Source organism: Plectrocnemia conspersa, unplaced genomic scaffold (genome assembly GCF_051122295.1).
Source record: "Plectrocnemia conspersa isolate PC_06_02 unplaced genomic scaffold, ASM5112229v1 ptg000005l, whole genome shotgun sequence".
Taxonomy (NCBI): domain Eukaryota; kingdom Metazoa; phylum Arthropoda; class Insecta; order Trichoptera; family Polycentropodidae; genus Plectrocnemia; species Plectrocnemia conspersa.
The window spans coordinates 29834327-30953283 of record NW_028277169.1 but is presented as its reverse complement, the minus strand read 5'-3'; the positions used below and the strand labels follow the sequence as shown (position 1 = coordinate 30953283).

The 1118957-nt window shown below is 30.8% G+C and overlaps 13 protein-coding genes and 3 long non-coding RNA genes across 40 annotated transcripts; 8 read left to right on the top strand and 8 right to left on the bottom strand.

Annotated features, from left to right (window-relative positions):
• The first annotated feature begins 15653 nt into the window (after positions 1–15653).
• dpy (fibrillin-like protein dumpy) lies at positions 15654–234530 on the top strand. Of its 16 annotated transcripts, none has more exons than XM_088185546.1 (157): positions 15654–15750; positions 63266–63335; positions 105392–105447; positions 128165–128366; positions 128574–128678; positions 128757–128873; positions 129504–129635; positions 129707–129822; positions 129977–130232; positions 130432–130692; positions 134475–134728; positions 134790–135525; positions 137930–139105; positions 139165–139371; positions 139654–139947; positions 140016–143012; positions 143137–143805; positions 143879–144592; positions 144656–144850; positions 144922–145104; positions 145170–145301; positions 145368–146088; positions 146460–146635; positions 146703–147629; positions 148728–148865; positions 149687–150472; positions 152759–152902; positions 153242–153310; positions 153517–153597; positions 155274–160538; positions 161578–161796; positions 162113–162295; positions 164005–164205; positions 164277–164567; positions 164640–165782; positions 165855–166181; positions 166243–167523; positions 168093–168395; positions 168459–168776; positions 169278–169592; positions 169666–169986; positions 170065–170382; positions 171598–171924; positions 171991–172308; positions 172395–172712; positions 172801–173124; positions 173430–173738; positions 173808–174125; positions 174915–175250; positions 175317–175631; positions 175703–176035; positions 176102–177676; positions 177735–178058; positions 178136–178447; positions 178507–178809; positions 180105–180434; positions 182226–182546; positions 182738–183052; positions 183134–183469; positions 183550–183855; positions 183976–184281; positions 184366–185010; positions 185185–185499; positions 185581–185916; positions 185997–186302; positions 186423–186728; positions 186813–187457; positions 187632–187946; positions 188028–188363; positions 188444–188749; positions 188870–189175; positions 189260–189904; positions 190079–190393; positions 190475–190810; positions 190891–191196; positions 191317–191622; positions 191707–192351; positions 192526–192840; positions 192922–193257; positions 193338–193643; positions 193764–194069; positions 194154–194798; positions 194973–195287; positions 195369–195704; positions 195785–196090; positions 196211–196516; positions 196601–197245; positions 197420–197734; positions 197816–198151; positions 198232–198537; positions 198658–198963; positions 199048–199692; positions 199867–200181; positions 200263–200598; positions 200679–200984; positions 201105–201410; positions 201495–202139; positions 202314–202628; positions 202710–203045; positions 203126–203431; positions 203552–203857; positions 203942–204586; positions 204761–205075; positions 205157–205492; positions 205573–205878; positions 205999–206304; positions 206389–207033; positions 207208–207522; positions 207604–207939; positions 208020–208325; positions 208446–208751; positions 208836–209480; positions 209655–209969; positions 210051–210386; positions 210467–210772; positions 210893–211198; positions 211283–211600; positions 211667–211990; positions 212240–212548; positions 212625–212957; positions 213026–213331; positions 213403–213708; positions 213791–214438; positions 214770–215084; positions 215153–215485; positions 215556–215861; positions 215936–216241; positions 216347–216991; positions 217055–217369; positions 217556–217876; positions 217941–218243; positions 218307–218615; positions 218775–219089; positions 219158–219487; positions 219556–219867; positions 220031–220360; positions 220425–220730; positions 220796–221101; positions 221170–221496; positions 222557–223210; positions 223282–223472; positions 224193–224280; positions 224349–224537; positions 224604–224957; positions 225023–225235; positions 225631–225828; positions 226038–226235; positions 226304–227080; positions 227171–227383; positions 228060–228248; positions 228319–230436; positions 230502–230939; positions 231904–232142; positions 232215–232485; positions 232562–232800; positions 232871–233060; positions 234277–234530. In XM_088185546.1, the coding sequence occupies exons 2-157, from the start codon at positions 63320–63322 to the stop codon at positions 234516–234518; spliced, it is 65583 nt and encodes a 21860-aa protein (XP_088041672.1). In that variant the 5' UTR covers positions 15654–15750; positions 63266–63319; the 3' UTR covers positions 234519–234530. The 16 variants fall into 16 exon arrangements, with proteins under 16 accessions (XP_088041672.1, XP_088041671.1, XP_088041686.1 ...); XM_088185545.1 differs by having other exon boundaries at positions 173805–174125; XM_088185560.1 differs by lacking the exon at positions 130432–130692 and having other exon boundaries at positions 173805–174125.
• A 1333-nt stretch (positions 234531–235863) lies between these two features.
• Positions 235864–237693, bottom strand: Rrp42 (exosome complex component Rrp42). Its single transcript, XM_088185561.1, has 6 exons — positions 237565–237693; positions 237302–237498; positions 237068–237233; positions 236362–236541; positions 236074–236297; positions 235864–236011 (listed from the first exon to the last, which is right to left on the bottom strand). The coding sequence occupies exons 1-6, from the start codon at positions 237619–237621 to the stop codon at positions 235912–235914; spliced, it is 924 nt and encodes a 307-aa protein (XP_088041687.1). The 5' UTR covers positions 237622–237693; the 3' UTR covers positions 235864–235911.
• A 1278-nt stretch (positions 237694–238971) lies between these two features.
• On the top strand, positions 238972–244258 carry LOC148235415 (protein CNPPD1). The gene is made up of 5 exons (XM_088186006.1): positions 238972–239087; positions 240741–240837; positions 241014–241219; positions 241290–241418; positions 242782–244258. Exons 1-5 carry the CDS (start codon positions 239037–239039, stop codon positions 243457–243459), a joined length of 1161 nt encoding a protein of 386 aa, XP_088042132.1. The 5' UTR covers positions 238972–239036; the 3' UTR covers positions 243460–244258.
• On the top strand, positions 239767–240540 carry LOC148235416 (uncharacterized). Its single transcript, XR_015809598.1, has 2 exons — positions 239767–240056; positions 240131–240540. It is a non-coding gene; the product is annotated as an uncharacterized LOC148235416 (long non-coding RNA).
• Positions 244259–248484: 4226 nt separating the features above from the next.
• LOC148235414 (uncharacterized) lies at positions 248485–275050 on the top strand. The gene is made up of 5 exons (XM_088185812.1): positions 248485–248700; positions 260405–260608; positions 263290–263653; positions 271642–271827; positions 273938–275050. The coding sequence occupies exons 2-5, from the start codon at positions 260433–260435 to the stop codon at positions 274712–274714; spliced, it is 1503 nt and encodes a 500-aa protein (XP_088041938.1). The 5' UTR covers positions 248485–248700; positions 260405–260432; the 3' UTR covers positions 274715–275050.
• A 76204-nt stretch (positions 275051–351254) lies between these two features.
• Positions 351255–981442, top strand: LOC148235412 (nephrin-like). Of its 3 annotated transcripts, none has more exons than XM_088186958.1 (29): positions 351255–351386; positions 353261–353645; positions 796304–796456; positions 800015–800194; positions 877939–878091; positions 891083–891161; positions 906684–906799; positions 933734–933887; positions 962606–962742; positions 962826–962993; positions 964551–964682; positions 965797–965933; positions 972708–972861; positions 972935–973072; positions 973327–973413; positions 973486–973563; positions 973641–973799; positions 973875–974006; positions 974159–974525; positions 974599–974834; positions 975065–975173; positions 975888–976057; positions 976502–976672; positions 976753–976973; positions 977048–977210; positions 977265–977383; positions 977554–977773; positions 977843–977985; positions 980630–981442. In XM_088186958.1, the coding sequence occupies exons 2-29, from the start codon at positions 353591–353593 to the stop codon at positions 980942–980944; spliced, it is 4446 nt and encodes a 1481-aa protein (XP_088043084.1). In that variant the 5' UTR covers positions 351255–351386; positions 353261–353590; the 3' UTR covers positions 980945–981442. The 3 variants fall into 3 exon arrangements, with proteins under 3 accessions (XP_088043084.1, XP_088043085.1, XP_088043083.1); XM_088186959.1 differs by lacking the exons at positions 351255–351386; positions 353261–353645 and adding exons at positions 761896–761988; positions 765414–765467 and having other exon boundaries at positions 977277–977383; XM_088186957.1 differs by lacking the exons at positions 351255–351386; positions 353261–353645 and adding exons at positions 761896–761988; positions 765414–765467.
• LOC148235413 (uncharacterized) lies at positions 443869–450986 on the bottom strand. The gene is made up of 3 exons (XR_015809542.1): positions 450776–450986; positions 447589–450664; positions 443869–446946 (listed from the first exon to the last, which is right to left on the bottom strand). It is a non-coding gene; the product is annotated as an uncharacterized LOC148235413 (long non-coding RNA).
• An 8351-nt stretch (positions 981443–989793) lies between the features above and the next one.
• Positions 989794–991668, bottom strand: maf-S (MAF bZIP transcription factor K). 2 transcript variants are annotated; one of them, XM_088186608.1, is made up of 5 exons: positions 991595–991668; positions 991289–991346; positions 990991–991212; positions 990790–990924; positions 989794–990560 (listed from the first exon to the last, which is right to left on the bottom strand). In XM_088186608.1, the coding sequence occupies exons 2-5, from the start codon at positions 991340–991342 to the stop codon at positions 990543–990545; spliced, it is 429 nt and encodes a 142-aa protein (XP_088042734.1). In that variant the 5' UTR covers positions 991343–991346; positions 991595–991668; the 3' UTR covers positions 989794–990542. The 2 variants fall into 2 exon arrangements, with proteins under 2 accessions (XP_088042734.1, XP_088042735.1); XM_088186609.1 differs by lacking the exon at positions 989794–990560 and having other exon boundaries at positions 990625–990924.
• Positions 991669–993144: 1476 nt separating this feature from the next.
• LOC148235410 (uncharacterized) lies at positions 993145–996837 on the top strand. Its single transcript, XR_015809546.1, has 2 exons — positions 993145–993243; positions 993315–996837. It is a non-coding gene; the product is annotated as an uncharacterized LOC148235410 (long non-coding RNA).
• A 2237-nt stretch (positions 996838–999074) lies between these two features.
• Positions 999075–1011056, top strand: LOC148235409 (uncharacterized). 2 transcript variants are annotated; one of them, XM_088186606.1, is made up of 17 exons: positions 999075–999230; positions 1002693–1002789; positions 1002872–1003017; positions 1003085–1003430; positions 1003493–1003846; positions 1003912–1003975; positions 1004046–1004197; positions 1004262–1004493; positions 1004567–1004714; positions 1004778–1004901; positions 1008824–1008941; positions 1009007–1009283; positions 1009344–1009626; positions 1010094–1010213; positions 1010280–1010346; positions 1010591–1010706; positions 1010768–1011056. In XM_088186606.1, the coding sequence occupies exons 2-17, from the start codon at positions 1002700–1002702 to the stop codon at positions 1010849–1010851; spliced, it is 2721 nt and encodes a 906-aa protein (XP_088042732.1). In that variant the 5' UTR covers positions 999075–999230; positions 1002693–1002699; the 3' UTR covers positions 1010852–1011056. The 2 variants fall into 2 exon arrangements, with proteins under 2 accessions (XP_088042732.1, XP_088042731.1); XM_088186605.1 differs by having other exon boundaries at positions 1010588–1010706.
• A 254-nt stretch (positions 1011057–1011310) lies between these two features.
• On the bottom strand, positions 1011311–1013142 carry LOC148235408 (vacuolar protein sorting-associated protein 26C). The gene is made up of 6 exons (XM_088186607.1): positions 1013067–1013142; positions 1012613–1013005; positions 1012379–1012540; positions 1012223–1012319; positions 1011598–1011723; positions 1011311–1011534 (listed from the first exon to the last, which is right to left on the bottom strand). Exons 1-6 carry the CDS (start codon positions 1013121–1013123, stop codon positions 1011452–1011454), a joined length of 918 nt encoding a protein of 305 aa, XP_088042733.1. The 5' UTR covers positions 1013124–1013142; the 3' UTR covers positions 1011311–1011451.
• A 5514-nt stretch (positions 1013143–1018656) lies between these two features.
• On the bottom strand, positions 1018657–1024252 carry LOC148235407 (damage-control phosphatase 1-like). 3 transcript variants are annotated; one of them, XM_088186360.1, is made up of 7 exons: positions 1024051–1024252; positions 1021605–1021710; positions 1021293–1021513; positions 1020602–1021226; positions 1019144–1019321; positions 1018957–1019083; positions 1018657–1018896 (listed from the first exon to the last, which is right to left on the bottom strand). In XM_088186360.1, exons 1-7 carry the CDS (start codon positions 1024143–1024145, stop codon positions 1018845–1018847), a joined length of 1404 nt encoding a protein of 467 aa, XP_088042486.1. In that variant the 5' UTR covers positions 1024146–1024252; the 3' UTR covers positions 1018657–1018844. The 3 variants fall into 3 exon arrangements, with proteins under 3 accessions (XP_088042486.1, XP_088042485.1, XP_088042487.1); XM_088186359.1 differs by lacking the exon at positions 1024051–1024252 and adding an exon at positions 1021938–1022144; XM_088186361.1 differs by lacking the exon at positions 1024051–1024252 and adding an exon at positions 1021938–1021954 and having other exon boundaries at positions 1021610–1021710.
• A 6037-nt stretch (positions 1024253–1030289) lies between these two features.
• ImpL2 (Ecdysone-inducible gene L2) lies at positions 1030290–1049330 on the bottom strand. Of its 3 annotated transcripts, none has more exons than XM_088185677.1 (7): positions 1049272–1049330; positions 1032313–1032487; positions 1031564–1031730; positions 1031321–1031492; positions 1031038–1031261; positions 1030843–1030965; positions 1030290–1030764 (listed from the first exon to the last, which is right to left on the bottom strand). In XM_088185677.1, exons 2-7 carry the CDS (start codon positions 1032440–1032442, stop codon positions 1030753–1030755), a joined length of 828 nt encoding a protein of 275 aa, XP_088041803.1. In that variant the 5' UTR covers positions 1032443–1032487; positions 1049272–1049330; the 3' UTR covers positions 1030290–1030752. The 3 variants fall into 3 exon arrangements, with proteins under 3 accessions (XP_088041803.1, XP_088041801.1, XP_088041804.1); XM_088185675.1 differs by lacking the exon at positions 1049272–1049330 and adding an exon at positions 1040801–1041210; XM_088185678.1 differs by lacking the exon at positions 1049272–1049330 and adding an exon at positions 1032617–1032809.
• Positions 1049331–1067827: 18497 nt separating this feature from the next.
• Pu (GTP cyclohydrolase punch) lies at positions 1067828–1089630 on the bottom strand. 2 transcript variants are annotated; one of them, XM_088186296.1, is made up of 7 exons: positions 1078226–1078397; positions 1076717–1076981; positions 1073407–1073514; positions 1073039–1073140; positions 1069703–1069868; positions 1069525–1069641; positions 1067828–1069452 (listed from the first exon to the last, which is right to left on the bottom strand). In XM_088186296.1, exons 2-7 carry the CDS (start codon positions 1076970–1076972, stop codon positions 1069323–1069325), a joined length of 879 nt encoding a protein of 292 aa, XP_088042422.1. In that variant the 5' UTR covers positions 1076973–1076981; positions 1078226–1078397; the 3' UTR covers positions 1067828–1069322. The 2 variants fall into 2 exon arrangements, with proteins under 2 accessions (XP_088042422.1, XP_088042423.1); XM_088186297.1 differs by lacking the exons at positions 1076717–1076981; positions 1078226–1078397 and adding an exon at positions 1089483–1089630.
• Positions 1089631–1096436: 6806 nt separating this feature from the next.
• On the top strand, positions 1096437–1104222 carry LOC148235404 (uncharacterized). Its single transcript, XM_088186604.1, has 12 exons — positions 1096437–1096497; positions 1096690–1096776; positions 1100232–1100325; positions 1100397–1101941; positions 1102016–1102161; positions 1102223–1102382; positions 1102455–1102605; positions 1102682–1102894; positions 1102961–1103123; positions 1103193–1103334; positions 1103404–1103515; positions 1103590–1104222. The coding sequence occupies exons 1-12, from the start codon at positions 1096482–1096484 to the stop codon at positions 1103710–1103712; spliced, it is 2952 nt and encodes a 983-aa protein (XP_088042730.1). The 5' UTR covers positions 1096437–1096481; the 3' UTR covers positions 1103713–1104222.
• A 5427-nt stretch (positions 1104223–1109649) lies between these two features.
• Positions 1109650–1111870, bottom strand: LOC148235403 (uncharacterized). The gene is made up of 2 exons (XM_088186956.1): positions 1111154–1111870; positions 1109650–1111081 (listed from the first exon to the last, which is right to left on the bottom strand). The coding sequence occupies exons 1-2, from the start codon at positions 1111744–1111746 to the stop codon at positions 1110553–1110555; spliced, it is 1122 nt and encodes a 373-aa protein (XP_088043082.1). The 5' UTR covers positions 1111747–1111870; the 3' UTR covers positions 1109650–1110552.
• Positions 1111871–1118957: the final 7087 nt, after the last annotated feature.

The following is a 1118957-nucleotide window of genomic DNA, read 5'->3' as shown; positions in this document are numbered from 1 at the left end:
TTATTTTTGGCACGCCGACTATATTTGCATGTCTTCCTCGTTTTTTTACACCTTTCGAAGACAAGAAGGAGCCTCCGGGGCGCCGTTGATGCTTCGTGCGGTGTTAAATTACAAGAAGGAATTCGCCGACGTCTGATGACTTCCTCCTCTCGGAAGCCGAGGGTGATGAGATGATGGCGTTGCAGAAATTCCCGGTGCGCATTAGGCGTTTTAGGTATTTTCAGTTCACGTTCTACGATCAAATCTTGCAAATGGTATATTGTTAGATCGCGTGCAATAATTGCCATTAAGGTGTTCGGTCACGTATCGGGCGGAACGCGAGCCAACGGTTGAGTACCGCTTCGCTCAGCGCCAGCGCTGTGTTAGTAAATTGTGCACGATGAGCTTTGAGCAGGGACGCTTTAATAAATTAAACGAAGTAATAATAATAATCACGATAGACTTGACTGGAACTTCCATGATTTAAAAAAAATATTTCCTTTAAACATTGATGTTATGGAAAAAAGCAAATATCTACTTTTCTGAGAAGCTAATCCATTCATGGTAAAAAAATTACTTCTTGAATATAAAGATAATACCCGAAAAAGTACATAATAAATAATATTGTAAATGTCAAAAAAGTCACTACCAATACATAAAATCATAAAGTCATATTTGAGCGATAGATCTTTTATAGTAAAATATCAAGACAAAAAATCCTCCGTCTGACAAATTAATATATTAAGTATAGTACTAGGGTACAGTACTGTACTTAATACATACAGCAGACATGGCAACTAGAAACAGGACTACTACTCATAAATACAGCGTCTACGTATCCCCAAGAAAATTTCAAGAAAATACAAAAAAGGAAATAATTTAAGAATAAAGGCAAACATGTCTTTTCATCCGATTAAATAACAAAACACATTTACAATTAAATTGTGCAAAGTATATAGGAATGCACCATGAAAGAAGGCTTACTTGAAAACCCATATTTGGAGTAAAAGAAAACAACTAGGGTTCAGAAAATATTACTGGCTAATGGGCAATACTTTGCAAATAACAATGAAGAATAAGCTGCTCGTTTAAAAATTCTTTAGCTCAAGCAACTCCAGCATAAAAATAATTTAAAGGTTGCAAAATAAATTTTGCTCTGGATTCTCTGATGTATGTCAAAAACATCGTTATTTACAAAAACTTGAAATGAAAGTTGTCAAGGAAGAAGTGAAAATAAATACGATTTACTCACGTGAAACACGCCACAGATGCGATATTTAAAATGAAACATTCTTCGTTAGATTCTCTATTCTGTAAATCGTATCGCTTCGTATGAACGGTGTATAATACACGTAAACAAAGGAAATTAATTTAATTATAATAATAAATAATAATAAAAATAAAAATTTGCTTCGTTGCTTTCCATGGCACCGGTAATGCATTCTGTTGTTTCGACCAATGAAAAATAAGCATTCAAATATAAAACAAGATGGCCGACAGTACCGTGACAACAGTTTTAAATAATTATTATTTAATACAATAACAAAATTTTGCTACGCGACAATAATTTTCATTAATTCGTCATTTGACTGAATTTAAATAATCGGATTGCAAATTAACTAGGTGTGTTATAACCATCAAAATGAAATATATACATAATGTGTTGAGGATTAGAAGAATACATTGATTAAACTAGATAAACAATCATAAGACAATCTTCGTAATGAAATCTTCAAATTTTGAATTCCCGGCGACGGGCTCCGAGGCCGAGAAGTGAGTTTTTCCTTTTATAAATAATCAGATTGCAAATTAACTAGGTGTGTTATAACTATGAAAATTAAATATATACATAATGTGTTTAGGCTAAGAAGAATACATTGATTAAATTAGATAAACAATCTTCGTAATGAAATCTTCAAATTTTGAATTCCCGTCGCCGAGCTCCGAGGCCGAAAAGTGAGTTTTTCCTTTTATATTACATAAACATTATCATTGCTTCCGATTTAATGCATATATACGTTAGATTTTAAGAATTGCAAATAGACCAGATATGTTTTATATGTGAACGAGTAATATATCTTTAGTATGTATGAGGATTGAAAGTTAATGTCGATCAAATTGCCGCCATCGCAGTAGGAAAGCTATATATATCAGCCAATGGACAGCTTATAAATGTGTAGTTTCTTGAATGTTATCTAATAAACGACATTTTACAATGATTATAAATATGTGATTGCATCACTGGAATAATCAATAGCCAAAATATCTAAGAGTGGGTTATTTTTAATTCCGATGTGGCAAAATATGTACAATTTTTGTTCTGTGCCATCATTCCTCTTTCAGAATAGCCAAATTTAAGATATTCAGTTACATCAAACTTATGTAGTATGTTCTTTATAAAAAAATAATACTTGCTGACAGTGACTTCAACATGAGAAGATTCACTCTTTGTTTATATATACCAATTCTACGTTGTAGCCATATAGGTCATCAAATTGTTCCATCATTGCTTCTGAAAAATAATTAAAAAACAGTAAGAGTAAACATTGAACACATTATTACTACTAATATAATCCATAAATTAAATTTAAACGAAAACCGAAAAACAAAATTAACGAAAGTTACCGTAGAGGATTAAACACGTAGATTGGCATCACTTCTTAAACTGATAAGTTGTACGTCGTATTTTAATTGTTTGCCATACGTAAATGTTATTAGATCTCTCATTGACTCTGAAAATTGACTGTAAATGATACTATTATATATAGTGGGTAAAATGTAACTTTTTGTTTACACTAATATGAGATTTTTAATTATTACTACCATTGTAATATGTTTAATTAACTTTTGCATGTATATCTTTAATTGCCAAATCACTGCCGTTTGTCTTATAATATTAGATCCTAGAAAGTAAATAATAATTTTGTTAGAATAACCGTGATATATTTTTCATATAACCAAACACTTACTGGCACACTGATAATTTATAGTTTCGATTACATATATAGTCTATAATTCCAAATGCTAAATCACTTTGAATCATGTTCAATTGTAACTTTGTAAGAAAAGTACTGGGATTATAGCATATTTCACTGTTTATTTAATCGCACTAAGCTGTATCCCGGCACGCGCTTGACTGATGACAGGAGAACTGTCACATATAAGCAATTCCGGGGAAATACCGGTCATGGGCGCGCTTGAGAACGAACTACGAAATTGATTTTATCGATTTAAATTGTAAAACACTTATCAATATATGTATAAAAATCATCAAATTCTAAAGAAAAATATTTAAAAAAATATGTTCAGCTTATACGGGATTTAAAATATAATATAAATAATATGCATTTGTATTAGCTTCTCTATACAGAAAAAGGTGTACTTAAATTTTGGCGAACGTTGACAATTTAAAGTTATAGTTTTTAAAAAAAATCTAAAATTTCGCTAGAAAAAAAAACATTTTCAACAAAAAGGGGACAAGTTTCAAAATAAATACTATTCATTACCAAGCAACTACTAAACACATTGTGTTGCAAAAATCGCTCTTACTGACGCCTTTGAAAAGAAAGTACACAAAATTGTATGACAGTAATTTAAATATTTTTTTTAATTATATAAAATTTCAGAATAAAATTTTAGAATAAAATATCAGTAAAAATTTTGAGCGGATGTGTAACCGATGCTATTTATTATTATTATTTATTTAAATCGTAAACCTTCTTTTAAATTATACAAAATATTACGTTTTAATATTATTTTTTATGTTGAAAACATTTTGGTATTTTTTTGTTTTATTAATATTTAGTTAAGTCACAAACTTATTTTAAAAATTACTACAGTGAAATCTCTTTGTCACGAATACCGAAATAACGAAATATCCAGTATAACGAATCTTCAATTTGTCCCCGAAAAACTTTCATACAAAATGTTTTCATAACGAAGACTAATCTCAGTATAACAAAATATTGTGATCCGAATTTAAGAATGACGTTACAATTTGACACAATATTTCTTTGAATTCAGTTCGTTTTTGACTTGGCGTGTGCCAGATGTGTTCTAAAGCGACATTACAGGTGTTTCGCTGACCCTCAAACTTTTTTTATGAAACATTTTTTTTTTAATTTTATTGTGCTTCATACAGTATCCTAAAAAATGGACGAAAAACGATCTGTCAACTTTATAAGAGGTTATTTTGATGCTGTAGATTACTACAGCATCAAAATAACCTCGTATAAAGTTGATAGATCGTTTTTCGTTCATTTTTTTAGGATACTATAGTATTTACACTATAGTATTTAAAAATAAAATAAAAATATATCATCTTCCTTACATTCAGTATACCGAAATTTATTCATTGTTTCCGTGAGTTTCGCTTTATTGAGATTTTACTGTACAATGTTTAATTTATTATTATCTGTCAAAGTTTTAAACCTATTCATAAATGATATACAATATTTAGATTTATTATTAAATATATAAGTTTCAAATATAATGCTAAATAATATAAAATATTTTTTTCTGGAAATATTTAGTCAAGTTGTAAACCTATTTTTAAATGAATTGAAAATGTTAAGTAGTTTTTTATAGATCGAACCATTTTGAGTATCATTGAAAATCCTTAATAATAATGTCGAATTTGAACGATTAAATTAAAAAATATATTTAAAAAAATCAGAACGAAGCAAAAATAATATTTAAAACCCAAAAAGTTGAGGGTCCGGTATTCGCACACTCGCTAGCTTTCGGTTTAAACTGAACTAGCTGTCGGTACAGTCCGTTCAAGATATGAACGCTCATCGTCACATTATTGATGAGAAAATATAATAGGGTGACCCATGCAATTAAATTTTACTTTTTTAATTTAATTTGTTGAGAAAATAATAAAATATCACTTTCTTAGTTATTTTGTTTATTTATATACATATTTAACTTAAAAACATGAGAGCAGTTTTGGTATCATTCTCCAGGTTGAATATCTGTTCAATATATTATTTTTAAAAATACCAATAGAATATTACAGGAATTGTTTTATTGGTTACAAAATACCACAACATGACAATAATTTATATTAAAAAACACATAATTTTTAATTCAATTTTCAACGTATGGTCACTTTACCCTTAAAAAAGCCCTGATTTAGTTTTGGTAACGTTCTCCTATCGGCGTAAACAAATTCGCGGAAAACTGTGTATGTATGCATGCATGCGCACCCTTATTTCCAACACAATCTTGGATGGACTATACCTCACTATCGTGAGGTAACGACAGTTAGTTTAATTATAATGTGGAATCATTAAAACATTTTTTAAGTAGAATATAACCGTTTCGAATATATTAATTGTACGTTGTGCAAAGCTTTTTACAAAATAATCTTCAATCATTAATGAGCAAAAAATGGTTATACATATATTATGAATATATGTATCATGTCACTTAGTGACGAGATTAACATTAAAATATATGTACATACAAAATCAGATATAATTGATTTGGCTTTAGATGGTATCATTATTTAATAACAATTATTTTGTATTTAAAGCAATTTATCTTGTGATGATTTCATCAATTCGTATCTAGCAACTATCAACCTATTTTTTATTAATTAATCTGAGCGTGCAAAATGCTACAATGCTAATGTCGAAACAATCTATACAGATCATTTCGTTCGACATGAGATCATCAGTATTGCCTCACAATAATTGCGTTTTACCCATCATTATAATAAAATAAAATAAAACACCTACGGGGGAGGACTTGAAGGAAATTGCTCATTGTTCTTGACCATAAATTTTCGTTAAAAAATCTCTCGGACCCCAGCTATTGACCCTAAGTGACCGTTACGTAGGGCGTGATGGTAACAAAAAAAAACATATTCGTACACGCACAGCATCCTATTTTACGATCCCGATGCTATTTTCCCCGACAAATTGCACGCCTTCACCAAATTACATCCTGATCGTCTATGGTGGCAACGAGATCAATCACATCGATGCTCTCCGCTCGGAAGTCATCGAACTCTTTGAGCTTTTTTTAGGTGTCTCGTTTTATGACCGAAGCTCGAGGCGGCCTTGCTGTCGAAATAATAGCTAGGATCCGTCACGTTTTGGTTCTATTTTTCTTAATGAAGTGTTCTGGATTCGAACCGGGGTTATTTGGATGTATCAATCACAGCAGCGAGTATCATTAATGACCCAAATTATTGTAGTGGGATTATTATGTTAAGTGAAAGTGGTAAGACCTTTCTCTATGACTCGATATAGGATTGCACTAATACAATTTATTTATTACATAAACTAATTTAAAATGTATTATATTATTTTAAGAACATACTTTTTTTATTATGATAATTTTATTTTAAATAATATTATTATCTATATGATGCAATCTTATACTAACATATTTTTGTTTAGTGTCTTAGACTTTTAGATACCATCTCGTTTGTCATTAAAACTCATTTAAAAAATAGATGTGTCTCTTAAATGTGCAAATCCTGTATTTTTACATTATTATTTATTAAAACTAAAACTTGTTTGAGCTATAAAAAAATTAATTACATTATCAATAACTATTCATTCTGAATACTTACGAAAGTCAATCTTCTATAAGGAAGCAATAAACAAAGAATTATTCTAATTATACATAAGAATATTATTGCTAGATTTATTATAGGAGATGGGCGATATATTTTACTTTCTGCTTTAGAACCAGTTTCTCGATGCACTATTACGTAATCTCATCACTACAAACGTGGCCTCAATATTTTTTCGAATCACAATCTGATCAATGACATCAGATTATAGAGAAGATCCAAAATTGATACCGAGCATAAAAATTGTTTTGGCCTCGAATAATTTTAGCGCAAAACCTATGATTATTATCAACCCATAATATATATTTAAAGGTTTATGTTTAAAACGCAGATACGCCATTATTAATATTTTCAATATACGACGCGATTACATAAAACTTTTCACGGGCAGTTAATTTAATTATGGATCGGAGGTTTTTTAACCTCGAGAGCAGATAGAGTTTAACTAATCATAGATCTAAGATGAAATAGATATAGTGCGGAAACTGACGAAATTGCTTATGGATACGTTGGTGTTATTATTACCGGTTGTAAAAAATGTATCAAATATTAAATTTCCGCGCGGAAAAAAATCGATTTGCAATATAGATCGTGTTTATGGGTCGATTTATAAATTTAAGTGTTCATAAAAAATTAGAGTTTTTAATACTGTATATTGAAAAAATATCTTTAGATATGTAAAACGTAATCCAAGTAAAAATATTAGTGTCTAAAATATATACAATATCATAATAAATATAAAAAATTTCACTCGCAAAACTTTCAATTACCCACCTGTGAAATTGTTCTAAATTTGCATTCACTCAATATTACGTGCACCAAAATATGACCTCGATATTTTTGGGATCTTGAATGCGAAATTATGATTATGGCAGCCCGCGGTCAGAAACCAGTCCCTCAATTTCGAATTTGCTCAGGTTAGGGCTATTATGCAAATTTACAAAATTGGACCAAAACGCATCGTTATCTCAACAGTTGGCCACCGCTAATGCATAAAACATAATTTACATAGTACGTGCTTGAATTTTGAAATCAGGGATAACCCTAACAAGCAAAAAATATTATAAACACGGTACGTTATGAAATCAAGATTATTTTTATTTAGTTATATTTTACAAAGCCATTCAAAAAGAGCTTATCACATGCTCATCTCAAAAAAATGTTAAAGTAATATGTTCTTCACTATGAAACAAATAACAAAAGAGTGGGGGCCAATTTATTTGCAGCTAGAGAAACAAATTCTCTGGTCGATTACGATGGAAAGACGACGACCGGTGGCACCTCGTCCGTTAATTTTATTTTAAATTATCAATAACTATGGAACTATTACATATAAACTCCAAAAAATACTACTTTAGTGTCCCAATATGTACAATTTTTATAACACTACTATAACAGTATTTAGCTGCATAATATTATTTGAAGCATTAGTATCATTAACGCGACTAGTAAATTATCTGTACTTAAAAAAACGGATTATAAAACAAAAAAAATAAATGGCGCAGACCTATAGGTTCATATTAATTATTTTCTCAGATTTTAATGATTTTTTGTAGCCAGTGAGACCCTTGTTAGATATAGTAGGTAAATATTTTAAGTCTGATAGCTGTGTTTATTAGGATTTAATATTCCTGTTCTTGCTTGCGGTACTTCAAACTTTAAAAAAGTGAATGGTAGGGTTGAATTCTTGCAAACCCTTTTATATGTTTCCTGCAAACACCTACTTATACTAACAAATATCAATAATTATGGAACATTATGATCTTAAAATGAGAAAATTTAATTTAAAATTTTGCACAAATTTCCAAACACATATTGCATTTTAGGCATAAAATCAACATTTTCAGTTTCCGTTAATTGTTTTTATAATTTCTTCTTTTGTTTATTTTCATTATAATCAAATTGATTTTAGTTTTTTTTTTAATTGTATCAAGTAGCACAATTGTAAACATCAAAATGGCTATGAGCTACTTACATGTATAGAATCTTAAACTTTATATGTTAACATTAATTATTATATTGATATAAGCGTTCTACATAACAAAAAAATGTTTTCGCGAGCAGCTTTGACAAATGGTGAATGAGTTTATTTCGATAAATTTTGCCTTATATATCAATTCTTGCCTCATAATAACGCTTATGTCATCTAAACTGTAACAATATTTCTATATAGTAGCATTATAATTTATAATGTATATTTGTAAAATAATGTTTGTACTAAAATAATTCGAATTTTATTTTCAATATATATTTTATTATTATATTTTCCTTATTAAATTTTAAATTTACATTATATTTTTTTCGACAATAAAAAAAAAATCATGAAATTAAAAGTCTGTTGTCGTGGCTCGAGCCCACGACTTCTGGGTTACCAGTTTAGATCTACCCGACTACGCTATTCCGACCCTAAAATATAGTTTTATATATCAACGGGATATATATTCGTTATTAAGTGCAATCTTTTAACGTAAATGATAAGAATAAGCCATTTTCCTTGATTTGACAAGGCCATATAATTCTTAAGTACGCGTTTAAACAATATCACTTATATTGCAATACCGATTAATGTTTTTGGTGTAAAGGAAGTTCGTTGCTCTCATTGTTTACGTATTTAAAAGTCTGTGGAGATATATATTTCTAGGAGTTCTCAAACCACATTTTGTTTATATTGCAATATCTCTCGAAGGGTTAAATAATAAATTGTATTTGTTTAAATACTGCTCCACATTTGTATAGCAATATTATTACCATCGCCATTTTGATTATTTTGGCAAAGGATAGGATTTATATCTATATAACACAAAGATTATATTTATATCAAAATGTAGTGTTTCTCTATTTTTTTATATAAAAATAATCGATTTATTAACATTTTTAGGCAAAATTTTATTTTTTAGAAAGTACTTATACAATATTTTTAATTGCATTTTGTGTCCTATCAAAAATCAACAGAGTATATAAAAGCAGTAAAAATTTTCTGACCGTTGCATACATTTAATAATTTAAAATACTTTTATTTTTAATTCACTATTTTATATAAAAATAAACATTTTATCAAATTTATAATATTTATGTAATATAATAATATAAGTAAAATTGTTATATTTTACAAATTATGTGATCTTTTGTGTAAATTTACTATTAGTAAAGAATAATTATCCTAATTAAATTACTTGAATATTTTTACATATACAAATGTATATGTCTATAAATATAAATAAATTTTAAAATACGTATATTCATGATATTATTTTTATGATTGAATATGTAACACAAAGTACATATAATATTAAGTTAATTTATAGCTATTGTATTAAATTATTTAATTTTTTTAGTATTTTCTATAATGATAATTGTTATAACTGCAGTGACGTAAATAGTCTATTCCTTTAACTCTTACCATATTGTAAAGTTATAATTAACATAATAGCAAAAAATCGTTATTTTATCCTGCAATAAGTATATTTATTTTAGTTGAAAAATAATGGTATCATACAATTTATTTACACATAGTATATTATTTAAAAAATATAACACATTATGATATAATACTTATTATGATCGATAATATATGCACATTTACTAACTTATTCGGAACGAATTTATAATCTAACACCATGGCAATGCAACCTTTCAATTATGCGTCACACAAAGGACCGCCTTTGTACCTTTAGGCGTTTTTTGCTCATAAAGAGATCAACAGCACCTCGTTATAAATTGGAAACAATTTTAAACGTAATTAAAAACTATTTTTTCTCCCTCCCATATTAGAAATATCGTTATAAAACTTTAATTCACCGTCGAAAGTACACAAGCCAGCGTTTGAACCCTCAATTTGTATGGAATGCGAGAGGGTTAAGTGCCGGATGATTGAAGATTTGTACCTGAGAGATGAAACGTTTCATATCTGTCTTGGACGTGTGATGGTGGTTTTGATTTTTTTTAATGAAAATAAAAGCTCTCTCGAAAGTTGTCTTTCGGCGCCCGAAAGGTCAAAGCTCAAAGCTTTGTATGAGATAATGGCAAATGGCCATGACACCTCGGGGTTCATAGACGATGGAGTTTAAAGAAAATCGCTCTTGACATGCAGATTATGCGATATCCATAACTTGATTATGTTGGATACAAAAAGCTTTATCGAACATCACTGTCGATGCTTGCGTGTCAGTAATTTATAGTTGGTTTAACGCCGCTTAAATTATTAAAGGAAAAAATCTTGTACTTAACAAAATATGGTACGGTTAAAAAATCAAGATAACAAGATGAGGCTTAATCGGTTATGTAAGCTTATAATATGTTTTGTTGTGTTAGTACTATTATTTTATAATAATAAAATTCATTATTTTTAAACCACAAAGTTTTGAAATATGTGCATTAATAAATATTATATAAAAGTACATATCTCTTCTCGCCGAATTAATGTGTCATAAAATCTCCGAGTGATATCAAATAGCAAATTGAGCTCTTAGATGACTGCTGTAAATAGACCAGATCAAATGAAAGCATCTGCTTTTCTCAGGAAATTATGAAAATACGTCTTAAATGAACAATACTGACTTTGCAATCATTTAAAATAAAATTGGAAATCCAATCAAACACAGAAGAGCACATTGTCTTCAACTTTTTACAGCCGTATTTTAGATCTGAATGATCATTTTATTATAACTGTATTCGAATATATCTTTATAATATGGCAATACCGTGTATATAAAGTAAACAGGGCAATAATGTAAAATTTAAATCTGGCGTTAAATGCCTAGTCTTTAAAACTAGCTTTGCTCTAAAAGACTTTCTGCAATTGCGGCCCTTAGACCTTTATTTAATATATTTAACATGCTTAATACATACAATTAAATCTTAATATACAAACAATTGATCAGATTCATTAAAATTAATGGTAAAACATATGCTTGCTCGGGGTGGAGTAACACCAGTAATACTATTTTTTACTTACAAATGCTAATAAATATAATCTTGTATATTTTTTTAAAGAAAAATTTTAAAAAAACAATAAAGAATTCTGGAAACTTTTATTGATGACGTTCTAAAAAAAACTTATTATATATTAGAAGCCGAAAAAATATTAAAATAAATATATTATAATTGTGCATTTTATGCATTATTTTTAATAACAACCAAGTAGTATATTTTTAAAAGTTTGAAATTAATTTAACTTTTTTGTATGTTCTTATGCAAAAATTCTCAGTTTACATTGCCTACATAAAAAAAGAGTTCATCATTAGTTTTTTTTATATTCAAATATATTCCTATATGTCTTAGATAAGAAAATCTTATCTAAATGAATTTAAAATATATGTCTCTAGTAAACGCTAAATATTACTATTATTGTATCAAGTTCAATTAAAAATAAAGAAAATGTTATTAATATCACTCATCAGAAAAACACATTTTTAATACATTATAATATTTCATTTATGAATACAATAAATCAGAACCCTAAAAAATCATGTTTTGATTTATTCATAATTATGGTACATGATCATATAAGAAACATAAAATATTAAAAAAAATAATTGCAACCAATTAACTGCTGCTATAATAATTGACTTTTGACTACACGGTTCCCATAGTTTCCGAAAATCTGAATGAAAAAAATAACAACAGCAAAAAAACGGCAAACGCCTTTGTTTTTCGCGAATAAAGGATGTACTGTAATTTTATTGAAGTATCTTTTCTCACACATATACTACGTATGTACATATGCAGAAAAGTACTGTAATTAACAAGCGATAAATTAAGACTTTTTTAACGAACGATGAGTGAAAACTTTCCGAATACAATAAAAATGCACCGTTATGACTTCTCATGCATTTTTCACATGAACAATGTTTTATTACCCATCAATTGCATTTGATGCATCTGAAATAAATTTCGACATGCGTTACTCAAATCAAGGACGTTTTCACTAAGCCATTAATCCATTAAAGCTTCTATCGTAACTATCGAATTTATCACTTTAGAAAGTGAAAAGAACGGTGAGCATCTGTATCTGATTCTAAAAAGACTATTGTTTCTGGGTCACACACGAGAAAACAACGAGATCACAACGAAAGAGCATTGTTTGAAAAAAAACTATTTACTAACACCACACAGCATAATGTAATTCGACATGGTGTTGTTTTCCAATGATCCTGTATAATAATCAAGCAGTGGCTAACGTTTGATTATGGAGCCATCTTTCCGTATTAATAATCGTAATTTAATACTTGCAACCGAATGAATCGGTCACGATTCTTCTCCTTCATCATTCTAACGTCGATGATTGTTTAATTTAACTATTACGTTAACCTCTGAGAGACTTTTTTCTTTGTTGTATGAAAAAATTAAGACGGTAGTTAGACGAACGATGTGCGATTTCGATTTACTATAAAACGTAATTGCAAAATTGATTTTATTTTTTATACGTGATGTATTGATTTGTAATTATCTAATAAAAAACTTTAATCAGACTCTGTGTATCATAATGTTTACGTAAGTCGAGTAATTGATATTGGAAACTTCAAAGGAAGATGACCGATTGGTTAATTATTTTATAATCTATATTACAACTAGCATGATTTCCTATGCATTATTTTTTTAGGCAATGGTAAAGGTGTAAGCCATGTTCTTGAAATCATGACTAAGCTAGGAATATTACTGACTGTTAAAGATTTATTAAGAAAATAAAATGCTCATAAAAAATAAAACACTTTATAATTACCAATTTTACAAGAAGAACAATGTGAAGAATAAAAAACTGCGCGATTTATTTTAAGACTTAATATTTGTAAGCGTTTATTTTGGGATTGGCTTAAAAATGTAACATTGTCATCATTATTATAATTGTAATTGTTAGCATGGGAACTAGTTTCTTGATTTTAACATCAATTGAGAGGCATACGTATTTGTTTTTTGCTCCATCTCTAAATCGTCCTCTTTAGTGAAAACTGGTTTTAAAATGGCAGTACGATAATAATTCAGGATAATTAAAACAATGCTTTTTAATTTAATAAAAAATTTGGTAGTGTCTGATATAGGCACCCAATACAGCCGCTCCCTTCGCTTGTTAAGAGGCGCTGACATCTTGCAACAGCTCCCTCTGTTTTTTTTATATAATACAAGCTACATGAATATTGCATCTTTTATTAAAACTTTTACTACCTGATTTAAAAGCTACGTTGCTACTTAAACTTGTTACTTACGTTCTAACTTTTATCAGTGCATACATCTATACTTTATTTGTTGACAGGTCCGAAAATAAAATATTTAGGATATTTTTTTCTACATTCGACAGATGTTTATTTGTAAAAAAAAAATCAGGCATTTAATTATTTTGGCACGTGCTCGATTCGAACAATGAGGAACGTCTTTCGTGCCTTTTTTGCATTTTTTGACCAGCCGCAGGGTATTTGCTCGATCTGGGCGGCCAAAATTATTTCTCTACTTAAGTTGATTCCATAAGTGCTCTTAGTCAAATAATTATATTATAAGTGTTAAAAAATACATTATAAAAAAAAAACTTTTTTTGCAAAAAAAATTGAATAAAAAAAATATTTTTTTATTTTTCATGAAATAATTCATGCAATTTTATTTTAATAAGTATTTAAAGTATTTCTTAAGTTTTAGGCCCGAGGAAGAGGAATTCCGTTTTGAACGGTCGTGCGAATTTCGCCGCGTCAAGTGTTAAAAATAAAAAATAAATTGTATATGTCACAAAGTTTGATATTTGCTGTTTTTTTTAACAAGAAAAAGTATTTGACTAGTATTTTATCATAATCGATATCGTTTTCATTTTTAAATATGTGTATATTTGGTGATTCTAAACAATTTTTTTTTATTTTATTAGTACGCGATTTGTCCACAATTTGAGGTTTACTGATTTTACCATGTTGATCATAATATTAAAAAATAACAATCATTATAAATCTGTATTTAAAATTTGACGTTAACAAGTCACTTAATTAAAAAGTTATAATAGTTTAAAACGTTTAGGTCCTAACTTTCGCGACTAAGTCCCGTCCCATTTTTAAGAATAATGGTATGCAATGTGTTAAAAACCGCAAAAATCTGCAGCCAATTTTACATGTATCATAAAGAGAAAGACCTAAGCTTTATATTGTATATAAAATTTACCTTAAAAATGGTGGAAAATATAACTAATGAACTCAAAATTAGAAAAAAAAATAGGAAAAAGTACTAAAATATGGTATTTATTCAAAACAATATTGTGTGTTTAATACGGCAGCAACTGCAACAAAGAGCTATGAAACGTAGAAACACTTACTTGCTTTATCACAATCAATGGCTTGGATTTTTACCTGTACTCAAATAAAATAAAAATAAAATAATAATAATAATTGTCCAATCGACGCCGATAAAACGATGCGTGCACTCGAAGGGATGACTGACTTCCAACTGATCGTGGGGGCGCTAGCGCTATGCAAGGAGTGGGGGAATTGTTGATTATTATGCCCAAAATTATCTGCTTTTCAGAGCAACTTTTTTTTTACAAGCAAATACCCCACCGTAAGCCGGGTCATAAAATTAGTATTTGATAAAATTTTTTTTATTGTTTTTACATATTCAATTTAGCTTTTAGCTATTCGTGAATATATTTTTAGCGCATTCAGTTTATGAACCACACTACACAAATGGTCCTTCCATCGAAAAAATGCCGCCCCAGGCATGTGCCGCCCGGGGCGGTCCGCTCCATTTGCCCCTACAAGGACTTTTGCCTAATAAATTCTCACAATATTGTGTTGCTCGATAATGAAACACTCATTGAGAGGCGATGCTTTTGCAAGAGCTGCTTCTCAGTTTTGCTTTTACATTTTTATTAAATAGTTTTGGCTTCAAAAGTACTCTTTATCATTTAAATTTTAAAGTCATTGATTATAGATAAGCATTTAAACGGAGTGCAACACGTATTCTCACACATCCCGCCGTGTCAATCCATAAACCTTCCTTTCCAAATCCAAGACAACAAAACGTCGGCAATAAAACCCGCGAGTGGGGGCACTCGATGACCCGAGGGGAACTTAACTTAACGGCGGGGAGGGGAGGGCCGATCGCACTGTTAAGCCTCAGTCCGTGTTAAGACGTTGAATGAGCGACAACTCTTCGCGAGTTATTGTGGAGAAACGCGGGCCACCGGTTGTGGCGGCGAACGCCGATGGCGACCGGTAAGTTCTACGACTATCCCAAGACCCCAAGACCAAAAAACACCTGCCACAAAAAATAAGCCCCCAATAACCACATATCCGGAGAGTGCAACAAACGACATATGAAAGTGCTACAAAAAAACACAAAAATAATAGTGAGTGTGCTAAAAAAGTGACAGTGAACATATCCAGTGGCCCGAAAGCCGCTCTGATACCCCTTTCGTTTCTTATCTGATCCAAGCTGGAAAAGTGATTGTGTTTGGGATTGTTATATTATATATATACATATAAGAAGTTGTGTCTCTATCTATATCTAGGCGTTTGAACACGTTACGTGTTGAGTTGCGTTCGTTTGGCTTTCCTCTCTAGCCATTGCTCAGAACGAGAGGTCACAAGCGCGAAACCTAGGCCAGATACTACCAATATGACTAACGCGAAAGTAGTGTTTTGCAACGCTTAATCCAATCACCGGCTGTTCTTTGCTTATAAATATATTTTACATTTATGTACAATGACCCAAAAACGTACAAAATTGAATAAACCAATGGAATTGGAAACAGACCTTGTCACAATATACACTAATAAGTGTCGATTGTTAAAATACATAATCTTTCATATGTAAGTGGTGTAGTAAACATCGGAAAATTTTCAATTTCACTATGAAAAAATTTAAAATTTATAACCAAAATAGTTATAACAGTAAAAGTTATCATTAAACAACAATTGTAATGAACTAAGACACATTTACTATATTAATATATAAATGTATCATTTTTTGATGTACTTTTTTATTAGCTGTGTATATTCTCAAATAGTTATAGAGCTACTTTTAAGTGCGCTGTATGTATTATATATATATAGTAAATGTATCGAACCTAAACAATATGCATTCTCTTTAGAAATAAAAAATGCATTAATTCATTCTATTTTTATTGATAGTAAAAAACTAGTTTTTTATTAGTATTCATCGGAAGAATAATTTTAGGGATTAGGCTACTTTTAAATGCGCCATATGCTATATTTTCAGTCGAAATTATTTTATATTTTAATGTCACAAATTACTAGACTTTCAGTCTGGTGGTTGATACTTAATTGTAGGTATTCATTATATCTGATTTACCCCGTTGTAACGCATTGGGCGTAGATTTACTAATATAATAAAAATAAAAATATTTTGTGGATAGCACTAAGCATATTTTTTAAAAAGGTTGAATTTTATGTCAAATTACGTTCTGAACTACTTTTATCTATATTTTTTAATATCAAATCATAAATTAAATAAATTTTAACCCAAGTACATTTGTGGTTTTTAATACGCCATATTTTTATGTTGTATTTATGTTATCTATATATTTTAATTTTAATGTATTAATTTACTATCATTAATTAGGCATTGGGCTACTTATAAATATGTTGCTATATTTATAAACTATTTTTTTTTCATTTTGCACAATATTGTAAATTTACCTTAGTGTTCTATATTATTTACTATGTGTATGCTATGCTTAAAGCATTAATTAGACAATGGGCTACTTTTAAATGCACCACATAAATACTTTGATACATTTATAAATACATATTCGTGTATTTATTATTTCAAAAACTGATTATTTTAATTATATTAATTTTTGACAATATTGTAAATTGACTTTATTGTTTTTATTTACTAGTTTCATAATTTATTTTTTATAGCATTAATTTTGCACTAGGCTACTTTTACATGCGCCACTTTTTAAATATTACTTATTTGATTTTTAATTATTTTAGTAACTATTTTTTACATATTGCACAATTGTGTAAATTAAACCTAATGTTTTATAATATTCACTAGTTTCAAGATTTATTTTTTATATCATTAACTAGGCAATGGGCTACTTTTTAATGCGCAAAATGAATGTTCTGCTATATTAAAAAATATATATCTGATTTTTTCACTTTAAATTTTTTTGTGTATAATTTGCAAAATAAAAATTAGTTTAATAACTATTTTTAATTTCGCCCAATATTTTAAATATATCTTATTTTTTATATTATTAATTAAGCACTGGGCTACGTTTAAATGCACCACATGAATATTTTGCTATATATATAAATAAATATTTGCTTTTTAAATATTTCAATAACTATTTCATATTATTTTAGGCAAGATTGGAATTTATCTTATTGTTGTATTATATATTATATATTAATTTCAAAATTTACTTTTTATGTCATTAATTGTGCTCATAATTTATTTTAAAAATGCTTATAAATATGTTTTAGATTATATACTAATTGCAAGTTTTATTTTTTATATAATTAATTAGGAACTGGGCTACTTTTAAGTGTGATACATAAATATTTTGTTATATGTATAAAAACTTTTCTGTTTTTTATTTTGCACAATTTTGTAAATGTACCTTAATGTTTTATTTTAATTACTAGTTTCAAGATTTTTTTATATCATTAATTAAGAACTAGGCTACTTTTAAATGCGCCATATAAATATTATACTATATTTATAAATGCTTTTCTGTTTTTGATATATTTAAATAACCGTTTTCTTCTTATTTTTGAAGCAATAATATGAAGTTTTCTCTATGCTTTAAATGTTTAAATTATACGCTGGGCTACATTTAAATGCGCCACATAAAAATTCTGTTTTATTTTAAAATACATTTTTGTTTTTTTAAATTATTTAAGCAACTGTTTTTTTAATTTTGCACAATATTTTTAATGTACCTAAATGTTTTATTTTAAATACTAATTCAAGATTTTTTTATATCATTAATTACGCACTAGGCTACTTTTAAATGCGCCATATAAATATTCTGATATATTTGTATAAATATATGTATAAGATACATATTTGTTTTTTCCATTTTTCAAGTTTTTTAATTTCAGACAATATTATAAATTAACCTAAATATTTATTTTTCCCTTCATTCATTAAGAAATATGTTACTTTTAAATGCGCCCAAAATATTCTGTTATATTTATTAATAGGTACATATTTGTTTTCTATATTTTAAAATATTTTTATTTCGTTTTTTTTAAATTTGCTCAAATTATAAATTTACCTCTATATTTAATACTATTTACTAGTATAAATATTTATTTTGTATATCATAAATAAGGCACTTTTGAATGCACCATATGAATATCCTGCTTTATTTATAAATACATATTGATTTTTTATATATTGAAATAACTGTTTTTATTATTTTTGGAGAATATTGTAAATTTATCATTTACCAGTTTCAAGATTTTTAAAGAATAACCATGACGCTTTTTAATAATTTGCTCCTATGTTTATATGTTATGTTTTATTTTATAAGTTTGTATATTTAATATTAATACTATATTTATTATACTGATGTGCGATTGACGACTAAAAATCAATAGTCATGAAAACATAAGTTTATAGTTATGTATATAAATTATTGCAACTGGTTCTCAATACATTCAAGAGTGTTTTTATGCTTATGAATTAATTATGTAGATAGCGACTCACTAATGAGTTAATAAATTCATCGGAACAGCTTTAGCTAATAAAAAATATGTAATAATTATAAAAAGCATTTGTATTAAAATAAGTGTTTAAAATTATAAAATACTTTTGTTGTATTTTGTATAGACACACATAAATTGCATAATGCATTCACACAACGTCAAACATACACAAGCGCAAAACACAGAAAATATATAGCTTTTCCCATATATGTTCAAAGTCGCAAGTGGGTTGTTCGAAGGACTTAAACGAGATTTTCGATTTCGCACCCACAAAGCATTCCCACTCGCCGCTCTCAAATTACACCACGAAACCAATGACGTGAATTATTAAAATATAATAAATAAAATAAAAGCAAATTATTATAAAAATAATCTGTTTAGCGGATATTGCTCATCCATTAATATTCTTGAAACTCGTCAATCTGGATATCTGAGTTGAAACACTCGAGGCGACTCAAATCATTATTAAACTGCTAAATACAATATATAAAACTGACGTATGAACTTGATTATGATGAATTGAACTCGCAATAATGTGATTCTGTATTGTGTATATCGCGTGTGAATCTGCACGACATAATATAATATAATGTGCATTGATTTTTATATAGTGAACAAGAGTTTCACCTTTTAAATCTAAAATAATCAATAAATAAAGTTGTTTTAATAATGTAATACAAAAAATTGTGCAAACAACTCTTGGAAATGTCAAAGAGGCCAATACTACGTAATCGTTCGTTAAAGAAAAACCTTGATCGGCCAAATACGAACCGCTATTGTGAAAGTGTTTCATATTTTTACATCCTTCTTGAATTAACGTTAAAAACTGTGTGATTTATATAAATCAGTTATTTTAACAATAAATAAATTATAGAATCGTCCGAAACCTTGACATAGAAAATTAATTGTTTTAATGCCAATTAAAATGCAATAAATAGTTAATTGAATTAAGTAAATGGCGTTATTAGACGTTGCTCATCGTTAAATTGTATTCGTTTTCTATTAAATGTCGATTTGCGTTAAAAAGATATAAACGAACGGTACGGAAAAAAACCGTCGCGGAACCAGTTCAGAATCAAATACGTTCTCTTAACATTTATCCACTCCCACTTTGAGACACACGTTTATTTTTTGACCTTTCGGATTATAAATGACCACAATATTGTTGTAAATTATTTTATGTATTGAAGCATATATGTAAAATAAGTTTTTTTATGCTTTATTGCGAATAAAATACAATTTTGTCACGTCTATATAAAGATTGTTTACGTGCATTTACTAAAAATGGTTTGAAAAATATGTAAATTTTAATGTACTTGTGTTACAAGTGAAAATACATTTTTACTGGCATTTCAGTGAATTCATTTTACCGGTATATATTTATTTCTATCAGTGAAAATATAATTTATCTGAAGTACTATGATATTTATAAAATCTAGCTTTTTATATTTCGACTATTATTATTGTTATTTTTGTAGAATATTTTAATACAATGTAATGAATTAAAATATATATGAATTTTTAAATATAGAAAATTTATGGTACATAGTACATATTAAAATTAGTTTTGATGGTTAGGTTTTAGTGATGATATATTTATGCGTGCACTACATTGATATAACATCAAAATACATTTTCATCGGTAGATATATATTTATACTAGTAAAAATATAATTTATCTAACATGTGATTTTATAAAATCTAGTTTATTAAATTTCAACTATTATTTTTTAATTGTTTTGTTAAAATCATTTTTATACAATATTTTAACACAATGGTCTGAATAAAATAATATTTTTAATATCGAATATGTATAACTAAAAAAATCATTTTTTAGGTAAACCACATCGAAATATATTTTCACTGGTAGATATATATATTTTTACTATCTCACAGTTGAAGTTACATTAAATACATATTTATTTAAATAAATACATGCTTATGGCAAAATAATATCAGTAATTAATAAGTATAATCTATTTAATTATATTTTATATATAGCAATAGATTAAAGTTAAGTTTTTAAATTTATATTTGCAATAATGCTATATTTTATCAGATTATTACTTAGTAAATACAGAATTGAGTTATGTGGATTTTGTATATCAACGTATTATTTAAAAAAAATTATATAATATATATATATGTATTTACCAATTCATTCACACCTCTTCTAATTAACCCAATTCTTAAACGAATTCTTCGCCGCCGAAACACTTGCACAAATAGCGCCGCTAAAATTGAAATAGTATGTAACTGGTACAATTGTCTAACGCTTTATCCATGCACACACACATTACATGCATCTTATACTTATATAACATAAAAAAAATAGTGTACCTTTAATTTCTTCTCTCTCTGTATCAAAACAATTCAAGCGCTTTTGTGCATGAATCAATTTTCACAAAGAAAACTGTGCGTTCGAGTGTTTTTACATCTCATGTGGTCCATTATTTTTGGTTGCCATTACTGAATATGCTGTTCGAATTTATTCAAGTGGAGGTCTTCGTTCGTGTGTGTTTGTAACTGCTGTGTGTCGTAAACGTGTTCACGTGGACCTACTTTCCTTTTGACGAACGGCCCAAGAATTTGCTCGTCGATTGAGCGTTTCGTATTGTGTAAACACTGGTGAAATATTAAAAATTAAAAAAAAAGTATGTATTGAGTATTATGAGAAAAAATATGTACATTGATCACTAAATTTAAATAAATTTAAGAACCTAAATTTTAATTAATTATTATTGTCAGTTTATTTTAAACCGCAAACAAATTTAAATGATCTAATTTAAAATTTAGAAAATAGTTTAATACAATGTAAAGTATAAAATCTTACATGGTTCGGACCAGTTCTTTATTGGTTTTTTGAAGAACTTTATGACAAATAAAATATATTTAGAAAAAATGTAAATAGCGTACTTAAGAACATACGTAATTTAATATTTGTAGCAAAAAATATAGATTAATGTTTGATACATTCAACGAAAATACGTATTTTTTTATGGGTTATAATATTTATGTACTTTTTATTTTATTGAAACTTTAAACATTATTGACTGCGGGTAATTTTGAATACATATTGCAAATAATTTAGTATGTTTTTTTGTGATTTGCTAAATTATTTGCAATTTTTAAAATAAATTAAAAAAATTATACATAATTATTAAATTTTTATAGAAAAAAAGAATCAATTTTAAATCACCGAAATATTTTAAAAAGTAAAGTTAAACATCATTTTGTAAAAATGTGTTTTTAGAAATCGATTAAGATATATAGCTAAGAACTTACTAGTAGTTACTTACTTAGCAAAAAATTGTAATACTAAAATATTTTTTGTTATTATTAATATTTGGTTAATAAAATATTACTATATTTGATATTGTAATTCAATTATTATATCAATGGGCTACTCCTAAATGTTCCATATATATTTTATTATATTATTATATTTTCCGGTATTGATTTTTTAAGCATTAATCTAAAGTTTTATTAAAGACATGCAAATGCAATATATAGAACACTATTAACAGATTTAAAATCCGTAATAAATAAAATCTTTGGGGCAAAAAAAACAATAAATTTGACTTACTGAACTAAGCCGTTGCTTCTGCTTAAACTTCCGGACTCACTGACTTAAAAATGAAATATTTTATGCTCAATTTTCTATTATGTAAATCGTATCGTTTTGAAAGAACGGTGTATATAATAATAAACATTAACAAAGGAAATTTATTTAATTATAATAATAAAAATAAATTTAATATATTGATTTTCAAATCTCCATTAATGAATTCCGTTGTTTCGACCAATGAAAAATAAGCATTCAAATATAAAACAAAATGGCCGATAGTAACGTGAAAACGGTTTTAAATAATTTTGCTATGCGACAGTACTTTTCATTATTTTGTTATGTGCGTTGTTCGATTTAACTAAATATAAATATTCGGTTTGCAAATTAATTAAGTGTGTTATAATTATGAAAATTAAATACATTTATGTGTGTGTGTGTGTGTGTGTGTGTGTGTGTGTGTGTGTGTGTGTGTGTGTGTGTGTGTGTGTGTGTGTGTGTGTGTGTGTGTGTGTGTGTGTGTGTGTGTGTGTGTGTGTGTGTGTGTGTGTGTGTGTGTGTGTGTGTGTGTGTGTGTGTGTGTGTGTGAGGATTAGAAGAATACATTTATTAAACTATACAGTCTTCCTGTTGAATCTTCAAATTTTGAGTTCCGAGGCCGAAAAGTGAGTTTTTTCCTTTTACAATACATAAACATTATCATTGCTTCCGATTTAATAAACATACTCGTTAGATTTGACTAAATATAATTACTCGAATTGCAAATATATACTTATATGAGGATTGAGGTTAATGTCTATCGAACCATATCAATGCTAATAAAACATATTTTTTATCTATTGATATTTGGGGATACTATCTTTCACGACGATCGTGTGATAATGATTTAGTTCCATTTTAGAGTAGTCATTTTATGGCTTCTAAAAATTTAAACAATAAAAATTATGTATAATATAATAATTTGGTATGGCATAATAAATTGGCGAAAATGTAAATATTTGCATTTTTAAATTAATTTAATAATTAGTGATATTATTTAGGATAGTGAGTGAGTTGTTGTTTACATAAAGGTATATAAACAAAATAAATTAGAAGCATTATTGCATCAAAAAAAAATCACCTAAATCGTTCCGTTCCAAGCGACGACTCGAAATATGTATATCAGCCAATGGCCAATTTATAAATGTGTAGTTTCTTTAATAATTGATCTTAGAAAGTGGATAGTAATTTTGTTAGAATAAGGGTGATATATTATTCATATAACCTAACATGCTTATTTAATTGCATTGAGCGCGGCGTTCACTTGACAGATGACAGAATAGTTGTCATATGTGAGCAAATTTGACAGTTAACGAAAATCCCAGTTTTGGCGCGTTTGACAACGAACTACGCAATTGATTTTATCGATTCAAATTGTAAAATTATTACGTTCTAAAAAAATATTTTTTCAACTTTAAAAAAATATATTTAGTTTATAAGGGATTTTAAATATAAATAATGTGGATTTGTATTAGCTTCTCTATACAGAAAAAAAGTGTCACTAAATTTTAGCGAACGTTGGCAATTTTAAATCATATTTTTTAGAGAATTTTTAAAATTTCGCTTAAAAAAACATTTTTGGAAATGTTTTTTTAACCCTTTACGTGTGAAATTTTTTTTTTTAAAAAGTCACGAAATGAGTCAATCATCCAATAAAAATGAAGTTGAAGATTTAATTACGTTTTTTCTTATTTGTATATAGTTATTCCTTTATGCATTTATATTTTTTTTCTTACAAATTAAAAATCTGCCTCCTGCAAATTTCTTTCCTCTTTTTCTTGCATGATAGGGCATGATACTGCACACTTGACAATTGCGTTGGTATTTTTGTCCTCATACTCGTCTATCAATATTCGTCTTTTCGTTGGGTCCTTTATCTTTCTTCATCTTCTCGTAATTGTTTTTTTTTTATAAATTCTAAAATTGTAAACAGTGAAATTCGAGGCACATCATTCGACTTCAGAATTAAACTGAATGCAAACTATATAATATATTATATATATTCAAACATATATGCACATGTGGAATTCATTGGAATGACAGATCTTTGACTAAAAAAAATGTGTCACTCCCCCCAGAGCTCTTGTGATATACAAAAACATAACATGTGTTCTGGTTCTTTGTAATAAATTCTTAGAAGTAATTAAATGAGGGTAGAAAGCCACTGAAACATAACATCTTAAAAACATCATTAATATTATACATCGTAGAAATAAAAAATATGTGGTAAATTTGAGACAAAGACCTGCTTTATAATATTCCGATATATACGCTCTTCGCACGTAAAGAGTTAAGCGAAATTTTTAAATTCTCTAAAAAATATGATTAAAAATTGCCAACGTTCGCTAAAATTTAGTTACACTTTTTTTAATTTAATAAATCTTTTAAAATATTTCTTACAAACTGTAACAGAAAAAAATTATAAACTAAATACCGGAAAAAGTTCCATGTATTTTGAAATCGACGCTTAGGTTACTTCTATTTGTGGCAGAAATTTTGATGTGCATATTTTGTTATAAAACAATCGTTGTTATTTTATTATCTTTGCAAAAAATTTTTTTTAATAATTTGACAAAAACGTTTACTATATTTTATTATTTTAAATAATATATAATGGTTCAAGTTCAAAGCAATAAAATGTCTAAACGTATTTCGATTGTATCTATTGATATATCAACAAACTACATGATAATTAGAAAATATACTTATCTAAGTAAGACCTAATCTCAGTATAATAATAACATTAAGAATACTCCATTCTTATTTATTTATAAAAAAATAACTATTAGTACTCACAACAATAAAATACGCTTATCATTTTTGTGCTAGCAAGTGTTTATTTACACATCGAAATAAATGTCGATAAAGAAGCATGGGGGTCTAGTAGACCCTTGAGCTTCAAACACCTGTCGTTTGCACGCTCCGTTGAACCTTGAGAATCATTGAAATTTAATTTCCATTCTGTCGCCGCTGTATAGTTGACACCGATTCAACTGATTTATAAATAATTCTCGGATAAACGTCTATATTACTAGAATATTGCGTCACATTATATAAATACAAGGATCGTTCGAATAAAGAGAGTAAAAACGCAGGTTATGTTCCAAGTGTTGTCTAAACACAGAGCAAACTGAACCATTGTCTTATGTTTGTGTTACACTTTAAGTTTGAGTTTTATTTGAGTTATCCAAGAAGCCGACAAAGCGAGTACCTTTCGATTATTTGCGCTGGACCCTCAAAAAAATGTTTACTCCCAACAGAACCGAAAGAAAGCTTCTCAAACGTTACAAAATGTGCGTTTTCATTTTAATAAATACCTTTCGAATCATCACTTCAATAAATTCGCACATTAAACGATCGTCGAGTCATCTCCGCTATTTCCTGACGTATAAATACGCACATGTGCAATCTTCGACTTATAAGGTATCGTGAATTACCATTAAACTTTCTCTGTAAACGCCCACAAGATTACGGTCAAACTGCGACGTAATATATGTTTATAATGTAACGGGAATTTGTGATACTATCTACAATTTTTGCGTATAGTTTACAATTCAATTTTTATTTGACATACGCATTGCCCTTTTCTATAAAATACAACATCATACAAGCTACGTATATATTCCAATTATTATTCTTAGCTAATAATTTTATATTTATGAGGTGTCGAACCAAATGAAGATGTACTCATATCGTCCATCGTTTTTTTTGTGAGCTCTTCCATATCAGGATCTTCACTTTCTTTCACTTTCTCCACCGCCGTCGTAAACCGGCGCACAAATCAAACTCACAAAAGACTCGGTAAAATGTTGTTCTTCCACAGCAGCTGCTGTTGTTAAATGATAATGCTTCTCCACGCTTTGTGATTTTCGCCTGCATTCATTTGCATTTGAATGGTGTTTAGTGCACACGCGTTTCAACGCCATTAGTACATCGTTCTATGATGCAACACTTTATTATAATAAAAATAATCAGGCATAGCAATCTATTAATTCACTGTGTCAATATAACAAATAATAACATTAAAGGCGTTTTCAAACATTAAGTTTACTCAATAACTCATAGCAGATGCTATAAAAATATTTATGATAATTCAGGCATACCATTGAAGTTGAATCATCTGAATTCCGAAAATTCTGACCGAAATGCAAATATTTGATCAGTTATACAACCACTGCTACCGTTCTACTACTGATAGGCGTTGTTAATGTTACACTTACTGGGAAAAAAATATCGTGGCGCAGAATTAACTGTTTGTGTGAAAATTTTAGATCTGATTTTCTTGCCCAGTTTCCATAGTAATCATGGGAAAAAAAGACAATGTTAACATGGTGTGTTCGGAGAGTTCTATATCGTCGTGCGTAGACTTGATACCGTTATAGGTTTATATTATATTAAAAAAAACACACACACTATAATAATAAAGATAAAACTACATTGTATTAAAGGAATGGCAAATATTTATATAGAGTAGGTCAGAGGGACGTAGAATATATATTTCAAAGAATCAGAGCGAATCAATTTACTATGATTAAAAGATATTTTTTTGATGAAATGCATTGGTTTATTGTAGTATAATATAGGGTCAAAGATAAATTTAAATCTGCATCTTAAAACTAGTATATCTTTGAACTAATAAATTAGTTGAAAGTCTATGATCAAACTATGTATTATATATTATACAATTATTTAGAAAATTCAATAACTAAATATGGAAATATTTATATATTTCCTCATATATATGTATACATATTTATAAAGCTAATAAATATTCATATTACTATTCTTTAAAAATCAGATAAATTTCATATTTCGTTTTATAAAACATATCCTAAAATCGTATATGGTAAAAAAATAGATTTTTATGCAACTTTAATTCCATATAATTATTAAATATTTTGACTTTCAGTGAGTTGTTTCTTAATAAAATTTAACACATCTATAAATGTATTATAATAAAAAAATATAAATATAAGATGAGCAATTGTATGTTAAAGTAGTTAAATGTGGCATTACTTATATTGTTCTTACACAAATAAAAATCTATAAATATTGATTTAAACTAACCTTGACTTTTAATATAAATACTTGTCTATACATTACTTTTTAATTTATTATTACTTTTTATTTACATACAGGATTAAGAGTCAGTGAGTATAAAATTATTTTTGGTACAAAGTATAATTACAATTATCTGTGAATATCATATATTTAATTTACAATAAAATATTTTTTAGTCACTTAAAAGCAAGTCAAAATGGTAATACGATACATGCTAAAAGTGATCAATACTAAAGGTAATAGTAAAGACGCGCCCCATTAAAGACCTGTGCCCCCGGATAATGTGCTCCGTAAACCATGTCCCCAGTGACTTTTTTTATCTGTGATAAATCTATGTTTACATAGGTTAAACACAGTATATTAACCCTTTAAGTAGTGAGTTACTTTATAAATATTTGTTAGTATACACTTAAGAGTGAGTTAATTTCACATATGTTTTCATAATTATTTTTGTTGTTATTTATATATTTATTTTATGTTGCATTTATTTTAGAGCACATAAGTGATTTTCAATTTGCTTTAATTTATTTTGCTACATTTTTGTATTAGCATGTTTTATTAATATATTTTTAGTATAATTTTCGTAAATTTATTTTACATATTCATTATATATTATTCGTTTTTTTTTGATTTTTTTTATACCAATACAAAGGCTTTCTATATTTTTTATAAAATTTATATAAAATATGCTTCGTTATGTTAATTCATTTTGTATATTTTAATTTATTAGTATTATTTTCTATAGAAATTATTTAATCAAATTAAAAAAAATGTTTTTTATTTATTATTTCTTCAGTTATATATGTAAATATATAACTATTTAGGGTACCTCAAAACAATGAAAGATCGACCGCCGTTCATGTACGGCGATATACATTTTAGATTTACATTATAATACTCAAAAGCACACAAAGATAAGCACTGGTACACGATTTAATGAGCATATTATTAGGGGGCATATACCTTCAGAGAAGCGCGTGGATCAAGTTGTCGTCCTCAGAGGAATAAAATAGATTTTTGGCTGATTCTTTAAAAAGGTTATTACTCTTTGAAGACAGACATGTAGGCGCTGCTAGGGGCTATGTATCGAAAGGTCCCAATTATAATCCTTTAAAAAAAGGCCTGACAAGCCATGACTTAGCGTTAGGTCATCTGCGGTAGAGTCTGCAATGGAGGTGGTCGGCACAGGCAATTATTATGAGATGGGGAAAAATCTTAGCGTCAGGTCAAAAAATAATTAGCTCTTCCTTCTTTATATTAAAAGATTGGAATTCCATGTCACATGGATAGGGTTTATTGAAAGTATTTAAAAACGCGTTTAAAGTCAGATATTTTTATATATCTTAGAAATCTCTTAGCATATTTATTTTATAACTTAAGTGGTTTAAAGAATCGTAAGAAAGGTGTTCTCTATAGTCGTATATTATTAATTTGAAAATATATTTTTGAGTAGTTTAAAGAAACGTTGAAAAGCATTTTAAAATTTAGTTTCAAGAAATGTTTTGGCGAACGGTCGCCATTCATTTATTAACTGATTGAATTAATCATAATAATACTGTCGATTTTTATGGGGCCTTGATCTTAAAAGTAAATTCAACAAATATGTTTCAAGGTTTAGACTTACAGAGTTAATTTAGTCTTAAAATATTTAGGGCCAATTTAAATCATCATAGGTCAAAATCGGGTTTTTTAATTGTTTTATATTAAATAAGCATTTATTATTTTACTATATAACTATGTTATATAGGTGTAAAATAATATTATGAAATAATAAATACACCTTGTTGTGTAAATAATACACTTTCGAACCATATTAAGCTTTATTTTTCTTATTTACATATACAAAAGCATAATGTTATATATTATACAATACTATGCTACTGGCTTATATTCATGTTCATGTTTACAATTTTGTAATTTGCTACATTTTAAAATAAAACATTAGTTACAAGTTGAGAGAATTAGTAGAAAAATAAACATATATTATTTTATTCGCAATTAACTTAACTTTGATGTTTGCATCCATGTAAAGTTAAATTTTACATTTTTATATGGAAGTTAATTTAAAATATCATGAAATTATATGTTATTATTTAATAAATAATATTATGATGCAGGCTTATAACCATATTTATGTTTACAATCTTATGAATAACAATTTAATGAAAACAAGAAATAAACCTTTATATTTTTTTATATAAATAACTACTAATAAAAACTTTGAACCAATAAAAAAAAATATTTAACTTGCAATTTCTTTACAGAAAAATCTGGCTTTTGCTTAAAATATGAAATATTTCAAAAGAGTGTAATTTATTTATTGTTTTAAATCGAAAAAAATAAATTCTCTTCTATACTATAAAAAATAGTTCTTAATAATTCTAAGGCCATTCAGCTTCAAGTTTTTTAAACAGTTGAAAAGCAAAGGTAATGAAGCAATAAAATATTTTTTTCGACTAATTACACCACGATCGACTACTGCTCAAACTCAAAAATCACGATCGTTACAACGAGATGAGTTACATTTTTTGTCTCAATTCACGATAAGTGTATCGTCATTTTTTTTCTCTTTAAGAAATCAGTTGATTCAACCTTCTGCGTTTTTGCGACCGAATACTTTGATAATAATTGTTCGCGCGAACTCCACTTAATACATAAACAAAGTTCGTTCAACTCGATTCAGCAATTTGCTCATTTGCATGTCGGACAAATAACGCCTAATCGAATTTCATATCCATCCTGTGGGAATTTGCATTATTTATGCGTCAATTTGACTACTGTGGAGCTGGTCAGGCTTTCTCACGCATATAATTACCGGTGTGGTAGCGGTTTTCTATAGTGCCGCGAAATTGAATTGCATAACAGTTCTTGGGTCGGTTCAGGCGCCAACAAGTGCGTAGCCAATTCTGTGGGCTATTTTAAATGCTATTGTCAAGATGGCACGATGCGATTTCATTCCAAGATGTGAACGATGATTACAAAGGAGATCGAATTCCGATTGTAAAGTAGCGGTATATTTTTTGGTGCTGTACACGCATAGCTGAAAGTCTATGGAATTCGACTTAAATTGAATCCTAAAAATATCATTCACTAAGTTTAAAAATACTAATTAAATTAAATCTAAATTATGACGAACTTCATTAAATTAAATGTTAATACATTTAACTTTTCAATGACAATATAAACCCATTTTATATTTACAAACGATTATTTATTATATGTGTCGCCTTCAGTTGTAGTCATTTTAAACGGCGTGTGCCAAAATAATATTTGTTTATGAATATATTTATTTATGCATAGGTCAAAAATATATTTTACAGCTTCGTATTAAAATCTGCATTTTTCAAGATTTTATATAATTTATTAATATATAAATTTTATAACAAAATTAAGAAAAATGCAGTATTGATAAAAAAATAAGTATTATTTGTGAATTAAAATAGCATATAATTTCACTTTAATCTGTTTAACTATATTTTCACTAAAATCAGTAATGAAATTATCTTTATACTAGTGAAAATATTTTTTTTATTGTTTTATTTAGAGTGATTTAATCTTTAAACATGTTTCAATATATCTAGCGTAATATAAAATTCGAAAAAATATAAAAAAAAAATGTTAATTACTTTGCATAAATATTTATTTAATTAAATTTATTTAAATATATGCAGATATGTTTAATGGGATAGTTTTAAATGCGCCACATAATATTTTAATACATATTTAAAAAGTTTAGTGCTTCACCGCGCGTCGACTTCTTTTCAAACCCGCGCGTAATTTTATTCGCATGTGGGACAAAACCTTGACATTTGCTCACGCGCGTGTTATAAACGTTACTTTTTTTACATATCAACAATTGCACTTTTTTAATCTTTTCCTACGCAGCCACTATTATCGTTATTAATTACCTAACCTTGTTCGGCGTCTGCGACACGCTCCTCCATTCAACCTCACACAATGGAGGATTTTCCCAAACGCACATGCTGGAATGTTTTTACCATTTCTTTTTTTCCCTCGACTCGCAATTATTCAATTATTGCTGTATGTGTATGTGTGTGTTGTGAACGAAACGAACCCAAAGAAAACGCTTTGTACCTAATTTTAAAATTGATGAATTTTAGAAACAAGGGCAAGACTAATGTGTGATATGACCTTAATAAAATATTTTATTTAAATTAAATCAATTAAATTTTGGGTACATTCTGTATATGTTTATGCATCGACCTTCATTGCATTTGATGTAGTAACATTACAAAGGAATTTGTATCGTTGGATCAACACAGAAACACCGGTAAACTGCACTTGTCTAAATCGATCAACCCATCCTGTATGTAAATCGAAACACTCATAGGCATTGCAAATTATGACTAATAGATCTATTATTTTAAGAAATAATAAAATTTAGCTTGTCATAAAAGTATATATTTAATTTAAATTATAAAGTACTGCATAATATCAAACATTAAGTAATTTAAGATTGGGGTCAATTGTATAATATTTATAAAGCTATAAAAAAATATTTTTTACTGCCACATATATTATATTTAATTACCGAATATAAAATTATAATAAATTAAATACTAGGTTTATATGCAAAATAAAAAAAAAATAGATTTTTATTAAAAAATATATATTTATATTGTACTTCTCAAAGTAGTGTTTATTAGATATAATACACTTATGTAAATTATGCAGTATTTTTTACTACTGACTTATGAAAATCTTAGACTATGGGAAGAATTTATTATTGGAAATAATTTTTAGATATTATTAAAAGAATTGCTGTTTATTACTTAAAAATAATTAAATTAGTATTGTTCATTTCTGGATTACTTACTTACTAAGGCATTACATATTTTTTTGTAATATGTTCATTAAACCTTTCTTATTTTACATTACGTTATCAAAGAGCTCATTAAGGAGCGTAAACGCAACACTATTATTATCACGTCATTCACAAACTGTTATGCTAATCCTATGCACACATATGGCCGCGCAATTAGGACAAATCATTGTCATACCATACAAACAGTATAGAAACAGTTTTCAGTGCCGTTGCGCAGAGGTGTGTCAAACATTATCAATTATTCTCACTAGTCCTAGTAGTTGTGAAAAGGATGTGCCTTATACATCCAACGCCCACGCGTCGAATACCACGAATCAAAAGATTCGCAACTGTACTTTAATTTCTTCAATTGTAGGCTTTTGCGGAAGCTTGTAGAAAATTAATCTACAATTGTGCATTAGATGCATTTAATGCAGCGTGTATTACGATTTAAACTGAGATTGTTTAGAGTCATTTATGTATTGTAGAAGTTGCGGTGCTTTTATTGTAAGATTTTTATAATTGATTTTTAATACTGGTTCATCAATTCTTAGGTCATGTACCGTATTTATTAATAAAAATAACTAATTCATTAAAAATCTTGTTAGAGTGCTATTAACCTTATGTTTTACGACACTTTTATGATCTCAGTAAACGGTATTATTTTTAAAGCGCACCCATCCGGGGTCATCAGAGTACCCCGAAGGCGCATTACCATATCATTCTCTTTTGAACAAGAGCGCCTCTCATATCATAATAACAGATTTTTTCCTCCCGTGTCGCTGAATGCTAACGGATTTGGCAAGACAATGGCAATTCGCACGGTGAGCTTATTAATTCAGACTCGCCTACCAGTTAACGAACTACTGCTGAGCTAAACTTAAAAGTGTATATTGTTAACCGAGACACAGAGTAAACGGATCTTTATTATCCGCATACGATCTACTATGCAGATAGCGATGAAAAAGAATGAACCGTTCCTTTATGTAATCTATTTATAATACGTAATGTTACTCTTACGTGATGAAATACACGAATGCATAAATCGAGTTTAATAAGAAAAATTTTGATTCTGTAAATTTCTGGAGGATCAATCAATCTATCGTTAATGTTTTGGAGGACCATAATAGTAGTTTCTCATGGCACACTATTTTTTTTACAGCGTATTTAAAATATTATTGTTTTTAAAAAAAATATAAATTAGTCTTTGTTATGTGCTGCAAAATATGTGCTGCAGCTTATGAAACCATAAAATTTTACGTCACATCTAAGAAGAGTAGTATATTTTTTTATTTTGCTCTCATGGTCTAAGATTCTACTTCATACTATAAATCTAGATTACTAGATTTATCTGTATATCAAAATGCCTTTACCTTAAAAAGGCTCTTGCTCTTTGACAAAACATTTTTCTGAAATTATTAATATATTTTTTTTTGTGTTGATTAATATATTTTTATGCTACTAAGATAATTAAAAATGTATATAATACCATCTCTTGCTCTTTGACAAAATATTAAAGATTAATTTTTTTAAATTATTCAATAAAAATATATTTAATGTCGATCTTACATACACATTGCGATGCATTATTTTTATTAAACTTTTAATGTATATTTTTTTATTTTGACTAAATGTGACATATGTTTACGCTACTAAAATATTTAAAATGTACATATTACCATCACTTGGTAACAATAAAAAATATTCATTAATTTTGCACAATATTATTGCAAGCATAAGTTACATCATCACTCGAAAACGCGTGATCGGACCGTAATGTATTTTTGTTAGCTTTTTTATTTATATAATAAATTTTTTTATAAAATTCAATTTTTCGTTTTTTATGAAATTTATATATATAATATTTTTAAATTAAATAAGGTGGCACAAAATTCACTTGACTAAAAACTGAATAACTTTTGAGAAAAAACATGTAAATTTTACTTTTAATTATTTTTATTTATACTCTTAGATATAACTATGAACTAATTGTTAAATACAATATCCTGAAAAATTCCTTGATTTTCAGTTAAACAAAACAGAACTTTTTATTGGTTTTGTTAAATGACAATTTTATGTTTCTGGCTCTAATGATCTAATTTCTTCTCAAATAATATTCTTTACCCCAAAAGAAAAAATCTGGAGTTGTCAGATTAGGCGATTGTTGTTGCAAGTTAATTTCTGTTTCACGTGAAATTAGTCTGATATTAAATATTTAAAGAAAAAGATTTATTAGTGCTTTTGCAGTTTATCTCTGGACGAAGAAAACTTTTAACCATCCCATAGCATTTCTCTCCTGTTACCCTCAATGTATTACAATCACAATCTTCAAATAAAAGGGTTTAATAATTCGTTCTGATGTGATTTCTCATTAGACTGAATTTAAGCTGATGTTGCTGTATAGCTCTTGGTTTTTCACAAATTCTGCAGTTTTATCTATTGATAATACCATTTAGGTTAACATAGGCTTCATGTGACATAATTAGTCTGGGAACAAATCCATTTTCAGTTCTTATTAATTATTGTAAATTCGTTCTGGAAAGTCTCTTGATTTTAATTTTTGAACAAGCTGAATCTAATGAAGAGATGTAATTCCAATGGCCAATTTCTCTCAGATCATTATCGCGATCGTGCAGGTTGGTAATAGCTCATTTCTCTTAAAAACATAAAGTAACACTTCCGATGGTTGGTCTTAATGTACTATTTCTGGCATTAAAATGTCGACAATAAACTGTTTGTGTAAGTTTGATTAAATGATTGTTTTCAAAGTAAAATTACATGATTTATAATTCACTCTAATGAATCTCTCAAATATTCATTATGTTTTTTTAAAAAAATGTATAAAATAGATATAAAATAAAAAAATATTTAGTTTTTAAAATGAGATGTAACTTTTGCGCCACCGTGTATAAATATTCTAACCTTTAAATATAACTTTAAATTTGATATATACCCTCAGAATAAAAATGATTGAAAATATATTTTGATATGTAAATATATTTTTTTTACATTCTTATAATGCGTAGTACATTTTTTCAACATTTAAAGCTGAATTTTTGACTCCACACACACTATTTTTGATTTGTTAATTATAAAAAATACTTATAACGTTATATATTAATCATAATTATATGCTTTAAAAAAATGTCGATTTTAAATCATTAGCATTCTATAATCAGATTTTTTAATAACAGTTAAAAACTGCTTCAATATAAATATTTTATTATGCATTTAACTATTTTTACCTCATGATACAACTGAAAAATTAATATATACCCCAAAGTTACGACTAAATAGCACAATATTTATTTTACTCATTTACATTTAGATGTGAAAAAATATTCAAATAATTATTTTTATTAGATTTTTATAATTGTTTATAAAAAATTGTAAATTAAAAAAAAACACTACTTAAGTAATTTAATATTATTAGTAATTTTATATACTTCGAGTCAATTTTTAACCTTCATTATATTTTAAAAGATGAAAAATTATGTTTTAATTTTTTATTGATTTTATTGATTAATTCTTATATTTATGTTCTATAAAAAGCTCAGCTTTTTCATATTCATAATTTTATAAAAAGCTCGGCTTTTACATGTTCTATAAATAATTTTTTATACTGATGCTTAGATATTAATGTACTATCTGCAAAACATACATATGAATATCCTCATTTATATTTTAAATAAAATATCTCTTCTTAACAATTTACTCAAAAATATTTTTATGCTAACTTCTAATATACTGTATAATATATAGTACATTAAAAAGGCATTTAAAGATAAATTTTGTGCTTTCCATAATGGTTTAAAATTTAAAATTGTAATTTTTTTATAAAAAAATTGGTTAATAAATTATTTTATATAGATTAAGAGATAGTATTCAAGTCTGTCTTAAACCATTTAAAATTCTATGTGTATCTTCATTTTTCAAGTATATGCAAATACAGAAGTGGATTTATTATTTGTTTTAGTAACCAAAATCACATAAATATATTAATATTTTTATAATAAAATTAAAATTTCTATTCTGCCTCTTAGTATTTTTCTGAGAAATAAAATTTTTATTTTTCTCAAATATAGTAATATTGTACGACAAAATATACATTTATTTATTCATTCAAGAAATCTTGATTGCTATAAGAACGATCTTGAAATTTATGGTCCATCAAACAGTAGTAGAACAACTTTTAACGAACGTAATATTGAGACCGACTTGATCGACGATAGTATTTTATGTTTATTAACGACCTCGTACATTTATTAAATGTTACTTGTCCAGTGATATATTAAAAATATGAGTATAAGGTCACATTTAAAGTTATGAAATATTACATCGATATGTATAGTTCAAACACAATAGGAATTAATATAATATATCTAATTAAATTTCAATAGTTTTCAACGCATGTCGATGACCTTTAACTGATTCGAAAACCAATTCTTTAACGGACTATTAATTTTCCGTTTTTTTTTTTAGATAACACGTTGATCAATTCTTAGTGAACGTGTAATTAATGTAAATTTCGAAGCGTATATCCTAAGTCGATAAAGAAGTTTTGTAATGTTTTGCATACGATCCAGTTGTTCACTGATTTCACGATTTATTTAATTTAAAATCGTTTAGCAACAACATCTTTAAGCATTGAACTCAAAATTAATATTTTTTCGACACTTGTGTGTATTGTAGATAATTGTTTAAATACATATAAGTAAATAATAAATTTGCATCATAATTAAAATAATAATAAGAGTGACTATTTGGCGTAACATTCTCATTATGTCACTTTAAATAGGCCATGTGTTAAATTATAGCTATTGATGTTAAAAATATTTATTTTGCGAATTTTTGGTTAGATCATATTTATACGTTTCTAATATACAATTAGCGTTTTTATGTCGTAAAATACACAAGTGTTTGATCTATATGTATCATATTTATATATCTGTTTATTTGAATGATATCATCAATGACCTTTAAACATCTTTGCAACAATATTTTTTTTATTCACATATTATTCAGTATATTTTATAGCATTTATACGACAGTATTAAAAAAACTTTATCATGAAAATCATTATTAAAATGCAACAAAGATTTTTAAATGCATTGATCGTTCCTTAATAACATAATAGAATTAAAATCTATGCTAATCTGGACGTCTTTATTGTTATTTTTTATTACTAAATACCATTGAGCGTCTGTCGTTTAACAATATGAGCAATTTAGAAGCCACAAAGAGAAAACGCAACTAAAAGGCTTGAATCGTGATTCGACTTTTTGAAGGTTGCGTCTAACCGGACATCGTTGACCGGTTTGAATAAATTTATTATAATGTAATAAGCTTCAAAAATCTCATATGTTTATCATATATAAATTAAGTCATACACGATTTTTCCATTCACACTCATCTCCCATATTAATTATTACGGAATCGTACTTTACTCACAACTCATTTCCTGTCTGCTAAATAGCCTGAATGTTGATTATAAGAACAAACAACTACCACTTTGGATTCCATTAGGTAAGTATTTTACTTTTTGGTCTAAAGAGGAAACGTTGCATCAGTTCAGACAAACTCAGACAATAGTCAATCGCCAGTTTTTTTCGATGACGACACCTTCCGTCCAAGGTCTGTCGGGTTGATTGATCAGCTGTGACCCAAAACGATACAGACTCTTCCGAGACACACATTTTCAGTCACAGTTATGTAATAATGCTGTTTTTCGATATATGAAAAAATATCGTATAAAGAAAATTCCATTGCTAAATTTTGATTATATTCAGTGTATTGATATTTAAATATGCACAGTTTCATTGAAATCATATCCTAATATATATTTAGTAAAATATAATATAACCGAGAAGCAGTAGTGAAATTACATGATACTCTAAAATATCGATGAAACTAAATGTTACAGTTGCGAAATATCCATTTTCTGTTTAAAACTGAACCTAAACGCATTAAACAAACCCAAGATAACCTAAAAAAAGTTTTGCAACTGACTACAGATTTTTAAATGTGATTTGCTTAGATTTGGGTTTGGTTTAATTTATTTTAAAATTTGTAGTATTTTGAGGAATAATGTCACATTTCTGTGAATCTTTGAACATGCAAAAATACGAGTGCCAATCATCAGGTTGTGCATAAATACAGATTTATGCACAATTATTAAAATTAATAATATTATATTTATACTAGTAAAAATATAATATTATACGCTGTAGCATGTATGTATATATAAATATTTTATTTGCGGTATTATTTTATTTACCTATTAATATATTATTTTTCTTGAATTTTCCGATATAAAAATTAAAAAGCTAATCACGATTCTATTACTGTTTTCTGATATTAAATTTATTAAACATTTACTAATAAATATATTTTATACATATATGTGATTATGATATCAAATAATAAATAGTACATAATAAATTTAATTTAAGTTGATTAAAATAAAATATTTTGATTTTTAAAATAGATCAAACCAATTTTTTCATATATAAATAGCTATAAATATTTTTTTATATTGTAGTTACTACAATATAAATTATTTAACGTAGTTAACTTTATGTTTATACAATGTAATGGTATAATTGTAGATCCCTTGTAGTGTTTTTCTAGTTTATGTAGATTTTTTATTGTAGACGACTTTATAAAAAAAATGAAATAGTATATTTTATAGTAGCAAATTTTTATTATTCTTAGGTACTATTTTTAAGCCCTATATTCTATATGTATTATTTTTTATACATGTCATACATTATTTATTATTTGATTTATTTTATCTTAAGGACAGAAATTTTATTTTATTTTTAATTTTAACTTCAATGTATAATTTTTAGATAATTGCTGTTTTTTTTTATTATTAAGACACTTTTTATATATAAAATAAAGGTTTTTTCTATTATTATTTTTTGATAATAAAACATCTTTGCGTTTCTTTAAATATATCAGAAAAAATCTTAGATTGAATTTTATTATTTCTTTTATTAAAAAACATTTAGTTGATTTTTATAAATATTTAAAGAAATTCTTAAAAACTTTGGATAAAATTTAATTAAATTTTGAGGATATACAAAATATTTATAAGTTCTTGAATTAAATGGAATAGTTTTTTTTAAGATTTCTAATTTTTTTATAAATAAAATAAAGAGCTTTTTCTAAAATTATTTTTTAATAATGAAATTTTTGCATTTTTTTAATGTATCAGAAATAATCTTAAAGTGTCTTAAAATATATTTTTGGATTATAAAACATTTAGATTTTTCTTATAATATATAAAAATTTGATGTCTTTTTTTCATAAATATTTAAAAAAATTCTGCAATTATGAATAAAAATTAATTGATTTTTCAGGAAATGCAAAATATTTATAAATACTTGATTTAAATAGAACTTTGCAAAATTTTTTTTCAACTTTGCAAAATTTTGTAAAACTATTAGATATAATTTAAATTTATTTAAAGTTCTAATATCAAATTGAAAAATACTACAAAAATTTAATATTCAAAACATTTTAGTTAGAACACAAAATTAGACTTAAACAATATTGAGATCTACGCATTAATTATATTTCATCTTATTGTTAAGATTTTTTTTAAGTTTAAACTAAATGATAAAAATAAGCTTATTTTATCAAAATAAATTACATAAAAAAATCATGCATTAGACTATATACTATATTTTAAATTAAAATTTTATTTTGTGTGTTTTTAAAAGATTTTTAAATATAAAATGTGTCAACATTAAATTTTAAACAATATTTTTGTATCTAAAAATTAAATAATTTTAATAATGATACTGTAGATTTTATTTTTAATCTAATATATACAGTATTTATTTTTAACAATATATACAGTAATTTTAATAATCCTAATAATATTCCTCCTTAAACAATTTATGTATTTGTCAAAAATATCTGTAAAATTGCTCATTTAGTTAACACTATACGCACAGCTGCTTTGGATTACCTCGCAATCTAGGCGTTTATTTGTCATGTTGTATTATTTTACGTATTATTCAACAGTGTAACTCCGTGTTTAACAACTTTTAATTGATCCAAAAAACGACGGGAAATTACACAAACCTTTTTTTATATATACCGATAAGAGATCGTTTTTGTAACATCCATCTTGCGTGCCATTGTTGTACCTATAGGATGTTACGTCTAAAAGAAAAATCGCCCATTTATGAGGCAATCGCGAATTAACTTAACTGACTCACCGAGCAAAAATCAATTAGCGATAACATAGTTTTTTTAGTTCTAATAAACATTGTCAATCAGTTTGATTTTTTACATTACCAATTCGACCCTGATGGTGAGTCGACTTCCTTTTTACACAATTCGACGACATCCGGCGTTGTGTCTTGAGGACCTGTCTTCTTGTCTTCATGTGGACAATGGAGGAAACGACGGTGCTATTGTACTTGTTCGTGAACTTCCAGAACCAGGCCTAGTGGTAGACAATGAGGCATGACGTAATTTATTTGGATAGGCGACAAACGATTCGTGTCGGGTGGGAATTAATTTGTTGTAGATGTAAAAATGTTCGTGTTAATATTATATGAAAACAATAATGGTTGAAAGGGTCATAAGATCACGAAAAGAGATGCTGTTGTTTGAACACGTCTTGATTTTATGCGCTCATGATACACGAGCGTTTTGAGATTTTTTCATACAAAATATAGCAGTTAAATAAAGCTTAAGCTGTATATATTTTTATTTAAATTCTTTAAAGCTGGCAATATTTATTTAATTGCTTTTATTGATTTATTAGAAAGTGGTATTAAAGGGTATGAAAACATCATAAAATATTAATGGTCAATGAAACTTTGATGTAGAATCGACTAACCGTTAGTCACTAACGAGTATGTTTTACTATTATTTAATGCTCAATTATTTGCTCTAAAATGTATTTAATTGCTAAACACTAGTAACAGGAATCTTTTCATCAACAAATGGTATAAAATTAACAGTTTAGATTCGTGTACGCACGATCGCATGCGTTCTTGAACTTGAACATTATTTTTTTTATATATATTATATATATGTGTATATGTATATAAATCTGACGCGCTGCAACATTGAATTAGATTACACATATTATCCAACTGTCATAAGCATGATTTAATAACGAGCAATTCAAAAAAAATATGAACATCACAGTTTAACATGTCAGAGTTAAATTTATCAATTGTAAAAAAATCAGCGAAACATATTATTAAATAAATTAGATCCGTAGCTCTTTGTTAGATTTTAAGAAACTTACATCGTGCGATGATGATTAGTGTAATTAATATTTTTTGAGTCGCAATCTAAGCTTTGGTTATTGTTTAAATTGTTTAAGTTCTCACGGATGAATTTTCGGTAGTTAAAATGCTCACTTATGCGTTTCATATTATTGAATATCAATTTAAAGATGACAATGAGTTAACAACTCATTCAAAACAATGCTTAAATTATTCATTATAAAATAGTTACTAAAATCTGATCCATAGTTAATTGAAAAAATAAATAGGTGCTTTAAATGCATCAATGGCAATAGCATATTTTTTTCTGGACTTTGTATCTTTACGTTCTGAATATCCCTCATACATATTTGGACTCTTGCTGTGCTACCTAAGATTAGGTCAGTATTTTTTCGATCCCAAAAGTAATTACCCGCTCCACATTTTGATTCAATTATCCCACGTATTATACGGCGTTGATCAGCGGCTTCCTCAAAGTTGGCTATGACATCAGCACTTCTTGCTCGATTGCACCGAGAAATTTCTCGATGGCTGGCGCCTGTTCTCGGTCCGGCTGTGGGCGAAAATGGCATTCCCTAAGTCCACAAACCGCCCACGGCTCTCGCATGAGCTGATCATGACGCCTTTTTATCGTATGCACGAAGGTCAGGACACTCTAGAAGAGACTAGTACAATGTAATTCCATTAACGGCCGCGGGTTTCGTTTTCTCGCGCGTTCATCTCCTTTATATGGTAGCCGGGGTCGTTGCACAACACGGGAATGATTACATGCGAGATAACGTGTGACATGTCATTTAAAATGTTTGCATGTCATTCTCGTTCGATTCGGTTTGTTTGTGTGGTGTGAAATTCGTCGTAGTAATGTGATATTGCGTTATTTGTATCGAGATGTTTTCCAGCTGTATTTTTATATAATACAATTAAATGATTTAAAACTGAGTTTTAAGCTATAGATTTTAATTAATACTTAATTAAAATACATAACATAAAATTAAAATAAAAAATAAGACGTTTTTTCTTGAAACTCCCTAAAAATATTTAAATACAGTTGTATTAAGTCTATCGTTTTATTAAGTTTTTTTAATAGTATGTATGTATAGTTTTTTTCTATAGTTTTTACGACAAAGTGGGACACGTAGATGTATATTTTTATTTAATACTAATATTCTTGATTCAATTTTCAATCCAAACAGATTAAAAGTTATAATAATGACTTTATTTTAGATTCTGTACTAGTTTTTATTTTTTTGCGTACTTTAAACTATAAATTCTGCAAAAAAATCTTATTGGGAGAAACTTACAACTTATATTTTAACATTTATTTATTAATAATGTGTGTCTATAAAAAATATATTAAAATAAATGTGTAATATATGTAATTAAAAATATAAAATCTATAACACATATATAAAAATATTGTGTTATTTTTAGAGAAAAATATATGTTATTATCGATTGTATCTCAATACGCATAGAAACTTTTTTTATACATTGCTACAATTTTAAAAAACAAGTAGTATTTAAAATCTGTTAAATTCACAGCTGCACGGGTACAGAGATCTCTAATTAATATTGAAAAATCATATTTTTACAATATAGGTTTTAAAACCGACTAGCAAACGATTTATTTTCAGCAAAAATATATTTCATATTATAAGTATTGAAAATATTTAAATTAAAGTCTCTAATTGTGATTGACATAAGTTGAGCAGTATTAAAAAAAGTCCTATGTTGATTAATTGATAGAGAAACTTATTTAATTTGGTTGTAATGTAACCGCATGCATTGCCAATTTCATTGATATACGTTGTGTGTCACACACAGTATTTATTTATGCAAAATGATGTTTTATCACTTCACAAAAATTTTTACATTTTTTTGCTAATTTTTATAATTTTTTTTTTAGTAAAATTAAATTAATAAAATATATTTTTAATTTACTGTTATATTGAAAAATGTAGTATCTGTAAAATTCACAGCTACATTCAGTGCAGGTAGCTAAAAAAAGAACAGGGATTTATTATTATTACCCCAAAAACATTTTTTGACAATATAAGTTTTATAATCGATTTTTCGATAAACAAAAAAATAATTCTATGACTTTATTCGTTGATTAAATAAAACAAGTCAGACGAGTTTTTCTTTCATATTTTTACACAAAATATGAAAGAAAAGTCATCTGATGATAAATAATTTTGTCAGAATTATTGTAATATTTCAATTAGGAATTTGATTTATAATGATATACCAAGGTTTTATATGTTTTATTTAAAAAATGTCTTACTATTTTTCAATTATTTAATAATATTTTATTTATATGCCTAAATATTGACCTAAATTATTGTTATTAAAATCAGTAAAAATATACTGCAGTAATATAAATATTTAAATACAATATGTTGCATATTTTTTATGTCCAAATTACTTTTGAGATTTCTTGGAAATTTACTAAACATTTAAAAAAATTGAAAGCTTGAAATGAACTGAACTAGTGATAAATAAGTTTCATGTGTGTGAACTTAATTTATTTTATTGTTAACTTAAATAAAAAAAAGTACAAAATAGTATTCCAAAATTATTTTTTTGGACATGTTATAAGCAACTATGTTTGATTTATAATATTTGCCAAGACACGTCACTAAATTAAATCAAATTAGTCCAGGTATTTTATCAATATTAACATACCTGAATATTAAGTTACGTTTAACATAAGAAATATTCTTTATAAAAAAATTGTGTTTTTTTAATATGACACATTTAAAAATCTCAATTATTTTATGAATTGTAATCAAATACGTTATTAATCGATTAACAACAATCTCCTTATTAAATTCACTGCATTATTTATAAAACAGATATATAAAAAAATTAAGTGTTATTATATACATATATGAAGCTTGTTTTTAACTCTTTTGCGTTCATTATGCGCATAAAAAAATGTTATTTTTAATCTTTCCATTTATATTAATATTTACACCTGTGGAATGTATTTTATTTTTTTTTATTTAATTAAAGATATGGTTAGTTAAAACTATGACGGTCGATCACGAACAGCTCATAATTAGTTGTACGCTTTATAACGAGGGGTAGATTCTCGTTAAGATTGTTTCGCATCAGACGCGGCTCTTTCAGGTCAGATTAGTTTGAACCAGCCTGTAGTTGTTGAAAGAAATATTCATATTGTGCCACGCATGACCTTTAGAGACCTCTAAGATAATCTTATATTAAAAATATGGTTATTTTTCGTTTACGGTAAAGATATCTAACGATTTTATAAATGCGATGAAATTTGAATGTGACCTGTGACCTATAAGTGTATTATCAAAATAAGGTGATTTTTATGGGATATGTGCAATGTCGCGTGCTTGGAATCGATCGAGATGCAGTCTCTGACTATAGAATTTCATTAATCTCGCGTTGTAAACAATCTTTATTTCTGTTGTAAATTACAGGCGAGACCTTAACGAGCGCTTGAGCAAAAAGGCTTGGGAGATATAGAAGACCAAGTGTTGTTGGTGTCGGCGGGAAAATAAAAGATGTGTATAAATTCACTGCGGCGAACGTTTGACACGATAAGGCGTTCGTTGTACACAGAGAGAATTATTCACGAAAGTCGTGCAAGTAATTGGGAGAAAATCAAGGGCTTTTAGATTTAAAAAAGGGATCAATTTGTAACGTTGATGGGTGACGTTGGAGTGACGCGTGTGAGAATTTTCGGTAGTTTGATTGAAGTAAAAATTGCAGTAATTGAGTATTTTTTTTTCGGATAATTTAGAATAAATATTTTATTTTTTATTTAAAATTATTTACATTAACTTATGATTTAAATATTAAATCTTAAGTATAAAAAAATATTATTTGCATATAATAGTTATTTAATTCGCCATTCACACGTTTTTATTGTAGTTTATTTTAATTTAGCACTTTCAGGCTAATTTTGCTTGCTTTTAACTATGGCTATACATATTTATTATTCATCTCAGTCTACTAGCCTTTGCAACGATCATTAATTAGATAGAACAGGCGCCAACGTTTCCAACACTTCCTTGTATAATCATTCGAATCAGATTTTCATACAGCAATTTAACTGAACGTAGGCGATTTGATGTAAAATGTAGTTGAATACTGAACAAATATTATTTCTGTAACACTATGAATACTTTCAATATTCAAACATCGGCATAATAAACATATACAAAATAAAATGATTATATTATAGAATCAATCTATCTGTCATTCCCAGATTATGATAGGACAGTTAAAATTGCAAAAAAATCACTTTTATGGGGATGAGGCTAAGCTCACAATATAGGGGATGAGGCAAATTCGTTTAATTTGTTCATGAACCAAAATGTTTTAATGTTATTTTTTATGCAGAGTTCAAATTTATTTACATTTTATATGGTCATAGAATACCATAATATTTTTTGGGTACAAACATGATTTTAAAGTATTTTTTTCAGCCTCATTTCTGTCTAACAAATGTTTTTATATCACAGTTTTTAAATATTTTTAATAATGATTTGTTTCTAAAAATTAATAGAGAACGAACTACGAATTCTCATAGTATCCAGACGTCATTCAATGGTTTCTAGAGAAAGCTCAAAGTCTGCTGTATAACCCATGTCTGGATTTCTTATAGTTATCGCAAAGAATACATTTTTCATCACAGGTAAATCTTTTATTAACACCATAATGCACAGAAGTAGACTTGCGATTTTTGTATTGTTTTAATGACTAAAAATTGAATTTTTGTTATTATATAGAATTCATAAGCACCCCCATAATATTTGCTAAAAAAAATATGTTTTTTTTACAAAATGATGGCAAATTTAAAAATTAAAAATATCATAACTTTGGATAAAAACTTAAAAAATAGTTTGTTTTGTAAAAAAACGTTTAGAAACTAAACCTGCATCGAAATAGAATATGAAAAAAAATAGTTTTTTGCTTCAAAACAAGCTATATATTAGATCGATCGGACCCCATACGAGCCTTTTTGCGACTTGCAATAAAGTTAATGCTCTTAATTCATTTGTTTTAATGACTAAGATTTTAATTTTTGCTATCGTATAGAATTCTTAAGCACGCCCTATATATTTGGTATGAAAAAAAATATTTTTTTTAAATTGCAGCAAATTTAAATACTTAAAATATCTTAACTTCGTTGAATAAAATCCTATAAAAAAGTGTATTATACAAAAAAAGTTCAGGAGCTAAATTTGCATCAAAATAATATATAAAAAAAATAGGTTTTTGCTCTAAAACAAGTTTTATACTAATAAATTGATCGACCCCCATACAAGTTTTTATGAGACCTGAAATTTACTTAAGGCTAATATTTTTTTGTTTTAATGACTAAGAATTGAATTTTTGTTATTATATAGAATTCATAAGCACCCCCATAATATTTTCTAAAAAAAAAATTGTAATTTTTTTGCAAAATGATGGCAAATTTAAAAACTAAAAATATCATAACTCCGTTGGATAAAATCTTAAAAAATGGTTAGTTTTGTAAAAAACGTTTAGAAACTAAACCTGCATTGAAATAGAATATGAAAAAAAATAGTTTTTTGCTTCAAAACAAGCTATGTATTAGATCGATCGGATCCCATACGAGCCTTTTTGAGACTTACAATAAAGTTAACGCTTTTAACTCCTTTGTTTTAATGACTTAGAATTTAATTTTTGTTATCGTATAGAATTCTTAAGCACCCCCTATATATTTGGTATGAAAAATTTTTTTTTTTTAAAATGGCGGAAATTTAAAAACTTAAAATACCATAACTTCATGGAATAAAATCTTACAAAAAAGTGTATTACATAAAAAATGTTCAAAAGCTAAATTTGCATCACAATAAAATATAAAAAAAATAGGTTTTTGCTCTAAAACAAGTTTTATACTAAATTGATCGGACCCCCATACAAGTTTTCATGAGACTTGCAATTTATTCAAGGCTGGTAATTTCTTTGTTTTAATGACTAATAATTGAATTTTTGTTATAATATAGAATTCTTAAGCACCCCCATAACATTTTCTAAGAAAATAAAATATGTATTTTTTTTGCAAAATGGTGGCAAAATTTTAAACATTATTAAAAAAAGTGTGCTTTATAAAAAATGTTTACCGAAAAAAAAAAATATAAAAATATTTTTTTGCTTTAAAACAAGTTTTACGTTAAATTGATCGGACCCCATATGAGGAGCTGATAAAAATATATATTTTTCCAGCTTCTCATAGCTATCGCTGTTTGGTAAGCTCGTTGAGAAGCTAGAAGGCGCAATAAACAGGAATATGGGACGCGATCGCGACTCTCCAGGGCATTTTAAAGCTTGCAGCCGAAAGCCAAGCATTGCTACATTGTCAAAATTCCCACTTAGCGAATTGCAAATGTTTTTCATTATGTATACGCTACACTGAGAATTCAATGAATTGTATCCCAACGCTCTTAGGGAAAAAGCACTATGATTCAATCCTTCATAGTAGATATATGTATCCCAGAAATCCTTCTATAATAAAGAGTACCTCACTTCACTCAGATTTCAGACAATTAAGCCATATTCAACGACGCTACGAACTAGCTTATAAATAAATCTGATTAGGTATGAATCTAAATCAGCCGATTATATATTGATTTTGAGACAGTGAGTGATTCAATAAATGCTAATAAAATATAATAATAGTTATAGATTGAAATTTTGAGGCAAATATGATAAAAAGTATCCATATTTTTACGATACATTACAAAAAATACTATAATTATTCATAATTTAATCATGACACATGTCCTTCAGATGGGTAGTTTTAATTGGTTTATTAATGTACACTTTGTTTTTGAGATAACCTTACAAAAAAGTCTGACATCATCGTTGTGAAACCACTATGTATACATTTATAGCTAAGTGATTTTTTTATTTACTATTGTATGTATTATATATACAAATTAGTAACAATACATTATCTACCCTTCATTGAATTTGACAGATCTTGACATATTGTGGTGCGTATGTGCAAAATACAGTATTTCATGTTTGAGAAAAACACTTTTTACTATCAATATGAAGTATTTAAATTCATGACTATTATATGTTATAAAAAATATAGCGCATTATAAATGATACTGTTTTAGTTTCACTATGCAATATAATTTAATTTTAGCATCCTTATTGTTCTTTCATTTTAATTGGTTTATCCTTATAATATTTTAATGTATACAAAGTTTAGTTATTCTATAAAATTACTGTGGGATATAATGCTCATTGCCACCGATCCCTTTCAAAGGACCTCAGGGGTCACGCGGCTGTTCTCTCAACGAAAACGAGAGTTGCACTCTCGGCCGTCGAACGGTACTCGGCTGTAATCCGTTGCATAATATAAGAAGTGCATCAGAGACCGCGGTTTCTTGTCCGTTAACCCCAGGGCGACAAGGGCCCCTTATTGCCAAGGGACCGTTGAACGACTAAGGCCCCGTGTGGGAACACCGAGAGGGACCATTATCTGCCGTTACGCTCCGTCTGTCTGTCTTTCAGCAATTTCGTGGCACTCTCGCCGGCCGTGCCGATTTGACATGGTCATCGATTGCATTTCAACCTCATAAACCACTCTGACTTGGGAACATACCATCGGACACTGTGGTGGTTGATGGTGTTTCGTGATTTGCCGCGTAAGTTTCCAATTATTCGCTTCGAAGCGATTACCACGACTCGGCTGGAATAAAATCTCATTAAAATGCATAGACAAGTTTAGAATTAAATATGTTACTAATAACTTCTATAAATATATATTTGATGGTTTTAATGTTTAATGTTTTGTTTATAGAGTAATTAAAAGTCGTAAGAAAGATTAAAAAAAAATTCTATTCAGTTTTGTTATAAACACATTTATAAAAATGTTACAAAATAAACTGTATTTCATTAAGGTTTTTAACAATTGTCTTTCAAATATATCATATTATCAGCTATAGATTAGGTAATCAGTTTAAAAAAATGCTCATTAACTTTGTCTTAAAACAGTCAGTTTTAGTGCTATTACTATTATCATAGCGATGATATTATTTTTTCTATATTTAATACATAAACATACTTTATTAAATATCTGATTCTCAAGACATCATCATTTCCTGATCTATGGAAATGCACAAAAGTCACCCCTATTCATAAAAAGGGTGACAAATTATATATAAAGAATTATAGACCAGTAGCAGTGTTGTCAGCTCCTGCTAAATTATTTGAAATAATTATTCATAAATATCTCTTCAATCACTTTCGGCAAGTTTTGTTAGACCAACAGCACGGTTTTCGTCCTGCCCGTTCCACTGTTACTAACCTTCTGTCGTTCACCAAAACGGTGACAACTTCTCTCGATGCGGGAATTCGAGTAGACATCGTGTATACAGATTTTGAGAAAGCCTTTGACAAAGTTTGTCATAGGTTATTATAAAAAAATTGTCGAACCTCGGTTGCTCAGATAATTTAACTCGGTTATTCTCGAGTTATTTAAGTGATCGTAGACAGTTTGTAACCTATGGTGGACGATTGTCAAAAGAATATTTTACCTCTTCGGGGGTTCCTCAAGGATCCAATCTGGGACCTCTGCTTTTTGTGTTATTTATTAATGACATAAATGCAGCAATTAAAAATTCAGGTTTTCTTCTGTACGCAGATGATTTAAAATTATATAAATGCATTCGATCTGTTGTGGACTCCTTCTCTCTACAAAGTGATTTAGACTCTCTGTGAAGATGGGCTTCCATTAACCGTCTGCCCTTTAGTGTCGGAAAGTGCCATACTGTGTCATTTTCTCGATCTCGGTGGTAACATTTTGACTAGAGAAGCTTCCACTAAAGATCTCGGAATCACTTTCGAGAGCAAATGGAGGTTCTCTCTACACATACACGACGTCTGTGATAAATCTTCCAAGATGCTCGGCTTTGTTTTGAGGAATGCCTTTCACTTTGACGATCCGTCAGTTATTCGCATCCTCTATGACACCTTAGCTCGTAGCATTCTTGAATCGGGATCTATAATTTGGAATCCTCGAATAGCCAAATATTCCCTTTTAGTGGAAAAAATTCAAAAAAGGTATTTAAGATACCTTTACAAAAGGACATTTGGTTATTATCCGTACTTATATCCCAGCGCCTTTCTTTTAGGAGCGTTGGGATATGATTCGCTGAGTTCTCGCAGAAAGCTGTATGTCGCTAAGCATTTTTTCAAATTACTAAAAGGCGCTGTCGACAATCCAGCTATTCTCGAGGAATTCCAGTTTTGGGTTCCGGAACATTTTCGAGAATCACGATCGAGACCTCTTTTGATGGCCGTTAGGGCTAGGACATCCGCACTTGCCGACTCGCCTATAGCTGTGGCCATCCGGCTCCTTAATACGCTGGCATTACATATTGACTTATTTAATGTTAGCTACGAGGATCTGATCCAGTTTGTATCATTTCATTTTGATATTTTATATTATTTTTTTATGAATATATACGTTTTTTATGTTTTATAAATTTAAAATTTGTTTTCGACCATCGTGGCGCATTGGGGTAGCCTGTTAGGCCACGATGGTCTTAATTTAATCTAAAAAATAAAATAATAAAAAATAATTTGAAGGATTATATCTGAATTTTGTTTATACATAATTCAGATTCGATTTTTATTGAGCCATTTTGTTTGATAAAAAAAATATCTGTTAACCTTTACGCCGCCACACTTTTTTCAGCGGACTAGATTTCCAGTGCTAAATCTCTTTAACTTATATAATAGTCATTAACTTAAGGCTGCATTAAAAATAATTTAAAAATAATTGCATTAAAAATAATTTAAAAAAAATGTAGATTCAACGTATTTTAAATACTTATTTATTATGCTCAAGTTGCAACTTAAAAACTTTTCAATCAAAACGATCTCAGTTATACAAAATTAACTTTTAAATATTTTTTAGCAATCTTTTTCTGAAACAAATTTACTTTTTCTGCATTAAATTAAAACAATATATTTTATGATAATCGATATTAAAGGTTAAAAAATAATTTTAATTCAATTTTTAGTAATTTATATCAATGATATAAAAAATAGTACGATTTAATAATAATAAATATATTTTATATTGACAAAAAAATCATTAACTTATTGACCAATATGGTTCTGCAATTTTATATTTGATTCATGAATATCAAATTTATTGTATTCTTAAATATTTGAGAAGCCATAAAATAATTTATGTAAGCTATCAAGTACTCCTCCAAAGTCCTAATCACAGTTAAGCGTCCGTGACGCCTTCAATAACTGGATCGATTACCATAAAATAACGAGGTGGAACACCATCGGAATCTCTGTATAAATGTTATTAACGCATTACCGCCTAGGGTTCTAAATTTATATAAAAAATCTAGTTACATCTATAAAAAAATATCTAATGTATGTAACTAAAAAAATGTCTAATGTTCCTGCGCTGTATCAACGTAACCGAGTGATCTATGAGAGACAGTTAAATTTTATTGAGTCACTAAGTATGCGTTAAAAGCTTCCTAAAATAAAAACAGAACTTTGTTTTAAATCTATTTTGCTGTATATTATATATCAAGGATCTATAATCATTATCATTTAATTCACATAGCAGAATCTAACAAGATTCTTGTAAGTAAACATTTCTCGGCAATGTTTGAATAACGCGATACCTTTACGCCGCATACTTAATCTTTATATCAACGAGGATAGAACTTTTTTGGCCTCTATATCAACAGTAGAAAGGACGCGGCGAACGGCTTATTGTTTGTAAGGATACCTGTTTCAAAATCGTTTACAATGAGCGTAAAGGGTGAGAACACGTCCCTTGACTCGTAAAAAAATGTATATACTAAAAAAATCTCGTACGGCATACGCTATGCAACAAAGCGTTTTTTAAGTATTATGAAGTCGGATCGTTATCATAATATTTTTGTATGGTGGCATCCGAGAGGGGCAGATTTTTTACTCACTACCTGAGAGGGCTGTCAAGTCACAACATGTGTATTTTGTGATTCAGGTACTTCCCATTGAAATCGGCATTCGATACACACCGTTTCCATCCGGCTGTCTGGGTCTAGAAGCCAAGGACGATTCGGTTTTTTGGGAAGGAATCCACCGCTTCATCAGTCACTGTGGGTCAAAGATTGATAGTTGTTTTGGGTGTTTATTTTTTTTGATCGGTCAATACCCATTGTGATTGAACAAGGACGATTGAGACGTTGTTGTTGATTGATTCCAATGAGAACCCGACGCTTAGATTCTCACAAGAAGAGGGGTCTGATTACAATGACTTTATCTGACGTGAAAAAATCAATTCAATCTTTATCTGACGTAAATTAAGTGCTTGATTATATTAAATGATCTGAGCTTAAAATATTGTTATACATACAATAGTATGCATCGTTATTGATTTATTAAAAAATAATAATTATATACATTAACTTTATTTATATTTTTACTGTACAATAGTCATTCAGAAAATATAATACATCTAACGTTTAGGTTGCCTTTTGAGTTTTTTTGTAATGAAATCATTAGGAATTGAAAAGTTGTGTAGACAACACATCCATAAGTTGTGTCACAAATTTTAAAAGATTGTATATATTTGTTATGTATTTTAGCTACTTCTAAAGTTTACTTATTTTCATTTATATACTAAAGGAAGTTTTGCTTATTTATTAATAATATTTTCTAATGCAAAAAATTATTTGTTAAATTTACAACATTGTTTTTCATTATTAAATTTAGTATTAGTAATTGTTTCTTTATTTATTTTACTGTTTCTTAAATTACACATATGTGATTTCTATATTTAAATTCGAATCTGTTTTTTAAGAAAAAAAATCTTCGATCTGAATCACTAATATATGCATATGCAACAAGTGTTATAATCAAATACATATGTAAATATTATATCTATATACATCGAATCCCATCAATGGATCCCTTCGAACCAATTACACACGCAATTAAGTCAAAGTGTTAAAATACGTGTTCAACATATTTTTTATTTTCATCTCCAATCTAAGGTATCCTTTTAATAATGGCCTCGTGGTTTGAAATAGGTCTGCGGTTGGGTTTCGCTCTGGACTTTATGATTTATGGCTTCAGGATTGTGATAAGTTTAAATTATTCCTTTGAACTTCCCATTCGCTTGGCAAATTAGGATTCCGAGAAGAGCGTGACCTTAGGAACAAAGGAACCAGTTCTGTAGACTTCTGTAATCTGATATGTGACCTCTTAATGTCAAGTTCTTGACATTGGAATAAGAAAATTTATTATTCGGTTATATTGTTTTACTTAAAATAGTTGATGACACATTAAATTGACCATGGCACAGAGACAAATATGATAATAATTATTCACGCATCAACAAGTCGTTGCACAATGCTTGAGACCGGACGCAGTCGTTTAAGAAGCACTGGTATTTTTTACGCGTTTAAAAAAATCTGTGAGTTACAGTAATGCGATTTACCATCGTAAGATCCCTCAGGCATGATCGAATACAGATGAAATTACAATTATTAACATTTGACGTAGAAGTTGGATATCAAATTAATTGAGTCATTATTTTTTAAATTAAATTTAATGTATTGTGCTGAAATCTGTGTTTCTTAATTATGACATTAGAGTATTGTTTTTACTAAAAATATTTTTGCTGCAATTAAAATTAAATATCTCCATTACAAGTAGTTTAAGATTTTTATATTGAAATTCTTTGCCAATAGCAACGAGACCCTGTAACACCATTCCAGTTAAGCCTCAGCCTCCGGGGGTCGAGTCCCTCCTATACACAGCGTAAGAGGGTTCGATTGTTCCATTAAATTCGTTTATACTGCGGCCGCAAGGTAAAAATCTTATTTGCCGGTAAATAAATTAGAATTTCATAGAGGGAGGAGAGGACCCATTATTCACAACGGAAACCGGTCAAATCCCTTACGGTACATAATAGTTACATTAGAGTAGAGGAAGGGCGTTTTGTACCACAGAACGAGAAACTGCCTCTCTTTCTCTCTCTCAATCTCTAAATGTATGGGTGTGTGTGTGTGGAATGCTGTGAGAGATACATCTTGTTAACCGCGGGTCGTTATTGTCGCAACGAGTGTTGCCCGGTACAAATAACAACTAGCCCTACGCCCTATGCGCACTGTAAAATGTATTATAAATACACAGTGTAAAGTTTGAAATAGCCATAAATCTTAACTGACACTGGCGAGATAAATCTATGTGTTTTAAGCGATAAATAAATATTGCATTTGTGTGAAAGGATGATATTTTATTGTTGAATTAGTGTTTATGCATAATAAAAATTGACGTTAAATAGTTGTAAGGATAAAAGCTCTTTGCAAAGGTTCAATCATTATGTAGTAAAATTATTTAACTTAATTAAAATGGCAATTTATATGTATAATAAAACTACATATTATAATTTTTTATATCATTAATTCATTGTCATAAAAAAATATTTTTAGTACTAGATTATTAGTTGTTAAAGTATAAACTTCTCTTATTTTTGTTGTAAAATTAACTATTGAATTTCTGTAAGATTTTTTATACTAAACTATGTTCAGAGTTAGCAGTCAGAAAAACCTGTCATATACTTTTTAACTATATCATTGTTTTTCTAAAAAGATTGATTTTTAAGAATGCATTGTTTTCAGTTGTATTTTTATTGCCTCCGGTCCAATTTTTTGACAAATATTAAAATGTAATTTATTATATTTTACATTATTATATTTTTTATAAAACTAGATTTGAAACATACATTGTTTAGCCATTAAGAACTACAAATATTGTGTGAATTGATGAATTTCAAATTCAGTTTCAGATTTTCTTTGAGTCACACCAAAATTGTTAATAAAATACGGTCTGTCTATATATTTACAGAAATATTAGGAGTATTCTGTCGGCATCGAGGACCTCAATAATAAAACTGTGTGACATTTCTTAACATTAAAAGGCAATTGGTTATCCATAGTCTTGAGATTTTCACTGCATACAAAATGAACTGCACTCTCTTGAATATTTTCAATTCGACTGCATATTATAAAAAAAATTAATGAGCAATAAAATAAGCAGTGTAGAGATCTTGTTTCAATCAAAATATGAGTTTCCATACTTGATGAATCATTAATAAATCGGTCAAGTAATTTTAAAATTGCTTCATGAGAACTTAATAAAACCTACAAATAAATATTTTTTTCACAAGTAAATTGTAATTTACTTTATCAAACGCCTTTTCAAAATCTGTTTATGTATCGTTCACTTGTAAACTAGAGTTCAATGATCTCGAAACAAAGTTAGAAAAAAACATTAAGTTAGTTATATTTAAATAACAACTAGTTTTATTATATTATATACTTATTTTTTATTTAAGCTTTAGATAAATACTCTTGTACCAAAAAAAAATAAACTGAAAAAATACTAAATTTTATAATTTAAAATATTATTTTGAACTTTAAAATCCATTATTATAATATAGATCTCAAATTTTTTTTTAATGTTTTAAGCTCTATACAACATAGCAAATAAATGTTTTTTAACACTTTACTTACCGGTCACATCAGTTGGCGTCCTGAGCGTGCCGAACATTAAATACCGTGGACGCAAATTGGCGTCTTTTATATATGGTTTCCATGTAAAATTAAACATTTTTGTTAAGTGTTCTATTTAATTTTTTTTACAACATGATTAAATATATGTATGTATGAATTTTAATTTTATTTTGATAAAAAATTATATTTAGACGTATAAAGGGCAATTTTAAAAAATAATAATTTACGAATATTTTGTATTTCTTTAATTTAAATTTAAATAACACGTCTTTAAAAAATCGAGCCGTATCAAAAGATAGGTATAATATTTGCGCAGATATGCGAAAAAGTGCGGGTATTTAGCGTTAATTTAATAGTGAAACTGCCGGTCGGTAAAGTGTTAAAAATAACAATTATTGATTTTGGCAATAAATTAATGTTTTGGTGAAAAGATTCCTGTACCTAAATTTTATTTAAAAATAACACATTTTTGATAAAAAAAATCCATAAATTTAATCCAGAGCTTAAAACTTAGATTCAAATAAAAAAAAAATCTGTTTGAGAAGCATTATAGGAGTGAAACCCTAACATTTATATTTATTTTCTCTATTTTAAAATGATGCCTAATAATTATTGACGAAAGAGAGAGACAGCTTTATGATTAAAGCATATGCACATTTTTATTTTGGGCAGTTATAAAAAATATGATTTATAATGTGACTGTAACAATTGTTTTGCTTAATGAAAATTTTCTGCCACAAATATTTCATAAATTAATTTATAAATTAAATTAAGGGTTGATTTAAAATCTTTTCTTTTCCATCTAATCTATTGGCTCTCTTATTGATTGATTCGGTGGCATCTACAGATTATTATAATCTGATAAATAATTGTAGTTTCATATGATCAATGGTTGAATAATCTTATTTCATAAACTGTATTTTTTTATAATTTATTGAATAACACGTTTGTAAACATAAACATTAGCATGTTTTATATAAAAAAGTATGACTAATTTTAATTATTTCATAAACATTGTTCTACAATATATAAAAATAATAAGCAGTGTTCAGTATTAAAAAACAACATATATATGCTTAATGTCATATTTTTTGTTTAAAAGCAGTTTTTACAGTTAGTTTTAATACAAAACATTTCGCAAATCATCTCTTGAGCTTATAATAAATGTGCTTGATCGTTCAAAAACACGTACTATTTCAAGTATCATAAAAAGTCAAAGAGCAGCAAATCTGAAGAACTAAAATGTCGATGGAAATTTGCATGTCTGCCAAAATATTTAAATAGAAATTTATCTGCCAAATTTGAAAAGCAAATAAGATAAAAAATATATAATAAAAGTACTAAAACCCAAGACAAATAAAGCATAGGCAATTACTCAGTTAAATCAATATTTGTATTATTTGATCATAACCGACAAAGAATTCTTATAAAAGAATAAATATTACGAATGAGATTTCATTATTTTATTATTGACATTTATTTTTATTAAGCTAGACAATATCTAGCATTATAAATATATTATAAATTTAATTTAATTTAATTTAATTACTGGTTATTATTTAATTTTATGTATCCCATACAATATATTAAATACGAATGTATTACATTTATCATTTCATTGTATACGTCTAAACGCACAGAATCGTGATAGCCCTTAATCAAAGGGTTGTTTTTAATGCTGCATTGTTCCATAGCAGAAGCCTCTAAGCTACTATCAAGATTCGGTACTGTTGCGCTTCTGGCCACTCTGTAATTACACGCCCGGTACTGTTCGTACTGTTATGCTTTTACCGTTTTTCGATCGGCAATGCTGTGTTGCGCAATCAACGGCGATCGGAAAAGTGAACTAGTCTTAGGCAAAAGCGAAAAATGAACCAATGCAAAGTTCACTGTCGCTAATTGGCCGACTAAAGTACTGTTATAGCCAAGAGTAATTATGACAAGTGTGTCGTTATAGTGCAAATATCGGATGATGGTATCGTAGGAAATGGATTGTCATTATGCTACTACTGTTATAAGTATTTTGCGAGAGATAAGCTTAATGACTAAAGAATTTTATAACAAATCATATATAATCGCATCTAAAACGAAATTATTTCCAGTCATGATTTGTGTACTTGACTCTCGGAGACCGCCGACAGAGCTTTTAAAATCGTTGCCCTTATCTCCCTAGAAAGCCTTGCATTCGTTGGCAACATCAAAAGCGGCGGTGCCCTTTTTCAATTTGCCGATGTTTTTCTCATCTTCGGTCTCAATTATGATCGTGTCTCCTTTCGACAATTGTATACGAATTACGTCGCCTCACGCACATTTCCGAGAAGCGAACGAGCTTATAATGACTTGGGAATACGATGAAAATAAATGAAATAAAATCCCAAGACCGTTTCGATTTCCTTCTCGAGGTACTTACTTCTCTCTCGGACACAATATGCGTTTGTCGGTGTTCAGCTTTTATTGCTGAAGGCTGTAAGTCTCTGCTTCCGAAGAAAGATTTATTTGCATTTTAATATGTTTATTGTCCTTCGTTTTTATCTTTCACCATTCCAAATAGACAATATTTTTATAGTCTGTCAGAAATTTTATAACGCATAAATATACACAATAAGTACATCATAAAATTAGACAGTTAATATATTTTATATATGTATATAAATACGAAAAGAAGAACATAATCAAGTCGATATATTTATGAATAATGTAAATGTCAGTATTCATCATAATAAGGCCACATTTTCATCTCATGATTTCATTGTTAAACTGAATTTAATATTTTTGTCTTCATATTTATGTGTGCAAAAAATATTTTTAATAAAACATATTTTAGTATTATTACAAATATTTCCTTTTTAAAAATCATTTTTAATTTTGGCAGTGGATAAACGGGTTTGTTAAAATAAATTATTTTTTACTTAAAACCCAATATAATATATATAATTTAAAGCGCAAAAATACATTTAATATATAACATTTTTTATTATAGTAGTGTATACAATTTTTTTTATATTAGTTAAAAAACGACGGTTTCTATACGAAATTTCAATATCGAATAATACAGAACTTCATTTAATACTTTGTATCTTAAACCATTTAATTAAACTAAAAAAAAGTTGCTTTCAGAAATGAATTTTAGCAGTAAATTAATTATTTTGTTAAAAATACTAAGGAACGTTTCTGTACTGAATTTTGATTGTATTGAATTTTTTTAAATCCATACAAATAATCTAGAGTCTGAAATTAGGCTCTAACTGAATCAATTACTTTCGATCGTATTTAATTAAAGTTAATTTACAAATAAAAAAAAACTTTATAACCTATTTTTAATTTTAACTGTAGATAAATGGATTGTTCACTTAATTCTTATATAGAAAATATGACTTTCTTACTTTAAAAGATCTTGAAATTAAGCTTAAATTAAATTCAACACATCATGATTTATTAAAATAAATATATATGTATATATTTTTTTTTAAATATTTTTTTTAATTAGTAGATAAATCTGTACTAAATTTTAATATAGGAAAGTACATTTTTTACTTTTAAATCCAAAAATATAATCTAGAGCTCAAAATTGAGCTTTAACTAAATTTAATACTATTAACGAATATTATTTATTTATTCTATTAACAGTTATTTAAAAAAAATACTGTTTTTGATTATGGCACTGAATAAATGTTTCTGTATTAAATTTTAATAGTGAAACTTACTTTAAAATTCATAAATATGATCTTATTTATCACCTAATTAATATAACTTATATATTGCCAAATTAATATTATTTATCCTAATTTATAATATTCAAGAAAATATGATTTTAATAACTAATTATTTTTAAATCTAGAACGACGGTTTTGTTAAAAAAAAACAAGAAATTTTTGCATATCTGAAATATATTTTTTTTACTTATATATAATTTAATCTAGAGCGCAAAATTTAGCTTGAATATTATGTGTCATAATTAGGGATTCCAATCCCGGACGATTTTCAATACCCGATGATTCCCGGGATTATAAAACATAATCCCGAATTTTTCGGATTGGTTGATTTATCAAACACAATCGAATTATTATTGACAACATCGTTATATTTCGTGTACAAACTTGCGCGAGTTGCACGTGTCATCTGTGAACCTTTGAGGTTGTGAGTCTGAACGTGCTTTTTCAGCAGCAGGCTGCTTAGGAACCAAAATCAGATCAAGGCTAAATGATAAAACACTTGATGCTTTGATGTTACTTCGTGAGTTTTATTCAAAATAATGTTTTCAATTAATTGTGTCTATGAATGTACATAGTATGTACACACATTGTCAAAAGTTCATTTTTTTCTTCTCAAATAAATATATAAGACCTTCCCTTTTTTATTTTTATTATATTATTTTCTATTTTAAGTCCAAGACTAAAATTATACGTACTTTATACATTGTACGTTATAAAAAACAGATGTAAAAATATATTGTATTATTCATTTTAAATTATTTTTATCGATAAATAACATGAAAATTATCCCGGGACTAGTCCCGGGATCCCGGGATCGACTAATTGCAATACCGAAATCCCGGGATCAAAATTTTGGCCCGGGATTGGAATCCCTAGTCATAATCTATTATATTTTATTTACAATTTTTTTTTTAAAAAGTGCTATTTTTAATTTTAAAATTAAATGAGTGCTTTTATTAAAAATACTAAGGACAGTTTCCGTACCGAATTTAAATAGCGAAAATTACACTTTTTTACTTTTGTAATCATAAATTTAATCTAGAACTCAAAACTTAGTTTAAGCCTATGGATCATAATTTATTATATTCGAAGTACATATATGGTTTTTAAAGTTACTGATTTTGTAATTGCATTGGATAAATGGCTTTGTTAAAAAAAAATTGTGTACTGAATTTTTTATAGATATCACAATTTTCTATTTAAAAATATTTTTAATTTAAAAAAAAATACTATTTTTGATTCTGGTAGTAGTTTAATAATTAAAAAAATAAAGAACGTTTTGTACTGAATTTTAAATAGCAAAAATATAACATTTTTTATTTAAAAAATCATAAAAACTTAATCTATGCATTCTAAGCTATTATATTTAATTTATAAATATATTAAACGATTTTGTTAAAAATAAATTATTAACGTTGTCTGTACTGAATTTTTTTATATTGAATATATCACATTTTTTATATTAAAATCCATAAATATTATCTACTACACAAAATTTAACTTTAATTTAATTTTATACTATGCATCATTTTCTATTATATTTAAATTGAAAATATTTGCTTTTCAAAAATAACTGTTTTTAATATTTTTAAATACTACGATAATCACTGAATTGTAATATCTAAGATATTATTTTGCACTTTAAAATCCATAATTATAACGTAAAGCTCAAAACTTAATTTTGGCATTAAATGAATGCTTTGGTTAAAACAAAACTAAGAAAGATTTCTATAGCAAAAGTTTATTAAAAAAATAACTCATTTTTCATAAAAAAAATCATGAATTTTATTAGAGTTGAAAATTGAGCTTCAAATAAATGTACTATGAAACATATTTTTTTTAAATTTATTTATTTATATTATTTTTTGCTTGTATTTAAAATCAAAGTGTTTTTTTTATTCTACTATATTTATGCAATATTATGTTTTATTTATTATTTTAATCAGAAAAAAGTAAGCTTTTTTAAACAAATAAATTAGATCTTAAATTCAGTTATAAATATATTTAAATCTTATATTATTTTAATATAAAACAGAAATATTGCACAATATTATTTTAATATAAATACCTAATAAAAAAATTGTATTTTTAATCAATATGAATTTGTATAGAGCACCTAATTCGGTTTTTAAAAGAATGTCTTGCTACTGGAGCTCAATTGAAAAATATTTTTTTTCACAACAGTATAAAAGTTAATTTTTACTTTGCTGACCTAAAAGGTATAAACCAATTTTAAAATATAATAGTGGTGCATTAAAATTAAAAGTGTACATTATAAATATTTGATGCCACGTGATAAAATTAAATTGATAGCATCAAAAATTTTTCTTTGAACCACGCACTGTAAATATTTCACAGATGATTATCTCAAACTGTTAAACGCAGACGTTATGTAATAGTCAAGATAAAATAAATACTTTTCTACTTTCTCTTAAGGTTTCAATGCCAACGTTGACTGTCGAAACAGTCGACGCCTTGAAGAACATCAAACGACACATTGTTGAAAAAATATAATGCAACACATTCCTAATTGCGATAATTATTCTTACGAACGCGTCAGATTTCAATAGAAACTATTTAGATTTTGCTCCGTTTAAAATCTCGTGTGAAAGAGAGCGAAGCGGGCGCACCCATGAAATCGTCATTGGTAACTTTTATATTATAATTATCAATTTTTTGACGAAAATAAATATATTTGTATAATGCTTGAGAAATACATACAAAAATTTTTTACATACAAAAATACATATAATTTTTTTTTGTATTTAATTCTTATTTTAATCTATCTATATTTTTTTTAAACTAAATATATCACACGCTTCATTCATTACAATTATTCTTCAACAAATGTATTTATTTAGCAATAAAATGATTAAGCACCGCTATAAAAATGTTTTATGGTCAATATCAATCTAATGTACGCTTTTCGATTTACAGCTTAATCTCGTTGTATCGTATGCACTTACGCAATATCAATTTTGTGGTTAAAATATTTTTGACGTATGTTTTTCTTTTTGTTTGCAGGTAATTTGCTGCTTATGTAAATCAGTGAAAAATAGTGATGATATGCTATAGAAGATGCAGATGAATAACGGTAACAAATTAACATTTTCTCATGCACGTGTGAATATTTACAATTATTAATTTAATTAAAAACATTATTTACTTGCAATGAAATAATTAAAATATTGATACGTGCATCTATTGCTGATAGCTTTAATCACTATTATTAATATTTAATAAAGTATTGACGTATTTTTGGTATTAAGTTAATTAAATAGATAATTCGCGCAACATTAAGTTTGGACATTCAATAATTAAATTTGTCCTGAAACATCTATATTTATTTATTTTAATTAGTAGGGGAACCTTTTATATATAGTTTTAATTGTTCAGTTAAATTAAAAAATATGATATTAAATACCTAATACTATTTTATATATTATCAAGAAAAAATAAGCGGTTTTGTTGATTTACATTTTTTTTGTGCATCAATCAATTCAGTCGTTAATTATTACAAAAAGTGCTTGTACTTTTATCCAATTAAAAATTACGTAAATATTTATTTAGTTTAATATAAGTTGTACCATATTTTATTTTTTTAAAGGCTCTATATTTAGATCAAATATTCTTTTTATAATAAATTACGTTGTGCTTAAGAAATACGTCAAAACTTATGCTTCAACCTATTATTAATATGTATATCTGACAATTCATATTCAACAAACTTATTTTTGATATACTATACAAACGATATTATTTAACATACTACTTATTATCGCACTCATGGTATTCGAATTCAATTTACGGTCCATTATCGTCGACCCAAATTAACCAAAAAGGTTGATAACCCCTCGCGATCGTTTTCGGACAGCTCCGTATCGATTGCAACAGTCGTAGCGATTTATCATCCCGTTTGAGCGATGAATAACAAATATTGTACTAAAACGTACCATCGATCGGTAAAAGTTCCTCGAACTTCCGACACACACATACACACACACACACTAAGTACCATTGATATAAATTTGCTTCCATAGAAGTTGACCAAAGTACCCGTAGATGGTTTGCGGTACCGCAACGGTCGTGATTCGCTTAAACGCCACAATACTTCAACTGGTGACTCTCTCTGCGGGTAAAATGGAGTAATGATTATAAGCTTATAAACATAAAACATTCGGTCGACGTGCACTCGTAGTTCATGCAAATAATTTTACGGTATCGCAATATATATTATTAATAGATGGACGTAGATGGAGATCGATGCTATCATAAACGTGCTGATATAAAATAATGACTAGTTACTTTAATTTAATATTATTAAATAACTATCTAAACATATACAAGCATGACTAATACTTGAAAGAACTAGGTTCGAATTCCATATGAGTCCAAATGTTTTTTTAATTTTTATCGTGGCTGTGAAATCGGATTTTGTGATTTTTCATATTTATAATCAGTAGTATGTCAAAATAGCGTTGTCCGTAGGATCTAGACTGGTAACCCAGATGTTTCGGGTTCAAACCGCGACAGTTAACTTGATTTTTTTTATAAAAAAGCGCTTTTATGAAACACTGGTCCCAGCTGAAAAATAAAATACACTTATTATGTATATAGATATTACATATTCTAGGTCTGAAAAATCTGATGGTTAATATTTAATTGTAGGTATTAATTATGTCTGATTGACTTATATGGATTTACCCCGTTATAACGCATTAGGCTTGCGCCATTAGATATATAATGAAAGATTAAAATAAATATACGAATTAATTTTAAATTTCTTGTGTTTGAATCGCATCTGTAAAATTGAAAATAGTGATTTGGTTTTCTTAGATTTTTCTAAGCTCACATATGAATATCGTGATAAATAATTAAAATAAAATAGTGACATGTTTGTTTTCGATATTGAAATCCATTTAGCATATGCATATTTTTTCAACGGAAGATTCACAGTATATAAATAAATAATAAAAAAAATGTTTCATTTTTAAACGCAAGTTTAAAATATATGATTTTATATTATTTGAATTTCCACTGCGCTGTATTTTTAATTCACGACGTTTCGCTAAAATGTCTTTAAGCATTATCTGGTGGTGTTTTTTTATGGGCACTACTTTTTTAACATTAAATATTTATTTTTATAGCTTATTACAAAACTAAGCATCATAATTTTTTATACACTTGAATGCTCAATTGCATTTTTATAATTTTAAATACACCAGTTAATATTTATTCGTACATTTTTATTGATACTTTCTTGGAACATATAATTCTACAATAGATTTATATTTATCAAATAAGAGGAACATGAAATTATTTTATATATACTTACCAAATCAATGGTCTATAAAATATACATTTTATAAATCGATTAAGCACATAGAGATAGCTCAATTAATTTACATATTCGTCCATAAAAAATCAAGTTCAAGCGCATAAAACACGATAATTATTATTTATCTATTTTTTTCTATCTTATCATCCGCATAATACCAGTATACCTGTACCGTATTATACGTAATATATCACAATCAAACCATAAACACGTACCATCAAATCGGATCGCCGCCGAATCAGTGGTTCGAAACATTTTTTTACCTACGTCTATCACGGTCATCCCGACACAGCAATCATCATAATCACAGTCATTACCAAGAGTCACTTGAAACGACGTTACGCAACGTACCGTATTTTTTTTTCATTATAAACTGTTTCTTGGTGCATTTGCAACTCTTGCCGCCTTAAGCCCTTGCACTTGACCCTAAAATAACAATGTCATAGAATCATACAACAAAAGGTTAATTCGTGACTTGAAATAAACAATAATCTAATAATCGCATGACTGATTATTTTTTTTATTGTTTTACAGTATAAATTATTTTTATATTTTAATGAATATATATTTAGTTATAAATGATTTTAAAACAGCTATAAGTACAAATTTATAGGCTATAAATTTATTTTAAGCCTAATAAATTTGTAGATTACGCTCGGGATAAGGATGCCGGTTTGTTATTGTGTGCGTGTTCATGTATATGAGAGGGAGAAGCGATGTAGCGTGTACTTCGTTGTCTCGCTTTCTCTTTTAAGGACAGTCGCTGATTCGTCAACGCTGGTATTCGTCATTAAAGGGCAGTGTGGCACAGAAGTTCGATCTTCCCTAGTGATTTATTTTAAATAATTTTGTGTTGATATTGGTTTAACCCAGATATGCCCACTGTCCCATGGGTAGGTCACTAAGCACGTGCCACTGTTTTTTATCTCTAAATGAAATTTGAACAAAATATCTGGGTTAATTGATATCAAGGCTTCAAATATACACTGTAAGTTATTCGTTCTCTTACCCATGGATTAAAATATTTTAATTATTTTTCCATTAATCCGTATGTTGTTGGTTTTTTTTACACTATTCTCTATAAAGCTTAAAAAAGTTATTATTCTTATCGTTGCGCCAATGATATTTTTTTAATTTATTCAATGGATTCTAATGATTTAATAGAGTCGTCGAGCCATTAAACAATCTACGAATAATTTCTTTCCCCATTTTATATCTTTTTGCTTTTGAAGAATAGCTAAAGTCTTCATTATTTTTTTGACTAGTGAAAAATTTTGAATTTTGCAAATATTTAATTAATGACAACAATGTCTGGTTTCTTCGATTATATAATATATTTTTAATTGTCCGTTGAAATTTCCTACTTAGCTTAGATGTATGTATGTTAAATAAACATATATTTTCTTTTAAAATAAAGAAATTAAATATTCTGAGCGAAATTGCTTTGAGCCACACAGTTCACACACACAATAACAAACCGGAATCCTTATCCCGAGCTTCCTCTATCATATTTGAAAATTGCATATAGTGCATTTTAAAGTACCCCCTACAATATATTTGGGCTAATTTTGAATGCTCTGTTTACAGTTTTGCATGAAGTAAAAGTTTATCTGCTAATAAAAAAATTATATGTTTTTAATTATTTATAATAATAAGGTGTCAGATTTTAAAGAATTACTTAACTATTTAAATAAGCAACATAATATTTATTACTAAATAAACGATCACTTTATATAAAAAAAAATCATAACTATTCGGTATTGATTTTTAATATGAATATTTTAATTTTTCTCTAGCATACCTTTTTTATGATTTGAAGTGTGTTTACGTTATTAAAAAGGGCACATTATACTGTATTTTTTTTTTGTTACTGTAAAGGTTATAAAATATATGGAAAGTAAATTTTAATGTAGTAGTCTTTTTTTAAACCACTGCAACATTGATATGACCTTTATCGATAGAAAGGCATTTTTAGCTTCTCAGTATATGTGTGTTAATGCAGCTTATATAGTTAGAAATACATACGTATTAATGTAAATTGAGGCTTAGATTCAATAAAAATCGATTTATATCATGATATTGTTATTCGAAACTGTTTTTATGATAATTATGTTAAAACAGTTCTTGAGACAAGTCAATCTAGCAGAAAATAGCATACCTTGTCAATATTAAATTGGGCTTAAAATATACAATTCACACGTCTAATATTAATAGTTTTTTGTTTGATACTTTTTAGACAAAACGCATTAACTCTGGTTCGCACAATGAAGCAATTTTATTATGCAAATTAATGGGTTGTCTCAATTTTTTATACAAAAGAGAATCGACAGTTATATTTTAGCTTTATTTTTATACCGGGGTGGGATTCAGATGTACCGAAAAGATTCCGTAACGGTTTAACCTCTTATCTGACGGTTTGATCGACTCTCATGCCATCCCAGAGCATTTTCAATTGTTCTCCAAAAACCCATAGTACACGTTCTTTTTTTTTAAAGCTAATATAGTATACAGGATGTCTAAGAATAATAAATTAAAATTATTTATAATAATTTTATCTATAAAGTGCGTGCTATAAGCAATTATATTATTGGCAGATCTTCGTATTAATCTATTATTCAAAATATATATTCATGGATATAAAATTTATTGCATATCAGATGCCATTTCTGCATATAGAAGCGGCCTCTCCAAACGTGCTTTATCTTTTAGTACCAATATAATTGCATCTCCTCTTATATTTTAATTTGATTATGCGGAACGATCGAGCTGTATTGCTCTGTCGAATTCCTTGATATAACGGTTTGAGTTTTTTGTTTTCAATTAATAAAAAAAATAAGTGTTAAAATGGTAAATTTGGATTAATATAAAAATAATGGCTCAATTGAGACAAGACGTGACAACGCGACAAAGCTCTATATAACTGTTATAAAGTCGTTAACGTAGAAAAAATGCAGAGAAAAAGTATTTTATTTTCTTCAATCATAAAAACTGTATATTTATTTTTATATACTATATAAAAATGCAATGTTTTTATAATGTTAAATAAATATTTTGTGTACAAAAATATATATTAGGATTTGTATTATTTATTTAAAGCAGTCGCTACAAAAGTTTTATTAATTTAATATATTTTTTGCTCAAACTTAATTTAGTAATAAATCAACTTTAATATATAAGTTTTGAAATATTTTTTTTGTCCCTAATTAGCTATACCAAATTTATATTTATTATATAAAAACATTACTTTTGATTTATTCTAGGATTTTTTAATGGAATATATGCTTATAAATTATAAAAAAATAATGTAAAAATAGTATATATATTATTGGAATCTCGGGATTAATCGCGATTTTCACTTATTTTATTTCCATATTTCGGCTGTGATGCTCAAGCCATGGTCACGAATTTTCTGTTAATCGTGACCATGCTTGGAGCATCACAGCCGAAATATATTCTATATTTTTTTGCTATAGACTAATAATATTTAGTTTGATATAATTTTTGTCTCAAGATAAAATTGAAAAAATAACTAAATAATTATACTTTAATTTAAACATTTCATTTAAATTTTTTTTTGAGTAAATTTAATTCCGATCAATAAATACAGACTTTTCCTATAGTTCTATAATTTAATGCAATAAGCAATTAAAATAAATAAAATATATCACATTGATTTCAGTCTGGTGTCATTTATCATATTAACGATTAAATGAGGCACTACAAAAATATAGAACGCATTTTTATTAATACTCTTAGCTTCTATCGTGTGTTATTTTTACTAATAAAAATATGACGGAAACGCTGGCATGAAAAAATTCAATGGCGTATAATTTGAACCACATACGCCACTTATTTGTAACGTGTGAATGGTGCTTCATATTATATATTATAAAATAACAAGCCAGAGATATAGAGAGTCATATCTATAAATTGATTTCGTATCATTCTAAGCGCTAGCTTTTATTGCTTTTTATACCTTTTCTATCGATAATTGAGCATAGGATGATAAATTCATAAGACTGTATATGGCCTTATCGCACATACTGAGGATTCGTCATCGCAATAATTATGCTATTTTCCACTATCGCATTTATAAAGGCAAAAAGTCATCAATCAATCCATTACGTCGGCGGCACATAGTGTCTTCCATATTGAGTTTTTATCCTATCTATTTTTTAATGAACCATCGCGATATCTTGGTAGTAGAATTTGTGGATTTTATGAAGCATTAAGTTCATTCCCTTATAAACCAGTGAGTCGTCCAGTGCCTGTGAAGGTAGTCGAGTTTTTATTTGGATCATATTTTTTTATTACATTCGAACTGACAGATGTGAAAAAAGTAGACTTGCATCCATGATCGATGATTCGAATTCCTTCTGTCTAATATCAATAAAAAAAATTGCGTGAAAGGTGATCAACCTCAAGTTGAGAATCACCGATCTGTAAAGTGCGAGAGAATCGATCGTGCGTATTAGATACGTCTCGGTTATTCGCGTGATTTGAATTGCGCGCGTTATGCGATACCTCGTGATTAATTGTGTTAAGGTTAAGGTAACAGGATGGTCACAAACGAGTTTCGATTAACAAAAGGGTAATAAAATTCAGTTAATCGCGCAACTACGCACGTCGATTAATGCGATTTTGTCACGCAAATCGTTTGGTTAGAATTTTTTTTTATAGTGACGCATCATAATATTAAAATTTAGGAACTATAGAATACATTTATTAGAGAATTAAACATAATAACTTCATGTTTTAATTAATCTACGAAAATTAAAAGAACTATTGATAATGAAAAGTCGTGCTTTGTTTAATTTTAATTGTTATAAAAATAACTTATATTTGTTATTTATTTCAAACGTTACTTTATGTTATCTATGATATTTTATCTTATTTATAATTATTATATTAACAATTGTTTTAAGCTGCTATATAATAAATAAAATTATCAACTATCATATTTTATTTTTTATGTTCATAGATATCAACAAAAATTAAATGAATTAATGGATTAGATTTTTTTTTATAAAAAAGTCAGTCAAAAGTTAAAAAATTAAATTTTTTTTTATAAAAAAGTCTAATAATTTACCAAATATTGTAGAATTAATTCTACAGTAAAAATATATGTTATTTTATTTTTTATACAAATATTATAGGAAATTAATAGTCTTACATTTTTTATTTCTTATTGTTGACTTTATCATCAGGTTGAGTTGTATTGTTGATTTTTATTGTAAATGTTATTTTTTTATCTACTTAATTTTAATATTAATTGCTCGTTTAATAAAAAAATAATATACTAATAATGGTTTTAATGATATATTTTTTACCAAATGGCATATTTTTTTATATGTATAGATGTTAAACAACACTTTTCTTGAATATTTGCCATTTTGTAATAATAATATCAAAAAATAATCTAATATAATACTTGAAAAAACTTCAAAAAATTGATTTTAAAAATATATTATATAGAGAAATTATAACCTAATTTATTATACAATTAAAAATAAGAGTCTTATGTTCTTTACTTCTCATATTTCATGTACATATATTATGTATCATGTTATAAGTCGATGTTTTTTTGGTCATTGCTCATTTTTATAGTATTTGAATAATAAATACATCGCTATATTATTATTGATTAAATAAAATAGTAATGTTGTATTTTTAAAAATAGGATGTATTTTATTGTATGTGAATTAATCATTTTTTAAACACAACATTCTCATTCACTAAAAAGTAAATACTCTCAATTGACATTTTTTGTATTAGTTATTTTGAACTAATACTTAGAAAATATCTATTTATTACACAAAACACCCAAATTCGCAATTATAACTCAAGTGAAATGACGTATATTTAAAAAATGTCGATACAACAATATACATTATTTTATTAAACATTAATACGATAGCTGTTTATATAAATGAAATAAATTAGTATAAATAATAATACAATTTAATTTAATTATGATATGGCCTTATTTAGCAAATACAACAATATTATTTTCATGTAATTTTCAAGCGAATTTTCATAAAACAACAATACAATAGCAATTTATAAAAAAATATATGTATAATAAAATCAAATAAATAATAATGCAATTGCACAAATTTAATAAGTTACCTAATTTTATAAAATACAACAATATTATTCTCGTGCAGCATAATTGATTAACGGAATTTAAATAAATCAGCAATATAAATAGTTGTTTAAAAAAATATAATTATTTATGTTTAATTTTATTTAATAAAATTATTTAAAAATAATTTATTAAATACAACAATATTATTATTATTTTTTAAGCAACAATATAATAGCTGTTTAAAAATCAGATATATTATTATTTTATGGGTAATTAATTAAATTATTGAAAATATTAATGCAATTTAAATATATTATTATTTTACCTAATTTTATTAAATACAACAATATTATTCTTATGCATTATAATCGATTGAGCACATTTTCATAAAATAACAATGCAATAGCTGTTAAAAAAATATGCAATATTAATATTTATTTATAATAATTACTACAACTCTAATTTTTATACATTATTTTTTATTTTCACCCAAATTTTTTTAGATACATTATTTTATTACGAACCCTATTATTTATTTAATGTTTTTAGTGGAAATCTTTATAATATTTCAATGTATATTTTTTATTCACCACAAATTAGAGTGTTAGTGATAATTGAAATACTCACAGTTTTTTATGCTATTTTTAAATGAATGATCTTTATTATTAAATAGGATTATTGATGAATGTCATTTGAGTGTATTTACTCTCATTGGCTTTAGTTTTTCGCATTTTATCATTATGCTCTCCTGCAGATATTTTTCCGATCTATATACATTTAATAACTATATATTAGAGTCGTCACAAAATAACGTAATACATTGTATTTTTAAATAGTAAAGAAAGTTTTTGTACGATAAACAGAATTCCTATCCATTTTACTATTTAAGATTCCTAACCTATACATATTTTATTTTTAGCGGTTTTTGATTTTATGTTTCTAGAATATATTTTTACAATAAAAAATATATATATATCTAATCAATTTCACACTTTGTAATTCAGAAATTTAAAAGTGAAGGCATACTTTATTTTTATATAAAAAAAAAATTTAGCAGTATATATTCTAATAGTTTTTATTTTATATATATATGTACATACCGTTCTATTAATTTGTCTCGTTATGAATAACATATATAATATAAATTATTCACACTCAATACAAGTTGCCATAAACCACAGCATAAAAATGAGATGTTTTACATAAAAAATATATATAATTATAAAACTATAAATATACCTAAAGATGCCGCGTTGCATCCTGCAGGAAGTGCATTGTCTGTACAAGTCCTACTCGCTTCCTTCACACCTACGATTTCCGTCACCCAAGGATATAATCAGACATTCCCTCTCTCTTTAAAATATGCTTCTCTTTTCGCCATTAAAATTCCTTATACGTAAAATGGTATGATACGTAACGGGTGAGGTCATTTCGCACGTAGAAAAGCGGATATACGAGACGGGCCATAATTTTCAGCGTTGCCATTCGAAACTGCATGCGAGCGAAAACAATACCAACTAAATTATATTATTTCACAATGGATAATAAGTCAAAATTATTGTTGAATTAAGACATACTATTAATGAAACCATATGCAAATTCAAGAAAATCCATTGGCAGACGCATCCACACAAGCATTCATGTAGTTAGTTTCAAAGAATATATGTATACACATATTATATATAAAAACCAGTCTCTGTAAAAATGTCGATGCCATTATATTATATTCAATACGTACTCGAGAGATCGTTATACATTTTTATTTAAAATAAAAATTTATGACGTGATGTTTTATTTACATATTCAATAATTTTATAAATAATTATCACACATACAATTTTAACTTGGCATAATTTACTTTAAAATTGCGTGGGTGTATTATTACAGTATTTTTCAATTTATCCTTAAGCAATCGATGACTCATAAATTCATAGCTTAATATTGAATTTAAATTATACATACATAGAAGTACAATATCCTAAATATCCATTATTGATCATATCTAATTTTTTTATACCATAAATAAATAAAATATTAAATAATATGTACGTAGAAGACAAAAAGACATCGACGCTCGGGTGCATACAAAACCCGCAACGATATAATATACATATTATTGGATGCTATTCGTTAACTTAATATTATTTAACGACTTTTTTATATTATTCGACACTTATGTGTCGTATAATAAAGAACTTTTATAGCATGAGCTTAGTGCATAATTTTAAACGTATTCTGCGGGGCATTTTTACGATCGTTTATTTTATGTTCTCGCCAAAAAAAAACAATTTTCCCTTCGCCATTGTTGCCATGGCCCTTGTGACCTTCGAAAACTCGCATGCAGTCTAGATACGTATATATTATTATATGGACGATTCTTAAAACCGACCGACATACCTGTGTTTGTGTATATCGATCGCCTCACCGTTCTAAATTTAGCAATGATCAGAGAGAGAGACGCTCACGCAACATGCAGTTGGCATAATCGTAAAAAAACGAAGATGTGCCTTTGCAAAACATACATATTTATACGCTGTAAAACAACGTATATGCGTTACGCTGAAATGGAGACCTCCCTTCCAAATGTAAATCGTAAAGATAGGGAGTCGTCTCGATTCGTGCATAAATTGTCTTGTAACATGCTGTATGAGATTTTACAACATAATTGATGGAATAGATTATTTGAGTTTTCACTGAAAGGTTCTTATTATAAATAAATGTATTTAACTACAGCTTTTTTTAACATCGTATAATTCTGTTTGATTTATTTGTTAGTATTTCACAAGCGAGTGGAAAAACCAACAAATTATACCCATGCAAATATATATATATATATACATACATGTGTCAGTTATATATACAACACCTAAAATATTATGTATATATAATGCTATTATGAAGAGACAGCTTCAGAAAATTTGACTAGTTTATTGCATCTTCGTGAATATGTTTAACTTAATTTTAAAATATTTAAAAAAAGCTGTTTGTTAAATTAAATTAAATTGAATTAAGTTTACTTATAAATTGCATTATTAAGATTATTAAAACACGTATTGTTTTATTTATTCGTATTAGATTTTTTAATGTAGTTACCTCATTAAACTTCTGAACTTTGATAAGTGATTTGTAAATCTGTGAATTAACTGTTTTTTCATTTTAAATTATTCACCATTAAAATCAACTTGTTTTATTTGACTACATTATATTTTATCAGCTTATTTTTGTTTAGCATTATAATTTAGTTAAAATATATTTTATTTATTTATATTTTTAATGCGATTTAATAAGAAAATTACATCATCAAACCAATCAAATAACATCTTAGAACCCGTCCCATTTTTTGCCACCTTTAAATAATTTTTATATTCACGCGATTTTTAGACACGCGTGGATCACCACTGATCTTAAAAAATTACTATTGACTTTATACTAAAAAAATACTATATCAAATAAATGACAGATTGTATTGAATCATCTCTATATTTTTAGAAAGCTAATTTATTTTTATATTTTATGCTACATTATTAAAAATTCAATCACACGCCGAATGATCTAACGATTCGTTATCAGGCGTAACGTTGTCTCGATGTATCGTCACTGCTTTATTCGGAACGGTTACATAACTAGCAGACGAAATAACACCGATTTGCTTAACAATGGTTCGACTTTCGCAATGCGACTATTTGGCAAGATTTTTGGGTTCATATTTAAGAGTCATATGCGTAGTGTGTTCACATATGTTTCATGCATCAAAAACATATATGTATATTACAGACATTAAAATTATATACTGTAATATTAGTATATCTTATAATTGATTATAAAGTATACTATTTCTACATTCAACTTTTATTTAATTGGCGTACCTTATCTCATTATCTATTAAATAACATTAAGTCGTGTAACTCTTATGATATCATAAGAAAATAATTGATCAATAAATATTTTAATTGCATCATAAAAGTATTAGTAAATATGTTTAATAGATTTTTTCAATATATGTAGTATATAATATTTATTTTACTTTACTAGCAAACAAGTCTCTAAATATTTATATATTTTATAAATAAGTAAACTTTTTAGTATACTCTAAAATGCATCATATGATTTATTAATGAAAGCATAAATAAATTAGAAAGTGTCGCTATTTCAAATATTTTTTAAAGATCAACATTCCAATGTGACTTTAAAAACGATAAGTTCAACGTTTCACATCATATTATGTATTACAATAAATCACACCACATCAAAAATATCAGATTTACAGTTGAGTGCATAGTCATCATCGATCATCTTCATTCTAAATAATATTGAGTATACATTAAAGACTACTGAAGTTATTTTTTATCATATATCCATAATGGATCCAGTTCAGAGTGTAGTTAATAATTAAGCTAAGAACAAATAAAAAATTGTATTCTGCGAACTTAGCCGAGCATAACTGTATGTAATGCGTTAATTGGGGTCCGTAGAGTGAACTTTTTTATTATTTTTTTTTCTACCACCTTGTCATTCCTTCCGCTCCTTATCACGGAACAATTCGCTCCACAAGTCACTCGAGCAGAATCCACCTGGCAACGCCATAGTAAGATTCTGCGTTACCTTTTAGTAGCCGCGGCTCGGTAATTACACCAATTACCGTCTGACTCCTCCGCAATTACATTCTAATGCGGTCTGCCCGATGTAATTGGTGAAAAATAATAAAAATAAAAACAATAACAACGAGTAAAAATAAATACATGGAAACGAGGTGCAAAGAACGAGAAATGTGAATGTAAAAAATGTAATGCAGTTGATGTCAACATTACTATTTTTTACTGACAATAAGTTATAATACATATTATAATTATAATGACGTACTATCGAGATAAGTAACTTATATAGTTATTTTATCTTGAAGCACTTTTTGTACTTTATAAAAAAATGTTTTAGTGTCAATATCTACACAGTAATTTAGATTATCTGTGACGATGAGCTTTCGTCATTCGACATTTAGTCTCGATTATTCCAATGATATTAGTGGAAACATTTTGGCCAGAGAAACTTCCTCTAGAGATCTTGAAATCACTTTTAAGAGCAAGTAGAGTTTTTCTCTATACATAGACTACGTCTGCAATAAATCTTGCAAGATGTTCATCATTCAAAATCATAGTTTTTTGTTGAATTGATATAGTACACATAAGTTTAATGTTAACGTCATATTTACTTAGAAAGGTTTTTGAACATTATATATGATTCTATATTTGTTTTAATTTTGTGCTTACTATAAAAAATAAGCTTTCATATATAAAAAATATTATTATAGTGTGAAAATATGTATTTATTTATCATTAATATTAGTAAAAATCATACAGACATATTTTTATTTTGCACTGTACTTTAAGTATGATTTTGTAATTTTAAGTATAATTTTGGTTTTACTTTTAGGGTAATATGTCTTTATAAATGTTTAAATTTAAGGTTAAAATATTAATTTTTTATATAAATCGATTGTAGGTTTGTGTTTTTAGGCAGTATCGCATATATGTTTTAATGCAGTGATTAGTAAATTAGATATTGTTTTCTTAGTTATTTTATTCATCTCAAAGCAATTAATAAAATTAATATCTTTATATCAAATTTATTAATAGTTTTTGCATGTTTGAAGTGATTAAATTAAAGTCGTTTTTTGTTTACTTTGTGTGTACATCACAAAATAAGCTTTTATATAAAAAGCTTTAATTAAACTTTTGTAAAAAAAGAACTTGTGGTGAAAATATGTATTATTTATCATTGTGAATCATTGGTATTAATGAACACCACACATATAAGTATCTTTATATAATAAATTTAAGGATTGTATTTTTTTTAACTTAGGTTGTGGATTCATAATGTGTAAAAATTTAGGTTTTATTTTAGTGTAATATCTCTATATAAATTGGGTGCTTAAAATCGTATGGTACATATTTTGATTGTATGGTTGTTTTTTTTTAGTATTGGTTTCAATGTAGTGATTAATAGCAATATTTTTTTAATATTCCTAGATATTTTCTATTCATTCTAATGCAATTGATAAAACGAAAATTTATCATTATATTTTTTATAAATATGTTATATATATATTTATAATTTTTTATACATATTTTAAGTATGTATTTATATTTTTTTATAAATAATTTATACATATTAATAATTTTTTATTAATATTTTATATATATTTTGAATTTTTTATAAATATTTTATATATGTATATTTTTACATTTTTTTTCAAAAAGTTTATCATTTAATCTTCATATAATAAATCGGGGGGCTATAATGAAAGCATCTTTACTCAAGTGTTTTTTTAAATATATTATTTATTTAATTTTAACTCACATTTTACTTTCTTTGTGCTAACATAAATAAAAAGCTAAACCTAATATTATAAAATATGCTTTTATATAAAAGCTTTATTCAATTTTTACAAATACTATAATACTATACAAAATAAACTTTTAATTTATGGTTTATATATGTTTAAATGTGAGGTTTTTATAGATTAAATTGTAATATTACAACTGTGGTTTTACTGCTGTTTTTAATTTTCCATATAATAATTACGAGTATATTTAAAAATTCCACTTATTTCTGTGAATCAATCATATTAAATTGTACACATCGGTTTAATCGTGAATTTTACTTTAAGTATTGCAATTAATATTTGTTTTAGTATATTTTAAATATTTTTAACTATAACTTATTATTTTAAAATGTCAATGACTTATTGTACATTGATAATATTTAGATAAAAAATACTATCCGATTTTAATGCATATTTCAAACATCACATGGTAAATGTACTAAATAATACATTTTTATTTTAAATCAATAAATTTTACTCAGTTGGGATTAGATATTTTAAAAAACTATAAAATGCCTTTTTATAAAATTGTGTATTTTTTATTTAAAAATAAGTTTGAACACATTTTACGTAATAAAGACTAAGAATTTTCACAAATCATCAGTTAGACTTTGCATATAATTTCTCTTGAAGAACATAATTTTATTGTTAATAATTGTGAGTCAATTTAAAAAAAAAATTCCCATAAATAATACTTGAAAGATTTGAGTTCGAATCCCATATTTAACTCTAGTCTTTAATAATAAATAATAAAATTAATGGCATTGATTTACATACTTTAATTTGAGTTGAAAGTTTTACTACTGACTCAGTATTTTTTAGTTTGATTGTTTTAACGCATTGAGCTTATATAATAATTATACTTTATATGAAAATGTATTAGGAAAATATTTGTGATAATTTAGATTGTACGTATAGTGTAATATATTACATGTTGCAATCCAAAGCAATTATTAACACTTTTAGTGCCAGCGACCAATTTATTGCCTCTACATGCATGTGCGAAACTTGCACTTTCTAATAAAACTCTTTTCTTTGTGTTAAACTTCATGAAGCACAAGCTATATATATATACTATACCTTACCTGTAAATAACCTAAGAATAGAATAATCGATTTGGAAAGCCAAAGGTGTGATTTGTTGGACTTGTGTTAGCAAAAAAAAAGTTTGCAAGCTAATAAGCGAAAAGGCATTTCTTTGCCAGTTTTACTAATGATAAAAATGTTTTAAAAATATTTTGTCATCTAAAAGTTTTAATTAAATTTTTTTTTAATATAAAATATAAAAGATGTAATATATTTTGGTATAACAATTTATTGTTCACATTAAAAAAATATATTGCTATTTTTTTATTTTTTTATAAAATTATATATATTTGTCAAAAAATTTGCATTACCTGAATGCTCTAGCAGCAATAGAGTTAAGTTGAACAAGCAAGTTATTTTTTTTTAAAATTGGTTTTAACTTTATATATATATAAATATTTTGTATTATTCCTTAAATGAAGCACAAGTTTTTCAATTTTTATTATCTACGTGAATCTATAAGTGCAGTAACTTTAGAGTTATAGGTTCTATTTAAAAATTATGTTTGATTTAGTTTAATATTTTTGTGATTTGTATAATTTGAACGATACATCTTTTTTTATTTTACGCTTCTATTGATTAATGTGCTAATTAAAATTGACAGATTTTAATAAAATAATGCTCACCCAATCATCCATTATATAAATATGATTTAGTACTATTTATTTTTTATTTTTCTTAAGAAAATGTATCAATTGGAGTGTCGTATGTGTATATTTACAATTCATATATATATTTTTAAATCAAACATTACTTTAAAACGTTTGCTTAAATGCAATTCGCTCTATTTGGTTAGCGCCTACGTGAAAATTAAACGGCCTTGCATACACCCGGACTTCTGCTTCTAAAAAATCTAAATCAATATTGTTTTTCTGGTAAAATACACAAAAGAAGGTCGCATTTCCATTGCAGTTAGTCTACAACATTTTTTTTCCATAACTTTAAACAAATATTTGTATGAAGAGTAGCCTTGATTTGTTTAACCAACAATATCGTATTAATAGATGAATTCATTTTTTTCTTGTGAATTATATTAAAATTAAATAAATCAATAAAATTCAATATTAATTCATAATAGATCAATTTTTATTTGACAAGATATTAAAATGTTTTATTAACTATTGTTAGCTTAAATAATCGATCATAAAATTGTATTTAAAAATTATTACTCTACATTTTTTTCAATAAAACTTAGGATACCTAAAAAAAATGTATCGATTAAAAAAAATGTTCTTATTATCATATATTTTAGAATAATTATTATATTTAAAAATTAAATTAATTAGCCACTTTCACGTCGCGCTTCGCCTCTTTATTGTATTTCTATGCTGATTTTGGGCTATTCTAATGCGTTTTTCTTGCAAATTTGTTACGCTCTAATCTATGTGTAATCGAACGGTATCGAAATAGCAAAATTCTCACGTGATCTAACAGAAGAGGGAAGACTGTGATTATCGAAAGTACGGGCATCACGACACGGCCGACGGTCGCGACCATTAACGTTTTCATTACGCGGTCATGTCAATTTTCCATTGACTTTTCCGCTTATTGATTATATATTGAAACGACCGCATAAATCACGATGTGATGCCGTTATACGAAGCGACATGGAAATGCACGCCTCGTAGGGCTTACGGTCAAAGACAATGCCCTTTTTAGTACTTATGAATCGAATACTTGAACTAATTAATTCGTATGATTTTATGATCATACAAATAAAATTTACATAAATTATTAATAATTTTTAAATAAAAACACGAGTTATAAAGCATTAAGTCGAAATCTTATGTGTCTGAAATTTAACTTAATAATCAAATAATATATTTTTATTAAGGACCGTTATAGACATAAGTAAAATTTATTAGTATAAATATGTTAATTAATTTAACAGGATGTTGCTTTATATTTAACTTTTCAATTATGTGAACTATAAATATTCGTCATAAATTAACGGCTTATAAAGAAGTAATAAATTTTGCGAATAAATTTAAATCGCATAAAAATAGATATTAAAAAAATAATTTCGTCATGTTTTATTTATGTGACACATTTAACTGTTAGTATTAGGTAATCTCGAAATAAATGACGATTTTTTAATAAAGTAAAAAGTCACTTTTAATGTTTAGTTACTCGAACATCTGTTCAAGTAGAATTTGCTTCCATTTCTCTAAGGATTATACATAATTTTGGAATATCCCGTTTTATTTTTCTTAAACCACCTATGCCATTTGCAAATATCTAATTTTGTTTAAAATGTTTACTTCTGACATTAAAATTTTGCAATTGTAAATGTTAAGGTCCATTTTTTTTATTATCGGAATATGGAGTCCAGATTTGCATTAACATTTAAAGCTTAAATCTAAAAAAAAAAAACGATATTTAATTTGGGATTACCTAATAAAATATAACATAAAAAATTACGTAAAACCTTAATTCAGTAATTTTTATTAAAATAATAAGTAAAATTAAATTGAAATTTAATGTTCTATATATAGATTGCTTTCTAAGAATTATGTACTTTTGGGGTATATTTTTGTTTAGTAGTTTTAATTCAAAGTCATTCTCTAATTAATAAAACTGCTTATGTTATATTGAAAAAACTAATATATACAACTTTTTGACAGCATTATATTTATAAATACATATCTCAACTTTATATATAAAATAAATTGCTAGTTGACTTTTTATTTATATAAATATGATTAATTGTGTACAATATAAATAAAAAATACATCTTATATTAAATTTAAAGAAATTTGAGACCAATTAAAATATTTTTAATATTTTTTTGTTACAAATTATAATCTTACTAGTTAATTTTTATAACCATAAGTAATCAGTATTTAATGTATTAATTCTTAAATTATTTCACTGTTTCATATAGTAAATATATTATTTTAAAAAGGTCAATAGTAATGAATATGTAAAAATATTTTCCAGCTAAAAGCAAAAATTAAAATATCCTAAATATATCTTTTTATTTCAAAATAGATTTTTTCCTATACATTTTTTCAATTTTTTTGTGTATTTTTAATTATTTCAAAATAAAATATTGTCACTATTTTTATTTATGTTAATTGCCTTATTTGGTTTTTTCTTTAGGCGCGTTTAAAAGTAGTCCAGAATTTATACTTTTTTATATTAAAAATGATTTAATTAGTTGAAAGCTCTTTTATCAACTAAACTTTATATTATTTATATAGTATATAATGATTTCACTATTTTTAGTACGTTATTTTAACTCTTCTCCCTGATTATTTTTTGCAAAAACTAAAGTTTATTTTATAAAATGTTGTTTATTTTATAAATTGCTGTATATTTTTACATAAAAATTGCTTTCATCTGTTAAATATTTTTAGTCAAATAAACTTTATATCAAAAAAATTGTAATTTTAGAAGCAAATAAAATTTACAATTTTTAATCCACTATTTTTATTGCTAAATATGATTTCTTTTAAAAACGCATTTAAAAGTTAACCGAATTTTTTTGTACAGAAGAATTTAAAAAATAGTACATTTTAATATAAAAATTTCGTTTATTGTTTATTTATCTATATATCTGTGTACCCAGAAGTAACGTAATTTATAAAAATAACACCCAAATAGCATTTTTATTATTTTCAACTTTTAGTTGATTAAATATTTTTCTTTAAAAAAATGTTTCATCAAAAGAAACAAGTAGAAGTCAGAAGCGGCAAAGTCTGGTAAATAAATGAGCTACAATAAAACTTCTCAACCAAGGTTGCAGATTTTATCCCGAGTCAATCTAGCAGTGTGATGTTATTATTTTTATGCCTTATTAATCGAGTCTTTTCATTCACTGCAATACTCAATCAATATAAAAGCTTACTATGCATTTCTGAATTTTACTGCCTATCCTCTTTTAACACTGCAATAAAATAAAATCAATTCTTTAGAATCGCACCATATACAAAAAAGGAACAATTCAGATAGACTTGAACTCTTCCTTTCTGCCTGAAATAGCCATTGTTTTAATTTTTTTTCTTTTTTTCTCAGTGATCTGATTTTAGAGAAATAATTGCTATTTTTTTCCGCAATCACAATTCACATCCGTTGATCCTCATTGTTCTGTAGTAATAAAACAATTTATAAAAAACCCTAATACACTTTTTTCAGCTCTTGCCAATATTTTTTAAACGTCAAAGAATCGAACTTGTTTGATAATTATTTGATAGATGTAAGTCTCATTTATAAAATAAAAAAAAAACAGATTTTCTTAAACCATCATGGGCATTTTCTGACATTTAATATGTCATCATAAATTGCACAAATATTTTTTGTGGCAGTTGTTGCTTTTTTTTTATACGAAATTCATACAATATGCAGCTCCGTATATATTGTTCTACATAAATGACAATGTTTCCAATTATTCCCAAATCAAGTAAAAGTATAGTTTTTCATCATTAAACAAAGGTTAACTAAGACCACAATATAAAAACTTAAAAATGCGTGTCTTAAAGTATGAATGACATTAATTCATTGTACCCCATAATTATATTTTTATTAAAAAACATTGTATTTATCGTTTGAATTGAAATTGTTTTTATATTATATAAATAATGTCAACTAAATTTTATAGAAATGAATAATCATTTTACGAAGTAAAATTATAATTTTAATATTTTTAATATGTTATGATTTATTTTTAAAGAATCTAGAAAAATCTATTTATTTTATTTTTTATTGAGTCAATTTTAAAATTATCTTTGAGACACATTAAAAAAAACTATTTATTTCTAAAATATATTAAAATATTAATATGTATTTTTTTATCTTGTAAATTGTATGTCAAAAAATGCAATTTTACGTAATTATTTTTATAGCTTTACTTGATTTTTTCTGAAAACAAATTTTAAAATAATCTAAATATTATCAAAAAATGCATTTTATAGAATAAAATAACAGTTTCACTATTTTATTTTTATTAAATCTTCCACTGTCACCTGACAGGCGTGAGCCCAATGCTTTACAACTGAATAAGTTAATCAGATATAATGAATACCAACAAGTAAATATTAACTACTAGACTGAAAGTTTAGGAATCAGTCACATCTATATTAATAATTATAAATTATTATGTGCTATTTAATTTATAGCCAATAGATGTCACTGCAGCTGGGGTCGGTTTTTTTTATTTTAATAAAAATTCGATTGCCGCTGCCGGGGTTCGAACCCACGCTATTCTGTCATTAATATGTAATGTTTATTGCCTTACTTAATTTCTTCTAGAGAAACTAATTTAAAAATAGCTCGAGTATTTAGTTTATATATAAAAAAATAAATCATTAAAAAAGGTATTTTTGGAGACGCATTAGAAAGTAGTATATATATTTTTTACATAAAAATTGCATTTATTGTGTAATTTAATATATTTTTAAAAAAAATTGCCATTTTACGGAATAAAATTGTGATTTTATTACTGGTTATAGGTCATGGAATTTTGCTATATTTTAAAGGCGTGATATATATTTTTTAAATATATAAAATAAATCAATTATATTTTTTTTGTTGACGCATTTAAAAGCAGACTGTATTTTATCTATACATTATTTTAAATCCTATGTAATTTCATAGGTATTTATATAAATAATATATTTAGATAATATTTTTTATAGTAAATAATTTGTTGTCAGAAAATCTAGAATATTAAAAAAAAATTGTTACTTACACGACGATACAAACAAGGTCAAAGTATTATATTTTAAATGCGCGTTTAAAAGTAGCCCATGTATATTTTTGCAAGATTTGAATTAGTCATAGTGATATTTTTATAATTTTGTTATATAAATACGTATTCGTCATCGAGCAAACCTTTTTTAATTCGCTCTAACCGGATTCTTACCTCTGGGCATATAAGGAACTGCCGCAAAGCCGCAGGTTCTTGGGAAAGAGTATTTTCGCACTAGATATTACGAAGAAATTTTTACATCAGTATGTGTGTGTGTCAGTGTAACCGCCGTATCAAAATGTGCAATCTCTTGTGTTCAAAGTGGTTGTGCAACGTTTTTATGCCTACACACAATTCCACAAAAGGACACGCACTCGTTATAAATGAAATGAAAATGTGGGCGAAGATGTGTTGTGATATTTTTTCTTTCGTTAGATGTCTCTGGCGACACTTAATCATATCAATATCATTAGCGTTACACACAATTACCGCTAAATGTGAGATGAAAGAAAAAGCCCGCATGGATAGAATGTGAGTTTGCAACCGACGGTTATTATGTTATTAAATCTAAGGCGATTTTTTTAATTCGTGTAAGGCGCAAGGTCGCAAATGCAATTTATCATTTCGCGAATTGACCTAATTTTCACATAAAGTTATTCAAATACCGTCACCGTTCATGGATTTGAAGACCTATTTAACAGTTGATAGCAATCTGAAATTTTAATTGTATATTTGCATCATTTTGCAATGACAATAATACATCATACTTTATATAATATAATATAATTTAATAAATTCAACTGACAAAATGAAGTGCTTTAAACAGACTTAAGAGAAATTTATAAGCACTACAATTTTTAACGTAGCCCAAATAAATTATTACATATATTTATCTGTAGTTTACAAATGCATAGGTTTTTTTTTCTACTTCAAAATCAGAACCACTGCAAGTTGTTTATTACAAAATTACTTTGAAGTGAATTTTATTTTCGTTTTTTCACGTACGTCCACTCAACGAATGCTTCTCAATCCTCGCTTCGTTTCGAACATCCATAACTTTGAAAGTCAAACAACTTAACTCTACTTTATTCGTTTGTGTATGCGTGTATGCGCGTACTAGTACGTGCTCCTCGTTAACCATTCCAATAAATCTGACCATGCAGATTGTGTATGTTGGACAAGCTTCAATACAGCCTGTAGCTTCTTGCAGTGTTAATTGACGACCGCAAGCTCAGGATCTGCATTTGAATGCGGTTTTTCATAGAACACGCTTCATTGACGACGATGAAGACTGTGATGAGGGATGTGGAATACAACCAGTTTTATTGTACGTTTATTGTACCACATTTTTACCACAGATCGACACCTGATTACACCATAATACATATTGTAAAGCGTAAAAGTGAGATTATAAATACACAATTTTCTATTAATAATTCTAAAAAAATAGACCTCAATATAATAATAAATTTTAGCATGGCTCTATTTACTTTTCTGTTAGTAATAGGTCTTTGACATCTTCTACGCTAAATATAAATATATTTACATATATAACCAGAGTGCATATGAAAAAAGAGATTGGCGAATTTAAACCAGTAACTTATTTTAAATATATATCAATATTCATACTAATTTTTAATAAATAATCTTTAGCATCAATTTCAATGCCTTCTATGCCTTCTTACTGAACTAAAGTCTGAACAGCTTAATATGCTCTTTGGAAATTTAATAGTTCTGAATGTTAAAACTATGAATGTTTATGTTTCATGAATGCCGTTAGCTACTTTTATTTTATGATGGTTTTTTATTATTTTGTGCAGATGTGTGCATATAATATACTGATATTTTTACAGACACGTTTGTCTATCTTCAAACACATTGCCTGATGTTTCTCGCTTATCTCATTTGAAATGCTATTATATTCATATAAAGCTGGTGTGTAAGGTGAAGGGCCTTTGTTAAGTGTTACATTCAAGGGCGTAAATTTGCAAAATTGAGCTTTATCGTCTCGCGAAATGTTACCTGTATCTGGTTTCAGTTATAATATTTCGGTCGAATCGCTTTTACTTTCGTTTGAGTGTTTTACGGTTCGGCGCTTTCGTGCGTTTAAAAATTCAACCAGTTTTCGACGCGTGCTATATATATATATATATATATATATATATATATATATATATATATATATATATATATATGTATACTTAAAATTACAATATGCTAAAAAATATAATAAAAATATATGTAATATTATTCTTACCTCACTTTCATTTTTTATTTAATAGCTTTTAAATCATAATATTTTATTTACCTATAACAGTTTTAAACAAACCATATAATTCATTTAATTTATGAATTAAAACCATTATATGATATCTCACTTAATAGATGCGACTTTTCAGTAATGTGTCATTTTAACTATGTTTCTTATTATAAAATAGTATTTTTATAAAACGTATGAAATAAACTTTAATTAAAAAAAAGTTTTGTAGAATATTTTAGGGAAAATGAAAGTTTTAATGAAATCATATTAAAAGAATTTTTGTAGATAAAGCTTTAACAAAAATAATTTTATAATTATAATAAACTAATATATTTTATATGTTCATCCTTAGTAAAAACTATTATTTGGCAATTTATCGCATTGATTTATTCTTTATAAAAACTATTTTTTATAAAAAATAATGTGTCATTTAAATCATATGTACATTTTCAACAATTTTTTTATCAAAATTAGGAAACTACTATAATTAGAATAAAAAAAATATTGACGTATTTGGGGTTAAATTCTAACAAAAAAAAATTTAAGATAATTTGCAATATAGTTTTAAAACTAAATATATTTTTTAAGTCAAAATTACTTTATGGTAATTTTCTGAATCAATTCAATCTTTATATGAACCTAATTTTTGAGTGAATGATTTAACCATTAATATATTTAATTCTACATTTTGGTAAAAAAATATTAAATGGACTATAATAAAAACAAATAGTTAAATGACATATTTAATATTAAAGCCAAAATAAATTTATAAAATAAATATTAAAAAATATTTTTTTTTATCTAATCTATATATAGAGCTTTTAGAAAAATATTTTTTTAATTAATGGATAGGGCATATTATTACACTAAAAAAATAATTAAGTTAACAATATACGTGTTTACCCCAAGTTTATCGTAATTTTCCGAATCTATTCAACCTTTAAAATAACCTAAATTTTGAATAAGTAATATGTTATTTTTATAAAAGGTGTGAAAATAACTATAATAAAAAAAATAGGTAAACGACATATTATTAGTTAAAGTCAAACCAAAGTTATAAAATAAATATTTTAAAAGCATTAAAGTATAATATTTTTTGATTAAATAGTTAGAAATATTTTTAATGTGAGTCAACTTTAAATATGGTTTTAAAACTAAGGCAACAATCTTTTTTTTTATTCAAGTTGACAAAACTTGGGAAAAAAAATTACTTTATTTTTTTGTGAAAAATATTCTCATTTTAACTTAAAAAACATTTTTTAATATTTTTTAATACTATATAGTATATTTAAATAACATATTATATTTTAATTAGAAGTCAAACTATAGGTATAAAATTAACAAATTTTTAATGAAAATCATGTTATTTAACCAATAAGCCAAATATATTTAATTAAAGGATGTCTAATTGTTAAAATAAAAATTGTATAACAATTTAAAATATTTCTTCAAAACTAAGCCAACAATATTGATGTTTACCTTTAAGTTAAAAATTCTCAGTGCTAATTTAACCTATAAATTTAATCTTCCATTTTATTTTTTTTATAAAAAAATATATATATATTTATATAAATATATAAATATAGTATTTTTATATAAAATATAATTTTATATAAAAATACATTAATAGTATTTTTATGAAAAGTATGAAATTAACAATTATTAATTAAAAATATATTTAGAGTTAAAGCCAAACCTAAGTTTTATTATAAATATTTTAAAGGCATCTTTTTTCATTTGAAGGTAGGACTTAAATTTAAACAATTGTCAATAAAAAGTAAGAATAATTTAAAAAATATGCCAAAAATATCCCTAGTTAGTTATAATTCTCTCGTTGTTGCTACTGGTGTATTTTTTTCTAAGAACATTTATTTTCAATTAAATATAATAAATCATTTAAACTTTAGATAAAACTTTAACAATTTTAAAATTAGTACAATATTGAAAAAATATTACTATTCTTCATTTAAAAGAACATTGAAAAAATTAGCGTTAAAGTAAAACCGATGTGTTAATATTAATTAAATATTGTATTTTATAATATTTATTAAAAAATATTTTAAGTAAAGGACTTAAAATTAACTAATTGTATCACTTTATTTTTCTCACGTAATTCACTCTCATAATTTAATATTAATATAATTTTGGATAATAAATTTTGTACGATTTAATAATGGATTTCAATGTTTTCAAAATATAATGCAATATAAATCTTCAGTTAAAAATGCATATACATTATGCATGTTAACGTTGTATCGCACGTAAAAATCAATTCAGACTCGGTTGAAAAAATCTAATAAAATCCATTCGCCAAGAAAGGGACGCCCTTGGGTCATCCTTGCGAATATCCTTCGCCTGCAGTTACATCCAGGTAGAATTCCTGACGTCGGAGCCGGTGGAAAAAGTTGGCCAACCAGACGGACATTCTGCTGTCCCATTGTTTCAGTGGATAAAAACGAGCTTTGGCGAGCTTTTGCTCGCAGCTTGAATAGAGCGGAACGTCCAAAGGCATCCTTTGTTAAAGAAAAACCTGAATAAAGCCGAGAGACACTTTTACTTTTATTCAGTTGATACAAGACGAGTTTGCACTGTTGCTGCTGAGAATCACTACAATCCAAGAAAAGCAGATTTGTAATGCACGTCTATAAATATAATTTGTATTTCTTGGAATGATGTATTATATAAAATGTATAGAATAGTATTTGCACATATAAATATGTTTATATTATAGTGTAAATATATTTTACATGAATTACAATTTTTCTTGGGTTTAACATGAACTCTTAATGGAATGCTATTTTTTATGTAGCATAGTGTTAGTTGCGGAAGAGTTTTGTGCTCCAGTTAACAACGGCAAGGATATCGACCCTGAAGCATGATACAATTTCGCATTAAAAGATCCCATTATCTGGGTAATAGATTATCTTAAATGTTCGATCGTTAGCCGCAAATGCAACATAATCTCTTCTGTGCACTCGTAATATTTTATTTTTTCGTATGAAATTATACAGTCGCTTTATGCACTTGTATATAGAGAGGGAAACACGGTGTTTACTTCGCTTGGAAATCTTGGGATAAGGATGATAATTATTTCGCTGTATTATTTATAGAACATAATTACATACTTAATATACGATAAGTATTTTTTAAATTAATTATCATATAAAAACAATTATTATGATATTATATTGTAACACATTTTAAGGCTAGATGATTGATATGAATATAAGGTCATATGTTAATGTCATATAAATAATTTTATATATTCGCAATAAGCTTGAAAATTTAATGACTTAATTACGTCAATAGCGTATTGCTATTCAGTAGTCCATTAGCAAATTTTCAGAAGGTAAAAAAAGTAGTTTAACGATGCACAATGACGCAAAAGATTCTCAGACTATTAGCTCATCTACCCTGAGTCATTTTACCACATATCTGTACTAAATTTAATATGGATACATAATCTATGTCATCTTTAACAATTGATCTAAAGTGGCTAAATCATTAATATAGTGATTTGTAAACCATTAACGGTTTCAAGTAGCGAACGGTTAATTTAGAACACAGCCTTGCTAACTTGCTTAATCAATCAACAAAATTAATTACTGCATCGTCTTCCAACGCAAGCAACACTTAACCATGTAAGATCTTAATCGGATTCGTTTCATCAGCTTCCTTTCTAGATGCTCGATATGCGCTAACTGCCAATTTGATACTGTGTATAAAAATTTACTTTCTTGGACTCGGTAGGGGTTTTCCGGGCATCCTTGACGTCCTTGGATCTATTTCATCAGCTTCCTTTCTAGATTATTTTAAAATTATAAATATATAATGTATACAAATGGCGCTCTTAAGCTCAGTAGGAGTTTTCCAGACGTCCTTGGCGATTAATGGAGAAAAAATTATACCGAATCGGATTGCGCAATCGCGAACGGTAACAACCGAAAAGCAGTTGTTAACTACCGTTAATGTAATTTCAATGTACGATTGTGGTCATAACCATGAAGCATATCAAGTGTGTATACACCTAGCTTCGCGTAGTCACCCTTCCGTGCATTTTTTTGACATATGAAATGCTCTTCAAGAGCTGAGGAGTTAATGCCTTTTGAATGTCATTAGAATGAATAAAAAAAACGTACATGATTTTGTTGAGAATTGCGTTGGGTGACATCATACATTAGTTCATGAAAAAAATGTTTAATTATTATTAAAGCAACATTCACTCTATCAGATGTACATCATGCATGTTGCTCAGCGGATAATTTTTTTTCTTAAAATTGATACGCGCATTTAAAAGTAGCTATAGATAATTTTTAATAGCATAAAATGCGTGTGATTTCTGTCTCTTTGTATATGACCATAATGAAGTCATTATTTTTTTCATCCAAGGTCACGCATCTGAAAACGTACTTTTCTGTTTATGGCTTCTTCAATTGATTGCAAATGTTGGAAGACCTTGGCAGTGGTCATCATCTTTGAGTCCATGTTTGGACCCGGGGATGATTTTTCTCAAGGAAAACGGCAATTATTTCATCGAACAATGGCATAATGGCTTATGGCTGACCGCATCACTGTCATGACACGCGAGTGACCACACACGAGTTGCATTATTCAACGGGCAACATGCTCGTCGGCAGCCTAAGCATCATAATCGACCATGTGCATGACGGAGATTGCTGATTTGCGAGGCAATGAGAAATATGTGGAAAGCTGCTGCGAAACAACCAATTTTTTTTATTTATTTTGCAATTTGTTATGCGGCAGGATCTTAACGCGGAATATTCTTGGAATAATAAAAATAATATTTACCAGCTCCTTTTAAATTATTATTTTTACTGCTTCAGCAGCTTGAATATAGTTGACACAGATTGCCCTTTCATTCATTTTGATATACCACAAGTCTTTATAATATTTTAGATCTCCGCTTTGTGCCACAGCATAAAAAATACTGCATTTTATTGATAAAAATACATCAATTTGCATTTTATCCATTATGTACTACCTTGCTTGTTTTGGTGCTAGTTTTGACATCTTCTTCTTGACATGCTATTCTTTGATTGTTCTGAAATCGCGTGTGTTCAAATATAAAAATCACAACGGTCTTAAGACTAACAATATACATATGCTTTAACTTATATGCTTAACAGATAAAATAATAATAAATATAGCTAAATATTTTTTTCCTTCTTTAGAAAAATTATAATACCATTCATATAAAATTGTCATACAGTGTGTATTGTATTTATATAAAAAAAAAATATTTTTCCAAAAGAAAAGTAACTAATTTGACACAAATTTAATTCCCTCCACATTTTTATTATAAAAAAATTTATCCACTGTATTTTTAGTAGCATTAAGTAGTAAATTTACTCAAGAGTAATATTAAATATACTCAATTTAATCGACGTTTTTACTATGAAATATATTTACTGTATTTTATTCTGATATGCAACGTATTGAAAAAAATCTTTTTGAAATGTTGTTCTTATTACAATGCATTAACTGTGTCAAATATATTTTGTATCCAGTAATAATTTTATATTTTTAATGTGGGAAATTAGCTTGAAATGATTTTTTTATTGTACTAATAATTATGTCATAATGGATTTAATCCATTTACATTATTGAGCAAAAAAAATCTATTCCAAATTTTCTGACATATGATTTTTTAAAGTGCTATTTTTTTAACGATGTATTAACTGTGTATAATGCAATTTATATTCAGCCATAATTTTCTATATTAAGAAAAAGAAAGTTACTACTTACGAGAGTAATAAATGCTCTATCACAGCGTTTTCCAACCTTTTTTGGCTCGCGTACCACTTGGTAGTACATCAAGCTTAATTGTACCACTTCGTAAAAATGTATTTCGAGAAATTTGTTATTCTATTTGCATTATAAATTTTATATGATGAGTATATTTCCCAGAACTCAATTTATTTAAGTTTAAAAAAAATATCAAAGGTTTTATTTCTTCTGATAACAATGAGATAATTGAACTTTACATATCACAATGTTTTTTTTTAAATAAAAGGTGCTGAAGCTCATTTCTTGTCGAAATTCAAAACCAGGACATTTAAAGAAGTATTTTTTTACAACTAATTTTTATTAAAAAAAATTACATAGAATTAAATCAAACTATTTGTATTAAAAAAAATGAAATGCGCCGCAGGCAATTTTTTTCAAAAATTACCCATATTAATAGAAAATATATGTATATAAAATTAATTAAATACGGTAAATGTAAAAATGCTTCTGATGCAAACGAGACAATTTACCTTTTCATTTTTACAAATTTACAGTAGCGCAAATTTTTGTTTTAAATATAATAATATTAATGAAATTGTATTTAAAAATATTTTTATTACCGAAATTTTCTATTTATTATCGAAAATAATAGTTATGAAATTGTTGCTTAAGATTATAATACATTGTTATCAAGTTATAAGTTTAATTTTTAAACAAATTTTACGAAAATATTAACACAATAATATAAGCAAAATAAATTTAATGAGGTCCTTATGCTTGTTTCGAAGAACAAAATTTTTTGAAATTTGGTTCAAAAGATGTGAGATATACCCTTAAATCTACACCTGTCCAATTTGTTTCGATACTTATTTTTTAAAAAAACACGAAGAAAAAGTTCTTTCTATTAATTCCGTACTAGTGAACGGTAATAAGAATTTAAGAGCTTTTTCAGAAAGTTGTTCATATTCTTTATCAATGTTTAACCCAAAATTAATTAGATTGTTTCGTTAAAATTTTACTTGTATAGTTTTGTCACTTGATAAGTCTATTAAATTTTCTTTATCTTTTACTGATAATGATGAAGCTTTTTCTAAATTTTCTGCATAGAAGGGGTTTGAAATCCAATTATTATGTTTATTTTCCGGTTTTGAAAAATGCTCCACGAAAGACGATTTTAATCCTGTTAAATGAACTATTATATATTCTCGTAAATCTTGAGACAAACTAACCTTATTTTCAACCAAAAAAATATGTAAAGTTTCGAATACTTCCGGTTGATTGTTTTCGATACACTGTTTCCAAAAATATAATTTTTTAATCATACTTTCAATTTTATCATTAGCATTAAAGATCGTCATCGAGCTTTTCTGAAAAATTACATTTAGGAAAAATACAATAGTTTAAATGATATTTTTATGACTGATTTTTTTTTACTTTTTATGTTCGCCATTACTGATTATTTTTTGCGTACCACAGGTTGGGAACCGCTGCTCTATCATAAAAAATTTAATTCCTTCTATATTTTTATTATGAAACAATGAAAGTATATCTACTGTATTATTTCTAATATGCGATTTTTCAAACTTATTTTTATAAAATGCTACATTTCTAACGTGTAAAATAAATTTTTATTTGATATAAATACAGTTAATTTAATGATATTAAATATTTAGTTGACACTATCACAGATTAAGTTCTTCCTGAGACACATTTTTCTGAAATGTTGTTCTTGTATCAATGTATTAATTGTTTTAAATGAATTTTATATCTAGTCATAATTTTCTATATTAAAGTGAAAAATACTTTAATTTTAATTTTTTTTCAATAGTGTTTAAACTTTTTATATCAGATACACATATACTATATACTTTTATGATTCGCTATGTTTCTAGAAATATTGCTAGTGGATGTTATTTTTGGATATTTCATGCTTCTTAAGAAAATTCACTAAATATTATTTTCATGATACAAATATACAATTAAACGTTTTTTAAGCTTTTTCTCTAGCTATTTACCATCATAAAGCAAAAACAACTTAAATACGCAGCTACTATAATTTAAAACTTTGTATTTTTAATAGTTAAAATATTTTTTAGGAATTTAATAGTTCCGACTCTAAAAATAAAATTAAGCATTACATCTGGATACATATAATTTTCACAGTATTTTATAAGAAACATTATTTTACGATAATAATAACACTTTCAATAACATACAAAAAATAATTTATTTCGAGCATTTCATCGACGGTTGTTTCAGAATATTTTGCTTTACTTTTTTTTTCAAAAGATACCGCATTTCCAATGAAACGCAGTATACTTTAAATACTATAGACTGTTTTAAGTAGAAGCAATGTTCTTAGTTTTTAATATTTTTATAACCTCAGTTTTTTTTATTATAAAGACTAGATTGCTTTTATAGACAACGTATCTTTCAGAGACAAAACAGAACATATTATTTTACTGAAATATTTTAATTATTATTTTTTAGCTATCAAGCATATTTAATGCACCATTTGTAATGTATTATTATCTAGAGACAAAGCAGAAGTATGAAATATATAAAAATTAAATACAGCACTCAGCACATATCTTTCACTCATTCGCCTTGTAGATATAACTGTCTATTTTTTAGTCAGCTATTACAAATCCATCACGCTCTAGCTTGTATAACATACATTATGCACGTTTTTTGCTGCAAGCATATCGAATCCCAATTTTGCACTACGATAATCTCCTGCAGCGATACTATACAAGTAACAGGTCGCAAGCTTATTGTAATCAGAAGTGAAAGTAAGGCAGCGACTTATGCGTGTATACAAACTATCTGTGTACATGTACAGTGTCGTTTTCCTTTTTATGGATTGGCCGGCTTTTCTGCGCCAACACCACATTGACTTTTGAGTTTGTCAAATATATGAAAGAAAACGTACGTCCGCTTTGCTAAGAATGTAAATTCGCGGACCTTTCACTTTCGGATGGGGCCTTCTTAAGATTTCACCGAAGATCGTGTGTATGTGTGTTAAGCTGCTCGCGTGTGTGAATAAGGCTGCTTCGATTTGTTAAAAAAATAACACACTTGCAAGCATCGAGATAAAATATTTTCAATAAAAAAAAACATAGTGTGTTTTTGCGGTTTTAAAATTAATCCTAATTGAGAAAGGCGGAGCTTTCTTCTTATAATTCAAACGTTGACCAATTGACCTCAAAATATATTTATTATGTTTATAAATGCATTTCCTTTTATTCGTTTATTAAGCAGAACTACTTGTATGAGAATAGCTCTCTACTGTCTCTCTATTTTTATTTATATATAGTTTTTCATTTACATTTCTATCATTTTCATCGTCCATGCAAGATACAAGTCGTTGTATTTTGAGAAAACCATAGCATAGGAATAAGACAATTGTGTTTTTATATTATGATTAAATCCTCATCTTATATATATTGTCCTATTTCTTTATGATTTGACTCAATAAAATTTAATCGCGGCAATTTAAGTGCATTCCTTCATCCAGTCGTGACCCTCGGTCATCCTTGGTCCTATGATCGTGAAAATGGTAATATGGACAGGAATTTAATGGACAAATAACACTATGACCACGTGTCCGACACGACAATTCGTGATTTTGGTTACTCAACGTTGATTACGAAATAAACGATCTCGTTAAGTGGCCGTAATAAATATTTTCACCTTTACTATATCATAATAAATAATATTTACTTATACATACAGCTTCCCAGTATATCACCGACAGCTAAAATATATCCTCATAAACATTTTATTTAATTTTTTTATTTGACATACATGTCTGCGTCTGTACACAGATGATTATATAACAGCATCAATACGCAACTGTGTCATGATCTCTGACTGCACCAGAACAATCGCTCGCCATAAATTGCATACATAGAACGATAGCTCGGAGCTACATCAAATTAGTATATTTTTGACTTGGATATGTATTAAAAAAATAGTTTATTATATGCGTTGTTTTTTTCTTTCATATCCATATATATAGTTAGTAGAGAAAACGCTGAAACAATACGCGGGCGAGATTGTATTACAACACTTTCTTTTTTCGTGTCGGTGAGAGTTCGAACAGATGAAGAAGAGTTAAGAGTTGAACTATCGCTGAAGAATCACTTGTTAATTTGCACGGTCTGACAATTAATCCAATTAAGGCGTGTTACGTGACTCGAGGTTAGTTAACGTAGAATTGAATCAATCTGTATTTGTTGTGGGAATGCAATTTAATTAATTAGTACATATAAATATATTATTAAGTATTAAAATAAAATTTTTGGAGTGGGTAAAATCGAAACATATTTTATTTAATAAAAAAAATGTGTAAAGTATATTATAAAAATATAAAAAGCTCAAAATAAATAGAAATCATTTATATAATGGCAATATATAAAATATATTTATGCAAAGATTAAGCAAATTTAATACACTTTATTTTTATAAAAAAATATATTTATTGTAATAAAATAAATACAGACCCTCACTAATTAATTTAGAAAACAATTTGCTGGAATAGTAGTTGTTACACAAATTAAATGTTTCGAAATATATTAATAGTAAGTTGAAAGTCACAATTTATTATTTAAAGAACAAGTTTTTTCCTGTAAAAAATAAGAGGAAAAAACACGTACTTTGATAAGAAGCTTCGTGATGTATTTTGAGATTTATTTTATGGACCTCTAAATACACATTAAGCTATCAGTTAGTATCGACATAAACAAGACTTTCAAAGCACCATGATCCAATCATAAAATTGTCTTACTTTATATCTAATTTGTTGGCAAATTTTCCTACACAATTAATACATAAATAGCTCACTTTTTCAATGTATTTTAACGATCAATTTGCTCATTCAAGCAAGTACTAGACAACTAGACGTTCGCTTCTCCAGCCTCTTTCCATCACCTCCGAACATGGTACAGGGCAATTGTCTCCGATATTATCCGCTCTTGATTCGCTTGTAATTATGGGTATTCGCCCACGTGATTATTTGCACAGGTCCGGCCCTGTGCGGGCACCGACATTTACGGGGTGCTCTTTGATTATACACTTGTTACTGCGATCGGCCTCTAGTCTAGAGAGGCCTTCATAATGATCCGTTACGTGGAATAACCTTGCACTTAAATTGCATATTTCTATGCACAATAACTAACTAGTTATAAACATTTATTTATTTTTTTAAGAAACCGTTTCTCTACTTTATATATATTTATAAAACAGTATTTTTAATAACCTTTACCAGTTATAAATTTTAATGATACGTTACAATCGTTACTCAACAAAAAGTAACATATAAGTGAAATAGCGGACTACAAATATCAAGTCGATTAATAATTCACCATGAACTTAAGTGAGTTTATTTTGCACGTTAATATATATATATATATATATATATATATATATATATATATATATATATATATATATATATATATATATATATATATATATATATATATATATATATATATATATATATATATATATATATATATATATATATATATATATATATATATATATATATATATATATATATATATATATATATATATATATATATATATATATATATATATATATATATATATATATATATATATATATATATATATATATATATATATATATATAATATTAATATTATTTAAATTTCAGGATTCATCACGATTAGAATTTACTGTTAAATATTTCGGCAGTGATATTCCTGCTATGGTCACGAATTTTCATCAAAAAAAATTGTTGGTAATTCATGAACATGGAAGGAGGAGTATCACAAAATATCGAACAATAAGTTCTAATCGCGATGAATCCAGATGATTTCAATAATATTAATACTGTGAATAATTTTATTCACACTGTTTTTTATTTTATTAATAATTAATAATTATCTACTTAAAAGTGGCTTAGGTAAACAATTTATATTTATATATAATCTTATGCTTATACAATCTAAATAATTTATAATAGATGTATATAAAACTATTTATATATATCTACCCTTTGTTTTAAATTGACATATCTTTACTAAAATTACCGTGTGTTGAAAAAATATCATTTATTATATGATCGACTACTGTATAACTATAAAATGAGCTTTTAAGATTTTTTTTGCTATGTTACTAATTTTTTAAAAGCAACATATCGTAAAGCTTACTACAGAACATATTAAATATATTTCCAAAAAAATAACATTGAACTTTAATAAGAACTTTTTATTTGTTAACATATATGTATACATATTTTATTCATACTCTACTTAGATAACATTCCATTCTAGATTTATATTTATTTAAATTAACTGTATAATATACTAATCAACTTAATTATAACACTATGATTTCTACATGTTTTTGCCAATCCAATTTATTATTAATCGAATCAAAATTCTAAAATCGAAAGCGCATTTTAAGTACTTTAAACATACATTTTTATGTGTCTGGGCTACTTTTAAATGCGCCAAAGATGTTTTTACTACTTAATAAAAAAATATAGAAAAAGCTCGCATATATAATATTCAATTTCCATCATTTTTTATCTGCGCTACTTTTAGATGCTTCATTACATTATTATTTATAATTTCATTCTTATAAAAATATTATTTATTTACATTATTATAAAAATATGTCTTGTAAACTATAATTTAGCCCTATTTTATTGTGCTGGTGATTTTAATTTGATTAAATGTTTAATAGTATTAATATAGTAACTTAGTTTTTAAATAAATCTATTGTGGTTATATTTTTAATTTTGCTTGTGATAAATTAAAATGCATATAGAATTTTATTTTAATTAAGATTAAAATAATTTATTGATAAAATATATAGTAAAAAAAAATTCTCATTTAACATACGAAAAATAAAAAAAATTGTAGCTACATTTAATAAAATGTGTCTTTCTGAATCAAATAAAAATCATAAAAAATTTGGACTACTTTTAAATGCGCTAATAAATAATGTTTAACTTATTTATTATTTTAAAACAATGAAACTATTGGATCAGATTTTGGTTTGACTGTTAGTAATTTAAATAAATAGTTCATAATTTAAATTATTGGTCAGTAGTTAAATAGTTATTTGGGCAACTTTTAAATTATGTTTGTTTGACTTATTTATTTTTTAAAAACCCTGTAATTTTTGGATAAGTTTCTAGTTGATTTTTATTAGTTATTTGAATAGAATGGGCAATTATTTAAATTATAAGTCAGTCGATAAATATTTAGTTCCTAAGTCGTAAATAATTAAAATAAAATCTAATTTATTAATTAAAAAATATCTACTATTTGGTTTATTTTTTTTAAATTAAATTAAATGATCAATAATATAAATGAATTGTTGGTTTTGCTTAGTGGTTTAAAATTATATGAATTTAACAGGAAGTTATAATATACGTTACTAGATTTTTTTATTAAAAAATCGTGGCATCACTGGCGTAAGCCCAATGTGTTACAACGCCTACTAAGTACGTTGTAAAATTAGCTAAAAAATATTAATACTACTGACATTCAATATATGCCTCTATGAAAGATCGATTTTATTTTAATTAATCAGTGAGATTCAGAAAATTTAAAAAACTTAATCTGTATTGATCGATCGAAACTAAAATTATTTAATAATCACAAATTTCATTCTCTCAGCCACTAAAAAAATTTTAATAAAAAATATTTATAAAATATATGATTTTAACCCAGAAATTAGTCACTTGAGGATCATGCTAGTTTTCTAGGTAGATTTTCGTTGGAACACAATCACTAATTATTTGATTAAAATAATAAAAACTATTAGATTTCATATGGGATTTAAATTAATCTGTTCTTATATATCAGGAATATATAATGGAGTATATCAGGAATATGTAATGGTTCCATACTATATAACATACTTAAATAGATCATTTTTCATATCAAAAATAACATAAAAGTATTTATTTAAAATAAGCTATGATTAGAATTGTTGCTATTATGTTTTATGACAATGTTAGTAACAATAACCCTTTATAACAAAAAAATATTTCCATACAATTATAAAGAATCGCATTACAGCTTCTATTTTTATCTACTGAAAGATGATCGTATTTTTATTTAATTTTGCTAAAATTTACTAGATATTTTTATTAATATATAAATGATTTTTTTACATTTATTTAATATTAAAAAATTAATCTGCCATTAAACCAGTAATAACGTAAGTTCAAGAGCACCGTGATTGTTGCATGATGCAACAAAACAATTAATGTTCATCCTACCAATAAATTGATGCATACACATGTTATAAAGCATGCACACACGCGCTCATTAAAATATTATGTAACGTAAAGGTTATTTTTATTTTGTTGCTTTATTATTGAAATGAAACGCCTTAAATTATTAATTAAAATTTAATAGCGTTCCCTTTCATTATTTTGCATATTTGATTAGAAGAAAATCAATAAACCCTTTTAGTGTAATATTACCATGGTTTATTACTATTATTAAAATCATAGAATTAGCACATTTGTGGAATAACGTTAAATCTGAGTCATATAGCATATGATATCAGCATACATAAAAAAGCGAGTACGTGAAAATATTCTTGAGATGTTTATCTTGGGATCATAAAAATATTTTTCATTTTATTTTCAGAGGTTTAAATTTCTCTGTATATTCTGAGAAGCTGTAATTTATTTTTTATATAAATACTTTTTATATGTAATTATTAGATGTATCTGTTGTCCAAAATCTGATTCAGGGAGACCTTGAATGCAGTTTTAGAAAGGACTTATTAATAAGCGACCGTGACATATTAGAATGCCAAAAAAAATTGCGATGTATATCAGAAAAGACTTCCTGTGGTCATCTTGATAATAACAGTGCTTTTAATTAATTATAAGGTGCAAAAATGAGTTATGTTTTATTTATTTTGGTAAAAAAAAACAGTGATTATAAAGTAATATATATTTTTAAATACGTATAAAATATATTATTTCATTATTTGTAATAAATTCTAATAATATAAATGAGAATATCAACAATAGATTTATAGTATGATTTGCTAACGATTTTCATGCTAATAATTTTTTATATTGATATTTATGAACAAATCTTTGTTCATAGATAATAAATATAAACATAGAATTTAAATTAGTAAATAATAAATCAATTTTTAATTACTGTAAGTAATATTATAAAATTCACAACCTAAGAAATCCATTTTAAAATAGTTTTTCCTTGAAAGTAGAAGTCATACAATAAATTAGATTTATCTGAGAAAATTTAATTACTATATTTACTTACACTAACCATGTGCTAGTTTTAAATGTGTCATCTAAAAAAGTTTTTATTTTACTACTAAAGTTTTTAGCTAATTTTTTAAACAACGGCATAAGATATATAAAATATTAAATTGCACTAAATATTATTTATTATTCATAGAACAGATGTGATTTGCTCTAATACAATTTTTATAATGTAAAATGGATATGGGCTACTTTTAAATGCGGCATAAAATATTCATATTAAAGATTTAATCTGATCAAATCCATATCCAATCTAAATGTCACATGACTAACGCCGATCAATTTTCGCCGCCCGCCCATGCGTTGACCATAAAGCCTCGAGATTGTGGGCGACCTATGGGGTCTGAAATACCAATAGCCCACGTCCGATGGTCTTCTGCCAATCCAAGAACGGCCAAGAACAGTTCTTGTTCTTGCGCAAAGAAGCGGAGCCAGTCGCGTTGCTGACACCGACCGGGCAACATTGGCCGCGGCGACCGGTTGCTCGCGCTTACATTATACACAGTCGGGCCTAGTGACTAGTGACTAGTGACCAGTGACAAGTGCGAGTATATTCTGTGTGCACAAGAAAAATATATAAAAAAATAATAGTGATCGTGGGGTATTGTTGTGAGACCGGGAGGTGTAGCGGGCGACCAAATGCGGTGCCAAAGTGGGGTGCCTTTTTCAAAAATAAAATTTTGCTAGTGACGAGGTAATTTTATAATAAAATATATTTTTAAATGATAGTACAAAGTGTCTAATAAAATATAAAAATTATAGAAGTGATTATTTATTTTTACAAATATTTATTAAATAATTTTAAAAACAATAAAAAATATATATATATCAATTCATGAATTTTTGCATAATTTTAAATCAATTAATGTATAGATTTATAATTATATTAAATTGATAATAATACAATAAGACCAAATAATTTGATATAGAATTTAATATTTTAAAGTAATATTTATTTGCTGTATAATATTTTAGTTTTATGCATTATTTATTTAACATAGCTTCAATGTATTTCTTACCGTTTTAAATATAAAAATGATCTTTAAAACTGTTAAGCCAATTCATAATATATCTCAAACCATTTTAATAATAAAATAGCGATGTACCGTATCATAAATTCGCGAAAAATATTTTACCAAGACAAAAAATCGTAACGGTACTGCGATTTTTTACGCACATAAATCAATACATATTATACATGCAAGTGATGTAATATTTCTGTCAGATGGTCAGATATTCATAAGTTAAACCGGTCACATCTTCCATGCTTATTTTTTTTATAAATAATACGTTTTTATGAGATTTCTCGTGCGAATCTTTTCGCAATAGAGAACGGTTTTTGATGAATCTTTATCGGTTTCATAGAGTTGCTTATGTAATTTTATCTCACACATATACGAATATAAAATTTTATCGTCGTTTCTGTGATTTAATATATTGTTATTAGCCATAAAAGATGTGCTATACCATAATGAGATAGTTGGAATGACAATTCTTGAGAACTTTCTCGTTTCTCGCGAAGGATAAGATGATATCATTTCTGAGATATTTTCTACAAAAATTTCCTCATACTGTTGTATAGAATTTGGTGTGAATTGAAAGAAAAAATATTTTATCACTTTTCCATCACGTGCAATATACACGTATAAAATTTACTGGAATCTTAAAATTTTAAACACAATTTATTATTGTAATAAATATTAAATATATTACAATATATGACGCTAAAAGTACATAAATATATATGCTTTTCTTCACGTATTATAATTGCATTTTTATCTTCATTATTAAAGTATATGTATTACAATTTCTAAAATTACAAATTAAACCTTTAATAATTTAATAAATATGTTAAAAATAACACCATACTTTATTTCTGTAGTATAATATCTGGCTCTTATGATATATATATAAATAAGGGATAGACTTTATTTTTCTATGAAAAATATAGTTATATGTTCTACATATTTATATATGTATATTATGTGATCCCTTGATAAATGCCGTTTTTTTAAAGCAGCATAAAATATTTTTTTTATATTTATTTTTAATTTAATAATTTAAAGTACGTATTTTTTCTAAAGATATAACCTTTTCCCACTTTTGGTCACTTTATAAATTACATTAGCATAAAATATTGGTGGTTTTAATGCAAAATATTTTGAGATCCTGTTTTTCACATCGTCTGCATTTTGATTTTTTTCGAACGAAATAAATTATATTTTTTAAGAGCAATATTTAGAGAATAAAGTGATTAAGATAGAACCTTCCAGCCAGTTTCCATAATTTTATTGAAAGTTAATTTCACCATATGTAAATGTGCATTGTCATGTTTTAATTAAAACTATTCGATTTCGGTTGATAAGTGCAGATTTTTTAATCTCTCGTGTATTTAATACAATTGTTTGGTCAGATTTTTGTAATGCACAATCCCACCTAATATACAAAATAACTTTTTTTATATTGATCTCGGGATGCGAGGTAGGTTTTGCTACTTAACCTTTAGATAACTACTGTATTCTTTAACGATTGTTGCCGTAGAACACCCATTTCTCATTTCCGGATAATAAATGATCGAGGAAAAGCGACTCAACTTCAAGCTTTAGAAGCTCAACAGATTTGTTTTCTACGCTCAATTCGCGTGGAAAGCATACACGTTGTTTCCAAGCCTTCCTATTTTTTTAATGTTGAATTAGACTGATTAGACAACTGATGGATGGTTTCCATTTCTGAAGTCAAGATATCATCGTCTTTGCTGGACTCACAAAACCCGGAATATTTTTGATGTCGTAATTTCTCGTTTTTAATTTTAAAATAATCTTTGTCATTTACAGATAACAAATAAATCACATACTACTTTACAAATGTTAAACATAGCCGTAGTTGACATTTTTTTTATATAAAAAAAAAATTTTTATTATTTTTTTACTTGGTAAAAATGAGATAATGTACTAATCAGTGACATATATTTTATTAATTAAAAACTATTATTACAGCTAAAATACTATGCATTACCTAGCTCGATTTTTATATTAATATTTTATTACAATACTCATCCGTGAGATCAGGAAAATCTAGGAAAACCTATTCTGTGATTATTAAAAACAAACATAGAATTAATATGGGATTCAAACTCAGTTCTTTACGGTATTGTATCATTGATTTATCGTGTTGGTTGATTATAAATAACTTATTTATATGTTCCTTTGTATAACATTTATGTATTCGATACACTAACTAATTTTTATATTTTTTTGTTACAGCAAAAATGAGAATAATATTGCCGCTCGTCGTGTGGCTTGCGTCAACGACATCATACGTAAGTGTTATCTCATCTTGTTCAATATACTTTTTTCATCTCCGATATAAATCACACAAATGGAGTGGCACTCAACCGGTCGCATCTGACATGACCTTACTTGCCACTGCGTTATTTTTTGCGCCGTTTTCCACTCTTTAGAAAGCATCGAAACTGTGAGAAAACGCGATGCATTGTTAGTTTGTAAAGTCAGTGTGAAAATTCGACAGAACAGATAACAGGACGCCCCGGCGAATAACGTTTCACTTTCTAAACCAACGCTATTTGCATGTAAAATTTTCAGCGAGCTCCATTGCTAATGCATATGTAGAAAACAAATTGCTTAGAAAAATAAATTTCGAACGGTCATCGCGTTTTCTGATTTCATTCGCTCTGTTAATTCTGGACCCAGTTATATATCGATAATATTATCAAAATTATATGATATGAATAATAACAGTTGTCGTGCGTAAATCAGTTTTGAATCACGACCGCGATAAAACAGAATCGTAGTACCACAGTATGTCTGGTTATTTATGATGATAAGATTTTATGCCATTGAAACGCATGATATAAATAATTACACTGTGAACTTTCATCTCTCATAAAAGGTTCGGCTTATAAATAAAGTCTACAAAATAATCTTTAATGTTTATACGAGATCGTTGACTCGAGCGGTCCGTTGGTGAATTTCCTGGCATTAATTAGCTCATTGTGTTATTGTATTTGGGAATATGACCTTCTGACTAAAAAAGAATATGACTATGACTGTAAATTACCATATGATTTGAACTATTTTTATGGCGTGTAGGAAGGCAAATTGTAAATTGTACCAAAACAATGTTGAGTCCGATTTCTTGTAATTCATAGTTTGCATACATTTAATAAAATCTTTAGAAGTGATAAGAATTATATGAAGACATTTTTACTCTTAATATAATACTTACTAAAGTAATTTTTCTCTTCAGTTTCTAAATTTTTTTTGATGTCAATTGTATTTTTTTTTTATGTTATATATAAAAAATATTATAATTTATTCTTACGTATAATAGATTCATTACGAAATCTTAAAAGATAGAATCGTATTTTTATTAAAAAAAAATATAATTTACATTGTGAATAATTGCTGTTAAAAATGTTTTCATAACTTAATCTGTATTTTAATAATTTTAATTAAAATAAATAACAGATATTCACATTTAATTTAAAGTAATATTATTCTTAATACAATGCATCAATTTCTTCAAATTAGGTCTATTTAAAAATGCCCCATCTACAAATTAAATACGACTTAGAAATATGTATACATTTTAAAACGAGTGTTGTGATGTTCTGTTTATTAAAACTAATATGCAATATTTTTTTTAATGTCCTAAGTATATGTTTACTCTCTTCTCCTACAAATATATATACGATAAAATATTCCATATTATGAAAGTGGTATTTTGTAACGAGCTACAAATTACTGTGCTAAAAACTATTTAGTTAGCGGATCGCAAACAGTGCGCCTTATTCGTCGCGTCTAATTAGACAAACTCTCGCCATTTCTTAGCTTTTCCATCCATCGCCTAATTGGGCACAGCATCCGCAGCTGGTCTTCTTCTCATTGTCTCCTCCGTGTGTCACCGGACCACAATGTGCAGCGTATTTTCATGTAATTGAGCCGACATAGTCCAAAGAGAGACATTCGCGATCATTAGCCGCAGAAAAGACTCTTTTGTCGTTTGGATTTTGCGGCTTTGCACGAAAGTATCACAATCCATAAAACGGTAAAAACAATATTAAAAAAAATTAAAAAACACTTGCCTACCTAGTTTTGTTTTATACTGTTACAGACATAATCAATGTGCTTCTTTATTGGTATTTTAAGTAATGAAAACATATTTAAAACTTCTAAATCGTTCAGCGCCCTTTTGATTTCATTATTATAATATATTTTATTTTTATTTATTTTTGAGATAATAAACTATTTATAAAAAATCAAAGAACGCAGATTTAGTAAGCTATGTAATCCAAAAATCTGCTTTTTAGGTAAAAAATGTTAATGACCCTGAACTTCTAATTATTTGTACTCATAGTACTGAGAAATAACTTATCGAGGCTTAATTATGTAGCAATTAAAAATGCTTACAAAATTGTTTTTATATAATGAAAGGCTATTTTCTTGTTCTTTATCATTTACATTTATATTTAATAATATCTGTAAGACTTCTAAATTTTATTTAAATTTATTAAAAATCATTAAAATGTAATGTGATGTGTTTTATAAAATAAATTTGATAAATTATTATCAAAATCTATTCATTTTTTTGTGGAGAGATAATAAATTTAGCTAAGCATCTATGTTTTAGTTCATTATTTATTAGAATAACTTCTTAATTTATTACTGTAATATTCTGTTACCAGTTTATTTTTATTTGCTTAAGTTTTTTTAATTTAATGTATTTTATTTTATAAAATACATATAATAAACTACAATCAAAGTCTATAATGTTATTTTTTGGGTGTAATAGTAAATTAAAATCAGCTTCTGTCACTTATTTTAATTATTAATATACAGAATAAACACAATTTATTCCTATAAAAATCTGTTAATCTTTGTTTTGATTTGATCTATCTAATCATTTTTTGGAAACAGCATGGAATAACCTCACATTTTATTATTATAAAATGGTGTTAATTTAAGAATATTAATAAATTAATATTCTTGAAATATCTATATATTTTCTGTTACTAATTATTTATTTTTGTTTGAGTTCATCCAAATTTTATGCCGAGAAAATTATAAAATAAACTTGTAACTGTAAACATATGATGACTTTCTTTATGGGGAGATAAAAAAAATTAACCAAAAGTGTATACTTTGGTTAAAATATAATTTTATTATTATTATCAAATGCTGGTACTCTAAGAATATTACTTAAATAAAATCTCAATTTATTGCTTTGACCTTTTAATTACATCATTTCTACATTAATCCTTTGACTATAAAAAAATGATAGTCATTAAAGTATTTGCCTTTCCATTTAGTCAATCTTTTTAGCTTTGTCTTAAAAGGTTAGATCATCGTTAAATAAAAATATTATATATTACTGCGCATTACGCTTATATTCTATTTATATTAAATTATGATCATAGTTTATATATATAAATGAACACTAAGTTTTCATAAATACAATAATAAAGGGTTAAAAATTATTTTATTTACGTCAATGCATCCCAAAAAAAATGTGTACAAATATTTATATTATAGCGTTATTGCTGAAAATAAATCAATAGCTTTGTCCAATACTATGCTGTTATATGTGACATTATATACTTCAAACTATACTCGAAAACACAAGCGCTGGTAATTAATTTAATTATTTATTGTGTAAATTCTTTACAAGCAGTTGTCGACGCGACTCGAGAGAATCATATTCCAAGAATTTGGGAAATATAAATTGATAATGAAAAACCTTTTTTAGATTTTTTTTTAACAAATCCTAATATTGCATATGTAATTTAAATGAAAATGAAAGCTTTAGTCCATTTGAAATAATACATATTTATAATCAAAATTAAGTAGTGTTCTTGTTCTAGAATAAGTCATAAAATAAATGGTTTTTATGCTAAATGGTAATAGCACTTAGATTTTCAACATTAATATATTATAAATAATACCTTAAAGTTTCATACATTTATTAAAATTATTTTATAGGAGATTTTTTTTTTCATTGACTTCCTATAATGATATTCTTTATAACTCGAGCATCATTATTCTTTACGCCTCATATTGTCTACGAGAAAATCTACTAAAAAGCTATATGAGTATTATTAATGGCTACAGATATCTTTCATTATACTATATGCACGTTTTTTATGCAAAACTATCCACATTTCATCTCATCTCACTCTAAACTTTCTCGATGTAAAATACGCGGTCAGAATGCTAATGCCGGTGCCTTTTATAATGCCCATGTTGGAATAAGACTCCACGGCCATATCTCATCAGCCACGCAAGGATGTCGAGGCAACATCCTCAAACGGAGAACGATCCTGGTTGTCGAATCCTGCGTTGTTAGCATACGCAATCAGCTAACTAGCCGACTCGACGATTCGAAATCGAAACCTTCAAACCCACGCGGAAAAATTGGCACCCGACATTTGCGTTTTTTATTCATTGTCTCTGTATATGCAAATATGACATGTGGGCGCTCGAGACACTGAGTCACCCGGAACAAGCCTTAATAAAAATTTACATAGACTAAATCTATAAATTTTGTAATTATAAACATTGTCACCGCTTGCCATATTAAGACAAATATTTTTTTAATTAATATCACATTTATTACAAACTGTGTTATATTACACCATTTTTAATTTTAATTAATATATAATAAAACAGCTTCGTAAACGATTAAGATCTAAAATAGAACGCCGACGCCATATATGCATATAATGGGTTCGTTGCTTTACCACCCGTCGATGTCTTTTCACTTTCATGTGTACAAATATATTACTTTTTGTGTTGTACATTTTTATGAAACACTAAAAAATTATCTTACACAAATTATTCATGTATTTTTTTAACGTAAACAACATATTTTAATGATTTGCTATTAAGAAATCTTTATATACTACATTACGTGTAATATATACATAGCTCATTTATTAAATTAATTATACAAGATCATTATATAATAAAATGTGATGTATATCATAAAATATAAGTTTCTATACAGCAAACTTAAAAGTTGCCATTAAAAGCATTGAGTGCTCAAGTGCATTTTTCTACTAATTAAATTTCATATTAAGCAATTAAAAAACTGGTTTATGAATTGATTGCAGTTTTTCAGTGTAAATAAAAGTATATTTACAACATATTTTTAATTGAATGTTATGAATTAAATTTAATGATTTATTTTAGTATCTTTTAATAATTATATTTGTCCAAATAAAATTAAATAAATTAATAAAACATTTATACATAAAGATAAATTAGATTGTGTCAGAATGTAAAGTATTAGTATTAAAAATTTAGTTCATATTAAAAAAAATGTTTTATGTGAAATTAAAAAAAAATACAATTAAAATATATTTATATTTACGTTCTTATAATATTCATATACTAAAAAAAAGGATAAAAAATATTTTTTTATTTATTTTTAATTAGCAAAACTAGACATTAAATTTTATTTTTCCTACAATATGTTTCACTGTATTTTTATGTTTACTATTGAAATAATTAAATGTTTATCATTTTAATAATGCGTTAATTATTCATTAAATAATATTTTTTTAATTCTGCGTTTACATTTTAGTATTAAAATAATTTTAGAATAAAACTTTGATTTACTACAAATATATTTATAATATTTTCACATTTAATTAATATTTTATCTAAAAATGTTTTATTATTTTATAAAAAAAAAAAAATAAACTTAGGTACTAAACTTTGAATTGAGCAGCAATTTTAATGTTTATTTTAATTCGTATATTTTTTTATTATTTTTACATTACAATTTCACACAAATAAATGTGATATTAGTTGAAAATCTGTTTATATTTTATTAATTAATATTATTTAGAGCTTTATTTATAAATATAACTAGAAGTAAAAATTCATTGGTTAAATTAATTTAAAATATATTTTACGTCAAAGTGTATTGAAAATATTTTTACTGTAAAATGTAACACAATTAAATGTTTATTTTTTTGATTGATTTTCCTATGACTTGAGATATAAATTTTATTTTTTAACTTAAAAACATGTTTTTATACTATAAACTATATTTATTATAATCTTACAGTACAGTATGAGACAATTACTTCTTTAGTGCTGAATACGTTAATATTTCCTTAAATGCGTTTTATAGACTTTACGTAAAAATATAAGTACTCAAAGGTATTAGGGTTGAAATTTTATGGTTTATTCTAATTTAGAACATTTTTTTTATTACAAACTATATTAATACTATAATATTTTTACAATCAATTGTGATTTACATTAAATACATTATTATTTTATTAAATGATTTTTACAAAACTTTGAGTAAGCATATAGGTATATGTTTTACGGATTATTGCTCAAATAGGAATTGCGCAGAGCAAATATTTATAACAGCTAAAACTTTGATCATATATGAGCAATATCACATATATGTATATTTAAGAATACGTCAATATATATGTATATATAAATATAATTTAAAAGATGGTATGATTTACGTATATTTTTTCTAATTACACAATTTTTTACTTGAAAATAAAGAGTAGTTAAATATATTTGACAATCAAACAATCACTTCAAAATTATCGTTGTGTGGAATTTACGTATACGCAATTTTTATTTGCGCAATAATCCTGATGTTAATTTCAATTTAAAACATGTTTTTCACTACAAACTATAAATTTATAATATGAAACAATTAAATGTTTTTTTCTGTAAAACTGCGTTGATATTTTATTAAATGATCTTCTTATGGTAGAAATAAAAATATTAAAAGATTCAGAAACTGGTTTTTTATTGTTCTTTTTAATTAATCATAAAATGTGGCATAATTAAATGTTATTTTTCGTAAAACTATACTATTATTTCATTGAATGCTTTATTTGAGATGTCAGGTTTGGGCTCGGAATTTTATTTGAATTATAATTATATAAAATATTGAAATAAATTACAATGTTTTACTATATGTATATAAATAAACTACATTATAAATTAAAAAAACGCTTAGATCTATATAGGATTCTAACTTAGGGTTTTCTAGTTTTTTTTTATGCTACATTTTTTTTTCTATGCTAAAAATTAATATAAAAATTATTTTCTTAAGACATATTTTAGTCGTGTTTTTTTTGCTGCTCAGTGTTGCCATATAGTGCATTTTCAGTCTAGGTCAAAAGCAATAAAATCGTGCCATTGCAGTGAAAACGCGTTTATATTTAGACTTTTTATAACATTACTATGAGTTAGAACCGAATAAAGAACATCTAAATCAAATTTTGACCAATAGGAGATCGCAAAAAACAATTATCCCTTCTCAGAAGTCAAAAATCCACGTCAAAAGCAATAAAATCGTGTCGGCGCCGTTGCAGTGGGAACGCTCGTTACCGAGCGTTCCCACTGCAACGGCGCCGACACGATTTTATTGCTTTTGACGTGAATTTTTGCCTTCTGAGAAGTGATAATTGTTTTTGCGCTCTCCTATTGTCCAAAATTTGGTTTGAATATATTTTAATCAGCCTTCTTATATTAATAGTCCATAGTAATATCGGTAAGAATAGCTATCATATTTTCAAAACATAGTTTAATTTTTAAAATGCAGATAAACTATGGAGCAATGTGTGAGTTACAATGTCTGTCTGTACTTATTCTACCCCTGAGAGATGAGTTGGCTTTTTATTTTGGACTTGACCTAATGAAAGTTCTAAAACTATAATTTGTTTTAGAAATTTTATATGGTTTGGGTTTGCACAGCAAATAGACGTTTCGCAACTGTCAAATTGAGCTTAATGGGCATTTTAGAGCAGCATATTATTAGTTAAATCATATTTTCGCTAGTAGTAATATGAATCTACTGGTGAAAATGTATTTAGATTTCACTTGTGAAAGTGTAACTTCGCTAAAATTGTATGGCACATAAAAAAATATTAATACTACAAACTGGTAAAATATTTTTCTCTTAAAAAAATTATGTTGATGTTTACCATATATTTTTTAACCCATTATCATTCTTCTTAAGATGTGAAGATATTCAAGAAAGGATTACGTTTTAATGTATATTTATTGTTAACAATAAGTAATCTTTTACCCATAACATCTTAATTTATTCTTAAGATATTTATTTAAAATATTTTCATGGGATTTATGTGCATATGATTCACAGAATCGAAAGCTTTACATATGAAGTTAAGTCAGGAAGTTCCCACGTTATTATCCTAGCATGGGCAGATGCGCTGAGCGCAAATCATTCGCGATGGGCGTCTATTAAGCGTTATAAATTATTGGTCAGTCCAGCTTTGATGTGCGCAATTAACCGTGAAATAATGATGAGACGTGCGCAAATATCCCGTCGTTTCTGATTCGTAATGAAATTGTTCTTTTGCGAAACGTCGGCGAAACGCCCACTGTTAGAATTAGTTAAAACAATGCCGTTCACTTTTGCAACGTTAAAGCACCCACGACGTGTGATTGATTTAATTAAATCTAGACTATGCTTATCATAGGTGTAATTAAAAAGCTTTAAAAAATCTCATCATTTGTTATAAAGTGAAGCTTCACAAGAATTGAAAGGTTGCTTATTGAGGACGCTTATGATTTTCCTTTTCATGACGTCAACTTTGATACGGACTTTCGATCTTAGACTCAGACTTTCGAATATGACTCAAAAATGTGCGAATTAAACACCACCACCGCATCGGTAGGTGTCACCCAAGAGGAGAAACGAGTTGGCATTGAAGAGGTTGCGCAACAGTGACGTCACTGTCGTCTCTCAACCGTCTGCCCACGCGAGAAAACAGCTGCTGCTGATCTTTCGAACACAAATATGAATACGAAAAAAAACATATGCGTTGGCCTTATTAGCCTTTGAGCAGCAAGGCCATACAGCCTTAATGGGTCACGTCGGTAACAATGAAACGGAAAATTTGAAGGGTGTGGCGCTCGAGAGGTTAAATCGCGGCGCATGATTGATACAGTTTTATATATTGAACTTTTTTCCATATACATACACTCAAAATTTTTATAATAAAATTTAATATTAAACAAACATTAATCACAATAAAAACAGCAACTATTTTGAGGGTAGACTGCGAAGAAAAAAATGCTGAAAAGTAAGCAATTTTTTACTTGATTAAAATAAAAATCCATGCAAGCGTGAAACGTTTCTTACTAGCTGCATTTAAAACATTTATTACGCTTTCAAGTCCAAGTTCGATCCGCCTTCCACATGTATTATAAAAGGCTTCGATCTTATTATATACCGTCTAGGTACAAGCTGCCAGAGTCGGTAGGCTCAATAGGTGTGGTCTAGAGATTTGCACTTCCGCAATAACCGGTCCAATAATTAAATCTCGATACGTGAATTCGGTGCACACTGATTTTTTTTATTTTATTATTATTTAACATACAGCTTTGAGAATACGTGTAAGATGGGTGATCGAACCCGTGACCTTCCATGGTCTTAATGGACTATCCCACTGCCATCGGCTAGATTTGTGCGTGCATGCAACCCATTGCTCCCATCGAAAGACCATAATTAACGTTTATCTCGCCCATAACCCATATTCACGGATGCTAGCTTGGTGCCTATCTATTCTAAAGATCTGTATCTGTAGTACGTGAACGGTGAGTGCACTTCCTAGCAGATGCGAAGTACTAATGAATTTCTATTCGATCATATCGGAGGTTGCACACAATTTAATTTCTTATAGCAAAGAAAAGCTTAAAAATATCAATATCCACTTCCATTCATTATTATGAAATTAAAAAAATCCAAATATTTGCAGAAATTTTTTCTTCAGTAGCATATATTATTTATTTATGCATATAAAATCGATTAGTTATTAAATTTATATATTAAACTTTTTATTTAACAACATATATGGTTAGTTAGACAATGTGTAAATTATATTTTATCTAAGATACAAAGCTAAAAATTTTATTAAGCTATTTACTATTATTTTTATTAATGTCAATATTAACATATTCAAACAAAAACACGTTCTGTAAAATATGTGGCGAAAGCAAATAGAATAAAAAACTTGGTTCATTTTGAAAGTTGCTCATCTCTTTGCAGATGTAAACTGCTAATTAATGCTGAGTGCATTTTTTAGCATATGCCAATAACAATAAATTTTTCAACTATGTCTTGTATTCAATATATAATAACAATGCGAAGCTATCAGATTCCCAGTGATTTTTATTAAATATAGATATTTGGCTTAAAAATCTCATTTTAAAGCTGTAAAAATTTGTTCTTAATTTCTATACATAAAATTAACAGAATATTCCCAATAAATTAAGCCATTAAAAACAGACTTTAAATTATGGTTTAGTTTTAAATTCGACTTTGTCTTAATATACATAAGTTTGTTCTAATTAACAACATATTCTATTTTCAAAATAGCCTTAGGACATATACAAAATTGTTTATGTTGCTCATGATGTAAAATAATTTAGATATGCCTGCTTCAATGTTGTTTATTAATAGATCTACAGTGTGTTTTTTAATAATATTTTTTTAATTATCGATAAGTAACGCCAAATAATGCTATGATAAATATTTGCTAAAACGTAGTCTTATAAATTAAGTAGCGCTTGGAAAATTCAGAAAAAAAAATTGCATCTTAAAGCTGCTTTAAAATTAAAAATACATATATTCAAATGTACTACAAAAAATATTTCCTGCAAATATATATGAACCAATTAACGATCATGCAATTTGAAACATATGTATAATAAACTATACTTTGCTTCAATTTTTATAAATTCATAATACCTGCACTACACTCTCTAGAAGTTGGCCAAGGTTAGCCAAGGATGGAGAATATAGTGGGTTACTTCGGTCGAGTTCGGTTCTGTCCGCTCTAAAATCTCTCGGAAGTTGTCCGAGGTTACCGAAAACGAAAGGTAAAGTCAAGGTAATTCATTGACATTGTCGGCAAACGGACCGAAGTCAAAGGAACCGAAGTCGGAGCTGCTCTTTCGAGTACGAGCGGTGAGATACTTCACCTTTCGCTCTCTCGCGCAGTGAGAGAGATAATGATATGGTTTTTCGCAAACTGAGATAGATCGAGTAACTCCGTTCAATATCAGTATGCGCGTAGGCGTCTTATGGTCAATACGCATGTCAAGCGCTGCATCGTAGTCACGTGGTCAAGTTATAATACCACATGCTTATCGGGTACTTCAACAGACTCTTACTGACATCTTTGAATATTTTAGGGCACCAAAAGGGATTAATTATATTTTTGATAGTATATTCTTCTAACAGATATTTTTTTTCATATAAAATTAAATAATTAAAAATAATTAGTGGTACTTGATTTTGTTAAAAAAAATCGTTTTGAATATCCTTATGTATTTTCCTAGATCGGTTTATATAAATGTCACACCATAACGAATTCTTATTTAGAATCTATGATAGTCACAGATGTGGTGTTCGTATTCTGAAGTATAATTTTTATGCCTTATGGCATTTTGAAAAAGTCGACACAGATTTTGCGTAAATTTAATATTTACGTCCGAAAAGTTTTCACTGATATTGTATTGGTGAGTGCCCACACAAACTTTTATAATTATCAGTAGCGTAATTTGAATAATATGACAATTTAAAAATTGCGATTATTTGGAACATTTTTCGATCGCGCGCAAATATGCCAGCTTTACATAACAGTAGCCGCCGTGCGGACGTCATTCACGCCCGCCGTCCGGACGGCATATGAAATTTGTGGCAGTGTAGCCGCTAGCTTAACTTTAGTTGAACTTCAATTAGTGCAAGCATAAAACGAAACAATTCGATATGTATCTTATTATTACTAAAATTTAATAGTGATGCTCAAAAAATACACAGCTATTATTTGCTTAACGATATTTTTGGCAAAACTTTGTGATTTTAAATAACACTAAAGCAGATCAAATTAAAAAAATATATAATTAAATATAAAAAAATCATGCTTTAGAAGAACTAAAATTAAATATAACTGTGCGAGCTTTGAAAAGTTAAACCTACAACAATATTTGCAAATAAATACATTTACATTATTCAAAATGATGTTAGATAAATATATATTTCATCAAACGCTGTGCGATGTTTGAAATTTGTTGCTCAACAAAAAGTAGCACTAAATAACGCTACATGATTTTTTTGGCGAAACGTCGTGGTCTTTAAAAACATATAAAAAAAATCATTTATTTGCATCTTAATGCATATTTTTAAAAGAACATTTCAAAACATATATATTATATACTATAATAGTGAAATCAATATGCTGCAATTTATCAAACGTATTTGCGATGCTTATAAATTTCTGCTCAAAAAAAGTTGCACCAAATTATGCTGTAAGACATTTTTGGCGAAACGTCGCGGTATTAAAAAGCATCATTTAAAAGCAAATTTAATATTTTGTTATCTTAAACTGTGTTATTATTATAAAATATATTTTTAAAAGAAGCAAAAAGTTTTATATTTGCTGTGCTAGCATTATAACGTGAAATCTATAATAATAATAAATGTTATGCTACGCATATATATATTTACCAATTACCGATCATTATTTATGCATTTGTATTGCACACTATATTTAATCAATAGCATGCTTATATTCGCAAAACAAAACAGGTTATTTAGTAATACGCGTTAATTTAACAGATTTTATGTGATTTTAAAAAGCGCTTCTCAAGATAAAATACTTAAGATGTTGAAATACATTTTTGACTACGCGTTGTAATCTTAAAGAATATGAGAAGAAATTCTCTGGTCAACAATAAATACTGCATAAACTAAAAATCAGTAGATTTTCAGATTAAATTGTTTTCATCTTTAACATTTGTATAGAAAATGTCGAGATACCCACGCAGCCTCAAAGAAACTAATATTTTATTATTTCATATTTATTTTAATAAAATGACAATTTATTTAAAAATATTTCTTTCTATAAAAAGTATAAATAAATCAATTTAATTTCGACATTTTCCTTATAGAAACAGTTTATTAGTAAAACGCTGTATGGCCTAGTAGGCTTCGGTAGTTACTTTAAGGAAAATATAGGTTTAATTATCAATCTAAAAAAAAATAGTTGCATCGTAAAAATTTGGGATGTTATATTGCCTTAAATGTTTTACCAATAAAATGTATTGAGATTTTATTTATTAAAATATTTGCTATTAATTAATAATTCGAGCAGTACGTTTTATTTATATATTAAATAGTAATATATAAATCGGCAAAATAAGCTATGCATTGCCTCAATTATTCACTACCATTTATTTAATATAATTGTTAAAATTTATGCGATACTTCAGCAGTAATAATTTACTAACTTACTGCTTGCCTTAAAATGTTCATCTAGATGCCATTTATATTGGCATTTTGATTTATTTGACAGTCTTACATCCACGGTCTACATAAATTCAACGGCTTCTCTAAGAGTTCAGAATGAAATGGTATGAAGGTTGACAATGCCAATTTCATGCAAATATTTTTAACCGTCAACACAAAGATCGTTAACCTAGCTAGAGCAATAAAAAATGCACGCTTCCAACTCTTTAATAACAGGTGGAGGTTGAAGCAAAACTGTCGCGAGTTAATTAGGCGTTTCGCGGTTACGGTAATAGATAGCACCATCGGAGCATTGTGTAATATCGCATAATAGACCTCGGATAGAACCGCCATCTCTCTCTCGCTGTGTATCTATCTTTCTCTCCTCTACATCGACGCCGACTCGACTTCTCTTCTTCTACATAACTGTGAATGTAATAACGCCATGATGTTGGTTATTTCGCTGGAGCGTTGCTCGTCTTCTGGAGGTAATTGCGAGACACTCTTGCACACCATGGGAAGCGACCGTGAACTGTAGTAGGTACCTAGATAAGTTACTTAGACAACTTCTTCCGGCTGTCTTCCCTGATGGCTGTACATATTGTACGTGTGCAATGTGTGACAGGTTGGAATGCAGAAAAAAATTTGATGGGAGTATTTCATGGTATCTGAGGAGAATGCTTGCTGAAGCATAACCTAATAGATTTGCATAATATTTTCTTATATAAGTAGGTATGGGTAACAAACGTTACTATTTTATGAATCATAAAAGTATTTTAAGTGATGTTTGGAATTATTTTAAAATGTACTAATATTGAGATTTAAAAAATACACGAAAATATACTCTCAAACTTTTTATATAAATTTTCTTTTTGGATGTATCATCACTTGTTATTCTTATTTTCTGTTAAATACATATTAGATATTCTCTATGAGGTGAAGTAACTCATTATTAAAGAACTATCAATACCTAGTATGTACAACCTAGTTCGATTTTAATCAATCATCGCGATATTCATCCGTGGAATAAAAAAATCTTGGTATACCTAATCGAAATTGATTATATAATATTCACTACATAAAAATTGTAAAACACTTAGATCTATATGGGATTCTAACTTAGGGTTTTTTATGCTACAATTTTTTTTTCTATGCAACAAATATAAAAATTATTTTCTAAAATGCGAATTATTTTAATTTGGCATCAAAATTTAATAAAATATTTACCTGATAATTAGTCGTGTTTTCTTTACTGCTCAGTGTTGCCATAAAGTAAATTTTCAGTCTAGGTCAAAAGCAATCAAATCGTGCCATCGCGGTGAAAACACTCGATTATCAAGCGTTTACGTAGGAGAATCAAATAAAGCACATCTAAACCAAATTTTGACCAATAGGATAGCGCAAAAAACAATTATCCCTTCTCAGAAGTCAAAAATCCACGTCAAAAGCAATAAAATCGTGCCGTCGCCGTCGCAGTGGGAACGCTCGTTACCGAGCGTTCCCACTGCGACGGCACCAACACGATTTTATTGCTTTTGACGTGAATTTTTGCCTTCTGAGAAGTGATAATTGTTTTTTCGCTCTCCTATTGACCAAAATTCGGTTTGAATTTACTTTAATCAGCCCTCTTATGGAAGTCCATAGTAATATCAGTAAGGATAGCTATCATATTTTTAAAACATGGTTCAATATCGAAATGCAGACGAACTATAGAGCAATATCTGAGATGCGATGTCTATCTGTACTTATTCTTTTGCTTGTTTTGCGCTGAGAGATGTGTTGGCTTAGTGTTTATTTTGGATTTGACCTTATGAATGTTCTAAAACTATCATTTGTTTTAGAATATTAATAAGGTTTGGGTTTGAACAGCAAATGGACGTTTCGCAACTGTCAAATTGAACTTCATAAACATTTTAGAGCAGCATATTAGCGCTTCTCAGTTAAATTATATTTTCTCTAGTAAAAATATATATCTACTAGTGAATATATATTTGGGCTTTACTAGAGAAAATATAACTTTAGCAAAAAATACACATTTATACATCAGATGTAAATAAATAATGATAAGTATGTAAATATATATATTAATATATAGATAAGTATGTAAATTAATATATTACTATATACAATCATATAATTTTACTAGCACCTGCTAGATAATTATTATTTTCACAGATAAATATATATATCTACTAGTGAAAATGTACTATGATATGATTTTACTGAAATGACATATTTTAAAAAATATTTCTAGATTTTCTTTTAGCATTAACCACATTAAATTGAATGTATTATTTATTTATTTTGCTGCTTATACATCAGTTAGAATATGAAGGCTAGAATAAATATTAAATGGTCAGCATTTTAGAAATGAAAGAAATTTAAAATGGCCTTGTCAAAAAGAAATATTTTGACAGATGGTCAGAATATTTTTTTAGTTAGTAATAATAAAGAATAGCGAAAATTTATATTATATTATCTGTATTTCAACCCAAGTACAGATTTATGTTGACAGATGATCACCATAATAAAATATGGTAATTGTCAAAGTGTTATAAAGCCACTTTTTTTTAGTGGAACATTGTAAAATAGCAACACAAGTCAAGTGTGCTCTCCGCCGCCGCTTTGTCGTTATTCCCGTTTCGTTCGTCGCTCTGAATACTTTCAAGTCATTGAGTATTCAACGTTCTGACAAATGCTCGCTTGTTCCTAGCTTATTTCAGTTTAGGTGCAAGTGAAATATTTTATAAGATATTTCTGAAATAAATAATTTATTGCCCATTTAAATATGCATCCTATAAATGTAAAAATATTTTTTTTTAATCCATATACTCGTCATATATTTTTATTCTGACTATATACTATTTTTATTCTAACCATTTTACATTTATATCGGCTTTGAATAAAATAATTGTTTTAATTCTCAACATCCTATATTTTTATTCTAATAATTTGATATTTATTCTAACCCAGAATACTATAATTATGAGCATTCATTATTTTAACTTTGATCGTCCTGTATGATATTGTTCCTGAATAATATAATTATAATCAGGCTGTTAATAAAATTCTGACCGAGATTTGATTTTTATTTTGACCCAATGTTGATTTAAATTCAGACTATTTAATTAATTTTTTGACCAGGCCCCCGAACGAGCTTTTATGCGACTTGGCATATAGTTAACGCTCGTATTTGGTTCCTTTTAAATATATAGATCTGAATTTTTTAAACGAAATAGAGCTATTGAAATAATTGCGATACCGTTAAAAAAAATAACAAATAAAAAAAAAGTTTTTTTTTCCAAAACACGTTTAGTGTTATGAGTCGATCGACCCACCATACATACGCTCATAAGACTTACAATATAGTTAAGGCCAGTATGAGTTTATTTATACATATTTAAAGTTGAATTTTAGTCACAGTATAGAATTCTTGAGCATTCTGTATATGTTTGTTAGCAAAATCCAATGTGGCAATTTTTCGCAAAATGGCGACAAGTATAAAATTTTAAACACTCGTTACTCAGTAGGTTTAAATTTTAACGAAAAGATCGCTATACATGAAACGTTTTAAAGCCTAAACTACATCCAAATAAAATATAAAAAAAATAGTTTTTTGCTTCAAAACAAGCGATGTATCAGTTCGATCGGACCCCCATACGAGCCATTTTGAGACTTTCAGAAGAGCTATTAACTAATATCCTGATGAATAACTAAAATCAAGCTACATAAATTTAACTATCTCTCCATTGATCAATAGATTGACATATGGTACAAATATTTATTTATATTAAGATTGAGATTATGTGTATTAATATTATTATGTTAAGATTGAGATAGATAGATAGATTGAGAAACGCTATGTTGTGCCGTTATCATATTGAAAAACACAATAAGCGACATCTCATTAGAAAACAGCGTTGCATATTGCATTATAATAAGCATAACGAGCTAATTACAAAGAACCGTAACAGTAAGAACTGTACTGTTAATTTTTTCGTGCAAAAATGCCATTATTTCATATGTATGATACATACATACTTGTGTGGAAATAATTTATATATTTTTTATTAAAGTCTAACATCAAATGACCTTGGCTTAAGATAAATTTCAGATACCTCAAACTGTCAATTGACACACTATGCCTATAAATTTCATACCCATCCGGTTTTTTATATATTTTTTCTTCATCGAATTTATCAGTGATTCATTAACGTATTGTCCCGCATCTGTTTCTCAATTCTGTAAGTTGAGTAATAATACCGAGAAATGTCCACAAGACTCTTTAGAAAGTACATGGTCGAAGGTCACAGTTGTCAGATGAAAAATATTATATTAAATCCTTTATATGCAGATCATATTATATATTTTAAAATATATATTATCTAATCCAAAGTTCAACAAACGCTAACGAGTGATGCGCGCATTTTCGTGACCGCGAAAATTACACGAACATGCAAAACACAGACGGAAAATCCATTTACGGTACGTCCTGTATGTATGTATGTATATGTACATATACCTTTTCTAACGTTTCTCTCATTGCAATAAAGCACAGCAGGCCGCGGCACGACTTTAGATGGGTCGCCATTATGTAACCCCTTTGCCATTGACAATATAGAGATGGTAGCTAAAATTGGACATGGCACACAAACGAAAACATGGTTTACGACCATATGATGATAAGATCGCATAGAATTAATGTATTGAGAGATTAATCGTAAGATACTAATATGTAATTGATCTAAAAAAAATTCATAAAATATATTAACACCATCTCATATAAATATTTCCAGCTCCCAAAAACTATCGCTTGTATTTAGCAAGCTGTAACTAAAATCACTTCCACAGCAACTCCATGTATTTTTGTTATCAGCATATAATAAATATTCCGAGTTATTAATTTCCGTCAATAAAGAGCAGAGGACCTAGATTGCATCCCTGTGGTACTCCAAATGAGCAATATACTTATCAGAACGACATATTGACCGCGAGGAGAAATATATAATTTGTAGTTTTAGGATCGCTAAAACCATAAATAACCCAAAAATGCATACGCTGTATATTCCAGCTTGTTTATAGCTCCTGAAAATAATGGAGTAATATTTAAACATATTTTAAATAAAAAAACATATTTTAAACCTATCTATATAAAATAGTTGTATATTTACTGCATAATTTTGTAACATAAAGCTGTGAAAAAAATGTTAATGGTATGTGTGATTTCTTGAACCATAAAAGTGTTAAGTTACTTTGAAAGTCAATGCTTTGCTCAAGTGTTTATTTTTAAAGTGTTAAAAGGTGATGTAACTTAGTTGTTTCAAAAATTCTAAGATACATGTTCATTCAAATATTGATTACATTAATGAATGCCGACAATTCTTGTTAAATAAGTACTGAAATAAATCAATGCGAGCGTGATCTTGAAACATCTTCAAAGCAATTTCTTAATGCAGCCATAAGAAGAAGAACGAAATAAAAAATGGTTACATGAATAATGGTTCTCGGGCGTACGCGATTTTAATAAATTGTTGCCAGCACAGCCACACCTAATCGCAGTCGACCATTAATTTATCGCCACAGATAATGCTGTGCGAATTCCTTCTAAAATTAGATACAACATTTTCTGCGAATTTTATTAGCAGTAAAGAAGTTATGTGTGCATATGCGCAGACATCCATCATCGTTGGCTACCTGAATACTCCCAGAGGTCCAGACGGACCTCATTAAACGTTTAATGCAATCCCCACGATGCCCCGTAGGGTAAATGGAATTAAGATTAATGTGTGCTGAATAAAACCTGAAAGAATTGGTGCGGAGCAGGGTGGCCTCTTTCTGATATGGGTTAACTTTCTGTCTCGTTATCTGATTTATTTGTTGATATATCATCGAATTAATAAAATCATACGCACTTAGATAGTAATCACTATAATTAGCAAATGAAACTATTAGTATTATACGGAAGGCTGTGTTAGGATCATTATAATAATTGATCATCGTGACTATTGACCTTGCATAACGTAGCTGATGATAATATCTTATTCTATCGCTTATTCCGGATGTAACATCAGTATTTACAATATAAAAAACGTTTCTTAACTTAATATCATCTTGTCGCATTATTATTTTAATACCAGAGAAGGCATTGTTAGTAAATTACACTCCTACAACTTTATTGTACAGAAAAAATAAAGTTTCGTAGTATATTATCAGAAATATGTAGTACTTTATTGCATATATTATATGATTAAATCTACTACGTTCCAAAATTACTATTTAAATATTAATATTTAAAAATAAAAAAATTTACAACCTTCGTTCAAGTTTTATATAGCAGGCTTCGATACAATCTATCGACATATTCACAATTGGTTTTGTAGCTGAAAAAGTGTGACTTTGCAGCGAAATAGACTCCAGAAAAGCTAGTAATAGTTAAAAATATATATAGGAAAATGTAGAAGCCGCTATGAAGCGATTAAGTTAAAATAATTGATCCTTAAACTCTGAGAGTCTGTTGGCGTGTCGAGTTGTATTATTGTCAGCTGTGATTTTAGTAATGCAGTTGGAATTTTTCGAATGTGTTCTCTTGATGCTTTCTGGACGATATGTCTATGTTGTGGGCTCTCTTAAACCATTCTAGGTCATATCCAAATTAACTCGAAAATTTGTATTTTGTGAATTTGTGAATTCTTGAGCCTTTTTTGTTAAGAAACTAATTTGTACGAGTATTTTTTAATATTTTACAACAGCTGCATATTTTTATATCGCTGCATATGAAAGGGTGGCTCCATGCAATTTTTTTTAAAGTTATTTTTACAAAATTACTGTAACCAGGAAAAGGTTCAGTCTCTATACTGCGTCTCTCCCCTCTTTTACCAAGTAATATATTTTATAATGGTAGTTCAAGACAGCTCTAGAAATCACAGATGAGGATGTTTGCGCGCCAATTGCGTCGCTTCTTAAGCACATATTAAATTTAATTTGCATTTCAGCACCATATTTTTAATATATCTATTCTTTAAGCTATAACAAATATGGTAATTTATTTTAACTATAATATATTTATATGAATAAAATGACAATATTTGGGTTACGCCCATATAATATGATCGTCAATACTTCTTAAGCTATATATATTAATTTATTACAATTTGTGCCATACATACAATAAAATATATGTAGTATTTAGTATTCAGTATTAAAATATAAGTCTCTAAGTTAGTTATTAAAACCAAGTCATAAGTATGACAATTAAGGCCAAGAAAGTATGTTAACGACCAAAAAGCGCGCGGTCAGGATCAGCACTATTTATTATAACATATAATAAATATTTGAACGACGCTTTTGACTTGGATTTGAATAAATATTATAAATATTACGCCATCTGGCTTCTTAATACGCTGTCATTACACATTTATCTGTTTAATGTCAGCTACGATGAGCTGGTCCGGTTCGTATCATATAATTTTAATATTTTATTTTTCTGTTTTCTATGTATTATTTTTTGTATAGTGAAATAATTCAATATATTATTTTCAACCATCGTGACACATTGGGGTAAACTGTTAGTTTATGATGGTTTTAATTTAATTTAAATAAATAATAAAAAAAACATTATATATAAAATCATATTAAAAATAGCAAAACCACGCGATAAACAACGCACTGATCTAAAGAAGCTGAATTCTTAAATATTTATATATTGTATAAGACATACGGGGTTTGTTTCAGTCAAGCAATGCAATAGTTGATAAGCGTGTTGTGTTTATTTGGCAAAATAACAATAGAATGTTTTTGTTTAAATTGCCTACTAACTGTGATTTCTGAATATAAAATTTTAATTTCAAACTTTTTACTATTACACAATAATTTAAATATTGTCGCTTTCTCGAAAAGCTTTTTTTTATTATATAATTAAAACACTGGTTATCTCTTCTTTATAAAAAAATATTAAACAAATCTCTTCCAGAAAAAAAATATAAAATGCACCTATTACAATTTTTTAATCCAGAAGAAAAATAAAAAAATATTAAAATAAAAATTAAGACTGACTACAGTAGTGCATAAATATTATTTATATTTTGTTAATTAGCCCAACGTAAGAATCCATGGAAAGTTCTTAACATTTGTGGTACATCCGCTTCACCTTGAAACAACCGATAAAAGCAAATGCAAACAATAACACACACGCAAGTGCCGTGATCTATATATACGTTTCTAAGCTTCTCTTTATCTTTCGTTTTCTCTAAAAGTCGACCTTCGCCTACGCCTCTAAACAGTCCATACCGTACGAGTATAATATGTATAGCAACACTACGTGCCTCGCATCGCAGAACGAACGGCACAAAATCGAAAGTGATGTTGTGTGTCCACTAAAGTGAAATGGGACCGCGACGAAAGTCAATCAACGAAAGTGTGAAATTATGCAAACCCTGAATTCTTAACTGGGGTATACCTTGATACACATGCCGTTACCCAAAATCGAAGCAGAGGGCCCCCGGGGGCCGCTTCGGTCGTAATACCGTTACACTTTGCGAAATGCAGCGAAGCCGAAGCGCGGCACGCGGGCGGCCAACCAGAAAATCCACTTCCAGCCGCTCTATTAATTAACCGCAAATTGCGCAAAACTTGTCCTCCCAGCTTCTTCTATTCATGCCTCTCGGCCACCCTTCCTGTGAGCCGAAAAAACGCGCACGAAACGCATAGAGTGTAAAGAATCGATGGAGCGTAGTTTTGATTGGATATTTACACCATGAGAGGTCATGGATATTCAATGTTTGATATATAATCATATACTTTGCGATCATTTAGTGATGCTTATAGTGATCGTGGGGCATATCGGTGATAATATTAATTCAACTTGAAAAATTAAAAAAAATAGGATTGGAGTATAATTTAAATGTAATGTTTATGAAACGGTTTTAAAATCTTAAATTATTAAAGCAACGTTTTTTTATGTTGTGAGTGAGATGCTTTAATACATATATCTTACATATTTAATTTTAAAATATTTGATTTTTTTTTTATAGTTGCATTTTTATAATGCATAAACTATACAACTAAGATCAAATGCAATATTCTTTAAGATCGAGTAGAATAATTCTAGTGCTGAAAACTGGATCATGTCTATTAGATTATCTCACAATCAAGTTTTACCCGTTTCCTCGATTGTTGAAAGCAAACGCTGAGTTAATTCAGCGAAGACTGTAAATTACCTGTAAATCATCCCATCAATCCAATCCCACGCATCATTGACCTTATATTACAGTATATAGAAAAATATCTATTGCATGATAAAGAATCAAAATATTCAGTTTTAATTTGATTTTCAATTTCTGATGTATTTTAAATAGTTGAGCTATAGTTACTTTTTACGATAATCCCTTTTATTTAACATCGTTCGTTAACACCTAAGTACTTGCCGATATCCGATTGGTCGGTTATGGCATTTTACGATTCTCCGATGATATGACGTAACGGTATACTAAAAAATCTTACGAACGGGTCCGTTATGAAATCGAGAACTGTTTGTGATTTTGTCCGCGGCGCCTAGTTGGCGCCACTGAGCGGATTATTATTAACCATTCAAGTGCCGTAAGAGTTGAACTTTGCGAGCCTTGCACTTTCTGAGCAAGGTTATGGATGTGTGCTATATCGGAGTATGAAAACAAATTATGTTTTATTGTATTTTTTAATATTATTGTTTATTTTTACAGGTCGCGACACAATCCCAACACGGGATCGGACTAGGAATAAAACGAGAAGTATTCTTTTTAAATTTAGAAGACGGATATTTCGGATGCCAGGTAAACGACTCAACGGAAGTGCTTCAGCTGTACGAACTATCGAAATTATGCGATGGCATCCAAGACTGTTACAAAGGCTCGGACGAGCTTAGAAAAGAGCTGAAGTGTACAGGTGAATATCATTATTTATTATAAGATTTAAAAAATGAAAATGAAAATCTTTCAAGTAGACAGACTTGTTCTTTTTATAAAATATTTCTATCATAGTTTTATATCTTAAGCAGGGCTTATATTTTTTTATGTGAAGTGTGAAAATGTTATCTTAATAAACAGTATATAAATCTTGGTATATCTTGTCTATAAATCTTGATTTTTTTAGACGACTGCACCAAAGACGATGGCACTGAATGCACAAACGGCGTTTGCCTCAACGGCGTCTGTCACTGTAACGATGGATATGGTGGATGCAATTGTCAAGAGCTAGGTAATTCCAGGCTTTTTGTAACATACAATTTATAGAAATTTCCCCGCATTATCTTATCTTATCTCATCTTGATCGCAGACGTGAACGAGTGCAAGACGCGTCCTTGCGACGTGTTTGCCCACTGCACGAACACCGTCGGCAGCTTTCAGTGCACATGCTTTCCAGGATACATAGGCAACGGCTTCAGATGCGAAGGTAAGCGATAAAATTATACGCACTATAAACAGGTTGTTCGAAAAGTTACCGAACCATCAAAATAATCGCTGCATCGTTAAACAGTACTGAAGAAAAATCGTAAATAAATATCTTCTAGAGGAAAGAAAACCAATGCCGGGTATCATGATACAGCTTCTAATAACATATATAAAATGTCATCTTTAAAATAGACAGATTAAATAAAAAAACTACATAAGCATGCGAATTATCAAAAGCATTGAAAAATAATCAAAAATAAATGCAGAAAATATTTTTAGGGCCACGTTCCGTTTCAATAAAGAAATGTATCAATTTTTAATCTTTATATAATATATCAATACATATAAGAGAAGTGAGTTAATTGTTGTTCTATAATTGCATCTTTTTTAAATATTAGAAAAGAACTAGTATATTCTCTATTGAACGCATCTTAAGAAAGCCAAAGCGGAATATAATTTGACTATCACCTATCAGTGGAAATGTATTTCAATATGAATTCACTGAAATGCCAATGAAAATATATTTTAACTCTAAATTTGTAATAAATAAAATAAATGAAAAAGGTTTGGAAACATTTCGAACAGCCGACAAATATAACATAAATCCATTCTAATAATAAAATATGTTTAGACATCAACGAGTGCGCCGATACGGCGATCGCAACCCGATGCGTGAAAAACGCAGAGTGCTGCAATCTGCCGGCTCATTTCATATGCAAATGCAATCAAGGCTATGAAGGAGACGGCGAAGTCGAATGCAGAGGTATGTCATATCACTATTTTGTATCATAATTTGTATCATATACGTGGAATAACATCTGCCGTCTTACATAGATATAAACGAATGCGAACATCCTGATGTGTGCGGCGAGAACGCGATATGCAACAATTATCCTGGAAATTACACGTGTACGTGCGGCGAAGGATTCAGTGGAAACCCTTACGATGCTGTAAGTGTATCATGCTCACATCATTATGTTTAATATACAGTCTTAAACTTTGTATTGATTGAATTGTAAATGCAAAATATTTGCATGATATAAGGTTATTGGTAGCTTAAATTTAATTTATTCGACGGATCATTTATTTTTATTTTTAACACAGTGCGTAGATGTGGATGAGTGTGCGTCTGGGAAAGGATGCGGCCCTGGTGCCATTTGTACCAACGTACTCGGAGGAAGACAGTGCGACTGCCCTGCTGGATTTGAAGGAGAGCCCTACACTACCGGATGCTCAGACACGAACGAATGCCTATCCAGAAACACTTGCGGAAGAGACGCCTTGTGCTCCAACACCCCAGGCAGCTTCAAGTGCGCCTGCCAACCCGGATTCAGAGGAGACCCAATGACTGGCTGCACAGGTACAGTTTTAACACGGTTAAAAGTATAAAGTACACGGTAAGGTATTTATGATTGAAGTGTGTGTTTTTGATTGATGGTAAACATAACCCCATTAACCGGTAATCCTAGCCCAAACACACCCAGATGATATAACATCCAAACACATTGCACCCGCTTAACATGCTTGGAATAAAACATAATGCAGTAAACATTTGTTAGATATTAACGAATGCGACTCTCCGTCTGGGAGTCCGTGTAGTGGGGTGTCTGAATGCGTCAACACCGAAGGGAGCTACAACTGCGTCTGTCCTGATGGATATACGACAGCACCGGCTGGTGCACTGTTGGAGTGCATAGATGTCAACGAATGCGGAAGAGCGAATTCTTGCGGAGTCAATGCCAAGTGCATCAACGTGCCGGGCTCCTACAAGTGCATATGTCCGCAGGGATTCACGGGACAAGGCCATCAATCTTGCGAAAGTGTGTCTTTTTTCTATTACTATTGTCCTAATACAGCGAGACTTGTGAAAGACGGAATATGATACAGATAACACCCCCTTAAAGTCTGTAATTTTAGATCGCTAAAAAAACTCTTGACACATATTAAACATACATTAATAAATAGGATGGTTCAAAAGTAGCTTTATTATATAAAATATCTTATCATTAGGTAGACGAAGAACTATATTTTAAACACTCATATCTCGCAAACCTTAAATAATATATTTAATGAACGAATTTAAGAATTGCATATAAATCAATTTAGCAAAAAGTAGATATAAATGACACAATAGCCAGGATGAATGATCGTCTCTGGTGGCTGTAATGGACCTAAGTTAAGCTCTGAGACAGTCTGTCAATCAGAAGGAATACATTGGACTAGAAATACATACGAGTATGTATATAGAAATGAAAATAAGGAGGTTTTTAAGTTTTAGACCGTTTGGCTATTAGCTTTAATAATAAAGTTTCCTGAGATAACTGCCTTTCAAGAAAATTATTTAAGGACCTCAACTTCTATGAAGCATAGGCTCGTCTCACAATTTTCTAGGTTTGGTGTTAAAAAAATTTTATAACCATTTTTTATCTTGAGTAAAACAAAAAACGTAATCTTTTAAGATCAGAATAATGAAGCGTGTTAGATTTTTGCATATTCAAATTTTTTGCAATCAAATTTTTATTGATCAAAAATTAACTTTTATTTTAAAAAATCATCTACAAAGTGACATTTATTAATAATTATTTTAATATAACTAGCATAAAATACGAATCTAGGAAAATTTATGACCCAAAATTCACCGCCAGCAATTAATCGCTAGCAGCTTACTGCCGCGTCGATTCTTCGCATAAATAATTTATAGCCTACAAATAATCGCCGGGCAATACATATGTATGTATAATTTAATATATTTTTTGATCACTTTAAATTAAAAATTTAATTTTTAATAAATACATTTTAACTAGCCTGGTTAGTAAAATTATATTCATACTATTAAAAATTTACCTTCACTGTAAAATTGCGAAACTTCCATTTGCAGTTCATACCCGAACCTAACCAAATAGTTTCTTAGCTTCCATTAGATATAACTCACTTAGGTTTGGGTTTGAACAGAAAATAGACGTTTCGCAACTGTCAAATTTTAAGTCAGCATATATTTTAAACCTTTCAAAATACATATTGATTTCAAAAATTAATTGTATAGACTTGCCACACCAACCAATGATTAAGCGAGTTTGCACTTAATTAATAAATAATAAAAGTCAATGCAAAATTACAAACAAATTTATATAAATTATATGTTAGCGGTTATTTGTAGGCTGTAAATTGTATATGCGATCATTTGATGCGCCAATAAACTGCTAGCGATTAATTGCTGGCAGTGAAAAGCGGGCGATAAATTTTCCGGACCAAATAAAATACACAGTTAACCAGTACTACCATGTCTGGAAGATAAAAATTAGTAATAATTTCAACGATTAACAAAGATTAGGTTTTCCCAGAATTTCCTGATCTCACAGATAAATATCGGAATTGAAAAATAATTTTAATTAATCGGATTTAGTGATTATTTTATAAATTATTTAAACTGATCATCGCAGAATAAGTTTTCCTAGATTTTCCTAATGATATTCACAATAAATTAAATAAAATTGAGTATATTGATTATAAGCTATACTAATTTTTTAATTAAAAAAATATATCTCACTAATTTACGTCGTTGTAACGCATTGTTTTAACTCCTATTTTGTTGTAAATTAAGATCTACAATAAACAAACGAATATTTAATTTATTTTTTAAATTTAAAATAAAAATGTTTTTATATATTCGGAATTTAAACTACGTTGAGCGATGTTTCGCCAAAATGTCTTTCAGCATTATCTGGTGATATATTTTTTGAGCAACACATTAAACAAAGTTTGCTTTTTATCTAATTCTATTGAATTAGTAAATATTTCGTGGCAGCAAATTCACCGCGTTTGATGATGTATTAACACATTTTGCATTAAATGTGCGTAATATTATTTAGGCAATATTTCATTATCTGATTTACGCGTAACTTGTGCAAGGCGGTATTTCACGTATCACCAAATATTAGATGGATTTGTTAAATGTTGACTTTAACAAAATAATCAAATATACTAAATTCAATCTTTGCCAATCTATTTCTTTCTAAATTTGCTTCGTTGATAAATGGTAAAACAAAAAATAAAAAAAACAAATTTTTCAAGCTACATTATATTTTTGGAAAAATATATTACCTAATTAATAATAAAAGTAATATCTCGTGAACTATTGATGGTACAAATAAAATAAAACTATTTTAAGCAGATTAAAAAAAATATTTTCACTAATATTCTTTTTCATTTAACGCTTATTCTTTTCAGTAATGTAGTTTTTCTACTTTTCTGCTTCATGCTTAATCACATCAATTAAAATGACTCGTAACGTTAATAGTTCACTAGTTATCCAAGTTTTTTTATTATTTTTTGCGATATACTTTTTAAAACCAGTTTTTGTTAATGTGTAATACAACGAGTATTTTAAATGCATGTTCTTGTAATATTTTATTTTAATTTTTTTAATAGAACATTGATATAATAAAATTAAACTGCGTTATTTGGTATTTTAATATTTCAAAATTAAATTATAATTGATTACATATGCGCTATAATTTTATATAATACATTTTTTTAAATCTGGTTAATGTATATTAAATCAATGAAAAGTATGAGATTTTATTTTATTGAACAAGTTAAAGCGATGCCATCTATTTTGCGTTAAACGATTAATAAAGGTGGGCCTTTCCAAAATTTTGTTTCTTTTAAAGAACGAATTCTGCGAATTCAGTCATAGTAGACACCGCCACAAATATTTTTTGAAAGCATTTAAAAGCATTTTCTTGTTGAGAAGGATCGTCTCATTTTCGCGAATTTTGTAGCAAAATAAAGGCGAAAAAAGATCATGGATTTTAGAGCGGCACTAGTCACTCAGGTATATTAAAAAAGAAAAACTACTACCTATGCTGCTCAAGTATGCAAATTTTATTTGAGAACGAATATTCAGTAAATTATTATAATATTTGTGTATTTGAAAATCGAGAAAAATTTGATTGAGCCCTATTATAGTTTCATTTAAAAAAAAATCACTATTAATAAAAACCGGCTCCAATCGCAAAATGGCGTCTTTTCCCAGACATTTTGATTTACTTATCTAGTTGTTACAAATCTACCCCGTTGTAACGCATTAGGCTAATGCCTATCAGGTTACAGGAGAAAATTAAAAAAATAAAATAAAAATTAGTCATAGACAATTCAGAAATGAGAGCTAAAAATTAGAGCGGTTATGAAATATGCCGCATTTTTTCTACACCCTTCAAACATTATATTATAAATTAAAATAGTAAAGCGACTAATGGACCATACTGTAGCATAAATATCTGTTTTCCGTTCTTCACAATCTCATATGAATAAACAATATAACAACTGCCTTTCATGTCTATACAATTTCAAAGATTTAGATTACAAGTTATTGACTGAAGTTTTACATTACAGAACAGTTGTACAGTAAATGTCAAATTCTAAATCACTAATCGGTTAATAGTTTTCGTTGTATATATATATGTAGTAGATTCTGTAGCGAGCAACTCATCGATTTACATAACAAAAAGCTACATTTAACGATTTAAAACCCCCGATAAATTATACTTTAGGACTTAAAATATGGCAGCGGTTGGTAAGTATTGTCTTGCGTGGTTTTCAGATGTTAACGAATGCGTGGACAACCCTTGCGGAGAGAACGCAATATGTAGCGATACCATCGGTAGTTTTACTTGTACATGCAAAGAAGAGTACACTGGCGATCCGTTTAGGGGTTGCGTGGACATTGACGAGTGCGTTGCCCTAGAAAGACCATGCGGCCCGCACGCAACTTGCGAGAATGCGGCCCCAGGATACAACTGCGTCTGTCCGCGAGGATACGCCGCTAAACCTGATGCTCAAGTCGCCTGCGAACAGGTATTTACTATATAAACAATGTCAATGTTTTCTGATAGTTTTAACGAAAAAATATTCTTAGGTGGATGTCAACATATTATGCAACTCAAACTTCGACTGTACCAACAACGCGGAATGTATCGAAAATCAATGCTTCTGTAAAGACGGATTTGTGGCAAGAGGATCGGTTTGCGCCGATGTCAACGAATGTGTCGATAAACCTCAGCTATGCGGCGAATACTCTGTCTGTACCAACACACCTGGAAGTTTCAAGTGCGAATGCTTATCCGGATATGTAGGATCTCCGCCAAGGATAGCCTGTAAAGCTCCGTGCGATGATGTCAAATGCAGCCCTCACGCGTTCTGCAAACCAGATGGACAAGAAGCTTATTGCATATGCGAAGATGGCTGGACTTTCAATCCCAGCGATATAGCAGCAGGATGCATCGATATAAACGAATGCGATAAAGTGAACGGACCATCGGGAAGATGCGGACAAAATGCCATCTGTTCGAACTCTCCCGGAAATTTTTTATGCCAATGTCCAGCAGGATTCACAGGAGATCCGTTTAAGAACTGCGCTGATGTCAATGAATGCTTAAGATCGGACGCTTGCGGAATCGGAGCTGAATGTATCAACACGCCAGGATCTTATTCTTGTAAATGTCCTGAAGGATTTTTAGCCGATCCTGATCCTACAGTGAAGTGCGTCGGAATTGTGACGTGCAAAGAGAACCACGATTGCCCAGGAAATGCCATTTGTGACCAATACAAGAGATGCTTGTGCCCTGAACCTAACATCGGAAACGACTGCAGACGTAAGATAAATTCAATTTAATATAATATATTTAAGTATAGAATTAGAAGCTGATTTTATCTGAATATTACCTGATTTTTCAAAAATATTACAATTTTTTTTATTTAAATTTTGAGATCAGTAGTATAATCACATATTTGCGCTGATTGCTAATTTTAATTTTTACTGCTAATTTCCTAAATTAAACAATTCAGTCGAATAATAAAACCGTTGATTACTAATGACAAATTTGCGCTTAATTTTACGTAATAATGAATAAATTAGATCAATAATATAATTATATCTTCTTACATATAATTGTTCCAATCTGCTTCTGGACACGCTCGCCCAAATTTTTCCTTAATGAGCGGTTTATAATAATACACGTGAAATAAAAATAAAAATTAACCATATTGATTAATTTTCGAAGACCTGTGTATTGTATTCTTTTGTTTTGGATTTGAGGCTCTAGCTGTTAACCAATAAAAATTCAGCATTTAAATATATAACAAGATTGTTGGTAGCAACGTAACAGTTAATATTTATAAAATATTTTTTTATGTGTGTTAGAAAAATTTGACTGAATATAAATATTTGTATTAAAAATTAACTAAGCATATTTTAACTATTAAAATATATTATAAACATCATGTGAGAGGATTAAAAGTATAAATTGCTTCGTAATAAAATCTTCAAGTTTTAATTTTTTGCCAACGGGTTCTGAGACAAAGATTTGCAATACTATCAGTGCTTCTGAAAAATAATTAAAAACAGTAAGATATATACAATTAATAATATTACGAAACATACTAACGTCATATGTGCCAATAGTGATAAAGCATCGTAAACAAATAATATACATAAAGTGTAAAAGTCATAAGAAAATAGTATACAATTGCATACTTAATTTAAATTAATAAATATCATGTCAAAAAAAAAAATATTTCAGTCGTTTCCTCCCGAGTGTGTTAAAATAGCAAATACAAGTTATTCACTTAGTATGTTCAATACAAAACAAAATACCTGTTGATGATATGATAAATAAAGTAAAAAGTTAGTAGATATCATCTATTGGCATAAGATAAATATTTGTATTACGGCAAAAAACAAAACTTACATACTCAATTGAGAAACCTGAATTGCTATAATCAACTTTATTTTTTTATTGTATAAAATATTTTTTTTATCGTATTTACATTAAATATTTTTATGATTTTATTTATAGTCAGTCATTTATCTTATAGAATTATCAAAATCTCAATTAGCAGTAAACTTACATATATGTTTTTTATAAAACGAAATACTTACAGGTAATATGATAAATAATGTTATGAAAAAAATATTGCTTTTATAATTATTACTTTTGATTTTACATGATACTCAAAAATCTGATTCGTAAAATAATATTTTTTGGAAGAAATATTTTTAATGCCGTTTTTATATCCGTTTCTGTAAAACACCTTTTCCACCTAAAAACTGGTTTAGGGATCTAAATAGATAAGAATTTTTTTAATGCAATTTGTAGAATACGGTGGGTGAGAAAGAAGTTGATTTTTTCTATCGTCTTCTAGGATACACGAGGACGAGCGCTTTCTTGGTGTAAAATTATCCTTATTTTTAATAGTCTGTCGCTTTTAAAACAAATTAGCTAAGCACACTATATGTGCCGCATATAATTCAATAATTAGGTAGTGTGCTCTTCATATCCCAGCAAATGCATAACATTATCTTATTGCGGCGTGTTTCTGTTATTGAAGTTTGGAATTGGGAGTATAATTAAAGTAAAAGATCCACTACTTATCTACAGTAAAAATTCTACTCAAAAATAAATGTTCCTGTTTTAAAATCATTAATTATTGGCATATTAAGATTCGCTGTTCGAGGTTTTCCTCAAACAATTTATGAGATACCCATAAACTGCAAACTAACACCTTTCTGAATTAATGTAGGCGACACGTTGAGCTTTTGTGCTTTGATGGCAGCCCTAATATCCTCACTAACAACCCTTAAAGAGATATTCAATGTCAAAATTTCCAAAATTAAATTTTTAGCACCACATTTGCCATTTTCTAACTTTAATTGTATAATACAACATAATATAGCTTAACTGAGATTATTTTATCTCCACTGCTATTGTTGATTTAAGGTTAAAAATATCGAAAAAAAATATTAAATAATTTAAAAGGAAAGTGGAGCTGTAATTTAAAAAATCTGTTATTGCGAAAATATATTTAAGGAGAAGGCGTATAACTCGTATGATTATACTATAATTATATAGTAAAAAGTGTTTTGCAACAGATTTTAAAAAATAAATTTGCTGATAACTGAAATCAGTGGTAGTTTACATACTTTTCTATATATGAGAAAAAAATATATATGGTTATTATTATGGCACACTGTATATAAATACTATATTTCTGTTACAGATCCTTGCGAAAGCATTCACTGTGGACCAAATTCCCATTGTATGCTAATCAACAACGAGGCAAAGTGCTTATGCAGCAATGGATACACCGGCACACCGGGAATCACCGGTGGATGCACTGATTTGGACGAGTGTGCGGCGAACCCTTGTCCACCCGGTGCCATCTGCAACAATCTGCCTGGGAGCTATTCTTGCGAATGTGCAAGCGGCGCAAAGGGCGATCCTTACAGAGAAGGCTGCGCGAAATCAGAAAAGATATCTCGCTGCGACACGGACTCTCCGTGTCCGTTTGGAGAGCAGTGCGTAAACGACGACGGCCTGAGTGTCTGCATATGCTTGCAGGGCTACATAAGAAACCAAGAATCCGGAAAGTGTAGAGATGTCAACGAGTGCACAGAACATAGGGACAAGATGGTATGCGGAATAAACGCAGCTTGCAAGAACCTTCCGGGAAGCTACGAATGCAAATGCCCTCCAGGTTTCAGCGGTAATCCATACTCCGTTTGCGAGGAATGCAACAACACCGAATGCCACTGTCAATCGCCTTATAAAATGGTTAGCGGTAACTGCATTTTATCGGGATGCTCGAATGGCGAAAAGTGTCCGATGGGAGCAGAATGCATACAAATTTCTGGGGGCGTGAATTACTGCGCTTGTCCTAAAGGCTTTCACACCCTTGATGATGGTTCTTGCGACGAAATAAACGAATGCGCGCTCGGTCAACAGATTTGCGGATACGGAGCAGAGTGCGTCAATAAACCAGGATCTTACGAGTGTCGCTGTCCATCTGGATACAGCGGCGATCCCCACAATGGATTATGCGCTCCAGCTCAAAAGAAATGCGTCCACGATGGTGATTGTACAGCGAATGAAAAATGCGTTCAACCCGGTGAATGTGTGTGCCCTCCGCCTTTCTTCTTAGACGTGTCAGACGGCCAAAGATGCAAGAGCCCATGTGAAAGATTCCCATGTGGCATCAATGCTAAATGTATTCCAAGCGATCCACCAAAATGTTTGTGCGCTTCTGGCTATGAAGGCGATCCTCTATTAGGATGTGTCGATAAAGATGAATGTGCTGATGCTCCGTGTGCCTATGGTGCTCACTGCATAAACACCAAGGGTGGATATCAATGCGTCTGTCCGAAAGGAATGATGGGAGATCCTTACAAAACCGAATGTAAGTATTTTATAGTTTATAATATTAACAAGATTATAAATAAAAACATATTTTTATAGGTGTTCTATTGAGCGGCTCACCGAAAGCAGAGTGCCTATCAAACAATGACTGCGCTCCAACTCTAGCATGCGTTGATGGAGCTTGCATAAGTCCTTGTGGAAGCTTGTCATGCGGACCTAATGCTTACTGTGAACCAGATGAACATGCTGCGTGGTGTAGATGCACTGTAGGTTTCACAGAATCTCCAAGCGGTGAATGCTTATCATGTAAGTATTACAAAAACATTTTCAAATATAGCTCTTTTGAGTTTTGTGATCATGTCGGTTCACCATCAATGTGTCTCTCTAAGACACGAGTTATCAATATATAAACGCGATGTATAAATGTTACAGTGAACGTGTATTTTTTAGTAAAGTTATGTTTGCACTAGTGAAATTTCACCAAATACATTTTCCTCAATAGATATACATACATATATTTCTACTAGCGAAAATATAATTTAATTGATAGGCGCTAGTGAAATTATATGCAACGATTATTTGTTTTAGTGTGTGACGAACGCATATGCGCAGAAGATGCAACATGTATAGTGACCAACGAAGGACCAACCTGCAAATGCCTCAACGGATTCTCAGGAAACCCATTCCCTGGAGGATCTTGCGAACCAGACGTATGCTCAGCTGTAACTCTTTGCAAATCACCTAAAGTGTGCATAGGCGGCAGATGTAAAGAACGATGCGAAGGCGTGATTTGCGGCATCGGAGCCGTGTGCGACATCAATAGCAATAAATGTGTGTGCAACCCATTCTTTGAAGGAAACCCTGATCTACTTTGCATGCCCAGTAAGTGTTGAATACTAAAATAAATATGAATTGCTATCACAGCTACTTATTCCTTATTTATTTTACAGCTACACAATATCCAGAATGTTTTCCAACCTGTGGTAAAAACGCACATTGCGAATATGGCAATGTCAATCAATGCGTTTGTAATTCTGGCACTAGAGGAAATCCTTATGAAGGATGCGTCAGCACGGCGATCATCAAATGCTCTCCAACTTCTTGCGGACAGGGCGCACTATGCCAAAATGGACCGAAGAGCATCGAATGCGCTTGTCCTCCTGGCTATCACGGAAATCCTTACGTACAGTGCCAAGACATCAACGAATGTAATGGAAATGCTTGCGGGCAAAATGCTGTCTGCATCAACACCTTAGGAGGATATGACTGTAGATGTAAACGCGGACATGCTGGAAATCCATTTGCCATCTGCATGCCAATACCAAAACCTCAGTGCGACGATCCGACAACTTGCAAGTGTAGTAAAGACGTTCTGTGTCCCAATGGACTATCTTGTGATGGTGGAAAGTGTAAAAATGTCTGTGAAAATGTATCATGTGGTCCAAGAGCAATGTGCGATTCAGGAAAATGCGTTTGCCCTCCTGGATACGTAGGAAATCCTAGTGACTTGATAAACGGATGTTCAATCAAAGAACAATGCTATTACGACGGCGATTGTAATGATAATGAAATATGCTTCCAAATAACGAAAAACTTCAGGAAGTGCGTCGATGCTTGTAGTAAAATACAATGTGGACCAAATGCACTTTGCGTGGGACATAACCACAGGTCCGTGTGCATCTGTACTAACGATTTCAAAGGTAATCCATTCGACTTGAGCGTTGGTTGTCAACCGGAACAAAAGCTTATACCATTAGAAGGATCATGTACCAAAAATAGCGATTGCAATAAAGAATATTCGTGTGTGATTCTCGAAGACGGATCAAGAACGTGCGCAAACTTGTGCGCAAACGTAGTCTGTAGTCAGAACGAAGCTTGCAGAGTAGAAAACGAACGAGCTGTTTGCAGCTGCCAAGATGGTTACATCTGGAACCCCATCGCCTCAATCTGTGATAAGCCATCTACTCCCGACTGTAAAACTGATAACGACTGTTCTCAATCTGCACAATGCAGAGCCGATCCTCTGGGAGTGCTGAAATGTTTCTACATTTGCTCAGATTTCACTTGTCCAGAAAATTCAGAATGCGTCACAAATAACCATGCAGGAAAATGTCAATGCTTGTCTGGATATACAGGAAATCCTGAAGATAGAAACGGTTGTAGTCAAATTCAAAAGAACCAATGCTCTACTGATGCGCAGTGTCCCGAATCGGAAATATGTAGAAACAACAATAATATATTCAAATGTCAGCCTGCTTGTAATTTTGTAACTTGCGGTCCGCAAGCTATTTGTGTTACCAATAATCATGTGGCAAGATGTCAGTGCCCACCGGGATCATACGCTGGAGATCCTAATGATATGACCGATGGATGTAAATTAGTACCTTGCGTATACAATATAGATTGTCCACCTAATCAACTCTGCAATAGATTATCCCACACTTGCTATGACGTTTGCGATGAAGACTCATGCGGAGATAATGCCGTATGCATTGCAGAGAATCACAGAGCAGTGTGTCAGTGTCCTCCCGGATTCAAAGCTAATCCAATACCTGATGTAGAATGTGTAGCTACAGAATTATGCAATCCAAATCCTTGTCATCCGTCAGCTGTGTGCGAAGCTCTATCTACTGGATACACTTGCAAATGTCCCCAAGGGCAACTTGGAGATCCAGTGACTGAGGGATGTAGACCAGAAGGAAACTGTCCGAACGGCGATAAAGACTGTCCATCTCAATCTATCTGTGAAAATAACAAATGCGTCAATCCGTGCATAGGTGCATGCAATGGAAATTCCATATGCACTGTGCAGAATAGACGACCTTTGTGCAGCTGTCCGGCAAAATTCAGATTGAACCAAGATAGTCAAGGTTGCGTCAGAATCATTCAAGGGTGTAAATCCGATGTAGATTGCTCGTCTGATATCTGCGTTAATGGACAATGTCAACCAGTTTGCAGAAGCAATAGCGATTGTTCTAATGGAGAGAAGTGTAGTCAGAATGTATGCATAACGTCTTGTGTGAGCAATTCTCAATGCATGGAAGAGCAAGCTTGTATCAACGGAGTCTGCTTGATAGGCTGCAGAAACAATAAAAACTGTCAATCGAACGAAGCTTGCATCAACAATAGATGTATGAATCCTTGCGAAAATGAAGCCGTGTGCGGCCCCAACGCTATTTGTAAATGCCAGAATCATGCCACTCTCTGCGAATGCCCAGAAGGCTTTGAAGGCAATCCTTCTCCCGAACAAGGCTGTATCAGAATGCCACACGGATGCAAAACTACCAATCAATGTCCAAATGGACACATGTGCATCGCCAATAAGTGCAATTTACCATGCTCGGAAAACGGCGCGTGCGCCATCGGCGAAAGATGCTACAACAACATGTGCTCGAAGGTTTGCTACGGAAATAGCAACTGTCTGCCTGGAGAGATATGCAACGATGGAATCTGTGCATCCGGATGCAATGCTGATGTAGATTGTCAACCAAATCAAGTGTGCCTCAACTCGCAATGTAAATGCGCCAGTGGATTCATTGAAGTGCTGAATTCGTGTCAAGATCATAACGAATGTTTGGACAATCCATGCCATAAGAGCGCTATATGCTTAAATACACCCGGTTCTTATCAATGCGTATGTCCTGAAGGAACAGTTGGAGAACCGTTTGTCAAAGGATGCTTATCACCCGGACAGTGCAAGAATAATCAAGACTGCGCTGAAAATCTATCGTGCGTCAAAGGAAAGTGCACAGACCCTTGCGGAGTGTTGCAGTGCGGCAAAAATGCTATATGTAGTATAGAACGACACGCAGCTTCGTGTGCTTGTATTCCTGGACATTTGGGAGATGCGTTTGATCCGAGTATTGGATGCTTTAAAGTAGAATGCCTGAGAGACGATGACTGTCCTGCTACAAAGTACTGCAATACACACTCAAATAAATGCACAGGTAATTTAATTTTTTTTTTAAATATTATTAATCTGGTCTGAGTATTTTTGCCTAAACCTGGACCCAAAAACCCTAGTAGTTATTGATAATGCATGATATATTAATTAATGCTTATTTTTTACAGAACCATGCGAACGAATGTCTTGTGGGAAAGGCACATGTCAAGTGGTGAATCACAGAGCCACTTGCATCTGCGATCAAGGTTTTGTCTTTGTGCAAAATCGTTGCAGAGATATCGACGAATGTGCTTCTAGTCCATGCCACAGTACAGCCGTTTGTAAAAACTCAATCGGAAGCTATTCATGCCAATGCTCCACCGGAATGGTCGGCGACCCAATAACAGGAGGTTGCAGAAAACCAGGAGACTGCTTCGTAGATTCTGATTGCGCCGATTCAGCCGTATGCGAAAATAGCAGATGTAAGAACCCTTGCGAAAAAAGTAGAGCATGCGGCAAAAACGCTTTCTGCACACCAGAAGGACACAGGGCAGTCTGCGACTGTCCTTTGAGAACAAACGGAGATCCCAATCAAGAATGCTTCTCGTTGGAATGTGTCGAAAACGCTGACTGTTCCTCTCAAACTGCTTGCATTAACAACAAGTGTGCCAATCCGTGTCAAGTCAATAAAGTCTGCGGTGAAAGGGCAAATTGTATTGTCGAAAATCATTCTGCGACTTGTTCATGTCAACCTGGAACATCTGGTGATCCATTATTGGGCTGCATATCTTTACAATACTGCTCCTCTAACACGCAATGTCCGGCTGGTACCCAATGCGCTAATGGATTATGCACCTGTGAGTATTAAATCATGTCTAATCAACTCAATATTGACTTTATATGTATATTAATGTTTGTATGATATTTTAGCATTGTGTACAAGCACTAGAGAGTGTATCGGCGATCAATTATGTATTCAAAATCTTTGTCAAGCCACCTGCCACTCGAACTCGAGCTGTCCTGACTTCCAATATTGCCTCAATAGTATTTGCTCAAGAGAAGCTCAGTGCCAATCGGACGATGAATGCTTAGGCACTCATAAGTGTATCATTAACGGTATCGGACAAAGTCAATGTCAACGAATATGCGATGATGCTTCAGCTTGCGGTAGGAACGCAGAATGCAGCGCGGTCAGTCACGAAGCGATTTGTCACTGTAAGACTGGTTTCTTTGGAAATCCACTCATCGGATGCCAAAAATCTGAGTGCACCTCAGACAACGATTGCTCTAGCGATAAGTTTTGCGAAAACAACAAGTGTAAGATAGTGTGTCTGGCCAAGAACAACTGCGGACCAAACTCCTTGTGTTCAGCGCAAAACCACGCCGCTGTGTGCCAATGCCAACCTGGATACACAGGAGATCCTAAAGGTAGCTGTAAACTCATCGATTTCTGCGCTGAAAGTCCATGTGCACCAGGAGCATCTTGTCAGAACTCAAGGGGATCGTATAAATGCATATGCCTTCAAGACACAATAGGGGATCCTTATAAAGAAGGCTGCAGAATCCCAGTAGAATGTGAGAATAGTCAAGATTGTCCAAATGGCGCTGAGTGTATAATGAACGATGGAGTACCAAAATGCAGAGGTTTGTTTCATTTATAAAATAATAATCTAATTTGTTTTACTATTATTCACATTTTTTTGATAGATGTGTGTGAAAGCATTGTTTGCGGACGCAACGCTGACTGCAAAAGCTTTAATCATGCTGCAAAATGCGAATGCCGTGCAGGCTACGATGGAAATCCCAATGATATACCTAATGGATGTGATCCAAAACCAACACCTTGTACATCTAATAAAGATTGTCCCAATGCGAAATATTGCTATGAAAACACATGTAGACGTGAGTTTATTTATTTTAATTTAATGTTTCTAAATGTATAATTTTAAAACATTGCTTATTTAAAATTATAGCCTTCTGTCTGATGGACGAAGAGTGTAACTTATCAGAAAAATGCGTTCAAGGACAATGCTTTAACCCTTGCCAACAAAATCCACCTTGCGGATTGAACGCTGCATGCTCCTGCACAAATCATGTAGTTCAGTGTAGCTGTCCAGCCGGATTTACAGGAAATCAAGAAGTTGAATGTGTTAGAAGTATGTATAAATCATAATAAAATACATAAAAAATAAAATATGTTCTAAATAATATTATTTTTTAGTTCCAATCTCATGCGAACATAACTCTGAATGTATCGAAGGATATTCGTGCCGAAACAGTATGTGTTTACCAGTGTGCCAGAATGATAATCAATGCGCTTTGAATGAAAGATGCTTACGCGAAAATTGTATTTGTAAGTATCCTTAAATCTTAAATTTTGCTCCTTGAACGTATTTTATATAAATAAAAATGTTTTCAGTAACGTGTCGTGTTGATAATGATTGCTTCTTGGGACACATATGTTTACAAAACACGTGTCAGTTTGGATGCCATTCGGACGATGATTGCAGTGCAAGTGAATCTTGCAGAAACAATAAATGTATAAACCCTTGCTTGACCAATAATCCATGCGGTCCAAACGCTTTGTGCTCTGTATCCAATCAAAGGGCTAGTTGTTCATGTCCGGACGGAATGGTTCCAAATCCTACGGCAAATATTGGTTGTGTAAGAACTCCAGCTCTTGCGTGTCACGAGAATAGAGGATGCAATAATGGATGGAGCTGCATCCAAGGACTGTGCCGACCAATTTGCTCTTCTGATTCAGGATGCTTGGTTAACGAACGTTGCGATTTAACATCCGGAACTTGCAAACCAGTGTGTAGAAGAAATTCAGACTGTCAATTGGGAGAAGTTTGCAATAATTTGGTTTGCCAAATCGGATGCCATTCCAACACCGGCTGTCCGAGTGATAGAATGTGCATCGAGAACCAATGTGTAGATGTCTGCGAATCACCCACTGCTTGCGGAACTAACGCGGTTTGTCAAGTAGAAAACCATGCCAAGATATGCTCTTGTCCATCTCCGCTCAAAGGCGATCCAGTGTTTGGATGTAAACAGAAATCAATCACTTGCAGCAACAATAGAGACTGTCCCGATTCTTTCGTCTGCTACGGAGGCGCCTGTCAATCATCCTGTAGAAGGTATTTATTAAGCCATAGAATAATTTTACCAAAAATATAAGATTATTTGAATATGTTTTTATGGCAATTTTATGTTTTGGTCATGCTTTGAAAAATTCCTTAATTTTTTTCACAATTTTTTTCATATACTACTTATTCATATTTATTTCTACATGTTGATAATGATATTTTTAGTTTAAATATCAATATTCAGCTTTAAGCTAACTAAAAATGTACAGATCAAAATCGATCACACCAATACTAACAAAACATTTGTTGAAAAAAAATCAACTATGCTTATCCTTACAGAAATCACTTCATCTTATCTTATATTTATTAAATAAAAATATTATGTTGTAAAATGGACATTATAATTATTATTGACTTTGTAGTGATCAAAACTGCTTATCAAATGAGAAATGCATTCGTGGAATATGTAGAGAAGTATGCAACAGTGACTCTTCTTGTGCTTCCGGCCAAATATGCGAAAGCAGAATTTGTAAATCAGGATGCCGTAGTGATGTATCATGTGAATCAACTGAAGCTTGCATCAATGGAAAGTGTACAGGTAAATACAGAGTGATTTTAAATGTTATAAATAAGATGTATATAATTTAACCAATTATTTTTTATAGACCCTTGCACTCTTAGCAATCAATGCGGTAAATGCTCTGAATGCACAGTAATCAATCATGGTATACAATGCAGCTGTCCGTCGTCGTTCTTAGGCAATCCTTTGGTAGAATGCACAATGCCACCTGTAAGATGCAACGCTAATTGCCAATGCGATGCAGCTGGATACTGCATCAAGAGTTGTTCGAGTGATACCCAATGCTCTTGCGGCGAAAGATGCGACAGTGGTGAATGCAAAATGGAGTGCAAATCCAATAACAAATGCCCCAAAGGACAGATCTGCCTCAACGATGTATGCTCGTCTGGTTGTGTGACCGATAACGACTGCCCCAACGAAAAGACTTGCTCCAACAGTCAATGCATAAGTCCATGCGATAAGGGCGTTTCTCCATGTGGCAGAAACGCTCTTTGTCACGTATCTCAACATCAAACGATCTGCTTATGTCCAAATGGTCACAGTGGAGATCCATTAAACGCTTGTATTCCATACGAATGCAACTCTGACGTGGATTGCGCCGCCGATAAGCAATGCAGCTCGGATAAGACTTGCAGGAATCCCTGCCTTGAACCGGGAACGTGCGGAATCAACGCTCAATGCCGCATTGTGAACAGACAAGCTCAATGCCAATGCGTTCCAGGATACTTTGGAAATCCTTCCGTGGAATGCAAATTGGGCGGCGATGCCGCGTGTCTAAAAAATCCGTGCGGAATCAACGCACGCTGTCGAGATATGCCTGATGCAACTTACGAGTGTAGTTGTCCACCGAACTGCATAGGAGATGCTAATAAGAATTGTGTGTGTGAAATTAAATTGATAAATCTTTGCAAAGAGAAGCACTGCGGTATAAATGCGGTGTGTCGCATAGCCCAAGATAGAGCCGAATGCTACTGTCCTAACAATTATCCATCTGGAAATCCGATAGTTGAATGTAAGTACATATTTTTTTTTGTTTTTTATGTTTTTGCAAGTTGTGACCAATTTCCGAGTCATTATATTTTTTTTTGCTCGGAACACTACCCTGTTGTGCAATACACAAGTGGATATAGCATACAATGAATCATATTACTGATTAAACAGTATTGATGCATAAACTACCATATTGATAAAATCTAGACAATTCTGATCAGAATGTATCTCACAACAAAGTCGCGATCTTCCAAACGTTCTTTTATAACATCGCCAGATAAATCAAAATTAATCGAGTTTTGACTAATTTTCTTGTGAATATCATTGTATAAGTCTTACACTACGTTGGCTATACTTTATTTATATAAAACAGCAAAAAATATCTTGCTATGCAACAAGTTTTCAGTATTTTAAGGATATGGGATGAAGGTTCTTATTTTTTGTGGATCATAAATATATAGATTTTGAAAAAAATATCACAAAAATATCGTTATTGGCTTAAGAAAATAAAAAAAAGCTGGAAAAATTTTCTGTTAGCAAAAGTATTTTTTTATTAATTTTTCTGGTGATATAAGTTTTATACGAATTTTGTTGCACTTTTGTCATATAAAATACACAAAAATTTCTCGCTATGCAAAAAAAAATATTTTTGATTTTAGGGTGTGAGAGAAAGATTCTTAAATATTTACGTTGTAAATAGCAAATATCTTATCAAAAAAATATATTAGGGTCAACCAAAAAAAACCTATATGCCAAAGCCATCTGGATAAGTTTTGATATATCAGTTCGTTCCAATGTTTTTGAAACATTTTGCTCTAAAAATATGCTATGATAATTTTCAATAGCATTTTCATTGCGCGTTTAGTAAAAAAAATAAGTAACTTATATAGATAGGAATTGCTCGGGACAACTACCCGGTTGTGCAATACTCAAGCAGGTATAGCATACGATGATTAATATCACTGTTTAAATATAATTGGTGCTTAGCTACTATTTAAATAAGATTAAGGCAATATGCCTTCCAAGCGTTATTTTTAAACAAAATTTCTTATTTTTAAATGGTAATTAATAGGTAATTCCAGCTTAGTGATTATCATAAACTTAAATATATATGTAATAGGTTCTGTCGATCGAACGCCTATTGACTGTCGTACGACCGGCTGTGGCAAAAACGGTGAATGTCTAAGAGAAGGCGCCCAGTTTGTGTGCCGTTGCCCTCCAGGAACAAAGGGAAGACCAGACGTAGAATGCTACTCCCGTAAGTTTGTAAAAATGATGTACATTTATAAAATATACACGTGTAAATTGTGCACGACTATTGATAATATGTAAAATACCTTTTATATATATAATTTCATACATTTACTTTTTTGTGAAAATAACACCGATTTTTATAGAATAACATTTGTATAGTGGTGCATATTATTTTTAGTAAAATGTGATTGTAAGAGTTTACAGAAGTCATTATATTGGATGAGGTTATAGAGAAACTCTTTCCTGTACTGTGATTTTTTTTATATATACTTATATATACGTATATTTATATTATATATTATACCTATAATTTTTCTTCACATTTAACTCATTTGATGAAGAATAAGGTCTAATCTGTCTTATCATAAAAATGTTCAATTCACATTATTTATAGAAAGTACATGGCATACAATATTCGATTGCATCTTTTTTTAAGGCAATTTCTATTTCATGCATTATTTAACATCCATCATCATATCGTCTAATGGAACAATATCGTTTTATGAATGATATGATATTGTTTGTCATTGCTTATTTTATCGAGTGAATGATAAGTCAGGTTGGGACTGTGCAGGAAGCATTCTCACCTGTTCATGCTTTAAATGTAAGTCAGTACCTATTATGGATGGTAAAACAGGCTTCTTGTAAATATCTATGCTTGTACATTATTTGCGAGTGCCTTCATTTTTCTTTAGCGAGCTATACGGTCAGGCTATCGTCAAACGCGAAAAGCATGCAATATTTCGTGAGAAAGTTTCCTTTCACAGTTCTTAAGTATGCTTTTTCTTTTCTCCTGTCCTTCCCTCGATCCTTGACTGCTGATAGATATCGAATGCACCGGAGACTTTGACTGTCCGCGCGAGAAAGCTTGCGTCAATTTGGAATGCATCGACCCGTGCAAACTGCGCGGAGCCTGCGGAGAAGGAGCCATTTGTAGAGCAGCTCTCCATCGTCCCAGATGCTCGTGCCCTCAATGCTATGTCGGATCTCCGAAGGTCGCTTGTAATCCAGATCCGCAATGCTTGGCATCTCAACCCAGACCGAACCTTTCGACGTACAGCTGCAGAAACAACAACCAATGTCCATCGCACTTGGAATGCGATATACCTACAAACGAATGTAGAGATCCTTGTAAAAATATAGCAGCTACATGCCGAGGAAACAAAAAATGCTCAGTCAGACAACACAAGCCGGTGTGCGTATGCAAATCTGGATTCATCTTAAACGAACTAGGAGAACTCACATGCGCACCGAGCAACGCCGAATGCCTAAGAGACGAACAGTGCGCCTCGAATATGGCATGCATCAAAGGAGAATGCCGCAATCCTTGCAACGAAGTAGAATCTCCATGTCCAGAAGGAAAAACGTGCGAAGTCTTAGATCATAAGCGAATATGTATATGCGTAGAAGACTGCTATCCTTCCGTATCAATATGCTTAAGAGACACCGGATGTCCGGCAAACTCAGCTTGCCGTAACTTCAAATGTATAGATCCTTGCGCTAACGTAACCTGTACCACAGACGCGCCTTGTTACGTCGAAGAGCACAAACCAATCTGCAAATTCTGTCCCAACGGGTTTATGCCAGACGCGAAATATGGATGTCTCAAAGGTAAAATCACTACATTCGGATATCCGTATAAATGGTGGCTTGTGCGATAATTATTGTATACTCCGTAATAATTAGATCTATTTACTATTTTTTTCATTCTAATGATTTAATATTATCTTCAATTTCCAGGTTATTAAATGTCTCGTAGAACTACGCATAACGTCTTCAAATGGAAGCGCATTGAATTTTTCAGATATCTGCCCCACTTCCTTTATAGAAACTCTTTCTTTTTTTCTTCGTTCACGTTGTTGTTGTACTTCTATGCTTACACACATGTAATAATACGCTGCACACTAACCATATAATAGTTGAGCTTATCACGGTGATGGGGTTTAATCGAATCCTCGTGATTAATACCAAAGACTGTGTGACAGGGAAGAGGATTTTTTTAATGTATATTTATATATAATGTTTATACAATCACCACGCAATTTATAAATATATATAATACACAATATAAAAATATTAATATAATGGTTATTTTAATAAGACAAAGCAAGAAAAAAATGATACACAAAAGGTGGTTGGTTTTTTTTATGTTGTTGATGTACTAAATGGCTTTATAGTAATGAAATAAATGTGTTCTATTTATGCACTTTTTTATAAATATTGTTTATATTTTTATGCTTATTTGATGTATTTTTAATAGTCAATGTCATATTTGAATATATTTTTATTTTTTACTAGTCTGATTTTAGCCAGATTTTTTAAATTACTTGTATTAAATTTTAATAATGATTATGTTACATTATAGTATTTTACGTGTATTATAAATTTTAAAGCAAAATACATATTCGTAATTGAAGGGCAGTATAAAAATATAGATATTTTTTATCTTAAAAAAATTAAAAATTAATATAAAAAAAAGCAAAAACTATAAATTTCAATAAAATATTTTTTTTTACTAAGTTCGTTAGCCAGTTTTATTTATATCTTAAATAGTGACTATTTAAGTTATAAAATTTGTTTTTTTAAAAAACTAAGAAAATAAAAAACGTTTTAAAATAACAATTCAAATAGTACCAAAAATGTAAAAAAATATTTTATTTGTCGTGAAACTGATTCTTGTCAATATATTGGCAAGAATCAGATTGATTTACCATATTTATAATAGCAACTATTTACAACATATTTTTAACTGTTAAAAAAATTAAAAACTTAAACATTATTTACACATTTTTTTTAAATTTAAATGTATTTTTAAAGATACAATAACTGCCGCGGTTTTAAAGGTTACTTTTGATAGCCAGTCTGATTCCCCAACTTTTATAAAAATAGTGGATATATGAAACATAAAAAACTCCTTAAAAAAATTTGAAAAAAAATAAGAATATATTTTCTTGTCATTTACAGGGTATATAACAAGATTTATGGACACCATAACTACCGTAGTTTAATTAATATTGATTCAACTTGCTCTAAAAGGGCTTTTTGTATATAACTCGGCTAAGTTTGTTAGTCAAACTGATTCGCTTTCTTGTTTTAGAATGATTTTAATCTGCTGTCTTGTTGCAAAGTGGCGTCTATTATAAAATTTATGAAAAAGTTTGTAATTCAACTTAAAAAAAAATTAGAGATCAAAAATGTTCTAGATTAGATAATAAAATAATATAAAATACAAAAAAATTAGCTAAAATATAATCTGTTTTTATATTTTATATATTTTGTTATGGTCGATTTGATTATTTATGCAAATATACTGTAGTTTTATCATTTAAACTATTGAATGAAAGTTACAATATTGAAAAATACAGCATATACTAAAAAACTATTGGTAAAATTACACATATTCATAAAAAATAATACAATCTAAACCTTCCATATAACGAAAACATTGATATTACATAAAATAAAAAATATATTTTTGTAGTTTTTATGACAAAATTTTCACTTTTTTACTTTAAAAAATTATAAATATTACGTATAATCACCAGGGTTAAATTTTCAATAAAATACATGTATATTAGATACTATGTAGTTAGTCAAAGAAAATATTTTACATAAATCGTCAATATTAAAAAAAAGATTACGGCTAAAAAAAATAAAAAATTGTTGTACAGTTTTATTTAAACAAATATGATATTGACTATGTTTTTAATAATATGTATATAGAAGTTGAAATATATACTATGACATAAATATTTGAGTAACAATAAACTATAAATTTCTAGTCATCATAGTATTTGACTTCTATATACATGATCTCATTTATAAATATGTATATTTGTATATATTTAATTTTTAAGTAAACAACAATAATCCATATTCTCAAATTGCACCGTTCAGATTCTGAATGCACAACGCACGATGAATGTGGAATTCAACAAGCATGTATCCAAGGAAAGTGTCAGAATCCTTGCACAGTTGCGAGTCCGTGTTCTTCGAAGCAAGACTGTCAAGTGCGGGACCATCAACCGATATGCATCAAAGGTTGATAACTAAAACTATTTTGGTTTTAGCGCTATGCATTCACATATGAAACTTAAATTTTAGATCTATTGTACACACTAGAAATGTCTACAATCCTTATCAGACATATTATTCTATTCTAAAATCATTCATATAATATCCAAATTTTATTTTTACATACATATGTCTTTTGCTAAAATTAATATAAAACAACCACATTAAGATGATTAAGCTGATTGCTAGTTTAATACTTGATCTATTATATATATTTACATATATATTAAATAAACATGTCTGATATTGATTTTAGACATCATATTTGATATGTTGATTAATTCATATCTCTAATTCATATTTCAGTGTGTCAATGTCAGACTGCGTTGGATTGTAGAGGAAACGCTCACTGCGATGGCTGCCACTGTATTCAAAGTATATAATTGGCTATCTTTTTTCTTTTATTGAATGTAATGCGTACAGATTGGGTTAAATTTATAGGATAATTCAATGCTGTGTCAAAAAAAAGCTCTTAGATTTGCATTCCCTTTCACTTCAAATTTTTCACCCAAATCTGTATTTTGTTTACTTTACATCAAATGATAGAACTTCTTATTAATTTTTATTATTTTTAACCATAGGTAAAGATCCAACGCCTTCCAATTGTGAACACTGCCCTCCGGGAATTCCATGTGATCCGTTCTCTGGAGCTTGCATGCAAGGTAAGATTAAAAGTTATCCACATTTTCATGATAATATCATTTATAATGATTTTGTAATTGATTATAAATTAATTAGATTATGTACCCAATAGATATTTTATCTATTTATTTATTAATACAAATCAATCATAATCTAATTAAATTAAATCAACTTAATAAAAGTAAAATGCAAGTCAATTTTTTTTATTATTATATTCAATCAGCTAGTTAATACCATAAATTATTTTATAAATACATGATGAGCATTTTACTTCATGACTATTAAATCTGAGATGTTTTTAAACCCATACCGAAAGAAAAATATCTCAAACATTTATTAATTATTCATTAATGAAGTGTGTTGCTGTTTTTTTAAAACCATACTACTAAATTCCATAATAACCTGAAAAAAAACATGCTATATATGACGCCAGTGCTGCGTGTTCGACAATCGAGAGGCACTGGTCGATAACTAACACAACCGTTCCCGAGTCTAGGATCATCATGCTTGCAGTCTTTCAGTGACTCCTTAAAACGAATGATTTTTGCTGGTTTGGAATCATCTTCCAGTGTGACGGAAAGCCAGTTTTGATCATCCAACATTGTACAGAAAACAATCAATGTGTAATTTTATACAAGTACTCTAACTCGCTTCTCCGCTTCAAACGCAGTCTTTAATACTTTTTTTATAAATATGTATATATTTTATACGATAAATACATACACATATACATTCTCACATTACACACACGCATACGAATATCATTGAAATTTATTGATACATGTTTAACTGTTAATATTGATACTGAAGCTAGGATTATGTGAATATCACCAGTCATCTTATATAATTATTTACAGTATAGATTCTCTGTATAAAAGAAGCTTTCATTTCTTAAGATAGAGACGTTCTTTAACTTATTTATTGTAATTTCTAAGGTATTAAAAATATAATTTGTTAATGATCGATCCGTTGCCTTCTGTAGATCCAAATTTCTTAATGGCATAATATGATACAACCATTGATCCAAAGTATCTAAAAATGTAACAAAAAGTAGTTGCTTCTTCTTTGTCGTGTTTTTTTTTGCAATCAATTTATTTTATCGATCTTTACATTGATTACTGTATTTTTTTTTTTTATCAAAAATTTTTGATAAAAAAATATATTTTTTATTATCCAAATATACTTATGAATTCTAATTTAAAATAATATGTATTACTTATTATTGTTAAGAGATAGCAAATTATATCTAGATACGAAGATATTCACGTGTCATTCATATTCAGCAAGATTCACAAATCATTAAACAAATCAAATTAAAACATGAATTGATTTTTTGACGTGTTAAAAGTGTGTGAAGATCTTTTTTTATTTATTTACTATTAGTATGTGTAAATATGAACTGTAATATATGCACATAATCTAACCCTGCATGATACATTAACACTGCTTTTAATTTAAGTTAGATTTAATATATGGTTTGCTGTATTGATTACTAAGTTGAATTATGGTAAAAATGCATGTATGCTCTGTTATTTATTTTTATGTACATACACATCTGTATATGTATATATAAAAATCTTCATCTAAATCTGAATAAATCTTTTATAACATTTGCATGCATTTTCTTCATGTATGTACGATAATTATAGCCACTGATTAACTTGTATATGTTATTCTTCTTTGACGATTCTAACAGATCAACAAACCACGCAAACTCCATTAACCCACACAATAATTGGCACTGCCAGCGACACAGATGTTACTGACGTAGTTGTAGACGAACACACAGTTACAGACATTCTTACGTTGACTACAGAAAAAATGAAAGATACAACCGCAAAACCGTATCGAACCACAGTATTTGATGATAAAATACCGACTATTGTGACGATTGTTAACTTGGGTAAAGATAAAAACGTTATCGAATTGGACGATTCGACGAGTACATCTACTGAGATTTACTTTGATGAAACGACATATGAAACTAAATACAATGAGTTTTTGTCGACAAATATTTATAATCAAATCATTAACGCTACTACTGAAAGAACTACAAAGGTATCAATCAAACATGTGTCTAAAAATGATACTAAAACAGAATCAGACATTGAAATGACTGCGCCTACTTTGGCTCCAAAAAGTACAGTAACAAAAACTAAAAATGACGTATCAACAGTTGAAATAACAACACCTGCAAGTAATACAAAGAGAACACATAGTACGGTTGAAAATGAATCAACTTCTGAAACTGCTGCTGATAACTCACATAAAAGTACAACTGAATATATATTAAAAAGCACGCAAAGTGCAGTTGAAGATGAATCCATTTCATCAACGGATGATTATGAAACTGATGAAAACTCATCTAAAACCACAAAAGCAATGAACATTGATATTGGGGATAAAACAACAACTACATCAGGCAAAGATATTGACGTTGATGTGACAACACCTACAATTACTATCACTAATGATGATGGAATCTTATCTAAAACTACAATGAAAAATGTAAAAGATGTTGAATATGAAACAACAACATTAGATAGTATAACTACAATTAAAGATAAAAGCACTTCATCTATTGAAATGCTCGAAACTGTTTTACCTGATGACAATTTAACTAAAACAACAACGGAAAATATTATTGAGAATAAAACTACTTCTATAAATAATGATCTTTTAACATCAACTATAAAATACATTGAAGATGAAAGTACAACATCTACTGTTACACCAAATGTAGAAACCTCAACTTCTGATGATCCAGATCGCATTATTTTTAATAATGATGAGCAGACAACTCAAAGCATATTTGATTCAACGAGACCATATTACGATTCTACTACTCACAATAAATCTACCGTTGAAGATGATGACTTTTTTTATGGTGTTCAAAGCATGCAAGGAACATTAGGTATAGGTAAGGGACCTAATATAAAACCAAACGACAATAAAACTCATATAGCAAACTCGACTGAATATCCTAGTATCGATACGTCAGATACTATTGATGCTGCAACAAAGAATCAGTTTTTCACTGAAGTGTACAACACGACAATAAGTGGCGATTTCACTACAAACACGCCACCAAGCGAAGACGTGTATATTCACACGAGTGATACAAACGATACAACTGAAAGCTCTGACGTGATCAACATATTAACAACTGTTGATGATGAAACGACAGCTCGCATCGAAACAACATCATCACATCCTTTAACTATAATAGGAACAACGACAGAAGGATTGTCTTTCAATAAATATTCTACAGAATCGCCTGCAAATATGGACAATCATTCTACACTTCACGTTACAGAAAAAGCAATGGATAACATACCAACATTAAAACCTTCAAATTTAGAAACAATTCTTACAAATGTGTTGGAAAATGATACATCGAGCACAGTAGATCCTAATGGACCTCTCAATATGATCAAGACGACAGAATCTAACAATTTTGAAACAAGTTCAGGGAAAATTCATGAACATATTGCAATCACAACAACAAAGCCAAAATCGACAACTAATAAATATATTTCTAGCATTGACGTAAATAATAATTTAACAACACTAATGCCACTTAACTTGGGAAATATTAATGATTCTAATCCTTTACAATACGATACAACAACAATGCTTCCAAAAAATATAACTGTAACTTCAGAATCAACTACGGATGAACTAGAGACAACTACTCGATTCAATGAAATTGCTACTGGAAGTGATAGTTCTGAAGTTTTAATCCATTTCAATGAAACATATCTTAATAATGATACGTTTATTACATATCTGAATAGCACTGATTATGTTAAAGATGGAAAGAAGAACGATGTTAATGATTCTTTAATTGATACTCGAGGATCGACTGTCTCACCTAAGATTGAATTGACGACTTTAGTTTATACAACGGATGACCCGATTAAAGAGTTTATATTTCCGACTGAAGGTAATGTTGAATTTAATGTAACTACTAGTAAAGAAACAACAACAATTGAAACTCATACAACTAAAATCTATGAAGACGAGCACTTTATTGATGAATCAAATACGACTACAATTCAAATTCCTACGACTGAAAGCGCAGAAACTATTGAACTGAATGTTGCAACTAGTAAGGAAATACTGAGAAAAACAACAACTGAAACTCCTACGACTAGAATTGATGGTGATGATGAATCTAGTATTACAACTACCAAAGAAATACTGAGAGAAACAACAACTGATAGTTCTGCTACTAAAATCATAGATGATGATGAACTAAATGTTACAACTAGTAAAGAAATAATAAGAGAAACAACAATAGTTGGAACTCCTACAACTAAAATTGACGACGACGATTATTTGGACGAACACTTTATTGATGAATCAAATACGAGTGACGATGAACTGAATTCTACAAATAATAAAGATATTCTGAGAGAAACAACAACAGTTGAAATTCCTACGACTAAAATTGAACTGAATGCTGCAACTAGTAAAGAAATACTCAGAGAAACAACTACTGATAGTTCCGCTACCAAGATCACTGATGATGATAAACTGAATGTCGCAACTAGTAAAGAAATACTGAGAGAAACAACAACAGTTAAAACATCTACAATTAAAATCGACGGTGAATACTTTATTGATGAATCAAATACGACTGATTCTGGACTGAATATTGCAACTAATAAAGATATTTCGAGGGAAACAACAACAATTGAAATTCCTACGACTAAAATTGAACTGAATGTTGCAACTAGTAAAGAAATACTGAGAGAAACAACAACAGTTGAGACTCCTACAAATAAAATCGATGATGAATACTTTATTGATGAATCAAATACGACTGAATCTGGACTGAACGTTGCGACTAATAAAGATAGTCTGATTGAAACAACGACAATTATAATTCCTACGACTAAAATTGAACTGAATGTTGCAACTAGTAAAGAAGTACTGAGAGAAACGACAACTGAAACTCCTACGACTAACATTGAAGGTGGCGTTGAATCAAGTATTGCAACTACCAAAGAAATACTAAGAGAAACAACAACTGATACTTCTACTATTACTAAGAGCATAGATTATGATAAACTGAATGTCGCAACTACTAAAGAAATACTTGGAGAAACAACAACCGTTGAAACTCATACAATTAAAATCGATGATGAATACTTTATTAGTGAATCAAATACGTCTGATTCTGGACTGAATGTTGGTACTAATAAAGATATTCTGAATGAAACAACGACAATTGTAATCCCTACGACTAAAATTGAACTGAATGTTGCAACTAGTAAAGAAGTACTGAGAGAAACAACAACTGAAACTCCTACGACTAACATTGAAGGTGGCGTTGAATCAAGTATTGCAACTACCAAAGAAATACTAAGAGAAACAACAACTGATACTTCTACTATCACTAAGAGCATAGATTATGATAAACTGAATGTCGCAACTACTAAAGAAATACTTGGAGAAACAACAACCGTTGAAACTCCTACAATTAAAATCGATGATGAATACTTTACTGATGAAGCAAATACAACTGATTCTGGACTCAATGTTGGGATTAATAGAGATATTCTGAATGAAACAACGACAATTGTAATTCCTACCACTAAAATTGAGCTGAATGTTGCAACTAGTAAAGAAGTACTGAGAGAAACAACAACTGAAACTCTTATGACTAAAATCAAAGGTGATATTGAATTGAGTATTGCAACTACCAAGGAAATACTGAGAGAAACAACAACGGTAAAAACTCCTATGACTAAAATCGATCAAGATGATTTTACAGATGAATCATATACCACTGATTCTGGACTGAATGTTGCGACTAATACAAATATTCCGAGGGAAACAACAACTATTGAAATTCCTACGACTAAAATTGAACTGAATGTTGCAACTAGTAATGAAATACTGAGAGAATCAACAACTGATACTTCTGCTACTAAGATCATAGATAATGTTGAATTAAATGTCACAACTAGTAAAGAAATACTGAGAGGAACAACAACAGTTGAAACTCCTACAACTAAAATCGATGAAGACGAATACGTAGATGAATACTTTATTGATGAATCAAATACGTCTGATTCTGGACTGAATGTTGCGACTAATACAAATATTCTGAGGGAAACAACAACGATTGAAATTCCTACGACTAAAATTGGACTGAATGTTGCAACTAGTAAGGAAATACTGAGAGAAACAACAACTGAAACTCCTGCGACTGAAATCGAAGGGGGCGTTGAATCGAGTACTGCAACTACCAAAGAAATACTGAGAGAAACAACATCGGTTAAAACTCCTACAACTAAAATCGACGAAGACGATTTTGTTGATGAATCAAATACAAATGATTCTGGACTGAATGTTGCGACTACTAAAGATATTCTGAATGAAACAACAACAATTGTAATCCCTACAACTAAAATCGAAGGTGATGTTGAATCGAGTATTGCAACTACCAAAACAATACTGAGAGAAACAACAACAATTGAAACTCCTACGACTAAAATCGAAGAAGACGATATTGTGAATGAATACTTTATTGATGAGTCTAATATGAGTCACATGACTGAAAGACCTAAGGTTGATGCAGATGGTTTTACAACCGATCAAACCGAGACGAATGTTGAAACTACATTGTCTACGATTAGTAAGAAAAATGTCACAGAAATAAATCTCACAATTAACAATGTAGGAAACGTAACATTAGCGACAAACGTTACTAACTATACGATAGTAATAGCACCGACTCAAAATACTAATTCACCGACTAACAAAAAATGTGTGGCTGATGCCGATTGTCCACCATCTGAGGCCTGCTACTCAGGGGTTTGCGAAAATCCTTGCATGAAGCAGACAGAAGAGTGTGGGAGCAATGCCATTTGTACGGTGTCTTATCACATATTGGTATGCAAGTGTCCTAACGGTGTAATCGGGAATGCCCGGACGGATTGCAAAAGAGGTATAACAGCTAATACTTTATTTGTAATATATATTTATTTATTTATTTAAAATTGCCTGATAATATAATGTTATGATAATCTAGCTTTATGTATTGTAAATATAATATCAATGTGCTTGAGATTGTTTCTAAATCTTTTTTTTGTTTACGCATTGTTATTAGGTACCAAATTATACACATACAATTTATAACACACGTTGAGGATTGTTAAGTTATTGCGTTTGAGTAAATAAGAAATATTTTATGAATGACTCTACGAACGAGTATCTACGTTTAGCGCCGTCACATTATGGAATATCAATTTAACAAATGTCATTAATAATTATGATTCAATTTTGAACTTTAGGTCTGTTTCGCATGATTTAATCGATATAGTCAAAATATTATTCATATAGTTTAATATTATCTTCGGAGTTATATCATGTTGAACAATCTAATATGTACTAAGTGCACAAATGAATTTTAATCTCTTTTTTGCTTTGAGTTTCATTGTTATTATTATATATTAAATATAACGATTGGATATTTTGCTAGTTAGATAAATATTATGTCCAACAACGCTTAGATTTGAAAGCAATCATTGCTTATCAATTTAAAGCTGTGTTCAAATCGGTTTTTTAAAGTGTAAATTGTACTGTAGAATCAAAATTAAAGAATAAAATTTCATTATGGAAACCATATTTTCTCTACTGAACAATTTCCATTAGAGTATATCATGCTTTGGATGTGCTGTTGCGGTGTTCTGATAGTTCCCAGTGCTGCCACACCACCGCTCAACTTGAGAAGCGGGTGTTCTTAAGAACTGGCAATACATGCGCTACAGCAACATTCTTAGATCTAAGAAAAAAGATTAAAACTCATTTGTACATCTATTGTTATCGCATGAGGTATGATTCATTAAACTCTCATTATCTTGAGTAACTGCACTTAACTTTTAATAAATAAAACCTTAACAATAAATGATGCCTCATGCGTTCTTGTCCTTGCATTATAATACTGATCATATCACGATTAACGCAATTAAAATCTTATAACATAGAACCGCCAGGAAGCTCTAAATCCCCAGAGCCATGTCAGTCAGATTCTGACTGCATCGATACCGAAGCATGTTACATGGGACTTTGTCACTACCCGTGTGACTTTGCTAACGTTTGCGGTATCGGTGCTAAATGTCACGCAAAGATGCATCGTCCAATTTGCACATGCCCCAAAGACTATGACGGAAATCCAGCAGTCAAATGCTTCCCATTTAAGAAACGTAAGACCTATTAAACTATTAAACAAATAATATTTTCTCAAACTCAAGATAGTATGAAAATTATATTGTTTATTATTAAGTGTAAAAGGTAGGAGTGCGTATATGTATATAATGTAAATATAATTTTAATATTATCTTGAAACATTAACTGTTCACATCATTTAACGTAACGTTAACGTAAACATAAACATAAAATACTTTTGTATATATTATAATGGTAATGTAAATATCACTTTTTGTAATATAAACAATATTTATATGTCACTGAATAACTTTGTAAATACAACGTGTTTGTGTTTTGGATTTTTTTGTATAGTGAGTTGCGACGGCAACGAAGAATGTCAACTTACTGAAGCGTGTATAAATAATGCATGCCAAAGACCGTGCGATATACATAACCCGTGTGCACATAACGCCGTTTGTATAAACACGAATCACGGTTCAGACTGCAGTTGTGCGGAAGATTTCCAAGGAAATGGATACGTCGGTTGTGTACCAGGTATTAATGCACTTCAGTAATAATATATTTTCTGGATAGCCAAATCAGCGGCAGTTCGTTTAAAAAAATGTCTTGATATATAATATATTAGCGTCTCGCCAGTCTTGCATCGGGACCGCCCCGGGCGGCTCATGCTTGGGGGCGGCATTTTCGCGATGGAAGGACCGTTCGTGTAGTGGTTCGTATCCACAAATAGCTAAGAGCTAAATTTAATATGTGAAAACAATAAACAGTTTAACAAATACTGATTTTGCCGATTTTTTTTTGAAATGTCGCCCCTATAGATAAAAATAATATTGGCCGGCCCGAAAATTTTCCCAGTTTCTTAGTATTGGTAAAAGCTAAAGTTACACTAAATGTTTCCTATTGTATGTTCGAGTGCTAAAATTAATAAAATGCCTGATATGTGAAAGATATATAGCGTAGCTGAAGGGGGAGTCAAAATGGGCCGCTTGTCCTCGATTTTTTTGCATATTAGAGACATTTATTAAGTCAGATTTCGTATTAGATAATTTTATTGAGGGGGGTGGGGTAAAGCAAGGATCGATCTGGGCGGTACAAACCCTAGCTACGCCACTACGTTAAACACACAAAGTGGTAGTTCCAGATAAACTGCCTGAATGATTCAGTAACAGTAAAAGCTTTTTAAAACAGTTATTAATAAGTAAGTTGCTGATATGCACCACATTGCATTAACTTTAAAAAAAATTGTAATGGCCGCATCCTTCGCAAAATTAAAAAGTCACTATTATAATATTTAGAAACCATTGAATTAATACATATTTTATTAGACTGTACGGTGATTAAAAATCAGTTAATGGAATGTGAACCTGGGAGGTCACAGTACCTGTTCAGTGAATATATTAAACGATCTTTTAGTGTTTTTATTCAGTGCTTTTGAAACTGTTAATGGATACCGTTTATTAGTTGTCCACTTAAACTCGCAATCATTTTCACTGAAAAAATGTTGTTTTTAGAAAATCAATAAATATAAATATAAGACACAAATAAATCAATTTAAGATTCTTTTAGTAAGTCCTTTGTTATTTATTTCATCGGAACGTCTACAGCTGATCATGATACTTTAATCATGCAGTGCGTATTTTTCGTGCCTGAATTTTATCATTTTAAGATTTATGTTTAGAAATTATTTTAAAAGTAATTCACAGTTAATAAAAATAGTTATTTTTAATTGCACAGCTTTAATTGTATATCTGAAGTATTGACATACATTGAAACGCTTTGTGTTAAATATACATAGGTTACAGTGAATGTGTATTACTTGTGAAAATGTAACTTCACTAGTATTTTAGTGAAGTCATATTGGAACACATTTTCACTTATAGTCTTGACTTTATATTTCTGACTTGCCTCTTCTGAAGGATAATTTAAAAATAGAAATCTCACTGTTGCGTCATTCCTTATTTTTTATTTGAATTCCGTTATGTTTTTCATGTTCGTGTGTCACACGTTGGCCGTCACAGTTTTTACAAAAAAAATTAGTCACTAATAAAAGTCGTTAATTTAATACATATTATTGCACATATTCTAGAAAATATTAGAATCGAATAAATAGTACAGAATAAACTATATAAACAATAATATATATTGCCAATATCAATCCAAAGAAACGAGCCGCCACTATGTAACGATACTAAAATATATTTATATAAAACATTATTTACTTATAAATATTTCTGCTTATCTAGTGATAAATAACAAACAAATTTGCCAATACAATGAAGACTGTCCTCCGCACCTTCTGTGCGATAGATTGAATAGACTATGTAAAAATCCATGCCAGGAAGATTCTTGCGGTGATAATGCCGAATGTATACCAGCGCATCATGGAATCGAATGTAAATGTTTTGCTGGTTTTTCTGGTAATCCTTACATTGAATGTTCACTAGGTATATATTAGTTTAATATTGATATTGAATATAATAACATTGTATAAAACTTACTATAATAAATGCATTAGTTCAAGGTTGTAAGTCGAATAGCGAATGCCAAACATCAGAAGCTTGCATCAACGGGCAATGCACATCACCTTGCCAGTGTGGACTCAACGCAATTTGTGAAGTTGTCAATCATGTACATCATTGTAGATGTTTAGACGGTTATTCGGGAGATCCAAATATCGGATGTAAGAGTTCCAATAATCCATGCTTCCCGAATCCATGCGGTATTAACGCATTGTGTGAAATCGATGATGGAAATCCGATATGCTTCTGTCCCAAAGGATTAACCGGCAATCCGTTCAAGAATTGCAGTGAGTGATTTAGACTTATTATTGCTTAAATTGTATTTAACTTAATGATCATTTTATATTTTATTTCATCAGTACCTGAAGGAGATGAGTGCATTCCGAATAAATGTGGACCAAATTCTGGATGTCGCGTCGTTAAGAAAAAAGCCACGTGCTTCTGCTTACCTGAATTCGAAGGCAATCCACCGTTAACGCCGTGCTTGTTACCAGACAATCCATGCAATCCTTCACCATGTGGACCCAACACCCAGTGCTCTCTTCTCAGCAACGGATTCGCAAAATGCACATGTCTATCTGGGTATTTAGAAAGTCCAAACACGATTCGCGGATGCGTCGAACCGAGAAATCCGTGTGAGCCGAATCCCTGCGGAATCGGAGCAAGCTGTGATCCTTCGAGATCGCCAGTATGCTTTTGCCAAGAGCCAACTGTGGGCAACCCTTACAAAATATGCGAAAAACCAGTCAAGATTGATGTATTGTGCCAACCTGGACCATGTGGACCTAACGCTGATTGCTACGTAGCCGATAATAGAGAGACTTGCTTCTGTAGACCAGGATATATTGGCGATCCGTATACAGTTTGTAAATTACAACCTACAAACTTATGCAATCCAAATCCTTGCGGTCCTAATGCAATTTGCAAACTGGATGAGCAAGGACGACCATTGTGCGCTTGCTCGGAAGGAACTACAGGGGATCCAACTGGTACCGAAGGCTGTTTGAACTATGAATGCAAAATCGACGATGATTGTCCATTGAACAAAGCTTGCCTTGGTTACAAATGCAGAGATCCGTGTCCAGGCTCTTGCGGATTGAATACGATATGCCAAGTGGAGAAACATCATCCAGTGTGTTCCTGCGCTCACGGTTACATCGGAAATCCGATTATCAATTGTTATAAAATGCCTGTGGAGAGAAACCCATGTCTACCATCGCCATGTGGAATAAATACACTATGCCACGTAACTGCAAACAAAGCTGTGTGCTCTTGTCTTTATGATTTCATCGGAAATCCTAAGACTGGATGTAAACCGGAATGTACGATCAACTCAGATTGCGAATCAGATCAAGCTTGTATGGATAGGAAGTGCGTCAATCCATGCCATGATGAATATTTGTGCGGAAGAAATGCGATTTGTCAAGTATACGATCACACCGCTTCGTGTATTTGTCCAGAAGGATACTTCGGAGATCCCTTGTTCATGTGCATAAGAATACGTAAGTCTTACTATTTATATCAAAAAAATAATACATGTGTAATTTTTGTTTATATTTCATTTCTTTTTATAGCAATTGTAACGCCTATCCTCAACAATACCCAACCTTGCTCTTCATCACCATGCAACTCTGATATAAGCTGTAACAACTTTGGCAATCAAGTGGCGATATGTGACGCCTGCTATGACAATACGATCAATCCAAATTGCAATCCGGAATGTTTAGTCAATGCCGATTGTCCATTTGATAAGTCATGCTCTAATGGAAAATGCGTCGATCCTTGCCCTGGATCTTGCGGCATCAACGCTTTATGCGGAGTATATAACCATAATCCTATTTGTAGCTGCCAGCAAGGATTAGAAGGAAATCCCTACGAACATTGTTCATATCCATTATCATGTATGTATCATATTTACTTTATTAACATATTGATGTGAGCTAATACTAATGCTTGTTTTAGATCCCATTGAGCATAAGATCACGTGTGATAATATTCCGTGCGGTATCAATACGGAGTGTAGAGAAAACAATGGCGTTTTAAGTTGCACATGCAAGAACGGATTTTACGGAGATCCTTTGGTGACTTGCCGACCAGAATGCGTCCTTAATACAGATTGTCCAACTACTATGGCTTGCATTAACAACAAATGCGATGATCCTTGCAACAATGCGTGCGGAATTGACGCTCAATGCGACACTATCAATCACCATCCAGTATGCTACTGTCCGGAGCGATTCACAGGAGATCCTTTCATCATCTGTCAACCGTTAAAACCAACGTATCTACCAGTAGGAAATAGAACGGGCAATCCTTGCGATCCATCACCATGCGGACCTTTCAGCAGATGCATTGTTTCTAAGCAAGGCTTTGCGACATGCTCGTGCTTACCAGATTATCAAGGAGTTCCACCAGTGTGCCAGCCTGAATGTATTGTCAGCTCGGAATGCGAACAAACAAAATCTTGCATAAACCAAAAATGCCAGAATCCTTGCCCTGGAAGCTGTGGATCTAATGCAATATGCAACGTGATTAATCACAATCCGATATGCAGCTGTCCTCCGGGACAAGAAGGCGATCCGTTCATCAAGTGCTCTCCACCCAATGAAGAAAAATCGAACGGTCCATGCTCTCCTGCATTGTGCGGACCTAGCTCAATATGTACGGTTAAACAAGGGCATCCAGTATGTTCGTGCTTAGACAACTATCTGGGCACTCCGCCGTACTGTCGACCCGAATGTATAATAAGCCAAGAATGTCCCAGAGATAAAGCTTGTATTCAAGAAAAGTGCCAAAACCCATGCACGCACAACTGCGGACACAATGCCAAATGTGACGTTGTCAACCATACGCCGTTCTGCAGCTGCTTGCCAGGTTTTCAAGGAGACGCTTTTGTCGGATGCACCAGAACACCCATTGGTCCACCGCTTGCAGAAGATCCGTGCAATCCATCTCCATGTGGAGAAAATGCTCAATGCAGCAACTTAAACGGAATGACTAGATGCGACTGTATACCTCCAAACATCGGCAATCCATATGCGGGAGGATGTCGTCCGGAATGTACCATAAATCCAGACTGTCCCAATCACCTTGCTTGTATTTCAAAGCATTGCAGAAATCCTTGCAGCGGTCTTTGCGGCGTCAACGCTGAATGCTCAGTGACGAATCACATACCAACTTGCACTTGCGTCGCCGGATACTCTGGAGATGCATTCAAGATCTGTAAATTAGACCCATTGACAAGTAAGTTTTTTAAGACTCTTATTATTTTTTTCCAAAAATATAACGTAAAATTACATGCTGGTTGAAAATGAATGAATAGTTTCCTTATTAAGTCTCGAGCTTTATTGTAGATTTTATATTTGCGATTAAAATTTGCGCCTTGTACGAATCCGATGTTGCATCAAACACGGCGTCAGGACGCGCCCGGTAGCGTCGACGTATCAATACTTCATCTTCACCCTGAAGTCGGCGAACTGATTGGCACATCAAACTGTGTTTCTGTGTTGACCATTATCAATAAATGTCTTCGTTGCTTATGAATTAAATTTTAAATGTTTTTGGAGCATATTATACTTGCATACATTGCATTCGGATACAATTCATTGCATTCTTGGCCTAACTTCTACTCAGTAAAGCACTTTTTAATCCCTCGATGCTCGGCGAGTTTCAGCTGTGAGCTTTAGTGTTATAGAGTCGTATTTTTGCCCGAATATTGGCAAACCAAAAGTTTTTAAATATAATGAATCTCTTAAAATTTATTATTTTATTGTATTTTTATACTTGAACATTAATTTAATTTTATAATTTAGTTCTACCGCCGCAAAATCCATGTCAACCAAATACATGCGGACCATACAGCAACTGTAAAATATCCAATGGTCACGCTGTTTGTTCTTGTCAACCAAAATACGTCGGAAGTCCTCCTTCTTGTCGTCCTGAATGCGTCATGAGCTCAGAGTGCCGTCAAAACGAAGCTTGCATCAATCAAAAGTGTCAAGATCCATGCCCAGGAACATGCGGGTTCAACGCTAAGTGTCAAGTCATAAACCACAATCCAATATGCAGCTGTTCCTTGGGAAAGACCGGAGATCCATTCATAGAGTGCAAAAACGGTATATGCATACATATTGTTTCTGTAAGATCCACTGAATACTAACATCAAACTTATTGTTTAGATAACCCACCAATAATATCTGAAAACCCATGTTTGTCATCGCTGTGTGGCGCTAACGCCGAATGCCACCTCGTCGATGGAAGACCTGTTTGTTCTTGTGAAAGTGAAATGTTAGGAGCTCCACCGAACTGCAGACCAGAGTGTGTCATACATCAAGATTGCCCTACGACTCTCGCGTGCATAAACAGGAAATGCAAAGATCCTTGCACTGGATCCTGCGGATTCAACGCTGTATGCTACGTGCAAAACCATAAGCCTATGTGTACCTGCATGGAAGGCTATGGAGGCGATCCGTTTTATGGCTGTAATCCTGTTCTAGGTAAGACAACTATGAATATGTATCGACTGATAAAGGTAAGTGCGTAGTGCTGCATTTGAATAAAATGGTTAAGGAGTACAGAGCTGGCTCGGAAGCGATTCAGTAATATAAAGTCATAGGTATGACTTCCAATAAGATTAAACTAAAGTTCATATTTTGCATTTATTACCTTAACAATGCTGTGTGAAAATAATATTGTTGTATTTATTACTATAATATATAGATATAATGGCAATCTATTACATAATATTAATGTGTCTGTGTGTTCTTGTGTTGATTATGAATTTTAAAATTAAGCAACAACACGATGCTAGATATGCTAATGAATTATTTGCAAAGTAAAGGGTATCATGCTTTAGGACTCCCAATTCTCCGAGCCAGTTCTATAAGGGTATTTTTAAGTCTGTACAGTAGTCACTATATTTGCTCAATCATTCTAAATTCTTGTATCTTTTCTTGTAGCTTCTATTTGTGTTTTCATTCTATCAACTTTCTTTTCAGCAATCGATCTACCGAAAAATCCTTGCAATCCATCACCATGCGGTACAAACGCAATTTGTAGAGAAAGTAATGGTGCTGGTTCATGTTCATGTGTCGATCAATATTACGGCAATCCATACGTTAGCTGTAGACCAGAGTGTACTCTAAACTCTGACTGTGACAGAACTAAAGCATGCATAAACAACAAATGTAAAACTCCTTGCGAAGGATCGTGCGGAATGAACGCCGAGTGTCACATTATAAATCACACGCCGATTTGCACTTGCATCTCTGGCTATATAGGAAACCCTATGCATGCTTGTCATCGACAACCTAGTAAGCTTTAAACTATTTCATCTCATTATTGTATACTATTTTCTATATCTATGTATTTTTTTCTATACTATAGTCGTAATTGACGAACCAAAACATACAAATCCTTGCTCACCGTCGCCCTGCGGACCGTATTCCATCTGCCGCGTGATTAAAGAACACCCTGTATGCTCTTGCATTGATAATTATATCGGTTCACCACCATCGTGTAGACCTGAATGTGTAATAAGCGCAGATTGTCCTGCCGATCAGGCTTGCTTGAACCAAAAATGTAAAGATCCTTGCCCACATCCGTGTGGCTCAAATGCGAGGTGTACAGTAGTGAATCACAATCCAGTATGCAGCTGTCCCTTAGGTTATATTGGAAGTCCGTTTGATAAATGTTACAAAGAAGAAAGTAAGTTAATAATAATAATAACAAATAATAACTAACCCTAGTAACCCATTATAAATAAAAACAATATATTTTACTCAGATATAGAACCAAGACCGAGCGGAAACCCCTGCGTTCCGTCCCCCTGTGGACCTAATTCACAGTGTAGATCAGTTGGAAATATACCAGCGTGTTCATGTCTTCCAGGCTATGTTGGTAGATCACCTAATTGTAAACCAGAATGTATAATAAACGAGGAATGTCCAGGAAATCTGGCATGCATCTCAGAAAAATGCAAAGATCCATGCGCAGGATCTTGCGGGGTCAATGCTAATTGTAGAGTAGTACAACACTCGCCATTGTGTTATTGCATAGAAGGATATACTGGTGATCCATTTTCAGGCTGTTCAAGAATACCAAGTATGATTACTAATTTTAAAATAACAAGATTTATGCTGCAAAGTTAAAATAACTTGATTAAGATGTAAAATTTTATATAAATATCATCCCTTTTGCATTGACAAAATTCTTAACTATTCATTTTTTAGTGTGATTTTTATAATTGATTATAATAGATCACAATATATTTATCATTTAATTTCATTTCTCAAATCTGAAAAATGTCTTGCCAGAACGCAAATAAAATTGACTTCCCGAGAATAATCATTGTTTTAAAACATAATAAATAGGAAAACTTGTCATGAAATACAAAAAAAGTAATACGAACCGTTTCGTGTTTATATACAATAATACCCTTTTAAAAATTCAGGCAGAAATGTTTCGTTCTATTCATAACGTTCGCAGCACTTCATGCCGCTATTTAAAATATAAAACGTGATATTTTCAGACGAAAGTGGCGTTCCAGAAAATTCTATTTTATTTTCATTCCTATAAAATGAGCAATTGTGTACTCTTTTCACATTTTAATAGCATATTTAGTTTTTTATATCCACAGTAATATTTAAAAATAATAAAAATGCTATAAAATAATGATTAGATTATTACATAAATTTACATATAAATCAAATAACTTAATCTTTGTGTAATTCTTAATATTACTACAAATACAACAGTAGATTTAACTTAATGCTTTCACTGCAGATAGCATGTATATATACCATCAAGAAAATCGACAATACACATTGGGCACCTAATATGGTTATTCTATATAATTTAAAGCTACAAATTACTTTAATTTATTGAACTATAACATGTAATGAATTTATGGCATGAATAGGTGCACACTACATATTATCAAAGTGTGAAATGGGGCACAAAAATACCAACCGCTGTGAAAGTGTTTAATAAGCAATTTCTAAGAGCTATCGTTATACAAAATATTTCACTTTTTCTACATTAAAAATTACTAAATTAAGTTCAAAGGGTAAACTGTTTGAATTAAATGCATTCAATATGTACTATAAATCATAATATATTATAATCAATAATAGAAATTCATCTTAAAAGTAATAATGAGTATTTTATCAAATCAAAAATGCTAAACTGCTATCAACATATAATTTTACATTTATGACCAGTAATCTTATCTTTGCTGCAAAAACCTTGTTGTACAGTGTAATTGAAGATATTCTAACAATCATTAACCCCATTGATTATTTATTGTATCAATTTTAGTTACCCAACCTGTAGAAGCCCCTAAAGACCCTTGTCACCCTTCACCTTGCGGAGCCAATGCTATCTGTAAAGAATATAACGGTGCCGGTTCATGCACATGCTTACCAGATTATTTTGGCGATCCAAACTTTGGCTGTAAGCCCGAATGCGTCACAAACAGTGATTGTAATTGGGATAAAGCCTGTATTAATAATAAATGTAAAAATCCGTGCGTTGGCACATGTGGTGAAAACGCTGAATGCAAGGTCTTGAATCATGCTCCGAGTTGTTATTGCTTACGAGGATATGAAGGAAACCCTACAATCTCCTGTTATCTTCCTACACCTAGTAAGATCGTCATCCTTTACATGTATACTTGATCTATTAAATCTAATTCTTCTATTTCTTACTTAGTTTATAAAGAAGAAGAACCTAAAAACCCATGCCAACTGTCGCCTTGTGGTCCGTATAGTCAATGTAGAGTAGTAAACGAACACGCTGTGTGTTCGTGCTTGGAATGGTGCATCGGATCTCCGCCGTCTTGTAGACCTGAATGTTTGATAAGTGCCGATTGTCCTCAAAACAAAGCTTGCGTACAACAAAGATGCCAAGATCCATGCGCGGACGTCTGCGGACTGAACGCTCAATGTCATGTCATTAATCACAACCCCATCTGTAATTGCTTATATGGTTATTCCGGTGATCCTTTCACCAGATGCATTAAAGAAGACAGTGAGAACTATTACTATTTCTTTGCCTATCTATTATGAACTATTCTACCTTATTTTCTTATTTCTTGATTTTCTTATTTTATTTAGAGCCTATCAAGGATATTCCATCTGGAAATCCTTGTGTACCATCGCCGTGCGGGCCTAATTCCGTGTGTCGCGATATCGGAAATCTACCCGCATGCTCTTGCTTGCCTGGCTATATAGGACGTGCACCAAATTGTAGACCTGAATGTACAATAAACGCCGAATGTCATGGAAATTTAGCATGTGTTAATGAAAAATGTATAGATCCTTGTCCCGGTTCTTGTGGATTGCATGCTTACTGTAATGTAGCAAATCATGTACCGCTTTGTACTTGCTTTGAAGGTTATACTGGGGATCCGTTCAGAGGATGCGATTATGCAAGTAGGTCTTAGATATAGTATTATGTGTATACCGAAAATCATGTTTAATTTTATAGATATCATATACAATAAACTTAATATTTTAACAGTTAATCCATCGACTGAACCTCCAAGAAACCCGTGTCAACCATCACCGTGTGGTGCTAACGCCGTATGTAAAGAGAGAAATGGTGCTGGATCTTGCACATGCTTACCAGAATATACAGGTGATCCGTATACTGGATGCAGGCCTCAATGTGTCACAAACTCAGATTGCGATCGTTCAAAGGCTTGTTTCAATAACAAATGCAAAGATCCTTGTCCAGGAGCTTGTGGTATAAACGCAGAATGTAGAGTGATCAACCACGCACCATCTTGTTACTGTCTTCCTGGACATTCAGGAAACGCTTTGAGGAGCTGCGAACCAGAAGAAGGTAAAATAAAAATTGAATAGAACAGCTACAGCATTGTTTTTCCATTTTAAAGTTTAAAATAAAAAAATTAATACACAATTTAAGTAACTGAAGAACTATTATACAAGAGTACGTTGTTATTCTGCCATCAAGCTCCTTAATCAATAGATGAAAATATCTAAGAACAAATCAGTTTTATTTTAAACTAGATCATTTAACACTATCGTATTTAATTCACAATGTATTTCAAGCTCAAGTTTTAGTCTAATCTTCTTAAAAGACCTACTCATAAATAATAAAAAAAACTAATAAGAGCATAATTTTAGGTAAAGAAATTTATCCGATAAATCCTTGTCTACCATCACCTTGTGGGCCAAACAGTCTATGTAGAGTCCTAAACGAACATGGTATATGCACGTGTCAACCCGGCTACATTGGCGCACCACCACTGTGTAGACCAGAATGTATAGTTAGCACGGAGTGCTCGCAAAACAAAGCTTGCATCAATGAAAAATGCTCAGATCCTTGCCCTGGAACGTGCGGATTAAATGCGAGATGCCAAGTCGTGAACCACAACCCGATTTGCAGTTGCACACCAGGATTTACCGGTGATCCATTTACAAAATGTGATAAGGGTAAGTCGTACTAAAACAATTAAGTATCTAAAAATAAAAAAATCATAATACTATTATATAATTTAGAAGTAATGCCTACCAAAGATGAAAATCTTTGCGCTCCATCGCCATGCGGTCCAAACTCTGAATGCAGAGTGATTGACTCAAGAGCGGCGTGCTCCTGTCTTCCTGATTACGTGGGAAGGGTTCCAAATTGTCGACCTGAATGTACATCCGATTCTGAATGCACTAGTAACATGGGTTGCGTGCAACAAAAATGTAAGGATCCTTGTCCTGGAAAATGCGGTGTGAACGCACTCTGTACGACCATCAACCATAAGGCAGTGTGTAGTTGTCAGCAAGGGTTCACAGGAGACGCTGACTTCCAATGCACGTATATAGTAATGGGTAAGTCTAATTTTATATATTATATATAACTATTCTGGATACGTTTTCCCTGTCGGTTTCTCCAATAATGTATCCTATATGAAAGCAACTTATAAATAACGTTGATCTTTTGCATCGACCGCATGTTCAGTGACTCAAAACTTGTTTTTGCTATAATTGCAAAGTATTTGGTTCTTTAGCTAAGTAAATTGGCATCATATTTGCTAAAGAGGAATAATTACTTTTCTTAATGGTGGCATGGAAATATTCCTGAGTTATAGATTTTTTCGAATCACCAAATAAGTCGCTCTCTCATTGCTTCTGAAAAATAATCATGAACAATAAGAACTATGTACATATAAAGTTATAAGCTGTGCACAATATTCCTTCTTATAATTCATAAATGAGATTTTAAAGTGATAACTGAAGAAAAAATTGACTTTTATATGAAATTTTACATAAATAATTTGGTACGTTACACATGAAAATGTATATATAAGGGAATATAAATATTATCTATTTTTATTTTTCATAAAATTACTATAAGCTATGCTAGAATATGATTTCTTCGAGGCACATCGATAAAAGCACTTGGTAAATCACGTCTAAGCTCCTGGTAGGGAATATACACAATCTTAAGTTACCTGCACCTAATTACCTGCGATTACGTTCTCGAGTATTGTTCAAAGTACATACAAGACCAGAAATAAATGTATTTTAAATGTTCCCACCCGCTCTTTATGGCTGAGCATAGGCCCTTAAATAAGACAGATACAATACGATTGTTTATATATAATTCTATATTCACAGAAACTCCACCAACAATTCTGTCAACACCATGCAAGCCATCGCCGTGTGGCCCAAATGCAGAATGTTGGGAACAGAATGGTGCTGCTGCGTGTAAATGTAATAGCGGATTTGAAGGCGATCCTTATGATCAATCAAGAGGTTGCCGACGAGAGTGTGAAAATAATGACGACTGTATTAGTAACATGGCTTGTCTGATATTCAAATGCATCGATCCATGCCCCGGAGCTTGCGGAACATACGCCGAATGTGACGTTATCAACCATGTCCCTAGGTGTACGTGCGTACAAGGTTATACAGGAGATCCATTCTTCCAATGCCATCTAATTCCAGCAACATGTAAGTCATTACTTAATTATCCAAGATTTTTAATTTCAGAAATATTTATACCAAATTTAATTTCAGCTCCTGCACCTAAAACGCCAGAGAATCCATGCGATTCATCACCGTGCGGACCAAATAGTCAATGTAGACACTTGAACGGTCAAGCTGTATGCTCTTGCTTACAAAACTACGTTGGAATACCACCAAACTGCAGACCAGAATGTATCGTCAATTCAGAATGTGACCTTTCCAAGGCTTGTGTTTCAAATAGATGCGAAAATCCATGTCCCAATACATGCGGCTTGAGAGCACAATGCGCCGTTCGCAACCATAATCCAATATGTTCATGTCCAGTGGGTATGACTGGAGATCCATTCTCACAATGCTATCCTTTGCGTAAGTCAATTTTAATTTATTTACTCTGTATATTGATTTGTTTTTTTTTTAATAATATCATTGAATTGCAGCTCCAGTGACTGAAGAGCCGAATACAGAAAGACCTCCATCGTGTGAACCATCACCGTGTGGTCCGAATTCAAGATGCCAGTTGATAGCTGGAAATCCAGCTTGCTCTTGCTTACCAAGCTTCATCGGTTCTCCGCCAAACTGCAGGCCAGAATGCTCCATCAGCTCTGAATGTCCAAGTGAATTAGCCTGCATTGTTCAGCAATGTAAAGACCCTTGTCCTGGATCTTGCGGAATTGAAGCTAAATGTCATGTGTTAAATCATGTTGCAGTGTGCACTTGCAACGACGGATACATGGGTGATCCGTTTATACAGTGCACAAGAATTCCTGAAAGTAAATATATCTGTTAACTAATTTTATCCACCTCAATAAATATATTAATATAATTAAATTTTATAGCAACGCCACCAGCAAGATCAGATCCGTGCAATCCATCACCGTGTGGTCCGAACGCAGAGTGCTACGAAGGTAAATGTACTTGTATACCCGAATACACCGGTAATGCGTATGAATCGTGCCGACCTGAATGCATTGCTAGTCAAGAGTGCTCAAGAGACAAAGCCTGTTTAAGAAATAAATGCGTCGATCCTTGCATAGGCACCTGTGGGCAAAATGCTGAATGCAGCGTAATAAATCACATTCCAGTATGCTCATGCCGACAGGACTACACTGGTGATCCATTCACACATTGTCGCTTTTTAGAGAAAGTGATTATACCAAGTCAAAACCCTTGCTCTCCATCACCCTGCGGTCTAAATAGTCAATGCCGCAATGTAGACAATCATGCTACGTGTTCTTGCTTAGACGGCTTCCACGGATCTCCACCGAATTGTCGACCAGAATGTGTCGTCAGCTCTGAATGTCCACCAACAAGAGCTTGCGTGAATCAGAAATGCATAGATCCTTGCGTTGGCACTTGCGGCTATTCATCTAGGTGTGAAGTAATTAACCATAGTCCGATATGCAGTTGTAAACCTGGACAAACGGGAGACCCATTCAGAGGCTGTTCTGATATTGTTGTTGATAAGGAAGAAGGAAAACATAGCAACCCTTGCGTTCCATCACCATGTGGACCCAACTCAATATGTAGAGAAGTTAACGGAAATCCATCTTGCAGTTGTGCAAATGATTATATCGGACAACCACCAAATTGTAGACCTGAATGTGTAATCAATCAAGACTGCCCTAGTGTTAAAGCATGTATAAATAACAAATGCCAAGATCCGTGCTTAGGTTCGTGTGGAACTAACGCAGAGTGTAATGTCATCAGTCACACTGCTTCTTGTACGTGCCTATCTGGTTTTACTGGAAACGCTTTCATACAATGCTTCCCACAAAAAGATGAAATATTAAATCCATGTGAGCCTTCTCCATGTGGACCTAATGCTATATGCATTCAGAAGAACGGAGCCGGTTCCTGTTCGTGCGTAGATGATTATCAAGGAAATCCTTATGAAGGTTGCAGACCAGAATGTGTCTTGAGCTCTGACTGTCCCACAAACAAAGCTTGTATGGGAAACAAATGTCAAGATCCATGCCCAGGAGTTTGCGGAAATAATGCCGAATGCTTTGTCGTTAATCATCTTCCAACGTGTAGCTGTCTGAGAGGATATATAGGAGAACCTTTCTCTAACTGCAAAAGAGAACCAATCGCACCACTCACTGAATCTCCACGAAAAAATCAATGCAGTCCAAGTCCTTGCGGACCAAACAGCAGATGTAAGGAATCTAACGGCGTAGCAGTGTGCTCTTGCATTGAAGACTATCAAGGATCTCCCCCTAACTGTAGACCAGAATGTGTTGTAAACACAGAATGTCCGTCAAATCAAGCCTGCCACAAATATAAGTGTGCTGACCCTTGCAGAGGAACTTGCGGTCAGGGAGCGAAATGTTCTGTAATCAATCATAATCCAATATGTAGCTGCCCAGCTAGCTACACCGGGGATCCGTTTACAAGATGCTATCCGCGGCCAGGTAAAAACCACTAAAACATACCATAAGATTCTTTTACTTAAATTCGATTGTATTTTAGTTATAGAAGTTCCACAAAAAGCACCCGAAGATCCTTGCTATCCATCGCCGTGTGGATTGTATTCAGAATGTAGAAATATCAACGATCGAGCTTCTTGCACATGTTTACCGCAATACATCGGCTCACCGCCAAATTGTCGACCAGAATGTTTAGTAAACACTGACTGTCCAGCTGATAGAGCTTGCATTGCAGAAAAGTGCAGAGATCCATGTCCAGGATCATGCGGCTTTAACGCAGAATGTAAAGTTTACAATCGCGTACCTTCGTGCTTCTGTCCAGCCGGATTCACTGGAAATGCGTTCTCACAATGTTCACCAGTAGAAGGTAAAATATCTTACTTTTACTATACTTATTCTTACTGTATTTATTATTACCTATATACTAATTTGTTTAATTATTAGTCAAAGCACCTGAGAAATCCGATCCGTGCAATCCATCTCCGTGCGGACCAAATGCACAATGCAGAAATGGAGAGTGCGAATGCTTGCCTGAGTTCCACGGTGATCCTTATGTATCGTGTAGGCCTGAATGTACATCAAATACTGATTGCTCACCTAGCAAGGCTTGTAAGAATAATAAATGCATTGACCCATGCCCCGGAACTTGTGGACAAGGCGCAGACTGTAATGTCTATAATCATATACCGATGTGCACTTGTCCATATGGAACGACTGGCGATCCATTTTCGCATTGTCGAATAGTAAAACCAATCGGTAGGTTCATTACTTATATATAATTGTGATCATAAATTTATTGTATTAAATCGTTTCAGAATCGACAAATCCATGCAGTCCTTCGCCATGCGGTCCAAACAGCAATTGCAAAGTATCAAACGGTGTAGCAGTTTGCTCTTGTCAACAAGGACAAACCGGCTCACCTCCCAATTGCCGACCGGAATGCGTAGTCAGCTCCGATTGTCCATTGACTCAAGCTTGCGTCAGTAACAAATGCAGAGATCCGTGCCCTGGCACTTGCGGACAAAACGCAAGATGCCAAGTCATCAATCACAATCCGATCTGCAGCTGTAATCAAGGATACACCGGAGATCCGTTCTCAAGATGTTACACAATGCCAGGTAAATACTATATAAATTTGTCATACTGTCTAGAATTGAAAACGTACACCTGGCGGTTTTTTGATGGCTTCTCTTGTGCCGGTTTGCTTGATTGTAAAATCAGAGGTTGGCGAGAAGATGCCGGGAGTGTGACCTTGACATGAAAGGTTGGGAGTAAATATGGTTCGGTTCGTACCTCGTCATGTTGTTGTAGCTTTGCAATGTTCGGTTGGTTAGATTAAAAGCCTTCAAATTTCTTATCTCTGATTCATGTTTTCATCTCTGACAGTTTTTTTATACACGGCTTTGTTAAGCTTTCGGTCAAATATTTCTAGTATGTGTAGGGTCCGATTGATACGCAATTTACCTGCCTGTTATAAAATTTGTTTATTTTAAAATTGCGTTTACACGTACTGTATTTCTGGACGTCTTATTGTCCACCAGCTTGCTGCGAGGAGCTCGGATGTTACCGAAGGTCAGTAGAATGACAAGCCATCCATGATAGGGCTCAGCCACCATCCTGGAGGCTATTAATCGCTCTCGTTGAGGGGTGGAAACTGCGTGCGTCTGACCGTTTAGGCGCCCTGCTTTCAACTTAGGCGTGATGCTGGTGATGTGTTTCTAGACGATCGGCGGAATCTCTGTGACTTTTGGTTTTAACCGTTTGGCCAAAACAGTCCTCCAGCCACGTCCACAAATGATTGCTTCAAACTCATCGCCTGCATCTGGCTCATAATCGAGCTATCGTCCTGAAAGTTGCTGCTCGGTTCTGACTGGGCCCGATATGCATATAGCTTATAGTTGGCCCTGGGTATGATACGCCTTTGCCCACCGTAGTGTGAGACCAGTCCTTGACTATTCTCCTTGATAACTTGTGGGCTCGTGTTTCGCAATGAGGAAGAATAAGTGCTTCCGGCATTTCTGCAGACCACTTTAATGTGCGACTGACTTTCTAAAAAGCTTTTGAGATAAGAATTTGTAAACTTGATCGCATTCCATTCTGCGACTGGCTGGGAGAAATAGCCCCTACAATCACATTTCTAATGTTTTTTGATTAATAGCATTTATAAGAATACACTTCTTTTTTATTGCTAACTTCCTAGTTGTATAAAAATTCTATGTGTACATGTTTTGTGACGACTCATATTAAATTGTGGTAATTATTTTTAAGGCATTACTTAGACACAATGATATACGGTATCTTTGGGTTCATCAATTTTCATTTCATGGAACTTGCATTACAATATCATATTAATGTACATGTTATTGCTTCTACATTCATATTATATGCCATATATTAAACATATTGTAAATAGTTTCAGAAGACAAATCAAGACCGCCTATCTCATCAGATCCCTGCAATCCATCTCCTTGTGGACCGAACGCAAAGTGTACATCTCGCGAAGGTTCACCAGCTTGCACATGTTTACCTGGATACACCTCATATCCGCCTAATTGCCGTCCAGAGTGCACCATCAACTCCGAGTGTCCTGGAAATCTGGCTTGCATCAATCAAAAGTGCTTGGACCCTTGCCCCGGTTCTTGTGGTTATAATGCTCAGTGCTCAGTGGTAAATCATAATGCAGTGTGTGTTTGCAATCGAGGATACACCGGAGATCCGTTCTCAGGCTGCATGGAGATTCCTGGTGAGTCAATTTTATCGATTATATACATTTTAACACAATTTATAAACATGTATTTATTCACCGCATCATGAATAAGATGAATGAGTGTGATTTTTTTATTTAATTCAGTGATTACAAACTGGAACATATTGTCTTCATCTTATGCACGATATTGCAATTTATGGTTGTCTAACATTAAATATATACATACTTAGCAATAAAATACGCAGCCATAAGTTACAATTGAACTATATTAATATAGTAGTTAGTTTGGGCACATATACTTACAAATAATGGGCATATTTTTAGATTTAATCATACTTTTAAAAAAATTTTAGTCAATTTTATTATAGAAGATAAATTAAAACTGAATCTAAAAGTATTTTTATGCCCAAGCTTTATTTATTTAGTTAGTGTAGGATACTAATAATAACATGACAAGTTAAATTATTTGTAAGCTTAAACCTTTATCACGTTTTTAATGACGACAATGCAAATAATAAAAAAATACAGTATTAAAAAAATCGATAAAAACATGGCTTTGTCAATTTTGTACTATAGATTAAATCGCAGTTAAAAGTAAAACAAGAGTAACGTTAGTAAGCATACTTAATTTATCAATCTATAGTTTTGTGCACATTTAAAGAAAACTTAACCAATACATGTATATATAAACTATGGGGGAAAATATTAAAACATTTTTCTTAAAAAATAAATAAAAATATGGATTGTTTTATAGTGGAACAAATATTTAGATGAATAATATCAGTAAATAAATTACATTTTTAAATTTTTCGTGTAATTTATGCCTTACTTATAATATTAACTAGCCATCACTGTTGAAATATTTACGTTCTATAAAAACCGTGGGTACTCTTTTTTGCAATATATTAAATATTTTTTTAGAATGTATCAATATTAAAGCATATTATAGGTAGAAGTTTAACTTGTCAGATTATAAACGATGTTTTCAAATAGTCGATTAATGACCTAAAACGATGAGTTATATGTAAGCTATTAAGTAAAATAAAAAAAATTAAAAAATTAGAATAGGTTTAACGTTTATTCGACTACATCGATTATGATTTATTGGTTTTCATTTTGTTAGGTTTATTGTAGTTTTGTGCTTGCATGGTTTAGCTTTATGCTGAAAAGGAGACAATCCAGGTAGGTTAATGTCTCCCAACGATTTGCTGCCTGCGAAGAAGGATTACGTATTAAGTGCTTGGTTGCGCCTAATCATACTCATCGATATTAAATTGCGATTAATCGTATTATGAAAGTCCTCAGCCACTAATACGAAATAACATCAAAATAAGTTATGAAGTTTTAATCGCGCGCTAAACCAGAAATAGTATTATCATGCCAATACTATGTCTTAAAAAAGTGCGCAATTAAAATATTTATTTCTTATTTATAATACATAACCATTGATTAATATGCAGTCATATCACTCATCATACCAAACCCTACAATTGAAATGTCTTGAATGAATGCCTTTGATAAACAGTGCTTTACTACGGATATAATTTTTGGGAAAATACGCTTGCTCCTCTCGTGTTGTTATGCTAAGGAGAGAAATAAGCTTTTAAATTGTACGCTGAAATAATCAAACTAATACGGTAAAAGACTAATATAATAGATAAGGTTGAATACATAGTGCGATAAATCTAAAAGTATTTGCCTGAAGGAAAAATATATCGATGCAGCTTTGATAACAGCTTTATATGCCTATTTGGAGGCAGGGTCTTAACAAATAATCTTTGATAAAACAAAATACGATAGAATATTATTATTCTGAAACTTTTACAGCACCGCAAAACTCAGAAATACTCACCCCATGCAGCCCATCCCCCTGCGGTGCCAATGCTATATGTCGTGAACAAAACGAAGCAGGGTCATGTACATGTCTCCCAGAATACAGAGGAAACCCTTATGAAAATTGTCGCCCTGAATGCATAATGAATTCAGAATGCCCCTCAAACAGAGCATGCATACAAAACAAATGTACTGATCCATGTCCAGGAACATGCGGAACAAACGCAGATTGTTCAGTTTTAAACCATGTCCCTAGATGTATTTGTACACCAGGTTATGAAGGAGATCCGTATCGTTATTGCAATATGCAAAAGGGTAAGATAACAAAATACTTTTAAATACGTTTAGATTTTTTAAGCCTAACAAACATTAACAAAAGTAAATGATCATAAATAGTTATATGTGATTTAAATGATAAAAACAAAATAAAAACAACAAGATCGATACATTAATAATAACTTAAAAACACATGTTGATTGCTATAAACACAACTACGTTTTTGTTAGCCGTTCAAGCGGACCCAGTCGATCCTTGCAACCCATCGCCTTGCGGTCCCAACAGTCAGTGCAGAGTAGTGAACGGACAGGGAGTCTGTTCGTGCTTACCTTCGTACGTCGGGTCGCCGCCCGCGTGTAGGCCCGAGTGCGTAGTCAGTTCCGAATGTTCGCAAGACAAGGCTTGTTTCAATCAGAAATGTACCAACCCTTGCCCAGGCCCTTGCGGTACTAACGCCCGATGCACCGTCAACAACCACAGTCCCATATGCTCGTGCAACCAGGGATACACAGGAGACCCCTTCTCTAGATGTTACCCGATTCCTCGTGAGTTTAAATATAATTGCCACGGTTGGCACCGAATCGCTTTTTCGTCTCATTAAATTCACGGCACACGTTCGATTTCAGCCCCGACAGCGCTCGTACAGAACGACCCTTACAGAGATCCTTGCGTACCGTCACCGTGCGGTCTTAACTCTCAATGCAGAGACATTGGCGGCGTGCCGTCGTGCTCTTGCCTACCCAATTACGCAGGAAGCCCACCGAACTGTAGACCCGAGTGCACAATTAATCCGGAATGCCCAAGCAACAGGGCTTGCATGACAGAAAAATGTCGCGATCCCTGTCCGGGATCGTGCGGTGTCGGAGCTCAATGCAACGTCATCAATCATACTCCGGCGTGCACTTGTCCCGACGGATACACAGGAGATCCGTTTTCGAACTGCTATCCGAAACCGCCACCACGTAAGAATCAGTTACCCCTAGTTTGATATAACTTTAGCCAATGAACCCGTGACTTCACTTACGTTGATGTATAATTCTAGCTGTTGAACCCCAAGCGGCAGACCCTTGCAATCCGTCTCCGTGCGGATCAAACGCAAATTGCAATGACGGCGTTTGCACTTGCATTCCCGAATACCAAGGAGACCCTTACTATGGATGTAGACCTGAATGCGTCGTTAGCGCAGACTGTCCTAGAGACAGGGCTTGCATGCGAAACAAATGCCAAGACCCGTGCCCCGGCACTTGCGGTCAAAACGCAGTTTGCGACGTTATCAATCACATACCAATGTGCAATTGCCCGCCGGGAATGTCTGGAAACGCGTTCGTCGACTGCAGACCAATGCAGGGTACGTTCAATGACAATGCCTATTGCGACTAACACCTTGAATTATGACCGCTTCGTCGCTATTTCATTCTCACTCGTTACTAGCGTGACGCTTATTTCTGAACACTTTGCCCCCGAACAGCTCCAGTCGTGACGAACCCTTGTAGTCCGTCGCCCTGCGGTCCCAACAGTCAATGCAGAGAAATCAACGGACAAGCCGTGTGCTCTTGCGTACCAGGATTTATAGGAAGCCCGCCCTCCTGCAGACCCGAATGCGTTGTCAGTTCAGAGTGTCCCCAAAACGAGGCCTGTAGCAATCAGAAATGTAGAGACCCGTGCCCAGGAACTTGCGGAGTAGGCGCCAGATGCGAAGTGATAAACCATAATCCCATATGCTCGTGCCCGGCCAGATACACTGGCGATCCGTTCGTCAGATGTCAACCCATACGTAAGATTCAGCTACGCTATTTTTGTGAACAAAGCGCTTTTTCACTACTATGGACCTAAAACTCGAACGTTTTAAACTCCACAGCGGAATCACTCCCCGTGCCCGTGAACCCATGCCAACCCTCGCCGTGCGGTCCCAATTCCCAATGTAGGGAAGTGGGCGATTCTCCATCTTGCACGTGCCTGCCAGAATTCATAGGATCCCCACCAAACTGTAGGCCGGAGTGCGTAAGCAACTCCGAATGCTCGAGTCACCTTGCGTGCATAAACCAGAAGTGCAGAGACCCGTGTCCTGGATCTTGCGGTGCCAACGCCGAATGTCGCGTTGTCAGTCATACTCCGATGTGCGTATGCGCGGTAGGATTCACGGGTGATCCGTTCTCGCAATGTTTCACGCAACAATCTGATCCTCCGCGCGAAGAGCGCCCGGCTCCTTGCTCGCCATCTCCTTGTGGAGCTAACGCCGTTTGCAGAGAACAAAACGGCGCAGGATCATGCACATGTCAGCCCGAATACTTTGGAAACCCGTACGAGGGATGTAGACCGGAATGTGTCATAAACACTGACTGTCAATCAAACAGAGCGTGCCTCAGAAACAAATGTCAAGACCCATGTCCAGGAACGTGCGGTCCCAACGCGGACTGTCAAGTAGTAAACCATCTTCCTTCTTGCACGTGCAGGCCAGGATACACGGGAGATCCGTTCCGTTACTGCAACGTATACCAACCACGTAAGCTATCATCGTTAGATTTAATCGACCGTGCGTTTTTCTCTCGCCTATCTAGATCGATATTTAAAACAAGTTTGTTCGCGATCGTTTTTTTGCCGCGTATTTAATTTCCCGAAAACAGGTGGGGTAGGAACGCGTTTAAATCGTTATAAACATGTTTTGTGTTTTCGCCAGCCGTTCAAGCGGACCCAGTCGATCCTTGCAACCCATCGCCTTGCGGTCCCAACAGTCAGTGCAGAGTAGTGAACGGACAGGGAGTCTGTTCGTGCTTACCTTCGTACGTCGGGTCGCCGCCCGCGTGTAGGCCCGAGTGCGTAGTCAGTTCCGAATGTTCGCAAGACAAGGCTTGTTTCAATCAGAAATGTACCAACCCTTGCCCAGGCCCTTGCGGTACTAACGCCCGATGCACCGTCAACAACCACAGTCCCATATGCTCGTGCAACCAGGGATACACAGGAGACCCCTTCTCTAGATGTTACCCGATTCCTCGTGAGTTTAAATATAATTGCCACGGTTGGCACCGAATCGCTTTTTCGTCTCATTAAATTCACGGCACACGTTCGATTTCAGCCCCGACAGCGCTCGTACAGAACGACCCTTACAGAGATCCTTGCGTACCGTCACCGTGCGGTCTTAACTCTCAATGCAGAGACATTGGCGGCGTGCCGTCGTGCTCTTGCCTACCCAATTACGCAGGAAGCCCACCGAACTGTAGACCCGAGTGCACAATTAATCCGGAATGCCCAAGCAACAGGGCTTGCATGACAGAAAAATGTCGCGATCCCTGTCCGGGATCGTGCGGTGTCGGAGCTCAATGCAACGTCATCAATCATACTCCGGCGTGCACTTGTCCCGACGGATACACAGGAGATCCGTTTTCGAACTGCTATCCGAAACCGCCACCACGTAAGAATCAGTTACCCCTAGTTTGATATAACTTTAGCCAATGAACCCGTGACTTCACTTACGTTGATGTATAATTCTAGCTGTTGAACCCCAAGCGGCAGACCCTTGCAATCCGTCTCCGTGCGGATCAAACGCAAATTGCAATGACGGCGTTTGCACTTGCATTCCCGAATACCAAGGAGACCCTTACTATGGATGTAGACCTGAATGCGTCGTTAGCGCAGACTGTCCTAGAGACAGGGCTTGCATGCGAAACAAATGCCAAGACCCGTGCCCCGGCACTTGCGGTCAAAACGCAGTTTGCGACGTTATCAATCACATACCAATGTGCAATTGCCCGCCGGGAATGTCTGGAAACGCGTTCGTCGACTGCAGACCAATGCAGGGTACGTTCAATGACAATGCCTATTGCGACTAACACCTTGAATTATGACCGCTTCGTCGCTATTTCATTCTCACTCGTTACTAGCGTGACGCTTATTTCTGAACACTTTGCCCCCGAACAGCTCCAGTCGTGACGAACCCTTGTAGTCCGTCGCCCTGCGGTCCCAACAGTCAATGCAGAGAAATCAACGGACAAGCCGTGTGCTCTTGCGTACCAGGATTTATAGGAAGCCCGCCCTCCTGCAGACCCGAATGCGTTGTCAGTTCAGAGTGTCCCCAAAACGAGGCCTGTAGCAATCAGAAATGTAGAGACCCGTGCCCAGGAACTTGCGGAGTAGGCGCCAGATGCGAAGTGATAAACCATAATCCCATATGCTCGTGCCCGGCCAGATACACTGGCGATCCGTTCGTCAGATGTCAACCCATACGTAAGATTCAGCTACGCTATTTTTGTGAACAAAGCGCTTTTTCACTACTATGGACCTAAAACTCGAACGTTTTAAACTCCACAGCGGAATCACTCCCCGTGCCCGTGAACCCATGCCAACCCTCGCCGTGCGGTCCCAATTCCCAATGTAGGGAAGTGGGCGATTCTCCATCTTGCACGTGCCTGCCAGAATTCATAGGATCCCCACCAAACTGTAGGCCGGAGTGCGTAAGCAACTCCGAATGCTCGAGTCACCTTGCGTGCATAAACCAGAAGTGCAGAGACCCGTGTCCTGGATCTTGCGGTGCCAACGCCGAATGTCGCGTTGTCAGTCATACTCCGATGTGCGTATGCGCGGTAGGATTCACGGGTGATCCGTTCTCGCAATGTTTCACGCAACAATCTGATCCTCCGCGCGAAGAGCGCCCGGCTCCTTGCTCGCCATCTCCTTGTGGAGCTAACGCCGTTTGCAGAGAACAAAACGGCGCAGGATCATGCACATGTCAGCCCGAATACTTTGGAAACCCGTACGAGGGATGTAGACCGGAATGTGTCATAAACACTGACTGTCAATCAAACAGAGCGTGCCTCAGAAACAAATGTCAAGACCCATGTCCAGGAACGTGCGGTCCCAACGCGGACTGTCAAGTAGTAAACCATCTTCCTTCTTGCACGTGCAGGCCAGGATACACGGGAGATCCGTTCCGTTACTGCAACGTATACCAACCACGTAAGCTATCATCGTTAGATTTAATCGACCGTGCGTTTTTCTCTCGCCTATCTAGATCGATATTTAAAACAAGTTTGTTCGCGATCGTTTTTTTGCCGCGTATTTAATTTCCCGAAAACAGGTGGGGTAGGAACGCGTTTAAATCGTTATAAACATGTTTTGTGTTTTCGCCAGCCGTTCAAGCGGACCCAGTCGATCCTTGCAACCCATCGCCTTGCGGTCCCAACAGTCAGTGCAGAGTAGTGAACGGACAGGGAGTCTGTTCGTGCTTACCTTCGTACGTCGGGTCGCCGCCCGCGTGTAGGCCCGAGTGCGTAGTCAGTTCCGAATGTTCGCAAGACAAGGCTTGTTTCAATCAGAAATGTACCAACCCTTGCCCAGGCCCTTGCGGTACTAACGCCCGATGCACCGTCAACAACCACAGTCCCATATGCTCGTGCAACCAGGGATACACAGGAGACCCCTTCTCTAGATGTTACCCGATTCCTCGTGAGTTTAAATATAATTGCCACGGTTGGCACCGAATCGCTTTTTCGTCTCATTAAATTCACGGCACACGTTCGATTTCAGCCCCGACAGCGCTCGTACAGAACGACCCTTACAGAGATCCTTGCGTACCGTCACCGTGCGGTCTTAACTCTCAATGCAGAGACATTGGCGGCGTGCCGTCGTGCTCTTGCCTACCCAATTACGCAGGAAGCCCACCGAACTGTAGACCCGAGTGCACAATTAATCCGGAATGCCCAAGCAACAGGGCTTGCATGACAGAAAAATGTCGCGATCCCTGTCCGGGATCGTGCGGTGTCGGAGCTCAATGCAACGTCATCAATCATACTCCGGCGTGCACTTGTCCCGACGGATACACAGGAGATCCGTTTTCGAACTGCTATCCGAAACCGCCACCACGTAAGAATCAGTTACCCCTAGTTTGATATAACTTTAGCCAATGAACCCGTGACTTCACTTACGTTGATGTATAATTCTAGCTGTTGAACCCCAAGCGGCAGACCCTTGCAATCCGTCTCCGTGCGGATCAAACGCAAATTGCAATGACGGCGTTTGCACTTGCATTCCCGAATACCAAGGAGACCCTTACTATGGATGTAGACCTGAATGCGTCGTTAGCGCAGACTGTCCTAGAGACAGGGCTTGCATGCGAAACAAATGCCAAGACCCGTGCCCCGGCACTTGCGGTCAAAACGCAGTTTGCGACGTTATCAATCACATACCAATGTGCAATTGCCCGCCGGGAATGTCTGGAAACGCGTTCGTCGACTGCAGACCAATGCAGGGTACGTTCAATGACAATGCCTATTGCGACTAACACCTTGAATTATGACCGCTTCGTCGCTATTTCATTCTCACTCGTTACTAGCGTGACGCTTATTTCTGAACACTTTGCCCCCGAACAGCTCCAGTCGTGACGAACCCTTGTAGTCCGTCGCCCTGCGGTCCCAACAGTCAATGCAGAGAAATCAACGGACAAGCCGTGTGCTCTTGCGTACCAGGATTTATAGGAAGCCCGCCCTCCTGCAGACCCGAATGCGTTGTCAGTTCAGAGTGTCCCCAAAACGAGGCCTGTAGCAATCAGAAATGTAGAGACCCGTGCCCAGGAACTTGCGGAGTAGGCGCCAGATGCGAAGTGATAAACCATAATCCCATATGCTCGTGCCCGGCCAGATACACTGGCGATCCGTTCGTCAGATGTCAACCCATACGTAAGATTCAGCTACGCTATTTTTGTGAACAAAGCGCTTTTTCACTACTATGGACCTAAAACTCGAACGTTTTAAACTCCACAGCGGAATCACTCCCCGTGCCCGTGAACCCATGCCAACCCTCGCCGTGCGGTCCCAATTCCCAATGTAGGGAAGTGGGCGATTCTCCATCTTGCACGTGCCTGCCAGAATTCATAGGATCCCCACCAAACTGTAGGCCGGAGTGCGTAAGCAACTCCGAATGCTCGAGTCACCTTGCGTGCATAAACCAGAAGTGCAGAGACCCGTGTCCTGGATCTTGCGGTGCCAACGCCGAATGTCGCGTTGTCAGTCATACTCCGATGTGCGTATGCGCGGTAGGATTCACGGGTGATCCGTTCTCGCAATGTTTCACGCAACAATCTGATCCTCCGCGCGAAGAGCGCCCGGCTCCTTGCTCGCCATCTCCTTGTGGAGCTAACGCCGTTTGCAGAGAACAAAACGGCGCAGGATCATGCACATGTCAGCCCGAATACTTTGGAAACCCGTACGAGGGATGTAGACCGGAATGTGTCATAAACACTGACTGTCAATCAAACAGAGCGTGCCTCAGAAACAAATGTCAAGACCCATGTCCAGGAACGTGCGGTCCCAACGCGGACTGTCAAGTAGTAAACCATCTTCCTTCTTGCACGTGCAGGCCAGGATACACGGGAGATCCGTTCCGTTACTGCAACGTATACCAACCACGTAAGCTATCATCGTTAGATTTAATCGACCGTGCGTTTTTCTCTCGCCTATCTAGATCGATATTTAAAACAAGTTTGTTCGCGATCGTTTTTTTGCCGCGTATTTAATTTCCCGAAAACAGGTGGGGTAGGAACGCGTTTAAATCGTTATAAACATGTTTTGTGTTTTCGCCAGCCGTTCAAGCGGACCCAGTCGATCCTTGCAACCCATCGCCTTGCGGTCCCAACAGTCAGTGCAGAGTAGTGAACGGACAGGGAGTCTGTTCGTGCTTACCTTCGTACGTCGGGTCGCCGCCCGCGTGTAGGCCCGAGTGCGTAGTCAGTTCCGAATGTTCGCAAGACAAGGCTTGTTTCAATCAGAAATGTACCAACCCTTGCCCAGGCCCTTGCGGTACTAACGCCCGATGCACCGTCAACAACCACAGTCCCATATGCTCGTGCAACCAGGGATACACAGGAGACCCCTTCTCTAGATGTTACCCGATTCCTCGTGAGTTTAAATATAATTGCCACGGTTGGCACCGAATCGCTTTTTCGTCTCATTAAATTCACGGCACACGTTCGATTTCAGCCCCGACAGCGCTCGTACAGAACGACCCTTACAGAGATCCTTGCGTACCGTCACCGTGCGGTCTTAACTCTCAATGCAGAGACATTGGCGGCGTGCCGTCGTGCTCTTGCCTACCCAATTACGCAGGAAGCCCACCGAACTGTAGACCCGAGTGCACAATTAATCCGGAATGCCCAAGCAACAGGGCTTGCATGACAGAAAAATGTCGCGATCCCTGTCCGGGATCGTGCGGTGTCGGAGCTCAATGCAACGTCATCAATCATACTCCGGCGTGCACTTGTCCCGACGGATACACAGGAGATCCGTTTTCGAACTGCTATCCGAAACCGCCACCACGTAAGAATCAGTTACCCCTAGTTTGATATAACTTTAGCCAATGAACCCGTGACTTCACTTACGTTGATGTATAATTCTAGCTGTTGAACCCCAAGCGGCAGACCCTTGCAATCCGTCTCCGTGCGGATCAAACGCAAATTGCAATGACGGCGTTTGCACTTGCATTCCCGAATACCAAGGAGACCCTTACTATGGATGTAGACCTGAATGCGTCGTTAGCGCAGACTGTCCTAGAGACAGGGCTTGCATGCGAAACAAATGCCAAGACCCGTGCCCCGGCACTTGCGGTCAAAACGCAGTTTGCGACGTTATCAATCACATACCAATGTGCAATTGCCCGCCGGGAATGTCTGGAAACGCGTTCGTCGACTGCAGACCAATGCAGGGTACGTTCAATGACAATGCCTATTGCGACTAACACCTTGAATTATGACCGCTTCGTCGCTATTTCATTCTCACTCGTTACTAGCGTGACGCTTATTTCTGAACACTTTGCCCCCGAACAGCTCCAGTCGTGACGAACCCTTGTAGTCCGTCGCCCTGCGGTCCCAACAGTCAATGCAGAGAAATCAACGGACAAGCCGTGTGCTCTTGCGTACCAGGATTTATAGGAAGCCCGCCCTCCTGCAGACCCGAATGCGTTGTCAGTTCAGAGTGTCCCCAAAACGAGGCCTGTAGCAATCAGAAATGTAGAGACCCGTGCCCAGGAACTTGCGGAGTAGGCGCCAGATGCGAAGTGATAAACCATAATCCCATATGCTCGTGCCCGGCCAGATACACTGGCGATCCGTTCGTCAGATGTCAACCCATACGTAAGATTCAGCTACGCTATTTTTGTGAACAAAGCGCTTTTTCACTACTATGGACCTAAAACTCGAACGTTTTAAACTCCACAGCGGAATCACTCCCCGTGCCCGTGAACCCATGCCAACCCTCGCCGTGCGGTCCCAATTCCCAATGTAGGGAAGTGGGCGATTCTCCATCTTGCACGTGCCTGCCAGAATTCATAGGATCCCCACCAAACTGTAGGCCGGAGTGCGTAAGCAACTCCGAATGCTCGAGTCACCTTGCGTGCATAAACCAGAAGTGCAGAGACCCGTGTCCTGGATCTTGCGGTGCCAACGCCGAATGTCGCGTTGTCAGTCATACTCCGATGTGCGTATGCGCGGTAGGATTCACGGGTGATCCGTTCTCGCAATGTTTCACGCAACAATCTGATCCTCCGCGCGAAGAGCGCCCGGCTCCTTGCTCGCCATCTCCTTGTGGAGCTAACGCCGTTTGCAGAGAACAAAACGGCGCAGGATCATGCACATGTCAGCCCGAATACTTTGGAAACCCGTACGAGGGATGTAGACCGGAATGTGTCATAAACACTGACTGTCAATCAAACAGAGCGTGCCTCAGAAACAAATGTCAAGACCCATGTCCAGGAACGTGCGGTCCCAACGCGGACTGTCAAGTAGTAAACCATCTTCCTTCTTGCACGTGCAGGCCAGGATACACGGGAGATCCGTTCCGTTACTGCAACGTATACCAACCACGTAAGCTATCATCGTTAGATTTAATCGACCGTGCGTTTTTCTCTCGCCTATCTAGATCGATATTTAAAACAAGTTTGTTCGCGATCGTTTTTTTGCCGCGTATTTAATTTCCCGAAAACAGGTGGGGTAGGAACGCGTTTAAATCGTTATAAACATGTTTTGTGTTTTCGCCAGCCGTTCAAGCGGACCCAGTCGATCCTTGCAACCCATCGCCTTGCGGTCCCAACAGTCAGTGCAGAGTAGTGAACGGACAGGGAGTCTGTTCGTGCTTACCTTCGTACGTCGGGTCGCCGCCCGCGTGTAGGCCCGAGTGCGTAGTCAGTTCCGAATGTTCGCAAGACAAGGCTTGTTTCAATCAGAAATGTACCAACCCTTGCCCAGGCCCTTGCGGTACTAACGCCCGATGCACCGTCAACAACCACAGTCCCATATGCTCGTGCAACCAGGGATACACAGGAGACCCCTTCTCTAGATGTTACCCGATTCCTCGTGAGTTTAAATATAATTGCCACGGTTGGCACCGAATCGCTTTTTCGTCTCATTAAATTCACGGCACACGTTCGATTTCAGCCCCGACAGCGCTCGTACAGAACGACCCTTACAGAGATCCTTGCGTACCGTCACCGTGCGGTCTTAACTCTCAATGCAGAGACATTGGCGGCGTGCCGTCGTGCTCTTGCCTACCCAATTACGCAGGAAGCCCACCGAACTGTAGACCCGAGTGCACAATTAATCCGGAATGCCCAAGCAACAGGGCTTGCATGACAGAAAAATGTCGCGATCCCTGTCCGGGATCGTGCGGTGTCGGAGCTCAATGCAACGTCATCAATCATACTCCGGCGTGCACTTGTCCCGACGGATACACAGGAGATCCGTTTTCGAACTGCTATCCGAAACCGCCACCACGTAAGAATCAGTTACCCCTAGTTTGATATAACTTTAGCCAATGAACCCGTGACTTCACTTACGTTGATGTATAATTCTAGCTGTTGAACCCCAAGCGGCAGACCCTTGCAATCCGTCTCCGTGCGGATCAAACGCAAATTGCAATGACGGCGTTTGCACTTGCATTCCCGAATACCAAGGAGACCCTTACTATGGATGTAGACCTGAATGCGTCGTTAGCGCAGACTGTCCTAGAGACAGGGCTTGCATGCGAAACAAATGCCAAGACCCGTGCCCCGGCACTTGCGGTCAAAACGCAGTTTGCGACGTTATCAATCACATACCAATGTGCAATTGCCCGCCGGGAATGTCTGGAAACGCGTTCGTCGACTGCAGACCAATGCAGGGTACGTTCAATGACAATGCCTATTGCGACTAACACCTTGAATTATGACCGCTTCGTCGCTATTTCATTCTCACTCGTTACTAGCGTGACGCTTATTTCTGAACACTTTGCCCCCGAACAGCTCCAGTCGTGACGAACCCTTGTAGTCCGTCGCCCTGCGGTCCCAACAGTCAATGCAGAGAAATCAACGGACAAGCCGTGTGCTCTTGCGTACCAGGATTTATAGGAAGCCCGCCCTCCTGCAGACCCGAATGCGTTGTCAGTTCAGAGTGTCCCCAAAACGAGGCCTGTAGCAATCAGAAATGTAGAGACCCGTGCCCAGGAACTTGCGGAGTAGGCGCCAGATGCGAAGTGATAAACCATAATCCCATATGCTCGTGCCCGGCCAGATACACTGGCGATCCGTTCGTCAGATGTCAACCCATACGTAAGATTCAGCTACGCTATTTTTGTGAACAAAGCGCTTTTTCACTACTATGGACCTAAAACTCGAACGTTTTAAACTCCACAGCGGAATCACTCCCCGTGCCCGTGAACCCATGCCAACCCTCGCCGTGCGGTCCCAATTCCCAATGTAGGGAAGTGGGCGATTCTCCATCTTGCACGTGCCTGCCAGAATTCATAGGATCCCCACCAAACTGTAGGCCGGAGTGCGTAAGCAACTCCGAATGCTCGAGTCACCTTGCGTGCATAAACCAGAAGTGCAGAGACCCGTGTCCTGGATCTTGCGGTGCCAACGCCGAATGTCGCGTTGTCAGTCATACTCCGATGTGCGTATGCGCGGTAGGATTCACGGGTGATCCGTTCTCGCAATGTTTCACGCAACAATCTGATCCTCCGCGCGAAGAGCGCCCGGCTCCTTGCTCGCCATCTCCTTGTGGAGCTAACGCCGTTTGCAGAGAACAAAACGGCGCAGGATCATGCACATGTCAGCCCGAATACTTTGGAAACCCGTACGAGGGATGTAGACCGGAATGTGTCATAAACACTGACTGTCAATCAAACAGAGCGTGCCTCAGAAACAAATGTCAAGACCCATGTCCAGGAACGTGCGGTCCCAACGCGGACTGTCAAGTAGTAAACCATCTTCCTTCTTGCACGTGCAGGCCAGGATACACGGGAGATCCGTTCCGTTACTGCAACGTATACCAACCACGTAAGCTATCATCGTTAGATTTAATCGACCGTGCGTTTTTCTCTCGCCTATCTAGATCGATATTTAAAACAAGTTTGTTCGCGATCGTTTTTTTGCCGCGTATTTAATTTCCCGAAAACAGGTGGGGTAGGAACGCGTTTAAATCGTTATAAACATGTTTTGTGTTTTCGCCAGCCGTTCAAGCGGACCCAGTCGATCCTTGCAACCCATCGCCTTGCGGTCCCAACAGTCAGTGCAGAGTAGTGAACGGACAGGGAGTCTGTTCGTGCTTACCTTCGTACGTCGGGTCGCCGCCCGCGTGTAGGCCCGAGTGCGTAGTCAGTTCCGAATGTTCGCAAGACAAGGCTTGTTTCAATCAGAAATGTACCAACCCTTGCCCAGGCCCTTGCGGTACTAACGCCCGATGCACCGTCAACAACCACAGTCCCATATGCTCGTGCAACCAGGGATACACAGGAGACCCCTTCTCTAGATGTTACCCGATTCCTCGTGAGTTTAAATATAATTGCCACGGTTGGCACCGAATCGCTTTTTCGTCTCATTAAATTCACGGCACACGTTCGATTTCAGCCCCGACAGCGCTCGTACAGAACGACCCTTACAGAGATCCTTGCGTACCGTCACCGTGCGGTCTTAACTCTCAATGCAGAGACATTGGCGGCGTGCCGTCGTGCTCTTGCCTACCCAATTACGCAGGAAGCCCACCGAACTGTAGACCCGAGTGCACAATTAATCCGGAATGCCCAAGCAACAGGGCTTGCATGACAGAAAAATGTCGCGATCCCTGTCCGGGATCGTGCGGTGTCGGAGCTCAATGCAACGTCATCAATCATACTCCGGCGTGCACTTGTCCCGACGGATACACAGGAGATCCGTTTTCGAACTGCTATCCGAAACCGCCACCACGTAAGAATCAGTTACCCCAAGTTTGATATAACTTTAGCCAATGAACCCGTGACTTCACTTACGTTGATGTATAATTCTAGCTGTTGAACCCCAAGCGGCAGACCCTTGCAATCCGTCTCCGTGCGGATCAAACGCAAATTGCAATGACGGCGTTTGCACTTGCATTCCCGAATACCAAGGAGACCCTTACTATGGATGTAGACCTGAATGCGTCGTTAGCGCAGACTGTCCTAGAGACAGGGCTTGCATGCGAAACAAATGCCAAGACCCGTGCCCCGGCACTTGCGGTCAAAACGCAGTTTGCGACGTTATCAATCACATACCAATGTGCAATTGCCCGCCGGGAATGTCTGGAAACGCGTTCGTCGACTGCAGACCAATGCAGGGTACGTTCAATGACAATGCCTATTGCGACTAACACCTTGAATTATGACCGCTTCGTCGCTATTTCATTCTCACTCGTTACTAGCGTGACGCTTATTTCTGAACACTTTGCCCCCGAACAGCTCCAGTCGTGACGAACCCTTGTAGTCCGTCGCCCTGCGGTCCCAACAGTCAATGCAGAGAAATCAACGGACAAGCCGTGTGCTCTTGCGTACCAGGATTTATAGGAAGCCCGCCCTCCTGCAGACCCGAATGCGTTGTCAGTTCAGAGTGTCCCCAAAACGAGGCCTGTAGCAATCAGAAATGTAGAGACCCGTGCCCAGGAACTTGCGGAGTAGGCGCCAGATGCGAAGTGATAAACCATAATCCCATATGCTCGTGCCCGGCCAGATACACTGGCGATCCGTTCGTCAGATGTCAACCCATACGTAAGATTCAGCTACGCTATTTTTGTGAACAAAGCGCTTTTTCACTACTATGGACCTAAAACTCGAACGTTTTAAACTCCACAGCGGAATCACTCCCCGTGCCCGTGAACCCATGCCAACCCTCGCCGTGCGGTCCCAATTCCCAATGTAGGGAAGTGGGCGATTCTCCATCTTGCACGTGCCTGCCAGAATTCATAGGATCCCCACCAAACTGTAGGCCGGAGTGCGTAAGCAACTCCGAATGCTCGAGTCACCTTGCGTGCATAAACCAGAAGTGCAGAGACCCGTGTCCTGGATCTTGCGGTGCCAACGCCGAATGTCGCGTTGTCAGTCATACTCCGATGTGCGTATGCGCGGTAGGATTCACGGGTGATCCGTTCTCGCAATGTTTCACGCAACAATCTGATCCTCCGCGTGAAGAGCGCCCGGCTCCTTGCTCGCCATCTCCTTGTGGAGCTAACGCCGTTTGCAGAGAACAAAACGGCGCAGGATCATGCACATGTCAGCCCGAATACTTTGGAAACCCGTACGAGGGATGTAGACCGGAATGTGTCATAAACACTGACTGTCAATCAAACAGAGCGTGCCTCAGAAACAAATGTCAAGACCCATGTCCAGGAACGTGCGGTCCCAACGCGGACTGTCAAGTAGTAAACCATCTTCCTTCTTGCACGTGCAGGCCAGGATACACGGGAGATCCGTTCCGTTACTGCAACGTATACCAACCACGTAAGCTATCATCGTTAGATTTAATCGACCGTGCGTTTTTCTCTCGCCTATCTAGATCGATATTTAAAACAAGTTTGTTCGCGATCGTTTTTTTGCCGCGTATTTAATTTCCCGAAAACAGGTGGGGTAGGAACGCGTTTAAATCGTTATAAACATGTTTTGTGTTTTCGCCAGCCGTTCAAGCGGACCCAGTCGATCCTTGCAACCCATCGCCTTGCGGTCCCAACAGTCAGTGCAGAGTAGTGAACGGACAGGGAGTCTGTTCGTGCTTACCTTCGTACGTCGGGTCGCCGCCCGCGTGTAGGCCCGAGTGCGTAGTCAGTTCCGAATGTTCGCAAGACAAGGCTTGTTTCAATCAGAAATGTACCAACCCTTGCCCAGGCCCTTGCGGTACTAACGCCCGATGCACCGTCAACAACCACAGTCCCATATGCTCGTGCAACCAGGGATACACAGGAGACCCCTTCTCTAGATGTTACCCGATTCCTCGTGAGTTTAAATATAATTGCCACGGTTGGCACCGAATCGCTTTTTCGTCTCATTAAATTCACGGCACACGTTCGATTTCAGCCCCGACAGCGCTCGTACAGAACGACCCTTACAGAGATCCTTGCGTACCGTCACCGTGCGGTCTTAACTCTCAATGCAGAGACATTGGCGGCGTGCCGTCGTGCTCTTGCCTACCCAATTACGCAGGAAGCCCACCGAACTGTAGACCCGAGTGCACAATTAATCCGGAATGCCCAAGCAACAGGGCTTGCATGACAGAAAAATGTCGCGATCCCTGTCCGGGATCGTGCGGTGTCGGAGCTCAATGCAACGTCATCAATCATACTCCGGCGTGCACTTGTCCCGACGGATACACAGGAGATCCGTTTTCGAACTGCTATCCGAAACCGCCACCACGTAAGAATCAGTTACCCCTAGTTTGATATAACTTTAGCCAATGAACCCGTGACTTCACTTACGTTGATGTATAATTCTAGCTGTTGAACCCCAAGCGGCAGACCCTTGCAATCCGTCTCCGTGCGGATCAAACGCAAATTGCAATGACGGCGTTTGCACTTGCATTCCCGAATACCAAGGAGACCCTTACTATGGATGTAGACCTGAATGCGTCGTTAGCGCAGACTGTCCTAGAGACAGGGCTTGCATGCGAAACAAATGCCAAGACCCGTGCCCCGGCACTTGCGGTCAAAACGCAGTTTGCGACGTTATCAATCACATACCAATGTGCAATTGCCCGCCGGGAATGTCTGGAAACGCGTTCGTCGACTGCAGACCAATGCAGGGTACGTTCAATGACAATGCCTATTGCGACTAACACCTTGAATTATGACCGCTTCGTCGCTATTTCATTCTCACTCGTTACTAGCGTGACGCTTATTTCTGAACACTTTGCCCCCGAACAGCTCCAGTCGTGACGAACCCTTGTAGTCCGTCGCCCTGCGGTCCCAACAGTCAATGCAGAGAAATCAACGGACAAGCCGTGTGCTCTTGCGTACCAGGATTTATAGGAAGCCCGCCCTCCTGCAGACCCGAATGCGTTGTCAGTTCAGAGTGTCCCCAAAACGAGGCCTGTAGCAATCAGAAATGTAGAGACCCGTGCCCAGGAACTTGCGGAGTAGGCGCCAGATGCGAAGTGATAAACCATAATCCCATATGCTCGTGCCCGGCCAGATACACTGGCGATCCGTTCGTCAGATGTCAACCCATACGTAAGATTCAGCTACGCTATTTTTGTGAACAAAGCGCTTTTTCACTACTATGGACCTAAAACTCGAACGTTTTAAACTCCACAGCGGAATCACTCCCCGTGCCCGTGAACCCATGCCAACCCTCGCCGTGCGGTCCCAATTCCCAATGTAGGGAAGTGGGCGATTCTCCATCTTGCACGTGCCTGCCAGAATTCATAGGATCCCCACCAAACTGTAGGCCGGAGTGCGTAAGCAACTCCGAATGCTCGAGTCACCTTGCGTGCATAAACCAGAAGTGCAGAGACCCGTGTCCTGGATCTTGCGGTGCCAACGCCGAATGTCGCGTTGTCAGTCATACTCCGATGTGCGTATGCGCGGTAGGATTCACGGGTGATCCGTTCTCGCAATGTTTCACGCAACAATCTGATCCTCCGCGCGAAGAGCGCCCGGCTCCTTGCTCGCCATCTCCTTGTGGAGCTAACGCCGTTTGCAGAGAACAAAACGGCGCAGGATCATGCACATGTCAGCCCGAATACTTTGGAAACCCGTACGAGGGATGTAGACCGGAATGTGTCATAAACACTGACTGTCAATCAAACAGAGCGTGCCTCAGAAACAAATGTCAAGACCCATGTCCAGGAACGTGCGGTCCCAACGCGGACTGTCAAGTAGTAAACCATCTTCCTTCTTGCACGTGCAGGCCAGGATACACGGGAGATCCGTTCCGTTACTGCAACGTATACCAACCACGTAAGCTATCATCGTTAGATTTAATCGACCGTGCGTTTTTCTCTCGCCTATCTAGATCGATATTTAAAACAAGTTTGTTCGCGATCGTTTTTTTGCCGCGTATTTAATTTCCCGAAAACAGGTGGGGTAGGAACGCGTTTAAATCGTTATAAACATGTTTTGTGTTTTCGCCAGCCGTTCAAGCGGACCCAGTCGATCCTTGCAACCCATCGCCTTGCGGTCCCAACAGTCAGTGCAGAGTAGTGAACGGACAGGGAGTCTGTTCGTGCTTACCTTCGTACGTCGGGTCGCCGCCCGCGTGTAGGCCCGAGTGCGTAGTCAGTTCCGAATGTTCGCAAGACAAGGCTTGTTTCAATCAGAAATGTACCAACCCTTGCCCAGGCCCTTGCGGTACTAACGCCCGATGCACCGTCAACAACCACAGTCCCATATGCTCGTGCAACCAGGGATACACAGGAGACCCCTTCTCTAGATGTTACCCGATTCCTCGTGAGTTTAAATATAATTGCCACGGTTGGCACCGAATCGCTTTTTCGTCTCATTAAATTCACGGCACACGTTCGATTTCAGCCCCGACAGCGCTCGTACAGAACGACCCTTACAGAGATCCTTGCGTACCGTCACCGTGCGGTCTTAACTCTCAATGCAGAGACATTGGCGGCGTGCCGTCGTGCTCTTGCCTACCCAATTACGCAGGAAGCCCACCGAACTGTAGACCCGAGTGCACAATTAATCCGGAATGCCCAAGCAACAGGGCTTGCATGACAGAAAAATGTCGCGATCCCTGTCCGGGATCGTGCGGTGTCGGAGCTCAATGCAACGTCATCAATCATACTCCGGCGTGCACTTGTCCCGACGGATACACAGGAGATCCGTTTTCGAACTGCTATCCGAAACCGCCACCACGTAAGAATCAGTTACCCCTAGTTTGATATAACTTTAGCCAATGAACCCGTGACTTCACTTACGTTGATGTATAATTCTAGCTGTTGAACCCCAAGCGGCAGACCCTTGCAATCCGTCTCCGTGCGGATCAAACGCAAATTGCAATGACGGCGTTTGCACTTGCATTCCCGAATACCAAGGAGACCCTTACTATGGATGTAGACCTGAATGCGTCGTTAGCGCAGACTGTCCTAGAGACAGGGCTTGCATGCGAAACAAATGCCAAGACCCGTGCCCCGGCACTTGCGGTCAAAACGCAGTTTGCGACGTTATCAATCACATACCAATGTGCAATTGCCCGCCGGGAATGTCTGGAAACGCGTTCGTCGACTGCAGACCAATGCAGGGTACGTTCAATGACAATGCCTATTGCGACTAACACCTTGAATTATGACCGCTTCGTCGCTATTTCATTCTCACTCGTTACTAGCGTGACGCTTATTTCTGAACACTTTGCCCCCGAACAGCTCCAGTCGTGACGAACCCTTGTAGTCCGTCGCCCTGCGGTCCCAACAGTCAATGCAGAGAAATCAACGGACAAGCCGTGTGCTCTTGCGTACCAGGATTTATAGGAAGCCCGCCCTCCTGCAGACCCGAATGCGTTGTCAGTTCAGAGTGTCCCCAAAACGAGGCCTGTAGCAATCAGAAATGTAGAGACCCGTGCCCAGGAACTTGCGGAGTAGGCGCCAGATGCGAAGTGATAAACCATAATCCCATATGCTCGTGCCCGGCCAGATACACTGGCGATCCGTTCGTCAGATGTCAACCCATACGTAAGATTCAGCTACGCTATTTTTGTGAACAAAGCGCTTTTTCACTACTATGGACCTAAAACTCGAACGTTTTAAACTCCACAGCGGAATCACTCCCCGTGCCCGTGAACCCATGCCAACCCTCGCCGTGCGGTCCCAATTCCCAATGTAGGGAAGTGGGCGATTCTCCATCTTGCACGTGCCTGCCAGAATTCATAGGATCCCCACCAAACTGTAGGCCGGAGTGCGTAAGCAACTCCGAATGCTCGAGTCACCTTGCGTGCATAAACCAGAAGTGCAGAGACCCGTGTCCTGGATCTTGCGGTGCCAACGCCGAATGTCGCGTTGTCAGTCATACTCCGATGTGCGTATGCGCGGTAGGATTCACGGGTGATCCGTTCTCGCAATGTTTCACGCAACAATCTGATCCTCCGCGCGAAGAGCGCCCGGCTCCTTGCTCGCCATCTCCTTGTGGAGCTAACGCCGTTTGCAGAGAACAAAACGGCGCAGGATCATGCACATGTCAGCCCGAATACTTTGGAAACCCGTACGAGGGATGTAGACCGGAATGTGTCATAAACACTGACTGTCAATCAAACAGAGCGTGCCTCAGAAACAAATGTCAAGACCCATGTCCAGGAACGTGCGGTCCCAACGCGGACTGTCAAGTAGTAAACCATCTTCCTTCTTGCACGTGCAGGCCAGGATACACGGGAGATCCGTTCCGTTACTGCAACGTATACCAACCACGTAAGCTATCATCGTTAGATTTAATCGACCGTGCGTTTTTCTCTCGCCTATCTAGATCGATATTTAAAACAAGTTTGTTCGCGATCGTTTTTTTGCCGCGTATTTAATTTCCCGAAAACAGGTGGGGTAGGAACGCGTTTAAATCGTTATAAACATGTTTTGTGTTTTCGCCAGCCGTTCAAGCGGACCCAGTCGATCCTTGCAACCCATCGCCTTGCGGTCCCAACAGTCAGTGCAGAGTAGTGAACGGACAGGGAGTCTGTTCGTGCTTACCTTCGTACGTCGGGTCGCCGCCCGCGTGTAGGCCCGAGTGCGTAGTCAGTTCCGAATGTTCGCAAGACAAGGCTTGTTTCAATCAGAAATGTACCAACCCTTGCCCAGGCCCTTGCGGTACTAACGCCCGATGCACCGTCAACAACCACAGTCCCATATGCTCGTGCAACCAGGGATACACAGGAGACCCCTTCTCTAGATGTTACCCGATTCCTCGTGAGTTTAAATATAATTGCCACGGTTGGCACCGAATCGCTTTTTCGTCTCATTAAATTCACGGCACACGTTCGATTTCAGCCCCGACAGCGCTCGTACAGAACGACCCTTACAGAGATCCTTGCGTACCGTCACCGTGCGGTCTTAACTCTCAATGCAGAGACATTGGCGGCGTGCCGTCGTGCTCTTGCCTACCCAATTACGCAGGAAGCCCACCGAACTGTAGACCCGAGTGCACAATTAATCCGGAATGCCCAAGCAACAGGGCTTGCATGACAGAAAAATGTCGCGATCCCTGTCCGGGATCGTGCGGTGTCGGAGCTCAATGCAACGTCATCAATCATACTCCGGCGTGCACTTGTCCCGACGGATACACAGGAGATCCGTTTTCGAACTGCTATCCGAAACCGCCACCACGTAAGAATCAGTTACCCCTAGTTTGATATAACTTTAGCCAATGAACCCGTGACTTCACTTACGTTGATGTATAATTCTAGCTGTTGAACCCCAAGCGGCAGACCCTTGCAATCCGTCTCCGTGCGGATCAAACGCAAATTGCAATGACGGCGTTTGCACTTGCATTCCCGAATACCAAGGAGACCCTTACTATGGATGTAGACCTGAATGCGTCGTTAGCGCAGACTGTCCTAGAGACAGGGCTTGCATGCGAAACAAATGCCAAGACCCGTGCCCCGGCACTTGCGGTCAAAACGCAGTTTGCGACGTTATCAATCACATACCAATGTGCAATTGCCCGCCGGGAATGTCTGGAAACGCGTTCGTCGACTGCAGACCAATGCAGGGTACGTTCAATGACAATGCCTATTGCGACTAACACCTTGAATTATGACCGCTTCGTCGCTATTTCATTCTCACTCGTTACTAGCGTGACGCTTATTTCTGAACACTTTGCCCCCGAACAGCTCCAGTCGTGACGAACCCTTGTAGTCCGTCGCCCTGCGGTCCCAACAGTCAATGCAGAGAAATCAACGGACAAGCCGTGTGCTCTTGCGTACCAGGATTTATAGGAAGCCCGCCCTCCTGCAGACCCGAATGCGTTGTCAGTTCAGAGTGTCCCCAAAACGAGGCCTGTAGCAATCAGAAATGTAGAGACCCGTGCCCAGGAACTTGCGGAGTAGGCGCCAGATGCGAAGTGATAAACCATAATCCCATATGCTCGTGCCCGGCCAGATACACTGGCGATCCGTTCGTCAGATGTCAACCCATACGTAAGATTCAGCTACGCTATTTTTGTGAACAAAGCGCTTTTTCACTACTATGGACCTAAAACTCGAACGTTTTAAACTCCACAGCGGAATCACTCCCCGTGCCCGTGAACCCATGCCAACCCTCGCCGTGCGGTCCCAATTCCCAATGTAGGGAAGTGGGCGATTCTCCATCTTGCACGTGCCTGCCAGAATTCATAGGATCCCCACCAAACTGTAGGCCGGAGTGCGTAAGCAACTCCGAATGCTCGAGTCACCTTGCGTGCATAAACCAGAAGTGCAGAGACCCGTGTCCTGGATCTTGCGGTGCCAACGCCGAATGTCGCGTTGTCAGTCATACTCCGATGTGCGTATGCGCGGTAGGATTCACGGGTGATCCGTTCTCGCAATGTTTCACGCAACAATCTGATCCTCCGCGCGAAGAGCGCCCGGCTCCTTGCTCGCCATCTCCTTGTGGAGCTAACGCCGTTTGCAGAGAACAAAACGGCGCAGGATCATGCACATGTCAGCCCGAATACTTTGGAAACCCGTACGAGGGATGTAGACCGGAATGTGTCATAAACACTGACTGTCAATCAAACAGAGCGTGCCTCAGAAACAAATGTCAAGACCCATGTCCAGGAACGTGCGGTCCCAACGCGGACTGTCAAGTAGTAAACCATCTTCCTTCTTGCACGTGCAGGCCAGGATACACGGGAGATCCGTTCCGTTACTGCAACGTATACCAACCACGTAAGCTATCATCGTTAGATTTAATCGACCGTGCGTTTTTCTCTCGCCTATCTAGATCGATATTTAAAACAAGTTTGTTCGCGATCGTTTTTTTGCCGCGTATTTAATTTCCCGAAAACAGGTGGGGTAGGAACGCGTTTAAATCGTTATAAACATGTTTTGTGTTTTCGCCAGCCGTTCAAGCGGACCCAGTCGATCCTTGCAACCCATCGCCTTGCGGTCCCAACAGTCAGTGCAGAGTAGTGAACGGACAGGGAGTCTGTTCGTGCTTACCTTCGTACGTCGGGTCGCCGCCCGCGTGTAGGCCCGAGTGCGTAGTCAGTTCCGAATGTTCGCAAGACAAGGCTTGTTTCAATCAGAAATGTACCAACCCTTGCCCAGGCCCTTGCGGTACTAACGCCCGATGCACCGTCAACAACCACAGTCCCATATGCTCGTGCAACCAGGGATACACAGGAGACCCCTTCTCTAGATGTTACCCGATTCCTCGTGAGTTTAAATATAATTGCCACGGTTGGCACCGAATCGCTTTTTCGTCTCATTAAATTCACGGCACACGTTCGATTTCAGCCCCGACAGCGCTCGTACAGAACGACCCTTACAGAGATCCTTGCGTACCGTCACCGTGCGGTCTTAACTCTCAATGCAGAGACATTGGCGGCGTGCCGTCGTGCTCTTGCCTACCCAATTACGCAGGAAGCCCACCGAACTGTAGACCCGAGTGCACAATTAATCCGGAATGCCCAAGCAACAGGGCTTGCATGACAGAAAAATGTCGCGATCCCTGTCCGGGATCGTGCGGTGTCGGAGCTCAATGCAACGTCATCAATCATACTCCGGCGTGCACTTGTCCCGACGGATACACAGGAGATCCGTTTTCGAACTGCTATCCGAAACCGCCACCACGTAAGAATCAGTTACCCCTAGTTTGATATAACTTTAGCCAATGAACCCGTGACTTCACTTACGTTGATGTATAATTCTAGCTGTTGAACCCCAAGCGGCAGACCCTTGCAATCCGTCTCCGTGCGGATCAAACGCAAATTGCAATGACGGCGTTTGCACTTGCATTCCCGAATACCAAGGAGACCCTTACTATGGATGTAGACCTGAATGCGTCGTTAGCGCAGACTGTCCTAGAGACAGGGCTTGCATGCGAAACAAATGCCAAGACCCGTGCCCCGGCACTTGCGGTCAAAACGCAGTTTGCGACGTTATCAATCACATACCAATGTGCAATTGCCCGCCGGGAATGTCTGGAAACGCGTTCGTCGACTGCAGACCAATGCAGGGTACGTTCAATGACAATGCCTATTGCGACTAACACCTTGAATTATGACCGCTTCGTCGCTATTTCATTCTCACTCGTTACTAGCGTGACGCTTATTTCTGAACACTTTGCCCCCGAACAGCTCCAGTCGTGACGAACCCTTGTAGTCCGTCGCCCTGCGGTCCCAACAGTCAATGCAGAGAAATCAACGGACAAGCCGTGTGCTCTTGCGTACCAGGATTTATAGGAAGCCCGCCCTCCTGCAGACCCGAATGCGTTGTCAGTTCAGAGTGTCCCCAAAACGAGGCCTGTAGCAATCAGAAATGTAGAGACCCGTGCCCAGGAACTTGCGGAGTAGGCGCCAGATGCGAAGTGATAAACCATAATCCCATATGCTCGTGCCCGGCCAGATACACTGGCGATCCGTTCGTCAGATGTCAACCCATACGTAAGATTCAGCTACGCTATTTTTGTGAACAAAGCGCTTTTTCACTACTATGGACCTAAAACTCGAACGTTTTAAACTCCACAGCGGAATCACTCCCCGTGCCCGTGAACCCATGCCAACCCTCGCCGTGCGGTCCCAATTCCCAATGTAGGGAAGTGGGCGATTCTCCATCTTGCACGTGCCTGCCAGAATTCATAGGATCCCCACCAAACTGTAGGCCGGAGTGCGTAAGCAACTCCGAATGCTCGAGTCACCTTGCGTGCATAAACCAGAAGTGCAGAGACCCGTGTCCTGGATCTTGCGGTGCCAACGCCGAATGTCGCGTTGTCAGTCATACTCCGATGTGCGTATGCGCGGTAGGATTCACGGGTGATCCGTTCTCGCAATGTTTCACGCAACAATCTGATCCTCCGCGCGAAGAGCGCCCGGCTCCTTGCTCGCCATCTCCTTGTGGAGCTAACGCCGTTTGCAGAGAACAAAACGGCGCAGGATCATGCACATGTCAGCCCGAATACTTTGGAAACCCGTACGAGGGATGTAGACCGGAATGTGTCATAAACACTGACTGTCAATCAAACAGAGCGTGCCTCAGAAACAAATGTCAAGACCCATGTCCAGGAACGTGCGGTCCCAACGCGGACTGTCAAGTAGTAAACCATCTTCCTTCTTGCACGTGCAGGCCAGGATACACGGGAGATCCGTTCCGTTACTGCAACGTATACCAACCACGTAAGCTATCATCGTTAGATTTAATCGACCGTGCGTTTTTCTCTCGCCTATCTAGATCGATATTTAAAACAAGTTTGTTCGCGATCGTTTTTTTGCCGCGTATTTAATTTCCCGAAAACAGGTGGGGTAGGAACGCGTTTAAATCGTTATAAACATGTTTTGTGTTTTCGCCAGCCGTTCAAGCGGACCCAGTCGATCCTTGCAACCCATCGCCTTGCGGTCCCAACAGTCAGTGCAGAGTAGTGAACGGACAGGGAGTCTGTTCGTGCTTACCTTCGTACGTCGGGTCGCCGCCCGCGTGTAGGCCCGAGTGCGTAGTCAGTTCCGAATGTTCGCAAGACAAGGCTTGTTTCAATCAGAAATGTACCAACCCTTGCCCAGGCCCTTGCGGTACTAACGCCCGATGCACCGTCAACAACCACAGTCCCATATGCTCGTGCAACCAGGGATACACAGGAGACCCCTTCTCTAGATGTTACCCGATTCCTCGTGAGTTTAAATATAATTGCCACGGTTGGCACCGAATCGCTTTTTCGTCTCATTAAATTCACGGCACACGTTCGATTTCAGCCCCGACAGCGCTCGTACAGAACGACCCTTACAGAGATCCTTGCGTACCGTCACCGTGCGGTCTTAACTCTCAATGCAGAGACATTGGCGGCGTGCCGTCGTGCTCTTGCCTACCCAATTACGCAGGAAGCCCACCGAACTGTAGACCCGAGTGCACAATTAATCCGGAATGCCCAAGCAACAGGGCTTGCATGACAGAAAAATGTCGCGATCCCTGTCCGGGATCGTGCGGTGTCGGAGCTCAATGCAACGTCATCAATCATACTCCGGCGTGCACTTGTCCCGACGGATACACAGGAGATCCGTTTTCGAACTGCTATCCGAAACCGCCACCACGTAAGAATCAGTTACCCCTAGTTTGATATAACTTTAGCCAATGAACCCGTGACTTCACTTACGTTGATGTATAATTCTAGCTGTTGAACCCCAAGCGGCAGACCCTTGCAATCCGTCTCCGTGCGGATCAAACGCAAATTGCAATGACGGCGTTTGCACTTGCATTCCCGAATACCAAGGAGACCCTTACTATGGATGTAGACCTGAATGCGTCGTTAGCGCAGACTGTCCTAGAGACAGGGCTTGCATGCGAAACAAATGCCAAGACCCGTGCCCCGGCACTTGCGGTCAAAACGCAGTTTGCGACGTTATCAATCACATACCAATGTGCAATTGCCCGCCGGGAATGTCTGGAAACGCGTTCGTCGACTGCAGACCAATGCAGGGTACGTTCAATGACAATGCCTATTGCGACTAACACCTTGAATTATGACCGCTTCGTCGCTATTTCATTCTCACTCGTTACTAGCGTGACGCTTATTTCTGAACACTTTGCCCCCGAACAGCTCCAGTCGTGACGAACCCTTGTAGTCCGTCGCCCTGCGGTCCCAACAGTCAATGCAGAGAAATCAACGGACAAGCCGTGTGCTCTTGCGTACCAGGATTTATAGGAAGCCCGCCCTCCTGCAGACCCGAATGCGTTGTCAGTTCAGAGTGTCCCCAAAACGAGGCCTGTAGCAATCAGAAATGTAGAGACCCGTGCCCAGGAACTTGCGGAGTAGGCGCCAGATGCGAAGTGATAAACCATAATCCCATATGCTCGTGCCCGGCCAGATACACTGGCGATCCGTTCGTCAGATGTCAACCCATACGTAAGATTCAGCTACGCTATTTTTGTGAACAAAGCGCTTTTTCACTACTATGGACCTAAAACTCGAACGTTTTAAACTCCACAGCGGAATCACTCCCCGTGCCCGTGAACCCATGCCAACCCTCGCCGTGCGGTCCCAATTCCCAATGTAGGGAAGTGGGCGATTCTCCATCTTGCACGTGCCTGCCAGAATTCATAGGATCCCCACCAAACTGTAGGCCGGAGTGCGTAAGCAACTCCGAATGCTCGAGTCACCTTGCGTGCATAAACCAGAAGTGCAGAGACCCGTGTCCTGGATCTTGCGGTGCCAACGCCGAATGTCGCGTTGTCAGTCATACTCCGATGTGCGTATGCGCGGTAGGATTCACGGGTGATCCGTTCTCGCAATGTTTCACGCAACAATCTGATCCTCCGCGCGAAGAGCGCCCGGCTCCTTGCTCGCCATCTCCTTGTGGAGCTAACGCCGTTTGCAGAGAACAAAACGGCGCAGGATCATGCACATGTCAGCCCGAATACTTTGGAAACCCGTACGAGGGATGTAGACCGGAATGTGTCATAAACACTGACTGTCAATCAAACAGAGCGTGCCTCAGAAACAAATGTCAAGACCCATGTCCAGGAACGTGCGGTCCCAACGCGGACTGTCAAGTAGTAAACCATCTTCCTTCTTGCACGTGCAGGCCAGGATACACGGGAGATCCGTTCCGTTACTGCAACGTATACCAACCACGTAAGCTATCATCGTTAGATTTAATCGACCGTGCGTTTTTCTCTCGCCTATCTAGATCGATATTTAAAACAAGTTTGTTCGCGATCGTTTTTTTGCCGCGTATTTAATTTCCCGAAAACAGGTGGGGTAGGAACGCGTTTAAATCGTTATAAACATGTTTTGTGTTTTCGCCAGCCGTTCAAGCGGACCCAGTCGATCCTTGCAACCCATCGCCTTGCGGTCCCAACAGTCAGTGCAGAGTAGTGAACGGACAGGGAGTCTGTTCGTGCTTACCTTCGTACGTCGGGTCGCCGCCCGCGTGTAGGCCCGAGTGCGTAGTCAGTTCCGAATGTTCGCAAGACAAGGCTTGTTTCAATCAGAAATGTACCAACCCTTGCCCAGGCCCTTGCGGTACTAACGCCCGATGCACCGTCAACAACCACAGTCCCATATGCTCGTGCAACCAGGGATACACAGGAGACCCCTTCTCTAGATGTTACCCGATTCCTCGTGAGCTTAAATATAATTGCCACGGTTGGCACCGAATCGCTTTTTCGTCTCATTAAATTCACGGCACACGTTCGATTTCAGCCCCGACAGCGCTCGTACAGAACGACCCTTACAGAGATCCTTGCGTACCGTCACCGTGCGGTCTTAACTCTCAATGCAGAGACATTGGCGGCGTGCCGTCGTGCTCTTGCCTACCCAATTACGCAGGAAGCCCACCGAACTGTAGACCCGAGTGCACAATTAATCCGGAATGCCCAAGCAACAGGGCTTGCATGACAGAAAAATGTCGCGATCCCTGTCCGGGATCGTGCGGTGTCGGAGCTCAATGCAACGTCATCAATCATACTCCGGCGTGCACTTGTCCCGACGGATACACAGGAGATCCGTTTTCGAACTGCTATCCGAAACCGCCACCACGTAAGAATCAGTTACCCCTAGTTTGATATAACTTTAGCCAATGAACCCGTGACTTCACTTACGTTGATGTATAATTCTAGCTGTTGAACCCCAAGCGGCAGACCCTTGCAATCCGTCTCCGTGCGGATCAAACGCAAATTGCAATGACGGCGTTTGCACTTGCATTCCCGAATACCAAGGAGACCCTTACTATGGATGTAGACCTGAATGCGTCGTTAGCGCAGACTGTCCTAGAGACAGGGCTTGCATGCGAAACAAATGCCAAGACCCGTGCCCCGGCACTTGCGGTCAAAACGCAGTTTGCGACGTTATCAATCACATACCAATGTGCAATTGCCCGCCGGGAATGTCTGGAAACGCGTTCGTCGACTGCAGACCAATGCAGGGTACGTTCAATGACAATGCCTATTGCGACTAACACCTTGAATTATGACCGCTTCGTCGCTATTTCATTCTCACTCGTTACTAGCGTGACGCTTATTTCTGAACACTTTGCCCCCGAACAGCTCCAGTCGTGACGAACCCTTGTAGTCCGTCGCCCTGCGGTCCCAACAGTCAATGCAGAGAAATCAACGGACAAGCCGTGTGCTCTTGCGTACCAGGATTTATAGGAAGCCCGCCCTCCTGCAGACCCGAATGCGTTGTCAGTTCAGAGTGTCCCCAAAACGAGGCCTGTAGCAATCAGAAATGTAGAGACCCGTGCCCAGGAACTTGCGGAGTAGGCGCCAGATGCGAAGTGATAAACCATAATCCCATATGCTCGTGCCCGGCCAGATACACTGGCGATCCGTTCGTCAGATGTCAACCCATACGTAAGATTCAGCTACGCTATTTTTGTGAACAAAGCGCTTTTTCACTACTATGGACCTAAAACTCGAACGTTTTAAACTCCACAGCGGAATCACTCCCCGTGCCCGTGAACCCATGCCAACCCTCGCCGTGCGGTCCCAATTCCCAATGTAGGGAAGTGGGCGATTCTCCATCTTGCACGTGCCTGCCAGAATTCATAGGATCCCCACCAAACTGTAGGCCGGAGTGCGTAAGCAACTCCGAATGCTCGAGTCATCTTGCGTGCATTAACCAGAAGTGCAAAGATCCTTGCCCAGGATCTTGTGGATTTAATGCCCATTGTAGAGTTGTCAGCCATTCACCACAATGTGTTTGTGCACAGCAACTCACAGGCGATCCCTTTATTAGATGCTATGAACTTCAAGGTTTTATTACACAAGCTTGCAATATATTTAACAATTGATTCGAATTAATTAATTTCAAATTTGTAGCAGCTGTCATACATGATGTGTCTACTCCTTGTACTCCATCACCTTGTGGAATTAACGCAATTTGTATTGAGAGGCAAAAATCAGGATCGTGTACTTGTAGGGCTGGATATTTTGGAAACCCTTACGAGGGCTGCCGACCCGAATGTGTTGTTAATTCTGATTGTCCTTCTAATCGTGCGTGTGTTCGCGAAAAATGCCAAGATCCTTGCCCTGGAACTTGTTCTACGAATGCTGACTGTCAAGTTATAAACCATCTTCCAACATGTTATTGTCGCGTCGGTTATACGGGCGATCCTTTCCGATATTGTAATTTGCAAACTACGCGTAAGTTTACTGTTGTTTTAGCTTTTTTTTAATTTTTGTACAGATTGAAACATAAACTAGAAATAATATTGAGTTATATGTTGAATGTATCGGCACTTTTTTTTTGTTTTGCGATAAGCTTAAAACATTTTAAATTGAATTAAGGTAGTTATTATGTAAATTTTTTAAAGGTTTTGTAGGAATAACGTGTAACCATATTAACTCAACAATCATACTAAAATAATTTAATATTTTCATATTACTTTTTAGCGAAAGATCCAATAGCAACAGACCCTTGTAATCCATCACCTTGTGGACCAAATAGCCAATGCAGACAATCAAATGGTCAAGCAACATGTAGTTGCTTGCCTGGATATATAGGCACACCACCTTCTTGTCGACCAGAATGTACCTTAAGTTCTGAATGTTCTTTGAATATGGCGTGCATTAATAACAAATGTGCCGATCCTTGTCCAAAACACTGTGGAAGAAATACAAATTGCCAAACAATAAGCCATAGTCCAATATGTTCTTGCATCAATGGCTACACTGGAGATCCATTCACCTTGTGTACACCATGTAAGAAATAATGCTTTTCATTACAAAAATATAACTCGTTCTGTACATATGTATATTTACAACAAAAAAATTTCAGTGCCACCTCCAGAACCACCTAAACAAGACTATGTAAACCCTTGTGTACCATCACCATGTGGTCCAAATTCTCAATGTAGAGATATTGGAGGAGTGCCTTCTTGTAGCTGCTTACAAAACTATATGGGAAGTCCTCCGAATTGTAGATCAGAATGCACAATCAATCCTGAGTGTCCAAGTAATAAAGCATGCATGAATGAAAAATGTAGAGATCCATGCCCAGGCTCATGTGGTTTGAACGCGCAGTGTGCGGTTGTAAATCACACTCCAATTTGTACATGTATAGATGGATACACAGGTGATCCATTTACAAATTGTTATCCCAAGCCACTGCGTAAGTTTAACACAAATAAAATATTTTGTTTTAGTTGTACAAAGCATTAAAATATTATTTTACTTTAGCTGTTGAACCTCAAGCTTCAGACCCTTGCAATCCATCACCTTGTGGGCCTAATGCTAATTGTAACGATGGAGTTTGCACTTGTATTCCCGAATATCAAGGAGATCCTTACGCAGGTTGTAGACCAGAATGCGTCGTGAGTGCAGATTGTCCATGGAACAAGGCTTGTATGAGAAACAAATGCTTAGACCCTTGTCCAGGAACATGCGGCCAAAATGCAAATTGTGATGTAATAAATCATATTCCTATGTGTACTTGTCCTCAAGGAATGAGTGGTAACGCTTTCGTTGAATGTAGACCAATGCGAGGTATATATATTTTGTTTATAAAGTTCATATTATATTATAAGTTCTATAATATAAACTTTAAAACACCTTAGATCCGGTTGTTACAAATCCTTGTAACCCATCTCCGTGCGGACCAAACAGCCAATGTAGAGAAATTAATGGGCAAGCCGTCTGCTCATGTGTACCAGGATATATTGGAAGTCCACCGACTTGTAGGCCTGAATGCATCGTTAGCTCTGAATGTCCTCAAAATGAGGCTTGTAGCAATCAAAAATGTATAAATCCTTGTCCTGGTACATGCGGAATAGGTGCAAGATGCGAAGTAGTAAACCATAATCCGATTTGCACATGCCAAAACAGATACACCGGCGATCCATTTGTAAGATGTTCTCCTATATGTAAGTTCAACATTTGATAATACGCTTAATGATGTAGAATTAATTGTAAAGTGCAGATGTATATTTATGTTTATTATTTTAGTGGATACGCCACCAATTTTTGTAAACCCTTGTCAGCCCTCACCATGTGGACCTAATTCGCAATGTAAGCAAGCTGGCGATTCGCCATCTTGCTCATGCTTACCAGAATTTATAGGCTCTCCACCAAATTGTAGACCAGAATGCGCTAGCAATTCAGAATGCTCTAGCCATTTAGCATGTATTAATAACAAATGCAAAGATCCATGTCCAGGATCTTGCGGTGCAAATGCTGAATGTAGAGTAGTTAGTCATACACCGATGTGCATTTGCACTGTAGGATACACGGGCGATCCGTTCGTACAATGCTTTGTGCAACAGGCAGATCCTCCAACGGAAAAAGAAAGACCCACGCCTTGTACGCCGTCACCATGCGGTGCTAACGCTATTTGCAAAGAGCAATTCGGCGCCGGGTCATGCTCATGTCTACCAGAATATTTTGGAAATCCATACGAAGGATGTAGACCTGAATGCGTCATAAATTCTGACTGTCCATCGAACAGAGCTTGTATAAGAAACAAATGCCAAGACCCTTGCCCTGGAACTTGCGGCCAAAACTCCGATTGCCAAGTGATAAACCATCTGCCGTCTTGCACTTGCAGAATCGGTTATACTGGAGATCCATTCCGTTACTGCAACGTGTACCGTGAACGTAAGATTTTATATTTATAACAAATTATCTATACCGTATTATCATTTTTAACTTAAATACTCCTACAGCGGCTTGTGTTAGTATATGTGCCACCAATATTTACTTAAATAAATGGATGCAGTAGACTCATTATTGTAGATTTTTCAAGTAGAAAAAGTATCTTTTTTAGAATCATGATTTTGTTATTGTATCACTATGATTAAACTTACCATAATCTTTTATAAGCATCATTTTTATACAGTTAAGAATAAATCTTTTTAACATTTTACCAAAAAAAATAATCAATATTGACGAGAGCCTCTTGTTAATTACATATATTTTTTTACAACAGCTGCTCTTACTCTTCCTGTTAACCCGTGCAACCCAACACCTTGCGGACCCAACAGTCAATGTAGAGAAATAAACATGCAAGCAGTTTGTTCATGTTTACCGTCGTATATTGGATCACCGCCTGCTTGCCGACCTGAATGTGTAGTCAGTTCTGAATGTCCGCAAGACAAAGCTTGTTTCAATCAGAAATGTACAGACCCATGTCCTGGCCCTTGCGGAACTAATGCCCGATGCAGTGTCAACAATCATAGTCCCATATGCTCATGCAATCAAGGATATACGGGAGATCCTTTCTCTAGATGTTATTCAATACCTCGTGAGTTTTTTTATTTATTAATATGCTAAAAGTTTATGGGAAAAATCATTATCACTATTAAATTTCAGCTCCAATTGAACCACCAAAAAGAGATCCGTATAGAGATCCATGTGTACCAACTCCTTGCGGACTTAACTCTCAATGCAGAGATATAGGAGGAGTACCATCTTGCACATGTCTATCTAATTACATCGGAAGTCCACCTAATTGTAGATCTGAGTGTACCATTAATCCGGAATGTCCAAGTAATAAAGCTTGCATGAATGAAAAGTGCCGCGACCCATGCCCTGGTTCATGCGGTCTCCAAGCTCAGTGCTCAGTAATCAACCACACACCAATATGCACATGTCCTGATGGATACACTGGAGATCCATTTACAAACTGTTATCCGAAACCTCCACGTAAGATTAATTTACAAATTTATTCTTATATAGAATTTACATTATACAGACGGATTATATTAAATTTTAGCTGTCGTACCTCAAGCGTCCGATCCTTGCAATCCATCACCATGCGGACCTAACGCCAATTGCAACAATGGTATTTGTACTTGTATTCCTGAATATCAAGGAGATCCTTACTCAGGATGTAGACCAGAATGTGTCGTTAGTGCTGATTGTGCTAGAAATAAAGCATGCATACGAAATAAATGCTCAGATCCATGTCCTGGAACTTGCGGCCAAAATGCAATTTGTGAAGTAATCAATCATATACCAATGTGTAACTGCCCTCAAGGAATGATTGGAAACGCATTTATTGAATGCAGACCTATTCAAGGTATATAACAATACAAAGCACTCAGAAGAATTGCCTCATTTTCTTATTAAAACATTTTATTATTATAAATATAGCTCCGGTAAAAACAAATCCCTGTTCTCCATCACCGTGCGGTCCAAACAGTCAATGTCGGGAAATAAATGGACAAGGAGTATGTTCTTGTTTAATGGGATTCATCGGAAGCCCACCTACTTGTAGACCAGAATGCGTCGTTAGCTCGGAATGCCCTCAAGATAAGGCGTGCTCGAATCAAAAATGTATAGACCCTTGCCCTGGAACTTGTGGAATCAATACAAAGTGTAACGTCATTCATCATAATCCCATCTGTTCTTGTATATCTGGTTACACTGGAGATCCGTTCACCAGATGTTACACTATTCGTAAGTGAACATCGTCTTTTTATATATATATATTTTATTTTAACATATATAATGATACTTTTAGTATATATATTTTTTATATTCACATATATATTAATATTTTAGCACCTCAAAGAGATCCTATTCCAAGCGATCCGTGTAACCCGTCACCATGCGGGCCAAACAGTGAATGTAAACAAATCGGGGATACACACTCTTGTAGATGCTTACCTACATTCATAGGATCGCCTCCAAATTGTCGCCCAGAATGTATATCAAATAACGATTGTTCATCGAATATGGCATGCATTTCTCAGAAATGTAAAGATCCTTGCCCCGGCTCGTGCGGAGTTAACGCTCAATGTTATGTAGTGAATCATAGTCCGACATGCACGTGTATATCTGGATATACAGGCAATCCGTTCACGCAATGCTTGCCGATAGAAGTACAACCCAGCAAAGATTCTCTCACTCCATGCTATCCATCGCCGTGTGGAGCGAACGCCGAATGCAGAGAATTGAACAATGCCGGATCTTGCACTTGCATACTTGGATATTTTGGAAATCCATATGAAGTTTGCAAACCAGAATGTGTTGTGAGCACCGATTGTTCTTCTAATAGAGCTTGTATTGGAAATAAATGTGTAGATCCTTGTATCGGAGCGTGTGGAACAAACGCTTACTGTCAAGCAGTTAATCACTTACCGACTTGTACATGCATTGAGGGATATACAGGAAATGCGTACCAATACTGCAACGTTATTCAAAGACGTTAGTACATTTATATCGAATATTAATATAAATTAAAAATATTTAACATTAATTTATTTATAGCACTAGAAATTCTATCTTCACCGTGTGAACCAAACCCTTGTGGACCCAATTCTGTATGTAGAATAAACAACAATCAAGCCACTTGCGCTTGCATAGACATGATGATTGGAAACCCTCCAAATTGTAGACCTGAATGTGTCAGTAACTCAGAATGCTCGTCAGATAAGAGTTGCAGTAATAAAAAATGTATCGATCCATGTCCGGGAACGTGCGGAGCTGGAGCCACATGTATTGTAGTAAACCACAGTCCAATTTGTTCTTGTAAAGTCGGATATACAGGAGATCCGTTTAGTAGATGCACATTGGTTCCTCCCTGTAAGTTAAAACAATTATTAATCTTTGCATATATACGTTACTAGTTAATAAAATAATTATTTTGAAACAATCTGTCCCTATCTATTTAATTTATTTAATTTGAATTTAAATAGAACATTACTGTGTATATGTACAATATACATATATAAACAAGCTGGAATATTAATGTAACAATGTTTTTTATAGCTAAAATTGAACCTATTGAAACCAATCCTTGTGTGCCGTCACCGTGCGGACCTAATTCAATATGCCAAAGAGTCGGAGATGTACCATCTTGCACATGCTTATCAAACTTCATAGGAACTCCTCCAAATTGTAGACCTGAATGTACAATCAATTCAGATTGCAGTAGCAATTTGGCTTGCATTAACACTAAATGTCAAGATCCATGTCCAGGATCGTGCGGATTGAACGCTAGGTGTAATGTCATCAATCACACTCCCATATGTACATGCATAGAAAGATACACAGGAGATCCATTTACAAGCTGTCAACCAATACCGCAAGGTAGCATTATAAAACAATAATATAACATATAGTGTTGAATGAATCTCATGAATTTAATTTATAGATACTCCCGTACCTGTGCCGAGTGATCCGTGCAGATTGTGCGGATCAAACACCAAATGTGAAAATGGTGTCTGTTCATGTTTGACCAATTATTATGGCGATCCGTATAGCGGTTGTCGTCCGGAGTGTATCCTAAACGAAGATTGCTCCAGAGATAAAGCTTGTATTAGAAATAAATGCAATAATCCATGCTTGAATGCCTGTGGACAGAATGCTTTATGTGATGTCATCAACCATGTTCCGATGTGCTCTTGTCCATTGGATACTACTGGAAATGCTTTTGTCAATTGTTATGCTTATAAAGGTATTGATCTTTTCATTCATAATATCTTTATATAAAAAAAATATTAACACTTGTTTATGATAGCTCCAGTATTGCCATCAAATCCTTGCCAACCATCACCTTGTGGTCCAAATAGTGTTTGCCGCGAGATAAACAACCAAGCTGTTTGCTCTTGCATCACTGGTTATATAGGCTCACCGCCAACTTGTCGTCCAGAATGTGTAACAAGCGGAGACTGCCGTCTCAGTGAAGCTTGTTCGAACCAGAAATGCATAGATCCTTGTCCGGGATCGTGCGGATACAATGCCAAATGTCAAGTTTTGAATCATAATCCTATCTGTACATGTAACGCCGGTTACACTGGCGATCCATTTGTACGCTGCCTCATAATACGTAAGAACCTTTATATACATATATAATATATATATTTTTATATAATATATATACTACATATATAAATATTGAGTAACAGTACCAACTATTTTGATGAATTCTATATATATTATAATGCTAATTGAAACATTCGCTGATTCTTGAATTTTTGTACTATAGAAAACACTCCAGAGATTAGAGATCCTTGTCAGCCGTCACCTTGTGGGCAATTCGGTGAATGTAAAGTGAACGGCGATTCGTACACTTGTCGTTGCTTAGCGAACACAATAGGCGCACCACCGAACTGCAGATATGAATGTACAAGCAACTCTGAATGTGCTTATCACTTAGCTTGTATTGATAACAGATGTAAAGATCCGTGTCCTGGAGTTTGTGGACAGAACGCCGAATGCCGAGTTGTGAGTCACTCGCCGAATTGCGCATGCATTAATGGTTATTATGGAGATCCGTTCAGAAGTTGTATATTGAAAGAAGGTTGGTTAAATCTATATATAAAATATTATGATCCATGAACATATTTATAATTTAAACATACACGATAGAAACTAGTCCCCGTCCGGCCGATTTGATTTATCCATGTCTTCCAAATCCATGCGGAGCAAACGCAATGTGCCGAGAGCAAAATAACGCCGGATCTTGCACATGCTTACCAAATTACTTCGGTAATCCTTATGAAGGATGCCGTCCGGAATGTGTGCTCAATACTGATTGTCCTTCAAACAAGGCTTGCACTCAAAACAGATGCGTCGATCCATGTGTCGGTGTATGCGGTCAAAATGCAATCTGTCAAGTCATAAATCATTCACCATCTTGTACATGTTTGAGTGGATATACAGGAGATCCGTTTATCGTTTGTAGTATTCAATATAAACGTAAGTTATAGCTGGATAATAAATTATTTATTATATTTTTTTTGTTAATCGTATAATTATGATGATAGCTATTAAAGTACCAAAGAACCCGTGTCAACCATCACCATGTGGACCAAATAGTGTTTGCCGAGAGATAAACAATCAAGCTGTATGCACTTGTGAACCCAACTTTATCGGATCACCACCAAATTGCCGACCAGAATGTGTAGTCAGTTCTGAATGTCTTCAAGACAAAGCTTGCGTAAATCAAAAATGTGTCAATCCATGTCCACAACCGTGCGGACAAAACACAAACTGCAATGTTTACTATCATAGCCCCGTTTGCACTTGTATCAATGGGTATACTGGCGATCCATTCTCAAGATGTTATCGCATTCCTCGTAAGTTCAATGAGTAATCATCAGAGTCCGGATCTTGAATGCTACTAAATAACAAAACACTGCTTTTTTATTAAAAATAATGCAATAAGCACCCATGATCCAAACTCTGGCTACTATCAATAAAAACCTAATAAATGTATGAATAACTAATCATTAATTTTAGAACAAGAACCCGTTAAAGACGTTGTGTATCAAAACCCCTGCGTTCCTAGCCCATGTGGTCCATATTCTGAATGTAGAGATGTTAATGGATCACCGTCTTGTGCATGTTTACCATCATACATTGGTTCACCTACAAATTGTAGACCTGAATGCTCTGTAAACACAGACTGCTTGAGTGACAAGGCTTGCATCAATGAAAAATGTAGAGATCCATGTCCAGGATCGTGTGGTGTAAATGCACAATGCAACGTCTTGAATCATATGCCGATATGTACATGCATACCGCAGTACACTGGCGATCCATTCAGATATTGTACTCTAAAACAAGAAGGTATATACTTACTTATATATACATACACTTAGTAAAAACAAGAAATAACACATTATATTTTCAGCGCCAGAAATTGTAAAACAAGACCCTTGCAATCCATCACCATGTGGTGCAAACGCTCAATGTAACAACGGTATATGTACTTGTTTGAACGAATATCAAGGAAATCCTTATTTGGGTTGCCGGCCAGAATGCATCCAAAACTATGACTGCTTAGGGAATAAAGCTTGCATTTTAAACAAATGTATAGATCCTTGTCCTGGAACTTGCGGAAGAGAAGCGCAATGTACTGTTATAAACCACGTACCGATTTGTTCTTGTCCTGCTCATCTAACAGGCGATCCATTCGTATTCTGTCGTACAATTCCAAGTAAGATTATTGCACTATAACTAAAAAGTGTACTGAATATGTTAACTAATTTATATAATTTATAGCACCAGTTAAAACTGAGCCATGCCAACCATCCCCATGCGGACCCAATAGTCAATGTAGAGTCATAAACGAACAAGCCGTATGCTCATGTCTTTTGGGTTACGTTGGATCACCACCAAGCTGTAGACCTGAATGCGTAATAAGCTCCGATTGCACAAGCGATAAAGCATGTTTGAATCAAAAGTGCATAGATCCATGCCCAGGAACGTGCGGATTCGCAGCTATCTGTAACGTAATCAATCACAATCCTGTATGCAGTTGTCCGATAGGACAAACGGGAGATCCGTTCACAAGATGTTATCCAAAACGTGAGATTCATAATCATCATTGATTGTCCAATACAAAACTTTATTCTAATCGTTCATATCATTTACAGCGGCTCCACCTCCACCGCGCGACGAGCCATACGACCCGTGTCGACCATCACCATGCGGACCAAATTCACAATGTGTAGCAGTGAATGGTTCACCGGCTTGTACATGCTTACCCAACTTTATAAGCAGTCCTCCCAATTGCCGGCCCGAATGCGTCATTAATTCAGAGTGTTCTAGAGAATTGGCTTGCGTTAATCAAAAGTGCCAGAATCCATGCATTGGAACTTGTGCGTCCAACGCACAGTGTCATGTGATCCTTCACGCACCAACTTGTTCGTGTCCTCCTGGATTAACCGGGGATCCATTCAGATACTGCTCACCCATACCTCGTAAGTGTTATTTGACAATGCAATTTTATATGGAATCAGGCATGAGTTTCACATAATTTTGCATTGCGTATTAGTGGCTGAATTATAATAAATGTGTATTACCTTTATATTTATTACCCTTCAGCTGTCATTCTATGATATTTATCTATGTATTATTTAGATTTTAATAATAGGAAAATATTTAGATTTTTTTATAGATTTACATTATAAATTAAAACTGGACTGTATTAAATTGAATTGTTGCTATTTATATCATAGTTCAAAATATGAAAGTAATGATGACAAAAACATTATTTTTTATATACGACATTCAATATAAGTTTTTCAGCGCTTTAAAAGTGAATTGCTGAACAGTATGTTGCACCTCTTTGTCGGACCTAAACCACTTTTTTCCCCATCCCATAGTTGAGCAGTCAAATAACGTTAAGAACATTATGTAGTTGTTTCAGAATTTTATAGACTACTCGCATTTCGTACACTTGCATTTACCATACGAAATTTTCATTTGTTGATGAATTTCAATCGGTTTCATTTCTTCTTTACTTAAAAAACGAATGACAGCGCTGTTTCACTTTGCTGCATGTTGCATGCCTGATTCGTACTGCCACCTGCCAGTTACTATTCGAACTATATGTATTATTTTTAATAATCATTTGTACTATCTTAATACAAAAACAATCCATTTAAACCCTTTTTACAAAATTTATTATATTATCTTTGTATAAAAAATACAAACGGCACCAATATGTATTTTTTACAATAAGAATCAACGTTATTATTGGATACTTATTTCATACAATAACAATATATTTTGGCGTGGCAGCCATATGGAAATATCACTACGCATTAGAAGCATTACCATATATGTGATTCTTAAAATTTGTCAAGATTTTATGTGTAATAAATGGAACTGTCTAACCTAATGTTGCACTGAACAAAACTACCCAAGTCTGTTAGACAGTTCCGGACTTACTTTTATATTTAATTTCATTTTGGTGTTGGTGTATGCAAAAATATAAAATTACTTAACAGTAAACTTATTCTTATTTAATTTTTACAGAGAGACCGTTGCCACCACCAGAAGCAAGAGATCCGTGCTATCCAAATCCTTGCGGATCAAACGCAAGATGCCGTGTCGAGAACCAATACTCAATATGCGAATGTCTACCAGAATACCACGGCAATCCTTACGAAGGCTGTCGACCCGAATGTCTTGTTAGCTCGGACTGTCCAATGTCAGTTGCTTGCATTGCAAACAAATGCAGAGATCCTTGCCCCGGCACTTGCGGAATTGGAGCCAAATGTCAAGTCACCAACCACATACCAATTTGTTCGTGTCCACCGGGAACGACCGGAGACGCCTTTAGACAGTGTCTCATAGTTCCTGTTCAAGATAAACCATTAGAAACCTCAGACCCCTGCAATCCGTCACCTTGCGGTGCCAACACCAGATGCAACAGAGTCAGAAATAGCGCTGTCTGTGAATGCCTACCAGGATTTTTCGGATCTCCGTTCGGCAGTGGATGCAAACCTGAATGTACCATCAGCTCGGATTGTCCAAGAGACAAAGCTTGCGCTAATACCAAATGCATTGATCCTTGTCCTGGTGTTTGCGGATATAGAGCTCAATGTCAAGTCATCAATCACAGTCCGATTTGCAGTTGTCCGGCACCGTTAATAGGAAATCCATTCGTAGAGTGTAACGACATGCCAGGTAATCTATTTAATCTATAAATTATGATTTGATCAGTCAGGGTGATACTTATTTATAAATTTATTTCATAGCTCCACCATCAGATCCATGCAATCCGTCACCTTGCGGACCTAACGGACAGTGTCGCGTTATTAACGGAGTTGCTTCCTGTATTTATCCGGAATGTATCATCAATCAAGATTGTGCTAGAGACAAAGCATGCTATTCGCAGAAATGTGGCGATCCCTGTATCAACGCTTGCGGCATTAATGCCTTATGCCAAGTAAGTCTATATTTATTTTGTAAATCTACTGATATAATATGACAAACGATAGTCCAATGTATCAGCTGGATTTTATAGATGTCTTTGAATATTTAGAAACTTCTAATACCTATTTTTTTACTTAAATTTTATTCCATGTTAAATAAAATAAAATATTGTTCTTTCTCTGCTCTCTCATTGAGCATTTGCTAATTATTAAACCATTAGAATGATCAGAATTAAAATAATGAACAATCATAATTATATTATTCAGGCTCAGAATAAATATCAAATGGTTAGAATAAAAATAGATCATGTAAATTTTAAAAAATACTTATAAAATATCTTGCTCGCACCAAAACTGTTGGTCAGAACTTAAACAACCCATGATTAACTTTCAACGAATCTATTTAGGACTATTATAATCTATTTTTTAATATAAATTCTGACCCATGTAATATATAACAACCGTATTAAAATTCTGACCCAAAAAATACAAGCCATTAAGAACTCTGAAATCGCAAAAAATTTCAGCATTACCTCTAATACGTATGTATCATTGTATTTTGAAAGATCTTTGTGGATACTTTCTGATTCAGTGCAGTTATGCATTTAAATATTTTAAATCAATTTCATAGAAATGAATAATATATCCACTTTTAAACATTATAGTTATTAATATATGTATGTATGTTTATGTGTGTATTTTGTTGCGATATTAATAAATATAAATATTTTTAGGTTGTAAATCATAATGCGGTTTGCATATGTCCATCAGGATATACAGGATCACCGCAAATCAAATGTGATGTAATATATCAAGAACCTGGTAAGTAAATTAATTATTGCGTTTTTTTTCACAACGATCCGAATATTCATTTTTATATTTATCTTCAGTGCCGAAACCAGAATGTGTACAAGACAGTGAATGTCCAAGTGATAAAACTTGCATGAACACTCAATGTAAGAATCCTTGCGTGTACAATACCTGCGGACAAAATGCCCTTTGCAGAGTACAATCGCATAGACCGTTCTGTACATGCCACGACGGATACACTGGAAATGCAAACTCCATCTGTTATGAAAGTAAGAGATTCATCATTCATCATTTGTCAGTAAATTTAATGATATTAATATAATTTAAAAATACAGTTGGCTGCCGAACCGATTCCGAATGTCCTCCGACTCAAGCTTGCATCAATAAGAACTGTGTAGATCCTTGCCAGTATACTCAATGTGGGTTGAACGCAATGTGTATCTCAGACGCTAACCATAAAGCTAGATGCTACTGTCCAGAATCATTCAAGGGAGATCCGCTCGTCAGATGTCAACGGCCAGAATGCGTAACCGATTCCGACTGTCCATACAACTTAGCTTGCAGAGATGAAAGATGTAGAAGTCCATGTAATTGCGCATCAAATGCTGAATGCGTAGTCTTGAATCATTACGCAACGTGTAGATGCCCACCAGGCTTTACAGGAAATCCGAATGCTTTGTGTCAAAGAAGTAAGTATCAAATATATTGTGAATCATGTGTTAAGTTTGCTTCTAAACCAATGATTTGGTTATAGTTGAATCTAAAATACCACCGCAATGCATGTCTGACGCCGATTGCGCTAGTAAGCTAGCTTGCTTCAGCGGAATTTGTAAAAATCCATGCTTGGAGACGAAACCGTGTGGTAAGAATGCAGAATGTACAGTGGTGGACACTTTGCCTTTAAGAACTATGGCATGTCTTTGTCCTTCTGGATATTCTGGAGACGCCGACGTTGAGTGCAAACTAGGTATGTATCATGAGATATATTTTTTAATGATTTTACAATACAATAACTAATTTGCTAGGTCGATTTAGCTATTTTAAAAACAACAGATAATAGGTATGTTATAAACATTGGTTAAAAGATTTTTTGTTTAAATTTAATTGCACTTGTAAAATTAAATGTATATATCACAATGAAGATTTCAAACCAATGTATATAATAAATGTAATGTATATACAATAGATATAGAGCAGTATAAGTCACAATGTATTATATATACACATTAAAAATTATTATTTTCAGATTTTTAAGAATTATATAATAGTAATAAAAAACAGCAACACACTAATTAATGAACGCTTTTCTTTCAGTTTATATTGTGTATTATGTAGTCTATAATAAAATAATGCCATTTTCAGCCCCACAATCGACGCCAGGTTGTAGAAACAATGATGAATGTGGTCAATCAGAAGTGTGCCTGAACAGAATTTGTGTAAATCCATGCGTGGTTGGAAACCCGTGCGCTCACAACGCAGAATGCCAAGCCGTGAATCACAAAGCAACTTGCAAATGTGCCTCAAATTTGATTGGAAATCCATTTATCAATTGTTATCCAGGTGAATATTCAGTGCTTTCTCAGATATTCTATTAAAATTGACAATGATAAAAGCATTATTTTCTTGTATCACTGGTTTCAACTGTCTTTGTGACTAATTTATTGTAGTAGTGAATGAATTTACTTAATCATAGTCAGAATATTAGGAAAATAAATAATATTCAATTTTTTAAGTCTCCATTAAAATTAATATATTTTTGCGTATTTCAGTACCTTCTTCACTACCTGAATGTAGTCATGATTCAGACTGTGCTTTGGACAAAGCTTGCTTCAACTCTCGTTGTCAAGATCCATGTGCAGCTGCAAATCCTTGCGGAATGAACGCAGAATGCAGAACTCAAGAGCATAGACCTGTTTGCTTCTGTCCCGTTGGTTGGGCTGGTAATCCACAAGCACAGTGTTACAAACGTAAGGATCACAATCAAAATAGTAGTGATTATAAATTATATATTACTTATATTGTGATATATTTTCAGCTGAATGTAACTCGGACAGCGACTGTCCATTCGACAAAGCTTGCATCAACGAACATTGCCTCAATCCTTGCAATAACGCCGGAAACAAACTATGCGGCCGCGATGCCGAATGCACAATTAAACTACATAGAGCTCAATGCATATGTCCAGCCGGTACTCAAGGCAATCCTTACGTATCTTGCATATCGGTCATTTGCCAATACAATGAGGACTGCGCCGATCACGAAGCTTGCGATAGATTAAATAGGGTCTGCAGACCTGTGTGCGAAGATGACACATGTGCAGATACAGCTACGTGCATTGGAAGAGGTCACCAAGCTAAATGCTCGTGCCCGCCGAGAACAACAGGCAATCCATACACACAATGCCTTGCTGACAAACAGCCGTCTCCGGAATGCACAGTCGACGCTGATTGTCCATCGATGCATGCATGTATCAACTCTCGTTGTCAAAATCCATGCACCTTACCAAACATTTGCACGCGAGATCAAGAATGTAGGGTTTTGGACTCGCTACCATTGAGAACAGTCATATGCGAATGTCCTTCCGATTCATACATCAGCAACGGTAGATGCATCCCCATAATGAAACCATCACAACAATGCCGCAGCGACTCAAACTGTCCAGATACTGATAAATGCATTAGAGGATCATGCGTGGAAGCTTGCAAGATTGATTTGTGTGGTGTCAACGCTCAATGCATATCTAAGAATCACAGAGGAACTTGCTCTTGTGCACCAGGCTATGTGGGAAATCCGCACATTGAATGTACAAACAGTGAGTATATTTGTTCTCTCCCCTAATATTTCATCGGCATTTCTTCAGTGGTATCTAAGAGTTATATTTAACAAATCTTATTTTTAATAGTGCCGAAAGTACCAGGAGATATACCTCAACCAGACTGTTACAAAAACGACGATTGCAGCTGGGATAGATCGTGTGTTAATGAACTGTGTGTTAATCCATGCATGGTCGGTGATCCGTGTGCAAGAGGATCTTTCTGCTACGTGGAAAATCATCATCCGGTCTGCAAATGTCCACCAGATTACACAGGCGATCCGAGAGTGGAATGTATACCACGTAAGTACATAGCCCTGTATTTTTTGTTAAATTAATACTTTTCTGTCTTACAATATGGCAAAATCTGTAATTAGTCCTTCTATGTTCAATTCCTTTAAAACATCACGCTTAATTGATAACAAAGTAAGTCCGCTTAATCTTTCCTGAACCATAGAGTTTAAATTAGTTTTTATTAACTTTAATTTTGAAAAACTTTTTCCGATGCTAGCCACAGATATAAGCAAAGCTTAAGAAATGCGTATAGCAATTACGTCCCTGAAATAACAGTGATATGTTTCACTATTTACAAGTATTCTACGATAAGAACGTGGAGTAAACTTTCTATTTCCAAACAAGTGGTAAATAAATAATTTTCCACTTGTTTGGGTCCAATCTTTACAATGTCTTTAAAAGAGAGTTAATATTTACTGGCCATATATTGTAAATTGTGCTCTTGAATAGAATTTTGCCTAGAAATGTTTAAAATACTTTCATTGTTTGATTAGTTTAAGTCTGATAAAAGTTTATCTCAATAGCTTATTGATACAAAGTTAGACCGCCTCCAAATGTTCAATAGGTATAAAGCAAATGTATAGTTTCAGATAACATTGCATCGATATTTAAAAAATGTATTTATAGAGCCGGCCCTGATGCTGAATATACATAAAACGTACTAATCATTACCTTTAAATTATAGCATCTGGACCTACCACCTTGGGTTGCACATCAAACTCAGACTGTCCTCTATCAGAATCCTGCATCAACGCTCAATGTATAAACCCATGTAATTGCGGACAAAACTCGGAATGCCAAGTCAAAAACCATTATCCAGTTTGCTTCTGCAAACCAGGTTATACGGGAAATCCTCAAGCTGGATGTATTAAAAGTAAGCTATAATAATGATTAACTTGGTTGTACATCTAAAATATCTTTATTAATATTTTTTATTATTACAGCTGGATGTCAATCTGATAACGAATGTAACGACAATGCTCAATGCTATAATGGAGATTGTATCAATCCATGCTTGTTGGATAATGCATGCTCAATATCATCCGAATGTTATGGAAAGAATCACAGATCGGCTTGTAGATGTCCTGCTGGATTCGTCGGAAATCCATACGATCACTGCTTGAGAGAAGAATGCAGAACAGACAGTGACTGTCCGAGCAGTAAAGCGTGCTTATATCATAAATGTGAAGATCCATGCACAAACGCCGATATCTCCCCTTGTGCTTCAAACGCTTTATGCTTCGTCCAAAATCATGCAGCTTCATGTAGATGTCCAGATCACTTACCAAACGGAAATCCATTATCATATTGCGAACGCTCACCAGTCAGTTCTACTTCTGAACCAGAATGTAAGATGGATTATGAATGTCCCAGTAAGATGGCTTGCATCAAGAACGAATGTGTCGATCCATGTCTGACTCTAGCACCTTGTGCAGCTAACGCCAAATGTAGCGTTTTAGATAGCATGCCAGTTAGAACGATGGTATGTACTTGTCCGGAAGGATGGGTACCAGACAATCAAGGAAAATGTCACGCAATTGTGTTACCAGTACCGCCAGGATGCACAGTGGATGACGATTGTCCATCTCATGAAGCGTGCGTGAACAGAATTTGTAGAAATCCATGCGACTGCGGCCTTCATTCGGCTTGCTTTGTACAAAATCACAGACCGATATGTTCTTGCGAAGAAGGATACGAAGGCAATCCTAATGTAGCATGTCGAACAGTCGGATGTCGAATTAATTCAGAATGCGATTCTGGTAAAGCTTGCATTAATGGAAACTGTGTTAATCCTTGCTTAGTAAACGATCCTTGTGGAGCAAACGCTGAATGTTACGTAGAAGATAATAGAGCTGCTTGTAAATGCTTGAGTGGTTATAGAGGAAATCCGCAGGATAGATGTTACGTTGTCGGATGTCAAAGCAACAATGAATGCCCTCAAGATAAGCAATGCATAAACGCTCAATGTATCAATCCTTGCTTATATGAAAACCCTTGTTCAAAACGTGCTGAATGTAGAGTACAAAACCATAACACGATATGTAAATGTCCCGATACGATGATCGGAAATCCGTATATTGAATGTAGAATAGCTCCCACTCCAGAGTGCATCGAAGACGGCGATTGTCCATCTAAGCAAGCTTGTCTCAATAACAAATGTCAAAATCCTTGTACTGCTTTAGAACCATGCTCAAGACCGTCTAATTGTGAAGTTATATCATCATTACCGGTAAGAACGATGATTTGCGTATGTCCAAGCGGATACGTATCGAGCGGAAGTGGAATGTGCAAACCGACACCACCCATCAAATCCATCGGAGGATGTATCACAGATGACGATTGCCCAACTTCCACGTCTTGCATCAATAGTATCTGTAGAAATCCTTGCAACTGTGGACCGAACGCAGAATGCCGAATCATAAACCATAAACCGGTATGCTCATGTAAACAAGGCTTTGATGGAAATCCAGACATTGAATGTATACAAATAGGATGCCGCCATGATTCTGACTGCTCAGGACAACACGCTTGCGTCAACAGACAATGCATCATGGTCTGCGCTACTGACGGATCATCGTGCGGCACTAAAGCCAACTGCTATGGATTAAACCACAGAGCCATCTGCGAATGTCCACCGGGACTAATGGGAAATCCGAACATAGCATGCGTGTTAGTCGGCTGTAGATCTGACGGCGAATGTCCATCTCACCGAGCTTGCATCAACAGCAAATGTGAAAATCCGTGCACAATAGGAAACCCTTGCGATTCGTCACTGGAGTGCAAGGTTTACAATCATATACCGGAATGCTCGTGTCCAATCGGATACTCTGGAGACGTCACTATCGGATGCAGTAAGAGTGACGAACCGAGATGCAGAGGAGACTATGAATGTCCGTCCGGTACTGCTTGCTTTAGTGGAGAATGTATTGATCCGTGCTTAGAGACCAAACCCTGCGGAGTTAACGCTGTATGCAAAGTACTGGATACGTTACCTGTAAGAACTATGATCTGTGAATGCTTACCAGGCTTCCAAGGAAACGCTGCAGTGCAATGTGATAAGAGTAAGTGTTTTATTCATAGTTTTAATAATACTTTAATATGATTCTAAATCTAATATATTTTATAGCTCTAATGTGTCGCGTTGATAAAGGATTCTTCCAAGACGACTTTGGCAATTGCGTCTGTCCTCCAACCACGGCTCTGAACGATAACGGCGATTGCGCTCCTTGTCTGACAGAACGAGGATTGAAGATAGACGAGAGAGGTTACTGTGTATGCGATTTAGAGAGAGGTTTCATCATTGACGAGAGAGGCAATTGCGTATGCCCGACCGAATATGGATACCAAGTGGACATTCACGGAAACTGTGCCAGAACACTGGAGCCGGAGTGTCATGAAGACAGTGACTGTCCTGATCAGAGTTACTGCAATAAAGAGACCGAGATCTGTGACGATCCTTGCAATATTAAGAGATGCGGAGTGAACGCTCTCTGTAACGTTACGAACCATGTTGCGGTGTGCCAATGTATCACCGGATATACCGGAAATGCGGACGTCTATTGCAGTAAGAATCAAAATCATATTATGTATATAAAAATATATCCAACTTCAGTTTCCGAACATTTTTTTTTAAAAAAACACAAATTTATGGATCTTATTTTTTTATTAATCGAACATTTGAGGTATTGTAGATGTTGGTTTTTAGGTGCTCCAATGTTTCGGGTTTGTTGGCGTAGACACGATATTAGCGTAACTTCACAAAAAAATCGTCTGTAACGCCTATAGCATTTACCATTGACTTACAGTCCGACCTCCATCGTTTTTTTTTTAAAGTAAGGCCCAACGCCATCTGATTATAATGTGCACCAAGCCATCACTTTTTGGGCATGTAATGGTCTCTCGTAAATCACATGAACATTTTCCTTGCCCTTGATATGCGCCAATTTCGCTTATTAACATACCCAGAGATGTAAAAATGTACCTCATCAAAAAAGATTTTCTTTGAAAAATCAGCATCAACTTCCTGTAGCTCTAACACTCAATCTGCGTAAATTTTTCTCTGTCCATAGTATCTGGACTTTAGTTATTGTGTTATCTAAATTTTATACGGGTGCAAGTGCAAAATGTGTCAAAGGGAGCCATAAGAAAAGCCCGAAAGCTACGAACGCCGACAAATTCACAATTCCAGAGCTTTGGCTATATACTTTCATTTACAGCAGCAGTATTCTCGGCTGAACGGACGCCACGATGATTTACATCCCTTACCCTATCTCCAACGCTTCCAGTTTTTTCAAAGTTTTTCACTACATTGCGAGTTTTTCGCTCAGTAGGATGATGAAATTGACCATAATCTTCCCGCAAATTTCGATACACAGTTCGTAGAGAATTGTTATTTCTGTAGAACAATTGAACAATTTTAATGCATTGAGAGGTAACAGCTGTCTAATTTACAGTGCTGCCAACATAGGAAACTCGAATTGGATCAACCTGTATTATAAAATAATGACTTATTGGTGATATATTTTCAGATCATACATCATCGTTCCGTACTGACTTCCCAAGGCCTGACATGGTCGTTGGATGTTTAGCCGATGGTGTCAGTGTCGATATACACATAGCGGAGAGTGGCTTCAATGGCGTATTGTACGTGAAGGGTCACAGTAAAGAAGCAAGATGCCGCCGCGTTGTAACACTGCCGCCAGATTCACCACCTCGTTTGGAAACGTTCAAGGTTCATTTCGGAGAGTGCGGCTTAGTACACGTCAATGTAAGACAATTAAATATATTATATAGCTATAAAAAAAATGGGTATAATCATTTTATTTTATTTTATTCATAGGGACAAGCTAGCTTCGTATTAGTCATTCAGAAGCATCCCAAACTAGTCACTTATAAAGCGCAAGCTTATCACATCAAATGCGTATATCAAACTGGCGAACAGAACGTCACGCTAGGTTTTAACGTATCAATGTTGACGACCGCCGGAACTATAGCGAATACAGGACCACCTCCTACTTGCTCGATGAGAATAGTTACTCATTCGGGACAAGAGATCAGCTCGGCGGAGATCGGCGATAATTTGATGCTGCAAGTGGACGTTCAGCCTTCAAGTGAGTGATAATATATATAAAAAGATCATCTTCATAGAATATATAATATGTTAATAATCATATAAATTTATTTCAGCCATCTACGGCGGATTCGCTAGGAGTTGCGTAGCCAAAACGATGGAAGATAACGTGGAGAATGAATATATAGTCACCGATGAAAACGGTTGTGCTACCGATCCAACAATATTTGGAGAATGGGAGAGAAGCGAAGACGCACAGTCTTTACTGGCCAGTTTTAACGCATTCAAGTTCCCTAGTAGTGACAACATCAGATTCCAATGCAACATAAGAGTCTGCTTTGGAAAATGCCAACCGGTACGATTCAACATATTATATTGATCGTATTGAATGATTGTAATATATTTATAATATTTTGTGATTGTAGGTTAATTGTAGAGGATATGACGCGTTCGGTCGTAAGAAGCGTGCTATTACCCAACCGGCCAACAAGACCGACTTGGCCTTACTCGACTCACCGCTGGATGGACAGCTTCGCGAAGAAATAACCATACAATCTAACGCAATCTTGACCATTGAAAGGCGAGATCCGGCCAGAATATCAGATCCAACTGAAGGTTTGTTTTAAACTCCATGCTCATAACCCAAACCTTATATTTATATCGAAATCCAACAAATCAAACTTTGATTAGTTTTAGAGAGCAATTATTGTATTTACATATATAGATCTAAAAGCGGTTTTTCAGAAAGAGTATCCGGAAATAACCTTACTCAACCGCAAATCAATTAAATTTTGTTCAACATTATAACTAGGGTTCTTAATTATTCGTAGTTTTCAACTATTCGAATATTAAATCAAAAATGGATGTAGTATTCGAATACTCGAATATATTCGTATTTTTTTCTTAATTTTTACCAATATTAATTTATTTAACCAATTAGTGCAAACAATCAATTAATTGCCTGTAAAATAATATTCAATTAAAAATAATTATTTTAATTAATCATTAATTACCTTTATGACTTTTTGGATTTTATAAAATATGCAAAACAAAGTGCTGTACAAATTACTGTGAGGGCGTCAAAAAGAATATGCTAAATTAATTTTTTTACATACTTTTTGATCAGACGTTATTTCAGCTTTTTCCAGGGTGGAACAAAACTTAGTCGAATTAAAAATTTATATATAAAATTACAGCGACGCACACGTGTTTTTTAGATAAGCTTTAAACAATAATAAAGAATGAGCCTTTTCAAGATTTTCTTTCTTTTAAAAAATGAATTCTACGAATTCGGTCATAGCAAACACGCACAAACATTATATTTACAAATGTTTTTCGATAGCATTTAAAAGCATTTTTGCTAAAAAGGAGCGTCTCGTTTCGAATTTCGAAACAAAATAAATGCGCATAAAGGGTCATAGATTTTAGAGCGGTACTAGTCACTCGGGTATATTGAGAGAAAAAACGATGTGATGCTCAAGTATACAAATTGCTTGTTTTTGAGATTTTTTTCAAATTTTATTTGAGATACTGTAAACGAATATTCGATTCACTATTTAAATATTCGTATAGTTGAAAAACGGGCGAATAATTATAATATTCGATTGAGAATCTTAATTACAATACTCCATTTGAAGTCACTCTCATAAAGAGGAAATATACATTCAATTACATACATATATATTTAGATTATAGTTTGATTGAAGAAAACCATTAATCATATAAATATTTTTCATGTAAGCCTTGACTGAAACCAACCCTGTATCAACTCGGTTTATGATCTATTTAGAAAAGACAATGAATGATTTTTATATTATTATTTTACTTTCAGCTCCGTCCAGCGAACGCAACGCCGATATTTGTGTATCATTGGTCTGGTTAGTGGTGGCGTTGGCTTTAACAGCCCTGCTAGCATTAGTCGCAGTCGCCGCTGCCGTCTCATGCTGGCTCTTGGGATGGAGAAGGACGAGAATACCACCAGCTCCACTTCCACATCCGCCAGAATTCCCCAACCCGCTATTCGTACAACCAGGCCCGAGTTCAGACTATCGTACCTTAACTCCCGACAATTGAGTATAAAGAAAACGAAATTAATAAAATAAGTCACTATTTATATATACCTAGCATATGTACGATGACTGCCTTTAATACTTCACTGCCTATATATAAAAAGAAAAGCGTGATTTGAATAATTTGTAATTATTAGAAAGAAGACGTTTCATTCCTGTCTGTTTCGATTGTAAACGAATTTTGAGATCATATTTATTGCACAATCCAAACGAAAGCAATAATTTTTTATAATGAATATTTGTGCAATATTGGTGCTCTTGTTATATTATAGATATTGTAGAAAAAAATATTGTTTAAAAACACATCTGAAACCACCACATAGTCAAGATTGTAGATAGATCACGGTTTCAGATGTGTTTTTGAGATGACATCTCCTCCGTTGACTGAAATTTAAATAATCATCGCTAGGGGCTCAACGAAAAAGCATTCAGGTCACAAATTATAGTGGCGCGAAAGGGACGTACGAATGAGAGGTATGAGTAATTTTTCTACGGGACATTTGGGCCGACTATCTTGTTGTTAATATTTCTTTATGGATATGAAATGATTTGCCGGCGTATAGAAAATTGTGTGATCTTTGTGCCTTTATAAACGTGCCCCAAAAAAAAAACATCGTAAATAACATGGGTAATCTTTCAAAGGTGGCGGGTCTTCTTTAAATATCTTCATTGAATCATATCCATCGCTTTTTTATATATGAATACTAAAAGTCGTTTAATTTTAAGTAAACTTTCAAGTCAACGGAAGACATCGTCATATAATGTTTTATAGAGATGATTATAATAATGTATTTTTATATAATAATAATTGTATAAAGACGATGTGTAATATTTATAGTAGTTTTAGCTCTCTGAATATATATACTTGGTGCTATACTCGAGGATTGCTCGTATTTTTTTCCGAAAGTTCGAATTAAAACTAACTCGATCCTCGGTATCATCAATGATTGTTGAATTTTATTCATTTATATTGTAACACATTGTGCCGTAAGTCTCCACGAGACGACAATATAACGACGACATAGCTTCAAAGAATCAAAACGAACTATATTTCTAATTTTATAAGACTGTTTTTGTAATTGTATAATAAATAAGTATTGACACATCTTAAAAATATATATAAAAAATAACTAATACGAATAACTTTCAACGCAGTCAATATTAATAATTCTTATTAAAAGTCATTAAATATTTTTTTTGTATCATCATAATTCTTCTAATTTATGAACAATGTAACATGCACTGTTTACATCTTTTGTGATACTCTTTGTAAAATAAAAAAAATATACATATATAAAAATTAATAATGTGTTTCTATTTTTATTTTTAAGATGTAAATAAAAAATATATTATTAAAATATAATTTATTGTATAAAAATAAATATTATAAAATGTGATTATTTCAAAAAGCCATGCCGAATGTTGCTCGTACCACGTAATGATTCTTCTTTCAACAAAGCTTCACCGAGGGCTTTATCTAGTGCTTGTCCGGCAGAGCTGAAAAAAAGGTTCATAAATATCTACGCCCTGAATTTACTGAGAGGATTTAAAACTATTACCAAGCATCCTTAATTATATCCGGAAGAAACGACTTGTGAAAACTCCCCGATCCTGGAGTCATAATCGTCGTGATTTTGCCCACGTATTCGCCATTGTCAGATTTCAATCCATAATTCTTAGGATCGCCAGTTATGCCGACGACGACCGAAACAGCTGTGCAATTTTCTTCCTCTGCTGACGGATCTACCACTGAACCGTTCAAACCTATCCTTGAAATAGTGACCTAAAATATAAATAAAAATTAAAAATATATCAAAATTATTATGTTAAAATAATGATTAATTTACGAGTAACGGAGCGTTTCCCATATTTAATCGAATACAGTCAAACATATCGTCGGATAATTTTAAATCCACTGCCCCACCATCCATGATTGCGCCTTCTATTCGAGGAATCCTGGTATTGTATAAAGCAGCTTTTACAGTTAACGATACTGCGTCGAATAAGTTACCGCCACATTCTAATATCTGCAATTTATTATATTATATCATTATTTATTATCAATGCATTATTGTAAGAGATCTTACGGATCTTTGGCATTAATCATTATTTATGCTCCAGATACATATTAACACACTTATTATTAAAAAGCTCGGGGACGGAACATAATCAGTTGTGCAAGTGATAGCAAGGCCTGCCAGTGACTGTTTGTTTGCTTTTGAATGTGTTAAAATATGCAAATTATGGAAATACAATATATATACATGATAGCAGAAAAAATGAATAATACATACTATCACAGTGAGAGTAAAGAAGAGATTGTGAATTCAATACCTTAGTTCAATAAATTAGTACAATACAATAATTGAAGAATAGTTAGGCATAAGAAAATGAGTACTGCCAGGGGAATATTGTACAGAGATGTGAATTTGTATATTAATATTTCGAGGACAATCTGAAAAAATATAAATGTAGCGGGTTTCCTCAATGGAATACAGAAACACCTTGGTGCATTGAGAAATACTAAATAAATGAATAAAATCAATCATTTACCAATATGTCGACATAAATTTTCCAGCAGTGTTTCTCTGGTACTATGCACAATTGATTAAGTTCAAGTGCTTGCGGTGATTCGTAACATCTCGTGAGACAATTTGATATAAGAGAAGCGAGTTGGGCACCACCTCGACCTTCAAATTCAGGCGTCGCGTTTGCAGAACTAAATTAATACAAATAAAATATAATTTAATGAGAAAAAAATCGTATCATAAATAGCACATGCATTACCAATCGACGAAAAACTCGATCTTTCCTTGTTTGCTTTTGTTTAACGTTGGAACATCAACTTCAGCTTTAATTCCGACAAGTATATCAGTATTTGCCAATCTGATCCTTGCTGATCCACTGGCGTTGCTCACAAGATCTGTTTCAAGCTCCATAGGTCTGTAATCGAGTCTCTTTCGACCGTCAGAACGAAAGTTGTCCTAAAATAAAAATGGAATACATGAAGAAACACGAATTTGCTTGACAGTTATGTTAAGATTATTTACTTGAACTCCATGGACGATATACATCTGCTCGGAAACGCTTAGCAATATCTCAGCCATATTAGCGGTTTATTAAACTTGTTTGACAGCGGCAGGAAAATTTTAGGTTAGATTGCGTGCGCAACATGTTTTGTTAGGGCCTAAATATACACGAAAATATTTAAAAAAAAGCAATTATTCTAATAGCTCCCTTCTTTATATAAATAGTATAATTTGAAAATAACCTTTTTAAACATTTGGAAAAATACTGCTTAAAAATTTATTTTATATATGGAATTCTTTAAATTCAAGAGAAACAGAAACATATATTTGTATATCAATGAAATTACACAACTCAATGAATTATTTCTACATTATTTGTGATAATCGAAAATTTTATTGATGAAATAATTCACATAAATATATTATTCTTAATCCCAATGCTGTGTAGAATATTAAAACACTGTACTTTTGATTAAAAAGTCTGTGATTTAGTGATAAAAAAATAAGTTCCGGAACGCTACATCCCTTTTAGGTGACCATTGAGATCAGTTTATCCGAACCCAATTGAAGACGATTACCCTGGTAATTTTGTTGTTGTTTTGTTTAGTTCTACAGCGAGTCTCTCTTTTCCTATATACATTTGTAATTAATAATAAATAAAAAGCATGTTATAAAATGAATTTTGTTCTATTTTAGAATGTTACACTTTGGTTATCATTTACCGTAGTGGTGGTCGTAGCGAAGGTCTAAAAGTTTGTGTTGACAAGAGCTGTTGATTCAGCGTTGGCGCGTCACAACTGTCAAGACGTAAACGACAGACGCCGTCGAACAGTTGTAACAATCTTAAACGATAACACTATTGCCAACTAAAAAAATCGAATCTGACCATGTGTCATCATAAATTTTAGCATGTAATATTAATTCTGACCGATTCGATTTCAATTCTGACCGATTAATATAAATTATGACAATCTAATATTTATTCTGACCGATGTATTCTGACCATTTACTATAAATTCTGAACCATGCAATATAAATTCTGACCAAAACCATGTTAAAATTCTGACCCAAAAAATACGAGCCAATAAATACATATAAATAAACTCTCTACAAAACTTTAAAATACAAAAATATTTGGCCATTTACTGTATACTCAATGTGCACTAAGGCCAAGTTTTTCGGGGCCGGACCTCCTTTTAGCAATAAGTACGGATATTTGAGTTGTCGATTGTATCGGTCCCTACAAAAGTATTTTTATAAAAAATATAAATATATCTTCTTCTAGTACTAATTAAAATATTTTATTAAAATTAGCATTTTGCAAGGTCTAAGGTTAATATAATCAACATGTAGATATTTTGTCATTTTAGTGGCAGGCGAAAAGGGCGTTTATGTCGCCATGTTTGAGTTCGGGCAGCGAGCTCTGGCAGCATTATCCGGGTTTTCAGTGTCGTGCGGTCGCCGTGTGTTCGTACGAATTTGACTCCCGCCGAATGGTGAACATGTCTCCAAGGCGCAGGGCTTCGCACAAGAACCGCTTGAAGGTTAGACTGACGCACTATAACCGCTAAAAGTTGATCGCGTGAATCAGCATGTACGTTTCCGTGACGTGACGTAGATGGCGCATAAGCTCACACGTTACGGTATTATTGTACACCTGTTGGACCATAACCAAATTTAGATGATTTTTTCAAAATATTGCGCAATCATCTCATTCAACAATTGATAAATGCCTTTGACTATCTGACTTTCTAAATACGTCCTACTTTTTTTGACATTTTAAACGTGTTGACGTTTTGCTTTAAAAGCTGTTTAGATTAGTGCTAATTGACATTCACACTGTCAGATTGTCATAATATTTGACCAAAATTGTTACTAAATCAAATCTTCGACCAAGAATCACATGACAACTGACATTCTAAAACCTCTTCACTCAGCTTCCTTACGATTTCTATCTATATAATATTTATTTTTAACTGTATATAATATTGTTACACAGTAATACTATTGTAGGTTATTTTTTTCTATTTATACTTGGTTGAAGTACATTCATTTTTAACCATTTTTCATATATGCCAAAAAATATGTTAACGATTGATTCTCAGAAGAGAAAAGGAATTAACGCAATTATAAAATACTTGCATTGTTGAGTTTTATTTTGTTATGAAGAAAGAAAATTATGTCATTATATAATTGCATGTATACATTTTTTTGTGCCAACAGATAAAGAAGGGAACTAAAATATAATTTGCCCAAAATTGTACACTTTTGAATTTTTTCATCAAATGCTTGCAAGTTAGGTTGAGATTGTAACTCAAATCTTCCTCGGTAACTTGAGGCGACCAGCAAAGCCCACAAACTCTATGCCATTTTACATAACATCTGTCGGGTCTTATTCTTAAAACTCACGTTAATTTACTGTGACCAAAATAATCATCCATCAACAAGGAAACAAGACAATAGCGTAAAGGATGGGATCACACACAAAGCCCTCGTTACGAGCACAAAATCACGTAAATAACACGAGTTTTGTCCTTACTGTAAATATTCTCCTCCATTGAGAGAGTATTTCTTTGTTGCAAAACAGATTCCCGTTGCAATGCAATATGACCCTGAACAATGCCCATCAAGCGAATTTCGCTTTCTAAAGGCGTATACCTATTTCGCCGTTCTAAGAAACAATTGCAGCGATTGGCTGGACGATACTTAAACCTGGACTTCGATGAGGAGAGGGCAGTCACAAGCAGTCACTCAAAGAGACCAGTAGATGCCCGTCTGCTCGCGGACAACATACCGTCATGGACAACATGCTCGCATCCTGAGAGGGACTTCACCATACAAGCACCTTAGCAGAGAAGGATCTACAAGACCTCTGAGGACCTCCCACCAACATCATCCCTCTGCCAGCTTCTCCACCACTGCTCGGAGAAAACATTCCGTCGCTTATTGTTTATTGCCATATGTAATATAATCTAATAAAATTCTAACTAGTTTCCACCTGCGTCTCACTGGTTACAAAGTCACACCCCTTAAGATACAAAACCTTAAACTTCTTTAAAAAAACAGTCATCACACATAAATGGCTGATCTTATGCATCGACACTGTGCTGTTTTTTGACTTGCCTTTAAGTTTTTATCATTGAATAAAATAAATTTGTTTTAATCAATTATTAATTACATACTCATTTATGTTTCAGACCGTCGATAACCATGATGACTTTCTTAGAAGGATTACCAAGTCTTTGTACTATGGAAAATTGCCGACTATCTCCTGCTTGAGTCTTCCCGTTATGGGTAAATTAAAAATAATTTATACATAATCGCTAATTTTACTTTATAATAATAATACAATTTTTGCTACTAAGTTTAAATAGCTCGATTTATATATGGAATTAATTGTATTTTTTTTTATTTTACATATCTCTTTAGAAAAAAATCTTGTAGTGTTTTTAAATCATAACATGTTACAGAATTGTCCGCTGACATTTTTTCCGAGGCTCAAAAAGGAAAGTCGCTAAAACGACTCTATTTAGAAGACGCTGCCGAATTTAGCAGAAACGCTTGCATTTCTCCGTGCTCATTGGTCCTGGCTTTGGTTTATCTCGATCGATTGAAAACGTACAATCCTGAATATGTTGCAAACATGGCTCCCGCGGAACTCTTCTTGGTCTCACTGGTAATTAGTTTTATCTACTATATTATATTCTATTATGTAACGTATTTTATTTCTATTTATGTTTTTGTAGTTGGTGTCGAATAAATTTTTACAAGACAGTGGCGAAGATGATGAAGTTTTTCCGGACGAATGGGCTACTTCCGCAGGCATGACATCCGAAGCTTTGAATCAGATTGAGCGAGACTTCTTACATGCTATAGTCAGTATAAATAATAATTATATTTTTAAGAGATATGTGAAGGGCAAAGATCATCATTGTTTTGCAATGGTATGACGAAGATGTTGTTTTATAATTTCCATGCAAATTATTTTACCAAACAATTTGTCATTAAATTATAAAATCATTTAATATGCATAAAATAACCTTGTACAATCTTTGTAGAACTATATGTTTATTGAAATATACTTTATATCGGTAGTGCCATAAATACGTGCCATTTTTACACCAGTTTTAAAACGCATAGCAAAAAGACTAGAGGTGCAAATTTCATGATTGTTTTGCTATGCATTTTGAAGTTAAAAAATATATTTATAATTAATTTTATAATGTTAACTTATTATTTGATAAGTAAATAATTCCATAAATGATCAGTTAAAAAAATAAAAGTGATCAGTTATTAACCCTTTGAACTCCTATGTCTAGGTGGGCCGACATTTTTTAAAAATAATTGAAATCTATTTTGATATTTTTTTATTGGAAACATCAGTCTATATTTTAGTTGATAATTGACACATTTCCTGATTTTTTATGAAATTTAATTCCGCACATAAAGGGTTAACTGATAGGCACTAGTAAATTTATAAATTTTAAAATGTCTGATTGTTGCGAAACTTCCATTTACTGTTCAAATCTAAACTTAACCTAAACAAATCGACTTAATAAAAGTTGAAAAACTATAGCTAGTTTTTAAACTTTTATTAGGTAGGTCAAGTTTGGTTTGTTTAGTTAATCGTTTCGGTTAAACACTAGGTTTATGAGGATAAATCCGTCAATTTTATGTCATTAAAAATAGATATAAAATAAGAAATTTTCAAAAATAAAAAGTGGTAATATACAGTCGACCTCCTTATAGCGTAGAGATTGGTACTTCGTTATAGGAATACTACGTTATAAGGGACAAGGCACCCATACAAAATTGAAGGTTAGGTTTGTTCAACTGTATTTTGTGAATTTAACGAAATCAGTAAACTATACATTTTTTCCCAATTTTTTTTGTATTAAATGACCTTGTAATTAGTTTGTAAACAAGAGCACGTGCCCTGTGTTCTTATTGTGACACACGCGCGAAGAATGTCCATGATTTTGCGAGTACCAGGGGAGTCAAATGCTATCTGATACAAATCAGACCAGAATTCTGATTGATACTTTTTGCTAGTATAAATATAATTTCATTAACAAGAGTAGTTTAAATGTATAATATCAAACAATTTATTTATAATTTCACTAATCAATATCAGTGAAACTATTTATTCACTGTGGGGATAATTCAGTACGCGTACGTTCGGAACGTCATTGAGTATTACTTGTTATATCTGTGATACTAATGTTTTTATCTTTACAGGATTGGCGAGTGTTTGTGAGCGAAGCTCAATTTGACACGTCTCTGGAATGGCTCGAGCATCAAATATCAATGCGGCAGGCAAAATCGCGAGGATGGTTTACCTACACTGACCTGGCAAACATCAGCAACACTTGTGATAACGGAGCGTTGATGAAGTGCTTAGCGACCGTCTACGCCGCCCTATCCATAAGTTATTTAGCTAGCGTTTATACAATTGTTGCTTCGTCTCTAATAGTCTCCCACAGTCTGATGGTCTTGTCCACTTCGAACGCTCTCTTGAACAACCTGCTCGACAGCACCGGAAGCTACTTATACCACGAGACGACCAACTCCTCCGTACCTGCTAAGATTGTAGACGATAATATTTTAAATTACGATACGACCGCTTTGGACAATTTAGATAGTTTAAATTATGAAGAAGAACGAATCGATAACGAGACTGTTTATCCCATTAATAGTTACACCCCAGACTTTGCACCAATTTATGTATCTTTTCTGAAAGAAATGTTGCAATTTTCCTTTCTAAGTAACCACTTGAGCAATCCAAAGGTTGATCTTTACATTGACAAGGAATTGTCCAAGGATTTAGGCAGTTGGGATTACTACAATAGAAACAATTGCAAGGATTTGCACTCGCCATTGCAAGTCATGGTGTGGACTCCGATCATCTCTTGTTGATAAAAAAACGGTATTAAAAATATCCAGGGTATAAACTTTGTAAATGTATTTATACAAAATCTCTAAAGTATTTTCTTAATGTGATGGAAATTTTATATTTTTCGACTAATTAGAGAACGTTTCATTTTTACTTTGTTGACTATTAACTATTGTGAGATATTCGATTTTAGTTGCTTTGTTGAGATTTGTTATCTAAAAAAAGTACAAGTGCGTGATTTCATCAATTTATATAATTTTGGTATTTGGCTGTCGCTTTATATTGGGCGGGCTCACACATATTATTAATGAGCCCATTGCACAACCTTTTAATTTGGTTATAATTTTGAATTTCAAGCTTTAATCTAATTATCATTTCGTAAATAGCGGTCACTATTATTTCATAATGAAATTGATTTGATGTAATTTTATATGGTTAATAATCGATACTGTAATGTGGTTTTCTCACGCGTTACTTTCTATTATACCTGGTTTCCACGGATATTTTAATTATTGTATTTGTGGCATATTATCAAATCAAACACCTGTTGATAATGCTATTGTGCGGTTTTATTTATTTATGTATAAGTTTCAAAAGCGAAAAAAATACATAATCTATTACTTGTATTTATTCCTATAAATACTCGATTAAAAATTGATTTTTGTAATTTTTAATAAAAATTCCGAAAAATAAGTACAAATTTTTATTATATAAATCAGGCACTGTATTTATATAAATTATTAAAAATAATTATTGTAACAACATAAAATTTGATGATCATTGTTGATTTTTTAAATTGTTGAAATAAAAAAAAATTAAAAATATTTCTTTTAATTAAATTCCTACCACCTTAAATTTTATTTCATTCATTATTTACATATTTAACCTTTGTCACTCGTTATGTTTTCCTGATGAATTCATTATTACTAGAATTTAATTCAATAAAAATGTATAATTTTAATTTATTTTATCATACAATACTCCTTTCTCCTTTTTTGAACTTTTTCAGAAAAAATGACAAGATGACAAGGTTCATTTTACCGAATAACATTTTATAACTAAAACTGTTGTTCAATTTTGAGCCCAGTTTGAAAAATACTTATATAAATAATAAGAGAATTAATTTTTAGCCCTTTTGTATCGTATTGCCATATTATTACCACCGTCTTTTATCCATCCCTCGTACGACATTGCTGTCTGTCGCATCTCTTCTCTTCTGTCTGTATATCTTTGATTATTTCGAGAACAAATTGCTTAATATATATGCAGATTTTATAAATGGTTTATCTTTTACACCAGCAGTTTCCAAATTAGGGAGTGCGCCTGCCTGTGAAAAGCATATTTTTCAGTTTTTGAAGGAAAATTTATTTTTATTATTATAAAATGTGCCTGAATTACTTTATCAAATAAGGGGATGAATATGGGGTAACATAACGTTTGAAATTCACTGCCTTCAACAGTTTATAGCTAAGTAAATAATCTTATATATAATTGTTCTAAGCTGCTTCAGGACGCGCATATTTTAATATTTTAAAATTAATCATTCTTTGCTCAATTTGTAAATCGTATCTCTTTGAATGAACGGTGTATTATTAATACTCGTAAACAAATGAAATATATTTTATTATAATTAATAAAAATATAAACGGAGTTGGCTCGATGATTTCTGAGCTAATAAATTCTTTTGTTGTCGACCAATGAAAAATAAGCATTCAAATATAAAACAAGATGGCCGACAGTTTTAAATAATTTTGCTACGCGACAGTAATTTTCATTATTTTGTCATCTGTCTTGTTTGATTTGACACAATATAAATATTCGTATTGCAAATTAACTAGGTGTGTTATAACTATGAAAATGAAGTATATACATGTGTGTGAGGGTTAGAAGAATACGCTGATTAAACTATACAAACAATCTTCCTGTTGAAATCTTGAGTCCTGAGGCCGAAAAGTGAGTTTTTCCTTTTAAATTACATAAACATTATAAATGCTTCTGATTTAATGCACATATTCGTTAGATTTGACAGAATATAATTACTCGAATTGCAAATGTATACTTAGTACGTATGAGGATTGAGGTTAATGTCGATCAAACTATATAAATGCTAATAAATGTATTTTTTTATCTATTGATATTTGGGGATACTATCTTTCACGATGATCGCGTGACAATGATTGTGATGCAGTCGGTTATTTCGCTGAAAAAATTTGGTTACAGCAAAATAAATTAAAACTAATATTGCAGCAAAAAAAATCACCTAGATTGTTCCGTTCCAAGAGACGACTCGCAATATACATTAGTGTAGTTTCTTGGATGTTATCTAATAGATGACATTTTACAATGATTATAAATATGTGATTGCATACCTGGAATAATCGATAGCCAAAATATTTAAGTTTATATATACCAATTCTACGTTGTCGCCATTTAGGTCATCAAATTGTTCCATCATTGCTTCTGAAAAATAATTTAAAACAATAACACCCTTATCACATTATTACTACTAATATAATCCATAAATTAAATTTAAACAACAAGATTATATTGTTCACAAATATATGTACTCTAGTTGTTTCGAAAATGTGTTACTAGAAGCACAAAATCACATTGCATATACATATATCCAGGCCTGCCGAGAGGTGACAAATTACCGGGGCACGTTCTTCTTAAGGGGCCCGGCTCTAGAAAAATCATAGGATATATGTATAAAAAAAGTAAAAAATAAACTCAAATAATGAATCTGATCTAAACTACAGTTGTTTGAGATGTATGTGTTTCAGTTATAAGTTCCTTCAGCCCTTTTTGTACATATTATACGATAAATAAAAGAAGCGGAACATTGCCTTCAAAAGCACCCACTTTCTATGTAGTACTTTCACAATAAACATTATTATTCAAAGAGACAGATTGAAGTCGTTTGCCACGGCTCCGTTTGTGTTACAATTTAACTGAAAATTATTGTTGACTTTATTGCTTTTGGAACGTTTAAAAAAGATTAGACATGAGAGGAAATATTCAACGAATATAAATTAGTAGCAGTAAATTTAGGTGTTTGATCTGAATTTTTAGTTCGAATACCTAAGTAAAAAGCAAATAAATAACGAAAAATCAACATCAGCACCAGCTGAATAATATAAATTTAGTGTTTTTATAGATTGCAAAATAAATAAATAATACATTTAGTTTCATGTGGTTATTCCTAAAAAAATAGTCTCGAATCTATCCCGAATATATTTTTAAAACATGTCATTTCTATAAAATCATATCGGAATACATTTTCACCAGTAGATATATATTTTTACCAGTGAAAATATAAATTATCTAGCAGATGTTAGTAAAATTATATGCTTTTAACTTTTCTATATGTAGTAATATATATATTTACATACTGTATTTTTTGGTAAAGTTATATTTTCACTAGTAAAGTCCAAATACATTTTCACCAGTAGATACATATATATTTCTACTAGCGAATATTCTCCTAATGTTCTACAATTGGTCTATGAATTCTCCTAATGTTTTACATATAATTAAATAGATTCGTTGAGAGTTATTCATAGGGTATTCACTGTTTTGACTAACGCTAGTTTTTTTATTGACTCTACGATTAGTCGTTCGCGATTAGATTGGTTGTTTAATAAATCGTTGGCGATGTAACTAGCTTACGTCATAGTTAAAGCATTAAGCTCAATAGTCAAAGCATACATTAGCTAGTGAAAGTTTGTTAAACACGCTCGTCTAATAAATCGTTGGCGATGTAACTAGCTCAGGTTGTAGTTAAAGCATTAAGCTCAATAGTTAAAGCATACATATACTAGTGAAAGTATACACGAAATGTAACATTGTGAGCCTTAACTAAAACCCATAGTCAGTGTATACTTTATCAAAATTTATCATTTTAACCCTAGCATATACTATATAAAAAATAGTAATAATTCTATGATCTGTTTCTTTTAGTCTTAAATTGAATTGTAATTATATCTGAAAAATAATGGATTTTTAAGATTGTATTTAATTTGACCACCTGAAAATTTGCTGAAAACATCGAAAATTAACTATCTGTTGAAATAAGGGTGAAGTTTAAAAGTAAATGCGCAAATAGTTTTATCACAAATGCAAATATCCTAGCTGTATAAATTCATTCGATAAGTATTTCTTACAAGTATTATACATATATCAGTTTTTCATATATATTTCTATGGTTGATCCGCTACTGATGAGCTGCTGTTTCTGGTGGCAGCGATGGGAGTTTTAGTCTTCTGGGGGGAAGAAATGGAACTATTCCTATGCCTATATTTGAGAATAAAACAACTGTGACTGTTCTTAAATTGTCTATTTACATTGATGAGTCATCCTTTATCTCTCCGGCTCGCCGTATCATTGAAATTCAGTTTTTTCGCCTGTATCACATATTGGGCGCCACAGTTTCAAATTACCATTTACAAATGGCGATTGTGTTGATGTAATATATCGACATACATTATAATTTAATGGGTAATACATATTGAAAACTTATAGTTAATTTATATCAGTTTAAAATGCCATCAATTTGTTTGTATGGTTTTTTACAGAAATATTTTAAAGGTTTTCAATAAATCACCTGTGTATTAAAGACACTAGTTTATGGGCGCGTATGTACTATTAAAATATAAGTGTAATTTATAATAATTTCAATACACGTCTAATTTATTTTAATTAATGCTAGGTATTTCTAGCTGGTCCAGCTAAAATAATGTAGTATTGTCATGCTATTGTACAACGACGAGATGTAATCCATTCACTTAGTTTGTTAACTATTTCACTTAATAGAATAATCCACTTATTCACGTCAAATTTCCTAAGTAATTATGTGTACCGGAAAAAACGGCAGCAATTAAATTGCCAAAAAATCATCTCATTATCAATGCGGATGAGTGCGTTGCTTACAAATTCAATTGATTTTGAAAACTTTCTGCCACTCATTTTGGTGAGTTTTCACAACAATCTAAAACGAGCTGAGGTGGGGGCGCTCTCAGTGTGTTGTTGCACAATGATCTTCCCATAAACAATACCTGTTCATTTCTTGTGCTGTCGTGCTTCAGTGAACACATTCCGAGAATCGCGAGAGATATCAATCAAGTGTCAATTCGATTCATTGAAAATAAAAGTGAAGAATAGATAGTCAATAAAAAATAAAATTATTTCTTTAAACCTATGAAATAATTTTATTGTTTTGTATTTCTCTCTGTGCGTATGAGTCTTCAAAAGACGAATAAAATTAGGTGAGTGACGAAATAATCATAATAATAATTTGTATTTCATGAATTGTCACTGTAAATATGTTATTTGTATGTATCGAAAATAGGAAAAAATATGTTAAAATTATATTAAAAATTTGTGTTTCACCTTAGTATTTGACACAAACGTAGAAAGTGTACTTTTCTATAATAATAGGTGATTTGCTTCTTCCTGATTTCGAACGTATTACAAAATCGATGAGAAATAGAAAAGAAGAAAATTATATGTTTGACATAGTGATAGTGAATTCTTACGTCTATTTATTATTATATGTCATCGACACCGTAATTAATTGTAATAACTGAGCAAATATAAAAACAACAGTGCTATTTTTTTATAATAGGTATTTACAATTTAGTTCCGATAGATTTTCCAATAACATAATTATTGGTGTAATTTATTTTATAGTATTATACAATGAGTCTATTCCATACAGGCGTATAATGATACTATTTTTATTTGATATTTAAAATACGGTAATTTCATACAAGATTTAATAAGAGTAAGTCTTATTAAGATTTAATAATAGTATTGTTGCGTTACAACGGTGTAAACACAATCTAAAACTACTAAGCAAGTAGCGAGACACCAGACTGAAATCAGTGATATATTTTATATTAATTATAAACTATTATTACAGCTAATAATTAATATATGTAACTATGCATAACTCGATTTTATTTAATTTATTTATAGCGATATTCACCTGTGAGATTAGGAAAATCATGGAAAGCCTTATCTGTATTGCTCTTTAAGAATTATAATTATATATTAATCACCATTTGCTATCTTCCAGATACGATAAACATTGCATAAAGGATTCAAACCCAGTTCTTTCAGTTATAATTTATCGATTCATACCACTGGTCTGTCGTACTGGTATCAGAAAAGCCTTGAATTAGAATTGATTCCTCTCGAATATAACAGTATTATTTGTACCTAGTAAGTGACATATGTAGTGAGTTGTATAATTATATAATTTATAGTACTTTTACAGTATTTCAGTATTTATTAGGGTTATTTTTGTTTTTTAAACAGCGAAGTGAAAAATTTTATTTTTTTAAAATTATGACTTTATATAAAGAAATTATCATTAATAATTAATATCACAAACAGATCGCAATTTCATTGTAAGTTTTCCGTTAAAAAAACGTTGAGACAACAACATAAAAAGTCCCAGCGTGAAAATTTGGGTTGTTTTGCTAATAAACTATTATTTTCCTCAAATAAAACTTATATTATTTGCTTGTAATATTTTTATTACATTTAATAGTGAAATATCTAAATGTTTTCTTAATGGAAAGTGACAGCTTAAAGTAAAATATTTGACGTGAAATATCAATTTATAAGTAAAAATATTCCGTTCGGTAAAAGTATTGAATACAACATTCTTAGACCACTTAATATTTTTTCTAGAATTAAAAATCCTAGAAAAAATATTGCAGTGTTCCCACTGCGACGGCGCCGACACGATTTTATTGCTTTTGACGTAAATTTTTGACTTCTGAGAAGTGATAATTGTTTTTGCGTTCTTCTGTTGATCAAAATTCGGTTTTAATATACTTTGATCAGCCCTTTTGTATTAGAAGTCTATAGTAATACCGATAAGGATAGATATCATATTTTTAAAACATAGTGTAATATCGAAATGCAGACAAACTATGGAGCAATATGTGTGTTGCGATGTCTGTCTGTGCTTATTCTTCAGCTTATGTTCCCCTGAGAGATGTTTGTATTTTGGACTTGACCTAATGAAAGTTCAAAAACCAGTCTTAGAACTTTCATTACGTTAGGTTAGGGTTTGAACAGAAAATGGACGTATCGCAACTGTTAAATTGAGTTTCATAGACATCTTAGAGCAGCGTATTAACGCTTATCAGTTAAATTATATTTTCGATAGTAGAAATATATATCTACTGGTGAAAAGGTCTGTGGAATTTACTAGTGAAAATATAACTTTACCATAAAATATACATTCACTGTAACATTTATACATCGGATGTAAATAAATAATGATATGTATGTAAATATATATATTACTATATATAGAAAAGTTGAAATCATATAATTTACCTGCCAGATAATTTATATTTTCACTGGCAAAAATATATATCTACTGGTGAAAATGTATTCCGATATAATTTTATTGAAATGACATATTTTAAAAAATATTTTCAGGATAGATTCGAGACTATTTTTTTAGATTTACTGATTATACAATTTATAATAATTAAATTTATATAATTCAGTGGGTGCTAATGTTGATTTTTCGTTATTTCTTTGCTTATTTCTAGGTATTCGATCTGAATTTTCAGATCAAATACCTAAATTTACTGCTACTAATTTACATTTGTTGAATATTTTCTCTCATGTCTAATATTTTTTAAGCATTTAAAAAGCAATAAAGTCGACAATAATCTGCAAATAAATTGTAGCACGAACAGAGCCGTGTCAAACTACTTTAATCTGTCCCTTTGAATAATAATATTTATTGTGATAATGGGTGCTTTTGAAGGCAATGTTCAGCTCATTTTATTTATTGTATAATATGTATAAAAAAGGGCTAAAGTAACTTGTACCTTAAATACATCAGTATATATGTACATTTCAAATAACTGTAGTTTATGTCAGATTATTTGAGGTCGGTTTTTGCTTTTTTTGTACATATATTCTTGCTATGATTTTTTCCAGAGTCGGACCCCTCAAGAAGAACAGGTCCCGGGAATTTGTCCCCTTTCCCTCCCTCTTGGCAGACTGTGATTTTGAATTGAATATATCTTTTTACAAATTAGTATTTTTTGTTTATCTGATATAGTACATATGTTAAAATAATTTTATTTTATTTTGCTATTAGATTTATATAACTTTATAATATACTGTATTATTTTTTAAAATACGACGGTATTTAAACAGCTCAGAGATATTTAGGATTGATTATTTATTACTCTTTAATTTAGATTATCCCTATTGAGAAAACTATTGCCTGATTTTTATTGCTTTTATGTAATCTTCAGTAATATAATAGTTTGAAGCTCTACTTCAGGTTACTTTTAGAAGCGCTACTACTAATCATATTACATAAAACTGTCCGCCCTTTAACCTAAGCTCGTCGTATTCTCCGGCTATTAACTTTCCCTATATATATACCTAATTTATTACCTAACATTCGCCGACATTTGAAACTAAATCAAACCGCGAGAACATATGTATGTATAATACATAGTACGCACGTCAAGACTTTTGGAAACGTGTTGAACTTTAGCTACTATTCTAAATGGCCACCGTTGTCAGTGAATAGAAACCGTTCACCAGAAGATGTGTATGTGTGAGAGTGTTTGCTATGATGCTGTAGGATGCAGCACACGTATGCTTAATTGCATTCTGCGCTTTTTAGAGTGTTGCTGACTCTCCAACGTGTGCTTATCCGACGCCGACGTGTAAATCGGGGAATAAAAAGTTTTATGATGCTAACACGTGAATTAGGTTGGTGTAAATCAAGCGAATTTAGTTGAATAATTTAATATAATCAAATATTTTTTAGGATCATAAAATCAGTTTTTGATAAGATTATTCCAATATACTAGAAATTTATTTATCAAAAAAATAAATATTTTATCAAATAAATATTGAGGAAAATTTTAAATGATCTTTCAAATCGACTACAATAATTTTGAAAAGATCATTAACAAATCATGTGAAATTTTTTTCATCCTATTCCATTCATGGCATTGCAATCTTTCAGTCATACTTTTACAACCAGTATTTTTTTATTTATTATTACTCTCATTGCCTTATTCTGTATTTTTTCAACATCATATTGTATGTTTTATTAAACATAAATAATATAATTGCACAACTATTAAAATGAGGCTATTGTATTTTTTTTACATAACATATTTCTCATCTTATACAATATATATATATTTATTATTATTATATAATTACAGTGCTCTTTAATTAAAATTATTTTTTCTTTAAATATATGATACACGTATACAGTAATTTAAATGCATTTAATTCATAAGACCGCACTATCACCGATACAATAAATGAATTATTGTCTCTAAAAAAATAATGGTCCCAATTTTAATCCCTGTAACACACCGTAAAAGATTAGTCTCTCTTATTATCAATATTAATTTAGAAGGCATTAATTCTCTTAGTAGCATTATTTTAGAAGTCATTCAAAGGACCATTTCGAGCAAATGAAATGAAATATAAACTCATCTTAAAGTTTAAAAAGTGATCTTTAAGCTAAACAATTGCGTTAATAAATGTTAACATATCGCGGACAACCTATTAGCACATCCCGAGAAGTTAATCGTACCGGAAATACTACCCTTTTGTGTAAAAAGGATACGCGATAGACAATGCGTTCTACCCCGCGCAAAATAATAATGATTTTCTACCTCTTTGTTAATAATCGCCAAAGATTTTAATCGTTTCTTAACACTTATACAGTACACATTAGATTATTTTTTAAATTTTTAATTTACATTATTATTTTTAAAATATATACATATATTCTTAAAATAGCTACAAAAAATGTTTTTTGTGCATAGTTGATTTTATCATTTTTTTATTGCTACGTGTCACATGTATCTCTATTTAATGCAGTTATCACTCTTTATTTGCGGGCGTGCGCTAACGGGCAATTTTGCTAGATTTGTAAGAAACGTGTGTTATGCTGTCGTATAGTAGATAATTATTTTTGTTAATTTTAAATTATGTAACACACATTATTTAATTAAAGATAAGAGAAATATACAATTACACTATGTTTCCATGTAGATTTAAAAATATAATCTTAAATCTATCCTCCACACATTGTATGCAACGCTCGAGAATAATTACTCCTCTTTTAGAATCTGACAGGGTTAAACGCACGCATTGTATAATGAAAACAGCAATCTAACCCTGATCTGCATATCTAAATCTTTGTTCGCTGTTTTCAAAGCGAATTTTCAGCATAATGGGTTCTATCTCTTTAGTGACACACCATTCAACATTTTCTCTCACGTACTTATAATGTTATGGTTTGTTTAAAATTTTCCCATAAATGAATTGCGACACGCAAGCATATGAATAGTATTTACAAGCTTAATAAATTAATTCACTTATAATTATTTTGTCACTAGACACTGCATATTATTACGAATGAAATATATATTATTACTGAAACGAATAAAATATATATTATTACTGAAACTGCAAAATATTTATTTAGGGGCTGAAAATATCGAAGCTAACCAAATAAGTACTAAAACCAAATCTCCAAACATCCCTTCAATTGCTTAATATTTCCAAAGAATTTTAAATATTATTTTGAGAAGTTTAATACGTCATAGAAATTGTAACAGTCTAACATTTTTTAAATGGTGAAATTGTCTGAAGATACCACAAAATTTTCTCGTAAATAGTAATGAAGTCCAACATATTTAATGACTAGCATATAGAAAGACATAGGGTCGAATCCTATATTAACATGGGACTAACAATTTGCGTCGGATGGATTAAAAGCCATTTTTTAATTAAAATTAAAATGCATTATTAACATATGCCAGCTTTTGCTTTAATTTAGTAAAAATAGTTAAACTGTAATTGCACATTTAATTATGAATTATTTATAAATCTTTTATATAATTAAGATGATCTTTTTGTCACGTCTTATAATTGTAAAAGTTGAAAATTGAAGGTTAATTAAATATATTACAAATTGATATAATGTTGAAATATATTTATATATATATTTTTCTGAAATGTACAATTTTAGGATATATTTTATATTTTAAAATCTATAGATAAATTTCTCAGAGTAGGTGTTTCTAGATATATTCCTGCCGGGCGTGAATAAGTTGACAACTCGAGATGCGTGACATTTGCAATTATTCGGTTTTATAACAGATAAAATTCTAGTGTAATGTTATATATACATATTGTTATAAAATATCAGTGTCAAAAAAATTAATTGGTAGTTTATGTAATAATTTAAATGAAAGTACATATTAAATATTGCAATTTTTAATTCAGATAGGTGACGAAATATTAGTATCTTCTAGATACTTGTCACTTTCGGGCGCAACCAAGAGACGGCCTGCGGTCCATTTGCGTGAGAGTTTCAATTTATTTAAATGGCATCTTGACCTTCACTTTCGAAAAGCTGTCTGACCTTAAAGCTCGAGATGCGTAGTGTTCCATTATCGCAATAGCGTGCGAATCTATGAATTTGGATAAACGGATTAATTTTAAACGGAAGACAATGGACCAATAACCGAATCGCTGCACTCAATCCGATGATTTACCACAGTCAAGACAATGGTCTTCAAAACAGTTGAGAAATAGTCGATTTTGGAATCTGTTATGATTGAACGTTGCGAAACGCAAAGTGGATCTCGATTTGGGCGTTTTATTTTTATATCGCAATTCATAATGCGCCATAAAAATGTTGCTTCAACGTGCATTATAAATTTGAGTACCTTATAAAAATGTTAACATACTAAGGTAATGTGTGAGTAAAAAAATGGATCAATGTTCCGTCGTATAAAAAATATATTGCACGACTCCTTGATTATGATGTCACTAGTAATAAAATTAAATCAGTTAAAAAAATCAATGAAGAGTATCTATAAAATTTTATGTTTATTACTACAATAATAATAAATATAATTTACTGATCGATTAATAAGTAAAAATATTTTTAATGAAATCTGAACAAGATATATTAAAATAATTGGTAAATAAGTTTATCTTAATTGTAACCACTTCAAATATGTATTATTTCACTCACGACTATCTTCATGATTTATTTAACTAAAGAACGACGTATTATTATTTTTTAGAAATTTTAAATATGGCAAGGAGGGCCGGGCCCTACATAGTGTACTACATATTATTTATACAAGTCCTAGAAATTCGTGAAAATCGTAGAAATATTTATACCAACTAAAAAAATCTATTATACAGTAAGCAAAAATACATATTTTATTTTTGCTGGACAAAATAATTTTAATAAGGACCAAAACATTTAGGGACAAATCAGATAGTCTATTTATAATTTTCGTAGTGAATATTACTGCCGTTAAGAATACTTGCTCGCTTTTATGTTTAAAATATAAATATATTATTGATAAATTTGGACAGAGGATTTTCGTCTTGATTTTTCCGATTTTATATTTTAATCCGTCGAAAGCCTGGCTCTTATTCAGATAAGCAGTAGTGTAATATTTCATCTCTAGTATTTTTTTATTGATCTTTTTTGCCATTTAGTGTATTTGTTCTATTGTGCTATGCTCTTGCAGAAAGACGAATTGATGCTTAGAGATTATCTCTCGTTCTAATAGTATTGCAGTTAATTCTCAAACATTTTTTTGATAAAATAGACAAGACTAATTCGACTGTAAGATTTTACGTCTTCTGTGTTCTTTCTTGGTTTTAGAATTAGGATAACTTGTGCCATCTTTCATTGGGTTACAACATATTGGAGTCTATTATTGCTTTGATTATTGTAATTATTTTGATACTCTTTTCCAGTAGTTCTTCAAGCAGCTTTAATATTATTAAATCATACCCGGGAGCTTTTTTTAATGTTAAGGTCTTTTTTATTTATAAAATTAATTATCGTTAAAATTTTACAATTTTATAAATATGCTGTGCTAAATTACTGATCAATAAGGGCGTCAAAAGAATATGCTAAATTTATTAATACATATTTTTTGAGCAGAGACGTCATTTCAGCTTTTTTGAATCAGCATAATTAATATTAGCTGTGATTGAATTAATTCAGAATAAGTTATGGAAACACTTCAAATACATCATTTTTAAACGAATTTGATATACATAAAGATTAGATTTGTATCGGTATTTTTTTGTGTGGATTTGCATAACAATAATATATATAGAAATAAATTAACCACGACCAATTTATTAAACTAAATGAAAAAATTAGCACAAAAACGTAACACGTAATTAATAATTTTAGTTTTTAAAATAGGTGCTAAACAATAATAAAAGGTGGGCCTTCCCAACATTTTGTTGTGTTCAACTAAAAAAATCTGGGAGTTTCGGTCATAGTAGATACGGCTGATAAACATTTTATTCAAAATGTTTTTCGAATGCCTAGAAGCATTTTTTTGTTGAGAAGAAGCGTCTCATCGTCTTGCATTTCGAAAAAAAATTAAGGCGCGCAAAGAATATGGATCTTGGAGCTGCACTAGTGACCACCTGTGTTTCTCAAGTATAATTTATTTATAAAATTATGTTATACTAGTGAAAATATAAATTCACTGTTATATAAATATATAATTAAATACAGTTTTTCTTAGTGTTGTATTTGTGACAAACGTTCAGATTACCACGGTTATTAGTCTTTACAAGTATAGTCTTTCACCTAAAATTTTTTGAAACAATGTACTAAAAATGTCATAGTTTTCAACGTCGCGTCGGTATTACTTCACTAGAACTAATCTAAACAACGGTGATGAAAAACACATTTCCGTCCCTTTCAACATTCTCTCAGCAAATACGCCATCATAACACGTACACCGAACATACATAAACACGTGAAAATTTTTCAAAAAGTGTCTATGTATAATACATATGCATGTATGTACACACTATGCACAAAACAAACCGTCACACAATAACAGTCAAAGCAAATTGTTACGTGCGCCTTTTTCGCACGGCAATACAAGTGGCACAATGGCCACAAGAAGATTTTGCCAGCGATATTTTCCCATGATGAAAGATTGCGATTCACACACGCCCAGGTATAGAAAATAATAATAACGATAGGGCGAAGACATACACAGATTGCTTGTGTAGGCCGCAAACGTAGCAATAACCGACACGCGCTTTTTCCTCTCCTTTGGAGACACAAACCGTTTGTGGGAGACAAATTTTACCTTCACACCTGAACGGACACACGGGCACTAGGTATGATACAAGGTGTACCATAAAACATTCTTATTGTTTCAGTTGTTTTTTTAAGGATTTTTTGGCATATAAATTATAAGGATATGGCTACTAAAAAGCAACGGTTATGACCTTCACTTTTTTAACCTTAAAAGTTCAGTATAAATTTGTTTAAGTACAAGGTATATAATACAATTACACGATCCTATTTATTTTTATTTGTAGTATATTTTTGGCAATTCACCTTCTGTACGATATGCTAGCTCGTAGCGTTTCCGAATATGAGTCCATTGTTGTTAAAAATAATTAAAAAAAACTTTCTCTACAAAAGAGGGATCCGTATTTGTATCCTAGTGCCTTTTTTTATCGGAACGTTTGGATATAATTCATTGCATTTTTGGCATAGCGTTCAATCAATGAAGCACTATATAAAGTGTCGATGCCCTGACATGCTTTGGGACTTTCGGCTACAAGCTTTAGAGTGCCCAAAAGTATTGCGATTGCATCCCTTATTCTTGTCCGTCGCGGTCAGATTTGAGAACGAGCACTTGAGAACGAGCTTGTCAAGCAGAAGGATGTTTTCGGCGATAGCATTAAAGAGCTAAAAACAATATATGGAATGGTGCTCATCATATATTTTAAGTGTGTAGCGTAATCATTTTTAAATATTTATTGTTTGTATAATAACCATCATGACGCATTGGGGAAACCTGTTAAACCAAGATGGTCAAATTTGTAATAAAAAAATAAATAAAATAGATAATAATTAGTAATTTTCTTAATATTACATAATCGTTTTTACGAATAATTTTTTTTTATGGGACGCACAGTATATAAAGGGTACGGGCGTACATACCTTGCGACCTTAACAATTGAACCCGAAGCGATCCCGTGAAATTGCGCACGGATGAAAACGCGGCCAAAGCGATCCTTTGAGATTAATCATTTTTGGGAAAAACGTATTAAAGACACACGCTTGGAATTTTGATGCATTGTGTACTGGAAAAACGCTTAAAATTATTCAGTTTGAAAAATGGCTTGCAGTGGATCAGATCAAATCGGAATGCAGCGCCGTTTTATGAAATCTAAAAAGGTAAACCTCTGGTTTTTGAAACACAAAAACTTATTATTTTGTACATTTTTAGTGTTACATATAGTTATTTTGAATTAGCCTTCTTTACTTTTATTATAAGAAATAATAAATCAAATAAACGCATCAATGTCACTCTTTACAAAAATGAAAATATATGGAAATCATCATATTATATATGGACATGAGGGGCGGGTGGTGTCGTACTTTCCCTCCCGATCGGTCGCGTGTTAAGTGACGAGAGTGAATGAGAGATGAGGGCATGCGGACCGCATGCTCTTATCTCACCGCCCGCACCTGATGTACACTTGGGGGATTTGGCTTGGTACACGCATTTATTTTCGATTATAAATTATTTTTAAGTCATAATAGCTTAAATATGGCTGTACAATTTGTGCAAGAAATTTATGTTATTACATTTAAATTTATTATGAAATACATAATATGGATAAAATATTAAAAAAAAAATCTACTACAATAACTATATATTTTTTTTAAAACTATTCTCACTGACTTATATTGTAAATTTTGTAACGTTGCATTACCTGATTCATTAAGCAAACAATATCGTGCATACTAATTTAAATGAGGAAATATATTACTATTGCAGATTGTTCTTTTTAATGAATTTACACATAACATATTTCCCATCCTAGACAATACACCTATTTTTTATTAATGAATAATTATAGTGTTCTTTAAAATTTAATAAGGATTTCTGGTTACAGATGCAAATGATGTCATGCTAGAATTTAAAAACACATCCGATTTTTTTGCTAAGGCGTTTCTAGACTGAAGGCTTTATTGTGGAAGCACAGTCTCTTCATTGTTTAGATTTGCAACTTAGTATGCATAAAAATATTTAAAAACAAATCACTGTAACTGCCGAAATTCCAGAAATAACTCATATATACGAATTCATATTATAGTGCTGTGGACTTTTTCAATAGCTGGTTTTGTTTTTTATGTATATTTTAAAGTAATATAAATTAAGTCTGTCTTAAGAGATTTATTATGGTAATATTTTTTGATCATACTCAGTTGTAGTTAATGCAATATACTGCTGACAATCAAACTCACTTTAACTGCAACTAAATTAAAAATAAAATCTATCATAATATAATAAAATATGTGTTAAACGATGAGTTAAAAACAATTTACCATTGATTGAGATATAAAGTATATTATAACTTTTTCTGAGCTTAACCTTGATCTTAAATACTATTAAGAATATCTAAAAAACATGACAATAAAATTCTTGATCCGCCTCATGTTTACAAACATTGTTTTATTTATTACATTATTAAAAAACACTAACTAAATATCCGATCCTCATTCAGATAGACTAGTTTATTATTAATTTAGTTCGTGATAAAAACACATGTAGTTATACGGAAATGTTAGCGAAGTCTCAAATAAAAAAAAACTTGATTTATACGTGTCAGATAACGCTCGAATCTGCCGAGATTTACATGATGCAATTTCGTGTAATTGATGTGAGAATTCAATTATGAAAATATCAAGTCACGAAAGCGCAATTAACGATGTCGCATATGTACACGTTGCGAAATACCTTAATGTGCCATATTAAATTGAATATCAGATTTAATCGAATGGTATCAAATGTCATCTTAGATTTATGTGGCTTATATGAGATTAGTGAGTAATATGTGTGTATATTTTTTCAGATAAGGAAGAGAAACAAACAGGAAGGAGATGAGATTTACGACATGGAAGTTTTACCCTTTGGTGCTCGTGCAAATTCTCTTGCAAGAATCGAGGGTTGTTAACTCGCAGCAACAAAAGTTCTTGGCAGAATACGTACCGCAGAATCCCAGGAGTTCTGCGGCGGTACAATTCGTTAATCAGTTCAGAAATAGTAATGTTCAGAGGTAAGCAATGATTCGAAAATACACATGATTCAGGCCGCACATCCTTTCATATTAACATATAGCAGATGCTATGGCGATGTTCAAGGATTTTGATAGAGGTGATCGTGAGGTTGCCATTGGGCTACTGTTATTATATATAATTATAACAGTTTCACTCGATTATATCGAGATAATAATGGGTTTGAAACTAGCTTAGACATGCATGCATCTTTATTTGGTAAAATAAGAAATACGTCTAATGGGATGTAATATTATATATATATTTGTACCATTTTCTTCGTTTGATGGGGAAACATCGTTTTTTGTACCGTTACTGATTTTACCCACGTAAAAATGTTTTTTTTTATTATTAGTAAATAAGTAACAATTTTGTTGTCATTTCAATATAATTGTGATCAGTGATTCTTAGTGTTTTTTGTGAAATTTTTAATATATCAAGGGAGTGAATGAAGTTTAAGATCCTATACAATTATAAAATTAAAAACGTGTCGCAAACTTGAGATTTTTTTACTGTAAATAAAAATATAAGCTAGCAATAATGTGACAAATATAAGCTAGGAATTTTCAATAGGTTTTCAAATAAGAGCAATTCAATTAAATATTTTTATAACAAACCGATTTTTTAAATACTTATTACTCATGAACTGACAACCCTTTTGTTGCTGAGCCTTTTATGATTACTATTTATATATTGATAAAAATAATTAGATGTTAGAGTACGCTCGGGATAAGGATTCCGGTTTGTTATTGTGTGCGTGAACTGTGTGGCTCAACACAATTACGTCCGAATATTTAATTTTTTTATTTTAAAAGAAAATATATGTTTATTTAACATACATACATCTGAGCTAAGTTGGAAATTTCAACAGACAATTAAAAATATATTATATAATCGAAGAAACCAGACATTGATGTCATTATTTAAATATTTGCAAAATTCAAAATCTTTCACTAGTCAAAAAAATAATGAAGTCTTTAGCTATTCTTCAAAAGCAAAAAGATATAAAATGGGAAAAGAAATTATTCGCAGATTGTTTAATGGCTCGACGACTCTATTAAATCATTAGAATCCATTGAATAAATTAAAAAATTATCATTGGCGCAACGATAAGAATAATAACTTTTTTAAGCCTTACAGATAATAGTGTAAAAAAACCAACAACGTACGGATTAATGGAAAAATAATTAAAATATTTTAATCCACGGGTAAGAGAACAAATAACTTGCGGTGTATATTTGAAGCCTTGATATCAATTAACCCAGATATGCCCAAGAATTTTTGTTCTCTTAAAATTTCATTTATAAATAAAAAACAGTGGCACGAGTTTAGTGACCTACCCATGGGACAGTGGGCATATCTGGGTTAAACCAATATCAACACAAAATTATTTAAAATAAACCACTAGGAAAGATCGAGCTTCTGTGCCACACTGCCCTTTAATGACGAATACCAGCGTTGACGAATCAGTGACTGTCCTTAAAAGAGAAAGCGAGACAACGAAGTACACGCTACATCGCTTCTCCCTCTCATATACATGTACACGCACACAATAACAAACCGGCATCCTTATCCCGAGCGTACTCTAGTTATCCTTAAATCAATTAGCAAAAGTCGATATATTGGATTTCAGCAAATAATAGGTTAAACTAGATATTTTTTCAAGCATTATATTGTTGTTTTTTTTAATTGTTTTGTATTGTATTTTTCTTTGTTTTAATAAAAACAAGTACTCATTTTTTATTAACATTTCATACAAGTCAATCTCGTAAATAAAAAGTTTTTAACTGAAGATTTATGATATATTAATAAAAGTGGTATTTTCTATATCTTATATAAAATGTATTTTATTAGGTTGTGTAACTTAATTTAATTTTAAATGCGTCTGCCTGGTTTTGGTTAAATTTTATAGGTCGAGGTCATATACCTTGTTCAGTGTGACGTAAATGGTATTGTATTATAAAGCTTTTATAGCTATGTTAATTTAATAAATTATTATTTAATAGTATAAAAATGAAATGAAATTTAAAAATCTCTAAAATTAAATAATCATACATTTATTACTAAATTTTGTATAACATAAAACTAAGCACTAATCCATTATTATAAAAAAATTTGTCCACTAATAATATTTTTTGTATTCATTGATATCATATTTCACTGTCGGTATTTTTGTATTTCATATGTCGACATCGCTTATAAAACATTGTTCTAATGATTCTTTATTGTTGTTTTTCTACGTTTTCATATCAAATTGTAAACGTTTCCTATGTCGAAACAAGCGATTCGCATTATTTACGACTATATACCTAATGCCACTAGTACGGACCAATAAGTCAATGCTAACGCCCAAGCACGCCTCACAGTGCTAAAGGTCACAAGTTAACACCCACAATTTGACCACAATATAATCTGACGTTTATTTACCTCTCTCTAATACACAATAAGTGTTTACATTTAGCAGTATCAGACAATGTTCAAAAGAGATTCTGATCTGATGATTCTACTCTTATTAATTTCTTTATAGCAATTCCACGACCATCGCTAAATAAATGATTTCTTTTTTAAACACTGATTCATCGCAACAATGCACCGGCTAACACCACAGCATCAAGTTCTAACTACTTATTTTTGTCACTTTGAATTATATTTACGAATATTTTATTTGATGTTTATTTTTTAGAAATGGTCCAGTGCTATTTCCAAGCGATTCCGGACCCCCTCCCAGGACTCCTTTGATAGTCACGTCGAGACCTTTGGCCCAGAGAGTGGACAGTGCTAGCGACAATGGACAGAATCATAATCAGAAAGGTCAGAGTGTCGATTATGGTCGAACCAGTCCCGATTACGTGGATTACAGTTCGAATGCGGCCATTCGAAACTTAGGCCAGTCGATCAGCGCTCTGCATTTAGTTAATCTAGGCCTGGTGGCGACGAACGATAGCGCCAGAGCAAATTTTTTGGACAAACACCCCTATGCGGCTGTTGCCAAAAAGCTAAAGCCTCTAACGCCAAATCATGCCAGGAAGGCGTACACTTCGATTGAGGTATGTGATTTTTATTTTTAAAATTCGTTTGAGTCAAAAACATGTAGGATTATATGAGGATCACTTTGGCACTGGTTGAGGTTGCATTTGAAATAATATAATATTAGATTATTTGATTTATAATTTACCAACAGTTAAATACAGACCATATGAGGCAACACAATATAACAGATCAATACGCAAAATCTATAAGGTTAAGTTTTTAATGTTCAACGTCAAAAGGTTAACCAGAGATTGGGCAAGTACTATAAGAGCAAAAATTTAATAATCGTAGAAGGTGTAGAGTAGTGCTACTCAAACTAAAGGGCGCAGTTCTTGCACGTAGCCTCAAAATATTTGATATTTTAAAAATATACTAATTTATTAAGTGTCTGTATAGTTGTGCTACAAACACAAAATTATTACACAGGTCTGCGAAAATTGTTCTGATTTTTATGATTTTTTTAGTGTTGATTCTAAAAATGAAATCTATCGTTTTCTATTACGTAAGGTTATTTTACAAACATATTAAAAAAACGACACAAATTGCATTTTTAAGATATTTGTATTTTAATGTTATATACTTAATATATACCAGAAGAAATACATATACAAATATGAAAACCAAAATTATTAAGAAAGTTTTCAATGGATAAAAAAATATTTTTTCCTTTTGTAAAATTGCTGGAGATCATCACTTTTTAACATCCAGCAATAGTCCGCCAGCATGTTCACATTCCATCTTCTTTGGTATCGCATTTCCATTGTCTTTATGTCCTTGCTCCTTGTTTATAGCACTCAATATTTTAGAAAAGTAGTTGTGATTGAAAGAATTGTATTTTTAAACTCATGTTATTATATATTTTCAACAATTAACTTTTAGTATGCCTCTTTTTTATTTTAAGAAAGCTGGTTAAAACAAAATTAAATGGTTTCTGCGCCTCTTTCTCATTTTGTTTCGAAATTTTAATAAAAATATTATGTGACAAACAAGGTGCAAAATTGCTGAATCAATAAAAACACAATTTCATTATAATTTATTTTATAGAATTCAGGTTGCATGAATGTTTCATTTAATTCTAACAATTAAATTGCTGTCGGTAATTTTAAATAACGCCCGGATTGTTCATATTGTCCAAAGTATTATCGTTTAAATTGGATTTCTGTTAATTTTCAAAATCAAGATAAAATGAATAATAAACAATATAGTAAAAAGCACGGATTCGTCATAATCGTTTAATCCTTTTCTGGCGAAAGACAAATTTAAAATATAAATATTCGGCTTTCGGCCATAATTCCGATCGGCCATAGAAATTCCAAACCGGTGGCAGGCGGTTCTGTATTTATCACCCCATACCCTGTGCAGAAAAACACCGAACCACCCTCACTTTTCGGGTGCTTTTTTTTAATTAAAATTTCGCAGACAGCTCGAATAAATAGGAGTTATCCAGTCGTTTATCTTGACCGGTAAGCGTGGTTAAATGATGTGAAAAAACTGAAAAATAAGATAATTAACAATATTTTTTGATCGTTTCTCACGAGTTTCGAATCTTAGTGTGGGTTTTAAAAGACTTTTTTTAATTTTTTCCTACATGGTAGATCGCTATTGTGGGTAAAGTGAATAAATGAGATCGATTGTGTAATAAATAATACGCTTAGGCAATTCGGTCGCTTTCGTTTATTTAATTAAACGAGAAACGCTTTTTAATTAATTAATTTTAATCGTGTTGTATACAAAGTAGTGATTGATCGACTTGATTTGTTAATTGGATGGGTTATTAAAATTAAATTTGATAATAAGATGAGCTGTAGGAAATAGATTGTAATCTACTTGAGAGATTTGCTTTTATTGATTAAATAGACTAAGGAGAGTTTAAATGAGAATAATAGTTATTAAAAAAATATTATAATTTCAAAGTTCTTCAAAGGTCCGCTGTTCTTCTCGTTATTTATTAATGACACAATATGCCGATAATTTAAAATTGTTTTGTTGCGTACTTTTTCTTGCTACTTAGTTATTAAGATTATCTGTGGAGATATCCGTATTTGATGTTACTGAATGGCGCGAAAAAATCATTTGAAAACGATAATAACATTTTTATTTAACAAAATAGTTCAAATATATGAAACAAAAACCATTATTATTATTTTAACAAAAGAATATAATCAGTAAATATATTTTTAATAAAAAAAATTAAATAAATGTTAAATAAATAATTACTAGGTTTGATTGAATTTCATTTTAACTTAATTTAGCATTTTACATACTACCCAAGTATACCGCCCCCACTCGTGCGTCAAGGATTAAATTCTCGTTCATTATGCTATTTTGCTCGTTTTGTATTTTAAGCGTGAATCGACTGAGAATTCGGCAATTTTAACGTCTAATGCCGCTCATAATTAAACTCTCAACTGAAAGTGAGTTCGAGAAAATGGCAAGAATATTCATGACTAATTACAGTAGGAAGGTTTCAACGGAAAATTTATAGAAACGCTTGCCAACAGCATTGTATCGATCTGGCAAAACTTTGACAGATTTGGGCATTGTTCCGAGATGTGCCAAAATATAGGATAAATGTTGCTTATATTTAACAGTAATTTAAACCTTATTTTTTTATTGAATGTATTAAATATAATATTTTATATACCTTTAATATAATATTAAATATGAAAATATGTGGGGTCAATTTATGCGACCTAGATACCTATTATCATACAAACAAGAAAATATTCCAGCAATTATAATACACGACTTTCATATTACGTTCATTCGGTAAATTTTCCCAGTAGGGTTTTTCGTTAAATAAACAAAACGAGCATACTTTTTCCCGAAAACCTCTTTTATTACTTTTGTTTCAAATGAAATTTCTTCAAACAAAACTTTTTAATATGAAACAAATTGCATTTCACTCAATTTTACGGTCGCAACAATACGCCATAACTGTCACAGATCATTATAAAAAATATTTTTGTAATTAAATTTAATAATAAATTAATAAAAAATGTTATTATTAATTAAATCAACTTTTAATATCATTTACTATTTTCATTTCTCACTTGTTTGATCACTGATTTTTTAGTGTTTCATATACTTGTAGATCGTAGTGAAAGCTAATCTATTAATGCTGTGTGTAGGATCTTTCTGTTTTGGACTATCAGGATGGGGCATTATTTCTGGCAACATACTCAATCAAAAACACTTAAAAAATACATAAAGCAGTATACGATGGAACACTATTTAAAAAAATATTTTTACTATCCCTCTCCGTTGTTTTTCAAAGGGTTTCTTTCATCGCGCGTTCACATCGCCCGTCAGCGCAATTTTCCTAAAGCCCGACACACACGCGCGGCCGATAAACGTGGACAAAAGACAAATTTAATTACATCACGCCCATTTTCCGTTCACGTGGCGCGCCCTCTAACGTTAACCAGTTGGACACTTTGCATGCATGTTTTTGGCCGACTAAGTTATTTACATGTGGAATTGCGTTAGGACTGTGGCGACTGCGAAATTCAATTTGGCAAACAATTTGGTCTCCCGGCGGAGTTTTGCAGACACAAATTCGCCCGCAGCAAACCGCCACCACTACCCCTGAACGAACCACCCCCGAGCCGTCCTAGGGCCATTACTCCCTTATACGTCATATTGCCAACGATGCCATCACGCTCGGTCGCCATCGGTTTACGAGCGCTGGCGACGCCGCTCCTGTTGACTGACCGGCCGGCGACGTCCTCGAAAAAATGGCTGAAATGTGTATAATTTGATGAAAAAAATGAGCCATCATAACGACCGGCATATAGATGTGTATGTAGATCTCTGAAGGCTAAACTGCGAAATAAAAATATTAAAAAAGTGGCGCGATGTTTATCGCGAACCGTAAAAACAAAACGTTAGTCGTTAAGTGACGCGAGAAGAATATAGGTTAATGCGACTCGCTTGTTGCTCATGTGCTTTGTTATGAAAATGTTTGTATAATGTAAAAATATGATATCACTACTTATACTAGTAGTGGCGTAGTTCAAAATAAATATTAAAAGTCCAAAGGCATGTATTTATTGCCCAAAATTGTTTTACTAAAAAAAATCGAAAAAATCTATCAAAAAAATATTTTTTTAAATATGTCATTTCAGTAAAATTCACCGGTAGATATATATTTTTACTAGTGTTTACTTATTCACATGCAATGTATAAATGTTACAATGAATGTGTATTTTTCATTCAAGTTATATTTCCACTAGTGAAGTCCAAATATGTTTTCACTAGTAGATATATATTTCTACTGGCAAAAATATAATTTAAATGATTATATGCTGTTCTAAAATATCTTTGAAATTTTTTGTTCAAAAACCAGACCTAACCTAATGTAAGTTTTAAAACTAATTATAGTTTTACAACTTTCATTAGGTCAAGTCCAAAATATTTATCTGAAGGGAGATTAAGCGCAAAAATAAAAAAGGTACAGACAGATCGCATCGCACAATTGCTCCATAGTTGATCTGCATCTCGATATTATACTGTTTTAAAAATATGATACCTATCCTTACCGATATCACTATGAATTACTAATATTTGAGGGCTGATTAAAGTATATTCAAACCAAATTTTGGTCAATAGGAGGGAGCAAAAACAATTATCACTTCTCAGAAGTCAAAAATTCACGTCAAAAGCAATAAAATCGTGTCGGCGCCGTAGCAGTGGAAACGCTCGGTAACGAGCGTTCCCACTGCGACGGCGTCGGCACGATTTTATTGCTTTTGACGTGGATTTTTGACTTCTGAGAAGTGATAATTGTTTTTTGCAATCTCCTATTGGTATTTATATTATTGTATTACTATGTGTCATATTTTTCAGTTGTAACATTGACATTGTTCTTTATGTATCAATCATATAACATATCTTACAACGAGCAAACACCTAATTCGGAAGCATGTTCTGGTAAAATGAATCGTTTTTTAATTTTTAATATATTTTAGTAGCACTGTCTTAAATGCTTCATTTTAATGTTGCTTTTATACGACAGCTTAGAAATTTTTAGATTATATGACTATATGTCAGATTTTTTATTTTAGATTAAAACATATTGAAAAATAAATTTTCAGTTGATGTAAAATTCTGACGTAGTTTTCTTGTCGAATATGACGGTAACTTTTAGCGAATTCGTAGATAGTGTAGGTTTTACGTCATTGTATTCTTTGTGTGTGCGTAATTTTATTCTGTTTTATATATTTTCATATATTTTAGCAGCATTAAATGTTTATTAAGCTTAGTATTTAATTAGAAGTTTACGTTACAGAAACAGTTAAATCTTTATTAAAATATATAACCATGAGATAGTATAACACTTAAAACTGAATAACTGCTACACATGTAAAATATTGTTATAACCCAGACTTTTCCGTTTTTATTTAAGCTTTAAATGTATGGTTATGTCTAGAAAAATACATACACCTGTAATTATATAAGATTGCTTTGATATTTTAAATGCATTTCATGGTATACCTTAATATAGTTTCGCTCTTTGGACAATATACTTAACATTATTTTGTCAATTCTTTATCAATACTTATTGCAGCACTAACGCTCTTGATGGTACATAAAACGATACTCTATGCGAAAATAGTTATTGTGTCACTATATAAGTGTGACTAGATCAGAAGTGTGCTAAAAGACATATAGTATATTTGTGAATTTAATAATATTTTTTTGCAAATAGGTGTTCATTGTCTTTAAAATAAAAATTTAAAAAATTGGTGAAATAATGAGATAAAAAAATAGAAAAAATGTTATATGTAAAAAGATATGGTTATCATGCCAAGTTATTTGTTTGCAGTTTATAATTCAACGTGTCAACCAAATCTACCAAAGCCATTTCTTCTTTATTAGGAGTATTTAATAAAATTTAACAACTCAGCTGTAACGAAGCTATTATTTTCATATAGTTTCCCAATATTTCCTGAATTTTCTAATTTAAAAAAAAAATTGATGTACTAGAAGAGAATTAATTTAATATTTGGGTTTAAAAAATATTTTTTAAAAAAGTTTTCTTTAATTTTTTATTTAACATCAAATAAAAAAATGATTGTTTGTCGCGGAATAATATTTTTTATACATTTTGCCTGTAACTGCTATTTTATTTATTATAAAAATATTAAAGAGTTTTTAATTAGTTAATTAGTTAAAAGATTGAATCATTTTCAAATCTCTTCAACTAGACATTATCAGATGTTTTTAAAAAGCCGGCAGACTAATATTGGTCCTTATGTGAAATACAAATATTATTTTTCCGTGGAATACGATCAAATCAATCTCAACATTTTCCTAAAATATTTTTTAGCAAAATGAAGTAAATTGCTTTTTTAATAAATTGGTTTAATCTTCAACCTCCTCCCGAGACGGTGTTTGTATTTGAATTCCTGAAATTGTGTTAAGCCTAGTTGAAACGGTCGTCTGGTCTCATTATATTTATTATTCCATTCATTAATGTGAGAAATACAAAATCTGGGAAAAATATAAGCCGTTTAGACTCGGGTACTGTCTATTGAAAATGGAACAAATGATTACTTAGGTACATTCTTAAAGTAAAATTCATTAAAAATTTTAATATATAAAAAGTTAAGCATTTATTAATTTGATAAATGTAGTAAAAAAAACTTTGTGTGTTACTAAGCTAAAAACTATATTACTTTAATATTACATATAAATATATAATATAAATGTAAGCTTTTTGATGGTCTGATACTTTAATCTATTGGTTCTAAAACGGTATAATAAATCGTAAAAATGTATTCTAAAAAAATAAAAATATATATTGCAATAATATTAGAAGAGAGCTTTAAGATTGGATTGTGTAAAATTCGGTTCTTTAAAATATGATTAAACCAAATTAAGCAAATGACTATATAGTTATTGTTTTCTGAATTTAAAATTATCTTAAATATATAATTAGTCAAGAAGATTTTTATTAAAAATTTACACAGTTTTGCCTAATAATTGTAATTAATTTAAATCTATGCAAGTTATACTCCTAACAAATTAAGCAAAAATCTTCAGAACAAATTTCGCTAATCTCGTGAAACTTTACAAAATTGCAGCACCGCCACCCACACCGCCCCTCGCTAATGTAAATTCGTAATCCATCTCAGAAATCCTCGTGGACGTCTTCGACGACACAGCAACAAGAAAAAGCTCGTTAATATTGATAATGGGAGGGGACACGAAAGCTTGAGGAGTTGACACAAGCGGGCTAATTGTCCAACGTGCTTCCTTCCCGTCTCGGTAGCAAATTGCCAATTCCCTGAGTGGCGTGACGATTAATCCTATGCTGCAAAATCCCACTGAAATAACAACACACCTTTTTAGTATGGCGAGAAATTTAATTCTCCAATAATTTTTAAGGGCCTGACTGTCATACGCCCACAACCATAGCTATCCTTAAAAATACCGCTCTTCTTTTTTTGACCAGTTGAGTTTGATTATTTTAAATTAAATATACTGAAATAAAATATGTACCTGAGCTTCTGAGATTAATACAGCGTAGCTCTGCTTTGTGCGAGTTTAACTTAGCTATCGTTATTCCAAGTCGGAAGCGAAGTGGTAGTTCTGTGGTCAATTTTAGTCCTCGATCAATCGATCAAAACATTTTTTTTGTCTAAGACATATATTATCAATCTCAAAAGCATGCGTAGCGTTGTAATGGTATATTTTAAATCATATATCTATATATGTTTGGCTATATAATTATCCTCTTGAATGTGCAATTTGGGTGCTGTATATAAAAAATATAAAAATAATGACTAGATTTGAAGTAAAAGTTCAGTACAATTATATTTTTTCCGCAGCTTTCCTCTACAACTACGTGTAGATAATTACTTATAAGATGCAATATTGTTACAATATGATTTATTATAATTTGTAAAAAAAATAATGCATGATTGAAAAACATTATAAATTAGTTACGTGTGTTTTTATGTTTTGGTATTTTAAATTAAACTTTGTGTATTAATTTCAGAAGCAGACAGTTTTACCGCCGATCTATTCAGCTTTGGATAACTACGCAAGGACGAAAGTGTTTAACGACAAGCAAAAGGTCAATCAGCAAAAGCAAAATCAGAGATTGTCAAAGTATTACAAGAGTGAAAATTCAGTGACGGCAGATGGAGCAGATGACGAATATTACAGCGACAATTCTGGAAATGTGAGTTATGCATAAAAGTGTCAATGAATACTATGTATATATGCAATTATTTAATTATGAGTTCATTTGGATTTAACTTATGTTACTTTAATTCACATGGTTTAAAAATTATCTGCTTAATACAATTTTAAACATATTTTATCTTCTCTAAACTATTATTATAATGCCTGCCTATTTTTGTTGAAACTTATATTAGTAAGACAGTAAGATATCATATGCAAAGCTGCCTTCAAATGTCTAAAAAATGTTACTCAGTTGCTACGTACAAATTGCACTATATTGACTACAGTAAAAATCTACGGTAGTCGTAGTTAGTAGTGCGTAAACTTATGCTGTAACGCTGGAATCGTTAAAATTTATTCTAGAATCAACTGCATATGTATAAAAAATTTACTAGTAGAGTAGAGAGAAAAAAGATTTATTTCATTAAAAAAAATAAGAAATGGTATCTATAATAATTTATAAATCATATAAAATTTTATCGAGCTCTGATTATGCAAAATTGTAAATAAATTTGTAAGGTTCTTAAAATAAATAAATATAAGCTGAACGAAACTAACCAGTAAATAATTGAACATATGATTTCAATAATTAAATACTAAAACTGAAAATAAAAAATCAGAGTGAATCAAAAATAATATTTAAAACCCAAAAAGTTGAGCGTCCGGTATTCACACATTTAATAGCTGCGGTACCTCACGATAGTAAAGAACCGACAGCTATTCTTATAGTTAATTTAAAATGTATTAAAATATTATGATAAAAATACATTGCACAATATATTTGTCACAATGATAAGATAGCTCATTTAGTATGTTTAAATTTGCTAAAATAAAATCTGTAATAATTATTTTATAAATATAGTTTTATATATAATAAAATTTATTTATGCTTTTTTTTGGAAAAAAATATTGTATTTTAACAAAGCTTTGAAAATAATTAGGAGTTGCATTTTAATGGTTTGTTACGTTGACATATGATTTATACTATACATAGTTTATTTATTACATATTTGAGTTTCAGGCTCTAAATCATGAATATGGATAAAAATACAAAAAGTTGAGCTCCAGCAATTAAAAACGCTACAAATATCAAATCTCAACATTTCTTTGAAAAAATAAATAGTCTTTTACCGCATTGCTTAAATTCATATTTTTTTCACATACAAAGTTATTTTCCTAAATTTTTAAAATCTTTACAAATATTCAATATTTCGCTAATATAATTTTAAATTATTTAAAAAAAACTGTCAATTCTAAAAAAGTTGTTTAAAATGCGCCGCTATATAACTTATTTTTTTTTAATTGTAGCTATTTTTACATTAGCTTGATTAGAGATTTGTATTTTTTTATAGTTAAAGCAATTTTTATTTGGCTATGTTTGAAAAAAAACTGTAAAACTTTGTATCAATAATGGTTAAAAAGAAATCCTACAACAATTTAAAACTGATAAGTGGTTTTGGGTTACTATACAAATTATATAGAAAAAATTGACGTTTTAATTATTATGTTGTATATGTAATTAACGTCAGCGACACAATATAATATTTACTACCTCTCAATTTCTCGCATTAATTTACATACAGGTGCGGAAAAAATCTTCTTTACTTTGTATGCACTGTAATTGCATATAATTTTCTCATCGTGCGAAATATAATATGGTTTCAATTAAATGGGTCAACCTCTAGAACGTTCACACGATTATTAACATTTTTATGTTTCAAAGTAAAATTATACATAAATTGAATCAAAATTATCATAAAACATATTTTGTAAGATCTTACCTATGTATATTTTGTATAATATGCTATAAGGAATGAGTATGAAAGTTTTTCTCAGGTAACTATAATATAATATACTCCCGAGTTTCAGAATGAGTTATTAAACGTCTGATACTACACAACATATTTTTCATACATTTTAGATATTAAATTAAAGGCAAACATTGAGCGCTCGAAGTTTTTGCATTATTCAAAATTTTTCGCAAACGAACGCTATTTTAAATTTATCAAAAGGGACAAACTCAAAACACGGCATAATTGAAAAAGTTCGATTCTCTCTCTCGATTTATTTCCTTTAAAATTAAATAACAATATAATGAATCATTCCAGGAAGCCAAGCACTACGCCTTCTCTTACGCAGTCAGAGACCAACACACCGGTGACGATTTTTCACATTCACAAAGAAACACTGGATCCTCCACCAATGGAGAATATAGAGTCAAACTTCCGGATGGAAGACTGCAAATTGTTTCTTACACTGCCGATAATGGTGGATATAAAGCTGAAGTTAGATACGAAGATGAACATCAAGTACAAGCTGGACATCAAATACAAGAAGAACAGAAAGTTCCAGATTACCGGAATGAAGAAGAAGAGCAAAGTAAATTAGGTAGGATTGTTGTGCCAAGTCAGGAGTATCATGATTATGAAGATTTCAATTATTATGACGATGCATCTAGAGAGCCTCCCAAAGAAGTATTGATCACTAGCAAGCCTAGCTATATAACTCACTCTTCTACTACAGATTCTAATCTTCTGTATAAACAACTAGTCTATCACGATAAAGAGGGGTTGAAATCTACCGTCTATTTGATATCTACACCTCAACCTAACAGCAATCAATATTATGAGCAATTTGTGAGTACCACCCCTAAATATGAATTGGTCGACAATTATTTGAGCACTCCAGCGCCGAACACCGTTGACATATACGACCACTTGGAAAGCCCCGACGTCAGTTTAAAGTCCAAAGGCGGTCAGGTCAAATACACGAGCATAGCTCCGGTCCTGTACAACAGGGCCGGTCAAAGCACCACTCCACAGCCGTCTAGGGATTTTCACGAAAACATCGATCTGAGGAAGTATTTCGCTTTTGCCAAGCGGTGAATGAGTATGTGTGTGATAATAATAATGTATGTACATATATATCAGAAATTACCAACCTTTTTACGCGGCCGACTCGAGAGCGCCTTTGTCGCGTAGCGGAAGCAATGCATGTTTTTAAAGCGAGAGATTTTTGCGCGAATCGCTTTTCTGTACATAAAATATGAGTCGACGTTAAAAGTAAGCTATTGAAAAATCAGGAAAATTCTAAAAGATTTTAGGAAATGTGATTTATTATTTAGTTCAAAGTAAGCACATACATATAAATATTTCACGGTTACCAACTTTTTACATTTATAATAAGTATAATGTATATATTATAATAAATAATTGAACATGTGTTTGTTTTATTTATTTTATGATGAAAAGTCGTAGAGGTGCATATTTAAACATATAAATTATTTTATCAAAGATATAAAGATTAAGTTAACTAATTAAATGATATTAAGTAACAATCTAAGTATATAATTTTGGTGTACATGTATTAATTAACTGTTTAAAACCTAATCAAATAAGTTATATGTATAAATATTGTACACAAAAAAGACAATTTATTTATGAACTAGCACTAAGTTATTTATTAACAATTAGCTTTAATGGCTATTATCTATAATATATTAATCTCTTAAAATTATTTTTATGCATAAAGCGACATCTATGGTAAATAATCTAAATATATTTAAATAATAAAATTATAAATAGCATATAATTATAATAACATATAAAAATGAAATAAATAAATACTATATTACTAAAAAAAAATGTAATATCGTTATTGTCATTAGAAAGAATAAAGCAACGCTTTCTACAATGTAAGTTAATGAATTTGGTTTAAGATCAAATCAATGCATTAAAAAGTAGTTCAAATCATAATATTAAGTCTTTCAAATATATTATAATTCATAAAAATTATTAAATTATATATTGAAAGCAACAGTTAAATTAAGACAATAATATCATATGTATTTGATATTCATCATTATCTTAATTTAACTGTTATTATTGTCTTAATTTAATTATTTAAGAAATATATTTATTTTATTAAATAATTTTAAATTGATAAAATATTTATATTATATTACATATATAGTGTCTGATTTTATTGACTTTTAAATTATACTCAGGCGTATGAATTAATTAAAAATTATTGATAATTATATTAATATTGCCCTGGCCTTCAGAGGTGCTTATTTTTGTTATGACAAAGACATTTGTGGTACAACAATTAAGAAATGTTTTCCGTGGGTGTTTTCGAAGCTTTGGATTCTGTACGTAGAGCCAGTGGACGCGAAGAGAGAAGCGGCGGTGACTCATCTTGATTAAAGTTCAAGCTGGAGAGCTCGCAAAGTTCGGATGTCTTGAACCCCTTGAACTTGAATATGGAAGTTGAAGTATTGGCAGGTTTTTTGAGGATTAATCATTTTTTAAACATTAATATTTGTAATAAAAATTAAAAAAATGTTTTTTTCAGGCAATGTAAGAAAAAACCAATTTAAAAACACGATAGTTAATGTAGCTTAGATTATAATGACATAAGACTTGTTTTAAAAATAGCTTTAAATAAGCTTGATAGTCAACCTAACCCATAAAGCTGGTTAACTTAATTTTATTTCAAAATAATGTTTTTTGAAAAAAAATTAAAAATCGTATTTTCAATAAAATAAATATTAGAAATAATCTATGGAAGTAAAAAACATAATGATTAAATAAAAATATATATTTAAAAAAAATAATAAATTCCAAAGAAAAATGTCTTAAAAGGCAAAAAAATTATAATCAACATTAAAATAGCATAAAAAACTTTTTTTTACACATTTTTATGTATAAAAATTATATTACTTAAAATATAATTATTTATTAAAGAATATTTTATATTTAATTTAATAATGGGTTAAAAAAATATTCTGATAATAAATATAAAGTATTTTTTTAAATCCAACTTAAATGACAAATTTTACTATAAGATAGTTTTGTAAACTTAGCAAGAGAATAAGTTTAATTAGTTAAATTTTAATTGAAAGGCAAATGAAAAGTTTCTTTCGAATGAATCTTGATAATATGTAAAGGTATAAATGAAAATTGTGCAGATTTTCCTTCTACAGGACGGCGACGACATTCTTCATTGTGAGCGTGGAAGGTATTGGGAAATTAAACAAGTTTTTCCGGACCGAAGGAAAAGTCCCAGGAAAATGTATGTCTGGTTTAAATGGAAAACTGGGTGTCTTCGTCAAACGTCACCGACAGAAATTGGAAATGAAATCTTTCCTACACACACAGATACGAACACATATATATGTACACACGTGAAAAATCGCACTAGAGGTGATTGGGAAAATAGAATACGGGAAATTCAATTAACCTAATATAAGGTAAACTGAAAATCAATTTTAACTATTTCAGGGATTTTCTGATTAACATTTTGCGATTAATAAAATAAAATAAAAAATAAAAATTAACAATATTTAGTCACTACATTGTTTTGAAGCAAACAGGAATTATTATATTACCAAGCTCTTAATAGATCATCTTATACAACCTCTATTGTTCATAAATATAATTTATTACTTTAATAAAATCGAGCGCGTGCAATATAAATATTGTGTAAACTTCCAGACTCTCGATACACACACATAAAACTTATTTAATTATGTAATGCTCCCGTAAACTTGAGTACTTTACTTCTGGAATTTTATCAGAAAGTTTTCGTTTTGTGTATGCGCTTGGCGAAAATTAAACTCAATATTTACACGAGGCGCGTGTGTGTGTTGGATTAAGCGTGACGAAGGACCGAGCGTGACCCGCGGGTCATAACTTGAACACCCCTGATCTGGGTATTGTCTTCTAGAGCGGGGAGGAATGAACCGAGGACCAAGATAACTCTTGTTAAATTAAAGTTTGCTTCTTACGTACGCCATCTGGTGTGAAATTAAATTTATTTTATCTCTAATAATTCATAGTTTGGCGGGCGAAAACTACGCTCTGCTATGCATAGATAAAGTTTTTTCATGTTTCGTTAAAGTCAAGAAGGATGTTTTACATAAAAACATTTACTGTGTTAACTCAGCATATTTAATAGCTGAATAATTAGATTTTACAAAATATCTTTCACAATGCAACCAAAAAATAAAAAGCTGTCTACATTATTTTTTTATCTGAACCCAGTGTAATTGTTACGCAAGTTATCATTGACACATATTTTAGCCTTTCTGGTTTTTAGGCCTTACTTGAGATTCTATCGTTTTTGTGAAAGAAAGATTTCATACCAAAAAAATCTTAGTCCCGAGCGGCTCAGGTTTTGGGGGGTAAGCTCTCTGGGAGGCGCTAGGAGCAGGTCTTCGTGGGTGCAATTATTTTTAGGAGGCGTAGTTTTTTCAGGTCGATAATATAATAATTATTTTTACAATAATGGTCAACCACATTTTTATAGCCAATTTTGTGTCATATTATAAACACTTCACTATAATAGTACATAGTACGAAGGCAAGGAATAATAATATCGCTCCAGGGATTATTTGCATTACGCCAAGAAGCGATCGTTTATCTTAATTAATACGTGGCTAACGCCGCTAATCTCGAAAGGAATTAATGGTGATCAAAACCAATATTGGGATATATAGGAAGGCCATAAATCGGCAATTAAAAATGTAACCGGATTGCCGAAAAGCTTCGTTATCGGCGACGGTCACGATTTCGAGCTTTATTGCTTCTAGATAAGATAACTATATTAATGAAATGTGTATGAAAAATCGCCTAATAAATATTTTAATTAAAGCTATTTTTTATTGATTGTAACTACGAGTATCTAGTCAAATAAAAAAAATCGAATTCAATATTACGAATTAAAAATAAAAAAATGACATAAGCAGGCACTTCTCTAAATATTTAATTGTTAGCATAAATATTGTAATGGTCGATATAATTTTGTGGGTTTCGCTACCTGCCCAACTAATATTGACATTATTTTTTTGATTATCTCTGATATTTTTCATCGTGTTGTCTATTCAAAAAATAGTATCATTCTTCTTCTTTACTGACATTTACTCTTGAAAAGTCAAAGCTGTAGAACTTTAAGAACATTAAAGTCAAACCGTCTTCAGACTTGCGCGAAGCCTACGGACGCACCCACATATATAGATATTAAATAACAAAAAATGTCCTTAATACAAAAATAAGCAAAATAATATGCATAGACATAGCAAAATAATGTAGGTAGAAGATTTAAAAAATATATAATAGAATACATACATTAAAAAAAATCACTCTAAAAACTTTTAAAACAGCCCTAGTACATACGTGTACATTCATAAATATTCGTCAGGAGCCTCTTTTCTTGCCGTACACCACTTACTGCAATATGTAAACGTTTGGTGGAAAGGCAAGAGACTACGGGCCAATAAATGAAATTCTCCCCTGACAGCTGTAAATTTTATTGTTTCCTCGCACGTAGCTGCATTTCATATTTTCGCAAGCTACTGTCCCGCTCTTATTTACCTCATAGGCAGGCACTGAGACCTTTTGTGTTACGGGCGGACTGTCATATTGCCTACCTTTGCTCGTTGCTGCTATATAGTAGAGCATGGTTTCCCAAACTATGTTCCGCGGAACACTGGTGTTCCGCGGATCCAAAATAGGTGTTCCGCGGAGCCTAAATAGATATTTCACAAAAAATTAGAGTAGATTAAAAATATCGTTAGTCTCGCTAATACATAAAAATTGTTCATAAATCTGATAAAGAAACTTAAAAATATGTGTTAAATATTTAACATTGATGTGTATAAATTCTGGAGGGAAAAGTTTCATATGTCAGTGTTGTTTTTTTTTTAACTTTAAAATTTGACCGAATTTAAACAATATTTTTTTGTTAATTAATCACACAATATTAGTGCTTGTTATGAGAATTTTATTTATGTGATGTCACTTAGTGCTTTGATTAGTGCTTGTTATGAGAATTTTATTTATGTGATGTCACTTTTATGCAATTTTTTGGTGCTACGAATGCCACTTTTTACACGATTAATTTACGCAAATTCACTTATGTGATACGTGATTTTTATACAAGATTTTTCAATCTTGGGATCCAATCTGTCAAATTTACAAAAAGTTATTGCGGATAATTTTTTACGCGTTTTAATTCTACGTGTTAATTCCTGAAACTAATTTATTGCGTTAAAACAAGATTTGGTGTACACTTTTGGAAATGTAAATGAATTAAATAAAGTTTGCATAAAAATAAATCGATTTTCTTATACATTAATTTAGTCTGATTGCTACAGATTTTTTTACATTTTGACAAAAAAAAATATTACAGAATTTACATATTATTCAAAAACTACCCATGGATCTTTGATTGAAAACAGGAAATTTGACGAAAGAAAGGCCAAATACTTTTACTGATACGTCTACATCGAAGAAGAAAATAATCCAAAAACTGTGATTTCTTCAAAATCGAATATTAAAGAACAAGTGTCATCTATGAACAGACCAAAACGGAAGTACGATAAAAGTTATGTAAATTTTGGATTTACGTATATTGGCAATTCAGATGCTCCTGATGCAATGTGTGTTTTGTGTCAAAAAATACTCGCAAACAGTTCTTTGGCTCCAGCTAAACTTCGCAGGCACTTCGAAACGACACACTCTGATTACAAAGGAAAGACATGCATTTTTTTAAGAGACAACGTGACTCATTAGAAAAGTCCAAATATCAAATGATTACAATGGCTAAAACTGAAAATGAAATGGTTTACGACGCATTAAGATATTTCTACTAGAGGTAATTCGTCGACTTGGACTTTGCAGTGAATATGCATTGCAAATGGATGAATCTACAGATGTCGCAGGACTAGCTGTGCTATTGGTATTTGTTCGTCACACATATGATAAAAGTATTGAAGAATACTTACTCACGTGTGCATATCTACATGGAAAAACTATAGGAGAAGATATATTCAACTGTATTAATGATTACATTACAAAACAAGAGATATGCTGGAAAAAGTGTATTGATATTTGTACAGATGGTGCTCGTGTAATTGTAGGAAAAATGAAAGGTGTTGTATCACGTATCCTGAAAGTAGCTACAAGAGCTACTAGCAGTCACTGTATTTTGCATAGGCATTCACTATTGACTAAAAAAATTTTCACAAATTTAAAAAATGTTACGAAGAAGCCGTGAAAATGATAAGCTATGTAAAATCTAGACCACAACAATCCAGATTATTTAAAATTTTGTGCGATGAAATGGGTAGTGAACATAAAGCACTTTTATTACATACTGAAGTGAGATGGCTATCCAGAGGAAAAGCACTATTAAGACTTTATGAACTTCGAAATTAATTATTAGTCTTCTTGAAGGCACAAAATAATTTGCAACATCATTTTATCAAATTTTTAACAAATCCTTCCTAGTTGATACATCTTGCATATCTGGCGGATATTTTTTACAAAGTGCAATGATGTAAACTTATCATTACAAGGAAAAAGTATTATGCTTCCTCCACACTCTCTGGAAGTAGGCCATGGTTGGGCAAGGACGGAAAATATAATGTGTTAATTCGGGGCTACTTCGGTCGAGCTCGGGTCTGCCCGCTCTAATGTCTCGGCGACCTCGACCATATTCGGTAGACCTTTGGTTCGGTAACTTCCAGAGAGTGTAGAGGAAGCATTACAATTTTTAATATGAGGGATAAAATTGAATCTTTTGATTAAAAATTACAATTTTGGATTTTATCGGTTGAATCTAATAATTTTAATTGTTTTCCTGTCTTGTATGAATATTTAAATGAATTGAATTTTCAAGTTGATATAAAAGTTTCACAAGTATTCTTAGAACACCTATATAACTTGAAAATAACTCTTTCAGAATATTTTCCGAAAACTAGTAAGGACGATCTGGGTTCGGAATCCATTTTCCGTGACAGTTAAATCAGTGGGCTTAAGTGCAAGGGATAATGAGAATTTAGTTAATTTAATTTATGACTCTGGTTTGAAATAAAAATATAAAGATCAGCCATTAAATGATTCTGGGCGAGTCTGGCTGAAGACTTTCACAATGTGTCAAAATAAGCTCTGGTTTGTTTACTTACATTTTTCACAACGTATTTATGCGAAGTGGGATTTTTTAAATATATTGCAACAAAAACACAAAATACAAAATATACTCGAGGCCACGGCAGATATAACTGCATATATTGTGCCTGATATAAAAAAATTGTAATTTAAGAACCCAAAATCATCAAAGTCATTAAGAGTTTTATTTATTTGTATTTTTATGTTTATTAAATAAATTTAATAACACTTCTTAAATTTTTATTTATACTATTATGAATTACCCAACCTAAAAAATAAGCTAAGTGTTCCGCCAAAATTTTCGGATTTGCCAAGTGTTCCGTCGCTGAAAAAGTTTGGGAAACCCTGTAGTAGAGCATGAATTTTGAAAAAGCTCAAATGATGTATGGCACTATCCGCATTTGACCCCTGCGCATACACTTTTACAATCCTTTTTATATTTTGTCCGATACTTTTACACGCAACGTAAAACATACCAAAGAGTGGCTCAAACCTTGATATGGTTGACACAAGGGAATATGATATGCGTATTACAGATTTACCTTAGTTTTTATTTTAAATATTTGCATCAAAGTTTTAAAGATGAAATATTTATAAATAATTTTTTAATAAATTCTCATATATAAAATAACATCTTCTGCTTCACAAAAACAATGCACTGGCTCGCACCACAGCACGCGCAATTGTTTATCAAAAATGTTGAAGCAACGCTTTTTGACAAAATGTCTTCTAACAATAAAAAAATACCAAATAACATAATTATCGAAGATTATACCTTCATGTCAGTTTTAAGCACCATAAAAATAACATTTTTGTGCTTAAATAAAGCAATGGACGACGCGTCTACTGGCGTAATAACAGCGCTTTTTACGACTTGCATTAACGACTTTCGAAGTATGTTCATCCTGCAGGTTTACTTATTCAAGGCGTGAACATATTTCATTGGACGAATATGTAAGCGATGCAATTGGACAACCAACATCAGTTTCTGTGATTCATAAGACACGACTCAAAAACAAGACGACAAAGACAAGGCAGACAATTAGATCATGACAAAAAATAAACACGAGAGACATCAGCGGATCATCTAGAGGACATCACTCAGTCTACGACATAATACTCGACAATATTTCGCTGTGGTACATTGTAGAACTTAACTAAATAAACTGTTGCCAGCTTTCTGGCGTTTATTTTGACTGCAAAATTACCCCTCTCGGCCGCAAAACCCAAAATTGTATTCTCTAAAATTAAAATAGCAGAACATAAACACTATGTTTTCATTACCACCTGTTTTAGAATATTTTATAATTAAAACATGATATTGTAGAGTCAAGGTATAATGTGTACAAAAAAAATATTTTTAAATATGTTATAATTCTTTTTTGTTATGTTTGATTTACCTAGCAACTAGAACATAATAAAAATAAAATTAGATTTATCCTATAATTTGGTGATTGTATTAATCCGGGTTTAATGGAGTCGCATCACTTTACGCATTATTGGATTTATGGAGCTAATGCCACATATAATATTTTATATGCTCTGGATAAAGGAGGCTTCATTAAGGTTTGATAAATCATATTTCTGACTTTTTAGCTTAGTCAAGACTTAATTTAATAAAATGAAGTATGATGCATTAGTATAAATTGATAATTTTAGTATATAAGTTTTTAACTTCAATTCAATTTATGTAGTATTATAATTACAACTTAATTAAAAATATTCACTAAATAGTAATATATCTTTATTGGCAAAAATAGCTTGAAATAATTCAACTTAAAAAATTAAAACAAATATAAAAAAAAAATTAAATTAATATTTTATAACTTGATCTCCGTATATTTAACAAATTGTAGCTGGGTTTTTATTTTCTATTTATGATTTTTTCTGAAGGGATAGGTAAAATATAGTAATTTTCAAAGGAGCTGTATTTTTAATATAGGTTTTTTATGATAATAAAACACTTAAAGGGCATTTGTTGGAAAATTATAATCTCACAATCAATTAAATTAATTAAAGTTCAAAAATACAATAAGTTTTTTATTCTAATTTAAATTAATTATTTAAAATAAATTGTTTAGCACTTTTTTACATTATTATCTAAATCATTAATTTATAATATAAATAACAATGGTCCCAATTTAGATCCCTGTGGTACACCGTGAGATATTAATTGCTCTTTGGAATATGCATAATTTATTTTACCCTTTTCATTTTTAAATAATTATTAAACCCCCTTAAAACCATTTCATTAGCATCTCGGCATTATTCCAAGTGCAAGAAAACTGCTCCAATGATTTTCTTCATATCCTTTGCCAACAACTGATCATTTATTACTACTTGTAATGCAGTCTCAGTGGAATGTTTTTTTGTTATTGTTCACACTGAATGTTTAAGCTTCTGTAGTGCGATTAATTTAAAGCTCATGATTACGAGATTGGATGGATATTTCTGGTAATTCATGAACCTTATACTGAATTTTTGATTGCTGAACCAATGCAAAAATGGTTATTTTAAACACGTTAAAAGGCATTAAATTAACATCATATTTCTCAACATTTCTATAAGAAAACGTCACTTACGATACAATATTACCACATTAAATAAGTAAACTCTCAAAATATGAATATGTAAGTGCAAAAAATAAACTAAACAAAGTGAAAAATTATGCGAATAGTCCTTGTTTTTTTGTATCATATCTTGTATCCTTTCTAGTTCCGACTACGTTATTATTTATTACGTACAATGTCTATATATCGTAGACAAAACGTACGCAAAGTTCGCATAAAGCTCGCTTTTCTCGGACGCACTTTACGTCAAAATCGGCGAAACTTTCATCTCTCACGTGCGGGAAGCGCCCTTGCATAATTTATGTTACGATTTTTTTGTTAGCCATGAAGAATTTGTGTATACACAATTGTGTGCGAGTGCTTTCTAAGTGTTCGAATGTTTATACAGCGCTCGTCTTATTGTGCGTGAAAAGATTTTATTTTGAGCGTCATGATGGTGTGCAAAAAAGGCGAAATATATTATAGATATAATGTAGTTGACGTAGGGTTCGACGGTAAAAATCAAAACCTTCAGAGAAATTTTTATTGAAAACAATTTGAATCGATAGTCATTTTGACACAGGGTTGGACTAAAACAATCTAAGCTCACGCTCTTTTTAATAGTATGCAAGCAGCAAGCACGTCTCGCTTAACTAATAATTTAATCGAATGTACATAGGCCAGAAGTAAGTATAAAATAATATATATTTGAGCAAAAGTCAGGACTGTTACAAAAAAAAAGTTTAAAATTAAGTGAAAATGTCTCAATATATCGTGAATTCCGCCTGACGATAACATGTTCTTAATCTATAGTTTGATCTTGAGTTAGATAACGCATTACAATCTACTATGGTTTAACTTACATCAAGATGTGAAATCTGTTTGATTGTTTGACACACTACAGGAGAGGTACAAAAGGTCTCGCGACACAGTTAAATTAACAAGCCGAAGACAATTTGCCATTGTGGTTGGGTGTATCGTGAAACTTTGCCAAAACAACGGAGCTTCGAAGGCCTTCGACCAGCCAGCTTTATGCCACTATTGCTGTAAACTAAACTAAGGTTGAAACACGAGGGAGGAAACGTATGGACAAGTTTGGCAACAAAAGTTGGCCAGTCATTGTAGAAGTAATTCAACCGCGGGCGTATAGTAGCCATTGTTGTTCCGGTTTTCAAGAAAGCGAAATTGAGCAGTGCATAGAACTTTATATAAAAGGTGTGATAGGAAAGTTCATGGACAATGTTTCAGTTAAATCGGTTTTTCATTGCTTTTATTAAAACAGCCTCAAACTTATATTATTCTTCGAGGCAAGGGATAATATATATTTTTTTTATAAGAGTAATGTTATAATGTAAAAATATATAAAATTGTTTTGATAAGTAATTATTATATATGGTATTATTACAGACGTCAAGAAGCTTAGTGCTCGCCCAGCATGAGAGAAGTCACTTTCCCAGCATGAGAGAAGCTTAGTGCTCGCCCATTTTTTGCCGTTATGCCTTGAATACAAGATTGCCTCTTCAAAAATAATTCGTAAATTGGAAATTTCGTTATTAACGTGCCGTTATTGGCCAAGGAATTCCAGAATGATGCTTTTAATTTTAATCATTTGCTTTAAATCATTTATTAACTGTTTTGTTTTGAATTTGCCGATAGTTTATATGGACTTGCAGATGGTTATAAACTAATAAATTACTCCGAACTAGTTTTGATTTCTGTTTATTATTGATATTTGTACATGATTATGTACATAAATAGATATTTTTATTTAATTCTTAATATTTTTTAATGCATACATTCATGCCCCTGTTAATTCGTATCTATTAACCACTTAAATGCCAGCGACACACCGATGCGTCTTTTATTCTTTTTTTAAAACAAATTAACGAATTATTTATAAATTATATTTTTTTAATTATTACAGATTATTGTACCAGCTTTATTTATCAGTAAACCAAGTATTTTATATATATTTTTGGAAACTGAAGACAAATAACAGGCGACTCATTAAAAAGTCGCTGGAGTTTAAAGGGTTAATATTTACGTTAAGATGTTAAAATATATATAAAATGCCTTTTTTGTCATGGGGCCCAGAATTATTATTTTCTCAGAGCCCTGTTCTATAATATATTGGATGAAGTAAATTATTTTAATAAATATATAAATTAAGAATATTTAAAAAAAATTACAAACTTATTTATTGAGAAAAATTGTAATAATTTTTAAGTGGCAGATAAACATAAAACGAAAAAAATCTTTTTGGACTACACATAGCAATTGCAACTTGAAAATTTCTAGGAGATTTTGATATTGATTCATTGTCAAATGATAGATTTTTCCAATTAAGGAGTTATTTACATATAGTAAATAATTTAGAAATACCTGCAAAAATGAACTTTATAATATTCGCACGATATATAATTAAATTAAAAGACGTTGTCTTCGATTACAAAAGAAAGAAAACTTATGTGTTGATGTGCAGGTTGTACCTTTTAGAGGGCAGTTGTTAATAAAGCAGTATGTAAAGGGAAAACCTTCACCAAGGGGAATAACAAATTTTGTTCTCTGTGGAAATCAGGACAGATGTATGATTTTATTATTTATCAAGGTAATACAACCGAAAATAAAATTGTCTAGGAGCATCGATTGTTCTTCATCTGACAAAAAGTATTTATTATTCAATAAATAAATTATTTTATGATAATTATTTATCTTCGTTTAATTTTTAAAGAACATTTTACCGCCGCAAAATATACAATTAGGGCATTCGAACCGGTTAGAACCGAAACCGGGTACCCGGGTACCCGCCATGTTTTTTCATGGAACCGAAAACCGGGTAATTTTCGACGGGTATCCGGTTGATTTCATTTAAATATTTTTTTCCATTATTTCAAATTAAATGGAAGAGCCGAATCGGCGTTCTTAAGCGACTAACGTCTTTGAACGACAAAAAAAAGGGATAGCACTTAAATACATTTACTCCATATTTAACGTGAGCTTACCTAACCTAGCCTACCGATGGAATGTAAAAATATTTCGATTGAGTAAAGTATTAATAATAACATAATATATTGATTTTATTTCAATACCCTATTTTTTTTTAAATTATAATAATTATTAAAATAAAATTAATCGAAGATTCAAATATAATAAAAATTGGACTCTTAACGGCTTACAAAAGTAGTTTATTTAATAGCTTACAAAATACCCAGAACCCGGAACCGAGCAGGGTACCCGGTTCTTCGTCGCAAAATACCCGTAGAACCGGGTAACGAATTAGGCCGGGTATATGGATGCCCTATATACAATGCAGGAACAGTACGGATAAACAGATTTGCAAATCTTGAAAAAAATGAAGAAAGTAAAAAGAGGCTGTGTTGATGAAGTTATAAGTGTGCGGAGTGGTTAAGTCAAATAACTAAATAACCGCTCATTTACACTTACATCAAATTTTGTTTGAACAGGTACAATTGATGAAATGGAACGTTGGGATAAAATAGAAAAAGAATATATGACAGTAAAGCGGCAATTTGATCTATTACATTTTCGGACGAGTCTTTCAGAAAGTCTTGTGAAGGTGGGAAATTTTAATAATTTATCTAAAAGAAGGAGACCAATTAAAATTTCGCCAACACAGTGAAACATTTAAAATTAAATTTATAAATAAGACCACTTGCCGTTCCTTGACAAAAGCAAAAAGTAACAAAAATAGCTGCAAAAGACACATTTTATTTGTAACAAATGTAAGGTGCGTTTATGCCTTACAAAACACAAAAAAATGTATTATTGAAAAATAAGTTTTCATTCATTTTTATTGTATTGTAAAAATAATTTTTAAGCATATTTCATTTAATAATATAATAAACTTTTAATTGTAAATATATTTATATAATTTAAATTTGAATATTTTTGTTTACCTTTCACTTAAATTAACGCAAATATATTAAAAAAATTATCTCATGTAAAAACCAGTCAGGTCAGTTACTATCTTTAGTCGCATAAACCGCCGGGGCTTTGCCCTTGACCTGTCTTTGCTCTTACGCTTGCATCACCAGAGCGCCCCTAGAAACTGTAGCTCAGATAGGACCCATAGGCATAGAAATAAAAAAGCTTCAAGAAAGATCTTTATTAGACAATAAATTACATATATTATTAGTAATAAAATAAAAACAATACCATTGTATAATATGTTGTGAAAATAATATAGTGACTAAAATATGAGTTTTGGCGAAACCCCTTTTATGACCCAATACTATAATTGTGATTAAATATATAAATAATATATATATTTACAGAGAATTAAATTTATTTTAAATAAAAAGTTTTTTAATTCTCGAACTGTCAAAGTCACCGTTCGCTCTCTCGCAATTTTTAAACTTTCAGACTGCATTGAACCTCTTTTAAAGGCAAGTCAACTTTTAACACCAACAGTTGTGCTAAATATTGCTGTTATAATATGCAAAAAAATATTATATGTTGTTTTCATAAATCATAAAATAGTTTTTATTTCAATGTTCAACGACTTTTATAAATATATAATACAAACTAAGATGATATCATTGAAAATAAAATGCAGTATAGCATAAGCAATATTTTTTAACAGTTAAAACACTTAATCGTTTTATTAAAAATGTACTATCAAATTTTCATAGCAATGTCAATTTTATTATTACCATCCTTTTGGTCCTTATAGAGCAAATCCATTAACTTTTATGTCCCACCCCTTACGCCTAATACAATATTTGTATCGACGGGTATTCATTTTGTAATTTGCATCGGGAATGGGTATACACGATCGAGTTAATATGTGTATATTGTTTTCTGAATACGAATGCACATATTTCACGAATGCGGAATCAGCTGAATAGGTTATTCTGGGAAATTGGTTTCATCAAGCGAAGAATAGGGGTTTTGATGGATTTTCTCAATAAAATACATTTATATTTACTTATTCGTTTGATTTAATTTTAAAATATAAGGATGTTTAGATATAAATTAGTTTATTTCGTGAAAAATGTAACATACTACATTTAGTAAATACCGCGTCATCATGTTGTTACGACAAAAGCAATGTCCACATTTCTTCTTTCCACACGCTGCTAAAATAGTTGTTTGCTGAGAAAAACACAGGGACACTTCGCGGTATAGTCACATGTCTTTTGAGCGAACGATAAGGACAGTGGGTAATATTTTTACTAATAAAAAAATTATTATTATCTAAGATTGATAGGTCAAGATAGATTATCAACCTTACTTAAACTTAATAATTTTACATATTTTAAAATAATATTTACTCATGCTCAATAAAATAAATATAATATTAATTTATAAATATTTATTGTAAAATAAATTATTAAAACCAATATTAAATATTACTTAAATCAGCAGATTTTTAACCACTGGATTTCGCCTACTGGACCCCTAGGTGGCTAAGCTATTGCGAACCTTGCGTTTATATTGTATATCGCACACAACTTATTCAGCAAAAAGGTGTTTATTATTTTTTAAACAAACATTTTTCGATATGTAATATTTATTTATTTATATACTAACGGCTATATAGCCTCAAAGCAAAATATATGTATACAATATTGTATATATGTATATAAATAAAATAATTACAAATAGGTATATAAATTGAGATTTCTATTACATATTTTGAGTACAATGGATATGGATTTTGTATTTTCATGAAAGCTTATAAAATTAATTGAAGTGAAGTATTGAACGAATGAGTTTACCAAAGAACTATTTTGACTAAAATTCACAGCATTTAAAACATTATTATCTCAAATAGATTGATGGTATAAGTAATTGAGAACTGTCTTTAATGAGTTTATTTATTACTGTTGTAGAAAAAATAGCTGTAGATTTACATATTTTACGAGTGAAATTTGAAACTATTCTACAATATATACATAATTTTACATTAATTGAGTATGTCTAAATTTTAATATTTCATATTCTTTTTCTTCGAATGAGAAGAGTTTTAGTAAGTTAAAATTGATTTGGAATTAGTTTAGATAGATTATTTGGAAAAAAACTATTTTATAATATATTACTGTTAATGATTTGTAAGCAATGAATTTGCTTAAATGAAGGTGACAGTTATTGTATACACAAAAAATATATAAAATAATATCAACTAGGTCACATATGAAATATAAATTCCTAATTTAAAACATAAATTTTTAATCATATTTAAAAAATAATAAATAATTTTAAAATCCATTTAATAAATGATAATTTTAGATTTCGAACGATGCGTAAGCAATAGATGGCAGTAACACCATAGATTTCAACAATTAATATCAACTCATGTATCCGCTATAAGCATTTGAGGTATTAAAAATTTTCAGTGACGTTTTTATATTTATTTTAATATCCAGAAATAATTAAAAAATAAAGCGCTACAGAAAAATAATAAAAGAATATTTCTATACTTTGTAATATTATTATAAAACCATTACAATGGAGATATTAGTCTTTAAAAATAAAGCCTTTGAGAATACATCATATACTGTTTATGGTAAGCAAAATACTGACTATAAAAGAGAGTGGATAAAAATACGTTTTTAGTATGTGTTAAATATTTATCTATATGCTTCGTTGTGTCAGTTATTTCTTTATTCTTGGAAAATACTTTTATTTTATTTATTTTATGGTTAAATTTGAGGCTTGATACTGCGTTTGTTTATTTTGTACATTGTAAGCTGAATTAAATAAATTATTAGTGGTTTTTCGGAATAATACCATCAATTGAAATACTAGGAATTGACTCTATGTCTTAAATAAATTCACAAATATAATAAATAAATAGCATACGGCATTGTAGGTGGGGTTGGCTATTTATTTGGCCACGAGCTAAGCAGCGCACTGGCAGCACTGATGTGGCGGCGAGAGCAATATGACAGGCAATGCATCGTACTCCGATCTCTATGTAACTATTAGAACTAAATTTTACTGCATTGGCCCAGTCTGTATCTAATTGCCTGTAACTATTCGTCCACCAAAGTATGTACATTTATGAAATCAAAAATATTAAAAGCATATGTATAACAGGTCTTAGGATATGAGGTGAGATTTTTTTATAGGCCTGATATATTTTATTATATTTTGTATATATATTATTAAACTATTTCTCGTATACCAAAAATAAATCATAAAAAAATCAAAAAATAAATATCTGCTGTACCTTAATTTTGTAATATCTAAATAAAGTTATTTCAATTATATAATTTTTATATATGAACTTTTATTTTTATATGAAAATATTGAAGAAAAGCGAAGAATTTCGTGCTTACAAATACTTTTAAATATATTAGCGGTATCTCTGCAAGTTTTTTTAAAGTGCTGTTATATTTAAAAAAAATACTTAGCATTGTAAGATATAAAGTTTTTTTATAACTCAAATATATGCATTTAAGAATTATTTTTACATTATTTCTACGATCTATATTTTTCGATATTTTTAATAACTTTTATAGATTAAAGTTTTTAAAAATATCGAATATTCTAATAGGAACTATAAAAATAATTTTATTAAATTATTTAACTATAATAAATTCATGTATAAAATGTCAGGTGCATTATGTATTTTTTAAATATACGCATGGATAATAAATTCGAATTGTTATATTAAATCATATTCAATTGTTCAAATTGATTCGTTAAATTTTAACGTATTCAAAATTTGACCATCATAATTCGATTCACAGAAAGATCCCGCGACGGTTATTGCACTTGCTAAGGGTTAAACGCACATCTTTACTTTTGTAAAATTGTTAACAACAAATTTTAACCAATCACAGCACTGCCTCTCGCTGCACCTGTTCAAAAACAAACCAATCAAAAACAAAACCCAACCGGACTAACCCGCTCTGAGAGCACCAGATATGACGCGACGATCAAGTAATTTCAGACCACATTACAAGTGCGCCGAAACTGATTGGTCGCTCGGCAATGCGAGCCAAGAACAAAAACGATCACTGATATCCGACCGGAGATTTAAAATATCTAACCTGTTTTCGTAGAGCTGCGCGTATAAAAGTGACCAGCCACTTAACGTCCGCCACACGTCGAGAGCGTTCCTTATATAACCGACCGATTTTTCATACAAGTTAGGTATTATTATGATCAGTACATATTGTCCAGTGCGGTCGGAAACTCTATAGCCGATCGTATATGCGATCGCCACGCGAAACTGAACACGTACTTAAATCCAAACATTTGTTCATTAAAAATCCTACCGTTTTTTATCGTTCTTCAAAGTACGCGTAAGAAAAAGAATAATAAAAAATAACACAGTTAAAAAAATAAAAACTGGGCCTGTTTATTTTTACATTTAGGTATGTACCCATGTATTTTTTGTTCGATCATTCGCTCTAGTAGGTGGAATATCAATGTTCTTGTGATAAGGTTTTTTATATATCATGTAATCAAGCGTAAGATAGTTAAAAGTTAATTTGAAATTCAAGTGAATTCGGTGGTTTCTTTTGTTACGCAATTATGTAAAAATTAGTTTTATATGTATTTTATTGTATATGTACAGTGATTGTGAATTTTTGAGTAGTTATATTTTTATTGTTTTATTGAAATCATATTTGAATACATTTTCCCCAGTGTATATATTTATATTTTTACAAGCAAAAATATAGTTTAACTGATCAGTGCTAGTGAAATTGGTGATTGGTGAAAGAGATATATATTATTTCATTGCGTTTTTAATTACTTTGTAAAGCATATATTAACAGAATCCATACACATTGCTCACTATGTTACACTTGAAAATCGACATTTGAAAGATGTGTGCCACACAATCCATAACAGTGAAATCAGTAACGCATAACGCATTTATGCGGTTCTAGATATTTTTTCTAATAAGACAATGCCTCATATTAGATGATTGGAATTTGATAGATAGCTCAATAAAAATAAATTACATTTGTCAAGTGTCAGATCTTATCTACTGACGGTATATCGTATTATAAAAAAGTTTTTAACGTCAGTTGTCAAGATTTTGTATTTATGTATAATATAAAGGTTAAGGCAAAGCTACTTTTAGAATATTCACATCGTCTTCTTGGAGTTTATTCGATTATGGACACGAAGGCGCTTTAAACATTTATGTTTCGGCAAATGAGACACCTTAATTGGTGAATGCTTAACTACAGAGTGGCCATGACAAATTTCAGACACACGAAACACCCCCGAGTTAAATATTCATTCCTTTCCCCCCGCCAGGTGTGTAAGGTTGTAAATTCAAAAAGCGATATTTAAATCATGCCTTGAGCGTAAATTTTTAACTACCGGATAATTGCCTCGAGCATTCGGATACCTAAAACAATTAAAAATATACCTACGTACGCACTGCAATGTAATCTATGGTGTATATAAGTTATAAAGTTATCCTGATATTAAATTGCTCTGGGCTCTAAAATATGTTAAACTGAACGTATCTCTTCATTGTGTTTATTTACATTCGAGATTGCTTCAATTAACAGCTAGAAACCGCTGCTAGCCATGATAATTTTATTATAAAATAAATAGGAGATAGGTTAAATTATAAATTAAATTGGCCATACACTAAATTGGATATTTAGTCTTATGTTCTCATCTTAGTACGTACTGTTACTGCTTGAGAAATTACACAATTTTCAAAGATAATAATTTTGGTATTTAATTGTAAATTTTATAATACAATCTAAAGCAGCTAAAATACGAATAGTACAGTGATAATTACAAAAAATAATTACAAAAATAACTTGATTTAGGATTGACAATGATTAAATAAATTAGGAACTGAATTAATTGATTTTAATATTGATAATATGAAGACTAATTTATTAAAATCGCTGTATAGTATTAGTTACATAAAATATTATTAAATCATATAAAAATAATTGCTAATTTTTTAGCACAGTAGATTTAACTATATTGTTTGGAATTTATTTCAACAAGCAACAGATCAAATTACTATAAGCTTTATATTTTATTTCAACTGCTTTTAGTATTATTTTTTTTTTATCATTAATCGTAGTTATTATATTTTAAGTCACGATTGAAAATAAAATAAATCAAACTTGGAAAAAATATCATATTAGTGAATAATAAATCATATAATTCAGAATCAAACATATTATTTTTGAACAATGTTAAACCCGTTTCAAAATTGTAGAACAGCAAAATTCCTTCATCCGTTAATTATTACTGAAAGAAAATAAATTTTATCTTCGAAATTTTCGGTATATAATCCATTGAGAACGCTGAATACAATGGCACACATCCATAAATCAGCTTTTTGCGGATAAGTTATATTTCGCCTAATTATAATACGTACAATAAAATTCTCATTACAATCAAATCAATATTATTCATTTTGATAAAGGTTATGGTGTAATAAATTTTATTGCGGATCCTAATCTTGTAAATACCATATCATATAATACATATAAATTCTTCAGATTTATATAATTGCAGAGGATTACATTAATTAATCCTTTACAAACGCGATTTTATATTTTTATTTGTTTTAAAAATAAAATTCTGACTAAAAACCTACGAATCTTAATGATTTATTTATTGATTAATAGCTATTGATCGTATTTGCTCTTCTTTATTAGTAATAAGTTACTTATACTAAGGTAAAAGTTTGCGTTATAAACATAATTGTAGGTTAGTAACACTGAATCTGTAAGATGTCGTAGCGGAGTGTCATCAAATGTAATTAAAGTCAATTTTAGCTAATAGCGCTTAATATATAAGGTAAAATAAAATCATTTATTTGTATTTCATAAAAATATAAATATAAATAAGAAATTAAGAGGTATTTAAATTTAATACTATTATGATACTATAATATAAATATTATTTTCTAATTTAGATATAAATACTGAACAATTCATCAACATTTAACCATTCCAATCTAGCAATCATATTTCCACAACTAGTAAATCTATTTTTATTTAAGACTACTCTCATTGTCAAATTTTGTAATTTTTGCAACATTTGTTTATCTAATTTAAGTTAAAACAGAACACCACTGTGAGAAAACTTTTAACAGCTCAAGTCTCAAGGTACGCGCTATTAATTAAAAATGATTAAAATATCTGGCGCCTTGAGAAAAGATATCGGCAGAATTGTTTCAAAAAACTCGGATCATCAAATCACTTCGTTTATTCGCTTCTCTTCAGAAACTTTGCCTTAGGACTTCTTGTCACACTTTATCTGAGAGACACTTATGAGAGAGGCATTCAATCTTTATAGGTTATTCAGCTTGGAATACAACCAAAAGGAGGCCGAAGATCGCAGAAGCTGCCGCTTCTCTCTTCGCATCCAAAATTCAGAGCTCAACACGCATTGATTCTGGGAAGAATGTAATGATCTCGTTGTCTAGCGGTTGGCCGCCACATTAACATGTTCAATGACCTAATTTAACATATGATGTTCCTATACAGTCCTTATTAATCCGATCAAATTATATTCGCGCTCAAAGGTTTCCGGTATTCTGCGTTCAATAAATGTATGTACATACACTGAGTAAACATTAATTTAAATTAGGTAATAAATACTTATACATATATTAAATATATTACACACATATTAAAATATCAGTTAAAGCAAATACTATATTATGCAGAAATGTCAAAGGCTATAAGATTAAACTTTAGTGAACTTTTTTTAGTATATTATATTATGTTAAATAATATATTAGACTTTCAAGTAGTTATCCATATATCTGTCTTATCATAAAATCTCAAATGTTACCATTATATCATATATATCCAGTTTATTTTAGGGCTAGAATGTCCCCATATAATCTAATAAGCTTTCCAAAGTCCAGAGTCGTATTTCGCGAAAGTCCCCGTGCTCACTTTACGGAATATTTTCAGTTTACGTACGACCCCCCGCGTCAGAAAACGTTCCTCATCTTCAGAGAGATTTAAACTTGTTCCTGCCCCTCTTCTCGCCAATTCCGGGATTCTCGGGGATCGAACTTTCGCACGGCACCTTAAAACTTTTAAAAGTCGTCCCGGGCGAAAAATACGCTTTTCAGTTAAAAAACGAGCGACCCCGTTCTCGTATATTTGGAAAATTTGTACACTTACGTGTTATTACACCCCCACGAGAACGGAACCAATCAATTCTGGTTGAGTACCAAGTATTAGGCAATAAATCAATTGAATTCATGTGTCATATTTATAAGGATTCATTGAACTTCAATAGTAGTGTTTCAAAAGCTAGAGGGCGCAACCCCTTAGAAATCCTGCTTGGTATTCAATATCTACTAATATATGTACATATGTACATCAAATGTTTATAATACTAAAATACTCTTGTTGAAAAATTAATGTTTTTGGTGAATTTTGCAGCAAAGTAAACCCAAAATAAACACGTTTTAATGTTTGTATGAGTTTCTTACCATAAATTAAATATACAACTTGATTTTAATGTGATAACATATTTATGCTAAGCTTTATCAGTAATAAAATAATAAACACAGGTCGTGTTTTTAACACATAGCATAACAAACATTGATTTGTAAAAATGAAATTTAAATTTTCTCCACTTTTATCCTATTTAAAATATATTACCATTACTAACGGATTGATTAAGTTTGTTCTCTTTCATCTCCATAAAGAGTAAAACCGTAAACTCAAAAGTGTTAACCGGTCGTCAACATTTGAACTAGGTCGCCGTAATCCTGACACACGTGACATTTTTAACACTTTACCGACCGGCAGTTTCACTACCAGACTTACGCTAAATACCGGCACCTTTTCGCAAAACTTCGCGAATTTTACCTTTTTTATTTAAATTTATGTATCTTTTGATACGGTCCGAATATTTCGTTGAATTTTTCTAGACATGTTATAAATGTATCAATGCATCAATTTAAGTTATTATTAGATGGTTTTCAACATGTGGTTCGCCGAAAATAAAAAATAATTATTACTTTTCCTTATTATTAGATTTTTAAAATGATTATCTTGATTTTAAAATTATAAAAACGAATAACCTAGAAATTTTAATAAAAATAATTTAAATTTAGTTAACCAGCGGTTCTCAAACTTTTTTAAATTTGTAAAAACTTTTTTCAAGCAAACTTTTCTTTTGTATTGTGACATTTTTACTAATACGAGTTTACTGATGTATAATTCATTTGCAATAAAATATTCACTAACCGTTGTAATTCACTCCATCGTAATGTGAAATTTTCCAGGCACATACACACATAATTTACATTGTCTTTCACGTGTAAATCACTTTTCACAATAACTAGTTATATAATGAAAGTTTAAAGTGTCTCGATTTTTTACTGTTTTTCACAATTGCAACAATATTACCCCATATCGTTTATATTTGGTTTCAAATATTCGTAATTTTGCATTTTTTAGATATTCTGGTAAAACCCGATTCTTCCTTATGGTACCACAGATGCTATTTTTTTTCATATATATTTTTTTTTTTGCTATTTCAGCACTTATAATAATCGTCCATATAAAGATGATGCCATTTGTATTTATTGTCTGATGTTAGATGTGATATTGAATCTTGTAACGAAATTCTAGATCCTTAATATATATTTAAAATTTTGATATGTATCCTGACACTAATTCACATACCATTCTTATCACTATACCGTACTTTGTGAGCTTACTGGGGTTGTATACGTAAAAATTTAATCTTCCACACCATGGGATCATACCCTCATCCAGAGATGTGTTTTGGCTTGGTTTGTACATCTTTTTTAATCTTTCGGAGAAATAATCAATTATTTTTTGTACTTTGAACAGTAATCCTACATTATCAGGAACATTTTCATTATTGGAAAAACGCAGGTAACGTAATATTTGATAAAACCTATTTCTACTCATGGTTTTTGTAAATATCAAGGTTCCTATTAGTGGACTTATTGTCTAATACAGGTGTAATGAGCCTTTTTTTACCAGGCCCATTAGCAATATCAACTCAAACCAATTTTTTAATTCTGGTACCGTTACATCCACCCATTTTTTAGATTTTATTTGCAGTTTGTATCTGTTGATGTGTTGATTATGGTGTCTATTCGTTTATTCTGCAATAACGGGAAATAAGTCATCTTCAATAAAGTTTTGTGTCTTGTAAAGTGTCTTCTAAGTATTTTTCTTGTTCATCTTCCTCATTGCTCATGAGCATCATAGCATGTGGACGATTTCTTTCATGAACAGAGGAGTCTGAATCACTATCACTATTATTTTTATTGTCACTTGGAATATCTATATATATTTAACACTATATTAAATAACATAAACTGTAATTATTTTCACGTAGATTCTACACTCGTATCTAACTAAAAAACTATGTTTTATAAACAGTTCGTAATATTTTTCGAATATTCACTCGAGCACACGAAAACCAGATGCACTTCACACGATAGTATAACTTAAACTTAATTCTTATCCATAAGTTTTTATGTGTATCGTGCTAATAATTCAAAAATAATTACTCGAAAAAATTCCCACTTTCTAAAATAATGTGTCACTGAGATTCGGTATTTCCAGTAAGCCAGTATTATCTGAAGGGAGATAATATTTACTCACAAAAAATATGTTGGAATTTCCTTATAGCAGGATAGAAAAAAATACAATAGAATCTTACTAATCTGACAATCTTGAGATTCTCAGTAATCCAATACTATCTAATGGTTAATGATATGATAAATTTTTAGTGTCTTGTACTTTTTATATATGTACATCGTATTTTTTAATTTTATGTAATTTGACTTTATTTCTAAATAAACCCATTTACCCAATAAATTATTTTTAAATATACACATTTATATGTTTGTGTATAAAATATCATATTTTTTCTTTTTTTACACCGTCCGAAAAAAAAGTGTGCTGGATAAAAGTTTTTAGAAATTTGAAAAAGTTTGAGAACCGCTGGTTACCTCAATTTTAATTATATTTATTTAAATTCCTAGATTACTTGCTTTTATAATTTTAAAATCATCAATCAATTTTAAAATCTAATAATAAGGAAATGTAATAATTAATTTCTATTTCCGGCGAACCACATGTTGAGAACCACTTAATAATGGCTTGAATTGATGCATTGTTACATTTATAACATGTCTAGAAAAATTTGTTGAAATATTCGGACCACATCAAAAGATACATAAGTTTGTCTGGTAGTGAAACTGCCTGATGAAAGAAATATAAAATATATTTATAAAACCTTCGCATTTGTCTAAATATAATTAAAAAAAAAAAAAAATTAAAATAAAATGAAAATTCATACATTTATTTAGTCATCTCTTAAAAGAAAAGCAAATAAAACACTAAACATATATTTTTAATTTGACATGGAAACGAAAACATACACAGGACGCCAATTGGCGTCTGCGGTGTTTAACTTTCGGCACACTCAGGACGCCAATTGGCGTGAGCGGTAGATAAAGTGTTAAGGGACACAGGGTCGATAAAATCTTGAAATTAATTCCTCGTTTACGATTCAGCCCTGTGTTTATTCACAACCCTTATTGCGTTAATTTTAAACGGATCTTACCCTGCAAAGCCCACCGTAATGCTACCGTATAAATTTTACGACGTCAGCGCGACACTTTTATATTATATAATATGAAAAACATTTATTGCTTATATTTATATTTTTATGCATATAATTTAATATTCTAAATATATTTTAGGGGACTTCATTTGCTATAAATATATTTATAGACGTTAAAATTCCGGTTTCACATAAAATGCTAGTTATGTTGCGCTTGATATTCTTATTCTTTCATTTTATAAAACAGTTTCGTGTTAGCGTTATGAAATATCATATTTATGGTTAATATTATTTATTATCGCAGTACCGCTTAATCATCTAATATTGTACTATTAATAATATATGAGAAAATGTCTGAACACACGTAGCAATATAATAATTATATTTTCGAATATGACGCGTCTTCTTGTTTAATATCAAATAATTGTATAATTTTTATTTACTAAATTATTTAAACATATTTATATGTATTTTGAGAATATGTTTATATAATCAATGTACAAAGAGCTATACAATGTAAGAACAATATGAACGGATAACCATTAAAATCCGTTTGTGTGCCACGCATGCGCCAACAGTTAAAGTCCGGTGGCACAGGCCGTGTGCCACGTTTTTAGATGAATATTATGTGGATATTAGTTTGTTTTACGTACAACCAAAAGGTCCTAAATTTAGAGTGATTATTTAAAAAAATGTAGCGATTTTACAAAAAAGAAAAAAAATATATTATTGTAAAAATCGTTTTACGTACAACCCAAAAAAGTTCTAAATTTAGAGTGATTATTTCAAAAATGTGTCGATTTTACAAAAAAGAGAAAAATATACATTTTTGTAAAAATCGCGTTTTATAGTATTCAAACATTTCTCTATTTAAGAAATATTTTTTTTATTATCAAATGTATATATTGATTTTAAACGCTGCTTTAATTATACTGCTTGACTAAGTAAAATGATTGAGAATCAAGTGTCATTATTATTATTACTAACATACCTAAAATACATGGAATCGAATTATAAATGCAACCTAGTAGTCTGGGGGAGCAAAATTAGTGATTATTATTATATATAATTATAATTTCGATCGATCAAAAATATTTAATTTTAGATTTTCCTAATCTCAGATGTATAATTAGGGCATCCAAATACCCGGCCAAATTCATGACCATTTTGACTGACATAGAGGTATAATTTATATTATATACGTGTATTATGAATTAAAATATTTCATTTTCGTTTTTTGCTCGTATTTTATTTGATTAAAAAAAACTTTAAATAGAAAATTAAAACCTATGTTTAATTGCTATTATTCAATTAAATCAAAATAATATTGTACACACAATATATAATGATAGATATAAAAAAGGCATAAACATTATGAATTAATATTTTACTACGTACCAGGCGCGAACGGTGAGATACTTTCCCTTTCGCTCGCTCCCTTGTTAAGTGACGAGAGTGAGTGAGAGATAAGGGCGTGCGAAACGCACGCCACAGTAAAATTTATTAAAACGGTAATATATCGTTGCTGTTATTTTTTCTATAAAAAATATTTTAAAAATTGCAATGCATCTAGTGTTTAATATTTCAAAGAATATGAAACACTAAATGCATAAACTTCAAATTTTTGATGAAAAATTTTTGGACCAAAAAAATTATTATTTAATTTAATATATAATTAATTATGTGTTATTGTTATCAATATGATTTAATCATTAAAACAATAATATATTTTATGAAATTTAATAATGACTGTAGAGTCTACTTCTAAAAAATTTATTATCTACAGTGTAGACAATAATTTTTTTATAAATATGATTTTATGATTTTAATTAAAGCCTATTAAATATTTTTTCTTTAAATAAAATATTTAAAAGTGTATACTTATTTAAACAAAATTTTTAAATTCACTTTAATAGAATGATTTCTAATAAATAATGAAGAAATTGTTTACAATATTTTTTTATATTATAATTATTTATATTATTTCCTGATTCTTGATTTAAATGAATTTTATTTACAGAATACAGATAAAATAAGAATTTCATATGGGAAGCCAAAAGCGGAGGTTTATTAAAATATATAAGTAAGAAGGGGGGGAGAGGGTTATGAATTTCAACCGTCAAATTAAAATTTTGATTAAAATTAGTACTTCAAAATTAATTACAACGGCGGCTAAAAATATTGTTTGTTACAAAATTTTAACGATTGATCAATTTATTAGTTTTAAAATATTTGTAGAATAACGTATAAACAATTTGATTACTTATATTAAACCGCATATTAAATTTATATATTTTTTATAAAGTTGTATCTCGGAAAAATTTAATTTTAGTCATAATATATAAATTTTTAAATCCACAGATAAGATTCAATTTTGTGATGTAACCAAAGTAAGACTTTAGAAAAAATATTTTGGAACAAATCTGTAAACGTGGGAAAATATTAAAATATGAATTTGTTTATCGTAAAAACACGTGAAAGGGCTTACCCGTCACAACATATTATTGACAGCAAACATGTGTTTCTAATATGGGTCAAATGATTAATATAAACCTTATGTAGTGCTGACCATTGTCAACTCTCGCGGATTATATACTTGAAAGCATCATAAAATTTTCAATAATTTTTTATAATCTTCTATTTATGAATCACCTAATTGTACAAGCAGAATTTGTTTTTTTCCTATTTCTAAAAGTTAAGAATAAATATTTTTTGTTACTTATAAATCGATATTAAATATTAGATAGCTAATCAAATGATTTATTCTGTGTAATTGATATAAAAATTGCATTGGAGTATTAAAAAAAAATCTGTTCACATATCTTGCTCTCTTGAGAGCTATCCATCAACCGATGGATAATACGCGATCAAGACTCTAATGATCATAAATCATTGTTTGTAAAAAATAACAATAGACATAAATGCCGTTTTTTTGTGTACGATAGTTAAACAATACCGATAGCAACTTATTTGCATTTTAATCAAAAATTCATCGAGCTTTATGTTTACAAAAATTTAACATTCTTATTCGTCCGCTTTAATGAGACTAATTTGTTGCCTAGTGCATAAAACTCCTTACTGAGTAATAAAAGAAATGAACTACGCTTTTTACGTTTCGCTGTTGATAATAAAAGCTCATGTAAGAAAATCCTCATTTTAATTGAAAGCCACTGAAAAGAAACATTTTGATTTTCTCACGTGTATAAAACAATTCATTAAATATGCGATTATATTTATTTATCCAGCATAAGTAAATTGTTATATAATAACAGTTATTACAGAAAAAATAATTGTATTTCCGTCCTCCTTATCGCAAGTGTGCTATCCGAAGTGATACTTCGTCGGCCAGAAAGAAAATATATAGAAAAATGACATTTTCCCCTTATGATTAATGATCGAGCGCATACTAGAAGGGTTGCTAGACGCTATCGCAATTTTGTGCCACAATATCATAGGGAGATAGCGAAAGTACGACGATAGAGAAAAAAGTAAAGGATGGTAAGAAAAAATAAAAAATATTGCGGTTCGAAGACAAGAGAGACGCTTGATCGATAATGGGATTTGTGGCAATGTCGTAGCTTTATCCCGCTATAATAATGGCTGAGATAAAATTGTTTTATATGAACAAAACGTTGCTTGCCCTATATAGTTTTAATTATCAATAAACTTTTTCTTATTTAATGACGTGACTCAAAATCATTATATTAATGTTTCCTATACTTTAAAAAATCCCATATTCTCCATTTTTTTTAAAATAAGTACCATCTATAATGATACAAGGGTTTCAATCGATCTTTGTGACACTCATTGTAAAGTTGTATAAATAAATATAAGAACATCTGTTACGCATGTTGTAGCTAGTATAAAATATATATTTTTATTACTTTACCTGGGGTGAAACGGTGTTTCGCCTCAGCACAGCATTTTTCACAATTCGCACCCCCTAATGCAAAAATCAGTTTGTAAATTATATACGGCGATAAAACGGGTGAGGATGGTGGAGATTGGAAATTTCTAGCGTTATCAAAGGGGCCGATATTAAATTTTGAATAAATCTTTCTTGCTCGATATTGCATATTGCACGACGGGGTGCAGCGCGGTAATCAAATGATGGAAAAAATAATATATTGTTCACGGGGATCACGGGGTGAACTTTGGTAGACGAAAGCTCGCAAAAGCTTCTTGGAAACTGTAAAATCTATATGGGGTGGTTAAAAAATACACGTTAGCTCATTTAAAATATTTACATATATATTTGATGGGTTTATTCATATTGTTTGCTTTTTTAATAATACAATGCGAATAAGAATTAGCTCAAAAAATGGTACATGGACAGAATAATGAGAACTTCATGCAGCCATCTAAAGAACACGTTTTAATCACTCTCAAGACAGCTAATGAAAATATAGCTCAAATAGACAATGAAGATAAAAGTCCACTGACTCATGTTACATCAAAATAAGTGAATAACGGAATATAAAAAGCGTCTGGATATCATTTTTTTACCTGACATTTTTTCTTAGAATATTTTGTCTTTAGCTTTCGTTAAACTTATTCATATAATATGTTAAAGGTAGCTAAAGATATATTAAAAAAAATCACTTCACATTAAGTATTTGAAAACTGTTTTTAGGTGCAACTAGTTTGGCTTCCAAGAAGAGCACTAAAATACTAGTTCATCGCATCATAGGTCTAAATGATAAGGAATTGAAGAATAAAATACTTGTTCTATAATGTTTCTGGACGTTGCTTAAGCTTTTGATTAGTATGGCATACAACTTAAATTAAAAAAAGAATTTATATAAAACTATATAACTTGCTAAAATTAAAATATTAGTCCTCTCCTCTAGCCTTATTGGACAATGAAAGACCTTCCTTCTCTATATGAAGATATGAGAATATGAAAGGCGAACTCAAAAAATATATGCGTAGGAACAAATATAGGTATAAAATGATTTTGCGTTGACTGTGATACGCGTTAAAAGCGCAATAAGCAAATTGCCATTATTATCGCGACAAATTAATTTCGTATATGACTATCAGAAATACGAAGCATAAGCTAAAAGTCTTTACAAATATAAATTCAAAATGCAGGGTTGCTAAATCTTTACTTGTTTTAACTACTACGGTCATGTAAATAAAATATTCTAATAGAAAAGCAGACGAAAATAAACAAATTGTCTTATTCGATTAGAGGGATTAAATTATACTATTATTCGTAAAAAAATACCACTTTGACTCGTGATAAAGCGATTTAACTGTTCAAGAAAAAGTCTCTTCGTTAAAATGAAACACCGTGGTAAACCATTAACGGCTTAAGATACGCGCATATAAATCAAAATAAATTATTATATATACCGTCCTAGAAAGAGAGCCCGTGCATTTAAGTTTATCTTCAGAACAACCACTTTTGACCTGCCTTATCAGCCAACAGCAATTCAACAGTTTCAAAAAAAAAAAAATGAATGTGTATTTTTTTGTGAAGTTATATTTTTTTAGCTTTTAATGTAATTTTATTTATGTCATTTGAATTCTCATTACCTACAAAACTTAAATTTTTACCACATTTGGGGTAATTTACCCCAGTTCACCGACCCCTGTTCTAAATGGAACCCAAACATGAAAAAACAGTGACGCGTTAAGTTGTGTAATCAGTTTTTGAACCTTTGTTACGTAAATGAAAACTAAATTATAGCTGTAATAATTAATAAATATAAGAAAATATTTAATGATATTTTGTATAAAAAATTAGTAAAAGTAAAAGAGTATCACACATTTTTAAATCAGAACTATGTGGAAAGATATTTATTTTTAATAATAATAATTATAAGTAGGTCGCTTAGAACTGTTTTAGTAAAAAAAAACTGTATAAAAATTGCGTTTATAATATTATTATAATATTTTCGTAACAAATCTCTATTACGCTTGAGTTAAATATTTTTGAACCTACTTCCGTAGGTCTTTTTGGAAATTATTTTAATAAAAATGTACGCGAATATTTCACAAATAATCGCCTTAAAATCGCTTTTCTTAATTAATAACTTTAATTTTTACCAGGACGGGTAAAAAATAAGAACGATAAAAATATAAAAAAATTCTAACGCGCCAAAGGGTGGCGGAGGAGAAGTGAAAAATGGACAGGAAGTGTCGTCAGATTGACGCGTAAATATCATCCCGGGGCCAAAAGGGGACCTCTAGATAAGCAAATCAAGCCGAGGGCTCAAAATGGAGTAGAATAAACTTTTGATAATTATACGGAAATGGTTACGAGCTGTGCCAAGACGTTGTTGTCCCTATATCGGTCGCGAAAGGGTTAAGCGAGGCTAATTAGCGCGAATTGATATTGTAATTTTACTCGCGGGAGTCGTTTGACACGCGTGACAATTAACACTCGCATGTATAAACACGAGTTTAAAATAATAATAAAATTTAACGACTGTGTGTTATTAATTTTAGAATAGACTTCAGACCCTCCCGTTATTACTAAATATGATGAATAAATGTGCAACTTACACAATGATGATAATCAGTTAATTTAATATAACGTAAAAACATCAGATATCAAGATTTATATTATTATTATAAATTAAATTTACAAGAGGGCTTAAAAAGTTCTTAGAATTAATTTATAAATGGTGTTGTAGAGTGTTAACATTCTTCAACGTTCGAGCACGAATCATTATTAATCGTGTCATTACGTTTTAAGATCATACAGTCGTATTATTCACGGAGCATCCTTACTCCCACACTGTTTCATAACATTCGTCCATCGGAGACTCGGTGCTACACATTTCTCTTGAATGTGTCAAGCGGTCATTCGACGGCCTTATTAATTGTCGACAGGTCTAATCAATGTTTTGTACATGAGTATCTTCGTGAGACAAGATAAGTGTCTTATGTGATTTATTAGACCAAAATAACATTTATTTTCTGACACTTCATATGCATTAGTTTTTATTTCCTAATTACAACATTTGAGATTGCACGTACAGATGCCGAGCTTAATTTTTCTTTGTTATTTAAAAACTTCTACTAATAACTGCAGCAGACATTTTCATTGTCTTATTCGCTTACATCTTAGTTATTTTAATTATGCACTTGGAGGTGAACTCGGCCAATTACTTTTTTTTTGTTATACTCAGCATTGTTAAATGCACAAAGATGTTCCACATAACAAAAGCTTTCGTTGAGAGAGTACATAAATATTTTTACTCTCGACTCTTTCTCAAACTTGTTCCGAAGTCATATTTGTCTCCTAACGACCAATCTTGCATTCTCTTCAGCCACATTATACAAGTATATCGTTGATGCAAGCAGACTTGACAAATAGAGGCTTCTTATGAAGTGTTGTTGCAGGAATCTAAATTTCCGCGTCCTATTTCTCATTATGTAGCCCATTACATTTGGCGAGGTTCGGGTAATGGGCCTCGAGAAATTTATCTTCTCAGACGTGAAAGGGTAATTCGCCGGAGGTTCTCATTCGTTACAACAAGGAGTGCATACGAAAAATGGGCACAAAAAACCACATAGAAACGATGGAACAAATTAGCAAAGACTTTTTATTTGAAGTGGAGAGCACGCGATAGAGAATTGATGTGTTTTGCTTTAATAATATCTAAAAATATATAATACTATAAATAAACAACATTAAAAATAACATTTTTATGGTACATATTATGGTTTATGTTTGCACAGAGGTTTTGTACTAAAGATTTACATTCTGACTTCTCTCGGCAATTGGCTATATAAATTAACACCTATCGTTAATTTAATTATAATATATCATACATTTATATGTACATAGCTATTTTAATTATATATTTCCAATCATAGATATAAATAACAACTCATGAATAACCATAAATAAATTAAATTCAGAATTATTAAGGACGTAATTTTAAATGAAATTCATCATACCAACGATAGTAATCGATTTTTAAAATAGTCTTATTAAATATTTTATTATACTAAACTTAGCAAAACATATTTTTCATTCTATATAGTATATATCTTCAAAAAAAAAAGCAGAATAACCTCCTCTATATTTTATTTCTATTCAGAATTTATTTCCGACAAAAACTATTTCATTTAGTAAAAACTATTTTTTAAAGGTATTCTTTTATAAAAATAACCATTTTTTATATGGTTTACAAATTATTAAAACATTTTTTTTTATATAATATCTATTTTTATTATAAATATTAGGCAGGATAAGACATTGTATGATACATTGCATAATGTTAACCCTCTGTAATTAAATTGTAAATTTATGATGAATTTTTTTTAACGTTGCTTACATTATACTGAAATAATGGTTATCCTATAAATACAATATTTACCGACGTATCATTTTCAGAAATAAAATTTATGATATTATACGCCCAACTTAACTTGACTAAAAAATACGCCAACGTAGGCGTCTGTTTTTTTGTGATATTTTATTTTACCAATAAAGTCTCTGCAAATTCATTTAGGAAACGTAAGCGTCCAAATCAGCGCAATAAAAGTCAATACTTATGAACTTTACATTTATCAATTGAAAAGGTTTTATTGCTCGGGACGCATCGGGCATCAAAAAGGTATGTTTGATTCTTTATAACAAAATTGGTTCGAGAATTTTGAAGATAAAAGTTTAACGACCCACAGTTTAATTATATTAAACTAACTGTATTGCAGATTAGTATCAATCGGTTTATATATATATAATTTCATATATCAAAAAAAGGACTTTTAAAAGCAAAAATATGTTTAAAATTATACAGAAATTATTTTTTAATTTTAATAAATAATTTTTCATTGTATATGTTATAGGGAATGTATATTGCCAGTGAAGTTATATTTTCACTAGTATACATATTATTTCTCTAGCTCAGCTAGTTAAAATTTATCAAACAACTGACTCACAAATGGATAATCAGAGATTCACAGAATTGTCACGTCATATCGTTTGATAAAATACTACATAATCTAATATAAGTTAAAATAAACCAAAACGAATAAAAACAATAAAAGTAAGTTCTAGAAAAACTATAGCTAGTTCTAGAATTTTTTAATAGAACAAGTAGGGTTTAGTTAATTCGTTTAGGATAAGTTTGGGTTTGAACATCACATATATTAGGTAATCCCAAAAAGAAATTCGTTTTTCTAAATTTAAGTTTTAACAGTCAGTCGTTATTTAACTGTTGATATATGAGTACATTTTTGTAATATGTATACGTTAGTGCATAGCCAAAAAAAATTGAACCCTAAAATTTACGATGAAAAATTCTTACAAAATGAAACAATTTTTACAAAATCGCATGTTCAATGATTTTACAAAAAAATGTCAACTATGGTTACTAAAAACATTTGTAAAGTGGTAGGTGGTTCATACTTCTCGGACTAGTAACTCTGAGGTTGCGGGTTCGAGCCCCGGTAGTGATACTCAAATTTTTATTTATAAAAAATGCGCTATTATCAAAAAACCGGGTCCAGCTGCAGTAGCAAATTATATTTCACATAATAATTTATAATTATCTGGTGGTTAATACTTACTTGTAAGTATTCATTATATCTGATTGACTTATTCAGTTGCTACAGATTTATTCCATTGTAACGCATTAGGCTTACGCCTGTCAGGTTACAACGGAAGATTTAATAAAAATATAAAAAATCTGGGAGACCAGTAAAGATGTTGACAATGTTGTCCTAGCTACAGAAATGTAAGCAAATTTTATTCAAACTATCAATCAGCTGGCTGAGATAGTATAAACTAGTTTGATTGAATCGTACATAGATACATTAAAAAGCTTTGGAAGGTTTGGAGACATTGTGTATAGATTCCACACGAATTGAGTGAAGAAAACAGGTTGGCACGTATCCGCATATTCCAAGTGCTTCTGGATATTGAAGCTGCTCGCCTTTTTTTGATCGTATAATTACCATGGAGGAGAAATGGGTATTGTACGATTATAATCGTCGTATAAAACAGTGGTTATCTAATGGTCAAGTCAAGTAGCAAAACTTACATCAAAGCTCGGGGTCATTATAAAAAGAGTTTTTTGTATGTATGGTGGGATTGCAAAGGAATAGTGCAATTATGAAACTCTCGAATATGGCTAAACAATAATATTAAGCTTCTATTATTATCATCTGTATCGTTTGTACTAAAAAATAGACTCTCGATAAAATCAAGGAACTTGACTGGAAAGTTTAATTTCATACACCTCATTATTCAGAGTTTGTTCCTTCAAACTATATATATATATATTTAACCATCAGTTAAATTATATTTTTGTAGAAAAAAAATTTATCTACTAATGAAAATGTATATCGATATGATTTCACTGAAACGCCTGAGAAATTATTTCTTCACTGGTAATACAAATTCACTGTAACATATATATTGGTTAAAAATAATCTAGTAGACCAAATTTTTTCACATTAACAATATCAATTTTTCCAGCACTTTATAAACACCCCGTATAAGAAAGCGATAAAAATCTGTAGCGACTTTTACCATTCCATTTCATCCTCGGACCTCCAAAAAGCTCTTGTATCGAAATTGAACCGGAGAATCGTAAAGATAAAAGTTAAACGGCCACAGATGAGGGAGAGGGTCCATAAAATCGTAATTAGATTAAAAGAAGCGTGTTGCAGCGGCAAACGGTGCTATTACTGAGCTTTCGCGGAGTTCAATTCGCATTAATTACCCTTTTAGAGCGTCTTCCACCGGTTTTCTTTCTCATTAGGCGGGATTAAGGCAAACACCGAGGGGAATTCGGCGGCGAAAAGGGAAAAACTCTCTCCGGATCTGAGAGCCATATGTCGTCTTGGCCAACCAGATAACACTAACGAAAATCGGTCGTTTGGTTAACGGTTACATCGTTTTCCCTGGTCATTTATATATAATTCATATTTACAAATTAATATATTTAGATGATAAATAATTTATACAGAAGGTACCTGTTATTTATTTGAGTTCTTGAATAAGTACACCCATAAAAAATGCATTAATTTATTCTACAGAATTTGGATTAAAAAATAATTTTTAATGGATTATAAAGAATATGATTCAATCAACTGTCATATTTTAAGGCCAGTTTAAAGACACTTGTTTTGGCTTTGATAATTAAGCAGAAAGGCTTAAGAGATAGTGATATATTTTATGCATCTGTTGGACTCATTGATTAAACATATTTTCTATCTACAATTTAGGGATTAACTTATACAATTATCCATTAAAAAGACCGAGTATGTGATAAAGAGTTTTAACCGTCTAAGAAGATTTTTTCTTTGATAAAATGGAACACCACCGTGAAAAACGTTTATGAGCTTGAGTCACAAAGTACACGCTATAAATCAGAAAGTATTAAAATATCCGTCACCTTGAGACAAGACATCGTGCACATTCAAGGACATGTTTTTTCGGAACAATTCGTTCTGTAATTGGTCGTCTTAACGATAGGGGAGTGGACAACAAAATCTTCCATGGGGGGGCGATGGATATAAATACAGGAAGTGGACCACAAATAATTACTTCCCTCAGAGCTTCTTAGACACTCAAAGGTGCCGGAGCTTTAGGAGCTCTTCAACTTGGACTACAACCAAGAATAGGCCGACTCAACTTCAGACCAGCAAAAATCGCAAAAACCGCTTCTCTCTTCGCATAACAAAAACAAACTTCCTGACACCAAGATCAAAATATCGCAATGTTACAAACGGAATATTTGTGTTGATAGATGAAAATAATCAAACATAAACATCATCCTGGCGGATACATATACTGTCAATAGAATATTTTAAATGCTAACCATATTATTGATAAATTGCGTTAAATGAAACTGAAGATGTTAATAGTCTTTAGCATCAAAAGTGATTATATTTAATTTTGTCATAAATATACATTTACAAGTTTTATATTTAATTTTTTATGTATTTTTGCACAATTCCCACGGGTACGGAAACGCAGGTAATAAACGCGTCACATAAATCGCTCTCTGGGCTGTATTATAATGTCGACGATCGCGATACCGATACCGGTCCATTGGCCCAGCATCCGATCTGGCCGTGTCACCGGGTGAGCATAGTCCGATCCACGGTGGGGTTAGCGCCGAGGTGACCGAACATCAGGTTTTTTATTTTACTTCATCGCCATCCAGAACCGGTCCGAGATATAGGCCCGAATCTTATCTAAGACATCTCGAGTTACGACCTCATCAACGCAGCCTCCGAATGAAGACGTAATGAGGTAACGTGTGAATCACGAGCTCGATTAATTGTTGTCGAGAGACCGATTGTTAGATCTAAATTAGGATTTCCGCGCGTAAGACAAATCTAGGGCAATTGGACAGACACTGTTTTTTTTAATCTGTGGAAGACTTGTTATTTTACGAGAAACTATTTTTTATGTATTTTAAAATATATGTTAAACATTAAATTTAATTAATTAATGTAAAAATGTAAAATGCTTATAGGAAATAAATATAAAATGTTTTGAAGCAAAAGATTTTCAGAAATTACGATATCAAGTATTGTCCTGGCCGTGGGAGACCAGCAAATATAGACGATGATATCCTGGCTGCAGAAATGGAAGCAAATCCTACTTAAACTATTCATCTGCTGTCTGACACGTATGACAGTCAGATAATAGCAAGACACTGGAAGGTTTTATCTCATCTACCTAATTAAAAAAATGCTTTTAAACAATTAGTTTTAATAAAATATAAGCAATAACTTTTATAGATTTAATATTATATGTAGTGTAATAAAAGCGTTGGGATGCAATTAATTGTATTTTCAGCGTAGCATTAACACAGTAAAGCACTTTAAAATTGTTTAGGGGCGGTGTCGACAATCTGCTATTCCTCGGTGACTTTCAGTAGTGTCTGACTTCCGAGTAGCGGCCACACTGCCACAAATTGCATATGCCATCCGGGCGGCGGCCGTGAATGACGTTAGAACGGCGGCTGCTCTCACGTACAGCTGGCATATTTGTGAGCGATCAAAAAATGTGCCAAATAATCGCAATTTTTAAATTGTCATATTATTCAAATTACGCTACTGATAATTATAAAAGTTTGTGTGGGCTCACCAATACAATATCAGTGAAAACTTTTCGGTCGTAAATATTCAATTTACGCAAAATCTTTGTCGGCTTTTGCAAAATGCTATAAGGCATAAAAATGATACTTCAGAATACGAACACCACATCTGTGACTATCCTAGAATTTGTCGCCATCGATTCTAAATAAGAATTCGTTATAGTGTGACATTTATATAAACCGATCTAGGAAAATACATAAGGATATTCGAAACGATTTTTTTTAACAAAATCAAGTACTACTAATTATTTAATTAATATGAAAAAAAAATATTATAACGATATCTGTTAGAAGAATATACTATCAAAAATATAATTAATCCTTTTTGGTGCCCTAAAATATTTAAAGATGTCAGTAAGAGTCTGTTGAAGTCCCCGATAAGCATATGGTATTATAACTTGACCACGTGACCACGATGCAGCGCTCAACATGCGTGTTAACCATAGGACGCCTACGCGTATACTGAAATTGAACCGAGTTAGTCGTTCTATCTCAGTTTTCGAAACACCATATCATTATCTCTCTCACTCTCGTCACTAAACACGCGAGGGAGCGAAAGAAGAAGTATCTCACCACTCGCGCTCGAAAGAGCAGCTCTGACTTCGGTCCGTTTGCCGACAATGTTCAGAAGCGTTCGAAGCTGGCCAAGTCGACTGAATTATCTCCACTTTACCTCCCATTCTCGGTAACCTCGGACAACTTCCGAGAGATTTTAGAGCGGGCAGAACCGAACTCGACCGAAGTAACCCACTTTATTCTCCGTCCTTGGCCAACCTTGGCCAACTTTCAGAGAGTGTAGTGCAGGCATTATTCTTGCCCATCGCGCCCATCAGAACTTAAGGACGCTCCTCTGGCACGAGTCATTGAGCTATTCAAAGATATTGCCAAACACAAGGATTTTTAGATGTTGAAAAAAATATTGTGGAATGATTCTCGTATATCTTAGGTGTGCACCCTAATTGCTTTTTGGTATATTTAAAAATATTTTATAATATAATTATTGGCATGATTTGCAGGTTTCTAACAAAGCATTCAGATTTGTAATAAAAATTATCATTGAGCTTTCAATAGCACGAATGAATTTTTATCTGCGACGTCTCTTTGCTTTAGAAAGCTAGTACAAAGCCCTCGTTATATTATACATATGTTTGTTTGCATACTTATTGCACGCGTGGAAAAATTAAATTTGTCGTAGACGCCTCGTTATTACCATGTCGGCTTTTATTCTCTCGCCATTTTCAGCGAAACTAAACATTTGACGCCCGCGTTTCAGGGTGTTTTAAACAGGATCTCATACATATTTGAACGAACCCATTCCGGCAGCGTTAGCCAAAGTTTCTTATTCCATACTTAAAATGTATATAAATATATACACTCACATACAATCATTAGATGTATGTGTGTTTGTGTGCCTAAGTGCAAGCGAGACAGTAAGTACTAATACTAAGGGAGCTTTTCTGCGCGAGCTTTCTCTCTTCCGTTTCAACTTCAAAAGATATTTTCTATTATAATGATCGCAAAGGAGACTCAATATGCAGATTCCTGCTTAATTAGCATAGAAAGCGAATTCTCGGTGGCGAAAGAGCGCGATTGATAATTAAAATCTCGTTTAATATAGCACTCGAGGGCCGCGGCCGTAAAATTATATTTTTACGATATAATATGCGTATAAAACTATTTATGGAATTTCCATAATAAGTATTATATTTACTAAAAAATGCCATTGAAATCAATTGAATATATATGCAGAAGCAAGATTTTATTTAATTTATTTAAAAGCATTCATTGATCAAACAAACATTGTTAAAAATCAACTAATAATCCAATGTTGTTTCAAGATGTTTATTTAACCTGAGGGTTTCGCTTAAAATTTTATATTCACTCAGAGCTGAAAAACCCTCGTCTTAGTTTATTTTACGATGGGTATTTGTAAAAAATAAGTATCGATAAGAAATAAGATACTTTCGAGTGCTTAAGTATCGGCGAACGATGAAAAAATGTTTCAAGACTCGACAGTACCATATTGATATTGTCTGCGTGTATTTTGTACTGCTTTTTATATTATTTCCGTTAAAGTCGATGTAATGACGATAAACATTTTTCACAGTACCTTCTGGCTATATCTCACCATGTTAAAAAATCACTCATAAATTAAAATAGATTAATTAAAAAAAATAATAACTAATTTATAATAATCAAAATGCAGTAAAATTTTACCAAAAATAATATAGTGCATATATTAGAATAAAATATTTTTAAGATTTTTTACAGTTTAAAGTAATTTCTGAGATGCTTAAAATTTTTTTAAATATTTTTAATCGTCACTCTATTATATTTAAGCATAAGTGTAAAAGACATGTCAATAGATTGAATCAAATAATTTAAAAACAAATGGATTCAGTCAAACATCCGCTATATAATGCTACATGATTTTTAACAATGGTTCACCTTCTTTAAGTGTGAAATTTTTTTTTTTATAAACGACTTCCGAACCACCCTGCGCTCTTCACTCTATACGTCGTTTCTGAATTGCGCGTAATCTATAATTCTTATCGCGAATCATCGTCGTCGCGAAAGGGACACGGCTCGTTTCTGTCGTCCTGTAAATATAAAAAAGAAGCTGCGCTTCCTCGGTACGAAGGCAGGACACAAAGATCCTCGTCCGTTGTAATAAGTCCTTTTGTCATGTTAAAACGGCAGACGGGGTGGAAGCACACGCACAATGGCGCCCGAGATAAAGACACAGTAACTTTATTAGCGGAATAAACTGGTCGCGTTCGAAAGGACGAATTTGAATTTTATCGTTTGAACACTGCCGGATGAATAGATTAATACCCAAGTACAGAGGGGCTCAAAAATATACATTAATTTTGAAATTTCAAAAGGAAAGCGACTAGGGGATGCCATGTCGTTAATATATTTCTGAAAATTTTAATATGAAAGAAAAGCACAGGATTATTAACGCTCGATAGCTACAATACAAGAGTAAAATATATAAATTATTCAAGTATAAATCACCAGATTAACAAGCTATAATGTCTCGCTAAATTATGAACCTCCGATTTCAATATAAATTATAAATCCCGCAGAGCAGTTTTCTCGGGCCATTGTTCTTAATTTTATACACTATTGTTATTCCTATTTCAATACAGTTATTATACATAATTGGTATTGTCGGTTAAAAACAATTTTAATTCAATATAGTTAATAATTTTCTTATGCAACATTACATAAGTTGGCTCAGAACTTAATCAATAACTACTAAGTAAAAAGTTAGAAATCATAATATGTCAATCAATAATATATTAGATTTATTATAAACTATTTTACAGCTTATTTAGTTGGTGAAATTAAGATCACCATAATCTGACAGAATAACTTAATACGTCACGATGGCCAGAAGCATAAAACATATGTATTTATAATTGAATATACGAAAAAAGAACAGATACAAACCACCTCACCAGGTGTGATGATCGATTAAAATTATAATTATATAATCACTAATTCAGATCTACCTGACAAAATAAAAATTGAAAAATACTAGGGTCCATATATAATTCAAACTCAGGTCTTTCAGGTATTTTTTTCATTATTATATTATAACACATACTTTAAAATAACTATTAAAATAATAAAGGCTTACATATTTTTTTCAAAGTCAGAAAGTCTTGGTTAAAAATAAATATATATTTAATAATTTAAATATTAAAAAAGTCGTCTCTCAAATCGAGGTAAAATCTTAGCGCATCAAAGTGACTGCTTGGATGGGCCAAATCCGAGAATCGAAGTAAAAGTGGTCGATTTTCTGAATTTTTAATCCGTTTCGATGATAAACTCGAACTCGAAATTATTTTTTTATTGCAGTATTTTGGTTATATATAATACAATCTAAAAAAAAAGAGGCACTAATGACACTCCTCTTCCTCTCTACTCATTGACTAATTCACATGGTGAATAGGATAAATTTTTGTTTTTATTTTTAAAATATTGCATTATATAGCAAATAATTGTTTTATTACTATGTTATCAAAATTAAATATTGCCATCTTTCGTTAGTATTTGAGTAATAATCAGTTATCTGTAAAAGCGCTAATATTCTTTCATTATTTGTGCCATTACCAATAGATCTAGTTTTAATGTTTATTACGAAAAAAATAATAGTCCAATATTTCTTTGAGCCATATCGCTAAAACGCTGTTTTTTTTTGACATTCACAGGACAAAAAATATCTTGTTTTTAACTGTTTAAAATATTTAAGGACTCAGTTTTGAAGGGCACGCTGTTATTGTATCCTATGACTCAAATCACAAGTACATAAGTATAATTATCTCAAGAATCGGTGATGACGAAAAAATATAAGTATATTTTTTTAAGAAGCAAAAAATAACATATTTAACTTCTAGTAAAGTATTGTAAAACAATATTTAAAAAATAAGTATTGATTATGAGAAAGCGCATACCGAAAATATGCGCTAAAAGCGCAATAAATTTTAATAATAAATATTAGTCTTTACGACTTTTTTACGACCAACAATTGGATTAGCATCTCTCAAAAGGACCATGAACAACGACCATTTGCTACCTAAATGCAAAATAATAGTATTGCATTGAATTGGAAATATAAGCTTATAAAGCAATCAGTTGGAATGCAAAATGATAAGTGCAGTGTTGCCAAATCGTTAACTATTCAAATTGCTTTGTACAAGTTCTTAAAAAATAACAAAAAATCTATTTTTATTTAATTGCTGCACTCTTCGAGAGCTGATAAAATAAACTATTCCAATCATTAATAGCGAAGTTAAATGCATCATTTACACGAGAATTCATCTGAATTTGCACCACCTTGCACGCCTAGCAAGACCGATACAATAGCCGCTTCCCTCTTCATTTACGAGTTCAAAATTCAGAGTTTAACCCGGATCTTTGGAGATTTAAAATAATTACATTGATTATAACATTATAATTAAATAATATTAAGACCTAATGGTAAGCTATATTATTAATTTAAATATTTATTCACATATAAATGATATTTTAATTATTTTATTTCATAATCACGATCATTCTAATGTAGTATAAAATAAATTTATAACCTTTAAACAGCTTTATGCACATCTCATGAGTCACTCTGTACAACTACTAATGTATGTACTTTGAAAAAATGCGACTGGTATGGCAAGATGTAATTCTGCCGTGGAACGTGTGAACGATACTAATAAGCCGCCTACCTCTCAGGGACGAATTAGGGAAAGGGGATATTTTATCCATCTACTATTAAAATCGAATCACGCCAGCGAGTTTGTGATAATATTTTGGACAAAATGCTTCCCTGTACGCGTGAATCTTAAAGCATGAATGTTGTTGTATGAATTCACGATTTTAATTATAAAGTACATATATTAACTTGATATAAATAAAATTATTATTTAATACACACTATGCAATAAATAATTTTAATTATTAAAGTATTTTAAATATAATATTCAGTGAATGAGTAAATAAATTATAATAGTCGTGCGCAAAACATTCAAAGCAGTATATAAAATCAATTAATTATTAACATCGGGCCTGACCTACGTCAGATAAAATAAATTCAACGCCCAATCAGAAAGGTCGAAATCAGAACTAAAACACTAGCTTGTTGTTATTTTTCCTTAAATATTAGATTCGTAGGAAATGTGAAAGCATGTAGATTCAATGAAAATCTGTTGGTGACAATATTACAAAAGTCTGTATGTCACAAAACGTTTCAATTAAACTATTGTAATATTGTTAATGAAATAAATTGATATTTATTAATAATCACTTAGTATTTTTTTAATATATATAAATAATATAACACTTTTATTTCGTACGATTATCTTTAACGATTTATTTTATAGTTTAAAAATGTATGAAATTACTAAATCAGAAATTTTATTTTCTCACGTTTTTTAAACACTATTTTAAAAATAATTTAATTCAATATTTTAAATCGTTCCTTCACTTTAAAATTTATTATAAAGTAAAATCTGGGCTTTGCTATTAGCCCTTGAGATAAAAACCATCTTTAAAAATACAGGTTGATCCATTTGAAATGCTTACAATAAAAATATATATTTAAAAGGAATTTTCAATCCTATTTGATAATAAACTTAAGTGAATATTACAAAATATAATTGAAATATAAACAGTTTAAACAAATTTTGCATATTTAAAAAATAAATGTCAACTTCTTGAAAATATGTTATTTTATAATATTAATCCAACTAAAACTAATCAGTGTATAGACAATTTTTTTGTAGAAATTTTGCGAAATCAACACTATTGGTTTGTGCTAGAAAGTCATTTTTTTTGGTGACCGTTCGCTAAACAAGATAACTACGTTTCTTGAAACTAAATTTTAAAATACTTTTCAACGATTTTTGGAACCACTAAAAACTGTTTTTATATAAAAATAAAAATAAAGCGTTAGCTTATTTTAAGAAATTTTGCCACAAGTTTATGAGTGCTTTTGAAAAACTCTCTACATTTGTCAGGTGCCAGAGAAACTAAAACTTTTGAGTCACGACTGACTTTGAGTAGAGCTCGAGTCGTCGACTAGAGCAAAAAGGAAAGCATACTTTTTTCTAGAGTTTTTACACTTGTAGTGCCAACGATTCAGCAATAGGCTGCCACTCGTCAAGCTTTTGTCCTTAGCCGTCGATCCCCATTAAAAACTGGAGAGGGCCTCCTAAAGCAATGACGCAATAAAGCACCCCAACAGCTTATAGATGTCGCGTCGCTGAGGGTCTGCGTTCCTTTAAATTATGCTCCATTACTCATGTCCTCGGTGGCGTATTTTATTAGTGTTTTTAATATATTATTCAAATGTAATTTTGTCGTTATATAAAGAGTCTAATATATGTATATATTTAATAAAATTAAGATAGAAAAAGCTTTTTAATATTGATTTTAAAAAGCTTAATTTTTTCAAAGGATCATCCTATACATTTTTTAATAAGAAATCAACTTCAACGCAACGAAATAAGCAATTTGATGGCTTCGCAGAAATTGCGATCATCTGATATAAACTTTAGCGAAATAGTTAAATTTGTTTGGGTTATGTATATACTTTTTGACACTTGGCCGACAACTCAATGAAGGACACTTTGATTGATTGACTACAAAAGAGCTGACTGATGCGAAAAAAGCAGTTTGCGAGACAAACGAGTGCCGAAGAAGATTTGTTCGCAGATGGGAATGTATAAAAAGCTGTGCTGCGATTCGTAAGTCCTTCAAGTGCAACGATTGGATAAGATATCCTGCTGCATCCATATTTATATTTTATCTTTAATGAAAGAATCTCGTAACAAATTTGTAGCACTTATACGATACAATAAAATAAATAATTAATTGCCCAATTTTTAGTGACGTAAATATTTTTTTAAAGATCGCAACGTTAAACAAGTACGTAATTTATTTTAAATTAACGCTAAGCAATTCCAACCACGAGAAAGTTTATTAAATCGTTTTCACTCGCAAACCAACTAATTTCGCGTAATGTAAGCATTATAATTACTAAACTAGAGCCCAAACTCAAGCTCCAACTAAAGTTTTTGTCATGTAAGACATTTGCTAAAAGGAAAGTTTCGTAAGAATGTTCCGACAGACGATATTTTTAATAGGATTGTTTACTAAGCACAGTTTAATATTTAGTAATAAAATATTTTTAACGGTTGATTTTTCTTTTATAGTATTTAAATTAATGTGCTATATAGCTATGCTGAAAATCGTGCATTAATAGCTAATTTATTCAGTATTAAATACACGGTTTTAAGATTTTGTCACCGTTTTAGTGAAAGACAAAAGGTTAGTACAGTGGAACAAGCGGAACAAATCCTTGCTGCTGGTTTAACAAAACTAGTATTTAAGATAATTATTTCGAACAATTAAGCAGGAGTTGATAATACTGTAACTGGTCTATATTTAATGATGCACAATATGTCACCCTTTTAATAAATAGGGTTGACTTTTGTGCATTGCTTAAGATAGATAAATGATAACGTCTTGAGAATCAGATATATTTATATTATTAATTCTTATCTGGTTGCAAAGTCAAACTAATTGACTGAATCAATAATAAAACTTAATATATAATTAATTGTAAATAGCATTAAAAAAATAATAATTTTGAGGGAATATCATTTATAATTAAAATGTTAAGTCAATAATTAAGCCGATGAAGTAAATACTTTTAATATTAATAATGTGTCGAATCAAAACAGTGAAATTTTTCAGATAAATATTATTAAAAAACAACAATTTATATAAAAACATAAATAATACGACTGAAATCTGCGTGAACACGTGGCAAAAGTTCGCAAATTGCTATTGTGTCTTAAATAATATTTATTTATTTTAGATTAAATTAAGACCATCGTGGCCTAACAGGTTACCCCAATGCGCCACGATGGTCGAAAACAAATATGTTAATGAAATTACATTTTTTTACACATCCTGTGAAGACAATGGAAAACAAGTACACCAATCTGTTTTTTTTCTATGAAAAGATGTGTATCCTTAAACAATAAATAAATAATGTGAGACTAATACCGAAGTTGGCAAATATTTGTAGCGCTTAAATTAAACTAATGATTACAGAAACTTGTTTTTATACCATTATTTATATAAACAATAAAGAACGTAGAACGTCGTCAATAATCCTAGCCTCTAGTATTTTTTTTATAAACTTATATTATTCTGGAACATGATTGTACACTTTGCTCAGAATTGCGTAAAAGACAAAATTTATTAAAAAAATATAAAATTATAATTTTCCCAGAATCCCTGATTTCATTAACGTTATCTCAAAAATGTATTATTTTTTGTATTTAATATTTCTTACATTGGCAAAAAAGTGAGCCAGTACAGTGCGATTAAAGGTAACATAAAATAATTTGAGGTAATGAACACCGTCGGATGCATTGGGCAAACAGCATTCCTGTTTCGATCCCTGGCATTTTAAGACCCTGACTCCATTCACACAGCCAATAAATGAGAATAGCGAGAAAAAACCGCGGATATCCTGCGCGCACTCGGTTGCGGAGGCTGCCGAGAGTTAATTTGCGGGGTCTCGCGAAACCGGTTTCACTATTAAAAGTCAATATAGACGAGAATGTAACACTGTTAAAGAAATAATGGGATTAGGGTTGAGCTGTGGCGGAACGAAGCAGAGCGCATCTCGCAAATGGAGAAAATTGAAGTCGAACTACAGAAGGAATGCTATAAGGAGCTGTACATAGAACGAGGCGATTGTCGTTGGAAGCGAACACACATAATAGAGATAATAACTGATTGAAAACGAGCTTGTATTGTGTTTGTTGTTTTATAGGAAAACTATTTATTCAAAACGATTTTCTATTTATATAATATATATGTATATAGTGTGTTATACTTTAGTTAACAAATCACAGTTTTACTAAAACAGTGTATACATAAATAGTGCGTTATGCTTTTGTCAAGCAAATATAAATCATAATGGACAATATAAATTTAGAACCAGTTGATAGTATTAAGTTGTGAGGTGTTGTGAGGAGTCGAGAGCGAACCTGGGCCCTGGGAAAACAATGATTCCGGGCCTCATGACAAAAATGACAGTTTATATATTTTTTTTAACATCGTAATATTATTTTTTGATAAAATAAAAAAATTAGCCACCGTTGCGACATATTTATGCAAAATATTTAGCATTAAAAATTATTAAAAATATTTACTCATAATATTTATTTGATAATGAGTCATATTTTATTTGCTGCTCAGTGTTGCCATATAATTAATTTCTAGTCCAAGTCAAAAGCAATAAAATCGTGACATCGCGGTGAAAACGCTCGATTATCAAGCGTTTAAAACTTTTAGTGTGAGAATGTATTAAAGCTCATTTAAACCAAATTTTGCCCAATAGAAGAGCGCAAAAAACAATTATCCCTTCTCAGAAGGCAAAAATTCACGTCAAAAGCAATAAAATCGTGCCGTCGCCGTCGCAGTGGGAACGCTCGGTAACGAGCGTTCCCACTGCGACGGCGCCGACACGATTTTATTGCTTTTGACGTGAATTTTTGCCTTCTGAGAAGTGATAATTGTTTTTGCGCTCTCCTATTGATCAAAATTTGGTTTGAATATACATTAATCAGAATATACATTTTTTAATTTAATAAAATATGCATAATACAATTCTGTGTGGATTACTGATCAGAAATAAAACATCTAAATTATTTATTCATATTTTTTGATCAAAGAAGTGTTTTTAAAATCACCAAAATTAAGATCAGCTGCGATTGAATTATTTCAGCAAAATTCATGTAACATATTTACTTCACAATTTTATCGAATTTATTGTATATAAAATAGTTAATATTGATATGCATAAAGATTTGTTTTTGTGCGGATTTTTATACAAATTATATAACTAGAAATTCATAACCGCGATCTAATTATTGAATTGATTAAATCTTTGCGTCTTAAAATCACAAATTCAAAAAAGCAATACGAATTTCGCAAAAATTGCGACGCAAACCTGTTTTTGAGGTAAGCGTTTAACGATAATAAATATTGAGCCTTTCGAATATTTTGTTCTGTGTAACGAATTTGGTGAATTTCGGTAATAGGTAGTAGTTAGAGTACGCTCAGGATAAGGATTCCGGTTTGTTATTGTGTGCGTGAACTGTGTGGCTCAAAACAATTTCGCTCAGAATATTTAATTTTTCTATTTTAAAAGAAAATATATGTTTATTTAACATACATAGATCTGAGCTAAGTTAGAAATTTCAACGGACAATTAAAAATATATCATATAATCGAAGAAACCGGACACTGAAGTCATTAATTAAATATTTGCAAAATTTAAAATCTTTCACTAGTCAAAAAAATAATGAAGTCTTTAGCTATTCTTCAAAAGCAAAAAGATATAAAATGGGGAAAGAAATTATTCGCAGATTGTTTAATGGCTCGACGACTCTATTAAATCATTAGAATACATTGAATACATTAAAAAATTATCATTGGCGCAACGATAAGAATAATAATTTTTTAAGCCTTACAAAGAATAGTGTAAAAAAACCAACAACGTACGGATTAATGGAAAAATAATTAAAATATTTCAATCCACGGGTAAAAGAACGAATAACTTACAGTGTATATTTGAAGCCTTTATATCAATTAACCCAGATATGCCTAAGAAATTTTGTTCTCTTAAAATTTCATTTATAAATAAAAAACAGTGGCACGAGTTTAGTGACCTACCCATGGGACAGTGGGCATATCTGGATTAAACTAATATCAACACAAAATTATTTAAAATAAATCACTAGAGAAGATCGAACTTCTATGCCACACTGCACTTTAATGACGAATACCAGCGTTGACGAATCAGCGACTGTCCTTAAAAGAGAAAGCGAGACAACGAAGTACACGCTACATCGCTTCTCCCTCTCATATACATGTACACGCACACAATAACAAACCCGCATCCTTATCCCGAGCGTACTCTACCGCTGATAAACATTATATTCACAAATATTTTTTGAAGGCGTAATCACATTTTTTATATTGATAAAAAGCGTCTCATTATCTTGCATTTCAAAACAAAAAGGCGCATAAAGTACTATGAATTGAAAAAATCAATATAGAAATTAAAAAATAAAATGTTAATCATCTGCTAAGGTATTATGTTGATAAAATTATATAAAAAAAAATAAAAATATTATTGATATCAATTCCGTAACGAGTTGCTAAAAAATATGTTTAAAAAAACATTATTTGCACAATTAAAATCAGTTGAGATATTTTTACGTCCCCCCAACCCTTTAAACAGTCGAAACGAGTCGCGTAACGATCGCGTTCGCGAAAGCTTCGCCGTTTCCCGTTATTATCACAATTTAATTTATGAATCGCCCAAATTCGTATCGCTAAGCATCCGAAAATTCAATTTGTTACTGAAAACAGGTGATTATTACCGCGTGGCCCCCTCTTTCTGCTCCGACCCCAGCGCCAACTTCAAGTATACATTGTTGCTCCAAATAAATTTGTATTAATCCCTCCAACACAATAAATACATAATAACACTCCCCCGAAGGGAATTATCTTTGAAACTTTTCGGGCGAACTCAGAAAATTGATTCATTTCGCTAGGCTCGCAAAGGATTCGATAAGTTACCGGCCTCTTGGGGTTCAAGGAACTGTTTAATACGTATTTTAAAAAATAACATTCTAAAGCGAATATTAGTAATATTTATACTATAAAATAATAAGAAATGTTATTTATTACGTACATATATAGGTGAGTAAGGTAAAGGACGGAATGGCGTAGTCCTTAACGACGCAGACTAGTAACTATGAGGTTGTGGGTTCAAGCCCCGGCAGCGCCACTCAAATTTTTATTTATAAAAAATGCGATATTATTAATAAAAAAAAAATCGGCCCCAGCTGCAGTGATATCTATTGCTTATAAAATTGTACAGAAGATATTAATTTATAATTAATAATATAGGCTTACTCAGTTGCATTGGGCTTACGCCTGTTAAAAATTAAAAAATACAAACCGAAACAGATTTTTTTTATTAAAGATTGAAACCGATACTTCAGGATAGTAATATGATAAAATATGTTTTGTATTTTGTTCAGTTAACTTTAACGACTCATAAATTATTTTAAGTTACATCATTAATGCAATAAATGAGTATTAAGTGATATACATATGCTGTGTCTTTTGTGCTTTGCCGTAGTCTCGAAACTAAGGTTTAATTTTTTGTAATCATGGTGACTGGTACAAGTCACAATGATTACACGGTGACTGGTAGATAAAACGAATGTATTGGAATCGACTGCTTTTATCTAAATTTTTGAGATTTTAAAGTCTGTAACGATTCAATGTGAGCTCCACAGGATTCGAGTTCAGTGCTGAATTCTCAGCACTTCATTCCAAGTGCTAGAAATAAAGATAATTTAAAGATTGGTAGGTATAAGAAAACGAGTTCGACCAGAGGAATATTGCACAAAGGTGTGAAGTTGTATAATATTATGTCTAAGATAATCTGCAAAATAAAATAAAGCGGTTTTCCTCAATGGAATAAAGAAAAAAAATTCGCGCGTAAAGAAATAAATTATATTATTAATCTTTTTAGTGTACAAAACAATTATTTATATTAGCTGAATTATTAAATCCTTTCCACACAAAAGGTACTCTTTCCGGTATTTACATTTTTTTAAACTAGGAGCTCTTATGTTTCAAATAAAAGTTCTATTGGATCAAGTGGGTAATCTTAATTAAATGAATATGTCATTACTACAGTATATGGATAAAATCATAAAACATGAAAGCATATTTTTATAATCTCAACCTTATAGCGACGATCATTATGATACGATCGTATTTTTTAAAAACATCAATGGCGGCAATTTCTTGCGTAATTACTCAACCTATGCCGCCGGTTGGTCGCCGCTGTCTCGCTCGAGTAATGGCGCTCACTATTTCGCCCGATATGAATTTATGAATGAAACCAACCTCCGCTCTTGTGAAAATGTGAATACGTTATTACCGGCGGCTTGTTCGAGTAACTTACCGCTATTTTTCTTGTCCGATAACCAGTTATGATGTTGCCACCTTGCGTGGGATTCGACCACTGCGCAGCATCCGAATCAATCATATCGAGTTTTTGGTCGGCTTCATTAAGTCCGTTTCCTCCTCATGAGTAGAAAAAAATGATAATTTTTAATTCTATTTGTGAATTATTATTGATTGATGACAATACTTTAACGTTGTTTAAAAGTCATTAAATCATTTTGTTAAGCTCATCCCTTACCATTGAGATTTAATCATATCCCAAATCTTCTTGATCAATAAAATTAAATTTAATTGATTTGTTTCATAGATATTTTATATTATTTTTTCCTCAATATTTAAACGTAATATAGCGGAATGCCTTTCATTAATGGCTAGTTTTAAATATTAGTTCGTCACGTAGTTTATAGGATTCGTAACATCAGATCAATTCGGAGACTTAAGAATGTTTTTATATTATTATTTTGCTTTTATAGCATAAACATTTACTTCATTCAGAGCTATAGCAAATATTATTTTACAGTATGTATTTCGGTTTTTATTTGTGTTGCCCGATTTTAAAAACATGTACTAAATCTTGTCAATGCATTTATATGCACTCTTTCAGATATTTAATTTATACATGTATTTTCAGAAAAAATCCTCTTCTTATAAACCACTTCCCTTTATATATCTTAAGAAAAGTGCTCTTTATAATCATCTTATTTTGCTAATATTTTTTTCTTTTATGTTTATACATCAATATCTCAACAGATATTTTGCTTTTTACATAAAAAAATGCCATCTGCTTTTGGTTACTTAAAATAAAGTACATAATATCATCTGCGAATCGTATGTTGGATAGTTTTTGTATTCACATCCCAATCGAATCTTCATATTTATCCACTGTTCTGCTTATAGCTTGTATTTAAAATAATATTAGCAATTCATTCATTTAATGATCTGTTTCTTCTTTGGTAAAGAAAAAGCTGCTGCTCATCGCCAGCTTGTTTTTGTAATTTAAATATTGTGTAAAAGGATTATACATTACATTATCACGAGGGAAATTATTTGGCAAAATTTGAGCTTTTAATTTTCTTTATGATAATGTAATCAGCAATAATTGTACACAATATTTAAATAAATAATTATGTGAAACCATATTGTAATTTTTCTTCCTGATAATAGAACTCATTGGTATATATAGGTAATTTAATAAAATAATAATAATAATAAATTGTTGTACGAAAAAAATACATTGTACGCGAAAATATTATATAGATAAAAGCAGAGCATATAAAATTACTGCTAGTTTAAATCGATTACTTTACTTTAAAAGATTTGGGGATTTCCGATTTTTTAAACATTAAGTCAACTTATTCCGTCTTTCAAACTTTTTTGTTTTTTTCCGTTTGGGTATTTTTTATAGCTCAATAAAGGTAACGTACGCTCGGGATAAGGATACAGGTTTGTTATTGTGTGCGTGAACTGTGTGGCTAAAAACAATTTCGCTCGGAATATTTAATTTTTTTATTTTAAAAGACAATATATGTTTATTTAACATACATACATCTGAGCTAAGTTGGAAATTTCAACGGACAATTAAAAATATATTATATAATCGAAAAAACCAGACATTGATGTCATTAATTAAATATTTGCAAAATTCAAAATCTTTCACTAGTCAAAAAAATAAATAATAAAATAGTCTTTAACTATTCTTCAAAAGCAAAAAGATATAAATGGGGAAAGAATTTATTCGCAGATTGTTTAATGGCTTGACGACTCTATTAAATCATTAGAATCCATTGAATAAATTAAAAAATTATCATTGGCGCAACGATAAGAATAATAACTTTTTTAAGCCTTACAAAGAATAGTGTAATAAACCAACAACGTACAGATTATTGGAAAAATAATTAAAATATTTTAATCCACGGGTAAGAGGACGAATAACTTACAGTGTATATTTGAAGCCTTGATATCAATTAACACAGATATGCCCTAGAAATTTGTTCTCTTAAAATTTCATTTACAAATAAAAAACAGTGGCACGAGTTTAATGACCTACCCATTGGACAGTGGGCATTTTTGGGTTTTAAACCAATATCAAAACAAAATTATTTAAAATAAATCACTAGAGAAGATCGAACTTCTGTGCCACACTGCACTTTAATGACGAATACCAGCGTTGACGAATCAGCGACTGTCCTTAAAAGAGAAAGCGAGACAACGAAGTACACGCTACATCGCTTCTCCCTTTCATATACATGTACACGCACACAATAACAAACCGGCATCCTTATCCCGAGCGTACTCTAATTCCTTCATTAAATATTTTTGACGAAAATATATTTATATTTTATGTTAATTATCCATTCATTATAAGGATTAAGATATTAAATTTCAAACGTTTATTTATGAATATTTCTAAATAGTAAAATATATTCTTGAATGCGCATTTAAGTAAAAAGTATTGATAGACAATATTATCACATTAAAAATTATAAAAATTATAGAAAAAAAATATCTTTAGGAAGTTCAAGATTACTTGTGATATGCGATTTTTTTACTTTAATAACAATCTAGTTATTAATATTGAAATAACGTAAGTAACATAATTAGAATAACTATATAAGAGATGTTTATATATTTGAGATATTTTGGATTTTATGTCTATAGATCCGTTTTTTTTTATAATAATTTATTATGTATTTTAATTTTAATTAATTTGGTAAAAATTATTATTATATTTAGTTGTTAATACTTTGAATTAATTTAATTTTTATTTATTACAATATATCTGTATAAATAATTTTCTTAAAGAAAATTTTTTAGTGATTGCTCCATTGTTTATTTGTTTATAAAATTATGAAAATTATTTAATAAATTACGTATAAATACAAACTAACTATGTACTTTCTTATTTTTTAATAACTTCAATTTAATATAATATGTTACATATGAAAATCAATGCAATGTTTTTCATTATTATAAAGATTAAAAAGAGCCCACGATGTACCGAATATATATTAATCCTTAATTAATTCTACATAATTCGACAGTTAAAAAAATTGTCAGAATTATGTAAACCTACACAATGCCATAAATAATTAATCTTTTAAGCAAAATCTATTCAGCGAATTGGTAAATCATAGCTTTTAAAATTATAAGGAATTCGATAATTCATTTCAAGCTTCTATTTATGAATATTTTTAAATAGTAAAATATAATCTCGAATAATTAATAACATATTATATTAAATTCAAGTATTTAAAAAATAAACTGTGTAAATAATTAATTTGTATCTATACGTAATTTAATTATAATTCTCCTAAATTTATAAATAAATAAACAACAAAGAAAACGCTTAAAGATATTTAAGTAAAATTAATTTATAAAGGTATATTATAATAAATAAAAATTAAATTAAATAAGCAACTAAATATATATTTATTTAAATATAATAATGATTATAAGCAAATTAATTAAAAATATATTACACATTGAATTTATGTATAAAAAAACATAGCTATAGACGATTAAAAAATATCTCAATTATTTATCGTTATTCTAATTATGAATTAATTTATTCCTACATATTGATCAAATTAGAACCCAATAAAGGTGCTTAAAGAACTACTGAAAGAAAGTATGAAAATAATTACAAACATTTTCAAAAACAATGATATATGGCACAGGTTATTCGTATTTTAAAAACATGAATTTTTACATGCCAATTAATTAGTATTTGACAATTATATCAAAAATGTTTGAGAAGCTATTACTACGTAGAATAAATCCAATACTACAGAACAGATAATCCTATGCTACCAATTCGGCTTTCTGAGAGATCACACCATTAACAAGTTCACATTAAAATAATGAAATAAAAACAATGAACAAACACAAAAAACAATGAAATAATCTTACCAAAATCTAATTTAATATGCTCTTTTTTGCTTCAAATTTATATTTAAAATGACTAATCGTATTGTGATAATCACTGGTATGATCACATCATCCTTTTAATGCTATCATTATAATTCGATTCGTAATTAAATATTAGAATTATTTAATAAAAAAAAATACATGTACATTTAAGCGTCTAAGTTCAACTTAATAAATTGAAATTACTGCAGATAAATAGTAAAGATATTTTGGTATTTTGCGAAATAATGCGAATCTCGTAAATACATAATGAGCTGTACGTAAATAATAGTTATTTATATGTTTTTTGTCTGTAATATAATGTAACCAGATATCCGAAATATATAATTTAATATGTATGGCATTTTCATATATAAATAAACAATCGTTATGGGTTGTAGAATATTTATATTTCATGTATTTATGTTTGTATTGTTTGGCTGCTTTTGATTTCTTCAGGCTTTTTATGAAATAATATATTTACATATGTATTTATAAGAATAAATTACAAATTGATATATGTATTATTGAGATTTTTAAATGATATATTAAATATCAAAATAATCAACCACTATTTTAAAAACATAAATATTTTCCGACTTCAAAAATAATTCGTACTTGGTGGATATAGAAATTCGGTCATTTAAATTACCCTCAGTATCAATGTTAGCAATTTTCTTTAGCCTTACATCTTTACTTTTCGAATATAAATTATTTGGAAACTTAATTCATAGATCTCAAATGAAAAAAAGAGCAAATATAAAAGCCTAATGATTTCTCTTTTACCGTGACTGAAACTCTTACTGCCCAATTCAATATGGGACTGTCGTCGTAAATTATTTACATTCTGTGCTGGTTTTTCATTTGGCCATCCATTAAATTCTCTCTTTTTTCAGCACACCCAATTGTCACGGTCTAAAACCCCACACAGTACATACAATTTCGGATTCCGAAACTCGCGGAATTCTCATTATAACTTGGTGAATATTTTGTCGCGTCGACATCCTTCAACTTGTCCTGCTGCACGCCTAATGCGAATTATCCCTGTCTTCCTTTTCGCCCTGAAATTGTTCAATTTAAATTGTAATCCCACACCCGCACCCGCATCCCTCTGCCGGAGCAACTATGCCCTCATTATTGGGTCGCATTGTTGCAGGCATCATCAATTATGATGGAACAACATGTTATTAGTGCGCCCTTATTATATCCCCGAAGCCCTTTTGTGAGACGCCAAATCGCTACAAGGGATATCCATGCATACTACATTCATTACCTTCTTACGGCTTCCTGGATTCCAATGGGCTTTTAGCTTTTCATAAGTATTCTTCAATCTTCGAATCAGGGCCCCCTATTCATTCCTTATCAGGCCTTTGTGAAGCGATTCGTTCACCCTTTTACGTTTATTTTACGTTTACAAATTGTAACATAAAAACGAACCCGTTAAAAACTAATGTATGGACACTAAACATCACTTTAATAAAATAGTTAATTATCCATTCAGAAGTGTACTTAAAAAAATCAATAATAAAATATATTGATAATTTTGTATATAATTAGCTATTTATTTATTTTATTTTATGCTACACTTTGCTTTTGAAAAAGTCCTTGAGTTGATCTCAGTGTGCCTGCTTCTCGATGATAAAGAATATGTAGAGAACAATTGACGATTTCTGTGTCGTTTTTCTCTAGTGAAAATTTTTTGTTTAATTGTTTCTTTCTACTGTACAATTATGTAAATATCGCTCGATTTACAACACTTCTTTAAATTCAAAACTTTTGAATTTTTTTTGGTTTAAAAATAAGCTTTTACGTAAAAAAATAACGTTGAATCTACCGATAGCATTATTTTTTTCGATAAGATATTGTTGGTGTGACTTCGCACCCAGAAAGATGCAGGTAGAAACTAGTAAAAAATATTTAGTTTATATTTCATATTGCGATAAACTATGATGGGCGAGATGGTTTTCCTCAGAGAGGTGGTGGAGAATCTGGCGGAGGGATGATGTCAGTATAAGATCATTAGAGTTTTGATTGGTATAGCGGAAGTTGATCCCTCTTTGCTGCGGTGCTCGTGTAATGGAATCCTCTGAGGATGTGAGCGTCCATGACTGTATGTTATCCGTGGGCGGGCAGTGTCTTTAAATCTGCCGGTGGAGGCGCGTCTTCTAGTCTCTGTTATTGCCTTTCAGGCGGACTATAGAGAACCAGCCTTAAGAATTAATGGTTGCAATCATGCAGCGACCATCCAGACATTTGTCGCACTATGTTTTTAGAACAACGAAATATGTATACGCCTTTAGAAAGTGACACTTGCTTGATGGACATCTTCGAAGTCGAATTTTGCAATGAGAATATTTTACGCTACTTTTTGTCTTCCTGTGATATATTGGTTCCCGTGACCGTTTCATAACAAAGAAATATTCTGTCAATGCGTCAGAGAATGTTATTTGTGTGAAACCCTTTTTTTTAGTCGTAACGAGGGCTTTTGTGTGGTCCCATCCTTTACACTATTGTCTAGTTTATTGGATTTATGTGGTGCTAAACACTAAAACAATTGGCTCTTAATTTGCCTTCTCTCTCAATATCTAAGCTTCTCTAATAACAAATAATAAAATAAACATTCCCTAAATCGTTTACCAATCACTCAACAATGACTAGCAGAGGACTTGCAGACTTTCAAGACTCGCCAATTTAACTTAACTGACAGATAGGTAACCAAAAATGAGAGCTACTCAAATTACACATAAAGACACATCATAGTAAATTATATATTTTGCGGAAGGACCTGTTATCAAAATTTTTGTTCTTAACCTCAAAAATAATCATTAAATATTTTATATAAGAATATTATTTAATATATCTCGATAATTTTTCATGTAAAATATTAGTGTAACAACTAAATAAATATAAGTACATTTATCTTTATATTTTAAATAATACAGACAAAAAGCAATAATTTTTGGAAAAATATTATCAGTGCAATTTCACATTAACTTAGTGATTTTTCAGGTTTTTTGTATTATAATTATCTATGAAATGCACACATATAAAAAATGAATCCATCCCTGCTGACATATTTTTTCAATATTTTTTCGGCAGTGATATTTTTTTTAAATGTATGTACTCATACTCTTGAAACAATATATCAATCGATATTATTTATAAAAGATACGAAATGTGTTAATATACAATTTACTATCTCATAAAAATAAAAGCTCGATGTAAGATACATTTTCATGAAAATTTTATAATAGTATCTGTTTCTAGGAATGCAATCAATACTTTGTATGATAGATATTAAAAGATGGGTTTGCCTTAAATACTGTTATACTACAGGGAATTTATCATTCCTTTTGATAAATAAAGCTTTTTACATTCGTAATAAGAGAGTTCATAGAGACTGTATAAAAAATCTTATTATATGTTTTTCTCCTTATACTTGGATCATGCAAAACTAATATAATATATGTATTTAATTAAAATTACATTGTATAACAAACTTTGCAAAATGTAAAATCATCGTTGGCATTAATAAAAACGAAACGTTAAATTAGTATGCCATAAGCGTCATTTTGTAGTACTCTAGTGTTGAAACTATGGCTGGAGCTTAGCGACTCGAAGCACGAAATTCTTTAATTAAAATGTCTGAAAATATCTACTTTAGCCGTTAAGGACAAGAAGGGAGTGGAAACTTTCAGATTTCGAAATTTTCTCAGTCGTTGAAATGCATGAGGCGGGTTTCACATTGCATTTTTATTATTATAATTTTAATGCGAAATATTCAAATAACCATTCGTTGGAAACTTATATCAATGGTAACATAAAATGTCGTTGTACACTGGTGTGTTGTGGTTAGTTTTCGAAGTGGTTTCAGATTAGATGTTTAATAATATAAAGCGGAAAACTGTTTGGAAGCAGGTACGGTCTCAGTTTTCACATAATTTTGTAAACGTGTCAGTTGGCCGACAGTATTAACAGGGGCAAACATTGACTTCAGTTAACAACAAAGTGGGCGAAGGGTAAAACCATTGCTTAACTAAATTTGAAAACTCACCGTTGTCATCGTGCCAGTTACGTTGCACGTGTAACGAAATACGCTGAGTGGACAAACGCTCTAACAAATAGTTTTAAAAATATTTTGCTATTAAATTATCGTTGAATGTACCACAAAATATAACTTTATCCACATTTAACCGAATAAATGATTAAATAGAATAGACATATACGTAACAGCAGGTATAAATTAATAACTTTACATAGTTATCATAAAACAAATATGTATGAAATATATTCTATATATTATGTATATAAAGTTTGCTATGGTGCTTAGCTTCAAAATAAAATATAATAAAAATAGCGATATAAGCCATTAGTATGGTTGTATTATTTGTATAAACGATCTTAATAAAGTCAGAAAATATTTTTAAACCCACATTTCTACACAGGAAACGGGTTCGATATATAATATTTCCATTTTTCTGTTGCTAATATCAGCGGTTCCCAACCTGTGGTACGCGTACCACTGGTGGTATGCGAGTGGATAGTTGGTGGTACGCGAAAAATAATCAGTAATGGTGGACATAAAAAGTAAAAAAATCAGTCATAAAAATATCAATTAAACTATTGTATTTTTCCTAAATGTAATTTTTCAGAAAAGCTCGATGACGATCTTTAATGTTAATGATAAAATTGAAAGTATGATTAAGAAATTAGATTTTGGGAAACAGTGTATCGAAAATATTCAACCGGAAGTATTAGAAACTCTACATACTTTTTTGGTTGAAAATAAGGTTAGCTTGTCTCAAGATTTACGAGAACATATAATAGTTAATTTAACATAATTAAAATCGTCTTTCGTGGAGTATTTTCCAAAACCCGAAAATAAAGATAATAATTGGATTTCAAACCCCTTCTATGCAGAAAATTTAGAAAAAGCTTCATCGTTATCAATAAAAGATAAATAAAATTTAATAGACTTATCAAGTGACAAAACTATACAAGTGAAATTCGAACGAAACAATCTAATTAATTTTTGGTTAAACATCGATAAAGAATATGAAGAACTTTCTGAAAAATCTCTCAAATTTTTATTACATTTCACTAGTACGGAATTAAGAGAAAGAGCTTTTTCTTCATATGTATTTTTTTAAATAAGTATCGAAACAAATTGGACTCAGGTGTAGATTTAAGGGTATATCTTACATCTTTTGAACCAAATTTCAAAAAATTATGTTCCTCAAAACAAGCACAAGGATCTCATTAAATTTATTTTGTTTATATTATTGTGCTTATATTTTCGTAAAATTTGTTTAAAAATTAAACTTATAACTTGATAACAATGTATTATAATCTTAAGCAACACTTTCATAACTATTATTTTCGATAATAAATATAAAATTTTGGTAATAAGAATATTTTTAAATACAATTTCATTAATATTATTATATTTAAAATAAAAATTTCGCCTGCGGTGCTGCTGTAAATTTGTGAAAATGAATGTGTAAATTTGTTTTCATCAGAAGAATTTTTGAATTTACCGTGTTTAATTAATTTTATATACATACATATATTTTCTATTAATATCGGTAATTTTTGGAAAAAAATTGTCTATGGCAAATTTCATTTTTTTTTATACAAATAATTTAATTTAATTCTATGTAATTTTTTTTAATAAAAATTAGTTGTTAAAAAAATACTTCTTTAAATGTCCTGGTTTTGAATTTCGACAAGAAATGAGCTTGGGCACCTTTTATTTAAAAAAAAACATTGTGATATGTAAAGATCAAATGTCTCATTGTTATCAGAAAAAATAAAACCTTTGGTATTTTTTATTAAACTTAAATAAATTGAGTTCTGGGAAATATAGTCACTCTATAAAATTTATAATGCTAATAGAATAACAAATTTCTCGAAATACAATCATTTTTACGAAGTGGTACAATTAAGCGTGACGTACTAGCAAGTGGTACGCGAGCCAAAAAAGGTTGGGAAACGCTGACCTATATGACGACAACGTAGAATTGTTATATATAAATAAAAAGTGATTCAAATCAAGTTCAAGTCACTGTCAACAAGTTTTTTTTTTTTTTATTATTTTTAAAGAACATACTAAATAAGTTTGATGTAATTGAATATCCTGAATTTGACTGTTTCGAAAGAGACACAAACGTAGACACATGTTTTGCCACATCGGAATTAAAAAAACCCCACTTTTTGGCTATTGATTATTCCAGGTATGCATTCACATATTTATAATCATTGTAAAATGTCATCTATTAGATAACATCAAAGAAAGTACATATCAGTTGGCTGATATATTGCAAGTCGTCGCTCAGAACGAAATGATCTAGGTGAATTTATTTGATGCAATAATGCTTTTAATTTATTTTATTTATGTCTTGGTATATACAACAACTCACTTACTATCCTAATTAATATCACTAATTATTAAATTAAATAACCGACTGCACTACAATCATTGTCACGCGATCATCGTGAAAGATAGTATCCCCAAATATCAATAGATAAAAAATACGTTTTATTAGCATTTACATGGTTCGATCGACATTAACCTCAATCGTACTAAGTATATATTTTCAATTCAAGTAATTATATTGAGGCAAATCAAACGAATATGTGCATTAAATCGGAAGCAATGATAATGTTTATGTATTGTAAAAGGAAAAACTCACTTTTCGACCCCGGAACTCAAAATTTGAAGATTTCAACACGATGATGAAATAGTCTAATCAATGTATTCTTCTAATCCTCACACACACACACACATGTATATATTTAATTTTCACAGTTATAACACACTTGGTTAATTTGCAATCCGAATATTTAAATTGAGTCAAATCGAACAACGCACATGAGAAAATAATGAAAATTATTGTTGCCTAGCAATATTATTTAAAACTGTTGTCACGTAACTGTCGGCCATTTTGTTTTACACTTGAATGCTTATTTTTCATTGGTCGAAACAACAGAATTAATTCACTTCAAATATAATCCAGTATTTATACAAAAATCTATTGTTATTTGGTAGTTAGGTGTGTAATAAATTGATATAATTTGTTTTTGTAAAGTGTAAATTAGGTGTTTTTATTAAAAGTGTATAAACATCTGTGAGTATCTCAAAAATATACATTTTTTAACTCTAGCTGGTAGTGGTTATATATTTTTCTGCAGTATTTTTTACTATTGTCAAATTAAAATGTGTAATTTATATGGTATTGATTTTTATTATAATATTTGATAGAAAGTCAATGAAATATCAAGTGAACACACCTGTAATATCACCTCAGCATCCATTTAACCAATTTTTATACCATTACACTATTACATTTCACGCTTTCCACCGTAGCACGGTAATTTTTCAAAACGGTATTAATTTCGAAAAATATCTACCATTCGAAGCAGCGAAATTGCGTTAATTATACTATGTACGGGGGCCCGGTCCATCCATTGTTGCGGCCTCAGTTCTCATAATTTAAATAACGTTCACATAAAACCGACACTTATTGAAGTCGTAAAGAACTTTCTAGACAATGTTATCTTTTTTATTGCAAATAATAAATATTTATTATAATAGGCTGACGGGCTGAAAACGTTAACGTTACGAACGCGAAAAGCCGGTAAGCATTATATTGATTTAGTGCTAATTCAATATCGTAATATGAATAAGTGTTGTTATAAAAAAGTTAAAGAACCACTGATGTTGCCGTTGTGTAAATTGAAATCTTGAATTTCATAAAAATCGATAGCTATTTGTTTAAATATACTGGATAATATATTTTAATAGATTTGTTATTATATTATATTAGTCTGTATTCGTATCGGTTAATTGTTATTGAGGGGTAACTTTTATGTATGAGAACATGTTTTAAAGGAAATGGAAAATATAAATAATTGTTCATTAAAAATATTGTTTATTAGCTATTAAATAAATGATCTGCAATACATTTTTGCTTATTTTAAAAACAAATATGATTCGAAGAAGATTATTTAAGGTCCTCTTAGCAGTTTTTAACAGCTTAACGACCGAGGACTCACCCACGAGTCCTGAGAGTACCTTCTGTAGCGGCCGAGGACTCGCCCATGCGTCCTGCGTTATGCGTCTTCTTTTATTAAAAATACACTATGATACAATACAGTTTACCCCTATATTATAATGCGAGATGGTAGTATACTATTTCTACCTAATATAAAATATAAAATAAATTATATTTTACTTTAATTTTTCGTAAAAAGAGTCGTTTTATCCCACTGCGTCGCAATGCAACGAGTCGTCGCCTATTTTAGTTTGTTATATTCTAATATTTTTGGGCTAGTGTGTTGTTTGGTAACGGTTCTCCAAGCCGCTCCCACTTACAGTGACCATATTTTTGCATTGTGGAATATTATATTTTTATTTATTGTTGTTGTTATTAATAAGTGATAATTTATACTAAAAGTTAGTTAATAATAATAAAAACTGCGAATTGCGTATTTACAAAAATAGTTAAATAATCATTAAAGAAATTTTTGAAATTTGACAACGTTGATTAGTGCACGATTTTTTTTGAACACCACATTAGCTTAAAAATGTGATAATTAAATTAATAACATGTATGTTTAAATGCTTCTAAATATTTTTATAAACGATTTATAAAAAATCTCCATTTATAATAAATAATAATTTGCACTCACTAAATTTTTTGCCGTCCATTTTCTGCGTACAACCGTTTCGAACACATATATTTTCATAATTACACTGAGTGATACGTGCAAAAACAGTTGTCATTATGAAGAAAATGAACTGGATGAGTGCAAATTTGTCACACGTGGTCTATGTTCACGTACACTTGAATTAGAATTACTTTCGCACACATCACTATGTTCACAATCACTGGGGGCGCTGGACAACGCGTCATCAAAATTTTCCAAAAAGGTTTAATTTCTTTCGTCCATTTTGCCATGATTGAAAATAAAAATTTCAAATCAAAATCACAATCACAAAAGATCACAGATAGAAGAGCTATTTTCGCGATACATTACGACCGATAGTTTAGAGGAGACTAAATATACTGCATTACTTCGATTATAAAATGCATTTTTTTATCTGTGTGGAATTCCCGAATTTGGGAATTCCACAATAAAAAAAGTGTCATCTACCCTAATAGATGAATTCTGAAAAGGTATGCACAAGGTAAGCTGATAAGACGGGACAGGTAGTGGCAATTTATCCTTTTAGAATAACATTAATTGTAATTTATAGTAAATATTTAATATTATATTTGTAAACAAGTTTTTTTTCGTTATATCACCTAATTATGCGGCCCACAGATTTAGAAACGCTGGTTAAATGACGAAATTACAATATATTTATGCAAAAAATCATAAGGAAGCTACAAATTAAATTTCGATAAAATATTTCGATATTATAGGGAATTTACTAAAAAAGGTGATTTTTTGCTATTATTCCGCGAAATCTCCCGGCCACCGGGCGATAAGCTAGTAAAAAATATAGTGCTTAGATGTGTTATAAGATTAAGAATAATAAATTAACAATAACATTAGATAAAATCGTAAACTATTTTTTTTAATAATAATTTTTTTCCTAAATGAAATATTATCATTATTTTTTTGTGAATTGCTAAACACCTTGTAGTGTATGCGAATATTGTGGGCTGATCTAACTTGTGTTTAATGTAAATAACCAATAAAAAATTAAGTAGAAAATATCTTTCCTAAGATTAGAGCCAATCTATCTATCGCAAGTGCAGGTAGTAACTTGTCAACAATGAAACTTTTAGAATTGGGTGTTGGCCTTCGCTCAAAGCATACAATATAATTAGAAATAAACTGTACTGAGAATTTATGTTTGGTTTTTTGTTTATATCACCTATATAATACCAAATTATTATTATGGAAAGAATAAAAATAATGAATATAAAACATATTGAAAGCATACATGTTACTTTTAATTTATTTAAGTGCAATAAGCAAAATATTTTTAGTGAAGTGTACTGTAAATTCATTTCGTGAGTATGGGCATACAAATGGTTAGACACTGTGGCCCAGAAATAACAAATCAAAATTTTTATTTTTAAATTTAAAAAGTGATAAAGAATCAGGTAATTAATACTAATCTATTGAAGGGTCTCACTTACTTTGTATTTGTAAGATGTTTGCCAATGATATAAATTTGTTTTTGAAACTATTATTTCAAACAAATTGGACCCACAGGTTTAGAAACACTGGTTAAATTACGTACTTGACAGGTATTTATGCGAAAAATCATAAGGAAGCTACATATTAAATTTGAATACAATATCTTAATTAGTTTACAAGTTATAGGGAATTTACTGAAAAACATAATTGTTTGCCATTTTTCCGTGAGATCGCCCGGCCACCAAGCAAAGTTCGGCAAATAAATGCCGGTCGTTAAGCTGTTAATGTGATGTGAAAAGAATTTTTGCGATATAAAACATATATTGTTTCACTATTTAGCATTAAATATGTTAAATTTTGATTTATTTGGCACATATTTTCTGTTGATGCAATACTTTACATAGGCTTTGTATGTTAAAAAAACTAAATATATTATTAAAAAAATATTTATTTAAAAACTAATACTACTTCTACCTTTACTACTTAATCCGCTTCTACTCCCACTTTCACTCCCATATTCGCTACTGTTTATTTAAATATTAATATAAGTAATATTTGTTGTATTTATGCTACCATTAATTTTTTATCAATAACAGAAGGAAGTGTTTTTTTTTTTAATTGTGCTTCTTAAAAATTCCGACATTTCATAAGCAACAATATAAAATTCATTTTAGTTTATTATATTTACCTGAACGTCTCTTTGTGTTTAATATATACTGAATGTATTTAGATCGTTATTTCGGTTTTTGCATAGCACATCATGGATGAATATATTACATTTAACGTGCTAATGTTTTTTATGTGTATTTTTTTCTCTCAAACATATGACAACACCCAGCGGATGTGCTGACGCCAGCGACGGCCGTGAACTTAAATGCAGACAATTCATTTTTTCCTCACAATTCATTCGCTCATTTCTCACAAAGGAAACAGGAAGGTGCTGATCAATTATTGTCTGAGTGGAGAATTAGTTACAATAAAGCCTCCTGCCGTGAGAGCATCGGAAAACGCTGACTCGTAGGCACATGTTAAAAAGTCGTAATACTAACACACGTCGATGTTGCTTCGCTCTTATCTCTGAAAGTCGAAAAAAAATATGAAATATAATCCTGAGTGCGAACCAAAGAAGCGAGCAATGTGTGCCTGTGTATGATTTATTTGCATATGTATCGAAAAATATTGTAGGAAATGTTAAATTTCTAATAATATATAAATTTTTATCCAAAAATATTTTTTATTAAAAATATTTTTAGAATCATATTTTGATTCCCTTATTATTATAAAAAAATAGATGGTAAACGTATCGCTATTTTATTAATAATTTTTATTTTATATTAAATGATTTAATTTAAGACAAATTTGGCATCCCCATTTTTAAACGTTTTAAAAATTACCCTCATCACTGTTATTAATATTTTACGGCACTACGATATCTCTAAACGCTTCATCTTGAGACCTTATAATCGAAAACATATTTATAATCCCGATATCCTGAGTATAGTAAAGTACCCGCACGGGATTCCGGTAACCGTCGTAATCAATTTCGGTTCGTTGTTAAACACGATTCGGCGTCGCCTCTTTTCTTTGCTCACCTACAACGTTCTAAACAAATTTATTCGAAAACTAAATACACACACAAGTCACCTATGTGTGTGTATGTAAATATTCTGGAATTTCTGGAACGAGCGGAGCAAACAACGAGCTCTGGTATCGTCCACCGGCTGCGAGCTTTCTCGACACACACACGCTTTAAAGCTCGGCGCCCATTAAAACGGAAAATATGGAGGCTTTTGCGCATATCGCGTGTCATAACATTACGGAGGAACAACGCGGCTGTATGCCAGAAGATGAAATAAAAGTAATGGAATTGTTTTCATATTATAATAAAATAGAACTAGATGATTTTATAAAAGATTTATTTCAATTGTAACTTACTTTTAATCGACGTTTTGCAATGTAAAAGTGAGATGATTGTTTTTTTTTTATTTGATATATGTCATTCAAAATTGCGACTCAAAACTATGATATTGTGATTTCATCGTTTTGTTTGTTCGTTGCAGTCTTTTTGATATCAATTTATTTTGGTACTGTTTTATTGTACATGGTTTTCCGATAATTTTATGGTATTTTTGTACTTTAATTCTCTTTGAGCTATTTATAATTTTTATTTACCTAAAGTCAATTTAGCTTTTTCTTTCATTAGACTATTTATTTAAGTTGGGTTCAAGTTTGGTTTTATTGTTTGTAGACTATTTTTGAGACTGAGCAGTAAAATTGTTAGATACGTTTTAACTGAGTTAATAAAATTATATTTATATAAGTAAAAATATAATTTCACTAGTAATACACGTTCAATGTAACACATAAATTTTTAAAAATATTTTTTAACTATTTAAAAAATATATTTATTTTTTATCTATAAGCAAGCAATTAGCTACTATTTTATTAATATTTATATACAAATATTTAAAATATATATTTAAATATAAATTATAGATTTAGTAAAATAAAGATTTCTTTTGTATGTTCTTTTCACAGGCATATAATTTTTTAACGCTATTTTACCTAATCATTACAAGTGGAGATCAAAAAATTGGCGGACTACTCGTAAAAACAATTGAGAATTGCTGGTTATGAGGACCTGTTAAGCTGGTTATGACATGTTATATGTGAAATATATTTCAGAGGAGCGTGAAGATTGATCTTATAACCTTCAATTTAAATATCCCCGTGTGATTGATAATGATTATGTAGATTATTTGTTAAAAGTTTGCCTTTTGAACATTAGAGAAAAATCAATCTATGATGACAAATTAAATTTATATATATTTGTATATAATATATTTTCTCGTTGTGTTATTAAAATACATATAAATAAGCAAATTCATAGTGTAATTTATAATAGTTACAACACATATGCAAACTGAATATTTACTAAAAACTATCTACATTATTTTGTCAATTCTCAAGGGATATGATTTACATTTAAAATAAAGTAAAATTACAGTTTTGGGGTTTTATAAAATAAATTTGAGTAATCCAATCGCGTTGGATAAAAGCACGACTAGCTAGCTAGCTTGATTCGTTTATGTACGTTGTAAATAAATTACTGTTTATATAATATTATAATACATGTAAATTAAATTTATTCGGACGATATTATACAAATTGGATTTTCCGTTTGACGTTGGTATTGTACTATACAATGCTGCGTTCGTGTTTATGCTATTCGTTTCTTTTTGGAAAATGAATGTTTTAAAAGTGTTTGGAAGTCGCATTTAAAATAAATTTAATACAGTGGTTGGCAAATATCCTCTATGGATTGCATAAATTATTATTATGCACAATTTCCCAGTTTCATTAATTCCGTTTAATCTAATATTTAGCTGGTTCTTAACATTCTCATGGTTTTAATCCAGTAATCACTGCTAATGTACCAACTTATAAAAAATAGGTTTTACAAACTTTAATTCAGTATTAATTAATTAAGTATTTAATTGTAATTAAGTATTTAAATTTAAAATAGTTCATACACTCTAACATACATTTTTCCGATAGTAATGTTTGATATATTTTTAATGAATAATAGCGGCTCACATCTGATAGAGAAAATTGTTTCAGCTTCTCGTAGCAATCGTTGAAAATATCATTGTGTTCGGTTCGTTGAAAAGTTGGATGGCTTATATAAAGAGAGCACACTCGAGCGCTAACGTCCTGACTGCAATGGGCAATAATAAGGGACGCGATCATGACTCTAGAGTAAGGTCTTTTGTTACTACTCATATCTAATAACGCTGCAGCTGCAAAAAAAGCATTTTATAATATGATTCCGTTCCATATTTATGTGTATTGTTACATATGATATCCATCTCATATTTTTTTTTTAATAATTTTAAAGGCTTTTTTAAATAATTGCCATATTTAATTTATTTTGTATGATTTAGTATTAATTGTTATGATTTTAATACATTTATTTAGAATCTCATTTTGATTTTTTTATCAATATAATTACGTAATGCTATGTTATATTATATTACTTTTTCAACGTTTCTCAATTTTTTAAATTAAATGCTTGCAATATTTCATTTTTAATCAACTTAAGTTTATTCATTTTATTATGTAACTAAAAAATTTAATTATAATGGATATAAAGAAATATTATTTTTACCATTAATTAGAATTAAAATTATTTTTTTAATGCTACTGAACACAAACCTATGTAATTCGGTTTCATTTACTGGGAGAATTAAAATACCATACGGTTAATTTATGTAAATATATGATTTATGTAGTATAATTTTAAATTATTAAGACCCTATACCTTTTTATAATCGCTTTACGATTTCACGGGTCACGCTACATATTTTTAAAAGTCATCGCTATGTTTTCTTTCTTTATATTAATAATATATGTATAGGTGATTTTGTATCATCTATTCGAATTCGAATCTATTCTGAAAATATTTTTTTAAATATATCATTTCAGTAAAATCATATCAGAATATATTTTCACCAGTAAAAATATATTTTTACCACTGAAGATATAAATTATCTGGCAGGTGCTAGTAAAATTATATGATTTCAACTTTTCTATATGTAGTAATATATATTTACATTTATTTACATCCGATGTATAAATGTTACAGTGACTGTATATTTTTTGGTAAAATTATAATTTCACTAGTAAATTCTAAATACATTTTCACCATTAGATATATATTTCTACCAGCTGACTGATAGGCGCTAATATACTGCTCTAAAATGTCTATGAAACTCAATTTGACAGTTGCGAAACGTCCATTTGGTGTTCAAACCCAAACCTAACCTAATGAAAGTTTTAAAACTAATTATAGTTTGTGAACTTTTATTAGGTTGAGTCCAAAATATGAACTAAGCCAACTCATCTCTCAAGGGAAAATAAGCGGATGAATAAGTACAGACAAACATCGCATCTCACATATTGCTCCATAGTTTGTCTGAATTTCTATATTACACTATATTTTAAAAATATTATAGTTATTCTTAACGATATTACTACAGACTTTTAATATAAGAGGGTTGTTTAAAGCATATTCAAACCGAATTTTGGTCAATAGGAGAGCGCAAAAACAATTATCACTTCTCAGAAGGCAAAAATTCACGTCAAAAGCAATAAAATTGTGTCGGCGCCGTCGCAGTGGGAACGCTCGGTAACGAGCGTTCCCACTGCGACGGAGACGACACGATTTTATTGCTTTTGACGTGGATTTTTGACTTCTGAGAAGGGATAATTGTTTTTTGTGCTCTCCTATTGAGCAAAATTTGGTTTAGATGTACTTTATTCGACTTTACTGGTAAAATTGTTATAAAAAGTCTTAATATAAACGCTTGATAATCGAGCGTTTTCACCGCAATGGCACGATTTTATTTCGGAAATGAACTATATGGCAACACTGAGCAGCAAAGAATTTAATAAATTTTACTACTAAATCAAAATCAGGAAATATGTAGCAAAGATGGCTATTTTTTATATTTATTTGTAGCATAAAAATGGCCAGCTCGCACTTATTATTATTTATTCAAGAAATTATATTACGATGTTAAAAATATATAAAATGCCATTTTTGTCATGAGTCCCAGAATCATTGTTTTCCAAGGACGCTGGTTCGCTTTCGGCGGTCCTAATGATAGCCAACCTTCACGAGCAGATACAACAAATATTTACATATTTACAGTAAAAAACTTTGTAAAATAAATTCATGACAATGTAATTCTACAGAATTAAATTTTAATTATAAATTCCGGTAAACGTTTTTTTTATTTCCTGGAAAATTGTATTTTTTATATAAACCCTTTTTCTGGGGTCGGCTTCAATTAATAAATTTCATGAAAATAAATCATCTCAAAATCAACAGAATAATATAATTCAATCAATTTAAATGGTGGGGTTGTGCGACATAATAATTTAAACGTCCGTTTTTATCTTTCCCGCGCGCTTAATTAAATGATAAACAATTTGCGCGACACGCGCACGCACCGTGCGCCGTCTATCCCATTCGAATGTGTGCAGGGGGCGCGCGGTACCGGTCGTGTGTCGCGCACGCTCTTCTCCGGACTCGACAAAGTTCGGCTCAGTTCGGCCAAGCTCGGCGAGCTTTTGGCGAGCGCAGGTCGCGCGCCGCTCTCGACCTAGCTCGGCAATACTCGGCAAAGTTCGGGCGCGCCCCGCAGCGTGCTGCCGGCCGGCACTACGAAAGCCGCGTCGATATGGACGCCCACGCTTTCGATATGTTATATAATTTATTTTATATTTAATTATATTATTTTTATTTGTTAAGCATTAAAATTAAATTGATATATAATATGTAGTGTGCCGGTTCATTATTGAAAAACTATCGTTAAATTTGTGACCTTTTTTTGCGTGTCATACGCTTGAATTTTAATTACTAATGAATAATAAGTCTCCCTTAATAAAAACATTTTATTAATTTTTTTTTATAAATTTGACTATCATGACAGATTTTCCCAATGCGTCATAATGGCTATTATACTGTGAGGGATTCTCAACTAATTGCAAAATTATTTTGGAGGTCATTCTAACGCCCATTTCTAACAAATAAACTCAAAAGTAAGGTCTAACAATGGACGAGAAATCGCAGGACTAAACAATTACATTATTAATTGTTAATATTTCACGGAATATCTACTAGCACATCTCTCGTAAGCACCCATAAGTACCGAAAAAAACTACTCTTGATTTGGAAATAAATGTGCGATAGACAATGCTTTCTACCGTGCACAAAATAATATTGTTCTTCTATCCCATTGTTAACGGTCACCGTTTCACATTTAAAGTGTCCAAGAAGCGATGTAATAGACCTGCCAACATCATCATCTGTGATTCGCCAGAGTTGTCTCGAATTAGAAACATAAAATAAGATCATCTAGCATTATTACAAGAACACAACACGACACATCACAGTCGATAATATTTAAAATTCTTATTAGTTATCGCTATATCAGTTTATTACCACCATTTAGTAAAATATTTGAAAAAATAATACTTATGCGTTTAAGAGAAAAAAATGACTTTCGCAAAAATCACACAACAACAAATTAACCTAATAGTTTGACGGAACATAAATGCGCTAATTTAATACAAAAAAGAGCACAGGTTTTTTAATGTTAGATATAGAAAAAGCTTTTGACACAGTATGGCATGACGGTTTGATTCATAAATTATACAAATACAAAACCCTTGAATATCTGCTACGCTTAGAAGCTCATACCTGAAAAATAAAAGCTATGTTGTTTAGCTAAATAAATACTCACCGCATAAAATTCCACCTGGAGTACCTCAGGAAAGTCTGCTCGGTCCGCTTCTTTTTTTCTTGTAAATAGAAAACAGGAGTTAAATACCTGGCACTATAATTCAAGCTTAAATTAAATAAATATATTTTGGATCTTAAGGGCTTGTTGCCACTGCGGCAATATTTAATAATAAAACCAATATTTAATAGAAAAAGCGCGCTAATTATAAAAAATAATTAGACCCATTTTAACATATGCTTGACCGGTGTGGGGTAACGCCAGTAATACTATTTTTTTCTAAATTGCAGGTCATTACAAATTTTTTATATATATAAGTGGTTACTCATAAATTCTTTTAAAATGAATAGTTAATAGCTTTTCCGGCTTTTATTTTGGCTGCAAAATCACATCCGCTTAACCTCAAAACCTTATGTGATTCAACACCGAAAATATAAATATGAATTACACTATTAAATATGTAAATATTATCAATATTCCACATATTTTTTCCTGCTCCTCATAGCTATCATCAAACAGTGTTTATATTTTTTAATATTTTTTTTATTTAATATAAAACATAGTCATATTTCTTTTTGAGAAAATAAATATTTTGGATAGGTTAAATTATTTTTATACTATTACTAGCACTCTTTACTGATTTTTCAAATGTAATTATATTAATGTTTTTTTAAGTATAAGAAGTATTAAGTAATTATAATTGCAAGTCTTAGTACACGATTGAGACTATTTCCGTAAGCAAGTGTTTAATTAAGTCAGATATATTTATAAACATACATGTATCTAATTTTGTATATTTTCAGAAAGATTAAAATAGATTCATGTAATACATCTCGACTAAAAAGCAATGGGATAATTGTATAGACCGTTTTTTATTTAAAGGCGAGAAATGATTATATTTTTACTGTGAGCTTTATATTAATTTTAATAAAATATTGACAGACACTTTAAAATTTATTTTTAATCCACTTTTGATTTTTAAATTGCCATATAATTATAAAGAGTATTTTTAAAACATTTTCTATAATTAAATACAGACAGTATACTCACAAAACATAAACATATGTATCAATATCATCTGAGAAGAAATATGTTAGATGATGCTACTGTGAAGTTATTTTAGAATTATTTTACATTTAACACTCGAAAACCACTACATAATTTGTGATTCATAAAATTTTGATTTTATCTTGATATGCTTACAATTAAAGACAACGCACATAAGTCACCCTATTCTATTCACACTGTATCGACTAATGTTCACCTGTCAACATATACTTATAAATATTGAAAAAAATGTAGAAGGGATACAGCGGATTCATTTGACTTGTAGAATGTGAAAATGTCATATTTTTGTGCGGCGTATCTTCTTTTTGTTATTATCGGTGTTTTGTTATTATTGGCGTTAAGTTTTTTAAAAGGCGCGTTATTCCCGCGTTTATTTACCGGCGGCGTCGTCCTAAAAAAACAAATCGATGTTTTTACACGGAGATATCAAAACAAAATATATATGTACGCAACTGTGCTGCCATATCGACGTGTACTGCAGCATCAGCTCGCGTCAGCTCCGCAAGAGTACGGATCCAGCTTCTGTTGGAAACTGGAGCCAGGGCTACCACGCGAGCGCGCGTCTAATATAATTAATTATTGACTAGCTAGGAAGTTGAGCTTCGTTAACATTTTTACTGCATAATTATGTTTAAAGCAATTTCATGTTGCATTTAACTTTATTAATATAATAAACACGGAGATACGTGTGTTAGCTGCAAGTGATAAAATATTTATTCCCTAATGTACCATGATGGCTTTAACCCCTTTCTGGTCATATCCGAGTTAGCTCAGAAATTCCATAAAATGTATATAATTTTATTTTATATTACGAACCTGACCATCATAATTTAACAGGTTTTTACAATGCGTCAAAATAGTCATTATACAATAAAAATTATATCATAACATATATAAAAAACAATTATGTTGAACACTTGAAATATATGAGAAGAATCCCATATATTTTATTCTATTCCCTGAAACTTATTTGGCGAGCTCGTTGAGCAGCCAAATGACTTGTGTTAGAGAAGCGTTCTGTAACGTTTTTTTCCGCAGCGAATAAGAATAAGGGACGCGATCGTGACTGAAAGTAGGTGAGTATTGACGGACTATGATTCGGTTCATAGCTAAATTAATGTGTGAAAATGAGTTTTTATGGCATAAATATTGATTTATTCATGATTGGGGAAATGGGAGGAGATAAATGATACTATCTTTGATTTTTTTACTTATATGTTTTACTATTTGTTTTTGTTATGGGTTGCATAAATTTAAGAGCAATAAAATAGTTTCACTGCCTTACTTCAGAAACGGTTTTAAGAGTTTGTATTTTAATTTAGATTTAAAAACGCGCATACTCTCACGGTATTTATGTCGCTTTGTTTTTTACATAATTACTTTTGATAAAGAGCGACACTCTTAATGTTATTTTGGTGACGGGAATTGACGGGTGGCACAGATTGAGCCACAGTATAATAATATTTATAGTTACATGCATATTACAAGTGAATGGGGCGCGGATCAGCCCCGGCTTGCGAGCTCATCAGAGTCACCAAAAAAACGCTAGTGCTACCAGAGTGTCTTAATAAACCTAAATAAATACATATATAAATAGGCTCCCTACATTATATTGTCTACTATTTTAAAACATACCGGTTAAATGTAGGTCTTTTTTGCGGTCGTCACTACTTGTTTTCCTGCGGGATTGTGTCACATTATATACACCGTCGTGTCAGTATGCCATATCCCCACCACATACGTTGAAAATAATCGTAAGGCCGTATTTTCCGACGACTACCAGATCCGCGGGCACCGCTTGCGGTGTGACGCGCGTGTACCGTGTCTCTTAATATGCACGCGTCGCTGCAAATATATTTAAAAAATACACAGTTTCAATTTTATATCACTTTTTAACGGATCGAGTTAATTTAAACGCGACAATTTAGGTAAGTCGCTACAAATAAATAAATAGCTTACATGTAAATATTAATAATAATGATCATTATGCTATGTTTTTTTATTAGTTTATGTGTCTGATCCTAAATTAAATAAAAAATATGAATTACGAAATAAAGTATTATTATCATATATAAATTAGCCTGTATATATATTATATATACGGTCCGATTTGTCGCAGCCCTCGTCCGGGCGATCTTTCTGTCTCTCTCTCTTGCGCAAGATACCCCGTCATCCGAGAGAGACGCAGAGGGATCGGCTCGCGCTGGGACCTCCTGCGAGCGGAGCCTCCTCAGTGTTGGTCCAGCCGCCGCGGCGCGACGAACTCGCGGTCGCTCTATATCTGTACCGCTACGATACTCCCCGTCACTCGTCACTCGGTTCGGTCGACAGTGATCGGTCAGTGGTGTGACAGCTATACCTAGCTAAATCGGCGAAAATAATAATCCGGAATCAGAGTCGCTCGATCGACGTAAGTGACTCGAGGGAGGGAAAAGCCGGCCGGAGATTGTTTACATCTGTGATTGTGAAAATTTGTGATTTCGGGGATGGAATAGTGATCTCTCCATTTATGCGTGTGTGCGAAACAAGTGATAACGTGTGACCTAATGCAGAATTGAACACTTAAAGATCTTACTTACTTTTTATTTATTATATCGACTCTAACCCAGGCATTACGTAGATAGAGTTGTATCGGAGATAGTAACAACAGTAGAGAAAAACGCGTGTGATTATCGGGAATGGACCATTTAAGATCTTTTCTTATTTCCACTTATTTTTAAATGTTTTTATTAGCTCTCGCATGCGTAGTATACTAGAAAAATAACAATCAAATTATTTAAAACAGATAACCGTTACAACATATATAAACAAATACTAACGGATAATTTTAAAAAACGAGCAAATATTAAAATAGTATTTATTATATTAACACAGTGACAAATAGAGCACTTAAAGATTTTTGCAATTTAATTTGTTAAAGAGATATTAGATTAGTGAAATAATTGACTCAATTCATTACTTGCTTTATATATTTTCATAGAAGCAATGTTATTACATTTATTTATTTTGCTTGTGCTTCTTTGACATATTTAATAGATACTTCAGATAAAGCAAATATTTGAATTGTATCTATTATAGAGACTGACAAATACGTACAATTTCTCATATTTTTTTATTTATATAAAGACGTATAGATAGATTGGATTATTAATGAAAATGGCATAAACAATTATCTTATATTCATATTTTCATAGCAACAGATAATCAATAAAAGTTTTATTTACTCCGAATAAAAACAAAAAACAGTTGAATATAAATATTTGAATAATATAACCGTTATTATTAATATTAAGCTAACGATCTTTTCTAAATTAAGACTTTTTACTTTGCTTAAACTTATGCATAGAATTATTCAATTTATGAATTTAATTTTCACATTTAATATATTTATAATTGAGATGTACTTACAAATAAAAAATATTATAAATTATTATTTTAATACAAATATAGTTATTAAACTGTGCTAAAATAAATAAAAAAATAATATAATATATATAGTTAATAATTATTAATAAATACAAACTAGAAAAGCTTTTCTTTTAAACTAAAACAGTCCGTGGTTTGCATTAATCAATACTGTAAAATAATGTTTTATTCTTATTTTAACACAAAAAGATATTGAGCTGTCAATTCTGCACCAATAAACACTGAAATCACATTATTTTAGTTACAGTTAGATACACTATTACACCTGTAGTTTTTCTTGTGAAGTATAACAGTATGTCAACTGTATAAATGGAGAGATTCTATTTTAAATAAATTATTGTAAAAGTGTTGTGCAAAAGAAGAATAAAACTATTTAATAATAATTAAATTTATAGAATTTATACCCAACCAATTTATTAAAAATTAATTTATTACTCTTTAAAGTACATACAATGTACAAAAGCGAGCTTTTCATTCGTTAATCGTTAATTTTATAATACAAAACGAGGGCCGGATTAGTGCCGTTCAAAAAAAATCGCTTTATTAAATGCTATTTGAAAATTATTATTCCAAAGGTCAAACGAGAATCGGAGCTTTTCTTTTCGAGCTTTTCAAGCTTTGATATTCTTCTCTCGCAGTAATATAATTCAACAATATTTTATATATATTTATGCGATAAAATATTAAATAACGTTACGCTCGGGCAGATAAAATGTAATTTTATTTTTGTGTAACATAATCGCATTCCGATAAAACCAGTAAAGTCCAAGGGGCGTAACATATAAAAATGGATATCGATTACACGAGATACACACATATATACGTTTACAATATATACATGTTTCGTTTAAATTGCAGGTAGTATTACTAATGGGATTAATTCGCATTTTTTTCACGATCCGATTGGAAAACGAATTTAATCTCGACTGTTTTTAAAACTGTGTGTCACTGTGACCTTAGTTAAGATTGTTTAAATAATAATATTCGTTTTGGTTGTAATAATCAAATATAGTGTTTAAATAATTGTTGTTTTAAAACTCGCGTTTGACGAAGTTTATGACACATGTGATCGATGTTCTACTTCAGTGATGTTGTTTGAAATGTTATAAAAATTGTGAGTGTTTATGACAGTGTTACAAGACGCTTATGGATTCTGCTTGAAGCCATACTCTGGCTACTTCCTTCGCCATGGATATGATTAGAACTGTAGACGTCCTTCTGGCCCTGTTCCTGCTTATATCAGGTGAGTCAGAATATTCTATTTAATTAAATTGATCTACGGTTTATGACAGTATTTTTATTGCAAGTTTTGCTCTTTCTGATAAAAAAATAAGGATTTAAGAATATAAATTAAATACAGTAATAACTAAAGTTAAGTTTGATTCATAGTAAAATAGTTTCAGCGGTTATTCGTAATAATGTATAACACAAAGTTTTACTTTTAGAATATAATTACATAATGTAGGTTTATTTAGCTAAGATATAAAAAGCTTATCGCGAACATAATATATATGCAAGAAAACGAAAAGTTAGCGAAACTATTTTTTTGTCAGAAAGAGATAAATTCGGTCTCTTAATTGTGAATTAGTCTCGGGGAGTAATAGCGTATATTATATGAGATTTATAGTTGTTTTCTGAGAATTCTCATTAGAGAGATATATTATTTGGGGGTGGCCCAATTGGCATTGATGGTTTTATCGCCGTAACCATACAACCGGTCCCAGAGTCCCATTTCCATCAATCGGCGCAAACCGTTCTAATTATTATGGTTTTGTACGAATCGCTTTTAAACAGACAGCATTGTATTTGCACTAGTGTCGAATTTGCATATTGAATGGGGTTTAACCATATATAAATTTGTTGAAACGTGTTTTATTGGATTTTCGAAATAATTGATCGAAAAGAGATCGACGCTCGGTTGAGGCTCAAACCTGGTTCATATAAAAAAAATATTTTTATTTTTTTGCAGCAAATTTAATTAAAAAATAATTTTAAATAAAATTATATTTTTAATTATAAGATCATTAGTTCAAAGCTTTCGTTATTTAAATATTTTCTAATATAATTTTAAAAAATGTTTTTTATTTTAATCAATTTTTCTTTGATAAAATTATTAAAACATATTTCTAGCAAAATTTATATAATAAATTATGCAATGAAATTCAACATAGATTAATTTTCGTTAATTTAGAAAAATAAATCTGTGCTCTAAATTATAATTATGAATTCTTAAATTATTATTATTATAATGATAATTTTTTTTACATAAATTAGTTTTCTACTGCAATGTATAGTTATTTATACAATATTTCATGGAAATATTACTTGATATAAAAATTTTAATTATTAGTTGTTAATTTTTCAATCTTTTAAACATTTTAGCTTGTGATATTTTTTAATGCCTAAATATACAAAATGGATTCTAGAATATATAACATGAGATTCTAAGCTAGTGTTTTGTTTATATGATTGATTAAACTATATTTTATCGAATTTCATATATGATATCGATCGAGTAGAGTTCGACGCACGGTTGATTTTCAAACCTGCCTCATATAAAAAAATATTTATATTTTTATAATTTAACTTAAATAATATTTCTGTTCCAAATTTATTAAAAATAAAATAAAAACGAAATTTTGTAAATGATTAACAATTCCAAGTTCGGGTTTTTTACTTTCTAAACTTATTAGGAGCGCCACGGGAGTCGAGGTTATTTTGCGAATTCTCAAAAAGTATTTCTTCTTCTATGCTTACCATGTCCACCACGAACAGTTTGTAAATGAAAGTGGACAATGTCGATAACCGTGGGCAGAAAATGTTCGTGCAGATGTGCGTGGGCCGTTATCCGAAACTCAGCAATGGTCTAACGAAAAGTTTCACCTCGTTTTATTGAACTAATAAGCTCCAGCTCAGATATGAGTGCACACTATACACACGTACATGCTACGAGGTTGTGTATTGTGTAATAGGAAATTTTTGAAACTTTGCCCAGGGTGTGTTTTGCATTATCGCGTGTAATAATCCCGATGGGCGGAAAGTTTTAATTAAATCTTATTTTCGAAAGCGGCGTCCGATTATATGGATACAATTTTGAAGTTGTGCCGCGCTGAGGATTTTAAGGAAACTTTTTGAAAATACATGTATTTTTTAAATTATTTTAAATATTTATTACAGTAATTAATAAAGTTGTTTTATGTATAGTTTAATTTCATTTTAAAGATGGAAATATTATATACTGGTTAAATGCTTTAATGTGTATTTAATCTTATATTTCACTTAATAATGCATTAATTATAATTTATATATAATAATTTATAGAACATAATGCGTCTATAAACTGCAAGTACCTGAATAAAATTCCGCCCATTCATAAGCGAATCTTTGAATGGTGTTTATGCAATTTGAAAAACTGCCTTACTAAGTACACCCGTCGACACGACTCAAGAGAATCATATCCCAGCATACCTTGTAAGATTTCTTACGAAATAAAAATGGTTGATATTTGTATTTATTCATGTACAAGTTTCTGGGAAACTTTTTTTGGACCTTTGCTGTTCGCAGGTTACATTATTTGGCAAATAGACCAAAGAAGTGTGATCTATGCACAAGGTGATAATACAAGGCAAACAGTGCCATTAAGTTCCTCAAATGATATTTGTGTATCGCAAGATAATTAAGGCTTGATTGCGTATATATTATATATGCTGATGAAATCTGTATTCCTATTGAAGTAGGACAATCAGTTACCACTTCTGAGCGACGAAGCACATTTTTATTTATTTTATAATTTAATTTAGCTAGTGTTTTTGCTCTAGTATTATGGAATAACACATTTTGATTATAAATGATAATATGTATAATAGCAAATAACCATCCACATAGATTTTAAAAATCAAATTTTATTTTTAACAATTCTCAAAAATTCTATATTAAGGAATACTATAAGGTTTTGGCAAAAAGTAAGAATTCCAAATTTATTCATTTAAAATAATGTTTATATTAGAAGGATTAAGATATTACTGTTATTTTTTACTAAATATATGTCTCTTTATGTTTGTTTAATACAATGTTCGCATTAAAATAATCGTTTGATGTAATATCTAACACAGTTACATATATTTTATTTAATATTTAATCATTAGGAACAAAAAGTAAGCATATAATCAAATATGAATACTCAGAAACTCACAAAATTACTCCTAGGCAATATACATTGTTTATTAATTATAGCAAAGAAATAAAAACACACTGTATTTTATTGTAGTAGTAAATTCATCTACATTTTATTAAAAGTTCATAAAAACTTTAACAAAAAAATGTTATAAATTCAGTAAAAGAATAAAAAAATATGTTTTTTTGCTATATATTATATATATATATTATTTAAAAAATTTAAATGTCGAGAAAAATATTTTTTCCTTCAAGAAATTTTGCCAGTTGTAGCACGTTAGTTTTATGCAGTCTATAATTATACGATACGAATGAAATTAGAAATATATGGTTCAGATATACAAAATTTTGCAATATTAATTTATATTGATATACTTATTTCTTTTGCAATATTACAAACCTGACTATCATGACTAAACAAGTTTCTCGAAATGCGTCATGATGCGCATTAAAGAAACAATAATTACATCATAAAATATTTAAAACAATCATGGCGCACACCTAAAATAGATAAGCACCATCGCAAATAATTTTTCACAGCTCCTTAAGCCGTAACATATTTGTATTTGGCAAGCTCGTTAAAAAGCTGTATGTCTCATGCAAAAAGAGCGCTCTCGGGCACTGATGTTCTGGTCACGACCCCAGGAATAAAGGACGCGATCGCGACTCTCAAAGGCACAGCTGAAAATCGCCAAGCGATTGTCAAAACTGCATCTTGGCAAGTTAAAGAAATATTAGAAATTTATTCGAAGTCTTTTCATCTTCAAGAAGTACTTCGCTTCTTTTGAATTTCAGACATTGAAACCATATATTTGAGGACGCTACAAACTAGCGTATCGCACAGCACGCGAGTCGGCAATAAATTGTTAAAGTGACACGCGCTCCGCATAGCGAAGTCGAGTATTCTCGATTAATATACATAGATACTAGCTGGATTGTTCTTATTGTAGCTCTGCGCCGTTTCGAGGCTCAAGATCGAGGCAGTTGTACCAAATCTGAGTATCGTATTGGAAAGGCTGATTTTCTCTGGACTTCAATGTTCTGAAGATTTAGGCTTTGTCGATTTTCCGTGAGATACACTAGTGGCGAGTTATTAACTAAGCTCTTAGATCTATGTTATTATCTTTTAATATATTGTAAAACTATTATAGTTTTTGCCATAGCGTCGAAATGTTTTGTTTTGTTTCACAAAGATATTATTTGTTTGACAATTAAACAAGCGATAATTGCGCTGGAAATGATATTTTAGCGTCATATCGCTGGTCAACTGTCCTGAAAATGTCTTTCTTGCATGTGGATAGTCACACAACAAAATAACGCTGAGTAATTTATATCTAGTAAAATTGGTTGTGAAGTCATTGTGTAATTGAGGTAATAATCTTGACTTTTCTATATGTAAAGGCAAACATAACTAAGTACAAAATACAAAATAGATGGATTTTAATTGTAGCAATTTGCTGCATAGGATGAACAGTTTTCATTTCCAGCGTTTTCGTACTTTCAGAGCGATCTGAACCCCTAAAACTTATCGACCACTTACCCTAGCACCACCACATACACACACACGTACAAAAGTGTGTGTCATTAATTACCGGGCGTGGGATTAGAGAGTGCCACAGCGGATTCGAGGCACAAAGGCTGGCGTTTCAAAAGCATCACCTGTCGCTGGTGGCCTTATCCGGCGGTAGGCAGCGGCGTTTCGGCTGTCGAGTCGCCCACATGTTCTGACCAATAACCCGAGCCGCGACACGATTCGTTTGACCCCCCTTGATTTGGCACTGCGCGCACACAATCGACGGTAGGTAACCAATTACGAGAAAACAATGCGCGATTGAGAAAAAAGTGCGTAGGCCAAAAAATACCACAAATTGGTGTGAGTGTATCTAAATGCTCGATCGTCAGAGTGGAATTGCCGTTTCGTAATCGTTTACGGCTCGGCGTTGATGAAAATCCATATTAGGGAGATGTGGAGAATTTGAATAAAATGTAATTATGTCATTTGGATATTTTTATGGATACCATAAACGCACCAATTTGAGCGTAGACACTAAATGTTTGATTGTATGCAAATACATTTTTTATTTGCATGTAAGAAGACATATAACCTTTAAGTCAAGCCTAACATTCATGTAACATACTACTTTCAACAATTAGCTTTGCCACAAAATTATTATTAAATTTAAGCAAAATTCCTTGTTTTTTAATACTCTTGCTTTGACTGTAACTCATACATGTAAGTATGACGCATAGTACTATTTAAATTAACGTAGAGCTTATTTTTAATAATTAACGTAAAATTATGATTCATTTAATGAGAAAAAGTTAAATTTTGGAAATTTATCTCACTAGCAAAAATTTGTATGTGTGTTATAGTGTTTTAATATTTTTTGCTGATGTATTATTTTTTTGTTGTATAAGTTTTTAATTATTTTTTACGACCAAATATTTATTAAATTTATATTTTATTTTGCTGGATAATAACTTTGTTTACTATTATAAATTGATTTACTATTATATGATTTCGTTTTGTAAAGTATTTTTTAATAAAAAAATTTACAAAATCATTATGATGCTGATTTTTGTAGCAATTTTATATAATATATGTTACAGTAAACGTATATTTTTTTATAAAATTATATTTTACTGATAAAAATATACTTGTTTTAGTGTAAATATATCCAAAAACTATTTCACTGTTAGATATATATTTTTACTAGCAAAAATCGCTACTAACGTCGCTTTTTTACACCCTTGACCCTTTTATATTTTTACTACTAAAAATATATAGGCTTGACCATAATAATGGGGCACCCCAATAAATGCATTACATCTGAAAGAAATCGTGAAAATATAAATAAAAAAGTGCTTAAGCTTATTTTTAATATTTAGTAGGCCCATCCTTAGCTATAATTACAGCTAAGTATTTATAAAATTTATATTTTATTTTGCTGGATAATAACTTTTTTTTGCTATTATAAATTGATATACTATTATATGATTTTGAAGAGTTTTTTATAATAAAAAAAACTTTACGAAATCACTATGATGCTGATTTTTTGTAGCGATTTTATATAATATATGTTATAAAAAATGTATATTTATTTGTAGAATTATATTTTACTGATATAAATATACTTGTTTTAGTGAAAAATTTCCCTGCTAGATATGTATTTTTACTAGCAAAAATCGCTACTAACATCGCTTTTTTACACCCTTGACGCTTTTATATTTATACAAACTTGGCCATAATAATGAGGTGCCGCAATAAATGTGTTATATCTTAAAAATTCATGAAAATAAAATAAAAATCTGAGTGTTTATTTTGAGCTTATTTTTAATATTTAGTAGGCCCATCCTCAGCTATAATTACAGCTACAATCCTTTTTGGAATACTGTCAACTAATAACTTATAATTTTCTCCATTGCATCTGCAATTGTGTCGTGCAACATTTTCTTTTAATTTTGCCCATAAATTCTCTATAAGATTTAGATCTGGTAATATATTTTTTGTGGATTAGAAAATTTACGCTTAAGGCATCGATATCTTAAGAATAAATATTTATATAAACTAGAACTGTAAAATAGATTTTTACTAGTGAAAATGTATTTCAATATTTTTTCCCTGCAATGTTAGAAAAAAATATTTTTATCAGCAATTTAACCGTTTTCTCCAATATTTTTAGTTCAAATATTATTTAAAGCTTTACAGTATATTACTTTTGAATATTAAAAAAATATAGAAAAAAACGATAATATATATAAAAAAATGTATTGAAAAACTCTGATGATAAACATACAATTTAATTTACGTACTATATATACATTAGGTAATCTTGTTTTTGTATGAATAATATTTTTGCATAGCACTATATATTATTACGTAAAAGCGACATTTCATATGCATATGTATAATAGATTATATAGTGAAAAAATAATGACAGATTTCAAACTAGCTTGTAATTCAATATATATGTACATACATAAGTTAACTTATTTTTGTAGCAATAATATGATAGTTTAGTGTTATTATACCTTTCATAAAATCTATTTTTATATATGTGCAGTACAAACAGTGCATTAATTAGTTTTGATTTTTTTATAAAATATCGTAGCAATATTTCTGCTATACAATGATTGATTCCTTATTGATAGTCAAACATAACACATTTATTGAAATAAAAATAACAAAAACCTGTACACAGTATATCTGTATATTGCAATTAGGATCGAATATCAAGAGAGACACTCAACAATCGCACCCTCCCACACATGCACACTTCTGAATCAATTTTTTTACAACGCTCTTCAGAAACATTCTCTCGCTATTTGTACACACATCATATTCAATTCGATTTGTGTTATATTATTTATTTTTTTAAAACATGAACATGTACAGAATTATTACAGCAAACGCCCACGGCGGCGAATCCCACGTTCGTCCGGCTAACCTCTAATCATCTACGCCAAATCCTATCTAATATACTACAAACGCTGGAACCAATATCGAACGATGATAATCCACAGCTTTATCTCTATAACTTCAAACGGATAGTACCGTTTTGAGGCTTTATATGACGCAGGGGTGGCGACCGTGCGCTGTGTCAGCGAATATATTGCGGATACACGTGGATGTTCGAAAAGTGGTGGGAATTCGAAACCAAATCCGGTAAACGTAAATTATTGTTAATCTACAGAATCAGAAATATTGGATTTTAGTTTGCCTAGAAAATAATCGCGATTACAACCAGTGGCGTTCAGATAATTTAAATTGCTGCAAAAAAATATTTTTATGCTTTTTCATTTCATCCACATACAATGGATTTTTTTATGTGAAAACTAAATAAAGTTATATTTGCTATATTCTTTTGAAAAATTGTGCTTAAAAACAGTTTAGTGTCTCAGTTAATATCAGTATTAGGTTAACCTGTCATGTCATAATTGTCATAATTTTAATAAATAAATCGTAGGAGGAAAAACTTTTTTATTTTTCTTACTAGGATTTTCTTTTTTTAAATGCAGTATTTAACTATTGCTTGCTGTATTTTAAAAGCTAACATTTTATGATTTTTAATCGAATACAAATGGATTTTTTTAATAAACTTTTCTTTGAAAATACATAATAAGATTTGGTATGTCCATTTTTGTAGATTATTGATTTATTATTTAATCCATAATCAATGTAATAAATACTCGTAATTTTGTCTTATGCCTGAACTACACTCTCTGGAAGTTGGCCAAGGTTGGCCAAGGATGGAGAATATAGTGGGTTACTTCGGTCGAGTTCGGTTCTGCCCGCTCTAAAATTTCTCGGAAGTTGTCCGAGGTTACCTAGAACGGGAAATAATTCAGTCGACTTGCTCAGCTTCTAGCGCTTCCGAACATTGTCGGCAAACAGACCGAAGTCAAAGGAACCGAAGTCGGAGCTGCTCTTTCGAGCGCGAGCGGTGAGATACTTCCCCTTTCGCTTTTTCGCGTGTTAAGTGACGAGAGTGAGAGAGATAATGATATGGTGTTTCGCAAACTGAGATAGAACGCTTCAATTTCAGTATGTGCGTAAGCGTCCTATGGTTAACACGCATGTCGAGCGCTGCATCGTGGTCAAGTTATAATACCACATGCTTATCGGGGACTTCAACAGACTCTTACTGACATCTTTGAATATTTTAAGGCACCAAAAGGGATTAATTATATTTTTGATAGTATATTCTTCAAACAGATATCGTTATTATATTTTTTTCATATAAAATTAAATAATTAAAAAATTATTAGCGGTACTTCATTTTGTTTAAAAAAATCGTTTCGAATATCCTTATGTATTTTCCTAGATTAAAGTCACACCAAACGAGTTCTTATTTAAAATCGATGGCGACAAATTCAAGGATAGTCACAGATGTGGTGTTCGTATTCTGAAGTATCATTTTTATGCCTTATGGCATTTTGCAAAAGCCGACAAATTGAATATTTACGACCGAAAAGTTTTCATTGATATTGTACTGGTGAGTGCCCACGCAAACTTAATAAAATGACAATTTAAAAATTGCGATTATTTGGCACATTTTTCGATCGCGCGCAAATATGCCAGCTGTACGTGACAGAAGCCGCCATCCGAACGTCATTCACGGCCGCAGGTCTTTGCCGACTACATTTGTAACTTCGGTTCGGACAACTTCCTGAGAGTGTAGTGCAGGCATTACGATTTTTATTTTACCGATGAATTTAATTTGCGGCGAGAGTTAAGGTCTTATTATTATACTCTATATTTAAAACCATTAAAATAATCATGACCAATTTAAAATGCTTGTGTATATAAAATAAACCATAAAGGTCTTGCAATAATTAGTTTAATTACTAGTATTTCATATTTTAGCGGTTGCTGATTAAAAGTTAAGTTAAAAGGATCAATAAACACATTGTTACAATAATCAGTAATCAAATTATTTCAATTAAAGATATTTATAACATAGATTTTTTAGCAATCCTGGAATTATAATGCTATTTTTTTAACGTTATTGGTTATGTGCCATCTCTTTAAATTATTGAACAACATAAACGACACATTACTCAATATCGCAATACATATTTTATTTGTGTAACAATTCAACGTCCTTCGAGCAACCGTTAAAAAGGCCATTAAGTTCGATTGCAGCATTATTGAGGAAATCGATTTATCATTGTACGACCGGCTCAAACTTGATCGCCAATCTTTAATTGCTGACAGGATATTCATTATTACGCGCATGGATGTTTTACTTATTGATAGGCTTTAATAACACATTACGAACAAGCAAAAAATACGATATTGATCGAATTTCATCGAAAAAGACCAACGTCTCCAAATAACGTGCTCGCGAAAGACCTTGCTCTGGTCGTGTGATTTACATACTGGAAATACGGTTATGCTGCTTCGATTGATATACCCAGGTACCAATCACCTGTTACGCGATAAATTTAAATCTAAAAGAGTGGGCGTGGGTACAAGTATTATACAATGTGTACCATTATACACAAAAATAAATTTATCACCGATTCTTAATGGCATTCGATTTGTAGGTGCTAACATATCATAATGTGCATCGTATTCTTCAACACCTGACCGAAACCAACACTTTTGTTAAGCTATTTATATCTGTCCACACATACGTATGTTTTTTGGATGATATTTAAATATAAATTTCACTACAAAAAAAAATATTCAATAGAGAGTTCATGTAAAAGAGCGAGCCCGGACCCTGAGAACACAATGATTCCGGGCCTCATTACAAAAATGGCATTATATATATTTTTTAACATCGTAATAAAATTTTTGATAAATAATAATAGGTACAAGTTAACCCTTTCTATGCTACAAATTAATATAAAAATTAGCCACCATTGCGACATATTTTTTGAATATTTTAAAGAGGCATTAAAAATTATTAAAAATATTTACTCATAATATTTGTCTGATTATTTGTCATGTTTTCTTTGCTGCTCATTGTTGTCATATGATGAATTCCCAGCCCATGTCAAAAGCAATAAAATCGTGCCATTTCTGTGAAAACATTATATTTATATATAAATACAACTGGTGCTGTTGTTAATTGTTCGTTAATTTTTTGCTTCTTCCTTAAGTATTTGATCTGAATTTCAGATCGAATATCTGAATTTACTGCTATTAATTTACATTCGTTGAATATTTTCTTTCATCTCTAACAATTTTTAACACAAATGGAGCCGCGTATCTGTCCCTTTGAATAAGAATGTTTATTGTGAAAGTTGGTGCTTTTGAAGGCAATGTTCCGCTCATTTTATTTCCTATATGTATAAAAATGGTTAAAAGAACTTATATCTGAAATACTTACATCTCAAATAACTATAGTTTAGTTCAGCTTCATTATTTGAGGTCGGTTTTTACTTTTCTATAAATATATTCTTGCTATGAATTAAGCTCCTCTTTCTCCCTCTTGGCAACCCTGCATTGATGAAGCATATAGTGGGTTTTGCTATGGCAATCCACATAGATCAAATAAATTTTAAAACACATTTACTAAAATATATACAGTTAAATTAAAAATTATTTACATTTAAATCCTTCTGTAAAATATAAAAACGCAGATTGTTATTGTCTATTGTCTTTGATGTTATTAATAATGCTTCAATATAATTCGTGTGTAGTATTATTGACAGTAGCGTACATAGTAATTTCGAACAACAGAGCTTCGATTAGCAAACTGTCTAAATGAAACGTCATCTCCAGTCACAATCATGACACTGGTTTTGGTTTTGCGATACCATCCTACGCCAATCTAACACATGTACAATCTCCAATTTCTGACTATGGATATTTATATGTGTGTTTAAGGAGATAATGGTCGAAATTATATGTTTCGACACTAACTAAAAAAATTATTCTATTTACTAAAAATAGTAATAGAATAATTACTGTTAGGAAGGACAGGCAAAGTTTAATAAGTATATTTATTACTAATAATAAAGAATTTAAGAATATAGTGTGTTATGGTGATAAAGATAGTAGAAATAACAACAAAAAAATAAAGCATCTCTAGCATATAAATGCCAGACAAATTGCTCGCAGATGTTGGTCTGATTGGACGTGTTTGTTTAGCTATTTATTTACTTTAAAATCATGTTTAAGCTCGTTTTATAGTTATAAAATTACGCTTGTTTTGATTGGACATAGGTTAAGTCGTAAACACCAGTGTTTTTTAGTTATATTCTGTTCTTGTCATTTAAGCTCGTTTTATAGTTATAAGATCATTTGCAATCGAAAATTTTGCTCGTTTTAAGTCGATGTAAAGCTTAGCAGTGAACATTTATTAGCAATATATTTACTTTACAGCAATGATGTAGAAAACAATGCATTAAATTTGTGGTTGACAATTTAAGCTTGTTTTATAGTTGTAAAAAAATTCGCTTATTTTGAGTGAACATAAATTAAGTCGTAAACACAGAAGTCATTTTACCATTTGCTAGGTATTTACAATTTAAGCATTCAACGTATAGTTGGCCATTTAGGTTTATTTTATAATATGGCACCCCGACAAAGCCGCGCAGGACATTCCCGCGCCGTCATAGCCGCGCCGACATAGCCGCGCAAAGTCAAAACAAAATTCATTTTATAACATGGTTTTTATTTATTAATAATTACAAATATATATATATATATATAGGAAAAGGGAGGCGTCTCGCTACCGCTCGCGCCGACATTCACTGTAGAACCAAACAACCTAACCTTTTTTTAATGATATTGTATTGATTTATTTTTATTTCGGTATATTTTGTAACTGTCCAGCATCATCCAATCTACGACTAACTGTTCAAAAAGCGAATCACTAGTGATAGAGCTGTCCACAAAACAAAATAATTAGAATTAAAAAATAATTTTCTTTCATTTTATTCAATTTTATAATTTTTATTTGCGCTGCAATGTCGGGGTTGTATTGCGCGGCTATGTCGGGGCGGCTTAGTCGGCGCGGGATTGTCCGGCGCGGCTTTGTCAGGTCCCCTTATAATATATTAATAAAATCATTTGTAATGAAGAAATTATGCGTGTTCTGAGTTAATGTAGATTTAATCGTAGACGTAGGAATTGTAAATTTGCTTCTTTTTTTTACCAGTCATTAAAATTATTGTTGAATTTAATTTTTTAAGATATCTGTAACATTCATTTAGGTAGTGAGTTAATTTGTAAACATTTGTTAATTTGTCAGTATACACCTGGGAGTGAGTTAATTTTACGTATTATATATTCCCATAATTATTTATGTTGTTATTTATTTATTATTATTGAATATTACATTTACTATAGTGAATAATTATAAAAAAAAAACAGTTTTATTGCTTTGATTTATCTTACTATTTTTCTGAATTACTATGTTTTAAAAATTTATTGTAACACTTCCCTATTATTAAATTTTGGTAATTTATTTTATATATTTATTATAAATTATTCGGCTTTTGTATAAAATTAATATAACATATTATTTATATGTTAATTTATTTCGTACTTTTATATAAAAATTATTTACAAAAATTTAAATTAAAAAAAAATGTTTTATAATTATAATATTTTTTTATTTCTTCAGTTATATATATAAATAAATAATAATTATATTATATGTAAATATATAACACTTTGAAGTACCTCAAAACAGTGAAAGATTAACCGCCGTACATGTACGGCAATACTCCCTAAAGGGTTAATCTACAGAAGAAATTATTTTAATATTAAAATGAAATTTGTTTCGATAGAATCATAAATATTTTAGCTGCTTCCAAAAAGCCTGTTCAACGTTATTTTTGCTATTTTTTATAATTAGCTCTCAAAATGCAAATCTTAATATGTCATTAATTGAAAGTAAATTTTTGTTTGGGAAAAAAAAAATTATTATGTTTATAAAATAAATATAAAAAAGTGGTCTAATTGAATCAAATATATTTTTAGTCACTGAAAGTATTACTAAAACATGTCTAAACATAGCTAAACATTTACCAAATTTACACATAAGATCATCGATATATTATTAAAAATATACAGTCGACCCTCTTATAGCGTAGATATTGGGACTTCGTTATAGAAATACTATGTTATAGGGAGCTAGGCAACCATACAAAGTTTGAGGTAATTTTTTTTTAACTGTATTTTGTGAATTTAACGAAATCAGCAAATCAATTTATTTTTATTTTTTATTACGTATTAAATGCTTTTGTGTTTATTTTGTAAACAAGAGCACGTGCCCTATGTTCTTATTGCTACACGTGCGCGAGAATAATTATATTTAAATGGGTTTTGTATATTCATTTTGAAATAAAAAATTAGCTAAGTTCAGAAAGAATACGATTATTTTAAATGCACTAAAATTTGAGTGTTGGATATAAAGTGTCTTATATGATATATCTAAATATATTTTATGATTCATTAATACTTTTTTAGATCTGTGATAGATATGTATTACATAATTAAATAATTTTAATATAAAAAAATAGAATGGTTGAAACCCACTGAAAAGTGTATACATAATGTATTAAAAAAACGTGTACATTGATTTGCTTGATCATAATTTTTTCCATAGCTATACAAAAATAAATATTTTCTTACTGTAGTGTTTCGCCTGTCACAGAATACGTCTAGCGATGTCAAGGACAAACAATAACAAAAACTACGCTATACGGGGGAACGGAACTGCCGCATACGCTATATGAAACGTCATTATAAGGGGGAACGCTATAGGGGGGCTTACTGTATTGATATATGTAATTGCTATAATAAGGACAGAGGTAGCAACAATTTTTATTCTTGTACTAACATAATTTTATATTAAAATAAGTATACATTATCTATTGTTAATATATTATAAAATAACGCTGCTAGAATTAAAATAGGTTTAGGCAATAAGCAAAGAGGAAAATTAATTTTGCACAGACGAAGGTGTATCAATCGTACGTATAAATACACGATTTCTTCTAAATTTAACACCACAACCACTCACTATATCATTCATATCGAAGAGCAACCCACGCACCCCTATCAGAATGATGATATCCAATATGCTAATAATATTTCGGTCTGAAACAACGGCCGCTCGATTTGCATTCATGAAATTTAATTTATCGCCCTGCCCAAAATCAATTGGTCCGCCCGAAAAAGCCTCCCACTTTTGGCTACCTATCCACCTACCGGGCAAAAACATATAAATTAGGTTCGAATTTGCACTCAATTTTTGGTAATAACGCGGTTAGTACCGCGGCGGGGGTACCCGCGGGACCCTGGGCCTTCCCGGCGATACTACCGAGAGTAAATCAACCCGTGAAAGGGTGAAAAAAATAGCTTTTAAAGTGGACCCTAAAGGAAATTTTCGGCCGGCTCGGCTCGTATATATTAAACGATAAAATATGCATCGAAACTTTTCGGTGTGCGTGCCCGAAGATGAAAACGGCAATCAAACGGCTACCCTTTATGTGCTCCTCTTTTATTAATATTCGGACCTTGCGCGTTTACGCGTTTCGTTAATAATTCTTTCCAGTTTGCCAATGGTGTGTGTATTTTTTTATATGATAGAAGAGCCGTTTTAGGGATTTTAGGGTCGTTTTATAGCTCGAAGGACGGCACGAATCTACTTTGGGGTGTTGACCTGTTGAGAAACATTGATATATTACCCATATGGAAGAGTTGCCTGCATAACTTAAACGTTTGAAATTTTAATGCTACTGCTACTTTATGCATTATATTGAAACGAATGAAAATCCAGATTGGATCAATGTTTTTTTGCGACTGTATTTATAAGGCAAGATTTTGGCACTTACGCTCATATGAAGTACTCATAATTCTCACATATGTTATTGTAATTTCAACTCATTATGAAATCGACCATTGATCCACATGTTCGTATAAATGAAAGGAAGGTAGCGTCTTACTGATAGATAATAACTTAAAATTGGCCTTGTGTTAGAGATATTTCTACATTTAATTTAATAAATAAAATTAACCAACAAGAATAATGAAGAAGTTTGCAATATAGTTGCATTAAAAAGACACATGGATATCATGCAGTGAGATGTCTAGTTCAGGTCAGACAGTTACAAGTTTTTAATGATGAATACACTACTGATATATCACTTAGAAGTCATTAATGCGGATCGGAGAAGTCTGCAGGTCAAAAGGTCAAATAGTTAACTACTCAAATGTTTTTTAAAGTCCCACTGTACGTTCTAGTTCCGGCGTCTAAATCCACTGCATTTGGAATAATGCCGAACTACTTCAATAAATGGACCATTCGCGTCCAAGAGTGGTAATTTTAGTTCCACACACACATTCGCAAAATATCATTACGCCCATTTATCGACATCGATGCTACCATTTTAGTTTCGGACCCGAGTAAAAATATGGCTTTATTGCCTGTTTGACATTCGACGTTGTTGGGCCTGTCGTCGGCCGATTCCGAGAGCAGTTTATTGCCCGATTTTGGTAAAAAAAGGCGATCGATTTGGTTCGTTTTTGGTCGAAAAGCGAGCCGTGGGACGAATAACGAGAGAGCGTAATGCAATATGGGTGACGCGACTAGGAATCAGATTTATTATTATGGACTTTTATTAGTAAATGATAAATATAAATGGCTAAGGACAGACGTGATATTAATTGTACCAAAATCGCCTATTTTATATTTATATCTGAGAATATTATTTATTTATATAATATGTAATGGATTTTTTAATACTTCTACATATTATTATAATTTATATATGTTTTATAATATACTTTATTGTGTGTAAAGATGTAGGAAAATCACACATTGAATGCACAAATAATTATATCATAAATGGTACGCTAGATGTGCCAATGATATATCTAAATCCAAATCAAATCAGTCTGTGATTACCGAGTATTAATATAAAAATGTATACGCCGTGTTATACAAATTCGTGTTATACGAGGTTTGCAGTTCATACAAAATTAAGGCTTGCGTTCTAAGAAAAAAGCGAAATTATTTCTTAAATAAACAATCAAAAAAATATATATTTTCATATTTATCGAATTTTTTTTAAAATATGTAACATATAATAGATCATTTATTCATCATCACTATCACTTAAAAATCTATATATTCGACTCTTTTTCGAGATCAGTTGTAAGTTTTCATCATCAGAGGACTCTGGAGTATTTTTGAATTTGATCTTTAAAAAATCTGTAATAAGCGATTGTCTACTTTTAGCATATAAATCTATGTATTTTGTTATAAGGGGCCAAGATCTGCTGTAATCCCCTCTTGAACTTCAAACTTCTTTCCGTTATAGGATCATTTTCTATAAAAAATGTTCTAATTTATCAAGCCGTCATTTATTGTTTTTAATGTGAAACATTTAGCTACTTCGCTGCAACTGCTTTCTGAGTCATTAACTATGGTAGTTTCATCTAACATTTATTTTGTTCAACGTACGATCTTCCAATATTTCTCCGATATCTTGAATATCCATATCATGAAATCCTGCTCCACTAATACCACGACAAATGCTAATTATTCTTTGGTATTCATCTTCTATTTGTGGTACAACATTTTCTCCAGGAACTACTTCTGGCCACAGCTTTTTCCAGCAAGAATTTAAAGTCGATTGATTGATTCTTTAATGGATGCAGATACCATATCGATACAATTTCGAATTGAATTTATTTTCAAAGCTTGTGTAACTGTTAAATTCTCATCTTGTCGTAGCGCGATCTATATGCGTATAAATCAAACATGTTAATTAATTTTTAATTGTTTTTTTTTCTGAAACCGTGTTATATAAAATGTGTTGTATAAAAATATGCCACAATTCATCAACCGTGTTATATAAAAACCGTGTTATACGAGGCTTTGGTGTACTTTAATATATAAATAAATACTCATCGGCAAGGTAACACAATATATGATAATTTTTTTCAAATAACTCGCTTGCTAGTAGTATTAGGTTTTTCTGCAGATGATTAAGATTAGTGTATAGTATTGTTGATTGCCTTTTTCTGTATAGCTTATAATCTTATGTGGTTATCTATTGTACTATTGCTTTCATTACTTTATACACAGTAAGCATTTGTCAGTACTGAATATGGACCTGTAGTTGTGCCCTCAATAACTTTGGTTTGTACTTATAGGATCATTGTTTATCCAGATTATTTTTATGTCAGTCTTTATGATGCGAAGGGATGAGCTGTTATTTTTATTTTTTATAAAAGCTTCAGAATCAGATATATATATATGTATATATTTTTTTATATAGTTTTTAGTTTATTTCAAAAATAGACATAGGTGCAATAGCATACAGACACATTAAATGCACAATACTGGTTCATAACCATTTCCATTATTTACAATCGGTCAAGTTATACAATAACATAAAAAATAGTAATAAAATTTAAGGAAAAACGGATAAAACCTTTTACAAATTAAAATAAAGAGAAATAAAATAAAAAAGGGGGAAAAAATTATATAGAAATATACAATATATAAAATATATTATATATAAAATTAAATAAACCTAAACCTGTAGTTCTGACACTAATTTAATTTATGTATTTTTACTCAAATGCTTATATTTTTACCTGATTTTGATGAACAGCCGCTTATTTTATTTGTAATGGCTTGGGCTTAAAGATACACAGAAACCGAAACAAGAAAATTATTTCTCTGTGTAATTCATAGTATAATCAAAATTTTTTCTTGAATTTTGCTAAAAACGGTCCAAAATCGTCGATAAATTCATAAATAGTGCCTGAATTGATAATCCGATTAAGAAGTGTTGTATAGACAGTCGATATTTGCAATTCAGTAAAATTAAAAATGGAAAAATGCAAGAATGGAGATATTTGCAATTAAATAAAATATAAAAAAAATGGAAAATATTTTTCTTCATTAATTTTTGACTTTACATTTTACATGAGAAATGTTTGTTAAATGTCATGGGTTAGAATTCTTTGTTTGATTTGTGTTTTTAATCTTCAGATTATGATGAAATTAAGGCAATTGCTACATAAACTTGAACCTGAAGATTATATTGAATCTATTCATTTTGATACATACACTCAAATGGTTATTATTCGATAACTACAAAACAATTGCTCTTACATTCCACGCCAAATAGTAATGGTTGCTTCAGTACAACATTTTAAAAATATCCAAGGATTTATAAAGACTAATTAAAATAAAAATAAAATTTTAGAATAACATATATGTAGTGGATATAAAGATATCGTGAGAATATGCGAATATCTCAAATGTAGGTCGGCGGAAAATTACTTTGTACACCGGCCGATCAATTTTGGCTTAACATTTGCCGGCTTTGCAGGCGATTTTAACGCTCAGAAAAGTGATTTAAATTTAATTTTCATATATATTATATGATAGCTGAGTAAGTCTTATCTACAAAAAAAATGTAAATATCCCGGTATTAGTCGGCAATGTACTCTTATTTAAAACAGTCATTGTTATAACATATAAAAGTCGATAAATATGACAATAATTTTTTTATTTATAATTGCCGAAATTTCAGAAAATGCTCATATTTTCTAGTTAATATTGTGTAATTGTGGACATACTCAATGGCTAAAGATTTGTGCTTCTAATGTATTGCGATCGCGTAAAAATGAGTGTGACGTCACACCGCACGCAAGTTGCGGAATAAGAGCGCCGCTTTCGATAAGTGGCCCTTATCACTTCTTTAAGCTCATCATTAGCGCCGTTAATTAGAGCGACGTGCGCGCTCCGAGCATGCGATACGCGCGCATTTAATCACGCGGCGCCACTGGCCGAACCAGGCGAGGCCTAACGAACCCGAAACTTTCGAGTGGAAATCATTAGCGTCGCAATTGAACCAATGATTGGTTTCGACGGAATTCAATTGGCATCGGAGCAGGGGCGACATGTGCGCGCATATAAATCGCGCGCGCAGAGCTTCCGTGAAATATTGAACCCGAGAGTGTGGTGGGGATGCGCGGGGGGGGGATGAAATTTTAGGGTTAAATTCGACCCTAATATTATTATTCGGACCTTTCGTCCAAAATGGAAACCGCAAATAAAATGAGTCGTTTGTGCTAGATAAATCTCTATTAAGGACCTATATATTTAAAGCGTTTTTATGGCACGAATAAAGACCGGAGCTGCCGGTTTTGTAACGATCGGTTTATGTGTTTGCATGTGTGTGTTATAGTTAAGCATAAATTGTTGGAAGCTTCCGATCTTCAACATTTTTTATCTGATGCTCAAATCGAACAAAGAAAACGCTCTTGAAATTGTTGATTTTAATTGAGTGTATCATATCTTTTATAATTTTTAGGTTGTATAGAAAGAGAGATAACTTTAGTTAAATGATTAATATGCCGCAATCACAGCTCAAAATTGATCTATTAATCTGTGTATTTGGTTTTGAGAAATGTTGGGGTAAAATTACTTTGCAAAATATGGCTGGCCTACCGAACTCAAACTTTTTTTGCTGTTGTTGATTTTTTGTTATTTCTTTGCTTCTTCCTTAGGTATTAGATCGAATACCTAAATTTACTGCTTCTAATTTACATTCCATGAATATTTTTTATCATATCTATTTTTTTAAGCGTTCACAAAACAACAAAGTCAACGATAGTTTGCAAACAAATTTTAACACAAACAGAGCCGCGTCAAAAAAACTACAATCTGTTTTTTGAATAATAATGTTTATTGTGAAAGTGCTACCTAGAAAGTGTGTGCTTTTGAAGGCAATGTTACTCTTCTTTTATTTATTTTATAATATGTAACTTTTATCTGAAATACATAAATACAACAACCGTGGTTAAATTCAGATTCATTATTTGAGGTCGGTTTTTCCTTTTTTTTATAAATATATTTTTGTCATGATTTTTTGTACCCCTCAAGAAGGATTAGCTTCAAAAATTTGTGCAATTACATATTTAAACAAACGATTTTATAAATAGCTCATTAAACAAAAACAAAAAATATACTGAGAAGGTAATTTTATAGCGGTTTCTTTGCTTTTTAATGTTGAGTATAGTTTGTGTATAGTTAATGTTTTATATTTACGCAAAGTTCTCGTAGTCGTTTTTGAACCAGGGTTGACGTGAAGAGGGAAGCGGTTGCTTTCTCGGTCTTTTCGGTATTTTACGATTGTCAGCGTAGCTTGACTTGGTTTAAAGTTCAAGTAGAAGTTTTTGATGAAGTATAGTTTCAATTAAAGTGTCGATTTTGGCGATGTGCATCTGCTTTTATACACTTGGTAGCCTTGGCGTGATTTTTTCTTGCCCACTTTTAACTGCGATTGGTAATTGATTTATGTATTTGATTATTTGGATATCCAGCAAGGAAGCGTGTGCTTTTAATACAATTAAAAATAATGCTACTTACAGAGGATTCCAAACGGACGTTGTGATTCATTTAGCAAATTCCTTGGAATATTTATTAGATATGTTTAAAAATGCTTGACAAAGATTTAAATGTCGAAAAACAAATGGCATTGTTTTTTGCCGCTTTTAACGCGTAAAATGTTTTTTACGCGGTTTATTAAACTTAGTATATGTTATATATCTGCTCAGTTGACGAACTTTACGTAATAATATAATTATTATAAATGATTTTGTTGTAATTTCTGCACAAATATTATCGTATTATCAGAAAAATTTGATTTAAATTTAACTTAAATAAAATTTTAACTTAAAAATTTGATTTAAATTTAATTAAAATATAAATCATTATAATAATATATGCACATGTAGTTGTGTATACTATTAATTGTGCAATTATATTTTTTATTTTATTTTCTAATTTATGGCAAAAATAATTATGTAATGCAGCGTTTCATAATATATTATTTAATTGTTGTTTTAAATAGTTAAACAAATAAGTTATTTAATAATCTTCTGACATTCTTAGCTAGAAATTGCTGTTAAAATGAGTTTATAATAATACACTGAAAGTTATTAACGTATTTACTTGTTTTACGTTGATGAGTTTATCTTTATTGCTTATAAATATATTATTATGATTAGTTCTAAGATAATAATTTACTCATTTGTATATTTTTTTTTATTAACTTTTTGTCTCAGATTGATTCTACGAGGCCTTCGATTGTGATCTTTTTTTATTCATTCAACTTTTTCAACCTCAAAAACATCATAGAAACCGACCATGACTTACGTTTTTCTTAAAACTTCTTTAATTCAACCCGTTTCTCATCTCTTTAGAGTTTTACACAAGTCGCTTTTTTCTTCGTTGAATTTAGAACGCTATAAATTTTTGATACTCGGATTTTGATTTACCCTCTCGGCAAAAACGTAACGACCAATTATTTCCCGACCTCACGTTGACATTATCATAAAACTGCTATAAAGACCCGGCGGGTCCGAGCGCAAAACTATAATTCTTTCGCCATTGATGGGTAGGACAATAAAAAATCGTAATGAGAGTACCCAAGAACCCGTCAGGGTGGTTTTTGGACTATTAAATTGTATACTTATACAGCTTCTTGCCATCGCGTCGCGAGATTTCCGCCACTAGATCTGGTTTTGTATCGATTTGGTTCTGATTGATCAGTGGCGTAACCGGTTAGGTCAACGTCTGATGTCATCGCTTCGTTACTTCCACACGCCGATTCTATTTTTTTTTAAATATTTTTTTACCTTTTTAAATCGACGACTTGAAAAAGTTTGAATTTCCTGTCTTTTGAGCGCTTGCAATGGGATGCAATCGTTGGACATTTTGCGGTTTGGGCGCTGAACAACCGGCGGAAGCCATAAGAATGCCATAGTTTTTGCCCCGTTGGCCCAAGAGTAAGAATGCTCTGTGTGTATGCCTTTAACCCTTAAACGATCTGGGAAAATATTGACGCAATTAATTTTTACAACGATGATATCCGCTCTTTAATGTCATTAATTGGCAATATCAAAGTTTTAGTGATACCGTACCTAATTAGTTCATAAAAGTTTTACACTAACAGAACTCAGGAATTAAGACATGGAAGTGACCTCTGTGTCAACATCGGAACTGATACACATACACACATATGTATATCCCAAGAGGAACACTAATCCAATACTGCTTAGTTATTGATTCTATATTAGCTCGTTAGGGTCCGGAATCGGACGATCATATCTCAGATATAAACGTGCTGAAATTAATTTATATTATGTAATATACATTAAGCGGTTTTAGATAAAATAAATCAGTTAGTCTATTTAAAAGTAGTTAAATAATATATTTTGTATGGTTTATTTTAATTTAGATTGAAAATACACTGAGATTTATTGCATGTAAATCAACTTCATTGATACATTTTTATGATTAATTGTAATAGATATTATTACCTAATACAATTGAGTTAGGTTATAATTACATATCTTACAATTGAGCTTTTATGCCTACACTACACTCTCTGGAAGTTGTCCGAACCGAAGTTACAACTGAAGTCGGCCAAGTAAGCGACCACACTGTCGCAAATTTCATTTGCCATCCGAACGGCGGCTTCTGTCACGTACAGCCGGCATATTTGCGCGCGATCGAAAAATGTGCCAAATAATCGCAATTTTTAAATTGTCATATTATCAAAATTACGCTACTGATAATTATAAAAGATTGTGTGGGCGCTCACCAATACAATATTAGTGAAAATTTTTCGGTCGTAAATATTCAATTTACGCAAAATCTTTGTCGGCTTTTGCAAAATGCCATAAGGCATAAAAATGATACTTCAAAATACGAACACCACATTTGTGACTATCCTAAAATGTATTGCCATCGATTCTAAATAAGAATTCGTTATGGTGTGACTTTTGATCTAGGAAAATACATAAGGATATTCGAAACGATTTTTTTAAACAAAATCAAGTACCACTAATTATTTTTTAATTATTTAATTTTATATGAAAAAAATATCTGTTAGAATAGTATACTATCAAAAATATATTTAATCCCTTTTGGTGCCCTAAAATATTAAAAGATGTCAGTAAGAATCTGTTGAAGTCCCCGATAAGCATGTGGTATTTAACTTGATCACGTGACTACGATGCAGCGCTCGACATGCGTGTTAACCATAGGACGCCTACGCTCATGCTGAAATTGAACCGAGTTACTCGTTCTATCTCAGTTTGCGAAACAACATAGCATTATTTCTCTCACTCTCGTCGCTTAACACGCGATAGAGCGAAAGGGGAAGTATCTCACCACTCGCGCTCGAAAGAGCAGCTCCGACTTCGGTCCCTTTGACTCCAGTTTCTTTGCCGACAATGTTCGGAAGCGCTCGAAGCGGAACACATCATAACAAAAATATCGTTTAAAACAATGCATAGCTTATTATTTAGATTATTATTTGTATGGCTAAACTTGTTCAAATAAATCAAGTTAAGAAATAAATGTAACTGTGTCACAAGTAGTTATAAAATTGATAAAAATATATAGACAATAACTAGGATTATCATAGAAAATATAAAGACTATATCTAAGCTTGATATAAATGTAAAGTAAGAATACAAAGTCTAAGGATTTTTTTTAACTTTGTAAAAGTAATAAATATTTTTGATCTTGATAAGTCCAATAAACACTAATTTATTTTATAAAAAAATAACCCATAATAATATGAAATATAAAATAAGTTATTTGTTTTAATTATTAATTGTGTTTTCAGTTATTTTGATTGAATTAAACGGTACACAAATAAAATGAGGCAGAAAAGTTTATAAGTATTTAAGAAATTCATAATCATTCTGGCAAAGTGGTTCTGAGAAAAATATAATTATTTCGTCCCCTGTTTCTAAAGGGTTGCAATTGGCCGCTTTTCACTCCTTCATCCGTGATTTTTATTTGTGGTTTTTTAGTCCTTCCTTGGCGCATCGATCTCGTAATTATTTTTTGACTATTGTGAATTGTGTCTGTCTTACTGTGATTGATTATTTGCTCCTTTAATTGCGTGTTCAAATCAAGTCGGGCGGTCACCACTGTGAGAATCTCGGTTGCAAGGGTATTTCATACGGCTCTGAGAACAACGTAATTATCTCGCCGCCTAGCCGTTGCTAATGGATTGCAATTGGTCGCCACATTTTTAATCACAAAACACACGAAGGTAATTCTTAAAATAGATTACACGTTCTATTTAATATATTTATTATTTTTTATAAAACTCAGTCTAATTTTGATTTAGGATTTTCTATCTTAGCAATGCATTAATTATATAAAAACTATAACACAACATGGTTGAAATGAAAATAATTATCTAGGTGTATTACGGCACTTTGTCCACGAAGCGGGGACGACTGACGGCGGCTTTTCCGTCCCCTATTCTCAATTAGCGAAGGCTTTTCCAGTCGAGCTTTCCCGGCGACTGGGATACTCAGATTATTATTATGCAACCGCTCGCTTAAACCGCACACCTGCTCCATAAAAACGGCCCCGGAGTGCGCCTAAACCGCACCACAGGAATTATGCATGTCTCGGCGGCGCTAATTCGATTATGAACGTGGTCAGAGATTTGCAGCCTCTACTGTCCTCTCAGAACGTGTGTGCTCGATAGTAATAAACAAAACCAGAGACAAAGAACGGTTTAATTTGGGCAAACGAGCATCGAATGCCAAGAGCGTTGTTTGAACGGCAAACAATCGGGCTTCAAACCGATCCGATCCTTCGTGTGGTGTAGGACGTGATTAATTTACTCTTTGGTACTGCTGCGCCTTTTGAACGGAAATCTAATTTGAGTAATCCGCATTAAGAGCTCGGTGCCGCTAATGAGTGGTTAGCTATCGATTAGAGATGAATTTCCGATTTAAGTCTGAGGTGTTATACTTTATTTTGTAGCATCTGTTCTACATTAATATAATGAAAAAAAGCTGCTAAAATAATTGAAATCTTATATTTATGATGAATTTATGAAACATAAGCAACAATTCTTTGGTAATAATATACATTTACGAAACACGTGTAGGTAATTCTCCAGCCTTTATTAATATTTTTGATATTTAATTTTTCTGTGATTGATTATTTGACTCTTGGGTATTTCATACGCAATTCATAGCGGTTTTGGCAATGTTTTTATGAGAAAAGTGCAATTATCCCAGTTGCTAAAGGGTTGCATTTGACCGCCACACATTACATCGCTTGTGATTTTCAGTTACAAAACACATTTAAATGGTTCTTTAGTCCTTCCTTGGTGCATCTGTCTCGTAATTATTTTTTGGCTATTGTGAATTGCATTTCTTTTTCTGTGATTGATTTTCTGACTACATTAATTGCGTGTTCAAATCACGTCGGGTGTCACCATTGTGAGAATACTGGATGGTATACGTAATTTATGGCCGTTTTGGCAATGTGTTTCTGAGAAGAACACACTAATATAGTCACACAGTCGTTGCTCAGTGGTGGCAATTGCTCGACACACACAATCTTGCCAATGATTTTCAAATACAAAACACATATAAGTGTTTTTTAACTCATTTTCTGGCGTATCCGTCATGTAATTGTTCCAATTGCGTCTGATTCTATTATACATATGTGTGTTCAAATCACGTTGGGCATCACCACTGTGAGAATCTCGGACGCCAGTGTATTTTATACGGTTCTGAGAAAAACACAATAACGCTGTTTATAATAAAGATTAAATTTAAATTATTTTTATTATAATTTACAAGATACAAGGTGGATTTTTAATTTTCTAATATTGTGCTTGTAAAAAATTAATATATATTTAATTTAATTTTTAATAAAAAAATTGACATATATATATAAAGAGCTCAAATATAAACTCAATAATAACAATTTAGATGTACGGTTGAAATATAAGTTGTAAGTTAAATATTTCACGATTGAAGCTTTTTTAGGGGGCGTACCCCCAGGCGTTGTTGACCTCGAGGCCAATGAGACTCTTCGGTGAATCCTTTAAGATTGTTTATTAAGTTATAATTACAATTTTGACTATGGATGATTATGGCGTGACGTTTCTCGCGAAGAAGGTGTGCAGGTGATGATGTCTCAGGGCTCTGTGCGAGTGTCGGGTATGATATTCAAATCTGTCGGTGAGGGCGCGTAGCTGTTTCCTCCGGATGGCTGCTGGTAGATCTTGGCTCTCTGGTTTTATGCGTCGCTGGCTCTGTTGTCTCTGTGCCTCCGTCTCTTGTGGTGCAGTGGACCGTCTGCCCTCTCCTCGTCGGAGTCCGGGCTTATATCCTTTCCGGGGATGTACGCTAGCTGGCCAATCAAAATTGTGCATCGATCTCCTAGCCAATCGCTGCAGTGGCTTCATAGAACTTGAGAAATCGGATGTGTATTTCGAAAGCCAGTTTTTTGCTTGGCTCCAGACTTTCGAATTCTAAGGAAAGGTTTGCATTGTGGGGATTGATACCGTTTTGTCACAGACAAGATTCTCTTATGTGTTGTGTGGTCAAAAGAAATCCCTCTTGTGCCATGATGTTTGTCTCATTGTTAATTAATGAACGTTTTTGGTCACGGTCATTAACAATGAGACAATCGCCTTTTTATATGTGCCTATATGTGTGGTCGCCAAACTTTAATTGTTCATGGTAAAGAATTGAATATATTTTATTAAATTATTTATTAATAATTAGAATGTTTATTTACCGTGAAATAAAATTTTTATTATTAAATAAAAAAAAATACTGCGATTTGTTAATTACAGTTAAAAATCAATACGATTGCAGATACGATTTCGAGGCAAATTATTATACATAGGTATAGGGAACGACAAGGAAACAATCATATAAAGCGAAATTTCTACATAAATAAATAAAATTACACCATTAAACTTTCGTCTTCTACATAATATAAATAAAAACAAAACGCAAAGTCTAATTTTAACTTAAATAAAGTATCTTTGATTCTTGAGTTTATACATAAGTCTTGAACTTCAAAAGTTCCCGGTATTTATTAAAATAAGAATTCCAAAAATACCAAGAATCAAAATCGCTGTCTATTTGTTACGAATGTATAGTCGAAAGGGTAGTGTTATTGTTATTGTGATGCAATGACAAAGATTGTTTCTTATTTTATAAACCATTCTAAATATTAGCTATATAAATTTTATTTTACATTACGTAAATATGTTTGTAAATCGAATCATTTGCTAATTCTAAATTAATTCAAAATAAGTCTCAATGTTTAATAACAAAATAGCAGAAAATAATTACCATGATTTTTTTATAAATATTTATGATTTAATTGATTTCATTTAAAGCAAAGTCTTAAAAACTAAATCGTAAAGTAAACACACAAACTTTTATAATTATCAATAGCGTAGTTTTAATAATATGAAGATTTAAAAATTGCGATTATTTGGCACATTTTTCGATCGCGCGCAAATATGCCAGCTGTACGTAACAGCAGCCGCCGTGCAGACGAACTTCGGTTCGGGCGGTTTCAGTTGAACTTCGGTTCGGACAACTTTCAGATAGTGTAGTGCAAGCATAATATTATAACGATTGCATAATAAGATATGTTGGCAAATATCAAAAGAACAAGCAGGATTTATTAAAGGAAAAGGAATTAGATACTTTATATTCTACAAATTGGTAAAAAATGTCGAGAAAATAAGAATTCAGCAGAATTGGATTGTGTAAATTAGGAATGCTTCTGAGATGTATGGGCAAATAGAAGAAGCATAACACAACTTGTCTACATACTTCAAAGGTTATATTACAACAGTACAGCAGTACTCCTCAAAATCAAATGTGTTTAAATTTGGAAAAGGATTTCTTCTTTAATTGATTAATAGATTAATTGATTTTGATAAAAAAAACAAGGGTGCATTTTATCGGCTAATCTATTTATTATATACTGAGAAAGGCACTGGATGGATGGAATGGCGGCATATCAATTGAAGGAGAAAAACTGTCGAATTTGAGATACGCCGATGACACCACATTTATAACTACCGACGAAATGACGAAGTTATTTAAGAGAGAGCAACTTTCTAGGCTTAAAAATTAACAGATCCATGACCAAAGTCATGATTGTGATATGATTTAAAAATAAAACAGCTACAAGCAGTGGAAAAAGTAGACTTTGTGTATCTTGGATCTTTAATAAGTAAAGATAAAAGTCGTACACTCGAAATCAATAAGCGAACAGCATCTTGTAAAAATTTAGCAAAAATGAAAATAATATTCTCCATATATCTTTATGCGTCTGAAAAATGGACCATAAAGCCAGTTAATAAAAGAAAATTAGATGCGTACGATAAGCTTATGCTAAAAATACCTTGGATGGCATGATGCAGAATTCAATATTAACGAAAGACTTTCATCATGAAGAGAATTCTCTGGTTTTTTTGGACATGAGGCAGAAGAAGCTAACCAAATAAAAATGAATGAGATTTACAATAACAATAAATAAAATATTGTACACATGTTTAAGATAAATAAAATCTTAATTAATATGTAATAATATGTAAAATTTCTTAAATGAAAAGGAGTGAAATTCAACCAAGAATTATAATATAAGCAGGAATAAATTATTTAATTAACGCTAACGCTGACTTGAGCTACAAAGTAAATATGAAATTTAAAGCATGAAAACCAACAGTTTAATAAAGTGGTTTTGACAGCTAATTTGTAATATTTCAAGAATATTATACGTAGTATTCATATAAATTCTTCAACCGACAAATAGTCTTAGAGGCAATTAATATTTTCAAATTACATCTATTCATTAGTTTTGCTAGAGGTTGTATCTAGCTGCTTTATTCGGGGTAGGTGGAAGGAAATCCCTAAGATTTATGATAGAAGGCAATTCCGGGACAAGCCATCCTCGGGGAGAGCTCACAGCGGACATAATGGATCAATGAAATAAGTTAAGAATGCATCAGCGCTAGGTGATGAGGGTCAAAACTTTCAGGATTTGCGGTGCCCTCGTCCCCGCAGGATTCGATGGTGAACTTCGTTCGGTAACGACCCGCAAAAATTGATTATCCTAATACGAGCGTGTAAAATTTCTGCACGTTCTTGCCTGTGTGTCGGTAAGTTTGCCCTCCACTGCCACCCTAATGACCCTTATATTGATATAAATATTCAGAGGGTCGCACTTCATTCGCAATTAACTGCGTAGTCAAAATAGATGTTGGGATATTACGTTCATAATTTTATATTAGGGAAGGCATTATTAACATTTACCTTGTGCGTTGTTAAGTAGTCACACAAACATTCCTATTTTATTATTTTTTACATTGATATAAATTATCATGAATTCATCAAATTGTTGTTAAACAAATACATTATAATATTATTCAATCAATAGCATATAGTGATCAAATTTCCACGGTTTAATTTGAAATTTAATGTTGCGATCCGTTACTGTAGTGAGATATTGAACTTCCTGGTCGTGTATCCTGTACGGCGGCTTTTTATTTGTTTTCTCATTATAGCCTGAATTCCATTAATTGGTAATAAGCTGGAACTTTTTTACGAGTCATCCTAAAGTGAAAAAAAACTTACTCCAATACGTCGATGCTTTAAAAGAGTCGAGTCACGGTTGTGTGTGCGTGTGTTCGGTGTATGCACGTGTTACTTTGTCAGTAAGCTTCTTGAATGAAAACGAGTTTTGTGAGTGCCGTCAGCAGGCACCGGAAGTCTGTGACGAGTGGTCCAACCGGCCACAACCTCCGACTTGTCTCGGTGGCCAAACGGCCATTGTGGACTTGGACTAGTTTTGGTACAAGTGCCCAGTTTTTTTCTTCGTAAGCGTGGCTCGCGTCTAAAAAACGCTTCGTGCTTCCTTATACAAACGTGTACTCGAAACCATTGTGTGATGAGTACTTCGACTCATTGTATAAACAGCCACTTCAGTTTTGTTTACACTGAATTTCATAATTTGATTAATACATTCCTGTACCTAGTTATATAAACTATACAATTAATCTTTTGAACGTTGTTTATTATATAATACAAATAAAATCTAGCTTACATAGCTAATATACATAACTTAAAATATTATTTTAACGTAGGATATATGTATAAATTACATAACTAGTTACATAATTATGCTTGTATCAGTGGCGTAGCTATGGTAGGGCGGAGGGGGCGGGCCGCCCCGGGCGGCACTTGCTTGGGGGCGGCATATTCGCGATGGGATCGTCTAGTGTGATTCAGAATGCACTTGAACATATATAAATCCACGAATAACAAGAGCTTAATAATAACCAATTTATTATTTTAAGAAATGCTGATTTTATGACCCTGCAAAAAATATATGGGGGGGGGGGGCGGCAATTTTAAGGATCGCCCTGGCCGTAAATACGCTAGCTACGCTACTGGCTTGAATCAATTCTAGTGCTTTGATTCTTTAAAGTTTTCTGGTAAAATCTTCTACGTTAAGGAAATGCATGGCATGTTCGTGATTAGAAATGTCAATTATTCAAATTATTCGTCTGATTTTCAGCTATAGGAATATTCGTTTAAGGTTTGAGAACCCTAGAGTTTTATTATATTATATTACAATTGCGTCAGACAATGAATGGAGAGATGTTTTCTCCGAGCGGTGGTGGAGAAGCTAGTGCAGGGATGATGTCCGTGGGAGGTTTTCAAATGTCTTGTAGGTGCCTGCAACGAGAGGGTCTGGAGACAGTTTCTCTTGCTTCGATGATCGTGTTCGGGAGTCTTAGGCCGTTTCTTTGCGTCTGTCGATGTAGACTCGTCTGCCATATGGGGTGAAGCTGCTGGTCTCTTAAAGTGTCTGCTGGGCTGCAAAGCAGTCGCTTCTTAGAACGGTGAAATAGGTATACGCCTTTAGAAAGCAACTTCGCTTGATGGGCATTGTCCAAGGTCGTATTGCATTGTAACGGGAATCTCGTGGATTTGGTGATTTTTTATATCGCAACATAGAAATATTCTTTCAATGACGAAGAATATTTACAGTAAGAACAAAACTCGTGTTATTTATGTGATTTTTTGGTCGTAACGAGAGCTGTGTGGTCCAAATCCTTTACGTATTGTCTTGTTTCCTTGTTGATAGATGATCATTTTGTAAATCACAGTAAATTACCACGAATTTGTGTGTGTGGTCGTCACATTCGAATTGATCGAATATTCGTTTATACTATTTCGAATGAATTTTGATTTTTTTTAAAATGTAGTCGTTTTTTCTAAATATACCTGAGTGACTAGTATCGCTCCAAAGTCCATAGTACTTAATGGGCCTTTATTTTGTTTTAAAATGCGAGACAATAAGACGCTTCTTCTCAACCAAAAAAAAAGCTTTTACGCCTTCGAAAACATTGGTCTCTACTATGACCGAAATTCTAAGAATTCGTTCATTGAACACAACAAAATGTTGGAAAGGCCTTATATGAAAGTTTTGATATTTGTTGTTTTAAGATGCAAAGATTATTACAATCAGTTCAAAAATAATTTTTGCGGTTATTTAATTTATATTAAAATTCTCACAAAAAAAAACGTCGATACGGATTCGATCTTAACCCTATGGACGCGTTAATCAAAAATATTTTTTTTTTTTTTTAAATGCGAATTTTACCTTAATTCTGTGTTTAAATGTTCTGATTTTTTAATTTTTATTCATTTAAAATGATATTTAATGCTTATTTACAAAAAAAAAGTTTTTTCTTGAAAACCATTTGTTTTTAATGGTTTTTGCGTAGAGATAAAAAAATCAATTGGGTGACTTTAGTCGATTTCCGCGTTTAAAGGGTTAATATATCAAATTCGTTCTGAATATTATTAGCTTTTATATATATAGACTGTTTTTTATAGGTATAGAGCTCTTTAGACACTCCCAGAAAATGTGTTTACGCCTAAAAATAAAATAAAAACGGTTCAGATAGTCACTACGGCGGTCATTAACTAATGGGTAGAATAACAATAGTAAGCACAGGGTAAAATGTATTGTTTAGCGTGCATCTTTTCCAAGCAAAGAGTAGTTTTTTACAGTACTAATGGGTAATTAACGTCTCGGGATAAATTAGATAGTCTGTGCAATATGTCCAATTAACACGTTTTACATTCAAAATACGTTTTCCTTTGTTTGAAACAGTCGTTAGAATGACTTCTAAACTATAGAAAATTGTGCAAGTGGTGCTCAAAAGAAGTTTATTTTACAGCAATTATTAATTTTTTTGCTAAAACATCGATCAGTAAAATCATTTTCATATCGTACGGTGTGTTTCTTGCCAAAATTTTGAAACTCTTCAAACTTATTAAGCCGTATAAAAGTGTTTTGGTCTAGCATTGCTTTTTCAGCTCATTGAACGAATCGGAACATTCAAATTACTGTATCGCGGGGGCTATACTACCCGAACCAGAGAGAGAGAGAAGGATACGGCAAAACCGATACGATAAATTGCCGCAATACACATTTGGGCATTCGGGTCTACCAATGTTTATGATTTTGCCCCAATGTTTGCGAAGCAAATGGGCCGAATGGAAATGCCCGACGCGGTCCTCTTTGATCTTGATTTAATCCAAGGACCGAAAACCCAATTCATGCGCAGATAACGATCGCCATGGGAAACTTTTATATTATGCTTGTTTATAACCGAGATCTTATTAAGACGTCAGGATTCCTGGGTATCAATCAGGGTTAGAAGAAACGCGGTTACTGTGTATTTGTATAAGAGGACGTGTTGTGTGCCATGATATATAAGTAGCTTCTTCCTTACTGCCGCCCCTTCATACCCTCTCGTTCGAGGGTATCGTTTGGTATGGCCCAAATGGGTATTATAGGGTCAACGACTTGCCATCCGAGGCTAGATGGCAATCGTAGAATTCGTCATACGTTTATATTTATATAAACAGAGAAATTTTCCTCTTGTCCGTATATGTCAAGAGGCAGAAATTCAGACATTTTAGATGTTATTATGAGAAATTCAGACAAAGCTCTCCTAAACACAATAGGGAGTAAACCATAATTTTGATAGAACGTTGCAATTATTGATTCATGTTCACTCGAGCATTTAGCTGAAACAACGCTTTGAATGGAAGTGACGGATATCCTCAGTTGTATTATCATATTTATACAATTGAAGTTTTAATACAGGCTGGGCCTAAAAATATATTTTTAACACTGTTAACAAATATGCAATGGCATACTCTATTAATTGATTTATTTTTAAATGCACAATAATCACAAGGATAATCTTACTTTTGAAAAATTATAGAATTCTTGGAATACATGTTTTTCTTGAGTAATGATTTTAGTTGTAATTTGTGTTCCTCAATTTTAAAGAATTTTCGAGGAAAGAGTACATATGAAAAAATAGCATACAGTATATATTTAGTATTTTATCATATGTATAATAGTATATATTTTAATGAATGGAATTTTTTTACTGATTTCATTTACAATTTTTGACAATATTTTTGCATAAAAAAATATTATAAATAAACGCAAAGAATGATAAGACATATACTATAGCATACGAGCTTTTAATTATTACATTATTATTATTAGAGATTTAAAAAAAATTGTCTAAAATATTAAATTCTTGTTTACTTAACGATCACTTTCCATAACATAGTATTATGCAGAAAATTATAACATTGTATGATTTATACTATTTAATGTTTTCTTGCAAATGCTATAGATTTCATTTAATTGGTGAAATATAACCATTCTTCAATAACTGATTCTTGCATTATTATATTTTTTTTAAATATAAAATGTTCAAGAAATTAAAGAAAAGGTTTTGATAACCGTATCGTATCATTGGGGTCGGTCATAAAACTTATATTGTCAAACAATGTTTTCGGAGTGTTAACTGAAAATCCCTATCACTTTTTTTACTACCTGGTCTGAATGTATCTGTGAATCTACCGGATTTAAAACTATTACTTATTTTAAAAATTCAAATAGTTATTGACGATCTGAGAAAATTTGTATAAATTAAATTCTTAGCATATTTTTTTGAGAAATTTTAAAATTTCTTGATACATGAAAAATAAATTTTGCAATTTTGTATTTAAAAAATCTTTTCATGCTTAACTGTAATATATATTTTTATATAGTACATATTAAAATCCAGGCATGCTTAGGATTTTAGGAAAAATATTTAGAAGGAATGATTTTGCAAAACTACTGTGAATGTATCTAGATATTTTATTTTAACATTTGTAAATAATTAAAATAAGCAATTATGCTGAATATATGTTAAACCCATATAGAGTTTAATTTTTGTTGTAATGTTTGATTAAGATAGGTGCTTTTTTGTTGGTTTTAGTCAGTGGCGTAGCTATAGGGGGGGCGGAGGGGGCGGGCCGCCTCGGGCGGCACTTGCTTGGGGGCGGCATATTCGCGATGGGATCGTCTAGTGTGGTTCTTAACCCTGAATTCACTATAAAATATATAAATCCACGAATAACAAGAGCTTAATAATAACCAATTTATTATTTTAAGAAATTTTATGACCCTGGCGGCACATACCCTAGCTTAAAAAATCCGCTCGATAATATCTTACATTTTTGTACACAATTATATTTTTTTGGTTAACATATGCTTTATTACTATTATATTATAGAAAATAACAGTTATTTTAATTTTGGCTTCATATTATAGTTATGAACTTTAAAGTAGAAAAGATTTAGCTATCATATGCCATTCTTGTATTAATTAACACTAAGCTATTTATTTATTTTGCTTAAAAAGTAGCATTATTATTTCTCTGTTTAATAAATTATTTTTCGCTATAAAGCAGATAAATAAAAAAAAATGTATAACTCAATTATTGGAATAATTTTTATAAAAATGCTTTAAAGTAAAATGATGCTCTAAAAATGATATTATTAACTTCTTTAATTAAAAATATATAGAAACAGGGTTTTATTTTGAAAAAAGTATAAAAATCAGTTTCATTCAGAAAATTTAATTTGCTTCAATTTGGCTTTTTTTATATTATAATTATATAAGTATATATAATCTATAGCTTATATATTTTTTTTATGATATATAAATATTCCATATGTATTTTATTATAATTATATTGTTATTCTAATAATACATCGATTTTTAAATATAAAATTAAGTATCATAATATTTTTTTATTTCTTACTAAAAATAAAATCCGTTTCTTAAATTGAACAACCTTATTTTCAATTAATTTACAGCCCCAAAAAATAATTTAAATCAAATGAAAAATGTATTTTAATGGATTAATTTCAAGACTGAGTGCCTCTTTGTTCCTGCCACTAGGGGAGCTTCCTTAGAGATCAAAAATAATCTGAACGTTGTTCGTATCATTAAAATATGAAGGCAACCTTTTTATATAGGAACCTTTTCTTTAAAGCTCCCGAAAATAATGTTTATTGAGTTGTAACGTTTTTTTTATACATATGTATATGATATTTTCTTTGATCTAAAGTTGTTCATTAGATTGTCTAGTTTGATTTGAATTAATCATTTAAAAGTTTATGCGCTTGATTAGGAAAATTTAGGAAAATCTAAATCACAAAGGCTCATATGTGTTTCATTGGTTATTGCAGCAATAGTGCGATATGTACTTATTATCACAGAAATTTGTTTATCTTGCGTATTTATTATGTCAAGACCTGAGTACCAAATTTACGACAAGCCGATCGTTCAACCTCAAGACAATAGTCTCAGGCGAGATCGAAACTTTATCGACCGTATAGATAAATAAAATAATAGACACGCCAAACAATGGACAGGGGGTCCTGCGTAGACGGCCCACCGGAAAGTTTGCGAAGGTCGGGCCCATTAACATCTCGTCCCCCGAACATCGGAATTGAATAATGGAAACGTCGACGAGGAGACGACGGACGGGAAGTCGGGCCGTAAAAGGGCGGCAAATGTGAGCGCCATTCTTCGAGGGCGTTCTCCAAATTTGAATTTATATCCCACCTGTCCCACCCCCGAAGGGAACACCTGTTCCACGACGCCGCGGGCTTCCCTGTCCCACTACATACCAGCGCTCTCCCCGCCGCCTCTTTTGGTTCCCGGCGAATTCGATTTTCTCCCTTTGGGTCAACTTTATGTAACGTCTTATGGCGTGCGAAAATAATATGTGTAATGGGCGAAGGGAAACATTGCCCTGTGTCCATTTTCTGGGTGTCCCAGGACGAAAATAGAATGGATATATATGTAACGTAAAAACGCCCTGATGCGGCGTGGATAAATATAATATCCAGAGAGTCAACATTACGAGGATGTGGCATATTTATTCATATGTACATAATATTGGGTTAGATGGCTTGGTCACATTAGTATTTTTTTATAAAATTACCCGAATCATATTATAATTAATGGAATACATACTGACCAAGATTAGTTTCCGGCAGTGTAATATAATAATATTAAAACATTTAGTGTTTTTCCCGCTGCTTCTACGAGATCACACTGATGCGGCGTCAAAGTTACGAGAAAAAAATTAATTTAAACTCATATACTCATAAATAATTAAAATTCACTATCTTTTTGATCTCTCTTTATAGAAGTAATGCACATGGACTATTAAATTGTAGATGTGAAGCAGTATATTGCCAATCGCACTAATGTGCATTAGTTATGCGTATAGAGTACGCTCGGGATAAGGATGCCGGTTTGTTATTGTGTGCGTGTACATGTATATGAGAGGGAGAAGCGATGTAGCGTGTACTTCGTTGTCTCGCTTTCTCTTTTAAGGACAGTCGCTGATTCGTCAACGCTGGTATTCGTCATTAAAGGGCAGTGTGGCACAGAAGCTCGACCTTTCCTAGTGGTTTATTTTAAATAATTTTGTGTTGATATTGATTTAACCCAGATATGCCCACTGTCCCATGGGTAGGTCACTAAACTCGTGCCACTGTTTTTTATTTATAAATGAAATTTTAAGAGAACAAAATTTCTTGGGCATATCTGGGTTAATTGATATCAAGGCTTCAAATATACACTGTAAGTTATTCGTTCTCTTATCCGTGGATTAAAATATTCTAATTATTTTTCCATTAATCCGTACGTTGTTGGTTTTTTACACTATTCTCTGTAAGGCTTAAAAAAGTTATGATTCTTATCGTTGCGCTAATAATATTTTTTTAATTTATTCAATGGATTCTAATGATTTAATAGAGTCATCGAGCCATTAAACAATCTGCGAATAATTTCTTTCCCCATATTACATCTTTTTGCTTTTGAAGAATAGCTAAAGACTTCATTATTTTTTTGGCTAGTGAAAGATTTTGAATTTTGCAAATATTTAATAATTGACATCAATGTCTGGTTTCTTCGATTATATAATATATTTTTAATTGTCCGTTGAAATTTCCAACTTAGCTCAGATGTATATATGTTAAATAAACATATATTTTCTTTTAAAATAAAAAAATAAAATATTCTGAGCGAAATTGTTTTGAGCCACACAGTTCACGCACACAATAACAAACCGGAATCTTTATCCCGAGCGTATTTCACCCTCAAAAAGATCTATAAAGACGGATATAATATTTAAAGTCAACAAAATATTACACGAATATGCATTAGAAATTCAAGATACAGTGAAATCTCTTTGTAACGAATACCGAAAAACGAAATTTCTAGTATAACGAATCTTCAATTTGTCCCTGAAAAACGGTCATACAAAATGTTTTCATTCTAACGAAGACTGATCTCAGTATAACGAAATATTTTGTTCCGAATTTAAATATAACGTTACAACTTGACACAATATTTCTCAGAATTCAGTTCATCCTTGAGTTGGCGGATGCCAAATTTCGCCGACCCTCAAACGTTTTTTATGAAACATTTTGTGTTCATTACAGTATCCTTTAAAATAGACAAAAATAGATCTGTCATTCTTTTAAGAGATTATTTTAATGCTGTAGTAATATGTTTTTTAAAAAAAATATCTTCTTTCTTACATTCGATACAACGATTTTTTTCTTAAATCGCGCGAGTTTCGTTATACTGAGATTTCATTGCATAAAATTTTTCAAAATAGCATTTTCATTTATTATTTCAACTCTTTCTTTGAATCATACATGCCATTAATTGGGCACGTAAATGTGTCACTTAAGCCTTGTATTCACGGCGTCATTTGACCCCCCATTGAATTTTGTAAAAAATATCCATGTCATATAATGAATTTTAATGAAATCAAAATATTAAAAAAACGATCATTTGCTTCCCCCCTAGAAAAATTACATTCTTGATTCTAAACCATAAAAAACTATCTATATGACATATATCAGTTAAATCATATTATAATACATTTGCACGGTAGATATATATATTCACCAGTGAAAATATGATTTATCAGGCATATGCTAGTAAAATTATATGATTTCAACTTTTCCATATGTAGTAATAGTATGTATATACATTTACATGTGATGAATAAATGTTACAGTGATTGTGTATTTTTCAGTGACATTATATTTTTAGCAGTGAAGTTCAAATGCATCTTCACCAAATTATATTTTATATTATATTTTCTACTGATTAGGGCTAGTGAAATTTGACAGTTGCAAAACGTACATTTGCTGTTAGAAACTAAACTTATTCCACATAAATTTACCAAACCCAACTCAACCTAATGAATATTCTAAAACTCATTATGGTCTTAGAACTTTCATTAGGTTGAATCCAAAATACAAACTAAGTCAACTCAATTTTCAGAGAAAAATACGCAGAAGAAGTATAAGCAAACGTCACATCTCGCATATTGCTCTACATTTTTTTTGCACTTCAATATTAAACTATTTTTTAGAAATATTATAGCTAATCTTTGATTTAAGAATATTGGTCAAAATATATTCAAACCAAATTTTGGTTAATAGGAGGGCGCAAAAACAATGATCACTTCTCATAAGTCAAAAATTCACGTCAAAAGCAATAAAATCGTGTCGGCGCCGTCGCAGTGGGAACGCTCGGTAACGAGCGTTCCCACTGCGACGGAGACGGCACGATTTTATTGCTTTTGACGTGGATTTTTGACTTATGAGAAGAGATCATTGTTTTTTGCGCTCTTCTATTGGGCAAAATTTGGTTTAAATGAGCTTTATTCGATTCCCACTCTAAAACACTTGATAATCGAGCGTTTTTACCGCGATGTCACGATTTTATTGCTTTTGACATGGACTGAAAATTCATTATATGACAACACTGAGCAGCAATGAAAACACGTTAAATTAAAATGTAAATATATTTTACGGTTGGTGTTTTCTTTATATATATATATTGCATATTAGTTTCTTGTCTTTAATAATATTTCCAACTTGAAATTATTTTGTCTGATCATTTAGGAAATACTTATGTTTTACCACAACAAAAAATCAGTAGTCCTTAAAAGTTTGTCCATTAAAAAAAATATCTTGCCACTGGTCCTAAGAATAAGGAAAATTTCGCTATGAAAAATTATGTTTTAGCTAGTTTTTTATTATTTTATATAATAGCAAAAGAATTAAGTACATATGTACTACATTATAGCTGGTTTCTTAAATTTAATTAAGAAATCAATTTTATTTTCTATTTATGTTTATGATATATTATATGTATAATCAGTTAAAATTTGTTTAGTGTAAAAACTAGTTATATAGTATAGCTAATTTTTTCTAATAAAAATTATCTATATAGTATGACGAATCATGCAAGCTAAATAATTCAATCAAAATATTTAATTTATAAGGAACATTTTCACATATTTTTATGGTAGCTTACGGTAGTTATAAAAATAGATAGTCCGAGAAACTGCATTGGATTTCTTTAAAGTAATAAAAAATTATATAATAGTGTTTATATTGCAATTTAACTTAAAGCTATTTAAGTACGCAACAATAGGGAGAAAGAAGCTTTGATCATTTTTATATTTTCACTCTTAAAAATGGTTATAGTAATATGTGTTATCTAATAGAATACAATTAAAAACATATTTTTAACATAGCATATTGTAAGAGTAAGAATATCTAAAATAATTTAAATGTAATATAAATATTAATCTTATTCTTACTTTTGGTAAAAATATGATAAGACCCAACTTAATAATTGAATTTCTCCATACATATGTTATATATAATACACACGAATATACCTACATAAATCTTGATCTTACGTAAACTCACCACATAACATTTGCTATCCCATCAACTAGACGCGCATAAAAATATTATCTGGACCATCTCGAATAGAAATCGCTCTAAATCAATTTTCTAAAAAGACACCTAATTACGATTTATCTAAAAATTACACACATGAACACATATAAGTGTTTAGCCGCCTCCGCTTCCGCCAACACTTGCAATACAAAAACTCTTCAAAACACTTCCATTCGGATACATTTCAACATCTCTGTCCGGTCACACATCGATGCGACAAAAAAGCTCATGGATTCAATTTGAATGTTTGTTCCACTCCTCTCAAGTGTCTTAAATTAATCTTATAATCGATCGAGTCCATGAGCTTTTCTGTCATCTCGTGACATCTCTGAAGCATTAATGCCCGAATCGTACACCATCGACCCACGTACACCCACAAAGACTCTTCTCTGAGACTTGTTAACCTTTTATGGCAGGTTTTCTAAGCGACACTAGATGATGTCTAGGATAATAAAGCGATTGTGTGTTTGTAATAACATACGCCTTTTGTCCATACCTAAGCGCTAGTCAGAGTGTGTGTGCCATATCGGATTTCGGCGTGCAAAGGTGTGATTGTGAGATTAGTGATTGATTGTGTTTTATTAAGTTGTATTACACGGGTTAAAGCCGCGTATTGTTTGATTTGAAGTGTACGATTGCTAACGTGGGGTTTAACTCAATGGAGCGAAGACCTAAAGGCGTGTGCTTTCGATATTTGTTTGACTTTAGGGTATAGTTAGGAGGGTTAATTATATGTATTTAGCTTTTGTGTAATCTGCAGGTTCATTCAATCGAATAAAGCTAGATAATAAACGTGATGACTTAGCTTCTTTTAAATCATCAGATATAATACAATATGATGCGGGCAATATAATACGCCAACGGAAACAACTCAGTTATCTTAAACTAACATGTTCTATTAAAGTTTTTAAATAAATAAATTAGTTCATTCATGTTGATATAATATTAGTTTAACTTTTTTTGTGATTAAGACTTGTCTCATTCATTTGAAATTAAATAGTGCTCTATCGTATAAAACAGTTTTTAACTGGTTTGCGAAATTAAATCGAGATAGGCAGAGATTGAAATATATGCCTCGTCTAGTGATCCAGTTACTACAGTTATCTCGGAAAATGTAGACGCTGTAAAAAAAACGATTGAAACTAATCGTTCTGATATTTTTTATAGATTAAATACACCATATATGTGATTAACTACTATAAAAAGAATCGTAAACTCTTCAGAAAATTATGATTCTCAGTCCAATAGCAGATAGAAGCTTTAAACAATTCACATAAAATACTGGTGTTTTATGTTTAATTCAGAAAATAAAATCAATTGTCTGTGCGATGCTTTCAAAATTAGCTATTGCTGAATTTTTTTTTAAAGAAATGATTCAATCATATTTTTAAGTGTTTGACAACTGCTGCATTTATTTATTTATAAATATGCACCCTTTCTTAGAAGCTTTAAATAAAGGTCTTATTGTAGTTGTTAACAATTTTCTTAACTAATTTAATCGGGATTATTTTTGGTTAGGTGATCTAAGAACTACATTTATAATTAGATAAAAAGAATCGGCAGATGTCAAAAATGTATGTGCAATTGTTTTTAAATGTTTTACAATCTCTGCATTGTTTTTATACCGTTGCATAAAAAGGGTGAGTCCGAGCCAGATGTTTGAAAATATATATGCTTTTTTGAAGTATTTAAATGGCAAAAAATTATCCACAACTTTGTCAGTTCATCTAACCGGCTTTATTTTTGCTTTGATAATCTGAGAACTGCATTAATAATTAGTTAAGAAAAAAGCGCTTTGCGTGGAAATCGGCAGATTGCAAAAATGTTTGAGGGTTACAACATACTAATTCCTAGTCGGCGAACTTCAATCTTGCTTTTTAATAATCCAATGAGTTTTTCTTATTTTTATCTTGTTCAAAATATGAAAAATGTGCAGCAGCAACAGCTGTTATCGATAATTTTCTATACGATTTGGACATAAATATCGGAGTCTAAAATTCCTTCGTAACTCGAAATTCTGTAATCGAAGTAGATCGATCCGTTCGCTTCATAAGATTCCCATGTCGTTTGGACGAAGTACCGTTACACGAAATAGCATGCTTTATCTCTTTCTTCGTTGCGTGCGACACCCCTCCTACTTTTATTTCTAGTGGATCAGTGTCAGTTCTGGATTGTTGAATGAATAAATTTTATTAACCTACAATACCACTAATTTCATTATATAATGTTGCTACTTATGTATCTGATTTTTTTAATTTTGCGCAGAATTTCAAAGATCTTTTAAATAAATATTATTATTATAGTCATTATTAAATGTGTTCCTACTATTGTTCTTTCCAAAAGCAATAAAATATTTGTATTTATTATAAGAAAAGAGCATTATTATATAGTAAAAATAAAATGGTGAATATTTCTTTAGAAGCGCAAGGTAACACCCCCGTGTTCTATGGCTGAGAGGCAAATAGTAGTGGATTCTAATTAGAATGTAACGGTAAACTGCCGAGCTCGATAGAGAATCTTATGATGCGATCCGTTCTGTTCCGATTATTTTTATTTTCTTTAACGATCTTCTAGTTTTTTGTTCATCAACTATATTAAAATATATACAATATTAGGCTGTATTATTATAATCATATACTAAATTATTTATTAAGCTTAATAGCTAATTTTAACACCAAACATACATTAAATATGATGGAATAGCGTAGTTCGTAAGGTCTCAGACTAGTCACTCTGGGGTTGCGGGCTCAAACCCCAGCAGCGGCACTCGAATTTTTATTCATAAAAAAATGCGCTATCATGAAAAAAACGGTCCCAGCTGTAGTGACATATATTGGTTATAAATTATATTACACATAATAATTTATAATTATTAATATAGATGTCAGTGATTCTCTTATCTTAGTACGTACTGTAGGTATTCATTATATCTGATTTAATAGAAAAATAATAAATAAACAAAAAATATAAAAATACTTTACTCTCAAGTATCGCCGTACATGTACGGCGGTCGATATTTCACTGTTTTAAAGCACCCCAGATAATTATATATTTACATATATAACTGAAGAAATAATAAATAAAAACATTATATTTATACAATATTTTATATTAATTTTATTGAAAATATTGAAAAAAAATTATTAAAAGTATTGCTATAAAATATCCACAAAAGCCTAATAATATATAATAAAAATGTAATATATCAAAAATTATTAAATAATTATTGCAATATATTAAAACATATTAATACAAAAAACTAGTAAAATATATCAAAGCAATAATACTAATAGAATCACTGATTTTTTTATTATTATTTACTATAAATGCAATGCTAAATAATAATAAATAAATTAGAACAGACATAATTATGTGAATATACGTAAAATTAACTTGCTCCCAAGTGTATAGGTACAAAGAAATTAACTAATGTTTATGAATTAACTCACCATTCAATGGGTTAATATTGTAATTTATTTCTTAATGCACGAATGTGTTTTTTTTTATTCCATCCGTTACAATTTTATTTTTGCGGATTGTCCTAGGAATATTATTATACAAATTCACAACTCCGTACATAATTCCCCTGGCCGTACTCGTTTTCTTATACGTAACTATCCTTAATTTTTCTCTATTTCTAGTATTAAATCTATGTACATCTTAATTTCTTATTAAATTCTGTGGTAACATATTATTTTTCTAATTTATTTATAAATACTAATACATCATCTTCAATATTTAAATATATATATATATATTTAAAAATTACATATGTTTTTAGATGATCGAAATGTGAAGATAAGAATTCTATTTCTCATATTTAAAACCAGAATGCTTATCTTAACTAGTGTTTAGTATATTAGTGAACTTTTTGCTATTGGCCTCGAATCGAATACTAATAATGTCATATCGCTACTTTTAGAAACCTTGATTCAAATGATATAGTATAGCCCAAAAATAATTTAATATTCACTATGTAACATAGTATTTTATAATCAATCATTAAAATTAAATTAAAAACTCTGTCAAAGAAAGTGTCAAAAATGATCGATGGTAACTAAAAATATGATCTTTTATGTACACATACACTAATAACATATTTTAAATCTTCTCCTTCTTCTCCCTGTCGGTTTAGGTTTGTCCGGTTTAGGTTTGTCCGTTAAAATTTGTTACCCTTTCTATGCCACTGCTCCATTCTTTTCATCTTCCATAACTCACTTTTCCAGTATTTTGGTATTATTTTGATATTACTATTATTGCAACAAGAACATCATCTCCATATTTAAGAAGCTCTCCAGTAATTTTGTTTACTTAATAAAATTTTGAACACGTACCATCTCCTCATGATTTCAACTTTCTCTATCAGGATTTTTCCTGCATTATTTTTGCAGACATTGAGCCGTAATTGAAAGGATTGTGTTTGATCTCTGAGTTATTAATAACATATTTAAAATAGTAACGTAATTATCTCTGTGGCATAAACTGCATTTTTTTTGTGGTGTGATCACAGAATTTTTTTGCCATGATCTATGTCTGCTCTAAATAAAAAAAATGCAATATTATCTCTAATAAAAATGTATCAATCGCTAGGCCTCAAAATGAGATACAAGATCGAACCGAGGAAGGGAAAAGGCAAAATAAAACTTTCAGTGAAATTTCTCGGAGGACAGGAGGCAGGCAGGCGCTGGGACATTGTCGGAGTGGCACTAAGAAAAAACAACTTTTGGCAACATGTGTGTAGTGTATCCTCCGGTGGTTTCGCCAGCTATCCACACTTGCCAACTATGACAATCAATACATTTCGTTGTTAGAGTGGGGTTCGGGCACCGCAATATTCGTTGTTACAATTCGTTGCCACCATATGACACCTCTCCCAGAGGACGAGCCACGGAAAAGTGTAACTGAAAAACTTGCCTTACTTCCATCTCGCAGATATATGTATTATATATGGGTTACATAAGAGTATCATAGGCGAAGAAGCGAACACGTATACGTACGTAAATATTACAAGAGAACGTTCGTGGTATCGTGTTACACGTGTGATGTTCTATTGTAAAAGTAAAATTTATATTAAAGCATATATGCCATTCAAGATGTGGTCCTAATTAGTTCTGTTGAAAACTTTTAACTTTCAAGTTCTTGAAAACGCGGTTTACTTTTCCATGTCTTTAAAACGTGTTTCAAAAGCTTAATTTATTTTATATTTTATAAAGACAAAATTACGACATGCATTGTGTATCATACAATGCATGTCGTCAAATAAAAACTTTACGCATATATTTTTTATAATTATTTGAACCATGGTAATCTATGAATTAGCAACTTCAATTCAATAGACATGACACGACTTCTTAGAATCTCGATCGCAATAATATATGATATGCATTCAAGCTTAGAATTTGAGTGACGCGTATGCAATATGCAATGAACTATGACTTATTTTAATATATCATATTATAAACAGGAGGCATTTTTAAGATTGTGTATTCTAATATAGTACATGTTTAATGCTAAATATAATTTAAAATATAAATTTAAACGCAAATAGGCATCTAAGAGACTTAAGATAAAAAGTACAGAATTATAATTATTGCTATACATAGAAAAAGCATTCGACATCGTTTGACACGATGGCTTAACTTATAAATTATCTGAATAAAAAGTTAAAAGTAGATTAATCATACATTTAGCTTTATACTTATTTAGTTTAAGTACTTTATTTTTTAACCATCTTTATATTATATTTAATTTATTATTTGAGTTATCTACAACTTCTTTAACATGATCACATATGCAATAAATTAAAATTTCGTCTGCAAACATATGTATTTTACATTTTTCTACATCATTAATTAATTATATCAGCAATATATATTATAAACAACACTGGTCTTATTTTAGACCCTTGCGGTACACTATAAGATATTATTTTTTCTTTGGAATAGGCATAATTTATATTTTCTTAAATAATTATCAAACCATCGTAAAACTATTTCACTTACACCTACAATCTCTAATTTCTTTAATGTTATCATTTTGTCAATTGTTTCGAAAGCTCTAGTGAAATCCCAAAAAAATGCAGTATCTGTGAAATATTTTTTTTTGAATCCCGATTGTTGTTATATGAAATAATAAAATATTTTATTTGTTTCATTACTATTTCTTCCATCACCTTTTCCATATAAAATAACATGTTAATTGGTTTCATTTTCTCAACCTCCTTTTATTATTTTTTATTTTAATTGTTTCTAAATATCAAGTATAACTCTTTCGGAGAGTGCTTCATTACTAAATAATGTATTTTGGTTCTTTGTATTTCCCATGTTTATCAGTTAATGAATTTTTTCTAAAAATACTCTGAATTAACATTAAAAGTTTTATTATTGAAGTGTTCTATTTTATTGAACTGTGGTATTGAATTAAAAAAAACTTCTATACTCTCAATGTAGTATGTATTATGTTTTTCTGCTATCATGTGACGATCTTTGTATATATATTTATCCATCTCCATATTTATTATGTCGTTTCTCTAAGTAGGATGAAATCTTTTTTTAATGTTTTCCACATCTTATTTAGGTCATTTTTTATTTCATTTATCGATTTTTCATATTTATGCCATTGTGGCGATAGGCAATATGCTATATGAATAATCTCTTATCTTTAAAGCATTTTGAACATTATCATTAAGCCACGGTTTGGGGTTAAATTGACACTATTCTAAAGTTACATTGCCTTTTTATTTTACTTACACAATATTCTTATAAATATTGTTCCATATCATATTAGCAATGTTATCAATATTTCAGTCACATTTTTGTAATATTATTTTAATTTGTTAAAATCTCTATACTTCTACCGTAATTACATTATGTTTTTCTATCAATCCATTTTTTTTTAAGTATAAAAATCCTTACATTTGTTCTAATTAAAATAGTTTTCATAATTTTATAAGAACCTCATTCTGATATATTATTTATATTAAAAATGAATTTGGATCACTATTTTGAGATCTATACATAATGATATGCGAGTTTTTACTTCGATAATCTTTACCGTGATGGACCAGTATGTTTAATCTTTATTTTTTTAAATAGTATATTAAATATACCCCAAAGTTTATAACCAAAGACAACCTTTACCTCTACTTGTTAAAAGTAAACGAGGAAATGGCATCAAATGAAAGATGAACCTTAAAAACATAGGTATACATCTAGATTTCAAGCTTAAATTTAGTTTGAAGGACTTGCTGCCATTATGGCCCCAAAACCACATTAACAAGAAAAAATTGTATAATATAAACAGAGTGATAGACTGCTTATAACATACGCATAGTCTGTGGAGAGTAACATTAGAAATAGTTTTTTTTTATAAATACTTTAAAACTTCATAGAAGATTTCTAATACCAACATTGCCATAAACATAAAAAATATAACGCTATGGTCTATATTTTTACTAACTAACTTATGGTTAATATGGTCTATATATATATTGGTGACTACAACAAGATCAAACACCTTTTGCTTTAGAAGTATAAATTTATTTTAATTCACTCCTGGTTTCAAGCTTAGTAAATAGCTATGATTAGTCTTATTCCTAATTAATTTTATCTTTTTATTACTATTTGTCTTGTGAAGTGAAACTTATACATAATTTAAATGTTTGTATTTTTCTTTATCTTAATAAGAAGTTAAATTGTTTAATTAACGCAACTGATTGTTATCTCACTTGCTTTATATTTTGGTTGCAACTTATAAAAATATTCCGTTAAAAATAATTTAATTCTTAGAAATATTGGATAAAACTTTTTTTTCATTTAAAGGTTTAATATTTAGATTTTACTTTTTAATATTAAAATCAATTTAAATAATATTTTTATTTAGTACATGTTAAAAAACTAACAAAAAGTATAATACATTAATTGAATTTAAGTATATATTATATTTAAGGAAGTATTTTATTTTAATAAATTAAGAAAAAGAATTGCATAAGTATTCCATATAGATTAGGGTCTTCCATCTATGGCATTTATTAAATTTGTTGTAATAGTTATATGTTTATTGAATAGAAATACACACATGAAAAATAATGTTGCTCTCGCCGATGTGACGCCAGTGTTGCCGTCTAATTTGTGGCCAAATAAACTGGTGCCCTACAAGGTTAATTAATTTTAAAAAATGCCTTTTTTTAAATGTTTTTATTTTATCAAATAATATTAAATGTAACAGTTACATTGAGAATAAGCTTAATTGTATCGTTACAGACAACGCTATTTTTTATTATACTCGTTTGAGAAATGGTCTTAATTGTATTATAATTATAATGTAATTTCAATTATCGTAAATTACGTTTCATTTATGACACAATAAACATTATATTTTTCTCATCCCACGCGCTTTGCAACCATAGAAGATTTCTCTCACAGTCATTGTTTAGAAACGAGCATCATAGGTTACGACTTTCTCATTTTTCATTCTAGACTCTGATTAAATTAATAATAAAGTTATTTGGTCTAATATATGATTTAAGAGATAATTATATTTACGGTACTTTTGTTTAGCTAAATTGAAAAAGTTACTAGTTGTTCAGTTTTGTTTTCAAATCCCTAAATCCAGTTGATTGCCACGATACAAACTAATGTACATGTTACAGAAGTTAAATTATATAATTATTGCCTTCAGAAATAAATGTTTTTTTTATGGTTAATTTTATATCATAATGTCACGAGTAGAGCATATATGCGCTATTCATGGATAATGATGATTGTTTATAATATAAAATTAGTAATTGTAATGATAATAAAAAAAATATTCATAAATATGTATTAGAAGCATATTACAGAAGCACTTAGTGTTTGAGAATTTACGAAAAAGTCGAACAGTGATTGTTGCTCACGATCCTCATCAATACATTGATCGATTGCGCATTAAAATTTGTATTCGACAACACGTCTCATATATTAATTCTCAATAAATCATACAGTCCATTCGCGAGTCACGGTTAATTTATGTCGATTGAATCTAATCGCCGGTACCGGCACAAAAAAAACTAGTACGTATTCCGAATAACATTGATGCAATTATCTACGCGGCTAGAGACTACTCCCACGCACAAAAAATATCTACATTTGTATGTCCATTCATGAAAATCTATGATGGTGAAAGGTGAGGCGAGCGGAAAAAAATAAGCGAGCGTGGGATTGTGTGGGATTTTGGAAAACGCATAAATCTGACGCGATTCTGTTTAATTGATTGATTGACGCTTTGAGGGCCGCTGCTCGTATATGTATACATACATATATAATTAGAGTGTATCGAAGATTGGCGCGGGTCACGTCTCCAGAGATACTCTTGTAATTAGGACATGTGACCATTAGTAATATGTTTGGCGGGAGAGTCACCAATTAAGGAACGATTTCGAAGTGCCGATGTAATGGATGACTTTGAGTGTATGTACATACCAGTGGCGTACGGTGGGTGTTAATATTGGGTGTGCTATAAAAAATAAAAAAAGTACATTTTTTCATTTTTATTAGCCGAGCTTTTTCCCATATATAAATAAATAAATAAATAAATAAATAACCACAAACTTATAATTATTTATATATAAAATCTAATCTTCTTTTTTTGATCAAAAATTTTTCTATCACGCTGTCATATAAAGTGCTCTTCTTTTTAATATCCATAAGGATCCCTTTTTATATTGAAATCAAGCTAAGCCACATAGCCTTTCTTGGCCTTGGGTACTTCGAAAACAAATATTAATTCGTTTCAGAGCAGAAAATGAACGTTCTGCTGAAGCAGTACTGCTTGGAAGAGTTAATATTAGTTTGCCTAATTTATCTATTTCCTGAAAACCTGACTCAAAATTATTTGTGTTCATAAATTGTACAAGCTCATGAACAGATTTCTTTGCAAATTCAGGCAAATGATAAAGAACAGCAAGCTCATTTTTTAAACTTATATAATCAAATAATGTTCCATAAAATTGTTGCAGTTTGGTAAGTAATTCATTTGGAAATTTTCCCTTATATTGCTCATATTTTTCTTTCTCCAGAAGGTGAAAATATTCCAATTTGGACATTGAAGAAAAACGGTTTTCAATTTGCTTACATATATTATCAACTATTGTATTAAATAGTTGGCTAAACGCGTGCTTTTCTTCAACAAGCAAATCATTACTCAGTCTTGGATAATTTTCTTCCGTTACATAAGAATCCCATAATGTTTCATAATTATTTTCCTGTTCATGTCTGAGTTGTTGCAAAATTTCGGTAACTTTCTTACAGCAATATAATATGTCAAAAGATTTGGATTGTAAAATGTTGTATAACACATCAGTTTTTCCAAAAAGGTTTGAAAATATGTGGAGAAGTTTTCTTGTTTTAAAATCTTCCAAAAAGCTAAGAAAACCTCGTGCTTTTATTACAGTGTCGGGGTTCCATAGTTCACAATTTTTCACGACGTCTCGAAGAAAGTCCGTAAATTCATTTCTGTATTTTTGCACTGTGTTACTTAACCGTGATGTGTAATTCCATCTTGTAGGTGTAACAGAAGGAAGTCTTCTAGCTACAAACTCTTGTAAAGCATTTATTCGTTTGGAAGATTTCGAAAAGAATGCAGACAATCCATTTAAAGTTTGAAAGAATGATTTGCACACTTTTATATTGGAAAGACCTTGTTGTAATGTTAAATTCAACATATGAGCATAGCAGTGTGTAAAAAGGCCAATGGATAAACATCGAGTACTTTGGCTTGCAAACCATTAATATGCCCACTCATTACACTCGCCCCATCATAAGTCTGTCCAACTAATTTTTCTTGAATTTGAAATTCTTCAATTATATTTACAACGTGGCAAAATAAGCCATCGGCTGTTTTATCAGAGCTAACGTCTGTAAAGCCAATAAACCGCTCGTAAACTTTACCTTCATAAACAAAACGCAAAACTGTTGAGAGTTCGTCATTATATCTGAAGTTTCGTCAAGAATAATAGCGACAAAATTTGCTGAATTTACTTCTTCCTTAAGATGATCTTTAATAACATCACCAATTGCTTCAATTATGTCATTCCGTATGGATGGGGAAGTACCACGAAACACCGTTGCAGTATTTAAATGAGTATCCAAAACAGAATCGTATTCTCGAAGTGCATTTAAAAATTTAAGGTAATTGCCTTTGTTTAGTGAATTACAGGACTCATCGTGGACTCGAAAAGGTTGTTCTTGTTTTCCTAGATATACTACTGCGTCAATCATTCGCTTTAATATTTCTCTATTTTTATGAACTTGTTCATTATGTTGACTTATATTAGCTTTACGTTGAGCGTCAATCATGACTTCAATTCGTTGTTTTCCAAACATTTTGAGAGAAAAAAATGATTGAACGTGTGACTGCGCTCTTTTGTGTTTTTTCAGTGCCGTTATCAGATGACTAAGGTCAGCAAATCCACTTTTATTCCACACGCTTCTTTCTTTGGAAAACAATAAACATGGCCAACAGAACAATCTAGATCGAAGTTCGCAGCCTGTTAACCACTCAGTTCGTTCATATGATGAAAATGAAAAATGTCTTGTATATTCACATTTATTGTCTTTATGCTTCATAAATAAATTGGGAAGAGGTGGACGTGGTTTGCCAATTTTGATTATCTTCAATTTAATTTCATAACTTCTTTTTGAAAATGGATTATTCAAAATATCTTCAACAGTATTCTTCATCATTTTTGGGGTAAATAAAAAAATATAATCTAGAATAGAAAATTAAATATTGATCATATGTAAATAAGATAATAAACTATTTTACGCCAAAATATAAAAAATGAGTGACCTGTTATTGTGATATAATGTAATAAAAAAGCAGCGACGGACGCAAGAGTTTTTGAAGTACGCGCACCAAATTCGAGACCAATTTTACTACTGAGCGCTGCCAGCCGACAGATCGACTTCAGCCGTTAAATCTCGGAACAATTTACTTTAGTCGGCCGCCGCACTCAAGGTCGGCGCGCCACATGAGTAATACATAGCGTGTCGGTCGCGCGGAAACTTTTAGAGCGACTGATAAATACCAATGCATACTATACACTGCATATTAAAATTTTATAATTTTGCATACTACTGTATGCAAAATGATGTCGCTTTATGCCCTAAATTTTCTGAATTTCTAAATTTATATTTTAGATGGTTTTGCGGGTGTGCGCCGCACACCTAGCACACCCTGAATATACGCCCCTGGTACATACATGGTCGCGTATATACAAATTCATGCTTTGAATATTCATGTGAAGCAGGTATTTCGCAATAAGTGAATGCTTTGGGGAACGCTGTAGAGGTCCTAAGTTTGAATCCCGTAGCTATTACGTAGTATTGGCGCTACAACCACCTGTCTCTATCTTCTATTATAAGCTTTGTTCATTAGTCATTATCAACGCACTGCCTTCACCTATTAGTCTCCCTAGTGATCATTTCTATGCAAGTTAGCAGTATATCAATGTTTGTTGGGTTCTTCCTGGGTCGATGAGTTCCTACACTAGAGGCATTGTTGCGGAAACTCATTGCCTTTGTCTAAGCACTATAATTTTGAAGTAAATATACAAACATATTTAGTCAACACTAAAATGATTTATTATCTTATTATTCAATAAAATATTTGGTTTTTCATTTACATTTTTATTTTAATATTTAGACAGATAACTTTATATACAACGAGCAACGTTCTTTTAAATCGAACACAAATTTTCTGTTGTATTTAGACTTATCCTAAACCACTAACCCCTTAAACTTGAACCATAATTTTGCAAATCCTATCCAATAGATCCTGCTTTAGATTATATAATGTGTATAAAAATTTTATTTCATTATATGAGTTACTATAACTCATATAATTTGTATAAAAATTTTAATAAAAAATATATCCGTAAAATTTATCGCCCACAATTCACCGCCAGCAATTAATCACTAGCAGTTTACCGCCACGTCAATTGATCGCATAAACAATGTATAGCATATTTTATCGCTAAATAATATATATATAATTTAAATAAATCATTTTAAATTAAAAAAAAGATTTTACTATAGGTGATTTCTATCTAAAAAATTACAATTTCACTGATATTATCATAGTTAGTAAAATTATATGTATTTATACTATTCTAAAACTAATTATGAATAGCTTTGAACTATTGAAATAATTCGTTTAGGCTAGGTTTGGATTTAACACTTTCACGGCGGCTGATTTTTTGTGCGCTATTTCGAAATTTGTTAATACGCATGGAGCACCTATTCATGCCATATTTTTTTCTAAATATTATGATTTAATAAATTCAACTGATTTACAGCCTTAAATTATTCTAAATAACGCGAAGGTTTATGACACCTTTAGGTGCCCAATGAATACTTGATCACTTATACTGCTATCGATTAATTGCTGACGGTAAATATCTAGAAATAATTTTTCCTCGATTCGTAACTATGTACAATAAATTACAAAGAACAATTTTTATTTTGTAGTCAAATTTTAATCTCAACAAAAGGCAAAATTTTTTTTAATTAACTACATTTGCCAATATTTTAGCAATTGCTATCTAAATATATATCAATGTATTGCTTAGTAAAGAAATTTATGTTTGGAAAAATATTATTTTTTTCTTAATAAAATACTCTACAGTTCATTAAAATCTATCATATAGATTTTGTCGGATTAGGTAATTTTGGCCAGAGTAGAAAATTTTATATGTATAAGTGATTGTCATTCTATTCTTTAAGTATATTCTTAGACTGTGTTTACTTTTAAGAGCTTTATGTATGATGAGAAATCATATATGGGTTTGTACACGTATTTAATGTCAGTGTTACAATATTTCACTTTTTTACATAAATAAAATTAAACTGTAGCACTATTTTGTTCTCTAAGATACTATAAAAATCTGTAACTTTGTATAATTTGAAGTATTGAATTTAAAAACGTGTGAAGAAATGCAGTCTTTGAGAAAAAATACTTTTCTGTATAGAAATTCGTTGTATAATTTGTGGGAAAATATTAATGATTGCTGTTGAGCTTGTAATGTCTGCACTACACTCTCTGGAAGTTGGCCAAGGCTGGCCAAGGACGGAGAATATAGTGGGTTACTTCGGGGTGTTCGGTTCTGCCCGCTCTAAGATCTCTCGGAAGTTGTCCGAGGTTACCGAGAACGGGAGGTAAAGTGGGGGTAATTTAGTCGACTTGGCCAGCTTCGAGCGCTTCCGAACATTGTCGGAGCTGCTCTTTCGAGCGCGAGCGGTGAGATACTTCCCCTTTCGCTCTCTCGCGTGTTAAGTGACGACAGTGAGAGAGATGGTGTTTGGCCAACTAAGATAGAACGAGTAACTCGCATCAATTTCAGTATGCGCGTAGGCGTCCTATGGTTAACACGCATGTCGAGCGCTGCATTGTGGTCACGTGGTCAAGTTATAATACCACATGCTTATCGGGGACTTCAACAGACTCTTACTGACATATTTTAGGGCAACAAAAGGGATTAATTATATTTTTGATAGTATATTCTTCTAACAGGAATCGTTATTATATATTTTTTTCATATAAAATTAAATAATTAAAAAAAATTTAGTGGTACTTGATTTTGTTAAAAAAAATCATTTCAAATATTCTTATGTATTTTCCTAGATCAAAAGTCACACCATAACGAATTCTTATTTAGAGTCGATGGCGACAAATTCTAGGATAGTCACAGACGTGGTGTTCGTATTCTGAAGTATCATTTTTATGCTTTATGGCATTTTGCAAAATCCGACAAAGATTTTGCGTAAATTGAATATTATTCGAGCGAAAAGTTTTCACTGATATTGTATTGGTGAGTGCCCACACAAACTTTTATAATTATCAGTAGCGTAATTTTAATAATATGACAATTTAAAAATTGCGATTATTTGGCACATTTTTCGATCGCGCGCAAATATGCCAGCTGTACGTGACAGAAACCGCCGTCCGGGTTTCATTCACGGCCGCCGTCTGGATGGCATATGAAATTTACGGCAGTGTGGTCGCTTACTCGTAGGTCTCGGCAAACTTCAGTTCAGACAACTTCCACAGAGTGTAGTGCAAGCATAATACTAAGTGTAGAAACGCATCATTTTAATGCCAAATATTAAGTTGCGACAGTATCTTATTTAAGTAATACATTTTTTATCATAACGAATTTGTTGAATTTTTTTTTTAAAAACGCTAATAATTTGATTGAAAAAATACTAGATCAAAGATTTCTTTATTTTTAACCTAAAATTCAGTATAAAAAATTCTCGTTAAATCTATTTTAAAAATATTAAAAAAGCTCTTAGATAAAATTTAATATACGCTAGAAACGAATTATCTTAAAAGAAAATAGTTGGGTTAGAAGCAGGCGCGTACGATGAGATACTTTCCCTCTACAAGTTTAGTATTGTGACTATAGATTCAAAGGTCTAAAGTACAGACCATTATTTAAATTTTTTTCGCAAACTTGTGTCCATTTATGAGCGCATTTAAGTATTGTTTTAAGAACAGAGGCATCTAAATTACGTTCTCGATGCTTCTGCTTAATGACGTAGCCATTTTTAAAGGACTCGTGATTCAGTTCTTGTGAATCCAATAAAATTATATGCTTTTTTACTTTTATTTAATTTGCGGTTTCTTGCCATTTAATAAATGTTTGTGGCATATAATAATAAAACAATTTTATGAAGGAAAATAAAAATATCCGCAACTTAACATCGCTATATTAAGATCAAAGGAAAATATTGCGATTGTTTTTAATAGAAATATCAGAATAAAAGCTAAAAATATCAGCTTATTATTTTGGCTAAATTATATGCCTATAAATAATTATACAACATATTATTTTTAATCTAAAGCTATTTTGTATGTAGCAAAATGTAAAATTCTATGATATCACCATTTCGAGATTAATGTCCAGCACGAAGTGGGACAAGAGTTTTAACACAGACCACCCGCAAAATTCATCATCGTGACCAAAAATTGATCAAACCGAAAGCAAGATAGTAGGCGAGCTCATTTATCTATGCATCCGAATATAATTATTCATTCTTATCGCATTTATATTATAAAAAAATCCTTATTAATGTTAAGTCAAATATGTAAAACGCCAGTTTAAGATAACGCAGTATGTGCGATATGTCAGCTTTATCTGTAGATTCACACATTACATTCGCACGCCTTAATGTGCCGGCAATGGGAAACCATCACATTTACGTAAAACTCGTGCAAAAGACGCCATTTAAGCTTTTTGAACGATTTTTAGATGAGAAAACCTTTCGGCGGATTGTTTCAAAGTTTTTGAACCGAAAACTCGGATATTTCTTAAAGTTGAGTGCCCGGAGAAACAATGGCTAACTGTTGCGAGAAAATTCACGAATTCTTCGCTGCTTGTAAAGTGAGTGCCGGCGAACGAAAATATTTACAATTTTACAAAGGTTACCAGCGCCAACTTTAGCTGCATCCGACTAGTACATAGCTGGTGCTGTTTTGCTTATGAAAATACAGGGAAAATATATTTGAATAACATTTTCTAAAGCAATGGGAATAAAATATAAATGTTGCTCATATAAGATTATCATATATACAATAATATGAAAATAGATTTCTTGTGACTTTACTAAAATCAAATTATAGCATATGGTTAATATACTCTATGAATGTATACCATATTACATGGGTAATGTCAATGGACATGTGGTAAATTCATATCTAATCTAATTTACCACAAAAGGATATCATCAATACATATAAAAAAAAAAGAAACGCCCCTAAATATGTAAATATAAATAGCTATATTTTATTTGTATGCTAAACTTTATCTATATATAATATTATGTATACGTGCATCTCAAACATTTGTGCTTTCAAAACAAATTTGCAAAGCATTACATTTTGCGATCCGATTTCAAGGATGAGTTGCTTTCTCCAAGAACAATTTCGCGCTTGCGTGATTAAACTTAATTGTATTTGACTTTTAAATATCTATATTAATAAATTCTTATCTTGTACATTGTTCGTATAATTTAATTTTACATTGATTTTTTTGTAAATTATGTATTTAATTAAAAAATAGTGTAGTCCGTAAGATCAAGACTGGTAACCCGGAGGTCTCGGGTTCAAATCACAGCAGCAGCCTCATAATTTTATTATTAAAATTGCGCTTTAATTTAAAAAAATGTTGCAATGTAACATATATTGATTAATATAGATTGATTCCCAGACTGAAAAGTCTAGTGGTTAAAACTTTCTTATAGGTATTTATTATGTTTGATTAGCATACATGCTTGATTCATATTTTTTCCGTTGTAACGCTTGAGCTTACGCCTATGTAAATGTCAATATATTTAATATAAAGTAAAACTAAAATACTTAAAAATTATATCTCATTCACTCCTATTGATTTAAGCACCTGAATCATCTTTTATTTAACCCATTTCGAATGATTTTAAAATTAAAAATAAAAATCTAAATTTTTTATAGATATACAGGATATGTATTTTTGGTTGCATCAGAAAGTCTTTCTTGAAGTTGTCGATACTTGTTTTTGAGTGCATGTCTTAGAGGCGATGTTCAAATTAAAGCAGTCCTTGGAGCGAATTAGTAGTCCGAGTGTCGAAGCGTAGTGGAATCGAATGTATTTAGTCCAGGTTTGTGCCACATTAAAACGCAGTCGTTTGAGTAAGCCCCACTTCGCACGTTAGAGGAGATTGTAAGAATGCGGGCGTACCTCTCGACGGCTGCTAGGTCTGCGGGCGCCGCTCGCGAAATTTCAGGCACGCGTATGTCTTGTCTCTTGCTACAGTTGTAGTACTATAGTCATTCTTATTCTTCAAAGATAAAATCACTAATTTAAATGTTTATTTTATTTCAATATTACGATGCATATTATAAATGTATGTATATCTTAAGTTCACCTAAAAAAGCAGAACTACAAAATAAGTAATTCCACATTTTATTATGTGGATTTGTTATAAAAGCATACGTTTACGAACTAATTGCATATAAAAAGATCAGAAGATATAATCATAAGTAAGCAAAAAAATAATATTTTTTTTTTAATAAAATAAACTTTGATTCTGCTGCAGAAACTGAACGTATTGCTATAGAATGATTCACGTATTTTCTGTAGCTACTGAGTAACTAGGTGCGAATTATACAAAATGAATATATAAAAGGTGTTGTTGGGGGTAGAAATGCATTTTAGCATAATGTTAGTTGAGTCTTGAACGGATTAATTTCATATATTACTTTTTCCATGCACATTTTCTGCATGTGGATAAAGCAATATTTTATCTCACAGCCACGTTCATAGAAAATCTACTGCCTGTCGAAAATCCCAAAGACTTACCACCGCCAAATTTAAAAAAATCCCAACGCCATAAATCAATATTCTGGCAGCGCGAAAGGCGCCAAAGTGGAATGTCTCGCATTCGAACGACTTTCAATGTATATTTTTTTTATCTCTCGCCCCACGGATGAATGCCGCGATAAGAGTTCCCATTGAAGAGTGACAGGGGGCTGAACAATAGGGATGATATTTCAATCAGGGGTTGATAATGTCAAAAGTGATCGACTCGCCCGGATGTTGAAAAATCGTCCAGAAAACAACCATCCCCCAAATCCAAACGGGAGCGTGATTTTCTTGCTATGATCCGATGATGAATAGTGGGATTTACTGAATAGGTACAAAAGTTTCTTGTTTGAAGTGTGGTACAATAAATTAAGTAGCTTAAAGACACTGTGTTCCCTATATAATCACTTAGTATGAAACATATTTGTATGAGGAAAATAGTTTTCAAAACTACTTTTTCATATTTTCTACAATTTTTTTATTGTTTATGTTAGATAACAAGTATACATATAAAAGCACATATTCAAGCTGCTATTAGAAGTTTCAGAAAATCATGAGATTCTATAAAAACATTTTTTTTGTAGTAAATTACACTTATCACTTTACTAGACCCTGATTTTAATTGTAACATAGATATTGTTTTCTTATAGCGTAACAAATTTATTGGAATTATTATTTTAAGACATTTTATTTTACATATATTAAAAATATCTGGTAAAAGAAGTGGCTACGGCATCACGACGATGTCGTTTTAGGCCAAAAATTCACTTATTATTAATGAAGCATGAGCCAGTGCGTTATCGATGTGAAAAATCCAAGATTTTTTCGCAAACCGCAAGGACTGTACGATCTAGTGGTTAGAATTTGTAGTAGTCTTTGTCTATATATTCAAAGAAAACAGTTGATATTCTATCGAACTTGACGTGCATTTTTGCTCTTGGCTCTTTAGAGCGCTTGTATTACCTGATTAAACATTTGTTTCGATATCATAACTATACATATCAGTGACTTTATTCAGCAATTTCTCATAGATTTTTTTGAAAAATAAAGCCAGTGCGTTATTGTAGTGAAAAATACAAGAATTGTTTCTGTAAAAAATCGTAAGTTAATACTTTTAATTTCAAGTACAACCTGATCGTTAGAATTTGTAATGGCCTATCCCTATATATTCAAAGAAAACAGTAAACAGAACCTTAATATTTGATCGAACTTTACGTGCTTTTTGCTCTTGGGTCTTCAAGGCGCGGCGTTTCTGTTGAAACGATTAGATCATTGTTTCGATAGTATAACTTTACATTATAGTGATTTTATTTACCAATTGCTTAGAGATTTGTTTAAGGTAGGATTTTTATTATAAAATGAAGCACGAACCGTGAAAAATATTGTTTCTAAAAACAAGTAAAATCACAAGGTTTTAATTGCAAGTACAACCTGATAGTAGGAATTTTTATTGATCGTTACCTATATATTCATAAAAAACAGTAAGCAGAACTTTAATATTAGATAGAACTTGATGTGATTTTTTGCTCTTGGTTCTTAAGGGCGCTTCTTTTGATACAACTAGTCTTTTGATTTGATCTCATAACTTTACATATCGGTGACTATATTCAACATTTGTTCAGCTATTTTTTTACGATAGGGGTTTTATTGAAAATGAAGCACGAGCCGTTACGTTATCATGGTAAAAATACAAGAATTGTTTCTGAAATAAGATCAAATCGCAAGGTTTTACTTCTTATTGATTGTACGACTCTAGTTAGCATTTGTTGCAATCTATACCGATATATTGAAAGAAAGCAGTGAGTCTAACTTTGATATTCGATCGAACTTGACGTGCTTTTTTGGCTTTGTAGGGCGCTTTTGTTCAGACAATTGGGCCATTGTTTCGATGTCATAACTATACATATCAGTGACTACATTAAACAATTGTTTAACTATTTGTTAGATATTTAATGAAAAAAGTACCTATGGACTTTGTTTCACATTAATTTCATATATACTATATATCATAGCTTTCAATAATAAATAATAAAAAGGTATTACTTTATTGTAAAAATATTATTATTAAATTTTAAAATATTATATTTGTATATCGCATGTAATATGCTTAAGTCTAGTTATTTGACAGTTGTGGTAAAAAACTGCGGTTTATAAATAGGATTAGATATTATTTTTTATATACATCTATCAGATTAATTCAATATATATTATAATATTATAATGTTTAATTTTATATTTAAAAAAAACTACTTTTTCTTCTAAAGTATTATCTGGATTATGATGTTGTTATTTTAAATATAATACAATTCTCTTCTGATTATGAACTATTTAATTTTTAATTTTTAATTAAATTATAAAGATGAAGAGATGTCATAAATATTATGTAAACGTCAGATTGTTTCATTAAATCTTTAAAGATAAACTATATTAAAAATTTTGTGAATATAGCTGACATATTTTATACTTTTGCACCTTTTTGTACATATAGATAGAGGTTTAAAAAAATGAGATTTCAAGTCCGATCTCAGGTGTTCATAATACGTCTTCGTCTTCGTATGGCCTAATTCGAAAATCGATAATGCCATCATCCATCGTTATATCCATCAGAGGAGAAAAGAAAAAGACGAGTGTTCCTCTCGGTACACATCATCCGCGTGATTGATTGATAATGAGCCCTACAGATGTCGCGCGAGCTTAAGGGGGATCCACTTTAGAAAATTTCCGTGTAGATAGGGAAGAAATTAATTACGTACGAAGCGAACCGCAGATGATCAAAAGAATGATGACGAAGAGTATTTATCATTATTAATATAATTTATTAAAAATAATCTATGAAAATCAACCAAGCGGAAACTATTACAGTTGAAGCTTTTTTCAGGAGTTGGATATAAAATCCAAGCCAAATTATACCCATTGTGATATTTTAAAATTTATTTAACCCTTTTAGATTAAAACGCATGTGCCTAATAAAACGTGAGTGCTTTTTTTATTAAAGCTTTCAATATGAAATATTGAACAATGGGATTTCGCAATTTTACTTTACAAATAAAAACTATTGCTTTATTTTATGTAATAAATGATTATTATATATTTATATGTTCATACTCTTGACGTTATTTTAATTATTTTATCTATTTATGTGTGTTTTTAATATCTTCATATCGACATAAGATATACAAATTCTTTTGAGTCAAAACAATAATTTATTCTGGTTTTACAGACACAAAGGAATTTATAAACTTAAAACTTCACGTCTAACGTTAATGAGGTAGGGTAGCACTTTTCAATTGCGCTCTTTAGAACCGGCTGTATTATGAAAAATTCTCATGAAACGGGGACACTGGCTATAGTTTAGATATTATGGGTTCAAATCCCAACAGCTCGAACCGGCGCGGTCATAAAGTCATAATATATTCAGGATCACGGACGCCGGCTTGGCGCAACGGGGAGAGTTTACTCTTTTTACCATTTTTGACTTGGTAAAAAATGAGTAAACACACACACACATATACACCAGTCTTTAAAACACAAGGCAGTAATGGCCGAAAATAATATGGCGCGGCCAAAGTTTTTCGTCGTCGCTCACTTTCGCCATTAATTAAACACGGAGCCCTCGCTCGCCACTTTTGGCGCTTAGACCCTTTTTTATATTTGCCCGCTGTTGCGTGAGAAGAACGGAAAAGGGCCACCCCTCAGACTGGGCGTAAAACTTTTCAAAAACGAACGACAAATTGAACGAAAAACCGAGCGACACTTTTTTCTGAAATGAGTGAGCGAAATGTTTATATATTAATTTTTGAAATTTAATCTGGCACGTGGTAGAGCTGACCCTAAAAAGCTCGAGTGTTCTGAAATCTCGGCTGATGGATGTATTGTGCTTCAAATTGACGCATGTCAAAATAAACTGAATGGAAATTTTATAAATGTGATATATTGGAACTCAATAATTATTCAGCGGCCCGAGAGTCAGTGTGCTTTGGGACTGAAAAGAGCAAATAAATATTTATTTACTTTTTAGACTGCACCCCATTCGGCTAGATGCTTTGTTAAATAAAAATGTACCGACTGTAGAAAATGTAAATATACACAAACACAATAAAAATCGGCACTACTTCCCGAAACACCAATATTGCCAACTAGAAAAAAAGCCAATATCCCGACAAATTAAAATGTAACATATTGATATACGTTGCTTAATATCGGAAGTTGTATAAAATAAAAATTATAAGTAATAACAACAAAAAAATAAATATTATAGCATTTCCTGATATTTTACTATACTATTTTTTTTATATTGAAGTAGATTTTTTATCTTTTCATATGAAATATTTCTGCTGAACAATATTTCAAAGTCTTGAAAATGTAAAATAGTTGTCAAATAAAATAATTGCTTAGCTGCAAATAAATTTACAGATTTACCAGTGTATGTTAAACAAACTAAATTAGTAAACAAATATTAAATAAACCTTTCTTTTTATTAAAATCATATTTTTATTAATCAATTTTTTATATATAAGATTATAATAATTCAGAAATAAGTATAATATTGCGAAAAAAAATAGCATTTTTTAATATAGTTTTAATCAGAGTAAAATACAATTTATAGCAAAACAGTGGAAATATTATCAATTTATATAATGCATTTTTTTATTTATGTTATACTTATTTATTATTTAGTTTAATATTAATAAATTAAATATTTGTTTATTTTATTATAATGATTTTAATATATTTTTAATAGTAGTAATATTTATACAATCAATTTTTCATAGATTTTAAAAATAAGTGTAATATTGCAAAAAGTTAAATTTTTTATTACATATTTGCTATTAAAAAGTTTTATTTTATTTTTTTAATCAAAGTGAAATACTAAATAGCGTTAAAACTATCAATTTTTTAACTTTAATTTATATTTTTAGATGCTGGGTTATACTTATTTAACGTTTAGTTAAATACTAATAATAATAACGCTCATTTAAAAAAATATTATTAATGAACGAAGATAGATTTTAATTTATAAAAAAACTTTTCAATAATAAAAATGTATTTCATAAATTATTAAATATCTGAATTAATTTTATTAAATGAATTATGATTATATTTTCTTCAATACATTTTTGATATATATAGATAATATTATTTAAGAAATGAGTGAAATATTGCAGAGAGAAATGCCATATTTATATATTTCTGTAATACTTATTAACCCTTTGAGTAGTAAGTTAATTTAAACACATTTGCTATAATTATTTTCCTTGTTATTTATTTATTACTATTTATATTTCATTTATAGTAAATTCTGGAAATAAATCAGTGTTTTTAAGTTTGATTTGATTTAATACTGTATGTTTTAATAATTTGTTTTAACATTTTTCTAATATTAAATTTAGTTAATTTATTTTACATATTTTTTATAGATTTTTCAGAGGTAGCAATTCAGAGGTTCCCAATATTTTTTTATAAAATTAATATAAACTATTTTTCGTTGTGTTCATTTATGTACTCTTTAATTTACAAAAAAAATATATAAATATAATGTTTTTTGTTTATTATTTCCTCAGCTATATATGTAAATATATAACTATTTGGGGTACCTTAAAACGGTGTAATATTGACCGCCGTATATATTTTTTATAGATTTTTCAGAGGTAGCAATTCAGAGGTTCCCTATATATTTTTATAAAATTAATATAAACTATTTTTTGTTGTGCCAATTTACATACTCTTTAATTTACAAAAAAAAATTATACAAATATAATGTTTTTTATTTATTATTTTCTCAGTTATATATGTAAATATATAACTATCTGCGGTATCTTAAAACGGTGTAATATTGACCGCCGTACATGTACGGCGAAACTGCTGTAAGTGTTAAACGTTTGCTCTCAATATTTAAAAATAATTATTACATATTTTTTGTTATGTTCATTCACGTACTATTTAATTTACAAAAAAAATATATAAACATAATATTTTTATTTATTATTTCTTCAGTTATATATATAAATATGTAACTATCTGGGATACCTCAAAAAGGTAGAATATCGACTGCCGTACATGTACGGCGATACCACTCTAACATTTAGTTAAATATTAATAATTAAAACATTCATATAAAAAAATATTATAAATGCACAAAGATAGATTTTTAATTTATAAAAAAACTTTTATACATATAAATGGATTTAAATTAATATTATTTAATAAAGTCATATTTATTGTACTTATATTTTATATTAACTTTGTTTATTTGAAAGATTTAGAGTAATAATAATTTCACAATTTGTGACACAATAGTCTTATAATTATTAATTTAAACTTGAACACATTTTTAAGTTGTGATATATTTATTTAGTGTTTAGTTAAATATTTGTAATGAAAACGCATTTTTTTTAAATGCAAACATTTTTATTTTTATTTATTTATTATTTAAAAAAAATATATTTCTTATAAATTAATTTTATTAGATATGTGTAATATTATTTTAAGAATCAATGAAATATTGCAGAAAAATATGGCACCATTTTTTATTATTTCTAAAAAGTATATTTTTAAGCTTTTATCAAAGTATTGTAATATGCAAAATCTGTCAAAATTTGGCTATTATTATTGTTTTGACCAGCATATTTTTTATTTTTAAATTGTGTTATACTTATATAACGTTTAATAAAATAAAAATATTCTTAGTTCGAGTGTATTTAAAATATTTGCTAACATTATTTGATATTATGTACCTAGCTTAGTAAAAATTAGGAGTAATACTGCTAATTTTTTATACTAGAAATAAATAAGACATACTAACGTGAGTGTGGAAATGAAAAAAATCTAGGAAAATAAATATATTTTATTACTAATATAATTAAAAAATATATATAAATTACTAATATGTTTGTAATTTATAATATTTATTTGAAATGTAGTGTACATTTGCTTGTAGCTAAGATAATAATAAATAATTAGTAACGCTGCATAGTATGCTAATACGAGTAGCTAACAATTTCATTTATCGGGATATTGGCTTTTCGAGGAGTTGGTATTCAGGCAATCTGTTTTGAGGTAATTATGCCTAAACTTATTTTAAATAAATTTAATACAATCTCATAGGTAAGGTTTTTGTCTATTATGGTATAAGTAAGTTCGTCAAAAGCTTTTTCAAAATCAACATTAAACACTGCATTTTTTTATTTTTGTATAATCTAAGTAAATACATTTTTTTATATACATCTCAGTTAATTGTAGACATGCTTCAAGAATGCTTAAAAATGTTTTTTGAGAAACGATCCTTTGATTCAAAAGTACTCTAAGGCGTTTCAAAGATGTTTGAAAGTAGCTGCCAAAAGTATCGAAGATTCTATCTCGTTTTTGAACCGGGAATTAAACTCAAAGTTATAACAACAGAGTATTTATCCATCGAGCTATACAAACATTTAGTTAAATTAACCAATCAAAATTTTGCAACCCCAAGCCTTCGTGTCACGTCAGATTTGCATCGCAAATCCACCCGTTTATTAGATTCTTATTATCGCGAAAGCTAATTTCGCGTTGTTGGCGCGCGCCGCAGGTAAGCGAATTATAACGTTCGAGAGTTGCTGTTATATTACTGGTACGTTGTATGTATATGTATGTATGTGGATTCGCCGTCGTTTTCCCGCGTAAACCGTCTTGCCTGCGGTTTATTTAGAGCACTACTGCATCTGGAGCTACTGGAGCAATTTTGCATTGCAGTATGCGCGCCCGAATGCGAAAAGTGCACTTGAATTTGTGTTAAGTAATTCCAGCATGCAAAATAGTTAACGTGTTTTGCCTATGTGTGCTGCTGCTGCTAGCTGGTTAAGGGTGGTTCTAACAGCCGCGAGTTTGCGGATTCCTAACCCGGGTTGGAAACTTGTTTTGGCTCGTAATTCAATATTCTATGCCTAAACTTCTTTTGATGATGCATACATTATGCATATATTGTCTGCACAAGTACAGGTTAAGTCTGCATTGAATTTAGGTATTTAAAATTATTGTATGAAGCGTTACTTTTTATTAAAAAATTTCATAAAGCTGAAACTAGTGACAGATTCATAAGGGTCAAATTAAAACCTTAAATATATAATACATCCGATTTTTTTAGTAATTCGTATCTAATGTTTCAGTAAATAAATATTTTTTATTTATATAATATTCTTAAGCTTATGTTTCAAAATGCGTTACAACCATGTAAAAACAATCAGTAACTAATAAGCAAGTAGTGAGACACCAGACTAAAACCAAAGTCTATAAATTCGTCACATATATTTCATATCAATACATATCACTATGAACGACTTAGCTCAATATTAATCCGTGAGAATAGGAAAATCTAGGAAAACCTAATCTGGGACGATTGATCAGATTTTAAATTTTATAATAATTACTTATTCTAATCTTCCAGGCACGATAGACATTTAAAAACAACAAGGTCAGTATGACTTATCCCTTTGAAAATAATTTTTCAATACCAAAATATTTCAAATGATCAAACGTAATGAAGTTTTCTATGTATTAGTCTAAAATTTAAATAGCAAAATAATTAAAACTAGTATGAAATATGTTTAATTAATCTTGACCCAATTTTTAATAATACTATATTAAATTTGGATCAAATAAAAAACATTATTTTATTGTTAACATTAAATAAATGCAAGGACAGTTTTATAAAATTATATATACAACATTTTACTACTACTACTGTCATGCAAGTTTAAACATAGGTTACTTTAATTACATCTCAAAGATGCATAAAAGTTAATGACTATATAAAATTAGGGATAGTTATTTAAATTCTTACTATAAATTTACGTGTGTTTGGCGCACCAGCCGTTAAATTTGATCGGTGGCGACCGACTGGAGAAAGCTCGCTAAAACGTCAGTTTTCGCAGTTTGCGAATCTAACGCCCACAGTGTTTTATTTCTGTGCTTCATTACTCGCGAAATGAGAATTCTCATTTTTTCTTCTCGATTCTCGATTTTTTTAATAAATGCATATTAAAATTATATGTAATATATAGTAATTGATTTTATTAATAAAGTAAATTATTGTAGATATCTTTATCTTATTGATGAACAGATATTCTTAAATTTATTATATTGCGTCGTATTACGAAGGAATTTTGAGCTCTTGTATCGGAGAAAAAATTGCTAATAAACGTCTGTTATAAATTTTTCATATTTCTGTTAAGACAAAGATAAAAAAACATTTTGTTTGTTTAATTGTGTTTGTCGACAGGCAAATTTAATGACGTTACTGTACAGTAGGCTCCCATACATTTTTGCAATCTGCCGATTTTCACGTAGAGCAGATTTTTATCTGATTATTAGGTTATCAAAGCAAATATAAGGCTCATAATCTTTTTCTGTGATCTTCTTAGATTGATAGATTGATATTTTGCTTGTTTACATATGATAATATTGTAGTCAACATCGTGTAAAAATTCTAATTTTGACCACTTTATTATTTCAGATTGAAAATAAATACAATCAATATAAAGTAGCTTTGAAAATCGTAAAAAAATATATTAAAATATTTCCGACCTTTTAAGAAAGCAATTATATTTTCAAACATCTGGAACAATCCCACCTTTTTTATGCAGCGGTATAAAAATGTAGCATTGGAAAACATTTAAAAATATTTTTACAAATTATATTTTTAATAAAAAAAGGCAATGAAAATTCTTAACAAATTTGTTGATTTCTCCAGAAAAAAATTCTCTATTTGGTCTTTGTTCAAGAAATTAAAAAAATAGTTATCGAGAAGTGATTCTTCACTTGGCCTTAGTCTTACTCAATCCATTCCAGCCATGACTGAAGACCAATTTCTTGCTTTCGTTTGTGCTTAAATAAATTATATTTACACCTACAAACATTTTATCACAATTCCAACGAAGTCTTTAGGCGGCTTCTCTATGTCATGCGTATTCATGAAAGGTTATTATGTTTTCTATCAGTTGTTGATTTAAGCATATTTCGATATATTTTTGACACTATGACGTGAACAGTGTGGCAGCAGTGTGGTTGTGGCTCCGCTTCCATCAGTTTATCGGCGATTGCGGCAAGTTTATCGACCGCTGTGTCGTCCAGAAGCGTTATCATACTTCGGACGTGTGCAGGAAGGCGGCTCATCCACACTGTTTGAAGTCCTAGTGCGGAGAATTCAGTTCCTGCTAATTCCTGCAAATGTCGCAGAAATTGGGAGGGTTTTAGGTCGCCCATCTCTTCCCGCTCCAAACATTGGTAGAGCTAAGCTTCAAGGGACGACGATAGGCGGCTGATGAGGGCAGATTTTAACGACTCGTACGCGTATATAGGTGGCTTGTTCGCTATGACGTCACTAACCTCTTGTTTGGTGCGAGGAGGAAGGGCGCTGAGTTATCGGAGGTACTTCGATCCGTCCACCTTGATTTTGGCGTGCGCTAATTGCGCCTCGAATATCACGAATTGGTCGTATCATTGCTACTGCATCGAAACTTGCGCTGAATATGTTGTTTGCCCTCGTTTTCATGTCTATGGCTTATTTTGTCAGAAGGTCAACATTTTCAGGTGTTGAACTTTGCGTGTTCGTATCTATTCGGAGTCACCACTTTTTTACTATTGTGTTGTTTCTCTCGATTGTTGATGAATAATCATTTTTGGTCACAGTCATTAACGTGAATTTAGGGTTTGAGACTATGACCCTTTAGGGGTTTGGAAATCGTGGCCAATGAGACTCAAGATGAAATCTGGTAAGAGTTTTTTATTGCAATATGTGCGACGGACGATTATTGGCGAGATGTTTTCTCCGAGATGATGTCCGTGGACGATCCTCAGGGTTCTTGTAGCTGTCTGCAGCGAGTGTCAGGAGGCAGTCCCTCTTGCGGCGTTGGTCATTCGGGAGTTCCAGGTCGTATCTTCGCGTCTGTCGGTGGGGGCGCTTCTACTGGTCTCTTCGAGTGGCTGCTAGTGACTTATGACTTCGTGACTCTGACTGCCTGTCTGCCTGACTGGGTGACTGTATCGTAGTCCAGACTTGCTGGCCAATCGAGTATATGCAGTAATCTACGCCTTTTACTGTAAACTCGAGGTCTGTGTGTTCCTCAAAATCCTTTACGCTATTATATCGTTTGTCTCAATTGTTAATGAATAATCGTTTTTGGTCACAGTCATTAACTCGAATTTAGGGTTTTCGAACTGTGTGTGTCGCTACACTTTATTAAAAAAAAATTGTATCCAAAAATTAATCTAAATAAAAAATACATGAAAAATAAATGATAGATTTATTTAGAGTAGATATTTAATTCATTATATATTAGGTGGACCGAAAAGTAATCAAAATTTTTGATTGCTTGCAGAAAACATTTACATTGAAGATCATATTAACTAATAATTTAAAAAAAAGTCCAACATTATTAATGACCTTTTAAAAACGTGTAGGCAAATTTTCAATTCTTTTTTTGCCGAACTCTTTTGGTTTTTAAATAAAAAACTTCTAATTTTTTTTATTTCGCTAATATTTTAATTTTTTTTTTCGTAACTAATGTTTTATTGCCCTAAATAAATGGTAATCAGACAGTGCGAAATCAAGTGAATGTAGGGGATGGGGTAAAACTTTCAAATCAACATCCCTTATTTTTTTTGAGTCAATTTTGCAGAACGAGACCTCGCGTTGTCATGACGCAAAATTCTTGGCTCTTTATTGATAAAAACACATTATTTATTTTAAATGTCATATTTCAATCGTTCGAAATAGCGAAATAGCATGCTTTATCTCTTTCTTCGTTGCGTGCGACACCCTTCCTACTTTTATTTCTAGGGGATTGGCGTCAGTTCTGGATTGTTAAATGAATAAATTTTAATAACCTACAGTACCACTAATTTCACTATAAAATTTTGCTACTTATGTATCTGATTTTTTTAGTTTTGCGCAGAATTTCAAAGATCTTTTAAATAAATATAATTATTATAGTCATTATTAAATGTGTTCCTACTATTGTTGTTTCCAAAAGCAATAAAATATTTGTATTTATTATAAGAAAAGAGCATTATTATATAATAAAAATAAAATGGTGAATATTTCTTTAGAAGTGCAGGGTAACACCCCCACGGTATATGGCTGAGAGGCAAATAGTAGTGGATTCTAATAAGAATGTAACGGTAAACCGTCGAGCTCGATAGGGAATCTTATGATGCGTACGGTGCTGGTCGAGCGCTGTTGCCAATAATTCATGCGGGACCCAAATTCCTTGTTAGTGGTCCTTTCTCAAACGGCGTAGATGATCCTGGACTCTAGACTATGGACAGCGCATTCTTTGCCGATAACTCTTTTATGGTCTGACGAGGATCTGACTCCACCATTGATTTCAGGATCTGACTCCACCATGTCCTTGAGTTCCTTATTTCCATTTTTTTTTTTAAATAATGATGACACTTGTTAGGTTTTAAAACATCACCATAAGTATTTTTGATAACCTGTGTTGCTTCGTTAGCCTTCTTCCATTGATCGAACAAAAACAGCATATAATGGCGCAAATGCTTCTCATCAATTGTTGGCCTCGACATCTCTCTACTTAAGGGTAAAAATTGCTTTTTTCAAAGAAACCATAAATTTACAGTTTTTACTTTAATATAAAGAGAAAAACTTATGTGATTACTAGACCGCGTATTGAAATAAACAGATTTGAAAAAAAATTTGATTACTTTTCGGTCCTCCAAGTATGGAGACACTCGGGTTGTCTCGATACTTTAAGGTTTGGGAACCAAGGGAGTTAATAGTAACCTCCCAATTTTCAGCCTCACAAAATTGGGCTTTTCAAAGAGCATTTTCAATGATGCTTGTCAGAATGTGTAGCTCGTATCTCAGATCAAATATTATTCTTCAGCTGTTTATTAGTTCTAGAATTATTAACATACACACTTTCCAGAATATATTCCCAAAGGAAATGATAGTAAATCCAGAAAATGAAAAGCCCAGTTTTATTTTCAAAAAGTATAAATTCGCTGAATTTTTTTTATGATCTTATCCTGAAGGAATTAATTAGACGTTTTGTTAAAATGTTTTGATTTTATCTAACACGAAAACACATGGTAGTTATTCAAAGCAAAAAGTCGTAGTTGTACTTAGCTTTAATTGTTGCACTGAATTTAGTTAATATGTACAGTAATTTCTAGCTCTAAAAAAAGATCCAGGTCTTGTAGATGTTCTAACATTTCCGTTGATTATTTTATGAAATCTTATATTTAAACTTTATTTTATGCAACATCTGGTCTTTCAGATTATGATATATTAGTTTATGCTTCTTTTTGAACTATAAATAATCAGTTTCAAAATAATACTTTATTGCTGTATTGCTCTTTTAGATGTACTTGCGTACTAAGCAATATTTAAAAAAAAAACTTTATATTATAACACAATTTATATAATTTATACATAAAAATACATCATACTAAAGTTTTCTATAGACAATTCCAAATATAGAATTTCAGTAATATATAATAAAAATAGTAGACTTGTGTGTGAATATACGTGTTAAAAGTTCTTTCCTTTTCCAATGATTTATACAGTTTTGTAAATGAAAAATGGCAAACAAAACTTTTCTCATACAAATGATATCGCAATAAATGAGTTCAATTTAGAGATGGTGTCGCATTACAACAAAGCGCGCCTAAGACAATTCATCATTCTAGATAGGAACTCGCAGGGGGAAGAATATTAAAGTGAAGTGCATTCAGCTCCATGGCATCCTCTTAGTAGATACGGCATTATTGTATTACAGTTATATTATTTAATATAAATATATATAATATTATTAATATATTTAATTTAATTAATGATCGTTATAAACACGACTTAACCGCGTTAAAGGCATATATGATGGAGTGTTATATACGTAATCACACGTAGGTACTCCATCGTCTTGGGACGCAATTAATATTTGACATGACATTTGATTGACGTCGATTCCGTTCCGAACCCATCTGGGAAACAGCTTCCGCCGGGATATCATGACCTGTCTTCAAGATTTATTACAAGTAATTACATTATCAAAAAACGCCATCCCCAGTTAAGTTTTCCATACAGTTCTCTCTCCGCGAAGATTTGACGGCCATTGAGCAACTTGGAAGAAAGCCTTCAATCCTCTTTTAACGGGTGCGAAAGCTCGCCAACTTTGGGCAGTTTGCTACATTGTTGTGGAACTCAACTTTAAGTGTAAGCTTTCAAAAAGCTATGTAACTTTTTCATATATCTATCGCGAAATTCAAATTATTTTTTGTATAATTTACACTGCTGCGAGTCTGGTTTATATTTCCAAATTAATCAAATAATTGTTAAAAATAGCTAAATATTTTGTTTACATATGATAATGTTTAGTCAACGTCGTGTAAACTTCTAATTTTGTACACCTTTTTATTTAAATACATTTACATATAAACAATATATTTAACTAATATTGAATTTATTTTAAAGCTGTATTTTTGCCATTGATAAGTTTATAAGACACTAGTTTTTAGTGAATTCAATCTTTTATAAAATATGTCCAAACGCATCCAAAAGTTAAATTTCTTAAAATACTGACATTACTTGTCCTTATATAAAGCCACATATACATATGTATATTATATAAATTTCGTGCATGTATAGGGTAATAAAAACAACTTAGCATATGAATCTCTACAAAGCCAACTTCTAAGATTTAACAGCCACGAAGAAAACTTCCGCGAAACTCTTCAATCCTCTTTTAACGCCGCGAAAGCTCAACAACGTTGCGTATTCAGGCAAAATGTTGCCTAACGTAACTTAATGCCACACATGTAAGCTTTTCGAAAGCTCAGTCATTATTATACATTGTGATGATTTTCGCTGTGCATCCCCAGATTTTTTTTGGTATTCACCCTCACGCAATCAAGTTGAAAGCTCGCTTGGTTTACACACCCCCATGGCGACCGTCAAGGGAGGGTATTGACTTTTAGTTGTTTGGTAAACGCAGCATCCCCGGCACTCTGTCATCTCCTCGGCCGAGCCCAATCTTCCAATTGAGACGCCCATCAGAAAATTTAACCCCCGGCTCGTTTTTAATTATTGCACACAGCAATTTCGCCCGACAATGGGGTTGTTTAATTGCCGCGACCCGAAGACTGGTGCCTTATACTATATAGAGAGCGCCGCACCCCGTTTTTAAATAATCCCTGAAAACGGGGGAACAATATGATGCCGGGGGTTTGGAAACATGTAGAGTGACAATTTATTATGGGTGGGTATTTGGGACATGTTATTTTTGTTAGGTATAGTTGTAACGTATCTACATTATATTCATAGCATATACAATATATACAATTTAAAAAAATATCTATTCTTGGAATTTTAATTTATTTTATATAATATTAAATAAATATTATCTTTTTGTAAGTAAGTATCATATTTTAATAAATTATACTATGTATTTTTAATATTTAAATTAGTTTTTGACTTGAGACATCCAGTTAAGTAACGATTAATTACAGGATGACCAAAAATCATCTAGCTTATTAAGATAATTAACACAAAAGCTGCTTTTAAAAATAAACCTGAAACATAAAAAAATATTAAATAGACCACTTTTTTATTTTTGTACGTATGTATTTGACCAAAATTCGTTTTTCTATAGTATGTTGTAAAATATAATAATTTCAAACTCTTTTTATTACATATATTTATAAAATTGAATATAATGCAATGAACCGCTATTAAAATTATTTACTAGATATTCAAAGGGTTGAAATATTTTTTAAATTTTGTTGTTAAAATAAATTGCTTATATTTCAGTTTTTTACAACATTTGATATATTTATTTCGTTGTTGATAGCTAAGTTACTAAATTAAAAAATAGCTGATTTAGGTTTTATGTACTACAATATATATTTATCAAGTATAATTTCTGTTATGGGCTACTTTTAAGTGCGCTACAGTATGCTCCTCCATAATAGTAAACTAAAATACTATATCATCTAATATATGTATAAAATACATTAATTCGCATGATTTATTATTCATTAATATGATCAAAAAAAGATTTTCATGTTTATATTTGTTATAAAATCATCTTGAAATAAGAATTTAATTATATTTAAGCTATGTATGATTTATAAAATAAAAATACATATATAAAGTTATATAATGCACTTCGGTCTCAGTTACTGTTAAAAGTTTAAACTCTTTAGTTTTCCTTGTAACCTTCGGTCACATAACCTGTAGTTTAGCCATTAAACTGGGCTACTTTTAAGTACGTAGCATTTACGCTAACCTGATTTTAAAAATAAGTTTAATACCAATTTTACTATATTTTTTAATTCAACATATATTTTTAATAAAAAAACGTCGATATTTTCTTGTTTAAAAAATATGTTATATTTAAATACTAGGGTAATTAATAAAAAATGGAGCTACTTTTAAGTGCCGCACATTTATTTTTATTGGGTATAATAAAATGGCTAAAAAAACTGACATTTATCACTGTATATTGTTCAAAATAAAAAAATAAAAACAGAATTAACGTAGAAAATTTTCATTTTCCGCCATATTTTTCAGTAAATCTGTGATAATTCAAAGTAAAAATTACATTGAGCTACTTTTAAGTACGCCACAGTTATCCTAGTCTGGTTATTATGCTAACACTAAAATCTAGTATTTATAATTGTATATTGTTCAAAACAAAAATACTGAATATACGAACATAATTAATTTTTTTTACCACATTTTCCGTTAATTTATAAACAAATATTAAGAAAGTCTTAAAATTACATTGAGGTACTTTTAAGTGCGCCACTGATATTTTTATTGGGTATTTTAAAACAGCTAAAAAATCCGATATTTATCAAAATAAAAAACAGAATCAACGTATTCACATTTTTCAGTAATATATAAAAAAATCTGGGATAATTAAAAGTGAAAATTAAATTGAGCTACTTTTAAGTGCACCACAGTTATCCTCGTCTGGTTATTAAGTTAACTCTAAAACCTAGTATTTATCATTGTATATTGTTCAAAATAAAAATACAGAAATATATAACCATAATTAATATATTTTACCAAATTTTTTCATTAATATATAAACTAAGACCAATTTTTCCGTTAATTTATAAATTAAGGTGAATAATTTTATTCTTTTACTACATTTTTCATTATTAAATTATATAAAGAAATATTAGTATATTCTTATAGCACTGAGTTACTTATGTGGCATAGTTATTTTTACCTCGTATTATTAATAAGCTAATAAAACATTAACATATATTTAAAAAAAATACAGAATCAATTATTCGCCAATTTTTCCGTGTATATATAAACAAATATTATGATAGTATAAAATTACATTGAGCTACTTTTCTGTGCATAACAGTGATTCTTACCTGGCATTATTAATTAGTTAACTAAAAAATCTGATATATTTCATTGTATATTGTTAAAAATAAAAATACAGAATCAACGTAAAATTGCATTTTTAAGCTTCATTTTCTGTTAATTTATATGCATATATTAGAACAGTCTTATGATAACACTGAGCTACTTTTAAGTGCGCCATAGTTATTTTTATCTCATATTATAAGAAATATGATATTTATCTCTGTATTTTGACTGTTTTTCCACCAATATAATTAATTATTTTGTCACATTTTGAGTTAATATATAAACAACACTGATCTATTTTTAAGTGCACCATAGTTATTCTTACTTGATATTATAAAAAAGTGTAATAAAACACTAATATTTACTTCTGTATATCATTCAAAAATACAGAATCAACGTATTTAATATTCTTGTTTCACTACAGTTTCCGTTTAAATATAAACAAGCTACTTTTAAGTGCACTATATTTATTTTTACCTGATAAGAAATATAAGTTAACAATAAATCTGATGAAAGTAAAAATATAGAATCGATTAAAATAATTGTATGTTTTTTCTAACAATATAAATTAATTACAAGACGTGTAATATTGAGTTAAGCTAATTAGTCAACGTTTATGTTAATAAACAGTAATAATAGTAATTACAATTAATATGAAATAAAAATTCCACAGAATTTTTTGCATTATGGTACTGTTTTTTACTTCTTTAAAACTAAATTAAATTAATGCAAAATCGATATAATGTTTAAAATGAAAATAGAAAATCATCCCATATACTTCGTAACAGTCACAGTTCCGTTGATATATCAACAGCTATAAAACAAAATTTTATTAAGATACAGGTGCAACATTGTTATTTCCACCCTAATAACATATTCATATAACTAAGAATTCTGATTTTTATAATATTATTTAAAAGTATTTTAAAATACTGATTTTTGTATATCTTAGTATTATAATTAGATTATTATTATTATATGGAAGCTTAATACAATATTTACTCATAATATAAACCATGATAGCGTATCGGTGAAATATCTGACAATGGACTATAAAAAAATTATATTAAAAATAATTTATTATTTATTAAATTATATTTGTATGTTTGAAGTATTGTTACATTTTGGAACGCTTTGGTTTAGCACCTGAGTCGATTCAGATTAATAATAAGTAATATATGATTATCTTCATTGGAATGATAAAAAATGTCCTTCTATCCATTAGATTTATTGCAATGGCAAAGTCCCGGAAAATTCATGATCACATTGTCACCGCCACTAGCGTATACCTATTTATGAATGTGTGTTTTGTCGCAGAGGGTTTAAGACCCCAAAGGCTTTCGCCGTTTGGGCCAAGGGACGAACCGTTTGACTGGCGGCGCGTGTCGAAATAAATTGTAATGTTGCAGAAATCATCGGAAGGACATCATAAAAAGGATTGATTTCCGGTCCGTCCTGTATAAACCGCCGCCCACTTTCGTCCTCAACGCCTCCGCCGCCGCCTGCGTTTAGACTGTCCCAATTATATTTTCATACATTTATTTTCCGAGAATGTTCTTTGAATGTAAATTTTCTGCTACGGCAGCGGCGGGGGAATAACATCGCTGAAATTTCCATTGTTTTCTTTGGCCAAACACAGGGTGAATAATTAATCAGTATTATTAGATTAGAAAAGCGGTGGAAAATTAGAAAATTCGAGTGAAATTCAAATCATCGCCGGATACTTCCATGCATCCGTCGAATACTTCATATGAAAATATTTAAATTCGCCATAGCCCCGGGGCTGATTAACATACGTTTTCCGTTTGACGTGTGAATATTTAACCGGCTCGTGCCAGGGGGTCGGACTGTTTGCGTAACGGCCCGTTAGAGGGTTAAGTTAAAGGGTTAAACGAAGCAAAATATGGGCTGGTTTTAACGCCAGCCGGCCTTATACTTAATGCGTTCTCAATATCGTCGCCGTTTTACTCTCCGGCGTCGAAGTGTTATTGCGAAACTTTACCACTTAGCTTAATACTTGCTCTTAAAATAAAATTGGTTTTTACCCCAAGGTGGTCTTCCAGTGCAGATTAGTTATAATGACCCTTCGATAAAGCGTGAACTGGAGATTGCTTGCCTCCTTTTAATATTTCACATTACGTTGTATTATTATAATTTTAATAACACTCAGACTGAATAAGTCTAGAAACTAAAAATATATTTTTATTAACTTATTCTAAGCTTTTCAAATGTAATTTTAAACTTCAAGATCTATATTTTTTTAATATGGACCACCAACTATAAATAGATTTTACATTTTTAAACTTAAAGTAATGTCTTTTAGTTGAATAATATGGCATTTAAATATCAGATGTTCAGAGATTTATGTTTATTTTTGGCAGCACTTATGTGAAAAATCATTGTACATAAAATTACGATTTTAAGCCAGAATTAACAGATGACTATTTGCAATAAATTTTGACAAAAACTTATTAATATTTATTATTACGTTTTAAGCTATTACGTCATTTTTTTGCTAAATTGTTTTTCACAAATTTACCTGTATTATAATAGTGTGCCCTTAAAATGCATTTAAATAAATGTGTTTTTTCTGTTATTTATTTAAGTAGACTTATATAAAAAAATATACACTACCTAAACCACCGATCCTAAAATATTTTATAAATGTTTGTTGAGCCCTAGGTTACATTGCTAAAATTATGTCGCAAATTGTGAATGCGAAGCAGTAAAATGTAATGCTATCCTTTGCTAAAAAATAGTGCATCATCATTTTTGCTTTAAAATGGTTATCAACATAATATGAAACTTATTCTTAAATAAAAATATAGGTATAATGTAAAGTTAATCTCAAAATAAAATGCCTTAGAGATATTTTAAAATCTGTTTATGTATATAATCTTTGTATAGCGTAGTTTTATACTATAAATTATATTAGCCCTTTAAACGTCTTCGTCATCAAGATTTTTTATTGTGGCAGGTGTTTGAATTTAATGTGTGCGAAATTTTAATGGCAAATATACAAAAACGTATCAGAACATCTGTCGGTTAACATAAATATAAAAATATACTTTAACTTTTATTTATGTAGGAACTTCATTTTAAACAATGAGCTTTATTCAGTTTTGATTTTATCCCAAAACTTTTCGTGGCTCTCATAGAATAATAAAATTAATTGATTAGTTTCTATTTGTTGAAATAAAATATGTTGATATCTCTATAAAATGCGCTTAAAAGTACTATTATAATAAAAAAATATTAGAAAATTTTGTTGAAATGTCAAAATTCCAGCGATAATAAATTCTAATACAATTCATACATTTTTTGGGATACAAGCGCAAAATTTCTATCAATGTCAGCTAAGTGAATTAATTAATGTCGTGTGCTAACGTACAATATAAATAGGTTTCGCTATTTTATAGCTTTCATACAGTGGCATAAAAAAATATAATATATAAATTAAATAAATCCTTACATGTTTTCGCTATACCCTGAAGGTATTTTGGAACATATGCTAATTTAGCATTTAATGTCTAAGTGATTCGTCGAAAATGTTAGTTATTTCATTATGAAATTAAATAACATCTGCTCAAAAGACAGGTGTGTTTTAAACGTACCTTAGTTATTATCCCTTTGCACGATCTTATATTGGTCAAGGTTAACTTAAAGTTATTTTTTTACATAATATAAAATAATTTTGATTATTTTACCATTTACATTTTATAAAAATATCGTTTTATTAAAAAAGGGCAGCGTTCCTTTGACGTCTTTATAATTGAATTTTTTTTTTGTAATAAATATTCGAAGCTATTTGAAGCACTTGATTAAGTGAGTTTCTACTACATCAAGTCAACGTTTCAATTACAATTAATTTAGATGATAAAAACATCCATTTAATTTTATTTTGTGTCATTGGGTATTTAATGTATTATTATAATATACTTCATATTAATGTATTAATCCAATTTTTTTTTGTTACAGGTATGCGTCGTTTTTGCTTGTACTTTGATGTTTGGTAAATATGGTTGATTATACATTACTTTTTATTTTATATATAATATATAAAAATTAAAACTCCGTGATCTCATAATGAAACATGTACGAATCAGATTTTGTGATATTCTCCCAAAATGGCGATGCGAATGTAGAACGAAGTCGAATATGATAATCAAATAATTTATTATGGTATGATTTTATGTCGTCGTCGCATTTGTGCGCCTTCGCGATAAAATAAAACATTCGACCCAACAGCGATACGCCCTAGGGCCATAAAACTCTACCCTGCACGGGGGCCGCAAAAACCGCCCTCTGCACAACTTTGTTTTCCGCCAATTTATTTCGTCCTGGCCGCGTCCTATTTAAATAACGGCCTGAATTAAGGACGCTCATAGACGCGTGCGTCCGCGCAATTAGTGGCCATAGGGTTTTTGTGTTGGCAGCCCGTGGGCCGCACGACTGAAATCACGTCGGTTCACGGCCCACGTGCTTTTAAGGTTGTTTAATGTCTGAGCGGCCATATGCGGCCGGCGTTGACGTAATTAATCCGATTTTAAAGATTGTTGGGTGTTATTTATTTTTCGGGGCCCCGAGACAATCGGAGCATCGCGGGCACGCGATGTGTTCATCAACAAGATGGTAGCTTAATGATAATCGTTAGTCTTTTGTGGGTGAATGGTAGTTGAGATTAATTTGATGTGAATGAAAAAAAAATGATAATAACAATAATTTATGATGTGTATAAGAGATGACTCAAGATACAAAATTGCGTAAAATTCATGTTACCGTATAATTTGTCAACGATTTTTCAATCGATTATCAACTCATATTTTTGGATAGCATATAAATGAATGTATTATTATTGGCGAATGGATGGTGACGGGTGACAATTAGACACAATTGCTTACAATTAGTAACATAACGAACGAGGCGCCACCGGTCGTCGTTTTCCCGTCGAGGTCCATCTAAGTTTTGGCCATAGTAATTAAATCGGGCCCCTACATATTTGTTTATAGCAACCTTTAGCAAAAACATATATATAAAAAGTAATCCATTTAATATTTGGAAAAATTGGCTTTTACTAAGATCCGAAAAAAGGGCTATATTAATTTATGTTTAAAATACTCATAGCAGCCAATATATCCATATAAAACTAGCGATTGGTATACGCATTTACTTTATTATTTTTATTTGGAGATAGACTCTTGGCGAATTCGAAGTGATACAATCTGACGATTAAAGTTTAAAGACTTATTGCTGGTCTTTATCTAAGCTTGGATATTTATGGTCGTTCTGCCATTTTTTGTGATCTTCAATGGTGACCACCTCAGAATCTAATTTTAGTGTATTTTTAAGTCTTGCGCGCATTTTTATCATTAATATCACATAATTCTTACCTTAAACTGTTTAATGATGCTAGAGACAATTATTAAATAGCTTAGCGCTGGCTAACCCCACCGTGGCTCTCACTCGCGACAGCCTAGGTAGGAGGTCAAGCTCCTAAAAAGAAGCGGTGTTTCGTCAAATATATTTTCAGATGAAGGGAAAGTGATTTTCAATTTTCACGTCTGACCTCATTCATGCTTCCCCCGATTCACCATAGTTATCTGAATCGCTGTTAATATTTTGAATTAAGGTGTCAGCTTGCGCAAGCGCACTGCGGCACAAATATAGGCACTGACTGTCATTTTAATAGTCTTTGCTACCTGCTTGAATAAACGGGTTATGCTTTATTTTGACAGACAATATAGTATTTTAATATTTTTATAACGCGACTATTAAGACTTATATAAGAGCTTTCAAATAACGCTCATTAGATACTCCATATAATAACATTTATTAGTTATAATTAAATTCTTTGTAATATGCAATATGATATTTTCTTATTTAGAACGTATGATTATATATATTCATTATTTTGTGGACCACCTCAGATAATTTGAGAAATTTCTTTCTAATATTTTGGCTTTTATTTACTTATTACCTTAATGATTAATTTTGGTTTAGGTACATCTCATTTATTTTAGCTACGGCATTGCTTCTAAAATAATCTATAGATAATTAAATATACTGTCCTTTTATATTTTAAAATGTCTATGCCGTGAGATATAATTAATTTTTTTATATTAAATTAAAATGTATATTTATCAGATATTTTTTATGGTAAATATATCTCGAATAGGTACAGATGAATAAAATAAATCCATGCACAGATTTTTATACATTTTTTATTTATTATCAATCAGAAGTTAAATATAGATAAATGTTTTAGTGAATGTATAATATAAATTCATCTCTTCTAATTTATTTTATTTATGATAAAACTACATAATTCACTGAATACCTTTTTATCCTAGATTCTAAGATTTTAAGCCAAAAACTCTTTTGTGTATTTTTCTTAGTTTATTAGATTTTCTAGTAATTTATTAGATTTTCTAGTAATAAACTTCTTTATTTTTTATTTTTGTAGAATGTTTATTTACAAATAATTTTATAAACATATCATTATTTACGATACATGCTACTGGTTTATAACCCTTTTCATGTTTACAATTCGTTAAAAGCTGCAATATAGCAATATTTTAAGAATATAAAATAGAACGTTGGTAGTTACTAAAAAATAAAAAAAATCATTTCACAATTTACAAGTGAAAAAAATAATAAATTTGCTGCTTATTTGATAATCTGGAACCATTAAAATTTTGTCTTCAGCTCCCTAAGCAATATGTGCTTTTGTGTTTATAAGTTATAACCCTTAACTTTATTTGTGTATTAAGGTGTTATTACCCTCTAGATCCATGGCGGTAAATTCAAATTTTATAGCTCCCGCAAAATATATTTGCGCTCCCCCCATTTCACCCTAAAAGCATAAAACAATTTAACACAAACTATATACAAAAGTCAGTAGCCCTTGGGCTGCTAATAGAATTAACGATTAGTCAATTATAGTTAACTAAAGGAACCGTTAGAAAAAGGTTTTATTTTTCACGAAATATGTACGATTTAACTATACGATATCATTACGATATTCATCTGTAGGATTAGAAAAATCTTAGATTACCTGACCTGTGATGATCGATTAGAATTATGAACATACAGTTATCAATAATTTAAATATTCCAAACACGATATAAATTTAAAAAAAATTCGTATGGAATTTTTTTTAAATGCAATGTGAGGGAAAATCAAACAAATTTTATATATTATATTAAAATTTCAGATTTGAGGCTAAAGAAGTTTGTCTTTGCAGCTAAAATAGACAACAATTTACAACAGCAAACTATTGTTTTGTTATATCTCGTAGACAGTGCTGATGGAAAAATTGGCAGAGAAGTAATGTCCTTCTGGATGGTTTGCTGATGTCTCTTGTGTTTGTTGTTGTTGTTTGTTCTCGGCCTTGGTCTAGTTATCTACCATCTCAACCACGTTTCGAACCGCTTAATCGTCTGGCGATGTGACAAAGTAGATATTTTATACTCTTGATTCGAGTCGTCTCTGGCGAATCAGAGATGCAGAAATTGGATGGCCAATTGCATCGCTTGCATATTTGATCAACGAAATTTTTTCACATTTTAAATAAATAAAATTACAAGTTCAACACAGTTCAAGGGTCGTTAATGAAAAGGGTAGATTACAATAGCGGTTTTCATACCGAATAGATGAAGTGTTTATTGCATCATTTACGCATAAAATAATTGTTTTTTTTTTATGGTGCTTAAAGAGCGTTTAGCAGGTGGATAGTGACAGGAGGGTAAAATTTTAGATTTTTATGATATTGAGTATTATTTTATGGTCTTTTGTTAAAACGAGTTGCTATTTCCTTTATGTAAGTTGTAAATTGTTGTATAAATACCCTTAGCGTTAACTGCGCAGCTGGGTAGACCTTTCACAGAACTAAATAACTTAACTAAAAAGGACTTAACTTTGTGTTTAAAAAAAATATTATTAAAATTAGTTTTTGCTATTAAAAATGGCGATTTCTGTACTTTGTTTTAAAGTTCATAAATGTTTACAAATCATGGTTCATACATATGTACACATATGTTGTATATGAAAGGAATATTTGTATTTTTATTTTTTGTGCAATTTCAAAAACCTTAGCAGATTATAGCTATATATATAAAAATAGGTATGAACTGCATTGCCTCTCGGGCTATTCAGAATTATTCAGGCATGTGACACGAGTCACAAAAATCTAGAGTGACTTCTAAAATATAATATATGTATATGTCTATCAAAAAAAAAATCACAATAAAGTGAAACAGTAAGTTGATATTATTTGTTTTGAGCTCTTGCGAAGCTCTTATTTTTTATTCAGTCATTTTCACATTTAACACTCAGAATGACATAAATTATTAAATAGTATTTTTTGAGTAATTTTATTTTTTGTGTTTAAATTACTCCGGGTAATATATTTCATATCTATGAGTAACAATATTAGTAGTATTAATTTAAATATAAATATTTAACACCTATTTTTTATATCAGCATATTATAAATAAACTATATTTTTAACAAATTATAGACTTGAGAAATTGCATTGACTATTATATAGAATAAAATAGCTAATAATTAATTTGATCTTTTTACAATACAATCAGGGAGTTCCGAGAAGGAGATTTGAGAGGGAAAAACATAGCTACCTGAAAAAATGTAGGTTTCCATAATTTTAACCAATCCTGATGCTCATAAATAGTTAAGTAGGCATGTTTATGTAGTTTGTAATCTTGCGGCATCCCCTTAAAAAAATATATCACACACGCACACACATTACCTTTACCACACTACCTTACTTTCATATTTCTTGGCAGATCGTGCGAGCAAGAAGGATAGAAATAAGAACGCTAAAGATCGTTTATGCGTATGAAAAAGGCAAAAAAACCGCCATAAAATGCTCGACCGGCCAAGTGACACGGGATGGACATTATATAGATGTATTTTTTGGGACACATGCTATCCCGAAAGAGAAAAAAGACACCCTGTATAAGAGAGTAAAAAATACACACGCATACACGCATACGACCGCAAGAAATTTAATCTAATCTCTGACGTTCATGGCGGAAGGTCCATTTTATCAATTGCACGGAAATACCTTAATACGGTCGTAATGCGGACGGGATCGGTTATAAAAACATGCAGGGCCGTATTGGGAAAATTGGCTTTTTGCATATTAAAAAATATGGCAGTGGATAGGTGCTCGGACCCTTCCGGTGGATAAAAACAAATTGTGATAATATTATTGTAATGGTTGTTAATAAATTTGGAGAATCGTTTAGCGGAGGTTTCGAATGCATAAATTATCTGAAATGCAGTGACCATAAATCAGAGCGAGATTCGGTACGAAGCGTTTAGCTAATTTATGAACGCCGAGTTCTATATCGGTTGGATTCTAGAGTTGGCGAAATGTTTTTTTCACTATTTTTTTTTTATTATTTTTGAAAGAACTTTAAAAAGTTAGATAAAAGTTTGTTGATTTTCATAGAATTGAAATATTCGAGGGAGAAATTAAAAGTTTGACAATAGACAACCATTAGCATTGTATGAAATTTTTAGGAATTTATAATGCCATACAAAAATGTTATAGTTAAAACTTCCTAGCAAATTATATTTGCATCATACTTTTTACATTATTTGTAATGCTAAGCATTTTAAAGAAACGAATAAAAACAATATATTTTTAAGAAACATAACGAAACATTTTTACATTTTTAAAATTTATATACAAGAAATAAAAGCTCAACTTATATTAAATATTAATAAAAACACACTTATTTCAGAAAATTACTTTTTTTCATTAGTGTAATTTATATCAACTACTAACAGTGTAATTATGTATACACTTATGTACAAAACATTAGGCGTTTCTATTTTTAACATTAATAATTAATTTTTACCATATAAATTACATGTTTTCTCAGACTCCATAGCAGGGGTCGGCAATCTACGGCCCGCTGCCTATTTTAATCCGGCCCGCAAGCTATTTTTTTAAAACTAGATTTTATATTTTCAAACTCTTGAATATTTTAATATATGCAACCGTTAGTTAAGGACTTGCGAGATATGACCGTACGTGGTACTCCTATTGCTTCGTATCCCGCTGTGACGTTACGCAGTTATAAGTTGACAGCATCTTCAGTGCCTCATAAAATGCTTTTTGCGATGTTTTGCTTTAATTTTATTACTAGTAGATATTTGTCTTTTTAAAGCTATAAAAAATAGACTGGTGAACTTTGAATGTCGTACTTATTATATAATAAGTGTTAATTATTTTGTAATCGAATTAAACGATAAAGCATTATTTTGCGTTGACATTATGTTTCTACTAAAATATTACAATAAACGTCATTACCAGACTAAGCTATTAAAGTTTAAGACGGATTTTTGTTGTAGCACATCCTTTTGCGAAAAATAAATATAACAAGGCTGTAGCTAAAGTCAGTTTATAAGTAATGAAATTATCAATGTTGCAGCCATATTTTAATCAATCAGACTTTTGGTGAAAATAGTTGTTAGTGCTAAGTACATTGTGAGTAACATCAATAGGCAATTTAATAGCAAATAGTTTCCAAACTTTTTTCAAAAGACTATGCTATTAAATACATGTTTTTTCAATGTGCATAATGTCAAAATATAACAAGTGCACATTGCAAAATAATGAATATTTTGAATAAAATTTTGCAACAGTGAGTAATAATATTTTTAGAGGCTTATGCAAATATTTTAAGTGAATTAAGAAAGTAAAATAGGATAAAATGTGTCACATCCGATGATGGTAAAAATAAGAACAGAACGGATTATGTAAAAAAAATATTTTTTAAAAATTACCTTTGATCTATTTTTAGCAGCTCTCTCAAATTTTGCTTTCTGGCCCGATGAGCCTGAAATATTACTAATCTGTCTCTTTAAAAAAGTTTACCTACCTCTCTTTTAAAGAGTGGCTCCATAAGTTAAATACATATATATTTATAACGAACTAAAGAAAATACAAGAATTTTATATTGCTCTGTAACAATATTTTATTGCACTATATTATTTTTTTAATTTATCTTTAATTAACTTCAACGTGATAATTATTGCTTTAAAATTAACATTACTTCATTATTTATGACATATGTAAGTAGAGAGCTAATAAAATAAGCATGTATTTTCCTTGCACCCATAAATTATCATAACCAATTTAAATGCAGCTCATGCCAAGAACATAAATACTGATTACTTGAGTGTGTGAAAATTACGCTATAAACATTCTACAGATGCCATGTCTGTACTTGACAGTCATTAAAATGAGTAGTAATCAAAAGACACTTAAAATCAAATCTCACATAATCATGAAATATTAATAGTTATTAAAGCTTATGTACCGAGCTTTATCAAAAAACAGAATAATTTTAACTCATTTCAAACTCCTTATGTTTATATATTTTGAATTAAATTGAATAATATCGTAAGCTCCAGGTGTTACCAAGACATTGTTGGTTGCCTTGTGGCTTTATCCACGTGCCGTTTGTACGTGTTTTAATTGGCAGGTGAAGAGCTCAGAATAGCAGGTGTCGCAGTGGTACTGTTCGCAGCTGCTGTAGCATGCGTCCATTTGGACTCGTTACTTTTATTATGCAAACACTATCATAATGCGACGGATGACAAAGAGAACCAAATTGAAACAGGTGGAAAACGAGCGGTTGTTAAATTAAATTAAAGTGATAAAAAAGGTTAGAAAAGGACAATAATTAAGAGCTCAATTCAAGCGAGTCAATGTCAAGACGAGATACAAAGAAAATACTTTTAATGCATTTTATTTTGTAATTAATTTTTTGCTTCTTGATTCTGAGAGAACGCTTTTGGATACTTCACTGACATTGTTCATATATTTAATTCGAGTTAATCTAACTATAGATGTCGTTTCATTTCTTTATCATAAACGTCACAGCTTCCTATTTTAAATTTACGACACGTTGTAAACTATGAATTTCAGCTACAGTTTCTTGAATCTTGAATGTATATGGAATTGACACGTGGATTTTAAACTAACACGCAAAGAGCAGAAAAGTTGTGACTGAAGTATACAATGTATTGTAGTAATGTAAACCCCAGATTGAATCTTTTGCACTAGGAAAAAAAATCATAGTTAGGCAATGTTCGAACTATTTATTTAATAGTATAGAATAATGACTAATTTGTATTCCAATTTGAGAATAATTATTTTTATAATGAGCTATATTTGCTTATATTGAGCTTCAGATATATATTTCAAAATTAAACTATCAAAGTTTCTCTTCGTAAATTTACCAGCAGCCTAGTAGCTTAGATATGAGTGAGAAACGTCATAAATTATGTTGACAAGCCTCTTTTGGGATTACTGTGACATTTTTGGGATTTTGGGGTGTCCAGTTTATTATTGAAAAATATACTAAGTTATACACGGTTACTCTAACATATTAATATAACTTATTGTCTTTTAAATTAGTATAATAAAAACGTTATGTATTTAAATATATATATATATATATATATATATATATATATATATATATATATATATATATATATATTTATATATATATATATATATATATTTATATATATATATATATATATATATATATATATATATATATATATATATATATATATATATATATATATATATATATATATATATATATATATATATATATATATATATATATATATATATATATATACTATGTTAGTTAGTAGAACTGCGCAAAAATCAACGTTTATAGATAATAACTATAATAAATTATTTTTATTTAATTTATTTTTTAAATACATATATCTATATATTTTTTTATTGCGAATCGATGTTTGGTTTTTAATAGTACTGTGCTATAATTATTTTTTGCAAAGATATCGCATTTGCATTTACTTGTGTTTATTTTATATTAGTAATCGATATCAGTAAACTTCAAAGGGTTTCACGCAGCTTATCGATTACTTTTTTTAAGTTGATTCGCTGTTAAATATATATTGTGATTAACAAATCCAGTTTTTCAAGTCAAAATTATAAAAAGATTTAGAATCCCTTGTTCACAAATCTTGTTCACAAATCCAAATCCACAATAGAATTATATTAGCTATGATAAACATGCTTTTTTTATTGTTACGCTACATATAAAATAGTTCAAATTATATTTATTAAAAAATCGGTTTCTTTATTTAATCAACAATGTACAATGTGGTTCAAAAATTCATCAACTATTAAAATCTGTTCTTATTGTGTTCTCAATTTATCGTTTACATATTTTTTTACATATACTTTAGTGAATGTGTGATGATGAGTTGTGAGTGTGGAAATAAAAAGACAAACTAGCTGCTGTAAACGTTTTTATAAATGGTTAATATATGGTGGAATGTTTATATAATAATAACGTGCCGACCGGCGAGGCACCGATCGGCGAAACACCTCCTTCCGTCGAGTCACTAATCAATTCAACTCTCCGCTTCTGTGATGCCTGTCTAGCTCTAGGACTACCAAATAAATTCGTAGAATTAAATATTTAAATACCTATCTCTGTCGATTTTATTTTATCTCTTAATCCCAATCGACTTTGCTGATGGTTTAATTAATAAATATTTAATTTAGAAGCCAGTTTTTAAAATTTCAGACTGGTCTAACAATGGAGTATTTTTTTTAGAATAAAATTTAATTAACATATAATAATGCTTTTAAACTAGATTTTTTAAATTATTACAGTTATTAAACTTAAAGTGTTTGAAATGTGTTTGACGATTGACTGGCTGTTCTGGTTGGTGTGACAGCTACAGTATTGAGAAGGTTGATCCTTCTCTGCTGCGGTGCAGTCTCTCTTAGGATATGAGCGTCCATGGCCGTATGGTATCTGCGGGCGAGCAGTTTCTTCGCTTCTCTGCTGGTGGGGCGAATCTGCAAGTGTCTTATTGTGTCTGCCCTCTCCTCATTGGACTCCAGGGTTAAGTATTCAGGACTGTAAAGCTCGCTCACCAATCCCAATAATGCAGCGATTATCCAGCCTGCATTCACTTCTCAGAACAACAAAATAAGTATACTCCTTTAGAAAGTGACATTTGCCTGATTAATTGATGATCAAGGTTGAATTGTGTAAAGGGAATGTTGAGACCTGGTATTTGTGTTCCAGTAATATATTGTTTCCCGTGACCGTTTCATAACAAAGAAATATTAATTCAATACACCGGAGAATCTTTGCATGTTAATTATGTAGGAACACTTATTTTTTCTAGTCGTAACCAGGGCTATATTATGTGATCGCAATATTGTCTATTTTATCCTAATTGATAAATAATAACTTTTTGAGTTGTGAGTTTCAAGAATAGGATCCCCAAAAATATAGTGCTCTCTGTGGTCCCCACACTTTTTATTATTTTTTTTTAAAATGTGACACTTCAAGTATATAAACTTTGGTATATCCAAGTTGATATTTTGACATAATTATTGCATTGATAATAAGCCATAAATCAGTAATAAAATTTGACATTTTTTATGAGAAATAACCTGAGATTTGTAACGGAATAGTATCATTAATATATAAATAATCGATATAAAATTATTGATGTTAAAACATTACTGATATTTTCATGTCCTAGTTTTTGAAATGCACATCCCGTGAGTCAAGATTATAAAAATTAGAAAATCTTGGGAAGGTCCTACTAACAATAAATCGCTGACTGTTAAACAGAAAGACCTGGGTTCGAATCCCATGTAGACTCCAGTGTTTTTCAATTTCTATCGTGTCTGAGAATCCGGAATTAATGATTATTATATAAACATAATTCCGTTTGATCATCACAGATTTGGTTTACCTGGATTTTCCTAATCTCAGATACGAATATCATAATGATTAATTAAAATGGAGCTAGGTCGTACATATTAGATATTAATAATTCTCTAATAAAGAGCTACTTCACGTCAAACAGAATATCTTATATGAATTTAACAACAAAAAAATGTGTTTTAAGGGTCACTCAAAGCGTTATTTATCATATTTTATTGAAGTAATAGTAAGATCTCATAGACGTTTCTTGTTATTTTCTCATATTTTTTACAAGAAAAATTCATTTATGTAACACAAATGGAAAAAATAAAATTTAAGACAATTTGTAATGTTGTTTTTGGTGACAATTTCTTGAGACGTTTTTTTATTATTTTATTACTTACTATCTTGGAGATGTAAAATAAAAATGATCTCAAATTGAATTAACGTTACTGTATGTATCTTTGATTTCATTATATATGAAAATTAAATCGGCAATTTCAAAATACATATAAACCACACTCAAATCAATTGTGACCCGCACAATATCAATCGTGTCCTAATGTAGTACATCAGCAGTTAATGCGAATAAAAGAAATATCCTTTTATCCGGTGATTTTCCAGCGAAATATACACACATACACACTTACATACGCCCCGATACGGAATATACAATTCAGCTTGTCCGGGTTGATAAATAGTGGGCCGAAAAAGAGAAAAAGGATGACAAATGATTGAAAGTTGTATAAGCCCTGAAACGCTGGGGTCGCCCCTCGAAAAATAATAAAAATCCGGGACGGCGATGATAGTAACAGTGCTAGGAGGAGACGAGGGGCGAGCTTTCGCGACTGTGGGTGGAAAGCGGGTGGTGAGTGGTGAGAAAAAGTAGCGCTACTCGGGTAAAAAAATGCAGCAGATACGTACTGCAGGAACAGGTGGTTTTAACGGCCCGAAATATGGCGACTGATTTATCATGGCGGTGCGAGAAAAAAATGTGTGCTAATATAAATGGAAAAAATAGTTCTCGGACCTTATTACGATCCCAGGGCACGTATGTGATGTGTGGATTGGCCTCTGAATGGCTCTGGGTGTTATGCCGCTATCCATCCACATTGACTAGATTAGAGACCCACATCTGTACGAGTATAGGCAAAGGCGTTAAAAATATGTCAGCGAATGAGTTATAGTTTTATGGGGCCGCTGGTTTTATTATTTTGATATTACGTTACTTTCGCTCAAGACGTTGAGGTCGTAAAGTTTTAGAATAAAATTCTTTGGGATGTGAATATGTGCTTTCACACGCGATGCGTATGACGGATAAGATCAACGCTCTTTATTGAGAATAACCATATAATATTACATACTTACATATAAACCAGGGGTGGCCAAGATGTAGATCTCAAAGACATTTTTGATAGTATACGGGAGGGCTGTCGAATAATTTTATGCATTATTTACTAAAGGTTTTTTTACTCCAAGTATGATGTGAATGTAGTGATTTGACACTTTATGGTTGAGTGCTCTCTTTGGAAGCTACAATTAGCTAGCTAAGTAATAATATTGAGAAACCAATTAAATCGTGATTGGCCAAATTTAATATAAATGCAATATGTTATATACATGCACGTTTAGGTAAATATATGTTTTATTATTTTCGAGTGATTACGATAATCCGTTTGTCATGTTTGGCACACACATGGGAATGAGACGCGAATGGAACTAGTGATACTCTTCGAAAGCTATTTCGAAGCTTTTCTCCCGGGATGTAAATGTTTGCTAAGGATCCTTTTAGAATATTCATACCTCGAAAATGGGAACAACAGCCGTTTTCCCGAAACCTCGGCGGTTTCGCACCACCGAATTCCCATATCGCGGAAACTCTTATTCTCTCTGTTGAATATGTATTCGATACTTGACCCATTTTTAGCCGAATCGAACACATGCAAAACGATTACCAATTGTTTACACGGCGTTCCCGATCAAATTCACAACGTGTTCTCGGATTAATTTCGGATCTGGGTAAAACAATGTAAACAAAAAAAAACATGTATGTATCTACATATTTACGACTCTCATTCGTTTGTATTATATAATATATGGAATGTTTAAAAAGTTACTAAGCTTTTGTTGTATATATTTTTTCAGAGCTGATGATTTTTTTTGCTATTTTTAATTCTGTCAAATCTAAAAAATACTAATTTAATGTTTGTGAAAGTATTTTGAATGAACAAGATCAATAGTAATGTGTGCAATTATGTTACTGTAATATAATGATCTATTCTATATTACTTGCTCTCACACTCTCAAAATCATACATCGTGACTAGGGATTCCAATCCCGGGATCCCGAACGATTTTCAATACCCGATGAGTCCCGGGATTATAAAACATAATCCCGAATTTTTCGGATTGGTTGATTTATCAAGCACAATCGAATTATTATTGACAACATCGTTATATTTCGTGTACAAACTTGCGCGAGTTGCACGTGTCATCTGTGAATCTTTGAGGCTGTGAGTCTGAACGTGCTTTTTCAGCAGCAGGCTGCTTAGGAACCAAAATCAGATCAAGGTTAAATGATAAAACACTTGATGCTTTGATGTTACTTCGTGAATTTTATTCAAAATAATGTTTTCAATTAATTGTGTCTATGAATGTACATAGGTATGTGCATACATTGTCAAAAGTTCATTTTTTTCTTCTCAAATAAATATATAAGACCTTCCCTTTTTTATTTTTATTATATTATTTTCTATTTTAAGTCCAAGACTAATATTATACGTACTTAAACATTGTACGTTATAAAAAACAGATGTAAAAATATATTGTATTATTCATTTTAAATTATTTTTATCGATAAAATAACATGAAAATTATCCCGGGACTGGTCCCGGGATCGACTAATTGCAATACCGAAATCCCGGGACCAAAATTTTGGCCCGGGATTGGAATCCCTAATCGTGACTTATGAGTAGTCATTTCACTGTGATGACGTAGACGGAAGGAATATCTTCACCATGAGCGATACATTCTAATATGTGTTTATTTTCAAAACATCATCATTTTTCTTTATTGATTATTTATTTTTAATAGTGGTCGTAGTAGCACATTGTTGGTCTAATCTGAGCCTATAACTTATTATTTAATTGTTTGCTATTACACGTTTAAATTACCATTGGTTAACTTAAACAGTGGTAGATTCACTGCAATAGATTTGCAAACAATTAATAAAACCGCTTTGATAACAGAAATGTGCGAACAAATACAGTTAAGAGCTGCGCGGGTAATATTATATTTAAGGACAACAAAGTACATTTAAGGAATGTCCAAAAATTCTAGTTTATTTGTATGTTAATGAAAAAACTTTTTCACTGTTTATTTGATAAGAGTTTACATATTATCAATTACATAAAACATATAACAAATTTTAGTACATGGTCTTAACACAATTTTCATTCTTATAGTTCAAGATAATTTGTTTATAAATATAACCTTTCTCCATTTCGGTTATAAAACATGAATTTTATTTGACATATGACAGCTTTCTCTCGTATCACTCCTTCAATCTAATTGTTTTGATCTGAAAAAGTGAACACATTAAGTCAAATTAATATTTGAATACATATCTTTTTTGCAGCTCAGCTGATCTCTTTTAAATTAGGTTGACATAGGTTTAATTAAAATGAATTAGTATGATACAAAACAAAACCCAACATATTTACAAAAAAAAAAAATCTTAACACTAACTACCCGAGGTGAGTGTTTCTAATTTTCTCCTTTTCTTTCCATCAGAATTAATCGATATTATGTTATTTTTCTTTTTCATATAATTGTTTAAAAATATATTTGTAGACGTTTTTATTAATAGCCTTAAAATATTAAAATCGGTATGCTTCAATGATGGACAATAAAATTCCGATAGAAAGAAATCATGTTCTTCGACTGACTGTATTTAACGTTAAGCATATTACTAATTCCCTCTGAGCTTTACATTTTAAAAACTTATTTTCATGACTAGTGCTAATTAATTTGTTTATTGTAATGAAATTTAGCATAATTACATTTACTAAATCAGAGTTCTGATACAATAAACCGCCTCTATCAACATTTTTAATGAAATTGAAATTTTCTTCTAAATTAGTAAAATTTAAATGTTTGTCAAAAACTAAAAACTTTTAGTTATAGACAAACGTTTTTTTTTTTGACGTTAACGTTAATGACAATAAATTTTGGATTCAACTTCAAACACTTGTCTTATTGTAATTAAATATTGAGAACCTGCCATCGTCCTATATTTACCAAAACGGGCTTCAAGATTGTCTGTCTGAATTTTGCCTGGAAGCAAATACTTGAAATTTAATTCTGCCTTGCAATATTCACTTAATTGTAAAAGCCCGTCGTGTGGGAAATTGCATTGTGCGTTTCTCTCGTTATTTTATTACATTTTACATTTAATCCTTTCCAAAAATTTAACCATATTGAAAATTTTTCTAAAAATTTTGAATTTTCCTCGGTAGGTATGAGAGGATTTTGAAGAGGATTTCTAAATATGTCACCTTTGTGCAGTGTTTTTACATTTACCACCAAGTTTTTATTAACCTAATAAATTCAGCAGTAGATCAGTGGTTAGATAAATTATGCTGCTGACCTGTATAACATTGTCGTTAAATATATTTAATACTAATTTTACATTTTGTTTTTCAAAGCAACTAGGTGAGAGAGATTTTAAATTTAATGTTTGAGCATATTTGACAAGTTGATTATTTTCCATTTGATACAATTTTTTCACATTTAAAAAGGAAGCTACAGATAAAGTATCATCGTTTACATTTTCAAAAGATGGAAACTTAATCGACTGATCGGTATCTTTCTGATTAATCCAATTATTTCGTATACATTTCAATACGTGAACAGAATCTAAAATATAAAACAAAGGTGCATTATCTTTGCAAGGATGTTTATAAACTATACTGACTTGAGGAGGTGGAGCAAAATAAGACATCGCTTTACGATTTATAGAATTATTGTCATTTACGACATAGACTACATTAAATCCTATATTCTGTAGAAGTTAAATAATTCCATTGCTTTCATCGTTTTTACAGGTAAACTATGCACAACTTGTTTAAACGAAGAAAGCAAACTTTGTAACATAAATACATGAGCAGATTTAGCTGCCTCTTCAGTGTTATAAACCATACCTACAATATTTCCCCCTTTATAATCAAAATATGGCTTAATATAAATTTTGTCAATCATTAAACTAACAATTTTATCACTATCTTTTAAAAAGTGAAACTTTTGAGGATCGGAATTATATTTTAAACAAATTTTATGAACTGTAGTCAGATGAGGTAAAATGATATAATCAAGTGGGGAGATATTGAGAACAAAATGCTACATAATCAGGTGAATATCTAAACGATTTTTTTTACAATTGAAAAGTTTTACTTGTTGGCTTAAAAAATCGATATATTTCCTCCTATCTTCATCTATTAATGTGTGAGTCGATGCCAACGTATCGAGGATCAATTGAATATTGTCATCGACGGAACTCCCGTTTACATTTTGATGAGAAGATTTAAAAGTATTTAATGTTTCAATTACATCATGTCATATTTTGAAACGCTAATGGGATTTATTTTTATATGTTAATTTTAAGTCTTGGCTAAATACGGCAGAGAGCGTAATGACGGGGGCCGGAACATATTCTATTAAAATAAATTTTACCAGACCGTTTTTCTTGACTATGGTCCACTCCTCGTCGACATTATGGTTTTCTAGACAAGCAATAAATTGATGAAAATTTGAAAATACTCTATTACTATCATATTTAGCTTTGAAACGATAGCTGTTGGCAATTGCAGCTTTCACAATATATTGGAATTATCGATACGCGTGCGTCTCTCTTCTGCACTCTCTAGTCGAAGTAGAAGCCGAAGCAGATAGATAATCTGAACAATTGGGTAGCTTCGTCGGAACTGCTGATTCCTTCAATGCTTTTTTGTCCAGTTCTTTCGTCATAATATTCACTCTTTCGTCTGAAAAGTTATATTATGTTATGTTATGATCCATTATATTGTAGGTTAGGTGTGTATCGATCAACATGCAAAATATAAACAAGCACTAATATGTGTAAAAACGATACGTACTCTAGAATGTCGAGTAGGAGAAAAATCCATTTGTTTTTAGTCGCTTCGTCTCGAGGAAATTTGTAGGCGCTGACTTTGGGGCCGTTGTTGTAGTTTCCGTTGCAATTTGGGACACAAAACGTATAAACCACGGTTGCAAATACACCAAATAAAACTGAATAACACACAACGACACGGATAAATGTTATTTAACCGATATTTGGGAAATAAATACGCGCACTTGAATCTGACGCGTTGAGCGCCAACGGACGGTTTAGTTCTGGTCGCCACCGCGCCGACCGTCGCGTCACGGCTATGGGAAAATCCTGCGATTTGGCCTTAACCACTTAAAATGCGGGTGTTTTTTTGCAAAGTGTTACAAAAAAATCATATTTTTTTATTGGATTTTTAATTGATTACAGAAAGGTACTTAATCGCGTGACGATGCGGCGGAAGGACGTTGCTGGTATTTTATTCAAAAATAATATTTACAACGTTTCTAAGATCTATAAAAAAATTAACTTGGCTTTTTAAAAGCCATCTGTTTTTAAATAAAAAAATCGTATAAACAATGTTTCAATTGCATATGCTATTATTTATTAAAATTAAGACTTTAGTAATATACATCTGAAAGTATTGACACGCATTGGGTACGCATGCTGAGTCACTCTATTCATTGCTTTAAACAAATTGCGTGATTATTCAGCATTATTCCCAAAAAAATAACTATGCAATATATTCAATTAAATGGTATATTTGAAGCAATATATACTGAGTAATTGTGTCATTGCTGTTACATCAAAATTATATATTTACTCTTGCTTACCTTGATTTTATTATTATTAAAGCTTATAATATATTTAAAGGCAATTAAAAAGAAAAGTATTATAAAACAAACAAAGCTCTTCGAATAACTCAATCGTGTGTTAACCTTCGAGTACCAAAACCTCAAAAATGGGATCGAAGGCCGGAATGGGGTACAAAGTAACCCCATTCAAATTTTAGTATTAACGCTTTCAACGTGGATGGCTTCTATAGAAGTCATTAAGATAATTGCCAATACTCATTGGACATCTAAAGATGCCATGAACTTTTGAGGCTAATAATATGGTTATTTAGTATAATTTAATACTACAAATCACTTGAATTTATTAAGCCATAATATTTTAAACAATATAGCATGAATATGTGCTCTCCCCCCACATTTCTAAATGGCGCGCAAAAATAACAGCCACGGTGAAAGGGTAACTGAAGTAAATGTTAATATAATATTTTTTTTACTGAGAGCATAATCATATAAAATTTTGTATAAAACAGTCAGTCAGAACACTGATAATATCGATATTGAACCGAATCGTAGAGATGAAAAAATATTTTATGTCATGTCTATTATATTTAAAATTCATCAATTGCCCTGAAATATGGAGTTACTAAAGATTTAATATAAAACCTGAACCCCTTTTATGATATTTTTTTAACATGAAAGCAGAATTTGACTTGAAATAAAAATTAAAGAGTAATAAATTCTTAAAACAATAAAGAAAATATTGCCGTTAACCATCTGAGTGGTAGCGCCGTACATGTACGGCGTTCGATCTTTCATTGTTTTGAGGTACCCCAGAGAGTTAAATATTTACATATATAACTGAAGAAATATTAAATTAGATATATTATATTTAAAAATATTTTTTTCAATTTAATTTATTGTAAATAATTATAGAAAATAATATTAATAAATTAAAGAGTACGGAATAAGTAAATATTACAAATTTTTTTATATTATTGTTCTAAAGAAATGTTGAAAGCCTTCGAGAGTCTTATGGCAGCGTTCAGCCTTATAAACAACCGTGCAAATGGAAGGATATCAACGTCCTTACTTTTCCAAGATTTTAGGTGTATGGGTAATCTATATGATTTGGATCAGACTGGAATCTTTGTTTTCATCTGACAAATATTTGATTATTCTAACTGCTCAGCACATTCCTTTTTGTTTGGGATTATATAAGCTAGGCAAAGGTGCGCGCTACCTGCTCACTCAGAGACAATATTTGGTTGTCTATAAAGAGTGTACATTGTTTAGTTATTTGTGGCAGTTACTCTAGCCTTCTTTTTATTATATTACTGGTGGCAAGTCTATTTTTTATTATATGATTTACAAATCAATTTGATTTTATTACTTTTTTAATGGGTCTGATACAACTGTTGAATCGCAACGATTATGTATGGTCTTGACTGGTGTTTTAATTATTATTTTTTATTAACATTCTGTATATTGTATTGTGTTTGCACTTGAAAAATCTGTGGATGTAAATAAATAAATAAACAACTTTATTTTGCATGTGTGCTCTATTTTAAAATGTTCAGTGACTTTTAAAACAGCCTATGTATATACATATATAGAGCGATCGAGTGTTGACGCCCTGTCGTTTTGATGTCCTCTTGCAACAGGGGTGGAATGTGGATATAAAAAGTGGCGCATATCGATGTTACTTCGGGTACATGTGTATATATGTATATACATACATATGTGGAGTGTGTAGAGTCAAACTCGCCCGCTGGGGAAATGGGAGTTTAACTGGTCGGGCATTTCTGACCCCAGTTTATGGGGCGCGAGTCAAAAGGCGTTTCCTTTATTTGTGGGTTGTCATAATTGGCGTCAGGGTTAATATGTGGGATATAACTTTTGACGTGATTAAATCACATAGACAACAAACACACGAATGCAAATAAGGCTGCGTGTTAAACAATAATAAAACTTTAACTAATTATAATACACACAAGTTTTAATGTGTAGAAGTTAACTTTAGGCGTTTATAACCTATTATTCTTCTGCATATAATATTAAATTTTGCTTATAATTTTCTCATTTATGATACTATTTTTTTTTAAATTTACTCTTTATAAATGTATTTGTATTTATTATTTTGCATCTTGAGTTTTCATTAATTTAAATTATTCAGTTTCAAAAGTAAATATTTTTATAAAGTATATTCAGCTATGACCATATGTTACAGTATTACTAGTATTATAGTTATATTTTTACTAACGATTCAGTGAAATTATAAATTAATACATTTTCTTACTAGAAAAAAATATAATTTAACTTGCCGTTCAAAATAATTACGCAAATGCAACTTGACCTTAAAAAGGTTCTAAAGCTAACTTTTTGCACTTTCATAAGTTTAATTTATTTAGGTTAGGTTCTGGTTTCAACAGCAAATTGCCGTTTCGCAACTGTTAATTTGAGTTAAATCACGTTTATGATCAGCATATATTTATGTATATACTAATATATATTTTAGCGCCTATCAGTTAAATTATATTTTCAAAGCACTGTTGGGCGAAATTTTACAAACGTTCGTGTACCGGATTAGCCACGCAGTGAATTAAAACATTTTCACCGTTATTGACAAGTGACATTTGCACTAGCCAGTTAATAAATATATATTTTTATTTGTGAAAATATAGCTTCATTAAAAATACGCATTCACTGTAGCATACATACATATTTTGTAGAAGTGGAAACGTGGAAAGAAGTAGAATTTATTAAAAAAATGAATATTGGCTTATTTATTTATTTTAATTGGGCACCTATTACTATGTAATAAGATATAAATATTAATTTATTTTTTAAAAATACACGTGTTTATAAATATAATAAAAAAATCTTGACTTAAAATAAATTATTTATGTATTATTTATGGTAGGGCATTTATAAATAGCCGAAAAATATTTAAAGCTATTTTTAAATACCCTGATTTCTTATTTTTATATTGTATGTAAGGTTTTCTAATTAATTTATTTAGTATATGTTTTATTATAAATTAAACTCGGTAATTATCAAAGCTGACAGATTTAAATTCAACGCTTTTTTTTTTTACATATATGCTTCATATAAATAAACTTATAGACATTAAGTATATTATACTTTTAGAAAGGCAACATTATTACAAAGGTGACCTTCGTGTCACTCTCGCATTAAAATAAATCGAATGAGAGATAGATATCCTAAAAATAAACAAAGGACTTGCATTAAAATAATTCGAATTAGAGATAAATATTTAAAAAATAGACACATTGTCAACCTTTGAGAAAAAATATTTTTTTTTGTAATCTGAGATGCACGACATTTTAATCCTTATGATCCACGAAGCATCACCTTGAAAATGTTTGGATGCGTCTAGAAATATTTAAAAAAAAAACAGTAGCTATTCGACAATTGTCGTAAACGGGCGCGTACTTTTCGCGAATAACGGGCGTTTACATTTTTCTCGAATAAGTGTTTTCGTTGATATGTTTTATAATAATATCCCGTTCGACGTTTTTAATTAGCAGTGCACTATAAAGTGATTTCAATTCATTTTAATTAGCAGTGTAATTTAGTGTATGTGTTAGAATTAAGCAGTGTATACAAAAAATTAGTGTTTATAATAGTGTTTATAGGTAAAATTTGTGTGTTATACACGCAATATATTGTTGCTATGCAAAGTCGTTGCATCAGAGTGCAGCCAACGCGAGGCGACGCGTCGCTTCTACCGCGTCCCTCCCACCGCTCCCTTCCGCTGCGGAGTGACGCCGAAGTCGCGTGGATATTTACAATTTTATGCAGTTGACAAGGTAATGTCTTTCTAATTTTGTGTGTAACCCTTTGTGCTAGTAAGTCGACATGTTCAATGTTCAATTTACGAGTGTAAGTTTATTGTAAAATTTTTCATCGGAACATGGACGTTTCGTTTGCTGTTAAGACCAATAATTGCCACCGACAATTTACGGCGTCATTTATTAAACTTAAACGGATTTTTTCCTTCGAAGGGTATCTATATTTTTTATGATATTTGATGAAACGAGATTATATGCTCTAATTGTGCGTAATTGTTACTTAATATTGTGTGTCTGTTATGAAATAAAAACGATTAGAAAAAAAGAGCGAGATGCAAGCAGAGCTCGCTATTTCGCTCGCACTATTCAAATCAGCGATTGACCAACTATCAATTAATAATATTAGTAAATTACTAGGTTATGTGAAACAGAATTAGTAATCTGTGTTTTAATCATTTATATACATATATTCATTTATTTTATAGTGCTTAAGCTTAAAACAAACTTATTTGATGCAAATAATCAATACGAATCTTATTTTAATCTCTAGTAATATGACAATAAATTGGTATGGTGCGCCAAGTAAATCTTGTCAACCTAATGCGATACCTCTGCACCAAGAGATCCATTTAATGTTCAGATTCCCAGAGACCCGAAACTATAGAGTAATATATCGATTTATAAAAACACTAATCAATTTACTAAGAGAGATTAGCATAGTAGTTTATTATTATTTATAAGCTAATAAAATATTGTTTCTAAAACAACAATTTTTAAATTGTAAATCCTACAATTTTTTTAATATAATTTAATATTTAATTTGATTTATTTCATACACTTTCTGGATTGATAGTGCAACAAGGGCATTTAGTACATCATAGGAAATCAAAATTCTCATATGTATTTAATGCGATTCAACAACTTGAACGAATGTTCAACATCAGCTTTAGACACGTTCATGCTAAGACTATTTCTCCCAATTTTTAATTTTCACGAGTACGAGTTTCAAGTTTCAGAATAATCCTTTAATGTACTTAATCATTTTTAATGATCAATTTAATTATTTTTTAAAAACTGGTTAATAAATTCCTAAATATTTTGGTATATCCAAATATGAAATACATAATATGTTTATAAAATAGAGAAAATAAATTTAAAAATATATTTTTTATTCCCTCCCCCCCCTCTAACCGGATGCCCTGTTTCAAAGTCACCGCACGCCACTGATATGCATATAGAAAAATATATAGCTTAAAGCATCAGTGAATTGGGTGATTGAATTTAGCGACACACTTTTATAAAATATCCCTTACTTCCTGTAATTATATTTTTTACGTTTTCCATCCACAATTTGTCCGTTTCATCATATCTTCCAATTAGTTCACAAGATTCTCAAGGTGTGGCTGCATATATTTTTTTATTCGATATCGAAATAATTACAGGAAAAGAATCAATATAAAAAGCAACTCGCATTGAACAAACAAGCTCGCCGATACTATGAATTTTAACCATTCGTTCGTTACACGCGTAATTTCTGAGCAGAATTCGATACGCTCCAAATTGTATGTAATTTAACGTAACGAGATACGTACACATACGTATGTACGTTATACCATATATACGTACCTACGTAACTATCCAATGTTTGAGATTTATTAATTATACGGATATGAGTGTTGTTTTAATCGTACAACTATATCGATACAACATATATGTATGTAGTTTTTTTTTGGAATCTCATCCATTCTGACACGAGACTTAATTGGTTTTTAAAACTGTCCAAAATGTTTCCCGGATTTACTGGGTATATGGGTTGTTTTAAATGTGAGGTTAATTGCTAAAAGTACTTATCAAATACCTATTGTAATCGCATCTATACTTTATATAAAAATTTCAATTTAAAGGATTTCGTATATTTAAAAAAAAAATTATTATGTTTAAAACTTATCATAGAAACTTGATTTTAAGTACTATAAATAATAAAATTATTGACCTATAGATTATGTTATACTGTCCTTATATCCAAGTACATTGTATATGGTTACTTAACATTGTAACAATATTTTTTTATTTGGGATTTAAGTGACTGCTGAGCTAAACCCGATTAGATTGTATTTAAAGAGTCGCTTAGGTCGATTCGGCGTAGCTCTGCTTAATACAAACATGAAGCGAAGTTCTGATTGAAGTGTTTCAAGAAAATTCTGGCTTATATACCTTCAAGAATTCAGAAAAGTATAATGTCTTTTCTAGTTTATGATTCTCTGACTAATGTTGATAATTCGAGGCGAAAACATACTTTTTGTTTTTGTCTTTAAAAAATCTCATTTGTGTCTAGTGTAAGTTAAAATCAGTACATTTGGCGATGATGTTATCTTCTGAAATGCATAACGCTGTGTATAATACCTGTTCGATAGTGGTTACTGATCCTTGTTTCTGTTAAAGTGAGGTCCACTGTTTTATTCGAAAATGTTAATGGAAATATGCATAATATGCCGATAAAAAACCTCCAATGCTTAGTAAATCCAAGTGACACAAATCAATTATTTGTATGAATGTGTTTTAAAAATAAATTTACCGTTTAAGGATGCTCCCGACTGTTTTAAATCTGGTCCAATGTTTGCTACCTCAGTATCGTGCATGTACACACGAGGCAAAAATCTCATCGGTACACTCGGACCGCTTAATTGCTTTTTAAAAGTGTCCAGAAATACTGTACCAGTTCTGGGTATGATGGTGTGAGGTAAAGCGTGAAGCCCACCCCTGGAAATGTTTCGGAAAAAGACCGAGAGAGTGAGGGAAGACCGCGGAAGTGTGACGCAACGACACGAAAATCTACCCCGGGGATTACACGGGGGACGATTTATAAAATGCTGACCTTAGGGCGGTTTCAAATTAGACAAGGTCCATAATTCATAAAGAGGCGCAGGAAGGGTGGGTCAGTGCGCCAAGTGTTTCTCGACTAGGTGTTTTCCGGAAAATTTTGTTAACTTTTTACTTCTCGCTTTTATTGGATCAGATTATTATACTGCTGCGTCATGCTGTGGTACAACTTTTTATTCGAAAAAAATACACAAGAAGATAGAAACTTCAATATTAATTATTTTTAAAATAACGACTAGATGTTTTAAATATCTAATCAATTCTTGTCACAAATACTTAATTTCGGTAACGTTACTGTGAAAAATCAGTATATAAAAATCGTGTAACTTAAATAAAAGTTTTCTTGCATTTATTATCCATTGAAAATATAATTTGATACTGCATGAATAGATTTAATTAAATATGATAAATTGCTTATGCCAGGTGAAAATAACAATGTTGTATTTTAAAAAAATAGACAGTTATAAGATATAGATCGATTATTAATACAGTGCCATTGATGTATAAAATCAACGTTAGTCATAAATTCTTTGTTTCTCTTTGCCTTTTATAAAAAATAAATATTCAAGAATGTTTACTTTTTATAATTTAACTCTCTTTTATAAATAACTATAAATTATTATGCCTACTAGACATAACATCTGTATGGTTAAAAAATCTAGGTAGATTTTTATATACAGATAAAGAATACCCGACCCCAATAAATAATTAATTCCCCATCACCATTCATAAGGAAGCGATTGTTCATCATTGACCCACGCAACATCTACTGCCTCGTTTTCGATTCCTTAACCCTTTTATTACCTAACCGTTTTTAATACAATTAGGCTCAATTTTTGTCTGATACCTACGCATATCTAGTCGGTATGCGTACACGTAAAACGCGCGTGTAATAATAAGTAAGGGCATTATCAGGTGCGGTATCCCGGTTTTTTCATGACCCCGGGCTATTTAACCCGTTCCGTAATTAACCCTTTTGTGCACGAAACATACGTTTACGGTTACACCCATATACGCTCCGACAATTCGGACCCAGCTCGCCCCCATACACGCGCGTGTATATTTTTTACCATTTTGTTTATAATTTATATTGCGTATGTGCGTAAAGTAAATTTTGTTCTACGATGTTAATTAACTTTTTTCCGAGCTTTCGTTCCTCAGCTTATGGTAAATTTTATGTTGCTCTTTTATTACTTGATGTTGTATGAATGCATAAATATTTAATAAGCATACCAAATATACTATCCATATATTTTTTAATTATAAAACAAGATCCAAACCAAATTGGGGTTATGTACATTGGCGTAAAAATAAATTATTCTTAAAAATAACCAATTCTTGATAGAAATATGTTATTATTAATGAAAATTCTTAACATAATTATAAACGATTATTTTTGAGTAGGATATATAGAACTTTTATAACATAAAATTCAGTCATTTATTAACTATGGTTATTATGATATGATGATAAATATATAGAATCATACAAACCCTTTGTTTATCGTAATTTATGTACGTTAAATAATATATAATGCTGTACCTGGGCAGGTGAAATAATTGCACAGACAGCTCAAAGCACGAAGAAGGCCCTGAAATGTAACTGAAAAATGTTAAATTTATTTGATATAATATTTTATATTAGTAACGTTGCATTAATTTTTCTGTTATAATGCCTTCATCTAAGACAATCCTATGAAGTCACCATGTTTAGAATTTAAAAACATGTATTATAGGTTAAGTTATATTATTATATATAATATAAATAAGATAACTGTTTTTAACTTCAAAATAACTGTAGCCTTTTTAGAGAAGCGCGGTATTTGAGTGGCATAGTCCCAAACATTGGGAGGCACAGGCTCTCTTTGTATTATATGTAGGCAAGCACTCAGGTTGTCTAGTCTCATTTGTGCAGTTTCTGCGGGGGATCTGACCGGTCAAGGGCGGAGCCCCGGTGGCGAGCATGATGATGCGTAGACTCTTACATTTGTGCCTGTCTACGACCGATTAACTGTAATTGCTTTTGTATTACGGATAAGGATGTTTACGAGCCAATTGCATCACGTCTTGAACAGACCTTACATTTTTTTTATGCGTTAGGAGAAACCACGGTACATATGGCTTTTCCGCCTTTGACTGCAGTCGTCAAGAATGGAGGTGGAGTACTATGCGAAGCTATTGATTGCTAATGAACCGGTGAGCGAGGACCTATGCTCAACCATAGTGCGGGTAGGAACGTTCACGATTTTTATTGTTGACGCTGGTTTTTTGTGGTACCGTTTTCTTAACTTTCGTAATGGGTTTATTATTATTTGTTGTGTGGAATATTTGTCTTTTCGGTTTTCAAGTGGTCATTAAAGTGATCTCTCAATTTGTGATTATTAGCGCAGGTGGTTTAACTTATCAAGTCACGTCACATGCTCAGAAACAAACTTCTGCGTTGTATAGTTAATGTAAGACGAAATAATGTTTATATATTATAAATATTTATCAAAATTCAGGGATTGAAAACTCTAGGGGGTGATGACTTTGTAGCCAGTGAAACTCAAAGTGTAATCTAGTTATAGTTTTTATTAGTTTAGTTACATATGTTGGAACAGACAATAAATGGCGAAATGTTTTCTCCGAGCAGTGGGGGAGAAGCTGGCGCAGATGTGATGTCCATGGCAGGTCCTTGAGTGAACAGCGGAAGTTGTTCCCTCTCTGCTACGGTAGTGCTCGGTATGGAGGAGTTCCTCTCTGAATGTGAGCGCCCATGACAGTATGTTGTCCGCAGGCGAAGGGCGTTTACTGGTCTCTTCGAATGGCTGCTGGTGACCAGGCTTTCAGGGCTTTCAGGGCTTTAATGCTTGCTTGCAGCGATCATCTAGCCAATCGTTAAAGTCGCTTCATAGAACAGCGAATCAGGTATATACCTTTAGAAAGCGACGTTCGCTTGATGGGCATTGTCCAAGGTCATATTGTATTGCAACGAGAATGTTGTATTTCCGGTGATTTATTATATCCGTGACCGTTTCGCAACAAAGAAATCTGTGGTCCAAATCCTTTACGCTATTGAGTTGTTTCCTTGTTAATGGATGATAATTTTGGTCACAGTAAATTTACGCTAGTTTTGAGACAAGGACCCTTTTAACCGTATTCACCTGTGTGTAGTTGCTACAAAAATGATCTGAAGATCAAATTTTATTATTATTTTTTTATATAATAGCTGCTAGCTGGTAGAGAGAACAGATTATATTATGGCATGTTTATAAAATTCATCAATAAATCCAGAAGCTGGAGCTACTGAAAGTTTTTTAAAAATACCTCAAACCTCATGGGATGAACTTTGAAATTTATTGAAGATTTTAAATCTTTCTCAAAACATTTAAATCAACAACAGAAAATTGTTGGCGTTCATATCAAAATTTGCTAATTTATAACAAAAATATCTTTTATGTATTAAATACATAGTACTTATACATACATAGAAATAGAGAAATCATCATAACGATTTTTTTTATTAATCCATTTAATAATTATAGTATAAGAACAGATTTCAATTAAAATTTCCTGGAAAAAAAATAATTAGATGAAATAATTGATCTGTGACGATTTGCGCTTTCTACGTGGCTTGTCTTTAGAATCTATCAAAATTGATAATTCACAAAGGTTTCGCTATTAAGGTTTTGATATTTACGAGAGCAAATATTAAATTCAAAGCTTTAAGTTTGAAGCCTGTCACTACACAAAGCGTTAAAACTGCAACTCTAACTACGATTAATTAAGTCATATCCGAATATAGATGTTGTTCTCAGAATATTTCTCACTCTGCGTTTCTACCGCTTCGTGTGAGAGAAGCTTCAGCAAATTCAAATTAGTAGGAATTATTTTAAAAGCTATTAGCAACGAAAATTATCTACATCTTATATTAATTAAATTGAATATATCATCTTTAAAGATTTTTTCAATAAGTCAGAAAATAATTTTGTATATTTTTTGTGTATACGTGATTAATTTTATATATATATCATTAAAAATAAAACCTTGCACATTGCGCATTTAAGGCTAGTTATTAAACTTATTTATTTTAATACTTTTCTTTCGTTTTGAGTATTGATTTTAAAATAATTAAAAATTTTCAATGTTCAGAATAATATTATTAGAATTTTTTTTTATCTGAGTATTATATGTATATAAGATCTTATCATGTAAACATATCCTTGAACATATACAATAAAATAAACTAATGAAATATATGTATTTGTATGTTTTGACATGTACACCGAGTGTACATTACCGAATAGCAAAGGTTTTTTTTCGTGTATCGAAATTTTATTCAAACCCCTTTTCTCGGAATAGTTTTATGCAAAAATATAGTACTTCATATCGAAAGTTTTAAAATATGTCAAAAATATAAATACATTTTGGTAAGTCTGTGTCTAGTTTGTCGGCACGGGCTTTATCAGAATTTAATTATTCTGTTCGGTTTGTTTTGCGTGTAGTGCGTTTAATTTTACTATGTGGATCACTACGTTCGTGTAACGTTTTATGTATTATTATTATCAGGTGGTGTTGTTTTTAAAAGAAGTTATTTAAACTTGCCAATAGGTAATGTTATGTTATACAATAATAACATTTTAGTTTTCTATTTGAAAAGGTAAACAGTTAAATGTTTATTTTCTTGAAATAAGCATAATCGGATTATTTGTGATGTTAATAAATATAATTTATGCGAGAAAAAGTATTTTACATAAAATAATGTTAGTACGCATAAATTGTTAAGGAAACGTGAAAATATGTAAATTACTTAATGAAAGTAATATACGTTTGCGAAGGTAATATATTCGGATAATTTTGCGTTTGTTTTTGCTGTTTGCTTTTATTCAAAATTAATTTGCTTAGATAAATATATTAAAAATATTTTTATTATTATAAAATAATTATAGTTTTTTGAGCAGTTCCGGTCAAATTTTATGAAGTCATTCAACGGCCGCTCTTGATTGTCAAGCCTCAAACAGGAAAAACCTGATTACGAGATGAACGATCAATGCTTGGCTATCGTGAGCCTTGAAGTACAGAATCCAACTGAAATGCAGTAAAATTTTAATTAAACAGAATACACGTATCTTGTCTTTCGTTAATTAAAATTATACGACAGGCGTTTAAGATTTTATTGGAATAATTTACATGATGCAGAAATTACGATAGTTAAAAATACAATAACTTCTTGTACTAATTGTGATAGAATTAAAAGTTAGAAATCGTATAATTATTATTAATAATAACATAGCATATTGAAAAGGTATAATACATTTATTTTATTAATTTATTTAGCTTAATAGCTAATCTTTACATCTAACAAATTTAGTAAACATATATAAAAATATATAAAAAATACATAACAGAAAGAAAAAATATACAATAATAAAGACTTAATATTATAATATTTTATTTCTATATGTACGAAGGTGTTTTTTTATTCCATTTATAAAACCCGTTATATTTTTGCTGTTTCGGATTTCTCTTGGAAGACTATTATATAAATTAAAACCTCCGTACATAATTCCCCTAACATTAAATAATACATACGAATAATTATTAAATTGTTAAAACTCGAGTGAAAATATTTATATTTTTAAAATTAAATATAAGCAAAGATTTTGAATCTTTATATAATTTGTGATTTTAATTAAGTTTTCCTTTTTTACCGTCGAAAACCTTGTACAATATTCTAACAAACAAAGTGTTGTATTGAATTGTCAGAAACGCGTTAATTTTTATTTCAATTGCAAAGTTAAATATAAATTATCACTAAATTATAACGATTTTAATTACGCACAATTTATGCCATTAATGTTTCTGCGTCTCGAAGAAAGCCAGTCGTATTAAAAATTTATTAAAACCCTAAATTTCTAGCTTTGTAGTTTGTTTATGTCGGTAGTATCTGGTGAAGTTATTGATGAATGTGCTTCTAAACGCTTAGTCAAGATGGAGTTTTCTTTTATCTAGTTCTTCCTGGTGCACCAAAGTGAAATTAGATTTGATGTATTTTTTTATAAAAATCTACTTGACCGTTGTTATATGAGACGAGGAGATTTGGCAACTTCAACTGCTGTCAGCCTTATCAATTCAATATTGTTGTTTTGTGTTTTTAAAGGCACTGAACCGCCATTGTTGATGATCCATTTGGATATGCTAATCACTCGAAATATTCGATCGTCACATCCGTTAGCCAAAAAAAAAGTACAGTTGTACCCAAGTCTAACTTATTGCGCTTTTAACGCTAATGTCTATGCGTATTTTTTAAATTATGTAATTTTATGATAAATCATTGTTATGATAACTTTTATAAAAACGATATTTTAAATTCAGCAATCTATGTTAATTTATGTGATCTTTCGAGTTACTTTTTTTAGACAAAACTCTTAAACTATTTTTACAAAAATATTAATATTTCATATTTTATATGTATATTTGTATATACAATATATTGAATTATCCTATATACGTATGTTTTAAATCTAATAATCTAGTCGAAAATTAGTGACAAAATTATTATATATTTCATGAAAATACATTTTATATGCACCGATGTAATGGAGTTTAAATCTAACTTAATATAGTTTATTGTATTTTTTATACCAAATAAATGATCATACACCTATATAGTGCTAAAACATTTGTAATGCTATGACAAATTATATATAAACAAATTTAATATGAGTTTTGAGTTAAAGCAAATAGAGTTTATGGTAATAAAATATTCTCATTTTCATTTACATTGAGTTACAGTTTTTATTGTAAAATCTTTTGGTTGTCATTAATTTCTTGTACAAAATAAATATTTTACCGACATTGTAGATGTCTCATGCTAAATACAGTTAAGTAATCATCGATTGATTCGATTTGTGATTAATGCTATTTTATAATGGTCCTTCGAAGAAACTTGAACGAATAGAAGATGAGGCCAATAGAGATCGTTTCGGATTTGGGTCTGACTTGACTTCCAAAATTATCTTCTTTAGTTAAAGCTCGCTTCGATAAAACCTATTGGTTTATTTATAACCATTTTGTTATTAGCTACAACATAATAAAACATAAAAATATATGTAATAAAATGTCGGATGTTAAAATTTAATGAGAAGAAACTATAAAATCATTCTACAATTCAAGTAGAAAAAACAATAAATAATGTAAGAAATAAACAATTGAGTGCTTATTTGTCAGCACGATAGACGAGTGGTATAAGTCTCTGACTATTATCCTGAAAGACCTGGTTTCGAATCCCATATTGAACTTATTGTTTTTTTTATTATTATCGTGTCTGATTATTATATAATATAGATTCCGATGATTATCACAGATTAGGTTTAACTATATTTTACTAATCTCACTGTTTGTGATGATTATTTAAAATAAAATTAGCTCGTACATATTATGTATTAAAAGTTCTCTAATAATATGCTTCTTTAGTTCATGAAAATATTTAATAAAAATTAAGCTCAAGATCTAGAACCATTGATATGTGATCATCAGCTTCAATGCTTTAGTATTTTGTGTTCATAGTTAAATTAACTATTGTTTTTATCGTAATATTCTTTTTTGTTTTTGAGATTAGTATAAACATGTTTATTATATATTATTTTTTAGATTTATTTTAGATGACTTGCAATTTAGAATAATTTGTATTACTAGTGTTATTCCACACCGAACAAGAATATGTTAAAATGGGTCTGATTGTTTGTGTATTAGGATTTTATTTTTTATAGTAAAGGGCCGCAATGGCGGCAAGGCAATGTCCAAGTGCAAAGTATAATTTAAACTGCTTCTTTGATGCTCTGATAATTTTAAATATATATTTTTTAATCACAACTATTGTTGATTTAATAATTTTTAAAATACATTTTTTAATTTATGGTTTTAATAGAGATGCTGTAAAAATTTCTATAAAATGCACTTCAATCATATTATTGATAACATTAAGTTTAATTTAAAATATGTATATATAACTTATCAATGACATTAAATGTGAATAACCTAACCTAATGATGGTTAACTTTAACCCTTTGTAGTCCAAAGTGTTTCCCAAGTTCAATATATTTAATGGTCATTAAATATATAAAAAAAAAATTCTATATATTTCTATATTATATAAAATAAATTCTATTTTGGCAGAATCAACTTTAGAAGTAAAATTATATATTAAAATTATTATTAGTATCATAATATTTTTTTTTTAAATTATATTAATTTATTTATTTATCACTAGAATTTACATTTTTATAATTAAATGAAATTGAAATTATATTAATTTATGATATTAATTAATATTAATATTACTAGATTATACAAGTTTATTATTTATAGGAATAGTTTTATTTATTTCTTCTTTTATTATATTATATAAAGATATTTATATGTATTGTAAATTTAATATTTAAAATATGTTTTATTTATTTATTTCATTCAAAATATTATTATTAAGATATGATAAATGTCCAGACGTTATGGACATAGGAGCTGCCAGTAAAAAACAGATGTCTAATACGTATGAATAAAGGACTTTAAAGGGTTAAACAATATACAACAAACAGAGGTTCACTTATTGGATCTTCTAGATTTATTTACTTTTCTTTTAGAGTACCTTTTTAAGAACGGTTTTTCATATGTCTTATATAATTTATAGTAATTAACTTGAAACCCATTTTAAATCAATTAAAACAAATACTTTTAGCATAAAATATTAAGCATACACGTTTAAATTTAAATATTTGAAATTAAACTTAAATTGGTGAAGATATTTAATACATGTTTCTATAAATGCTATCCATTTGTTTCAATAATGTAATGGTCGTGTTAAATGTATTGAATCGCAAGCTGTCGTTCTCACATTTTTATTTCAATTAAAAATTTCCATATGAATATCAATTTTCCATGGTTTTCCCTGTGCATTTGTAGCACGCAATACTGTTTTGTTTGCGCATATTAAGTCACAATATGACTACCATTGCCCCCACAGTGCCAGTCTGGCCTGTGTTGCCATACGAATTAATTTGATACTCGGCCAGGATTATGCATGCAAACACTGATTAGTTTGCGTCGTGCGTTCCCAATCTGTTCGACTGTCCCGAGCCGCCGCACAGTGTACGATTTGACCAATCTAGCTGGACAAAACTCAGAATCAGACGTATAGGATTTTAAATGGTCTCAAATTACAATTTAGAGATGTGGCAGCAAATAAAACACAATTTTGTTAATCCTACTAAATTTATTTGGATTTTAACAAAGTTTTTATGTGAGAAAAAATTTTTATGCTGCTTTTCTTAGGCAGTTTCCGTAACAAATAAATGTAAGGATCAGACGACATTAATAAATATTTAAATAAATCATATTTTGTGCAAACACGAGAAGTTTTTAATGTGTGACCTAATTTGACCTTCCTAATTTCTTTGTTTTTGCCCTTTGAAGCCTCTTCAGACATTTGTTCTATTATTTCTGCTCCGTGTATCAGGATCTTATGCAATGTAGCTGGCATGTTATACCAGGGGTATAGGATGATATATAAGTCTCGTGTTTCCAAACAATATTGCTTAAATTTGTCCGGGTCCATTTTATAGCCAGACGCTATGACTGTAAGAATAGTAAATAAATTAAATTTTCTTTGATACTGGTGATACGAGCCGTTGCTTTAAAATTGTGTAAAACGCCCTTGCGGTGTTCCCATCGTTGCTCGTACCAAAATCTGGTTTAACTTTGTCTACTATGAGACTGATTTCTTTGAATTTACCCTTTATTTCATCCTTCTTCTTCTTCAGCATACATTTGCACAGTGAAATTGTTTGCAATAAATAAAGCCAACGCTTCTTCCGGGGTGTAAGACCGTTGTTATTTTTTCACGCTAATTCATCTCCAAGCTTTTTTATAACCAGTAGCTCGTTTTGGTAAAACTGTAGATACTTCCTCCATTAAATAAGCAGCGTCTCATTTTCCACTGGCTCGCACACTTAATTGTGCAGCAAAAAATAGCTGTGCATCGTTATATTTTTCCAATTGAACTTTGCGCTTTTTCGTTTTTGTACAACTATCTTCAAAACGCTTTTTCGGTCTACCAATACTGAAACTTGGTTTCGGTGACTATTCGTGGAACATATAAAACACTAATTCTTAATTTAACCATTTTTCATAGACACTTAAAAATAAGTCTAATCGTACGAAGCCATTTCACACGAATCTTCTCACATTCTTTTTTCAGAAAGGTCCATAAGGGCTTCTCCTGATCTTGTGTAATGAGCAAATCAACAAATCTTGACTTTACAAACATAATAACTTTGTTTAATCTGCCTTTGGAAGGGATAGAACGCCAAAAGTCAAATAATGACTTTCGTGAAATTTGGGCACTTATAATGAAACAAATTAAAAATCTTTAAAATCGCACATAATCGCAAAAAATAATTATGTTCTTAAAAAACTATAATGATGCGAGAATACGTTTAGAGCTTTGTCATGCCTTGACTCAACTTGACTACATACTTTAAGACCATCCAAAGTTAATTTTTTTGTTTTTTTTGTTGTTTTGAAAATGGTATATTTTAAGACAGTATTCCTAAGTATTCACGAATATTTTGGTGGATTAAAATGCAATGATAGATTGATAATTACCTCTAGTTGAAGAATCCATCACTAAAAAGTACTTAAATCACACAAAACACAGTAAACCAAGCACAAACGTCAATGTTCACAGCTGCACTAAGCGGCTAATCGCGGCTACCTAGATCCAAAACGGTAACTTTGCCCATTTTTATTGAAGGGATCGCGACTCAAAAACTGTTTTGGAGTACGTTACCGGTTGTAGGGAACATTCAAGGGTATAGTAATATTAAAAAAAAGCAATATCTGAACATTATAATTTTAGACTTTTGTCCACCTAGATTAGTCAAATCGTATACTGTGCGCCGTTTGAGAACCGAAAGATTTTTTTTCCACCTTACCGATCGTCGTCCACTACCTGTTTTTATTTCGACCGCACCAGGTTTTTTGCTCTCTTTATCTCTCGCGGCCGACCCATTTAACCCTGTGCGGGCGGACACGGGTCAGCGACGCCCCCGTAATGAAACACTCTTTTTGCGAGCGGGGCCCGCGAAAGTACGTACTGGGCGTGTAGTGTGTCAATTCTGTACTCGTGTCGGCCAAGATTGGCCGCGATGTAAGCAAATTTAACCAATTACCAGACTCTAGTGGGGCTGTAGAGGGTTGGCGCACTTCGATGGGCCACTTGATGTAATTAGCATTTTTTCGCTCTCGGATGAATGGGACGGGATGGTGTGCATGTGCCGCATTAAGTCGGAATGGGTAATTCGCTTAGCTCACTTTATATCGCTGGGAATTATTTTTAGCTCATGGTTAGCATAAATTGGTATTGAATTGTTTGAAAAAGTGACACGAACATGTTTCGGTGAAAGCCTGTCAGCTACTGCATATTATTTATACAATTGTATTATATTTAATAAATCGAGAGATAATCGGAGAGTAATGATGTGATGATAGTAAACATTGAAGCGATTTAATACTCAATATTTTAAGTTTAATATGTACATCTAGTTTAAATTTACATAATTAACTTTTTCTCTAATTGCATATTCTAACCAGATTTAAAATGCCCTGTAAGACTTGCAATATATTTATATCATTTTATCTGGTTAAAAAAATATGTTTCCGATTACTTAAGATATTATTTAAAAATCACATATATAAGTATTGCTAATATTTATCTAATTGGTAGATTTAAAAAAAAAACACAATTTTATAATCAAACTTTTGCATATTATAAATTTAGCTATTTATCAAAGTCATTTATTATGTATTACTTAATACATATTAAAAAAAGTATGCGACTCTATTACTTTATAATATATGTACATATATATAAAATATATATGCAAATATACAATTAGCCCCAATTTTATACTTTATAAACATTTAATACAAATCTTTGGTATAAATATTTTAGAGCCTCACTCCGTGAATGTAGATTTGCGGGCTGCAGCCTCAATGAGTGTAGCTCCGGAGATGCTATAAGACTTATAGCATTTACCAGAGGTACACTCATTGAGGCTGCAGTATAAGTCAAAAGCTCGGCGTTGGATTCATCAGTGAAGGCGACTGGCCAAGGATGAAACTTTAAAAATGGTAGTTCACTGTGTTGTTAGAGTTCATTCTTAGTCTTAAATGGCGAAGAGGTAGAATCCCAGCGACAGGTCAAGTAAAAAATGCGCTGTTCTCACTATCTGGTGTGGCTTAAAAATGTTCATATTCCTGGCGCTTGACGAGGACTTTTCTGACACTCTTACAAACGTGTCATAATCCAATGACCTCTATATATTTAAGAAAGATTTAATATAACCATATTATCTTTCTCTTAAAAAGTAGTTCTAATGTGTTTTTGAGAAACGTTGTATATCAGTTCAAAATACAGTTAAAAGAAACGTTGGTATTTGTATGGCGAACGGTCGTCATTTTTATGTATATTTAAATAATTGAAGTACATATCTCTCAAAACCAATTGTTTTAAATTGTTTTCTAAAGTTAAGAAATTCAGCATTTAATATTTTGTTCAACATTTTACTGATATTTATTATTATTATAAAATTGCACCGTAAAAAACGTTTTTACGGTGCAATTAACTAATATTTGAAGATATATTACAATAGCTAAACACGGTTTTATTGCCAAAGTTAGAATTGGACAAATCAAATATATTCTTGTATAAAAAATACATTGATTTTATTTTTGTAAATATACAAATCTTACGGAAAGATTTATATGAAAAACTAACTCAATCCATGCTCTATAAATTTGTTGTATGCCATAATATATAAAATACAAAGGCGAAATTTCGCGTGATAAAAGTTGAACAATTTTTTGACACATGCCAAATAAAATATTCGCTTGTAGTCTGTGTGCGCGCAATAAAATTACCCAATTGTTATATATTTTCATCGTTGAAAAAAAAAATATAAAACGAATCGAAACATTATATCAAAAGTTGTAAAAAGTGAAGCGGTAAAAAAGTGCAATTTACGAAGTTCAATTTTTGAATTTATGTTTCACTGGAATTATTATAAAATAAATATGGACAAACACGACTCATCATTAAAACGAAAAAGTGTTTCGAACAACTTAAGGCGTGCAAATATTTAGTTTTAATTAGCATACCCAAGATTTCACCCAGAGGTAAATTATTTGATAAAATCTAAAATTTTATGTATACTTAGGTACGTTCGGGGTGCTTCCACTCGGACGATCGTAATATTTCATCGGTTAAAATTTAATTAAGGTTATTTACGATTACGAAAAGGCTGAATGCGGGTTTATCACTTCGCAACTTAATTTTAATTAGTTAAACTCATTTACTCTTGCCATTTGTATTGTGTCCGCGCAGGGGCGCACACTAGAGAATTTTTCTCTTTTCGCGCTTTCTTCTATTTTCTTATTTTATGCTTTTCTTTTTATGTTTCCACTTCAATGTGTATATTTTTCAACTCTGGCGTTGTTAATTCAGCTACTCGGTGGCCACATAAATTATAGTGCCGTTTTGTCAGTGAAAATACATTTTTTCATTCTTGGCTCCTCGTGTATAAATTATGCGATACAAAAGTTCGTGGACTAACTAAATATTTCAGTGGTTAAATTGATATTCTGCTTATGTAATAAATCATAATTAAATTAAATTTTTGATAAATTATTATTAGTGATTATTTTGAATACATATAAATAAAAAAATACATGGATAAATACAGTTGTAACATGGCAGATTATATCTATGATCAAATATTTTATATTTTCATTTTTGGTTACAAATCTGACCATCATGACTTGAGGGGCTTTTCCAATGCATCATGATGGCCATTGTACTATAGCGATCATACACATTTATTTCTTGTAGAGATATCTACATTTAATTTTATCTAACAATAAAAAGCACTTCGCTTCACTTGGATTTCAGGCAATTTAGTTATATTTGAGGTCTCTACGAACTATCGTATCATACAAAAGTCAAATCACCAATAAATGATTAAAGTGACACGCGCTCCGCATAACGGTGCTGAGAATCTTCAACGCCTTATCGAAAATTTTGGCGATGTACATAGAAAATCTAGATCCCTGCTCAAATGTAACTCCCAAATCATTTCTATATATACTTTAGTTAAAGTAACACTAAACTACTTTTGGTATCTAAACAATAATCTATATTACACTTTAAGAAAACAAAATACATGTTAAGCGATTATTTCGAAATATGAGACAACAGGATTGCCATCATTTACAAACAATCCTAGAATTTTTATATCGCACCCCTTTTGCCCTTATTATTTCGTCAACAAAAATATGGGCCGTATTTGCGAATGCTAAATTCGCTCGGTCGTATCGCAAATTTGCTCTTTTGATATCATTACCATACATCCTACCCGGCTCGGCCTATTTGCATTCCGAAATAATTTCAAGAATTTTATGTGAAAATCCACCCGCATGACGTGGACCCTTTTCTCCGTTAAACGCCACAATATCAATTCTCCCCAGTCATCTTGCCGCGTGCTGGGGCGCAATTCGCCCCGCAAAACGTGTGTTGTTCAGAACTAAATTTATTTTAAACTTTTACCCGGCTTAATATCGCACAGCTAGAGCGCGCTTTGAAAGGCGTAGGTTTAATGTGTGCATTTATAGGTACTATATGAAAAAAGTTTTATTTTTTTGTGAACAAAAGTCTAAATATTTTGTAAATAAAGTTATGACACGATATAGAGAGCATTCCGTTAAAAAACTTACTCAAAAAGTTTTTAATCGAATAATGTGAACTTGCAATTGTGGTAAATTCCGATCAGATAAGTGCGGGGCTTTGCCTTTGAAGATAAATTTCATCCAGTTCCCACACCATTCCACGCACTTCTCCAGTGATATGTGTGACACTACTATTCAGTTGCAAATTAATATCCTTTATAGAGACTACTGTGAAATTAATTTCAGCAGAAAAGCTTATTGAACTAACGTACAATATTGGCATTAGTTTAAAAATCACCTCGTTTCACTCATCACTGACTCATATGGGATGTAAGGCACATATCATTTAGTTAACGATAAAATTATATTATGGTTCTATTCCTTACTACTTAACACTTTTCATATTTCTAGCAAGATTAAGATAAAAAACCTTTTGTATTAGTAAAAAAAACAGGACAGGCAAATTTTCTGGCGTAACTCTGTGGAAAGCCCTCAAACATTTTTGCAATCTGCTGATTTACATGTAGAGCGCTTTTTTCTTATCTAATTATTAATGCAGTTCTTAGATAACCAAAGCAAAAATAAGGCCGGTTATAATAGTTGAAAAAATCGTGAACAATTCTTTGCCATTTAAATACTTCAAACCTTAATTAAAAGCTTCCAAGTAAGCATGCATATTTTTAAACATATGGCACGGATCCACACTTTTTATGCAACGGTATAAAAACAATGCAGCGAAGCAATCATATAAGTTTAATTTTAAACAACAAAAGGCTCAATGAAAATTTCCAAGAAACTTTCTGATTTTTAGAGAATTTTTGACTTAGCATTTTTGTCGAGAATAAACACTAGTTGTTATATATACTACCAAACTTGACTGTGTACTATCCACGATACCAATCTGGTAAAAGCTGGATCTGATAAATGTTTGTGTACGTTTTGTGGTACTGTTTTTCGGCAGGCCAGATCGGAGGAAAGTTTGACTTGTAGATTTTATTCTATATTCGTGGTTAAATCTTTAAATTTAAATTTCGATACCTGAGAGTTTAAATATTGTATTTTGGATAGTTCGCACTAATATTTATTAATTTAAATTTAATTTGGACCATTGCCAGAAGAAAAAATAATAATAATACCACTAAATATTAAAAATCAAATGATTCGAACCGGACCAGCTTCTCGTGGCTTACATTAAATAAATTAATGTAAAATATTAGTATAAGAAAAATAAATAATTATAGTATAAAATGCGTATTAAGGAGCTGGATGGCGACAGCCATAGGCGATTCGGATAGTGTGGACATCCCGGCTTTAATAGCCATTAGAGAATGACGCGATCTTGACTCTCGAATACATTTCAGAACCCAAATCTGGAATTTTTTGTTAAAGTTTGATTATCAAGCACTCTTTAGTAGTTAAAAAAATAACTAAACAGATAATATTATAGTGCTTTTAAAAAAATACGCTGGTATACAAAAACGAGTAATAACTAAAGAGCTTTATATTAGGGTATCTCAATAACCTTTTCTAAATATTTTAGATTAAGAGTAGCTCTAATATTTTAAATTATAGAAACCGATTCATGAATGCTGTAAGGTAAAGTGTTATAGAATACACGAATAACTGATGAATCATCAAATTAAAACGGTTTCATAATAAAATTTAATTTTTTGATAGATTTTTCGCAGACGTCGTTTACGTTTAGAGAGAATCTCTTCATTTCTTACCAGAGATGTTCGAAAGGTTTAGCTTTTTTCTAATACGCTACAATTTAATCTTCTGAAAATTAAGGCTTGTAACACCTTTAAGTATTTAAAGCTATTAGTTTTCTCCATGCGTAACTGTTTTTCTCTCAGAATAAGATATTAACATACGTTATTCTATTTAATAAATTTACGAATAATGACGTTATCATGTATATATTTATTTGCTTCATTCTATTATGTGTCTATTTATTTATCTATGCAAATCTATGCAATAGGATCTTTCAAGTGTTATTAGTTGGTAAAATAATCTGGCAAACTTAAAACTTACGTTTTAACATTTATTTATTCAAGACATTGAAACGAGATAGAATATTACGTACTTCATGAGACCTTTGTCTGATAATATAAATCACTACAGCTTTGAAAGAGATGAGATAAAACAATTTTAATTGAATTTGAATACATTTTTAGATTAGCACATACTTTCATAATAATTACTTGTTCACATATTGAAATCTGCCATATATTTAAAAAAAAAAACTGATTAGGCAAATTAGATTACAGTATTTATAAATTATTTTTAAATTACAAATTTTTACGATATAGTAGTATTATGATAAAAATACGTATCTATTATTGAGTTTAACTTTTTTTAATTCGAGGTGAATGCATGTTTACAGTAGATAAGAGAATTGAAGTGGAATCGGCTATATTTCTCAAAACTTTGATAGGATTTTCTGTGTCGATATAACTCCACTGGTAGTTAGCTCGAGATCAAATTCTCGTTATTCATTGTTCTTAACATTATTTTTTTGCAACGAATTGCAAATTTATTATTTCAGAAAATTTCGGTTTCTACTGAAACTGAAAAAGCCGGTTTAATCGGTTTACAACAATCATACCATACAACAATTAAATAAATAAAAAACAATAAAAAATATAAATTTTATAAAATATTAATGTATCACGGTCGTTTAAGTGTTAAACATGCGTTGCGATCCGGCTTCTGATATTTTAAACCGAGCGATTCATGAAAAAAATCAACAGATTCCCGATACCGCGAAGACCTACAAGTTAATCTGTAACCGCACATTCCCATCGCCGAAACACTTTCGCCGCGCGATCAGAGCGTGACCGCCGCACTAATTGATTTCATATACACGTACATAATATCACCCATCACAATCCAATCGTTCGCTTACAAACCGCGCATGTATCACCGCACACTTCGAATGTGAACTACGTTGATATGCAAAATGCGTCCGCATCTCGCCGCGTATAATACAATCCCCGGCGCTAGAGAATCACATTCTAATGTAAAATTTAACGCGGATCCGGTCGCGATGTGCGCTTACACTGTGAATAAGAACTCAATCCGCCCTATGCGAGTGATATGTGAATACCAATTTTTACAATAGATTGACACGCGAGAGAATCATAATGCGACCCATACACTCACCGACTTTTAAGCATTATTAAATATTTTATTTAAAAAAAAAAATATAAATATATTTTTAATGTTTATATATTTTAATGGATATTTTAATTCTTATTAATTACAAAATTATTAGTGGTGATTTTTAAAATTAATTTTTTTACTAAATTTTAGTTTTACTGTTTAATATATATTCAACTGCGATATATTATATTTTATTTTTATAATATTATATAGATATTTATAAATGATACAGATTATATTTATGTAAAATATATGCATCGATAAGTCAAGTCACTATTAGCCTTCCCAAAAATGAGCTAAAAATAGTCTGAACGTCAATTTATTTTCGGTTTATATGATATAATCCATATATTACACTTCACAATCAGTATCGTTCCATTGCCATGGTAACGATTAGATTTCTCACTCTCACGATTGTACGCTCAGTAATTCTATGGAACTGAGTTACACTGTTTGCGAATTGTCTTCCGCCAAATGATATTATCTGTATCGCAATTTGAAGCTAAAACCGAAGCAGCAGTGATATACGTTAACATATTATATTGCATCTTTGCAGAATAAAATAGCATAGCGAAGAGAGCCGCAAGCACTCGCGTTTTTCGAATTTTCTCTTGAAGAATTGCAGTTTCGTGACGTAACTCCAGGATTCATGTTAAGTCCCGCAAGGCGCTAGGTCCCATAAGACACAGAGTATATTGGGGTTGCTTCACTTGCCCTACGAAGGAAGCTGCATTCGGCGTACTATGTATGTGCATCTTTAGAACACTGAAAATATCACCCCGAGGCACGCCATTCATGTCCAATATAATATTTAAATTTCGCTATTTAAACGCCCCTGTATATGATAACGCGTTTATGTAATTGATTTTAAGCGTTGAAACTTTGCGGCTCCATCCATTAACGATCATAATATAATATGGAATATTTTTACGAAAACCTTTTAAAAATTATTAAACTGATTATGTTTTAAACGTATGAACATATTTCATATTTATGAATGCAAAAGTAGAGATTTATTAAATTAATTATGTATGAGTTAGGGCTTATAAGAAATTCATTTTTATTTTAATTGTATACACATGGCTAGATGTTCTAAGTGTAATTATAATTATTTAAAACCTCATTTAATATATTTTATTAAAATTTAACTAAAATATATTATAGTATTCGTTCGATAAAGTATATAATTATACTAACATTTACAATTCTAATGGCAGCTATGCATAAATTAGGATTTTTAAAATCATAATATTTAGTAGCAAGTTAGAGAGTAAACGTCATTGTTTCTGATGTTTATTTCTGGATGATTACACTGGATGTCACAATTCTGCTACGTGAATCAAATTCGGTACAAGTAAATTGAAATATGTATGTACATACATATGCATAAAGTTCTATGAAATCAGCTTCAAATATTATATAATTTATTGAACGTGTATACGTCATCTGAATATCAGTGCAATATTTGGGTTATCCATAACTGTCCAAATGGTTATTAATACAATCTATCTTAATCTTAATTATAATATAGACATACAGAGTATTTGGTTTATGTAATACTATTGCTATAATAGTGCAGTCGATCAAATTTGTAGTAATTCACACTCCAATCGCATATTTCAATAGGAAAAAGCGTTGCGAGCGTAACACTGTTTATTATGATGCGCTCTCGCGTCGAAACAAATTTCACATTCGCATCGACTTTAAACGCGCAAACTGAGATTACGCTGTGAGCGTCTCTCGCCTTCATATTCGCAGTGAAGACACATTCCGAGTGCATTCGGACGGCTTTCTAGTGCGGAAGCATTCGCTTGGAATGCGCCCCGAGGGATCGTCCAGCCCTTAAGGGGTACTTCTAATAAAACGCTGCGTCGACTGAAAATAGTAGTAGTTTAGCAGTGGAAGGGTGGTTCAAGTGGATGCGAAATGGAAAACGGTAGTGATGAACCTTGAAGACGATATTGAAATTTTAACGTTCAATTACCAAGATTGTTATCTTTTTGAAAGTTTGAATCGGTTATGATGACGGCAGTTTAATTCAGGGATGTCTCGAGGGGGTGACAAAGTTAGGCAGTGCCCAAGGGCGAAAATTTAGCAACGGGATGTAAATATTTTTTTAAAAAAACTCGAATTTCTGTTGTTAAATTCAAGGAAATATTTTTTCAAAACTTTTATATCAACAACTATTGGTGTCGCTAAATCTAAACAATACCTTGCTTTAGTAAATACGTTAATATAATATCAGTTCTTACTTGTGCGTTTTAGCTTATAATTTATTGGGAACTAGATGTTTTTTGGTAAAATAGTAATTTAATATTTTAAGTAATGCATGATAAAATGTTGCCATCATTGGTGCCTGGCAGAAGGAAGCGGTTTCTTGGAACCTAGACTTTAATGAAAAGTATGATATATAACAATAACTTATTCGATGTAGGGTCAAAATTATTGTCTTTATGCGTGTGTCTCAAAACGTACAAAAGTTGTGTATTTAAAATTCGGTAGTTGATGATTATGTATGGTTATTGTGCAATATTGTGTGTTCAGCACGATTTGTATATTCATTGTTAACGGCAAAACATGATTTCTACATTTATTTTTAAAACCGCCACAGCTTTTGATCTTTAAAATCAACCAGATAGAGATCGATTATTATAATATATTCAAAATTTACTTCTAAAACATGTAAATAATAAAAATGAGCAATTTGGGTTCAGATGTTCTCATTCTGTTACAAATCAAATGTGAGATATATTCAAAAGGGATTTGACCAAAAAAATAAACGCATTATTAAAAAAATTATACGAGGAATAATAAAAAATATAGTACAAAAATACTAGTTCTTATATACATTTGTATATGTATGTATGTATATGTATGAGTAAATAAAAAAAATGTTTAGATCGATATAAATGCTATAATGATCGGTTGACGAAGCGCCGCTTCTCGATATGGTCTACCAAATGGTGTGTTTATACCGCCTTTACTCAGTGTTACCAGGGTGTCGCCTACTTTTTGGCCATATTGAATAAATCGCCCCCCATATTACAATGTATGATATATTTTAACATGACGTAAAATATGTATATAAAATTATAATGTACTTGCAAATTTAATCAACATCACTAAAAGTTGTGTATTATCATCCGATTTAATCATTTTATTGCCACGTGTAAATATGTATTGATATACGGATGAATCACTGACTAACATGAACATTTTAGACAGTATAAGTTAATAATACTTTTACCAGTCGTTTTAAACATTGTCATAGTCTTTACCAAAATAATACTTATTTTAATTGCTTCTATAGATTTTTTAATTGTAAAGTGAATTGAGCTTCTTATATTCTTACTCTTCAATTCCTTTTCTTTTGTACTTTCTGAAATTTAATAACAAAATTATATACAACACATTACCATTGCATAAAATGTTCCGCGTAAACTATGTTGTCGACCAGTATTTCTGATTTCCATTACATAATGAAGTTCTTTGATTACAAATCCGATTTACTCCCCTCTTCATGCACGCATAGAAGCTCGAGAACATTTAAATAAAATATTCAGATTACATTTATACAGCATTTAATCTATTTTTATTGCCTGTACACGCATACACACATTGCGTGTTCTAATTTAAATATTAAATTTCGAAGCAAGCCACAGAGCGGTATTCGTATTCAAATGAGATGACCGAGCTTTACATAGTTTTCGGCAAGAATGCATGACAGCTGTAAAGTCAGAATGCGAAACATATAGTTACAATACAATGTTGTAACCGCTGTATTATAGTTACCCAGAAATACCCCTATAAAGTGACGCTTTGTTCGCTATAATAATATTATATTTGGGTCAGTTTTATCGATGAAATTTTTAAGAATGGTGGTAATTCACAAACTTTGCCATAACTCAACCTGAGCGTATTATGTATATAAATACGATTGTTATTCCTGAAACGAGTTCTTTCCGGGTATTAACATTTGTTAATTTGTGTTTTAAAACAGTGTATTTGTGTTTGTATTTCAGAAATGTAGGATATCGTTTTTAAAGCTCCTTTTCGTAGATTTCCTCGTAAAATAACCAATTAATGTGTATCAACCGTCGGTATTTCGAGTCTTAGAAACCTGCGCAAAATTGGAAAGGTATAGAATTTCGATTGCTTCATGTCCAATTAGCTGTTTAGTTAAATTTTAATATTAAGATTATTATCGATACTCTTATAATACTGTATAATATATTTCATTACACAATCATAACTCAAGCAAACGTAAACTTTCAATTTAATTAATTATATCTGGAATTACTGTTAAGTTAGGTTTTAACTCAATTAACATATCGATGGCTTAAAGTGTAAATTTTCCAGCTCCACTTTTGTGTGAAAATTACTTTAAATCTCCATACTCCAAACCAGTATGAGATATTGTTTTATTTTCCTATTTTAAAGTTGTCTATTTAGTTTTTTGTTTCTTCTGTAAATTTGTCAAATATTGAGTTAGAAATTCATTGATATGTGTGATACGTTAGTATTATATAATATTGTAAAATATGATTTTTAACACAGATATAAAATAACGCTTATTTAAAATGTCATTACGTATTTTAATAAATTTTGTTAAATTTTATTTTTTAATCTCTTAGTAAAATTTATAAATTTTTTTGAACAATTTTTCACTCTGATAAAATTAAATTGTATTTTTATTATTTATGATTATTTTCTATTATTTATAATACATACGTTTTTGATTTGAAACTGATTCCATTAACAGTGTATGTAAATATATTTATATTGATTTACAAACTAATTATAATCTATAATTTTACTAGGTTTTTGTTAGCATTTAAGTATTTTTTCTATCACGGTTTTCAATATTTTTATGATCACGACTTGTAATATTTCGTTAGTTTATTTTTTACTGTTATAATATTGTAGTCTATTTTTTTATCAAATACTGAATATATTTTCCCGTTTTTAAAGTACTTTTTATTCGAATAGTGTCTATATTTGTATTTGTTCATATTTTGAAACTTTTACTTTAAAAACACAGTTGTGTATTATTTCTCTAGTCTTTTGTATAACAAAAGCAAAGTATTTTTTCTTCCATGTACTGTTACATTATCTACAGTAGTGGTGAGCAAACTATTTTAATTTCCGACCCATCCATTTTGTTTAAAATTTTGTTGCGACCCAGTTGAATTAAAATTATTTGTGGGATTTGCGTTTATGCTTCTGGCTTGCTAAAGGTGTCGAAACAAACACATTATTAAATGGAACAATGGCTTTGTTTATGCATGTGGGTATACACGTTTTTTTATTGTAAAATTCGAACTCAATGTGAGGTATGACTCAAAATTTAATCTATTAACGTGCTCGAATCCGTATTGAAAATCGTAAGCATCATCTGGACACGTCATACGTCATCCTCATCCCTATTGTCCGAGGAGACCTAGAGAGTACGCGATCTGCGTCGCGTCACTTAGTACTTTGGCAGCTATTCTGTTCGCTCATAATTCCGTCACAAAAATAATTATAAAAAAATTATGCTAATTTACTGATACGTGAATAATTTTCAATAAAAGCTTTATATTTGGTTTACAATGGTTTCGTAATATCGTTTTGCGATATTACGAAACCAACAGCAATAATCATAACAACGAATAGTCGACAAACAAAATAATGCAGAAAAAAATACTTTGTAAAAGGCAAAATTTTAGAAATTACTTATATTTTCATATTATTATTGTGTACACTTCCTCAATTGCTAATATTGATTTTTTATATCTTTTAAATTTATACAAATAATGTTTAATTTTAAGTAATATTTTTTAACTTCCATATATTTTTGGAATCTCCTTTGCTCTGAAGGGCATTATCTATCATTATTAGTCCATCTAAAGACTAATAATATCGATTTTTACTCGAACAGATTATTTTACGGCGTTTTAATAAAGTGCATCAATTAAACTGGAAGCTCAAGTTAATAAGAGTTTAATTAGACTATGGACCCTCCCTAAACCTAAAAAAAGCTGAGAAGAGTCGCAAATATAATTACAAAAATACTTAATTAATTTGTTCCAATTATAAATTAAGGACTACGTTTAAAAAATATGTAATATTCTGCTTTAATTGTGTATTTATTTTTTTATTATAATGATCCTTTCATTTTAAATTAATATATTCATATTATAATATAACATATTAGCATTTTGTAAAAAGTCAATTGCTTATAGCATTAGCTATTATTACTTTTAAAAAAAATATTGCCTAAATACTAACCAGTCAAACTTCTAATAAGCATAATTTTACCGCATCGTTTCGGACAGGAAGGTGCTTTCGTCCTTAGGTCTTTGGCTTCCTCGCTTCTCGGTTCCCATGGGTGATTTTACGTATGCGCGCCAAGACTCCGAGACAGGTGGGCCACAGGCCAAAACACCTGCCGTTTCTTGTTTTTTTTCTCTGCCTTACCTCCTTCTTTACTCTGTTTTTTGTGCTCGCCCGAGACCCCTCGGTTCTAGAGGTCCCCTTTTTTCGGCACCCGCGGGAATATAACTCACTCCCATTGTTCTGGGATCCATGAAGACGAACAGAGCACGAACGTCCGCAATGGACAACCATTGTCTCGTTGTATGAGATGACCTGTACAATTCAGCAGGTGGATTCGAAAAATATCGTTTTGAGCCGATCGAGGGAGAGGGAGAGAGAGAGAGAGAGAGAAGAAGATTGGAATCTTATGCAAACTGGATTATTTACACGAGAGACCTCTCTCGGTTTATACATAGACATAAACCTAACGGTCTTTGTCACTGTGTTTACGAGTGGTTCTTTGCCAAGTTACTCTTATACAGTCAAACCCTTCGCTACCTATATCTATCAACCCACGAGGCGTAAAAATCAATGCTAATTTAATGATCTTTTTGAATGATTAAATTAGCTTTAACGACCCACTGAATCCTTTGCATCTGTATAAATTGATACTTAGTCGAGTAAAACTTTGCTCAGTCAAATCTGGAACACTTCACAAACAAATCCATTCAAATAATGTATTCATTATCCGTAAATAGTCGAATGAACTCTTAGATAATACGCATTAAATGAAACGGAAATATTACTGTATTAAGCAGGCAAACATCTACATAGAACAACTTTTCGTACTTGACGAATTAGGAGAGCTTGCGATCAGATGTTTATCTAATCTAATGAATCCGATGTAGGCGTATTTTACGATAATCCAACGTTCGTCAAAGGAGAGTTCATAAATTCAATATTTATCAGAAAAATCCACACACCCACACCCATGTAAGATTTTTTATGACAGCTCTTGAAAAGTTTTAGCCGGCGTGAACAGTTAATAAGCTTTTCGGTAACGGGACAAATTCGATGGCATCTATTTTATGGCTAACTTTTTTATTACTATCACAGACTTTATCGCGACACTTATTAAGTGTCTTGGGCGTATCGTATGAACCATACGTTGATAAGTAGGTACCTGTCTTTATATAAGATGTAACGCTGACGCACGGGTGTAATAAATTATTCTTTAAAATGTAAGACTTGCTCCTTTACTCTTGGAGTTTCCGAGTCACTTATTCCCTTTGCCTTTCGGTCAAACCCTTTACGCACAACAAACGCCAAAAAGGGAATCGGTAATTAGAACAGTTTGGCGTGGATATCTACGTTTCTGAAGATACTTTATAGATGATTCGATTTTATCAAAGAAGCACAATAGCAAATTACAAAACGATTTTTTTGTAATTTTTACTTGAGTATCAAAGTCAAAGATTGATGAATATTCAGGGCAATTTATTTTTACTGTTATTGAAAATATATAAAAAATCTTGGATTATATAATATGTACATAGATAGATTGTTTTACTATTACATAAAATTGCAAAGATTGTTCTTAGCGCAAGTCAGTAATAGCAATGGTACATAACCATGGATTTTATGATATCATTCTCAATTTTGATTCATTTAAGCTTACAGCCACTGTTTTACCATGCATGTACTTGATATCAATATGTCGTATATCAATGTTACGACATTACAACTTCATCATAACCACAGTGGATATTTAACGAGTGTTTAAAAGGTGCGTGAGTGTATAACGACATTGTCGTGTGTATGACGAGATAAAAAATCTGTACAAGAACGCCGTATTTTATGGAGGCTTAAAATTTTTTTTATGAGTTTGGATAAAAATTTAATGGTCATTTCATTTTTGTTGCAGGTAAGCCTTATTAACGAGATGAGCCGCTAAATCATGCAAGGATGTAAGTGAATTTATGTATGTACGATAATAATGATAAGAATAAAAGTGACGAAAGCCATAAGGACTGATAACTTATAATCATGAATTCGATTCCCATAGCAAAATCATTTTTTTTTATTTAAATAAAAATATAAGCGTATCTAATCGAGTTTCTATAGCATCTCTCTGCTTCTTTGCCAATCTGTCTCATCTTTTATATTACTGGTTCGAGACAGCTCTGGCAAATCGCATATGAGGATGTTGGTGGTCCAATTGCATTGCTTTTTGTCACAGTTTAACACGCATAAAAAGGGAAACGTCCAGATGGCCACTTTCAGTGATCGATTAAAAAGAGAAACTATAGCATTTTGCACACGATAGAATGCATTGTCTATCGTGCAGCTTTTCCACACAAAATGGTAGCTTTTCCGGTACTTATGAGTGATTAACGTTTCGGACGAATTTTTTTAATAGGTGATCTCTCTTCCATTGTAAGGCTTTTTGTGCAGGTAGTTGAAACTTTCATACTCGTTTTATCGAAATCTAGACGCTCCTACCAGTATTGCACGTTGCACGTTGCGCGTTGCGCGTTGCTAATAATAGTGAAAACAGACTTTTTTTATTAAAATTTAAATAATACCTTTAGATCATGATTGGTTAGTTAAATACGTAAAAAGTATAAATAAAAAAAAACATAAAAAACTATTTTTAGCAATCCAAAATCACCTGTATGTACCGCATATCGTCGTCGTCCTTCAACGACAGATAAACATTTCATAATAAAATTACAAAATACATGAAGGAAAATGACTTGACGGCTTAATCGGGCTTAATGGGGACGTCCGGCTCAGGACAAACACTTGATAAATGGTGGCCTGCTGTAATGTAAAGTCAAGGATTAAGGAGCATCTGGTCGAAAAAAAGAATGGGGAATTTGAATCTGTTGGAAAATCCATTAATTATATAATACGTATATTTTGCCACTGTATTAATCCACTGACGATTCATGTTTTGCTGCTCTTGAATTTCTTAAGTAAAAATAAAATTTATCCTAGATCTAAGGCAATTAGGTTTAAATTTTGATTTTACGTGGCTAATAAATTGAAAATCTTTTATTAAATACAAGTAAAAACTTTCGAATACAAGTTATTATATTTTGGTTTCATAGAAAATACTCGTAAAACTACCCAAGTGTTAAGAACAACCGTCTAACATGGCTTAAAACTCTTGATATTCATGGCGCATGACAAATTCTCGGAACTTAAAACGTGTGATAACCCAACAATTTCTATATTTCTCAGAAAGTGCTTATTCGTGCTTTCTCGTCTTTCTTTAAAAGAGGTTTTAAAGTGGTTTAAATTTATTTTGTTCCAAGAAACTTCGTTTTGTTTGACGAACGGTCGCTAAGGCCAACGATTTCTATTTTTCTCAGAAAGGTTTTATTCATGCTTTCTCGTCTTTCTTGAAGAGGGGTTTAAAATTTATTTAGTTCCAAGGAACTTCGTTATTTTGTTTGACAAGCGGTCGTTATAAGGTCTTGTTTTTTTATATTACAGATTTTTTTGTCAAATAATGTTGTGTTTTCACGCTCAAAATTGATTATAATATAATATAATTGTACATATTGTATCGGTAAATTGCTTGTGTTGAGCTTAAGAAAAAAATTTAAACTTTTTAATTTATATTATATATCTTCTCTTGAATGCTCTTGTGTTGTATAAGTTTTTTTTGGTATTGCATAATATATTTTTTTTATAAAATCAAATCATTGGTATTTATAAAAATATATACACGCAATAAAAAACTAATATAAATGTATTAATTAGCACATAATCTTACAATATTATTATTTAAGCATTTTGAAAAATCCGTCTGTTTATTTGTCAAGTGTCACATTTTCTATATCGTTGGCTTGATACAGCTCTGGCGTATCTCAGATGAGGATTTTGCCGCGTCAATTGCATCGCTTCTTGAACTCACATACGAAATGTGTTTACGCCTCTCGTAGTAAAACTGTCAGATGGAAATTTTGGCGATCTTTAACATAGGGATAAAAATACGACAATAGTCCCTTTGCGCAGGGTAGAACGCATTTTCTATCGTGTATCTTTTTATCTGTGAGTAACGTCGCAGAACGGGCCTGATAATAGGTAATCCGTGAAATATTAACAATTATTAACCCAATTGCTTAGTCTAAAGATCTCTCTTCCGTTGTTAGTATTTTTTATTTTATTTTAATAGTCGTTAGAATGACATTTTAATTAATTATGCAGGTAGTAAAATTATATAATAAGCAATGAAATTATTATTATATAGTGCATTTTTTTTAATTATTAAAGTTATTTAAACTGCCTATTTTAAATTCTTAACACTGTAACGATTATAAGATGTTTTACATATTTTAGAATTAAATTCAGAAACAATAGTTTTTTCACAAATATATATTAAATATATTTAATATTGTTTATTGGCTATTTTTAATTAACCGTATAACTTTAAAATTAAACTTATAATAATATATATTATATATGTATATATGTATGTTAAAAATTATCTTGATCTTGTTGATCAATTCAATTTCCTCAAATCGTGTTTTTTTATTTATTTAAAAGGCATTTCATTGTGAACATAACATTTGATAAGTTTAAATGCTTTATGCCATTTAACAACGTGAAAAGAATCCTATTCAGAGAAATAATCAAATAACATTTTGAAGAATTTAATTTAGACAACCCCCCCACCTTAAATTTGCTCGGAAGTATGGCACGCAACAACAAACAGAATGAAAATAAATAAACGTCTAGTAAAAATAAACCCAAGTTCGAAACTGGAACGCTAAGATTTGAAATGTATTGAGCGTAGAAATTTCAAGAGAACGAATTTCCTTTCAGTAATGAGAGAAAATATCCATTGCCCTAATTGCGATATGAAATTATTAACGAATAGGATAAAGAAAATCAAGATTCTTTGGCGATTTAAACATTATTATGTGTATATATCACATATATTTTAAATGTAATTGAATGCGATAGCATTTTTTCTGCATATACAGTAGATACGTGAATATATTTATATACATATATTTGTAAAATTACGATCCGGAAATTAAACGTAGGATTTACGGTCCTCTTGCTATGTGTGCAGAAAGCGGACGTATAACGTCCAAACTTTGACACATATACCGAATGAGAAAACTAGAATGTCCCTCCTACACATATTTATGCCTTGACAAAGCGATGCCCCTTTTTTATGCACTAGCAACATTTTTTTAAGCCCGACAGCAATTTAACCCTAAAATACCTCCATATATTTCAGCGCTGCCGTATAAAAATCGCCACGTACATAAATGGCTTAAACGATATATAAAATATATATTATACCGTTTTTTTTAATCTGCCAACCTCGAGTTTAAAACAAAAACAGAGAAATTTAAAAATAGTCATATAAAAAGCTCATCATGATTTGATACGAAAATTCCAGGCTTTGTTACATTATTTTGGAAAGTGTAAATATTTTATTTATTAAATAGTTATTTTAATATTATAGTCATACAATGTAATTAATGGTTATTTTAGCTTCAGAGATCAATGAAATAAAAATAATAATTATAGTAGTTCTACTCAGGAAATGTTAATATTTTATTGATATAAAAGGATTTTTTATGATATCATATTTGGTTACAAATACAATAAATAATATAAAAAATATCGCTAGAGCTATTAATTAAAATTCCATATCTCGATACGATCATTACATCAGAGACAGAAAATAATATAATATAATATTACATCCCAAAATTTGTTAATAACACCATAGCGTCTGTGGGTCTCGGGCGAGCATAATTTACCGGAATTTATTACCGAAACGTATTGGCGACGACATCTTTGACAATCGCCTTTTTTTCGTCCTCCTCTAAAACAAGATATTCTCCTCCATATTCATCTCTCGGCGATATTTTATCATCCTCTGTCGAATTATGCGAGAGAGACGCAGCATTAAAATTACAAAATTTTGACCGATCTTTCGTTCATTGTTCGCCGTTTTGTCGACAGGCGTTGAACCCGTGTCGAACCGAGGCTTTTCGTCATTCATTATCAATGTCGAATTAATAATAAAAAACGAGTTTTTTCATCTGATATTGAAAAAGAAACACTGACTATTTCATTCATAAAACGTTAATTGATTCGCGAGTGGGCGTATGAGACATATGCGACCTGTATCACGTTAGAAATAGACGTTTTTGGATATTATTTATGCAAATTTGTTTTATAATTTCGTTTACTAATATATTGTGGAAATATTTGAGACATTAAAAATGTAAATCGACGGACTCTTACAAAAATAAACGAACGTGGGCGTGTATTGTTTTGGAGTTGACTGTAAAGGAAATGTTCTCTCATAAGCAATTAAACATAAACAATATATATTTTTAGATTTATAAATATTTACGATTTTTCCCTAACGTAAAAATATATAAATAAATTATTTCGTATTACAAAAATATATAAAACATTTCAATTTTACTTCTCAAAATAATAAGTCAGCATATTTTTTTACTTTCTATAATATTTATTTAGCGTATGAAAGGTATTCGGAAGGAATTTTGTATTGTAAGTAAAGATATAACTATTAATTGTCATTAAATAATTTGTTTAAAATGTTAAAATGTTAGTGTCATCTACAAACTCTATACAAAAGTCTTTTAAATTATGATCTCTAGAAAGCTTAAATATAAAATGATATATTTTCAAATGTGTGGATATTAACCGTAAAAAAGTTATTTTAATTTTTTTTTAAATTACTATTTAAACATCATATAACTAATTAACGCTCTTTAAATGGTGTGATCCAATCTCAAAATAAGTCTTTAAAATAGTCATTAATTAAAGGATTTAGTTAATCTTTTTAAGAGTAGCGTAGTTCGTAACGTTTTATACTAGTAACTCTGAGGTTGCGGGTTCGAGTCCCGGCAGCGGCACTCGGAATTTTATTTATTTATTAATTATAAAAAACCTGATTCAGCTGCAGTGACTTCTATTGTTTATAAATTATATTACAGATACTAATTTATAATTATTAATATAGATGTCACTGAATCCCAGACTTTCAGCTTGGTGGTTAATACTTAATTGTAGGTATTCATTATATCTGATTGACTTACTTAGTTGGTACAGATTTACCCCGTTATAACTCATAGGGCTTTAGTCTGTCAGGTTAAAACGAAAGATTTAAAAAAAATATCACCTAAATTTATACGTAAAACACGGAGAATAATAATCCATTGGTCATCTTTTAAATCGATTAATATATTATAGCACGCCAAAGCTTTTTGTCTTCAAGACCTAATATTGGTAATATCCTATCTCTATTTTATTCCTATATTAATATTCTCGTTTTTAAAATATATTTTAAGTTGAGTAAATTGCGTTATAATGGCGTTAAATTTCAATTAAGTAACGCTGTTGAAAGTCAGCTTTTATTTCGCTACATTTCTCTTTCGGATAGACGACAACAGAATCGACGTCATCCTTCAGTTAAAAAAGTAAGCTTTACTCTGAACGCGAAAAGCACAAAGAAAGCTCCTCCGAAGCGTTTTACAAAGAGTGAGCGAGAAAGACTGTGTAGTTACCCTTTGTGCGCCGTACAAATCCCCGGAACCTAATTAAACTCAGTGTTTAATTTTAGTATGTATTAAAATTTAAACGCGGGGCATTATGCCGCCCTTGCAAATTTTTGCGCCAAGTTGGTACACGTGTGAATTTGTGATTATGCGCGGCATACTTATCGAGATTAGTGCGGCGGAAAATTGTGCAAAAGGGAAAACGTTCGAATTTAACATACAAACACGCCTACTTAAAAGCTGTTGTTGTTGCCAGTAAAAATGGATGCGAATATTCAGGGATGAAAATGGATGTGAGATTTTTATTTATTTTATATTTAATAATATAAGTCGAGGTCAATATATTATTAGTATTTTATCAATATCTAACTAGCAATAATAAATGATTGCTCGTGAGGGAGTCCCGTTGCGCTAAAGCTTGAAATAATATTATTTTTATTGCTTAATGTCAGTGAGCGCTTAATATTAAAATACATAAAAATAAGCATATATACTTAAAATATAATATAGCTCAACATGTATAGAGTTAAAATATTAAATTACATAAAAAATATGGATTATCGAGATATTAAAAATATACACATAACTTTACTAATAGTTTTGTATCTCAAAAATTATATTACTGATTTTTATTAATTTGCTAAGCTCCAGAATATCATTCAAATGAAAAAATGTGACTATACTTTTTGTTAAATTATCATATTTCACAGCATAAACACTGTTAATTTCACAACATTATTAAAAATATAAAGGTTATCATTGATCAAAATGGCAAGCTCTTTTATAGAATTTTCACTTTTGAAAAGAATTGTTTAGAGAGATCGTAGGAAAATCTTGCATGATCTAGATTTATAGAAAGTGTTACAATATAACATTAATCACAACAAAATTAGTGAGAGATTTTCAAAATCCGTTTCTACTATGAATTAAAATCATCTAAGATCAGTAGACTATTTATTTAATTTTATTATTTTAAAATCTTAAGACACCCCTGAGCTGATATTATACGGTCATTAAATAGTCATCGAAAAACCCAAGATTGCTCACTTGATGATTAATAAAATATTAGGTTGTTAAAAAGTTTAAAAAATGTACAATTATTGAACGTGTAAGTCTAAATCCATGCTGGTAATCAACGAGAGAAGTTATTTACCAAATATAATTTTTTTCTTTTATTTAGCTCTTGTGCGCATAAGTCAATAGAAAGGGTTTATAATTACCCTTTTAAGAGGTTATATTTTGCTTTATAGCATTAACCATATTTATTTTTCCGCCCTATAGTACTAAAACCTTCTTGAAGAATACCATTACAATTTTATTCATTGCAAAACCTCATTAAATAATAATTCATCATTATTATTCAAACAACCTAATACAAAAAGCTTTTATCTTCATAATATATTTTTTTTCAAAGCTAATATACGCAAATATATATATTCTTGTGAGTATATATATATATATATACATATATTTATATACATATATGTTAATTTTGTCAAATGGGCAAATATCTAGCATCAGAATTACTATGAAACATAATAAATTATTTCCACTGTCATTGTGTTTATATTATGACAAATACTTATATAATATTTTTTTATTTTAATACTATTCACAATTACCTTAAATGTAAAAAGAGCAAATAAATATATAAGTTCCATAATATATTAAATATACTACCCATATTCTTTTATCGGTCAAAAATTTGCATTAATTAATCATTGTCCATTTGAGAGACTCGTTCATTTTTAATTAATAAATTGAACGCTGTTTAATAGTGCATCCATTGTTTCAAAATACGTAACTGTAGTTTATTTTTAACACGATATTAACGAATTTTGTATAAATAATTAAATGTTTTTAAATAGTTAGTGGAATGTTAGAGCAAGTGTCATAATCTAGACTACTTTGTCCATGTAATCATGGAGAACTGTCTTGGGTAATTTATTTTTCATCTTTATCTGTATATTATATAACATATCATAAGCTTTAGATTTTTAAATGTGCAGTGTTTTTTTCGGAAGTTATTAAAATACCAATGAGGAAGTTATCGTGTAATTATTTTAATTTTAGTATATATATTTTTACTTTTTCTAAAAGTAAATATTTTTAGAAAAAGTAAAAATATATATACTAACCTACTTGGATTATCGTTCAAAGTCATTTGACATAACCCAACTGTCACAATACAATGTATGGTTTGTAATTATGTATTCTGTATGTTTTATGAATTGGATATTAATTTTGGATCTTATAAACCATTATTGATATTTAAATTAAAGTATAAAAAATTGTTCATTTCAATGCATTGATTATGGTCTTAGACTGTCATTCTCATAGTGATTTAAGGTTTGAGAACTCTAGGGGTGTGACTTTGTAGCCAGTAAGAAGCTTAGTGGAATCTAATTAGAGTTTTATTACATTATATTTACATATGTTGCGACAGACGATAAATGGCGAGATATTTTCTCCGAGGGGTGGTGGAGAAGCTGGCGGAGGGATGATGTCAGTGAACGATCCTCATAATCCGCCGGTGGCGGGCGTCTGCTGGTCTCTTAAGTATCCGGAGCTACAAAGCTTGCCGACCAATCGTATTTATGTGGCGATCATACAGCCAATCACTGCAGTCGCTTCTTAGAACGGCGAAATGTGTATACGCCTTAGGAAAGCGACGTTCATTTAATGGGCATTGTCCAAGGTCGTATTGCATTATATCCGTGACCGTTTCGCAACAAAGAAATATTTTCTCAATGACGGTAAATATTATTACTATTACTATTAGAAAAAACTCGTGCTATTATTGGGATTGTGTGGTTCAAAATCCTTTACACTATTATATTGTTTCCTTTTTGATGGGTGATCATTTTGGTCAAGTTTTGAGATAAAAACTTTCAAACGTGCTCATCTATGTGTGGTCGCTACAGTGACATCAGTTTTAAAAGAAAATTGAAATAGCTGGATTTGTCTTCATGTCAGGGGGTTACTTTTTGTTGAGATAAAGTTTTGTTGTTATTAGGTGCATCCGTTAATTCCGGACGTCTAGCTGGACCAGAGGATGCGAAGGGAGAAGCGGCGACTTCTGCGAACTTCGCAGAGGATGCGAAGGGAGAAGCGGCGACTTCTGCGAACTTCGCTGGTCTGACGTTGAGTCGGCTTCCTATTTTAACGAAGAAACTCATTTTTTTGTACTTTAGACGGTTAAAACGCTCTATTGATTCAATCCATATATGTTTAAGTGGAAGACTAGTTTCCGAAAGACTTTTAAAATGAAGTATTGTCAATCGTATATGAATCGAAAATTCATTTCGGCCACTTTTAATTGTTGTATTACACATTAAAAGCTGCTTTTGTGAATAGTTAATAGGTATTTAGATTGATTTTATTCGGTAATAATATGAATTGCTTTATATATGTAATTATTGAACATTGAATACGACAGTTTATTAGTATATAACTAAATTTTTAAGTATAAGAGAAGTTTCTAATTACAAATTTCTTATTCTTTACACTTTATAAAGATCATACAATACGCATAATCTTTGTTGAAATATTTGCTTTACCATCAGCACTGTATTTTTTTAAAATTTATATAAACACAGAACCTTTTAAAATGCATAAATTTTATAGTATATGAGTATTTTATTATCCATCTAGTATCATTTATTTGTGCCATTCTATATATTCAATTAAAAAAGTTTTTTTGTATTTTTGTATGTACTTTGTTATGTATTTTTACTATACAATTTCGCCCACGATAAAGCATTGTTGAGATCCATTAATTTATTTTTTTGAAATTACTATTAAGATTCTAATATTTTTTAGGATCCATTTAAGATTTTTAGGGCTCAAAAGTATTTTTTTAATATCTGAAAAAATCATAAAATACACGCTTTTCTCGTAAAACAAAAACTTTCTCAACGCAGAAAAGAAACGGTAAGATTAATTTCGCTTAACGGTCTGTGCGAACCTAGCATTGTATTCGCATCTGAGCAATGTTCTCGTTGCATTGTTGATAAAGAAAAAAAAACTCACACGAAGTAAATCACGTTTATGAATTCGCATCACGGGATATTCTGTACCGTTTTTTCCCTCGGTTCACACATGTTCACACACACACGGACACAAATCATAATCGTCTGGTGTTTCAAAAAAGCCATGCGGTGGGATTGAACACTCGAAAATATACTATATATAGGTGTATCGAAAGTCACGCGAATGTCGATCGGACTTAGCTCAGAATTAGGGGCTTGTCAACTTTGCGTCTGGCTTTAACGCTATCCGATTCTAAGCACGATCTGATAAAATTTCTAGAGGGAAAGTAGAAAAAAAGCGCTTCGCTGGTGCAATACAGAATTTCTGTTGATAAACAAGTTCATGACTGGCATTCGTTAAGGTGTGCTACTCCTTGAAGGTCTTACTTCTAAATACTAAACGTACTGTATGCATAATGCATAGCTAAGGGATAAAAATATGTTTTTCTGCAACTTGTATGTATGCATATTCACAATGTAACCGTATCGCGGTTAAATCGACACGTTCGTGTTAATCCATCATAATTAAGATGAATAATCATGAAGAAAATAAGTTTAGGAGCGTATTTTGTAACCTAGTTACATATTTTTTAGCTAAACCTAATCATAATTTCCTAAGGAAAGCTTTCATTATAATTTATAAACTACCTGCTCAAAAATATAGTTTTAGGCTATTTTTATATGCTTAAGTGCTTACGAGAAACACTAATGAATATTATATGCTCATTTTATTTTTTTATTATACAATAAAATAATTATAAAAAATGAGTTGTGATTTTTTATGGACAACTTCTAATTAATTTATACTTTTTTTATTGTATGTACTTTGATGATTTTTCCTAATACTATATAGCATAATACTAGTTTCTTAATGATTACTATCTATAATACACAGGAAGAATAGAATCATTACTTTCAAAATAATATTATTAGGTATGTGAATATTAAGTGAAAATTATGTTAAAGTTTGTTAAACAACTTTAACAAATTATATTTCCAAATCAAAGCTTGAGATGGTCAAAACAAGATAATTGCTAATATATGTTTTTTGTTTGTGTCTTACCTGTCTATTTTTTATTTAATTTTTGTTTGATAAACATCTGGGTTTTTTGATTACCTAAATGTAAAAAAATAAAAATAATTTAGTTAAATGAAAAATTTATTGTTTCACTAATAAACAAAGCTAAATTAAGAGTTCACAGCGCAAAACAGCGTTTGGCTTAAATATAGTAATTTATTAAAAAAAATGTTTTTACAGTTTTGTCTGTCGAAATATTTATGTTGCTTTAAAATTTTTTTTTAATAAAACACTTCTCTGACAAAAAAATAAATTTTTGTTTTTCTATATTGTTAAAACAATTTATTATTAATATTTCTAATATTCCAAACGATCATTTCGAATCTAATAGATTAATATCGACGTGTTGAATATTTATTCACTATTATTTTTAGCTTCTGCTGCTTCTTCTCATCGGAGTCCAGGCTGCAAAGCTTGCTGACTAATCATACTCATGCAGTAATCATCCAGCCAATAGAACAGCGAAATACGCGTTTAGAAAGCGACATTCGCTTGATGGGCATTGTCCAAAGCCGTATTGCGTTGCAACGGGAATGCTATAGATCCGGTGATTTATTATATTCGTGACCGTTTCGCAACTAAGAAATATTCTTTCAATGACGGAGAATATTTACAGTAAGAACACTTGCGTGTATTTCTTCTAGTCGTAACGAGGGCTTTTGTGTGGTCCATATTTTACGCTATTGTCTTGTTTCCTTGTTGATGGATGATCATGTTGGTCACAGTTGTTTGCTTTTTTAAACGTGGGCATCATGTGTGGTCGCCAATACATTATGTTTAAAATATTTAAAACACCTTTTAAATAACAAAATATAATAAATACTGGTTTTATTATCTAAAACTAATAAAACTGAGAATTTAGAAATAATCAGCTAAAATCGCAAAATTTTCTGTAATATCCTAATAAAATAGCGTTAAAAAACCTATCTCGACTATTATATAAGTTGGTGACATCGGTTTAAATTCTATGTGGATAATAAATATAATTTTAAAACATTAATGTTTTTGATCAATTTTTTTCATGTCTCGCAGATCGATTAACACAAATTAGGTTTTCTTAAACAAAATATATTAAATGCTGCTTTTAATTGTAGAGAAATTTGAATACCAATCTTTATATCTCATTAAAGATTTCTAGTCATGGACTAATACCTGAAAAACCTGGGTTTAAATTCACTACCAACTCAACGTTTTTTTAATCGATTATAATTTCGTTCAATCATCACAGATAGTTTACTTATGTTTTCTTACTCTCAAGAATATATATCGTGATGAATAATAAAATAAAGTCTTGCATAGTTATATCTAGTAATTTTAAGCTGCTGTGATAATTCATAATTAATAAAATATATATCACTGAATTACAGACCTTCGTTTTTAGTCTGTCTCACTACTTACTTAGTAGTTGTTGATTATGTTTATCCTGCTGTAATGAATTGAGCCAACGTCTGTCATGTTACAACTGAAAATATATAATAAGTACATACAATAATATCCGTTAATAAATGTTTAATATTAATTTTTTAAATGTATCTTTTAAATTATCTAATTATCGATACTAATGGATCAAAAAATGTAGTTAATTATCTTATAAAGAAGATTTAATTTGTTATAAAGAAAAATATTATACAGCGTATATTAATATAATAAATAGATATCAATTAATGTTGTTTAAACAATGTTGATATGTTGTGTCGTAAATTAAACTTGTGTTTGTCGTCAAAGTTATTCAATATATGTGCATTTAAATCACAGTGTAATTAAAACTTCACATATTTCACATCTTAATCAGTTAACTAATGCAACAGCTATTATGTTCCGAATGAAAAGCTTTCATGTATAAATAAACATATGTATATCACTATACACAAAACAAAGTAAGCTACCAAATGGTCGTCGCCGACGAGAATAGTCTCTGTTTATTTTAATTTCACGCACACTTGAAAACAATTTTGAAGCATTGTCCGGGCCATTAAGGCGCGCATAAGATTTTAATCTGTCCGATTTGAATTGCAGCTCACAAATCTGGCGTTAAAATCCTCGTGATGCCTAACCAAAGTCCCGGCTTCAGATCCAGACGCCGCATAAATTATCCCCCAGAGCGGTCTGGCTTATGGAAAACTATGGTGATTTCTGCCTTCCAAATGAACCCCTCGCCACGAGATTCTAGGATATCTCTATCCGCCGGTTTGAGCTTTCCGAATGAGACGTGATGAAATATTGTATGCCTTTAACGGATCCCCGGAGGCATATGTATGTGTGTTGAAGTTTTCGGGCTTAAAATTGCTTTCTGACGTTCACGAGTACACGTGAAGACTTCTAATAATTTACCATGTAATAATATTTAACCTACATAATTATAGCTAAAACTCTAAAACACGGTTTCACGTAGCAAAACGACCACTGCTAATAACGTGAACCTAGAAGTTGTGTTCGTAAAAGGAGTGCTTGTAATATTTGTGGTATGGACAATTGTATTATCTTCGGAAATTAATTTGCTACCCGCATCAGAAAAGCATGATAATTTAATTCTGCTAATCTTTAGCAAAGATACAATTACTATTAATGTGTAAAAGTGCACTGAACTTTTCTTCTTATAGTATAATTTTTTTAGAAATCGTAGTTAATTTTTGAGATTTGGACTATAATTGTTGAAAGAGTATGAGGAAAAAATATTAAAATTCTCTTTTCTATTTTTATTATTATTTGTAAAACATTAACTACAATTATTGTGACATTTTTAAGTTGGGAAGTACAACTACAAGTTAGTGCATCCGTCTAGGCGAATTTCATACTCGACGACATTAAACTGTGCCTTTTGCCAAACTCAATTTAAGTTAACTCCCAAAGTTAGCAGCGCGCAACCTTTTCCAAAGTGGTGTGGGGCATGTCAACACTGTTATGTTATGCTTCCGTAATATTTTCGACTCTTACATAGCAAACTTGGACCCTAATCCTTTGACGCGGATCTGGCCCGAGGTACAAGGTAGTATCGCGATTAACCCCATTTTAGTGGGCCGTAAAATCTGGCGCCCCACAGAATCTGGCGCCCGTCCGTCTATCATCTACGAGATCTACTTGTTGATCGAATAATCGCTTTTCGATTTATCGAGGCCGTAAAGTCGGATCTCATTCTCGGCTTTGATTCGATTTAGAAACACTTTTGAGTCGATTACGAAGCTTACAGCGGCTGGCGTGTTTATCTTGAAACGCTTTTTATTGACGGCTGCCAGGAGATAAAATTCTAAGAATCAATGTTTTCTAAACAATCGTTTAAATAAATATACAAACATGAATTCTAAAGGGTTAAATTAGTAGAAACACATTCGACTGCAACGGGAATGCAGGCTCGTATATCATGCTAGGAATTTGCGCAACGAAATTCTGACATCGCGCTTCGAAACTTTGGATTGTTTAATAATTTTAATTGTGAAATTATATCTCTAAAATATCAGTAGAATATAATAGTACATAATACGTAATAAAATTTAAGTAACAGTTAAACTAACCGTGTCGATAAAACAATGCGAATGGACTAATTTATTTTATGATACAATGTAAATAAATAAATATAAATGTTGAGTAAATATTAAATGATGTTTTGTCTTGTGTATTGTTTATGTTTCATAAAATAATGATGATAATAAACAATAGACGATCTTAAAATTCATTATTTTGTGTTTTGATTTGGATTTTTTAAGTAATTAATATCTACTACTAGTAAATTTATAAGATTTATATTTTTAACTTCACGGTGATTTGATATCATATTTTTATTATAGATATATATTTACCGCAAATAAACCTATAGTTAGTTCGAGAGAGACGTTCTTGTTATATTTAAATAGGTCAGAGAGCAAATCTTTAGAAAAAGTAGATAATATGACTCGTTCTCAAAGCGATTTTTTTATAAGATTTGTTCACAATAGCTATAAAAAAATATAAATCAAAATATATGTCACTTACACTTATTTATTTTTATTATCTTAAACATATATCTCGGGCTCTTAAAGTAGCTTTTCTATATTATTGACATATTATATATAAAGTACGAGTAGAATAAATATGCAAAATTTGATTTAGATCAGTTAGAAACATAAATTACTAAATTAAACTTTATAAAGGAGTGCAACAAAAAATTGATAATCTACAATGAAAAGGATTTGGCGTTTAAAATGCATAATAAAAACTTTTCTTGTCTGATGATGTTAAATTTGTGTGTGAAGTCACTATGATTCATTTGAAAATTGTATTTCGAATCATCTTAAATATTTCATAACCAATCGGTGACTAATACCTAAAAATTTTAGGTTAAAATCATATATGAGCCCAAGTGCTTCAATTTATTTCGTTTCTAGGAAAATGGTATTAGTAATTATTATAAATTTTCCTAATCAAACGATTAAATACGTAATAATTAAATTAAATAAATCTATTAATTTTCACCTAAAATATGTTATGAATTGATGTAATATATTTAACTAATAAACGAATTTAATTTTGATGATGATTTGGTTCCAACATCATAACATTTTAAATTGCACTTTCAGACACTGTTTATTTAAAATTCTCAGTTGTACTTTAGGACCTTGAATAAAACTAATCATTCACGCCTGGCTTAACAGTTGCAAAAAATAATGAAAAAGTGCACTCGTGTTACAACAAAAGATTTATGAATTCATCTTCGTACAATTTGTTAAAAATGTCAGACGAAAGTCCCATTAATTCGCTGATAAATCGAGCCATTAAAATACAATTTAAAATGCTAGACTTTAGTTAAATACATTTAAATTCGGATTTAGTTATCTTTTATCATTTATAGAATCATCTGAATTTGTATTTAAGATAAGTTGTTGATTTTTATGTTTTGTGTGTTTTCTGATCATTTAATATACATTTTATTTAAATACTATATTTTATTTATATGCAGGTTAAATCTATGGTTTAAGAATAAGAAAAAAATATTTGATTTACTTTAAATGTAGGATTTTATAGTATAAACCTTAGAGGTATTAATATATAATAGTCAAGTTCAGAATTTAAATATAGATTTTTTATGTATAAATAGTATTTTTTACAAGATTTTAATGTAAAATTGTGTGCAGTTAATAACATATAGTTTTGAACGTAGACATACATTTAATTTTAGTGATGACAATTGTTTTTAATATAAAATTTGATATGGTTAACACGTTACATTACTTTAAAGCTCAGTTTAAAACTAACTTATGGATGTTGAATGTAGGAACAGTGTTGTTTTTACAAAATTTTAATGTATAAATTTGCCATTATTTTTTAGCATAACTAGTTTATATATAAAAATATACGCTATAACAAAATACTATACATGTGATAAAAAATAATGATCTATTTTAAATCAGTGCTCAGTTTTACATATAAATTAGGTTATTAAATATTTGTAGCAAAATTTTAATCCCAGCGAAGTAATAAAATATAGTATGTCAACACACTTGGCAGTTTAATAAACTCTATATTTTAATTTATTTATAATAAAGATTGACAAGAATATGTTTGAAGCAATAATTTAACGAAAATTTTACTTATTCTTAAAAAAATTGATAATTGTAATCGAGAGACAAAAACGTTGTAGCGTTGTTAGAAAAATGATAAAGCTGTAATAAATATTACTCTAGAAAAATCTTGTTGATAAATAGTGTTATAAGAATCGTTAATAAAATTACTCGCACTAGTATTAATCACACACAAATCCGCAGCATTCAAACACGACTTTGATTAATCAACCCTGATATTTATCAGATAGATTAGGGATATCTAGTAAAATCTAATCCAGTCTGATGGATTGGAATTACAGCAACAATGTAGGTTTGAACCCGTGACATGTATTAAATCTGACGTACCTTGATTCATTATAAACTATTGCCAATTTGACACCCTAAACCAATACAAATAGCACGAACAATCCGATTGAAATTTTCATATATATATATGTTTCACATGAAAATTTATTAAGCTCCTTTACGACTATATACGCCACCTATTAATTACAAATTCTGCCAAAATTTATTACGTGTTTACCCCCAACACGCTCACATTAGCATCGTGCTATTATAAATTCGGTACCTGTCATCGAGATTAGTCATAAAACAGCGAAACGTTAAATGTTGAAACTTAATGGTGCTTTAGAAATGTGACTTTTCAACTACGACTGGTATGCAAAAGTACCCGGATGCTGGAATGATCTTTGAGAATTGAATATATCTGAAAGGCGGCAAGCCAACGCATATCTAGCATCTGGGCCAAACTTGAACATATTTTCTACGAATCCATTTGGAACTTATATATTATTATACATTTTTGTCAACCATTGAAACATGAAACTGATGTTTCATGTTTCAATGGTTGACAAAATGGTTCAATGGTATTTCACCGTACGCACCTGATCTGTTGATGTCTCTCGTGTTGATCTGCCTCTGCTGTTCTACCTCTGCCTTGATATCTCTTCCGAGTCTGCCCCTTGCCTTCATGTCTCGATGACCAAGTGGCAGATATTTTATTTTGTTCGAGACAACTCTTGCGAATCGCAGATGAGGATATTTACAAACCAATTGCATCGCTTCTTGAACACATCTCTGAGATGTATTTACGCCTTATTAAAAAACATGGCCCAGATAGCTACTTTGACAATCGGTAACCAGAGAGTTCGAAGAACAATTAAATATACGCACGGTCGAACCTATTATCTAGCACGCGTCTTTTCATATGGGGTACCGAAAAGATATCCATTATTTTTTTAATCAAATTAAAAAAATATTTTTCCATTTTATTTTACAATTTATTCCAAAATATAATTACTTTTAGTTTCTATTACATTATCTCATCTTAGAGTAAATTTTTAAATCCCTTACTTGTAGAAACTTGGTTTTGAATTAAAAAAAAATAATAATAGGTAATTTTCCACATAACCCACTAATATTTTATCCCCTCCTTATGTGTGTTCCATGTATCTAAATAGGTAAAAGTCCAAAGGAGCAAGGTCTAGTAAATACGCAGGATGCTTTAAAACCTCCAAAATCATCTCATAGATTTTATCACGTGTCATTTTTGCCTTGCCTTGTGCAGAAGAATCGTGCAAAAGAATCACTCGCTTTTGATTGACCCATTTCTGACGTTTATTTTTCGTTGATAATAAACTTCTGCAGTAATTCTTAAGCCTGGTTTTAGTAATTCATAATACAGTATCTCTTGTATATCACACCAAACGCACAAAATATACGAAGTGTTATTCCTGGTTTAGGGGTTGGAACATATACTTGGTTTTTCAAAAGCCTTTGTTTTTTCGTGTCATATTATCGTATACTATCCACTTCTCACCCCTGTTATAATTTGAGACAAACATGGATCTCATTTTTGCCTCGACAATAGCAAAATAAACCACTCGTCTTTGTTGTCACTGGATCCAAACATCCACCCTGTTTGTTTTACCACTTTATATGTGGACCATTGAGATGCAAGTCTCTGTAATAATTATTCGATAGTTCAGCGAGGATCTGATTCCAACAGAGATTTTAATGGGTCATTGTAAAATTTTAAGGGTCGTCTTTTTTGACGACCCTTAAAATTTGACGATGAATTTCGAGCCTTAAAATTTGACTGTTTTGCCGACATCAAAACCAAAACTGACATAAGTTTACTGTCAGAACTGCCTCATAAACTTTTGTAATGAGCTCAGTAACCATTGTGGCATTCAAGCCCCGATTGAAATAAAGCAGCACACAATGCCAACGTGTTCTTAACATGCTTCGGGGTGCGATATTTTACCCTTAACAATAAAATAAAATTTATGAAACAAAAAATAAAGTCACAAACTGGCCTCGAATGCACAATATGTTAAAATAATGTTTTATTTATGGTACACCTAAACAAATTATAGTTTTTAGTGGTGGTGATAATATGTGGTTAACTTCTTGATAACTATTAAGTTAAAAAAACAATGGTAATATATGCAAGGTAGAACGTATAGTCTCATCGCATAAAAAAGGTTGTGATATTTGGTATTTGTACACTTTCTTCTGTTGTGTGATATGTAGTCCTAACATTAATATATTTGTAGTGTGGGAGATTTTGCTTTTCGTTGTTCAAGTGTCGTTACGATGACCTCTAAATTGTGATTATGACAATTTATATGTCGAATATTAAATTAAAACTAAAAATCAAATCGCTAGAAAGCAATATGATCATTTGTTAAGAGCAAATATTTTGGAAATTTATTAAAATAAACGCGTTACAACTGGAGCCAATTCCTGGATCTACAATTTAATTTATTCGGCTATTTTTTAAGTTAGTTAAAGTATTTTTGTGATATAAAATTTAAAACAAGTTTAACTGGAAAATCTACTTCACTAAATTTTTATTATATATTTTTGAAGTTTAAATACGGTTTTCAATAAAAAACGCCTTATAAAAATAATGCCGTTTGAATTTTGAGTTGTATAAGTATATGGATAGTAAAACTAAAAAATAAAATAAATAAATGTGGTTAAAACTGCCGTAGCAATTCCCAATCTTTTGAAATCCGCCGTTCGTTCGTTCTAAAGCTATTATTTCTAAATACTTATCGACTATCTATTTATTTTATTTTGTACTATGAATTTTATTCAGCAGTGCTGCGGTTCCGCTACGCTTTTGACGTACCACTATCACCTACGTGTGTGTTTATAAGTCGACTTCGTGTTAAATTCGACGCCCGCAACTGCGATTCGTCATAAAACCGCGTCGCCTTTTCAGGCTCACTTTCAGTGTTCAGCCGCGGTAATGGCAATTTGGAAAGTGGTTTTCAGGCAAAGTGGCCCCCGTGCGTCGTGAGATCAACGACACGGCTCTAATGGACCGCAGCATCCGAGGGTGCCTGCGCTATTGTCTCAAGCTGCGACCTCTCCGCCGCGTCACATGTGCCACGCGTGGGGGGCTACGCACATGTTCTGCGCGCATGCGGCCTGAAAAAAATCGTTGGGCCGCGTGAGACAAAATTCTACTATAACTCGGCTTATTTTTAATCACAATAACGCGCGCACTCACAATCCTACCGAATAAGCAAGACGTTGCGAATGATGGGATAATATTTGAGAGAGTGCGACGGTACGGAGAGAGATGAGTTCTAGGCGTGGATTCAATCGATATTTGTGCAAATGTTTCTTTAACTGATTGGTGAAAATGCCTGAGAAAATAAAATCTAGATCCGGCCCGAGTACAATCTGGAAGTACTTTCTCGTTCGTAGGGATGGTAAAAACAGTAGCAATGGCTGTCTAAAAATGGGTTTGTAGTGTACGTATTTCACGAAACAAACAAAGCATCTCTAGCTTCTTTAGCCACTCTTGCTATTAGTATTTGCTACATGAGATTAGTTTATTAAAATGGTTACGCAAATATTTTGTATTCATAGCATTGGAATATATAAGTTTTATTTAGATATATGTATTGAGATGCGTATTGTAAATTATTTTTAAGACATGCATATGTTACACTAGATATGATCATTAGTTTGTGTATGTAATTAAAAAAATGTAGTTAACACGCTGTTTCTGTAAAATATTGTCTTATGAGCCGCAATAGCGGCAAGTCTTTCAAACATAGATTGTTTACAATTGAAGCTATCCAATTTATTATATTTATTTTTTATTTTTAAATATTTTTATTACAAATCTGACCATCATGACTTGACATAGTTTCCCTAATGCGTCATGATGTCCATTAAAGATACGATAATTATATAGTTAACCCTTTGAACCGTATCGTCGTATATGTACGGTAGTCTATCTTTAAAAAGATACATATTTACATACATATATAACTAAAGTAATAATAAATAAAAATAATTATATATATTAAATATTTTTTTAAATTCATTTAAATGTAAATATCAACAAATTAAACAGTACGAAATAAATTAGCACAACAACTTTTTTTTTACATTAGTTTTATAAAAAATATTGAGAACCTTTGAATTATTGTAAAAAATACTCTAAAAAAACCGAATAATATATAAAAATTCGTTAAATATATTATTGTAATTATTTGATAGATATATGTTATATTAAATAACTGCAACATACTAATATAAAAAAATAGTAAAATAAATCGAAGCAATGAAACGTTAATTTTTTTTTATAATTCACTATAAATTTACTACTTAAAAGGTTAAATATTTAAAACAAAAAAATATGGCGCAAACTTAAAATACAATCCCACATCATTTTTGTCAACTCCGCATAGCCATTACTAAAACCATTTTTGTGTTGAGCGTGTTCATTGAGTGTCATGGCCGTGACGGCAAGATTATGGGACGCGATCGCGACTCTATGGTAACATAGGTTTTTATATTAGGTCGAAAGCTTTCCACATCATTTTTCTCAGCTCCGCATAGCCATTACTAAAACCATCTTTGTGTTTAGCGTGTTCGTTGAGAAACTAAATTGCTCGTAGAAGCGCTAAAGTCATGGCCGTGACGGTCAAGAATATGGGACGCGATCGCGACTCTCTAGACTCTAGAGTAACATAGGTTTTTATATTTGGTCGAAAGCTTCTTCAAAATCAATTTAAAAATAATACGTAGTCTAATGCTAATATTGTAATATATTTTTAGGTACTTATTAATGAAAATAAATTCATTGCGCAGCTAGCTTTTTATACATATTAGCTTATAATATGTACACTTTAAATAAAATAAAAAATATTTACATGTACTTGTTATTATGAATAACTCGTGTGTCTGAAGTAAAAACTTGTCTAATTAACCTTGCGAGCGTTTTGAGCGCTTTTGCAAAGCGATCCCGTTTAACTACCCCGAGAGCGTCGCGTTTCATTATGATATTGTTTCGCTTAAAATTGAATATGTGTACAATATAGTACGTACATAGGGTGTTGAATTTAACGCACGTTCAAATGTGGATATATACCTACGTTAAATTATATTGTATTAATATGTTATGTGATAATTTATTGTCCTGCGGTTAAGTCTTCGTAAGGATCTGACGCCATGCACTCGGGTTGAGCGCTCGTATTTTGCGTTTGTGAATTTATGTGTGTGTTTATTTGAGAGACTCAAAAGCAATAACGGCACAGACGTAGCTTATATAATTATTATAATAAATCCTATGCTTCGAATAACAGAATAACATTTCTCCACAGGTGTGGCAAGGTCATGGTTTATCAGATCATTAAAATTAAATATTTATTTTATTTTTTTACGCAATCGATATATTTTTAAATGTGTATATTGCAATGTGATATAAATTTGAATCTGTATTATATTTTTATAAGCTTGAGTTACATTCTTTTGAACCCTCGAAAATGCGTGCACGGACTGCCGGCTAATTATTGTTTTATAATACAGCATAGTTTTTACCATTCTAATATATAACATATATGATTAAATTATAACATCTATAAAATGTTAAATAATTTTAAAATAGCTTCTTATTAACGTTGAAAGCAATATTGTATTCTTTTTAAAAATAACTTTACTTTAATGAATGAAAAAAGTTTTATGACGCGTGTTTTTTGTTAGTGTATGAAAAATAAACTTTTACTTCAAATATCAGAAAAAAATGTGGTGTGTATGCGGTAGTTTTTGACAATAATTCAATGCTTAAAAGTACATATTTATAGCGATTTAAAAAATAACGTTTAAGATGTCAAAGATACATCTTGCGCCAGATTACATGTCATCACGTTGATAAAATCAAGAGCATTATTGATAGAGACTACCGTTTGATGACACGTGAGATTTGTTGGGCACTAAACATTGCTGCCGCTGCTGCTAATAAATATTATGAAAGCTTAGGATAGTCAATAATCTTGATTCTTATGTGCTCAATTAATTAAGCAGTGCAAAAAATAGCGAACCGATTTTCTGATCTTTTTCTCAAACACTTCATGGCGATAATTAGTTTAGACTATCATTGGTTTAGAGCTGTGTAAGTTTAAAAAATTTGAACTTCTGGTAAAACCACTTGGATCAGGTTTCAGTTAACAAGCTTGGGATGTGATTTAAAAAAATAATATTTTAGCTGCGATGTTTTATAGTAATACAAAACTTATTATGATGTAATAAATTAAACCGAAAGTATTGTTTCAGATCTCTCTTTTGTATACAATGCTACGCACAAGAGAGGTAAAAAGTAACAGCACTTAAAAGCTACGTTCGAAATTATTATTATTAAGCTGATGTTTCACATCAAAAACCTGACGGTGCAAACACTGACCGGATATTTTCCCCAGAGCGGCGTTTACAAAAGGAACTTTGGTACTTTTACATTTGCGCGAAACGTGCATGCATATACAAACGGCATTCGCGTCCCACTTTGATATGCAAGTCCGCGTCCTTTTCGAAACTACTTCCCGGATGAGTGCTGGCTGGCGGGAAGGATGTCGCATTTAGGCGTCGCCTTTACGTAACGATCTCTAAGTACGTCTTTATCAGGTTACAAGGCATAACCGGACATCTTCCCAGACGCCCCGAGATACCACAACGCGACCTTATTTAGTTACCCCCGGTGAGCTTCCACGGGCACTTTCCGCCGATTGGTTTTCAGCGCATATGCATATATGTACATGTACCGTGGATATTCTGCAAACCCTGCGAAACCAGATTGCACCGCATTGCAGTCGCAGTCGGTAATAAAAACGCATCGCAGCGGTCTTTTTTCCAACGGCGTGCAGGGTGGGAAAGGAGCGAAAAAATGGTGACACTGTGACCTCTGGAAAAAGGTCCTTGCCTTTGGGCGCACTTCGCAGATTGGCCGCACATTTTTGCGAGAATCTTGCCGAGAGAGGAATTTATGATTGCCAACTGAGCGCCTATTAAATTCCTTTAACACATACTCTATTTAGATGATGCATATGAAAAATCATTTTATATATTAGACTAAACAACAATAAGTTATGTAAAATAAAATAAATTTATAAATTCTTTGATATTATTTTAACTAGGTATAACTCATAAATACCAATTGCATAGGGTCTCATAAAACTTTTATTGCAAGTATTAAAACTATGTTCTTTATTTATCTCCCGTTCTTTTCATAGACAATTTTTTTAACAGTTCCTCTGAAAGAGTACTCAAGTTATTTGTAGACATGTTGCAGTATCTCTTATATTGACAATGGAGTTAAATTTTCTTAAGACGTTTTCCAATTATTTCTTGATACTTTATAGATGTAAGATTTTATGGTACATACAACATAATATTGTTGTTGGGCAAAATATAGTTAAGGCCACATATCACATATAACAGATATACATATAATAGATAGTTCAAGTTGCAATTAAAGTTTTATAAGAAAAAACCGTGTCTCTGTTTATATATAGTTCTGTAACAACTGTTATAACTAATTAGTAATCCTTCACACAGACTAAATATGTCTGATTTTTATGTCGGAATCAGTAATCATAGTCGGAAGGGATTTTTTTATTAAAAGTTATTAGGTTGATGCATATGAAATGTCGTGTTATGAAAGCCACAAAATTATATGTACTAACATTAAAAAAATTTGCCACAGATAAAAATATATTTTTTTTCAATCTGTTTTTTTTTTATTTTTTTTTATAAAAAAACATGTAAACTTACAATATGTTATTGGTGTTTGTTTCATTAAGCCATTATTGATTTTTGTTTTTAAAAAAACATTGCAAATTTATTGCTTTTCACAAATTACAAAAAATATAAAAATATCTATAAGTGATTAGGTATACTGTATTTTATTGATTTGAGCTAATTTTTGCTTTTAAATCAATATTATTGTATTCTTTCTGTATTTATTTTTATTAGCACTTGCTATGTATTTTTATCATAATTCAAATATTTTTCTACAAAGACTAATTATGTGCTTAATATAAATATATTTGAGGTTTAACTATTTTTGTTATTTATCAAAAAAAAATATTTGATCCAAAAAATCTAAATATTAATTTTTGTGTTCTTATTATTGGTTTTATTAGAATTAAAATATTTTAAAATTACCGTTATGTTTTATGATTCCGTCAAAATATTTTACTAAAAAAATGTAAATGTAGTTTTTATATTTTATTGTTGAATATATTATTATTGAATATATAATAATACGAATATATTTATGACATCGTTACGTTTTTTTTTTGATTTCGGAAAAAAGAAATTAAGCAAAATATTCTAAATATACATTTTTTGTATTTTTATTATGGATTATGTTTAGTATATGTTTTTTGATTTTCGGCAAAATATTTTTTATTTTTTATTATGAATTAATAAGATAATACAATAATGTTCTATACATATTTTTGATTTTTGACAAAACGTTTTTTATTTAACAAAAATATTCTAAATATACATATATTTTAATTAAAATATGTTTAATATATGTTTCTTGATTTTTGGCAAAACTGTCTTTTCTTTGACAAAATTATTATTTTAGAATCTATATATCATGAATCCTAATTAAATTAGTATAGATAAGATTTAAATCGAAATATTTTTCAGATATCTCTTGGTTTTTTGTTCATTTCTGCAAAACTGTATTTTATTTGAACAAAAATATCTAGATACATATTTTTTCTATTTTTTTTATTGATTATATTATGATCCAAGTATGTTTGTCATTTGTCACTTTTTTTAATTTCTGAAAACTATTTAAATTTAAGCAAAAAAAATTCTAAACATACTTTTTTTGTATTTTTATTATCGATTAAATTGTAATACAAATATTATATAATACAGATATCGCAATTTTTCGGCAATTTTAATGATATGTAAATGTTTTTCAATCTATGCTTCAATAATCAAAATATTATTATTATAAATCTAAATATATTTGAGATATGGGTACTTTTTTTAATTTCAATAAAACTGATTTTTATTTGACCAAAATTTTCTAAATATACGTTTTTTGTGTTTTTAATATTATCGATATTTTAATGCAAATTTATTTATATTATTGCTATATTTTTTTACTTCCGCAAAGCTGTTATTATTGATCAAAACAATCTAAATATATTTTTTGTATTTTAAATGATATTTATATTAGAATCTAATTTTTTTGCGATCTCCCTATCTTTTTCAAGTTACGGAAAAAACATTTTTTATTTGACCAAAAAAATATAGAAATACCTTTTCTGTATATTTATCATTCTTTAAATCATAGCTCACAAAAATATGCTTTAAAATAAAGCTTAGTGTAAAAATTCGTTATTTTATTGCAAAACTAATACATTGGTATTGTATTGATGTAGAAAATCTGTTTTTATTTTTTTTTGCTAGCTCTTATATATTATTTTACTTTAGTATAATTTGTATTTTTATTTTACTTCTTTAACGCATAACTTTATATGAATATATGTACATAATTTCGTTAGAATTTAATTTTTTTGCAATATTTTTTCGCCACAAAGATTTATTAACTTGCTTTGTATTTTTCAGTGAAAATTTAGGTTTTATTATAATTCAATTTTTAATTATTTGAAGTTATATTTAAAATCAAATATATTATTTGTTACATTGTACTTATTCAGAATTTAAAAATACAAGATCTTAGTAACAAAAACTTATGATATAATAACCATAGAAATACAAATATAAATAAAAAAAATACTCAATACATATATTCCTACTTTAGTGACAAAATACGAAACTTCACAACGTGTTTTATATTTATTAACATTAATAAAAAATAAAAAGTATGTTAGTTAATTTTTTAGTTATATATTATACTAAAATTTAGCACTTATGCTGACCAGTACAAAACAGGCAGTTTTTAAAAAATCATATCTTCTTTTCTTATTTTTCCTATATTTCTTTTATAATAGTAGACGTTAATTTTAAATCACAACATATTATTAACTAAAATGTTTTTTAATAAATTGTATATTTATTGAAAATCATTCTTACAAATATGTGAAATACGATCTTTAAGAAAAAGAAAATCAAGAAATGTGTCTTGCTATTAAATGATTGATATTCCTAATATATATTGATATTTAGAACAATATTTTAAAGTAAATATAATAATATTATGAAACATTTTTTATAATCTACTTTTTTTTTATTTGATAAATGAAAAATAATATGAGCGTCGCAAAATAACGCTTTATAACATAAGTGCTCAATATATTATGACACTTTTATGTTAGCTGTCAAAATTATACTATAAAATCATATAATAAAATCGTTGATAACAAAAAAAGTAAAGCTAATGTATTTATTTTTAACAATTACATTACATACTATTATCGATAACAAAATTGATCATAATGTAAAAAAATATGTCTTTAATTTTACTTTAAATAATCAGAACTATCTCTGAATTCACTAAAAAATTTTGAAAATTAAAAAATGTTTTTTAGTATATTAAAAAATAGGATCTTATTTGGGAAACAAATTTTATTTGTGACGATAAAATACTTCAATAGATTTCCACTCTATGCTTCATACATTTGTATAGTTATGTACATTTAGATAATAAAAAACACATATAGATCGCTAGTATTATATTTTTGATTGTGTCACATGTTTGTGTAAAATGTCACTTGTCCTGACATTTAAAAATATGCCGCTACTCTGACCGTTACATATAGCACAGTTATTATGGTAACTCTGCGGGGGTCAAAGCGACTTAACCGACGCTCTTTTTTTCTTACACGCTAGTCTCAAAACAATATTTTAGAAACGCCATATTTGTATAATCTAATTAAAAGCGCCATGCCGGGCCATGGTAACGACCGTCTAGATTAGTTTCCAAGTTGTAGTTCCACATGTGCCAAATTGAACCGGTGCGATGGCTTCCATATTTGCAGTCGTTATTTTGAATATCATTGTATAATCATGCTAATGTTTCGTGTCCTTAGGATGATAATTATAACGTTTTACATCTTGCGATGTCTTATTGAATACTTAAACAGGTTTGCATCCTGTATTTCGTTCACGTTGTAGCATTAGGCGATCCTTGAACCTTGATTTTGATTTTATATCGAACTTGTGTCAAAAAAACGCTTCAGCACATTTGGCAATATATCGCCCCGTGGTGGCAATCATTCTGCTTCCCCTATGGCTTTCTTGTGCCACCTGCAACTTATGAATCTAACTTGTATTCGATGCACGTTTCGCTTTCTTTGGTCGTTATTGACAAAATACACTTATCAAATCTCGGATAGAAAGCTTACATATATACAGGATGGGCTCAAAATGCGCAGAAAAGTGTTTAATCTTAATATTTAAATACGCAAATTTATATATTTGTATTAAATGATAGACCACATGGTAGTTGACTATTAATTACCGCTAAAATCAAGAGTCTGTTTTTACCTGACTAATAATTATACACATTAAAATAATTTTAATGTAACATATCTATACACACCTTTAAATAAAAATAAATATTGATTATTTACACAATGTTCTTATTAAGTTTCGCTAATAAATAATAGTCGCTAGGGGTCAGATAAGGACCGTTAGGTGGTTAATAAAATTCATGGAACCCGCATGAAAATATAGCAGCTTTGTAAAGAGCGGTATTGTCATTAAGATATAATAGTAAAACACTTGAAACTTTTCCTTATCTTTACTTTTAAGGATAGATGGATATATGTTTTAGCATTTTCGTGTATTATTAGTTATATCATAAATCACAAAAATTCTAGTCGATCATATTGCGTAACTTATATAATTGATAGATAAAAAATATTATGAGTTATCTAATTGTTACCTAAGTAATGTTTTATACAATGCTGCGTAGTATATATAAATATATGTATGTGTATATTATTTATGTACCTATTATATACACAGTAAAGAATTAAATGCTTGGCAAGACAATACAGGTTGGATGCCAAGGAAATGAAGTTAAAAATTTGACTCGGAGGGCTCTTTTTCCGTTCTTATCTCGCTGGAATTGGAACAAAACGTCGGCGTATGATAACAGTGATTTATTCTTCGCTCTCTGTAAAAGTAGAAATGAAAACGACTAAAAAATATCTGTATTATAGAAAGGTTTATATTTGTAAACACTGCCAAAGGAATTGCCAAATTTTAAAGTATATTTTTATAACGTGTTTCATAGTTTTCCGGCTTATACTTTTGAGATTGCACTTTAAATTTATTTTATTTAAGGTAATGCGCCCCTGTTTGTATAGTCAAGTTTTCAATTTAACCAGGCAATAGCTCAGGGGTTCGTGATTTGGGTTAGTATATGTTGGGGTCTGAGTGCAACACCTAACCGCGACAAAATATTGGCTCTTACCAGTCGATATATCAGCGGTTTCAGTTGGATTCCCTCGCACCATATATCTTATACATTTATTTATTCATTAAAACTTGACATGTACACCTATATAATATTATTTATTTTTTGTTACAGGTATGCATCATCTTCTTGTGAATTTTTGTACTCGGTAAATATATCCAACATTTCTCATTAATCATAAAGTAAGATCCATTCTTTAGATATTTTTATATTTATTATAAAATGTAATCTTAATATATAAGAGTTTTTCTTTTTAACTTTTAACATTAAATATTCGGTACACACAAACTACCCATATATTTAGATCGCTTAACCCTCCTCGTAATAAATAGCCCGTTATTAGTGCTTTCTTTTCTTACGCCCCTTGCTTACAATATTGAATATCAAACGTTAAGCATTAAACATTCTCAAATGTCGGCCAGATGCTGCTGTACCCATACCGTTCATAAACCGCAACAAAAGATCTTGCTCGTTCATATTGTATAAAACATAATATAGTATAAAATCGCACGTGCATATAGCTTACTGTGTATGTAAGCAAAATGAGCTTATGCACGCTATAAATTATAAATTAATTTAATAATTTATATATAAGACTTTTGAAGCAAAGTTAAAATAGTGAATAACGAAACATTATACCAATCTTCTCAAGTGTATTTTTTAGGTAAAAATGACTTAATAATGAAGCTTTGCTTCTTTCATAATATATATGCTATGAAAATCTCACATCTCCAAAGCAAATATCCATAATAAAAATCTTCATTGTTACTAAAAGAAACACTGAACTTCTAAAAATAACTTTGTTAGCTATGAAAGTGTGCGTAGATAAATTTATGAATGCAGAAAAATAAAGATCTTACTATATATTAAATAATTTAAGTAACTATGCATTTTTTTTGTATCTTAATGAAATGTTTTGATTATTAAATATATATTGTAAATCCTGTTTTTAATTTAACAATAATAGGTGTTTAAATTAATTATAATTTTAGGTGTGTTAGTTTTATTTTATAATAATTACTACTACTATAAATTCATTTTTTAAATATATTTATGTTTTTAATCAAAGTGGTCGAATGGTGTGACTTTTGTAGCCAGTTTGAAGTTAAAGTAATATATATTATTTATGCAAATATGTATAGAAAAAATTAGGAGTCTGTGAGTGGTTGTTGGTTTGAGAGTGGTTGTTGGTTTGAGAGTGTTCGTTGTAATCGTCGATGATTCGATTGGTGATAAGTGATTTCTATCATGTATGTAATAGTTGTCCTTTGAGAAACTTAGACGATTAGCAAATAATGCTATCGTATTAAATTATCCTATTTAGTGAAAGCTAGTTAAATTGATAGTGCAAACATTGTTTTATTCCACTATGAGTTTCAAAGTTTATGAAGTAAAGTGTTTTTGCTAGTAATTAATGATTTTTAAGTCAAACCATCGTTGTTTTAATAGTTTGTGAATCTAATTGTTGATATTTTAACACAAATTTAGTGTGATATTATTTATAGTAATACTTTACTATATGATTTTAATAGAAATAACAAGTTTCAAAGCTATAAAGTAAAGGGTATAGGAAGTTTTTTATATTTTTTATTGACTTTCGAAATGCAATTTTGGGTGGTCTGCTAATTTTCAATGTATTATCGTTATAATGATTTCTAAATGCTTTTATTGAAACGTCAACACAAATCCTGTGTAATTTGATTTATTGAGATCATTTACTATATGATTTTGATAGCAATAATTAGTTTAAAAACTTGTAAAGAAAAGAGTTTTGGGAGTTTTTTAAATGAAAAATTGACTTTTAAAAGTCTGCGTGGCTATTGTGCAATTTTGGGCGGTCTGCCTACTTTTATTGTATATTTATGAGTCAAATATTTATATTGTTGATTTCTAAATGTTCTTTTTGTAACGTTATCAGAAATTCAGTGTAATATGATTTATTGAGATAATTTACTATATGATTTTGATAGCAACAAAGAGTTTAAGAACTTGTAAAGAAAAAAGTTTAGGGAGTTTTTTAATGTTATTATTAGTTTTCAAAAGTCCGCGTGGCTATTGTGCAATTTTGGGTACTTTGCCAATTTTTAATGTATATTTATGAGTCGTTGATTATTATTAAACCTAAATTTAAATATAAACAAATATAGTGATCAAATTATTTAATAATTTTAGGGATAAAAATATATTATCATAATTGATATTTAAAATGTAAAATATAAGTTAAAATTTACAAATTGCAAGGATTTATGTATTTTTCAATCAAATTCTAGTAATTTTTGTACTAAATAGTCATAAATAAAAATATATTTTTATTGATTAAGTTCTTATAATAAAATCTAATTTTTAAAAGCCCAAAAATCCCTAATGACAATAGGTGGTTAATTAAAAAAACAATATTTTTTCCTTTTCTAAATTGAGATTTTTTACATTTATTATTATATACAATTTATTACTTTGATACAAATAAAATATTTTCCTTGCATTTTTTCTAAAAATAGTAATTAATAATTAATAAAAATATTATAGGATCAAGATAAAATTCTTTTGACACTCCATTTGTAAACTATTCATAAAGCAAGATTTTTCTCCATCAATATTTTTTTTGGATTTCCACTTTATGATTTTATATAATTATTATTTTCTAACAACTTTTTTCTAACAAATTTATTAAATAAATAATATAATATATCAATTAATTATATGTCGTTATTTTAGTTTATATTTATCTAGATGTATTTAAAAAAAATTATAATGCAAACGCCTTTTTACATTCCAAATGTAAACTGCAAATTTCATTCAGCAACACTATAGGGAGCTCGATTAAATAAAATATTTTGCCATTTAATCAAATCCTTTTCAATGAACGATACAAAATGTATTATATCTCAGTCGTAAAAAGGTAGATTTATTGCTAATTGGATAATATTCAATCCTGCACTAATAATAATCACAAAATTATTCCAAACCGTATATGGGCGGTTTTAGTCTCAGTGATTCTAATCCAGAATCAATCGCAAAATCATAAAGGTAGCAATCAGAGGATCGATTATAAATTTTCTCGATCGTTACTACACGGAATAACGACATTCGTCCACCCGTTTCGGTGAGTCGTTAACGATTTAATTACAGTTTTAGCCCATCGATATGTGCCATTGTGTATTTTAATTAAATCCGAGCAATAACCGACGATTTTTATGGATCGTGGGTGTATGCAGAACAATTTAGTGACAGGTAGTCAAAATTGAATTTATTTTTATGATATAAGCCTATAACATATTTTTGCTATAAAATGGCTTGTTTTTGAAATAAATTTGTAATATTTATATTTAAAAAAAAAGTAGCGTAACCGTCCTATCGAATTTGTAATGGGGTGTTTTAATGAACAAAGCCGCGGATGATAGATGGTTCCGTCACAGGGTTAACGCGAGAAATTTACCTAAAAGCGAAGTAAAAACGTGGGTATATACATATATGTATATATTTTATTTGTGGGTGTGAAAAAACACCGGCGCTATACACGGAAACCCCTTCTGGTTAAATGCGATACATTAATAATTTTGACAAGTTAAAATATGAAAGATGAATCGCTGTGAGATGGCGAATGCTTATCATGTTTTAAACATGGATGTGCATATAAATAGATGTAGAAAAAATATATCAGATTTAGATTTGTATGTGTGTATATTAGATAAAGTTAAAATAAGAATATGCAAATTTACAAAAATCTTTCATTTATGATCGTGGATCATATTTTAAAAAATCATATAAACTTTAAAAGTCGCTATACTTAGCATAACATTTTATTGAAATACTTACTTAAAATTACAGTTCAAGTTAAGGCACTACACGAAAAGTGAATATTAGGATTAAAATCGCTTCAAAAATTTTGTATTTTAACATTTTTTAAATGAAAACAAAGTTTTCGCTGTAGTTATTTATTTTATTGCATATGCATATTATGTTAAAGTACTTTAAATAGTTTTTACATATTTTTATTTTTGAATATATTTTTAATTTTTTAAATTTAAATACAAAGAAAAAACAACTCTCAAACATTTTTAATAAATAGACCAACTCAACATTATGTGAATTTAATTTATAAAATGTTTTATTTTTAATTTAAATAAATCATAAAAATGTAGATATAAATGATTTTAAAGCTAAGGTTTAGATTTTTTTTGGAATTTTAATTAACTGTTGCAAAATTAAGGACTTTTAGGAAGAGCTTTTAATACAGCTGAAATAGTTTTATGTGACATTGTTGTGCAGTATTTCTTTTTAATTTTATCTTTGTAAGACTATTGCGAATTAAAAATAGTCGGAATATGCGTGTTAATATTATATAAATGCACGTTTATTATTTACTTCAATATTTTTCCATGTATGTTCAGTAAGATATACGGTGGGTAAATTAGAAAACGACTCAGACCGATGTTAACACGCCATAAAGGGACATAAACGAATAAAAGAGAATGCGAATAAGAAAAGCAAAAAAAAGAATGGAAAGGAAAGATCCGCTGTCGAGTTAACCACGTGCAATTTGTCACCATTCTCAAACACGCCGTTTGCTTCTCAAAGAGGAGTCCTCTTCATTCGTCCTCTAATGGCTTAAGTCTAACTTGCTCGGGTCTTTTCAGCACACTTCCAGCCACTGGTACACAAGGTTGTTTTTTTCGCTTGTGTTCGAGGATTATCGTTATAAACTCATCGAGTCCTTTAACGAGCTACGATTTACGGGCAATACGCAGTTTAAACGAGCACTTAAATCTGGTTCAATGCATGCAAATTATTTTTAATAAATTAATAAAATTATAAAGACATAGTATATTTCATCTTATATTTGCATGCTTTTAATAATAATCCAATAACAGGACTTTGCCTGAAACGAAGCAATCGTAGCAATAGTAGTCTTCAATTTCTCAGAAGGTTGTGAACCCTTTTCGTGCTATTGTATTAGTTTCAGTTTTAATTTAGAATCATCAGAATGAAAGCAATATTGATATACAGTCTTTTAAATACTGAATAAAATATGTATTGTATATGAATTATATTTTCAAACTGGCTTTAACTGAGAGCATTGTTCTTAGAATCAGGAATTGCCAAGACTATGATATACTTTTCCTGATATACTTTGACACACTTTACATGGACCCTAGCAGAAACGGTAGTGTTGTTTTTACTTTACGAATATCCCTTGATTTTATTCCAACTTGGACCGTTATCTCTTACATGGTACTTCCTCAAAGCTTGTTTACTATCCAAATCGAGTTTCTGTGTTTAAGAAGGGATACAAGCAACATAAGCACAACCCAGACAATGGACGTATCCATTAATGCGTCCGAATAAAGTGAAAGATTGCACAGTAAGTTACAAAAGTTAGTTGCTTTCGATGTTGAATTAAAAGTTTTAAAGTGCTTCGTCGCGTTATCGGTTTTCTGCCAGCCCAGTTTGATTGCATCCTTGGATTTTTTCTTATGATCTTAGAATTAGCAGCATCGTTTTAACTAGAAACGAGTGAGGTTAACTCTTAAGAAATTATATACAATGTTAAAATTTGCAGCGGCAAAATTTTCCACTCACGTACATCCCATTATTTAGCACAGAGCGTGATTAGTTTCCAACGTGAAAATTTGAGAGTTAAACAGTTGGAAAATTTTCTCGTAATGTGTCGCTAAGTTATGAATATATAAAATATACAGAGTGGCACTAAAAAACTGAAAGTATTTTTTTTTATTTAATAGAAATACACTTTCTAAAAATATTTATTAAAAATAGAATTTAACTTTTCATAAAAATGTAAATTTAATGAGTTGTAATTTTTTATGTATATTAGTCGATTAATTTTTAGTGCCTCTTACTGTTGACGTTGGGAACGTTAACGAATTTTATTATGTGAGAATTATTGCGAGTTTACGCTTTTAAAGGCAACGTGTTAAATCCACTTTGTATTAATAAACAATTTTTTTATCTTTTAGAATGATCAAAATGGTGTAAAGCGGGGATAGGTTAGGAATCTATTTGTTATTCAAAAAAATACATTAAATAACTATTTTAAATTTCCGTATATTTTTATGTTATAATCTACGATAAGCTATTATATTTATGTATATGTAAGTCTATAAATATAATAGCAATTTAACACAAAAATTAAAATGAAGCTAGATTTTGACTTATAAATTGCGATGTCATTCGCTGTAAAACATACCTCACGTAGTGTGAAAAAATAAATATTAAAATCGGATCCTTGAAATATATTGGCAAGGTTTAAATGTTAGAAAAATTATGTTTTTTTAATTTTAAATTTTATTTATAGAAAACTTTCCTGAATAAAGTGTTCATCGTCGTTATCCTTTTCATCAGAATCTTCATGTGTTTGACATTCATCCTCATTTTGGTATAAAACGTTTATAACGGCTAGATAAATTGCATGATTTACGCAAAGTTGATTTTTGAAAAGACTCTTATGTCTAAATATTTATTACTGTCACAATGTCTGTTTTAAAAATAATTTCGAGTTCTTTCAACCGGTTCTCAACAAGTCTTCGGACTTCAGAACAATCACATCTTCCTGATATGAAGACTAGTTCTAAATTAAAAATATAATTTTCACTATGACTGACGATATTGAAAAATCTTCTATTTCCATTCATTCATAGTTAGGCTGAAGTGAGCACCCAACTTTTTAATATTACTTATTTGAAATTAATTGTATGGTATCTGAATAATTCATCTTTGATAATGATGTCTGACTTATTTTGATTCTCTCTGCACTTTTCTAGCATTCTATATCGGTCGATTCCGGAGTTTTTTTTGTCGAGGTAAATTTGATGAAAGTCTTCCCAATCCATTTGTGTTTGACCCCTTACAAGAGATTTTCTTTGGACGGAGAATATATCGGGTTGATTCCTTTTGTGTGAGTTTTTTGAAATGTTTCCACACTTCAGATTTTTATCCATTATGGGCTAAAATAATTAACAAAGAAAATAGTTAAATAATAAAAATGATACTGTACGTACTGTAAGCGATAAATATAAATTAGGTAAATAAAAATTAATCTTTGTAATTTTATTGCGAAATATTTTCGAAATTTCTGATATCCACAGTTCAGAATTTACAGTATTTGCCTAAAGTCAAAAGACATACTGATACTTTCAAAAAATAAAATCAACCCTTGGAGAATTCTTTCGAATTATTCTAGGAATAATACGTGCGTCTTATTTTTAGTTACATACTGAAAAATATCGTGTGTGAATACTTCTTTTGATTTTTTTTCGTTTAAGTAATATTTTACAAATATTGACGAAATATTTTATTACAAAGGTGACATAATCCTTCGTTACAATAAGTTTCCTTCACAATATTTTTCGTTGATCCGTAAATGTAAAAGATTTTTTTTGTCACTATTTTGCCGATCCTTTAACTATGTTGTCTTCGACTATATTTTATTTTATTTTGAAAAAAATAGATGTACAATATATAATATGGTTTCGAGTCCCGGGTTATATTTTTTTAATTTCCCGGGACCCGGGATTTCCTGAAGATTTGCAGATTATATATAAATAACTTATTTCTATAAGATTACAATTGGAAAGCTTGAGTCGAAATTGTAGATAAACGGACCAAAACGTCAGTCAGTCAGTCAGATACGATTTTTCTTCTTTACGTTGCATACGTGACTGGGAAATTTTGGTCTTCCCGGTTTTTCCCGTGTCGGGAAGACCGACCGAAATGTCGCGATATTGCAAAGTCGACCGAGCAGACGAATTGACACTGGAGCCGCGCCCGGGTAATATGCACACGAGCCACATAATAAACGATCCCTGTCTGTGTTCGCAATGGAAAATCTGGGATTGGGAAACGCTTGAAACGTCCTTTAAATGGCAAAAGTTTGGGCTTAAAAAATAAACTCACAAAAACAGTGAGTAACGTTGTGCATACTTTTTAGAAAAAATCGGCTGGTCTAAAAGTATTTGACCCAAAAATTTGAATAGGTTTAAATTACTATGCAAAACATAAAAATATTTTGAGGTAACGTAAAAGCATTATTTTTTCAAAAAAATCATACAGCTGTGACCAATGATGCATTTTTAACACGTTTTTGAATTTATAATAGATTTCGTTTTCCGTTAATATTGTTAAAAAATATGGCTATTGTAAAATTAGTTTATTTTTTCGTCATCCCAGTAAGTGCATAATGGCGAGCTTCGAACTCAACACGCGCGAACTTTTTTTGGTTCTATTCATAGAAAACAATATCGAGAATATTTAAAATTAGAAGCTTGTGAATAAAACACTTTCATAACATCTTAACAAAAATATTTTGACGTAATTTCACCTTTATTTTTAATAAATTCTTGTATTCTGAAGGTATTGTTGTATTTAAGGGATGAAATTTTTCGCTTTTTCTACGGCGCACAGTCGCTTCCCTTCTGCTCTAAACAGATTAATTTTGGATTCGTCGGAGAAAGCCACTCTTCTCCAATCTTCAACGGTCCAATGGCGATGAGCTTTTGCTCATTCAAGGCGATTCGTTTTCATTTTCTCAGTAATTAGTATTTTTTTGCTGGGTTTCGCGCTTTAAATCCAGCTTCAACCAAAATTCTATTCACTGTCTGTCTCGAAATATTCAAGTTTAAAGTAGATTGCAGTTCTGTTTGTATTTCAGCAGCAGTTTTGAATCGATATTTTTTTATGATATCATATATAGACGTCATACACTTCCGACCACCCCCTTGCACCCTCTCTAGAATTCCTGTTTAGCGATATTTTTTAATACATTTTCGAATAGCGGAACCACTAAACCAGCTCTAGAATCGAAACATTTACTTCTTTTTGTTGACATTTGTTCAGATCTCTTCCTGATTTTGGGTTTGTTTTTACATAACCGATGCTAAGGTGCAACTGAGGAGGCTTTATTAAAATTCCAAATCATTATTATTATTTTTTTATAAATCATGTAGATTGAATAATTTGTATTTTCTATGGGTAATAAAATATTTGTATTCGCTGTACTAGCTTTACATATTTATAGATTTTTAGATTACGTGAATTGTGTTTTGGGAAATTTGCGAAATTTCTGTTTGGGTGCAACAAAATTAGCGTTGCTCAAGCGGTTATTTAGAAACGAATGCAAATCGCATGGGATTGTACGAATTGTGCTTAATTATATTTATGCAATGCTCTAGTTAGTAAAACATTTCTATGTATAAATATATACTAGTAAGTTGATTGCTTGAAAACCCTCTTTTTCCCTTTAGTTGCGACATTTGAGGGATAGTTCGTTTTATGTTTGCTATACGAATTCTATCTACCCTATAATTGGAATCAGATCTTTGTACGAGCTAACAGAAAGAAATCCGCAGGGGTTTGTGGGACTGAACCGATTCTACTCTACTCTCTTCTCCCAAATGGGATATTCGTCGATCAAAAGGACTCGCTAAAATGCAGCTACTCCCAAAACGTGAGCTTAGCTGATAAACATTTTTATTACGAATTCAGTTAATGTGCAAAGGGAAAGCCAAGTGCGAGAGCTTTCACCCTCATACTTAAATACCTTTGAACTTCTTTTTCCGAACCTTTTCCGCGATAGAAATAACAGCAAATTCACTCTATGGCGGCTGTTACTGTCAAAATATTATTCGTGGACTTATCGAATTTCGCTTTTGCGATCCAATCACCTTAGATAAACACGGTCGTCCGTCTGGATGCTTTTACAGCCATAGTACAGGAGACGGGGTAGACTTGAACCGAGTCTCTATAATCCTGATTGCATCGTCTCGGCTGCATTTCTAGATGGTTAACAGCCTCATCCATCAAGTAGACGTCGATCAAGATACGGTGGACTTTAAGACTTACTTGGGGATCGTTCACACGACTAGGAATCGAACGTAAGCTATGAAGGCTTAAGGATTTGCAGTGCCTTTGATTTATCTTTCTGGATTTTTAACGGCAAGGTCAACTCTAAGATCATTTTTGATTAAGAAAGAGCTGATTGGAAAAGTTTTATAAGCAGTATTGAAAGTTAAACACCAGCCAATTCAAACTTAATAATTAAAAATAAGTTATTTGTTTCTGATATTTTCATATTATATACTAATTATTTTTTAATTATTAAAGAATTATTTTAAAATTTTCTTTTACATTAATTGTATATGATACAATTTTTTGTGTATTTAGTAATAATAATTCCACTAAGTACTCCTCACAATTGAAAGTAAAAATCGACAGAAAGATGCTCTAATTTACCATTATACGAGATATTGTGTTTCAATATGACCAAACAAGATTACCCCTTTTCGTAAAAAAATGTTGCAACCACCATGTATTCTGGACCTTTTATCTTAAGACATATTTCTTGATGATGTATATCGATATAGAAACTACTCGAATCATAGTCATAAAACTTCTTTATCTGATGATCTATTGATGTTTTTCAATACACTTTATATTTAAATATTGTTATTTTATCCTTTTAGCAACCAAATTTATTGTATTATTAGATCATTTGGTTCAGTATTTTGTATAGTAACATCAAACACTGACCATACACAGTTTGAACAATTACGTCTTTAAAATCTGATGTGCTTTAGCGGTCATTCTGAAAACGCCCTTACCTTATCGTCACGTAGCACGTAAAATAATAAAAAAGATCACTCATCCCTCGCTGGTTTTGTCCGTCACGTTTTTTCTTCTGCCTAATGCTTGCCAATAAAAATATACGTGCCCCCGTGAGCGAATTTTGCAGTCGTCCTGTGATAGATTTGATTCTTTCCGAGGCCCGCCACCGCACTAACTTATTCTTGTGAGACGGTCTAACCCACCCCAGCCTCCCCCGCCGTGGCCGTCGAGCGCGAATATTGAGTCGCCAATAAAGGGGAGGATAACGCCGTGTTAGATAAGGCGGCACGGAGTTTCTCAAACTTTTTACTTAGTCACGTGCCGGTCCCCAATCGGCGAAATGACATTTCAATAATGCCCGAGAGCGAGATAAGTGCGCGGAAGCAATACAATAACGGAATATGTATAAGAAGGAGGTCTTGTTGTGCGCGATAACAGTATATCGGTTTGGGAACTACTCATGGAATAATAAAATGGCGCTTCTTATCTATGGAGCAGTGGTCTTCAAACCTGGAACGTTCAAGCTTTGATATTCGATATTTCTGGAATGTTCAATATTTTTTTATCATCATACTAATAAACCAAGCCGATGATTTCCCATTGTAAAGATGTTGTATTTCGCAGAAATAGTATAGTATTTGTATTCTTGCATATTATATATGATGTAGAAATTATATGAAGTACACAATTCCCTCGAGTAACCTCGAATAACCATACTCTAATTCTCAATTTGGTCTGCCTCATTACAAATATTCTTACAGAATTTATAGATCAAAGCAACTTTTCTTAAAATATAATTATAGAAGTGATAAGATATTTATTTTAAATATGATAATAAATTATAGATTCAGTATTGCACATTCCATACAAAAATCATACTTTATAGCACAAAATTATTACCTAATTAAGATGTTTTTTTTTTATCAATATAAAAACTAAAAAGTAGTTACTCTCTTGATCAGCTTTATTTTCTTTTCGGCTATATCGTTTTTTTTTTTTTACAATTTCCCATAGACAATTAGTTTGCTAAATTAATTTTATCTAACAGTATGTGTATTGTGTGGCATTGCGATATTCACTTGCCTATGAGAGAAGCACTCATCTCTTAAGGCAATTCTGCGACTGAACATGTTCTTGCCTTTAAATGTGCTAATGTATTAATTAACAATTATAAAGAGCATGGTTTTTGTGAATCTATATTCTTTAGCAACACAGTTGTACTATAAAGCTTAAGAGCTAGTTTACGTTGTAGTATTCGCTTCAAATCAGGGAATTTATTATCTCTTTAATGTAGATAAACATGTTGAAACTAGCAACATTTCTAGACGAAAAACATGGTTTTATATTGTCTACATATATATTGGAGCAAGTATTGCTTGTTATACAATTAAAACATATTTTTTAAGAAAGCATATTATTTTATCAAGCAATAAAACATATGATTTTATCAAGCTCAGATAGTATATAGTATATTGTTATACTATAGAATATTTATTTTTAAATAATTATTGATAAGTAATAATATGTTCATACCTAGTAGTAAATATTAATTAAAAAAAATGTATGGGTAATTATAACTACTATTATAAAGTAATGCTTTTTCCTAAGCGGGGTACAATAGTACCCCAAAATTCATGGTATTTCAACCATTTGGTTAATATCATTAATATTAGCTGGTATTTATTGTTATCTATAAATATATTCTATTGAATTAAAATAATAGGTTAATTTGTACTATATTTCGGTCCTCGATCCCACTTTTTAGGTATCGATTTTAATACTCGAATATTAATAGCGATTGTTAATTATACTGATGTAAAAATAATATATTGCCCTTTTTAAATATTGAAGCAAAATTAATTTCTTTAAAAATAATGTTTGAAACTGTTAGATCGCGTTTTAATTTACTAAACTCGTACATGTTTTCTCTGTATCGATTTCACGAAGCATGTAGCCTACGTCACACCATTTCCATGCGACGACTACGTTATAGGAGTCGAGTGTAATGCTGCGCGAAATGACGTTGTACCAGCGATCTGTAAACTTTTAAATAAATATGTTTTTAAATTTCAATTTTTAATTCAGATTATTGAATAAAGATCTTAATCCTATTTAAAATATATTACTTTAGTATTTTTTTGCATGAAAATTAAAAAAGCTTGTAATAAATAGACGACTTTTTTATTTTTAATACAAATAATTTAAAAATTATAAATACAGATACATACAAAACAGTTTAAATCAGTCAAGTCAAAATTATATAGCATAAGAGAGCTTTTTATTACACATCTCTCGGACCCTTAGAAATACTTTCTTCCACTCCAGATTAAGAACTATTTCCGTATTAATCCTAATGCAAAATACTCAGATTGACATCTATTTTCAATTGCATTTGATATTTGAATAGTCGTTTTATTAACTGCATATAATGATTGACACAATCGCTATTTGTTCCGTATTTAATTTTTTTAATATAATACAGGACTCTGAATTGTGATTTTTTTGTAAAAAATAATTAAATAGTTTTATAGCTTCACATTGCTAACATTTTACTACTATATTTGTACACAAATACATACATATATATCAAGATAGATGAATACATCCCCAGTGCAACATTCCCATAATTGTTTTATGTTTATATTAAGCTGCTATCCTCTCGCACTGCTGCGAAACGTTCCTCGTCTCGCAGACGTCTAATATCGCAAACACAAACACGATTTCGTTGATTTAGCAAATATCGACTTCATTAATTTTCATCGGCACGTACATATTGTTCAATATATTTCAGCCCGGGGCGCCCCTGTTTAGGAACCGCTGATTTATACGCAGCTCGGTTAATTTTACTTCGTCGTCGCTGCGGCAATATGGCGCACTCTCTTGCGAAATCCCTGTTTCGTGTATTGTCTGAAGATTAACACACCGAAGGGCCAAAAATTAAGATCTGAACGCCCCTTTGCCCCTTCACTCAATGGGTACGTATGGGGTCCGTATAATGCTCTGTCTGGTGGGTCGCTTGGCTAAATTGTTTCTGCTGGGAACATTATTTATGACCCTAGAACGCCCTTACACGGGAATCCCTCAAGATTTTCCATACATAAATTTTCCCTTTGCGCTTCACATAGCGGTACATGTGTAATTTGGTGAGTTGGATAGAAAAGGGCTTAGGTGAGCTAATGCACAATTCAGAGCGGTTGCATCTTTTATAATATGTAAAACATAAATCAAAACACTGAAAGATGTTGTTTAAAAGCAGATTCGTAAAGATATCAATATATTTAAACTCTCTATCTACTTTTAAAAATATACACTCATTTTAACATTTTTCTGAAAATTTATCATATGAAGTATTTTACTATTATACGATTTTTTTATATTTTGCTAGTAAAATTAGCTTAAATTTACAATGAACTCTAAAAAAATATTTACAAAAAATAATACAGAGCTTTTTATCATAAAAATGTGTATTTATTTTATTTCACTCGTTAAAAGCTAATTTAAAAAATTATTGAGTTTTTTTTATTATTAATTATGTAACTGAGAAGTTGAGATAAATAAAGGCGAACTCAATAAATGCATATTTCGAAACAATCGACTACAAAATATTAACAGGCGACTTAATTCATTGGTCTAATCACCATTCGTCAATGTTATTGATTTTTATATATAGCGTTGTCCGTTAGTAATCCAGAGATCATGGGTGCAAATCACGGTATCATAATTTATAATTACAATACCGTGATTTGATACCGTGTATCATAATTTATAATTAATTATATACATGTCACTGATTCCTAGACTTTCCGTTTAGTAGACAATATTTGTAGGTCCGATTGCCTGACTTAGATTATACGAATTCACCCTATTGTAACGCATTGGTCCTATGCATACTACAACAAAAAAAATAAATGATTTTTTTTGGTTTGTTATTTTTTTCATATTTTAATCTATAGATCATGGTTTAATTTTAATAAAATATTATTTTTCATTTTAATATGCGTAGCTTCCACTTTTTAGGTATGAGCGTATTGAGGATCAAAGTTTTTAATAGGTAGCACGCGGTTCATGGGCCGCAATGGCGACAAGCCTTTCAAAATATTAAATTTAAGCTTGCAGTCGAGGTGTAAGCCCAAGTATTTACGTTATTGCCCTGTGTGGCAGAGTTTGTAAACATAATTGCTTTTGTTTTACTTTTTCGCCTCTCAATCATTAGTAATAATATTTAAAAAAAATACAGTCCTGTCACGTAGCAATTTTTTTTCGTAGTAACTTGATTTAAATACTAAATAGATTAAAGGAATATAAGGAGCATACAAGTTAGTTTTAGAAAACATACCAAGCTCTTAATGTATATAAAAACTCTTTAATAATATTACGAATAATAGAAAATCAATCCAAGAAATATGCAGATAGTCGCTTGAGAGACTGAAAACAAAAATAAAAAATCAGCTTAATTTTTTACCTCCAAGTGACATTAAATACTCTATTAAATATTTTTTCAAGTAAAAAATATATATCAATCATAAGGCAGTGCGACAGTGAAACTTCGCGATAAGAACACACTTTACCGGTATACCGAGCCGTCTGCTAACTTTCCCGATTCTTCTGCCCGGATTTGGATCCGGATTAAATTGCGCTTTGCGAATTATTTATGGTGCCCATTAATCCGGGCGGCGGGGGAAGAGCAATTTATAAAATTCAATAATATTTTTATCGCAATTTTCCGCCGCTTTCCCCTTTACCCATCGCCATCGGCTTTTGTTCCTGACAAATTCGCGAGCTTTATTTTATATATGCGTATACATATTTTTTTCAGTCGAGCTTTTGAAACTTTAAAAGGGGCAAGAGACGAAACGGATAACGATAATCCCTTTTCCGGGCGCTAAATCACGATTATGTTGTACGTTTCGAAATTAATTATACGTGCAGATATATACATATATTAATTACACTGGTATAAATAAACGTTAACGGGTTAAATTAAGACGGCCCATGGAATTAATTGCCTTATCCGTAGGCCAGTAATAAGCATATCTGACTTGTTAGTTCAACATTTAAATATATATTATACATTTTTGTTATCCTTTTAAGCTTAACATCGACTCGGAAGTAATGCAATGTATACAACTATATTTTTTATGTCGAAATGTATAGTTTTTTATATTATTTCTCTCTCTTAAGAATACAAGAAACGAGGTCAGCTGAAAGACCACGCAATCGTTATTATTATATATTTTCCATTAAAAGACAGTAGTTATATTTATTTAGAGTTCAAAGAGGAAGATCTTTATTTAAAGAATAATTTTAATTGTGTAATATACGAAATGCAGGAATTGTACTAAAAATAATTAAATTTAGGTGTCATTTTTTTATAATTTAATTATATGAATTTATTAAAAAAAAAATTAAAAATTTGAAGAAATACACTGTTTCGTTATTGATATTTTCCTAATTTTTAAACTTGATTATTATTTATTGGTAAATAGTAAGTCGTTTATAATCTGCTATACTTGAAAAATAAATTTAAGACGATATTTTTTAACGGAATGCTCGATATAAATAATTCATAATCAATCAACAGTGTCTGTATATCCAAAGACTTTTAGTATATTCCATATACTTGATAATTCAATACCCATTTATTTTTTATTCTCGTTAGATCAAGGCTGGGCTAGGCTTTTGTCTCCGAACAAAAAGTAAGGGACTACTTCTGGTGTTGGAGAATTTCGGCGGTAATTAGCGCGCGAATCTTTCGCAGCGCGTCAGCTTAATTGTGAAAAATCACAATGGACGCTTCTGCTGAATCTCATTTTGTTTACGAGGCGCCGTCAAAGCTGACGGAATGGATAATGACTAAAAATTATTATGTCGCAGTAAAGCGGCGAAACTTGACGACTTCGCTTTCGCACCGCAAGTGGTGCGCTTTTAAAATATTCAACACATTACTGCGTATTACGGCGACGATTCGTCGTTGAAATTAATATCTAATTGCGTGCATTAAATATTCATTATCGAAAGAGCAATAATACGGATTTAATTATTTCGCTATAATAAATTTAAAGCCCTGAAGCTAATAATCCGACAATACTGGATACAATTCCCCGCAGCAGATTCGAACGATACTTAGAATTTTGTATGCAAAATGAAAATATGCTCCCACCCGCTTCTTATGGTTAAGCGTTTTGTTGTGTTAGTCTTATGTTAAGTGGTGCTGAATCGCGTGCTCGTTATGTCATGCGGAGTGGGCTCGTTCAGTATCGCTTGGATCCTTACTTGCCCGATCGTAGCCGGGCGATCTTCTCGGGTGAAGGTCGTGGAAAATAACCGAGCTAAATCATCCGAGCAACCGAGGTTTGACAATTTTTTCCATAATAACCCATGATAATAATACCTTTTAGGACTATTATTGATATCGTTATTTCGCGTTCGAAATTTATTAAGCCTTTTTGTTCAAGTGGTATTTTTTTGAAAGAAATTCATATATCATGAAATTTTGTATACTTTGTTCACTTGGTAAAAATTTTGCCATCGTACATTTTGGAGCTCATTTTGTTTCAAATATATGAATGTGAAATTTGAGTGTGTATCAACCAGTGACGCATCTAGGGAGGGGGCGGAACGCTCCGGGCGGCACTTGCTTAGGGGCAGAATTTTCGTGATGGAAGGGTCGTTCCTGTATTGTGAATTTGAAATACTGAAAGCGCTAAAAATATGTATTTACAAATAGTTAGGTTGAAAATTTTAAAATAGACAAAAAACAAATATGTAGCGTAGCATGGGCGAGGGGGGGGGCGAAGGGGGTTGTTGCTATAGAATGTTTGAAATATTAAAGACAAGCATTATTAGGGAGGTAAGATATTATGCAACATAATTGTATTAGGGAAGGGTGGGGGCTAAATTAAGAAGCGCCACTGATACCAACACATGTATATAAAAAATATGTACTCAATTATCAACACCCAAAGCACGAATGACAGTTGGAACTTTATTTTGAAAAATATAATTATCATCAATTCTGATCTCAGATAATAATTAGAAAACACTATCTATAAAGGATTTAAAACCAGGTGTTTTGCGTATTATTTACTGACTTATATTGGTTTATGTTCTTATATATATAAGAATGTATTTAGTGATGGATTAAATACTGCTGCTTTTGGGAATCTATGTATAATACAATACTCTTTTATAAAACACAACCATATAGATTCAATAGATTTGCAACATTTTGTTTTTATACAAGTGCATTTCAATTTATTGTATTTTATCATTGTGTTATATCATGATTATGTTATCAATTGTATAAAATTCTATTTTATATAATTTTATATCATAACATTGTATATTATCATGATTCGTAATATAGAAAAGGGGTATCATGTAAATTTTACTGTAGTGACAGTTGTCGCGATAATAATACAATAGCAGGGTACCCTTTTGCTGTTTTATGAATCGTGATATAAAACAACGTTTGCGACAAAAAAATATATGATTAATTACTTTCAAATTATTATACATATTTTTCAACCAGTAAGATACTAATAGTTATCTCAGAAAAATGAAACATTATATTGTTACTGAAAGCACATTTTAAAATGTATTTAAATAATTTGAATTAGGGAAAGTCTGACATACCTTTCAGTAATTTATCATCTAGGTAATCTCGATGATTCAGGACTAAACCATTATTTTTGTATAATACAGTATAGCTATTAATTGGTGTATTACTTGTCTGTTTAAATACACAATGTCAATGAGAAAAATATCGTATTTTAAAATATTCATGTAACACAAATCAAGTAGATTTATGAGACATTTTAAACACTGGTTAAAAACTATTGAAATAGAGATATTAAAAACCGCCAAAATATTTTTTTCTACTAATTTAGATATAATGATTATTGCTCATATCGGTACTGGTGGTACCGAAATGAGCAATGATGATTATCTAAATTAGTAGAAAATAATATTAAGTATTTTGTGGGATTTTAATATCTATATTATAATATTTTTTTAATGTCTAAATATCGATGTTGATACAATAAAAATATAGATTTACTGCTAAACATAATTTAACTTAACATTAAAATTGCAAATAATTTTTAGCAGCTTTCCAAGAATTTTTTCTGAAAAATGCTCATGGACTACACTGCCTTGTCATTAAAAATAGTTAAATCAATGCTCTTGCATGTAATAATGAAAAATAACTATACATTTATTTTACCTACAGAGTTTTTTGTCCTTCGTCAAACGTTAATGTATATGTAGTTAATTAATTCACGCTTATGGCCATTGTTATTATATTTAGATTAAAAATTAAGCGATGTTTCATTAGCTTTGTAGAATAATCCTCAGAAATTCACATTAATGAAATCAGCTAATAAATACTGTCTTTAATTGGAACGTTATAAATAAAATAAACAAGACCAGTAACATAAATTTGAATTAGCATTCAAATACAAATTGAGCAAAAGCAATTTAAAGCAAAACGCGCTTATAAAATTGTCTAACAAAATTTCGCAAATGTTTTATTGACATTGATCGTTTGTTTGTGTACAATTTTCCATGAAAAAAATATACCCAATACGACACGACACCTTCCTTTAATCCAGCCCAGGGCGCCCAAATTGGCAAACACGCCCGAATTATTTGTTCTGCCGTTTGATTTTTGACACCGTCACTTTCAGGCGGTAACCTCTCTGAAAAATCAAACATACACCCTCATTCGACTCATGTTATTACATTTGTGTGTGTACACTTACGTAATAACGCGCGTACGAACGCGTGTCGCTATGTTTCAAAAGCGATAATAACGATTAAAATTATTATTTTAAATATTTTTTCGTTGAATGGTATCGCCGTACATGTACGGTAGTCGATATTTTACTGTTTTGAGATACCTCAGATAGTTAACATACCAAAAAATATTATAAAAAAATATTGAGAACCTCTGAATTGATATAAAAAAGCCTCAAAAGCAAGATAATATATAAAACATATGTAAAATAAATTATTAAAACATGTGCATCATGACTTTTTCTTTTCTTAAAAATATGTTTGTGTAAATAAATTTGGATTGATTAAATTTATTTGGAACTGTATAATTGGTATGTAGCCCTTTTTTCATTATCTGATCAATCTAAAATAACGTCTAAGATACATTTAAATATTATTAAAAATGATTAAGTATTCATTTAAAGTATGTTGCAAATTTTTATGTCGAATACAAATAATGAAAATTATGTGTAGTATTGAAAAATATATTACATATCTGCTTTAAAAAAATACTTTGACCTAAAATTTGGAGCAGAATCTTTCGTGAAAAAAATTTAACGTTAATGTGTTTTGTGATTATTTTTTGACAGAAAAAATCAAGGGTGCTTTTTGAGGCATATCCGAATTACTTGTTCAAGGCGCGCTATAGACCGTTTTAAACCTAAACGACCCGCGTATAGAAATACATTTGAAAAACGTTTTCAGTGTAAACATTGCGAACGGGACGACCGGGACCCTGCCCTGGGAATTTTCACGCTTTCCAAAGGGCAAACACGCGTTTCGCTTTAAGTTTCTCGTCGTGTGTTGGCTCTTCAAATTGACGCACAAGTCGTACGCGCGATGAATAATTAAATGTCGAACGTGTTCGGTGATGTCATCACTTTGAGGTCTACTAACGAACACCTACCACCTAGCCTCACGTTTGAATTCGGAAACGAATAATAAATAAGAAAAGGGATGAATCAGACCAAAAGGATGTGCCTAATTGGTATATCTGTTCGCTTCGTGAGGGATTTGAAACCACGAGCTTTCAATTATTAAACAATGACTCATTCAATTGAGAAATTGCATATAGCAAACGAAAAAAACATGATTTATGCTGTGGTGCTTTAACAATATAAGTTAATGAGTTATAATAATATATTTAAGTAACTGAAAAAAATACATGTCTAAGGAAGCAGACGTGTACCACAAAGTTAGGATCATTTGTGGTTATTTAGTATAAAAATATGTCCCAATTTTTAATTAGTTAATAATATAAAATTATATTGCATAATAAAATAACATATTTAGAAACGCTGTTCGAAGTATCTTTTGTTGGAAATGTATTATCACATACATTGTATAAAATGTTTCCAGTGTACTATAATCTGACCTCATTTTTTGTATGCAGGGCATTTATAACTATACCTACGTATATACTGATATATAGAGTATCAACATTTCTCTGGCCATTCTTTCTCTGGCTTCGCCTCAATCGGCACGTAGAGATCAAAGTCTGGATGCGAAAAGCGTAGGTCCGCGAATAAACGGGGCGCGTTGGAGGCATGTAATGCGAATTAATCAATGCCTCTCGCACGCCATTTATAAGGGAAGGGGTGGGTTTTTAGGGTTTTCGGTGGGTGGTTTCGGGACTCGCTGGTATTACTTAAATTTATTTATTGCCAGCACTTAACATCGACGCTCGTAAATATAAGGTGTGAATATTTGTGACGAAACAACGGCGATGGGTCGAGGGGTGAAATGTGATATGGTGGTGGAATAAAAAACAGGGCAAAATCTCAAGGTGTAACGGCATAGGGAAGGTCCGAATGTGTAGGGTTAATATTTTGTTTGATGGACGTAAAGGTTGACGGCGAGAGAGTTTGCCTGTCTGCGAACCCGTTGACAAGTGTTCAAGGACCGTTTGATACACGAGACCTTTTTGTGCCAACTTGGGATGTTTGACATATTAAAGTGTAATTTATATATATATATATAAAAAATAGGAAATGTATACATACATATACCGGAAAATGTAGAAAGACAAAACCATATTGAATTGACCCAAATAGGTTTGTAGAAACCGTACGATATAACAAAAATAGAAATATTTTTATCATACTTTATCATATTTTTTTCTTATCATTCTAAATATATTTATATAAATAAATGTATGTCTTTTAGTATAGTTTTTCAAACTGTATTTAAGGGCGGTTATAAAAGGTCAAGAATTCAATGTAATGTTTTATTAATAATATTACGAACATACACTCCTGAAGTACTTCAAATAATATTTTTCAATTTTTAAGACGCTATCTTAAGACTTCACAGTAAAATTTCGCTTATAGATAATTTTACATATATGTATTTTAATGTCATCAACATTTTTATATAATTGCCTAGAACTCGTCGTAAAAAAAATTCACTCGAAAAAACTAAAATATATATTTTTCCAGTGTTAAAATAACAAGGATGATAATCGAATTTTGTTTAAAGTTAAACGAATTCCTGAATGTTAAAGGTTGAAAATGATTACCTAATATATAAATTCGTATTCATTTGGTATATTGTTTTGCGTCTATCGCAAAAAATCTCAAATTTACAGCTAATATTTGTAAAAATAACAGCGATTTTTCAAAAGAGTTGAAAGTATTAAATTTTTATAAAAAATACATGCCAATTGTGTTTTAAATTAACACTTGAATTTTCAGGCACATGAAAAATGTTGAAAACTATCAATCTTGAGCGAATATCACTTTTAATACGGCACAGAATTTCCAAGGAGGTTCAAGTTATTTTTTATTGACACAGCTCTAAAAATATAAATCGCTGCAACGTTTTTGCTGGACGTTCCTATTTCTGGACACGACAGGATTTAGAAACAACCCACTCATAAGAATTATTAATGTTTGGTTGTATAAGAAATCCTGTGTAATTATTCTGTCTAAAAGTTTTGTAGCTACTATTTTAGATGTTGGTCTTGACTGTTTTTACGGTAAATACACTTATTTCTTATTTAGAAGTTTTGTTTATATTTAGTTTTTAATTTAATTTGGATAATGTCAAACTGACGAATAAATAAACGTTGAGTAGACACAAGCAACGGTACACTGGCTTATGATTACTAAATTCAATTAGGCTGATTGGTAGTCAAATTACACATACCCCAAAATATCGATTTTTATAATCACCCGTTTCTCTGCCGCATTCTGTACAATCAACCTTTTGGCTATTAATAAAATTTTGCAAAGTTACGCCTAGCTACTTAACCTACTTTGAATTTGTTAAACACCTCAATTACATTTTAGGGCTCATATATTACAACACTGCAGATAAAAATAAGCTAGAAATTTATATGATTACATGTATACCTAAATAGGTGGCTATAAAGCTTTTCAAAGTTCTTTAAATCTATTCAACATTATACGTAAATGGTTCAAAAAAACATTAAAAAAATTAGTTAAGTTAACTTATTACTAGAAATATGTTGAACTAATATCATAAGCATCTGGTGTACAAGCGGCAGTTTAATTTTATTAAAGTTGATTATCTAAAATTCTAACCTCTCTAAGTTGCCATTTTTTTCTGACGAATATTTGAAAACTCTAGTATTGATTCAATTGAGCAATACATATATGTATATATTATATAGCTTTATCATTTTCAGTTATATTAAATTATAATTGCTAATAATAAATACTAAAGTAATTCAAATAATTTTGAACGGATTTTTAGTGATTATCTGTTCTAAGAAATTTACAAGCTTTTTCTTAATGAGTCTGCAGCTTCTAATCACATATTAATGACATGTGCAAGTGAAAGTTTTACTTCTGAGAAATATTGGCTTTCATCATCAACTCCTATCAGAATTAATGGAACTCTTAATACCATTTGCTTACATTTCTTGAGTTTTAAAACATTAGCTATTCAACCGGTTTGTGAATCTATGTTATTTTTCCAGTAATTTAAAAAAATTATAACTTGATTTCAAAGTAACTTTCTTTTTATATTTATGTATATTCTTTTACGCTTAAATTAAATATATATTTTTTTAAATCTAGTGAACTCCAGAGATTAGATTAAAAAAATCTTTTTATTTTAATAACTAAAATATTTTTACATGTGATTGTTGTAGTTTAGAATGCAGTAAATTATTTTAAGCATAGTTGAATTTATTTATGTATGATAACTGGAATTTCTCATTTATCAAACTTTTGATAAATGAAAATCTTAGATATATAAAAAAATTATTAACACAAAATAAAACAAATTTTTACTGATTTTACTAACAATAAGTTAGTTTAATATTTATGGATGTAATGTATGAATACATAGTAGTTCATATTTAAAATATAAAAGAACGTGAAGAATAGAAAAATTATTTAGTTTGTATTTTTATTTAATATGAAATTTTAATTTTGAATAAAATATTTTCGGAATACGTTTCAGACTAGTAACTCTGAAATGTCGGGTTCGATCCCCGGCAGCGGACACTCGATTTTTTTTTATAAAAAATGCACTATTATTAAAATATTGACCCCAGCTGCAGTGACATCTATTCGTTATAAATTATATTACAGATAATAATTTATAATTATTAATGTAGATGTTACTGATTTTTAAGACTTTCGGTCTGGTGGTTAATACTTACTTCTAAGTATTCATTATATCTCATTGAGTTACTCAGTTGGTACAGATTTACCCCGTTGTAACGCATTGGGCTTACGCCTGTCAGGTTACAACGGAACATTTGATAAAAGAATAAAATAATAAACTAATACAGATTATAAAAACCTTTCAAAACCTTTTTGGAATAGAAAAATAAGTTTTCCTAGAGGACTTTTAGTAAAAAATTTAATGTCTGTTCAATAAATACTTTTCATCACATTACAATTTTTCAATATTTTGCAAAAAATCTTACTGTATATTTAAATAGCTTTGTGGAGTATTCAACCATCTGCACAATTTGTTATACTTAAGAGGTCATTCCAACGATCTGTTCGAACAAACGAAAATAAAGACCAATAGTTGGGTTATAAACAGTATTTCATAGAGCCAAAAATAGAGATTTCATGCCATAACAATTGCGTTAATAATTGGAAATAGTGTACGGACCACTAATTTAATTATTCATAAATACAACCAAAACACTAATCTTTGTTTGGAAAGGATGTGTGTTAGACAATACACTTTACGCTGCGCATAATAATGTTCTTCTACCTTTTATTTATTGATCGCCTGAGTGAGCATATAAATCGTTTTTAAAGAAAGCGATGCAATTGCTTCGCAAACATCCTCATATGTCACTCGCCACTTCTGTCTTGAACCATTATTATAAAATGTGTGATACTTTCACAGAGAAAGAGAGCTTTTTTTCTTAAGAAATTCACGTGAATAAGCGCCAGTGGTAATTACACACTGTATTGTAAGTCTAATTAAAGCAAATAAAGATTTCAACAAGTATATTATTTTGCACGTCACTCCCGTCGATTGTTTTTATACAAAGTTTATTTATTAAATTCATTAGAGCCCACTACATAAAAGTTTGAGTTCTTTGTGATATTTTCTATTATCTCATAAGTAACAAAGAAACACATTAATATTTCTACTTCAACTATTAATTTTAACTGTGCATCATTGACACACGGTTCAATTATCAAACCAAGTTCAACATCTTTCGGATTATGTTTGCAATCAGTTGCCGCTCGGGGGTACATTTGTACGCGTTTGCCGCTAGATTTAACCGCGATATTAACTCTCGAAGGGGCTGCATTTTAACTCTCATATTTTTCACCCTATATTGAAGCATACACAGCATTAAAATCTCTTTTCCGTAACTATGTTTGTATAACCTTATTGTGAAATAATTTAAAAATAAACTTTTTTTCCCTAATCCCAATGTATCTTTTTACGCTGTGGACCCTTTAGATTGTTGTTGGTATACAATTCAGGAGGTGTTCTTTAGTGCAATCAATATTGTTGGCTCATGGGGGTGGAATGGTGCCTCAAACCCTAGGGTTCGTGTGTGTACCGCTTGATTGATGGGCCCGTAATGTGACGTATAAGCAAGTGGGCGTATCTGATGCATACTCCTGAGGGAGTACGTTTTTGCGTTAGTGCGTACCTTGAAATTCGCGAAAAACAACGCAGCGTTGTTCCAAGATCAAAAGCGAGGGGTGAGTATTAGATTTCTGTCGCACAAAGCGTGTATCCGAAGCATGTAAGCGTGTTTTGTTACATATAATAATTTAAATGCTTCGAGAGTTTTGTGTAGAGGAATGGTATGGTGGTATATGGCTGAGTGAACAGTACAACTTGTGCTACTATTTATAAACAGCGTATGGCGCGTATGGTGTTTCCTTATTGAAATTTGACGATGATGGATATGGTTTATTTAACTTTTCTGCCTTTTGGGCTAAGAAAGAATTGCCTACCATGTGTTTCTTAGCCCTTGCATTTTAGACCACATTATATACACTGCTGCAATAAGCTTTAAAAGTCATACAAAAGTATATTGACATGCATAAATGAATTAATTTGTAAAAGGTTTTATGTATTTTTCCTTGAATTTTAAAGTTACTTATGGAGAACTTTTTTTTTGTAAACAATGGAAATGGTTATGAACCAGTATTGTGCATTTTTGATATTGTACATATGTATATTTTTGCAATAAACTATTATAAAAAAATGTATAAATTAAAATAATTAGTTTATTAACGAAAAAAAATATTTAAAAGTCAACATTGATAATCGGATATAATTAAATTAATACAGTCACGAAGGAGTTTAATTTTTATTTATTTATTTTAATATTAAGGTTTTAAACATTAAATTTATTATATTATATTTAAGCCCTTGTATATTTAAATCTTTATTATAAGTATAACAAGGTCAATTTTGATTACATAATAGCGAGATAAGCACTAATTTTGGCTTCATATATTTCCATTGTCTTCAGTCTTTTTTCTCGTTTAATATGAAATTTGATATTTATTCTTTCCTTCATGCGTTTTATTTGCTTCTAGGAAATTTTGCTTCAAACCTGTTCCTCGTAGTCTTAGTAAAATACGAGGATTATTGACACATCTCATCACTGTGATTATAATTACTTGTTCTTCTGTATATTATATATTTAAATAATACATAGAAAGAGTATAGATATTTGCATTGACATTGTGTCAGAAAAAAACTTTTATGTTGTGGACGAGAAAGAAGTAATAAAATAATTCTGGCATCATAGATGACATATAAACTCCTGATAAATCTAGTTGTGCAAGAATTTTTTTTTTACAGTATTGAGCCTTGTATCTGTGTACAATTGCATCTTTCTATTAGCAACATATTTTAGTAAATTTTGCACAAACTCGAAGTATCTTGTCGTGTTACATCTCAGTTTGCATCATACAACAAACTGATGTGAAATGAGTATATCATCGCCCCAACTGCGTCCTGTGGTAACGCATGGCACACCGGTGTGTTTATACCCTATTTTTTTCCCTATCCCATCGTGTACCTTTTGTCATGACGTCAAAATGTGGCGTCATAAATTATAAAATAAATATAATGCCCTTGCTGTGTTCTGATTTATATGAAAATATATTTACAAAATATAATATTAAAATTTAATTCAGGTGTGCGAACATACCCTTTACTTGTATATATCTTTGTTGTTTAAAAAAATATAAATATAAACTTTAGCTTTTCTCTCTAGTACCGTCTATCTCTTTGTTCGCAACATGCTAATTTAAGAAACATCGAGAGCAGACAACATTAAAAATTTTTTATGGCAAGTCTTGTACCTCATTTGTTAAACATTGCTTTTTTATAATTTTTTGTTATATATTTTCATGACTTTAAGATTAATAATTAAAATGTATAATTATATATTTAGTAAAAAGATAAAAAAAATTGGTGAATCAAATATTGAGAATTACATGATATTTTTTCAATATTAATTTATTTATTAATCATATTAGTAAGTAAGCGACATGTTGCTATTACCATGAATATGGCACAATCCACCAAAAAATATTTATTTATTCTTCTATATGAATACTGTATCATTCTAAAAAGCAAATTTGAAAAATATTTTACTAATACTAGCGTTTATTTTAATTTGTAAAAAAAATGTGATAGTTTTCATGTCATTTATACATATGAAGGATTTAATGCTCTCTTTATTTATATGAAAATTAAAAGTTTTCTCTAGCATTTTAAACTAATAATTCAGGTATTAGATAGGTTGTTTTTCCACTGTTATATTGTTTTTTTTTATTGGATTACCTCACAAAAATAGCACTAAGCACTAACTGTATGCTGTGGTGAAAAAAAACGTTTTAATTAAAATAACATTATTGTTCTATTAAACTTAACGTGATTTTTTGGTCTTGAATATTTTAATAACCATGCACATATGATTCGTTATTTGTCATTTCTGGACCGTTGGTGAATCCATTAAACAATTGCTCAAAAATATATTTATGATGCTGCTTTCTTAAAAAAATTAAAATTTAATAACTAAAATATCAGTTCAAATTGATTTGCTTAAATCAAAAAATATATTAACTTTCTCACACTATTTTTCATAGTAATTATGTGATTACTAAGTACAATATTTGTACTTTTGTGGGGGATTACACAAAAGCTTATTCTTAAAACTCGCGTGAAAATCTGTGACTAAAAGAGATTATTATTCAATAAAAATAAACTAGACAATAGTAGGATCACACAAAGACTACGACTAAAACTATAGGGTTCCCACTTAAATAACACGCAAGGATTTTTCGGTGCATTAAATACATGTTTTTTTGTTACGAAACGGTCACGAGAAACAATATATCACCGGAAGACAAAAATTACCGTAAGGTCACAACATTTCCGTTGCGCAATTTGACCTTGGAGATTTTCTAAAAGCGTATATTTATTTCGTTATCCACCACTGTTCGGAGAACACATCACGCCCATCATAGTCTGTCGCAATATGTAATATAATCTAATACGATTTTTCATTAGCTTTCACTTGCGTCTTACTGGCTGCGAAGTCACAACCCATAGGGTTGAAATCCCGAAACTTTTATCTGTGGTTGCTGCGCTTGGTCACTTTTGACGTCTTCACGGCCCTCTTAAAAATGTTTGTAATCTTCATAAACACTTTTTTTGGACATGGTATCTTGACCAAAAGTCACATTTATTATTTGCATCACTTTACTATACTTTATTATATTTTAAACACATAAGCTCAACTGTTTAACAATGTATTAAACACATATTTGTAAAAATATAATTTATTATTTTTAAGTTATAGTTGATTTGACTTTCGAATAACTATAAAATTATTACTTTATATAATAATTTAAGGATCAAATACTATACCGATAAAATTCACATACAGTTGTGTTTTGAGTCTTAGTTTTAAATTAGGAATTTTTAAAGTATATAAACTCTGAATTTTGCCTATCATCATTTCATTAATATTACTTTATTAATTTGAAGAGTGTATAATTTAGTGTTTTGATGATTTTATGTATATTAAATTATATTAGTCGAAAAATATTTATTAACTTATTTTACATTAATATTATTGCGATAATTACAAATATGTTATTAGTCTATTTATATTGTATTTTTTGTTATGTTATATAACGTTATACTATATTATATATAAATCTGCTTATTAATTCCTTTAATGTTTTATGCACGATTATCTCGCCATAACTATTATCCTAATTAAAATATATATAACTATGAATTGCCTAGATTAAAAGATTACATTACTCTGGTTACTTTTAAAAGCAGCATTTGATTTTTATTATCAATATCATTTGTGTAAATATTATTTAATCAATTATTTTCAAGTTATCGAACGCCATTCGGTGTTATTATTTTTTAATTATTCGTCGTTCCCATCGATTTTCCGTTTGCGCAGAATCCCACATCTAAAATCAACAATCTCTGATTCGAATCGCAATAATGAAAACATCAATGCGAATTAAATTCGGAGCCTTTGTTCGCGAAAGCGTAATCGGCGCCGAGTGTTTATACTCTACCGCTTTCTCGACAGACAATTATTATTACAATAATAATAATAATAATAATATATTATTGATACATACAAATTCCTCCTGTATAAAAGAGGATGCGCAAAAATTATTACAAAAAGAAATTGAGTACCTTAGTTATTTGTTTGAAAATACAGATATTGTAATTAAAGCTAATAAGGGTAGTAAAATAAATCGCGATGTTTCAAATATAATATTTCTAACTCTTAATTTAATCTTTATAGTAACTTTATTGTTTAATGTTATTACAGTTGAACACAGCTGCAAGTTAACGGAACATTATGCGTATTTAACACGTGGATTTGTTTCCATATAATATTCAACTTATAAGTCTCTTAAACCCAGGAGACTTACAGGTGCTGTAAGTCTTCGGAAACAGTAAAAATATTAAGCCATTAAAGTCGCAATATTGCTATGAATCTTAGAGATAAAATCATTGTACAAAACTAACACATACATATATTTATATATTAAAGAAACAATTTTATTGATTTTTATATAAAAAATAAGTTTATTCACATTTATATTTATAACTATATTATTAAGATTATGTAATGGTCGATATGTTATCTACTTTGAATACAATATTTTGAACAGTTTAACAATGGAAGTTCTCGGACACAAATTCACATAATAAATATTAATGACCAAATGCTCCGCACTACTGCTCTAGAAGCACTTCAGATTTGCATTTTACATTAAGCTTATAAATCAAATATTTGACCAATTAGCGCAGCGCGTCGTCAGTGCAATTAACTGCGAGAGTCAAAATTGCTCAGACAGAGTAACCCCCAACCCTTAAGCCCAACCCTCGACCCCCCGAGTTCCAAATTCAATAAAAAAATCTTAACTATTCAATTCTTTATTGTGCGAATTTATTCAGAGATGTTAATTCGTTCGCTTCTCTCTGTTTGAACTTTGAAAATTGCTTTGATTCAATTCAATCTTAAATGTACTATTATTTTACTGTTGTATAATGCTCATAAATTACAAATTTAATTAATTTAAAATAGTATCAGCTTACAAGTTGCCTTAACTACAATAAGTTTCGTTAAACTTGAGTTCTTAACAGGTAAAAAAAAAATAAGCGATGCCCATATTGAACAATGGAAAGTGTACCTGAAATAGATCCGGCGTATCTGCGACCCAGTTTCAAAGGGTTAACGGCATTTGAGCGGTTGAAAGGGCGCTAGCGACAATGATTTGTTAAACGCAATTATTGAATCGCCGCCGGTCAAAGGGCGGCTTTAATTGCGCCGTTTAAATGCGGTTTTGTATTTTAAGGGAATTTTTCGTCGGCGATTATCGGATGTCTTTATATTGTGCGCGAGATCAAAAGAAGGTTCTTGCTGCACGAAAAGGGTTTGCGGCGCAACTCCGGGGTTGGCCACAAGTAGAAAGCAATTTATGGCCGATTGTTACGGAGGAGCCGAAGGAGATGAAAAGGTTGTCGCGGTGAAGCTTTCAGATAAATTCAAAGAGTTGGATTTGGGCTTAAACTAACTATTAACCCCTAATTGCTTGATTAATTCGACGTTCAACTTAAACGAGTGTAATAAATTATTCTTAATTTTATCGTAGAACTTTTAAGGATAGGTTATAAGATAAAGCTTTTATTAATCGTCTGTTGCTGTGGGAGGAGTTAATATGCCAAAATGGCAAACAGTGACTTATGATATTACTTTATTACTTACTGCTGCCTTTAAAATGGGTTTAAAAACCTCCAATATATCAAATCATAATATTAGGCTTTTGTAAAAAAATCAGTTTCACGAATCATAATTATTAAAAACACTTATGGTTCATTGAAATATAGTGCTTATCATGTCATGGTACATATAATTTGACGTCTAGAATATTAAGGGCGAACTCAACAAATAGTTATTTTAACATAGCAAGCATTCTATTTTAGAATATGACTTATAAAAGAAAATGTAATATTAGGAATAATTCTAATCACAAAAAATATTGCTATAATCATTTATCTTCCAAACTCAAATCAGAAATATTTTTAATCATTTGCATAACTTTGTAGTTGATCTTGATATAAACATTTCATTAGTTCAACTATAATATTCTCAACCCCTTATTCATTTTAAGCTTAAAATGGTTTAAAATAAATCTTAGCATTATACAGGTCCAGTAAAAACTGACCTTAAATAATGAATTTGAAGTAAACTACAGTGGCTTGAGATGTTCCTATATACTGTCACTTTCATATTTTAAACATGTTATACAAAAAAATTAAGGAGCGGAACATTGCCTTCAAAAGCACCCACCTTCTAGGTAGTACTTTTACAATATACATTATTTTTTAAAGGACAGATTGTAGTTTTTTGACGTAGCTCCGTTTGTGTTAAAATTTGTTTGCAAATATTGTTGACTTTAATGATTTTTGAACGCTTAAAAAATATTAGACGCGAGAGAAGATATTTAACGAATGTAAATTAGTAGCAGTAAATTTAGGTATTCGATCTGAAAATTCATATCGAAGAATATATACAAAAACATATCGTTTATATTAAGATTTTTTATAACGATAATGCGACAGAATCGAATGAAGCACATCTAAATCGAATTTTGACCAATATAAGAGCGCAAAAAACAATTATCTCTTCTCAGAAGTCAAAAATCCACGTCAAAAGCAATAAAATCGTGCCGACACCGTCGCAGTGGAAACGCTCGTTACCGAGCGTTCCCACTTCGACGGCGCCGACACAATTTTATTGCTTTTGACGTGAATTTTTTCCTTCTGAGAAGTGATAATTGTTTTCTGCGCCTTCCTATTGACCAAAATTTGATTTGAATATACTCTGACCAATACTCTTATATCAATACCAGCATTTCCTATGCCCTTCGTGGAATAAGAAAAGCTGCTTTAAATTTAATTTAAATGATATTTTAAGTAAAATACTTGACTAGAAGTGAGTTCCGGCACCTTTATATTTAAAAAGCCTTGCATATATGTATCTGTAATTTTTAGTAAATTACTATTTATTTAGACTTTTGTATATTTTTACTACTTATTGTGATATATTTAAATTTATGCGTTAATTGCTAGGATTAAACTTGATTTTTATTATTTTTTTCGACAGTTAATTATCAACTAAATTTAAATTAAAATATATAATAGATATAAATATATAATTAAAACTTAAATTATTCATAACTGTGCTACTAATTTTATTTAATAATTTATTAATATTTTTTATAATCGCAAACAGTTTTTGTAGAAAAAACTACAATGTTAATCTTTAATACGTTAATATAATCTGCCCTATTTTTTTATGATAAGTAATTTTTTGACGGTTAATATTTAATATTTAGTCTTTTGTATATTTTTACTACTTAATGCGACACATTTTATTATTTTTTTGATAGTTAATTATCAACTAAATTAAAATAAAAATATATATAATGATTTTAAAACTTAAATTATTCATTAAAGTGTTACTAATTTTTTAATTATTAATTTATTAATATTTTTTATATAGCAAACAGTTTTTGTAGAAAAAATTTTTGTCTTTAATACGTTAATAATATCTACCCTTTTTTTTATGAGCACAATCTTTGCAATTATGAAATATTAAGGGCAGATAAACAAATATGTGCTTATGTCTTATTTTAAGATTGTAAAGCATAAGCAATAGCTAAACATATTATTTTTATAACCTTATATATTAATACTTAAAATATCAAAAAAACTCTTTTTAAAACGCATTTTATAGAATTTAAACCTCTGATAATCACCCATAAAAGTATTAATTTGTTTATGGTTTTGTATTTAAACAATTAAATTTATTAATACATAAAAACTCTATGCATTGATTATTATATAATAAATAATATAATATAGCAAATAAAGTGTGTTAACCCACACAAAAATAAATTTTCAATCAAAGTACAACTTTACATATAAATGAGTTAACTTTGCAGAAACAATTTAGTGTATAGATCATATTAGCAAACATCAGATCATAATCAAAGTGATGTTTATGAATAATACTTCACGGTGAAAAAAATATTGTATAATTTACATGGAAATTAAGACAAACAATGTATTAAAAAAATAAAATTGCTTATTATTATAACTAAATATTTCCAATAACTTGCGTTCAAGGTCTATTGATTATTTTTTACACGCACGTGAAGATTCTCTACCAAAAAAATATTACATCACCGGCTGAAACATTACTGTTAAAGCCGATTTCCTCTCTCCTCTCTCATCCATCAGAATTTCTTCTTTCTTAATCGTCCGTCGATAATTCAAATTAGACGGTAGCCGGCCATTAAAATGAGATCAGAAAGCAATCAGGGGCGTAATGTCTTCATTTGAGCGTGATATAGGGCTCGTACGCCCTACGCCCATCGCGAAATTTAATAATCACGAAATCGATTTTAAAACGCGAAATGACTACACATTTGGACTTCCTGCTGAATTAAACACATGAAAGAGTGTCATACAATTTTTTCATAAAATCATCTTTCAAATCAGCTTTCGATCATGTCAACTGGCAACATTTATCAGCTGCTTTTAAACTGTAAATGGCCTTCAATGGTTAGACATGTCTGTAAGGCAACAACGAAGCAGAAGCATCTAGTATTTTTTACTAAATAAAATTTAGTAATTACTTGGCTTTCAAGATTAATATATATTAAACTAAACTCACAGAGATCCATAAAGTTTTGAATCTGGGGTAAACGTTACCTGCTAAAGGAATTATTCGAAATAAATTAAATGACCAAAGAAAATGTGGTGTAATCGTAAAATCATTAACAAAACTATAATCTGCCTTGTACACTCTTGTTCTTGTGCATATGAGAAAAATAATATCGATGCTTATGCAAATATTTCAATTTATTCTTCGACACTTACATAATTCATGGAATTTGTATGATGAAATTTGTATAAATCTTGGAATTTGTATGTTGTTCAAATTTATTCTCTAAAGTTTCAACAGCGATAGAGGAAGCTTTACAAAGTGTCACTAGTTTTTTCGTAAGAGTTATCAGAAATTAGGACGTTAAAGGAAGAACAAAGAAATGCAAAAACAGACAATTTGATTGTTAAAAATTATGGTATTTTCCAATAGAAATGATCTCTAGCACCAAAGGACCTATTTTAAAAAGAAAATTTTTGGTTAGAGCAGTGATATTTTAGTTAAGTTTTTATTGATGTTTTACTGACATTTTACACATATTTAGTTTTTTGTGGCGATTTTTTACTCATATTTGTGGCAATTATCAGTAATCAAATTTCACCCCAACAATTAATTCATTGTAAAATGTGTCATATTAAGTCATAAATATATAAAAAATAGTATATAAGGAATCATCTACCAAAAAAAAAAAAAAAATAGTTACTGTATCTTAAAACCTCACGTAGTTAATATATTTCATAATAAAAAAATCATTAACAATAAATTAAATTTATATATTAAAGCAAAATAAAATTAATGATAACTTCAATTTCGATGTATCTAGATAAATAAAAAGTACCACCAAATAATAAATGTGTTCTTTGAGAAAATATATTTGTTAGAAAAAAATACAGAAAAAATTATAAATAATCATGAAATTAGTCTATAAATATATCTAGATATCTTAAAAAAATAATATGTGCTAATTAATGTTTTTTTTGTTACAGGTAAAATTCAAGATATTTAAAAGACTACTTTACTATGTTTTCTGCAAGGTATTTATTATTATTTTGATTTATAATTAATTGTTCTACCCAACGGTTAGCTGTCGTGTTTTAGAATTTTAAAAAACATATTTTTTTAACTGTGCATTTTAACTAATTTTAAGACAATCGATCCCGTTTCGGAACTATTGAACTATCCGCGTCGTTTACCTATTGATCTATAGCGTAATTAAGGCCACGGAAGTGGGATGTCGTTCGAACAATGGGGACCAGAACAAAAACTAGATAACGGCTAATCTAAGTCCTAAACTCCGTGAATAGACAACAGGAGGCACCCCTTTCGTTCCAAGTGAGAACAATTGTTACTTGGAAGGCCATTATCTCGTTAGCTTTAGGATTAGCTTTGATAGCTCAATTTTCCAATGGCCAATATGCCAAAGTTTGTTGGGTGTAATTTTAATAAAACAAATTTTAAACTAACTTTGAACGAAATACCTAACTGAATCATATAATACATTGATTGCTATTCTCTGTACGCTATTTTAAAATTATGGAAAAAATTCTGATTGCCTTTTTCATAAATAGATCGTTCACATTCTCCCATCGCCTTCAACCCTTCTGAGATCTTATAAAATTTTACGACAATTTTTCTGACGTCGCCCATATAATTTTACGCTCATATCTAAGAGTCCCTCCGATTTTTAAACTGTCACCCTGACCCGTCCAATTACCTCGCATAGAACGCGATAAAAATTTACTTTAAACCTAATTTGGAAAATTGGGGAAGATTTAAGAATCTCGAGCGGCGATCGGCAATAAAGATAAGTCACACTAAATTCACATTGACAATAATTGAATTGACAGTGGTTTAGGATTTAGAGGCCGGAAGTAGTTTTAGCCCCTGGTTAGATTCTGCCAGATACGATGCACCGGATGCTTCTCGTTCCTGGGGGAGATATATTTATTTACCAAATCTGGCCGGACCCCTATTGTTTCGAATTAAAATATAATAAATTTCACTGAATGTACCCTCGTGCTTCAACAGTGCGGAAGGTCGTAAAAGTCTTGGCGTAAATCTGGGCTGTTTTAATTAATTTAATTTTGTTTGAAAAGCAACTGCTTAAATGTGCATATAACAAATACTTTATTATTAGAGAATTTTAATATTAATATATAAAATAAAATAAATATTATTAAATTTTGTATTTGTAATTATTTAGTTAGATGTTGTTTATATTTACATGAAACAAATAATTACAGTACTTATTTGAGCTTTTGATATAGACAAATCAAGTTCAGCTTACAGAGACTAATCTTTTTTACAGTCTCTATCTTAAAAATAGCTACATTTAATATTTAATTTGGTATTTTTTAATACTTTTTGAATACCATCTTAATCAGTAATGACAGTATTTTCACGTTTTTATATATAACAATGAAAATAGTGTTTGTCTTTTCAATAGTACCAAGTATACGTGTTTGTTTTTCTGAATAAAAAATCGTTAAAATTGAAGCCTAATTCTCACTTCTTCAATAAGATTTTTTTGGGTGCAGTTGGTAGAAGTTCAAAAAGGATATTTTGCCAACAAGCTGAGTAAACAAAACATATTATACATAATATATATATATAGTAAAAACCTATTACATTATGACCACTCATATTAGTATTATAGTCTTCTAAGTTTTAGCTGGCGCCAACGATAGTGAAAATAAATTCCCCTAATAAAAAGTATGATATGTTATACACATACACAATATCGTATATTTATATAATAAAATAGACTTGTCCAGACCAGGGCCGTTTGGAAGACGCTATCGTCCGGGTACGTCTGTTGTTCAATTTTCCAATTTCTTCGCACAATGCAATCTATGACGAGAAATGTGCGCTTTCAATAAATTTGATGTGCTCTTTTGTGGTTGCTGCGTCGCATTTTTATCTAGAAATTGTACATTTAGTAAACGACCGTAGTACAATGGGAGTAGTAATTTAATAAACGATAATAGAATAAAGTAATGGAATTATACGAAGCACGTAAAGGGGATGTGAAGCGAGGAATTCAGGCCGACACAACAATTTTAAAATAATTAGACATAATGCCTCATAAGCTGCAAAATCCATAGAGTGCACTTTGGGATTAGTCCAAAGTTTTGACAGTTAAATTTTAGTTGAGCCGGAGCCAATGTCAAAGCTCGTGATCTTTCTATGGATAAATGTTAGTTATTAAACACAATACAAAACATAGTTATTGTACAAATAAAAATATGTATATGATATTCTTTATTAATATTTTGCATGATGTAGTATTTAAAAAAAATACTAAACATTCATTTCATAAATTTTTCACCATACATCTATGGCAATGTATGTAAATACATATGTAGGTATATATTATATATACAGTTCTTCAGTATATAAATTTAATCTTATAAGAGATTTTATTTTTTATATGCCCTTAAGAGTAAGAATTAGTGTTTTTTACATATCAACATTTTCCGTTTCTTGAAAAATATGTAATTGATCTAAATTCCTTAATAAAAAATTAATTTAAATATATGTATAATTATAAACGCTAAAAAACAACGGTGTTAGTTTTCTCTCTTAATATACCCAAGTGACTAGTGCTTCTCTAAAATCTATAGTCTTTTTTGCATCTTAATATTGTTTCGAAATGCGAGAAAATCAGACAAAAAACGAAAAACATTTATAAATATAATGTTTATCGGCCGTAGCTACTATGACCGAAATTCGCAAAATTCGTTCTTTGAACGAAACGTCGAAAACCCAACATTTTTTTATTATCGTTTAACGCTTATCTCAAAAACAGGTGCGCGTCGCAAATGTTTATGAAGTTCTTATTATGTTATATTTGTTGTTGCAAGATGCTAATATTTTTTTTTAAATAAATTTAATATTTCGATCGCGGTTATTTTTTTTTAGTTTTATTTATATGCAAATCTGCACAAAACAAACGCCGATACTGATAAATTTTTTATGTTTATTTAAAAAATTCCAAACATAATTCGCTATTGTATATACAATCAATTTAATGAAATTATACTAATTTAATCGTAGGTAATCGTAAATTCTGCTGATTTAAAAAAGCACAAATAACGTACATAATCAAAAAGTATGTTATAATAATTTACGCATTTTATTTTTGACGCCTCCAATAAGTAGTTATTCAAACAGCATTCTGTAATGCATATTTTATGTAATTTAAAAAGTTAAACGATTATAAAAGTAATTATTAATTAATATTAATCAATAACACTCTTTTTTTAAATAATATTTCACATGCAATAATTGGTTTATTAAATTTATGTCGCCTTAATTACAAATATATTTAAATACTCGAATATTTAATTAATTTTTAATTCAATATTTAAATAATTGAAAACTACAAATAATTATTAAATACAGTGCATCTTTAAGCTAGTCAACAAACAAGATTCGGACGTGAAAATGGACCATTAGTTGCGAAGAGAGAAGCGGTGGCTTCTGTGATCTTTGCTAGTATAAAATTAGTAGTGTCAGAGTAGAAGTCTCTGGTTTTTTCGTTCCAGTATTTATACTCTCTTTACGTTAAATTTTGTTGTCTGCCCCTTTTTTAATGAAATGTTCAATTACAAAAGGGTGCGAGTTTTTTGAAACGATTGCTAGTGGTCGCTAAGGCAGGTCAGAAACGGTCGATTTAAAGATAAACGCGAATGCGCAGGTTATCTCTTCTTAAGGCCGCGAATTTAATAATCTTTTCTGATTTAATGCGCCTACTTTGTAATATAATCTGTTAAGAGACAAGATTTTTTCATAGATGATTGAAACGCTTTAGCATAATTTTAACTACCTTTTTGTATCAATATTAGAATGAATTTTTTTATTGTTTATTAGATAAACTATATAACCAATATAAAACATATTTACATATGTAAATTTTCTAAGGCGAAAAGTTTTGTGAAATTATTATAAATTTGATTGGGTTATAAATTTTCGTTATGGTCTCAGTGAGACTGAGTAGAGTAGTAAATTTGTTATTCAGGATTGAAGTTTATATTTAATTCTAAAATCATATGCATATTTATAAATTGTTTAGTTATCCAATTAGATTATCTTTGTTTCAAAATATATGCACTAACCTAGCACAACCTAGCCTAACATAACATAGCTAGCTGCCGGTGCTTGGTGTAAATTTTGGGTATTTTGCTTATAATTATTTTGTATCATCTTGATGAACTTGTTTAAACAAATATAAATATATATTATCAATAAATAAAATATAATTGCTTCAATAAAAATTTTAATTGTATCTTATATCAAAATAACAATCAGAAATATAAAAATATTAAAAAAATAATTTGATAATAGGATTAGAACTATATTTCAACACAGCCGCTTATTATTCAACATTTTGCTTTAATTGGGGGCTCACAAATCTATTCAACTTAAAACCGCTATTCGATTCACATGTCTAGTTAGTAGTTTATGTTTTTACATTTTTATATTATAAAATAATTGGTATTTTTCAATTCTTATATAAAGAATAATAGTATCGCTTTTTTTTAATAAATATAATTTTAGCGTTCACATCATTCATGTTAAACGTATCTATACATAAGATTTTCAGTATTTCATAATTTGATAATACGATTAGAATTTCGGTCTTGAATCAAACAGCAACGCATCCAAAAGTGCAACCATACATACAAAACGGTTATCTTTAACAACAAGAATAACCATTAGCAGCTGATTGTGTGCAACTGTGCGCAAATTGTGCATGACTGCAACGTCTTTGGTAATGTTATCTTCGCACATGAACGCCGACTACGTCTCACCGCAATCTCGTGCTCTGCTTTCGAAGATCTACATTTTCGTATCTACATTATATAGATATTACTAATGCATTCTATAGTCTGTGTGTGTAGTATATACGAGTATAGTATATACAGTTGATATAGTATATATGGAGCAAGTGAGCTTGTGTGAAGATTCGGTTCGTGCAGCGGTTTGATAAAGCACTTTCGAATTAAATTGAAGGAAAAGCAGACAAAAACAAATAATGGCAAGCCATGGTGGTACAAAGAAGACGTACCCTTCTCATTGTAATTATTTCCCGGCGTCCAAAGAAGGATCCTGAGCGCATTGATCCTATCTATTCCGACCCCGTTGCCATTGTTCTTGCGCTAAATGCGCTGTTTTGCAAAGATCCCCTAGCGGTGATTAGCGATTTTTTTGCATCCAACTACTATTCATGATAATAATTTATATTTTCTTACTGAAATATTCTGATATTCTATCAGAATAAAACAATTTGGTTTAGTTTAAGTTGTAAATAATTGATAATTTAGGTTTTAAAACAAAAAAAAAAAATTTTATACTTCATACTTTCTAAGTACTAAAACATGATTTAACTAGTCTGAAAATTAAGAATTTATTAAATTATAAAAGTCAGTTAAAATATATTAGTTTTCCTACAAGATAAGAAATATTATTTATTACAGAAACATTATTATAATAATAAAAAAATAATATACAAATACTCAATTAAAATTAAAACAATTTATAATTATAATTTTTTTTTTACAAAAAACACTTAAATTCTATGAAAAGATCTTGGGTGTATATAGCATAGATTTATGTTTTTTTACTTATTGTCTCAATGTTTTTTAACACGCCAGCGACTCACTGGTGCGTTATTTGTTGATAATTATTTTTACAATTTTTTTTTTAAAAAGTTAAAGAATTATTTATAAATAATATTTTTCAAATTAATAACGATTATTGTACCAGCTTCATTTATCAGTAAGCCAAGTATTTTATATTTATTTTTAGAAAGCGATACTGACCCGTGAAGAAAAATAACAGGCGACTCACTTAAGAGTCGCTGGGTCTTAAGGGGTTAAGCTATAGATATACTGTATTTTAAATTTATTTTTTGCATTTTTTATGTTTATTATTATGAGCTCAAATGGCTCAATATTAGAAAAATTTATATTCATAATATGTACGACCTAGCATGATTTAAATAAATCATTACAATATTCATCCGTAAGATTATGAAAATCTAGGAAAATCTATTCTGTGTTCATTCATCTGAATTATATTTACGTTTTGATTACTAATTTTGATATCTCAGATACGATTTAAATTGTTTGAAAAACCTAAAAGGTTCATATGAGGTTCAAATATAGCTCTTTCTAGAATTAGTATTACTGTAAATTTCTGTTCAAGTTTTTATATCATTTTGATGTACTTTTCGCAGTAGAAATTGTATTATATGTAGTACAAATTGTATTATATGCCATACAAATTTATATTCAAGTACTCAAATATTCAAGATATACATAAAAAATATATGTACAAACCTTTTGACTTATTTACCACTTCTATCGAGTTATTGTATAAGATCAAATAACTTTCACCTAAAACTTCACATTCAAAATTCACTTTAAAAAAAACACAAAAAGCTTTTTCTGAAATATTGAAAATAGTTTTTCCTCAGATAATAAGATTTATATGTGACGATTTTGACACAATAACACTTAGGATATATATATATATATATTATACCAATAATAACAGTTGTAAATTAAAATTTTATTAAAACGTTGTTTTCATGGAAACATAAAACCGTTTAGTGGCTTGAATAGAAAGATTATTACAAGTTTATTGTAAATTTTAATTAACAAATATTTTGCAACAATGTGTTATTTCAACCAAAGCAAAATCTTATTTTATAATATTAAACAGAGCGTCCGCTTAGAATTTTACATAATGAAGTTTTAATTTAAAAAAAAAGTTACATACATAATATATTTGATAAGTATTCGTAAATTGGAATTTCCTGTTTATTTAGAAGAATATGTAAATATTTTAGTGAAATTTTATTTTCACTAGAATAAATATAAGTTCATTGTTTGAGTACTTTTTCACAGATGAAGCATAGTAGCTCTAAAATGTCAATAAAACTAATTTAATAGTTGAGAAACATCCATTTGCTATTTAAGCCCAAGCCTCACTTGAACGAATTAACATAATGAAACTATAGTTTAATACGGAACTTTCATTAGGTCAAGTCGGGTTTTGTTAATTTATTTGGGTTGAGGTTTGAACAGCAGATGGACATTTTGTAACTGTTACAGTAAATGTGTATTTTTTGTAAAGTTATATTTTTACTAAGCTAATGAAACTTGAACAACCATAGGAGATTTTAAAACTTTATTAATTCAAGTTGGGTTAGGTTGAAATGAATATTTATTTTTCAGTGAAGTTATATTTATACTAGTATAAATATAATTTTATTTACTAGGCTAGTTTAAATGACGAGAACAATTTATAATTTTGGTAGACAATATTAGTAAAACTAATAATAGTGACACATTGTACACGTACGAATGGAAAATTTTGGCCCTAACAAGTAACATGTTGCCATATAACTATTTCTTAAAACAACTGTTAGTTAAAGACCATCGCCTTTATTTTTTACGCGTTTAAAGTCTGATAAATGAACTTAAATTTATAGCACCTGTCAGATACATTATATTTTCAGTAGTAAAAATTTATACATATATACTGGTAATAATATTTTCTGATATCATTTCATTGAACTGCCATTGAAAATATATTTTTACTAGTGAAACACATTCACTGTCACATATATACAGACCAACTACTGATAGTAATTTTTTTGTGTAATTATTATTGTTTGTGCACGAACGGTCAATACTGGGAAATATTTATAAATATTTAAAATAAAAATTAGCCATTTAACAAAAATTTGGAGTGCTACTGTGCTTTATGAATTGCATAAGATATATTTATGAAACAATTGTGAAAAGTTCAGGTCGTAATTTGTTTGAGCCTTTGTGTAATCGCAATTTTGGTCACAGTAATTATGCGAGTTTTAATAATTAAACGAGAAACTGTGTGGTCCCCACAAAAGTATTGTGAATATTTTTGTAATCATCTTATATAATATAATACGATATTAAAATTTACTTTATCTATATTACACAAGTACATATGAATATGTGAAAAAATACTTATTTAAAAATATTTATATTCTAAAGGGTCCAATTTGAAGGGCCGGAAACTCGCAAACCCTACCGATCTAATACGCAAATAATTCTGAAATAAATAACAAAAAAAAGATGCAGGGACTTATCGCCCAAGCTCTGTCCAAAAGGGTCTCTCTCGCATTGTAATCAATCCCGTTTTTGAAGTGTCCGGTGGGACATGTCCCTTTTGTCTCAGCCGTGCGCGTTGTCGACGTCCATGCAAATGGGCATTCCGACACCTTTGTGCTGGCCCTGCTTTTACCCATGGCCAGGTGTTGCCAATCTTCAGGTGATTATGAATTTTTCAATAGTTGCAATAAAATACAATTTAAAAATAATACTATGATGTTTATATCAACATCAGTAGTAAGGTTCATTGGTCGCAATGACCGTAATCAGGTGACCACGGGCTACATATGAATGTAAAAAACGTTACAATACTTTGGTAAAAGTTTTAAAATTTTGTGTATCTGTACTACAATTGTATCTTAGTATCTTAACTGTGTTATTAATTCTTATAAAACTTCACTTAGGACATACATATATATATATATGTATATAGAATTTTACAGTAAAATAATTTAAATCATCATCAAAATTAGGAACGCTAGAAAAAGCAAACTAAAAAAATCTTATTTAGAATTTTTATGACTAATTTGTGACAAGTCAAGTTTAAATATACTTATTATTATATTTTTATTTTTTACTTTGATTAATTTAAAATCCAATACCGCTATTTCAATATTTAATTTGAAGATATATTTTTATATCGCTGCTGAAAGCTATACTTATTTATATTGGGCGAGCTGCAGCGAAATCGAAAAAATCTACTCGATACGCCAGACATTTTTACCATTGTGTTCATTCAGAACCTAATGAAAATTTTATCAAATATAATTATCAGTGAGAAAAAAAGGGTCGCATTGTTCTGTCGTGACGAATGAAAATGTATTGGGATTTAAAAATTGGGAAATTCGATTTTCCGATTGAAAAGGAGACCTGCCCAAAGAATTTTATTATTTAGACGTATAATTTCTTGTGCGACTATTTGAGGAATTTTCGATGGAAATTCTCACAAAGGAGCCTTTTGTGTTGGTGCATGCACCATTAGAGGTGCTTTTTTATTGTTGAGATCATCTTGACGTTCCATTCAAAATTGTTTGTATTAAGAGAAGCTAAAAAAATATACCTAGAGACTGCAAAATTTTATTTAAAAAAAACAATTTAATAAATCACAATGTTTTATTCATATTTACTTTAACGAACATCATTGTAGTTAAATTTTAATTATAAATCAATAAATCAACCATTCAACTACCAACTGCGTATTTGAATAGAAGTGAAATACATAAAAGGAAAATTTACAAAGACAAGTCAAATATTGACAACGATTTACATTTCCTATTATCATGTTATCTATCTGATCCTTATTCATTGCAAAACATCGCTACTTCTATTTGCGATATAAGCGCGCACTCGCGTTAGCTCATATTTTCCCTTTAATCGAACCAATGGGAAATTACCTCCAAAGAGTGCGCCCTTTCCCTGTTATATATAGGTGCTCTTCTCCGATTTACCCCAGTTTTTCTCCTTCTTACTGCCCCCGATTCGGGGTTTATTCAAACAAAGTCGGCTCGGAAAGCGCGTCCCTTTGAATGGCTTTCGCCATATTAAAAGCTCTGTTATTAGATATTCCTTTCTCCTGCGCGTTTCGTATATTTTTTCCTCTCTCCCTTTCTCTCTCTAGTGCCGCGCGGGACCCCACTTACGTAATACGACCATAAAGTTCGTGGACTTGCGCTGTAACTTTGAAACTAAAATTGGGACAAAGTAGAAGCAAATACCCTATAATAATTGAACATGTTTTCCAGAGCGAAGAATCCTTAAAAGTACAATTCCATACTTATATACGAATATATATTTGGCTACAAATTTTTACCTCACAACAGTAACATCTGCTACATTATAAACATAACTCTAGTATTCTAGTATATGAATAAAATATAAATACAGACACAAATTGAGTCTTGATCGTTACAAAAAATAATCCCCATATATTAAGCTAAACGCTACAGTTAAAAAAGTTCATATTTTAATAAGCTATTAAAAGTGCAAGTATCTCTAAAGAGTACAATAATTTTCATATCTGAAAAATATCATTAAAACCTAATTTGGTGCATTGAGTGAACCAGAATATCTACTAAATGATTTTGCTTTAATGTAAAATTCAAATCATGAGTAATTGTGACATTTTTATAACATATGTAGTATTTATCAAGTCAATCAAAGGGCAATAAAATTAAACGTCGTTTAAACATTTATAATATAGGCCGGTCGGAAAATAATAATGTTTATTCAGACCGCGCGCTTTGCCGCTAATCTCATGTTTAGCCTTAACCATCATATATTAAACTTTGTCTTAACTATTTAGTTAGGTATTGATTTTTTAATTCTACATACTTTTTTCTTAGCCGTAACCGTAAAACATACAATTTATGTTAATAGTTATGAAAACTATTTTAGTAGCGAGTATTCTATATATATTATTATAATTTCTATATAATAATTTATACATATGTTTTAATCTGAAAGCATAAGATTTAATGCATTACAATGTAATGAATCACTAACAAATTTTTTTATTAGAAAAAATATAATTTATTTGATGGGCGCTAGTGAAATTATATGCTACTCTAAAATGTATATTAAACTCAGCTTGACAATTGCGAAACGTCCATTTGGTGTTAAAACTCAAACCTAACTTACAAAAATTAATCAAACCCAACTTGACCTAATGATAGTTCGAAAATATTCTTAGGTCAAGTCGACGGTGCCGTTGCCTTGGAATAGCTCGTTACCAAGCTTTCCCACTGCAACTGCACCGTCACGATTTTATTGATTTTGACGTGAATTTTTGCTTTCCGAGAAGGGATATTTATTTTTGCGCCCTCCTTTTAGTCAAAATTCGGTTTAAATATGCTCTATTTGATTCTCACATGCTGGCTAACTTTTGCCCCTTCCCCTTAAAAAATCTGAAATGACGTTTCTCTGTAAATCTTAACAATACCTACGAGTAAGTCATATATATATAAAAAAACTATTTTGTATTATAGTTTAAATTATTAAATATCACTTTAGAGCTGCGATAATTTTTTATTATTAGCGCACTTTTATAAAAACAAAAACAAGTCCGATGCAAGAATTCGAACTCGTGGTCTCTAAATTACTAGTCCAGCATCCTACGGACTATGCTATTCCAAGTTAAAAAAAATTGTATAGATGCTTGAGAAATATTTAATATGTTATTGTAGAGAATTTATTACTCATCGAAGACAATAATTTTTTTGAATAATCGTTCTTTATTGTTTCTGAGACAAAGACAGATTTCTGCTGTTTTTGCCGTTCGGTTAGTTTTTGCGGTACCCATTTGTTCCTTTTTTATTTTTTGTAGGCATTTAGTTATTGCTATACGTTTGCAAGAAAAACTATATCGAGAATCCGAATAGATTTTTGTGTCTAGAAAGCAGTATTAAAAACAGTGTTTCTCAATCTATTTAATATATAGCATATGGTTGTACTTTATTGGGCACAAAAAAAATACATGACAGTGTAGAAAATAGTATCAAACACAAACTGATTTTATTGTGTAATGGGATGAAATAATAATTGCTAAAATTACATATCAAAAATCACATAAAGAAGAAATTATTTATAAAATTAATTATACAAGAAAAAAATTACACACATCAATAAATATCATACTGCAGTAATTTTACATTATCCAGGTACATGTTTAATTCTTTCAGTGTAAATAGAAAATATCAAAAATATAACTAAAAATTTGTAGTTTTTTTATAAATATATTCTATTGATAATAGAAAATGATTGTTTCCAAATATATTTTATTCTACATTGGTGTATAACTTTTTCTTATAATTACAAAAAAAAACACTAAATATATTAAGCGGCTTATAATAAAAGAAAAATTCGTTCTGAATAAAATCAGTAATAACATTGATAAAAGTTCTATTTTTTAATGGCTAAATAGAACAAACTAAATTTCGATATAAAACATGAAATAAAAAAGTGCTCCATCGCAAAATTAATTACTAATTTTATTTTATATTTTTTTATTATTTATAATCACTTTTTATTACCGATGAAATATATTTATGAAAAAATGTACATTTTAGTTCTGCTTTTTGATTCTTCATATTCACACCAAAGGGGTTAAATGTATTAAAATATTATTAGAAAATGTAAAATGCTCCAGTTTAAAATATATTGCTTGTGAATTTTTTTATGTGTGATTTCTTCCGTATTATTTTAATTATTTTCCTATTGGGTTAAATTGTTTTTTATGTAATTTAATCATGTAACCTTTATATTGAATGCCGATGTTGTCAAAATTCATGATGCTTAACTTGCTGATAAGATAAATGGTCTTAAACGAAAGCTAGAAGCGTGAAAGAGTGTCAGGAGATTGTTACGATATGTTTCACAACTTAGCAGCAATTATTATTTAGTGGTTAGGCGATTGCTATTCCATCTCTACGAAGACATAACACTGAACTAAATAATTTAACTGTTTCTAATTATAATTTTCAAAAGAATACGATCCACAGGTGCGAACTATATGGATATAAAATCCATTAATTGCATCAAATAATGATTCCAATGTCTCTTTGTAATATAAACTGTAAATCTAGCCGCTGACAATAAATTAAAATCATTAGCCTTTTTTTGGAAACATGTTAGGACCGAATATCCTGAGCTTTTTGAAATTAACTCGCGAATTTTTTTCTCATTTCCTTCAACTTATCTTTGAAACAAAAAACACTTTGTTTCATTATTGCGTGTAGCTTTATCAAAAATCAAGTCCTATAAAAAAAATTTAGGGGAAAAAAATTGTAATTTTACAGGCATATTTAAAGTTCGTAAAAGCACGTCATACTCACTAACTTTTGAAATTGCATTGACAGTTATTTTCTGATTTTCAACAACTTACTTTTAGAACATAAAAGATATTATTTTTTCATTGCGTGTGGCACATTTACCAATCATGTCATTTTTTAGTGGAGTAAAATATTTGTAGTAATACTACTTTGTAAAGAGCTTGAAAGTTTTTTATTCATGATTTAGATTAAAGATGCTTTTTAAAACCATGACATTACTTAGCTCTTTTTGTTAACATATCAAAGCCATAGAATTTAAAACTATTCTCGCATTTCCTTCATCATGCCTTTGGAACAGAAAAGCTATTGGCTTAGACCTTGGAGAGAAAAAAATACTTAATATAAAGCGCTTGCAATTATTTAAGCATCTTGAACAGTCTAATATTCCCGACTACCTAATTATTTAATCAGCATAATAAAATAATAAAAAATTACATTTTTTATTATTATAATAAATAAATAATTAAGACAGACTATTACGAGTTCCAGGAAGCGACCAAAGGTCTACGCCGTCTGCTAAAATTTAATACAATGTCAAAATTCAGTTATATATTCTATTAACTTTTTTACCGCACCGTGTACACTTTGTGCGTATTCTTTTTCATTTAAATATGGTTTACCCGACAAATTCTTATAAAGCCCGCCCCTCTTATATGCGCGAATTCTCTTTCGCACTACGCGCCCCAAAATTGCGCTCTAAATAAATAATAGGAAAAAATAATTGTTTTTCACAAAAATAGGCAGGAGCAAATGTAACCAGGAAAAATATTTTTTTCACGAAATCGCAATTAGCTTGGGAAATTCTGGGCACCGCTTTCATTATACGCGGCGGTTAATTCTATTTTCACTTAATTTTCCTAATGACTTTGGGACCGAGCTTGTACTGCCACAAAAGCTATATGAGGAACGTGTATTTTGTAATACTAGCGTAGGACGCGTTAACCTTTTCAGCGCAAATTATATTATTTATAATAATATTTATTAAGAAAGTATATTATATAAAACTATCTGGGTAGCAAACTTCTGAAATGAAATGCATAAAAATTAATTAGATGGCATTTACATGGATTTTGAAAAGCCTTTTTATAAAGTTGATCAGTTATAAACGTGTGTTTTATTATTTAATATATAAAATCGATATTTATCTAATTAATTAAATGATGGTTAATAATATTTTAATTGTATACAAAGCAGCAGTAATGATAATTAATTAAATAAGCATATAATCTATCAAATTAAGCATCTCTTAATTTATTTTGTTCATTCAATGTTTTACTGAGAATCATACTTTTTCAAATAATATAGAATAAATTACTTGTTTTATTAATTTCAGCCATAATACATGGAAAATAATTATAATTATGTAAATAAATTATTTGTTTGTGAATTTTGCACAAATCAGTTATTATATATTTCTACGAATGGTAATAATATAATAAACAGTATTTATATTATTATAAATAGACAAAGGTTATATACACGATTAAAAGGACATAACAGAATAGCAATTGATATATTTTAAGTTTAGTTAACATTTAATATAAATATACAGTTGAAGATTAAATTTTATATGTTCAGCAAAAAAATATATACATATAATTTTTTAGCAATGTTTTGTACAATAAAAAATGTGTTAATAAAATTTAATAAAAAAAATCTTCTCAAAGTTGGTTACAAATTTTTTTACTAAAATACTTTTTATAAGATAATTCTTATTGTAAAGGATTTAAAAAAAATATTTTTAAAACATTGCATCAAATCATACAAGTATTATAATTTCTTACACCATTTTTTCTCATTGGTATGTAAGTATATTAGCCATTTTATACATGTTTCTCTATTAATTTTAAACTATAACCAAAATAAGATCCAAAAAGCCATTGTTTAAATCTTACTTTATAAATTATGTTTCAAAAATCACAAAATCAAATTTCGTAGATAAATAGTTATGTATATTATGATTTTCCCATTTCTATTTAAAATATTGAGTTGGGCTATATTTATTTTTATTTCTATTTTCCTTGTGTTATAAAGATAAGTAAACGTTGATATGGTTTTGTTTTAAATTTTAGATAGTTTTCAGTATATAATTTTGACAATTTCATAAATAAAGCGGTAAAACCAAATATATTAAAATTAATATACTATTAAAAAAGTTTTTAAAGATAATCAAATCTCATTAGTCAAGATAAGATTCGGTTTTTGATGATGACGTTTTTTGTATAAACCTTAAAGGTCTTAGTTCAAATCCTATATGGATTTAAATGTTCTTAATTTTCATCGTGTCTGGGAAATCGAAAGTAATGGTTATTATGTACTTATGATTCCGATCAATTATCCAAAATTCGGTTTACCTAGATTTTCCTAATTTCAAGCATGAATATCAGGATGATTAAAAAAAATCAAGCTCATTTGCACATATTAAATATCAAAAATTCTTTCATAATGAGCTATTTCAGCTCATAGAGAATATTTAATAAATTAAAATATCATAAAAAAGTAGTTATTAATTAAGACATTCTCTCAGTATTTTTTGAGCAACCTATATTAAAACGTAATTATTGAATACATAGATCTAAATATTACCAACATACATAAAATCTAAGAGTAAAAAAATCATAAATTTGATGTTTGTACTTCAGAAACACATTAAAAAAATATATTGATTACAGTGTAAACATCGTGAAATTTTCGTTTCTTATTTAGAAACATGTAGATACATTTTTTAAAGCAATGTTTGCTTAAAACTGGAGATATACTTTGTCAATAAGTTTTATTGTAAATTTCAAAACTATCAGACTTTTTCAATTGCAGTAATGAAGCTATAGATATTACTTTAATAGCGATATAAATCTTACTGTGACTAAAAAACTGCTTGATATTGTCTCTAATTGAAAATAATTTTACCACAGGTGTTTTTAATAATGTCTACGAGCTTTCAAAAACTACAAATTTTCTTTATCAAAACTTATGGTTGTAGCAAAATACAGAGCAAAGTCAATGACAGGAGAGACATATATGTCTGTAGCTAGAAATTTATTATTAGTTGAGCAGAATGAATTTTTTTCCAAAAGTAAAGTTCACCCTATTTAGTATATTGCTCCAAAGTTATATAATTGAAATATGTGTTAATTGTATTATAACAATTATATTTTGTACGTTCTTGAGGATTGCATAACCAATAATTTTCTATACCACTTTCAAAAATCTAAAATAGATAAGAGGATTTAATTTATTATACAGAAATACATTGGCTTTCCTGTTATAAAAATTTAATACGATTTTGGCTATTTTAAATTAAAATAAAAATATTTTTATAAATTAAAGGAGAGTTTTACTGACAAGCTAAAAATATATAACTGAATATATGATTAGGCTATCATTAGGCGAAACTTTAAAAATTAGTCAAGTTTAGTCAGTCATAAAAAGTCAAAATAAAGATATCAAATATATATTTAAAGCATTTAAATTAAAACTTGGAATGTGTAATGTGAAAAAAATCAACTATAAAATTGTAAATTAATTTATTTACCTACATTCAATAATTATATTACAAATATGATTAAGCAAATGTGCTATAAATACTATAGGGTTATGCAGAAAAATCTTTAAAAATTACAAATATTTAAAAAATTATCATCTTTAAAAATTACATTAAAATTTTTATCAATTTTATTTATAGCAGTGCAAAATTCTTAAGAAAAGCACTAGTAGTGAAAGCCATGAATCTATATATTGACAATGCATTGTCACAATATTTCCCAATCCTCAAATGGAGGCAAATACAAATGTCATTTGATGGATTCCTTATTTTAATATTCCTGAAAAAAAAATTAATTAATTTTTTTACTTTTTTAAAGTAAAATTTTGTTGTCATATTTGTGTGAAAATTAATATTTATTATTCATATTTTCATAGATTATCAACGTTGATTAAATCGAGTTCAAGAGGTAATTCCGTATTTAAGATTTCGCTTAGTAGAAAATATCTTAAGAGTCACCGTTTAATTTATAATCGTTTACGCACCTAACGACATAATGACATCACACCCCTGTCGTTTAATATATTTTACGATGTAATTTATAGGTAAATTTTTATATTTGATTCTGGTTTTATCGCCCGAGAGATGATTAATTTTTATTGACGTCCCATAATAACACTCACGGTCTTCATAAAAATTCGACGATGCAGACGATTTGATAGTTTCATACCGCCGCCTATTTCACTAAATTATATCACAAGTGACTCGTGAAAGTACGAAAGCGTCCCGGCGCAGGATACTTTCAGATTTACGACCCGGAGATTTTTTACTTTTTTGAGGGCGCATAAATTTTTCCCTCATAGACGACGGACGCCCTTCGTTTTCTATTTTTTTTTTCTTGTACCTTGTAGGGCTTTACTGAAGGGAAAAATTGATATTCTCCTAATTCACCGGCGGAGAGCAGCAAGCGTTTTCCCCATTGTTTGTCTACGTGTTTTGTTCGCGGCGCACTGTGTACCTACGTACTATGGTTACGTCATTTTGAATTCTCGCACACGTCGTGGAAACACGTAAACACATTTGTGTATACACGCTGCGAAGGAAGCTCTACGTGTTCACGTAGTATGGAATGGGGTGTCGTCGTTGAGAGTTGGTCTCCGAGCGCTTTTCAATATCGGTTCGACACTCTTGGAAAAATCTGATGTTCTACCATCTCAAACAATAACACTGAATATTTGTATGAAAAAAACACAGAACAGATTCTAACATAATCATATAACCTAATTGTGCCATTAGAAAAAGGGTTAATGAATCAGATTTTTGCTACGTATTATGTAAATGCAGTTAATTTGTTAGACTGAAATAGCATTTGTTTGCTCGGTTGATCTCATTAGTGCTTGTGGTTAAGTTTCCGAGAATGACAAAGAAATTAATACCCTTGAAAGATTGTTTATTTGTATGTTTGCAATTGCTTCCTTGTAATCGTTAACAACGTAGATTTTGCTCTACATTTATTTTTTAAACTCATTTAGATCCAATTTGTATAATGTATATGCACTGATTTATTGTATCATATATCTATTCTTGCGACTTGGATAAGAAAATGTAAAAATTCTGATTCTCAGCACTTTTTGAAATCCCAGTATATAAACTTTTTATCTTAATAAATTCAGAGCTTCGGAATTTTTGTTTATAAATTCTAAAAAAAATAGTTTTTAAATCTTCAATAAAGTGACACATTAAACTGACAGTTTGATGTTCAATAGTAATCCATAAAATTAAACTAATATTACTATTTAAGATCACCATTCAAAACATGAATTTATTATAATATAAAAAATTAGCGATACTAAGAAAAAAATAATTCTAAGAAACTTTGATTAAGGGATACTGAAACAGCATAGATATAGTAATTTGCGTAATTTTCTGCTTTATTTTAATACTATTATTAGTGTTTTATTAAATAGCCCCCTTACTGGTTCTAGATAGTTTCTTTATTTAGTGAATTTTATCATGTTCAACTTATCATATTTTGTCTTTTTATATATAATATTATATAATGGTAAAATAATATTTTGACGTACAAAAATAAAACTATTTTATCTCATCAAAAAATATACACTTAAGTGAAAAATGGAGGTACACAGGCTCGAACAAATCTGATTTCACTACAGAGACTTTCTCTCGACGAAGGCTTTGCGTTCGCATCTGTCAGCGGATATAAAGGGAGCGAGCCTCGCAGACCTGAAGTAATTCGATTTTGCAATGGCAAAATGCTTCCGATGATATACATACATACACACGTATATATAGGAAAAGCTATAAACGAATTAAAAAATAATAAATCTATAGATATACAATATAATATAAAAAGAAACATAAAAATCGCAATTAGATCGGTCTTTACGCATATATTTAAAATACACTGTATTAAAACTATATTTTAAGGGTTGATGTAATTAAATGTCATGGTATTTTTTGCCTCATTTCTTACACATAAACATAATTATTTTTGCAACACATTCTTTGGCGGACTTTGATGGTAAAACAACAACCGGCGGGACCTCCTCCGCTGATCTTTTGCCTCATATAATACTCATTTATTAAACTACTACTGCAGCGGCTCAATTACTTGTCTAATTGCCATCTAAAATTAGCTATTCACCAAAAATGTTTTTTCTTAAATACTTTAATGAAATCTAAGTAAACCTAAACTATGATGGTCAAATAGAATTATTTTTATGTAGCAATCACTTATTCCGATTTTTCGGACACGATAAAAATTAAAAAAACATAGGTCTCTTAGGTCAATAGTCAGCGACATAAACCATTCGCCTATCGTGCTGGATTAAATTCAAGTTTTCTTTTGTGTGCCTAAAGTTTAAATTATTTAGACTTTGTGTGTTCTATGTTGCTTTTTAATGTTGAATAATTTATGTTTTTCTAACAAAAAGAGGATTTTTTGATATTTTCTGATATGGCCTTCTAAAAAAACCGTATATACGATGTACTTATAGTCTTGCAGCAAAAGATTTTGTCATTTTTTTGGTGAAAGACAGAACGCTAGTGACAATTGAAAGACCAAAACAAAACCCATGCTGTTAGTCTTGAAAAATTTATTAAAAACGTATCTGGGGAATTATTATTTTGAATAATAATAAAGTGAGGTTTGATAAAAAATGCTATGTTGAAAAATATTGGTAAATAATAAAAATTATTTATGTACTGGAAAATGAACTTATGTAAGGATCAGACCCATTTGAAACAATTTAGTCGGCCAGTTATAAAAATTACGTCATATTAAGAGATTGCTCTCCTTGAAGTGCGCAAGGAGTTGCAATTTCTTCTTGCTTTCTCACTGATGGGGTGGCTGTTGGTCGCGATCTCCCACCCTCTGTCAGAACTCGCCCTGTCGACAATTGCCTTTGCAGTTTGTTAGTTGGCAACAACAACGGCACGGCAGCAAAGCAAACAGCTCAGCGCAAGCAACACATCCAATTAAAACTTGTGCCTCTTCTTTGGAGAAAACTTGGCCACGAGCATGGTTTATCTGTATCGGAGTATATCACGTGGCTTGTGAACGCACTTCGCGGTTCTTTTTGGCTTGGAGCACAAACGCTAATGATGCAAATTGTATGTCTCCTTACTTTTATATTATTCTTGCGATTTTATTTCGAAGTTTATAAAAACTTCTATAAGTTAAGAAAACATCAAACAAACAGTCTTAAAAAAAAATGTTTGTGGTACGCACGCATGCATTTTTGTCCTCTCTTCTGACTGACGACTTTAGATTTTTTATAATCTTAATTAGCATAATGCAAAAGTCATGTAAAGTAAAATTGGTCTATCTTTTCAGGATAATCATATTTTAATTGGTCTATCTTTTCAGGATAATCATATTTTATTCACATACAACACCTAATACAAATGGTTTCTTCTACGTATATCGACCTATCCCTTCTGGTTCTTTGTTGCATTAAGCTAAAATAATATTTTAAAATATGTGTGTATCTTTTTAGGTACCATTATTAGTTCATATTTTGGTAGAATCGTTATAGGCAAAATTTCGTTTGAGCATCATAAAACAAATTTAAAAAAATTGTAAAGCATTATTTTGATTAACCTAAAGTGAATTTACCTCAAATTTACTTATAAATCTCCAAACTTAAGACTATTAATTTGAGAATGATAATTTTTTATCTAGTTTTATACGATAATATATTTTGAAACGTTTATTCAATTTTTGACATTGGTAATTTTTTTTTATTATATAATCAATATGGTTATAAAAATAGATATTTTTTATTTGAAAGCAGATATAAACATTTTAAATTATCACTTTTTGTAATTAGAGAATTATTTACAGTGATTGTGATATCAAAATTATCAGTAAATATCATATACGTGAAATTTCAGCATAGCGAACTCACGGTACCGAAGAAAAATTTCGTTGTACTGAAAATTCGTGATATTGTATGTATTCTACAGGAGTAACATATTGTTTTTGTCTATTTTTAAAGATACTGTAATGAACAAAATAAAATTTGTTAAAACAACGTTTTATAAAAAAAGTTTGAGGGTCGGCGAAACACCTTGGATGTCGCTTGTAAGCACATCTAGCACAAGCCAAGTCAAGGACGAATTGAATTCGGAAATATATTGTGCCATTTCAAGTCATTTTTAAATTCAGATCAAAATATTTCGTTACACTGAGATCAGTCTTTGTTACAATGAAAAAATTTTGCTTGAAAGTTTTTCGGGGACAATTTAAAGATTCGCTATACTGTGAATTACATACACTGTAGTTGTTTTTTTTTCATTAATTGTAAATTTGTTTAATCTCATCCATTCACTAATATGAATCAAATCTTTGTATGTTTTAGAGTTATATATTAGTACTGTATCATCCTTCCTGTTTACATAAGGTTAAATAATTTATGTATAGATTTAATAACAAAGGTCCCAAAATAGATCCCTGTGGAATTCTACACTTCACCTCCTAACATTCGCGTTGTGTACCATTTATTACAACTATTTGTCGTATATTATTTAATTACATTTTTAATAAATTCAGCGATGGTCCTACTATTGTTTTTCAATATGTTTTAATTTTTCTAATAATATCCGATGTTCTACTGTGTTTTTTAAAGTCTTTATATAAAGCTAAAGTTTTGTTGTATTTTTATTAATTAAATCAAAGCTTCATATTTTGTATTGGATTCCAATCTTGAAATTTATTCAATTTTTTTTATAGAACTGGTAAAACATATATAGGGTAATAATTGCCAGTGATCCTCTTATCATCAGCTTTGTATAAAGCTTTGCTAAATATTAGGCAATCAGGAAATATTTCTTGAATATTTTCACTATTGATTTGATTGTTTTAACTGTCAAGCCATCAGTTCTTGGCGGCGAGTTATTTTTAATTTATTTTATAATATGATTAAGCTGTAGTTCATACGGGCTTAGTAGTTAAAATAATGTTATGTCATAACTTGAATTTACTGAAATATATTAACAAATTGTTCTGGATTAAACTTTCAAATTGAATATTTATATTTGTCTGGGTGTGATCCATTATTTTCGGACATTTGAAATACCGTGTAACTATTTTTTATAGTGAAAAAAGACATATGTGATATTGAATATAAACGTCACATGTGTGTAATACAAAGCCCAAACACTTGATTCAAGACCCTCGAATCAACAACACGCGTCGGCTTGAACTTTCGTCGCAAAATACGCTAAACGCGTAAATTTCGAGGCTCATTTAATATTAATTCTGAACGCACGGCAAACAATCGAGCGCTCGAGAGGAGCCGAATCAAAAGTTTCGGGGATCGATCCCTGAAACTTAAAGCTCGAGTGCCTTGTAACGACACATTTAAAGCTAATTTGCCGAACACTTCGTCGCCGGAGCAAACAAAAGCTCATTCCGCGATGACAATGTCTCGTCACGTGTCGCATGTCTGTCTGCTACGCCGAGGGAGAGGAGAGACAAAGTTGGCGCCGAAGACGAGCTTTAAGCACGCGCGACGGAACTTTCGAAAGCTCGATACGCCAATATCCACGACTAAGTTTGGAAAAGTGTTAAAACGATCGTATCTTTTGTGTGGATGTGTAAAATAGAGACTTTTGGCACACAAAGAAAGTTATACTTTTATGAATTATAAGAAGGTCATGGCGAAAGCTTTTAGATATTTTTGATGAAGTTGATGTGAAAATAAATAAGATTATATTATATATGTTTGTGTGTACTTTAGTTTAATTTGTGAAATTATTGTTATTAATTTACTTTATCAGAGGTCGGAAACATACGGTCCGCCGGCCAAAATTATCCAGGCCGCAGTCCCAAAGCGAAATATTATATTATCTACTCGACCCGAGGTGTCAAGAAAATAATTCTATTATATTTCAAATGTGATATTCCTACTTAGTAGATATCAGGACTTAGAACTCCAATTCTAGTATTGGAATACTAGTTTTTATTTATATATCTATTCTTAACATATTCATATATATAATAAATCTAGTAAATAGAATTGTCATAAAAACATATTCAAACCCAAAAAAAAGCTTAAAAGAATATATCTGAATCCTTAAACATTTCGAAAAATACTGTAATGTTTGCAGAAGATGATTATTATTGGCAAATTAATCTCATTTTTATTATTAGGATATTTCTAGACATTTTTACAATGTAAAATTAACCTAATATATTTTTAGTAGCGATAATATAATTTAATTTAACTGATATATGCTGCTCCAGATTATTGTTTAAACCCAATTTGACTATTGTCTATTCAAACATAAGCGAATTAACATAACCCAACTTGACCTTAAGAAAGTACAAACACCAATCATAGTTTTTTTAACCTTTATTAGGTTTTATTCGTTTATGCAAGCTTTGCTTTTATACATATATACTTTCACAACTGTTACACTGAATGTGTATTTTTATAATATAATTTCACTAGTCAATTTCCGCGCCGATGATTCAATATACATACACAAGTTCGTAACATGTTTTGTCTTTTTTGCTGGTAATGTGTAAATTCGATAGTAACTTACAGCATTTAACAAATGGTGTTTACAATTATCAGATAAAAATTACCACAGTTTCACGCATGTCAAATGACAGTTTAGATCAACATATAATTTATATTTTCACTAGTATAAATATATATTTACCAGTGAAAATGTATTCTAATATTATTTCACTGAAATGCTAGTGAAACTATATTTTCACAGGTAATACACATTTACTGTGACATATTATTATATATTTTTCGAATAAATGTCATTATTTTTTTTAAATTTTCAATACCTTATTGTTATATTTTAGTTATGTGACCTATTTTTTTACAATAAAATGTAAAAATATCAGACATTATTTGAAAAAAAAACAAATTTTATGGATATGCCTATTAGATTTATCATAAGTAATCAATAATTAGAAAAATTTTATAGCTACAAAATAAAATCTAAGTATGCCTTAATGAGTTTAATTGATATTTTTGAGCATATTGCGTAAAAAACGCTAAGATACATTTTTTATTTAAATTGTAATCAATGAAATATTTTTTTTAATAAAAAATGGTAAAATATCACATGAAAATATAATATAAACTAGAAAACGTTGTTTAATAATCAGAATTATAATGTCTATGTTTTTTATAACAGTTTTAAAAAATACGTAACCAACGGATAGATATATATTTTCATTTGAAATATCCCTAAACAATAAAATATTCAACAAGCAAACAAAATACATTCTCGCAAAATAAAATATTTTTATTTTTATACTTGAGAGAAACCAAATCTGCAAAAATGCCAGAGAAATAAAATACCATTATTCATAATATTTCCATTGTCGAAATATTAGCGAAAAAATTCACAGAGATTGCTTTACGTTCGATTTTAACACAATTGAAACACAAGACGAAGAGCAGACATTACTGTTTTGCTTACACAAAACACAATACCGTACATTATACCCTTTTGTAAAAATATAATACATTTTTTTTGTATTCGCACACCCTGCTGGGTATCGCTTTTTAAAAATCGCTAGAAGGCGTCAAGTGCTAGGAGATTTGATTGATCGAATAAAGGCAGGCGAAAATTGATACCTCGGATAAGTTGTACTTTAAAGGGATATCAAAAGGATCCATTGAGGGATACGACGGCTTAGCCGTTACAAGCAAAAAATCTCGACTGATCGACGTAACGACACACGAATAATGGTAGAGGAGATTGTATAAAAGTGACCTAGAGCTCGGTCAAATTCAAAGTCGAAAGTGACGCCATCGTATTTTTTGGTCGCTTCAGCTTTCGGGAATATTTACGCGAAGTGTATGATAATTTCATATGTGTGGGAAAAATAAATGCGAGGGGCGAAATAGGGATATCCTTTGAAGCCCTTTTGAAAATCGACGGAGGTTAAGAACGGGAAAAGCGCAATCGTCCCTAAATTCCTAAGCCCTTCAACACTCCTGGAATTTCTAATTAGAATTTTAAAAGCATGCAAGAGAGGATTGTTTGATGTTTTAATTTTAAATTAATATATTTGGAATATTTAAAATTGTCTTTAGTATTATCGTACAAGGCAATTATAAACCCTTTGTTTAATTCTCAAAGGTAAGAAAATTATACAAATATAAAATACATGGATATTTTAATTTAAATTGCTGCATTAAATACATTACTTCTAAACAAAGAAAATAAATTTTATAAACAAACTTGACCTTATATTAAATATGGCAATAATAAACATAAGGTTACTTATAAATATAATACAATAAATATATTGAACTCTATTTTATTATATCGTATAAGATATAGAATCACAATATTTTTTACTTACCATGTTTATTTTTTGTTACAGGTAAAATTCAACCCATCTTAAAAGCCACTCGGACGTTAAAATATAACTCTTAGAGGTAAGGATATATTCATAGAAATAATACATTTTTAAATGTCTCTTCTTAGACTTATTACAAGTCATTCAAAAGTAAATACTATTGCATTATATATTTTTTTGTATTTCCCATGTTACGAGCTTTAACCCGGTTTTTCAATAATTTATTAAAGACCCGAACATCAACGCACCTATCGAACGGTACAACACATCAATATTTACCCTTTATCTGTATTTATTAAACATCTTCGCCCAATTCATCCTATCCGGTTGCATTATTAACTTTTCACGAAGCTCCGCTACTTTAACCCCATCTGTATCGATAGACGTCAAGGATATCCAACTTGAACTTACACAATGGTGATTCGATCGGACAAATGTCCATCTATCTGGGAATTGCACTTTACCCTTTTAATTATTAATATCCCCTAAAATTATGAAGCTCGTTCGGGTAAATTTTAATCAAACAATACGTTACAAGAACCTTTAATAATTTTGTCACTTCGCTATTTTAAAATTAGCTTTGATGTTGCTTTTCACTGTAAGCTAATAAGTGGCTGTTTGTTTGCATTTCCCTTAGTAACTATTATTAAAATTACAATTAAACACTTAAGGGGCGAATTAATGGTATAAAATTAACGGTTAGAACGTTTCTCAAACTTTCTGTTTTATGCATATATTTCTTAAATATCTGCACTTTTTTTAAATAAGGCAAAAATGCACCTTAATAACGGCATGTGTTATATCTGATTTTGTGTTTACAAAGTGCTGTGTTAACACCACTAAATACTGCTTATGCCTGCACTACACTCTCTAAAGGTTGGCCAAGGTTGACCAAGAACGGATAATATGGTGGGTTACTTCGGTCGAGTTCGGTTCTGCCCGCTCTAAAATCTCTCGGAAGTTGTCCGAGGTTACCGAGAATGGGAGATAAAGTAGGGGTAATTCAGTCGACTTGGCTAGCTTCGAGCGCTTCCGAACATTGTCGGCAAAAGGACCGGAGTCAAAGGGACCGAAGTCGGAGCTGCTTTTTTGAGCGAGAGCGGTGAGATACTTCCCTTTTCGCTCTCTCACGTGTTAAATGACGAGAGTGAGAGAGATAACGATATGGTGTTTCGCAAACAGATAGAACGAATAACTCGTTCCATTTCAGTATGCGCGTAGGCGTCCTATGTCAACACGCATGTCGAGCGCTGCATCGTGGTCACGTTGTCAAGTTAAAATACCATATGCTTATCGGGGACATCAACAGACTTACTGACATCTTTGAATATTTTAGGGCACCAAAAGGTATTAATTATATTTTTGATAGTATATTCTTCTAACAGATATAGATATTATATATTTTTACATATAAAATTAAATAATTAGTGGTACATGATTTTGTTAAAAATAAATCGTTTCGAATATCCTTATGTATTTTCTTAGATCCGTTTATATAAATGTCACACCATAACGAATTCTTATTTAGAATCGATGGCGACAAATTCTAGAATAGTCACAGATGTGGTGTTTGTATTCTGAAGTATCATTTTTATGCCTTATTGCATTTTGAAAAAGCCGACAAAGATTTTGGGTAAATTGAATATTTACAACCAAAAAGTTTTCACTGATATTGTATTGGTGAGTGCCCACAAAAACTTTTTTATTTATCAGTAGCGTAATTTTAATAATATGACAATTTAAAAATTGCGATTATTTGGCACATTTTTCGATCGCGCGCAAATATGCCGGCCGTACGTGACAGAAGCCGCCGTCCGGACGTCATTCACGGCCGCCGTCTGGACGGCATATGAATTTTGCGACAGTGTGGTCGCTTACTCGAAGTCGTAGATCTCGGCCGACTTCAGTTGTAACTTCGGTTCGGACAACTTCCAAAGAGTGTAGTGCAGGCATTACAGTTGACAAAAATATAATTCATAGCTGTTCAATAAAAATGGATTGTGATTTACACTGACAACTGTGGGATCATTTAAACCAAATATTTGCTTTAGATTTATTATATTTATATGTAAATATATAAGTTTTTGTTTTTAATATGAAAAAATCATATAAATTATTTATTGAACTTTTTTTAATATTTACAAATAAATTAGCGAAATGTACTAATACCAAAGCAATAAATTACCTACGTCTATCTTTAAATAATTACTTGATAGTATACCTAAAAAGTTTGCAATTTATTTGACAGCACAGAAAAAAGTGCTATATGATATTTATAAATATATTTTCTTAAAATATTTGTGCCTTCAAAACATTAAAAAATACATTTTAATCCCCTGTTATATTATATTTACAAAATTACTTTAACGATCTAAGAATATAATTAAATATTTATATTCATATATAGCAGAATATAATTAAATATTTATATTCATATATAAATATTTTTTTGAACCATTGTATATAAACTAAATATAGAGAATATCATTTACAAAAAGCTTTATGTAAAAAGACACGTTTTATAAATGGATTCAGATAAAGTCTGAAAATGCAATTATGGCAGTTTATGTAAAAACCGATAAAAAAATTATCTCCTGTTTATTTCACAAGGGAAAAAATACTATTAAATTTTAGATTGCATGATATTTTTATTGTATGTTTTATAACTGTGGAAGCACAGTTTTTTAGGCCTATCAATTTGTAGTATATATGTATGCATGTGGTACTATTAGTTTGTCCTAATTAGATTATTAAATGATTTTTAGTTAATATTTAAATAAATTACTAATGTAGTGAAGCATTTTATAGTGATACTTGTAAAAGATTTCTCGAATCTAGCTCAAGAATAAACTATCTAGAGGGCGCAGCCCTAAGGCCCCGCGATACTTCTAGGGTGGATATCAGGCTCTCTGTGAGAAAAATCTGTTGTCGATACAGCATCTGAACTGCAGTTTATATTGACTCAAACCCCACTGCATTAATTAAAGCACAGTGACCAAATAAATTGTCCTGACGAAACTAATACCAAGTAGGAATCGATTAGTGGGTTTACTACAGAGTTTTTTTAATTATTTTTAATGGATATTTTATAAGCAAAAATTAAACTAATAAATATTTATTTTACTTCACACTAGACAGGCATATGTTAAAATGGGTTTAATTATTTTTTTATAGATGAAAATTTTATATTTTATAGTTAGCACGCTTTTTCTATCAGATGTCGGTCTAAAGATCGCAATGGCGGCAAGCCCTTTAGAGCAAAGATTCAAAATATGTTTAATAAATTTATGCTTGGAGTTCAGGTGTAAGCCTAGGTATTTAACTCTTGTTTAAAATTTTATGTTATTGCCCTCTTCATTCAGTAGAGGTAGTGGAAAAGTTTGTCTACGTTTTGTAAAAATAATTGCTTCTGTTTTAATTCGGTTTATTGTAATTTTCCGCCACTTAAAATATTTATTTAAAATTTTGAAAGATTTTTGTAATTTATTCGCGATTGGTCTAATACCGTAAGTGTTAGTTAAAATAGATTTTACGCGGATTTTTTATTTTTGAGATATCGTTCATATACAAGGCTAAGAGGAAAGGCCCGAGCAAACTTCCCTGTGGAACTCCAGCTGGAATTTTACGAGGGTGTTCATTATTTAGTGAACTTTTCAGTCATGGGCGTATTAAGTGTAGCAGATAGTCATGGGTTTTGGTTTTGAATAATTTATGAATCAAACCATCATGCAACTGTGTCGAAAGCTTTTTCTATATCTATTATTCAAAGTCTCATACTATTTTTCATAATTAAATACGTTAAACTATTAAATTGATATGTTGTCTATGGATTTTCGTGGAAACTAAACTATTCGATAATAAGTTTATTCCCCAAAGATTATTTTAAACGCTCAAGGATTATTTATTCAAATATTTTATTAAATGACGTAGCTAATCGGATTTGTATGATCCTTATCGGGGTTTTTTATCGGATGAATTTTAGTGGTTTTCCAGACGCTCGGAAATATAGGCAGGCGTTAAAGATGTTTGTTAAGTAATGAATGCAAATTCCAGGAAAGTGTGTTTAATCAACGGAATGTAATTCTAAAAATTAGCTCACGGTAAATTTTAAAAGTTATTAAAAATATAAAAAAGTCCTGGAATAGATTTAATATTTGAATTTATTTAAGATTGATTTTAAGCTGCAGGCCAATGTTTGGAAAGCTATTAAACATTCCTTCGATATTTTGATATTTGCCTACTCAGGGCAAGTTTACAACGCCGTTCGAAATTCCCCATATTTATCCGAGCTGAAACAATTTCGGTCACTTTCAAGTGTGTGCAGATTCGATTAAGTATTTCGCGGTCCAGCGACACCTGAAATTTCTCCGAATTCCAATTGAATTAATTGCAAATCCGACCCGCGATCTACCATCTGCTTCGTCCTGTCGCAACCCTTATCTAATCCCATCTCGGCCGTTACTAGTTAGTGCAGTATCTCTGGGTCCGCGGAGTGTAATTTAGATGGCAATTGCTGCGCCATAGCGCGATCGTTGCATCCTTGGCACCGGTTTAATGCCGATAACAATGCACTTACCGAACCGAGACTCGCTTTGTACCCCCTTTGTGTCCTCTCTGTTTTGTGCTCCCCCACTCGATTCGAATCGGACCAATTTCCAAAACGAAATACCCACTAACGAACTGCGGGGTTAAGGGTTGACCATTGACTCGAGAGGCGCAGCTTATATGGAGCAAATCCAATAGAACTTGCACCTGATTATTTTTCCCGGTAAATAAATAATAATCTTCACAGGGTTAAGTAAACTAGATTTAAACACCTAAGCTTAGTTTCAGTTAAAAATATAATATAAATTTATATATAATAATATTTCGTATAAAACAAATATTGCAATCAGTGCGATAACTATTTTTTAAGGGTTTCAAAGAGATGTTTCAAATTATGTGTGGTCTAAGTTTTGATAAATTATAAACATTAAGCTTTTAATGAAACAAACCAACAAATAGCCGATGCTGTTTCATGGTTGCGTCTCAAAATAATTCATCGAGTTCGTGGTCGTTCTTCGTACTCAAAACATCGTCTGTATTCACCACTTTATTTTTCTTTTCAATGTAAGTAATGTTGTTAATACTATAAACCACATTATAAATCAAATTAGTACATTGTTTATAATACAATATCAGTAGTCGGTGCGGTTTTAGTGATATATGACGCAGTAATTAATTACAACCTGTTAGAACGACAATGGCACAATATTATGTCTGTTTGCGGTTCGGATGAAATCATAATAACTTAATATTCCACCTGACAATGGCATCCCCATATTTTAACAATATATTTATGGCAATGAATGAATGAGCGAATAAAAAAGTGGGATTTTCGCGCAGCCGTCATATTATTAATTGAAACCCATCCCATTTGGCGTCCCCCGAATCGCCGCCGCCCCCGACCCCCGCCGGGGCTTTGTCGTCTGCCAAATAAACATATTTTGTTTCGGAAACAAAGGCGATTTGTCATCGTCGACGCAGAAACCTCCGTCGCCATCAGCCAAGACAAATTGGAAGCGTATAAATCCATTCGGAAATCTTTAAAAGGCGTTCGTTTCCTATTGGATCCGGCCGCTTTCCGAATGACGAAAACAATGAAAGACTCGGAAATCACTGTCTATCTGTGTGCAAATGAATATATCCAATAGTGAAACAATGTAAAGCAAACTATGGCATCAGATAACGTACCTATAATATAGGGTGTCTCATAAAAAAATATTTTTTTGTGGGATTCCTTTGAAACACTTTGTTTTTTTAAGTCGTTCACCCACTGTCAATAAAGTAGCTATTTTCTTCCTTCATTTTTTTTATTGACGTTAGTGTCATCTGCATATCTTAGATTATGTGTTTTCTTATTAAAATATCTGGCTATCTTCGTCCATTTTTATTACACTATTTTAGAACATACTTATGAGGGAAAATATTTCGTTCTCAGTAACTTTTATTTGATAAATTTCAACACATAACATGTTAAATCTTAATTTTTTGATAAATTTTTAATTTAAATAAATAATTTTTTAATTTTAATTTAATTTTATTTTTAATTTTTTTTAGCTATTTTAATAATTTAAATTTTTTATTTTAATTTTAATTTTAATTTAATTAAATTTTCTTAATTTATTGATAAATTTCTACACATAACATGTTAAATCTGATTTTTTATAGTAAAATATTTGTTTATAGCAGAATAAGCCCCAATAACTAAAGTCTATATTAATTTTTATACATAGCATTAAAAGACCCGTACTCTTTTTTATTATAAAATTAGCTTTGCCAAAATATTGAGTTGATTCATTTTTCATTGATTTTCGCAGAAGCCAAACCGTTCAATAATAATTGTATTACCCAATGATTCTTTTAAAAGCACGAGGATCACCATTTTAAGTATTTTGTTAAGTGACGGTAATGAACTAATGGAACAATGGCTTTTTTAAATTCTAAAAATTAAGAAAAGATATTTTGTCAACTATTATGTTGACGTGCTTAACAACATAGTAGTAGGATAATATATTAATTTATTAATTAGAATATCAGACTAATCCAAATAGTCTAAGATATTTTTATGTTTGTAAGAGGCATATTTGTTATTGATTTGTATTGGAATGAATCTATAATATAATAGTCACACCATGAGAAACAACAAAAGTGCACTCCATAAATCTGTCGGACAGTAATTCAATACCGGGTATAATGTAATGTATCCGACTAGGATGCGGTGTCGATCCGAGATTATGTTGGATTCCTGCGGGACCATTATCTGGCTAGTGGAGAAACGTGTCAATTATTTACAGGATATATCCTTTGAGCAGGATCACATGCTTGAATATACATCTTCAAGTGGACAGGTGCGGATTAACGGTGGAAATTTGACTGAATTATTAGCGACGATCAGGATCATCGTTAATTTTCACTTATTATATCATAGTCGACGAACTTTATTATGAATTTATGTATGTGTTTATATGAAGGCATTGCTAATGGATCGTGTTTTTTTTTCTTGATATATGTATATTATGAATGTGTATAGTTTCCTTTCTGTATATTTATGTAGTTTTGCGCGAGATAAGCTAATGGTTCCTCTGAAGTTCTAGTAACCCAGTTAAATGAAGTTTGCTAATTTTATTTTTCGTTGTGTGATGCAAGTTGCTCTTAACGTTGGATTAATGACTCGAGGGAAACAACGGTTCTTTAACGATATTATGATATCCTAGGGAAGAAATATTTATATATTTATTATAATTAAAATAAAGTGAAATTTATATTTTTATATTCACTGCCTCTAATTAAAACTAGTGATACGTTTAAAATAAAAAAAAAAATTTAATTGAGATCATGCTATTTATTACAATACCCTTGCAAAAAAAACATAGACCAGACATATTTTCAATAATGACAAGCACACACAAACAAAGCGAAACAACTGGTATAAATCTATGAAAATTGAATTCGACTTTTTTTCTCGTTGAATACACGACCCCATCGGCTCGTGTATTATTCTTCTTTTCCAATAAAAATGTAAATTTTCGATGCTTAAGGCTCTAGAACAAATCAGCGTGAGTGACCCGAGAAGAAAATTTTTCAGGACGTTATCCTTCTCTTTTTTTGCCGCACAATGATAAGTGTCAGAATATATTCCAGCTGGCGTTCTTTATCTTAGTCCTTTTCCACTCGTAAGTTTTTATACGATACCTTCCCCAAGTCGCAAATTAAATGTTATGTTTATGATTTAATATAAAAACGGTAACGTGTTTCTTTTCCTGATTAATAGCGATGCTAAGTGTAGCAAACTTTTGTTGCATAATTTTCTAAACGCCCTTTTTTTCTTCACTTCCTTCCGCAATTCTCGCGGCTATATTTATAAGGAGATTTTTTAAGATGCGACCTACATTTAAGATTTAATATGGCGTTCTCAGAAAAAAATACGACGGTTGGTTTAATGAAATTCTGGTAAATGGACTCATCGCTAACTTACCGTTACACATTACGTTTCAGGAGTTATTTTCGTTTTTATGTTAACACATTTTGTGCGAATATCTGTGAATATTCTTCTTCTTATGGTACTTTTAGCAATAACTTATTATATGCGTCTTTTTAACGTATCAGTTTAAGCTTATATCAACTTACACACTTTTATTCCATGATTTATAAGTAAATAAATCATCCTAATTTTATATAATTTATATGATATTATAAAATGATCCACAAAATATAATAGATATATTATATTATAACAGTTTAATCATTATCTTTAGAGTATACTTATTATATTTTTATTCATTTTTTTCTAATATATGTAATCAATAATTTTTTAATCAGCTTTAGACTGTACCACTTATACAATAATTTTAAAGTTTATTTTGAATAATACACATCTGTCCACAGTTCCAAAAGCTCTTTTTGAATCACGAAACACTGTTCAAAGTCTATCATTTTATTAGCATAGAAAAGCATTACTTTCCGGTACCCCTCATATTCTCTCGCATTTTATGCTAAATCCTCCATTCGAGACACATGTAAAGATTTTATTCGATTCAATCTCGCTTTGATGTCTAGCGACACACTCCATCGCAAAAGGCGTCCGACCGTAAAGTTTCCGGACCGCGCTCTCTTCATATTTAATCCTGTTACCCGCAATTTTTTCTTCGAATCAACCTACAAATCCTCAAAACACAAGTTAAAGTACTGCGCCGCCCTAAAGTAAGCCCGGAGCGGTCGGATTAATTCTCGGTCCTTTATTAATTTATTTCCCTCGAGCGGTTTATTCGCTCGCCCCCTGTACATATTTATTTGCCAGAGTGCGTATTATTCCATCCTCTACACCTTTTGACGTTCGATCGGATCCAGTGAGATTACTGGCTCTGAAACTTTTTTCCCAGCAACTAATGGATGCGTCTTAAGACTTTTTGCATAATTAAACGCGGGGGTACGTAAAACACGGATACGGGGGTGCTGGGTTCCGTTTTGGTGATCTGGCCCCTAATCCGGCCAGAAGACCTAGGCCAAAGAGGGTATTAGGCCCAAAAGGCGACAGTGAAAAGACTTGATCCCCGAAAAAAGGTCACAAAATTGAGCCTTTGTTTATCAGGGACGCGCTGCCCTATTGGCAGCCGAGCTCGTTTATTTGAATTATATATTTGTATACGGCCGAACGGAAGACCTGTCCTCCTTTAAAGAAAATAAAACTAGTCGGCGGGGGATTGAGGAGCTTAAAAGTGTGCGTACATAGCCGTAAAAAGAAACGACATACCACTGTATCTACATAGTATGCATTATGTATCTAGAAAGGTGATGCCCTTGGATTCACGCGAGCTTTTGTAGCGTTTTATTTTGAACTTGTAAGACTTTCGTCATACAAAGAATATTTCATACTTAATCAGGTAATTTTATTAAAAAGTATTTATATTTTAAATGTATCTTAAAGCATATATATCTAAGCTAACTACAGCTATGTATTGCTGCAAAGAATTGTATTCTCATAATGATGATCGATTAATTACTTAATTTGTTATAATATTAACATCAATACAGATCCCTTTATTTATTAAAATATAATCACAATTTATTATACCTTAGGATAAAAACGTATCTTATTGTTTATTAAATAATACTTGAAACAGCCTATTCTTTTTTTACTCGATATTAAACCTAATTTGTAAAAGTGAACATTTCTGCCTTACCATTGTGTTAAAAACTAACTCTTATGATTCATTATTTCAAAATTAAAATTATAATATATTATGATTGATGTATTATAATGAACAATGTTACTTTTATGTACTATTTACATTGTTTTGATCACGTCTTGATCGCCACTTTTAAGTACTGATCACGTCGGAGTCACCACTTTTTTATTTTGATACCCAAGGGGTTGTGTCTGTGCAGTCACAACCAAACAAATACCGAAAATGATGGCAAAAAATACTAGGAATAAAAATTCTAATACTTACTACATTTTTTCACGTTTTAAAACAAATATTTCAAACAGTTTAGATTTAAATTTGCTCACATTTATTACTGCAATCAATCTATTTGTATGCATTATACAGTAAGCTACGTTTTTATTGTCCGCGGGGGTTTATTTTTAAAAAGCTTTTAAAGGTTATATCATTATTGGATTAAAAAAATATATAAATTTTAGATGAAACGTCCAAGACGATCGAATACCACTGCTCACCTTTGACATCTAATTTTTCTTTCAACTACCTACACAATCATTCCCGTGGTGTTTTAAGATATTGTCCAGGAAGCGACGAAACGATCGGATATCGGGCGCCAGTTCGCGTTTGTCACTCCAGTGCTAGCCGCTTTCGATTTATCATCAGCATCCCCTATCCCGGTAGCTTAAGAGAAATCTCGGGTTCGCGGACCGTAGTCATTTATATTCCGGGCACCATTATTTATACAGTCAGTCGTAAAGTTGATGGGGCAGTCGCGTGCGCCGGCTTTGTTTAGCAGTTGATTACGCCCATTTTGACGTAATTGGGGCTGTGCACCATGGCTCGGAAAAATTTGACGTTTTCGTTCAAATCTTATGTTGAAAACGACCTTCTTAATGCTGTATGGATATTACTGATTTTTTTTAAATATTCATGAATAAATAAATAAAAATATTTATTAAATTATATTTTTTAAATGTTACTATTAATCATATTAAATTTTAAACGTTTATATAAAACAAGTATTTGGGAAAAAATGTAATTTTATTGTAATTTTAAAATACAATTAGATTTAATAAAATGTAAATATGTGAGCCGGTGCATTATTATTGTGAATGAGCAGGTGTTGTTTATATGCCTTATAAGCTTTTCTTTCTTACAAATTGATAGCTTTTAAATACCTATATATTGACTTGTGCTATGATTGTTATGTATATATATATATATATATATACAATTTAGTTTCAATTCATCTCAATTATGCATTATAATAATAATAATAATAATAATAACAGAACCTGCAAGATTAGTATTTAATAGGTAATTTCTGCTCAAGGTATTCGTTTGAGATTCTCAAACAGTTTAGAATCTTACTCGCGGTCTAGAGCTAGAAGGAGACTCGGAAATGCATTTCAGCCGCGAGATTGTTCTCCCGACAGGGGTAGAACGCGTGATGGATGGACACTCTGGCATCGGGGGAAAACTATGGAAATGAACCGGGGAAAACTCGACGCCGAAACAAATCTCCGGAGCTAGATGCACGCCAAAAAACACATTTCCCAGTAAATAATATTTTACTACCCGGACCAAGCGGACGAGCGAAAGAGGGAAGGAGAAATAATATAATTCGCGAATGGTGTAGAAGAAGAGGAAGACTTCATCAGGCTGTTGTATGATAAATTGCCGACGGTTTTTCAGCGTTTCACGGTCGATGTGACGTAGTTGTTTTCACTATAAATCTACTTATAAAATGCAGAATGAAATTGAATAACTTATTTAACTATATTTTATATACAATAGAATACCATATTTTTATAATATAAACAAGCGGAGTGCTTTTCTAAATAAGCAATATTAAGTACTGTATAAATTACTGATAACAATCCGCTAGGTTTATTACAATTAATGCATTTACTATAAAAAACACGCGTTAAAAGCACAATAAGCACTAAAGTCTTTAAGATATGTCGAGTGCCGTTGTGATTATCTAAACGGCTGTTAAGTGCCTTTAAACACACCTCATAAATAGATTACATCGACAAACAAGTTTAATGTAAAATGACAAGTGCCAGTCTGCCAAATCTTTAAAGGTTTAAACTTCAACAATAATAAGCACTCTTAACTCTTTATAATTGCAAGTAAAAATAGCAAGCAAGAAATTTTTCTACAGTCAAACAAAGCGTATATAAGCGCATATATTTCCATCCCGATTTAATTTTATTAATAGTCAATCTTGCTGCTCATTTACAACATATTTTTACTATGATCATCAAAATGTCATAATTTTATGATCTTTGGGAAAGCACAAAAGTCACCCCTATTCATAAAAAGGCTCCCCTATGACACTTTATTTCGCAGTATTCTTGAATCGGGATCTATAATTTAGAGTCTCTACATAACCAAATACTCACTTCTAATCGAATAAGTTTAAAAAAGGTTCTTAAGACACCTTTATAAGAGGATATTCGGTTATTATCCTATATTTTTCATATAGCGTTAAGATACGATTCGCTGAGTTTTCTCAAAAAGTTTTTGAAAGCATTTTCTGATACTATTAAAAGGTGCTATCGACAATATTATCTATTCTTGAAAAAATCCTATTTTGGGTTCCGTTCAAGAATCACGATTGCGTCTTTTCTCACCCATAGCTCTTGCCATCTGGCTCCTATATACGCTAGCATCGCACATTGATCTGCTTAAGCTACGAGGAGTTGGTCCAGATCGTATCATTAAATTTTATTATTTTATGACATTTTTTATTCATACCTTAATATCACATTTATTATAAATTGGTTAAGTATTAAAATAAAAGTAAATTTTGTTGTTTGACCGTGGTGGCGAATTGGGGTAACTTGTTAAGCAACGATGGTCGAAAATTTTTTTAAGGTTTGAGAACCCTAGACTTCGTAGCCAGTGAGTCGCAGGTGGAATCTATTTAGATTATATTTACATATATACGAGAGCTATTGTGTCGTCCCAATCATTTACGCTATTGTCTCGTTTCCTTGTTTATGAATAATAATTTTTGTCACTAAATTACCGTGAGTTTTAAGAATAAGACCCCATAATTTCAATAAATAAATTTAAAATATGCGTTCGTCATCACAATAATTAAATCTATATGTTATTGAGGAGCAAGAGATGTAATATAAACTCGCAACATCGATAGGGATCGAGAAAGCAGCCGCTTCCCTCTTTACGTCAACCTAGGTTCAGTCCGAAATCCAGAGCTTTCTTCGATTTTTAGAGACGACTAGATTCTTTAGTCACATACAAGGCTACAAGGACATACATACATTAAAAAATCTGAATCGTGTAGCTATAACATTTCTACATTACTCAATTTTCCTTTTTAATTTCCCATTATTAACCGTCATATTAAAATTCTATGGTGATTGAGAAATATAATGCTTGTATTTCTCATGCGTAGCATTTTTAAGATCAATAAAAAATTATTCATTTATATTCCTAATTTAATTCTAACTAATACGTCTTTTCCGCCAGCATTCGATGATCTGAAAATATTTCAACCTTTTTTATACGCATTTTTATCAGTAAAAAGTTTTTTTTAATCAATAGTTTGTAAATGGGCTTCGCGGTTTGCGCAATAATTAATATATGCAGGTGTCTTTTCTCTGTATAGTACTGTCACATAGTCTTCAAGCCGTCTCGAAGATCATATTAAACTCTTGGGATACAGTTGACTGCTTAGACCCTATCGTATAAGCGACTGGGCTTTCTCGGTCATATTTTATCTTTGATTTTGTGTAGCTCCAGACAAATTTTATCGAGTTCGGCTAAGCCCTTCTCTATTCCAAGTCAGAAATGAAGTGATAGTTTTAGTGCAGTAGTAAGTTCCTGTCTAAAGTGTGATTCAAAAATGACGTCTTTTTTTTAATTAGATAAAAATACAATCCCCTTTAGTTATTGCTTATCTAGCTAATTATAATTATTCGGGGCTAAATCAGTATAGTTCTTGTTCAATTATATTTGCGCAACAATGATTGGAAGTCGGTTAAATCGGCAACGTTATCATCTTATGGTATTGGAAATCTGGATTTCAATACCTATAAGTTTTTTTAAGCAAGTGCTATTGAAACTGTTAATGGATAACGTTTAATGGATTTTAGCTTAGATACGCAATTGTTTGCTTTACGCTGATAAGAAAATCTGTGTTCTTAGAACGTCTAAGGAAGATAAATTAATTAATTAGAATTCTAAGAACCTTTTAGCAATTCCTTTACGACTAATTTCGTCGCAACGATAACGATCCCGACATTATAAAAAGTCAAATTTTACTTAAGGTTATGTTTGCTTATTACATTATTTAATTATTCTAAGGTAAAGATGATATATCTATGCTCATTCTAATCTCAAAAATATACTATTTAAAATCAAAAGTATACTAATTAAATATATATAGACTAAGATATATTATTAATAAAATTAGACTTACTCTAAAAACCTTCATATAAGATAATTTATTACAAAATATGATCAACTTTTTAAAATATTTTTTTTTATTACAAATTAATTCTATGAATTAATAAATATATTATTATAATTTATAATACATTTTTTACATATAAGTTAAAATTATACTACTTAAAATATGCAATTTTGTTTAATAAAATCGATCTTTTTCTTTAGGCTCACATTATGAGTTATGAGTACAGTTCATTCCCAAATAGAATAAATGCAAAACATCGACAAAACCATTAACTCATATTTTTTTGTCAGTATTTTGCTACCAGGATATCCCTATATTAAATCGTATAATTTATTGTACGACTATAAATGGAAAATTGTGTTTAGTTCCAATTACGTATTGCCTCAGTTCGCTTTTTCGCTCAGACAATAGGCTCGTGGCCGTTTTCCCTTTATCTGGTCATATTTTTCCTCCATGAAAGTCATTCGCGGACCCATGGGGAGAGGGAGAAGATGGCAATACATGCGGAAATCTCCGGTTTCTCTGAGTAAATATTTATGTTATTTTTTTGTCACGGGGCAGTATTTGTTATTTGCAAATATTGTATTTATCGTTGTGCAAACGGTGCCATTAATGGCACAGAATACAGCCGCTCATACGTTTAAAGTGTATAGTTGTTGTATGGATAAAGAAAAAACAAACAGGCAGTGAAACCTTCTAAGAAAAAATATTGACAAACAATAAAAGAATAATTGTATAAATACATCGATGTCAAATATATTTATTGTATCATGAACATTGTATTATATAATAGATTGATGTAATTTAAAAGAAAATTTTGTTATAAACATACTAAGTCGCTAAACAATTTTATAGACAAATATTTTATTAAACGACAGAAAATAAATAAATCTTAATGAAAGTATAACTTTAAGCTGGTTTAAGTTATTAAATAATATCTGAAAATATTATTTAATATAATAGCGAGCCGCATGCAATCACACAAAAAAATTGGAAAATTTCAATGTTGATTCAGAACAGACAAATCAACAGTAAAGCATTGTTTTCAATTTGACAAATCTTGGGAAAGACCAGAGAATATAACATTGAGACGCACCACTTATTTACTGACTTTAAAGCTGCATATGACTCGATAAATAAGTGGTGTATCATATGCAGTCATGAAGGAATCGAGCGTCAATATTAATATCGTGTAATACCGGTATTATTGCAATCCCTACTTGACACATTTGAGAGAAAAGTATTAGGAATTATTATGCCGCAGTAAGAGAAGGCAATGAGTGGCGCATCAGTACCCACAACAACTATAAAGTATGTTTTAAGGAGAGGCTGTCTCTACCCTAACTCGAATATGAAGATAAAGGGCAGGCCATGTTGCATAAATGAATTCTACCCAACCGTTGAAGCAATTGCTGGATAATAAGCCTAATGGCTGAAGATCAACTGGCAGACCAGTTTCGGTGGTTAAAAGATATGACAAAATATGAGCCAACAATAATGGAGTAACCTGGCACAGGACAGAAAGAGATAGATAACATTCTTAAAGGCGAAGATCCATCTTGGGTCATCCAGCCAATGATTAAATTTAACGGAATAAATTAGGACTCATTTTAAAAGAGATGTTGCTGTTGCATTTCCTGCTGTATCAAGTGCTTATGATTTAGTGGAACAAAGTGTAGCAGAAAGTCAGAAATATATTTCTACAGTTTATTCTAGGCTTTTTAATACTTAAATTTGATATTTTAGTTACTGTTCCGTAATAGTTATAGTCATTAGAACAAAATAGACGGTGGTTAAACTTTAACCTTGCTCGTGCGATTTAAACTTGTTCAGCTTCTTGGTTCATACAGCAGCTGAAACAAGCTATTTATGATAACATTGCTTTAGTTATACTTTGTTATACATTTGTTCATCTCACTTTAAGCACGCTTCAATATATTTCTTACGAGAAGATAAGTTGATTTCATTTCTGAGAAGTAAATTTCTATACATTTATACACACCGTGCATAAATTGTCGACAATATGGCCGCGGGTCAAATAAGCGGACACCCTGGCAAAATTCGCGGCGAGCACCGACGCCGTAGGCAGTTCTCTCTGTGGAAAAAGTTTTCTCCACGCAATGGGAAAAGTTTTGGCGGAAAACGCTCTAAATCATCTTCGGAGGCGCCTAGCGGTTATGGTCTTTCATAAACGCTCGGCCGCAATCTGCACGGCGTATCTCTCTCTCTCTCTCTTTCTCTAGTTCTCCCTCAGTCTCATCAATCAGTCCCGGGGTTTCCGGATAAAACAATTTTGAATTGTTTTTATGACCTCGGCAAAATGCTTTGCAAGTCTGCCGGAAAATTAAGCACGTGCGCGTTGAATGCGTTAAAAAATTCTGCAAAACATGAAAATGTAGACTCATAAAATGGCTTGGGGGACTGTTGTGATTGGATTGTAAAGAGAAGAAGCTTCACATTCTTTAGTTGGATGGTAGAGATGAATAGTTTGTACTTGGGAACACAACTAATGGTACTTAGGTGGCGCACAAAAAGTTTTTTGAAGTTCTGAGAATCTCAGAATTATATACATCCCTATCAGCAGCTCACATATATGTTTTTACAAGCTTACACGTCGTCGCGATTCCAATAAATCATATTACAGCATACCTTATAAGAATTTGGTGGGAAATAAAAATTACCTCATGTACAGATAATTGATAAATATTTTTTAGATTTAATTGAGTTGATTGCATTATTTGACAATAAGACCTCAAAATTACTGCATACCTCGAGCTTCTTAATCGGTGCGTGTATCGTAAGATAAATATTTTAAAGTTGTGGAACTATAATATATATAATAATATTTTACAAGCGATATTTAAAAGAGATTGGCTATTTTAAAATGCACACAATTTCTGAAATTAAATATGTATCTTACCACTCCATATATAATGATGTTATTTTAAAATTTTTCATAGATTATTTTCACTATATACTTACAAAGAAAATTCTTTCGCTTTCAAAGCATTACAGAATACTTAAATAGTTACCCTTGCATGTTACAATTTTTTATCTGGATGCCTTATTCCTCTAATGCAATTAAGCGGAGATGCACTCAATGCACAACCGCAACACTTTTAAAAAGCTCTCCTCTGTGTCGTGTCCCACATTTTTCCGCTCGTTCTCCTTATCCCGATACTCAAAACGTAATATTAAAAACGATAGACGTCGCTAATGTCCCTCCGTATATTTATTCGTCCGTTCGCGGGCCATTAGCGACTGCATCGGCGCCACAAAGGGAAAGTTCTGCTACGTTCGGGAGAAATTTATTATATTTTAATTCGCGCCCTCGACAAATGTTTGCACGGGCTGGATTTTCTCTCGCTCGTTAAAAGCCCGCCCGCACACAATTTATCGCCCAGGCGGGCGCCCGGCTGCATTTCCATCTCTGAAGTTTTTTTTCAGTTTTCAGATAGTGACCCAACTGTCGATGTCTTTCATATAATAAGTAAAAATAATACTACCACTTCCGATAGCAAAACGTTCAATATAAAAATAGATTTTGATGGTATTTCCTATCTTGTTTTATTATACAGTAAACATTTAAATACATTATACTGAGTATTTTATGAAATAATCTTTGAACTATGTATAAAAGCAAATATGCTAAAACAAATTTTCGCTATTATATCATAAAGATTTATACGTACCATTACGCGATGTTTGCCAAACTTTTTTTATTGCACTCCTTATAATCCTTTTACCATATTATTTTGTTTGAAGCTAATATGTATTATAATTTAAAAGATAGTTTTTATATTCCTTCTTGTGATTTTATAAAAAAAATACCACTTTTCTTTAACAAAAAAACAAGTGTGGTACTGCTATTTGACACGCGCGATTTTTTTAAATTAAATTACAATGGTTTTTAAATTATATTTTAAGTTGCATAAGTTCAAATACGGCTAAAAATTTTGTGTCATGGATGGTTATAGCGTCGATGTAGTCTTCAACTCTTGGTGATTCAATGCACCTGATTGGCGCAACCAATACTTGCGATTGAAGTGGAAGCAGCTGCTTCTGTGTGGGTCATTTGTATCAATTAAGCTCACCTAAATGCGAGTTTTTAGTTAAACTCGTCTATTTATGAAGTCATTTTTTATACCAGCACCATGACATAAATAAATAACTTTCGAAATGCTCACTTTATAAAAAATATTTTTTTTCACTCCACACTTCTGTCGCAGAAACAATATTCCACACAAACATATTATTTTGTGCCAAAAATTCAGGAATATTCACATATTTTTAAATCAAAAGTGATCATACATTACACCTTATGACAGTTTTGACGAAATTCAAAAAAGTCACTTATAAGATAAATTTAATACTCACGTATTTGAAAGCCTAGAAACATAGTTAATCAAATAACTGCAGTTCAAATTTTCTGCTTTGTTAAAAAAGTCCACCCGTACAATTTATCGCCCAGTCTTGATCGCCCTGCAGCATCTCCATCCCAGTCCCGTCTCGGATAGTGCTCGCACTTCCGCCATAGGGTTGCTACCGCCTTTCCTATGCTCTTTTCCTCTCTTTCCAGCCCCAACTATCAACCCCCATCCGGAAGCAACCTTTGCCGACATAAAGGGGAAGTTTTGCTCGATTGCATCGATTCGCCGGCCTCCCCGTTTGGTCTGCGGCGAAAAGAGGAAAAAATAGATATTATATTATTTGTAAAGAGAGGAAACTTCTTCGGTCACACCCTGTGTGTAAGCAATATTTTCCATACAATGCCAAATAAAAAATGATTTATTTATTAAGGATAAATAAAACTTCTTTTCTAAAAACTAAATATTTAATTATTATTTTGATGGATATAATTATTTTATTTACAGGTTAAATTAAAAATAAACACATCCAGGAATAAGCTTGATATCCTAATTTTCCGTTCAATTTTTTTTTAATCATTTAATATTCAATTTCGTATAAATTATTCACTTGGTAAAATTTCTGCAATCAAAAATTTTGTGACCCAATTTTTTTTTAATAGTAAAGATGTAAAGCCAACACATTAACAAAAGACGTACTTAGGTTTTACCGGCCAAAACACAACGGACTGTTAAAATATAAATTTAAGAAAAGTGACATTTATTTTGGGATTACCTAATACTTTATATAAATATTTTTATAAATTTATTTATTTCAAGAACCCATATAAATTGTATTAAAAATTTATTGCGTTCTAACTAAAAATGTATTTAAAAATTGGCTTACTATATAAAAAACCGTTAAAGTTACATAGTTAAATATAAACAATATTTATGTTTCATAATAGATGAAATTACAAACAGATTATTTATTTATTAGGTATATCTTTTATATGTGATAATATGAAAAACAAGGTTTTAGCTTAACTTTTAATCAGCTGCCATGTTAACTTAGATTTAAAATTAATATATTAAGATAGTATCATATAAGTATTTACCACGTTAAGTGTTTCATTCAGCAAAATAGTAGGTAAATTAGCCATTATTCTCTTTATACCTGTCATAGCCTTTATTTTTTTGACTCGCTTCCATTTCTACAAAGACACAATAATATTTTTTTCTTATCTTATTTAAATATTTGAGCAAGTAAATTTTTACAGGACCATTTCTTTCGCCTTTCACAGAAGCCATAAAAGGCTTTTATTTATTCAACCGGAAACGAAGCAGTAACAAGATGTCCCTGAAGGGTGAATGTCTATAGATATATTTTAAAATAAATGAAAGAATATATATATACATATATACATATATAACAAAGAGATACCTCTGTATTATAACAACCCACAAGTCCTTGTTTCGACCTTTTGACATTTTACCCCCGAGATTTTATTGAATTTTTTTGTTGTTGTAACTCAATACAAATTAAACACAAACCAAGGTTTATTTATTAAATTGTATCTTTATCTTGTTACAGGTACGCAACATTTTGTAATCGATATTGTATGGAGAAATATAACCTACAAAAAGGTTTCGGTGAGTTATTTTATTATATAATAAATCTATTATTTGTCTTACAAATGTAACACTATAGGTGTCACAGTTTGAGTGAAACTTATATTTATGATAACCGTCTCGTCTTAAAAGCTTGTATCAGATTATTCGCATTTTTTTATGTCAATTTATATACTTTTCTTTGACACAAGTAAATGATATTTTGCATTATCTTAATATTGAGATATTTTATATAAAAAATATTTCACTAAATTATTTATAAATATAAAAAAATAAAACACCTGAACAATTTTATGGTTTATGATTCATTACATTTTAAATTAAAAGTAGCACAGTTGATACATAAAGCCTTAAATATATTATTCGTATTTCCTATAAAATACATAAAGTAAAAGTAACGTGTGAAAAAAATAGTTAGAAAAGAAGGGAAACTTAACAAAGCGTTATATAATAGACTTCGAATATATATCTTCGTTCATTAAATTGTATCTCATTACCTTCTCTCTCGCTTAAGTACAAAAATCTTTACCAATTTATCGCTAAACCGTTAAACTTCCTAATTAACCGTATCTCTGTTCGCATTTAACTGATCGAGCTGAAATAATTAACGGATTTTTGCGTTGATATGCCTTTTTTGTTGTCTTGTGTTTTTCGTTGGCGCTCTTCTCTCGAAAAGTTTCGAGATAAAAATAATGGGCTTCAATTATGAAGCGTTGCGTTCTTTATGGCCGCTTTTTATGCTGGTCCTTATTTAAGGCAAAAGCCTATTTTGGACCTTATGGAAAACTCGCAAAGGGTGAGCTGCGGTAATCTGTGCGTCAAAATTGAGCTTATAAGTATCCAATTTTTCCGGCATATTAATCCCCTTCGGGGGAGAAGACAACACGGCGTTTTTTTTCTTGCTCCTTATACTTTTCCTTTGAAATTTATGGACAATATCACGATTTAATTACCTGTGACACAGTGTTGCATTAATAAGATATTTTTTTACGACAAAAATCAAAAGATAAAGATAATTTATATTTTAAAAAAATCTGAAAAATTCTGACGTGTGAATAAAACTCTTTTATATGTATCATTAACCATTCGGTATTTACGTACTTTTACATATTATCAATTAAAAAATACATATAATACAGTTTTTATTTATTATTATAAAATAATTAATATAATTTTATAGCGTTTAATTAATATCGTGCGTTGCTCGTTTTATTGTTGTTCTACTATAGGTTAAATTAATATTTTTTTATTGTGGACTACAAATTCATATTGCATAAATTTACATTTCATAAATATTTACGACCTTGTAAATAATTAATTTAATATAAGACGAATTTGTATGCGGGATATTTAAGCGCCTTTTCAAATTCTGCCCTCTCGAAAAGGTATAGAGATGCAAATCCATCTCGTCTCTAGACTGTGAGGTGGCCATTTTTTAATTAACTCGATTTAATAATAATTTGATCGCGTCAAAGGCGAGTCTTTGATTATTTAATAAATAATAATAACAATTATGTAAATTTATATTTTATTAATTGGTATTAGTGAAAATATTTTATGACCTAGGGTTGCACAATGTTCTTACAGTAATAATATTATTAAATATTTTCAAAACCTTTGTATCAGGTTTTATATTCTTATACTGTTATTCTTTTTCTTTATTAAACTAGCTTAGCAATTTTATATTCATATTAATAATTTTAATACAGACTATACATATTATATAAAACTATATAAATTTCTCTAAATTTTTAAGCAATATTTTATCATATGTTTTTTAGTTAATTACAACATATAATCATCACGATATAATCTATTTTTAAAACTATTTATTTGCTTTTAAATATATTTATATAAGAAAATCCTCCAACTAAATTTAAAAAGCTCGTCGATCAAAATGATTTATTTACAGTAAATAAATTAATTTATAACTAAAGTTAATACTTAGTTTATTCAGCTATGATCCACTTAACTTTTCCAATGATTAGTTGTTTGAGAAAAAAAAACATTTTAATTATTTTGCATGCATTCATTTTTCACCTACATTTTTATTTTTGCGCTTTTTGTATATGTTTCTTAACAGCAGCATTAGTTCCTAGTTTCTAATAAATCTCAATAATAATCGTATTTTTATTTTATCTGCATCTGTAATGACAAATCAATACCCAGCAGTCTTAAATATGATTTTAAAAATTAGTACCCTATACTTTGTTTTACAATATTTATTCAAGTTAACTTAAAGTAGAAATGAGCTATTTATCTGATCCAAATATTTATAAAACTGAAAAATATTAATTGTACAGATTATTCAATATCATATACTATCCTTTAGTTAAAAGTTATTTTACATATATTGTACATAAAGGCGAAACCTCGATTTACAAGCATAAATTGTTTCTGAAACGTGCTCGTACTTTACAACAAATCCCTTCATAAAAAATAATGGGAACTAAATTTGATTCATTCCAAAGCATAAAAATATTCATATAAAATACACGTATGTTTTTTTTTATTTAAATTTATTATTAATAAATATATAAATTTATTTAGTATCCATATCAAAATCACTGCTGTCAATCACTGATATTTTATTTTTGTCCAACTCAAACTGGTAACATATCCAGTGACAATTTGGCAAAAATGTGATATTTCATTATCGTTAAATAATGGTGGTGTTTTTCAAAAAAATTTTCACTATGCAGATATCCCTAATCTAATTTTAAATGAAGGATTTCTCAGTCTTTTTCTGAAGTAATTGAGTTGTTTTGGGAGAAAGAAACTTCATGTTAATTAATGTACTCGAATTTCTCTATTAAGTCGCCATCAAAATCTAGATGATGAACAGGAGCATTATTCTAATAATACTTAAATGGCAAATGCTTTTCCAAAGTATGTCTTTGCAAAATATTGATCGATTATCAAGGCAAAATTTAATAATAAAAAAAATAGTTGTATTATAAATTACTTACAATTTACTGTATTATGTATATTATAATACATTTAATAAAAAATAGTTTTTATAGTACATACAAAAATTAAGCAAACATTAAGTTTTTAACAAGTGAGCCTAATAACAAACCTATTACTACTAAATGAGGCTTTTACTCTGATTTGTATGTCGCCCTTAATCTTTGTAATAAATACACATTGATTTGTTTAGTTGATTAAAACAGTCAAAAGTTTTTTTATATGTATGTGAAGATTTGTTGTAATTTTCATTTCAATTTTTAAGACTGCTGTCTAGACTTTTCACATATGTTCGCTCTATTTACAAATGTGCCTAAGTCAAGACATTTTTTTCGCCTGACAAACAATGGGTTGCTTGATGACAATGTTAAAAAGGGTGTATTTTGATGAAATGTGTAGAAACACAGCCGTTTTGGCTATTAAATTTACCTCTCTTCAAACCTTGCCATATTACTTCATGTCTTCATGCGCAATAACAACAATAGCGACGTGAACATTTGCAAATAAATAAACAAACAAATGAGATTTGCCCTCGGCATGTGGAAGTGTAGCAAATTTGGATCCTGCCCGCCGGGACCGGATCCGTGTTTGCTTTGCGGAACGATTTGTCAAAGTTAAATCCCTTCCACAAAACAAATATGGCACCAGAACCATTTACTATACTCCCTAGCTTACAAACTACACTATGTATTTACATTTTGACTGTTGCCATCCCAAACCCGGGAGAGAAAAAAAATATATGGCAAAACCCTCGAGCGTACTGGAAAGGAAAACTTCGACATGCACGAAGATTTGATTCGTTACCATTGGAGGGCTTTCATCGTCTTCTCTGTATAGAACGAGTCTTAATGATGTTTATTATAACTTTTTTATGCTTTCATCTTAATAGTATTTTTATATAAAGTTTCATTTCATGAAATTTTTACAGTCTATTATCGATTTAGCAAAGAATGCTTTATTTTACAACAGATCCACGAACAAAATGCTTCTAAAAACTCTATATACATATATTATATACAATACTCATTATATTGAAACCTTGATAAAGTTTAATTAATCACAATTATGTTATTCCATGAGCAAAATTATTTTAATACCAGAGGATCAATTTGATTTATAATTAAATATAATTAACAATTACAACTGTTGATTAATATTGTATAAAAATAAAACCCACATTTTTTTTTCAAGAAATGGTTCTTACAACCGCACTTTAAAATAAATTTATTACTAAAACAAATATTAGCTATAAAAAAATTGCTCAAATATTAAAAAAAAATATATAAATAGGTACAGATTTTTATAAAATAAATCATATTATTCTATCGCATTTTAATCATTTGATTGGATTTTGAATAACAAATTTAATTAATATCAATATTTGTGTTCATCTCAAGTTCATGAATATCATTTTTTATTATTATCTCAATTATCTGCTTCTTAATTAAACACTCTGTATAACCATTTTAAATCATATGCAGTGTTTGCCTTTTATTACTATTATTATTATTAGCTGAATTTTAATTATTTCGTATCAGGGCGACAAAATATGCCAAAACTGTCCCGTATATACATAATACATACATTCTCAATATGGTCATTTACCCTTATTTGCGTTGAAGAATTTACATAGGCCCATATTTGACTAATGCGGACATTCCTGCGATGTTTGCATGGGACCATATCCTTCTTCCATGGAAACCGCAAAGGATTTTCAGGATTTCAAAGTTGAGCCACACACATTTTTATTTATCCCCTTTTGAAGCAGTACAAAGTTTTCCCGACACGTGTTTTAATCATTTTGTTTAATATTAGTATGAGGGTGTGAATATTTTTTTATAATTAAATTAAAATAAATGGACTCAAATTAGTTCGAATAGGTTACAAATGGTAATAGCAATAGTGGGCATTCGCTGCAAATTGTTATTAAAACACCAAGCGTGGCCGTTACAGATAAGCCTCATTGTGCACGTCGGGTTGGTCTTATATTTTTTTCTCTCCTTTCGCCGCAACTAGGGGGTGGAAAAGCTAGTAATCTCATTTTGGGCAGCGCGTATCGAACGAAGGCGAAAGAAGAGCAAAGTCGGCCAAATTGCTCGGAAGATGTGCCAGAAGAATGATGAGCGCAAAAGAATTTAACTTAGTTAGGATAGTATCGCGCTTCCTAATTGCCGTTCGCTCTGGACGGCCGGAAAAGCGCGTTAAGTGCTTCATGCCGTAAAATAATTAAACGGATCCCGCTTTTCCCATACCCTTACATTCCCTGTGTTATCCTTGAAATGTATATACGTATGTATATTATTTTATGATTTATTTTTCATGAAACTGTCGCGTAGACCAAGCACATACATTGGCAGTCAAACGTATATGATATTTTTGACGACACGATATTTTTGTTCATTAATGCATAATAAAATCTCAGATTTGTATAAAAAAAATTAAATCTGCTAAAGGACATATTCATCTAATTAAGGCTCACTTTGTATGGTATTCATTCAACCTCAAAATTTATTGCTTCTCTCAATAAATATCACATGACATGAGTTCACCATTCAAAAATAATGTCTATCTAAAATATTTTGGTTTAGCTCTGCTTTTAACGTCATTTAAAAATAAAAATGTAAAATTTAATAAATAGTGTATTTACAAAAAATAAAATACAATTTTATATACGGAGAAGTACCCATTGGGATCAGATAATCCGATAAATTAATCGTGAACTTAAAATATAACAAGCAGTGGTCAGTTAAAAAAATAGCAGAAAATTATAATATTTCTAGAAATCAAGTTTATGATGCCTTAAAATATTTTGAAAAATACAAAACATGTAAAAACGTCTATCATAAAAATGTGCAAAAAAGACTTTAGTGCATTTGTAGCTAAACATATTTTTTTTAAGAAAACCCACCTAAAACAGCAATTTTATTGTGGATTTTCATTTTAAAAAAATAACACAAAAGTTTTTTTTGCATTTTTTTTGATAGACTTATCGATCTATTCCTAGACGAAAAATAAATATACGCGATGTAAAAAAGCCTCTAACAATTGTTTGCTAATGGAAAAAAATATAAATAAGGTGTGGGAAAAATTATATTTAGAAGTAAATTATATTTTATAACTAAAAATAAAAATTTCACCGTGATTTTTTTTTGATTCAACAAAAAAAATCGCCTCTTTTGATCATATATTATTAATACCAATGGACTTAAGAGTCACAATGATTATTTAGGTGTTATTAAGATTCGTTTTATTATATATATATATATATATATAATATATAAGTAAAAACCTTAATTTTTTTAAATCATTTGCAATGCCGCTACAAAATTTTGTTATAAAGAGTGAATCTATAATGATAATTTTGTTAAAAGTACTCAATCAGATTATGAAATTGAACTTTGTTATGCATCAAACATATCCGATTGACGTGCCTTTTAACTTTAAAATATTTTCATTTAATTTATATAAAAATAATGGAGTTTACTTAGAATCAAATTATTTTTATCACTATCTACTATTTTTTGTTAATGCTAAAGTTTTAAAAATCAGACAATCAAAATCATTTACACGATCAGCAATTTGCAGATTGTTGATCGTGCTCCAGGATATTTGAGTTAATGCGGAGAAGTGCATCAGTAAAATTGAAATCGGCTTCATAATTTTGAAATACTTATGTCTTTTGTTAAATTTATATAGAAATTAATATTAAATATAAAATCAAACTTATTGAATAATAAATTCAATACCGAAAACCGCACGTTAACATTCACATTCTTAACTTTGTGTCTCCAGAGGAACCGTTCTTAAAGACCAGGCAAAGGAGTTATTTGTAAAATATTAATAAAACACCCTCTCATAAATACTAATACAATTAACTTAAAAACTGTGGCGATGCAAATAAAAAAATCGAAGGGTATACTTGCTCAGAATATGAGCTAACCCGTTGCGATCTTGATGCTTTGTTTGGACTCAGAAGTTTAGTCATTTCAACCAGTGATTTTAATGCTTGACACGCGCATTGGAATTGTTAGTGTGAATCAATCTCAAACATTGTTTTTTTTTTACTATTTACACGACATTGATACGGTTGTATATTTCTTTAAATCATTAACCCATTACTTTATAAATATATTACGTTAGTTAGAGGTAATGCGTAGATTAATACTTCGGACCACCTTTCTGTGTTTTACATTGAAGGCGGAGATCGAGTTTATCCTTAAAATTATATTTGATAATAACAATGTTGATTAAAAGGGTTTTAAGACTATTGTCGTGTTCTGTCTAGTTGTTAAACTTCAGAACTATATCCCAATTCATAATAAAGCAGTGACAAAAAATTAAATCGCAATTATAGTTAAAATAAACAAACTGGCATGATGATATTTCCAATAAAATTCAGATTATTAAAAACGAATCGTGATCATAAAAATTGAAATAAATAAAGAAACATCTGCGGTAGATAATGAATTCATTTTAACTCTTCAAGTTAGCTTAAAAAAGTTTAAAGTAAAAAAGCCCCGGAATTGACAGACATTTTTCGATCAAATACCTTTCTGGAATTAGCATTTATTACTTAACTAAAAACCTTAATGCTTGCTTATATTTTTGGTTTTTCTTCACTGTTTTAAGAAAACAGATAATGATGATCCTAGAATTCCTAAAAGCTATCGCTCTTTTAGTTTTTTACCGTTATTTTGATTTAAAAGAATAATTCTTCAGCGTTTTAAAAATATGTAGTAAGATAGAGATTGCATCTTTACCGTTCGTTTCTTATTTAAACTTTATGGTAGTGGTACACTAGCTTTTTTGGCATATAATTCACAATCTTCACTATCATTTGAAATAGTCCCAGTAGAAGGCATTGCAAAAAGGTGGTTGCTAAATGTATTAAACCTTATTTAAAGCCCCAGTCACAATACCTTAAAGGCGGAAACTTTTTTATTTACAAAGGAATCTCATAAACTTGATGCTGACCTGATTATAAATTGTTTGAATAGCCATACATCTATTATCTATAAAAAAATTCTAAACACATAATATATTACTTTTTGAGGCGATATCGGTCGTATAATCGTACATACTTATGCAAACCACATTTCCGCTTAGAAAATTCGTACACCTTTTCCGATCAATAAACACTTTGTGTGCTTGTGTATATTGGATTTTTAGCGATACAATTGTCTCCGTATCGTCGCACCAAAAAAATGACAAAAGACCCGTTCGAACGTGTATCCGAAGTGTACGCGCCATTGTATTCGTCTGGTAACCGTGAAGGGGTGCCTGCCACCCAGGTACCCCACCGCGAAAATGGGTGCCGCCAGCACATAACGCCCGTTCTGGCGGTGAAAGCTCAACAACAACAACAAAAAAATCTCCCCGGTGTTTGGGCAACACTTTCCAGATTTTCACCGCGACAGACGTCCGGCGTTTTGACGTTTGTTGTGGAAGCTCTACCAGGTCGGGCCGACAATGGATGGTGTCCGGAGTCATTTTTTCTCTCCGGCACCATAGTATAAATTGCTCATCAGGTGATTCTGTGTAACCCGCCCGGGCGACCCCTTTTATCTCGTAAATCAAAATTGAAGCAAATTCCACGCGAGTCCGAGAGTAATTTATTAGAGGCGAAGCCTTTGAAAAAAAATACGGCCTAACCATATATTGTACAATATACCATGAAAGTAAAATACAGGGTGATACACCATCAACATTAAATAATAATTTAAAATGCACTTATTTTATAATATATAAATTTTAGAGGATCAGTATATTGGTAGTAGCTCTTAATATAGATTATATATTTTATTTTTAATTTAAATAAATACTAATAACATATGGTTTTAAAACATATACTATTATAATTATACACTATATTGATAAAAAAATTAAGCCTTTATACATAGCATACATTAATTATGAAGGGCTTTTGAATAATACACTTAAAAATATACAAAGTGTAAATAAAAATTGAATAGCTTTTATACTCGTATCCCAGTATAAGCTTTTAAATACACTCGTATAATGCATAAAAAAATACAGCTGTTTAATATTAATACGTGAGACGAATATGTATGTAAAATATTAAAGAGCCATTTCGCATGGTAATATATAATATATTTAAGGATTAAGAACATTTCTATGACTGTTTCTGACATGATTAGTATGCCTTACTGCCGTTGCTAATGACTTTGATATATGTACATACTAAATGTACTTATATTAAATATATTTAATATTAAATTTTGAAGTTAATATTTTGTAAATTATCAAATTGTATTTTATGTTCACTTATTTACTTGCGTTCACTCTCTCATTGAGAAATTTTGTCATATATCAAAAATGTTGTAAATATAATAGAAATAAACAAAACGCGCGTATATGAAAAAAATATAATAAAGTATTCTGTATATTATTTTGATTCGAAAATCTCGTTACGCTTGAGTTATTATTTTAATCTTACAAAGAAATTTGACAGTGGTTGACAGTTTAATTAAATATGTTATTAATTTTAATAAACGTCATAGTTATAAATATTCAAAGTTGAGCGACGCACAAAGAGCATTTTTAATAACTAGATATATTTGCGATTCAAAGCAAAGCTTGTATATATTATTTTTAAAATATGTATATACAAATCTGTTTGTATTTACAATTACCTATATGTTATAGGTATATTTTTATTTTCATTCGTTCACGTAATGTATGTTTTTTTTGAGCCGCCAATTCATATACAATTCATAACCATACAACAAAATTGTGGGAGATGTGTACGTCAAATGACCTTAATGACCTTAAGCTCACTTTAAAAATCCTGGCAAGCTGTAAAAATAAAAAAACTTTAATTTTCACCCCGCCAATTTTAAAAATAGAAATGGTCCCTCTTCCAAAAACGTTGTGCTTAAAATCGAGCACTTCTGATTTTTTTTGATCTAAAGCCGAAGGACTTTGTAGCTAAAATAGACGCCGGAAATCTAATAACAGTTTATTTTTATTATGTACAGTTTAATACAGTAAATAAATAGTTAGTGAAAAAAACTGGGATTTTCATTGTGACGTCATATGGACGATTTGCTGACGTATCTTATATCAATGCAGGTTTCTCTCGGTTTGCCTTAGATGCTGTCTGTCTGTCTGAGTTGATCTTCGACCGTCAGCCGTATCCAATCATTTGATTGTCTGATGTGAAACATATTCTATATTCACGTTTTGAGACGTCTCTAACGAAGCACAGATGCAGACGTTGGTAGGTCAATTGCATCGCTTACAACATTTTTTATTTAGTAAATATTAGTCTTAAGATATCATTAAAAATCGATTAAAGATTAAATCGTGGTTTTTGTTTATATTTTATGGTATCAAAATTTTCTTGTATATGATTTTATAAATATAAATAGATAACCTGTCTTAATAACAACATCAAGAATATTCTGGCTGATTTTTGTGTAACGCACCCTTCAAAAAAAATTTATTAAGGCATCTAATGCCGACAATTGTATTAAAATATTATTGTTTGATTAATTTATTGTAGCAAAATATGAATTATTCATTACGCTTCAGAGCAGATTCTTCTTAAAAATATCTCATCATTATACAGCAATTTTAATAAATGTATATTAACTCAAACAATAGAATTTACAAAGAAACACTTTAGAAAAATACCGTTAACTATTTTGTTTTATAATTAGATTAGAAATTTCTACGCTTGGTTCATTATTCCTTATTCAAAACATCGTAAGTCTTTAGTTGAAGAATAGTATTATTTTTAGATCGGTGTCTATTTATTCAAGCAAAAAAAGTAGGGCAAGTATTTTTCCATAAAGCCACTACCTTATAATATATTCTAAGGTATACTTAACAGGTTTTCCTCACAAGTTTTATCAAGTGCCCGACCGTGTTTAAAATGTTATCCCTTAGAATTTTGTCAAGCGCCCTCAAGACGAAAAACTAGTGCTCGTACTAGAACCTCAATCAATCATTATCGTTAGTTTGAAGGTGCCTTTGGGTTCTCGGGCACCACGGCACTGTGAAAGCCTTCGGGCCAATTTAATGATCGTGTTTTCCCAGACGCATTAGCGTGCCTCACGAGTTTTCAACTATTTTCCTCGGCAGATGGATATATCCAGAACGGTGCGGGATCGCTGTGTTAGTTTGCTTCGGAGTAGGAGTAGTCCTCTTAGCAAAACACGAGTCCCAAACTAGATTAATTAAACCGTAAGGCTCTACAAAAGATCCACGTGTGAAGCACGAACACGCTTTAATGAAATCAATCGACTATGTGGGTCTAAAGATGTGAGGGCGTGAGTGCGTGTGCGACTTAAGCATATAAGTGTGTGGGTTAAGGGTGAGAGAGGTGCTCTTTAGGCAATAGTTTAAAAAAAATATTATCATATTAATTAGATATGTATTATAGCTAATCATTATGTTTAACATTCAAACTGAATTGAGTTTAAATTACACGTAATCTAATCTGGCTAACAAAATAATGGGTTCGACACAATTAAATTGTGTAATTAATTTTCGAAACGCTCAACCAATATAAATTTGCATAAAATATTTATTCTAAATCGATTCATGTGCAAATTTAAAATTTTGAATTGTCACGTTATGGTTTACGTTATTTATTAGTATGTTTAAACGAAGAAGATATGATATAACACTAAATCAACAATAAGATAAGCAATAATCTTTTAAGTAAATTATTGTGACACTGAGTGACTGTCGTTGTGACTTATTTGTTATTAAATTGCAAATTTATGCTTTATAAAGCAAGAAGGCAAATTGCTAGAATTAATGAAATTCTGAAAATAAACATATCCTCGCAAAGGCGAGCAAAATGTCGTAAGGATCGTTGCTTCAATCACAATTAACTACGTTCCATTTCACAGTTTCAGTGGATCAAAATTTCTCCGCAGCATAATAGCCAATCTTAGTTTGTAAAGTAGTAATCAATATAGATTTTAAGAATATAATAATTGAACTTGATAAGTAGTTACTTTGTTTTCTTTACTTGCGTTGATTAAATATCTTTACGATTCATTTTATATATTGAGATATTATATAGTGAAAATTTTATTAGTTATTATTAAATATTGCGTCAGACGATGGGCGAGATCGTTATTCTCTAAGCGCTGGGGGAGAAGCTGGCGGATGGATGATGTTAGTAGAAGTACCTTAGAGTTTTGATTTGTGTGGCAGCGACAGTGTAGCGAAGGTTGTTCCTCTGTTGCGGTGCTCTCTCAATATGTGAGCGTCCATTGCTGAATATTGTTCGCGGGCGGGCCGAATCTTCTAGTGTCTGCCCTCTCCCCATTGGTTCATCACTCAGGGCTCATCCAGTCAATCGTTGCACTCGCTTCTTAAAACAATGAAAAATGTATACGCCTTTTGAAAGTGACATTTGCTTGATAGACACTGGAAGTCAAATTGTGCAACGCTAATATTGCGGCCTTACGGTGCTCTTTGTCTTTCGATGATAAACTGTTTCCCGTGACCGTTTTTTCTAGTCGTAACGAGGGCTTTCGTGTGGTCCCATTATTTACACTATATTGTCTTGTTTCTATCAATTGTTGAAGAATGAAAATTTTTAGTCACACTCATAAGCGCGATTTTTAAGAAAGATCCCCAACACTTTTAATATTATTTCAGTATTTAAAAAAAATGATCAAAAAGCTAGGATACCAGGACAATCGAAATATTGTTGTAAATTCTAGCAATATTGTATTCATCAAGTTGATTAATCAATTTAGACTTTATCAAACCTCTCAACGCCTGCATTTCCACACAGCAGCCCTCACAGACCCTCGCTCCCTAAATGCACCATTGCCAAATTCACGCAACCCTTACGATTTCCAAAATCCTTTCAATCCTCGACTAAGTCCCGAGCTTAATCCCACCGAATATATGTAGGTATACATCTAATCTGTACTCTGTCTCGTGACCGTGGCAGTCGTCCCGCTACCGCGTTCGATCCTGCACACCCACCCCCGCCCCCAGTTTAACGGGCCGTTATCTGCTTAATCGTCCGTTAACAACGGCCGATTTAACGGCGGCCCGTTTCGTAATCGCTCGTATGCGATCATCGCCCGGGTCACGTGACGCTTGTTGTGCGTTACGTGAAATAACGACTAATAAAAACGGCCGTTGTTGCGACGTCCGTCGGCACAACCGTCGTAAATCTACAAAGCGAGTTTGTATTGCTGTTAAATAAATAGTTGTTATTATTATTACGAACGTGTCTGCTAATGTACATTTAGATAATAATCATAAAAATTGTTATTAATAATATTTTACATAATTTGTATTACCCAATCTCAGATATAATATAATATAACAATTTTATTAAATTTTATCCCATACACTTCAGACAAATATTATCTTGTAAATCAGTGTTTTAACGGTCATGGTATTCAAAGTGCCACATTTTATGGATCAGTATTAGCATATTTTTAATGATCACCCTATTTCCTGTACAACGTATTAAGATCATTTTTAAAGTGTGGTGATCATCATTAGTCTAGAGATAATAATTATTTATAAAAATTACAAAGCTATACGATAGTAATTGGACAGCTAACGAAGACATTAATATTATACATTTTATGAATCGTAAAGCAACGTATTCGAACGAGCAGCTGAAAATCGTAAAACTTATGCAATTAATGCTTTTAAGTGCATATTTATTTTTGATCAAATTAAACGTATGTATTTGCTTTCCACGCACATGCCCTAAATGGCGTGACTTTGCAGCCAGAAAGACGCAGGTTAAAGCTGGTACTATTTTTTTCGTTACTATGATGGGCGCGATCGTTTTCTCCGAGCGGTGGTGGAGAAGCTGGCGGTTGGATGATGTCAGTGGAAGATTCTCAGAGATATTGTAGGTGAAGCAGTGACGGTGTAGTGGAGGTTGGTCTCTCTGCTGCAGTGGTGCCTGGTGGAGTTCCTCTCTGGTGATGGCGGTCCATGACCGTATGGTCCTCGTTTACGAGCCGTATCTCAGCGTATCTCCTGCCATGTATCTCCACGTCTGCCGTGTCTCAGAGTGCCTTTACGTCTCTCCCTCTCTCTTAATTGGGTACCAGATATAAGTATTAAAGGTTGTAAAGCTTGCTGACAAATCACAATCATGCAGCGATCGTCTAGCCAATTGTGGCTTTCGTTTATTAGAACAAATAATATGTATACGCCCTTAGATAGTGACATTTTCTTTATGGACATCTTCTCGAGGTAGAATTATGCAACGGATATATTGTGGACTTACGGTGCTTTTTGACTTCCGGTGATATATTTTTACCGTGACCGTTTCGCAACAAAGAAATATTCTTTCAATGCACCTGAAAATATTTTGCGTGTTATTCACGTGAAACCCTTTTTTGTATTTATTTTCTGCCACTTTCGTTGGGATGGCCATGGTTATGTAGTTTTTAATTTGATAACCGCTGGCCGCTAAAACCGATTACGTACGGCCATTTAAGATAATCTCTAATGCACGTCTCATTCTTTTTAAATATATTTACGACTGATACCTTAATTATTTAAGATTCACTTTAACTTAATCTTCAAAAAAGTTTTCTCACAGTAGTGTTCCATTTCGACAAAAAATGCATTTTTTGGCTTAAACGCGTAAAGCCCTGTCATTATATAACACTTGTCAAAGCCGTTTTTTTTCACCAAAGTTTGTGATTATATAGCGTATCATTCAGATTCTCGTACCTGTAAATTTTATCTAAAAGTTTTTCAACAGTTTTTAGACATTCAGATTTTACCTCTCTATTGTGGGTACAATTTTGAATTAAATGTCGTTTCTTTTAATAAACAGCTTAGAATCAATAGATGTACGACATATGTAGATTTTATTTTAATTGTTTATTACAATATTTCTCTGTGTGATTAGAAAAAAAAACTGAATTTGTTTGTTTCATGGTGCTGTGTATTTTTTATTGTGGTGTTCCATTTCAACGAATAAGCCTCTTTTTTGTCTTAAACGTTTAAAACCCGTATTTGTATTGAAACTAGCCTCGTCACTGAAGTGTATTATATTAAATCATTATATTAAAATTATCACCCTGTAAATTAAGCTAAAAGCTTTTTGACTGTTTTTAATAATTAAATCAGAAAACAAAAGTCTTTACTTTCATTAAAATAGTCAGATTTTGGTTAAACCCAGCAGTTGCCTGTAAGCAGCTGGAATTAAATTTAATTACGAAAAAATGTGATGGAATTCAATCTTAGAAAAATAATGCATGACTACAGATCTTACTAAAGCAATTAATAAAATTATATAAACGATTTCATGCATATAAAAAAATATTAGGCAAATATTTGTACCGAGTTTTAAAGGCAAAAAAATACTTTTTGTGAAAAAAAAACTTTTTAGCAGAGCGAAAAAATTAACTTGCGTTTAAATTTACTTTTTATTAATATATTAAAATCAATTGAAATGCAATTAAAATTATTATTTGGGAGTTTTAAAATATTTTCTATATTTATACATAAATACATTGTAATTTTTTTATTTTATTAGTTATCTTAGTTCAGTATTTAAATTAAAATATAGTATATAATATTAAACTACATTATATATATTATTAAGGAAAAAATATAGTAATTTTATGGCCTTCATATTGCTGTAAGAGTATTACATTAATAACCCTTTTGTATATCCAATGTCATGCCAAGGGTTTTGAACCGCGCCATAATCAGTGGCCGTACAATTTTCTAAACATTTCATTTCGTCGCGGAAATATGAAGGGAATTTCTCGGCAATTCCGAGCCCTTGTCCCTTGCAACCCTAGGGCTGGCAAACATCGAATTTCGCAATAATAATACATGCCGAGGTCCTTCCTTCTGCACACATAATTTATACTTAGCCAAAATTAAAAAAATGAACGTCGATTTGCAGAGAAAGTCAGATACTTATATTATTTGCAATAAGCGCCTATTAAATTTTGACTTGTAATGTGACTCTTAATTGTAACTTATAAGTAAAATATTGTGCCTTCATAATTGTGTAGGATAATCTAATAATATTTTATTTAAAGATTTTCGTGGTATCATATAAAACGATTCACGGTTTAATAAATACCCCAGGGATAAAGGTTATAACACGAATCGCTTCTAAATTTATGTTCAAACAAATAAAATTCAATTAAACCCCCGCTGAATCACCCAGGGTTGTTTTTCTGTATTTTTTTATCATTCTATCAATGAAACAAATACGCACAAGAAGGAACAGGAAGGAAATATTTTTATTTTATTTCATATGGAATATATAAATCACGCGTTATCGTCCGGAACGCAATACTGCGTACTAACACGTTTCATTCCCATTCTTCACCATCACGGTTAGTTCCAATCGTCTATTTCATTTCGTTTGTGGTCATCTGTTTCAACAACAAAAACATTATATTTAACTGTATTTAATTAAAATATAAATAAATTTATATATATATATATATATATATATATATATATATATATATATATATATATATATATATATATATATATATATATATATATATATATATATATATATATATATATATATATATATATATATATATATATATATATATATATATATATATATATATATATATATATATAGTAGTTTTCTCTGGTAATAATGGGTAATCCGTATAATATTTACAAATACTTGCTCATGAGCTTTCATTGTTGTATAATGCACTGTATGTGTCTTGACTTTTAAGAGGGGTTGATCTATTTTTTGTTTGTTAGAAATGAACATTAGAATGACCTCTCAATTATCATAAGTTGCGCAAATAGCTAACTTAAAAAATGATACAGGTACTCAAATCTATTGAGAATGAAGAGAAGGCGTAAATACATTTAAGCAGGCAGTGTTTATGGATCACGATCTTCATCAATGAGAAAATTACGATGAATGATGGAATGTTACATATATTCCTCTACATTGAATACATCAAATCGGACTAGAAAATGTTATGACTCCATTCACAAGATCAAACCTTATCAGAGAAGAGAAGCCCCCAGGTCCATCGGCCGTCGGATTTGATTGGTTCTCGGCATTTATGTTATCTTCGTTAACCTTCCTCTCGCCGGCAGATGAAAGTATCTTTGTATAATATATGAATTTTCCGACTCCGAAAACCCGGTGCCCCGAAAAGGGGAATGGAATGGATGCGGAACGAGATTAGGGGAGGACCTCGTCAAGCAATTTTGTGTTCTTTTTTCCGTCGGCGGAAAACAATTTAGAAAACCCATTACCTGCCAGACATCTTTGGCCTCGCGCACTCTTCTCTCTTTTTCCAACTCCTATACCCACATACACACATAAGGGATGTTTTAAAAGTAAAAAAAAGCTTGGACTCTACTATATTTATTTTTATTAATTTTCTAAATATATTTAGAGCTAATTCTAAGTGTAATGCTTAAAATCTTTTAGAAGTAACGATCTAATCAATTTCTAATAATTCTAATATTACAGATAATACAAAATATGTACTGTTGAACATTTTTAATGCCATATTGATAATTTATATTTAAATAAAATGCTAATTATATTTTATTTTACTGCAGTAAATTAATAATTAATTATGACATTAAAACTTAGCTATATTTTTTCTATTAATTATTTTAAATACTCTATACTATTTTGTAAAACAATATAATTTACAATAATATGTAGTTAAAATACCATAGGTAGTTATTATCCACATGCTATTATAAGTAGAATATTTTTATACTATTGCGTAGCTTTTGTAAATAATCCATTTAAAATCACAAATGTTGAATTTAGATTTTTATCAAAATTACCCAGGTTCGAAATATAAGGTTGAACTCTTATAGGGCTAAATAATAGGTAATAACGCCAATTTGATCCATAAACCACCCGGTGTTTTGCCTTAATTATTTACCATCGAAAGCTCCGATCCAAGCAATAAAAATGTGTACACACACCATCATCCCAATAACGCGTGGCTACCCTCTTATAACGGCATTAAAAAGTCGTTAAAGAACACGAAACGTTTTTAGCTCGCGAAAATAAAAAATATAATACATAGGATACTAAAACGCTTTTTAATATGTTAATTTCTGTTTCATCGCCGTTTGGCGTTACACAACAACATAATTACGCAGAGAGATGCCTTTATTATAGACGCTAACATTAATAAAAGTGACTCGATTAGCATTCCGTTCTAATAAACTCACAAAAGTTGGCTCATTAATAAATAAAACTTAAAAGTTCATTATTTAACGCACCGCCTATGGCAAGTGAGCGAGACGTTCTTATGCGTGTTATGTTAGTAGGAGCGAGACGTAAAAAGTTAAAGTCACGCTCGCGATCAAGCGCAGTGGCGTACCGTTTTTTTCATCTCGGCGAAAACTTTTACAATTAAAACATAGAAGCTTTCGAAATTGCTGATTGAAGAAATCCATTTATTTAAATACATGTGTGTCCAAAAAAGATAAATAAAAACACGCATAAAAAGAAGTGATGAATGGCGACATAAAAAAAGCTTGTGAAAAAATTTACGATCGACGTGTGCGCCCGTATTTTTTCATATTCTATTTGTGATGGGCGATGACACGGAAGAATGCAAAAAAGGACAATGTGAAGAGCGATAGAGGATGGGAAAGGTCGTAAAAATAAAGTCTTGAATATGTTCGACTTTGGGGTAAAACAGACTAGAGCTACGTACTAAATTTTCTGACTTGTTCTTTAATTTGGCGTCGGATTTACCACTTTTATTATGCACTATAAATGTGTCATTTTTACTGTTTCGAAATAAATTATGGGTGCAAATAAAATACATTAATAATAAACGATAGAATGTAACTCACGTGTCATAATTTATTGACTAAATAAAAAAGATCCAATATTTATTATTGTAGAATTAATCAAACTCATTTATTTTTGTGTGGATCTGATTATATTTTCTGACTCTTTTAAGCAAAAATAACAGTAAAAATAACTTAAAATAACAGGTTGCAATATTAAAATATTTAAAATTATTTTTTAAGGTAAAAAAATGTGCTCTCAGTGTGAACTGAGAGACGGATGAACTGCTTTCTATTATTTTTTTATGAATACCCGTTCCCGTCAATGTTATTATATTTTCCCTTATGGATTTTTAGGTCAAAAATCAATTTAATGTAACTATATTGTTAATCCTTACAAACATTCTAAGCGAATATATTTCATAATTTGAAGATAATATTTTACCAAATATCGGTGAAAAACATAATACTTAAGATCCGCCTAATCAAATAAAGGGATATAATAATGCAAATTGATACAACGAATTCCTCTTGATACGACTTAAAGGCGTAGTTATATTTTTTTTACTTTATAGTGTAAATTAGTTGTTAATGGGAATTATGTAAATCCTAAAATGTTGGTATTGCAAAAATCGAGCATTGAAAAAAAGTAAAATAAAATTTCAAAAAAATGTTTAAATAATAATTTAGCGGTCAGAAAAGGATAGTGCTGATTCCGACCGCGCACTTGTTAGCCTTTAACTTGCTCTTAACAACTGATTAAGTGCCTAAAATTATATTTTTAGATGCATATCTATTATATTAATAAATAATGCATTTTTAGTGTACTTAAAAATAACACTAGCCAACAAAGACTTTGAAACTAGATTTTTTGATGATTTAAACTAAGTTTATTATAAATATTCAAAGTCTCTATGATGACCACGATGTATCACTTCAAGTTTTGATGTTGCAGTCAAATTAATATTTGTAAGGACCACATATAATAAACATGTACCAGTGATTGGTACCTAAGAAAGTTTTTGTCTAAGGGCTTAATAAACGTTGTGTTAATATATTAAGAACCATCAAAAGTATTTGAAGTTAAACTTCAGTTAAAAATATAATTAAAATTGCTTCTTAATATATTTTAGTCAGTTTCTCTTTGCGGGAATCGGCAGTAATCTGCCATCATACTAGCACTCCATTTCCTTTGAAAACGGTTTTCTATAATAGCCATATTTTTTGATGAAACCTCTCACTCGATTCGTGGCTTACTACCCCCAGATTTTCTGCGAATCGAGAAAATAAATTTAAAGTGACATTCTTGCATTCATTAATTAACTGTCTTAATAAATCATCATAGGGTCTTTAATATTACCTCAAAAACCTTTCAATACAGCTCTGAATTACTTTCAAGTAGTTAGCTGAACACTTGTATGGTGGTTTTTGAACTCATTGTCCTGTTATATTTCACGTATTTGTGACCATACAAAAATACCTTCTTTCAACTAAGCTTCTGAAATATTCGGGAATTTTGTCATAAGATGATTGAAATCCAGTGCCATTTTTGTCAAACACTTTCACAAAAAAATTCATGAGACCAAGTTTTATGTGTAAAGTTAGTAAAAAAACTTTTTTAAATTTATAAGTGGCTTAAATTTAATATTACCTTACCCAAACACAAATTCTGTTCTTTGGAGCCATGTTATTATTTTATAGTGTTTATACTTCATAAATCCTCCTTGAAAATCTAACAGTAAAGCAAATTTTAAGTCTCCGCAGATATTCCATTGGAAATCTTTGTATTTTATTAAATTCATTAAAAGAGACATTGTTGTAGGTTTCATTTATTTTGACCGCATGAGCTATGAATTAGTGGTTTTTTCTTATTATTGTGGAACAAAACTGCTTTTAGTGTAGATAAATTTATGAACAGACGCCAATCACTTGGATCATAGTCTTGAGCTGCCCTTGAACATTTTACTGATTTCACGTATTATTGTGGGGATTTCTAAGTGCACTTTCTCATTAAAACTGACAATCGACCATGAGGTATCTGTCAGTTGACAGCAGTGTTGTACACAAATAAAATAGTTAATAAAAATTTTGCATGATTTGTGCAAAAATAAAAAAAAATTAACCTGCATATATTTAACTGAAAAATCAGACATACTAAATTTTTTTGTTTTCGAATTTAATTCTACCTCTGCATAATGCATTAAATCAGGTATTGTTATGCAAGTTACAAAAAAAATGTTAGCCAGTGTAAGTTTTAAACCACTGTTTATGTTTATTTATAAATTTAATTATACACATATATGCCAAAATGTAAAAATAAACAAAATTAACACTGATGGTTTAATTCGTCATCGATTTGTTGGTTTTATATTTATTTTGGCAAAATTTATAAAATATAATATTAACAATAGTTACCTAAAACTATTAGTTGCTCAAATAAATTTAGCTTATATATTTGTTTTATATTATTAGATAATATTATTTAAAGCTTGAGCACATTTAAATTTAAGACTTTAAAGGATCTTATGCAAAGATTGAATCAATTTTTCTGTATCGTTTCATAAATATTATATTCAAAATTAGTAGCATAAGCGTTGTTAAAAATGAATATACATAAAATGTAAAGTCTATAAAATTAATCTTGAATATATAATTTAATATTATGTACACTCTTTAAGCCGCTAGCTTAATACGACAGTCTCGAGTTAGTTTCCAAGTACCTTAAAGTTTAGCACAACATTGTGCCGGGCACTGTACTATTTCCATTATGATCATAAATCTGTTCATTAGTTGTCAAGTTATTTTTAGCTTAGTTTGACTACATTGAGATAACCATCACTGTGGTTACAGAGTAACATTTATTGGAGTGAGTGGTTTATGAAGATAAAATTTATAGTATGTATTTAGAAATATTTTGTGAAGCAATATAAAATGATATAAAATTAGTTATTAGCTCGATTAAGGTGTTTTTGTTTTTGCTGGTGACCTCATTCCTTAAAAGTGAGAACTTTTTTTTACAGCAAATGTTTTTTTTTATAAAATTAGTTGATTATTTTTTTATTTCTTGCACTCACCCTCACCATTCGTTTGTGGCAATAATTTATTTATATGCTATCAAACTGTTGTATTGTTCTATGGCCGCCGAAATGGCGTGTATAAATATCCGCAGAATTACTTAGCATTACATCTCGCATTCCGGAAACTTCCGGTCGTGGATGCTGCGGGCCGTGGACCGACCCCACTCCAACCGCCAACCAACTTCCGGTTTCAGTAAACGGATTGTTTAAGAACCGAATACGGCCGCTTTGCGAAAATAGCTCGGACGTAGCAAGATCCTTTCAGGCGGTGTTTGACTTTTACTCCCTTCTTCCCCTGGACTTCTGAAACAGGCTTTTGTTCTCTAGCCGATTTTTTGTTGCCTCGGTCCTTTCTCATCTTTCCTGGGCCTTCACGCTCGGGTTTTATTGGCCTGCTTACCTCTATCGACCGGTGGTTATTTATTGGCCGAGCTCCCCTTGCATCTTGGCACGTTGTTAAGGTTTAAGGGTGTTTCATAATATTTTATGGAAAGAAAAACAGAAACAACCCAACCAATCAATCGTGACTTGTTTGATCAACAAATGCCCCTTTGTATACGTTTGTGGGTGGTGTACTTCATAACTCAAACAGTACCCAAACATAAGTTATACATATTTTAATATTATTATTTTTTATGATAACTTGCCCTTTACATGTGATGTTCAATACTTGCTTTATCGACGAAGGGTTTAATAAAATCAATGGCTGTCTTTATATTTATACGGTTTTGGTAAATGTATAAGTAGTAGATAAGAAATATGCTTAATTAATTGTTTTCATATAATTTAATAGACTACATTTTTCTATACTGATGCAAGTAATTTTGACAGGTATATAAAAAAAGTTCGAAAATTTCGAAATAAATACTATTCTAAGGGTCAAACAAGTTGCACTGATTTTTATTAAAACGTATGGTATGATGTTATTGTGGTAGGCAATTCTATTGTCCAATCCTGGCATATTACTGTCAATTGATAATAATAGTATTATGCCAGAGTTGGCTAATAAAAGGCATGGTTTTCCGTATCAATTATGCAATATAAATTTAATGGGCTAAAATTTTGATCGCGATTTATAGTAAAACGCAATAAAAATCACTTGATTTAAACAAAAAGTTATTTTAATTGTGCGCAGTACTTAGTGGAATAAAAATTTTGGTTTGGTGGCAGTACACGCTAAACATCTAATCCGATCAGATACAAAACTTAACCTTCTTTGGTTGCAATCTAGTCTATACTGGTCCACTTAAGAGTGACCATGATATTCTTAGGCTAATATGATTATACTGTATCCACTTTTTATTGCCAATGATTAGATTTTTAAATAAAGCTTATGTTAAGAATCAAAACGCAATTAATAATTCAATCTATTTTAATATTGCTCAATAATGAAGCAATTAAAATTTGCCTTTTCTAAGCTTTCTAAAATAGCTTTAAACAGTAGTGGATCGGTTGATTTTTATTTTATCAGAATTTCTCTCTCGAAATCTCCATAATCACTGTATAGTATGTTTTATAAAAACTTTTTTTAAACTTTTTGAGGCGTCTCTGCTTTTTAAAAAGTAAAAAACATAAGATAACGAATATGTTTTAAATTTCCTGAAATTTTGATTTTCAAAAAATGTTTCTACTTCTATATTTGAGACTGCGATTAACCCTTTTAATGTCAAGCGAAATTAAGCGGTATATGCTAAGAATGCCAAGCATTTTTGGCATATATAGATTTTTTTATAAATATATTTAAAAAAAATATTATTGAATTTTTTTTTTATGAAATTCTATTTATTAGACATTAGAGGAAAAAAGTTAATACAACTAAGTACGCCAAAAGTATCGAAAAAATATATTTTATAATTTAACAAAATAAAATACAAAACTAGGGACGAACACCCGCGTCCTAACGGCATTTATGTCATCGTTGACGTTCATGTTAAACCATCATTAAATTCTAATGCTTTTTTAACTTCTTTAATTATTACTATTTTACTAACATAATCAGTGCCAAAAACTAAAAGATCATATTATTATAATTTAATTCGATCATTACGTATTAGGTTTTTCTATATAAATCGGGTTCAATATTCAAAATAAAATTCATTTAATATAAACTATAATAATAGCTTGTCAGGTGCATAAAAACGCAATTAGACCCTAAATGAAGGGATTAAATCGGCAGGTCTAAAAACATTTAGCCAAATTTACACACGCGAAAATATAAATAATACACTAATAAATCATAAACACTAGGAGGGAATAGATTATGCCTTTAATATACATAGACAAAGTTTTAAACGTTTTAGAAAAAAATATCCTTTTGTAAAAATAGAACACCACCGTGAGAAAACTTTTTTGCAGATCAGTAACCGCCATAAATTAGAAATAAAAAAATGTATATGTCGCAAATTTCTTAAAAAAAATAACACTTGCATTTGGGATTGCTCTCAAAAGTAGCCAATTGCTTTTTTATTATTGGCTGTTCTACCGAAAGGGACGAAATATAAACTAAATTACATGTTCCAAATAGAATAACTAGACATACATTTACGATTTTCAGTATAATTATACAGTTATTTGTAGACTTTTATCATGAAAGGAAAACGAATTAATGTAATGATTACATATTACTTATTTTATGTTTCTCTATTGTCCATATCAGCTGCATATTTTTGTAATAATTTTATTTTACATATATTATCTAATTCAAAAGACGCTGAACCATTTCTCTTTTTAACGCTCGTAATATTGAAACAGCCGACATTTTCGCAACCCCCCAACCAAACCAAAAAAATGGTAAGAAAAATGTTTAAAAAGAAAAGTTACAACTGGAAAAAGTAAGTTTTTTTCTTTATATACATTACGTACGTGCACCGAAGAACTGAGAAAGCGAAAGAGACGAAGAGTCGGCAATATCAAGATGCAAATTGACAACTTCCCCTCGTCGTCCTGGAAAATTACTGTCTAACGATCGATGCGAGGGAAATTAAAAAAGTTTTCCACTGACACTTGAAACACTTTCTACACATACCTTCGACGCCGTTTGAGTGAGTTGCGATTCGGCTCTTTAAAAAAATCTTGAGAAAAGTATTTAGGTCAAGTAGATTGAATGTCGCTAGGGGTATTATATATTTAGGTTTAATAAGACACTAATAATCCAATTAATATATTTTATTTGCGTCATCAATTCTCAAATAATTATGAAATATTCATTCATTTATATGATATGTACATGGTCTATGTAATTTTTATATAAACTATAATTTATTACAATTTTAATTGATTTAAAATTTAGCTTTATAACTTATATCAAAATTTACTTGTAGATTTGAAATATGGCATTGCTTTTTTTTTGTAGCACATGTAATAATACGCAATAACGAAACATTAAATCATTTTAACATTCACATTGTGTGATTGTGTTTATATTATTATATATTCCACCACAAGCAATAGCTATTGAGCTGTAAACCATTCCAATAATACTGTTAAGGTGACGGAATCGCAAGAAAATAAAATAATGGGATTTTTGGGAATGGAGGCGCGAAAGTGTCGGGTGTTTCAATATGACGAGTGTTGCGCGGCTGGGGAGAATGCGGCCCAGTATCCCCGGGATAAGGTTATAAATGTAAAAATAGATATCAAATCGGAATGGTTTTATTATATTTGCCGTGAACGCCCCACGGTACGCTGGAAACTGTGCCGTTCGAATTCCTTAAGGACGACTGAGGGGAAAAATACGACAGAGGGAAAAAACCTAGAGAGCCCTCTCTCTCTTTGTCTCAATGTATGTGTGTGAATTTATACCGTAAACGTAATACGGTTTAAATATAACCTTCCTCGTAGGTATCCACTTTCTCTTCTCGCTCACGCCTGAAATAAAATATTTAACTGCATCAATTATTAATTTATCCTCCATTTCGCTAGTCAACTCCTTTAAGAGCGCGGAATCTTATATACACTTCGGAGCGGTGCGGTGTTCCTTTCGCTCGTAAACTTTAATATATTTAACTTTCATTGTTATGGTCTCATTTGCATTTTATATGATATCATGACTGTCTATATGTGCTTTAATAATTTTGTTTTTCTTGCAGGTATGCAAAGATGAATTAATTTGAGATCAGAAACATTTCCTCTCCACGACGCAACAGTTTGGTATGTAAAATAATTTAACTAGGTCTCGTAATATTATTTGGAATATGCATATATTAAAACTTAACGTCAGTAATCCAAAAAAATATAAGCCAAGCACTACATGGTAAAGTAAACCAATGTTTATTTATTTATTTTGTATTTTAGCGTAATGCAAAATATTTTCTAAAATATTTAGAATTTTATTTTATATTGTCTTAAAGTTGCGTTTTATTTTTTTAAAACATTTATTTTAATACGGTAATTGATTTAAAAACATACGTTACCATTTATTTATAACCATTTATATTCCCAATTTTTATAGTTTTAAATTAAAATAATGAAAAATAAAAAGTAAATAATTACAATTTGAAAAATCTTAAACTTTAATTCTTGCATTTTAGTTTTGATTACTAAATGTTTGAAAAAGTGTTCCTCGAGTAGGTCATAAAACTTATATTGACAAACAATTTTCGGAATTTTGATCCTGATCTTTTTCTTTTCGTGCTACATGTTCTAAATGCAGCTGTGAATTAATCTGATCAAAACCAATGTTTATCTTAAAAATTATAGTGGTTGTACACTATTTCAATATATTCATATAAATTTAATTCTAAACAAAAAAATATTTTACTAGAATTTTGTATTCGTTTATTATAAAAATAAACATATTTAATTAAACGTTTTGTAATAAAAATATTAACAGCATCACTGTTAATATGAGTTTTGTAAGAAGTATTGCATAAAACATGTAAAGGTTGTATTTAGATTGGATTAAAGTCGTTTTTATTTATTAAAGTAAATGTTCTAAAGAGTGTTTACTAAACGTGATTCCTAGAGTCGGTCATAAAACATAAATTTACAAACAATGTTTTAGGAGTCTTGATCCTGATCTTTCTCTTTTCATGCTATTAGCTCTTGTGATTAGGCATATCAAAACCAATGCTTGGCTTAAAAATTAGAGCGGTTGTAAACCATTTTAATAAATTTACTTTTGAATAAAAAATATTTTACTAAAATTTTATAAAAGTACTTAAAAAATCGTGTAAACAACTTTAATTAAACGTTTTGTAAAAAAAAATATTAACAGCATCACTGTCAATATGTGTTATATAAAGGTTTAATTTTTACTTTGTTCTGAATATTTTCGTTGTTTCAATTTTAATTATAATTTAAAAGCGTATGAATAAAAATGTAAAAATAGATTAATTTTAAAAATATACTATTATTTAAAATACTGGTATATAACCGTATATATTTTTATTTGCTACATGAAAATAAGAAATAAAGATATAAAATAGAACGTTAATAGTAACAATAAAAAAACTAAAGATTGATCCCAATCCTTTGTTATTTTTGTTGACTGGAAAATGTTGAAGAAAAGCAAAACAAAATGTTTTCTTACCGCAATTCATAGAGTCGGTCATAAAACTTTTTGACAAATAATATTTTAGGAGTGTTAATCTGAAGTCTCTTTTGGTGCTACCTGCTCTTAATGAGCCGTGAATTCAGCGGATCAAAACCAATTTAAAAATATTCGTATAATTTACTTTCCACTAAAAAATTATTCTACGAGAATTATCTAGAAACTCGAAAAATGAAAATTTCCAATTTTACATAAATAATTTTATTGTAACTTTTTATAACAAAAATATTTACAATGTCACTGTAAATTATTTTTATTTTTACTTTATTCTAAATATCTTTTAATATAATTAAAAAGTAGGTAATGGTAAAAAATATTTTTAATTTAATATTATTAAATAACGGTGAAAGTATTTGGGTAAATAATTAATTTTTTTAACATACAAAATGTCATAATGACATAATTATATTATTTGGAGTAAGACCGCTTTTTCTATTAAAACTGGTCTAAGGACCGCAATGGGGGCAAGCTCTTTAGAGTGAAGTTCCAAAATATGTTTATTATTTGAAGCTCAAAGTACAGCTATACAGATTTTGAAATTTTGTAAATCTGTTCACTTTGAAAAGTCAGTGGCAAAGTCTGTCTACATTCTGTAAATATGTTTTATTCTAATCTTCAAATATATATTCAAGTTATTATTTATTTTTTTTATATATATTATTTGCGTTTTTTTTTGTATACTTAGTGTACATAGACAAGCGAATATTTTTTAATTGTTGGATATCGTTTGTATATAAGATAAAAAACATATTTCCCTGGGGTGCTCTAAATGGAATTTTACGCGGTATCGAGTGTTCATTATTTAGAGTAAAACATAGCTTTTACTTCTCAGGTATGAGCGTATTAAGCGTAGCAGATATTCATATGGCATATTGTGTCGATAGCTTTTTTTTTCTATATTTATTTATTATTTTTTTATATTGAAACTAGCGCGTATATGTTTCATCAAACTAATAAATTAATGTGATGTAGAGGGAATTTTGCAAAAGCCGAACTGTTCCTTACACATTACACTTTTCAGTGATTTTTTAAACGTATAAGGATTATGTTATGATGATTTGAGCCTTTACATGAAATCCTTGTTGCTTACATTTACATAAATTATATACTGTACTTTGGTATTAAAAGTAGTATTGGTTTAAATTAAGTATAAAAGGCCTACATAGTACTATATAAAAATGATCAGAAGATAAAATAAATTTATATATTATAATTCATTAAAATAATCCAGACACTTTGCGGCTGCTCATTTAGTTTATGGCTCGCCTTGAATTTTCATCATTTTCTCTTCACCTGTCCGAGTCATTTCGGTTTCCTGACTGAGTTCCATCTCAACGGGGGTCCGTGAGAGACATAAGCGAATAACGTTACGGGGGTGAACAGATTACCCCAATAAGCGGCATATTCGGGAGCGCTTTTGCCGTTGAGATAAAATAAAAAAAAGGAAGAAAAAAAAAACGGAGCGACAGATTTACGGCTGTAATAAAACTGTATGAGGTTTGGCCGAATGGTGATGGCTGAGTGAAGGAGCCGATCGGTGATTTGTCCTGGGAATATCCGAAAAAGCTCTATTGATATCGAGGTGTGGAGCTTTTATTAAATTTCGCGCATGAAGAATTCACATGCTAAATGATCGCATATTATATATATTTTAATTTAGATTCTGGATCATAGATGCTATGTATCATTATTTTGTGTATATATGTATGTATATACAATTTCTTAAGTGCTTTATTTGTGTTCACCCTGTGGATATGTCCTATAATACGTGATGTGTGTGCGTGTGTTTGTTTCCAATAAAGACTTGCTCTTGTTTTATGTCCTTACCACGTGATTCACGTACGTTCGATAAGGCGGTCTTATAAACAATAAGGCGATGTGTTGTTATAGAAAATTTGTTACGGGCGTACAGGGTGTCCCAAATGGAGTAACAAAAACGACCACGCCGCAAAATTGGCCCATTAAAACAGAGTTCCGCTTTTATTTTGGACGAAGGCTTTTATTGTGTTTTTCTCTTTAGAGAAAACTCCCTCGGGGTTTTATTGTCTTCTCTCGGCGGTCGCTCTCTCGCTCGCTTTATGAAGTAATTTCGGTTGAAAATTATGAAATCCAAAGATGGTCCAATTGGATATTAATCTTGGCCGTAAAGTATGGCTGTGACGCTTTACGAGCCACGTTATTTAGCGCTCGTGTCAACGAGTATATAAAAATTGAAGTTGTTAAGCTTCGTTCGAACTCAATGGTATTTTTAAATCGAGACAACCCAATAAGTCAATTATTTACATATTTTTAGAATATTTAATGCGTTTATTAAAATCGAATGTTTGAGGCTTGAGAACCCTAAGGGTGTATTCGTAGTTAGTGAGACTCAACGTGGAATCTAGTTTTATTAGATTATATTACAATTGTGACAGATTATAAATGATGAGATGTTTTCTCCGAGCGGTGGTGGAGAATCTGGCGTAAGGATTATGTTCGTGGGAGGTCCTCAAAGGTCTTGTAGTTGGCGTGGCAGTAAAGGATGATCCCTTTCTCATATAGAGGAGTCTTTCTCGGAATATAAGCGCCCATGACAGTATGTTGTCCACGGGCGACTCTTCGAGTGGCTTTTCGAAATTCAGGCTTACGTATCATGCATCGATCATCCAGCCAATAGATGTACTTGTTTCTTAGAATAGAAAATTGAGATACGCCTAAAAAGCGACATTTGCTTGATGGGCATTATACAAGGTTGTTTATTGCAACGGAAATCTTGGGGATCTGACGATTTTTTATATTCGTAACTGTTTCGCAACAAAAAAATATTTTCCTAATGATGGAGAATGTTTACAGTAAGAACACTTACGTGTTATTTTTTCTGGACGTAACGAGGGCTTTTGTGTAGTCCATCTTTTATGCGATTGTTGCCTTGTTAATGGATTTTTGTCACAGTAAATTAACGCAATTTTTAGGATTAAAGCCCTGGGCATCTGTGTGTGGTTGCCACAAAAGTTTAATTTCAACTAATAGTAATATTTTACCCAAAGCCGTAATTGCAAAAATCTAATTTTTTAAAATGGATTTTTTTGATTAAAAAATTTATCATTACAAACTATTTGCAAATGTTAAATTTACAATATTTAATCATAAGCTCAAAAAAAAACGATTTTAACGTAAATTTTGAAAAACGTGATGTAATGAATTTTGAAAAAAATAAAAATTCACGATAAAGCTACAATTTGCTTGTGAATTGCCATACAAATTTGGATATATACAATCTAATCTTCTAGACAAAACAGTATAATGATATTGAACTTAGTCTCAATAGCGGCAAACCGATTATAGCAGCGATTTTTAGTATTACGTGACAAGAGTTTGTAATATTGATTCACAATTACATTAATTACTTCTTCTTTTTTCATATTACTTATTATATATAAACGTATTCTCTGTATATTTCCATGCAATTATAAAACCATTTTTGGTATCCTAATTATTAAAGCATTAACGCGATCTTTAATATTCGATTAAAAAAGTTCAAGTGAGACCATCTCGTTTGAGGGGGTGGGTTTTCACGGTGTTCTGTAGGTACAAAGCGCCCCTTTCCGGCTAGGGAAGGTAGAAGAGAAAGGGAGAGAGAGAGAGAGTATCGTCGAAAATTTATTGTAATTGGCCTATAGCGTCTAAATTGGATTTGCATGTACAAGCGCGGTGCCGGGTTCGAGTCCTAACACGAATTATCTTACAGCGTCTGCGTTTCTTTTGTCGGCTCTCCGAAACGGATTCCGCGAGGGGATCTGAAAAATTGGCCTCGGGTTCCGGACCTTCGTTTTAAAAGACCGGATCGATCTGAGACCCTTATAAAACATCCTAATGAGTCTTTTGCTGAATTTAGAGCGTTGTTTCACGATTTATGTAGAACATAAATGTATATGTGTGTTTTAAGAACGATTGAACGATGTGATGTATATATGTATATCTATATTAAGAAAAAACTATATTGCTTAAATATTTATGATCAATTTTTGATTGGTATAATGAGACTGATATAATTTGATTGTCTTGAATATGATAATGCAGTATGTGGTTTTGATGCAACCACATCATGCTGTGACTCACACCACTAATTTTCAGTGGGATGTCAGGAATCGGTAAGCTGTTTATACAGTATTATCTTACAGTTATAACTCGATTAACTATAAATGGAAATATTGCTAACCATTTAAACATACAGTCTTGTATCATATATGTATATACTCTGAATATCCCTCGTATTTGCTTCATTCTTTATTTTGTATCTTGTTTATACCACAGAAGGACTTATCCTGCGATCAATTGGAAGAAAAATGCGCATTGTCAAACGACGAGTCTGTCCCTCTGTATAAGCGAGGAAAAATGAAATAAATGTGTTTGTATCGTGTATGAATATGAATATAGCAGCCGAAAGAGAAAAAAAATGATAAAGCAACCCCTGCATCGAAGCAAGACAAAGCAATTCGTGCTCGGCCAATGGAGTGAAATGAAAAAGCTCGAAGATAAAAATATATAAATCACAACTTGCCATTGAACCTTTACGATCGCCATGCTGCGGATGGAAAAAAATTGGTGATTTATACTGACCCAAGAGTGGGAAAAAAAGCAAAAATTAGACCAAGGGACATTGGGCATAAGAGCCAAATTCCGATTTCGGCGGAAAGCCTGCATCTCTCTCGGTCTGCGGGTTCTGAGAGGAAATGAAAATTGTGTCAGATATCTCTAACGAAGCTTAAAAGAATACATCCAAAATATCTGTTCAATTTCGAATACGAACATATATTCAAGTATACAGGATGATCATCACAATTCTCGTATTAAAATTCATTGCTAAATATTTATTGTAGTGAAATATTTCTTTAAAATATAGTTAAAGTGCTATACTGGATTTAGATCTAGTGACCATATGCATGTTAAAATATTTACTGGTGGGAATCCATTAGAATTTATCAAGTAGTATAAAACCATCACACATGAACATGATTTCTACCACTACTTTTGTAATATTAGCACATTTGTGCTGTGTATTTGGCGGGATAATATATAATGCCTCTGACACACATACAACATGGATCTTATAGATTATTTTATAAGATCAAATGTCTCATCTTGGCAATGCCTAGTCTATTTTATGAAAACCACTATTTATGTTAAGCTTTATTACATGAATTGCACCACCTTAATCTTTCTGCATAGCATTTTTAATGCTTGCAGACGTCTGTGTGTTATTTGACTAATATTTTAAACTAATATTAAATAATGCAATACTTTTCACAGCCAAAAATGTATATTTATGTAAATAAACATTATTAAAATTTAATTAAATAATTATTTATTTAAAATTATACAACTTCAGTGGTATTTTGCATCAAACTTTTCAAAAGGCAACTTGCAGTGAATAAACCAACGAACAGTGTCTAACAATTTTCAGAATTAATATGCAAACATTCCCGTTTGTAACCCTGGCCTTTTGATTAACTCAAAACAAACGGAGCGCGTTTGTTTTCATTGGGTGTACCCATAGCACATTACACGTGTGTATATAATAAATTTTATATAAATTCAACACTCACATAAACACACGTAGACTTTTGAAATGTTTAGTAATTTTTAGCTATTTGCAAATGTTGAGTTGGTCCAGTTTATAGCGGTTGTTAGTTTCAGTGCTCCAATTAGTAATATATTTCTGGAGCCTATTATAATTTTACAAGCTTTTTTGTTTATAATGAACAGTAAAACTCCTACTTCAATTTCAAAAATATACAAAGTACTAACACACTTTGGCAACCATTCGCCAAACAAGATTTTTGAGAAATAAATTTTAAATATCCTAACAACATTTCTCGAGACCACTTTAAAATATATAAAAAGCATGACGTTTTTAAAAAAATAGAATACGTTGCCTTATTGCATATCTGAATGCATCTGGTGCACCTCTTCTTTTGTTAGGCACTAGAGATAATAGGTATACTATGTTTATCAGTAGATTGTTAATTTTAAGCATAGCAGAGATAACAATGCACTTTTTTTTATTTTTTGACTGACGCTAGGGTTATTTCACTATATGCCAAACTCTTTTCGTTGGCCGGGCTACCGTATTTATGGCATTGATTCCCCAATGAAACATTTCAATGGTACGTTTAAGGATGACGATACAAGAATGAACACCGCTGTCAACAATCCCCAGATGGCGCGTCGCGGAGGGTCTGCACCCCCTAGATCTGTGTATTTTATAGTTTTTATTATATGTTATAATAATGTAATATTTCATTTTGTTTTATGTACAAATTTAAAATGTCATAAATTATGTTATTGTTTTGTGCCAAATTAATCTCGTTTTATTATTAATAAACTGATTTTTTAAATCACTTAAATGCTAGCGACTCACATGTAAGTCATTTGTTGCCTATTTTTTTCAACAAATTGTTCTTTTAAAGCAAGTTAATTAATTATTTACATTTTTTTATATTATTGAAGATTTTTGTACTAGAGTTTTTTATTTATTTTTAGAAAAATAACAGGTGATTCACTAATTAGTCACTGGCGTTTAAAGAGTTAAATACTTTATTTTTTAATTTATAATAAGTATAAGCAATATTTATTACTACAAAGGATTATCAATTTTTCGTGTTTAAATTTTAGCGTAGTAGAAAATTTCCAAAATATTTTATATATGAACTGCAATTAAATTAAAAATTGTGAAATATACTTTAGCTGCGTAGCGCAAACATCTTTAAATTACTAATAAGATTTTTTGTACAGGTTCACATTATGACTAATATATACTTTACGTGGAATTAAACATAACATGGATCAAATTTAAATTTTCTCACTAGTCCCTATATATAAAATATAATTTTTTTGTGTTGATATACTTTTTATTTTTTAACAAAAAATATTTTTTTATTAGGCATTTGTTTTAAAACTTAAATCTGGTTATAAAACTACTATTAAAAAATAAAGGTTTATAAAAAAATATTAGGCATATATTTTTTTATGATGCAATTTTTTAGGATTTAAAAATTATTTTTTAAAAAATTTTATTTATATTTTTTTTATTTTTAAACAGGATGGCAAAGCAGGTTAATTTTTTAGTAAAGTTTTAGTGAATCCATTTAAAATTACGTCAAAAAAACCATGATATAAAATTATCCAGCAATCAATATTCATGGAAAGAAATATATAAGAAAAAAAATTCACAGCAAATATTACACAACAATAAAGCACATAAGAAAAAAATACAATCACAAATTTGGCTCTATAATAATTTAACAGTCTTAATAATTTTTTTAACCCTTTTAGTGTGCATACAAAATAAAAAAAAGCGAAACCAAAAGTGTATATTTTTAAAAAATATATTCAATTAGTTATATAAAATGATTTTAAGTAATAAAATGAATTTTACAATACAATTAGTAATTTATATTAAGTTTTGTTATTATTACAAGTTAAACTTAATGGAGTTTAAAATAAAAGGTTAATTTAGTATGAAATCAACAAAAAGTGTTGATTCATATAGTGTTAGTTTTTTATATTTTTTCTATATATGCTAAATAATAAAATAAAATTCTAAGGGTATTTTAGATTGCTAAATAATATATTTTAACTTAAATTTACTTTCTATTACTTATAGAATATATTTATGAACAAAAATACACATTTTTGTTTCTGCTCCTTTTATTTTATCATATATACATATATACTCCAAAAGGGTTAAACATTTAAACTTAAAAATGTGATATTACTGCAGTTTAAAATTTATTGCTTTTGTAAGTTCTTTCTTGTGCAATTTTTGCAGTGAAATTCTTATATATGTAATTATTTTTATGTTCGATTTTTTTTCTTGTGTAATATCATTGTGTAACTTGACTGAGGGTGGTTTTGAGATTTAAGAAACTGCCTTGATTTTTATTTACAGTTACATTATAAGACTATAATAGGTAGAGTTTTCTTAGAAATCTTTTAGAAACATTTAGACAAGTCTTGTTTTAGAAACTATTCTTTGAAATCCGAAATGATCAATGATTGTGTTATAGTTAAAAAAACATTTAATTATATCGTTAGTTCATTACACAGAAAAATATTTTTTATATTCAAATCTTAAATTTCATTAAACATTTACAATAAAACTAAAAGTAAAATTATATAATGTTTATTATATTATTTAAAAGAGAATTAAATTAAACCACAAATAACAAATTCGACAAAAATTCTATAGTAGCCTTTTTACTTCTGCTCTATTATTTATATATAATTATTGACATTGAAAATTAATTAACTTGATTTACTCGTGCGGCAAAAAGTTTGAGTTAAGTTAAATAAAAGTCTAACGAAATACTTTGACTGTGGCAGACATTTTCACTTGACTGAAATTTCATTCTTGTGATTGTTTTACACTTTGTAAAAAAATGTGAGACTAAATTTGAAAAAATATTTAAATTAATACAAAAAAAGTTATATGGGAAAAATCAGTGCATATTTTAATTATGAATATAGCAAATAAAAACGTAGTGTATGAGATTTTTTAATCCTTACTGATGTACGTATTTTTGTATTATGTGTGTTCCAAATATTAAAAGAGCAAAACTCAAGTTGATTTTTCCTTCTACAGTTTGTATAAACACTTGTCAACATTTTACCGCCGAAAGTTTTCCTTCATCACTTTTCCATTTCACTTACCTTTAATATATTTCCTTTGATGATATCCCTCTTTGGAGTGCGCACAAAGAGCGTACGTAATGTTTGGCCATATTGATATATACGTATGTGTGTATGTACGTGCGTGCTCGTTTGTACGTACCACACATGCCACGTGTGTGTGTTGCGTGAAAAAAATCAAAATTGATGACCGCAAAAATCAGGATGGAAATAAAATTTCCACGCAGTGTGTTCGCAAAATATATTAATATCGTAAATCGTGCGTTAGCGTATATTGAACATTTATTATGGAAAGCAATTTTGGCTATAGTAAATCATAAATAATGCACCCGAATACACGTGCAAACGCGAGCCCTGTGCCGCGATTAACCCCCAGAAAACCCTTCGGTTCTTCGGTCCCGAGTCTTAAATCATAGCGCTGCTTGTTTTCAATGTAGAGAAAAAAAATCAATATTCAATTTTGAGCAAAAAAAAAACAACGCTCTCATTCGATGAAAAAATCATTAGGGTTGTAAGGTCATAAGATCAAATACACTGAGTAAAATAAGTATTTCAAGCCTCAACTGCATACATTACGATCGGTCTAATCATAGTGGCGTATATTTCATTTTGATTTTTCTAGCTCAGCAATTTGTAATATATATATGACTTTCAGCTTGTATTCTGCGACCGCAGAATATTAATTAGTAGTATATTTAATATAACTGAAACCCTTTATAATGTAACAAAATAAAGTAGCACTTAACAAAGACCAGTAGTGCGATTATCCGTAAAGTGCAGCGAAATGAGTATATGTATTTGTCTTAAAGCATTTCCGTACGTTTGGCCGGGAGTAGACTAAAACATCAGAGATTGTGCATTAGCCGGTAGTGATCTAAGAACTGGGTGAAAAACGAAAAGTGGGAATGGGAGAGAGAGAGAATGAAAGCGGAATAGAGACGGTGCGAACTTCCGCGCCGGAAGTGGCTCACGTGACGCTGGTTCCGGCGGATGGTGCGAGCTATTCGCGCAGCGTGAAAATGCGAATTTTCTGAAAGATGGCTGACTGTGGGGGGTATTATTATTATCAATTGGTGCGTGGGGTAAATGTTATATCATATCTGATAGCTGATTTATCGCTGCTGTAGAAAGTTCGCAGAGCTGCGAGATATGATCAATATTGACTAACAAATATCGTAAATGAATGGGTTTTTTTGTTACAAGCTAAATATCATTTTATAAATATAATTAATTATTGGATATATTTAAAAAAAAATAATTAAATTAACAAATAACAAACATTTTTAATTTAAATATTAAATCAATGTGAAATATTCAATAATATACTGTAATTTATTAAAAATATTGTATCTTTACATTAAAAAAAATCTTTACATTAAAAAAAATCAATCTTAAAACTAATCTTAGATGATTAATTAAAATTATTAATCAAAAACTCACTAACTTTAATTTCTCAAAAGTAGGGTTAACATAGTCTTCTTAATTTTCATTACGTTCCTCTGAATAACAAAAAAAATGTTTGGTACAAAACGCTTTTGACTTTTTTTCTACTCTTTCTTTTAACAGAGTTACGATTTTTAAATGTTTTGAATAGCCGCAATTATGCAACACGATTGGGGATCAAACTGGTTAACAAAATTAACCGAGATATTTACGAGATTTATGTATAAAATAAGTTTAACTTTAATATAAATACATTTATGGCAGTGTCCTCTAAAATCCACATAAATGTCAAGAAACGTAAGAAAAATTTGTTCAACTTTATTTTTTTCTCCAAGGTTTTGGACAGAGTTATGATTTTTATTTTATTTATTCATTCATTTTCAATAAATCTTCTGTTGTAACCTAACAGGCGTAAGCCCAATGCGTTACAACGGGCAAATCCGTAGCAACTTAGTAAGTCAATTAGACATATTAAATAATATCTACAAGTAAATATTACCCACCAAACTGAAAGTCTGGGAATCAGTGACATCTATATTATTATTAATAAATTATTATATGCTATACAATTTATAATTAATAGATAACACTGCAGCTGGGCCGTATTTTTATAATAGCGCATTTTTATAAATAAAAATTCGCTATTATAAATCGCCGCTGCCGGGGCTCGAACCCGCAACCTCAGAGTTATTAGTCTGAAACGTTGTAGACCACGCTATTCCATCCTTAAATAGCCGCCATTTTAAAACAAGGTGGCTGATTAGACTGGCTAGCTAACGGACTTAGCCCAATCAATTTATTTTTTTGATATCGCTTATGTAGTAATTAACATAACAATTTTTATATAAAATTGCGATTCTTTAATAAATAAAATTTTGGTCTGTGTTATTCATTTCTATTGTATTTTATTTTAACATAATGGTACACACATTTTCCAAACATAAAAAAGGTAAAAAAAATAACACTATAATTAAAAAATCGATAAGTAATTATTATCTAGCATTTTTAGCTAAAATAATAAGCTTACAATATGTCACTGTCACAAAAAGATTAAAAGTAACACAAACGCATCTACTTTATGAACAAGAGATGAGTTATGAATTATGGCTTGTTCGTGACTGTGCCGTACTTAATAGTTAAGTTACAAAAAATGCTCGTCATATTGTCATACAACGCAAACATAGAGTTAACTTAATCTATGTTTAATAAAATTATAACAACATTTCTAAAAATATGCACAATGAAAATTGTTTACAAATTTTGAATTACCTTCGCATTTTTATGACTTCGTAAACAATCACTCAAGGTTTTGAGTCACGTTGCAAATATAATATACAAATACTAAAAAAGTATTTAATTAGAATGTGCTATATTAATTAGTGAATATTTTTAGATTTATATACATTATAAAAACAGTAGCTCGAATTGCTCAGAGCAAATTATTTTATCGCGTGTTAGCTACTATTTTACCGATATTAATGTAGTTTTGTGCGGAAAAACGATCATTAAATAAAATTATCTGTCAAACTTTGAGTAACTATTGCTATATAAATATAAATTATACTACTTATTTATTTTATTTCTAATAATTGGATTTTTATTGGCGTCTCACTGAGACATTCAATAATGACAATTGCTCACGGATAAACGCCCCCTACTATTATATCAATCATCAAACACCGGACACAATTGCCATGGACTAGGGTTGTAAGCGTTTTCCGACGTGGAAGGCAATAAAGCAGGCCGCACACACCCGACCGAGTTCAATCTGTCCATCTCTTCCGCCGGTGGCTGAAAGTGGACAATGTGTGTACTGTCACAATAGGAACTGATGTCGTGACAAGAACGGGTTTATTGCTGACGGAGGATCTGATATGCATTTCCTGATGCTCATTGCATTCACTAGTTAAACCTAGAGCAATGTATGTATATAATAAATAAAAACTTTAACCTAAGTGACTTTAAAATGATATAAGTGGCTTGCGGCCATTGCGGTTTTTAAACCTAAATCGTAACTAAACGTTAAAATTTAGTGATATTCAAACTATAAGTATAATCCACATTTGCAGGTTTTTGCAAAGCTCTTCATCTATAAAAAAGTTTTATATTAAGCTTTTTTTATTCGTAGATTTATCAGTATTTTAGTTTTTAAGTGTAACGTATTTGAAAATCAGCATCAAATATTATTTGCCAATTTATTTATAATGGTTTTTACCAAAATATATTTATGTTAATTTTTCGCCTATATTAATAATTATTTTATTCATTAATAATAATAATACCTATTAATAGACTATAATTTAAGTTAATATTTGCGAGCAGCTTATTAATATTTTATGAATAATTTACATTTTCGATGAGTAAATATTCGGCTTAGTTATCCTTTTTAGTTTAAATTTTTAACATAATTAATAATATTTATATATAAATAAAAATACAATAATTAGAAAAAAATGCAAATTTAATAGACTACTAAGATAAAATTTATTAGGATATAATACATTTATTGTCTGATTTTGCCTTTAGATTCAATTAAATTTTAAAATATCAATGGCAACTTTTTTTGAATTTTTCTAATTTGGATATCACGATTAAGTTAAATTAAAAGTAAAGGCAAACTGCCCACTTTATTTTTAAATGTATATATTATTACAATAAAAGCAAAACAGATCCAGAAGCATAGGAGCTGAACTCAAAATAAAATAATAAGCTCTACTTGTACTTTGTGTGATCTTAAATAAGCTTGTGTTTTAACGCTCAAAACAATTAATTGTAATGAAAAAAGATTTTTTTCTCGTTCTCAATAGCAGTGTTATACATTTTAGCATAATCAATATGTCGTCTTCGACCTCTTTAGCAAGGGTCTGCAAACTACGGCACCTTGCATATAAAAATCCAGCCCGTGAGCTGAGAATATGTTTAACATCTTAAACTCTTTTAAAGTATGCACTATAACGAAACCACCAATTGTCGAGCTAAGGAGCTGCGAGAGATAACCAAATGTGGTGCTCCTATAACTTTGCATTCCGCTTTGATGTTGCGGAGTTATAATCTAACTTTGTTCTTATTTTATTACCAGTGGGTGTTTGTCTTGTCACTGCCAAAGCCAAAAAAATGAACTAGTGGATTTCGTACATTTAAAATAAATTATTTTATTATCGAATAAAATGCCACAGCATTTTGATTATTGTACGATGACATTGTGTCTGTGCTAAAATAATACAATATACGCTGTCGTTACTAGACTAAGCACTATACACGAAAGTTTGAAACAGTTTTTTTTATTGCAACGCAATTTTTCGCTAAAATAAAATATTAAAAATATGGCTAATAAATTATTTACTAATAAAATAAAGCCATTCACTGATAGTGAATCAATAAGTTCATATATGATTTTCGCAGCCTAATTTTAATGAATAGTTGATAGAAATTTTGAGCACATTGTGAGTAACATCAATAGGCAATTTTAGTAAAGAAAGTGATTTTTAAAGTTTTTCTATGTATTTTAAATGAAAACAATACCATCATTAAGCTTATTATAAGAAACAATTATTTTGAAAAATTTGCGATAGATGCCCAATTAATCTAAAATTTAAATAGATAAAATATAGAAATATATGCTAAGATTGTAAATTTTAGCGTCTAGAAGACTTTTTTTGAGGATCAGATAAATTTTGATTAAGTTTTAAATATTTTTGATCCATTCCATAACAAAAAAAGTTTACCTACATTATGTGCGTTGGCATTTTGTGCTTATATTTAAATTTAGCTTTATTTTTTTCATAATCCCTGATACACGATATTAATAGGTTAGTATTGGTACATATCATATTTTTATGGTATTTATACTATAAAAATGACAATGTTTTTTGATTTTTGGTATTTAAAAGCTATTTTAAAGTAATTTGAGAGTAATATAAAAAAGTGTATTATCCGTTTTTTTATGAATTGCAATTTAGAAAAAAAAGTATTACTGTTGTTATTACAAACCGGACAGGCTACTGATTAATTGTTTGTATATCAATATTTTTTTGTGATAAACGCGATTTTTTAAATATTAAATATTGATCCAAGGGCCGCAATAGCCGCAAGCCCTTAGGAATAAAGCTCTATATGTGGTAAATAGATTGAAGTTTATAGCCATCCGTAATATTTATTTATTTAAGTTTTTGAAATTATTCTGTTATTTATTTGCGATTGTTTTAAGACCACTAGAACTTAATAAAATATCTGTATTTTTGGCGGACATGAGCGTATTTCTTAATTTTTAAATATCGTTTGTAAAAGAAACGGCTCAAACAAATTTCCTTAAGGAACTCAAGCTAGAATATTACGCGGCATCGAGTATTTATTATTTAGTGAAACAACAAAACCCATACTTCTTAAGTATAAGGCGTATTTAGCGTAGCAGATAGTCGAGGGTATTGTAATTATTAAAAACCATATTATCTACCTTCTGTAGATCTTTTAGAGTGACTTGTGTTGTGAAATTAAATTAAAATTTTCTCTTTCCAAATCTTCAATTTTAAAATAAAGCTACTTAAGTCTTTACTTTTTAAATTTACAAATTGTATTTTAAAACTGCTCGTGTCAATATCAAATGTCGACTTCTGTAATATCAGGATTTAATACAAATGCTAGGGTTTGCTTACTATTTTTAAATTTTTGGTATCTTCGCATAAAATATTAAATTTTGATTTTATTATGCGTGCATTAATAAAAAAATAGTTTATTTGTATTATAATATGTTATAATTATATATATATATATATATATATATATATTTTTTTTTTTCGATTAAATTAAGACCATCGTGGCCTAACAGGTTACCCCAATGCGCCACGATATATATATATATATATATATATATATATATATATATATATATATATATATATATATATATATATATATATATATATATATATATATATATATATATATATATATATATATATATATATATATATATATATATATATATATATATACATATATATATATATATATATATATATATATATAAAATAAAATTATTTTATTCGATTCTATGAGTACGATTTCACCAGATAACCATTGATGGTTTATAATATTACTTTCCGTTTATCAACGTTCTTAGTAATATGACAGATTATCTCTAGTACGCACATTAAACATAAGCACACGCATACGTCAAATACACACAATAGGCAAGATTTGCTATTGGTTTCGGATTGTCAATTTGCTCGCGTATTATGATTGGCAATACGATATGGATTATAATTTCCAACTAAAACCCGCAATACACAATGGCGCTTGATAGACTCGCGGCTCTTCCTGGGCACGAGATTAGACGGAATCAGATTACGGAACTGTGTTCTCAGATTAATTTCACTTTACCGAGACCAAACAGGACTTGCACATCCGACGGCTTGTACTCTATATCTACTACCGTTGCCCACTGCCATTTCGCGTAATTAATTTCTGTCTCTCCGTTAATTCTACTTAACTTTTGCAAGGCGAGGTAGAAGATTATATGTTTTTTTTTGTACACTAAACTAAATTAAAACACTCGTAGACAAGAAGCAGTTTCGTGCTGCCCGATTTATTTTCTTTTTAATGAAGGAGTTGTTGGTGAGATTTAATTTAAATTAAGATTATTTTGTCAACAAAGTCACAATCGCGATCGATAAGTGGATTGTCAGAAGAAAGGATTGGAATCCGAGATTAAAGTAGTGTTTGTACTTATTGTATAACTATATATCACGGATGCTAAGCTTTTTTCCAAGTGTGTCAATATATAAATGTCAATCTAATCAATCAAGAGAAAAAACTTTGTTTTGTGTATCCATTTAAAATTTTGAGCTGACTTACATTTTTTTAAATTGACTTACATTAGTATCCTGAAAACGTATTCTTGTATATACATATATTATATAAGGGTTTTTCTGTTAAATTTAATTAAACCCATGAAAATATATTTTAATACAATACATGAATTCTCCCATTTCCTAGAGCTATCCCCTTTATTTAGTATAAAGTGTATTGCTGGTGATTCATAAGCCATATCTTTCGGTGAATGGCCCACGGAACAATGCCCACAACAAATGTACGTACCAGATAATGCACTTAGAACCGGCCCCTGACCTCGTTCGCATTTCCTGTCGTTCTAGGATGTATGGAGATGCAACCAAATGCGATTTTAATGTACACTGCACCACCTATACCCGACAGCAAGCAAACTACAGTTCTTAGGATCTCTTTGATTTACACTATAATTCTCTTTTGTATAAATTCTCCATTCATATCCAATTCCAGCACACCTACTGAAGTGCAAATTGTATTGCCTGATTTGAAATAGATTAGAGCTTTTATAAAAAGTGTGTTTTTCTATTCTATTCTATTTCAATTTAAAAAAAATACTGTTTAACATACTTTTGAAAGGCACGCTTCGTATTACGCCTGATACAACTTTTCTTGAGAGAGCTACTCATCAAAACAGCATCATCGCAAAGAAGAAAAAATGGTTCAAGCCCAAATGAGATTCAACGCGGCAACTTTTTTTACATATTTCATAGAAGTATCGTTATAATGTCGGTGGGTTTTTTTTTATTTTTTTGAAACACATGAAAGTAGATGAATTCATGCATGCGAAACAATGTACTTTCGGTATTATTTCCACATTATCCTATTCATGTATAATACATTTTTGAGCCAACCCTTATATATGTGAGATATTAAGTAATTTTCGGAAGGATGTGTGCAATTTCAGAAATCGTATGGAATTCAACATAATACCCATACAGTAGCAGGACGTAAAGGGGATTATGACAGTATTTAGCTAAGCCGATTGTGAACGTGGAAAAGTTTAATGGATGCACATAACTTTAGCGTTAAGTCTGACGAAATCTTTAATAATACGTTAAATATGATTATAAATATTCTCAATCCATTCAATTAATTAACTAATAGTATATAAAAAATATGACAAGGTTTTTATAATAGTAAATTAAAAGCATGCATTTTTTGTGCTTTATTTGTTACTAAGAATCATCAAGAATATAAATGTAGATATTTACGTGGACCATCTTTAAATTCTGCGGTTTATTTCGATTCCTTTCGACTTTCAAAATGTTGATTGCTGATATAATATTATTCGCAAAAGACAAAGCGGATTACAGAGTCTGAAATTTCGCATGCCGCCGAGAAGTTTCGGCGGTTGAGTTTTGAAAGCAAGGGTTGCGCAGCTCGGTTATACAAAGTTATTTCTATGTGGCTGAGAAGAAACTGTTGTTAATAATAATTTAAATAAATAATGTAGAACTGTGTAATTTTTATCAGAGGTTGGATTACAAGGCAGAATATGTACATACCTTAAAGAATATAGATAGCACTGGATGGATTATTCTTACGACCGCTCTCATTTCACCATAAAATATTTACAACCACCATTGAATATAAATTGTTATGTAGTTAATCAATTAAAAAATAAAGAACTTAAAACTTGAAAATCATAAGGTAAATCTATACTTTGATTCATAAAGTTTGTCTCATTAAAACTCGCGAATGATTTTAAAACGATCTACTGCAAATATTTAGGTTAAGGCACTTTTTTATAAATATCATTAAGTAAACAAGAATTTTTCAAATACAAGAATTTAAGAGTCACTAACTTAGCCTTTAATAGTGTTTTTTTTATTAAGCCAACAAACAATATGGAACATAACCAATCAATGTAAAAATTAGTTATCCAGTAAAGTTCCCGAATTCCTTGTAAAGCTTTTGAATATGCAGCATCACATGTAACTCATGATTCGTAGATATGTTATGCTGCTCAAAATACTTAAATTACAACAATAAAATAAAGTAAAACTCTGTTGTTTATTAAGTTAAATTATTTTTGAATCCGATTTCTTTCTGTGGTTTTCATTTTTACTTCATAATTTAATTCAAAATTTATCTTGTAGTTGATTGAGAGTAGCAAGAAAAATTATTTTATTTATTTAAATTAAGATTAGGTTACCCAAATGTGTCATTATGATCACTGACATACAATATATTAAAGTGCATTGGTATTTTTTAGCACTAGTTTGGGTTTTAATATATATTAGATATTTGCTATGAGCTGAATTAGCAAATCATATAATTTTTATAGATATTTTTATAGGTAAGCCTATTTTGTGATAATTCATCTAATATACACCAAATTAAAAAACAATACGATTCACATAGAATTCAAACCCAGGTCTTTCAGATTAATAGTCAGCGACTTATACCGCTTGTATATCATACATTATTAACCCTTTGAGTAGTGAGCTAATTTATTAAACATTTGTTACTTTTTAAAAATACACCTGAGGGTGATTTATTTATTTATTATTGTTTATTATTGCATTTATAGTAAATAATAATAAAAAATCAGTGCTTCATTGCTTTGAATTGTTTTACTACTTTTTTGTATTATTATGTTTTAATAATTTATTCTTCGTATTTATTATATTCTAGTAAGCCCGGTCATGCTTTGCTATTGCTAAATTTAGTATATATTATATGTATATTGCTAAATTTAGTATTAAATAAATACAATTGAAATTCTATATAAATTGGACATGATAATAAATATTTTTTTGTGATTCATTGCTGTTTGGTTTTTGATAGTGTTCTTTAGCGCACTTTGGACTTTTTATAAAATCAATTAAATGTACAATATTCATTTTATTTACTCTCTAAACACTCCCAGCACTATTAAAAACAAACTGTGAAATTTTCAGTGAAATCAGCTTAGTAGTTTTTGAGTTTGAAGTACATACACATACGAACATTGCCTTTTATTTATATAGATTATTCGGTTTTTGTGGATTTTTAATATCAATTTAGAAGTATTTATTATTTTTTTTATGTAATCAATATAAAATATTTGTTGTAATATTAATTTATTGTGTATAGAAATCACAAAAAATATATTTGAAAAAAATATATAATTATAATATTATATAATGTTTTTTATTTATTCAGTTATATACATATGTAAATATATAACAATTATATTATATGTGAATAAATAACTATCTGGGGTATCTTAAAATAGTGAAAGGTCGACCGCCGTACATGTACGGCGATACACCTCCAAGGGTTGAGGAGCTGAATGCCGGCAGCAATTACGGAATTCCTAGCTCCTAACCAATATCAGAAAAGACGCGGTCGTGACTTAAAGACGTTCTTTAGCCCAAAACTTGAATTTTTTGGTAATAGTGGCTATATACAATTAATTGCAAGAACTACGAAAATCGTATCCTAGCATTTCTAAAATAAAAGCGCTAGGATTTTAAAATGGATAATAATACCAAATATCCTGATATAAAGATGTTTCAAAAACATTTTGGATTAAGTGCGAATATTTGATTACTCAGAGATTCTAATTCAATAATGCTGTAAACTATAGTGTCATAAAGGATACGAATAACTGACGTTTTTTATAACTGAATATCTTGAAATATTTTTCATTTAAATGTTAAGGTAAATTCCTCTTTCTTTAAAAAGTGATTCGAAATCTTTAATGGAAGTATCTTTAGCCAAAATATTAAAGACTATTTTGATGGAAATTGAGACCAATAAAATGGCATATTATGATATTTTCTGATACATAATAGCTGACAAAAGCCCATCTCTGCGGAAAATCTTAATCAATAGATTAAACGCATCTAAACAATTTAAAATCATTGGCATACAAAAAAAAACTCAATTTGTAATTTCTGTATATTATTTATGTTAGTAATAAATAACGAGAAAATCAGAGGGCTTAGGCTGGACCCTTAAGGAACTCCTAAATGGGTGATATATTATTTTAACAATCATCTGGTCGTTTAGCTAACTCAGGAATAATGGAAATAAATCATCTGAGCGACTAAAGTCCGAGTATTTTTACTAATAACCCATGACTAGATTTGTCCAAGGCTTTTTTGATATCAATATGTATGACGTCAATTTGTATTCCCGCATCTTTTTTTTATTGTTTTGTTGACAGTTTAACAGACGGGATAAAAACCATGTTTGTCCAACAAAACTGAAATGTTGTATACAGATTTTAAATAATTTAAAATGAGCTAATAAAACTGCTCTTTAATTCTTAATGTACAATTCATTTTATTTTTTATGAATAGAGATGACTTTTTCCAAAGATTATTAATGATCTCTTGAGAATTAGAGCAAAAAACAAAATAAAAAACGTCGTTCAATTTTTTTGATAGTCTAAATTAAATAGCATTAGTGTTGTATACTTTTAATAAGTACAAATATTTATTTTGCTTATTCCTACCAAAAATAGTAATTTAGTTGCTGTTGATTTATTGTAGCAACTTCAACTTGATGCTTAAAAATACTATCAGATATTGAGAAAATACAGAAAGAATATTATTAGTTATTAAATATGGGTAATTTCGGGAATTTCAGCAGTTGCACAGTGATTTTTTAAAATAAATTATAGGTTTTTGTTTGGACATAGCTGTTATAAATAACATATTCTGTAGCGTTACATTAGGGGAGAAAGTTAACTACCTGCGTTGTTAAACCGTTTTTTTTACAACATTTGATGACATATATGAATAAATAGTTTGACAAATATTCGAACACCGTAACATATAATCACATTTAAGTCGGAACGACTTATAATTTTTTAGTTCTTTATTCAAATTTTGTTGTTTTTATCTGTAGCATCTTAGCATACTTCTTAGACCTTATATTATTCCTTTGACATTTCTACACTTCAGTATTTATTTAAGAAAATTCTAGATGCATGTTTGTAACTGCCATTCTTTAACCGATCCTTCTCTCCCTCTCTATCTTGCTCTTTTAGCTAAGGACTCTAAATCATATTCCAGAATAAAATTTAAATATACACCTCTATAATAAACCCCATTGTAATTTATGCAGGTGCGGCTAAGATATTGACAAAAGGTAATAAAACGAGACCTTGAGAATATTGAAACAAAGGACAATACGTAACATATTTGTCTCGACCAAAAAGGGCAATTTGTGAATTTCTATTTTTATTATAAATACTTAAAATATTTTTATAATAAAATTTTAGTAAATATTTATTAAAATATGGTAATTGTTATTAATTATTTAATTTATATATAAAACATATTTGACAAACTAACTCCAAATTTGACAACTTTAAAATAGGAAAATAAAACCATATCTCAATTTTCTTGATATTAAATTTTGGTGTTTGATTAAAGATTTTAGAGACAGCAATTTTTTGTACAAAATGACATTGTTAAGTCATTTGAGAATTAGAAAATTTACACTTTGAGCCATATTTTTTACGTCTAACAATAATATACAATATTTTAAAATCGTATCAACACAGTATTATATAATAAATGATACTTTGGTTCTTAATTAAGTTCACACTATCTTCTAATATGTTTTACTATTTTATAGTCAATTACTATTTTATTTATTAATATTATTCATATTTATTTTATAATATTATATTAAATATTTTTATTCTAAATTGAAAAGTAGCCACTTTTGTATAGAATAAATTTTGCAATGTTATGAATCTATTGTGAATATAAAATAATATTTAAAAAAATATCATACACCTGTCTCTTGAGTTATTCATTAATTTATCCCTATATATAATTAAGTTTTTTATTATATTTTAATAAATACATTTTATTTATAGAATGCAAGTAGTTATTTATTTAGTTTAATTCAAAACCATTTATAGTTTGAAAAGCCCTCAACGTCGAAAGCAACAATCGAGTCGGCAAACAATTTTCACAAACACGCCATATGGAATCAACATACCCACAATAATTTTCATGAACACATAATACACACGCAATGTATAAAATTTTATTTTATAACAAAAAAACGCTCATAACAAGAGAACGCGATCGAACATCTGTCGTGTTTCGGTATGAAAAGCTCAATAATACTTTACGAGTCGCATTACAAATTGCACGGAGCATTGTTGCTGCATTGTACAACAATGGACTTCATTTCAATCGTGAACACGTTTTATTTTTAAGTGTACATGAACTTCTGTAAACCTCGAGTTGTATATTTAAGTATGTGTAAACTCACATACCGATACGGTAGCTTAATGGAAACACTATCGATCACCTTAGATTACATTTTCTTAATCCCTCTGATACGTATTGATAGATTGATTAAAGCTGAACTAATACGCGATTGGACAATAAAAATATACCATTAGAGTAAATGAGAAGATAAATATAGTAGCTCTCAATACAACTCAATTGAAATGAAGTAATATTTGACACTGTTCTTAGTTATATCTATAAATAGTGCGCTTATTTTTATTTAAGCCCATATGTAATTTACATTCACCCAAATTTATATATATTTGCATATACATACCTATAGATCTAGATCACAACATACAAGTAATTATTACATTTCGCTTGTAATTGTCATTTAATTATACTATATCCGATATATCCACCCTCTCGCATTTCCAATAAACCTTTGGCCTGAAATTCGCCACCACCATCCCCGATGTTTGCACTTCGGAATGTCGCAGAAGAGCTTTTGAAACGCAATAATCCCCGATGCCGGTATCTTTGTCATCTGTTATTCCTGCGGGAAGAGTTGTTCACCCCTGCCAGCCCTTTAGAACCTTCCCGCATACCGTACGTTTCCTAATTGACTGGGAATATAAGGGATGAGACGGGGAAATTCGGGAAAAGGGGTGCAGATGTGACGTGGGCACATCTCTACACACGCGCACGATTATTTATTATAATTCCATTATATGGCGATTCTAGCGTCGAGTTGAAAGGGCGAGTGCCCTATTAATATGGCTCAATATAGATTAGATTATTGAAAAAATATAATTTTATTTTTGACAGTATCATGTGACCTTTGAATGGGTGGAAAGAGGAATTTGCTTAGTGCGCATGCACGAGGACGCGTTTGTGACGTCACTGGTACGAGTGAGTGATATAAATATATGTAATATGTTTATATTAGTTGGAATTAAAAACATGTTTTTATGCCCTTCGACAATTACGTAAAAGTTGGCTGCGCAGTGCGAATTTTTTAAATATTTTTTTTGTAAAAATAATTAAAAATTAATATTCAGTGATGTTAAAAATATAAGCAAATGTGTGTGTTAGTACCATATTATGGCAATATTAATTTTTTTATACTGCTAAGAGTGAGGTATGAATATTTATCTTTTTTTATATGTAAGAAAATACAAACTGCTACTGAAATTCATAGCCAACTTGTATCTGTCTGGAGTAATAATTTAACGGAAAGATGTCATAAATTTAAATCATAAAGATTATGTTAAAAAAATACATCTTTAATCACTAATAAACTTAGTTAAAAAATTGAAATGGAATTTAACGATATATACATTTCATTAACGATATCAAAAAATATGTAGAACTGTACTTAAAACAGTAACCAAATTATTAATAATTAAATATGTAAAATAATACATGTACTTAAATTATGTAGAAGTTGCTGGTCCATAACCATTTTCTAATACAATTAACAATAAAAAATAAATTAAGGGAAAATGTATAAACTTTTTTAAATAAAATATAAGTACCTATAATATTAAGCTAATATTATCGCCTCTAAAAATAAAAGTATTTAGATATTTTATATTTATAATTAAATTTGAGGTTTTAGCATAGTCATTAATTCTGGAAATTAATGGATTAAAATGGTCTTTCGTAATATTTTCATTTAATTGTTAGTATCAAAAATCTTATATAAAGTTTTTAATTGTTAGTATAAAAAGGTTTATTATATTAGGTAAATCTATAATACACGTTTTTTTTAAATTAAAGTTTTAATAGTTTTACAACACGAGTACATTTTTTATTATATCAGCGTTAACCCTCTCACCGCGGATGGCTTCGATAGAAGTCAACAATAAAATCGCCAGTACTCATTGGGCATCTAATGGTGCCAAAACCTGTGAGCCTGATCATTTGGCTATTTAGTATAATTTAAGGCTATTAATCATTTGATTTTATTGAACTCCTCTCATATATTAACAAATTTTGAAATGTCGCGGAAAAATATCAGCTTCGATGAGAGGGTTAAGGAACATCAAAACTTAACATTCTAATATTTAAAAAAAAAAATGGGCCACAAAATTTATATTTTAATAAAATTGCGTGTTATATGAAATAAAAAAAATTAATAATCAAGTAATTTCACCATGTTTAAATCAGTGAAAATATTTTCATTTGCTTTTCACGCTTCAACGACTTACTAATGTTTACTCTCTCAAAATTTTGCGTGCGCTGGGTGCCAAAAAAAAGTATGTGCTAGTCTTATATAAAGGTTAGATTAAATAAATTTATTAACAAACTTATTCACTTACCCTGTTTAATTTTCTACAAGTATAATGTTACTACTAGTAAAAAATAAAAGCCAAACAGGTCTTCTAATCTATACTCATTAAATAAAAGTTTATATATAATATTACACGCATAGTTCCATATATATTCATAGACAGTAAAAAGCTCATCGCTAATAGGTCATTGTGTCACAACTTTTGTCAGGCAAGTTAGTGATACCTTAATATTTTTAAACCTCGAACTTTGTAAATCTGCGGAGTTAATTAGTTTTCGCCCGGGAGCGAAGTTAACGGCAACAAAATATAACAACAATTAATTCGGGCAACTTTGTATTACACAACGCTTACCAACACACTTATATAATACACGTGTATATATGTAGATACTAGAACTCTCATTGTGTATATATCTAACACGAGTAGGTAACACTAAATATCCGTCGGCTAATTTCTGCAATGTCCGCTTTATGTACTGTCTCTTCTTCGGCGCACACGTTGATTAAGTATCGCAATAAAGCACCGGCGTAAAAGTGACTCAATGTAACTTTTACAAGTGACACTAATGCCGAAATGGAATAATAAAAATGTGTGACCCATTCACCCACCGTATGGGCTATTTTGACGGTCGGGTTTTGAAAATGATAGCCGATAAAACCGAATCTGAAATCTAGATGACGCAGGGTTAGCCTTAATAATGTTATTTTTATATCTAACATATTTGAGGGTACCTCAAACTAAATCTCATTCTAGAATTTTATAACTCAATTTATGTTTTTTTTTTCTTGCAGGTAAGATCTTACTACAAAACTTCACTATATCAAAGCAAGCTTGCAAAAATGCTTCTCATTAAACTTGGTATGTAATTTTATTTTTAACTATTTTAAACCATAAAATGACAACTTATAGATTTAAATTTGAACTTAAGCTTTTTTAATGGCAAGTACATTGCATTTTATATATTTCCTTGATTAATTTTACGAAACAATGATTTTTTTCAATTTACGTGTAAAATTTCACGTGCTATATGCACGATTTTGCAACACTGCACTTGTCATCCTACTTGTCAAAATAATAAATTCCATCAGTCAGCTGTTGGAATTTGTTATTTTGTGTACAGGATAGTCGCTGTTTTTATTTTATTTTAAAATCTACGTTTGTCAGTATGACTAATGCACTTGTTGGAGAGTCGTAAATACTAAAGTAATTTTGATGTTTTTTCTTATGGTAAATGCATGCAATTTAACATAATTATTATTCGCTTTATTGATAAGAATATGGTAACACAATCTTTGGCTCCAGAAAGTGCAGATAAAATATAATTTACCTGCTGATTTTTAAGCAATGCATATGTCTATTGAAACCAAAAGCCTAATTCAGTGAATATTATGTCTATTTATTTTTGATAAACATGTCAGTCAATAAATTTGTTCTTTACTTAGTCTTTACACAAGTAGAAATATTATAAAAGTAGCATATGATTTTATTTTATTTAAATTCAACTTTGTTGATAGATGCTTTTGGAATTCGAATATCTGATTCATCTACATAGCATAAAAATGCATAAAACTGATTTTAAGCTCATTTTACAAAGGTTTAACACACGTTGAATTCTTTAGGCCTTATGCACTAATCTTGACAAATGTTTACACTTGTAGAATTCTAAATGCATATAGATATATGTAACATAGAAATGCAGAAACATGTGTGTTATTTTATTCAGAAAAATTAAGAATATAAATTTCACCTTTTTTAAGTGTACCTCAAATACAACATTTCGTGATTTTTTTCGTTTTTCTTCAAACTAGGCTGAGATTAACAAAAAAAGCGATATTTAACCAATGGCAAATAAAAAATATAAAGATGTGATCGACTGGTTAATTTTTTTCGCCAAACATTTCCAGAAACATGGCAATAGCAATTTTATTTTATAAAATACTAAGCCTTTAAAAATATATGTTGTAAAGTATAATATGTAAATTAATGTGTTATTAATTTTTTTTTCTTTATCAACAAATTCAATACAATTTCTTATCTGAATTAGTTAAAAATATATATTTACTTATAAGTAATTTATGATTTGGAAATATATTGTTATTTTACAAAATAATCGCATTGATTTACAATTCCATGAAATCATAAGCTTTATTTTTTAATACAACGATAAAATTAGCATGCAAAAAAATAAATATATAAAGGAATTACAAAAAATATTTAGAAATATAATTCCTAAATATTTTTCGATGAATATTAAAATATTGGAAAACCTTATGATAAATTATTTAAAAACGAAATATATTTTACTTATTATTTTTTATTTAAAAATAAATAACAATTCTGTAGATCATAAATTTTGCTTAGGTTATTGCTAACGACATAATAAACCTAACGTCTAAATTTAGAAGACAATTGATTTGTGATGTTAAAAAAAAAGATTAGAAAATAAAATAAAACACAAAAAGTGAAGATCTATAATAGTTTAGTCCAGCATAAGATTCTTTAAAATTATAATAACATAGTATATCAATATTTTTATAATATAATAATATACCACTAATTATGAGTACGCTAACTTTATATTTCATAATTATTCATATCAAAACTTTTAAAGGTCTTGCTATGCCAACATATAGTTGCCTACGATTTAACACAAGTTTATGAAAGTTCGATTATTGAAAATATTTTGTTATGGTGTTACCTACATATTTTTTTTTCATTTATAAAATACTATGTGCTAAAGTTTTTTAAAGAAAAATATACGTAAATGAAATTGTATTTGCTTCGCTCACCCCGCGTAGTGGGCAAACGAGTTTTTCCACTCAAAGTAACTTATTTTTTCGTTCGCAAACAAATTTACGTCATAATTTATAGAAATACAACAAAAACTCCCATATATATATATTATGTCTATAATAATACAAATATTATATAGAAGTTTTCATATATAATAAAAAATCACCAGCCGCATTATTACAACGCCGATAAATAAATAATTGTTTGGAAGCGCTGAAGCAGCGCTGGCATTCATTGCTGTGCCCACACCAACCAACTGGTGCTCAAAGCTTTCTCGATTTATACGATATCAACTATTCACCGACTAATATTTACGTTCTTGTTTTAGTATGCATTAAACAAACGTCTGGAGTCGGACGTGTATTTACGTACTAGCTCGAGAATTAACTACAAAGCACAACTACCATAGAACTGAAGAAGTTCACTTACTCGTTTTTGTTTTATAGCCTGCGATCCGCCATATATACTGAAATACTAGATATGACTTTACTATCGATGCTGGGCAGTTAAATCGCAATTGAGATTTTATAGACTATAAACATGGTTAGTGGGCCAACGGTTTCATTGTGATTTATTTTGCGAATATCATTCAATTGTCGAGTAGGAGAAATCAAATAAAAAGCAAAAACAAACAGTTAGATTTTTATGAGTTTAATTTACCCAGAAAGTTTTGTTTCTTTGTAAGGAACAAATCACAAACACAAAGCACTGGTATATATTGTTCAAATGATTCAAAACATAATTTTCTTTCATATATTTAATTCTCTCTTACATCTCAGTATTTTTTAAATTTAATTGTCATAACACATTAGAAGGTTTGAGTCAAAATAATTCAATAGCCCCCTTAACAAATCGTCTCAAATTTTTTCATTAATCATAATAAATATAAATCGGAAAGAACAAGGTGAAAAAGGTGGATGATCTTCCAGTCAAGCTACTTGACAATATGGAGGCCAATTGTAGAACTATTCGAATGCTGTTGACTAGTGCAGACCCTTTTTTACTTCCTTGTGAAACGATAGAGCTGATTACAATAAAAGATTGCTGTTTCGCTAGGTTTGAGAGTTTCGTAATGCATAATTCCTTTGCAATCCCACTATACATACAAAAAAAATTTTTTCACTGTGAGCCCAGTCTTTGAACCACTATCTTCTACGACGATTTAAGTCGCACAACACCTATTTCACATCTCTGGTTATCAAATGATCAAGAAAAGGCCACCATCTTCAAGAACTTTGTTTCACAGCATTCTCAATATTTTTAATGTATCTATGCATTGCTAAATCGGACTAGTTACTCGGCCAGCTGATCCATTTATGCAGCCAAAACATCATCATTTATCTTTGCTTTCTTATAGCCATCATTGTTTATAAATTTATCTTATCGTTCTATAAATAAATATATTTTTTTAATGTATTATTTTGTTATAATGTTTTTTTCTGTGTAAGGGTGCATTGACATAAAACTTTTATGCTTTGCACTTGTATTTAAATGAATATTAAAAAGTAAATAAAAACACTATTAGAACAATAATAAACTACTGAAAAAATAGTACATTAACTATATTAAAATATTCTTCTTAAGACTATTTAAAATTTTAAGAAGCTAAACGTATCTTATATTATATACAATCTAATGAATATTTATCAGTGTTTTCTTTACTTGTTAAGTCACATCTATTCTTTTTTTTAAATACAATTAACATTTTATCTTTGTCGCAATGAGTAATACAATCCGAGATCTCCATTAGTATCGGGTGTTATAGCGTTATGTAGCGAGAAAAATCTGTCAGCAATAATGAAAGTGACGGAATTTAGCCTCGTCTTAATTTCGGATGAAAATTTAATTCGGGTCCAAATTACGCGCCCCCAGATTCCCGCCGCCCGCTAGGAGGACAGGTGGGACGAGCCAGACTAGGAGGTGAGGGCAGGGCGGCGGTTGAGGCCAGGGGGTGGCTCCGGTAAACTTATCTGCCTTGTAATAAATTAGTTTATAAAAGGGAACTAATTCGGTGGCGGCCGCGCCGGGGGGAGAGAAAGCCGAGGTGCGGCTTTTGTCGGCCCTGGGTGTCCGCTTCATTAGGGCGTGTATAAAGAGAAGAAAAATATGCCGTCAAAAATAAGGGGACGCGTTCAAAGGGCCGAAAATAAGAGCTCGACATCGAATGTGACAGGCTTTAAGGCGTGACTCCCACTCGACTCGGTCGCATTGCGGATGGAGATTTTTGCGGTTTTCATTATTTTTTTCTGTTTGCTCTTTATTCTTTACACCCCCAGCCTCCCCTTTTCCGCTAATTTTGCGGACGCTCGTTACGGGCTCAGTTGTTTCTTCGAATGCGCCCCTTTGAGGTTCGGTTATCGATTTTTAATATGGGCCTGACTGGTGGTGGTTGTGCAACTGGAGATCGTTCAGATAAATTTACATATACAATTTTTGAATAAAATTTTTATTATGTATACAAATATTATTATATTTTAGTTGCTAAAATCATAGAATTCATAAAACCATTGTTTCATAGATTTATGTACAAGGTATAACATAAATGTAACCAAAAAAGACGTACTAATTATTTAAAGGAAAATAAAATATTTCTGGTATCAAGTCAAGCCCCTAAAATCGTAGCTGGACCAAAGTTGACGTGAAATGGGAAGCGGCTGCTCCTTCAGTCTTTCAAGTCTCGATATCAACCTCGGCGTAGCTGCGCTTGTTCGAGATCAGATGAATCCTCGTGTTTCAAGAGAGTATCTGGTGGAACTTCTTGATATAAGTTTCTCAATTGTATGAAATACATGTTGATGTACGCGCAAATATACGTTGGTTGAAATGAACGAGATTTTTACTTATCTACTCTTGACGATTTTAGGGTGATTTTTTTTTTATTTATACTCTTCTTATAACAAAGATTTTTATGTACCTAGTACACTTCACTAGCTGTTGGCAATTGTCAATGCAATAACGTTCTTTTGTATATCTAAAGATACCGAACGATCGTTGTTTATGGTCCATCTAGAGATGCATCTACCTAATTCGTCTTAATCACCGATCGTCACGTACGTCACCGGAAGGAATTTACATATTGGCAAGTTGTCAAAAATATTAAATTCGAAAAGCTCATGAATAATTTGATTTATTACACTCCTAACATTTCGTGGTCTAGAATTTTCTAAAATTAAAATTTTGTTTTAGAAATATATATTCATCTATCAAATTATAATTATTGATTTGAATAACAATAAAAAGACATATTTTTAAAAGTAGTTAATTTTTATTGCTGATTATGAAAATACGGCTTAATAACTTTTCTTAAAGATCGACGTATTAAGAACGTTATCACTTACTTAAAATTACTCAAGAATTATTATTACTTGTAAAATAAAAAACAGGTACTGGTCGATTTTATACCGGCCACCGCCGCGTTTGTACACGTATACGAGCATACATATAACGAAGCAATTTGTCATATGCGCAAAAGTCGACGAATCATTTATTTATTGCGTGATGTGAAAACAGCTGTTTCTCAAAAACTTTGCGCAACACATTTAAAGAATTTAAAAGCGAAAATTTATCAAATGTTTTGCTTAATATGATGAAATTATTTCATTAGTGGTTGTTATTGTGTGTCGCATAAAATCTAAATTAAAATCGTAATGTTTATTTATATACAATTTTTTTTAATATTTTGAGATTAATTATAAATTAAATAATAAAAAAATATGCTTTTGAGAATAATTTGCTGAAATGCATTGATTTTGTATGATACTTGTTTATTAACACGACGCCACACTCAAATTTAACAGTTGCGAAACGTCCAATTGCTATTCAAACCTTAACCCTTTGAGTAGTGAGTTAATTTATACACATTTGTTAATTTGCTAGTATACACCTGGAAGTGAGGTTATCTTACGTATTTTTCCATAATGTTTCATTTTTTATTTATTTGTTATTATTTTATATTGTAGAAAAAAATCAATAATTTATTGCTTTATTTATTTTACTATTTTTTTGTATTAGTATGTCTTAATAATTTATTTAAACGCATTTCTATCATTAAATTTTGTGAATTTATTCAACATATTTTTTTGTATAATATTCGGTTTTTGTGGATTTTTTAAAAAATTCAGAGGCTCTCAATATTTCTTATAAAATTTATATAAAGTATATTTTTTCATGCTTATTTATTTCGTACAATTTTCTGGTATTTTTCTATATAATAATAATTTAAAAAATATTATATAAAATGATGATTTTTATTTATTATTTATATGTAAATTCATACCTATTTGGGGTATTCAAAAAGATCGCCGTACATGTACGGCGATACTGCTTAAAGGGTTAACGGATATAATAACGGTTAAGTTTGGTTTTCAACAGCAAATAGACGCTTCTTAACTGGCAAATTTGAGCATGGCGCCTTGATAATAAACGGGTAGTAAAATTTTATGTAAATAAAATAATTAATTCGGTAGTTCTTCAGTACTTAACTATTATCGGGGGTCATACATGACTTATACATTTTATTTATTTATATACAATTAAAACTGAGTAAAAATTTTTTTAATAGATTCGAGAATTATTGATGGTGTTCACTGTTCTAAACAATTTTTATTAAAATGTATTTATGTATTAAAACGTTGTTTTGCTACATAATTAAAATATATTAGATACGAATGAGCGGCAGCTAATGAGCGTTGTTCAGAACAGTAAACACACCATGAATACAACAATATAGGTTCTTGCAGTAATTGTACAGCTTTTCTTTTGATATGAGGCAGTTTATTTTTAATGAAAATATAATTGTTTATAAATAAATAAAATTTAAATGCAAATAAATAAATATTTTTTTAGAATAAATTTTACCCACAATAACAAGGAATGTACCGAAAAATTAACTTTTTATTTTTGGTTTGACTTGTTTTAATTTAAATATCTATTTTTAGACCTTCAAAACATTTTTTATGGAAACAAAATAAATGCATTTCGTTAACTTTTTTGGAAACAAAATAAATGCATTTCGTTAAATTTCAACAGCTTGAAAACCACCGATAAAATAATTTTATTGTACTGTTGAAGGCCGATTTATATATTTTTTATTGAGGTTTATTATGGCTAAAAATCAATTTAAAATTATTTAATGCTACGCATAATTCATGTGCAATAATGCTCGAGATTCAGATCGTACTATAAATATATATTTATTCTTTATTTCTACGCCGCGAAATGAATCTCATATTTTTAGTGGTCCGCAGGTGTAAAAATGGTGATCTTTACACCTAAGACAGCCTAAGTTTATTGAGGAACCTATAGAAATACTATTGTATTTAAAACATTAAAGGCCGAATTTTCTATAATTAATAAATAAAATAATTAAGAGTTCATATATATTATTTATTGCTCTAATCTAATAGAGTACATAAGCCAGTGAAAAAGTATTTTATATTTCAGAAAATTTTGTGACTTAAATAAGGACATCGACAAGTGACCGTGTTTTGTGTTTTTTGAAGACATATTTAAGGACAGGAAAGAAGCAAAGTGGAAAGTATTGTAGCTACTAGGAACAGCGGAAAACAAGATTAAGATAAAGATCTCATTTAATTAAGGATAAATTATACATGTTAAAACTATTCAGCGAGAGCTGTATGGAACATATTAAATACTATTGCTTATTTATTTTGTATTTGGATCGTACTTTAATCAAATCAATGAAATGATAATAACTATAATATATTTTTTATAAATTAATTTAAAATCACCACCGCAGTATAACGTAAAAACATAAATACGACGTCGTTTGATGCAGAAAATTTGGCAGTGATGCAAAACGACCAGCAATTCGGTGGCAAACGATGCATAAAAATGTGGCGCCGCATTAAATGCGATGCCCGCCGAAACAGGCCGCAGCTACCGACCAAAAACACGGCGTCAATTTGTCTATCTTTTGTCTCTTCCCCGAGAGAATTTAGCAACAGTTTTGCCCAAGTTTTCTCTAAACAAGATATATCTCATGGCAGTGTACGCAGCGCACAGTGCCATAGGATAACTCGGTGTTAAAGGAAGAAAAAGGGGTTCGGGAGACCCCGGGAATGGATATGCTGCGGAGGAAAACGGCCGACAAATTGGACCTGATAGCAATTCCCCTAACAGGAATGCTAGGACAAGCCTGCGTTAGCGCAGATTGGACTTTATTTTTTCTGTGTAACGCGTAACGCTTTATAGAATGGCCATTACCAGGAGAGGAAGTGTCTGGTACCACGCCCGCCCGGGACGTAACATAAAAATAAATTAATATCTAGGATAGCAAGGCGCTTAGCGAATTCTGACGTTGTAACGAAATGAATTTTGGCAAATGAGGGCCTTTTCGTAAATAATTCGCAACACAAAACCACATAACAAATGCAAAAATATCCACAGCGCTCGAAAGAGGAAACAAAGAACGTCTGTGAAATGGAAATGTAACATTAAACGTCTTAGTATGTGGTTAAAACAAACTCATCAACTCGTATACACTGACTAAATATGATATGTATATGAGACACATTGAACTTTATAATTGTAAATTTTACAGAAGGGACAATAAGCTTTTCCTAAAATTATAATACAACGTTTGAGCACGGCGCTGTTTTTTATTACACATTTCTGAAAAAATAGAACAGAATGTGTTAACATAAAGTTTTCAAAAGATTACAATGATCACTTGCGAATAAGTCTGCCCATCAACTTAAAGAACTAACGAATATTATAATCATAAAAACGTTCAATTTAACTTGCGATTAAAGCGTTTTAAGCATTAAAGAAAAAATATGATTATTAGTTTATAATAAAACACCGCGGGAGACCATTTACCGGATTAAGGTTCGCGCCATAAATAATTAAGGGTTAAATATGTATCGCTTTGAAAATAGATAACGCGCATAACCGTTTTCAATCTACCCTAACGGCCAACAGCAATTTATTTCAATGAAATTCGCCACTTGTATATAATTGATCGTTCTACCAAAAAAAGGTGATTAACAAAATCCACTATGAATGGAACACGAATTAAAAAACTGAAACACTAGCAACCTAGAAACACTTCCACTCGAATATTTTGTATGATCACTTACCCACGGAAAATTGTCTGTGGTTTTCTTCCTTGACTTATTTAAAGATCAATATCGGAGTTCAAGGCCCCCGAACCTCTGGGAACCTCCAACTTGGAATGCAACCAAGAGAATGTCTAATGACTGAAAGATTGCTAAGAAGTATAATTGATTTGGTGATGAGTAATTCACTCACATGGAAGTTTTGCTTAATGTCAAGTGAAACAAAAATTTAAAAATAAAAATGAAAAATAATTTTTAATAAACAATAAAAAAAACCGCAAGAAAACTCTTATTTTCTTGTAATGAAATTGGGTTACCAAAGAGAAAAATTCGTTTTTTTTTAAAACGACAACACCTAGTTGTACCCATTTTAGATCGTACGTGTCGAAATATAAGGAAAAAGACAAGGAGATCGATACAATAATATTCTTCGCTAACAGGTGTCATTCCTTCCGCTTCTTTGTACAAAACGATGGTAAAACTAGTGTGCACATACTCGTCAGAGACATGGACATTAACAAAGTAGAGTGGACGTGCGCTGGATGTTTTCGAACGTATGTTTCTTCGAAGAATACAATCCTACAAAGGATGTACATATATAATAATAAACTAGATATAATAACATTTATACAAACATAATAGTTCAGCAAATGTTTTGTAAGAAAATTTGTAAATACAATATTTTTTCCTTCAAACATTATTTTTAAATATATGATTTTAAATATCGTTAGTAAAACGTTTACAAAAGCAGCTCTAAACGAATGTTTAATTTGCGCAAAGTTCGCTTTGCAAATAAACAATAATAGAGTTAAGCTCCCGATCGGTTGACGCACAAGAGTCGTCAGACGGTTGACGACTCGGAACAATGGAGTGACGAATGAAATATTTAAGCTCAAAGGCCCAACTCCATATTTAAGTATTAACGCTAATGCTCGATTGGGCACAATGAGCCGAACACTGGGAGGACTGTCAAGGGTGGCAAGACGAAGAAGTTCGCTTTTCGTTCATTCGTCAAACAAATCAACCGCGATCAAAGGGAGAATCGGTGTAACGGTAAATTTAATTTTGTTTCTATTCAGAACAGTATTATTACATAGACAAGTATTGTTTAATGTAAATGTGACTCAATTTCGTTCCAAATAAGTTATCTAACTATTTTAAAGCTTATGAAGGTTTTTCATCATGCTTCATAGAACATGAAAGATATTTTTTCTGTTGAGTATATCAAATGAATCATTTTTCCATTGACAATTAGTGAGCTTAAATGAGCATACTATAATCGTAAAAAGGTTCAGTTCGATTTGCGGTAAAATGTTTTAACCGTTGAATAAAAAATTAAGTTTTTCGTTAAAATGAAACACCGTGGAAGACCTCTTAATGGGTTAAGAGGTCTCCCATGGCGCTTCATATATATACATATAAAAATTTGATGTTGTTTTTATCGTATTTGCCGATACATGAAATTACTGGGTCAATGCTGTTTTGCGAGATATTTTTATAATATTTTCTGGTATGAAAACGACTGTGTTCTTTAATTGTTTAAATTTTAAGTATAATCTGCAATTTTTTAAATTAATATAAAAATATGTGTTATATATTATTTTCATAGTTTTGTTTTAAATGAAATGGAGCTATGTTGTTTTACTAATTAACCCTTTGCACTCGTATTTTTTTTTTGGTTGGGGTAGCGCCAGCTCGTATTTAATTTCGAGACTTTTTTTATGTTCAATTTTTGGAAGTAAAAATGAAATAAAACATGTTTTGATTAATCTTTTTACAAATTAAAATTAATACAGCGAAAGATTGATAGTTTGTCAGTATTTTAGTTAAAAAAAATTAATTAAATATTTAAAATATTATATAATTTAAATACTTTAATCGGAAAATAACTTTTTTTATTGTACTTTTTTAAATAATTTGTAAAACGTTAACCATGAAACTTAGAAAAGAATAATTTATTAAAATGTGTTCACGAAGAATTGTACTTACTATTCACAAAAAATAAATGACATAGTATTAGGTATACATAGTATAGGAAGGTAAATGTAATGATGTTTTTAGATGATTTTTCGTCCATCGCAATCAAATGCGCGGTAAAACAAATAAATGAATTATTTAAAAAAACAGCTGAGTGATGTAGCGGCAGGGGTTTATAACCATTAAGAAATTTGTAAATAGCTAGATGTAATATGAATTCTGAATAATTAAAATATTGGACTGCTTGTATTTTTTTTGCACCTATCGTTTATTATCTTGCGCAATGCGCTTATTATCTTACGCATCGCGCTCGCTCTATAGCGTTTAGCGCTCATAATATAGCGTTTAGCGATCAACAATTTGCGTTCATACAAAAAAATAATGGTTACAATAAAATTTAATCAAGATTAAAATTACAAAGAGCACAAGTTTTTTACTTGTAGTTTTTTTTTCTTAGTAAAACCTTAGTTTTTAGTTTTTTTAATTGTTGTTTTTTCTTGGTAAATAGTTAATATATTAACAAGTTTTAGACTTTTTAGAAAATCAGATTACAATAAACGTATTATAAAAAATAAAAAAATATACTGTTAGTTAAATAAAACATATATCAACATATAATAACGTTTAAAAACACATTTAATACGAAAAATTGTTATGCACCTTACAATAAATAAAACACAAACAATATGCACATCAGCACATATGTTTTAAGCAAAAGGATACATTTTGACGATATAACCAATGATTTTTAAAAGCAAAATTTAACACTTTTGACGCTAAGCTGCCGATAATGAGATTCCAAATAAAGTAAAGCGAAGGTCCATATATAAAGGAGAATCTAGATTAGAAAATATGGTTCTAGGACACTAACCGCCTGGAAATATACCCCTTGGACAATAACCCCCCGTCAAAACCCCCCTGGACATTGACCCCCCGTGCAAATAACCCCTGACAATTAACCCACCATGCAAATAATCCCCCTGACAATTAACCCCCGCCACGTATAAAGATAATACAGATATTACTTAACACGTCTCGTGACGCTCTATTATACTTAATAAAACATATACTGGCGCCATTACCAAAGTTTAGCTGTATTATACATACATATGTATCTAGCCTAATAATATTTTTTATTTTTTTTAATACTCTTTATAACAATTTTGCTCGCACCGGTCACCGGTACAAAATATACAATACGTATATTTTCTTCGTAAATGTGTTAGTTTAATTGATATTTTAAAAATTCTGTATTTTGCTGAATGAAATAAATTAGTATTGATACTGATTATTCGTATTAAACATTATTTTATTAAAATAATGACCATTTATTATAAATAATAAAAACTTATATAAAATACTTATCTCTATACGTGGCGGGGGTTAATTGTCAGGGGGGTTATTTACACGGAGGGTTAATTTTCAGGGGGCTATTTGTCAGGGGGTTATTTGCACAGGGGATTATTTGTACAGGGGGTTAATGTCCAGGGGAGTTTTGATGGGAGATATATCTATCCAGGGGGTATTTGTCCTGCGTTTACATGCACTTAGGATAGGAATATTTAAAATACGAAAAAGAAGGCCAAATTAAATTAGATATTTTTTAATATATTCACTGTCTATGGCAGAGGTCAGAAAATTACGGCCAAATCCAGCCCTCTGCTTATTTTAATCCGGGCTGCAAGTAATTGTTAGATTTGACATAAAAAAATCAAAGTATGTGCTATAATAGAGCGGCCAACCGTCGAGTTAAGGAGCTAGCTAGGTATCACCTTATAAGGTGCTCCTATTGCTTTGTATTTCACCGTGACGTTATGCACTTTAAATTTGACAGCATCTTCAGTGCCCACGTAACGCCTTTTGCAATACATTTGAATATTTGAGAGAAATGATAAAGCTCATTTTAATTTTGCTTCCTGGCCCGCTGAGCTTAAAATATTTACAATCTGGTCCTTCACAAAAAAGGTTTGCCGACCCCTGGTCTATGGTGTTACACGAGCAAAATAACCTTGTCTATATTCTTCAGTCATATGTTTTACAGAGAGACATTCAAAACGCGTCATGGCGATTTTACAACTTTATATTTAGATTGTCTTGTATAACCGGAATGTCGTAGTCCTTAAGGCGTTGAACTGATATCCTAGAGACTATCGGTTCAGGTCCCGCAGCAAACTAAACATTTTAATATTAAGAATGCGCTATTATTAAAAGTAAGCCCTAACTGCTAAGCGACATCTATTGATTGTAAGCTGTAATTATAGTTAGCAATATATAATAGATATCACTAATTTACAAACTGTGTTTTAAATCTTATCCAATTAAACGTGTAAGTGTTGATTATGTTGTGCATAAACGACTTTAACCAATAGTTTTTCAATGACGCGTATTTAAGTCATCCACCTTTAGAGTGTTAAATATGGATAAATTTATATAAGTGTAATACAATCCTAAAACTCACTGAAAAAAATATGTTTTACAAGACTTTTAACCCTTTCACCGCGGATGACTTCTATAGGTGTCATCAAGAAAATCGCCAGTACTCATTAGACATTTAAAGGTGCCGTAAGCATTTGAGCTTATTAAAATGGCTTTTTAGTATAATTTAAGGCTGTAAATCAATTATTTGAACCATAATATTTTTAAAAATATGGCATGAATAGGTGCCACCACATATTAACAAATTTCGAAATGGCGCTCAAAAATATCAGCTGTGGTGATAATATAAATCAGGGCTGTGGAGTCGTTAAAAAAAACACGACTCCGACTCCGACTCCAATTCCGATATTTACCAACAACACGACTCCACTCCGACTCCGACTCCGACTTCGACTCCGACTCAAAAAAGTTTAATTTTATCAGGTATTTTTGGTGTTTTTCTACAAGTTTAATATTCATACGCTATACACATTCATTATTACGCAATTAAAAATTGATAAAGTTCATAATTTAAAAAATGCTCGGAGTCGCTCATTTTTCACGACTCCGACTCCGACTCCGACTCCACAGCCCTGATATAAATGCAATTGGGGCCAGGCCCCACCTAATTTTTTCGTACATAAAAAAAAATAGGTGGGGCTGGTAAAGTTTTATTATATTTTGTGAAAATGATCAAATTTTATATTTAGACAAATATTCTACAAGTTTTTCGTATGTATTTGCCCATTTGAGGCAGAAATGATAAATATTACATTGTTTTTTTGTGGGGATCTGTTTTGGATTGGCAGGCGTTTTTACACCTAGAGCGAACCAGCGTAGTTTGGCCTCGTGGCTTTATTTTTGAATTTTTAAATTTTGAATTTATTAAAACAGTTCTTAAAAATATAAATAAATTGATCATAAAAAATTATTACATTAAAAGATTATCCTGAAACTTGAAACTTTAAATACTTGTACCAGATTTAAAATTGGTAAAAATAGTCTTAGCATAAACGCATACTATTACTGTCACAGTAATAATATCACGGTTAATATCGAATTCATAGTCACGTCCTTAAAAATTCAATATTATATCGTCATTCGTAATTATATGGATAATTTTTAAAAGAAAATCAATATATGTATTTATAAATAATTAAAACACAGATTACTAATTCTGTTTTACATAATTTAGCTATTTACTAGCTCGAAAATATATTAAATGTGTCGAGACTAATATTATCGTTTGAGTTGAGTACCCAGGTCGATAGTTGTCAATCGCTCATTTTACTAGTGCGAGCGAGTAAGCGAGCTCTGCTAGCATAACGGCATCTCGCTCTTTTTTCCGTCTTAAAAATTTTATTTTTATTTCATAACAGACACACAATATAAAGTAATAATTATGCACAATTAGAGCATATGATCCCGTTTCATCCCATATCATAAAAATATAGATGCCCTTAGAAGGAAAAAATCAGTTTTAAAGCATTAATTGACAACCTAAATCTGTCAAGTCTAGCGCGATGCCGTCCTAACAGCGCGCGCTTTGACCATGTTCCGATGAAAAATTTTACAATAAACTTACACTTGTAAATTTAAGATTATTGAGTTATTTGCATAAGTTAAAAATTCAATATTACTGAAATGTGTTTAACAGAAGTCTTTTTACTATTAATAAATTTAAATTTTCAAAATTTGCTTGAACACAAAGCCAATAAATGCATTCAAAGTTTTGTCGACATATTGTCGACGTTCGAGTACAACGCTTGAAATACGATGTCGACACATAGTCGACTTACGAGCGCAAAGGGTTAATAACACTAGATACTGCGTAAAATTCTTCACCTAACTCGGGTCGTTTATTTTTATGTTGTAAACGAACTATATTCCAAAATTATAAAATACGTTTATTTATATATTCTGACGATACGTCAGTTTAAATGACTGTTTACGATCTTAAACCAACCTCGAATAAATATTTCGAGAGGTGAAAAATCAAAAACAAACAAAATAAAAGAGAATCAAATATATTTACCAAAACTTTGCCACCTCATTTTTAAAGTAAACATGGCAGTAATATCGAATGAAATCTTGTGTCAAATACATAGGCTTTCAACTGGACTCAAAGCTTAAATTAATTAAGCACATTTTAGAATTACGGTCTAAATTGCAGTCAAAAATCTTAATAAATAATAAATGAATAAGACCTATATTAACATATACCTGTCAGGTTTGGAGTAACACTAGTGAATTGCAAGTCATTCTAAATATATATAATTTTTATATATTTTAAATAAGACGTATTTATATGCTTATTTTTACTACCCAAATTTTTAATGAATTTTCTTACTGCTATATTATAAATATATTTGCTTAACAATGTTATCAATAATAAAGATATTACATAATTACCTAGTAAAAAACTACTATCGAGCAATATATCAAATAAAAACACCTTCGGAACGCCTAAAAAGCTAAAGAGCCACTAAATTCATCTATAATTATACTTAACTGCACTCAACATCGCATTGTGTTGCGTACCAAATTTAATTGTTAGTCTAGAATCTTTCATCAAGAAACAGTAAGTGACCACAATGGTCTCGCATATAAAAAAATACACGGAAGACATTAAAAGCGGTGTACATATGTTTAAGAATTGAGCGTAATATTATATATATTTAGAATGACTTGCATAGTATTATAAAAATAAGATATAATTCTTATTTTTACACGTTCCTATGAATACCAATGATATAATTTTCATACTATACACTTTTTGATACTTATATTAAAAAACTTTCAAATGCAAACAATTTTTATACCAGAAAATACTAAAAATATATTTTGTGTAACCACACTATCCCACTAATATCGTGTATCAGATACTACAATAAAAACAACCGTTAATTTAAATATAAGCACATAATGCCAAAGCACATATTGCTTTAGGGGCTAAAGAACACATATCATTGGTTCTAGATCTTCAGCTAAATGTATGTACTTACAAAACCACTTGATCCATTTTATTATTTTTTGTAAAAGGTTTTTTCTGTTTATTTTTATTTTATTTATTATTATATTGTATCAAATAACAATTGTAAACGAGTCGCATGTTTTGCATAAAATAGCATGTTTCTAAAATGAATTATCATACTTAGATTTATCATTTATTATTTTAAAATGAAATATCATACATTTTATAAAAAAAATCTGTAAGACAAAAAAACAATCAAGGACATAGCGATCAAGATATTTTTCAAGTTTTTATTTGACTCACCCCTAAATATAAATACTTTTATAAACGCCTACACGAGTCTCAAATATTTTAATATAATATATTTGCAAAAAATATTGCTTTGGCTTATGTTATATTTTATGTTTTGATATAAAATGTATTTGAACCTTTCCATTACATTCATATAATATAGGAAGATCGAATTTCCAACAGGAATCCAATTCAATGATTTAATTTGTTTTATATATGTATGTATATGTACTCAATAATCTAAGCTTTATGATGTATATTACATACGCATATGTATAATTTTATTTGGAATCATATTACTTGGCATTTATATAAATATACTACTTATATCGTATACAGAATGTGTAATGTATTTTAAAGTACGTGTAATTTATTGCTTGTATTACAAATTCGGATCGCGTGCGTTATCTTTTGGTCGTTACGTGTTTTATCAAAGTGCTTCAAAATCATTTATATTATCTTAATCGACGCATACAATTTCAGTCGCGTGTTTTAATTATATTTTGAGTATTTAGTTGATGCAAATAAAATATCGTCATTAAATGTTTTAATAAAACAGTCATTTAAAACAACAAAAGCTTTAATCTTTGTCCATTTTTTGCTCTTTATAAATAATACAATTATTACTTAGCAAATTTTAATTGTGTCACCGAATTACTAAGAAAAGATTGGGCAATTGTTGAAGCAATTATTATGTTTTTTATTAAAAAAATATATAATATATAATAAAGTCTCATAACTTTGGGTACAATTCTGAAAATTATATAAGTTATTATTTTTCTTAATAAACTAAAACAAATTTATTTAATCCTTACTATACAAGTAAACATTTCTTTTGTGTATGTAAGAGAGAATTTTTTATATGTGTATCATACAATAAACAGGTTTTCATTTATACAGATCATGTGTCAAATTAACGACATATTTATTTAGTTCAAAAGTGACACTATTTTATAAGTGTTTTCTATGTTTTGTTTATCTACAGTGTTAATACAAAAAAAACATTATAATATTATAGTGCTAAGAACTTTTGTATCAAAAAGAAAAACATGCGCTAATAACAGAGATATGTTGCTTTTTACACATTTTATTATAATACAATAAATTGTTAAACATTTTTAAATAGACATTTTATTTTCTATTTAAATAAAAACTAAATTATATGTGCTAAAAATATTACTTAGTAATTAATTTATGAACTTTAAAACTCAGTGTTATATATTGTTATTTTTTTATTAATTAATTAAATCTCGTAATCACTTTTAAGAGCAAGTGTAGCCAAAAGCCAAGCATCTGGACTGAGTATCGATACACAATAGCAGATCAAGCTATGATTTTTATAATAAATTACTTAATTACTAAAGCTCTACTCCATTGATGGATCTCTAATGTTTTTATTCATGAGTGATGATATAAAGACTTCCAAATATTTATAAAAATTAAGCAGCGCTAAGCTGCTCACGGGTTTTCAAGTTTTTCAATAACTAAACATGTAATTTTTTTACTACCACAACACGCACTCGGGGCCAAGCGAAACTTGTAATAATGCGAAGGCTGTAACTGTGGGGGGAAGGAAAGGCGTAAGATGTTTAAACATCCATAAAACAAAACCGCAAACTGTTCAAGTTTCGGAAGGCCAACCTCACCCATCGTCCCTAACTCGAAGTACTAAATGTATTATACATGTGCGGATTGTTTTGTTCCAAACACGCATTTTTATCAACTGAATACATGCGTATGTGCCATATTTACTAAAAGAGGCTATTCAAAACATACACAAACGTACTGAGCTTTGATTCTTGCTGTACACTGGACCGTGCATTTAAATAAATATAAAACACTGGCCTAGGTTTAAACTTTTCTATTCTTGATCGAAGTAGAAGCGGCTGCTATAACTTGGATTCAGATTATATCTGTGTCGTTTTAAAGTCAGCTTCTTTTGATCTAAGTTCAGGGTCAAACCTCCCATGTATTCTTGGTTGAAAAAGTGGGAAGTTACAGTAAAAGTTTTAATGGAAATTATTTTATTACGATAGTGATTAAGCTTAAATCTTCTTATTTTTTGTGTCGTGTCCGATTTCAGACGTTGGCGACATCCTTGTTAATTACTTATTAGTATTCCAGATCAGTTCCTATTCAGTTAATATTTAAATTTTCTTCCTTACATTCAATATAACGAAATTTTTATTTGGTCCCGTGAGCTTCGCTATACTGAGATTTCACTGTAACATAATTGCGTAATTATTGAAAATTTCGCAAGAACATCTCTCTGTTAGCACATCGCTCGTACGCACCGAAAAACTACCATTTACTGCGTTAAGGCTGCAAGAGAGACGATGAGTTCAACCTGCGTAAAAACCACTATTGTTGCATTAACAATTACGAAAATTTTACTTTAAGGCGTAAACATATTTCCTTGATTAAATAATCAAGCGATGCAATTGACCTACTGACATCCGCATCTCTTATTCAATAGAGCTAAAAAGCTTAAAATTGAATTTTTACAGACCTATTTCAATTAAATTATCTTGTAAGGTGCAACTCATGCAAAATGATATTAAATACATGTGAATTTATATGTTTTATTATGTATTCACAATTTTTATATCGGCGGAGATAAAAATAAGACAGTGCAAATGTTTTTTATGCTTATGTAACGATTCATACATAGCACTAGTCAAAAGACATGCGCGTCTAGCCCGCGGACCTAGCAGCCGTGGATAAGTACGCCCGCATTTTTACGATTCTCTTTAACGTATAAAGTGGTAATATAGCTCAATCGCACGATGTTGTATTTATAACACGGTAGAAAAACCGGATTAGACACATTTGATTCCACTACGCCCCAACGCTCGGACTACTACTTCGCTCTGCAAAATTACGCATCGCCTCCTGTTTAAGCAAGATGACTTTAAAAAGGAACAACTAACACAACCGAAGATTTACTTTGAAAGTGATTACGTAATACCTGCATACAATATGTATCAACATGTTTTTTTATACTATAAAATGTATTTTTTGACCCGAAGGTTTTGCTAGAAAATCTATACTTTGAGCCATCAATATACAACACCTATTTGATGTTAACCTCTTTTTTGCTTAATTTTTTTATGCGCCGCAGCATACACATGTACATATAATGTATTATATTATACCTAACACAATAATAACATAATACACGCACCCGCTAACAGGATACGATATAAAAGTGAATTATGATCGAAGCCACGCCAAACATTTATCAAAGCCTTTAATGCCCGAAAAATTCCGGTTAACTGCTACACGCTGTTTACTCTTTTTCGCCCGGTTAAACGGGGGCGCCCGGGTTGTTTGCTCAAGGATAAAGCGCCCCAAGGACGGTGACCAAGGCGGGGCCCTGCGATAATTAAACGGGTCAAAGGGATACACTGGCTGCCGCCCCTGCGATCGTAACTCCGAATTAAAAATGGAGACAAAAGGTGCGACGTTGATCCGGGTTTATTGCCACGGTTAAATGCACACAATGACATTATCATCTATGGTTAACGCGATCGTAAATTTGGATAATGAGTAATGATGATAATAAAAGTATAATGTAGCTTACAAGCCGTTTTGTGGGGTGACTACTAAAAAATGTTGAATTTATTTTATTGTATGAATATATGTGTAAAAATACATAATAGCAAACTATAAAATCAGATCAACAAATTAATTATAAACCACAATATCTATGGTCATGTTTGTGAATAAAAAATAGTAATACTATCAAGGACTACGGTCTATTTAATATAAAAATATGGACCGTTACCAGAAATTACTTTAACTACTGTATATAATAAATTTTACTTATTTAAGATATTTAATTAATAAATGTCTTATTATAAAAGAACAACATATTCATCAAAAATATCTAATCAATAATACTTAATAAACTTATATTTAATTAAAAAAATTTAATAAATAAATTCGAGCTCAATTTTCAGAAATATGAAAGTCGCTGCATTGATTCCGACAAACTTATATCCTTCGACTTCATATTAAATCTGAATAAGAGGATATCACTTTTTTCTTCTTTTTTAAGCTCTTTGAAGTCTCCTCTTATAAAGTTCTGATAAATTTAAAGAGACTTTGATATCCTATTAAATATTTTAATCTAGAATCTTCATCTTCGTATAAATGGCGTCCACTTTGATATGAAAATATACCTCCGTTTGTGTTTATTAAAAATATTTTTTTATTAGAATATATTTAAGTTATATTAATGCAAAAATGTATGTATGATATATACTACATACAAATATAAAGTTTGTCATTGAAAGTTAGTGTAATATCATAGCTTAAAAAACATGTCTAGTCACTGTAATTTAACTCCCATGTGATGTTATCTCATGAATATACTAAATCATATTTAGTTTTAGAGATGCAAATTATTAGGTTGTATTATTTAGTACATTTTAAATACGTTTATTAAATATATATTTTTATTTTTAAAATTAATCGAATGCTTGACGTCACGATTGTCTTAAATTTAGTCTTAAAGTCACCTTTCTTCTCTCTTCTTGATAGAAGAAAAGTGAACACAATGGGAGCATTTAATAAGACTAATTAAAAATAACTTACTTAGTTTTTATTCAGAGTAAGAAATAGAAAATAATAAAGGTTGTTTGTTTCAATCGATTGTAAAAATGAAAATGGCTGACAATTTGACAGCAGTTTATTGACAGATGGTACTTTTTAGAAATAAACTTGTTTCGATACTACTAGCGTCATCTCTTAGATTTTCTAAGGATTTATTGAGCTACCCTTAGAACGGCCAGGGGAATTATGTACGGACGTGTGAATTTGTATAATAATATTCCTAGGACAATCCGCAAAACGGGCTTCCTAAATAGAATCAAAAAACACATTCATGCATTAAGAAATAGATTATAATTTGTTTTCATTATAATATATAGTGTATGTATGTTTAATTAAAATTTGTGTAATGTAAAAATTAGCTATATTAAGCTAAATAAATTAATAAAATAAAATAAATAAAATGCCCTCTTTTTTGTTATTAGCCTTTTGCTAAAACGCGTTGCTATTTCCTTTTCATAAGTGTAAAATTGTAATTTCAATAATCTTAGCGTTACCTGTGTAACTAGGTGGACCTCCTATACTATTTACATAACCTGACAAAAAATATTAATACTTCTTGTACTAGGTATTGTTACTGTGTCAGGTCGCGAAGCTTTCAATCAGACCTAGTTAACTAACATTCATGCGTGCGTACACTTCTGGAGTACAATCCTAAATTCAGACCTTTACTTACAAAACAAATAAACCGTGTGAAGTTATCCAGAATCGAACAAGGGAATAACACACCGACACAATAAATATAAAACGGTTGAAATTTATTATTATTATTGAAGTAATAATAATAAATTACCACCAAATAATTCGGGCCCGGGATAATAATTCGCGCCCCCACATTCGACGGGGTTAGGGCATTAACGCTCGAAACGTTTCTTAAGTTAATATTAATGGCGTAATGATACACTTGTACGCGGCGGTGCGGGCGTGGATTTAATAACCTCTTCGACCCCACAGGGCGCGTTTTGTTCAGCGCGCAAAACTAATATGGCGCCTATAGAACAGAAGACACACATACACACTCGAGGCGGAAGAATGTGTCACGGCGTGGATTTGAACCCGTTTCAAAAGCCGCATCGGTTGAAAAGGCTAATCACATTTTCCCTTACCATCCCTACTCCCGAAAACCCTTCAACCCCCCACCGCTCCATACCCAATAACCCGGCTTCCCAAATATTCTCGAAGCGCACGTGTCTCAATCTCCGCTCGGGGACTTCCTTTGATGTGAAATTGGACGAACGCTGCTATCTGGGAAGCGTAACGACTTATTTAAAGAGAAAAAATAAGGAGTATAGGATCAAGGACAAGGTTTGAACTCGAGGAAAAATAATATAAGTCAACCGTTCGATTGAACGAGCTCAGTCGCTCTAAGAATATAGAGAGCTATTTTTAACTGGGAGTTTATATACATAATAGATTCAATGGCAATACATTTTTGCTCTATAAGCCTCGAAGTTAATGTATTGCCCTTAAATATGTACGAGGGATGTTCGGAAAGAAAAGATACAGGGATAAGTCTAGAATATTTCTAAAGCATTTAACGTTGGGATTGAATTATACTTACTTTGAAACTTTTTTTTTATTTTGTGTTGAGCCGAAATTACCCTATATATTTTTCAAATTGTTTAAAAAAATCCGTTTTGGCAACTTTTTGAAGAAGAAAAAAAACGCATAGAAAAATCATTTATTTCTAATGAATTAATGGAAGATTTTAAAGTAGCATCTTATATTATAAGTGAACTGATGATAGCAACTTAAATTCAATATGAAATAAATATCGAAAAGCATTAAACTTGATAGGCTAAAAAGCTAATGTCTTTGAGACAGTTTTGCTGCTCCCCGTATGTTTTATTATTTTAAATATATTTATTAATTATGTTTATTTTTATTGTTTCAGGTAAACGACTAGTACTACTATAAAGCTGATTATAATATGGTTTTTGTCTTAGGTATAGTATAAAATATTACTTTGATAAATATAAAACTTCTAATACAGAACAATATAACAAATATGTACTTAATGTACTAAATGTCTAAAGCTCAATCCTGAATATTGTTAGATAAATATAAGATTAATATATTAGACAGTAAAAATGTCTCAGATTTATTACTATAAATACAGCTTTTTGCAGAATAAATAGGTATTTATTTACGTATTTATAATATATTTATTTATATAATAATATTCCTAGGACAATGAAACACGTTTGTACATTAACCCTCAATTTTTTTCTTCTACTCATATTTTATATGTATTTTTATAGATATTAATTTTATTATTTTATACAAATAAAATAAATAATAAATTACTTGTGAGTTTGGAAATCACAATCAAATAAATATTATTTGAAAGCAATTAAAAGTTGTAAAATAAGGTTTTAATTTTTTATTGCGCAATTATTTTAAATGCTGGCTTTTATATATTTTAGTCTACATCTCATTAAATTTAATTTAATTACGTATATAAGCGTCTGTTCTAATTATATGTATACGCGCAATATTCTGTTGGTAACTAGCCGAAAAACAATTATTTTTCAAGTCGAATAAGTTGATCAAGTTATGTTTCTCTTGAAGTTAATCATCATTTAATAATATTGCTAATTAGCATTTATATTTATTTTTAAATTGAAATAAACAATTATTGTCAACAATTATGTCCCAGAATTTAAATATATAAAAAACGAGCTTTTAAATGTGCGTAAAAATATACAGTAGCCTGCATTACTTCTAAAAAGCATAAAGGATTTTAGATATATTCGTAATCCTCGTGAATTTTCTCTAGACTTTTTATCACTTATTTAGAGGTATGACTATAATATTTTTGAGTTGTTATTAGCCAATTAAAAATTATTTTCGTAGTTAAAAAAATATATAACATCAAATTGTCTACAATTTAGTTTATATAAAAATCGGGTAATATCAAACATAATTTCGATTTTATCTGTTTGTGGTGAGATTTATCTCAAGCATGATGCATCTTCAACATCAAAGTGACGCTTTCTAAATATTCAATACAGCATCCACAGCATTTATCGATTTTTTCAAAATTAAATACAATATTTTCATGCGTGAATTTGATAACGATTCATTTAAGCATTTTTCACTATTAAGTCAAAAATGTATGTTACGATAAATTTATATTTTATATATAATTGTATGTTTTTATGATATCTTCAAGCGTCAGACGTAAAAATACGCCATAGAAATTCTATAATACATCAGTACCTAAATCATTCAATATCTTCGCTCTGCTAAAATGTACCCTAATGCATTCACAACTCAAAAACACGTTTAAAACGTTGATTACTTTCCGATATTCCAATAAAATTCATACGTAACGCGGATTTAACCCATTCGTGCGTACGTAGCACAATCAAAGCTTGGAGCACCTGCGTGTATAAAATAAGACAGAAAAAAATCTGTGAGCACACATCCGCCATATATCGCACAATAAAATTTGATATAATTTTATTGTAAGGGCGTGACGATATATAACATTCGCGGAATAATATCGTACGTGTTGTATGATAAATGCTAAATGGGGCCAATATATTTTCTCGAGTTTCTGAACTGGAACAATAAGTTTCGCCGTAGCGTAACTTTAACCGAATCGATATAGATAAATTCACAGTTATAAATAGGAGCGATATCCCTGAAGCGACCTAGGGCTCGTTCAATCGAATAGTTGAGTTATATTTTTTATTATTCGAGTCCAGATCGTGTCCTTGATCCTTTTAATAAATTTAATAGATAAATTTACGGACTATATTTGAAAGCTCGCCAAAAGCAATTTTTTCTATGCTAGTATTAGCAATTAAAAAATATAATTACTGAGTGTAAAATTTGTATACATCTATTGACTGTTTTTTAACTGATAATATTAGGAATTACCAAACTGTTATGTAATGATATTTTAAAAATCATTGGGGTACAACGCAAAAAATAATTTATCTCTTAGACAGTTTTATTTGATATCATAACAATAAATATGCAGCACACTCTTTTTATATTTTTTTAATTTCTGTTATACATATCACTGATGAAATGACTAGTAAAAATGCATACAAATTGTATATCAAACATCATTTATTATATTAAAAATGTATCTTAATGTGTTTACTTTTGAAAGTCCTTGCATTATAATATATATGGTTCAAGACTTGAATGATATGTATTATATTTATTTGAAACGGAACGTGTGAAACGACCTTAACTATATTGTATGCGCTATATTCTCGAAACTGCGTCGCTGCCCTTGATTAATTCCCAAAAATGGAAATTCAAAGTGTGTTGAACAGTGCAAAGCCCCATAATTAAACTTCCTACGAAGGAGCCCAATATGAACGGCGGCCATTAAGGAGATACTGCCATCGTATAAGGGTTGGTGAAGGGCCATTGAATAAACCGCAAACATGATGGGTTCACTAGATGCGGAAGATGTTGAATAGTGTAGCGAATTGGATGAAATGGGCAATGACCCATTTTCACTGACGATATACACATAAATGTACATACATACACAAGTAGCATGGCGTGAATTGTGATTAAAGAGGCACTGTGATCTGTAATCAGTGGTCTATGGTTCATTTGAGCGTAGACTGCCGAATGCCACTAGCTTTTCCTAATTCTTCCTATTATTTATGAAATAAATAAATACAAAAAAGTATTAAATTCGAATTAAGTATTTCTCTTGCTTATTAAAAATAAATTAATACATTTATCTTATTTTGAATTAGGCATAAAAATATATATCAAGTGTTATATCTTAAAAGTAAAGACAGAAAGCAATTAATGTGTCAATGTGTCAATGATCTGTTTAACAGAAGACACTTGTTGCTGTTCAAAGCGTTCCAAGCCTTCCAAAATACCTGGAAATGTTACTATGTACTCGACGAGTACTTAAATGGCAGCTTATATTTGACAGTAACTATAAAGCTCATTAATCTTGCATATTTAATTTGTACCAGTGGTAATTAACTAATGAATAAAACTAACTTGTTCTCATGAATTTCTACACTAGACCGTTTGTTATTTTATAAACTTTATTTTATTAAATATATATATATATATATATATATATATATATATATATATATATATATATATATATATATATATATATATATATATATATATATATAAAATAGTATGTCAATACAATTAATTTAAATATGTACATACTTTATATTCAATTTAAAATTGAATGAATCTACCTGTATATATGGATGTAAAAACATACGCTTGAACGTATCACATCATAAACAATTTCCATGATTTTAATTAACATTTTCACGCGGTTCGCGTTTAATTTCGAGCGTGTATGGGTCGCAGCAAAACTTTTAACTGCAGTTGACAAAAGGGTAACCCGGCCCGATCGGAATAATACGCTAAACTATATACGGTGGCTATAAAACTTCGTGGATCCTCGTATATTATTAAATTTTAGTAATTAATTTGTATATATATTTGTATTTTTTTAATATTATTTTAAAAATTTAAATTTTATTGTTCATAAAACTGTTTTTTCATTTTAAAGAGATTGCATCTACTAATAAATTAAGCATAGTCCACAAACTTTTATGCCGCAATTTTCGCAAAACAGCAACGTCGATGTAATATATAACACTCCTATCGCTAACGACGAGGCCTTGAGCTAACAAGAAACGTTCAGAATGTGCCCCATGTAGAATAATACAATAGGGTAAACTTGCGGTAAATGGACCTAGTGACAAAATTAATATTATGATAAAACTTCACACAAAAATATGAGCTACTTGTACTTATTATTCATTTTTAGATTATTTAATTACTGGGAAATAACTTTTAAGAAATGCTTTTTCTATCATACTCGTTATTTTATGTACCTATTTAATGGTCATGGACTGGTGGTCTTGAAATAATTTTTATTTCTTAACAATAGACATAAGTCTTTTGAGAAGAATTTTTGAACAGCTTTGAACACACTAGTCTTTAAGTGTCAGGAGCATAACCACTTCTTCAATCTATCATACGAAGGTATGTAATTCAGGCGAAAGGCTGTGTCATTTTAAAGTTCGCTTTTTGTGGCAGCTTTAATTAGTGTAGCCAAATAATTTTAGCATGGGTGATTTTATATTAAAGTGAATCGCTCAATCAGCTACCATTTTCGTCATAAGTGATAGAACAGTTACTTTTTTTTAAATAAAATATTAAATCTTTTTTCGACTATTTGATAATGTTTAGGAAAATGTATATGAATATTTCAATTATTATTATATACAAAAGAAGCAAGAATTAATAAAAATTATGAATTCCATGGTGATAGAGACAGTTTAGAGAATATTATTATGTTATGCTCATTTTTGTTATAGTGCTGATTTACAGTTACTTTGCTGTTCTTAGATTACAGTCGATTTTATTATTTTCAGATGATAAATCGTCACCTACAATATTTTATTACAATGATAGTTTTTACGTAAGATTCGCCCCAGTAATCGCTTTGTACCGTGTAAAAACTGCCCCGTGTTTACCCCTTATTTTTCAGACCGTCACATTCCGAGCGCTAATGGCTGTGAAAACTGGCTGAAGCGTTCGCTCGGAGCGCTTTGTGTTTCGCGTTTTTCCGCTTAAGGGCGACATTCGCGTGCGCCTACGTCATATTTTGCCACAGGGATTATAGCGACTTAGTTGCGAACGAAATTGGCCTTTATGACTTTGGCGAAACCGTTACGGATTTAGACGTGCGAGAAAGCTTCTGAAACTTTGTGCGGATAATTCGAACGTGTGTGCCGTAGCCATGGCAACATACAATACCACTAGCTAGAATTTTTTTTGTAAAAGTAAATTTTGAGTTCAAAGCTATAACACGTTCTTGCATTAGAAATATGAACATGAAAATATTAGTTTACTAGCATTGAAGGTGTAAAAAACTGTTTTTTGTAAATATATAATATATATAATAAAATAAATAGCTCCTCAATTTGAATGTGAAATTATTTATAGAAATATTGATCGATATTGAAAGCGCCTTTGATTTCGTTTGACATGATTTATATAATTTTATTTTAAAGTAGATCTATTAAATTTTATTTTAAACATAATTTTTTTAGTAAAAAAATAACTGAAATGTCTAAATTCATAATATAATCTGAGATTTAATATTCTAAAAAATGTTACATTCAGATATTTATTAATAATAAACTATAAACGTTTTCATTGATAATGTACAGATAAACTTTACTTGTATAAAGCGAGTTAAAAATAATTAGCGCGTTGTCTCGCGAGTAGTATTCGAGTTAAGTACACATACTACACCCCCAAACATCTCGCATTGCATAATTTACACATAACGTGCAAAAACGCACATGCAAAGTTATATAGCAACGGTAACCTAGTAACATCGCAATCGCCACGGGGCCACTAAATCGCAAACGAAACTCGCTTGGAATGGTTGCCGGAAGTGCTCTTAGCCGAAAATGTCCTTATACACTTTGTTCCTACGGTAACATTCTGATCGTTAATGACGTCGAAATTGAACGCCCGGGGCTGCCGGAATGGTATCTCCGCCTCCTTCAGAACAGAAGCTGCCAGCGACATAAAGTTTAATAAAGAATTCTCTCTTTCCTTTTCAATGCTCGCACTGTGTAAACTCTAATCCTCTTTTCAATAGGATGGACGCACACGTGACGAGCGCTTTAGGCGAGTTGTTGTCCACATGCACTTATGTGATGTAACTAAAGATTGTTTTCAAATATTAATTAATTACTGTATATGTTTACTAATTATATGGCACTTTTTTTTAAATTCTCCATTAGTAAAAGACCGACCTTCATTGGCAATAATTTGGGCAACACAGCTTCGACAATATTTTAATTTGTGATTTTTTTAAATATTTTGTTGATTTTTTAAGCAAGTTTTTCATGAGTTTCACTGCTGTTATGTCGTTTTAAATTATGATTTGATAACATCAATAGTTTTCTTATATAATATATAAAACAAATACATTTACTCCCAAAAGAAAAGGACCTACAAATTAACTACCACTTATGATTGGGTTCAATAACTACATATTAATTTATTATAAATAAATTCGCATAGCAACGAATAAATTATTATAGACATATGTTACAAATTAATCAAATTGTATGTAATTCATTATTTACACGTGTTGCGCATTAATATGTAATTATTACTATTCACTCGTGTATCGAATTAAATATTAGCTATAAATATAGAATAATTAAGCAAATAAATATAGACGTGAAGACAGTACTCAATCAGAGAATCGCTAGAACTACCCTCGTATTATTTTTGGAGCATCCGCCAGCACCGTTTATTGGCTTTTGTTAACAACAGCGCCCCTCTGAAGGGAAGGCGCTAAAACATTTTGAATATGGGTATTGAATGAAAGTATCATTGTGAATATAAAAAAACGATCATTACGAAACGGTAATTTAAATTTGACATTGAAAGGCTAACTAATTAAAAAGTTATGAAGGTTTAAAAAAATAAGTTTAGGTTTTAATTTTCGCCAATAAAGCCGCACTATGCGGTATGCTAAAAATTTAATATTTAATAAATTTTTTCAAGTATAAAAATGATTTTAAAAATTGTTACCTGTCTGCTATGTAAAACTTTGGGCGATCAAAGTAAATTTATTTTGCTTTTAGACGGATATGAGCGCTAGTTTTTGGCAAATATATACTATATACTCTTTCAAAGGATAATTCGTTACTGAGTTTCAATGTGTCAAGAAGAATTTCGAATATTATTGATTTTTCCATCCATCCTTGTCTCACATTTGTCAATGTTGTGAGCAAGGTTATTTGTTTCAGGTACAGAATATACGTCGACTAAATTATTTAAAGTAAAGCTACACGTGTTTGGATAATATTAGTTTTTAAATGATTTTTTTTATCTTATATTTTGGTCAATTTGCGATAAAATAGTCTTTGTTTTAGTTCAAGAAAACAGGTTAATTTTTTAAAAGCACGAATTGAAAATTCTAGGAATCTACCAGTGTTTATGTTTATCACTTATACATTTTGTAAAGATCTATTTTTTAATTTTGTTGATCCACAGGCCGTAGTTTGAAGACCTCTGCTCTAAACTGTAACAATTTGTGCATGTAGTTAAAACCCCCACATATTAACAACCGAGCATTTCATTTCCAGCAGCGTAAAAAAAATGCTTTCATCGATTTTTATGTCATTTGATAGTACTTTATAAATTATTCAAGTACCTACAAAAATTTACAGTAGAACGTTTTTTTTTTTTAAAAACAATGTTTCTTTACGATACACCAACAAACATATATAAATTGAGTGCTGCAAATAAAATATTCATACTTGACATGCATCAAAAAAATCAAATATGAAGCTTTTATGTCATAAGCTCGGCCATCAAGCATATTTTTTAGCCTACTCTCGACGGACGCCATTGAAAAGCGGCCATCGTGACTATTTTTATTATGCGTTATTAAATAGCATGGGGATTATCCCATTGACGGTAGTTTCGCTGAAAGACTTTCATTTCTGTTTATTTTTAATGCTGGGACGATTGCCGGGGAATTGCAATAATACACCCATACATATGTAAGTGAGTATATAGACACACACATTTGGTCCTTGTTAAAATTTAATTTTAATAAAAGCACCCTATTAAATCAACCGGGCCGTGCCTTATAATGGAAAGCTCCTAAAAAAGCTCGCCCGTATAAAACTGAGCCTTTGTTTCCCCTGCTAGCTGGGCCACGTGTCCTGGGAGAGTGGAGGAAAAAAATGTATAAGACGGGTATAATGGGGACCGTAAATTTGTTTGCGCTCGGCCGCAAGGAAAAATAGTCGTAGAATTCGGTGATGGGATGACCATGTTAACGCGAGATAGATTTACCAAAATATTTTATGAAATTTTTTTCGATTACACCTTGCCTTCAAATTGCAATGACTCTTACCAAATTAATTTAAATAGTATGTTTTAATATTATAGAACTATTTTGAAGTAGTAAATATTTAGGTTTAAATTATTAATTTTGATAAATATTATTTATTAAAGATACAAAACTTGAGTGTATGAATATGTATTAAATTTACTGCACTGTCCCATTTAAACCAAGATTTATAGTCAATCTAAATATGGGGCTAGTTCAAAAGGCCGAGTTTGCAATGCTAATGCTCGGTGGACTGAACTATGGTAACAGGCCTAAGGATCAGAGTCAACACCTTCGTCTTCTTTCATCCCCTTCCTTATGTTTGCTTGAAGGTTTATGTAACTTAATCATCTTGTGCATATTTGAGATAATAAAAATATATGTATGCCTTTTAGCGTTGAACATTTGAAAGCTTATCTTAATGGTAGCAATAAAAATTCTCTGAGTGAAAACGAAGTCGCACTAAGCTGCTTCTGAATAATATGTGGAAAGAAAATAAAACTTTATAAAAAGTTTTGCATCTTTACTCGAGAATCTCTATGTTGTAATTATTTAAATCGATACAGGTGACCCAAAAAATATATTAATATAAAACAATAAATAAAAATATGGAATATGGTCCTAGCCCTATTTATTATGATGCATATATATCAAAAAATATACATACATATACACTGATTTTAGATTAAGGTATTATAATTGTGTCGGCTATTCCAAAATTGTCAACACAATAAACGAAAATCAATTTCAAGTTATCTGCAAAATATGGCAAGGCGTGTTATATATATGCGACTCTCTACTCATGCTGCTGCCATATTAAACCAGACCTTAAGGCACAATAACGTATATTTAACATAACAGTTGATATCTCAACCGTATACAATTTTTCAATATATAGATATATAAGCTCTTAATCTAAATGGATGAAATCTGATGATTGCTTTCATTGTACTGCAAAGATCTAGGCTCATATTGAGTCGTCTGTGTCAATTTAGTGAGCTCCACTGGTAACGAGCACAAGATTAAATTTTTTATGTATTATTAAATCAGAAGTAAAGCGATTTTTCTATATTGTCATATAAATAAGATATGGTCGACACCTATTACAACCATTTGTTATTTGGGCGATGCTAAAATAATGCTGAAAGTGCATTGCGTCATAATGCTCACACAAAAACAGCAACAGTGGCAGGTAATTTTAAGATTAAAAATTTCTATGTCATTAAAACCGCGCCAGTTCATAATTTTCATTTGACTAAAAAAGGAAATTTATGCGTCATATCGCTATTCATCGCCAAAATACCGTTGTTTTTATGCACGTGACATAACAATACAGTGTGATTGCAAGATAATTATAATTAGAGATTGCTTAACTTATTTTAAAATTGTAGTTGATAGAATAAATTTTTTTGCTTAATCTTCAAATGTTTGAAAAAAATTACAAAAAAATAAAGTCTCTGTTTTCCGAACATATTTTAGTTTCTTATTATTTTTATTCGTGACATGTTTTGTTAGCTATGCTATTTTTTTGAGTAACTGTAGTCGTCGCCGTCAGTATGTGAGCTATTGTCGTTTTAAATAATATTTCGCTCATTCCGGAGTACCACAGAGGTTCAATATAGGTCCTTTGCTCTTTCTACTGTTCATCAATGCCATATATGCATTGAACAGTATTTATTATATGCTGATGATCTGAAAGCGTTTTAGAGTATTCGCAAAAGGTGGTTTTTTGAAAGCAGACTACCTTTAAAGTGTCTCGTTGTTACATTTTACAGATCTTATTAGATTATATTGTTGAAGCAGAGATGTTTAAAGCAGAAATACTTATTTTCGAGTAAAGATAAATTCGTTCGAGCACAGATAAAATTTTTTATGTTGTATCTCGCTAAGTTTTCAGGTATCATAGATGCTCGGCTTCTTGTACGATACGCTAGTTCGTAGCGTCATTACATGTGGATCAATTGTTTGGAATTAATAAAAAACGCAGTACTTTGTTTTGTTGAAAAGCAATCAAAGAAATATATACGATCGTATCCTTTTTTGTAGGAGTGTTAAGATACAATTTATTGCATTTTAAACGTGGCGTCTAATGAATAAAGCATTTGAATTATTAAAGTTGTTAAAAAGCGGTGATTATGAGATAAAATTTTATAAAAAAAAATTATATGATACACTGAAATAGAAAATGTGATTTTTATTTAATTTTTTTTTAAGAATAACAGATCCGCAGATAGTTGGTGAACTTTTTCTTAATATATAATTAGCCTGATAATGTAAACTATAAAAATCATTTTAAGAAACTAAAAATATTGTAGATTAATTAAAAAAAAATAACAGCAGTGTCAGCAAATGTTTCATGCTCTTTGACGTTCAGCTGCGAGTTTTAGATTGCCTTAGAGAGTCGCGATCGCGTCCCTTATTCTTACCGTCGTGGGCAGGAGAGCGTTTCTCATGCATAAACCTTCCAAATTTTCTTTTCGACAAATTGTCAAGCACAAATATGTTTTCGGTGATAGTTATGTGGTGCTTATAAAACATATATAGGACCGTGTTCACTTATTTTAGGATTTTGTATGAATCTTTTATGTACGTATATGTCTGTGGATGTATGTTTACGTATATTTGAGTTGATGTATTGTATATGTAGATATGTATATGAAATGTTTTTTTGTATTGGCCATCTTGTCAAGTCATTATGGTCAGATTTGTAATAAAACTAAAAATATTTTTAGACTTCTTTTGATGCTCTTAAAGTGAAATGAACAAGTAATTAGTATAGTTTTATTTTTTTAATTTATTCAAGTTTTTTAAAGTATAATTATTTAATTAAATCACGATGTTTCTGAATTTACAGGACAGTAGTGTTCTACTGATTGAACGATATTGCGATGATAAAAACACATGCTTATAATATTTTTCTTAATGAATAACTTATACATATTAAATAATATCTATTCTTAACCATATTTTTATTCCATAACAATTTATTATAGCTGACGCCTTTTCAATGGTAACCATCGCCAACATTAATACACACAACACGTTCAATACTTCATTGATTTTGTCCAATCCCATTGTCTCCAATTTGGATTATAGCCAACAATTAATCATTTTAATATACACGGCAGGCTTCGGATATTCAATATATCGAAATATTGTAGGCTTCTCGTTCCACGCTTAGTTTACTTACCAGGAAGCGATTTTAGTATTTCGCTTACCATAATATCGTCTTAAGTAGCGTTTGCCCGTAAAAATGTTTGCGGACCTCTACACCGGTACAAAAATGCGCAAACACTTTTCACTCAGACGCTTTTTATCACATTTTGCATGAATCGCATTATATATTATACAACATAAAAGCGTTTATGTGTAATGCTTTTTTTTCGCAACCCCTTTGTTTGCCTACTATTTCTTCGTTGGGTCAAAAATAAAAACTCGTGTAACGTGCGCCTCATGCAAAAATTCATTAAAAAGATACACATTACACGAGTTTTAACGGCATTTAAATTTAACAAATACAACGTATGTGCGTATGTTTCAAGTAAACTAAATTCGCATGTGATAGCTATCCATTCAAAATAAAGTAAGTCACATTAACGCTTATCCGCGTTGCGATCTGCCCATTTAGTAACGTAATTAAGTATTAATGGGTTAAATTTATTGTTGAATTGGAATTTACTATACCATTAGCAATGCAACTCCATAAACCTTTAATTTTACTAAAATTTACGAGCAAGTAAGCCTCTAGTGTGTATTTATTAATCAATTTGAATCCTTAATTATCTCGATATAATTTGATATGCTTCAGTTGCATATAATATATCTAAGAAATTTTCTTAGATGTAATGAATAAGTAGAAGATGTACCATATTGTGATTTCAGTATGTTGTAAGATGCTTCATCAATCTATTATTTTGTGGTTTGTTTCTTAATTGTACAAAATAATGCAGAGATAATAAAGCAAAAACAAGTGACTGACATTATTCATAAAATCTTCTAAAATATCTTTTATCTGTAGTTTTAAAATACAAATAAAAAGGTGTTTTATGGTAACTATATATAAGATACATTAAATTATTTCTTAACTTTAATATTAAAAAAGAAAGTTTTACATACGTATTAATATATTAAAAAGCTTATATGTAAAAAAACAAATATAAAAAGTACTTTTTTTTAATCAATTTTCCCGACACAAATATTCAGGAAATTTAAGTGAAAAACATATATCGTTTAGCTCTGGCACTTTTCAATTTGACGGCGTTAATTAAATTTTTGAAAGCGAGTCGACATATATCGCATGGATTTCTCTCAATTTTTGCATGAAAATTGTCCTTCATTTGGGTGGGTTGGTCTTTGGTTGCTTTATTCTGATATCCTGCTTATAATTTTATCAACTAAGATAAATTTAGACACATATACAATTGATTTTTTAAATACGTCATTAGCCTCTACGTAGACTACGTAAAATAAATAAAATGAGAATATTAATCAATTATATTTTTTTTAATTTAAAACACGTTTTAAAAAACTAATTTAACATTTTTAATAAGCACTTTTTTATTTTAATATTAATGTAATCGAACTATTTTCAATTGCGCTTCTGATATTAATTATTAATTTATAAATCTATTTAAAATTAAGCTTTATATACGTATTTTTTTATTTTACACACGTTTCGACAAAAATATTTTTCAGCATCATCAGGAGAATGAATTTTGGAATATTATTTTTTATTATCGCACAAATTTAATAGTGTATGTTTCAAAAAAGTTGTTTTTTTATTTTTTTTAAATACATTAACATTACTTAACTGCACTGGAATTACCTGTGTGCTGACATTATTGATTCATAAATATGTTTATCGATCTATTTCATGAGTAACAGTAGTGTGCTGTTTTATAATAGTATATTATTTTAATATTTTTATATAAACGTTTTTAAACAACGTTTCGTCAGAAATGATTTTCGAAAAATACTGTACCAAAATTAATTAAGATATTTCTTATTAAACGTTGCAAAAACTTCATCATAGAACATTAATACATATGGAAGGTCCATGGGCCCACGCCCTCCTTCCACGGTCGCATCAGGCTCAGGAGTTTCGGCCCATGAGCGACCGGATGTACCTAGCCTGGCTTTCGCGCCTGCATACTGCGCATACAGGCGCTAGACCAGGCCTCCTTCCTAGGTCGTCACGTGAACGACCTGGACGGGTAGACCGTCGCGATTTATCTACTGATGGTCTCCGGCATCACTATCTTTTTTGGAGACGGAGGTTGGATAGGGGATGTGGGGGGAGGGAAGGTATGCGGGCAGTCGCGCTCCGCGTACCTGGGGTCTCTACGGGAGAGAAATGATTTTGCGCATCCTGGAAAGAAAAATATTTATTTCATCAGCTCATCCTTTGTGCTTGTTTTGTTTATTTCCTCTTTTTAATTTTTTTTTCCTGCTGCCTAGCTCACTCCGATGAGAGAAGAGAGCTCGCGGGTGGCCCTTAAGGGGCTAATAGGTGGTCCTATTGAGGACGGACGTCTGTGCGGGCGCCATATGCGGCGCAGTATCTCTCGAACGCCAGAAGATTTCCCTTCGTGGCCACGAGATGTCTGTGTTGTGGAGGGCCATCGCCCTCGATTTCGAGGTTGGAGTGTAGGACTGCTCTCTCCTCGTCCATCATTGGGCAGTCCCATAGTATGTGTTCGGACGTCTGTAGTTCGTGGCCGCAGGGGCAGTCGGAGCGGTCTCTTAAACAAAAACGTTCATGATAGGCCCGGAAAGCTCCGTGGCCGGTCATGAACTGTGAGGTGTGGAATCCACAACGGAACCACCTGAGCTCGAGTCTCCCTGAGATCAGGGGGAGGAACTTTTTGGTCAGTAGTCCCGTTGCGGACTCGTTCCAGCGTTTTTGCCACTCTTCTAGCACCGCAGCGCGAGTGACGCGCCGGATAGTCATCAGAGCGGCACTTGGGCTAGGCTCTCCCACTGGAGGGAAGAGCCTCTTGCCCGCTATTGAGGCCGAGCGGCCTCTTCCGAGGTGGTGGACCGCGGCTCTCATCTGGGCAGTTAAATCGATGGGTTCGACGCCGGCCATCACGCACATTGCCGAAATCGGAGCTGTATTGTAGGACGACGTGAGGAGCCTCAGCGGCGACGTCTGAGTTCTCAGCAGGATGGTGTTCGGTAGTCCGCGGGAAGATCTTTCGGCCCACGCACTTGCCGCGTACGTGATTATCGAGACGAAAATGGCTTTGTACATTATCACCTTCGCCCTGAAGTTAAGGCCCCAGTGTTTTCCGCCTAGGCGATGCAGCCTGCACATTGCATTTCTACTTTTCATTCCTGCCATTCTCAGGTGAACGCATGGGTCAAAGTTCCTGGATATTATCATCCCCAGATAGCGGGCTTTTAGTTCGAATTTAATTTTGTGTCCGTTCATGCATATTTGGGGGGGTCTCTTTGGGTCCAAGGATCCTCTCAGCAGCACAGCTTGTGTCTTGTGGGGGGCAAAAGAGAGTTTATTCTCCTTGCCCCAGGCGAGCAGGGTAGACAGTGCTGTCTCGGTCTTAATTTCTAGGCCGGTTCGGCTATCGGCGCTCACTAAGAGCAACAGATCGTCGGCGTACGCAATGAGGTCGCAGTGGTGGGGCAGAGGGGTCTCCAGGACGTCGTCGAACTGGACATTCCACAGCATCGGTCCGAGGACCGAGCCCTGCGGGCATCCTCTCTCTAGGGTCTTCCAGACTAGGCTTCCGCCTGCGTCGATCACCACTCGTCTATCCTTAAAGTAAGACGAGATAGTTTTGGTGAGGTCGGAAGGGACTCCTCGCTTCCTCAGCTTGTCGATTATTCCGGGCCACCAGGCGTGATCAAAAGCTCCCGATATATCCAGAAGTACTCCTACCACATGCTTGCCGGGAAGGGTGTCGACTGTCGTTTTGGCGTATTGTAACGCGTCGTCTGTGCTTTTTCCTGGGCGAAAGCCGAACTGTCTGCTTGACAGTGGTTTATTCATTCTGAAGTGGCTCTCAAGTCTCTCCACCAGCAGTTTTTCGAACAGCTTGCCTATCGCCGGGAGAAGGGTGATCGGTCTGTACGCCTTAGGCTCGTTCTTGTTCTTACTCCCCGGCTTCGCCAGTATTATCATCTTACCGGGCTTCCAGCAGCCCGGAAAGATGCCTTTTGAAATAAGATCGTTGAAGACGATCTCGAAAATCGGGGCCGCGGTCGGCCACGCCTTTCGGATGAGGTCGCTCGTTATGCAATCCAGCCCGGGGCTAGACCTGGCGCGTAGTCTGCCGAGGGCCTGCTCAATCTCTGTACGCGAGAAAGGTTGTGAGGTCGAACGTGCGGGCTCCGGCGCCGCTGAGTTTGCTCTTATTTCCGCTTGTCGAGGAGTGTCCTCGGAAGGCGGATCCATCGGTAGTAGAGCTTCGAGTATGTTCTCGGCCGCTACTTTTGAATCTATAGCGCAGATGCCGTTCTTGTCGACGATTCCTGACATGGAAGTGGCGGATCTGTCTGACATTTTGACTATGCGGTAGTGGCGACCCCATACATTGTTTGAGCTTTCGTTTGTGACGAATTCCCTCCAGTGGTTCCTCTTTGAGTTTCTGATAAGGTACTTATAATTATTTGTCGCTTTTCTTAGCGCCTTCTTGGTCGCTCTGAATGGGTCGTCCTTTGGGGTGTCTGAGTCAATACGTCCAGATCCACGCGCCTTCGCTTCGGCAGCGTAGATGCGGTAAGCTTTCTTAGCCGCCGATTTGGCGACTGCGATCTCTGGGGACCACCAGTCGGGCTGCTTTTTGTTCTGAGGTCTAGGTCTGCTTCTGGGTATGTTCGCTTCGGCAGCCGCCAGTATTGCAATCTGTAGTGCTTCGGCTTTAGCTTCCACATCTGGACCCAGATTTCTAGCTGCTTTGTCAAGTTCCTTCTGAAGGTCCACTTCAAAGCTCTTCCAGTCGGCTTTTCCAAATTTGAAGCGTCGAGGTAGCAGCGACGCCGGAGTAGCGCGATCCTCTAGGGCCCGATCCCGATAGGCTGGCTGTAAATTAAAACTAATTAATCTGTGGTCGGAGAGACACATTTCGGAATGAACTCTCCAATTTTTAATTGTTAGCGGATCTACGAGAGAGTGCAGGGTCGCATCCGGCGACGATTCTCCATTCGGGGAGGCAAAGGTTGGGACTGAGGGTCCCGTTTCATCGAACGCAACATCTAGGCTCGAGCCCAAGATGAAGTCGACGACCTGATGGTTCCTAGCCGGATTGCGGTTAAGCCTAGTCTCAGATTTTTCTCCCCATAGAGGGGATAGGGCGTTTAAGTCCGCACCCACGACCAGGTTCCGCCCGCGGAGGCTTTCCACTGCCGACGAAAGCCCACTCAAGTGCTGTTCCACGGGGTCCGCATACTTAAAGTACGCTGAAATGAGGTGCACGTCTAGGCCCGGGGCCGAGATATGCACCGTTGTGCGCCACTGGTCCGAGAGGTGTCTCAGGAGAGTGACTCTAAGATTCGGGTTAAAGACAGCGATCGAGGCGCCCGCGGGTTGGATCTCAAAGATCCTCGCCCCGGAGCCGATGCCCGCCGTTCTGCCAAACGCTACATAGGGCTCCTGAAGAAGTCCTACGTCTACGCCCATTGTGGCGGCTTTATAACCGAATTCCGCTGTTGCATCACGCGATCTGCGGAGATTTTGCTGCGCAAAGAGCAGCTTAGGTATCGTCTGCTGAGGATTAGCCATTAGTGTTGGCCATTTCCCTCGCCAATGCAGCCTTGTAAGCCGGGCAGCTTTGATCGCCCGCTCTATGGGGAGAGGACTCGTGCTGCCGTTTAAGACGACAGCAGGTGGCGCAGTTTGCGGGTTTGTCCCTGTTAGGACATGACGCACTTTCATGCGTTCCGCTGCCACACCAGTTGCATGAAGCCTTGGGGGCCCTGCAGTATTTGGCCGAGTGGCCGTAGAGGTGGCATTTGTAGCATCTCAGAACTCGGAAGTGGTCTCGGATGCGGTGGGCTTGAAGCCCTATATATACAAGTCCGCTGTCTACCAGCGGGGAGCGGCATGAGGCGGGTAAGGATACCACCACATGGGTGAGATCCCTTCTCTTCGCCCGTAGTTTGACTATCACTTTGGCTGATTTGAGAAAATCAGCTTTGGTGATAGCTGGGACGACCCCCTCGATGTTCTGAACGAACATCGATGTTAAAAATTCCACTCCGTTATTGTCCCCAGGGTCGTTGGGCACGTCGTGAACAATTACGCGCGGGTCTTTGAGACCCTGAATCGAAGCTCGTAATCCGGCTTTTTCGAGAGCCGAATTGTACCCGATAATTTTTTCCGCTTCGGCGCGGCTGGATACTAAGATTCCGGTTGCGTTACCCGCAGCCGGAAGAATGCGCTTAACCTGCAGCTTAGCGGCTGAAGGATCGACTGCCTTGGTAAAGGCTGCTAGGGTCTCTTTGGAGGTCTTTATTTTATCCCCGATTGGGGTGATGCGGACGACCGATGTTGACGTCATCGGTGAGGGCTGCGGAGCTTGAGGGGGGGAGCCCCTGAGCTCTCTCACTATGCTAGCCATAGTGGGCTGTGGAGGCGAGATTCTGCGCTCGAGGCGCCGAATTGCCTCACTGTTGAGGGCGAGCTCTACTTGTATCGCCGCAAGTGATGCTTCAGCTCCTTTTAGGGTGGGAGTGGCGTTTCGGGGAGTGAACTCCTCCGCGACTAGAGACTGAGTCATCTCTGTAGCGGCTGTGAGAGCCCGTCTAGCCGAGACCGTCAGATGGTCTGCGGAGCTGATGAGCTCCAAAATGTTGTTGAAACTGTCTTTTAGACGGGAAATTGGGTCAGACGCCGTAGCGTCGCTTTTTGTGCTGCTAGTGGGAGGTGGGTCTCGCTTGGCTGGAAGAGCCGGAAATTCTTCTCTGACTCTTTTTTTTGGTGCCGGGGGAGAAGGTGAGGCTTGAGACCTTTTTCGGGAGACCACATCGGAGGTGGTGTCCATATGCTCCTGAGTGGAGTCTAAGGATAAGCTGCTGCTATGGCTGGGGCGGCGTTTTGTGATCTCAACTGTTTTAGTTGGGATCTTTGTCGGTTTTTTGGCCGACTGTTTTGCGGCTCCCTTTTTAGGGGGAGCCGTTGGTTTGTTCATGTTCACGACGATTTTCGTGAGAGCAAAGAATAAAATAAAAAAAAATTAAGTTAAATTAATTATTTAAAGCAATCTTTAGTTGGAGAGCCGCAGATTGAGAGCACGTGGGCTCCCGAGTTTGTCTGGGCCCGAGGGGCGGAAGTGCCGGAGACGGCGCGGTGGTTCGCGATCGGTCGCCCGGCTGGTGGGGGTTAACGATGGTGACGCTGCGCGTCGCGTAAGCGGGTTTGGCGTCACTAATCGCGGTCCGGTCGGATCGAAACCGATGTAAATTGTTAGCTTGGGCTTCAAACTGTGCGTGTTTGAGCCCGGTGATCGGGAATCTTGCGCGCGTGATCTCCGGCCGCGACGCGGGGCCGGAGAAAGATACTTCCGCGTTCTGGCCGACTTATCCTTTTCCAATCGGCTTCAGTTTGTTCTCGTCGGTTCGGGTCTGGCTCAGCTGTCTCTCTGGCGAGTTTGGGCTGGGTAAGCCCTGGTTGTCGGCTGCTATAGGCGATTCGGGCGGAGCACGCGCAAACGTGGCGCTCGGCTCGGCTGTTGGAGCGCGACTGATTAATACATATATAGTTGACAGATGTTGTCTGGTGGCAATTAGACACAAATTGAGCTGTTGAAAAATGATACGAGAGATCGGCGGACGAAGCCCCGCCGGTCATCGTCTCAAGGTGCATTGATGTATGTGTTTTAGCCATTTTAGTCATAATGAATAAGCCACAATAACACAAAAGTTATTATAGATTACTATTTAAATAAAAACTATTTTAAAATCCATATTTTTGGTTTCTGGACATAATATATTAAGTTTTCACAGTTTTATGTATATTTTTAATAATTATTTCATATGCACTATTTATTGCTTAATAAAATAACTCAAAACGTTAATTTTTTAATGAATAGGTTTTATAATGTTATCCTTTGAAGACTAAATGTCTATAAAAAACTAATGCTAGGATTGGTTCATATATTTTGCGAATTTTGACTTACTAGCTTTAGTTCAAGAAAGTAAAGTGATCATATGTTCTAATTCTTGCGGCAATGGGAATTGCAATATTTATCTTTTTTATTTTACTCAAACTACCATACAACTATATATTTTTTATTATATATTAACATAAAAACTATTTCATATAAATAACAGAAAATTTATTTGTAAATTTATGTTTTTTAAAATACTATGTTAACTTGTAAGAATCCAAAAGTTTTTAGTTCTACACAATTCTAAATGGGTTCATGTAATGATAACTAGACCAGCTTGAAAAGCTTAATCCTCTTTGTCCACACGTTGATAAGATTAGCTGCTTCGATGTTGACGTGCTGCTTCTTTTCGTTTCTAGCAGCAAAACGTTTTATAGCATCAGTGACGTCTTTGATACAATTATATAAATTGAAAATATTAAATTTATTATTACTAAATAACTAAATCACTAAAATAGTACTTCTCAAAGATAAAAGCATTACATATAGAATCAATACTAAATCTGTTATTTATATGAGACTAAAATAAAACCTTTGTTTAAAAATTTAATTAACACTGAAAATAATTCAATGTTGTTATGCTAAAAAATATAATACCCCCTAGTAAATAATAATTTTTCTGTTATAGAAATAATACATATTCTTACGTACCTTTCAAAAGCTAATTTTTTGTATCAGTTTTCGTTTCAAAGATCAAGCTTATTTAATTCTTTACTACTAATATAGAAAAATGAGTTAATTAAAATTCCGATATTTTAGTAATTAGTATTATTTTTAATATTAAAATGTGAGTAGTGAAAAATATTTGTTTTAAATTTTCATGTAATGAAATCTAATATTTTTCAGTGGCCGTTTATAATTGGCAGCCTTAAGCTAAGTTTAAAGCGTGTTTCAAATGCTACAACAACAAACAATCAATTGCTGAATTTCAATTGGTCATTCTTTGAGGATTTGCTCATAAAACATTTTAAGATCAAGCACATAACTTAAGAATGATTTTATCGTGGTTAATTTAGGAAATTTGTAACTAGTACTCAAAGTTATATAATTTAAGTAAATATAATTTCAATTGATGCTAAGGTATTTATTAAATCGACATTGTTTTATTTTTGCTACTTTAACTAAATTGCCTACTTAGATTGTCAATAATCATTTTAGTACTCTTCTGAGCGTCTACCTCATAATTGTATTAATCCAAGTCAAGTATTTTTCATTCTCCACTTCTTACATCAATTAATGTATATTTGTGTCTGTGCGCATGTACACAAAACACATTTAATAATCAAATGCGGTTAGTCAAGCTGAAAAGCTCTAGAGCTCAAGTGGTGCCAGCCCCGACGAAACAATTAAACACTCCGCCGCATCAGAACATGAGGCAGACTGAGGAGCCGAAACGTCAAGACTCTCACACACACACCTAAGAGGTATCGGCTCGGTGTTAGTTCTCAGGACGAAATTAAATATAAATATATATGTCTGTCTGGTGCCGTGTGAACTCGGCAGGCAATTAAAACGCGAGAGGTCGAAACGCATTAATTCACAGCTCGAGTGTGCTCGGCACGAGTATACTCGTGCGCAGACCCATTGTATCGGCGGTTAAATAAATTTTAATAATATTTACATATTTATTTCTCACCCTTTGTCACCGGTTACCCGACGACAATTATTCGTTGACAAATCGCGAGCCACCCTCAATCGTTCATATTTATAACCGTGTAAATCACATGCCACCCGGCCCTTCTGGCCACCGATTGTTTGTTGCGTTTAATTGTGTTTGCGTTTATGTGAAACGTCGAAGTTTTCATTTTGGTCGGCTCTGTTTCAATTCCAGATATAATTGGTAGAATTTTTAAATGGTAACATGTGTGTAGGGGCGTATTAATCGTCAATAATCTGAAATTGGAAACACTGGTGTAGAAATGTGGTTCAACGTTTTTATGCATAGATAATTTAAGAATAAAAAATTTAACTGCGGACATTATATAATATAATATAATAAAGCCCTTTTTCACTGTTTTGATTTGATGGTAATACTTTTCCTCTGCATCAAAATAACTAGTGTAATATTTGCAAAACATAAATGAACTTTTTAAATGATACAAAATTCTCAACATACTCTTTCTTCGTTTGTTATCCGTTGGTTATAGCTTTTTGACCTTCTCTAGTATGTCGCAATAAAAACCGAGAAGATACTTTACGACAATGAGATATGGCTGCTAGATAAGGGAGTGCGTAATGTCTGCAAGCGGAATATTATGCGGCTGGAATGAAAGCTCAAGTAGAAAATCGCTACTGACAAGTGAAAATACAGGAAAAGCGACCGAAATGAGAGATAATACGGCGGAGAGAAATGAGCGCACTCTTTTAATGCTATCAGATTTAGGAAGCTGATTTATAACCGAGTCTATATTGATAATTGCGCTCTTCTTGTTTATTTATTTTGTGAATATACACATATATAAATAGGATCTAGTATATTTGCGCCAATGCAAGTATACAAAAACATCTCAGATTAAGAAATGAAACAGAAATACAATACATACTTAAGGTAGATTTACATATGTACTATCAGCAAAAACAATAGGGTTGTCCAAGCAAATATCAGAGAGATTCTGCATTCCTGTATGTGAGAATATAATTATGGTAATATTACTTGCAAACGCTCTGGCACGCACACTGAGTGACGTAATCGCTACTGTGTTCACCAGTGTTTCTAAAGCTTATTTTATACCGTTACTTTAAACAGCTATATTATATTATTTTAAAATCCATGATTTATTGTATTTTAGGTTAGCTACCTGTTGCTTTTTTATATAATGCAATAGTATGATATTGTATTTTATTATTTACTGTATGTGATTTTGCAGCATAAATCTGCTATTTTTGATACACGACAATAATATTCAAGTAAGAATTGATCACGTCAACTTAAAGTTATAATATATGATTAATAAAGACTTTCTGCGTCTCTCTCTAAATTCCGAATATCGATATCTGTAGCAAGATTTACGTAAAGAGTGAGAATCTGCTGCTTTCTCAATTTTGCAAGTTCAGTAAATCCAAATCTAAGATCTGAATAATGTTGATAGGAGCGAGTTTCGAACGTATATATAATATATAATATATATATATATATATATATATATATATATATATATATATATATATATATATATATATATATATATATATATATATATATATATATATATATATATATATATATATATATATATATATATATATATATATATATATATATATATATTAAATTTAAGATCAATAAACTAAATAGATTTATAAAAAAAACATACATATTATAAACTGTTGCCTTTTTTCTTAAAATACAGTAGTAATATTATCAAGTGACATTACTATTTTTTTTAAATATGTTATTATAGTACAGTTTATTTATTATTTTTAGATGTTTATTTATTTCAGTAAAAATACTATAGTATATTCTACAATGTGAGACTATAAAATCATATAGTTTTAGAATAAAATTTCAAAAGACACAAATTATGGTTGTAAGCCTTTGATATCCAATATCTATAATATAATTGCTCTAAGCCGCATATTTTTTAATGAAACATTCTTCGTTTAAAATTATACTCTGAAAATCGTATTTATTTGTTTGAACGGTGTATGATAATACATGTAAACAAATGAAATATATTTAATCATAATTAATAAAAATAAAAATTGAAGAATTCTTTTGTTGTCGACCAATGAAAAATAAGCATTTAAATATAATACAAGATGGCCGACAGTTACATGACAACAGTTGTAAATAACTTTGCTTCGCGACGATAATTTTCATTATTTTGGCATGTTCGTTGTTCGATTTGACTGAATATATATAATCGGATTGCAAATTAACTAGGTATGTTATAACTATGAAAATAAAATATATACATGTGTGTAAGGATTAACAAAATACATTGATTAAACTAGATAACAATCATACAACAATCTTCGTAATGAAATACGACGGACTCCCAGGCCAAGAAGTGAGTTTTTCCTTTTCCAATACATAAAAATTATCATTGCTTCTGATTTATTGCACATATTTAATAGTTTTTTATACTTTGAACCATTTTGACTATCATTGAAAATCCTAAATAATAATGTCTAATTTAAACCATTAAATTTTTAAATATATTTAAAAAATCATAACGAAGCAAAAATAATATTAAAACCTAAAAAGTTGAGGGTCCGGTATTCGCACACTCGCTAGTCGGTACCTCACTATCGTGAGGTACTGACAGCTCGTTTAAGTATATTGTATTAGGAATTATGTTTCTTAATCCAAATAACCATCAAAAAAATTTAAAAAATAGTAAGAAACGCCAAATAAAGATTTTCCTTCGACATCAGTTTTAAAAAAAATGCAGTAAATTCCATGAGTTTCTAAATAAATTTGTTATTAGCAAAAAAATCAATTAACGTATATTTATACATAATAAATGCATAAAATAATCAGTAAAAGAACCTTTAGATATATTTAAAATACTGCAAATTTTATTACTATTAATTTTATTAGTAATTTAATTACTTTTCCTTAATATTTATAGTATATATGTAAATACAGTTAAAACAAGGTAGTACTTATTTAAATTCTTTATTAGTAAAAAAAAAAGTTTTGCCCATATTTATCACTTGCAATTCAAAAATGTCATATTTATCTCAAAATATTTACTAATTAAACATCTACTAAAAAGATAAATAGACTACAGACATACAGACTCAAAAATAACACTCCAAATATTACAGATATTTTTTTATTATTTTTTTTGCCGTTTCCTTATTGATAAGAATCTGTAAAAATATTCACTTTATGCGTAAATCTTCTTTTTGTCCTTTTGATGTGCATGATATTGTTACTATCTTTCATTCGCGATTTAGGAAGCAAAATTTGAACTGTTTCTATTTGTAGTCTATATATATGTATAAATATCTATATATTTTTATTAGTGTTATTTACGTAAAAAATATTATGTTTTACTTAATGAAAAATATTTTTATTATTGAATATTGATTTTATACAAATATATTATATATATTATTATACAAATAAAATGCTTAAGAGCAATTTAAATTACCCTTTCACCTTTAATCTGCCAACTTTTTGACCTTGCCTCTTACTACTGCCTACCTAAATGAGAGAGATATAGAGATTTCCGAAAAGCTCCGCGGTATTAATGGCCCCCGTTATTAATCGCCGTTGAAATTGCGTCTGGGGCTAATGGAAAACACGAAAACTGTCCTGGACACGTCTGTTTGTGCTACTGGGACCGGGAAGTTTTGATATCGGATTTCTCTGGAATCCGAAATCTCAACGAACGAGCGTATGGCGGTGACGTTAGGCATTGTCGATTTCATCTCTCGAGAAAGTAAGCAAGGAAGGCATCTCCCGATTAGATTTTGGAACGAAGCTTATTAAATTATACGTATCGTACGAATTTTGAAAGGTATATAACATACAAGTAATAAAATTTATGATGAAAAAAAAGCTTTTAAATAAGAAGCTTTTCGTATCCGTTTTTATTTATTATTTTATATAATATTTTAGTTTAATTATAATTTAAATAAAGTAATATCAAATTATAATTATGAATGTTTTTTGTTTCAGGTATGCACACTCAATATTTGTGAATTAAATGGCGATTACTTCAACGAATAGCAGTATGTATTTTATTTATTTAAAATGAAGCACAATTTTGCTTTTATAACAATTTATTTCTAAAATCACCCATTTGTGTATTTTATTTTATATATTACACAAATTTAATATTTAATGAATTTAAATTAAATTCTAAACTATAAATATTAAAATAAGGACTTTCTTAATGTGTTATTGATATTAAAAAAAAGTTTGCTAATAATTAAAAAATTTTTTCAAACATTTTGCGTTGCTATTTTTAGTAACAATAGTTTCATAGCAATATTGACCTAAAATATAGTCTCCACCAAATATTTTTCCATACACCAATTAAAATAATCATAATGAATTTTAGCCTAATCACCGTCAATTAACCAGATTAAGCATGCACTCATCGCCGCTCATAAACGCGACTCTCACAGCCACTATCTAACGTTGAATCTCTGCCTACCGCGATTGAACGACATCTCAGAAACACATAAAAAAGATTCATTTCCACGTTGTTCATAATGTATATTTTTATCCATATATTTCAAGTGGCTGAAGAAAATGGTCCGTGGGAACGATCCCACGAGCACTGGCCCCAGAATGGAGGCCATTGTCTTAGCGAAGAGATCCGGAGCGTGTTTTTGTTGATGCTTATTAATTCAGACACGGCTCGGTGGTCCGATGGCAACGCCTCCTGGTCATTCTCACACGTGTGCTTCGATCATCCCAAAGGGGCTCTTTATGCCAGGTGATTTATCCGCATTATAGGAGTGCACTGATCCTGGACGGTAGTTATCCCTTGTGTGAAATGTGCGACAGAAAAGCGCGAGGAGTAAAACTTATTATGTCAAAACAGACTTTAATCAGTTTATCGTATTTTTGTGAGTGTTATCATGTAAAGTAGTCTATTTCTAATTTTAAACTATAAATTCTTCACGCAAATCCAATTTATTACTTTTTTATCTCAATAGAATTACAAAGTTTTTGATGTTTTTATTTTATGTAAATAATATTATTAAAATCAAACGTAATGGTAAATGGCTAAAGCAAACTTTATAAAACTTCTACATTACATTTTTTTCCTAGTCCCTTGTCTCGTTCACTAAAAATACAAGTTTTCTTAGGGAATAGATAGGTATATTGTTTCCTGTAGCTTTATAACCCGGAGGATTAATATGAAAGCATATCTGTAAATAATATGATTTTTTATTTAAGGACAACTTTTTACACAATTAAATTATTTTAATAAATTAATATTTGCATATAGCTAATTAATTATTCTTTCGTAGAAATTATAACCAGCACGTTGACCAATTATTTGTACCAGAAAAACGTAGGTTCAAATACAATATGAACCATTATATTTTTAAATTTTGATGGTGTCTATGAGATTAGAATTAGTGACTTTTATATAATTCTGACTTCTAATGATTATCATAGATTATGTTTTCTTAGATTTTCCTGATCTAGCAGATGAATGTTGTGAGGATTAATTCAAACCGTGCTTGGTCCTACATATTAGGTATAAAGAATCTAATATACGCTTACAATTAATATTTTATACGTATATTAGAAAACATTTATAAAAAAATATTACATATCTTGATTATTTATCTTACTAAAATAATAAAAAATATGTATTATATACTATATTTATTAAAACTGTATTTTCTTTCTAGTGTAATAAGTCTTTTCACTACTTAGTTACCTAGAGAATCTAATCCATTTATTAAATAAATTTTAATAATTGATATATTAGCTCATTTATCTTATTATTAATATTAATAATTTAGTCTTATATCTATTTAATTTAATTTTTCTAACTGTTGATCATAATTAAACACTTTGAATACATATCTCTATCACGTAATATTTAACTGTTAATAAATATTACCAAAAATAAGCTAAATTAATATACATATATGTATTTAATAAGCCATTCTGTTTTTTTTTATTATTTTAAACACAAAAATTATTCGCAAAGATCCCTTAAGCAGAGGGATTTTAAAATAATTTCGAGATTTAATTAGATATGCAATGTAACTATCTTAATTATTTTTATGCATTTTAATGAGCTGGTGGTTGACATTTACACAGCAGTAGTCTTTTAAGCCATTCAAATTTAAGCTATATAGTTATGAAAGACGATTTTAAAAATCACTTATTTTTAATAATTCTGATATTTCATTTTCATTGCTAAATCTATTTTAAAGTAATATGAACATTTTTTTATGATTGATACAAAAGTCAGTCTTTGAACTTTTATATATAGCATTCATGTGATATAGCCAGGTGCTTCCTGCATACACATGAGGTGCGTTATATGTTATTATTATATAAATCACCGGAGTTGTCCGCTAGCTAGGGTACTTCTTTGTCTTCTTGTTATCCTTGGAGGATGAAACAAAGCCCTTATTAACGCATCCCGACTTTGAGCCATGTGTTGTTATTTAAGGAGCACCTGTTACATACTCATTACGCTACCGTGTGTACAGTATTTATATAACTTCATTGTTATTATAGTACATAATATGATAGGTACGATATATTTTTAATTTCATAAAATGGGAATTGTAGATATGACTAAAAAAGCAGCTATGAAAATCGAAAGGTTTGATGTGGATATTTGAGGTCTGAAACGGTCTCGGACGATATTTTGCGACGCCATGGGCTTAGCGTTTAAGTTATTGGGCTTCGCGACGACATTGGTATTCCGGTGAGAAATCCCAAAAGAGGAGCTTTCGCTTTAAACAAAAGGGTAGGAAAAAATATTTTATAGACTGTGAGAAAAATAGTTATTCGATATGGAAGGCAAGCACGTGACGACTTATGAAAAAACGGTGAAAAATATTTTTTCATGCGTTGGCAAATCTATTTTTTTTTATAAATATTATACATGCTTATGTAAAATATTATTATTTTATTTAAAAAGTTTATTTTAAATGCAGAAAATGTGTTTTAAATATATAAAATAATAGTTAAGGGATATAATAAAGATTAAAAATGCAGTATTTTCAATATTCCATGTCTATCTTAAAAATTAGATTTGTGCTTCAGAATACAAACTCAGACCTCAAACATGATTTAATTTATTTTTGCATATTTTTCTTAACCAAATTTAAGAATCGTCTGACAATAAATCCAGTTAAGATCCAATTTGCATCTGACCTTAAAAGTTCACGCGTTTTTTGTTCGATCCGTCTACGAATATGACGAATTATGTAAATTGTGTGTATACTCTCGTTTACGTCTGTCGCACGTATTTTTAAAAACAAGTTTTTTTATTAGTATTTTTATGCACATAATGTTGTATACATATGTATGTATTTTTTTTGAAGATTCCACTGCTTCAAAGTCCCTTTAACATTCGATACGTAGCGCTACGCCGTAGTCGCTCCGTACTTTGTTTGCGTCGACTACGACTCGACGAAATCCAATTTGTCTGGAATTTGATGTGTTTTTCCCATCGGTGGAACGCTTTATTTTTACAAAATATTCCTGTTAAAAAAACGCATAAAAATAACACTTGATACTTGATAAGGTTACAATTTTTTCTATATGGTTTCTTTTAATAATATTCGAAACGCGAACATATAAATGAGATTGTTACTTGTGCATTATATATAATTTGTTTCAATTTTTATTTATGTAGCTTTATATATATGTACATATATACAATAAATACTATTCTCTGAATAATAAATTATAACGTCGGTTTCGTTCATGGGTGTTTCTCGTATATTACTCGCAAATAAACACAAAACTTGCTGGAAAAAAGTTTGAATATATGAGAGATGTTTCATTATGTTATAAAATTGTATTGTCGTAAAATAAATATAAATAAAGCTAATTTTGTGAAATATAACATATTAAATAGTATTTCTCAAATAAAATATATTTGTTCATCTACCACCTTTATTAATAAAAAAAATACTACATATTGATACAGTTATCTTAAATCTAATAAAAAAATTTAACATCCAGTATAAGTTTCGTTAAAAAATATATTTGGCATTAACAGGGGGGTTTTTAAAGTGTCACTTTTATTTATAATTGCTTAAACGACAATGAATTTGAAAAATATGTCATTTTAGTGAAATTATATCAGAATATATTTTCACCGGTAAAAATATAATTTATCTGACAGGTGCCAGTATAAATATATGGTTTAAAATTTTCCACCGTAGTAATATATACATACTTAATATTATTTATCTGAATGCGATATATATTTTTACTATAGAAGTCTAAATACATATTTACCAGTTGATATATATTTTACTAGCGAAAATTTAATTTAACTAATATGCGATAGTGAAATTATATACTGTTCTAAATTGTCTCTGAAAATCAATTTGACCATTGCGAAACGTAAATTTTCTGTTCAAATCCAAACCTAACGCACATGAATTGACCAAACCCAACTAGTCTAAAGCTAATAACAATTTTATAAATTTCTTTAAGCAAGTCTAAAATACAAACTTAGCCAACTCAACTCCCCGGGGAAAATAATTGAAAGAAAAAGTACAGATAGACATTGCATCTCGCACTTTGCTCCATAGTTTATCTGCACTTGTTTTACAAATATGATAGCTATCTTTACCGATATTACTATGGACTTATAAGAGTATTGGTTAAAGTATATTCGAACCGAATTTTGGTTAATAGGAGGACGCAAAAACAATTATCACTTCTCAGAAGTCAAAAATCCACGTCAAACGCAATAAAATCGTGCCATCGCCGCCGCAGAGGGAACGCTCGTTACCGAGCGTTCCCTCTGCGGCGTCGACGGCACGATTTTATTGCTTTTGGCGTGGATTTTTTACTTCTGAGAAGTGATAATTGTTTTTTGTGCTCTCCTATTGATCAAAATTCGGTTTATATATGCTTTATTTGACTCTCACTTATTATAAGTTGTAATATTGCTTTTGAAACATAAAAAAATCCGTAAAAAAGGTGCCGGAACGCCGTTCCACTGCGTTACATGACAAAAAAAGCCTATTTATTATACTGATATTAGCTCTCTCTTAAGGTAAGAATACGTGCTTACTAATATATACATACATATATTTGTTAGTATAATTCATACAAAGCAAAAGGTATCAATTTTTCTCGTGTACTGATCTTTGATAATATTTAGTTAGTGTGAAATTTTAACCCATATCAAATTACATCTTTTGCAATAAATAAAAAGTATTTTAAATGTATAAAATATATTATCATAAAATAATGATTCCCAGTCTGAAAAGTGTGGTGGTTAATACTTTCATTTACGTGGTGATAGAAACAGGTCAATTGCATCTCCATCACATGCCAATATATATATTTATATTAATATTGAAAAATTTTGGTTTGGCCAATGCGCTTGATAATATTTAAACTTGAAAACCTTAAATAAAGATATATTTATATATAATTGATTATACTTACATACAAATAATCATTAGATAATAAATTAAGGAGATATATTTTTCTGCATACATTTCGATTAATACTCAAATAGCTTCGGCTGAAAGTGAATTAAGAGTGCACGAGCGTGTTTTTAAGCAAAAAGATTAACTTACTAGTATTTTAACACAGAAAATCTTCTAAATATATTAGAATTTTTTGTTGTATTTTTTAAATATTTTATACTAATAGGATTCCGTAATATCAATCCGAGTATAAACACACTATGAAGTAGTAATATAGTAATCAATTGCAGAATCAGCAAACTAATTGTGTAATATAATATTTTCCATATAATATTACACAATAAACACACTGCAGATTTGTGATTTATCAATATTTAAATTATTTATCGGTTTTTTTGCGCCATATATTTATTAGTTCACCTAAATATTACTTTGTTTATAATTACATGTTTTAATCAGGTACATATATTATCATTACGGAAAGACCTAATGCTAATATAAATCAGACATCTGATATGATTTTTAAATATGAGATTATATTTATAAATATGATTCTTTTCAGTATCATTTTCCGCAGCCATTGCGCAGTTATTACGCTGATTAATTGGATCTCTTCTTTGCTTTTTATTCCATTCGCATTGTTTTGCTAAAATATATTATTACATCTCTTTTAGGGCCGAGCGCGTCAATTTCTCATTTCCACCGACGATTTCTTAATTGTACACCCCCTCCTTTCCCTTTCCACTCAAACGACAGAAAAAGTAGGAAAATAATGAACGAGCCATAGAAAAGAGAGGACTCTTTAAAGAGCAACACATAAAAGAAATCTCCGCTCTAATGACGCCATAATGGCACAGCCGACAATATAAGGCTTTCGTGTTATACGAATTAAAAAAAACTATCAAGCATACTTCCACATAGTAATGTTTCAGTGTGATTCATCGGATTTGACCTGATGACTTTTTTGGATTTAGGAAGGAAAAAACTACATTTGCATATTTCTTAGTTAACGTGTTGTGACGGTATAAATGAGTCATGTCTATCATGGAGACAATAGAGACGTTTTTGGGAAGAGACGATGATCTAAGCGAGGTAAATTGTTTATGTGTATGTGTGTAAATTATGTCTTTTATTATGTTGAAACTTGTATGACAGTGTTTCATAAAAACTTCCGTTGTAATTTATGACATGATTATAAATAACGATGTTAAAAGTTAAGTATTGAACTCAATTGCATACATATTTTTAATACTATTAATTATAGGCAAGATAAAATTTTACATTAAAAATATTAAGCACTTTATTTAAGTAATATATCAATCTTACTTCATCTTGAATGCATAATTAATAAGTCTTAATTAGAAGAAGTCTTGAGTCATGTAATATTTATATCAACACTCCTATTTAAAAAATTTGTAAATATAGAAAATATGTATTAAAAACAATTTCGTCTCTTTTTATGGTTATATAATATAATTTATTTAGCTATTTTTAATTTCTTAACCTGTGTATGTTATAGTAAAAAATATGCAGTAATTTACTATTATCTTTGACATAATATACTTTTTCATAGAATTGCTCAAATTCTTTAAAATAGACATATTTCTCATACATATATATTTTCATAATTTTTTTTTTTTTGTGAATTTACTTAAAACAGACATTTTACTATCTTAAACATATATTATACTAATAGTGTGCAATATACTTTTTAAAAAAGAATAATTTTCGTATTAACAAATATAATGTTTTAAAGTAAACCTTGTTTTTTGTAAAACTGAAATATCAAATTTATTAGTGACAACTCGGACGAAACACTTACCGCTCTCTATCGCTAACTTTACGGTGTGTTCGACCACTGCTTCTTCGAAAAACGAAGATGTTCCTCGGCACATGTTAAATTGTTTAATATAATAATTCAAATATATGTATATCATCAAACGTAAACGGACATTTGCTCTCGAGACAATTGCTCTCAGGACAATTTTTCTCACGGACAATTGCTTTCGTGGTTTTTTTAACTTGCTGCATGTTCATCAGGAGTATAAATTTTAAACTAAATTAACGTCTCAGAATTCAAACAACGACAATCCGGATCAATGGATTTAAAAAATATTATAATCAATGTTTCGCGTATTATATTTTAAAAACCTAGACACATATTTTAACTGCAGAGAATTACTAAGCTAGTCTCAAGTAAATGTTTGTTTGCCGCATAGGCGACTAGAATTTTACCAAAATAGACATTCGAAAGACCGCTATGATATAAACATAAACACTTTATTGCCGGATGGTTTGTGTGGCACTTGCTCGCAAACATGCGCGAATTTAACATTTCTTACTTAAATGTGTGTATCTTTGCAAATGGATGCTAAGAGAGAAGCGGCAGCTTTTGCGAATTTTGTTGGTCTAAAACTGAGTCGGCTTAAGTCTAAGTCAATGAGATCTTAAAGATCTAATGCCTTACATTTTTATGTGGGTGTTTAAGTGTAGATGTTAGTAGTGTATTTTTACTTATTTGAGAGGAGGTCCTCAAACGAACTTTCTGAGGATTTTATGTGATTCCTGGTTGCCAACGTTGCAGTATTTATATCCATTGTATTATGTTGTCCCTTTTTTGGTGTGACGACCAATTACAAAAGGGTTGCGAGAGAACCCATTTTTTCTTAAATAGATTAAATGTTTTATTTTAATTAAAAATGGCTTTTTTATACCTATTGGTATAAGTTATCCTTATTAAGATTACATAGAGGAGTGGTTCAGTTGATAAATCTAAGATATTATATGCTAATGACTTGAAAGTGATAGAGAGTATTTGCACAAATGCGGATTCGCTGTCTATGTAAAACGATATGGAGTCACTTTTAAGGTGATTAATCGAAAATCCACTACCTTTCACCATTGCAAGTGTCACGTTCTTGTATAACCAGATTCCTTGCTCAATGGAATTCTCTCGGAATACCGTTAGGGTGGAAGTTTTTAAAGTAAAAATACTTTCATCTATGACTTGGGTGACGTTTGAATAGAGATGTAGATGATTCTCGGCTTTATTGTTCATAGCGCATTTATGTAACGTTAACAATTTCATAGGATAGTTAAATTTGTTTTTGTCTAAAATAATGGTTAAGCGAAATACTTATTTTTATTGAGGAAGATTCAAATATTATTTTTTTAAATTTCTACAAGAGGAAGTATTAGTATTTTTATACTTTTGCCCTTTTTCTAGTAGCGTTGCGAGAGAGCCTTGATCGCATCCATTTTTCCAAACTGTTGCGAACAGAACGTTAGCGCTTGAAAGCGATTTTCTTACATGAGCCATCTTGCTCCTTAACGAGCTTGCTAAAACAATGTTGTTTTCAGCGATAGTTATAATGTGCTGAATATATAGCTAAATATAATTTAACATTTTATGTGAATTTTTAATAATAATATATGTGTTCAAGTGTATGTATGTTTATTAGTGTTTATCGGAGTTGATTTATTGTATATGTATATATAAAATGTATTGTATAAAGGAATTCTTGCAATACGATTTTCTCTGCGTATCCCCATAATTTTTACTGATGTCGCTTAAAAAAATAATAAGTATTCGGAATAAATTATATGCAGACTCACACCGTCCCACACGTAAGACGGTGCATTGTTAAAAATGGGAATGGTAATGTTGCTGCTTCATTTTTTTCGTATTAGTAATTTAGTGTTAATAAATCCTTATTAGAGCGCTGTTGTTAAATGGTCATTCCTCACTAAAAAACTAATGGTAATGCATTTATAAGAAACTGATGCTTTCTGTATATCTAATGACTATCGAAATTATTTATCTAAAGATATGAATAAATGTCAGATACACCTTCCTCAGGCGCCTAATTATCCTAAATTATTTCCAGCTTTTTCCCAGTACATCTTCTTGAATAGAAGTAATGCAATGTAAGCAACGGCCCACTCTATCGTCTACACATATCAGTGTTGCTCAACCGGTCCCTTATTATTTGTAAACAATCATAATTACACGCGTGTATCGAATCACCTGCTCGATGCTCAGGTAGCAGCTTTGTTCTAAGATGCTCCTGGAGTGTAATTCTTATTTTTTTTATTATCCAACTTCACCTGTAATATATGCATACACGTTTCGAGTCAATTATCCGTCCCCTCCGCTGTTATCTTGTCTTCACGATCAATTCCCACGGCGCACCCGATCCATTCTTTTCTATATTTATTTATGAGAATTTTACGCTTCGGTAACTTTGATAGCTTCTATCTTAAAGAAACGGCTGTGTACATTAAAAAATCTATTACACCAACACGTATATATTTTTTGAATGACTTATATATATACATATGTTCGCAATATAGAATTATTTGCATTATTTAAATGATTAGTATGTGTTAACTAACATATTGATTAAGATAAAATGTAATAGAATAATTACATTGTAACAGAAGCACATTAATCTAAAAATATTTTGTGCTAATAAACAACTTGTTTTTCAAAGTACGTGAGACAGACGTAAATGTTATGAGTGAACAGAAAATTTCCATAATTTGCCATATTCGCAGACGGATTAAATAAAAAGTACGCGTTGAACTCTGAAGTCAGAACCCAGATGCAAATTGGACCTTAACAAGATTGACTATCAGACAAGTTAGGCCTGATATTTTGAAGTCATCAAACTTTTAATTAAAACGACTTCAATCAAGATTTACGAAGAGCATTGACATAAAAATAGACGTATAGATCAACAAAAAATAGCCAACGAACCGAACGAAATTTTATCGCAGCATCATACCAGCGCTGGAAATTGCTAATCAAACTATCGCAAATTACCTTGGACTCGTTCCAGAAGAGTCAGAGAGAGAGAACTGTTAAAATAACCCTATTGCTAAGTCAGCTATTACTGCATCACATACCGTATTTTTTCAGCGTATAACTATTACGTATCTGACAAATATTGCATTAAGATCGATATCGGAAAGGGTTTAGGTATTAGTAAAAATTATTATTATAGCTTAGGTGTTCGTTACCCTTAACCACATCCCGATCCCATTAATATATGTGTACGAAATAAAAACACCCCCGACACGCACGAGGGTCGATCGGGGTCGGTCATTAACCGCCAAGGGTTAGAAGGCAAGTTCCAGTAGTCAAAATGGACAGCCATTAACTGGGGGCCGGCATGGCGAAGGTCAGAGCCTCCGAAGCCCCGCGGGGGCCCTGGGGGCCCGAACTGTTTTCTATTAAGCCCAGTAAAGATTTAACAAGTCGTTGGCGCGCCTACGAATATTTCACGATACAAGAAAAAAAGCTCTCTTCGGTGTTGAAAGTAATAGATTTTTAGCTTTCAACAAATAAATATACATACATACATATATATGTAGCTTACAATAACAATGAATGTAAAAATATAAATATTATAATAACATATATTTAGGAAAAAATATGAAATAAGTATATATATTTTGTTGTTTTCAGTGTGTTCAGACTTATGATAAGCTATACATTTTCTATTTTACTTAGTAGTTAGAACGTGATATTATTTATTCAAGAGGTAAATGGAATATAACTTTCTGTGAAACATTTTGACTGTGAAAGTTTTGTTTTTATTATTCCGAAATGTAAATGAGTCACGTTGATGTTATTATTTCCACTTGGTTTATCATATTTCCTTAACACGTATAAAGCTCTTAGGTTAAAAGATTTGTAGAGGTTCATTCAGTTTTACAAAAAATTCAAGGAAATGTCTTATGTATTTATCCTCTATTAATAATATGTTCTTTTATATGACAATATGAGTTAAAGAAAGGTTTTGATTTATTTATTAAATATATTTTTTTGTGAACTTTTTATGCTCGCTTATCATATTTCCTCAACATTTATAAAGCTTCTAGATTAAAATATTTGTATAGGTTCATTCAGTTAGTTTTATAAAAATTTCAAAGAACTGTCTTATTTATTAATAATCTAAGAATGAACTGTTCCTATAAAAAAAATATTTTTATTTATTTATTAAATATATTTATTTTTGTAGACTAACTGTAATTTCTTAGCATTTATACTGTTGCATATGTCTCTGTCTGCTTTTAGATGAGTATTTGTTTATTTGTCATATTTTAGTTTGCATTAAATGGATGAAAAATATATTTTAATATTTTACCTACTATAAAAATCTTTCAGATGTTTCTTCAAATAAGGATTCTAAGTGTATTAGTATTAACATTTTTAACTTTAGTTGTTACAGCAGGACTATTTTTTACATTGCTTTAAATATTTTTATACAATGCAAAGAATGCTTAATTTTTAATCATTCTCATTGGATGATTCTCTACACCTATGTTTAAAATATGAAAAAATTGATCAAGTGCTAAAAACGTGTTTTTCAGCCTCTAGAGCATATATGCTTTGTCATTTTGTGCCCAAAGTTAAATTTAAGGTATTTTTTTCGAAGTTTTTTCGAAGTTTTAAATACATAAGAGTGGCTTAATGTGGTTGCGTAAAATATTTTTATAATTTTTTTTACTATGAAAATAAGCATTTTTTTAATACTTTTGACTATTGCAGTTTTTTAAGAACAGTAAATAAATTGTATGTCTGATTAATAGTTTGTGCATTAAAATTTAATTTTCATTGTAAGCGCGTTCTTTTTGTTTAATATCGGTCTAAGCGCCACAATGACAGCAAGCTCTTTAAAGCAAAGTTTATTGAAATAAAAATTGAATTAGAATTTAAATTTACGAGTCTTAAAATTTTCATTGTGGTCGACTCTGATTCGATTAATGATAATTTACTGTCAACCTTTAGTCGCTTGTTAATAAAACATATTTTTCATAATAGCCCTTCCAAGAAACTTGGATGAATAAAAAATTAGATAAAAATAAGTGACACTCGCATTAGTTTTTAAACCGTATTTCTAAAATTAGTTTCTTTAGTTACGAACAATGCTTAATATAAGTTTAATTTTTTTTTCTGGCTATCGATATTAATTAATAGCTTTCAAAAAACTTACTTGGACCCCAGGCAAAAATTTAATAAACACATTATTAACTTTGCTCTAAGGCTTTATAATAGAAAAAGCGCGCTCAATACAAAAAAAATAATAATATAAAAACAATTAATCAGACGCATCGAAAGTTACACTACTAATACTTTTTTTCTAAATTGCAAGTCACTTAAAATAAATCTATAAAAATAATATATTATACACCTTTTTATACTTATCTTATAATTACTTCATAATAGCCTATAAGCACCTAAAATGTTTTCGTACCAGAAAATACTATAAAATTATTTCGCATAACTACACAATCCTACTAATCTAATGTTTAAGAGACTTTGATAGAAATAACCTTAAATTTAAATATAAACACCAAATGCCAAAACACATATTATCTTAGAGGCTGAAAAATATATTTCAATGGTTTCAGATCTTTAGATTAATAAAATTAAATTAGCACCTTACCTTTTATTTTATTTTTCTTTCATTTAATCCCTAATATCAAGGTTAGTTTACAAATATGAAAATAATAAAATAGGGCCTTTATTGATTATTAAGTGGACTTACATTACGAACAGCTTCAGAAATAATATTTTAAAAGGGCTAAGAATAAAAAAACCTATGACTTTCTCTGATTTCTATATTCACACATACTCTTAAAATCATAATAAAATAGCATTGTTTTATTTTTCATGACAAACGAGTCTTCAACTTCTTTCTCATTCCCACAGCGGAGCTCTAAAATCAAGGTAGCATATTAACAGACACGCCTTCGTTTAGTACAGTAAAAATAAATTTTAGCAATTGATCTTGACACATACAATGTACGGTAGTTTATGTTAAATTTAACTTAACACCTTCTGTTTAATAAGAGCGATTGTGTTAGTACTTCAAACTACTTATAATAAGTAAAAAAATGAATAAGTCCAAATATTATTTTGTTAAAAAAAACTATGAATTTCTCATATTCTTCTTTATATTACAATTAATTGGCATATCTATAAAAAATATTTGAATAAAGGCCGAAAAAGTACGAATTCCATTAATCATTATATAAAAACCTATATTGAGCGTATATTACATTATATATTTTTCGCATGTCATCTTCGCAGTATATAAGCATAATACATATTACAACATTGTGTATATTTAATTCATAAATAATATAGGAAACAATTTCTTGTCATGTTTTTAATTTAATTAATCTAATAAACACCGAGAGAGTTTATTAGGTTGAGAAAAAAATCTCAAAATTTTATCGTAAATCATTTTATTCGTATAGTTTTGATGTATATAAAAATTGTCAGTATATTTGCGAAATATTTAAAAAAATACAAATTCAAGGATAGCAATTTTGAAGCATGTGTTTGAAATAAGCTTTGATCTAATGCTTTTTATTTAATAATTGCAGCAAGTTTTATCCCACTCTCTTTATTACACTGCGAATCATAACTAGGCGCGATCACCTGAGCTGTAGCTCTACTGACTGTGTTAACGCAAATAGAGTTGTAGTTTAAATACTAAGCTTTTTTGTATTATAGAGCTTAAAAATATCAGTATTCAAATTAAAAAAACGAAATTCAGGATAGACATAATAATTTAAAATGACAGTATGAGTAACATAAAAAAAACTTTATATTTATTTGCCATTTTTTTAAGGTAGCAAAAATATAGCGCACATATCCAATTCTTAAACCAGTCATACTGTTTCAAAACATCTTGTATACATAAACACGTAATCGATGTTTATGGGCCACCCTGAACTTTTAGGCTTCCTGTCGTTTCTCGTCACATTCCATTTTCTCGGGGCAAAGCTGTAAAACAGACGAGATAAAACGAACTATTCGTAAATAATGAAATGACATTATCGACGAGCATTGGTCATACGTTATCCTGGCGTGATTTGTGTGCACATACTTTTTTACGTGAATATTTCACGTACACGTTTCGTGCGCAATACGTTGGGGTACTCATATATTTTTTTTGCATTGGATTCGTATCGTAATCCTTTTGGTCGCACTCTGTGTCTATCTCGCGTTATTGATGTTCATGACATCAAAACCAATTACTTATTTTATGTACATACACGAGACGAGGAAAATGTGTTATTCCATGCATATTTTTGAGAAATTTTATAACATGGTAAATAATACAATGTATTTAATTTTAAAGTAAAATAATAAATGTATTATAGATACACATTCGTATTTATAATTCTCTTTTGCCTCTAATAAATATTATTTTTTCATCTTATATTTATATAGACATCTAAAACGTATTTTAAATTAATAAATTACTAAACATATTCATAAATATGCTTTGAGCAATGCAATTTTATACGCCTTTAGAATATATTCTAAAATTTACTTGGAGGTTTAAAAAGTATTATTATTAAATTAATAAATCAATCTTGTCAAGTTTTCATCCTAATATTCTGAAATTTTTTTTTTCAACATGATGTATTATATTGTAAATATATTACGTCTAATACTAAAGTTTACTGCTGAAGCGCATGTGTTTGTTTGAAACACGATATATAAATTTTTATATCCGAACTCGACTTTGCGGAAAATTGCCCCGCAAAACGGGGCAAAACTGTTTATTTTTCAGGACCCAAAGTGCCAACATCACGTTCGGTCGTTGGTGGGGCCACTCGAGCTGTTGTTTCGCCAGAAAATCAACAATCAACGCGGCGCTTTCGCGCTGGTTTTTTTTTACCTCTCCTTTCCAGCCTCTACGTACACACTCTGAAAAACTTTCACGTGCTCGTGTGTACGAACATAATAATTTTACATTATCCGAAAATATAAATTTAATGTAAACAGTATGTAAATATTGCTTTTTGCGAAAGAGAGCGCGCGCTCGCGGAAGAGCTTAAAAGCTCCCGCGAGCAGAGCTTTGATTAAATACGAGCAACGCGTTTGTTGCGTGCTTGTTAATGGATATTCAAATATGGATGATCCTTAAAATATTTGTGATTTGTTTTGAGCGATCGGATGGGATTTGATAATAAAATGCAAGAGCCGAACGTTCGATGGCTAAATTATATTGTAAATATTATATGAAAGCCATTTATCAGAAATACAAATTTATTTTTACATAGTATGTTTGAAAGCTTTGAATTTTAAACATACAAATATTTTAATAGTTAAACTAAAAATAGAGTTTATTTTGTGTAGTATGATTTTTATATTCATTTTTGTTATCAATCAAGTTTGGTTGATATGGAATACGGATTTTTTAGGACCAGATTTTATCCCAGACTACATTCTGAAAGGACGCTAGTCTGGCATTTTGAACCTTTTAGCTTATTATTATAAATGTTCAATACCAGATATATACGACCTAGCTAGATTTTAATTTATCATCACGATATTCATCCTTTCGATTGGGAAAATCTAGTTAAACCTAATCTGCGATGATCGATCGGAAATATATGTATATAATAATTACTAATTTTGATCTCCCAGATACAATAGAAATTTAAAAAATCTAAGATCCGTATCGGATTTGAACCCAGGTTTTCAGGTCAATAATCAGAGGCTTATACCACTCGTCTACCATGCTGGAAAATTATAATAAATGCAAAATTATAATATTAATAATAAAAAAATATTATAACAACAGTGTATTTATAAACCATAGTGCTGCCCCGTATATTTTTATTAAGAAACCATTACATGTTTGAGAACATAGAAATGGGAGCTTTTGATAAAAAAATACATGTATAAGCTTAAATATTATTTTAATAAACATATTTTAATCAAAAGTAATATGCATAGGTATAATGTTATAAGTTATCAGGATTAGCAGTAGAAATTTATTCAAGGGTATTTTATTTCATTATATATTTCCAACAATAATGAAACAAAAATAAAAATAGCTTTGTTAGCAAATACATTTGTGAAAAAATTGTATTATATGCTTTTTAGATATAATAAAATGTACGAAAAATATTGTTTTTAATCATTTATCTGATTATCATATAAGACTATACGCATACGGTCTATGCAATCACAAAGCTTAAAATTTGTATTGTAATTTAAACTTTGACAAACAGAAATCTTATGTAGTATATGTCATTGAGTATAAATTTATTGAGTCAATTGAGAAGACATGTGCACTATATTAATAAAAAAAATCTGTGAAACACAATTGTTTGTTCAAAAATGGAACAATGGCATCATTTAGCCAGTTGAAGTGTAGTAATTATAGAGGCATTAGGATTTTAAATACTACTTTCTACATGCTGAAATTAGAATTTAATTTACCATGAAATTTGTATTTTTAAAAAAAATGTATATTTTTTTAAATGAAAATTAAGCTTCTGAACACTTTTTGCATACGACATTTTTTAGTAGGATTTGATTTCGCAAAGTTATGACACTTTTAATTTTTACATTGCCCTCCATTTTGTAAAAAAAATTTTTTTTTTCATACATAATGTATAGGGGGTGCTCAGTAGTTCTATACGATACTAAAAATTGAGTTATAAATCTTCAAAACCAAGCAATTAAGAGCGTTAACTCTTCTGCAAGTCTCAAAATGGGTCGTATGGGGCCCGATCGATCTGATATATCGCTTGTTTTGAAGCAAAAAAAAAACATTTTTTTATATTTTATTTAAATGAAGCTTAGGCTTATAAACGTTTCATATATTTTAACTTAAACCTACTGAGTTACGAGTGTTTAAGTTTTTAGATTTGTCGCCATTTTTAAAAAAATTGACACATTGGATTTTTCTTAAGAATTCTACACTGTCACCAAATGAAATACTATTTATACTAGAAGGAATTTCAGACATATGTATAAGTATAATACATAGTCCATACTTAAATATTGTCATTTAAATTAATAACATTTATTATTAATTCGTTGAATTAAATAAATATCACATATTATAAAAACTAAATTTAAAAAGCAAATACTATTTTTTTTGCATCTTACTAAAAAATGACAATTTTTAATATTATTTTATTATTAATAATAATAATGGTAAAAATATTAAAAACAGATATGTGACATATATTATACATAAATATTTCAATAAATATTACTGCCTAATAATTTTATAGATTAAATGCAAAAAAATATTTATTACGCAAATCCGTTCTGCATTTTACTTAAAATTGTATATATCTCAAAATGAATGTCGTTTTTCTATAAAACTCGAAAAATCATTTTTATTTTTTTATTTAAAATATAATTTTATTTTTAAGATTTAACCATCAACTACCGTGTGGTAAATTTTTTTAATTCTATTAACATATCTGCATTTGATTGTTTTCCATTTAGGTAGGGTTGAATCGATCAAAATAAATAAAAGTCAGAAGGAGCAAGTTCTGTATATTAAGGTGGATGATTTAAAACTTTAAAGTCAAATTCGCCACATCGGGACACTTGTGTTGTGTTGTAGAACTATTCGACTTCTGTTGACAAATCCAAGTCTTTTATTACTTTATTGTGCAAATTATTGATTCTTTCTTGTACAGATGGAAGCTTGCTTTTATTGTTTGGCAAGGTTCATTAGTTTCACATTTCATAGTCATTTTGCAATCTCACCATATACACAAAATTACTTTTTTACAGTACGCCCGGGCTTCAATAGAAGTTTTCTACTTGTCCTTTAAATAAAAACAGTCTTAAAAAACGAGTTTTATCGAACAACATCCATTTCTTATCTCCGATTATCAAATAATCAAGAAAAGCTAATTAGTTTATTCGTTTAATTCATAGAAAACCCAAACCCATTGTCTCCAAGCTTTTTCGATGTTTTGTGTGTCGATGCACTGTTAAATCTGACTATTTTATTTTCTCAGCCAGAGGATAGTTTGAGTAGTATTTGATTCCATTTTTGCAGCCAGGACATCTTTGTTATATCATCCAGAACTTTACTTGATATAATAATTCTGTTCGAAACTCTTTTAGCCATTTTTGATTTTTGCAAATATTTAATAAAATACTTACCACTTCACAAATGTTTAACTTTTTTAATATGTAACATACAATTTTATGGTAATTGTTAACCTGATAAAATGTCTGCCATCGTAAAATTTTGATGCTAATTTTTTTAATATTGATATGCGGAGTATAGATGTGCACCAACACAAATTTAACAAAAAAAGTACTTAGTACTAACTGACTATGTTATTGCTTTTATGCAGCACATAAATAAAGGTTCAAATCAGAAGTTTTATATTTTTGCCAGATATAAATTTAAGCACAAATAACGATTTATTTTATTTTATTCAAAAAAAATTGAAAATCATTAGTTTAGTAAATACCTCATTTTATTTAATACGTGTCAATTTTTTTTTTGATAAAAAAATATGGGTTTTAAGTTCATCAAAACATTTAATATGTAGATATTCTAAAATACATATTTATAAATTATTTATTAAGCCACAAATTAAATAATATTATTTACATATTACAGTAGAATATTTAAACGATAAAAAATATACGTTTAATTAATGAAAGTTTTTTATTTAGGTTCGAGCTTTATATGTAAAAAAAATAATGTAATTTTTTTATTATACTTCTATAATTATATAACTTTTGAGTTGCTATGAAATTTGTTATGACATAGACAGAGAGTACTAAATTCAAATCAATTAGTATATTATAACATTGACACACAAGTTTGTTTATCAGCCCTTAAAAAAATTAAGAACAATTTTGAATAATGTTTAGAACATATATTACGAAACAATAATAAAGTTCTACGATATCTAACTGATTTATGAAAATCTAAGCAAACATTATAATTACCCATTACATTGTTACGGGACCATATTTTTTCAAAAGCAGATTTTTAATTAAGTGTAAGAAAGAGAGATTATATATATGATATATACTTCTAATGTTTCAAGAATACATAATGTAATTTTTAAGCTAGAGAAGGTTAAATAAAGCGACTTCTAAAATGGTAAAAGTACAATATTTATGTTAGATTGCTTGTTGTTTATATTAAATTATATAAATAACTACTAGAATATTTTATTAAAGACAACTAAAAAAATAATTTATAAGCAAAAAACATAAAAATGCTTTATAGTTTAGACATTCACAATGAATGACATAATTACATAGGGAAAAAATAAAGCATGGAAACTAAACCTCGAACCTTTGAAATAAAATACTATTTTATTATTAACTTTGTTATTATTATTAATAAAGATTAACTTTTAAGCTGTAATAAAATATTTTGGATACCAAAATATAATTGTTTGAATAAATAAAATGAAAATTCAGAGATTCTCAATAACTCATTATTAAAAAAAATAGCTTTTGTGAAAGCTTTCAATAACAGCTATTTTTATTTAAAGATTATACATTTATACACGAAACAGTGATAACTAATACCTGAAAAAACAGGTTTTAAATCCCACATGGAGTGTTTTTCATCGGAATTATTAATTAGTATTACATTGTAATTAAAATGAGCATAATTTTACTTGATTTGCCTAATGATATTGTGATAAATAAATTATATAAAATCGTGCATAGTGGTATCAAACAATTTTAAGTTATAATAATAGCTTATACAATAATTAATAAAATATATGTCACTGATTTCAGTCTGGTGTCTTACTTGGTATTGTTAAATGTTTTTACATTGTTGGCTCATTAGACTAACGATTGTCAAATTTCAATTAAATATTTACAATAAATGAAATTAAAAATCATTTATTATTAAAATGCTTTATTCTCATTGAATCAATCACCATCATTATCAGTCGACTCCCCTAAGCTAATTTGTATCATTAGACCCCTGAATTTAAATGAGCACATTTATTTGACACGCGTGTCCTCTGAAAAGGGCACGGGGTTAAAAAAATACTCTCTCCCTCACCCCTCTAAGGATATATTATTTTACGTGACACTCGTTCTGATTTGATTTTATCATTCTATGGCTTCTCGTTCGTTTTTGTTTATCTTGCGTGGATTCCTTTTTATAATTTCTTCCTTCCTCGTCACTCCTGATCCGCGTTCTTTATGATGATGTTAGTCTTGTATATTGTTTGCAAAATATTTACCATACACATGCGTCACGTCATGCGTGTATGGAAATTATCTAGAGCCCTTTTTGATGGTTCTCTCAAACCCAATTAGGGTCAAAGTACGTTTCGCCAAATTCGATTTTAGATTCGCTCCTGGGTCGGTAATCCTTCGTTAGCAATTCTTAGATGTGGAAAAGTTTGTCGTATAGTCGTAAATCAATTAGGCGCACAGATCGCGTGTACTAAAAGTTATCAATGTTTTTTTGTTGTCTGTACTGTTATTAGGACATTAAATATTTATGGCTGACGAGTAGATCGTTTACGGTTAAGGGTTTGAATATCAAATTGACAATTAACGGTTCTGAATAAATTTACATGAGATTAGATCACTTAAGGGGATTAAAAGCATAAACGCCTAATTAAGAAATAAAATATATGTATATTAAAAAAATATAACCAAATAATAACAATTGTATATGTAGAATTACACAGTTATTTAAGCTATATCGTTAGTTTTTTACAGTAAAAAATTAATTATAGCATATGGAAAATTTTCTAAGAATCAAAGTATTCTACAGCTCCATTTAAATCAGACCGTAATTTATTTATAAAAAAATCAATTTATATTAATTATCCACAAGACCGAGCTCTAAATTACACTCGACTCGTCCTGCCGTAATTTAACGGCTATACGTGAAATATGAATATCGCTAGGATTTCAGGGTATGCTTTTGACCTCTAAGGGCGTTAAATACCCCCTTGCGTAATTAAACGCGTTAATTAAAGATTCAAACGTGCAGATATCGCGCGAATGCTGATATCTAGATTGGCCGCGATGACAATTTATAGCCGGTTTGCTATAATAATATGCTTGATACTGTATATAAGTATAGATGCAATATAATTGAATCAGCCAAACAATAATGTTTGAACAATTAAAGCTGCTGAAACAACGAAGCCGCTAATGGACGAAAGAACGAAGGGAAAGCTTTCGGGAGAGCTTTCTCCTTTTCTGTCTGTATGTGCGAACTTTGATCCGATTAGAATAAGTTGCCAGTGCACGGCATGACTTAGTCGAATCGAGAAAAGTGGGTGGTTGGGTGGATATTTAGGTTGAGTTTGCGGTTTAAAATTACGCTTTGTGGTTGGGAGTTAACGCGTGAAGCTTTGATATGATGGATGTGTAGTAATGTAAGAATTAGACGCTCAGTAAATTATAGAATTATATACTTAAGCTTTATAAGTTTTATGCAGCTTATGCGAAACTATTTATTATAATAAAAAATATATTTAAACACAAAAACATTCTAACAAAAATATAAAATAATTATTTGCAATTACTCAAATATGTTATATTTATAAACATCTCACTTCTGAGAGTCTTTTTTTATATTTTTAATAACAAAAAATATTTCCTTGAATTCTGATATTAAACATATGTTGTGTTTTTGCTTTCTTGAATTTTTTTACAATAAGTCGTTGTTATATATTTTTAAAATTATATACTGTTATCTTTATATGTACATACATTTTATTTGCCTTAAAATATTACATATTTAAATAATATAAAATATCACCCAATTACATATTAAAATATAAACGAAAACTAAATCTTTAAACTGAGCCAATTATTCAGTTAAAAATAATGGACGAATTTTACGTTAAATTATTATTTCAAATAAGTTAAAAAATTTTGCAATCAAAATATATCACTCGTTTTGAAGTTTAATCATAGACGAGGCATCCTTCAGTTATTTTGAATTAGCTGTCCTTCAACCAGTCGTTTCGAATAAATCAAACTCTTTTTTTAAGCCTGATATTTATCATTACCAGTATCTCAATATTAATCTGTTATATAATATAATATAAATTTGGTAGATCTGTAAATATTATATTTTTATTTAAGTATTTATTAAAATCATTTTAAAAACAGGCAATCCAGTTATATTTGTTTAGCTAAATTACCTAAGTTAAAATCTTAGTTTATGCTTATAAAATGGTTTATTAAGAAAGAAATAGTATATCCCTATTTGCCAGTTACTGTTAATTTTATTGATTTTAAACAACAAAAATTCTCATTATAGATTATCAATACATACATACATATATATAAAAAATAGTTTGTATATAAAACAGATGTAAATATGACTTTAATTTAAAAAAAACATATCTTAAAAATATTTTACAATTATATTAGCAATTTGTATGATACATTCTTTTTCGTTATTTGATGAGTCATTCATATACAAGTTTTAGTGGATAACTATTACTAGTAAAAATATATTTTCGCTGACATTTTAGTGAAATAATATCGGATACATTTTTACCGATGGATATTGTGGCGACCAAAGAGTCTTTGTATCAATACTTGCGGTAATTTACTGTGACTAAAATAATCAGCCATCAACAAGGAAACAATAATAGCGTAAAGAATGGACCACACAGAAAAAATCGTTTTGTTCTTACTGTAAATATTCTGTCATTTAAAAAATATTTGTTTGTTACGAAACTAGGGTTCTCAATATTTTTAATACTAAAAATATAATGTTACTTTTAGACACATTAAATAATACGCTGTACTAAACTTTCACTTGAAAGGCGTGAAACTTAAGCGCTATTCTTTAATTAAACCGGCAAAATGATTCAAATGTAAGTGTATCTGAACAGTGAATAAATAGAGTTTTACGTATTTTTTATCGAATGTTATAAACAACCAAGAAATAGATCGTTTTATTTGTATAAAAATAGTGCGTTCGTTCATGTGGCACCCATTTGTCAATTATTTTGATTTTTTTATTGATTTAAAGCAGTCTAAAACTGTTTGATTACTAATGTGTAAATTTTGAGCAAGCTCTCAAATTATTGTGCTTGATCAGTTAGTCGTTATTACCTTTTTTATCTTCAGGACTATCATCCTAAGCGCATTTTTTTAAAACCACTGTTGCATTGTATGTTTCTTAACAATAACCTCACCAAAAGCATTGTATAGTTCACGAGCAGTTTTTGCTGGTTTACTATCCATTTTGATTTTCTACTGCTCTTTAATTCCTAATCAATTCTTTATTTTTTTGCACAATTTTAAGCAGAATTTGCATTGTAATATAACCTAATTTTATGTTATTAAAATGTACCTTAAATGAGTAATTGTTGCAAATACGCTGCAGTAATTGGATCGCTGTCACTGTTGAGTTTCTTTCTAAGTCGCGATAGTTTTTTATAGCAAAAGCTTAAGTTTTTATATTCCTCCCTATTTATTTTAATTATTTTCAAAATTAAGTTTAAATCCTTATTTAATTATTATATTTTCAAATGATTATTTCTACATCATTTCTTATATAGAACTACGCAATTAAATAAAAAAATGTCTGTAAGACGTGCTAGATTTTGAAAAAAATAAGGCAATTTATCATCTTGTATGAAATTGAACTGTCAAGTTAACTCTAACCGACAATTTAACACTTATTGCGATTTTCCACGATATGATTTTTAATAATGAAACAAATTAAAAAAACTGTATAACGGATCATAATCTAAAACAATAGTGAGAGAGGTCATACCTGTGCACTGTTCGACTGCACGTGTGTCTTAATTTAATATAAGGCATATTGTGTACAGTGTACCTAAATACCTAGGTACGCATAAGCGTAGTTAATGTGCGTATAAGCGCGTTGTGTCATAAGTACTCGCATGCAGATGTTTTCAACTAGAAAATCCAATCAAAAACACTTGTTTGAGACAATTACCGAGCTTTCGCGAATATGAAAATTAACTTAACAGCTACGCCCCGACTTTCACTTTGACGGGGTTAATTTAGTAATGGAAATTATGTGAAATATTACATTTAAATCCATTTACCGAACTCACGCCCTACACACCCTCATCTGATCCCCCTTTTTGCACGCAGCCACCCATAGAACGTGACACGATAAGTTGTAACGGCGTCAAGGCGAGAAAAAATGTTAAATTTTATGTAGAAAATTAAAATCATATTATAGTAAAATTGAATTATTATTATTTTATTTAATTTTAGTAGGGTTTTTTAGATGATTGGTATTATTATTGCAGTAAATCAAAAATGTGTAATAATATTTGGAGAGTGTTATTTATAACAATTTCCACAATACATAGATTTCTCAGTAATTTAATGAATATTTGATTTAATTAAATAATAAAATTAAATAAATAAATACTTCTATCTGTGTAAAAATATGTGATAATATATATTTTATTATTAGTTAAAAAGTAAGCGAAATATGTAAAAAAAAATTGCTAAAAATTATAACTTTTTAATTTTTATATTTTAAAAGGCACATACAACACCCAAATAATTATCACTATTTTTTGCAAATTCCGTTGATTTCTTAAGGTTAGCTTATGAAATAATCTTAATAATATTTTTATTAATTTTGGTATATGTAATATTATAACTTATATTTTTAATTATTTTTTTATATTTTTAAAACGCACATAAAAAACCCAAATAAATATTTTTATTTTTGCAACCTCCGTTGGTTTCTTTAGATTATGCTATTTAAATAATACTAAAATTATTTGTTCTTTATTTCATATTTATTAATCAAATCTAAATAATTCAAAGACAAATAATTCTTACAAATGTCTAACAATAATCAAAAAAAGTTATGACCATTACAAAAAAAATCAATGAGAATACCAAAGTAAAAATAATCTCAAAAATATTTTTCTTTAATAGTGATTTTTATATTGAATGTTTTACAAAGCATAATTGATTTATACTATCAAAAATTTATATTATTTTTTTTTATAAAATATTACTACAATTTATCATTTTTTTTTAATAATACGTCAAACTTATTATATTATACATTACTTTCTTGGAAAATTTTTTCTTATCAATTGTTTTAAATATCTTTTATAATTCAAGCAAAATAAGGCGTTTTAGATTAAAAATATTGTATAATATAATATATAAAACATTTATAATTTATTTTAAACAAAGATAAAGTTAATATATTATAGTTAAAATTTATAAAATTACTTGTTAGATTACTAATAATTTTGTGCCATGCTTTATACATTTTGTGTCATATTTTATTGTTTTTAATAAAAAAACACTTTAAATAAGTGGTTTAATACATATTTTGATAATGGTTTAAAAGTTGGCCTAGTATATAATAATAATAATCAAATTATAGCTTTCTCTTACTTAATAGTATACAACATCATTATTTATCCCTTGGATATTATTTTCTAATAAAAGTGCTCAAATATTTTTAAATTTAGGTTTAGATCCATACTTTTTAATTTCAAGTAAATGTTCTGTATTTTCAATTGGTACATAGAAAACTTAGTTACGATCATAAAATATTATTAAAAATATATCTAAAATGTTTTTATGCTATTTTATTAAATAAAAAATGCTTAAAAATACTTATTTATTCAATATTGATTATATCGTTAAATCTAAAATTACAAATTAAATAAAAGTAAAATAAATAAAAACATCTTTGCACTTTTTACAAATCAATATTTCTATTTACTACCAAAAACTTTGCTAAAATTAAAATTAAAAAATGAGTATATTGTTATACATATGTATATATAGTCGTCCCTTTTATAGCATAAAAATTATGACTTCGTTATAGGAATACTACGCTATAGGAGACTAGAAACCCACACAAAATTTGAGGTTAGGTTTTTTCCACTGTATTTTGTAAATTTAACGAAATCAGCAAAACAAACTTTTTCCCCCATTTTGATGTATTTAAATTTGTACTTACATTTTTTGCAGTATGTTTTATTTTAGGATATTAATAAGAACCTATTAATTATATTAAAAAAAAACAATAATGGTAGAAATGAAAAAAGTCAAATGCATTTAAGTACTGTCAGTGTCACCTAATATCACCTTCCATCGAGATCACTTTCATTAATAATAGGATAATTTTTCTTATTGTCTTCTGTCTGCATTTTTTCTTGAATTTTATTATATGGTGCTTGACATTTTTCTAATTGTTTTTTTTTATTCAGCAGATCGCTCTGTGGAACAATCGTATTGAATAAATTATTATATTTACATGGAATTTAGCATTTAAATTTTGAAATAAAAAAATAGCTAAGTTTAGAAAGATTACGTATTATTTTAAATTCACTAAAATTTGAATGTTGGATGTAAAGTGTCTTATATCATATATTCAAATATATTTAATGATTGATTAATACTTTTTAGATTTGTAATAGTTTTATATTACATAATTAAATAATTTTATTATTAAAAATTATAATTAGAATTGAAACCCCCTGAAAAGTGTATACATAATGCATTAAAAAAACGTGTACATTGATTTGCTTGATTATAAATTATATTTATTGATATCCCTGGAATATTATAGCGCGGCGGCTTTTGCGCCTGTCACAGAATACGTCTAGCGAAGTCAAGGGACAAACAATTACAAAAATTATGCTATATGGGCGAACGCTATAGGAGGGACTGCCGCATACGCTATAGGAAACTTTGCTATATGGGGGAACGCTATAAGGTGGTTTACTGTAGTGCCTTATTTTAATGATAAATTAATATACAATAATATTTAATGGTTTGTTTTGAATATTTTGCGAAATTTATTTATACATTTATCAACAGTTACTAAAACTGTGTCTAGTGAAAAGGAAAAGCTACACTAACATTACTTAATAACAATATTTTAACACGCAGCTTTTAATATCATTTATTTTTGGTGTAATATAGTAAATAACGCGCAATTTACATACATCCATTGAAACAAATTAAGTATTATACGCGCCAGTGCGAGAAAGTGTACTGTAATGTAATCGTAATAAAGAATCTCGTCGCCATTAGTAAATTTTCAACAATGTAATTTTGTACCGCGGCCGCCTAAATAAATTTCTGAACTGAAACAGCAATAAACATTACTCATCACAAGAGAAAACAGCAACTTGTGTATGTGCTCGAGTAAAAATGGAGACTCGTCTTTGTGTCTGCCCTACCCTAGATTTCTTTCAGATTTTTTTATGCAAAAACGTTTGCAAAAGCGTATGCATACTCACATGGGCCAGAGAACAATGGCCACCGGGAATAATTGCCCAGACCGGGATAAATAATTAGAGAGGAGCGCACCTAGAAAAGGCAGTTTGGGTCACTCATTACAACTACGTTGGCAATACGTTATTTGAAGACTTTAGTTTGCACAACGGCGAGGATTGACCTAATTTTTGAAATATAAACCTCATTAGAGGTAATTTTATTAAACCTGTTTGTTTGAATTAGTTGCCTTTGTAATAAAATTACTGAATAAATCGATACAAATATAAAAATATTTTTGTAGCAAAAAATTGTTACATCATTTTAAAAAATATATTTCTTAATAGATTTTAAGAAAAATATATATTTACTTAAGATATACTTGAAATTGTTAGCAATGGATTCTTTGTATAAAAAGTAAACTCCAAGATTAAAGACATCACAAGACACTTTCAGTATGCGCGTCACAAGCAACCATGACCGACAAAACCTTTAAAAAATCGGCAATAGGGCTATGGGAAAGTCGTTTCGCAGACGCCGGTCGGCCGTGAGTTGCGAAAAAGTGAAGGTTCCCAAGAACTCTCACGGTATTTGTTCATCGGGACTTATTGCAATTTTTTCTTCACCACGAACCGAACCGATCGAACTTTGTAATTAAGCGAGAGATTGGGAGAAAATCGGCGCGTGTATTTATCACGGAGCTTAATTAGGATTAATGGCGTTAGATTCCATAACGGAGGAGCTCTCAAGAAAATGGGCGAACCCTAACCCTAAGCCATACAAAATGGTCTGAGGTTTAGTAGCAATGAAATTATTAAATTACACGAGCAGAAGATTAGTGCTACTAGATTATCTACGCATCAGAAATGGGGAGTTGTCTCGAAGATACGGGCACTGAAGGACTTACTTAAAGCCTAAACATTAAAAAATACAAGATTTAAAGTATTAGTGGTTCCTGATTAATACATCAGATTAATTAATAAGTTAATTGTTTGTATGGAAAAGTAGTTATCAATTATTTTAAAGCTTATTTCAAACAAAATATGTAATCATTGATATTTTTACGGATTTCAACACATTACTTAGCTTTGGGAGATAGGAAGGCTTGCGTATCGCACATTTTCTTCCTTTTATCCCCTTTTCTGCTTTAATCTTGAGCATAGTTTTTTACACATGTGGACCACTAAAAATGTGAAAAACACAAAAACTAATAATTTTTAATTCTTCGACCTGAATCTCGAGTATTAAGTGCCCATGCAATAGCGATTCAAGTTTTGAATTTAAACCCCTAAGGGTTAAAAAATGTTTAAAATGAATTACTAATTAATTTTTATTGAAGTGTGTTTTTCTTGTACGTGATTATTTCAAATGTTTTAATGTAAATATATGTAATTTAAATCAATATAAATATATTTGTATAAAATCCCTAAAAAAATATTAAATTTTATTTTTTGTAATTATATACATATTAGGATATTGCAGTATTATTCATAAAAATCAGTGTTCAATTGAATTTGTTACATGTTATAAATTATATGCTGCGAGTGATTGGCGGATAAGGCCCCACCGGTCGTCGTCTACCCGTTTAGGTCCGTCAAAGAATGTGTTGCCCTACGTAAATCAAATCATTGTTACCAGAATTCCTCCTTATTTTTTTGCTATTCTAAATAAATTAATTGTTTCCTCATAAAGTAATTAAGAAAACTTAACATGTATGGTATATAAGCAAGTTTAACAATCTATTCATCATCAAACAGGGTCAGGTTTTCTTCTCTCAGATTTTTTTTTGTCTCTCAGCTTAAAAAATCGTATGATAGCCCTTTTTATAGATAAGTAGCGCACTTCTACGTGTAGAATAATATATTGGTATTTCATTGTACTCTTTCACAGTGTCGTGAACAAACTGGAGTTTATGATCTAATCAGCGTCTATTATCACTGCGTTTAGTTCAAGATAAAGCTTATAGTAAACAATATTTTTGGATGACCATTAGTCTTTATTTTTGCAACTACCAGTCATGCTTGCAAAATCGTATGTATCCACTCCGACACATTTCCTTCTAACAAAACTTTTTTTTAAATGTAACTAGATAGTATTAAAAAACGAAGGGCACAGCCACTTGTTGATGCACGCGTTTTAAAGAATTTCTTCGAATTTTTAGTATAACATTTTTAAATTGTCGCCAAATATTTATGTACCCCCAAAACCACTTAAGAAACACTGGACTAGATCGTATTTCGGCTGCAGCAAATTTTTAGCTGCTTCATCTTTGATTTGTGTGACTATAACTTCTACACCCTGAAGAAAGCAATCTTATTATTTTGTATTTTTCTTTACATTTATTCAATCTTTATTTCTTTTAATTAAATAAACAATCCTAAAATTTAAAAATAATGGCACTCAACAAAGGGTAAAAAGCTAATTTATTTTTTCTAAAAGTCATGTTGTTCAAAATACATCTCGGGGATTAGTTAAATAAGTCCAGGTTAGGAATACTAAATTAAATGTGGGGCTCTTAGAAACCACTGTTTTCTAAGGATCTCTTCAAAGCTGAAATGTGTGCAAGCAGAAAGCCATTTATTTGATTACAAAGCTTAGCATAAAGTTTAAAGAGGTGAAACTCTGAAGTTATATGCCTTTACATAAGTCGTAGCTTTCAGAAAAAAAATAATAAAATAGGGCGAGATGGGCTTCGTAACACCGAGACTGAACCCAAAGATTGTGCGAAGGTCATTTGGTTTGACGAATCCATCTTCGTAACTAGTTTGAATCATCTATTGTATATATATTTACTTAAATGTTTAAGATAGAAACAGTCGCATGAATAGTATTATTTTTTTAATATGACTATTTCATTAAAATATGCGGCAAAAAACTTGAAATAATAATTTGAAACAATACATTTTATTTATTAAGATATAGCACATTTATTGGGGTGTCCCACTATTTTGGGCAATGTACATTTATTGACAATACGGCTATATATTGCGCAAGGTATAAACCCATTTTTCGTGTATCGGTTACGGCCACTAAAATTTATATTACATTCGAGCAAAATAAAATCGGTCTTTGTCCATTGCTTGTTTTGCGGTAGCACTGCCGAGATTGAGCAGTGAATTATTAATGTAAGCCATACCAATTTGCCGCTACACTCCTTCCGAAGGCAAACACTTGCACCTGTCTCTCTCGCACCAGAACAATACGAATCCAGGAAGCCGAGGGAGATGGAGCATAATTACCTTAGGAGACAATCAAGTGGCTCCGTTAATATTGCAGGTGACACAGTGTAACCTGAGATTTAGAGCAGGGGAGAGTGAAATTTTGGTTACAAACAATTATTATTGATGGGTAAGCGTGTCGATTTTGCTACACGCTTATATCACTTTGACAAAATTAGTTCATAATATATCACATTCAAATAGAAATCAATTTTGAGATGTGACTAATTATTTTTATATATTTTTTAACAACTCTTGACTAGTGACATTTTAATTGAATATAAAAAACAATTTTTTTTCTCACTACGCGGCCTAATATGAGTCATTTTTGGATATAAAAATGTGTTTTGTGATAGTGCATCTTTAAACTTGAGAGTTACATTTTTTCTCTGGAATATCTCCAGCATACTTTTGTAGGAATATATTGAAAATGTGTCTTGGTCTTTATACTAAGAATATCAGGAAAACAAAAAATTAGATGAACTCAATCTAAAGCTTATTAAAAGTTAACCACTTTGCAAGCTTTAAGTCTTACGACTCATATAATTTGATGTTAGATCGACACTGTTAAAGCGATCATAAAATCTTGTTTAATGCCTGCACTACACTCTCTGGAAGTTGGCCAAGGTTGGCCAAGGACAGAGAATATAGTGGGTTACTTCGTCCTGCTCTAAAGTTGTCCGAGGTTACCGAGAACGGGAGGTAAAGTGGGGGTAATTCTCGCGTGTTAAGTGACGAGAGTGAGAGAGATAATGATATGGTGTTTCGCAAACTGAGATAGAACGAGTAACTCGGTTCAATTTCAGTATGCGCGTAGGTGTCCTATGGTTAACACGCATGTCGAGCGCTGCCTCGTGGTCACGTGGTCAATTTATAATACCACATGCTTATCGGGGACTTCAACAGACTCTTACTGACATCTTTGAATATTTTAGGGCACCAAAAGGGATTAATTTTATTTTTGATAGTATATTCTTCTAACAGATATCGTTATTATATTTTTTTTCATATAAAAATACATAATTAGTGGTACTTGATTTTGTTAAAAAAAATCGTTTCGAATATTCTAATGTATTTTCCTAGATCGGTTTATATAAATGTCACACCATAACGAATTCTTATTTAGAATCGATGGCGACAAATTCTAGGATAGTCACAGATGTGGTGTTCGTATTCTGAAGTATTATTTTTATGCCTTATGGCATTTTGCAAAAGCCGACAAAGATTTTGCGTAAATTTAATATCTACGACTGAAAAGTTTTCACTGATTTTCACAAACGTAATAAAATGACAATTTAAAAATTGCGATTATTTGGTACATTTTTCGATCGCGCGCAAATATGCCAGCTGTAGGTGACAAAAGCCGCTGTCCGGACGGCATATGAAATTTGTGGCAGTGTGGTCGCTTACTCGAAGTCGTAGGTCTCGGCCGACCTCAGTTGTAACTTCGGTTCGGACAACTTTCAGAGAGTGTAGTGCAGGCATAACATTTTCTACTTGGTATTTAATTAATCGCGTATCGCAAGAACTATTTTATTGAATTAATTTTACATTTAAAATATTTGTGTTCACTGTTAAAAACCGATGATCATATTTTAAATAATATGACACAAATTAAAGTATCAATGTTCGAATGATCCGGTATTTGCAATAGCGCTATACACATATGTGAATATAGACTCACGCATGCACACGTATTCATATGCATTACAAAAATGCTTAGAGCTGGCGCAAGCTGTCTTATTAAAAGTATATTTATATAAGTTCATTGTCTATTCAAATACAACAAATGGTAAAAGGCACTAGGATAACTTATTTTTTATGACAATCGTTTATATGTTGATAAGAATCAAATAATTAAGCCGATAAATTCATTAAGCGCCCGGTTTCTCTATTGCACATTGGGTTCCGTATAAAAATTGTATTAGTTAGACTGAAGGACTTATAAAATACAAAAGTAACATCGATACATTTGCATAAGTTATTTGTTTACTGTATTATTTTGAAAAGTTTGCGCCATACAAACAATAATTGAATCTCTTTGTTAACTGTTAACCCCCCACGGGACGGATTCGAAAGCTCGCCACAAAGTTTCTAGCGCGTCCCTTTTAAAACTAATTATTATATTTCCGTTTCGAAATTTAGAATTATGCGTGATCTAAATAATTAATAAAATGATACATATACATATATAAATAGGACGCACAAAGCCTCAGTACATAGTGTTTTGGCCAATCTTGTCACGTAATCCGCAAACAATACCGCACGCTGGGACGGCTATATTTCTCTAATTTACTCTGAACGCTCCATGACAGGCTACACCCCTTAATTCTGTCTGCATGGAAATCACGGGCATATTCAGAACTTCTGTCACAAGGCGCTCAGCTATTTAATGGATGTTCCGTTTCCGACGGGCCGTAATCGTTACGTATCCGCGTTACAATTAACCTTGTAATAATTTTACGGCGTGCGGTCACAGACGTTTACGATCGTAGATTACGTCAGAATATGCTACGTTGATAAGCTTTACGACTGAAAAACTAGTTTTAGCAATCATCCGAAAATCTAATTGTTTTTGAAAGTGGTATAAGTCCATTTAATTAATGGTTTGCGTTTGAATCAACCCAAAAATATTATTTGATTATTAACCTAAAATATATAAGATAGTAGCTTTGAAACTTGTGTAATTTTTACATGCAATAATAATTATTTAAAATTTTATTATTAATAAAATATTATTAGTAAATAATTAAAATTACAATAAAATAATGTAAGAAATAAATAATCAAGTTCATTAAGAAATAATTGCAGTTATATTATATTGAAATATTAAATAATCAAGTATGAAAAGTAAATTACTTTGTTAAGATAATTAATAATAGCAAACTCATCAATATTTCAATCTTATTTACATTTAGTATAGTAAAACACTTATAATAGTGAACTCATCAATTATAATTATTACGACTATCCACTTTCAACAAAAACATTAATGTGATAATATTTTACAGTTTTTATTTTAAATAATTTATAAGGATATTGTGCAGCATTGACTGTGATAAATATAAAAAATATTATTATTTGACTAAAACTATCATACTCATATTTTTCTAAAAATGGACTTATACAGCTTTCAAATAAAACGGCTCATTAGTTGATTTATCATTTACCAGTATTCCAAAATCACTATCATCCACAGCCATTTGAAACATTGATTCAGAATACACGCAAAGGTGAAAATATGCATCCATATCGTACACCACTTTTAATTTTGACATATTCACTGAATTTTTTCTCAACTTTACCATTAGATATTTTTTTGTTCATGTGGTTCTGATTTTTATGATGAATTTTTGCATAGATATGTTATTACATAATACTTTTCGATCATTTTTAAAATGGTTATAGTTAGTCATAAATTGTAAAAGTATTATTTAAGCGCCCGCCCTCCAGGGGTGCGTTGTTTTAGGCGGAATACAGGAAACGGTGAGGTGCGAATTAGATTTTCATGTCTAGATCACGTCGGTCGGTCACCACTTAAGCGCCCGCTCTCTAGAGGGGCGCTGTGGTCTCAGTAGGCAGGAAACAGCGAGGCGTGGATGCTCCAAAAATAATGCAATTCTTGCGACTCTGATTGAGTAGTTTATTTGCTTAATTATTTTATTTTTAAAATAAATATTCAATTTGTTACATGCGTGAATAACGATAATGGCATATAAATGTGTCTATATTAAATTAGTCATGAAAATTTATTTTTAATAAAATATTATAGAGGTAATTTGTGGGTTCAAAAATTATGTACAACAATATATACCAAAGCACATTTAAAAACACTTAAATAGTTTTATTTTTACGTGTGACTATTTTATCATACTTATTCACACGCATGTTTTCGTTATTACCCCAAATAAACTCAATAATAACTTTAAATAGGACAATTTTATGGTTCCATATATGTACAAATAGATATGACTTATTAATAGAAATTTTGATAAGTCAAAATCAGATACGTAAAAACTAGCGTTTTTAAAACATTCGCAGTTTGTTTGATTTTAAAAATGGAATTATGAATCCTTAACCGCAGAAAAGGCATACGCATCATTGGGCCCGCCACCGGAGCTTCGCCCTTGCCTATTCTCTCCTACAGAAAGTTGTATTTAGAGAAAGCTAATACATAATGGTTGCATTATAAAATTTTTAATATTCAGTACACAATTCAAAAGACCCCAAAATAACAATGAAGCACAATAATCAATCGAGATCAACTCCATGCGGTATTTATTATAATAAATTTATGTTATTTTAAAGTCTGCTTGTGTTAAGCTGGTATAATCTGAACCAAAGTTTCTTTTACCTTATTTTGAACTATTAAAATTATTTTACTTTTAAAAAAGTTTTAAGAATTTATCATAAAAAATATATTATCATATAAATATATTATAAAATAATAATAATAAGTAACCAGTGATCCTTAAATTTAATTTTACTTAAAGTTAGATTGAATATGTTTAGATAATCATATCCTGTGATTTATAAATGCTATAAAAAGAAAAAATATTTTATTAATGTCTGCTTAATCGGTTTAAAATAATGTTTTTTAAAAGGATCTTATGATATAGTTACTGTTAGAGAATGAAAAATACATACTAAAATTAAATTATATTTTGTGGGAAATTATGCAAAAATATTTACTAATTTTGCTATATAGGAAAAATACCATATATTGTATAATATTAAATACACTTATAGCTCTTTTATTTGTCAACTCCTTTGTATTTTATTGAGCTGTGTATTCTAATGCGCTTTTCAGTCCTTGTAATACTAAATAGGTCAGACGTTTACGATCGTAAATTACTCCCAAATCTAGAATATTGATCGTATTCCTTTCACCGTCAAACAAATCAATCTTGTTATAAAATAATAATAAAAAAGAACTTTGCGTGTCCAAAAACTTAAGCCGATTGACGAATAGGTCGTCTTTCAACGCTCGGATAGACTTATCCATCTTTTTTTTCAATGGCGTGTGAACAAAAAAAATAGGAAAAATTGGCCCTTTCACGAAATTGGCCCTCCGTTCGCGTTCTATGCTAATATTGTATAGGGTGTTAGTGGAATGTCTTGTATCTCGGTTGTTGGGGTAAGTTGCGCACAATAAGGAGGGACCTTCGTCAACGTCACGCTTCATATTCGTCATCTCGTCATAGCCGACATTCTTCAATTTATATATATCTACACAAATTATATTTGTATTAACAATGATCCACTCTCGCTGGCAGATTTAATTCAGTCCCCAGATTTGTTTGTTAATTTTAAATCTAATTAAATCCTGCGAGAGATGATTGATATACTTTTCGGTTTGGCGTGACATCAACGATGACACCTTTCTTCTGTATAAGGGTATGAAAGGAAAACGGGACTTGACCGCTTTTGTTTGCGATGGCCGGTCAGATAGACGTTTCCGTGTTTACTTAACTCCCCCTATGGTACGTAGTTAAACTTTCAAGTGGAGATCACTACGAGTTAATATAGCACTACGGACTAGTGGATACATTATGTATATACTAGGTAATAATACCTAAGGGTTGATAGCGAAAATATATTAAATTTAGTTGACTATTAAAAAAAAAATTCGCTGCAATATTACAAAAGCATAATAAATGACATGGTTCAAGATACGCGTACTAAATTGGTTTATATCATACTATTATTTTGTTTCATATCATATAGCTGATTTAACTCAGTCGAAGACGGATCGTAAAGGGAACATGATGATGTAGCAAATAAAAATATTTTTAAATTATTTTACATTATTGTTCTGTTCTTATTTGATTTTTTTGCAAGTCGACTGAATAGGTATTCATATTTTTTTGTACTTGTTAAAATTAAAATACAATACGGCACAGGCCACCAAAATATAAATTTTGAATTTTTCGAATGTACTGTTAGTCGGAACTATAAGGCGTTGTTTCAAAAAATTTTGTACTTGCAAAAATATTCTAAAAAATTACTAAAAATAAAAATAAATACTTTACGAATAGCTCGACAAATATGTAAAAAAATAAGAAATATTTTTATATTCAGATCAAAGTCCTACCTTCTTAATATAATATTTAACATAAAATATGGTTTATATATAAGAAAAAAATTATGAATAAATAAACGTTTAGAATTTATTAATTTATTAAACTATGTCATATTTTAAATCTGGAAAGGTCAGCTAATAAACACACGTTGCTTATAAATGATTTAAAGTTACTATAATTATCACGAAATTTAAATTAAAAAAATATTTACAATTCAGTGCTGTAGAAATAATACAAAAATACTTTTAGTACTGATTTAAATTTTTATTTTAAATATTCTATAACAATGCTTTGTAAGTATATTATTAACTGAAAATTTTCGAATGCCCTGCAAGCTTATACTATATAAACATTAAATATTAATCTGGACAAAAGCGAGAATTGACCCTAGTCTGGAGTTTTATTACCAAATAAAAACAACTAAAACAGCAGTTAATGGTTTTGCCAAAGAATGCTTGTGTTAATGGAAAAATACTGTATGCAGATACTATTTGTCATTCGTATATAAACATAGCTAAGTTTTAAAATGTACGAGAAAAAAATTAACGACTAAATATACGGGATGAACACCATTAAAGTGTCTGTGAGTGCGTTAACGTTTTACGGTCCTTTTTATGCCTTCTACGTTGTTATGAATTATAAATTAATCTAAAACAAATGGAAAATGTAATAATTTGAGCATATTTTTGCCACCTTTAACGGTTTCACTACAAGATAATTACATTAGCATAAAGAATCACTTTTAAAATGGCTGTAAAAAAATCTGTATCTCTATAGAGCATAATTTTTAACTACAGTAAAATGTCTAGGTATACTATTATATAATAATATTTTAAATACGTTTGCATATATTTTTTTATAGTTGTAAGATAAGACGAAACACTTATTTCACGCAAATCAATCGATACTTGAAAGCATATTTCTTAACAATATAAACATACGTGAATATCGATCATTTCTATGAAAAATTGCTTCTCCTTGCCCAGAGCGTTTTCTCCGCTTGTACTTCTAGTCTAGAGCATATTCTTGTTTTCCACGTTATCCCACTCTGCTCTTCGGGCTTATGTATTATTAGCGGGCATAAATTTTTCAAGGCACCAAGGAGATAACCCAGATCCGAAATAATGTTAAAAAATATTCCGGGCAAATTGTGGCTCATGGTGTGGCGTCTATGGGTATGGTATCTCGCATAGTTTTGGCCGGCGCGAAACTCCCCAGAGCGAACGTTTACCACGGTCTAGTTTTTCGGCCATTTGTTCAAGTTTTAATGAGGCGCCTCCTTGCGAGCCTTCCGCCGCCTCCTTCGCCACCCCCTATCGAGGCTGTGGATTTTTTTCACCCTCCACAACCGTAACATTTCCAACCCCTCCCACTGCTTCCCGTGGACGCTAACCGAGGCTTCTCTATTTACTTTTCTGACTTTTAGGAGTTAAACACTCTTTTCTTTTTCCATTTCCTCGCTTCCCGGCAACTTCTATTTACGCTACAATAGATTCTATAACAAATGGAGAATCCTATACATTGGAACAACACACACATACATATAATTCTGGTGGTGTGCGTTTGGCGAAGTTTTGCGTCATGTAAGATGTTTGGAGAAATAACGAGATCTTGTGATCGATCACTTTTTTAAAAAGCAATTTTCTATTATATTACATTGTACAACAAATTTAACATTTTTTTCATAATATTATGACATTATTATTAATATATTTTGTATGTATATAGGTACATATAATACATCGCAAAAACATGACAAGCTTGAGGCCTAAAGCATTACAATAATATTCTAACAAACAACGAATGAGATATCTGCTATTAATTATAGTAAAGCTAAAATTAAAAAAGAACATACATATTTTAACGCACAGTAGAATTTTTTTGCTAGGTAAATACCAATGTATAATTGTTTTAATTAGTCAATAATATAATTCATATTATGACAAGAATATAAATTTACTCTTACAATATTTTCTAAACAAATATTATTATAATTACGTTTGAATATCCATTGGATAACATCTATAAAATTTAAGTAGAAAAAATCCTTAGTACTGATTGAAATTTCGCATTCTACACTTACCGAGCTCTAGTTTTTTGTCTTGGAACAAGCAAATGCACTGCGATCTAACACACTAATTAAACTCATTGTAAATTTGAACACACTGTTAAATTCGCCTTAAGCGAAAGCGATCAGATTAAAAAAAGAAAGTTAGCGAACTTTATAATTGGTTCTCGACTTTAACTTTGATGTTTTGTTTTATTAATGATTTTATAAATTCACAATTCATAATTTTGAACGAACATTTATATTTTTGGCTTATAAATTTATGTAAGTTATCCTCAAAAAAAATATTTTAAATATATTAAATTCAGGTAGAAATGTTATTTCTAAGCTACACTCGATTGCAAATTTTAAGTCACGCTTATTTTTTTGTTTAGCAAAAACAATAAAATATCTAAATGAATTATATGGAGCTAAAGAACTTTTTAATCAGTCCTCGTCAACATTATCTCTATGCTATACTTGTAACAAAATCAGATTTTAAATGAATTATCTGAAGCGATATCTTATATGCAATTAGAAAACTTTTTAATCGATCAACGATTTTAACTTTAATGTTTCGTTTTTAATTTATATTTTTTAAATACTCAAGAACGAAATAGCGTAGTCCATAACGTCTCTGACTAGTAACTCTGAAGTTGCGAGTTCGAGCCCCGACAGCGGTACTCGTATTTTTGTTTGTAAAAAATGCGCTTTTAATAAAAAAAAGACCAGACTCAGCTGCAGTGACATCTATTGCTCATAAATTCATAATTACTATATAATAAATTATACTTATTAATATAGATGTAACCGATTCAGAAACTTTCAGTCTCGTGGATAATTTTTACTTGTAGGTATTTATTATATCAGATGATACAGATTCACCCCGTTATAACGCATTGGGCTTACGCCATTCAGGTTATAACGGAAAATTTAATAAAACAAATAAAAATAAAAACAGTTAATAAAACAAATAAAAATAAAAACAAAAAAATTTCTAGCAAAAAAAACATAGTTACATATTTAATTTTATTATATCTCTCTGTGTATTTTTATGTTTTATTAAACTAAAAATTTAATAATTGTCGTTATTTTAATAATGATGTTAACATTCTATAAAAATATGAGCAATCATTAAATATAAAAAAATGTTTTTTATTAATTATGACCGACTTAGATACATGTCGTAATAAGCTTAAATATATAAAGACATTTTTACTAAAAATAATTAATAATTGTATTTTTTCTTTTACAGGTAAGCAACTAACACTACTATTGAGCGGATTGTGATCGATATTACTTTCATAGGTATAGTACATAAATATTATTTTATATTTAAAATAGGTTTGACTATAATATTTAAAAATATATTTGTTAAACTATCCAACTTATCAAATATTTCACATAAATTTACATATTCTAGTTATGTAATGTTAAATACTTATCAGTATCGTACAGCAACTTAAGTTTTTACATTAATATTATTTATTATAACCCTATTTTGAAGTTACACAATGAACATATTATACATATATAAGTTTCTGGTTTTATTTATATAGAAAATATTGTAAAAAAATGTTGCTTATATTTAATTACATATACTCTATAATTACTTATATGCTATTTTATAATACACAAATTCCTTCATGATTTATAAATAGCTGAACTCATAAAGTCTTTTAGTGGGTTGCAAAATAAAATTACACGTGATAAAATTAAACTGCAAAAATTACACAAAAAATAAATAATTCACATATAAACAAGTTACATAAGGCAAAAATACATGTGATAAAGAATTACATAACTTACTTCAAATAATACAGCAAAATTAACAAAAAAATAAAAAAAAATTAAAATTAAAGTAGAATTTATTCTTAATCAAGTCAACAATAAATGTTGATTTTTATAACCGCTAAATATAAAAAAAATTTTAGCAGTTATAAAAATAGTATGTGAATTTTTTAATTGTGTAATGATAAACTTTAAATCAAAGAAAAATTCTAAAATGTTTTTTTCTGTCTAATGTTTGTACAAGTTATTCCATCTGTAGAAATAGTGAATCTATGAGCATCTTTTGTCAATTTTGTACATCTTAAAAAATCCTCTTAAATCCTCGTCAACCTTTTCATCGAACGTTTCACTAGATAATTGTGCTTGTTCATTTGTAATTGAAATTGATATCTCTAAGTTGTTTCTTGTTCCAAATTTTTTTTTAGTGTTTATTTTCATTTACCTTGAAAGTAAAATTTAATTGGCAGAACAAGTATTAATTATATAAATTATTTGTAAAAAAAATAGATTTCTAATTTTATTTTGTATTTGATCTAAACTCCGTAAAAACACTTAAAGTTAATTATTGACTTTGTAACTTCAAAGTTGCTTTCGTTAGGAGTTGCAGAGTGTCAAAAATAAATTTGTTTTGCGCAAAATAATAATCTAAATTACTTTTCGCTAAAGTCTGTATTTTATTAAAGTATTTAACATATATGTGTTATTCCATATAGTTGGACAATACAAAACTGGTATTATAATATTAACGTATTTAGAGTGCATCATAAGAGATGGAATTCGGAACAAGTACCTAACCGAAATAAACCAATATTTTTTTTCGTTTTGGTTCTTACTTAAATACAGAAAAATTACAAGTAAGTTTGCAATAAAAGAAACATTCATTCTTGATTAAGTCAGCACTTACATATTTTTTAAGCTCTAATTTTTATTGAAAAAATATAGTACATCAAATAAAAAAAACTGTATTGCATAATATTTTATTTATTAAACATCATTTGTGTATTTTTTAATCATGTAGTCCTTTTACCGATGTTTTCTTAATTTTTGAACATCTGATTTTTTCAATATTTCATGACACTATTTAACGTTGTATTATTAATTTTATATACTACAACAAAAAAGTTGTTTAATCAATAAACATTAACATATACTATTTTACATTAGCTTATGGAAAGTTGAGGCTATTTTGCGCAATGTGAAATATTCAAGTATTTTACGTTGAACTGCCATTATCTTAATTAAAAATATTAAGATATACACAGGGGAAAACTATTTTCGCTGCAAGAATATACCTTGGTTGAATTTATTACTGAGAGAGAAATTTAAATTGTTTCTTTTAAAGCTGCTAATTTCCTAATTGATTTTTTTACATTGCGTTAGAATTTTTATAATGATATGATTTCGAAACTGTAATATTAAAAATTGTTTTTTTTTAAAGTTCAGATATGCAACTCATGTTTATAGATATTTCACTCATTTTTGATGTTTAATTACTCGCACTGTGAAAATATGTTTGTAAGCTCTACTTATAAATGAGAATTGAATACAGTGGTCGGAAAATGTCCCCTATGGATTGTCCAATTAATATTATGCGCAATTCGCTTGTGGTTAGCATGAAAATAGCACCGCAACTTCATTCGTTTCTTTTAATCCAATCTAGCTGGTTGTTGATATTTACACTATAGTGTGGTTCAATCTTCCACTTGGACGCTATTTCTATTGATCCAACATTTGCTTAGAGTCTTATATAATCATCAGATCAATATATTTTTGTTATTTTATTATGCGGTATTACATCTTTCATGACTTATTCGACAATTTAATTTCTACAGGCCACTTAAAATGTCTTCGCGATTAGTCAGTGATATATAATAAATACGTTTACATATTATACATACCATGGTTATTACCCACCCAAGTTTCAAGACTGCATACCCGGTCTTTATAGAGTCATCACATTATATCTGGACACAAGGCGTGGCATCTTACAAGTGGTTTTCGTCGGAAAGTAGTTGAGCAAGCTTGTAAAAGACGTATATGTGTTATATTATGTAGTACGTACAGGGAGAGACGATACACCGTTTTCTCTACAAGCATACCTACTTACACACCGTCCAATACCTACACGTATCCGTTACTCTTAAACGAGTAAGTACACGAACAAGTACTTTTGTGTCCCCGTCACGCCCGGTGAATATTTAACCCCCAGCGTTACAGTCGATATTCGGAGCTGGCCTCTCTTGCACAACGTATTACGTAATACCTGGGTATTTTTTTTGCTACGCCCTCGCGCGCACCTTCTTAACATAACAAATTTTCCCTTTCATCAATCCACGAAACATCTCATTTGATATTCCGCGTACGAATGCCTTTAACGGGCTGTGTCGCCTGGGCTCGGTTTATGTTACGAAACAACAGATGGCACTAAGGTCGCCTTACATGTCGCATGCGAAATTAGTTATCACCGTGGTAGTGGTGCTGGTGGTGGTGGTGGTGGTGGTACGAGCTTCAATGCAACGAATGTATAAACTATAATGTATATTATGTGTGTGTTCGTTGTAGGGGTTTCAATACGTGGCTTAATTTAAGATCGGTACAGTTTATTGACGGTGTGGCTTAATTGGTGGTTGAAAGAGTATATCTTGCCACAAAGGTTTATTCAATCACACTCGATTATTCAGCATTACCACAACTAGAAAATATATACGAGGTTTGTCACAATAATAATTTAATTAAGTTTTTATTCAAGTTATCTCCTCTAAAGTACGATCCTTAAAAAGTCACGCAGTAATTTTTTTCACTGATTGTATCAGCACTGAAAGTTATATTCTACGTGCTTGATTAGCTAATCTTTAACATTTTTTTAGTCTCATTCAGACCCTTGAAAATATATGATACAATCGTAAAAAAAGCTAGGTTTGAGCAGTAGAAAAATTGTATAGGTGAAGATATATTTTTCTTCCCCAACTTTTTTCATTTTTTTTTCATTTTTTTATTACCAAATAAAAAAAATATTAACTGCTTTCAATGCCTTTACAAACCAAAATATTAGTATGAATTGACAATGCCAACATGATGGAATGAAAAATGCTTAGTGCAATGTTGCCGAATTTAACATGTTTTAAGCGTTGCAGTCTAAGCGAACGCTTTTGTTAAAAATACAAAAATCTTATTTCACTCTAAAATTAGAGATATTTTGACACGTATCGAAAGTTGGTAGCGCGATATGTCCTCTACCGTATTAATAAATGGCGCATATAATTTACTTTTATACGGAATTAATTTCTGTAGAAAACTTTTATATATGTATATATTTCACAAGCCACTCCTGACTTGCGACACACAATAATTTATCTTAAGCATAGACCGAGAAATCAGTCGCTTCTCTCCTCACGTTAACTCTGATTCAACCATAAGAACATTACGTTTATTGTTAAATTATAGTTGTTACACAAATTTTATGCAATGCAAACATTTTTGTACATTAGATTAATAATTTTGACTCTGCTATGAAAAAATTCAAATGCCAGTCTCTATTATTTATTCGATCCGTTTTAAAATCTATGTTAAATATTAATTATTAGGTACAGACTAATAATATATAACATAGATCTGGTATTCTATAATATAAATAGAATATATTAGTTAAGAATAGATATGCAACTCAAGATACAAGAGTAGGTCAATAAATCCGTACAAAACAATAAAAAACACCTTATTATATATTGATTTATTTTTATCTCTCAACATTGTTTTTTTTTAGTTCAATATACTTCGCTTTCAACTTTTTCAAGCTATTAAAAAAAATATTCTGGAAGGCTCTCAAAATAGGCTTTTGTTTTGCTTCTTATGGTCTTGTTCTTCTTTTGTTTTATTAGCAATTAATTATATTTGGAACAGGAAATAGTCACTAGGGGAAATATGGTGGATGCGGCAGCAATTTGAAGCGTAATTTATACATTTTCACCTTCAAAACTGCACAAATGTGTATCTGTAATAGAAGCGCACTTTTTTTTTGGCCAAATGTGCGCATATTTTTACTCAACCGATCCAATAACAACGCATACTATAGATGATTCCGCGTGTATCCCGAAAAACCGTGCCCATCCCTTTGCCAACCGATTTCACTGTCTTCGCCTTTTTTCGAGAGATCCATGTTTCATCAACGGCTATGTATCGACGCATAACATCATTAGGATTCCGATGGAGAAGTGTCTAAACAGCCATTGAATCGAACACATGATTGCATTTATTCTGCACTGTGAGCAAACGCAGCACCCATCTTGCCAATATTACACCCAATTTTTTGTACAAAAATGCAACTTCTGAACCATGTGATATGCCTTTGATCTTGATAAGTTCCCGCACTTTAACTTGTCGATCACTTAAGACCATATCATTTTGTCGATCATTTTCGGCGTTGTCACCGCAAGTGGACGCCCCGAATGTTCTTTGTTTGTGTAAATAATTTTAAGCGCTGGTTCAGATGTGCTATAAGCTTCATCCAACTTGTGTTTTTCCTTTCAAATGAAGGTGTACAATCACTACACAAAACTCGGTTTTTGTTAAAATTCTGATGTACTTTATTAACAACAATTTATCAAATACGACCTGTATAAATAGACTTGATTAATTAAAAAAACCTGAAACAACGTGTTAATATATCACGCATACGTCACTAATAAGCAAATTAGTTCTACTTACATATTTTAAGGCATAATTATTAAACATATTTACTATTTTTCAATGAATTTTTAGTACAGTGAAAAATAATTTTGTCAACTATTCACATACCACAGTATGTATATTTTCATTCACATCGCTTAATCTCGGGCCGCCTTGGTCAAGTCACTTGGAGCAAGGTCCGCCGATTATGGAGGATGTGCAATTTAGCCTAATTGACTGTGGCCTGCCAGTATAGATAGTTTATTGTTATTATTTATAAAAAATATGATAATTAACATATTCTTTCCATGGGGTCTTTATAAATCACATGCGTTATCTTCGCTAGCGCATCGTTCACAGCAGATGACGTACACCCAGTGGCCCCGTGAAAACGTCGCTCGACTGTAGCCGTACAGATAACTGTACAGAGCGCGTCGCGTAATTCACTCGCGCGTACATTTGCCACTAAATCATAATGTCGCAAATGACTCCATGATAATAAAACACTTTCGTGCACAACCGAACGACGATCCAGAGAAATGAAGTGCACAAATCACGGGCGGGTCGTAAAAGCTGAATGGCATAAATCCGGGATTCGAGAGTGGCGACCGACTTCCATAATAAATATCAAACATTTTTGCCGAGTGGCAAACGTTGAATGCTGTGTGTATGTGTGTTACAGTTTGATAGGATTTGGCTCAAGTTTAAGCTAGATATAATATGACGGAGTGGGTTAAAACGGTGTTTTGCTATAAGTTTAGAGTTTAGTTCTTCGATTAAGAGTAGAGATATATTAATTTTAAAATACGCCATTTTCGAGTGTGAAAAACTGTTCATATTAGCTGTGTGAAATGTCACAAAGCTATACAAATATTATTGTAAAAGTTACATGTCAGAAAAAAATATTTTGAAGTACAAAGTACAAAACGAACTGTTACATATTTACTAATAAAAATCTTATATATTATTAATATTTCCTTAACCCTTTAACTGCGGCTGATATTTTTGCACACCATTTCAAAATTTGGTAATATGTGGGGGGTACCTATTCATGCCATATTTTTCAAAATATTATGGTTCAATAAATTCAAATAATTTACAGCCTTAAATTATATTTAAAAAAAACGTATTTATGGCTCAAAAGATTGTGGCACTTTATAGTACTGGCGATTTTTTTGATGACTTCTATAGAGTCATCCGCGGTGAAAGGGTTAAAGACTGCATAAAGATGATTACATAATCAAAATATTGTAGCGTGATATTTAATGGTAGATTTTAGTAGATTAAACCGTTTTCATGGACCTATTTATCTACACCAAATTAAAGTGAAAATAGCATAGTCCGTAAGGTCTTGACAAGAAACTTAGAGGCCAAGGCCTCTGGCAGTAAAATATATTTTTTGCTAAAAGAAATATTAATTATTCAAACCCAAACTTAGATAGTTATTTATTATGTCTGGTTGACTTTGACAGTTGATTGTCATTAATATGTAAAATAATTAGAGTTCGAATATACAATTAAATATGTAATACAAATACATACATAATATTACTAGTCTTTTTCATTAAAATCTGTTTTTTTATTAGGTAATTTGATGCAAAACTTATATTAAAATAAAATAAAAATAAAAATATTCATGACTGTCTTAATCTTTTCCATCAACTTAAAAAAGTGCTTTTCTTGATATACACGTTAATGCGTCTCTTAATATTCGTATCGTAGCGAAATGGCTATTATGTGTACATATTATTAATTTTCTCTATCGTAAGAGATTCAGTTGTATTATTTATCAACGAAATCAATTATTTAATATAATAGCTGAAAGCACATCACGTATTGATTATATGCATCCATACTGACTATTAATATGGTTATTAATTTCCAATGAAAACGAAGTAGTGTTTTAAGTTCTAAGAGTTGTTATGTAAATCTATTTATATTTATGTAATATTATAAAATATTGTAGCTTCAATGTGGTTTGGGCAATGCCGCATTTTGTATTGCGACTCAACTTTATAAAAATGCAACCAAACTGCATTTGTCCACGTTTTACAGATTATTCAAAATGTGCCTCGAAGTTGTGTCCACAGTTCGATTCAATTGTCGTAACAAGTCGTTCTTTGGTCGTGTTTTGCGCATTTTCCGAACAGTCCGTCCCCAAAGCGGCGGTAGTACCGGAGTAAAGTTGTCCGGAACAATTCATTGATTATACGGACAGGTTTAATGCTTTCTGTCACGGTTAAGGGGGCATTAGACGGATTGTGGACTTTAAGGATCTCGGTCTTCGTCCCTTTTTATTTTATTTTTTATCTCATCCTCCGTACAATTCCAAGATTGATTCAATTATTAAGAGATTTGCGTCGCATTACTGAATATCCCTGCCTTGACTGGGCTCACTTATCCTTTTTGCTATTGATCGCGAATAAATACATAAACATGTTCTTAATTACAAGAAAAAACATATTTTCGTTCTAATGTATTTATTATAGTTATAGTTCTCAAACCAAATAAAAATAAGTAAAAGAAAGCAATCTATTATAATGTTAAAATTTGAATATGTACAAAATATTCCTTAATTTAAATTAAAAACACAGCCACTAGAGTTACACCACAGAGACTAGACTCCCAGAGAGCCTGCTTTCATTAGAGAGTGCTATAAAAGCGTGATCCTGAGACTCTATTATAACTAATTTAATCGTTATATTTAAAAAAAAATAATAAATAAAGTTTTGTAATGATATTCAAAAAAAATATGAATTAAACAAATAAGAATAGTCATGCATTAATTATTGAAATGTGTGTCAAAATGCTTTTTAAAATGCTAATGTAGACTTTTATCTACTATGAAGCTTTCTTTGGAACAAAAAAGGCGTTAGCCTTATACGTTACAGTAGTGTCAATACAATTAAAACCTACTAAGTTAACGCCAGACAGAAATTAAATTGTAAAATAAATATTTTTCACTCTGCACGATTAAGCTCGACTTTTTTAATTATTTATCGCGATATTTCTCCATAAGATTTGTAAAATATTTGTGATAATCAGATTTATAACTATATACTAATAACCAATTTTGCTCTCCAATATACGATCAATAACTATAATATTAGGGTTTATATAAGACTTAAACTCAAAGAATATATGTTTATCGTAATATAAACAGTTCAAATGTCAAAACAGTCGACAATCACTTGATTTAGAATATAATAGCAGAATAATATTTTTTTCCAAGAGAGCGTATTTTTATTCGAATTAATATATTTATATATATTCAAGAGATATTTTTATTCAAAAGTCTATTATAAAAGTACCTTCCAAGAAGGATGAGTAGTCAACGTCTATTGCGATTCACAAATAATAATAATTTTAATATAAATCATTGACAGCGATATAGAAAATATACCTTAAAATAATGTTTTAACTAAATCTCGTAAAAAAAACTCAATGAAAAAATCTCTGATCGATTACCTGAATTTTTAAATTTCGCCATGATTAAGAGGGTTCATAATTCATAAATAAAATATTTAATCCAGCGATCCGGCCCTTCGGGACAGGGGCGTATTCGCGTACGTAAAATAAACCGAGCTCTTTTGCCAAAAATCCGATGCCATTCCAAAACCCGATAGCCGTTTGTGAATAACGCTACCCGAACGGATATTGCTTGTATCATCTTTTGTAAACTTAACCCCGCAATTTGTGACGTCACGCGCTCCGTCTCGCTCTCGCGCGTTATGTAACGCGTGAGTGCGACAGAGATGAAATATTGACGCTCGATTCGGGTCGTTGTTTTTTTTTCATGAAACGAAATAATTACACATTATTCGCAACGAGATTCTCGGTCATGTTTTTTTTGCAATACTCACTTTTTTATTATCTTTACGCGTATAATTAAATTCTAATGTTTATATACAGCTGGGCAGAAGTAAGGTAATATAATTAAATTAAATTCGATTTATAGAGGGAGCTAATAAACAAAAAATTTTTCATTGAAATATTTTTGTCAAATAAAACATGCATTTTACATTATATTTTTATCTCAAAAGTAGTTCTTGTGGTATTTTTTTTTTTTTTTTAAATGGAAGTCATTAAAATAATACTTTGAATAAAATAAACCTGAGTTTAAGTAAATAGAATCGTTCCTCATATATTTATGTACATAACTAGAAAGGCGGCTCTTCAGAAATTGTGAAGAGCCGCCATTCTAGTTATTACAAAAACTCGTTTGCGTTATATATTTTCATTTTTGCATAAGTCCTGAAAAGTAACGATGAATTTAGTTTAGTTGATAAAAAAATATTTCTAGGGTAATATTAAAAAAATTAGATATTGGTAGATAGGGACAGTCAGACTGTATATATCCATAATTTCTTAATGAGATAGATTGAAAATTAAAAAAATGTTAAAGACATGAAGAGACACTATTTACTTTTTTAGTACTAAGACACGCTACCTTCTTGTGTTTATGCGTTTTGCATCATATCTGTGGATTCCCACCCATATGTTTTTTTATTCCACTCTTCTTGGTACTTGTGTATAAATCACAGTAACATCATAAATGTGTATTAGGGTTTTACATCGCATAAATAATATATGGCGCGCAATTATCACGCGAAACGAATCAAGCGGCCATCTGTCATAGTTCCTAGCGCATGCGCGTTCGATTTCTTCGCCGAAGCAAAAAGCTGTGCGAGTTTCGCTCAATATATTTATTATACACGCCGCGCGTGTGGCTCAAGCCAAATCTGACAAAATTGTATTTTGTCATAAATTCGATACGCATGCGAATGCGAACGAGATGCGACACACGTAATAAGCTCACCTTCCAGACCCTAATTCGGCACGGAAAAGTTTTAAAGTAGCGTAAACGACGGGAAGAAAGAGGAACAAAATAATATATATACACAACTCGTAAATTTTCCAAACCATCAAACGATACGTTTATTTTCAATGCGACACGTTTTCGTTTATTGTATCGATAATGGGATTTTTTTATTTGGCAGCCATGAAACTTTAACTATAGTAAAAATATTCCAACTAATTATTTGCATTATTATTATTATATTTATATAATTATATTTGTTTATATAGATATTTAATCGAAGCCAATATATCGAGAACGGTAAAACTTTTGAGTCTATGGGCTATTCAATAAAGCAAAAATATATATAATTAAAAAATATAATGAAGCAACAAAGTGTGACTTTTGTATTTAAAAAAAATTACACAATAAAAATACGATTTTATAATATATTATGTATTAAAAAATAATATTTTAATCTTAAACTGCGGTTAAATTATGTTAGATGAATATGAACTTTTATCCGAATTCTTTTTCATCTTCTAATTACTCAATGGTGGTGATAAATGGTGATTATACTAACACCTATTAATAATATACATTCACAGCTGTTTCAATGCCCTGCTTTATCATTTCGTCGTCATAAAAGGGATTAAAAACATATTTCCTCTCAAAAGAGATAGATAATCTCGTATAATTTTGTTAGTTTGTAATAAATAATTTATTTACATATGAAAATATGTTTATTATTCTTGAAGCTCGGACGTTTTTGCCTAAATGGTGGTTCCGTCCGTGAAAAAGGAAGTACACGTTTTGTTGTGTTGTGTTGTTGTTGTTGGTATAAATTTATGCTTTTCACCCCTAGGCCCGGCACGCTTTGGTTATCCTTGAAATGTGTACCTGTCTTTTTGATATATGACGTCACCTGCAGAAGGCTTTGCGGCGTAGACCGGAAGTTCGTGGACCGCATCCGGCTCCCAGTCGCCGGAAGTGAGATAAAAAACGCGGGAAATTGAATCCTAAAGGATTTTTTTAATCGTCGTTCATTTTCTCCACGGCCTCCGGCGCTCTTGTAATAACCATAAATATATTATCTTGAAAGCCATAAATATTTTATATAGCTAAAATAATAATTATTAATTATGGCGAAATCAGGATATTCTACTAAAAAATGTTTCTAACAGATAGCTTGGGAAATTACAATTAATTTTCCACATTATGAGATTTATTATAATATATTTTTTATAGCACCATATAATAATATTGTTAATTATTTATACATGATAGTTAATTAAAATCTGTTAGTTGCTTCCAATAAAAGTGTTGTTTAATAAAAATCGTTGATATTTTTTCTAAATAATAATTTATTATAATAAATTAATTGTTATAAGCTATAGATTAAAACCAAGATGATTTTAATAGATAACCTGAATTTATCGATATGAAATTTCTACATAAAACAATTTTGTAGCGATTTTTATATTGAAAAATATACTTTCGCATTTTGAGGCCTTGAAATAATTATAGGTTTAATGAATAATTATAAGTACTTAAAATTATAATATATTGTAATACATCTTAAAAATCAAGATAAAAGTATTTTTTAAAATAAGATAAATTGTATCAGTGCGATACTAATGTCACACAAAAATACAAAAAAAACTTTATACATAATTTTATTCTGCGAATGCAGATGTGACACGCAAAAACTCAAAATGCAATATATTTAGTATTCTTATATATTGATAATAATAATAAGAAGTAGCAGAGCTATGTAATTTTATTTAAAAAATAGAGAATTATATGTTTCAAACTTCAAAATAAGTATGAAGTTTCGCGTTTTTTTTTTTTTTTTTGCTGCTAAAAACCTTCATTTTATATCTACTAATGTGAACTTCACTATCAGTGATGGTTTGCAGCAACTCAGTACCGTTGACACCCCTATAGCGTAGAGATTGGGACTTCGTTATAGGGGGACTAGGCACCCATACAAAATTTGAGGTTAGATTCTTTCAACTGTGTTTTGTGAATTTAACGAAATCAACGAGTCAAACTTTTTTCTGATTTTTATGTATTAAATGACCTTATATTTAATTTGTAAACAAGAGCACGTGCCCTATGTTCTTATTGTGATATTGATTTTGCGAGTACCAAGGGAGTCAAACAACAGTTTTTTCAGTTATTTTTTAAAATGCGTCTTCATTGAATAAATAATAAAAAGTAAATATAAATTAATAAACTTTTTCTGCAGCATGTTTTATTTTTGGATATTATTAAAAGCATATTACTTATAATAAAAACAAACAGTAACGGTAAAATAAATTTAAATAAATTTAAAAAAATATAAAATTCATTCATTAGGAAAATTTACAGCTGCATATTAATAACTTAATTTTTTCGGAGAATATAAAGTGTCTTATTTTATTATAATCTATTTGACTGCTAGTTTATCGGCTTTTCGATTACCCTTGGCTGTCATAAAAAATTTACAAAGCAAAAAACGTACAAAGATTTATACAATAGATATCTGCATTTTTTAAATTTGTGCAATAATCATCTAAAAAAATTAATTTACAGTTATTTCATTACAAATTCAGCATATAACTTTACAGTATATCGAATATCAAATAGTTAAAAAAATGGGCTAATATTTTCCGAATCCAAATATTCGGATTGGATCTCTATATAAGAGGAAACAAACAGTTCCCGATTCGTTAATTAATTTAAAATCGAAATTGTTTTGTAGTAACGTATTCAGGTGAGGTTTCTACCTCAGAGCGTTTAATAAAAATTCTGTAGATAAACATATTTTAAATTGAATAATTGATTCGTGGTACTGGTTATACTAAACTGGAAAAAGTTATATTTATTGATATATTTATAAATTATAGAAAGAATAGTTATATAAATAATATATATGTTTGCGCACGTATACTCAATTCCTTTTGTGATTTTAACTTGTCTAAGCTGTATGTATAATATATTATTTACCCCGTCCGAGAAGAAAGAAGTAAGGTAAATAAAAAATAAATGGCCTCAGTCTCTTCTCTGCTGCTTACCCACAGCTGAAAATTCTTGGCGCATTTCCTTGATGAATTCTCTTTTAGATGGCAATCCCTCCTGAGAACGACATTTCACAGCACCTGCAAAAAATGGCAATAATAATAGCTGTACATCCTCCAAACACGGTAAGGTTTTAATGAAAAATATAATGAAAATTGAAGCGCCATTCTTATACACCTACTTCATTCTGTGAAAACCTTTTTGATGTTTTATTAGAAGAAAACGATGCCAGCGAAAGAGAAATACATTTTATATAAATTTTGCAGGTGTGATATTCAATGTGCTCACGTCACATCAAAGAGAGGCTCGTTTTTATTATTTTGATCGTCACACACGTATTCAAAGATACCTCTTAAGCTATTTATTATAATATAGCACGCATATGCCTACGTACAAAAACATGAATTATTTAGAAGCCACTCAAGTTCTTCCGTATATATTTCATGAAATATACTGATTATTATTAATAATAATATTTGTAAAATTTAGGGCTTTCAAGATATTATGTTGTTATCGAATTAGCGTTACTATTAGTGTACATATTTACTTGCTTTACAAAGTTATATAAATTATATATGTATAATATTTTACGTAAATTATATATAATATAAATGAACAAGGACCTAAATAGTTATAGAAACTGAAATATTAAGATTTTAAGCCATGTTTGCATATGGTATTTTCCATTTGAAAGTCATTTACTATTAAGTCCTATTTATAGCTTGATTATATACATACAACATCTTCATGTTGTATGTAAATTCTGATTGCTAAAGTATTAAGAAATTATTTTAAGTAATGAATTTCTTTGAAATTGAGTTAAAACGAATCGAATTTTGCAACTCATCAGAAAAATATCATCCCGATAATCCAACGCTTATAGAGCACTGCAAGCTTTATCGGTCGGAATTACGCTACGTCACAAACTTTGCAAGTCTTTTAGGAGCATCCGTATTCACGTCAGCAGGATTCGAACAAACAGATCTCTCGGAAATATGAAGGAGAGACCCACAGGCCTCCTTCTGGCAATTCTCAATTTGGACAAAAGTTTGGTGTGCCACGTCGTCCCACCTGCTTCCCGCATCTTTCTTCTTCTTCTTCTTCTGCTACTTTGAGGGGAGAAAGATCGAAGGAATAAACAAGTTTACCCTCAGCTTCGTCAAGTCGCCCGCAAAGTTTGGCGATGATCGGTCGACTTCCAGTCCGACCCTGTTTTATTTTTGAAAAGCGCTTTCATTACGCGTCGCTGATTGATGAACGTATTTTCGGAATGTTTATCGACAAGATTTTGATTTATTGACAAGGGTTTACGACTGCGATACCGAGCTCTAGACTCTAATCGATGTTTTATTCGAGGTTGTATGAGGTGGTGGTAAACAGTTATGCACACATATCATGACTCTCGTACTGAACCAACGTTCAAAAATACATTAATATCTATTAGCATAAGATATGAAAATATATAAAATATATAACGATAATATAAACAAGTATATCGAGTAAAATAAAATACAGAAAACTATCATCCCGTTAAAGCAACACAATGTCCCGAAAAATGTAATGTAATAAATTGATACACGAAACCGATACCCTTTGGTTGGGAAATACATATATATAAATATAGAAAATGACATGATACATCATTAGTTCCTTCATAAAAATCTGGATATTGTCATTTTATAGACAACGTTAATAATCTTCTTTTAGCCATCGTTTAATTATTGTTGTGCAATATTTTTAATTTGACCAAACAGTAAAAAAAAATTAATTACATGTTATGATTAACTTAATAAAATATAGATAGTGTATATTATATTTAATCCTATGTTTCTAAATGTGAATTATAATAACTTAAACTATACCATCACAGAATATTTATTATAATAGAGATATAAAATAATATAATATTTTAAATAAATTTTAATATAGTAGATATAAAACCACTTGTACATGTATCAACTTATATACTATTGTATATCAGTAACTTTTATCCAATAAGCTCTCGTTTTTAGATAATTTTTGAGATAATAAAAAAACATCAAAAAGTAATTTTTAAATGTAATATATTTTTAGGCCGATTAAAATAAATCTGATTCATAGTACGGATATATTATATTATTTTTTTACCATCTATTGACTCGTGGCTTGTGAGTGATCAAAAAATTTTTTTTAAATCGACATTAAAGAGCTCATTTTGAAATCTAACTTTCATAAATTATATTTTATACTTTTATTACCTGTCAGGTCACCTGTCAGGTTTACCTGTCAGGTCACGATGGTTATAATTTTAATAAATAAATAAATTAATTAAATAATACAAAAAAACAATTCAACTTTTAATTTATAACTAGCATGATAGACTCGTAGTAGAAAGCCTAAAAGACCTAAGCTTAAATCCCATATAGATCCTAGTATTTTTTTAAAATTGTATTGTGCCTGGAAATAAGAATTATTCATTAATCATATTATAGGATGGAACGGCGTAGTTCGTAACGTCTCAGACTAGTAACTTTGAGGTTGCGGGTTCGAGCCCCGGCAGTGGCCCTCGAATTTTTATTAATAAAAATGCGCTATTAAAAATAAAATAGCAGCCCCAGCTGCAGTGACATCTATTAGTTTTAAATTAAATCAATTATTAATATAGTTGTCACCGATTCCCAGACTTTTGAGTCTGGTGAATAATACTTACTTGTAAATATGTATTATATCCGATTGACTTACTCAGTTTGTACAGATATACCCCGTTGTAACACATTAGGCTTAAGCCTGTCAGGGGACGATAAAAGATTTAATAAAAAAATATTTTTTTATTGATAATAATAAATTAGGGTTTCTATTTACCTAATCTCGCGGATGAATATCGTGCTGAATAAATAATATTTAATCGAGTTAGATCCTGCATTGCGATTGTAAGTGTAATCATTCTTTATAATTAATGTTTAATAAAAATCTATGTTATTGATTTATAGACCGATTTCACCCAGATGTTTCACTATTATTTAGTAGTCGTTGATTGTGTTTACTTGGTTGCACTGAAATTTTAATAATAAATAAATATATATGAAAATTTTGATAATATAATATATAATCTAGATAATAATAACGTCCTCATTTTTTTGTTTTATATATGTTTTTGTAACTTATTATAATTGATATGCCATTTTTTTGTAATATATCGTTAGAATTAAATTATTTTTGAGAAAAAATGATTCATAGAATAATTGAAAAAAATAAGCTTTGGTTTTTTTTAGTTTTTTTTTATTGATTTATATTATCTTTATTGCATTTAATGCTATTAAATGCAATAAAGATAATATAAAATATAAGACGACAAAATAAGTATTATATTTATAAAAAATATTTGTTTTCTCCTTTGTCTCTCAAAAAATATAATATAAGTGACTCAAAGTTTATAAATTAACAAATGCTGGACACTGTATAACAAAGATGGCCGAAGCGTCGACCGCGGTCGACTGGTCGACCGCATAACTATTCCTAATCGCCCACCAGAAAGATAATAAAAAAATATATTGTTTTATTCATAAACTATTTTTAGGTTTGTGGGAAGTAATCATTAATTTCTGTATTATCTATGTTTATTTTTAATTTAAACTTATTTTTTGGCTTTATATAACTACTTTTCTTATGATCACTTAGCATATACAATGTTAGTAGACCGCCGCCAAAAATTTACAAAGCTGGTCGCCCGTACTAATCAAAACTTTGGCTACCCCTGGTATAAAACAAAAACAACAAAAAATTGGCCTACATATAAAATAAGTTCGGACAAGTGTTATTAGGTTTTAATTCGGATCAATCATTACAGATTTGGATTTCTTAGATTTCCATAATCTTACGGATTAATATCGTATAATATTAAGTACAGATATGTTTTGAATAGTGACATATATTGATTGAAAAAAAATTATGTCATTGATTTATATATTTTGTTACATTCTTAGTTGACCCCATTGTAATGCATTAGGCTAACGCTTGTCGTGTTACAATGAAAAATTACAATAAATTAAAATATGTTTGAATACACTAAAACACGTATGCGTTTTTTTTATCTATAGTAGTTTATTTTAAATACTTTATTTAGTATTGTTTTTTTCCAACACGTATAGTTTTTAAATTAAAAAAAATCATTCTAAAACTATGGTAGATTTAGAATCAGCGCATAAATTTAAATATTACATATGAATCGAGATATTTTATCTTGGTAATGATATTCGTGTGTATTTACATTTACATTCTATTTTTTTGTAATTAACCCGTTTGTTAATTAAGTATTTATTTAATGCTGTAACATATTATTATACTTTCGCGTTTTGTAATGTAAAGTGCTCATATTCCGGTTTTCTCAGAGAGCTACCCTTCTCCTCTTGGTTATTTTTCCCCTCTTCTTTCACTTTTCGTCGCTTCTGAGCATCTTTGCGGAAGCTGGATATCATAAAAGGATATGTGTGCCTTAGCAGCCGTACACAGAAAGCCAGATAAAACTTTGCCGGGGACTTTGACTCGAATTAACGTTTCCGAGTCTTCTGTGAGAAATCGTGCAGCTTACTCCGATTCAGTTAGCGGTCTTACGACTGTTGTTTGCCTTCGCCAAGAGACTTGAGTAATCTTCAAAACGTATTTTAATCGAGCGTGATAAGATTAAATGCGAGTTTAAGCGAAACAAACGGGTTTAAATAAAAATTTCATCTCAATGCCTAAAATAAGCATAAACAATGTTTGACTGCATTTAAACCGTATATGAGTCAAATGCCAGACATACTTATTAGCTGACCTATATAAATATAATATTATATACCCATCCGCAATATTCGACCGATTTTTGTTGTTATATATTATATTATACTATACCATGCATATACAATATATCCCAAAACAATTTATTTTATGCATTGAATGGGCTTATCAAAGATCCCAACGAGATCAATAGTAACGCAATTTCCAACCGACTCATTGTTATATAATTTATTGTGATTACAAAATCGTTCCAAATTTGCTTTTATCACGCGAAACGTGGCATTATCTACTCGCTACAATTCATAAATCAATCTATCAACAAATAACAGACTTTATATTTATATAGTTATAGCAATATAAATAAGCCTTCTGTTTTAAATCTTCATCAATCTGATTGCTGTATATCTTAGTGTAGAGATTTACTAATAATACATAAAAAATAATATTTTTAAATTATCAACACAAAACCTAGCACGACTAATTAAATTTATGCATTTTTTAATAGCAGTAATAAAATATTGTTAAAATAGAAAATAATTAAATGCAATTATGTTTCAAATAAAAAAAATGCTTAAAACTCATTTGTTACTCAATCGACATAACCTTTTTTAAATCTATAAATATATGAATAAAATAAATAATTTGTTACATAATTAAACAATACATATCTATGAATATTCGATGAGAATATTATATTCGTACTTTTAATATATCCCAAGATGTCTCTAAATTTTCCGCTTGTCAAGAACAGCCGTGAGGTAATTCTATTATCCGAATATTTGACTTGGAAAATAAAATTCGGCCAAAATAACGTCAAATTGTAACATCAATCATTTTATTAAGCAATCTTGTGTTGAGTGTTGCCATATACACCGACCTATTTTCAGAAGCTGTGTTTCTCAAAATATGAACAATATCCAATGGAAGCTATTGTATGTTTATATATGCATACAATCACATTTATATTTTATATAATATTTCATTATACATGTTTCTCATGATTTGATTACACGTCTATATTACATTGGGAATTTTTATCTCTTTTATGTCGGCGTGATCTTGCTCGGAACGAATGTACGGTTGGGTAAAAAAATTAGTGCGCCCCAATGTGCTTAAAATGGTACTGATTTATTTTATTTTTTATTATGGTCTTGTATCTGCAAGTTTATGCGGCAAATGCGCTAATTAAGGCGCGAACAGGCTAGTGATATTTGTATAATAATAACAGGCTAGTGATATTTGTATAATAAATAACACCAAATATAAAAAAAACTGGCATGATTAGCGTTTGAATAATTATTTCCGGCGCATGACTTATCAGATAATTTATGAATACCTTGGTTGTTACATGACATAATTAACTAGTCATTTGTGTATAGCGATTCTCAAACTGTTAACAGATCAAAAAAATATGTGTGTATTTATTTTTATGAAAGTACACGTCTATATTATTGTATTAGTCTGTACGTAGAATTCCAAACGATACGGGTACCCAGGTTGCAAATGGGGGAAGACTCTTAGGAATTAGCTGTCGTGGTGACACGGTAACCCCAGACAAGGAGCGCCGAGACATGAGTGGTGAAGGTTAAGGCCATTTTTATAAAATGTCACATCTAAAATAAACTCCGATATATCCAGAGGAAATCGTCATTCCTTTTCGGGTATAAAGGACTCGTTAGTGTTGAAACACCATTTTTTAATAGAATAAAACAATACTGTTTCTATATCAAGGAGTTTCCTTATCTAAAAGAAGGAAACTCCCTGATATAGAAACAGTAGGACTTTGTTTATTAAAAAATATCAAAGCTCCGAATAAAAAAATAATATTAATATCTGTACCACTTTTAATAGAAAAAAATATTTTTGCATTACAATTTGTATCTTTAAATTTACGTGAAATTGAGTCATTATGGTGAAATTAAAAAATGTTTTTGTATACTGTCATAAATATATTCTTAGACCAACCAAGTGATTTATAAAACATTAACTAAAAAATGCCTATGGTTGAACTCGAAAACCTTTAATTTGAAAATATTTGAATTATGTTAATCTAAATAACAAATAACACTATATTCCTTATTTCTTAGTAAAATGCAAAATAACTTTTGAAAAACATTCTGAAGTTTTATTTTAATTTTTTAAAAATATATATTTTATTAGAAATCATTTGAATGCTTGATTTTTTGTCCGCTATATGGTGTTTCACAATGGCTTAAAATTATATAAATATCTCTACATTCATTCTAGGATCGTGATGGCACGATTTTATAAGTATTGATCAAAGTATATTTAAACCGAATTTTGTTCAATAGTAGATCGCAAAAAAAATGATCACTTTTCAGAAGGCAAAAATTCACGTCAAAAGCAATAAAACTAATACTGCATAATCACGCTGTAAAGAAATTTAAACCAAGCATAATTTTTTTTATCAAATATTTCAAAACAGACTTGAAGCGATATTGTTCTATGATACACGAGTGGTATAAGTCGCTGACTATAGACCTGAAAGACCTGGGTCGAATCCCATATGGAGTTGAGTGTTTTTCACTCGTTTCTAGAAGATCATAATTGGTGATTATCAAATAATTATTATACCGATCGATTAACACAGATTAGGTATACCTAGATTTTCTTATTTTCACAAATAAATATCTTTATGCTTAAATAAAAATCATATAAGTCGTACATTTTGGGTATCAAAATTCTCTAATAATATACTACTGTAGCTTATAGAGAATATCTTAACAAAAAAATATGCAAAATCTCACTTTTTACTAATTTTTGTTGCAAAATTTTGACACAACAAATTAAAATCTCATCCCCTACATTACATAAAATTAATTTTTGAAACTTATAGACTTATTTTTATTAAATATGAAATTGATTATTCAGAGTAATATTTTTAAACTGACTTCTAAAAATTAGGGTTTTTTTAAAGAAGGGATTTATTCACTATTAAATTATTATCAAAAGATCACATATGTAAATAGACCATATTTTAATTATTATAATTGTAGTAAAAAACTGTTTTATATTTCTAAAAAATAATCACTTCATATGAAAAAACATATTACTTTATGTTTCAGTTTAATCAATCTTGATAATGCTTTGTATTGCATGAGTAACACATATGTATAGTATTATACTGATTATTTTTCTGAAATTTTATAAAATATATACCATTTAAGCAATTTAATATAATATCTTGGCAAATGATTGACAATTACACACAGATTGATCCGCTGCAGTAGAAGTTTAATAAAGTTAACATAGTTAATATGTAATGATAAAAATGATCGGCGGACGAAGCCCCGCCGGCCGTCATGATTCCCCAAAAAACTATTGCTCTCGCTGCCGTCACGTCACTGTTACCAGTTTTTCGTGGCCAAATAAATCGGCTCCAACAATATATTTCTGCCTTCAAATCAAATGTTAATTCTAAAATTATTTATAGTGCTTTTATTTAAATTACAAAATAAGACAACCCTGTATGCTCACAACAATCATTACAACGTACCTGCGTAAGTAGTAGGTGCGTGTGCACACTTCCGCGTGTCTGATTACTATTTCAGTCCCCAGTCGCATTTGAAGTGAACACAGACATTAACGCCACTACTTTTATGAATTTGCACCACTTTGAAAGCTATCAAAGTACGCGTGAAACGACGATCCTGCGAGTGTGGCGCGTAATTAAAACGCGTGCGTATACATCGCTGAATTTGCACTTCCCTGGTAAATAAGCAAGGAGATGAGAGCAAAAGAGAAAGAGAGAGAGAAAAGGTAGCATTCTCCAAAAGAGTGGGGCCTCTCTAGAAACGCGATACTTATGAAAACGTATAAATACCTTTAATTATAACGGTAAGATAATTGCATGAATTGTAATTAAGTCTTATGAACGTTTTTGTATTGTTTGAAGCGCTGAGTACAATGACATTTTTTGTGAAGGTGTTGTTGATTTAGCTCATCATAAATAAGATATGAATATTGTATTTAATAATAAGAAAATATTATTGTACCGTTGACGAATTTTGGGACCTACAGCTACCTATGCACTAATTGCTATAAATTAAAAGCAGCACAGCACAGCCAACGAAGATCTTCTCAATTAATCTATTCCATTATTTTATTATAATATACCTTCTTACTTGATCAAATAAAGCAGGGGTTGTTTTGATTACTATAGACTGGCACATAATTCTGGCATTAATTCTTGACGTTGAAACATCCACAAAAATAATATTTTTTATTCTTACACTCTAGATTTTTATTATAATTTTTAAAGTGTGAATATTATATAAAAAGCGTAGCATTTAACCCCGCTTCTTAGAAAAGCATTGAACCTTTACCAATATGCTTCAACATCAATATAATTGGTGTTTTCGCCGAGATACGATCTGGATCGACGATGGCATAATATGTTTGTCGTACACGGTGGATACCACATCAAAAGGGTCTTCTCCTCCCATTCTATTGCCGATTTTATTTTTCCATTCTTATTTTATTGCAAGTCGGCGGATACGCGCCGCCGATAAAAGATACATTCCCCATAGGGAGCTTGCGAATTAAAAGGGATTGTGATGCAAATGAAACGTTTCGGAGAGCGTTGTAGACGTTTCGACAAATTTAATTCGGATGCTGCCCGCCTCCGCCATGCTCAACATAAATAATACCCCATTCTTCACTTTGTTCTGCATTTCGCTACAAAGGAGTGGGGTCCGTAACTACCCTGTGCTGCATTGTGAAACTTGGACTCGTTAAATGGATTCAACGCAAACTCGTTATTGAGTTATGGCGCTAAATGCGTTAACCGAGGGCTTCCTAGACCCGCGCCGAGGAATGCGGGAAACTTTGACCCTAGACCCTGCATAATACCCAAATTTCCCGGGCTCGTTAAAAACTGGAGCAGTGTGAGATAATTTCGATCTAGAAACTAACGATTCACCGTTAGTCAGTCTTATAATTGTGTCTTATGTGCCCAATATATTATATGAAAATTTTTGAATTTTTACTTCATAAAATTGAATTTGTACGATTATTTTTAAAAGGTTAAAACAACTGCTACATGAATGATGGCGGGTTTATACCTAGTATGTATATTCTTTGAAATGACTGCACCTGCATCGTAAACTATGAGGTCATTCAAACGACTATTATTAAAAGAAAATACCAACTCCGCAGACAAAAGGTTTATTAACATAGGAGATTACTTAATGCTAAACAATTACTTAATAATTGGTCCTTCTTCTCGAGAATTTCTATATAATATAAATTACAAATCGAGAATTCTCATTTCTCAAAAAATTTTATAAAGTATTTTTATTATAAAGAATTTAATTTTTACAAATAAAATAAAAGGTTTACAAATACTGTTTTTTTTATAACGCTCTATTAGTAAAGGCAAGTTTATGGCTAAAATGCATACTTTTTGGAAGGTTAATAGGGGTCTTAGAAAGATAAATATGCTTTACAAATTTTCATCACTCGAACTTGCCTTATTTTTGCTTAAGTAATAAAAAAAAGACACTCAGATAAAAAACCTTACTGAATGTGCTCGTGCCAGATATTAAAAATATGTATATTTAAATGACCAACATTTTCTTACGATTTTCTATTACTATAACCGGCCGGCGGCTTTATCATTGCTTTGGTGACTTAAGAATCCGCTCCGATAAGAATAAATTACGCATGGGTATCGGCAGAATGCATAACGATTTAGGGCTATTTTTATTTTTCGATAATCCAAAAAGTTTTTTTTAATGTTTTTGTAAAGTAGCAAAAGCTAGCAATTATTATTGAAAGCCGAAATAGCCCTAAATTTTTTGTTAAAACAATTGAAAAGTATTAATTCTGAGCTAAGCTCGAAATTTCAATATGGAAATTAAAGAAATATTATATAATTTAAAAAACCAAACATTGATGTCATTAATTGAATATTTGTAAAATCTAGAATATTTCACCAAGCAAAGATTGAATGACTTTTGTAGCTCTGTAATTCTCGAGAATTCTAAACAAATTTGAGAAGTAAAGTCAAGAACTCTCAAAACTTTTATATTGCATTTTATGATAACCCTATTGTAGCTCTTAACATATAAATGTAAATTTTAATATACTTAGTATCTGTAATTAAAGTTAAATGCTATGCATATTTTTAATTGCAATTGTGGCGACCACACAGATAAGTCCAGATTTAAAAGGGTAATTGTCTTATTGTTGATGACCGTGACCAAAAACGTTCATTCATTAACAATGAGACAAATATCATGGCACAAAAGGGATTTCTTTTGACCACACAACATGAGTCGTTAAGAAAATAACTTTTGTGACAAAACGCAATAAATCACCACATCGCTTTCCGAAGAATTCGAAAGTCTAGACAAGCAAAAAACTTGCTTTCGAAAATGCAACATCCGATTTCTCGAGTTCCAAGAAGCGACTGCGGTGATTGGCTAGGAGATCGATGCACAATCGCGATTGGCCAGCTAGCGTGCATCCTCCCCAAAGGATATAAGCCTGGACTCCGATGAGGAGAGGGCAGACGTCATGAGATACGAGACGGCTGAGGCACCAGACAAGAGACGGCCGGAGACAGCAGAGAGCCAGCGACGCAGTCGATCTACCAGCAGCCATCCTGAGGAACCAGCTACGCGCCCTCACCGACAGACCTGAAGATCAGACACTCGCCGCACGCAGCCACAAGAACCTTGAGAATCATCTACCCGCATCACCACCTGTACCACCTTCACCTTCATCGCGAGAAACGTCACGCCGTAATCGTCCATTTGTCAAATGTAAATATCACTTAATAAAACAATTTATCTAGATTCACACAAGAGTCTCATTGGCCACGAGGTCAAGCACCCTTAGGGCTACGCCCCCTAAACAATTATAAGTACATTATAATTACATACATATACATAATATATATTATATATAATCATAAACATTTATATTATCATCATTAACTGGCATGCAGCTGTCCATAAATTACATGAATTAATTTGAGTCAAGCTGTTTTTAAGTGCAGTACTTGTTCTCATAGACACTATTCAAGTAAAAATAACAACTTTGTCATTATAATCTATATTAAATAATGCATTACCGCAATCAAAAGTTTTCATTCAACCCTCCCAGTTAAATCCCGAAACGAAGCGCGTTTTTTTTTATTTAACAAGATATTTTTGGACCAGCCTTTACGTTAAATATGATTTATAATTTATAGAAAGAAGGGTTAAAAACCTAATGCACAAGTGCTTTGCTCCGGGCACAGTACAATTTATATTTGAACTTGTCAAAGTCCACACAATAAAAAGTTTGCAGGGCCTAGTCGAGCCGAGGTCCAATAAAATAATAATAATTAAAAGCGATTAGAGTTTGATGTTTAATGCTCTTATAAAACACCCCTCTTTTATATTCGGGTACGCTTATTTTCTTTACAAGGGAAACTTTCTGGCATAGATCGGAGGGGTTGAAACCTTAGAGAGGGGTTAGGAGTGAACTTTGCCGAAATTACCTTTCTGCGTTGGCCGGCGAAATTTTATGTTAATTAACCCCCATTAATTAAAATTTAATATTGAGCCACTGATAAAGCTCTTGCCCCGTAGCCATCTACTCGGAATAATAGACTCCATACTGTTTGGAATGGTTTGGACATACTATTTTAGCCATCTATCATTATGAGTTTCTTGTGATTTAGTAGGTAACAGTTTAAGAATAAAATGGGAAATAATATTATGTAAATTTAAATCATTTATTTTTTTCGTCGATTAGGAAATTTAATTTATTGTTTCAAACTTTTTTTTGCTTTTATGATTTAATTTTATTGCACGTTATATCGACGCAGGTTTTTATTTAGATGCTTTTTTTGTTTTATATATACATTATATAAAAACCCATTTATATTGTATCAATAAAGAAAAGAACAACCAGTTTAATTTAAATTATAAGCTGATCTAGGTACACATAGAGGTAAAAAATGCTCGCACTCTAAAAATTTGTATATTTTATTAAATATAAATATACTTTACATTTTTCTCAGCTATATTTTAAGCCTCTTGTATACATTCACATTTTTAATAAAATATGCATGTGCTCATTGAGCATATATTAAAATTCAAAGGCATGAGAATTTTCTTTACAAGTCATATTGCATTTAGTAAAAAGCCTACACAATTATAGAAATGAAAAATGAAATGCGAAGAGAACAGGAAACTATTAATATAATATATACATTCATAATCTAAGGGTCTTGATCTTTTAGTTTACAGACTATATAAAAAATCTTGAATACTGCAAATGGAAGTTAATAGCAAACATAATAAAGAAATTAACGATGACTATTATCCATTAGGCTGTAATGATGCAGTAGCTCGGTTGGTATACACACATTTTAATAACATACGCAGAATTGTTTATCACCCACATGTCATAACGTGGGTAAACGATGGTTCTAAATTCCAGGATTTGCTCTCATAGAAAAGTATTTGTGTTATAAAAGTATCTTTTATGAAGCAAACTAACAAGGTCGTTCTTTGTGTATCGTTACATGATATTGTGAGTGTATATCAAAATATAATTTGCAGCGAGTAACTTTTTACATTGTATAAAATGTTTTATATTATTTTAAAGTTGGAATAAAATGCAAATTTTGCACTCTTTTTACGGTTGTATCGAGACTTTATGTGTGTTAATATAAACGTTTATGGTGTAGGTTGTTTAACCTTTTCCACGCAGAGACGGAGTGGGAATGAGATATATACAAATAAATATATATTATTTAAGAATAATTTATGTCCTATATAATATCGTGTCAGAAATTCTCACTTTCTTATTTCTACCTATTTTTATATATACGTATATTTAAATTTATTATTAAATATTGAATCAATATTAAAAAAAAAACACTGTAAAATATTGTCTAAAGGTTTTAAAAAGTTCTTTAAAACGTTTAATAAATACACTTAACAAGTTAATAAATAAAATATTTACTCTACTGTATTTATTTTTATTATTCTGTAGCATCATCGTAACGGTTTATGAGATATCCGCGTTTAAAAAATCGTGTTTTTTTTTCATCCTGTATATATAAAAAACACGTTTTACCTACTTACTTCCTGCGAGCGCTCCATAACTTTTTCACCATATAAATATTCATCATTATCCTAAATGTCAATTGGACCCGAAAAGGCACCGACGATCACGTGACCGTGACCAGAAAGCAACAAGTCAACTGACAATTATTTATTTTTTATCCTTCTTCATTCATGGGGCAGTTGATGAGCGGTCGCGGGGGACGTGAGGAACGCAGGGAGGGGAATCACTCTCGCGTGACATGGTGTAAATATACTGCAACCTGTCTTCAGTCCTGTCTGACCACCCCGGGTGAGATGACATGCCGGCGAGACTGGTGCTTTCGAGTCTCGAGTAGTGAAGTTGGCGCGTATGGTAGTACTGTGTATACTCGAGATGTGTTGTGAGAGAAAATATTTTTTTGTGATTTTGTGTTGTGAAGTGATGTGATTCGGTCGTTCTGGATTGTTTAGAAACCTGATGTGTGCGACTTTCGTGTGTGTTAACGTCAGATTTCAATATGCAGGGTGAGTCAAGTAAATAATAATCAATTTCAATAATCAAATTAATTTAAATGATAATAAATGAGACATGTTGTGTTTAATTCCAAAATTTAATCATATGTGTTAAAGCTATTTGTAAGTCTGATTAAAATTGTTTTATATATAAAAAAAATTATTTAAATCGACTTATTTAAATATTGTATACAAATTATAAATATATATTTGAGTAGTTAACTCTTACAAAATATAAGTAATAAATATAAATATACACTTAGACTTAGCAGCAATAATAATATAAGCATTTTGAAAAAGCTATAGTTAAAATATAGAAATAATAAACCCTATTTAAATACACTTATCTATAATACATATAAAGTTTAGAAGTAATGTTCTACATGCTACAATTTACATAAACATGTTACTAACTATATTTTCAGAGTATATTGTGTAGAGTATTTTAAAATAAATAATTGATGGTAAAATTTAATTTCCAACTAATTTGGCATATGACATGCAATATATAATACATACACTTATGAAACTACTTTGACTATAATTTTTTTGGCAGAACTATTATTGTTTTTATTAGTATACATTATATATAATAATGTAACTTTTTTATTAACACACAAAGTGCTTTTTTATAATTAAAAAAAAAAATTAAATCTACTCTAATCTTTATATATATTGTTAACTCAAATAATAATATGCGACAGTTAAACTATTTAAATATATCATTATTAAATAATACTAATATTTTGTTTTTTTCCGTAGCATCATAGCAACGATATAACAAATATCTCAAGTTCAACAAATCTCACAGATTCTCCTTCATATATATATTTACAGCAATTTAGCAATTAAAATATGCTACTTTATTTCTTATTACAATTTTAAATTCAGCTCAATTTTTTTCAGAAGCTGTTTTTTGTAAAAGATGCAGAATATAATCATAAAAAAGCACTTTCATCAAACACCTGCCGATTACAACTCTGTAATTTAAATGCATCTGAATAAAAACAGATGTCTTTCAATTCAATTTCAACGTACTAAATTAACATCTGCCAAGTTTAACTTCACCCTTTTTTACTAGAAAAGGTAATTACAATTTAACTTCTGTTCAATGAGATATTTAAAAAAAAAACATCTTGTTCAAATGTAATATTAATTCTGATCTAACCCTTAGATTATCTAAACACTTATTAAATAACATTTATTATTATAATCACCATTTAAATACAACTACATTTAATATGTACTGCTTTATAAAATCCTAATGTAACATAACTATAATATACATTATATTATAGCTATATTACATTAGGATTTTAGTATAGTTTAAAAATATTGCTTTGTAATAATTTTTTGTATTAATAGTATTACTAAGCAATATTTTAGTGCTCTTTAAATTATAAAAATATAAGCTTTTACTTTTCAGTGCTACAATAATAAGATAAAATAATATAGTATTTTTTTTATAACGTCATGTTTTTTAGATGAAGTAAATTTGATTTATGAGTATTCAAAAATATTGTTTTACGCTGCTTAATTATATTATACTACACTTTACATTGATAGTATTAAAATATTTTATGTTCAAGATTATAGCTTCTATAGCCCAGAATCTATAATTCTAGACTATAATTATTGATTTTTTTTTATTAAACATATATATCATATAAAGCTTTTGAAAGTATAATTTTCTGTGAACATTACATATTTTTCATAAATATTTTATTGCAACATGATGATAGGCATGAACATAGTGCGTTAAAACGAAGTAAACACAATCAATAACTACTAAATAATGTTATTACAATTTTTATCTCAATTTTTATCACGATATTTATCTGTGAGATTAGGAAAAATTATTCAATATAATCAAATCAAAATCTTTTAAAAATAAATTCAAAAACACTGATTTGAACCCAAGTCTTTCTGATTTTAGTCACTGACTTAAACCACTGTTTCATTTAAAAGTCATAACATATGTTTCAAAAAATCACATATTTATTTAATTAACAAACATATGTTTTTATTATTGATCGATTATAAAAAAGTACACATTCTACAAAAACATTATTGTTTTTGTAGTTAATTAAATAATGAGATATTTTTTTGCAAAAATATAAACAAATAAATTATTAACTGCATAATTTCACTACAAAATATAAGTAGCATTTAATCAATAGATAGTAAATCAATAATAATTTTACTTTGAATTATAGTTTATTGTACTTTTTTACAAAATTTCAATAAAAAATTTTTTTTTGATTTTCATAATAAGAAAGTGTTAATTTACAATCTAAAATATCTAAATATTGGAACCTCATATAAAAATATAACTATTTAGGTTAAATTAGTATGTTTTTTTAATTTTTGCAACAATTTTATGTGATTAGTTCAAAATGATATATAAAATAACATAATATTTTGTATATATAATTGTTTTTATATTAATTTATATTAGCTAATTTATTAAAACTAAATACCCTATTATTTTATTATATATGAAACTTATATATGGAAAATAATACACTAATAATCAATATATGCTTAACATACATCAAACCTAATTTCTCTTTCATGCTTCTTATACTTGTATATTAAATTTGATTTAGAACTGCCTCTCATTCCTTTGCTTTGAAACTTTTAGAATATATCTGCCTAACTATTATTACACAATGGGAGAAATGAGTTATTATACAATATACAGAGCTATATATTATTTTATTATAATCAATACTAGCAATATATTTTAACTATTTCAATAATAAAATGATAAAAGTAATCTTGAACTAAATTAATATCTATATAAATCAACTATATTATATTTTTTTAATTTAATTGCATATAACCTGTGGATTTATTATTTTTTTTTAAAGATTAGCTGGTTTTAACATTTTTAATTGTTGTTTATGTTATAAATATTAATCATAAATATATATTTATCTTGACAGATCTTTTTTTATTAAATGTAATTAAATTAAAATACATTTAAAAAATATTAATATTATTATTACCTCTATCTTGTTAAATTAAATATTATTTATCTTAAATCATACTATAAATCGGTAATGCTATTTATGATATTCAATACCTTCAGGCAACTTTAAATAAGATATTAAAGATGAAATATGTTCTAAGACTTATTTCAATTAAACTTCGTTTATTTTAATATAATATAAGGTATAAAAAGTTCAAAACAATCTTGATTTAAATTGCCTTTGAATCGTTTCCGTGGTTATCGCTGAACTAATTTTATGATTATGTCCACCCCATGAATTTCAATATGCGACATTTGTTATAAACGAAAATCACGTTGGTAAATTTCACCAAGGGATCGCTAACGACCCCATTATAATACCCAAAAGCGTCTAATTAAATTTTTGATTAATGCTAACCACTATAGACGAATTAATATTAATTATCTTCTCATTCTTTCGCAGGTATAAACAACAACAGAACGATGATCTTCGCCCTGACGGCTTTTTTACTGTTCGGTATGATAAAATTATTTTTATTTTTATTTATAATGATGTTATTAAAAAACTCAGTTATCTACAAATAATTTTAAGGAAATTTGGATAATTTTATTGCATAATAATGTTATCTAAAGATTGAATATTTATGCACACAAAAATAATTAATACTGAATCGGTAATCATGGCATTACACTCTACAATATTTTTCAACTGAAGTGATAACATAAGTTTAAGCTTTTCTTTATGATTATGACATCGCGTTTTTAAATGCAGTAAATTTTATTTGGAAGTATTTTTTTTTTTGATAACTTAAATTGTACTTTAAGATTATAGGTATAAAAATTATTTTATGCTATAGATTCTATGTTTTAAAATCTATAATCAAGACTCTAAACTATAATTATATATTTAAATATAAACTGTTATCTTTTCTAAATAAAATAGTGCTTTAAAGTCTATCTTATTTTTTTTACTGCTAAATGTAATTAAGCTGTAAACATTATTGTTATTTCTGTAAATCTTATGTTGCAACATGACTATTTAATATTTTTCGAACATTTTTTTATACAACGTTCTTTCAACTCAATAGTACAATATTCAAAAAAGTTTTCACAATGTTCAAGTAGCTCAATATATGTTACAAAATTACAAATTGCTTTAAAAGAATTCATTTGAAGCCATGATTAATTCTGTAATTAAAAAACGAATATTTTGAATAAACGCAGAATTATATCATCTCAAAAACCGATAGAACCATCGAAACGTACTAATTGGTTAATAATCGCGTATTATGCGTCATTATGCAAATATACATTACAATTTAATAATTCACGTCATTAGGGGGCCGTAAACAATACGCACATTACACCATTACGTATGCATCATAATATGTACGTTAATACGTGTAACGTGTCACGTTTTCGAAGCCGTCATGTGAGCCTTTCCGTTCACGCAGTTGCAAACATTTGGGAAGCCCGGTTCCAAAGAGTCATAATCCGATTTTGAATATGCACAGTCATATACAGCGATAAGCTTTTAGCCGGAGAAAAATCAGATCAGATACGTTAGTAAGAATAACGTCCGTATCGTTCATCGGTCGGCTGTTGGCGCTCGTAATGTTTCTGGTTCGTTTTTACGAGACGCTGACTTACGATCACATTCCGAGCGACTTTAGTACGAAATTTGTTTGAATTAGCCGCTCGGAATGGGACTTTAAAGCGTTATCCCTGCGTCAGAGCAACCGGCGCACACTGCGGCCAAATGGCCTAAATCGTATCTGAAATTGATTTTATAAAATAGCAAAAGTATATTTTAACCTTTATATTTTCCTTGTCGCATTCATGTAATTTATCATAGCACTTCAAAGCTAACTATTTTTGATTTAAAATGACTGACTCATGTTATTTATGAAACTGTACTGACATAGCGGTTATATGTTTATTTTATATTTAATTTATATTTAATTTATTTGTAATATAAAAAAATTAAAATCACGTAAAATATGGGCAAATGTTTTAATTTTGTCTGCATCTTGCTGAATTCAGTCCTTTCTGAAAAACAGAATTCAGGATTTTGGACTTAGTTATTGGACCAGTGTTAACGTTCTCGGGCTATGTTTGGCGTAGCTTCGGTTGGTGCGGTTCAGATGCACTCTTATGTTAACCAAATTAGGAATATCTTATGTTAGTTCTAAATAAATATTTTCTACATAAGTATATTACAAATAGTGCCCTATGTGCATTATGTATGCGCTTATATTATATAAGCTAATCAAAATGGAAGAGGTTTTTTTTCCCTACTCTCGATTAGAAAAAGGAAGTAGATATAGTATTCACTGTTGTCTTCCGTTAAATAACACTTTTGTGTAACTGTAGTATTATGAACAACTATAAATTTATGAATCAATTGTAACTTGTCAATGCGATACCATTTGAAAAGGCACCATACCTTTGGCCTTTGTCTTTGTTTTTTAAGGTTTGAGATTTATGGAATCTAGTTAGAGTTTTAATATATTATATTACAATTGCGATATGTTTTCTCCGAGTAGTGGTGGAGAAGCTGGCGCAGAGATGATATCCGTGGGAGGTCCTCAGAGGTCTAGTAGGTGGCGTGGCAGCGAAAGTTGATCCCTTTCTGCTACGGTGGTGCTCGTATGAATGAGTTCCTGTATGTAAGCGCCTACGACAGTATGCTTCCCGCTGCTGGTCTTTTCGAGTGGCTTCTGGTGAATACTTTATCATCATCGGAGCGAACTAATCGCTGTAGTCGCTTCTTAGAATGACGAAATAGGTATACGCATTTAGAGAGCGACATTCGCTTGATGGGCATTGTCTAAGTTCATATTGCATATGCAACAGTAAATACGGTGATTTAATATAACCGTGATCGTTTTGCAACAAAGAAATATTCTTTCAATTACGGAGAATATTTACTGTAAGAATAAAAAAAGTGTTATTTATGCATTTTTTTCTGTGTGGTCCATCCTTTACGCTATTATCTTGTTTCCTTGTTGATGGATGATCATTTTGGTCACAATAAATTAACGCAAGTTTTGAGAAAAAGTCCCTTTTAATCGTAGGCATTTTTGTGTGGTTTATTAATTTTAAATCATTATTATAGCTCATAACCACTATGGACTTATTTTTAAAACATAATCTGTGTTAATTGAACGGAATTATAAATACATAATATTCACTAATGTCAACCTTCTAACCATGATAGAAATTATAAAACATAATATGTGATTCGAAACAAAGTCGCTTAGGCATAAGTCAACGACTTATATTACTGGTTTATCGTTCTGGTTATATCTAAACCCAATAATTTAATAAAATATGTTTTCAAACATATACTACATAAAATTTTATTAAAAATAGAATCGATAATATCTCAAAAACAAGGATTTATAATTAAAACTAATGATTCATTCGAAAAAGTGTTGTGGAGTGATATCAAATATCTGCACTAATGGTGAATCGATTTTAATCTAAAAATATGTATTCATATATAAACTTCTTTCTACTAAATTTACGATAAAAATTTCTAGTAGTGATTGTAAATTTATTTGTATATAAAATATGATTTGATGAACTAATATAACATATAATATAAAAGTTGCACATTGTGCCGCTTTCACCTTTAATCAATGCATAGTTTTTGTTTTAGCTATTAATGGTTAATCTGAGACATTCTTTCAGTTTAACTAGTGATAAGAAATCCGTTCATAAAATGGTTTAAAACTCTTTCATTATAAGTTTGGTGTTAAAATCTGGTTAAGAAAGGCAATTAAGAGATTTTTTACTTGGGTAACTTTAGCGAAACGGTTTTTGCCTCACGGGAAGTTACTATATAATTAGTAAAAGGTAAATTACAATGGTGTACCGGTAGCTTTGTACATTTACAAAATATTTAAATGGTGGCAGTATTCGAATCTCAGGGTTATTATTATAGTACACCTCAATAAAAAAACTACTTCAGTACCTTTTTTAATTTTTTAAATACACTGATTTGTTGAGCTGTACATTAAATAAATCTACGTTACCTTATGTGAAGCTGTACTTTGAAACGGTGTTTTCAAACGACTGCATGTCCTTTACAAAATATATTTATAGGTAAATGTGTACCTAAATATGTTTATGAGTTTGTGTTTATTATTTCTACGTGCATATTTTATCAAATTCAAACATAACAAAATTAATTATCGCCTTTGAAAGCCGCGCCGTCGAGAGCAAACACAATCGCGAGAGTTCGTGTTTGTAATGGCTGTAAAATTCCAGGTAAAAACTTTACCGATGGAAATTTTCACGCTTAAAAAATCTATATATATATGTATATATTTTCATCCCTCTCAGTATTTATACTATTTCATTAAACTGTATAAACAACCATGAAATATAGATCGTCTACGCGTATTAAATCAACTTAGTATGCGCCCTTTATTTTTACAGCAATTTTTTTTACGATTACATTATAAATTCGAAGACTGCCATCTTTGCAATTTTGCACACATTCAATTACAAATCGCGGTGATTATACATTTTTTTGTCCTCTTTGTTCATCCCATATGATATTTTATCTCTGAGTCGGACTAAAGTTTGGCGAATATCGCAGACTACGACACTTTTACCCAGCTGGAAAGCGTGTCTTTTTATTGCTTTACATCTACACTTTTCGATGAGAATTATTAGCAAAGTTTGAAATAGTTTAGCGAAAAATTGCTTTAATCGTCGCGCTGTTTTTTTGTGAATTAATTTTATATACTTAGAGCTCTTTTATTTAGTTTATATTGAAATATTTATATAAAATTTATATATATATATATATATATATATATATATATATATATATATATATATATATATATATATATATATATATATATATATATATATATATATATATTTTAATGGTCCAGTTTAATTTTGTTAAGTGTTAACAATTACTATCTATTTTTTTAAATGATAAACTGTCTTTTTTAGATGCTCTTTTAAAAGATACTGTAAAATAAAAAAATTTATCCATTTCTTAGTCAATCCAATGGTTAATAATACTTAATCATTCAGAATTTCTTGTTAAATTTTGATACTTTTATAAAATAACATGAGTGTATTTCAGCATTAGAAATATAAAATTTGTTTGCAATTTTTCTAAAACTTTTTAAACATCCATTGTAATTTATTTTAACAGTAATACATATTTTAGATGTTATTATGTTTATAGCTAGCTACATATGTAACTTAGTGAATTAATTTAAATCTAAGCTGTAGTAAAAACTATATTTTTCTTCTTATATAACCAATATTGGTATTTTATTTAATTTATTTTTAAACCAAAACTAAGTTATACAAATCTAAAAATCTTTAAATTATAAATTTAACGATCAATGATATCATTAACTGTATTGTTTTTTATGTTTATATTTGTAGAATTGCCCATCGCGATATTTAAAACTAAGTTTTTGTACATATTTGCCATTGAAGTTTTTTTAATTTTTGTACATAATGTTTGCTATTAATAACTAATAATGTTCGGAACAAATTCTATATACATAAAGATCAGATCTGTATCGGTGTATTGTCATATAAATTAAATAACTGGAAATAAATGAACTAATTGAAATTAAATATTCGCGTCTTGAAACAGCAAATACAAAAACTAAACCTGAACTTCTAAAAAAGTTGCAACGCGCAACTTTTTTTGCGATAGGCATACATGATAATAAAGGGCGGGCCTTTCCAACATTTTGTTTCGTTCAACAAACGAATTCTGCAAATTTCGGTCATATTATACACGGCCGACAAACATTTTATATTCACTTTTATAACGGGTTTTAAATAGTATAATATTATTAAAATGGCAAATGTAATATTTTTTCTGTTCGCACTGTTCGTTCTTCGTAACACAAAAATGCGTTTTGCCTCTAATGTGACACGTCACGGGCATGATGCGGAATCTGTGTAATAATTAATCATCAGCTTTTTCGCCACCATGACCACCATTGTTTTACTACTACCATCATACTGCACACAAGCATATGGGATTTAATATATCGCCGTGGGATTTGGGACAAAGGGGCTTCCTAGGTAAACCGGGACACAGGTGTTTTGCGTAGCGGAAAGGCTCGAAACATTTTTCAATGGCACCGTAATTTTTCAAACCCCATCCCTTTCCGGGCTCCTTCTCCTTCGGACCTCACGCGATAATTATAAAATATATTCTCTGGAGACGTGCACATACGAAAAATGTCACATTTGGAACGAAAGTCCATCCCAATTATGAACGACACGTGAATTACGCGTTATGAAATATTTTCTCGCACGTCAGATTTCTAATGCCAAAAATAATTTATGATTAGTTTTGCATATTTCATTCTATATAATGCTTTAAAAAATCATTTTTCAACTAATGAATGAATATGTCGGAAGAACGCAACATTTGCAAGTTTTCGCGTGTGGAAGAGCATGTCTGTTCGAATTATAAACGACACTCGGATTACACACAATAATATTACGAAATATGGAATTAGTTTCAGCAACACAACCAGACACTATGCATAACAAATGGCTCAGAACTAAATCACGGATAAACTCGTGAAGTGTTTCATTAGAGTATAAACTCAGACAATACATTTTCGAATTTCAAGGTAGATAAACTTGAACTTTAAACTAGTTACAAGAAAGAGTTATAGTTTATTAAATGGAAAACATATTACGTTTCATGTTTCGTATGCTTTTACAAGTTCGCTTAATATTATGAATCAAATCCTTTAGTATACATAACTATTGAATAAATTTAATATGTGTGATAATGTAAAATATATATTTTCAGTTTTGAGGCAGAAGCTGCTAATAGTTTATTTTATTACACGTATAAAATACCACATATATTTATATATTATGTATATATATACGTGGAAATGTAGCTGCCTTTATTAGGTGATTAGTCTAAGCCGTATAGTCTTCGCTGGAGTGTCGAGTTGTATTGTGGTCGGTTGTAATCCACTGATTTATCTCGTGCTCTGAATTGCCTTTCCGTTACCAAGTGATACATCTTTTATATTCATGATTCGAAACAGATCTAACGAATCATAGATGAGAATGCCAATTGCATCGCCTCTTGAACACACCCACAAAATATATACAAAATTTCCGATATATGTATGTATATAAAAATCACTTTCTAATTGCGCTTTAAGCTTATCTATAGAGTATTAAATGTTTCTATAAAATATATTTTTCAAAGATTAAGGCTAAAGTAGGTACCTAATGACCACAAAGTGACTTAGGTGTTGTTTAATTTGTAAAAAAAACATTACGCCAATATTAGCACGACGTTTTAACGATGACAGACTGACCAGGTGACATTAGGGCGGACTTGCAGCCGCATTAGGCTGCTCCCTGAGGGGTGTACTATAAATGATCCTAACATCAAAACGGTGTCCTGGAACTGGACCTCCCCTAGAGAGACGTGGGCGGACCCCAGCAAAGGACAATCACTCTTCTTGTGTCCTTTTGGGATTTCCAGCACGCTCTCGCACGCACTTTAACGGTTATAAAAATTACTCTGCGTTTTTTTTTATTTTTATTATATTATGAACACATGTACGTACATTATTTTTGCTTTTATCTTAAATTATATAACGGGATAATAAATATATTATGTATTATGTCAATTAAAAATCTATAGATAATTTTTAAATGTATCGCCAGTAAATTTTTTTTTTCTATTATTAAAATATATTTGTCTACGTGCATTTGTGTTAAATAACAAAATGTTTTTATATTGCCAGTTTTTATAAATTAACAAACTGTCCGGTTTATAAAAAATACAAAATCAATACTTTTCACGACATAAGGCAGTTAAAATTGTTCTCTGCGATGAATTTTCAATTATTGCCACTCGATAAAATTCCATAGTAATAATTTTATTATTTTTAAACTGTTGAAATTCAACGTCTATATCATTTGCTGATCTATTGTGCAAAATTTTATATTCGCATTTACAATTTTATTCCCTCATTCAATTTTTATATTGCAAAGTTTCAATACGAAAAATAATACAATGCATTTTGATTTAATTTCATCGTTGAGTGAGTAGATATTTGCGCAATGAAATAAAATCCTATGAAAAAAAACTGCGCACTTTGCGAATTTTTCGATTTTATCCGCGATTCACAGACGCATTTTTTTGTATGTATAGAAAATAAAAATAAATACATGGGCACTTGTATATGTGTATATACTAATATATGGGGTTTGTTGTACGAATTTAATCATAGTAAAATACTTTGATATGGCATTGACGCCCGCCGCATTGTTCCAGAATTTGGACGGCAATTCCATAAAATTTTATTGCGTCGACTGTACAACCGAGAACAATAAAACATGCTCTAATAAGCGAAGTTGGTCATTTGTGCCATGGGAAAATTTGGATGTTGAAAGACCGAAAGGGAAATTTGTTAAGGCGATATAAGCCATGAACTTACATGGTGTATGTATTTACTTTTGTTCAATAAAGTACTTCGGCATTTAATTGATATTGCATATTGATAGTTAATTATAATGTTGTATATTTACTGAGAAAGTAATCGTATTAATAAATATAATACAATGAATTAAGGCTAGGCTATATGTTTATTAGTGTTATAAGAAAATAATGTGTGAATTGGATTTTTACAGCAGAATTTATTTATTATTTATTAGAATTTTAATACAATAGAAAATATGACTGTGATAAATTAAAATCTAAAAACCTTAAAAAAATATTTAAAGTAGGCTTATCACATATATACAAGTGTATCAGAGATATCCTCTCTCTTTACCAACAGTTGTGATACACCAAAGTTAGTAAAAGATCGCATGTGCATTTTTAAAACCATAATTTAATTGTAGACTAGCAGTTTATTCGCTGATCTCTGGGCCTTAGCCGGTTTTCCCCCTTAAAGACTCCCCCTCTATAAAAAATCTTCTGAATAGGACTTTGAAATGGTGCTCTCTCAATCGATTATCCAACTATTAACTAGTTCTAGGTTTTCCAACAGTTATTTGTCGTGTTTTGCGCGTCATTATATAAATAAAAAAAATAATTAATACAATAATTATGTGTCAGCATTCATTGTGATAGAGACAGTTTTCTTGCATTGTCAGAATAATATACACTTCCATTTTATAAAACTAAAGCAAAGTTATGTATTTATCGTCTTTTATCAAATAATATTATAATAATATATAATGCAATATAGCAGTTCATTAAAAAAAATGTGCGCGTTGTTTGCGTTTGCTGTTTAACCATTACTGACGCATTTTGTCACGCTTTACAATAATCTCAAATAATTTGTTTTAAACTTTTTATTCCTAAAAATAAATAAAAAAAAGTGTTCAAACGAAGGTTTTATAAATAGTTAAAACGATTATAAATTTTATAAATGAGAAATTAAAAAAAAATGTAGAATAAAATAATTATACTCTTTTAGTAACTGCGTGAAACTTAGTAGTTTCGGCGCATTAGCAGCACAACTCTTACCTAGTTGGACTTCGTTTGAGTACTAGGTCGAACCTCCTACCTAACTGGGCGTAAACAGTTACTGGTCTTTAGCATCACAAATGCATTTAAGGAAATAACTTGATAAGATATCTTTTGACGCACAAAAACAGCCTTGGAAAGAAATTGCTAAGCAATATTAAAATAACTTTTCTGATTACTAAAAATTGCTACATTGCTTCAAAACAGGTGACAAATAATAGGCGCATGGTAAATATATCAAGCGATGGTTCAATCATTTCATTGAAAGCACTATTAAAAAGCACGTCAAGTTTGATAAAATATCAAATTTCTGCTAATTGCTCTTAAGTATAAAATATTACGATTTTTTTACTACCGGATATACTTAACAAAAATTATTTTATTGTAGTAGTAAATTGTGGACAAATATTTCTTGGATTTTGCATCATGATGATTTCGTAAATTTTACCAAAAACTACATTATACCACCGTACAACTTTTATTCACATGTGGCTCCTTGTGACTTTGTCACGCATTCGTAGATATATTGAAAAGACACTGTTTTGCGATCGTGTTAGATATAATGCAAAATCGCTTATTGAGCTAGAGCTATCAATGAGTTCATTAGATAAAAATAAACGCTGGCATAAGTGTTTCATATTTTATGTGAACTTTGAAGGAGACATATAACAGACCGCCGTTTGCCAAGCTCTCGTCCTTGGCCGGCAGTCTCCATTAAAGACTCAAAAATCATATATGTACCCTTGGATAAAACTAATAATTGTCTTTATTCTAGACAATAATTTAAACTTATTTCAATTATATACATAGCTTTGAATATACTATTTAATTATAAAATATGTACATTATTTAAATTACTTTATACTTTCATCATTGGTTTTTTCAACAGTTTTTTTAACAATCGATGTTCATATTACTATTCTGTCAAACGCATACAAAATTAATTAAAATATAAAACCGCATCGTTTCACCAGTTTCGAATTCTAGCCCTGTATTTATTGTATGTATAATATAATGTCATTGAACTTTATTATGATCGACGAATATTCGTAATGCATTTTTCCCCGGAGGTCAATTCTAAACGTGGTTACCGTTTATTGAGGCCGACGCACATTTTACGGCAGTTGTTCGCTTTAAACAATTTTCCCTTGGATCGTAAAAGTGGGCCCTTGAATTAGGGGGGCGCTTGAATTACAATGCAATACGCTACTTATATAACGTATCTGTATAAAAGAAATTCAGTTACAAAATGGAGATGAAGCTACATGAAAAAAATCTGAAAAGTTGTTCGGAAGCATTTTAAATTTTTTTTTTATTTATTTATTAACTTATGATAATGAAATATTAGTTTGGTGTTAAAAAACTTCCATTTACTTTTAATCAGTGCTGTTTTTTTTTATCAACTACAGATGCAAATCCAACTAAACTTAACATATTATTATAACAAAAAAATATGAATGACAGTTAAAATTATTTTTTTAATGGAGTAATTACTATTTTGTTTTCTTGAGATTACTGTTTGCCGTTGTAAAATAACTGTTATTGAAATTATTTTTATTATGCAAGTTATAAAATTGACATATAATAACAACATAAAAATATTTTATACCAATAATAAATTGAAATGCAATATGCTTTTATGAAAATCGATAATATTATTATCACGCCCAACGAATTATGGTGAGCTTTTTAGCTTCCATGGCAATTTATTTTATTTTGTGACTATTTTAATTTGTGTGGACTTAAACATTCTGTTTTTATAAAATAATACAATATTCTTAGAGAAATGAATATATGGTTATTATACTCTTCGTTGAATTTCAAAGTATATAATAATATTTATGATATTAAAATTCAAGGAAAAATCACTGTAAGCTTAAATGAAAATACTTTGAAAGTGCACAACGTTATCTATTTGTATCTTATGTTACTAGGTGTGGTTGTACTATATGTATATATGTATATATATATATATACATATATACTGTACGTGTTATATTTTTCTTCTTTACCTACGGACCCGGACCTCTGAAATATGTATGCGCGCGATAAAAGTGCTCCTTAACGCGGAAATTGTATTTTTATAAAATATTTCCACATTTTCTTGTGCGAATCTCGCGGGATTCGGAACCGCGTGCTCTCAATGCCAAACAATGGATTTAGAATACTAGAATTTCAAGAGTCCAAAACGAATGGCAATATAATTCTAAACTGTTGATTTTGTATTGTGTTTATACACACTTTTATCTAGACATTTGACTTTCGTATGTTTATTATTTAATAAAATTGATAGGCTTAATACAGTGAAACCGAAACGAAATTCCTCATTTGTCTCCGAAAATCTTTCATACAAAATGATCTCAGTATAACGAAATATTTTGATCCTAATTTAATAAAATAACGTTACATCTCGACACATTATTTCTACGAATTCAGTTCATACTTGACTTGGCGTGTGCCGGATGTGTTCACAAGCGACATTCAAAGTGTTTCGCCGACTCTCAAACTTTTTCTTATAAAATATATTTTTAACAAATTTTAGTGTCTTTAAAAATGGGCTATGGAATAAAGTTATTTTGATGCTGTAGTAATATGGTAATTAATAACGAGTTTTTTTTTCGGTCCCGTGAACTTCGCTATACTGAGATTTCATTGCAATAACCGCTTATATTTAGCGAGCTAGTTTCGAACTTGCTCTGCTAAAGCTTTTATACGTTAAATTCGTAATACCTAAATGCGCTTAGAAATATGTATTATGTTTCAATATATACAAAGTTATTTTATATTATGTAAATTAGGTTTTGCCTATGCTTTGTGGTTTTATAATTACGATTGAAAGGTCAAGTTCGGTCAACCAATATAATGCTATTTTAATTAGCGTACGTCTACTATAATTTAAATATTAATATGAATCCAGCTGATGTGTTATTAAACGTAGAATATACTTATAAGTTTAATTTATTTGCTTTTAAATTTATTATTTATATGAAAAATGTCACAGTAAAGTATATATTGTTGTGTAAAGTTTAGTATTGAAACTATTAAACTACGTGTTTCACATTTATAAGTATCTCTCCATACGTTGCCTAACTCACCTTACTTGATTTTTCAATATAAATATTTAAAATGTTTGCTTTACAAATTAATATTATTAGTTTAAGATGGTTATAAAAAATAATAGGAAAGGTTTCACTTTTTCTGAAAGAAAAAAAGCATGTATAATATAATAAATATTTTAATTTAGGGTTTTGAAGCAACAAATATTACAAAAAAATTAGGCAAGTTACTAATATGTATGAATATAGTACAGGGAAGTGACAATATAAAGTTCTTGATAGTTTAAAAAAATATATGCGCAATCACTTTATCTCTAAAAAAATTTAGCTTCATAAATTGATAATTATTTTTATTTTGATATAAACAGTTTTTAAAATACCGATTGAATTGCTCTTTGGAAACACGTAGCTTATTAAAATTATAGTTGAAATTAAATTTTTATTGAATTATAAATTATTTAAAAATAAAGTTAAAAATGCAACAGAGAAAATATTTATATTAAACATATTGTTTATTTAATCTTTTTAGCAGATAATGCAATATGCATTTACTACGAGAATTATTCTCTCCAAAGCTATATTTAGCAATATGACAAAGAAAGTATCTTCCTGACGTTCTTCTTATTGTACTTCAAAGGGTTTTAAAAATTGTTCTCACACAGAATACAACCATATATTTTACTTAAGAAACAATTACAAAACATATGTTGAAGTCGCTCGATTTTTTTTATTTTATGTATAATGTTTTTATATGTATGGTTATTATACTTGTATTTATGTTGATCAAACTTCCATTTATCTTATGCACAATTTGCACGAATGTTCAGTGCCAACAATGCGTGCATGCATGGGGGCGGCCAAAAAAGAATCATACAAAAACATTCGTGTACTTGTGTGACAATTTGTGTCTCCATTCATTGGATTGCGGCCAATTTTTCAACAAGGTTCCACAGTAAAGCTTATGCATCTAGGGTACAAAACCGGCAATTTGGTCGGTTTTTCTCGAAAACCGGCCGCGTGAATACGCCACTTGCATTGTTCTCCTTCGGAGGCGTCTGGCGAGATCAGACGAATCTACCACTATAGTTTGAACCTGAAATTGTTTCTTTATCCGTATGTGTGTATGCTGACATTGTGTAATATCAAAATTATTTCCCGGTGGAAACATATATCTTTTGACAGCGCTATATGTGACAACTCTTTGCCGTCGTAATTCATTTTTAACGTCTCTTTGCACCACCCTATATTCATACAAATATATGTGGAGAAGGGTTTGCTTGCACGCATCTTATATTAAATTTTGACTAAATGAAAATATTATTTATATTCTTGATGAAATTTTCAAGTTATACTACGTCGTTTATTACACGTTAGTATATAATAGCACACGTTCAAAGATCAACGAAGAATGTGCCCAACTGGTAATGAAAATTTACATATATAAAAGTATTATATAACTCATATTCTGTTTACTTATATGATGATTACAATCATTATTAGTAATATGAATACTTTTAAATATAAAAAACTTAATTATTAATGTGTTACAAATTAGTAACATATTTCGATAATGCAAATTAAATTGCCTAAAATATTGTTTAAATTGTAATATTTTAATTAACTTGATGTTATACTAAAAATATTTATATAAAATATGTATAAAGACTTTGATTGATTTTTTTATATGTCAATACCATCCTATTGCCCAGATCTTTATGAAACTTAATTTACTCGTTAATTTAAATATAATATATAATAAATATATAATACAGGCATAACGGCGTTAGTAATGACCCAAAACGTTCACGTCCGACAGCATTTCACGCACTTAATTAATTCTTAACGTTAAGAAACAGGAAATCGCTTCCTTTCTCAGCTCACTTTTATCGTACTATTTACCTCTTGACGGATGTGAGAAAGTTCCACTTTTCAAAGAGCCGAAGCAACAACGACCGAAAATGTAAATTAATTAACCAAGATCTAATCTCGATAAATTTACAACTGTTTATATTGTATTTTTGTATATAATATACAATTTTTATTCGTGGTTAATTTTTTAAGCTCCCACGAAAGCACCAGTTAAAATTTTAATTGTACCCACATGTTTGTGTCGAAGTATAATTTTTTATCGGTCGATCGTAAATTGTGTAAACATTGAACATGCGCCGATCCAACTCCTCGATACTAAGCTTCCCAAACAATGGCGACGCATAATTGTGACATAAAATTTATACCGTGTTTTATGGACGTTTGCGATGTATAAATCAGGTGAATGTGTGTAACAGTTGATTGTTATTATGAACGGTTATGTGAATAACGATAAATGCTAATTTTGTAATAATAGTGGTTAAATCTGTAGATATCGATCGATTGAAGTAATAATAATATATAGAATGTTTCTCTGAGAGCGTTGATAGCTACTGTTTATCGAAGTGCCGAATTTTAAACATATTGTGCCATCATTTATTGATCCATAATAGACTTATTAAGTGTAACATATTGATTCGTTTTTTTAATTATGTAATGTACAAAGTTAGCTCCTAGATAATTACTATTTTATTTTTGTGCATGTTAAAAAAAGAGTTAGAACTAATATTCATTAGAAATTAATTCACAATCATATCTATTAATAACAGTGTAATTTTTTTACTAGTAATTTTTAATGCTTACTTGTTTGTTGATTATGAAGGTGCGGCAAGTCCACTAAATTGAAAAGCGTACTTTGTTAGTTACTTTCCATAGTTACGAGGAAATTTTAAAGTCTTATGCCTGCACTAACTCTCTGGAAGTTGGCCAAGGTTGGCCAAGGACGGAGAATATAGTGGGTTACTTCGGTCGAGTTCGGTTCTGCCCGCTCTAAAATCTCTCGGAAGTTGTCTGAGCTTACCAAAAACAGGAGGTAAAGTCGGGGTAATTCATTGACATTGTCGGCAAACGGACCGAAGTCAATGGAACCAAAATCAGAGCTGCTCTTTCGAGCGCGAGCGGTGAGATACCCTTTCGCTCTCTCGCGTGTTAAGTGACAACAGTGAGAGAGATAATGATATGGTTTTTCGCAAACTGAGATAGAACTAGTAACTTGGTTCAATTTCAGCATGCGCTTAGGCGTCCTATGGTCAGCACGCATGTCGAGCGCTGCATCGTGGTCACGTGGTCAAGTTATAATACCACATGCTTATCGGGGACTTCAACAGACTCTTACTGACACCTTTGAATATTTTAGGGCACCAAAAGGGATTAATTATATTTTTGATAGTATATTCTTCTAACAGATATCGTTATTATATTATTTTTCATAGAAAATTAATTAATTAAAAAATATTTAGTAGTACTTGATTTTGGTAAAAAAAATCTTTCCCAATATCCTTATGTATTTTCCTAGATCGGTTTATATTAATGTCACACCATAACGAATTGTTATTTAGAATCGATGGTGACATCGAATTCTAGGATAGTCACAGATGTGGTGTTTGTATTCTGAAGTATCATTTTTATGCCTTATGGCATTTTGCAAAAACCGACAAAGATTTTGCGTGAATTTAATATTTACGACCGAAAAGTTTTCACTGATATTGTATTGGTGAGTGCCCACACAAACTTTTATAATTATCAGTAGCGTAATTTTAATAATATGACAATTTGAAAATTGCGATTATTTGGCACATTTTTCGATCGCGCGCAAATATGCCGCCGTCCGAATGTCATTCACGGCCGCCACGACAGTGTGATCTCATGTAGTGCAGGCATTACAGACTAATGGTTTACACAAATGTGTGCTACGAGAATAATGCAACTGTGAAATTACGGGGGAACGGAAAAGATTTGCATTCCCCTGTAATTTCTCAAAAGCAAACAATAATAACATAATATAGTCTTGCCCCACTTTGAAAATCAACGGCTCATATGTACATTAGAAAAAAAGGAGCTAGTTAACTAGATATTTTTTAGAGTATTACAATTAAACTAAGCACACTCACATTTGGGAAGGGTGCTTATGTTTTGATTAGTATTATAAATAGTTATTATGCAATATTTTTATTAGTAAAATGTTGTTAAATTATATACAGAATAAGTTTGTATGTATGTATATCAATTTATTAACATTTTACAACAGTAAAGTATATAAGCTTTATATTTTAATAAAAATCTTTTATGATTACTTTTAAAATATTATATAATGAATGGCGTAAAAATAACCAACATTTTGTATTTTAACGCACATTTTATTTTTTATAAAAATTACCATAATTTTAATAAATTAATAATTATTAAACTTAATCAAAGTTTTAATTATTTTTGGCTTATTACCAAATTCCATCAGGCAGTATTTATTATAATTTACTGTTGTTAAAAATATAATTGATTTTTTTTTCGCTTTAAAAATTAGATATAATTGCGCTATACAATTTTATGAACACCATTATTTTTTCATTTAAAAAATTAACGTCAATCCTTAAAGAGAAATGATAAAGCAATACTTATCCTTTCTTTATTTAAGTTTAATGCAAATACACCTATACATATGATAATATACACGACTTTTCTGTTGTAATAAAACTTTATTGGTTTAAATTGCCCGTTTGCTTTTTATTGTTGACATCAAATATAAATTGCGTATTATTCAATTATAGTTACACTGATAAACAATACCAATTATGATACTGTGTGAACAGAAACCGGTGTTACTGGATCGATTTATCGCTACCCATTTTGTCGTGAGATTTATATATCGACCATCGCCACCAAATTTGTGAAATTAAACGTTATTATTTTATTAAAATTCGCTTTGCGCCATATTCGAAATTAGTAGGATAGCGAGAAAATATTTTAACGTTCAGATTTACGGGATAAGTTTTCAAGGACGGCAGTTAAGATTTTAATTGCTAATTGTGCTCATTTAATCGTTAGCCTATGTCCTTAACTCGTACCAAGTTTATGCCTACAAAGAAGAATAATTATATTTTTTTATGGAAATGTTGTTAGAGAATATTTGCAGCCATCTTGTATGAAGTGTATATACTAAGCCATGTTATGGTTAAACCAGAATAGGTCTGCTCCATTAATGGTTTAATAGAAGCTACTAAACCAGGACAGGTTCTTCTATACGATCCAGCGCTAAATTTATATTACATTATTAATAAATATTACATTATTTTAATATAACAAATCACAGTATTGCATTTTGAATGTACCGGTATTTAAAATATACTTTTGTATTGAAATGCCTTGTTACAGTTATCTGTACATATATAAACGCTGGACCCATTCAACCTTTTGCCGTTTTACTGTTATCTGTAGTTGATGACTTTTTTTATTAAGAGAACCCACTTCTCACAAGTGTCAACCAAAGTATTGAATTATAATCTTTAATCGCACATCTCATTTACATGATACAGTGTATCCTCGGGCGCATCTCCTTTATAATTTCCTTCATCCGTGTCGGTAATCATTCCAGAGCCGCCTCATTAACTCTCCCACCACCGCTTCTCAATCTTCGAAATAGATCACATGCACGCAGACGTATCGTCTCAATCGCCCCCGATTTCACATGAATAATAATAATTGTCGATTTTATAAAACCAGTTCTCGCGTATGTGGAAACCCGCGTGTGAAATAATTCTCACAAGTAACCCAATGCCTCTCTCTGTGTACTTCTTCACTACGTACAGCCGACGCGCAATATCAAATTTATGACTATTGATAAAACGTGCGAATGACAACCGAGATATGATTTATGCCCCACATGAAGACGTATGTAGTATATCTCCCTGCGCAAGAAAATCGACAAAATTCGGACGCAAAAAAAACAATTGCTCTTCTAGCGAATCTGCTTCTAGATGAAATCGCAATAATTGGAGAGTGGTACTGCGAGATTTAATTAAAAAAATCTGGTCGAATCAGCAGAATTCGAATGGTTTAATGGTAAAAGTTATTTTGTGAGACTTTACAGAATCTATCTATAGAGTGGTGATCTAGCGTGTGTTTGCTTATTAAAGCTCTGTCTTTATTTGAATTAAAATTATGTAAGTTGCCGCATATTTTTCAAATGGCTTGCGTAGATAAATCTGCATAAATTCATTGACATTATGTTGGTAATTTTAAAGTTAAACACTTTTTTAATGAATATCATATGTTTTGACTTCTGTTTAACCTATGCTTGATGCATGTAAGGGTAGAATTAAGATATAATTTGGGCAATGCAGTATTTTTTATAGCTATTTTGCGAATGATTGTTATGAGGCCGGCGGACGAGGCACCGCCGGTCGTTGTGCTTCTAATGTAGTCACCAAACGAGTGTGTTCTCTCACCGTCATTACGACACAGTGTGTGTTGCCAGTGTGGCACTAAGCCGTGTCTAACTGAATAGATCAGTCCTTAAAGAATAAAATGTGATTATGCTTGAGAAAAATTATGCTCAATTCAAATTATTAATAAACATAAAATCTATACTAAAACTAGCAATAAAAAGTCTTGATATTAATAAAAGCACCAAAAATAGATACCATAAAAAATAATTATGGAAAACAGGAGGACCAAAACTGAAAATACACATTTTTTTGTTATACATAATTACACTCTAAATAAATTTCACTCTATATTTAATTTTATGATTTATGTTCTTTTCTGATACTATACCCATTGGTGCCTAAAGTTTTAGTGTTGATCATTAAACTAGTTCGAAGAGCTTAGTCCTCTTCAGTGAGCTTTGCCAATTTTCCATATTGATGAGATTACTGCCTCGATGTTGACGTTCTGTTAAGGCGTTGATCGTTGACAATGTAGTAAAGCACTTTATTTTTAAATCTTTCAACTATTCCATTTTACCACTATAGACCAAAACTATTTTTTTTTATGACTTGCTTGCATATATTGATTCTTCCAATATTCCAATACAACTTTCCATATTTAATTTCATGTTCTATATTTTTTTACATGTTACTTCCAAGTACTAAAGTTTTAAGTTATTGAAGTTGGAGTAATAATCACTAAACTAGTTCGAAAAGCTTACTACTCTAAAGTAATATTTTCGAATTGTCTATATTGATGATATTACTGCCTCGATGTTGACGTGCTATTAAAGACTCGTTCTATAAATAACGGAGAAAAATGTTTATTAACATTGGTGACGTATTGTAGTGGTGATCGCTTACAATATTCTGAATCTGTTATAAATGTACAATTAAAGTAATTTTACATATGAAAATAGGAGTAGGCTATTTAGTCGTTGAATTAAGCAAAATATTTTTTTATTAATAAATTAGTGACGCGATGCACCTGTATAATGTAAATATCAGACACGTACGGTGAACTACTTTTCCTTTCGGTCGCTCGCTTGTAAAGGGACGAGAATGAGTGAGAGATAAGGGCGTGCGGAACGCCCTTATCTTAACAATAAGTATTTAAGCTTTCTCAAAACCAATTTACTTGATTACCAATATCGATCATTTTTATTGCTACTGATTCTCGACACGCAAAAACCATGCTGTAAATTAATTACGTTTCTTTCTTATTTTTCGAAGCATACTTATGAAGTATAAATGAAGCATATAACTGTGATTGGTGTAAAGTGATTGTGAGCTTTGCCAAGCCTTTCTTTATTACATTTATTAAATAATATAAATAATTTTACAATCATACTGTGAACATGATAATGGTTTATAACCATTATCATGTTCACAATTTTTTATTAGCTACTGTCGTATTAAATAATAATAACATAAAATAAAACGTTAGTGGTTATTATTTGAGGGCAAAACTAATATCCTTTACAATTCAAGCAATAGAAAATATTGAAAAAATATACAATTAATTAAATTAAAATTTGAGTACATTTCACTAAAGATATGGAAGCATCCTCTAAAGCAATATGTGCTTTGGTATATTGTGCTTGTATGTATTTAAATTTGTGGTTGTTTGTATCGTAGTCAACGCTACATGAAATTAGTGGATTAATGTAATTTCTAGAAATATTTTTATATTTTCTGGTATGTAAATTAGTGTTCTTAAATTTTTGGTATTTGGAGGCTAATGTGTATTTTTTTCAAATTAGTGTAAAAATGTGTATTGTACTTTTAATATTACTTTACACTAAGTTAAATGAATATATTTAATTGTTTTATTTTTTTATAGTAATTGCGCTCTTTTTATTAAATATCGGTCTAAGGGCCGCAATGGCGGCAAGCTCTTTAGAGCAAAGTTACAAAATATGTTTATTGAATTTAAGCTTAGAGTCCAGGTATAAGCCCAGGAATCTAACGCTTCTTTGCGATTTTATGTTAATGCCCTTTTCATTTATAAGAGATGGTGGCGGAGTGTCTATGTTTTGTAAAAATAATTGGTTTTGTTGTAATTTGGTTGATTTGAATTTTCCCCTTTTTAAAATATTTTTTTGCGATTTTAAAAGATCTTTGTAATCTATTCGCGATTTGTTCAAGAGAACTTGTAAAAATAGCTATATCATCAGCATATATAGAGATTAACGCGTGTTTTTATTTTTGGGATATTGTTTGAGAAACGGTCCGAGCCAACAGCTGGAATTTTACGCGGTATCGAGTGTTCATTATTTAGTGCAACAACATAGCTTAGGTATGAGCGTATTAGGTGGAGCAGATAGTCAGGGTTTTTTTATTTGTATAGTTTATGAATCAAACCGTTATGCCATAATGCCAAGACTCGTGAAAGTTTTAAGAACCCAGTAAGGTAAATGGTGTTCCGCTAAGTACGTTGCGATTTACAATTAACCACAACTAAAGTATTGATCTCTCAGGCGACTAATTTTGTTACATTTCAATTGCTATTACAAATTCAATTAAAATTGTGAATAAAAGTATCTTGAAGCGAAGATGTAAATCGATATTAATCAATGCCATTAAGAGAATACATATTAGTTCGTTTACATACAATATTACAATATTTTCTGCACATGAACACCCTTATTTTTAAATTGCTACTCAATTTCGATATTACAGCTACTGCAAAAGTATCATTACGCACCCATAATAACAACCCAAGAGCTATCATGATGAGTAGTAATTGCCACCAGGTTTCTTTGGCCTTTTTGCGAGCTGGGTCTCTGCTAATAATGACACAGCGAAAGTTGAGTCATCGTCGTCTGTCGGGGCAGTCGGTAAATTACCGGTCAGTCGCTGGCGACACAGAAGGCCAAAACTTGGGACAATAACATCGAAATCTCAGCACAAAACTCGGGCACGCCAACTAACCGAGCCACGCATAAATCACACCGGGAGACCAACGAAAACCACTCCCACGGGGCAACAAAAGAGTCCCGTCACGTGATCGTACATTACCCGACGCGGGCGGCGTCTGGAATAACGTGGGAGAAATTGTGCTATCAAAGCGGAGCATTCTCGAAGACGGTTTTGTTCTGGACACACGGGTTTAACTGGGTGTCAAATCTGATGGAGGGATGTAAGGTGACTGAGTTATCTTGTCAAATTACGGAAGAGTTTAACAGCATTTTAGTTAACTCGGTAGCCATTAAAGTACTTCGTTACAAATTAAAATAAATTCAGGATTAGATTTAAATAAATTTAATATATAGTAGTGGTTATTATAAATACATAACGTAAAATACAACATCATTGTTTTCACGCATAGTCGATTGCGCAGATTTCATATTTTTTTTGCAGTATATATTATTAATTATTTTTTACTGCTAAGTTAGATACATAAAATATTTAACTGATATTAAACTTTATTACATTTTATTAATAGTTAAATAATTTTATAATATATATACTATATAAATAACATACAAAAACCTGATGAAAAATACTTTGAATCAACGCGGAACTTTACATATAAATCAGCTATTTGTGGCAAATAAAATATGTTGTTGTTACAGAATACAAGTAGATAAATTTAAAAAATATTATACGACAAAGTTTTTATGGATTTATTCGTAAATATATATATACAATAAAACATATGGATGATAAGAATTTTTTTGCACCTTTATTGCTGAAATGATCTTGCTTGATTATTCTTTAGTCATTTATTACATTCGAGTCAATTAAAATCAAGTTTATTCTTCCCAACTCCACTTTAATACTTCAGCTTTAAATCACTATTTCAGTGATACGAACAAAAAGCACCACAGGTTTTTTTTTTATTGAGAACAAAAAGCTATTTCAGCGATACTTCGAAGCAGACTTTAAAAAATCATTTCCGCATTATAAGCTCTCGCAAAATCATCGATTAAGCATGGGGTAGGGCTTATATGTATATCAAAAAATCACTAAAAATATGATATACGTAAAAGCTTGTTTTACTTTCTCCTACAAAAATAACGAGGATGCGTTATGTTGGTTTTATAGCACCATTCGTGATTCACCCTATATTTAAAATATAATATATACGCCAAGTTTATCGAAGCATATCTAACCAAACCCGTACATCTTATAAACCCACTCCTATACATATCAACGAGCAACGCTTACATTCAATGCACCATAAAGTCACGTCACGCAATTACACAGGGTTTCAAGGGTAACGTCGTAGAAATTACGCCATCAAGCGTTCTTGAAGGGAAGGCAAATTTATTCTCTAGGCGCACGTCCGGTTTCACACGACGCCATAAACACCCTTGCTCTTGCGGGGGTCAGCCGTAATTAAGAATGGCTGCTAAACCCGTAGCGAGCTCCTCGATTGCCACTTCCATATTCATCGCCATCAAGTAGGAGTCACTGATCGCTATTACAATTATCTTGGCTGCTTCCGCCGCTTGACATTTTAATCTAAGGCCGTGGGATGCATAGTATTTGCACTATTATGTAATACATAATGATCTAGTAAAACTGCATGTTTAAAAAATAATTATTTTTAATAAATAATATATTTAAATAAACAAGCAATTATATTTTACCAAATAACTATGCTTAACAACGGCTGTTTCATGAAAGGCTCTTACAATTTGCGTTAAGTGACAATTATAAAACACTAGTGTGCTGCATTTCGTCGTCGCTCGACAGCAAAAAATATATTTTTTCTCCCCTATTTTTTTTAAATACATGGTTTATAACCATTTTCTAGTTAACATGATTAAAAACCAATAAAAGTTTAATAGTAATATATAACATTAGACAAATAAATAAAGATAATAGCAAAATAAATTATTTAAGATATTAGGCTTAAGACTACATAGTATATAACTATTAAATTATTATTTTTCTAAAGTAAGTTGTTTTAATGCATTTTTTGCTTATACTTAAATTTCAGTTTGGTTTTGTCGTAGTAAGCAATTCTAAAGATTAGTAGGTTCATATGTTGTCTTGTGCAGTATTTTTATTGTATTTTTATGTGTGTTTATGGCAATATTCCTAAATTGCTATTATAATAAATCTACTATATAGATTTTTAAGGTTGATATAAAAAGGTGTGTTACATATAATATTGCTCGCTTTATTTTAAATAATTGATAGCTTGAAAATAGTGAGTTACTGATGCTACTCCACACCAAGCAACCGTATATAACTAGCTGTTTATACAGTTTTTTTTGTTGTAATGCGCTTTTTCTGTTAATGGTTGGTTTTATGGCCGCAATAGCAGCAAGCCTTTTAGACCTGAATTCCACAAACATAGTTCAGACGTATGCCTTAGTTCAGACGTATGCCTCGCCCTTCAATTAATGCGGTCCCCTTGCACACTTTTAATCCATTCCGAATATTTTTTCTCAAAAAAAACTATGCATTTTGAGCTTAATTTGTTATTCTGCTTGAAATACAATTATAAAATTGTTTATGAAACTCGCACATACTGATTTTTACCAATATGTATTATTATAATAAAATAAATACTTTATTAGGATATTTATTAGGAATTTGTAGAAATATCTATGTTATTATTTTTTTGTCAAAAATAAATATAAAATATTGTAAATAAACCTATTAATTTAAATTTTAAATTTAATCAAAGCTATAAAAATAACAAATTTGGCTTGTGTCAAGTATACACAGATTAGGACGCTATTTATTGAATAATATAGCGATTAGTAGCATGTTAATAAAAATTATATGATCGACAGACGAAGCGCCGCCAGTTGTCGTTTTCCCGGTGAAGTCTATCAAATAATGTTGTCTTTGCTGCCATCACGGCACGGTAAAAAATAAAACCCCTAATTTATTTATTAAGGCACGTGGCGCAGCTCTAGAGCTACGATTCGAATCCCGTATCAAACTGTTTTTGTTTTGAGATACATAATTACTCATCGGTATTTTCATTTATGAGTCATCTCTTATCTTAGCAACTCACTGCGACTTTTTTATCCTTTGTCAAAAATTAGCTGCCACAGCTTAAGCTTAAATGTAATATAATTTATGTTCTAAAACGATATATGGGCAACAAAAAGTTAAAAGCATTTTTACAATTATCAAGCTATATTAAATTAATTGAAATTGAAAACAATTTGCAATTAAAAGTGTTGTTAGTATAAATAGTACATCGCTATTTTTTAATAGTTTTATAAATTAAAAAAATATGTTTAAAGAATAGACTAGTGGTATAAATCGGTACTTATTTTCAATTTCTATCTTGTACGAGTGATTATTATATAATTTTAATTTAGTTCCAATATTTTCCTAATCTCACGGATGAGTTTTGTATTGAATAATTAAAATAAAATTGCGCCAAATTGTATATATATATAAATATATATATATATATATATATATATATATATATATATATATATATATATATATATATATTATACATTTCACTGACTTACAGTATCCTGTCACACTATTTACTTACTAGTATTATATTAGGACGGAATAGCGTAGTTCGTAACGTCTCAGACTAGTAACTTTGAGGTTGAGGCTTCGAGCCCAGGCAGCGGTACTCGAATTTTTATTTATAAAAAATGCGCTATTATAAAAAAATTTGCTTCAGTTGCACTGACATAAATAAATTACATTTCATATGATAATTTATAATAATTAATATAGATGTCACAAATTCCCAGACTGTTGGTTAATACTTACTTGATATATGATTGATTTACTGAGTTTGGTACAGATTTACCTCGTTGTAACTATTTATTTTTATTAAAAATTTAATAAACATAAATAAATATTGTGTTAACCTTGTTGTTATTTTCTTTAAAACCTTATTTCTGGCCCGACTGATTTGGTAATCGAGACTTTTTAATGACGCAAAAAAAACTGGGTGTAAATATAGTAGTGGTATTTTTGATAAGCTTCAGTTAATTAAGATATATCTGTATTTATGTTGTAATTATTATTTATTAATTATGGCATTTATTCTTTGTTTATATCAAATAAACTCTAAAGTGACTTATCATTTTTGTTTTAAAATGGAGACCCAAACTGAAAAAAAAAAATAATCCAAGGGTAAATTGCAAATCATAAAGGTACAATTTAATCTAAAAAACATGATCTGTTAAGCAAACATTTTCTAAGAAATGATGCACATTCTTGCATATAGTAATATTATATATATATAGCTTTTAAGAAAAAAAAACAAATAATATACATGACTTAGCTAACACCAGGTATTTCGGGTTTTCCTCTTCGTTGGCTTGAAAAGGGCTAACGGCAACGGTCAGGGCCGCATTTTATCACCTTTCCTGGTCACTGAGCAACATCCGGAGTCAATACAGTATTTATAGTCGATTTTTCCTTTGCACACACATACATAAATAATATATATTTAGACACCAACGCGGAGATTACACAAAGTTAAATTTTATATATAGAGTATATTTCGGTAACGAAATTAGTGCTTTGCGTTTGCGTCCGCATAAAGCCGTTGTACATTCAGACGTGTACGTACGTTTATCTAATTACTTCTCCGTCGTAATTACCACTTACAAGCTCGCAGCTCACAATGAAATTAAACACTTATTTCAAACCTCCACATCCTGCGGTGTCCTGGGAAATAAGCCCAAGCTTTCTATTAACACGTTTTGTCTATAACAAACCTAGGGAGTTTTGTCTAATATTGAAATTCGCAATGGATTTCGCTTAGCGTACATTGTACTTTATTAGGAACAAGCTTGATCTACTCAGTACAATACATATATATATATATATATAGATCTACCTTCATATTATACATATCACTGCAGCTTATATTATATAAACTCACAGATTCAAAATCTTAACTTGATAATATGAGTAAATATAAATATTAAATTATAATCTTAAGCTTTTTTACAAAGTATTTTTTAATTAAAATCATAAGAAAATACTTTAATAGAAATATCAATATCAAAGCTTTGTTTTGATGAAGGGTGTAAACATTTATATTCCTTTGCCTATCGAGGCCTTTTCCTGCGTTAAAATTCCTTCAGAAATAATAGGCAAGCAAGGCAAATTTTTCGATGCCGTAAAGCGCCCTATTTAAAAAGGAACGAGCGCGTTGTATATAGATGGAATATAAGCGAAAGCTTCAATAATGTTTGATGCTTTCAGGGCAACACGCCTACCTTTCTATCCGGCTTTTATTTATCCTAGAACGATGATGACGAGTTTACTTTGATACCGCACCGCTTTTTACGCTTTGATGTGTACACATGAAACAAAGGTATTACATGTAATAACTCGTGCTAGAGGTTGTACATCTATAAAACAAAATAAATAAACAAATACAAATCCTTTTGGTTTGATTCCATTATCTTTACATACCAAGCTTTTTTTTTAAATGGTATATAAACACAAGGCCACATTTCAAATTAAACTTTAAAATATGCGATCTGTGTTTCTGACCCTTCATAATTAATTCTAATAATATACATTATAACTAAAATTAAGAAAAATATGTTGAACCTCAATTGAGTATCGATCCAATCCATGTAATGAAAATTTAATCAAGTCAATAACACTTCATCGTTCCCCTCTCGAAATATAATCACGAAAGGAGTATTAATGTAGTATCGAATGTCAATTATTAAAATTTGGCGATTGACTCCGAAGCGTTTGCGGTTAAATGACAGATTTGGTGTAATGTATAAGGCGTAATAAGATACCCTTTGAAATATTATACCTGAATATATGAAACATATTATTATTATTATATATTATTCTACGAATCACGGTTACATTTCTTTAAATTTAATACCACATATTTCAACGTTTTTCAAAAGAAACAAGCTCTTTTATACCCTATCTGTTCATCCAAACTGTAAAAAAACGCTTGTTTCACATATTTAAATAAGCGGTTATCACTAAGAGCCATATAAGATGAATAATATACACTAGAGGAATTTTCTGATAACATATATTATCATTTACTAGTTATTCCATAGATGCATTATTATTTATTTGTAGATTTCAGTGTTTAGTTCATCTGTAATCATCATATTAAAAGCTCTTTTTACTGTTTCTAAACCAGTCAATCCAACGATACCTAATCTATTGTTTTTAAAGTATTTTATTTTAAAACCCAATTTATATAGAAAAAAAATATATTCTTAATCAATAGGATTTTGCGCATGCCAATTAATTAGTAGAACAAAATTCCTAGAACTTGGTAAACATCCGTTGTATCTTAAAACAAGATTTACAGTTAATACAGAAATTAGGAACACAGTGTTGTATGTTAAACAAGAAAATTTAATCATGAAAAATATATTGGCATTGTGCGCACCGCCAGTGGTACAAACATTCGTCTTGCAACATCCAATTTTCAAGTTAAAATTGTATCTTCTTTATATGTATGTGTAAAGCATAGATTTATAGGGAATGATACATGGAGGTATTTATATATTTATTTAGTTCAGAACCTGAGCATTAAAATATTAAGTTAATAACATTTAAGTGTATTTTATTAATTAAGTTTTATTTACTAATACTAATACTATATAATACAATTTTGTTTTAAATTATATTGTTAATTAAAAACTAGATTTTTATTAATTATGAAATTATACTTAGTAATTGTTTAGATAATCAACCAATTTAAATCATAATATTTTTTATGATATGCGCTATGAAATATATATTTTAATGATTTGTGACTAAAAATAATAAGCACTAAGGGGTGATACAGTACATATTTTTTCTGTTCAAAATTCAAGTTAATTTATTAGCATTTTGCCTAAAAGTAAAGTGCGTTATAAAAAATTAAAAGAGTTTTTATTTAATTGCTACGTAAATAGCTAAGTGTTTTTTATGTTTATTAAACCAACCGTTTGTTGTTATTAAAGTTTTAGACAGACGCTAGAGGACAACAACACGGTTTTCGTCCGCGTCGTTTCATGGCCACTAACCGCTTGTGCCTTTCAAAGACAGTGACAAAATTTCTCGATTTTAAAATCCAGATTGATGTATTTTATATTAACTTTTAAAAATTATTTGACATTAATGATATTATTATTAAGAAGTTAAGCAAATTGGGTTTTTCTAACACGTTGATTAGCTTTTTGTTTAGTTTAATCCTAATAGTATTTTGCTCATTTTAGAGTACCACAGCGACCAAATTTGTGCCCTCTGCTATATTGTTTCTTTGTTACGACATACATTTACACAAATGCGGATTCAATCTTTTTATAAAAATACTTAAAGTCGTAAATTGACAAAAAAATATTTTTCAACATTGTTAAATAACACGTTCCTAAATTTTCCAGATATTTTTTCCATCTTTTTACAATGTAGGCGAACGTGTTTAAAGCATAAATACAAAGTTACGTTTAAGCAGTGATTTTTTGTTTGCATGCTCGATTTCGTTGCGCGGAGCTCGTGTCACTTTGGCGTTATTGTCTGGAACTTCTGCAGTTTGGTTATCAAAGAGCAATTAAAAAAAGTATTTGTATCCTAGTAGAGTTAAAATGCAATGCATTGCGTTTTTACCATAGCGTCTATTTATTGACAAGATTTTAAGCTCACTTCAAATCATCAAACGGGTCACCAAGTGACCCGTTTGATGATTTGAAGTGACCTATTTCAGTTCTGCAAATATGATTTTTTTTAATGTGTTACGATACCAGGACTAGAACACATATATAGTTGCTAGGACCAAAAATATTCACTGACCCAAATAGTATTTTTAATAGTCACATTTTAATTATTCTTACCCGCAGCCAAAAAAGGTTGCCGAGGCCTGCTGTAGATTATAATGTCCAAAAGAGTCGCGATCGCGTCCCTTATTCTTGACCATCGCGACCAGGACTCCTAACTTTCTTTACACAAAGCTGTTTTCGGCGATAGCTTTGAGGAACTTAAACTATTTATGTGAGTCTACATTTCTATTAGGTGTGTACTATAATTATTGTTTTGTTATAATTTACCTTTTTAATAATAACATGTGATTAAGTATATAATATAGAATCTTGAGTATTTTTTTTTGTATAAAGCAAATTGTGACGCATTTCATGATTGTCGGATTGGTTTGTTATTACATAATTTAGTAAAAATAATATTGTGTCTTTATTGGTTATTCACATAAATAATAATTTAAAAAATACAGTTCATATGTGAGGCCCTTGAGGATCACCCGAAGTCATACAATTTATAGTATATATATTCATATTGGTCAACTGTCATACTAAAGTCATCCTTTATACAATTTTTTTAAGTCATAAAATAGTTGAAATAAATATGTATTGCTTCATCCGTGGGAATCAAACAAAAGCGAATGAGTAGGAAAGGTGGGACACAAATCAAATCCTCATAACAACCTATATTATTTCCTATATTATTTCCTATATTAAACATTAAAGCACAAAGATTCTCTTAACCACGTCCGAACCTATTAGGACCGCTCTTTTCCCAGCACCCCGCCGTCAAGTGTCAATCAACAGGTCATGAAAGCAGCGCCCAAATGTCAATACCTGGCCATAATTACGCCGATGAGCGCATTAGAAGTCGGAGTGGTCACGGTCGGATGGCATACAGGTGACTACCACGAAACAGTGGTGTCGTCATGGTCCGATGACTGCCGACATGTCATGGGAGAGTAGCTCACCCATGAACGCGGGTCAAGAGGATATTCGTTTCTTGAGAAGCTACCTCCGCTTCTTTGGTTAGAACGCGTTTCGTTGCCTTCTTATCTCGCATTTATCAATTACAAAACTAAAAACGCACACAAAACTGGATTGAATGGACAGAAGTTGAGTGTGCGTGAGTGGAATGATCAGATTGGAGATGGTAATAAGATGTGGTTCGTGAAGCACTTTATTTGTTTTAAATGTCTACAAATAAAAATCTGTATTTACAAATAGTATTCAATTAAATTTTTAATATATATATATATATATATAAACAGTATATGTATACTTTTTTTTAAGTATAAGTACAAGGTATACTTTTTTTTAAAGATGAACTGTGCACAATTAAATAAAACATTAGTTATTTATAATAAGTAACACTTATACTACTTATACAAAAATATAAATGGTCGACTTTAATTACGGCTATATTCCCCAACAAACATTTATAATCAATGTCACTTAGCTTATATATTTAATTATCTTGAACATTGTATGTAAAACGAGCCAATCGGCAAATTTCAACTATTGACATTCGAAACTACTAACATCAGTACTAATATTTCAAGCGGAACGTCGCCCTAGAACCCGTGAAGAATTCGCCAGGAACCAATTTCCTGGTTCAGGTCCCGCGTTGCATTCCGCTCGTATTTCAACCCCCGAGGCACCGACCCAGGGGTTTCGCCCCTTGACCGCCACATTGGGGAAAAATACCGCCCTGGCTCCCAGGATATTTATTCGAGCCGGCCGGTGTTTTATTGCGGATTGTGTTCGACAAAAATTACAATGAGACTTTTGTGTCCGCTTTGCAGGAACGCTCGTAGATAGGTGCCAATGTCAGCAGCAGTACTTCAGAGTGTCGCCGAAGCCTGCCAAGGTTCTGGAAGGAGGCGAAACCATTTTGGAGTGCGAGGTCGCCAATCAGGGCGGGCAAGTGCAATGGGTCAAAGATGGATTTGCGCTGGGTGAGTATCTATTTAATATTTTATCTAGTATTTAAATATAATATTAGTAGGGATTTCGAAGGAATTTTTATATTATATTTTTCTTGGTAACTACATTTCTACTTATTTCTTTTATATATTCAAAAATCCATTTAATTTTTCTGCGCATATTATTCACATGAATTTTTATTTTGCTGCATAAAATTTTATATATAAATATATCATATATAAAATTTCATGCAAACATACTTTACGCAAATATTTATTTTTTACTCATATATTTTTAATAGTCAGAAACTTAAAAAAAATTATATTCTATTTACCTTGTGTCTCGCTATATTTTTTAGTATATTTTACACATTAATTAATTTTTCACTAATGTCTTTTATATATTATACAATATATTTAAAATAAAAACATTTTATTTATCAACGCATAATATTTACAATAATTATTAAACTTTGATTTTATTTCGTGAATTCCTGGATATTTTACTGATTTCTATCGTATATTTTAAAAACTTATTTTATTGAGCTACGCATATTACTCACGTGTATTATTTAATTTTTATTATGCAGCGTGAATTTTTTAGAAATTTTGCTCGTATCTTTTTAATAGCATATTATTTACAAAAAATCTATTCTATTAACCTTAACTGCAAGAATATTTTATATTTTATTTATTAATTACTTTTTTAGCAATTTTCAGTAAATTATATATTCACAAAAAAATGACATTTAATTTAGGTCTTATCTTGCTGTAATGTTATCTTTATTTTCACCCATTACCTACTTTTTAATTATTTTTTTATATTCTTATACTCAAAAAAACGCATAATATTCTTATAAAAAATAAACTTAAGCTTTTCTATGTTAAATTTATCGATATTTTACGCATAAATTTATGTTTTGCTCATAAATTTTTAATATATAAAAAAATGTATATTTTCTACAAAAACAGCTTAGGTTTCGCTCTAAGGTTTTTTTCTATATTTTACCCAATAATTTGTTTTGTACTTATTTATTAAATAAATTTAAAAAAAAAATTGATTATGCTACGCAAATTAAACGTCCAATTTACAGATATTTATGTCTTACTCGTAGCTTTTTAATAACAGAAAATATCATATTATTTACAAAAAATCCAATTTATTTAACTTAACTTAAAAATTTTCTTTATATATTATTTAATATTTGCTTTTATATTAATTTCTAATATATATTTTACAAATCCATTGGATTTCGCTGCAGATATTATTTAAAAATAAAATGTTTAACTTTGATTTTGCTACATATATTTTTACGATATTTTACGAATATATTTCTGTTTCACTCGTATTTTTCTAATAGTCAGAAACTTCATGTTTTTAACGAAAAAAGGTACTCTCCTTTTTATGTTATTTATAATCTGTTTTTGATTAAAAAAAAACAACTTGCTTTTAGATATTTTACGCATATATTTTTTTTACTTACACGTTTTACTCATATATTTCCAATTATCAAAAACCTAGGTTAAACATTAAATGCTATTTTATTTATCGTATATAAATTTAATTGCGATGCATATATCACATTCAAAAATTTCTGTTTCATTGAATGGTAATTTTTATGCAAATATTTATTTTTAGTAAAACCCTATTATTTCTGGCTCGCCAATAAAAGTAACTAATATATTAAAACAGATTTACGATTTTTTTTAAATTTATTAACTAATATTTGGAGTCTTTTTAAAATAATAAAATAAGAAAAACTATTAAATACTTGTGAATATTTTTTATTCTTTATAAAAACCTAGACTTCAATGTGTTTTTGAAATATGAGGCGTAGAGTTTTAAGAGCTAACTCTACAAATATGTTTTTAAAAAATTACTTCTTAACTAAATTCATTAAAATATGGTAGCTTAAAAAACATGCACTTTTGTGTATTTTTTAATTGATTGCTTATTTTTTATTATTTTACAGTCGATTTATTACTCTTTTAAGCTTGAAGAATATTTTTTTATATAATAATAATATAATAAACATAATCTATATAAAGCAACTTCGATTAAAAAAACTTATCGAATAAAAGCTCAGTGTAATAAATGCGCCTAAAATTAAATAAATGCAAACCGAAATACAACAATTTTACCAAGTTTAATATAAAATATTTATTCAAAATGTTACTGGGTATTAATTTTTATAAAGATATTTAATAAAAAATTTGATTAAATGTTCTTAGTAATTAATTTATATGAATATTTATAATAAATTTATTTAGGGCTCACAAACAAATTTATTAATTAATTAGATTTTTTTCATATAAACTTTAATAATAGTAATATAAATATAATAAATAATTTATAGTACATATGTTTTTTTCTATACATACGTACAATATATAAATATTGATTAGATTAAAAAAAGCAAAATCAAAAATATGTTTTGCTTCTCCTGAGAAATTAGAAAATTTTTCGTGTACTTTTAAATTGACACAAAAATACTTCAGAATATTTCCCAAAATTAACTTATCGTTCTTGATCTTAATTTTTATATGTAAATACGTATAATATTAAACTTAAATATTTATGAAATATTATAATATTATATAATATAGATGTGTATTATTTATTATTAAATTCTCAATATTTAACTATTTTACTTTGATTTTTAGATTATTAAGATCCATAAAACAATAGAGCCAACAATATAATTTAAATTGATTTTTTACAAAACGATAAATAGTTATCATTGTAAATCATACAAAATCTCACACATATAAGCTAGTTAAAATCAAAGGTACTGGAATTTGATTAAAAATGTATTGTTTTATTTGATTAAAAATGTATATGTTTTCTTTATTTCAGGAAATTACTTTTATTTTATTTATCTACTGGAGAGTAAATTTAATTTATTTATTTGCTTACTCGAAGTTTTGATAACTGATTATTTTTTTAAATTAAGAATTTATTTTTGTATATTTATATATACTTTATTTTATAAAATACATAGTTGTATTTCTAAAAAAAAGTCTAGAAATAAGTTTTTAGAATGTATTAAATCATTATATTATTTATTTAATCGTTAGTGAGCATTTATCATATGGTTGTAATTTGATCACAAAACAATGTCACATAAAATTACAATATTTTGAACTATGTAAATTAAATAAAATTATTTAATTACATGTCGGCCTTTATGTTTTCTAGTTATACGACTGTCATACCGTAGACTCATTTCACATTTTACGTATACGTGTTTTAAAATAAAATTGAAACTTTCCATTTATATACATACACGTAACATAATAACGTAAATCCCTCTTAATTTTAATTAAATATAACAGTAAAAAAAATACATCTATTAAGATTAGAATTTTGGCCAACTGTTCACTTTCTTTATTTTTATTTAAAATAATTGAGTAATTCATTTAGCTAAATAATACTCAGCACCCTTGTGCGCGGGTAGTTTTAATTAATATTTAATTATGTCTCGGGTCGCATATATTATCCGGTCGTTACGCCGAACCCTAATGACTGCTTTACGATACTTATCTCCAGCTTTAATTAAATCCTACTTTGATGACGATTATTGCCTGCAGGTTTTTCGCCGGTCATCCAAGGCTTCCCGAGGCACACGGTCATCGGTGACAGGCGACATGGCATCTATAATCTGAGGATATCAAATGCCACTTTGGACGATGATGCGGAATATCAGTGTCAAGTGGGCCCTGCGAAGGGCCACAAAGTCATCAGAGCCAATGCAAAGCTGAGCGTCATATGTGAGTATCATTTTATAATATTTAATTCTGTTACTTCAATATATGTATGTATGAATAATATACATACATGAAGTAATACATTTTTTCAAACAATATTTTTTTTGCATCATATGTTCAAAGGCTAAGAACCACCAGACTGTAAATATCCACGAACTGTTGATCTTTTGGTAACAATCGAACATTTTTTTTTTGCTGAATACACACATCTGTATGTTGCATATATAGGTATATATTGAGGTTAATGTGTTTTTTCTGGATAAAATAAATAAAAAAGCGGTCGCAAGTGCGCATATTCGATATCGTTTTTGATCCCATCAAGATAAAAAGAACCGGGTTGACCAAACACGGATTTGATTTCGGATACGACTTTGAATTTATTCTTTTCTCGGGGGGTAGACCTCAAGAGTTTTGGAAATAGGGGCGACCCTAATGTCCGACGGGGTCGTCCCAAACAAAAAGAACCATAGACCGAATCGACCGTTGAGTTATATTGAAGCGGTTACGCTAAAAGTAAATCGCTTTGTAATCCTAAAGAATATGGATGTGATGTGCTCCGAAATTCAATTTGGTAATAATTCACCGAATTGAATTTAAATGATTTATGGTCACTATTATGTATACTACTGTGTTTATTATTTACAAGTCACTCTGTATAAAAATAAAAACAGTTTACACTGATCATAATCATCATCACTGAAAAAAGTCAATAGTTGTATAGCGAGCTTGTTAATAAATTAATTGTGGTTCTAGTTTATTTTTATTATATTATAAATTATCGTTACATATTTAATTTATTCGTCTTGCACGTTTTATTTTAATAATTTATTTAATAAACACATATACAGGCTTTGCCAAAATAACGGGGCACCCCAATAAATATTAAAAATATAAATAAATACTGATTAAAAAAAGTGTTTATTTTAAGCTTGTTTTTAATATGAAGTAGGTCTACCCTTAGCTTTTATTACAGCTGCAATCCTTTTTGGCATACTGTCAATTTATGACTTGCATATGGACATAGACAATTTTCTCCATTCCATCTGAAATTTTTCTCACAGCTCAATTTTTAATTTGCAATTGTGATATGCAATTTTTTTAATTAATGAATCATATATTTATTAATCGATTATGATTAAAAATTAATAAAATAAAGTTAAATCTATATAAAAAAGAGAGATAAGAAAAATAGTTTTAATTGTACTCTTAGATGTATTGATATATTTCTTTTATATGATACGCTACATAATATTGATTGTAATTGGCGACTTGCATTTTTTGCAAACGGGTGATCATTGATTGGCAATAAGACATTTATTGCTTACATAGTTACAGGATTATTAGTTTTAGGATTACGGGGCCGGTTGCTGAGGAACCGCGACCGGTCATCGTTCCTGCGCCGCGTTCTCCGTCCATCCAGACTCTTGCGTTCTCACGCTAGATTTTTGCACAAAATGATAATTTATTAAGTAGATGTCATCTACACTGATTTTTTAAAGACTTTTGATACAGTTTGTCTTGCTTTAATATAATTTTAAAAATTGGGCTTTTCTACAAACTGATTTTTTTTATTCATACTTTTTAAATCGTCATAAATATGGGCTAAACAAGTTTTTTGAATACGTTGCCACATCAGTAATTTCTGAGCCTTTTAATCTCAGCAGATTTTTGTTTCATATATTTATTAGAAATATGTTTTTATAATTCTAATTTTTTTTTCCCTAAAAATATTTTATTAATAATCGTAAAAAAAAAAATTTAATGTGCATGCTTACATGCTGAAAGATAACTATTATGAAATAAGTAACAACATGCCTCATCATAAGTGGTTACTTATGTCAAATGAACTACAGAAAAGCATTGTGTGCCTTGTATAATCACATAGTGTATAGTCTGTTTTCCAGATAATGCTAAAAAAAGTTTTAAAAATAAGCGTCTTTGTACATAAGAAAATATTTTTATTTATTACAGAATTTTTTTAATGAATGCTGGATTATGATTCATTTGGGTCGCATTAACGTGGGTACTTAAAAAGGCACTTTTTTAGAATGATAATAAGATAAATATAAAACCTAGAGATTTTTAACCTTTTGTGTCCCAAAGTGCTATGGCGTATTGTTATTAAAAATTTCAAAGGCTCTAATGATATTGAAAAGTTAGCAAATAATTTTCATAATTTTATGAATGCTATAGAATAATAATAATTTTCTTCATAGATTACTCTATATACCTAAAGTATTGTTATATCATTTCAAAGTACAAATGCGTATTTTTTCGGGATTTTCGTAGAAAGCTCGTGGCAATACGGTCCGTGGAATATAAACAGTTCAAGAACTTAGTTTTAATGTGCCATCTAAGTACTAGCACTTGCATTCTCTAACTCCCTATAATAAGCACAATTATCCGACTTTTGATTTGTTCTCATCTAGGTGCTCGCAGTTGATCTGATCATTTGTTTTATTATATTAAAATATATATATATATGTTCAGTTGCAATCAAAACAAATACATACATATATTGCACTGGACCAAAGAAAAATTCTACTTTATTTATATTTCAATCTTAAACTATGACTTATTTATATTTCTCTTTCAAACGGACATTTATATCTTAAAAAATTGCCAAGAATATTTTTGTTATTCTTGAGTTTTATGTAATGCAAATAGAAAAAATTCACTTAGCGTGTTTGTTCATTGAGCTACAGCGGCGAGCTTTTTAAAATCTTACGCGATTGCGTTTCTGAAACCCCGCATTTTTTGCTTACTTATTTTATTGTCTCCACACAAGTCTTTTGTTAAGCTTGTATCAATGTGCTTGCCGCAAATATAACAAAAGAAAAATCTTTTTTTTTAATAAATATTATAATATACTATACATTTATTTAGAAAAGCAGATAAGACGCTACCAAAAATTGTTTTGAATTTTGTTACGAAACAATATTTTATTAATTATTTCTTGACTAACATATGTAGTGACGAGTAGTTAATTGAAGTGGTAAATTTTCATGATACTCTTTATCAAAACAATGAAACATATGATTCATTGTTCAAAAGTATACATTTACTATGATTTTTTATATTATAAAATTATAGCATTCAAAAAATATGTTCTATTTAACACCTAAAAAAAATTATAAATGTAAATGTAAAACATATAAAATTAACAGTAATCATTTGCTAATAAATTACAATCGGGCTTTGTATGCTCATTTATGTAATTATATAGAATTAATTATTATTTAATTGAAATTCAGTAGAAAACCGCAATGTTGAAACCAACTGTTATTAATTAATTTTCGAAACGAATAGCGTATTTCATTTTAAATATATGAGAAATATTTAATGAAATTTTAATTTAAATGGTAGTTAACTAAATATTATTGTTATAAAAATATGAATTAAATTAATGAAGCTCTAAAAGAGATTACTTTTAAAGAGATTACTGTTACAGCAAATAAAAAATTAAAATTTAATTATTCGCGTGCGAATGAATAATATTGTATAAGAGTAGTGATTACTTATTTTTCTCTTTACTTAAAAAAATAATATCATATGACAAATAAATATATAGCAAAATGATATAATAATTCTGAGAATCTTTTGATTATGTTTTATACTTATCAAACTCATCGTGGCACTCCTTTATAAAAAATCTAATCACGCAACGGTTCTCAATCTGTGTCGGAATTAGCGTGTAAATTCAACTGTGTTCGACGGGGCGGTAATTCGCCCCCGTTAACTGCGCTATCCGAGCCGGTAGCTTTCAATTACGCGGAAAACTAAGTGAATTTAATTAAAGATTATCGGCTTTACGACAGATCCTATATACTAAGGCTGATCTGCCATACACAGACACAAGACAAGGCCAGCCTTTGAGAAAATTAGACATGGTCTAAACAAGAGCACGATATATTTATAGATTACTATTTTTATAATTTTTTTTTCATAATTTTCTTATTGATAAGAATCGATACACACTATTATCACTTGATAAGATTTATTTATAATTATTCTTCAACTCTCCCGAAGCTCACTGATTTAACGGCGTTTAAATCCTTCGCATACATGCTATGTATTAATTCATCGCTTTTAAACAATTCTCAGATATCGTATTAACTAAGTGCACTTTAGTTAATTCTCTTATACTTATGGGCTAACTTGAGTCACTAATCTCAAATTATGTGTCAAAAATACTGTGACAAAATTCTCACTTTGTCCCCAGCGTATCGATTATGTTTGATACGTCCTATATGTATGTATGTGTACGATTGTGTTCGTAATAAAGGCCCAGCCGTATTTGTTTAGGTTTATTGGAAATTGAGTATATTGGCTCTGTTTGGTCCTTCGTCGGATGGCAGTGTCAAAATCGGATGTTTACACACAAAGAAAGACGGAGACAAGCAAGAAGAGCTTTCGCGACGGAGCGAGTGTCTTATCTGACGAGTGCCGGATTATGGATAATATAAAGGCGTGAACAAGAAAACGCCATATAAAAGTAGAGACATCTCTCTCGAAAAGACAGGGTCGACTTTGTACCAATGTCAAGACGATAGAGGTGACACTAGATAAATTGTAATGCTTGCCAAATTTGGTGTGAAATCTCAGTGCTCATACTACTATTATAAAATTTATTTTATAAATATATCAGAAAAAAAGATAATTAATTCATATATAAAACAACTTTGTGTGCTTATAATTATAAACACATATCTAATAATTCATTACATGAAACAGTTGCCACTATTTCATGTTACTGTTTATACAGTATTTAACAATATTAAATTGGAGTTAGATTTATATATTATAATAAGTGAAATACGATACAAAATAAATGCATGCACGGTGTGAGCCGTAAAATTTTTTTTTATAATCATGCAAAACATTTTATATATTGAAATTTTAGAATTACATTAAAATATAACACGAATAATAATAAAAAGCACTAGTTAGCACTGATAATAAAACGCCACTAGGGACACGGGTTACGGAGCATATAATCATTCTCAGAAATATTTAGTGACGCAGACTCGTTAAACCTTTAAGAAGGGTGAAGGCAGCATGAAAAGCTGTCGTTTTGGTGGTAGGGGGCTGTTGGGAATCCTCTCTAGAGAATGCCATTAATTTGGACGTATATGTCTAGTTCTTGCTCTTTGAATTCAGTGTAAATGTTCAAGTCTAAAGAATGCCTGTTTGGGTCTTCAATGGGAAGGCCGGCCAAGGACATTTTTTTAAGAATGCTGCAGTGTAAGCTTTCCAAACCACATGTAATGTAGTCCCTGAAAATGTGAGTGGCTCAAAATCATATATATTCAAAGCGCCTGGCAAAAAATAGGGGTTTTTAAAAGCATTCAAAACTTGTGACAAATCAAAATTTATTTCAGTTTTGATGTGGTTACGAGCTCACAAGTTAATACCATTAAAAGTTGTTATCTTCTTAGGCGTATCAATCGTTGCATAATCGTTTGTCCAAAATCTGGACCCATAAATATGTTTTCTTAAGACTCTCAAGCAATATGTGCTTTGTCATTAAAATTGTGTTATTGTGGTTATGCGAATAGTTGATTATAGTTTCTGAATAGTAGTAAATGAAAGTTTCTTGTATGAAAATTACTATTATGATGTTTTGAAGACTTGTATCAAAAGGAATAATATATAATATTATTATAGCTTTATGTTTGACAACGAAATTTGCTTAAATTAGTATTACAAGCAGGCCTGCCGAGAGAGGGGAGTGAGACGGGACCAATTCTCTTTGAGGGGCTCAACTCTATAAAAAATCATATCAAGAATATATTTATAAAAAAATTAAAAAGCGCTGTTGCAGCAGGAACGTTCGAGAACGAGCGTTCCCACTGCAACGATTTTATTGCTTTTGACGTGGATTTTTTACTTCTGAGAAGGGATAATTGTTTTTTACGTCCTCCTATTGCTCAAAATACGGTTTAAATATGCTTCATTCAATTTTCACTTATTGTAAGTCTTAAATTTGTTAAAAAAGTCTTACTGGAAACGCGAAATAACCGAGCTTTTCCACTCCACGATTTTATTGCTTTTAATGTGGATTATAAACAATTTCTCCAGAAAAATGTGACTAAACTTTATGAAATGGAAATACTAAAAAAACGACCACATATCCTTTTTAATTAATGCCTGTTAACTCGCACCTATTAATATTCATTTAAGAAATTATATCATGACGGTAAAAAGTAAATAAAATGCTTTATTTGTCATGGGACCCTTTCGGCTGCCCTTATTGAAGTATTACTGCACATTGAGAAAGCATAAGTTAAAATGGATCTGTTAATTAAAATATTTTTGTGATCAGAGTGCTCTTTCTATTAACTATTGGTCTGAAGTTCGCAATGGCAGCTAGCCTTTTAAAGCAAAAAGCTTGTAAAGCTCTAAGATTTTTATTATACGCGACGACTCTGTTTACTTTTGAAAAGCGATAGCTAAATTTGTCTATGTTAGATAAACATTTTTGCTTCTATTTTATTTTATTATGATTTTATTTTTTCACCTTTTATAATATTTATCAAAGTAAAAGAAATCCTAAATTTATTCGCAATTGCTTCAAACCCATAAGACCTCGTTAAAATAGCTGTATTGTCTGTATTGTTTTTTTTTATTTCGAAATATATTTAGAAGTACTAAGTCATTGCACCTTACATAGTAATGATAGTCATAAAAATCATAATTGAAATATATTCGTATTTTTTGTTGTTGAATAAATTATTAAATACCATTCATGCAATCACTCGATTTCAACAAAAAAATACTTCTTATTATACTGTGGGAAACCACACAGATAGGCCCTTGTTTGTGGGGGATTCTATTTTTGAACCTCGCGTTAAAATCTGTGACCAAAAATAATCATTCATCAATAAGGATAAATTAGACAAAGCCTTCGTAACGACTAGGACTAAAGGTTTTTTTATAATATTCTCCGGTGGATTGCATGAATATTTCTTTGTTACGAAACGGTCACGGAAAATAATATATCACCGGAAGGCAAACATCTCCGTAAGGTCACAAGATTACCGTTGCGCAAATCAACATTGGAGATATTCATCAAGCAAATGTCACTTTCTAAAATGTATTTTAAAGAAGCGAGTGCAACGATTGGCCGGATGATCGCTGCTTCCCTGCAGCCTTGAATACTTAAGCCTGGATTCCAACGAGGAGAGGTTAGTCACCTGGCAGACTCCAGCAGAGACTAGCAGATTTACCCCGCTTAGCAGACGCGCCTCCACTGACAAACGCCAAGATACGACCAGAGATTTCCGAGCACGATCATCTTAGCAAGAGGAAGCACCTCCAGATACCGTCACTGCCACCTACTAGACCCCTGAGGATCTTCTACTGACATCATCCCTGCGCCAGCTTCTCCACCACTGCTCCACTACAAGAAGAATATTGCTATTTATTATTTAAAATCTCAGGTTTAACTGTCTGTCGATTATTTTATTTATATTTTCTCGTATTATTAGGCTTCTAAAAGCTGTATATGTATAGGGTGCGGCACTAGTTTTATTTTTGAATAAAATAAACAAGATGGTAATCCCGTATCCATAATTGATCGAATGAAAACGTCGTTTCGCTCGGTACACGGCTTGCAATGGCGCATAAATAAGGGGCGTAAAGTCGATTATATATGAAATCCATGCATTCTTTCAACGTGACGCGATTGGCTAATAAAATTGGTTTTATATTCAAATGCCCCCACTACGTACAATCCAATCGGTCTCGATTGCTTATTGGATAGACCTGAAATTTGAATTTTCCACCAGCCGAACGCGGAAAATATGTGCGGAGCACTCGACTCCATAAACTCTCCCAGATTTCCGATATCCGCCGCTCCGGGGACCGACCCCTAGTCGGTCGGCAGGGGTAGGTGGCCAAAAAAAGCCAAACATAAAATATATTGTTTAATATCGATGTAATCAGCGATACAACGTTTCGCGAAACCAACGACCCACAATGCCTTATGAACGTCGGCTAGCTAGCAAAATATTGACCCCATTTGTGAGAAGAGTGTTTGCGAAAATTACCCCCAGACCGACTTCATATACGTGGATGTGTGGACGTAATTCGTATAAAATGTTCTATGTAACGAAACAACGTCGCATAAGTGATTGGCAGGTTGTCGGATTAAAAATGTAGTAAAGTATACCTTTACTTTTGACGCTGGATTTTCATGGGATATGTGTTAAATTAATTATTAGAGGCACTCATATTTTTTCTATTTGTGTTTTTATCATAAAAAACTAAACTATTTTTAGTTAAACAATTTATTCAAAATGCGTATTTTTTATTTATAATTTATCGACCCTGTTTAGCATGTTTGGTTGTAACTATATCTTTATACTTATGCGTAAAGCAAGTAAGGTAATTTTACGAAAAAGGCACAATATATTATGCATGTAATATGGGTATCGGAAAATGTCCAACGCCTCTCAAAACGAAACTATGTCCTTCCTATTCGATTATATAATATGAACAGCGATGTACATACATATATGGGACATATAGTAAAAGGACAGATCACTGCCATTTAGATGCAAACCGTCAACTTGCCCGATAGGAGGGTGAGCGTAGCAAGCGACACGTACAAAACTGGATACATATATGTGGTACATATGTACGTTTTAGATTTGCAACGCTTCCCTTTAACAGGATTTGACCCAATTCATTTTGTATCACGCTTTTTGCAATATTAAAAAATAAATAAACGATATTGGTAGTAACATTGCAATGTCCCGATAGCAATATTTACATAAGACATTTCATATTCATATGTTATATTTTATTATATTTTTTTTATTATTAGGACTTTTTATTTTATGTTCTTGCTAACCTAACTATATTTCATTTTATTTAGCAAATTTTGATTCATTTATACACCCTGTGTTAAATCTGGACGATTTGTGTTTTTAAAAGTCAATTTTTTTTATTTATGTGTATACTTTATGACTTGATCTTTTAAAAAAATTCTCACGGTGGTATCCCATTTCAACAAAAAAGTCACTTTTTTGTATTATATATTTAAAACTCGTATTTGCATATTTCATATGGCGCCGTTTTGTGAATAAATAGCACAACGTAAATTTGGTTTAAAGCTTTTCTAACGTTTTTATTATTATATGGGGTCATCCAATTATTGAGCGGAAGGGTGGTGCAATTGATTAACCAGACTATTTATTTATAAACGTAAATCTCTCAAAGCTTAATGTCCGTAAACGCAGAGAATATACTGCTTTGTTTTCATCGCGGTTTTTGCCTAAATTAATTATACTAAACTTCTCAAGCAATGAGCCCACCCTGCAATGAACATAATTGAATTATCCGTAAACAATATGAAGTGCTAATGGGATAATGGTTATCTTTACACTACGTAATCGGTAATTGCGAGCGCACAACAAATTGTTTGAGTTAACATAATCAGTTCCGGTATTGCACACGCACGCCGTTTCAGAGCAATAGCACCGCAACTAAATTTTCAATAAAAATATCCTTTGCTTTTCTCAAAAAATACTTTCTGGTAAGAAAAATATTACTAACTCGTTAACAGTCATTTCATGGATATACAGCTCTTCTATTATGAAAACATACTTCTCTATTCTCTCTCAAATACACTTTAATCTACATCTCTAAAATTTGAATGTGACTTATGAGCTAAAAAAACATTATCGGGTCAGTACATTTACGCAAAAATTGAAACATAATTACAAGGGTGGATTGCCTCATGTACTATAAATCTGTTAATTTATTTTCTTTAAGCTTAAATAGTAATTATACTTTGTATTATTTACGTACGATGGTTTGAATATAGATCGTCCCAAGTGGCCATGGTGGACTTGGTTTAAACTCGAAACTTTCTGGTCAAATGTATGACTATGAATATTAATTACAATATAAATGTGCTTAGTTGATAATAAAAAATTAGAAAACCATTCCTTTATGGATAAATATATATATATTTAAAAAGTAATAAACCCTTCAAGCTTGTATGTCTGAAACAATTTTTTAGTCCGAGGGACGTCTTATTTTTTTATTAAAGATAGAGGTAAAATTAATATTAGGTTTATTAGCATAATATTATTGTTTTTCTATGGTAATTCGTATTTTTTTATTACATATTTTTATTAGATATTTTCTATAGTCTGAAATTGCACATTGAGTTTTCAATACCTTATATATCTGACTCATCTCGATTTTAATTAATGATCACGATATTCATTATGATTGATTTGAATCATAAATATATAATAATTACTTATTCGGGTCATCCAGACACTTATTAATTAACACCATTTTAGGGCGAATGGATTTTTATGACTGCGTAATTGCTTTCTCTTTGTATTAAATAATATAAAGGCGGTCTTGTTGTAATATTATTTGTTGTGCTAGTTTTTAAATTATATTGTTGACACAGCGAATTTTTTTCGAATATCTATAACAGCTTTTATAATTTGAAAATATTAAGAATTATAAAGCAGCACAGTAAAAAATTCATAAAATCAGTGCATAAATTTGTACTACATTTTACGTTTGAATAACGAGTGCTGAAAAAATCATAAAGTTTTGCATTCTTTTGTAATTTTAGGAACATACCTATTTATATAAAGTCGTATTCAAATAAAAAAGATATCATACAATAAAACAATGCGGATTTTATAGTAAAAATAAGGTTATTAATTTATTATTTTTCGTGATTTTAGAGACATACCCATTTCTTTAAAGTAGTATTGAAATAAAAAAAGTATTATACAATAAAACAAAACAAAGTTCATTGGTAAGCTTAAGAAGATATAAGGTTTAATATTTGATCCAAGTCTTTCGAGGCTCAATCATTCAAAATCAATGTCAAAGGGCAATTTAAAAGAAACGATTGAGGCGATCGCACAAAATCTTATTGAAATTGAACCTAAACAATTCTCTTAAATTTTGTGGCCACGAAATACTTCTTCTTTCGCTTGAAGCTAGTTTATTTTAGATTTTGGTGTAGCAAAATAAGTATACGCATTTAAAAAGTGATATTTGCTTGATGGGCTTTGTCCAAGGTGGTATACTGCAACGGGAATCTTATGGATCCGGTGATTTATTATATCCGTGATCGTTTCGCAACAAATTAATTTTTTTTTAATACGAAAAATATTTACAGTACAAACATATGTGTGTTATTTATGTGATTTTTTTCTGGTCGTAACGAGGGCTTTTGTGCGGTCCATCTTTTACGCTATTGTCTTGTTTTCTTGTTGATGGATGCTCATTTTGATTTAATTTAATTTTGGTTTAGTTCACCTTATAGTTTATTATCCTACAATGACAGTTTTCATTTTTTCATAAAAAATTAATTAACAATAAAATAAAATATGCATAATACAATGCTGTGCAAATTGCTGATCAGTGAGGGTGTTAGAAGTAAAATGCTTAATTTATTATTTTACATACTTTTTGGTCAGGGACGTATTTCCGAGAATTTCAAAAGTAAATTTACAGCAAATATAGGAGTGACTTTCGGCAAATATAAAAAATGTCCCTTTCATCGCTTTTTATGTATACGATTTGCGATTGCTTGTCAGTCAACTATTAGCTTATGAATAATAAATATAGATAAAAAGACAATTTTTTCGAAAAAAAGTATAGGCGCATAAAGGACCATAGATATTGAGATAAAAGTGACTACCTGAGTTGCTCAAATATACAAATTGTTTTTTTTAATTTCTTGTAAGATAGTATAAACAAATATTTGAACATTTATATAGTAGAAAATTGAGCGAATAATTCGGATATTTGATTGAGAACCCTTTTTTTAAAGTATTGATTTTAAGTACATTTTGAACAGCAAAAGTGATAAGATGCATTATTGCTATATAACGTTGAATGTACATGTTTTATTCATCTTTTTTACTATCATTTTAATGGTTTGTATATAACCTGCTATCTGCAAGCAATCATCTTTGTCCATACTTCACAGAATACTAGGAGCAAATCAAATAAAAATCATTGCCATAAAAACATTTACGATATCATAAAGGTAACTAAGGTAAACTCGAGTGGTGAATGGCTGACGTCGAGACCATCTCTTTTTTCTGCACTAAGTGTATTTTTCTTGGGCAAACACATACCCGAACAAAGTAATGACATCGCAAACGTTACGGCCTATCTGGTGGCTGTAGATAGCGTTAGCCTTTTGCGTCAAAAAAGTATAAATAAAAATATTTAGCGAGCCCGCCTGCTTACACAAGCGATAAACGGATATCAGAGTTAATATGTTTGTGTCATCCAAGTGCAATTGCCCTAAATGCGCCAGAACTTACCTCGCTTTATTGGCGCGACAAGGCTCGGTGTCGCGAAACGACGCAAATTTCGGGAACATACATCATGTTTTTATGTCCACCAGCCGCGGTAGCAGCGAAACGTCGGCGTTGCTTGTTACGATCGGTTGAGTTTATGACACTCCGGATTATATGACGGTTGGCTACGTCGGCGGTAATAATGAACTCGTTCTGATGATGCTTGATATTTTGGGAATAGTTTCGGTTTATTATGATTTTGGTAATTTATTAGACATCTAATCATTGTTATTAAACAAAATACATTTTAATAGAAAACTTTTCTTTGAAAAAATCAGTTCTATTTTTGCTTCCTAACTATTGAAGTACTCCATTATATATCATTATAATAATGCCAAGCATTCTAAGGTATATTTGTTTATAAAACGCAGTTGCATGCTAAATGAGCTTTTCTTATATTAATACGTGTTAAAAATTAACCGCTTTACAGCCTCTTTGTCATCCGTATGGGTTAAGTGTCCGGCTCACGCGAAATGTTTTATTCTGATACTTTTACAGCGTCGCACTTTTAGTAAAATAATTATACACATACTCAGTTTGAAATTCTTTTGTGTGTCGCATCTGATTTTTTTATATTTTTTTTAAGCAATGTTTTAGTTATAATGAATATGTGAGAGCATTTAATATACCCGTTGTAGACCATATATGCACTTGATAACGAAGAGAAATTCACTAATTATATATATATAAATACAAATTCATGGTCCACATTTTGTGAAAATAATTGCTACTATTTTAATTTGGTTGATTTTAATTTTAAACGTCTTATTTATATCTTTAAGATTTTTTTTGTCTTCGTAAAATTTTAAATTAACTTTATGGTATCTGATTGATTCATCGGTATTGTATAACCCTTTTGATTAATAAAATTACGAATAAAAGCATTATTTGTAATAGCTTTGACAGAAATATTCAGCAGTTTGCTAGGCGACAATTTCAGAAATGTTTTTTTTTAACATAATTTGATAATGACGACTGACTAATTTTAATTTTATTCTATATCGGTCGATTCCGGAGCTTTTTTGTCGATGTGAATTTGATGAATTCTTTCTAAGTGTCTCTCCAATCCACTTGTGTTTGACCCTTTACGTGGGATTTGCTTTGCACAGTGGATACATTGAACTGATTCCTTTTGTGGGTGTTTTTTGAAATGTTTCCACACTTTGGATTGATTTTTATCCATTAGCAGTTCAGAATTTACAGCGATGGGAACTGTAAGTACGGGAAGAATGTACAGGCGGCACATAATTGGTTCCTGAAAATGTGTGCGAATGTTGAATGTGCGAAAATAGAGGGAAGTAAAAAAAAAACTAAATTGTGTGTATTTTAAAATATTTATTTATCAAGTAAATATAAGATGTTTAAGAGACATGTTTAAATAGGGTTTGCGGGTGTTTTCTTTGAAAATTTATCAAGAGTCAACTGTTTTCCACTATTCTTCATATAGTATTTTATAACATGCTACGTCTTTATTGATCGCCCTACGCACTTGAGATATGCGTTCTCCATTGGGATCACAATCTTCCATAATATTAAAAAAATTTTCAAGATGCGTCAAGGCTTCATTTATATTTTTCATTGTTAAAGAGTTTTCCAAAATAAACTTGTCTCATCTACATTAAATATTTGGCTAGAGGAATATTCTTCATCTTTAATAATTTAGGATAATTAGGAAATAAATTCTTTTGCAGTATCTTTATCCGCATCAGACGATTCTCCAGATAATTTAATATTATGAAAAGAATACCTCATTTTAGAATTGTAAAACAAACCGTTACTTGCTTGAAAAACAGTGTTAATTTTTTTTTAATCTATCCTTCCAATATTTGTGCAAACTAAGAGCTTTTGCTTGAATAATTGAAATACTCAGAGGGACATCTTTTTGATGTTGGTTATCGATCCATGATGACAAAGATTTTTCCATTTCATCCATGTTTTTTTTCGGAAATTTTATTGGAAACATATTTTTAAAGATTGTGAAAATATATCTTTAATTTCCAAAATTTTAAACGTATTCCTTAATTATATTTTTATTTTGCAAATTGGAACATATCGTAGACCTGTTTGTATCATACGAACGTCTGATTGAAGCAAAAGATTCACCGCTATCAGAACGTCTAATAATTTCCATCTTTGTCTCGAATCGTGTGAAGTTTATGAGTCCTTAATTTATTTATGTTCGTATCAACACTGAAGTTTTTTCGTTTCTCTCATGTATATAATTTTTTAAAAAAAAATGTTTTTTTTAATGTGCGAAATAGCGAATTGTGCGAAAGTCGAACTTTTTTATTTATTTTAAAATAATTTCCCGAAGTAAAAAGACAGGGTTATTTTTTCAACAATTAAAATCAACCCAAGGAGAATTCTTTTCAATTATTTTTGGAACAACACGTGCATCGTATTTGTAGTTACATGCTGAAATGTATCGTGAAATATTTTCTTTTTGTATTTTTTTTTCGTGCAAGTGATATTTTACAAGTAGCGACGAAATATTTTATTGCAAAGACGACATAATCCCTTGTTATAATAAATCATTACCTGTTTCCTTTACAATATTTTTCGTTGATCGGTAAATGTGAGAGATTTTTTTCTTTATCTCTCCCGACGCGACGTGACAAGGATAACGGAGTCATTTTGCTGATCCTTGCTACCTGCTTGTATACAAACCATGCATGAGTTGTTTTCGTCTATGTATATTTTATTTTGAAAAAATAAATGTATTATGATATATTAAATAAAATTTGATTTGGAGAGCCTCGAATCAGTGTTTATTTTTTTTTAATTCCCGGGACTCGAGACAGCAAAAAATATTTGAATTAACGGATTGTCTTGACACAGAACCTTCAGTTGAGACACGATTTGCTGAGTTATCACAAAAAAGTTGTATGTCGCTAAGCATTTCTATTACTGAAGGGTGCTATCGACAATAACTATTCTTTGTAAATTCCAGTTTTGGGTTCTAAAGAAGCCAGGACGTCCGCATTAGCCGACTCGCCTATGGCTGTTTCTATCCGGCTCCTTAATACACACATTATGTTTAATGTCAACTACGAGGAACTGGTCCAGATTTTTTAATTTAATTTGAATTTATTTTTAGAGTGTTATTATTTATTTTATTTATATTATATTTTTTTGTGTGTCGCAATAATACTATGTATAGTTTTTTCCACAACGTGACGCACTGAGATAACTATTGTCACGATGGTCACAATTTAATTTAAATAAATATAATAAATTACTATACACTAGCGACCTTTCTTATACATAGATTGCCTTAATTGGTGATTATACATATTTTTATATATTTTTAATTATTTCTGATTAAATAATATGTATGTATATTTGTAATATTGACAAATTAATTTATTATTATTTGGCTTATCTGTATTCAATCGCAAAACAATATCTTTATTAAATCACACCCGAGACTTAAATGAATCTCTAATAACGCCTTTATTCTCTCAGTGAATATAAACTCCCCCATCCACCCAAATCTCAGTTCCAAAAATTAGCGGCGAGTCCCTTTCTTAGCTTAATTAGTCCATAGACGATCAAAGCGAAGCCCCTAGTATCGACGTGCCCCCGTTAACCTGATTTACATCCGAGTTGCCACGCTTTGCCTCGCAGTATCCATACACCCATACCACACCGTGTTATACCCATATCTTCTGCCGCGATCGCGTGACTAGAACAACCATACATCTTTTAACCGCGATATGGGCGGCCGTTAACGCCGTTTTAACGGTCTGTCACCTCGAACGAACGGCCGTTACGTTAACGAGCCGTCGCACGTAACGACGCCTCCGGCCCATAATTAATTTCGTTTTGCCGATGACTGGTCCAATTCCGATAACTCAACTAACCGTAACACATCGACACAATGCGGACACGTTGATGATGAGAGGTTGACAAATTGTCGCGAATATTAATTATAGCACGTTATACCCGGCTCAGTACAGCATAAAGAAGAAGTATGAACGCGATTAGTTCGACACCCTTTAATTTTTATTTCTGTATTATTTTTTTATATTTATATTTTATAATTTCTTCGGTACAATAATATACTATACTAAGTACTTCACAGATCAATATCGTATTTCGGCAAACCAGAGAATACATTTTCACTCGCGAATAACTCGATAATAATTCAAACCGATTTACGTATTTCTTATATTAATATATGTATATGTATGTATATGATGCTGAAATCATCAAATGTGCTATACAAATATATGTATATAATTTAAAAAAATACAATTTAATGTGCGTATATTTATATATATATATGTATAAATTTTAGAATAATTTATACAGTGAAGTATATGATTTTCGCTTTCATCTTTCGCGAATGTCTTACTTTAAGCTCGAGATCCATTAATCACCGTAGCGAATTTTCAAGGTTTCCCTTGTGCAAACAATGCGTTATGTAATTAGCATTATAAGGTCTCGTTTAAATACACCTAGGTACATACACCAACGTTGGTATAATTGTATGCGTATGAATATATACGCTGGCGTTTTGTGTAAAATCGACGTTCGGCTAATTGCTTTTTCAATTCGTTTACACCGAAAAAAATACCACACCCACCCGGCAATTTACCACAATTAAGGATCTATTTTTCGTTCTTGATTTATCAAATCCCTCACCACAAATTGTGCCCATTCATTCGCCAAGGTCGGCCCCCGATTGTTGTGACCGAGTAAAAATTAATTCTCTTCCACCCCTTTCGAGCCCACGGTGGCGCACCCATCCCTTCTGCTGGGACAATTTTCCCATTTCGCTATGATAAATATCTTCGGGTAAAATATTGGCCCGCGCCGCATTCGCACAAATATCCCGGGAGGAAAAAAATTGGCAAAAGACCAACGTGGCGAACCGTGAAACGCTCCTGTGCCACTTTAAGGACCAAAACGTGAATTGATTCCTCCTAGAATACGGTGAAAATCTATATAGAACAAAACTGAACCAATTAAAATAAAATAATTAATATTTAATATCAAGAAAAAAGCTCATTTTTGTTTGTATAATTGTACTTACAATTATTCTGGATATAAAAAATAAACTGAAACGTTGAAAAAAATACATTAAAGACTAATAAAACGAAATACTAAATTTTTTATGCCATTAAGGTATTATACATGGAACTGGTGAAACTGTTAATATTTATTAAACAAATAAAATTAACTCCTTCGTAAAACTTTTTAACAAGACACACAAAACATGTCTAATACCGAATATTTTTTATTCAATATTATCTTTATTAATTTGTCTAAAACAGAAAATGCAAAAAAGCCAAGAATATAGAACAATAAGATACATACCTCAAATATTCCCTAAAATCTTTCAAAATCATCATTTAGCTTAGATTCAGAAATGGCTTGAGCAATTAAAAAAAATATTCTTAGACAAAGTTTAAGATTAAATACTTTTGAATTCATTCAAACGATCATTATTAAAAGGAAATACCAACTCCCCAGACAAAAGGCCTATCAATAAAGGAGGTTACTCCATGCTAAACAATTTCGTAATAATTGTAAGCTTTTGTGGACCACCTGGGAATCGTATCTAGTGCTTCTTCTCAGGAATTTCTCAAAAAAAACAAATTTTATAAAGCATTTTTTGTTATATAAAATTAAATTTGACGAATATTTTCAAAAGGTTTACAACCACTGCCATTTTTATAACACTGCATAAGTAAAGGCGGTTTCATGCCTAATATGGGTTTAATAGGGGTCTAGGAATGACAAAAAATTGTTAACATATTATTTTTGCTTAAGTAATAAAAAAATACACTCAGATAAAAATCCATTCCAAATATGTTCATGCCAGATGTTTGAAAATATGCATACTTTCTCAGAAGATCGAAAGTATTTTAATGAGCAATCATATGTTTGTGATTATTTCATTTCTCTTACCGGCCGGCGGATTTATCGTTTCTTTGCTGGTCTAAAAACCCGCTCCGATAAGAATAAATTACGCATGGGAATCGACAGAATAAAAATCGTTATTCATAAATTTTCGCTAATCTAAAAAGGATTAAACTCGAAATTTTAATAGGAAATATAAGATAAATTATATAATCGAAAAAACCAGACATTAATGTCATTAATTAAATATTTTTAAAATCCAGAATATTTCACAAGTTAAAAAATGACTTCCTTAGTTGTTTTTCAAAAGCAGAAATATGTAAATGGGTAAAGAAATTATTCGCACATTATTTCATGGCTCGGTGAATTCTAAGGACCCTCGCGACTCCATTAAAGTATTAGAATCCATTAAAGAAATTTAAAATTTATCATTGGCGCAACAATTAGGGAAAGAAGTTATTTTCAGTCTTACAGATCGTAGTGTAAGAAAATTAACATCTTACTGATTTATGCAGATGATTCAAAATATTTCAACCGACAGGCAAGAGAACAAATAATTTACAGTGCCTTTGTAGCCTTGTTGTCGATTAAACAACATCAAAAAAAAAAATAAGGATGCGCAATAGACAATGCGCTTATCATGCGAAAAAACCGCTATTGTCATATACCCCCTGTATTTTTTTTAGCGGGCCCTTGCCCTCCTCCCACGGTCGTATTAGGCTCGGACCTCTTGTATTAACAATTTTTAAAAATTACATCTTCCAGTTTTACTTTAAGACGTAAACATATTTTGTTGGTTAGAATATCAGGCGATGCAATTGCCCCACCAACATCCTTATCTGTGTCTCGAATAAATTTTATAAAATTGTGACATTTTGTCTTATTACACGGCATTCGAGGCAAACTAAATGAGATCTGCAAAAAAAAAAAAAAAAATCAAAATTGCCAATATGATAGACATACATATATATATACATGTATATGTATGTACACACGATTAATTATATTTAATTTTATGATAATACATAATGACCGCTCCGTCCCATCCATTAAAATCTTAACACAACATTTTTCAAAGATTAGCGACGTTTCGGCCGCGCTGTCCCGGCCATTTTCTCGCACTAATTACTTTGGAACCGTAACGCACGGCAGCAGTTCGTTTAACGACCGATCTGAATTATCGCCATATCAAACGTTAATTAGTCCGGCTCTGGTATCGTACCGCTTTCGGCCGATTTAGGTCTCGCAGAAATCAATTTACGCGTCCAGCCCTTAAATAATGTTTAACGGTTAAATAACTGTATTTAATGATACATATATATGTATATATTTTTATATACAGATGCACATTTTTATTATATGAATATAATTAAGGTAGTAAAAACAATAATATTATGTATTGAGTAATCGTTTTTATATTAAATAAAAAAATCACTTTTTAATATTTTTTTTTTAATATAAACCTTCTTTCACCTTTCGGTCATTTTTTTAATTCAATTAGCAAGAAAATACAAAATATATCGATAGCTCCTTTTTCACATAGCATTTTTATTTTTATCGCTTATTGTTGTATTGCATCATTCGAAATAAATATTATTCGAAAAGAGCAAGGTCTTGAGAAAAATTTGGATGACCGGCAATGTTCTCTGATTTAATATAGAGGTAATTTCGTCATATAGGGACACGCAGTGTTGTATTGTTAAATTATTTGACTAATACAAGCCTATTTTTTTTTCTTATCATTTGTGAAAATATTCAAGCTAAACACAAAAGAAGCAGAAAAAACATATTTTCATTATTAAAATCTATTTTGAGCATATTTCATTGATAAAAAAATTTAAGCTCAACTCCAATTTTCTTTTATATCTTCAGACCTAATCTAAAACGTTTTACGTAGAATGCATTATTAATATTAGAGTAAATCAACTCTGGATTATTGTCTGCGCAATTTTACTATGTACCGAATTTTCTGCAAATTTTCCGCTCTTCGCGCTCAGAATTAATTATTTATAAACATTCGCGAATGTCTCTTGCCGCTGAGCGAAAGAATGACATCCTAAAGCATCCTGACTTTTGCCCGTGACGTATCCAATTGCGCCTCACCTCTCTACGACGCCATTCTCTACCATTTTCCAGCGACGGCTTTTCCCCGGAGAAATTAAAAACACAAATAAGATGTAAACTGTTATGCGCGAACGTCGCGCCTATTGAGAATTTTAACGAAATTCTGCCTAAATTCAATCGACGCTGTAGGATATGTATAATCAATCAACCTTCTACGTAGTTGCTACTTTAACAATTAGGCTTATTTATTATATTTTTATATACTGTGTACCGGACAGCCCAATAAATTACCCATATGTTTGATTAAAATCAATTCAGTGAAGAACTAGAATCAAGTAGTATATATAATATTAGTAATTATATTGTATAAGTTTCTTAAGAAGTGAGTTAGTGTGATTTCGAGAAATATATTTTTATTATTTTCTGGTATGAAAATGACAGTGTTCTTTAATTGTCAATTTTTTTGGAGGCTAATGTGCATTTTATGTATTATTATAGCTTTGTGACTTTTAATTTAGAAAAAATAGTATTATTGCTGTTACTTCATACCAAACAGGCACATTACATGTTAAAATGGGTCTCAATAATTGTTTTTAAATTAAAATTTTATTTGTTATAGTAAGCGCTCTTTTCTATTAACTAACATCTAAGGGCTCAAATGACGGCAAGCTCTATAGAGTTTATTAAATTTTAGCTTGGAGTCTAGATGTAATCCCAGGTATTCAACGCTTGTCTTCCATTTTACGTTACTGCCCTCTTAATTTAGGTAAAGAGATGGCCGACTTTGTTTACATTTTGTAAAAAATAATATTTACTATTTTAATTTTCCACCTCGCCAAATATTTATTTAAGATTTTTGCTATTAATCCGCGATTGGTTTAAGACCGTAAGCACTAGTTATATGGTAATACATTTAATGTGTAATCTATATTAACCCTTTCTTTTACTTTCAATATATTATTACAATTAAATTCATTCGAAATCTGTATCATGCCATTGTCATATTAAAGAGGAAAAGGTTTACAAATTAATATACTTTTTCTAGCACATAATGTCAACAGCAATCTTTCTTAGCTTTTATTTTATTAAATGACGAACAACGATATATCGTTGTTTAGCATCTAAATGGTTAAGGAATTAGTAATAAAAATGCTAAATTGTAAATATGATTGATGAAAACAAAAAAAAAAAAAAAAACGGTAAAAACTATTCAAGTATTAGTTTCAACATTTTCTCAAAAAAGTATAATTCTTAACATATTAAAAAAAATACATTTACAAAATAATAATACATTTATATAATGGTATATTATTTTACTTCTTGCCGTACAACAACTATTCCTTATCTTTGGTTATCAAACAAATGCTTAAAAGTGGCTTCAAGATTCAGAAGCTCTTGAAAAACAGTCCAAAATCTCTTGGCTCTCAATTCATGTGGAACCTATACGCTTTGTATCCAAGTCTTATGAATATTTTGTATGCATAAGTAAATACATCGTTGCATAGAACAGGTTTAGTTTCTTAGTTAGCTCATAGATAATTTATATAATAGAATTTGCTTCCATTTCTGCAACCAGGACATCATCATTTCTGATCCATTTTTGATATCATAATTTCCTGTAAAAAAATCTTAAATCATCTTTGACATTTACGGGTATCCAATGAATCACCTATGTTTTTAGTAGCCATAGTTGGCTTTTTTTTAAATAAATTTTTACAACATGCAATTTCGTGTAAATTGATTACTTGGTATAATACTGCTATCGTAATTTTTGCGGATTTTTTTTTAACATCAGAATATGAATTCAAGATGTGCACCAAAAAACGACTGACGGTTAAAATTTTGCTTTTTTTAAATTTCGGGGATACAAAAATTAGATTAGAAAAATGTTTATAACCATTATTTGCATTCCTTATGGCTAACTCCACGGATCAGGATGTATATAAATAAATATATATGTGCTTCACAGTAGTTCTCAAAGTAAGATCACGATAACGTTCGTCTTTAATAGGAAAAAAAATATAACTCGCGATGAAACTTTAAAATTAAAATTTTATTTATACAAAATACAGTGAAATCTCTTTGTAATAAATACCAAAATAACGGAATTCCCAGTATAACGAATTTTCAATTTGTCCCTAAAACACTTTCTACAAAATGTTTTCATTGTAATGAAGACTGATCTCAGTGTAACGAAATATTTTGATCCGAATATAATAAAAATATATCATCTACCTTAAATTCAATATAACGAATTTTCAGTATAACGAAAAAACATGGCCTCATGTAGCCGATAAAGGTATTAAATATGGCTCATTAAATAATAAATATAAAATGATTCAAAAAGATGTACCAAAAAACTTTATTTAAGACACTAGATTATTTTCCGTAGACTTGGTAGTTGTGTACTTGCAACACGCTTATGTTTTCAAGTTTTGCACTCATTTTTCACGCTTCATATTAAAGTATAAATTCAGACGAATATAACTAAAAGTAGATAGACTACTACAGCTCTTATTCTCGCTTAATTTGAAAAATAATACACACACTCGGTGACGGGAAAATTATAACTTCCGGTCGCACGATTCCACTATTTCATTATGTCATAGCAGTGGATGAGGTGGAGCGAAGCGCCATTTTTCCGCGGAAAATCCTCCGTCACGATGACGAATCAGCCCTCGGATTAATTAACGTCTCGTATAATGGAGGATAATTAATTTCTCGCCGCGCCATTCCATTCTTCAATTTCGAGAAGTGTTTCAATTATCCACGCGTACGCGACGCGATCCGACGTGACGCGTTATCGTCGAGGCAAGGGGGAGCCGCTACACAATAATGGTGGTGGAGGAAGCAAAGTGGCGAAAAACCGCGATTCCTCTTATCTATGCCGATTTTCCGATCGCAGTTTTTCCTATTAAGCGTAATGCCGTACAACGAATGGGAAAAACAGACTCGGATAATCGCTATCGAATTTCACTGCGATATCGAATTTTTTTTGAAAATTTAATAGTGATGAGCGCTCGTTTTTGTCTAATCTGATATAGCAGCTCTCAAACTTTACTTTATGAATAATCAATTTAAATAATTATCTTTATTTTACATCATGAGAGATTGAGGATATAATATTTTTTTATTATATAAATTGATTTTTTTTAGATATGTTTTTACGAATCATTATTTTTAAAAATAATAGTAAGATAGCTTTAGATCACTGTGTGTAATATTTTCATCCGTTTTTCAATTTATCTTAAAAATCCTATTTATCCACCGCTTACACTTCACGCGGAAAATCCGCTTTGCCGATGCAATTTTCTATCAAATTTGCCTACTTCTCAGCAACTCTTCAACCGCGTCTACCGTGGCTGGTATAAGTTTAGAGTTATGACGAGGTATGAATATGTTTAAGGTGTGTTGAATTTTAAAATGCATAACTTGCCACCGCCAAAGCATAGGGACGTTTTAGAACCACAGCATCAGTGGTGGCAGTAACACGAGTATTAAATTTTCTTTTCACGCCGCTGCAATTTATTGCAGTGATAGTTCTCGTAAACGTCTGGTGCACGTGACACTTTGGCGCAATGTCGTAAAGGGGACTTGTCCTACTCCTGTCCTAATAAGACCGCATTCAACCAGTCAACCGTGTTAGACCAGGGGGTCAATAAATGCATAGTTTGAAAGCACTGGTAGCGAAATTTCCACCTGAACTGTTCGCAATATGCGAGAAACCGATGGTGATCAATTTACTTTTTTATCGCCACTAGAGATGCGAATTTGTTTTGAGCTAGGAAGCGCACCTCGGGAATTTAATAACTTGAATAGACCCTTTGAACAAATCATTTTCTATAAATAAGGTTCAATATCCAATAAAAAAAATAGTAAAAAGGAAAGTTTACCCTCATAAGTATCATTCCGAACCATATCTGCTCATGGGTCATTAAACTTGAAGGGAATATTGCTACTTATATTGCTTCATGATACTTTAATATAATCAAAATAAAGGCATAATTTTCACACTGAAATTACGAGCAAAATATCTCAGTTGATAGTAAAGCATACGTAAAAGCTAAACTCGCAAAATTTTACTATCTCATAATTTCAATATACGACGCAGAGCTCCATCTGGGTCACATCCTAAAAGTAGGAAAGCGCTTCTAGTTTTGTGCACCCGTAAAAGTGAAGGGAAAAATCGAAGTCCAACGTAAATTGGAATAGTTGGCGACACACTATTGGCAAGCGTGCTAGAGTTCAAACGCTTGAGCAAAACCAAACGATTTTGGATAGCAAAGCATTTTTTTCTCTATTTGGATACTCAAACTTTTTCTTTTGTATCGGCTTTGAATTTGTTTGTGCTGAAAGGCCGACACTTTTATACAATATTATATATTTCATGAACGTTTTAGACAATAATAAATAAAAATATATGTTTTAAGCAATTCTATATGCATAAAAATACAGACTTATTTTATTACATACATATTAAAATGCCAGAAAAAAATATTGCTAATGTATTTGGTATGATTCAATCTAAAAACGCATTTTCTTTCTTAACTAATTACTATTTATTCTGAATTTCTCAGAGGGTTTAGTGCTACTGATGTAAAAACTACATTGACTGCAAGTTGATTTTTGTTTCTTTTTGTTTTTTTTAAGAAAGGCATTCTAAATTGTGTTAGGATGTATAAAAAATACTTTTATACTTTGATGATTGTGAATCTTTACCGTTAACTATTTTTCACTATGATGTACACTAAGTGTACATGTACATTCTAAGGCAAGAATACATACATAAATTAAATTAATAAAATATTTATATTTATACATTTATAGTATTTTTGTATTTTTTCTGTGCATTGAAATACAATTCATTGCATTCTCATCGTAACATGTACTTTTTAAAGTTCTTACCTTATTTTGTGTCAGAGATGTTTATTTGCTTTGTTGTTATTTAATTCGTTGCGTAATGTTTGCGACTTGTCCGTGGGTGCGTCCGTATACTGCATGCATATATATATAATATATACCATAATGCATTCATTATAAAATCCGGGTGTATAGCTAAACCAATAAATGCGAAGAGAGAAGCGGCGGCTTCCGCAATTTTTGCTGGTCTGAAATCCATGTCAGAGGGTTCTTATGCCTTGAACTTCGATGCAGATGTTTAAGTATCAGAGAAAATCTTTGATAGGAGGTCCTCAGACAATCTGAGGTAAAGTAATGAGTGAAAGTTATATCCATAGCTTCTTTCATGCTAGATTTTGTTGTCAGCCCCTTTTTTGTGAGTTGAACAATTACGGTTCGCTTCTAAGACAGGGCAGAAACGGTCGTTTCGGGTACAAACCCGAATTAACTTTAATAAATTTAATCTTCTCTGGTTTGGTTTGGGGATTATTACGCTAATTTAAATTATTAATATTAAAATACATAAACATATATTAAAAATAATGTCTGTGTATATGACAGATCTAAATATATTTTTAATTTGAAAATATCGTGTTTTAAAAATATTTTTGACTTATAAAACTAATTTACATTAGTATGATATTAAAAATAGGGAACATATTAAGCGGTTGGAATTAAAAGTGAATTATAGCTGACACTCAATTTTCGTGTGCGCAATACTCGCTTGCGCAATAATCTGACTTATAGCGTTAAGCCGTTAAGATGTTTCCTACGGTGTTTCATTTTAACTAAAAAAACATAGAAACAGTTAAAACGCTTTATCACAAATCGAACTGGATTTTTTTATTTATAACAGTTTAATTTAATCCCTGCAATAAGTAAAGATAGTAGTTAGATTGTCGTATTCGATAGTTGCTAAGAAGTAGTGTCAGCAATCCGTCAATTAATTTTCAACTATGAGCTTGAGAGTCGCGATCGCGTCCCTTATTCTTTCCCGTCGCGGCCAGGATGTCAGCGCTAGGAAACGCAATTCTTACTTGAGCTATTTAACTTTTAAATAAACTTTCAAAGCATAAAAATGTTTTCTACGATAGCCATGAGTGGCTGAATAAATTTATGTGGGATGATGCTTATCTAATATAGCTGTGTACTATATATTTTTTTTATTTTAATAATAATAAATAGTTATAATAATAAATAATTTTGAATAAAATGTCTACTAAATAGTGTTATGTTAGAGCTGATGTATTTTATATGTATGTATATGAAGTTTAAATACAACTTTGACGCATTGGAAAAATCTGATTTGTTAGATATGCAATACAAAGTCAAACATATATTAAGTTAGATAATCAAAATATAAATTAAATTATCAGCAGTAGAAAAAATTAAATTAATGTCAACATAACTAGGTTTTAATTAGTTACTATTTTTTATTCGCACTTTATTACAGAGGCTTCCAACATTTTTATTATATTTAGTTTCTTAATTTTTTTCATTTACATTATCCAATGCATTAACTTGTTTTCACCGCGTATATTACAATACTTGACTTATATAATAATCATTTTTTCGTATTTCATAATTTTAAATCACTAATATTTACATATTTTTACAATGTACACTGAGTATACATCACCGGATTTTTTTCGTGCCGTGAAGGGAATGTTAATATATTTTTTAAATTTATTCTAGGTATATAGTAGTAAACCAATAAAATTTAAAAATACTTTGAATAGCAATAAAACCAAAATTATGTTACTAAATGATCTTTTGAATTATATTTATTGAGTGGTGGGATTTATTTATTTAGTTTAGCATCGTATTACAGTTTATTACAATTAGATAAATTATTTATACCGATAATATCACAAACATACAGGCGTCAATATTGACCGAGAAGTGCTTTGCCGTTGTGAAAAATATTAGTCTCTCTGATTTCTGATAGTCAGCTTAGTCGAGTTAGTGAAACTTCAAAATTCGTGAGTTGTCTATTAGTAATTCATACTGGTGCTTAATTGAAGCTTAGGCAAACGGAAAAAAAATTAGTACCAATCGCATTATTGTTTAGCTTCGCCTGCGATACATTCATTCGTGGAAGTATATCTTCCAGGTGGCTATTTATTGGCGATCATTCAATAATGCCAAATAATATGCATGCAAGGTATTATTTTTAGACCTGTGTTTTGAAACTCTTGAACATTATTTAAGGCTTTAAAAATTCTGCTTAGTTATTTTTTATTTGAATTAAAGCTTTTCATATCATCATTGTTAAAACTCACACAAATCCTAATTTATAAATATTTTTATGCTAGTTTTGTACTAAAATAAAATGATTACATATATTTACATTATGCTGCCGCCTTACTTTTATACATGCAGAGCCTTTACTACGATTAGGTCAATTTCAGATTTGACTGATCTTGTCATTTTATGTCCATAAAGTTGAAAACCTATTTTTAATTGGTTATATCCCAAACATATTAAAATATCTAAATGTTGAAGTAGTACAGCCAAAAACTACTATATAAACTGAAAATGTATTCAGCACTATTTCGGGAAGGCTAACCCGCACAGTGCCATTAAACATTCAATTTTATTACACCACATCCAAGACACATCCACGCCACTATTAAAGTGAAATCGTTCGACATATCACTTGTCTCAATTCCCTAGGCACCCGTTACACGTCTCGACATAAAGGCCTAGCCCAATTCCCAAGGCGACCTCTGGCCTTCCTGCGGCGCTATTTCCAAACTAAATTACGACACATAGGTACGCGCAAAGAAACTTTTGAGATATTTGATTAATATCTATATTATTTATTTATTAAATTAAAAATAAAATATAAAATCGATTGCGCATGTTGCGATGTGCGCCGGTGCATTTTAGTGGTGAAGCAGCTGCTGTTTGGATATAAATGGTTTCTGAATGTCTTTTGGCACGACCTACGTACATATAATATATTACGTTTCGCAATATTATGTGTTATTAAACAACAATCAGCAAGAGGCTAAGTCCACATTTTTCCAACCCCCGAACGTTAATCCAGCGGATCGTATTTGCTGAGCGTATTTCCCAGGCCATAAACGAGGGCCTAAGTCAACACGGAGCGATATTATAAACATCAGCGGTAATGTTTGACGAGTTTCGGAATGTTTCGCATTGCCGGAGAAAAAAACAACAGGCCCGGGCAGAGATTAAAATGGATATTGTTTTAACGGCAATTATAAACGCGTCGTTATGGTAACGCTAACGGCTCTCAGCATGCGCCCTAAACTGCTCGGTTAATTGGGGGTATTAATGGATTGATCAATATGTGTTTGTATGTATTGTGAGCGGCGGGCTCGGCACCATGTTGGATTTGATAATTGGATTTAATAAATATTTTTTTTGTGACACAAAGAAAAAATATCTTCTTGGTATTAAAGGCGGCATTTTTTTAATGTATGTTCAGTACTATATAAATATTTTTTTAAATATATTAATGTATCCTTTAAGTACTTTTAATTAATATTCTGGTCCTTTTATATAAATAATTAATTTTAAAATATTAAATTCCTTCGAATAAAATAACGCTTAAAGCGTTTGCTCCATAAATAAATTATTAAAGCAATCTGTAGTTATATTTAATTTTAAATTAATTTTTCTAACGTAAAGTTATTATTTTTGTGATCGTAGTATGTTTGGTTATTCTGTAGCACCTGAGATATTTTGTAAAAAAATACACATCATTGGGCGATAAATTGGGAATTTGGGAATCGCGTATCACTTTGCTCCTCATTTATTTATCCAACGTTATGTATATTATGGAGTGGAGGCGAAATCATCCGATGTTGGGTTTTGTAATGTATTAAAAGTGTTCTCATCACAATGTATGTATGTATGTATTATATATAATACCCGAACATCAATATAATTAGTAGAATCCTACCGAGCGAAAATAAAAATAGACCAATGTGGGAAAGGGAAAGAAAGTGAGACCGTCAGGCGAGTCAAGGCGCAAATTAAAATTTAATTACGGGAATGAAGTCTTCGGCTCACGTTTTTTCGCCACCCCTCTCCAGCCTCCCTCAGGGGGGCCAGACGTTACGTTTGGAAGTTCGAATTCATCTCGGTCTCAAAGGGATGAGGTGTAATGAAAGGAGGTGTTCCCGAGCATTGTTCGTCCCGAGCGGAGAGAGAGAGGCACTGGCATCGGCGGCGAAACGTCGACACAATATGCTGAGTGAGGGCACGCTCGGCTGGGCACACCGAGGCAAAAATAAATACCCAAGGAAGAGACCCCTTCTTCTGCCGCTTCTTCTGGCCCCCCACGGTTTGTGATCACTGAAACGAAAACTATACCACCCCCTTCCGTTAAAAGGGGGCGAAGCCTGAGACGCTCCGCGATTCGGCCGATATCTCTTAATATTTTCGCGTAGTATGCTTCCATCGATTCGACGCTAACGAGATCATGCTGTCGAAAATGTTGAGATTCACTCGAGCGGCAACTTTTTTACAGTGCTAATTACGCTCACATGCGATGACTATGTAAATGCTTATGATACATAGTTTTTGATAAATTAATCGATAATGATATAATACATATAAAAAAGAGTATAGTGAATTAAAAATTGTATTACAAATTACCTACCTACTTAAATTCAAGTGTAAATAGGTATAATATTAGATTAAAAAGCTTGTCCATCGCACCTTTTATCCTCAACTATTACATTTCGATCACTGATGTTGTATCCTCTTAAATGTTTTACAAAAATGGGAACTCATTATATGGTTTTTAATAGTATTTTTCTATTTAACTCTATTGTAGCAAATCTCAAAGTTTCAAGGTCTCAACCGAGCTATCTCTATGGAAACAAAAGCTTTCCATTGACTTAATATTTTCTGAATGGAAGTGGGAATCTGCATATGTGTATTATCGAAAGACCATATGTCTTACAGGTTCATCTTCCCTTTTTACTATCGATGTGTCAAAAAAATAAAGCTCACTACTCGTCTCGAAATCATTTGTAAGCTTTATTAGTATATTATAATAATATTAAAATATTCATCTTGTTCTTTCGATAAAGTAATAGAGATGCTTTTTACATTATTTTACTTCAAACTGTTCAATGAATATATTTTCGGCGCATTGATGATCCTTCAGCTTGTTGAATATACATGAAGTTAAAATGTTGCCTAATCAATTTCATAGTATTTTTATAAATTATTTCAAAGCTCACGTATTGGAAATATTTGTAAATAGTAAAGCTACATTAAAGCTTACAAGAAGATCTTGATTGACTAGCTTCAGTTTTTGAATATTTTTCATCACTAAAGTTTTTAAAATTGAAACCCTTTGCTAAATATTTTATTGGGTACAAATAACACTATTATTTTTAATGTCCCTTGTTTTAATAGTTCTTGAGAAATAGTGAAAATAAGGGGTTTTCGATAATTTTGAGTGTAGAGTTTTTAGTAGATTTTCCGCTCAGCTTTTGAATTTTTTTTCTAGTAAGTTATTAGATCGTTTCTGCTATTTATAAGCCTTATTTACGGCTCTAGTTGGAGTCAAGAACTAAGTCGTGGTCATGGCAGGACCATCGCTGCCGAAATAAATTCCAATCGCAATGTTCATTTTTGCTTTTACGGGACCATGTGTGATTTACGCAATTTAATATATATATATATATATATACATATTTTTTTTTGCGAATAATTCGTGATCATGGCCAGAAAATCACGACCGAAATATAGAATACAAGTAAACAAAAATCGCGATTAATCCCGAGATTTCAAACGAATTTTTGATAACTGCTACTATCGTCCTTGACTTTGTATCGCAGCAGCATCTTGGTGCAATCTGGTATCGTCTGAGTCCTACAGGACAAATTGGCTTTTAGCAGGTCCTTAAGGGGGGGGGCCTCTATCGGTGGATGCAGTATTTAGTAATACCGATTGAGAAGCCAGACTATCCAAAGGAAAAATCTTGCCCTCAGACCATCTGCGGTTTGAGTCTTATGTGGCGGGGTCGCCCGGCCAAGGACGAAATATCGGCGACGGCGACCTACTAATGTGCCAGTCTGTTATGAGATCATTTGTGAGGCCTAATAAACCAAAGGCTTGTGGCTCGAAACGTAGGATCGTGTACGGCTTCTAGCTCAAACCCATTTAAATCATGGATTTAAGCATCTGAAAAAAAGAAAAGGTTTTAAGAACCATAACCTCTCATATGACTCACCTAAATTTTCTGAGAAATACTTATTTTATCTCGTTTCGAAAAGTAGCTTAGTGAATCATAGAATTGCTACAGTACTTAAAACAACGCGTCTTGCTTATCACACTTGTTTTTCCCATATTTTAAACTGACGTTTCGCCTTCAAAAAACTAGATCTTATTCTCTTTGGTACAGACATTTTGACTGCCTTATTTTCATTTAACTTAATTCTATTTTTACTAAAATCACATAATTTACTATTATGACGCATTGGAGTAACGCAAGTGCTAGATTTAAAAATAATGTTATCGTTATTTACATACGTATACACAAACTAAATATTTTATTTTCTTAAAAACACCCACGAAATGTGTTGACGCTCTAAAGTAAAACGTAAAACTTTCGGCGATCGTTAACAGAGGGGTGAAAAATACAATAGTCTTTTGACGCAGAATAAAATGCATTGTACATACATCTATCGCGCAACCTTTCCAAACAACAAGTAGTTCTTCCTGGCGTGATAGTGTTGGTAATCTAATTGTTTGACTCCCTGATCTTCCTTTCATTAATATGCCTCACCATTGTTACAATTTAGTATTTATTTTTATTTATTTTTAATGGGCATTAAATTATCTTAAAATTTATTGTAGATTATGCTTTTATTATAATAAATATAAATATAATAAAACAACCCAAATCACCCATATGTGTAAGATTAATTACACTGCTATATTATCATATAAATTTTCTGAATAATATGCAAATAGTTGTATACATAAGATTAATTATTTATTTTAGTATTAATGTATGATATTTAAATACATACTTTTTGGTAGAACATATTTTAAATGTATCAAAACAGCATACATCTTAGTTGTCTCCTAGTCCATTACAAATCCAATTTACCATTTTTTCTCTAAGATAATAATGGCAATGGTTGATATAATAAATTACACATTACTATAAATCTAAAGCAGTGTAATGTATATGTATACAATGACCTCTTTTTACCCTTTCTGATCAAGGGAGGCACTTCGAGCCGATATCTCTTAATATTTTCGCGCGCCACGCTAACAAGATCGCCAATTCCCCGCCCGAAAAGGTTGGGAACTGCTCGAGCGGCAATCGTATTTTTTATTATGTGAATTTACTTTATTCGTTGTTGTGTGCGCAAACACCGAACGAGTCGGGTGTATTGCCTGAAAAGAGTATTGCCTATCGTATATCAATCGTAACGCTTATCGATTGTCGTTGTGTTACGATACGAGAAGATTTCCCATTTGGGGCTCGATCTATTATACCATTATATAAACGTGTAAGTATTTATGTTAATTGGTTTACCAGTCTTGAAGCAACGAACCAAATAAATTTAGAGGCTATTAAGCGAGCCATAAACACTATTGAGCAATTAATTTATGGGTAGAACTACTTCATAAAAAAATATCAATATAAGTTTAAATAATTATAATTTTCATAGTTTATTTTAAATACCTATATATTTATACTGATTATATTGGCAATGTCGTACTACTTAGGGACACACAAACCTAAATTGGCACTATCTTAGATTATGTGGTTAATTTAGATGGAGATCCTTGATGTCCTTGTTGGTCCTCTAAATACATCATTGAATTGATGTAGTACTTGGAAGCGAAAGCACCTAATTCGGGTACATGAATGTATCATATATACAGGGTGAAATGATTAAGCGTAAATTGTTTTATTGTTTGAAAACGATTAGATATTTCAATCATTATTTATTTAATAATGAAAATCAATATTTAGACAATCTCAGTATGAATTAACTTAAAAAAAATTATGTTATATTTAGTGTTTTATTTTTTTATGGATTTTGGAGAAAAATGCTACATTATGAGATTTAGATAAATTTGAAAGATTCTCGCTCACAAAATTCAATTCAATAATAACTAATAATAATTTTTCTAAAAACATTTAAAATGATGATTTTTATTTTTCGAAATTTTTTATAAAATGTTTTTTGGCTGAAAATTAAATTTATTCCAATATAATAAATGCAATTTTGAAATCAATGTTTTATATATATATATATATATATATTAAATTCATAGCTATATTCAAAGCAGGTAGTTAAAAAAGGGACGGGGATTTCCGGTTACCACTCCTAAAACATGGTTTGAATATATAAATTAAGAAAATATTACTATGACTGGAAATTATGATAAGCACATATAGTTTCGATTTCTTTGATCGTATGTGTTTATATAAAAGCTATAAATCAAACGATTAGATGTTATCATTAAATACGAGAGAAAAAAGTGTGATGGAGAGTGACCATTAATTAAACATGTATAGAATTTTAATGTAATAATTATTAAATGTTTTACTATTCTTCGTTTTAGTCTATATTTTAAATATTAACTGTTATAAATAAAAACAGTTTAAATATTTTACATTTATAAAAATATATACATATTGTATTTTAACATATATTTTATTATGCCCAATAAATTTAGAAGAATTTTTAATTATTCTAGAAATGAAAAACATTGAGAAATTATAAACAGAAATTACATTTAAAGCTTTTTTTTAATATTCAAGCAATATAAATGTACTTAATAGTGGTAAATGTTTACCTTTTAAATTAAATGATATTATTTTATCTTAACATAAAAAATAAAAATATTTTAAACGTCTTTGTGTTTTCAAGCATATTTAAGGCATCACTTTTTTCTAAAAAACATGACTAATAAACTTTAAATATCCATTTTCTTGCCTCTATTGCTCACGATTTTTAATGAAATCGATAGCTTTCCGCTTATAGACTTTTTCCCAGACAGATTTAAAGATACCTATTGATTTTATATAAAAATGATACAGGCTTATTATGCAATAGTATTTCGCCTATTTTTACTAATACCTGAATTGGACTTGTATTTTCTAATCCGTCTTTATGTATTTTAAAATGATTCAGTTCTTGAGAATAAAATACATTTATAATAATTTATATGAAATAATAGTAAAAACTGTGATCGTTTTTTTATAAAAGCAATAAATTGTAATCAATTACCTTCTTTGATATTGATGATAGCTCAATAATTTCTCTCTTAAAGAATTCCTGGTACTTACTTAAATAGTTTTGATAGTTATTGAAAAAGCATAAATTTAATTAATTTAATAAGTATGAAGTATGCTTTATTATGTGCCATTTTATATATTGCTTATATTCCTATATTTTTATAATTAAAATTCCTAGAACTTAAAACTGTTTAACAAAACTTCAAAATCCATAATTTTTAGCATTAAAAAAATTCTGCAAAACTATAAACAAATGTGTCTAAAAGTCTGGTATTGTTACGTTTAGTCTTTTTCTCAAAAATTATTTTTTAATAAAAATTCCTTAACAAAATTTCATATTTCTTGATAGATTTGCTGATTTTTTAAAAATTCATGGAGCGCCTTTTTTTGTAAAAAAATATTTTTACGAATATTTTTAAGTGTTCACATCTGCTGTAATGAAAAGAGTTGATCAATGTCAAATGTTTAAAAATATCCATGCTTTCTTCAAATAGAGGAAGTATTTTCTGGCCAAAAAATATTTACATTTTTCTATATATCTTCCACTTGATAATCTAAGAAATACATTAATATTCAGGTAAAAAACCGCTCAGTGTGACAATCGACAGATTGAAAAAATGGATAGAGACTATGTCATAAAATTTGTCTTGTCAACGAACTTAAATCTCAAGTTTTTTATCTTCATGTGGTTCGAAATATGAAAAATGCAAAGTAGCAACAGCTGTTATTCACAATTTTCTCTACGATTTCGGTATAAAAATGGGAGCCTGAAATTTATTCGTACCTCCACGCTCTGTTATTAATCGAAATAGATCGATCCTATTTAAGTTTGTTATTTTCAACGATCATCTAGTTTTCTGTTTAGTAATAATATAAATATATATAAACAATAATATAATGCCATATATTTTTTTCACGATAAATTAAAAACATCAAAGAAACCATATTGCCTTGTCATGTTGGAAAACGATTGCGTCTTTCAGTTTGGTCAGTTCTAAGTAGTTCTTATTTTGGTTTAGTGACAGCACTTCGTAGTGAACGACAATTTTTCAAAGTGTGCTACGTGTATTTCAGTATTAAAAATCATATTTTGATTTTTTTTTTACTAAGCGATGGAAACGGTACAAATATTGTAATGTAACAAACTAATAATAAATCGGTATACCAAATTCATTTTTTGATCAGATTATGCAGTCCCTCTATTATAGGTATCGCTGAAAGTCTCTACCTATTAATGTTGTCATTTATAAGGTTATACTCTCACTGCTGTTTTTTTACGATAATATATGAATCTTTGTGCCTACAAATATACAGTCGCGTTGCTTTGGAAACAAATCTTTAATTTCACCCACTCATCTATGTACACGTTTGTTTTGGATGATCCAGCTCAACGTAAATTGGTTTAGCAAAAAATAAAGCTTTATTTATTTTCATATTTAGTTCCAACATGTTATGTCTGCAGCATTTTTTACGAACTCATAATTAGTGCCCAGTGATTTTAAATTAAAATGAAAGCTGTTTATTGTACTGCTCTTATGAATTTTAATTTAAAACTTTTTTTGAATAAATCCTCTGAAAATTAAAAGAGAATGCTCTCTGTTTCACGACCCTTTCAAGTGACGCTCGTTTATTTAGAGAGATCTTGAAGGACGCCACTGTCGCGACGGTGAAACGTGACCTGGCGAGGATCCTCCACGTTGAGCAGGAGTGGAAACTGAGACGGTGGAGAGGACTCTGTGCAGTTGTCGCGCCGGCTAAATAGATTACCTCAGTTCTTGGTACAGGTACAAGAGATCTCAACATAGTGGAATACCGACCGAATCGGTAAATCTTTAATTTGTATCGCTCGTTTGGAAATCAACAGGTGGGTCGGTAAAACAACGAGCTGGGAAAATAATTTCGTCGAACGTGTCTCTGAACGAATTCTCTCCTCTCTGGGGACCTTCAACAATCGAGCTACGTGATTTTCACCGAGGTTTTGCTTTGCGAAACGGGACAATTTTATTATGGACAATTATTTGCCGGCAAATGATTTATTCAATAGTCGTAACTTTATTCTTTCAATTTAGAAAAACCTTTGATATTTTTTTTACACTGCGTACAGGAGTATGCTCTTTGATATATCGTAGATATGTATATCTAACAATAGTTTCTTAATGTATATTATTTTTAAATTTGTGATTAAGTATTGATCTGAAGTACCAGTGATCTGCTCTTTTTGATCTCTATTAACGACATACATGCGGCAATTAATAACTCGGATTATTTATTTAATGCTGATGACTTGAAAGTGTTTCTGAGTATTCGCACAAATTCAAATTCACTTTCTTTATAAAAAGGTATTGTTAAGTATCACGTAATCACAAATTTATTGATTTATTTTTGCCTTCGAAACTGCACAAGTGTGTACCTATGATTCTGCACAAGTGTGCAGAGTACGCTCGGGATAAGGATGCCGGTTTCTTATTGTGTGCGTGTACATGTATATGAGAAGGAGAAGCGATGTAACGTGTACTTCGTTGTCTCGCTTTCTCTTTTAAGGACAATCGCTGATTCGTCAACGCTGGTATTTGTCATTAAAGTGCAGTGTGGCACAGAAGTTCGATCTTCTCTAGTGATTTATTTTAAATAATTTTGTGTTGATATTGGTTTAAAACCCAGATATGCCCACTGTCCCATGGGTAGGTCACTAAACTCGTGCCACTGTTTTTTATTTATAAATGAAATTTTAAGAGGACAAAATTTCTTGTGCATATCTAGGTTAATTGATATCAATGCTTCAAATATACACTGTAAGTTATTCGTTCTCTTACCCGTGGATTAAAATATTTTAATTATTATTCATTTATCCGTACGTTGTTAGTTTTTTTACACTATTCTCCGTAAGGCTTAAAATAGTTATTATTCTTATCGTTGCACCAATGATAATTTTTTATTTATTCAATGGATTCTAATGATTAAATAGAGTCGTCGAGCCATTATACAATCTGCGAATAATTTCTTTCCCAATTTTATATCTTTTTTCTTTTGAAGAATAGCTAAAGACTTTTATATTTTTTTGACTAGTGAAAGATTTTGAATTTTGCAAATATTTAATTAATGACATCAATATCTGGTTTCTTCGATTATATAATATATTTTTAATTGTCCGTTCAAATTTCTAACTTAGCTCAGATGTATGTATGTTAAATAAACATATATTTTCTTTTAAAATAAAAAAATAAAAATATTCTGAGCGAAAATGTTTTGAGCCACACAGTTCACGCACACAAAAACAAACCGGAATCCTTATCCCGAGCGTGCTCTACCCATCCGCGTGATTCCCAAAAAATCATGCCCATCATCTTGCTGGCGGATTTCACTGTCTTTGCCTATTTTGGATTCTTCATTGTTTCAACAGTTCTTTTGTCTCTGAAGTGTAGTGGAGAATCCATATTTCATCAACGGCTATGTATTGACGCAGAAACTCGTAAACGATTGCGTTCATTCACCGATCTTTCCGATATCTTTTTCATACCCAATTTTTCATGCAAAATTGAAATAGCTGAGCAATGTGATACGCCTGTGGTCTTAATAAGCTCACGCACTTTGACACGTTGATCATTCAAGACCATATCGTGGATTTAGTCGATCATTTCTGGCGTAGTCACCTCAAGTGGACGTCCTGAACTATGTATTACACATCACTTATCGATGTATGACCACGTTTAAACAGTTTCAAACTCTGGTACAGATGTGCTATAAACTTTATCCAACTCTTTCGGTAGTTTGCCTTTTAATTGAAAATGATTATTAATCACTACATGAACCACTTTTTTTTTCATTATTAGAAAATAACAAATGTTGTTTGCTTTAATCGATTGTAAAAATAAAAGACTTGAGTTTATTGACAGATGATACTTTTCAGAAACTTGTTTATATACTATTAGCGCCATATCTTAGATTTTTTAAGGTCTTGTTGACCTACCCTCGTATTATAGTCATAGGAAATGTTGAGTAAAAGAGGTAATTATTAGATGCGTGTTTCACTAGGACTCGCAGGTTATCAGAACTAAGCGTGACTCTTCTGTATACAAGGGGTTAAACTAAAGCAAAGGCAATCATACTTTGCTTTTTTTCGTGAAATCTTTGACAAAATAGGTAGCATTTTTGTTTCCAGTATCGCTATTCTCAACTCCTGGGCCGTCCTTGAAAGCGGCGGATTACTGGCAACACTAAGCTTCTTTCACGCCGTCACGTAGCAATGTGTTCAGATTAGTCGACAAGTTTCCGCAGCCGCCGGGGATTACTCGTTCTTTGTAGCGTGTATGTGCTGCGCGAAGTCGCGGTCTCGCAAATTAATGCTACGTATTAAAAAGTGAATAGAAAATAAAATAAACCCAAACGCTCCACGGAGCAGATTACTACAAATACATTTCCAAATAAAAAAATATTTCTATATCCCTTTTTGTACATAAAAGGAATTTATCGTCTTATATTTATACTAGAACGGATTGTCCGTTTTTGCGTATAGCTCCTCATGATATATTATATATCGTATTTTTTTTTTAATTTATATATCATTAGTTACATTAGATTGGTGATTAAATTTACACACGATTCATAATAAAATATTATTCAAGTCGTATCCAAAGATCGGGGTTAACTCTTGGATTCCGGACTACTTTTGTGGCTTGACCCGATGTGACGCGAAGTGTAAGTTCGGTTGATGCTTGGTGTATGTGTTTTCTAAGTCAGAAACGAAATTTTAGATCAAAAAAATATTACTTGTGAAAGCTTAAAATAAAATAAGCGTCACTGATTAACAGATTTTTTAGTCTGGTACCTCGCTACTAAAATAGTAGTTTTTAATTGAGTTTACCTTGTTAAAAAATAAATTATTTTTTTGAAGTTCGGGAAGATCTTTTGCTTATCTTACCCTCAATTGTCTGGTTAATGAGATAATTCAGAGCGTAAACAGACTTTTTGTTATTGTCTAGTAAATAATATTTAATTATAAATATTTTCTTGTAAATAACAGGCGTCAATGAGGTAAACACAATCAATTAGTACTAAAGAAGTAGTGAGATACCAGATTAAAGTCTTGGTCTCAGCGTAAATCAGCGACATGTAATCTATTTGTACAATTGTAATCTATAACTACACGGTTTTCACCATGCACGACCTAGTTTAAATATAATTTTTTGTGATATTTTAAAATATATAAAAAAATATGCAATAATTAAAATAATATTATAGAAAGAAAGCACATCTTAACTGCATAAAACGGTTATTAAAAAAAAATATTTTGCATTTTAAACAAACAGATTTATAATTTACTAGGCGCTCTCATTAAATTCTTTCGGGATATGGAAACTGACAAAAAATAATGAATAACATAGGAATATATTTGATTGGAATAAATCGGCAAATAGTGTAGGATAATACAGTTAAATAATATGTATTTTTAATTCTATATGATTATTTATTATTCACAATGTTTTTTCAAATCACAGTGAACTTCTCCTAGCTGACGATCGCCACTTTTTTTTGCATATCTGATGAGCGATGCTTAGAGATTTAGTTGGAGTTATAAAAAAAAACAATTCTGGAGCATAGAAAACATTAAAAAAGATAATGATATTATCCCTTTGAATATTTGATATATCAAAATCCGGTGTATTCGAATGCTTAGGCTTTGCCAATCAATAAACATGGTAAAACATGCGAAGCGGTACTTTTATATTACCAAATAAATAATATATGAATAATATTTTCAATACCGGTATTAACTATATTTTCTCTCGGTTTTTGCAATCCCTAGTTGTAACACACTGAGCTAACGCCTGTTAGGTTAAAGCGAAAGACTATAAAAATACCGATTTTTTCATATGTTATGTATCATTTATATAGTTAAAGTGTAATTTTGGCACTAAACAATTTGCAAAATAATGAAATATATAATTTAAGATATTTTATTTTTTTCGGTTTTTAGAAATTTGTATCTAATTGCAAAATAGACTGAATTCATTTGTATGTGTACATCGACACCAGTGACAGAACTCACCCGATTCCGTCGGCGTATCGGTACGCATTTTGATCAATAGAGCGTCTATGTCGGTTTGCAACCTACAGTGAGCGATGAATGAAAGCTGACTTTTAACAATGACAATATTAAAAATATAAAAGTTAAATCTAAATATTTATTTTATTATTTTTAGAATTTTATATTACGCTTTGCTGTCCCTCAAACAATTTAATTAATATATTTTGAGTCGTAGAATTTATGATATATGGCAGTTTGTCAAATTTTTCGATTGTGTGTGTATGTGTGTGCGTTTTTTTTATTCAGCAGGCCATAAAGATGCAAATTGGCGTTCCGGCTGTGCCCGTCGCTATAACCGTTTTCCATTATACGCAATTTGCATTTGTCCACCGTAATGGCGGGTCAAAATCGTTAAAATAATGGACGTCCGTGTACTGCAACGGTGTAACTGCGACTTAAATTCGTGTAATCGTTTTATTAATTTTCAAAATGTACACAACTGACGATGCGGACTTGGCGCTGTTCGAACCCTAAATATAAACGAAGCAAGAACGATATGAAGGAGCTTATAGTGGGTGACACAAAAATATATTTTAATATAGTTTAGTATTCAAAGCATAATTATTACTAATAACAATTTTTTTTTAAGTTCAACGGTGTTTAATCGCAAGATCGTTGAAAACTTTCAGTTAACACTTGATGTTATTTGTATATGAGAAACATAGTCTTTGAATAAGTATCAAGAATCTCACTATGTTTTCGCTAGTTAAACTTTATCCTGCTTGTATGTTTAATTTAATATTTAACTGAAAGAATAACTTTGTTTTCTCAACAACGCCCGTTAGTTTCATCACAGTTATTTAGTTTGAAACTCTGCCTTTTACATTCGAAGTTTATTTTTTATAAATAATAAAATTTATTTTGACTCTACTCGCAAAATACAACAACTCAGCGATTTTCTGACAATATTTCACCTACGTTACGCTATTACGGTCGCATTGAAATTTTCGACCAGTCATGTGTAAATCGACCCTTAGGAGTTTTCGTACGCACACACACGCACAACACACGTCTCGCCATTCTTCGTTCGCAATTGAAAAGAATCGCGGAAAAATGTACTATAACTCAATCCAACGCTCGACAATAGAGTCTAACTCGAGTTAGCATACATCTGAGACGTGTTCCGGCGCGAAAAAATGTCACACGGTTTTCACTCACTATTTCCCCGTGGGGGTGAGCTTAAGCGTATTTGTGTTGGTTGAGAGTTGAGGAAGAAAATGGGGAAGGATTGGTCCAGACGGCGTGTGTATATCCTTTCGCTGTAGAGTGGGACACTGGTCCGTGTCACAATGTGCCACGACTGTCACATTAATGTCAACATCCGTCATGGTGTCGTCTGCTGACAAATAGTCACCAATAGAGTCGGTCATACTCATACGTCATACATCCCTTCGTTAAAATGGTGCCTAAAACCTCATGCATCATACGATCGGCGCAGCTGAAAGACGTACGTCATTTTAAATCGCTTTTAGCTATAATATATCATATAAAATTAACTGTTGAAATATCAATAAAAAGTAAATTAAATTTATTTTTACATATACGTATGTATAATTAGTATGTGAATACATATACATGCAAGCTTTTCACTGTGAGATTTCAAACACATTTCACCAAGTCTCGGTTTTTAAACCGTCTGCATCATTAAAATTTCACTGCCCTAGTCAATGTCAAATTAAAACGCTTTTTAGGATTCAACCCCCAAATGCCTTAAGCTTTTGTGTGCGACATGGGATGTGATGATGTGCCTTTGAAGCCGCAATTGCTAATTAATCCGGATTTGCGTTTGGAGATTACAGACATACATATGTATGTACAATCTGCAATTAGTTTTTACATCTCGCGATGTCGCAGTGGCACTAATTAGCGATTATGTGACGCCTGTTTGTCAGTGTATATTTGTATCACACCATTTTGTAGTAATAATATTAATTAATTAAATTTATTATTGGTGATTTAGATATTTTAAGTATACAGTTAATTTTTCTATAACACGTTTAAATAATTTTACAAACATATTAGTAATATATATTTATAACCATTTGTATGTTTAAATAAAAGTATAAAATATAACATTAGTGGTTATAGTTAAAATCTTTTATAATTTAAGGAAAAGAAAGTGCTAATTTAAGTATATTTATATAAAAATCTAGAATTATTAAAATATGATTTTAAGCTTCTAAAGCAATATGTGCCTTTTCATTTTGTGATTATATTTAAATTTTGGGTTTATGCTTATGTCAAACTATACATTTAATGTTTAATCAATATATTTCGTTTTAATTTTTTTACTGCATTTTTTTTATTTTTTTTAATCCTTAGTTGTAACTTAACACGCGTAAGCCCAATGCGTTACAACGCGGTATATAGCAATAACATATTTTTAAATTTTAACTTGATGACTAATATCTAAAAGACCTGAATTTGAATTATATTGTACATAAACTTATATTATAATATTATATTTCAAGTGTATAAATCCTCTTTTTATGAATATTTACTAGCTATTTATTACTCGTGTGTCATACTATTCTGTGTATAGAGATTTTTATATAAATATAGATTATTACAATTACCATTTTCATTAAAATATTTTGCTCAAAAATTAAAAAAAATATTATATAATAAAACCACACATATTCGATATAAATAATATTTTTAAAATACATATAGGCTTAAATATAATATGAAATTAAGTGTATTTACATTTTTATTCTATCTGGAAGAACAGTTAGTGATTATTATATGTTCTAATCGATCATCACAGGTTAGGTTTTTCTACCTATTCTTAATCTCGTGATGATATTATGTTAATGAATTAAAATAAAATTGAACTTTGTCGTGCATATTTAAATAATTACATTGCTTATAAGCTTTAATACCATTACGGTCCGATCACGCATTTTCGCGTGATAGCAAAAATTCGTTAAAACACATTATAACTTAATCTCATAGGAATAACGTGCAAATGTAATCGAGATTTAATTAAATATTATACTTTTATAAATATATATACTGCCGTCACGAGATGACAATATATACACTAATAAATATTTTTGTAGCCTGAAAAAATGTCAGCTTTTGTATGTCTCCTTTACATATTGATTTCTATATATTTTTTACTAATAAATGAATGTCACTCTAGTGCTGTTTATGTTTACTCTGTTGTGATTCACTGTGCTAAAGTCTGTCATGTTACAACAGAAAATTTACATAATTAAATAAATTCATTATCTAAACTGCAGCCTTATTTAAAAGTAAATATCCGTTATTTATCAAGTATATAAAATATAACTTTTGATAAGACAGTTTTCTTCTTAACTTATAACTTATAAAATATTTTTCTTAGTTCATTTAATCCGCATAATAACCATGGCACATAAATCTAATTGCCCTATATACTTTTCTGTGAATCATCTGTTCTTTTAAAATATGGAAAGAGCCAAAGATGTTTTATAAAAAAAAATAAGCTGATCTATTTTTATGTATTTTCCAAAGTTTTAAATGTGTATTGTTGGGTATAAATTTTTATCAAAGTTTTTGTTTGTACTTATGAGTAATATTTTATTTATTTAATCATAATCATGAGGACGAAATAGGGTAGTCAGTAAAATCCAGACTGGTAAATTAAAAGTCGCGAGCTCGAGCCACAGACTCGAATTTTTGTTATTAAAAATTCTCTATTAATTAAAACTACCCTCATCTGTATAGTAATACTCTAATGCTCTTTTGACAATATTTTATATTAAAAGTGTAATTATTACTATTATTATTTTTATTCTGAAACTTATTTGGCACAAGCTTCGAAAAAATGTAACGACTAAAATAGTCCAACCCAACATTTGAAGCACCATCAGGAGGGAAATTTCAAAGAAGCATCTGATGAAAAATTCAATAGTAGATTCTCTATAAGAGTCTGGGTGGGTCTAGTAGCCAAAAGGTGTACTGCGCGAATTCAAGTTAACGGGTTTGCCGCTGCCACTGGCTGCATGCTATATGAATTTTTCACCTGGCATATATACACACATATGTACCTTCATAGGTACTACACGCCTCGAATGTGAATTTTAAATAACATGATTAAAAATGTGAGTTTCTCCCACAGCGCCCAAAGAAAGCTTGCAGGGGGGGCCCATTTGGATTATTAATTCGACAGAGCGATTACAACTTTTTCACACTCGTTTGGTACTGCAGCTACCATTAATGGAATTGCGTTTTTCCTCTCGCCATGTGCAAGTTCAGATATATAGATCATTTTTTGTTTAAAAATGGGTATATGAAATACTGGGTGGCACGAAAAGTTGAAACCATTTTTAAATGTAAAAATCTGTAACATTGGTAATCTTAAATAAAAGAGCAAACTATGAAAGAAAATAATTTAAAAATACAGTGCTTTGATATTAGATATTAATAAATTATCAAAAATGTATTAATAATCATTCTCAATTTTAAAAAAAAAATATTTTATTACTTAACTTTCTCTTCAACTCCTTTCCTCTCTATTTGAGATTTCGTCTATATACGAATTTCTGATATCAACATTTCACTACGCTAGTCCTTGATTAAGACTGAAAAAATGCTGATACGCCACAGATACTCCTAGTATATGGAAAAGAAAATCATGGGGCGCCCACCAGCGTTTAACTAGCAACGTGGGTCGGCGTCCTGTCAAGGGGTGGAAAATATTAAAAATGCTCCGGTGCGAGGGATCAAGGCCATGAACCGGAAACGTGACCTGAGGCTCCACAGCTTAAATCCGACGAAGCCTCAAGACTTTGTAGTGTGCACTCTACTTTATGAGGGAGACACTTCAGGTACAAATTTGGAGTGAGACCTCTTTGACGCCGTGGATAAGAGACGGTGTGAGGGGTTTCGAGTAGCCAAGAGCTACTGCACACTTTCGACCTCAGATATCCGTTTAATTTTGATCTGTTTTTTTTTATTTCAAAATTTTTAATCAATGTATAATACATACATAAAAAATATTTCATAGCATAAGCAGGTTCAATTCATACATTAAATTAGTTTCGTGGTCACAAAAGTCACTTAAAACAATTTTTCTTCGCCAAATTTTCACTCATGTGTACGTTTGTTAATTTGCGATGGGTAGTACATATATTATATGTATATGTACAACAAGTTGAAGAGTGCTCATTGTGGAGCTTTAGTCTGCGGTTCAGATGGCGGTAACTTATGGAAAAAGTTGAGGCACGTTGTTCACGCACCGACGGGCGATTTGGGCGAAACTTTTAATGTGATTGCTTTAAGGGATGAAGAGAGAGATAGAAAGAGAGGGTAGGATATCCAGTGTGTTTAATAAAACTAATATATACGGCACACACATCACGTGTAAACGAAATTTCGTCCGATTTTAATATAACCCTCTCGAACAACGCAAAAAGCGATTCTTTCTCGCCAGATGATGCCGCAGCATCCCCCAAACCCTGGAAGCTGTGTAAAAACTTTAAATTCGCAACCAGATCCGCCGCGGCCTAAATTTAACCCAGATCCTGGCGGTTACTAATTGCGGTTAACGGATCCTGAGACGAGATGAGGGCTCTTTTTATTCCTATTCATAAACGATTGAAATTTTAATTTTGTAGTAGTCTAACGATGTTTTTAAATCCGATTTTTTTTGTCTATGCTATAACCTTTTAATTTTAATTATCTGATATTCACTATCAGTTGATTGTGTTTTATCTATTTTCTTTATTTCTTAAAAGAAATAAATCGCTTTATTATTATTTTTTTAAAGTTTGTGAATTATTAATTATATACATATCTTAATACTTTACATATTTACATTAAATTTTCTTATCAATTACAGTTAATTTTTATTAATTTATAATTATATATCAATTAAATCTGCTTAAAATAGCTGGACAACTTTTACTATAAAATAATATATTAATTATAATTAAATCTGAGAAGAACGTAACCTAAGTCCACTAAGGTATTAAATTAAATTTTAATTTGTATATAAAATAAACAAATTTAATACTCTTGTATGAGAAAAAAAAACTTGACGTAATTAAATACATTTTATATTAACAAAATATCATATCAGAAAAATAATTTTATGAAACACAATTAAATATTCATAGTTGTGTACATTAAAAGCTACTTTTATAATATCAAAAAATCATTCATTTATTTTTCCATCGATAGTTTTTAAAATAAAATATTGGTGCAGCGTATCAAGTTGATACAACCTGTGTGCGCCGTCCATCGTCGTCGTTCGACAATGAAAAATATTATTTTTGGAATATATTGATAATTCAAATTTTAACTAAAAAAAATGATTATTAATAGTTTAATATTGTGCTAAAAAAAATAATCTTATTAAAATTACTATTAGGTGAAACTCTATTAATTTGTATATTACCTTCAATAATTATAATATGGATTGAAATATCAAAATATAAATGAAGCATTATATTATAAAGCAAAAAATTATTGTTAGTCTTTGTACGTTGACTTACTGATTCTTTATTTCAAATTATGTTTATTTACTTATTTTTCATGCGTAAGATATTTGTTAACATATGTAGTGAAATATTTTTAATTTTTAAAATTTTCAAAATTACATTTACTAACCAACTTTAAAAACACAGGTGTATTAAAAAACTTTGGTAATAATTGAATTTTTTGTTTTGCAAATTTTCTCATCTTATGGTATTTATAAAAATCACTGTTTATAAAATAAATTTTAAAATAGTCCCCCAGCTTTACAATATTAACCCGAAGAAATGAATAATATCTGAAATTTCGGCATTAACAAAGTATTTTTTTTTTAATTATTTATTTGTTTGTAATTAATTTTAAAGGTTATGCATTTTAAGCCATTAATGGCTGGTATTATTTTTATAATAATTTTAAATTATTATGTTTATTGTTTAATAACAATATTTCTCTCAAAAGTAATTTATATATTTTTTTAGATATACCAAGTAATATTTTAAGGTATAATTTAAATTTATCTTTGTAGTGTTTTGAAGTATAAAACATTTGATAATTACTTAAATGATTTAATAATACTAGCTATTAAGGCTATTTTTTATTTTTTTATTTTTGTGTGTAATGTTTAATAAAAGTATGTCGAAAATAATTTATATATTTTTTAGACATACCATCTTATATTTTTAGTTAAAATTAAAATTTATTTTTGTACTGCTCAGAAGTATAAAAGATTTAATAATTACGTACATATTAATATGTCTGTAATTATAAAGCAAATGTTGCATAAAAAAATTAAAGTCGGTATATAAATTCATTGTTTTTAATTTTTACATTTGCTTACTTATTTTACATTTTAATATTTGTTAATATATTCAATGGAATTTTTTTAATTTTTTAAAACACTAAAAACCAACTAATTTTGTCCTTTTTTATTTAATGTACCGCTGAATCATCTAATTTTTGTATTGCCAAATTATTATTTTTATATTATTGCCTTTACAATTAACTACTGACAAACAATATATTAAAAAAAATACTTTGTAATTGCCGAAATTCCAGAAATTACCCAAATTTCTGATTTAATATTGTAAAGCTAGAAACTTTTTTTAATATTTTTGAATTAATACATTTAATGTTTAATAAAAGTCTGTCTAAAGTAATTTACATATTTTTTTAGACAAATCAAGTAATATTTTCAAGCATAATTAAAATTTTACTTTATACTGCTTTAAATATAAAACATTTAATTATTACATACATATATTACAATATATATTGAGAATCATACATAATTATTTTTCGTTCTAATAAAATAGCTGTAAAATTTTTAAAGAATACTGACAGTGTTTATATTGAAAGGTTAAATTATGCTTAATTTATCTGGTTAAACCATCAGACTTATAATTATATAATAATCACAATTTCTGATCTTCTAGACACGATAAAAATATTAAGACGCAGGACTTTTTCTTATTAGCTAACCTATAACGCGATTAAAGTGATATTTTTATCCTATAAGATTTTTTATTTTAAATATTCCGCATTGTCTTTTTAACAGCAATATGTAATGCTAGTCAACAATATTGCGTGGCTCTCTATCTATTTATATTGGCACAGCGTCCACTTTTTTACTCGTTAATCCATATTCGGATGTTCACGCGTCACTAACGGTCCATGATCCAGCATCACACACGCTCACTCGACCGGGAAGATAAGCTCGATCGATTTTCAGGATCAACACTCTTTCAGTCAACTATATAGAGTTTAATGCAATTAAGCACACGCCCAATGCACATGTTTGCTTTGTATGGATGAAATGAAAGATGAAATGTGAAGCGGCTGAGCCTCACTACTGTAATGAATGAAAATTGAATGGGTGTATTCATATTTTCGAGAATAATAGTTGTAAATTGGATATAGCACACAGTACGATCTATGATTTTATATAAATATATTTTTTCTTATATGTATATTTAATACATAATTATTAGATAGTGGTAAATTTGAAAGATATGTGTGTATATTATTTAGCTTATCTAGATAGCTTGCTAAACTTTTATTAATTTATGAAATGTTTATAAATTTAAATTTGTTAGATAGATAAATATGTGTTTAAAAGTACATACCCACTCATATCTGCGTAGTATATGGCATTGAATGTCGGAAAGATGTTGGAAATGCTCTTGCGCTTGAAAGCTTCGAGCTTTAGTTCAACATCTCGAGGGACTTTTACGGTAATGTACGTGTCGTAAATATTACTAAACTCGGTTTGGAAACATAAACATTTTCATATTTAATATTTAAATGTGATTCGATTTATTCGACACCAAGTGAGCTTTCGGCTGTATAATTTATCGTACATGCGTTCCTCCTGTATAAACACGAAATGTTAAAAAAAATACATACAAAACAACACGGCATGAAAAGCTCGTTCGCTTTAAAGCATAAAATTTCGCATAACGTCCAATAAAAGTTTTTTAATATGAAAGCCCGGCGTGTACCGGGGCGGCGTGGTCATCTAGACGTGACTTATGTACGCCGCTGTGTATAAATCAAAAGTAGTGAGCTCTCTCTCTATGTATTTGTGTATGAACGCTCCGGTGAACTTTGTCTGACGTAGGCCTATTAATAATCATCGCAATACGATTTCGCTTTTCCGCCACAGGGGTAAGCACTTTCCCGACAAACATATTTTTCACGTGCCGCCAAAGATTCTGGACGTAATCCGTCAACGCACAATCGACGCCGATTTGTCGCATTCGATTTATGGGATTGTATCGTGCGTGACGGAAAAACGACATATATGTTTTTTTCACAATACATCAACGCTAAAAACATGCACTATAAGATGTTGAGAAGTTTCCGAATCGAGACGGATAAAAAACGTATGAAGCTCAGGCGGTAGAAACCATGATATTTACATAAAATGTAGATTTAGATCTATACTTTCTATTGTCACAAATATGTAAATCCTCACAGAAAAAAATGGTGAATTTTCTACGCTTTAAAATTTACCATACTTTTAAAGCAAGAGCTAGAAAATTTTTTTTGTGAATAGACAGATCGTAAATATTATTGTGCTGAACCACTGGGTGAGGCCAAAGAAAATCATTTGCTTTGCTATTTAATTGTCTATTGATGTTACACACAATGTGCTCAACTGTTCTCGCCGAAAGGCTAATAGATTTTACCAATCCACATTTATTTAGCTACAATAATTAAACATGACTAAACTATTTATTATATATAAATAGCTTTTCGACTGACTTTAGTTACAGACTTACAATTCCGTTTTAAATTTTCTTGCGTTTCTGCTAGTTCTGAATATTGTTTTAAGTATATAATCTAGTAATGACAATGTATATAATATTATTTTAATACAAACATAACGTAATCGCACAAAAAAAATAACGTATTGTCATCTAATTCGAGAACAAAATAATTCACACTCCACTTTGCTTTAAAGAATGTAATTCAAATGTCCCTAAAATTTATTTCTGGCTTTAACAATGACATTACAAATATTCACAAATAATAAAATCAGAACAAAATATTGCAAAAAATGTTTCATAAGGCACTGAAAATGTTGCTAAATTATAATTTCGTAACGTCAAAGCCGAATACGAAGCAATAGGAGCACCACATACGGTCATATCTTGTAACTTCTCAACTCGGCGGTTAACTGTTCTATTATAGTGCATACTCTAAAATTTTCAAGAGTTTTAATATGTGGAATAAGCTTCTAGTAGGCGGGATTAAGATGACTGCGAGCCGGATTTGGCCCACAGGCCGTAAATTACCAAAGGCATTAAGTGCTATTAACATAAATTAATAATTCACTACTCAGACTTATAATTATTAACTAGAAATTATTTTAAATATGCTTATAGATTATTCATCTGTAGAAAATGTATGTTCTTTTTGTAAAAAAAAGCTTTGGTAAATTATTTATCATTCAGCAATTACAATTTTTATGTTGTAAAGCTTTTTAGACAGATAGGTAGATACAATGCTGAATAAAATCCTCTTTAAAAATATAAGCATTTAATTTATTGAACTAGAATCTTAATCTTACAAAGATTAAAAGTACTGAAATTTGCACTACAACATGCAAGACCCTTATATTGCCTCTTCTTGAATAATATTTGCAGGGATTAAATTCTTTAAATTTTTAAGAGCTTTTTTTATAATTTTTATGTCAAGATCATTGGAAAAAAATTTAGTAGACCATACATACTTATTTACAAATAAATAAATAATCCAAAGTTTTAGTCACGAGCCGCCACTGAGCGTGTCCTTTTGATTTGGTATTTTGACGATCAGTATATAGCCGAGTTGACACTGTGAAACGTTGGGCTTTCACAGGTTCAGATAATTCTAAGTAGAACCCATATTATAGTCGGATTTTGCATTAGGGTTATTAAGGCTTTTGAGCCGGTGGACTAAAAGGTTATCGTCAAAGTCTCGATTATTGACGGTTCGCTCGGATTTCATTCTTGATTGAACGGTTTGATTAAAAATGTTACGGTTGTCTGAATTTATGGCTTTCATGGTTTAATCAAGCCAAAGGAAATTTACACAAAGAATTTGACGTGCTGAATATATTACTTACTTCTATGTTTATAGATACAATATAAATTAGAGCAATAATAATAAATATAATAATGTTTATAATTTTATTTTTTGTACTAATTATTTCGCGTCTTATCTGAGCAGAAATAGTGATGTTGTCATTTTTGTCTTATATGTATTATTTTATGAAGCTTCTTTTTCACTATCGTAACCAGCGAAAAAAATAGATTTGATACTTCATTTAGTTAAATATACTGTCAGGGTTATCAATGAACCACATGCAATTTTTATGCGTAAATCAATGGTAAAATATAGAAATATATCAGGCATACTATACTTTAAATAGATAGATTAATCAATAGCTCTCAAACGTTCAAAATATTACGCTATTAAGTCAAAAACGTCAGCAGGTCTGACACTAAAACTTATGCACAGTCAAAATATATTAGTTTTTTGATATACAAGTACCTCTTAAATATCGAGAAATCAACAAAAAAACAACAAAGATTTATTCTCACCCTCAAATAACGCTTTAGCAAGTCGTACAAAGTGGATCATGTAAATCACTCCGGACGATATTTTAGAATCGGGCCTTTTTCTCGCGCGAGCTTAATAACGAGGACCTCGGCGAGGCGGCCGTGAGAAGGGAGCGCCAGATTCTCGTAATATTGAAGGTTTTCGGTACAAAGGGCGCCACCGGGCAAAGTGGAAAGGTGCGCATTGTTATGCGAAACTCGCCCCGCAGAAACGTGATTACAATGATTAAGAGGCCATCCTTATGATGTTGCCGCCAGTGGTAGACTTGTGTGTGGACGGGGCGAGAGGTTTGGAGGAAAAGCGGCGGGGGGAGTGTTCAATACCGAGACAAAGTGGAGGCTTTTGGGGATTAGTCCTAATAAATACTCGAGGTTGGCCTAAGCCCGCCGCACGTATGTCCCGATGAATGAGCCATGTATGGCACACGAGTGTATGAAAAAAAGGCTTTTTTCACCGGATAAAAATTTGTGTATGTGAAGGATAAATATATTTTTTTCTGGCGTGTCACGCATCGTGACGAGGGTTTTAGAATGTTGTTGCTAAGAGTGTGTATGTCTGTGCGTTTGTAAGATTAATTGATTCGGGTAATCGCAATTATTCAGGTGAATGAGAAAATAATACTATATTATATATTAGGAACATGCTTTTATTAGCTGTGTCACTTGTGCTGACTAAGAACGCCTGATATTCACTACACTCAATTAAATGTGTAGCTAAATGAGATTCAAAACACAATAAACTAAATTATACTAGATTATACTATACACTATAAACAAGTAGACAAACTTATTTTAAAATAAGCAATACATTATTTTTAAAACGTCTACAATAAAATAAATGGAGTACAAGTTCATTTTTTAGTTATCAAATCTTTAGGTTCATAATCTGTTTATAGTGTTTTTTTTTATTATATTTTACTGCTATTTTTATATGTTAAAACTATAGAATATCTACTTGTTTATTTTGGAAAAATTTTGCTGACTTATTGGATGGTATATAAATACCAAACGCGTATAGTGAAATACATTCCCTTTCGCTCGCTCGCGTGGTAAGTGACGAGAGTGAGTGAGAGAAAAGAGCGTGCGGAACATGCGTTCCGTACGCCCACTTCTTCTCACTTATTCTCGTCATTTAACACGCAAGCGAGTGAAAGAAAATGTATCTCACACGGATAATTCAATCAAAAATAAACTGCATAAAATAAGAAAATTGAAACAGACGAGATTATCTTTGAAAAAAGTTATATTTGTATTGTAATTAAAAATAAATTAAAAGTTGAATGGCTTTTAATCTATACCTAGTAAATAAAAAAAAACAAATATTTACAAAAAATATTTTTTTTTATATTATATATGCTACTTATAAGTGGTTGGCGTAAATAAGTTAATAACTCTGTATACATAAAATTTTAGTGGCTGTGAATTAGCAATTCATTATATAGATTTAAAATGTATTAAGATGTTTTGAGTAAATAAATATTATATTGAGCAATATTTAATTAGTAGTGTGCACTTTAATTTTTTTTTTGGTTCATAAAACAAATAAAAAGTACACTTAAAAAATATGTTTATGTATTTTTAAACCAAATTGTAGGGGAATAAATTTATTTGTCTACACTGGAGCTATGCGGTGCACTGGCAACACCGCAGAAAAACAACTGTCTTTTACCATGTATTTATTTACATAATAATAAATAAACTGCAGCAGCTTAACTGTACATCATTGTTAATCTTAACTTAGAAAGATTTATTTAGATTGTATAAGGACGTTTTATGTAATATATAATTATGCATAAGCGCTGCACTGTTTATAAATACTACTCTTAGATTAAATAAACGTTTTTTTATTACAATAGTAATAATGCTTTTACTACACGCATATTTACAATAAATTCTCTTTTTATTTAATATATTGCCTATTTAAATTCCCCTTATCAAAGAATTACAATCTTAAATCGCGATTAACAAATAGTTTAAAATTTCATGTTAGTCGAGTTGTCAATTTATTCACGTCCTTTGAGGATGTAATAAAATTAAAAAAATATTACAGTATTACTTTGCAACAAAATTTATATTACCGAAAAAAAATATTTCTTAAATAAAAAATAAATTTAATTTTGTCTGGGAAAGACTGCAAGAATCAGATAGATGTCTATATAAAAGTGTGTAAAAAGTTCGTAATTAAAATTACACATTTTTTAAATATGTATTATAAAACATTTTTAGATTAGTTTTCAAGTTACATTTTTTTTAAATTTTTGTATACCAATTTCGAAAAATATATATTTTCTAATTTAAATTTAGTTTAACCTTTTTATTTTTTCCTCTCTGATTTTTTTAACGAAGTTACGAATCCTAATTTTTTGTTATGCCGCCAGTTTGAAATAAAATTATAATATGTAATATTACATACAATTTTTATGTTAATATGATAAACTATGACAGTTATTGTGTCACCAAAATTTGTTATATCTCACATGCAGATAATAAAAAAATGTAAAGAAAAAACATATTTTTTAACAATACTAAATTTTAATTTAAAAATATTTTACACTTCTCACTTTTTTCTTAAAATTTTGGCAAACAAACTTTGCTAAGATATCTATTTCATGACGATATAAAAAAAAAATCGCAATTTGTATTTTATTTTTATTACTATTTTTAAATCTTTTCAATTTTTTACTTTTTCTCTAAAATTTTCCCTAACAAAGTTACGATTTTCATCTTTTTTTAATAGTCGCAATTTTAAAATCAGATTATGGTGATTTTTTTAAAAATCAAGTTACATGCTAATATGAAACTTGTATTCAAAATAGCTCTTGTTGGCAGTTATCGTGTCCTTAAAAATCGTATTCTATGAATGATAAAAAAACACATTTTCTTTAATTTTATGCTAATTTAATTTTCATTTTTAAATATTTTTAACGTTTTTACCTAAAATTTTGTTGTTTTTAATAGCTGCCATTTAAAAAAATATAGCAGTTAAGACTTGCTAACAATTTTTGGGTTACCTAAAAGATTTATTTTCACAATAAGTTTTATGACGATGTCATTAATATAGCAAGGTTTTTAAGAACTACAAAAATGACAAAAAAATCTTTAAAAAATGCAAGGCAGCAAAAAAATTTGCATTTAATAGCCATTTTTTAAGATATATTTAACGTCTATTATAATGCACTGCTTTTTTTATACTAACCGGTTTTTAGAAACTAAATGACCAATGTCAATATATTATATATTGATACATAAAATATTTTGCGATGATAGACAACAATCATTATGAACTATTTATGGCTTGAATATTAAATATGCAACGCGTAGAAAAAGACAATAAAAATGTTTTCGGATAGCTTGAGAGAAGTTAGGATAAAAGTCGGTAGGCATATATTGCTGTGGTTGGACTGCTTATATTGCGATTTAAGTTCCTAATTAGAGGTATCCTGGGATGTATCCTGGGATGCTTACTAATGCAGATAAGGCCCACCAATCATAATGATGAATGTATTTAGCTCAGGTGCTCTTTGAACCGACCGTCACTAGACACAATATGTAATTTTATTCAACATCTCGTAGCCGTAAATATTAGCAAATTATCGTTAAGAACGCGAATCCGCTAATGCGTTGCGGCTAACCCTAAATTAGCCCCAAAACGCTCATTTGTAGTTATTCGTCAATAGGGTTAAGCGCGCGCAGTTTATCAATTTTGCGTATCGTTAGTGTAAATTAGGTAAATAACTCATGTGTTGAATTTGCTGAAGATATTAGATTATCCAAACAACGAGCCTTTGATTATTTCTAAGGTGAAACGGCAGAAGAGGAAAATGAGATAATATATTATGTTGCGGGATTCGAAGCCTGGGTCTCCTTGGATACCAGTCGATTCTTTATCCCCTGGCGCGTGGGGATACCTACAGGGGGGCTAGGAAGAAGAAGCCACACATTGTTGTAACAGATCGATATGACTTGTACAAATTTTCGCTGTGTATTATTATTTTATTTTCGTTCTAACGATGTGGTGTTGTAATTGAGAGTGGTTTTAATAGAAGATTTTCTCTTTTAAACGATTCGCCCATTGCGATTGCAATAAATATTGATGAGTTGCCATTCAAACTCACTTTTGACTTATCTTAAATTCACAAACGTTGAAATAGCTAGAACACACGCGTATACAATAGTAAATAAACAAGTAACATATAATATTTTTATTTTCAACCAACACGATAGACCATTAGTATATGTCAAAGAATAATACATTAAAGTTTTGCCTTCAAACCCCATATTGATCTTACTGTTTTTTTATTTCTATCTTGTCTTAGGGTTCATCAGAAATTAGGTTTGCGTAGACTTTTACATTCAGTGAAAATCGACAAAAAATATCCTAATACATAATGTATAAATTAGTTTATTCAGCCACTGAAAAAGGTCGTGTAATTTACAGGAAAACAGATTTAAAAATAACTCTTGCATCCAAAATCCATATCTTTGAAATTCACAGTTAGCATAGTTGAGAATTCTTGAGAGGTTTAATATAAAAGTTCTGAAAAGAATAGACGAGGATCTAAATATATATGACATGACACAATTTGGTCGACTTCTGCCTATATCTTACATAGGTAAAAACTACAGTCCAATATATTTTTAACCTTAATCTGTCCGTCAGTTATCCTATTTTTGATTTATATAATTGATACTAATAGTTTTTATTTAAAAATAAATTGTTAATATATTAAATGTTACCAACCTAACAAATTCACTCCTATTTGCCATTTTCATATTATTGTTAATATTGTCGTTAGTTTAAGTTTCATGACAGTATTTCAATCAAACACTACATAGTTGTGGCAAATCAAACTTATTCATAACTACATTGCTAACTGAAGTTAGTAGTTGAAATTTTAATTAAAATAAACCACTTTGGAGTATATAACACACACAAAAATGTTGAGGCTGTATGTTTTATTGAAAATACCTGGAAACGAGATGATATATCAACCTACAATTCCCCTGCCTCTGTGCATTTTCATCCGAGTAATGTATACGATGTTTATGCGATGAATGTAAATATTTCTTCCTGAGAAAATCGAATAAGAAACGGTGTATTGTGTGTCTTATATTGGGTTTATATATTTAGTATCATAGAATAAACATTTATAACCATTTTGCGTTTTAAATTAAATGCGTTTAGTCTGGAATTTAAATTATTAAAATATTATTTTTGTATGAACGCAAAACTAATAATTCAAATGGACTATTATGACACAAGTTGGTTCAAAAACTAGTTTATAATGCGGTATCTAGGGGTCTAGTTTTTTATTGGCGCTACATAAAAAAGCACTTTCGGTGATTAATTCAATTCGCCGACAGAGAATCTTTCTTTTGCTTGAATGGTCTATGTTCGTCGATACCGCCGATATTTTCCTACCCAAAAAAAAGCACGCACACACACGCCCTTTTTGAATACATAAATATTTTATTATATGCGCAAAGTATTAACAAAAATATTCTATTCGAATATATAAATTATAAAAAAAATATTATGGAATCTATCGTTGAATAAAACATATTTCACGTGCTTTAACATATGTACATACTACATACATACATATATCAAACGTTCATATTTTTTTTAGAATATTCTTATTAATATAATACATTTATAAATTACAATATTTTTATTATAACTAAAAATAATGATAACATTATCTTAAAAAGCGTGACGGTTGTATTTATTTCTATTTCACTTCGTTTCAGCTCACGCTCAATTGACCCTTTTGCTTTGTATTAAAAAATTAAAAATCATTTGTGGGTTTAATAAAACAATTTATAATTTTCTATGCATCGTTTCGTATAACTCTGTAACGTCTTAGTTTAAAAAATATGCAGATGTATGACGCATTTTTGAAGTGTATTTAACAAAGAACAATAAAAATAAGATTTTTATATTCGATATAAAAAAAATTGAACACCTGCCAAATATACTTTTTACTGTAACATTACACTAAAAACAAATATTCAGGTGTTTGGGGGGTCATTTTTAAACCTTATTTTCATTAATAATATACTATTTTTACATTGAAATATGAAGATTATATACTTCATAAATAATTATTTGAAAATTAATTACAAAAAAATGTGATAGTTTAAAAACCGGTTCTTTCGAAGATGACTAAAAAATATTACTAGTATACATTTAATTAAAATAGCACCTTAGATAGTTAATCTCTTGTGAAGTGAGTTAATTTATAAACATTTGTTAATCTGTTACCTGGGAGTGAGTAAATTTTACGTATTTTTCCATAATTATTTTTGTTGTTATTATTTTATTTACATTAAATTATAGAAAACAGCGATTTTCAACATTTTTGTATTAGTGTGCTTAAATAATTTATTTGAACACTCTTCTAGTTTAATTTTCGTTAATTTATTTTTTATATTTATTAAATGTTATTTGAATTTTGCGATTTTTTTTACATCAATACAGAGGCTTTAAATATTTTTTATAAATTAATACAAAATGTTTTTTGTAATGTTCATTCATTTCGTACTCTTTAATTTATTTGTAATATTATTTTCTATTGAAATTATTCCATCAAATCAGAAAAATATTATATAATTTTAATGTTTTTTTATTTAATATTTCTTCAGTTATATATGTAAAAATATAACTATCTGGGGTACCTCAAAACAGTGAAATATCGACCGCCGTACATGTACGGCGACACTCCTCAAAAGGTTAAAAGTTCTAGATTTTGAAATGCACTTTTCGCACAAGCTAATTTATAATGAATTATAAAATGCTTAAACAGTCTGTTGAGTAAATTGAGTATGGTGGATGAAGTTATATTTCATGCGTTGTATTGTATAATGGTGCATTGTCGTGCAAGAGAGTTGTACCTTTTTAATTGATTAGTGTGGAATCTATACTTCATGGTTTTTAAAATATTTTGTATAGGATTGATTGTCATCAATCATAGCTAGGACTAGAAACCGTAATATTTTGGTTTGGTCTAAATTCAAATTTAGGGCTGTATTTTTGTTTAACCATTATGAGAACAGATAGTCCTATAATATTTACTTTTTGCTACAATGTATAATCAAGGTTCTGTTGCCTAAAAGTAGCACAGAACTATCTTCATAACGGCATTTTTTTGCTCAGATCGTGCGGCATCCATTTTTGAGTGTGTTTTTCATACAAATAGAGCTTTTAGTTAGTCATTATCAACTTAAAAAGGATGCTAAGATTTTTCCGCGCGACTATTGTAGCGTACGTTCTTCAACACTACACACAATAAAAGCATTTTTTAGTTTTCAGGCAGTTTCTGCTACTCAACCGCTAGTTATTCACTCATATAAAATCCTCTACTTTGCTTTTTTAAAAAAGTATCAAGCTTATACTAAAAGAATAATTATGCAGCACATATACGTGTTAAAAGCGCAATAAACAAAATTACATATTTATACAGACATGTGATATTCATTAATTCAAATGATTAGCTAAAAGTATATTTAACGGCTTTTTTGCACCTTACAAATACAAATATATCACAGTAACAAAATCAGCAATTTGCTAAAATCATCCCACCGGTCATCAGGTCCTTTAAAAAATACTGTTATATTCACAAAAATAGCAGGGACGATTTCAATTTTTTTAGGTCAGTCGGTGGTCGTATTTTATTCGCCAGATAAATTATATTTTTACTTGTAAAAATTTGCGGTTTAAAATCTGGGTAACCATTTCAGTTTTTTAGGAGGGGGGGGGGCAAAAATAGGGTAGTCAGTGACGTTTTTTAATATTTCGATTTAATAAAATTCATAGTATTTCATTAAATGTATCTGGCTAAATTCAAGGGGGGGGGGGATTCTCCCATATGCCTCTCCCCAAGTGACGTCAATGCGATAGCCAGCCGGACATAGCTCGTATGGTAGTCAATGAAGTTTTTTAACATTTTGATTTCATTGAATTGCTAGTATTTTATTAAATTACATGTATATTAGCATTTTATTATAGTTATTTTGTAGACAGTAATATACGTAATGGATAATATTATTTTATTTAAAAATATAAATAATTTCTACTTTACCATATGTTTATTAATGACTATACGACAATGTAAATAACTTGGCTGTTGAGTACTGATTTTGAAAAAAATGAAAAGTATGTATCAAATGATATTTTATATAATTGTATTATTTAAGCAGCACTGATATACTATATCATGTCTCTGCCGAAAATAAAAGTATATTACGTAATAAGAATAATGTTCGAAATTAAATCAGATTGAATACATATCGAAGTAACCTGAGATGTAATTGTTCCAAAGTTGTTCCGTCCGAAGTTGGTCGCTTTTATATCATTATACACACATGCACAACAAATCCGTTAAGTTAAATAAGTTAAGAGTTTACGTCTGACCATTGTTACGGCAAGAGTTCTGCCTCCCTCATACTGAAACTTTGCCAGATTGCTTTGTGTGAAAGGACCCGGCCAGTTGGATGGGTCATCCGCAAGTCCAAAATCAAAGGTCCACAATAAAAGAGAATACCCCCGAGCGCTCGCTTTCTCTCCGTGTGTGGGGTCGCTGAGTCCCCCCGTTCTGCACTTGGATGCAATATCCACCCAACCGGAAAATTCCACCGGATTGAAATTGAAAAATGGCTTTGCCCATATAGCACGACAATAGCCCGGGTTTGAGATGCGCAAATAAACAGAAATTTCTGATATTGAACGTCACACACACGCAGGTGAAATATGTATTATTCAGCGGCTATACATCTACTGGTACTTTTATAATATTTATTGTAAAGATATACACGAAAAACAACAGTGTATTGATATTATCATTAAATTGAACTCGATGTCTCATTTGGGCTTATTAAATATCTAACTATTTGCAATAATAAAGTATCTATTAAATAATATAAAGTAATAAAACTGGTCATATCACTTGCCTGCGGGTTGAAATGGAGTGCTAAAATCTGCTTAAATAAATAATAATGTTGACTTAATCACTCAGTAGCGTAGCTAGAAATTTTGAGCTCTCATGCAAAAATACGCTAGGCCCCCTTAACATGATTTTTTTAATATTAGATAAAATTATTTTTACTACATGTTTGTACATATCCACATAAAAAAGCAAATCAGTAGCATTTAAAATTAGTACAGAAGACAATATGATCTAAACAATTTTCACTAGATATTGTTTAAATAATTTCGAGCAAAAAATATAAGTCTTCTTTACAAATTTATCTGAATTAAAGTTTTGATGTAAAATAAATTGTATATTTTTTTTATTATATATTGAGTGCTTAGAAATCTGGGTATTCGTGCTTTGCTATGTGGTAGCTATGGCACTATTCATACTGCCAGTGTGCTTATACTTATCAATTAATTTCGATTGGTGTATAAAAGTGAATTCGTCCCCCGTAAGTCATAAAAGGCTCAGATTGCCATATAAACACGGCGAATCGTTCCGCGTTGCCTTCTCTCGAAAACTTTGTAGATGCCATCTAATTGGGGTGGATAATATTATTATTATTATTATTCAGAATGTTGAGTCTGAAAGGATTTAAATAATAAGAGGGTCTGAATGGCGTATTCACGAACTAGAGCAATGAGAATCGCGCGGCAAAGAAGTGAGCACGGGGTAGACTTTCATTACGAACGCACGCTTAAGTACGTCTATTCTCCCGAAAGTTACCTCCACCACTTTTGAAACAAACACATGAACAATTTTATATGTGCTGTACACATGGCGATCCAGAAGTTGAACTAATACTACACGCGGACAAAACAAGTTTTAATCGTACTCACATCGCAAGCGATTATTTACTCCTCAGAAAGCGATATCACATTTCATAGACGTTTCATTTCAGCGGTGTCATAATAAAAAACAAATTCGCTATATTTTCTGTTGACATATTGTGAATATATCGCTATAATCTAAACCATCAATAGCTTTCAAAATGCCAGAAAAATAAAATTCTTAATAAGAATGCACCGTCTTACACCACAGCACAAAAAAAATGTTTTTTTTTCTGATCCATTTTGATATTTCAGTTTCGTTCCAATTATATCATATACAAAACTATTATGTATATTTATAAGTGGTGTTTCTTAGCAACAATTTCTATAAAAATCATTGAAATCCTGTTTTATTTTTGCGCCAAAATATTTTTTCGTTAGGAATCAAATTTATTTTAAAATTTTGAACTATATTTTGTTTATATCCGTTAAATGTATAGCTGCATTTAAAGCAGATAATTAAAATAGAGAAAAAAATACGATTAACACTGCGAAAACATTGTTTGACAAGTTTTATGACCGACTCTAGGAATTGCGATAAGCAAACATATGGTTTCGAGCTCCTTAAATATTTGCCAGTCATTCAATGTTCGCAATTTTTGTGTGCGCTATAATCACCGAACCATTTTTTCATGTATGTCTAAATTTCTCGAGTATTTTTGGAAACTGTCATAAATATTTTGGGAATATTCAAAAGATTTTTAATTGAAGTTCATCATTTTGGCACAAACTGAGCGGTGCGGTTATTGTTATTGAATTTACATTACGCTTTGGGATCTTTTTGTAACTTTTATAATAATTGCGATGACAATAAATTCCTCAAAATTGGCAAAATTGAAAGGCGTGCTTCATTTTTACCATTAAAATAATCGCAGCATAAAATTATCTATCATATGTCACGTTAAAAACTTTTTCAAAGATAATTTTTGATTGAAGTATTGAACGAATGCACAATATAGCACCTCATCAAAAAGCCGAAAGAGCAGATTTTACATCAACGCGCTCTCCTACTCGTCTTTGGTCCATACTTCAAAGTAAATTATTCAATATATCAAAATCAACTTATTTACAACCTTGTCATTTGGAATGAATATATATTATATTTATTTGTAAAAATGATACTTTTTTTTATATTTTGTCAAATTTATTTATGTTTATATTATGTGTTTTATATATGTTTAGTTTAGTGTAAAAATAGTTATATTAGCTTAATAAAAAAATACCTGAAAATTCAATCTGATGATCTTTGTGATATCAAAGAGTAAATTTTTTGTACAGTACAATTATTAAATTATTGTTATGTGCTAGTGCATATAATGAACGCAGGGCATCCGTGCTCTTTTCGGTTCATCACGTCCTGTTTGAGCTTTCAAAACAATGGCGTGCGGATTTAAATGGATTAAACATGTCCGATGATGGATTTATAGCTGGGCCCATATATATTATATCTGTACGCCGACGGACCTCCATTACTGACGTAGGCGAGTATAGTGGCTGATTTTGAATTATTGCGTCGAATGAAATTGGTCAGCCAGACTAGGCTCTACCGCCCCTTGTGAAGGACTAGTTCCGACGTCCAATAATTCGATTCATTACGCGAGCTTTTGATTTAATGCTACCTGCGTAGCTAGCGGATTTGCTAATACCTAATATATTATGTGCAAATGCCATAATTTATATTCATGCTATGATAATTATATACACACCCACCTGTAATTTTTGGAGCTTAGATGCGTTTGATGATGTATGATCTAAGAATATTCTAAAAGTCAATTCTTGTATTTGTTTACGAGCTACGCGTCACAAAGCTGATAAATTTAAGTTTATAAATAAATTTGTATATGGCCCTCCGTTTATTTACTTTGGACATTAAGTCAATTTTAATAAAATCAAATAATAAAATAATTATCGAACACCGCAAACATAAACTGGGACGTGATTCAATTTTGAGCGTCTCGACGCCTAATCAGTAAAATCAAGATTTATCGACGCCGTCGTGGAAATTTCGTCGGTAAACGTCGACGCCGAAACTCATCATTGAATTTCCCTCAACTTATTTTTTTACTTATATTTTTCCTCTGCAGTGAGAGTGCTGTGTGTATACACGAGCGCTTGGGAGCAAACGCGTACACGTTAATAATTCTCCCTTGAAAATCTGCTTTCCACTTCATTTGTCGGCAATTTGGCGAAACGGGGAACATCGAAACGCCCCGGATAAATCCAGGACCTTCTGCTAGGATATCGTCACAAAGGAAAAATTTGGATTGGAGTAGGAGTGGAAGGAGATGTGTAAACAATACCCTTTTTGTCCAATCAGAGGTTTAACATCGGTATCGCAATATTAAGTGAATTATCAAAATTCGCCTTTGCATTGCGATATAAATCTTAAAATACGCGCCATTGATCTGTAAAGATGGTATTTTATTAATGGACTAAAGAGTGTTATTCTGATTCATATTCACAATATAAAAATAATGCTCTAAAAAGAGAAGCTTTCTTAAGATATTCAATGGTGAAGCTCTCTCGTATTATAATACATTTCTTTATAAAAAATAATAAATATTTAGTTTATGTATATGATGAATACAAAAACATTTGTATTTTTTATTGCAAACACTAATAGTTGCACTATTTAATTTATTTAAAAATGACTTCATCAGCATATACATCAAAACGTATACAATAATGGATTTGTCTTTAACTGAGGAGTTAGAAAACACTGTGTGATTGTATAATAACTTAGTACGCAATAGTTTTAAATATGTTTTTTTGGTCTATTTGCCAAATATGCAACTGACACTTTTAATGAAAAAAAAGGTCCAACAAAGAACCTGAATATAAGGGAATATATATATTACATATTGTTATTTCCAATCATATTCTTATAATGTATTGTATATTGGGATATGATTTCCTTGAGTCGTGAAAATAAGTGTAGCTAAAAAAAACATTTTCTGCTGCTAATCTGCTGTTAGGGAATATACACAATCCGGAGATTCTGGAAGAACTCTGTTTTTGTAAGCCACCATATTTCCGGCGATTGCGTTATAAAGTATTATTTAAAGAACAGCGATATTGGACAACCCAAAAATAAACACAATTTTTTAATGTATTTGCTGTTTTGTTTTATCTCTGTGCAAGAGTGCATTATTTTTGAGCATATATGCCTTGAACATGCATTTAATTAAATAAAAAAATGCTGTAGGTTCTAGAAAGTTTTGTTCAGTATTTTTTTATATTTATTTTTAAACAAATAATTGTAAATAAAATAGCTACAAAACGGTACGAGCTTAAAATTAAATTTAAAACCCAAAAAGTTGAGCGCCAGAAACGCACACACTCGCTTGCTGCGGTACCTCACGACAGCGAGGTACCGACACCTACAATAGTTTAATATAATTATTTCTATGAATATATACATCTTTTTTTATGTATTTTATCATATAATATTGCTTTGATCAGCACGATAGAGAAGTGTTGACTATCAATCTAAAAGACCATATGGACCTTAGTTTTTTTCAATTTCTATCGTATCTGGGAGATAGGAATTAGTGATATTGATATAATTAGAATTCTGATCAATCATCAAAAGATTTTTTTTTCTATTTTTGCTTATCTTGTGGATAAATATTGTTATGGCTTATTCGAGGAATTTTATTTTTAGGTACATTTTTTTTATAAATGAGCTATTTCATCTCATATTATTGAAAATATATCTTATATGTATTCAACAAAAAAATATGTATTTTTTTCTCTTACTTGTATTAAAATAAATTAATATAAATTAACGACTTATTTCATGCACATTCTATCTAGAATTAATTTGGAATTAATAATTTAATTATATATTATGTAATATAATCTCTCAACCAAAATCAGAATTTTACGCTAGGATTAATTGTAAATTACAAGCACAAAGTTAAACTATTACACAGGTTTCGCTCAAAACATTTATATAAGATGTTTATTCAATATAAATTTCTATTGAGTTAATTTTATGAAAGGTAATTTATTATATTATTATTAATAAAGAATAAATTTTATTACTACATATATCTAGATCATATTACATGTTTGTCTTTAAAAGATCAATAGTTTTGATTCTACGTAATTCCACGTGAACAGTTAAACCACATGTAGTGTTCACGCCTTTGTTTCTCTACTGCTCGGTCGATTTGAACACGAACCAAATTAGAGCAGAATTTAGATAGATTATTAATGTAGAATGATAATTAATATTGATTTGCATAGTTCGTAGCGCTTTAATACACATACAATATAATCATGTATAAGATATAAATTTATCTAATTTTGGATTGTATGCTTACCTTGTACGTAGATTTTTATTATTTATTATCACCATTTTAACGGGGCCGTGTATCATCACTACTGTTTTACATTGATAACAAGCTCGTTAGCGTAGTGTATTATTCATGCCGAGTCTCTAAACATTGATTAAATTTATACGGTACGTGACTTTAGCTGCGAATTTTCTCTCCGTCTTCGCGGGGGCAAACGATTTTTCTCTGTTTACTTTTGCGGCCCGCGACACGATGATGTATATAAACGTTTATTTTCACTTATTTATGTCCGCCCTCGACCATCGATCAAGATCGATCGAAAATGTGCGAGTGTGTCTGCGGCTTTGCGAAGACATATTTTTTTACTCGGACCCCCCGCCGTGTTTCAGATTTTTCCTAGCAGCCTTTCATGTCTACCTTTATTGGAACATCCATCAAGTGCGTCCCGATATTTTTTGCTTTTCTTCCCATAAAACGCTAACAATTTTCTCGCTTCCTTCATCGTTTATTCAACGCCCGAGCTGCTGACGCGTGTCAGAAAATAAATGCAGTAAATATTGCAACGTGCCGGAATTTAATAATGCACGTTGGGCGCTGTCAAGCCACTCGACGTAGTGTCTGTCATATTTGTTTTCAAAACATCTTCATTACCGCGGATAAGGTATTTTTCACTTTTGTTAAAAAAGCATTTTTGAATACCTAATTTATAATAAAGGATGATACATTAGCAGTTTCACGTTTTTTAAAAGTATATAGCGTAGCTCGTTAGGTCTAGATAAGTAATCCAAAGGCCGCGGGTTTGAGTCACGGCAACGTACTCTTTCGAGAATTTTTAATAATAAAAACTAGTTTAAGCTGCACTGCGACATATATTTATCTCCCTTTTTACATTACGTATTTAAAAATATATACGTAATGGATCGTTCGTACTGTGATAAAATCATAAAATCGTTTCTAAGGTTGAGTTATATATAACCTCCAACTAATCTGAGTTGACATCAAAGTCAAACGTCAGACTGAATGCTCAAGAAAAGTTTACGTGAGCTTCACTGGTAGCGAGCTAAGGGTCTAACCTTTAAATCAAAAATAAAATATTGATATAAATAAAGTTATTTCTCTAAAAGTTTTGGCTATTATATTATTAAAGAAATATAGAAGACAAATATTTATATTTTTTTCTATTTCCTAAACAAAGCACATATTATTTGAAAATAATTTTAATAAGCTTTCGCGAATATTTGCATAAAAATGTATTTAGAGATATTTTATTTGATTTAATTTTTGTCAGCTAACTAAAAAAACTTTATAGTTATTTTAATACGTCTCAAATCAACAATAAATATTAGCTTAAAAAGCACTATTTGCGTCGGAAAGGAAATTTTAGCATCATCGTGAAATATTTTTTTTATTTTTATTAGTTCCTTTTATTTCTTTTCGCATATAATAAAGTTTAAATGCGTCGCATATAAAAACAGATATTATTTTTATATTAAATTGTTAAAAAAATGTAGTCTTGGAATTAAATTTAACGTATTTTTATGACCTATGTGTTACATGGGTACACAAAAGACGCAGATATGCGTGGACCGACGCTAATGTGTAGGGTAATAATCTAAAATTAAATTTCTTGTTGCTTTACTTTGATGAAAAAATAGTTAAGAAGCAAATAAATATTTAGAATTTGAGATAAAAGCTGTTCTAACTTAACATTATTATTTTACAGAACATTTAATCAGTAACAAGGACAATTAATCAGTAACTAGATTCATAACCTATTTCTTAAGATAAATAAAATCATTTTGATCGATTATCACTAATGAGGTTTTCTTAGATTTGTGTATTCTTACGGATGAATATCGTTATAAATGTTTTTAAAAAACCAAGTGCATATTTACGATTCTTGCGATTGTAAGCTGTCATAATAATAGCAAATAAATACACTAAAAATATATTGTCATATATATTACTAGATTTAAATTATATTTATTTAAAGATTAAAATAAACATTAATTTTAAAAACATATAAAAATATAAATGTTTGCTCAAATATTAAAGTTATAAATAGAAGAGGGAAAATTAGGTAAACTTATAATTTTATTTTTATATTTATTTATTACTAATAATTACTTGTGAATAACGATAATATTAATTTTAAGACTAAATTAAACACTTGAGTAATATACATTAATTTACAAAAATATTATTGTTTTGCTAAATATTGAATATAAGTAAATTACGTATAATTGGTATGTCAGGGGGAAAAAATGATTAAATATCTTACATTTATATTTATTTATTTTTAATTACCACACGTAAATTGGGATGATATTATTCTTAAGACTAAATTAAACACTTGAAAAATAGACATAAAGATACCAAAATATTATTGTTTTGCTAAATATTGAATATAGGTAAATTACGTTTAATTGGATTATCAAGACAAAAAATTAATTACATATCTTACATTTATATTTATTTATTTTTAATAAATACATTCAAATTGGGATAATATAAATCTTAAGAGCTAATTACACAGAAAAAAAAGGGCAAAAATATATAAAACATTAATGTTAAAGCTAAATATTCAATCAAAGTGCAATAAATTGCCTTTAAGTGTAATATAAAAAAAATCACTTAAACTTATCATCCTAATTTATATTTATTTATTTTTATTAAATACTAAATTATGATTAAATTTATCTTAAGACAATATTTACAACTTAAGAACTAGACAAAAATATATAAAAATATTATTGTAAAATGGAAAAAATTGCTTAAGCTTTTCATCTTAACATTAGTAAATACTATTATCGTGTAAATGTAACAACCAATTAGATTAAATGTATATTAAAAACTATTTTTATTTCTCTCGCAGAAAATTGATTGTTTAACAAAAAATAAATATTAATAAATAAAAAAATACATATACTTTTTATCTTTCCTAGACCAAGCACATTTTATTTGCATGGTTACTGAACTTACTGTTTTTTTCTGAAAATAATTTGAATAAGCTTTTGCGAATATTTGCATAAACATGTCGTTTTTGAGATATTTTATTTGATTATATTTTATTTAGCTATCTAAAAAAACTTTTTAAATATTTTAAATTATTAAAATTGCGTGTTTATCAAAAATTAAATAATAATGAATAAGAAGTACGTACAAAACTTTCGTGATTCCACTTTTAAATTTCCCATAGATACGCATTTTAAATATTAATAACTGTTAGTAAATAACATTTATCAAAACTGTAAAAAATATAGTTAAATGCAGCGTGAGTTATTGTATCTTACCATTTTTATTTATGAAATATGTCAGCTTGAAATCATATTCTAAAAAGATTCGTAGTTCAACCTTTTTCAATCAAAGATTTACATTTTTAGTTCATGGGTTCAGAAAAGGGTTGATAACCACTCAATTTTTTTATTGACAGTTTTTAAATGTTTAGAAATCTCTGGTTTGTATCTATGCTTTTCTTGAATGATTAATTCTTACAAAAAATAATTTAACATGAACAATGCGTGGGAAAATCACGAGTGTGTGAAAAGACTCAAGTTATAAAAAATTACTACATATTGTATTTAAATACATTCCACGTATCTTAATTAGTTCATACACGAATAAAATGCTTTCATGGTTTTTATTCACATTTAGACTAATACAAAATATTTGTTCGCTAAAATTCATGCTAGAGTGTTATTATTTATTTATACTGCCGAATAATCTGCTTTATATATATATATGTAACAGCAATAGATTGTAATAAAATAAATATTTGATATTATTATAAAATATTAAACGCATTGAAACCTATTTTTTTTATTGCATTAAGATTTTCTATTTTATTTCGAAGTTATAGATTCTAATATATTATATTAAGTAGAGATTTTAATGTATTATTTTTCATGAGTGTCGATTTATTAATTAAATCAAATAGTTATATAAGCCTTTAACTCATTATTAGAAAATATTCTCTAATCGCGTACACAAATGCGATAACGGCAAGCCTCTGATTAAATTTCCCGGTTTTTGATGAGTTTTTTTCTTCTTCTACTTTCTCTGAATGAACGAATGAATGAAGAATATAAGACATCACGCGATTCACAGGCCTAAGAATTAATTCAGCGAGCCTTTCCTTTCACCGAATCCGTTCTTATAAAATGAAAAACGCTTTTCCTTACCTCCCCACAAAGCAACCGCCCGAGATCCTTGTAAATCAATCATCGAACTACACCGGCCCGCGCCGCCTTAATGAATTTTTACCCACGAAAGGGACCTTTTATTTACTTTAATACATAGCCGTTATTGCTTCGGAACGTTGCGAACACTAGCGAGGAAATAGGAAAAAACGTAAAAATAAATAGTGTTAGTGCTATATGTATGTATACGTAGAAAGTTCCAATATAAGTGAGAGCATATGGGTTGAGAGAGGAAAATGTGTTTGCAATGTAACTATCACATAATATACCAGATGTTACCATGAATAGTTATTAATTATAAAATAAATTTTATAATCAATTTTGAGATTGAGTATATTTGTATATGTAATATAAAATGTTGAGAAATTATGGAACTTCCCTTGTGCATACATTACTCAGAGGTAGAATGCTGAAATTAATTTGATGAAAAATACTTTATGTACACATTCATATCCTATATTAGACAAACAGAACTGAAAATTATATACAGCGTGTGTATATCATGCAGTCTCCGGCTGCCGCCGACTTTATTATTAACTACTGGCTCGTGACCCCCTTCGAAATTTATTCGACTTTGCAGCCGTATCGTACACACAGAGAACATATAAATTGTTTTAAATCAATTTTTCAATCTTAAAACTGATGAACGTGGTCAATGCGTGGATAGCAGATACTAGAGAGCAAATTTATTTTAAGCTCTCTGTGACTTTTCAGATTTATATATATTTTCTTTAAATATACCTAGATCAAAATTTAGATAATAAAAGTAACAGTCTTTACATTAGAAAAATATTAAAAAATATTAGCTGTATATAACATATTAATGACAAAACAAATCTACTGATATTGTTATATAATATTATCCTGAGATCATTAGGTTCGATCATTTTTTCATGAAATTTTACATACTGAAAAAGATGAAACGAGAAATGTGTGCTATAAATTGAGCCGATGCTGTAGTTAATTTAATGTACAGAGATCTAGAGATTTGGCGAGAGATTTTTTTATGTAAAAATCAATCTGCTGTAAGATGCTATTTGCCGACTTTTAAATTGCTATTTGCTATTTGCCGCCGACTTTTCACAAACATTTATGTTTTATCACGATTAAGTTACGATCCAATCGATTAATAAAAATAGTGGACTGAATTTTTGCTTGCTTGATGAAAATGATTTCTTAAATATCCCATCACTGGAAATGTAAAGTGGGCTTAATATAACTCTTAGTCAAAAAACTACCATAGTCACATCGTATTTACAGTCCTCGTTCAGTAGTTGCATTCTTAATAAAGCTTTATAAATTTGCTATTTACTATGTAATAACTATTTATTAAGTGGTTGGAAAAGTATAGTACCGATTCCGACCGCGCGCTCGTTGGTTTTTAACCTATTTTGTAAGTTAAAATTTATATATAAAACTTTGCTTAAATAAGTATTTATTATATATATTGCTATATAATACTACATAATTATTTTTTTGAAATTTGATTAATGATAAGTATATAAATTTTTATTTAAACTTTTTTTAAAGGCAAGTTGTGACACTGCGAAAAATGTCAAATTAACTATCAAGGAGACATCCCAATGTTATCTTTTTTTCAATTAGGCTTCTGAAACATCGCTTAGAATTCTTGATGGTAATCGATAACGTTATGCAAATTATGTTTAAAGAGAGCCGCAAAAACGTCTATTTAGAGGCAGACAAGAGCGTGAGATTAGAGTGGGCGAATATTTGGAAAGCGATTGGTATGAGGATAGGGACAGAGGGAGGGTGTGAGGATTCCTTGGAATATTTGGAAACGCGGTTAGAAGCGGAACGCTGAATGTCGCTCGGTGTGGCAATGGCACGTGAAAGAGGACAAGGTTTTTGAAGGCCGCATAAGGTATTGACGCGGGGAAAAAATATGGAACACAAAAAAAATTCTGAGTGGGTGACTGATCATAACACTCTGCAGGCGAGCGAAAAAATATGTATTTTTTAAGAGTTTTTCGCGGATTTAGTTGATGGAATATATGGGATAATACATTAAGAAGCTCATTTAAAAAATATATTGCTAATAATTGGATAAAATTTTAATAAAAATATTTTGGTTTAGTTAGTTATGGTACACCACTATTTTGAGACAATAACAAAATAACAAATCTTCAATTTTTAAGCCGTCGCTAAAAAGTATTTCTTGGAGTTAAAGTACGCGCTTATATCACAGGCTGGCTTATGCTTTAAGCAGGGTCCTAGTGATTAACTGTGCAAAATATTATTTAAATAAATATCTATATTTTTTTAATTAGTAATATTTATTCAACCTCAACGTCTTTTCAATAATCGTCTCAATCTTGCTTTATTTTTTTCCGGCCGTCATGGCGTAGACGTACGTAGAATACGAATGTGACTAAGCATTGAAAATTTTCAATCGTCGCACAATGGCCATATTTCCCGTCCCGGTCACATCCTGTCATTGTGTCACGCTCCGACAGGTGAAACCGCAATTTGTTACGACCACATCTCGGCCGAGTCATCGTTTGGACCTTTTGACGTGGGTCCGTTGCCTTTGAACCCTGAAAACCATTATGGAGCCCCAAAGGCGATACGCGTTCGTTACGCTTCGTACCGGTACCACTTGAACCACTCCAATAATGCACATTCGACCCGCCGAGTTACTACCACCTAATGGCCAAATGAGGTTAGGGGCTTTCGATATATCTGATGTTTTTTAAATGTAACTAGAATTTAAGCAAAGTGGGTCATTCCCTGCGAGTTTGATTTATGTGGGGTGTTTTATTTGTAGCTTGCGATTGTAACTTAATTCAACTGAGTCTGAAATCTACAAAAACCATAAATGTATTACGATACACTCGACTCTTCACTGCTGTGGTGTGAGCCGGTGCATTTTTATAGTTAAGCCATAATTTATTTATTTTCAAATAAGTGCCTTACTTATTAAAATATTTGATTATTTCTTGCTCCAATATGTCTTAATACTCAAATTTTAATCATGATCATGATTCAATTCCGAACGACACCTTTTTTGCTGCTTGTATTATTTTTACGCAAACTGAGGTTCTCGACCGCCAGTAGACTATGCATATTTAGCATGTAAATATGGCCTGCCATAATTAATCGTTTCAGTCGTACTGCCTCCCAAGGAAACAATGCGTCCTTGAAATAACAGCACTCCTACTGGAAATGGCGGATAGTAGGTGGACTTTTGGGGGGTGGGGAGCGGCTATTTGCACTAGTGTCTGAACAAGTTCCCGGTTTTCGCCTTCGTACCCGAGCTTTACATACTAATGAGCCTGAAACTTTTGAAGATTACGGCCCTGCGGCCGGGCCGAATGGCCATTTTCGGCCCGGGGGCCGCAAATTGAATGTGAAGCGGGCAGATGGCCACGGATTAAAAATCAAAGCACGATTTCAGATTATCGAGCAAACATTTAATTAATCGAAATCTATTTTATGGGTTATGTTTATTTAGGAAAAGAGGTGTTTTAGATTTCAATATATTTTTATATAAAATATTTTTGTAATACTTTAACGTTCTTCTTTAAATCAACATGTATAAAACTAATGCATAGAGCATTTATAAAATAAACTGCATAAAAAGACATTTATGCTTAACTAAATAAATAATTTTACTGCTTATATATTATTTAAATTTACAACTTAAAAATTGTTTTACAATTTGTAACAACAGAACGATTTTTTTTATTCTTACAATTCTTGCACCTATTTTGTATCGATTGTTGTTCCGCACTTAACGTTAACGTCTAGCTGCTATCTGATCAATCAAATTCTTAGATTAAAGCTAGAGTGACAAAATGCAAACTTTATGTATTTTTCTTTTATTCTAAAAAAAATCCGCTGTTAAGAATTGAAAAACTTAATTAAATTTGAATCGAAATTTCACTAATAAAAATTTTTGTTTACACTCTGCTGAATTAGCTGCGTAAATTACGATCTTTTACAGCAGCTCTTACGGTGTTTTTCAATATGTAGTATGCAGCGGCTGGTGGGATTTTATTTACCCTGAATTTAAAAAAAAATCTTTGTTACTGCATTTACTAAATAAATACATAAAAAACGTAAATTTGCATAAAAAAAAGTTCAATGTTTTAATGTAATTTTTATAAGTCGTTTGTTTATTGTCGAATGTGCCGTTAGCTTTTAGCGGTTATCTTTTGTATTGGCTTTTAAATGCGTATTTTTCTGCTGTATTGCATCGGTGGATTTTTTATGACGTATTTTAGTAAATAAAATGCATCATTTAAGTTGCTTTGTTATTCGAATGCCTTTAATAATAGTATAAGGTTTAGTAACCCTAAGGGGTGTGACTTTGCAGCCAGTAAGACGCAGGTGGAAACTAGTGAGAATTTTATTAGATTATATTACATATGAGGATGTCTCAGACTAATAATTCTAAGGTTTAGGGATGAAGCACCGGTAGCGTTACTCAAATTTTTATATATAAAAAATGCGCTATTATTTAAAAAAAAATGGCCTCAGCTGCAGTGACATCTATTGGTTATAAAATATATTTCACATAATAATTTATAATTATTAATATAGATGTCACCGATTCCCAGACTTTCAGTCTGTTGGTTAATACTTACTTGTTTATTGACTTATTCAGTTGGTACAGATGTAACGCATTGGGTTTACGCCTGTCAGGTTACAACGGAAGATTTAAATAAATAAATATTACGACAGACGATAATTGGCGAGATGCTTTTTTCCGAACAGTGGTCGAGAAGCTGGCGCTGGGATGTTGTCGGTAGTAGATCCTCAGAGATCTTGTAGATGGCGTGGCAGCGATAGTATAGCGGATAGTAGTGCTTGTATGTTTAAGTTCCTCTCAGGGTGTAAACGTCCATGACATCCGCGTATGTTATCTCCGAGTGTCTGCCGGAGTCTATCAGTGACTGCTTGTGACTGCTCTCTCCTCATTGGAGTACAGGCTTAAGTATTTAGGGCTAAAAAACTTTCTGACTAATCACAATCGTGCAGCGATCATCTAGACAATCGCTGTATTTGCTTCTTAGAACACAAAATAAAATATACGTCTTTAAAAAGTGATATATGCTTGATGAATATCTCGGAGGTTGAAGAATTGTGTATGTCAAACTAAAATATTTGTCTTCCAGTGATACATTGTTTTTGGTGACTGTTTCATAACAAAAAAATACTTATTCAATGCACCGGATAATCCTTGCATGTTATTTATGAAGGAAATTTTTAGTTTAGGTCGTAACGAGAGTTTTTATGTAATCGTACTATTTTTAAATAATCACTTTTGATCACAGTAATTACGCGAGTTCTAAGAAAAGTCCTACAAGTGTGGCTCACACAATTGGTTTGACTTTGTGCAATATTCCTTGTTTTGTCCCTACTTTTTATTTTTTTATATAAATACACGATCATAGCAAAACAACTTCGCCCTATTAATATTCATTACATTGTAATGAGCATTATATAAATATAAATTAAATCGATCATTAGAGATTAGGTGTCCAGAATTTCTTAATCTTACTGATAAATGGTGACACATCGTGCATATTTTGATTTTAATGAATAAACTTGCAAATTCAGATTTATTACTTACTTAATAATGGTTGATTGTGTATCGTTATATATTAGGTTAACCCCTATCATCTTCCAACGATATATTTGCAATAAGTAAATAATATTTGTCATGGATGTTCACATCCTGAGACCTGAGACAGAGAGAGATCAGACCTTTAAGGATCTTCCACAGACAACATCCCTGCTCCGGCTTCTCCGCCACTGTTCGGAGAAAATATTTCGCCAATTATCGCATTGATAATATTTTAATGTTTGTGTTATGACACATTAAAATGGCAGCGATTACGTGAAAATGATCTTGTGACAAAGGTTTATAACATTTTTTTTTATTTAAATCATAGATGCTCAACACGCGTATATACAATAGTAAATAAAATAACTTTGTTTTAATTAAATAATTATCGTAACTCAACAGTATTATAAATAATTGTAGAAGTAGTATATACATAAATTAGATAAAAGCTCGAAAACAATGGCTGTAGTATCAAATTTACTTTTAGTCCGTTTTAGTTGTTGCGCAATTACAATTATAATTGTTGTTATTCTATGTTATCAGATAAATAATTTTATCGATGTTGTTATTATAGAATCATACAATTCGCTATATAACGGCCGTTTAATGTTGCACCGTTATTAGCAATTTAGCGTTTTAATCACGATCGACGTTCGTTATATTCCCAAAAACGTAATTGCAACATTTATTAAGCCATAACCCTATCATATCGGCATATTAAACAACAAATATGTAATACGAACCAACACATAAGAAATTAGATTAGATTGAGTTCGCAGAGAACGGCTTTTAGTCTTCTATTGTTATTATTTAAGCCATCACGTTCGAAACAAAGTCCGAATTATGTAAATCAATTCGTCGCCTTCGTCGAGGGAAACACAGGGTGGCTACAGAGTAACTTGTGAGAAGATAGACAGAAGGCAAAACTCTGATAGATCTACTCTATCGTATATAGGGGAAAAGCCACGGGGTTCCTACAACCGCACGTAGTATATATAGCTTGTATTGGGAAATGTCCTAGATTTCGGCAAAATCCTTCCAAATCGAGATATTGGATTTCGAATCGAATTCGCATTCGTTATGGTATCGTATAAATATATTCATAGGTTCAGATCATATACATAATGCTCTTTCACATGAAACATATGTATGGGGATTTGTTGTAATGCACAATAAGTGGAATCGAGTTCAATATGGAGAAAAAATAGAATTAATACTTATAGGTTAAAATTTATATATATTTACATTGAAACATTGTTTTTTTTAATCACAAATATATATACTATATATTTAACTAAAAAATCTGATCTTTTTTGTTATTTTAATTGTTAAAGTAACTGTATAACGCTACTTTTGCGTTTTCCAATAATATCAAATTAATAATAAGATTGCTGAAATATGCATAAAAAGTTTATTAAATAAATCTAAGAGTAATCAGCGCGAGCCACCGTTTAAGAGGAGTAACGAGCGAAAAAATCAACCGCCTATTTTGCATCGCTTTGAATATTAAGTCCTCATAATGGTCGACTGCGGCATGGAAGAAAAAAAGGATTTTCCAGTTGTTTATTCTCGTTTCCAGCGATTTGAATACAATTAGCCACCGGCGCGAGTGGAATGAGGGCTCAGTCCCCGATGGGGGTGCTCTCGCCGGGGCTGAGCCCCCGCAACCGCATAAAATACTATTAATTGACTACCCGAACAAGATTGCTTAATGGTCGAAATTCAATTTTAATGCTTATTTTTCTTGATTGTTTCAGCTCCCCCGGCATCGGTTGACATTTTAGGATATTCTCCGAATTCCAAAATCGAAATTCAAGAAAACCAGGAACTAACCTTGGAGTGCCAGGCGAGAAGCTCGAAACCAGCTGCCAGGCTAGTGTGGTATCGGGGGCGTGAGGAGCTCAAAATTGGTGAGTTTAATATCAAATTAGTATGTGTAATACGTTAACGTTATGTTAATCTATTACGCAATTACTGCGAGTATATAGACGCAGGTGTATCTCTTATCTAAGATAATTAAAGCTCAAAATCTTAAAGTATCATCTTTGAAATCTTAATCAATCAAAACAAACGTTATACTGTATAAAGGAGATGCGCATATATACATATGAGATGTGATCGAAAAAAGTGGTTAAGCTTATGTTGGAATCATTGTATATAATGCTTATCTAAATCAGCCATATAAGATGCATAGTTTGTGATTGGTAGCCAAGTATATATTACGCATTTTATCACGCTTGACAATTTATTCATTTTGAATGAGATGAATCAATAATTTACATAAAATTTTGTAGTTAAGTACACCCACACCTCGCTATACGGCCGCTCTTTATACGGCCTTTCGCTATTACGGCCTTCTTCAATTAAGGCACGTTTTCGATTTACGGCCTAAAATATTTCGCTATAACGGCAAAAAAACTTTTTTTCGATGTCGATTCTTAAAAAAATTTAAAAATAGATTAAATTTGCATAATTTTTAAATGAAAGGTGAAGCAGCTAGCGCCGATCAGGCCGCATCTAAGAAATATCCCAACACTAAAGGGAATTATTGAAAGAGGTGGTCATAAACTTGAACAAGTGCTTAACGTAGACGAAACAGGGCTTTATTGGAAGCGAATGCCTGATTGCACGTACATTTTAAAAACCGAAAAATCTGCGCCTGGTTATAAGGTGTCTAAAAAACGATTAAATTTGCTACTTGGTGCAAATGCCGCGGGTGATTTTAAGCTAAAACCACTTTTAATATATTTGTCCGAAAATACAAGGCCTCTTAAAGGACTAAATAAAAATCAATTACCCGTCATATGGAGATCCAACAAGAAAGCTTGGCTAACTAAAGCTACTTTAGAGGATTAGTTAAAAAATCACTTTTGCACAGAAGTGAAAAAATATTTGCGAGACAATAACTTAAGCAACAAGGCTTTGCTAATTTTGGATAATGCACCAGGACATCCTACTAATTTATCCGAACTATCTGAAGATGTCATGATTGAGTACCTTCCGAAAAATACAACAGCACTGATCCAACCAATGGATCAGGGTGCAATAGCCACTTTTAGGGCATATTACCTACGCCGAACTTTCCGACAACTTATAAGGGAAACCGATGGTAAATCTTCAATTAAAACATTTTGGAAAAACTATAACATCAAGAATGCTGTTGAAAGCATCAGTGAATCATGAAAGAAATTAAAATTAACAACAATGAACCATGTTTGGAAAAAAATATGGCCAGAATGTGTAAAAAGTACTGATGCAGAAGTTAATTGCCTTCCTGAAATTAGTCAAAACATTTTGGATCTAGCACATGATCTCGGCTTTGAAGGTTTGAACGAACATGATGTGCTTGATCTACTTGAAGCTGATAGGGAACCCCTTTCCTATAAGGAACTCATTCAGTTGCAAGCAGAACCGGCATTTGATGAAGAGACAGAGCCTGTTGAATTCAAACAGCTAACATCAAAAAAATTGTCAAAAGCTTTTTCCTATTTCGAACAAGGAATAAACATTCTCCTTGAAAACGATCCTGACGTCGAACGTAGCGCTAAAGTTTCTCGAGGAATTAACTCAGCCATTAGCTGTTATAAATCACTGAAGAACGAAATGGACAAGACGGCAAGACAAACAACGTTGGACAATTTTTTTAAGCCAGGCCCATCCTTACCAGCGAAAAATGAGAGCGACAGTGATCGGCAGGTTACCATTTCTTTATCGTCTTCAGATTAAAGCCATTTTAAAAAAAATATGTATGTATTCATACACATATTTTATGTAACATGAAGTTGTTTCATTTTTGTTTATGGATTATTGTTGGTTTTTGGAGTCTGTTATTATTTTATGTACAAATGTATGTACTTGTTATGTATGTATTTTTGATTTAAATGAAATAAAAAGATAAAATGCATTTTAAATGATAAACCATGTTACATATTTAACAAATTTGGAACCGTTCCCATTGAATTTGTATGAATTTGTATTAGAATAATTGATTCGTTATACGGCTTTTCGCTTTGCGGCCAAGTTTCGTGGAACGTTTCTAGGCCGTAAAGCGAGGTATGGGTGTATAGAACATATTTAGCACACTACCTTCCAATTTTATTTAACGCGAATAATTAACTTCTTGGCGATCAGCAGATTTATATTTTGCCAAACTTTTCCGTCATCTTTAATGAACAGAAATCGCTTCGAAATATTGCTTAAAATGCTTAAAAAATAATGCTACTACTGATTCAAAATATCGACTATCAAAAATACGGTATGTAAGCCTTAAAGCACCAAGCTCTTAAAAACTTGAAATAAATAATAAAAAAGTCAAAAATTGTAGAAGAATACAATAAAGATTTGGAAAATGTATCAGATCAACTGCTTTTGAATACTGCTGTTATGAACTCAAAAATAATATGTTTAAAAGTAATGAAATAGAAAATAACATTTTTACATTTAAGTATACTTTAAGCAAAGATACTATTTTTAAATATTTGGGTTTATTAATAGAATGTACTTATACAAGAGAAAGGCGTTAAAAATGACATAAAAGACAAGCAGTCAATGGTAAAAAATAAGGACTATTAGAAAGAACAAACTTTTTGATGATATATTAAAAATTAAATTATACTTTGACTGACTCAAACAATTACTAATGATAATAATTATTTAATCCAACAAGTACCCACACATAAAAATGCACATAAATATATTGAACTACTATTGAAAGTAGTCAGGAGAAACTAAGTATGCAACTTTGCTTAAATTTAAACCAACTGAAAATTCAGATAGTGTAAGCTTTAAAACTAAAATCAGCAGACAAGAACCTATGGAAATATCATAAAGCTAACACAAATCCGGACAAGGCAGATGTGCTAAAAAACGCTCTTTCTACAAATTTATAGCATTCTAAAACTGAAAACAAATTAAATAGAACAATTAAAAAAATAAAGGCATATACATAAGCTAAAATATCAGAAAATACACGTAAAAATATACATATGTATATTGAAATTACTACATAAATTAATTAATTTATTAAAATCAGAAAGCAACGATAAAAAATTAAATCTTTTTATATAAAAACTGCTGTATATTTAAAAAGATGATTAAAAACGAAAAGTGGTTAGATGAATTTTAAAACTAAAATCATAAAAAATTACTAAATCACTTAAAAATAAAAACACAGCGTTAAAACCCATAAAGGTTATGGCTAACACAGATTAGGGCAAAGCATGATGCTAGATAACGCTCGAATTCACTAAAACATTTAAATAATAAAAAACTGAAGGCAAAGTACGAAAATCATGTAAAATAGATAACGAATAAATTTGCAGAGTTATCTAACAGGAAATTTTAAGTGTATTTAAAAAATCATAAAATAAAAAAATCTCTAAATAAAGCAAATGAGATTTAATTCTTGTTCATATTTTATATATTTCCCCAACATTTGAAAAACAGTTAAAATTCACACGATAAAAATCCTACTAATTTCCAAAAGCTTATCTTTTCATAAGTTTTTTACAATTATTTAGAAAACATATTCTGTTGCGTTTATTAAAATTAATATCAAATAGTTTGTCTTTTGCTCAAATCACTCAATAACACAAACTTAATAGTTTGACAGAGCATACACGTATTTTTGTATTACAAATCTAAGCATAGGTTGCCCCAATGCGTCATGAAAGTACAAACAATATATATATATATATATATATATATATATATATATATATATATATATATATATATATATATATATATATATATATATATATATATATATATATATATATATATATATATATATATATATATATATATATATATATATATATATATATATATATATATATATATATATATATATATATATATATATATATATATATATATATATATATATATATATATACACACAATTAAACATTTAAAAAAAACGTTATGGTGTACATCTATAATATAAAAGATAAGCTTCACCCCATATATTTTTTTTAGCTCCTCATAGCTATCGCCGAAAACGTAACTCGAAAAATAGCTAACAAGACCATTCGAGAATCTAATGTTGCTCATCTTTCAAAGAAATAATTCGTGACAAACTTTGTCTAATGCTTTTTGAAAGTCATTGGTCTGGATTATGCCACTGCCTTTGAAAGTCACAAGAGATTAGTGACAGTGGAATTTGCGCAGAACCGGTCTGAAGTTTTCGATACACTTTCACGAAGGTTTCACAATGAGGGGACTTTCTTGCATCTCCAGAAATCAGGAAATAATGAAGTTATTACTGAAAAAAATAGAGTATGGGCCTTTTAATATTAGATATAGAAAAAGCTTTCAATACGCTATGGCATGACGGTTTTATTCACGTGTGATCTAAAAGTAAAAAACAGACCCCTAATTAGGCATATGCATATAGTACATATATATATATATATATATATATATATATATATATATATATATATATATATATATATATATATATATATATATATATATATATATATATATATATATATATATATATATATATATATATATATATATATATATATATATATATATATATATATATATATATATATATATATATATATATATATATATATATAATGGAACCTTAATTAAGCTGCCAGCTTTTGCTGCCTATAAAATCCCGCATCTCATTGTTGATTATAACAATTGAGCTCCACCTAAGGGCATAACTACAGGCACCGTTGGCAATGCAATGTTGCCAGCATCTCATCTCACCTTTAATATTGCACTCTACCCGTCTGGGTTGGGAAAAATTGCGTAATTAAATTCGCTCTAGAGCCAACGTCGTCATTTTGACTAATGAAACAATGAGAACTTCAGCGCGGGGAAAACAATTTGTCGGCATCAATCTAACCGTTTGTAGTATATGTATATTGGCGAACAATAAAACACCCCTCTTGTATAAATTGTAGTATGTCCACGCTAACCTTATCGTCTAGGATGTGGGAAACAAACGTATAATTTCTTGGGAAGTGTGCGTGGGCGGTAAAAGTGGATCGGATTAGTTGGAAAGGTGGAAAATACGAAAATCTGTGTGAAAGGTTCGCGATAGGCGCGCGAGTAAGCCGCTAACCTCTCACCTGTGAGATTTTCTTTTTGGATGTGTGTGAAAAATGTGAGGATAACATATATGAAAAGTTTCAATAGAACGCAAATATTCGATAGTGAAGTTATTTTTTTAAGATCATTGAAGCAAAATCAAAATCTGTAAAAATAAAAATCTTTGGTGTTTTAATTATTCCATTTATCATAGTTTTAAAACTCACATTAAAAAAATGATAATTAAAATCACTTTAAAAAATGTCATTTGAAAGTATTGAGTTTAATTAATACTCGAAGCAAACTTTGCCCTTTAAAAATTATGAAAAAAAAATTTTTTTAATCGAATTATAACTTGACCTTTCCCACAATTTTTCGGGTTTTAGAATGAATTTGGCTGCAATTCGTTTCGAATCAAAAACTATTTGCAAAACCGTATATGATAATAACTTTGGAGCAATCTTTCTAATGTGATTTTATATTACTAATGTCCTTATTTTTTGCCGACCTTCATTTCGAATAACCTAATCATCTGCGTTTCTAGTTAATATATTTATAAAAAAATATTCAACCTTATAATTAAAAATATTTACATAATTATATTGCGATTGCCAAATCATCCACAATTTAGCTGTAGTAAAAAAATCGATGAAATTGTAAATTCGCTAATTAATTTATTAACAAGCACATTTTACACTCGATAGGTTATAACTAGAGATTGTGTTCTAAAATTCTCGAGAAATTTGTTTATGAGAATCTGTAGAATATTTTTAATTTTCAAAATATTTTTATATTACATTTTAAATTGTAATGGTGAATCGGATAATGAACGGTTCATATACTGAAAAAATCGCATACCAAAAATTATGCATTTTGCGCTTCGGGATGAGTTAGAAACTATAATTAAAATAAGTTTATACACTTTACAGAATACAGAATTTAATTCGCAAATATCAAAACAGGCGCTTTTTTTTAAAAAATGCGTATTTCCCTTCAAAACTAGAAGGTAGGGTGATAAAAAATATTATTTAAGAATATTTTGTTATGATTTTAACACTTAAAAATACAACCTTGCTTACAACGCTATAAATAATAATAATTACTATTTAAAATAAATTGTTTAGATACATGTGCATTACATGTCATTTGGCTTAACATCATCTGATCCTTTAGTTTTTGTTGATGTGATAAAACAAATTTCTGGATGACTTATGGTATTGTCTTAATGGCAAAGTTTCGTATGTAGCATGCTGCATTAACAGCACACTAAAATATATTATTCCGGAACCTTTGTATAAATTATTGATTTAACGGTTTAGTACATCATTCAATTTTTTTTGGATCAGTTTTTTCCCATTTTCCATCACAATCTGAATTTTAAGTGTTCTTTCTGGTGTAGTTTAGCATATAGTGTCATTCCCAGATACTTTGCCTGACTAGAGAAAGAAATGATTCGTACATTAAGATACGCCATTAAGATAGTTTATGTGTCGATGGGTGAAATTCACTTTCACTGACTTACTCTCATTTAGTTGGAGATTGAGCTATTCAGTTTAAATATTGCTTCTATGTTATTATCACCAACGGTTAAAATTTCAGTGTGTCTGTAATATTTTTTCAGCATTTGGTAGATCGATGATGTAGATTAAGTGGCCTAATATACTGACTAGAGTCTCCAATTACTCGAACCATCAACTACTCGAGTATCAAATATTAAAATTTTAAAATACTTGAGTACTCGAGTACTTTCGAGTATTTACCAAATGTATCAAAATAGCTATTATTCAAATTCGTGCACATATAAATAAATAAATAAAATACTTAGTATGTTAATTTTTACAATTATTTTAACTTCACGAACATACTTTTTAAAAACAATAATGCAAAAAGTGTCTCGAATTTAATATTACTGCTAACATTTGGTTTTATTATTCCCGTTATGGAAAAAACCCTTTCCGTTGCTGTTGATGTTGGTCTTATTGTCATTAACGCGTTGGATAAGGCTTCTAATTTATATCTGTTCGCTTTTTATAGATATAAAATTTTTTGAACTCTCTTTTTATGTTCTCTTCTTTCATTCCCTTCTCTGCTTTTCTCTTATTTCCTTCGACTATTGACAAAATAGCATTTTGTAATTCTTCTTGAATTGATTTTTTTTCTTAACAATATAGAATATTCTACTCCTTCTGATTAATGCGTAGAATTTAAATCTATATCCTTCGAAGATGTATTTGGGTGAATCCCTTTCACTCTAGAGCTAAACGGTTTGCAAAGAACTGACTTTACTTTAAATACCTTTAAAACACACAATTGTTTTGATTTATATTTTAAGCTGAGGGATCAGTATAAACAATTTACAACACTTTACGCTACAACTGCATAGTCATAAAACCTAAAAAAAAATTTTGTTGATATTTCATATTGTTCATTGCCATAAATTAGATAAGTCGGGACTGTCGAACAGAAAACACAAAAGAAATTTCTCCGTCGTACCTACTAACATACCGACGACCGGAACTATGCAACTATGGAACTATGAAAATATTATACCTGATAGTAACCGCTCTAACTCGGGACTTCGGGCATAAACGCCAAATAAAAGCAAGACGTTAACCTTTACCGGACCGAGTTAAAGTTATTTTTGTTTCTGAAATATTTCAAAAATTTTTAATTTCGAGTATTAATCGAGTAATTTTCAAAATACTCGATTATCAAGTACTTGAAAAATAGACAAAAATACTCGAGTATCGAGTACTCGATTACTCGAATTGGAGACTCTAATATTGACATGTGTCACTCCAGCTTTACTTTTCTATTACAATACCCATATTTTTTAGGTATGATTTTTTCTAGCTCAGAAGGTAACATTTTTTTTAATTTTATGAATGAGTCCATTGTCACACTTCATCTGAGAAACACCGGGAAAGATCACGAAGCAGATTTTCATTTATTCTATTGCATGCTCATTATTAATGGTCCAGTGATTCCAACGGAAACTTGTGCTCAAAAATTACCATTTTCTTTCAAATTATGGGCACTGGTCTTTTAAACAGCAATTTTTCAAACACCTTCATACAAATTTGATAGCAGAGAAGCTTGTCAAAAAAATGATCAAAAATTTAAATATGCTGATATTTAATAAAAAAAATATGCTTCTATCGAGGAATTACAATATGTGTTATCTAATGCTGATATAACACGTATTTTATAATAAAATAAATATTTAAATAGATACGTTTCATACACGTACACGTCATGACACCCGACCTGTCACCGCATCCGAGACAAACGACTTTTTTGCTCGACGCTTCCAAAAATACACATTTAATCAAATCCGACATTTAATCCCGACTTTTCTTTCACGCGTCTCCATACACAATTTTTAATATATCACATTCGCACGGCGCTGTATGTGACCATGATTTCGCGAATCTGATGAGTGCGCCTCAAATTCTAGATAATTCAAACACGAGTTTGGAATTTATTAATATATTATATTTGTTCATAGTGAATGAAGAACAGCATATTTTTATTGTATAAATCAGGTACGTTTCAGTTAGCATATAAAAGTTAATATTCTCGAAAAATACTATATCAAGATCAACCCACATGTTTCTCAGTTGCTCAATGTCAATCTTTTCCAGTCCTGGTACTTTTAAAATTGTTCGATGGATATCGCGTAAAATCCTCTCAGCGCACAAAAGACTTGTGATTTTAGGGACCTTTTATATATACTATACTTTGTATTTATATTTATGAAAATAAAATATATTTCTAAGCTAAGCTATCGGTGGATCTGTATTTCATTTCAGAATTTCTCCTGCTCCCTATCATTCAGAAAGCGAGCTCTTTGTTTATAGCTTTAACGGCAAACCGAAACAGTTCTCTGGGATTTAACTATTCAAATTCACATCCTCATGAATCTTCTAAATAATGTTCTTGCCGAAGAGTCTTCAGACCATAAATTCCGCAGATGGCGACTTGGAAAGTCTACGGTATATCTACATAGCCTTGGGTCAATGGCGCGCGCGTTTAATTCGAATACCATCGGGGGAGCCCCCGCGTTAACTTTTATTTATGGCCACTCTTTCCCGCTTTTTAATGCTTAAACAACGGTCACCGCAACCTCATAATTCATATCGTACCGGAGCATTAAAAAAAGTTCTTTTCGAAACTTTTCAGCGCCCTCTTATTTGCATTTTACTCTGTTTTTGCGCTCGTAAGTATGAATAGACGTCGAGGGTGATGTTTTATTTTATTTTTATTTTTTCCACCGCAAACACAGGGTGTTTTTATGCACAAGGAGCGGTCAAATAGTTTGCTGATTGAGTGGGAAGGAAACGTTGAGGAACTCTGGACGAAAAGTCTAACGTACAATTTAACAAAGCAATCGTCGCGTCTATAGAAACGATTTAATTTAGACATTGTTGATTATGTTGTTGACTAACTTTATTTATTAATCACCTTTATGGTTAAATATAAAATTGTATATAATATCTAGTACACATAATTATATTTTTTAGCAATCAATATTATAAAATTTGAATATTATATATTTACAATTCAGGGGGTATTTTTTAAGAAAAACTAAAAAAATGCTTTTATATTAAAAATAAAAACTTGCCGGAGTGATGACTTCGTAGCCAGTGAGACCCAGGGTGGAATCTAGTTAAAGTATTATAACATTATAATGGCGAGATGTTTCCTCTGAGCGGTGGTGGAGAAGCTGGCGCAGGGATGACGTCCGTGGGTGGTCTTTGAATGTGTTGTAGATGCCTGCAGTGGGTGTCTAGAGGCAGTTACTCTTGCTGCAATGGTCGTGTTCGGGAGTCTCAGGACTTATCTTCGCGTTTGTCATTAGGGACTCGTTTGCCAGTCGGGGTGAATCTGCTGGTCTCTTCGAGTGCCTGTTGGTGACTGCCTTCTTCTCATCCGAGTCCATGCTTAAGTATCCAGTGCTTACTGACCAATCTCAATTATGCAGCGATCATCCAGCCAATCGCTACAGTCTCTTTTTAAAACGGCGAAATACCCCTTTAGAAAGCGACATTTGCTTGATGGCCATTATCCAAGATCGTATTGCACTGCAACGGAAATCTTGTGGATCCGGTGATTTATTATATCCATGACCGTTTCGCAACAAAGAAATATTCTCTCAATGATGGAGAATATTTACAGTAAGAACAAAACTCGTGTTATTCATGGGATATTTTCTGGTCGTAACGAGAGCAGTGTGGTCCAAATTCTTTACGCTATTGTCTTGCATCCTTGTTGATGGATAATCATTTTGGTTACAGTAAATTAACGCTAGTTTTGAGACAAAAACCCTTTCAAAGTGTGTGTTTGCCACGTTCGGTTTGTGCATAACAGTTCATTTGAACTAATTAATTCAGAAGTGAAATGGTAGATATTTATGCAGTTCCTGACTAAAGCGTTTCAGTACGGCTCATATACCATTCAATGGAAGTTCAACGTCTAACTAATTTCAATGTTTTCGGGCGGAACTAGACTCTTTTTTATTGTTTAATATAGATCTCGTTAGACTGTTTAAATACGTAACGATATATTCGAATTTGATAACATTTAATAGAATCCAATGATATGCACGTTATTTGTTTGCACTGGACACTGACATTTTAGTGCCTTTGTTAAAATAAGTGCTTTGACATCCGTTAATTATGCTGACAATAAATAAACATTCTTTCTTAAAATATTTAATTAAGGGACACAACAAAATTAATTGTATGATACCCTTTTAGCAAGTCTTTTGTAACTAATTAAATCACAAAGTTAACGGAAATAATTTAAAAAATATATTTTATACCATAAATTGTATTATTTAAATTTATATATATTATTCAAAGCCATAAATGAGTTTAAAGAACTTTTTTTGCAAAAATCTTGTAGTGTTACTTATTGAATTTAAATCTACCTCTTATATTTAATCCACGAACTTTTCGCTCTACTCTTATACGTATGATATTATATAGTAGATTATATATTTTTATAGAGCTATAGAGTTAAATCAGCGTGCATCGAATTAATCTATAAAGTTCGCATAAATTAAAAACTTTGCAGCAAGGTAAACGTTTTAATAGTAATACGCTTGATAGTTTGTGATCGCCCTGTTACTGCGCCAGCATCCATCCGCTCCCCCTCGCCGAACGCCCACTCTTACCCCCACTCTCATCCGCAAGACCAAGTTATAATCTCAACTAATTGGCAATCGCCTCTAACTAAAAACGGCGAAAAGTTTTTTCTTCTCCACTTCTTCCTTTCTCACCCTCGGTTGTTTTTCTTGCTCCTTCGTGTTTATTATACAGAAGGCGAAGCTCGCGGAAAAGGTTGGTCTTAACTGTTTTGTATCCTTCGCGATTATTTTTTTTACCCTGCACAGCAAGGACGTTGCATGCTACATATTCATGGGGATCCAGCTCACTATATTGTCTCACACGTGAGATATGATACTGATTTAATTTATTCATAAATTTGAGGCACAGCATAGTTTACGAAGCCACGCTATTCAAGTTGTTAATATTATAATTTTACATATCAGTTTTAATTGGAAATACACGTGTGTTTATGTGGTTTCTAAAGCGAATTTATAGCTAGGAAACTATATAATATAAACCCCCTTTTATAATAATTTTCGATAAATAGTGAAGTATATTAGCCATTAAATTGAACTACTAAAACCGCAATACACAAGCAGCTTTACAATAATACATGTATTTATTTAAACCGATTAGAACGACAGACAAACGCATTTCCATGAACCACACAATATCCTTGCTGTTCAAATTAGGGATCAAAGTGAACGATAGATACTCTATATATAATAAAGGTTCAATAGGATGAACAACTTTAAATTATTTATAATTATTGTAAAGCATCTATGTGACCGTCTTTAAAACTCATTTTTTATATACATTTTAGAGCAGCAAAAATTTATCTAACGCCTATCAATTAAAATATATTTTTACTAGTAAAATATATATTTATTAATAAAACAGGAATTATATTTATATTAGTGAAAATATAACTTCTCTATAAATACACATTTTCTGTAACATACAACAATATTATAATAACGCATAATAATTATTTATAGAAAAAAGGATTATGTGTTTATACAATAATAAATACAAGACTTTTAATTAATTTGTAATTAATAATAAAGTTTAGTAAGTATTTAAGGTAATGTACGCACCATTTTTTTTATATTTATAAATGTTGTGTAATCAAAATTCAATATATATTTTTTATTATTTACAGACTGATTCTGTTATTGATTTTTTATTATGTTACTATTCAAAGTTTAAGAAATTTAATTAAAAATATAAAAAAGTCCCTAATATTATTAACGCTACGTGAATCACGTTTGTACACATCATAAGAAAATAATGAATAGCATTTCAAAGAAATTCCAATTGAAGAAGGATAACAAGCTGTATCAAGAAACATTCTAATTAAAAAGTTAAACTCCTGATTTGTACGGATACATCCCATACAACACACACGTACTTACATACATTCAACATAAACATGTGTGTATACAATGTGTTAAATTGACCCGGACAAAGTTTTAGAAGCTTTCTTATCTATACAAAGTTGGATTCTTTTAATTGTGCGGCAACAAAGCTTAGCCTCTTTCTCGAAAATCCTTTGAGAGTATAGTGCAGATAATGGATTTTTATTTTCTTTATATATTATAGTATAAGCTCAAAAGTAAAAAGTGAAAAGTTTAATTTAAGCTCATTTTGTTAATGTATCTGCAAAAAATAACATTTGATACTATTTATTTTATATGTGCTTATCCAATGTTTTTCATATTTGTTACAGATCGCAGATCAGATGAAGTTATAGAGATCGAAGCTCCAGACAGGAACATCAAAACTAAACGCTACACTGTAAAATCCAGGTGAGATCTCGTAGTAATTTTGTGTTATTGTTGTTTTACCCCCCCCCCCCCAACATTCACTGAATTTGCATTCAACATTGTTGGTGTATTGTTACGGTTGAGTTGATGTTGTGTTGCCTAAGGCTGTTTCAAATTAAATTTAGAATTGATGATAAATTTGAAATTAATATTGTGAACACGCACAAAAGGAAAATTTTCACTGAGCCTTGAGGCCTGATGAGAATATATTTTTAAGGGCACTCTGTTTTATTTGTTTCGAATTATTTACACAAATATATAAAGAATATAGTATTGTGAAAATATGTATTGATTTATTTATAATCTTATTTAGATATTTTTTATCAATTTATAATATTCTTTACTAAGATACAACGAAAATAATGCATGAGAAAATATGAGAAAGCTATTCGTGTAAATGTGATAACAAATATTACTCTATTTAACTGTAAATTAAATTAAATGAAAACCTTTTAATTATTTCCCTATTAAAAAAATCATATACAGAGTGCACATATTTTATTTTATATTGCTTATATTTTTTCATAAAAAGTATCTAAAATTGAAATCAATCTCGTTATTAGCTCATTTTGATGTACAGTATATACAAACTAACTCGATTTTAATCAATTATAACGTTATTCCTCCGTAAGATTAGAAAAGCTAGAAAAACCTAATCTGCAATGATCGACCAGAATTATAATTATATGATATACTAATTATACATCCAATTTTCGATATAGAAATTTAAGAAAAACACTATTTTTTAAAAGGGATTTGAACTCAGGTCTTTTGTGTGTCAGTTTTAGACTTACAGCACTGACCTATCATGTTTATCTACTAACGAAATAAAAGTGAAAATATTTTTTTATTTTTATTTTCTAAAAATAGTTTTTAATAAAATTACTCTTGTCGTTTTTCATTGGTGTATAGAAAAATTGAGTAAATAAAAGTGACAATAAATTCTTTGAATTACATATGTATGTTATAAGCAGTTTTTTTATAGTTTAAATGTATATCAGTCAAATTAAATATTATTATTTACATAGCATAGATACAAATATTAGGAATATTATATTTAATAAAATTATTATCTTAAATATATTATTTTATTTAGTTTTGCAAATTAGGTGAGCAAAAATATTAAAGATTGAATTTAATTTAATACTTAATACTCGGAAGTAATAAATTAGGTCTAGAGTATATATAAGTAAAATTAAGATAGCAGGATTCAGATGACTTAGATTAGGTAAGAGGATACCCATGCTTAGGAATTAAGGGGTGAAAGGTAACTTTGCAAAAAATATTTATTTCGGTCATAGATAATTAATTTGATAAATAATGAAAATGGATCTAAATATTTTGCAGCTAACCTCCTCCCCTCGCTCTTATTTTTTATGTATTATACATAAAACTGTAATATTTCGCTAATATATTAAAATATTATACTCTAAAGCTACCATTTCTTTGAAAGAATAAAAACAAAGTTAATAAACGCTGTGTAGCACAAAAATATATAATAATTTCATAATCACTTTAACATTTATTGTTTTGGTAATAAATATAAAATTATAGTTTTTTTAGTTTTATTTTTAAAACACGATTAATAGTCAATTATTATAAAAAAATATTCATGTAGTTTTATAAATTAAAATATTAAAACAACAATTTTTAAAGAAACAGAATATAAAAAAAATTCCGTCCGGCAAAGGCCGCAAGAATTTAATAGATTTTTATGTATATTTTGCACCTCTACCCCCTGCCATTCCTTTTTTTACAATTTTTTGCAGTTTTTCATACACATAATAAAATATTTTACTCAAAAGCTATTTCTTTGAAAGTAAAAACAAAGTTAATAAGACTGTAGCACAAAAATATTTAATAATTTCATAATCATTTTAATATTTATTGTTATGCTAATATAAATATAAAATTGTATTTTTTTATTTTTTTCTAAATAGCGATTAATAGTTTATCGTAGATAAATAAATAAATAAGATATAGATTTTTATGTATAATATTAATTTGCATCCCTACCCCCCACTCTATTTTTGTTTTTAGTATTTATACTTCGAACTGAATATATCTCTTTCTGTTAGATGAAATCTGAGTTAGAGGGTCATCATTCTATGACTACTAAACAAAAATGTTTGAATCACTATGACTTCTCAAAGGTTTTACGTTAAAGAAGTTACGTTTTGTATATCAGTGTCGGGTTCATCAATTGGACTACTCTTTCATACACAAAAAGAGGTTAACTTATACTTTTAAATCATAAAAAGTGTCAGTTTGGCTTGTGATAAAGTGTTTTATTTGTTCAATAAAAAATGGGCGTCTTCGTTAAAATAATACTCAATTAGTTAACATCACAGAAGCCGCCGCTTCTCTCTTCGCCTCCACTCGCTATCTGTCCGTGCCCACTGACGACACTTCTGAATTGTTGTGCAAGATATTTAATACATAATGACATTTTACAATATTATTTAAAATAAAATCATATAAGTTTAACATTAAAATTATAATAAATCACGCAGTTGCTCTCGGCGTATTGTAGATAACGCCATTGAATATTTATTCGCACGCTCCTGTCACACGCTCCTGTTGATCGATTTCATATTTATTTTCATTAATATTCACCGATGCATTGCCACGTTCCGCGCTCCCACACAAAACTGTGTTCCGCCGAAAAGGCCGTATCGGGATCAGCACTCCATTTTTCACCCGCACAATGACCACGAATGCATTACGCGCCATTGTGCGAGAGATATTTGAGGAGCTTCGCGTATTCATATTCAGATTTCCGAAGCCAAGTTCCGTTATTTATGCCCCCGACGAACTCGGCTCCGGGGGAATATTAAACTTGGCCCGCGTGCAACGGGCCGCATATGCGGCCCCTGTGCGACGCGACGCTACAAGGATCGACGCTTATCGGGGAATCGTTAAACCAGCGCACATATTACCGATATCGGTAATGGCTTATCTAGATTTTATGGCATCCGATACCGATCGTCGCCGGACGGCAACGAAACTCGTCACGTTAGGTACCATTACTCTTGGCTAGAGTTGAAGATGCATGTAATTAATTGAGTATATACTGTTTCTGGTAACGAGATCTATCATGTTGTGATTTAATTTTTTAAAATAGGGTGGAATCTCTCTTTTTGATGTTCAAGTGATCGCTATGGTGACTAATGAATAATCCTCTAAATTGCGACTGATGACGCAGGTGATTTAAACTCACGATTATTTATGTATTAATTATTAAAAAATATTTCAGATAAGTGCCTAAACATATATTACAAATATATAATACCATTATTAAAGATTCACTATCAAAGAAAAGTTGAATCTAACTACGCATTGTCTTGCCCATGAGAACCTAGTTCAAGTCGCAACTAACTCTTCCGTGGTTGAGATTACCATTTTAATTACGGCAATGGATGACGTTAAACGAGAAGCGATTATGATGTGTTTCTCCATCGGACAAATTGCGGTCGTTAAACGGCGTCGTTAGCGCAGATGTCCTCGGGAATTTCTCCGCTTATTCTTCCAATCTACCAAACGACTGCGACCGGGTAATGCACTCTAAGCGCGAGAGCTCAATTTCAATTTGTACACAGCCTTGACGTGTTATTAAGCAATTGCAATATTTTTCATCTCCTAGACAACATTAGTGATGTTTATATTACATTTTTATCTAATACTCTCTAGTATTGGATTAATGCTGCAGATCTACGTGCAATTCCAACAAAAGTGTGGCAGAGTATAATAGATCACATTTTTATTAATGCAGGATGGTCGATGAAAATCGAAAAGAAACTAAGCGATTATAAATGGTTTGAACATGATGGATGTTCAGATAGTGTGTAGTATTTTCAATGCATTTATAAGTTTTTCGTTTGATTTATATTTGATGCTTTTAACACTTATGTGTTTGGTAAAAATAATATTTTATATAAGACTATATACCTTAAACGTAATATACGTTGCTATCAGCACCTGCAAAATTATTTGAAATTGTGTTGCATAAATACATTTTTAATCAATGCAGGTGTATGCTTCACGAGCAGGAACATGGTTTCCGTCAATCATTAGACTCTGGTGTACAAGTGGAAGTTATATACACAGATTTTGAAAAGGCATTCGATAAATTTAATAATGGTTTACTTGTAAAAAAATATCTAGTTTCAGGTTTTCTGAAGGTCTCATAAACCTATTCCCTAATTACTTGACCAATAGATATCATTTAAGTATAAAAACTATTTTTCAGAACGATATAAGACCTCTACTGGAGTTCTTCAAAGCTGCAAATTGGGTCCATTGCTGTTTCTATTGTTTATAAATGACATTGAAATAGCAATGCATCATTCATTTTTTTTATTATATGCAGATGACTTGAATTTTTTAAGAAAGTGCAGTCGATTTTGGATTACCTTGACCTGCTTGACCGGAAGTGGGCTTGCTATAACTAATTGCCTTTCAATGTGAAGAAATGTCACACAATTTCATTTTTAAGTGGTCGATGTCGGCAGAATATTCCTACCATCTCGGCAGCTATATTCTAGACAGGTCTTCGTTGGAAATTTAGCCAGTGACTCACAGCAGATCATTAAAATGTGCGCTACTTCAGTAATACGCACTTTTTATGATGCTCTAGTCCGCAGCATACTAAAAACTAGCTCTATTATTTGGATGTCAGCGTAACGAGTCAATGTAATGTATTGAAGCTGGAAAAAGTTCAGCGTAAAATTCTTCGATATTTATACTTGAAGTAATACGGACATTATCCGTTCTTGTTTTCCAGTGCTTTTATTCTGGGAGCACTGGGATACGCTTCTTTGTCAACTCGCAGAAATATTTATATAATTAAACACTTCCGAAAATTGCTCAAAGGCATTGAAGACAACCCTTCGGTACTCGAGCAGTTTTAAATGTGGGCTCCAGAAGATGGTTATAGTTCCATTGTTCTTACCAGTAAAGTCTAGAACTGGAGCACTTGCCAACTCTTCTCTGGCAAAGGCCGCTCGTCTGCTCAATACTATGCATAGAGATATTGACATTTTCTTGCACATATAGTGTTTTGGTTCAATTCGTATGGGACGCATTAGGTTAACCTGTCAGGTCACGATGGTCATAATATTAATAAATAAATATGTGGCCAGTTTTTAGTATGCATTATTCTCTTAGGATTCAATGAACATTCAGAAAACAATTTTATATCCTACTATTTATAAAAATTGCTGTTCTAAAGCACATCATATTGTTTACAGAACCTTCTTATCGATGTGTAGTGAAGTCTCAATCCAAAGCAGACTTCGTTTTGTATGCTTGGCATGCCAAAAAACATTACGTAGCAAATTCATAATTTAAATAAACATAGAAAATGAATTCCTTCTTTATTTTTAAATGTATTACTAGGTAGGCAAAAAATGTTTGAAATACTAGAATCATGAAAAAGTCGCGAAAAAATAGAAGCTTTAATAATTTGAAAATAAAAAACATTTATTTTTATTGCAAAAATACCTGTAATAGAAGCTTAATTTTTAAATAGATTATTATAAACCTTTAAATATTTTGCAATTAATTATAATTTATTTAATATTTTAAAAAGTACATGCAGCATCTTAAACATTGTTAAAGTTTAATATGTTTCCCACACAAGGAGTGTAATTATAATACACATAAACTAGGTGACCCTAAACCGTGTCATGTCAACAGAGTCACATGCAAAAGTGAAGTTCAAATGTTTACGCAAGCTTTAAGCTCCTGAAAGGCAAAAAAGACCCTTCACTGCGAGTCTACGTTGCGAATTAAAAACTGTTGGTGCAAGTTACATATAAAACGCTTCACTTGCAATGTAAATAATAAAATAAAATGATTTTCAATTTCATATTTTTTTTTAAAACAGAAAAGTGCATCATATATTATGCACTCATTCAAGCTAAAAATCATTACAAAGAAAATCAGCATGTTAAGGATCTGGATGGCTACAGCCATAGATTAATCTTGACTCTAATAGGTTATAAAAGAGGACGCAATCGTAACTCTTAAAAGGCGTTTCGAACCCAAATACTGTATTTTTTATTAGTTTAAAATAATGTTTACCGACTCACAACTATTTTTGAGAACTATGCAAATTACATCTTTACGCTTCTAAAAAAAGGCGCTTTGATACAAAAGCAGATAATAAACAAATAATCCTATATATTTAGGAAAAAAATATAAATATTTTGTTTGAAAAAACATATAAAGAAAATATGTTTTACTTAAAGATTATACGTTGTACATATATGATTGATCCTGATTAAAGAATGCTATCAATAAAAGTGTCGTAGAGGAAACGAATAAATGATGGATCATCAAATAAAAATGCGTTTCTTATAACAAGGAAAGCATCTTGAAAGATCTTTTTCATGCGTTTGTTATGTAGATAGAACTTCTCCTTGCTCTTAAAAGTAATTCTTAGATCTTAAGCTAAAATTTTTATAACCAGAAAGCTTACACTATGATCGTGAGAATATTTTGATGCTGAATAAGAAATTAAAAATACATTATATGACATTTTTCGTCACTAAAGAGCAGATGGTTGACTCGAACCTAGTGTTTCTTCTTGAGAAAAATATTAAATCGAGAATTCTGATTTCTCGATTTTTATTTTATAAAATTTAATTTGCACAAATATTATTAGAAGGTTTACAACCACTGCCTTTTTATAACGCTGCATAAGTAAAGGTGGGTTCATACCTAATATGCATACTTCTTGGAAGATTTTAATAAGGATCTGGGAATGACATAAAATTGTTTACAAATTTTTAACACATGAACTCATATTATTTTTGCTTTAGTAATAAAAAAATACCCAGATAAAAAACCTTTTTGAAAGTGAAAATATGCATACTTTCTCGGAAGATCGAAAGTATTTGAATGACTAACAATTTTTTTGCGATTTTCTATCACTCTAACCGGCCGGCGGCTTTATCTTTGCTTTGGTGCTCTAAGAACCCGCTTCCATTAGAAAAAAATATGCAAGGAAATCGGCAGAATGCAAAACGATTTTAAATTAAAAGTCGAGATTTCTCATTTCTCGTCTAAAAATCAAAATGCCTACTTAAACCTATCTTCATAGAGAATCTATACCACTTTGTATAGAAAATTCTACAATTGACCGAATGCATCAAAACAGTTTTAAATCATTGGCATACAAAATAAAATGAAAGTTGTTAACTTCCGAATTTATGTTATTAGTAAATAACGAAAAGAATTGGACTTTTGTGGAACGCTTTATGGGGTGAAATATTCTTTCGACAATCGTTCACGATATTTTACGAACTGTCTACGATTGTCCATGAAAAACTTTCTCGAAAATCAATATACATATACGACGTCAACTCATATTCCCGTACCAAAAATGTTGTAACTGTTTCGGAGAAAGACAGGAGGTTAGTTAGAAAGACAGTGGAATAATAATGGTAATGTTTCATTAAATATAACAATTACCTTTCATCTTCTTGCATACAGTAAAACAAATTAGATCACAAAAATTACAATTCGATTCTCATTTTTGTTTTCTCATACCATTACATGTTTTGCTCCTCCATTCTCCTCTCTTATAAAATCGTTATTTCACCCCCCTTAACACACATCGTCCCGCGCCGGGGCGAAATAGGGCAGAAAACTTCCTCGTCACGAATATTCTCTCGCGAATGTGCGGCGGAATCCTTGCAGAAGTAATCCTCCATTTTGTTACCGGACACGGTCCTTCGACGAATCACTTTACCATATTCAACCCCCTAACGGTTCGAGTGAATTTTCCTCTCTCTTTTTTTTCTTCTGTAATATATTCACGTATACATGTGAATAAGTATGTAGTATATGCATACATATCTTTCATTCCGACCCACTTTAGACCACGTCCCCAAAGCATTGGTAAGAACCTCGTATATCTTTGGCAATCCAGGTTTTTGTTGCCAAATTGACATAATCAAATACACCGATGGCTCGATTCAGATTTATCACTTTTGATCAAATACACGCGTATTATGCGTAATTTATGGTAAAGATCATGATATGATTTAATAAAATAAATGTATATTAAATTACGTATAAATTTTTGTTTGTCTTAAATTATCACAGAAATTAAAGAACAGGTCTTAATAAAAGTTGCACTAATGTATATCTTAAAAGTTTATTTTATATATAATACAACATATTTTATATATTATAAAAATAGTATATAAAAAACTTGTTTTAGATGAATCCTATTGTCAATAATATTTTAGCAATATTAGGTAAATTATTTAATTACATGATATACCATATTATCTAAAATATAACTTTCACGGCAGATTGTCAGTAGAATAATAATATAAATTTCCATATTTTTGATATAGGCTGAATTAAAAATTATCCTAATGTAGTCATATTAAAGAAGAAGTTAACACGAATAGAATTTTGCTTAAAAATGTTTTAGTACAAACAATTTTATTAAAAATTGATAAATCACTTTTTATATATACTATATTTATATTTTTTACTTATGTATTATACGTTTAATTAAATACTTAAAATAAGTGTATTTAATGCAAAACAATTGTAGGTAGATGCGTTTTTTAAAATTACCGTACTTCTATAGTGTCAGCATTAAAACGTTTTTGATACAAAACAATATTTAAAGAGTATTTTAATTGCAGTTTTTGGAGTTTAGATTTACCAGTTATTTTATTGAAAGAATATCTCAACAAAATTGAAGGCAATATCCAACGATTTAACGCAATATGGTTTCTAAAGTTTATCTAGTTTTATTGGTGTTAGTACTTACACTGTTTTTGCAATGGGAGGTGAAGGGTGGTAATTAAGACACAGATTGAGCCGCTGCAGTAGTATTTTTATTGAAAATGAATGTAATTATATGTTAGAGTGCACGCACGTGCCCGCACTGGTCATGCGAGCCTGCCGGAGTCGACAAGGGAATGTGCTTACGTCACGCCAGTATTACCAGAGTGCCGCTTAGTTTTGGCCATAATATACTTAAATATAAATATATATAAACTGATCTCTACAAAGTCAATATTTAACGAGCTTATTTTGTTAATTTTACTTACCTGAATATTTTACAAATATTTATGATATAAAATTATTTAAAATAAAAAAAAATATTTTAAATTTCCAAATAACATACTGTATGTGTCGCTGTCCGTAGTATAACATATCCAGCATTTTTGATGAAAATTATTCATCCTTTGTATGTAATTTGGGCGTAACAGTAATTGTCAAAAAGCATTGGGGGCAGTGATGCGCAAACGTTTCTTTGTAGGGATACATATAGGCGTCCACTGGCGTAATTAACGCACCACGTAATACCACCAGAATTAATTTATTTTTTGGTAAAAATGTATGTACTTATATTAAAAAAAAAAACGATAATGCGGGATATAATGTCCGTAATTTTAAACTGCTATGCTTTTATGTATTTATTATTATCTTATATATTTATACATTGAAAAATACGAGCTTAGATATTTTATAAAAATATTTCTACTATGTTACTATGTATGAATATCAAGTGTTAGTATTTAAAATGTATAATATATACAAATAAAATAAATTTAAACTTTAAAAATACTAATCAATAGTTGATTTTTTTCGATTACGCTTTGCCGTATTTAAAATAAATTTTAAGAATTTAATTAAAGTCTCGATAAAATATTTGCTTCGAGTAATTGAAAATGTTCTCCGTTAAAAAGCTTAAAGCTTAAATAAAAAATACCACCACCCTGAGTGTCTATAATCGATTATAAACTTTAACATTATCACGACCAATTAACATCGATGTTTGTCAAACGTCGACTTTTTCATTGTTTCTTTAGATCGGATTTTTATATATATTTTTGCAAAGCACGCCTCCAACATCGGTTATCGCGAATGTTATGTGAAAAAATCCATTTCGTCCAAAGTTTTTACATCATATTTTTCAATTTTCCCCTATATCACACGAAGCTTTCCTTTCGCAAATCTGTTTTTTCTTCGCGTGAAATATTGCAACGGCCTCGCGCTTTCCCCCAACTCCATTTTCTTGAAGAAATGGATATTTAAAAGTGATCGTTAAAGGGTCTTTTCATTTGAATAACTGCCTTCACTTCTGGGACAATAAATTAAAATTATGGAATGGTGTCTATAGTAAGTGCTTGTTGAAAAACACATAAGCGAGATTACAATCATGAAATATCACATGAGTTAAAAATAATGTTTTTTTTTTTAAAAAAAACGTGCTAATTTTGTGTAATTATAACATACATTTATTGCATCATTTAAAATTTCTAGTTGAGTGGTATGGCTTTTGCAGCCATTAAAGCAATAGAGAACCTGAAAGCATTTGAAACTGCAAATATAGATCGAGTATTTACGTGATTAGTAATATGAACGAGTGTCACATCTTATATATAATTGTTCTAAGCCGTCGCTTCCGCTGAACGTTTTAAAATGTAACATTATATGCTCAATTTTTTACTCTATAAATCGTATCGCTTTGTATGAACGGTGTATATAAAAATACACATAAACAAATGAAATGTATTTAATTATAATAATAAAAATAAAAAATTGAATTTGCTCGTTTGAATTCAAAACCACCGATAATGAATTCTGATGTTTCGGCCAATGAGAAATAAGCATTCAAATATAAAACAAGATGGCCGACCGTAACGTGACAACAGTTTTAAATAATATTGCTACGCAACCATAATTTTCATTATTTTTTATGTGCATTGTTCGATTTGACTGTATATAAATATTCGGATTGCAAATTAACTAGCGGTGTTATAACTATTAAAATAAAATAGATACATAATGTGTGTGATTTTTATAATAATACATTGATTAAACTATACAATCTTCGTGTTGAAATCTTCAAATATCGAGTTCCTAGGCCAAAAAGTGAGTTATCTTTTTACAATATATAAAAACGATCATTGCTTCTGATTTAATGCATATGCTCGTTTGATTTGTTTGAATATAATTACTCGAATTGCTAATATATACTTAATACATATAAGGATTAAGGTTCATGTCGATCGAACCATATATATGCTAATAAAATATATTTTTTATCTATTGATATTTGGGGATACTATATTTCACTACGATCGCGTGACAATGATTGTGATGCTGTCTGTTATTAAACTAAAGTCGTAGTCATCTTATTGCTCGCTTATGGCTTCTAAAAATAAGCAATAATTAAAATCTAAACACAATACTTACACAAAGAACTGACAATGACATAATAATTTGGCGAGGATGCAAATATTTGAACTATTAAATTATTTTTTTATTTCTCTAATCACTGCTGTTTGTCTTTTAATATTTGATCCTAGAGAGTCAATAGTAATTTTGTTAAAATAACCGTGTTAAATTAATCATATAACCAAACACTTACTGGCACACTAATAATTTAAAGTTTTATTTATATTGTCTATAATTCCAAGTGCTACATCATTTTGTATCATCTTCAATTAACACTTTGTAAGAATAATGCTGTGATTATAACATATTTCATTGTTTATTTAATTGTACTAAACTGTGCGTGGTAAGTGCTTGACAGATGACAGAAGAGTTGTCATATGTAAGCAAATTTTCCAGCTAAGGGAAATTCCGGTTTTGGTGCACTTAAGAACAATTCATTTTATCGATTTAAATTGCAAAACAAAAAAAAATTTTTAATACTTAAGAAAAATATATTTCATTTATAAGGGATTTTAAAAATATTTAAAATAATATAGATTTGTATTAGCTTCCCCATACAGAATTAAGGTGTAATTTAATTTTTTTCGACCTTATGTTTTTCAAACTTAAAAATAATTTTTATTTTATTATGGATTTTAAATATTTTTAGTTTTTTAATGGATTTTAAATTTGTTTAGTTTACTATAAATTTTAAAAACAGTAAAAACTTTTCGCACTTATTTACTATTAAAATATATAATGCTGTGCAGAAAAAGCCTTTACTTTAAAAAAAATATAAATCATAATATTTTTTAATAAAAATAGACAAAGTTCTCAAAATTATTATTATTTTCAAGCTCATATTGTGCTTAATGACTACTTTTGGTCAAAAGTAACTGATTAGGTGCTAAATATTTTCAATTAATTGTTTCTTTCTAATTAAAAAAAAAGTAATTAAAAACTGGCTTCAATATTTACACAATCAATGACTTATTATAATCGCTCACATTACACTAACTATAGGCTTGGAAATATTTAGCTAAGTTGTAAAGCTATTTTCAAATGAATTGAAAATGTTAAGTAGTTTTTTATAGATTGAACCATTTTGACTATCATTGAAAAATTAATTAAAAAAAATCAAAACGAAACAAAAATAAAATTTAAAACCCAAAAAGTAATGATAAATTGCAATAATAAAAAAGATACATGTATTTTGTATGAATTAAAGTTTTTATTATTTTTTATGAGAAAATTTGCTTTGATATACGAGCATTTTGAACAACGAGTACATTTCACTGCATATGTTTATACTTAATTTTCTGATCTTATTCTAGATGGCTTGTTTACAAAAGTTTTAATCAAATTCTAAAATGTTCTATTGACTCATTCTGTATATGTATGTACGTATGTACATGTCTACACTTTATGTATGTATATCTTCACCTTATCCGAACAGTCAGCACGTTACAAATTCATTTAGTCAATACGACATATTTATGATCGATAAAACGAGAGTATAGGTAATATATTTCGCCATCGCGGCGCATCTTCGTTTCCATTCCTCTATGCCACACATTTTTTCTTTTTTTTTTGTTCTCCTTCCCCTCTCATATTTATGAAATATCCTCAGACATACATATATTTTTTGCACGTCAAAAAAATGGGAATATCCTCCGGTGAAAACGGCTGGTTATGTAAGTAAATCGATATCCAAATGAATATGGATGGAAGAAAATGGATTGCGTTACGCTAAATATTGAAAAGCTCGGATAGCGGATCGAGAGCTTACACATAGGAGGGAGCTTTTTCTTATTTTTATTACGTTTTGCGTAATATCTGATTTTAGTATTATGCTTTCTTTCGTGTTTGTAATATAATATATAAACCAAGTATTTTATGTACAGGTGGCATCATATTAAGTACAATTTATGATAGATACTGCTGTGTGTTAACAAATTAAGGTTTATATATGTTCATGGGCGTTGTTCTATTCTATCGAATGCATCACAGTTAAACTGAACCGATTTACGATCGGAGTTAGTTTAAATCGGCGCAGCAATAAACTCTGTTTCGAATCGATTGAGCTTGTACTCTTTATATTTTTATATAAAAAAAATAACAACATGAAAAACTTTTAGTTTTATAGTATTTATATTAAATTGTAAGTTCTAAGCTTAAGCGCTTAATTGCACTGGCGCCCTGCCAATACAATTGCTATAAATTAAGTTTGAAACGTGACATTCATAATAATATATGAAAAATATAGATGTATTTATATAAATATATAAATATTGCATGGATGTAAATGTGCATATAATATATAATATATCAATAGCTGTGTTTTAATTACATGAATTAAACTGTGGAAAGAAAAAAGTAGAAATAATATTGCTACAACTGATTATTTACTTATGAAACATTTAAATTGTATTTATATAAATTTATTAAGCTTTAGTTTTTCTATTTTAATCAATTTTTTAACCGAAAATAGTAGTTGTTAATTTTTAAATTACTATATGCTGATAATAAGGTTATTAAAAAATTAAAAAATACAATTTTTGGTTAAAAAAATTGATTAAAATTAGATAAACTAAAGCTTAATAAATTTATGTAAATACAAAAATGGTTTTTAATTTTTTTTTTTTTTTTTTAATTATATATTTTTTTACATAAAAATATATATATAGTAGGGGTATAACATTTTTTTTAGCACTTGTAACACAAAAACTAGAACTGATTGTTGATTTTAAAGAATTGATTTTTGTATGTATTAAAAATTTAATAGTTAGTTTTGTGTTTAAACTTTAAAAGCTCAAAAAAACAAGACCTTAAATTTATATAATATTATATATAATATATCACATAATAAAAAAATAAATATCCAAACTTTGAACTCAAAATTATATTTTAGTAAAGTTCACAACCCTTATAAAAATTTATGACGAATAAAACACATACGAATACAAATATTTATATGAATTTTTCACATATTTTTCGAAGCGAATATCCCATTTATTATACACATATAGTACAAACGAAATGTAAACATTGTTATATAGACAAATTTATGCCTAATATACATTCCGTTTTGCCTCAATCCGGGATTCCGCTCGTGCATAAAAATTTCCATCTCTATTTTGCAACTAAACGATGTACAACAATTTCGCAATAAGCAAATCGCAATATTTTATTCGCTATTAACATATTTCAATGCGAGCAAAAATACATAAGCTTTTAATAAACTGCATTATTTTACGTTTGTCTCGCCTTCTTCTCTTTGCACCGCCGACAGATGGAATTTTAAATAAGATTCCTTTTTCACAAACTGAAAACATTCCCACAGGATGTATTTTAATTTGCATCCCTGCGTCACTTCATCTATTTTTATTAGGGCGACGGCTTTATTCCAAATGGAATTTTTTCGTAATGCTTATTAAAAAAGATAATACGCTATCCGTAACTATTGTTGCTCGCGGAAAAAGATTAACTTTTTCATAAAAAATATATGTATGAAGTATATAAATCAAGATAAATTGTATTTTTATGACGAGTCATCTAACTTTATGGTTGTACCGTTAGCGCCAACCAAAATAAAATTCCTTAACAATGATATATGATTTTTTCGCTTCATGCGTTTACTCTGCAAATATTTATACACAGTCTTCCACTTTATATTAGAGCTGCAATTTCATATATATATTTTTTATATACTCACGTATATTTTTAAATAATATTTTAATAATAATTAAACAACATTTTAAAATGCATATTAAATCTAAGAAGAAGCATAAAATGATAAGATGCTGACATATTTTTATATCACTGTAGAGTGTTTGAAATAATTTTACTAGACATTGTTTATAAAGTTCATTTATGGGTGAATATATTGACTTTTACTCATTTATATATGATATTTATATCACTTTATCTAAGATTTAATTTAATAGCAGTTCCTCCATTCGCACAAAAAATAAGGATTATGATTTTAGATAGGATGTCGAAAATGCTTATGATAATCAAAGAATGCTTCTCCTTTATCATTTCATTTCGTGTGGTACATGCATTTGTGTCGTTCTTTATTTTTAATATTTAAAGTCGTACGATAAAATATTTTTCATAGTTTAAAAAAGATTTGTGTTGATTAAATGATTTAGATATATTTTTTTATCAGGACCGCATTCGTGACAATTCAATATTATAATACTTTACCAGGTGATTAGATTCTCTGAATGTTTCCCGTTTTGTGCGAAATGTCCCGAATAAAGGATATCGAAATTTTTATCACCGCCTTCGCCTTTTCATTTTCAGGATTCAGCTGAAGCCAACTTCCGAAGACGATTACGCGGATTTAACCTGTGAAGCCCGGCACGAGGCTCTCCCTAGGGATCTTCCTATGAGGACTACGGTTCAACTCAGCGTATTATGTAAGTAAAAGTATTCAAAAATAATATTAACAAATAAAATCATACGAAAACTTTTCCGCTTTTGCACGATAAACATTAGATAAAATACTTCATTATTTCCCGTTTTATATGATATTCTTATTCAGATTTTAATATTCATTAAAAAATATAAGTTAGGTATTAGATAATTACGTTTTTAGAAAAATCTAATTAGCTTACATAATAGTATAGTTTTCAGTGGCGTAGCTAGGGTATGTGCCGCCTAGTGCGATCTTTAAAATTGCCGCCCCCACATACAATTTTTGCAGGGTCATAAAATCAGCATTTTTTAAAATAATAAATTTGTTATTATTAGGCTCTTGTTATTCGTAGATTTATATATGTTTTAATGCATTCAGTGTTAAGAACCACACTAGACGATCCCATCGCGAATATGTCGCCCCCAAGCAAGTGCCGCCCGGGGCGGCCCGCCCCCTCCGCCCCACCATAGCTACGCCACTGATAAATTTTTTTATGAAAAAAGTTTATTTTATTTTAATTGTTATTTTATCAATAAAAATAATTTGCGATATTAATATTGTATGATAATATAGAATAATTCATATTGTTTAAATAGACAAATATTAAATTACCATAAAATATCATATTTATTATCTGATCTAGATAAATGTTATTTTTTAGATATTTTTTTTAATTTGGTGAGATCAAATTAGCAATATATACCTATATTTACACAGTTATATTATAGTTAAAAAGTGATGTTTATGCGTAAAAATATTATTTTTTATTATTAATTATTATTTCTACTTGTGACACTCTAGCTTAAATATTATTTTAAAATTTGAAAGTTGCACATGAATATGTTTTCTAGATAAAAACTATTGTTTCTCCTATTTTTTTTGTATAATAATATTTTTTAAGGATCAATTATTCATGTGATAAATAGAAAGGATTTTTCTTGCTCATTAAATTTTTTTAATTTTGCTACTTTAGCCTTATCATTGCTTTAAAAAAAAACAAGAAATATCATCGTATAAAAGTTATTATAATTGTTAAACAATGGTAAAAGTAGTATTTTCACTTGTGACATTTCAGTTAATTCACTTCAACGTAATTGCTATTTTAAAACCTCTCTTGTTATTTTACTTTTTTTATTATGACATGATTCTCAGTTTTATTGTGCATTCAATTATTTTTAAGAGTCTAATGCCTGCACTACACTCTCTGGAAGTAGGCCAAGGTTGGCCTAAAACGGAGAATATAGTGGGTTAATTCGGGGTTACTTCGGTTGAGTTTGGTTCTGCCCGCCCTAAAATCTCTCAGAAGTTGTCCGAGGTTACCGAGAACGGGAGGTAAAGTGGGGGTAATTCAGTTGACTTGGCCAGCTTCGAGCGCTTCCGAACATTGTCGGCAAACGGACCGAAGTCGATGCTGCTCTTTCGAGCGCGAGCGGTGAGATACTTCCCTTTTCGCTCTCTCGCGTGTCGACGGTGAGAGAAATAAAGATATGGTTTTTCGCAGACTGAGATAGAACGAGTAAATCGGTTCAATTTCAGTATGCACGTAGGCGTCCTATGCTCAATACGCACGTCGAGCTCTGCATCGTAGTCACGTCTTCAACAGACTCTTACTGACATCTTTGAATATTTTAGAGCATTAAAAGGGACAGTCTTGATAAAACTGAATTCGATTGCGTTTGTGATTAACTGTTCGATTAACACCCATCGTATCACGCCCAGTTCTACGGTTACGATACAAACTCATCTAATATGCCTTTATCTTTATCATTTCCACATACTGGTTAATGATGATCCCATGGCGTACTTTTAGGACGTCTATAATGCCTGCACTACACTCTCTGGAATTTGGCCAAAGACAGAGAAAATAGTGGGTTACTTCGGTCGAGTTCGGTTCTGCCTGCGCTAAAAACCGAGGTTACCGAAAACGGGAGGTAAAATGGGAGTAATTTAGTCGACTCTGCCAGTTTCGAGCGCTTCCAAACATTGTCGGCATATTTTCTGAGTCAAAGGGACCGAAATCGGAGTTGCTCTTTCGAGTGCGAGCAGTGAGATACTTCCCCTTTCGCTCTCTCGCGTGCTAAGTGACGAGAGAGAGAGAGATAATGATATGGTTTTTCGCAAACTGAGATAGAACGAGTAGCTCGGTTCAATTTCAGTATACGCGTAGGCGTCCTATGGTTAACACGCACGTCGAGCGCTGCATCGTGGTCACGTGGTCAAGTTATAATACCACATGCTTATCGGGGACTTCAACAGACTCTTACTGACATCTTTGAATATTTTAGGGCACGAAAAGGGATTAACTATATTTTTGATAGTTTATTCTTCTTACAGATATCGTTATTATATTTTTTTCATATAAAATGAAATAATTAAAAAATAATTAGTGGTACTTGATTTTGTTAAAAAAAATCGTTTCGAATATCTTTATGTATTTTCCTACATCGGTTTATATAAATGTCACGCTATAACGAATTCTTATTTAGAATCGGTGGCGACAAATTCTAGGATAGTCACAGATGTGGTAATCGTAATTTGAAGTATCGTTTTTATGCCTTATGGCATTTTGCAAAAGCCGACAAAGATTTTGCGTAAATTGAATATTTACGACCGAAAAGTTTTCACTGATATGTATTGGTGAGTGCCCACACAAACTTTTATAATAATCAGTAGCGTAATTTTAATAATATGACAATTTAAAAATTGCGATTATTTGGCACATTTTTCGATCTCGCGCAAATATGCTGGCTGTACGTGACAGAAGCCGCCAGCCGGACGTCATTCACGCCCGCCGAAGTCGTAGGTCTCGGCCGACTTCAGTTGTAACTTCGGTTCGGACAACTTCCAGAGAGTGTAGTGCAAACATAATAGATTTAATTGTAATGAACTTGAACTCTTGAACTCAATAAATGACTAGTATCAAATTTATTTTTCTAAGTTATATTATTTTTTTTTAAATATTTTTTTCAATATATTTGCTTGTTGCATATTTTATTATTGCACTAACATAATTTTTATCTGATAAATAATATATGACTCCACTTTCAGTATAAAGCCACTACATATTTTAATAAGTTGCATTTACAAATTTAGTAAAGGTACTGTAGCAACCAAAAACATGTTCAATGTGAACAAAGGTAATGTCATTAAAATTTGATTATCACAGTGGTGATTTACAAGATTTTTATCAGATATTTTTCATTAGTTGATTTTCACCAAAAATGAAAATCGCATAGGAATGGTTTTGAGATACGATGTTTGGACTCCTCAGTCGCTAATGTAATGGTCCGTGTTTAAGCATGTCTTGCTTTGAGTTCAATATTCATTTTTGTGTCAATCACTTACCAAATTTATTTACAAAAATATCTTAATAAATATTCGGTAAAGTTTCAGCTTCAAAAAACTAATGCTTTGTATATGTTGGAACTGCAAGGATTTATTTTTTATATAAATTATTGTACATGAATTTTTAAACACATATATTGTCAATATTCTTAATTTAATAAATAAAATGTTTTTTGTCGCATTCTGTATATAGGTACACAGCTCGGTCGTAACCAGGACCTACGCGTTGCGGAAAATTCGCATTATACTCAGGGACATATTTTCCACGCCCCCGGGATATACTTTATACACGCATTTATATTTTTGCGGCCCTGTTTTCCTTTCTCCCTTTTTATTACCCTTAATCCGGATGTGTATGATAAAATTTGCTGTGCGAGACTTTTCCGGGTGCTAATGTTGCGATTGAATTAAAAAATATACCTTTCAAGGGCGTGCTTGCAAAATAAAATAAAAATATACGTATATACTTTAAGATACCTTATTGAACGATTTATTGAGCAATTATAAAAATACACAGGCAAATAAAAACTGTCATAACTTCATAAGCACGCTCGTGTAATTGTCATTTGGGGTAATTTTAATATATTTTCATGCTCTTGTAGCCGTGAATATCGCTTTGTTTTAATTTACCGATTCCAGCCCGAATTCTGGTTAAAATCACTCCGACGTTTATTAAACTCGAGCATAATAATCGTCGGTTGTTATATAGAATTATTAAAAATTAAATCAAAATATCCCTCGTTTACTTTGCGGTGGATGTATCCAAAAATTCAGTATCGAAAGCAATTTCGTTGTCAGAATCCATAACTAAACCCGACGGCTCATCCTCGGGTCCGAAATTAATTTATCGTTGACCTTTTAATACGGCTGCGACCTCCGATATTAAATTGCTCAAACTCGGATTGAAAAGCCCTGTAATAAAATATTTACGTACAGTTCCTCTCTCGCTCTCTCTCCTTCGCGAAGACTATGTAAAAACACCACTTATGTTTTCGCAGCAATCGCACCTTATTATTTTATGTACAAAACAAAACTTTTACTATGAGATAAAAATAAATGCTTTTATGAAATTTAAACGCTCAATCTGCAGTATGTGTATTCATAATGATAATATAAAAAGTATAAATTTACGATTATATAATAATATACATTTAAAACCATATTTTATTTTTTCAATAATTGAAATTAATTGAATCAATACTGTAAAAATATGCAGTTATGTATCAAATAAAATACGAAGTATCACTACATTATCAAAAGTTATTTAATATTTCTCTCCCCAGAATATATTCAATGAGCTTTCTTGATATTGAAATTATTATCATGCCATCAAACAAATAAGATCAGAACAAAATTCAAGACGCAAAAGGACTAATGAAATTTGCGAATTCGATGATATTCAAATTATGTTGATGTATGATATATCGGCATTATAACATGTATGTTACATTATGTAAAATTTATCTTTGCTCCTCCGTAGTAGTTCTGAGAAATTTTTCATAAAGCTTTGAAACGCGTGTGCTATTTTAAATATGTTGGGAAAAAAATTCCAGCTCTGAACACACTTGCATAAATTAATTTGATAATTTAGGCTTATTTGAATAAAATAATCAGAAAGCCTCTCACAGATGAGAGGCAGACAGAATCAAAATTTTATAAAATATCAACAGGTACTTAATTATTATTTACGCTTATATTACCAAAGTTGATCAATGCTTTCGATACACATGATCGATTGCGGAATCTCGAAACTTTTGGTATTATTTTTTGCCTAGAGGGTGATACTTCACACATAAGGGGTTGCGTTGCTTAGCAGCCAGTGTTAAACTTTTCATTGAAGACAATATCGACTTCAAAAACCAATATCTGAGCTCTCGGAAATATACCTACATGTGGTGAACTCGATATCAATAAGTACCAATAAAATAACCGAGCACGAAAGCGGAAAACTGCAAATGAGATAATAAATATATTCACATTTATATTATCAAATAAATGTTTCGTTGTTAACAGAGGTTTCGAAACAATAAAAAGTAGTGCTTAAAAATATATAGAACAGTGTTAGGGTATATATAAACAGCATTATATGAGTTGAATCTATTTAAGTTCTTAATTTCAGACGAATAATAACGAATTTACGTATCTCTACGAATTATTTCTTTAAATATATTTTATCATAAAAACCCAGCTTGACATTCTAACATTATTATAAATAATAAGGTTTTTAATTATCATATACAAAAACAACACAAAATATTTAATTAAATAAAACATTATTTCTAGACATTAAAACAGCGTTTAACCTAATTGCCAAAAATATAAATTTATATGGTTTTAATAAAATTACACTAAGCTATTTAAAAAAAATATTAAATGTATAAGAAACAATGTTATTTGTAGCAAAGTTATTACTCAAGCTTATTTAAGTTGTATAAGGCTCTAAATTAGGATCAATATTTTATAGTTTATATAATAGTCTAATAGAAAGAAAGTAAAAAAAATGCAGATAATATATTAAAGTATATAATTTAAAAAATATATTTCTCAAAAGTAGGAACTAGATAACAAAACACATCAAGGCGGCAATAGCGTAGTCCATAAGGTCTAGACTGATAACCCATAGTCGTGTGTTCGAGCCACGGCAGCAGACTAAATAAAAACCGGCGATCTATTGATAAATAAAAATGGTGTATGTGTTGAAGCTGGTCGCCTTTTCTCGGTCATTTGATAACCGTAGAAGTGTAATAAATGTTGTACGATAACAATTACCTTAAAAGGCAGTGGTTTTTCAAAGATCAAAGAAGCAAAACTCACTTAGATTTTGCATCCTCCATTCTTGGAATATTATATATGTCATGGCATTTAAAGAATATGTACTAAACAGCACCTTACAGATTACGCTATGTTTGTGTTATGCAAACATTAACCCTTAAAGTAATTAAATCCATTATGCAGCTAGAAGCACTAGTTGCCTGTTAAGAAGAAAGATGCGACTCGGTTTTACCCTCGCGACCCTCATACACATTTAAGGGCGTGTATAAAATAATTTTCTCAGCAATTAACATAAGAAGTTTGCCATTTTATAGGGCACAGGGCATCGTGTGTCTCTTGATTATAACTATAGCTATAATCTCGTACTCTCTGCAATTAACCACATGATATTTTATCTTAAACGTTAAGATTTAATTTTGTAACAATCCCAAAAAATATTTTTTGCTATAAAGCTTCAACAACCAGATAACACTTGCACATTTTGGGTTATGTAAGCTCACTAAGCAGCTTTAAAAAGTGCTTTCTTAGATATACACGTCGATGTGATTTTAGGGATTCGTAATTCACCCGTGATGTATTTTCTTGAATTGGTTTTTATAATAGAACGTTTATTATCGCTTTAGTCTTGCAGCGATAATTATACTATTAAAAATCTATAAGGTAAATTAAATATAGCAACAAGATACATTTCTGAAGGGAATCGTATATAGATTAAAATTCTAAACATTCAACTGACCCACCTAATAATCTACCCTAGCCATTGTAACCACACACCTATTATACCTGTGCGTTCCACATAGACGTGTTTATCTTAATGCGATGTCGGCGAGACACCTTTTTTCTTTTCAGAAAAGACTAAGTGCTGCCATCTTTGCGGAGATGATGCTCTTTGAGAGAGAAGCGTTTTTGAGATTACGTAGCCGTCTCTTGGCTCCTTTGAGAGATAAATGCGCTGTGAGCAAAGTGAGCGTGATCTGCCGTTAATGACTTTTTTATTGCAGTCGACACGAAAACCCTGTTTATCATAAATTGTCTGTGTTCAATGTCGTGAGATGCCAGCAAAAAAGTACACATACGACTAAAGCGTCCGACGCTCGCAATAAGAATACCAGATGTCCTTTAATAAACATTAACTGGAACATCTGGAAATGTTACTTCATTATAAACAGAATTAACAAAAAAATATTTTTGATATGGCTGGTGTTTCTAAATTCTCAAGTATTTATTATTTCACTGATCGTTTTAAATCAACTTCTCACTGCTCAATCATATCTATGTAAATATTCAGGTTCAAGTGTTACTCTGCTACCAAAACTCGGCAATTAAAGTATTCGTACTTTAATTGCCAAATGTCTTCTCTGAGGTGGGCTATTGGCATTAATTCAAATCTTTACCGTTGCGAGACGAAAAGCTTTTATTTTTTGAGCAGCTTCTTATCAAATTTGCCGTTGACTTTTAGCGTACTTTGTTCATCGTAGCTTTATTTTAGCTATTGAATTGTTCTTTAGGGTATCTATTCTTATAAAGTGATAGTAATTTTACTTTAACGATATTTTGCAACATTGATTTTGCTTAAATTTATACTACGGTTCCTTTTTGACTGTATTCGTTGGTTCGATTTTTCTGTCTGACAATGTTTTTATGTATCTTATACGGAGCGTTCATTTTCTTGTCGAATGTACCGTTAACTTTTGGCGATTTTATTTTACATTAACTGGACAATGCGTTCATTTCTACGCTTTTATATATTCTAGAATCTGTTTTGTTGCAGTACATTTGCTTTTGCCGTTTTCTATGTGGTATATATTGTAATAAATTTAATTTTTAAAAGTAAATATAATATATTTTAGTGATGATATTATTATTATTCAAACATTTTTTACTAACAAATTTTGTTGATTTTCGCTACTTTTAATATTATATTTTTTTCTTTATTTTTAATACATTGATAATCTTGTTGAATATGACGTTGACTTTTAGCGAACTCTGTTTGACGTAATTTTATTTTAACTATAAAATTTGAGTGTAAATTTTGTGGTTATATTCTTTAGTAATTTAGTAATTTGAATCAAACACTCGTTTGATATACGTTTTATTATATGTACCACCCTGTGGGATAGTTTCTTTATCTTTTATTGCAAATTTCACTTAAATTTATAATACGGTTATTTTGTCATTATACTTGCTCGTCCATTTTCTTTATCTGCAACGGGGCATATTTTATAAATTAAATTTTGATTCGATAATTTAATGCGTTTTGTATGGGGCGTTTGTTTTTTGCCGAATGTGTTATTAACTTTTAGCGAATTCCTTTTTTATTTGCTGTCAAATGTGTAAATAATTGCGATATTACTTTCTTCAATGATCTATTTTAGTGAAGAACGTTTGTTTTTATCGTTTTTCTGTTGTTGTGAATATGACGTTTACAGTTAGCTATAGAATACGTAAGTAAATTTTACTGCTTTTGTGGTATCTATTGTGGTAAAGTCATTTTTATTATTTTTTAGTGATTACATCATCATTATCACTATATAATAAAATTATGAATTTAACTGATATAAAAGAAAAAGTTCTGTCAAGAAATTAATTATTTCAGATACTATGTATATGATATTTTTACTAAAATGCTAGAATTGTTGAATAGGACATTGACTTTTAGTGAACTTTGCTTGACGTAGTTTAATTTTAGCTATTAAGTGCTCAAGTAAATTTTGTAGCATTGTTATTAGGCTTATCTTTTTAATAAATGTAATTTCTAAGATTTAAGTCAATTGACTTAAACGCTCTTTCGCATAATGTTGCTAAATATTTAGCTTAAATTCATAGTATGAATCCTCTGTCATTATATTTTCTCGTTCCTTTTTCTTATCTGCAGACAGTATTTTTTGAAAATCAAATTTTAGGTCGATGTTTTACTGATATTTGTATGGTCCTTTTATTTTTCTCGACGAATACGCCATTAACTTTAAGAGATTTTGTTTTAGCTATCAAATGCGTAAATTACTGCAAAATTTATATTTTGCTATAAAACATTTGTTTTCATTTTTTTTTTTGTTATGAATATGACGTTTACTTTTAGCGAACGTTGTTTTATCTATAAAATGCGTAAATCAATTTTTCTGCTTTACTCTTCGTATTTTTTAAAGTAAATGCTTTATTTTTTAGTGACAACATCATCACGATGTTGATTTTTAGCGAACTTTGTTCCACGAGGCTTTATTTTAGCTATAAAATTTACAAATAATTTTTGCTCCTTTGTTATAAAATTTTTTCAAGTAAATTGTCCGGTATTGTTCTCTGGAGTATCTTTTTAATAAAGTTAATTTTAATAATTAGCCTATAACGCTCTTTTTAACGGAACGGTTTTCTGCTATTATATTCGCTCGTTCTTTATTTTATCTGTAAATGCCATTTTTTATAAAGTAATTTTGTGGTCTATCATTTTAGTTCAATTTTATGAGCCGTACGTTTTTTTATCAATTAATTCGGTTTTAATTAATCCTTTTATTTTTTAAGAACGTTTAATTATTGTACCCATTTTCTTTTCTCCTTGTCAAGTTTTTGGAATACTTTAACAATGTATTAAATATTTATTATATTGTAATTGATTCTTTAATAATAAAAATATTACATATACATTTTTAAAAACAATTTAAAAAACTTGAGATTTTATTAAAAAAAATATTTGTGGAATTAAATTTAATTCCATCATAAATACTAGATACGGTCAAGTACGACGATGTCATCATCTGTCTAAACTAGATATCTATTCACTGTGTGTCACAATGCATACCCACACGGCGGTATGTCTACGTCTGCCTGTTAACTATTTAGAGCGTTCGGAAAGCGCTGCTGCAAGCGCATTGGTGGCATATACAGCCTGACCCAAAGTCCAAACATCACGTACGCGGCCGGTTCGTGACTTTTGATCTAATGTAGCCGCAGGTCGAGGGCCAACCGCATCGGAATCGCGTTTTCTTGCTCGTATTGCACAAGCATAGGAAAATGCACGGCATGACCGACGCTGCGGGAAAAACATAATTTTGTAAAAACGCTTCTGGGAAAATTTCCTCGCCAAGGTGTACAGAAGGAAAAGGGTCTGATTAAATTTTTATCGTGGAAAACATCTACAAACAAACTCACATACACATTTTGGAAATGTGTGGTGTTTAAGTGTTTTAGTAATTCAACTAAACCCGCAAGATCTTAGGACCGATATAATTACATTGTGTTTGAAGAATTTCAGCAATTCGAGTATTCTTTGCGATTAAAGTTAATCAGATTAAAAATAAAGAATTTGTTGATTAGAATAGAGAGGCATTTTATATATTAATATATAATTTAAATTAGTTTATTTTACATACAAAATGTGAATAATTTAATATATTTATAATAAAAAAAATATTTAAATCAATTAAATATTGAGTGTATCATAATATATATTTTTAATCTATCTAGCTTTTTGCTCCACAGATTTTTCTGAAAAATAAACCCGACGAAGCGATAATTGGAAAAACTGTAATTTTACATATAAATCGATTTCTTTTATCTTTGTGTCAAAAAAAGTATGAAAATGTTATTCTGTAATAACACAAACACGTTCACGTAAAAATAATAATATTGCGTATAATTCCGCTATCATAGTATTATATATATAGTTAACGAAAATAATCGGACAGTGACGTCATTCGTCGTTTTTGACTTTAACCTCAGCGTACATAATGTGATTCAAGCAGACACATTAATATAAATGTAAATTTCGAATTAAACGTAATAAAATCGTTTAAACCGACGTAGCAGTCATTTAAGCCGCTTCGGTTATTTTAAACTGCTTCAGTTAACTCTTGCCTTTCTGAGAGAGAGAGAGAGAAGCCCCACGGCGGGCGGAAAATTAATGCGCTCATTTATTATAACGATGGTCCAATATTTGTTTTTACAAAACACAGTCGCGGCGCTTGGATATGTTTTTTTCTGTTTTATAAGTAGGTACTACTATATGAAAGAGCGAAAAGCTCCTTTGCCAACTGTGGCGCAGGAAGGCAAGGAAGGAAGTAAAGTTGGATTTGATAGCGTTTGATTGTGAATTATGCAAATGTTTTATAGTTGACTTTTAAAAGCTGCTTTAAGAAATGTTTCAAGAATAAAAATGTAAGCTTTTATCATATTAAATGAAGTGTGATAAAATATAATAAATTTTTTTAGATTTGATTTAGTTTAGACACTCCGGTCATAAATATCAAAGTACATTTACCCTTACTCTAAGTTAACTATAACCCGTTACATAAGCCGAAACGAGACAATAATCGAATGCGCCCCAGATAAAGACTAATGATGGGCCCCATCAAAGAGTAATTATGCGCCTTCTCCTCCTCGGCAACTATTTCCATAAATCTCCAAGTTTTTTGATAAATTCAAATGGAAAGCACTCTGTTTCTGGGAGCAGGGGTACAGGGCGATTAAAAAAGGTCGACAGGTAAAACGGATTAACCGTTCCTGTGGCGTCGTTATAAATTCGACTCGTTCCAATTGTGTCACGCGGATTGTTACGGACTCTTTTTTATCTGTATCGTTTAACCGCTATCTGGTATCCGGAAAAAATAAGAAAATTATTTGACTTTCAACGTTTGGTAACGCTTTTTTAAACGTTCCAACTTATTTACACAATAATGTTGTTTCAAAGCCGAAATATTGTACTTACAAAAGTTACTCACCCGCTTCTGCCAATTCTCTGGAGTACAATATAGCAAAAGTTTATTTATTCAATGCCGTTTATTTAACTCGACGAGGCGAACGATGAACTTTCGTTATTATCGCGAAATATGTAAGAAGTGTGTCAGAAAAAAAATATTATATATGTATACACATTTACCGGTAAATATTACATATATACCATGCCCTGAATTTGTAGAGAAACGAACATGTAACATGAACATATCAACTAAAATTTATAACTTATATATTAGCAAAGTGCTTTATGTTGTTAAACATCAAACTTAAACAAGTTCATAATTTATGAAATTACGAAAATCACTAATTAATTCATATCTACAATACTACATATATACATATATAATAAATACATTTAGTTTATTTTGCTACGTATATTTGCCTTCTAAGTAACTTTGAGGTCGAATAACTTATTGAAATTGAATTTATAAATACATTTACAGTAATATGCAAAATTACTTTTTTTTTAAATCTTTTAGTATTTATTAAATAATCTAACACAAAATTTTTAGCAATAGCCAAAGTTGTAAAAAAATATTTTTAAATCGAATTCTTCCACATATAATCATTATCTACGTAAAACTGATTTTTTATTGTAATACTGTTTGAACATAGAAGTGCATTAATTAATTAACAATTTATTACTTTTATGAGCAATCGTTTTTATTTTAATTCATTATAATTTTTTTTACACATGTATTCTCAAATACAGTCCACCCCCCTATAGTGTAGAAATTAAGACTTCGTTATAGGAATACTACGCTATAGGGGACTAGGAACCCATACAAAATGTGAGGTTAGGTTCTTTCAACTGTATTGTGTGAATTTAATGAAATCAGCAAATCAAACTTTTTTTCATATTTTTTTGTGTATTAAGTGATCTTGTATCACATGCCCTATGTTCTTATTGCGACACGCGCGCAAAAAATGTCCTTGATTTTGCGAGTGCCAGGGGATTCAAACGCAAGTTTTTTGAGTATTTTTTTAAATGCGTAAGCCTACAATGAATAAATATTAAAAAAATATATATCAATTATCAAACTTTTTCTGAAGCATGTTTTATTTTAGTATAATAAAAAAAACTATTAATTATATTAAAAACAAATAATGAAAATATAATACATATATTTATTTTTATAAAACCGTTGAAAAACAAAGGGTTTAACTAATTTCCAAAAAAAAAACATTTAAATTCTCTTTATCGGTCCTTTGACAACTCTTGAGTCGATTTTTCAAACTACTTATTCGAATAAAAGTTGCTTAATAGTATTATTTTAAAACACTGAAAAGTATATTAGAATCAGAGACAAATTAACTTAATTACCTCACATTTTTTTGTCATTCCTTTAACGTTGCCAATTATGAAGTTAAACAATTTATACCCAAGGCCATTGATGAATCTTCCTAAGTTGTTCGCTCTTCACTACTTTTTTCTTAATACATAGGTATGCTTTTATATTCTATTTATTAAATACAGATTTTAGTTTATGAAATTTATTTAAACCAATTATTGTTTTAATTAGAAAACGTCTCTTTACAAATATATAAATTTTTAATTGCGCAAATTTAGAACGCAACCTAGGGCTCTTGTTTTATAATTGTAACTGAATGTATGTCAGTCTAAAATTATTGTATACAGATATTTTTTAGTGGAAGTATAAGTGTTTTAATGTTTATTAAATTAGTCAACTTCAATGAAAGCTTGGATGTTTTAACATATTTAGCGAATAAACCAACTTTGAAAGCGTCGGCAGGAGTAATTTCGCTAATGATCTCAAACTAATGGTATTCGAGAAGGAATTACGTTCTGTTACAGTGATAAAGGGCGCCTCCTTAACAATTGCATCCCTAACGATCCGATAAGCTGTTTACTTGTTCTAAAATATCTGCGAATCGATTAGGAAAGTTTTAAGAAGCACCTGAGTGAAAAAAGAACGTTTGCCCTTGATAAGATGGAGTCTTATCACGAAAAGTGGTGCCGTTTTTAAGGGATGTTATTGCAGGGTTGATAATATCGTGACTATCGTGGTTGGAAAGAGACAAAACACGACGACAAAAGATAACACTCGCGCTAATGGATATCGATTCGTCTCTTTCACTCGTTGTAAAGAGAGAGGGACGGATGAACGGAGAATATCTAAATTTCCGTCGAACATTCCTGGGAGTTCTTTGATCGGGTACGATACGTTTTTTAAGCATCCTGAATTTTTTATTTAAAAATAATTTAATCAAAAAGCGATGTTAATTCTCAGAAATATTAATTTCGTTTGTATTTTTATTTTTAACTTTAGGCTATAAATAAAGAGCTTTGAATTACAAAATAATAATTTATTATGGAACAAGTCTATATACATGATTATATTCATAATTGATACTAAGCAATATATTGCTTTCAAGAGCTTTCAATCACGATATCTTGACTGATTTTGAAGTATCGAAATATCTGTATTTTAGTCTTAATAATACAACATATTTTCGGTGTAGTACGGAAATATTAAAAGATATTGTTTAAAAACTGTTTAGTATGACAAAAGCGAATGCCTTTATATAATATTTAAAGAACGGATGATACTTAATCTATTATTATTTTCGACTTTTTTTTAGTAAATTTGTTTTATTTAAAAATTATAATCGAAAAAATTTAGTAAATAGCTTTACATTACAATATTATTATTTGCCTTTTTTATATATAATAAATATAATACAATGCCTTAATAAAATATTATAAAAACAGTGAATATAGATAGAAAAAAATTGTAGTCACAAAATACGATTTGCAGTTGCACAAAAAAATTTTTAGTGATTTTTATTTTGCCATAACAACGCGATATTACCATAACAACGTGATTTCAGATTGTTATTTGAACGTAAAACTATCTTAATCCATCTAAAGAAAATACTTAAATCTAACATTTAAAATCTTAAAATATTAAATAAATTTTCCCGCTTTCAACTTATTTTTTCAATATTTATTACAAATCATGATTTGACAAATCAATAATAATACAATTAAACACTGTGGGCACTGTGCAGTATCACTAGGTCAATGATTTCTAGTTTCTAAAAAGAAACTGGAAGTCACCGACCATTACCGGATTGTCGACACTGCCCACCGACTTCAAAAATTGCTTAATTAAATAGAAGCTATGTCGAGAATGCAATAAATTGTATCCCTAAGCTCTTAAAAAATGCATTATGATAAAATTACGAATACGATTTTTCTCCAAATATTTTAGAATTTTTTAACGTCACTGTTGCAGTGGGAGCCCTTGATACCGAGCGTTCTCACTACGACAGTGCCGACACTTAAATAGGCGCCGAATATTTTAAATAGGCATTAATTTTTATTTAAATATTGATAATTAGTCGTGTTTTCTTTGCTGCTCAGTGTTGCCATATGGTGAATTTCCAGTTCAACTCAAAAGACATGAAATCGTGCCATCGCGGTGAAAACGCTCGATTACCGAGCGTTCCCACTGCGACGGCGCCGACACGATTTTATTGCTTTTGACGTGAATTTTTGCCTTCTGAGAAGTGATAATTGTTTTTGTGCTCTCCTATTGACCAAAATTCGGTTTGAATATACTTTGATCAGCCCTCTTATATTTGAAGTCCATAATAATATTGGTAATGATAGCTATCATATAATTAAAACATAGATGTGAGATGCGATATCTGTCTGTACTTCTTTCGCTTTCTGTGAGATGAGTTGGCTTAGTTTGTATTTTCGACTTGCCCTAATGAAAGCTCCTAAACAATAATTAGTTTTAGAACTTTCATTAGGTTAGGTTTGGGTTTGAACAGCAAATAAACGTTTCGCAACTGTCAAATTGAGTTTCGTAGACATTTAAGTGCAGCATATTAACGCCTATGAGTTAGATTATATTTTCACTAATAGAAATGTATATCTACTGGTGAAAATATGTTTGGACTTATTTATATACATATTTACTAGTAAAAATTTATTCCGATATGATTTTATTTAAATGGCATATTTTAAAAAATATTTTCGGGATAGATTCAAGATTTTTCTACCGATAATACAATCAAATTACCGATTATACAATCTACAAAAACATTAAATTTATATAATTCAGCTAGTGCTGTTGTTGATTTTTCGTTATTTCTTTGCTTCTTCCTTAATGCTACTAATTTACATTGGTTGAATATTTTTCTCATAAATAATGTTTTCTAAACGTTCAAAAAGCAATAAAGTCAAAAAACAATAATTTGCACACAAATTTTAACACAAACAGAGCCGCGTCAAAAACTACAATCTGTTCCTTTGAATAAAAATATTTATTGCGAAAGTGTTACCTAGAAAGTAAATGCTTTTGAAGGCAATGTTCCGTTCCTTTTATTTCTTTTGTAATGTGTATTAAAAAGGGCTAAAAGAACTTATACTGTTAATACATCAGTACATAGGCACATATTAAACGACTGTAGTTTAGTTCAGGCTCATTTTTTGCGGTTGGTTTTTACTTTTTTTGATTTTTTCTAGAGTTGAACCCCTCAAAGAGAACAGGCCTCGGGAATTGTCCCTCTCTGTACGTGTCTTATCCGTATTTGTATTCTAGTGTTTTTTTGTTAGGAGCGTTATGATACAATTCATTGCATTTTTGACGTAGCGTTTACTCAATTAAGCACTTTTGCTTCTATGATGAGATGTCAATCAAAAGATTTTCACTGCGAGACTTAGATTTTCCTGGAGAGTCGCGATCGCGTCCCTTATTCTTAACTTAAGCTTCTCAATGAACTTGCCAAACACAAATATGTTTTCGGTTGTTTTAGCGATAGTTATGAGGAGCTGGAAAAAATTATGTGGGATGATGTGCATTATAATTTTTTTTTTTAAATCGTTAAAAGGTAAATAACGAGATTTCTTAAGGTCGACCAAAATAAAATATTTTTCACTAATAATAAAGCTTATTTACACTGTTGCAAAATAAATATAATTTATTCAAATACCTGACTTTAAAAAGGTAATATAATGAAAACTATTACTTATACGTATATATATTTTTCGCATGAGCTAGTGAATTTTTATGTTTTAATTTATTATAATTATAATTAAATTAAACGAAAAAATCATCCGCAGTTTTAGATCTTATTATTTTTTCTCCTGAGAAATTATAAGAAAAACGTTTTAATCAAGCGACCAAGTGGAGTTTTTTTTTCACACCCGCTCCTTTTTTAACCCCCTCACCCCATAAAGCGTGCAGCTTTCTTATGTTCTCGCTCAAATTCGGCCCCGAAAACGGATTACTGTTTTATCATAATCTCATTAAAAATAAATCTGCCACGACAGGCCAGACAGACAAAATAAGGTCGCCAAAAGTCGAGTTTCAAAAATTGTTTTAAAGGAGGAGATTACGGCGAAGGGCGCTATAGTGCTGTTGGAAAACCCCGACAGATCAATCTCCTCTCAAAGTTTTCCTGGCTCACCGTAGGGATAACGTTGACGAATCCCGACGTCGAAAGTCTGCGCGAAACAAAAAAGGGCATAAATATTTTTACGCGGCGGATCGACATGGAAATCTGACAAACTATCCGCCCACTGAAAACATTTCCATGTAACAAAATATAGAATGACCCAAAAATATCATATATTTATTTGTAAATTATTATTAGCATTTTTGTAAGTAAAACTGTTTTTTAATAAACATATACACTAAAAATTGATTCAACGATCTTGTTCTCTCCTCAATTTAATTATAATGGAGAGCCCAAATTCTTTTTATTAAATAAGAGCCTAAATAAATAATTATAGTAATGAATTTTATCGTTAAATAACAAAAAAGTATAAGCATTTATTATATATACTTATTATCCTCAAGTGAAAAAGGTTTTCTCAATAATATATAATTGTTTTATTAATTCTCTAGTCATCAAATCTTTTCTCGAGTATCCGCAATATTGAACTATCTGAAACAATTATTTCAATAATATTTTGACATTATATTGTCTTGGACCACTCCGTAAGCAGGTAGTATCTGTTTACGTATACGGAAAAAAACTTTTCCACTTTGCGCACATACGCTTAGTATAATGTCCGACCGAAAATCTTATGGTTTCCATTTTATGGCACTGGAATTTATCAGAACCGACGAAGCGACGCATTTATTTCGCACACTTGATTACACTTTTATTTCGCGTATAAATATATACTTATTTATTTCCTAATTTTCTTATAAAACACTGCGCAACAAACGTTACATGCTCGAGTACACAATCGTATTTCGATTATGTGTCTATTTTTTATTAATACAACATACATAGACACACGCACATAAATATTGTTTATGGCGTATAAAAGAAAAGTTTTCCGAACGTTTTTACCCACACCTTTCCTTTGATCGTGGACCGTTAAAACAGCTCTTGTTAAACTTGTATGTTATATGTATTACGGTATATGCTCTCGAGCTCTACACATTTTAATTGCTGAAATTTGCATGTTTTTAAAACATGTCTGATTTTTATGTTTCATTATGTTGTGTACATTGCAATTTATTTTGTATGCTAAAAAAATAACGTGTTATTTCGACGTAAATAGTGTATGAAAAGAGAATTCGTTAAGTAAATTTAATATTTTTGCGTTACTTATTAATCCATTTAATTAAAATGTTCTAATATATATATATGCATATATTATATATTTTAAAGTGAACATATAACTATGTGAACTGATAATTTAAAGAGACTTTAAATACTCCAAGGCATTGCTTTCTATTTACTTCCAGTATATTGTTATTATTTCTGAGGCAAATGCGTAAAACTTTTTTCAAACAATGTTACTTATATATATTTGTATGTGCAACGTCTTCAAATATTTAATGCAAACGTCTTCGTTAACATATTTCAAATTAAATTTATTGAGGAAAATAGTAATAAATGGATTTATGCCTCACTTCCTCAATTTAATAAACAGTATAATATTTACGTTAAATTGTTGCTAATAATTTAATTATTATAACCAATAATTATTCAAATAAAATGGCAAATTATATTTTATTTATATATAACATAACTTTTTTCAATATTCTAAACATAAAGACGGAATAGCGTAGTCCGTAACGTCTCAGACTAGTAACTCTGATATTGCGGGTTCAAACTCCGGCAGCGTCACTCTAATTTTTATTTATAAAAAAATGCGCTGGTATAAAAAAACCAGTCCCAGCTGCAGTGACCTCTTTTGCTTATAAATTATATTACACATTTATAATTATTAACATAGATTTCATCGATTCCTAGAGTAGTAATTCATTATGTCTGATTGACTAATTCAGTTGATACAGATTTACCCCACTGTAACGCATTGGGCTAACGTCTGTCAGGATACAGCGGAAGATTTAATAACAAATAAATAAATATACATATATTTATCGTTTATGTAGTAAAAAAATTATTCTTGTTATTATTTAATTTAATTTTGCTAATAACAGCAAATTATTTGTAGTGATTTTATGCTGTTTAAATTTACATATTCTATATAAGGGGTATAAAATCAAAAACAGCAAACTCCTATATTAATTTAATTTAAATTGTTAATTCTATTATATTATACAAATAATATAATTTGCTATCATCATATGTATAAAAAATATATAAAGCACAAAACTTACTTAAAAGATTCTATCTTACAGTGTGCTTTTCTATCATAATTGTATTTATGTATAAATAAGTTTGAAGCACCAAAATCGTCTTAAATATCAAAAGTGGTAATCTTCCTTTGTTTTCAATCGTTTTTGGTATAGAATCAAAAACTGAAAACTCCCATATTTATTACATTTGAAATGATTATTTTATTTGATTAATTACATAATATAGTTTTTTTATTTGAACAATTATTTAAACTACTGAAAAATCATTTAATGATCGTCTTTATTATAATCTATATATATAATCAAAAACTGCAATCTCCCATATTAACCTATTTTTTATAAATTGTAATATATATAGTTCTTTCCTCTAACATAAATTTAAAAATGTATCAAATTTCTAAATCCTTCGAAAATTAAAAATGGTGAGCTTTTTTAAATAACCATATCTTATCACTATTATTATAGAATCAAAAACAGTAAACTCCCATATTTATTGAATTTGAACTAATATTTTTACACGTTATATACTGTTGTTTGCACTTTCGGTATAAATTTAATTATGTATCAAAAGTGATCTATATGTTTAGTATAATTTCATTTATGTATAAATAAGTTTATAGCACTAAAACCGTCTTTGATATCAAAAATAGCAATCTTCTTTTGCTTTTAATCGTTTTTGGTATAGAATCAAAAACGGAAAAAAAATATTTAATAATGCACAAATTATCTCTAGTTTACTCTTTTAACATAAATTTAAATATGTATCAAAAATAATCTAAAGCTCTCAAAAATAATTTTAGAATTATATCAAAAATTTAAAACTTTCTTTGTTTTTATCATTTTTAGCAAAGAATCAAAAACGGCAAACTCCCATATTTATTAAATTTGCACTCATAAATAAATTTTATAGTACACGTGATAATCTATTGATTTTTTTTGCATAAATTTAATCATGTATTTAAAATCTCATGAACCAAGAACCAAAAAACCATTTAAAGATTAAAACATATCAAAAATGTTGAACTTTCTTGGTTTTTAATCACTTTTTTGTATTAAAAAAAACGGGCAACTCCTATTTTATTTTATTTTATCTGATAATTGTATTTGTTTACAAATGATATTTTGTGTATTATTTTAATTATATATCAAAAATAGTTTGAAGCACTGAAAAATCATCTGAAGATCGTCTTTAATTTAATTTAATTTATAAGATCGTTTTTAATTTAATTTAATTTAAGAGATCGTCTTTAATTTAATTAAATTTAAAAAATAATCTATAATTTAATTTAATTTTAAAGATCGTCTTTAATTGAATTTAATTTAAAAGATCGTCTTTAATTTAATTTAATTTAAAAGATCGTCTTTAATTTAATTTATTTTTTAAATTAATCAACACCTTTAATTTAATTTAATTTAAAAGATAATCTTTAATTTAAAAGATCGTCTTTAATTAAAAAACTCTCTTAGTTTCTAAATGCCTATAGTATATAATCATAATCTCTTAGTTTTCATTAGCTTTTTAAGCTTTTTCGTTAATTTATCTATTTTAATTGTCATTATCATTACTAGTTATAATCTTACAACGTAATAAAATGTAAAGCAGGAATTATTTTTTACAACCCTTAAAGACTTAGTTAAGATTCCTTATAATATTTATTATGCTTAAATGAAAATCAATAAAAGTGAAAATATAAATGCCTTTGAGTAGTGAGTTAATTTATACACATTTATCAATTATCAATTTGTTAGTATACACCTAGGTGTGAATCAATTTTCAGTAGTTTTTTATAATTATTTCTGTTGGTAATTATTAATTATTAATTTATATTGTATTTATAATAAATTATAGAGAAAAAATCAGTGATTTTTAACGTTTTATTATGATTTATTTTAGTACTTTTTTGTATAAGTATGTTTTAATAATTTATTTTAACGAATTTCCATCAATAAGTTTTGTTAATTTATTTAACATATTTTTTATATGTATTGTATATTATTCGGCTTTTGTAGATATTTTTATATCAATTCAAAGGCTCTAAATGTTTCTTAATAAATATTTTATTATGTTTATTTAATTCGTACTCTTTAATTTATTGGTATAATTTTCTATAAAACTCATTTACAATAAAAAATATTATATAAATATAATATGTTTATTTTTATTATTTCTTTAGTTATATATTATAAATATATATAACTTTCTCAGGTACTTCAAAACAGTGAATGATTGACTACCGTACATGTACGGCAATACAATATATCTTTAGTTAAATAAATATATAGTATAGGTTAAAATGTTTTTTAACGGAAATTTTGGATAAAACAAAATGAAAATCCATACTAGTTAAAAAATTATGTTTAATAGCTTGAATTTATATTAACTTCTGCTGGCTTTGAAGCGATAGTTTTGATGTTCGAATTGTTCCATCTTATCATATACCATAAAAATAGTTCGATTTGTGATACTTAAACATTCTTTTTTTATTAAATATGTATGTATGTTTGAAAATTCAGATTTTATTGAAATATGTCTCTGTTAATTATTTATATATTTACAAAAAAAACTGATGAGATTAATAATTTATTTATTTCATACAATAATAACCAAATAATTGGCTCACGAAAAAACTGTGCATTGTTCGTATTTATAAAATTAATTTATTTTACTAATTATTCAAAGTCGAAAACAACTGTCTAGACAACATTTAAAAACCATCCCCTGTAATAATTGTTTCGCGTCATTGTTAACAGTGGTAAATGTCTAGTAATTCTGTTTTAAATTGCGAATTCCCTGATTTTAATTAAAAATAAAATCGATTCCCACAGCTTTTATAATCCAAATTTATGGGGGGTAGAAATTAATTATTAGACGTATTAAAAACAGATATTTTGTAAGTAGATGATAATGCAACAGGAGCACCTTGATTATATTTTTAAACGTCTAAGTCGATCCTTTTTATTATGATACACAAAGAGCGAGGGGTGAGTGAAAAAAAACAATTAGAGAAGAAGGCTCAAAGAGAAATTTTCTCCGTACAAAACAACTTTGCAAACTCTCAGCGGAAATACCTTCGCCTTTACTCGACTTGTGAGCTTATATTTATATATTTTTTTCGCTCTTCTCCTTCACCAATTCCATACGTACAATGGTGGAACGGCGATGGTATAGTGTAAATCCCAGCGCGAGATTGTCGCGTTTTAACCCCTTCGCGAACGAATAAGAAAATAAAACAAATTGCTCGCTCGTCAAATTAGCGAAGGTGTCACGGCCAGAACACACTCGGTTTTGATCGTTTCAGCCGAATCCCTAATTGCGGTCCTTTGATTCGAGGCATTAATAAAAAAGTTTTTGAGAGAGATGATCCACTTTAAGAGAGAGTTTTCTGGTTAATCCCAAGGAACTAGATTTTTCCCTATTAAACTTAAATACTATATATGAAATATTGATCACATATACAAGTTCAATTTTAACAATATTTAGCTTATTTATATTATTAAATTTAACATCAGATAAATAGGACTGAGTGATTAATATTTGTATAAGATAAGTTCAATACGATTAACATATAAACTTATCGTTAATTTTGGTTTAAATCGCAATATTATAATCTTAATAATTTGCTATGTTTAGTTGTGATTTCCGACTATTCAAATATAAATCAAAGTTGAAAAGAAAACATTTTCTACCTTCTTAGAATTAGTCAAAGGAACCGAATCCTTTGAGACAATCTTTAATAGGTTTATTGAGGCACAAGAAGTATATTTAGAATATAATTAAATAAAAGAGTAAAGCAGAAGGTGCATCACAAAAAATAGTCTCAAACCTTAATTACTTGACATTGTACATGAATCGAAACAGTCTCTGAGTATGGCAGATAGGGCAAACGTGATTGTGACATAACTCGATCGGAGAGAGGTCTCCAGGCGCTTCGTCTCGGGAATTCGAAGAATCCACGTTTATGACTTGATAAAATTACTATCAGGCACCGATCCGGCCCTGGTGGTTTCGTCTCTCGCGCCAGGTGAAATCGTCTAAGAGAATTTCTGTGTATTCCTCGGATAACACACACCGCCACACTTGTCCGTGTCACACAAGTGTGTCGTGAGTAATCATCTCCCACCTAGATACCTAAACACTGTTGTAATTTAAGACTAGAATATGTGAACTATCATAGAATCTCCCCAAGGAACCAATTTTGGGTCTAGCGTAATTTATTCCCGCATTATGCTCGCCTTTAACAAATCGACCGCTACTATGTTTTTTTAGCATTTTAACGCTCAGACCTTTGAAACGGTAAAACTTGGGGTTGTTCAAATATGTAGTACATAGTATGTGCTTATATTGCTTTTCTTTGAAAGAAGATTTACGCAAATGTGTGAGTTTTTAAAATGCATGGAAAAAACCTTTGAATATGTTTAACTTAAATGTATTTTAAACCTCTTGTAACATAAAAGCGATTGTTAAGGCTTACAATAATGCCTTTTTGTTGGTTAATGCCAAAAAACGTGCAAATATTTGTTTTATAAAGATACAAATAATTTCCAATTTAACCTAAGATTCTCTAAGATCCTAAAATGTTAACAAATTATAGCCTTCCATATTGCTTCCATAAGTTTGTATATACCTTATATTTGCAAACACAGCACAATAATTTAATTTTATATTTTGTATATATGTTAGTGAATGTGTTTTACTAGTGCAGTTAAATGTTCACTGCCGTTCAATCCGAATATATTTACTAGTTAAATATAATTTTACTGATAGGCGCTAGTGAAATTATATGCTGCTTTAAAATCCTTGTGAAACTTAATTTGACAGTTGTCCATTTACTGTAGTGAGTTAATCTTATGTATTTTTACATAATTATTTCTACTGTTATTATATTACATTTATAATAAATTATTTAAAAAAATCAATGATTTTTAACGTTTTATTGCTAGATTTATTTTACTACTTTTTTGCATGTTTTAATAATTTATTTTAACGCTTATCGTTAATTTATTTTACATATTTTTTATATTCTATTCGGCTTTTTTTGATTTTTTTAATATTAATTTAGAGGCTCTCAATATTTTTTTATAAAATTATTATAAAATATTTTTTGTATTATATTCTATAAAAATCATTTACATTAAATCATTTAAAAATATTATTTAAATATAATGTTTTTTATTTCATATATCTTTAGTTATGTAAATACATAACTATCTGGGGTAACTCAAAACAGTGAACGATCGATCGCCGTACATGTACGGCGATACCGCTCGAAGGGCCAAATCCAAACCTAACTTAAACAAATTAACCAAACTCAGTATCACCTAATAAAGTTTTAAAAATAACCATTTCAAGTTTAATTAGGAAAATTCGTTTGAGCTAGATTAGGGTTTAAACTTGCATTAGGTTAGGTTTGAGTTTGGTTTAATTTATTTTATATATTGTGAGCAGTGGAATTGTAAATCAATTGTAAGTTAGTAAAGTTATATTAGTAATACACATTCACTGTGACGTAAATAATAACATTAAGGAAATAAAATGCAGCCATATTATTCGCAAACCAATTTTACACAACGGTTTTTTTATTTATATAAAATATTATATGTATTATTTTAATAATAAACTATGTTTTAAATGTTAGTTATGTACTTTTCAATGATTTTTTAACGGATACGATACTAGTTTTTTTTTTTTATATAATCAAAATTTTGTCTAATATATATCGTTTAATGTTTTTATGTTGATTTACAATACAATATTCATTTAATATCTTTTTTGTACGATTATACTTTAAATTTGGCACACCGTACGCTTGGCACTTAGGGCGTTTTAAAGCAAGTATTTTAAGAAAGATAAGTAAAGAGTTAAAATTCATCTAACTTGAAACACATACATATATAACTGCATACTCAAAGGCAACAGTCAGGTAACTGTCAGGTTTCTGAGTAGTGGATGTATCGGAATATAATACGTTGCATCTTGTGTTCGACGTTAATATCCTGAAAGTTCTATAAATTTCCAATATCCATTTAAAATAATGCAACTATAAATCGAGAGTGTTTCTTATTTTATTAAAAAAATACAACTACTTTTTATAATGGGTTAAAGTAATAACTTATCAAGTTACATGCAATAAAATCAAAATATTATTTTACAACACTGTTATCATTTTAGACCAACAACGCGGGTTTCGTCTACGTCGTTTCACCTTTTTTGCCTTTCGAAGGCGGTGACAGAATCCCTCAATTCTAAAATCAGTGTGTTTATACTGACTTTCAAAAGGCATTCGACATAATTTGTCATGAGCTTCTTTTTCGAAAGTTAAGAACTTTAATTTTTAAAACGGTCTTATTTGCTTTTTCATATGACATGCCAAAGTGTTTATTTCTTCATTATTTCGTTTATTTTTCTTCGTACTTGTTTTGATGTCTTATTTTTCTTATCATAATTTCACAAATTAAATAGAACACAATTGAGCTAAAAAATAATGCAGCGATACGACTAAAAAAACTTACCTTAGTTGTTGTAATACACATGTGTCTTAAAATTCACTACATATATTAACTAATACTTTATTTAAATATTTAAATTTCATTCTTCGCGTCTGTACGATACGCCAGCTCGTAGCATCCACGAATATAGCTTTATTGTCTGGAATCCGAGTGAAGCGAAATACACATTGTTGTTAGAGAGAATTTAAAGAAAATTTGTGAGATATCTCTACAAATGGGAGAACGGGTTATATCCGTATTTGTAGGAGCGTTTAAATAAAATTTATTGCATTTTTTACGTAGCGTCTATCAATGATACATTTTTTAAATAAATTCTTGGCGACTTTCGGTAGTGAGTTTTAGAATGCTTTAAAACGTCGCGATCGCGTCCCTTATTCTTGCACGTTGCGGCTAGGACGTCAACGCTTGGGAATGCCCTTCTTGCACGAGTCATTCAGCTTCTCAACGAGCTGGCCAAAAACAAGAATAGCTGAAAAAAATAGGATAGTGCTAATATATTTTAGGTATACATAATTAATGTTTATATAATGACCATCATGACGCATTAGGGAACCATGTTGGTCAGTTACATTTATAATAAAAAATAAAAAGGCTAACGCCTGTGATGGTACAGTAGTGAATTTAAACGTACAGTATAACCATTTATACTGAATTTCTAGTCGTTGAAATGTGACGACACCCTTAGGAGAAGATAAAAATAACAATTTTATACACAAAATAAAATTAAATAAACGAATTAATCGCCGCGTGTTTAATTACTTTTTTATAAAAATCTGGCCGCGATAAAGCCCCGAATAACGTCAATCGCCTGTCAGACGCTTTGACATTTCAGACGCGCGCCAGTCAAGGGGTTAAATTCGCAACACAAAAAATATAAACTCTCTCATTTCTGAGTACGTCTGGCATTTTTACATTTAAATGTTTATTTTGGCATCGCGCATATTTTTTCGCGTATTTTAATAAATATTATCTCCATTTTGCAGATCCACCAGGGGCTCCTTACATCGAAGGATACGCGAGCGGTGAAACGGTCCGCCGAGGGCAAACAGTCGAACTGATATGCAGGAGTAGGGGTGGCAACCCTCCGGCTCAGCTGGTGTGGTACAAAAACTCGGATCAGATACAGATGACTTACAGGTAAATGCTATTAACTTTTTTATGTGGGACGGGGAGTGAAAAGGTTAATACGAGACAGAATTTCGCTCGATTTACAAATTAGGGTTGAATTCTTGATACTCTGGTTACATTATTTCACTAATACAGGTTGATCAATTAGGAAATTTCTCTATATATAAAAATAGCACATTATCATATATTTTTATTGTCATTAATATATACAAAACATTTAGTGAATTTAATGTAAAATTTTATAAAAATTTAAGCAATTGCATGATTTTTTTAAAAACACTTCGTTCAAAATACTTTTAACTTCTAAACGTATATTGAGCTATAGTCTAACATTTTAACATATGTTAAAACTAAATTTTAAAAGACATTTTTTTGTTACACTAAAAATAAATAATGGCTTTCGATATTTTAAAGTCATGGTATTTTCTATTGTAATATCTTTCTTTGATTTTTAGTAAAACAGTGTATCAAACCAATTTGAATTAAAAATGTATGTTATCAGTTTAATCAGATTTTAAAAGGACTGAAACAGGCTATTTTTAAATGCCCATCGAATCTAAACATTACATGACATCTAATTTATAAATGCTTTATTGTATATTAATAAAAATATTACATATTAAAAATAGCAGTGGTTTTTTAACGTCATATTGTCATTTGATTAACGTCAAGTTATTTTTAAAAGTCATATTTATTACAAACCAATATAGCTTAGAATTTATTTTTAATAGCTTTTATATATTAGTCTACTGCATAATTCCAAATTTTTCATTATAATCCACTATTTTCTTTTTAAGTGAATCTTGAACAAAATTTTTGTATTTGTATTTTTTTTTAGCAAATTTTTTTATGGAAAGTGTTTTGTTTTTTCTCCACTGATATATCTCAAATCTTGTGGTTCAATATTAATAAATAAATAAAATTGTAACAGTTATATGCAAATTTATTTCCTCTTAAATTTTCTCAATATTTTGTAGTTGTTAATGGCAATAAAATCTAATTATTTTATATTGAAAAATAAATATATAAATGGTATATCTGTAAAAATGACAATATATTTAACAATGTTTATTTTTAAAGTAACCCTGTGTATTAGACAACACTATAAAAAAGTATGGGTCTAGTTACCGTCACCAAAAACGTCAAATTCGCGCTATTTAGTTTGACTTTTACATTTGTAAATACTAATCAATATTTACTTTCTATATTTCTGAGATGAATCTTGGAATCAAATGTCCTAATTATATTCTTCTTCATATTAATATGAAATAAAAAAAAAACATATATTATTTGATATACAATTCTTAATGGCTAAATTTTTTTAAACTTTTTTTGTAATGTTTGCTTAAATAGCAATTGTTTGATATATTTTTGGTGCACTTATTAGTAGCCTATACTATTAAATAAAATAAAATAGTATAGACTACCTATAAAACTATCTCATTTTAATTCAGATTTCACTTAAAGGATCTTAAAATATACCCAAACTATTCATTAACTTTAACTTTTAACACTAGCTTTGTTTGTAATCGGTTATATAATATAACATAAAATTTATTCCAATTGATTTTAGCATATATAAAAATTTTAAGATATATGTAAAAAAAACTTGAGTAAAAAAATTTAAAACGTTTACTTATTGTTAAAAATATAATTGTCACTAAGTAACGAAGTTAAAAAATAAATGTTTATACCACATAAATATTACATAGAAAGTTTATATTTTTTTTAGAGTTATATAGAATTAACATATTATTTAGTCAAAATCATTAAAACTTCCTATTCATATTTTAAAGCACTTGAAAAAACATTTTCGTAGTGACTTTTAAAAACACAACTCCATAAAAATATGTTTTTAATGATAAAACGTAAAGTGTATTAAATCGATATTTATACACACTTTTAGGTAGTGTTCCTTCTCGAGAATTTTATGCAAAAAATGCTAAATCGAAAATTCCCCCTTCTTGAAAAATTTGCTGATTTTTCTAGAATTTTTAAACAGCCTTTTTCGTTAAAATTTAATTTTTAAGAAATATTTTTTAATACTTTACAGCGTCTGAATAAAAAGGGTAGGTCAGTGCCAGATGCTTAGAAATATTCATGCTTTGAATAGAGGTTGAAAGTATGATATTTAAATGGCTAATTTTGTATGATTTTTCTAACATTTAATTTTATTGATTTTTTTTATTTTTGTAATGACCTTAAAAAAACAACTCCATAAAAATATGTTTTTAATGATAAAACGTTAAGTTTAATGCAACAAACTTGTTCTGCAAAAATCGATATTTATACACACTTTTTAGTAGTGTTCCTTCTGGAGAATTTCTCAAAGAAAATGACAAATCGAGAATTCTCCCTTCTTGAAAAATTTGCTGATTTCTTAGGAATTTTTATAGAGCGAGCCCATTTGAATTAAAATTTAATTTTTAAGAATTATTTTTAATACGTTACAAACACTGCATAAAAATGGTGGGTCCGTGCCAGATGCTTAAACATGTATGGCTTTTTGAAAAATTTAAATAGAGGTCGAAAGTATTTAAATGATTTTCTTAACTATTCCAATCGGCCTTATTTTTGCCTTATTAATTTAAGATTTATAATAATAATCATATAATAAAAACTGCTTTATGTGGGAATCGTCAGATTGCGAAAATGTATTAGGGCTTTTCACAAAGTTTACAGAATTTTTATAAACTTAAATATTGTTTTTTTTTAAATAATCCAAATAGTTTTTTTTATAAATACAAAAAAATGTAATATTTTCGAAAATAAATCTTTGGTTACGTTGATAGGTCCATCTATAAGTCGTCAATACATGATTTTGAACACGTGTCCTGGAAATAATTGCTCAAAAAGGAGGCAAGGCGTAAGTCTGTGTAGTGAAAAAGTTCATGGAGCGACGTAGTAGTCTGAGCGTCGATGTGTAGTGGAGTCCAGTGTGTAAAGCCCAGTTTTGTACTGTGAAATATACACCGTACTACGAAGTATACTCACTCCACATGTTGAAGGGGTTAGTATAAATGCGGCTTTCTTCTAGACAGCTGCTAGGTTCGTGGGCATAGTTCACTGGACTTCAGATATGCGTGTGAGGTGTATCTTGGCGAATGTAGTGTTTGAATCGCTACATAGCAATAGCTGTTATTGCTAATTTTTCTATGATTCGATTTTACATACAGGAGCATGAAATTCCTTTTAACTCGATGCTTTGTAATCAGTCGAAGTAGATCTATTCATTCTGATCCTTTGTAACAAATCATTATTCTATTGAGGTGTGCTCTCTTTAATAATTATATATTTCTCTATTCATTAATAATATAAAGTTATCTACAATAATACATTACATGTATTTCTCGAAAAACTGTTATATAACTAAACATAATTTCAATTTAACTTGGTCAAGTAATGTGATTCTAGGCAAAGCTGCGCATCTTTATTTCGCCTTTAACTCCTCATTAATATCCCTATTGCTTAAAATATAAAAAAAGCTCCGGAGATTAGCGGCAGCTTATCGTGCCACCGATTCTGCAACAGAATCAAAAAGTTCTACCCCGAGCTCGGAAACGAAAAACATCGGAAACGTATAAATTTGCATTTTTATTTAATTTCACTGTCTGCTTTACATAAAATGGCTGACTGCCGAATCTCTCTCGTGCTTTCTCTTTCGCTCGCTCGCATGGATAAATCATCGAATTGCGAACTCGGATCTTACGGACACAGCCTCCGGATCTAAGGAGATATGCTACTACCACCTCCGCCTCTTCCCCCTTTTCTCTCCAATTCCTCCATTTCACTACACCAGAGCGTGTCGCGATAATTCATCAAAAACAGACCGAGTTATTCTTTTTGATTACTTCTCTTCTAATTGTTTTCTTAAGAGAAATTTAATTAAGAACGGCGAAGATTCCATTCGGGACCCCTGGGAGATTTCCTATATAAGATGTAGGATACACAATATACATTTACGATTTATTATATTGCAAAATATAAGAACATCAAAAAAATGTTTTATAATCGGCGTTTTTGTGATTTCTTGGCGATATTAAACTTTTCTTATTTAATGAGAAAAAGTTTTGCGTTATTTAATGGCACTGTTAACCTTTATATAGATTATATATTACTTTTTCTAGATACTGTATTTAAGGCATAAAATTTATTGCGTTGTATTTTATTGCTATTTATAAAATAATATATAATATCTATTAAAAACAAGATGAAAAAAAGTAATAATATATAATCTATATCAAGGACAAAATAGCGTAGTCCGTAACGTCTCAGATTAATAACTATGTGGTTGCGGTTTCGATCCCCGGCAGCAACTCGAATTTTTATTTATAAAAAAATTGGCCTCAGCTGCAGTGACATCTATTGCTTATAAATTGTGTTACACATAATAATTTGTAATTATTACAATATAGATGTCACCGATTTCCAGACTTTCAGTCTACTTACTTGTAGGTATTCATTATATCTGATTGACTGACTCAGTTGATACAGATTTATCCCGTTGTACAACGAAAGATTTAATAAAAAATAAAATAAAATTGTGTTCAATAATGACGAACAGTTATAAAAATATTTACTACGATAGTTAATGTTTACATTTCATGTCCTATGTTTGTTTTGAAAAGTATGTGACGATTTCTACTTCTGGGGATTAAAATATAAATTTTTCTTTAGGGTTGATTCTTTGTTCGACTTTATTGAAGCGACGTTTTATAAACCAGAATTACACTATTCGAATAATTATATGTGTCAAGATCATTGGACAAGTGGACGTCATATACACAGATTTTGAAAAAGCATTTGATAAAGTTAACCATGCTTTACTTGTAAAAAAGTTATCTAATTTCGGGTTTTCTGAAGATCTCATAAATCTATTCTCAAATTACTTGACCAATAGATATCAATTCGTCAAGTATAATAACTCTTTTTCAGAACGATACAAGACCCCTACTAGAGTACCTCAAGGATCCAATTTGGGTCCATTGCTGTTTTTATTGTTCGTTAATGACATAGAAACAGTAATAGAGCATTTAGATTTTTTTATTATATGCAGATGACTTGAAAATTTACAGGAAAATGCATTCGATTTCTGATTCCCTCGACCTACAGGAGGATCTCAACTCTATATGGAAATGGGCTTGCTATAACCAATTGCCTTTCAGTGTAAAGAAATGTCACACAATTTCATTTTCAAGGTCGTTAACGCCGGCAAAATATTCATACCATCTAGGCGGATATTTTCTGGAAAGGTTTTCTTCAACTAAGGATTTAAGAGTGACTTTCGAAGAACGTTGGAAATTTAGTCAGCACATTGCAGAGACTCATAGCAAATCCTTAAAAACTCTCGGTTTTATCTTGAGAAATGCGCGCTACTTCAGGCATACTTTAGTATTGCGCACTCTTTATGATACTCTAGTCCGCAGCATTCTAGAAACTAGCTCCATCATTTGGATCCCAGGCGTAATGAATCAATGTAATGAATTGAAGCTGGAAAAAGTACAACGTAAATTTCTTCGATATTTATACTTGAAGGAATACGGGTATTATCCGTTCTTGTTTCCTAGTGCTTTTATTTTAGGAGCCCTGGGATACGTTTCTTTGTCGACTCGCAGAAGTGTTTATGTAATTAAACACTTCTGGAAATTGCTCAAGGGCATCGTAGACAATCCTTCAATGCTCGAGCAGCTTCAAATGTGGGCTTCTGAAGGTGGTTATAGTTCTCGGTCGCGTCCACTATTCTTACCTGTAAAGTCTAGAACTGGAGCACTTGCCAACTCTTCTCTGGCTAAGGCTATTCATCTGCTCAATTCTGTACATAGAAATATTGACATTTTCTCTTGCACATATGGAGTTTTGGTTCAGTTCGTATGGGACAATGCACACCTGTTAAGGTGATTTGTGTCTGTTATTTTATCTTGTTTTTTATGTTTTTACTTATATGCTTTGAGTGTGTGTGTAATTATACGTATATGAAATTGTATGTATGCATACTATATATTTATATTTATTGTGATATATTTACACTTTTGACTATCGTGACGCATTAGGTTTACCTGTCAGGTCACGATGGTTATAATTTTAATAAATTTTAATAAATAAATAAATGTGACATATATAATTTATTTATTTTACATATATTGTTATTATATTTTTTCGCATATCCTAAGTATATTTTCTAATACTATTATAGATTTGTTTCCCTGTTTATGTGTGTGAGTCACATTCGTAATTTTCACATCTTATTATATCTAAGAATCAACTGTTTTAATGTAAATTGTTACGTTACGTTTAATTAAATTTTACCATATTTATAGAACGATACAAAAATAAATATATGACGCACGATCTATTCGCAATTTCATGAGCGTATTTCTGGAATATAAACAACATTTTTTACTTAAGTAACGATTTAATTATACGTCGAAGCAAACACTTTTCCCGGCTAATGCCGAATTCGGTAATAATCCTCGGCAAAAAATAAATAAAAAAAATCGCTCGCCAAAGAAGAACATTCTATGCTTCTTGGAGAGTGATTCTTGAGTTTTATTTTTCCCATCTACAGCCCCTTAAAATATATCGCCCGCATTAGTCAAGCAGTAAATCATTCCAAATCCGTCTTAATGGATCAGGCTTCGAATCCACTCTTTCTGTCTATACGAATTCGTACAAACACACAAAAGCCGGAGGTCTATTTTGACAAATTCGCCCCTCGGCTCCTTGCGGACGTTCACGTGATCGGTATATGTATACATTCTCCGCACATGAGCCATAAATCGAAATGTTAATGTTCGGCGACGATTTCATAAATCGTGTCTTTGCCTCTTTTTCCAATGCCGTCGGATAACATATCGCCGATTGATCCATTAATAAGGATTTATCATGCGAGTCCGCGTTGGATGAAAAACTGGATGCATCCGATATGCACGGGATGTGATGCCAATAAAACTTGATATGTGTATCCAATTAAATTTATGATGACGTATCTCCAACGATCCGCAATAAAGATGAAACTCTCTATAAACTAATATTGCTACAAAAATAAACGTTATCGTTAATAATTAACTCAAATTTGAGATCTGTCGATTCGATTCTTTCTGAATTCGTTTAAATTACAATAGCAAATAATATCGTATAACTATGATTAGCAATGTGTTTCATTAAGGTGTAAAACATTATTTCGATATGTAAGACTTTTGCACTAGGCGAGAGGTAAAAACTTACCCTAGTGAGACCTTTGGGTAATGGTAATGTTTGACCCGGTTGGCTCAATTCATTAAAGAGGGGCCTGCGCTATCGCAAACTCAATATTTCATGACGAAAATGTGACAACATGATGGTTTTCGGGGCTGACGTCCAAACTCAATTACCAGCCCAGCGCTTTTAACCTTAAATCGCCAAGTCAATTATTTTCGCTCGGCGACGCAAGATTAAAAAGTTGGAGAATGCCAGAAAAAGCGAAGAAGAGTTTTATACAACGCGCAAATCTTAATTATGTGTTTAATAATGGTTTTAATTATATAGAACTAAGCCAAAGGTCTCTAGGAGAGCAAAGGTCTCTGATGCATATATTATTTGTGTGCCTCTATATCCTATTGTATATGAATAGTGATTTGGTTATGTTATACATTGTATGCCTTTGAATTCCAATGTGTATTTATACATACAATGTAGCATATAATTTAATGCTATATATAATTCCAAAGCATGGGTTGCGTCGTACAACTTTGTAGCAGAAAAGACTACCCTATGTGATTCACTAAATCTGATTGACTTACTCAGTTGGTACAGATTCACCCCATTGTAACGCATTGGGCTTACGCCTGTCATGTTACAACAGAAGATTCAATAAAAAATAAAATAGTGTTTAATAATGACGAACAGTTATAAAAATATTTACTACGATGATTAATGTTTACATTTCGTGTAAAAGTCCTATGTTTATTTTGAAATGTATGTGACGATTTCTACTTCTGTGGATTAAAATGGAATTTTTCTCGAGGGTTTATCCTTTGTGCGGCTTTATTAAAGCGACGCTTTATAAGCCAGAATTACACTATTATATGTGATTCTTATTTGAACGTATTTTATATTAAATTTTCATATCTAGCAATGAGCTAACGATATTTCTATATATAATTCATTAAAATTAAGGGTGTTTTATATTCAATATATATTTAAATTATATATAAATTTATAAAGTTACCTTAAAGCAAGCCATAACATTTTATTATGAACCACATAAACCCAATTATTTACTTTTCGGTGTGATCATGATGTCACTATAAATTTATTTTAATTAAATAAATCAAAATATCATAGGTAAATTAAAATATACTATGTTTTATTTACGATGATACAAAGCTTTAGATAAACAACAGCTTAACTTTATTTAACAATTGCAAAGGGTCAAGCAAACTGTTAATTATGTTGTTTATATCTGCTTAATTGTCATGTAGTGCCTTGAATGGTACGATAATAATAAGGATTTAATAATATAGTCCTGAATAAATTTATTGTTAATATTTGTTTAAAATTATGCAAAAAAATTTCATTGCTTATAAATATAGGATTTATGGTAAAATAACCAAAAATAGTCACAATGAAATGCACAAAAAAATATATTTTATATTTGAGAATATACTTAGCTTTATTTATTTATTTTATTTGCATAGTAAATGTGCAAAATAAATTATAAATTGTAAAAAAATTGAAATAAGTCACATTTTAATGGACAAAAACTATTTTTTTAACTAGAAAAATACGAATGGATCATTTTATACATAATATTTCAATACAAAAATACTTAAAATATTACGAACAATTAAACGACAATAAAATTATAAAAATATAAAGATATATATTGCAGTTTATTTATTTTTGATAAAATAATATTTTAAAAAGACTAATGCATTAAATGTAACATGGTGCATCGAACATCCAATTTTCGTACAAAAATTATTTGCAACACTAAAATCACATTTGCTCGCAGTTAATGTTGCTTTAATTGTTAATAAATAATTGTATATTTTTTTGAGGTCTACATTAAACTGTTTAGTATATTATATATTAAAATAATTTAAAATCTTTTTATAGTTGAAATGATTATTCAGAAACATATTTTATTCATTTCCATAATTAAGGAATCTTTTTCCTGCGTTGAAACAATTTTTGCTTGCTTCTATAACAATTCCATTATCTTTTAAAAAATGTCTTTTTAAAATATCATTTGCATGAGAAATTACGGAAGCTTTGGAAATATATACTTGAGTTGAGCTAGTTACTGTTTTGAGGAACAATCGCAGTTTGTAAATATTTTAACAAGAAAACTAAACTTTTATTTCGTCGTTCTAATATTTTATGAGTTAAGGCATTTTTCATTTCACGACTAATTGTATTTTTATTCTTTTTTAACTGTTCAAATAAAAAATAAATTACCCCTTCTGCCTGTAAAATTGTAATATCACTCTTACTTAATACTTTAACGACAATTTCTAATGGTTTTAGAACGTCTACCGCGTTATCTAAAATTGTAAAACGAATTTCATCGTTCAAAATGTTTAATGCACTAATCTAAAACATTTTTTAATTCAGTATTTTTTTACAAGGAAAAGAGATCAACACCCAATAAAATCTTCCTTTATTTGTATTATTAATTTTTAATATGTTTGTAATTTAGTTTGTCTCATAATTTTTGCTTACATTGTACATTTATCTTAAATAAGATTTTTAAGACACCTACTAGTTTACTATTAATTAACTTAACTTATTGATTAGTGTTTAGTATTTTTATAAAATTTACACAAAGATTTTTATCACAGTTTGAACACCCCAGATCTAAGCTTTATTTGTCCATATTGTCTTTTTATATCAGTATTTTATATTTTACTGATTATTTTAATCTGCGCTCTGTTAACCAATATAGCTTACGAAGCTGAGCCCTCTTGTTCCAAATATGAGTTCTCTAAATTAAACATATGTCAAAGTGAATCTCTAGTTTTTTGCACAAGTTGATGTTGAGATCGCTTTGCCAATAAGAAACACATATGTCTCTATTTAACGTAAGAGCTGCATAAATGAATTTATTGTTGGATTTGCTCCTCCATTTCTTGGTTAAATGGTATTTTAATCTCTTTAACGTTTGATGCGATGATTGTTGTATCATCTGCAAAAGTTGCTATTTATGTGTCAATTGGTATATTCGCTGTGAATAACAGATACAGTATTGATCCCAGAACAATTCTTTGTGACACACCTAAGTCTCCAAGCATGACATGGAAGTGAATATCGCTTTATATATGATTTATGTAATGAAAATAAATTATGAGGAAGTTGTTGCTTGATTATGTTTTAATAAAGCGCAATATTTGCTTTACTTAAATTTAATTTCAGGCAGTTTAATATATCTAATCCTTGCAATGTTTTATTTTTTCATATAAAAACAATCATGAAACATACGAGTTCATATGTACATATTTATAACATTGTTATTTTATAATTCTTTTCACCAAAATATTTAATTTATTAATGACCACTTTTCAACACATAATAAATCAAAAAACAACATTGTATCATATTTTATTTAGCCAACGAATGAATCCTTGCCTAAAACTATTACTATATAATTATTCTAAAGCCATTGATTCGAGTATTAATATTTTTAATGGAACGTAAATTTGAAACGACATTTTTTTAGACGTAATACCTAGCGTCAGTCATAAAACTTATATTATTGACCTTTTCAGACACAGTGTACATAACTTTACTGCTTGTTTTTAAATTTATTTTTATTTTAATTTCGCAAAATATTTGAAATTACAAAAAAAAATTATGTCAAATTTTTTTTTTACGATAAAAACCCAATAAATAAAATTTTTCATGCCCCTTAAAATGTACTAGAAGGAATTTAGCAAAAATATTTTTTTTTTACAAAAAATTTTAGTTCTGGTTCGAGGATGTTAAACAATTTAATCTGAAATTATTGTCCCTTTTCTCACTACCTGCTTTGAATACAGTTGTAAATTTAACCGATTTAATATATCTAATCTTTGCAATGTTTTATTTTTTCATCGTATTTTCTTAAGAAAATAACAAAATTTGTAGTAGCTCCTTCTCTAATGAATTGGACCAACTAGGTCAAACATTATCATTATCATGGGACGAGAATTTTTTTTTCTTCCCCCATCGTGAAAGGATCAAACACCATCCGACTCCTAATATGTCACGGTGCTGTCACTTTTTTCTGACCTCTCGTCCGCTAATCTCCCCTCGGACGGAATACGAATGAATCGAACAAATTCGAAGAGGAAGAAGGAGCGGAACACAAGAGAACTTTTCTCACCCCCTGCCCCCATCCTTGTATTTACATATGTAGGCTGCGAAAAAGTTTCGTCCAAAGTCTCAACCATAAACCGGCGGCTTTTACGACTTTCAACGCCGCGGCTATAAATCCATTTTTTCCCTTCTTTCTTCTTGCCTTATTCATATTAAAATTCATCGTTGTTTGTAGTTGAGACTTGTCCAACGCCACCCCTACACTTTTTTGTGCGATATTTTTTTACGTTGCAAATTTTCCCCAAAAAAGAAATTGATTGAGTTTACGCCGAGCGTAAAATTTTTGTCGGATTTTAAAAGTTCGCAAGAGAAAAAATGCATAAAATGTTTGCGACTCCTGACTGGCGCGCACTAAATTTTTATTAACCCTATTCTGTTTTATATTTCTATATCGCGTTATAGCGCCTTATCGCACATTTAACGGTCGCATTTATGTTTGTAACAGATTTAGAACCACTTTCCTGCGCTCTAGTATCGTCTCCACTGGAATACGCATTTCTTGCGAGAATACCGAGAAATAAATAATTTCTATGAAAGTGCCCATTTCACTCGGTGCTTAAATAAACTGCGTGTTTTCACCTCAAATAAATTTATTATTTTATTTTCATTATATGAGTCCTATACATTTTGTGCAAATTTTAATGCAAAATGTAACAGCGCGCAGCAACTCGACCTTTCCCCGAGTGAATTACTATCTGCAAACATAATATACTCGTAAATATATACAAAATTCCTTTTATAACACAGAAATAATTCGCTATGACAATGGTGTTCTTAAAGATCAGGAAACACCATAATAATAACGGGTTTCTGAACCTAATAACATCTAATAATGCCCTCTTATGTAAGAAGTATTATTAATACACTGTACATTTGTCGTCTTCCAACACTTAAAATACCCAGAAAAGTGCTAATTTCAAACCTGTTTTATGGCATACATAAAGTTTTTAGTTGTGTTTTAAACGATAATAATATTATGAATTATTATTTTTGAATTTATATGATTACAATAGACACATGATATTCTTCAGTAGAATCCAGTCGTATCCAAAGATCAGATTTCATACATCATAGCTGGCACAGGCTTACGTGAAGTGGGAAGCGGCTGCTCAGCTCAATGCTCAGCATAGCTTTGCTTCATGCGAGTTAAGATAAACTCTCGTGTATCCCATATCAAAAGTATCTGGTAAAAATTATTTATAAAATAATAATCAGCCCAAATCGCTGATTATTGACCTAAAAGAGCCGAGTTCGAATCTCATATTTTTTTAATTTCTTTGATGTCTGGAAGATCGTATTTAGTGATTAATATATAAATATAATTTCGATCAATCTTCACAGATTTAAATAGATTTTCCAAATCTCGCGGATGAATATTGTGATAATTTGCACATAATAGCTTTTGAAAATTCTTTAATAATAAATATCCTATATTTATTAAACTTAATTTTGTGCATGTAAATGTTAGAAGTGGCGATTTGAGGATTGAAACAATTTGTTTAATAAAAGTAACGGTCGCAATTAAAACAGCTGGAGATTTGGCAACGCCGTCGAATGGCACTTGTAATCCAGATAGCGCATTTTACCGATTGTCATCATTTACTTATATTATATACCGTTCTTCAACATATAAAAAGAAACCGCTCAGCCGTTGTATATGGTTTATTTTAAACATGCATTTTTTTAATGCATTGGAATTTCCGATCGTCACGTACGTCAGCGTGACAAATACACTGATAAAAAATTGATCTATCACACATTTAACAAATATTTGGCAAATGTTCTATTCCGAGAATGTCACAGTGCTATAAGTTTACAATACTATTAGTTTTGACATTTAAATAAATCTTAAATAGTACAAAAATTCACGCTAGAAATTTTTTTTAGAGTAATTTATGGATATCATGACGCATTGGGGAAACCTGTCATATAAAAAAAAAATTATTACAATTTATATGTAAAATAAAATTTAAGCAAACATACATTTTTATCTGTAATAGCAACAAAAATACATATGCTAGCTAAAAACTAATTGCAGCAGTAGACTTTATTTATACATCAGTGCAAAAACATTTTTTCCTAATTTTGGATACTAAGCGGTTATTTACAGTCAATTTTCAACAAAAAAATTCAGATAAATATAAATTAACACATCATACAAAAATTTTGAGTTAGTAAAAAATTTAAAATATTGACAAAAAATTGATAATAATTAAACAATATTTGAATATTATCATTTATTGTTTTTTTTTTAAATTCTTATGAAATGCTTTTTTATTAAAAAACAATTAAAACAAATATTTTAAATGATTTACTCTCGTTGCATTTTCAAAACAAGTGATGACTTAAATCGGTTGAATTTACAGCTGTATTCAAAGCAGGTAGTGAGAAAAGGGACAAGAATTTCAGATTAAAATCCTCGAACCAGAACTTAATATTTTTATACATTTTTTTGCTAAATTCCTTTATTAATTACATTAAAGGGGCATGAAAAATGTTGATTTATCGGGTTTTTACCGTAAAAAAAAAATTTTTACATAATTTTTTTTTTATTTTGAAATATTTTGTAAAATTAAATGCAAAATTAATTTAAAATTAAGTTATGTACACTGTGTCTGAGGAGGTCAATAATATAAGTTTTATGACGGACGCTAGGTATTACGACTAACAAAAATTACGTTTCAAATTTTCGTTCCATTAAAAATATTAATACTCGAATCAATGGCTTTAGAATAATTATATAGTAATAGTCTTAGGCAAGGATTCGTTTGCTAGCTAAATAAAATAAGATTCAATGTTGTTTTTTGATATATTATGTGATGAAAAGTGGTCAGTAATGAATTAAATATTTTGGTGAAAAGTTTAATAAAATAACAATGTCATAATTATGTACATATGAACTCGTATGTTTCATGGTTGTTTTTATATATTTTAATTATTAACTACAATAAAATTTACTTGCATAAATATTAACTTTCCAAATACAAACATTTTGTTATATGTCCGAATTTCTCCGAGGATCTTTGTTTCTCACTTAACTATAACCCAATATATAAATAATTCAGTTTATATGTCATAAATTTTAAATGCTTTATAATAAATTATTGTTTAATAAAGCAAAATGTACTATATTACCTATTTTAATAAAATAATTTTATATTAAAATCGTTAACTTTAGAGAAATTCCAAAAACAATGAAAACAACCTTTTGTTTTAACAATATTTGTTCCTAACGTAAACCGTAGTCGTTTGGACAACGAAGAATTAATTTAATTTTTGACGGATTAATCTGGGAATTTTCACATATTTTATATATTTTAAGTTGTTCTTGTAAAAACATCAATAAAACCATTGTAAACATTTTTTATATTAAAAATTATATTCCTTAAATAATAAAATAGTAAAAAGTCATTTTAATGTTAAAATTATAAATTATCTTATATTATGGAGACACTAAAGTCAATAAAAAATACTTACAACTTTTAACACAAAATGTGTTTTTTTTTTCTGAAAATGTGATATATTTATCAAGCTAATAAAATATATATATATATATATATATATATATATATATATATATATATATATATATATATATATATATATATATATATGTATATATTGCCTAATCTTGATAAAATTTTAAATTTGCATTAAATTCGTACGATATTTTACAAGCTTAAGTTACATTCTTTTTAACCTTGAATTATGCTATCACGCAAAAACGCGCAAACGGAGTGTAATGTGTTAATATTCTTAACGTCTCGTGCTTACATACATTCAACATATTAACCACTTTTATTAACAAGTCAATTCATTACATTTGTTAGCTTTCTTATAATAAGCATATCTGTTATAATAAAAAATGAGTTAGATTATTGCTTTATTTTAATTTATTTTAAATAATTATAAATATGAGTTAATTGACCCCTAAATGAATTTATAAAGAAGCCCCAAGGCGAAGATTTACCGAAAAGCAAACGCCGTCGTTAGTTATTAGGGTCCGCGAGAGTTAAGTCAGTTTTCCAACCGTTGGCACGCGTACCCCATTAACCTGCTCGAGGTTGGGTTAAGCATTTGTACAGCAGTATCGGTAGCAAGATAAGGGGATGGGTATGGGCTTGAGGGATGGTAGTGTGTGTGTGTGTTGTCTCTTCGTCGTTTTAACCTATTCCCGAACAAATGTGTGGTCGTTAATTTGCGTTGTATAAATGCGCTAAATTTTGGTCCCGGAGCCCATAAAGGGACCCGCGCCTTTATGAGTTTGACTGTTGACCATGCGAGATTTTTATTACCGAGGTCGGTGTAAATTTTTGCCATGCGTATAAAATATTTGAAAGTGTCTTTGGAATTGTTTATGTACGTTGGGTTGTTTGTATCTGGGATTAAATCTTATTTATGTTGCGAACAAATTGGTTTTGGATGTACGCTAGAGCGTTATCTGGTCAGATTTTCTGCTTTTCTTGGGGAAAACACTGGAATTATTCCACGATGCTCGTTGCATATACAATCCTAATCTTATATGCATTGTAATTAATAAGTTATTAACTCGTTTGTTGTGTAGATAAGAAGCTATTTTATTATAGTATGAGATGCGGTTTTAAAAGCATATAAAAATTGTGACACGTAAGGGCGTTTAAAAGATGTCGTAAATCTTATTTTAAAATGCAAATTATATTTATTGTTCTATAGTTAAAACACTTGATAATGAACGAGAATCGAACTATATTATTTTTATTCAATTTTATTTCGCTGGCTGATCACGTCGGAGATTAATTGGAATAGCACTCAACTAATTTCCGCCTCTTTAACGCTTCTGTGACTCTCTACCGGCTATTTTCCAATTTCCCGTCACCTTCCGGTTTATTTCAACGGAACATTATTACTTCAATGCGTTTAAGTTAAGTTGTCAGGCTTTTTACAGCATATTTTATAGTCAACAGACTGATTCTAAATAATTCCGTGAAGAACTGCAAGACAGATTGTTGTTATATTATAAATAATTTTGTTTACAATTTGTTTACAGAATGGCTCAACTCATTTTTTTTTAATATGCTCTATAAACTATATATTTCTGCTGAAAATATAAAAATAAATGCACATATGCTTTAACCTTATACATTTTTATTTATGAATCATCAGTCATTATTGCTGTTTGCCTTATCGATTTCAGAACGCTTTTTCAATTACGTCTGATTGTTTATTCCGGCTTATCTTCCACGCGTACAATGTTTACTAAACGAGGGTTTAATTCTTGCGAATTTCGCTTATCGCCGCCACTCCAAGGGCGGTTTTTCAGGATATCAAACGGGGGTGAGATTTATTTTATTGCGTTTAATCGCAATGACTGTTCACAGCGGCTAGCGAATATCAAACGGTATTCGATTTAAATCGAGTGAAAATTGATAAGCACCTCTCTCTCTCTTCGAGTATAAGTCCTTCAAAGGACTGGATCAATTCAATTTGAATTAGAGGCCCTTTGGCGCCGTGGCTTTTGGGCTATAATTGCGTGACGCTCCTAGGCGGAGCACAAAAATGTATGGAATTAGGGGTGTACACCCAAGGAAGGTTTAATGAAAATCATTTTATGTTGGTGGAGAGCAGCTTTCTCTATCCTATCTCTCTATCTCTCTTTCTCGCTTTGTATGTGTGCAAACTTGGACGTATTTAATTAAAACACTTAATTATATAAAAGCTTGTATAAGTACAATACATATACATATTATTTTACATTTACGGGGATAGCTAAACTTTTGAGGACTGCGGTCTAATTATTGGCGGAATTCTACTTTTTATGGTTATAATAATATTATAAACAATAAAACACGACACTGATATAAGAAAATATTAATTATTTATAAATATATTTTGGCTGTATGAAAACGATTCATTTAATTCCATATTTTATTCTAAATCATAATAATTATCTTAATCAATATTATATTCAATGAAAATAATTAAAATCTAAATATTTAATCAGCTTTCTTAAAAGAATCTTAGCTAATTTAAACTCAGTAATAGTGAAGTAGTGAAAACAAGATTTTTCAGATATTTTCAAATGTTTTTCTAAGCGTCAAATGTTTTTCTAAGCGTCAACATAGTTGTGATTTTTTGTATAATACTTGCACTTATGCTTCTGACTTGTAAGAAGTCTGAATAAAGTACCTAATTTAATGAAACTTTAATTAAAAAATAAATAAATAATAATGCATGTGATTATAAATATTTTTTTATCTTAAATACTTTTAAAATACCTTAATTATACAAATTCAAAAAAAACTCAAAATTTCTATATTAAAAATCGCAGTCACGTCATTCTCTTCACATGTTGACTGTTCGGCAGTCGAGACCGAGAGAGCACGCGATCTGCGTCGCGTCGCTTGACACTCCATCTAGCGGCTATTGGAGCCGTCTCCTGTTCGCTGTAACTGCCGCCACAAAAATAAATATTTTTTTTTGCTATGTTATTGATACTTGATTCTTGCTTAAATTTTTGTTAAATAAATTTCTTTAAATTTTGTGACCACAAAAAAAGTTTGGAGGTCGGACTGAGTTTAGACTTTAAAACTCACATTTGCACTTGTACGTATTTAAATCTTTGCTATACATGATAGCACCATAAATTCAAAATATGTACCATAGAGAAAAATATATCATAATAACTACAATTTAATTCGTACATCTCAACTTTGAGAAGCTGAAAATCAACCATATACCTAAGATGAACGATCCAGTTATCTAGCCAAGATAACGAGACGCTTTAAGTTTTTTTTTGCACACCGGTTTCGAAGGAGTTTCTCTTTTTGAAGAAGAAAAGAGTAGGGGGAGGTGGTGTCAAGGGTGTCGAAAAGATTGAGGGTGAGGGGCACGTCCGGCCGCGGAACAAAGTTTTTTAATCAAACCCAAAGTGTTATGGCGCCCCCCGTCCCACCGGAAACTTTGTCATGTGGATGATGATCATGTCAAACGGCGGCTCGCGGCCGAACGTGACAAATGACACGACATTAACTCACTGACAACTCTATATTATAGTGTATATGTGTAGTAGGTTGCGTGAGTGACGAGCAACATGTGTCGTCGGCGAGCGGCGAGTGATTTATCTCTATTGTGCGAATTTGATGCGAATCTCGGTTGTGGTAATGGCGAAAGGAATCATTTTAAGAAAATGTTAAGAGACACTGGAAATTGTACGGCGCGATCGAAGACGACGAGAGTTGAAAAAAGTCAAAGAAAAAATATGTTAAATTCGACGGTCGAAGATATTGGAAAACGTATCTTCTAAAAAGTATTGCGATAACATTTTTTTATTAAAAATAATTAAAAGTTTGTTTTAAGGTTGCGAAGCTGCGAAGATAGAAAATGAAAATATATAATTCAATAATAGTACTACTGGATCTATTTTTTTAAAATATACATAATAGATTTTTTTATTGATATATCTCATAAACTATTAATCCAAATCATATGTAAAATGCGTTACAGCTCCTCGTAATTATCGCAAAAAACATATTTGTGTTTAATAGGCTAGTTGAAAAACTAGATGGCTTGTGTAAATGTGGCGTTCTAAAACGCTGGAGTGCCGACCGCGACGGATAAGAACTATGGACGCGATCGCGACTCTACAAGGCACTTTATACCCCGCATGTGAAAATTATTGTCTCCTTCAAAACGTGCTTTATTGAATAGAGGCTACGCTGAGAATGCAATGAATTGTACCCCAACGCTCTATGAAAAAATAGGGAGAGAAAGAGTGAGTCGCGCTCCGCTTACTTGGGATCTCTTTCGGGGAGACAAATATTGTATTGATTGGCACCTCTTATGATGTACCTCTTTGACTATAGAATTCCAAGACGCTACAATTTAGTGTATCGTACATAATGCGAATCACGTTTTAATGACACGCGCTCCGCATAACAAATTCGAGCATCCTCGGATGTGCATACAAAATCTCTAATCCTGCTCGTACATTACTACTAAGGATTGCAATACTGGTACAGAAAAATATATGCATATATTTTTCGTAAATCCTTACATTTTATTTGTTGAAAACGATATTTTATGGCTTAAAACTTATGTATAATACATATTGGTTGAAAATAAAAGCGGAGAATAAAATAATGCTCATCGTAGGAGACTCACCTAAATAGTTTTTTTTTGTGTAGGATATCAAAGTAGAATAATATTATCCCTTTTGTTCCAAAAGGACAGAAATATCAGCCCACCGGCCAAAATTTAAGAAATGTAAATGTAAACATGTTTGATATTTTGTATGATATGCGCGACATGTCAACATTAAAGCAATATATTTTTTTATCTCAAGTAAACTAGTAATTTCATTATGTAACAGATAAATGCCACGGCCTGTCAGCTCCATTTTATGATAGGGATGGCTGGCGAAGTAAAAACAAAAGCAGGTATTGCATACGCAAAATTTTTTGCATACATTTTATCTCCATTTATACATATTTTTACTGAAATAGTCCACTGGATATGCTTCACTAAGTCTTATTATATATAAAAAAAAAACGTAAAAAAAAAAATTGCACGAAATGTATGCATTATGCCCGTGCAACTTAACGGTGACGTCCATGTATATAGCGTTATTTTTGGTAATTCGAATAAAGTATTGGAAATGCCCAAATCTTATTCTTGGTAAAATTGAATTAGCCGGTCTCTTCATTTATTTCGATCATCTAGTCCGAAGCGTCCTGTTATTTTCAGGGTTTTTTATTTCCGACTTTTGCATTTAAATCACCTATGTTCATGTTTTTTTTATGATATTTAAATAATTCGATTTCTCGATATTTTTTTAATTTCCTCGTCTTTATCAGCTCTAGGAGTATATACTTTTATTATATTGACATAATGCGTTCAGATAATGCTATAAAATTTATAATATGTTTGTGGAGGTTTTTCTCCTATATAGTAACACTATTTATTATGTTTGTTGTTTGGGTGTCCTGAATAATATGTTATATATCCATTAGTTTTAGTATACCTTGATCAAGATCATCTTGCTTTACTTACGCCCAGGGTTTGTATTTCATTTTTTGTCATTTCTAATTGAAGATTTTGTATTTTACCCGCTTGGAACATGTTTTGAACATTCGATGTACCTATTCGTGAATATTCACCATTTCGAGTCCGGTTTTCATTTAAGGAACGCCGGAAAGTCAGGGCCATGGCTTTTGGTTTACTTGTCATCGTGCTTGTTTTACGGTGGTTGTTCTCGAGAGATTAGTACAGTGGTTTTCTTTTATCTTCTGTACTGCAGCTCCACAGTCATACTGTGAATACAACTCTGTTTTCAATCCAATCATCTTCAGCATTAGGACAGTACTGATTAGTTCTACCCCCTATCAGGGAATTGATCTCCGAGTTACCTTTCAAGGTTTATGAGGCTTAACTCCTAATATTTAATTTCGGAGTTGTCTTCTTCTATAAATGTGGTGTTCCAATACTGACGAGTCTTTCTACCCGAGAAGGAATGACGACTCCTTCTAGATCGAGCTGTGTTTAAATAAACATAAATAAATCAGAGCGGAGACACTTATTCGCCACTGCCATGAGCTTACCCATCACCACTTTGTTCTCCACGCTCCTTGTCCTTGCCTACCGTGTCGCCACGATAGCTGACTCCTAAGACACTTTCTCCATTTGCAACCTGGGGACCTGTATAGTCGTATAAAGCGTTGAAGTGACGATTACCATAACTCACATACTGACTTAAAACTTAAGAAAAAAATCAGAAGACCGTTCGAGAAACTGAAGTTGCTAAACCGCACTAAAATACACCCATACCTCGATATACGGCCGCTCTTTATACGGCCTTTCGCTATAACGGCCCTCTTCAATTAAGGCACGTTTTCGATTTACGGCCTAAAATGTTTCGCTATAACGGCAAAAAAACTTTTTTTCGATGTCGATTTTAAAAAAAAATTAAAAATAGATTTAATTTGCATAATTTTAAAATGAAAGGTGAAGCAGCTAGCGCCGATGAGGCCGCATCTAAGGAATATCCCAACATTTTAAAAGGAATTATTGAAAGAGGTGATCATAAACCTGAACAAGTGTTTAACGTAGACGAAACAGGGCTTTATTGGAAGCGAATGCCTGATTACACGTACATTTCAAAAACCGAAAAATCTGCTCCTGGTTATAAGGTATCTAAAGAACGATTAACTTTGCTACTTGGTGCAAATGCCGCGGGTGATTTTAAGCTAAAACCACTTTTAATATATTTGTCCGAAAATCCAAGGTCTCTTAAAGGACTAAATAAAAATCAATTACCCGTCATATAGAGATCCAACAAGAAAGCTTGGATGACTAAAGCTACTTTAGAGGATTGGTTCAAAAATCACTTTTGCACAGAAGTGAAAAAATATTTGCGAGACAATAACTTAAGCAACAAGGCTTTACTAATTTTGGATAATGCACCAGGGCATCCTACTAATTTATCCGAACTATCTGAAGATGTCATGATTGAGTACTTTCCGAAAAATACAACAGCTCTGATCCTACCAATGGATCAGGGTGCAATAGCCACTTTTAAGGCATATTACCTACGCTGAACTTTCCGACAACTTATAAGGGAAATCGATGGTAAATCTTCAATTAAAACATTTTGGAAAAACTATAACATCAAGGATGCTGTTGACAGCATCAGTGAATCATGGAAGGAATTAAAATTAACAACAATGAACCATGTTTGGAAAAAAATATGGCCAGAATGTGTAAAAAGTACTGATGCAGAAGTTAATTGAAAATAAGCTTTATTATAGTAATATTATTTATTATGTAGTACTTTGTATTTTTAGACTACCTTGTATAATTTTGTCAATAAATATACACTTTATTCCGTCTATATTGAAATTCTGAGAAAAAGTAAATGTAAGAAAATAATAATAATTAAAAAACGGTAAAAGTAAATAAGAGTAAAGTGCTGGGAAAAAAGGTCGATAGTAAAAATCGGCGCATAATTGAATTATAATAATTTCCCATTTCGTAAAATTTCCTTGAAAAAAATTCAAATTAAGAACTTTTCAAAGTCAATTAACACGGGTCGAATTTTCGGAGCTCACGGTCCTAACGGCCGAAAGCTATCGATTCGCCGATTGGAATGGGAAACAAAGACGGCGATGAAATTAAATCAACTTATGTTTTCGAATAACGCTGTGATTAAATTTTCTGCTCGTAAACCGATAGCGAAAAAATACACTACGTTCGACGTGATGCGAACTTAATGAAAACAAATATTTAAAATAGTTTTACATATATACAATGTGGTCCAAAAATATCAAAATATATTTTTTTATATTTAATTTTCTGTGTCGCTCTGTAAATGCGTAAGTAATTTTTATATATTTTTTCTTGTACCTTATGGGATAGTAATTTTCATTTTCTCTGCAAAAAATACAAGGGTAATATATTATATACTTTTTTGTATCTACGCGCTGCCGCAATATTAAATGAGTAATAAAACCATATACACGGGTGGATAGAAAAGTTTTGCGGTTTGATCCCGTGAAAATGAGAAAATGCGTCACGAGGAAAAAGAAGAAGAAAAAACGTAAACGGAAAAAAGTAGGGCGGACACAACGGCGCTGGACCATTTAAACCAGCCGCTTGAACCTCTTCATATTTATAGTTTTTCTTTTATTACACCCGCGAGACTCAACTTCACTTCTTGCACCTGATACTGTTCCAGAGCCTTAAGCGCGGATGTAACCGAGAAAAAGGCGATAAGCGAATAGTCGAGAAGCGGGAATTAAAACTACGACTATCAAGTATCACGACTATTACCGCTTAGAATTTGATAAAACTGAAAAGTTTTAAAACTGCACTTACATAAATGAATGCACAATTTGCATAAGAAAAGTTTGCTTTAATTTTATTTTGCATTCATACTTTGCAACGTATAAAACAGCTTAAAACCAATAAAATATGCAAATCGAACAACTGATATGCTGCTTAAATTCAGCATACATTAAATCTTGCTAGTAAGATGCGGCCGTATACTTTAAATAATTATTAATCTTGTAAGCCGTGGAAGGCTTTTTAAATATATTACAATAAATTAAATATACATATGTTTATAAATGGTTTATATATTAAATCAACGTGTGAGTAATTTAATTTTCATTATTTGAATTTACGCCCTCAAAGTATTTGATAAAAATTTTATGGAAATTCATTTCGTATTCCTTTTCCATTTTCTTGGTTTAAAGCCGACCCTTTACAGTCCCGTTTTTATGACATCTAAAGGTCCTTAAGAACGGTGACCTTTTTGCTATTGCTGCTTCTTAAACTTTTCATGTTTATTAAGTTATATACTATTATTACACAACGATATTTTATAAGTAAAATCAATATTTTATAAAATTAAAGATGTACAATTGTTTATCATAAAGACTAACGTAAATGCGCATGAGTTTATCCTTGAGTTTCTCTATTCGACCCCTCATTCCAGTCCAATAAAACATCCTTTTATCGTTGACCTCTAGTCGTAAAGGTTAAAAAGTTAAGAAAAATATCGTTGGAAGCAAGTTAAGTGAGATATGTTTGGTCGGCCTTTATCGATGTTGCCCTTTTTCCTTTTACACATCATCCGTCTCTAAGCTTTCACATACACTACATGTACATATGTATATATTATACATGTGTATTCACATCTACGTCACTTCTTCCGCGAAACCTTTTATTAAATTTCATCCAAGTGGCCGTTGTTTATTCAACTTCGACACTTTGATCAATTTTATACGCGCTGGGAAATGCAACTGTGATCGAGTTTATAGTTGACGCGCATACGACGTACTAAGTTTGTAAAAGTGCAAAAGTAAAGAGAAACAGTAGTGACAGTGTCGATACTTTGTCGGACAAATTGAAACAGACGAACTAGGTTTCCAATTTGTATTTATTTTAACACTTAGAATAAAAAAACATCATTAGAAATCTAAACAAAAATACGTGAAACCAAAAAACTTATTATCTAAATTCATTAGAAACAATGACACATGCTTAATATTAATTACAAACAAAGCCTCTTGAATAATAAAAATAGTCCATTAAATTATAAATCAGGTAAATGGAAAATGTAAGCTATTTAACTATATTAATTTGTATTTTTTTCTAACAAAAAAATGGCGTAAAAAAGTATAAAACTGACTCTTCCAGTAAAATAATAATTTTAATGCAACCCTTTAATGATTGCTTAACGTTTTTTTCGCATATTAAATGCTTCAATAAATTATTTTAGTACATTCTATTACTTTAAATCTATTAACCCTTATCTCATGTTTAAGCAATATTATAACGTATAATAATGTTCCTCGCTGCACGGTGAGATTCGTTACTTACAATCATTAAATTCGCCACTTTTGACGCATGCGCCATGGCTACGCCATCTATAAATTATTTGCGTTTTAGAGAAGAACATATTCTATTAAGTTTGTAAATATCTGATGAAATGTGCTCAATTATAGCTGTGACAGGAATTTATTATATTATAGTTCAATGTTGCATACCCCTCCCACTCAAAATAGACGAGAAACGAGAAAACGCCTTCTCTTCTTTTCACCATTACGAAACAAATCCATGGCCGCTAATTAATTGCTTTGGTGCTGAAAAACTCCCGCGACGAGAAGGTTTGAGACCCGCTGCCGCCGTGACGTCACGCCAAGACAAAATGGCGGATCAAATGTGTCTAATAAAAAACCCAGGGTTTATGACTGCGCCTTGCATACACACAAACCCAAATACGTGTATGTGTTTGGGTGCACATAAATATATATATATTTTATTTTATAACCGGCTGCCGGAGCCCTTTCCGCTTTTGAATACTAACAATGACCCGGCCACTATCGCCGCCATTTCGCGCGCACTTTTTGGCCCTAACGCAATCGTATCTGACCTTGTCTGTGTAACGATATTTGTGGGATAAAAATCAAAGGCAGCATCGATACATAAAACTCAAACGGTTCTCCGTCCAATTTACCATGATCCAATTAGTGTAAAACCATTGATAAAAGCAAAAGAATATTTAAATATGTTTCTTTGGCAACGATCGTCATTTTTAATGCTTTAATATTATAATTAAAGCCTATAAATATAAAAACAAATAAACATACATACATATAAAAACAATGAGCGATAATTAAATTTGAGGGCGTATGATTTATTTTTAAAGATGTACATAGATTTAAGTATAGCTAGCTATAATAATAAGGATGGAATAGCGTAGTCCGTAACGTCTCAGACTAGTAACTCTGAGGTTACGGGCTCGAGCTCCGGCAGCGACACTCAAATTTTTACTTATATAAAATGCGCTATTATAAAAAATCCGGCCCCGGCTGCAGTAGTGTCTTGTATACTTACTTGTAGGTATTCATTATATCTGATTGACTTACTCAGTTGGTACAGATTTACCCCATTGTAACACATTGGGCTTACGCCTGTCGGGTTACAACGGAAGATTTATTAATAAAAAAAATAAGAAAACGAGTACGGCCAGGGAAATAATGTACAGTGGTGTGAATTTGTATAAATATTTCTAGGACAATTCACAAAAATAAAAATATATCAGGTTTCCACAATGCAATAAAGAAACACTAAGAAATAAATTATAATAATGAAGTATTTTTTATATGTATGTTTTGATTAAATTTGCTTAGTGTGTAAACAATTAGCTATGTTAGCTAAATAAATTATTAAAATAAATAAATAATTACATTTATAATAGTGTTCTTGCGTTTTAAATAATTTTATAAATGTCATCTATATTTAATATGATAAAAATTTTAAAAACACATAAGATTAATATATTTTTCTTTGTTTTAAATTCTCAAACTTTCTTTGTAACATGAAAAGCGTTAGCCCAATGCGTTACAACGGTCTGTAAATAAATGCCTTATATTTTAGTAATTATAAATTATTACCATAGCTTACAAGCAATATATTCCTTATATGATTTTATTTTTAAATAATGAAATTAAAAATCTAAAAAAACATTATCTGTGAAGATCGTTCAGAATTTTAATTATATAATAAACATATTTCTGAACTTTCAGACACGATAAAAATAAAAAGGCACTAGGGTACATATGCGATTTAAACCTAGATCTTTTATGTATTAGTCAACGACTATACTGGTTTTACAAAATCTTGAAAGGGATACGTATTTCAAAATAGCAAAAAGAGCAAATAGAGCTTAGAAGCGCGATTAGTGTTAGAATTTTCACAAAACTATAAGATCTATCATCAGCCCAACACAGTCAATCAAGATTTGATTCTCACAGTTTAACATTTGACTATAGACTTTTTTTTACACCCTTGCTAATTGAGACTACCAGCTTACAAAAATTGCCGCATTTCTCATACGACAAAATTTTTTAAAGGTATCGAGGACCGATACAAATAATTGCATTAAACACTTTAGATATGTTTTTAAAAAATCAGTACACTTTAAAATAAACGTTTATCAAAATAGCAAAAAGGCAGTGGCGTAGCTATGGGGGGGCGGAGGGGGCGGGCCGCCCCGGGCGGCACTTGCTTGGGGGCGGCATATTTGCGATGGGATCGTTTAGTGTGATTCTTAACCCTGAATGCACTTAAACATATATAAATCCACGAAAAACAAGAGCTTAATAATAACAAATTTATTATTTTAAGAAATGCTGATTTTATGACCCTACAAAAATGTATGGGGGGGCGGCAATTTTAAGAATCGCCCTAGGTGGCACATACCCTAGCTACGCCACTGCAAAAAGGGCAAACTAAAAAGGTTCATGAACGCGATTAATTTTAGGCTATAGTGCCGCTCCTACAATTTTTAAAATTTTAATATTTATACTCATAATAAAACATTCGAACAGAGAAAGGTGAATGTGTGGAGCTTAGCTCAAGTCCACCCTCGCCACATGAGACGATCAACTCGTCGGCATTTGATTTAAAATTCAATAAACATAATGTGATTCAATGGCGTATCTAAACATATGCTTGAAAAATTGACGCATTTTTTATATGAACGACCTTAAAATGTTTCGAGGAACGAGATATAGTAATTGCATTTTTAATACTGATATGTCATTATTTTTTTAAATTAATATTTTCGTCAAAATAAATATAAGTGTAATAACTAGACATATAAAATTACATGTATATTTACGATACTTTTTATTTCTATGTAACGAAAATTTTATTTAGCAAAAAATAAATTCTGTTTTATATAACTTCAAGTCACACCATATTTATATTATAGTCTCTATCTCTAAATTATAAAGTACGTCGAATTACAAGAGGTCCTCATACAAAGGAGATATTTACGGGCAATTAAATCTCGCACCACAGTAGTCGTATACACAATATATTTGTTCGTCCGTAAAACGGGGGCATAAAATAAGACAGTTTAATTTAAACTTTTCACTGTTTTGTGCCAAATTTAACTGCGCTTAATACATCTCCATCTTTCTTTCTCTCTCTCACTTTTCCTCTGTCTTTCGTAATATTTTTCCAATCTGGCGAAAAAAACGTGTCAATATATCTGACGCACCAGTGAGATATTCGCCGACATGATTTCATAAATCAAACACTCGGCCCAGATACGCTTTTTCCGGCATAGTTTTTCCGGTCGCGAGTTTTTCAAGACGCTTTTTCCCGGCGCGAAGTTTTCCACTCGTGCTCACCGTGGAATCCAGCTCGGAAAATTTTCAAACAACTTTTTTTCCCATCCGGTTCGCAGGCAGGGGAAGAGCGGAGTCCGCGGAAAAAACGCGTAATGATACAGAAATCGAATCCGAAATATCCTCGACGATCCGATGACCATAAATCCGTCCGCAGTCACATATCGGCTCTTTTTCATATTTATGAAGATCGCTAGCGCAGATTTCTAGCTATATCCACAACGGGTCGTTTTCCGCAAACACTGCTTACGCTTTTACTATCAATTTGGAAGCGGCCTTTTTTTATTTATGACCTACCCATGATAGATATGTTTCGTATATATCTATAGTGTCCGGTAATGCGCGCCTTGACAAATTACTTCCTTAAGTAACATAAACATAAATACGCAAGCACATTCAATCATATCCAAGCATAATTTTATTGTATTAGCGCTACGACCAAAACTTTCTCATACAATAAAACAAGGTTGTTCAGTATTTGACAAATAATACGGTTATGTCAAAATCAATAGAAAAAAGGTTGATATCGGATTAAGCTTTTTTTATTGAACTTGTCATGTAGCATATTCATGAGCTGCCATGTCGCCGATGTCAATCAGAGAATATTATTATTAGATTTATTTATATCACACATATAATACCTATACACGTGTATATGTTCTTATTCTCCCGTATATTCCTTCGCACGTATTCTTAAATGATTAATTATTGTTTCAGAACGATCGGAAGACTATCAGAAAACATATATTCGTTCGTGGCAGATGCTTCAGACAACAAAGCGAGATACAAATGCGAAGCAAGGAACACCATGATATCTACCCCTTTGAGAGCTGAAATCGATTTTACAGTGTTTTGTAAGTATTTTCTTATTAATATATTTATATCGTGCGCTTTCTAAGTGCATATGTATTGACCTAATGTTTATTCTGACACACAGTTGCTCCTGAACAAGTTGCAATTTCTGGCTCCACCGAAGCGAGAGTTGGCGAAACTGTTCCATTGACTTGCGCTACAGCTTCTTCTAATCCACCGGCCGATATTAAATGGATGGTGACTGGTAAACAATACAAGAACGCCACAACAAAAACCGTTGTATCCCCTGAAGGTATTTTATTATATATATATATTTATTAAAAACAATTAAAGCTTTCGAAATGATCTAGATAAGTTCATATGTACAATACAGACGGCCCTCGACTTTCGCACATAATTGCTTCCAGAAAATGTGTGCGAATGTTGAATGTGCGAAAGTCGAGGGAAATAAAAAAAAATTAAATTGTATGTATTTTAAAATATTTATTTATCAAGTAAATAAAAGATGTTTAAAAGACACGTTTAATTGGGGTTTGCGGGTGTTTCCTTTGAAAAGTTATTAAGAGTTAACTGTTTTCCACTATTCTTTTTATTTTTTTCATATAGTATTTTATAACATGCTATGTTTTTATTGATCGCCCCACGCACTTGAGATATGCGTTCTCCATTGGGATCACAATTTTCCATAATATTCAAAAATTTGTCAAGGTGCGTGAAGGATTCATTCATATTTTTCATTGTTAGAGTTTTCCAAAATAAACCTGTTTCATCTACATTAAATATTTGGCTAGAGGAATATTCTCCATCTTCAATAATTTTGGATAATTAGAAAATAAATTCTTTTGCAGCATCTTTATCCGCATCAGCCGATTCTCCAGTAAATTTATTATTATGAAAAGAATACCTCATTTTAAAATTGTAAAACCAACCGTTACTTGCTTGAAAAACAGTGTTAAAATATTTTTTTAATCTATCCTTCAAATCTTTGTGCAAACTAAGAGCTTTTGCTTGAATAATTGAAATACTCAGAGGGACATCTTTTTGATGTTGGTCATCGATCCACGATGACAAAGATTTTCCATTTCATCCATGTTTTTTTTTTTGCTGTGTTTTTTTGGAAACATATCTTTTTTTACCACAATTTTGAACGTATATTTTTATTTTGCAAAATTGAACATATTGTAGACCTGCTTGTATCATACGAACGTCCGATTGGAGCAAAAGATTCACCGCTATCAGAACGTCTAATAATTTCCATTTTGTCTTGAATCATGTAAAGTTTATGAGTCCTTGGCTAATTTTTGTTCGTATCAACACAAGTTTTTCGTTTTCTCACTCATGTTTATATTTTATTTATTTATTTATTTTTTTTTTTAATTTTTAAATTGTTTTTTTTTTTAAATGTACGAAATAGCGAATTGTGTGAAAGTCGAACGTTCGAAAGTCGAGGGCCGTCTGTATATTAAAAATATGTTACAAAAGCAGTAGCTTATTTTTATTCTACTTTTTATTCTAATCTACAAAATTGTAGGGATACCAATATTTAAAACTACTCTTTCTTATCTTCAAGCGGCATTTTTTAAATAACGCAATTTTTATGTTATATGTATATTGAAAATAAGTATGTCCCCAAGTTGGATCCTTGCGAAAATATAAGTCCTTCCTTAGGCTACATTAAATTAAAGCTATACATTGTTTCAAAATCTTTATTAAAATCTAAATTTAGCCATTTATGAACCAAAAAAGTATTAATTAATTGGTAAATAAAATATCAAAATTAATAAAATACTTTTTGTTTCACTCGCGGCTGACTTTATGGATTACTTATATATTTTTTATTAATTTTTAGGAGGTTGGGTGACTACATCCAACATCACAGTCGTGATTGAACCAAACCGTAGATCTATCGTCGTAGTGTGCCACGGACTGAACCAGCAACTCACCGAAAACGTTGTGTCTACGCACACCATAAACGTTTTATGTAAGTGTTTTATTTTATTCTTCTCCATCGATAAAACCCGCAAAAGTGGGCTTTAGCTCTCGCTAAATTTCCCGTCGGAATACTATGGCATAAATGTAGCAGTAGGCAGTACATCTTTTCGGGGCAAAAACCACTAGAGCGCTCGCCAATATTCCGCGAATTACGAGTGATGTTAAGGAGAGAAATATGCGCGATTCTTGAAAATTATCAATTCGCCGACGCGAAATTGGTCCGACGCCATTTCGCTCGAATTAATTATTATTTTTTCGCAATGGCCGCCGACGCGGTTTGCAAAATGGCGTCGCGAACAAAGCTCTCGTTTAATTTTAATAATTAAACGGTGGCGGTCTTGCATTTTATTTTCTGAAACAAAATAGATTTTCAGAAAATTAAAAACAATACGCATATCACATAGTATATATTCAATTAATATATTTTATAATAATTAAATTAATCAGATCACAAGAAAGCGCGTAATTTTCAACGCTAGCAACACAGCGCCGCCATTAGCCCTGTTTGTAAGCGTGAAATGTCAAAATTTATACTCGAACAATCTTGTAAATTTGTTCGACGCTAATTTGTTTTAAAATTATTTATCAATCTTTGATATATAAATTAGTTGTTGCGAGATCTGAGGGATCATAATTATTAATATTATTATTTATAGATTAGCTTTTCCTAATTTCACGTATGAATATCGAATATATCATTATGCCATTGATTATACGGTCCTAATTATATATATTATGATATAAATAAAGCAAACAATTTGAATCATCAGATATGTCCATTAAATGATATCTTTACCATATATGTAAAAATGTAGAGCAAACGAAGTAATACAATTACAGACTAATACCATAATTTAAATAAAAATCATTTGGGAACACTAGTTCATGTTTGTGTCTTCATTGAATTTAACACATATTAAATATTATAGTAATTTCATGATCAATAATGTAAACTTTTTTAATTTTACTCAAAAGTAAGTTAAGAGACATGCCTGATACCGATTCTACACATCGCATATATCTGAATAGTAACTAAAAAAACAAAATAAGATTGAAAATTTTATTTTATGTGTTATAAGCTTAATATTTTATTTTTATTTCAGATCCACCATCGGCGCCAATCATCACCGGTTACGTTCCAGGACACACTTTAGCAGCCGGAAGCGTACAGAAGATGCTGTGCATTTCTTCCGGCGGAAATCCTCTCGCAACTCTCACGTGGTTCAAGAACGACAAAAAGGTATTTAATTTTCTACTCATAATATATTGTATGATAAACTATAAATACAACACAAGTCTTATGAAAGATTTGCCAGTTTTCAAACGATTACAAAATAACATAATTTATATATGTACACCCATACCTCGCTTTACGGCCTAGATACGTTCCATGAAACTTGGCCGCAAAGCGAAAAGCCGTATAACGAATCAATTATTCTAATACAAATTCATAAAAATTCAATGGGATCGGTTCCAAATTTGTTAAATATGTAACATGGTTTATCATTTAAAATGCATTTTATCTTTTTATTTCATTTAAATCAAAAATACATACATAACAAGTACATACATTTGTACATAAAATAATAACAGACTCCAAAAATCAACAATAATCCTTAAACAAAAATGAAACAACTTCATGTTACATAAAATATGTGTATGAATACATACATATTTTTTTTTTAAATGGCTTTAATCTGAAGACGATGAAGAAATGGTAACCTGCAGATCACTGTCGTTCTCATTTTTCGCTGGTAAGGATGGGCCTGGCTTAAAAAAATTGTCCAACGTTGTTTGTCTTGCCTTTTTGTCTCTTTCGTTCTTCAGTGATTAATAACAGCTAATGGCTGAGTTAATTCCGCGAGAAACTTTAGCGCTACGTTCGACGTCAAGATGTTTATTCCTTGTTCGGAATAGGAAAAAGCTATTGACAAATTTTTTGATGTTAGCTGTTTGAATACAACAGGCTCTGTCCTTTAATCAAATGCCGGTTCTGCTTGCAACTGAATGAGTTCCTTATATGAAAGGGGTTCCCTATCAGCTTCAAGTAGATCAAGCACATCACGCTCGTTCAAACCTTCAAAGCCGAGATCATGTGCTAGATCCAAAATGTTTTGCCTAATTTCAGGAAGGCAATTAACTTCTGCATCAGTACTTTTTACACATTCTGGCCATATTTTTTTCCAAACATGGTTCATTGTTGTTAATTTTAATTCCTTCCATGATTCACTGATGCTGTCAACATCATCCTTGATGTTATAGTTTTTCCAAAATGTTTTAATTGAAGATTTACCATCGATTTCCCTTATAAGTTGTCGGAAAGTTCGGTGTAGGTAATATGCCTTAAAAGTGGCTATTGCACCCTGATCCATTGGTTGGATCAGAGCTGTTGTATTTTTCGGAAGGTACTCAATCATGACATCTTCAGATAGTTCGGATAAATTAGTACGATGCCCTGGTGCATTATCCAAAATTAGTAAAGCCTTGTTGCTTAAGTTATTGTCTCGCAAATATTTTTTCACTTCTGTGCAAAAGTGATTTTTGAACCAATCCTCTAAAGTAGCTTTAGTCATCCAAGCTTTCTTGTTGGATCTCCATATGACGGGTAATTGATTTTTATTTAGTCCTTTAAGAGGCCTTGGATTTTCGGACAAATATATTAAAAGTGGTTTTAGCTTAAAATCACCCGCGGCATTTCCACCAAGTAGCAAAGTTAATCGTTCTTTAGATACCTTATAACCAGGCGCAGATTTTTCGGTTTTTGAAATGTACGTGCAATCAGGCATTCGCTTCCAATAAAGCCCTGTTTCGTTTACGTTAAACACTTGTACAGGTTTATGACCACCTCTTTCAATAATTCCTTTTAAAATGTTGGGATATTCCTTAGATGCGGCCTCATCGGCGCTAGCTGCTTCATCTTTCATTTTAAAATTATGCAAATTAAATCTATTTTTAATTTTTTTTTAAAATCGACATCGAAAAAAAGTTTTTTTGCCGTTATGGCGAAACATTTTAGGCCGTAAATCGAAAACGTGCCTTAATTGAAGAGGGCCGTTATAGCGAAAAGCCGTATAAAAAGCGGCCGTATATCGAGGGATGGGTGTATATAAAATACTTACTAAAAAATATATAGCTTAATAGAAATTAACTAAATCACTCTCTTCTAAAGTTATATTATATACGTTTATGTCAAGCCATATTTATATTTACTTGTATGAGTATATTTTTTACTTTTAAAATCTTATTTTGCGAAGAATATTTTTTATCTGTATGTGTATCTTTTCAGTTTTTTATATTTACTTAATCTTTATCCTCATTTTAATCAGTATTATAATAAACGTCTAGAGGGCGCAGTCCCTTTTGGTGAAGTAGTTTCTTCAATGGCGCTCTGGGACACAAAACATCTGGGTAGCTTAGGTTCTTTTTGTGGTTTTTCTAGAGGCTTTACAGACAACGGAAAAAATTCCGGCAGTATGCTCAATACTGTATCTGCCTCTCATCTGTCAAATATTTTAGAGAAAAATATTTCAAAAATTTGAAACTAGTCTGAACTTTTATTGTTGAGTCATCCCCTATCTCGTCGGCTTGCCGCGCCATACAAATTATGTTGATACATGTGGACGCCACACAAAAGTTGAGCCATAGAGAAAGCACAAATCATTACAGATATTTTATAGTTTTTTACAAAGAGAAAGTAGTATCAAAAACACTGATTATTTTCATGTTAAATAATTATTTAATGTGTCAAGTTGTGGTTAATATAAATAATGGGTTTCGGAAGACGCTCTTCTATGTTTTATTTGGCACTGCACCTTTGTTTGATTTACCTTACAAGAGATTAAATATGTTGAGACACACAATTTAATATTTAATAAATTGTATTGTATTTTGTATGTATGTATGGTCTCTAAGCATAAGCTTGATCAATCTATAGGTTAACCAATCCTTGATCTCTCCATATAATGCTTCGTATGCGAGAGATAAAATGGTGATACAGCAATTTTTAATTACTTCAATCATCTATCCAACCACCCTACGCCTTTGTTTTGTTATAATTGCCAATCGCAGTGTCGCACGTCAATCGCAATTAACCCTTGTGTTTTGCACTACGCCGAACAATCTGCGAATTAAAATATAAAAAATATACCGCGAAACATCGACAGCCGGCGAAATTTCGCAATACGTCGGATTGTTGCGACAATTTAATTAAGCAAACTTTTGCATACGCCTCGATACGTTTTAACGTACAGTCTGCCCTCGTACTTTTCTGCTGGAAGAAGAAGCAATAAATTAATTATGGCAAACTTTCGACTTTATATTTCGATGCCAATTACAGAGTTTCGGCATTCTGGCGGGCGATACACTTCCGAAGGTGGAATTTTAGCGAAATTTATTACGCGGACCAATATTAAAACGTTAATTTGATCAAATTACTCATGGCCAATCTTCTCTCCCTTGGGTAATTTGCCCATTCGTGGAATTCATGTCGCAGGATTACTTATAGGTATTTCGATTTTGTGACCCTGATGTTTTATTTGTATCTAAGATATTTTTTTACTTTACTTTAACTAAACAATGTTTATATTTTTTGTTTATATAAAGAATGCTTATCAAAGGACTTTTGATACTGTTCGTCATACTTTAAATATACAAAAATGATTTATTTAAGCCACATCTAAAAAAAGTTACCCTAACCTAACTGATAATATATGAAGTTATAGTATCAATTCATTTTTTTGTGTTTTTACTGCAAAATATGCTGACTAAACAGACATTTTATGCTCCTATAAAAATCCCATCGGGTGGTAGATAAAATTTAAATTATGTTTTAAATTATTTGATAAATGTCTGGTTATTGCAAATCTCACTTAAAGAGCTGCAATAATGCTTTCTCCTAAAAGAAAAAATCTATAATTTAATATCTATGTCTAACATTAGATCCTAAACTTTTATGTAAATATCATATCTTTACAGTAATATAAATAAGACCTTTGATTTATTATTATTGGTTGAGTAATGAAACTTCAAACCCAGCAAAATATTTCGTGTCAAATATCTACATCTTCACATGTAATTATATATTACAAAAAATCTGGTTTTAAGCTTTCACTTATATAAATAAAAAATAATGTTAAAATGATGCAAAATTTATTTTCAGTTAACTGATCTCTTAACCCTTTCGTGCCCGGTGGGAATACGGTTTCTCACTTTCGAAATTGCCCTAAAAATATCAGTGGGAATCACGTTTCCCAATTTTATTCACTACTGCCATCTAGAATTATTATTGGGTATTACGATAAAACATTTACCTACCTCATCGATTGAACTTAAAAGTGGCAGTTGAGTTTAAAATAACACGTGTTGTATTATTTAAGTGTCGTATGTGAGATAAAACTTTAAAATTTTTAAGACAATAAAGATTTTTGACGGTCGATTTGAGTTATATTAATTTTTTTAATGTATGATATATACATTAGGGGTGATTTGATCTGAATTTTAACTTAGCCTTTAGGATATCTCTAGAAAATCAGTTGATCGGCAAGTTTTGTTCACTGAAACGCCGTGGCAGACCATCAAGCTTTTTGGCTAATAATGCCTGAGTACAGGGAGAATATACCCCTAGAATCTGTAGGCAAACATATGCCTCTAAAAAGTGAAACTTACAGAAGGTGTAGACTTTGTAGAGTAAAAAAGAAGGCGAAACATACTAAATACACGTGTAGAGTTTGCGATGTACCACCATGTACATACATATATCACCATGTTTTGATCTTTTTCATAAGAAATGATTTTATTCTTATTTTTACCTTAATAATATTGTTCTTTTACTTAAAATAAATTAATTTCTTAAAAAAAAAGTTTTTTTCTATATTTCTTAATAAATAATAATGACTAAAACATGAGAAAAAAAATAATTTGAGCACAAAAGGGCATATAATTTTTCGGCAAAAAAATCGTTTTTTAGCTGTACCAAACCCCTCGAAGGATACATATAAACCTTTTAATAACTAGCACTTTAGACTAGTGGTATAAATCGGCGAAGTTTTGGGTTTCAATCTCATACGGACTTTAGTGTATTTTAATATCTATCGTATCTGGGAGATCAGAATTAATTATAATTATTATATAATTATAAGATGAAGTTTATCTATATTTTTTTAATTATATGGTTGAATATCGTGTTGAAGAATTAAATGATGATTTTTTAAAAAAATCATGTTCTATGATTAGGCAGTTTTCCATCTCTCTGTGTATGTTAATAAGCATAATTTCCGCATATGACACGAGGAAAATTCTCATGTTATTCACGAGAGACCGTTACATCCCCAAAAAATAACTGTTTGGTGCGCATTGTGGTCAGGCGGCGTCATTTGGTCTTACTTTTTTAAAAACGATGAAGGTCGAGCTGTAAAATAATCGATTATTTTTGACACGAAATGGAAGGTATTGATGTTAAAAATATGCGGCTCCAACAATATGACGCAATTTACTACAAATCGGATGCAACATTAAATGTTTTGCGTGTAAAGTTCACAGGTCGCATTATTTCACGTTTTGGGATTTTTTGTGAAGGAACGCTAAGGGTCGTGTCTACGCCCACAAACCCGAAAAGTTAAGTACCTAAAAACCAACATCCGTCAAATTATAGCCGAGATATCGCCCGAAATATACAAAAGAGTCACTGAAAGATCGGCTGCTGCAAATGGTCCAGAGGCGGCCATTTAATTGACATTATTTTACATCGTTATAATCAATACATTGGATCAAAAAGCTTTTTAAGAATATTTCACTTGCCTGCAATTACTGACAGTGAGCCGAATCCACTTTCTAAGGAAAAACTTTATTTTCTATTGTAGTATATTTATTTTCTCAACCCTTGTGGGCGCTTTTTTAAAAATCACCCATTTACTTTTATAACTAGTAGAATAAAGAGGTAAGTTTGCTGAAAAGTCGGTCACCTGAAAAAGCATATATTATTATAAAACACACACAAAACTATAAATTGAATCTGGAACGCCCTGGGAGCGGGGCAAAATACGACAATGGTCACTTCTTTTCATAAGAACGCGGAACGACCCGGCCAAGTCAAACACTCGGCGCAACTCGGCGTTTTCATACCGAACAAAGTTTCGATTACTTCAACTACTCCGGCAGCGTCGGTCGCCTCTCCAACTCTCGGGAATGCAATAATAGAGACATGCAAAGCAAAGTTTAGAATAAACTCCGCACGCAACGGTGGTTACCAGTACGTGCACTCGACTGATCATATATTTGTACTGTGGATACGACCCTGTCTTGGCAGTGTTTGCAAATAATCCGCCTAACAAGATAACTCTACAATACGTTGGGAATATGACATAAAAATGTAGCTCTGTACTTCAAACAACGAAACTAGTTTAAGCATATGTGATACGACAACGACATAACCCAAAAAAATTTGATATAATATAATTATTAAAATGATTTTTTTTAGAACTTAAGTTCTAAAAAAAATCATTAGCTTTTCATGGACTATATTAAACACCCACGTTCTATAAAAATAAACCTTTAAAAGCTGCCTTATGACAATATTGACTTAAACTTGTCACCATAAGTTAGTAAAATTGACTATGCAATACTGACACAACTACCTTCTTGTGACAAATGTTAAAAGCTTAAAAAATCTCACTTTTCTCTCACTTATATTTTTTTAGTTTAATCATTATTACACTAACTGCAAAAATGTAATAAAATATTGATGATATATTCATATATGATTTAATCATTCCATATTGTAGGATAATAGCCAAATTCTTAATTAAGTACGACAAACTATTTCCAGTAATATATATATATTAATTTGCTACATTAGCTAAAATGTACCAATAATTATATTAATTTGACAATTTGCTTTGATGTATTATATATCAATTGAATGTCCCAGTGGTACATGATGGTTTACCTTTCAGTGAATGTATAATTTTGTTGATTTTAAAATTGCCCAATGATTGATTGTGAATAATTTAATTTTCAGATACACGCTGTAAAGAAGACCAGCGACAAACAAGTAACTGCAGAAGTCACCGTCTTGACGAACGTCACCGACAACAATGCACAATACAGATGCGAAGCCAGAAACAGTGCCACAGACATACCACTATTTGAAAGTGTCACTCTATCAGTACATTGTAAGTATTTTACAATAAAATAATAGTAAAAGCTTATAATTGCTTTAATTATGATGTCAATTTTATATTTTAGTTGCACCGGAAGCTGTGAGAGTTAATATTGAACCTAAAGAACTGAAACCTGGCATCACTGCGAAGCTTACGTGTGACGGCGCATCCAGTAATCCACCAGCAGCTCTATCATGGTGGAGAGATGGAATACCTGTTCATGGTTAATAAAAAATCTTTATTATTTATATTAATAATAGAGACTGATTCATTAGCATTAAGAAGCTGTGTTCTAATTAATTTTAAATACAATGAATGAAAACTATTGTCATTTCAATAACATAAATACACAACTTTGTATGAAATATAAGAACTTAAACAATGTATAATTAATCTTCAATTGTGAATCACAATGACACCATGGAAAAACAATACATTAGCTAAAGTCTACTATAATAATAAATAAAAATGTTTCAGGTTATACTAATTCATCTAAATCTGGTCTTCACGGAGGTACTGTATCTTCTATTGAACTGAAATTGAACATCACCCGCGAGATGAACGGTAAATTTATCAGTTTATATTTATATTTCATAAATTATAAATAATTATATTATATAATTATAAATATTTTAGATATGATATATACATGTCAAGCTATGAATGAGGCTCTTCAAAGGAGCGTCCACGACGCACATACCCTAAAAGTATTATGTGAGTCTAAATTTCATTTAAAGCATTACATATATAATTTATACAATATAGAAACTAATGAATAAATTTAACTCTAGATCCACCTGTATTTGAAGCCATGACTCCGGAAGCTACGATCGGTATTGAAAACGAACCGATTGTCGTACTCGTTAAATCAGATGGTAATCCAAGCAGTATTTCATATACTTGGACCAAAGACGGTCTTCCAATAACTCAAGCGTCTTACAGCAATGCAGGTAATGTATCAGAATTAAAGATAATAGTATTAAAATGCACAATACCAAAATGATTTATTATTATTTAATAAATAGGCGATAGAATAATATCTGACGGTCCATCTTTGAACATCTCTCGTCTCTCAAGATTAGATGCTGGAATCTATTCATGTGAAGCTGTTAATTCACAAGGATCTAAAACTGTTAACATCACCATTGATGTACATTGTGAGTTAATATTTAATCATTTATATTATATAATCTACAAAATACTAGAAAACTATTTTCAATTAAATGTTTATGATTGATTATAATAGATTATGATGTAGTAAAATCTATTATTTCTATAAAATTTGTTTATTAAACAATATTATTTTTAGATCCTCCCGACATTCTATCAATTTCCGAGAACATATTAGTCAACAACAATGACGATGCAACGTTATCGTGCACAGCTACTGGTAATCCGTTAAGTGAAGAAAACTTTACGTGGAAACGTAACGATTACCATGACTTCTCTTCAAAAACTTGGACAACTTATGAAAAGAATGGAACTAGCTTTCTTCACATTAAAAAGGCAGTGAGGGAAGACGTCGGCACCTTTCAATGCATCGTCGATAATGGCATTGGTAATAAGACTGCGAAAGACGTGTTACTGTTGGTTAAATTTAAACCAGAAATGGATTCTTCTCCTGCGTATCTGAAAGCTGCATCCAACATGGGAGACACTGCTGAATTGATTTGCAGGTAAATTTATCTCTTTATACCTATATACAACTACAATTTTTCTCTTCGACAATAATTTAAATTGTATTTACAGATGTCTAGCGGCACCTGAACCGACATGGACTTGGTCAAGATCCGGTGCTAGTGTACCGACCAATTCTTCAACTCGTTACTATACAGTCAACAGAAAAATCAGCGCTATGGAATATGAATCTATATTGAAAGTAGAAAGGATAACGTCAAGCGACTACGGAAGATACGAATGTGCTGCTAGAAACACAGCTGGATTCACAGCTTCTAGTGTCACTTTAGATGTTACGAGTGCACCAGGTAAATCTTTTAACTCTTCACATGAAAATTATTTACTATACTAATATTGCACATACAAGTTGATATTACATTATTGATTTAATTATTTTTTTAAGTATTATTGCAATCTTAAATATGTATTAATAATGACCTATAAGAATAATAACATATATATATACACTCGCAACTAACTTCATTTGTTACACACAGATCTAAGTGTCTATTATATTAATTTATATATTTTTTATTAGATCAAGTACAATCGTTAATCGTAGCGAACTCCACGCACGATTCTATTACCTTGACTTGGATTCCTGGATTTGATGGGGGTATGCAAGCATCATACAGAATTAGATACAGGTACTTCCATAATTACTATTTCTTCTCGATCAACATAATATTAACATTGTTATTATAAAGCAACCACTGTAACATAATTTAAATCAGCAAAAATACTCCTGCAGCTTAAATCGTTTTTTGCATAATAGGGATATTTTAATTATGAAACTGGTCTTTACAAATACATAGTTAGTTTATTGTTATATTATTGTACAGCCAGGGATTGATGGGGTCAACACAATCAATGACTACTAAATAAGTTGTGAGATACCATACTGAAATCTAAACTGTTACATCTGTTTTATTAATTTTAAATTATTATTACAACTTACAATCAATAAATGTTGTTTTAATTATTCATCACAATATTATATTGTAAGATGAGGAAAATCTAAGAAACCCTAATCTGTGATGGTCGATCGGAATTACAATTATAGAATAATTCCGGTCTCTCAGACACTATATATTCATATGGGATTCAAACCCAGGTCTTTCGGGTATTAATCAACGATTATACTACTGGTTTATAGTGACGGTAATAGCTGCAGTTTGAGAGTGACTTTTTTACTGACCACCATGAACTAGTTTTCAGTATATTTATAGAGAAACAAGTGTAAATTCAAGCAATTAAGACATTTTTAAGACTTTGGTCTGCGTATCAAATATTATTTTTAGTTATGTTGTGAATATATTAATCTTTAAATACTAATATATATATTTATTTATTCATTAAAGAACGATCTACGACAATGCATATAAATATGAAGACGTAGTACCTCATAACAATACAAAATGGATAATTCGAGGATTGCAACTCGGCACCGATTATGTATTCTCAATCATGGCATTCAATCAATTAGGAAAGTCTAAGTACAGACCCGATGATGTTAAAGGAACTACTTCAAGTGAGTATTGCATTTTTAAATTCATTATAAAACTAACCTAAAAATATTTGTTCTAACATTTGTATTATTAAAATTTCATGCAAACTTTAATGGATACGGTTTGATATAATTTTTAATATGTAATATAATAGAAGTTCCACCCTCGTTTCATTCTCCAAGTTCTGATAATGAATTTGGTATTTATTCTTTTGGAACGTACCCTGGAATGCTTATCATAACAGGAACTATAATCGGGACTGCTTTGATTTTGCTGAACGTGTTGATTATAGGATTTTGTTTGCACAGAAGGGCAAACAAAAGGATAAGAGGTGCTCTAGGTAATTCATAAAAAATGAACCATGAGTGTCCCTTTGTAGAATAGATTTATTATTTTGTTTTTTTATTTGTTTTTATTAATTTTGTTTTTTTTTTATTTTTCTCCCTCACCCAATCCTGATTATTTAGATTCACCAGAAATAGAAAAACTCAATGAAATCTCTGGAGTGTTGCTGGAAAAGCAAGATTTGCCACGTTTAGTTATCATTTGTGTGTCCGTCAGTGGCGTTATCCTCCTTGTTATCAACGTTGTTTTAGTTGCATGCTTTATGTATAGAAAGCGAGTGAAACGATTAAGAGGTACTATGGTTCAATATCTACAATATAAATCTTCTGTTATACATATGCAAGAGCACTACTAATTATTTATAATACTTTAGAACAAGCCGGACAATCGTCGAAATCAGCCACAATAGAAATGTATGCACCTTCGTCTTACAATGACACAATGACTGGTGAAACGTTGAGCTCGGTAAGTGAAAAATCTGAGACTTATTCAAACGAAGACGAAGCTGAGAGCAATCACGGAGGTGACGCTCGAGACAACACAGACGGTAGAATGGATCCTAGAGATTTGCCTAGTATGATTCACGGAGGAATGGTAGGATGAATATATATTTTATTTATCAAGTTATAATACTGTATATTTGGTATTAATATTAATTTATGTTATAGGCTGCGAGTACTTATTTAACAGACGGCGATGGATTAGCTCTAGCTCCGCCACCATTAGAGTACGCTCCGCCGCGCTATCAAGATTCTCATAGCACATTACCGCATCCTCGTCATGCTCCACACATTCAGCAGCATCAGCATCACACGCTCAATAGAAATTCTCGTAAATATTAAATCATAATATATAATACATAATCTAAAATATAATAAAATAAAGTTGCATTTTCAGATATAGCCGGTTACGCTACCGCACCAAGTCCGATGCCGCCATTAGATGGATCTTATTATAACATGTGCTCTGATAGATACTTATCGTATCCACCAGTTTTGCAACAGGTATATTATAGTTTTTATTACCTTGGTGGTCAATGTAATTATCTGTAATACTCAAAGGGTTTGATTCGGTTTCAATTGATTTGTTTTTGAAATTAGTAAATTACAGTTAGTGGTTATATGAAACGGTTAAATCTTGAACTGCAGATCATTATAAAATATTTTTCTTATAGGGTATGATCGGGCGCACTCCGACTCCGCCTCAACAATATGGCCAGCCATTGAATATAGCACCAAACATGTCCATGAATATGATGCCTGGTAACAAGATCGGCAACAGTAACCCCAGTATAATGATGCAGCCAGGACAAATAATGGGTGGTTCTCCTATTCATAATCCAGCTGGTGGTTCTCCACCGCCAAATTACATGATGAACCATCATGATAGACAAGGTAAACATATAAAATTCGAGAGGTATAAAATTATTGGAAATAAATACTTATGTTATATTTATATTTTAGTCCCTACGCCCAATTACGTTGATCGTCCATCGGGTGGAACTTTACGGAGGCAGAGAGATAATAAAATGGCAGTTCATAACCAGAACGGTAATCCAAATACTGTGCCTCCTGATGTAACTGTACTTCACGGTAATTGTGTGCAGGTAAATAATTTTTGAAAAAATGTATCATAATTTGACTTGCATGTAAAAGTCACTATTTTTTGTTACAAAAAAGAATTTGATAAACTTACAGGTTTTAAAGGTTCTTATTTACATTCGAAAATTCTGCAATCACGTCTTGCAATGACATTTTTTGCGCTTCTTTATGCTCAATTGCTAATATAACAAGTTCACTGAGTCTAGATTGAGTGATTGAATTTATTTTATTATTTATTTATTTTTTAGATTAAATTAAGACCATCGTGGCCTAATAGGTTACCCCAATGCGCCACGATGGTCGAAAACAAATTTTAAATTTACAAAACAAAAAAAAACGTATATATACATTAAGAGAACAATACTTAAAAATAATAAACATAACAAAAATTATAAAAGATCAAAATTAAATGATACAAACTGGATCAGCTCCTCGTAGCTAACATTAAACAGGTCAATATGTAATGCCAGCGTATTAAGGAGCCGGATGGCGAGTCGGCAAGTGCGGACGTCCTAGCCCTAACGGTCATCAACAGAGGACGCGATCGTGATTCTCGAAAATGTTCTGGAACCCAAAACTAGAATTCCTCGAGAATAGCTGGATTGTCGACAGCACCTTTTAGTAATTTGAAAAAATGCTTAGCGACATACAACTTTCTGCGAGAACTCGGCGAATCGTATCCCAACGCTCCTAAAAGAAAAGCGCTGGGATATATGTACGGATAATAACCAAATGTCTTTTTGCAAAGGTATCTTAAATACCTTTTTGAATTTTTTCCACTAAAAGGGAATATTTGGCTATTCGGGGATTTCAAATTATAGATCCCGATTCAAGAATGCTACGAACTAAGGTGTCATAGAGGATGCGAATAACTAACGGATCGTCAAAGTGAAAGGCACTCCTCATAACAAAGCCGAGCATCTTGGAAGATTAATCACAGACGTCGTGTATGTGTAGAGACAGTGGCGTAGCTATGGGGGGGCGGAAGGGGCGGGCCGCCCCGGGCGGCACTTGCTTGGGGGCGGCATATTCGCGATGGAATCGTCTAGTGTGGTTCTTAACCCTGAATAAACAAAAATTTATGTAAATCTACGAATACCAAGAGCTTAAAAATAATCAATTTATTATTTTAAGAAATGCTGATTTTATGACCCTGCAAAAAAATGTATGGGGGGGGGGCGGCAATTTTAAGAATTGCCCCGGGCGGCACATACCCTAGCTACGCCACTGTGTAGAGATAACCTCCATTTGCTCTCGAAAGTGATTCCGAGATCTTTAGTGGAAGTTCCTCTAGTTAAAATGTTACCACCGAGATGATAGAAATAAGCTGATGGCGAATGGGATCGAGAAAATGACACAGTATGGCACTTTCTGACACTAAAGGGCAGACAGTTAACGGAAGCTCATCTCCACAGGGAGTCTAAATCACTTTGTAGAGAGAAGAGTCCACAACAGATCGAACGCATTTATATAATTTTAAATCATCTGCTTACAGAAGAAAACTTGAATATGTAATTGCTGTATTTATGTCATTAATAAATAACACAAAAAGCAGAGGGCCTAGATTGGATCGCTGAGGAACCCCCGAAGGGGTAAAATATTCTTTCGACAATCAGCCACCGTAGGTTACAAACTGTCTACGATTGCTTGAATAACTCGAGAATAACCGAGCTAAATTATCCGAGCTACTGAGGTTCAACAATTTTTTTTATAATAACCTATGACAAACTTTGTCAAAGGCTTTCTCAAAATCTGTATACACGACGTCTACTTAAATTCCCACATCGAGAGAAGTTGTCACCGTTTTGGTGAACGACAGAAGGTTAGTAACAGTGGAACAGGCAGGACGAAACTCGTGAAATCCTTAATTAATTTGCTAAATGTACATTCTACACTAGTGACAGTAATTGACAAAGTGAAAAATAGTAAAAAGGCTATATATACTTTCAGAATTAATACTATTTTGAAATTAATAAGTCTGAAAACTGTTTTATTGGCATCGTTGAGTTAAGATTATTTCTTAATAAATGGTCCAGAAACCTTCTAGAATATTTGTCTTTTAGTATTAAGCACTGATTTAAAATGTTAACTAAGTTTATATGATTGTAAATGAAGTACAAACACTTCACATCTGCATCAAATAAATATATAATCTTATGTAAAAGTTTGCTAAGATTTCTATGAACATGAAGGTCAGATTCTATTAGTTGTTTTTTTGCACGGTATTATGTGTTAGTTCAAGTTAAAATTCTGATTCTGATATATCGAAACAGGAAATTAACAAAAAGATTATTTGGGAATAAGTTGACGTGAATCAGAAAAAAATACTGACCAGTCGTTAAAGGGTTTTAACATAGAATATCATAAAACAACTAGGAGTTGATGACCCACTGGATTCAGGCCATAAAGCGTTTACAATATCTGGATAAGTATTGTCATTAAAAAATATATAATATAAGGGGTGAGCGTTTCAAAGTATGTACATCTAACGTGTATGAAAGAGCGAGAAAGAAAGCTCGAAGCGCCAAAGCTAAAAAGTATTAGGAAATTTAGAATCCGTGTTCTCGGACAAATATATTTGTTACAATGTTTTAAAACTAGCTGTTTCTTAATTACATTCCCAATAAAAAAGCATATTTTTTATTCCAGCATCCTAGATCTCCGCCTCCGTGTATAAATCAACCGCAATCAATACTGAAGGATCCGTCACGGCATCTTCACAAACAACACTCGAGTCCGATGAGCAACAGTCCTATAAACACAAATCAAATATTAACAGTACAAAATTTAGCAGCAAACGACTCGCTACACCAATCGTCGATGCCGGCGTACGGCACGATCAAGAGGGAGAACAAAACGGCCAACAAAATGTCGGCGAACACGATTGGCAACGATTCAGGAATCATAATGAACAATTCCAACATGTCAAATATGAGGGGTGAAATTGACACAAATGCTGTGTAAAGTGACTATATAGATATAAAATACTCTTTTCACAAAGTGATTTAATGACGTTGTGTGATTTTTATCCGAAACGATACGATAAGACGACGATAATGTAAAAGTATCGTATGATTTTATTACGTTGATTGTGTAAGCTTAAAATCGTCCGAATTGTTTCGTAAAACAAATATGTTTTCTGTGTATAAAATACATATGTTATTATATAATATGAATATATTGTGAATGAAATCATATTACTTGTACATAACAATAATAATTATTAGTTACGAAATTGAGAAAAAAATATTGAACGATGGTGCTTCGCTTATAATAAGTATTTACAATCGTTTAGTTTATTTTCTACTTGGCGATACCGCGTTAATTTGTTCATTATCCAAAAACGTACCTATGATAGGAATCGTTGAGTTTCAAAACATGCTATTCATGAATTGCAAAAAAAATTGCATTTTATTACTTTTTTCACGAAATAAATATATGCAAATAATAAAATAAAAAAAACAGATTTTCATACGCATGTGGTGTTTTCTATTAAATTAATATAGTTTATATTTTACTATACTTAATTTATAATCTTATATACTTGATAAGAATAAATATATAGTGGGTTTTGAAACTTAACGGCTCAATAGGTATAAACATAATAATTTAATTTTCCCTCATTATTATTAAATAATAATAAATATACATAAAACAATTTTACGTATAAGCGTATTGTAAATTATTGAATTGTGACTGATGTAAGATTGTACTGTAAAACTTGCCAAATCGTAAACAAATTATTATATAAATAATAATGTTAAATTTAGATAGACTTTTAAATAAATCTCAAATTTATATAGATAGGCCATTCAAATTAAATTAATTTCATTTTAATATTATAGATCAGTTGTGAATAATTATGGACAATCTTCTGCATGCGACGATTTTGTTTATGTTAAACGAGATTACCAGTACTTAAGTATAAAACTTAACGGATACTTAATTAAATCAAGATTGTCCATATGCATGATCCGTCTTAACTTATAACATTTTCATAATGTGTTATATTAAAATTTGTAAATATGTATGATTCGTTTTCATCAATGTTTGTTTTAAAAGATGAATTATATAAATTTATAAATATATTAAATTGTAAAAATAATTTTTAAAAATTAATGTAAGAAAAGAAATTTTTGTATAAAAAAATGAAAATTTATTATTAGATAGACAAACTAATTTTTATTTAATGATAAAACTGAGTTGCAACGATTTTGATCAAATTAATAGGTTAATTTTATAGGAGTGAATCGTAAAATCTAAATCGCTCAAAACATGCTGATGAATAATAATATTAACACACGTTTTTTTTTCTAAAATTATTATTTTTATGATTTTTAATGTATATTTTTACATTAAAATTAATTTGAGGACAATAATTACGAGAAAATGACGAATACCATTTAGTATGGTTTTAGATTAGTTTATTTTTTAATTATATTAATAAATTTATATACCAAAGTTATGTCGTTGTAGTTATAAATTAATTTTTAATATTATTTACTCTCTAATGTTTTTACATTCGTTTCTTTTTTATTTTTTGGAATCACCAAAAATTACAATAAATATATTGTAAGAATAGTGAGTTCGTTTTATGATTTTAGCAAATTGTAATTAATTTTCACATGTTTTATTTTGTTTTGTTTTATTTTATTTTTTCATGTGAATCAATTGTGAATATTTTCTAAATAAACTTCGATTATATAAATTATTTTATTTTTTGTTTTATTTATTTTATATTTTTAAATTAAGTTCTATACATACAGGTGGGCTCGGACATATGTTTTTATTAGTCGAAAAAAAAATTTAATTCAAAAAGTTCCACAAAGCCAATGTTTCCATTATTATTATTTTCTAAAACCAAATTAAATATAAATAAGTTCTCGCTTAAAACACAAAGACACACGCCCATCCTGTTTATGTATGTAAATACAAAAAAATTACACTCCAGCGTTGTGCATAAATACACGTATAAAATGTATATAATAAAATATTAAACAAAAAAATAATCCCTCCCAAATAATCAATCAAAATTTATTTCTGTTATTTTTGTCAATTACATACTATATAAAAATATACATAGATATAATGTATATTAATGTTTTTCATATGCACGCGTGCATTTTAAGAGTTTGGTTATAACAGGTCGATAAAACTATATCAAATCACTTGTTATATATTTCATCGCTGCCAAATTCATATACGAGGCTTCGTTGTGTAAATTAAATATTTTATCATGGTTTTATATGATTATATTTATATTATGTTTTATTAATGATTTAATGAAAAAAATTATAAGTGCCTTATCGAACGTTATTGAAACATTGTCAAGCTTGTCATTTGTATATATACAATCGCGTTTTCATCACACAAAGCATACAAATGATACACAATACGATTATAAAACAATCATCTAGATATAAATATTTTGTAAAATAACTAAGATGTATCAGTTTAGGGTATATGGATATGTGAAATATGTTTTTTTATAATAAAATATAAGATGCATTGAGAACTACATGTCAACAAAGCATCCATTCTTAACATGTGTAAATATTACTTATTAACAAATTAGATAGGAATATGACAATTGATGAAAAGCCAAAACATTTTTTTTATGTACGACGAATAACATTATACAATGACTCGAATAAAGAATTTCATTTGTGTGAAAAAATATATATTATATATTATTATAATTAGTGATAATTACTAAGTGTTTCTATGTTTGCTTAGTAATTCATAAGTATTATTTTAAAACATTTATTAGCGAAAATAATTCAGTTTGTGCGGTTTTGTTAAATTTAATGGAAAGTGTGTATGTCATTTAACGTTCATGTCCAACATATCTTAACAAGAATAGTGTGCCAAATCAATAAAAAAGAACAGAACTAAATGTTAATTGAGAAATTCAGTACACTTTCTAATGAGTTTATTTAAAACGAAAATTGATCGACTTGTCACTGAAACGATAATATTGTAAGTAACAATCTGTTTAAAAAAATGAGATAACGGTGCACACAAGTTTCTTAGAACATGATAAATAATTCTTGAATATTTTTTAGCATCGGTACATGGCTCTAATAAAAATTTAAATATTCTTTTAATTTTTACCCGAACCTCAATTTTAAGTTTATATGCAGCCAGTACAAAATTCATTACTTTATACAAACTTTTCAGCTTTCAAATGCAAAAATTTTTTTTAATATCCCAAAATTTTTACTTACAATACTATCGTGGCTAACTATTCAATCAATAAAAAATATGAATTATTTGATATTTTTTAATCGACAGCTTTCTGTTAGGAAGTTCTCATATCAATGAATCTTTACGATTGTAATAAATAATAATAATAATAATAATACCTACACTTTAAACGCAGCCAAACGTGTACGATTGCGTCACTCTTCGACAAGTGAATACGTCTTATGATTATGTGAATATACGTTACTGTAAGTTATCCGTAAATTTTCTAATAATATATAATATATAAAATAAATTCAAAAGATGTCAAATTGTGAATAAACCTAGAAAGTATGCATATGTACAATTACAAAAATAAACTATGTAACGACTTTCGCAATTCGCCAACTCGACTGTATATTATTACCAAAATCATCAAATCAGGGATTGTGTCATATTAATATATATATTATATTATATATTCAAATAAAAAATATGCTCATTTAATGTACGATATATGAAATTAAACAAACTGTTGAATAACAAAATGTATTTTATTTGTGTTGGTAAAAACATCAAGTTATTTATTTTAATCAATCATTTTAAAAAAAATTACGTTACAGTGAGTATCAATATGTATATGAAACATAAAGTTATCATTTTTAGTACATGGATATATACTTTATTTTTTTGTATTATATACAACGCTCAACCTCTTCTCCGGACATTTTGATCTGAAATGAAAATGACGTTTTAAACCTTAAGCCATTATTATATTAAAAAATAATTCAAGATAACCCACTCTGTATGAGCTTTATCACCCGTCGCCTTGCATATTGGACAGGTGAATTTTCGTAGTATGGGGCAATTTAATACCCCGTTAACGTATAGATTGTGAGTAGAATAGACCGAATCCGGTTCTCCCGAATTACGGCAAAAGGCACATTCTGAAAATAAATAACATTATTGAGTAATTATTCTTACAAAGTAATATATATATATATATATATATATATATATATATATATATATATATATATATATATATGTATATATATATATATATATATATATATATATTTATATATATATATATATATTTATTTATATATATATATATATATATATATATATATATATATATATATATATATATATATATATATATATAATATATATATAATATATATAATATATATATATAATGGCTACGTAGTTTTCTAAAGCTCAGTAGCATATAATAGAACAAGCTATGGAAACGGTCGGCTTAGGTATTTTAAAGTGCGACAATATTATAAACTGTACTCCATATGTCTTTATGAGATTCATATACTTCTAAATAAAGAAATACTGGTTCATAACCATTTCCATTGTTTACAATTGTTGAAATTATATATTGAAAGTAAAATAATAAATTATCCATAACTATAGTTAAATTTAAGGAAACATACATAAAACCTTTATGTATGGTACATTAAATATAACACATATACAAAATTATATAATTATAGACCTGAAACTAATGACATTACAATAACTGCTTCAAAGCAAAATTCTTGACTTTCAAAGTTTGATTCTTGAGGTTAGTGCAATCTACATCTAGTCTCTTTAGTCTATCTATTATCTTAAATGGCTCCTTGAAATAAATCAGTCAGGTCTCTATAGTAATAGATTATATTTATACTGCTGTTCGCTCCTGTTAATTATATGAACTGGTTCGATTCGAGTCGCTAGCCTTTATTACTTCTGTGGTGAAAATCTGGCCAACCAAATAATATAAAATGTCGATGCATTTCTCATTATTGTAACAAATTATACATATGCCAAGACTTCCTGATGTGCCAGGTGTCTTGGTATATACGTTTGTGTACTACTATAGCGTATAACTCAACAATCAGCAAGGTATTAGAAGTTGGAATGTTATTTTTATTTGTCTTGCCGGTGGATCAAAAACTGTACTTTTAAATTGATATGAACGGTTGTGAAGATTAGTATATCATATGAACTCTTAACAAATTAATTAGAAACTAGTGAAGACTACTACCAGTTAAATATTACAAGTTGGAATGCAATCTTAACTTATTTCGCTCGGATTGAGATAATTGTTTCATGTATGCCAATTGCACTACTGCACTTTATTATGAAAAATATTAAAAACTGATGCTTCAGAAATAGCTAGAGAATTTAAAATTTTTAATTTTTATAAAAAAAATATACTAATTTAATGATGAATCAAAATTTGATGAGAAAATATTTAAAAAAAATTGCTATTTAATTTTATATATACTTGAAGTTATACACAAATTTATATGTAGTTTTTAGTTAATTTATTTATCTTTATATAATAATAATGCATTCGTTTTTTCTGCATTATAAGTTTAAAATTGGGCTTATAGTTTCGTTAAATATAGCCCCACATTTAGTTGTTAAATCGAATAAGCTTAAAAAATATTTCGTTGCGCGGCCATGGAAGGTGATGGAACATGTTAGTTTTGAACGTGGGTGGTCATATTCATGTGGCGGGTGAAATAACCGATATTAAACTGAGTGTTAGTAATCAGATTACAAAGTTATACTTCTAACTTTGTAACACTTAACGTGAATTAGAACATACGATTGCGTTGCATTTTCGTGCCTTCGAGCCTTCGACCTTTGACCGTTGACCGTTGACCGTTGATCGTTGAATGGCGTAAGGCACCACTTGGCCATGAAGCCTAATTTGTTGGCTCAATATCTCACCCCTTTCTTCTGATTTAATATTGTATAATACTTCATAATCATATGATTGCAAATACTAAATTTAACTGAAAATATTTATTACGATTTTAAAATAATCACGGGACGCCACTGGAAAAACTACGACTGACAAAAATATATATTTCAGATTCGGAATAACATTTCTATAATTTTAAAACCATCAAATAATATTGTGATTACACATTTAAATATACATTTTTGATGTATATGATCCAACTCGATTTTGCATTAGGAATACTTTTTAATCTACGAACTTATTCAGAGTCCGGATTAATGGTTTTAAATACGTAATCATGTAATTAACAACGATGAGTCCACGTCACTTATTATTAATTTGCGTTTCCGTGATAGATATTTGCATGAAACATATAATAACTAGGTCAAATACCTGGAAGTCTAATGACGAAAGATCTATAAAAAATCTAACCTCAACATATTACTCGACAATTCTTTATCTTTTCAAGTAGTAAAAAAGTAAAAGTAAAAAATCATAACTGTAACACGTGGAAGTTTTTATTATTGAAAATCACTTATTTTCATATTTTTTGAAGCTTATTAAATTATACAATATAATGAACGATTTATAGTCAAAATAAATAGTTTCAGTCAAATTAAAATAAATGCAAATTTGACTACATGATAATATATGATTATTATATTCAATCGGTTAGAAAGGGTTGAGATATTGAGCCACCAAATTACGCTTCATGGCCAAATGCACTGGCGAGTGCAATTAACAGTCATAGACTTTATTATGCATATTTTGGTTCAGTTTTCTGATTTTTACCGCTCAGTATAACAACGCTGAATACAATTACCGACATTTAAAAAAGAAATGCACAATCACGTTCTATAGCCGAGCAGCGAGTTTTTTTTAATTGTCTCTATGTTTTACGCATGTTTCAAGTAAATATCATTTTATATCAATTCATGCAATGAAAATACTCATTATCTTATTTTTTAAAACTAATTTAAAGACTTGAAATACATTAATATCTCTGCCATAATTTTAGTAGAGCTAAATTCTTATATTGATATTCGATTTATTAAGGTGACCAGATTTTGAAAATATCAAAGGACACTAAAAATAAAAAGGTCATCATGGATATTTTTGGACATGGACATTAAAAATAAAAAGCGGGAACCAAAAAAATATCATTTCGGAAACTTTTGTTCAAAATTCGAGTTCTTCGAGAACGAAGATTGCCGCGAGAGCTAAAAAAAGGACAAAATTTTGCTCAAATGCCATCTCCGTAAATTTTTTTTAGACAAACAATTTGCTACAAGAACAAAAAAATGTGTTTTATTGAATTTTCCGTTCAAGGAGAAAATTTTTGAGGAGTATGTCTGGTCATCTTAGATTTATACAATTCGGTCTATTACAGTATTTTTTTCGTGTTGGTACAGCGCAATGGTGTATTGTTTAAATGTTGTTCTATAGCTTCGCATCGAGAAATTTTACAAATATTTTCTCAAGAACTACCTGTTTTTTTTAAAAATAAACACGACGATATATCGAACCGTGAATTCTGACGTTAATTTCATTTTAAAAAATCATCTCACCCTAAAATATGTATGTATTACCAGCATCAGCTATAGACCCTAGTATTTTTCAATTTATATCGTGTCTAGTAGATCGAAATGAATGATCATTATTTAATCACAGATTATGTTTACCTAGATTATTTTAATCTCATGGATGAATTCTTGAAATAAAGTCGAGCTAGATCATGCATGGTGACATATATTGATTGTAAGCATAATGGTTTATAATTATTAAAATATATCACTGACTTACATGTTTTGATTTTGTCGCTACTTACTGTTGTAACTTCACGTTGAAATTTCATGTTCTTGCAATGCGTTTAATTTTATAAAATATGCAGAAACAATTTATGTTTACGATTTATTTATAAAATAAACTTTACTTAACGAGCATAAATTTGGTCGTTCTCAATTCGTTCCGCGTAAATTTTAGTTTCAAAACATATGTATATACAAAAACTAAGATAAATAAAATTCAAGTTGAAATGGTCAGTTTAATTATCAACATTCGCAGCAATCCACGAAGTAATGATTAAACAAATGAGTTTTAAATCGGGTAGAAATTACTTTCGCTACTTTGATTTTGAAAATGCAATATTATTTATCTGGACTGAAATTCCAAAGAGTTTTGTCTTACCTTCACCTTTGTTGAGAATATCCTATGATACTCATTAAAAACCGTGTTTTGGTTTTTACATTATACAGTGAAATCTTTGTAACGAATTCCGATATAACGAAATTCTCAGTATAACGAATCTTCAATTTGTCCCTGAAACACTTTCATTCAAAATGTTTTCATTGTAACGAAGACTGATCTCAGTATAGCGTAATATTTTGATCCGAATTTAAGAATAGCGCTACAACTTATCTCTGAATTCAGATCGTCCTTGACTTGGCGTGTGCCGGATGTATTCACAAGCGACATTCAATGTGCTTCGCCGACCCACAAACTTTTTTTTAACAAATTTTATTGACAAAAAACGATCTGTCAATCTTGTAAGAGGTTATTTTGATGCTGTAGTAATATGGTAATTAAAAATAAAAAATATATCATATTCCTTACGTTCAATATAACATATTTTCAGTATAACGAAATTTTTTCTTCCGTCCCGTGAACTTCGCTATACTGAAATTTCACTGTATTATGATTACTAAGAAAAAAAAATTTAGTATGAAAATCATATTATTCTAAATATTTATAGAATCTACTCTTGTAGTGTTATAGTAATTTTTAGCACATGTAATTGTTATTGCTATGATACATAGTTTCAGCAACTTAACATTTAATTTCAGGAAAAACGCAATAGAGGATGATTAAAACATAAAAATTAACTTACAGTGTATATAATTTCATCAAACTTTACAAATAGTATCTCTAATTTGTTTTATTACATTCGAAATATACATATTGTAAACAAGAATTAGTGCATGTGAACACATACATATAATTGAGGATGAGAACACAAATATAAATGCAGAAAGTACATACATACATCAATGTGGGTTGCGGTATTAAAATAAAAAAAATATCATTCAATGATGGATTATAGAAGTAAATAAAGTTTTAATGATTAAGACACAATTTTAAATTAATTAATTTATACACCGAGGTATTGAAAATATATACAAAACTCAAGCTTGATATATGCATCTTTCTACATTTAATTATTAAATTATGGAGAAGATTTGTAAGTATTGTATATATGTATATAGGTATACACACACAATGTTAAGGCACTCGGAGAAAGTAGATTTGCACTTCACAAAAAGTATAAAATTAGTAATTTATGAGCAATGTATTTGAAAAGCTTAAAAGTAGTACAAAAAAGTATTAATAACAATTTTATTAATGTATGAGGCATTCATGTTGATACGCTGAATATTTTATTTTTGAACAACAATAGGAGAAACCATTCGAAAAAATCTATTTCGGGATTCAATCGAGTTAAAATGTATCATTGTTAGTATTGTCTTTTTTAAGTAAGTAGATATATACACAAAACTTGAATAAAAATTGAGAAGGCCATCACGGCAGCATCCCATTTTGTGACAGTATTGTTGCTCTTTGATGGACGATTCAGTAATTCTTTGTCTTCTAAAATCAGAAAAACATTAGTAATTTTAATAATCATAATCGATTATTATATAAAAATATTCATTCCTATTCAAAATCAAAACTTAAGTAAATTCAATATATATATTATTTTAATAGAACGCTCATCCCCAATCCTACCGAATATATAATATAAATTAAACTGCTTAGAATATTTTAAGTACAATTCAGATCTATGGAATAAAAAATAAAAAATAAATTATGGTAAAACTTGTAATTCAGGCGGCAGAGGAATGTTCTTGTGGATGGCGAATCTCTTCAACGCTTCATATTTAGCTCTAAGCGCCGCAACTTCTTCCCTCATTCTGTTATTATCTTCTTGCATGATTTCCATATCGCGCCATTCCTGTTAAAAAAATAAAATAAGACCAAACAAAGTCATATTTTTTCACCTACATAAATGCTAACTTACCTGCGTTTTTTCCGTCTCCAGTTCGTCTTTTTGCTCGATGCGTTTGACACGGCAGGAAGCAGCGTAACCTCGATTTTTCAACGTCCTTCTTCGTTGCTTCATCCGAGCCACCTGTTCTCTACTCAAACCGCGCTGCTTGAGTCTGCGATTAAGCTCACGAACAGAAACTGAGACCAATTCTCCATCGCTTATATCAGCGCACACGGACGGCGACAACGGTGGCTTTAATAAACAATACAAAAATTATAATCATGAAAATATATATTATATCAAATAAGCCATATACAGATTCACATACAAATCCTACTAGCGAAGATCTACGCTCCGCGTTCCTTTTCATTTCTTGAGGCATTATCCTGTTTTGAAAAGAGCGATGAAATGTAATAAAATATTGTGTAATACGTAATATACAATCATATATAACATTTAACTGATACATAATTGAATTTCACAAGAAATCGTTACAATTTCTCTTTAATTTAGGCCGTTTTAGTAAATTATAATGAAAGTCATCGTAGATGAGATATTACATCATGTAAAGCAATATTTTATAATGATTTATATGATGCAAATTATATACAATATGAAATAGATAATTGCTTACCCTTAATAATCAACAAATAAAACTAAAATGCATTCGTAGAGATGTCAACACGAATGACAGTATAACTTTCTCTTGTATCGTGGACGTAAGGTGACTTATACTGACCATGAGCTAAATTACATATATGCACACAAATATAATATCTATTAAATTAAAATCTACGCAATTATGAATAAAGTCGGTTTTATTTTAACACCGTTTTTTATATCGACAAAAAACAAACCATACTACCGATCAAACTATTTAACGGAAAATAGGCTAGAGAAAACAAGGAAAAAGCTAAAGCATTTGGTTAACATCTAGAATAAACCTTCAAACCTTTCTTTCAGTGAAATGACTTAACTGAAATAGAAAAATATATAGAGAACTACTTGAACAGCTCTACTTGCCAGTTATAACCTTCACTCTTGAGGAAGTTCAATCTATGGGGATCCCGAGACGACCGTCCGTGACGCAGCATAAGTGAAAGTGAAGTCCCGCTGAGCCGCGCGCCCGAACTAAGCCGCGTTGTACAACCACACCGCACCCCCGCCACCGCAAGCAACGCGCGGAGTGGGGATACTGTTGCGCACCCGACCGGGATTATAAGGTGGCGCTAAAAGGCTCACAAAAAGATCGATCATTCATTGGATCGATCATTCAGAGGAAGACGGTCACCCGTAGAGCCGAGCGGACGTCTCCACGCCCGCCCGCTCCCGGTCGAATGAAATCGCGCGTGTTGTGACAAGTGCAAGTGAGTGAGAGTGCGCGCGCCGCATCGGTCAAGATGGCCGATCCCATCGCCGCCTCCCGCGTCGCGAGTGCAAAATCACAACAACCCGCCGCCACTACCGCCAGAGGCGCTGCCTCCGCCTCCACCGCCACCCGCTCGCGTTCGCGCTCACGCTCGCGAAACTCGGAGTCTCTCGATCTCCGCGAAGTCCTCGCTGAACTCCGGGACTCGCGCTCACGAACCACGCACCCAACCACCCTGGAAGGCCTCATCTCCTACGTCAAGCTAATGGAGATAACTATCACCAAGCAGTCGGCCGAAATCGAACGACTGACGGCTGCTCTAGCCGACAAGGAAAAAGGCCGAGAGCCCACTGATTCGGAGTCTCCGAAGCCACGCCGTAAGCGGCGAAAGGCCTTCAAAAAAATACCGACCGACGAAGAGTCCGACGACATGGACGTGGAGCAGTCGCCTCCGTCCGTATCGGCCGCACCTGAACCGGAAATACTCCAAGAGGGGTCACTGCCCCCGCAGACGACTCCTGCCTCGGTTGAAGACGGGTTCGTCACTGTAGTGAAACGCCCGAGAAACAAAAGTGCCGAGAAACCGGAGCCGATCGACGTGGAGGGCACCACGATTACGACGACGACACCCCCCACGATGTCCACGAACATTCCACCGATATTCATCCGCGGAGGCGCCAGCTACATGAGACTAATAGCCGACCTGAGGAGGATGGCCATCCCAGTCACTGCCGCCAGGACGATCACGAAGCTCCTCAGCAGCAGATCCGAGGAGTATTTTACATACCCACTGCACGAGGAGAAGCCACTGAAGATAGTGATCCGTGGCGTCTCGACGGGAATAGAATGCCCGGACATCATTGAAGAGCTTCGAAAGGACTACCCAGTGGTCTCCGCTCACAGGATGAAGTCCCGTGGGAAGGAGATCCCGCTAATCCTCGTTCAATTCGAACGAAATAATCAAAAATCCAAATCTCTGTTTCAGATAAAGACCCTGTTCGGACTTCAGGTCAAAGCAGAGGAACTAAAGAAGACGCGGGGCCGCATCTCCCAATGTTATAGATGCCAAAATTATGGACATGGAGCGAGGTTGTGCAACATAGCCCCGTCTTGCGTCAAGTGCGCCGGAAGTCACCTGACTAAGAAGTGCACGAAGTCACCAGATCTGCCGGCAAAGTGCGTTAACTGCGGGGGAAATCACCCCGCAAATTACCGCCGCTGCGCAAGGGCCCCAGGCGCGGCCTCATACGCCAAGGCGACTAAAAGCACGCACTCCGAGCAGCAGACTCCGCGCCCCACCGCTGCCCCGCGGACCTCCCCTCCAGCAGTGGTTGCGGTGAAGGAGACGAGCCTCTCTCCTGAGGTGCTCCAGCTGGTCAGCCAGCTAATAGAATGGCTCACACCACCATTAACGCCGCCCAGCAGTTCCGGCTAGTTTTTTGGAATGCGAACGGGCTAAAAAACAAACGTCACGATCTCGAACTTTTTGCGAGACACCATGGGCTAGACGCGGTTCTGGTGAACGAGATGCACTTGCGAGCCGGTAACCGAGTCAACATCCCAGGCTACACCCTCTACCGAGACGACAGGACTGACAGGATAGGCGGGGGAACCGCTATCTATATAAAAAGCCACCTAAAACACCACAGAGAGCCAACGCCGGCCCTGAAACATGCGGAAGCCACCACCCTGGCCGTGGAGCTGTCCGACGGAGAAAAAATCAGGATAGTATCGATATATAATCCACCAAATAGATTACTACTGACCACAGATTTAAATTCTCTTTTAGGGTCTACATCATCGACTATCATCGCTGGCGACTTCAACGCGAAACACCCGCGATGGAACTCAAATGTCGCAAACCGCAACGGAATCGAGCTTCTCGCCTACGCGGAAAACAGCCCATACTCACTTCATGTGGACGCGCCAAACACGCCGACGTTCTTCCATAACATGATCCCGGGATACGAGGACGTGCTAGACATTGCGCTCTTTAAGGATTTCTACGGAGGATACGCCCTCACGAATCTCTCCGAACTCTCCTCGGATCACAACCCTATCCTGATGGCGTTGAACCTCACCAAATCTCCTCTCTCGGCACCCGTCAGATATCGGCACGGACTGGGAAAAATTCAGGAAAACCCTGGAGACGACCATCACTATCCCCGTTGGACTCTTTGGGCCCGAGGAGCTCGAGGCGGCTGTTGATAGGTTCACAAACGAGATTCGAGAAGCGATGGCCACAAATTCGACGCCCATCGCCCCTAGCACAGAGCTGTTCGTCCCGCGCGCCATCAGGCAGCTGATCCGAGAGAGGAACAGAGCGAAGAGATACTGGCAGAGACTCGGCAACCCATCAGACAAAAAGGAAGCAAACCGGCTGGACCGAGAGGTGAAGCGGAGACTGGCTGAGTTTCGCAACGAACAGTGGACAGACAAAATCGTCTCCCTGACCACAATGGACAACTCCATATGGAAACTGGCCAAATCCCTTCGAGTTAAACGCGAATCGATCCCGCCCATCAAAAGGCCTGACGGCTCTTCCGCCGTTTCGCCGGCAGATGAGGCGGAGGCGTTCGCCGACGGACTCGAGGAATAGTTCAGCCCCACCGACAGATACGCGAACATCGCCTTGATCGACAAGCTGACCGACGAGACCAGAATAGCCCTAAGTGCGCCGACCAAAGAAAGGCTGGAGCAGACTAATCAGACGGAGATAAGCTCGTATATAGCGCGCACAAAAATTGGCAAAGCCCCTGGACCGGATGAGGTAACGGCGAGGGCGCTGAAGCTCCTTCCGGAGCGTGGCATCCTCGCCCTCACACATTTAATAAACCACACGCTAACTCTTAAACATTTCCCACAGAAATGGAAGGAAGCAAGAGTGGTCCTGATCCGCAAACCGAAGACAGGAGGAACCAACACCTCGGACTACAGATTGATCAGCCTGCTCTCGGTGGTGGGCAAAATATGTGAACGAGTCATGGAATCGAGACTCCGAGATACCGCTGACAAAAACTCTATCATCCCGAAGGAACAACACGGCTTTCGACCCAGACACTCGTCGGTCCATCAACTGATGAGAGTCGTGGAGAGAATCAACAGGGGGTTTTCGTTAAAACAGTCGACGGGTGCAATTTTTCTCAACGTCGCCAAGGCTTTCGATAAAGTATGGCACGTAGGTCTGTTGCACAAATTGTGCAAGAACGGAGTTCCGCTGCCGATGTGTCAGTTGCTCGACTCCTACTTGAAGGACAGGCACTTCAGAGTCAGGACGGAGGGAGAGATGTCCGGAACGAGACCGATCGCCGCCGGAGTGCCACAGGGCTCGATATTGGGACCGCTGCTCTTCACTTGCTATACGGCCGATATCCCAGTGCCAGAGGACCGGAGGGCACTAATTGCGCTCTACGCTGACAACACAGCGATAACATTCACGTCGATCAGCCCAGATCTTATCGCCTCGAAACTACAACTGTTCACCCGGAAGCTCGAGGGGTGGTTCAGCGACTGGAGGATATCGATAAACCCAAAGAAGAGTGCTGCGGTCCTCTTCACTAAAAGGAAAGGACGACGAGCCGAGACCCCGCGTCCCATTAAGATGTTCGGAGAAGAGATACCGTGGGTAAATCAGACCCGTTATCTGGGCCTCACGCTCGATAAACAACTAACGTGGAAGCCCCACGTCGAAAGCGTCCGAAAAAAAGCCAGAGGAGGCATGGCGGCGCTGCGCCCGATCATGGGCAGCCGCAGCAAACTAAGCCTCAAAAACAAGGTCCTCATTTACAAGACGATGATCCGTCCGATTATGACGTACGCCGCTCCGGTTTGGGGCTACGCGCGGTCGAACACGATGGCCAGGTTACAGATTGTCTAAAACAAGATCTTGAGGGAAGCACTGGACGCCCCGTGGTTCGTCAGAAACGCCGACATCCGCAAGGATACCGACGTCTGTCTGATCATGGAATTCGTCAAAGAGCTCTCAGTCAGATTTCACCGAACACTACCCTCCGTACCGAACGAGACCATCGCAAACCTATGCAGCGTTGAAGATCCCTTCGGAAACCCGCATCCTAGGGATATACTTAAATACGAGCCGCCGTGAACGATCGTAGAAACACCCGACACGACCTTATTATTTAATACCTAATATTATAATACAGACTAAGCAGCAACTCACTTATTTATTAATTTTTTTTTATTTCAGACAGCAAGAAAAAATAAACAACCAGTCCGATTGAGAGCGAAGCGCACAATAAGCGCCGCCTCTCAAGAATATAGATACCAGATACCAGCTCACAAAAAGACACGACACACATTCGACTCTGGACTTCTGACTCTGCAACACTCACTGGACTACACGGATTCTACACCTCGCCTCCTGTCTGAGCAATCATCTCCAGGACACGCGCTCGAGGTTTAATATCGACGACTGTCGAAGGATCTCAGTACCGGACGATTTCGTAAGGGCCACTTTGTACAGTTCGCTGTACAAACGTCCTATCACAGATCGTCAACCGGACTGCCGATAACTACAATATAGAAGCGTAACCCCGCGACCGCTTCAAATCTATTAACAATAAACTGTGCACTAAGAAGGTACCAGGTTATGACTTGATAAATGAAAGACTTATGGATTAGGAATTACCAAATAATTATACTTCTAAAACCAGGAAAAGAGCCAGAACGTCACATCATACAGACTAATGAGCTTGCTACCGACAATGTCAAAAATTGCACAGGCATTACATATCGGAATCGTAAGAAATATTTTAATAATAATTTAAATATTAAGAAATGTGCACTGTAACCCCCAAACCAATAGTTTGTATATTTAAACAGGGCCATGGATATTTTAGCCTTTCACAAATTTAATATGTGGACAAATTTATCTTTAAAATCATTAAATCCATACCGTTTTTATATTCAAATGTACATAAATCATTATAGGTAAAGAAAAGTCCAGCGGTAGCTAAATCGCGTAAATCTAGGGTTGTAAAAATTACAGCTCGAAATCCGAGTGTTTCACAAAGAATTGTTACATTTTAAAAATTTAATAAATGACGTTTAAAGTAAAAAAGCATATTTTTATATGGAAACTCTTCCCCCCCCCCCTCCACACATTTATAGATGAACTTCTAGGCTGTGGCTCTGCCAGCTGGAGAGGGGGGGTTAAAATGATTTTATGTATGGAGCCTGCAATAAACTGGCAATGACGAACTGACTCCAATATTCAAAATATATAATTGAAAAAATGCAGTAAATAAAAAATGGAATAATAGAAATTCATTCGTGCTGTTCCATAAAAAAAATCATCGAAAATATTAGCAATGTATAAATAAACTGTAAAGGTACTTCTGCATGTGTTGTTTGAACTACTCCATCAAACTGCGGGAATAAAATAATATTTTTATCGAATTATTTTTTAATACCTAAAACCAACATCCGGCAAGTTATAGCCGAGATACCGCCCGAAATGTACGAAAAAACAACGAAAATTACATCGAAAGGATTGGCTGCTGCAAAAAGTACAGAAGCGGCAATTAAATTGATTTTTCATAGTTTATGAAACATATAAAATTAAAAAAAAAATCCAAAGATATCTTTAAATTTGTGTGTGTGTCTTTTTTAAATCTGGAATTGACATTGGATCACATTTCCTTGTTGACGCCGGATGCGCATGCCTTGTTTGATCGCGAACATCACTGTACGGTGAGACATACAGGCAGCAAAATTTGATTCACACCTTAGTACTAAATACTTTTTTATTAATTATTGGGGAAAAACGTTTTTACTGAAATTGATATGGTACCAGAGAATCATTATCGACTGTGGTCTTGATCTGGCACCAGTCGACAGTGTGGGAGAGTGAGGGACCTCTTTTGAGCTTGAAAACCCCCAAATTCTTAGGAGGAAGCAAACTTTGTGAGCACCCAACCGAGGTAGCATCATTTAGACTGTCAGTGACGAGCAAAGCACTGCATTTCAAACCAGCAGGCTAATAAGGGCCCGGTCTTAGGGACCGGGAGTCGAAACTGGAACTGAGGCATCACGAAAGTGATGTACAAGGATGAAGCATAGAAATGCAGGAGCATGCAACGCTAATGCTATGCAAAAGCTAAGCAACAGATTTACAGGTGATCAGGAGAGCGTTTCCCAATAACACTCGGGACAAACACTACTGAGTCTCTAACAAATAACGTAGTACTACGGGGGGTGGATCACGCTCATCTGGTCCTAAAAAGCCGGATGCCGCCCATTGGGTTGGACTTGTAGGACCCTATTACCGGTAACGGCAGTGGTTTAAGCAATGGATTATGTAGTAACACTCTCTGTGGTATTGATTTTATTCATGCATATGTATGTATCTTTGATATTAAAATTTCTCTTTTTTTAATCTCCAGAATATTTTTTTTCATGTCAAATCACACAATCGCACAACAACGTTGTTCAACTTCCCTATTTTATTATTGTGGATGCAGATTATTGATAAATTATTGTATTTAAACAAGTAAAATGTGGTAAAAAATAATCTTATTAGATATTTAAAGTTAATCTGCTTTCGTCGCGGGCTGTATGCGATTCTCGGAGTAGAGAACAATTTTTCCATACTAATATTTTTATTTATGTTTTGACATACTTAAAAAAGTAAATAAATAAAAAATAATATTTGTGTGAGGGATGTTAGTAATCGAGCGAATAAATGAGACAATTTGCACTATATTAAATTTTGGCCTAAACCGATGAAACGGCGGGACGGCGGTGCCGCGCGCCACCGTTCGAGCGACGTCACCGCGCGCTTCTGGTGTCGCCTTGCGACTGTCGCATTGCTGGCAACCGCCGCCCCCGCCCCGCCCCGCCCCTCGAGGCCCCGAGGGCCGCAGAGCCCTAAGGGGCGCAGGTAACTCGTCCGCCTTCTTAATTCCTCCGCGCCCGACGTAACGGCCCCGGCGCTTTGCCCCGAAGGGCACCCCCTTCCCCCTACCCTATTGTAGCCCTGCGCCCGCTCGGTTGGACGCCTTGCTTAAAACGTCATGGCCAAACGTCAGCCGGCACGAACGTCGCTTAAATATGGCGTCGCCCCTAACGAATGAAAGCAACTGAATCACATATTCCAACGTTTCAGATTGCTTTATTATGACTATTATAGTATTACTATTGCTAATTTATTTATGTCGCCGACTTCGATAGTGGTATATGTCACAAAAAACATTTAACTGATTTTCATTTAAATAAAGCTTTTGGTGTAAAGATGGTAAGAAAACAAATAGTATATTTTTGTACGAGCTGAAAACAGCAGAAACTACTCTTAAACTAAATAATAGCGTTTTCAATAATTTCACACCGGGTATGAGAGCCTTAACTCTTTGGTCTGTAGGTGCCATTAAGACAATCGACAGTATGTATTAGGCACTTAAAGGTACCATTAACCGTTGAGCCTTGTAACATAATTTAAGGCTGAAAATCACATTAATTTATTCAACTATAATATTTAAACCGCATATTAGCAAAAATACTAACCGCTATCAAGGGCCTGCACAACAGTTGGGCCTTTATAATCCAACCGTTCTCGGCCACTTAATACAACTATGAAAGCTGAACAAACTAAATAAAAACAAAAAAATCGCCATTACTAAGGTGACCAGACGTTCTCAAAATTTTTGTCCTTTTTTAACAAAAATTTATAAAAAAACTTTTAGCTCGTTGCAATCTGTCTTCTATCCTCCTTGTACAAACATTTCCGAGATGGATTTTGAACAAAAATCACCTTTTTATTTTTATGTCCTTTGATATTTTCAAAATCTTGTCACCTTATCATTACGAAATTTGAATTGTATTGTAGCGTGCAGCAAAATGTGGATTTTTCACGACAACAGAAAACAGTCTGCACAACGGCTGGTCAAAATTAAGCTTAATCGAAAAGGTTCAGTTCTTTCGCACGATAATGGATCAACATACATTCACCATTTTCTCAACATAATTCTAATCATAAACCCTAATTATTTTTCTAGCAATCTAATAACTATGCTTAAAATTATTTGCAGTACCAAAACAACAAGAACAAAAACTTCATTTTTTAAAGCAATGTTGTAATACTTACCAACCAACGTCTTACAATTTTCTCTTTCTCTTATATTATCTGTTGATTATCTTACATTTTCAAAAAACTGGTAATGCATGTATAGTAACTCCTTAACTTACGCTATTTAGAATTAAATAAAAATTCAACTGCAGTCATTATCGAGCGTTGTCAACAATAAGAGAACAACGTTTACCATTTTACTGCGGCGGGCGGGCAGAGCCAGAATAATTAAAATGATTTGTCTCAAATTGTTCCTCACGCGGCATGCAATCTTTATACATACATTATTATTTTGTTCTCTTAAATTCAAAATGTAATATATAAAAAATATATATTATCTTTACTTTATTCAAATAAAAATTAGTCATGTACGAGATGTGATTAAAAAATACTATGAATAATTTGATTACGAACAAAGTAATAAGCTTACATCAAATTTGAATTAATCTCCTTCACTCTCCTTGGCTAGCGATGCGCTTATCCCAACGTTGATTCCATAATTGGAAGCATTTCTGGAAGGCTTCTTTCGGAAGGGCCTTTAGTTGCTTCATCGTAGCAACTAAAAATGTTTTCTTTTAGCCCGGTTTTTACTTTTGGGAAGAGCGAGAAGTCGCATGGTGTTAAATCCAGAGAGTTGATGTGGACAAACAGGAACCTTCTTCCCGCCAAAAATTTGCAGATCAGGAGCGAGGTGTGGCACGGTGGTTTTCGTGATGGAAGAAGCCATTGGCTCATTTTTCTGGTCTTTTTCTCCGTACATCGTTTTGCAAACGTTGCAGTACGCCCTTTGTAATATTCGGAGTTTACAATGGTTCCCCTTGGAACGAACTTTGATTGCACTATGCCTTCACTATCGAAAAAACAATTAGCATGACCATGAGTATCGACTTTGATTGACATGCCTTCTTAGGCGAGGAGAGCGATTCGTTTTCCATTGGAAACCCTGCATTTTCGTCTCAGAGTCATAGCCATACACTTAACTTTCATCTCCAGTTATAATTTTGGATCTACATCAAGATGATCCTTCAATTCTGTGCAAACTGACGTACGATTTTCTTTCTGTTCCTCAGTCAAAAGTTCGGGAACAAATCACTCATCTCATTTGCAAATTATCGAGATGTTCGGTTCTTCGGTAAGCTCTCGAATAAGCAATCACCTATTTGAACAAACCATTTTTGATACTTTTTGCACGTTTTTGAGGTCGAAGGACATTCTGCAACAAGATAAAAATCGTTTGGTAATAAAAACTTGAGGTGCTGTAATGTTATTATTTAAATAATGTTACTGGAGCAAGTGGCCCAAAACATTTGCACAGTAATGTATATGTATGACTAATATTTAGAATGAATTGATTGACATTATTTTCATTGCTATCACTCATATGATAGCAAAAAGTAATCTTATTAACCCGCCGCTGGTCACGCGGGTTTTGCTTACGTCGCTCGGCTCGGAATAGCCGCCTCTCGGTTCTTTATGTTTTTAAGTTGAAATATATTTATTTGCTTTATTTTATTTTTGGTTTATTTTAGTGTTTTATAAATAAATTCTTTAAAAAACTTGATTTATTTAACGAAAGAAGAAAAATAAAATTATAAATATTTTAAAAGCTAAATATAAAAATTTTACATATATGTTTAAAACTTTAAAATATATATTATTCCTGATCTTGATCACTTCAATATTTAGTTATGCAATCTGGACATAATGCCTATGAATGTTCTTTGCATATTGGGTTATAGCATATGTGGCATTTGATGGTAACATTATCGCAGGGTCAGGTTTCTCTCCTATATACTCCTGTATTTTTATTTGCATTATTTGCGATAAATTTGTTTAAAGTATCTAAGGGATCGAAAAAAACTTAAAAATAGTTTTTTTATATTATGTATCAAAAGAGTTAAATAAAATAATTTTATAAAATAAATTAAAAACATAATAATTACAACAAAAAAGTAAATAAAAATAAAGGGAAATTACCGAAAAATAAAAATTCTAGCACGAATCAAACCCACGTCAATAACATTCTCCCTCGATCCTTGGTATAACACAACTAATACCCAAAACCAAATGTATACTATATTAGTAAACACGTGTTTAAGAAAAATATAATTCTTGGAAAGTAGAGAGACCCACAAGTTAATATGTTTCATACAAAATAAGAGAATTTATTGTGAAATGTTTTCTGTAACAATTTACTTTCCCTAAACACAATTTGAATCAATATATTTATGTTATGTTTATCTAATTTCACTAATCATTCTTTCTATAATATTTTTACAGATGAGTCATGGAGGCAAAAAGCAATCCTCACTGCTTCTTGTGTAACAGCAGAGTAGGAGTTTCAAATAGAAACGCTGTTGAAATATTCAATGACCAGGTAATATTTTCAAACTAAAATACGCATATTACTATATACGTTCGTATATTATTTTTCAATTCAATATTATTATTAAAAACAGAACAAATTGCCTACTTCCGATAAATCTTTGTCTACGTGCATTGGCGATTTCACTGGCAAACTAATCGATCGGCAAACAGTGCATTCCTTAATAATTTGTAAAAAATGTTTTAAACTCCTCCAAGAATATGACGATCTCGATTACAGGTACATTTGTATATGTACATTTACTTATCGATACTATTTTCATCATGAACGTATTCCGTCGTTTCAGAGTTAACGAAATCAAAAACGATCTGATGAGTCAATTTAAGAAAACGTTGGAGAAGAACAGTTTAGATTTTCACACTTATCCTAATAATGAAACTCAGATTAGAATTGAGAAAATGAACAATCCGGGAGTATCTAAAAATATAAAAAGGGAGGGACGCATAGAAGATAATCCAAAAAGCAGTTGGATCAAAAATGCTTTAATACCGGACATTAAAAAGATATCGCCGATGCCCAGCAATGTAGTCATAGTCGGCTATAAAGGCAAGAAACTCAAGCTTCAAAATCCGCCGAAGAACACGTCACCTGCGAAGTCAATCGTGGCAGATGGGCTGTCTTCTTTTAGTTCTGTAAGAATTAATACAGTTATATATTGATGTTCGTTTATTTTATTATGTTTTTTGATCGATAGATTGGGCTGAATCAAAGCGAGACTATCAAAGATGTGCTCGACGATTCGTTCATCTCGAAAAAAGCTAAGAAAAATACGGGTAGTTCTAGCAACTCAAATATTGTAACTTATTTGAGCGAAGTCGACGGAATAATCGTTAAGACTGAAAAGCGAGAAATGGATAAAGAAGAAGATCTTATTTTTAGAGAGTTGGAAATAGTCGACGACGGTATTTCAGATATGCCGATGGGAGATGGGAGTCACGTCTTTATGGAACAAGCTGAAGACGGGAGTGTAATTCGTGTCATCTCCAGCAATAATATATTGCAGGATGAGCACGGAAATTATGTCTATAACGCCGTAGACGACGATGATGTGAGTTTTATATAATAATTTGGACAAAAACATGAATGTTTATAATGAAATGAACTTTGTCATAGATGGAATTAATATTACCTGAACAGACCGAAGACGGGCAGATATATTATAAGGATATTATAAAAGGTAAATTTTCTGTTACGTTAATTGATAATAAGTTAAAATAGTATTCATAAATCTGGTTAACTTTTTACAGATACTGCAGGTAATTTATTAAAGTATAGCACGTCTGAAAAAACTACGTTATGTGAAGTTAACGGTCAAATAGTCAAAGACGAGACAATGGAGAACATTGACATGGATATAGAAGCACTTTCAAACGTTGATTCGTTGGAAAGTCAAGCAGCTGTATGTTATCAAATTAATATTCGCAAATCAACATCTATGTGTTAATAAATGTAAAAATTTACAGGCAGTCAAAGGAAGCGATAATTTATATACGTGTCTAATATGCGACGCATTTGAATCTGATAAACGTAGTAGCAAGAAAAAGAAAGACGACGACGGTGATGGAAATTCGATTTTCTTGGGAGATGCGAATACGATGCTGCAGCACATGAAAGTGATGCATAAAACGGATATTTTCATTTGTGATATTTGCGGAGAAGTGTTGCTGTCGAGGATCGTTCTCGAAGAGCACATCGGTCAGTATTAAATTGATATTTTTAAGGCTTGCCGAGAGTAACGAGGAATTTATATATTTTTGTAACTTTTTAGCGGAACACACCAGATCCGTCACGGGCGATTATAAATGCGATTTATGCATGAAATGCTTCGAAACCGATGATCTCCTCAAGCGTCATCAAAAGTTCCTGCATTGGAGAGTGAAAAATTACACGTGTCCCATTTGTAACAGGAAGTTTAGGTAATGAAGCACTTAATAATTTGATTTATTTGAAAAAGTTTATGAAGCAATTTTATTTTTTAGTTCTCAGCGTCATCTTGATGAACATGCTGTTATGCATAAGGGTAATAAACCACATTTATGCAGCATGTGTAATAAGACGTTTGCCTCAAAGTATACCTATCATTCGCATATGAAAACTCACACGGTAATAATTTTTTTTTATATTTTACTGGTATTGAAAAATTTATGATGAATCCTTTAAAAAAATCAATGTACATTATAGTAAAAATGAAACTATTTATTGCTCATAGATTTGGTAAGATATATGCCAACTGCTTAAAAAAATCTATTAATAAAAACAGACTTGATGCGTAAAAATTATGTATCTTATAAAATCTGACAGTATGTTATTATATGAAGACTTACAGACAAGGACATGTTTACTGACATTTTTGTCGAGAATAATGTGATTTTGAGTATTTTACATTTGCTTTTTACAATTAATTAAAAAATAACTAGAAGATAAAGAACCAGCTAGTGAAGAACACGATAACTGAATATGTGCCAAATATAATATTAAAGGCAAAAATGTGTTAAACTACTTGGTTATAAATATGTTATTTTATCGAAAATTATATCAAGATGAGAAAAGATGTTCTATTTCATAGATATGTGGAAAAATTAGGTAAGATGTAAATTTTCTATATTACATTTGATTTAGCTAAAAACATATTAAAGGATAAAAACATCAAAGGATATGTCATGCATACCCTTAATATAATTATTGTTGTAATGACCTGAATTAGGCCCCCAGGCCAACATGTAACTATTTTCGTGGAAAATGCTCTCTTAAACTTTTATTTTTCATTTTAGTATAAATCATCGAATCTTGAAATTCTCGACTATTAACAAATTTTGATAAATCTTTATAAATCGTAATTATGTTGCAACTTATTTAAGATTACTCACGGCCAAGTATCAGATTCATCATATCTTATATTGAGTTGTCAACAGAATCTGTATCCAAATCATCGTTTGTATCATGATCTTTCAGTCATTTCTATTTTGTTCTTCAGTAGCAACAGGTCCACATGTAATATTCACTTCTTCTTTAACTGAATTTTGAGCTTGCGAATCCGTTTGACACTGATTTTCTAATTGAACCTCAATGTGGCAGTTATCATTATCACTGCTTTCGTCACGGTCAGTAGTAAGTGTTAGTTCTCTTTATTTTCAAATCTAAAAATAAATTATTAATTGACAAGATTGAACGCCGGATTTATGTTTCTAATTTAACCCTTTGGATGCCGGGCATTTTTGGAAAAATGTTCCAGAACTGCCGGGACTTTTTATTAAATAATTAAAAAGTCAAAATGTGTATTTTAGTTTGTAAACATGCTGTCGCGGCGTGCGACGCTGTCTGCAGTGAACTTGACCTAATTAATGACGAATATGCGATTGTGTGTTATTTTAATTCTTATTTGCGCTGTAATAAGAGTCATTATCGCATGACGTATTAAAAATTACGAGATCTGAGCGGCCGAACTCCGACCAGGAATCCATAACAATGATATATAATATGTTATTTATTTTTAAAATGTAAATAAAACTTTTCGTAAATTAATAAAATATGATATTTTTAATAATGGTTTAAGTAAAAATACCATACAGACTGTTGAATATATATATATATATATATATATATATATATATATATTTAAGTATATATATATGTAAATATATATATATATATATATATATATATATATATATATATATGTATGTATGTATGTATGTATGTATATATATATATATATATATATATATATATATATATATATATATATATATGTATATATATATATATATATATATATATATATATATATATATATATATATATATATATATATATATATATATATATATATATACATATATATATATATATAAGTAAAAATACCATACAGACTGTTGAATATATATATATATATATATATATATATTTAAGTATATATATATATATATATATATATATATATATATATATTTAAGTATATATATATGTAAATATATATATATATATATATATATATATATGTATGTATATATATATATATATATATATATATATATATATATGTATATATATATATATATATATATATATATATATATATATATATATATATATATATATATATATATGTATGTATATATATATATATTTATATGTATATATATATATATATATATATATATATGTGTGTGTGTGTGTATATGTATAAAAATAATGATTATAATATATTTATAACATATATTTGAAAAAATGTTATAAACCCCTGAAGCAATTACCCTACAGACGGTTGCAAATGTATTGGATACTACGATTTCGGAGCCGTCGGATCCGGCAGTTCTCGCTAGTGTAGCAAAAGCCGATATATCGGATTTCGGTAGCCAAAGGGTTAAATCAGACATGGGGATCGAAATTTAATTTTTATTCTGAAAGAAAAAACATTTTTGATTCCACTGCATTTTTGATATTTCTGAGAACATTTCATTTGACAAATCATATCTCGATCGATATATTACATAATTTATCAACTCATTATAATAGAAGAGACTCACGGTGGCAGTAAGTGCGCGTTTGTTGGACATTTAGCTTAATTCGCTACTGTGGATATAATATTAATTGTGCACCGTAACAACTTCAGTGCAGGAATCGAAAATTTAATAAAATTTGTTGTGATGTACACTTGGATTATATAATTTTAACAAATAGTATTGCTTGAAAATCTTCACTCTAGTTCTATTTACATCTCTAAATTAATAATTATGGAAATTAACATAAACTTACAATCTAAAGACGTGAGAAAAAATATGAATCATTCTCATAGTTAGGTTTCACCGAAAGTACACATTTGTATTTGTTTTTCTAAATATAAGTTAAAATAACCATTCCAAACTTTAATTCTACTTTATTACATAATAGTTTATGATAATGTGGAGAAACGCGTTTATCTTTTAATTAAAATAAACTTAGTATAACAGAATGAATCAGCTTTGAATATACAATATAATACAAACTTGCGTCTCAAAACAAATAAGATCTTCACAAAAATATTAATGTACCTCTGTTTTTAAGATACGCATAAAAATATTTACGATACTACGGCTTTTCCGAGATTGCGACTAACGAATTCTATGAACTTCGGTCATAGTAGGTTACACTTATAAGTTACTAAAAGTGGATCGAACTCTGAAGTATAAAGACAAACGAAAATAATCAATCAATAAAATTTAAGAAATTGTTCCATTGCCTTTACATATACCATTGAACAGATTCTATTACAAAATGATTCGACTAGTTTTATTGTCAAAATAAAAAATCATTTATCAAATATGTAAATACATAAAATAACATATCCATCACTTTTTTTAAACATTTAATCATTAGCCTAACCATTACACTTTGCCAATTATCTCCAAACTACACTTGTGTCAGTTATCATGTTCTTGTGGTTTTCATATATAAGATCTACTATCAATATATTTATTCACATATTGTTTTTAAATATCTATGTATAAATTTACTCAAATTTAAACCATTAATAATATATTTATCATTTCTCTCACTCCGAATGTGTTTCTTATAGTAATGTTAAAAATTCAATATTTATAATTCTTATAGTAATGTTAAAAATTCAATATATATCAAAAATAGCGTGCAAAAAAACATTTGATATACAGTAGACCCCCCCAATACTAAAAAACACTCATATATTTTTTTTGGAATACGTACATACGAATCAGGCAAGTAAGATATTCTTCCTTTGGCTCGCTCACACAAAGTAATGCACACACAATTTACCGTGTTATTGGTGGGTCTACTGTATATTTATATTTATTTTTAAACTCGAAATGTATTGATGTATTACATATAAAAAATATAATAAAAACTTTTAAATTCATTATTTATATTATCAAAAATGAGTTGGCATTTTACCTAAAAAATATTTATGTTGTACGTTGTCATATCAAAAATATGTAAATTAATATGGATAAAAAAATTGTTTGGTATAGCGAAAATATATTTTGTTCAATGTGTACTAATTTTGTATTTACAGCAAAGACCGAGACCGTACAAATGTAATCAATGTGGGAAATCATTCTTTACGCTTCCGAATCTGTCGCAACACGAGAAAACCCATTTGGGAATTAAAAACTTCATTTGCTTAATTTGTGGTAATTATTACTCTACTTCTAATACGAATAAGTACATTTATTAATATAATGCACAAAATTTATAGACAAACCATTTGCAACTCAGCACAACTTAGAAGTGCATCAAGTAGTACACACCGGATATAAACCGTTCAAGTGTAAAACGTGCGGAAAGTGTTTTGCGAGAGGGGCAGAGATCAGAGATCACGAGAGAACTCACACCGGAGAGAGGCCCTATTTTTGTGATATTTGTGATGCGAAATTCTCGCAACGTTCCAACTTACAATCTCACAGAAGAGCGACTCATTTAAACGATAAGCGATATAAATGCAGACAGTGCGATAAAAGTTTCAAAAGAAGAAGGTATGTGTAGACGCGGCGTCGCTTATTATTTACCTCATTTTAATTGTATAATTTTTACAGATTATTGGAGTATCACATCAAAGCATCGCATACTGGAGAACGACCTTTTAGTTGTTCGGTGTGCAACGCTACATTCGTCTATCCGGAGCATTTTAAAAAGCATCAGAGAATCCACAGTGGAGAGAAGCCGTACAAGTGCGAAGTGTGCGGAAAGGCGTTCAACTCTCGCGATAATAGAAACGCCCATCGATATGTTCATTCGGACAAAAAACCTTACGAGTGTTTGGATTGCGGAGCCGGATTCATGCGCAAACCGTTACTTTACGCTCATATGCATTCTAGAGTGAGTTAATGCTGTTCAAAATATATGTCTTTAGGCCAGAAAAAAATAGTACCATATACATATAAGTTCAAAATATAGTACCTTTGTTTCAAAGATGTTTTGAAACGTGTCATTGTACTGCTCGTGAGGAGTTACTGAACGGAATTCCCACTGTACTCTCGATCTCTAAATACTATTCTATGATCCTCCATCACCAAAAGCTGCACTTTGTAGAATTTGACCATTATTAAGATTACAATACTACTGTATAATATGTTTAGCTCAGTTTCACGTCGAAAGCTTTGTTTATCTTTACAGTTGTCAAAGTTTATTATAGACAAGTCTGACTATTACTGCCGCATGGCGGCGACTGAACGTCTGCACGGTCTAGAAAAAATCATAATGTACATAAAACTCGGCTCTATTGATTAGCATAAAATAAAAATATACTCTTTTTTCAGACAATATAAATATTTTTAAATTTTAAGGGTCATTTGAGTGATACCATTGTCGTAAATCAGCCTCGTATAAACAACGGCGATATAGAGTCCTCCGAAGAGCTCAAGCCACAATACATAGTTGAAAGCGGAAAGGAAGATGCTAAAAATGTACGAGGAACATTATTTTATATATTAAATACATGTCATATTGTGATGTTGATTTTTTTTTTTTAGATAAAGGATTTTGAGAATGAAATACCAATATTAATAAGTTCCGCAGATCAATCGCAGGAAGATCCCAGTACGTTTTTTGTATATAATACATACATTTACCTGTCATAAATCTTCAAATTATGTATTAGTAATAATTATATTTATTTTGTACGAGGTTGGCTGTAAATTATCTTTCGAACATACTTCTTTATATTTAAATTATTAATTAAAATATAGCTAAACCTAATTTTATATATTTATTACTAATACAGAATTGCGTTGATAACGGAATGAATTATCTGGATTGATTTTAAAATAATTTGTTTCAGAAGATATGGGCAAACCGGAGAATATATTGATAGAGAATTCTTATTTAGACGATGCTGATAATACGATAGACGAAGATTCTCTCGCTCAAAGGATCGAGATAATCGACGGCGATCATGAGGTAATTGTGTATTAATGCGTTGTTTGTGTGCTATATTTATTCACAATATATATTTTTATAGTTTATCCAAACGGAAGACGGATCTATAAGACTGGTCCAGATCAAAATGGCAGACGGTGAGAATGCGTGGGTTGCGTTGAATTGAACAGTACTATAATGCAAATAACGAGGGGCCAAAAAGCAGCGATTGTATGAATTACACGAACAGTGAAAGAAACGTCTCAGTCTATTCTCTCGATATATTATTACATTGAATATATTCGTCAATTTTGTATTGGATGCAATGAATTTAAATGTAAACTAATATATGTAATTGATTTTTATTTATGAACAATATATATATAAAAGTATAATGTTTGTTTAAAGTATGTTATGTATCTTATTTACATATATAATTATTATCAATATATTAATATTCATCAACATTCGCAATTTTTATCTTTGTATGTAATTGTTTTGTGACTCGAAAGATGCGTTGTTCAATGACGTGTACATTTGTAATATAATTTATAACTTTGAAGAATGTACATTTATAGATTTTAACAGTCCATAATACTTACACTATTATATGTAAATGTGTATTTTGTATATATATAAATATATATGTTTATATAACTATGTAATGTATACATAATAAAAATGTATAATACAAAATTTGCAATGGAATGATTTTTTTTGCTGAGTATTACACGGCACGGTATGCGATGGAGTTATTGTACAGAACGACCGGAGCCGTTCCTTCCACTCAGCTCCTCACCAACGTTATCGGAAAGTTTTCGGTGACTAAATGATCGTCGTGGAATATAATGGCAATGTTGACTTCAAACTCTGAAATTATTTAAATTGCGATTAGATAACGTCAAGGACTAATATGATTTTTTGATTATATACCGATCTTAAAATTGCTCGTCAGAGTCGTCGGACAAGTGAAGAGCCTCGGCAGCAGCATATAAACTGGAATCGGAATATTGCGACATACGTCTCCTTCGCCTAACTGAATGTTTTGAACCTCCGTGGCTGTAATATATATAATCATAAATCAAGACATTTTAAGCATTTGACACTAACAGAAGTGACGAATAATTAATTAACGAGGGAATGAAATCAAATCTTGTATTATGTAATAAAAGATCAACATTATCACCCATTTTCGGATATCACAAACAAACATATAATCATATATATATATATATATATATATAGACTGGAACCGTGGGATTTGTATCTGAAAAAGGGATAAGCAAGTGTTTGGAAAGTTTATTCTAAAAATAATGAAAGTTATTTCTTTCCAATTTTGATATAACAATGGAAAAGTTGAGTGGCACTTAAATTTAACGATAAAATGAATTTCAACTATTCTGATTCCTTCATGTACAGATAAACGAATAGGTAAGTGTTGTAAATTAGAGACTGAATCCCGAACAATGTTTTGACATTCTTTCAGTCATTAAATATATATCTCAAATCCTACTATTTTGCATAACTTTTAGGTAACTATATCAAATATGATTCTAACCTTCTTTGGCATATCCTTCGACACATCCGCATGTTTCTACTCTCACGAGTTGCAATTCAATCGATTTGATCGGAATAGAACATTCTTTAACCGTGAGCTAATAAACATATACATAAATTTATTTTGTATTAAATTATATAACAATAAATAACCAACTTGTCCCGTGAACGGTTTGTCTAAAGAGCACATAGTAGAATCTAGCTCGGCTATTATATAAAAATTTGGCATTGTGCTATCTCCGGAATGCGCTTTTACATTTTGTACAGTCTGTGGACTAATGATGCATTTTACTGGCTTGGGTTCTACTTTATCTTTGGTCTAAAATGAATAATAAAATAATACAGTTATAGTTGTATAATTAGACATATAAGATAAATGCAATATACACACTTTTTTACATTGCACTATAAACTGACATGCGGCGTTTAAGTCTTTGTTTAAAAAGGATCTTTTCATCAGACATTTTATATTATAGATTACGCTGACGAAAACGCCGTGATACGTTTCCAAGAGATGCGTTTGCCAAACGTTTCTTCTCGGCTGGTTCATCAGAGGAAACATGAATGGAAATTCTGTACAACCAGCTGGTATTTTGCCACCCGTTTGGATATCTAAATACAATTCCAGCAGAACTATGGGTTTGATACTGTTCCTGAAAGCTTCGAACATTCCGACATTTTTGTTACTGAGCTGCAAAGACACTACACCTTCGATGTCTATCGTAATGCCCTCGTGTCTCACGTCCGAGGGACTCGTCACCACAACCAATCCCTCGACCATTTCCTGTATATTAAAAAATCAATAAAATGAAACGTAAAATCTACATTATTTATTATGTACACACTCCTTCGCGATATATTTTATTGCTTCTTTTCAATTTGATCTCAAAGTTGACCGCCATGTTGAACGTCAGTTTGACACTAGTCTAAGAATGGTAAAATACGACCATAAACTTTTATTTTACTTTGCCATATTATTATATATAAGATATACTTTCTAAATTAGTGCGTATTTCGCTTCCTACGTGCAATGTTTTACTCTGTAAATCGTATCGCTTTGTTAAAGTTTGTACAAAGGAAATATATTTAATTATAATAATAAAAATAAAAATTGAGTCTGCCCGGTAATGAATTGTGTTGTTTCGACCAATGAAAAATAAACATTCAAATATAAAACAAGATGGCCGACAGTTTTAAATAATTTTCATTATTTTGTCATGTGTGTTGTGTGTTATAACTATGAAAGTTAAATATATAATATACATGTGTGTGTGTGTGGATTAGAAGAATACATTGATTAGAAGCTTCGTGTTGAAATGTTGAAATTTTGAGTTCCGGGGTCGAAAAGTGAGTTTTTCCTTTTACAATACATAAACATTACCATTGGTTCCGATTTAACGTACATATTTGTTAATTTTGACTGATTATAATTACTGTAATTGCAAATATATAATTAGTACATATGAGGATTGAGGTTAGGGTCGATCAAACCATATAAATGCTAATAAAGCGTATTTTTTAATCTATTGATATTTTTGGTTAGTATCTTTCACGACGATCGCGATCGCTTGACAATGATTGTGATGCAGTCGGTTATTTGTAAAAAATAAACAATAATTTAAATGTAAGCACAATACTTACACAAAGAACTGACAATGATATTTAATCAGTGGCGTAGCTATGGTGGGGCGGAGGGGGCGGGCCGCCCCGGGCGGCACTTGCTTGGGGGCGGCATATTCGCGATGGAATCGTCTAGTGTGGTTCTTAACCCTGAATATACTAAAATTTATGTAAATCTACGAATAGTAAGTGCTTAACAACAATCAATTTATTATTTTAAAAAATGCTGATTTTATGACTCTGCAAAAAATGTATGGGGGGGGGGCGGCACATACCCTAGCTACGCCACTGTATTTAATTAATTTAATAATTGGTGATAATGTTTAGGGTAGTGAGTGAGTTGTTGTATACAAACAAAATAATATACATTTACCTAGATCGTTCAGTTATTTAATAGACGACATTTTACAATGATTATAAATATCTAAGGTTTTTTATCAACTTTTGTTCTATGCAATCATTTCTCTTTCGGAACAGCCAAATTCAGGATATTCAGTTATATCTGAATTAATTATTTAAATTACAGTGTATAGGATTAAGTCTTGCCTGAATTAATAAAATACTTTTCATTAAAAACAATCCTTTATTTGCTGACACTGGTGTTTTATATTATATAATATATAAATAAAATAAAATAAAATAAAATTAAATAAAAGTAAATTATAGTTTATTGTATGCTATTCAAATACACATTTTTTCACAATTTAGTTAGACATAAATATGCTGTTCTTAAGATCTTTAGCCATATTTTGCACAGCTGATAACTTTGAAGAACAACTTTCAAAGCCATAACCGTCGTATGACAATTTATTTTCCATAATCAAAAACTTATCCGTGATCGAAGAAAATTTCTTTGTCAATTTTTTAAACTTATTTTCCAGATTCATGTTTGCAGTTTGTAAAGTAACCATTTCTAATTTGTATTTTAATAATTCTGTCGAGTAAAATCCTGAGAAGGACTCAGCATCTCGAACGCTAGTGTCAAAAATATTTATTAACCTATCGGTCATGTTATAAACCATAGTTCTGAACGTTACTCGGTTTTTATCTTCAAACTCGCATGGATTTTCTTCAATAGGATTTAGCTGGAGAAGTTTTCCCACGTTGTTTTCTTTAGCGCCTAAATATATACGTTGACTATTTGGATCCACTCCTAAAGCCGTTAAATTTCCACTCAAATCTCCAATTTTATTTGTTGTAAAATGCATATCGGTGTTGGGAAATATGTCTTTAACGTCAACTATGTACAAATTGTTATCTGATCGCATCGGTAAAATTAATAGTTCACTAAGATTGCTGTTGAGTGCTATAAGCTTAAAAGTATATTCATCGTCTGACGGTATTTCATATACGGTTGTAATTGTATCGTTAGGTATGACAAAAACTTTTCCTTCTCTCGTGTAATATATATTTTCCATAGAGTCTCGAATTGAGCTCGAGGGAACGGGAATTTTATCAGTCGGCTTGAGCGTATTATTTTCTATCACATAAGCCTTATTGTTTATATATACATATAAACTGTTCTGATCCATGTCCATGTACATTGATTCAGCGTTAAACGTGTGAATCGGTTGGCACGAATAGTATACCCTACCGATTTTAATATATTTCTGCTTGCAAGTACTCCTAGAATTTTCTTTAAAACAGGTTGTTATGAAATTTTCCGATGAAACGCTGTCAATCGGTGAAATGCTTTTCTTCAGTATAGCACTGTTCTCCGAGCTTTCGGTCGCAGCTTTGTATTCTCCATAATGCATATTTCGAGCTTTACTGTTTACCACCGCGAACAACAATAATAAAAATCCGTTTATACAAAAGAACTCCATTGTCCAGAAGTGCTCCTAGACTTGAAATATGAACACTGATAAATTAAATAATAATTATTTCTTTATATATAGTTCGTTATCACTACTATCGATCATAGTGTGTGTATATTAAGAAAGACTTAGAACTTTGAATTGACAGCAAAATCTACCACTCATATACAGGAACGGATTGGCGATCTAAGAGCAATTCTGGATTTTTTTTAAACTTGTTCATATAAAGTATTCATTAATTCATTTAAAAAATATCTGAAGCAAAAATATTTTTATAACATGCAGACAATCATTATCTCCACCTCTTAAAAGTAAACAAGGAAACAAATACCTCGATATACTTCTTAATTCACTTAATATACTGCGAAACTAAGGACATAAGGGCTTACTGCCATTGCGGCCCTAAAACTGATATAACAACAGAACATACTTTATAACAACCGACATACACTTGCTTAATATGGAGTATTCATTTTTTTCTAAAATGTAAGTCATTAAAAAATTAAACAATAAAAATAATATATACTACTCAATTTAAAATCAACATTAAAAAAAATCATTGTAGATTTAATAACAAAAATTGCTTTAGTGATACTGAAAAATAATACAAAAGTATAACTCAAGGCTATATTAACCAATTTGTTTTGTATTCATTTTCTTAGTGTAGCTCTAGCTCTCTAATTCAGTTAAAAGTTATAAAATGTTTTAAACTTAATAATTGAAATAAGCAATTAATTCATTTTTATTTATTTTAGTTCATAAAATTTTCAATTTTTCCCTATTGTGTCTTATTTTTTTATTACTATTCGTACTAAATTATCTTTTTAACTTCTCGAAAAATATTATGTATTTTTAATTTTGTAATAAACATTTATGTAACATTACTACATAAAAATAAAAGTAAATAATCAGATTCAGTTTAATAAAAAAAAATGTTTTCATAGTTTATTAATAGCCCAATAGCAACAATGAATATAGAAATCATGCAGTACACCTACGTTCAAACCTCCAAACTGGCCGTACTCAATTTCTTATACTTATCTATCTCTCAATTATCTCTAATTTTAGTATTACATCTATGTATATCTATATTTTGTATTGAATACTTATTAAAATACTTTGGTAACGTATTATCTTACAACTTATATTATATATTTAATAATATTTTCAGCTATGACATTAAAAATGCTCGAGTTAAATCTTTGGTAGTCTATAACAGTGTTTTTTCAAGTGGATGAGGCGATGAGATTGTTGCATTCATACATAAACTAATGCAATTCTTTAAATGAAAATTACTTTAAATGAAAATAAATCTTCAGACCTAATATAAATTGCCCTAATCCACCTCTACTTTTGTTATCGATAAATTAATATTTGTATACGAGTTTCGAAACATGTTTACATTGTTGTATTCGAAGAAAAAGGTTATCATTATATACTGATTAAAAATGAATATGTGGTTATCATCTTTTTTTATAGTAGATAATTATTGACTGAATGTCTAGCAGACTTTTGAATGTTAATTTAGATTTTAGCCGTTCTACCTCTATGTTCAGACCGAGCATTTTTAATGATTGAGAATACTAGATTCCACAGAAGTAAAGTGGCTTAATAAACAAACTATATAATCTAAAACTCGGCGTAAATTTAATATTGAAATATTTTATTAAAAGTTCAATGCATTTTTCTTCACAGTTGCCGTTTTAATTCCTTCGCATATCATCACAAGAATCAGTCAAAATATCAGTATTAATATTTCCATTCTTTTCTAGGGCTTTTCTAAATCTTGTTGTATAAATAAATTTTCGAAAATACTTTTCATACTACAATAGAAATATCACTTGCATTTAACTCATCGTCTCTATTGCTTAAGTATTATACCTCTCACCCATCATTTGAAAAAATCTAAAGCAGTCGATTAAGCCTTTTTTTTTTAAAAATTCTGGGCGTCTTTATAGTTAGTAGGGTTGGTAGAAAAAATAAATTATTCGAGTATCGAAATCTAATAGGACTCAAAAGTTACATATTTGTATATATAATACGTTTTTTTATTTACATATAATTATTGAGCTTTACTTATTGCTACTATTTATTACCTGTATTCAGTGAAGCATATTATGAAAATATACAGTATATGCAATACGTGCTTTTGTTTTCACTTCGCCAGCCATCCATATCACAAAAAAGGGCCGACAGGTCATTGCAGCGCGATCGTTTCTCTGTTACATTATTACAACAGAATTTCTGAGGACTGCTAGATACCGTTAGATAAAGCAAATGTATTCCTTTTATATTGGCACGTCGCTCATATCGTACAAAAATATCAAACATGTAGTTTTTTTATTAAATTTGCGCCGAAATATCGGCTAGTGAAATTTTTTATATAGGTAGAGTGGGCTGATATTTTAGCTCTCTGAGACTACAAATGATAATAATATTCTACTTTGATAAAATTACTTGGCTTAATCTCCTACAATGAGCATAATTTTATTCTCCGCTTCAGCTTCCAAGCAATATGAGCATTGTTGTTATCGTAGTTTTAAGCCATGGAAATATATTTTCAAGATATAAGATGTACAGATTTCAAAACTATAAATTTTGGTATTACTGATAGTTCATTTTGTAATACTAATAGTACCGAAGGTCAATTTTACGCCAATACCGGTATTGCAATCCCTAATTACAGTAAAATCATATTAAAACAAATTAACATTTTTCCTCATCCCCATAGCTTTTCTTTCTATTTCTACAAATGATTATATTTCAAATTTTTAGACTTATTTTTTTGAACTACAAAATTTAATTATCAGTTGTATCAATTGATGACTACAATCTCTAAAAATATATATTTTTTATAAACAATGTATTTATTCATATGGATATCTTTAACAAAATATTATTTCTGTAAACTTAGCATATTTAGAATAATAAAATTGTAGCTATTTCATGTGGAAATATAATTAATAGTTGTGTGTAAAAAGTTGAAATAAAATAATAATTAGATAGTTTGTAAAACAATTTATTTTATTAATAAAAATAAATAAATAAACATAATAATTTGCTAATAAAATACTTACATTTTATTATTTATAGTTTAAAATTTAAAAAATCTATTTAACCATAATATTTGGCAAGAATATTGCTCATTTTTAATAAAATATGTATGAATGTAAAAAATATATTTTATTAGGAGTCGGTTTTCGGCAGGGCAGATTTGTTTGTGCAGTATTGTATTAGCCTAAAAAATATATGTATTATATTGTAAGTTGTGCATATTATAAAAAATATAAAAATATACCCATAGTCCCCAGTCTCCATCCATTGATCGTTTAATTTGTTTAACTCTTCCATTTTACCGGGGGGCATGCCTGATATTAAATCAGCTTTGACTGTCCTAACAGCTACCAATGGACTTGGAAAGAATCCTTTAAATTTCAATAGCAAAATAAAAATTTCACAATTTTATAAATATAATATTATATTACCTTGAAGAGCAGTTTCGAAAGAGGTCGTCGGAGGCCAGTTCATTTCTCCCATCAATTTCCTATAATTCAAGTCACCTTTGAAGAATATCGTAGATGCTTCGCCCAAAGTTTCGTACAGTTTTTTGTCATATTTTTGCATCTTACAAAACTCATGCGGCAATGTCCAAAATTCATCGGCCTAAATAATTATAATTACTTCAAATATTTTTTTACATACAATCAATTACTAAATAAATATAGAGGATACAGCACAAAATTTGTTCGGAATACATACGAAACTGCAGTGTATATTTTAACAAAAAAATAAGAGATTATATTTGCAGTATTCAATATGTATACAGACCGAATTGTGTGACATACCTGATCTCGCCAAAAGTAAATGAACTTGATATCACTTGGATAGGTGTAAAAAATTTGATTTATTAATATTTCACACTAATTTAAATTATTTTTAAATGAGCAATATTATAAAATAATTGTTCTATAAAATGAATCGTTTGTGCATTACAGTTGGACAGTTCAGTTTAGAATCAGGGATGTCATTTCAGGGGTGGCAAAAGTTGGCCATTCAGTGATCGCTTTTTTAATATTTCGATTCATTAGAATTCATAGTATTTCATAAAATGACATGCATTTTTCTGGGCAAATTCAAGGAGGGGGAAAATGTTCCCACCTCCTCCCCCAAATGACGTACCCGGAATATGGCAATTTTATCGATTAAGTGTGATCTTACAAAACATAATAATTTTAATAAAATAATTAATGAATTTACTTCAACAAAAGCACGAAAAATAAAACTTTAAAGGTAAAGGGTAAAGATTATGTATTATTTTAAATGCACTAAAATATAAAGTGTCTTATATCATATATCTAAATATTTTTTTATGATTCATTAATACTTTTTTAGATTTGTATTTGATATGTATTACATAATTATATTAGAATGGTTGAAACCTCCTGAAAAGTATATACATAATATATTAAAAAAACGTACGGGCGCAAATTTGTTCTTTTGACAGAGGTGGCAAATTGTCTATACTCTATTTGTGTTAACACAGTCAGTTCGAGATCTATCCATTTCATCATTATTCATAATTGAGAAAAAGTTGTCAATTTTGGGTTTATACCCCTATTAGCTCTAAAGCACACAATACGTTCGATATAATTATCATTACTCCTGTTCATATTTTGAACGAATTTATAGATTTTTAAAATCATTAGTATATTTTTTATATTTATCAATCAATCCAAACTTACTATCTCTTTCTCAATTATGAATAATGATGAATTGGATAGCTATCCAACTGACTGTGTTAACGCAAATAGAGTATAGTCCTGGTTTTGATACACACTATTTATCGTTCATTAAAATATTTAAATAATAAAGCAAAAAGGCACTTTCCTCTCTATTTGTTTAGTTATACAACACATTTAATGTATTAATATATGATTATTTACCTGAAAACTCCACATTCCATTATCCACATATCCTCTCCATTTAGCACCTAATTTGTTTATATTTTCTGAAGTCAATACGTTGATCGTACCGTCTTTGCTTTTCAAATTTTTGTTGAATTTCACATTAGCCATTTCGTCGACCATCCAATCGAAATCTTTCATCACAACATCGGACACAAACCACGGTATGGCTTTAATATGAAAGCGAATTTTGCTAGCTAGCTTTTTTGCAATCAAGACATCGGCGAAACATAAATCACAAAATAATTCATATCCAGCATTATCGCACACATAATCAATGATGTTGGGTATATTGTTTTGAGCGTTTTTAACCAGATCGTCGTAGATTGCATTACAATTATCAACTATCAAGTTACTTTCATATAAATCCACCATCGCCAGAGGATTGATGCATAGATTTACGTTTTCACCGGCCGATAGCGACAGATCGCATTTATTGCCCCAAAGAGTCATTTTTAATAATCTTATAAAATGTACTTTATCTAGGATCGAGTGAGATAGTTCGTCCATTTGATTATCGGCTATGAGACACATAGCTTCTAAGCTTTGCTCGAACGCCACGTGCTTTTGTACACTAAACGGATCAAAGCAATTCAGTGAATCCCTAAAAATAAAACCAATTTAAAAAGCTGATACATATATTATATATGATGTATATAACAATACTAACGTTAGCTCAAATGCTTCTCTGATCCTTCTATAAACGTAACACTCAGCAAACAACCAGGTAGCTGTGAAATAATATGGATCATCTATATTATTAATGAAATAGTTCCATTTGTCGACATCGGTGCCTTTGACCTCCAAATTTTTCAGCTTTTTATTAGTCTGAATCTCGTTTTTTAATTTGGACAGGTATCCGATGACTTGCTTGACTTCTTCTAAGGCATTCTGTAAGTTTTAAGATTATTTTAAACTACAATATCACAATATTTTAAATATATTTATTAAAATACACAATTGTAGATTAAAATAGTATTACCTTACCATACTCGGCGGCAATCGTATCTCTATCTCTCGTCAAGTAATCTATAACTTTTGTTATAATTATAGGTAAGCGCTCTTTCATCGTAAAATAAGCGAAACTTCTAAAATTCAAAAACATACGCGTATTAATATGCGTACAATAACATAATAAATTGTACTTTATATATTTTTAGATGTTATTGTCTTAAGCGTAGAGTTGCCAACTATGTGTCAGGTTTACAGTAAAAAAATAATACTAAGCATACAGAAATTCAAAATGTATTGTACATTATTCTATTCAAATTAAACTAAAATGCCATAGTTGAAAGAATATTAAGCTGATTATTACCTTCTGTAAAATCCACATAGTTGTACGTTAAAAGGTGTTACAGTATCAACTAATGGCATTTTATCAATAGATTTTCCTCCGAAATCTCCCAACATAATGAAAAACTTGTTTTTTTACGGAAAATAATCAAAAGCTAAGACGTGCTACAGCAACGATCTAATGTCAGACAAATGTCACTCGATGGCGGTAAGACAGTTCCCTTTTATATCGACTGTATAACTTAACACATAAAAAATTGAGCATAAACATTATTATAAAATATTAAATAGATATAATTTTGCAATAAATTATAGAAATTAAAAACAATAAAATTTATTTAAAATAAAATAAACTATAATTGGAACAAAAATTACACAAATCACAAACTTACCACAAATGTCCTTTAAAATCAATTACAATTTAATTGTTATTACGTGAAATATTCATTATTATTGTAAATTTATTTTTAATTTATTATTGTGCTTTATATATTATTACATAGTTTTATTTATATATATATATATATATATATATATATATATATATATATATATATATATATATATATATATATATATATATATATATATATATATATATATATATATATATATATATATATATATATATATATATATATATATATATATATATGTTTATAGATTATAAACAGTACTGGCCCGAGGGGTAGGCTGTACGGGCAATCGCCCGGAGTGCGCCAGTTTTAGGAAGAAAAAATTAAAAACAAATGTAAGCACAATCGCATTTTTCAGAGTAAAATTCTAGTACTATTCATGTAATAATACAAAAAATTACGACGGCACGATTTTATTGCTTTTGGCGTAGATTTTTGACCTCCGAGAAGGGATAATTGTTTTTGCGCTCTCATATTGGACAAAATTCAGTTTAGATGTTCCACACTAAATTTATTGTATTATTATAAAACATCGTATTATGAGCGCTAGCTAACCGAGCGTTCCCACTGCGATGACACCGACACGATTTTATTGCTTTTGCCGTGTTTTTTTAACTTCTGAGAAGTAATAATTGTTTTTGCACCCTGCTATTGACCAAAATTCGGTTTGAATATACTTTGACCATTACTCTAATATTAGAAGTCCGTAGTAATATCGGTAAGAATAGCTATGATATTTTTAAATATAGTGTAATATAAAGGTTTAGTATCAAACATTTCACGAGAGATGAGTTAACTTAGTTTTTATTTTGAACTAGACCTAATGCAATTTCTAAGACTATAATTAGTCTTAGAACTTTCATAAGATCAAGTTGGGTTTGGTTAATTCGTGTAAGTTTGGTTTGGGTTTGAACAGCAAATAGAAATTTCGCAACTGTCAAATTGAGTTTCATAGACATTTTAAAGTAAAATAAATATATATTTACTGGTGAAAATGTATTTCGACTTCACGAGTAAAAATATGAGTTCACTGAAAAATACATATTAATTGTAATATTTTTAATTCACATGTAAATAAATAATGATAAGTATCTAAATGTATATTTTACCACGTATGGAAAAGTTTAAATAATATAATTTTACTAGCAAATGCCAGATAAATGATATTTTTACTGGTAAAAATATATATTTACTGGTGAAATTGTCCTCCCCTAAATGACGTAGAGACGTTTTGTAAAAAAATAAATTAATTAATAATAAAACTATATTAAATTTATTTCGCGGAAAATAACTTATTATAAAATTGATTTGGTACATACATAGGTATGTACTATATATTGAATTTTACTGTAATTGTTTTTTAATTTATACTGAATTTAACTATATTACATTGCGTTATATTTATTAATAATGAACTGAGGGCGCAAATTTTAGTTTTTGCCCGCTGAATATGCTCGGGCCGGCCCTGTTCATAAATCACTTATTATTAAATAATTATCATTATTAAAATTAATATTATCTGACATTAAAATAAATACAGCATTGTATAAGAGATGTCTCTAAATAAAAGTACACAAACAATCAGTTGTTAAAAACAATACTTAATTAACTCCCCCCTGAAAGCTCATGTGCATCTCAAACATTTCATAATAATTTATCATTATAAGGTTGTCAATTAAATGATAATAAGTATAATAAATTTATTTCATTTAGAAATACCTTCCATATATTCCGGACATGTACACATTCTTTGGTGTCACTATGTCCATTACAGGTAGAGTTGTGGTATCCACAGGCCAGTCAAAAGCCACCATTTTCACTAATGTGCTATTAGTACAAACTGTGCGAATGGAGTGATATTATGGTCAATTTGATAAGAAACTAGGCAATCTGTTCACCGTGCGGGAACTTCTCCTGTACTGAACGCCGTATGAGCTCTATATATAGAGGGTTCTATTTTGGAAAAGTCATGATTTTACAATCATTCCCCCTTAACACTCGGGATATGGGTCAAGTGTAACATTCTCATAAAAAGAAAAAATAATAATTATATAAAAAAAATATTAAATTGTTAGCGTTTTTAAATATCGTGTATTAGGGGGGATAAAACAATTCGAAAATTAAAATATACATTAAAAATATTAGGTGTAATTATTTTTTATTTATTCCAGACATTAAATATTTAATCTAAATTGAAATTATCGTATTATATAATTTTTATTTAACATTTATAACGAGTAAACAGTGATATTAACATATGGTAATTAAATTAGTATATTTATTTTCAATCATTTAATTTTACTATCAACTATCTTCGCTAGTCAGATGAAACTGGAAAATTCTAATAAAGACCTTTAACATATAATTAATCAATGAATTTATATGTTTAACCTATCTCACTCAGAGTAGAGCAATGTCGTAAGTAGGGATTGCAATAATACCAGAATTTTCAATACCGGTATTGACATTATTATTATTATTTTAATTAATTGACCAAAAAAATAATCATAGTATCGCTCGCATGATTCACTATGTTTATTGATTAGCAAAACCAATGCATTCGAATAGCCCAGCAACTATTGTTTCCATATATTTTATATTTTAATTACAAATTATTTTAAATAAAAGATTAGAACACTCTTATCTAATATAAAAAAAATATATTTTGGAAAATTCTGGCGCCAAATCTTTCTTCTTTTGTAACAATAAATCTAGGACAACATCGTCTTTGATCGACTACTTCTGGATGCCTCCTAAATTTTTAAACCAGGTGCCAGAGCACAACTCGCCAATTTATTTCAATAAAATATATTACTGTTTAATTTTTTAGAGTGCGTAGAAAATTGTAAATCTTTTTGCCTTAAAAAAATATATTCATATGATGATGATTGTGATGTTTTTGTGTTTGAGACGTGATTTATTTTATTTTAATTATTGCACATTTAATATTAATTTTAGAATATCGCAGTTAGATTTATCTTTCGTATACTTATTTATTTCTACTCGTGTTAAAAGTAACATTATTTAAAGTTGGGTTATAATTTTTTTTGTGAATACTATAGAGTAAAAAAATATATAAATACTTCATAATCTAAAAGGATTATAACTTTAAAAAATTTAAACCATTTTTTGTTTAATCTCATTGCCGTGTGGTAATAAAAAGCAATAATATTTAGTTGTTGCAACAATAAAAAAATATAAATAAATTCATATATAATCACATGAAAAAATAAATTTTGATTTAAAATAAAACACTCGTCCACATTATAGCTTATTTTAATTATATTGTCTAGTACAGCCTATATTTAGTTTGTAACAAAAAATATTTTTAATGTAAAAACATTTTTTCAAAAACTTTTTTCATTTAAATATAATTATTGGGACTAATTTATTGCTAATATTTAACACTAATATTTAGTGAAGCATATTCCGTGGACAAAAAGGGTGAAAATATGTCTGAATGAAGATAAAAATGTACAAATAGTAAAAAGAATTTCGTGTATGCAATACCTGATTTTGTTTTCACTTCGCCAGCCGTCCCTAACATATAAAAGAGTGCGGTCATTTCTTTGTTACATAACAGAATTACTAAGAACTGATAGGTACCGTTAGACTTTTCAAAGATAAAAAATATATTATGTTGACACGTCGCGCATATACGAAAATACAAAAATATCGATCATACACAATTATATTTTTACTAGTAAAGTCCAAATACACTTTCATCAGTAGACATATACATTTCAACTAGTGAAAATATAATTTAACCGATGCTGTTTTAAAATGAATATGAAGCTCAATTTGACAGTCGTGAAACGTCTATTTGCTCTTCAAACCCAAGCCTAACCCATTGAAAGTTCTAAAACTAATTAGAATTTTAGAATTTTTATTAGATCAGGTCCATAATATAATCGAAGCCAACTCATCTATCAGTGGAAAATAAGCGGAAGAATTAGTACAGACATACATACATCTCACATATTGCTCCATAGTTTGTCTGCATTTCGATATTAAACTAGGTTTTAAAAATATGATAGCTATCCTTACCGATGTTACTATAGACTTTGAATATGAGGGGGCTGATATAAGTATGTTCAAATCAAATTTTGCTCAATATGAGAGCGTAAAAACAATTATCACTTCTTAGAAGGCAAAAATTCACGTCAAAGGCAATAAAATCGTGTCGGCCCCGTCGCCGTGGGAGCGCTCGTTACCGAGCGCTCCCACGGCGACGGCGCCGACACTATTTTATTGCCTTTGACGTGAATTTTTGCCTTCTGAGAAGAGATAATTTTTTTGCTCTCTCCTATTGGTCAAAATTCGGTTTAGATGTGCTTTATACGATTCTCACAAAGTCTTAATATAAACGCTTGATAATCGAGCGTTTTCACCGCGATGGCACGATTTTATTGTTTTTGATCTGGACTAGAATTTCACTATATGGCAACACTGAGCAGTAAAGAAAACACGACTAATTATCAGATTTTATAAGTAAATATTTTTAATAAATTTGAATGCCAAATTAAAATATTTCGCATAAATTTCAGAAAATATGTCGCAATGGTGACTAATTTTTATATTTATTTTTAGCATAGAAAGGGTTAACTCGTACATGTTATTATTTATTTAAAAAATTATATTACGATGTTAAAAAATATATAAAACGCCATTATTGTCATGAGGCGCGGATACATTGTTTTTCTAGGGCCCGGGTTTCTCTCGGTAGCCCTGTATATATCTCATCTACTTACATACAGGCCCAATATCTTGCAACGGGGTGATCACAATCAATAACTACTAAATAAATATTGAAACACCAAACTAATAAATTGAAATTACAAATATTACATTTTTTTCATGAAAAAAAATTCTTCTCTTTTTGAAATTTAATTCTAATCATTCGATATACGTATTTATATTATTAATTAAAAAAAATACATGTTATAAAAAACAACCTAATGAACTTGAAAGAAAAAAAGTTTGAGGAGCAATTTAAAGTATTTTTACAAGAGTAATATATTAGTTCGCTTACGAAGCAGATATTTTGCCTCACTCTTAATGATATCCATATAGAAAAGGGGCAAAAGATGTAATTTTGGATGTATGTTTTGACATAATTTTGGACCACAGCCAGGAAATTAAATATCGAATTAAATAGGCGAATAAACGCTTTAAACAAAATAATTTCAACGTTATAGGATTGATAGTTACTAGGTCTTACATTATAGGTAGTATCAAATGTTTTAGTGTAACTACACATATGTTGCATGTAAATAAAATCACATACGTTTAAGACAAATATAACAATCGACAAAGATAAGACTATATCCGGTTAATACTAGATCTTATATAAGTTAATGCATGTGGAATATTACGAGAAGTCTATTTCTAATAAATAAACTTTTAATGGATTGCGCGTCATTATTAAGAGTTGTATATATATTACTTTATGAGTTATGAATATAATAAAATGAACTTTGATAACTTAATTATATATCGCTTATGTTAAATAGTTGTAATGTTTTTTACTAATTTGCTTTTGTTGAAAATAACATCGAAAGATATAAATAACATTAAAATAACGTAACGTATTTAATCAATATTTTTTTATTACTCATATTGTTGTTAATCAATATTGTTATATATTTTCCTTGCATTATATTATTAAATTTTGGGATATATGTTCTTTTTTATATATTTTACCTTAATATACATTTCAAAGTAATTTTATTTTCTTGATTATAATTTACTTGATAAAGTCTTTCTTCATATACAGGTTGGCCAAAATTATAGTTTTTGTATTGCTCTTATATTTTATTTATATTTTACATAATATTCTGCATGCCATGGATATGGAAATATATCAAAATTTAAGGACATGATAATCGCCGTAATTGTTATCCTATTTTAGGGGTTTACCACCTGCACATATAATTAATTTGGAGGGCATTCTAACGACAAATTCTAACAAATCATACGAAATACCAACTCATCTATCTAATATAAGGCCATAACAATGGAAAGAAGAGCTCGGGGCTAAACAATTGCGTTAATAATTATTCATATTTCACGAACCACCTATCAACATGTGAGGTCTTGAGGCTTTAATCACTTGTAAACACCTAGAAAAAACAACTCTTTGTTTGGAAAGGATGCGCAACAGTCAATGCGTTTGACAGTCTATCTTTAAAACATACTATTGATATTCTACCGCTTTGTTATAACATATTTCGTTCTTCTATGGATTTTCTAATGGATATCAGCATTTACTTTAATATAATTATTTACAATTTAATATATTGTCAAATAATTATCTTTATAATATATCATTAATCTTTTGGCTGCTTAAAATTTAACAGTGTATTTATAATTAGCTATTTAAATATTATGTTAAAACCATAATTTATATGAATATTACCTGCAGTAAAAACGATTAAGTTATGAATATTTCCTGTAGTACGATTTATCTTCAATTTTATTATATAATGGTAATTAACCTGTATTTATATTTATTCATTTTAAATAGGCGATGATGTCAATATTATTTGTGTTATGTTCATTTAATTATACCAATTATGTCTTATTTAAATAATAATTTGATTAAAATACATCATGAAAAAATCTTTTTTTATAGTTGTATGGAATATTAAATTATATGATTATCTACATATATCTAAATGAATTTATTACAACAACAAATAAACGGTCTTTTATGATTATATTACTTCCTGTCTTGTCGTATTATTGTTTACTATATTGAATCAATTTCTACTGTAATTTTATAGCTGGGTGATATGTAACAATGAAGTACCAAAATATTTTTTTTATTCCGCTAATTTTTATTATCTTACTGGTCCTTGAAATTATTATGCAAAGTGGTGGATATTTTTAGCAAAAAATATGGAATTTCAATATTACTAAATCTATAAAGTGTAGAAGTTTATTGTTATTACTATTTTATCATGCATCCGTATGTAAACATATAAGGGGAAAGTACCGGTCCCAGGATACTACCTTGAGATGCTCCAGTTGATATCTTTCTGGTGTTTTATGCTTTGATTGCCTTTAACGTAGATTTTATTTATAAACTACGTATATGGTTTAGGTATTTCAAATTCTGGCCCTATGTGTCATCTTTATCAAAGGCTTGAGCAACGTCTGCTTTACTTAAGTACTTTTTTTCTCTTTAAATATTTTTTTAATAACACTTTCTCAATGTTTAAACTCGGCTCTTAATTGTAGCCTAACTGGTAAAGCGAAATTAGATTTTTCTTCTCAAGAATTTCTTTGAGGCGCTTGAAAATCTGTTTTATAAATAGCTTAGAAATAACTGGAAGAAGTAGTATTGGTCAGTTTGAAATGACATTTGCTAAAATACGCCTGATAGTCTTAAGCATACATTACGTATTAAATATTAGATCAGATTAACCAAAATCTACAAATTTAACAAATATAATAAGCGACCCAAGAATCGAAAAAAATAATAAACTTTATTTATCCATATATAAAAGGGACTATCTAAACAAATGGTATGATATAGAATATACAGACTCCAACATGACTTTAAAATTAAGATTGTTAAAGAAAAAATAGACAGCATGCACGCGGGCATAAGCTGCGCATGCTTCAGCATAGGAATGTTGTTGAATATTACTGACTTTTCATAACAATTAACTGACATTTAAAAAAAATAGTAACAATGTGTTTACGGCTGGGCTTACAAAAAAATTGTTATAAATAATTATTTTAATAGGTTTGTATTTTAAATTTAGTTTATTTAAATAAATATTAGCCGTTCTAAGTGCTTGAACAATCAGATATCAGGTTTTATTGTTATAATGTGTGTATGTGTGATTATTTATAGTATATAAATAAAACTATTATATATTCTTTAAAATATTTTATCGTCTTCTTTTTAAATAATAATAATTACATTTAAATAATTAAAATACTTGTGACTAGTTAATTAATTACATATATATTTTTTAAAATGCGCATATGGTATATAGGTACAATACATAGGATTAAAAATATAATAATACTATAGTTTTTTTAGCTTAAATGAAAAAATAAAAACTATATAAAAAAATTATATTCATTCACAACTTTTTTCTTTCTAGACATGAATAAAATTCATACATTTAAGACGATTTTAAATGATAATTAATATGTTTAGATCTTAAAATATGATCATATAACAACATCTATTATAATAAATCAAATTAAAATGTTCGATATATATATTAATAAATGTAATACACATTTATGCTAATTATACACATATACGATCCAAATAAATTACATGTTAAATGATTCATTAAAAACTAGACTCAATCAAAAATAAATATATTTAAAAAATTAATTATGATGTGAGGGAGATTCTAGACTAAAGCGATCATCAGTTCGTTAATTTTTAAATGCTTAGGATTCATTCTGAAATTTTAAATAAAATTATTAGTTTATAATGAAGAAGGCAAGGGCATATTGTGAAGTAATTTTATTGTATCTTACCATTAGTGGATAGACGAATGTGGTGATAGAATCTTTAGAAAACGCATTTCTTGCTATACACATGAATCCCCCCATATCAGCCCATTGCAATCCTTGGATGACCAATTCTCCGGATGGCATGATCTATTGATATTTTAATAGATTAATTAAATTTATAGATTTTAAAATTATTTTTAAGTATAAAATTCAATATACTTTTCTTCTAGGATCATCCTTGGGGATCAGTTGTTCTTCGTTATCGAACCAGAAGATTTCAGGACGGGGTTTTCCGACTGTTTTGCAAGGCAATATCAGTGTCATTCCAATGTTTTCCATGATCATTTTATAGCTCAATACTATCCTAGGCTTGGAAGGTGCTTCGAGGATTTCTTTGTTCAACAAGATGTATTCTGTGATGTTGCGCGGTTTCAAATAGTCGCCTTAAAAAATCATTCATTATAAATGATATAAATTAAATTCAGAAATGAAGATGTTTTACCTGTTGTGTAAACGGTCGTGGTGTGATAAGCAGTTCTTATTCCAGCCTGGACCAAACACGTGTAAGCACTTTTTTCCTTGGGCACGATATTGTCAATGATCAAACGCGAGATTACTTGAGCTATTTGGTTGGCTCCTGATTCAGGGATCGCGTTATTTTCATACTCTTCTGCCTGTAATTCCATATTTGAATGATGTATATTTTAAGTTATTAATTATTATTATTTAATAAAAATACACATACATCAGAAATTGGAATGTTGTCTCGCAACCAGCTAATGGTAGGAGCTGGAGATCCCGAAGCTTCGCATTCGAGTTCTACCACAGATCCTGAACTACGACGAACGACCATTGGAGACGCTTTATTTATCTTGACCCAATCGCGGTTGACCATTTGGAACTTCATTCCAGCTGTATATTAAAAAAAATGAAAAAAGGTTGAGAAACAATAGTAAATTTTTATTAAACATTATTATATGACGAATTCAATACCTCTCTGAATACGAGAGGTAAATAGATATATTGCATTGTTTACGTAAGATAAGTTTAAAAAGCATCTCATGGATTTTGACCAGACTTAAATATAGTTATTTGCGATAAAATGATGATGTTTCTATTACAGTACAGATATATGACTCTATGTTTATTTAATTAATAAAATCCCTTGAGATCTATGATATATTTAATTGTTTTTTTATAGTGTTCTAAAAAAATCCGAGACACACAGACAATATTAAAACGAATTGAACTCAGATTTGCCCCTATATCTAAAATAAAAATAGCGTAAAATTAAATGTCGCTTTATCTCCATCGGCTTAATTGACCTTGACTTCATATATATATACATAAAGTTTGAGAAACACCCCTTTGGTGTCATGCTTGCAACCGTGTGTACGTGCGTTGCTTGGTGTAAAGTGGTGAGTTTTTTATCTCCACCATTTGAGTTATGTTTCCTGTGAAGTCACCAAGATGGAATAAAAAATAAATAAATACCGTTGGGGTCTAAGGAGTTGTCCATCGTTGGTTCGGATCGCATGGCTTCTAGCAAGGGAATGGCCGATCCGAAGGTCCTGGCCTGCAGGCTCAGCAGGACCAGCATCGTCAGGTAGCATATTGACACCATCTTTACGCGTTGTAATTGACGGAAGACGGAGCTGACTTTGAATATCTGCAACAATAGAAATTTATATTTATATATATATATATATATTTTAAGAAAACATACAAATCGATACAAAGGGGGGGAGGTTAGATTAAAAATATTCTCAAACTAAAAATATTTTTTATTGCTACTCACGTTAGATAATATAATAATGCACACTTATCGATGTTTATTTTATTTTAATATTTTTTTTATCTTGGAATTACGCAACAAGTATATGATTATTTATTATTCGGTGCACGCGTTCGCGAATCTCGAGAAATGACGACGAGGGGGTATGGTCGCAAAAGTTAGCGTTAAGGCTGTGTTCCCGCCGCGGAGACCGGAAGCAGATTACTGACTCGGTTGGCCGATGTTACCTTTAAATAGGCACAGGGTCGACATAGTCGAGAGCGATTCTGAATAAATGAATATTTCATTATAAAATTAGGGTTACACATTTCAAAGAGATTTCTTATTAGCTCATGTTTTCCGAGAAAAGTATCTGAAAAAAAATATGTACCTTATGGTTCATATTACATATATCTTTCTTAATTTTAACTAAGCATATACTCATATAATGTAATATTTTTACATACCAAGATATTGTACCATGTGCTTATTAAATCATTTCTCAGAAGGAGTAATTAATTTTAACTTAACACGATATTTCAAACGTTGATTTTTTTAACTACCAGTTGATTTATGTTTGTATTCTTACCAAGAACTGTAGAAGATAATTTATTAAGTGAATAAGACATAGCAATACATTTATATATTAGTACATTTATAATTATTGAAATAGCAATAAAAACGATTTTTTATAAAATTATTTACTATATACAAATACAAAATCAGTTCAATAAAAAGCTATTATATGTTAGATTTTTGTTTAAATAAAATATTTATTTATTTAACCGCGCAACGAGAATCTTTTGTTTGTTTTTTCAAGCACTATGTTTCCGATTATAATTAAAATTATTTTTTAATATAGTCTAGAAATTTAATAACACGATAACTATCGTAGTTTTAATTTATATCGATATAAAACTTATTCTATAAATATAATAAAAATATCTCGGTCGAGTTTTTTAGTCAGTTAAATCAGCCACCTTGCTTCAAAATAATTAAAAATAAACTCCACTAAAAAAAATAAAGAGGACGAAACTGTTAAAAACTTATTGATATTTAAATAATAAAAAACTGAATTATTGATTCTTTTGCCGGAATGTAACACTTAAAGCTATAAACTCGTATGATTCAGAAATCACAGTCAGTGAAACGCTATATATATCAGCTAAAAATGTAATTATTTTATGGACACCATTATAATTTACCTAACAAGTCAAAACACGCATCACTTATCAGAATATATTTATTGGTTACTATGTATGCATGTTAAACCCTTTGGATGCTAAACAATGATGTATAAAATAAATGCTAACAATGATCGCTGCTGACTTTTTTAAATTAATTTGTAAAATTGCTACCTATTTTGTATGATAATGGCATGAAAGAGTTTTTGAACAAATTTAACTATAATAATGTATAGGATGTATTGATGAGTATGTGAAAAAGAAGATAAAAAAAAACCCGTAGCATTCCAAAGTAAAATAATCTGTGTTTTAGAAATATTTTATAAAAATGTACAAATAGAGTAGTATATTTTATTATTAGAGCAATGCATAAAATGTGAAATTAAATTAGTCAAAACGATAGAATCAGAACTTCTATAACCTATGCTAAAAAACAAGAACTATCTTATATCTTTTTTTTACATTGCCAATTTTCACTTCAAACTTTCTTAGAAAGCTGGACATTGCAATAAAAATACATTTAGAAACAATGCATTGATCGGTTAAAAGAATCGGTATTCTCAAATACACACCCTTTTATAAAGACGTCCGTACGTTGTGAGTGTCGATAAAACAATGAAATAGTTTATTCTTATATATTAGTATGTAATAAAAACGCTTATAATGCATGAAGTTAGCTGCGATTATTATTTGCATTGTAAATATAAGATACTGTCTTATATTATAAAATGCAACAATATTATTCTGATGCGTATTTAAATTCTGTTTTTTTTTTTATAAAATTATATCGCTTGATATTTTTATACAACATATTTTATGACTATTTAGAAGTAAATAGAAATATTTTAATGATTTTTCTTGAAATAAATATATTGAATAATTAATATATTATTTATTCCAGGGTGATATAGAATTGCTTTATTCTAAATCTAATTTATTATTCATTTAATTTTAATCAAAAACTTTTCCCCTTCTACACGTGCCTATAAAAATATATGAGAAAAGCTTCAAACTTACTCAAATAATTCAAAATGGTTTGTGCCAAGATTTTAATTAAGCAAGGACCCGAACCAATTTAACTTTGTTAAATAAATTTACTTCAGCACTATTTACTATATTTTAAATAAAATCGTTTATTTACAAAGATCATTGCAGCATCCTTGTTCATAATGGATTTAAAGAAAATGAACAGAGCTCGATCTTATAGCATTCTCGCAACTCGCAACGATTTGAATTGCAATATAGCGCCAAAATGGATACCCTCGTGACGGACTCTACCCGAATTTGTATTTAGATTTATTCTTTGGGTACAACGTCTGGATTGGATAATATACTCTAGCTTAAATTTTACGTCGATATTTGAGGAAAATTTAATTAATATTGCTTAAATTGCACGAGCAATTTGGACATTTTATATCGATCGAGTCTGCTTAAAAAATATTTTTCAGTCTGAAATTATGTTAGAGATCAGAATTAATAAGACGTGCGAATTGAATCTCGAGTCACTCAAATATGTCTGGCTTTAAGGCTCAGACGTTAGAATGAAAACATTCATCAATATGTTGGGTCACGCAAATTTTTCTGAGCGTTGCCTATGTATTGAGCTCAAGTTAAAACCACGCGCCTTAATAAACATAATAAGCATTCTGAATATTGTATATTTTCATCAAATTAAAAAAAAACACTAGATATGTTCTTATCATACGTAAAAAAGTCGTTTGAAAATAGAATCCTTAGACGATTTGGATGTTTAGAAATGAACTTTTTACGTTCAATAACAATACTCGGAAAACACTGGCAGAGGTAACCCAATTAGCGAATGACGTCATTTGTCACGTGACCTCAGATTCCCGGACTCGCGACGGGTTCGATGGACTATCGTAGACCTCATGAATAAGGTTAAATTAGTACATTTTGAAAATGCGACGACTGAGCTCATACATTTTCAATAGCATATATGTTTAAAAGGGATGAAAATTATTTTAAGTGTTTTATTAATACAATATAATTTAATTCTGTCCGTTTTTACAATAATTTTACAGTGCATTATATTATAGATGGAAAAGCAGTTATAGAAACACATATTACACTGATAAACGAGTTTTAATAAAATATTTTATTATCAATGTCATACATAAAAATATTTTTCTGGCTTTTATTTAAATCTTTCTATTGTATATATTGAAGATTAAAACTCATCAAACTAGTCGGAGGATTAAACATAAATCTATTGTTATTTTTAAGATACACTCTTAAGCAATTAACAAAGGATGAAGGTTGTAACATATCAATGATTCAAATTTAAATCAATATGACTCAAAGTTTTAAGAAAATTATAATGATTATGTGCATATGATCAAAGCCAAAGGTCTACACGTACATATATTGTAATAATAATGTCTTAATGTGATCATCTATTATTTTTTCCTCCAAACGCAATTTTAAATCTATATGATAATCTTAGAATGCAATGATGAAATCAGTTTGCTGCATTGCAATTTTCTGAATAAGTATAATGAGTCAGATACGTTAGAGTTTGCACGTATGCTTCGTGTGCCAAATAGTAACTATGAATGATTGTATCATGTCGCTCTTATCTCCCATTGACATGATTAGACAGCACGTGGTGCTGTATTGGACCATCCTCTTTTGATTAACTGCGACACAAAGACACCACATGTGATCGCTCATTTATTTTTTAGCATCATACAATGGTGAAAATTTCAAGAATCTCGAGCTCTCTACAGAAAGCGCTCTAGGGCAACGTTTTACACGTGTTGCATCAGAAAAACGTGCTGTAATATGAAAATAGAAGAGTCGTGTCGGGACTTGTCAGGGAAAAAAAGTAGGTGCCCAATTCTGACGGGCACAAAAAATCTGATTAATTACTGCTGGTCTTGGAAAGCTTCCAGAATTATGAAACGGATGGTTCGTTATTGTGTTTTAAATGGAACTGGGCTTCACGCGGAGCTATAGATAATTTATTAATGGATCCTAAGAAGCTTAAGAATAATAAGAAAACTGCAACAGAGCAAAAAAAATATGTAAAAGAACTTTAAATAAGCTTTATCTACCTAGACAAAATATTTCAAAACCTCAATTTATTTCGATTTTTTTTGAAACAGCCACCGTTTCTATTGCGATGGTGCTATGGACTTAAAATAACCATTGATTTTAAGTACTTGAATTGAACTTAATTTATTGTGTATCATTAATAGATAAAAGCCATGTCTAAATATATATATATATATATATACATATATTATTTCAAACGCCTATTCTATATAATAGTGAACTTAAAACCACAGCTTAAATATAATTTTTCTGTAAGGTATTATTTTAATTTTTAGCGTATTTTATAATCGTAATAATTAAATTATATTATCATCTAAATTTCCTTATATTTTTATTGTTTAATAAATCAAAGCTCATATCTAATAATATATAATTTGCCTTATCTCAAACATAAATCAAACTTGTCGCTATTACTCTTAATATTGTAATAATATTAAACTTGTCAAAACATTACAATATCTATTTTACAATTGACGTCATTAAACAGTCATTAAAGCGATCTTTTGCCCTGATTTCTTAAATGGTACAAATTTATTTCAAATCATTGTGTTCTAGCACATTGAAAATTTAATGTTGTATATTTTAAAGCAATGACATAAGTCATCAATTATTAAAATTCAAGATTGCCTCTATCTTAACTCGACTGAGAGACACTTAATTATCGCATTAACATGATTTATATTAATTTGTTTGACCTTTCTCATCTGCGCTACACATTCCAAGTCTTCGAGAAAAAGAAGATATGGTCTTAAGTGCTCCTTTATCTATATATTTATACGAGTGCGTGAATTCCTGCGTTCGAGACCACCCAGTTTAAGTGGTCTCGTTATCTGCTCTTTCTCTCCATGCATTATAATCTATTGTAATTCTAAGCATATGTCGATTATTCCAGAGACGACCGAAAAGTAACTGTCACAATTTTTAAGCTCTTATCATGAAACACTGACCCAAATCGGCGATCGGCTAACGGTAGCATGCAAATCGGATAAAATTTCACCTCATATTTTAGATGGCTATCAGAAAAAGTGTATGAAATTGGACCGCGGCATCGTTTCTGCATCATAACGTGAAAAATCTGCATTAGATGCTGACTCAATATGTTATTAATAATTCATGTTGTATAAGGGCGTCTCATACTAAAATATTCATCATTAATAATACATTTTCAATGTAAAGTAAAAGCATTATTTTTTAATATATTTTAGTTGAAAAACAACTATTTTTCAGAATTTACTGAAGACTGTGTTAGTGTATCTATTATATAAATATAGTAAAAAAACAATCATCTACTACAACAGAAATCTCAAAGCTGAAGCGTTTTATTAAGCGATTTAGATAATAATATATATTTATTTTAACAATCAAACGCATACATAGTATACTTTTATCAATACAAAAACCTCATCATTGTTATTATCAATGTTATGCTATGATTAGTGAATCATATATGAAAATGGAAAGTCAAGATAAATAATCATAAATATATTAAAAATAATAAGTTGAACGATTAATACGAGCAATACTCAGATCCGTGTGTTGCACATGAAGTTAGTAGCGAGATGAATAATAATGACCAAATTTATTGCTCAGCCATTTTAATTTTTGTTTTGTTGTATAAACATAATTTAATTAAAAAAAACACAAATATTGAAATAATATGAGCAATGCTTAGATCCGTGTATTTCGCATGAAGTTAGTAACGAGATGAATGTTAAATATGTTAATTAATGACTAAATTTATTTTCCAACAATTTAAATATTTTTTTCGTTATTTAACCATAACACTAAATTTATACATTAAAAAAAGTTGAACGACTAATTTGAGCAAAGTTTAGATCCGTGTATTGCACATGAAGTTAGTAGCGAGATGAATGGTAAAAATGATTAATAATGACTAAATTTATTATCTAACAATTTCATTATTTGTTTTTTATTTAGTAACATTAATTTTAAAAACCACAAATATATTAAAAATAAAGAAGGTAGACAACTAATATGATCAATGCTTAGATCCTTGTATTGCATATGAAGTTAGTAGCGAGATAAATTGGAAATATGATGAACCCTCAGAATAGTGAGTCAATTTATACACATTTATTAGTACGCATTTTTCCATAATTATTTCTGTTGTTATTTTTTTATCATTGCATTTATAGTAAATTTTATATAAAAAAAATCAGTGAATTGATTTATTTTACTACTTTTTTGAAAATATTAGTATGTTTTAATAATTTATTTGAACTCTTTTCTATTATCAAATTTTGTTAATTTATTTTACATATTTTTTATGTATTTTTATGGCTTTTGTTAAATATTTTTTATATTAATTCAGAGGCTCTGAATATTTTTTATTAAATTAATATAAAATATATTTTGCTATGTTCATTTTTTTCGTACTTTTTATTTTATTGATATTAGTTTCTATAAACGTATGTTTTTTATTTATTATTTCTTTAGTGATGTACATATATGTACCTCAAAATAGTGAAAGCTTGACCACCGTACATGTACGGCGATACCGCTCAAAGATTTAATAATCACTATTTTTCCAACAATCCAAGTATTTGTTTTGTTATGTAAACATAAGTTATTTTAAAAACGACAAATATATTGAAAATAAATAAATATTGTAGATAAGATCAATGATGAATATTATTAATAAGAACATTAATTTGTAAACATTAATTCAATTTCTTTGGGATAAGTTAGGGATTGATAAATGCACGCAGGAAAGCCGATAAATCATGATGGGATGTAAGTAATACTTAAATTGTGTTTATTGCATTGAGACACAAATACGACTGATTTTTAAGCTTTTTAATTAATATGATATAAATGACATATATACCTAAAAGGTAATAAATACGCAGTTTTTTATGAGCAATATATATATATATATGTATATATAGGAAAATTTCTATTAATTTGTACAATGTTTTTGGATGATCATATAAAAATCTAAAAACCTTTGCATGGATATAAGTATAAATAAAATAATTCTGTGATAAATTTAAATCATCTCAGAAAGGTTATCTCAGTTTTACAATGCCCCTCGGTTATCATTCAATTCAAAAATATACTGATAGTATTATTTCACGCCCACATTTGATAAGCTTCTCATTCTTCCCTTTATCATCTTTGTGTTACGAATCGACCACCCTAGGGAATGTCCATGGCTGATTCGTAATACGCGTTTCTTTTATCTGTAAAGACTTAAAGTCCACACATTCTCAGCGATAGTGGTACATGATAAAATAATAGATTGTTCATGAACTCGAAGATGACCTATGATCTCACGGATTTGAGTCGATCTGCCATACATTTTGCTTTTGGGACATATCGGATTTTATGGTGGCAAGGTGTATAAACTCGGGTGAATTATTCTGGAGCGGCTTGATAAATTCTACGAGTGTGTAAGAATTATGCAAAGTGTGGTAGACATTTTGATTTTAGCTTATGGGACTTTTTGCGATGGTCGATACATTCAAATGATTCGGAATATTTAAGCGGACAGATCTTTGCAATCCATAAAATAATAATAATATATATTTATATTAATATAAAGGAGTATATTTATAATGTTCCATCTAATTAGAATCAAATGTAAACATTATATTGCATGAAGATTTTTATTAAAAAGTTATTGCTAAAACAGAAGCATATAAGAACATTTATTAAGATTTTACTATAATATTATTATATATAAAATAATAAAACAAGAATCATAATATATAGTTTAACTAAATTATATAATAAACATAAAGGTAATTAACTTAAAAAAATTCGTAATGAACTATTTTAGGTTGCGTATTATTATCTAAATATAGATTCACTGCTAAGTGAATTAAACTTTCGTTACATTTATGTATCGAGAACGGATTACTGTTGCATCAAACAGGGGTTAGTAACAATTTTATTTATTTAAAATATTATAATAAAAAAGACTCACCTTTCAAAAAGCACAGTGCAGCACTAAAGGTTGATTTACAAGTCTCGTTTCGTTGAGATTTAATTGCTAATAATTCGATGACTCTTATTAGAGTGGGCCGTTGGTTATTTTACGGTGCAATAGTGATAGATTATGTTGATGTCCCAAATCGACATTTTAATGTGTTTAGTGAGGTCCTTTCCCGTTTTTGGAAAGGTTAGACGTGAGAACGAACGCGTTTTAAACGGTCACGATCGGTGAGCAGGACATCGTGACGAAAAAGGAATACAAGAAAAAAGTCAAATGATCGATTATTGCAGTCGATTTGATCTTTAGAGTCAGCTTTGTAGTGATTCGATTGGGCTTTCTGAGGAGAGACAAGAAATCTAATGCTGCCCTCGGAGTGGTTGGCTCAAAACTGATCGTTTGAGATCGAAAAGGTTGCCTCGTTTGGTTCAAGACGTAGGCATAAGCTGTTGAAAAGATAGCAGCGATATGTGCATGGGACTGGTGGTGCTCACACTGTGTGACCATAATTAATTTAATTAAAAATTAACATAATTTTATGAGGCTTGAAATTGGTATTAAATTAAAATTATGTTAATTAATAATATTTACAATAATTTTAAAATATTAATTTTATTATAATTTAATATAATATAGATTATCCCGTTCATTCACAAGTATCTAATAAATATAGACAGTGGATTATCTTCTAAACTAATAGGAATGTTTTGAGGTAAAGTTTAATAAAGACATATAAAACATTGTGAGAGCTATGATTATTATTTTTTCAAGACACGCCAAAAATGTCGATAGCATCTTATCCTTAATACGCAATAATCAAAAAGAGGGCATAGGCAACTATCAGTCTGAATCAGAACAATCGAAACAGAGATAGAATAGGGTTTCACTGCCTCCCAAAAAAAAGCAATGTTCCATCTGCTGGCAAAACAATGACTTCTGTTTTTTGGACGCGAAAGTAATACTGTAGATGTATTGCCTTTTTAACCCTTTAACCGCGGAGGGCTTCTATTGAAGTCACCAAGAAAATCGCCAGTACTCATTGGGTACATTTGAGCCTAATAATAAGATTATTTAGTATAATTTAAGAGTGTAAATCACTTCAATTTATTGAGTAACAACATTTTTTTAAATAATGCACGAATAGATGCAGTTATATGGTTAAGCATTTAACCACAATACAGCATTACTATAACTTGCTACAGCAACTTTGCGAATAAATAAAAACCAGAAGGTCTGGAATGCTAATGAAATGTGTGCTATTTCATTAAAATACAAATCAGCTATGTATTTCGTTGAAACATAACAGGCGTTAGCCCAATACGTTACAGCGGAGTAAATATAATGAAGCACAATAATGAGACACGAGACTGAAATCAGTGTCATATATTTTATAAATTATAATTTACAGCTAATTCATCCGTGAGATTATGAAAATCTATGAAAACCTGATCTGTGATGATCGATCAGAATTACGATTATATAATAACCACTAATTCTGATCTCCAAGATACGATAAATATTTTAAAAATCTAGGATTCATATGGGATTTACGCCCAACTCATTCTCTATTATGTTGATATTAACCAACATGTGTTTATTAATATTGCTATTTTATCATCTATATTCACTAAATCCAGTTTCATTAGACTTAATCTCAATAGATGAAAAAAATAAGTGTTATGCAGAATTAGACGGAGCATTTTTTAAAGAAATTTATTAGATAAAAAATATGTTATTTATTCAACAAGAATAGCGAAATAAAATTATATTATAAAAATAAATATTTATTTTTGTGACGGGGTGCCAAGCTACGCGATGCAGATCGCGTACTATCTCGGTCTCTTAGCGACTAGTGTATATGTTAACATGATATGCTACGTGCCCAAAGTATGAATTACAGCTTGTGATTTTAACATTCTTTGCAAGCGCATACATCACATTGGATTCGTATAATTAATGCTTTTTTAGAGTAGTTTAGAATTAACAGATATTTATAAATATCATTTATTGACTTGAAAAATATTATAAATTGTATAAAATAAGTTTAAAAAATAAGTTGGAGAATAGATTAATTCCTTTTGATTTTTCATTCAATTTTATTTAAAATTACACCTGAAGGATAAGATAATCCTTAATAATGTTGACGTTCCATAAGGCTTTAAAAACTCAATAGCTCAAATAAAAATAGGGAGTAATATGAAGGGGACGAGGGAGGGGTAAAAATGTTGAATATCAATATAATTTATAGTTATGGTTAGTTATATTGTAATAATAATTAGTGAAACTTTTTTAATATGTTCTAATACTTACTTTAATTTAAAGAAACTCATTATACAAATATTTCCACAAATTCTATCTTTAATATAACGTAATATAATTTTTTCGCTAATGATCCATAATTTCATAGTACGAGAGAAACGCGCAATATGACGCCGAGCTTTATTTAATAAAGTGTAATATGAAAACGACACATAATCCGAGATGCTCCCAGAATTAGAAATTTATAATTATTATTACAATTCGTTACACCACAAACTCTCCAATTACAAGTATTGTGATTTTAGCTAATCTTAATTTACCCTTGATTTGTTGATTTGTTTTTTCAACAAATTAATATAATTTTTCGCTCGGGCGCCTCAGTGCTAAACTTGAGCTTTAAATGTTTTGGATTTTGTGGTCTTATACTTGCAACCCTGATCTATAAATAGGCATGTGTTGGAGATGTGTCCTAAAATATGTGCGATCCAGAAACAGAACCGGCAGTTAGGGCGCTCCCAAGTGGACGTGATTAATTGATCTAGGAAAGATATAAATTAAATATGATGAAAAAGCAGTTTGTGTTTCTTTGGAACTTTTATCTTAAGCTAGAAAAAGGTAACAAAAAAAGTTAAGTGGATGATGTAATTCTCGACGATATGGATTCACCCGAGTGAAGATAAAAATCTTTCCTAGAACTTTCGGTGATATCTTTAGCTAGGTTCGTTCAACTATTTTTTTGTCATTGAATAGATATAATAAACTAGGATCAAGTTCGATACCCCTGACTCGACAAGCCGAACATATCTGGTTTACATTAAATAAATATAATTTAAAATAATTAAATTCTCACATCAAATATCGTATACATGTATTTATAAGCGTCCGATGATTCAGGGCTGTCGATGCGAATTATTATTTCATTTTACATATTCTTTATATATATTTTTTTCGTTGAGATTTGAATAATATTTTTGGAACAGCATCAAAGGAAGTTTTTACTAATGAATTGAAAAATATATATATTAAAATATACACAGCTTCCACGCAATAATTTTTCTCTAAAAAGCTCAAACAGGATGTTTCTCACGCGTGTGTGCTTTATTGAAAAGCGAAAAATAAAAAAAATATCAAAATTTCCTGCCTCGTGTTTTCATACGAAATTCGGTTTCATTGTGACTAAAAATATGTCTATGTTAATATTTAATACTAATTTTCCACCGCACGGGTCGTTGCCTTTTGTGTTGGAATAAAAACTAAAATAATATATTCAATTCGGAATAAACAAATATATTTTCTGTCGTGGCAATAAACCGAATCTGTTTGATCCTGAGGAGTTTTCGGAGGAAAAAATAGACTCGAAAACAATAGTCCGAGACTCAAATTGACACTGAGTTATGTCAATGATGCAATTTATGTGCGAATCGCATCTCACGCGATCGAAATTGCAAAAATACTAGTAGAAGAAATACATAATTGTCAGATATTTTATTCCGGTGATTTACGATAAACGAACGTGACCGATGTCAATTGTACAATGCGTCGTAATAAATAAATAAATAACAATTTATATGTTACGACCCTGAATTTAACAATTAAACTGCTTTTAATAATTAAAGTTCCATTGAATTGCAGAAGAGATTTTTTTATCACTGAATAGTGTTACGTGACTAGAAACACGTTTTTGGGACAGTATCTGTTGAATACCTGAATACAGGTATATTCAGAAAAAATATTGTTGGGTTTAGTTAAATATTGATCTAGAGAAAAAAATGCTTTCTATACATATCTTTCACTTATTTTTTATCATATAACACTAATAACCAAGACAAGTTTATACGTGTATACCAAATATCGTTCTAAATCTAACAATATTTTTTTTATATAATGAAATTAAAAGTAGCAGTATTTAATAATATATTTAACCACAAAATCGTGTTTTTCTACTTAAGTTCGATTGTCAGTTTAATAATGAAGTCAAGTTAGTACTGAAGCTTAGTTCAATCTATACATTTAATAAATGACATTGAGATTAGAAAAAAATAAAAAGCTATAGATTTAAATGGTTTTTGTAAATATGTATAATTCTGATCTGTATACAATGGTAATTTATAAACATCAGTGTAGGATTTAAATTCATTACATATTAACTAAATGGTAACATTGATATATCGTTCTATGTTAATAAATTAGCAATCATTAAATTTAATCATCTTAAAACCTTCTAAAAATTTATTCGTTGTGAAAACATTTGAGTCGATTATGTAACTTTTTTTTTAAAACGAAATATATAGTGTATGTAATACATAAATATATTACATACGCTCATTTATATCAAATGTTAATAAATCAGCAATCATTAAATTTAATCATCTTAAAACATTCTAAAAATTTATTCGGTGTGAAAACATTAAGTCAATTACATAATTTTTTTTCAAAACTGAATATATAAATATATTACATACGTTCATTTATATCAAATTATTAATATATCAAAAAATTATCATAAAAGCTTAATTAATCAAATGTAACTAATAATCAGATCACATCTAACCGAATGAATGCAGAAAGAAAGAAACATATAGATTATTATCTCATTTGCATTGTTTTAGAAACGCTTTAATAAGCCGATCAAGATACATGTCCTCTTTCTTAACTCTAAATTTGGATAGTGGATACTCAAAGATTACCGATTTAGATAAAGATTATTCTTCCTGAGGGTTAAAACGAGCCGATCGCTATATTTAGATTATATTGAATTATTTGTGTCATATAATGCTTCGACTGCGTTTTTTAATTAATTATTTATAGCAAATAGCTCTACAGTCAATCACACAAAAAAAAAACAGTATATAAAAAATCTATATATTTATGAAAATTATATATGGAATTATTGGGGAGTTGTATAATAGGCTTTTTCTTGTACGCGTACTTCAAACAATATTCTTTGAGAATCTCCTGATTGTAATTATTTCATAATAGGAACTAAAATAAGTGCTTACTCAAGTTTACACGTCGACGCAACTCGATGTATTTATATTCCAGCATAATTGTGTCGCAAATTAAAATGGATTTTATTTATCTAAGAAAACTTTTTTTAATTTTTTATATTACAAGTGAGTCAGTTGCATTATTTATCAACTAAAAACTGAATTATACAATGCACACAGTACCCTTAAGCTCTATTGCATATATTTTCTTATTATCTTAAAACACATAAATCGATTATTTTTATATGATAAAGCACATAGTTGTCCATATAATCAAATTGAAATGGTGTTTTTGTTTTAGAATATGTCATTAAATGATCTTTTTTTTATTTTAAATGAATGCTATAATAATCAGAAAAAAACATTAATGGGCCAAGATTAAAACTTTTTGGAATTACTGATGTGAGAATATATTCAGACTTGTGTTGCCCATAATAAAAAATGGATGTACCGAAGCATTTCGCATATTTTTTGGATAAATTGTATAAATTTAACGCTTCATGAGAGTCATAGATATCCCTTCTCAAAAATATGTGTATTTATGTTATAATATACAGCGACATATTATAAAGAAACGGTATTTTGGTCGAAGAGCAAAGAATCTCTAATATACGATGATCGAGTAAAATAAATTATTTTATTTGTTTTATTTAAAATATAAACTATAGTTCTCAAAGATTATCTGCCTCATTAAAAACTTATTTTTATTGTAAAAAATATTATTTAATATTATTCCCCAAATATGTTTTACTTCCAAAACAATCTATATTTACACATACAAATTCGATGAAATTAATTTCTCGATTCAAAAGAAGCTATAATTTATTTGCCTCTTAAGGTTCTCTGAATATACTTAATTTATGTGAATTACCACAGCGCAAACTTTACAATACTACTAATTAATTAAGATCCACAAAGGATGTGCGTATTTTCAGAATACTTCAAGCCTTTTTTTGTGGCTTTAATTTCAATTTCGCCTTGCCTCTCAATGTGATTTATATATTAATAACACTTTATGGAAAATTTTATGTCGCTGGTGGAGCTTTTAAAAATATATGTGCTTTAACACAATGGTTGAGTAAAATAATTAAAAAAAAATGTGGATGAAACTAGAAAAATATAAATATGAGTAAAAATAAAATTTGCTATGACAAAATATTAGAAATAAGCTATAATATTTCTATTTTTATTTTTGGTAAGAGCTAGAAAGAAGCATTTCGAGAAAGAGATTTTTCATTGATGATTTGCTTTAAGATAATAATCTAGTTCTTCGGATATATTAGGTAATCAGTCATTTTTTAAATACAAGTTTCATTCATGCTTTGGCCGTTGATACCTGAGTATATTATTAAAAAAAATTGGGCTGCAAAATTTACGATGGTATTTTTTATTTTAATTTAAAGATTATATTATCGTAGAGGAAAAGCGACAATATAGAAAGATTTTCCTTCGACATTTGAATAGGAAAATGAGTAAAAATAAGTAAGACATGCCAATATCAGAAGCGTTGGCTATAGTCGCAGAAATGTTGTTTCGTTTCCGCGATAAGATTGTTTTGTATGAATATAAACATTACCGTGACATTGAAACATCTAAATATGCAATTTTGTGACACACATGGCCTTATATGCGTCACAGTGTGATGCAACAATACAATGACTGATTCAGAATTGATAAGATTGTTTTTGTGTGTTGCTACCATACAAGAATATGTATAAGCACATGGTATCAATATGATTTGAATATTTTTTACGTGGTTCAACGTTGATCGAATCTAGATCAAATGGAATTTCATTATAATTTGATCAGAGAGCAATTAAAAAAATACTTACTTAAAACTGTAGTGACTGCAGCAATTAATAAAATTTCTAACTTGGCAATAAAAAATTGGCGTTCATTTAAATGAGTATTTGATTTTAGTTTCCATATAAGTTCTTTTAAATATTTATTTTAAAAACCATAAGCTATAGAAGCTAACATCAATGCCCCGAACCATATTTAAAAAATAGTCCAAGTCAACTTAATTTATTATTTATCATAAAATAATAAAGAAAATATTCCATCAAAAAAATATTTTAGTAGCGTACCAAAGGTCACTAAAGATTACGATGTAACTAAAATTTATTTACACCGTGAATCATACAATATCAGAATTACACCATATTATTAAACAAAAATCACGCCACAACTAAAATAATTTTATCAATTTTAGGCGACATTATGGCGGAACTATAATTATAGATTAGAGCATCCTTGGGATAACTAAATTGTTCTGACACGCGCTTAACAATGCAAAAAAACTTGATCTCATCTGGAGATGAATTGCGAATTCTGTACCTCTGTTGATTACGCAGCATCTAAACGAGAGGTCGTACTAATCGAAAGGATGGGCATACCACACCCATTATTATTGTGCTTATAATATCGTCATATAGATAAGGGCGATGTGAATGATCCCGATGAAAACAACAATTCATGGTTGGAAGATTGAGATAAATTTTAGAGCTAATCTATATTTTTTGTTTTATATTATTGTATGTGATGGATAGTTAACAAATAATATAATATAACCTTTGGCTTATATAATACATTACGTTCGTTTCTCTGAAGTTGATTTATCAAATTTGTCTTTAAATTGAATTTAGATTAGGTTTCAAGAAGTTAAAAATTATCTATGTTTTATTATTTGTTTAGTAAATATAAACTTATATTACACAACTATAATATAATCACAATTTTATAATTATTTTGTAAAAAGTACTTATAAATATTCCATTAAAATCAATGCGTAAAAGTTAAGAATAATTTAATGTTATAAAAATATTTTTTGAAACAATTAAATAGCATATAAATAAATGTTAAATGTAATAGTGCTTAAAACAACGTCATTATAAATAATGCAAATATATTTTTAAACAATTTAATATCTCATAATTAAATAAAAAAATTCATTCATAAAACTGTAGCAAAAATATTTTCATTAATAAAAACTACTATGATATAAAAAGATATCTCATGTGACTTTAGTATTCACTGATAACGTACTTCAGGCAAAGTAAAAATTACAAAAACAAAATTGAAAGGTAAAAAATGTTATTTATCCTATTTTGCATCTACATAAATTTTATCCATGACCTACTAAATTTAATTTACGTCATACTAATTATAATGAATTATTGCTCTATTGATGGTAATAGATAATATAAATAATAATTGTACCTTAAAGACTGGTTTCGATGTGTATTCCCTGGTGGTATCTGCAGGGAGAGCCGTGTGGAAATGGTAAAGTTTTCTATTCTCCAGCCATTTTTATACCCCTTCAACCCCTAAGAAGGGTGTCAATGTGTGCGCGCATTTATTGACACACACACGCAAATGGTTAAAAAGAAATGAGAAAACAAGTGTTTTCGTAATTGTGGTACTTTCATGGTGAAAATAGAACGTGTCGAGTTTTTATACCGAAAAATGAATTAGGTGTTATAGTATGCGTTTAATTAATTATATATTTTTAATTAGTAATATAATACATAACTGAAAAAATATTTATATATTTTCAACAGTCTTTACTTAACGTGTTATACAATAATTGCTTTTTTGTGTATTTTATTGAAATAAACATTAGTTGTTTCTAATAAAATTTTTAACACAAAAGCGAGTGATTTAAAAATAGACCATGTATACAAATTTTTCGGGAAAATTAAAATAATACAAGGTACAAGCACATTATGGTTTTTAAAACATATTTTAGAATAAAAATCCCATTAAAATCTCAATAAAATATACACATCCATCCTTGACGTATTTACTGACAGATTTTAAATAATCAGATTACCGCTAAAAATTAAATATTATATTAAGGAAAATTCTCAATATACTTAGACTTTTTATTAATATTTTGTTATTTTTACTAAATTCGCCAGTAAAGTCATATTTCGTAGTAGAATGAAATATTTTTGCTGTTTGTGGACCAATCTCCATATTTAAATTATGGAGATGAAAAAATACGCCTAGCAAACAAATATATGATTATACCGTGCTGATTCTGGAATATTGTAAATTAAAATAGTATAAATTAGAATATTATAAATTAGAAATGAGCATCTTGATTTTTTTTAATAAGAAAACAAAAGAATCAAAAAATAAAATGTAAAGTAAAAATTTTGCAGATACAATATATAAATATCATTAAATTGGCTTTCAGAGCTTCTTTGAGCTTAAATATTCAGGCTTTTAATTAATAAAAATCTATAAAATATTTTTATTTATAGATTATGATATTTTTCATCGATTAAAGATCTTCCATTGCAACATGATAGGCGATAGCGCAATGTGTTTCAACGGGGTAAACAAAATCAAGTAGTGAGACAAAAGCAATCAGTGACTTATTTATTATTAATTATAAAATATTATTACTGCTTACAAGCAAAATATATAAATATCAAAATGTATATTGCGATATTCATCCGTGAGAATATGAAAATCTAGGAAACCATAGTTTGAGATACAGGATCGAAAAAATAATTATAAAATAATAATTGCTATTTCTGATTTCCCAGAAACCATAAAATTAGACTAATGGCAGTTACTATAATATATTACTACCTTACCAAAACCGGCCGTGTTCATTTATTAACTTTAAATCTTCCGTTGAAACATAACTGGCGTTAGTGCAATGTGTTACAACGGGGTAAACACAATAAAAAAAGTCTATAAATGATACTATGCATGCCCTATCTAAAGTATATTACAATTTATATCGCTTTTAAATAATCATCACGAGTTTGATCCGTGAGATAAAGAAAATCTTGGAAACCTAATCTGTGACAATCGATCAGAATTATAATTATTTAATAATCACTAAATCTGATTTTTTAGACACGATGGAAATTGAAAAACGTTCAAATGGGATTTGAACCCAGGTTTTTCAGGTATTTGTTACTGACTTATACCTTTATATAAATATTAATTTGATAAATAAATAATAATGAAAAAAATCATCATATGGTTTTTTTTAAATAGATAATGACATTTTTAAAATATAAATCTTTAATTATATTTTTATATTTCTTTTTCTTAGTTATATAATATATAATTAATGAAGCAGTTTGTTAGTAAATCTAGTGAAATAACTGCATCAAAATAGTTCATTCTCAAGTTTTAATTTAAGGATCGGATAGACAAAATTGGCCTTTTTTAAAAAAATCAGAAAAACCATTTCATTTTCTAAAACTTTTACAGGAAAGTGCACTATATAAATAACACCAAAAGGAAAACGTTAATTTTATTTTAAATTAAAACTATGGCTAAAATTACTATTAGATTTTTTTTATATAAGTACAACAATCTATATTTGTATTATATTATTTATAAATAAGGAACATAAATTTTTGAATGACACTGAACTATTTTACAATTTTTTTTAATGTTCGTTAATTCTTTAACATAACAGAATACACACTATGGTTATTAAAAATATTTTTTTAGTGCGACTAATGATACATTCTTATAACAACCAGAACTAAAAATATCTATATATGTACAATATAATTATAAAAATTACCTTTAAATACAACTTCAAGGAGATACTTTTAAAATGCAATTTTTTTAAAGATACACAAACGATTGATGGGACATAATATATAATTTAAATTTATTTTGAAATATTTAAATATTTTATTTTTTTAACGCACGTGTGCGTAACTCACAAGTTTTTAATAATAATAATAATAATAATATTGAATGTTATAGGATTGATATGAGTAAGTTATGACATGATAATAATGTACATACATCAAATATGATATTGATAACGCCAAAAGTAAATAACGGAAGTAATGTATGATGTTATAAAAAATTATATTTATAAATAAACAATTAAAAATAGGTTAAGTATTGCGTGCCAAATAAAATTTCTCGTGCTCTTCTTAACATGTTTTGAATACTACACAAATGTAGTTAAAGAACAGGAATTATTATACATTACATTTGAAATATAATGAAAATTTTAAGATAATATTGATTTTAAGGTGCATCATCTAGAATTTAATTTTTGTTTAATCTAATTGAAGAACTGCTTAGATTATAGAGTCAAAATAATCAAAAAATCACGACTATTTTCTAAATTTTTAATCATATTAAAGAACATATTTTTTTGTTTATTAGATATTTTTAAATTAAAATAAATATAAAATTAAAAAACCGCTCTTTTATTTATGTAAAATATAAATTTTCTAAAAATAAAAAGCGCATTTTTTACATACTAAACAAAAGAGCTTTCTGAAAATGTGAAAGATCTCTCTAAATTAAAATGTATTTTGAGATATGAATGTCTTTTTAAAAAGTTATATAGCTTGAAAATATAGATATATTGCTTTTTTTAAGACAGAATCTACGGAAAAATTATACTAGAATGGATTTAAAAATAGGGAATACTATTTATTTATGCAAGAATTTAAATTTAGCAACATTTTCGTCTAAGGTTTTATTTAAGCATTTTTCTGTCACATATATAAAATATGTAAATGTAAAATATTTAAGCTGAAACATTAATTATCAATAAAAGAGCTCGTTTTTATATGGTAAGAGCTATTTTAAGTTTGAGAAAATTCTTATAAATTTTTTTGGGGGATTTTAACCACTTATACTATTTATAAAAATATGTAAATAATTTTATTAACTGTATTGAACAAACGAAAAGAGAACCAGTGAAACCGTTAAAAATATGAAATATTTCACGGACCACCTAATAAGTATCACTAAAAGAACTAATCTTTGTTTGGAAAGGATGCACGCTTGACAAAACGTTCAACCATACACGAATTGTTATTCTACCCTATGCTTACTGATCACTAAAGTGAGCATCTAGCTTAAACACATTTCGTTGATGTCTAAGAAGCGATGAAATTGGCTTACAAACATCCTCATCGGCGATTCGCCAGAGCTGTCTCGATCCAACAATATAAAATATGTGACATTAGGTCAATGAGAGAGGCTGACAAAGAAAGTCTCCGACTTCCAAGACTTGTAATTTCAAATCCACTGCCTGATTTAAAACACTCTATATATGTATATGATAAGTTATATTCAGCTATAATTTATATTATAGCTTTTCCTGCAAAGTATTTTTTTATAGCTTACAATATTTTCTTCTTCATCATATTCTTCATTATTTATTTTAATGATCGATTTTAAATAAAGTATTATTTTGTACGTTATAATTATATATTCTAGATTGGAAAAGTTTTTATTTATATGTATGGCTGAAAAATAATATTTTTAAAAATGTATAATTCATATATTTTATTTAGAAATAAAAACAAAAAATACTTAGTGCATTATATTTTCAAACAATCAAATAATTTGGATTAAAATATTTTTTTTTAAATATTAGTGTTAAAAAGTAATTAATTTAGAGCCGCTTTTAAAGAAATATAGTAGACTTATAATACTTGATAAATACTAATTAATTCTTTATTTTTAAAAAATGTTTGACTATGAATATAATTATTTGTCTTTATGACTATATTTCTCTCTTACCTAATTAACTTTTATTATTAAATATAATTTTTATCACATCTTTATGATTATACGATACTCCTCAACTAATTATTTTAGATCGATTTTAGATTGTATATTTATTTATTAATAACTAAATTTAGTTACTGTTATATGTTAACATAATAGAAAGAATTTTAATAAAGTCTTCTAAACGAGTGTAATGTTTTTTGTGTGTGAAACCAGACTTTTTTAAAAAGAATTTTACTCGGTCAGATGAGAAAATGGATTAATTTAATATAATATTTGCTGTTATAATAAAATATATATTACAATGTTGATCTTTGTGGCTAATAACAATTCTAAGATTGCTTCAAAACACAGAGCTATGAATTACCAAGAAAATTTATATCGCTGTCTAATTATATACGCTTAGTTCTAAAAAATTTCATGTAGAAATTTAATAATATTATTTTAAAATACATAAAGTAGTTGAACAGGAATAGTAAATTAACAATGTTTGTTATTTTAAAATGTACGAGTCTTCTGAATGTAAAAAAATCATTAATTTTTATCTATAAAGGTAATTCTAAAACAACGGTTGTAAAAAACAAAAGCCGACTGTTTACCACACAGTGTTTACTTCTTCTTGTTTCGGATGGATGTTTTTTTATGTATGTTCATCTTTAATACATGTTTTTTTTATTTTTGTCAATACTACATCTTCAGCTGAACCATTATGTAACATCCTCTGTTTATTGCTAAGTACAGAATAAAACTTATACATTAAACAGCTATTCAGATGTTACGTTTTTTTTATGTGTAAACATAGTTAAATCTGTTGCTTAAATCTATTTATGGTCAAACCCAAACATAGCCTCAACAATTATAATAATGTTTAATTCGTTTCGCAGACATTTTGCAACTGTCAAATAAAGTTTCATATAATTTCACTTGCACATTAAAAATGATTTCGAATATGATTTCACTAAAACGCCAATGGGAATATATCTCCACAGATAATACATATTCACTGTAACATATACATTGTAAGTTTCCTATTGATACTGTGGTGATATCATTATTTTTTTATTGTCATAGGCGCATATGTATTCATAACAACATCTTAATTCTTTTTATATAAGCTCTAGATAAATTACCTGACTTTGACCAGAATCAGTTTAGACTTATTTTTTATTTATTATAAATAAATTTATTAATCTTGTTATTTTTAGCCTCTTGTCTTCACGTATTGTAATAGTACGTATTAGGTCGTAAGCACGTCGCTGTTCAGCTCAACTTAATTTTTTTTAATTTGAAATAGCACAGTTGACCTATAAATTGCAACCTGATTAACTATACAATTTTTGGTCATAGTATTAAATACTTTTATACTTTATTTAAAAAGCTCAGTAAACAACTGTATATCAAAGATTTGCTAAGAAAAAATATGACATTCCCAATGTTATCACACAAATATTTTTTTTTATGTTGTGTCTTTGATAACTATAGATTCCTAGTACATTTCCATTCAAACAATATAATCATTGAATGTAGTATCTTTCCATGGTTTGTGACAACGTAGTAAAGGTTCGAATTGTATAAATTGTTTACGGTCTATGTTCCTTACAAACGCCAAGTATTTTTTGTTGAGTATCTCTAAAAACAGACGTATAGATTTAGACTATAGCAATGCAGATTAAGCATCATAAACTTCATATCAAATCACTATGTTGATATACCTTTTAACTTATATTTTATTTAAATTTTAAAACCATCTTAAAAATTTCTCGCAAGAACTATTTTGTTATGGAGCATACTTATTTTATTCATTGCCAAATAATTAGATTACAAATTTGTTAAGTAAATTGTTAAATACAGACATATACTAGACACTCTTCAAATTTTGTTCTACAGTAGCTATTCTTCAAAAAGGATAGAGGAATGTTAAATTCATCATCACTATCACCTACGGTAAAATTGTTTCTAATAGCTTGTTCGACTTCAGACGAAAGATCATTTATTGTAATATCTTCGTTTATATAATTTTAACAACAATATTCTACTATTCCTATTATACAACATATTTACAGTCAATTAATTGAAATAGCAATACACAAAAAACTTTAAGAAACTACAATCTTAATTAATTTGACATGAAAAAAAGAGCACATCTCTAACGACACCGAAGTGAATAAAACTCCGAATTGTATTGGATTATTTTTAGACACTTCTCAAAAATATTTTAATATTTTGATTCATGTCGAAGAAGTAAAAATGTTTTAGTCATAAACTTGTACCTTACATGTAGATTACTTATATTCGTTATAAATAAAGTTTCATTGTTCATATTTATAGTTGATTTGTAGAGCCTTGTTGTCAGTCAAATCATATTTTTTAAATCTAATGCTACTTTGCTAATAAAACTAATATTAATTTACTAATTGCTTGAAAAATTATAAGTTCAGAACTAATGATGCAATTATTTTGCAAGCTTGGTATGATATTTCGTTTAAAATATTATATCTACTTCAAATATTTGATAGTAAAACATGACGAAATCTAAACTACGCAATTCTTCTTATTTATTTCATGAAAAAACTAACTATTGAATCAGACACTTGTGTTATCAAAAGTTTAATCGCTATTTGCCATCTATGTACTTTGATAGTATGTAGTATTAATCATGACAGTGACATATTTAATAAATAATTCTATAGTATAGAAAAAATATTTAAAAGGAAATATACACAAAAAATTCATTGTGAATTTTTACAGAAAAATGGATTTTCCAACTGAGTTTCAAATGAAGTCTGTATGCCATTTTCCTGTTAATAATCAAAGTTGTAAAATTTATTCGTAACTTAAACAAATAAAATTATATTTTAACTGAAAATCATTTAATTAAATATCGAACCCACAGTATAATTTCATAAAATAAATATGGCAATATTAAATTGTTTTTAAAAAATCAGAAAACACCGCACAGCAAGATTTTTTTACATGTACATAAATATATCGCCGATTACAGTTTTATCATTAGGGGTTTTTCCAATTTGGTCTCTTTTTTAGATATGGTTGAAATGTTAGTAACTTTCCTATGAAAATTATCAGTTTTTACTACATTCTACTAATGATACTTTGATACGTAATAAATTTTAAATAATCGGTGTACATATACAATAACTAATATTAATTTTACAGTATAAATTTTAATTTTTTGACATAATTTAAATATTTTAAAGTTTCTTTTAAAACAATATTAAATAAATATATGCACTATTTCATTAAGGTAAACTGTGATACATTTTTTTTATTAATACTTGATAATTTTATAAAATCGTCGTTAATAATAAATAAGTAGCTACTCAAAATATGAATTATGAACCAAATAATTAAATATGGCATAAAAATATTAAATTAAAAATAGTTATAGGGCAACACATTACATGTTAAGGCCAAAATGTTTCATACGTGTAGTGGATCATCATCGCAGTGAATAAATAGTTTCATTGATACTGAATATTAAAATTATAAATAAATTGTTAGATGCATTTTAACTGATCTAGCTAGGGAAATTAAAATTATATATAAGATAGGAAAACATAATTTCACTGAAAATACACATTCACCGTAACAGTTGTAAAATGTTCATTTGCTGTTTAAGCTCAAACCAAACCTAAGCGAATGGAGCAAACCCATCTTGACCTAATAAAATTTCTAAAATTATATATAGTTTTTTTATCTTAGGACGGAATAGCGTAATCCTTAACGTCTTAGACAAGTAACTCTGGGGTTGCGGGCTCGAGCCCCGGCAGCAGAACTCGAATATTTATTTATAAAAAAATGCGCTATTATTAGAAAAAAGCCCAAGCAGTCGCTAGCAATCCTAGATTTTTTTGCAGACATATACTTCATTTTTTAATAAAGTCATTCTCATGCCAAATTAATATTTTTGACACTATTAAATATTTATATAATAACATTTGTGTTTTTTAATTTATATCGTGTCTGAGAGACGAAATTAGTTATCAATATATAGTTAAAATTTTAAATATCTTTTCCTATATTTTCCTAATCTCACGGATATAAATATCGTGATGATTAATTTAAATCGAACTAGGCCGTACATATTAATATTTATTATTTTATTTATTTATTAAGCTAATATAACTAATTTATACACTAAACAAATTTTAAACATATACATATTACATAATATAAACATAAAAATAAAATAAAAAAGACTTACTATTATAATTTATTTATTAATTTACGAAGGTGTTACTTTATTTCATTTATGAAACCCACATTTTTTGCAGATTGTCTTATACTTTATTTCCGTTAACACAGTCAGTTTGAGAGCTATTCATTTCACCATTATTCATAATTTCGAAAGAGATAGAAATTTTAGGTTTACGCCTCTACTACTAGCTCTAAATCACACGATACGGATATACCTTCGATATACTTATCATTATTCCGATTTATATTTACATATATATATATTATAATTTTTTTATTTTATTTATTATATTATTAATTTATAATATAAACAGCAATGGTCTCAATTTAGACCGCTGTAGTACACCGCAAGATATTTGTTATTTTGTCTTTAAAATACATATAATTTATTCTCTTCTTAAATAATTATTTAACCATCTTAAAACTATTTCACTTATACCGAAATTCTCTAATTTCCTCAACATTATTATAATGTCTATTGTTTCGAAAGCTCTCTTGTAATCCAAGAAAACTGCTCTAATGATTTTGTTTGTATCCTTAGCTAACAATCAATCATTTATAACTACTTGTAATGCAGTCTCACTGGAATGATTTTTCTCTAAATCCCGATTGTTCACATAACATGTTTTGAGAAATAATAAAATCCTTTAATTGTTTGATAACTATTTCTTCCATCACCTTTTCTATATAATACAAGGCAATATGTTAATTTGATTTATCTTCTATTTTACTATTATTTTAAAATAAAATTGTAGCAATTTTTAAATTATTAGGTATTTCTATTTCCAAAAGTGCTTTATTTACTAAATAATGTAATTTAGTTTCAAGTGTTACCCAAGTTTCTTTAATTATATTTGCATCTACTTCAACAGTACTGGCTCTTTTATTTAATTTACAAATTATGTTGTGAATTTCTTCTAAGGATATTGATTTAAATTCAATAGATTTTACATTCAATATTTCATTATTGTTAGGTATAATTTTTTTTTAAATAATATTATATGTTTATGAAAAAATATATCAAATCATATTTTATTTTATACTTTCAAGTCGGCCTCAGATATTACAATAAAACAGGTTATCCGTAGATTTAAAAAAAGTTTGAGAAGCCCTGCAATATAATACAATATGGCACAATGGTAAGGGTAAAAATAAAATAAATATTGTACCGAAACGCACATATAAAATAAAATTATTACATCGAGCTTTTATAAATAAATTGATCGAGTGCATAAATACGCAAATTTCTTATTCAATTTACAAAATTTATGCACATTTATTTTGTTTTATACCGAAGTGAATTTTTGGTGGGTGTAAAATTCAGGCAGAAATGGTCCGTTTCATTCTTAACGTTCACATCATTAAATAATTTAATAATGAAAAGTAGTAAAATGCTGAAATTTTATTTACAAAAAATATTTTTACCCAAAACAGTGTCCCGTTTAAAATGATAGTGAAATGGCGTTCCTGAGAGCTGCGACATATTTTATGCCCTGAGCGTTAATAATGTTTTTGTTCAGTGGGACAAAGGCGAATAATGAAGAACGCGGTTTATCCACACACTTTATAAATAATTTAAGAGTTCAAGTTGGTAGACACAAGTTGAGGTAATTGTATCACGTGAATAAAGTCATTCAATTGGAAGATAAAAATATTTTGGGGTATGGGACTGTGTATATGATAATGATTATGATTTCATATACAATATTAACGATAGATACCCGTGCTCTTTAACATACAATAGCTAATGTTAAATCCTAAAAATAAACTGTTACGAGGTTATTTAAGAAATAAGTCTCGGATAAATATCAACATAATATTTTCGTTGATCATCAGTAAATAAGATCAAATTAGCAATAATGGGGGTAATCAACCCCCGGCGACGGCATCGACGGGGGTTCAATCATGGCTCTTTTCAGATATGTTCCCCATTTGCGATCGCTAATTACGCCAATTTAACCTCTGACGTCACTCAGCCAGCATCCTACGATTGTTCAATGTCCATCAAAAGAAGCCTTTCTTCCCCGACTATCTACCAATTAGTGGCGAGTGGCAAAGTCACGTATCACGCTGCGGCTGCAACAATGTATCATACAAAAACTGTTAAAAGGCGAATGCGCAATGTTGCTGAAGCAGCGACATAAAATGGACAAATTCTGTCACTCTTGTTGTGTTTTGTTTAATTGTCATTAACAACTAAAAGATTTCGTATGTGTCATTTTGAATTACGTGACCTTGTACTTCGCTTTCTAGCTTTTTAATTTAATAAAATACTTTCTTGCTGAGTACAATTTAGGGTACTGTACTATTTAATATATGTTATCAAATACTTCAGCCTGTTCATTTTTGATATGAATGCAGTAGTACAACAGCGTTTGGAGTCTTTGCTAATGTAGACTTGCAGAATTTTAATAAATATTTTGCATGTCAATCTTTACAGTTATTATTAACTCAATGTTTTTTGCGTTTTAAATTATATTTAATAAAAAATCAATTCACTCGCCATTCTTCGGACATCTTATCTGCGACAGTGCGGATCAAACTTCCTGGTTTAACTTGTCTTTTCTGACGTAGATTTTAAATTTCGCTGGGATAAACGATGACGCATTTTTCTTGTCTGTGTGACACATGTCGGCCGCCACAAAACAATAGTTGCTTATAATCCAAGACAGATCAACAGTCTTTGACACCAATGAAAATATATCAGAGTCGGATGAGTATCAAATTATATTTATTTTAAAAAGATCATAAAAGACTAACAGTATTTTAAAATAAACAATATCAAGCAAATTAAATTTTTGAAATCTATATAAAAATGTGTGTTTAACAAAGCAGTCTCTTACCCTTTGACTTATGTATATGATCGTTGCATTACTAGAATTAACCGGAATTCACCAGCAACGGAAATAATCTACGCATTCATAAAACATGTAGCTATTATATTTTTCTATCAAGGTTCACTTCTTTCGAAATAAGTATTGTAACTACTGATGAAAATATTTATTTTTATTATATATCCGTTCAGCATCACTCACCATTTCATTTCAATTATGTAATAGATTGCAATATACATATAAACAACTTTTCGATTTTTAATTATTATTTTTTAATTAAAGGTGTTTATGATAGAAAATATGTTATAAATAAAATTATCTGTAAAGTGATAATTCATCTACAGGCAATTCAATATCAAATTTATTTACTTATATTCCAAATGCAATATATTTGAGATGTGACTTTGGAAAAGTTTGGAAAAGCATATATCAATTGACACATATATATATATATATAAAACTGTATCTGCCACTATTGGGTAATGTAGTCGAAATAGCTGGAATAATTGAAGAGTCTTTGCTGGAGTATCGAGTTGAAAGACCATTCGTGGTGATGCTGGACAATTCGCTGATGAATTTTTTGCTGTAACTCCTTATGGCTGAATCTTTGAACAACGTACGCAACAGCTCTCACTTTTTATCCAAAAAACACGCACACTGAACCAATACAATCGTATAATAGGAGTTGACAACCAGCTACTGTGATATTAAATATTTTTTTTATTTATTTTATGCAAAATGTGATCCAGACGAAAAACCTTGAAACGAGCATTGCCGCTTGACGAACAAGCGAGACAACGAAGTATCGTAGTAAATTGAGTCATCATGCAAGTTTACTTTTATAAAATATTTGAGGATGAATCATTGGGTGTTTTTTTGACCTTTATTATACGGAATTGAGTGAAAGAGCTATTAATAGTAAAAGTGGGTATTTTTGGATTTTTATCAGACGGAATTGAGTGAAAGAGCTATTAATATTTTTGAATAAATATTCTCGAAACGGTGTCAATAAAAATCAAAAGTAGAAATCGCATTCAATTAGAGACACCTTTTCGAATTGCATTATCTACAATTATGCCTAGGAACTAGTTATTAATAATAAAATATAAGATATTGATTGATTCTGTACGATAGGAAATTGATTGTGTATTATTTTTTTGTAGATTTAAAAATTTTAGTATTTTTACTTTCTTGTGATTTTATTTTGAATTTTTATTTTTTAAATGTTGTTAAAGTGAAACCACAAATTAATTTGATAATTAAAAATACAAACTTTATAAAAAAATACAATGCACACTTGTTTTTGATATAAATGTTAAACGATAATAAAAAGTGGGTTTTTCCAACATTTTGTTTCGTTCCACGAACGAATTCCGCGAATTTCGGCCGTAATATATACGGCTGATAAATATTCTATTTACAAATGATTTTCGAAGGGGTGAAAGCATTTTTCTGTTTAGAAGAAGCGTCTCATTGTTTGGCATACTGTGGATTTTGGAGCGGAATTGTTGTGGAATATATTGAGAAAGAAAACAACCACCTGCGTTGCTTAAGTATGCAAATTGTTTTATTTTCAGATTTTTACAAATTTCATTCGAGGTAATATAAACAAATATTCGAGCAATAACCTTTACGTCGACTCAAAAAAAAAATAAGTCGAATAAAAAGGGTGTGAATCATTTGCACTTTAAGTTGAAATAGTTCCTACTGTAAATTTGATACTTTGCACTATAAAAGTAATACTTAAATTTATAGTGCAATTAAATTATATTTTATTTTTTTATTAAATCTTCTGTTGTAACTTGACAGGCGTAAGCCAAATGTGTTACAGCGGGGTAAATCTGTACCAACTGATTAAGTCAATCGGATATAATGAATACCTACAAGCAAGTATTAACCACATGTTTTGTAATAATCTTGCATTTTTTTATAAAATAAAAATTCGAGTGCTGCTGCCGGGGATCGAACCCGCAACCTTTGAGTAACTAATCTGAGACGTTACGGACTAAGCTATTCCGTTTGAAATGAAGAAATTGTTCATTTTAAAATGTAAGTAAAACAACCGATATGAAAATTGTGTCATAAAAGTGTCCCTAACAAATTTACAAAGAAACTGTTTTGCAGCTTAGATCAAATTCCTGTAGAAGAACTCTTTGAATAAAAATACTGTTAGAAGCAATTAAAAAACGCTATTTACACAGTTCTTTCATTGACCGTTAGCAAACACTTTTTTTATAAATGGAATTTTGTACAAATCATATTTTTTCATGAGCTCCAATTGATAAGGAAAAGCACGGTTAAGTGGAGTCCGGGATCCGGGCTTTGCCATAAAATCTTTAGATTCAATCTGTGAGCCATTCAGTCATCAGAAAGTAGCTCAGAGTATTGCCTTAATAATTGCATACATCATACATATTATAAAAATATTGAAGAATAGTTTAATTCATATATTAGTTTCACTGCCTCATTTCCTGTTAATATAATAAATATTCGTAAGCGTCAATAAGCAGGATAATAAACGACGCAATACGTTTTAAAGTTGTATTCTTAAAATAAACTTTTGAAATTTAGCTAGAGAGTAACTGCGGATAATTTTAACTCATCGGCGCGTCGGCTACGCTGTGCATTCGCTTCAAGACTTGATATTCCCATGAATTTTCGTCTGGCGGAAGGTCGCCAAAAGCTAGACGTCCTTGGGGTTTACTCCTTCTACGCCGTAGAGTCTACGGCCAAAGTTATAAGACATTTTAAAAACGACAAAGAAATTGAAAGAGAAAAAATCAGCACATGTTCCATCGCTTCTTATAATGCGCAAAAGTTGCTTGAGCGAAAAATTGATATTTTTCGTACGAGTGAACACTTGTGGCACACACATACATATTGTTAAGTGTTTGAGATTTCAGATTAACATCGAGCGTGTGCACATGATGCTGGAGGTTATGCCAAGGATAAATAAGATGTGGTCAATGTCAAAAACAGCTATGTTCACCGATGCAAATTAATGAAATTACGAGTCATTAACAAAACATATTAGGGTAATTTTGAATCTATTTATTTAACGTTTTTCAATGTAATTAATAAAAATATAAATTAAAATTTAAAGAATCAACATGATAGACCGAATCAGTCACAACAGCGTAGCATTTACACCTACGACTGTAACTGTCTAATAATCACTGATTATTTTTGGTATTTTATTAATTTCTTGGATATACATTATGTTTTAAAAATAAGATAGCTATCCTAACCTATATTATTACAATTGGTTAAAGTATATTCAATTCGAATTTTGATCAATAGAAGGGCGCAAAAACAATTATCACTTCTTAGAAGTCAAAAATTCGTGTCAAAAGCAATAAATTGAACGCTCGGTAACGAGCGTTCCCACTGCGATGTCAATATTAATTTACAAAAGATCGTTATATACTTGACTCATGTAGTTTACATTTATTGCAGAAAAGTTTTTTGTGGATTTATACCCGAACATTTGGCTCTTGCTTTCTTTGTGGACTTACAAGTATCATAGCAGTAATCGTTTGGATGCAGATCATGCAACTTATCGGACGGTTTGTTTCTTAAGATGTGTATTCAGTCAGTTATTAAAAGTCTAATAAATCAAAAGGTCATGAAAAATGTTTAATATTTCGATAAAAGTTAAACGGTTGTCTGTGGAAAAAATCTTTGACGGGATCTAAATGAAGCCTCGCCATTCAATATATATTGTATAAATATAAATATATTACATTATGGTTTTTATTAACAATTTATGTACTTTTGCGACAAAAAAATATAGGAAAGTCTGTGCTTAAATTTATAATTAATATTTCTGCTATAAATAATAAACGTTTACATTCTTAAGACGTAGACTTAATCCTTAGCGACGCTGTGAATTTTCTCTTACGTCGTAGTAGCTATTTATTCCAAGTTAAATATATACTGTGCCATTGCCATTGTTTCATCTTACTCGTTATAATTTTCATCTGCAATTAATGAAGCACTACTAAAAGATTTTTTTTGACGAAAAGTCGTTGAGCTAAACAGCAACGTGGTGTTTAGCTCAACTTTTCGATTAAGTGCTACTGCAATACAAGATATAGGATGAGTTTATATCTATTCCAGGCGAAGTAGGATAATAAAGCTAGATATTTTTAGCGATACAGAAATGGTCATTATAATCTTTTTGTTGCATGCCAATGACTTTTAAGTCTCCGAACGAAATCAATATTTGGCAATTTACAAATTGCAGATTCTTAATACCGTGGCATTGTATGTTAATCTGTCCAATGACAGCTACGAGGAGCTGGTCCTGATAATTTAATACAAATTTTTAATTTTAATATTTTGTGTTTTTTTAATTGTATTATGTTGGTTTTATTTATGACTATAATGACACATTGGATACATGAAAAAAGAGTTACGTCTTCTTGGCAAATAAAAGGCAAAATAAAAAAACTATTTAAATTTTGAAATATAAAAGTAGATTTAAGGTTTAATAAAGATTAAACTATTTAATATATAGTACGAATCCTAATATATAAATTTCAGGTAAATTATTGTATAAAAGCAATCGTAGTTAGCAGCGCTAAAACTGAGCGAGCTTTTAGCTCGATGAACAAAAATAACTTCTCTGGCCGTGAAACGTATTTTTGATTTGGTGACAAATCTGTTTTAATAGGAAACCGATAAAATAATATATCTTAAACCTTGTGTTAAATATATGTTAACAAATGTGCAGTAATGAAGCTTAGAAAATATGAAAATATGAAATAAATCTTATGTGAATATTATTAATATAATTATTTAAAAAAAAGGTCTTTAATTAATGATTTTTTCAGTTCATTCATTATTCCAAATTTTATTAAATTTACAATATATATTTATTTATATGTTTTATGATTGTAATATGTAACCATGTTACAACGTTTTTGTGTGATATTGTATTATATTTATATCTACAAGGATTTTTCTTAACTCATAGCATCTGAAGTTATTCACGCTCTTTTGTCATGATAAAGAGCAAACCCCCTATAATATTTTCATAGCTGTTTATCAATTAAATGTTGAGGATTCGAATTCCATATGCTTATTTTAAAACAACATTGTAGTATTACAAGTATTCTCAGATTTTCTAAACGTAACCACTACTACAATTCTAACATTTTAATAAACAATACATTATGGGTTTTTTAAAGTAATAAACAGCGGTCAAATATATACCCATTGTCAGGCCAACTATGATAAAAATAAAACAGACTTTGTCATAGAGACGCATGGAAGGATTATCACTGACACAATATAATCCTTCGTGATAACCTTTTTAACACAAGCTAAAATAATTACATAAGAATCAAATAACACAAAGGCAATAAAACTCTCGCCAATAAACATTTCCGGCGCCAGGGGCGTGATAAAGAATATTTATTTATTCTTTAGCGCAATTAGTCGAAATAAAATTGCACGTGATTGAGCAAGGCTGTTGAAGATTGAACTTTCGACATACTTCCATAAAAAACAGACGAAATTTCAATGAAGAAAATCTATTTTAAATATTTAAAGAAAATCTGTTCTAAATAAAAGTATCCAGGGCTGCAAATCTTGCTGACCAATCACAATTATGCAGCGATCATCCAGTCAATAGATGTACAGCAAAATAGGTATACGCCTTTAGAAAGCGACATTCGCTTGATGGACATTGTCCAAGGTCGTATTGTATTGGTCGTATATCCGTGACCGTATCGCAACAAAGAAATATTTTCTAAATGACAGAGAATATTTGCAATAAGAACAAAACCTGTGTTATTTATGGGTTTCTTCTGGTCGTAACGAGGGCTGTGTGGTCCCAATCCTTTACGGTATTGTCTTGTTTCCTTGTGGGTGAATGATCATTTTGGTCACACTAAATTAACGTGAGTTTTGAGAATAAGACCTTTTCAAACATGAGCATCTATATGTGTGGTCGCCACAAACATAATGAATACAATGCCATTTCATATTATATATTGCTATTTCATTATTGCTACTCCATTTCCGGATATTATTTTTTATTGTTTTACACATAGTTTTTTTTTAATTTATAGTACACTGAATATGTATTTTTCAGAGAAGTTACATATAAGACTTGACCTAATGAAAATTATTCAACTAACTAGGTTGGACGTTTCTCCACAGTAAATTTAAGTTTCATAGATATTTTGGAGCAGCATATTATTTCATTAGCGCCTATCAATTAAATTGTATTTTCGCTAGTATAAATAAATATCTACTGGTAAAAATGTATTCGGATATGATTTCACACAGACGCCAGTGAAAATGTAATTTCACTAAAACATATATAATATATTTTTTGTCAATTTCAGTATACATATACATTTTAACATTGTATGTATTTAATATACATATAAAATAATATTAATTATTATTTTTAGTATAAAAGCTTTTATTCATTGTTCAATATTTTTAAGTAAATATATTTACTTTGAATAAGTAACAAAAACCATTCGAAATACTGTTTGCAAATTTGAAGCGATATTATCGAGTATTATAATGTATTTTTAACTTGCGACTATAAATAAATTTCGTGCCTCACGACAGTGTAAAATTAACTATTTAATTCTAAAATGGGAAATGTTATTATTATAAATTTGGAATACTTGTACATTATTGTTTAAGGTATAATATAATATATTTTCTTTAATTAGACTACAAAAACATATATTACGCAAAAGATTTGCCTACAAAGCTTTTTATATTTAATCTTTAAAATATTTATTGTTATTGCTGTTACAATGCTTTTTACGTTTATTTTTTTAAATATTTATTGATATATTTGTTTAAATTAATAAAGTAAACAGTACAACATACAATAATATATTATTATTTTTATTCTTTTAAATAAAATTTATTTATTTTTTTAATGATTATGTATATAAAAAATAAAATATTTACTAGCTCTATCTATTGTCGGCAAATAATACTAAAACCATCTGGTTTGAGAAAATATTAGGTATAAGTCTTGGCTAAGAATAATGAATAATTTATTTAAATAAAAATATAAAATATTTATTCATATAATAATTATAATAATACAATATAATTTAAGACAAATTATTAATTTAAAACCAAAACATAGTACATTTTTTAACGGAATAATTATATCAAAAATATTTTTAGTTTACAAATGGAATTATAATACAATTTAAATAAAAATATAACAAATAAAATTTAATTAAAATAGGAAGACATATAAATATTGTAAATCGATAAAAGCACAATCGAGAGATCAGCCATTTGTTTCATAAACACATCTCCAATTGTCTTTATCGGATATAATATTAATTACCTCTTGCCAATTTAGTATAAGAGAGGTATTGGAAGATTTTTTTTAATTGAGATACTTCTCAAACATTCAAGATACTCTCCGCCATTTAAAAAGTATCTTAAATGTTATTAAAAACATTATTAATCCAATATTATAATTATAATTAAAATTACACTTTTAATATTTCAGCCAAAATTTTCAATATCAAAGGTGCAATTTTTTTGATTTTTTTAATCTTGTTATATAATCATATCTTATTGTTAACCTCCCATATACAAAATATAGAAAGATATTTTTAATTTGTCTTTGACGTCAATGCTAAGCATTTAATTTGATAATGTATGACCAATCATTGTTTGTGTACATTTTAGAGTTTCATAAAAACATATACAATATACATGTAAATAAATATATGTACTAGGATAATTAAATATAGAACCAGTTTAATAAAAAAATGTTGAATATTAATAATATAAAATGCTACAACAACAAAATATAATACTGAAAAGAAGGATATGAAACTGAATTATGATTAAGTTATTATATATGATTATCCTAGTAGAAATAATATAATATAAATATTAATTGAACTTATATATTTTTTAATACATCTAAAATAAAAGAGATCTTATGATAGTTAATATTGTACTCCAAACTTAAATAAAATATAGTATGTTTAATTAAAGAAATGTGTTTAATGTTTGTGAAATGGACATTATTTATTACAGATTAAATTCTGCTGATTTATTATTCAAGAAAATATTCACTGTTCTCATTTATGTATTATATATTAATTTTGGTCATTGGCTGTAATATATGGTGTTTTATTAATGTATTATACTTGTTTTACTTTAACATAGAAGATGGAAATAAGCTCTTGTGAATTTTTTAAATTCAATTTATCAAAAGTTTCCAACAATTCGTAAAATTTACGTCCCATCTCAAATTATTAAGGCAAAGCCAAAGTTAGCTCAAAAGTCAGACCGAAACGTTCAAAAATAAAGTCTCAGCCCATAACACAAAATATAGATTTTATAAATCCATCTTATAAATATACAATAATAAATATATGTGGCAACATTTTATATAAAAAAATAATATAATATTATATCAAAATTATATGTGTATATATTTATCATAATTTTGTCTTAAGTTTATCATTACTCATAGCAGCCATTGTATAAGTAATGAAAACTAATAGACAAATCAATTTTACTTAGGATAAAGCTAACGATCAACGTTAAAATTTTGGTACATCTTCTAAAATGCTTTAAAGACCGAAACTTAATATACGTAATTAATTAATAAATAAATAAGTTTAATTATTGAAGTTAACATAAACAATAATAATCAATAGGAATTTGATCATCGGTAGGGGTTTATTTAGAGTGAACGAGGTTGAGGAATTCTTCTCGAGTCTTAGGATCATCGCGGAATACTCCCAACATTGTAGAAGTTACAGTTTTGCTATTGATCTTCTGAACTCCACGCATCACCATACACATGTGCCTGAAAGAATATTATATATGATTTAATTTTTTCACATCAATCAAAGCTTTCATACATTAGGGAAAATCTTACACTCCTTCAACTACCACAGCAACTCCAGCTGGTTGAACAGCTTTGGTTACAGCAATAGCTATTTGCTTTGTCAATCTTTCTTGTACTTGGAGTCGACGAGAGAACATCTCCACAATTCTATGAAAAAAAATTAAGTTTAGAAAAAATATATTAGATTCATTTTTATTGAAAAAAGTACCTTGCAAGCTTGCTCAGACCCAAAATTTTCTTACACGGAAGATAACCAATGGATACTTTCCCATAGAATGGGACTAAGTGGTGTTCACACATAGAGAACATTTCTATGTCTTTCACGACGACCATCTCATCGTGATCTTCATCGAAAATAGCCTCATTGAGAAGATCTGAAAGTTGATAGTGTAATTTATGAATTAATATAAAATATTTTCTTTTAGATACATAAAACTTTAAATTATTTTTAAAGTAAAATTTATTATTATTTGTGTATTTATCAGGCTCGTACGGTGAGAAACATTCCCTTTCGCTCGCTCGTGCGTTAAGTGACCGGAGTAAATGAGAAGTGGGCGTGCAGACCGCATGTAACGCACACCATCTCTCACTCACTCTCGTCACTTAAAACACGAGCGAGCGAAAGGGAATGTATCTTACCGTACATGTACTTACTATAAAATGTCGTATGAAATTCATTTATTTTTATCATTTTATTATACGTATATAATTTATATATTAAAGTAACGCGATTAGAATATATTTATTGCAATCCCTACATAATACTATTTACAGTATAATTTTTACTAAGCTACAATATGTATAACTAATACTTATGACAAACATGCTTGAAATTCGGAAGAAGTAGTAAAAACAAAATTATTTTATATATTAAGGGATAATAATAATATATATTATGTACATGTATATAAGTGTTTCATTTAGCTGAAACCCATGTTTATTTAGGAAAGAATTGATTTTATGCTTTTTTTGTCAGTATTTTCGTTTGCATTTAGTTATATTATATATCTAATAAAACAGTCAGTAATTTCAATAAATAGCTAGTTACATAATTATAATATGTGTTGCTAGATATGAAATGAAAGAGTCACATATAATTATTTTAATAGTGGTTTCTGACTTTTAAAGTGTCATTTAAATAAAGTCACACAAAGAATCAACCCTCGAGAAAAATTGACATTTTAACAAAATGTGATATACCAAAACCCACAGAAGTAGAAATCGCCACATACTTTTTAAAATATAAACATAGGACTTCTACACGAAACGTAAACATTGATCATTGTAGTTAATATTTTTATAACTATTCATCAATACTGAACTATATTTTAATATATTTTTTAATAAATCTTCAGGCGTAATCCCAATGCGTTACAACTGGGTAAATCTGTACTAACTGAGTAAGTTAATCAGATATAAGGAATATATACAAGTGAGTATTAACCACGGAATCGGTGACATCTATATTATTAATTATAAATTTTTATTTGTTACATAATTTATAATCAATATATGTCACTGAAGCTGGAGCCAGTTTTTTATAAAATAAAATAAAAATTCGAGCGCCGCTGCCGAGATTAGAACCCGCAACATCAGAGTTATTACTCTGAGGCGTTACAGACTATGCTATTCCGTGTTTAATATGCTCATCCAAACGTACGTCTAAAAAACTATATGGCATCGCCATACTCAATACATACTTCTATCCTCTTACTTGAACCTTAATTTTGCCCTTATAGCCAGGTAAAATATTAATTTATGAATTACACAAAAGTTGGTTCAAATAAACTCGTGCACTATTTGTCAAAGCTGCTCGCAGAAAATATATAAAAGGGTTCACTAGCGCTGTACCAGTATGATTTGCAGGTTTCCCAATAAATAATAGACTTTTCTTATATATTGCTTTGTAAAAAAATCTATACATTGATTTGTAAAAATTAAATATAAATCATATTTATAAGTGTGAACTGTAAATAATTTCGCGTTAAAAAGCATTATTTATGTAAAGGAACTTTATGAATCAATCTTCAAAAAAATAGCCATTTAAACAAAACGTAAAGATTTTCGAAAGCATTATAATGGACTTTGTAGTCAATATTTATAAACCCATTTGTCACTGAACAATATAATTGTGCTTATTTAAACGCGCAGTTGTGAAATTTTATGGCATTTCTATGTTTAAGACAAATATTTTTTTTTATTTATTCAGAAGTCGGATAATACTCATTTACGGATTACCACCAGAAATATACATGCGATGGAATAAAATAGCGTGTTTTGGGGAGCGATGATTACCCATACTAATTGATAGAAATAAATCTGTTCACCATTTGTCAAAGTTTCTTGCAAAAAATATTTGTATAATTAATTTGTTGTGCAATGAAATAATATACCATACAGTAAAATGTAAGCTATTTTATTATTGTAGCTATGAATAAATAATATTTTGTGTTGCATATTGCTCTTTATTAACTGGAATACTGAATAAAAATTTTGTTAACATCAAAGGTATTTAACATAATGTTTAGTTTTATTGTTTTATATTTAGATTAAAATAGTTCACATATTGTATTATATCGCAATATTACACAGTACTGATACTTGAATATTATGTATATAATATATGTATAGTACAGAAACTTTTTAATATTAGAAATGTAAGAAGTTTTATACATTAAAAATAGAAATATTACATACCATTAAAGAAATCCTAGTGACATTAGAGTTAGTCTAGTATTAAAACTGCATAAAAGTCGATAATAATACAGAGGCCATTAATGGGTGAATAAATCGTGTGTGAAAAAAATAATCATATATAATATATGTTTTTAAACACCAATAAAACACTTATTTTAATAAGCTCATTAATTTTAAGTAATTTCGAATTTAATTTACAATTTTATATTAACTGATAATAAGAAAAATACTGTTGCTTAATTTATAGATGCAATAAATAATGTGAGCTCATTATTTTTGCCTCTATATTGTTTTATTCCAACCGTATCATATCTATTACAGAATAAATTGGTTTACGTGACTTTTCGCAGGTTTGCAAGATGAATAAAACGTCTTACAAAAGAAAAACCAATATATCAAGGCTCTAAGCCGTATGTACAAAATCGGTAGACCTAATTCACTTCGAATAATACGGTAAGATATAAAAACTTTGAAGCAATAAGTATTTTTTTAAGGCCATATTTAACCCAAAGCTCAAAGTTTCAGGCTTTCAGTATGAAAGCACATAAAATTAATTGCATTGCTCCTACATATAGTGGGTCTAAAAGGAAGTGCATTTATGTGTTCCAGCTATTACTACACTTTCATACTCAATCACATAGTACATACATGTAATATTATTTATTAAATAATTAAATAAAATAAATTAAGCTAAGGGAAATGTCGAACCTTTGACTTGGTCTTTCGCCATATCGTTTAGTTCTTCCGAGAGCATGCGTGAAATTAAGTTAACAAAATGGTAAACGAAAAAACAAGCGTTTGCATTGCGCTAATTTATATTAAAAAAATAGTTTGATTAAATGTATACCTTCTAGGCTTTGATCGTATCCTTTGGTGAAGAAAAGCATAGCTTTTGCAGCTCTTTCCGGAGTTTTCAAAAGCCCTTGTCTGTCAGGATCTTCTCCTAAACCTACAAAAAATAATATGATGCAATTATATAGCAGAACATATATAAATTATTATCTCACTTGTGTAACGTTATTGTTACTTTATATATAACTATTCAGGTTAACTAAATTAAATTGAACATTAAAACAAAGTATAATAAATATCAAGGCATATGCCATAAGTATATTTTAATTGCTCACAAGTATAATAAATCATATTAGAAAATATTTAATTTTCATAATAATCTCAATATAAAATACGCATAAAAATAAATTTAAAAAATAATACCTGACAATAAAAGACGATAGGATCTTGTCATATCTGGAAGGAGTGCCTCTCTAGTCGGAGGTCTGTGGTCTAATTCGAGATCGTGATGAAAAGTACATTTTTCATGACCTAAAAAAAAAATATCATCATTAAATTAACTGTATTTTAATTTTAAAGTAATAGTGTAACCTTGATGTATATTATGAAACATCTAGCAATCTTGCGGAACAGGATATTTCGATTTAAATTAATTAAATCATATATTATTATCAATTTATAATAATTAATTCTAACCAATGCCAAGGTAACTCAAGCGTACACTCCATATTGTTAAATATTTTATGATAAATAATTATATTAACATTTTTAATAACCAAGTCGTGACACACAGTAAGATTTAATCTCGCCACGACAAACCATATTTTATTAGCGATTTATTTTAGTTATTAAACTATAATATAATAAACATAGATGTGTTGATGTTTTATTTGCACGATAAGCCTTTAAATCTTATTTCGTAACAAATAATTTAATTGTACATGTACATATAATTGTAATTATAGACCAATGCTATGATTATGAATCTTTGAAAAATATATTTTTAGCATAATCACATCATAAGGTTATTTTTTAATATTTTACATAATATTAATATTGTAACGCATAACTTCAACGATATATAAGTCACTTTTTTGGCAAAATATTAAAACATAATTAAGTATCCCACATTAAAATAAACTTGTGAAGATAAATACTTTTTTTTTGCATATACATACATATTATATTATTTTTAAATCCGATTTATAGATAAGTGATATGTGTATGTCTGTGTTTACAAACAACATAAACGCATTAATTTATGACTCACGATATTTAGCTCCTTATCGCCTCAGGCGAAAGAAACAACTTCTCGTCTGATGTCCGATTGTGTTTATATTTATAAAAATAGCATTGAACTATGTGCAATTTTATTGAGCGATTTAGTGTTATTGATCTTAACTAGTTTGCGAAACTCACCATGACAAGATTCTAAAAATCGCAATGTAAATAAGAAAATGTTAGAACAAAGGCTATGTACCTATAATCTATTAACATAGTTTGTGTACCAAGCAGTCGCTGCTATTTTACAGTTTTGTTACAATACCAGTCATTGTAAACGCTATTTTGTACTTAAAATACATATATTTGAAAAACAGGAAGACGAGTTATTTATTACAAAGCTATAGAAATATTTTTTTAATTTATTTATCTGCACCTAATGCAAAGCTTCTAATATACTTATATTTTAGAAAGTTCTGTTCTAAAAAAAGTTCATCGATCGTTAAACGCTCATCAAAATAAGTTTTTGTTCATTTTTGGATGAGCTTTAACGTTATTTTTATTTAAAAGTTTACAACACTATTTTGCCTATTGTTAATATGATTAACATAAACATAATCAAGTTTTTTTTTGCTGTAAAAAGTCACCTCTGAATCTATAAGTCTTCTATACTTCCAAAATATCTTATGTAAATAAAAAAAAATACAATTTTACTTTTATTTTATATGCATATTTAATTTAACCTAAAATAGAGCTTCCAATAGACAAACCGTTTAGTAGCTATTTTTTAAAGAACAGTTCAAAATATTTTTGTCACTATTCAAAAATAATTTTTAGATGAGATTATCAGTGAGAACAGATAGCCTTCTATTGTTTTCTTCGTCTCAAATTTCACTTCTGTCTATTTTAAGATCACGAAACTATTTTGCAACTTTTGGCCTGTTCATAAGATCAATGACATAAATAAGGTTTGCTGCAAAAAGTCGCTTCTATATATTTCATGCTTGAAAATATTTACAATTTTACTCTTGTTTCATATGCATATTTAACCTAACCTAATCTAACGGTCAAATTCAAGTGGGGATGCGTTCATATTTAGACTTTTTATTGCAATATTACTACTTACAATAAGTGAGAATCCAATGAAGCACATCTGAACTGAATTTGGCCCAATAGGAGAACGCAAAAAAAAACAATTATCCCTTCTCAGAAGTCAAAAATCCACGTCAAAAGCAATAAAATCGTGTCAACGCCGTCGCAGTGAATATTAAGTATTTTTTTAAACAATATTACAGCTTACAATAACTAAGAGTCGATTGAATGAAGCACTTCTAAATCGAATTTTGCCCAATAGGAGAGCGCAAAAAACAATTATCACTTCTCAGAAGTCAAATATTCACGACAAAAGCGATAAAATCGTGTCAACGCCGTCGCCTATTGACCATAATTCGGTTTGAATATACTTTGACCAATATTCTTATATCATAATTTCGTAGTAATATTGTATCATAATTTTAAAAATATGGAGCAATATCCGAGATGTAACTTCTATCTATAATTTTTCTTCCGCTTATTTTCCCCTAAGAGTTGAGTTTGTTTAATTTATATTTTGGATTTGGTTTGGTTTCGGGTTTGAACAGAAAATGCACGTTTTGCGACAGTCAAATTGAGCATCATAGACATTTTGATCAGCATGTATAAATATACATATACTGGTGAACATGTATTTGGATTTCACTAGTGAAAATACAAGTTATATTAAATAATAAATACACATTCAGAGTAACATTAATACATCTCATGAAAATAAATAAGGATAAGTATATAAATATATGAAAAAGTTTAAATCATATATTTCTACTAGCACATGCCAGATAAATATAATATTTTCACTGGTAAGAATATACATCTACCGATATGATTTCACTGAAATGACATTTATATTTTAAAAATATTTTCATGAAGGATTCGAGTCCGTTTTTTAAATTTTCTTTGAGTGATAAGCCGAGAATTTATGGTTTAGAATCAGCTTTTTCTGAGGGGGGAGGGGAAGTTGAATTTTTTCACTAAAATTTAGTGTTTCATTAAATGTCATTTTTTGGTCAAATTCAAGGGGGGCAAGCTCCTTCACCTGCCCCCCCCCCCTTTAAATGCCATCCTTGAGTGAAATTAAAGTTTTCGTTTATACGTAGATAAAAGCCCTATTTAGGATCCAAATGGGATTTAAATCCAGATCTTTCAGATTCCAGTCCCCTACTTACACTACTAATTTATATTTCCAATGATTTGAAATATAAGTTTATTATTATACACTTTATAAAAATCCATTAACACAAAACAAATTTATAAAGAACATCTGATAGAAGCATTTTGAATGTTAAAGGGTCATTTAAAATGCATGACATTCATCATTTCACCTTAGCATATTACATCAATGAATTGACAGAATGAGATCTTGGTCATTGCAGTCAGACTTTGAAGGTTCAATCGATCGTTTTCCATTTAAGTTTACCTGGCGTGGTGGAAGTTCTGGGAGTCTTGGGCGTTCCTGGCACTTCCAAGTCGGACTCCGCCGGCCAAGACACGCTCCTCAAGGGTGGAAGCTGTATCTTTTTCGGCACAGACTCTTCTCCAGTCTCCGACAGAAACGGAGGCACCTTCTTCACACAACTACCGGCAGAAATTTCAGCGTCGAACGACTTGCTTTTGCATCCGTTCGCCAATTCGCCGTGGCCGTTCTCTAAAGACTTTTCCTGAATCCCGTTCATGATCGATATCTACAATACAATATAAACCGCTCTTCTGTGATAAACTGAATACACTTTTATCTGTGAGTTTAATTACGACAATTTTTCAAAGGGTCAAATTTTTTGTGTGAAAATGTGTCTTGTTTTTGACCAAGAATTGAGAGGTCAAAATGTCTATAAATATTTTACGACTTTGCTGGAGTTTAACGCGCGAGATAAAGACACTCCGGTTGTTTGTATTATATGGAATATTTATTCGAGAATTTTATAATTGTAATAATTGCTGAAATTATGCGCGAGAGTGCGTTTATCCGACACAAGGATAACCAGAGTCCTAACCGAACCAGATTTTGCTACTTTAACGACGATATACAAGCAGTCCATTATTATTTTTTTACACATACATAAAAAAAAATCAATATCATTAAATGCACGATGCAAATAGAAAAAATATTCAATGAGCATTTTATTAACATTTAACCTACAACTTAAATAATAAAATTGGTAACAAAGATCGAGAGCATTCATATTGCAATGTATTCGAAAATGTGTTATATATTATTATAAAATATCAGAATAAACTTGTGAGTAATTAGGAAAAAAATACATTAATATAGGACTACTCTGGGACAGATAAAATCAATATGTATGCAGATTTATGGTAACACATTAACAGTGCAGAATCCAGTTTTAACAATTTTAACACAATAACAAACTATCTATTTTTTAGAATAGTGACATTTTTAAACAAGATGGCGAATCTGACTGACTTGCTAATTTAAGTCAGATATTTATTTTTGAAAAGAGTTTGGTGTATCAGTATAAAATAATTAGGACAACTTGTAACATAGTACAATGAAAATTTTATTGTTCAATTATTTGTGCATAAATGCATAGAAATCGTATTCGGATGTTAATGCGATAAATTGCAAAACCTTCAATTAATAGTGCGCTATTTCGAAAAAAAAAACGGAAGTAATCAGCGCCGCCAGCGGATAAATCTAGCAATATAAATTAGACACATTTCACTTTTTTTAATTCAAGTGCTAAAATACTTTTCATTTTCAATGCCATAAAACACAAAAGTGCGACCATAAACAATAAAAAATATCTTTTAATAAAAATAAATACGACAAAAATACGCGAATAACATATTATTATTATTAATATACGATATTATTGATAATAATTATGGTTAATTGAAAAATTATTTTTGCGTAAAATCGATTAATTAATTGACCCCGAACAATTATTTTGGCTGACGTGCGACTTACTGTTTATGGCCGAAATCGGTCCGGCTTGGACCAACTCGTCGGGGATGAAAAATCAAGTGCGTACGTAAAATGCGAAACGAAAATGTGCGTAATGGCGAGAACGCACAGTTCGCCGCGGCGGCAAACACAAATCAACTAAACTGACCCAGCCTGAGGTTCGATCGGGTGCGACAGAGACGGAAAGACGCCGCTCTCGCTCTTTATATACGAACGGCAGCAGAGCTTTCCAACAGATGGGCCGCGGCCATTTTCATACTATCGTTTTTCCTAGTATTATGACTTTTTAATATGTTTATTTTATCCTGCTACACCGGATATGTGGGAAATATAATTATCAGAAATATACCTATTAGAGAAAGTATATAATAAATATTGCAGTGTTTTCTTGCTAAATTATTTGAAAATTGCATGATTTTCGTCTTGTTTGTTATACTGTCCTGGAATACAAGTAGACATTGTATACACTGATTTTGATAAAGTCTTCGACAAAGCTTGTCTGAATTTATTAGTAAAAATATATGTGCCTTTTGCCCTTCTCGTTTTGCATGATATTATAAATGCACTTTACTAGTTTTTGTTTTTGAATTTTATAAACTGATTTTATATCACATTGAGTTGCTCTTAGCTTAAGAAGTCATGATGCAATGAGGTAATCTATTAGATTATGATTACCATAATTTGAAATTATCAAATGGATAAATAAATTAACTGAAATTTTATCAAAATTATAAGTCACAAATAAGTTTTGTCAAAATGAACATAGTAATACAAATAAAACATTGGAAATCAATGGAAATTTGAAAAATATTGTTAATAGGGTAAAATCCCATACAAATATATATTTAAATGTAGAATCTGACTAATATAACAAATGTGCATGGATAAACAAAACATGAGTGGAATTGTTATTTAGGAGCACGTAAGAATTTGCTTACAATAGTCATACACTTTAAGTCTCATCAATCCATTATCGTAAATTACAATAATACAAAAATCAACTTTTATTTATGAACTTCGAGAGTCACGCTTAAAACCAAAACCCACAAATGGCTACCTGTAAAGTAAACGCTTTCACCAAGGAATGTGCAGAAGGCGGAGCTAGGCAATTACTATATTAGTCCTAAATTGACCTTTATTTCATTTGCTTAAGCTTTAAAAATGTATTTTATAAAATAGATTTAATGTTTTTATAAAACTATCCAAAACCAGTACTAAGGACAATGCATATTTCTACAACAAAATTTAGGAGAAAAGAATTGATATAATTTGTTCTAAAACTATTTTAGGTGCGAGATACTTAATTAAAATATTGAGCGCATATTTTGTATAATTGCACAAATAAAATAAAGTGTAGTAAAATAATATTTTAACAGCACTATAATTATATGTTTTTAATTTAGAATGATTATATTTTATTTTTGTAATAGATATTTATTCTGTATAGTTATATGCAGTATATACTTACATAATATTTAAACAAAAACGTTTTTTATTACATATATAAAAATAGTATTGTATATAGTATGTAAAAAATACAAAAAGATATCCAATCATAAACGTATTATCCAAGCGTTGTTAAAATTACATCATCTTTTTTTTAATATACATTATTTTAATGGTTGTGTTTCTTATACAGTAAAGTAAATTTGCTCCGTCAACCTGTTGAATATTTAGTCACCCCTGATGCGTAATGTTTGAGAGCCGCTTCGCATGCGTTTACGAACACTGCGCAGCGCAGAGAGAAACGGAAAGCACACGACCCTCAGATATGAAAGGGAAAAGAGATGTTTACATTACGTGTGAATGAAAAATGCATAAGCTCCACGCTGTGAGCGAAAAGTAATTTTCTTTTACATGAAAGCAGACGTTAAGCTTTGTGAGCGTGCTTAAATTTTATTTTAATCATGCATTATGTTTTTATTCTAATTTATAATTAAAAAATATAAAATTACTGCTCGCAAGTTACGACGTTAAGACCAATTTTAAGACTATTAAATGTCTGTGTCTGGCATGTGACATCGCGTATTCTAGACGTATCATAAGCATATTTCCGTTTATATGCGCATAATAATTATTTTAATTAATTACCTTTTTAATTATTAAGAAAAGCAATTTATATCAAGTTTATGTCATGTTCTTAATTATATTAAAAAATATATGCTCAGTCGTAACTGTAAAATTATTGGCCGAAAATTTTGGCGTTAAGACCAAATTTGAAAACGTCATGAGTGACGTATTAAATCATGACGATTTGTTTAATGCTTTTCGACGCGTTTCGTTTATCGCACATGTGATGCAATATATATTGTATTGTAATATATAGTTTGCTCGATAGAAACTTAATTAATTGTCAATCTCTTGTATGGCTTGGAAACCTTACGCATAATTAATCATGTTTATCGATAGACTCTTTTCATACATAAAATCGAGATGAAAACGGACTTTATATAGGTGGTAAATATCCGCGTTTATAAACGCGGATATTTGCCACCTATGTCTGATTTATTTAAAACCGAGTCGTTTAACATAATACGCCTTAATAAGTAATATATTAATTTTCATCATTTATTTTTAAATAAGTTCATATTCCGGCTAAAACAAGGGTTGCCATATATCAAAATTATGTCTTATTATTTTAAAGAAGGGTTTATATATTTTTTGGCATATTATTAAAAAATATGCTTGCATAATTAAATTAAAAATATTTTTTTAATAAAAAAACTAGATTTTTAGCAAAGATGGCTTCGGTCATAGATTAGAGGAGCTGGTCCAATTGCTGTGATTTATTTATATATGGCAAATTGCGGCCCTTTGTTTTATAAAAAGATTTTTCTCTAACCTATGTTACTATAAAGTCTTTAAAAAAATACCATTAATGAACTTATTTGGTAATTAAGCTTTTTGCATTTACGCACAAATTTAAACAACAGAACTAAAATTTACCTCAGTTGCTTAGCACATAAACACTTTCAGCTGACTTTAATATAAAATATATTGAGTGAGCATGTAAATTGACAGTAATATATGTATAAGAAAATGATAATTTTAATATGAGTTAATAAAATGATTTATTAAACACATAATTCTATTGTATCATAATTATATAGTATCAAACCTTTCAGTACATAAACCTTGAATATAAGGTTATTGCTGCTCGTTCCAAAGAAAAAAGGTTACACGGGAAAATTTCTATAGTTAAGCTTTAAGTATTTTAACATACGCTGTCATTGTCATATACTTCAATAGTTGAAATAAATTTATATATGTATAAGTTTTTAAGCGAATTTTAATAACGTATATACGAAAAATATATTTGCATTACTCATAAAGATAAACCAAAATAAGTCATTAATTGTGTGGTTTCACCGATGACTGTTCACAACACAATTATTATAGTCTATTAGAGTTCCAAAAAAATAAAAAAAGTTACCGGTTATAAGTTTACCAAAACCATAATGACTAATCTATTGGGAAAATCCTAGCATTTATTAAGAATAAAAAAGCAGTATTTAATTAATTCGGGGATGTTCTAATGTTGAGTAAAATAATAAACATCACAATTTTGAGAGCTGCTCGTTTACAATGTATTATATTGTAATCACGTTTCATCCAGTGAAAATATTGGACATTACAGAACCACAGCGACAATTGATTCACCGCAAGTATCAATCAAGCGATACGCAGATCGATCTAGGCTCTAGGGTCAAGTAGATACTCATCGCCAACAATTTTCTACTGACGAAACCGCAACACTTGCGCAACTGTCGACAATTTCATAAATTGCCTTAAAAACCGAACAAAACGGATCCACGTATTTGATATAGGAAATAAATGTAAGATAGATATCTAGCGGAATGATGCAATGGCTGGCAGAACGGCCATCACCGCCACTTTGCAACCATGAAACGAGAACGAGAGTGTTGTTTATGGTTTTTTTTCGCAATGTTTGGCCATTGACCATATAATAATGTTACCGGATTAACTAGGTATTGTACAGGGCTTGCAAAAATAAAACGGATGTTAATTTTTCCTCTTTGTCAACAAATAGCGATAGATATAATAATTTTACGGTGCTTTCTATAATACAATATAAATTAAAATTGAAAGTAATTAATTGATAAATTACTTTGTATCAATAATCTTTAATTTTGAATAGTATGCACAGTCATTATATGTATGCATTTTTACTTGATTGCCATTAAAGTTATGTATAAAGTTGGCTGCTGTAATGAGTTTATTGCTAACATTATTTTTAGTAGATTTAGAATAAAATAACATATTGCAGAGAATCTTAAAATCATCCTTTGATATTTTTTATTAAATATATAAAATCATAAAATCGGTAATGATGGTGCAAAAATCAAAATAAAATCTAAAATATTATTTCTATATTTATATTATAGTACCTCATTTTTTTAGTGTGAGGTGTATCAATATTTTCTTTAAAATAAACTTGATGAGAAAGAAATTTGCCACAAAAATATAACAAGCGTATGCTTAATGCCTGCACTACACTCTCTGGAAGTTGTCCGAACCGAAGTTACAACTGAAGTCGGCCGAGACCTACGACTTCGAGTAAGCGACCACACTGTCGCAAATTTCATATGCCGTCCGGACGTGAATGACGTCTGGATGGCGGCTTCTGTCACGTACAGCCGGTATATTTGCGGGCGATCAAAAAATGTGCCAAATAATCGCAATTTTTAAATTATCATATTATTAAAATTACGCTACTGATAATTATAAAAGTTTGAGTGGGCACTTACCAATACAAAATCAGTGAAAAGTTTTCGGTCGTAAATATTCAATTTAAGCAAAATCTTTGTTGCCTTTTGCTAAATGCCATAAGGCATAAAAATGATACTTCAGAATATGAACACTACATCTGTGACTATCCTAGAATTTGTCGCCATCGATTCTAAATAAGAATTCGTTATGGTGTGACATTTATATAAACCGATCTAGGAAAATACATAAGGATATTCGAAACGATTTTTTTTAAAAAAGCAAGTACCACTAATTATTTTTTTAATAAAAAAAATATAATTACGATTAGAAGAATATACTATCAAAAATATACTTAATCCCTTTTGGTGCCCTAAAATATTCAAAGATGTCAGTAAGAGTCTGTTGAAGTCCCCGATAAGCATGTGGTATTATAATTGACCACGTGACCACGATGCAGCGCTCGACATGCGTGTTGACCATAGGACGCCTACGCGCATACTGAAATTGAACCGAGATACTCGTTCTATCTCAGTTTGCGAAACACCATATCATTATCTCTCTCACTCTCCTCACTTAACACGCGAGAGAGCAAAAGGGGAAGTATCTCACCGTTCGCGCTCGAAAGAGCAGCTCCGACTTCGGTCCCTTTGACTCCGGTCCTTTTGCCGACAATGTTCGGAAGCGCTCGAAGCTCCCGTTCTCGGTAACCTCGGACAACTTCCGAGAGATTTTAGAGCGGGCAGAACCGAACTAACCCACTATATTTTCTGTTCTTGACTAACTTTGGCCAACTTGCAGAGAGTGTAGTGCAGGCATAAAATTTTAAATTATTATAATTAATATTGATTTAAAGTATACAATAAAATATTAGTTGAATCAAAACCACATACAACAATTCAAGAGCTTTCATACAAGTAAAGCTTTAGTTCTGTATCACTTCAAACGGCTAAGGAGATTAAAAACACGTGACAAATCGGTACCGCAAGAACTGCATGTAAAACAAAAATCAGCTCTTCTACTTTTACTTTGAGCAATAGAAACGAACCATTTCTGATTTGTAACGTGCGAAAAAAAGATTATTTTTTATGACAATGATTGGACAAATATGAAGCACAAAAGATTTTTTTATGATTATTTGCTGGTCTGCGCTTAATATAATATATGATAGAACTCTGTAATGTAACACCGCTGGAATAAATAGACTTTTAAATATTTTCCAAAAATGAGTCAATACTGAAAGTCAGCGGATAGTCGCCAATCAGGAAATTAGCAGCAAAACGGCATATAGTATGTCTTAAAACGGTACTTTTTCTGGCATACCCTGTACATTAATGATTTTCAATGTGTACGTGACACTGTCATTATCTTGCAAAATAAAACAAATCCAAGGTCACGGCTAGCCGGGTCCGGTTATTGGTCCAGCAGCACCCAGCACTGCACAGCAGGAAACGCGAAAGATTTATCGTATCGATCTTTGGCGGAATGTCTTTGTCACTGTGAAAAACCGGTCTGTTTGTTCGACGTTGTCTCATTACGACCACTTTCACTGATAATGTGTGTATGTATAGTAACGTTTTGCTATTAGGAAATTCGCGTTTCATGACGTGCTGAAAATTTTCAGATTTTTTGCGTAATTGGCATAGTTTTGCGTACAACTGCTTATCTTATCTTATCTTTCTAATTGCCTACATCGATGGTGTCATCCCAATTCCGAAACTACAATATTCAACTGTGACAAAAGTACATCTAAACTGTAGATATAAGCAACCTTTTCAGTATTGAAATTACATCTAACTTTCCGTTTTAATTGGCTAGATGTTCTAGTAATTTGGACAGAAACGTCATTTAAGGGGACAGATTGAATCTTAATGAAATCATAATATAAAAAAACGAACACTGACTAACGAACTTTTACCCCCCCCCCCCTCAAAAATAAACCAGAAATTCTCGGGTTATCCTTCAAAGAAAATCTAAAAAGCACAATTACGAATCTATCCCGAAAATATTTATTAATTATTATTTGTTTATTCTGTAATTTACGTTTGATTTGTAACCTTACATGCGTAAGCCCAATGTGTTAAGCGGGGTAAATTTAAACTAGTTAATTAAGTCAATCAAATATAATGAATACCAGACTTTTTAGTCTGAAAATCTATGTATTAAATTATAATATATATAATATATCTGTGGATTTATCAATAAAAATTAGAGTCAGCTGCCGTGGCTCGAACTCGCAGTCTCTGTGTCATTAGTCTGTAAGGACTACGCTGTTCTGATTATCCTCTATTCCTCAAGACTGGAACACTACTATATTCACTTCCGCCAGTAATCACTTCGCTAATGACAGAGAAAGTTGAGCCGCGTGTAATAAGGAAAATTATCTGTATATTCCTAAAATTTACGAATTATCTTAACAACAATATATTGCCAAATAAATAATGCTTTCTAATCTGCAAATAACCGTTTTTCACATAAATAACAAAATATTGCCGTCATGAATTTTTTTAGATTTATTTGTACACAATGTCTTATTTCAATTATAAAATGCGATAACCTTTTATATAATTTAATAAATCACAAAAAGATCTTTTTGTTCTAGAATGTGGAATAAAATGGCGATAAAATTACACTGAAATAGCATAGGCTCGCTAAACAAATTTCAGTGTGACACAATGACAAAAAGATTGGGAAACATTGAATCATCGATTTGTACACTAATGCATATAACATATGATATTCTTTACTTTATATATATCATATATTTATTTGCGAAATATGCGGATTTTATTTCATGTCAATGTACACATATATAAATCATAAGTACTTAGGGATTAGTTTCAAATCCATATTGTGCCTGTGACACTAGAGCATTAAAATAATACTAATTAATATCAATGGATCTAGCAGTGATTAATTAACCAAGTTGTAAGCTATAGGTGATTCAAAGAAGTAGTGTCTGTATCATAGATAGATATTTATACAATATTATATTTATTAAGGTTGGATACTATTTTGGATAATCCAATCTAATACTGTTTTAGTTTTGATAAGTTTTACGATAAACAGTATAATTTTTAATTTAATTACAAATTAGATAAGTTGTGATTTAAAATAATTACAAATTAAAATTATCTCTCGATTGATAGTAAACTGAGCCATTTAAACCGGATTCTGTATTATATCATCCAATGTCATTACACGAGTTTGTTAACATATTCATATCATTTTCTATGACCTAGACCTAGGACAACAAATTTATTCGTATGAATTTGAAATGTACTTTAATTTGAGTGATCGATAAGTTTTTCTTATAATTTAATGATTAAAATTGATAATCACTAATTTTCCGCACAACCTAACACAATCATACCTACCCGACCATTTAAGCAATTTACATAAATTTCATCATGCAAAAACCAAGGATATCTAGCGAATCGGCGCGACACACTCTCCACTCGATTCCGATTTTAAAGTCCTTGAAGTTCAAGGATCTTAGCATAGCGTATTTTTTTTGTTACCCACATATCTGCGTACAACATGTCGGCCTAGAAACAAGGATATCCTATAGTGCGTTGTAGTAAAATCGACGTTTTTGCAGGAAGAACGGCGGAATTCCGACGGAAGGAAAAAGCGATCGATTCCTCACCTTGCTGGAGAAAAATGCGATGGACTAGATAACGACCCGATCAGACCTTGGAATTCTACCTGTCACATTTGTCAGAGTGGTTGGTCCATATGTCAAGGTTGGTCTGCTGATTGATCTATATGTTCAATCGTATAACAAAACCGTTGCTTTAGAAAATCGTTACATAATGAAAAACACGTGGGTTATTGTCTGATACACATTTTCTAAGCATAATGGACGTAATGAGTCATTCAATATAAAGTAAAAAGCAAAAAGATGTAAGCAAAGTTTCCAAATAATAAGAATAAATATAATAAATTAAATATTTCAAACTACAAATAAGTCCAAATTTTAATTTTAATTATTCTTACTACTGAAAATCCTCATTTATTTGCTGTTGATGTGGACTTTATAGTCAGAAGTAGGTTGCAGCAACTACAACTCGGATTGCTAAAAAATGTGACAATAATATGACATTATTCGTATTGATCTAAAAAAGATAAAAGAAAAATTCAATATCAGTCATTGAGAAAGCACACAGCTGCATAAAATTTATTTGAAAATATGAGTAATTTATGTAATTTCGGCAATTACAACGTATCATTATTTTGTATGCATTTAATTGTCCATGGCTGTCATAAATAACATTATTATCAGCAAATAAATTTCGCATAAAAAAGAGCACATAAACTAAAATACTGCAGCAGTGTATAAAGGAATAAAGTTGACTACCTGCGTTGTTGAACTTATCTAATTTAAAATATGAAAGAACGCTTCATGGATAGTTAAACCAATATTCAAATAACGAATAGTTAAAAACCAGGCAAAAATATTTGGATTTGAGTCTCTAGATGAAAGAATATATATAGACATATATCTCACATGACTTTTCAATGAATTTTTAAATATAGTCAGGTACATTATAAATTTGTTTCTATGTGGTGAAACTGACTGGTAGGTTTTATCTCATCCGCCATATTCTCCATACCTTGCTCCTTCCGACTACCATTTATTTCGATCAATGCAGCACTTGAACTTGTGAAAACGGGACTATCAGAATATTTTTAATCAAAGCTTCCAAAATTTTATGTTAATGAAATTTAAAAAATGAATAAAAAGTTGGAGAAGGAACTTATATTTTTAATTATTAAAATAAAAATTAACATTTTTTGTCGTTTTATTAAAAAAATTGACAATTATTTCAGGATTAAATAATTCAAACGTCATACTCGTTGAAAAATTATGGAAGAGTATTTTTATAAAACTACAGAAATATTTTTTACATAAATATATGCTTATTCAATTATACGCTAATTTTAATTTGGCATTAGTTACTTTCCAGCAAAATACATCGTTTTTACTCTGATAGATACATATAAAACATTACTCTAAATTATAGTTGTAATAAATAATGCTCAGTTTGGTTGTATTTTATCTTCAAACTCAAAAGAAGTTTAACCTATTTTGTAGTGAATTTCTTCATTGAAATGGATATTTTTAACTTCATATTTTACAACATAAGATGCTGAACTATCACTAAAATTAAAATACTGAACATTTAACCCTTTGAGCGGCATCGCCGTACATGTACGGCGGTCGATATTTCACTGCTTTGCAGTACCCCATATAGTTATATATTTACATTTATAACTGAAGAAATAATAAATATAAAGCATTATATTTATATAATATTAAAAAAAAAATAAAGAGTACGGAAACGAATCTAACAAAATACATATTATATTAATTAAATAAAAAATATTTAGAGCTTCTGAATTGATATAAAAAATCCACAAAAGCCGAAAAATATATAAGAAATATGTATAATAAATTAACGAAATTTAATATTAATTTAATTATACAAAAAACAGTAAAATCAATCAAAGCAATAAAACGTTGATAATTTTCTATAATTTGCTATAAATAATAATAAATAAATAACAACAAAAATATGGAAAATTAACTCACTACCAAATGTATACTAACAAATTTACAAATGTTTTTAAATTATCTTATTAAACTAAACAACTAATTGTTTTAAATAGTTTTACTAAATACATTTTTTATTTTTGTCTATGGAAGTTCTGAAATAGTAAAAATTATATCATTATAATTCCGATCAAACACCATAGTTTACGTTTTCCTAGATTTTTCTAATCTCATGGATCAATAATTAATTTAAAATCGAGCTAGAGTGTGCATAGTGACACTTATCGATTATTAGTTGTAATATTAGCTAATAATTAATAAAATATATGTCACTGATTTACAGACTTTGATTTCAGTCTGGTGTCTCACTACTTACTTAGTAGTTTTTAATTGCTTTATGCCATTGTGTCGCATTAGGCTACACCCTGTAATTTTGCAACTAAGGATTTACAATTAATAAATATAGATATACATATGTATATATTAAAATATAACATACTGTTTGTCTTTACATTAATATTTATATTAGAATGAGTAACAATGACATAGTTGACTATGATGTAAACTTAATTATTATATTTTTCCTATTACATCTTTTTTCAGACCTTTAAATTGTTTTATCCTTCCGAAATTTATATATTTATATTTTTTTAGTACGACAGATTAAATTCTTAAGAATATGTTATATTAAAACAATTCATATTTTTGAACCGTGTTTTTTTTAATTGTAAATTATTTTTTACTAAAGAAATCATTTCAATTTAATGAGTTACATTCTTAAAAGTATTAAATGTCAACGCCGACCACTAACCGTGTCGTTTTACAGCGTTGAAAACTTACAGCATACCATCTCGATTACATTTTACTATTTTGCGGTCAAAATTGACCCGCACGACTAGTCTCTCAAAAGAAAACGATCGCCTATCGTTACGCATGAAAATCGATACTATAAAAGAAAAAAGTGTTTCCACTAACCATTTTTATTCGAGTTCTGCTTCGAGTTTCCATTAGTGTATGAAACCAAAGACTTTTCACTCAGCTCCACTTGTCCGTTCTTCTTGATTTCCTTCATCTTTGAGATAAAAAGTAGACAGAAGTAGACACAATAGAAACGACCACTGACACAATTGTAAAAATCACTTCGAAAATCTGCAAAAATATATTTTCGATATTATTGTATACAGAAATAAACATGTAAACGGTTAAATTAAGTTGTATTTCACTATATGTTTTTTTTAATGCTCGATCATACTTTTTTCAAAGTTTTTTCTATTTTCTTTCGTAGCGAATGTAATAGAGCGTTCTCGGAGAATAGTCGGCAAGGTTCTCTCGGCTCGACTGTCGGTTAAATAATGACATAAATCCGTCAAATGACCTTAATTTATTAAAATGATCGTGCAGGTGGTTGTGTTATTTTTTATGTTACGTGCGAACACACACAAACACAAATATGGAAAACTAACGCCGATAATCTGCCGAAGAACCCTTTCAACCCGTTAATGACAGGTTTTATAAAATATAAAATGTATCTGTAAACACATATTTATAAAGCAAAAATTCAATTTATCTTAAAAATACATATTTTATTTTATTACCTAGTAGTATTTTTTAGATTAGAAATCTAATATTATTTGACATGTTTCTCCAATGCATCAGGATAACTATTATTTAAAACACAAACAAAACAACAGCTAATATTTAAACATGCACTCGTATAATCTAATTTAAATACTCATAGTATTATTTCAAATGCGCATAAAAGGTGTTAAAAACAAAAAAATGTATAATATATATAAATATTATATAGTCTACACACCTAAAAGGTTGTGCATCATCCCATATAAGTTGGTCTCACTGGCTACGAAGTCACACCCCAAAGGGTTACAAAAAAAAATGAAAGTTTATCAATGTAATAAATTATACACTTCACTTTTTTAGTACTAATTCTCAATCTTTTAATTTTTTGACCACATATTAATTTCCTGGCTAACAATTTGTATATTTAGGCCAACATCTCTAGCAATATGATAAATGTATAAAGCTCAATAAACAATAATTATTTTCTGAATAATACATAATATTCATATAAATATATATTAGTAAATAATATAATAATCAATCGAAATATAGTACAGCTTATATTTAAATTACAGTAGTTCGATTTCCCAGTTCTTATTTTTATAAGGAGATTTAAAATAAAAAATGTAAGGTGAAATAATATATAATTTTAAAAATCATTTATATGTAGTGTTGCTATTCGAGAAAAATTTAAAATCGAAGAAGCATTTTTTATTATAAAAAAATTAATTTGTACGAATATTTTTAAAATGTTTACAACCACTGCCCTTTTTATAACGCTTCATAAGTAAAGGCGGGTTCATGCCTAATATGCATACTTCTTTAATGGTTTTAATAGGGGTATGGGAATTACAAAAAATAGTTTACAAATTATTAACACTCAAAATCGAATCGCAGATAAAGATGTTTGCGAGACAATTGCATCGCTTCTTGGATTCACCCATGAACTGTATTTGTGATCAGATTGTTACTCCGACAATCGATATCCAAAGGAAAGAATAACAATATTATGCGTAGGGTATATACGTCATAACGCGCGTCCTTTCCAAACAAAAATTATTTTTTTCAGCGGTACTTATGAATGCTATTAGGTAGTCTATGAAATATTTCCAATTCTCACGAGATTATTTTTACTGTATGTTGTCCGACTTTCGAGACTTTTCGTTTATTTATGTTTTTATTCGAAATGGACGTTAGAATGGCCTATAAATTATAAAAAATTATGCAGATGGTTGAAACCACATTGTACGTGTACATAGACTTTTTTGTAGATGACTTAAATATAAAACATACAAATTTTTGGGCGTTCATAAGCTCGCAGGAATAATATAAAAAGATTTGCAAGAAGTTTAAGCAAGAATTCATATTACTAACTCGACGATCTTCTACACCACTTAGATACGAATGTACTCTTAAGCATTCTACACCGCCGCCTGACACTGACACCTTACACATATTGGCAAACATATTTTAATTTTGCAATAAAATATATATACAAAGACTTTTATTTGCCTTAAATGAAAATCTGAATAAAAATATTAAACAAATTTAATTTAAGACAGTGCTTGTGTCCGGCCTTTCATGTTACGATTTATAGCTTATATTGCAAACTATAATGGCTCAACTTCAATTAATCATCTGTGTGATTAGTAAACTTAATCTGAGGTACTTAATCGGAATTAAAATAAATACTAATTCCAATTTTCTAAGCATTACTTATTACAAATATATGTATATACAAGGATTCTTTGATATTTGGAATAACCATTAGGGAATCATTTAATTTACTCTTACGCAATAATTCTATTATATCCATAATACCATTAATATATATGTATATTTATATGATTTAATATCAAATTATTAAATTTGATATTAATATACACATATAAATATAATGTGTATTTTGTCATTTTGCAAAACATTAATAATGTAAACTGATAATAAGGATTAATTTATTGTTCCACTACCAGATTAAAATGTGTGTAATTGTAGATTATAAATTGATATATATATATATATATATATTTGCAATCTTGTTCTTATAATTATGTTACTAATTCGAATTACTATTTTTTTATACTAATACTTTAAAGACTAAGTGGTATATGTAGTTTTTTATTTAGTTAATTAAATTATTTTTAAAATATTTAAAAAAATATAATAATCAGTTATAAGAAGGTTAATATGGGGTTTCTAATATATTTTAAGGCCGTCTACATTTCAGACGACCTTCTATGTTTTTAACTGAATTATTTTATGTAATAAAATTTGATCGTGTTTTATATTTCAGCAACAGTTCAAGGTTTCATAAAGAGTCAAATGAATTACGACGAAGTTTCTTCAACTTGAACTTTTTCGTGACATTAAATGGCGAGTTTTTCATGGCCGAGTTTTTTTCGAATATATAACGCCAATAAATAAAATAAATTTTATTTAGATATAATATTTAATAATTACATGTAAAAATAAAGTGATTATTATTCGGGTTGATCAGTGTAAGGCCAAAATCCAAAGATTATCCAAGCGTGTTGGTTTTAATTACTTTTGGATTAATTACAGGCGGATATGAATGTATAATACATTTTATGCTTTAGATTTAAGACTTTTGATAATGTTTTATTGTATAGTTGCGGTATTGACCAGCTCGAATTTAATGCATCGTTGGTTCAGTGACCAACAAATATAATGACTCAGTTTCTAAAGTCATGGTCGTTCTTGTTCTATACACATCAACGATCGAACGAATGAGATTTATGACCTCATGCCGTAACTATGATGAAAACGAACGTTCGTAATTTGCGTAATTATAACCGCAAATATAATAAATAATTGTATAAAAAATACCCAGAGATAAAAGACGTATCTGAATATAACGCTTCCTTTCACGCTCGATTCACGTTATATTAATAAAAATGACAATTAAAACAAACGTGCTCATGCAAATTGATTTTATAGTTGCACAGTGCAAATAAAATTGAGACAGTTAATCGTTAAAAATATAAAACTTTCAATGTCAATGGCATAAAAATAAATCACCTTGAAGTAACGCTAACCATCTTAATTTTATTAAATTAATCATTATTATGATTCAGGAAGAACTGTTTATTTTTTTATAAATAACAAGAATTGTACAAAGTGGGTTAGGGGCATGCATTCAACTAGTAAGGTTAAACTTGGCATTAAAAAAATGGCAATGATAACATTCGAAATATAATAGAATTACAAATTGCATTACATTTAAAATAATCATATATGATTATACTATCAATTTTTTAACTATTTTTTTTTTTGCTTGATACGATAGCATTTTCCCATTTGATGAAATTATTATTCAATAATTTCATTAGAATCATTGTTAATTTATTGCTAAAATTATCTTAATAAATCTAGATTAATTAAAATAATCTAGATTTCTTAGTTAATTTAACACTCTATTTTCATTCCTAAAAAATATGATATAACTGCCTATTATTGTTTATTTTCAAATATTATTATACACATTACATACACTATGCTTTAGATTTTAATAATTAATTTTTGATTCAGAATTTTAATAATATATCCTCAAAAAATTTTGCCGTCATATCTATGTATTGACTATAATTCTGGAATTACTTTTTGATAGTATACATATTTTTTTATTATCACGTCGTAAATATTTAATAATTATTTTACTGAAATTAATCTTGATAGCAATATGGTTCAGTTCATAAAATCATAATTATTTCCTATAGAAGCCCAAAATTCAGCTTCAAATACATTAATATGTACTGCATATTGAACCTGACATTCGTTGCAAGGGATGCATCAGTATCAATTGGGTAAGTCAATTAGACATGATGAAAATTTACGAGTAAGTATTACCCATCATACAAAAAGTATCAGAATCGGTGACATCTATATAATTAAATATAAATTAGTATGTTTATAATCGTGGGAGGTCCACCCAGCTACGCAGTTAACGGTAAGATCGTTTAAACGACAATTTCAAACTTATTAAAAATAAATAGCAACACATTTTGAAATAAGATAATAATCAATTCCATAATTATCGATGATTTCACCCCTGCCAACATCCGCCCGTTAAGTATCATAAAAACAACCCATTTGTGCGTAAAATATGCAATAGACGATGCATCTACAAAAGTAAAAACCGCTTGAGTTATTCAAGCTTTTTGCTATGATGAAGGGAAAAACGCTTATAAAAAATTTGAAATAGAGGATTCGAATTGCATATGCATATTTTGAAACACAAAAAAATGGTAAAATGTCAAGTATTCTATTTTTGGAACAGTAGCGCATTTTTATAAATAAAAATTTGAATATGCTGCTAGGGCATCTGGGTTACCAATATACATAAATCTTACTTACGCTATTCCGACATTAATTTGAGACATTTTGGACATGTCATAGTGGCCAACAGATGTTGGACCAAGCCGAGCGAGAAATTCTTACCCGGTCGTTCTCATACTACTTGCTTCCTTACTGCGCGGACGCGGTAGCGAGCCTTTGTATAATGTTAGAATTTAAAAATTTAGAATATAAAATAAATAAATATTAACTATTTTAAGTAACTTTCTAGTCCTTCGAGCTTGATGAGGCAGCCTTTCAACGTCGGTTAAGAGGAAACGCGTAAGAAAGACAAATAATCTACATCTCAAGGGTTGAACATTAATCAATGATAAAAATATATGAATTGAACAAAAGATTTCCAAATTAATATATTTTATGAAAAACTAATTATAGTTCAAATTAACGTGTAATTTGTGGTTATTTTTAGAGTGCTAATAACATGATATTTACATAAATACATACATATATTATAAGGTGTTTCTTTAGAAAAGGAACATACATATTTAATCCTCCTCAATGTCCTTAACTGCACGGGTCATAATAGTGAAAATCAATTGTATATGCAAAATTTAATATAGTCATATAGCTGGTGGCATTAAATATACATTTATATCGAATAAAGTCTGCTATAGGGGTTATTTCTTCCTCGGGATAGTGCAAATCAGCAAAATTTAAAACGAATTCAATATAATTTACATTTATATATATCAAGAGAGGGTGAAAGAGGTGTTATACTTTGATAAGGGTCATAAAGAGTAACAATCCAAATTTTGATTTAGATCCGGCAAAGGGTCACTGTACTAGAGATTAAACTTAAATTTAATTTAATAATATGTCATATAGAATTTGAATAAATTACCAAAATAAAATTTCTGAAATTAATGTAATATATAATTATGATTATATCATAGAAAATTAAATCGTATTTAGCTAAGACTCTAACTTATTTCTGAGTATTGTCATTGTACACAAAAGATGGAGTTAATATATATTTTTTCTCAATAAAATAAAAAAAATTCATATTGCCGCACAGCAAATTTTTATTTTATTTATAATATTTTTTATAATTGCTATAACTATAATAACCGTACGTAGTCATATTTTAAAATATTAAAATTAGCAATAAAATTGTACAAGATGTGATAAACCATTTTACTGCTTTTGCAATCACAAAATGTCAGAAAATTTGCTGGTGAGAAATGTAAGTATAATAATTAAATTAATAAATTTTGGCGTTGTGTTTTGAGATATTTAAAAATATTCATATATTTTGATGCAAATTAAGCAAAAATAAATATATTATATTTATAAATATTCATACACAGAGCTGTGTCAAATGCATAAAGTAATAACATGGCCGGATTGCTAGACATTTCGAATTTTCTTAATTTATTATTTTTTTATGTTATATGTTTTATTAATGTTTAATTTTTTTAGATATCTTTTTTATTATTTATTTTGTATGATTATTATTTGCAAAAAATATACTGTGTTTTATTGCGACCGTTTGAGAAGTCGCGCCTGCTTAACGTCATCGGGTCTGAGTAGGAAATGCATTTGTGTGCGTACATGAACAATGACAAAATGGCTTATGATTAAAAAGTGTAAATGAAATGCAATAACTTGTATATTATTGTAATTAAATAATACATCATTTTATTTTTAATAATAGATTAATTAGTTTTAATATAATCTAATCACTTACATATATTTTTGAGTTTTCGTTTTTCATAAGATATTAAAAAAAATAGTTTTTCTGCTACTTTATTCATATTTTTAATTATTAGGCAATTTTTCGAGAAGTAAAATTTCGAGGGGTAAAATTTTTTTTAATTATTTTTTTATTTTGCGTTATAAATATTTTTAAATTATTTAAAACATTAAACATACAATAATAATCGTAAAAATATGTGGTTTTTAGTTATTTATAAGAAAAAAACAATATTTAAAACGTCGGCATTTTTGAAGTTTGTAAGAATTATCGCGTATGGCAGCACTGGTTGTTTTGGCCAAAAAGTTGGTTGGAGTACAGCCACCGTCATGGCCAGGGGGGCCGGTAAGTCTAGTGTTTCCCGTTTTTGTTTCAATAGTACGATAGCGTCCCGTTATTTTTTGTCAATATAATCTCTAAAATCGCTCGTTTTAATTGCGCGTCAGATATAACCTCAAACCGCAAAGTGTCACTTCCATATAAAATGCATCGGTAAACTTTTTGACCCCACGTCATTAATGAGGTGTTTTATTTTAGCCGCTGGTGACAGGAGTCGATCCAGATCGTCTAGATCGAGCTCGTCGAGGTCGGCATCGGCGTCCTCCAACGTAGGCTCTCGCAATGGTAACTATTCGACGCATTTTATATTCATCTTTAACTACTCTACATTTTATTCATTATTATTTTTTATATCATTCAATCGCATGCAGACTAAGCGATTTTTCAAATCAAATCTAATTGGCTCAAAATCGAGATTCAACTTGGTTGTACAAAGTCTTAATCCTTTGCGTGTTAACCCTTTGGACGGTATAGCCGCACATACGCAATGCGACCATTTTACTCGGGTTTTATGTTTGTAAATTCAATTTATTACTATACGTATCATTATCAATAATATTTCGACATCATTATAAAAATGTTATTTGTATTATGTGGGTGAAAAAAGCCCCCCCCCCCTTAAATTTTGCCAGAAAAATGCAAGTCATTTAATGAAATACTATGAATCTTAATGAATTCTAAATCACAAATTCTCAGGTGTATATTATACAATACAATTAAAATAAATTCTGCGCTTAAAATTTAAGTTTAGCTTGTTTTTATTGTTTATTTAAAGAGGAGGAATAATAAAGAATTCCCAAACATCCGCTCCATGATTCAACCGTCTGCTTTGTGCGAAAGGACATTTCACAATTTTTTCTCAGAAGTCATAAAATATAGGTAAAAACGACTCGTTTCGTTATCAATTGCAACGCATGCAGTTTTTAAATCTGTTATATTTACATTAAAAAATATATAATATAAAATTTGTCAATCTTTATATTTATTAATAATCATAATTATTTTAAATCTTTGAACTCATAATTCAGCATACATATACGCCAGTGCCGGTCGGTGAAATACTTTCCCTCTCGATCGCATGCATGCCTCCCCATCTTTTTCACTCTAGTTACTAACACGCTAGCGACCGAGAGGGAAAGTATTTCACCGACCGGCACTGATATACACATATACTAAACACAATAATTTATTAAAATACTAAATTATCCAACGTCGAGGCTCATTTCTAACCATAGATATGGAAATTTTTGATATACAAACACATATCATATGTGTGGGATATTAATACATGAATTTTCCTACAGTTTTAAATATAAAACATTAATCGTTTAATTAACTGTAATATATTATATAATATTCGCACTCAGCTGCCATCCGCAATAAAGTGTAGTTGTCTAAAATAAATGAAAAAAAGGTCTGGCGGGCCATATACCTGCCCTATAACTGTATGCATTCATTGCGAGTCGAGTCAATAATTATTTGTCAATTTTATGAAACATTACAGAACAAATCTAATGATAAATTCAAAATCAGCGTTTCATTTTAGTACAAAATATGTGTATATCGTATGTAATAATTAATAAATAATAATGTTTTCATTGACTAATCGATTTAATCGTCATTACGCTCTGGCACATAAAATAGTAATTTACCGCCTATATCTCGTGAATTTTTATTCTTTGTAAATTTCTCACAATTTACTTATATTTTGTATACCTAATTCCTAAAATATTCATTACTTGATTTTCTCCAAGTATTTTTGCGCTCTTATGACGCGCTCTCTTTTGACAAGCGCTCATATGACTGTCTGCGTATTTGACGTACGCTATTTTGTTACAGCGCTTCTTTCGTAAGCGCTCTTATGACGCAATGCTCATTTGTGATGGTGCCATTTTGAGAGCCTATTGAAATTATAATTTATCTGGCAGTTATTTCAACTTTTCCGTACATTTACATACTCATCATTATTTATTTGTGTGTATTTTTCAGTAAAAGTATATTTTCACTAGTGAAGTCCAAATACATTTTCACCAGTAAATACATATTTCTAGTTGTGAAAATATAATTTAACTAATAGGCTCTGGTGTAATTACGTGATGCTCTTAAATATCCATGAAACTCAATTTACCAGTTGTGAAACGCCCATTTACTGTTCAAACCCAAACATTACCTAATGAAAGCTCTAGAACTAACTATAGTTTTAGAACTTTTATTTGCTAAAGTACAAAATACAAACTAAACCAACTTATCTCTTAGGGGAAAATAAGCAGAAAAAGAAGTACAAACATTCGTTGAATCTCGCATATTGCTCCATAGTTTGTCTGCGTTTCGATATTACACTGTTTTAAAAATATGATAGCTATTCTTACTCATATTACTATAGATTTCTGATATGAGAGTATTGGTCGAAGTATATTCAAACCAAATTTTGGTCATATAGGAGGTCGCAAAAACAATTATCACTTCTCAGAAGTCAAAAATTCACATCAAAAGCAATAAAATCGTGTCGGCGCCATCGTAGTGGGAACGCTCGGTAACAAGCGTTTCCACTGCGACGGTGACGGCACGATTTTATTGCTTTTGATGTGGATTTTTAACTTCTGAGAAGAGATAATTGTTTTATGTACTATCCTATCGGTCTAAAATTCGGTTTAGATATGCTTCCTTCGTTCGATTCTGACTTATTGTGAGTCATAATATTTTTAAATATAATTTCGATCAATTATTTATTTATCAATGATATTTGGATATAATTTGTTTTTAGTGAGAAAAATACGTACACAATCTAAATCCCTTTTATATCCACATAAAAAAAAAATACAATAAAATATTCAATGTAATAAAATAATCATAATTTAATTAAAGTGAAATTTAAATAAGAAACTCACAATAAAACTAAATATACTGTAACAATAAATCAAAATATACTCTTATGTAAATAAAATTAAATAATCATAAATTGATAAAACAGAGAAATAAAAAAATGTTGAAAACCACTGAATTTGCTTTATTTTTATCAATAAAGCAACATTTACTTTAATATATATGTAAATAAAATAATCATAAGTTGAAAAAAATGCTATGTAAATAAAATAATCGTAAGATAATGCGTAAATAAAATGTTGAAAATCACTTAAATGTATATAAAATAATCATAGTTGACAAAACTGAATCATAAATAAATACAAAAGCTTATAATAAAATGTTGAGATCCACTGAATTTGCTTTATCAATAAGGCAACATTTACTCTAATATATACGTTAATAAAATAATCATAATTTGATAGAAGTGAGACGTAAATATAATAATCATAAGTTAATAAAACCACTTAGTTTACTTTATCAAAAAATCAAAATTTACTCTATTTTATAAATAAATAAAATAATCATAGATTGATAAATGTGAATCATAAATAAAATAAATCATATAATAAAATGTTGAGAACTATTCAATTAATATAATACAATAAATGAAAATATTTGTAAAAATTAAACAATAAATTTTAAAAAAAAGAAACGTAAAAATTAACTCACTCCCATGATATATATGCTAAAAAAATTACTCACCAATCAAAGGGTTATGTATCAATATTTTTATTATATTCCCCACAGCTCATTATTAATGTATAATAATTCTTTCTTCAATGATCCAGTAATACTCACAAAAGTAGCAAAAGCCGATATTACCAATTTCGACGACAATTGGTTAAAATATATAACACAAATTAATATTTATCCAGGCTCAGTTTCGCCAGTCAAATCAATTGCATCAAACAAAAGCTCGCCACGGAAGTCTACTTCAAGATCTCCATCTCTCGCTTCCAACAAGTCACGGTGCGTATTATATTAATTTTTATTTCAAAAATTATATATCCATGAATCAATTTGTTTTACATATTTAACAGTTCATTGTCACCCGAATATCTTGCTAAAAACACCCAAGCCACTCAACGCTCTAGATCGGGCACTCCGGCGTCCAATAGATCGAATTCCGGATCGAGAAAATCAAAATCTAGGGATTCAAGCGTACACTCTAAAAGGTCTCAGAGTCGTGCGAGTTCCAAAAATAGTGTACGATCCGGTTCCGGAAAGTCTAGGTCTCGATCGATTCGATCCGTCTCTTTGGCCCAAAAGTCTCCATCGGGATCCAGATCTAAATCTGGAAGTGTGCGTGCTTCCAAATCCAAGAGCAAATCCAGAGATTCATCAGTGCACTCGAAAAAGTCCGTCAAATCCGTTTCGCCCTCCAAAAGCCGGTCGCCGAGTGTGAAAAAAGTATTAAAGAAATTGAAAAAGAACAAGAACGACGTGTTCGACGAAATAAAGGCTAAGAAGAACAGAACTAGAACTTTAAGATCGAGATCGAGATCGGTCGATAAAGGAACTAAATCCGATTCGGAGAGTCCGGTAGTGAAAGCGAAATTGAGATCGAGGAGCAGCTCTAGAAATTCGAGAAGCCATTCCAGAAAATCCGGCTCGGGTTCGGCGAGATCGAGAAGCAAATCGGCGAAGTCGAAAAGTCGATCTACATCTAGACGCTCGAAGAGTGGTTCTCGGAAATCCAGAAGCGGATCTAGACGTTCGAGAAGCGGATCCGCTAGATCGAGAAGCGGATCGAGAAAATCGAGGAGCGGTTCGAGAAAATCTAGAAGCAGATCGAGAAAGTCTAGAAGCGGATCGGGAAAGTCTAGGAGCGGATCGAGAAAATCTAGAAGTGGGTCTAGAAAATCTAGAATTAGATCAAGAAAATCTAGGAGTGGATCGAGAAAATCTAGAAGCGGGTCTAGAAAATCTGGAATCAGATCAAGAAAATCTAGAAGTGGATCGAGAAAATCTAGGAGCGCATCTAGAAAATCAAGGAGCGGATCTAGGAAATCCAGAAGTGGATCTAGAAAATCTAGAATTAGATCGAGAAAATCTAGAAGTGGATCGAGAAAATCTAGAAGCGGATCGAGAAAATCTAGAAGCGGATCGAGAAAATCTAGAAGCGGATCTAGAAAATCTAAAATTAGATCAAGAAAATCTAGAAGTGGATCGAGAAAATCTAGAAGCGGATCGAGAAAATCTAGAAGCGGATCTAGAAAATCTAGGAGCGGATCTAGAAAATCCAGAAGTGGATCTAGAAAATCTAAAAATAGATTGAGAAAATCTAGAAGTGGTTCGAGAAAGTCTAGAAGTGGATCGAGAAAATCTAGAAGTGGATCGAGAAAATCTAGAAGCGGGTCTAGAAAATCTAGAAATAGAACGAGAAAATCTAGGAGTGGATCTAGAAAATCGAGAAGCGGCTCGAGGAAATCTAGGAGTGGTTCTAGAAGTCGATCCAGAAGCGGTTCTAGACGATCGAGGAGCGGTTCAAGAAGATCGAAACATAGATCTAGAAAATCCAGGAGTGGATCGGCACATTCTAAAAGTAGATCACGATCTAGGAGCAGGTCTAGACGATCGAGCAGGTATTTTGATTAAAAATAATGCTTTTACATAATATAATAGCTTATAACTAATCTTTCGTTCTTTATTGATCAAGATCTAAAAGTCGTTCAAAGTCAAGATCGAAGAGGTCCAAGTCTCGGTCTCGCAGTGGATCGAGACGTTCATCTAGGAGTAGATCCGGTTCTGTCGGCAAAGTTAAAAGACGCGGCCGTGAAGTATTATCAGATTCCGAAGAAGAAGGTATTATTCAATGTTTTTATTATGTTTGAGTTATTACTATGCTTTATTTCGTAATGTTCAGGTGGTTCTCCTAAAAAGAAAAAAGTAGTCGGCGTTTTAGATTCAGATAATGAAGGAGATGAACCTAAAAAAAATGACGATGAAGGGGCACAAGCCACCATGACGCAAGATGACATAATAGATTCAGATGAAGGGCTCGAACCAGATCGAGACTCGAAAAGGTTTGTAAATAAGTCATTTCTTGTTCTATGATATGATACTATTTCTGATATTTGTTTCGATACATTTTGCAGTCTTGAATCTGGAATGTCAGATTTTGATCTTATGCTACTAAAAAAGAAGGAGGAGAAGAGCCGGAAACGGAAAAGGCGAGATATAACTATAATTAATGACAACGATGATTTAATTGCACAATTATTACAGAATATGAGGACCGCTGCCGAAGTACGTAATATAATAAAATATGTATTGATTATGTTAAGTAAATAAATTTAATTATTTATTTTTTATGAATTTTCAGGAAGATAGAGAATTAATTAGACAAAATAAACCGGCAGTAAAGAAAATATCTATGTTGAAAATGGCAATGTCGCAGTTGATCAAAAAAGATTTACAACTTGCGTTCTTGGAACATAACGTTCTTAACGTTTTGTGCGATTGGCTGGCTCCGATGCCCAACAGGGCTCTACCGTGTCTTATCATCAGAGAGAATATTCTTAAGTTATTACAAGATGTACGTACTTATGCAGTGTATATAAATAATATTCATGTTATAAGTACTTTTGTTTTGTTTGTTTAGTTTCCAACTATAGACAAGTCTTATTTAAAGCAATCTGGAATAGGTAAAGCTGTAATGTATCTATATAAACACCCAAAAGAGATTAAACAGAATAAAGAACGGGCTGGAAGATTAATATCGGAATGGGCTCGTCCAATTTTCAATCTTAGCGCTGATTATCGAGGTTCGAGTATTTCTGAATGGACTTCTATCTAATCGATTGAAATATTTTTAACGTACATATTTTTTATAGCATTGTCGAGGGAAGAACGACAAGAACGTGATATGCAGCAGACAAACAATAAAAAGAAACGAGCACACGGAGATGACGATACAGATGGTCCAAGTAGTAGTAAAAAAAAAAAAGATTTGATTGCTCCGAGTGTAGATGAAAAGTATTGGAATCTGACTTTAAATCATATCTTATTAAGGAATAAAATTAATATGTTCGTATAATTTTTTAGAGCTCTCAAACCTGGTGAAAAAGGTTGGGTGGCTAGAGCCAGAGTACCTATGCCTTCGAGTAAAGATTACGTGATACGACCAAAGTCGACGTGTGATATCGATATGTCTAGGGTAAATAATAAATCTTGTGCTAATCGTTTATTTCTTATTGTGTTATTATAATATTTTTTTTTATATCGTTCTAGACTACCAAAAAGAAAATGAATAGGTACGAAAAGCACATGAAAAGATTCATAGACCAAAAGCGACTCAAATCATCAAAACGAGCTGTCGAAATATCAATTGAAGGAAGAAAAATGGCATTATAAGTTTTTAGTGTATTATATATTTTTTTACAATAAGTTAGTAATGAATTATAAATTAAAAAGACAATATCGTCCCAATTAAATGATCTACACTTGTAAAGAAAAGTTGTAATATCTGTTATATTATTTAATCAAGAAGTTCTTGCAATGTTATTATAAATATTCAAAGATATTTTTTGCATTGCCAAGCTCAATTTTACTATGTGTTTTTCAAACTGGATATTTTTTACATTTTTACAGTGTTTGTATTTAAATATATAAAAATACAGTGAGAATGATCAATTAAACAGTATGTTTACAAAGGTATTTTTCAAACGTTGCTGATTCGTATACTTTTGGCGTGCTATATAATTTGCTCTGAATATATTAAATTTAGCAATAAATCTAATCGACTCTTTAGTGTTTATAAAATTGGAAAATGTTTTCTTGTGAATTTTGTTTTTCAATATTTGTTTGACAATACAATAATTGATTTTGTATGTATTGAAAATAAAATCTGTTTCAAATATTGAACTACGTTGTTTTAAATGAATAATTAGGCTGATAATATTATTATTTATTTAATGTTGTAAAGCAATAATTGCTTACTTTAGGCAAATTATTATATTATATAATGAGATATAAATTTTTGTATACTTAATTAATGTAAAATTAAATTTCGACTTAAGATAAATAAATAAATTAATAATTATTATTTAAAATTCATTTTTCTGCTCTTCGAAAGATGCTGTAACAACTGAAAATTTCATAGGTTTCAAAATTAAAACATTTAATTTGCATATGAAATGTTTAATTTTTATTTAAAAACTTCTGATCCGTCAATCACACAACCAGCCTTCTGATCCGTCAATCACACAACCAGCTGGTCAGAGTTCTCTTCAGCCGAAGCGTAACATCATGCACTTCATAAGAACTTCTCCAGGCCCACCTGTGTCAAATCGTCCCCGCCGCCTCGCTCCAGACAGACTCAAAATCGCCAGGACAGCTTTTCAGAAGATGATAGACGACGGAATAGTTAATCCTTCAGACAGCCCTTGGTCTTCACCCCTTCATTTGGTACCGAAGAAAACTCCCGGCGAATGGAGACCTTGTGGCGACTATCGAGAACTCAATGACCGTACGATACCAGATAGTTATCCAATTCCACACATACAAGATTTTTCGCACGCGCTCGCCAACAAGAAAATATTTACGACTATTGATTTGGTGCGAGCATATCATCAAATTCCTGTATGGCCTGAAGATGTCAAGAAAACCGCAATTTCGACGCCGTTTGGGCTATTCGAGTTCCCGTGTATGTCGTTCGGATTACGTAACGCGGCACAGACTTTTCAACGTTTCATGGACGAAGTATTACGAGGATTGGAATGTTGCTTTGTATACATTGACGACATCCTAATCGCATCCGAAGACCATCAGCAACATGAGAAACATCTTCATCAAGTTTTTGGCAAACTGCAAGAATATGGACTGCTCATTAACTCGGCAAAATGTGTTTTTGGAAAAACGGAAGTAGATTTCCTTGGACATCGCATTTCAAAGGAAGGAATTGGACCTACTCAGGAGAAAGTCGCAGCCATCAAAAACTTTCCACGACCAGACAATTTAAAGAAACTACGTCAATTCCTGGGGATGTTAAATTTCTATCACCGTTTCATGCCTGGCGCAGCGGAAGCACAACTACGCCTAGCCAACATTTTAAAGGGAACAAAGCGAAAGAACGAAGTCATCATTTGGAACCACGAATTAGAACTCTCTTTCAACCAATGCAAAGACAGCTTAGCGAACGTCACGTTATTAACACATCCGGATTCAAGCTTACCTCTAGCACTTTTTACGGATGCATCAGACAGCTCAATCGGCGCAGCTTTACAACAAGAGACTGCCGAAGGTTGGCGCCCACTCGCTTTCTTCTCCAAGAGATTAACACCAGCAGAGACCAGATACAGCGTATACGACCGTGAACTTTTGGCCATATACAAAGCAATCAAACACTTCAGACATATGGTTGAAGGCAGAAAATTTACAATTTACACCGACCACAAACCATTGACGTATGCTTTCAAGCAAAAGCCCGACAAATGTTCGCCCCGACAGTTCCGCCATACAGATTTTATCGCACAATTTTCAACGGACATCCGACACGTAAAGGGTGACGACAACGTGGTAGCCGACACACTTTCAAGGGTAGAAACTATCACAAGTTTAAACAACAATTACGAAGAACTTTCTCGACATCAGGAAGCTGACTTAGAGATGGATCGCGAGAAACCTCTCAAACTCGTCAAACCTCTCGGCTCAAATTTGACGATTTGGTGCGATGACTCAACCGGAGTGAACCGACCTTACCTGCCTTTACACTTCAGGAAGCAGGCTTTCAACGCAGTTCACAGCTTGTCACATCCAGGAGCCCGAGTTACAGCTAAGCTCATAGCAGAAAGATTTTTTTGGCCCGGCATGCGAGCGGACTGCAAGAAATGGTCCAGAGAGTGCATGGCGTGCCAACGCTCAAAGATTTCAAGACACGTTTCAACACCGGTAAGCAGCTTGGAGCCTCCGGAAGGGCGATTTGACCATATCCACATCGACATAGTTGGTCCACTACCACCCTCACACGACAAGAAGTACTTATTAACTTGTATCGACCGATTCACCCGCTGGCCAGAGGCATTTCCACTAGAGAACATCACCGCAGAAACCCTCGCTAGAGAACTCTTCAGTGGATGGATTTCACGTTATGGTACACCGCTTCGCATCACCACAGATCAAGGCCGACAATTCGAGATCAATCTCTTTAAAGAGTTAAATCGTGCAATGGGAACAACCCACCACAGGACTACAGCATATCACCCAGCTGCTAATGGAATGATCGAGCGACTGCATTGCCAATTAAAAGCTGCTCTCATGTGTCATCAAAACGAAGGGTGGACAGAAGCATTACCAGCAGTACTTATGGGAATCCGGGCAGCCTGGCGAGAAGAACTTCAAACCACCTCCGCGGATATAGTGCTGGGACAAACTCTACGACTTCCTGGTGAATTTTTGGCTCCAAGAACTAAACATTCTACGCTAACACAAGACTTTGCTGACCGACTGCGACAACAGATGGCAGATTTGTCGCCCACTCAACCCAAGCGGCACGGATGTCGTTCAACATTTATATTAAAGGATTTAACAACAGCTTCACATGTTTTCGTTAGATTCAACGCTGCTCGAGGTCCACTACATCCTCCATACGAAGGACCATTTGAAGTCGTTAGCAGAACCTCAAAATGCGTCACCGTTAACATTAGGGGAAAGTTAACGACGGTATCAATCGACCGACTAAAACCAGCATACATCACCGAGAGCACAGATGAGCCAAGCGTGTCAGAGAACCTTGAACCAGGGGAAATATGAGAATTCACTCAACTAACTCCAATTCTGCCCAGCCGATGAACACGATCAGGACGAGTCGTACATTTCCCAGACCGCCTACAGTGTTAAATATATTTTCCTCTCTTCCTTTCTTTTTCTCGTAATTTTATCCAAATTACTCCAGGGGGAGTACTGTGACGACAGGTAACAATAAATTACTAATATTCCCGTTCGGTATATAAATAGACGGATAGAAACTCCGGAGAACAGTTAGCCCGATTAAATTACGTAGACTCGACTACTGGCTCCGCTCACGCCCTGGCCATCATCTCCGACGACCTGCCGCAGCCACTACCATCGCCTACGACCACCATTCCGCCGACCACGCTATCCACCGGACTCCCCTCAAGGACCTGAACCAGCCGCCAAGGACGCACGAGCTCCAGCACCAGACGACGACCCCCAAAAAATATTAAAGAAATTTAATACAACTGCTGAACACAAACTTTTCTCATTTTTTTTTTTTTTTTTTTTTAAATGTTTATTTCAAAAATAATTTAGTTTTATACAAGTTATAAATTACATGTTTCTGGCTTTTAGCCATTATCATGTTTACAAGCGAAATTACAATAGTTTAAATAAAAATAGAGGCAACAATATGCAATATTTAATAAGTAAAATTTAAGGAGAAAATACTAAAACCTTTATACAATAAGAAAAAGAAAATAAAATAAATAAAATATAAGATACATAATTAAAAATAACACTTACGAACTGGGGCTATTGAAGTCGTGGTTACAGATTTGCTATCAAAGCATTATGTGCTTAGGCATTTTATGTTTATACTTGAAATTTAGTGTGACTTTGTCATAGTTACCAATTTTTGCAATTAATTTATTATTATGTTCACGCGAGATATTTTTGTAATAATTTATCGTATTATTAATAATGTGATTTTTAATTGTAGGTATAGAATATCGAGTGTGGAGTTTCTTTAAATTAGTATAATATGGGGTGTTATAAATTATTTTTACAGCTTTATTTTGAATTACTTGTAACTTATTAAAATTATTTTTACACGTATTACTCCACACTGGGCAAGCGTATGTTAATATCGGTCGTATTAATTGTTTATATAATAAAATTTTGTTTTTAATCGTCAACGCGCTTTTTCTGTTAAAAATGGGTCTCAGAGCTGAAATGGCGGCAAGCCCTTTAGACCGTACTTCTTTTATATGCTTTGTATATTTTAATTTAGAATCTAAGTGAAGACCCAGATACCTAACACTCGTTTTCCATTCAATGTTTTTGCCCTGCTCGGTTTTTAAAGGCGGAGGCAACGGTTGCCGGCGCATCGTAAAAATGATTGCCTCAGTTTTATCGTCGTTTATTTTTATTTTCCACTTTTTTAAATGTTTATTTAAGTTATGCAAAGATTTTTGTAGTTTTGTTGCTATTGGTTTAAGACCATATGAACTAGTTAAAACGGCCGTATCGTCCGCGTAAATAGAGAGACTGGTGTTTTTTAAAATTGGAATATCGTTTGTATATATTATATAAAGATACGGCCCAAGTATGCTCCCCTGAGGAACCCCGGCTGGTATTTTACGCGGTGTCGAATTATCGTTATTTAAGGAGACGACATAGCTTCGATCTTGGAGGTATGATCGGATAATTTGTATCAGATAGTGTGGGATTTTGTACCTATCTAGTTTGTATACTAGCCCTTCATGCCACACAGTATCAAATGCCTTCTCTACGTCTAACATTAAAAATCCTGTGCTTTTTTTCCTGTTAAAATTCGCAGAAATGTGCTCCGTGAGTCTATTAAGTTGATGCGTTGTTGAGTGTCCTTCGCGGAAGCCAAATTGTTCGTCAATGATTTTACTATTTAGACACTCTTTTAAACGTGATAAGATAATCTTTTCAAATAATTTACTTAGGGACGGTAGTAAGCTAATCGGTCGGTAATTTAATGGGATGCTATCAGCTTTACCGGGTTTTTTTATCGGAATTATTTTTGCAACTTTCCAAATACCTGGAAAATACCCAATAGATAAGCAAAAGTTAAATATGTTAGTTAGGAAATGAAAGCATTTAAATGGAAAGTTTTTTATTAAGATGTTATCTAATCGGTCAATTCCCGGAGCCTTATTATTTTTAAGTGATTTTGCAATGTTATAAATTTCGAACGGGGTAATTTCGTTAATAGTTTTCTTATCTATTCTAGTTTTATCAAGTCTTTGAATTGAACGATCAACTTTACTCTGGGTTTTTAGATGCGTATAATTTTGCGTTAGCACATAGGATGTAGAGAATGCATTAGCTAATACCTCAGTTTTTTGTATGTTCGAGGTTACTATGTCGTCTCCATTTTTTAACGGCGGAATGTCTGAATATTTATTTTTAATTGATTTAGTGATTTTCCATAATGAGTTATCTGCTGGATTTAGTTTTTTCAGTTTACGCGACCATGAATCATTTTTAATTATTTGGATTTTTACGCGGATATCACTGGTTAATTTATTTAATAAAGTTTTAAGCTGGGGTGATCTATTTTTTTGCCATTGCTTTTTAATTCTGTTTTTGATTTTTATATATTCGATAATTTCTGGAGTTAATTTTACTTTATTTGGTATATTTTTACGCGTCGGTATAAATGATAGTTTACCCTGCTCGATTAAATTTGTAAAAAAATTAATATCATCGTCAATTTGCCTGGTGTTTTGTAAAGTGTATATCTGTGGAGCGCCGTGTAGACGACATTCAATGAAACTTCTAAAACCTTTCCAGTCAGCTCTTCCGTAGTCAAAAAATATTTCAGGGATGACCTCAACATCGCCTTCCAGAGCAAAAAACACAGGAAGATGATCCGAAGATAGAGCTTGGATGCAGTGCATCCCCGAAATTGGCGTAAAACCTTTGACTAATGCGAAATCAAGAGTTGATGGAGACATGTTATTAAAAGGATAGTGTGTGTGTGAATTTGGAAAGTGAATATCCGTGTCAGTATCGTGCAAGTAGTTAAAGAGCATGGTACCGGATCGATTGGTACTAGAACAATTCCAGTGCGAGTGCCTGGCGTTGAAATCTCCGCTTAATATAACAGAGCTTCCAAGTCCAAGCACAGCATCTAGATCACTCTTCAACAATTCGTCTCCGGGTGAGTTGTATGCGGCAGCAATTGTGATGATTTTATTATTATTATTAATTTGGATCGCGACAGATTCTAAGTTAATTACGTCGGGATTTATACGCGCGTGTTTTATAGATTTTTTAATAAAAATCGCAACCCCGCCACCTGGCCTTGAGAGTCGGTCTCTCCGGAGGCAAACAAAGTTCGGCAAAGATATTTTAACGTGAGGTTTAAGATACGTCTCGGTAACTATGACAATGTCAATTTTATACTCACTGATCAATAGCTCCAGCTCGCCAGTTTTGTGTCGAATTCCACGTGAATTCCACGTTAGCAAATTCAATTTCTTCTTAGAAGAGGACATCAAGGTACTCTACCATCATGATGGCTATCTCCATTTTGCTCGCACACTTGCCAGCTTTGACCCGAATCTCCTGAAGTACGAGGAGCATCTTCCGTAGATCCGAGGACGACATGGGGGCATCCTCTGCGCCGGTGTTTGGTGCTGCTGTCGGCTCTGGTTGTGATCTTTGAGCCTGTTTGAGATTAGCGGCCGCAGCTGAGAAGTTCTTAGCCGGTTGGGATGGTCGGAGTGCGGGAAAATGCTCCTGAACTAAGTTAAATGTCGGGCCAGGTGCAGCCGGGGCGACAGCCGCGACGGTAGCTGGCCTTTGATGTCTCCTCTGAGTCTGGACAAGATACTCCTTCCTGCGAGGGCAGTCCTTGAAGTTGGCCGGATGATCTCCTTCGCATCCGATGCATTTCGCTGGTGTCTCACGATCCGTTTTCGAGCAGTCAGCGGTTGCGTGGCTGCCGGTACATTTGACGCATCGTGGGGTTCGGTGGCAGTTTTTGGCTGCGTGTCCATAAAGCTGACATCTGAAACATTGGGTTAAATGTCCATTGTTACGCTTATACCTTTCCAGAATGGCCTTGGCGAAACAAACGTACCGGATGTTTTTGATTGCAGCTGTCTTGGTATCCGAAGAGAACTGAACCAGGTAGAGGCGAGAACCTCCTAGTACCTCCGTCTTTGTCTTCATTGTCGTCACTTTGACGACATTGAGTCCTTGCCTTTGGAGGTCAGCAGCTATGTCTTGAGTTGGAACTTCTGGTAGTCCTTTCAGGACAGACTTTACTGTCTTGTCCTCGTCAGTGGTAAAGGTATGAAATGGGCGATGCCCCCTCAATCCTTCCATTAGTAAGGCTCGTTGCTCGAGCGAAGAACACTGGACGGACACGTTGCCCTTTCCAGTGTAACGCAACGTGAAGTTGCTGGATTTGGTGACGGATTTAATAAGGTCCGTCGTTTGAAGATGTGAGCCCGTGACCTCCATAATCACAGGCGGAACTCTGCTTGATTTGCTTCCTAATACCTCGGGAAGCTTTTCGAACCTGTTTTGGCTCGGGGTTGGTCCGGGGCTCCTGGACTCAGTGGATGGTCTGGCAGTTTTTTTCGGAAGTTGCCATTCCGAATCTTGACTGGGGTTAAGGAACGCCTTAATCGTCCCCACAGAACGCTTACGCGTCTGCGCCTTTTTCATGGCGCTGTTGTTTGGTAGGCAGTGAGCAAAATTGTTCAGCGGCGCAGCTGGCAGGTCCGAGTGTGTACAGCAGCGCGGTCTACGCACAGAGCACGAGGTGCGTCCGTACACCGCGAAGGCACAAAGCGGAATGAAACTTTTCTCATGAGGATATCCGTGTCATAGGAACGTGACGTAAAAACGCTGGATACGCATCTCGTAGCTGCTACTTTGTACATGTAATAAGATTGTCACCGGGTGTTGTTTTAAAATATTGTTTTATTGTGCGGAGTTGGTATTTTGTGCACTTCAAACCCAAGAAAGCGCTACTAACTTTATCTGTTAGTCAGTTTATTTTATTGGTTCTAATATTATTTTATTTTTTAGATTAAATTAAGACCATCGTGGCCTAACAAGTTACCCCAATGCGCCACGATGGTCGAAAACAAATTTAAAATTTACAAAACAAAAAAAATAGTATATATACATAAATAGAACAATACTTAAAAATAATAAACATAACAAAAAATTATAAAATATCAAAATGAAATGATACAAACTGGATCAGATCCTCGTAGCTAACATTAAACAGGTCAATAATTACATATTGCCAGCGTATTAAGGAGCCGGATGGCCACAGCTATAGGCGAGTCGGCAAGTGCGTACGTCCTAGCCCTAACGGCTATCAAAAGAGGACACGATCGTGATTCTCGAAAATGTTCCGGAACCCAAAACTGGAATTCCTCGAGAATAGTTGGATTGTCGACAGCACCTTTAAGTAATTTGAAAAAATGCTTAGCGACATACAACTTTCTGCGAGAACTCGGCGAATCGTATCCCAATGCTTCTAAAAGAACGGCGCTGGGGTATATGTACGGATAATAACCAAATGTCCTTTTGTAAAGGTATCTTAAATACCTTTTTGAATTTCTTCCACTAAAAGGGAATATTTGGCTATTCGGGGATTTCAAATTATAGATCCCGATTCAAGAATGCTACGAACTAAGGTGTCATAGAGGATGCGAATAACTGACGGATCGTCAAAGTGAAAGGCATTCCTCATAACAAAGCCGAGCATCTTGAAAGATTTATCACAGACGTCGTGTATGTGTAGAGAGAACCTCCATTTGCTCTCGAAAGTGATTCCGAGATCTTTAGTGAAAGTTTCTCTAGTCAAAATGTTACCACCGATATGATAGAAATAAGCTGATGGCGAATGGGATCGAGAAAATGACACAGTATGGCACTTACCGACACTAAAGGGCAGACAGTTAACGGAAGCCCATCTCCACAGAGAGTCTAAATCACTTTGTAGAGAGAAGAGTCCACAACAGATCGAATGGATTTATATAATTTTAAATCATCTGCGTACAGAAGAAAACTTGAATTTGTAATTGCTGTATTTATGTCATTAATAAATAACACAAAAAGCAGAGGGCCCAGATTGGATCCTTGAAGAACCCCCGAAGGGGTAAAATATTCTTTCGACAATCGGCCACCATAGGTTACAAACTGTCTACGATAGCTTAAATAACTCGAGAATAATCGAGTTAAATTATCCGAGCAACCTAGGTTCGACAATTTTTTTAATAATAACCTATGACAAAGTTTGTCAAAGGCTTTCTCAAAATTTGTATACACGACGTCTACTTGAATTCCCGCATCGAGAGAAGTTGTCACCGTTTTGGTGAACGACAGAAGGTTAGTGGAACGGGCAGGACGAAGCCCGTGCTGTAGGTCTAACAAAACTTGCCGAAAGTGATTATGGAGATATTTACGAATAATTATTTCAAATAATTTAGCAGGAGCTGACAACACTGCAACTAGTCTATAATTCTTTATATATAATTTGTCACCCTTTTTATGAATAGGGGTGACTTTTGTGCATTTCCATAGATCAGGAAATAGTGATGTTTTGAGAATCAGATCATAAATACATTTTAGAGGAGCAGCGAGACTGACTTAACCCTTCAAAATAAAATCGGGAATTAAATCAGGTCCAGAAGAATGCCCTGTCTTAAATTTATTATATCCATATTTAAGATCTGAGTGCTCAGTTTCTTTGATGGTCAGTACTGAAGACCAAGAACACGAAGAAGGAAACGACTGAGCAGAAGGCGAAAAATATTCCTTGAAAACAGAACGAAAATATTGCATAAAACCGTCGGCAATATTTTGTGAACTGTCCAATGTTTTATCGCCGAGGTCATCACTTTCGACGTCGACTTAGTAGCGCATTTAGTGCTAACACAGAGAATAAGGTCTCACAAATAAAACAAAACAAAACAAACATGAGTTAAGCCATCAAGGTGCTAAAATTGGCACTCTCCTTTATTCTGGCAAATTCGAGTGACCCCAAGTACATTTTCAAATAAAAACGCTTAAAATATTTAATTCATTTATTAAAAACGAATACAACATAACCTAACTAAATGAATAGTCAAATATTTATTATTAATTCTTGCTAATATCTAATTTACCCTCGTTATTGAAATAGTGACAAAAAATTTTACATTGTGCTCCAAATCAAGTAATTTATTTCCATCTTGTTTTGTGATTTTCCAATTCGATGCCAAATAAGTATGTAAATAACAGCACGTCGCTGCTATAGTTGCCGCTTTTTTGGGTTCAAAGCATATGACTTTTTGGAAAATTCCAAATTTTGATCTTAGTATTCCAAAGGCACCTTCAACGACTGATCTAGCTCGTGACAATCGGTAGTTGAATGTTTTTCGCTCAGAATTGCACGCATTTTGTGGGTACGGCTTCATTAAATTTTTTTCTAGTGCAAAAGCGTCATCTAATATGAAAACATAAGGATGTATTTGCTATATTTAAATCGCCTTTTTCATATAGTTCCCAAAATTTTGTGTAGAATAGTACACCGCCATCATATACCATTAGCACCGATATAAATCATTATAAATTCTTTCTTAGAATTTACTAATGCCATAAGAACGATGCTAGTGACCAATATAATGCTCCAGAATATGCCGGTTTTTTAAATGCAACATGCTTGCTGTCTAAAGCTCCTAAGCAATTCCAAATCTTTCCCCAAAATCAGAGACAATCTTTTTCCATTTTTCCTCTGTTAATGGCATCTGAAAAATAAATTGTAAAATATTGTAACAGGCTCTTGCTACTTATGATAAAGAAAACACAAATAACTCAGACCAACTTCAACTACAAGGACAGAGAGTGTTACTACATTTTCCAGTTACTACAATAGGACCCTACAAGACCAATCCAATGGGCGGCATCCAGCTTTTAAGGGCCGGATGAGCGGGATCCACCCCCCGTAGTACTACATTATTTGTTAGAGTCTTAGTAGTGTTTCTCTCGAGCGTTTTAGGAAACGCTCTCCTGACCACCTGCATTTGCATAGCATTAGCTTTGCATGCTATTGCATTTCTACGCTCTACAAGGACAACAAAGAACTGAATCGCAAGAAAGCTCTTCTTCAGGAAGTACTGACTACATTTTCTCTGTATATGCTGTCATGCCGCCACCGCTGCCCCCTTCAACAAAAATCAAGAAACGTATGCTTGCTAAACAAAACGAGTTATTGGATCGGGCTGTGCATATTTATCTGAACTCAGCATTTGAATGGGCAGAAACTTTAAATCGACTCGACTCTATTCAAAGATTGTGTCAAAAAAGCAATTAATAATATATAAGTTCATAAAAATCAACGCGTGGGTAATTTAAAAAGGCTGCGTGGGTCAGTGTTTGCCATCACTGTCATAGGGACTACTTGACCCGTCGATTAAGTGTTTAAATAAATTAAGTTGCTTTTGGTTTAAAAATTTGCTAAATATATGCAGAGACATCTCTTGATTATTTTATAGAACTATTAATAAATATTTTATCTTTTCAATAGATTGCGATTCAAAATTAATGATTTATCGTTATAGGTAATTTTGCTCCTACATAAAGAGAGAGCGCATAACAATTTAATACCAAATATTGTTCTTTATTATTAATTATTACTGTATTGTATCTTATATTTGATTTATTACAAAAGAATATCAATGTCCACTCTAATTGTATAATAGATAAATGTCAATGGTGTCGTAATTTCGTCGAATTCTTTGTGTCTGTAATAAATAATAATGACACTCATGTTTCTCTGGAGCAAGTTATAAAGCTAAACCTAATTTATTAAGCAATATAGCTGAATTCAAAATAAATATTATCTTTAATAACATTCATTATAAGATTCGCGTTGATTTCTGTTTAATTATATTATTATGAAGAAATAGTGTATTTTAAAATAAGTGAATTTCAAAACTAGATCAACTTCAAATTTTATTATTTACATTTTTATACAAAATGAACAATATACACAAATATATATATATATATCATAATATTAAACATGAAATCTCTCACTAAAATAACGATGAATTAAAGCGTAGGAGCAAAATATGTAAAATGTTGGAATCTCTATTAACAAATAGGTACATATAAAAATTTGATAGATCTGAAATAAAATATACACAATGCACATCATAAAGTAACAGATTTTTATCTATATATTTATATTAGGATATATACTTTTTTCATTTATTAATCTAATATTGACTTTTTCTTTAGTAGATAGATTTATTCATACATACACATATATTATCAACGAGTGATATGTTGGTACATATTTTTTTACAAACGAGTGATTTTTTGTATTGTTGAATGACTAATTAGATGAAGTGTGTAGACTGAAAATAAACTTTTTTAGACTGCAGCAATTTAAGATCAGTCTTCAGAGTAACAACAGAGTAGTTTCTAGTAGAAAATTTAATTAGAATTGCATCTGATTATTACCAGTCTTGTATATTGTGATGTAAAAGCTGAAAGTGATGTATAATTTGTAGATTGGTTTAGATTAGGGTTTTTTGTATAGCGCGTTAAATATTCATAAAAATATATTTATAGATTGTATATATATATATATTATATAAAAGAAACAAAAAGAACTCAAAAATTCATCCTCAAACAGTCTGAACGATAACGTTTGATCTGGACCCTTTTATTATACTTAATCATATGGGTATATACATTATTTTCAATAGTATTTATAAAAATAGCAATTTAAAGATACTAATAAATATATAACATTTATTGAAAAAAATTTGGGTCCTCGTGGAAAACAAGTTTTTTTATCCGATTCACAAAGTGTACGGATAGATATGTAAATGAATATATAAAAAAATTTAGACATAGATATTAAGAAATGATTTAGTATAGCGCCTCATTTAGTTACTCATTTTGACTGGATTGTGTTTTATAATTTAAAATAAAAAGCAAAATATACATACTAGCTCCACCTAATAAAAATTAAAATAATTTATTGTCAATGACACACAAATTCAACGTGATCTATATGTGTGTTAAATGTTGTAGAATAACTTTGCTGTGTATAGAATAACATTGCATGGAAGTACTTTTTAATATATACATATAAATGGACGATCAAGTATTTTTGATCATGGAATGTTTTAGGGCGGTAATATGGTGTGGTGTTTTAAATGAAAAGTATTCTATTTGTATAGTGTTTTTATGTATTTTTAATATCAATAATCAGATTATAATGTTGTATAATATGTATAGGTGTGATCAGAGACACTCATTAATCACCCTTTCTAACAAATACTAATGAAAATTTGTCCGTGAACAAATCTGTCGATAATTATACACACAGATACATATTTAAATATACACAAAACATGGCTAAACGTCTATTTAACACCAGTAATTGCGTTTTAATTTTTTTCTCTCTAAGTTAGTGTGTGGCGTTGCCAGTGTTTAATAATGTACGACATAGGAATTCTTAGGAGCGCTAGATTTCACACTTATAGCAGATGAAACAATTTGTTTACATATAACATTTTCTATAAATAGTTTTTTTTTAATGAACTAACATCCTAACAGTTGAATTAAAAAATACTATTATATATCCTGTAAAAGCTTTCGTCGAAATGTATAATAAAACTAGCAGCGGAGAAATAATAATACATAGATTTAACAACATTGTCGATTCGTAAAAATATGATTTTGGTTTTGATTCATATTTATATATAGTGTATACATATATATATATATAGGTACAATTTGTTTTATATTTCAGAAAAATACTATTATTTACAATTTGATTTTAAAACAGTCGTAGATAAGAGTATGATTAGAAAATAATATAAAAAGTAATTGATTTCGGCGAAGACATTACTTTTTTAACACATTCACCCTTTTACGCACATGTACACACATTTAAAGCGAGTTTATCTTTAACCTTAAGAGACCGGTAAATTAAGGCAATTTAAGAATTCACGCCAAAAAAATTAGAGTACTTTTAAACCAACGATAAAATTATGATTATCTTAATCGTTTTTTTTTTTGGCAAATTGTAATTTATAGTCACCATTTTAATACTAATAACTGAAAATATAGTGCAATGAAAATTTAAATTGAATAAACGTTGAAGTAGGTGTTTCCTTGTATCTTAAACTATTGAAGTATAAATAATTATATAATAGATTAATATACAAATCTTTGGGTTTACTTCTGTAAAATTGCAGAATATGTAACAATAAATTAAAGTATTTTAAATGCCGATTTTACACGAAAAATATCTTTGTAGTTGAAATGCACCGGCCTACACCACAGCTTTTATTTTTTTCCATTAGTCTTGTCGATCAATATTTTTCTTTTTACATAATCTTCCTCATAATATAATAAAATTTATACTTCAATACTTGAAATACAAAATAACTTTATAGTATAGACTTAATGGTCCTATTTAACCCTTTGGCTGCCATGCAATGATATATCATCGATGAAGTAGGCGAATATCGGCAACGGTATTGTAAAAATAAATTTCTGAGCTAGGTTTTTCAAAGCTGCATTCATATAAGCAACAGGAATTTGTAACACTATTTCAAATGAAAAGCAATCAACAACAATCTACTTCACCGATAATAATATATCAATAATATAACAAAAATAAAACAGTGTGAAAACTTATTATTTCCCTATTTGGAAAAATATTTACTACTGACAAGTTTTTGTAGCTTCAGTTCAACTGAGTTATCAACAACACAAAGCAACAAGAAGTAGCGTCAATAAATCACAAAGTTCTAATTTCAGACACATTTTAAATACATCCCGAAGAAAAATTAACGTCCCTTTTAATTAGTTTATTTTACTTTGATTATCTATAGTGCTCTACGGTTAAATCT

Excerpts from the sequence above, each read along its gene's own strand:
- dpy (XM_088185545.1), top strand. Across the intron at positions 169,593-169,665 it reads TGCTTGTCATCGACAACCTA|TCGTAATTGACGAACCAAAA; the intron begins GTAAGCTTTAAA and ends TCTATACTATAG. Across the intron at positions 210,773-210,892 it reads CGACTGCAGACCAATGCAGG|CTCCAGTCGTGACGAACCCT; the intron begins GTACGTTCAATG and ends GCCCCCGAACAG.
- Rrp42 (XM_088185561.1), bottom strand. The coding sequence starts at position 237,621 with ATGGCTGAGATATTGCTAAGCGTTTCCGAGCAGATGTATATCGTCCAT. Across the intron at positions 236,298-236,361 it reads TGGGAAACGCTCCGTTACTC|GTCACTATTTCAAGGATAGG; the intron begins GTAAATTAATCA and ends TTTATATTTTAG. Across the intron at positions 236,012-236,073 it reads GATATAATTAAGGATGCTTG|CTCTGCCGGACAAGCACTAG; the intron begins GTAATAGTTTTA and ends CCTTTTTTTCAG.
- LOC148235415 (XM_088186006.1), top strand. The coding sequence starts at position 239,037 with ATGGTGAACATGTCTCCAAGGCGCAGGGCTTCGCACAAGAACCGCTTG. Across the intron at positions 239,088-240,740 it reads CGCACAAGAACCGCTTGAAG|ACCGTCGATAACCATGATGA; the intron begins GTTAGACTGACG and ends TTTATGTTTCAG. Across the intron at positions 241,419-242,781 it reads GAGACTTCTTACATGCTATA|GATTGGCGAGTGTTTGTGAG; the intron begins GTCAGTATAAAT and ends TTATCTTTACAG.
- LOC148235414 (XM_088185812.1), top strand. The coding sequence starts at position 260,433 with ATGAGATTTACGACATGGAAGTTTTACCCTTTGGTGCTCGTGCAAATT. Across the intron at positions 260,609-263,289 it reads AGAAATAGTAATGTTCAGAG|AAATGGTCCAGTGCTATTTC; the intron begins GTAAGCAATGAT and ends TTTATTTTTTAG. Across the intron at positions 271,828-273,937 it reads ACAGCGACAATTCTGGAAAT|GAAGCCAAGCACTACGCCTT; the intron begins GTGAGTTATGCA and ends GAATCATTCCAG.
- LOC148235412 (XM_088186957.1), top strand. Across the intron at positions 800,195-877,938 it reads TGCAAAGCTGAGCGTCATAT|CTCCCCCGGCATCGGTTGAC; the intron begins GTGAGTATCATT and ends TGATTGTTTCAG. Across the intron at positions 977,986-980,629 it reads TTCACGGTAATTGTGTGCAG|CATCCTAGATCTCCGCCTCC; the intron begins GTAAATAATTTT and ends TTTTTATTCCAG.
- maf-S (XM_088186608.1), bottom strand. The coding sequence starts at position 991,342 with ATGCCTCAAGAAATGAAAAGGAACGCGGAGCGTAGATCTTCGCTAGTA. Across the intron at positions 991,213-991,288 it reads GATCTTCGCTAGTAGGATTT|CCACCGTTGTCGCCGTCCGT; the intron begins GTATGTGAATCT and ends TGTTTATTAAAG. Across the intron at positions 990,925-990,990 it reads TGGAGACGGAAAAAACGCAG|GAATGGCGCGATATGGAAAT; the intron begins GTAAGTTAGCAT and ends TTTTTTTAACAG.
- LOC148235409 (XM_088186605.1), top strand. The coding sequence starts at position 1,002,700 with ATGGAGGCAAAAAGCAATCCTCACTGCTTCTTGTGTAACAGCAGAGTA. Across the intron at positions 1,002,790-1,002,871 it reads TTGAAATATTCAATGACCAG|AACAAATTGCCTACTTCCGA; the intron begins GTAATATTTTCA and ends TATTAAAAACAG. Across the intron at positions 1,003,847-1,003,911 it reads ACGCCGTAGACGACGATGAT|ATGGAATTAATATTACCTGA; the intron begins GTGAGTTTTATA and ends ACTTTGTCATAG.
- LOC148235408 (XM_088186607.1), bottom strand. The coding sequence starts at position 1,013,123 with ATGGCGGTCAACTTTGAGATCAAATTGAAAAGAAGCAATAAAATATAT. Across the intron at positions 1,012,541-1,012,612 it reads TTATAGTGCAATGTAAAAAA|ACCAAAGATAAAGTAGAACC; the intron begins GTGTGTATATTG and ends TATTCATTTTAG. Across the intron at positions 1,011,724-1,012,222 it reads CGAAGGATATGCCAAAGAAG|CCACGGAGGTTCAAAACATT; the intron begins GTTAGAATCATA and ends TATATATTACAG.
- LOC148235407 (XM_088186360.1), bottom strand. The coding sequence starts at position 1,024,145 with ATGGTGGCTTTTGACTGGCCTGTGGATACCACAACTCTACCTGTAATG. Across the intron at positions 1,021,711-1,024,050 it reads ATGTCCGGAATATATGGAAG|AAGTTTCGCTTATTTTACGA; the intron begins GTATTTCTAAAT and ends TTTGAATTTTAG. Across the intron at positions 1,021,514-1,021,604 it reads TTGCCGCCGAGTATGGTAAG|AATGCCTTAGAAGAAGTCAA; the intron begins GTAATACTATTT and ends TAAAACTTACAG.
- ImpL2 (XM_088185677.1), bottom strand. The coding sequence starts at position 1,032,442 with ATGGTGTCAATATGCTACCTGACGATGCTGGTCCTGCTGAGCCTGCAG. Across the intron at positions 1,031,493-1,031,563 it reads ACAACATTCCAATTTCTGAT|GCAGAAGAGTATGAAAATAA; the intron begins GTATGTGTATTT and ends ATGGAATTACAG. Across the intron at positions 1,031,262-1,031,320 it reads CACGACCGTTTACACAACAG|GCGACTATTTGAAACCGCGC; the intron begins GTAAAACATCTT and ends TGATTTTTTAAG.
- Pu (XM_088186296.1), bottom strand. The coding sequence starts at position 1,076,972 with ATGAACGGGATTCAGGAAAAGTCTTTAGAGAACGGCCACGGCGAATTG. Across the intron at positions 1,073,515-1,076,716 it reads CAGAACTTCCACCACGCCAG|GTCATGAAAAATGTACTTTT; the intron begins GTAAACTTAAAT and ends TTTTTTTTTTAG. Across the intron at positions 1,069,642-1,069,702 it reads GGTCTGAGCAAGCTTGCAAG|AATTGTGGAGATGTTCTCTC; the intron begins GTACTTTTTTCA and ends TTTTTTTCATAG.
- LOC148235404 (XM_088186604.1), top strand. Across the intron at positions 1,102,383-1,102,454 it reads CCAGATCGAGACTCGAAAAG|TCTTGAATCTGGAATGTCAG; the intron begins GTTTGTAAATAA and ends TACATTTTGCAG. Across the intron at positions 1,103,335-1,103,403 it reads GCTCCGAGTGTAGATGAAAA|AGCTCTCAAACCTGGTGAAA; the intron begins GTATTGGAATCT and ends ATAATTTTTTAG.
- LOC148235403 (XM_088186956.1), bottom strand. The coding sequence starts at position 1,111,746 with ATGAAAAAGGCGCAGACGCGTAAGCGTTCTGTGGGGACGATTAAGGCG. Across the intron at positions 1,111,082-1,111,153 it reads GCTGCAATCAAAAACATCCG|ATGTCAGCTTTATGGACACG; the intron begins GTACGTTTGTTT and ends CCAATGTTTCAG.